The following is a 973303-nucleotide window of genomic DNA, read 5'->3' on the forward strand; positions in this document are numbered from 1 at the left end:
TGTATTGTAATTTGCATTTCTGCTTAATTGTTTATATATTGTATAATTGCATTTGTGATTATTTTATTGCACTTTATACAGTATATATATTTTAAAGCCTGTTCACTTAATAAGGAAAAGCATTGCCCTTCTCCCATTGTCAGGGCTCAGGAGATGCAGGAGTGGACCCAAACGCAGAGACCGGAATGCAGATAAGATGAAAAACTCTTTAATAGTGGATGGTCACGGACAGGTAAACAGGGCTGAACAGAACTAGCAGAAGGAACAACACAAAACGATCCAACAAAGACTGAACAGAAAACCAGAACTTAAAGAAACTGAACTAACAAGGAGATGAGGTGCAGGTGGGGAGATGGGTGGAGAACTCGAGAGGGGAATGAACATACAGGGAGCTGATTGGCTGAGGACACACAGGGAGCGAGGCAGGGCTGACGAGGCTAACACAGGACAGGTGTGGGGAAGACAGCAGGGCAGGGCTAACGAGTCCAAATGCAGGGCATGTGTGGAGGAGTACATGAACACACAAATGAAACAGAACAAAAACTGAATGCCATCTACACTAACCCATTCAAACCCAAGCACACAACCCAACAAACCAATGATGCAGTGATGAACCGAGGGACTAAACAAACGTGCAAAACCAGGAGACCACACAGAACACAACATAACACCAAAAAAAACACCTTAAGTCCAGGCAAGATGTGACACCCATTTTATTTAATTAATCTGTATTTTCTACTTTATTTTTGCAAATGAACTATTTTCCACTATATTCATGTATTTTAAGTGATGTTGTTTGTTGATGTTATTTGTCCCTGCAAATTATCTTTAGGCTATAATGAGGAATTCATCTATTCTATGCTCATTTAGGCCATCTATCCCTATAAAATAAACAAATATTTATGTGTAGAGATACAGTATATTCTTTTCTGATTGTTAGCAGGGTTCTGTGATATCTGTCTTTGATTTAAGTGAATGTTTGTTGATGCTAGATCTGCTGGTCTGAGTATTTCAGAAACTGCTCATCTTCTCGGATTTTCACACACAACCATCTCTTGGGTTTACAGAAAATGGTTCGAAAAAAAGAAAATAGCCAGTGAGCGGCAGTTCTCGGAAGGAAAATGTCTCATTGATGGCAGAGGTCAGAGGAGAATGGCCAGACTGGTTCGAGCTCATAGAAAGGCGACGGTAACTCAAATAACCATTCGTTACAACCGAGGTATGCAGAAGAGCATCTCTGAATGCACAACACATTCAACCTCGAAGATGCCTTGCAGATGGGCTACAGCAGCAGAGGACCACACTGTTAGCTAAGAACAAGAAACTGAAGCTACAATTGGCACAGGCTCACCAAAATTGGACAACAGAAAATTGGAAAAATGTTGCCTGGTCTGGAGAGTCTTGATTTCTGCTGCAACATTCAGATGGTAGGGTCAGAATTTGGCGTAAACAACATGAAAGCATGGATCCATCCTACCTTGTATCAACGGTTCAGGCTGGTGGTGGTGTTGTAATGGTGTGGGGGATATTTTCTTTGCACATTTTGGGCCCCTTAGTACCAATTTAGCATCATTTAAATGCCACAGCCTACCTGAGTATTGTTGCTGATCATGTCCATCCCTTTATGACCACAGTGTACCCATCTTCTAATGGCTACTTCCAGTGGAATAATGCGCCATGTCACAGAGCTCCAATCATCTCAAATTGGTTTCTTGAACATGACAATGAGTTCACTGTACTAAAATGGCCTCCACGGTCACCAGATCTCAATCCAATAGAGAACCTTTGGAATGTGGTGGAATGGGAGATTTATATCACAGATGTGCAGCCGACAAATCTGCAGCAAATGCGTGATGGTATTATGTCCATATGGACATAATTCTCTGAGGAATGTTCCCAGCACCTTGTTGAATCTGTGCCATGAAGAATAAGGCAATTCTGAAGGCAAAATGGGGTCAGACCTGGTACTAGCAAGTTGTACCTAATAAAGTGGCTGGTGAGCGTATGTTAGTATACGTATATAATAAACCCAAATTAATTCTGCAAGGAAATTTGATTCACATTAACTTAATTTCTGGCAAAAACTGATTTAGATTTAATAATAAGTATGATATAAATAATTTAATATCTTTGAATTAGTATGAAAGGACTTGACATCTACTCAATATTATTACATGTCACTTAATTGCCTCAACTTTATTAAGTTGAGTCTACTCAATATCACATGTCATTGTTGACTTATCTTTAATCGAGTGTGAAATTTCCTTCATAGGCCTGCAAACATCAGTTTGACAAAAAACTAAACCTTAATTCAACTAGGTTTTTCCTAAGCTTTTAAACATTTCCATCTATGGACAAGTCAACTGTTTGCCAGATTAACATGTTTTTAAAAACCAAAGGAACCATGAGAACCTGCACACAGAAAGACATAGAGATAAGATAGCTTCCTGCTCTGATGTGACAGTAACAACTGAGCCATTGTGCTGCAGGATGGATCGTTTAACCCCGATTAACCCCGAAATCTGGTCTGGGATTGAAATCTTCAACCTCCGGAACTGCTCCCAGGGTGATCAGAGCCACCCCAATGATGTTTCATATTTATAAATCAAAGTCCGGATGATTACATGACTACTTTCCCAGCAGGGCTACAATAAACAATGAGCCAAGTCCACAAGGAGGAGGTGAATGAGATTTGAAAGGCAAATAACAATAAACTGTTGTATGGGTAATTTGGACAGCTGAGATGGAGCAAAGGCTTATTAATATGTGACAAAACACAACTCATAACACATGGCTCTTACATTAGTCACTTTTCATTGTTAAAATAACTGTTATCACAGTATCACCCATGTCATGCTGACCAATAACTTGCATCACAATTCTCCATTACACACCCATCGCACTTCCTTGACCTACAGATTATTTAGTCAAGCACAACTTCACAGATAAAGATCAACACTAGAATTTTGTGTTTTGCAACATGGCAAAGGATGTCACAAGTGCTTAGTAACAACCAGGGAATGAAAGAGGAAGAGTTGAACTGCTTTCAGTGCTTTTGTGTGTGTGTGTCTGTGTGTGTGTGTGTGTGTGTGTGTGTGTGTGTGTGTGTGTGTGTTATAATAATAATAATGATAATTTTAGTTAGTACAGCGCCTTTCACAGAAATAGAATTCACAAAGTGCTTCACAAGAATAAAAGTTAAAACTAAGACCATTAAACATAAAAGCAATAAAAACATAAGCCACAAGTTACAGTTAACATACAACCAAAAAAACAGTCAACAGGGAATCCCAAAAGAAACACACAAAAGAACAATCACTAGACATCTTAAGGTGAGACAAAGGCCAATTTGAAAAGATGGGACTTCAGTTGCTTTTTAAAAGCTTCTACAGAGACCGCAGACCAGTTCCACAGTGTTGGAGCCATGACTTGAAAGGCACGTTCACCTTTTGTTTTCAGTCGAGAGCGAGGGACAACCAGTAGGCCCTGGTCAGAAGACCTAAGTGACCTACTGGTGATATAGGCATGGAGAAGGTCACAGATGTATTCAGGTGCATGCAGGGCTCTATACGTGAAAACAAGGACCTTAAAATGAACCCTAAACCTGATGAGAAGCTAATGTAAAGAACAAAAAATCGGTGTGATGTGAGTGTGATGTGTGGATAACAGCCTTGCAACAGCGTTCTGGACCATTTGTAGACAGTTCAGAGATGACTTCCTGAAACCGGTGAAAAGGGAGTTAAAGTAGTCTAGCCAGGATGATATGAAAGTGTGAATAATCATCTCTGGAATGATGACTAGATCATCATCATCTCTATGGGTCAATGATTGGATATGCTGATTGAAATATATAGCCTGATCGAATATAACAGAGAGATTTCTTAAATTAGACCTAACAGCTAAGGAAAAGGACCCAATACTCTGAGTTATACTGACTCAGGCTACGATAAGAACCTCTGTCTTGTTTGTATCAAGCTGTAAAAAAGTCGTTAGGCGGTACTTAGACCAAATCAGGCGGGTGTGGCCCAAGCGGAGGTGTGTGGGCATGTTTATTTGTGCCCTAGAACTTAACCACTGTGAAACAATAAGAAAATAACATTTTATTGATCTGATTCACCGGCTTTCTCACTACCAGCACTCCCTATCTTCATTCAATATCCAGCTCACTTGACCACAGCTGCTCTCTCTCTCTCTCGTCTTTTTTAAATGAATCGGTAAGCTGACAACAAAGTCTAACTTTATGTTTAACGTTATCAAATGAAATAAAATCAGAAATATCCTCCTCTTCTCAGCAGCCTCAGCTGCATTGATGTTGGGTTGCATTTTTCCAGAAATTGACTCTGACTCAACTTTGCCACCACAGTCCAGTACGGCACCTGCCTCAGACATCCAGTCCTTAATGGCAGATAAACACTTATGCAACACAGACAGTTTGTTGGAGTTATCGGGCTTAAAAGAAACATAGAGTTAAATATTGTCAACTTAACAATGATAGGATATATTGTATGTCTAAATTTGCTGATGACATGACCAGTATGTGTGTGTGTGTGAGTGTGTGAGAGGGGGGCTAATCATGTTGCAATTCAGCAGATGTTAGCCAAAGGACAAGCGATCATGTTACTTCATTGCTGTACTATGACATCAGAGCAGACTACACAGCAGCAACAATTCCCAAAACCCATTTATCAGTACCTGAACATGTAACATTGAATTCTTAAAACAGCAGCAACATCATATGTTTGCGACTTAAAGGATAAGTCAACATTTATTTTCAACAAATCTCATGTGCAGGGTTAGGGTTAGGGTTAGGGGAAATTAGCTATAGAGACTAAACTGTTTTTGTACCAGGCTGTAAACATGTTTATTTCTGCTGTAAAGTTGGGTATTTTAACATGAGGGTCTATGGGGATTGATCAAGCAACAACCTCTGAGGCTGAAAAATGACGCCAATGCGGAAGTGCCAAAAACCTGCATTCTATCTAATAGCCATCAGGGGGCGACTCCATAGTCTGCAAAAAGAAGTCCAATTGTATGGAAGTCTATGAGAAAATGACCCTACTTGCAGAGTGAGGGTCTCTGGCACAACTTCACCTACTTCCAAGGTGCACGGAGAAGGGAAATAAATCTAGAAAGATGAGAACTCCTGCAACACTTGTAGTACGAGGAACAACTTTATTAGTTGACTGACGCGTTTCGGCTTGTGGCCTTCATCAGGGTCATCATAAAACACATTACAAATACCTCTCATTTATGTGGATATGTAGTGTTTTTTATTATATAATTTTTATGATATATCTTTTATGATGCAATTTTTTAATGATGTATAATGATTTTTTATTTTTTATCACCTTTTAATTTTTCTTTCTTTCTTTCTTTCTTTCTTTATTTTTTATCAATTTATATTGTTGTACTATGCAACTTTCTGCTCCCTCTATACACAGTACTTTATAAAGCCTGTATGCCATGTCTAAGAGGCACATTTTTGGATGAACCCAAGTACCACCCCCTAGTTGCACCTTTCTGGTTAAGGGACCAAATATGGTGTCACCCATGTCCCTTCTTGGACACTCCCCTTGCCTCTGTTAATCTTGGACAATGATTGGCCTGAAACCACATGACCATATATCCAACCCACCTTTGTAGATGTCCCATTGGCTGATATGTGTCTATTTGTATATGATTGGTTGTCTTTTATATATATATTTTTTAAACTTTTTTTTACCTTTTTCATTCCCAACTTACTTTATTTAAATGGTGTTTGTAATGTGTTTTATGATGACCCTGATGAAGGCCACAAGCCGAAACACGTCGGTCAACTAATAAAGTTGTTCCTCATACTACAAGTGTTGCGAGAGTTCTCATCTTTATAAAATGACCCTACTTCTCACTTGATTTATTACCTCAGTAAGCTGTTTCCTAATGAGTTTTTGGTCTCAATCGCTAGTTTCAAGTCTTCTTCAATACAGCATGATGTTCATTTTGTAAATTATGGTCCCATTTAGAGTAAAATAGACAATAAAGCAGCGTATGCTTTAGGGTGTGGCTACCTTGTGATTGACAAGGCGCTACCATGGCGACAACATTGTTTACATAATATAACCATTGCATATAGGCGTAGCTACTGCTATTTCACAGTGTGTTTTCTGTTCACTTAAGTTAACTGTAACATTGTGATCGCCTAAAAAAGTCTTTTCAGCATTTGGTTTTAATAAAAGACCCATCACTGAATCAGATGATAAGTTTTTCCGGTGAGTAAATTTTGTTTTAACGGTTTTAGGCCTGTTTTTCGCTAGCGAAAATTAACAAATTAGCATTAGCATTAGACTGTACACTGTAAACCATAGATCTTAAATGCACTGTGCTAACAGAGCTAGCAGCTAGTGCTATGGTCAGCTCAACCCTCTCGTCCAAATATGGTCACTTCTGTCTCCAAAAATCAAACATGGTGACGGCCAAATCCAAGATGGTGATGGTCAAATCACTAAGCTTGAGGCTTCAGTCCCCAAACCAATGGATGAAATCACAGTGACTACATCTATATTTTTTACAGTCTATGGGATTGACTTGCTTTTGGAGCCAGCCTCAAGTGGCCATTAGAGGAACTGCAGGTTTTGGCACTTATGCGTTGGTTTCATTTTTCAGCCCTGGATGTTGCCGCTTGGCAGAGCCAAACCAACTATGAATTGATCCTATTTACAAATACTTTGTGTATATCCAAAGCCTGATATACAGTGCTGCTTGAATGTTTGTGAACCCTGTAGAATTTGCTCTATTTCTGCATAAATGTGACCTAAAATGTGATCAGATTTCCATTCAAGTCCTAAAACTACATAAAGAGACATCAGTTAAACAAATGAGACAAAAACCTTACACTTGTTCGTTTATTTATTGAGGAAAATGATCCAATGTTACATATTTGTGTGTGGCAAAAGTATGTGAACCTCCAGTATTATCAATTTATTTGAAGAGGAAATTAGAGTTGGGTGTTTTAATCAATGGGATGACAATCAAGTGTGAGTCTGGGAGGCCCTACCTTATTTAAAGAAGAGGGATCTGGGTCTTCACTGTCAAACTCTGACCGTCACAACACAAGTTTGAGGAAGTGTGTTATGGCTCAGACAAAGGATATTTCTGAGGACCTTAGAAGAAGAGTTGTTGATGCCTGCCAAGCTGGAAAGGGTTACAAAACCATTTCTAAAGAGTTTAAACAGTCAATGTTCATGAGTCCACCATCAGGAGGACATTGAACATCAATGGTGTGCATGGCAGAGTTGCAAGGAAAAAAGCCACTTCTCTCCAGAAAGAACATTGCTGCCGTCTACAGTTCGTTCAAGACCACGTGGATAAGCCAGAAGGTGATTGGAACAATGTTCTGTGAATGGATGAGACCAAAATCAAACTTTTCGGCTTGAATGACAAGCATTATGTTTTGTGATGTGCAAACATTGCATTCTAACATAAGAAACTTAACCCATCTGTGAAACAAGGTGGTGGCGGTATCATGGTTTGGGCTGCTTTGCTGCCTCTGAACCGAGACAGCTTGCAATCATTGAAGGAGCTATGAGGTCTGAGTTGTACCAGCAGATTCTGCATGAAAATATCACGGTATCGCTCTGTAAACTGAAGCTCAACAGAAAGTAGGTCATGCAGTAAGACAACTAGCCTGAACACACAAGTTGTTCTACCAAAGAATGGTTAGAGCAGAAGATAGTCAAAGTCCTGACCTTAATCCTATAGAAATGCTGTGGAAGGACCTGAGGCAGGCAGTTCATGCAAAGAAGCCCACCAACATCCCTGAGTTGAGACTGTTCTGTAAGGAGGAATGGGTTAAAATTTCTCCAAGCTGATCTGTGGGGCAGATTAACAGCTACTGGGAACATCTGGTTGAAGTTATTGCTGTAAAATGGAGTCACATCAGTTACTGAAAGTAAGGGTTTGCATACTTTTACCTCCCACAAATATGTAAATTTTGATGATTTTCCTCTATAAACAAATGAAAAAGTTTATTTTTTTGTCTCATTTGTTTAATTGGGTTCACTTTAGCTAGTTTTAGGACTTGTGTAAATATCTGATCACGTGTTAGGTCATATTTATGCAGAAATACAGAATATTCTAAAGGGTTCACAAACTTTCAAGCAGCACTGTATCATATTTTATCTATACCGTAGATCTCCGTTGTTGTCCAAAAACTATTAAAAACACATCAATTAGCCACAGCGCTGCACTGGGTCACATGTTCCTTCGGTAAGGTAATTAATAAATTACTTTAAAATGTAGTTGGAAACATAAGACCTAATGATCTTTGGTTTGTGTTTCACCTTATCGGGAATGTTCAGTTTTGGAGGTCTGGCAGTGCTTTCATACTAAAAATATGTCATGAGCCAAAACAGAAAAAAAAGAAACAGAAAATAAAAAAAACTGTATTTCGTTTTCAGTTTTTCAGTTCTAATTATTAAGTAGATTGTTTGTGCCTATGTTTAAAATGCAACTTTATTATTCATGTTGATTACAGGCCACAATAAAGATGAAGTATGGAGGGATGCAGGGATTTTTCACTTCCTTCCCCTTCTTCTTCTTAGAAAGAACAAAAATGCAGTTCTACAGGTCTTAAACAACTCTATATCCAGTTGTCAGTGATGACACAAAATTATGATGACTAGTGAGTGTCTGAAATCTCAAATTACTCCTAACAATTGATTAAACTATTGAGTATCTATGAGGGAATAGTGAGTGAGTGAAAGAGGGAATGATTTTGGACCTGGATATTTTTATTACTCTGTGGTTTGCTCAACAGCCAAATACACACAAACGATACACACACAGCTCTCCACAAACCCACACAAACCAACTTCCATGTATTTTGCCTCTTTTACTTCTCTAGTTTCACGCATCTGTAAATGTCTGTCACTGAATGTATCCAGGATGTTGCAGAAACATCAGTACTGATGTTCTGTTTGTTGCTCACAGCTGCTGTGCATCAGATTGTTTCCTTTGACTTTGTTAAATACCTGCAGCATCACACAGCAGCTGAAACGATAAGTGCATCTTTAAATTGAGAGGGTGATGTGCACATTTATGCATGTGGCACAGCAGCGGTAACTTCATTGAAAGGATTGGTCAGGATCTGATGGAGTTATTATTATAACAAGGTTGAGGAACAAGACCACGCCCCTCTCTCTCACTAATTCAATCATCCGTGCATACCTATATAAGCGGGTCTAACCCCTTTCTCTCCCGTTCGTCTCAGTTCTCACGCAACCTACGACACGCTCACATCGCAAACGCTTACCTACCGCCCGTGCTCCATGATCCAAGTTCCTCGGCAACATACCGCCCACGACTAGATCCAGCAGTACCAACGTGATATCTCCTTCACCACCACATCCACATGCAACCCTTCTCCTCCAGATGCCACGCTTCTGATCAGCTAGGATCCAGACGCTCCACATGCGTCCACGCAATGGCCCACTCGGACGCGGCTCTTTTCCAAGCGATTAACATCTTCAACCGGATGTTTGCTTGCCTCCGGCGAGCTCTCAAGAAGACGGCCGTCCCACTCCTACGAAACGATGATAAAGACAAACTTTCCAACTCTATGCAAACTCTACTTCCATCAACCCTCTCACCAGCAGCTCAAATCCTCTCGCTCTTCTGGGTTCATTGTCTGCCGCCGGGCCAACGCACGCCTCACACCGATGACGTCACACCGCCTACTGCAACAGAGCCCAGACTTCTTCAGCCCTGGCTGAAGGCCAGGCTGAACTCTGGATACAAATCCCGTTTCACCGAACTGACAACAAAGCCAGGTTCTTCCTGCTCCTCTCTGCCTCCACCTCCACCACTGCTCTGGACGGCTGCTCACTTCCGGGTTCCCCGCCCAGCGCCACCTGTACGCCGCACGTTGATGACGTCACGACACAGCCAACTGCTTCAGCCCTCTTGCAGGGCCAGGTCGTATCTCCCCCTGTGCCTGCTCCCTCCCTGTCTGATCTGTCTCATGTTTTTTGTCTTTTCTCTCATCCCCGTGTCCGCAGGCTGCACAATCAACCCCTGCACATGTATCCCCTCATCCTTTCCTCTTCCCTTCCTTCAGCTGCAGCTGCCTCTACGCTTTCGGCTCGACCCACTCCAGCAGCTCCTTCTTTTATGTTTCTTTCCTCAGCCACCTCCAGTCCAGCTGTTACCACAGCAACAGTTGCACCGAGCCAAGATGCTCCCTCTGATGAGCCCACTCAATTTCCTACTGTTCTATCCCTGTTCCCCTCCCTTCCCCAACATCCAAATGTTTTTTCTGTGTCTTCAGCACTTTCACTCTGGCGTCCACCACTCCACCCCTCTATGGCCTACAAAGCCAGGCTTTCCAGTTCTGCACAGCCTCCAGTTCCACCACCACTCCAGCTGACCACTCGCTTGCGGGTTCCCTACACAGCGCCCCCCCGCACTGGCACATCGATGATTCCATCCTGCCACCACTATGGCTCGGCAACAGACTGCTTCAGCCCTAGCTAGGGCCAAGTCATATTTCCTCACGTGCTTGCTCCCTACATCTTAATTGCCTCATGTTTTTGTTTCATCCCTGCGTCTATGAGCTGCACATCTTACCACTTCACACGCATCCCTTCATCCCTCATCCCTCAACTCCTCACCCCTCATCCCTTCATCCCTCACCCCTTGACCCTTCATCTCTTCATCCCTCAACCCTCATCTCTTCATCCCTCGATCCTCATCTCTTCATCCCTCGACCCTCATCTCTTCATCCCTCGACCCTCATCCCTTCATTCCTCACCCCTCGACTCTCATCTCTTCATCCCTCGACCCTTATCTCTTCATCCCTCGACCCTCCATCCCTCACCCTTCAACCCTCAACCCTCATCCCTTCATCCCTCACTCCTCGACCCTCATCCCTTCATCCCTCACCCTTCGACCCTCATCCCTTCATTCCTCACCCCTCGACCCTCATCTCTTCATCACTCACCCCTCAACTCTCATCTCTTCATCCCTCGACCCTCCATCCCTCACCCTTCGACCCTCATCCCTTCATCCCTCCCTCGATCTGTCCTTTATGAATCATCCTGGCTCTCCTCCGTTGATATTATTTGTTCACAGCACCCCTTTTTGCTACTATAGCTCCCTCGACTCGCCTGCTTCTTTTCATTCATTCAACCTTTATTTACATCTCAAGGTATCATTGAGGACATGCCCTCATTTTCAGTGACATTAACTGACTGTATCAACTGCTTTGCCACAGTGAACAATTTTCATTGCAATCACTTCATATCCATTCATTGCTTCAGGGAGCCTGGTTTTTCTCATCATTAGTTGATCCGTAAGGAAGCCACAGAGCTCCCTCCTTTCTAACCCCTTCCGTTTTGTACTGTTTTCGTTTTCGTCTCATTCTTGCGTCTGCAGGCTGCACAATTAACCCCTGCACATACATCCCCTCATCCCGGCATCCTTTCCTCTTCCCCTCCTTCAGCTGCAGCTACCTCAGCGCTTTTGGCTCCACCTGCCGCGCAGCTCTTTTCTTCTCTCTCTTCCCATAGCCACTACTGGTCCTGCTGTTACCTCAGCCACAATTGCACCAAGCCATGGTGCTCCCTCTACTGGACCCACTCCATTTCCTCCCGTTCTTTGGGGGCATGAGCGGTTTTACAGTCATCCTCTTTCATACAGCCTACTACATCGTCGTCAACGTTCCATTCTCAAGATTAAATCTTCCACAATACACATCTACGCCGGCCAAACTAACATCTCCATTAAGCTGTCCTCAGGGGCACCATACCTAGTCTTGTTTCACGCACACTTCGGCATGTTATCTGTAAGTCCGAACCACATCTCATGCCAAACGTTCGCCCCTCACTTCAGACTTCCTGGCCCACTACCAAACTCTCTGCATAGGCAACCTGTCTCCCCGCAAACATCTAGTTATTCTACAGAGATTTATTTTAAAAATACGGATATTTACTTTGGACATTGCCTATATTTTTACAGTCAAACCATTGTAAAATAAAAATAAAATCTCATTTTAAAACATCGCTAGAATGTTAAACCAATGTATAAATCTGCATAAAAAATGAAAAAGACTGCAGAAATACCTCAAAATGACCTAATTTAAATGAAGACTCCTGTTTTCATACAGTATTTTTTGGTAAATTCATAGGATATTCAATCCATCCACAAGAACTCCCCCTCAAAGTACAGATTTCTGGATGTAAAACACAGAAAAAATATGTAAAATTACATTCAAATTACTTTCCTTTAACACCCATTAATGGTATCTTGAGAGCTTTAGGCTTTTATTTTATATGATTATCCAATCTATTTACAGTAAATCCCTGGCAAATGTTGGTTTTATAATGTACAAAAAAATAAGATCATGTGATAATAGTTTACAAAAACACAATTTCAATAATCATTACTTTATATAAACATTATTTGACAGTAATTACAAGCAACTCTCCAGTATATTCACAGGCTTTTCCCATTAATGTATGGGGTATACATTATATAAACACTTTTTGACAGTAATTAAAATCAACTCTCCAATATATTTACAGGCTTTCCTCATTAATGTATTAGGTTTGGTTTATATAAACATTATTTGATAGTATTTAAAAGCAACTATCCAATATATCTACATACATTTCCCCATTAATGTATGAGCTTAACTTTATATAAACATTATTTGACAGTAATTACAAGCAGCTCCAATGTATTTACAGGCTTTTCCCATAAATGTATGAGGTTTACTTCATATGAACATTATTTTACAGTAATTGCAAGCAACTCCCCAATATATCTACAGACATTTCACATTAATGTATGGGGTTCTGAATGTACAAAAACCAGAGGGTCTATGTAAAAGTACCATTATATCAACTTCTTTAACACTAAACACTTATATACATTTTTCTACTGCCATTTTACAAACCATTCAATGCAGATCCCCATTTGAGGTGTATGAGATTTCAAGATGTTTAATAATGTATCATAAAATTACCTTTTACTGCTTGCTTTACAAAGTAATTCACTATTTTTACAGTGTTATCCTTAAAGTTTCAGAATTAATGAACCAATAAGCAGTCATACTGAATTATAATGTGGGTCTGAAGCTGATCAACCCAATAAGAGCTCAAACAGAAAACTTTACTAGAATGTATTTATTTTTTTCTCATTCATATTACTTTAACAGACATCAATGGAAGCAAAAACAGTTGTACATTTTATCAGTACAATGTCTTGCATGTTGCATTATAGAAAAAGGGAAACTACGGCCAATTTAGAAATTCATACATATTATTCCCATGCTCTAAGATGGTTCAAAATGTTAGTGAACATGAACAAATCTCTCCCATATCCAAAAATTATTTTGCTAAAATTCAAATTTGTGATGTCATCTGTTAATGTCTGGAGCTTTTCCAAAAACAATGAATTGAGAAAGATGTTATAGATGATACTGAGAACATTGAGGGGGATGTTCTGAGTATACAATAGGGTTGGGCTGATGGGCAATGCCATCGTCCATCACCAATGGCTGACGGTCATCAACCACTGAGCCTCCACCATTGTAACATCGTGATTTAAAAGCCCCCCCATTGTCTGTCCATCTTTTGCGTGGATTAAATTACTCTTATTGGCTTTTTACTCACGGAGCTTTTATTGCACTTACAGTAATGCTACAACTGTAGATGTCGTCAGCTCGAGTACTTCATGTGGTTCACTGTCTCTCCTCTGCTCCACTCAGAGGACACACACTCATACATGCAATGATCGCTTAGCCCTGCCCGCAGTGAAACAGAGGAGAGGAGAGAAACTTAGTGCAACCATAAATGACAGCAAAATGCAGTCATGTATCCCACCCGATATCATTGTCCGTCACAACGTTTCAATATGCCAATTCTGTAGACATCGCCCAACCCTAGTATACAGGTACATTTTCTTTTTCAGATATGAAAGGTCACTATAGAATAAAGCTTACTTGGGTATTTAAATATTACTACAAAATTAGTTTCACATTCATTGTCTATGAAGCAGCTCCAGACTTTATTCCGGATGGCATCAGAAATTTGAGTCTCACGTCTTTGGTTCGTGGCTTTGGGAGGAAGTAGTTCATGTTCACAAATATCAGAAGTGGGAGTTACACATATGCAAGTCACAATCAAGTCTCAAGTCTTAACCTTAAAGGATTAAGCAAGTCCTAAGTCACTGTGTTTAGACTCAAGTAAGCCAAGTCAAGTCACTGCTAAACGTCAAGCAAGACAAGTCAATTAAGTCACAAGTCAAGTTACCATGAAAGAAGCGCTTAAAACACAAGAGAAATGGGTACAATAGCAATCCATGTCATGAGAAAACAGCACGTTAATTAGTCTCCAACACTAGGGATGGCTATGGTTAGGATTCATAAATACCACTATTGATTAGAGGTATAACGATTCTCCAAATCCATGGTTCAGTTCATACCTTGTTTTTTGTTGTTGTTGTTTTTTTTATAGATGAACTTTAAATTAATTAACTAAGTAAACAAAAATAAATAATCTGATCTAACTTGTTTTCCAGGATCTAGTGTTCACAATTTTGTATTTTATGCAGTATTACTGTGTGTGGATTTGTTGAATGACTTCTGCCACCAGGTTGTGCCTTTGAGTAAGGTGAGAATTTTGAAGCAGAAGTAGTAGAAGAAGAGAAACTTCCTCCAGTTGCAGTAGTAAGCACAAAGCCAGTGGGTTTTAACAACAGCAAAAATATGCTGGTGGACTGTAAACTACATATACTGCTTTGTTGTGGTTGTAAAGTGCACAAATAAAAAAATTCCAAGTTATACTACAGCCCAGCATCGGCCTGAGTCTCTGCCTGCAACACATGACTACTTTGATTTATTTACTCGCCAAAATGGAGAATCTACCTGCATTTGGCACTTGCACAATGAAACAGTATTCTATCTGATGATTACTTTTTTCTGCTGTGGATTGTGTAGACTAATACATCCATTCATTTAGAACACTGAAATTGTTCAAACATCAAGCATCATCAAGGAAAAATACCATCTTGTTTGCCTGAAGGAAGGATTGCATTTGTCACACAGTTGACTGGAGAGAAGGAGAGACCATTCTGCTGTGATTGACTTTGAACTACTGAGGGACCTCGAACAGAATAATGAAGCTTTGTCATGAAAAGCTGTCAATTCATAAGCTGTCTTGTCTAAATCAAATATGGTCTGGTAATATTAAGCTCAACTCAAGCTCAGCGCAGGTATGGGAAAATGCTTTTAACAAGCTTTGAGCTCAATCTTTTCTTGCATCATTTTCTAGGTCCTGGTAGACACTGTCTTCAAAGCCTGGGTTGCACACACTTCACTAGAAGTCACCCTATCATGTCTCAAAACATTAACTGCTTATGCTCAATATCTTAAAACTGTCAAGTCTTTTTGAGTCATCTGCCTCAAGTCAAAGTCAAGTCGAGTCTTATCAGTGTTAGTCAAGCAAGTCCTCAAATTTGCGACTTGTGTCCAGTCATGCCACTTGAGCCATGAGGATGCAGCTCTAAAGGAGTGTTGTTTGCCACTTGAACAGAAGTTGAGCAAGATCAAACCCAGCCTCTTTTATTGCAAGGACATTAAAGGTTTAAAAAGGTCTGAAATTAAGGTTGGGGCCAGAACAAGCTTTTCTTTAAATGTGATCTACAAAATCTTAAAACCATTTGTAAAACTGACTGGTATCCTGTGTTGGGATGCTTAATTTAGAGTGATGTAGTAGTCTCTACATTTGGAACCAGTTAAAACTGGTGCAGTATTTTGCACAAGCTTTAGGCAAGTATCGATAGAAACTGAAATCTTGGTGCAGATGGCCAAAATTAGTTTAACATAATTATGTATGGATTTCTTTATTGTGAATATGTAGTTTATTTACATAGCAGTCAAAAAATGTATATCCATGCTTCACTGACATGCAGGGTTGGGAAAAAACAGACTTGAAGCTTAAAAAGAAGAGAGCAGCAGAAAAGCAGGTCCATCTACCGTGTAGCATACACGCTACAGCTGTCACTTTGAATGAATTCACAGTGCTATGGAATTCATTCAAATTATACAGAACATTAGCATTATGTAATTTATAGGCAAAAAATAGGAAGTTAGGCGAGATTGTGTAGCTGCTGGTGCTCTGATTCTTTAGCCTCGCTTGGGTGAGAAGCTAACCGGTGACTCCATTCGTTTTTGTGGTAACGTTACTGTAAAGTAGTTGCTTCATACAAAGTCGGCAAACAGCCTTATCTTTATCAATAATTTTGCCATTGATTGAATAAAATCCAAAATGCTTACACACAGCGCTTCTGAGGTGCGTTAGTGTTGACATGATCCGAGTTTCCTCCAGTTTTCATTGCGCTCTCTCTACCTAGCCCTACGTCATGCAATAGTTCCAGCGTGACAGTGCGGTTTAGCCACTGATCTATATAATGAGTGAGCTAGTGCACACACCTGGTAAACAGATAGTAGGCCTCGGTCATGCAGTGTAGCACCCAGAAGCAGTTCCTTAATCTCCACTTGGCTTTCCCCTGGCTGAGAACGGCCTCCTGCAGGGTGGGGAGGCTGGGTATGACCATGGGGATGTTGGGGCCCAGAACCTTCCAATAACCATGCAGGCTGTATGTAAGGCTGTGCCTGGGAAAACCATGCCAGCGATGCAAAACAACTCAGGGAGAGGCTGGGGGATGCAAAGTTCAAATAATTATCATGATTAAAATACTTATTTTATCGATAAATTTGTGACACATTGATATACTAACATTACATTAAAACATACATATTTTGAGGTGTTCTATTATTTTCCATGTGTATTACAACTGTATTTCTAACCCCAACTACGGATCGTTTCAGCTTCTGCCGTCTGGTAAACGGTACCGCAGCCTCAAAGCCCTGACCAGCAGGCTCTGAGACAGGTTTTTCCACCAGACAACCAGGCTTATGAAAAATGAACACTAATTGCCTGTCTGCACATTACACACACACTCACACAGCAGTTTACACACACTACACTATACATATCACTACCACACTGTAAATCTTACTGCATTGTGTTTCTTTTTTAAATGCTATATTGCTGTTACTGTGCTGCTATATTGTTATTTGTTTGTTGTTATTGCTAGTTGTTGCTGCTCTTTAATTAATAGTATTAGTAACTTATCAAGCTAACTGGCTAAACTTATTAACACTAGCATACTAGCTTACACTCAAAGTCTGTCTCAGGACACAACTTGCCACAGTCTTTTATTTAATGTTTGCAGGACATAATATGAGCTTAAACATGTAATTGGTCAACTGACAAATCTAACTTATTTAACATTACTATGACTGATGTGAGATTAGGATTCAAGGCTGACCCTACTAGCTTCATTAGGACTGGCATAACGTTACGTTATCTGACGCCACACAGACTTGCTTAGTGCATGCAAAAAGCAAATGCTAACGTTAGCACTGCTGACTCCACATACATTTTAAAATTCTGACAATTATGCAACGTCAATGCTTTAGTTATGTCAAGTTGTAATTAACTTAGCATTGCTATCTTACTTTCCTTTTCTGCTGCCCTTGGTGTTAGCTCAACTCATGACAAGTTCAGTTCATATCTCTCTTTGTATGAAACTTCACATGAAGAATAACAAAATGATTAAGGTACCTTATCTTTAGAGAAAGCTGAATGTGAATCATCATCGGCAAATGACTTGCGTGACTTTATTCAGAGAAATTGTCTCTCTGTAGTCTCTGCGCTTCAGACAGAGTTCAACAAAGTGCGCATAGATTCAAACAATTGAATGTTGCGCAGTCATTGGATGAATCACGCTGGGAGGACCCGCCCCCAGAACTCAAACAATATCATTGGTCGAGATAATCTCCCCCCAGCCTGATTCATCCAATGATTGTACAACATTCATTTGAATCTGTGCGCACTTTCTTGATATGTCTGAAGCACAGACTATAGAGACATTTTCTATGTTTAAATTTATGTTTTTTTTTTCAACTATTTTAAGGTCTTACATCCATGTCTTACATCACTTCACCCCCATATTACCCATAGTATCAAAGTTCGAGCCTTGCTTGAACTGTTGAGTCCTAGCATCAAATCCCAGTCTTTCATACATCTCTCACTTATTGTTAAAAAAAAACCCAAAAACATTTGTAAACCATTGTAAAGCTTTACTCATATTGAGGTCCCTCTTTACTCACCTTATATGGTCTCTGCTTTTTGCTCTTTGTTCCCTTCGACCTGTAGAAATGTTGGAGTGACCTAATGATTTGAGGGAGCAGTAAGACTGCAATGAGGGCTTTGAATTTTGTTGAACATAGACTGAACATAGATTGCAACAACCAGATAGTGATCACCTGATTTACAAACAAACAATAAAAATAGCATGGAGGTGAATATATGTAACCTTATTATGTTCAGAATCTTCATAAAAAAATAGCCTGCAAGAGCATGTACATAAATATGAACAACTAAGAGACAAATATTAATCAGAAGAATATCAGTAAGAGAAATAGTAATAAAAAAAATTAATAGGAGGGAATATAACACATTCTGTGATTACAACAGCCAGATGAGTATTGTGTGTGTGTATATATATATATATAGGGCTAACTAAGGGCTAACTAAGCCCTAGCCTTGTTCCTACTATTTATTTTAGTTATTTCATACTGCAATTAACTTTGTTGTTTTGGCACTCAGGCTGTTTACCAATGACATCTTTCTGTTCTTTTAATTACAGTAAATCTAATTACATTCTAATTACATCTGAAATGTATCATTTTCTCATGAATCCTTGTTCCCACAGAGCAATTTCCTACTTGTGAAATCAGTGGATAACCTCCTGTCTTGTGTATAAACCGTTAAGTGCTTACTTCTACACTGTTTACTGGCACTCTAAAAGATTTGTTTTAAGAGCCCTTAGTTGCCTGTTAGTTGGAGGATGTCTTCATTCGGACTCTCTGGACTCTGCTTCTTTCTCAGATCCTTTTAAACCCAAGTTGAAACAGTTGAAAGCTGATGAAGGCAGGAGGAAGGAAATGGAGATGGCAAGGTGGCATGGCTGATGGAGGTAATGAGGGAGATACAGACAGATGACAAATTAAAAGAAAAAAACGGTACAGGCCTGAATGCTTGACCCCTACAGTGAGGGGATCTGGTGGCTCTGTTATGCTTTGGGGGCATTTTGCTGGCATGGTCTGGGTCCACTTGTCCTCTTAGCGGGAAGGGTCACTGCAAATCAATACAAAGTTGTTGTGAGTGATCACCTTTATCCTAGGATGAAACATTTCTATCCTGATGGGAGTGGTCTCTTCCAGGATGACAAAGCCCCAATTCAAAGGGCACGAGGGGTCACTGAATGGTTTGAGTATGAAAATGATGTGAATCATATGGTATGGCCTTCACAGTCACCAGATCTCAACCCAATTGAACAGCTATGGGAGATTTTGGACGGACGTGTTTGACAGCGCTCTCCACCACCATCATGAAAGCACCAAATAAGGGAATATCTTTTGGAAGAATGGTGTTCATCCCTCCAGAAGAGTTCAGAGACTTGTAGAATCAATGCCAAGGCTGAGGAACACCATTCTTCAAAAAGATATTCCCTCATTTGTTGTTCTGATGATCATAGTGGAGAGTGCTGTCTAACACATCAGTCCAAAATCTCCCATCTCCCCCAAACATCAAGAAAAAGGTGGAGAGGATAAACACCAGCTGTGATCTTGACCACATGGACAAGGAAGACCATCTCTACATCCATCTCAACATGAAAAGAAACACCAGGGTAAACGTGGAGGGACTTAACACCGGCTGCAGTCTTGGCCACCTGGATCTTCTGGGGATCCTGACTGCCCGGATGGCGGCCTTTTCTCCCACCAGTGGTCAAGAGGAGGTTCTGGGTGGACCTGGAATCTCCTAAGCCCTCCCCTAAGCTTCTACCCTGGGGCCACTGGGATCCTGGATGGGACTGCTGCCTAGGACTGTCCTCTGAGGCCATTTATCATACTGCCTGTTAAAAACTCGGACCCGGACTGTGTGTTGAGTGCTTTTGGACTACTGTTGGTACTCACTGCTGTATTGCCTGTATGTGTCTGTCTGGCCAGAGAAATCAATGATGAATGATGGAAAACAGCTGGGCCACTGTGCACTCCTGGCGATTGGGCTCAAGAAAAACACTGGCTCTTACAGTGAGTTTTCATCTTAACTTATCGTGATATTTTGAAAACTATTCCTCTGTCCTGCAGCACAGACAAGCCCAGGTCCTAGAGTGAATCACTGATCCAGTGAACTGGTCATTTGCCACCCCGATTTGGAGAACAGCAGGTCTCCTCTTCATGCTGCTCCTGCTCTCCGGAGATGTTCAGCTAAATGCTGGACCAGTGACTCCTGGAGCGCTGCAGAACTTCGGTGCTGATTTGCGCTTAAGTGTGTCTGGGACTCCTCTAGAGCATCAACTTTCTGAGCTTGGCTTCTCCCTTAACAGACTAAACTTTGGTAACACCAGACATGATGTCTCAATGAATCACTTTTCACTACTGGACTGTGAAGATCCTAATAGGTCAAGTATCTCTCTATCTGCTCAATATCTGCTGCTGACGTCATTGTGTATCAAAACCCTGCAGTGAGGAGGAATGAGTTATTCAAAACTTTTTTAACTGTGAATCATGCAAAAGTCTTATGGAATCCGAAGTGGAAACCAAGGGGGCTATTCGGTGGAAATTTTAACATCAGAAGCATTACTGAAAATAGCTATCAGCTAACTCATTTTCTGGCTAAAATTGGGACTTTCTCTGTCTGACTGAAACACAGTTGAAATAAACAACTCCTGCCAAGTATGTTTACGGTGCCCGGATACCAATGATTTATATGAGACAGACCTGACGGAAGAGGAGGAGGGGTGCTTTTTATGTGAGAGACAACATCAAATGTGAACGTGTTGTTTACAATGCAGGCAACATGTTAGAATATGTTGGGATAAAACTAATCTTGTCCCAACAAATGTCTTTTAACATAGGTGTCTATAGGCCCCCTTCTGCAGATGACACTTTCTATGAGCAACTCACAGAAGTCTTGAGAGAGTTTAATCTCAACAAAGAATTACACAAACAAACCTGGGATTGATGCAAGATTATAATAGCGATGGTAAATTATGGCAGAATTAACACATGATTAGATGAACATGTAAGTAACAAGTGGTGAATAAAGGAGAGTTCTCATCCACTTTGTCACACGCAGTTTAATGAAAATTTGTGGAAATTAATGAAATCTAGAGATGCTGCAACAAGGAAGGCAATTAAAACTAGAAGAGAAACTGACATGCTGCTTTATAAAGATTTAAGGAACAAAGTTATCCAAGAGCTAAGAGAAGCTAAATCTCGTTTTTATCTCAAGATATTGAATGAGGCAAAAGGCAACAGTAAATTTATCTGGAAAAACATCAATAATCTCACAAGGAGTGACCCAAAATTTTAAACTCAAAGGATCATTTTGCTGTTGCTTCTGTCTTTAATATTTTTTTTCTTGAGACTGTACAAGAGCTACGAAAAAAAATGAAAAGAAAAAAAAGGAAACTGGATATTTTTCCCATACTGGCCAGGATTTAGATGTGCATGGAGGAAGGAAGCTTGAGTCAGGCAAAGGAGAACTTTAGAATACATTCAAGTGAAAGATATGCCCACTGATCTAAAATATTTGTTTTGGCACAATTGGAGTTCTCAGCCACTTAGTTGGAAGATGTCTCATAAATCTTCACCGGGACTTTCATGGACCTCAAACTGTGAACACCTGGGATCTTTTTTACTTAATAAGTACAGGCATTGCCCTTTTCCCATTTTATTTTATTGATCTGTATCTTCTATTTTATTTTTGCAGTTGAACTTTTTTCTGCTGTACTGATGTATTTTAAATGACGCTGTTTGTTGATGTTGTTTCTCCCTGCAATTTATCTTGCGGCTAAAATGAGGAATTCATTCATTTTATGCTCATGTAGGCCATCTATCCCTATAAAATAAACAAATATTTATGTTTAGAGATGCAATTCTTTTCTGATCATTAGCTGGGTTCTGTGACATTTGTCTTTGTGTTGAAGTTAATAAGCTATGTGGGTTATATCTTGAAAAAGTGTTGTGTTAATGCTGTTTTAGTCATTCTTTTATACACTGTAAAAAAATGTGATCAGTGGTTATTTGGAACGATTACAGCCATAAACCGAGGAAGTTATTAAGTAACTTTGATTGAAATACTTTGAAATACTTTTTACTTAAGATTTATGTTAATATACAAATATAATGAACCCAAATTAATTTTCTGAGGAAATTTGATTCATATTAACTTAATTCCTGGCAAAAATGATGAACTAATTATCTGGCAAAATGTATTTATATGTCCTTAAGTAATTTAATTACTTTTAATTAGTACCAAATGATTTTAAATTTACTCAATAATATTATGTGTCACTTTATTGCCTCAATTTCATTAAGTTTAGTCAACTCAGTATCAGGCCTCATTGTTGACTTATCTTTAATTGAGTGTGAAATTTCCTTCATAGGCCAGCAAACAGCAGTTTGACAAAAAACTAAACCTTAATTCAACTAGGTTTTTTCTAAGTTTTTCAACATTTCCATCTGTGGGCAAGTCAACATCTCCAGTTTGCCAGATTAGCATGTTTTGAAAAACCAAGGGAACCATGAGAACATGCACACAGAAAGACATAGAGCTGAGATAGCTTCCTGCTCTGATGTGACAGTAACAAATGAGCCATCGTGCTGCAGGATGGATCGATGCCTAAAGTATCCAAACTAACTGATACCAAGTCGTCTTTTGTAAATCGATTCTTGTGTCAATATGTTCGATACCAAAAATGGCTCCATCCCAGACTAGATCATGTTCTGGACACATTAAAGCTGGACTACAGGTGTTTTATTTGAGCCTGGTTCAGCCCTCCCAACAATTGGAGGGGAAATCTGGTCTTGGATTGAAATCTCAAACCTCCAGAACTGCTCGCAGACTCATGTTTGATATTTAGGAGTTAAAATCTGGATGACTACGTCACTACTTTCCGAGCGGGACCACAATAGCCAATGAGAGAGACAAGTCTACAAGGAGATGGAAGTGAATGAGAGGACTTTTGAAATGGCGAACACAAAGAAACAACAACAAGCTTTTGTACGGGTGCATTGGACAGCTGAGATGGAGGAAAGGCACGTTGATATATGGCAAGAACATGTCCTCCAAGACATATCATAAACATATGGACAAAGAGAAGAGCTTTACAAAGCAAGTTGTTGCACCATGTCAGTCTCCATTTTGTTTATATCGACTTCCCCATAAGATTACATGAGGTGGTGCATTTCTCCCTCTGGCAAGATATTCTTAATAATATCACCATTACTTTCAAATCTTGTAATGTGTGCATGTTTGAGATTAAAGAGGAGAACATCTGCAAAGTTTGGTTCAGAGAATTCACACAATAAATATTTATCTACCATTATAAAACATTATAAACTTTTCTGTGTTTTAACATGCATTAGTTGAAGTGACTAACATAGTAATAAAACAAATACTTAATATTTGTCAGTTCATTTGGTGCCAATTTCAGTAAAAGCCTATTAATGATGCATTCATATCACAAATCATAACACATGTCTCTTACATTAGTGACTGTCCTCATTAAAAGAATTGTTATCGCGGTATTGCCCACATCTACAGTGCTGCTCTACTCATTTCTCATGTCATGTGGAGAATCAACTTGCATCACAATTCTCCAGTAAACACCCACTGCATTTCTATGACCTTGGATTATTTATTCAAGCACAACTTTACAGATAGAAGCTAATAAAAGATAACCGACAACATAGCAAGCAGGGAATGAAAGAGGAGAATTTGTTGGACAACTCAGTGTGAACCAAGGGACATGCAACCAAGCTACTCCATTGCTGCTCCTTAGGGGAATTATCAATTGTTAGCAGCCAGTCGCTCAGTTGTGCACCAAATACTTTAATTTAGCTCACACCTCACACATTGATCATGATCACAACTGTAAGAGCAGAGCAGACCACACAGCAGCAAAAAAAAAAAAACCCAAACCCATTTCTCAGTGTCTGAACATGTAACATTGAATTTTTAAAACAGCAGCAACATCAAATGTTTGTGACTTAAAAGGATAAGTTAACATTTATTGTCAAATCTCATGAGCAGAGCCAAACCAACAATGAATTGATCCTACTTACAAGTATTGTGTGTGTATCCAAAGCCTGATTTATTGTATCAGTGTAACAACAGTGATCATGTTTTCACTATTTCCATGTAATGCAGACTCCTGCAACTGTGGGAATGTTGTCTGTTTACAGAGCTTCGCTAGCTTGTTCTGCTACATATCACAACTTCTTGACTTTGTGCTGAAGTTTAATTTAATTTACAATGTAGCACAAAGTCAAGAGCTTGTATATGTTGCACAACAGACTGGAGAAGCTTTGCTAGTAGTAATAATAAGGCCAGATTTGACAACTACTTCTGTTGCATGTTGATGATGTCAGACAGGACACCAGTGTGTGCAGCCTTGTGCTTGCAGATTGTTGAAACCCTTCTAAAAAAAAAAGGAAAAGTTAAAGCTGCTATGTGTAGAGGGTTTATGTATGAGTATAGTATCTATAAAATTATTCCGATGGCACGTTTTAGTTTGTAGAAAAATGAGCCAATTTAAGCGACATTCGGTGCAGTTCATTTGCTTGCAGCTCATTCGCACTGTGATGTTTTACTGTTTTACTGTTTCTACTTTGTTATTGCTACGTTGTCTACCTTTTTGTCTTGGATTGAGCCATGTCAAAGAGAAATTTCTGTTACTATGTGACAGACAATAAAGTTTCTTGAATCTTGAATTCCTGCGTTGTATGCATTTTACTCTGATAAAGTTGTCACAGAGAGTTTCAAAGAAAATGATCCAAAATCAAACAAATGATTTGAATATTGCGTAACTGTACAATAAGATACAAATATTACTAGTCATTTACTTATGTCTTGTGTGTGGATCTATGTGTCTATGTCTTGCTGTGCATTAATTGTTTTGAAATGAAATAGGTTTTTATTTTTCCCAGTCTTGGTATTGAACCTAATTTGTGATTAACTGTTGTGCCTAACAAGCATCCTCCAAATAGATAATTGTAAGGCAATGTGTTATTGAGGGATTATTTCCATGTAGACACTTTTTCTTCTGACTATCATTTATAATGAACACACACAAATATCAAAATTCTTTAATCCAGCATAATAACAGTGATACTGAGACTAATACTGACAGTAATTATGAAAATAAACATTTTTCATAGAAAGCCTACAAGAAATTAAGTTCCAATAAAAACTTAAGCTCGAATAACACTGTATGTCATCATGCAGGATGTTTCAGAAGTGAGACCCCCGGCTGTTTATTAACACAGTTCTCAAAATCATTAAAATTAACCACAGCTTCTTACGTACTTTACAGCTGGTTTCAGCATCTGTTTAAACACACTCTCAGAAATATGGCAGTGACCTGTGACATGAGTCAGAATAAGAGAGAAATATTGCTACACGATCCCAAGGAACTTAGTAAGAGAGATGATCTATGACTAAGTTATATCTCAATGTCTTCCTTCCATCATTGTCAAAAGGTCAAGTGACTGTTTGTCCGAGAGTACAAGATCGAGTCCAAGGTTGCTGTTCATCACCTAATTAGTTGGTGATATAGTGATAAAGAGCATCAACACCAATATTTACTTACCTTAGAATATTACATTGCATATTACTTTGAATGTCTAAAATGTGCACATTATTTCTAATCTATGCTTCATTTTCTCTTATTCATTCTCTTGCTTTGCTGTTTGATTTCACCTCTGCTTGCATTTTCCTGCTGATATTCTTGTTTTTCTTCTGTGACCAACTACAAGCAGCAGTTCCTGGATACTTAGAAATCATTTAGACTATATTTTTTTGTAGATTTATTAGATTATTGCCATATTTAGACATTTTTATAACCTCCTCAGTATGACGTGAGTGAGGCCTACCAACAGCACAAGCCTGTACTGCAGTGACTGGAAACTTAGTGGGCTATCACGTAAGAAATCAACATGGTAGTCCTCCCTGGAACTCTCTTCTTGCAAAACCAGAGTTAGTTAATTTTCCTGGGGAGTGGGAGGACCAGTAGCAGGCCAGATTTGTAATGAAATTTGGCTGACCCCTATTATCATCCAGGCAGAGCACCTCGTCAACTCCTGTCCAACTCTTAGTAGGACAGAACCGTGGACAGCTGCGAAAGGGAGGAGGCGCAACAAACCTACCCAACAACCAAGTTTGCAACTTGAGAACAGATTTGCTCCACTGTTGCAGGACTCTGGATCTCCGTCTGATGACCTAGATAACCTCTCATCTTCACACAGCAGGGTAAGGACTGAGAATAAATCTGAAAGTAAAAGGCTACAGGAAAAGCTAACGACTGAGGCTCATACTCTGATTGTGGGTGACTATACTGTCAACCCAATCACCAGAAGAAAATGTTGGCATTGGACGTTTCTGCAAACCACAGAAATGTTGAATATATACGTTTCAACACGTGTAATATGTATCATATCAACATTTCTACAAATGTAGCATATTAACAATTCTACCCGTTGAATAATAATTTATGGTGTGACAACACTGTGGTTAAGGTCTGGTTAGGTTTAGGCACAAAGACCACTTGGTTAGGGTTAGGGAAAGATCATGGTTTGGGTTAAAATAAAAATAAAAAATAAAATAAAAACAGCAGATGTCCTGACGTCTCACTAAAAACACCCGCTTTTGTCGGTTGAAACGGGAAATGGGAAGCGGGCATTGGTTTCGAGGTGGTCTCGAACCGTACTCACTGCTGACTTCCAACTTGCTGCCAAGAAACTTACTAACCATCCACTGACCCCTCCTCTTCCTAATAGGAAAGTCAGCTCATGTAGATCGCATGTGAACTACGTCTCTTTAGAAATGTTGAGATGATACGTTTTGTTGACATTTTGATATGATACATATTGTTGAAATGTTAATATGCTATTTATTACACGTGTTGAAACGTGTAATAAGTAGCATAGTAGTGTAACGTATTCAATGTTTCTGTGGTTTGCAGAAGAAGAGGAGGAGGAGGTGATATATTCAGCAGATTTATGGCACTGAACACATGGCTACTTTGGACTTTGGCTTAACAAGTCAGGAGTAAAATTGTTGATCTCTAGCCAATTTTACTTCTTGTGTCACCCATCTGTTCTGTTCTGGGAAGAAACTTACACCCCAGCTTACTCTCATTTTCTCTCCCCTAAACCCCCCTCGCCGTCCACCCAAAAGCACAGCACGTCCAGTTATTTGTGTACGAAATAAAGCAAGCTCTGACTGATATGTGCTGGGTCCAGGCTAATGGCACTCATAACTCTTCCCAGGATAAACCAGGGCCCAGTGTGCAATAGCTTGCTCCATTCCTGTCTTGATGAGTAATAGAAAAAGAATGATGAAACAGGATGAAGAAACAGGAAGCATCCAACTGGTTCTTGAAATTTTTTAATTTAGCATCTATTCCTCGTCAGCCAGTCGTATAAGGAATGGTCAGACTGTTCCAAAAAATTAGGCAGATTATGCTTTTAGCACACAAAATTTAGCTTCACTGAAAAAGCAGTTTTTCAACAGCTGAACAACTTCTTGGCACTAAACTGTTTTAATGTCTTCCAGTCAGGATTTTGTTTTCACAGGTCTTCACAGGTCTGCATAAAAAAATCAGACAGCTGCAGCTAATACAGAACACTGCTGCTCGAGTCCTTACTAAGACTAAGAAAGTGGTTCACATAAGTCCAGTTCTCCAGGTCTTAAAGTCCAGTCCAGGTCTTAAATCATCTGTTACAGGTCTGCTTTCTGTTCTTAGAGTCAAAACTCCACATATCTGGAACAAACTCCTAGAAAACTGCAGGTCTGCTGCAACTCTCAGTTCTTTTAAATCAAGGCTGAAGACTTTTCTGTTTGCTGCTGCCTTTTATTAAACCGAATTTCAGGGTTAATATCTTACACTGCACTGTAACTTTTATTCTCCTTTTTTATCTGTCTTATTCTATTTTAGCTTATTTTTATTTCCAATTTAACATGTTTTCATTGTATTTAAATGTATTTTTATATTGCCTTGTGTTGCTTTTATATTCTGTCTTGATGCCTATTATGTTTTATGTAAAGCACTTTGAATTGCTTTGTTGTTGAAATGTTCTATACAATAAACTTGCCTTGCCTTCTCAGCAACTGTACGTGGTTGTGGAACCTACTTTTCTGTATGTCCCAGGTACTCAGCCAATCACACCGACTCCAAGCCAGCCACTGATGGTTCCCGGTTAATGTTTGTGGCCTGAATCTTGACTGGCATCTACACACAGGGCTGAAACAACATGAAGGTTCCTCTTCTCAGCTACAAGAAGCCCTGAACGCTACAACAGTGTGGTGGATAAAATAACCCTAACATGTATATTGTGTTCCATGAAAACCAAGCTTACCTGGACTATGAAGCTGTAATGAAGTTGTAGGAATACATTTAAAGATAAGCTTTTTAAAAAATATATAATTATGTTTTCAGGTTTACAGTTGTACAGGAATATAAACATATAATTGTACAGTATGGAAAATCAAAAGAAATTTGAAATGAGAATAGAAAGAAAGATATATTAATGGAAAATAAAAATAAAACTATTAATATACAATTAAATGTTCAATATTTAGTATTTAATTGAAGTATCTCAGAGTTATTTCTAGTTTCAGTGAAAACTGCGTCCAGAAGGATTCCTGCACAAACAAAGGATATGGCTGGTGATTTTCTGATTTTCTGGTGTTCTATGTAGTGAAGCTAGTGAAGCTTTGTAGCAAGAACCACATTCCCGCACATGTGCAGTGACTTCTGCCTTACATGGAACAACTCTACAGAGACTGAAAATGTGATCGCTGTTATTAGTCTGTGGAGCCGTTTCTAAACAAACCAATGAGACTGTAATCTTCATAATGAAGGAACATGTCACCCAGTGCAGCGTTGTGGCTCAGTGACATGTCTATAATAATGTTTTGTCATGGTTCCGTCATTGACTCTAGTTACTCTTGTGTGCCATTATCCACCAGATGCCCTCAGACTTTTTCTATTTTGTGAAGATTGTACTATGTGGAGAGGGCTTATTCTGAGTTGGACTCTTCCCAGGATAAACCAGGGCCCAGTGTGCAATAGCTTGCGCCATTCCTATCTTGATGAGTAATAGAAAAAGAATGATGAAACAGGATGAAGAAACAGGAAGCATCCAACTGGTTCTTGAAATTTTTCAAATTTGGCATCTATTCCTCGTCAGCCAGTCGTATAAGGAATGGTCAGACTGTTCCAAAAAATTAGGCAGATTATGCTTTTAGCACACAAAATTTAGCTTCACTGAAAAAGCAGTTTTTCAACAGCTGAACAACTTCTTGGCACTAAACTGTTTTAATGTCTTCCAGTCAGGATTTTGTTTTCACAGGTCTTCACAGGTCTCCATAAAAAAATCAGACAGCTGCAGCTAAGTCAGAACACTGCTGCTTGAGTCCTTACTAAGACTAAGAAAGTGGTTCACATAAGTCCAGTTCTCCAGGTCTTAAAGTCCAGTCCAGGTCTTAAATCATCTGTGACAGGTCTGCTTTCTGTTCTTAGAGTCAAAACTCCACATATCTGGAACAAACTCCTAGAAAACTGCAGGTCTGCTGCAACTCTCAGTTCTTTTAAATCAAGGCTGAAGACTTTTCTGTTTGCTGCTGCCTTTTATTAAACCGAATTTCAGGGTTAATATCTTACACTGCACTGTAACTTTTATTCTCCTTTTTTATCTGTCTTATTCTATTTTAGCTTATTTTTATTTCCAATTTAACATGTTTTCATTGTATTTAAATGTATTTTTATATTGCCTTGTGTTGCTTTTATATTCTGTCTTGATGCCTATTATGTTTTATGTAAAGCACTTTGAATTGCTTTGTTGTTGAAATGTTCTATACAATAAACTTGCCTTGCCTTCTCAGCAACTGTACGTGGTTGTGGAACCTACTTTTCTGTATGTCCCAGGTACTCAGCCAATCACACCGACTCCAAGCCAGCTACTGATGGTTCCCGGTTAATGTTTGTGGCCTGAAACTTGACTGGCATCTACACACAGGGCTGAAACAACATGAAGGTTCCTCTTCTCAGCTACAAGAAGCCCTGAACGCTACAACAGTGTGGTGGATAAAATAACCCTAACATGTATATTGTGTTCCATGAAAACCAAGCTTACCTGGACTATGAAGCTGTAATGAAGTTGTAGGAATACATTTAAAGATAAGCTTTTTAAAAATATATATAATTATGTTTTCAGGTTTACAGTTGTACAGGAACATAAACATATAATTGTACAGTATGGAAAATCAAAAGAAATTTGAAATGAGAATAGAAAGAAAGATATATTAATGGAAAATAAAAATAAAACCCATTAATAAAAACCATTCCCGCACATGTGCAGTGACTTCTGCCTTACATGGAACAACTCTACAGAGACTGAAAATGTGATCGCTGTTATTAGTCTGTGGAGCCGTTTCTAAACAAACCAATGAGACTGTAATCTTCATAATGAAGGAACATGTCACCCAGTGCAGCGTTGTGGCTCAGTGACATGTCTATAATAATGTTTTGTCATGGTTCCGTCATTGACTCTAGTTACTCTTGTGTGCCATTATCCACCAGATGCCCTCAGACTTTTTCTATTTTGTGAAGATTGTACTATGTGGAGAGGGCTTATTCTGAGTTGGACTTTTTGAAGGACTATCTGATATATATTACTTTGGTTGCCTTTTCGTCAAATGGTTCTTCCTTATTGATATGCTGGGTTGTATTAAAAGTATTGCGTTTTCTGGGTTTTGGTTTTCTGTTGCTCTTGTGTGGTCGTTCACTCCTCCGGTCCTCATGTGCTCCTCCCCACACCTGCTCTGTATCAGGGCCTTTTCCAAAGTAGCCCCTACCCACTCCCACTTCACCATGGAGTGCACTCTGTTTGTAGTCACACTCACAGCTGAGTGAAGTTCCCTTCATTAAGCTGTAGGGTACAAATACAGTGGCAAGCTTTGGGATGAATTGCACTCTCTCTAGCAGAAACAGGAACCTTTCATCACCATGGTTTCCAATCAACATCTGTTGGGATCTTTGATTGTATATAAATATTTATATACTTATAATAAATCTTTATACACAGACAATGGTCTTGAGTAGCAAAAGTCACCAGCTGTTGCAAGATGAGAGAAGGAGTTTTTCCAGAGGACAGATGGGTTTTTTTAAAATTGTTTTTTAAAATCTTTTTATTATCAAAAATACAAAAATACATTTCTTGGGTATAGACCACATCACTACACTCCTTGCATAGTGATCCTTTTATACAAGTGGCGATGAGCCATTTTTCGGACATGTCATTGAAAAGATCAGTTTTTAAAGTCCACTTGTTATGATGTGATTCAAAAATGTTTTCCTTCTAGCTTCATTATTCACATCAAATATCCTGGGTTATATTGTCATTTGCTAAATTTCACATGTAAATGGCAATACAATAGCACAGTAACACTGCAAGTATTACTGAAAACCTGTTGTGCATTCATAGAATTTATCTGTGGTAATTATATTTGTGCACAAATAATAAGGAATGTTTCTCCCCTGAAACAATAAATGTGTTTACTTTTTCCTTTATACATTTGTAGTCAGAAGTATATTTAGTTTATGCCACTAACTGAGATATAACAACCAGAGGTTGTGAACATCGTTGTCTCTGGAGATATGAAGGATACACAAAGGGACTGTCAAACTTTTTAAAATGTATTAATGTTCCATTGGAAATAAATTAAACAACTTACAAAAGTTCCTGTCCAAACCAGTTTTGTTTAAATAAAAAATGACCCTAATTTCAAACATATAGGTAGACTTCATCATATATAATACCAAATATACATATATTATGACATGAAAATTACTCCCAAGCCTCTTTGGTTACATTTCTTTTCTTTGTAAACATCTTCATCTTTTTCTATTCTTATGTTTATAAGCTGCTTGTTTTAGCAACAGTCCCTGTAAATATACAGCACATTTTTTTCTAGACTAGAGAATGGTATATTTAATCCTAAATACAATGTAACCTTTAGGTTTTTAACATCTGCGTGGCCATATTAAACGTCTATCTTAGTTTGAGCTTACTAGTAAATGTTTGTACAGGTTGTCGCACGGAACTTAACATTTGTATACAGTGCCTCCATGACGAACACAATAGGCGTTGCACGTGCTCAGTAAGTCAGCATTGATGCAGGCTTGCTGTTTTATAGGCTTTATAGGTTTTATAACCCACTTCCACTCCCCGCTAGTTGGTTTGGGATGGCACTTAATATAGCGGACCCTCCACATGAACGCACAAACGGAGTGGAAGTAGGTAGGGAGAGGGTGTATGGGCTACTTTGGAAAAGGCCCTTTCGTCACTCCTGTCTTGCTTCCTGTGTGTCCCTCAGCCTGTCAGTTCCCAGCCCGCCCTTGTGTCCAGTCACCTGTTCCCCATTTGCTCATTAGGTCAGTTTGTATTTTAGCTCTGGCTTTCTGTTTAGTCTTTCCTGGATCCTCTGTTTTGTTATGGTTTGTTTTGTTCTGTTCCACTCAGCCAGCTTTTTGTTTTTGCTGCACATTCCTAATAAAGAAGTTTCTTCAGACCTGCTTCACCAATAGTCTCTGCATTTTGGTCCATTCCTGCTACTCTTGTGACAGTTAAATAATTTTCTGGACAACAGAGGTCTATGGCACAGAGGAATAAGATATCAGGTTTTGGATACACACCGGATACTAGAAATAATAAGATAATTTCATTGTTGGTTTGGCTCTGCACATGAGATTTGTTGAAAAATACTGAAAATCACCAGCTTTATCCTTTAACTTAAGCTGCTTGGGTAGCTGCAGGATAATTTCTCTAGAAATAAGGTTATTTTTTAAATTTGTAATGAAAAAACCACACTTTGTATTCTCTACACCATTTTAGACTTTGCACTTTGGAAAAATTGATATTGTATAACCTTGATCTTTCCTTGAATCTTCATCTTTGATTTTGTTCACGGTCTGGATCCAAATAGGAAGTAGTTTCGTCTCGGACATGCTACAGTTATTTTCCTGAGTGTTTGACAGCTTTGAGAGCCGGCACTGGACCCCACACACACATCCTGATATCCTGATACCTGTTTCCCACACTCCTTGTCTATAAAAAGTATGTACACTTTGTAACTGACATCAGACTGCATTTACACTCTGTTGTGACTGTATGCTGATCCCTTGCAAGGTTTTTCATTAAAGACAGAAAGACAACTCGGTCTTTGTCAGCTTTTTCTTTTCAGATTTCCATCACAATCCCATGACGTATTGTTTCTGATGTTTGAGATAGTTAATGATTAATTGTCTTGAACAGGGAATTATGTCTGATTTTGAGTTTGTTTTTGAAGTCCTGGCTATATAATAGATATATAATAAAAATGGTCAAATCAAAGTTGTAGACATTGTTGTTCCTGAAGTAAATATTGCAACATGACAACCAATTATTCCCACCGACTCACTTACACACTTAAATACATATTCACATATAACATATTGTCACAAAATTATGCAGCTCTCAATCCTTTATTTGGTTGATATTTGCATTTGGTGTTGTACAGAGACATATATGAAGAGTCTGATTTTATGGATTCATATAAAGAGGTGGAAAGAGCACTTAATGCCTTGATAATCAAATTTTAATGTAAGTTACATTCAATCAATCAATATTTTTTTATATTAAATGGAGCATTGAATCTAATGACTACATGAAATGTGAAAGTGTCACTCATATTTATGTATACACAGAGATTCATTACCTAACTCTGCAGCTCTATGAAGCTTTTTGGCCTCTTTTTGATCATTTCCACCTTGTTTTCATCTTACTAACAGCCAGACAGCAGCCTGTTACATAGAGCTATACAGTTTGAACAATCCACATTAGCTTTCCTGCTAAAGTCTCCTCATCTAACTTACAAACATCAATATGCATCTTGTCCTGCACCCTAGTTTGTTGAACAAGCCACTGACAAACATCCAGGCTCGATAGCTGATTAGAGCTCATGGATGTATTGTAAGAGCTGGATATGGCATCACTGCTCAGTCTTACAGCCAATTTTACCCAGTGGCCACTCACGGTATTGCAGCAAAAAAAATCCCTCCAGGTGAGCAGTTCTTATTGGACTGAATAGGCACCATTTTCAGTCCAGTGTGCAGCTTCTGGAAGAGATCCAGACCAGAGCTGCAGCACATTCATAAAACAGCATTAAAAACATACACACAAATGTCAGTTTGGTCCTGTTAGGTGCTGGTATGGTCCTTATCAGGGATTCAGACCAAAACCAGCCCTGCATTAAAACAGTGCAGGGGGCATGTTAAGGAACTGCATGGCGACACAGTGAAATGTAATCCTGGAAATCCAGTTCGACCAACATCTTTTATGCATTTTTAAGGCTTATTTAGACGCCAAAACATTACACAACCGTTTGTAATACTCACTGACAGGATTTTACAACTCTGGAAAGATATCAGAGTGGAAACTATTTTAGCTTTCTTTGTGACGATTGCTAGAGACACAATAGAAATATGCTGTTCATGTTACAAAGTAATTCACCTGGGATATGCATTTGCATTTATGTGATTTGCCAATGCAGTGCTTTGCTGAATTAAGTTGTGTCACTGCAAAAGTTGAGCCACATTCAACTTTTTTGCTGGATGACCCTGCATTGTTTTGCAGATGTGTCAAAAGCATCTGCTGCATCAATGTACTACACCCATTCAAATGAATGAGGTAGCTGCTGTTTAGTCATGAGGGGTTTGACTTTGGTCTGTTTACACAAGCCTGCTACTTTGTCTCCCCTGCTGGGGGAAGGCCTGCAGCAAGCCTGCTGCTGTCAATTGAACACCAACACAGCCCTCCAGTGGCTGAGAGGAAAATGAGTATTTACCAAAAGTCCTTTTTTGTCTTTCTTTTCATGATAAAAAAAAAACAAAAAAAACACTGACAACAAATCACATAGTTGTCCTTTAACTTCTTATTTGTATTTGATACAAAAATCAAATCAAAATAAATAATAAAAAAAAATGTTTTGAATAGCCTCTTTTTAAACTTGCATGAACAAAATACAATTTTAAAAATTACAATATTTTTACTGTATTCTTACGGCTAAAACTATCATCATTATAAATGCTGAAGCTATACTTGTTAAACACACAGTTGCAAAGCTAAAGTTACACAAATGTTTGCTAGTGTAATGGGTTGGAAATGCCACATGTTAAGTTTTGTATGTAAACAGACACCCCCTAATTTTTTGTTAATTATTTGAACTAATCTAACTCTGTTTATACAGTTTTGACATCAGGTCAATACTCAAAGATGTCAGTAGGCAGCGCTCTAATGCCACTGTGGATACCTGAAGGAGGTCACTCGTATCTGCTCTGCTCATGCGCAGCTCAATATTAAATGAGCATCGGCTAGAGCAAGACGCTAACTTTGGCTCTCTCCCTTATTAATCCACAGGTATGTTAAAACTTGCTTTTCTATGATTAGCTTTGTTTACTAACTAATGTAAATGCATTGGAAATCGTTCTGTGAAGTTGTGACATGGTTTAGAGATGTATTTGAAACGTATTTTTGCTGCTGTATGTTTCGTGGGCGCCGACATTGATAATAGTTACCTCCGTGAATTTCGGTTTTCCACTATTTTGTCAGTGAAAGTTACAGACCTTTGCATGTGGTAATATATGAAAATGTGTTTAAAAGATTGTTTTAGAGCATAAGCCAGTCAGTCGCGAGTTAATGGTAAATAGAGATGCTATATTCAAACCAGTTTCACTTCCGGTCGCTCGTTAACAAGGCAGAGTCGCGCCATTTTGTTAAGAGGTTAAGTGCAAGTGCAAAGGAGTGTTACGCTAATGTTGCAGAAAGGTTCTGTGTACGTTATATCAGTGTAGGATGAGTGTAACTGTGGTGTATGTGTTAAAATAGGAGTGATTGTAGTAATGTCAGTAAAGTAAATGTGTGTTTTTGGTAATATAATTTTTGTGCTGTATATTATATTTTATACATATATTACATTATATTGTAGTTAAGCCTATTCTTATTTATTTAGAAATGTAAGTCATATTTTGAATTTGTGTGAAGTTATTTTTCTTTGACAAAATGTTTTATATTGTGAATTTGGTTTCAACATTTATTTTATTTCTGTAACATGTTTTGTGTGAATGTGAAATATGAACCTTGAAGCTGTAGGTTTCAGGAAACTGACGTAACTGAGAAATATGTACAGTTTTATACTGTTGTGTCAATATTAAATGAGCATCGGCTAGAGCAAGACGCTAACTTTGGCTCTCTCCCTTATTAATCCACAGTCCACAGACCATGTTTTTATCGGCTACACAGTGCACCCTTGCCTGTGTAACCTTTGCTGCCGGTCCAGATTTCCCCTAGGTCTGGCGCCGGTAACAATTGGGGGCTCGTCCGGGATTGGTGCTGCCTGGTGAAGTGAGTGCTGTGACAACGTGAACCTGTGTCCCAAAGCTTCAGGGAAGGCTGCAATCCTGTGCGTCATCCAGAGAGTAGAGGTCACCTGTACAACGTCATCATGGCCACTGTCAACCCACGGCGGGCGCTAGTCTACAAGATCCAGAAGAGACTTTTTGATTTGAGTGCGAGTCAGCTGCTGCAAGTTGCAGATTCGATTGATGATGGCAGCATGACTGATCGTGTTGATGAGCCGAGTGAACCAGAACTGTTTGATCTGATTGTTGACTACATCAAGAGTGAGAAGTTGGGAGCCCTGGAGGATGGAGGTATGGCCCAGCTCCTCCACCTTGACGATATGTTGAGTGACCTGGTGGCCATGCAAAGTGAAGCGGTTCGGGTTGCCCAGACGGCGCCTCCTGAGAATGAAGGTTCAACAACCATTCAACAGGGGTGCTCCACTCCACCCCATCGTGAACCCAGCCAGCCAACCACACCTCCAGCTACCCCTACTACAGACATACCCAGACATTCATTGCACATGGACAGAGACATTCATTCACTGCCACCCTCACCACGGAACAGAGATGCACACACTAACCCCTCTACAGAGAACAGAGATCTCCACACATTTCCATCACCTGCCGGAAGAGGCAATGTTATGTTAGCAAGAGACCTTACCACTCCAGCATTAGCCAAGTCACCCACGACAGGTTTTGGTGGTGCTCCTCCTGGTAGGGTGAGTCTATCTTCCAGCATGGGAGATCAGGTACTGAGGTTTAATGATGTTGCAGCTCTGCTTCCGCGCAGAGAATTTAAGCTACATGGTGGCCAAATTTCTGATGTGGGTTCTGATATGTCATACAGTAGCCTTTGTAAACAAATTGATGAAGGTTTGCATGAAGGTTTTACTGAGTCAGAGATAATTCGTACAGTGATTAAGATAACAAAACCTGGTACATTTAGAGAAATGTTGGCTAATAAAGGTGATTTGACTGTTGATGAGCTAAAGCGGTTTCTCCGCGCACACATCAGGGACAAAAACAGTACTGAACTTTTCCAAGAGCTAAGTAATGCCAAGCAACAAGACAAAGAGAATCCACAGCAGTTTCTGTACAGGATAATGGGGTTAAAACAGCGTGTTCTGTTTGAGTCACAACAGCCTGGTGCTGAGTTTAGCTATGACAAAAGGCTCGTGCAGGGCACTTTTCTCCACACTCTTTACCAGGGCTTAAATGAAAAAAACAACCATGTCAGACATGACCTCAAGCCACTTCTCACCGACTTGCAGGTTAGTGATGACTTTCTGTTAGACCAGATCACTAAGTCTATGAGCGAGGAAGCTGAAAGACTTAAACGACTTGGCACAGTAAGCAAAACCCGACCAGTGACAGTGAGCACAGCTCAGCTTGACTGTAGTGACTCAGCTAAGCAAGATAAAGTTGACACTCAGCTACAGGCTAACCGTGCTGCTATTCAAGAACTGACTGCACAAGTGTCCTCACTGACCAAACATCTGGCACAGATGGTAAAGCCTGCTGACAGTGTGACACCTGGGGGTCCCTGCTCCACCACAGCTTGTCCTCAGGCGCCAACAACTGATAACAGGGGCAGATGCAATGACTGTGTACAGCAAAGCAAAGTGAGCTGCCCTCACTGCTTTGTTTGTGGCCAAGCTGGACACCGCGCCATTGGCTGTCTCCAAAGGAAACTATCGGGAAACGGAATGAGGTCACTGGTGAGGGGCAACCAGTGACCGTGACAGCTGAGGAGCCCCCAGCACAAGCCAGCAAACCTAAAGCATCCCATCAATCTAAGGCAGCCAGCCCTGTAAAAGCAAACACACCATGTCAACCACCACCAAGAAAGCGAATAGCACAGCTCATAGGAAAGCGTTGTATGGTGTCCTGTGCTATCAACAAAGTTCCTCTTCAAATGTTGCTCGATTCAGGGGCTCAAGTGACTATGGTAGAGAGAGCGTGGATGGAAAAAGCACTCCCCAACATTCAGATCCAGCCACTCGAAACCCTCCTTCTTGACCAGCCTTTGGACATTGCTGCAGCTAATGGCACAGATGTTCCCTTCGACGGATGGGCAGATGTGGAACTCCAGGTCTGTAGTGAGAACCATGGATGTGTCACCATCCAAGTGCCACTATTAGTCAGCCAAGACAGTCTCAATTGTCCCCTTTTAGGCAGCAATGTTATAGGTGAGATCATTAAAGCAAACCAAGAACAGAGAGGTGAAGCTGATATTTCTGCTTTATTAAAAGAGGCTTTAAGTATCAGTAACAGTGCAGTGGAAGCGCTAGTTTCTGCTCTCCAGATTTTGACCCCTGATGAAACCACCTTTGAGAGTAGTGTGAGAACAGGCAAGAGAGGTGTAACTATTCCTGCAGGGCAGATTTGTGAGGTGAAGTGCAGAGTCAGGGAATGGCCAAGGGGTGGGACAATGCTTTTTCAACCTGATCTAGCGAGTACCTGTCCTGAGGGATTAGAGCTGTTTCCAGCTTTAGTAGATGTTCCAAGTGGGTCTTCTAAAGTTGTTAAAATCCCCATTCAGAACCCAACAAAACATGATATCTATCTCACAAAGAGAACAGTGTTAGGCACATTGGAGGAAGTTACTGAGGTGAGACCAGTTAATTTGTCCCCAGGTAACTCTGAGCCAGTTTTCCCTCCCACTGTAAACACATGTTCAGTTCAGCCAAACACAGATAGGCAAAAACAGCCAAATGGTAGACACAAGACAGCAGACATGACAAAACAGAGATGGCACCCACCTGTTGATGTGTCCCACCTGGAAGAGAGTGAGCAAAAGATAGTCAGAGATATGTTGTACGCAGAGTCAGATGTTTTTGCCAAGGACGATTCTGACATTGGTTGCATCCCAAGCCTGAAACTGAAAATCCACCTAAAGGATGAAACACCAGTCCAGACATCATACAACTCAGTTCCCAAGCCCTTGTACAAAGAGGTTAAGGAATATGTCCAGAACCTGCTCGACCACGGCTGGATCAGGAAGTCTGCCTCTCCCTACTCGTCACCAGTGGTCTGCGTCAGAAAAAAGGACAAGAGCTTACGTTTGTGTGTTGACTTTCGGGGCTTGAACCTCAAAACCATCCCCGATCGCCACCCTCTTCCACGCATCCAAGATTTGCTGGACAACCTTGGGGGCTACTCGTGGTTCTCGATACTCGACCAGGGCAGTGCTTACCACCAGGGCTTCGTCGACGAGAGCTCTAGACACCTGACAGCCTTTAGTACGCCCTGGGGTCTGTACGAGTGGATCCGCCTCCCATTTGGCCTTACCAACGCCCCAGCCGCTTTTCAAAGGTGCATGGAGGGAGTCCTTGATGGTTTAAGGGACGAGTGCTGCTCTCCATACTTGGATGACGTGCTCTGCTTTTCCAAGACCTTTCATGACCACGTTGACGACCTGAGGAAGGTGCTCCACCGGCTGCGGGAGCATGGTGTTAAACTACGTCCAAAAAAATGTGAACTATTCAAAAGGCAGGTCAGGTATGTAGGGCGTCTAGTGACCAGTGAAGGTGTCCAGATAGACCCTAAAGATCTTGAGGCAGTCTACCATCTGAAGGATAGGGAGCCAAAGAATGTTGGTGAGGTCAGAGCTCTCCTTGGGTTTTTAGGCTATTATAGAACCTTCATACAGGACTTTTCAAGGATAGCCAGGCCCCTGTTTAAGCTCATAGAAAGTCCAAGCGAGTCTAGTCAGGGAGTCACCTCAGCTAGAACAAGAAAGACTAAGCCCAGCAATGGCCAGCTCCCATCCAAGGCACCTGTCCAGTGGACACCAGAACACAGTGCAGTGGTGTCGCGCCTTGTTGACATGCTAACCAGTCCACCCATCTTGGCTTACCCAGATTTTGAGTCGCCCTTCGTCCTTCACACTGACGCATCAAATGAGGGTCTGGGTGCAGTGCTCTATCAGCAGCAGGGAAACAAACTCCGTGTCATTGCTTTTGGCTCCAGATCACTCACGCCTGCCGAGAAGAATTATCATCTCCATTCTGGCAAGCTGGAGTTCCTTGCACTGAAGTGGGCGATCTGCGACAAATTTAGAGATTACCTCTATTATGCACCCACCTTCACTGTGTACACGGATAATAATCCCCTCACTTATGTTCTGAGCACAGCCAAGTTGAATGCAGTCGGGCATCGCTGGGTGGGCGAGCTAGCCGATTTCCATTTCACCATCAGATATCGGCCAGGAAAGTCAAACACAGACGCTGACACCCTCTCACGATATCCAGTCCAACTCCATGAACACCTGAAAGAGTACACTGAAATAATGCCCCCAGATGTTATTTCTGCCATCTGGCAGGGGGACAGAGCAATGAGAGACAGTGATGTGCCATGGGTGGCTGCGTTGCAGATCTGCCCTGGTGCCGATGAAACCCCTCATGAAGGCATTCCAGTTATCACCCCAGAAAGTGTAAGGGCAGCTCAAAGGGGAGATGTTCCTATCTGTGAGGTGATAAACCTAAAAAAAAGAGGGTGGAATCCTAATGACAAAGACAAGAGGCAAATGGGACGAGAGACACGCAGACTAATACACGAATGGAACAGACTCACGCTTGACAAGGGAATATTGTACAGGCAGGCAGGACAAAGGAAACAGTTGGTACTCCCCAGTAAGCTTAAGTCGACTGTGCTGAAACACCTGCATGATGATATGGGGCATGTCGGCGCAGACAAAGTCATTCATTTAGCGAGAGAAAGATTTTATTGGCCCTTCATGCAACGCGAAATTGAAGACTACGTCATTCGCCAGTGTCAGTGTCTTAAGCAGAAGCAGCCTTGTATCCCAGAGAGAGCACCAATGGGCTCAATAACAACAAGCGCCCCTTTCGAGCTCATCTCTGTTGACTACCTCCATCTTGAACCGAGCAAAGGTGGCTATGAGTACATTTTAGTCCTAGTAGACCACTTTACTCGTTTTGCACAAGCATACCCAACCAAAAACAAGTCAGGCAGAACAGCAGCCGAAAAGATCTTCTCAGACTTTATTCCACGCTTTGGGTACCCTGAAAAGCTACATCATGACCAGGGCCGTGAGTTTGAGAACAGCCTTTTCCAGAGACTCCAACAACTGTCCGGAATTGCCCACTCTCGAACCACCCCCTATCACCCACAGGGGAATCCCGTCGAGCGTCTGAACAGAACCCTCCTACAGATGCTGCGTACTTTGCACGAGGAAAAGAAAACTGAGTGGAAGGACCATCTACCCCACATAGTCCATGCGTACAACTGTACGAGGCATGAGAGTACAGGCTACTCGCCATTCTTTCTCCTGTATGGCAGAGCACCACGTTTGCCTGTTGATTTGCTTTTCGACTTGAAATCTGAACAAACACCTCAGACCAGACAAGAGTATGCACAGAAATGGGCTTCTCGCATGCAGGAGGCATACAAAATTGCCTCTGATAACAGTGAAAAAAGCTCAGCTAAGGGGAAGAAACAGTACGACCAGCGTGTTAAAGGCATTGTGCTGCAGCCTGGAGATCGGGTGCTTGTCAGAAATCTGTCAGAGAGGGGTGGTCCAGGCAAACTTCGCTCATACTGGGAAAAGAGGATTCATCGTGTTGTTGAAAAGCTTGGAGATGGACCTGTGTACAGAGTTCAGCCAGAAACTGGAGACCGAACTCTCCGTGTCCTGCATCGAAACCTTCTGCTACTTGTTAATGATTTGCCCTTGGACCCAGACCAACAGACTCAGTGCACACCCAGAAAAAGACAAAAACGAGGAGAGACACACACAAATAACAGAGAAACAGTAGAACAAGAGTCAGAACATTCTGAGGAAGAGGAGGAATACACATACTGCCTAAGGACTATACCTGTGTATGAGAGGAGGAGAGTCAGACACCCAATGCCTCAGTCTGAACCACACAGTCAACTCAGTGCTGTAGCTCCTGAGTTCCGGCCAGTTGAAAAAGTAACGGAGACAGTTCAGAACCAGCAGCGACATGAACCTGACCCTGTTGCAGTCCCAGATTCAGTGTCCCCACCAACACCGGCTGCTGCCCGACCGACACTGGCTGAGGAACTACAGGAGGAACAAGCAACGGATGAGACTGGGGAGGAGACAGGTTCAGAGGTGCATCAGGACTACAGTGAACATGTCCCCGAGCCCTCAGGAGAGGAAGTGCCACCTGTGAGGAGGTCAACTCGAGCAATGAAGCCTCGAGAAATGCTCACATATGACCACCTTGGGCAGCCTTCATATCAGCCCTGGAGAGCAGGAGCAAACCTGATGTTTGCTTGTGTCCCCTATCCCATGTCATTTTATCCAGCTGTTCCTGAACCTTGCTACTACCCTACCTCAGTATGGACATGTTAGACTTGTGAAAATGTACTCCCTGACTTAAACATACATTCACCTGTACAAATACAGCAGACTGTATACTGACTATTAGACTTTCTAAACTCTTGACAACTACACCTAACTTGTGTTAGTTTGGTTCTAGATGTCCGGAGACATCTCTTAAAGCAGGGGAGAGTGTAATGGGTTGGAAATGCCACATGTTAAGTTTTGTATGTAAACAGACACCCCCTAATTTTTTGTTAATTATTTGAACTAATCTAACTCTGTTTATACAGTTTTGACATCAGGTCAATACTCAAAGATGTCAGTAGGCAGCGCTCTAATGCCACTGTGGATACCTGAAGGAGGTCACTCGTATCTGCTCTGCTCATGCGCAGCTCAATATTAAATGAGCATCGGCTAGAGCAAGACGCTAACTTTGGCTCTCTCCCTTATTAATCCACAGGTATGTTAAAACTTGCTTTTCTATGATTAGCTTTGTTTACTAACTAATGTAAATGCATTGGAAATCGTTCTGTGAAGTTGTGACATGGTTTAGAGATGTATTTGAAACGTATTTTTGCTGCTGTATGTTTCGTGGGCGCCGACATTGATAATAGTTACCTCCGTGAATTTCGGTTTTCTACTATTTTGTCAGTGAAAGTTACAGACCTTTGCATGTGGTAATATATGAAAATGTGTTTAAAAGATTGTTTTAGAGCATAAGCCAGTCAGTCGCGAGTTAATGGTAAATAGAGATGCTATATTCAAACCAGTTTCACTTCCGGTCGCTCGTTAACAAGGCAGAGTCGCGCCATTTTGTTAAGAGGTTAAGTGCAAGTGCAAAGGAGTGTTACGCTAATGTTGCAGAAAGGTTCTGTGTACGTTATATCAGTGTAGGATGAGTGTAACTGTGGTGTATGTGTTAAAATAGGAGTGATTGTAGTAATGTCAGTAAAGTAAATGTGTGTTTTTGGTAATATAATTTTTGTGCTGTATATTATATTTTATACATATATTACATTATATTGTAGTTAAGCCTATTCTTATTTATTTAGAAATGTAAGTCATATTTTGAATTTGTGTGAAGTTATTTTTCTTTGACAAAATGTTTTATATTGTGAATTTGGTTTCAACATTTATTTTATTTCTGTAACATGTTTTGTGTGAATGTGAAATATGAACCTTGAAGCTGTAGGTTTCAGGAAACTGACGTAACTGAGAAATATGTACAGTTTTATACTGTTGTGTCAATATTAAATGAGCATCGGCTAGAGCAAGACGCTAACTTTGGCTCTCTCCCTTATTAATCCACAGTCCACAGACCATGTTTTTATCGGCTACACAGTGCACCCTTGCCTGTGTAACCTTTGCTGCCGGTCCAGATTTCCCCTAGGTCTGGCGCCGGTAACACTAGGCCTACAACAAGTGTGACTGAGTTGAACGATACTGGGATCTGTAGCGACCTTTGGTCAGCCCAAAATACCCCAAGTGCCTCTGCAGAAGTGGCCTGTGGTTTCTCCTCTTCACTCTTCATCTATAGCGTTAAATCATTTTAGCCAGTAGATAAAGCACTGGCAGCTGGTCAACTTTTACAACTCTCCTGAGTTTAACCTTGCAACTAAATGCAGACTGTTCACAATTCATGCTGAGCTGATTATGTCTATGTTTTTATGTGACTGCTCTGCAAAGCATTTCGTCCAGGCTGACAGCAGCTGCTTTATTTTTGACATTGCATCACTTCAGTTTTTAGTTTAAGTAGGACATCTAGTGGTTGAATGTGGTAATGCTGCAGAATGTCAATTTTACACCAGAACTTACTGTGTGAGGGTATTTCTTTGTTGGTTTAGATTTGTTTGTATTTTTCTATGGTGGGAAATCACAACACATGAAATGGAGAAAATGTCCAAAACCTCACTGGTTTCATCATAATTATTGGTGGATTGATTATCCTATAATCAACATCATATCAAGACATCATCATCAATGTTATCATCATCATTACATCACAGTAACACCTACAGCGATTCTTGCACAACAAGACCAACCATGGAAATGCTTCACCTCAAGCCAAACGTGATCTAGGAATGTTTAGAGGGTGTGTCTACGTGTAAGCAGTCATGAGGAGGTAACTGGGTAACCTTTAGAAGAAGTGAAAGTGAAAGAGACCAAGAGAACTTCAGCGCACACTCAGGAGGCAGAGTGGCATACAGAGAAGTGTCATTTTTATTAAAAGTTTTTTTGCCACAAATTCAGGTGAAATGGATGAGTACAAACATTCATTGTTCTTTGAAGCGAATGAGCTGACAGACAGAGAGAAGGAAAAGATCAGGAGATACTTTCAGAAAAGACGAGATTCTGGAGGTGGTGAGTGTGGAATGATTGAAAAGGCTGGAGACCACACCTATAAAATCTGCTTTAAGGAAAAAGAAGGTAAGGCATTACATCAGGTTAGACTGAGTTATGTGTATAATTTAATTTGCAGTTGGAGCTTAAGTGTAGGCTTTTGTTGGGACTTCCGACTTTGTTTTGTTTTACAGATCAGGAAAGGGTTTTGCAGAGGAAGTTTCACACTATCTCTCTTCCTTCCGGGGAGGTACAACTGACTGTGAGCCGAACCAATTCGCCTCAGACCCCGAAACACACTGATAAGCCATCTACTAGTCACTCAGAGGTAAACTAACAGGGTACTATTGACCTTAGATAACCTAGGCAGATGCTTCTATAATTATGGAAATGTCATAGCCAAATGATCTAGTCAAACCAGTTTGGAGGGATTTCCCAGCAGAGTCTTTTTCAAAGTTTTTTTATGACCTTTTGTATGATTTATAGAAAATCAAATGTAGTAATCTGATGAGACTTACATTACTATAAAATAATTAATTTGTTTATTGTTGCTTTTGTCCTTTAGACGTTCAAAAAAGAGAACACAAAAGGCCTTGAGAAGATTTTCAAGACAGATATTTTCCTCCTGTATTACCTGAGAGACAACCCCAAAGCATTCAAAGTCTTAGAGAAGCAGCTCTCTGTTATCGACTGCAAGGTGGAGTTAAACTTTGATGAAGAGGAGGCAGTGGTTAGAGGGGATATTGAGAAGGGGCCTGGAGGAGCTTTTGGCAGTGCTGCAGAGAGATGGGAACTACAGGTGGATAAGGTCTTCATAGGTCTTACTGAGAGGTACCTCTGCTATCATGTAGTTGAACCAAAACAAGTGAAAATCCTACTGCAGGACCTCAGCTTTGTGACTGATGATATCAAAGTGTACAAAGAGGATGGATATGCTGTGGTTGTGGGAGAGGATCAGGCTGTGAAGGAGAGAATAGCAAATCTGGAGAAGAGACTGCCGACCCGTAAGGAACTCCCAGTTGTGGAGAAGCAGGTCAAACTGGTAGAAGAGGAGTTTAGTCGAGAAATGTGTGCACATTGCCCAGAAGTTAAAATCCTCCGAGGTAATGTGAATTTGATCATCTTGGAGGGCCCTGACAAGGAAGTGCAGTTAGCAGTGACAAAACTTGAAGAACTGATTAAAAAGATAAAGGAAAAGAGAGTTAAGCTGTCTACAGCTTTAATGACCTTCATGACATCCAGCGGTGTCATCTCCAAGTACCAGACTCGCTTCCAGAAGAGCCTCAGAAGTCCTGTTGCCTTAGAGGTTAGGTCAGACCTGGTACTGTCAAGTTTGTCCTCTGATGCCCTGGATGAGGCTGAGGCAGCAGTGCTGAGAGACCTGAGTGAGGTCACTGAGCAGCTGCAGGGCACCGCAGCTGTACCTCCAGATCTAGACAAAGTGAAGGAAATCCTGATCAAAGCCAAAAACCAGGCAAACCTTCGAGAGCTCAGAGTAGATGTCAGCTTCATCCCAGGTCCCAGTGGAGCTGCAATGACCAAAGTACAGCTGGTAGGCTACAGTGAAAATGTGAACAAGCTGAAAGAGGTTCTGCAAGACTACCAGATGAACCAGGTTGAGACACAAGAGGTGCTGAACTTATCTGACCCTGATATGATTGAAGATTTTGATAAAATCTTGGACCTGATTTGGATGAAGCCCACCAAAGTGACATTAAAAGCCTCACATTTGCCATATCCTTGTGTGCTTGTGTCTGGTCCCCGTTGTCTAGTCCAGGAGACCCACCAGGCCCTAATGTCAGCTCTAGCAAGTCTGACATCAGACACACTAGTTCTAGATGGACCAGGGGCTCAGTGGTACTTCCAGAGAGAAGGTAAAGTCAGCAAGGAGCTGGTAGAAAGCTCCTGTCAGGTCCTTATCAAGGCACAACAAGGTGTTCAGTCCGCAAATGTGGACACTAGATCACGAAGCATTAGTAACCCAAGCCCCAGCAGCATCACACCCCAACCCTCCATGAGCAGATGGCGCTGCAGCAGTGTTGGGAGCATTGCGCTCAACAAAACAAACCTGGAGATCAAGCTTGGCAGTTTGGTGGATGAACAGGTTAAACAATTCTACTTTACTTATTATTCTATTGTAATCAATAAAGCAGCAATGTACCACTCACACTGTTTTTTTCACATTATCTCCACAGGTGAACGTGTTGGTGGTCCCCATGCTCAACAGGAAGCTAAATTCTACTAAAATTGGCAAATGTCTGTTGAGTAAAGCAGGGAATACAATCATGTCAAAGTTTGACTCAATGGCAGCGAATTGCACCCTCCGTCCTGGAGATGTTCTGCAGATTGATGGGCCTCCGTCTCTGGGCTGCTCCAAGATCTTCTTCATTGAGTGTCTGCCGTGGGATGGAGTCAGAGGGCAGAGTGTGCAGGTAAAGTGAAATATTTGGTGGATTCATGAGTGCAGGAGAAAACACATTCAAGGTTCATTTTGTGTTGCTAAGAGGTAGTGAACTTCAAAGCAGTGCAGTTGAAATGCTGTTTTTGTATTTAAAAGAGGAATTATCATGTGCATTTACAGGTCTATATTTTTTTATCTGGGGCTCTACTGGAATATCTTTGCATGATTTACAGTTAAAAAAACTCCTTATTTAACTCATACTGACACTTTACGTAGCCCTCAGTTCAGTGTCTGTCTGAACTGAGGAGCCCACTCTGTTTTGATGGGCCAGCTCTTGAAAGTTTCCCCTCTGGAGACTTACACCAGCTCCAGAGGCAACATAAACAAACTATGAAACAAACTATAGTCGTAGGACTTCACTATTTTTTCTTGTCCTTCAGCAAGGTAGAAAAACCTATCGCAAACGAAGTGTTCAGAGCAGGTTGAAACCCCGGCTTTTGACTTGCAGGGAGAATTTCTACATACGTTACCCTCAAGTTTTGGAACTTTGACCATTTTTAGCATAAATATCTGACATCATAACAGTATATCAATAACAGAAAATCCAGAAAAGCATATGTCCCCTTCAAGAAAAACTGTAAACACAACCATACACAGCTTCAACACAATTACCACAAAAAGTAAAACATTTCAGGCTAATATTTTAGGATAATGAATCATATGTATATTGCTTATCTTCAACTTGATACCTGTATATCCTTTTTTAATGTCCTGCACTCTTGCAGCCTGAAAGATGCTAAGCACCTAATACTGAAAAACGGTTTGATATATTTAAGTCTAGACCTGGGTATACAAAGGCAACATAACACTCAAACGTCCCAGAACTACTTAGAAGGCCAAAGGACAAGCTAACTAGCTTATCAAGCTGTATGGGCTAATATTTTGAACATGGAACTTTATATGACTAGATGAAATTTTCCAGAGCAATAAGATTTGTAAAATCAATCATTTCCTCATGAGGTCTGTGCCCTTTTCAGTGGGCTTTAGTCAAAATGAGCTTCATCTGGAGCACTTAGCTGAAAAACTAGCTTACTGCACACATCTTACAAAGCAATGTGCAATGCAGCAGTGACTGATGTTTACAAGGAAATGTCTGTTTTGTGTTTTGTAGGCTCTCGGTAATGGCCTGAAGAGGTGTTTGGACCTCTGTGTACAGCAGGGCTTGTGCTCAGTGGCCTTTCCAGTTATCGGACCTGGAATTATTTTGAAATACCCACTGAGAGAAGCCATCCAAGCACTGACTGAGACCATTCGCCAGTTTGGATTATCTGCATCCTGTGGATCTCTCTCCACCATCTGCATTGTCATTAGACCTGATTATCCTGACTCTGAGGAGGTGACTATCAACACTTGGACAAATGTTGTGACTGGTTTGTGAGATATAAGCATGCATGATTTATCCAAGAGAATGTAAAATACTTGCTTTTTTTTATTTACAGTGCTACCATGATGTCTACAGGCACCTCAGCTTAAGTATGAACCAGGGAGGCCAAGGTAAACTAGAAAACAAATACAGTTTAATATGGCACCATTTCCACTAACATTCTCAATTATCAGATAAATAAATATCATAAATATCAGGCAAATATGAAACTTCCGCTGTTTTTTCTCTCTTAGCAATCTTCAGGCCCCTCACCAGTGACCTTGATGACATCACAATAACAGTGGGAGGCGGGGTTAAACTACAGCTGGTGTTTGGTGACATTACCAATGAGACTACAGATGCTGTGGTGAACACGACTGACTTTACTAATTTCAGTGATGGTGGGTGATAAATATTTTACATGTAAAATATATGATCTGTTCAAAAATTAATTGTTATAGATTAGACTCTCCAACAGGATGGTGTTAAAATTAGCTCCATCTTGTCAACATTAAAATGCTGCTTACATATACATATAAATGAATCAATATTGATACTGAAATATATACACTTTCCCATTCAAGTAAATGGGAAAGTGGTCTCGGACTTTTGGACCCTACTGTATGATAAATATAACACTCTAAATTGGGCCATTTTGCATAATGAGTACTTTTACTTTTGATACTTAAGTACATTTTGCAGACAATACCTTTGTATTTTTACTTAAGATTTTGAATGCAGGACTTTTACTTGTAATTGAGTATTTTTTCATTGTGGTGTTACTACTTTTACGTAAGTAAAAGATCCTAGTGCTTCTTCCATCACTGGCCATGCTAACAGCATGACTCTTGGGATGGCAATCTTGGTCTCCAAGCTAAGACTAAAATATCTCAACAACTGATTGATGGGTTGCAATGAAATTTGGTTGAGATATCCATGGTGCCTAGAGGACGAATCCTACTTAATTTGGTGATTCCTTGACCTTTCCTCTAGCGCTGCCAGTAGGTCCAAATTTTGACTTTCTTAGTAAAATATTGATTAATTGATTGTGATGAATTTGGTACAAGTTGACATGGTTCCTACTGGATAAATTGTATCAATTTTGGTGATCTCTTAAAGGGCAGGGCTGGCGATTTTCTATAGTTTTCTTACTGTCAAGAAATCTTATGCGCACAGCCAAACCAACAATGAATTGATCCAATTAGAAGTATTGTATGTGTATCCAAAGCCTGATATATCGTATTCCTCTGTGCCGTAGAGCTCCGTTGTTGTCCAAAAACTATTAAAAACACACCAATGAGTCACACTGCTGCGCTGGGTGACATATTCCTTTGCCACAAAGAATATGGGCACAGTAGTTTTGAGGAAACATGGTTCAGTTTACAGAGCTTCTCTAGCTTTTTGTGCTACATATCATAACCTCTTGACTTTGTGCTACACTGTAAATTTCTCAAAGAACTTCAGTACCAAATCAATAAGTTGTGATATGTAGCAGATGTTTGTATGCTAACATGCTAAACTAAGATGGTAAACATTATATGTGCTTAACATCAACATATCAGCATTGTCTCATGTTAGCATTTAGCTCAAAGCAGCACTGTGTCTGAATACAGCGTCTCAGAGCTGATAGCATGGCTGTAGATTCTTCTTCTATTATAAATATCATCTTTATTCTACAGATGGTGTGTGCAAAGACATCTTAACCGTAGCTGGACCAGAAGTGGAGGCTGAACTGAAAGCAGGTGAGAAAAGGGGACCAGTTAGACATTCTTTAGCAACACACACTAAAAAGTTCTGACTCATGTTGTCTTTGTTGTGCTGTGTGTAGCAAAAGTGAACCGAGGAGCTGTTTTTGTATCCCAGTCTGGATCATTCCCCTGTGATGCCATTTTACATGTGTGTGGAGAAAGGGATGCAGGCCTCATCAAACAACTGGTGTGTAGCATCGCTGAGCATTGTGAAACCTATGGATTTGCGTCTGTGGCCATTCCCGCGATCTGTGCTGGTATATATTTTATTTTGGACATCCAATAATATAATGGTCAGTTTTGTGGTTCAAGTCACTGACAGTTTTAATTGTGACTAAAAATTCAAACTGTTCAGGCGCTGGTAGGTTGGATCCTGGTGTCGTGGCAAGTGCCATCCTCCAAGGGGTCCAGGTTGCCACGTCGTCCACTCTTTACAGTCTCACCAAGATTCGCCTTGTCCTGATCAAGATCAATGTTTTCCTGGCATTTAAAGAGGAAGCAATGCAGATGTTTTCCACTGCTGTAATCAACCGAGGTGACAGGAACAGTCTTCTTCTTTTGTGGTTGTTAGAATCAGAATTCTTTCATTTTATTGGGAATTTGATTGTCTTTGTTTGATTGATCTTGCAGCGCCAGTACCTCAGTTCTCTCATGCACCAGAACAGCCTCCACTGTCTTTGAAGGCAGACCTAAGCATCCGCCGTGCCAGTTCTACAAGTCAGCAGTCTATCTTCTGGGTCCTGGGTGTTTCCAGAAAGGATGTTGATGATGCCAAGACAAAGCTGAAAAATCTGTATGAGGCTCAGTGCTCCACACAAACCTTCAAAAAGGCGGAGCTGGAAGGCGTCACCCAAGACGGCATGAAGGATCTGGAGCAGCTGGTGGAGACCCTGGGTCTGTGCATGCAGATGGACCAGGGCGACTTGATGGTGCGCGGGTTGAAAGACGGGGTCAACCAAGTGATGCAGATGATTAATGCCTTTCAGCATGACAGCCTCAGGAGAGAGGTGAGAGTTAGGGAGGAGGAGGATATATACAGCCGTGTGGCTTGGTGCATCCTGGGGCATAGCGGCAACTGGGAAAGACTCCCCAAAGCAGCCAATCATGACCTGGAAATGAATGATCTAGTGAGAGGGATAGTGGATGCACAGGGCAACCAATGGACCGTGGATCAATGGCGGATGGAGGCCACAAAACCATTAATTGGACAGGCAGCGAAATTAAAACGACTTCAGAATCTGCCAGGTGAGAAGATGGTTGTTGAAAAATACTGCCAGTAAAACATTTAAACATTTATTTCTGCAGTGTACAGCTTTGCATTTTTTTTGTACATCTACCAATTTACAAAGTGTTATATTTTTACTGCTTTATGTGTAAAAACCCTTTATCAGTTGGTAATATCCATCTTCCAATGTATTGGTTGAGCATAATTTACTTTTTGATTTGATTGTGACATTTTACAGACCATCCCATTAGATTATCACCAAACTTCAAGCTGCTCCTTTAAAGATTTTCTGTAAATCACAGCATGAAACAGCATCAAAGAAAAAGTTCTTTTCTTGCCTCTCTTGACCAAACAAAATCTCGTAATCTCAAAATACACAGTCCAGATTTCACACGAACCATGTTACCCTTATACACTCAGTTTTGGAAGGAAACCACATTTCCACATTCCCAATCAAAATCTGACATCTTTGTACTTGTCAACTATTTTTTTCCAGACTTCACTCTGCCCTTGTACTGGGACAACATGGCTAATGATAACCTGAAGGTGGTTGCACTGCAGCCTTCCTCTGCTGAGTATCAGACAGTAAAGGAGGCCTTTAAACGAACTGTCTTCAAGACTGTAATGAAGGTGAGCAGCTTTAACCAGGACAAGACACTTGACTGCCTGTAGACATGGATTACGCAAACTTTCAGGGATAATTTTTAAACCATTTCTGTGAAAATACTCTGAATAAAGGAAGTGTGAGTCATCAAATTAAAAAATTGAGAACATTTAATATGCTCAATATGTGCACAAATACAGGCACTAAATGGCACGAAGAACAGAGAAAAGGCTTGGATCAGCAGCTTCACTGGATTGCAACACATTTCAAGCTTGGTTCTCTACCTCAGGCGGCATCACTGAGGAAGAATGCCAAGCTTGAAATGTTTTTTTTTGTGTGCACTTAACAGCTTCCCTCCCTGACTATTTTCACTGACCCTTTTTCCACTGTTTTCTGTTTAACCATTTCTGTCACATATTTACATAAATACTATTTTCATATATATGTTTACTTCAGGAGAATTCAGCCACCTAGATCTATGATAGCTTTCATCTAGATTAATGGGTATCCATTATGTATCTATATATGGTATAAATGCATAAAATCTGTTGTCAACATGTTATAAATGTAATTTATTTTAAGATATTTCATTTACATTACCTCAAGGCAACTTTGGCAGCTAACTACTGTATTTTCTTGTTTCTTGGTAGATTGAGCGCTTGCAGAATGTTCATCTGCGACGTGCCTATGAAGTGCGGAAGAGGCACATTTCTGATAAGAACGAACAGGCCCGAGGAGCAGGTGAAAAGCTTCTGTACCATGGGACGACCCAGGAAAACTGTGACTCCATCATGAAAAATGGGTTCGACCGGCGCTTTGCTGGGCAAAATGGTAATGATCATTTGGACAAATTCATTACCCCAAAATACTACAACAGTGACATCTACAGACTGTGGCAGCTTTCATTCCTTGTTGTTAATTTACCTGTTTCCTCTTATTCTCAGCAACTGCTTACGGTCACGGAACCTACTTTGCTGCAAACGCCAGCTACTCAGCCCTACCCACCTACTCCAAGCCAGCAACTGATGGTTCCCAGTTAATGTTTGTGGCCCGAGTCCTGACTGGCAACTACACACTAGGCCAAAAGGACATGAAGGTTCCTCCACTTCTCAGCAACCAGCAGTCCCATGAGCGCTATGACAGTGTGGTGGATAGACCAGACAATCCCAGCATGTATGTTGTGTTCCACGATAACCAAGCTTACCCAGACTACCTCATCACTTTCAAGTGACTATGAGGGGAAACATTACGTGTTTTTCTCCATGCAAGTTTTTAAATACACAATGAAAAAATGGTGAGGGATAAGCTTTTTAGTTGTAAATAGTTAAGTTTTCACATATTTTTACAGTTAATCATATGTAGCAATGAGTATATCATATGGGGAAAAAAAATTAAGTTGGAAATAAGAATAGGAGGAAATGTATCAGTACAAAATTCAAAATATGTACATAAATATACAAGTAAACCTTCAGTGAAAAGTGGCAGTGAAGGATCTCAAAATCATGTCCAGGTTTTTTTTCCTTTTTCCTTTTTTACTTTTAGTACTTAAGCTATGTTTTAGATTGCAAGATGTTGTGTTTCTGGCTTTTGAGACATATAATGATTCATTTTCTTCAGTGATGAATTATGTCAGATTTTGTCATGACTTTACTACCAATCTAAATAATAATGAAACTAGCTGAATTAGTGATGGTAACATCAATAGACATTATTGTTCATGAAGTAAATATTTCAGCCACTGAATCAGACACTTAAAGTCAAAATATTCTCACAAATGTATGCAGCTGTCAATCCTTTATTTGGTTGAAATTTGCATTAGGTGTTGTACAAACATGGGTAGAAACAGATTATATAGATGAATATAAAAAGGTGGAAAGAGCACTTTACTCAGGACTTAATTGTAACATACAAAATCAAATAAATGTATTCCATTAAAGCTGCGTTGATAATTTTGTTATACTGAATGCAACATTGAATCCATTGACTATATTTAATGTGAAAGGGGTCATTCATACACACACCAAACTCTGCAGCTCTGAAGCTTTTTAGCCTTTTTTAGCTCATTATTTTGGTTTTATGGCACATTTACTGTTTGGTTCAGTCTCACTGATCCTATCATCCCTGTTTCCAGCTGCTGCAGGAAACTATTTTCATGAAACCCAGCACTGATAAATCCAATATACGCTACCTCCGCAGCACCAAACAGAGGACAGATAAAAACATCAACTAGCTGAAGAAGATAACTGGACATTTAGCGACTAAAGACCCAGATGTTTTTGTTAGGAGTTGGTGGAGATGTAAACTGAGTCAAAAGAATTTGAATATTGGGCTTAAATTCATCAGGTAACCCAAAATCAATTCCAGTGGGTTGATAATGTTGCTCTGTGTCTGTCTGTTGATCAACTCTGTAAGATGATAACTTGTCAGGGCTGTGTCTGCCCCCTAGAGGCCAAAAATTGATTAATTCAGCTTTTAAGTAAAGACACTGCTACTCCTATGCTTGTGTATTTTTGGGCTAAAATTCATAAGATTTTTGAATGGTCAAATAGACAAAAAACAATAGAAAAGACCGAAAAATTCAATATGAGAAGACATTGTTTGTTGGACATACTCTTTCATGATCGTAAAAACTCACATACTGTAGCTTCTTGGTGTTTGACATGGTACAAAAATTTGCATAGTTTTCTAAATGGCTGTATCTTTAAGATGTAAGAGATCTACCGCACTTGGTTTTTATGACTAAAACTATTGCCATCGTTATCATAAATGTTGAAGCTATATCTGTTAAACAGTTGTGAGTGTACAGTTACATAACTATGTTAGCAAGGCCTATATTTTGGCTGAAGTGTAACTGGGTTGAATGATGCCAGACGTCAGCGATCCTGTAGCGATTTCAGGGGTTGATGGTGAAAGACACCTGGCCGTGGACCTGTCTGAGAGCAGGACAGTCCAGAGTGGCGATCAGCCTGGTGCTGCCGGCCCTCTGCGGGGTGAAATACTCGGTCCAGATCAGGGAGGAGCCTCCTGTGATCAGACTGAAACCAGCAGTGTTTGAGTTAGATAACAGAAGGACTGGACTGATTATGGGGGTCATTTTTGGTGTTAAAATATAATCAAAGGCATCAAAAATATTGTATAAAGAAACAGTAACACTTTATAATGAGGGTGCACAAGACATATTCATGATTTAATGCATAATTCATACATGATGTAAATGAATTTCTGTTGTTCAACATTAACACTTTATGTGATTTCCAAGAAGCTATCTTTCATTTTTCAAATAGACATGGTTGGTTTTCAAGTCATTTAAATAGAAAAGTAATGGCATGCCACATGAGGGAGTTTAAATTTACAGCTGTGGCTTCCTTTTTCAAATACAAATCTCTGCAGCCAAACACAAAATTTGGTGCCACACAACCTATACAGATATGAAAGGATGAATGAATGCTGTAATATAATGAAAAATGATGCTTTTATGTGAAAAACATGAGTTCTTTTTCAGTTGAGGGTTTGCGTCAGTTATAAAAAGGGTACCACCTTTAGTTTATAAAATAATTCCTGACCTGTATATATGGAAAGCCTGGTGGTTGACCTGCAACCTTAACTAGTTTTTTATCTGCTGAAACTGCCCAACATCTAACTGAAACACTACTATATCATATTACACATGCAAAGGACACACACACACCTATTTTTTCTGTGCAAAGCTCACCTGTAATATTTGAACTTGGGCAACATGATTCCAGGTCCCTCCATGCGAATGTAGACGCCCTCCAGGTTGAAGGTGAAGGGGTTTGTAAACTCCACAGTTGCCATCATCTCTTCACTGACTTTGCGTGGGCCAGACACCTGAAGTAAACACAGGACATACAGTAAATTACAAGTTGAACTTGGAAATATTCTTATTGGCCCTCAAAAAATGGCATGTGTGACATTATAATTGAAAAAGGAAGTAGTAGAGGTCAGTTTTCACCTGTAGGATGTGTACCAAAAAGCTGATGACAACCATTTATTATGTAGAAAGTTTTAGATATAGTCAGAATAGATTTGAGCATCATTTCAGACCTCAACGGTGAGTTTGGGATTGTGCAGAGTGACAACTTTCATGGCGGTGACGATCTGGCCAGTCTCCTTGACTTTCCCTGTAACGATGAAGTTGAGATTGGACTGCTCCACCAGCTTGTTCATGTAGCTCTTTGAGTCAACCGCCAACACCTCCTTCACACCTGGAGAACACAAACAAACATCACTGCTCTGTCGGTATTGACCTTTTTTGGTTTTATTTTCATCAACTTTACTGTAGAACCAACCCAAATCAAATGATAAAAGAGTTAATATTCACATTTTTAAGATGTGTACTCTTAACTTTGTGTTTTCTTGTATCAATTTGAATACTTTGGGTTATGACAAAAAGAAATTAATAAAGAATCCGCCCCTTACTCACTTTTGTTGGGCCCAATCGTCACAGTGGGAGTCCTGAACAGGAACTCGGAGCTGGTGACTCCGGTGTAATACACCACAGTCCCACTGACGTAGGTGTCCACGGTGCGGCGCTCATCGCTTTGGTTTATAAACTCCAGGCTCAGCTCAAAGTCATCTCCCACAGTGATCTCCAGGGTTGGCAGGACCAGGTCTACGTCAGCCACAGGAAGGCTGGACTTCTCTCGTTTACAACCGTACTCATCAGCTTTTTCCAGGACAGTTCGCTCCTCAGTGCTTCCTGGGATGGATGATTGAAAAATATCAACATGTTTCTACCTTTTCTAGAATTAAACACTAATATAAATGTTTTCTTCTTTGTTTTGTTTGACAGGTTTTAGTTTGACTTTATTCCAAGTTATTTGCTCAAAGTCAATGTATTTGGAGACATCTTTTTCATTGCTTTTTTTGCTTTAAAAGAAGCTATTCAGTGCCCCTGTAGCAAAAAAAACAAAACAAAACTTGGGCTCAAAGCTGCCTAAATTCTGGTTGCTGCACCCATGCCAGATTTGTGTGCCAGAATCTGCCCAAGTATGCTGGTCCTATTCTGGGTGCCAACTCTGGCCTAAAACAAGCCAAACCAAAAGGCTGAAGTCTGCACCACAAAAACCTTGTCAATTCTGGCAACACTGAGTCTTTAGTGCCAACACTCGTCCCCACTGACCTGGAACTGCTGAAGGAACATCATCTATGACAGTAAACATGAGACCTCAATGTGTTTCTGCCAGTGTTTCTGTTTGTCAGGTTATCTGTTACTGTAATTTCATTGTGCTCAGGTTGAATTTACTCATGTCAGTATATGTATGAAGTCACACTATAGCTGTAGCTATATACATTATAAAGTGAGAGCTTCTGTTTAAAATGAACACTCTTTCAACATGTTAGTCATGACGGCTGATGCCATTTGAAACTATTCTTCACAAAGGAACAGTTTGACTTATTTGTTTTCTTTCCCAGAGGTAGATGAGAAGATCAATACCACACTTCTGTTTGGGGGTGGTATCAATCTTCTCAACTACCTCTTGGCAAGAAAATGAATGTCTGTTTCCCAAATGCTGAACAATCCTTTATTTTATGTTAAAAACATATTTGTCTTATCTGTCTAAATCATAAGCTGTGGCTACAATAGAGAAAACTTGCACCTTAATTTAAGACACTGCATGTTTGTCATATATTTTCCCAAAGTGCTGGATATAGTTATTGACCTTCAGGGAACTTGTACTGATCGGTGATGTCACGGCGGGTCATTGCTCCTGGAGTTTTTGTCAAAACCATGCGGCCTACATGAGTCTGGTTCAATTTGACCGGCTGCATGGTCCCATCTCTTTGCCGAGAATAAAACACCACATCGCTGTTAACCTGCAGGCAGAAAGACAGAGAGAAACTCTTCAAAACACGTGCATGTAGAGGAACCCCAGCTGAGAAATACATAAACCCCCTTTCTCAGACATCACAGACAAAATTAGAAACTTTATACAGAGGATGAAATTGGAATGTTGCCTTTTAAAGACACTCACCTCAGCAAACACAAAGGGAGCATCGAATGGGAAGCATATCTGTCCATGTTTGATGGCCTGGACTGATGCGGGTCCACATCTGTACAAGCCTTTATGGATAAAGGAGGAAGAGATTAAATATTGATGTACAACCCTCAGAGAAAATTATTTTATTCACCGTTGTTTCTTTTGTGTCTGGGCTTTCTCAGTATATTATTAGATAAGCAATTAACAAGGCTGTTAACAACCCATAACCTGTTATTTTAAATCCATTTATTGGTTACCATCGCTGGTCTCCTGTGGTGTTGCATCCACAACCTGCCAGCCTCCAAAGCCAGTTGGGAGGTCTGGTCTGGTCATATAGCACTCATTCCAGCAGTGATAGTTCCTGATGATGACAAACATCATTTGAAATATAATCAGAGAAATCTGTGTAATAAAAATCCTGTGTTGTTGTTATCTAAAGTATTAGTTGTTAGAGCTTTAAAAATATGGGTGCTAAACACAGTTTTAGGGTAAAACTTTCTTGAGGTTGGCACCATAGGAAAGGGCATGGGGTCACTGAAATCAGAGAAAGACTTATCTCCTTAGGAGCTTGAATGTGCTCAGCAAATGTCATGTTAATCTAACTTTTGGATTATGAGCTATCTTTCGTGTAAAGTTGAGGTTGTGGGCTGAGGATGGTCCCAGGAAACTGTTGATTAGATTTTGTTTTTCCTAGGAAACAAGTAGAAACTCACTGAGCTAAAGAAAAGGTCAAGGAGTACCAGTAATACTAGGGTTAATCTGCTGGGGACCATGAATATTCACAAAATATGCCATTAATTAAACAAATCAAAGTGTTGGACAGTCCACAGGATCAATAGTAACATCTCTAAGCTATGCCAAGAGCAGATCAAAAGCAGATCAGTGATTAAAAGTCAAGATCTTTGTTTAATTGTAAGCTAAATGGGAGATGTGGTACCAGATAGAGTCCTTGGTGCGGTTGCGGTCAATCCTGCCATTCTCATCCAGGATGATGTCAGTCTTCAGGTTTCCATCATTGTCATGGGCAGAGTAGTAGTTGGTGACGACCCGGGACGGGATGCCGAGACAGCGCAGGACTGGGACACAAAAACAAAGGATCAAACAGTGGACGTGAATAGAATAGAAAATGAACAGCTCATGGTCTCTCTCTGATCTTTCCTTTAATCTTTCTCTCTTTGAGGTTAAAGAGTAGATCAGAAAGGAAAAATACTACAAATTTTCAGCTACTTGAATCCAGTCAAGATCTCACAGGTATTGAAAACGGCGGCGTAGACCCAGCATTGAGCATAGCAGACGGGCATCCTGCTGCGGGCATAGGTGAGGAGGATGTCTGTGCTGCCAGTCCAGGAAGTGGGTGCCACACCGTAGGTGTAGTCACCGCTCCAGTTCCCCACCAGCACACCTTCGTCATCACGGGAGTTCAGCTGGGTATGAAACAGAGCAGATTTTAGATGTTTGTAGTTCTGATAAAATATAGCACATGTGAATGGAGCTAGTATTCCTGCAATTTAGAAGGACATTGATTCAGTGAGCAAAAGGCTCCCTTGGCTATAATTGCAGGACAACCACAACATTTCTTTGTTTTTTTTATGTAAAAAGGCCTAATTTTGCACCACTTTATTCAGTTTGACAGCACTTGCTATAAATTACCCCCTTAAATGGGCAAAATGGGTAAAATCTGGATATATCACTATATTGAGATATAAAAGTCATAATAAATGGTACACGCAGTAGTAATAGTTCTACTGTGCAATCACAATATACCTATAGTGTTGTAGAAAAAGTAAATTGTGTGGAAATCAATCAATGAATCAATCCGACTTCATAAGTTGAATTCAATTCAAAATGCTTTACAAATGATTGACAAATGCACAGGATGGTAATTATTAATTGGGAGACTAATGCACACCAAGACACAAGTAAAATACCAAAATTAAAACAAAGTGACTTTGTTTAAATAAAATGAAAAAAAAAGAAATAAAATGAATAATAAAAGATAATTAGATAATTAATGATAAGAAGGAAAACGATTAAATGAAACCTACTTTAAAAGAGCTACATGAATAATATATAATAAAAATAAATCATAGACTAATGTATGTTGTTTTTACAGCCTAAGCCAAGCCTCAGACCTTATTGTTCTCTTTTTTATATTTTACACTACTCCTTGCACTTAACATTTTGTACTGTACTGTACTGATGCACTGTTTCAACTTATAGCCCATATATCTGTAAACAAGTTGCATGTATTTTAAAGGATGTACATAAAGTGTATTTTCTCACCATAGCAGAGGCCTTCCTGGTCACCTTGATGGGGTCTCCTCTGTTGGTGATGGGCATCTCAGACCTGTCCATGATGTACAGACAGGCATCCAGGACTCCATAGTTAAACTAGGAAAAAACAAAAATGTAGAAAAGTTTTATAGGACTAGTGTGTAGGATTTAGTGGCATCTAGTGGTGAGGTTGCAGATTGCAACAAACTGAATACTCCCTCCCCTTCCTATGGTGGCTGCAAAAAACATGATAGGCCTTCTCTAGAGCCAGTGTTTAGTTTGTCCATTTTGGGCTACTCTAAAAACATGGCAGGCTCCATGGAAGAGGACCCGCTCCCTATGTAGATATAAAGGGATCATTCTATGGTAACGAGGGCACAAGGATTCTACAATAATTAAAACATACTTACAGATATTATATTCCATTACTGCCAAGTCCGTTCCACTAGATCCCACTAAATTATATACACTGCACCTTTTGAAAAAACTCAATTAAAATCAGTCCCCTCTCAGTTCTACTACCTGTCCAAAGTTCCAGTCTCTCTCAGCGATGTCATCATAGGCGCCGTGGTAGATGATCCCCATCTCAGTCATCACACACTCCTGCCTCTCCTTCTCATCATCCAGAAACACGGCATCCTCTGGGGGAACGCAATGTGGAACATTTACGAACATTAAACTGACAATGTAACATCATGCCCCAGCTCGGTGCTTCAATAAAATGGCATAAAGAAATCTAAACCAACCGGCTGCCCAGGGGTTGAAGAGGATGTAGAGGTCTCGACTCGAGTCCCGTCTGGTCCTGCGGATGCCGAAGGGTGTTATCACGGCAACGTACATGTGATACTTCCCCACAATGCAGTTGGCGGCAGGGGTGACACCCATGGTGACCACGTTGTCGGAGGTGCTGGTTATGCGGCCCTCCCAGTTGGCCCGTTGCTCCTTGGTGGGGAAGACAGGGATGTAGGTGCCCTTGCTGTACTGAGGGCTAGAGCCTGGGTGATAAAATGAGAGAAGCTGTCACTTCTGTAACGAGATTATATTAAAAATAGACAGCTCTGGAAAATCTGTGCAAACTAGAACATGGGCTTTAAGGATAAATTATCAATAAAATTAGATTCACAACTCAAAAGTATAGAATGACATCAAGTATAAAACCTCTTCTTAGAGAGGTTAGGAGAGAAAGCTGACCTTACTGACTAAATGTGAAAATACTTGGTAGTACTTTAATGTTATCTAAATATAAGGCAGTAAATTACAAAAGATGATTTTTCTGCAGGATGTAAAATATCACCATTAACACTTCAGGATGCTCAGCTCACCGATGACAAACTCCACAGCAAACTTGTCCTCAGCAGGTTTGTAAGGACGGTTGAAGGTGATCTTGACCTGGAACTCCTGCCCTCTGCGGACGATGAGATTTTCAGAGTTGTACAACATGGTGTGGTGTTGCATCTTGTTGTCCTCATTTGGCTTCCTCATCATGTCCACATCCCAGATGTCCAAGTAGTCTGGATGGACAGAGAGCAGGAAAAACTTGTGAACTTGATATCAAATCCTTTTGGGTGTTTGCCATCAAAAATCAAGTGGAGTGAAACTCTAAATTATATTTAGTTTGGGAGTAAAGAGTCATCATTGTAGACTTACATGATTACTTAGTGGTGTGTAATAGGAAACCCCTTTAACCACTTATAGTCACATTTGTTTACTGTCAATTTGATGTCCTACTCTTATCTATCTCAACTGTTCACAGTCACTGCTTTCATAAATTCCTGTCACATCTCGATATCTCTCCGTGTGCAGTCCTTTGACGGTAATACAGGCTGCAGTATAGCGACAAGCTGCAGGAAGTGAGCAGAGTTTATCCCGTTTGGGCATCGTTCATGTGTCAGTCATGTGCGAAACCTAGTGGAAACTGTGTCACTGTCGGGAAGAGGACTTCATCTGTTTCTAACCAAGATACACTGTGACATTTGTCTTCTGCTCCCTTTCTTTCCCTTTTATTTCTGTCATGTCCGTCCTTGTCCTTTTTTGTCTTTGTCTCTCACATGCAAATACACATGGATGGTCTTTGCAACTCTCAGCCCAGACTCTTGGTGCCTTTTACTCTTCCCCATCTTTGTAAAAAAATAGGAAATTATTGTTAAAAGAGATGCACTTTACCCACAATGTAGCTGCTTTAACATCCTTCCAATTTTATCCTTTCCACATGCCACTTTCACCCAGTTATACATTTCAAAGCACATGTATTTACATATGACCTTTTTTCTGGATGTTGATGCAATATTACACACATGCACAGACACCATACAATACTCCCTCACCAGTCAGAGGTGGAAGACCTCTCGGACCCACTATACCAAAGGTCTCAAACTCAGGTACGTCCACTGAGTCAGAGTTGGAGCTGGCGATGGGAGCTGAAGCGCGACCACGGTTCGTCACCTTGGGACGGGGTCCGGTGGGAATAGGGGGGGCAGTAGAGGGGGTCGGGGTGGCACCTTGATCAGACATGGTGGCGATAGTTCAGGGTGGATGATCCCTCGCAAGACTGGATGAAGAGTGAGGATGAAGAACAATTTTTTATTTCAGTATTTAATATAAAACACACATTTTGGACAATAAAAATGAGTTCAGCAGGTGCATTTTTAGCAAAGGAACAGTAGCAACAACCTCTTTGAATATGAGGTCATGTCTAAAGTCATTAGTTTAATTTTTTGTAGTTCATCTATGCAGTTTCTAAAGGCTGAATTCTTATCATGCTCCATTCATCCTGCACGGTGGACGAGCCTGTTTTCAAACCCATCTGCTCTCCATCTGTGGAAAAAGTGGAAACATGCCCAAGTGTGTGTGTGTATGTATGTGTGAGAGAGAGAGTGTGTGTCCTTGCCCCTTTTATTCAAGAGAGAAAGATTTTCAAAGTGAAACAGCTGTTGAAGCAAAGCACATCAAGATACTAAAGCTTGTGAAATGTTGACATTTCCAACATTCTTTGAATGCAACAGCAGTTTCAAATACTTCTGTTTCACACGTGGTTTCCATTTGTGTTTGTGGGTTGGGCGGAGGAGCAGTATATAGTCACTCCTCTTCCTGTGAGATACTGGTAACAAAAGACACTTTTAGAGTTTGGTGACTTATTTTCATTTCACAAATAGTGTGTGTTTTTATGGTCGCAGAGAGAGAAACAAGCTCTAGTACTGAGTATTGATTATATTTAATAAAAGACAAAGTTAAGTACAACTGGTGAATAAATGAGTCATTCCCAATCATGAAACCACAGAGGTCTTACTGTGGTTTCTCTTCTTTGTGAAATCAGATTATTATGAATGTTATGGAGAAAATAACAGTCAGCCTACACATTAAATTGACTTAAGGGGACTAAATGAGACATTGATAAAAAAAAATACTTACCATAGTTGTATTGTTTAGTGGTAGAAGTGAGATTAACAAATCACACTTATCTGATTTTATCTTAACTCCACTACGTTCACCCAAAACTATGTGGGAATGACAAGAATTTAAGAGATGCTGTATTTATGGAAGCGGAGAACAGCCGTGCTTGTAATTCTTTTTTTAATGCAGTTATCTTGAGATCATGAGTTAATTTATCTTGTGATCTTGAGAAAACAAAAGGCCGATTTCTTGAGATAACAAGATAATTTATCATGAGATTTATCATGAGTGCAGCTCATTCTCATTTGTTCTTTCCTGTCTTCTCCCCTCCATGTCTGTTAGCTCAGCTATTTAGATCAAGGCACAGGAAGCCTTCAGGGTTCAAATCTGTCATATGTTGGCTCTTATTCTCTCTCTTCATCCCACTTTCCTTCCTCTCATTAAGTCTAATAACATATAAATGCTTAAAAGGTTTTTTTTGATACTACATGAAACATCCCATCATATTAGGAGTTAATCAACCTGCTACTCGGCTGCGACACAGATGTCATTAATAAAGGTGCTATTAATAATAATGGGTACTCCTTGATCTGACATTTTTAGTTTAAATCAGTTGCTACAGTTGTCAAGACGCCATCTATACATGCTGATATGGCGCTCCTGATCTCTGATAAACAGGAAACAACCTTTTGTTTTCTCGTGATAATAGGTTGATTATCTCGTTATCTCGAGATAACAAAGCTTGTTTTCTCAAGATAACAAAATTATTAACTCGTGATGTCCATAAAAATTTATATCAACTGCTATAAAAGTAAAATACGGTACAGTGAAAATATGCCCACCAGTTAGTATACAGTTGTCTTAAGTGTAACTGGTGAGTCCAACTTTGGATATTATTCAATTTATTTGTACTTTCTGTAGAATATTATACAGACTGGCATGAGAATATGCTGAGTTACAGCAACAGTAATACCAGTATAGTGCAATGTGGGAGCAGTAGTGGTTGTACAATGAGTAATAGTAGTGAAAGTTATGAAATGAAAGTAAATAATTAGAGCAGCAACAAGTAGTCATTCAATCGATTAGTTGATCGACAGAAGATTAGCAATTCTGAACAAATGCAAAAATGTCAATTAAAAATAAATGGAAAAAAAAATCTGCAACAAATTTGATGATCAAATTTTTAAAAATGTTGAAAAAATGCCCAAAACTCTGTGGCTTCCAACTTCTCAAATGTGACAAATGTGAATATCTGATATTTTTCTTTGTCTTCTATGATAGTTAATTAAATATCTTTAGACCATTAGAAGAGGTTATCTTGGAAAAGTGTGATAGGTATTTGTCACTATTTTCTGACAAGGATTAATTGATTAATTAAGAAAATGACCAATAATGAAAAGAACTGTTAGTTGCAGTTGCAGCAGTAGTGATAATGTAATAATAATTAATCCACTACAAAGTTAGTGAAAGGTGTGGTTATGATAATGGTTTTGCATTAAGAGAAGTATTAGTAATACTAGTGGTGATAGTGGGAGGTGAACCAGTAGGAATAATAAGTTATTTCCATTCAAGGTTGACCAAAGTAATTAAAAATACTCTTAAAGGAAACAACAGACCACTAAACTAACTCACAGGTTCAAACTTAGACTTTGGTGTGAATGCATCAAATCGATGTAAACAAAGACCCTCAGTGTACTCAGTGTGACTCATTAAATCCAAGAAAACATGAAACAGACTTAAATTTCCATCAACCCTTCAGCCCGCTGGGGGTCTACCTAAAGTCCACTCCTGCTGCCACTGCATGGCAGGAAGTTGCTGCCATGACGATTATGTAAGTATGCGGTAAGACTGATTTAACCATTAAGTACACAATAGCTGTTTTCATGAGATGCAAACAGTGTGTCAACTTTGCAGTGCAAACACCTGCTTGGGAGTAAGGCTCAGTGTTGCGTAATGTGGGCGTGTGCTGGTTGAGGGGAGAAGTTTGGGACGCTGTTTGGTCCCCCGCTGACTGCATGAGTCATCGTTTAACACAGTGAAAGCTCTGTTTTCACTGTAACCACCAGTGGCACAGATAGATGGTGGTTACCCTCTACTGACTGCCAGATAGGAGGGCAGACAGACAACAGCACATAAGGAATTCTAAAAATTCTAGGTCCTAAATATTAATAATTAAAAGTTGTTTTTTAGTACATTAACCTACAAATCCTCTATAGCCTCATGTTAAGTTAAACTGCACTTATATTGACAGCAGTGGAAGTATTCAGATGAATTTAAAGTAGCGATAAAACAATGTATAATACTTGATTACAAGTGTCTTACAAAGTAAATAAAAATCCAAATGTATTTCAGTATATAAAAGGTAAAAGTATTCATTGTCTGCAATGTTATGTTATAGTATATACTGTATTATACCATAAGGTTATTAGTACTGATGTAATAGTATGGAAGCAGCATTTCAACATTGTAGATAGTAAAGGTTGAGTTATATTTTAACTATACTGTAAAACATCTTATAGGAATTTAGTGGAATCCTTTGTCATTAACTTAAATATATTTATATGTTTTATTAATATCAAGTTAATTCAACTTAAAATGTCTAGCTTTCATTTTCAGACCATTTCCAAACATGATTTCATGATTTGAAATGATGAGTTATGAATAAACTGCTCACTCAACTTGTTAGATTAAGTTTCCCAGCTTCCCAGCATGCATCGTTTGAGAGATAAAAATCTTCATAGACCCTTTTTTTTGTAATTTGAGGAAAAATACATGATATAAACTTGTTATGTGTCTTTAATACACACTAATACATTATTTTTAAATGATGCAAACCATGATGGAGGTTGGTATTCACCTAAAGCGCAGCGTCATATGTTCACTTTGTCCTGATTGGTACAAAGTGGCTCCATCTGCAGCCGCAGCAGAAAGTTTGGTGTCTCAAATGAAAAACTGACTATCAAACTGAGACTGGAGAGCAAATCTGACTGAACATTTGTTGATTCAAATTAATATCTTAACTTTATTGAACTTGTTATCGCTGGTTGAGTCAACTTATCTGATTTTTAGGGCAGCAGGAGAATTTATATTTCTAAGTTGAACCATCTTAAAATGTATTACAGTGTACATTTTGTAAGGTCCTCATGTTTTATAAAATCCTAATTCAGCGAACTAACTTATAATTGTGGCTGTAAAATTAATGTAGTTGAGTAGAAATATAAAGTAACATAACATTAAAAACTCAAAAAACATCTTGCAGGCAATATGAAAATGCAACAAATCTTGTCAGATTATTTTAGCACTTTTCCATCCCCTGGACAGACACTCACACACACACACACACACACACACACACACACACACACACATACACACACACACACACACACACACACACACACACACACACACACACACATTTCTAACACAACGTTGGCAAATGCTGACACAGGAGAAACCACCAGGCAGGTTTACAATAATAGCGGAACTGATCCTTTTTTATGCTCACCATAAAAACCTTTGCCAACACCCAACTTTTCCCAACTCAAACCCTCATTAAACAGACCAGGTCTTGCAATTAAGATGTATAGATGCACAAATATATACATTTGTGCAGTCACTTACTGTAGAAGGTGAGGCAGCTACTTTTTCCATGAGAGAAAAGTGCATTAAAAGCATCAAATACACATTTATATGTATGTGATAAGCTACTTAAACCTTGTTTGTTTCACTAAAAGATTGTACAATAACTACAGAACTTAAATGACTCTCAGATGTATAAGAAAATTAATTTGCATCTTCACATCTGGAAGGTATAAACAAAGCACAGTTACCGCATTACTAAGGAATTTTGGTGCAATAAAAGTGTTTGTAAAGTATCTTGTAAATGCGAAGTGGACGCACCTCAGTTGAAGCTGGAGTGAGACGCTGCTCTTGGTTGGAGACGGTCTGCTGCTGCTCCTGCTGGGAGTCTTCTGCTTCTGCTTATATACCCTACAGGGGCAAGGAAGAGCTGCCCATGTGTGTGTGTGTGTATGTGTGTGTGTGTGTTGGTGTGTGTGTTAAAACCTTTGCGGGGGCATGATGCTGTTGTGGGTGTTAACTGGTCAGTCCTACATAAGAGCAGGATGTGGAATCTACCATCTCTATACAAACCATAGCAGGATGAGGCCAGACAAATAAAATAACTTGGTTGTCATTCCAGATGGGACACCAGAAAGGACATGTTCACAATTTTTTCACATCTGTCCTAAAACAACAGTCAGGTGCCCAATTGAACACATGTTTTTCTTGCTGTAATCATTCCTCCTGTTCATGCCGACCTTTAAGAGATCCCTTCATAATGTATTTTCAATGTAAGTGATGGGGGGACAAAATCCACAGTTCTTCACTCTATCTGAAGATAATATGAGGTATCAGCTGTCTGAGTTAGTCAAATGAAGTGGATATCTTCCATAGTTACAGTCTTTTTAGTAGAAAAAAATCCCTCTTTGTGTCTGGATACACAGTGTTTTCCATCCTTACACACAAATAGAGGAAAATTAGCACTAAAAATCCAGAAACTTTAAAAGATATTGACGTGATTTGACTCATTTGGGTGGCTGAAAAGTCATATCAGCTTCAAATAAATACATAAGTAAAAATAAATACATAATAAATACACTTTTGCAAGGAAGGAGGGCCGTAGATTTAGTCCAGCTAACGTTACCCCTGAGTTTAAAGCCTTTTCACTAATATTTACTTGTTCAATATTTCTATTAAATGCAATATATAGTGTTAATAAGTGTCATTCAATTATATATCTAGATATTTACTGATAGAGGGGCGGTTTGATCATAAACGTAGAAGCCAACAACTTGTTTTGGTGTGAGCATGCCCCCGACAACTACTGCTACTACTCTTAATACTATAGTAACAGGGGACAGAGAGACTTATACTTTTATTACTTCATTGTCGGGGTAATGTAGGGGTGCAAATACATTTCATACCTGTACTTTTTTAAAATGCTGATTACTGTAAGTGTGTCTGTTATTGGAGGTTGAGAGACTGGAAGTTATGTAATTTAACGTCATATTGCAAATATTTCATGTTTACTTTGCACCCAGTTTGCAACAGTGCCCTGTTTGTTTACAGGCAGCGGGCTGACTGATGATTATTTTAGTCTTATTTATCTTTGCATTTATTTTAGATTTGATTTTAGATAGCACAGGGTTTGTTAATTTTGCCCCTCTTGTTTCTAGTTCTGCGGCTCGCAGGTGGTGTTGTTGTTTTGCTGGCAGTACTTTTGATGGTGGCACATTTACCAGCGAGGTGCTTTTTATTTCAAGTGTTGGTTTCTGTTTTTGTAATCCTTTCCACAGGTGGGATACTTCCAGGACTCCACCAGTGGGTGTTTGGCTTCATGGATGTCTATTCTGGCCTCTTCTTGTCTTTTAGGGTTTTAGTCTTTGTTCTTAATAAATAGCAAGTTTTGACAGTTAACCTACATCAACAGTTTTGTAGCCAACCTATTGAGGCCCTCGTATGTTAATTCCAGGTATTTATCATTGCTAGGAGTTACACTAATAATACAGCAGCTACTTCTTTCCAGGTAGGTTGCTGGACTCATGCCTGATTTGAGATGAATGACCAGAATTGGTCCGAGTACACTGGTGTGATTCTGACTTGGCTCAAAGCTGACGGGAGGCAAACCAGAGCTGATTTTCGACCCAAAATGACCCATAAAAGTCCTGCACCACCCGAACTTATAGCCAAATCTGGCAGCCATACTGTTTATGGGCCAAGAGCAACTCACAACACTATAAAAGACACAAAGAAGCCCTCTACCGAAGAGCCAGGGGAGTCATCACATTTCTTGTGCTCAGGATTTCCTTTTAATTCATTTAATCAATCATCTTTGTGCCACAGAGAGAAAATTTCCATCACCATCACCCAAAACAGAAAAATGAAATACGGTTTAATCTCCCCCTAAAGAAAAGAGATGTGAGAAAACAGATTTCATGTCATTGCCAGATGTGGAACCACAGTTAAAAACACTCCTGTATGTTTCTGTGTTTCTCATTTCCACCAATAGCACTTATTTTCTTGATTGGGCTGTTAATTTCAGGGGCAAACTAATCAGCCCCTAATTTGCCAATGCAAATTTTGATATATTTCATTAAAGTTAACAACTATGAGCTTCAGCGTTGATTGTAGAATTTTTGGGAGCGTCTGTTTTTTATTCATGATACGGAGTCTTTTAGATGCCGCCTCACATTTGGAGGGAAGTGTTGCTGCTGCTGCTGCTGCTGCTGCTGCTGTGGGGAATCCACTAAAAAGTAATTCGTTTGACATTTACAAAAAGCAGCACACATGTGAAAAGGCATCCATCATGTTAATATTCACAGAACACTTAAAATACCTCAAAACAACTCTGCTCGGGTTAATGGCGCCAAATCAATATGGCTGATTCAGTCCTTTCCAGAAACAGGGTTTGTTTGTGTTAACCCTGCTTGGTGCTGAAGGAAAGGGTGAATCATAAAGGACGTAATCTAATGTGTGTGTGTGTGTGTGTGTGTGTTGTCATGGTACTGAACGGACTTGACATGGGAACATGTTGTACCATGTATGCAGCCAGGGAGACCACACAGCCAAAAGGTGCAGTGACAGCAGGCAACTCTGACCACATACATGATGATATTTGTTTGCTAACAGCAACTGTTAGCAAACAAATATATCTCTATTTTAGATCATGATGACTTACAGCTAAAAAAAAAAAATCAATCAATAGCTGTTCTGTTCCTATTTGCAACCATGTTGATTTAACTTTTCCCCACAAGGCATATAAAAATACCTCCCTACATGTTTTATGTAAATCTTTTCCCGTGCTATTTGTGTCATTGAGGAATAATCTCACCACAAGCTCCATTCAGTAGCTGTTCTAGAGCTTTCGATCATGCCATATGATCCTCATCTCTGCAGCAGTTGTCATGGAACTGTTTGTCCTGAGCACTTTAATCCATAAGCTTTATCGTCCATGTTTGCTGCAACAAAGTTCATTTTTGAGCCAGAAAATCTCATGACGATGATCATGTGATATGACCAAATGGACAATGAGGTGAATATATTTTATAAGCTGCAGTTTCAAAGGTCAAGAATTAACTTAAAAACTCCATGCTTGTGTAATCCAAATATGGGGAAGTGATCATTGCAGAAAAGTTATTATTGTTGACTTTATTTTAAAATGGAACAGTGATTAAATTGAGGAACATGCTGTATGTTCTCATGTTCTGATAAACGTGATGAAAGATGACCTTCCGCATTTTTTGTTGTCACTTTTGGTGTGTGTGCTGCATGAGATCAAGACCCCTGTACACTCTAAAACTCTGACAACTGTCTTCTATCTGTTCTTTTAATCTCGATTGTCACGCTGCCCCTTAAAGAACTTAGACAACATCATCTGCAACAGGAACTCCGTTACCACAAGGCCAAGTTATCGCTGTGCCTCTTTGCGTGTGGGTGAAGGAAACAGACACATTTACCACAGGACAGCGTCTGCCAGTAAGAAGCTCTGCAGCTCTCGTCACAAAGACGCTTATAATGAGCCTGCATGAGAGTGTCAGCATGCACACACATGTTATACATGTGCAACATGTGAATAAATGAATGAATCCTTGCAACTGCGTGCAGCATGCATGTCTTTTTTGCAAGCATGTGCATGTTCAACTGTGTCGTAAAAGCTGAGGGTGCCATCTCTTAACTTCCTGTCACTTTGTATGTGAGCACGTTAGAAAACCACAGGTGTGTCATGTGACATAAGCAAGCCTTCCACTTTCTGTATTCGCACAAAGCGAATACAGAAAATAATACAGAAAAGAATACAGAAAAGAAATTAACTACCATAGTGTTTCTGTTCTCTTTCGCAATGATGTTGAAGAAATCCGTCCTGTAAGAGGAACTAAAAACAGGAAGAGGAAGCTTAAGAGGAAGAAAGTGGACAGGGTGCTGATGGAGACGACAGATGAGGACTCCAGTCCAGTCACAATCGCAAACGGTGGTGAGTTTAATGTAGCGCTCTTACTGTACATGCTTTGTTTTACAGAAGCTCTATAAATTTTAAATTAGCTTGTATAGAGACACCTCAATGTGAATGTAAAGTGAAGTGGATAAAATAAATACTTTCTGATAGCAAATACAGTTTAATCTTTAGGTGTTTTATGATAAATTGACAAGTTGCAAGTAAATTCTAACAATTCAATTGCAGTTCCTTATGTAAAACAATGAAAAAGAAGGTTTCAATTACAGTTTTAAGTATAAAGTAGCAACTAGATGACTGATTATTGTCACACTTCTGTGTTTTGTGTCATTCAGCCTACCCGGTACGGTGCACTGAGGAAGTGCTTCTCCCTTTCTTCACAGATGAGAGTCTGCAGGCCGCCATGCGCTCACAGCACCCTCCTTCCTCCCGCAGCGTCCCTCCTGCTCTCCCAGACATTAGACTGGTCCTGCTGGGCAGGAAAGAAGCAGGAAAGAGTGCAGCTGGCAACACCATCTTAGGAGGAGTTGGAGGGTTCGAGAGTGGGAAGCCCACGGAGGAGTGTGTGAAAAGGCGAGCTGATGTGGCGGGGAGAAAAGTCACAGTGGTGGACACCCCCGGGTGGGAGTGGTACTATCCGCTCAACAGCACCCCTAACTGGGTGAGGAGAGAAACTTTACGGAGCGTGTCACTTTGTCCTCCTGGACCCCACGCTGTGCTGCTGGCAGTTCGGTCCTGTGCTGCAGTGACAGAGGCCTACATCGCTGAGATAGAGAGGCACCTGGAGCCGCTGGGAAAAGGAGTTTGGGAGCATACCATGCTGCTGTTCACCAGGGGAGACGAACTGGGTATGGGGACCATGGAGCAGCGAATCCTGACAAGCGGCCCAGCACTCCAGAGACTCCTCCAGAAGTGCGGGAACAGATACCATGTTGTGAACAACCTCAGCAAAGGAGATGTGACACAGGTTCAAGAGCTGATTAGGAAGCTGGAGGAGATGGTGGCGGGGAAGAAGGAGGGGAAGAGTCACTTAGAGATGGATAGTACGGTTCTGTTGGGACTGGAGGCAGACGGGAAGAGGAGAGCGAGGGAGAGGAGGAAGAAACAGAGGCAGATGGAGGCGCAGATGCAGAGAGGAACCATCAGGGCTGCTCTCATGAGTGAGTTCCTCAGGCTGTTCAATTCATAAGACTTAGCGAGTCCTCTCAAATACATCATAAGATAACCGAGCACAGCAAACCTGCTGAATCTAGCGGAAAATGTAAAAGAATGGTTAAAGCTGCACTAATCACTGTTTTTATATTAACAATGGATCAAATGTGTACCGTGAGAAAGTTTGCACAAAGTGACAAACACCCACACCCAACAGTTCTTCACAGCTATAGGAAGCTTTTTGCCGTCTTTCACTTTTGGTTTTACGTTCTTCAACTTTACTGTTTTCCACCAAAAAAAACCCCCTGATAAACCCACTTTACTGCAGACAGACAAAGTTAGCAACTAGCTGGTGAAAATAGTGGAGCATTTAGCTGCTAAAGAGACAGATATTTCTCTCAGGAGTTGGTGGAGACTAAAAACAGAACTAAAAGGAACTGAACTAAAAACTGCTTCATGTGACAACAGACAACTATGTTTGCCCCAAAAAAGGTCATCTTTGTTAATATATATTCTCAGCTTGCTCTGCTTCCCTAAAGAGACTTATTTTTTTATATTTCCTAGGTATATGTTAGGGTTATTTTTTCTAGATTAATTAACTAATCATTTGGTCTGTAAAACATATTTAAAAAGTGTAAAGTGTTACACAAACAACATTTCCTAGAGCCCAACGTGACATCATTAAATGTCTTATTTTGTCTGACAAACACTCCAAATCACAAATATATTTGATTTACTATAATTCAACCCAAGGAAAAGCAGCAAATTCTCAAAGTTGAGAACCTGAAACCATCACATTGCCAATTAATTTTCTGTTAATCAACTAATCGAATAATCAGCCAAAACTTGCAGCTCTGATATTTACACTGAATATCAGATCACTCTGTTTAAAAAAGGGTTACTTACAGCGCTTCAATCACAGCTCCACAGAGCTTTTTACTTTATTCTAGTTCAATATTTTGGTTTTATGGCTCGAAATTTAACTCTGTGATTGAGTTTCACTAATTTTATCAATTGTAGGCAACTAACGAGCTAAAGAGCTCTAACACACCCACTGTATGCTCCCTGCCCAGCACCAAATGGCAGAAAGACTTATCCAGTGGTGAAGACGAACATCTAACAAACTGTGGATTGGTGGAAACTACAGCAGAACTTAAATAAGAGTTAATATTGACTATTATTATTATTATTTTATATATTATAACTATTAAATTCATCAGGTGGACAAAAACATGACAATAGTTTGCTAAGACTTTTACCAAAACAACTTCATAAGATGGAGATGACTGTGATGGTGGCTCCGTAACTGTCAGTATCTGGTTTGATGTTTTTCAAGCCCCTAGTGGCCAAAAATCAATGAATGTAGCTTTAACATGAACTTTCTTTGTTTTATCAGAATTAGACTTTCTATTATCACAGAGTCATTAAAAAAATTCTGTGTTGTTTGTTACTTCCAGGCGATGGTCTCCAAGCATCCGAACTAGATGCCCACCATTCGTTCTCCAAGGCTCCCCGACGTCTATCTGAGGTCAGGCTGGTTCTCCTGGGTGAGCGCGAGACAGGAAAAAGTTCTGCCGGGAACACCATCCTGGGAAACGTTTCCTTCTTCCAGGCAGGGGTGGTAACAGAAGAGTGCATCCGTAAGCAAGCGGAGGTGGCCATGCGGCTGGTGACGGTGGTGGACTCTCCGGGCTGGGAGGGAGGCGTAGCAGGAGCTACAACGGAGAGGGTAAAGAGGGAGATTGTCGGTAGCATGGCCTTGTGTCCTCCTGGACCCCACGCTCTTCTGCTGACTCTGAGGCTGGATACACTGGTGAGAGCGGGACATGTTAGGGAACATCTGGAGCTTCTGGGTGAGGGTGTATGGAGACACACGATTCTGCTGTTCACACACGGGGATCACCTTCGAGAGGGGGTGGATATCGAGCAGCACATCCAGGGTGGGGGCAGAGACCTGCAGTTGCTGCTGGAGAAGTGCAGGCGCAGGTATCACGTCATTAGCAGCGTCGATGGAGGAGGAAGAGGAGGCTCTGCTAAGGTGACAGAGCTCCTGGAAAAGGTGGAAAGGATGGCGGCCATGAACAGATGTGAGGCTTTCTCTGACCTGGTCCTGGAGGTGAGAGATCTGAGCCGGCAAAGGAATGAAAAGTTCAACCAGCGCTTGAAGGATATAACAGATAAAATGCTTCGTCAGGAGGCGGAGCTGAAGAACATGCGAGACAGGGAGATGAAGAGCATCCGGTGGTTCTTCGATAGGAAAAAGAAAGTGAAATCACCCGGGAAGGCTGATATTCAAAGGGAAGAAGAGGAGGATGAGGACAGGAGGATTGGCGAAAGAAAGAATGATATCGGTGAGCTAGAGGAGAGGATGCGATGGCTGACGGAGGATAAAGAAAAAGAAGTTCAAGATCTGAGCATTGAAAATGAGAGAATCCGCGTAGAACTAAACCAGAGTACACAAGAGAAGAACGAGGCGCGACTCAACCTGGAGCTAAAAGAGAGAGAGATTGAAGAGCTGAACGAAAGAATCGACGAGCAACAACTGAAGCTGCTCGACCTTGAACGTGCCGGTGTAGAAAATGAACATGAGAGAAAACAGAGGGAGGAAGCCATCAGAGCAAAGCAACAAGAGTGGGTGAGGGACATGGAGATATTGAAGGAAAACATAGCGCTGCACAAGAAAGAGAAAACAGAGTGGATGGAAAAAGTTGATTCATTAAAAGCAGAAATGGAAGAATCTAAAAGACATCATGACAATATTCTTGAGAGAAAAGAACAAGAAAAAAAACAGGAGATGGCAGAGATGGAACAAAAACTGCTGGAAAAGGACAAAGAGAAGGAAGAACTGAGAACGAAAGCCTCTGAGGAAAAGCAGATAACTCTTGAGGGCATGAAACATTATGAAAAAGACATGGAGATGAAGGTTGAAGAGATGAAATCAAAACATCAGAAGGAGATGGAGAGAAAAATGCAAGAGAAAGAGAAACAGATACAAGATATGCAACTGCAGCATCGGGACGAGATGGACAGAAAAATAAGCGACAGGAAAAAAGCGATGGACACAAAGAAAGTTCAACACCAGGAAGAAATTGATCAAATGTTGAAAGAAAAGGAGCACGATATGGACAATATCAAACGACAGCATGCAAATGAAATAAGGGACATACAGCAAACACAACAAAGAGAGACTGCTGAGCTGAAAGAGCAGTTTGCAAAAGAAAAGGAGGAACAAATTCAAGCCAAAAAGAGAGAGATAGCAGAGTTAGAACAAAAGTATGCTGCCCAAATAGAGGGGAAAATGGTAGAAAATGAAAAAGAGAAGGAAACAATTCATCTAAATCACAAAAAAGACATGGCACAAAAGATGCAAGAGAAAGAAAAGGAGGTAGAAGCCTTAAAATTGCAGCATCAAGAAGAAATGACAAGAAAAATAAATGAAATAGAAACACTGATGGAGGCAAAGAGAAATGAACACAGGGAGGAAATTCTTAGAAAAGTGAAAGAAAAGGAGGAAGACCAACAACAGTATGTTGATAAAATAAGAAGCATAGAGCAAGAAAGACAACAAGAGATTAACAAGTTGAAAGAACAGTTTGAGAAAGAAATGGAGAAACAATCGCAGCAAAGACAAACAGAGATAGAAGCGTTAGAACAAAAGTATGCCGCCCAAATAGAAGGAAAGGTGTTAGAAAATGAAAAAGAAAAGGAAATGATTAATCAAAATCATGAAAAACACATTTTGAAAGAAATGCAAGAGAGAGACAGACAGATAGAAGAGTTAAAATGTCAACATGTTAATGAAATTGAGAAAAAAATGCAAGAAAGTGAAAAGGAAAAGGAAAGACTTGTTATGGTGTGCAAACAAGAGATGGAGCAAAAGGTGGCAGAAAAAGAAAAAGAGGTTGAGGAGATGAAACTGAAGGTCAAAGAAGTGACGGAAAAGCTGCGACAGAAGGAGGAGAGAGAAACAGATCTTTTAACTGACAGAAAAGAAATGGAGCAAAGACTGGAAGAGAAGGAAAAAGAGATTGAGGAAAGGAAACTAAACGTCAAACAAATGACGGAAAAGCTGCAAGAAAAGGACGAGAAAGAGAAAGAGCATTTAAATTTTAAGAAAGAAATGGAGCAAAGACTGGAAGAAAAGGAAAAAGAACTTGAGGAAAGAAAACTGAATGTCAAACAAATGACGGAAAAGCTGCAACAGAAGGAGGAGAAAGAAATAGATCTTTTAAATGACAAAAAAGAAATGGAGCAAAGACTGGAAGAGAAGGAAAAAGAGATTGATGAAAGTAAACTGGAGGTCAAACAAATGATGGAAAAGCTGCAAGAAAAGGACGAGAAAGAGAAAGATCTTTTAAATTACAAGAAAGAAATGGAGCAAAGATGGGAAGAAAAAGAGCAGGAAGTAGAGGCGATAAAAGAGAACTTAAAAGAACTTGAGAAAAAACTGCGACATACAGAAGAGGAGAGAGAAAAAGAAAACTTAAATCACAAGAAGCAGATGGAGCAGAAACTGCAAGAAAAAGAACGAGCGATAGAAAAGTTAAAGCAGCACATAAAGGACGTCGATGAAATCTTGGAAAGAAAAGAAGAAGAGAGAGGAGAAATTATTCTAAATCAAAAGAAAGAGGCAGAGCAAAGACTGCAAGACAGAGAAAGAGAGATGGAGGAGATGAAATTCCAGCTCTCAGACGAAATGGAGAGAAAACTAAAAGAAAAGGAGACTGAGATTGAAAGTAATAAACAGCAGGCCGACGCCAGGGAGACGAGATGGAGGGAGGAGCAGAGGAAGAGGGATGAGAACGGAGAGAAAGAGATGAACAAATTGATCGAAATCATCGACAAGAAAACCAAAGAAATAACGCAAACGAAACGTCTTCTTGCGCAGAGAGAAACTGAGATCGAGGAGGCAAAGACGACAAGTGCAAACTACCTGAAAGAAATTGAACAGCTGAAAGAAAGCTATGAAAACCAAAGCTCCAGCATCGTCGAGATACAGCAACGTCACACAGAGCAGGAGAGGCAAAAAGATGCTGAGATTACGGACAAACTGCAGGAGAAAGAAGAGGAGCTCGATCGACTGAGGCAGAAAGACAAAGAAAACGAGAAAGAGCTCGTCCAACTGAGGCTCACGATCGAGCATGCAAAGTCGGAGCTGAAGGAGCTTACCAACAGGATGGAAAAGGAGATGACCAGCATGATTCAGGAGTATGAAAAGGAGCTAGAAAGAAGAAATGAGAGCATGGAATCAGTTGTGAAGGAAAAGGACAGCGCTATGAGTCGTCTGGAGGAAGAAAGTCGGCAAAGCATTTTGGATGTCACTGAGAAATACGAGGAAAGCCAAAAGAGAGTTGAGGAGCTGCAGGAGCAAAATGAGAAGATGAGAAAAGAGGCGGACAATCTGAGGATAAAGTGTGAGGAGCTAAAGAAGGAGAGCGAAGAAGAGGTTAGAAAACATCTCAGGGGTTGCGAAGAACAGGTGAAAAGCGTAGAATCTGAAATCCAAGGCGTTCTTGAAGAGAGAGATCAGGAGGTCAGGGCTTTGAAAGAGGCTAATGACGTATTAAAAGTAGAGATAGAAGGGATGAAAGAGAGAGAAGGCGGGGCCGAGAGGCAGATGAATGAGCTGAGAGAGCATTTCCAGAAACAGCTGATGGAGAAACAAAGCGAGGTCAAAAAGAGAGATGAGGAAACTGAGGAGGAATTCTTGAAAAGGGAAAGAGAGGCAGAGGAAAGGGAAAAGGAGCTGAGTAGGCACGAGGAAGAGTTGAGCAAAAGAGGGCATGAACTCGAGGCGAAAGAGGAAACGCTTGTTGAAAAAGAGGGAAAGCTTGACAGTAAGGAACAAGAACTTCAAAAATGGGAAGCAGGTCTAAAGATAAAACAGAAAGAGCTAGAAGAAAAGGATAAATACGAGAAAGATGTGAACATCAGAGCAGAGAATGTCCAGAAAATGGAAAGGGAGCTAGAAAGCTTGCTCGGAGCTCTGGAGGGCAAACAGAAAGAGCTAAGTTCTCACGGTCAAGACCTTCAAAAGAAGGTGAAAGGGCTGAAGGATCAGGGGAAAGAGCTAAAAGATAGAGAGTATTACTTAAGAAATGAAGAACAGGAGCTGCTCAACTGGAAGTCAGAGTTGCAGATGCGAAACGAGCACGTGAACTCTACGACGCAGGAGTTAGATGACATCAGGCGAGGCATGGCTTTGCTGAAGGAAGAACTGCAGAGCAGGGAGAGAAATTTAAAGACGTCGATTGAAAAAATGAGAAAATGGCAGCAGAATCTTGAAGATAGAGAGGCAGAGTTGCGCAGAAGGGAGCAACATGAGGTCGACGACGGCGAGAGAGCACGCAAGACGGATTCTTTTGATCTGAAAGCCGCAGTGGACGATTTGTGTTCAATGTACGAAGACGTCAGCGTGGTAGACGAGCAAGAGAGGAAGGAAAAGGGGAAAGGAAGAGAGTTAGATAAAGATGGAAAGGAAAGGGAGGATCAGAGGATGAAAGCAGCTTCATCAGTTACAGAAAGCGGTAACTGTCACCTAGAAACACTCAAAGGGATGGAGATGGCTGGAAAGGAACCGGAAAGTGTAAAGGTCACGAGAGATTTCAAGGTGTTATCTTCAAGTCCGGGTCACAGAAGCTCAAACAACACTCTTGGGACTGATTTGAGGGTGGTGGTGTTAGGGGAGAGCTGGTCATCTCACTCTCCAGCTGGAGTTACCATCCTGGGCGGAGAGGTGTCCAAACTCAACGGGTCTACATTCAGGCCTTGGAGAGGTCAGATAGCTGGACGGCGCCTTGCTGTTGCAGAACCACTCGGTTTAAAGTGGCGAGATGGACCAGATCCAACCGACACGGCGCAAAGGAAAAGCATTCTCGATTGTATCTCCTGGTGTCGCCCAGGACCTCACGTCGTCCTCCTGCTCATGCCGGCCTTCTTGACCTGCACAAAGAAATACAGGACAGCAGTGGAGGAACACATGAGTCTGTTGGGGGAAGAGATCTGGCAGCGCACACTGGTGCTGTTCACATGGGGGGAAACTTTTGGGACAAACGCAGATCAGCACATTGAGAGGAACGGGGAGCTAATTGAACTGGTAAAGAGATGCGGGGGCAGGTATCACGTGCTAACCAGTAAGAAAAGCAACTCTGTGACTGAGGGATTATTTGAGAAGATGGAGGATATAGTGACTCTGAACAGCGAAGAGTAGTTTTAAGTGTAAAAAGATTGTATGAATTTTCATGTAAGATAATGTTTTTCGTCTTGTTATGTGAACATTTTTTAATAAATTTAACCAGTGGTGGAAGAAGTACTTATGTCCTTTATTTAAGCAAAAGTACCAATACCACAATGTAGATATACAAGTGAAAGTACTGTATTTTAAATCCTACTTAAATGAAAGGACAGAAGTATTTTAGGTCAGTTGCTCCCAATCTTAGGAGTCACGAGATGATTAATGGAGTAGGAAAGATATAAAACAAAGTCCTTCTACACAAATTTATGTTTATTTTTTGTGAAATACCGAAGAGTTTTACCTCTTTGGGCTCTAGACATGTTTTAAGACAAATAAAAATACTCTGCTTTGAATAATAATTTGTGTCTAATACGGTTTTTCCACAAAAGAAGTTCAATTATCTAATTAAAATCCTTAAAACTGCACCTACTCCGTCTCCCTCATTGAAAAAAAATGCAAAACACATTTCAACTAATTGCTGGACACAAGATGTCTCCTACTTCACTGTAAAGTCCATTCTTAGTGTTTGTGCACTGGAGGCTTCAAGTTTCCACATCACACCCGTGTAAGTAGCATACTGGACCAGGATTGCCTCCAGCCTAGTTGTAATGTCACAAATCTTACTTTTAGGTACATGCCTCCAACTCAGATTTTAGGCGAGCGCAGAGAAACTTTCTTCCTTAAGCAGATGAATCTGCACAGTGAAGCTAAGACACCCAACTGAAGTAATGATAAACGAAACACATTTCTTAGTGGATGGGGACTTTAATGAAAAACATCTGAGAAGTTTAGAAGGTGCTAAAAACTGCAAACAACACATAAACATCTGAAATATGACTAAAGGCCGCAATGACAACTTTACTCTTGCACAATGCATTGTATTTTATAAGCTAATCATGTGTTTTTAATGTGAAATCTTAAAATATCCAAACTCAAATAAAGTTAGCGGAGTAAAAAGTACAATATTTAACTCTGTAGAAATATATAATAGCAGAAAATGGAAATACTCAACTTCAAAATTGTACTTAAGTACAGTACTTGACTTAATTTGACATACTGAGTGATTCATTTTACTTTTTCATTGCCAATAAATCATATAAAATTATGAATGAGCTGCAAATACAAACGATTTTTCAGATGAACCTTAGCTGACCTGCACTGTCACCACTCATGAGAGACTGACTTACACACTCTCTCCACAAGATGGGGACCTTGTGTCAGTGTAGAGATTACTCTCCCAGCACTGCAGTAATCAGTGTTGAAAGTCACTGATGACAGGGAGTTGATGGTGAAAGTATAGTGAAGCTAGTCAAATGTGTTTTTTTTTTTAAACTATGTTTTACAATTTTCTGTGTAAATGGCTACTTTTAAAAGGAAGAGTAGGCTACACAAAGCCTGACTAGCAGGCCTGTGCTCCATCTTGACTGGAGGCATTTCAGGAGAACCAAACCTTCTCGCAATTATAACCCCAGGGAGCCTCCAGCACGCTGAGAGGACTCCTGCTTTGACAAGTAAATTATGAGTCTTGATGAGAGGAGTACGGCTTTCTCAGAATGCAATTTTTGACAGCCGGGAAAACGCAAGTGGATACATACAACAACTTCCATCATCCACGGAGCCAGATGCAACATCCAAAAACGCTCGTGTGCAATCATCAGGCTAATAATTATGGAGTGTGAGTGCTGGTCTGTATCAAACGTGGCAGCAATGTTTTTTAATCTGTCCATTCATTGTGAGCCGCCTTTAGAGGCGAGATGAGAGGGTGTTGTGTCAAGATGGATCCCTGCTTCTTTGATCATCTCTGCAGGGTGGGACTGGTTTCAAAGGAGAAAAATTAAGAAAAAAAAAAGTTGTTAAATTGCAGTTGATGCAGACATAATTTTCATATATTTTAGCATAATGTTTTAAAGATAGCAGGTATCCGACAAACTCGGCCATAATATGTCATAAGCAACACCCCTTTTCATTTTTAAACCCTTAGATTTATCATCACATCACTCATTTATAGTAAAACAACACATGATTTATTGATTATAAGTTGGGACTGATTACATAGTGCACGATGATTTTCTGCAAGTCATTAGTGGTTTAATTTTAAAATGTTTCAGGCTGTTCCAAGTCAACCTCATCAACCGTACAAGACAAAAAGTTTTGGTCCGTCATCACAGTCAAATATTATTAAACAGATAAACAGATAGATACTACTTTCATGTCTGTACTGTAAATATGAAGCCAGCAGCTGGTTAGCTTAGCTTAGCAAAGAGACTGCAGCACATAACACCCTGTAAAGCCACAATATGTCGTTTTTACACTTTGTTTTTTGCATGAATTAAACAAACAAGACATAAAGTGTTAATCAGTGAGCTTGAGAGGTGCTGGAAGGCAGATTTTCTAACATTTGGACAGTGCCAGGCTAGCTGTTTCCTCCTGTTTCTAGTCTTTGTGCTAAGCTAAGCTAACCATGGCTCCAGCTTTGCATTTAGCTTCTTATTTACTGTATAGACATAAAAGTAGTATCAATCTGCTCATTTAACTCCCAGGATGAAAGCGAATCTCTTAAAATGTCAAACTATTCCTTTGAAAAGATGCATTCGTCATTCAGAATACTTTTTCATTTTGATGTGGCCTAAAATGGTGTCTTAGGTTTGAATATTTCACTTAATGTTGGCATTTCATAGCTTCAGTGAAGCGCTGGAACAAGAAGATACACAGTACATTGATGTTTTTTTAAAATCTCTTTTACAAAAACACATTCCTTGACCTCAGCCGGTCAAAGTGATGATGTAAAAGTTGACTAACGGCCAAGTCAGAAGGGTTTAAGCGTGAGCATTTGAAAAGGATGAACATGTGAAATGTGTTTTTTAAGTGAACTATGACACCAACAGCCATCAAGCTCTTTCTTCTCTCCATTCAAGGCCATAAACCATCTCTTCAGGAAACAAAAAATCGCCGCTATATCTGTTAGTTCAGAGGTGAATCCTTGTTACATATCAGCTTTGTCACTCTGAATGGTGCAAACCGTGACTGATGAAACCACTCTTGGGCACTCATTTCGGTTTTAGCTGGCATTAGTTCAGATTAAGGCAACATGGTAACCCTGATTTATCTTTATTTGGAGCCTTTTAAGGTCCTGAATGAGGCTTTTTGGGAAATATAGATGGGGCCACATTTACATGCACTACAATAGACAGCAACGGCACAGTCAATCATGTCTACAAATGTTGGAAACAAAATTACTAGGCTGTGGTAAAACAGAAGTTAATGGTTCGGCTGATTTCTATTAAGGTCTGTGCACTCTCATTTGAATAATGGTCTTTCCAACAATGTTTTGTCTTTTCAGTACTTGACCCAGGAAGGAAATAAATGTGATTCCGCTTTAACACCTCCATTAATATTCAAGTGGCTTTAATACTCCAGGTTTATTTTTGACTCGCCGTAATTAGCACCGCAGTCTGGTGGTAGTTTATGATAAATCATGTTCTGATTGTGCTTTTGGGTGGAGGTAGGGAAAAAAAATATGGGTTTCATTATAAAGAAAAGATCCATTGTGAGAAAAAATACCTAGAAGTCAGTATTTTGATAAACAAAAAGGATTTTATTCTCAAAAACATAATTACTTTGTTCGCTGTGTTGGAGGTTGATTCATTCATGTGAGATGTCTTTTTGAATAAGTTTCAATCAAAGTGTGTCTTGCTTCAATTGTTCATTTTTGTCACTGTGATAGTTTGATTTTAACTTATTTTTCTTTTTCTTTTATGTCTAATGACAAAAGACAACCTACTCTGTTGATTCACCTTGAATTATGTAAAGTCCTCTATTTGCACAACTTTCTAATAAGCCACCCGTTATTTGTAATTCCGTTTCTTGTGTATTTTATTCCAACTTCCCAAAATACTTTGGGGCTTAAAGTTTGTTCACTCTTTTTTCTGGAGATGCCAGTGATCAGGGAGTAGCTGGAAAAGGCTGAGTTGACCTCCGTTGTGGCGGACAGGTAGATATTTACATGATGAAGGCAGCAAAGGTCAATGCCGGTCCTTCAAGGGTGAGTATTTATATCAAACCCGATGGACCGTTAGGAGTTACAGATCTGCTTCAGCCGCCACTCGGGGGGCACATTTAGATAACAGTAGCCTTTCAGAATCACATAGCCCACTCCGACCAGTTACGTAAACCCACAGTCCTGCACGGGTGCTCTGGAGTTTGTACCTAAAACAGTTGGAGCAAATATAATGCCACAAAAGCACAAAATGTTCCTGCTGGGGTAAAGAGGTGTTTGCAAGAACGGACATTTAAACTTAAGCTGAAAAAAAGCTGAAAAAAAGAGAACAGGCATTGACTGTTGATGAGCCAATTGTTCATTCTGATTTACTGGTTTCACTTCAAAAATACACATCTATTGTGAGGAAAAAATACCTGTTTAGTCTGTACTTTTCAAGAACAAAAACAATTTTATCCTCAAAAACAATTATTTAGTCTGCACCAAGAATAGTTGTACGGACACAAAAGCGAAAAATGTTCCTGTCTGAGAGAACAAACACTTAAACTTAAGCTGATCTTGCAACAAGCATCGACTATCGGTGTGTGAATTGAGGAAATCGCAGCGCTAAAAAACAGTTTCTCAACAAAAACTAGAGGGAAATTTTTCAAAATTCTTTCAGTTTTATACTTCTGTGTGTGTTCTTCTTCCTCACCTCCCCGTGCCCTCTCCTCTCCTGAAGAGGAGGGGGGGGGGGGGGACACAGAGGGAGGAAGAAGAGACGATGCTGCAGATGATGAATCCCCCTCTGGACTGCATCCTTTCCGGCTGAGTGCGTCTAGTGGGCCAGAGCCAGGTCCTGGAATCTAGCTAATGAGACACACCCCCCGCGGGCGCCGTGTTGTCCTATTGGCCGAGAGGCTGGCGGCGACGGAGAGGATTGGTTGATCGAGTCCTGTGCTAGCAGCTGTCAGAGCGTGTTGCAAATCAAACTCACAGTATTCATATCAAGCACGGCACACAGTAAAGAACCTAAATGAGCGGAGTGAAATGTATACTCCACTAAAACATGCAAAAGAGTTTGCAAAACTATAAAAAGTATAGACTGAAGTTGAAGTAACCTTTAATCTCTTTAATTTTAGATGACCACATGCAGATGATGAAGGATATTTTAACATATTTTGAGGTCACATCTTTTATCCAAATGCTGAAAAAGATGCTGTAATAATGAAAAAAAACCCACCCATTTTAAACATTTACAGTGGCAAAATTTTAACTCAACCTGTACCTAAAGCAATTTCATACACCACATTAAACTGTGTATGTACAGCTGGCATACTGTATTTGATCTTTTATGTGTTTAGCCTCCCTCTTATGGCTGAATGAGTTATGATTCCTCCACAGAGAATCATTTTTCAGCACTGTAATTCACTCTTTTATCAAGACACAAGACATCGCATAAGGCATCAAGCAGATATGATGGGTTTACTTCCACTTGCTGTAAAAGAAATACATATATATGGATTTTATTTATTCAGTGAGATATCTGAGGAGGGCTTTGACAATGAAAGCGACATGCTGTGTATCTTGCAGCATGAATAAAATATTGTATTTTTTACTATGTGCAAAAGGCAGAACCTCTCCTCTGTGATGTCCTACAAATATTTTTGGTTGCACTTGTTCTCAGATAAGCTGCCTAAACACATTCTGGACATTTGGTGCAAAGAGGAACACTGTAGTGAGCCTTGACCATCTTGAAAACATTTAATTTTCTATATTAAATGGAAATTATCTTAAAAACTGTCTGCACTATGGTGCAAAGCAAGTCCAAAAGTACTGCAATCCAGCCAGGATCCAAACTAAAAGGCAGAGGATGCGAGAAAGTCGAAACCTGCAGCTTTTGCAACCCGTCTTTGACATTTTGCTTCTCTGCCTCAGTGGCCTCCTTCGCACTGTGAGGCGAGTTCAGCGGAAGGTCAGGATGCAAGAAGAGGGGATGATGATGAACAGTTCTGGTCCTAAGTGAACGTCCTCTGATCAGCTCATGGTGGGAGACGCCTGAGGGCTGAGGAACTGCGGGAGGAAAGAGAGCAGGAGGGGAAGAGAAGAGGGAAAAAGGAGAATCAAGTCAGTGACTTTAGCCTGGCAGCGCAGAACGTGGGCAAGAGAGAGTTAAAAGAGGAAAAGATTGATGTGGCAGAAGTCAGGATAGATGCACAGACCCGGGGTCAGATGTGAAAGACGGCGATCTGCTGTGTGTTTTAATCCACACAGTCAGAGCAGCATGTCTTTGGGTGTCAAACTATCTATGACCACACCTGTCAGCTCCTCTCTCCTCTCCTTCTCCACCTACATTCCCCTTCTCTCTCTCTCTCTCTCTCTCTCTCTCTCTCTCTCTCTCTCTCTCTCTCTCTCTCTCTCTCTCTTCTGTCTTTCTCCTCTGTTTCATAGTTTGTCGATTTGCATCACTTCTCCGTTTGCTTTGCCTCTTTAATTGTCCGTCTTGATCTGCCCTCATTCGGGAGGATGATAGAGTCAGTGCGTACCATCGCGTTCGCCTAATTAATCAAAGCGAGATCACGTAATAACAGATGTGATATTGTCTGAATGCCCAGCAGCGGGGGTCAAAAGTTCACAGAGGACGTGCGCTCTCTAGCGGTGAACGCAGTGTCCTATCTGTACAGTATGAACTCCATGCCATGTTTTGCTCATTATTTAATGCATGTGGATGCACTGCAGAGATGCACACATGAATGAATGTACACCCTTGGGCAGCGTTTATTTTTGTGTATTCACATCATGCCGTGATGTTTTGTACATGTATTTTTTCTTTTAACACACACACACACACACACACACACACTCAGGGAGCCTAATCCTGCAGATCCTTGGATGACCCGCTCACCTTATCTGAGCTACATTATATAAGACTGAGGGAAAAAAAAGAAAAAAAAGAAAAAACGTATAACAGACTATCAGGGAATTACATAGCTGTGCAAACTTATGGCACACACATGCACACACACACACACACACACACACACACACACACACACACACACACACACACACACACACACACACTGCTGCATCTAAACTCCTGACTTTCTTAATCTCGCCTGAAAAAAAGAACAATTGTTATTACAAAATGTTCAAGTTCAGGCACAATAGATCTAACCCTAAACATCAGGAAACACACACACACACACACACACACACACATACCATCCGTTCCCTCAGGCCACACGTAGAATATTCTATTGGAAAACACTTACACTCGATACCATTCACTGGATGGTCGGGCTCCACATTTGAGCGCAAAAGCTAATTCAGAGAGCCGTCTGGCACCTCGTAACACCTTGAAAACGTTTTCTTTCACCTTTCCTCCGGGATTATACTGAAGGAGCAGTTATTCCATTTTGGTTTTATCTCGATTACCCTTATGAAAGTTTGATGGGCCGGCAGAGAGCGGGTGTCACAGCTCTGGATGGAGGTGAGGAGCAGATTAAAGATTAATTGTGTATGTATAATGAAGTCAATCTTGGAAGTACTATTTTATTTCTGCTTAGGTCAAGTGTGTGCAGCGTGTGTGCATGCACATGTCTAAAAAAGACAATGTTTGCAGCCTGAATGCTGTCTGGAGAAATAATACTGTATAAGAAGCAGCCAAACCCCCCGCCCCAAAACACAGAAACTCCACATGAAATGACTTAAGAGTTAAATCATAACTATTTTAGCTTGAAAAGAGGCCTGACAAGTTACACTTTTATAGTGTTTATGAGCAAAGAAAGAAAAAAATACACACAAGCAAAAAATAAATGATGACCACACTGCAAAACTCCCCATTTTACCAAGTATTTGTTGCTTATTATAGGACTTATTATTCAGTCCTAAAAGTTAAATCAGTTTTATTTATACAACTCGCCTCAAAAAGCTTTAAAGTGTACAACATATGTGCCCATCTAGTGAGATATATTGTTGTTTAATTGCTTTTTAATAAGGAAAATTATAACAATATGTATAAACCTGCATAGTTACAGTATACACATCTGCACTGTGTCAGCATACACACTGTACACACACATCTAGATACAAACTCTATATGGTGTGTACATATACTGCACATTCACACAAACTGGACAAGCAAAATTAATCCTACAGAAAACCCCAATGTGAGATACTTCCAACCTATTTTCAATTCAAATAACCTTTTTTTGAATCAATTATACAATAATTTTTCTTGACATAAACTTGCTTTATTCTGTCTTGTTTCAAGATACATTTCTTTAGATGTTTTTTGCTAGATTTCCACTCATTCATCTTGTTTCCTCTTTTGGATGGCGTTTCTTTTAATGTATAACATTAACCTGCCCAGGGACTGCACATTTATATCATATTGATGGTAATTAATATGCATTGACCCTAATAAATAAGTGAAAAGTAAGAAAAATTCTTGAAATAAGTTGATCTGTCTTGGTTGTAAAGGTTGATTCTTTGATTTGTGAAAAATAAAAAAGACGTTCTGGACAAAAATGACTTGATAAGATTGAGATTCGCTGCAGTGCATGCCCAGTAATGAACTAACTACATGGTTAAAAAGTCACAATTTGAAGTTGACAGACATATAGTGTGAAAGATTTAGCACAGCGCTGCCCTAACACCTTTGTGGCTCAGTATCAAAATCGCATGTTATTGCAGTATTTGGAGACATCTTGAATCCAAGGCCACAAGGACACACAACCTGAAAAACAACCTTTACTGAGCAGTGAACATATAAAGAAACACGATCTGATTAGTTATTTGTCGACATTTTATCCACTTCAAGACCAGGTTACATGTGCGGAGAGTCAAAGGTCACCTTCAGGTCAGATCATTTCTCTGTGTGGTCGTAACACGATTTGAAGCTGTTTTACAGGGCATGATGCCTATTTTCTTCATTCATTTTCATGCCTGCTTCATGAACATCAGAACGAAGTTAAACACCTTCCAAAGCCCCTTCAGTCACCAGACCTCACCCTTCATTGAAAGGCTGAAGAAAATGTAATAGATTTTCTTTATTGCTCAAACACCAGAAGCCTTTTCTTCTTGATGAAAGGTCCAACGTCCACACAGTTCATGACTTGCATTACGACATTCCAAGTAGGATTGAAACTGGAGGCAAAACATTGGCCTTTAGTCCTTATTAGCTGCTTATCATTCATATATTGTTGGTGTTTCTATTACTCCTCTTTATGTTATTTCACAATGTGTGGTTGGCTTAGTATTCTACAAATCACTGTGAACCTTGACTTGACTTGATTTAAACAAATTGTTTGTTTAAGACTCAAAATGATTCATACTGTATAAATACATATATACTTTTATCATTTTTCCAGCTTTTCTGTGCTCTACAATGACCTTATCATGCCAAATTACTTAATGAAAACATTACATGTTCTTTAGTGTACTTTTAATAAAGTCAAATACAGATAAAACAGACTGTGTTAGACTCTACAAACTGGTAATTATTATAAGTTATTTTCTATTTTTTAACAGTACAATTTTGTTTACTTATAAGGCACATTTTTGAGTCAATGCCACCTTTTTCAAATGAATACCATTCCTTTCTTCCCTCTGAGAAGGCCTCCCATTTAGATCTGTACCAGGACAAGGCGCTGTTATCATGGCAAAAAAAACTTCGTATTCGACGGGTAGGATGACCTCAAGATTAAAGAAGCAATCCCGTAATGGTAAGATCATCACTTCAAGCTGCAGCACCCAGTGTGTCTTTTATTATGTCCTTGAGCAGGATGTTGCTCCCACAAAGAATATAAAAACAAATCCCTCAACCACCAAGTTTAAATTGAAAGATAAATGACCTTTGTTGCCAACACCTGTCATGTATTTTCTGCTTCTTTAGTCTGTATGGATGCAGGCACAGTTAAGTAGTCAAATACAGTGTTGGAACAAAACATGAATTCCTTCAAGAAATTGGCAGATGGGCCAAAAAGGCTTCAGTGTGATGAAACAGAACGAAAGAAATACCATGATGAGTACAAATGGACATGCAAGGTTATGAAGACGAGGTCAGAAGGTGGGAGGGGGGGGGGGGGGGAACAAGTGGGGCATAAGACGCCTTGGGGTTGGGGGACTGGGAGGGAGGACATAATTGGCTCAGTGGACGGGCCCATGATAGAGGTGATCGGTGTTTGTCTCTTTGTGCATTTTTGCAAACCTGACACACACGCTGACAGCACGAGTGGGGAGGCTAACAGAACAGGCCGGCTGCGGTGGGACTCACTACTGAGTACACGACTCAACACGCAAAGTGTACACACCGATCCAACCTCCAGCCGAGACTGTCCTCAAGTTGCCTTTCCACAGTAAATAACAGAGGAACTATTTCCTTTTAGCAAATGGCTCAGAGAAATCTAGCAGTCATCTAAAAGTTTGGCTTTTTTTTTTCTGTTTTAGTTATGAGATTCTACTTTATAGCCTCATGTATGCACACATGCGGACTCCCACACACATACAAAGTGTCTGAAATTAATAAACAAGCAGTAAATTCACGGTGACAGTGCAAAGTCATGTCTGGGGTTTTGCTTGTGCTGGAGAGAGGGGGCATCTCAAGATTGTTGTTGGCTGCACAGGTCTTCACTTTGTCCACGTGCTGCTTTACTGCCTGTATGCAGTGCTGGAAGGACTCGGACGCTGTGCAAGCAGTGGAGGTTTTGCTTCGCAGACTTCGGGCCGCTGCCTCAGAAGGCCTGAAAAGGGCCTCGCTGCACACCGAGCCAAAATATGTCCTCAGCAAATAATTAACTCCACAAATAATTAAAATTCCTTTCCTGTGCTAATACCTTTAACCCACACCACGGTTCTCTAACCTTAACAAAATTATCATTTTAACCCAAACCATGATCTTTCCCTGTGGTGGTTTTTGTGCCTAAACCTAGCCAGACCTTAACCTCAGTGTTGTCACACCATAAAACATAATTAATTGTAACAATGATTCGTAACAGTCTTGCAAAGCACAAAAAAAATGTTTTCCTGCTGATTACTGCTGATAGGGGTGGCAGCAGAGAAAACGGCCCTATGTGTCATCTTGGAGTGCATCTGGTCATGTATTTGGCTGTTTAATTGGCGCAAAGTAGAGACACAAATCTTTTCATTAGTTGCATCTAGTGATACTACTAGCAGAAAAATTTCTTGGCCAGGATTCACTCAAAGACAAGATGTCAACAACAAGACACCATCCTGGGTAAGTAATACAGCATTAAAAGGCATCTTATAAGTAGTTGTTTATATCTACAGTGCAGCCTGAGGCCAGTTATAACACTTTTTAACAATACTAGGTAGCATATGTAAACGATTGTGAACCGACAATGAAGCGTTACTTGACAGATTACAATGTCGGTCTGCTGCAAAAAAACAGTGGTGTAAATGTTAAACAATATAAGACAATCATGTAAGAACAGCCAGTGAAGTGTGTGTCTGTGTATGTAAAGCGTCAAAGCAAAGCCTGCAGTCTGCATGTTGTAGCCTGTGGAAAGCATGCAGAAGTAGGCCGTTGTGGTTACTGTAGCATTGCTGTGACTCAAGTCGTGCCCGCAGCCATTAATGCATATATGCATCCTAGTCTGTCAAATTAGGTCTACAGTCAGTTCAGCTGTGTGTATGAGTCACATGTAGCAGGTTAGGCCATTTTATTCATATCTAAGCCAGAATAACAGTGTATTTTTTCCCTCAATATACTCATATTAGTAATCCCTGTCTAGAGCGGCATTCGTCTTAGTTGAACCCGCTGCTTATAAAAGATTCCTGCATGTCATCACGTTCAGGAGGTGTGTGTACTGCTGCAAAGCCCCAGAGCCCGTGAGCGAACGAAACCGTCCAACCTCTGTGAGTAAGTAGGCCCACATCATAAAAAATGCATACAGTGGCATATGGTGTGCCAAGCTGCGTTAGCGGCAAGATAGCTACAGCACATACACTCATAAATCCATATCCATTACTGCCATTTCTCTTTTTTTAAAGGCTGAGGTCAATAGTTCACATCCCATCACACAGGAGAAACCCCTCAACATCTGCTTCTGTTGCCATGGCAACTGCCTGCTGCTGCTGCTGCTGCTGCTGCCTGACAGATGGAAGAAGAAGAAGGAAAAAGAGAAGCAGAGAGTGAGAGCAAGGGCTTTTTTTTTCATTGCTGCAGGTATATTTTAATGTGTTTTGACGCAAACTGGAGCGCAGTGGAGTGCTCGTTTTTCAGTAGCACTGCAGGTCTCGGTCCTCAATCCTCTCATACACCTGGACTATTACAAGTGTTTTTCCAACACATCGGAACACATCTTATTCACTTGTTCCTGAGGGAGGGAGGTGTCCAGAGGTGGCCTCTGTGACTCTGCACTGCCAACACAGACCAGTAGATTCAGGGTAGTTATAAAGCTAAATACATGTTTTAAATCAGTGTGTCAAACTGTGTTCTAGGATACTCTAAAATACCAGATTACTGTTCTAGAATACTCTGTAGAATTGTGCGATTCTATTTTGGAATACTCTCAAGATTGAACAATTCTATTCTAGAATTCTCTCTCGAGTATTCTTAATATAGAATTAAATACTCTAAAACTTTGAACAATTCTATTCTAGAATTATTTCTAGAATATTCTAACATAGAATTAAATATGCTAGAACTTTTAAACATTCTCCTCTAGAATACTCTCTAGTATTATGTAAAATAGAATGAAATAGAATTACTCTAGGACTTTGAATGATTATATTCTAGAATTCTCTCTCTCTAGAATATTCTAAAATAGAATTAAACATTTTAGAACTTTGAACAATTGTATTCTATAATTATTTCTAGAATACTCTGACATAGAATTAAATATGCTAGAACTTTGAACCATTCTATTCTAGAATTCTCTCCAGAATTATGTAAAATAGAATTAAATACTTTAGAGGTGTGAACAATTCTATTCTAGAATTCTCGTTAGAATGCTTAAAATTAGAATTAAAAACTCCAGAACTTTGAGCAAGTTTCCTCTAGAATTCTCTCTACAATACTCTAAAACAGATTTATAGACATGAAAATTACTGTTGTGCGACTAGGCTAAAAATTATGACACAAAATGATGATTAGTAAGTGACCAAAAACTCAGTCGGCTGCTCACTAGCTATTGAGTAAACTATTGAGTGTGTGTAGGGAGTGAGTGAACGAGGCAGTGATTTTCAGCCCCAGTCCTAGAAACTGAGCTAAATACTCTCATTTGCTGTGGTTGAAAGCTGCAAAAAAGTATAGGTGGCCCTTTTATATGACATTATTTTGTCATACACTGAACAAATACTCTATAATAAAATTGTCCGATAGATAAGTTCTGAGGTCTGCTTAACATCTAATAACTCGTAAACTGTATTTATATGATGCTGAAACTGTGACTATGACTATTTATTTATTCATATTTTAAACAAGCAGCAGCGTGACTGAAAAATAGAAACAAGACTTGGTATAGTTGTTGCATCTGAAGTGATTTGTGCAGCTGGTTTATTGCCTCCACGTATAGTGTACCTTTGCATGCAGAAGGAAAAAGTAGTAAACCAGTGGGCCTTTAGCATGAAGTAGTAAGTGTAGATGTTACATCAATTTTAAATGTTACTTCTGTGTGTTGTGTATTTTTTATTACAACAACCTTGACCGCGATTCAAACCTTGCAAACCAATCACATCTGGGAAATCTAAAAGAAGGGACAAAAAACACATTTAGGAAAGATATTTACTCAGTCATGAACTTAATGTGACCTAATTATGTTTGTATTCTGCCTCAGCACGTGTTAACCTCCGTTTAACCGCTCCACTGTAAGGCACACACTCAGCTCCTGGCTGTTTTAAAGGAACACACACACACACTGATGCTGTTGTGAATGTCAATTTAATTAAAAATAACTAATGGACATGAAATTTTAAAAAGTACAATTAAGGCAATTAAAGAACAACACTGCTATAGGTCTGATGTGACTATTGTAGAAAAATTACTTCTGGATTATTTTTTAAACAAAAGAGTAAACATAACATCATGATGTTGATCAGAATTTATTCTCAATATTTAGTTCCATTAATGTTATATTTTAACCTCTGTTGAATCACTTCTCTCCACTAGTTTGAAAGGAAATATTAGCATATCTCCACTGGCAAATAAATTGAGCTTTACACAAAGGATTACACAAATTAATACTTAAATTAGCTGTTTGGGGTCTCCCCCCCACCCCCCAACCCTCCTCTTCACAAACTATGTTTAAATTTGAAATTAATTTCCCTAAATCTGTTTTCAAATTAGCAAGAGGGTTAATGCAGGGCTATTAGAAAAATATTTTTGTCACCATCACATTAATTTAATTTCATGTTTAATCACATGCAGCAGAGATGGGAATAATAATAATAATGATGATGATGATGATAAAAAAAAAAAAAAACGAGGCACCAATTAGCGTGCTCGATTGTGGTTCTGACTGTGTGATGAATTATTCATGAAATCAGAGATAACAAGAAGGAGAATGAATGAAGGGATCAGCTTGCGTGCTGAGGAGGGATTGGTATAAAGACAGGACACACTGCTGCCTTTTCTTAGAGGACGCACGCTCAGTCTGCTGCTGCTGCTTGTTGGATACAACTGCACACATCAGGTACTTTTTTACTTTTAGAAATATAATAATTTACACTGACAATAAAACAATTAAGTGTATTTTTCTTTCTTAAAAATACAATTTAAAAAAATAGACAATATTTATATACTTTTGGTGCCAATGTGACATTTTTATGTATTTTTAACTCAACAACTTAAGTAAAAAGTAGTTCAAATTTAAATACTTTTACACATTTTAAAGAAGATGTGATCAAATTTGTCAAATTCATATATTTCATTGCATGCCACAGTTTGTTAATAATTTATTAATTGTTAAAAAATTAATTTTTAGGAGCTATTTACTCAATTTCAAAGATGATTGCTTTAAATCATTCCCTTCATTCCTGCAGTAAGTACACAAAGAAAGACTAAGAAAATTAAAGGATTAAAAAAAAAAAACATTACCTGTACTAATTCTACTCTTCAATCAGCATCCTCATCATCCAGGAAAACTTAGAAATTATTTAACAACTCCAACGTGGGCAGACCTTCACTGAAACCGACGGACTCCAGGACCCAGAAGCCCCAGCGTGGCCGAGTCCCAGCGCGCAGTGCATTCACAGTTCACAGGCATCTCGACCTAAATGCGATGTGACGGGAGAACCTTTACTGAAACAAACGGGAATATAGTATCAGGGAAGGCTGACCGAGCTGTGAACCGGGGCCCTAACACGGAGCAAATTAACATCAGCAAAAATAGCTCTGCGTTTTCAGTTCGCTTATGTGCCAGGCTGCAAATGCATCAAGCCCTGTCAGGTCATTTTAGCCCGCAGATCTGTAACCAAACAGGCCAATGTGAGAGGGCTCCTTTGGCCGGAGCATTGTCCTCGAACTCTGACCACAGAGCTGGACCTGCTCCTGAAGTGCTGCTGTTTTGTGTCCTGCAGGCAAGCATCCCTGAGTTTGAGCTTTCAGTCCCACTATCATCCATCATGAGATCTCTTTCATGATGTCTTCGGCTGAGCTGAGTGGTCTAATGATGCTATCTTTGCCAGTGTGCCTTGCCAGCTGAAAACACAGAGTGGAGAGGCTGCCTTTCCGTGGGAGCAGTTTGATTTTAAGGCCACTAAAGGGGCTTTTCTCGGAATCGCTGCTCCCGTGCACCAGTTTATTGATTCTAGTTGTGCAGTCAACTCCCCCAACACATGACAGTGATGTACAGCTGTCACACCAAAGTTTCTGTTTCTGACTGACTGACGGTCAATCATCGAGTCCAGACTGGACTGGTTTAGGTCAGATGACAGTGGTGGGCTTTGAGGACTGTGATGGCACACATGGCAAAGCTGCAAAAGACCATCTTGGCTGGTGCAAATCAAGTCTTAGTCAAGATCAAAATGGTCAATGGTCCTTTCAATATGCAAAATTAATGAATGGGGAGCTTGTAAGCATCTGCAAACCTGTTCTCCACTCTATCTTATCACACATATATCTTATCTTACATATAATCAGTGCACAAAAAATGGTAAATCATTGCCAAAACCCATCATTTTTCCAGTTACATTTTAGCATGACAGAGCAGAAAATACACAAAAATTGACCCGTGTAACCATGCCTTACAGCTTATCATGATGATGATCAAAGAGGAAGAGAAGTGTACTGCCAGGATCCCGTCGAGACCAAGATCAAGACTGATCCAAGTCAAAGTTGGCACAGGTTTAAGACAAGTCATGAGATGCAAAAAAAAAAAAAAAAAGCTCTTGATGGCGTAAAATGGAGGTTGAGGCCGTTGTTTTCACTGCTGTTTCCTTGATGTGGGCCTGTATGATGGTAACGTCAAGCAAACCCATTTGGTCCTTACAGATGAAGCACATAGTAATGATCGTTCAATATAATTACTCCTCCTCTAGACCAGGCCAAAGTGACCAGAAATGTATGAATGAAGGAGGGTCTTCTTCACTGTCTTTGCTCTTTTCCCCCTTTTTTCATTTCGATCCTTTCATTTCTTTCTTTCATCTTTATCGCTCTCCTCAGCTCTCTGTCCATCTCCCCGAGGCTGACCCCAGTCTGATTTTGAGCACTTCAAATGTGCAAACAGCTGGATATCTGAGCTGCAAACACTTACCTCTGCTCCAGTGAGTGCATATGTGTGTGTATTTTGGTCTCTAACAGTGAATCTTTTTGTTGTTTTTAGAGGATGAAATAGAGGAATCAAACCAAAAATAGGGAAAGACAAACACGGATGAGGTGAGAGATAGTCAATCCCCCCCTCCCTCCCTTCGCTGCTTCACAGCCCATTAGGTCAGAGCAGAGCAGGGAGCGGGGCTCTTTGGCTGACGGTGTAATATTGGACAGGACACATCTGAGGGAAGGACCAGGGAGGTTTTTAAAAGCCTGTGTTGTTCGCTGTGTATGGGTGAGGTGAGATGTCATTTCCTCTCACTGCCTGAGAGCACCATCACAGTGATATAAAAGCATGCAGATCCTCAGCAGCTGCTGAACGGGAGAGGGAACCTGGAAGGGAGCAGTTAGATGATGAGGATGAGGATGGAAGGTACCAACATCTGCATCTTCATCTATAGTTGTAGCTACATTCAAAATACTAATTATTTCCACTTTCCTTTAAGTACTTTGTTCTCAATCAATAATAATAGCTTTAGCACTTCAGATATGCTTTCCTGACTTTGTGGTATGTTGCCCCTAAAGCAAAGTAATGTCTACTTACAGGGGCGTCATTTTATATTACAATGTTAATGTTCACACCAAACCAAGTTGTGACCAGTAATTATCTACTGTGGCTACCATCAAACTGCCCCTATCAGTAACTATCTAGAACTATAATTGAATGACTACATTGCATTTAATAGCAATATTTAACAAGAAAATGTTAGCAAAAGGCTTTAAACTCAGGGGTAATGTTAGCTGGTTAGCGAGCCAGCACCATTGATTATTTAGCTAACATCAAGTAAAGAAAACTCACAAACATGTAGCAAATGTTTTTACTGATACTATTTAGCTCTTGACTCTTCTCCTTATGTCCATCCCGTGTTTTGTAGGACACATTTCAGTGATACAAATTTGTTTTGACAAAAGCAACAATTTAGCTAGCTTTAATAAAAGCAAAGGCCAACAAGCTAACATTAATATCAATTACTTGTGGGTTATAGTTAAAACCTCTGATGCTAAAGTCACTTTGAATAAGGAAATTCTGAAGCTCTAAGTAAGTTACAAATTCATTCAAGTCATACTGTAACCTCACACTGCAGTTAATTAAAACCGTAATTTGCAACAGATTGCTCCACTGCTAGAGGGCTGGACTGTGTGTAGCAGGCAGAGTTAAAAATGAATAAAAAAAAACAGAAAAGTGACTTTTGTTTATATACAATATTGTCATGACTAATAAAACGAATGAAAATAGAATTTAACAATTTCTAAAGCCATCCAATCTCAATCTTTGTCTACTTGTGACCCATTGTCCTCAGTTGAATATGTCTATTATGTCAGGCAAAGAGTGATCTTTTCCCCTCTAGTTTTATCTAAGTAATTTTAAGGGGCCTGAAAGTAATAATAAATAATAGGCTACATACCATTACAGAATGGGATTTTCTTTTGTGGAAAAGGAACTATTTATAGCTAATCTGAGAAGTTGCCCTCTCTTGCCTCAAAGGCAAAAGCAAATGTGTGCGTTCGACTTTAAAAATAATGGTTTGTTTGTTTAAGTACAAATAAGGTTGTGTTTAATACAACAGTTCACCAAAAAAAACCCAACATGACCCATATTTCCCCTCACCCAGAGTGTGTGATCTAACAGTCTGAATAGGATTTGCTGAGCTCTGAAGATATGAGCTCTATTTTACTGCGATACATTGGACCTTCAGCACAAACCTACACAGAAAAAACACCCTTCACAAGAGTAAATCTCTTTCCAATCACAGACTGCAAGTACTTTGACAAGTTCCATCAATATAAACATGTTCATTTACCTTCATCATTTCGGTTAGTGTGGTAATTTCATGGTAATATTGCCTGCTTGTAAAGAAAATCCAGACACAATGAATGACAGAATATACAAATGAAAACTTGTGGCTTGTGGGTGGTAATGGTGTTCTTATAGTTGGAAAGAGATACTGCTGGTAAATTAAATATCATCAGTGCAGCTTTCAAAACAGCTTTAACAACATCACAAGTCCTTTTTTCATTCACCCTTAGGATCTCTGCAGTCTGTTTTTCAGCATTTTGTACATACCGCTTGTTTGTATGTGTGTGCGCATTACAGTCGGTGTCAACTTCCATGTTGTCATACAATATGTCAAACTCGATTTTTTGTGAAAAATCTTTTTTGAAAAGCAGCCAGCAGGTCAAGCATCTGGAGATACCCTCACTCGACTCGGAGAGGCACCACTGAGCATGCTCACAGCCTGGCTTTATGAGTCATATCTCTGTCCCTTAGGGTGCACGAACACATAACCAAAACACATGAAGGCCCACACACATTTATATCAACACTTGATGGTGAATTAAGGGTGATTGGGACAGTTTTTGAATGTCACCTTGTGTAAGCTTTCTTGCCATAAATTTAAAAAAAATTGCCCAACACATGATACATTTCTGTAATACTGAAGATGTTACCTATCCATTTGAGGGGGAAAGAAGGTTATATCATATTCCCAGGAGGTGTGGCATACCCTTTTGTGTAAACTGACCCAAAACCTTTTTTTTTGTAACATTTGGGTGATTGGGACAGGACATCTTATTATTGATTTCAGCTAGTGCAAGCGAATTTATTGCACAATTTATTTCATACTTGTCTACATACATGATTCCATATGCAAATTTTCCTTTTCCTGTTCATCATTATGAATTAAGACTCCCTGTTAATTTCTGTTAAACTTTATTACTGAAGGTTTAAAAATCTGTCTACAATTCATACAGTATAAAGCTGCCTTTTCTCACTGTCACAAGAACCCCCTCCCTCCCACTCCCTCCCACTCCCTCCCTTAATTGAAACCAGTAGTGACCACCAGTGACCTACCTTTTTGGGGACAAGGCCTTTTATTCCATTGGCATCTGCAAATTGGGCAGAAAGAACTTGTATCTCTGGTTTTCTCATAGGAAACCCTCTCTTGCTCAGATCCTTGACCTAGCTCTGCTAGCTGGGCCTCATCTTTTTGGGGAATGCCGGACTTACTCCCAGCAATGTGCTTACAACTCCCTTAACTCGCCTCTGCAGAGTTAATTTTGGCTCGTTCCAGGCTCTGGCCAAGAACCTTAACTTGGGTGTGTTCCCTGCATCCACTATCTGCTGGTAGTCTTCAATCCTTTCATCCTGTCCATCTTCATCCTCCACTTGTTGTGTTTTTTCCTTGCTGTTTTCCTGCATCTCTCTTCCTGTCTCACTGGTGCCATTCTACTCTGCAATAGATTAATCAGGATTAGTTAAAGATGGGTTAAGAGGTCAAGGCTAAACTTAGTGTAAGGTTTTTTGTGGTTGATTAGGGGTCTGCACACATGAAGAGATTGGGAACCACTAATCTAGAGCTTACAGAGCATACACAATGGTTCTCTATTGCAACGTTGATTATTTTCTGCATTAGCAAAACCTTTTAGCACTGTCTTAATCGCCCTGCTGTCTCAATCTCCCGAACCATGTTTGGGTTGATGGGACAAAATAAAAACAACCTCATTCCAAAAATAGACATGATATTAACCCATTTTTTTTACTGATTTTGTTGCAGTAGTACATCATATTCATGGTTTGTATTAGCTATGACAATTTTATGACGTTATGTTGAAAACTAGCTAAAGCAAATGTAATTTTCCTCACCTCATGCGTTGCAGGATCAACCTCCTGTTTAATGCTTGCCCTGTCCACCTACATGATGTCACACCAATGAGGGCATGCAATTTTGATTATGTGGTTTCACAGCGAAGGGTTCAGCAAAAAAAGTTTTCCCTCATCAGGTGAGAAAATAAACCCTGTTAAGTTATAGTGTCTCATTTGACCTTATGTCCCAGTCACCCTCAATTCACCCACGTCAAACTTTTTCGTGTATCATTTCTGCATGTGTGGAGATGTTTCCTACAGGTATACAGCTTATACTGTGCCTCTGCATGTCTCCAGGGGAATTTTACATTGCTTTCAAGACTCTGAACCGCTGGTGTTTGAGATGATAGAGGAGAAAGAAAACAATGTTAGCCTTTCACACCCTGTCTTTGTCCTTTGCTTTTATGAAAAGCAGCCTAGTTAACCTCTCAGGATCCTTTCAAATCTCCTCTCCTCTCCACACATTAGCATTATTCGAGGTGAGAAGACACGGCACCTGAGAACCAGAGGAGCCAGACTCCGGTTCGAGGTGTGATTTAACCCTGGTTTCTCATGCCCAGATTTCTTTTCACACTTCAATCACAATTGCGAAGGCGACCCCAGGTCAACCATCTGGAGATACCCTCACCCGACTCGGAGAGGCAACACCGAGCTTGCTCACAGCCAGGCTTTATGGGTCATACCTCCCCCCCGAGGGCTTACGAACACATAACCGAAACACATGAAGGCTCATACACATGAATATCAACACTTGACAGATGTAAACGCATGAAGGCGCACATATATCACATCTACGCATTTCCAAATGAGATTAAATAAGATCATATAAGGGCGCCCATACGGTATAACATGATACACACATATTCACACATGCAGCCGGTGATAAACATTTCATCTGACAGCATCCAAGCCATATGGCGTAACACCACATGTTGCAACCGATGTCAATGTATATACAAGTGCGACAACGGGGAAACACATAAAAACGTGTGGATGTGTTAAAAACACGTCTGGCATTGTCACGGATACCAACACTCTCACACACACAGAAACTATAAGAGCGTAATACACACAGCACAGTAGGTGTCTGCGTGCAAACTTGGCTGAAAATGCAGAGATAGCCCAAACATGCCAGACGGGATCAGAATCCGCCGCTCTATGCCCTACTGGAGTCCCATCACCACCCAGGACGTTGCGAGACAGTAGGGACCCCCAGTAAGAGGAGCTGGACAGGAAGGGTGGTAGACCTCAGTGTCAGCACTGCAGGTGATGCCAGAGGAGGTGAGGATCACACACACACACACACACAGCTGACAGACACATACGATCACAGACTTACAGTATGTACGAGAGCGGAAATAACAAATGACACTGTTCTTGTTACTGCATCTGATAAGTGTCAGTCTGCTTTTTCACAACTGAGTCGGTCATTTTACTTTTACTTAAAGCTGCTCTGATCAATATTTTTGTATTAACAATGGGTCCAATACATATAATGTGAAAGGCGTCGATCATAGTGATGAACCCAGATAATTGTTACCCAGCTCCTCAGTTCCCCTCAGCTCTATGAAGCGTTTTAACGTCTTTCAGCTCATTGCTTTGGTTTTCAGAACTAGAAAGAGGTCTGATGAACCCACTGTACGTTACCTGCCCAGAACCAAACTGGTGAACATAGTGGAGCATTTATCGGCTATCAGATATTTCTGTCAGGAGTTGGTGGAGACAAAAACGGAGCTAAAAGGAGAGTGAATGTTGGACTTACATCCACCAGATACTCAGTAACATGACTAAAATCATAATACCAGTACAAAGATTCTGCTGAGAGCTAATCCCCCCTTAATAAACATACATGAACAATAATCTTAGTTAAATCAACAATATGAAATACAATATACAGCACGGAGTAGGTCAGGGTGGTGGAGGGTGCTGCGACAGCAAACTGTGTAAGCATTAGCATAGTCAGCAGAGAGTAAAAGTGAGTGATGACAAAAGAGGTTATAATGTCCACTCTGTACACCCACATGAGTATGACTGGCCGTGAATAACTAAATGATTATGAACCATATTAGAAACAGCTGACGCCAATCAGCCATTACAAGGGCTGAACTAATGACTGAATCACAAATAAGCCTGAACTGCGGCAGATTGAGTCTACATATGTTGAGCAAGATGAGCACTGACTGTCTATTTACACACAAGATTCACAACAAACATTTTTTTATCATGCATTACATTCATTGGGTGACTTTTTAAAGTGGAGTTTTCTTTGTAAATGGAAGAACTTTGTGTGAACTGTGTGTCCTTGTTGTTCTGCAGCCTGAAATCATAATAGCATTTTCAACACCGGTGGGGTTTTTTGGGTTTTTTTTTTAACATGTGCTGAAAGAGATATTGTTCTCCAACCTCTTGAACTCATGAACCCTTTTCAGAATCAACCTGAAAATGTCAAAACTGCTCGCTGTCGAGCTGAAAAATAAAACTAGTTTTCTTTTTGTCCTGAGAAGTATTTCATTTTGACAGTATAAAGCTTTTACCTGACATCAGCAATATCTAGAATGGTTTGTACTTTACTTGAGGGTATTAGCAGGTACCTTTAAGTATTTTACATATATCATTTACCAAATTAGTATTTTACACCATAGACAAATGAAGAAATTTACATTAGTTTTGATAAAGCGGAGTGTTTCTGTACTCATACACTCATACACACTGATTATTGATGACAAACTGATGTTTAAAGAGAAATTTAATGCGAGCTATTTATCTATGGGTGAATCACAAAATGTAAACTCTTTGGAGTTAAGTTTAGATCTATTCCATGTTAAGTTCAGCTAGATAATACACTCAGGATATCCAGCATCAATAATACAACTATCAGCATGTCATACACAGGGTATGAGGCTATATCCTTTTAGTCTTGTCGACCCAAATGGATTTCACTGTTTCTGCATGTAGCTGCCACACTGCTGAATTATTTAAGGCAGTAATTAGGTGATTGTAGCTACTGTATGTCTCTGGAGAGCAAAGTAACTGTCAGAACGCCTGTTAGGTTTTTGGGATGAGATTATCGGATCAGCTGTCTATCCATCCGTCAGTTTGAAAGACAAACCTCCCTGCAGCCTCCCCTCCCTTTATTGTGTTTATTTTGGCCTAATTTTACCTCCCCGGCTTCATAAAATGAGCAAAATACAAGCACTTTAATTGAATAGATAAAAAAAACCTCAGGCAAAAAACACCATTTACACTGTGTGTAGGCCTGTGTGTGTGTGTCTTTCATTTGCTGTCGTATCATGTTTGTCTAAGCAGTGTGTGTACACATGATAAAGTGGCTGACTGTCCCGAAGCTGTTGTGGTATCGCTGTCCCAATTGCATTTGCATTTTCGCGTCATGTTATCTCTACCAACACCACATTTTGCGTATAATCAGGATGCGTGTCACAAGAACAATGGGTTTTGTGGAGCGTTGCCCCGCTGTTGAACCGGGACGAGCCAATGCTCTGTGACCTGGATAGAAGAGGAGAGGCCGCCATATTAGAAGGGGTCACAGTGAAGGGAAAGCAATCACACACACATGCAATGCTTATACCTCATATAAGGATATGTGACAGCACGCACATGCAGTGTTGGCACACACAGGACACATCAGGTACACGGCTATAGCGTGTGTCATGGTGGTTGCATTTCAGCTCATCTCTCAAAGCTTTATGTTCATGTGCAGGTTAATAGTGCAAAGCAGTGATCGCTGCTGCTGTTAAAGTGCAATCTCCTGACAGAAAAGGATTGCATAAAGCACATGTAAATTTGACCTTGTTAATGGTGCTGCTGAGCGGTTGATCTTTGCAGCTTTACACACAACCAGAGTGTGACTTCACACAGCAGCTGAACCATTAAACTCTGAGGTCACGACAAAGTTTGTAAGGTTCATGTGGGAAAGGAAGGAAAATACTTTTTTGTGAGTTTATTCGTAAGACTTGGACGTAAGGGGACGCTGCAGTTCTGATCAGCTTACTGTGGTCTCATTTACTGATTAAACCTTTAAAGGTTCTCTGTGTAAGAATCAGAAATTCCTTCTCATTAGTGACACCAGTGGCCATTAAGTGAGCTGCAGTCAGCATGTTGTTGCTCATGCTCGCGCGCACTGATGGAGTGCGAGCAAGCATGAGGCTATTGCAGGTGATGTGTTTTTCCTCGCTTACACTTCTCATAATAACATAAAAGATCTCTTACATTGTGTTTTGCACCGTGCTTCAGCAAAGCATCTCATCCGAACCGTTATGAGAGCCAATCCGTGGCACCCAACCCGCAAAAATGTGCATTAGTCAACCACCGGAACTTGACCCGCAAACCGCCAACTTTGTTTACCAACCGTGTTTACTAAACACCAGTAGGCTCAGCGAGCTGTGGCCGGGGAGCAACACCCTGCGGTTTTGTTGTAAAATGTGTGGAGGTCGACGGAGCTGTCTCGACCCCCCCATAAAACAAAGGTACTGTAGCCAGAAACGGTGATAGCTGGCATGGTTAGGCAGCTAGCCACCAGCCAACATGGTAGGTTACAGAGCTGGAGAGCATGGTTTTTGTTGTGGTGGGTGCCCAGTTTGTTGACGTTAGGGGTACTCGGGAGTGCACATAAATGTAATGTAATGCATGTCTGTTATAAGCCATTAAGAGAAAAAAAGTGGATTTCCAGGTTGTTATAAAAAATCTCACCTCCAGCAGGACACTTGCATGAAAATAGAGCATGAAAAGCCTGTTATCCATATTATAAATGACTAATAACATTTATAACTACATATGATGGCTTATAATGACTGTACTATTAATGACTCGCCAGCTGGACAGCATTTCACAACCTGGCAACCCAAAAGTTGACTTAATTAATGGCTTATAAAACATTAGTAAAGTATTTGATGATCATTAAGTTTGTTATAACTTTAACAACAAACTTATACAACTTCTCAACTGTTTATAAAGGAAGTCTAATTAAAACCGCTACCATAAAAGGTGAATTTCATTTTTATTTACATGTGCTGATATTGCAAAGAAGTATTTTCAGCGGGTTCTTGCTGAAATGTGCATTTTTGAAGTGTCCATGTAACAGGACATGCTGGCCTTATACAGTATATAAATGCTGCTACTGCTGCTATTTTGCAGTGAAGATTCTTCAATTTTTAATTTCTCTATAAATCAGATTGCTTATGGAAGCATCTCCGAAGCTGGTGGGCGGCTGATCTCAAGTTCTCCGGTTTGCAAACACAGTAGGTCATGCTAATTTACAGGATGAGTCCTTCGGATGTGGGGGATGTCAAGTTGAAGTAGAGACCTACTGTTGCTGATTCTTTACAGGATGCTCGTAGCTGCAATCTCAAAACTCGCACTAAACTGACTTTCTCTTGTAATCAGAATAACTCCACTATGTTTTATTCCAACAACACTCTTAAATATTAGCGGTTGAATTATAACAGAGTGGAGCTTGATGTGATCAGGAGCACAGCCTATGGCAGGCAGGCTTAGAAGATGTGACAACCAACAGATGGATAGACTCCCCCTCAGGTTTGACAGAGGAGAGACGAACTGCCCTCTTGAGAATAATCACAACACACAAGTAAATAAAATGGGACAGGTCTGCCATGAGCTAGTTTGATCCAACGTATTCACACACTCTTTTATTCATCTTCTGCACTGCCTCTACTTCCTTTCCTTTCCACCTCCACCTCTGCAGCATTGACCTTTAAGGCCTCCCTTCTCCCTTTTTCTCACAATTTCAGTCTCTTTTTATCTCTCTCTCCCTCCCTCTGGTTGTTTCTGCTGAGCTGTGAGGACTGAGAAGAACGTGTCTGATGGATGTGAAGGGGAAAAGCTCAGGATCATGTGAAGGTGTGATGACAGGGGCCCTTAGGGGTGAAAGAGCACGACCAGCCAAAGGATGAAGGGAAAAGCAGCAACAGGAACGAGTCAGGATAAACACATTTGACTCATATTTGTGGAGGAACACCTTCAATAATGGCTGAAAGAATCTAATTGTCCAGTGGCTCAGCTGTTTGGTCATTGAAAGGTGCAAAATATTTGCACTCTGCCGTAAAAGAATTCACACACTTGACTTGGAGAATAATGTAGTCACAGAGGCATTACTCATGTTGTATGCTCCATGTGCTACAACTGCACACGTAAGCATGTACCTCCTCTGGTTTGACACTTTAGTAACGCACATGTGGCACAAAAATGTCTTTTAGACGGGGATCTACTCACAATTCATTTATCTCACTGTCATTTGATCTGATCATACCTGTCCGTGGCAGAACTCTGCTTCCTCTCCTCTCCTCTCCTCTCCTCCTTCATCCTCTGCCACCCCCCACCCACACAACCCATCGCCTCCATCCTTGCCCTAAACAGGCCCTGGTACAGCACAGCGCCTGTGTGTGCAGCGATGCTGAGGGAGGTCGCCGTGCGGTCACTGCGCAAAGCCTGGTTGCATTGTGACTTGGAGCTGCAGAATGTGCCATGGTGCATTAGCGCGCTGCCGCCTGGCTGAGCATGAGGCACAGAGAGAAAGAGAGAGAGAGGAGGAGGAGGAGGAGGAGGAGGAGGGGGAAAAAAAGGAGAGAGATAGGAGGAGGAGCTAAGGGATGGAGTAAAAGTCAAAAAAAGATGGGGAGGCAAAAGAAGGAGGAGGTTTGGAAGAAGAAGGAGGGGTAAGGACGATAAGAGGAGCGAGGGAGGAGGGAAAGGGAGAAAAGTGAGGGCATCAGCGCACTTACAGAAGCAGAGTTCAGGAGCCCCAGGGGCACAGGGTCCTTGTAAGGTGCCTCATCAAATATAAAGGCATGTTGAGGCTGTGTGTTCGCTCTGGTATCTACTCCTCATCTTCTCTTTCTCTCTGTTTTCTCTCTCTCTTTTGCTCACTTCCACTTTATTCCTTCTTTTCTCATTCTCTTCCTCTGTTTCTCCTCTTACATCACTTGCTTATTGCCTCTCTTTTACATCACTTTTCTCTCCTCTTGAAGATCTCACCAGCCTCAATTATAAAAACTTTTACACTCCATATTCCCCTTTTTAAAATACGTTTTACCCTCCAGCTTTTTTTCTAAAAATGACAGCCGTATCATCAATATTTTTAACTAGGAAATTATTATTATTATTATTAGGAAATAAGCAAAAAAGACAATCTTGATTTCACAGTTAACTCAATATATTTTAATCAGGCTTCATTGGTTCACAGCATTTCCAAACCCACAGAGCAGTCCCATGTGCACTGATAGCCAATTGGTCAGGTGCCACTAGCCAAGCAGAAGCTCTTATTGCACCACCAATAAAAACAGATGGGATGTGATTGAATGATGTAAAGGACCAATGGGAGAGCCCGCCGAAGGCTGCTAGGACATGATCTCATTTTCATCCTCGCCCTAAGCAGGTTTAGACAGCTCTGATCGGTCCGTCTGCTCTGCACCAACTGGATGTGCTGTAGCTAATGCATGCGTGCGCTCCCTCTGCATGTACACACACACACGTTTCCTTGTACTTTTGAATGCGCTGTGCATTTCAGAGTAGCAGAGAGAAATTTAGAGGGTACATCATTGAACTAAGAGTCACATCTGTCACAAAAACTGCTGCTTTCATCTACATTTTGTGCAGAATGAGCCGCACACAGTCGTAGGACAGAAAGCTTTTAAAGATTTCGAAGCTTTTAAGGGAGTACGCGCTCACATGCAGGCTGAACTTGACAGTGCAATCAAACACGCACACTCAACTGTCAGAAGGAAAGAGGTCATGTCGGGGGTTGCCGTCCAGGGACTTGCGCTGAAAGTCAAACATGAAAGAGCTCTACACCGACGGCTCCGTACAACCTTCATGACATGTGACCGAGGTCAAAGGAAGCCACTAAGGCTGCAGCGGGGCTGCGCTGCTCTCTTACTATTAACCCGTATACACTCACAAGAACACACATTAATGTACACACACACACACACACAAGGTTTACACACTCTTTCTCTGCACACACACACATGCATGTGTCACCGCAGCAGCAGAGCGGCTGTGCTGTGATAAAGGCGAAAGCTCCGGGGGCTTCGGAGGTCGGGGCAGGAAGCAGGGGTCCGTGGCCCGTCCTTGACCCTCCACTGGACCCTGATCGCTCTGACAGACAGAGACAGAGAGGATAAAAGGGCATGTCACAAATTAAAGGACAGAATGTGCAGCTATACTGCTGCAAGCTGGGAGTTTTACAGTTGAGGGGAAATATGGGGATTTATAGTTTTAATAGCAAAGACTTAAAGTTTTAAATTATACAAGATGACTGAGTTATGACACTTAATGCACTGTAACCAACATTATGAGTAATGTTGCCTTATTCAACATTATCTTCACTTACTTGTCTCATTGTCGGGTTACAGCTGCCTGGTTTCAAATGCAACCACTGATTATGTCTACTAAGTTTGAAGAAAATTAACAAACAAAAGTCCTAGAAAACAAAACCCAACAAAAAACCCCATTAAAATAAATCCAGTGTCAAAGTTCACTCTTCTATGTCGAAATAAAAATTTGACAAAAAGGAGTTGCTCACAGAGACTGAGGACAATTTCCCGGGTTTTATTGTTAAAACTGAGTGGAAACAATTAGAGAGTTTGAAAAAAAACCTGCATTGCAGAACCACTCCAAAGTCTTGGAGGCGGCCCTTCATATTGGGGCGGTGACATGCGGTTCACTATGGCGGAGACGCATCATTTCCAGTAAGGCATGTCCTTGACAAAATGTAAGGGACGTAGGTTTGTTAGTGGCTGTTCTCGCCACTGTGCATTTAGAAATCCCCAGACTTCAGTAGGTGGAGATCTACAATGTCTTGTATTGCGAGACAAGCAGATTATTATCTCCATGACAACAAACTCCATCCACCTACGTGCATAAAGACCCTGAGGTGTGGTTGAATGCCCTTGAAAAAGCTAGTGAGCGGCCGTTAGATGAGATTTTTATGTTAAATTTTTAAAAAAAACAGGAAAAAATTTCAGTAATTGTGACTGTGATGAGAATTTTGATGTTTTACTGTGTTTTTTGTGAGCACCGTTATATATGTGTGTTTTTTTTACTGTAATTTATCCCATTTTTATGTTTTTTGCTCTATTTTGAGGTATTTTCAGGGGAAGGTTTCAGAAAAAGGGAAGAAAAAACATGTAACATGTAAATGTGGCCTGATTCCCACATCAGTAAAACTTTTTAAAAATGTTTAAATAAGCAAATGTTTATCCAAGTATCAAATGTATACACAGTAAAGAGAATGTGACTGCTAAGTTTAATGTCATTGTGATTTGGATCAAGGATGTTTGACACTGAATGGATTAAGGGAATTTTGACATGTAAAATTGCTAAATTTAAAATTGTAGCATCCCCATGTGGCCAGACTTTCCATTCTCTTTATATCACTATCTCACAGAAAAGTGATCAAGTGTACAAGAAAAGCAAAAATAAGGAACCGAAAGTTAGATCTTAAAGCAGATTTAAGTGATTCTGAAATGTTTTATCCCCTCACTTTGACTCTGACTGCTCAAATTTGCAAAAAAAAAAAAAAAAAAGTACAAACACAACAATACTACAGCCTGTCTGCCATGACACACATTGTTCTCCACAGCGTACGTGCCCTGCGTGGGGCCATCCATCACACTCAGTTCAGTCAGGGGTCAAGTGGTCAATAGCTGTGATCAGAGAGGCCTGCTGCCCGATCAACCCATCGACCCCACAGCTCCACAGAGACATGGAGAATATAACCATTCCAATTCATATCAGCTTCACGCGTGGCTGCATGTCTGGGGTGCAGAGGGAACAAACGAGGCTCCCGCAGCATTGGCGGGATTGATCTGCTTTACTCAGGCCAAGTGCGAGCAGCCAATCCTAACGCAGCATCGATACGAGCGCATCAGGGATGTATGAGGAGAGAGCTGCGGACTCATGGGAGGGAGGAAGTATCCATTTCTGCCGTGCCCGCAGCCACTCATCTGCCTGTATCTGTCACAAACTATTACAATGACTCAGATATAAACATGTGTTAGAGAGTATGCTGTATAAGGAATTGGTTGATTTTATTTTTCAGTTTTATTCAAGAGATGAAAGAGCAGCTGGCAGTTACATGCTGATGAAGGCTGTTTATAAGAAACATGTTTAGCATAGCTGTTGCATAAAAATACTCTAATATCAGCTGACGGTTCCTTCAGTTTCTCAGCTTTTTCTAACTTTTCTTTAGCTTCAACAAAAGTATGATTTAAAAAAAGAAAGATGTTCACTTCTTTTAAACAGTCTAAACTTAAATCTAGTTTTCAGTTTCAGTAACTCTCACCCTACCAACATATTTAACATACAAGGAGCACTGACTGGGGACCCCAAGAATAAACTGCTGTTAGAAACAACAATCACAGCAAAATATTAACTTATTTCTTCTCAAAACACTATTAGTTATGTAATTAATGTCATCTGAAAAAACCCCAGAGTATTATTATTATAGGAAAGTTACAGTTAGTTTGCATATTGTGTAAAATGAAAATATATGCTTTTCTTTAATGCAAATTGCAGCTTTTATCCCAAGTACAATCTCTCCACAAAGCCTTCAAAATGACTGACAGAGTGCCCCCACCCCCCATGATAGTGTGTGCTACTTAAAATTAGGACCCATAGCAAAGATGAAGTCAATAAATCATTCCATCTATTTTAACTGTATAGGCAGATTTGGGTGCTTTAGACTGGGGTGCCCCCAAGACCCCAATACATTGGTATTTATAAAAAGCATTAATTAGAGCAGAAACAGAACGCAATGATATGAAGTCATTAGGAACAAATTGATTGACAAAGTCATGAAAAATTGGAATGACAGAATAAAGCACCTGTGAGATATAGAAAAGTAAACCTCTGGGGTCTGCAGGTACCTCAGTAGGTAGGATTAAGGTGAAAATAATATAGGAAAGTGGACACAACATAAAAAGTTTGAAGGTGCTGTATCATGACACGACAGTACAGAAACAAGAAAAAGAAAAATAACATATTTTTCCATATATGGTATTTTTCAGCTGCTCAAACAAATTTGCCCTTATCAAAATTATGTTAGAAATTGTATAGAATGCTATACAAACAGGCTACTAAATATGTGGATGTAGAATAAAATCTTACAGGAACGTTATAGCATTATAAAAATAAATTAAGATTGACTTAATTTACTGTGTGCCTCAGTTATAAGTGATATTATATATATAAATAATATGTTATCACTTTTTCAGTCTCTTGTGACTGAGTTTCCAACCGTTGCTGGTTACCGGGTTACATCGTTTCTATGGTAACCATGGAACCTGTCAACAAACCCGGAAAACGGAGAAATAAACGGTAAATATTCACATTTTAAGCGTAGCCATGAATTCATATAAACTTGTATGCATTAGTTAAGATAGCTGCGGCTTCTGTGTGCTACAATGTGATATTTTAATGACCTTATTGAGCGTGTTTCACTCGCCAAAAATCATCTAACTACAGATGTTGTAGCTAATGTAGCTAACAACATTTGTTTGTGTGTTTTTATCGCAACAAATATCAGGGCTTCGTCAGTTTAAAATTGACTGTAGGGCAGTTTAGCTTTAACTGAACCCATTTACAACCACATTTCTAGGCTATTATGGTTCTATCTTGCAGGAAAGTTACTCACATAGCTCCCCCAAACGGGCACACGTTTCCAGCTGTTGCTTCTGCGACTGTGGTCAATCTGGAGCCGGACAGACAGGTAAGTTATTTAACATTACAGTATAGTCAAAGTCTGACATACTTCCTAGTAGTGTTGGTTCACTATAGTGTTCACTCCTGTAGCATAAAAAGCATGTAACGCATGGAGGATGTAGTGCTGAAACAAGGTACCTCAACCATTAACTTAAAGTCCCCTTCCACTCAAAAATGTGTTTTTCTTTTTGTTCCCATAGTTGAATGTGTGAGCTTCACTGTGCAGAATGATGTATATGTGCAGACACTAGAAGACTGTCAAGGGTTGCATATTTCCCTTCAAAATGTATAACAGTAAAATCACACAATTTAACTAACAGTAGCCCACTTACTTGTAATGTAGTACAAAGTAATGTTGAGATGATCCTCGTTTTCATGTTTTCTCCTTCAGGGTCTGTCACCGCTCCACGTGGCCTGCATGTGCGGTAAAATGGCTACTGTTCAGCTACTGCTGGAGTCCAGGCTGTGCTGTATCAACAGTAGTGGTCCCCAGGGTCGCCGTCCCATTCACATGGTCCTGTCCTCTCGGAGTTCACCCAACACCTCAACCTGTCTCAGATACCTGCTGGAGAACGGGGCCGACATCAACGTGTAGGGGCCTTTCTCTGTCAATTATTCTTCCATGCAGGTTTTTATTTTCTATTTTAGAAGTTCATAAAATTTTTCTCAGCTGGATGCTTGCTTTTTTGAACTCATATTACCAAAGTAAAGCATTTTTAAAGGGAAGCTTGAAGTAGAAAGTGTAAATACCAGAGTGCAAAAGTAAAATTATGATTAAAATGAGTTTGTAGCTGCTGCAAGAGAGATAATGATGATGATTATGATGATGAGAACAGCAACAGTGATGATGAAACTGAAGATAATGACGTTTTTTTGTTGTTTTTTTCTACCAGCACCACAGATGCAGGGCAGACCCCTCTGCACCTGGCTGCCTCTGAGGGCCTTTTGGACTGCACAGAGATGCTTGTGCGGGCCGGAGCAGATGTTTTGGCCCAGGACTGCATGGGACACACACCTCTGGACTTGGCTCGCTTCTGGTGTCGCAGGAAGGTAGCAAGGTAATGAGCCAAAGGACTAATTCATACCAAAATGAGAGTTCAATTCAAACGTTTCAGTAAAAATGGACTCCTTCTATGTGTTTGTGCAGGTATCTGAAAAACTGCATGTGGCAGGCAGATAAAAAGAAAGAAATGGAGGAGAGGAAGCTAGTTCAAGCTTTATACAGTGATCTTGTGGATATGTGCAAACTAAACCGTCTCAATAAAAAGGTTAGTAAACAACAAACTATAAAGTGTAAGATGTCAGTTAACATAAATAATGTATCAGTACAACGTCAGACAGTATTTTTGGTTCTCACATTTGCACATCTGCAATGAATAAAAAAAACATAAATCTATAAATTCTCCACATGCAAATACACTTAACTGGTCTTACTCTCTCCATGTCTGATTTCAGACACTTATAGATGAGAAAATGGCAGACTGGGCACACAAGAAAAGCTTGCCCCTCCTAAAGGATTTCTCCCCAAGGGTCTTAGTGAGCCAGTACCATACCCAGTGCCTCTCATCAGATCAGGACAGGTCTACTCTAAAACATGCCAAGAGCCTGTGTAAGCTCCAGGCAGGACGCCCTCAGGAGGACACGAGCGCCTCCACCAAACCACCTCCGGCCTCAGCCTCCAGGCCGTGGACCATCTACACGGGCCTCCAGCCAGAGAAACCCCCCAGAGAGCCAGACCTCCGGAGCCGCGTCACATTGTGGAAGGACGGCAGCAGCAGGCAGCCTCAGTACACCACCAAGTGGGACAGTACACCTCGCGCCGCCCCTGACCTGCCTGTGGATGTCCTTGAGAGGGTGTTGTTTCCCAGAGCCTTCCCTTCCAGGATCGCCTCCCCTCGACACTTTGAGCCTCAGGACATTCTGGAGATCCAGCACCGAGGATGCCCCCATGGGAGCAGCACGTCCCCCTGGACAGAGGTGGCCATGCACCTGGCTGAGGTGCTGGAGCCTGGACACTACTGAGCATCCCGCTCTGTACTGGAGGAGCTTCAACTAGACCTGAAGAAATGCATTAAAATGCATCTTTTTCATTCATTTTTACAAATTAAAACGGAGGTGGAAACAACGTGAAATGGTTTTTACATTTAAAATATCTTCATTTTTATAACAAATGAGGAGAAATTTACATAGAAATATAATTAGAGAATTTTATTTTTGGAAAAACATGTATAAATTACTGATATATGTCTGGTAGTGTCATCAGAAGTACTAACAGGCATAAAAGCAAAGTGACAAAATTAAGAAAATGCCACACACTCCAGATGCTGCACCTCCAAAAAAACAGGGGTGAGCGAAAGGTGAGAAAACCTCAGTGAACTGGGTCACCTGTCACAGATGCATCTCTGCACTTTCACTGATCCCCCCCAGGGATCTGACTCGGGATCCAGGTGAGGGCTTGTCAACAGCATGGGTGTGCGCGCGTCATAACTGCGGGTTGCAGCCTGTCAGCTAAAGGTGTGTGTTTGTGTGTGTGTGTGTGTGTGTGCGTTGCAGGGTCACGGTTTTGTCTTTTTCCTTTACTTCATGAAGCACTTCACACCTCAGTGGGGGTCAAAGTGCACACTAGCCTCAACCAGGTGCACCCGCTGTGACCGAGCCACATGAGACTTGGATAACATGACAGTCTGGCGTGCATGCGTGCACACACACACACACAGAGATACATATATCCTAGAAGGAGTGTTCAGATGGCAGATCTATTTTTACTGCAAATAAAAATTTAACACTGAATGGATGAATTAATCAGATTTAATTGAAAATGTGGCTCTATCCAAGTCGTTTTACCTTAATTCTTTTGAACACCAACCTGTGAAAAAAGCATTTAATTTGAACAAAATCTCTTTTATTGTATCATAGAGTCCTGTGCATACCAGCCTACAATAAAAATCACACTCAGTAATTGATAAAAGGAATTTCAGATCCCACTTAACGACCTCTTTAATAGTACTTTTATCAAACCACTTCAGCAGCTTTTGTCTCCCAACACCCTTTAAGCTTACAAAGACTCATTGCACAGCTTTGATCATAAGTGTTTTCATTTGTCTTTGATGTCAGGTTTACTCACCGATCAATGTACAAAAAAGTGTTACTGTGGATTCTTAAAAACGGTCTAAAAAAGACGGGCAGGTTGCAGACTACAGCGCTGTTGATTAATGAAGGTGTAGACGCAGATGAGAAAACAAAAAAAAAACCTCACATAGCTCTTCTTTTTTTTTTTTGTGTGGCCACATGCCAATGACTCGGAGTGGGAAGAGATCCTCCAGAGCTCACCTTAATTTGTGGGTGTTTCAATTGTAAAAAGTAAGAAAGTGCCTTTATTACCCCCTTTTATTAGACAGAGTATTTATACCATGTCACACCTTGTAATCGGAGCAGGATGTCAGCTGATAACAACTTAGAGACACGTAGACACTGCTTTTGCTCATTTAAAATAATCCTAATAAGCACTTGTGTGGCGACCTGTGGCATTTTTTTCCTGCAGCTGGTTTGCCACTGAAACACTTTCTAGGGTCGCTTAACACCAAAAAAAAATCCAAGTTTGGACTTCAGGATTCAGCCGAAAAGGACCTTTTAATCTGTCTCACTTATCTCCAAGCCACTGTTTGTCATCTGAGGACTTTAAAAGTTTTTACTTGTCGATTTTGGTCTCCTGATGCAGATGTCATCTCAAAATCGATAATGATGTACCTACCAAAGTCCAAATTTATGGGTATTTGGTGGTTGTTAATTTAAGACACATACATACTTTAATACCAACGTTTAAAAAAAAAAAAAAAATGGAGGAGTCCAACGTGACGATAAGAAAGCGTTGCGCTACAGACGAGATCCCCCCCCCCCCTCAGTAAGGTCTCTAGTAGATGTTGTTGGCAGTCAGTACAGACAAACAGAAAGACAAAGACAGACGAACATGGCCTGTGTAAACTCGTCGGCTCGTCCGGCAGCAGGAAGCTCTGTTCCGTTCATTGGTCCGTCCTCTTCAAGTGCTCTTCCTCCCACTGCTTCATCATCCGCTTTCATTTTAGTCCCATCCAGAAACCATTTCCACAGTCCTTCCTGCTTCCCCTTCCATCTCCTAGCGTACACACACTCACACACCCCCAAGCCCCCTAAGGCTGCACCCCGAGTCCAGCTCCTCAGTACATTTTCTGTCGGCTGGGCAGCACTGCCTCCTTGAGGAAAGAGAACACGAGGAGGATCCCAGACCTCTTCCCCCTCTTGCCCTTGGTGAAGTAATTAGACACCACATCATCTAAAAAAAAAAGGATAGAAAAGGCTGTTATTAACAATACAATAAATATCTATACCTGCTTAACACTGGGCGAGAGACAAGTTCCTGTGATTGATTACTGATTCAAGTCTCTGTTATTGGGTTTTCATACTGCACTGAAAACTGGAGGGTAGAAAATAAATACAAAAATGCACAGTGAGCCTTACAAAGTGGCTGTCAGTAATATAAAAATGATGTGTTGTGTAAAGATTAACCTTAATGAAAAGGTACTGCGCCCAACGTGGGGCTCGAACCCACGACCCTGAGATTAAGAGTCTCATGCTCTACCGACTGAGCTAGCCGGGCTATTATTAGCCGGTAGGCTAAACTTGATATGGTCCTTTAAAAAGACACTTCATTACAGAACACTTTTGACATTATAAAATATCACCTTCCTAAAACTTTCTAAACTCCTTGAGGGACTTGCTTGAGACATGTAATCCTTTAAAAACATTTTTAAAAGTATGTTTTCACACGGCAAAAGTAAAAGGTTTAACATCTGGTTGTGCAACTCCACTGTCGGCTACAGTACATCTTACTAAACAAGTGCCATTCAGAGGTTTTAATACATCAGGACGCTTCGAATGAAGTGCTTGTCAGATTGCAGAATAGTGTCTTACATCATCAATGTAAGTGCAACAGAATAAAACCTTTTGGAGGCTGCCCGAAAGCATCCTCCGTATTTCTACGATTCCTTGCATCATGTCAGTAACTATGATGACATGAACACTTTTGCCTTTAGTTTGTTTAAAGCATACCGAACTCTTAACAGCTATCAACGCTGTGATCGAAAACGCCGTCAAGCTGAGGATTGATCTGTGTGAAGCTCACCTCCTTGCTGCATGGTGGATGGAAGCACATTTTCTCCCGCTGACAGTGACACAAAAAAGGCGAAGGGGATCACCCACAGGCAGATGGTGAAGTACGCCAACACCTGAGGCCAGTCGGGAAGATAATTAGACAAGAACAAGACAAGATATATCTAAAAAAAAAAATCATACATCTGAAATGAAATTACCTCTGAGAATGGATAATACTCTTGTGCAAAGTACTGGAAGGCCATGTAATGGTTCACCACGACCAACACTGCAGCGTGAGGACAAAAGGAAAAGAAACGATGTTGAAAAAAGTAAAGAAGGACAAGAAAGATATTGACACTTTTAAGAAATAAAAAAACAGGCAAAGGAGCCGTCGCTTGTGTCTGTCGTTTGTACCGCAGGAGAGGATGAAGTTAGGGGAGCTCAGCAGTATGTAGGGGAAGGTCTGCAGGAGGCCGAAGTACACCAGGTTGGTGAAGAGGCCGACCGCCACCATCAACACCGGGAAGCCTTCAAAAATGTAAAGACCTGCCAACACGCCTGTCGAAAACTGGACACATTCACGCAAAAACAGTGAAACAACCATTAGCTGCATCGTTTCTATAGAATATTCTTAAAAGCAAAAGGGATAAGAAAACCTGTCTTACCATAATCATGTACTTTATTATTCGACTGGTGGCTACTGTGTATTCTTCTATTAGTTCTGCCAAGTAGTACAGGCCAGCAGCTGGAGGAAGATAAAACGATGAGCGACCACACAAGAAAAACAACAGAACAAGTATGTTTCATCATTGGAGTTGGACACGTAATCAACTATTACATAGAGCTCTAAAAATCAGATTAATGGATGAAGAAGCTACGTTCATCAACAGAGTAATAACAGAATTACAGTCTGCCGTTATGCAAAACCACACAAACCAAATAATATCACTTCTATGGAGCAATTTCATAAAAACAACAAGCAGCACAGAGGAGAACCCATGTGAAAGGAAGACTAAACGCAGCCAAACTTCTGTTATGATTTGGCGCTCTATAAATAAAATTGACTTGACAAATAAAAAAAGGGTCAAATTATTTAAAACATGTATGCCAGAGGTGACTGTTAACAGAGCAGAGGCTCATGGGAGAGTCTGTGCTTCATCACGCAATAGCAATCTGCACTTTCCGAAAGAGAATAGGAAGAAAAAGAGGAAGAAGAATAATGAGGGTAGACTGCTTTGCACTTTTGAACTCCACTTTGAACTGCTTGAACTGCTTGCACGAACAAGCTCTGATGTCAGCCACCGAGCGCGCACACACACACACATACACACACACACACTTGCCCTCAACTTTGTTCCTTCTCTTAGCACTGCACATCTTGTCACAATAAATAATGAATTAAAAAAAAAAAAAGAACTTCTGCCATTTATTGAAATTAAAGCGCTGCCTGGCGGGGTTTCTAACGAACCTTAATGATTAATCAAAAGGTTTCAGCTATCAGACATTATTAGCTTTAGGAAGCAACATATGGGCAGAAATATGTCACTAGAAACTGAATCTGAAACACATAATTTGAAGTTGAATTTATTAGTTTCAATTCCAATGAAGTTGAAACTGAATGAAACTGTGTTCAGTTGTTCTGAAACTGTACTTGATCCTCACTGAAAATTCAACTCTCTCTATATAGACTTCCACTTTCAGTTCTCGTAATTCGAATCCTGTTTACTGAGACACACATCAAGTCGTTGAGGAAGAGCAACCAAGTGAAGATTCACGGACGTCCTTTTCATGTATTTTCTCTCGATGATGTCAACGGCCAATGGGAGCTACATATTTCGAAAGTCTAAAGTGTTTTCTCTATTCTGTGTAACAACTGTAGTTTCGCTGTTTCAGAGAAAAATAACTTTAATCTTAGAGTTTGAGTTTTGCGCCAGATCCGTCGCCATGGTAACATTTTGGCCTGAGTGGGCTTCTGTTAATACTAATCTAAAAGGATCGAGTTCATTTTTGAAATTGCGTGAAAATTCCCTTCAGTTCTCTGGACATGATTCTCCGAGCTGAACGCCACCGGTTTTCTACATGTTGAAGAACGATCAAAAGCTCGATTCACAGGTTTGTATGAACATATGAACCTGCACGTGATCGCTCTTCCTCAACGGCAGGATGTGTGTCTCTGTGAACTGAAACTGAATTGTGAGAACTGAAGTTTCAGAGCAAATGACTTTAACTTTATAATATTATTTTCAGTTCCAAGTTTACTGGAAGTCAGTTTCAAACTAATAAATTCAATTTTAAATTATGCATTTCAGATTCAGTTTTAAACAACACAAATTTTAATATTGTGATTCAAATTCAGTTTCTAGTGACACATATTTCTGCCCGTAGCAGCACAGGTGTCAGCCAGATATATGTGATGATATCTGTGATTTTGAGTCACTTAATAAAACTGTCTACACTGAATTACCTTTTTCACCGGAAGCATTTCCACTTATAAAAGCACAGGTGCCATTAAAAACATGATTAATGACTGGATGTCGTTCAGGTGAGCCACTTCCTGGATCCTGGTATTATTAGAGCTGGCTCACTGTCAAATCTGATTGGGGCACTTGAAGTTTATAATGGAGACATTGTTAATGTTATCAAGTTACACCTGTTATTTTCCTGCTAAGACAAGTCTAAAGATCTGCTGTTGTGAAACGTGATTGTTGAATTTCCTTTCATTTATGTAATAGAATAGTTTATATGTGTGTTCCTCTATAGTCGATGTGAGTGGCTACACTATTATTGACTTTACTATTAGAATAGTTATTCATAGGTTGGTTGTTAATACCCAGCCCTAATTAAACTGGCTCATACTGGTGGGAAGATATTAGAGCGGCAACAATTAGTCGATTAATCGATTGACAGAAAATTAATTGGCAACTATTTTGATCACCAACAAATCGTTTTGAGGCCTTTTTTTAAGAAGAAACACCCAAATTCTCTGGTTCCATCTTAAATGTGAAACATTTTTCCTTTAGTCCTCAATGACAGTGAACTGAACAAAGATATTCAGTTTACTGTCACAGAAGACTAAAGAAGCCAGAATTCATATTTAAGAGGCTGGATTCAGAGGATTTGGACTTTTTTCTTAGAAAATAACTCAAAACAATTAACCGATTATCAAAAACACTGGCAATTAATTTCATAGTTGGCAACTAATCAGTTAATCAACTAATCATTGCAGCTCCAATTAAATTAATATTCTAAGAAATAACTTAATCTATGGTGTTAAATCCTTTCAGTCAGACTCAGATTTTGGTTTTTGTGGCCATAAATGTAAGATTTAGGGATAATATTTCTTAATTATGATCAATAAAAGTTTCTCCTACTGCCTTTGTGATAGAGACAATAAGCGCCACACCTGGCAGCTGCAGCAGGTGTTACGTGGCCAGGTAACTATCTGACAACGTGGACACACACACACACACACGCACACACGCACAGGCTCTTCTAGCCTCATGTTAGGTAGCTTGCTTGTCTACTAACCTTCTTATGTTATAATCTAACGCTTTAATGTAAACAAACGACGATGCAACTAGTTAGTAAGATGTAAGGTGAGCTAGTTCACATTAACTTGCTGAATGAGGATTGCAGCTACGTAAAAATAAACCTTATCTATGATATGGTGTGACCACACTATCTGCTGATGCATTGACTCATTGATAATATGAAGCCTATCGATAAACCATAGCTAGATATTAGCTGGCGTCATATCCAGTCCAAGTGTTCCTCATGCTTTAAGAAAACGTTTTACAAATGAACAGCTGCCAGTATTTAACTTCAATACGTTATTATACACGCAGACTGAAAATATGTGTGGTTATAATTTTAGATAAATAGCAAAATAACATTTATAACTTCCTATAAGGGAAAGCTAGCTAGCTAACCAGCTAACCTGTATTTCAGTGAACTGACACACGTAACTTGTTTACTCTTAAGCAAGCATCAAAGTTTGCATGTGTCATTTAATACTGTAGCGACAATAAATCTCAGCTTTGTAAAACTGGGAAGATAAATGGTGCAACTTGGTCCGCTAGCATTAGCAAGCAGACATTAGCTCGCATTAGCAACTTCTGAGCATGAACTCACCTATTGCAAGAGTGACGAAGGATATCTGGATCACCAACGACAACCAGCTCAGTAAATAAATAAACCACATCCTTCTGCATATGAAACAACACACAAAAAAAATATGAAAATAATACAGAAAAACAGCTGCTAACTCGGGCTGGAGCACCGGGTCAAAGTTCCTCCCCCCTCTGTTATGCTAAATGCTAGGTTGGATCAGCCGGAGAGACGAACTCTCGCGAGGTTAGGGTTAAATTTAGAGTTAGGTTACTATTATGGTTATGGTTAAAATCTCGCGAGAGTGTCTCAAATCGTCCCTCCTAGCAGCAACCGTGGATGTGATACATCATCAATGGCACCAACCCTCTGTTGTCACTGCCGGCTGAGCAGAGCAGCGAAGAAGGGCTTCATCTCAAGAAAAGACAGGTTTCTTTCGGTTGTAGTGCCATCTCTGGTCGGAGGATAAGTGCAAAACTTTGACAGATGACTCAAATCCTCTCAGAAATAAAACTTAATATTTTACAGAATGTATAAAATTTACTTCATGAGTGCACAAAAAGAAAAATCAGGAATGAAAAGTTAAAATAAACCTCTTGATTATTGATATTCTATATTATTCTGTAGGGTGAATTAGTGTAATGTGGGACACCTAAGATCAAATGCATCTATCTCTTTTTCTATCAAATACTAATGAATAGGACTGCTGTCAAATTAAACATGTCGAAACAAGTGTCATGTAATTATAATCACATGACTCCACACATGTGATGTCATAGACTGAGGCGTTGCTATGGAGTCCAGTCAAAGGTCAGTGACAACGGATTTTAAGTAATTTAATGTTAAGTATATAAACTTGTCATAAATGAAGCAATTTTGCCAATACCTCAAAATATGTTATAATATGGTGAAACAACATGTTTCATATTTTTTATTTCAGTCAAATTTATTGTCCCACTTTAGCAAATGTGATTTGAAATGTGGGACAGTCATATATGTTGTTAAATTAGTGAAATATGCATTTAAGTACATTAAATGTGCAATACCAACAGTTATTCAGGGGTCTTAGTCCTTTAATGCCTAATTTTAACTCATTTTTAGGCAGGTTGCCTTTTATATTATTACTAATGTTAATTCATAATACATAATATAATACATACTTATACATTATTATACTACCAGTAACAGAAAAAAAACATGTAATTACTGAGAGGACCAAATGTGGGCATGCACTTTTCATCTAGATTTTTCATTTCCTGTCATAAATGGGCGTCAAAATTTGAGACAAGCAAACATTTTACTTGAATAAATGTCTTATCTGTTTCATTCTCAGGGGAAAAGTATCTATTGTGAATGGAGCTGTTTCAGAATATATCCAGAATATATATGCTGTAGGTTGTATGCTCAGCCATTCGGATATCGTAGCTGAACCATGATGTTGACTTCAGCCTGGAAGAGAAATAATTTGCACTTGCATCGTTCAAAGAGATTTGAGTTTCCAAAAGATTTAAGTACAAAACCTTCAGCAAAAATGTCTCAAAGTGCCTTTTCATCATAATCCAAATCTTATTTCACCAGTGGAATCCTCAATATGTCAAACTCATTCCCTTTTCACTATAAAGAAAATACCTCCATGAAATGATTTCATCCATTCCTCCAGCAGAAGCTGTCATGGAATAACCTGTCGAAGGTTGCTGAACATGCTGGATACTCTTGCGGTTTGTGACTGGTAGTCCATGGTGGCAGAGCTGCAGATGCATTGTGACAAAGTAGAGTCTATTTGTGTCCAGGTTTGGGTGCACAAGCATGTTGTCACGTTTGAAATCACTTCTCCTGGAACTGAAGGTAGTCTGCCCACTTTTAATTTTTCTGAGCTTCAGTGCTTATAATTTTTGGTAATCCTTGTGATAGCAAGTAAAAGATTTTAATTAATACAATCAAACCATTGTTTTAAAGTATAATTTAAGAAGTATAATCATTGTGTGCCCATTAATTTGCTCTCCCTAAAATGAAATCCACATCTGCCTTCATTTGCATACATATGCTTCTCTGGGACTTCTGCTCGGTTTTATACGTTGCAGTCGTTGTACTTGTAGTGCAGTCCTAGACAGACACTTATAGTTAGGAAAATTCCTCAATGCATTAAACAACCCGGAGGTGGACTGAAGGTTGGTTGAATTCTTTAGGAGACACGAGGCCATCGTGTTTAACAGAAAAGGAGCTATCGTACTATCTTGCTTCAGCTATATTTAAAGATACACAGTTTGGGGATGATTATGACCAGTATCAGTACTGGAGCCAAAGTCCATTCATTCATTCATTATTGTCTTCCCATAACTAATGAATTCACTGCAATGTGCATGGTCTAATCTTCTAAGGTTAAGGAAAAGAGAGGGAAAAGCACATAAATGTACTACTTTTTATTTGGTTCCAGTCCTTGAGTGCGTTGATAACACATCCTTTCTGTTTGTATCAGTGTCCTTGAATACAGCAGTTTCAGAACTTCCTCTTTCTCTCTCTCATCCACACACACACACATACACACTCACTGGCTTTCATGTGCATGGACTCAATAACACAGAGGGGGCAGCACACATTACTTTATTCCAAAAAGCTAACACCTCTGTGGAGGAAAACAATAAAAAATGTATGCTAGAGAGTGGAAAGGCAGACCCTCTAGGAAAAAGAGCTAAATAAAGTAAATATATAATGTGCAACAGTGTGAAGACACTAAAATGGTGTTAGAGTCAAAGGTGAGTAATTCTGTCCTTCTTTCAAACGCTTTTAACAAAGGCAGATAGGCAGGTGGATAGATGGCGTGGTGTGAGGGTGTGTGTATTCATTCATGCATGCATGCACACATATATACAGTATCTGGGTGGCAGGTGAGAAAACAAAAGGCGACCTGCCGCATTTAAAGATACTTTCAGGGGGAAAACGCGCAGATCACCTGGGGCTCTTATCTAACAACACCTCTGCGCTCTTGGTGTGAGAGCTTTAATGTGCCTAAATAAATGGCAGCCTCCATCCTTCTGCTGGATCGAGCTTTAAGAGACAGACACCTCAGGAGAGAAATGGGCAAGGGTATCCATATAGTGGGGGTTTTTTCCAATGGCCATTTTCCATCAGTTTTTTTTGTAGCTGAATTGCAAAATCCTGTAACTTGCACTTGAACCAGTTAAACCCAGGCACCTTAAGAGAATGATATTGGACATTAAACACGACTGAGGGGGTTTCATTTCCTTTGACACGCAACAAGTACTGGATATGTGAAGCAGATCTGGGTTAAATGGTATCTGAAAATGTTGAAAAAAATGTGGAATTTGATGTTTGTTTGTAATATAACCCATCCGTCTGCTACTCTCAGGAGGATAAAACAAATAATAGGAACTATTTTCTTACAGTATTCAATCTGGCAGTTATTACAACTCTTTGAGTCTTTGAGCTACAATAGAGAATAAGATCAACCAGTAGCTTCCAAGAAACCACAGAAGCAGTTCATTCATGCATTAATTCAATACACATTCAAATACATAATGCATCCCCTTGAAGTAAAAGCAAAACAAACTCATCCCTATCAATGACAATTTGACTACAATGGCGTTTGTTTCTCTCCATGACCGCTCTCAGTGTTCTTGGCCGACGATCAGCGCTGACGCTCGGATGCGGGAGTCTCTCTTCTCCCTGTTCTGTTTCAGTCTCCGAAGAACAGGGGCATTGCCGCGCTCGCCTGCCCAGGGAACATCTGACACCACCGGGGCAGACGGCTGACCTGGCTGGGGGTCTGTAACCAAGAGATCATCACAACATGGATCACAAAACGGAGGAATGCAGGTTGTAATGTAACAGCTGACCACAATAGAATTATTATGAGTATTGCAGAGACACTGATGCTCTTTGTGTTAAGATCAGAGATGGTCGAGCCTGTAAGAGATCTGATACTTCTCACTCTTTTATTATTATCTTGACCTTGTTATAGCATTGATGCTTTTTAAAAGTGCTTCACTGTCAGAAAAAAACATTCGAAAATAGAAAAAGAGTTATGAAAGGGCAGACAGGAAGTTAACGCCTTGTAGGCCTTTCACATTAGTATCAGTTTCATTTCCTTTTAATAGTAGCCTAAAGTTACCAGAGGAACACCCCAGAATCCACATCGTCCATTTACTGTAGAAGACAATTATTCATCATTTGTGTCCATCACAAAGATGAGACCAGGGCCGTGATAGCATCACTGTTTTTTACACATTAATGTGTCCTGTAACTTCCAGTCAGAGGGGAGTTATTTAGGCCCTTAGTTAGAATATGATATGATTTATTTGCCGGTTACAAACACAAAAACAAAATCTTAGGGATAAATCCAAGGGATTCTAACATGGTCCCAAGATGTTAAGACAAAGAACCTTAAAGACGCACAAGACATTCAGCATTAAACTAAAAATAATCCTTAAATCCCAAAAACACATCACCACAGTTTAAATAAAAAATATTATCGCCCATATCAAAATACCTCAGTACAACAAGGACCATTTGATAGCTAAAGTGAAGGTTTCATAATAAATCTGTGACCTTGTTCTATTACCTGACTTCTATAAGCCACGTTCATTATCAACAACTGAATGTGCAGCAGAACGCCGCACCAGTAACAACAAAGGAACTTCTGGCTACATTATTTACTCAAGCGACTTTACATGAACGCACACTGACCCTGTTATTATATAACATACCCACTGACAATATTGTACATATGATGCAGCTTCTGTTGTTCAGCTCTGAGCTGTACTGGCAGCAATCCTTCTGAATATTATTTTTGCATCACCTAAACTAAAGCTATCTGTGAAGTACTGAAGGTTTAAAAGCAGTTCAACTATCCTTTTTTTATTTATTGTTTTAGAGGATTCTACAGATGTTACGTGTTACTGTCTGGCCTGTTTTTCTGACATCAGGGACCATGTTAGAAACAAGTGTTCTTACTTTTGATTCATTGTCTTCTATATCCATCAAATGTTTTTATGAAAAATATAAAAATACTAGGAGACATTTCATGCAGAGGACAGCCTACCCTGTGTTTGTGTTGAGGACCGCGGTTCCTGGGTGTCTCCCATGGCTTTCCTCCTCCTCTGTAGCACCGCCAGGAGCTCCGCCTCCCCAACATTTCGGCCGATTCCCTTCCTGGAGGGCACTCTACGGTGGGTCTGACGTTTCATGTTATTCTGGTGTGTTAGATGGTCAACAGATATTTCAAAATTCAGTCACTTGTGTTGTCATTTATCACTTCAGGTTTTGACTTTGTGAGTTTAAGTAGATTACCAGCATTCCTTTCAACTCCATAACAGCTGATTTTCTGTTTTCATTCTTCTGGTCCTACAAGGAAATGTAGGAATCAAAAGACAGGAAATGTTACTTTGTAACTGTGTTTTAAATTATAATAAAAAATAAAAGAAAAAGGAACAAACAGCTATGAGGATTACTGACCTTCCACGAGCCGTCGTCATCCTGTGAATTCACCAGAGGAAGTCAGATGTTGGTTAGCAGAGTTCATCTATTACTTTGGATTTCTACTTATTCAAGTTCTTCTTGACAAGATCATCAACATCTATTAACTGAATCTTTTTAAATACAGTTTGTCTACCTGTATTCTGCTGGTGGGCCTCAAGACGATGCCTTTCTTTATCCTCTCCATCATCTCATCTATCGCTTTCGTCTTCAGGTTCGGCGCGGGTGCTGAGTCTTAAAGATTAGAACAGATAAAAAAAATATCTTTATTGTATGTGGGGCTCTTTTCTGTGTCTGTTCAGCCATGGCGACTATTGTTGGTTATAGTGACTCCACAGTTTTTCTTTTGCTTGTGCTTAAGTCTGAACCAACCACTGCTGCTTAATAAATGACGTCATTCTCTATATAAACAAGAACATTTCCCAGACACTACAGATGCTAGAGTTTAAAACAACAATATAAAAGGATTCATTAACTGGGACCTAAAAGAAGATGGGAACTTTTCTTCTTTCTTCCCTCAATGGAAATACACAGCGTTTTTTCACTGTAGCATACAGTATTTTGTATAATTTGAGAAAATGTACAGTATGTGCTGCATCTAATATCTAATCTTAAATAAGAAGCTGAACAAATAATCTTCTTTTTTCACAGAAACAAAGAAAATATGCAGCGCTACACTATTTTTTCACAAGAACTCTAGAGAAGTCTCTATTCATTGTAAGCATGGACATTATTTTTTGTTGTAATATTACTGAAATCCAGTGAAAGTGAACATAGTGCGACTCACTGTTTTGATCTGTTTTTTCAGCTCTATCTTTCCTCCTGCTCCTCAGCAAATCAAGTGTACTAGTCAGACAGAGAGGGAGAAAGAAAGAGGTCACAGGGGTTAAATCCTCATATTTCATTATTATATTGATATTTCATTTTACGACATTAAATAGTGTCGCTTATCAGCAAAGATTATAACTTGTCCTTCATTCTTCTCTGACTCCTGAACGATGTATGAACTCATAACTTAAACTTTGTTTAACATCAAATGCAACTATGAATAACTGTAGCTGTGTTTCAGTGATAGAGGAAGTTCTGGCTTTAGTGAAACGTACTTGTGGTAAGTGGTCGGGGCTGGAGGAGGAGGCGGGGGTGGGGGAGGTGGAGGTGGAGCATGGATAAGTTTTTCCTCCTGTGGTTCGGCCGTTGTCTCTGCCCTTTTATGTACATCTTGTAACTGCTTCACTACAAAGGAAGAAGTACATGACATATTCAGCTATTTAGCTATAGGACTAATTTGAGTACCGCTTTTGACTTCGGCTTTTAGAAATTAGTGTTTGTAACGTCAATCTGAGTCAAACTGAAACTTGTCAATCAGAATATGATCCTAAACACACAAATCTTTAAGCCTAAATAACTTAAGTGAGCTGCAAGGTTAAAACTCACCTATAAGACATCACATTAGACAATATTCAGACCGTTAGCTTGTATTTTTGGGTTTTTTTCTCACTGGTTTCCATACAGGTTTTATGAGCTAACATCTAGATGTCAGTCAAGGAACTTTCATGTTAATGCACTTACATTGGCTTCAATATTTCAGCACAGTTTTGACACTTTTCTGCAGTTGCCATTTTACCAGACGCTGTCACCTCATCCTTAAATCTCCTCCATCTAGAGAGGTTTAAACAAGCGCTAAGACATATTTCTGAGAAACACTTTCCCCACTAGCAGCTACCTTCATCCTGGACCTTTGTGAAAGCACTGTTGGCTTCAGACAGTTGAGTTTCTAAGGCCTTCCTCTCCTCCTCACTCTTCTTCAGCTGAACTCTCAGGTTCTGCAGCTCACTGAGGAAACTGCTGTCATCCACAGAGCTCTGACTCTGTTTCATCTGAACACAGACGTGAAAGAAACGGAGCCATGATGAGGAATATTAACAGACCAGAATGGATATCCAATTTGCTCTAATAATAATGATCACATCCACACACACCTGGTCCTGGTAGTAGCGTTGTATATCACACAGCGCTGTGTTGATGTTTGATATCTGTTCCAGAGCTTTTTGCAGCTGCAGACCTGTATCTGAGCTCTGCATCTGCATCGTGCTAGGTCCGTCAGTCACCGTCTGCTGCACAAACATCTGACAAAACAAACCACATCTAGCTTCACCTTTTGACATCTTGAACACATCTTTATGATCATCTGTTTCTAGTAAAATAGAAAAGAAATACATCAACAACAATAAACCACTATTAGAGGAAAAACAAAGTGAGATCTAAATGGCTGGTTGTTAATTTTCTCCCCCCAGGAGGTTGTCACAATGCAGAGAAAATGTTTTCAAACCAGTGTTTGACTGAACAATGACTTAGAAGCCTTGTTAGTGTTACTCATTGGACTTCATTGAAGACTAGAAACAATGCAGACAGAAGGTTTTAGCTGTGAGAGTGATCATAATTTTCCTCCACATTATGTTAAGTGGCTTTTTTTTTCTATGGTGTGACAAATCAATACGGCAAAATTGTGCTGTAGAGCTCATAAATTGCCAGAGTGCTTAAAACTACTGTTTCACAAGCCAGGGCTCAGGACGCAAGATGAATCTGAGGGTTCACGGGATGATTAATAGGACAAGAGAAACTCGAAAACATCTTCTACACACATTTTTTTTCCCATCTTTTTTCTCCAATTCCCTTTTTCTAGTGAAATACTAGATTGTTTTAGCTCTTCAAGGGTCAAAAACTATCTAGACGAGACCAATTGTAGAAGGAAAAAACACTTTGGTTCGCACTATTAAACCTGATGAAAGGTCACATGTAGACATTGCTTTGTTTGAAGGGGACACAAGCCAGAAAGGTTGGGAACCAGTGCGTTAAACATTTGCGTGAACAGTTCTTTTTTTTAAAACTCTTTTATATATGTGGTTATATCCAGGATCATGACCAGGATTTTAAAAATAAGTAGAATCTGCATTTCCTGCAGAAAACGTGCATTATTGCTGCTGCAATCTGCTGCTGCGACAGCAATTACATTTTTCTGTAGCGCCACCTATGGGTGAAATGGCATCAGATTGTCCAGACTTATTCAATGTCCCCTTCTGCGCAGCATTACCTAATTTGGTAGCCAATTACAGAAGAACTGCAGGAGATATCTATAAACAAATGGATGCTGTTTGTTTGGGGGCATCTAAATGTGGTATGTACCAACTTTTGTGAGGATTGCATGATATATGTAGAATAGGAAGCAAAAAGGTGTAAAAACACAAACAGGTGTGGTATATACCAGTCCATTCGTTGTCATCCAAGGACAGTACAAATATTTTTATGGTTCATGAGTTATTAGCCAAAATGTAAAACTCTTAATATCTGACCACGTGGTGGATGATAACATGTTTTATTATGTTATACGTTGGGCACATGTTGACCAAGTATGACATCTTTAGCGTGTCTAGTATTTGAGATAGCCTATTGACGATTTGAGATGCTTATTTTTCAAACTCCTATAGACCGCCATTCAAAAAAATTCACAACTCAGTAATTATAAAAGATGTCAACAAGAAAAGTAATAGCAGTCATCACAAAAATATGCTCAACCTGTTAGAATTGGAAGCCCTTTTCTAGCTGTAGGTATGTGAGAGGACAACACTGAATAAATATAATAAAGATTTGGATAACTGTGTGCAGCAATCACACTGATGAGTTTTTTGATTGGCAAAGAAGTAACTCGACGTGATTGTCCAAATATTGTTTCCAAATGTTGCCAAGAATACAAATCTTGGGGCAATTCTTAAAAATGGATTTCATTTCACACATCATCCTTAAAATCCTGTAATGTGTCATCTACGTGTTATTGTAGTTGTTAAAATCCTCAGAAACAATACAGAGGACACGACTCTGTATTCGATCTATCTCTCCGATAGATCGTACGGACATTTGTGAGAACAGGTCAGTCATCAGAGAAAAGGAAGTGTGAGAAAGGTGCTTTCATTTCTGTGTTTCTACTGTACAGACAGACCACCGCTTTGCTGAGCTCTGTATCAGCACATGTAGCACGAGGCTGCATGCTGCAAATTACACCGCTCTAATCTCTGGTCTTTACTCTTCCCGTCAGCGGAGAGCAATTTTCACACAGCAATTAGCACAATGATTTCATACATACAAACACACAGAGCCAACCAAACACCCACACACACACACACACATAACCACACAACCACACAAAAGGAACAAAGACACAAATACACACACAAAAAAAAAAAACCTCTAAATTGTTTCCTGTTTGAGGCCCTGCATCATTATACCACCATGCATCACAGAGAAGAAGTGTGAATGGTTGGTGTTTTCAAAACACATGAAAACAGACAAATAGTAGTGCATACAAGAGGCATTCAGCACAGGGGGGTCTTTTACCATGAATTGAGAGTAAAGGGGCTGAATTGTATGAACAGTTGGGGGTCCTTTTCACAGGTAAGGACCCCTGCGAGGCGGCCCATTGTGCGCCTGTCCGGTAAATGGAGGACGCTGCGCACAAAGGCGACAATTGCTATATGCTCGGCAAAACATAAAGGTGTCAGGCAAAGACAGGTTGTGCTTAAAGACCACTATTCTCCTTCGGCAGCAGTGATGACCACTAATTACGGGGAAGGGAGGGGCTAAATGGGAAGAGAAGGGAACAGAGAGACGTTTTTTGAAAGAAAAGGCCTTCATTATAGGAGCAGCTGGGGCAGCGTAAAACTGTGGTGTGTGTTTGTGCGTGTGTGTGTGTGTGTTTGGGTATGTGGATTTTAAGTGAATCGGTGTTTGTGTACAAGTGTGTGTTGTTATGTCTCTGCTTTTGTCTTGAGTGTGTGTGTGTGTGTGTGTGTGTGTGTGTGTGGGTGTGTGTGAACGCCTCGTTTCACACAGAGACCCCAGGTTTGACCGATGTGTCATCGGTGTGAAAAAAGAGAATGGAGACCCCTTCTCCTGTCCCGCCACATCAGCTGCTCTCTGACAACGGAAGTGTGTGTGTGTGTGTGTGTGTGTGTGTGTGTGTGTGTGTGTCCCTTCCAACCCCCTGGTCGGGCCATCCGTCTGTTCGCTGTAGCTGCCCGAAGGTCAGCGCTAACACTCCTGCTCCCTTCCCGTGGCACGACCTGTCACCTTCAGTGTGTATAGGTGTGAATGTATGACAAAATGCTTCATGCCGTGCTGAAAACACACACACGTACACACACACACACACACACACACACATATACGCATGCCACGCTCGCACCTGGTGGGCGAAGACTTCAGCTTGTTGCCGGAGGCCCTGCTCCAGCTCCAGCTTCTGAGACATTTCTGTGAACTCCTCTGTGACAAGCTGGGAGACTGCGCACACACAAACATACACACGAAAAATACGTGATGTTAACTTTCATAATGTTAGAAAATTACATGTTATTGTCACAATGTAGTGCTGAAATGATTAATTGCAGTTTTGATCATTTAGCACATTAAAAATGTCAAATATTATCTGGTTCGAGCCTCTCGGTTAAAAGGATGAGATGTTTTCTCTTACTGTTATACCCGACTGTAAATTAAAGGGTCAGTTCACCCAAATTACCAAAAAAATATGCACCTACACTGTATTGAAAACAATCAGCAGATAAAACCAAAACTATGTTTGCACGTCTCAAGGCCACATAAGATCAAATATGGTGGTTTCTTTTGGAATTTCTAGGTTTTGGACTGTTAGTCAGACACACAAAGTTAAACAGTGAATCAATAATCATTAGCTGCAGCTCTAAAGTCATGAGAACTTACCTCGTTTGATTTTATTCATGGTCTTGCTCTGTTTGTTCATTCTCCTCAGTATGGCTTCTTTCTCTTCAACCTCCAGAGCGAGCTGAGGGTAAGAAAACGGCGGTAAGGCTCACTGGTATATCTTCAGTCACACACTCTCACAAACACGGTGGTGTTTCATGGCAGTACCTGCTCTCTGAGTTGGGCCTGATCTCTGCTCATAACCTCCACCTGTTGCTCCAGCTGCAGCTTCTCAGCCAGCAGACTGTCCACTGACGCCTGCAGCTCTGACAGAGAGAGAGAAAGAGGTTTATGATGAGCTGTATTAACAAAGGGCCCTGAATTTAAAGAAATAATAATAATAAAAAAAGCAGCTCCTAAATCTGAGAGACAATCTGAACACTATAATCTAACACTACCGAGCTCTGAGGTCAAAGATAGGGTTAGGAGTAACACCAAACTGTGTCAACATGAATCTTTTGGATAATAAATACGTGAATTATGTGCAGTTAATCAACTTCTTCTAATTAGTTAGCCTGGTAATGTTCAATCTATCATGTTAAATATATGATTATTTTGGGACACATCATGTAGAACAGCCTCCTGTTTTTAAGGTTATTATTGCTACATACAGTATATTCCTAATGATTATCAGTTGTGTTTTACAATTGGTTCTTAATTTGCTTTACCAGCAGACAAAAAAGTGTTTTTAGTGTCTCTTCCATTATAATTTGAATTTTGACTGAGGTGAATCGTGTGCAGCGTTGTCTAACCTGCAATCTTGGCTTGGCTCTGCAGCAGCAGCGTCTCCTCATTACTGCTCTCGCCAGAATCAACAACGTCACCGTTAACCGCAGGGTCGGTCTCGGGGTCAAAGGTCACATCAGACAGGTTTTCAGGCATCTCAGGGATGAGCGGCATCAGCATCTGGCTCCTTCTCTTCAGGACTTTGTTCTCTTTGGTCACCTAGGCAACAGGAGGAAGCGATGGTGTGACTGGAGGTCGATGCTGCTGGTGTGATTTTAGTTTCTTTTTTTAATATTTAAATGACAAATAAGGTTGTTTGATGTCATATGTGAAGCTGCTTCTTACAGCAGCTCTTTAACATTTCAAGATTAGGAAGGATAGAAAAGAAAAGAAAGGAAAAAAACAGGAAAGGACAAAAAAGGAGAGGAAATAAAGGGAAATTAAAGGAAAGGAAGGAAATGAAATAAGGGGAAAGGACAAGAAAGGAAAGGAAAGGAAACAAAAGGAAAAATAGGACAGGAAAGACCATGAAAGCAAAGGAAAGGGCATGATAGGGCAAAGAAAAAGAAAATAGTTGAAAAGAAAGACACCATAAAGGGATGGAAAAGGTAAAGAAAGGAAATTACAGAAAAAGAAAAGAACAGAAAAAAGGACAGGAAAGGTGTAACGGTTAATGGGCATACTTGGACAGCCAGCGCCTCAGCACTCTCTCTGCAGGAACGCTCAATCTGGAACTGGATCTCTAATACGTTCATCTCTTTCAGGAGCTGATTAGAGACTGATAATGAAAGAAAGAGAGTTGTCAATCATGATCATCTCTTAAAAACAGAGAATAGATGAGAGGAAAGGTTTGACTAATATGAAAAATGTACAAAATTAACCTGAAATTTAAACTCAGTAAGATTATTTTGTGTGTTTTATCTGTCCTTCCTTTGTAGGAAGACATATTACTAGATGTGATTGTGTCTATTTGTCTTGTGGTGTGCTGGCATCCAGTGTATATTATGGTCCTGAATAGGAACAAGTAAGTAAAGAAAATGAATAAATGAACTGAATTCTCACCTTCCTCCAGTTCAGACAGCCTTTGATTGGCTTCATCTCTCTGCATTTCCAGGATCTCATACTAACAATTACAGTAAACAATAAAAAATAAGCATAAAAGAGGAAAAAACAACATCAATCACCCAACAAGTAAGTTTGATTCACATTTTATTCTTTTGTCACCAACAGCTGAGGCAACAAAACCTCCATTTATCCTGGTAATCAAGTAGCTTTTGTTGCGCTTTTTTTTCTAATTCAGCAATTAATTTTTCACATTTTTCATTTAAAACAGTGGAAAATTAATGAGCACTGTGCAGAGATTAGAAGAGAAATATTTATTATTATTGTTTATGCATTTAAGTTTGACCAAAGGAAGGCAGATTGTATGATTTCCTGTTAATTCACCATAACATGGGAGAAGTCATTTGACTTTCAGCAGGGTAATTTAGTGTTTCCTCCCATACTGATTGTCTCTTAGAAAGTGACATTAATTAACCAGTAATTTGCCACTAACAGTGATACCTGAATGTCTCCCTCATCTTCAGAGGATGAACCACTCTCTTCGCCACACTCTGTGGGGAAAAAGTAAAGTCATTTTATCTTCGTACAACAGACGGATTGTGAAATGGGCGATGCCAACAGAAAACAGAGAACACGTTCAGTGGGACACGAGCTAACTGAAGATACGCACATCCTGTCAGTGTGACTGCAAGAGGAACTTCACGAGGCCGTCTGAAGGAGGTCAGCAGGAGAAATACAAGAAGTGAAATCACGGAACAATCCCCCATAAACATGTTTCACTCTCTCTAAATTCTGACTAACACCAGTTTAAAGCTGCTACTTCACTTTTTTTTTACAAGAAATCAAAAGCTTTATAGCACTTCAAGAAACAGTTTGACATCTTAGAAAATGTGCTAATTCACTTTCTTTGACAAAAGCTGAATGAAAAAATAGTCCAGCACGTAAACCAGAACATGGTTTCACACTTTGATTTTTGTACTGATTAAAGAGGAGATACAAGATATGAGATTTACCAATAACATGTTAATTAGTGAGCTTCAGAGGTGCTGGTATGCAGATTTTGATACCTTACCTGACAGAGTTAGGCTAGCTGTTTACCACTGTTTCCAGTCTTTGTGCTAAGCTATATTTAGCAGACAGCTATGAGAGTAGTATTGATCTTCTTATCCAATCTCAGCAAAAAAGCAAATTAGCATATTTCACAAAATGTCAAACTGCTGCTTTAAGTATGTAACTAAAGACAGCATGCAATTAGACTAGCTTAGCATGAAGCATGAACAAGGGGACAGACAAAATCTGCCTATCCACATGTCTAAAGCTCAAATATTGACACATTATATCTTGTTTTTGTTTAATACATTCACAAACTGCCAAAAAAAAAAAAAAAAAAAGGTATGGGGGTAATGAGACAGACTATTTCTTAGAAGTCACTCTGCCTAGCCAAGAAACTGTCCCACTCATAAACCCCAGTCTTTACGCTAAGCTAAGCTAAGCTAAGCTAACCACAGCTGCAGACAGATATGGTATCTAATGTCTCATCTGACTCGCAGCAAGGAAGCGAATTAGTATATCTCTCAAAATGTCAAAGTATATCTAAAGGCTGTTTTGGATATCTTAAAGTGATTTTAATGTCACCAATCAAAAGTGTGTGTTTCTTTTTTTTTTTTTAATTTAAAAAAAGAATATCCACTGTTAAAACTACAAAAGCTGCTCCTACAAAATGAGCAACTGCACAAAATGGAAGCATTTTATAGTTAATTAAAAGGTACATTTTGATTTTTTTAATGCACTGAATCCCCAACATCTAAGAAACATTCAGTTATAAAATATCTAAACTAAAATACCTTGATTATTTCACTCTGCTCTGAAAGGAAGTCCACAGTGATTTAATGTTATTTATTTGGATACTGAGAAATCATATTGAAACTGCAATACTCATCATGCAACTAAAAAAAAAAAATCTCCAAAGCAGTTCATATCCACAATATCAAGTCTTACCTGCAGCCGCACAGTCCTCATCTTCAACCCACATCTTGCTGTCTGCAAGGTTGTCGGCTGTCTGAAAACTAAATTAAACTGCACACAAACAAAAAGCTGCTTTCTGTCTGAGCAGCATTCGGTTTATTATGTAAAAAAGAAACCAGAACTCTCTGCTTAAACCCTCCCCCACTGTCACGATTTTAAAAAGAGGAACTTTTTCCTCACATTAATCATCACAGTCCAATGTGTATTTATATCCTGATGACAAGTTTATTGTGTTTTAGACCGGTATTGTTCTTGATAAAGGATAAATGAGGATAAATGTAGCTTTTAATGTCACATATGAGTTAGAGGAGGAGATGTTTGAACTTTTCCCCTTTTTTCATACAGTGAGAAGTGGGAAATGCAGCCTCTGTCCATGCATATGGTCTTAAAGGACGACACTGTCTCTCTACTGCAAGATCAATGTCACTCAAGCAGCCGGGGCAAAAGCAAAGCTGCTTTTATTGCTCTATTAACATCTGTGCTTGGAGTTCATGACCTCTGGAACATCAGACCTGCCATGGGAACCAAATTCTGTGTAATAATTCAGGAGATGACGAAGACGGGTGGCAGCGATGATGTTGATGACATACACATTCCTCCGCTGCAAATAATTTAAAGTCTTCAAATTTCCCATACTTCACTCCTGTTTTATTTACTCTCCTGCCCTCCAGGCAGCCCGTCCTCACGAGAAAAATGACAGTATAGGTCTTAAATTCAGCCGGCAAAAACGACCTATAATTACGCCATCTAGCAGCCGTAGTAATTATGACGGAAATATAAGGTGACAATTTGCCTTATTAGAAGGAGGCATGTTGGGTGGACGGCTAAATAGATAGATAGTAGGGGTTTGCCCGAATACAAATATGTTATTCAGCAAAGCACAAATAGTGTTTTTTTATGAATATTTGTGTCATATAAATATTTTAAAAATTATTTGTTTTCAGGAAGAAAATAAAAAATGTCAATTACCAGCACACATGTCAGTTACATCGCTATCTCAGTCTCTCTCCTCTGCTCTGCTGTGACGTCTATCAGCAGGTCTCAACGAGGGGAGTCACATCCACCTGCTACATGACGCACATTTCCTAATTTGGGCGTCACTCCCAGAGTTGGAGGTGTTCCCTGGAGATAAAGCTGAGCTATTGACACACACGATGTGCTCCTGAGGGACTCTCCATACGCTGTTGTTCCCCTTCTCCTTTCCACAAAGTTACATTGTAAAAAATAGGCAATAAATGAAAAGTGCAAAGCAAGAATCGCCTTTGAAGTTCCTCCCCACATGTTACATGTTTTGCTATCTCTGTGTTATGAGTGTATAAATAGGTCGTCTATGATCTGGGAGACTCCAGTTTGAGACCCGGTGTGTGGACCTCCTTCGTAAGGTAGTTTATTCATGAACACTTATTGTAACACTTTAATTTTCTAAAATTAAAAGCGTAATAAAAACAAAAACAGGATTTTTAAGCCTCTTTCCACTTTTATTCGAATACAAATACAAACACAAATAATTTTGCTGCCTCATCAAATACAGATACAAATACAAATACTGAGCTCTCTGTACTTCCCTAATAGATAGTTTGCTTTGTGCCTTCAACCGCAAGTCGGGACTTTTTAAAAAAAAAACTGTAACAATGATTGTCGTGGTGTTTACTGTTGCCATGACAATGAAGGTTGCGTAACTTTAAGGAAGTAGAAACCAAGTTTCAAGTGATCAAATCAAACCATGATCTTTCCCTAAACTTAACCAGACCTTAACCACAGCGTTGTCACATCATAAAACATCGTTATTTTTTTTAACAGTGATTTGTAACGGTTTTTGAAAGCAGCATATTAAGCTCCTATGGGTCATTTTGGAGTACAGTTACAATCTACCTATGTGGTCATTTAATTATGAGGATGTGTTGCTTCTGGGAGTTGATTTCTAGGAGTGCACCGAGAGCTCGATCAGGGTTATGTGCAGTACAGTATTTAGCTTTGAGCGTTTGATTTGGTTTGCTTGGAGCTGCAGGTGTGTTTGGGGTTTTCTACATTATTTTACATTTTTCACATCTTACAAAAATACGAAAACCAGTCTCTCTCTCAATTCTTTCTGACTTCTGTAGCACTCAGGCATAAGTCTGTTGGTTTCTATGGAAGACTAAAAATGTATCACATATCTATAGTTTCATGTTTTTTAAATGGTTTTCCTAAAACAGCTGAGCACTGTAGTTTTTAACATACAGTACACAAACAGGAGTAAATTGTCCATTTGCTGGGGACTACTTTCAGCTGTGGATTAATACACATTTAGTGGTCTAGTGAGTATTTACGATAGCACATACACCATGTCAACACGTCCTACAAATTAACCATTGACCATGTGCACTCCAGAACAAAACATAGGAGTGTTTTCTAATCGGCAGTAATTGACAGGACAACATCACTTGTTTGTGCTTTCTAAAAGCATTTTTGTTACTGTTAAAAAATAATGATGTTTAATGATGTGACGACGCAATGGTTGAGGTCTAGTTAGGTTTAGACCCAAAAACCACTTGGTTAGGTTTAGAGAAAGATCATGGTTTGGGTTAAAATGATCGCTTTGGTAAGGTTAGACATGAGGTGTGGGTTAAAGTTCGTCGTCATGGCTACTATAATAATAAAATTATAAGGATCATAGTCACATTTTTTGAAAAACTTTCCCGACTGTAAATGTGACACTCGCAGCATGACAGCATTTTGTTCCAAGCAGATTCTTATTAGAAAAAGTTACATCCAGTTACAATATACAGGATCAAAATATAAGATGTCTTTTAGCTGAGATGAATATTAACTATTATTATTAATTGAACAGCATCCAACACCGCTGCAATGTTTTTGTCTTGTGTCCACAGACATTAACCAGCATCCCTCCACACAGCGCTTTAAGCTGCCATTATTAAATTCATGCCAGTGTTTTATGGTGGTCTCAGAGAACTACCTTTTAAATCCTGTAAGACCTCTTTATTTTCCACAAAAACACAGGACCAAAACTACTTTAATTCCCTCATTTAAAAAAAACAGGCCCAGCTAAAATTTAAATAACTATTGAAAAGACCAGATTCAGTTTTTTTTCTTTTAAATCATATTCAACGTACACATGGACGGCCTGCTATGATTCATGGTAGTGACGTCCTTGTGATTTAATGAGTCTTTTCTCTCTCAGTGTGTTGCTCTCTTTGCAGGCACCACCTGAGCACCACCAGCCTGTCACCATGACCTTTACTAATGATTCTTCACCATGTTAATAAAGGTGAAATTGTCACTTAACATTAGCCGTTGTCTGGTGTTTCTTGCAGTGGGCGACATTGTCAAAAACGCGGTCCTCATTAAAACCGGGTCTTTAAATTCTGGTTAAATAGAGACAGATTAGAAAGCCATGAGGATTTATTTTAATTTAACAACACAAAGACTAAAAAAAAAGGCTTAAATAGGCTTGAATCAGTTCTCAGTGGCACTCCTTTTGTTTCAGTCAGAGAACAATTTCTTTTAATCTGTCTAGCCATTTAAAAATCACGTACTGTATCACGTACTGTGTGTGTCTGAAGGAATATGATGTGGAACAGAGAATCTAAATCCGATTTCTCTTGTTATGAACTGTATTTTTCACTTTAACCAAACATTAACAGGCTGTTAATAACATTATAACCATAATATCCTCTTTTAATACAGTCTTGTTCTTCTCAAAAATGTAAATTGACCTTTAGAAACAGTCCTAAGTGGTTGTAGCTACCATTGAGGACACTGAAGTCATGTCTTAAAGTACATTTTTCTGGGAACTTTGGGTTTTAACGTCCTGATGGGAATTCCTAACCTATAATCTTATAGATCCTATAATCAAAAATTAGCCTGGTGGATATTTTAAAGGTTGAATCTGGTATTTTTCAGACACAATATATTTAGATTTGACTACTTTTAGGCCAACAATAATGAATTCAGTATTTTCCCACCAGAATTTTATTCCCACTGACAAATATTTTTTGTTGTTGAAAAAAATAAAAATCCTTTGGGGGGCTCTCAGATGACCTCAGTATTTCTAAATTCTGGTCTTGATCCTCACCTAAATGATTGGTCGGTTATTGGTCTTAGACTGCAAAAAACGTATTATAATCCTCCATGTGTGTATTGTCTTGTTATAACTTGCAGTTGAATACATACAGTAGAAATAATTATATTTGCTCTCAGTTATGCTTCACAGCCTACATGTTCTGCAGCCTGCTGAAAGCATAACTGAGCTGAAGAGATATTCTAATTTAAGCTTCAATGTTCAATGTTTAGAGGCATTTCTTCATAATAGGTCTCACACAAACAGGAAATGAGAAGCCTGGTGCAGTTCTCAACAGACAGGAAGGGACTGATAACAGATTCTGTGACCTGCAGTGTTTAAATAAGTATTCAGATGCTTTACTTAAGTAGCCTATCAATACCACAATGTAAAAATACTTCATTACAAGTAACATTTAAAATCCTACTTAAGTAAAAGTATAGAATTTACGGCGTACATCCTCAACACTGCAGGTCACAGAACCTGAGGTCACCAAATACTGTGAAACACCTGAACAGCACGTGAATAACGTGACCACATCGTGTATCAGTCATGTGATGAGGTTATTCAGGAGTGCACTGACATGAATAAACTTCTCTGCTTCCTTTGGTGGAGACCTTGGGGGGAGACTGTGACCTGACAATGTTACTAACTTGAGACTTGGGGGTGAAAAAAAACCCACCATACTATGAAACAGAGAAAAAGAAACGAGGCATTTTCACTTCTAGTAAATGTTGGAGGTGATTCTGAGAATGAACGATGAGAGATGGCAGATGGGCACTCCTCCAGCAAGGTGGGAGAAGAAAAAAATAATTATTACACATAAAGAAAGTATTCTCACAAATAAGATGTATATGAAATTATTTTTTTCACAAGAAAAATATTTGCATTCATAAAAGATGCCAAACGATCTTTGCATGCAGATTGAAACTAAGCATTTCTGTTAAATGCAGGGAACAACTCCAAAGGCAATTATTTCTTTATCATTTATATCAGTTATATCAGCTTTATAACTGGGGAACACCCTCAACTCCGGGAGTGATGTCCAAATAAGGTAACATGCGTCACGCAGCAGGTAGATGCGTCTCCCCTCCGTTGAAAACAGTCTAAAGCATTTAAAACATCAAAAATGTCCTGTATGTGTTCAGGCTGCTACATACATTCATCATCCATAGATATGGATACAAAATAGTCAAAACTTTTCTTTTCTTTTCTCATTTTTTCCCCTTTTCCTCTATTGTCCTCTTTCTTTTCTTCTCCCTCCTTCTTCCCATTACATGGACACTGTTTAAACATTCATCTTTTAAGGACTATTAATGGACATCTAACAGTGTTACTGTTGAGATCTGACAAATTTACACAACATGTTAATACTGGTATTTTACTTTTACTTTATTTTATCATTTATTTTATTATTGTTAGTTTGTCTGGTGTTGTTCAATGATTGCATTGTATTGGGTTTTCTATGATATGGTTTTGTACTACTGAAAATCTTAGATTTAAAAAATTCTGCGTAGCTCGTTAAACCGTTTCCTATAAGTCAAACACCTGCGGTTCTGCCGCCGCCGCTGCAAAGTTCAAGGTGAGAGTTCAAGTTTATGATCATGTGATAACATGAAAAGAGTCGATTAACCTTTTAACATTCAGTCTCCTTTAAATTCCACCTTAAAGCAGCTTCAAGGTTGGAAAACATCGTCCTCTTGCACACTGACTGACAGTATAACAGTCTTCCAGCTCTTCATTGAAGCTCATAATTAGTAAGTAAGTAAGTGAAATATTTTTTTTTAAAATAGCTACATTAGTCCATGAAGGAAACATAATTTAGATGTGTTGTGCAGCAGTTTATACACATTTCTCTAAATTCAGCCTGACACATTTGGTATCGGGTTTCCACTGGAATTTAATTCTATTGGTTTGAATGAGTTTGTGTTGTATCGTCCATCCTGCAGTACAGTGAGACTGAAGAGGTTTAAATATTAAAAAAAACAACGGGACAGTTCTGCTGCTCTACTGTGAGTGTGTGTGGCGTGTTTCAGACTGAAAGGATTCCCAGATGGATTGCAAATTCTATTAAATAAAAAATATACATATAAAAGTTACTACAGTGAACTCTTAGTGAGCGCAGATGAAAGCCTTCTTTTGCAATTTTTTTTTAAATGGACGCTGGACCTCGTTACCTCCTCAGAATATCTGCTGGTGTGTGTTGCATATGTTTTGATGCTTACTGTTAATTTTGGCTGCATATTTAGCAAAAACAAAGCAAATTAACACCTTTAAACAATAAGGCATTTAAAAGTGCTTTACATTAAGACAAGAAAGGTGAATAAAAGAAACACAACATAGAGTTTAGGAAGAATTAAATAAACAGACCCCCAAATTTAACTCAAAGAGTTTGCCACATACAGGTCTAATTATATCAAGACACCAAGCAAAGTGATCATTATTATCTCCGTCAGGCCTCGAGGGGATCGTGTGTGTGTGTGTGTGTATCTGTCTGCAGCTAATCACGCATACTACAGGAACCATCAGCCTAATATTTTTTTGTGCACATTTATGACTGTATGCTGAAGAACTTCTCATAGTTGCGGTGATTCAGAATTTTTGAAAAACCTATTTTATGACACCACTGACTGCAGACGCCTCGTGCCTCTTAACCACAACTGAAAAACAACTAGCTTAAATCTTGAATCTTTTTTCCGCTAGACAGAACCGATCATGCCACATTAGATCAATCAGTGTCAAATTTTGGTACCATGATTAGTGTATAATCCCACGACAAAGAGAATTGCTGTATTTTCATTATCTTAGAATGAGCCCTTTATATCTACACAGGGAGGAGGTCCTCTTCCACCAAGGCCGCCATGTTGCACCACCATGTTTCTACAGTAGTCCTGAACGGACAAACCAAACACTGGCTCTATAGAGGGCCTTTTGCAATCTGCGACCTCACCTCTACATGCCACTAAATCTTACACACTGCATCTTTAAGTGTGTGCATCATCTTACTGTAAATAATTTCTCTTTGTTTAATGTGAATTGTCTTTTACAGTCATTAGTTTATATTTACTTCTTCAGAGCTCTTGAGGCCAGGTTGAAAAAGCTGAAACCTCCTTCTTTATTTTCGGTCTCTCTCGTCTTCTTTACGTCTCCGCCATGATTGGCTCGAACGCTAAACATGCCTTTCATCCTGAAATCCTCGAGCCCGGCAACCCCCTCCCTCATCTGCATCCGCGCAGTGCTACTTTACTCACGCCTCTGTTTTTTCGAAGCAGAGGTTTTATGACACTGAAAGGGCTGATTTAGGATGTGACACCGCGGCAGCATCTGGTTGTTTAATACTCGGAGCAGAATTGGACTGAAGTGACAGATCGCTGGGTTTTAACGCCACTGATCTGATGTGTTTTTGAGCACATGACTAATAGGGGAAGGTTGTGATTATCTGTGTGTGAAATGAGCAAAAAAAAAAAGAAAAAGTGAATAAAAAAGAAAGATTATGAGCAAGAGACACACACAAACACACACTCACCTGCTCCAGCTCTGGCCTACTCAGCACTAATGACTGTGTGATTGGATTATCCGGGCTTTTAGCTGCGCCACAGCTGCAGCCGACAGAGAAGCTAACCTGCAAAGGTCAAGCCGGGGTCAACAAGAGGTCGGCGGGGTCGTAACCTTTGTATAAGACAGAACCTGGGGCAGGACAGGACAGCAGAAGAGGAAGAGAATGAAAAGCGGATTTTTAAGAGACGAGCGGTAAGAGGAGGGTGTTTTTTTTTTTTAGCAGAACGTTGACAGGCAGATTCGACGGGATCCATGTTTGTGGGAAGTCAGAGAGGAGGACGCTGAAGACAGACGAGAGAGGAGGGGTAGAGTGTGTTTGGAGGAGGGAGACGCGATGCATTGTGACACAAGAGCCTCGCAGACACTGCTGGCCTCCTGGTGACTCCAATGTACGCTGGAAACACAAACAAACAGGGCCGCTGCCGCAGCCGCCGGCCCCATCCACTTTAAAGTGAGACTCCTTTTCCTCTCACGCTCCCTCCCTCTCTATCATAAAAGCCAAGTCTGAGCCATTACGTTTTGTTCAAACAAACACCAACACTTTTTATGCGTTTGCCTCAAAACAGAAGGATATCATTTCCCATGACCCCAAACTATCCTTTAACCATCTGGCAGAGGCCAACAGGGATTTTTATAAGCGCTTTATAGGATATTTAATATGTGGGCCATGTTTACCACTTGATATTATATCACCGTGTAGTCACAGATTTAAAGTGCATTTACTGTTATGCGAGTTATTTTATGATTCACATTGTTGTAGGAGGCAAATAAATATTTGAGGCTACAGGTGTAAATGAATTAGTCCAGTTGGATGTGACTGTGTCGTTGCTGAGAATAGCAGCCTGTGAGTCAATCCGCTGCGGGGGGATTTGTCTCTGCATTAGTTCAGACCAGAGGATGATGACCGATTCTATTAGAGTGAGTAAATGACAATATTCTGCCGTGATTAGTTGCAGCGAACGTTTACACACACACACACACAAACGTGTGACGGTTCTCGCACATCGATCCTGCCGACCTGAGGAAATGAATTCTCAAATGTGTTTCGGGTTTATCGATCGTCCCGCAAACTTCACAGACTTGCAGAAGTCAAATCAGTCATAACTGTAATCATTTTAAATTTGTCGGAGTCGTTTCCTCAAAAGCATCAATCAGGATTTGATCTAGTTTAATTGTATATTTGTATATAAGTTTTGTATGAATGTATTGTGCATTATTCTCACATGGTTTTACTTATTGATTAAAGGGCCGATTACCAAAGTTTGACACTTTTTCTCAGAAATGTGTTGAGTACTGAAAACAAATACTAAATGCTTAATGAGTAGTCTGGTTTTCTTATGCTTTGATCAGATCATTGCTGACATAAATCATACTTTTTAATAATTTAACACGCCTACAGCAACATGTGGTTTGTCAGGATACCTTCATGCTGTTGGACGCTGCCGGTCAGCTATGATTGTGTCTTTCATCTTTTTTTCCATTACTTTTAATCTTTCTTTTGTATTTTTAGCTTCATTTTGTGCATGAATAGTTTTTTTTATGTGCTTCTTTTGTGTGTTTTTATATTTGCAAACCTTCCTGCCATGAACAGCCCCTGCAGGAATGAATGAAATATTTTGAATTTAATTTAAAAAAAAAAAAAAATTGGACTGCATTTTATATTTAGTTCTTGTACGGCTGCTTTGTGTTGTGTGAATGAATTTGAGAAGTAATTTGCTTATTTTGTTAAACAGAGTTTGAAGAAAACACATAATACACCTCAAAGTATGAAAAAAGTGTTTTTTAAATCGTTTTGATATTATTACCAAAAGTCAGGTTTTGAATCAGCCCTGATATTAAAACATTTAAAAAGATAACCTGCCTTACTATTTATATTTCTACTGTTTATCAGTCTTAGTGTTAGTGTAGGCTTTATACTGTATAGTTTTAGTATTTATCAGTCAGTCACATGTAAAGCACAAAACTAAATCAATCAAAGTTTTATCAATTAATTTTAAAATCTTGCAATTTCATTTAGCAGATGCTTCTCCAGAGCAACGTACGTCTGAGAGCTGATGCAACACAAGCAGCGATCTAGTCAGGAGAGAACAACACGTATAAGTGCCGTAAAAACTGAGTTTGAGTCCAACAGGACGTAGATGCCAACAGGCGGTGCACAGAGGCCATGCATTGATTGTATAGGGGCAGATTTTTTTTCTCTTCCTTCAGTCCATCAAGTGCAGATGTGTCCACAAATTAATATATTAATGTATGTTTTATTGCCCTATATATATATATATATTATAAAAGCTCATCTTAGGATAAAAAATCAGCTCAGTCTACCAATGACATGATATAGTTTTCATCTACTCCTGCAAAAATAAACTTAATTTCAACTCATTAAGATCATCGTTGCAACAGGAGTTTGAAGTTATGCTTGTGTCTTGGGTATTTTAAACTGCTATACATACTGTAAATATCCACACAGAGGTAGTGAAGCTTGTGGTTTTTACACTCTGAGCTCTGTAGGTGTCGCTCTAACTCTGTGATCTGCCACCTGTTGCTCTGCCACATTTCTTCAGCAGGTTCTTCCTGCAAGCTTTTCTGCTGGAGCTCTAATTCTCTTTAACTGCAGGGCAATAAATTCAAAACCTGGAAATTTGATTTGAAAAGTAAAGGAAAGATCACCAAAAATGTGCAGATTCAACTTATAACCAGTTTTTGCCCTAAAAAAAAGAAGCTTTAAAATGTCAAATAATAAAGCAGAAGGGTGTGAAAGGGTGTGTCTGTGTGTTTGGTTTCTCTGGGTTAAACTGAAATAAAGCCACTGTATGCCCAACAAAGTACCAGACACACTGTCAGTGTCCTCTATCGTTGGCTCCTACCCCGTCTCCTGTAATGGCAGCTACATCACCGTCTCACAGTGATGATGTCAGAAGGGAAGCCGTCTGCTGAACCCGGCACAAAGTGGCACAGACGGCCGATCACCGTCTCCGGGTCATAACAGGAGAGGAAGCGGGGTGTCTGGTCATGGTGGGCACACAGTGGCACTGTCTGCAGCTGAACACTGGACACACGCACGCACACTGATGTTTACACAGATACATGTATTCACACACACACACACACACACACACACACACACAGTCAGCAGACTGTCCTGGCTGGCACAACAGCTGATAGATACTGATGGAGGCGTCTTTCTGTCTGTCTTGGATGGGAATTATTTTTTCTACACAAGAAATTATGTCATTACCGCTCGCTCTTAAATCATAACTCGCTGTTTGTTTGCTCATCTCATCCTGATTGCCTCTTATTTTCTATTCAGAAATTTCAGAGATTGTTCTTCAGCCTGTCAGTGCAGCTTAACATCATTTAACAGTTGCCTGATTGCTATAAACATTTCCTTATTTCTCCTAAATGCTGTTTTAAATACAATCACATATTGTCATTTTTGTTTAAATGGCATGGTTTAAATTTAAATCCTGACTCTTTTTCTACAAATACTAACATTTAATGAGCAACAAGATGTAAAATATTCAATTAATTATTGTGTTTCTCAGAGGATAATTTGAGATTTGTTATTTTTTACCTCTTGGATGTAATATGTGTGGACACAAAACACACAGAGAGACATTTTAAGTTGAACTAGTGTATAGATTTCAATAAAAACATGTCCATGATTATGCTTCGGTGTAAAAGACTTATCTGCAGACCCTTATAGGGCAACAGCACAAACATTTCTGCTATTCGATGGATACTGAGATCACACCTCTCACATTTCCCGTGTAAATTTTTCTTTGGTCTGTTTTTCTCCGGCCTTTCAAGCCCACTTGCTCTCGTTCTCTCGTACTATTATTGTATTGGTCTCGCAACGTTACGCTCCACTACTACTGGACGAAATGTTCCTTTACTTCAGTAAAAGTGGCATACCACAAAGTAAAAATAGTCCCCTACAATACAATTAAAAGTCCTGCAGTAAAAAATTGTATCAGTAGATTTAAAAGTATCAAAAAACTTATTTTAAAAATAGTGAGTATTGAAAACAAAAATACTAATTTTGCAGAATAGCCTATTTCAGGGATATATATATATATAATTTTTTTTTTTTTTTACTATTTTAAACTCTAGTTCAGCTTAAAAAAACGTGTGTTTTTATAAGTGCATACATTTTTCTATGGATTTAAACCTTGACAGTGTTGCTGTCAAATAAATGCAGTGGAGAAAAAAAGTGCAATATTTCCCTGTGACATGAACTCAAGTAGAAGTTTGAAATATTATAAAATGTGTCTATTCAGGGAAAGTACAGCTACATCAAAACACAGTAAGTGAGTAAATGTATATATACAGTATTATATATTTTCAGGCAGGATGTCATCACTCCACTAAATGTCTAAAAATGTCCCACAACAATCAATTCATCAACTTTAAGAGCGTCCACCAATCACAGTCAGGTCATCAGACATAATTATCTACAACAGATGATTAAAGGTGACACATTAGATTTACAGTAAATAAAGCAACGTTGAGATTATGGACATAAAACAAAAGTCTACGCGATAAAACTGAGAAATGGGACGACGCCGAACAGAGGACTCGACCTTGTATTTGCCTACGAGGCCACACCCATCTCTCTCCGTTCTCTTTCTCTCTCTTTTTATCACTCCATTATGATGCATCCTCCTGTCATCCCGCCATCATACCATCACTCCTCCTCCTTCCCAAAGATTTTTTTTTATTTTTTATGTTCATCTGAGCTTGCCTGAAACTCTATTTTTCATCCTTACCTTGCATCTTCCCCTCTTTCTATCCGTTATGTCCGACATTCTTCGGCCTTTTCCCTCTCTCAAAACTTTTTAAAGCCTCCTCCAAAATGGTAATTTATAACTTCTTCTCACCTAAACTCCCTTCTTTAAACATTTCCTTCCCCAATATTTCCGTCCTCCTGCTCCCTCCCACTGCAGCCCCTCCTCACTCAGACTTCCTCTTCTCTTCCTCGCTGTTTCTCCTCCCACTGTATCCCTCCATCTCCAAAATATTCCCATCCTTCCCTTTTTATCCCACCTCAGTCTCTATTCACCCTTTCCTACACTTTTTTCCTCTCTCTACTCCCCTCATCTCCCACCACCACCACCTCCTCCTCCTCCTCTGTGCAGCTGGTGGGGCCCTTCCATTAGTCCTGACATGCAGAGGCACTGATTCTGTAAAGGTTGTGACCTCTCGCAGCGGGCTTCGCCAGAGCTTAGTCCTGCACACTCACACATCTGCGTGCCCCGGGATGCCCACTGCGTGCATAACTCAACCTTTACAACACACACACTCATGCACACAGAGTTTCCGCATAGACACACACGCATCTGTATCTGCAGAGTATATTAACAAAGTGACACACACACACACACACACACACAAAACTCTGGCCTGCTTTCATCATGCTGACAAGACTTAACCCCTCCCTCAATAGCACCAACTGACTGCACAGCTGCTGTGTTGTAAGTGTGTGTGTGTGTGTGTGTATGTGTGTGTGAGTCAGATGTGCAGTGGAAGAAATCCTGCTTAATTGGACTGCTGCAGGCTTGGGAAAGACCCACAGCCACTCTCTAGTTTTCTCTCTCTCTCTCTCTCTCTTTTTGTCAGCCGCTGTCGTCCACCTGTCCTCGCATTATCCTGTGTTTCTATGATCAACAGTGTACAGTCGTGACAGCGGAGCCGCGGCGAATGCAGGTGTGCTTTGGGAACCCACTGAAACGTAACAAAGGAGAAGCTCAGAGGCAAATTACCAAATATCATCATCATCATCATCCCATGACTTTTTTTTCCACTTAAGCAAACAGGCATTTATATTTAGTGTTTAGCAACATCAGGTGTGACTTGGTGTTTTGTGTCGTTTCACAAAGATCAGATGAAAAAAATCAAGCAAGCACCAGAGTTCAGCTTCAATATCAATGTTAACAACCACAAAAATTTCACATAATAGCCCTTTAAAAATCATATTAAAGGTGCAGTGTGTAGGATTTAGTGATATCTAGTAGTGAGGTTGCAGAATGCAAGTGTATAGGAGAACCTATGGTGGCCACAAAACTTGCAAAAAAAACGCTAAAGGCCCTCTTTAAAGTCAGTGTTTGGTTTGTCCATTCTGGGCTACTGTAGAAACATGCTGGTGCAACATGGCGGCCTCCATGGAAGAGGACTTGCTCCCTATTTAGATATAAAGGGCTCATTCTACGGCCACAAAAACACAACGATTCTTATTTTCAGGTGATTATACACTAATTAAAACATACTTATGAATATATTCCATTTCTGCCAAATCTGTTCCACTAAATCTTACACACTGCACCTTAAAATCACCTTTCAACTAGTAGTAGAAACTTATTTCAGTGCAACAAAATGTACAATACAGCAGATGATGCCTAAACACAAGTAATAATGCTGATAAAGTTGATCCTTTATACTTTGTCTGTCTGAGAATTTGATTTTGTAAAATGTTTTGCATTCACATTTCTTCATCTAAACTTATACATTATGTACAGTCTTTATTAAAGTACACATTGTATTTACTGTAATCTAATCGACATTTTAATTTAAGCTAAACGCAACTTCTACTGGACATAAAATTTGTAGAAAAAACTTTACATAACATAAAACTTTAACATACTGTATATTACCATATGTTCTCTTTTGTCTCTAATAATGTAATTTATCATAATAAATCCTGTGTTTATTCATTTAAAAACATGAATGCATTCACACATGATTTTATGTTGAATCGGTGATATATTTGTGAAAAGAAAGCTATAGTATTGTGAACACGTAACCATTTTTAAATACATTTTACATACTGATAATGTTGCTTCTGGTGGAATCGCAGCACAATTACTTCTATAATATTTCAGAAATGTATTTCTTATAGTGCATTAAGAACAGACTGATTCATGGAGAAGTTATGAGGTTACATTTTGCATTAATTTCATTTCATTTTCAAATTATAATTAAATTTTGCTTTTGTTTTCAATCCTGAAAAGACATTACAATGAAAATATGTCTGCATGTTCCAGTGCTGATATTAAATACCAATAACAAGGTGAGTGTTTCTGGACTATTTCTTGCATTTACATTTCTAGTTGTTCTGACAAAATGTCACCTGAATTTAACTCAATACACCTGCAGCCTTTCACAGTTTCATACCACCTGTTAAAGTAGTTTCTTTGTAAATTGATGATGAGCATTTTACCATCCAAATAACCGAAAACAACCATTTTGAAATGTTTATGCTGCCAAACTTTTACTCCCCAAGTTTACACAGTTCTTTAATTAATGATTTGATTGATGATCAACCATAAAATGTTGTCGTGTCTGGGGGTCTAACATGTGGCCACCCAGAATAAAAACTGGTAAAAGACCTTAGACACATGGGTTCTCCTGCTGTTTGTGAATGAAACCTGCAGACTCTGCAGATTTCCTCACTGAAAGCAAATTTCCCTCCACAGTCTTGCCTCTTCCCGCCCCCTTCTCCTACCAGTGTATGTCTTCATCTCATTTTACCACTGTTTTCATCCACTGACCATTTCCCCTTCCTCAGCTTTCCTCTTTCATCTCAGTCATCTCTCCCCTCCTTGTTTCCTCCTCTCCCTCCATCCCCCTTTTTCTCTCCCCTCCCTGACTCCCTCCTCTGTTCCCTCCTCCCGCTCTGAGCTTGTCGCTGCTCACTGTAACTGGCAACTTTGCTTCTCTCCCCTTTTGTGGCGGTGACAAAGGAGGCCGGTGCCCTCTCACAGGCTATGTTACAGGCTGTCACATGAGGCGGACACTCTGGGACGGCCCAGCGTTATCTGCTGTGACAACTCAGATTACTTCCACAGCCTCCCATCTGATCAGCACATCCAATTCAATTAGTGGCAATTAGTCCTGGTCCTCCCCCCCTCTTCTCTGCCTCCCCTCTTCATCCTCCTCCCCCCTCCCTCCCCCTCCGCTGCCACCTCCCTCCTCACCCGCCCGCTGTGTCTCTCCAGAAACCCAAAGCTGCCGAGTTTTGAGCAACTCGCTCAACCTGGCAGGCCGGCTGGTGAACAACTTTGGAGCGACTTGTAGCTTCCACCCCCCCCTTCATCCTCCAATTACCCTCACACACACACACACAATGACTCATTCACACATTCATACTCATATGCACCGCCAGAGCACATATTCAAAGTGACACATCACATAGAAACCACAGTTTTCTGCACATAAACTCCCACAGATCCAATTTGGGAGCAACACAGAGGCACGTACATGAATGCAACACACAATCTGCAGGACACAAACACACAAAATTGAAGCAGCTATAATCAATATTTTTATCACGACAAAGGATGAAATAACTGCATGTAATGTGAAAAGTGTCATTCGTAGTGACAAACCCACAGAAAACTACCATCTTACTCTGCAGTTCCCCTCAGCTCTACAGAGCTTTATAGCATCTTTCAGTTGATTATTTTGCAACTTTAATATTTTGGTTACTTTAATTGTGTGATAGCATTGTTTCCAGTGGCAACAGGCAGCGTTTTTCAGAGTTAAAGCTCTGAAAAGTCACTGTATGCTAGCTGCCCAGCACCAAACAACAGACACACAAGTTACAGTAGCTACTAGCTGGTGAATGTAGTGAACATTTAGGCCTAGTCCAAACGTACACAGATGTTTTTTAAAATGGAGCTTTTTCTATGTGTTTTGGCCTTTCATTCACACACAAACTGCATTTTAGGTCACTGACAACTGACCTTTTGGAAAACTCCTTCCAGGGTGGAGATATTCTGAAGTGTGCGCCGTTATCTCCTTTGCTTACATGAGGTGACATTTCTTGCAATGGCGGACATGGCCAAAATAGTGAAAATAGTGCTGATTCTAACCTTGCTAACAGGACTTTTTATACTGTATGTTTACATATAAATGTACAGTTACTCTACCGCCATTTGGCCGCCTGTTGGTTTGGCATGTTCTTGACAGAGTTTTTGCGTTTTCATTTGGATTTTTTTTAAAACAGTGCTTGTGTGGACAAGATTTTTTTTTTTTTTTTGAGAATGAAGGAGGGAAAAACCCCGTTTTCAAAAATACCCGTGTACATGTGGCCTTAGCAGCTAAAGAGACAGATGTTTTCCTCAGGGGTCGGTGGAGACCAAAAACAGAGCAAAAACAAGAGTGGATATTGAACTTCAAAACACAACTTCAAATGAATGTTACTTTAAAAGGTGATAATATGTGAGTGTTTACTAAAATGAAGACATGTCTGCTTGCAACATTAAAACATCAACATTTAAACACAGCTCGTCACGACCAGATCAACCTAAAACTGTACACTTTAAAGGCTTAAAAAGGTAAAAAATTATCCAGTCATTCACATTAAAAATAAATAAATGAAAATAAATAAAGATTAAGTTTTTTGGCTGCTTTCCTCTCCTGTAAATTATCACATGATCCCCTTAGATTTATCTAGTCAGGGTCCTGACCCCCAGGTTGAGAGCCAGTGGTTTAGTGGATAAATTTACACAAATAAACAAACAAAATATGCAAACAAACTAAAAAAACTTGTGAGAATACACCAAGGAATAGTCTGTACCGATGCCCTCTGGTTTGTGGGACCCCTTTGTGTGCTACCCACCCCTTCTTCCCCTCACTCACCCCTTTCCTCACCCATCCTCACCCCCCCTCCACCCCTTACTGTGGGTCCGCGCACACCTGGCCTTCGCAAATTAGGGCCCTGGAAAACCAGCAAGCGGAGAGAAAAGCGGGATGCGTGGTGGAGCGAGGGGAGGGGAAGTGAGGGGAAGGGGGCATTTGGTCGATGGGGTCTTTCAGCATTCCGATGGAGCAAAAAGTTAATGACGGCCCTATTGTGTTGTGAGAAAGCTGGCCGGAGGAGAAGTGTTACAGGGAATCACCGCCTGTGCCAGTGAGCAGCGACAAAAGGGGGCCGTCCATAAGCTCCATTGAGTTTTTACCATATTTATATCGCTTACATGGTCACTTTATGTCGCGCTGAAAAAGTGCACTCACTCGTCCTCGCTTCTGCTAACGAAAGTTTGTTTGGAGTGGCAAAGCGGCAAATAATGAGAGGACTTTGTTTTGCAGAGACAAGCACAATGAGACACATGGTTATCAAGAAGAGCCCCAATGAGTTCCAGGTATTTCAGACCTCAAAAATAAAAGAAAATGTTTTAATTTTTAAACGATTTTTTGATAATATCCCGTCACTTTCTCGCTCCTTAACTCTCCCTCCCTCGCCTCCCTCTTCATAAAAGCCGCCCTAACACGCCCGCCTTCCCTGCAGGCCTTAATGCATGCTGACAGCTTCCCTCCGTAATTGGTGATCACACCCAGATGGATGGTTCCTTAATTTGCTGTTCCCAATAAAGCCAGGCAGCTCAAGGGAAAAGGGGCAGCAGGGGGAGTAGAGCTGCGGAGGTGGTGGAGGTGGCGGTGGTGATGAAGGGGGGGGATCCTTGATTTGTTGGTTATAGATACAAGAGCAGTAAACACCCTAGGCTGCGGGCCCGACAGTTTGACCAGGCTTTTGTTCACACGTCCGTTGAAAAGCAGAGGACCCCCCCCCCCCCCCCCCCCCCCCCCCCCCTCCCCACCCCAACTCCTGCTCCTCCTCCCTTCCTCTTCCCCCATAATCCCGTTCTGAGCCCCTGCTCCGTCTCTCACTAGCTCCCTCTGTTTTCAGTCCGGCCCGGAAAAGAGCGCTGCGTGAGCACTGGACGGTGTGTGTGTGTGTGTGTGTGTGTGTGTGTGTGTGTGTGTGTGTGGGAGAGAGTGCGTGGGCGTCCTGCGTTTGAGCCGAGGGCAGGACGAGGAAATGATCTCTTGTGTGCATGTGTGTCTTTTCCCTTTTCATTGACTAAACAGATTGCTGCAGTCCGAGTGAATGGAGGCACAGAACAGAGTGAAGTTCCCGGGGTTAGAGGTTACAGTCCGGGTAGGAACCTTGGTTCATGTGTGGTCGCTGTGGCTCTATTAGGGAGGACACAAATAGGGTGCTGGACATGGGTCGAAGTGGAGACCTCCTGTTACTAATGAGGGCAACCTGCAGTGACCCCAAGGATGCAGAGGGTCAAGCCGAGCCTGATGGGATGATCCAAGCCGAAGAGTTGAAATGGAGATTAAGAAATGAGACATTTTGACATGTGACACCTCCTGCTTTGATGAAGTGAAACAAAATTCAACCTAAAGCTTGATTAAATCTTCAACTATTAAGTGTGGATTCAGAAAGTCAACCCTACAATACGCCCATATTTGACAAACATAATTACACCTTTTAATGGTTTTATATTGTCTGCATTCAAATCATACATAATGCACCTTTAAAAACCATTTGTCCATACTAATCAATAAATAGCAAGTAACCTTTCATATTTTTGTCCCAAAATGGACACCTAGTGCTGCAGGTAGAAACTCTTCACTGGTCTCTCGTCATTTAACCAAGTGATAATGTGTCTGGAGAGCAAAGGTTCACTGGAAACCCGTTAATTAAATCTCTGCCAACTGAGGAGGAAGGAAAGGTGATACTGTTAATGACAGTGACTGTCTCTGCCGGCCAGACACATTTCAATCAGGAGAGACAAGTGAATGAAGTAAAGATAATTGTTTATTGTACAGATGATGACGATAATTAGTCTTGTCAAAAGTCTTTGGCGCTTAGACTCTGTAGGGAGATTTTGTAATCGAGGGACATCAGTCCCGAGCAGCAGCGAGATAAATCCCCCCATGGAGTCCAGACACTGGTGGTGATGGTGGCTGATGACTTCTGCTGAGGCTGATAAGGCTGATGAGGTTGATGAACTGATGATGGGGAGGTGGAGGGGCGCGCATAAGGGCAGCATGAAAGCGTTAAAGCAGAAAGGGAGAAAACATGTTTAAAAAGACAGCGACAAGACGATAGGCTGACAATAGAGGTGTGTCACCGCGCTATTGGATGGATGTGACCAGCTGATGTGAACAGCTGATAGCTAAATTGATGCCCCAGATAATGACAGCAAAGGACATTATGAGTAAGCAAGCATGAGAGATGTGAAAGGCATGAAGAAATACAACTACAGGCTTTATGCATGCAGAGATTGTCTTCCTGACTGAACATTCGCTACACCTCCATTTGAAAAATACTCGTTTAGGCGAATGACAGAAGAATAGGTGGCAGGAGGATGAGGTATGTCCGTGAAACATATTTCTATAAAGTTATGTCGCAGGACCTCACGCATGATTAAAAAAATATTTTATTGAAAGGTATCAACAAACATTCAGACGTCGTTCAGTAGCAACATACAAGGTTCATCTTTGTGCACTGAGCTATTATTCCAATATATATAAAAGAAACAAACAATAAAGATGATGTAAAGGTTAATTTGTTTTCCTGTTGATTACATGATGTTTTGTTTGTCCATTGGCTGTAACTAACATTCCCCAAAATCATTAAAACATGAGGCGATTCTTTAGTTTTTGACCCCAGTGGAGAGCAAAACTTTGCAGCTTTGATTTGATGTCTCTGATGTCAGAGGGTACTGATGACATCATAAATGTGCCTTTGTCCAGAGTGAAAATTTGTAAAACCAGACCAAAGTGTAGTGACTGTACTACCTGTTTTTATATTGAACCACAAGTTTACAGCTGAAGACGTTAACTGAGCTTGATTTAAGGACTTTATTTTCTAAGGAGTCGTTTAAAAGTTTTCTGGGCTCTAAAATTTACTAAACAAGCCACAGTCGGTAAAATGTTATGGAGCCCCCCAAAGAGACACGGCCAGAATGGGTTTTTTTTGGCGTTCCTTCACAATAAATTTTGCATCTCTCACAATACTTCTCTTCTTCCATCCCCTCTGAGCCATATGTATATATTCTGTATTGTGTAGCTTTGTATTTTGTATTATATGTCCTGTGTGTTTTTTGCTTTATACTGTTTGTTATTGTGCTGTTATATGTTTTAATTGTGACCTGCCAGAGGGACCACAGATGGCAATTAGCTATAAGCTAACTCTGGTACAGTATATGTAATGGTAACATTTATGTTTAACACTGTAATTGGTCCAAATAAATAAACAAGACAATTTCCACTCAGCTGCTCCCAGCACAACATCCCAGTAAGGATCAGTTCAGCTCAGAATTTTACTTTGAACTGTTCATAAAGTATGTTGATATAGTACCAATCAACATACACTGCTCCACAGGCCTGGTTATGTAATTAGTGATGGTGAACCAGGTCTCTCCAGAAGAAAGCAGTACAGTAATCTGCAAGATGCTGTCGGTTTCATTCGTGACTGGTTACTGTACTCAGGACAACTGCACGGATACAGATGGATTTTAAATGTAGAGAGTACGGCCTACTAGTGAGAAAAGAGGATGTCTGCTTGATTATAAAAGAGCCCAGAGGGGTTACACTGAGGAAACATGGGAACACAAAACATATTGCAAGGAAACGTTTGAAATGTTTACCTTCAAAAGTGTGCAATAAAAGTGATCTTGCAGGTCACAGTCTATGTCAGACTATACAATATCAGTTTTGAAAAAAGTCAGATTGTACCATGAATGCCTGGTGAAGCCTTTTGTAGCCTGACAATGAAAATAAGAAAAGAATATACAAGCAGAGATACATGTCATCTGCACAGTAAATGCAGTAAAATACACTTTTAAATACATTTTTGCTCAAAACGAAGACTGTGGATTTTGGCTTTGATCATTTACATTGAAACCACATTTGAAGGGAATCTTTTAATAGCCATTATGAACAGGAGGAATGATTACAGCTAGAAGAACCTATTTCAGTGTTCATATGGACACCTGACTATTATTTTAAAAGCAGACTTGAAAACACACAGTACAATGAAGGGAACATTAAATTCCTGATCTTTGATGGAGAAAGGCCAATCACTCGAAATGCTTTAGAAATGAAGGAAGGCGCGATCAATATCTGACTAAAGAGGCAGTGAATAAACACAAATATACTCAGAAAACTTCATTTATATGAGACAAGTGAAGTGTCCTTAAGCGTTCAATGAGATACTTAAGACTCCAGTGTAACAACAAATGACTGACATTTACACATACAAGGACATACATACACGCTCTATTAAGATTGTCTTAAGTATTTTCTTCGCTCTCCTCTTTCTTTCCGACTAAACGCTGCATTTTTCAGCACAAACTGCACTTTGCTCATCATCTCACCTGTTATTTCTGAAGCACTCTTGTGCCGCTGAATTCTAAATAACATATTCCTTCTGAATATGTTGCTTGAATATGTAATTAGCTATTGTCGAGGCACTTTTGCCTTGAACGCTTTGCCAGTTCAGTGAGTTCGGTGACAAAAATATAAGCTTTCTGCACAAAAACCTTGCATTAATTAGCGGAGGAGGCACTCTGCTGTGCATTAGCGCTGTGCATTAACCGCGTCGGGCTGCGGAGAAGACGCGAGAGAGAGAGAGAAGTGAAAGACTTTATAAAAGCAGAGTTTATCAAGTTCTCTCTAACTCAGGAAGGAGTCCAAGGTTTCAAGACTGTTTGTAGTGGTTAATGCTGAAAGATCATTGCTTTTGAGGCTGGGTGCTATGCAGTCCAGGAGACAAATAAAGGTGCCATCTTGTGTCCTTGAGTTGCGATCACTTTCTGAGAATCCACTGACCTAATCAAGGAAGATAAGCAAAGGAATGGCGGTTCAACAAAAGCAGCTTTATACCCAAGGCCGAATCTAGCAAGTCAATCTGCAGCCTTCCCCATTGATTCGCAGCACAATACGAAACAACGCTGGAATGTTCCTGATGCACTCGCTTGCTTGTTCACATAATATCACAGCTGGACTATCTGAATACAGGCTACACAGTCACAAAGCAGAAGAAGAGGTGAGGAGGTGATGCAAAATTGTGGCCTACGAAGGCGTTTGGGTGTACAGACAAAACAAGGGAACGGAGGAAGGGGGTGGGGTGGGGGGGCATCCTTGAATCCTGCAACAACAGAAAAGTGTAAATTGAAGGCTTTGTGTCTTAAAAAGGAGATTTAGATAGCCGAGTCGTAGTCATCAGTGAAAAGAGGAGACCGCGGCCTCTTCCTCCTGTTACACCAATGCTCATATTTATTGTGCAGGAGGGCAAAACACAATGTGTAATCTCATCTTTTTGTGTCTTCATGTGCGGCTCTTTGTATGCAGAGAGAAAGATTCATTCAGCTCTCTGAAAGGTTGAGAAATTGAAAATGGGAACAGAGTCACAGTGCAATGATGTGAGACTGTGTGTATGTGTGTGTGTGTGTGTGTGTGTCACAATGCCGCAAAATACAACTATGATGGGTCACCGACAATTCTTTGGTCTAAATGCGTGTTTGTCCACATGCTTTTACCTGCGTTAGGCCTTGATCGTAGTGTTGGCAGATGGGACTGAAAAAAAAGCTTTTGAAATAGTTTCATCCCCTGAAAATAAAACTTTTTCGCTTCAGCACGACAACGTTTCAGCAAACCTTCCAAACAAAAAGCTCAGCTGCAATAATAGGAAAACAGTATTTTTTAAGACACTACTTTATATAGTCATGTGATAAGATGCTGGTTGTTTCACTTTAATCAAACAGGAAAAAACTGTTATTGATGAAGATGAAGACACATGTGGTTTGATACATAAATGTAAAGTATGAAAAACTTACTTGTGTGCTTTATAAATTATATAAACTTGTTTAAATATGTGATTATTTAACTTCCAGTCACTGAGGTGAAAAAAGTTTAAAGTTCATTCTTAACCTTGGTGACAGCAGCTGAGAAACGGTGTCGCGGCGAGGTCAATTTAGTGGCTGTTTTGGAGCTTTCAGTCGCATCATATGATCTTCATCAGCAGATGGAGTTTGCCCAGAGAGGCTGTGAGCGAGTTTGTGGTGTTTTTTTTTGTTTGTTTGTTTTTGTCAGTAACTGTTTCCATGATCAAGAATCAATTATCAGGCTCAACTTTTAAATAAATGTTGTTGTTTTTTTTTCATTTGAGAAAATATTTCAATAAATACACAAATGAACGCACAAACATATAAAAAGGTACAAAAACAAGCTCTCACACCAAAGCACAGGGGAGTAAAGAATACCAACAAATAAAGGAAATAAGATAAGAGATAAGAAAAATTATATATAAAATTATATATACACAAGTCAAAAAATCATTCATCCTACTTGCCATACATCAGTTAAACCAGCAATTAATGCCAACATTGTTCTGAATCCCATCTCCATAACAGTGTGAATTAATCATAAATGTATGTTTTTCAAGAGCAAGACAGTGTCGGCTTAGTTTTATTAATGGATTTCCAAAATTGGGCACTGTTATGTGAGCTAAATTTTAAAGCTAGAATGGACGAGAAGTCAAGTCAGTTTTATTTATATAGCGCCAAATCACAACAGAAGTCATCTCAGGGCCACTTTTCACATAGAGCACGTCTAGATTGTACTCTTTAATTTACTGAGTCCCGACATTCCCCTGTGAACAAGCACTTGGTGACAGCAGCAAGAAAAAACTCCCCTTTAACAGGAAGAAACCGTGAAGAACTGGGCTCTAGGTGGGCGACCATCTGTCTTGACTGGTTGGGTCAAGACAGATGGTCGTCCTTAGATTGCTCAGAAAACATCAACATTTCCTCATGATAACAGGCAAACTCCATCTGCTGATGAAGATCATGTGATGTGATCAAAACCCCCTGAAAGCCTTTTGTTTTATAATAAGATTACAGTGTGTTTATAGCTCTTTGAGCGTCTCAATCAAACCCACGATTCACTTCACCTATAAAAACTGAACATGTATAATCTCTGTCTGAGCTTAAAATATTATGTCTTTTTTTAACTTCTATCATCGTCTCATATCCTGCGTTTACTGCTTCATAAAAAATCATCTTCTCTCCCACTTTGGGTCGGTTTGGGTCTCAGGAATGCAGCTGTGAATCTTTTCAGCTGAGCTTTAAGCCCGACTCTTGTGTGAATCATGTCAAAACAAGCAGACATCACTTAGTCCACGAGAGCTGAGAGAGGCAGGCGGGCTTGGGGCCTCCACTGAGCTGTCCGGCCCTTGAGGTCACCTGGCAATTAACCTCTGACCGGGCAGTATGTCCCCACCCTAATTTCATTGCGTGTCTTTCACTCTGTCCTCTTGAACTTCCTCTATATTTCTCCGCTTGTTGCAGGTTTTTGAGCATATTGTGACGACCATAAAATACATGAAATATTCTGTTTTAAAACTAATCTTGTTTTGTGTTTTCTGCCTTTTAATTTACATTTTAGTTACATTTTTAATGAATAAAATACAAAAGTCTTCATAATTTTAATCTTCATCATCTTCATAATTATCCATTTTTCCCTTTCGGTCGTCTAGTTGCCTGCAGTTGTCCATCTTTCCTGCTGTAACCCTTTTCTCCGTCTTCTCAGTCCAACTAATCCAAACCCTCTCTCTCCTCGCCCCTCCCTCGACTACGCGACCCTTGACCCTGCGCACCTCTTTGAATGTCACATGACCGTGCAGGTGTGGAGGGGTCTCTGCCCCGGCCGACCCCCAATTAGTGACCCTAATTAGTGGAGGGGCCCCCCTGATGGGCCGCTGAGCAGCTTTATAGGCGGAGGAGGAGGAGGAGGAGGAGGAGGAGGAGGAGGGGGAAGGATGGAGGAATGGAGGGAGGAGAGCAGGGGAGGAAAGGTGGGGGTGGCAGGACAGTGATGCATTCCTAAAGGTCTGTGGACCCTCCACACACACACATACACACACACACACACACACACACACACACACACACACAAACACATACAGTGCCTGTTAAAGGAAAAACAGACCCAACATGGAGCTGAGAGTTCATTTGCTGATTCACAACAAACAGCTTTTGAGTGCTGATCTGGAATTGATCCGCTGCTCGCTGTAAACATGAGACTACTGAGAAGCTTCAAGTGCACATGATATACAACCTTAAGAAAGCTTTCCTTTCAGTTTTATCACTCATTAATTCATTCCCTAACTTATTTTTATTTTTATCTTTCACTTGCTGTTTATAGATTGTTATTATATATTTTGTTTTTTTAACTCTATGTGCAATTTTTTCCGCTTCTGGTCAGTTAGACAGAGGTCTACATGCAATTTGCAATAACACACAAGCAGTAGAGATTTATTTTTTCCATCTTTTACCTCAGCAAGACACAAGACTGTAGCTAAACTCAGTTTTCTGTGGATGCAGATTCAGATACAGATTTGTTTTAATTGTCATTCTCATGTAGTCTCATGTTGCTATTTCATGCATTTTACTACATTTTATTGGTTTCCTACAATAACATTGATTTTAATTTGTCAAACATACACTTGTCATTTGTAGTTGACATTGTGGGTGTGTGTGATGTGCTACTGTGTGTAATTTTGTATTATGTCGTCTACTATGTAGATATAAAGAGCTCATTCTAATGTAACAAAAACACAACTATTCTTATTTTCAAGTGATTAGACATTAATTAAAACATACTTATGAATATTATATTCTATATCTGCCAAGTCTGTTCAGCTAGATGCCACTAAATTCAACACACTGCACCTTTATTTGACATCTGCCAAATAAAATACACTTGACAGAATGAAAGGCATTTCTCATCAGGTGTATGTGCCAAGACACCCGACATAAAAGACACAAAACAACATTCAGTTACAAAGAAAAACATTCAGTTAAAACGAAGGTTAAACTGTGCATCAAACAGGGATACAGCGTCCATGACCTCTGTGACCTCTAAAGTGTCTATAGAAGTGGATATTGCACTATATATGTGTGTGTGGTGGTTGTGTGTATGCAGTTCTATGTATAGGTGGCTGCTATAGTCTCACTATTTTGATAAGGTGTCATCATATTAGGAGAATGAGTTCATATTTCTGTTGCAGGTGTTGCTGAATAGTTGCAGCATTGGTGGAAATTATGGTGTTGTCAGCATATAAACTCACTTTTTTTTTAGTTTAGTGCAAAAGCCATGTAGTTTATATAACTGTTATATAAATGTTCATGCTGCATGTAGCAAACTATTTAAGTCCTCCTTCAATCAAAAAATGTGTTTTTCTGTGATGTTTGAGCTTCAGTGTGCAGCGTTCAACACTAGAAAGCTGATACAAATGAATCTGCTGAAGGAGGAAAGTTTCTCTGTGCTCTTATTAAAGCTCAGTTTAAGACATTTAATCACCAGTGAGCATGATTTGTGACCAGTTGTGGTCCAGTTTACAACTTACACAAGTGTGATGTGGGAACTTGAAGTCTCCAGTGCAGAAACACTGAGTATCGACTTTACAGTGAAGGAGGAGACATCTTGTTTCCTGCAGTTAAACTTTTGAAATATTTGCATATTCAGAGATTCTTATTTTTTAATGAGGAATGAGGAGATGGAAAATGATATCAGACACAAATTAGTAATCAAAGCAGAGTAGTTTTTATATGTCATAAAACATGTCATAAGGGGATCTTTAAATACATAATATTAAAATAACATACAACAAAAACTAGGTTCAAGTTATACACATCTATCTTATAGTTGATGCTTTACTGAATAAATAATCTGTAGGTAGACACAGGAAAAGCATTTTTTGATTATTTAAGTTCCTCCCTTTTCTTTTCTTTTCTTTTCTTTTCTTTTCTTTTCTTTTCTTTTCTTTTCTTTTCTTTTCTTTTGCTGCAAATCAGTGAGTCTAGGAAAATATGTTTTTCATTGTCAAACTGGAACAAACAGACACAAAGCAGATATACTCCTGGACAAAATGCTTGTTTATAATGTGTCTTTTTTTATAGCACAGAGATTTCTGTGGTTATTTCCTAATAATTTTCTTGCAAGTTTCTAAGAAAGACCTGCGTAATTTATTTCTACTCGCACGGAAAGTAGACACAAAGTTATGAGTCAGTCATTAGAGTTTAGTTAGTTGTTTTGAGTTATACATTACGATATTTAATTGACTGAGTAAATATTCATTCATTGTTCAACGATTATCAGTAACTTTCCGTGCTTACCTGCAGACAAAATTTCAGATTTTTGCAGGTTCAGCTAAAATCAAACAGTCTATATTGCAGGTTACACCAAATATTAACAGGTATTAATGTATTTACAGTGTGGTATCACCAAATTCAATGCTCCTTAAAGAATATTTGTATTATTTTACTGTTGCATATCAGATTTATGAAAGAATCAGACCTGTAAAATAAAGTGTTACCACTTCTGCTTCACTTGTAAATAAAAATACCATCAGCACTTAGTTATGTTTTTTTTTTGTTTTTTTTTACTACACTCACTCAGCTAAAGAACAGTGTTAATTTTATTGTTTATTATGGCAACTGATGAGAGATTACCAATTAAAAACACCAATAAAAACCCAATTAGTTGAGTCCTGTTGCTCCTCACTGGAGGCTGTTTACCACCACAGTTTCCTCCTCTGCTGTTCCTCCTGTCCGTCCCCTCGCCTCTCTCTTCCCGACAGGCCCTACCTCTGAGACAGGCCACCCATCTGGTCTCCTTTCTGCTGGCCCTCTCGCCTCTTCCTCGCTCAAATAAAGGTGCCAATCACGATAATTGGCACCCTGCAGGTCAATTGTCCCAGCTTGGAGAAGTGCCCCATGCTGAAGTCTGGGCCATAGCTGAGGGGGAAATACATGCTGTATTACCTTTAAAACCTGAACATGACTTGTTCTGTCTTTGTAGATTTATTAGTTAACTTACTATTCAGGACAATTTAACATATAATTTATCTTACACATGTTCAGGCTCAGATCACTGAACTAATCACACAGCCAACATCAGTCAGTCCAGGAAGTTTTGTAACTTTTCTAACAGGTGCTGCACAACACAGAGATACTTGACACATCAAATAACACGTAAATCTGGATCTACACCTACAGTATATCGGTTTACAAAGAAGTATAATCAATGCAGTTTCTATTTTGATCATCAGGGGAGGAAAAGACATGAAGTCTGTTCACTTGTTGTGAAAGGATTAAGTGCAGTAAAATGTGTTTAGAGGGTAATTTATTTTCTTATTTGTTATTATTATCCTGTAGATATTTGTTCAACTACACAACATCTACAGGAATCTATTTATAATCTCAGGAACTTTACTTGCATTTTGACCAAACATACTGTGCTGTAGGTCCAACAGACTGTAGTTACCTTAATGTTGCTGAGATAGTATTTTCTGATGACCAGGAGCTGTCAGGGTGGAAATATAAACACAACATTCATTCAGACTACAAGCAAGCACTTCCTGCTAGAGATGCAGTTTTTAATGCTCTTGATGATTATCATGACTGGATGACTCCCCATTTAAAAATCAGCAAGTTAAAGAGAAAATGTCTGAAATTGTGATTTTTTTTCAATGTCAATCCAATATTTAAGCAGAAAAATGAAAAAAAAAAAACCTGTTTCTCTCCACACTTCTCATTTTTGTCATCGATTCAAACATAACAGCCACTATAATGATGACTGTATTGTTAACTAGGTATGTTGAAAAATAATGCAGTCATGTATTAATCCTATTTAGATGTGGTGTAAAAGCAAAAGCAAATGCATTAAAGGAACTTTTATTCCCAAAATGAGTTCTTGACTTTTTGATGCTGTTGCTGATGTTGTTCCTGAGACTATTCAGTCGAAGATGTATTTGACTATTTTCTTGCACATTTTGAATATCATTCGACATTTTAATTTCTTAAAAAAAAAAATGTTTTGGGGTAAGACCCACTCTGATCACTATACATGTTGTCATTTACTTAACATTTAACATTTAATTTATTATAGTTAGGACATTATTTTTAATTTTAGTGAAGGAAATATATGAATGACTGCAAACTAGTATTATATCGAATGCTTTAAAGAAGTATAAGTGGTCTTGTAGGTTCACCAGCAGTTCTGTGTTCTTCCACTACTTCTGATATAAAACTTATTTCTGCTATAAAACTATCTTATTTCTTACAGTCAGAATGCACAGTGGCCTGAGTCAGTCCACATTTTGTGAAATATGTTCTCATATTTTCATCCAATTAATGTCCCAAGGGCATCACAGTCTCTGTGAGCCACCATCCTAATTTAAACAGAATCAAAAGTGCAAGGTATTTAAAGGCAGTTCCTCCGCAGAAAGACCTGAAAAGGGGACAGGTCCACTGCCTTGATGTTTTTTTGTCACACTGATGGGAAGGACAAAGCAGTCAAGGTTTTTAATAAAGCTGTGAGCAAGCAAAGGCGCTCCCAAAATCCTTAGCGTGAATAGAGAGAGCTCAGACTTGCAAATGTCAGTCATGTTTGTGGATTTTGTTAATTTATCACAAAAAAGAAACTCATATTTCCACTGAATAGTTCTCTAAAAGCAGAAATTACCTGCTTTTCTCAAATAGTTTTCTGATTCATACCACACACATCCTTGTGCTGTTATAAATGTACAAATGCTAAATTGAAACATTTCTTTTTCTAGATTAAGTCTAAAAAAAAAAAAACTGTCTTCACATTTCAGTTTTTGAGGCCTACCTTGAGGAAGGTGAGAGAACGAAGAAAACAGAACACAGGAGGCAAATTACATAGACATATATTTATATGCATATGAATAAAAATACATATACATATTGTACAATATCTTGGCCGAGCGTGAAAACAGCTCTGTCAGCCCAGAAACAGAAGTAAGCCTCTTTAAATAAGTGCAAAATGTTAATGAGACAAAGAATTGTAAAGCATATATAAAGTCTTTTTTTTTCTGAACTTTCCTTCGCATTTTGTTTTTCCTGTTAAAATCACATGGAGCGGACATGGAGATACTTGTGCAAAGACCCATTTATATATAATTATATATAAATTTATATCTATGTACATAGAGTTTGTTCATCATAAGTAGTAGCTGGTACCATTAGCTTGACATTAACTTTTACTGCTCAAAGAAAAAGAGAAGTTATGGCCTATATGCAGGACCTTGGCTGTGCATAAAGAAAAAGTAAACCAAGCAGAATCACTTCATTTAAAAATAAAAGAACATTTCCACACAATCTCAAAGGACTTTACCCATCAGCATAGATCATGATGCGGTGGTTGGAGCCATTTGAAGGCCCCCTTTATGTCTTTGAAATGGAGCTTTGAGACCTGTGGTAACCGAAACAAGTGCAGGATGTCACAGATTGCACACAAACACAAGCGCCGCTTCCACTCAGCGAGGATGACAAGAAACTGAAAGGAGGCTAAAGAAATCAGAAAAAATTTAAAAAACAATAGGCTTCGTTTAACTGACGCAAGGCTTTACAAAGTTTCTTTCTGTTTCCTGTACGTGCCTGGAAGAGAGAAGTGGCATCTCCTCGCGCTGCCTCGTCATGACTGAGCGTAACAACAGACACTGCGGATTTACATTACAAAACACCATCTTATAGAGATACAGAATATGGAGGCAGTGCTGCATGTCGAGGGACGTATGGAGTGAGAGAAACCACAAGCACAAAAAACTGTTTCTTTAACTTTTCTTTTCCTGCCACATCAACTGAGAAAGAACTGACAAGTAGCTTCATTCAGTGAGTTTTTTTTAAAAGCAGAAATGATTTCCCACTTTGTTAAGTTTTTGTTAATTAAGAGCATGTTGATAACTTATTTATGCACATTCTAGTGCAGCTAGAACCTGATCAAGTATGGAGTGATAAAAAAAAATGTAAAATGGGATCAGATACTGTGTTTTAGTGACGACGCAGCAGGGCAGCAACTTAACAAGAAAGCGTAACGACCCTGTTGTGAGTAAAGATGTTGAATTTTGAAAAAAAAAAAAAAAAAAAAGGATTCGTAAGAGGCTACAACGGGCCTTACACGAGAAGCAAGCCTCCTGACCTCTCAGCTCCATCTCTCTGCTCAATATTTGATGCCGCAGCGTGTGAATTATGGATGGTGCTTATAGAAAATAATACAGTGTTCAACAACAGCAGAGGTGCGCTGCTGCAAAGAGCCGCGAGGAGATAACAGGCGTTTTTGCAGCACTGCTTGCGTCTGAACACAACAAACAAATCACTAGCTACCAGCCGGAGTTACACGGGTGCAAAAAGGCCCGGTGAGCCGGCAGACTGGGAGTTTTCATAGGCTGAGGTCATTGTTTAGTTCAGAACCTTTTCATGCACTCCACGAGAGATTTATCTGCAGCTGGAAACATGCTCGGCCTTGACTTGTAGGCGCTTCTTTTTAAATTGATGTCATGGGAGTGTCTGTTTTTAATAGATGTCGAGTCACCTTCACCGAGCGTGAGAGAAAAGGGATCGGAAAAAAACGTATTACACCTCACAATGAGAAGAAACCTGGACATGAACAGATACATGGGAAAATAAGAGGTGAAAATGAGAAACACCAAACAGACGAGAGACAGGAGTTATGAAAAGGGGCAATAACTCATCTGACACTCACAAATTGAGGGCAAACTGCTACGAATTGCAGGTTCTTGCGGGTGAGTTTTAGATTTTCTTTTGGGTATGAAGAAAACCTGGACAAATGGCATCATATGAGGGGGGGGAGAAAAATACTACAGCTGATCCTTCCTCTTTCTTTCTTCATCCTGCCCTGCATAAATTTAACATATGTTTTCTCAGTCCACAAACGCAGTGACGTGTGGTTCAAAGTGGGCTGTTTCCAGGTGTTTGGGTCAATTTAGGTTCAAATAATCAATTAAAAAACGGAGCTGAAAGGAAGCTGCACTTTATTTGGAAATAACTGAGGCGTTTATTCAGAAAAATGTCAAACCCTGACGGTTACTACGGAGAATTTTCTAAACCTGTTTAAGGTTTTTCAGTGTGTTTTCAATGAGAAGTTCATGAAATTGTTAAAATATATATATATATATATTAAAAAAGGGAGAATTGGGAGGGTGTATAAAGACCTACAAACATAAAGTGCTTTCAATGATGGACAAGCAGAGGAAATCTTTTCGTTTAAGACGGGTAATGTCTAACAGGAGGGCGAGCCAAATGTCATCAGAAAACATTGAAAAAGGAAACACGGAGCAAACACAAATACCAGTTTCAAGACACATAAACAACTCTTAAAAAGCTCATCCTAAGCATAGAGTAAAAGTTTCCAGTGTGAAATGCATTGAGAGTTCTTCTGATTATGGATATGACCTGATGAAAGAAACAGTACATCTGATATCTGTCGTTGTGACGTTGTTGCAAATCATAACATTTTTCTAAAAAAGAAGAAAAAATGAAATATCGGATGAAACAGCAACAAATTCTACATGTCATGGCTCGTCGTCATGTACGTCCCAACTACTCTGATAAAAAACAGAAACCTCTGGATTGAGCGTTGACGGAGACTAACAGCCTCGAATTTGGTTCTCTAAAAAACAAACTTGTTTCAAAACTCTTCTTCTTTGAGTCAGATTTAGTAAATGAGAGTGTCTTTTTAGACAATTACGCAAAAGGGGAAAGTGTGACATCTGTGAGGATTGAAGAGTTAATCTGGGTTCAAAAGTAATTTCTCTCAGCCTGACCTTGACTTGCTTCAGTGATTGGAGGACACGAGTGTGGCATCTCCAAAGCTTAATCCATAAATGCTTTGGCAGAGTCTAACCAGCTTTCTCACGCAACTATTGTTCTTCTTCCCATGTTCTTTTATATTAAACTATTGGATCTAGATATGTGATTTTTGCACCATTTGTCCAGATTCTACCACATATTATTTCATACACAAACACAACCAAATAAAGAATTTACAAAAACTACTGCTGGACACCAAACAGACTGATATTAAAATGCTACGATTCTTTTTTTTTTTCAGTGTTTCTTCCATATTGTGATAGCACATAAACTAAAATCAAACATGGCCACTTGTACGGGAATATGTACTGAAATGTGTACAAACTGCTCTCTTTAAAGCACCGCTCATTCAGACACTGATTCAGTCTGAACTATCCATGTCAAGTTTTTTTGTTGTTGTTTTTTTTTTTTCCTGAACAGTAAATGAAGGCCTGTATAGAGAGAAACCACACGCACAAACTCACTGGACAAAAGTGAAGAGTCACTTAAAACCACTGCGAAGAGAGTGGCAATAAAAACATCTGTCTGTCAGGGTTCAGTCAACATACACACACGGCATTGTTGCAAAAATTCACAAGTTGTTTTTTTTTTCTTCTTTTTTTTATGTGGGAGAGTGGTATCATCACTCTCTGTCACATCACGTCCTTCTCACCATTTTGTGTCAGTGTGCCAAACAGTGCTGTGGCACAAAATGGTGCCACAAGGAAAGCCTCTTGGTCTCTTCCTTTTTCACATTTCTCATGATCCAGGGTGCAGTCTTTCCCCCCCCCGTCTGCAGCCTCATCAGCCGCTCGAGAGTCAAATGGGCAGCAGGGTGAGAGACTGAGGAGAAAAAGCTCTTACAAATACAACTCCCAGTCCCCATAGTGTCCTAAAGTGGGGAAATATCACTTAAGAAACCGTCTTCTTCCCACCCAGATCTGCCTCCTTCCTGTCCAGCCGCATGTACGGCTCAAAAGCCGAGGACCCGCAGCCGTAGGTGGATGTCAGTTCATGATGCGCGCCCCCAAGCAGAGGCATGGAGAAGCAGAGGGAGTGTGGCGGAGGAACACCCAGCCGCGGTGAGGGCGGGGTGGCGCCCAGAGAGGGCAGGGACAGCCCAAAAGTTCCCCCTGGTAGGGAGCTGGGAGGAGTGTTGCTGCTGATGCCGGGGGAGGTGGAGGAGCCTCCGCCAGGGCTGCCCAGCAGGGAGCCGTTCGTCGGGTGCGGAGGCCCCAGGAGGGGGTTTGGTGGCGGGGCGGGGCCCGACAGGAGGCGCCCCTGCTCCAGGAGGCGCAGGATGTTGCAGGTGGCCAATGATTCGGACGAGGTGGAGGAGCGTTTGTCTGAGTCCTTGGTGGTGTCCTTCTTCTGTTTGGTCCGCCGATTTTGGAACCACACCTTGACCTGCAGCAACACAAGCAGGAAGAAAGAGAAAATGATGATACGTATTCACATTTTCATTTTTGTCACATGCACAAACTTTGTCAGTAAATTAAGAGATGAAAGAAACTTTGCAAAGGCTCCTCATCACTGAACACTGAAGCAAAATGAGAAAAGAACTCAGTTTCATGTCATTAAAAACAACCAAATCTTCTCCCATTTTTGTATATTTTGTGGTTATAATGAACCACAAAACTTCATCTACCAAAAGCATTTCATGAATCATGTGCTATCTACATTGGTTTCTTCTTTTAACCTCTAACTTTTGTTCACTTATGTTCCAACATGCAGAAACATGAACTGACACATGCTCTCCAGTTCATGTCCTGATGTTATGCCACATTTCCTTTACATGACCAAAAGTTGAAAGGCTGCACACGTGTGTGACTGACTTCTTTGTGACCTCCGCTTGATGCATGTCTATGCTGTAGCATGTTCTGTGCACTCATGTTTGCGAGCGGTGAGAGCACGCAACACCTTAGCGGTAAACCAGCCATACACGCATAAATCCGTGCCGAACAAGCAGAGATGCTGTAATCCCTTGGCACCAGCCATTGGATCAACTGTGTTGTTTTTCTCCGCACATTTGATCATGGTTGGTCCCACTTTACCTCCTCTCACACTCCATGGCTCTAACAGGCTAGAAATGCACAAATGGGAAAGGCAGTGATATCAGAGCCATACACCAGAGAGGAAATAATCACGCCAGAGACCAACAAAGACACCATAGATACTCCTTTATGTATGTAAAAATCTAAATATAGCCTTAGAATAATGAAGAACGGATGAGACAAAGTATGTGAATACACCACAGATCAGATTTTATTGGCTGCAGAGAAAAAAAGAGAGTGAACGTGTGAAGTCGAAAGAACAAAAAACTCATCATAATAATCATCATAATCACCGCCAACACCTGCACCGGCGACCTCTCTCACGGCAGCAAACTTTTGGAGTTTGACCGCACGAGCCATCACGCCACAGCAGCAGATTGAGAAAAGCTCGGTGAACTCTGTCTGTCCTTGTCCGCCATGGTTAATTGATGCACTGCAGCACAGCTTTAATGTATAGCGTGTGGAAACGTTGGGGCTGGGTGGGATGTTGATTGGAGGGCACGGTGAGGTCACAGGAGATCGCTGCACGGAGAGCCACCTCTGAGAGGAATCACACACATGAAAAATGCATACGATCCTGACCGAGTTTCAGTGTGCTCCGCGTTTCACTACAGACTCACTTTCCCTCACGCTGTGGCATGCAGGGCGCTGGGTAATAATTCAATATTTTCATCTTGTTGTCATCGATGAGACTTTAAAGTAAATGTTGTTGTGACACAAACTTCAAAGTTAATTATAAAAATGGTAAATGAATCAAATCAGATAAAAGTTATAATCTATACCAGTCAAAATGTTCATAGTTTCAAGAGACTCCTTCCTCACTGCTGCCTCACGGAAAACCTGCAAACCTGAAACCCATTTTTTCATCACAAGAATGAATCTTGTTGCCACATGATGATTTTTTCCTCTTTTTCTCGACCTATTGTGCAATGAATTACAGGTTAACTTCACAGTACAGATACAGCAAGGTCACCTGTTAGGCAGCGAATCTTTATTTTTTTCTGTTCGCATTAGAAAGTACATTGAAAGTTGATTCATGTAACTGAGTCATTTTTACTGAGAAAAAAGAAAGAAAGAATATTTAGTTTAATCTTTTGTTGATCTCCAGCAAAGGTCAGAAAGTATTGAAAAACATCCATCACAATTTCCTGAAGCTTAAAGTGACGTCTTCAAATGATTTGTTTTGTCCGACCAACAGACCAAAAACCAATGTTCAATTTGTAATCATCTAAAAACAGAGAAAAGAGGCAAATCTTTAAATTGAGAAGCTGTAAAAAGAGAACATTTGCTTCAAAAATAGCTGTTAATTGATATTAATTAATGTAATTAATCGACTAATCGTTTCAGCTCTGATTTACAGGTTTAAACATATATCATATCAGCAATTTAAAACAGTCTCAATAATCTGCTTAATGTAGCAGATTATGGTGGTTAATGGTGGTTTTTCCTCACATTTATCTATTTATTGTCCTCCTAGCTTTTTAATGCTTTGTTTAATCACATGTCAAACAGAAAAGTGTTAGTTAAAGTGCTAGAAACTGCTTCATCCATCTGTTTCAGTCTGTTAAGAGTGATCCAACCACCAGTGAGCCATATATGGAGCCCAGACTTTGCATTATTAAATCCTATTTTTCAGTCAGTCAATGAAGACAATAAAGCAAAAGAACATCGTAAGAGGCAATCAAAACTACAAACCACATAACAAACATCTTTATCTCTTCCTCTTTTATTTCGTACTGTATAGATTAAATTGGGAGTCATTTACACACAGAACAGACTTCCCATCAGCCTCTTCACAATTTTTCGTAGAAATCCCGTAATCTAATCCCTGATAAGTGGGGATTGGCAGCAGACGACTTATAAGGAAACCCTTGTAACAGCAGAAATGTATAAGCCTGTAAATACTTGGTGGCTTAATTTAAAGCAAGACTATGTAACATATGCTGAGGAGCAGCTACAGCAGCCTCTGCTGCCACAAGTGGTTACAAGACGCTGTTGCATTTAATTCTGTTGATAACAGGGCGACAAAAAATCTGTCAAGTGCCGCTGAACTTTTTCATTTGTTGCACCCGTGCACCTGAAATTTCTCTCCTGTGTTCCTGTTTGTACTTTTAGCCTTATTTAACTGATTCCATCCTGATCGCTTTCATCCGTATTGGAGTCATGTTAAGTTACTGCTGATGAAAACACTTCCTGCTGCTGCTGCTTCATATTAAAAGCTTTCCACTGACAAACTAACACAAGGTGTTTATTGTGAAGAACTTATAGGAATGAAATGTGTTTATCGCTGAGTTAGCAGAGCTTCGTTAGCAGAGCTTCGTTAGCAGAGCTTCGTTAGCGGTGCTATACTTTAATAAAAATAAGTCGACACAACAAGATTTGGAGCTATTTGTTCAGCAGATCAGTTAGAAATACTGCAGAGAGACAGTACAAGCAGAAACAGCAACAGTGAGGTGTTTGATGAAGAGCTGTAGACAACAGGCTCTTAATGCATTTTCGGCAAACAGCACACCTCCAACAGGTAAACAACTTATTTTAACTTGCAGTGTGGGTACCACACTACTGACGCAACACTATTTGAATGGGACAGACTTCAACATTTACTGTCGTGTCATCCCTCGCTGTGCTTCTGGCTGATCTTATTTCCGTGATAATCAACACCTGAACCCACAGTAGCTGTGTGCTAAAATGTAGTTGCTAACAGCTAGCATTATACTGACTGACTTATGATCCACTATGATCCACATCATCCTCTCACACCACAGAAAATACAGTCCAGTGGCTGCTAGTATGTATCTTAGTTCTGTTGATAATGATATAGTTACATATGGGCGAGATAACAGCTTATTAGCTGAAGACCCATCTGCACTAACTCATAGAACTGGAGTTACATCCATGTAACTACTATTTCTCACAGGTGATCGTACCCGCTCACCCCAAGTTACATGGTGCAAGAACAGGCATTCAGCCCTATTTCAAGTCAGTGTACCATCAAAATGATTTTTAAATTACAGTCACACACGTACACGCACCCAAACTGTTCTGTCAGTGGACCCTTGGGTGTCGAGATCCTTTGACGAGAGTTTTGAGTGGATATGAAAAAGATTTTAAGGTCCAAATTTCGCAGAAGAATACTGGTAGCACTCACAGGCAACTAAAGATCATCAAACACAGTGTGAGTTAGTTGCTGTCGTTTCATATCAGCCTGCTCTTAAACTAAACACTTTCATTTTTACAAGTACAACAAAACATTGACTTAGGGGGAAAAGACCTTAAAAAAATAAAGACAGAGCCCTTCATGCAGTGGAGGGTGTGTTTTGCAAGTGACTTTCACTTGAATTTGACTTGATTTAAGAAACAACGCCGTCCCATGCAGCGTCCTGGTGGCCTAGGTGTATAAGATGCTGACCATGAAATTGAAATGACTCCAGTTTTAGTTCGACTGGGGATTTGTTGCATGTCATCCCTCCCCTTCACCTCCCACCTCTCTCCCACTCTGTCTCCTCTCATTTACTATCAGCTCCCTACTGAATGCTGCAACAAATACCCCAAAATACTTTAAAAGCAGCGTCCCTGAGCTCCTGGTTGTCACATCTGCGGTTCAGTTCCAGCGAGGGACGTTTATTGAATATCACACATCTACCAATGTTTTCTGTCTTTCTGCACTTTCCACTACCAAATAAAGGCAAAATGCCGCCCTCAAAAAAATATATATAAAACTGTTTTGTTTCAAGGTGGATAATGATTTTGTAGCCAGGTGTGTGTGTGTCGAGCTGTGTAAAAGATGGCAGCGATAACACAAGAAGCGAACTAGCTGTGTGTTTGATGGAGTCTCTGCAGAGCAAAAGTGGATGCTTCTCAATAGACGTGGCATTAAGACTCACTCACACACTAACCCTTACTGCTCCTGACAATATACCAAAACACAACCAACCAAACATAAAAAAAAAAATCTGCCCATTAATATCAAAACCCCACTGAGCTGGGAAGCTGGTTATGATGATCTGATTAGCATTACTGAAGTTTTTACTGGAATGGGGTTTAAAATTCTTGATCGTGGCAATGCCAATAAATGATTAGGGTAAGATTGGGGTAAGTGAAACATTATTATTACAGTTAATTAAAGAGGGAGTATTAACTGCAGCTCTGTGATGGGGAACAAACTCTGGTTTCTTGCATGAAAGTCAGATGTGCTCGACCTCTTTACGCCTCACTATGTAAAAGGTACACTACTTCCTGCAATGGCATCTAGACGTAATTCCTAAGGACACTGGGCTGATCTTGGAGCAACTAAACCGACTACAAGTAAAGGCTCATCTATAGCTGATCACTGTGTGGCGCTGGAATATATCGGGACTAAAATGATGCAGAGAATTATCACCAGTTCACATCTTCTATCCAACTTTTCCAAAGCACCTCAGTGATTCCTGTAGTCTCTTCTAGTCTGTAGCGTGTTAACACAGCCACCTTCTTGCAGCTGACATCAGTTAGCTTACAGTATATCTCCTAAAACACCTGCGTGCCAGCATGAGAAGGAGCTTGCCTAATTGGGTGGCATGAGTTAGATGCCAAACCTCGCTGTTAATTGTGTGGAGGTGATCAGGCCAGCTGGTGTTGGTGCACAGTATCACTGCACTGTTAGGGTTAGGCAGGCTCAACAGGCAGCTAGAGCAAGTGAGATCATAGTTTCAGCTACTGACCACGACACAAATAATGGGATCGGAGAGGATCCCACAGCTCAGAGGGGAATACTGACGCCAACAAGTCTTACTGCAAAGACCCAAAAGAGGCACAGAGGGAGGGATAGTGGAGACGGAGATAAGAAGGGAGATGGAGGGAGGGAGAGACGACAGGAGGGTGGGATGAGCCGCTAAAGTGATCTGTGTGTTGCTGCTTCTCCTTCTTCCTTGTTAGCTCACACTCTGCCTCTCTAAGATCTTTCTCTGTATTGCACTCATGCGCCACAGATTGCCAAACACCCACATCCCATAAAAGGCTTTCACTACAGATGAAACTCCCAACCAATCCTTTCCTGTTATCCCCGTTCTGTGGGTGTGGCTCACTTTTCTGCTCACATCACAGTCCTCCTATCCATTGCGTGGGGGAAAAAGAAAAAAAAAAAAAAAAAAGCGTGCTGGTGTTTTACAGGGATTTTATTAGAGAGGGAAAATGATGAGAAGAGAAGAAAACAAAGCTGCCTTTGGTACATCTACACTATTGGATGTAAATCCTTTTTAATGGGATCCAGGGTTCAGAGCTGGGGCAGAGATTACCAAGGGAGATCTGGATCTAGCGTGACCTGCATTTGCCCCGGCCTCGCCCTCTGCACCCCGCCCTGCCGCACTCTGGCCTGCCAGGCGAGGCCAGGATAGGGTTAGAGCCCGGCTGAGGAGGGCAAAACTGAGACTGTGCGAGATGTAGACGTGGTGAGTGATGAGCAAAATAACAACAGGAAGTTGAATTTAAACATATTCACCTTATTAACTCTATTATTATTTTCATTATATTTTTAAATCAAACATCCATTAGATCATTACATCATTGAGAACAGTGCACCTACAAATGTCCTTAATGATAAGAAGGAGGCTCATTGGCTCCTACTAAAGATCGTGTCATGAATTTTAAAATGTTAAGTATCTTCCTCAAACAGCTGGGCATCGTAGTTTTCAACAAATGTTGCTCAAACAAACTGCAATTGTGCATTTGTTGGGGACTATTTTAAGTTGCGGATTAATACATGTTTGGTGCTCTAGTGAGTATTTTCAGCAGCACAGTGATCAACTCAAAATAAACTACAGTGCCCACGTTGATTGCAATGAAGGAACATGTCACGCAAAGCAACACTGCTGCTCATTTATGGGTTTTTTTTTATAGATTTTGGATAACAATGGAGGTCTATGACACAGAGAAATAAGATTTATTTGACCTTAGTTTGTTGGATAAATTCATTATTGGTTTGGTCTTTTCATTGGTTTTGTTAACACATAAAAAATAATAATAGTAATATAATAATATCCCCAGACTTGTCCTTTAACAAAACTGACTGATTCCTTATGTATAATCGGAAAGTGTGTCCAAACTTTTGACTGGCACGGTAGATATATTTCAAGTTAAAAAAAATTTATATGATTTGCAAGGCAGCAAGAGTGTATTTATAAGATATATACTGTACATTTATGCACGTATGTACATAACTGTATATTTTCCTTATAAATATAGAGGAGTTTTGTCGTATTCATCCTTATTCTTATTGCCTATTACATTTTGTATTCTACTGTTATTTAAAATATTTCCCCTTTTTATCCATCTTCTGTGTATGTGGCATGACGGGGGCAACAACTGCATTTTTTTTTATAATTACAATTAAGCTGAACCTTGATGAGGGGCAACAGAAGGATGCGTGTGAAGGTTTTTGTGTTACCTTTTCCCTCCTTTTTTTTTTACCTTTTTCCTCACCATTTTTCACTTTTATTATTTTTGTTGTACTTTTAATACTATTTCAGTTGTTTAAACATGTTTGTGCTGTTCTGTATGAATTGTGTGAAATGCAACTAAAAAGTTGGTATCAAAAAAGGGAAACTGCACATTTTTTAATAATAAGCAAAGAATGTAACATGCTAAAGTAGATATTAAATGAACAGATGAAAAAATGCACACATACACATCAAGACATTGTAATAAAAGGTAAATAAGTAAAGGTAAGTAAAGGGAAATACACTAAAAGTAACACATAAAGTGTGTATGTATATTTACATGAAGAGTTCAGAAATATACCATGCATGATTTATGCAGAAATTAAACCAATATTATTGTTTAGAATTAAGTTTAAGACTTTTTGATTACTTTTAAATCTCTCCATTGTTGCGCTAAATTAAATATTTCTGGTATTTGAACTTATTATCCTGCATGCTTCAGGTCTGGAAACTAAATACTGTTAAACAGTTCTTAAAACTTAAAAAAAAAAAAAAAAACCTTTTTAAAACCTACCTGTATAGATTTATTACCCAAATGGTTTAACATAGTTTGTATTTAATATTGTTTTAATCCTCTTTGTATTTTTCTGTAGTTTTATTTGCACATGTACAGCACTTTGTGGTTTTGAAAGCTGCAATAGAAATAAAGTTAATTTACTTACTTAATTGCTGTCTGATGATTACAGGTATGTGTCAATATGTCTATTAGTGTCTTGAGAAAATACAAAAATACATTGAAAACATTTAAAAACGAAAAAAAATACTGAAATTCATAAAACTGACAATGCTACACCTCCAGTTAAACAAAGTGGCTTTTTTTATTTTAAATATCCCTCCCTGTGTTATGTCCCGCCCCACTGTCTCGAAGTGAAAATGAGGAAGCAAGATGCTCTAAAAAAAAAAAAAAAAAAAAGCAGCAGAGGGGGAAGAAAGAAGAAGCCGGAAATCAGGAGTGAAGCAGACAAGACGGGACATAGTCAGACGGAGGTGGGACACGAGGGGCTGGCGAGGTAGGGGATGAATATGAAAACGATGGGGGCGAATGTATGCGGGGCGTAGCAAATTCAAGGTCAGGGAGAGATGATCAGACCAGCACGCATGAATACACAGGCCAGTCGGGCAGAGGTCAGCCAATCAGCGACCTGCGTGGTTCTAGACAGCTGTAAACAGAGCGACGGGCAAACTGGGGTAGAGGTAGAAAGGTTAAGCCAGATCAAGACCCAGTATACAGATCAACTGGGAATCCATATGTGTCTGTTCGATAAATCAGCTAGGGTCCGCCATGTCCCAACATGATACTACGCCAAGTCGAAGCGGAGCAGAAAGGAGAAAATTCCAATAAAAAAAATATGTTTTTTATAATTCTTTCATGTTTGTACTACATTGTTTGTCCCTATTGTATTTCTATTACTGTGTTTTAATCACTTTACATCCCAGCTTTACTGTGATGCAATAAAGCTGAAGTGAGCTAAGCTACGACAATGGAAAACATTAACTAAAAACATCCAAGTGATAAAACACACTCTCCTGCCCGCGCCGCATAATGCCGGTAATGCAAAGTGAAATGAAGGATTGTGACGGTAAAGTCTTTAAGAAGGACGCTTGGTGACTGTCTTTCACACTTTCTATGACCCCTCCAGCAGCCCGGTGCTCCCACTGTGACCCTGTTCAGACCCTCTGATCCCAGGCATGTGATGAGCCGCAGCACACAATGAAAACTCTTTTACATGGAGATTGTACCAGGCGGACCAGCAGCTACTGAACTGTATGTAACGGACCACTGGACACTCAACTATACGTAATGTAACGGACCAATGGCAGCTCAGCTGTCTGTTCAGCTGTATTGTATGTGACGGACGAGTGGACGACCAAAAAGTAACAAGGGACCAACTGTGTCTGATGGATCAACACATCAGTCTCGTTTTAAATCTGTCCCAAATTATATACATGATAGCAGCACCAATTAATCACAGTTAAAATGATTAGCTTTTATAATGAAACCTGTACAAATTGGCTACAGTAAATCTCCAGTTGCGTGTTTAATAAGGTCATTTGACGGACCAATAAAAAAAAATGGGCACATTACCCTCTCAGAACATGAGGTGGAAAAGTAAAAAGAACAATCATCTAACATATGTTTAATTTTGTTGAAAGTAAACATCGAAAAGATCTTTTTCAGCGGTTAACAGCAAATATTTAAACTGTTTTTTTGAGGAATGTAACGAGTACAAAATGGGTTTTCACAAAAGCAAAACTTGGAGCTCTTTTAGTGTTTGGCTGCAGGTATTTTGAGCTAAAAAGCATCTACTTAAGCTACATTTGTTCCAAAATTGACTGAAGCACAACACTTCATGGGTTATTTAACTAAGTGGTGACTTAAAAACTCTCAGATCAACTGACAAGTGTCGTAAAATTAAGGGAGAAAAATGCATTTTCTGTCTTAAACTCTGTAACAGTTTATCTCTCATTATTAGATCATACAATTCAACTAACATTTTTAAAAAAATCTCATAAAGATATTCCCTCACTTTTTTACTCTATATTTCTGTTTTGTTATTCTTTTTAGTTGCTTTTGTGTTTGTTTACTATTCTGACAGTTTCACATTTTGTGTTACATGTTTTTTTAAGCAACACTATATCTTTACCTTTAAAAATAACCATATAAATAAATCTTTACTCTCTCATTTCTGGGTTAAATGAGAATAATCAGATTTTAGTCCAGAAAACAATGTTCATGGACGTCAGGTTCTTTGCGGCTAGAAAACATTGCATATATAAATACAACTTCTGAAATAATGACAAATTAATTTCAGTAGTTTTTACACCACATATGTGTGTTAGATCAGTGGTCCTCCAGCTGGTTATAATCAAGTATTGAAATTGCACTAAATTAATGTAAAGAACGTTTTGTTTTTGTTTTTTTAAAGTCTGTGTTGACATCAGCATTACGAAACCTCAGATGAAAAAAAAGTCACTGGCACGCCATTGCATCCCTCCTCACTCTGAACCCCTGCACGCTGCTTGTGCAAACACATCTAGCGTCGATACGAGCCTCCCCTGCAGCAGACGATATCCGCTCCTCCTCCTCCTCCTGCTGCTGAACTCTTCATCCCGTGCACCTCCGCACTGACCAACATCCTCCTCCTCCTCCTCTTTCTCCCTTTCTCCCTCCTGGCTCATCTCACCACCCCAAACCTCACGTTTTTCAACCTGTCTTGCACCCTTTTAAACCTTTGCTCCTTTCATCACCACCAACATCACATTTTATCTGACCTCTAAACCTCGAAACCTCCCGACCTGCCCGAATAAACCTGATCTGGTCATCCATCGCCGCAGCACATGTCCAGCCAGGTTCAGCCAGGGGTTAACCCCGTCTTATAGAATCGCTGGTAGATATGGCTGCCTAATCCTCCTTAGTACAAAAGCACTTGGGACTGTTATGAGGCAAATAGGAGTATGCACGCACATCCAAACCAAAGAGGGCAGGTGCTGAGCTGAAAGTGAGCAAATTCGTGAAATAAACAAATAAACAGCTCGCACGCTGCAGGGCTCCAACTGTTTTGAGGCCCACCTCTTTCTCTCTCTCTCTCTCTCTCTCTCATCATCCCTCTACCCCTCCCTCCTGTCCTCCGTCCATTCACCACCCTCTTCCCACCCGGGCGAACCCCTCCAGGTTTCGATAACAACCTTTACCGCCTCCCTTCACGTACCGCCACGCCGGAGAGAAATCTGCTGCACCCAGTCACCAAAAAAACCAGCAGGGGTTTTAATGTGGTCCATGACTTTGCTTGCATGTCACCCCACCGTGACTAGAATCACCTTCGGCAAAAAAAAAAAAAAAAAAAAAAGTGTTGGGTGTTTGCCACGCAGCCTCATGACGCCCAGTAACCCTGACTTAACCAACAATGACATTTCTTTTTCCTTATCTGAACCGAGCTGTCGTGTGCTGCGCAGATTATAAAGCCCTCTGAGGCAAATTTATGATTTTGAGCTACATAAAGAATATGGACTTGTCTATTTTCTTATAAATGTGTGAATGTTTTCGGCATAAACACATGGTGGGGATTCAGCATTCCCTTTCCACTGGCAGGTGTCTGTAAGCTCCCACTCAGGTAATCCGCCAGTTTAATTGCATTACACATTTGCCTGGTAAATGACACAAAGTGGCTGCATGGATAACCTTTGACCGCGCTGACTCGTCTGGTGACTCGTGGGGTCAGACTTAAGGCTTTCATAGTATGTGTGTCTGTGTGTGTGTGTGTGTGTGTGTGTGTGTGTGATTGTGTAAGTGTGTGTGAGTTTGAGAGAGAAAAGGATGGAGGAGAGAAGTGGAAAAACCTCTTGTATCCAATTTTGTTGATTTTCCTGTTTTCACATCAGTTGAAGGATTACATGGTCCTCCGTATGTTTAGAAAATTACACCATCCTTGGCGTCGCACGCACACTTGACTCTGCCAGAAGCTGATGAAACAAGTCAATTCAATCTGAGAGTGATTGGGGTCAAAGGCAACTAAGAATTAATTGCTATTATGTTCTTCTGATTATCTAATCAACTGATTAGATAATCAGAGGCCTCACAGGTTTCTTCTCGACCATCATCGAGTCACAAAAGTTCCTGTTCTGAAGATGATGCTCGCCGCGGAGGAAAGAGTTACACAAACACGACAACACGAAGCCCAAACATTTCTACTGAAACTGAAAGCACAAAGGCAGCAAGTGTGTGTCTGTCTGTCTCCCTTCCTATCTCTTTCTCTATTCTGAGTGTTTGGACAAACCCCGTACTGTGCGGCCGCCTCTCCGCTACATCTGCACAGCTATACGTCATGGCCGGGTCCTCTACGCCCCAGACAAGTGGCCAGACACCGTCTGTCTGGGTCGTCATGGAGAACAATACACACAACGAGGACATTCACTGTATGTAGACACACGCACACACACATATACACGTATACAACTTGTCATCTTGTCTCGTCTATCGTCAGCCTGCAGAGGGAAACAGAGATTGATGTGTAATTGGGGATCCAGTACAGGGTATATTTAGTTAAAATGTTCTACAGAATGTGGCATCAAATAGAATATTTTTATCTTTTGAGCAGAAAAAAAGCGGAAACATTTCAGTTTTCTCTTCATATCAGCGGCTTTTTGCTTTATAATGATGAACCAATCAAGCTAAAAGTGTGTTTTTACTGTATTTACCTCTAAAACACTCCATAGGCACTTGTACTATCCCAGTATCACATTATTCAAATGCTTTAGATGTGTTCTACAGGTGTAACTTGTTAACAGGGAAATGCAATTTTCCAGGTTTCATAAGAGGTTACATAAAGGCCGCCAGGGTCACCTAGTTTTTATAGAGTCAGTCTTTCCAGATTCTTCATCCCGCCAAAGTGCTTATGAGCAGGACTTTACGGTTGCTTCTCTGTGGCCAACCCTGACCTCTGACCTCCCTGTAAAGTGGGAGAAAACAAAAAGCGAAAAAAATACAAGACAGTGACAAGAAATATTGTCTGAAAGTTTTCGCAGCCTCAACTAAACTGTGCTCGAGGCTGTTTGAGAAATCGTCCGTCCAAGAGAAAAGACAACGGCAGGGTGTGAGAGGAATTGTGACACTGATCTCAGATGACTTGCACACCTGTCGGACGGTGGTGTTCATATCAAGTATGTGTGTACACTGACCAAACGTGTTTTCAGATGCTACGTTAGTAAAGATCACTGCTGCTCTTTTGCCTTCGCTTGTCCTCACAACATGATCCTGTTGGCTACTGTACACTCTCTTTATATAAACTTTATGTGTTTAGCACTTTTCTTTGACTGTAAGCCAATAAAATCCAAACATCTGTGCAGCAGACACATTTATATTTATATTTTAGTTCAGCAGTTATTCACAGTGGAGTCAAAAACTTGATTTCAAACACTCAAACTAACACGAATGCCTGAATTTCAACGTTACACACATGTACCTTTAATTTCAAAGGGTTAGATCACAGCAACACCTTCACACACACATTGTGTGGAGCTCCTGATCTTCTCCTCATCCTCCTGGAAATATTTCTACACTTTGACCTGACACTAAACAAAACCAAAAACAAAAAGCCACACCAGAGTGAGACAAGTGTTTTCCGGGATACAAATGAAAGCATTTTAGAGCCGTCTCCGTGTTTTAAAAGCTCTCCACAGGAGCTCGACTCTGTGTGAACGCTAACTGCTCTGAGCCCCAACATGCAACCGACTCAGAGTCACACGGAAAAACACAAACACACACACACACACATAAACTAAATCTCTACTGCACCAGGATCTGGATTTTAAACTCTTGGGATGTAACGTCAGATGCAACATGAAGGCTGAAAGCACACAAACTCTACAAACAAGTAAAAGCACTTGTGTGTGTTTACATTCATAATCACAACCAGCTAATATTTGCTCATATTTAGCTACTTTAATTATTTTTGCTCATTAAAATGTCAACTAGATCAAAAATTAGCTTTCACCTTCTTATCAAATTCTCCATAACATCATACACACCTTTTTTTAACAATAAACATCCCCAAAATGTGCACATTTTGTGCAAAAATCTAAATCCCTAAACTCTTTTTCCTCCCTACAAAGTGTGTTTGTACTTTTCCTACAACAATTTCACGTGACTGTGACTGAAAGACAGTAATAGTGGTGTTCTGGGGATTATTCACCCCAGAAAATCCTGTTTCCTTTTCCGAACAACACTTGCACAGGTTCAATAATTTGTGACACCTGAAGATTAAGTGAAAAAATATTAAATCACGAAATACCCTCAAAATCCTGTCTCACTGTGTCTTTAAACAAACAAGATGGAAAAAGGGAGAAATAAATGAAAATATTTGCACACTTATGTGCATTAGTCAGCCTTACATTAAAGATTAACCACCATGACCATCACTGAGCTCTCTCCCATTTGCTGCAGGATTAAACCAGTTTAATGCAGACCGGAGACCATTAAATCCATAGCTTCTCCATGGAAGGGCTGCAAACAACAATAGACTGATACAATGGTGAAGTACAAGTCAGCTGCACTCAACTGGCAGGACTGCGGAGGAGCTTAAAGTGACCGCACAGCTCTGCGTCCTAAAACCCTCACACTGCAAACACCAGTTGGAACGAGCAGGACGAGGTGAGGGATTTGATGAGTTTTGGTCTTTTTCTTACAATAAAATAGAAAAAGAAAGGTCACATATTTAGTCTGAGGATGTGAGTTTAAAAGCCTCCAAAATGCTCATATAATAACTTAAAGAGAGTCCTATAAAGCCAAAAAGGTGTCTTGAGATGAAAAAGTAGATCCAAACAACAGTTATATCTTTTTTTTTCAGTTTTGAGACATGAAACAGTCCTAGAAATAATGAATTTAGCAGTAAATGTTCTTCCTCCACACACAGGAATCACCAAAACATACCTTCACAAGAGCTGAAGTCTGCATGAACATCCACCAGAGTCCTCAATAACCTGTGATCATCCATCAGCAAACTGATGATGAAGGTGACTGAAATGAACTAGGAGGCTTCCATGTTTTAGTTCAAGGTTTTCAGTGTGTGTGTGTGTGTGTGTGTGTGTGTGTGTGTGTGTGTGTGTGTGTGTGTGTGTGTGTGTGTGTGTGTGTGTGTGGTTGAAAGACTCATACACACACACACACACACACACCGCCCCCTCCTGCTGTGTTGCCCTGTAGCGGGGAGCCACCTGCCGGGATGAAGGGAGAGCTCTGACGTGGTAACGGATTACTCGGTAACGCGTTACTGAGTGCATGAGGAGCTAACCGTTTCCTCACGTGACGCCGCAGTCACTACAAAGACGCGAAGAGGTGAGGGGACACGCGCTTTAGCCGCCAGTAAAACATCACAGTGAAGTTGAATTATCCACGAATGCGTCCAGTAAACCAATAAAACTGGATTGGAAGCATAACTTTGATGAAATGTGGCGTTTTTTTATCCGCAGGTGGAGCAACTTTTTAATTTTTTCGTATTTTTGGAGCAGATCAGCGACATTAATGTTGGATATGAAGGCTGCGCGGTTTAAATTTACGCATTTACGAGTTTTAAAGAACGAAACAGAAACGTAAAGATATAAAGGCGAACGTATCTTAAATGACTGACTGATATATTAACGATAGTGTTAGTCCTGAGAGACTCATCGACTAATACGCAGACTCCACCCAATTTTTACACACTTTTATCATTAATTCTTGTCTATTGAACACTGTGGGTCTTGTTCTGTTGTGTTTATTCTTTGCTGCCTGAGTCTTTATAGGGCGAAAGGTTTTGGAGAAGAAATTGCGCACAATAATCAGTGCTTCACATCAAATGTCAGTCTTAGTAAGTCCGTGTTTGAGCTTTTTAAGACGAAAAAAGACATAAAATGCGAGTCAGAGTAGAAAGAAATATATTTGAAATATCTTAAAACACAATTCAGGGTTTATGCTTAATTCTGAGCGTCCTGGCGAGACACTTTGGACACATTTGAGACGAATGATGTTTAGTAATCACAGCCTACAGGCTAGAAACCCTGCTGTCAGTATTACTGCAGTTATCCTTAGAAATGTTGAAAAAGTCCAACGCAAAGTTTCAATAATTCGTGAAATATTTTTAATAGTTTGGATGCAGATCGGAGCCCCCTTTTTGCATTTGGTGTGCATGCGTGCGTCCGTGCATGTGTGTGTGTGTGTGTGTGTGTGTGTGTGTGTGTGTGTGTGTGTGCATGTGTGTGTGTGTTTCCAATGTCTGCTGCCTCATTGCGTGATCAGTTTGAATACCTGACCAAACTAATTGGAGTTACACCATGGGTCAATGACCAAATCCCCAAACATTGTTAAAAAACACTTAACGATCCAACCTCCCATATTACTGTAATTAGTAATTCTGTTTCAGTCACAGATAAAGAGGCCTGTCATGTTTATAAAAGTTGATTTTTTTTAAAATTGCATTAGTTGTCATAAAGTTTCTTAAAGCTCTTCTTTGAGGTTAAAATTGAAAACAAAGATTATTTTTTTTACATTTCTGTCAGAATTTTTCAGGCTCCGTGTTTTACAAGTTAAGTTGAGTTTTGCGCCACGATGAACACAACGAAGAGTCTGATTTGAAAGAAAATGTCCGTGTTTAGTTTTGCTTTAAGCTATGAATGCGACAGGTTTATAAAGTGCCGAAGAGTGGCAGACAAAACTACAGATTTTTTTTGACAGAAACTGAAATTTCAGCAGAATAAATTGTGATTTCGGTTGCAAGTACTGAATATAATCGAAAAAATAATAAGTTAGAGGCTGTTGTGCGAAAACAAAAACTCTTTATACACTGATTTATATGTAAAGTCGGTGCTGATCCCAAACGACAAATGATTTATTGTTTTGTTGGTTTGTTTTCCAAACGAAACGAACTAGAGAGAAAAACCCAAGTCGCAGATAGATAGATAGATAGATAGATAGATAGATAGATAGATAGATAGATAGATAGATAGATAGATAGATAGATAGATAGATAGACGCTCTTTGCTATAATAGAGCTGCTTTTAAACCAAGCGGTTTTAATTTGGGCCTGGAAATCAAATCACTGCCAGAAAACCTGAAAAAAACCCTTGAGGCGCGACCCAAAAACACCAACAAACACTGTCAGTCACCTGAAAACCAGAAAAAACAGCTAAAATAACTCAAGCAAAAAAAAAAAAAAATGGAGCTAAAAGTTTGAGAGCCTCCAGCTTCCTTTTATTAACTTGCATGATTAGCCTTGAATGGTACATTTGCTTAAAAACATGCAAAAGCCACAAATAGAAAGAATTTAATAATAATAAAAGAGGCAAAACTCCGCTAATGCCAACTAAAAGCCTTTCGATCATTCTTAAAAGCTGCTTCAATAGCACAAAGCATTAAGACTTTTTTCAATGCAATGGGTTTAATATTTCACACCATTACTGAGGAGACTTCTTATTATTTACATTTTGTTCTCTGTTGAAGGTCAGACTGTTTTCAGGCGGTTTCATTCAGTCAATCCTCTGCTGCCCGGCTTCTCCTCAGCAGCAGCAGGAAGCTGAGGCCCTCCCATTAACACCCCTAGTGTCAGCACTAATGAGGAACACAGTGGCTCTGTGTTCCCAAAAACTACACACACACACACACACACACACACACACACACACACACACACACACACACACACACACACACACACAGACTATGTTTGAATGGTGTTACTACTTGCTTATTTTTCAGGCCACAGTGATGATGCGTAAAGTTCCTGTTTGAGTCCTACAAAGAATTTTATTCCGTTTTCAACAAGTGTTTTTACACAACTGGCGACTAAAACCAGTTTCCAGCTGTCAAAATTGAAATTAAATATGCTACATGTCAGGTTTATTTCCTCCTTGCTGTTATTTGATGTTGCTATATTTGGCGCGTTTATTTTTTCGAGGTTTCGTTGTGACATATTTGGTGTAGCTGCAACTACTACTTGTTTATTTTATTATTATTATTCATTTTTGTACCGTTTTGGACAAATATCTTCTTATAATCCCAGAATTTCTCTTGTTTTTATAAAAAAAAGTGTCCACATGGAGACACTTGCTCTTGGGTTATTTGGTCATCGCGTATACACATACACACATACACATAAAAGCTTTTGAACCCTCCTACATAAGTGCAACAAGCTGATTCGGGTCTTCAGTGGGAATTAAAACTCTACAGTAGTTCAGGGTTTCGTCCTCGAAGGCCCTTCAACTACAATATGTTGGATTCACAACTAAATTTGATGATTTTTACAAGCATGGTCGCCTAAAAATGAACCAGAAATGTTACAAATAGAGCACAAATGCTATAAATCTACAATATGTTAAACACATTTCTATTTATTATGTTGCTGCAGGCCTGTTGGTCGAGTCAAGCTGGAAAACTGCGCACTAAAATTCACCCCAAAAAATATATTTTTAAATATGGAGACTGCGGGAGTAAACTAAAAGTTGGCCTGAAACTACTGTGCATTGCATCATTACTGCATAACACACATTCCTGTTGCTGTGAACAGTTAGTGGATGTGTACGTGATGACGGCCGTGATAAACACGGAGGGGTTGGGCTCGTTGGGCTCGTGGCGCTGCAGGGAAAATTTGAATGAAACGCGCGAGGTCAATGAACGAGTGTCTGCAGTGTTCAGAGAGGTGATACGGAACATTATAAACGCATTATAAAAACATACAGCTGCAAACAGCTAATTAAAGTAAATAGGACGAAGGATTTATGTGGCCTGACAGATGTTTTTATCTTTACATATATGTACAATTAAATGAAGTGTGACACAGATACACAGAAGCAGTCATGTTTTCTTATGTCTTTATCTGAAGTGTTCAGTATAGAAACGAAATGCAACAGTGAGACAAAATGAAACAGGATACACGTGTATTTGCTGCGTCCTGAACATTGTAACCCAGTTCGATCCAAATAGCCCTTAAAATAACAAAAACTCCCTTTTTAAAAATTGATAATGTTGGATTTTAGTTCAGGTTGTCTGTGTGCTGACTCATCTGATTTTCTCAATAAATAAATAAATAAATATTGTGTATTCAATAATGTTTTTTAATAACATTTCTTTTGTAAATGTGGCTAAAAAATGTTTAAAACTGAACAACATAATTAATCACGTGCTGTTGGTAAATATGTTGTATTAATACACTGATTAATCGGGCAAATGTGGACTTTACTATAGTTTTTAGTGTTAGCTCAGGCCGTTTTATGAAGGCTTTGTGCTCGCTTTAGGCCACTATATTCTTTGTCCAACAGTAAACATTAAACTAAAAATCATGCCTGCACTAGCAGACTGTGATTGACAGGTGTAACAGGCCTGTTTCTGCAGCCACAGCCGAGGAAGAGTGTTTTGGGGCGGGGGATGTTATGTCGCTCCTCGCCTCTGATTGGCTGAGGAGCCAATTAATGGCTCCAAACGCACCTGTGGCCAAATCATTTAAAATTTTAAGCTAAGGCTAATCAAAACCATCTGCTTTAGCACAGAAAATAAAGCCACCGCTATATGCTCCAAAATTACTATCAAAATATCCTTAAGGCCTATGTTGCCTAGCAACCAGTGGCTGCTAGCCTACTAGCTAGGCCTACATTGTTTGGCGAAATAATCTATTGTCATTATTCGTTTAAAATATTTATAAAATATCTGTTTCGTTGCTTTGTTGATTGTTTTTTGTTATTTGTTTTTTTTCCCCGTAGCAAATGTCAGTTTTTTTCTTGGTCTTACCTGCGTTTCTGAGAGATTCAGCTGCCTGGCGAGCTCGGTGCGCTCGCGCCCCACAACGTACTGGCACCGCTGGAACTCGAGCTCGAGACGATACAGCTGCTCTGCGGTGAAGGAGGTCCGCGTGCGCTTGGGCCGGTCCAGGTCGAGCCCCTTCGGCAGGACGATCTCCCGGATGGTGCCTTTGGCATCTGTCCAGAACAAAAACAACGAACACAAAGTCTCAGTGAAACATGACAGAAACTGGAGCAACCTGGACTATTATTAAAGAATCTTATTGTTTTTTACTATTATTATTATTCATGTCGTCTAGCTAAACTAAAATCGAACTTTAACCACTTTTCAGCAGTTTAAGGCTGTAAAAACAGTTAGAAACACCTTCCCACAGGCTGTGAATAGTGAATCTGCTCCCACATGGTGCCAAACTGATGTAATATTTATCACCAGGACTATTGGCTAATGGACGCTTGAGTGCCTGAGCGTTTTTGAGATAAACAAGCTACGTCTGCGTTATTTTTAACAGAAAGGGGCGTTTAAAGGCTAACAGAGGTAGAATAGGCTCTATTCTGTTGTAAGCTATTTACACAACTCTCACTGCGATATGTTGAAAATGATTTTCAAAGCAAATCCTCTTTTCTGTAACTGTGTTTACATTAGTATCAGTGTGCTTGTTCATAAAAAGGCCTCAAGTCGTCATGGTCTACAATCAGTCCCTTAATAAGACTATTTCGTTAGTTTATTAGACTAAATATTTGTGAAAATGAACATTTAAACTGAATAAAATGTGTTAAGATTCGCATCGTGGCCAAAACTCCTAAATTGCGCACGCGCTGCCTCTGCGTAACGTTAGTCCACGTGATCACAGCCACAAGCTAGGTTAGGTTTGAGAGCTTAAAGGAAACGCGTCTGGTTTTCTTAATGTATGAAACTCTAATTAAAGTCGATTAAAAAAAAACAAAGCATAGCAGACAGAAAACTTTATCTGACACGTTTAAACACAGAAAGTAGTAAAATCAACCATCAAATGTTCATTCTTGTTCATTCAACGCTTTGTACGCTGAGTAGCGAAATCTCTGTCCTGACTGTAAAAACTGGGGTATTAAATGTGTTTCAGTGAGTCGCGTTGCGCAAACAGGCGGTATAGATTTATTTCTATGGATGACATTTAATTAATTAAACTCCAAACTAGTTGGAGAATGTAGCTAATCAAGCGCTTCACTCTCAACACTGTTTCCATTCCAAGTAATGCGGCTGTGCGTCATTATCCATCCACAACAACAACAGCACGGCGTGTGTGTGTGTGTGTGTGTGTGTGTGTGTGTGTGTGTGTGTGCTCCTGAAACAAGCTATTGTTAAACAGGCTACTTGCCCTTTCGTTCGTTTTAGTGAGGTCTGTTTGGCTTCAGGTTACTGCTGTTATTGTGCTTTTTTATTTATATATTTATTTTATTTGTATTGTATTTCCCTCTCTGTGGCCTGAGACATCCTGTTCATCTGATCTGTGAAGAATTAGCTGCTTGTGGTTGTTTCCAAAGCTTGTCTGAAAAACTAATTTACGCTTTAAAAAAAAAAAAAAAAAAAAAAAAAGTTGAGAATGCAAACACAATCAAAAGTATGTTGAAGTAAATTAGAATATTAGTAAAGGTGCCATCGTACTCCGCCCTGGATCCAGAAGCCTACGGGATATTATCAACACACTGCTCACAAATAAATAAAAATAAATAAACCACAATGCGTTAAATTTGGCTGCAGTCCACACATGTTGGAGGTTCCTAAATAATTTCTTCCCACGCTGAAGTCCTTCGATATTTCACATAATATCAATAGTCTAAAAAAATAGGCTACCTGAATATTTATTCGTATTTACCACATCCAATGGAGGCGCAGGTCAGACAAGACCTCCTCTTTGTCCAAGGTTTTTCAACTCATGAAAAATGCAATCCGTTAAAATATGGAGAACCCTGAATTAAATATGAAACAAAACTGATTCAACCGAACATCCGTACTGTTCCTATAGGAAGGCTACCGGCTACAGTCAAAAAAACTGAGGTCAAATATTTATTTATTTTTTTAGCTAAAGGCAAAATTTTGGACTCTTTTTAAAGTTGCGTCACCACTTATATAAACTACTTGCATAAACGCGCAGTAATGAAAAGGTCAGTAAAACATATAAAGGCTTATAAATTACAAGAAGATTCGTGCGTAAAAGAAAAAAAATACTTAATAAAAACAGTAATTTCATTAGTTATGTTCCTGCACACCTTCGTCTGTATTTAACAGTTATTTCAATCATAATGTAAAAGACAGTTATTCTTAAGTTATTCTTAAGTATTTGTTAGCCTACAGGCCCAAAACACATCATGAAACACGCTTGCGAGGTCTCCATCTTTACGCACGCAGAACAATTTTGCGTAACGTCTCGCAGGGCAAGTGAGATATTGCACCAAAGAGGCTGTAAACCTTCCTAATCGAGCAAACACACCGTAGAATACATTCACAACTTCTTTTTTTTCATGCGCAAAACAAAAAAGCTCAAACCGTGATGGAAACATTTGCGAGCAGTAGGAGCAAACAGCAGCTGCGAGCAGACCTGCTGACCTCCGGGTGACCCCGGCCTCTCTGCGGAAAACCCGAGCATCCAGCACTCAGCTTGGAAAACAAATAGTGACACTGCAGGCTTCGCTTCGGTGCTGCGAGCTGCATCTCCACCAAAAAAAAAAAAAAAAAAAACCTCCTTCTGCAGGCCACTTGCTTCTCTAACCGGCCACCGTGAACCAGTGAAGGGACGCAGCACAATAGCGACCAGTCACAGGCGTCAACAGAGGACAACATATCAACGCCTTTTAGCTCATATGAGAAAATATATCTGGCGTTTCATGTGTTGGGTTGCACCAGAAATTATGATCAGCAGTGGAGAAATGATAGAAAACTCTGGCTGACAGGTGACAACAGTGGCTCACTGATAATCAACATAATAAACATACAAAAATTGACAATTTTCTAATATTTCTTCCTGCAGTTGCTACAACAGACAACTTCTACTGGAACTGATCGAAACCCTGAAGAAGCTGTTTTAGATTATTCACTCTGACTCCAGAGATTTGTTGTCGTATTTTTCCTCTCATGTGTCATTTTCTATCTAAAATCGCTCGTGATAATATAATAATTTTACTTTGCCCTGTAGCTAAACGAGCTGTTGCTGCTCGAGCCAGGAAACCGCACGACTAAACGTTCAATGGGAAATAAAAATAACCAGCCAGCAAACCATAATATCCCCAACATAACCGAGAACTGATAGGCCGACATATTGATCCTGTCCACACATCAAGCATTTAGGCTTTGTGCCACTGCAGAAATGTCCTGCACAAAAATACCTGCAAGTAAATTCTTTGTTTGTTCTTTAAGGAGTTCTGAATGCATGTGAAGAAGCTGCTTGGGTTCTTGGAAAGCATCAGACAAACATTTCTTAACACCTTGCAAGAAATTCAGTGACTCACACTTTAAATACTTCCTCAAAAAATAAATAAATTCAAAATTGTAATTTCGTCTCGTTTGGGTTTATGGCGTGTTTACGTGCTGAAATAATAATTACAAATGTGCCATGTGTAAATTAACTTACAAGTGCAGAGAGATATAAACATGTTTCTTTGTGTTTTTCTGAACTTTTGATGCCTTTTATGTTTCCCTGCAAACATTTCACACACATAAACTGCACAGTTTAATTTATAATCATTTATTCTGAGAGCATAAATTAAACTAACATTTTTAGGCTGATTAATATCATTAAAACAGCTTCTAAATCACGTCGATTCTTTAAAAATATAATAAAAATAAATGACAGCAGATATCCTTTATTTTATGAATGGCTGCTGACTGCAGTGATTTTATCTGAATTTTCTAGATTTATTTATTTAAAGTCATTGAGAAACTGCTGGCCTCCAGCAGGAGGGCGTGGACACTCAGTATGATATTGAATTAAATATTATTCTGATGGTCATTAACATAACACACAAAGACAATCAGCCACTGACAACTAACCTAAGCTTCTAACTTGTGGAGAGGTGATGTTATATCAGCTCCTTTGTTTTTTTAAAGGCGAGACAACAAACAGCCTACAGGGTTGAATTTCATCTGATTATCCTGCACTTTTCTCTCCAGACCATTTTTCTTTGTTTTCATTTCTTTCTCAGGTCTGATTTCAAACAATCAGCCACACAGGTGTGTTTGAGAGAAATATTCATTAGACATGCACGAAAAAAAAGAGATAATATTCAGAAAAGAGCAATTTCTTTGTTTTTACTATGAATTTAAGGAATATTTTTTTTATATTTTCACCTGAACAAAGGTTTAACCAAAATTGCAACAGTCTGTTCCACACAATGATCTGCTCAGAATCACACTTCAATATTATTTTTATTCAAAATGTTTTTTTAAAAAAGGTGTGGTCTGGTGTTGCAATCCTTTAGATATCACGGAAGTGAAAGTAGCCCATTGTTGCAGAAGCTTTTTGTAGTCCATCCTGCACCAGAGGTGTTATATTGTTCACAGTCTGAGTCATATGTTTGGAAGCATCAGTCCAAGTTTTAGACAGTTTACAGTCTTCAGTATGTTGACTTCTAGTTTGTCATATTTTACAGCTACAATTTAAGATTTTTTTAGTGGAAGCAGCATCAACAAACCCACCTGCAGAGATTTTGTTCCACATTTAAAGTATTTTTCTTTTATGGCTGCCTACACTGTATGTGTGGAGATAAAAGTGTCAGTGGTGAACCCAGTGATTAGGATTATTATTGTTTTACATCCTATGATTTGAATAATTGTGGATAAAATGATAGTTAACTTAAAATATCCTTCAATATCCTGAAAACTGTCATTGATTCCAACTTTGAGGATTGTTGTTTTACGCACGAAATAAATCAAATTTGTTATATTTTGGCCCACTTACCCCTTACTAATATCCTTCGACAGTAGTCAGGGTCCACTCCCAAAAGTTTGTCGTGACCGTCTTCGCTGGAGGACGTCGGGGTGGACGCTGATGTCCCCGGGGTGTCGGTGGAGCTCTGAACCGGGGACCGGCTCCCTATCTCGGCTCGGCACTTTGCCTCCATCCGGTCCGGACACAGCGGGTTGGGTCCACAGCGATGGTTCCCATCGCCCATAGTCGTGGCCTGATCAAACATCTACCAAGTAAGTTACAATCTCTAAGATTATCTCTCCCTCCTTCTGTCGCTGCTGCTCACCCTCGTCTTTCTACTTTCTTCTCCTTTTTGTAAGTGTTCTCCAGAGACGATGAGAGCATGCCCTCCTCTCCCCTCCAAAAAAAAAACCAAAAAAACAAAACAAAAAAAAGTAGATCCAGTTACAGAGGAACCATGCAGTCCTGCAACGGTACCGGGGTGCGCTTCAGGTGTCGCGGCATGACGCACGGTCCGGAGTCCAAACCAAAGCAAGGGGGGAGTCGGCTGGGGAGGAAAACTCAGGATCCTACACTAACTAATGTAGCCAGGAGGTGCAGGAGGAATACATGGTGCAGCCTGTTAGGTACAAGGGGGCAGCCAGATCTATGGTGGAGCGGGGAGGTGCCACAAACACACACTTGCTCACCCACGTAGAAATAAAAGTAAGAGGCGGCGCGCATAACAGCCTCATGCAGCAGCGGTCACAGTTCACCGTGCACCAGCCAGGGAGCAAAGTTTCTCCTGGTTTCTCCAAAGCAGCAGCCTGTTACTTCACCCCCGCTCAGCTCGACTGCCTCGGCGGATCCTTGATTGCATGTTGTTGGTGGTGAGATGGCCACATAAGGGGGGTCGGTGGTCTTCTGCTTTTTGGAGAGCGCACAGAGAAAAGATGTCTGTGTTGAAAACCTTCAGGAGGGGACTGTCAGGAAATGAGAAATGGTCACATTTGCTCTCAAATAAAGTCTGGAGCACTCTGTCAGTATTTATAATTTGCTTTGCAGCTGAAACATCACGTCTGAGCGGGGCGACTGATACACCCTGCCTGCACTAACAGAGGAGAGATGGTGGTGTGTGGATAATATTTGTGGTGACACGGTACACTTCACAGAGGCAGGAACCCGAGACGTCACTTCCTGCCCACGCAGGGTCGCAGCCGATTGGTCAACTCGCAGGGCACGTTTTGACAAGAGGATGAGCGGCGCTGCAGACCGGGATCAGGCGCGGAGACATGAGACGATGGTTGTGCGCGCTATTCCTCTCTGGAAACAGCCAAATGCAGCGCTGCCTGGGTTTCCCCGCAGCCCTGTCAGGCTCTGACATTTTTTTTTTTTTTTTTTTTTTTTGGTTTACGGCCGAACTCTCCCCTGGTCCAGAAAACAATGTGAGTGCAAAAGGCGCACATGTAGTTTCCCAGGAAGCAGAAACACATCTGACCCAGTAAGGTAAAAAACAAAATTACATTAAAAATATATCACATTTCTTCCCTTAAAAGCTCATTGAGGAGCTTCAAAATTCTCAAAATGAAAACCATAACCACACACATATAAACCGGCATACGAAGGCCAATACTGGCTTTTTATTAAATATTTATAGTCATGTCAATCTGATATGATGGAAGTAAACAGACAGCCTGCAGAGACATTTAAGTGTCTTTATACGATTTTAGCAGCCAATTCAAATGTCCATGTATATTTTTATAAATTTATTCTTCATTAAAATGACTCATGAGCCCCAGAGTTTACTTTTACATACCCAAATCACGTCTCTAAGCACACAGGATGTCCTATATTGAATCAACTGTAAAGCCGTTTCAGACAAATTTGTGCTTTTTGGCTTTAAAAATGAACTTTGTTATTGATCAATGTGCAGGTCGCTCTGCCATAAAGAGCAGTGTTGAGTTTGGATTTCAATAGTGAGTTTCTGCTCCTAGATGCTCACTCAACCTGACAAGAAATATACCAATTTCAAGCACAAAATATCACCTCAGTGTGAGAATACAATGTTCATAATAACCCATATTGGTGGAAGCCATACTACATGAACAGATACATGGGGTGGACACAAAAACAGCAACACATGCACAGTATAATACGATATATATAATCAAATACAACAACAACACAGACCCCAACCTCAACATTACAAAGGAGTTGAATCACTTCTATGAGATTTAACAGGTGTTTCTGTTATTTTGTCCACCCCCCCTTTCTCCCTCTCTTTCTCTCTCACTCTCTCACTCTCTCTCTCTCCACGCAGCATTGCCTCAAGTTCTCGTTTCATGAAATGGCCCCCGAGCTTCACTCCTATAACAAAAAAAACCCTCACCAGTAAATAAGCATTTAACACAAAATCTGTTACAAGAAGTGCGTGATTTAAAAAAAAAAAACCAGCACAAAGCGAAGGTCACCGTTTGTTTTCAACTGGAGATTAAACAGCTCGTTCACTGTCATTTCTACTGTATATATATATGCAGCCATCTTTATAAAAAAAAATAACGCCCCATTTTCCTTCTGCCGGCTTGATGTTGACGGTGTAGCCTGTAGTTTGTTGTGATTGTGAGATAATTTCGGTGGCAGGATGGACTGAAACACCGGGTGGAATTTCCTCTTTACAGGTGAAACATCTTTGGAAAAACACAGCGAATAAAGCATTTTGAGCGGGGATTATATAATTATAGTTTTGCTGTGTGTGTTTCTTCTTATTTTTCTTATCCAAGGCCGTAATTACTGCACACAGACATGGGTCGTTACTCCTTTCAGCTGGCCTAATCTCACAGAGGATGAATAGAAACTGTCAATCAGACGCTGCACTCAGCAGCGAGACAAGAGGGGACTGATTGCTGCTGCTGTGCTGCTGCTGCTGCTGCTGTTGCTGCTGCTGCAACACACACACACACACACACACACACACACACATGCACGCACCCACACACACACACACACACACACACACACACACACACACACACACACACACACACACACTTTTCCTCCTTCCTCCTCCTTCTCTTCAGTGTTTTCAGCCTCTGATGCACAGCTAAAACCTTTTAAAAAAAACAGACTTTTCCAAAGACTTCTTATAATTTGATTTCAGTCTCTATTAGAAAAGTTAGTTTCTGTCATTTTGTGACATTTATAATATTTTAACAGCCCTCAGGGGATTTTTTTTTTTTTTTTGCTACTGCTTTTTACTGTCAAATATGTTTTCTGCACTGACTGACAGTTCTGGAAATTAGTCTTACTTAAAAGCCTAATGTTCAAAATGCAAACAGGCTTAAATGGGTAGAAATTGTTCATAAAAATGATAGATAGATACTAAATGTACTCCACTTTACATTTATGCAACACCTACAGTACAGTTAGTACTTCACAGATTCGTATTTCACATAAAAACATTGGATTGTCTTATAATAAATGCAGTAGTTAAACTTTGCTTCATCTCGCGTGCAGCTGCACCATTAAAATGCTGCTTACATGTCAATTCATCAATAATAATTAAGTACAGTAGCTACTCTGAAATAGGCCATTCTGCATACTGAGTACTTTTTATGCTTTATTTTGGCTCTTAATACTTGTACTTAAGTAATATTTTAAATGCAGGGAACTCGTGGTACAACTTTTACTTCATTAAAGGAACTTTTCCCACCACAGTCTAACGAACATGTTGGTCACTGACTGATATGATGATCTGTAAAAACCCACGCGATTCATTTTAATTTGCACATTTATCACTATTCATTAATTGTCCAGGTCATTAACCCTTAAAAACTGTTCACATTCTGAGCCTTCACACTGTCGCCTCGTAATTAGTCTGAACACCATAAATCTATTTTTCATTCTCCTAATAAATGGGTGATTAATCCCTAATGAAGCCTTCAGAGAGCAGAGAGAGTTTATTCTTTAGATTTTATACTGTTTGTTTATGGAGGGGGAAAAAAATATTCACAACATTACACACTACATTATGGTTCTGTGTTTCCTAAAACAGGAACTATCATGATTTCAATGAATTTTATTGAATATGGAGATTTTTTTAATTAAATATGGGTCAAAATTAACACACAACACCTTTTATGTATGAAAATATGTATCAGCTGCACAAAAAAATGAAAAAAAAGTTGAAAAATTTCTATTTTTGTATATTCTGGGTCCCATTTTAGGCTAAAAGAAAGTTATTTAGGGTGTTTTTACAGTTCTCAAGTGTTTAAAAATAAAATAAAAGGTCACATTTTGACCTGAACAGTATGTACGAGTTCATTCATATCTCAGTATGATTGCTTAACAAAAAAGTTTCCTACTTTATAAAACATTAGACTATAGTAAGCCTCTCTATACCTCCAGGAGCTGTTTATTCTAAAATAATTTCATTAATGTGGTTTCAGAAAGTTTTATTACCCCCATGATGATCTTGAATGCAGCTTCAGGGGCTTTTCAGCCCTGAAACCAACACAATCAGTGGAAAACATTGAATTTTTTTGCTCTGTTTTTTTTACATGATAATGATCAAATGTGAAGATATTCCTCTACATATTCGACTTTAAAACCCATTTTACTTCATATTTCTGCTATACTCAAAATCCCAATTATGTTAAATCAGTGCGGATAAAGGCGTATATCTGCTGGCACATGATATTGATGCCTGTAGAGACTCTCTGCCTTTGTGCCCACAGGAAAAAAGAAAGAAAAAAAAAAAGAAAAAAAAATGTTTATTTGCACCAAGCACCGACTGCCTCATCTCCGTCCCCCCCGTGTGTGTGCGGCTGTACTGCGGCCTTGTGGAGATGAATCTGATCAATCAGATCAATCAACAGAGATTACTGTAATCCCAGAGGTCAATGGGAGGGCAACGGGCCACGCAGAGTTCACACATCCCACACAAGCTCCAGACAAATCTGTACAGGAATGGCAAACATGTGTGAGCCCACATGCAACTGTGATTTTTTTTTTTTAAAGATTGAAATAATTCAGATTTAACCGGTTAACACAATAAAAGCAAAGTGGAGGGCAGCTGCTGGAAAGGACTTTAGTATTTTTATTAGTTTTACAGTCTCATTGCATTTCTCAAACCTTCATATGAGGCTGTGCAGGAGCACAAATACCTCTGAAAACAGTTTGCTGCGTCTATTTTTTAATAGTGGGTCACGTGATGTCACAAACAAGCATTTTGGGGGGATTTGTGCTTATTAATAATAAGTTGCTAGAAAACGCGCTGTGTCCAGTATGAAAGCTGCTGCTGGTTCTGCTGGTGAAACTGGACGCCGAGGTTTTGGTGGTGGTATTGGAGAGAGAGAGAAAAAAAAAAGAAAGTAATAACGCAGTAGCTCAGTTGAAATAAACCTTGGAGGAAGGAGGAGGAGAGAAAATGTGTCGGAGGATGAATGTAAAATGACATGTAAGTAGGTTTTACGTTTTAATTCAAGACTTTATTTCTCACGTTAACAGATTCAAATCTGGCTGAAGTCAAGCTGAGGGCTTTTTGAAGTATAAAATAGGTGTTTTTTAGGAGGTTATTTATCTTATCCAGCTTGTTTACAGGCTGTTGCTTTCAGTTTCTTGCCGTGTGTGAGAGCAGAAGACTGAAATAATGCAGCACAGTGAAGGCGATCACATCAGAAAACTGCATTATTTCGTTCAACCAAAAAGCTTAAAATGTCCTGAAGTCTACCTGCACACAGAAGTGACTGTTCATCTGTCGAAATTTACATTCATTTAATATTCTGGCCTTTTTTTTAAGGGATCATATTAATTGTATTCGGTAGAAAAGAAGCTGCACATGTTCTCTTAATGTCACTAATAGGTTGTGTTTGTTCAGGCTGCACCTGAATGCAACGATGATTTTAGTCTTTTAGGAATTTAATTTACATTTATTGACTTTCAGGGAAGTTTTCAGTTTAATATCTATTCAAAATATTAAAATCCAACACGTTGCTACAGAGAAAAACTGTTTCATTTTACAATTTAAATGGTTAAAATAACATTTGCATATAAATCATATCACGTGGAGACATGTTGTAAGTTGCATCAATGGCCTATTTTTTATTATTATTGTAACAGGAATTAAAAATCTCTTTTGCAAGTGTGTCCTGCAGCAACATAAAGTTTCAAACAACATAAAAACAAATAAACATTTCACGTGTTTTCAGAGCATTAAAGGGACCAGCTAGTACAGTATGAATCCTACTACTTCTATTATTATTAATAATAACAACAGTAAAAAAAAAAAAATAATAATAATATTTAGGCTACTTTAAATGTTTTTTTTCCACATCAGCATTTTTTAAAAACTATTTTATACAACAGACACTTGAGCTGTTGTTAAAATACAATCACAAACTATCTTTATTCAGATTATTCTTGACATAAAGGATTTATCTTTGACGTTAGCAGAAGTCAAAAACAATAAATAAAAAAAATTAAAAAAGAAAAATAGGGTATATTTATCTTTTTTTCCCTATAAACGGATTCCTCAGCAGCTCTGCGTAATTTTTAGAGTCCTTTAAAAAGTTACCGGCGCACATCTGTCTCCGTTCAAAAGGTGGTTTCTGATGATATCTGTAATGATTATTGTGGGTTCGAACGGCTGCAGCTGTGTCCGGGTTTAGCTCAGGACACAAAGAGTCCCAGAGGAGACAGCAGAGGGTCGATCTGGTCTCAAGAGTTTCTGCAAACCGGCGGTTCAGCCACCAAACACACGCAGAAACAGCTCTGTGTTGATACATTTATATTCTGCTCATTGCTTGACACTCAAATGATCCGTAACAGTTCTGATTTTTATATTGATTGTAAACACTTTAAAACCTAAGAAGGCATATTTACAGATCAGCCAGAGTTGCAGACCTTTAGTTTTGTTTAATTTGCAGTTTCAGCAGCCATGTTTATTAAAAATTGGTTTTATAATGTCTGAGAATGAGACAAAGAGACAGAAAAGTCCTTATTTCTGCAGTAATTATAACTCTTTAAATAAAAAATGTGAATTCAGCTGCTAAGTAAAGTTTGACATGTAGTAATAACACCTGTGCACTTTATCCTTAAATATTCATTATTATCCTTATAATGTGGACAGTTAAACCTCAACTAGTTTCTATCTTGTTTCTGCAGCCACACACATAGTATCCAGATGAACCAGGTGGTTATAAATGTCTAAATGTTCTATTCAGCTATGATTGATATTTTTATTATAGTGGAAATAAAAGTATTAGTGTAAATCTCTTCTCAAGTTGAAGTAAAAATGCCCAACTAGTGTAAAAAACAACATTGTTGAATGTAATTGTCTTCCATGCATGTTTATCTAAAGAAAAGAAAAGCCAACAGTTCCACTTATTTGTAATATTTGGGGGGAAAATGCTCCTAATCAGCCAATTAAGTCTGTATTGTGATGTGATTTCTAATTGAAATAAACATGTTTGACTTATAAATTGTAAAAGAAACAGAAGTTAAAAGTTATCAATTTACAGTATGTAAGTATGTAAATGTAATTAATTTCTTCAACCAAGCTATGAAATTGTTTTACAGGCTTGAATCTACTTGTTGACAAAAATATATACATATATATAGATATAGATATATATATATATATATATAACATGACTTGAATATGAGTTATGTGTCATATAGTGTTTCCAGTATGTTTATATAATCAGTTTTGTGTTCGCCTGTTAAACTGAACAGACTGAGCTGCACAAAGATAAATACACTCCAAATTCTCTAGAAATAAACCCCTAATTCTATGAAGACTTTCACATTCATCTGAAATGAGAAAAAAAATCGTGCGTCCAAACAGTTTTGTGTCATCACTACAATCATGAAAAAACGATTTTGTGTAAGAGGTTACATCATGTTATGCAGGGCATGTGTACTGTAAGCCACAGTTACTTTAGATAAATAAAACAGCGCTGTGGCGGCGTAGACTGCCATCAAGTGTTCCTGCTATGAACTGACAGAGTCCACGATGAGTAAAACTCAAACATACAGACGTTTTTATTTTATTTTTGACATCAAAAAAAGTACAAATCACGCACACGGTGGGTGGGAGCAGATGTCAACAAATAAACTGCTACATTCTTGAAACAGAAACATACAGAGCACTTCAGTTTCACACTATAAGAAAGGAGCAAAACCAGACTTTGACCTAATAACACGCAAGCAAACATTTAAATCAGTGTAATCTGCACTACACCAAGAACTATGTAGAGACACAGAATCATTTTCTTTAAGGCTGAATGCATTTAAAAGGGGAAGAAAAACAAATGAGGCGACGTGGAAAAAAAAAGCAGGAAATGTTATGATTGATATGGATATGGAGATCATGGCACTTGCTCTATAAGCACAAATGTTAATTGAGTTCGTGTGATGAGGATTCGAGCTGTAATTTCCATGTTTTTGTGAATGAATGTACTGACGGGACACATGATACACCTGTCTGATCGGACGAGGTGAGCTGGTGGAAGCTGTGGGATTTTAACACTCGTGGAAAGACAACAAACAAGCAGGTGTCATACTGGATCAAAAGGGCAACTTTTTTTTTTCTGATCCCAGAGATATATTTTTCTATTTCCCCTTCCCTCCCCAGAGGTGTCACTGGGCCTGGACGTGTACGGTCGCCTCCCTGCTGCTTCAGACTGGTCGGTACAGTATGTGACGGGGTAAAACAATGTTAAATCATTTGGACAGTACAATGGAAGGCACTTGTGTCGCATGTGCGTTCTGAAGGCTTCGTCAATTCAAACAAAGAAACTAAATGTTAATCCTTCCTGGACCCTGCTGGGCTGCAGCAGGCTTTCTTAAAGGAAAAATCCACCCAAAAACACTTTCGTACCTTTAAAATACAGCTGTTGGCTACATGTTATGGTTTGGTTGTGAATTAGGGCTGCCAACGATTACTTTCTCGGTAACTACTCCGCAAATATCGGCAACTATTTTGATATTTGGTTAATCGTTTAGGTAGTTTTAGAAGCAAAAATGCCAAAAATGTGATGGTTTCAGGTTCTCAAATTTGAGAATTTGCTGCGTTTCCTTTTCTTAATACAGAAAATTGAATATATTTGGGCTTTCGACTGTTGGTCACCATGGACACCAGAAAATTGTGATGGACATTTTCACTGTTTTGATGTTTTATACACCAAAACAATTCATCGATTAATCGCAAAAATGATCTGAAGATTAATCGATTATGAAAATAATTGTTAGATGCAGCTCTATTCTTTAATCAATTAATCAATTAGTCAATAAAATGCTAACAAATAATCCCTCACTGCCTACAGTGATGTCAGTTTGTTGTTCTGTTTGACTATCAGTCCAAAAGCTGACGATATTCCCAAGAAAAACAGCAAACCGTCACGTTTGAGACGCTGAAACTGAAGAACATTTGTATTTTTGCTTGAAACAAATGACTGAAACGATTGATCAATTATCAAAATAGCTGCCAATTAAGTTTTTCTTGTTCGACTAATTGATTACTGGACTAGTCGTTGCAGCTCTCTTGTGATTATTTTTTTATTTCTGTACAAAAGTGGAGAAACATAACAGGATGTCAGAAAACGTTTCAGAGATTTTGTTGTTAGTTCCTCATAATAAAAGAAAAAATAACACAAACATGTTTAACAATCATACAGGGAGGAAAAACAGATTCAAGAGACTAGTACCATGTTCTGTAGCTGGATTACATGTTTTGAGGTATTTCTCATGATAAGTAAAACCTCTCTCTCCATTATCGCTGCTGTAAACGATTTCCTCACTTACACCTTCACACATATTTCTGAAGGGATTTCCTGAAAATCAGTAGAAGTAGATAAAGCAGGTTGAGGTAAAACACGTAAAACAGTCACGTAAAGAACCCACCGTGAGGATTTTAAAAAACGTAAGAGTGTCCGAGTTGGATTTTTCCTTTAAATACAGAGATGCCACCACCCTGCAGCACAGTTAAAACCCATCATTTATCCAAAAAAAAAGCCTTCAGAATGGAGAGCGTTACATACAGCGGTCTGCAGTGCCCCCTTATGGTTAAACAGACACATTATAGGCTCAGCATTGCTATTTAATTCAACCCCATTTCCCTGATTTGTGCAGATTTGTTCCATTCTTTTAGTTCAATTTCAAGCAACTTAATCAATAAAAAGAGCCCTTATTTACACCTGCACCTTTAAATCCATGTGGGATACAGATTGTATGGTTTGCACATCAGGAAATGAGTGAACTGGAGCACAAGAGGCAGTGACAGAAGATCTGAGGCTGCACTGATTTAAAGAGCACTGCTGCCCTCTGGAGGTTCAGTAAAGAAAAGACAGATCAACGACACGACGTGTGACGGCGAACAGACGACAGAGTTTTTAGGGCTTGTACAGGAGTCGAAGAAAGATGAAATGTGACAAAACGTCCGTTCGGGTTCTGCCGATGTTGGCGGTGAAAGTCACAGCAGAGGAATGTTTTTGTATGTAAGAGACGTTGCAGACAAAACTCAACACCGGGGCTTGATATGCTGCATGTGGCACTATGTCTGCACTAAATGTGTGTGTGTGAGATTTCTATTTCTTCTTCTATTTGGGGGATATGGTGGGTGTGTATGTGTGTGTGTGTGTTATTTGGTGTGTGTGTTTGTGTGTATGTGAAGGGGAACAGGAACTCTCGAGAGTCAGTCAAATCCTTGCCAGTCGCTCTGTTCAGAGTCGTACTCCAGCTCCACCCCGATGCAGCGAACTCCCTCCAGCAGCATGGGTGTACCGTGGTGACGATCTGGACGAGAGGCAGAAAGAGAAAGAAGGGAATCAGAAGAAGTGCACACTTGACAACCCAAATAACTTCAAACCATTAAACAAGAGAAAATATTATTGAATATAAATGTGTTGATGTAACGAAAATATACTGCAGATCAGCCAAGTTGCCTCTGGGTAAAAGTAAAGTAAGTAAATAGGGAAGTAATGAAATAAAGACGTGATGACAAGGTTATTGATATCTGTATCATAGTTAAGTAATTACATTCACATTAGTCTTGTGCTGTCAGTATTGTGCCACCTGCCTCAAGAATCTGAATCTTTTCTTATGAATTTATGTGCATGTGACACGATTCATTTCATCATTGTACACACAAATTCATTTTCACTTCACATTTTCAAACTGTATTCAACCTTTCGGAGCCTCGGTTTCAAACAACTATGAAGACAGCGGATGAAAAACAAATGAGGAAGTCCTTCCTGGATCTGAAAACATCGTGACGTAAAACAGGTGCTCCTGATGCACAGCTAACTAATCAATGTCCACGACTTCCCCAAAAAGTCAAGCCACAAACGTTATAAAGCTTCATCATGTAGCCACTATATATAATAAAGTCATGAAACAGTGTGCCTCGACTTTTTGGGAAATGTATTTCCCCTTTTTGCGGATGTTAACTATGAAAACAGGTTCAGATTGTACAAAAAAACATGACCACAGTAGCTCCACAGAAAGCAGCTTCCCATTCACTTCAATGTCTTTTCTTGGTTTCACTAAACTTGTAAAAAGCCAGATGAAGAAATAACTTGTTATATTTGTCTCTGTGTATTTCGGTGCTTTGAGCAAACACTAGCAGAGCTGCTGTTACATTTGTGTGTATTCTGCTCGCCGCTGGAATCTGACAAACAACCGCATCTCCTGCGGGTTTTTATTTTTTAGTTCTTATTTATATAAATGTTATCGTCGCTGTCGAGAATCTGTGCGAGTAAATAAAAGTGAGAGTCTCCTGGTTGCTGGAAAGAATCCTGCGGTGAAGAGGTGCAGCTTTCCAGTTGTGCCTCATCCATGCGGTGTGGACTCAACATGGAAGAAAGCACAGACTGAGAGGCTCAGTTTAGGGCCGGCAGCTCCCCCCCGCCTTCTACCCTCCACCCCTCCTACTTGAAGTATCCGCTTACATGCAGTTCAAGAGCCGCCCACCTCCTATGTGGAGGTTTCCAGTTGAAAACGCTGCACAGCATGACTGATCACAGATATTCAGAGCTGCAGGACTTAAAACTCAGTGCTACCGTGATCCTGGATAAGAGGTCATATACACGACACGTCACATCCCACCAGTGTTATAATGAGACTGAATCGAGGTTAAATGAGACTCACACACATTTATATTAAATTTATTTATCTATAACCAACTATGAAACCTTTCACAGTCAAACAGTGTGAACAAATGTTTTAAAATTCAGCACTAGTTTGGGTCTAAGCTCATTGTTCACTTGCTACACTGCACAAGAAACCTGCACCAATGCATTGGTGGTTCAGTGGTAGAATTCTCGCCTGCCACGCGGGAGGCCCGGGTTCGATTCCCGGCCAATGCAACACACTTTTCTTCCCCCCCCCACCTCCATCATACAGAGAGACGAGAGACAGGAATGACTCTGCAGACTCACATTAGCATAAAAACGTACTGGAGCTGCAATACAGACATACGTATATTCTTTTGTTCTATGTGTTTTTCTTATTTATAGTTATTTATAATCATTAACCCTTTAACATCCACCCTTTTTATAGAATTTTCACCTATTTGGCACACCCAAGTGGAAAAGCTTATAACAGAAGAACCGTAAGGTCATGATGCATGTGTCAGGCTTTCATTTTCTAGTTTCTGGAAATGTGCTTGTTTAGCATGTAGCTAAAACACAAACAGAACTACATCAGTTCAAATAAGGCTCAAAAAAAGTGTTTTTGGTGCTCGTCTATAATGAGTCATATTTGAATAACAATAATTAGGACATGCTTTATGCCAGAACTGTACAGAACACCATATACCTTCTACATCTAGTCAACCTTTATAAAATCCCAGACCTCAAGGCCTAACCCAATGAGAGCTCGGGAGTTTTTAGTTTGTGGTGTCACTGGTGTCCCTGAACCTCTCCAATCATCTCCAATTGGCCAAATTGTGCCAACTGCTTTGACTCATTACTGTGTGATGCTACCGCCTACAAATGGCTTAAGCAGGTCGCCGGCAACCCGGTGGATGTTAAAAACGTTAAATTCCTGGTGAAGTTTACTGTTTCAGTGCACTGATGTCATTTTATACAATACAGCTTATTGTTAAACTGTAAAACATCATGCCTCCAGAACATATCTTTGTCACAAGTGTTTGATAACCACATCTGAGGGATCATTGCAAAAAATGTGTGTTTATGTATTTAAAAGATTATCGGCTGAAATATCAATGTCGGAATTTTTTGTCCAAAACCCAAAGATGTTCAGTTTACATAGTTGTAAGACAGAGAAAAGCAGGAAATTCTCACAATTTTGAGGCTAGAACCAGAAAATTGTTTGTTTGTGTGATTTACGTAATTAATCAATGATCAAAATAGTTGTCAATTTTCTGCCAACTCATTGATCAATTTATAAACACTAGTTTCAGCACTAATGATTAAAATAAACATTTCCTTACAAATATTAACATGTTTTACACAGTTTCTAGTAATGCATTTGTAATAACTGATCTATGAACCGTCTGTTGTTATATTTCACTCATTGAGTCACTTATCTAACAGCAGCAGTGCAGTTCGGGTAACAGCAGAGGCGGGTGGCAGAGCTTAATCCATTGATCTGGTCGTTGTCCAGGCCTCACTTACACGCACACATCTGGACAGATGTTCAGGTCACGCTTTGTGAGTAAAAATAAAACACTGACCGACCCGGCCGCCGCTCACCCCTCGAACACACGAGGCCTGCTACTGTATATTTACGTAGGCACAGATGGAAAGACACATGCGTTCCCTGTGACTAATTCTCCATCTGCTGACATAAATGATATATAATTCAGTCCCGCTGACACTGTTTTAAGTGTAGGAATCAAATTCATTACTGCTCTGCTGTGTCAGAGAGCTTCATGATGTCAGAGGGCAGAAAAACACTGCTGCTGTGTAGGAGAGAGAGTTTTGTTACTGAGAGATTTGTATTTTATTAGTTGTGTTGTTATTATTTGAATTATTCTATTGTAAAAAAGGTGGTAGAGAATTTTTACTGTAAAAACCTGTCTGTAAACTAATATTACAGCTGATTATTTTTAGGGGCAGTTGGAGATTTGGTTGTTGAAGTCACCAGCAGGTGGCAGCAGCACACCAGTAAAGACTGGTGAAACTGTTCACTTCAGATTTCTCAATTTTACAACTGAAAGAGATTCGAAGAAGTTTGATGCAACATTAAGAGTCTGTTGTGAAAATCAGCCTCAGAATCCTATTTTTAAAAATGAGAACATGTTGGTAAAACAAACCAAAATTCACTGTGACGTCAAGTTTGATCATTTAAACCTCTGGATGAGAAATACTGAAACACACAACAAATTAATTAGAAATGTTTATGAACGTATTCTGAAATACTTTTTTCTATAAAAAATTGTTACTTTTTCTAGTTTCAGCTTCTAGATTTGCTGTTTTTCCTTATCTTTTGTGATAATAAACTGAATATCCTTGTGTTTTTGGACTGTTGGTTGGACAGAACAAGCAAATTGAAGAAGTCACTCTGGGTTTTAGGAAATTATGATTGTAAAAAAAATGGTAATTTTTCACTATTTTTGATATATTTTTTAGACCAAACGCTTAATTGAGATAATAACTGTCTGGTTAATTGATCAAAACTAACCATTGTTGCAGACCTACTTGCAGACTGCCGATTAAAAATGGCAGTAAAATGTTAAGTTTTAACAGCAAAAGCTACAGTTTTAAAAGACTGAAACATAATTTTATAGTATCACAGTCTCTCATAAAGATTTTGAGTTCATTCTACAAATTTTTTTTATTCCTTTAAGGTTTTACAAGTAGAAATGCTTGAAAAAGTGATCTGTGAATGCTAATGTAAATGCAGGGAACACCCAAACATTGTCTTTCTATCTAATAGGAAGTGTCTCTGAAGAAAGGAAAGACAAGGGGAAACAATGATGAATCATTTGAGTCACTCAGTTCACCAACTGTCAAAAAAGACGACAAAAGGTCATCTGCGAGCTACAGTGTGGTGCAATATAAACTGTACATGCAGAGGGCACTGAGAAATGAGAGTATCACCACAGTTTCTGGTAAGGAAACCTCACCCATGACTCTGGCGTGAACTTTGACCTTGACACAGATGTCCTCGTTGGTCTCGCTCAGCAGTTGCACCTCCTCACACAGAACTCCCTCCTGCTGCGCCATGTACTCGCACGTTACCTTCAGACCTCCTGGAAAACAGAAAGAGAAAATACAAAGGGGAGGAGAGATTGGGTTTCCTCTTTTTTGCCAAGTGTTCACACACACACACAGACACACACACACACACACATCTCTCTCTGCGTGAGGTGATATTTTCAATATGGATCAGACTGACGCTAGAAAAACAAATCAGGCAACCACAAGAGAACAAAATATCACATGACGGAAAAACACATAAACACAGCTGATGACTGATGAGTAAATATATTAAAACACAAACACACACAGACAAATATGGACACACACCTGCCGCTGTTAACATCAGCTGATACACACACACACACACACACACACACACACACACACACACACACACACACACACACACACACACACACACACACAGGTCTAGAAACGGGCCAGAGGGTGAAATAAAGAGTGTGACAGTAAGTTGAAAGTAAAGGTCAGTCAGTTACAGTTACAAGCATGTAAGTGGGCACAACTCCCAGGAACATTAGGATCACCTTTGGCCCATTTCAGCTGGTTTATTGGTGAGGGGCGGAAATCCAGTTAAGACTCACACACATTCAAGTTCACAGTTACACTTCAAGTAAAGTCATTTCCAGCCCACACAGGTGCCAGATGTTTGAGGTTTACCGCCTACGACAGCACAAGTGACAGGAATTCAAGACAAATACAGGAAAGTGTTTGAAAGTCAGCTTTGTGTTTATGATCTCTCAGAGATGGATTGCTGAGCTAACACTGTCTGAGCTCTCCATTGCTGGCTGTAATCCTCAGCCATCTGGTACTCCGTGCAGCCTGTAACAATGCTGCTGAGAATTACTCGCAAAATATTTCACTCAGGGCTGCCTGCAGCAAAACCAGACATATACTTAACTTTCCTTTTTTTTTTGGATGTTAAAGGTAGAATCACCATCGCACAGTATGTGGTTTGGGGAATAAATATCTGGCTGTGACGGGATTAAAGTAATGAATGACATTTAAAGTTCAACTGAAATTGAAGAGCATGTTTTTTGGCTGGACCAGCCAATGACCAGCTCTATGACCACGGTTGTCCATGAGTGAATGAGTGATGAAGTAACACCATCGGTCAGCTAGCCAGGTGTTGGAGTTTCCCCATTGGCTGTTGCTCTTTCAAAGAATCGGCGTGAGATGATGGAAGCGGAGGACAGCAGCGTGACGCCAAGTGACTGTGTTTCCTGCTTCGAGGTCTGACGCTCTCAGCTCAGGTGTTAAATAGAGTGAAGTCGGCTGAACTCCCCCTCTTCCGACTCTACGGCCGCCAGCAGCCAACAGGACAGACGCTCTGCGGTGGGTTTGGATTTTATAACTGAACTAATACCAGGATGCAAACTTTTTATTTCTCTGACGTTTTCACATTACAAACAATGAACAACAGCATTAAAACACGAGTCTTGCAGGTAAAACATGCGACTCATGTTGCTGTTATATCAGTTTAGTGTGGGGCGGCTGCTCTGCAGGTGCGCTTGATTTGACTGTAACTGGGCGGAGATAAAGCCTCCTGGAGAAGTGCACTGCTAACATTATTGCAACAGTGGCAAATTACAGCAGAAACTGGACCAAAACCTCTACAAAAGAGGGAAAAGATCAAAATACAATATACAGGAATAAAAACGCTGTCTTGTCATGTGCTGTTTTGGTTTCAGAATGAATCATCTACACAGCAGCAGGTACAGGGGTGCAAAGTACAGGCGCGTCCACATACTTTTGGCCATATAGTGTACATTGGTCATCTTCTCTTACAAAACAAAAAACACAAAGCTACCAGAGTATTATTAACACTTTCTATTGCAGCCACTTTATAACAATCTACCTCTCAACAGCTTCAGGGGTTTAACTTTCTCTTTAAAGCAGAACTAATGGGGTTTTTTTTGGCCACTTGCAGTCAGAACTTCACATTAAACTCAACATTATGGCCTCATAAAGTTGTTATGGGGGAACTTGTTAGCGAATATCTGCCTATTAACATATCCAGCAGATATAAAGCAACAATCAAAATTTAAAATATAAGTCCAATATTCCCTCTCTCTTTTCACATCTGTTTCTATTTCTGGTTTTAAACAACTCCTGAGAAATAAAATGTGTAAAACCAAAACAAGGTGCTGAAAGATGCTAAAACGCTCCGTAGAGCTGAGGGGAAGTGCAACTGCAGAGTCAGGTGATAAATCTCTGTGGGTTTGTCACTACAAGCGAACCCTTTCACATTAGATATAGTCATTTGATCAATTGTTGGAAACAGCCAGAAAAACCAAGACCAGGTTTCCCCTGAACGTTTCCTCTGAATATTTCATGGAAAGCAGGGTTCTTGGTCATTTTGAAATTATATTTATTTATTCACGTACTGTTTTTCCTCATTCTCTCATGATGTTGATCTTACCCTCTGGTGCGGGTGTAATATCAGTGATCCGGAGGTGTGGACTGGGTACTGGCGCTGGACACACATCCTTCCCCAGAGCCGGGACCTCAGGCAACGTGAACGTGATTTCATAACGGTGCTGCGTCTTTAGGAAGCCAACCTAAGTAAGAAGGAGAGATATTTAGAGGGTTGTAAGGCAAAGAGTCAAGCAAAGACTTGGCCATTAGGAAGAAATACAATGGCTGTCTTTCTTTCTCCTGCAAACTAATCCGACTAACCACATGGGGAGAGGGCTGGGTCAAGAGAAGAATAATAGAGAGAGGGATTTACACCGAGGGAACAGGCTTTGTGTTGGACTCACATTGCATAATGGAAGTCCATTACAGCTCAATAAATAAAGGATTAATTCTATAAGTAACATGGATAAGTAATTCTCATTAACACTACACTATTTGGATAAGTTTTCCTTGAGGTAGTTCTCTAATTGAAATCATTAGTTATTGCTCTGGTGATTTTAATCCTCTCAACGTCTGCTATATTGGCAATTTTTGTCTGACTGGAAATAAAACTGAACTACCTACTGTATTTTTGCTCCAAAGTCTTCCAATATGCCAACAGATTTGTCAGCAATTCAAGGGCCTGATCTTATTCATGGCTACACCTTCTACATGAGCGCGGAGGCTGTAGTGGAGTCTTTCCAACAAGCTCGACGACCCAGACATGGAGGCCAACATGCACCCACAAACAAGAAGAAGGATGAAGGAAGAAATTTAAAGTTCGCAAAGCACTAAATCGCATTGAGATAACAAAGTTGGGGATGGCTTTCCTGTGTGGTAGCAGTGGAGAAGCTGAGATTGCTTAGTTTCCTTATGATTTAATAAACATCCAGCCATTCTCCCTTTTTATTCTTTACTAATTTCATGTTTGTTGATGCTGTGTTTCTGCTGTTTGTCCTTATAAACCGACTTGTATTCAGGGTCCCCACACATTTTATATTTTAAAATTCCATACTTCCAGACTTCTCAGTAGACTTTTCAGACCATATTTGACTTCTGAGTACAAATAGCTAGATGATAGCAGATTCATTACTTGCAGGTCTCACGTTGGTTTGGGCCAAAAACGTTGTGATTTGTGGGTGCAGAGGATGCTGTGATAAGACAACGGTGCTTTTACACTTGTACATGGCTTTCAATTGCCGCCTCCCCCGTGTTGGAGATGTTGAATGTTTTTACACAAACTTTGCATTCTTTCTTTTCCCGTTTAGGAATCCTGAGCCGAGCAGGCTTTACATTTGGGATTGTCAAGACAGCCCTCGGAATACTTGCAATTATCCATTGTGATCCGCTCAGTCCACACTCCTACGCAGATAGTTGGACTCAGTTCAACCGTCCTCATCTCTGCCCAAAGAGGAAGTGAACTAACTGGAGTTACCTATACTCATTATTTTCTCTTAACATATTGAATAAATAATATTATATTATTGTTCCCCCCATTATTTTTAGTCTCTTTTACAAATAACCGAAAATGAGTTGAAAAAAAGTTAAATAATTTAATTTTCATGGCATCGATGCAGCCTTGTTTATTCACCGTGTCCATGGAAACAACATTGAACGCAGCCATGAAAGGTATGGTTTAGTCGTGTATCAAGCACGAATGCGAAATATTTGGTGACTTCAGCTTCTCAAATGTGAGTAATTTACTACTTTTCTCTGTTTTATTTCACTGAATATTGAATTTCTTTGTGTTTTGGACCGCTGATCGGTCAAAACAAACAATATGAAGTTGTCACCTTGGGCTCCAGGAACTTGCGACAAAGTTTTTCTTTTTCTCAGACTAAATGATTAATTGATTAATTATAAAAATTATCAACACATCATCTTTTTCAATTAAGTCGTTTGGTCCATAAAATGTCAGAAAATGATTAAAAACCCCAAAGCCCAATATACAACCTCAAATATCTCGTTTTGCCCCGACTGACAGTCCACAACCAACAGATATTCAGTTTACTGTCTCTAAAGAAACCAGCAAACATTCACATTTATGAAGCTGGAACAGAATATTTTGGCGTCTTTTTCTTAAAAGTTATCCAAAACAATTATTCAATTATCAAAATAGTTGGCAATTAATTTTTCTGGCGATTGACTCATCAATTAATCGACTAATTGTTTCAGTTTTAAATAAGTTGCAGCCGTACAAAATCCATCAGTTTCCATGTGAATTTCAGACTGAAATTAAAGAAAGAAGAAGCTGGTTGCAAATTGTTGAATACCGATGCACCCAAACAAAACACTCTCTCTTATCTCCTGCTGCCACTGTTGCTTAAACCACAATTCACACTTTTTTTATTTCATAATTCCCATTTGCAAAAAATGTAACAGGGAAACTATGAGGAAGGCAAGACAGCTAAGGTGTGCCAGAGAGGTAGAGAGAGACGAGTGATGGAGAAGTAGCAACCTCATATTTTCCAAAGAGAAAAATTCATGAGGGAGTCACAGAGAGGAGTGAGGGAAACCTCACAGAGGAGACAGGATAAAAAGAGAGACAGTGAGAGCGAGGAGGAGACAGCGGGGACGTGCGGGGAAGGAGAGATGAGCCTAAAGCCCCTCAAGCTAGAGCTGCAAACAGCAACTTCAGCCCCAGACGACCCCTGGATAAAACAACAGAAAGAGCCGAGGCAGCAAACAGTATTAAGTGAGAAGGGAGAGAGGGAACACTGGAGGAGCACTGCAGAGAAAAACCATCGTTGTGTGACTGTAATCCCACGCACGTCCATAGACTGTGAACCGTCTCTGACAAACTGATTTAGTTTGAATTTTATGCTGCAAAGAGAAAGAGAGATCAGGTAAAATGCCTAAATGATGGAGTGATAACCAATATGAAATAGTTTGTAGGCAACTATTTGGTTTAGTCTAATACATTCATGCACTATGACTGTAATTTCTTAAGATGTACTATGTGTAACACTGAGAGTTGGACACACCCAGACACAGAAACAACTCAGCGTTCATCCAAAATATTTCACTCAGGGCTGCCTTTTGGATGTTAAATCTACAATCATCATTACAGTGTGTTTGGTCTGGGAAATAAATAACTAGCTGTGACTGGCATTCACCTAATATTGGAGAAAAATAATTTAAAGTAATGCATGACATTTGAAGTTCAACTGAAAGTGAATTACATGTTATTTTCTGCTGTGGTTTACATATCCAATCAGAACATCACATCTTATGTTCGCTTGTGTGAAAAAGATCAGAAATCGAAAGGGAGAAATTTATATTTTATAATTTTTGCATCATGATGGTGCTCTCCATTTTTGCAATAATAAATAATAATAGTAATAAATCTGTCTACATAGATGGAGAACTTGTCTCCAAACAGCTTATGAAAACACTTCATTTAAAAACGTATTTGCAGTAACGTCACTGTTCTATCAAAGGCAAACGTTCAGTCTGAGCCTGCTACACAACACCAGAACCACAAACTCTGAACAACCCACATTAGCTTTCCTGAGGAAGTCTTCTTCTTATCTAACGTGAGCACACATTTTGTTCTGCAAATTACCTTGTTGAACTAACCATCAAACAAACATTCGACAGGGAGAGGTGCGCTGCTAACGTCATCGCAACATTGACAAAAGATTATTTAAAAGACGGAAAAGATCAAAATGCAACATAAATGGAATAAAAACGTTGTCCTGCCATTCGCTGTTTTGGCTTGTGAATTATTAAAACAGCCACAGATGAAAAGAACGTTTAAGTACAGGGGTGTCCGCATACTTTTGGCCATATTGTATGTATCGGTCATTTTGCATTATCTTCTTTTACAAAAGAAAAACACAAAGCTAACAGAGTATTATTAACACTTTCTGCTGCAGCCATGTTTTAACAACAGCTTCAGGGGTTTACATTTCTCTTTAAAAGCAGAACTAATGTTTTTTTTGCCACTTGAGAGCAGAACTTCTCATTAAACTCAACATTATGGCCTCATAAAGTTGTTATGGGGAACTTGTTAGCAAATATCTGCCTATTTACATATCCTGTTCTTACACCTAAATGAGAGTTTATATTCTGGTTTCTAAGGACTTGTTTCTTCATTTTCATTGAAACTCCATCAGATCTGCAACTAATGATTCTTTTCATTTATGATTAATCTATTGTTGCTGTTTTTTCTTATTAATTACTCTATTTATTTATTAGTTTATAAATATTAGAAAAAAGTGAAAAATATCCATCAAAATTTGCCCAATTTACATGTTATGTCCCACCAAAACTCAAAGATATTCAGTTTATAGTGAAACAGGCAGCAAATCATCACATCAGAGAAGCAGGAACCAGATAATGTTTGGCATCGTTAGCATTAAATTTCTCTTGATTGACTACATAATGAACAGACTAGTCATTGTTTCAGCTCTAAAATCCATAAACTCAGTTTATCTCATTCGGTAACAAAGTTATTCTTCTTAATCAGTGTAGGCATAACTCAATTCATTCAACAATCAAATACTGTGGTATGTAAACACTCCAGTCTGGTTTCTATTAGTGCCAGAAAAGCCAATCAATGAGCTAAATTCAAAATGATGTGTATTAAAATAAAGTGACAAGGCAGGCAGTGGTAGAAAAAATGTGTCTCATTAAATCAATTTCCCTTATCTGATTTTGTGTAATTAATTACATGATCCCTGTAGGCAACCACACATCCCCGCAGTCATTAACCCTTAATCTATTTACTCACAGTAATATGATTATTGTTAGTGTGCATGTAAAAACCTACTGATGGTCTCTGGAGCAGCACCTGCTCTTATATAACAGACATCATATAAATTCATGGCTTGCGCTCTGCTTTATAAGAGAGAGTAGATGTGAAAATTAACAAAACATTGGCTTTGTAATCCTGAGTCACACAAATAATGTAGATTTAACAAAATGTGTGGTTTCTACAGCAACACTACACTAAAGCTGATTTCTGTTGCACTTGACAGATGCTCATTTCCATCCTCAGCTTCACCATCTTCAATCAAAAACAACAGCATATTGAAAACTTAACATTAAATTATGTGTTGTCCTCCCGTGACCCCGCCTGACCTACGTGCATACAAATTTTGTGAAATCCTAATACGCTTATTTAAAAGAGTGAAAACTAGTATTCATACAGCTGTTGTATACATGCAGCTTCCATCCCACGCACTCCCACCTTATCTTTGGTCTGCCTGCCAGGATCACCAGCTACCCTGGCCGTTTCCATAGCAACACAACCCCCCCCCCCCCTACCCCCACCCCCGCCCCTCAGCTCCACGATGAGCCACGGCACAGGGCTGACAGTACTTTGTGCCTACTCTCAAGCGCACTTAAAGAGCTTTGAGAAACACAAATACACTCACACGAACAGGCGACTCTGTAACTGTGAAGGTCACAGCCAAGTTTGTTGTCCGTCTTCACGAGCGCACACAGCTTTTAAGCAACGAGCACACAAATTGATATTGCCAGAGAGTTTGTTTCAAAGCTCGGGAAGGCTTAATTACTGTGAGCCTGTATAGAACTTTGTTTTGGGATTTTGGTTGGACTGAGAAACTCTGGAGGAAGAAAAGGCTGACCTGAAGCCACATGAAGGTATTTATTAGGGTATCTATACCATCAATACTCATCTTAAACCACTCTACAAAGTCATATTTACCTTTAAACTTAAAGGGAACTTCAGTAAGAAAACTTTAAACTGACCTCAGTAAGAAATAAGGAGTTGTTTTTTTGAATTTACCAACTAAAGTGAGAGGGTGAGGCTTTTTCAGAGACAGTGAGAGGAACAGAAAATGAAAAAAAAAACAACTGTTTAGGTCATTCAATAATATTGATATAAAGGATTCTAGGACACATACTACCTGCAGGCAGGAAATCTTTTCAAAAGCCTTTCAGAAAACATGAGCTACTTGAGATGCACTTCATTTTCTGTCCCAGCCACTTGAACATAAAAATAAAATTCAGGACTTGTTAGATGAAGGATGTACGTGTCTTTTCTCAAATATTTTAATCAGTCATCATCTCAAACTTTATGAGCTATTAATAATCTGTGGACACGGTTCTTATTCTAATATCCTGATTCAACATCCAGCATCATTCGGCTGCACATTAGTGGTGTTGTGTGTTTACATGGTGATGCTCTGCAGCATCCAGACAACAGTATGATTCCTTTTCTTGAGCTAATGTTGTCATGCTTCAGAGCTGAAAGTGTATTTATTAATCACCTCATCCTCTGATTTATATTCCTCTTCATCCAGCCCTTTTGCACTTTTTTGCACTGCAACTCATACATGAAGTTCTGCTTGGAGACGCCCACACAGTCTGTGCAGCCAAGACGAAGTAGGGCTGCAACTAACAATTATTTTCATTATTGATTAATCTGCCAATTATTTTCTCGATTAATTGTTTTGTTTATAAAATTTCTGAAAACAACAAAAAATACCCATTTAAGTTCTCAGGTGATGTGTTCAAATGTTTTGTTTTGTCTGACCAACAGTCCAAAACCCAAACATATTCACTTTACTAACATGTATGACAAAGAAAAGTGTCAAATCCTCACATTCGAGAAGCTGCAACCAGCAAAGTTTCTGCGTATTTGCTTAAACATGACTAAAAGGATTATTAGATTAACTATAGTTAATAATAATAGCTAATAGTTGCCAATTAATTTTCTGTTGATCGACTAATCGATGAATCGACTAAATGTTGAAGTTCTAGCATCCCTATCTGGCACAGCTGTGGTTTTTTAATAACATCTAGCAATGAACAATGTTAACATGTTGATGTTTAGCAGGTGTATTGTTTACCATGTTCACCATCTTATTTTAGCTTGTTAGCATGCTAACACTATGATGAAAAGTCAGAGCATCACCAAATTATTACAATTTATCTTGAAGGAGGCATGAATATCTGCACCACATTTTATGTCAATCCATTCAACTGTTGTCAAGACATTTCACTCCAAATTACAAACGTCAACTTCATGGTAGCACTAGAGGAAAAGTCCGGGGATCATCAAAGTCATTGGGCTTCATCTTCTGGGGACCATGTGTGTTTGTACCAAATTTCATGGCAACCCATCCGATGGTTGTTTAGATATTTCCATCTGGATAAAAGTGGTGGGCTGACCAACACTGCCATCCACAGAGCCAGATTTTACAAATCTAAAATCTCTTCAGGTACAACTGAAGTCTCAAAAGGCAAGAAAGCAAAGTGCTCCTGTGACAGTAAAACACTTAACCTTCACATCCAAGGCTCTAATTCAGTCAAGGATCTTTGCTGCATGGCATCCACTGTATTTCTCACAAGATTTTCACCGCTCATAGGTCCATTAGCAGAGTGAATGGTGTGAGAAAAAAACACGAAGAACTGCTTCTATGACAAGTAGATTTAAAGAGCTGTGGAAAAAAAACACAGCCAGCACTCAGAAATAAATGAGCTGTCTTTTAACTGTGCAGGTAGAAGGAACACGTTTCATCTGCGTATCCCTTCATTAGCGTCATGATCATCAGCAGCTTCGTTGCAAATTAAGTCTGTACAGCTGAAACAAGTTCATGGTCACTGATTTTCAAATTTAAACTCAAGTGTGAGTTTTTTCCACAGGCTCTTATATTGCAGTTTTAGTCTCATATTTGCCGTTGTTTGGCTCCTGAGTTGAGCACCTCCGGGGTTTAAGAGCTGACAGCAGAGAACAGATGAAAAGTCTGATAATTTTGTCCTGTGCCTTTATAGCCGACAGAGGAGATTAAGGGTGATGAGAAAAGACTTTAATCTTCTCCTGGATGTTTCCCAGATAAAGCCTATCAATGCTCCTAGAAACTGAGGGGACTGGCACACTGGATCAAAGAGTTACCTTCAATATTATATCCACCATTAGATAATATGGCACCCAGGGAAGTCAAGCACCTAATTATAACCAATTACAGATACAGTCTGTGGGAAGGTAGAGAAGTGTTGGCTTTTCCAAAGGAAACTGGACTAATTTTATATATGTTTCCAAAACCATTACCTTGTTTGACAGGTGTTTTAATGAACCTGTTTTAACCTTTAGTATTGTATTTGCCCTTATTCCGAAAAAAAAATATTCCTAGAAAGCTGTTTACATGGCTAATGAAAATGAATATTTCACTAATATTCTCGTTTACATGCAGAGGGTTTTCAGGGTTGCTCCGGTGTAAACGGGAATCACAAGATCTCCGCAGGCAGTGAAGTAAACCAGCAAGGTGGAAAAACATTAGTGAGCTGCTGCTTGACATTTATAAGTGATATTGATATGACTGATATTATAAATTTACAGTTACAGGCACATCCAGTACCGAGGTTGTATTTTTGGTGCGTCACCGTCACTCCGTGGCTGCATGTCAGCATAATAACCAATCCCCTCCCGTCCCCATCGTGGAGGAGGCGTGCTCTGTTTTTCCATCCCGCCTTGAACAGCTCTCCACTCTGCTCTCATTCCTCTCCTTCTTCTGTCTGCCTTCCTGCTCCAGCATATGTCATTTTGGCTGCGCAGGGGTGCGTTACACAACCAGCCCATCATGCATCTCTATTTCAGCCTTGCAAACTGTTGGCTAGTTGGTTTGTTCACAACGCACAGAGCTGACCATAAAAAGGCAAAAGGCCGTGTGTCACAAACTGTGGTAAAACCCCCATTTGAGACGCATATTCCGAATGCGCTGTATACATGTCCAAAGAATGCTCTTAAAACCTGAATAATATCGGCAAATCCCACATGTCTTATCGGAAAACGCTACATTCAGAATAATGTCTAATGCCAAATATCCAAGCAGAATATACTGTTTACATGACCTGTATCAGATTCGGAATAATATTAGTGTGCATGTAAACGTAGTCACGTTTAAAAACCTTTTTAGACTTTTAGATTGTCATGAAATTTGGTACAGATATACAGACAATGGTGTCCTAATGACTTTGGTGACACATTAACTTTTTCTGGAGCACACCCAGCAGGTCAAAGTTTTCATGTATCTTGTGAAATATCTTAACATTAGTATCAGATTTTGTACAGACATTTATGGTTCCAACATGACGATGTATCCAACTGACTTTGGCGATCCCCTGACTTTTCGTCTAGCATCAACATGAGGTTCACATTTGTGGTTTTCAGTGAAATGCTAATTGGATATTGGTGATCCATTTACTGTTCTCCAGGGCCATCATCAGCTCAAAATGTCTATTCATCCACTACTTTGGTTTTTGACCAAATACCTGCAGAACTAATGTCATTCCCATCCTTCTCATCTGTAGTTTGTGTTTACTACCAATTAGCAAGTTATAGCATGCTAACCCATTAAACTGAGATTGAAGTGTTAGCTTTTAGCTCTCAGTACCACTGTGCCTCAGTAGAGCTTAACAGCATGGCTGTAGGCAGCATGTGATGATGCCAGCTGATAACTGAGCTTGGAACAAAAAGGGCTGAGATCACTATCTTATAAAGAAATCCCTCCAAACATTTCCAGTGTTTCAGTGCAGCTCCTTGAACCTAAATAGATTAATGTAAGATCATCATCATGTGATTGCAACATCTGATGCATTTATACAAGTACAGCACACACATTTCTGGTTTATATTTGAATGACGTGCAATCACAACAATCAGATAAACCAAGTGCATGTTTACATTGTCATGCAGTCTAAGTATCATGCATGTGTCTTATTTGAGGCTGTCATTTCCCTCTTGTCCTACAACTATTGCAGCAATTCTTTGGTTCTATTGTTACAGCTGTTCAGCTCATCCAGTGTCATGACTGGAGCTGTAGAATAGGGACCCTGATCATGTTATTAGTCTTCAACACTAAAGATGAAGATAAGTTTGTACACTACATATACTACTACTACGTGTCAGGCTAATTCCAAGTTAAACAAACCTTAACCATGAAGTTGCCATCATCCTCTGGAGTCACCATGACGACAGAGTCATGTAGCTTTTCGTCGAAGTGAACATGTGATGAGGCGCTGGCAGCAGGAGGTTTCTCTGAGAAGCGCACACCTCCTGCCTTTGCACAACCTGAGAAAGAGGAAAGAGGCTGCTGAAGGTCGACCATGAACACAAACACTCACACTAGATACCCATTAAAGGGAGAAAAGACACGTTAAACAGCTACAGCCAACTCCTTCTTAGTGACATAATGGACTGTACAGCGAAGCACTTTACAAAGGCAATCACTCAAACCGGCCCCGTTAGTCTGAATGCTCAGGGAGCTGTGAACGCATCAGAAAGAAACACAGTACACAATACACAATACACATACTGTTTTCACGCACGCATACAGTGCAGCATCATAATTATCTAGTGAAATCGGTGCTTTACAAGAATAGTGTTGGTGGGACTGAAGGACAGGAAGAGGAGAGAGATAGAAGAAGAGATCAAAAGGAGAAAGCAGGAAGTGAGCATGAGCTAGTGAAGGTGAGGTAACAGTTAGAGGAGAGAAAATTAGTCAAAAACTGAAGAAGAAGGGAACATGATAAAGAAACAGCAGATGGTTTGTAGTGAACATTGGCACAGTAGAAATGTTGTAGTAACTTCCGCCTAGCAGAACCTACTAATAGTGATATGACAGTTTGTTAATCCCTGCGTGGAAATTCACCATCAGCTTGGCCTCCCCTGAGGTCAGAGGTCAAGATCACCTGGAGAGCGACAGCTTTGTATCCCACTGCTTTTAATCACTGGACCAGATATATTAAATATTAAATGATACACCATATGGCCAAAATGCTGAACATCCCATCCCAAAGCCACAGGCGTTAAAATGATGCTATAACAACCTCAACTCTCCTGGCACAGAGCATTAGTGAGGTCAGACAGGGGTGTCCACATACTTTTGGCTATACATAATGGTGGTGTGTAGGTTAGTATTTAATTTTGAGCTCATTCAAAGAAAACAAAACTGTACCTCTATGCACAAGCTCTGAAATATGATTGGACAGTATCATTTAATTTATTTAATAATATTATTTTGAATTAGCAGCAACTGACCAATCATGTTGATATTATGATGTTTCCTCACTCATCACAATTCTTAACCATTACTGACGGGAAATCCGCCCAGCTGCTCACTTTTACAATCATAACATTTGAAGATGGCCTTTTTAAATTATTCATTTAGCAAATACCGCGTGCCATTAAACCTTACTATTCTTTTTATTCGCTACGCCAGTCTGCATGAGATCTCTGTGTCATAAAAGGAGTTAAAGCGGTTCAGGCTTACAAGATAAATATATTATTTCCTTTTGGGGTTTGATGTTCTCCTATGACACTGAGACATGGATGGAAACTTGTTCTCCAAATAAACCTCCTCCTCCCAAAAATAATAATTCTCTCTGTAACGATAAACAATTTCTCTGGATTACTGCTGAAAGAGCCTTGGGTCTGATTATAGACCGATTCTTTCCCAGAACTTCAAAAGAGTGAAGGACATGTACAGCTGCTAAATGACGAAAGATAAACAAACAGTGCAAAGAATATATTGACCTTTTCTGCTATATTTAAACAATTGTTTGAACGTTTATTGAATATTCTATTAATAGGAGACTGCCCTTTGCTTTAAGAGCCACTGGGACTTGTCACTTGAATTCAAACATCATTTCCCATAGAAACTCTTAGGAAATAGCTTCAGTGCGTGTGTGTTTGTGCACACGCTTTGACATTAGCATATCTAACATTGCCCTGTCTCTGTGCATACACAAACACTGTCTTGGTTGCTAATGAACTCGCTCCAATTATTCTTGATTTATTCAAAAACTTCAAAAAGGTGCTCCAATCAGCAATATGACCACCATGCTTGAGCTTTGTTTTAAAGCCAATATTTCTGACTGCCAACTCTATCAAGTGACACCAAGATGAGACGCATGTATCTGGCACGTAGCGGAGTTCCTGAGTATCTCATCACCTGCTAAAATAAAACTGCGCTATTCGACTTTGGAACTAGTTTTTTTTGGCGCTGCTTCTGTGGCTCGTCTATATTTATATGCAGACTCCCGGGATGTCACAGCCAACACACGAGGCATTTTCACTACCACACTGAGCAGGAATCTGGACTTAAGATTACTAATTTATAGTAATAAGACAGATACTGGCTTAATGAATACTAGCTGCAAGATGGAAGCTTTTACTTTTTACTCGCTTTTAATGAATCTGAATTTTGATCACAGGGATTAAAGCAAGAAAAGATTTGTGAGCCTGAAAAGCTGTCTAGAAGGAAATGTGTGTATTTAATTAAATGTTATATGAATTTAAAACTGCTCCATGCCTGAAGCTCTGTGATCAGACAAAACAAGACATCTGAAGACATCACCATGAGCTCTACAAATATTATAACAGGCAATTTTCACTATTTTCTAAGTTGCAGCCCTCAATATTAATTTCAGTAATATTCATAATAAATAGTCATAACTATTTAATTATACAGAGAAATGCTTTGAATTCAAATTTTCAGAGGCTTTAACTCCAATTTACTTTAACCAGGTGTCCTTTGCCAACCAATTTCAGTGGTTTATGTCTTTTTTCTATAAAATTAAAATATGCTTGTCCTTCTGTTCATATTTAGTGATGCTCCCATTCATATCTGGACCAGAAATACTCCTTTAAATCCAAGACAAGAATTGTCAAAAGAGGAGAAATATGACTTTCTCTGCCAAGTCATGACAAGCACACATTTGGTGAAGCTGGTGCCATCTGTATTAATTATTAAGAAAACAGAGCAGAGTCTGGTAATAATTTACGATAATGTATACAATAAATACATGCGGTTAATATTGAAGAGACAATTCTATAGTGCATCATTGCAACACATTTAATTGAATTCATATGCTGACTTGCATTATTTCATTACATGAAACCCAGGCCATTACTGCCCCACTTGGGTCCGGTTCCATTAAACTTTCATACTGACTTATATTAGAGATTAGAAATCCTTGCTATCAGCAATCTGGGTCACAATAATGAGTTCAGGAGTTACATCATGTTCCATATGTGCAGGATCAGTGTGTTGAAATGGAAAGTAGACATGAAGGATGGGGGTGTTTTACTGAAACGCTGTTTAAGGTCTAAAGCTCTAAGATAGTGAGGAATAGCTTGGCTATATTAACTATATCCCATACTGGGAGCTCTGATTCAAAATATGTAAATTAACTGAAAACAGAATTTATTAACATTATTCCTGTGATTTTCAATGGGACAATCTCTGAGTCAGGGTAGGTCAGTAGCAGAAAATGAGTTTTCTTCTCTGGCTATGTGCATTCATGTAAATTAAACATTAAAATATATTAGACTATTAATCATGAGTCTTTCCCGGATCATAATATCCACCATTTAAAGGAAAAAAAAGATACCTGCCATAAAAAAAAGTACATAAATTCCATTTATTTGACAACAAACACTTTTTTGGGGGTTTGTTATTCCCCCCAAATTCAAACATGATGGAAAAAAACCTAAAAATGTGGTTTTAACAGTGTTGGCATAAGTTTGATTTGCTGCCCTTTTCCAATACTGTAAATTGCATCTTTGGGTTATTAACTGTTGGCTGGACAAATAAAGCAATTTAAAAGATCAGGTCACTCAGCCACTCTGGATATTTGTTATAAACATTTTCACTATTTTCTGACATCTTGTAAATAATTGATTGACCAATCAAAGAAATAGTCAACACTAATGATAAAAATAACCATTTGTTACAGCTTTAAAATGTAGAAATACTACATGACATGATCATTTCAGCAGCAATTATATAGTTACATGGTTACTATTCTGATTTTGCATGCTGAAAAGTCTTTACTGCATGTGTGAAACGCTGCTTTAATTACAAAAGTTACACTACTGGTCTCATTTCTACACTTCAAAAACATCAGATCAAAAAGCACAAAACTGCATAATTCTGAACGACCCTTTTATTAGGAACACTTGGTGCTTTTCAGGCAGACTTATGCTTGGAGGATCCCACGGTTGTGTCTGTTTTTGTAATCTTTATGTGTGTTTGAGTGACTCTCTGACTCTGCTTGTTTGTTGTAGATTACAGGGAAGCCATTCAAAAGTCAGTGACAGCGATATCTTGTGTCATCCCTGAGTCTTGAATGTCTGGTTCACTGATCAGATCCAACAACTCGAGTACTACAACGCCGCCACTATGTGCGGCACACAGAGCCCACTTCTCCGGTTTGGCTTTGAAGACAGTAGCGAGACAGTGGCTGCACCAAAAATTAAAACACTTAATAAAAAAAAAACGTCTCTGAGCATGCCTTTGACATCACATTTAAAAGAAAATATTCAGTAAGAACAGACAGGGGTGTATACTCTCCTCATGACTTAAGACTTAAGCTTCAATTCATCATCCCATCGGACCTGTTATTTTAAATCACTGCTATAAGAAGCTTTTTGCATGATGCCTAGAAGTTCCTACAATAGGTCTCCATGACTGTAATTACATTCACTTGGCACACTAAGCTTAATAATGGCTGGCTTTCATACTTTACAGTGAATGGCAGTCTATCATCTGGAGTTAAAAGGGTGCATTATACCCTCTGGAGTTTGGAATATATAAAGAGAAGGGTTTTTTTTTTAATTTGTAATGAATCTTCCAGCCAGTAACTCAATTTTCTCTCGAAAAATCAGAGATATTCCATTCAAGAAATCTGACAAATATTAAGGCAAACCCGTCTGCGGCATGAATGTAAAACTGTTTCCGTTGAAAGAAAAATGTGTGTCTCAGATGCTGACAGATGGCTGAGAGACGTGTGTTTGTATGGCGAGCCTCGCAGTCAAACATGCTTCGAAACATACTCAAGAACCACACACAGTCGACCTTCTGCACATCAGCCATGATGTTGATGGGTGTAAGCTGGTTTGCGTACTAATGTTAATTCTCCCTCAGGATATTTTCACACAATGAAACATATGTCTCTTTTCTGAAATAAATTCAAATGTAGTATGTCTGTACAGCACTGTGCTGTTCTTTCACTGCACATAAGTACATTTACATAATTTTAACCTAGTCTTAACATGACTTTACTTACTATTACAACTACCAATAATTCATTTTTCTTTTGTTAATTTTCAAATTTATTCTGATTATTTTTCCCCTTTATCTCAATGTTCCTCAAAACAGAAACACAGCAGTCTCATGAATAATGTGACACCAAAGGTTTATATGTCACGGCCATCAGTTTGAATTATTTCAGCTTCTAAGAAATGATGTATTTTCCATCAGTTTGGCTTCACAGATGGCTCCAACTACTATGATATCCGTGAGCTTCAGCCACCATTGCCATGGAGAGAGTATCAGAGCTGTGGTGAATTCATATTTCACACTTTGTTGGTGTAGTTGGGAAAAAAAACATGGCACTGTAGTTGCCAGATTTAACAAAAATTAACCCGGAATCCCACAGTGATTCATTTACAGACTGTGTTATCAGTGTTTTAAAAATTGTAATCTTTATCTTCTCTACTCAAGTTTGTGTACCTTTGACTTTTTATCAAAGAACCTGATACTTTATATTCTAACACAGCTGCTCATCATTTGTATTGATGACCAAACTACGAGTTTTTCGTCCATCCAAGCCTTGGAAGTGTCCCAATTATTACAATGTCTGTAGTAAATGAATGAAAGTTTTACTTGCAAGAACCTTATTATTCAAAAATAATTCCTCCCACAATAAATTCCAGGTATGCAGGTGGCAGCAGTGTTCAAGTTTGTCATTCATCATCAGGTTGTGCAGCAGTGAGTACTACAGCTTTGTTTGTCCTGTCCTGCCCTGCCCTGCTGGGACAGCCTAATTATTAACCTGATTTAAGAAAAGAGCAGTAAATATGATTACAAGATACACTCACCGGCCACTTTATTCTGAAAGCCTGTGCAATCTGATGCAATCTAATACAACAGCTCTGCCATAAATTCTACTTTTATGAAGCTTATATCATTTCAGTTTTTATTGACGCTGTCAGAGAGATGATAATTCTACTTTGCTTATTATTGAGGTCACAGTGGGTGGTGACGGTGAATTAACTTTAAAAAAGTGCTCCTAATATTTTACCCCCCTCATGTATGTTAATGGAGTGGACAAAATATTAGAAACACCATTCAATATAATGCCCTCCAGTACACAACCACCCACAATGACCTAAATAATAAACATAAAGTAGAATTATCACCTTATAAGCTTCATAAATGTAGAATTTATGAGCTGTTGTATTGGGTTGCATTAGATTGCAGAGGTGTACCTAATAAAGTGACCGGTGAGTGTATAAAACACAACATAAATGAGATCATTCGTAACTTTACAGTGTTAATGCACTATTACAAAATGTCTGCCTGATAAACCATTTGGCACGTGAAAATGCTACCAAATCCTGTCAGCAAGTCATGTAACTGCGCAGTGTTTATATATCACGAAGCAATATTCTCACTCATCTCTGCTGTCACCATTACGCTTATTAATTTCCGACGCAGCTGTCTGCTGCTTTGTTTGATGTCACTGGCACGTTTCCGTGTATAATTTGGCATCACTTACATATCTTTTAGTCTTTACTTATTCAGCTCTGACTTTTATGTTTTTACTTTCTATTTAACTTTGATGTATTTGCACATACACAAACACCATCAAAGCAGTAGAAGAGCTTTGAGCCAAGCTTCTGTGTCAGGCTCATTATCACAATACTGAGATCTGTGGCCTTTTAGGAGGGTCAGATAATCCCAGACAAAGCAAGAGCAGGGACACTCACCCACACTTACTCTCTCAGTAGTGGCAGACCCATAGCCACACAGATGCATGTGCACATACAAATTAACATGCGCATGCATGCCCTACTGAACTAGCTTATTTCAGATTAATCTCCATCTACTTCTGTCTCTCCACTAATCTGTCTGTCAGTATATCTGCTTCTACTCGGCTGAACATTACAGTTTTCTGTCAGTCTATCAGCATTCCTCTTTCTGAACTTGTTTTGTTTTATTTTGGTGTCAGTACACTCCAAATAAAACCAAAATCAACATATTTAGGACCAAAATCAAGCACCACATTTGGTTTCAATCAAACATTGGCAGACTGGATCACTTTTCAGAAAGTAATAAATGTTCACACACCAAAAGTAATGATAAGCATTTTCAAAAAGACATGAAAATGTGTGTTCAAATTTCTCCACATTAATGAGGGAGCAGTCTGACAAATTTGTTGTTCTTTTTGCCTATTATAATGTCCTAAGCCCCAAGAACAAAGCCTTAAAAGCTCAACAAAAACATATACATAAAAATTACTTTTATTCTCCCCAAGGTGGTAAAAATATCTGCCTCTGCCTCAGCAAAATAAAACAAACACATTTCCTGTGACATTTCAGTCCATCCCAGACGCATGAAAAATGCATTTTGTAAAATGGCATCAACGGGAAGTCAATAGAGAAGATCCCTTTGCACCGCCCTTCATTCAGTGACCTTATCAAAGAGAACAAAGACCTACAGAGTGGTCCTTGAAGACAACAAGTACCCATATTCCACTGGAGGAAAGAAGAGGTGTATTCATGATAGTAATAAAAACGTGATGAGTCATTTATGGCTCTTTACCGGGTCTCCTGTTCCAATATTTCATCTTATTCAACCCTTAATAAATGTGCTTTCCTCAACAAAAAAAGCTGGCGTAAAGCTGCTGACACTGACTCACAAGTATAAGAACACCTGTTTCCCAGTGCAAGAAACCCAACTGAAGGAAAAAAAAAAAAAATCGATAGTGAATTTAAATTAAATTGATCATCCTTCCTGGAATCCCTCCAGGATGTCTTGCTGGTGAAAAGGTTAATTTGGGGTTCTCAACCACAGTAAATTATATCGAATAATCTGTCATCCTGGCTTTTTTTTTGTCTTTTATTTAGGTTTTATTGCAAGAGCCAATCCCTTTTAGGAAACTTTAAATGCAGGACAATGAATAACTCAACTACAGCAGATTACAGCAGTGTTTTTCAATCCTGGTCCTGGGGCACCCCTGCCCTGCATGTTTTAGATGTTTCCCTCTTCCAACACACCTGATTCAAAGATCAACTGGTCATCAAGCTCTGCAGAAGCCTGATAACGACCCATAAATTTGAATCAGGTGTTGTTGAAGCAGGGAAACATCTAAAACATGCAGGGCAGGGGTGCCCCAGGACCAGGATTGAAAAATGCTGGATTATAGGCTAGAGCTTCAAACATTATGATCACTTCCTGGCTGGGTAAAAGGGCTTATATGTATTGGAAATAATCCATCTGGTGCACTACAATGTAGCTTTGAACTACTTTGTGATTTCCTTCACTGTATGTAAACTTTATTCTTAATTAATTATGATTAAATGAAGAAGACACTAAATAAAGCCAATGGGAGATCTGGATTTAGCAACACTTGATTGATTTCATTACTGGGACCAAACTGGGCTGTTCATGACTTTCTCAGTACCTCACACACTTCTCCGAAAATACATTTATGCAACTAATTTTCCAGGCTGTTTCCACACGTTAAATTTATTCACTAGTACTTCAAAAGCAAACAAACAACACTTGATCCTGAGACACATACAATTTGATCCTGGGTTAGTCTGGATCTCCTGCATCTTGTATATGAACTACTGCTTGTCTTGTCTGTCTCAAAGTGGTGTCTACAGTTTAAAATGGTTTCTGCCGCTTCCCAAAGCTGTCACATCACCACTGGACTACTGAAAGACTAAGAGGAGTACCTTTAAATATGAAAGGTTAGTAAACATTACTGTAATTACAACAGGTAGTGAATACTGATACTGATAAAATAACTCACTCTTCTTAGCAGCAGCCATGTCACAGGAATCGGTCCAGTACCAGACACACTTGGACACACACGCTGTCACAGCCTTGTCATCTCAGCAGTCTGACCTTAGAACAACCCTGGAAAAACAAGTCAGGATACAGGAGACCATGAGAGAAGCATTTTGCAATAGACAGACAGCGAGATAGACAGAAAATAATAAGCAATGATTAAATCAGACAGACAGAGGATCACTAGAAGATAAGGAGGAAAAGCAAAGGTTGTATCTGAGGAAAAAATAAAATAGGGAAATAACAGCTCGCCATGGTAAGCTTCCTGGGGTGTTTTTCTTTCTAAATCCATGACTGCAGGTTAGCCTGTATTACAGCTGAGAGCACAGCTGTGCTGTACCAGTCAAGCCAGGAGTACCAGAGACTCCCGACAGAGACTTAAATTAAAGGAAAACAACAAAACAGTCTAAGAGGATTAGCGACGGACTGAAGCTGATGTTCGTGAGTTTCGCACAGATGGAGAACGTTCATCACATCTCTGGGACGTGCTTAATATAAATATGGAAACATAGAAACCAAACAGCATATTTGTACACAGTACAGTGTATAATGACAGCAGATAAGTGCAATGGATAGCAATAATACTCAAGAACTCAAGCCTTATCTTCAGGAATTACTGTTATTATACACAGAACCATGTGATCAGTCTGACAAGTTTCTCCAAAGCTTTACACAATAATAAAAACCAGCTGAAAACTTAACATGACCACAAAGAACTTGTTAAATTAAAACTGCAAACCCCCTCATAATAGGTACAACTAATGCTATTATTAGTACTAAAGCATGCCAACTGGTGCTTTAAGAAAATCTGCTTCAGTAGGGCAGCTTGGATAACATTATTCTACCTATACCAGCCATTCAAGTTTGCATTCTGGTTACCAAGTAAAAAAAAAAAAAAAAACAGCGTGCAGTCGAGCTGCTAGAACAATACTGCTTTTGTGTTTTCACTGCTGCTATGTGTATCTGTTTTGTTAGAACTACTACAGAGAATGTACACTACATCCTTTTCTCATCATGGTCAAGACACTGCCTTTGTATTCAAGAGAGCACTCAGAGGATTTTTTTTTCTTCTTCTTTCACATCAATACAGTTTTCTCAACAAGTAAACAGCTAGTGGGCAGATTTTTGCACTGGCTTCACTACACAGCCATGCTGGCTGCTGCCTGGTAGTGTGAACATACAATCATCTGCACTGTTGGGACTTTTGAGAGCTGTTTGAAACACAAAACCAAACTAACAAGCTAGAACAAGACTGAGGAAAGACTCTTTCGGTCATGATGTCATGCCAATACCTGATCACAGCACCGACTGTTTTACTGTAGATGTTGACATGTTAGATACAAAGCTTTTAATGAAGAATCTTATTCCAATCTAGACATTAATAGATCAAAAATCAGATGCTGCTGGTCTGAAAACAGCCTTGGAAATTCTTCTTTTGAAAAATGCCATCTGTGCCGAGTCCGGCCTCGTTCTCAGAATTCCTTTTAGTGTGTGGGATTTCCTTTTAATTGTTCACTTTTGCACATTTTCTGACAGGAACCACTCACATCTGTGGCCCCTGAGAATCACTTGTGGTTTTGCACTTCCTTCTTTTAGTCTAACCGAGGCTGGCAATGAAGCGAAGATCGGCGATTCTCAGCCATCACATTTCTATATGCGGCGAGGGAGGTACGGCTGTCACATCATGGAGTAGAAAGCTTACCATGTCACATCCACTGAGAATAGTGTGGAATCAGAGGATGATCCACTTTTAACGGTGTGGCATATTAGCGCTGCTTTGAGTGCCTAAATGGATCGCTATGATTAGAAAACTACTGATGGGATACAAATGTTCACACCTCCAGCAGTGAGAGTTGCTGAGCGACACGTTAAGTATGTCTTATTGGATTGGAAGCAAAACAGGTTTGTAAACAACTTCATAAGCAGTTTTCCACATGAATGATTGCTGTGACATCTAATACATTAATTAAGTAGATTCTTCTTTCCACTGTATGCAGCTTCTTAAAGGATAATTCTGATTTATCCAACAAGCAGTTAGTCGAACATACAGGTTATAAAGAATCCTCCAGGTTAAGTTGTAAGTAAAAACAATTAAGAACTGTAAAATTATGATAAAAACTGTCTGTCCTGTAAAATTAGGGATTATTAACAATATCTCAAGTGCGTTCATGTTCAATTTTGCGTCCAAACTAAAGCAGTTTAGATAATCTGGCTAAATTGTTGTTGGCTTGTTTACAACCACTCTGATCGTCTCATGTTTCTTTCCCAGTCGTTCTTGGCTGTAGCGTCGTCACCATGTTCACAGATCTCATTCATTATTTTGGTGTGTTCAGATTTATCAAAAGAAATAACCCAAGTTGTAATAAACCAGAATAATCTTTTAAATCCATTATTTTCTCCATGTTTTCGCCCTCTGCAGCAGTGAGGGCTCTAGATGGTAGAGTTGTTGAAAATTGCATGGTGGAGGTCGGTTGTTCATATGAATCAGCCAATACTAAAACTTGGAAGTAGCAACATATAGTGTAACATGGTGCTACTGGACTTGCGCTGTTGAATTCGATGTGTGAACACACAAGCATGGTGTGAACTTTGTCGCCTCTAATGCTGTGCTTCCATTTTATACAGGATGCTTTGGCCATGTCAATCAGGACAGGCGTGACCCAAAAATACCAAATGTGATGGTTTATGTGGTTAGAGATTCTCTATCACAACAACAATTTGTTCATTACCAGCAATAAACATAATCAGTAACAGCTTTAATACTTGTGACTTTTACAGTTACCTTCACAATATGTGAGCACTGGACTTAATTTACATGCATGACCACCTTATTTAAATCCTGAACCCCAGCCAGGTTTTGTTACTGACAGGTCTCCCTCGGCTTTGTGCCACAGTCGACAAATTAAAATTGCAGATGCCACAGAGAGGAGCAACAGGTACTTATCTCCCGCTTTGAATATATGCATACTATTTTAGGTCAGTGGTTTGTTGGGAGTGACGTAGGTATCAGAAAGATAGCATAACATTCACCACAACCACACCGTTAACTGTGTAAACCTTTGTTCTATGTTGTCATGTGATAACAGTCTCACTGCACTAACTTGAACATATCTCTTTATTTCTGCTCTACATCATGCAATGCCATGTACATAACCTACTATGTAAGGTATATCATTAATCTATTTACAGTGTTTAACCCTTTGCTTATATTGCCTCACCACTTACTGCAGGGTATAGCAGATGTGGGCCACCTCGGTTGAAACATTAATACGATTTTATGAAATAAAAACTTTTAGGGAAAAAGTAGAGCAGAGGTGCTATTACATGCAGCAAATGCCATATATTTCATGAGTGTGGCTATTGTTTAGGCTGTCAAATGCTATTGGTCAGGACGAGACAAGGTGTGTTGGGATCTGGGTGGCGTGACTAAGCAGCCTCCTAGTGGAAACCATGCACCTTTAATATCTATAGGTATGATGTGGGGAATTATATTGACAATCAGCTTTGTTTACACTGCTGTACTGTAATATTACCTTGTGCGTATCCATCTTATCCTGCTCTATATACACTGAGTACACCACACACACTCAGTTGCCAGTTTACTATGGACACCTAAGACTAAAACGAATGCAGTCTCATACAACAGATTGTCAATAAATCCTAATTTCATGAAGGTTATAATAATAAATTTTGTTGAAACAGTTTTAGACAGGTGCTACTTCAACTTTATGGTCAGTTTGGAGGCTGAATCTGTGGTGCAGTTGAATTTGATTGCATTATCCCTAGAAGTGTATCTCATATATTGCCCATCCTATTTGCATCAATTAGGGTAGACTAAACTGGCAACTGAGCATAATAAGGCTGCAGCTAACGATTATTTGCACTGTCGAGTAATCTGTTGATTATTTTAGTGATTAATCTACTAGTCATTTGATTTATAACATGTCAAAAAATGGTGAAAAATGTTTCCCAAAGCCCAAAGTGCAACCTCAAATGTCTAGTTTTGTCCTGACAAACAGTCCAGAACCACAAAGATATTCAGTTTACTGTCATGAAACACCACAGAAACCAGAAAATATTCACATTTAAGAAGCTGGAACGAGAGATATTTTTGTTTTTCTTTTTTAAAAAATGACTCAAAACAATTATATCAATTATCAGAATAGCTGCCGACTAATTGATTAATCAACTAACGTTTCAACTCTAGAGTGTACTATAACGTTAGTCATTATAAACAGCATTAGTGGAAACATTAGCAGCAAATAATAATGCCTATACTTAGACTATTGATTTTCAGTTACATGGTCAAAACTGGCACCCTCCAGAGAGCATGTAATTGAAAACAATGACTATGAAATTAAATGAAAGTGCTCTATGGGAAATGACACAGCACAAAAACAACACATCGTAGGACAACAAAAATACTGTGAGTGAGACACAAATAAACAGCAGAAGTGACTTTGGGGAGGTTACCTACACACCCACAGTGCATGCAGTAGCTATAAATATACATATCACACAGTTACTGAAATATTAACGGGCGTCATAGCAACGTTTTATCTACATGTGAAGAAGCCTCGCTATCCCGACAGGTGTTAGTAATTTCCCTTAAAAAAAAAAAAAAAGTTGAGGCGTTAGCACAAACTGTCAAACGTCCATTTCTTTTTCTTTTCTTTTCTTTTCTTTTCTTTGTCCGTTAAGCTTACCTTACTTGATTCACGACGGTTGGAAGTCGCACGTGAGTGAAAAAAATAACCGAAACCGTCTGTCCGTCCGTCTGTCTGTCCGTCTGTCTGTCTATGGAAGTGTGGTTTTAATACAGGGAGTCGTTGCAGCTCAAAATACAAACCAGCACAGCGTCCACTCCCCTTTTCTCTCCGCTGCACTTTATCTATCGGACCATTTCCGCGTTTGGTCACGTGTTTCGCTCGCCGCTGCTACTGTCGCTGCTCCTCTAAGACGAGAGGATGTGAGGTGAGCTGGCGTCATCTAGTGGCGTTTTATGAGAATAAAACGAGTGAGATTTAAAGTTTATGCTCTTTCTTTGATACTATTATGTAACACATTTTCCGTTCCTGGGTAGTAAGTGTTACTTCCTAATTGCTTATGCCTAAAAAGTGTACAATATGGCTGTTATTCCCTTCAAACTTTGCTTTTGTGACCTGGATAATGATATCTTGAAATCTACCTATTTCCAATGGGCAAGAAGGCGATTTTGCACATTTTCATTCACATAAAGTCAGAAAACAAACAACACGTGAACCAAAGTCATCTCTATAAAAGTGTGCAAAACAATTGCAAGAGCAGCTTAGTTTCAGAAAGATAGGCGTGAAGGAGAAAGACAAAATAATATCAAGCTAAACCTATATCATTTGGATCACATTTACGGTATTTAAGGCATATTTTAGCCGGACCTGCCTCCCTCCCCCGCCCCTTCCCCCACGCCCCTTCCCAGGTGTTTCTGGGAAAAAACTTAAATTTAGAGCATCTCTTCAACAGCCATGTCGCACTTTTACTGCCCCGTTAAACTTAATTTAAACGTCGACTGGCTTTAAACGTGAGGCCAACTGTATCAATCTTTAGTGCATTTGACACGTAAGACGTATTTTTTAGAAAGGTTTAATTGTTTTGGGGGGGATTGAATGTGCAACAGGAGACCGACCACCGAGAATCGGCTGTCAAGACGAAGTTTGACATTTCAGCTAGCGTCAGTCGAGCCCGTCGTCACGGTAAGTTTATCTACTGAGTTAAAATATATTTGTTACGATAACATTATAAAAGCAAAGAATACCTGTTTGTTGGGCAAAATACAAACGCTAATGTTAATGTTAATTACTGCGTGATTAACGCATGCGCACAAAACGGCGTTCAGAACACGAGCTTTAGCAGCTAATGTGCGTTATTTTAGCCTTAACGAAGATACTGGAAATTTTACATCATACACTGTTTTTTCATGTTCATTTGTTCGTGTGTTTTAAGTATGAACTGCTAAGAAGGGACAGATCATAGCCTCTTAAAACAGACTTAAAAAGTTTCTATTGAGGAAGGCTTTTTAATCTTAACTCTTATTATTTTCTTTATGTTGTGTGGTGTATATTCTTAACGCTGTAGCACTTTGGGATTCACTGCGAATGAAAAGTGCAGTTAAAATTAAATGTTTTGCATGATACTTTTTGAAATCGTAAATACACGTTTTGACACTTTTTCATACTTCATTTTATTCTTTTCTAGGTATGAGTAGGTACATGGCGTAGAGACAGCAAAGTTGACAGTAAGTAGTCATTTCTAATGCTCTATTATCACTGTGTGCTTTTGAATCAATTATTCAGAGAGCTACTTGACAGTGTTATCAGTACTGTGGTTTCTTATTGGAGTTTTTAAAAAAAGTATTTGTGTCAAATCTCATGTTAAACTTGTGAAGCTCAGGCTTTTAGTACCTTTACGGGCACCAAACCACTTCCTCGCAGACATGTTTTGAGGGACATTATTCATTTTTTATATTTAGTGCTTAATCCAAACTTGTGTATCACACTCATCATGCTCAAGTCTTAAAAATCTCAGTAGACCATTGCTCACCTTAAACCAAAACTCGGTAAGTTTAATTAGAGCCTCTCATGTACATTGTTATTCAAAGAGCACTTCTCGCACATTATGATTCTTTACCCAGATTTTGGTTAGGGAAGGGTTCCCAATTGAGATGTTGAAAATTGTGAAAAATTCCAGCATTGCAGAGGGAACCGTGTTTTTAAACCCCACCCCCGACAGGCTCTTCAGTTGCCCGGCTAGCTCAGTCGGTAGAGCATGAGACTCTTAATCTCAGGGTCGTGGGTTCGAGCCCCACGTTGGGCGCTCTCCTTTTCGACAGAGCAGCTGCGATTTGTTTCTCTTTCATTGAGGACTGTTAGACAGTTTCATCAGGGTTTCTTTGCCTCCAGGGCTCCCTCATGTGGGAAGTTTCTAGACACTTTGGAAAGAACAAAATTATATATAATTAGTGGGTTTGTTAACAGTTTAAATACATGTTCATGTAATGATAATGCCATTAGTTAATAGAAATTCATGGAGAATTCATCAACAACAACAATCATTATTATCATTATTCCTATTAACATCACTCAGGTTTTAGGCATTCTGGCATTACTTTTAAAAATCATAATTAGTGTTCACCATTACCAAAATTAATCAAAATTAACACAAGACATTCTCAATTACAAACATATCAAATACAATGCTTTTGTCAAGTAAACAATGGGGATATAGGGTTTTCTCTAGGAGCTGTGGCCCTGTGCTCCTCTATAAAGTTATTTCCTGATAAAAGAAATGTGTGCTGTGAAGTCAACATACGAGATGCTAATGTTGTAATTGAAGTCCAGATGGTAAAAATTTAAATTCCAGACTAACTTCAAGTACTTGAAATGTTAGAAATACTTAAGATGTGCTCTGTCTTTTCATAACAATGAAAAGATTGGTCGTCCCTGGGTGGGCTCGAACCACCAACCTTTCGGTTAACAGCCGAACGCGCTAACCGATTGCGCCACAGAGACCACATGGCCCAGGGTTTGGTATGTAGGTCTCATAACATCGCTATGACATCAAGGACTTTGTTTTAGAATCAGTGTGTTCAAACAGACCTCAGTAATGTTATTATTTTCCAACCTGACTTCATCCGCAGTTATAGAGAAACAATGCATTTTGAAACGGTAGCCTTATGTTGCTGTTATGCCTTACTGAGGCTATTGAATGGTTAAATCGATGAATTTTATTTTATGAAAATAAATTGCCCCTTCACAATTTTTAACAGCCCCCTCAGTCAGATCATCCTGGCACCAGGCCTGAGAGAAACAAGGCTATTTTGATATCCATTGACAAGAATAATATATATTCTAGGTGACCAGTTTTATATTTCTATTTGTTATCTTTGTATGGTGTAGAGAAGACACCAAAGGTTAAAATAATATATATGATATCTTGTTTACCTCACATCATGATCAGTTTAAGTGTTACATTTGCTGGGGGTGGGTTAAGTTTTGGTTGAGCTGAAGGCCCAGCTCTAATAGTCTTGATTCACCACATGAGTTTAGTATAGTTTAAGAAGATCAATCAGTAAACAGTGAAGCTTATATCTGTTAGATGAAAGCACAAATTGGAAAACTGGAGTAAAATTAAACTTCAAACCATAATGATTCCATTACAAGCTAGTTTAGTCTTGATGTACTGATAAGTATACTTGGTATCAGAACGCCTTAGATCAAAGATTAAGGATAAACTTTGTAGTAGTACATGCATTCCAATGTTTGTGTTCAGTCCAAGGTTTAGGGTTGGGGTTCATTTTTAGGGTTCAGTTCAACATTTTTGGAGCCTACTTTCCAATTTTTTTTCATAGCAGCCCGGCTAGCTCAGTCGGTAGAGCATGAGACTCTTAATCTCAGGGTCGTGGGTTCGAGCCCCACGTTGGGCGCTCTCCTTTTTAACAGAGCAGCTGCAATTCAATGCTGTCTTTCTGTGGACTTGCAGACAGTGCTGATATATAATCATTCTGGGCTACTTGGTGTGGCAATTCTGATAATATTTTACAACATGAAATAGAGATTTGTGTATAGAACTAAATTGTCGTAAAGTTAGAACAAAAAATACACTCTGTTCGACCATTTTCAAGATATGCCAACTGAACGTATCATCATATCTGTTGTTCCTCGGCAACAAAGTGGGTGGCTGTAGTGAATCACTTCATTGTTTGCCAGCTGACTGGACTCGGCTGGAGTTGCTCAGGATGAGAGGGCGCCGAGTGAGTGTGGGAACACTCATGAGATTCCAGCTGAGCACCACAGTGAGATGGTCGCCTCTATGTGATACAGTGTCACTGAGAGAAAGGCAAATTGGAGCACTGAGATAATAAAGAAGCTCTTCAGTGGCAATGCGTTGGATGTGGATGAGATTCGCCCTGAGATGATGAAGACTCTGGACATTGTTGGGCTGTCTTGGCTGAAACGCCTCCTCAATGACGTGTTTAGGATGGAGACAGTGCCTGTGGACTGGCAGACAAGGGTGATGGTTTTGTTTTTTAAATAGACGGTATCGATGTAACACAGCGCTCAACCTCTGTAGGACAGCTTATATCAGGGTACTGGAAGGTGGAAGCCATTCAGAGCTAGGTCGTTTTTCAAGCACTTTTTCAGTGGGTGTAGGACTCCACCAGGGTTGTCCCTTGCCACCAATCATCATAGAGAGGAGAGTGTTCAGTTTGGGGACCTCACAATCACCTTGCTGCTCTTTGTTGATGCAGTGGTTCTGTTTGCTTCATCAGACCGTGACCTCCAACACACACTGGGGTGGTTTGGAGCTAAATGTAAAGCAGTTAGGATGAGAGTCAGGACCTCTGAGGCTGTGGTTCTCTGCTGGAAAACAGTGGATTGATCCCTCAGGGTTGGGAGTGATTTGCCACCTCAAGCGAGGGAGTTAAGGTCTCTAGAGGTCTTGTTCATCTGTGAGGAGTGTGAGATCAATAGGCAGGGTGATGCACTTTCAGCAGTAATGCAGGCGTTGTACCAGACCATTATGATGATGACAGTTGAGCAACAATAACACAGTGAGAAGAAGCAAAGCCACAGCTGGGTTTCTGAACAGACTAGGAAGATGTCATGTGATTTTAATGAAAGAAGATCGCCCAACGTGGGGCTCGAACCCACGACCCTGAGATTAAGAGTCTCATGCTCTACCGACTGAGCTAGCCGGGCTGTTGAAGACCCTTCCCCCCACAGCAGCAACTGTCATTGAAACAAGACGCGGCGTGTCTCTCTTGTGGTTTTAGCCCATCCCCCACCGCTGCACAAACAAAGGATCAGAACAGCGGTGCATGTGGCAACCTTGTCTCTGTGGCGCAATCGGTTAGCGCGTTCGGCTGTTAACCGAAAGGTTGGTGGTTCGAGCCCACCCAGGGACGAGAAGTTTTTTTACTGACATCTAAAAGAAGGCGGCCAAACTTATCAGTGCCAGTTTAAGTCGACATGTCGGCCCATTTTATTATAAATTATGTATTGTAAAGAACATTCCAGGCTTAGATTAGGAATAGTTCAAAGTGAAGGGACAGCAGATCTATTGACAAATCAGATTTTTAGCCTATATTAAATAGCTTTTCCTGTTCTCTTCCTGCCGTCTTTCCCCTCCTCCATTTCTCCTTTTGTTTACTCAATGAGTGCTTTAGCAGTTTGTCAGCTGTCAGGTTTTGGGTTGAGGTAAAAAAAAACAAAAAAAAAAAAACAAGTCGTCCCTGGGTGGGCTCGAACCACCAACCTTTCGGTTAACAGCCGAACGCGCTAACCGATTGCGCCACAGAGACCACATGACACAGGTATGCAATTGTAGGGTTTATAACATTAATGTTTGGTGTGAAGATTATATCAGAATTGTTATCAGTAGAGTAAGATTACCGTATCAGGCAATATGATTTGGTGTTATTTATGGTTTTGTGCAGTCTTGCGTCTCTGTCTTTGTCTCCTCTGCTCTCTTTATCTGTTCCTGTGTTTGCCTGAGGGTTGGGCTGAGCTCCTCCACTGTGCGCAACACAGAGTGGAGAGAAGAGCACAGAGATCACAGTAAGAGAAAATGAAACCATGTGGAGTGCAAAATACAGTACCAATCAAAAGTTTGGAAACACCTTCCCATTCATTAGAATAAGAAAGTGTGTCCTAAGTTTTGACTGGTACTGTACATCTTGATTAAGAATTGCATTGTATGTGGTAGTAAAAAGAGACATAATTTTCATCAGAATCAGAGCCAGGTTTATTGCCAATTAGGTTTGCACATACAAGGAATTTGCCCCTGGTGTTGTGGTGTGTAACAGTCGAAATATACATACTATTAAAAAATCCTAAACAATTTTTTTTAAAAAGGAGGGGAAAAAAAAGAAAGAAATTTACAATGAAAGTCTGTAAAATGTGGGAAGAGCTGCTGCTGCTTTAAATTTTAAATTGCAGGGAATGGAATGAAATGTACAAAATATTGACCAAGAATGTGCAAATGTACATAGTGTAAACTAGGGCTGTAGTCTCCTGGTCAACCAGTCATTTGTTGGACGACCAAATGCTCTCGTCCGACCAAATTCTCATTGGTCGAATAATTGCGTTTCTTTCATAAGCAGAAAAGTGCTACATCAATAGCCTTCCAGGATTAATCCATTATTTCCAGAGGGACAGACTAACAAATTACCCGTGAAAATGGGGATGTATTCAAAATACCCCCGTTGTTTTCACAACTTTGAACTCACCCCACCTAACTGTACTCAACATTTACTGATAGGAACAGATAAAGAGAGCAGAGGAGACAAAGACAGAGACGCAAGACTGCACAAAACCATAAATAACACCAAATCATATTGCCTGATACGGTAATCTTACTCTACTGATAACAATTCTGATATAATCTTCAAATAACTATTTCTGTCAATTTTATTATTGTCCAAATGTGATTCCACCTGAGTTTTACCTTGCCTTTTGGCAAGTTAATAACAAATGGAGTCGTCCTGAGTAGATGTATCACATTATGTGATTGCAACAACCAAATAATGACCAACTGATTAACACATTAACAATAGAAATAGCATGTATGTGGGTCTACATATGTGACCTCATCATGTGCAGCATCTCCATAAAAAGCAGCCTACAAATACATGTACATAAATACGAACAACCATTCTCAAGATAAAAATATTAATCAGAAATTTGTAAGAAAAATAGTAATCAGATAGGAGAAAATATATTACATTCTGTGCTTACAATAGCCAGATAAGTGACCAATAGATCTAATCAATATATTCCACATGTGATTGTACCAGCAAAAATGAGCAACCATTAGATTTACCAAATATATATAGTAATAGTAACAGTCAGATAAGTGACTGATAGATTTGCACAATAACAATGAAAATACATGTTTGTATATATGTAGACCAAACATGTGCAAACCTTCCATAGAAAATGCAAATACATATACATAAGGAAATTAGTAACAAGAAAAAAATATAGTTGTGAGTATTAGGAGGACAAATATCACATATTGCGATTGCAACAGCCAGATAAGAGGCCCATTAGTATACACACTAACAATAAAATGTTTGCAAATATGAAGACCAATCATGTGCAAGGCCTCCATAGAACATACAAACACATACCAAATAATAAGATAAAACAAGACAACAGTAATTCTTTGTTTAACCCCCTAGGATACTTTATTTGTAAGCAGTGTATCCTATGTTCCTCACTTTGGAGAAGTTTCCTCTCTCTATCACCTACCCTCAACAGTGGCCTAACAGTCTCGATACCCATGAAGCGTAGACTAGGGAGGTAGGAAACACACACAGGCACATAAAGAGAGCTCGGAGGCCTCCAATATAATTAATTTATCTAAAAGACTGCTAGATGATCAAGAGACTGCTCTGTTTGCCTTTACCCCTGATAGCGGAAACCATCTCAAATGATATGACTTGGTTATGTAAGCAGAAAAGTCTACGTCCCTGGGTGGGCTCGAACCACCAACCTTTCGGTTAACAGCCGAACGCGCTAACCGATTGCGCCACAGAGACTGCGGTGGCCACCAGCTGAGGGGGTGTGGCTTGGATCTGGCATATTGCATTTAACTTTATATGAAGTTAAGTTTGGCATATTTACATCCCTTTTCCTCAAAGGTAAGCCAATACCGTAATGACCATCCATCAACCTAGCAGACTTTGTAATGGACTCCATAAAGTGATCGTCCTCTCTTGACAGCCCTACTGCTCATTCTGACTGCATTCAGGGAAATCGGCCTTTAGCTGCTGCTTCCATAGATAATCAACCAAGGTTCTATTGACTGTGACATCTGGCTGTCCACAGGTAGTTTCTCTACTTCCGTCTCTTCAGAGAGGTCCATTCACAGTCAAAACCAGCATAGTTTTGACTGCGTATGGGCCCCTGTCTACACTCCGAATAACTTGCCATGGCTCCAGTGTCTTGGGAACATTAGTTCCGATTAACGGGTCAATCTCTGAATCAGTCTGTTATTTATGATTGCTGGGGTCTTCTGTTGTATGTCCATATGATCAAGAGACTGCTCTGTTGGCCTTTACCCTAGATAGCGGAAACCATCTCACATGATATGACCTGGTTATGTAAGCAGAAAAGTCTACGTCCCTGGGTGGGCTCGAACCACCAACCTTTCGGTTAACAGCCGAACGCGCTAACCGATTGCGCCACAGAGACTGCTGTGGCCACCATTTGAGGGGGTGTGGCTTGGATCTGGCACATTGCATTTAGCATTTATATGAAGTAAAGTTTGGCATATTTACATCCCTTTTCCTCAAAGGTAAGCCAATACCGTAATGACCATCCATCAACCTAGCAGACTTTGTAATGGACTCCATAAAGTGATCGTCCTCTCTTGACAGCCCCATCTGCTCATTCTGACTGCATTCAGGGAAATCGGCCTTTAGCTGCTGCTTCCATAGATCATCAACCAAGGTTCTATTGACTGTGACATCTGGCTGTCCACATGAAGTTTCTCTACTTCCGTCTCTTCAGAGAGGTCCATTCACAGTCAAAACCAGCATAGTTTTGACTGCGTATGGGCACCTGTCTACAATCCGAATAACTTGCCATGGCTCCAGTGTCTTGGGAACATTAGTTCCGATTAACGGGTCAATCTCTGAATCAGTCTGTTATTTATGATTGCTAGGGTCTTCTGTTGTATGTCCATATGATCAAGAGACTGCTCTGTTGGCCTTTACCCTAGATAGCGGAAACCATCTCACATGATATGACCTGGTTATGTAAGCAGAAAAGTCTACGTCCCTGGGTGGGCTCGAACCACCAACCTTTCGGTTAACAGCCGAACGCGCTAACCGATTGCGCCACAGAGACTGCTGTGGCCACCAGCTGAGGGGGTGTGGCTTGGATCTGGCATATTGCATTTAGCATTTATATGAAGTAAAGTTTGGCATATTCACATCCCTTTTCCTCAAAGGTAAGCCAGTGCTGTAATGACCATCCATCAACCTAGCAGACTTTGTAATGGACTCCATAAAGTGATCGTCCTCTCTTGACAGCCCTACTGCTCATTCTGACTGCATTCAGGGAAATCAGCCTTTAGCTGCTGCTTCCATAGATCATCAACCAAGATCCTATTGACTGTGACATCTGGCTGTCCACATGAAGTTTCTCTACTTCCGTCTCCTCAGAGAGGTCCATTCACAGTCCAAACCAGCATAGTTTTGACTGCGTATGGGCCCCTGTCTACACTCCGAATAACTTGCCATGGCTCCAGTGTCTTGGGAACATTAGTTTCGATTAACAGGTCAATCTCTGAATCAGTCTGTTATTTATCATTGCTGGGGTCTTCTGTTGTATGTCCATATGATCAACAGACTGCTATGTTGGCCTTTACCCTAGATAGCAGAAACCATCTCACATGATATGACCTGGTAATGTAAGTAGAAAAGTCTACGTCCCTGGGTGGGCTCGAACCACCAACCTTTCGGTTAACAGCCGAACGCGCTAACCGATTGCGCCACAGAGACTGCTGTGGCCACCATTTGAGGGGGTGTGGCTTGGATCTGCAATCCCAACCCATCTGCTTTGCTATTTACATCTAGAAGGGCAATATGGCAGAAATTTGAATCACAGCATATAGCATTTAGCATTTATATATAGTAAAGTTTGGCATATTTACATCCCTTTTCCTCAAAGGTAAGCTAATACTGTAATGACCATCCATCAACCTAGCAGACTTTGTGACATACTTCATAAAGTGACCATCCTCTCTTGACAGCCCTACTACTCATTCTGACTGCATTCAGGGAAATCGGCCTTTAGCTGCTGCTTCCATAGATCATCAACCAAGATCCTATTGACTGTGACATCTGGCTGTCCACAGGTAGTTTCCCTACTTCCGTCTCCTCAGAGAGGTCCATTCACAGTCCAAACTAGCATAGTTTTGACTGCGTACGGCCCCCTGTCTAGACTCTGAATAACTTGCCATGGCTCCAGTGCCTTGGGAACATTAGCTCCAATTAACAGGTCAATCTCTGAATCAGTCTGTTATTTATGATCAAGAGACTGCTCTGCTGGCCTTTATCCCTGATAGCAGAAACCATCTCACATGATATGACCTGGTTATGTAAGCAGAAAAGTTTACGTCCCTGGGTGGGCTCGAACCACCAACCTTTCGGTTAACAGCCGAACGCGCTAACCGATTGCGCCACAGAGACTGCTGTGGCCACCAGCTGAGGGGGTGTGGCTTGGATCTGCAATCCCAACCCATCTGTTTTGTTATTTACATCTAGAGGGGCAATATGGCAGAAATTACACAGCATACTGCATTTAGCATTTATATAAAGTAAAGTTTGGCATATTTACATCCCTTTCCCTCAAAGGTAAGCCAATACTGTAATGACCATCCATCAACTTAGCAGACTTTGTGACATACTTCATAAGGTGATCATCCTCTCTTGACAGCCCCATCTGCTCATTCTGACTGCATTCAGGGAAATCGGCCTTTAGCTGCTGCTTCCATAGATCATCAACCAAGATCCTATTGACTGTGACATCTGGCTGTCCACAAGTAGATTCTCTACTTTCATCTCCTCTGAGAGGTCCATTCACAGTCCAAACAAGCATAGCTTTGACTGCGTATGAGCTACGGTTGGGCGATAAAACGAAAAAGATAATTATCACGAAATAACCTTTCCTCGATAGAAATATAAGACATGGTCGATAAAACTCATTCTATCCATGTTTTGACAGACAACACGAATAGCCAATGATAATGAAATAGTGCCGTGCCGAACCAATCACCAATCAAGTGCTGGTGGTCCCCCTAAAAAAAACAGTGTGATACCTGCACAACAACAACAGACCATAGTGTCCTCTCTCTCCAGCGCCATGCCTTACAACAAAAAAACAAAGAGACACAGTGATATCACAAATGCTATAGCCTACTTTATTGCAAAAGACATGATGCCAATAAGCACGGTTGAAAATGTAGGATTTAAGCGGCTGATTAAAGTAATTGACCCTCGTTACCAACTCCCTGGCCATAAACATTTCTCTCAGACGGCACTTCCCAAGTTATACATGGAGTGTAGAGAGACCGTGGAAAAGGAACTGCAAAGTGTGTCGCACATCTGAACCATATATGAGCCTCACTGCCCACTTCACTGATTGAGAATGGAATTTAAAAACCAAATGTCTTCAAACTGCCTACTTTCCTGAAGACCGTACTGGCAAAGTCATCGCTTTGGGACTGACAGAAACACTTGCATCCTGGCAACTGAGTGAAGATAAACATGTCTGCATCACAACAGACAGTGGGACGAATATAGTGAAGGCCACATCACTCAACAACTGGATACGACTGCCTTGTTTTGGGCATGTACTTCACTCAGCTGCCGTAAGTTAGTGAGCAGAAATATATACAATTACAATTATATACAAATGTAATATATATAATATATAGTAGTTTAGTAGTATTTTAGTAGTTTTTGATTTTAGGGTTAGTAATTTTAAGTTTAGTAGTTTTTCAGAATTTGAGCTTTATCTCTGCACAGAAATCTGAAATTAATTAAGTTTAACTTACCTATTTATCTTTTATTCCTCAGAGAGAGCAGGAAAAGACAAGAGGGTGGAGCGAGCAGTGGGGATGTGTAAGAAAGTGATGGCTGCCTTCACTTTCTCCTGAAAGAAGAGAGACATGGCCCAGGAGGAGCATCACCTACCCCAATACAAGCTGGTGAAGGAGTCGCTTTTTCTGTTTTTGTATATGTTCTCCGTTTACATTTGAAAGCTGCTTGAATTTGTACTGAGGATATATTCAGAATGTTTTTTTGTTTTTTGTCTATTTATTTGTGGGTTTGTTTTCCAACAATTTAAAACAGTTTTAATATATACAAAGGATACAGTGAGGTAGTTGTTTTTTATAGATTTTATTTTATATTAATACCTACTTTATTTATTTGGAACTGACCAAAGAATTTAGTTTGTGATCTCCCGAAAACCTGAAAGCTTTTGACTGGTCAGATTTGAGACTTTTCTATTTTGTATTACTTATTTGATTTATTTGTAACTGACCAAATAATTTAGTTGTCCATTTTGTCTGTGTTCTCCTTTAGCACTTGAAGCTTCTGACTGGTAAGAATTAAGATTTTAGTTTATTATATAATCATTTTATTTATTTGAAATACAGTTCTACAGTGTTCTACAGTACATTTGATATGTTAAACTTCTGACAGAAAATAAATAATATTTAAACCAATATTAATGATATCTTCACATCTCACAGGAGTAAAAAGGAACCTTTAAACTTGACAGAAATAGTTATTTGAATTATATTATGATATATATATATATATATATATATATATATATATATATATAATATATATATATCAAATGATATGAAAAATCATGATAAGATTTTGTTCCACATCGCCCAGCCCTAGTATGAGCCCCTGTCTACACTCCGAATAACTTGCCATGGCTCCAGTGCCTTGGGAACATTGGTTCCAATTAACAGGTCAATCCCTGAATCAGTCTGTTATGTATGATCAAGAGACTGCTCTGCTCGCCTTTACCCCTTATAGCAGAAACCATGTCATATATGATATGACCGGATTATTTAAGCAGAAAAGTCTGCGTCCCTGGGTGGGCTCGAACCACCAACCTTTCGGTTAACAGCCGAACGCGCTAACCGATTGCGCCACAGAGACTGCTGTGGCCATCAGCTGAGGGGGTGTGGCTTGGATCTGCAATCCCAACCCATCTGCTTTGCTATTTACATCTAGAAGGGCAATATGGCAGTAATTTTAATCACAGCATATTGCATTTAGCATTTATATAAAGTAAAGTTTGGCATATTTTCATCCCTTTTCTCTAAGGTAAGGCCATAAGAGGAACTTCTCTCCAGAGTGTGACAATGTTATTGTTGTGATTAGTCTTTGTAGCCATTTTTAAACAAACCATGGTAGCCATTCTTTATGGAGTGAATATGGAGTAAACAATTGATAAATGGATTATAACAAGCTGTAACATAGCTGGAAGGACATGCCATGAAATTTTAATCATCAACCTTTCGGTTAACAGTCTAATGCACTAATTAATTTTTATACAACAGCTACTGATGGTCTCTCATTCATTCCACCACACTGTGATATGTAAGCAACAGCTTTCTCTAACCCTAACCCTAGAGCTGGAGGACGTCCAGGTAGTGTAGGAGGAGGACGTACCAGCTGAGGTAAAGAAGCGAATATTGAGATATATCCCTGTGAACAACCAGCCTCGCTCGATCAGTGTCACACAAAGATGCATATATTGCATATTTGAGACAGTGTGAGGAAAACCTTCTCCCAGCAAGACACTTGAAGGCCTTCCTAAAGAAAATGCAGAGAATGCAGAAGGAGAACTGAATCCAAGGAAGATATGCCATTTGTTAAGGGTTAGAGTTGCTGTTATAATTGTTGTCAAGTTAGTTGTTAGGGTTAGAGTGTCTGTGTGTTTGTGTCTGTGTGTGTTCGTAGTATAATAGTATAGTAGTAACACAAACCAGAAGAAAACGAAACACAAAAGAAACCTCCACATGGACTCTGCCTTGACGTGGCGTGGGGGCTTACGTGCCTTAGAATCACTGAGGCCAGACCAAAGAGTCCACAACTTACCTTTACATTACATTGACCTACCTCTTATGCTCTACTAGGTGTCTAGATTTCTCACAAATGTTACTCCCTAAATGGTACCAAGTGACTCCAAATGGTCTGAAACATCCTCCTAAAACCTTTCTACAAGGCAGATTTTGGCCTCGACACTTAGTTAAATATTCACACCCTCCGAACCCATTTATTTACATTGGCTCATTCATTCCCCCACACTGAGGCACCAGACTTCTTTAACCCTTACCACCTAACACCGTGTTAGCTGGTTATTTAAGCAGAAAAGTGGACGTCCCTGGGTGGGCTCGAACCACCAACCTTTCGGTTAACAGCCGAACGCGCTAACCGATTGCGCCACAGAGACTTCTTTGTCCTGTTTCAGAGGGGGCGTGGCTTCGATTTGCAATCCCCACCCACCTGCATGGCTGTTTACTTGTCCAAGGGCAATATCGCAGAAATTTCAATGGTGGTATATTGAAGGAAAAGAGTTCTGTGAGAAATTTACAATGTAGCACAAAGTCAAGAGCTTTCCATTTGTGATACAACCAGCCAAGAACGCATCGTAAACAGAATGGCGTTCCCCATTGGCGTCTGCCACACCAGGGACTTCTCTCCAGAGTGCGACAATCCTATCGATGCCATTAGGTTTTGTAGCCATTTTTAAACAAACCAGGGTAGTCATTGTTTATGGGGTGTTTATCAAGTTAACAATTCGTAAAGGGATTATAACAAGCTGTAACGACATGCCATGATGTTTTCATCATCAACCTTTGGGTTAACAGTCCAATGCACTAACCAATTTTTATACAATAGCTACTGATGATCATCCTCTCATTCATTCCACCAACCTGTGATACTTTGGCTACAGCTCTCTCTAACCCCGAACATGATGTTAGCTGGCTGTGTAAACACAAGACCCTACGTCCCTGGGTGGGCTCGAACCACCAACCTTTCAGTTAACAGCCGAACGCGCTGACCGATTGCGCCACAGAGACTGCTTTGTCCTGTCGCAGAGGGGGCGTGGCTTCGATTTGCAATCCCCACCCACCTGCATGGCTGTTTACTTGTCGAAGGGCAATATCGCAGAAATTTCAATGGTGGTATATTGAAGGAAAAGAGTTCTGTGAGAAATTTACAATGTAGCACAAAGTCAAGAGGTTTCCATTTGTGATACAACCAGCCAAGAACGCATCGTAAACAGAATGGCGTTCCCCATTGGCGTCTGCCACACCAGGGACTTCTCTCCAGAGTGCGACAATCCTATCGATGCCATTAGGTTTTGTAGCCATTTTTAAACAAACCAGGGTAGTCATTGTTTATGGGGTGTATATCAAGTTAACAATTCGTAAAGGGATTATAACAAGCTGTAACGACATGCCATGATGTTTTCATCATCAACCTTTGGGTTAACAGTTCAATGCACTAACCAATTTTTATACAACAGCTACTGATGATCATCCTCTCATTCATTCCACCAACCTGTGATACTTTGGCTACAGCTCTCTCTAACCCTGAACATGATGTTAGCTGGCTGTGTAAACACAAGACCCTACGTCCCTGGGTGGGCTCGAACCACCAACCTTTCGGTTAACAGCCGAACGCGCTAACCGATTGCGCCACAGAGACTGCTTTGTCCTGTCACAGAGGGGGTGTGGCTTCGATTTGCAATCCCCACCCACCTTCATCGCTGTTTACCTCTACCAGGGCAATACGGCAGAATTTAGAATCATGGCCTATTGAAGGAAAAGAGTTCTTTTAGAAATTTACAATGTTGTACAAAGTCAAGACGTGGTGAGATGTAGCACAACGAGCTAACCAAGTCCTGTAAATGGAATGGCGTTCGCCAGTCAAGTCTTTCACACAAGTAACAGTGACAATGTCATCACTTCCATTAGCCTTTATAACCATCTTAAAACAAACTACGGTAGCCTTTGTCTATGCAGCAAAGATGAAGTAAAAAATTGATAAATGGACTATAAGGCGCTACAACATAGTTGTAATGACATACAACAGTATTTTAACCATCAATCTTTGGGTTAGCAGACGAATGCGCGAATGAATTTGCATACAAGAACTACCCTTTCTGATGATTTTGCTCTCATTCATTCCCCCACACTGAGGCACCAGACTTCTTTAACCCTTACCACCTAACACCGTGTTAGCTGGTTATTTAAGCAGAAAAGTGGACGTCCCTGGGTGGGCTCGAACCACCAACCTTTCGGTTAACAGCCGAACGCGCTAACCGATTGCGCCACAGAGACTGCTTTGTCCTGTCTCAGAGGGGGCGTGGCTTCGATTTGCAATCCCCACCCACCTGCATGGCTCTTTACTTGTCGAAGGGCAATATCGCAGAAATTTCAATGGTGGTATATTGAAGGAAAAGAGTTCTGTGAGAAATTTACAATGTAGCACAAAGTCAAGAGGTTTCCATTTGTGATACAACCAGCCAAGAACGCATCGTAAACAGAATGGCGTTCCCCATTGGTGTCTGCCACACCAGGGACTTCTCTCCAGAGTGCGACAATCCTATCGATGCCATTAGGTTTTGTAGCCATTTTTAAACAAACCAGGGTAGTCATTGTTTATGGGGTGTATATCAAGTTAACAATTCGTAAAGGGATTATAACAAGCTGTAACGACATGCCATGATGTTTTCATCATCAACCTTTGGGTTAACAGTTCAATGCACTAACCAATTTTTATACAACAGCTACTGATGATCATCCTCTCATTCATTCCACCAACCTGTGATACTTTGGCTACAGCTCTCTCTAACCCTGAACATGATGTTAGCTGGCTGTGTAAACACAAGACCCTACGTCCCTGGGTGGGCTCGAACCACCAACCTTTCGGTTAACAGCCGAACGCGCTAACCGATTGCGCCACAGAGACTTCTTTGTCCTGTTTCAGAGGGGGCGTGGCTTCGATTTGCAATCCCCACCCACCTGCATGGCTGTTTACTTGTCCAAGGGCAATATCGCAGAAATTTCAATGGTGGTATATTGAAGGAAAAGAGTTCTGTGAGAAATTTACAATGTAGCACAAAGTCAAGAGCTTTCCATTTGTGATACAACCAGCCAAGAACGCATCGTAAACAGAATGGCGTTCCCCATTGGCGTCTGCCACACCAGGGACTTCTCTCCAGAGTGCGACAATCCTATCGATGCCATTAGGTTTTGTAGCCATTTTTAAACAAACCAGGGTAGTCATTGTTTATGGGGTGTTTATCAAGTTAACAATTCGTAAAGGGATTATAACAAGCTGTAACGACATGCCATGATGTTTTCATCATCAACCTTTGGGTTAACAGTCCAATGCACTAACCAATTTTTATACAATAGCTACTGATGATCATCCTCTCATTCATTCCACCAACCTGTGATACTTTGGCTACAGCTCTCTCTAACCCCGAACATGATGTTAGCTGGCTGTGTAAACACAAGACCCTACGTCCCTGGGTGGGCTCGAACCACCAACCTTTCAGTTAACAGCCGAACGCGCTGACCGATTGCGCCACAGAGACTGCTTTGTCCTGTCGCAGAGGGGGCGTGGCTTCGATTTGCAATCCCCACCCACCTGCATGGCTGTTTACTTGTCGAAGGGCAATATCGCAGAAATTTCAATGGTGGTATATTGAAGGAAAAGAGTTCTGTGAGAAATTTACAATGTAGCACAAAGTCAAGAGGTTTCCATTTGTGATACAACCAGCCAAGAACGCATCGTAAACAGAATGGCGTTCCCCATTGGCGTCTGCCACACCAGGGACTTCTCTCCAGAGTGCGACAATCCTATCGATGCCATTAGGTTTTGTAGCCATTTTTAAACAAACCAGGGTAGTCATTGTTTATGGGGTGTATATCAAGTTAACAATTCGTAAAGGGATTATAACAAGCTGTAACGACATGCCATGATGTTTTCATCATCAACCTTTGGGTTAACAGTTCAATGCACTAACCAATTTTTATACAACAGCTACTGATGATCATCCTCTCATTCATTCCACCAACCTGTGATACTTTGGCTACAGCTCTCTCTAACCCTGAACATGATGTTAGCTGGCTGTGTAAACACAAGACCCTACGTCCCTGGGTGGGCTCGAACCACCAACCTTTCGGTTAACAGCCGAACGCGCTAACCGATTGCGCCACAGAGACTGCTTTGTCCTGTCACAGAGGGGGTGTGGCTTCGATTTGCAATCCCCACCCACCTTCATCGCTGTTTACCTCTACCAGGGCAATACGGCAGAATTTAGAATCATGGCCTATTGAAGGAAAAGAGTTCTTTTAGAAATTTACAATGTTGTACAAAGTCAAGACGTGGTGAGATGTAGCACAACGAGCTAACCAAGTCCTGTAAATGGAATGGCGTTCGCCAGTCAAGTCTTTCACACAAGTAACAGTGACAATGTCATCACTTCCATTAGCCTTTATAACCATCTTAAAACAAACTACGGTAGCCTTTGTCTATGCAGCAAAGATGAAGTAAAAAATTGATAAATGGACTATAAGGCGCTACAACATAGTTGTAATGACATACAACAGTATTTTAACCATCAATCTTTGGGTTAGCAGACGAATGCGCGAATGAATTTGCATACAAGAACTACCCTTTCTGATGATTTTGCTCTCATTCATTCCCCCACACTGAGGCACCAGACTTCTTTAACCCTTACCACCTAACACCGTGTTAGCTGGTTATTTAAGCAGAAAAGTGGACGTCCCTGGGTGGGCTCGAACCACCAACCTTTCGGTTAACAGCCGAACGCGCTAACCGATTGCGCCACAGAGACTGCTTTGTCCTGTCTCAGAGGGGGCGTGGCTTCGATTTGCAATCCCCACCCACCTGCATGGCTCTTTACTTGTCGAAGGGCAATATCGCAGAAATTTCAATGGTGGTATATTGAAGGAAAAGAGTTCTGTGAGAAATTTACAATGTAGCACAAAGTCAAGAGGTTTCCATTTGTGATACAACCAGCCAAGAACGCATCGTAAACAGAATGGCGTTCCCCATTGGTGTCTGCCACACCAGGGACTTCTCTCCAGAGTGCGACAATCCTATCGATGCCATTAGGTTTTGTAGCCATTTTTAAACAAACCAGGGTAGTCATTGTTTATGGGGTGTATATCAAGTTAACAATTCGTAAAGGGATTATAACAAGCTGTAACGACATGCCATGATGTTTTCATCATCAACCTTTGGGTTAACAGTTCAATGCACTAACCAATTTTTATACAACAGCTACTGATGATCATCCTCTCATTCATTCCACCAACCTGTGATACTTTGGCTACAGCTCTCTCTAACCCTGAACATGATGTTAGCTGGCTGTGTAAACACAAGACCCTACGTCCCTGGGTGGGCTCGAACCACCAACCTTTCGGTTAACAGCCGAACGCGCTAACCGATTGCGCCACAGAGACTGCTTTGTCCTGTCACAGAGGGGGTGTGGCTTCGATTTGCAATCCCCATCCACCTTCATCGCTGTTTACCTCTACCAGGGCAATACGGCAGAATTTAGAATCATGGCCTATTGAAGGAAAAGAGTTCTTTTAGAAATTTACAATGTTGTACAAAGTCAAGACGTGGTGAGATGTAGCACAACGAGCTAACCAAGTCCTGTAAATGGAATGGTGTTCGCCAGTCAAGTCTTTCACACAAGTAACAGTGACAATGTCATCACTTCCATTAGCCTTTATAACCATCTTAAAACAAACTACGGTAGCCTTTGTCTATGCAGCAAAGATGAAGTAAAAAATTGATAAATGGACTATAAGGCGCTACAACATAGTTGTAATGACATACAACAGTATTTTAACCATCAATCTTTGGGTTAGCAGACGAATGCGCGAATGAATTTGCATACAAGAACTACCCTTTCTGATGATTTTGCTCTCATTCATTCCCCCACACTGAGGCTTCTTTAACCCTTACCACCTAACACCGTGTTAGCTGGTTATTTAAGCAGAAAAGTGGACGTCCCTGGGTGGGCTCGAACCACCAACCTTTCGGTTAACAGCCGAACGCGCTAACCGATTGCGCCACAGAGACTGCTTTGTCCTGTTTCAGAGGGGGCGTGGCTTCGATTTGCAATGCCCACCCACCTGCATGGCTGTTTACTTGTCGAAGGGCAATATCTCAGAAATTTCAATGGTGGTATATTGAAGGAAAAGAGTTCTGTGAGAAATTTACAATGTAGCACAAAGTCAAGAGGTTTCCATTTGTGATACAACCAGCCAAGAACGCATCGTAAACAGAATGGCGTTCCCCATTGGCGTCTGCCACACCAGGGACTTCTCTCCAGAGTGCGACAATCCTATCGATGCCATTAGGTTTTGTAGCCATTTTTAAACAAACCAGGGTAGTCATTGTTTATGGGGTGTTTATCAAGTTAACAATTCGTAAAGGGATTATAACAAGCTGTAACGACATGCCATGATGTTTTCATCATCAACCTTTGGGTTGACAGTCCAATGCACTAACCAATTTTTATACAATAGCTACTGATGATCATCCTCTCATTCATTCCACCAACCTGTGATACTTTGGCTACAGCTCTCTCTAACCCCGAACATGATGTTAGCTGGCTGTGTAAACACAAGACCCTACGTCCCTGGGTGGGCTCGAACCACCAACCTTTCGGTTAACAGCCGAACGCGCTAACCGATTGCGCCACAGAGACTGCTTTGTCCTGTCACAGAGGGGGTGTGGCTTCGATTTGCAATCCCCACCCACCTTCATCGCTGTTTACCTCTACCAGGGCAATACGGCAGAATTTAGAATCATGGCCTATTGAAGGAAAAGAGTTCTTTTAGAAATTTACAATGTTGTACAAAGTCAAGACGTGGTGAGATGTAGCACAACGAGCTAACCAAGTCCTGTAAATGGAATGGCGTTCGCCAGTCAAGTCTTTCACACAAGTAACAGTGACAATGTCATCACTTCCATTAGCCTTTATAACCATCTTAAAACAAACTACGGTAGCCTTTGTCTATGCAGCAAAGATGAAGTAAAAAATTGATAAATGGACTATAAGGCGCTACAACATAGTTGTAATGACATACAACAGTATTTTAACCATCAATCTTTGGGTTAGCAGACGAATGCGCAAATGAATTTGCATACAAGAACTACCCTTTCTGATGATTTTGCTCTCATTCATTCCCCCACACTGAGGCACCAGACTTCTTTAACCCTTACCACCTAACACCGTGTTAGCTGGTTATTTAAGCAGAAAAGTGGACGTCCCTGGGTGGGCTCGAACCACCAACCTTTCGGTTAACAGCCGAACGCGCTAACCGATTGCGCCACAGAGACTGCTTTGTCCTGTCTCAGAGGGGGCGTGGCTTCGATTTGCAATCCCCACCCACCTGCATGGCTGTTTACTTGTCGAAGGGCAATATCGCAGAAATTTCAATGGTGGTATATTGAAGGAAAAGAGTTCTGTGAGAAATTTACAATGTAGCACAAAGTCAAGAGGTTTCCATTTGTGATACAACCAGCCAAGAACGCATCGTAAACAGAATGGCGTTCCCCATTGGCGTCTGCCACACCAGGGACTTCTCTCCAGAGTGCGACAATCCTATCGATGCCATTAGGTTTTGTAGCCATTTTTAAACAAACCAGGGTAGTCATTGTTTATGGGGTGTTTGTCAAGTTAACAATTCGTAAAGGGATTATAACAAGCTGTAACGACATGCCATGATGTTTTCATCATCAACCTTTGGGTTAACAGTCCAATGCACTAACCAATTTTTATACAATAGCTACTGATGATCATCCTCTCATTCATTCCACCAACCTGTGATACTTTGGCTACAGCTCTCTCTAACCCTGAACATGATGTTAGCTGGCTGTGTAAACACAAGACCCTACGTCCCTGGGTGGGCTCGAACCACCAACCTTTCGGTTAACAGCCGAACGCGCTAACCGATTGCGCCACAGAGACTGCTTTGTCCTGTCACAGAGGGGGTGTGGCTTCGATTTGCAATCCCCACCCACCTGCATGGCTGTTTACCTCTACCAGGGCAATACGGCAGAATTTAGAATCATGGCCTATTGAAGGAAAAGAGTTCTTTTAGAAATTTACAATGTAGCACAAAGTCAAGACGTGGTGAGATGTAGCACAACGAGCTAACCAAGTCCTGTAAATGGAATGGCGTTCGCCAGTCAAGTCTTTCACACAAGTAACCGTGACAATGTCATCACTTCCATTAGCCTTTATAACCATCTTAAAACAAACTACGGTAGCCTTTGTCTATGCAGCAAAGATGAAGTAAAAAATTGATAAATGGACTATAAGGCACTACAACATAGTTGTAATGACATACAACAGTATTTTAACCATCAATCTTTGGGTTAGCAGACGAATGCGCGAATGAATTTGCATACAAGAACTACCCTTTCTGATGATTTTGCTCTCATTCATTCCCCCACACTGAGGCACCAGACTTCTTTAACCCTTACCACCTAACACCGTGTTAGCTGGTTATTTAAGCAGAAAAGTGGACGTCCCTGGGTGGGCTCGAACCACCAACCTTTCGGTTAACAGCCGAACGCGCTAACCGATTGCGCCACAGAGACTGCTTTGTCCTGTTTCAGAGGGGGCGTGGCTTCGATTTGCAATGCCCACCCACCTGCATGGCTGTTTACTTGTCGAAGGGCAATATCGCAGAAATTTCAATGGTGGTATATTGAAGGAAAAGAGTTCTGTGAGAAATTTACAATGTAGCACAAAGTCAAGAGCTTTCCATTTGTGATACAACCAGCCAAGAACGCATCGTAAACAGAATGGCGTTCCCCATTGGCGTCTGCCACACCAGGGACTTCTCTCCAGAGTGCGACAATCCTATCGATGCCATTAGGTTTTGTAGCCATTTTTAAACAAACCAGGGTAGTCATTGTTTATGGGGTGTTTATCAAGTTAACAATTCGTAAAGGGATTATAACAAGCTGTAACTACATGCCATGATGTTTTCATCATCAACCTTTGGGTTAACAGTCCAATGCACTAACCAATTTTTATACAATAGCTACTGACGATCATCCTCTCATTCATTCCACCAACCTGTGATACTTTGGCTACAGCTCTCTCTAGCCCTGAACATGATGTTAGCTGGCTGTGTAAACACAAGACCCTACGTCCCTGGGTGGGCTCGAACCACCAACCTTTCGGTTGACAGCCGAACGCGCTAACCGATTGCGCCACAGAGACTGCTTTGTCCTGTCACAGAGGGGGTGTGGCTTCGATTTGCAATCCCCACCCACCTTCATCGCTGTTTACCTCTACCAGGGCAATACGGCAGAATTTAGAATCATGGCCTATTGAAGGAAAAGAGTTCTTTTGGAAATTTACAATGTTGTACAAAGTCAAGACGTGGTGAGATGTAGCACAACGAGCTAACTAAGTCCTGTAAATGGAATGGCGTTCGCCAGTCAAGTCTTTCACACAAGTAACAGTGACAATGTCATCACTTCCATTAGCCTTTATAACCATCTTAAAACAAACTACGGTAGCCTTTGTCTATGCAGCAAAGATGAAGTAAAAAATTGATAAATGGACTATAAGGCACTACAACATAGTTGTAATGACATACAACAGTATTTTAACCATCAATCTTTGGGTTAGCAGACGAATGCGCGAATGAATTTGCATACAAGAACTACCCTTTCTGATGATTTTGCTCTCATTCATTCCCCCACACTGAGGCACCAGACTTCTTTAACCCTTACCACCTAACACCGTGTTAGCTGGTTATTTAAGCAGAAAAGTGGACGTCCCTGGGTGGGCTCGAACCACCAACCTTTCGGTTAACAGCCGAACGCGCTAACCGATTGCGCCACAGAGACTGCTTTGTCCTGTTGCAGAGGGGGCGTGGCTTCGATTTGCAATGCCCACCCACCTGCATGGCTGTTTACTTGTCGAAGGGCAATATCGCAGAAATTTCAATGGTGGTATATTGAAGGAAAAGAGTTCTGTGAGAAATTTACAATGTAGCACAAAGTCAAGAGCTTTCCATTTGTGATACAACCAGCCAAGAACGCATCGTAAACAGAATGGCGTTCCCCATTGGTGTCTGCCACACCAGGGACTTCTCTCCAGAGTGCGACAATCCTATCGATGCCATTAGGTTTTGTAGCCATTTTTAAACAAACCAGGGTAGTCATTGTTTATGGGGTGTATATCAAGTTAACAATTCGTAAAGGGATTATAACAAGCTGTAACGACATGCCATGATGTTTTCATCATCAACCTTTGGGTTAACAGTCCAATGCACTAACCAATTTTTATACAACAGCTACTGATGATCATCCTCTCATTCATTCCACCAACCTGTGATACTTTGGCTACAGCTCTCTCTAACCCTGAACATGATGTTAGCTGGCTGTGTAAACACAAGACCCTACGTCCCTGGGTGGGCTCGAACCACCAACCTTTCGGTTAACAGCCGAACGCGCTAACCGATTGCGCCACAGAGACTGCTTTGTCCTGTCACAGAGGGGGTGTGGCTTCGATTTGCAATCCCCACCCACCTTCATCGCTGTTTACCTCTACCAGGGCAATACGGCAGAATTTAGAATCATGGCCTATTGAAGGAAAAGAGTTCTTTTAGAAATTTACAATGTTGCACAAAGTCAAGACGTGGTGAGATGTAGCACAACGAGCTAACCAAGTCCTGTAAATGGAATGGCGTTCGCCAGTCAAGTCTTTCACACAAGTAACAGTGACAATGTCATCACTTCCATTAGCCTTTATAACCATCTTAAAACAAACTACGGTAGCCTTTGTCTATGCAGCAAAGATGAAGTAAAAAATTGATAAATGGACTATAAGGCGCTACAACATAGTTGTAATGACATACAACAGTATTTTAACCATCAATCTTTGGGTTAGCAGACGAATGCGCGAATGAATTTGCATACAAGAACTACCCTTTCTGATGATTTTGCTCTCATTCATTCCCCCACACTGAGGCACCAGACTTCTTTAACCCTTACCACCTAACACCGTGTTAGCTGGTTATTTAAGCAGAAAAGTGGACGTCCCTGGGTGGGCTCGAACCACCAACCTTTCGGTTAACAGCCGAACACGCTAACCGATTGCGCCACAGAGACTGCTTTGTCCTGTTTCAGAGGGGGCGTGGCTTCGATTTGCAATGCCCACCCACCTGCATGGCTGTTTACTTGTCGAAGGGCAATATCGCAGAAATTTCAATGGTGGTATATTGAAGGAAAAGAGTTCTGTGAGAAATTTACAATGTAGCACAAAGTCAAGAGCTTTCCATTTGTGATACAACCAGCCAAGAACGCATCGTAAACAGAATGGCGTTCCCCATTGGCGTCTGCCACACCAGGGACTTCTCTCCAGAGTGCGACAATCCTATCGATGCCATTAGGTTTTGTAGCCATTTTTAAACAAACCAGGGTAGTCATTGTTTATGGGGTGTTTATCAAGTTAACAATTCGTAAAGGGATTATAACAAGCTGTAACGACATGCCATGATGTTTTCATCATCAACCTTTGGGTTAACAGTCCAATGCACTAACCAATTTTTATACAACAGCTACTGATGATCATCCTCTCATTCATTCCACCAACCTGTGATACTTTGGCTACAGCTCTCTCTAACCCCGAACATGATGTTAGCTGGCTGTGTAAACACAAGACCCTACGTCCCTGGGTGGGCTCGAACCACCAACCTTTCGGTTAACAGCCGAACGCGCTAACCGATTGCGCCACAGAGACTGCTTTGTCCTGTCTCAGAGGGGGCGTGGCTTCGATTTGCAATCCCCACCCACCTGCATGGCTGTTTACTTGTCGAAGGGCAATATCGCAGAAATTTCAATGGTGGTATATTGAAGGAAAAGAGTTCTGTGAGAAATTTACAATGTAGCACAAAGTCAAGAGGTTTCCATTTGTGATACAACCAGCCAAGAACGCATCGTAAACAGAATGGCGTTCCCCATTGGTGTCTGCCACACCAGGGACTTCTCTCCAGAGTGCGACAATCCTATCGATGCCATTAGGTTTTGTAGCCATTTTTAAACAAACCAGGGTAGTCATTGTTTATGGGGTGTTTATCAAGTTAACAATTCGTAAAGGGATTATAACAAGCTGTAACGACATGCCATGATGTTTTCATCATCAACCTTTGGGTTAACAGTCCAATGCACTAACCAATTTTTATACAATAGCTACTGATGATCATCCTCTCATTCATTCCACCAACCTGTGATACTTTGGCTACAGCTCTCTCTAACCCTGAACATGATGTTAGCTGGCTGTGTAAACACAAGACCCTACGTCCCTGGGTGGGCTCGAACCACCAACCTTTCGGTTAACAGCCGAACGCGCTAACCGATTGCGCCACAGAGACTGCTTTGTCCTGTCTCAGAGGGGGCGTGGCTTTGATTTGCAATCCCCACCCACCTGCATGGCTGTTTACTTGTCGAAGGGCAATATCGCAGAAATTTCAATGGTGGTATATTGAAGGAAAAGAGTTCTGTGAGAAATTTACAATGTAGCACAAAGTCAAGAGCTTTCCATTTGTGATACAACCAGCCAAGAACGCATCGTAAACAGAATGGCGTTCCCCATTGGCGTCTGCCACACCAGGGACTTCTCTCCAGAGTGCGACAATCCTATCGATGCCATTAGGTTTTGTAGCCATTTTTAAACAAACCAGGGTAGTCATTGTTTATGGGGTGTTTATCAAGTTAACAATTCGTAAAGGGATTATAACAAGCTGTAACTACATGCCATGATGTTTTCATCATCAACCTTTGGGTTAACAGTCCAATGCACTAACCAATTTTTATACAATAGCTACTGACGATCATCCTCTCATTCATTCCACCAACCTGTGATACTTTGGCTACAGCTCTCTCTAACCCTGAACATGATGTTAGCTGGCTGTGTAAACACAAGACCCTACGTCCCTGGGTGGGCTCGAACCACCAACCTTTCGGTTAACAGCCGAACGCGCTAACCGATTGCGCCACAGAGACTGCTTTGTCCTGTCACAGAGGGGGTGTGGCTTCGATTTGCAATCCCCACCCACCTTCATCGCTGTTTACCTCTACCAGGGCAATACGGCAGAATTTAGAATCATGGCCTATTGAAGGAAAAGAGTTCTTTTAGAAATTTACAATGTTGTACAAAGTCAAGACGTGGTGAGATGTAGCACAACGAGCTAACCAAGTCCTGTAAATGGAATGGCGTTCGCCAGTCAAGTCTTTCACACAAGTAACAGTGACAATGTCATCACTTCCATTAGCCTTTATAACCATCTTAAAACAAACTACGGTAGCCTTTGTCTATGCAGCAAAGATGAAGTAAAAAATTGATAAATGGACTATAAGGCGCTACAACATAGTTGTAATGACATACAACAGTATTTTAACCATCAATCTTTGGGTTAGCAGACGAATGCGCGAATGAATTTGCATACAAGAACTACCCTTTCTGATGATTTTGCTCTCATTCATTCCCCCACACTGAGGCACCAGACTTCTTTAACCCTTACCACCTAACACCGTGTTAGCTGGTTATTTAAGCAGAAAAGTGGACGTCCCTGGGTGGGCTCGAACCACCAACCTTTCGGTTAACAGCCGAACGCGCTAACCGATTGCGCCACAGAGACTGCTTTGTCCTGTTGCAGAGGGGGCGTGGCTTCGATTTGCAATGCCCACCCACCTGCATGGCTGTTTACTTGTCCAAGGGCAATATCGCAGAAATTTCAATGGTGGTATATTGAAGGAAAAGAGTTCTGTGAGAAATTTACAATGTAGCACAAAGTCAAGAGGTTTCCATTTGTGATACAACCAGCCAAGAACGCATCATAAACAGAATGGCGTTCCCCATTGGTGTCTGCCACACCAGGGACTTCTCTCCAGAGTGCGACAATCCTATCGATGCCATTAGGTTTTGTAGCCATTTTTAAACAAACCAGGGTAGTCATTGTTTATGGGGTGTATATCAAGTTAACAATTCGTAAAGGGATTATAACAAGCTGTAACGACATGCCATGATGTTTTCATCATCAACCTTTGGGTTAACAGTCCAATGCACTAACCAATTTTTATACAACAGCTACTGATGATCATCCTCTCATTCATTCCACCAACCTGTGATACTTTGGCTACAGCTCTCTCTAACCCTGAACATGATGTTAGCTGGCTGTGTAAACACAAGACCCTACGTCCCTGGGTGGGCTCGAACCACCAACCTTTCGGTTAACAGCCGAACGCGCTAACCGATTGCGCCACAGAGACTGCTTTGTCCTGTCACAGAGGGGGTGTGGCTTCGATTTGCAATCCCCACCCACCTTCATCGCTGTTTACCTCTACCAGGGCAATACGGCAGAATTTAGAATCATGGCCTATTGAAGGAAAAGAGTTCTTTTAGAAATTTACAATGTTGCACAAAGTCAAGACGTGGTGAGATGTAGCACAACGAGCTAACCAAGTCCTGTAAATGGAATGGCGTTCGCCAGTCAAGTCTTTCACACAAGTAACAGTGACAATGTCATCACTTCCATTAGCCTTTATAACCATCTTAAAACAAACTACGGTAGCCTTTGTCTATGCAGCAAAGATGAAGTAAAAAATTGATAAATGGACTATAAGGCGCTACAACATAGTTGTAATGACATACAACAGTATTTTAACCATCAATCTTTGGGTTAGCAGACGAATGCGCGAATGAATTTGCATACAAGAACTACCCTTTCTGATGATTTTGCTCTCATTCATTCCCCCACACTGAGGCACCAGACTTCTTTAACCCTTACCACCTAACACCGTGTTAGCTGGTTATTTAAGCAGAAAAGTGGACGTCCCTGGGTGGGCTCGAACCACCAACCTTTCGGTTAACAGCCGAACACGCTAACCGATTGCGCCACAGAGACTGCTTTGTCCTGTTTCAGAGGGGGCGTGGCTTCGATTTGCAATGCCCACCCACCTGCATGGCTGTTTACTTGTCGAAGGGCAATATCGCAGAAATTTCAATGGTGGTATATTGAAGGAAAAGAGTTCTGTGAGAAATTTACAATGTAGCACAAAGTCAAGAGCTTTCCATTTGTGATACAACCAGCCAAGAACGCATCGTAAACAGAATGGCGTTCCCCATTGGCGTCTGCCACACCAGGGACTTCTCTCCAGAGTGCGACAATCCTATCGATGCCATTAGGTTTTGTAGCCATTTTTAAACAAACCAGGGTAGTCATTGTTTATGGGGTGTTTATCAAGTTAACAATTCGTAAAGGGATTATAACAAGCTGTAACGACATGCCATGATGTTTTCATCATCAACCTTTGGGTTAACAGTCCAATGCACTAACCAATTTTTATACAATAGCTACTGATGATCATCCTCTCATTCATTCCACCAACCTGTGATACTTTGGCTACAGCTCTCTCTAACCCTGAACATGATGTTAGCTGGCTGTGTAAACACAAGACCCTACGTCCCTGGGTGGGCTCGAACCACCAACCTTTCGGTTAACAGCCGAACGCGCTAACCGATTGCGCCACAGAGACTGCTTTGTCCTGTCTCAGAGGGGGCGTGGCTTTGATTTGCAATCCCCACCCACCTGCATGGCTGTTTACTTGTCGAAGGGCAATATCGCAGAAATTTCAATGGTGGTATATTGAAGGAAAAGAGTTCTGTGAGAAATTTACAATGTAGCACAAAGTCAAGAGGTTTCCATTTGTGATACAACCAGCCAAGAACGCATCGTAAACAGAATGGCGTTCCCCATTGGTGTCTGCCACACCAGGGACTTCTCTCCAGAGTGCGACAATCCTATCGATGCCATTAGGTTTTGTAGCCATTTTTAAACAAACCAGGGTAGTCATTGTTTATGGGGTGTATATCAAGTTAACAATTCGTAAAGGGATTATAACAAGCTGTAACGACATGCCATGATGTTTTCATCATCAACCTTTGGGTTAACAGTCCAATGCACTAACCAATTTTTATACAATAGCTACTGATGATCATCCTCTCATTCATTCCACCAACCTGTGATACTTTGGCTACAGCTCTCTCTAACCCTGAACATGATGTTAGCTGGCTGTGTAAACACAAGACCCTACGTCCCTGGGTGGGCTCGAACCACCAACCTTTCGGTTAACAGCCGAACGCGCTAACCGATTGCGCCACAGAGACTGCTTTGTCCTGTCACAGAGGGGGTGTGGCTTCGATTTGCAATCCCCACCCACCTGCATGGCTGTTTACCTCTACCAGGGCAATACGGCAGAATTTAGAATCATGGCCTATTGAAGGAAAAGAGTTCTTTTAGAAATTTACAATGTAGCACAAAGTCAAGACGTGGTGAGATGTAGCACAACGAGCTAACCAAGTCCTGTAAATGGAATGGCGTTCGCCAGTCAAGTCTTTCACACAAGTAACCGTGACAATGTCATCACTTCCATTAGCCTTTATAACCATCTTAAAACAAACTACGGTAGCCTTTGTCTATGCAGCAAAGATGAAGTAAAAAATTGATAAATGGACTATAAGGCACTACAACATAGTTGTAATGACATACAACAGTATTTTAACCATCAATCTTTGGGTTAGCAGACGAATGCACGAATGAATTTGCATACAAGAACTACCCTTTCTGATGATTTTGCTCTCATTCATTCCCCCACACTGAGGCACCAGACTTCTTTAACCCTTACCACCTAACACCGTGTTAGCTGGTTATTTAAGCAGAAAAGTGGACGTCCCTGGGTGGGCTCGAACCACCAACCTTTCGGTTAACAGCCGAACGCGCTAACCGATTGCGCCACAGAGACTGCTTTGTCCTGTCTCAGAGGGGGCGTGGCTTTGATTTGCAATCCCCACCCACCTGCATGGCTGTTTACTTGTCGAAGGGCAATATCGCAGAAATTTCAATGGTGGTATATTGAAGGAAAAGAGTTCTGTGAGAAATTTACAATGTAGCACAAAGTCAAGAGCTTTCCATTTGTGATACAACCAGCCAAGAACGCATCGTAAACAGAATGGCGTTCCCCATTGGCGTCTGCCACACCAGGGACTTCTCTCCAGAGTGCGACAATCCTATCGATGCCATTAGGTTTTGTAGCCATTTTTAAACAAACCAGGGTAGTCATTGTTTATGGGGTGTTTATCAAGTTAACAATTCGTAAAGGGATTATAACAAGCTGTAACTACATGCCATGATGTTTTCATCATCAACCTTTGGGTTAACAGTCCAATGCACTAACCAATTTTTATACAATAGCTACTGACGATCATCCTCTCATTCATTCCACCAACCTGTGATACTTTGGCTACAGCTCTCTCTAACCCTGAACATGATGTTAGCTGGCTGTGTAAACACAAGACCCTACGTCCCTGGGTGGGCTCGAACCACCAACCTTTCGGTTAACAGCCGAACGCGCTAACCGATTGCGCCACAGAGACTGCTTTGTCCTGTCACAGAGGGGGTGTGGCTTCGATTTGCAATCCCCACCCACCTTCATCGCTGTTTACCTCTACCAGGGCAATACGGCAGAATTTAGAATCATGGCCTATTGAAGGAAAAGAGTTCTTTTAGAAATTTACAATGTTGTACAAAGTCAAGACGTGGTGAGATGTAGCACAACGAGCTAACCAAGTCCTGTAAATGGAATGGCGTTCGCCAGTCAAGTCTTTCACACAAGTAACAGTGACAATGTCATCACTTCCATTAGCCTTTATAACCATCTTAAAACAAACTACGGTAGCCATTGTCTATGCAGCAAAGATGAAGTAAAAAATTGATAAATGGACTATAAGGCGCTACAACATAGTTGTAATGACATACAACAGTATTTTAACCATCAATCTTTGGGTTAGCAGACGAATGCGCGAATGAATTTGCATACAAGAACTACCCTTTCTGATGATTTTGCTCTCATTCATTCCCCCACACTGAGGCACCAGACTTCTTTAACCCTTACCACCTAACACCGTGTTAGCTGGTTATTTAAGCAGAAAAGTGGACGTCCCTGGGTGGGCTCGAACCACCAACCTTTCGGTTAACAGCCGAACGCGCTAACCGATTGCGCCACAGAGACTGCTTTGTCCTGTTGCAGAGGGGGCGTGGCTTCGATTTGCAATGCCCACCCACCTGCATGGCTGTTTACTTGTCCAAGGGCAATATCGCAGAAATTTCAATGGTGGTATATTGAAGGAAAAGAGTTCTGTGAGAAATTTACAATGTAGCACAAAGTCAAGAGGTTTCCATTTGTGATACAACCAGCCAAGAACGCATCGTAAACAGAATGGCGTTCCCCATTGGTGTCTGCCACACCAGGGACTTCTCTCCAGAGTGCGACAATCCTATCGATGCCATTAGGTTTTGTAGCCATTTTTAAACAAACCAGGGTAGTCATTGTTTATGGGGTGTATATCAAGTTAACAATTCGTAAAGGGATTATAACAAGCTGTAACGACATGCCATGATGTTTTCATCATCAACCTTTGGGTTAACAGTCCAATGCACTAACCAATTTTTATACAACAGCTACTGATGATCATCCTCTCATTCATTCCACCAACCTGTGATACTTTGGCTACAGCTCTCTCTAACCCTGAACATGATGTTAGCTGGCTGTGTAAACACAAGACCCTACGTCCCTGGGTGGGCTCGAACCACCAACCTTTCGGTTAACAGCCGAACGCGCTAACCGATTGCGCCACAGAGACTGCTTTGTCCTGTCACAGAGGGGGTGTGGCTTCGATTTGCAATCCCCACCCACCTTCATCGCTGTTTACCTCTACCAGGGCAATACGGCAGAATTTAGAATCATGGCCTATTGAAGGAAAAGAGTTCTTTTAGAAATTTACAATGTTGCACAAAGTCAAGACGTGGTGAGATGTAGCACAACGAGCTAACCAAGTCCTGTAAATGGAATGGCGTTCGCCAGTCAAGTCTTTCACACAAGTAACAGTGACAATGTCATCACTTCCATTAGCCTTTATAACCATCTTAAAACAAACTACGGTAGCCTTTGTCTATGCAGCAAAGATGAAGTAAAAAATTGATAAATGGACTATAAGGCGCTACAACATAGTTGTAATGACATACAACAGTATTTTAACCATCAATCTTTGGGTTAGCAGACGAATGCGCGAATGAATTTGCATACAAGAACTACCCTTTCTGATGATTTTGCTCTCATTCATTCCCCCACACTGAGGCACCAGACTTCTTTAACCCTTACCACCTAACACCGTGTTAGCTGGTTATTTAAGCAGAAAAGTGGACGTCCCTGGGTGGGCTCGAACCACCAACCTTTCGGTTAACAGCCGAACGCGCTAACCGATTGCGCCACAGAGACTGCTTTGTCCTGTTTCAGAGGGGGCGTGGCTTCGATTTGCAATCCCCACCCACCTGCATGGCTGTTTACTTGTCCAAGGGCAATATCGCAGAAATTTCAATGGTGGTATATTGAAGGAAAAGAGTTCTGTGAGAAATTTACAATGTAGCACAAAGTCAAGAGGTTTCCATTTGTGATACAACCAGCCAAGAACGCATCATAAACAGAATGACGTTCCCCATTGGCGTCTGCCACACCAGGGACTTCTCTCCAGAGTGCGACAATCCTATCGATGCCATTAGGTTTTGTAGCCATTTTTAAACAAACCAGGGTAGTCATTGTTTATGGGGTGTTTATCAAGTTAACAATTCGTAAAGGGATTATAACAAGCTGTAACGACATGCCATGATGTTTTCATCATCAACCTTTGGGTTAACAGTCCAATGCACTAACCAATTTTTATACAATAGCTACTGATGATCATCCTCTCATTCATTCCACCAACCTGTGATACTTTGGCTACAGCTCTCTCTAACCCTGAACATGATGTTAGCTGGCTGTGTAAACACAAGACCCTACGTCCCTGGGTGGGCTCGAACCACCAACCTTTCGGTTAACAGCCGAACGCGCTAACCGATTGCGCCACAGAGACTGCTTTGTCCTGTCACAAAGGGGGTGTGGCTTCGATTTGCAATCCCCACCCACCTGCATGGCTGTTTACCTCTACCAGGGCAATACGGCAGAATTTAGAATCATGGCCTATTGAAGGAAAAGAGTTCTTTTAGCACAAAGTCAAGACTTGGTGAGATGTAGCACAACGAGCTAACCAAGTCCTGTAAATGGAATGGCGTTCGCCAGTCAAGTCTTTCACACAAGTAACAGTGACAATGTCATCACTTCCATTAGCCTTTATAACCATCTTAAAACAAACTACGGTAGCCTTTGTCTATGCAGCAAAGATGAAGTAAAAAATTGATAAATGGACTATAAGGCGCTACAACATAGTTGTAATGACATACAACAGTATTTTAACCATCAATCTTTGGGTTAGCAGACGAATGCGCGAATGAATTTGCATACAAGAACTACCCTTTCTGATGATTTTGCTCTCATTCATTCCCCCACACTGAGGCACCAGACTTCTTTAACCCTTACCACCTAACACCGTGTTAGCTGGTTATTTAAGCAGAAAAGTGGACGTCCCTGGGTGGGCTCGAACCACCAACCTTTCGGTTAACAGCCGAACGCGCTAACCGATTGCGCCACAGAGACTGCTTTGTCCTGTCTCAGAGGGGGCGTGGCTTCGATTTGCAATCCCCACCCACCTGCATGGCTGTTTACCTCTACCAGGGCAATACGGCAGAATTTAGAATCATGGCCTATTGAAGGAAAAGAGTTCTTTTAGAAATTTACAATGTAGCACAAAGTCAAGACGTGGTGAGATGTAGCACAACGAGCTAACCAAGTCCTGTAAATGGAATGGCGTTCGCCAGTCAAGTCTTTCACACAAGTAACAGTGACAATGTCATCACTTCCATTAGCCTTTATAACCATCTTAAAACAAACTACGGTAGCCTTTGTCTATGCAGCAAAGATGAAGTAAAAAATTGATAAATAGACTATAAGGCGCTACAACATAGTTGTAATGACATACAACAGTATTTTAACCATCAATCTTTGGGTTAGCAGACGAATGCGCGAATGAATTTGCATACAAGAACTACCCTTTCTGATGATCATCCTCTCATTCATTCCACCAACCTGTGATACTTTGGCTACAGCTCTCTCTAACCCTGAACATGATGTTAGCTGGCTGTGTAAACACAAGACCCTACGTCCCTGGGTGGGCTCGAACCACCAACCTTTCGGTTAACAGCCGAACGCGCTAACCGATTGCGCCACAGAGACTGCTTTGTCCTGTCACAGAGGGGGCGTGGCTTCGATTTGCAATCCCCACCCACCTTCATCGCTGTTTACCTCTACCAGGGCAATACGGCAGAATTTAGAATCATGGCCTATTGAAGGAAAAGAGTTCTTTTAGAAATTTACAATGTTGCACAAAGTCAAGACGTGGTGAGATGTAGCACAACGAGCTAACCAAGTCCTGTAAATGGAATGGCGTTCGCCAGCCAAGTCTTTCACACAAGTAACAGTGACAATGTCATCACTTCCATTAGCCTTTATAACCATCTTAAAACAAACTACGGTAGCCTTTGTCTATGCAGCAAAGATGAAGTAAAAAATTGATAAATGGACTATAAGGCGCTACAACATAGTTGTAATGACATACAACAGTATTTTAACCATCAATCTTTGGGTTAGCAGACGAATGCGTGAATGAATTTGCATACAAGAACTACCGTTTCTGATGATTTTACTCTCATTCATTCCCCCACACTGAGGCACCAGACTTCTTTAACCCTTACCACCTAACACCGTGTTAGCTGGTTATTTAAGCAGAAAAGTGGACGTCCCTGGGTGGGCTCGAACCACCAACCTTTCGGTTAACAGCTGAACGCGCTAACCGATTGCGCCACAGAGACTGCTTTGTCCTGTTTCAGAGGGGGCGTGGCTTCGATTTGCAATCCCCACCCGCCTGCATGGCTGTTTACTTGTCCAAGGGCAATATCGCAGAAATTTCAATGGTGGTATATTGAAGGAAAAGAGTTCTGTGAGAAATTTACAATGTAGCACAAAGTCAAGAGGTTTCCATTTGTGATACAACCAGCCAAGAACGCATCGTAAACAGAATGGCGTTCCCCATTGGCGTCTGCCACACCAGGGACTTCTCTCCAGAGTGCGACAATCCTATCGATGCCATTAGGTTTTGTAGCCATTTTTAAACAAACCAGGGTAGTCATTGTTTATGGGGTGTATATCAAGTTAACAATTCGTAAAGGGATTATAACAAGCTGTAACGACATGCCATGATGTTTTCATCATCAACCTTTGGGTTAACAGTCCAATGCACTAACCAATTTTTATACAACAGCTACTGATGATCATCCTCTCATTCATTCCACCAACCTGTGATACTTTGGCTACATCTCTCTCTAACCCTGAACATGATGTTAGCTGGCTGTGTAAACACAAGACCCTACGTCCCTGGGTGGGCTCGAACCACCAACCTTTCGGTTAACAGCCGAACGCGCTAACCGATTGCGCCACAGAGACTGCTTTGTCCTGTCACAGAGGGGGGCGTGGCTTCGATTTGCAATCCCCACCCACCTTCATCGCTGTTTACCTCTACCAGGGCAATACGGCAGAATTTAGAATCATGGCCTATTGAAGGAAAAGAGTTCTTTTAGAAATTTACAATGTTGCACAAAGTCAAGACGTGGTGAGATGTAGCACAACGAGCTAACCAAGTCCTGTAAATGGAATGGCGTTCGCCAGTCAAGTCTTTCACACAAGTAACAGTGACAATGTCATCACTTCCATTAGCCTTTATAACCATCTTAAAACAAACTACGGTAGCCTTTGTCTATGCAGCAAAGATGAAGTAAAAAATTGATAAATGGACTATAAGGCGCTACAACATAGTTGTAATGACATACAACAGTATTTTAACCATCAATCTTTGGGTTAGCAGACGAATGCGCGAATGAATTTGCATACAAGAACTACCCTTTCTGATGATTTTGCTCTCATTCATTCCCCCACACTGAGGCACCAGACTTCTTTAACCCTTACCACCTAACACCGTGTTAGCTGGTTATTTAAGCAGAAAAGTGGACGTCCCTGGGTGGGCTCGAACCACCAACCTTTCGGTTAACAGCCGAACACGCTAACCGATTGCGCCACAGAGACTGCTTTGTCCTGTTTCAGAGGGGGCGTGGCTTCGATTTGCAATCCCCACCCGCCTGCATGGCTGTTTACTTGTCCAAGGGCAATATCGCAGAAATTTCAATGGTGGTATATTGAAGGAAAAGAGTTCTGTGAGAAATTTACAATGTAGCACAAAGTCAAGAGGTTTCCATTTGTGATACAACCAGCCAAGAACGCATCGTAAACAGAATGGCGTTCCCCATTGGCGTCTGCCACACCAGGGACTTCTCTCCAGAGTGCGACAATCCTATCGATGCCATTAGGTTTTGTAGCCATTTTTAAACAAACCAGGGTAGTCATTGTTTATGGGGTGTTTGTCAAGTTAACAATTCGTAAAGGGATTATAACAAGCTGTAACGACATGCCATGATGTTTTCATCATCAACCTTTGGGTTAACAGTCCAATGCACTAACCAATTTTTATACAACAGCTACTGATGATCATCCTCTCATTCATTCCACCAACCTGTGATACTTTGGCTACATCTCTCTCTAACCCTGAACATGATGTTAGCTGGCTGTGTAAACACAAGACCCTACGTCCCTGGGTGGGCTCGAACCACCCTTTCGGTTAACAGCCGAACGCGCTAACCGATTGCGCCACAGAGACTGCTTTGTCCTGTTTCAGAGGGGGCGTGGCTTCGATTTGCAATCCCCACCCACCTGCATGGCTGTTTACTTGTCGAAGGGCAATATCGCAGAAATTTCAATGGTGGTATATTGAAGGAAAAGAGTTCTGTGAGAAATTTACAATGTAGCACAAAGTCAAGAGCTTTCCATTTGTGATACAACCAGCCAAGAACGCATCGTAAACAGAATGGCGTTCCCCATTGGCGTCTGCCACACCAGGGACTTCTCTCCAGATTGCGACAATCCTATCGATGCCATTAGGTTTTGTAGCCATTTTTAAACAAACCAGGGTAGTCATTGTTTATGGGGTGTTTATCAAGTTAACAATTCGTAAAGGGATTATAACAAGCTGTAACGACATGCCATGATGTTTTCATCATCAACCTTTGGGTTGACAGTCCAATGCACTAACCAATTTTTATACAACAGCTACTGATGATCATCCTCTCATTCATTCCACCAACCTGTGATACTTTGGCTACAGCTCTCTCTAACCCTGAACATGATGTTAGCTGGCTGTGTAAACACAAGACCCTACGTCCCTGGGTGGGCTCGAACCACCAACCTTTCGGTTAACAGCCGAACGCGCTAACCAGAGTGCGACAATCCTATCGATGCCATTAGGTTTTGTAGCCATTTTTAAACAAACCAGGGTAGTCATTGTTTATGGGGTGTATATCAAGTTAACAATTAGCAAAGGGATTATAACAAGCTGTAATGACATGCCATGATGTTTTCATCATCAACCTTTGGGTTAACAGTCCAATGCACTATCCAATTTTTATACAATAGCTACTGATGATCATCCTCTCATTCATTCCACCAACCTGTGATACTTTGGCTACAGCTCTCTCTAACCCTGAACATGATGTTAGCTGGCTGTGTAAACACAAGACCCTACGTCCCTGGGTGGGCTCGAACCACCAACCTTTCGGTTAACAGCCGAACGCGCTAACCGATTGCGCCACAGAGACTGCTTTGTCCTGTTTCAGAGGGGGCGTGGCTTCGATTTGCAATCCCCACCCACCTGCATGGCTGTTTACTTGTCGAAGGGCAATATCGCAGAAATTTCAATGGTGGTATATTGAAGGAAAAGAGTTCTGTGAGAAATTTACAATGTAGCACAAAGTCAAGAGCTTTCCATTTGTGATACAACCAGCCAAGAATGCATCGTAAACAGAATGGCGTTCCCCATTGGCGTCTGCCACATCAGGGACTTCTCTCCAGAGTGCGACAATCCTATCGATGCCATTAGGTTTTGTAGCCATTTTTAAACAAACCAGGGTAGTCATTGTTTATGGGGTGTATATCAAGTTAACAATTAGCAAAGGGATTATAACAAGCTGTAATGACATGCCATGATGTTTTCATCATCAACCTTTGGGTTAACAGTCCAATGCACTATCCAATTTTTATACAATAGCTACTGATGATCATCCTCTCATTCATTCCACCAACCTGTGATACTTTGGCTACAGCTCTCTCTAACCCTGAACATGATGTTAGCTGGCTGTGTAAACACAAGACCCTACGTCCCTGGGTGGGCTCGAACCACCAACCTTTCGGTTAACAGCCGAACACGCTAACCGATTGCGCCACAGAGACTGCTTTGTCCTGTGACCGAGGGGGCGTGGCTTCGATTTGCAATCCCCACCCACCTTCATCGCTGTTTACCTCTACCAGGGCAATACGGCAGAATTTAGAATCATGGCCTATTGAAGGAAAAGAGTTCTTTTAGAAATTTACAATGTTGCACAAAGTCAAGACGTGGTGAGACGTAGCACAACGAGCTAACCAAGTCCTGTAAATGGAATGGCGTTCGCCAGTCAAGTCTTTCACACAAGTAACAGTGACAATGTCATCACTTCCATTAGCCTTTATAACCATCTTAAAACAAACTACGGTAGCCTTTGTCTATGCAGCAAAGATGAAGTAAAAAATTGATAAATGGACTATAAGGCGCTACAACATAGTTGTAATGACATACAACAGTATTTTAACCATCAATCTTTGGGTTAGCAGACGAATGCGCGAATGAATTTGCATACAAGAACTACCCTTTCTGATGATTTTGCTCTCATTCATTCCCCCACACTGAGGCACCAGACTTCTTTAACCCTTACCACCTAACACCGTGTTAGCTGGTTATTTAAGCAGAAAAGTGGACGTCCCTGGGTGGGCTCGAACCACCAACCTTTCGGTTAACAGCCGAACGCGCTAACCGATTGCGCCACAGAGACTGCTTTGTCCTGTTTCAGAGGGGGCGTGGCTTCGATTTGCAATCCCCACCCACCTGCATGGCTGTTTACTTGTCGAAGGGCAATATCGCAGAAATTTCAATGGTGGTATATTGAAGGAAAAGAGTTCTGTGAGAAATTTACAATGTAGCACAAAGTCAAGAGCTTTCCATTTGTGATACAACCAGCCAAGAACGCATCGTAAACAGAATGGCGTTCCCCATTGGCGTCTGCCACACCAGGGACTTCTCTCCAGAGTGCGACAATCCTATCGATGCCATTAGGTTTTGTAACCATTTTTAAACAAACCAGGGTAGTCATTGTTTATGGGGTGTATATCAAGTTAACAATTAGCAAAGGGATTATAACAAGCTGTAATGACATGCCATGATGTTTTCATCATCAACCTTTGGGTTAACAGTCCAATGCACTATCCAATTTTTATACAACAGCTACTGATGATCATCCTCTCATTCATTCCACCAACCTGTGATACTTTGGCTACAGCTCTCTCTAACCCTGAACATGATGTTAGCTGGCTGTGTAAACACAAGACCCTACGTCCCTGGGTGGGCTCGAACCACCAACCTTTCGGTTAACAGCCGAACGCGCTAACCGATTGCGCCACAGAGACTGCTTTGTCCTGTTTCAGAGGGGGCGTGGCTTCGATTTGCAATCCCCACCCACCTGCATGGCTGTTTACTTGTCGAAGGGCAATATCGCAGAAATTTCAATGGTGGTATATTGAAGGAAAAGAGTTCTGTGAGAAATTTACAATGTAGCACAAAGTCAAGAGCTTTCCATTTGTGATACAACCAGCCAAGAACGCATCGTAAACAGAATGGCGTTCCCCATTGGCGTCTGCCACACCAGGGACTTCTCTCCAGAGTGCGACAATCCTATCGATGCCATTAGGTTTTGTAACCATTTTTAAACAAACCAGGGTAGTCATTGTTTATGGGGTGTTTATCAAGTTAACAATTCGTAAAGGGATTATAACAAGCTGGAACGACATGCCATGATGTTTTCATCATCAACCTTTGGGTTGACAGTCCAATGCACTAACCAATTTTTATACAACAGCTACTGATGATCATCCTCTCATTCATTCCACCAACCTGTGATACTTTGGCTACAGCTCTCTCTAACCCTGAACATGATGTTAGCTGGCTGTGTAAACACAAGACCCTACGTCCCTGGGTGGGCTCGAACCACCAACCTTTCGGTTAACAGCCGAACGCGCTAACCGATTGCGCCACAGAGACTGCTTTGTCCTGTTTCAGAGGGGGCGTGGCTTCGATTTGCAATCCCCACCCACCTGCATGGCTGTTTACTTGTCGAAGGGCAATATCGCAGAAATTTCAATGGTGGTATATTGAAGGAAAAGAGTTCTGTGAGAAATTTACAATGTAGCACAAAGTCAAGAGCTTTCCATTTGTGATACAACCAGCCAAGAACGCATCGTAAACAGAATGGCGTTCCCCATTGGCGTCTGCCACACCAGGGACTTCTCTCCAGAGTGCGACAATCCTATCGATGCCATTAGGTTTTGTAACCATTTTTAAACAAACCAGGGTAGTCATTGTTTATGGGGTGTATATCAAGTTAACAATTAGCAAAGGGATTATAACAAGCTGTAATGACATGCCATGATGTTTTCATCATCAACCTTTGGGTTAACAGTCCAATGCACTATCCAATTTTTATACAATAGCTACTGATGATCATCCTCTCATTCATTCCACCAACCTGTGATACTTTGGCTACAGCTCTCTCTAACCCTGAACATGATGTTAGCTGGCTGTGTAAACACAAGACCCTACGTCCCTGGGTGGGCTCGAACCACCAACCTTTCGGTTAACAGCCGAACGCGCTAACCGATTGCGCCACAGAGACTGCTTTGTCCTGTGACCGAGGGGGCGTGGCTTCGATTTGCAATCCCCACCCACCTTCATCGCTGTTTACCTCTACCAGGGCAATACGGCAGAATTTAGAATCATGGCCTATTGAAGGAAAAGAGTTCTTTTAGAAATTTACAATGTTGCACAAAGTCAAGACGTGGTGAGATGTAGCACAACGAGCTAACCAAGTCCTGTAAATGGAATGGCGTTCGCCAGTCAAGTCTTTCACACAAGTAACAGTGACAATGTCATCACTTCCATTAGCCTTTATAACCATCTTAAAACAAACTACGGTAGCCTTTGTCTATGCAGCAAAGATGAAGTAAAAAATTGATAAATGGACTATAAGGCGCTACAACATAGTTGTAATGACATACAACAGTATTTTAACCATCAATCTTTGGGTTAGCAGACGAATGCGCGAATGAATTTGCATACAAGAACTACCCTTTCTGATGATTTTGCTCTCATTCATTCCCCCACACTGAGGCACCAGACTTCTTTAACCCTTACCACCTAACACCGTGTTAGCTGGTTATTTAAGCAGAAAAGTGGACGTCCCTGGGTGGGCTCGAACCACCAACCTTTCGGTTAACAGCCGAACGCGCTAACCGATTGCGCCACAGAGACTGCTTTGTCCTGTTTCAGAGGGGGCGTGGCTTCGATTTGCAATCCCCACCCACCTGCATGGCTGTTTACTTGTCGAAGGGCAATATCGCAGAAATTTCAATGGTGGTATATTGAAGGAAAAGAGTTCTGTGAGAAATTTACAATGTAGCACAAAGTCAAGAGCTTTCCATTTGTGATACAACCAGCCAAGAATGCATCGTAAACAGAATGGCGTTCCCCATTGGCGTCTGCCACATCAGGGACTTCTCTCCAGAGTGCGACAATCCTATCGATGCCATTAGGTTTTGTAACCATTTTTAAACAAACCAGGGTAGTCATTGTTTATGGGGTGTATATCAAGTTAACAATTAGCAAAGGGATTATAACAAGCTGTAATGACATGCCATGATGTTTTCATCATCAACCTTTGGGTTAACAGTCCAATGCACTATCCAATTTTTATACAATAGCTACTGATGATCATCCTCTCATTCATTCCACCAACCTGTGATACTTTGGCTACAGCTCTCTCTAACCCTGAACATGATGTTAGCTGGCTGTGTAAACACAAGACCCTACGTCCCTGGGTGGGCTCGAACCACCAACCTTTCGGTTAACAGCCGAACGCGCTAACCGATTGCGCCACAGAGACTGCTTTGTCCTGTGACCGAGGGGGCGTGGCTTCGATTTGCAATCCCCACCCACCTTCATCGCTGTTTACCTCTACCAGGGCAATACGGCAGAATTTAGAATCATGGCCTATTGAAGGAAAAGAGTTCTTTTAGAAATTTACAATGTTGCACAAAGTCAAGACGTGGTGAGACGTAGCACAACGAGCTAACCAAGTCCTGTAAATGGAATGGCGTTCGCCAGTCAAGTCTTTCACACAAGTAACAGTGACAATGTCATCACTTCCATTAGCCTTTATAACCATCTTAAAACAAACTACGGTAGCCTTTGTCTATGCAGCAAAGATGAAGTAAAAAATTGATAAATGGACTATAAGGCGCTACAACATAGTTGTAATGACATACAACAGTATTTTAACCATCAATCTTTGGGTTAGCAGACGAATGCGCGAATGAATTTGCATACAAGAACTACCCTTTCTGATGATTTTGCTCTCATTCATTCCCCCACACTGAGGCACCAGACTTCTTTAACCCTTACCACCTAACACCGTGTTAGCTGGTTATTTAAGCAGAAAAGTGGACGTCCCTGGGTGGGCTCGAACCACCAACCTTTCGGTTAACAGCCGAACGCGCTAACCGATTGCGCCACAGAGACTGCTTTGTCCTGTTTCAGAGGGGGCGTGGCTTCGATTTGCAATCCCCACCCACCTGCATGGCTGTTTACTTGTCGAAGGGCAATATCGCAGAAATTTCAATGGTGGTATATTGAAGGAAAAGAGTTCTGTGAGAAATTTACAATGTAGCACAAAGTCAAGAGCTTTCCATTTGTGATACAACCAGCCAAGAACGCATCGTAAACAGAATGGCGTTCCCCATTGGCGTCTGCCACACCAGGGACTTCTCTCCAGAGTGCGACAATCCTATCGATGCCATTAGGTTTTGTAACCATTTTTAAACAAACCAGGGTAGTCATTGTTTATGGGGTGTATATCAAGTTAACAATTAGCAAAGGGATTATAACAAGCTGTAATGACATGCCATGATGTTTTCATCATCAACCTTTGGGTTAACAGTCCAATGCACTATCCAATTTTTATACAATAGCTACTGATGATCATCCTCTCATTCATTCCACCAACCTGTGATACTTTGGCTACAGCTCTCTCTAACCCTGAACATGATGTTAGCTGGCTGTGTAAACACAAGACCCTACGTCCCTGGGTGGGCTCGAACCACCAACCTTTCGGTTAACAGCCGAACGCGCTAACCGATTGCGCCACAGAGACTGCTTTGTCCTGTTTCAGAGGGGGCGTGGCTTCGATTTGCAATCCCCACCCACCTGCATGGCTGTTTACTTGTCGAAGGGCAATATCGCAGAAATTTCAATGGTGGTATATTGAAGGAAAAGAGTTCTGTGAGAAATTTACAATGTAGCACAAAGTCAAGAGCTTTCCATTTGTGATACAACCAGCCAAGAACGCATCGTAAACAGAATGGCGTTCCCCATTGGCGTCTGCCACACCAGGGACTTCTCTCCAGAGTGCGACAATCCTATCGATGCCATTAGGTTTTGTAGCCATTTTTAAACAAACCAGGGTAGTCATTGTTTATGGGGTGTTTATCAAGTTAACAATTCGTAAAGGGATTATAACAAGCTGTAACGACATGCCATGATGTTTTCATCATCAACCTTTGGGTTAACAGTCCAATGCACTATCCAATTTTTATACAATAGCTACTGATGATCATCCTCTCATTCATTCCACCAACCTGTGATACTTTGGCTACAGCTCTCTCTAACCCTGAACATGATGTTAGCTGGCTGTGTAAACACAAGACCCTACGTCCCTGGGTGGGCTCGAACCACCAACCTTTCGGTTAACAGCCGAACGCGCTAACCGATTGCGCCACAGAGACTGCTTTGTCCTGTTTCAGAGGGGGCGTGGCTTCGATTTGCAATCCCCACCCACCTTCATCGCTGTTTACCTCTACCAGGGCAATACGGCAGAATTTAGAATCATGGCCTATTGAAGGAAAAGAGTTCTTTTAGAAATTTACAATGTTGCACAAAGTCAAGACGTGGTGAGATGTAGCACAACGAGCTAACCAAGTCCTGTAAATGGAATGGCGTTCGCCAGTCAAGTCTTTCACACAAGTAACAGTGACAATGTCATCACTTCCATTAGCCTTTATAACCATCTTAAAACAAACTACGGTAGCCTTTGTCTATGCAGCAAAGATGAAGTAAAAAATTGATAAATGGACTATAAGGCGCTACAACATAGTTGTAATGACATACAACAGTATTTTAACCATCAATCTTTGGGTTAGCAGACGAATGCGCGAATGAATTTGCATACAAGAACTACCCTTTCTGATGATTTTGCTCTCATTCATTCCCCCACACTGAGGCACCAGACTTCTTTAACCCTTACCACCTAACACCGTGTTAGCTGGTTATTTAAGCAGAAAAGTGGACGTCCCTGGGTGGGCTCGAACCACCAACCTTTCGGTTAACAGCCGAACGCGCTAACCGATTGCGCCACAGAGACTGCTTTGTCCTGTTTCAGAGGGGGCGTGGCTTCGATTTGCAATCCCCACCCACCTGCATGGCTGTTTACTTGTCGAAGGGCAATATCGCAGAAATTTCAATGGTGGTATATTGAAGGAAAAGAGTTCTGTGAGAAATTTACAATGTAGCACAAAGTCAAGAGCTTTCCATTTGTGATACAACCAGCCAAGAACGCATCGTAAACAGAATGGCGTTCCCCATTGGCGTCTGCCACACCAGGGACTTCTCTCCAGAGTGCGACAATCCTATCGATGCCATTAGGTTTTGTAGCCATTTTTAAACAAACCAGGGTAGTCATTGTTTATGGGGTGTATATCAAGTTAACAATTAGCAAAGGGATTATAACAAGCTGTAATGACATGCCATGATGTTTTCATCATCAACCTTTGGGTTAACAGTCCAATGCACTATCCAATTTTTATACAATAGCTACTGATGATCATCCTCTCATTCATTCCACCAACCTGTGATACTTTGGCTACAGCTCTCTCTAACCCTGAACATGATGTTAGCTGGCTGTGTAAACACAAGACCCTACGTCCCTGGGTGGGCTCGAACCACCAACCTTTCGGTTAACAGCCGAACGCGCTAACCGATTGCGCCACAGAGACTGCTTTGTCCTGTGACAGAGGGGGCGTGGCTTCGATTTGCAATCCCCACCCACCTTCATCGCTGTTTACCACTACCAGGGCAATACGGCAGAATTTAGAATCATGGCCTATTGAAGGAAAAGAGTTCTTTTAGAAATTTACAATGTTGCACAAAGTCAAGACGTGGTGAGATGTAGCACAACGAGCTAACCAAGTCCTGTAAATGGAATGGCGTTCGCCAGTCAAGTCTTTCACACAAGTAACAGTGACAATGTCATCACTTCCATTAGCCTTTATAACCATCTTAAAACAAACTACGGTAGCCTTTGTCTATGCAGCAAAGATGAAGTAAAAAATTGATAAATGGACTATAAGGCGCTACAACATAGTTGTAATGACATACAACAGTATTTTAACCATCAATCTTTGGGTTAGCAGACGAATGCGCGAATGAATTTGCATACAAGAACTACCCTTTCTGATGATTTTGCTCTCATTCATTCCCCCACACTGAGGCACCAGACTTCTTTAACCCTTACCACCTAACACCGTGTTAGCTGGTTATTTAAGCAGAAAAGTGGACGTCCCTGGGTGGGCTCGAACCACCAACCTTTCGGTTAACAGCCGAACGCGCTAACCGATTGCGCCACAGAGACTGCTTTGTCCTGTTTCAGAGGGGGCGTGGCTTCGATTTGCAATCCCCACCCACCTGCATGGCTGTTTACTTGTCGAAGGGCAATATCGCAGAAATTTCAATGGTGGTATATTGAAGGAAAAGAGTTCTGTGAGAAATTTACAATGTAGCACAAAGTCAAGAGCTTTCCATTTGTGATACAACCAGCCAAGAACGCATCGTAAACAGAATGGCGTTCCCCATTGGCGTCTGCCACACCAGGGACTTCTCTCCAGAGTGCGACAATCCTATCGATGCCATTAGGTTTTGTAACCATTTTTAAACAAACCAGGGTAGTCATTGTTTATGGGGTGTATATCAAGTTAACAATTAGCAAAGGGATTATAACAAGCTGTAATGACATGCCATGATGTTTTCATCATCAACCTTTGGGTTAACAGTCCAATGCACTATCCAATTTTTATACAACAGCTACTGATGATCATCCTCTCATTCATTCCACCAACCTGTGATACTTTGGCTACAGCTCTCTCTAACCCTGAACATGATGTTAGCTGGCTGTGTAAACACAAGACCCTACGTCCCTGGGTGGGCTCGAACCACCAACCTTTCGGTTAACAGCCGAACGCGCTAACCGATTGCGCCACAGAGACTGCTTTGTCCTGTTTCAGAGGGGGCGTGGCTTCGATTTGCAATCCCCACCCACCTGCATGGCTGTTTACTTGTCGAAGGGCAATATCGCAGAAATTTCAATGGTGGTATATTGAAGGAAAAGAGTTCTGTGAGAAATTTACAATGTAGCACAAAGTCAAGAGCTTTCCATTTGTGATACAACCAGCCAAGAATGCATCGTAAACAGAATGGCGTTCCCCATTGGCGTCTGCCACACCAGGGACTTCTCTCCAGAGTGCGACAATCCTATCGATGCCATTAGGTTTTGTAGCCATTTTTAAACAAACCAGGGTAGTCATTGTTTATGGGGTGTATATCAAGTTAACAATTAGCAAAGGGATTATAACAAGCTGTAATGACATGCCATGATGTTTTCATCATCAACCTTTGGGTTAACAGTCCAATGCACTATCCAATTTTTATACAATAGCTACTGATGATCATCCTCTCATTCATTCCACCAACCTGTGATACTTTGGCTACAGCTCTCTCTAACCCTGAACATGATGTTAGCTGGCTGTGTAAACACAAGACCCTACGTCCCTGGGTGGGCTCGAACCACCAACCTTTCGGTTAACAGCCGAACGCGCTAACCGATTGCGCCACAGAGACTGCTTTGTCCTGTGACAGAGGGGGCGTGGCTTCGATTTGCAATCCCCACCCACCTTCATCGCTGTTTACCTCTACCAGGGCAATACGGCAGAATTTAGAATCATGGCCTATTGAAGGAAAAGAGTTCTTTTAGAAATTTACAATGTTGCACAAAGTCAAGACGTGGTGAGATGTAGCACAACGAGCTAACCAAGTCCTGTAAATGGAATGGCGTTCGCCAGTCAAGTCTTTCACACAAGTAACAGTGACAATGTCATCACTTCCATTAGCCTTTATAACCATCTTAAAACAAACTACGGTAGCCTTTGTCTATGCAGCAAAGATGAAGTAAAAAATTGATAAATGGACTATAAGGCGCTACAACATAGTTGTAATGACATACAACAGTATTTTAACCATCAATCTTTGGGTTAGCAGACGAATGCGCGAATGAATTTGCATACAAGAACTACCCTTTCTGATGATTTTGCTCTCATTCATTCCCCCACACTGAGGCACCAGACTTCTTTAACCCTTACCACCTAACACCGTGTTAGCTGGTTATTTAAGCAGAAAAGTGGACGTCCCTGGGTGGGCTCGAACCACCAACCTTTCGGTTAACAGCCGAACGCGCTAACCGATTGCGCCACAGAGACTGCTTTGTCCTGTTTCAGAGGGGGCGTGGCTTCGATTTGCAATCCCCACCCACCTGCATGGCTGTTTACTTGTCGAAGGGCAATATCGCAGAAATTTCAATGGTGGTATATTGAAGGAAAAGAGTTCTGTGAGAAATTTACAGTGTAGCACAAAGTCAAGAGCTTTCCATTTGTGATACAACCAGCCAAGAATGCATCGTAAACAGAATGGCGTTCCCCATTGGCGTCTGCCACACCAGGGACTTCTCTCCAGAGTGCGACAATCCTATCGATGCCATTAGGTTTTGTAGCCATTTTTAAACAAACCAGGGTAGTCATTGTTTATGGGGTGTATATCAAGTTAACAATTAGCAAAGGGATTATAACAAGCTGTAATGACATGCCATGATGTTTTCATCATCAACCTTTGGGTTAACAGTCCAATGCACTATCCAATTTTTATACAATAGCTACTGATGATCATCCTCTCATTCATTCCACCAACCTGTGATACTTTGGCTACAGCTCTCTCTAACCCTGAACATGATGTTAGCTGGCTGTGTAAACACAAGACCCTACGTCCCTGGGTGGGCTCGAACCACCAACCTTTCGGTTAACAGCCGAACGCGCTAACCGATTGCGCCACAGAGACTGCTTTGTCCTGTGACAGAGGGGGCGTGGCTTCGATTTGCAATCCCCACCCACCTTCATCGCTGTTTACCTCTACCAGGGCAATACGGCAGAATTTAGAATCATGGCCTATTGAAGGAAAAGAGTTCTTTTAGAAATTTACAATGTTGCACAAAGTCAAGACGTGGTGAGATGTAGCACAACGAGCTAACCAAGTCCTGTAAATGGAATGGCGTTCGCCAGTCAAGTCTTTCACACAAGTAACAGTGACAATGTCATCACTTCCATTAGCCTTTATAACCATCTTAAAACAAACTACGGTAGCCTTTGTCTATGCAGCAAAGATGAAGTAAAAAATTGATAAATGGACTATAAGGCGCTACAACATAGTTGTAATGACATACAACAGTATTTTAACCATCAATCTTTGGGTTAGCAGACGAATGCGCGAATGAATTTGCATACAAGAACTACCCTTTCTGATGATTTTGCTCTCATTCATTCCCCCACACTGAGGCACCAGACTTCTTTAACCCTTACCACCTAACACCGTGTTAGCTGGTTATTTAAGCAGAAAAGTGGACGTCCCTGGGTGGGCTCGAACCACCAACCTTTCGGTTAACAGCCGAACGCGCTAACCGATTGCGCCACAGAGACTGCTTTGTCCTGTTTCAGAGGGGGCGTGGCTTCGATTTGCAATCCCCACCCACCTGCATGGCTGTTTACTTGTCGAAGGGCAATATCGCAGAAATTTCAATGGTGGTATATTGAAGGAAAAGAGTTCTGTGAGAAATTTACAATGTAGCACAAAGTCAAGAGCTTTCCATTTGTGATACAACCAGCCAAGAACGCATCGTAAACAGAATGGCGTTCCCCATTGGCGTCTGCCACACCAGGGACTTCTCTCCAGAGTGCGACAATCCTATCGATGCCATTAGGTTTTGTAGCCATTTTTAAACAAACCAGGGTAGTCATTGTTTATGGGGTGTTTATCAAGTTAACAATTCATAAAGGGATTATAACAAGGTGTAACGACATGCCATGATGTTTTCATCATCAACCTTTGGGTTAACAGTCCAATGCACTAACCAATTTTTATACAACAGCTACTGATGATCATCCTCTCATTCATTCCACCAACCTGTGATACTTTGGCTACAGCTCTCTCTAACCCTGAACATGATGTTAGCTGGCTGTGTAAACACAAGACCCTACGTCCCTGGGTGGGCTCGAACCACCAACCTTTCGGTTAACAGCCGAACGCGCTAACCGATTGCGCCACAGAGACTGCTTTGTCCTGTTTCAGAGGGGGCGTGGCTTCGATTTGCAATCCCCACCCACCTGCATGGCTGTTTACTTGTCGAAGGGCAATATCGCAGAAATTTCAATGGTGGTATATTGAAGGAAAAGAGTTCTGTGAGAAATTTACAATGTAGCACAAAGTCAAGAGCTTTCCATTTGTGATACAACCAGCCAAGAATGCATCGTAAACAGAATGGCGTTCCCCATTGGCGTCTGCCACACCAGGGACTTCTCTCCAGAGTGCGACAATCCTATCGATGCCATTAGGTTTTGTAGCCATTTTTAAACAAACCAGGGTAGTCATTGTTTATGGGGTGTATATCAAGTTAACAATTAGCAAAGGGATTATAACAAGCTGTAATGACATGCCATGATGTTTTCATCATCAACCTTTGGGTTAACAGTCCAATGCACTATCCAATTTTTATACAATAGCTACTGATGATCATCCTCTCATTCATTCCACCAACCTGTGATACTTTGGCTACAGCTCTCTCTAACCCTGAACATGATGTTAGCTGGCTGTGTAAACACAAGACCCTACGTCCCTGGGTGGGCTCGAACCACCAACCTTTCGGTTAACAGCCGAACGCGCTAACCGATTGCGCCACAGAGACTGCTTTGTCCTGTGACAGAGGGGGCGTGGCTTCGATTTGCAATCCCCACCCACCTTCATCGCTGTTTACCTCTACCAGGGCAATACGGCAGAATTTAGAATCATGGCCTATTGAAGGAAAAGAGTTCTTTTAGAAATTTACAATGTTGCACAAAGTCAAGACGTGGTGAGATGTAGCACAACGAGCTAACCAAGTCCTGTAAATGGAATGGCGTTCGCCAGTCAAGTCTTTCACACAAGTAACAGTGACAATGTCATCACTTCCATTAGCCTTTATAACCATCTTAAAACAAACTACGGTAGCCTTTGTCTATGCAGCAAAGATGAAGTAAAAAATTGATAAATGGACTATAAGGCGCTACAACATAGTTGTAATGACATACAACAGTATTTTAACCATCAATCTTTGGGTTAGCAGACGAATGCGCGAATGAATTTGCATACAAGAACTACCCTTTCTGATGATTTTGCTCTCATTCATTCCCCCACACTGAGGCACCAGACTTCTTTAACCCTTACCACCTAACACCGTGTTAGCTGGTTATTTAAGCAGAAAAGTGGACGTCCCTGGGTGGGCTCGAACCACCAACCTTTCGGTTAACAGCCGAACGCGCTAACCGATTGCGCCACAGAGACTGCTTTGTCCTGTTTCAGAGGGGGCGTGGCTTCGATTTGCAATCCCCACCCACCTGCATGGCTGTTTACTTGTCGAAGGGCAATATCGCAGAAATTTCAATGGTGGTATATTGAAGGAAAAGAGTTCTGTGAGAAATTTACAATGTAGCACAAAGTCAAGAGCTTTCCATTTGTGATACAACCAGCCAAGAACGCATCGTAAACAGAATGGCGTTCCCCATTGGCGTCTGCCACACCAGGGACTTCTCTCCAGAGTGCGACAATCCTATCGATGCCATTAGGTTTTGTAGCCATTTTTAAACAAACCAGGGTAGTCATTGTTTATGGGGTGTTTATCAAGTTAACAATTCATAAAGGGATTATAACAAGGTGTAACGACATGCCATGATGTTTTCATCATCAACCTTTGGGTTAACAGTCCAATGCACTAACCAATTTTTATACAACAGCTACTGATGATCATCCTCTCATTCATTCCACCAACCTGTGATACTTTGGCTACAGCTCTCTCTAACCCTGAACATGATGTTAGCTGGCTGTGTAAACACAAGACCCTACGTCCCTGGGTGGGCTCGAACCACCAACCTTTCGGTTAACAGCCGAACGCGCTAACCGATTGCGCCACAGAGACTGCTTTGTCCTGTTTCAGAGGGGGCGTGGCTTCGATTTGCAATCCCCACCCACCTGCATGGCTGTTTACTTGTCGAAGGGCAATATCGCAGAAATTTCAATGGTGGTATATTGAAGGAAAAGAGTTCTGTGAGAAATTTACAATGTAGCACAAAGTCAAGAGCTTTCCATTTGTGATACAACCAGCCAAGAATGCATCGTAAACAGAATGGCGTTCCCCATTGGCGTCTGCCACACCAGGGACTTCTCTCCAGAGTGCGACAATCCTATCGATGCCATTAGGTTTTGTAACCATTTTTAAACAAACCAGGGTAGTCATTGTTTATGGGGTGTATATCAAGTTAACAATTAGCAAAGGGATTATAACAAGCTGTAATGACATGCCATGATGTTTTCATCATCAACCTTTGGGTTAACAGTCCAATGCACTATCCAATTTTTATACAATAGCTACTGATGATCATCCTCTCATTCATTCCACCAACCTGTGATACTTTGGCTACAGCTCTCTCTAACCCTGAACATGATGTTAGCTGGCTGTGTAAACACAAGACCCTACGTCCCTGGGTGGGCTCGAACCACCAACCTTTCGGTTAACAGCCGAACGCGCTAACCGATTGCGCCACAGAGACTGCTTTGTCCTGTTTCAGAGGGGGCGTGGCTTCGATTTGCAATCCCCACCCACCTTCATCGCTGTTTACCTCTACCAGGGCAATACGGCAGAATTTAGAATCATGGCCTATTGAAGGAAAAGAGTTCTTTTAGAAATTTACAATGTTGCACAAAGTCAAGACGTGGTGAGATGTAGCACAACGAGCTAACCAAGTCCTGTAAATGGAATGGCGTTCGCCAGTCAAGTCTTTCACACAAGTAACAGTGACAATGTCATCACTTCCATTAGCCTTTATAACCATCTTAAAACAAACTACGGTAGCCTTTGTCTATGCAGCAAAGATGAAGTAAAAAATTGATAAATGGACTATAAGGCGCTACAACATAGTTGTAATGACATACAACAGTATTTTAACCATCAATCTTTGGGTTAGCAGACGAATGCGCGAATGAATTTGCATACAAGAACTACCCTTTCTGATGATTTTGCTCTCATTCATTCCCCCACACTGAGGCACCAGACTTCTTTAACCCTTACCACCTAACACCGTGTTAGCTGGTTATTTAAGCAGAAAAGTGGACGTCCCTGGGTGGGCTCGAACCACCAACCTTTCGGTTAACAGCCGAACGCGCTAACCGATTGCGCCACAGAGACTGCTTTGTCCTGTTTCAGAGGGGGCGTGGCTTCGATTTGCAATCCCCACCCACCTGCATGGCTGTTTACTTGTCGAAGGGCAATATCGCAGAAATTTCAATGGTGGTATATTGAAGGAAAAGAGTTCTGTGAGAAATTTACAATGTAGCACAAAGTCAAGAGCTTTCCATTTGTGATACAACCAGCCAAGAACGCATCGTAAACAGAATGGCGTTCCCCATTGGCGTCTGCCACACCAGGGACTTCTCTCCAGAGTGCGACAATCCTATCGATGCCATTAGGTTTTGTAGCCATTTTTAAACAAACCAGGGTAGTCATTGTTTATGGGGTGTATATCAAGTTAACAATTAGCAAAGGGATTATAACAAGCTGTAATGACATGCCATGATGTTTTCATCATCAACCTTTGGGTTAACAGTCCAATGCACTATCCAATTTTTATACAATAGCTACTGATGATCATCCTCTCATTCATTCCACCAACCTGTGATACTTTGGCTACAGCTCTCTCTAACCCTGAACATGATGTTAGCTGGCTGTGTAAACACAAGACCCTACGTCCCTGGGTGGGCTCGAACCACCAACCTTTCGGTTAACAGCCGAACGCGCTAACCGATTGCGCCACAGAGACTGCTTTGTCCTGTGACAGAGGGGGCGTGGCTTCGATTTGCAATCCCCACCCACCTTCATCGCTGTTTACCACTACCAGGGCAATACGGCAGAATTTAGAATCATGGCCTATTGAAGGAAAAGAGTTCTTTTAGAAATTTACAATGTTGCACAAAGTCAAGACGTGGTGAGATGTAGCACAACGAGCTAACCAAGTCCTGTAAATGGAATGGCGTTCGCCAGTCAAGTCTTTCACACAAGTAACAGTGACAATGTCATCACTTCCATTAGCCTTTATAACCATCTTAAAACAAACTACGGTAGCCTTTGTCTATGCAGCAAAGATGAAGTAAAAAATTGATAAATGGACTATAAGGCGCTACAACATAGTTGTAATGACATACAACAGTATTTTAACCATCAATCTTTGGGTTAGCAGACGAATGCGCGAATGAATTTGCATACAAGAACTACCCTTTCTGATGATTTTGCTCTCATTCATTCCCCCACACTGAGGCACCAGACTTCTTTAACCCTTACCACCTAACACCGTGTTAGCTGGTTATTTAAGCAGAAAAGTGGACGTCCCTGGGTGGGCTCGAACCACCAACCTTTCGGTTAACAGCCGAACGCGCTAACCGATTGCGCCACAGAGACTGCTTTGTCCTGTTTCAGAGGGGGCGTGGCTTCGATTTGCAATCCCCACCCACCTGCATGGCTGTTTACTTGTCGAAGGGCAATATCGCAGAAATTTCAATGGTGGTATATTGAAGGAAAAGAGTTCTGTGAGAAATTTACAATGTAGCACAAAGTCAAGAGCTTTCCATTTGTGATACAACCAGCCAAGAACGCATCGTAAACAGAATGGCGTTCCCCATTGGCGTCTGCCACACCAGGGACTTCTCTCCAGAGTGCGACAATCCTATCGATGCCATTAGGTTTTGTAACCATTTATAAACAAACCAGGGTAGTCATTGTTTATGGGGTGTATATCAAGTTAACAATTAGCAAAGGGATTATAACAAGCTGTAATGACATGCCATGATGTTTTCATCATCAACCTTTGGGTTAACAGTCCAATGCACTATCCAATTTTTATACAACAGCTACTGATGATCATCCTCTCATTCATTCCACCAACCTGTGATACTTTGGCTACAGCTCTCTCTAACCCTGAACATGATGTTAGCTGGCTGTGTAAACACAAGACCCTACGTCCCTGGGTGGGCTCGAACCACCAACCTTTCGGTTAACAGCCGAACGCGCTAACCGATTGCGCCACAGAGACTGCTTTGTCCTGTTTCAGAGGGGGCGTGGCTTCGATTTGCAATCCCCACCCACCTGCATGGCTGTTTACTTGTCGAAGGGCAATATCGCAGAAATTTCAATGGTGGTATATTGAAGGAAAAGAGTTCTGTGAGAAATTTACAATGTAGCACAAAGTCAAGAGCTTTCCATTTGTGATACAACCAGCCAAGAACGCATCGTAAACAGAATGGCGTTCCCCATTGGCGTCTGCCACACCAGGGACTTCTCTCCAGAGTGCGACAATCCTATCGATGCCATTAGGTTTTGTAGCCATTTTTAAACAAACCAGGGTAGTCATTGTTTATGGGGTGTTTATCAAGTTAACAATTCGTAAAGGGATTATAACAAGCTGTAACGACATGCCATGATGTTTTCATCATCAACCTTTGGGTTAACAGTCCAATGCACTAACCAATTTTTATACAACAGCTACTGATGATCATCCTCTCATTCATTCCACCAACCTGTGATACTTTGGCTACAGCTCTCTCTAACCCTGAACATGATGTTAGCTGGCTGTGTAAACACAAGACCCTACGTCCCTGGGTGGGCTCGAACCACCAACCTTTCGGTTAACAGCCGAACGCGCTAACCGATTGCGCCACAGAGACTGCTTTGTCCTGTGACAGAGGGGGCGTGGCTTCGATTTGCAATCCCCACCCACCTTCATCGCTGTTTACCTCTACCAGGGCAATACGGCAGAATTTAGAATCATGGCCTATTGAAGGAAAAGAGTTCTTTTAGAAATTTACAATGTTGCACAAAGTCAAGACGTGGTGAGATGTAGCACAACGAGCTAACCAAGTCCTGTAAATGGAATGGCGTTCGCCAGTCAAGTCTTTCACACAAGTAACAGTGACAATGTCATCACTTCCATTAGCCTTTATAACCATCTTAAAACAAACTACGGTAGCCTTTGTCTATGCAGCAAAGATGAAGTAAAAAATTGATAAATGGACTATAAGGCGCTACAACATAGTTGTAATGACATACAACAGTATTTTAACCATCAATCTTTGGGTTAGCAGACGAATGCGCGAATGAATTTGCATACAAGAACTACCCTTTCTGATGATTTTGCTCTCATTCATTCCCCCACACTGAGGCACCAGACTTCTTTAACCCTTACCACCTAACACCGTGTTAGCTGGTTATTTAAGCAGAAAAGTGGACGTCCCTGGGTGGGCTCGAACCACCAACCTTTCGGTTAACAGCCGAACGCGCTAACCGATTGCGCCACAGAGACTGCTTTGTCCTGTTTCAGAGGGGGCGTGGCTTCGATTTGCAATCCCCACCCACCTGCATGGCTGTTTACTTGTCGAAGGGCAATATCGCAGAAATTTCAATGGTGGTATATTGAAGGAAAAGAGTTCTGTGAGAAATTTACAATGTAGCACAAAGTCAAGAGCTTTCCATTTGTGATACAACCAGCCAAGAACGCATCGTAAACAGAATGGCGTTCCCCATTGGCGTCTGCCACACCAGGGACTTCTCTCCAGAGTGCGACAATCCTATCGATGCCATTAGGTTTTGTAGCCATTTTTAAACAAACCAGGGTAGTCATTGTTTATGGGGTGTTTATCAAGTTAACAATTCGTAAAGGGATTATAACAAGCTGTAACGACATGCCATGATGTTTTCATCATCAACCTTTGGGTTAACAGTCCAATGCACTAACCAATTTTTATACAACAGCTACTGATGATCATCCTCTCATTCATTCCACCAACCTGTGATACTTTGGCTACAGCTCTCTCTAACCCTGAACATGATGTTAGCTGGCTGTGTAAACACAAGACCCTACGTCCCTGGGTGGGCTCGAACCACCAACCTTTCGGTTAACAGCCGAACGCGCTAACCGATTGCGCCACAGAGACTGCTTTGTCCTGTGACAGAGGGGGCGTGGCTTCGATTTGCAATCCCCACCCACCTTCATCGCTGTTTACCTCTACCAGGGCAATACGGCAGAATTTAGAATCATGGCCTATTGAAGGAAAAGAGTTCTTTTAGAAATTTACAATGTTGCACAAAGTCAAGACGTGGTGAGATGTAGCACAACGAGCTAACCAAGTCCTGTAAATGGAATGGCGTTCGCCAGTCAAGTCTTTCACACAAGTAACAGTGACAATGTCATCACTTCCATTAGCCTTTATAACCATCTTAAAACAAACTACGGTAGCCTTTGTCTATGCAGCAAAGATGAAGTAAAAAATTGATAAATGGACTATAAGGCGCTACAACATAGTTGTAATGACATACAACAGTATTTTAACCATCAATCTTTGGGTTAGCAGACGAATGCGCGAATGAATTTGCATACAAGAACTACCCTTTCTGATGATTTTGCTCTCATTCATTCCCCCACACTGAGGCACCAGACTTCTTTAACCCTTACCACCTAACACCGTGTTAGCTGGTTATTTAAGCAGAAAAGTGGACGTCCCTGGGTGGGCTCGAACCACCAACCTTTCGGTTAACAGCCGAACGCGCTAACCGATTGCGCCACAGAGACTGCTTTGTCCTGTTTCAGAGGGGGCGTGGCTTCGATTTGCAATCCCCACCCACCTGCATGGCTGTTTACTTGTCGAAGGGCAATATCGCAGAAATTTCAATGGTGGTATATTGAAGGAAAAGAGTTCTGTGAGAAATTTACAATGTAGCACAAAGTCAAGAGCTTTCCATTTGTGATACAACCAGCCAAGAACGCATCGTAAACAGAATGGCGTTCCCCATTGGCGTCTGCCACACCAGGGACTTCTCTCCAGAGTGCGACAATCCTATCGATGCCATTAGGTTTTGTAACCATTTTTAAACAAACCAGGGTAGTCATTGTTTATGGGGTGTATATCAAGTTAACAATTAGCAAAGGGATTATAACAAGCTGTAATGACATGCCATGATGTTTTCATCATCAACCTTTGGGTTAACAGTCCAATGCACTATCCAATTTTTATACAACAGCTACTGATGATCATCCTCTCATTCATTCCACCAACCTGTGATACTTTGGCTACAGCTCTCTCTAACCCTGAACATGATGTTAGCTGGCTGTGTAAACACAAGACCCTACGTCCCTGGGTGGGCTCGAACCACCAACCTTTCGGTTAACAGCCGAACGCGCTAACCGATTGCGCCACAGAGACTGCTTTGTCCTGTTTCAGAGGGGGCGTGGCTTCGATTTGCAATCCCCACCCACCTGCATGGCTGTTTACTTGTCGAAGGGCAATATCGCAGAAATTTCAATGGTGGTATATTGAAGGAAAAGAGTTCTGTGAGAAATTTACAATGTAGCACAAAGTCAAGAGCTTTCCATTTGTGATACAACCAGCCAAGAACGCATCGTAAACAGAATGGCGTTCCCCATTGGCGTCTGCCACACCAGGGACTTCTCTCCAGAGTGCGACAATCCTATCGATGCCATTAGGTTTTGTAGCCATTTTTAAACAAACCAGGGTAGTCATTGTTTATGGGGTGTATATCAAGTTAACAATTAGCAAAGGGATTATAACAAGCTGTAATGACATGCCATGATGTTTTCATCATCAACCTTTGGGTTAACAGTCCAATGCACTATCCAATTTTTATACAATAGCTACTGATGATCATCCTCTCATTCATTCCACCAACCTGTGATACTTTGGCTACAGCTCTCTCTAACCCTGAACATGATGTTAGCTGGCTGTGTAAACACAAGACCCTACGTCCCTGGGTGGGCTCGAACCACCAACCTTTCGGTTAACAGCCGAACGCGCTAACCGATTGCGCCACAGAGACTGCTTTGTCCTGTGACAGAGGGGGCGTGGCTTCGATTTGCAATCCCCACCCACCTTCATCGCTGTTTACCACTACCAGGGCAATACGGCAGAATTTAGAATCATGGCCTATTGAAGGAAAAGAGTTCTTTTAGAAATTTACAATGTTGCACAAAGTCAAGACGTGGTGAGATGTAGCACAACGAGCTAACCAAGTCCTGTAAATGGAATGGCGTTCGCCAGTCAAGTCTTTCACACAAGTAACAGTGACAATGTCATCACTTCCATTAGCCTTTATAACCATCTTAAAACAAACTACGGTAGCCTTTGTCTATGCAGCAAAGATGAAGTAAAAAATTGATAAATGGACTATAAGGCGCTACAACATAGTTGTAATGACATACAACAGTATTTTAACCATCAATCTTTGGGTTAGCAGACGAATGCGCGAATGAATTTGCATACAAGAACTACCCTTTCTGATGATTTTGCTCTCATTCATTCCCCCACACTGAGGCACCAGACTTCTTTAACCCTTACCACCTAACACCGTGTTAGCTGGTTATTTAAGCAGAAAAGTGGACGTCCCTGGGTGGGCTCGAACCACCAACCTTTCGGTTAACAGCCGAACGCGCTAACCGATTGCGCCACAGAGACTGCTTTGTCCTGTTTCAGAGGGGGCGTGGCTTCGATTTGCAATCCCCACCCACCTGCATGGCTGTTTACTTGTCGAAGGGCAATATCGCAGAAATTTCAATGGTGGTATATTGAAGGAAAAGAGTTCTGTGAGAAATTTACAATGTAGCACAAAGTCAAGAGCTTTCCATTTGTGATACAACCAGCCAAGAACGCATCGTAAACAGAATGGCGTTCCCCATTGGCGTCTGCCACACCAGGGACTTCTCTCCAGAGTGCGACAATCCTATCGATGCCATTAGGTTTTGTAACCATTTTTAAACAAACCAGGGTAGTCATTGTTTATGGGGTGTATATCAAGTTAACAATTAGCAAAGGGATTATAACAAGCTGTAATGACATGCCATGATGTTTTCATCATCAACCTTTGGGTTAACAGTCCAATGCACTATCCAATTTTTATACAACAGCTACTGATGATCATCCTCTCATTCATTCCACCAACCTGTGATACTTTGGCTACAGCTCTCTCTAACCCTGAACATGATGTTAGCTGGCTGTGTAAACACAAGACCCTACGTCCCTGGGTGGGCTCGAACCACCAACCTTTCGGTTAACAGCCGAACGCGCTAACCGATTGCGCCACAGAGACTGCTTTGTCCTGTTTCAGAGGGGGCGTGGCTTCGATTTGCAATCCCCACCCACCTGCATGGCTGTTTACTTGTCGAAGGGCAATATCGCAGAAATTTCAATGGTGGTATATTGAAGGAAAAGAGTTCTGTGAGAAATTTACAATGTAGCACAAAGTCAAGAGCTTTCCATTTGTGATACAACCAGCCAAGAACGCATCGTAAACAGAATGGCGTTCCCCATTGGCGTCTGCCACACCAGGGACTTCTCTCCAGAGTGCGACAATCCTATCGATGCCATTAGGTTTTGTAGCCATTTTTAAACAAACCAGGGTAGTCATTGTTTATGGGGTGTTTATCAAGTTAACAATTCGTAAAGGGATTATAACAAGCTGTAACGACATGCCATGATGTTTTCATCATCAACCTTTGGGTTAACAGTCCAATGCACTAACCAATTTTTATACAACAGCTACTGATGATCATCCTCTCATTCATTCCACCAACCTGTGATACTTTGGCTACAGCTCTCTCTAACCCTGAACATGATGTTAGCTGGCTGTGTAAACACAAGACCCTACGTCCCTGGGTGGGCTCGAACCACCAACCTTTCGGTTAACAGCCGAACGCGCTAACCGATTGCGCCACAGAGACTGCTTTGTCCTGTGACAGAGGGGGCGTGGCTTCGATTTGCAATCCCCACCCACCTTCATCGCTGTTTACCTCTACCAGGGCAATACGGCAGAATTTAGAATCATGGCCTATTGAAGGAAAAGAGTTCTTTTAGAAATTTACAATGTTGCACAAAGTCAAGACGTGGTGAGATGTAGCACAACGAGCTAACCAAGTCCTGTAAATGGAATGGCGTTCGCCAGTCAAGTCTTTCACACAAGTAACAGTGACAATGTCATCACTTCCATTAGCCTTTATAACCATCTTAAAACAAACTACGGTAGCCTTTGTCTATGCAGCAAAGATGAAGTAAAAAATTGATAAATGGACTATAAGGCGCTACAACATAGTTGTAATGACATACAACAGTATTTTAACCATCAATCTTTGGGTTAGCAGACGAATGCGCGAATGAATTTGCATACAAGAACTACCCTTTCTGATGATTTTGCTCTCATTCATTCCCCCACACTGAGGCACCAGACTTCTTTAACCCTTACCACCTAACACCGTGTTAGCTGGTTATTTAAGCAGAAAAGTGGACGTCCCTGGGTGGGCTCGAACCACCAACCTTTCGGTTAACAGCCGAACGCGCTAACCGATTGCGCCACAGAGACTGCTTTGTCCTGTTTCAGAGGGGGCGTGGCTTCGATTTGCAATCCCCACCCACCTGCATGGCTGTTTACTTGTCGAAGGGCAATATCGCAGAAATTTCAATGGTGGTATATTGAAGGAAAAGAGTTCTGTGAGAAATTTACAATGTAGCACAAAGTCAAGAGCTTTCCATTTGTGATACAACCAGCCAAGAACGCATCGTAAACAGAATGGCGTTCCCCATTGGCGTCTGCCACACCAGGGACTTCTCTCCAGAGTGCGACAATCCTATCGATGCCATTAGGTTTTGTAACCATTTTTAAACAAACCAGGGTAGTCATTGTTTATGGGGTGTATATCAAGTTAACAATTAGCAAAGGGATTATAACAAGCTGTAATGACATGCCATGATGTTTTCATCATCAACCTTTGGGTTAACAGTCCAATGCACTATCCAATTTTTATACAACAGCTACTGATGATCATCCTCTCATTCATTCCACCAACCTGTGATACTTTGGCTACAGCTCTCTCTAACCCTGAACATGATGTTAGCTGGCTGTGTAAACACAAGACCCTACGTCCCTGGGTGGGCTCGAACCACCAACCTTTCGGTTAACAGCCGAACGCGCTAACCGATTGCGCCACAGAGACTGCTTTGTCCTGTTTCAGAGGGGGCGTGGCTTCGATTTGCAATCCCCACCCACCTGCATGGCTGTTTACTTGTCGAAGGGCAATATCGCAGAAATTTCAATGGTGGTATATTGAAGGAAAAGAGTTCTGTGAGAAATTTACAATGTAGCACAAAGTCAAGAGCTTTCCATTTGTGATACAACCAGCCAAGAACGCATCGTAAACAGAATGGCGTTCCCCATTGGCGTCTGCCACACCAGGGACTTCTCTCCAGAGTGCGACAATCCTATCGATGCCATTAGGTTTTGTAGCCATTTTTAAACAAACCAGGGTAGTCATTGTTTATGGGGTGTTTATCAAGTTAACAATTCGTAAAGGGATTATAACAAGCTGTAACGACATGCCATGATGTTTTCATCATCAACCTTTGGGTTAACAGTCCAATGCACTAACCAATTTTTATACAACAGCTACTGATGATCATCCTCTCATTCATTCCACCAACCTGTGATACTTTGGCTACAGCTCTCTCTAACCCTGAACATGATGTTAGCTGGCTGTGTAAACACAAGACCCTACGTCCCTGGGTGGGCTCGAACCACCAACCTTTCGGTTAACAGCCGAACGCGCTAACCGATTGCGCCACAGAGACTGCTTTGTCCTGTGACAGAGGGGGCGTGGCTTCGATTTGCAATCCCCACCCACCTTCATCGCTGTTTACCTCTACCAGGGCAATACGGCAGAATTTAGAATCATGGCCTATTGAAGGAAAAGAGTTCTTTTAGAAATTTACAATGTTGCACAAAGTCAAGACGTGGTGAGATGTAGCACAACGAGCTAACCAAGTCCTGTAAATGGAATGGCGTTCGCCAGTCAAGTCTTTCACACAAGTAACAGTGACAATGTCATCACTTCCATTAGCCTTTATAACCATCTTAAAACAAACTACGGTAGCCTTTGTCTATGCAGCAAAGATGAAGTAAAAAATTGATAAATGGACTATAAGGCGCTACAACATAGTTGTAATGACATACAACAGTATTTTAACCATCAATCTTTGGGTTAGCAGACGAATGCGCGAATGAATTTGCATACAAGAACTACCCTTTCTGATGATTTTGCTCTCATTCATTCCCCCACACTGAGGCACCAGACTTCTTTAACCCTTACCACCTAACACCGTGTTAGCTGGTTATTTAAGCAGAAAAGTGGACGTCCCTGGGTGGGCTCGAACCACCAACCTTTCGGTTAACAGCCGAACGCGCTAACCGATTGCGCCACAGAGACTGCTTTGTCCTGTTTCAGAGGGGGCGTGGCTTCGATTTGCAATCCCCACCCACCTGCATGGCTGTTTACTTGTCGAAGGGCAATATCGCAGAAATTTCAATGGTGGTATATTGAAGGAAAAGAGTTCTGTGAGAAATTTACAATGTAGCACAAAGTCAAGAGCTTTCCATTTGTGATACAACCAGCCAAGAACGCATCGTAAACAGAATGGCGTTCCCCATTGGCGTCTGCCACACCAGGGACTTCTCTCCAGAGTGCGACAATCCTATCGATGCCATTAGGTTTTGTAGCCATTTTTAAACAAACCAGGGTAGTCATTGTTTATGGGGTGTATATCAAGTTAACAATTCGTAAAGGGATTATAACAAGCTGTAACGACATGCCATGATGTTTTCATCATCAACCTTTGGGTTAACAGTCCAATGCACTAACCAATTTTTATACAACAGCTACTGATGATCATCCTCTCATTCATTCCACCAACCTGTGATACTTTGGCTACAGCTCTCTCTAACCCTGAACATGATGTTAGCTGGCTGTGTAAACACAAGACCCTACGTCCCTGGGTGGGCTCGAACCACCAACCTTTCGGTTAACAGCCGAACGCGCTAACCGATTGCGCCACAGAGACTGCTTTGTCCTGTTTCAGAGGGGGCGTGGCTTCGATTTGCAATCCCCACCCACCTGCATGGCTGTTTACTTGTCGAAGGGCAATATCGCAGAAATTTCAATGGTGGTATATTGAAGGAAAAGAGTTCTTTTAGAAATGTACAATGTTGCACAAAGTCAAGAGCTTTCCATTTGTGATACAACCAGCCAAGAACGCATCGTAAACAGAATGGCGTTCCCCATTGGCGTCTGCCACACCAGGGACTTCTCTCCAGAGTGCGACAATCCTATCGATGCCATTAGGTTTTGTAGCCATTTTTAAACAAACCAGGGTAGTCATTGTTTATGGGGTGTTTATCAAGTTAACAATTCGTAAAGGGATTATAACAAGCTGTAACGACATGCCATGATGTTTTCATCATCAACCTTTGGGTTAACAGTCCAATGCACTAACCAATTTTTATACAACAGCTACTGATGATCATCCTCTCATTCATTCCACCAACCTGTGATACTTTGGCTACAGCTCTCTCTAACCCTGAACATGATGTTAGCTGGCTGTGTAAACACAAGACCCTACGTCCCTGGGTGGGCTCGAACCACCAACCTTTCGGTTAACAGCCGAACGCGCTAACCGATTGCGCCACAGAGACTGCTTTGTCCTGTGACAGAGGGGGCGTGGCTTCGATTTGCAATCCCCACCCACCTTCATCGCTGTTTACCTCTACCAGGGCAATACGGCAGAATTTAGAATCATGGCCTATTGAAGGAAAAGAGTTCTTTTAGAAATTTACAATGTTGCACAAAGTCAAGACGTGGTGAGATGTAGCACAACGAGCTAACCAAGTCCTGTAAATGGAATGGCGTTCGCCAGTCAAGTCTTTCACACAAGTAACAGTGACAATGTCATCACTTCCATTAGCCTTTATAACCATCTTAAAACAAACTACGGTAGCCTTTGTCTATGCAGCAAAGATGAAGTAAAAAATTGATAAATGGACTATAAGGCGCTACAACATAGTTGTAATGACATACAACAGTATTTTAACCATCAATCTTTGGGTTAGCAGACGAATGCGCGAATGAATTTGCATACAAGAACTACCCTTTCTGATGATTTTGCTCTCATTCATTCCCCCACACTGAGGCACCAGACTTCTTTAACCCTTACCACCTAACACCGTGTTAGCTGGTTATTTAAGCAGAAAAGTGGACGTCCCTGGGTGGGCTCGAACCACCAACCTTTCGGTTAACAGCCGAACGCGCTAACCGATTGCGCCACAGAGACTGCTTTGTCCTGTTTCAGAGGGGGCGTGGCTTCGATTTGCAATCCCCACCCACCTGCATGGCTGTTTACTTGTCGAAGGGCAATATCGCAGAAATTTCAATGGTGGTATATTGAAGGAAAAGAGTTCTGTGAGAAATTTACAATGTAGCACAAAGTCAAGAGCTTTCCATTTGTGATACAACCAGCCAAGAACGCATCGTAAACAGAATGGCGTTCCCCATTGGCGTCTGCCACACCAGGGACTTCTCTCCAGAGTGCGACAATCCTATCGATGCCATTAGGTTTTGTAGCCATTTTTAAACAAACCAGGGTAGTCATTGTTTATGGGGTGTATATCAAGTTAACAATTCGTAAAGGGATTATAACAAGCTGTAACGACATGCCATGATGTTTTCATCATCAACCTTTGGGTTAACAGTCCAATGCACTAACCAATTTTTATACAACAGCTACTGATGATCATCCTCTCATTCATTCCACCAACCTGTGATACTTTGGCTACAGCTCTCTCTAACCCTGAACATGATGTTAGCTGGCTGTGTAAACACAAGACCCTACGTCCCTGGGTGGGCTCGAACCACCAACCTTTCGGTTAACAGCCGAACGCGCTAACCGATTGCGCCACAGAGACTGCTTTGTCCTGTTTCAGAGGGGGCGTGGCTTCGATTTGCAATCCCCACCCACCTGCATGGCTGTTTACTTGTCGAAGGGCAATATCGCAGAAATTTCAATGGTGGTATATTGAAGGAAAGAGTTCTGTGAGAAATTTACAATGTAGCACAAAGTCAAGAGCTTTCCATTTGTGATACAACCAGCCAAGAACGCATCGTAAACAGAATGGCGTTCCCCATTGGCGTCTGCCACACCAGGGACTTCTCTCCAGAGTGCGACAATCCTATCGATGCCATTAGGTTTTGTAGCCATTTTTAAACAAACCAGGGTAGTCATTGTTTATGGGGTGTTTATCAAGTTAACAATTCGTAAAGGGATTATAACAAGCTGTAACGACATGCCATGATGTTTTCATCATCAACCTTTGGGTTAACAGTCCAATGCACTAACCAATTTTTATACAACAGCTACTGATGATCATCCTCTCATTCATTCCACCAACCTGTGATACTTTGGCTACAGCTCTCTCTAACCCTGAACATGATGTTAGCTGGCTGTGTAAACACAAGACCCTACGTCCCTGGGTGGGCTCGAACCACCAACCTTTCGGTTAACAGCCGAACGCGCTAACCGATTGCGCCACAGAGACTGCTTTGTCCTGTGACAGAGGGGGCGTGGCTTCGATTTGCAATCCCCACCCACCTTCATCGCTGTTTACCTCTACCAGGGCAATACGGCAGAATTTAGAATCATGGCCTATTGAAGGAAAAGAGTTCTTTTAGAAATTTACAATGTTGCACAAAGTCAAGACGTGGTGAGATGTAGCACAACGAGCTAACCAAGTCCTGTAAATGGAATGGCGTTCGCCAGTCAAGTCTTTCACACAAGTAACAGTGACAATGTCATCACTTCCATTAGCCTTTATAACCATCTTAAAACAAACTACGGTAGCCTTTGTCTATGCAGCAAAGATGAAGTAAAAAATTGATAAATGGACTATAAGGCGCTACAACATAGTTGTAATGACATACAACAGTATTTTAACCATCAATCTTTGGGTTAGCAGACGAATGCGCGAATGAATTTGCATACAAGAACTACCCTTTCTGATGATTTTGCTCTCATTCATTCCCCCACACTGAGGCACCAGACTTCTTTAACCCTTACCACCTAACACCGTGTTAGCTGGTTATTTAAGCAGAAAAGTGGACGTCCCTGGGTGGGCTCGAACCACCAACCTTTCGGTTAACAGCCGAACGCGCTAACCGATTGCGCCACAGAGACTGCTTTGTCCTGTTTCAGAGGGGGCGTGGCTTCGATTTGCAATCCCCACCCACCTGCATGGCTGTTTACTTGTCGAAGGGCAATATCGCAGAAATTTCAATGGTGGTATATTGAAGGAAAAGAGTTCTGTGAGAAATTTACAATGTAGCACAAAGTCAAGAGCTTTCCATTTGTGATACAACCAGCCAAGAACGCATCGTAAACAGAATGGCGTTCCCCATTGGCGTCTGCCACACCAGGGACTTCTCTCCAGAGTGCGACAATCCTATCGATGCCATTAGGTTTTGTAGCCATTTTTAAACAAACCAGGGTAGTCATTGTTTATGGGGTGTATATCAAGTTAACAATTCGTAAAGGGATTATAACAAGCTGTAACGACATGCCATGATGTTTTCATCATCAACCTTTGGGTTAACAGTCCAATGCACTAACCAATTTTTATACAACAGCTACTGATGATCATCCTCTCATTCATTCCACCAACCTGTGATACTTTGGCTACAGCTCTCTCTAACCCTGAACATGATGTTAGCTGGCTGTGTAAACACAAGACCCTACGTCCCTGGGTGGGCTCGAACCACCAACCTTTCGGTTAACAGCCGAACGCGCTAACCGATTGCGCCACAGAGACTGCTTTGTCCTGTGACAGAGGGGGCGTGGTTTCGATTTGCAATCCCCACCCACCTTCATCGCTGTTTACCTCTACCAGGGCAATACGGCAGAATTTAGAATCATGGCCTATTGAAGGAAAAGAGTTCTTTTAGAAATTTACAATGTTGCACAAAGTCAAGACGTGGTGAGATGTAGCACAACGAGCTAACCAAGTCCTGTAAATGGAATGGCGTTCGCCAGTCAAGTCTTTCACACAAGTAACAGTGACAATGTCATCACTTCCATTAGCCTTTATAACCATCTTAAAACAAACTACGGTAGCCTTTGTCTATGCAGCAAAGATGAAGTAAAAAATTGATAAATGGACTATAAGGCGCTACAACATAGTTGTAATGACATACAACAGTATTTTAACCATCAATCTTTGGGTTAGCAGACGAATGCGCGAATGAATTTGCATACAAGAACTACCCTTTCTGATGATTTTGCTCTCATTCATTCCCCCACACTGAGGCACCAGACTTCTTTAACCCTTACCACCTAACACCGTGTTAGCTGGTTATTTAAGCAGAAAAGTGGACGTCCCTGGGTGGGCTCGAACCACCAACCTTTCGGTTAACAGCCGAACGCGCTAACCGATTGCGCCACAGAGACTGCTTTGTCCTGTTTCAGAGGGGGCGTGGCTTCGATTTGCAATCCCCACCCACCTGCATGGCTGTTTACTTGTCGAAGGGCAATATCGCAGAAATTTCAATGGTGGTATATTGAAGGAAAAGAGTTCTGTGAGAAATTTACAATGTAGCACAAAGTCAAGAGCTTTCCATTTGTGATACAACCAGCCAAGAACGCATCGTAAACAGAATGGCGTTCCCCATTGGCGTCTGCCACACCAGGGACTTCTCTCCAGAGTGCGACAATCCTATCGATGCCATTAGGTTTTGTAGCCATTTTTAAACAAACCAGGGTAGTCATTGTTTATGGGGTGTTTATCAAGTTAACAATTCGTAAAGGGATTATAACAAGCTGTAACGACATGCCATGATGTTTTCATCATCAACCTTTGGGTTAACAGTCCAATGCACTAACCAATTTTTATACAACAGCTACTGATGATCATCCTCTCATTCATTCCACCAACCTGTGATACTTTGGCTACAGCTCTCTCTAACCCTGAACATGATGTTAGCTGGCTGTGTAAACACAAGACCCTACGTCCCTGGGTGGGCTCGAACCACCAACCTTTCGGTTAACAGCCGAACGCGCTAACCGATTGCGCCACAGAGACTGCTTTGTCCTGTGACCGAGGGGGCGTGGCTTCGATTTGCAATCCCCACCCACCTTCATCGCTGTTTACCTCTACCAGGGCAATACGGCAGAATTTAGAATCATGGCCTATTGAAGGAAAAGAGTTCTTTTAGAAATTTACAATGTTGCACAAAGTCAAGACGTGGTGAGATGTAGCACAACGAGCTAACCAAGTCCTGTAAATGGAATGGCGTTCGCCAGTCAAGTCTTTCACACAAGTAACAGTGACAATGTCATCACTTCCATTAGCCTTTATAACCATCTTAAAACAAACTACGGTAGCCTTTGTCTATGCAGCAAAGATGAAGTAAAAAATTGATAAATGGACTATAAGGCGCTACAACATAGTTGTAATGACATACAACAGTATTTTAACCATCAATCTTTGGGTTAGCAGACGAATGCGCGAATGAATTTGCATACAAGAACTACCCTTTCTGATGATTTTGCTCTCATTCATTCACCCACACTGAGGCACCAGACTTCTTTAACCCTTACCACCTAACACCGTGTTAGCTGGTTATTTAAGCAGAAAAGTGGACGTCCCTGGGTGGGCTCGAACCACCAACCTTTCGGTTAACAGCCGAACGCGCTAACCGATTGCGCCACAGAGACTGCTTTGTCCTGTTTCCGAGGGGGCGTGGCTTCGATTTGCAATCCCCACCCACCTGCATGGCTGTTTACTTGTCGAAGGGCAATATCGCAGAAATTTCAATGGTGGTATATTGAAGGAAAAGAGTTCTGTGAGAAATTTACAATGTAGCACAAAGTCAAGAGCTTTCCATTTGTGATAAAACCAGCCAAGAACGCATCGTAAACAGAATGGCGTTCCCCATTGGCGTCTGCCACACCAGGGACTTCTCTCCAGAGTGCGACAATCCTATCGATGCCATTAGGTTTTGTAGCCATTTTTAAACAAACCAGGGTAGTCATTGTTTATGGGGTGTTTATCAAGTTAACAATTCGTAAAGGGATTATAACAAGCTGTAACGACATGCCATGATGTTTTCATCATCAACCTTTGGGTTAACAGTCCAATGCACTAACCAATTTTTATACAACAGCTACTGATGATCATCCTCTCATTCATTCCACCAACCTGTGATACTTTGGCTACAGCTCTCTCTAACCCTGAACATGATGTTAGCTGGCTGTGTAAACACAAGACCCTACGTCCCTGGGTGGGCTCGAACCACCAACCTTTCGGTTAACAGCCGAACGCGCTAACCGATTGCACCACAGAGACTGCTTTGTCCTGTGACCGAGGGGGCGTGGCTTCGATTTGCAATCCCCACCCACCTTCATCGCTGTTTACCTCTACCAGGGCAATACGGCAGAATTTAGAATCATGGCCTATTGAAGGAAAAGAGTTCTTTTAGAAATTTACAATGTTGCACAAAGTCAAGACGTGGTGAGATGTAGCACAACGAGCTAACCAAGTCCTGTAAATGGAATGGCGTTCGCCAGTCAAGTCTTTCACACAAGTAACAGTGACAATGTCATCACTTCCATTAGCCTTTATAACCATCTTAAAACAAACTACGGTAGCCTTTGTCTATGCAGCAAAGATGAAGTAAAAAATTGATAAATGGACTATAAGGCGCTACAACATAGTTGTAATGACATACAACAGTATTTTAACCATCAATCTTTGGGTTAGCAGACGAATGCGCGAATGAATTTGCATACAAGAACTACCCTTTCTGATGATTTTGCTCTCATTCATTCCCCCACACTGAGGCACCAGACTTCTTTAACCCTTACCACCTAACACCGTGTTAGCTGGTTATTTAAGCAGAAAAGTGGACGTCCCTGGGTGGGCTCGAACCACCAACCTTTCGGTTAACAGCCGAACGCGCTAACCGATTGCGCCACAGAGACTGCTTTGTCCTGTTTCAGAGGGGGCGTGGCTTCGATTTGCAATCCCCACCCACCTGCATGGCTGTTTACTTGTCGAAGGGCAATATCGCAGAAATTTCAATGGTGGTATATTGAAGGAAAAGAGTTCTGTGAGAAATTTACAATGTAGCACAAAGTCAAGAGCTTTCCATTTGTGATAAAACCAGCCAAGAACGCATCGTAAACAGAATGGCGTTCCCCATTGGCGTCTGCCACACCAGGGACTTCTCTCCAGAGTGCGACAATCCTATCGATGCCATTAGGTTTTGTAGCCATTTTTAAACAAACCAGGGTAGTCATTGTTTATGGGGTGTTTATCAAGTTAACAATTCGTAAAGGGATTATAACAAGCTGTAACGACATGCCATGATGTTTTCATCATCAACCTTTGGGTTAACAGTCCAATGCACTAACCAATTTTTATACAACAGCTACTGATGATCATCCTCTCATTCATTCCACCAACCTGTGATACTTTGGCTACAGCTCTCTCTAACCCTGAACATGATGTTAGCTGGCTGTGTAAACACAAGACCCTACGTCCCTGGGTGGGCTCGAACCACCAACCTTTCGGTTAACAGCCGAACGCGCTAACCGATTGCGCCACAGAGACTGCTTTGTCCTGTGACAGAGGGGGCGTGGCTTCGATTTGCAATCCCCACCCACCTTCATCGCTGTTTACCTCTACCAGGGCAATACGGCAGAATTTAGAATCATGGCCTATTGAAGGAAAAGAGTTCTTTTAGAAATTTACAATGTTGCACAAAGTCAAGACGTGGTGAGATGTAGCACAACGAGCTAACCAAGTCCTGTAAATGGAATGGCGTTCGCCAGTCAAGTCTTTCACACAAGTAACAGTGACAATGTCATCACTTCCATTAGCCTTTATAACCATCTTAAAACAAACTACGGTAGCCTTTGTCTATGCAGCAAAGATGAAGTAAAAAATTGATAAATGGACTATAAGGCGCTACAACATAGTTGTAATGACATACAACAGTATTTTAACCATCAATCTTTGGGTTAGCAGACGAATGCGCGAATGAATTTGCATACAAGAACTACCCTTTCTGATGATTTTGCTCTCATTCATTCCCCCACACTGAGGCACCAGACTTCTTTAACCCTTACCACCTAACACCGTGTTAGCTGGTTATTTAAGCAGAAAAGTGGACGTCCCTGGGTGGGCTCGAACCACCAACCTTTCGGTTAACAGCCGAACGCGCTAACCGATTGCGCCACAGAGACTGCTTTGTCCTGTTTCAGAGGGGGCGTGGCTTCGATTTGCAATCCCCACCCACCTGCATGGCTGTTTACTTGTCGAAGGGCAATATCGCAGAAATTTCAATGGTGGTATATTGAAGGAAAAGAGTTCTGTGAGAAATTTACAATGTAGCACAAAGTCAAGAGCTTTCCATTTGTGATACAACCAGCCAAGAACGCATCGTAAACAGAATGGCGTTCCCCATTGGCGTCTGCCACACCAGGGACTTCTCTCCAGAGTGCGACAATCCTATCGATGCCATTAGGTTTTGTAGCCATTTTTAAACAAACCAGGGTAGTCATTGTTTATGGGGTGTTTATCAAGTTAACAATTCGTAAAGGGATTATAACAAGCTGTAATGACATGCCATGATGTTTTCATCATCAACCTTTGGGTTAACAGTCCAATGCACTAACCAATTTTTATACAACAGCTACTGATGATCATCCTCTCATTCATTCCACCAACCTGTGATACTTTGGCTACAGCTCTCTCTAACCCTGAACATGATGTTAGCTGGCTGTGTAAACACAAGACCCTACGTCCCTGGGTGGGCTCGAACCACCAACCTTTCGGTTAACAGCCGAACGCGCTAACCGATTGCGCCACAGAGACTGCTTTGTCCTGTGACAGAGGGGGCGTGGCTTCGATTTGCAATCCCCACCCACCTTCATCGCTGTTTACCTCTACCAGGGCAATACGGCAGAATTTAGAATCATGGCCTATTGAAGGAAAAGAGTTCTTTTAGAAATTTACAATGTTGCACAAAGTCAAGACGTGGTGAGATGTAGCACAACGAGCTAACCAAGTCCTGTAAATGGAATGGCGTTCGCCAGTCAAGTCTTTCACACAAGTAACAGTGACAATGTCATCACTTCCATTAGCCTTTATAACCATCTTAAAACAAACTACGGTAGCCTTTGTCTATGCAGCAAAGATGAAGTAAAAAATTGATAAATGGACTATAAGGCGCTACAACATAGTTGTAATGACATACAACAGTATTTTAACCATCAATCTTTGGGTTAGCAGACGAATGCGCGAATGAATTTGCATACAAGAACTACCCTTTCTGATGATTTTGCTCTCATTCATTCACCCACACTGAGGCACCAGACTTCTTTAACCCTTACCACCTAACACCGTGTTAGCTGGTTATTTAAGCAGAAAAGTGGACGTCCCTGGGTGGGCTCGAACCACCAACCTTTCGGTTAACAGCCGAACGCGCTAACCGATTGCGCCACAGAGACTGCTTTTTCCTGTTTCAGAGGGGGCGTGGCTTCGATTTGCAATCCCCACCCACCTGCATGGCTGTTTACTTGTCGAAGGGCACTATCGCAGAAATTTCAATGGTGGTATATTGAAGGAAAAGAGTTCTGTGAGAAATTTACAATGTAGCACAAAGTCAAGAGCTTTCCATTTGTGATACAACCAGCCAAGAACGCATCGTAAACAGAATGGCGTTCCCCATTGGCGTCTGCCACACCAGGGACTTCTCTCCAGAGTGCGACAATCCTATCGATGCCATTAGGTTTTGTAGCCATTTTTAAACAAACCAGGGTAGTCATCGTTTATGGGGTGTTTATCAAGTTAACAATTCGTAAAGGGATTATAACAAGCTGTAACGACATGCCATGATGTTTTCATCATCAACCTTTGGGTTAACAGTCCAATGCACTAACCAATTTTTATACAACAGCTACTGATGATCATCCTCTCATTCATTCCACCAACCTGTGATACTTTGGCTACAGCTCTCTCTAACCCTGAACATGATGTTAGCTGGCTGTGTAAACACAAGACCCTACGTCCCTGGGTGGGCTCGAACCACCAACCTTTCGGTTAACAGCCGAACGCGCTAACCGATTGCGCCACAGAGACTGCTTTGTCCTGTGACAGAGGGGGCGTGGCTTCGATTTGCAATCCCCACCCACCTTCATCGCTGTTTACCTCTACCAGGGCAATACGGCAGAATTTAGAATCATGGCCTATTGAAGGAAAAGAGTTCTTTTAGAAATTTACAATGTTGCACAAAGTCAAGACGTGGTGAGATGTAGCACAACGAGCTAACCAAGTCCTGTAAATGGAATGGCGTTCGCCAGTCAAGTCTTTCACACAAGTAACAGTGACAATGTCATCACTTCCATTAGCCTTTATAACCATCTTAAAACAAACTACGGTAGCCTTTGTCTATGCAGCAAAGATGAAGTAAAACATTGATAAATGGACTATAAGGCGCTACAACATAGTTGTAATGACATACAACAGTATTTTAACCATCAATCTTTGGGTTAGCAGACGAATGCGCGAATGAATTTGCATACAAGAACTACCCTTTCTGATGATTTTGCTCTCATTCATTCCCCCACACTGAGGCACCAGACTTCTTTAACCCTTACCACCTAACACCGTGTTAGCTGGTTATTTAAGCAGAAAAGTGGACGTCCCTGGGTGGGCTCGAACCACCAACCTTTCGGTTAACAGCCGAACGCGCTAACCGATTGCGCCACAGAGACTGCTTTGTCCTGTTTCAGAGGGGGCGTGGCTTCGATTTGCAATCCCCACCCACCTGCATGGCTGTTTACTTGTCGAAGGGCAATATCGCAGAAATTTCAATGGTGGTATATTGAAGGAAAAGAGTTCTGTGAGAAATTTACAATGTAGCACAAAGTCAAGAGCTTTCCATTTGTGATACAACCAGCCAAGAACGCATCGTAAACAGAATGGCGTTCCCCATTGGCGTCTGCCACACCAGGGACTTCTCTCCAGAGTGCGACAATCCTATCGATGCCATTAGGTTTTGTAGCCATTTTTAAACAAACCAGGGTAGTCATTGTTTATGGGGTGTTTATCAAGTTAACAATTCGTAAAGGGATTATAACAAGCTGTAACGACATGCCATGATGTTTTCATCATCAACCTTTGGGTTAACAGTCCAATGCACTAACCAATTTTTATACAACAGCTACTGATGATCATCCTCTCATTCATTCCACCAACCTGTGATACTTTGGCTACAGCTCTCTCTAACCCTGAACATGATGTTAGCTGGCTGTGTAAACACAAGACCCTACGTCCCTGGGTGGGCTCGAACCACCAACCTTTCGGTTAACAGCCGAACGCGCTAACCGATTGCGCCACAGAGACTGCTTTGTCCTGTGACCGAGGGGGCGTGGCTTCGATTTGCAATCCCCACCCACCTTCATCGCTGTTTACCTCTACCAGGGCAATACGGCAGAATTTAGAATCATGGCCTATTGAAGGAAAAGAGTTCTTTTAGAAATTTACAATGTTGCACAAAGTCAAGACGTGGTGAGATGTAGCACAACGAGCTAACCAAGTCCTGTAAATGGAATGGCGTTCGCCAGTCAAGTCTTTCACACAAGTAACAGTGACAATGTCATCACTTCCATTAGCCTTTATAACCATCTTAAAACAAACTACGGTAGCCTTTGTCTATGCAGCAAAGATGAAGTAAAAAATTGATAAATGGACTATAAGGCGCTACAACATAGTTGTAATGACATACAACAGTATTTTAACCATCAATCTTTGGGTTAGCAGACGAATGCGCGAATGAATTTGCATACAAGAACTACCCTTTCTGATGATTTTGCTCTCATTCATTCCCCCACACTGAGGCACCAGACTTCTTTAACCCTTACCACCTAACACCGTGTTAGCTGGTTATTTAAGCAGAAAAGTGGACGTCCCTGGGTGGGCTCGAACCACCAACCTTTCGGTTAACAGCCGAACGCGCTAACCGATTGCGCCACAGAGACTGCTTTTTCCTGTTTCAGAGGGGGCGTGGCTTCGATTTGCAATCCCCACCCACCTGCATGGCTGTTTACTTGTCGAAGGGCACTATCGCAGAAATTTCAATGGTGGTATATTGAAGGAAAAGAGTTCTGTGAGAAATTTACAATGTAGCACAAAGTCAAGAGCTTTCCATTTGTGATACAACCAGCCAAGAACGCATCGTAAACAGAATGGCGTTCCCCATTGGCGTCTGCCACACCAGGGACTTCTCTCCAGAGTGCGACAATCCTATCGATGCCATTAGGTTTTGTAGCCATTTTTAAACAAACCAGGGTAGTCATCGTTTATGGGGTGTTTATCAAGTTAACAATTCGTAAAGGGATTATAACAAGCTGTAACGACATGCCATGATGTTTTCATCATCAACCTTTGGGTTAACAGTCCAATGCACTAACCAATTTTTATACAACAGCTACTGATGATCATCCTCTCATTCATTCCACCAACCTGTGATACTTTGGCTACAGCTCTCTCTAACCCTGAACATGATGTTAGCTGGCTGTGTAAACACAAGACCCTACGTCCCTGGGTGGGCTCGAACCACCAACCTTTCGGTTAACAGCCGAACGCGCTAACCGATTGCGCCACAGAGACTGCTTTGTCCTGTGACAGAGGGGGCGTGGCTTCGATTTGCAATCCCCACCCACCTTCATCGCTGTTTACCTCTACCAGGGCAATACGGCAGAATTTAGAATCATGGCCTATTGAAGGAAAAGAGTTCTTTTAGAAATTTACAATGTTGCACAAAGTCAAGACGTGGTGAGATGTAGCACAACGAGCTAACCAAGTCCTGTAAATGGAATGGCGTTCGCCAGTCAAGTCTTTCACACAAGTAACAGTGACAATGTCATCACTTCCATTAGCCTTTATAACCATCTTAAAACAAACTACGGTAGCCTTTGTCTATGCAGCAAAGATGAAGTAAAAAATTGATAAATGGACTATAAGGCGCTACAACATAGTTGTAATGACATACAACAGTATTTTAACCATCAATCTTTGGGTTAGCAGACGAATGCGCGAATGAATTTGCATACAAGAACTACCCTTTCTGATGATTTTGCTCTCATTCATTCCCCCACACTGAGGCACCAGACTTCTTTAACCCTTACCACCTAACACCGTGTTAGCTGGTTATTTAAGCAGAAAAGTGGACGTCCCTGGGTGGGCTCGAACCACCAACCTTTCGGTTAACAGCCGAACGCGCTAACCGATTGCGCCACAGAGACTGCTTTGTCCTGTTTCAGAGGGGGCGTGGCTTCGATTTGCAATCCCCACCCACCTGCATGGCTGTTTACTTGTCGAAGGGCAATATCGCAGAAATTTCAATGGTGGTATATTGAAGGAAAAGAGTTCTGTGAGAAATTTACAATGTAGCACAAAGTCAAGAGCTTTCCATTTGTGATAAAACCAGCCAAGAACGCATCGTAAACAGAATGGCGTTCCCCATTGGCGTCTGCCACACCAGGGACTTCTCTCCAGAGTGCGACAATCCTATCGATGCCATTAGGTTTTGTAGCCATTTTTAAACAAACCAGGGTAGTCATTGTTTATGGGGTGTTTATCAAGTTAACAATTCGTAAAGGGATTATAACAAGCTGTAACGACATGCCATGATGTTTTCATCATCAACCTTTGGGTTAACAGTCCAATGCACTAACCAATTTTTATACAACAGCTACTGATGATCATCCTCTCATTCATTCCACCAACCTGTGATACTTTGGCTACAGCTCTCTCTAACCCTGAACATGATGTTAGCTGGCTGTGTAAACACAAGACCCTACGTCCCTGGGTGGGCTCGAACCACCAACCTTTCGGTTAACAGCCGAACGCGCTAACCGATTGCGCCACAGAGACTGCTTTGTCCTGTGACAGAGGGGGCGTGGCTTCGATTTGCAATCCCCACCCACCTTCATCGCTGTTTACCTCTACCAGGGCAATACGGCAGAATTTAGAATCATGGCCTATTGAAGGAAAAGAGTTCTTTTAGAAATTTACAATGTTGCACAAAGTCAAGACGTGGTGAGATGTAGCACAACGAGCTAACCAAGTCCTGTAAATGGAATGACGTTCGCCAGTCAAGTCTTTCACACAAGTAACAGTGACAATGTCATCACTTCCATTAGCCTTTATAACCATCTTAAAACAAACTACGGTAGCCTTTGTCTATGCAGCAAAGATGAAGTAAAAAATTGATAAATGGACTATAAGGCGCTACAACATAGTTGTAATGACATACAACAGTATTTTAACCATCAATCTTTGGGTTAGCAGACGAATGCGCGAATGAATTTGCATACAAGAACTACCCTTTCTGATGATTTTGCTCTCATTCATTCCCCCACACTGAGGCACCAGACTTCTTTAACCCTTACCACCTAACACCGTGTTAGCTGGTTATTTAAGCAGAAAAGTGGACGTCCCTGGGTGGGCTCGAACCACCAACCTTTCGGTTAACAGCCGAACGCGCTAACCGATTGCGCCACAGAGACTGCTTTATCCTGTTTCAGAGGGGGCGTGGCTTCGATTTGCAATCCCCACCCACCTGCATGGCTGTTTACTTGTCGAAGGGCAATATCGCAGAAATTTCAATGGTGGTATATTGAAGGAAAAGAGTTCTGTGAGAAATTTACAATGTAGCACAAAGTCAAGAGCTTTCCATTTGTGATACAACCAGCCAAGAACGCATCGTAAACAGAATGGCGTTCCCCATTGGCGTCTGCCACACCAGGGACTTCTCTCCAGAGTGCGACAATCCTATCGATGCCATTAGGTTTTGTAGCCATTTTTAAACAAACCAGGGTAGTCATTGTTTATGGGGTGTTTATCAAGTTAACAATTCGTAAAGGGATTATAACAAGCTGTAACGACATGCCATGATGTTTTCATCATCAACCTTTGGGTTAACAGTCCAATGCACTAACCAATTTTTATACAACAGCTACTGATGATCATCCTCTCATTCATTCCACCAACCTGTGATACTTTGGCTACAGCTCTCTCTAACCCTGAACATGATGTTAGCTGGCTGTGTAAACACAAGACCCTACGTCCCTGGGTGGGCTCGAACCACCAACCTTTCGGTTAACAGCCGAACGCGCTAACCGATTGCGCCACAGAGACTGCTTTGTCCTGTGACAGAGGGGGCGTGGCTTCGATTTGCAATCCCCACCCACCTTCATCGCTGTTTACCTCTACCAGGGCAATACGGCAGAATTTAGAATCATGGCCTATTGAAGGAAAAGAGTTCTTTTAGAAATTTACAATGTTGCACAAAGTCAAGACGTGGTGAGATGTAGCACAACGAGCTAACCAAGTCCTGTAAATGGAATGGCGTTCGCCAGTCAAGTCTTTCACACAAGTAACAGTGACAATGTCATCACTTCCATTAGCCTTTATAACCATCTTAAAACAAACTACGGTAGCCTTTGTCTATGCAGCAAAGATGAAGTAAAAAATTGATAAATGGACTATAAGGCGCTACAACATAGTTGTAATGACATACAACAGTATTTTAACCATCAATCTTTGGGTTAGCAGACGAATGCGCGAATGAATTTGCATACAAGAACTACCCTTTCTGATGATTTTGCTCTCATTCATTCACCCACACTGAGGCACCAGACTTCTTTAACCCTTACCACCTAACACCGTGTTAGCTGGTTATTTAAGCAGAAAAGTGGACGTCCCTGGGTGGGCTCGAACCACCAACCTTTCGGTTAACAGCCGAACGCGCTAACCGATTGCGCCACAGAGACTGCTTTGTCCTGTTTCAGAGGGGGCGTGGCTTCGATTTGCAATCCCCACCCACCTGCATGGCTGTTTACTTGTCGAAGGGCAATATCGCAGAAATTTCAATGGTGGTATATTGAAGGAAAAGAGTTCTGTGAGAAATTTACAATGTAGCACAAAGTCAAGAGCTTTCCATTTGTGATAAAACCAGCCAAGAACGCATCGTAAACAGAATGGCGTTCCCCATTGGCGTCTGCCACACCAGGGACTTCTCTCCAGAGTGCGACAATCCTATCGATGCCATTAGGTTTTGTAGCCATTTTTAAACAAACCAGGGTAGTCATTGTTTATGGGGTGTTTATCAAGTTAACAATTCGTAAAGGGATTATAACAAGCTGTAACGACATGCCATGATGTTTTCATCATCAACCTTTGGGTTAACAGTCCAATGCACTAACCAATTTTTATACAACAGCTACTGATGATCATCCTCTCATTCATTCCACCAACCTGTGATACTTTGGCTACAGCTCTCTCTAACCCTGAACATGATGTTAGCTGGCTGTGTAAACACAAGACCCTACGTCCCTGGGTGGGCTCGAACCACCAACCTTTCGGTTAACAGCCGAACGCGCTAACCGATTGCGCCACAGAGACTGCTTTGTCCTGTGACAGAGGGGGCGTGGCTTCGATTTGCAATCCCCACCCACCTTCATCGCTGTTTACCTCTACCAGGGCAATACGGCAGAATTTAGAATCATGGCCTATTGAAGGAAAAGAGTTCTTTTAGAAATTTACAATGTTGCACAAAGTCAAGACGTGGTGAGATGTAGCACAACGAGCTAACCAAGTCCTGTAAATGGAATGGCGTTCGCCAGTCAAGTCTTTCACACAAGTAACAGTGACAATGTCATCACTTCCATTAGCCTTTATAACCATCTTAAAACAAACTACGGTAGCCTTTGTCTATGCAGCAAAGATGAAGTAAAAAATTGATAAATGGACTATAAGGCGCTACAACATAGTTGTAATGACATACAACAGTATTTTAACCATCAATCTTTGGGTTAGCAGACGAATGCGCGAATGAATTTGCATACAAGAACTACCCTTTCTGATGATTTTGCTCTCATTCATTCCCCCACACTGAGGCACCAGACTTCTTTAACCCTTACCACCTAACACCGTGTTAGCTGGTTATTTAAGCAGAAAAGTGGACGTCCCTGGGTGGGCTCGAACCACCAACCTTTCGGTTAACAGCCGAACGCGCTAACCGATTGCGCCACAGAGACTGCTTTGTCCTGTTTCCGAGGGGGCGTGGCTTCGATTTGCAATCCCCACCCACCTGCATGGCTGTTTACTTGTCGAAGGGCAATATCACAGAAATTTCAATGGTGGTATATTGAAGGAAAAGAGTTCTGTGAGAAATTTACAATGTAGCACAAAGTCAAGAGCTTTCCATTTGTGATACAACCAGCCAAGAACGCATCGTAAACAGAATGGCGTTCCCCATTGGCGTCTGCCACACCAGGGACTTCTCTCCAGAGTGCGACAATCCTATCGATGCCATTAGGTTTTGTAGCCATTTTTAAACAAACCAGGGTAGTCATTTATGGGGTGTTTATCAAGTTAACAATTCGTAAAGGGATTATAACAAGCTGTAACGACATGTCATGATGTTTTCATCATCAACCTTTGGGTTAACAGTCCAATGCACTAACCAATTTTTATACAACAGCTACTGATGATCATCCTCTCATTCATTCCACCAACCTGTGATACTTTGGCTACAGCTCTCTCTAACCCTGAACATGATGTTAGCTGGCTGTGTAAACACAAGACCCTACGTCCCTGGGTGGGCTCGAACCACCAACCTTTCGGTTAACAGCCGAACGCGCTAACCGATTGCGCCACAGAGACTGCTTTGTCCTGTGACAGAGGGGGCGTGGCTTCGATTTGCAATCCCCACCCACCTTCATCGCTGTTTACCTCTACCAGGGCAATACGGCAGAATTTAGAATCATGGCCTATTGAAGGAAAAGAGTTCTTTTAGAAATTTACAATGTTGCACAAAGTCAAGACGTGGTGAGATGTAGCACAACGAGCTAACCAAGTCCTGTAAATGGAATGGCGTTCGCCAGTCAAGTCTTTCACACAAGTAACAGTGACAATGTCATCACTTCCATTAGCCTTTATAACCATCTTAAAACAAACTACGGTAGCCTTTGTCTATGCAGCAAAGATGAAGTAAAAAATTGATAAATGGACTATAAGGCGCTACAACATAGTTGTAATGACATACAACAGTATTTTAACCATCAATCTTTGGGTTAGCAGACGAATGCGCGAATGAATTTGCATACAAGAACTACCCTTTCTGATGATTTTGCTCTCATTCATTCCCCCACACTGAGGCACCAGACTTCTTTAACCCTTACCACCTAACACCGTGTTAGCTGGTTATTTAAGCAGAAAAGTGGACGTCCCTGGGTGGGCTCGAACCACCAACCTTTCGGTTAACAGCCGAACGCGCTAACCGATTGCGCCACAGAGACTGCTTTGTCCTGTTTCAGAGGGGGCGTGGCTTCGATTTGCAATCCCCACCCACCTGCATGGCTGTTTACTTGTCGAAGGGCAATATCGCAGAAATTTCAATGGTGGTATATTGAAGGAAAAGAGTTCTGTGAGAAATTTACAATGTAGCACAAAGTCAAGAGCTTTCCATTTGTGATACAACCAGCCAAGAACGCATCGTAAACAGAATGGCGTTCCCCATTGGCGTCTGCCACACCAGGGACTTCTCTCCAGAGTGCGACAATCCTATCGATGCCATTAGGTTTTGTAGCCATTTTTAAACAAACCAGGGTAGTCATTTATGGGGTGTTTATCAAGTTAACAATTCGTAAAGGGATTATAACAAGCTGTAACGACATGCCATGATGTTTTCATCATCAACCTTTGGGTTAACAGTCCAATGCACTAACCAATTTTTATACAACAGCTACTGATGATCATCCTCTCATTCATTCCACCAACCTGTGATACTTTGGCTACAGCTCTCTCTAACCCTGAACATGATGTTAGCTGGCTGTGTAAACACAAGACCCTACGTCCCTGGGTGGGCTCGAACCACCAACCTTTCGGTTAACAGCCGAACGCGCTAACCGATTGCGCCACAGAGACTGCTTTGTCCTGTGACAGAGGGGGCGTGGCTTCGATTTGCAATCCCCACCCACCTTCATCGCTGTTTACCTCTACCAGGGCAATACGGCAGAATTTAGAATCATGGCCTATTGAAGGAAAAGAGTTCTTTTAGAAATTTACAATGTTGCACAAAGTCAAGACGTGGTGAGATGTAGCACAACGAGCTAACCAAGTCCTGTAAATGGAATGGCGTTCGCCAGTCAAGTCTTTCACACAAGTAACAGTGACAATGTCATCACTTCCATTAGCCTTTATAACCATCTTAAAACAAACTACGGTAGCCTTTGTCTATGCAGCAAAGATGAAGTAAAACATTGATAAATGGACTATAAGGCGCTACAACATAGTTGTAATGACATACAACAGTATTTTAACCATCAATCTTTGGGTTAGCAGACGAATGCGCGAATGAATTTGCATACAAGAACTACCCTTTCTGATGATTTTGCTCTCATTCATTCCCCCACACTGAGGCACCAGACTTCTTTAACCCTTACCACCTAACACCGTGTTAGCTGGTTATTTAAGCAGAAAAGTGGACGTCCCTGGGTGGGCTCGAACCACCAACCTTTCGGTTAACAGCCGAACGCGCTAACCGATTGCGCCACAGAGACTGCTTTGTCCTGTTTCAGAGGGGGCGTGGCTTCGATTTGCAATCCCCACCCACCTGCATGGCTGTTTACTTGTCGAAGGGCAATATCGCAGAAATTTCAATGGTGGTATATTGAAGGAAAAGAGTTCTGTGAGAAATTTACAATGTAGCACAAAGTCAAGAGCTTTCCATTTGTGATACAACCAGCCAAGAACGCATCGTAAACAGAATGGCGTTCCCCATTGGCGTCTGCCACACCAGGGACTTCTCTCCAGAGTGCGACAATCCTATCGATGCCATTAGGTTTTGTAGCCATTTTTAAACAAACCAGGGTAGTCATTGTTTATGGGGTGTTTATCAAGTTAACAATTCGTAAAGGGATTATAACAAGCTGTAACGACATGCCATGATGTTTTCATCATCAACCTTTGGGTTAACAGTCCAATGCACTAACCAATTTTTATACAACAGCTACTGATGATCATCCTCTCATTCATTCCACCAACCTGTGATACTTTGGCTACAGCTCTCTCTAACCCTGAACATGATGTTAGCTGGCTGTGTAAACACAAGACCCTACGTCCCTGGGTGGGCTCGAACCACCAACCTTTCGGTTAACAGCCGAACGCGCTAACCGATTGCGCCACAGAGACTGCTTTGTCCTGTGACAGAGGGGGCGTGGCTTCGATTTGCAATCCCCACCCACCTTCATCGCTGTTTACCTCTACCAGGGCAATACGGCAGAATTTAGAATCATGGCCTATTGAAGGAAAAGAGTTCTTTTAGAAATTTACAATGTTGCACAAAGTCAAGACGTGGTGAGATGTAGCACAACGAGCTAACCAAGTCCTGTAAATGGAATGGCGTTCGCCAGTCAAGTCTTTCACACAAGTAACAGTGACAATGTCATCACTTCCATTAGCCTTTATAACCATCTTAAAACAAACTACGGTAGCCTTTGTCTATGCAGCAAAGATGAAGTAAAAAATTGATAAATGGACTATAAGGCGCTAAAACATAGTTGTAATGACATACAACAGTATTTTAACCATCAATCTTTGGGTTAGCAGACGAATGCGCGAATGAATTTGCATACAAGAACTACCCTTTCTGATGATTTTGCTCTCATTCATTCCCCCACACTGAGGCACCAGACTTCTTTAACCCTTACCACCTAACACCGTGTTAGCTGGTTATTTAAGCAGAAAAGTGGACGTCCCTGGGTGGGCTCGAACCACCAACCTTTCGGTTAACAGCCGAACGCGCTAACCGATTGCGCCACAGAGACTGCTTTGTCCTGTTTCAGAGGGGGCGTGGCTTCGATTTGCAATCCCCACCCACCTGCATGGCTGTTTACTTGTCGAAGGGCAATATCGCAGAAATTTCAATGGTGGTATATTGAAGGAAAAGAGTTCTGTGAGAAATTTACAATGTAGCACAAAGTCAAGAGCTTTCCATTTGTGATACAACCAGCCAAGAACGCATCGTAAACAGAATGGCGTTCCCCATTGGCGTCTGCCACACCAGGGACTTCTCTCCAGAGTGCGACAATCCTATCGATGCCATTAGGTTTTGTAGCCATTTTTAAACAAACCAGGGTAGTCATTGTTTATGGGGTGTTTATCAAGTTAACAATTCGTAAAGGGATTATAACAAGCTGTAACGACATGCCATGATGTTTTCATCATCAACCTTTGGGTTAACAGTCCAATGCACTAACCAATTTTTATACAACAGCTACTGATGATCATCCTCTCATTCATTCCACCAACCTGTGATACTTTGGCTACAGCTCTCTCTAACCCTGAACATGATGTTAGCTGGCTGTGTAAACACAAGACCCTACGTCCCTGGGTGGGCTCGAACCACCAACCTTTCGGTTAACAGCCGAACGCGCTAACCGATTGCGCCACAGAGACTGCTTTGTCCTGTGACAGAGGGGGCGTGGCTTCGATTTGCAATCCCCACCCACCTTCATCGCTGTTTACCTCTACCAGGGCAATACGGCAGAATTTAGAATCATGGCCTATTGAAGGAAAAGAGTTCTTTTAGAAATTTACAATGTTGCACAAAGTCAAGACGTGGTGAGATGTAGCACAACGAGCTAACCAAGTCCTGTAAATGGAATGGCGTTCGCCAGTCAAGTCTTTCACACAAGTAACAGTGACAATGTCATCACTTCCATTAGCCTTTATAACCATCTTAAAACAAACTACGGTAGCCTTTGTCTATGCAGCAAAGATGAAGTAAAAAATTGATAAATGGACTATAAGGCGCTACAACATAGTTGTAATGACATACAACAGTATTTTAACCATCAATCTTTGGGTTAGCAGACGAATGCGCGAATGAATTTGCATACAAGAACTACCCTTTCTGATGATTTTGCTCTCATTCATTCACCCACACTGAGGCACCAGACTTCTTTAACCCTTACCACCTAACACCGTGTTAGCTGGTTATTTAAGCAGAAAAGTGGACGTCCCTGGGTGGGCTCGAACCACCAACCTTTCGGTTAACAGCCGAACGCGCTAACCGATTGCGCCACAGAGACTGCTTTGTCCTGTTTCAGAGGGGGCGTGGCTTCGATTTGCAATCCCCACCCACCTGCATGGCTGTTTACTTGTCGAAGGGCAATATCGCAGAAATTTCAATGGTGGTATATTGAAGGAAAAGAGTTCTGTGAGAAATTTACAATGTAGCACAAAGTCAAGAGCTTTCCATTTGTGATAAAACCAGCCAAGAACGCATCGTAAACAGAATGGCGTTCCCCATTGGCGTCTGCCACACCAGGGACTTCTCTCCAGAGTGCGACAATCCTATCGATGCCATTAGGTTTTGTAGCCATTTTTAAACAAACCAGGGTAGTCATTGTTTATGGGGTGTTTATCAAGTTAACAATTCGTAAAGGGATTATAACAAGCTGTAACGACATGCCATGATGTTTTCATCATCAACCTTTGGGTTAACAGTCCAATGCACTAACCAATTTTTATACAACAGCTACTGATGATCATCCTCTCATTCATTCCACCAACCTGTGATACTTTGGCTACAGCTCTCTCTAACCCTGAACATGATGTTAGCTGGCTGTGTAAACACAAGACCCTACGTCCCTGGGTGGGCTCGAACCACCAACCTTTCGGTTAACAGCCGAACGCGCTAACCGATTGCGCCACAGAGACTGCTTTGTCCTGTGACAGAGGGGGCGTGGCTTCGATTTGCAATCCCCACCCACCTTCATCGCTGTTTACCTCTACCAGGGCAATACGGCAGAATTTAGAATCATGGCCTATTGAAGGAAAAGAGTTCTTTTAGAAATTTACAATGTTGCACAAAGTCAAGACGTGGTGAGATGTAGCACAACGAGCTAACCAAGTCCTGTAAATGGAATGGCGTTCGCCAGTCAAGTCTTTCACACAAGTAACAGTGACAATGTCATCACTTCCATTAGCCTTTATAACCATCTTAAAACAAACTACGGTAGCCTTTGTCTATGCAGCAAAGATGAAGTAAAAAATTGATAAATGGACTATAAGGCGCTACAACATAGTTGTAATGACATACAACAGTATTTTAACCATCAATCTTTGGGTTAGCAGACGAATGCGCGAATGAATTTGCATACAAGAACTACCCTTTCTGATGATTTTGCTCTCATTCATTCCCCCACACTGAGGCACCAGACTTCTTTAACCCTTACCACCTAACACCGTGTTAGCTGGTTATTTAAGCAGAAAAGTGGACGTCCCTGGGTGGGCTCGAACCACCAACCTTTCGGTTAACAGCCGAACGCGCTAACCGATTGCGCCACAGAGACTGCTTTGTCCTGTTTCCGAGGGGGCGTGGCTTCGATTTGCAATCCCCACCCACCTGCATGGCTGTTTACTTGTCGAAGGGCAATATCGCAGAAATTTCAATGGTGGTATATTGAAGGAAAAGAGTTCTGTGAGAAATTTACAATGTAGCACAAAGTCAAGAGCTTTCCATTTGTGATACAACCAGCCAAGAACGCATCGTAAACAGAATGGCGTTCCCCATTGGCGTCTGCCACACCAGGGACTTCTCTCCAGAGTGCGACAATCCTATCGATGCCATTAGGTTTTGTAGCCATTTTTAAACAAACCAGGGTAGTCATTTATGGGGTGTTTATCAAGTTAACAATTCGTAAAGGGATTATAACAAGCTGTAACGACATGCCATGATGTTTTCATCATCAACCTTTGGGTTAACAGTCCAATGCACTAACCAATTTTTATACAACAGCTACTGATGATCATCCTCTCATTCATTCCACCAACCTGTGATACTTTGGCTACAGCTCTCTCTAACCCTGAACATGATGTTAGCTGGCTGTGTAAACACAAGACCCTACGTCCCTGGGTGGGCTCGAACCACCAACCTTTCGGTTAACAGCCGAACGCGCTAACCGATTGCGCCACAGAGACTGCTTTGTCCTGTGACAGAGGGGGCGTGGCTTCGATTTGCAATCCCCACCCACCTTCATCGCTGTTTACCTCTACCAGGGCAATACGGCAGAATTTAGAATCATGGCCTATTGAAGGAAAAGAGTTCTTTTAGAAATTTACAATGTTGCACAAAGTCAAGACGTGGTGAGATGTAGCACAACGAGCTAACCAAGTCCTGTAAATGGAATGGCGTTCGCCAGTCAAGTCTTTCACACAAGTAACAGTGACAATGTCATCACTTCCATTAGCCTTTATAACCATCTTAAAACAAACTACGGTAGCCTTTGTCTATGCAGCAAAGATGAAGTAAAAAATTGATAAATGGACTATAAGGCGCTACAACATAGTTGTAATGACATACAACAGTATTTTAACCATCAATCTTTGGGTTAGCAGACGAATGCGCGAATGAATTTGCATACAAGAACTACCCTTTCTGATGATTTTGCTCTCATTCATTCCCCCACACTGAGGCACCAGACTTCTTTAACCCTTACCACCTAACACCGTGTTAGCTGGTTATTTAAGCAGAAAAGTGGACGTCCCTGGGTGGGCTCGAACCACCAACCTTTCGGTTAACAGCCGAACGCGCTAACCGATTGCGCCACAGAGACTGCTTTGTCCTGTTTCAGAGGGGGCGTGGCTTCGATTTGCAATCCCCACCCACCTGCATGGCTGTTTACTTGTCGAAGGGCAATATCGCAGAAATTTCAATGGTGGTATATTGAAGGAAAAGAGTTCTGTGAGAAATTTACAATGTAGCACAAAGTCAAGAGCTTTCCATTTGTGATACAACCAGCCAAGAACGCATCGTAAACAGAATGGCGTTCCCCATTGGCGTCTGCCACACCAGGGACTTCTCTCCAGAGTGCGACAATCCTATCGATGCCATTAGGTTTTGTAGCCATTTTTAAACAAACCAGGGTAGTCATTTATGGGGTGTTTATCAAGTTAACAATTCGTAAAGGGATTATAACAAGCTGTAACGACATGCCATGATGTTTTCATCATCAACCTTTGGGTTAACAGTCCAATGCACTAACCAATTTTTATACAACAGCTACTGATGATCATCCTCTCATTCATTCCACCAACCTGTGATACTTTGGCTACAGCTCTCTCTAACCCTGAACATGATGTTAGCTGGCTGTGTAAACACAAGACCCTACGTCCCTGGGTGGGCTCGAACCACCAACCTTTCGGTTAACAGCCGAACGCGCTAACCGATTGCGCCACAGAGACTGCTTTGTCCTGTGACAGAGGGGGCGTGGCTTCGATTTGCAATCCCCACCCACCTTCATCGCTGTTTACCTCTACCAGGGCAATACGGCAGAATTTAGAATCATGGCCTATTGAAGGAAAAGAGTTCTTTTAGAAATTTACAATGTTGCACAAAGTCAAGACGTGGTGAGATGTAGCACAACGAGCTAACCAAGTCCTGTAAATGGAATGGCGTTCGCCAGTCAAGTCTTTCACACAAGTAACAGTGACAATGTCATCACTTCCATTAGCCTTTATAACCATCTTAAAACAAACTACGGTAGCCTTTGTCTATGCAGCAAAGATGAAGTAAAACATTGATAAATGGACTATAAGGCGCTACAACATAGTTGTAATGACATACAACAGTATTTTAACCATCAATCTTTGGGTTAGCAGACGAATGCGCGAATGAATTTGCATACAAGAACTACCCTTTCTGATGATTTTGCTCTCATTCATTCCCCCACACTGAGGCACCAGACTTCTTTAACCCTTACCACCTAACACCGTGTTAGCTGGTTATTTAAGCAGAAAAGTGGACGTCCCTGGGTGGGCTCGAACCACCAACCTTTCGGTTAACAGCCGAACGCGCTAACCGATTGCGCCACAGAGACTGCTTTGTCCTGTTTCAGAGGGGGCGTGGCTTCGATTTGCAATCCCCACCCACCTGCATGGCTGTTTACTTGTCGAAGGGCAATATCGCAGAAATTTCAATGGTGGTATATTGAAGGAAAAGAGTTCTGTGAGAAATTTACAATGTAGCACAAAGTCAAGAGCTTTCCATTTGTGATACAACCAGCCAAGAACGCATCGTAAACAGAATGGCGTTCCCCATTGGCGTCTGCCACACCAGGGACTTCTCTCCAGAGTGCGACAATCCTATCGATGCCATTAGGTTTTGTAGCCATTTTTAAACAAACCAGGGTAGTCATTGTTTATGGGGTGTTTATCAAGTTAACAATTCGTAAAGGGATTATAACAAGCTGTAACGACATGCCATGATGTTTTCATCATCAACCTTTGGGTTAACAGTCCAATGCACTAACCAATTTTTATACAACAGCTACTGATGATCATCCTCTCATTCATTCCACCAACCTGTGATACTTTGGCTACAGCTCTCTCTAACCCTGAACATGATGTTAGCTGGCTGTGTAAACACAAGACCCTACGTCCCTGGGTGGGCTCGAACCACCAACCTTTCGGTTAACAGCCGAACGCGCTAACCGATTGCGCCACAGAGACTGCTTTGTCCTGTGACAGAGGGGGCGTGGCTTCGATTTGCAATCCCCACCCACCTTCATCGCTGTTTACCTCTACCAGGGCAATACGGCAGAATTTAGAATCATGGCCTATTGAAGGAAAAGAGTTCTTTTAGAAATTTACAATGTTGCACAAAGTCAAGACGTGGTGAGATGTAGCACAACGAGCTAACCAAGTCCTGTAAATGGAATGGCGTTCGCCAGTCAAGTCTTTCACACAAGTAACAGTGACAATGTCATCACTTCCATTAGCCTTTATAACCATCTTAAAACAAACTACGGTAGCCTTTGTCTATGCAGCAAAGATGAAGTAAAAAATTGATAAATGGACTATAAGGCGCTAAAACATAGTTGTAATGACATACAACAGTATTTTAACCATCAATCTTTGGGTTAGCAGACGAATGCGCGAATGAATTTGCATACAAGAACTACCCTTTCTGATGATTTTGCTCTCATTCATTCCCCCACACTGAGGCACCAGACTTCTTTAACCCTTACCACCTAACACCGTGTTAGCTGGTTATTTAAGCAGAAAAGTGGACGTCCCTGGGTGGGCTCGAACCACCAACCTTTCGGTTAACAGCCGAACGCGCTAACCGATTGCGCCACAGAGACTGCTTTGTCCTGTTTCAGAGGGGGCGTGGCTTCGATTTGCAATCCCCACCCACCTGCATGGCTGTTTACTTGTCGAAGGGCAATATCGCAGAAATTTCAATGGTGGTATATTGAAGGAAAAGAGTTCTGTGAGAAATTTACAATGTAGCACAAAGTCAAGAGCTTTCCATTTGTGATACAACCAGCCAAGAACGCATCGTAAACAGAATGGCGTTCCCCATTGGCGTCTGCCACACCAGGGACTTCTCTCCAGAGTGCGACAATCCTATCGATGCCATTAGGTTTTGTAGCCATTTTTAAACAAACCAGGGTAGTCATTGTTTATGGGGTGTTTATCAAGTTAACAATTCGTAAAGGGATTATAACAAGCTGTAACGACATGCCATGATGTTTTCATCATCAACCTTTGGGTTAACAGTCCAATGCACTAACCAATTTTTATACAACAGCTACTGATGATCATCCTCTCATTCATTCCACCAACCTGTGATACTTTGGCTACAGCTCTCTCTAACCCTGAACATGATGTTAGCTGGCTGTGTAAACACAAGACCCTACGTCCCTGGGTGGGCTCGAACCACCAACCTTTCGGTTAACAGCCGAACGCGCTAACCGATTGCGCCACAGAGACTGCTTTGTCCTGTGACAGAGGGGGCGTGGCTTCGATTTGCAATCCCCACCCACCTTCATCGCTGTTTACCTCTACCAGGGCAATACGGCAGAATTTAGAATCATGGCCTATTGAAGGAAAAGAGTTCTTTTAGAAATTTACAATGTTGCACAAAGTCAAGACGTGGTGAGATGTAGCACAACGAGCTAACCAAGTCCTGTAAATGGAATGGCGTTCGCCAGTCAAGTCTTTCACACAAGTAACAGTGACAATGTCATCACTTCCATTAGCCTTTATAACCATCTTAAAACAAACTACGGTAGCCTTTGTCTATGCAGCAAAGATGAAGTAAAAAATTGATAAATGGACTATAAGGCGCTACAACATAGTTGTAATGACATACAACAGTATTTTAACCATCAATCTTTGGGTTAGCAGACGAATGCGCGAATGAATTTGCATACAAGAACTACCCTTTCTGATGATTTTGCTCTCATTCATTAACCCACACTGAGGCACCAGACTTCTTTAACCCTTACCACCTAACACCGTGTTAGCTGGTTATTTAAGCAGAAAAGTGGACGTCCCTGGGTGGGCTCGAACCACCAACCTTTCGGTTAACAGCCGAACGCGCTAACCGATTGCGCCACAGAGACTGCTTTGTCCTGTTTCAGAGGGGGCGTGGCTTCGATTTGCAATCCCCACCCACCTGCATGGCTGTTTACTTGTCGAAGGGCAATATCGCAGAAATTTCAATGGTGGTATATTGAAGGAAAAGAGTTCTGTGAGAAATTTACAATGTAGCACAAAGTCAAGAGCTTTCCATTTGTGATACAACCAGCCAAGAACGCATCGTAAACAGAATGGCGTTCCCCATTGGCGTCTGCCACACCAGGGACTTCTCTCCAGAGTGCGACAATCCTATCGATGCCATTAGGTTTTGTAGCCATTTTTAAACAAACCAGGGTAGTCATTGTTTATGGGGTGTTTGTCAAGTTAACAATTCGTAAAGGGATTATAACAAGCTGTAACGACATGCCATGATGTTTTCATCATCAACCTTTGGGTTAACAGTCCAATGCACTAACCAATTTTTATACAACAGCTACTGATGATCATCCTCTCATTCATTCCACCAACCTGTGATACTTTGGCTACAGCTCTCTCTAACCCTGAACATGATGTTAGCTGGCTGTGTAAACACAAGACCCTACGTCCCTGGGTGGGCTCGAACCACCAACCTTTCGGTTAACAGCCGAACGCGCTAACCGATTGCGCCACAGAGACTGCTTTGTCCTGTGACAGAGGGGGCGTGGCTTCGATTTGCAATCCCCACCCACCTTCATCGCTGTTTACCTCTACCAGGGCAATACGGCAGAATTTAGAATCATGGCCTATTGAAGGAAAAGAGTTCTTTTAGAAATTTACAATGTTGCACAAAGTCAAGACGTGGTGAGATGTAGCACAACGAGCTAACCAAGTCCTGTAAATGGAATGGCGTTCGCCAGTCAAGTCTTTCACACAAGTAACAGTGACAATGTCATCACTTCCATTAGCCTTTATAACCATCTTAAAACAAACTACGGTAGCCTTTGTCTATGCAGCAAAGATGAAGTAAAAAATTGATAAATGGACTATAAGGCGCTACAACATAGTTGTAATGACATACAACAGTATTTTAACCATCAATCTTTGGGTTAGCAGACGAATGCGCGAATGAATTTGCATACAAGAACTACCCTTTCTGATGATTTTGCTCTCATTCATTCCCCCACACTGAGGCACCAGACTTCTTTAACCCTTACCACCTAACACCGTGTTAGCTGGTTATTTAAGCAGAAAAGTGGACGTCCCTGGGTGGGCTCGAACCACCAACCTTTCGGTTAACAGCCGAACGCGCTAACCGATTGCGCCACAGAGACTGCTTTGTCCTGTTTCAGAGGGGGCGTGGCTTCGATTTGCAATCCCCACCCACCTGCATGGCTGTTTACTTGTCGAAGGGCAATATCGCAGAAATTTCAATGGTGGTATATTGAAGGAAAAGAGTTCTGTGAGAAATTTACAATGTAGCACAAAGTCAAGAGCTTTCCATTTGTGATACAACCAGCCAAGAACGCATCGTAAACAGAATGGCGTTCCCCATTGGCGTCTGCCACACCAGGGACTTCTCTCCAGAGTGCGACAATCCTATCGATGCCATTAGGTTTTGTAGCCATTTTTAAACAAACCAGGGTAGTCATTGTTTATGGGGTGTTTATCAAGTTAACAATTCGTAAAGGGATTATAACAAGCTGTAACGACATGCCATGATGTTTTCATCATCAACCTTTGGGTTAACAGTCCAATGCACTAACCAATTTTTATACAACAGCTACTGATGATCATCCTCTCATTCATTCCACCAACCTGTGATACTATAACAAGCTGTAACAACATGCCATGATGTTTTCATCATCAACAACACTTCAAGTCATAATCTATACTTAATCCATTGGGTGATAGGGTTCTCAGACAGTGGATCCATTAGTGTTCCCCTCTGGAAAGTAAAACATCCAATAATTGTATGTTTCGGGACAGAGGGAACTCAGTAGCCACATTTCTCTGTTCTCTATTTCTCTATTTAGCATCTTCAGATTAGGCTAACCCATTGTTGCTAACTTTGGAGCTAAACACCTTCACTTTACCAGCACATGAGGAAATAACAGACGTGACTTTTCTTGGTCTTGAGAAGCTGCAGCATTTCTTAACTGTTACACTGTAGTCTGTACTGTACATTTACTGCTAGACTGACAACTTACTGCTAACCTTTTCCTCTGCTCTGCTCGCATTCACCGTCACTTTTCTGCCGCTTGCTCTTTCCCACTTGCTACGCACAGATATTACGCAATGCCCTATTTCTTAACGGAAATACGCTACCAAGAGTAAAGACACAAAAGTTTACTCTCATAACGGAACAGCGCTGCACAGAGGCTCCCAAAAGCAATTGATTTCCATATTAATGGATATTTGGCGTTATTTTTGGCATTAAAAATTGTTTTTGTCCTGGTGGGGGTTCTTGTTGTTATAATTATAAGAAATACTGATTCAGTACGTTCAGTAAACGCTCAGTAAATGTTGAGTACAGTTAAACCTAGCAGTCTCCATTAGGTTCAGTGAGTTCAAACTTGTGAAAACAATGGGGGTGTTTTGAACATCCCCTTTTTCACAGGTAATTTGTTAGTCTGTCCCTCACGCTGCAGGAAATAAAGGATTAATCCTGGAAAGCTATTGGTGTAGCACTTTTCTCCTTATGAAAGTAACACGGCAATTATTCGACCAATGAGAATTTGGTCGGACAAGAGCATATTGGCCAACTAATTGACTAGTCAACCAGGAGACTACAGCCCTACACACTTCAACACCAATTCATTAGTTTGCCTTGAGAGGACAGACCGCGGGATATTGTGGATGGCTTCGAGGAAAGATTGGGGTTCCCCCAATGCCGGGAAGCAGTAGATGGCTCTTATATCCACATCACTTCCACCCTCCAGCAACGAAAAGGAAGTCATTCCATCATGTTGCTGCACAAGCTGTTGTGGATCACCTCTGTCGGTGAGTAACACACAAACGCACGCACACACACACACACACACACACATATCTCCCTGATGGTTAATATACAGTACATCTTTTGAAGTATATTGTGTTTGTAATATGTCAAATTATGTATAAATGGTTATGTATTTCTGTTATGTTAGACTGTTCGTAGCCTTTTTGCCTGACTAATTGGAGTCAAACTGGATCATTGAAGCTAGTCTGTTTCCTTTTTCTTTCCACCAACAGATTCACTAACATCAGCATTGGATGGGCTGGCAGTGTGCACAATGCAAGAGTGCTATGAAACTCCATACTCTGCAATCTAGCGGAGAGTGACAACCTTTTCCCACCAGTGAGGTATAATCTTGTAATGTTCTACAGATGGCCTGCTCATTCATTTGTACTTGTCCTATGCATTTACTGTAGGGAAATCTAATTATTAACTCAAAGGGTGATTGTTTTTTTCTTTTTCCATTTAGGACACTCAAGGAATTGGAGGTGTAGAGGTGCCCAGCATGCTCTTGGGAGACCCATACCCTCTCTTGAGCTGGCTCATGAAGGGATACCCTGACAATGGACATCCTACCAGAGAGTACAGGCATTTCAGTTACAGACTGAGTCGTGCATGCATGACTGTGGAATGTGCTTTTGGAAGGCTTAAAGGGAGATGGCGGTGTTTGTTGAGGAAGATAGATGTCAGTATCTAGAGGGTCCCTACCATTGTGACCAGCTGCTGTGTCTTGCACATCACAAGGAGATGACTTTTTGGAGGAATGGAGGGAGGAAGTGGATGAGCCAGCAGAACTGAGGGAACCAGACATTCGTCAAGTCAACAAGTCGTCTCAAACTTACTCCTCTTCTGTCTGGTTTGGCCACTGCTTGAAGAAGACGGTGGCTTAGTTGATGAAGATGATGAGGAGTAGGAAGAGGAGGAGGATTGGGACAATGATGAAGTAGCAGCACCACCTGGTCCAGTAGTGGCTACAAACACAAACACGTAAAAATAAGACATTACAGCCAGCTCTCATTGGGTGAAAAAAGGCAATGCAGCAGTGCCAAGTTTCTGAACTAGCTGTTAACGTAAATGGTTCTTTACCTTGAGAAGAATAACCACAAACACCAACACATACTAACATTAACCACACTACACTCCTTCTCAGCTCCTTCTTAATGATTCTCGTGTCCACCAGGAGATCAGTAAACACCCTCCTGCCTGAGCTGCTCTCTCTTTGCCTGCTAGAACAGAGGTACGGCCCTCCCCCTCCTCAGTGTGTGCAGTGAGTGATTAAACACACCAGTGCTCACTTACTCATCAGGACCTGGTGATGAAAGACCATGTCAAATGTACAGACATTGCCAGTGGGTCAGTTGTCAGCATTTATTTAAATTGCAAATAAATTCTTGATTTGTTCTGTTGTATACTTCATTATTCTGTATTATACTGTATTATTCATTACTCCCCTCATCCCCTGGATTTTCTTGGGGACATATTTGGGGGCTATTTGGGATATAGAAAGAGGAGATTAGTAAATGGATTTAATGAACAGACCAGTGTTTTTTCTTAGTGTTTTTTTGTGTTAATTTTATCTCCAGTGGCTATTGCCTGAGTATTGGTGTCTGGATATCAATTGCCTCAACTAAGCATTTAAATAGCTTCCGTCCAGATAGACAGGTGAGTGTCCAGCTGGGCTGTATCAGCTGATCTGAAAACATTTAATGAAAAGGTGAAACACTGGCTGAAACAAAACCAAACCTGCGATCATTGATCTATATAATACATCATTGCCATAAATTAGGGAACATACGTATGCGCACACATATGCAACACATGTAAATTGATTATGTGATGTAAATACCGTTGTTATTGAGAATGTCACTATTTACTATGAGCTTTATTTATTTAATGTATTTCTGGTAGTGATATGTTATGACTATTTTAAGTAGAAAAGCCTAACCAGGGACAGGGGTCGCAAATTAGCCTTGGTAAGAAATCCTATATGCAATACATCTGTTTCATGTTATTTTAACCCGTTACAATGTTTTTTGCATCGTCCCTGACAAATAAACTAAAAAAAAAAAGAGGTAGTTGTTTGAGTTAGGCAGGATCTGGGGAAGTTGTTTCGTGTGGCATCGTGTAACATTATATATGTTAGATAAAAGCACAAACTGGAACATCTGAGTGAAACTAAACTTCAAACCACAGTGATTCCATTACAAGGTAAAAACGCGGTGTATTCTCTGCTGTAAAGCCACGGTGGAAGCGCATATGATCACAGTATGATGCGGTTAAAGCTGGTAGTGTGGAAAATGCTGCAAGGTAAGCTCCTATTGTTAGCTTCTCTAGTTAACTAATTAACTCTCTTTAGTAGCAACCTACTTACAAGGCCAAGTGGTATTATAACATTCGCTAAGTGCATTACCCGAGATACAAACTTAAAGGTTAGTCCTAGTTCAAATGAATATGAAGTAGCTAGTGAGCTAGCTAATGCTGATAAGTACTGATAAGTATACTTGGTATCAGAAAGCCTTAGGTCAAAGATTGAGGATAAACTTTGCCGTCGTATATGCATCCAAATGTGTGTGGTCAGTCCATGGTAAAGGGTTAGGGTTCATTTTCAGGGTTCAGTTCAACATTTTTAGATCCTATTTTCTAATTTTTAAGCATAGTAGCCCGGCTAGCTCAGTCGGTAGAGCATGAGACTCTTAATCTCAGGGTCGTGGGTTCGAGCCCCACGTTGGGCGCTCTCCTTTTTAACAGAGCAGCAAGGATTCATTATTGTTTTTCTGTGGACTGTCAGACAGTGCTCACGTATAATCATTCTGGGCTACCTGGTGTGGCAATTCTGATGATAGTTAAAAACATGAAATAGAAATTCGTGAATTTATGTATATAATAGAGCTAAATTGTTGTAAAGTTAGAACAAAACTTAAATTTACAAAAAATACACTCTGTTCGACCATTTTCAAGATATGCCGAAGACATTGACCGACACAGTGAGAAGAAGCAAAGCCACAGATGGGTTTCTGAACAGACTGAAGATGCAGTGGGATTTAATTAAAGAAAGACGCCCAATGTGGGGCTCAAAACCACAATCCTGAGATTAAGAGTCTCATGCCCTACAGACCGAGTCAGCTGGGATGTGCGGCACCCCTCCCCCCACATCACCATCTGTCATTGAAACAAGCCTGCAGACCTTTCCCGTGGATTTTAGCCCATCCCCCACTACTGCACAACTACGAAACGTATGAACAGTGGTGGATGCAGCGACCTTGTCTCTGTGGCGCAATCGGTTAGCGCGTTCGGCTGTTAACCGAAAGGTTGGTGGTTCGAGCCCACCCAGGGACGAGAAGTTTTTCATAACTAGTATACATTAATATTAAAAACGCTATGTACTTCACTTAGGTTGTGTATCTTTTTTGGCTGATGAAACATGCTTTCATTTGGCAAAAATGAAACCGTTTTGCTGAAAACTAAAAGAAGGAAACCAAACTTGCTTTGTGTTTCTGCCTAAAAGACAATATCAGTGCCAGTTGCTCAAGCTGACATGTCAGCCCATGTTACTGTAAATTATATATTTTAAAGAACATCCCAAGCTTGGATGAGAAATAGTTCAATCTGTTGACAAATCAGATTTTTTAGCCAATATTAAATAGCATTTCCTGTTCTCTTCCTGCCCGTCTTTCCCCTCCCCCCTTTCCCCTATTGTTTACACAGTGAGTGCTTCAGCGGTTTGTCAGCTATCAGGTTTTAGATCGAAGTGGTAAAAAAACAAAACAAAACAAAAAAACAAGTCGTCCCTGGGTGGGCTCGAACCACCAACCTTTCGGTTAACAGCCGAACGCGCTAACCGATTGCGCCACAGAGACCACATGACAGAGAACAATAACAATACGGTTTATAATATCAATGTTCGGTGTGAAGATTCAATCAGAATTATAATTATAATCAGTGTGTTTACATGCACTTTACTTTGTGTACCCACCAGAGTAAGATAACCAGATTGGAAAGTATGGTTTGGTGTAATTTATGGTTTTGTGCAGTCTTCAGTCCCTGTCTTTCACTCCTCTGCTCTCTTTATCTGTTCCTGTGTTTGCCTGAGGGTTGTGTTGAGCTCCTCCCGCTCAACACAGAGCGGAGGGCAGAGGTCACAGTGAGAGAGAAACCACCAGTCAAAAGTTTGGAAACACCTTCACATTCATTAGAATAAGAAAGTGTGTCCTAAGTTTTGACTGGTACTGTACATCTTGATTAAGAATTGCATTGTATGTAGTAGTAAAAACACACTTAATTTAACACATTTAAATATTAAATTGAAGAGAATGGAATGAAATGTACAAAATATTGACAAAGGAATGTGCAAATGTTCATAGTGAAACTGTTCTTGTGGTGTGAGGTCTTGATAGACCTCTGAGGTCTTTCCAGACAGAAGCAGAGTCATTAGTTGAGAACTGTTGTTGGAGTTTCTCACGGTACAATCATCTTTAAATGCCTTGCAAAACTTGTATTTCGCCTCTTTAAACGTATCCCTGTCCCCACTCTTGAACTCCTCTTCCTTTTCCAACCTTTGCCATCTGAACCTGTGAACCAGGATTTATCATTGTTGTAACTCACCCTGGTGTGTGATGGTATACAGCTGTCCTCACAGATAATAATATAGGATGTCACACAGATTGACCATAACATGGTAAGAGTGACCAAGTGCAGCACAGGGGCAGCATGGTAGACACCACTTATAGTAGTGTAACACTGATCCAAAGTCAACTGAACCTGGACAGCTTCTTCTCAGCAGAGGAGGGAGTCCTCTTATAGTGGGAGAACAATCTCAGCTGCTTCTCAGGAGGAGACTCTGAAACATCCCCTTCCCCTGGTCGTGTTGATGCCGCTTGCTCTTCACCCTCTGCCTTTATATACTCTGAAATGAGAGGGGGCAGGAGAGACTCATTACAAATGTATTATTGGCTTGGCCTATAAGACACTCAATGATATAAACATCACAACAATCAAATAGTTAATCACTTAACCAATGTTAATCAAAATGTTGCGTCCAACATGGATGCCATGAAGTAGGCATTGGTGAAAGGAAATGTGGTGAGGCCTCTTCCTTCAGATAGGTCACATCCTGGTATCTACAATGCATGAAGATCTCCGTAAACCTTGTTTTCAACAAGCTCTTCAGAGCTCTCACCAGGGGCCCGCAGTATCTGGCTTTTCGTCTTATTTCCAGCAGGTGACAGCGCTGAGTGAGGATACAGGGCACAATCACACTGATAGTGACAGTTTTCTTACCCTGTGTTAGGTTGGTAGAATGGATCAAGAGCTTTGATCAGTTCTTCAAGCTGAGCATACTCTTGCAGGGATAAGATAACGCTTCTGTGCCCCTCTGATTCCAACACACTGGATAGCTTTTGCATGTCTACACATGCACAGAAGCCTTCACCTGTTCCAGAATGGAATTCCATTGTGTGGCATTCACTATTGGAATTGTTGCATCACCAAAGCACGCTTCAAAGCAGTCTTTAAGTGAGGTGCTACTGGGGAGGAGGTTGGCTGCACAGGATAACTTTGCTAGGGTGCTTGACAGCCCACTGCTGTCTTTCAGACCATCTTTTATGACCAACTGCAGTGAATATGTGAAGCATGACAGGCTCTGCATCTTAAGTTCTTATCCAAAGTGGCATTGACTGCCTATCAATTAAAAAGTTGAGTCCTCGTCTCCAACTTCGGATTTTGAATGCAGTCAATGCTTGAGTCTGAATCCAAGTCCGAGTCATCAGTGCTCGAGTCCAAGTCGAGTCACAAGTCCTGAAAGTCAGGACTCGAGTTGGACTTGAGACTGAGTCCTGGACTCAAGTACTACAATACTGACATGAATTTCATTTCATTTGTCACTGTTAGCTAGCTGGCTAATTTTCAGTCCTTTGGCAAGAGGCTTTGTAACCTATAAAATGATAAAATTCACAGAATGAAGACAACAAGACGCCCTAAACACAGCAACAGCAACAAAACAAGAATTCTCAAGACAGAACACAAGATATGCAGGGCAACAGGAAACAGCAAACACTGGGCATTAGTATAATGGTATACAATTTGACAGAACCACAAAAGGACCATTAAGTTGAATCAATACATCTCTATAACAGTTTGAAGAAGATACTCACATTATAACCTTCAAGGTAGGCTTTATTGCAGGGCTGTTATATTTGACTGCATCAAGTATAGTTTTGGTGAACTTAATTATCTGTATATATATAGAGATCAATGGAAAAAAATACACATATATTGTTCTCTCTGCCATACTATATAGCTTTACTCATTAGTTGTGTAAACAGGAAAAAGTAGGTGGGTATAGAGTTCAGATCCAAACCACACCCCCTTTCAAAAGGGGAGTAATAGTCTCTGTGGCGCAATCGGTTAGCGCGTTCGGCTGTTAACCGAAAGGTTGGTGGTTCGAGCCCACCCAGGGACGAAGGTTTTTCAGGGACAAGCTAGAAACTAGAATATGGAAACTATTGAGTCAACTCCCAGCACTTCAGCTCACATAACTAGAGATTATGCCTCTTCAAAAAAACACAAAACAATGTGTACAACAAAATTATACTGCGTTATAACACATTTAGTAATAGTTTAGTTCACATAAATACTAAATTTAGCATTTACCATGATTCAAATTTCTGCGATATTGCCCTTCTTCAGGTAGAGCGCTGCAGGTGGGTGGGGATTGCAAATCGAAGCCACACCCCCTCTGTAACGGAACAGAGCAGTCTCTGTGGCGCAATCGGTTAGCGCGTTCGGCTGTTAACCGAAAGGTTGGTGGTTCGAGCCCACCCAGGGACGTAGACTTTTGACAGTAAATAACCATGTAGTATGATATTAGATGATAAGGTTAGAGAAATCTGGTGCTACAGTGTGGGGGAATGAATGAGAGCAAAATCATCAGAAGCATAGTTCTTCTATGCAAATTCATTAGCGCCCTCATCTGTTAACTGAAAGGTATTGATGGTTAAAATATTGTTGTATGTCATTACAACTATATGATAGTGTGTTATAATCCAATTATCAATTTTTGCTTCATCTTCGCTGTGTTGACAGTGGCTACCGTAGTTTGTTTTGACATGGTAACAAAGACTAATTGCAGCAATACAGCGATACTTCATTAGCTTGTTGTGCTACATATCACAACCTCTGACAAAACGCAGTCTCTGTGGTGCAATCAGCTAGCGTGTTTAGCTGTTAACCCAAAAGGTTGGTGGTTCGAGCTCACCCAGGGACGTAGGAGCTTGTGTTTACATAACCAGCTAACATCATGTTAAGGTTTAGAGAAAACTGTAGCTATGGTGGAATAAATGAGAGGATAATCATCAGTAGCTGTTGTATGAAAATACATTACTGCATAGGCTGTTTACGGAAAGGTTGATGATTATAATGTCATGGCATGTCCTTCCACATCATATAGCTTGTTATAATCCATTTATTACTTGTTGACTTCATATTCACTCCATAGACAATGGCTACCATGGATTGTTTAAGAATGGCTACAAGGACTAATCGCATCGATAAGATTGTCACAGTCAGTAGAGAAGTTCATAGTATGACAGACACCAATCTGGAACGCGATTCTCTTAACAATGCTTTGTTAGCTTGTTGTGCCACGAATTAAAACCTCTTGACTTTCTGCTACATTGTAAATTTCTCAAAGAACTATTTTCCTTCAATATACCACGATTTAAATTTCTGTGATATTGCCCTTCAACAAGTAAACAGTGATGAAGGTGGGTGGGGATTGCAAATCGAAGCCACACCCCCTCTGAGACAGGACAAAGCAGTCTCTGTGGCGCAATCGGTTAGCGCGTTCGGCTGTTAACCGAAAGGTTGGTGGTTCGAGCCCACCCAGGGACGTCTTGTGTTTACATAACCAGTTAAGGGTTAGAGAAAGCTGTTACTAAAATATCACAATGTGATGGAATGAATGAGACGATAATCATCAGTAGCTGTTGTATGAAAATACATTAATGCATTAGACTGTTTACGGAATGGTAGATGGTTCAAATTTCATGGCATGTCCTTCCAGCTGTGTTATAATCCATTTATTTATTGTTTACTTTATATTCACTCCGTAGACAGTGGCTACCGTGGTTTGTGTAAAAATGACTACAAGGACTAATTCGATGAGATGGTCACAGTCAGAAGAGAAGTCCCTCGTGTGGCAGACGCCAATGGGGAACGCCATTCTGTTTACGATGTTTTCTTGGCTTGTTGTATCACAAATCAAAACCTCTTGACTTTGTGCTACATTGTAAATTTCTCACAGAACTCTTTTCCTTCAATATACCACTATTGAAATTTCTGTGATATTGCCCTTCGACAAGTAAACAGCCATGCAGATGGGTGGGGATTGCAAATCGAAGCCACGCCCCCTCTGAAACAGGACAAAGCAGTCTCTGTGGCGCAATCGGTTAGCGCGTTCGGCTGTTAACCGAAAGGTTGGTGGTTCGAGCCCACCCAGGGACGTTGACTTTTCTGCTTAAATAACCAGCTAACACGGTGTTAGGTGGTAAGGGTTAAAGAAGTCTGATGCCTCAGTGTGGGGGAATGAATGAGAGCAAAATCATCAGAAAGGGTAGTTCTTGTATGCAAATTCATTTGCGCATTCGTCTGCTAACCCAAAGATTGATGGTTAAAATATTGTTGTATGTCATTACAACTATGTTGTAGCGCCTTATAGTCCATTTATCAATTTTTTACTTCATCTTTGCTGCATAGACAATGGCTACCGTAGTTTGTTTTAAGATGGTTATAAAGGCTAATGGAAGTGATGACATTGTCACTGTTACTTGTGTGAAAGACTTGACTGGCGAACGCCATTCCATTTACAGGACTTGGTTAGCTTGTTGTGCTACATCTCACCACGTCTTGACTTTGTGCAACATTGTAAATTTCTAAAAGAACTCTTTTCCTTCAATAGGCCATGATTCTAAATTCTGCCGTATTGCCCTGGTAGAGGTAAACAGCGATGAAGGTGGGTGGGGATTGCAAATCGAAGCCACGCCCCCTCTGTGACAGGACAACGCGGTCTCTGTGGCGCAATCGGTTAGCGCGTTCGGCTGTTAACCGAAAGGTTGGTGGTTCGAGCCCACCCAGGGACGTCCACTTTTCTGCTTAAATAACCAGGTAACACAGTGTTAGGTAGTAAGGGTTAAAGAAGTCTGGTGCTACAGTGTGGGGGAATGAATGAGAGCAAAGTCATCAGAAACGATAGTTCTTGTATGCAAAGTTGATGGTTAAAGTATTGTTGTATGTCATTACAACTATTTTATAGCGCGTTATGATCCGTTTATCAAGTTTTTTCTTCATCTTCGCTGCGTAGACAATGTCTACCGTAATTTGTTTTAAAATGGTTACAAAGACTAATCGCAACGATAACAAAGTCACTCTCAGGAGAGAAGTTACCTGTATGGAAGACGTGACCCGGGAATACCTTTTCATTTACGGTACTTCGTTAGCTTGTTGTGCTGTATATCACAACTTCGGACAGAGTCTCACTGACTGCACAATTGGTTAGCGCGTTCGGCTATTAACCAAAAAGTTGGTGGTGGGAAAATCATCACTAGCTGCTGTATGAAAATTAATTAGCGCTTTTGAGCCTTTACCGAAAGGCTTACATTTAAAATGTCATGGCATGTCCTTACGGGTATATTATAGAGTGTTATAATCCATTTAGTATTTGTTTACTTTATGTAAATGCTAAGTTTAAAGGACAAAGCTGGCGATTTCCTATCTGTCTCGTTCAGTCGCTTTGTTAAGCGTCTCACGGTAAAATAACAACACTGTGAGAAGTAGCTAGAGCAGCCAAGCCTTTCCAAGCTATGCAGTTTTAAAGTAGAGATAAATTATATAAAATCTCATCCGCCCAAATACTCAGCCTCCACTTTATGCCTATATAATACTTCATGAATCGTTTGTCTTTTAATTGCTTGTGTGGTAATTTTTTTATTTATGTAACTGTCATGCATTTCATAGAAACTTTTGTTTAGAGGAAATTTCAGTTTTTCATAAACCCTGGTCTTAATTTTAGGACATATTATGTATATCTTATTGGCCATGACTTTCACCACAGAAATGTTGAGTCACTACTAGCATTTAGTAGCTCCTAGTAGCCCCCTACATACACAAAGCATGTATGCACATACTGTATAAATACGTTAAACATGCAGATGGGTTAGAAACTTAAGGGAAAATCATTGAATATTATTCATTGAAAAGATATTCAAATATTTGGTCCAAAATCTCACATACTTGAGGTGCTCAACTGGGTTGAGGTCTGGTGACTAAAAAGGCTATAGCCTTCATTTATTATAATGTATTATAACTCACATAATACTGAAACTATTAAGTGAATTTCATATGCCTTGCATATGTTTCTCCATTGATTTGATTCATACAGGTTTTTCTAACCATTTATTCAGGTTTTTTCTTAAATATGCCACCCATATCTTATTGACAACTAGAACCTCTATAATTCTCATGTCCTTGTAGATCACTATATTGGCCCAAATATCTTTTTTTTCTGGAAATAAAAAAGAGACAAATTCAGGGTTATACTATATTTAAAGACTTAATTACAGATTCAGCATCACCAGATATTCATTTTGAATGGAGAGAGTAGCGTGTCCTAGAAGTGTAATGTAAGCTCATTTTAACCAATGGGAGTTTCTGTTGACCAGTTGAAGGTGTCTCCGTCTTTACTGCAGAAACAGACCAGAGAGTGAATCACTTGTCTAGAAGACAAGAATTACTGGTGTCACTGAACCAGTGACATGATAAGGAGCTCAAAAAGACACAAAAATGATAACTGCCAGAGAATTTTTTCTTACTTTCCACCAGGTCTGAGAGCCAAAATGGTGATTAAATTAATTTGAAAGTAAAACTCAAAAGTTTGTTTTTGAATAGGTTTGACATTGATCAGGTCATGGGCCCTAATTATCTCCATTTCAGAACTACTAAAAAAAAAATCTCCCATATACATTTAATTAACAGCATAATGAACAGCCTGTTGTATCTTATTCAGTGATTTATTCAGCATGATTGTCATGAGTATTGGACTTTATAAAACATGGTAAATGTTGCCGCTACATAATAGACTGTAGTTACAGGTCAACATGCAACAAGGCACCAAACGCTATTTTAAAAAAAAAAGAAAAGAAAAACTATATTTTTTCAGACTTGATTTCCAACACTACTCATCACATTTTACATCACTGAGTACAGCATTCAAATATAAATGAAGGGGGGAGAAGATCTTCTAATTTACTTTAAGTTTAAATATTTCTGGTCTAGTAATGATTTGTAACTGATCTGATATATTAAGAGGCCCTCTGGTGTACTCAACTGTTAAAAGAAAATAATGGTTACATGTGGCAGGTATAATAACAGACAACAGTCCTAAAATATTTAGCATATATACATTATTTTTGACATGATGGTGAACTGTGAAATGTAGTGCTTGCATGTGTGTGTACATGCGTGCAGATAGACAATATGCTTCTCAAACACAGGGTCAATTTTTAATTAGCAATACACGCTGGCTATGATTTTGACATTGCCTGGCTATCACCCTATACTGCACGACTTTTAAAAATCAGCACACTATTTGCAGTCTCTTCTCCTCACCTAACAACGATACAGTGATCTATAGTCGATACTGACTTTTCCAAGCACGAACCATCAAAATTCTGACCTCAGGCCTCAAATGACAAAACATCTGAAACTGTAGACCGTTTAATTCAATGTTTGTAACCCATCAAATGGAGCACTGCGTGGTGGGAGTGCAGATGAGTGGCGGCTGCAGGAGAGTTTGGAGGTCGTCGATTTCAAGTCTGATGGCTCAGGGTCCTAGCTCTGATTTTCTCTCAAATCCTGTCCCTGCTCCCTGTCCGTGGCTCCAGTTTGAGACGATGTGGTCTGATCCTTGTGTGAAGTGTTCAGGGCCAGCTGCATGGCCCAGACGCTTAGAGGCCTCATGTAGGCCAGAGAGCGATAGATGCCCTTCTCACAGTAGGCTTCAGGGGTCTGGAAGGCCATGCCCAACCTCTCCCACACAGTCCGGTAGCAACCCTCTGCTGTGCGCATTCCTTCCTCCCGCATACCCTGAGAAGGAAGACAGCCACAGTAAACACTACCAGTCATACAAACATACACTTGTTATCAGCTATCAAGTTACTTTCAAACGTTTTAAATAGAAACATGGGTGTTAACTTAAAAAGAACGGTAGGAGTAGACATGTTGGGAAATAGACTTATTTGCTTTTTTGAGAGGTAGATAAAAAAGATAAATACTACTTTTGTATCTGTCTGTTAAATATTAATTAAGCTAGAGCTAGAAGATGGTTGACTTAGCTTGGCAATAGACTGGGAAAAAGCTAAAATGGTTTTGTTCAAAAGGTAAAAAAAAAAAAACAAGACTCTTAATCATGGAAAAATACAACAAAACCAGTCAAGACAGTAGGCTTCAAATCACTTGTGAGTGTAAGGGGTCTTTTGAACTCTATGCACTTGTGAGTATTGATCCATGTTTTCATAAAATGAACAATTCTATTACACATCATGTTAGTGTCAGGGTTCAATATACTTTGAGTCATTCCTCAGCTACATATGTGACACAAAACAAAAAACAGTGATTCATACTGTATAAAAAATAACCAGATGTGGTGAGAGAAACGGTAGATGTTACCTCAGTTCAACAGCAACAACACGTGACTATGATGCACCTGGTCTTTCCCTTGAATATGAAGTAGATACTAACATACACACATGCACACACACACACACACACACACACATACATACCTCATGGATCATAGTGGCTGCCAGTCCATACACCACTCCAATCCAAACCTCATCTGACTGGACGCTGGAGCGATCAGGCACTCCTTCCGGGCGCATACCATTAACTGCACCCATCTGGCCTCCAGCAAAGCTCATTACATTCAAGTCAAAGACTGATTTTAATGCACTGATGATCTTTTCTTTTGGAAAAGCCTAGAGGAGAGAGAGAGGAAGCAATGTTAAGACCACAAAGCTACTCTGAAAACATTGAGAGAACGTTGGAGCATTTCAGTCAACATACTAAGCAGCATCGTCCCAGTATCAACTTCCTGTTTAGACAAATATTATTTTAACTTGCCTGTAGGGTTGCAACTAACAATTATTTTCATTATCAATCAATCTGCCAATTATTGTTTGGATGAATCATTTTGTCTGTAAAATGTCAGACAATAGTGGAAAATGCACATTGTAAATACATCTTTAAATATTGGTGCAAAACCCAAAAATATTCAATTTACAATTAAATAAAATATAGAAAAGTGGCAAATGTTTGTCATTTTAAGTTTAGTTATTCTTTAAGCAAAAATGCCAAATTATCTCAATAGTTGCAGACAATTTTTCTGTCGATAGACTTATTGATTTATCAACTAATTTGATTTACAACTACTATATATACACATGCAGCTCTACTTGCCTGGTAGTCTTCGTCTCCCAGCCCAGACGCCCTCAGGAACCAGTGGCCAGCACACTGGTCAGACATGACACTGTTAGACAGATCTCTCCCACTGCTGTCATAGTTGTAGTACTTGCCTAAACAGGATGGAAAAATACAAAAAAAAAAAGGAAGGCATTTCAAATCTCAAGGCACTTAAAAATAACTTGGACTGAACTGAAAACAACAGCTGCATGACTACACCACAGCTAGAAGGTAGCTAAGCCCCTAGGTTTTGTTTTTCTTTTATTTTTTTAACTGATTTTTTTTAACTCATGTCTCAATTTGTTTAGCTTTTGAAGAGTTTTGAATAAATACAAGATTTATGTATTAATGTATTCTTAAAACCAGCAGTAAATACAACTGGCTCGATTCGCCCGTACATACAGTATATTGAACAAAATAAATGGATGTTTAAACTTACCGTTCCATAGCAGTTTATCAAAAGCGGCGCTGCCTCTGTCCAGGATGTCTCTGTAATGTTGGTATGTCTCCTCTTTGTCCACCAGTCTGGCCATCTTACACATCACACACAATGACGCCAACCACAACCCACCACAGTACGCACTGTAAAATATAAATACGAGGACAGAAGCAAACAAGATTTACATAAAAACCCGGTGTGCAATTAAGAGTCAAATGTAATCTGTAATGACATAACGCTGAAGTTTGACTTCAAGTACAATTCAACCAGTGGGTGGCAGGTTACAGTGTTTCAACACATAAAGAACTGACTTTTAATTTACTTTGTTGGACGGTGTAATAAGATTCATAGCTGCTTTGAATCCATGTTTAATTAAACAACACACAATTTGCACATTAAATAATGATAATAATAACAATCATTTAGTTAAAGTAAAGTTGATCCTCCAGCTTTTAAACTTTTTGACTGAGCCCTGTCTCCACTGTCTTCAAGTTAAAAAGATTAACAAAAAGAAGTTGTAAACAAGAACTGTTAGCTTTGGAAGCAACATGACTTTCATCTGGGTAACAACCTCTGAACCCAAACAAGCTTGCTGGTCACATTTAGAAAAAAACAGAAGCACTGCAGCTTCAGATGAATCAGTTTTTCTTGCTCACCAGTCATGCTTTTTCCATTTTCATTTCCTTCCCTCTCTCCGTTCCTCCCTGACAACCAATTCAAACTTCAACTTGTAAAGCTAATGATCATAAAACAGTGTCTTTCTTTGAGGAGTCAATTAATAACAAGGACCTGTTAGGGATTAGATTTAATTTAATCAAAATAAGAGGATAAGTGTGCTTCGAGGCTCCCAATTTCCTAATAGGTTTAGACTATTTTAAAGGGCTTTGCCATTGGCTGTGTGTGCTAACAGTGAGTGGGCCTTATCATTGAGCACTATGCTAAATCATAGTTTTATTTTTTACATCAAATTATAATATTTGAAATGACTGAAGTAACTGGAGTAACTGGAGTATATAAGATTTTATCTTATATTGGGATAAAAACACTCAAGATATTTTAATCGTGGTGAATTTCCATTATCGGATAATCATGAATATCTCAGCTGTCTAGCTCACTAACGTACAGTCTTATTGATTTCCTGATTTATTTTGAATTGACTTTTGCCACAAGGGGGAACCTGCATCCAGTCATTCGTCACGGCTGAAGGCTGGGAACGCGAATGCTTGGATATCAGGTTGATTCTTTTTATTAATGTTTCTTTTGGCATCATAAGGAGCCAGCTGAGGTGGTTTGGGCACCTGGTCAGGACGCCTCCTGGACGCCTAGCCTCTGGAGGAGTTCCAGGCATGTCCGGCCCGGCCGGGGCAGACCCAGAACACGCTGGAGGGATTACATATCTCTTCTTGCCTGGGAATACCTCAGTATCCCCCAGGAGGAGTTGGAGAGCATTGCTGGGATGAAGGATGTCTGGGTTTCCTTATTCAGTCTGATGCCACCGTGACCCAGTCCCAGATCAGTGGTGGAAATGGGCGGATGGATTTTTTTCTCTCATTGTGATTATCTGCTGTGTGTTGGCGAGAGTCTGAATCTGTTCGTTTTTCACTAATAAGGATGTTCACACACACAAAAAAAGTGCCCTTTGATGTAATAACAAAATTTGTTTCTTAACAAAATGTAAGGTAAAGTGATTCTAGTATGCTTTAATGCCATTTTAAGAGTTTTCAGGATAATATTGTTAAATTATTTTGGCGAGGATAATGGTGCCATGAAATGTTCATATCGTCTCATGCCTACTGTGTACTGTGATTAGGGGATATTCTTTTCACTCGTCCACATTTTTATCTAATTTCGTAACAACACCTATGTAGAAACCTTAATCTCCACTCACATTGTTCATTCTCCGGGCTGCAAATGCTCCTTAAACTCTCACCTTGGTCCAGTCACTGTCCAGCCATCGTAGGTCTGGTCAGCATATCCGGAGTTCTCTATCAAGCCGTCTCCATCTAGGTCAAACTTTATCTCTGACTCCATCACCGCCTAGCAGACAAACCGGAATAAGACAGCTGAGTGCAAAAAAGTGACCAAATAATCCAATACACTCAAGTTTTGTTTTACTTCTACAAGAGACAAAATACAAATCTACACAGGGAATAATTAAGAGACCACTTATGTCAATTATGTCTGAATTTATCCAACTTTTGTGCATAGGATTGTTAAAGAAGTATTTTAAATCCTGAGTTGTTTACATCCATGTTTAGTCAGAAACTCCACAGTGTACCTTTAAGACTACAGCAGTCAGTTATACCTGGCAGATGGGCCACATGTCCTGCAGATACTGGCTGTCCTGGGTGATATGAAAGTCCCTGTAGACCTGCAGGACAAACTTCAGGTTCAGGTCCTTCCAGTCTGCAGTGTCATGAATGAGGTAGGCATTCACCCTTTGCCATGGCTCGTCATCTAGGAACAGGGTCAACATTACAGCACTCAGTGACAGTTCATGAGAAGAGATTTTAGTCTTATCAAAACTAAATGAGCTTGTGCTTCTATCTGTATGATGGTAAAATAACTTAAATAAATCTGATCTCTGTGATGGATTATTGTATATTTTGGGAAATGACAAGCATCCATTTGTAAAAATGTGCAGAACCACAGACATCGTCCTTCAATAAGGTTTTTAGTGTAAAAAAACATTGAGATATTCTATTTAACTCCCCTCAGAGCTGCTGTAGTTTATGATATTTTCTTTTTCCTACCTGGGTCTCCGATGTCGTGAGGCACCACGTTTTTGGCCTTGACGGGAGAACACACTCCACTCATCAGATGGAGTCTCTCCGTTGGGTCCTTCTGAACCACACTGCCAGCTGAGAAGAGATTTAAGCTGTGAAATGCGGGCCTGGTATGGTCTTTAAGAAATACACATCCTCCAATGTGATAAAGCACTAAGATAAAAACATTCCACTCACCGATATCATATTGCACACTCAAGGCAAGTTTGGGCCACAGCATGATAAGTGCGAAAGAAGCATAGAAGTGCACGTCGTATGTGTTGTACATTCTGTACTCCTGACCTGGGAAACAATAGTGTAGTTATGTGCGTCATTATATGCATAAGAGGAGAAAGAATTTTCTTGTAATTTTTGCTTAATAAACCTTTTTTAATCTCGAGAATTGCAAGTTTCTTAATAAATGTAAGGTTATGGTTGTTTGCATTGTAGCTGAAAGTAGATTTCTGAAGAAAGATTTATTTTTGAATAGATTTGAATGGGAAAGAAATACATGATGATCACATTATTCTCAGTTCTGACCACATGGATGTTGTGGTTTAGTACAAACTACTAACATATTATGACACAAACTGCTGCGTCTTGCAGACTACCTTGTTTCCTTGGTAGTTACCTTCTAGGTAGGCAAAGCGACCGTACTCCTTGATGACAGCAGGCTGAGCTGGCAGCCCCCCGTTCTCGCTTCGCATGCCGCCACTGACATCAGCATCCTCTGGTAGCTCCGTCCACACCGTCCCTCCATCCGCCACAAAGTACAACTCATTGAACAGGGCTGACTTGTACCAGGAGGGGAGAGAACTGCAAGGCACGAGTGAATGTACAAGCTGAGGTGAACAGCCGTAATAAACTATTATAAACTATAATAAGCATTCAAAGTCTGAAAATTGGATGTCTACTTTTTAATGGGATAAAAGCAACAACACTGATTGGCATTGAGGTCATCATAAATTCATTTAACCTGCAGTTGTGAACTCTTACCTGTCCTGCAGTATGGGTCTTTGCCACTCCTCAATGCTCTTCTCCCACTGTTTGTAGCGTGTTAGGGCGTAGTGACTGAGGGAGGGCGACGCATCCCCGTTGGTTCCATAGTAACGAGTATACCTCCTGGAAACAGAAAAGTCACGGGCTGGATGACGGTGACACAAAAACGCTTTATGTTCATTAACAAAGGCGGGAAGCAGAAAACATTTCTAACAAAGGTTAGCAGTTTTAAAAATGTTGCTTAGTAACTGAACTGGTAATGAACGGCAAGTTTTTCCTCAGTGAGGTCAGAGGTCAGACTTCGGTATGAAACTGGAAAAACTTGCTAAGAGACACTTCTGCAGGACTGACCCTTGTGTTTGCATGTCAATCATATTTTGTCCTTGGGCTGTGAAATAGGACACGGTGGACATTGTCAACTACCTCCCACTAGCAGATCCAGCAGGGCCAGCACGCTCACCAGCCAGAATGCACACTTAGTAGTGGCTTTTCATCACCCACTATGAGGTGATCAACACCCTGCTGTTCTGAGCGATGCAACCGACGCTGGAGAGAATCCCCACATATCAATCATGTTGGATATTTGCAATGTGGTTGCAGATTCTGTTATTGAGGGCGATGATATTTCAGCATTCAGCAGTGAAAACTGCTGTGTGGCCACTACTTGAGTGTTGCTAAGAGTTTTATTTGTATATATTTGTATTCAGTAACCACAATGACATACAGACCAAGTAATGTGTTTAGTTTTCTGTTTAGTTTTGCTTTTATGCTCACCACTCTCTCTCTCTGTTGTGCTTTCTTTTCTCTCCCTCACTCTTTTCTCACTTACTTCCTAAAGAGGCAGTGAGGCTTTTAGATGTATAAAATAAAACCTTTGTCTCGGCACGTTTCAGTGAAATGAATATATGACAATCATCTCCAGCTTGTTTACCTTTCAGCAATGCAACATACCTGATATGCTCCCTCTCCCTAGACCCGAAGGTGATTTTGGGCATGTCCCATGCCAGGCAGAACTCCAGTGTGTTGTGGCTCTGAGCCGGCACGGAGCAGCTCACAGCCAGCGCTGCTGCGACCTTCTCTCCCTTGGGTGTCGGGGGGCTGGAGCCTGTAGAAGTAAGACAAAGAGGGAGCAGAAGATGTCTTATATGGCATCTCTATCAAACTCAAGAAGTTAGTAGTTTATTATATGTGACTGCTACATGTGTGTATCTAAAAGAATAAATAATACTATGCAAAATAAGCGTTACAGAGCGGCTTTTAAGGCTGGAACATAATCTACACACCAAAATGTGTTTGACTCTGCAAGTATGTCTTTTTCTTAATGATTGACTTTTAAAAGTTCCATTTCTGTCAGCATTTCTAAGTTATATTTCTCTATATCTTATGCTTGTGAAGCACTTTGTAACCTCTGTGCTGAAAAGTGTAACATAAAAATTATTAATAATGTACATCTTTTAATAAATGCTTATTATCCTGCTCAAGCGTGTTTTTCTGGGTGTTTTATTGCGTTTTTTCCTCTTCTTCAACTTTTAGTTCGATTTCTGTTTCAGTATGAATCCGTCTCATCCTCCCACTAACAGTGTTTTAATTGCTGACCTGTCGGAGAGTCCAGCCGTCCATCATTGATGAGGTCACTCCACAAACCGCTGCAGGTTCCCTTTGGACTGAACGCTGTCTGATGACTGATTTCCCTGTCAGGCTGTTAAGACGTGCACAAAATCAAAAACTCCCTTGTTAAATCTAAAACCTAATGCTCATTAAGACTGATTTCACAAAGAAAAAAACTTTATTATTATAAATCCGCTTATAAATAACAGACTATTGTTACAAATCTTAAGAATTGCTTGTGCAATGAACAAGCCACTACAGCTGCTAAAATCATAACCTCAAATCAAACCTGCTCTCGGGCCGCGATGCACAGAGTATAAGGGTTCACTGTAGTGCAGTGATGTAGCAAGACCCCAGACACTGCCTCCCCCTCCTTCTCCAGGTGGAATGGTTCGTTCCAGTGTCCCCCGCTCTTGTCATCCTTGTGTCCCGACCCGTTGACCATGGTGAACATGATGGAGACATCTAGAGCGTAGTCGTTCTTGTTCTCTATGTCCCACACAAATACTGCCACTGGCAGACTGGAGTCCTGAGAGAAAGGACAGGTACGTAGAAATTAGGGGTGGAGCTGAATCCGAATACAGTATCCGAAAAGCACAAATAGTGGATTTTTATGAATATTTATTTTGTACATATATTTGAAAATTATTTGTTTTTGGGAAGAAAAAAATGGCAATTAAGGTTTATGATTTCTTACTTACTTTAACACCCTAAAATTAGAAGTGTAGTAAAGTTGTAGTAGTTTTTTCTTTTATTCGAATACAACTACAAATACAAATAATTGTGCTGCCTTAACAAATACAGATGTAAACACAAATACTGGCCTCTCTGCACATCCCTAGTAAAAATAATTTTTATAGAGCCTCATGACAATGTAGACGATGTAAAACATTCCTTGTTGCAGCTCTCAGGCTCTTTGATGCAGTGCCCAACAATAGCACATGCACAGAAAGGTTTTGGGATGTTTTGGGATCCAAAAAGCTAAATAACTAATTTAGATTATAGTTGCAAATTAAAAAAAAAAAAAACTTAAAACAAGAGAGGTATTCAAGTTATTGTCAAACTGTCAGTATGAACAAGTATCAATAATGATACTCAAAGGTAATCAATAAAAACTGGACACTAATTCTTATATCTGGACACTCTGTAACCTCCGTAATATTTTGATAAGTTTGTGGGTATTCCTTCTAGTTACTGTTTGGTCAAATTGGCTCAACATGGGGTAAGACATGATGCAACATCATTAAACATCTTAATGACCGAGAAGTCACGGTTGAATCTGCAATCGATTCATTTTAAAAAACACATTAAATTTTCTAGAATATTTAAAGCCAGCTGCGAACGCCAGACAAACGTATCATAAGCCTGTTGGGCCGTGTGAAATCCAGGGACGCCTCAGTTACCTGGTAGTCGTGCGGGATGACCGGGGAAACCTGTCGGCAGGTGAGGGTGACATTCTGTCCTGGAAGATGGTAGACGGTCCAGGCACGAGGGTACAAGGCGTGGTAGAAGGCGTACTCTCCGCAGTAGCCCCAGTTCCAGCCTTGTAACGTGGGCGGACGCTCTACAGATAGCACCTGTTGGTAGACTGTTTGTCCACCACGACGCAAACACACTGTGAACTGAGATGAAGGAAAACATGTCAACATATAGTGATTTTTTTATCTTTGTTTATGAGTATGTTAAAAGGCAGATATGACATTAGACATCAGTCATTAGAAAGAGGGTTTTTGTTTGTAATTTTCCGTATAATGCATTGACCCCTTTTAAACATCCTCATCTTTCTACAATTCCCAGAGTGGGGAAATGTCTACACTTGAGTGTGCATCCAGCTGTTTGTTCTACAAATCTCTTAAGCAGAGAGCATAACAGTGATAATGACAGTGGGGGACAGTTTTTACAGGGCCAAACAGAGTCACGCCCTTTTTTTCCGAACATACCATATCTTTGGGATGCATCGCATGCTTGTTGCTTGTTTACTGGGGCTGCTGCCAATAGATTTGACCCTGTGCATCTATTGAGTGCTGCTGTAAATCACAGCTTTTTTTTAAGGGATAGACAACAAAATCTGTTACAGTAAATGTTTGAAGTGGTTTAAAATTGTTCTGGTAATTAACTCTGATGTGGCTGCATTGATGGTGTGATGTTTTGTATCTTCTGGCGTAGATAAAAAGTAAAATCACACTGCCAAACAGCAAAATGGATCAATTAATGTAGATTTTGACTGTTTGTAAATGCTATAAAGGTTTATCTTCTCTTCAACATTTGACTGGTGCTTGACAGAAACGGTTCATTCATTAAATGAATGACAAACATGAAAAAACGTTCTTCCTGCTAACACTTTTATGACATCTACACCAACCGACATCTAGAGATAAGTGACTACTTATCTACAATGCACACCTTGACTAACCGGCTACTGGACTTTGTTTGCCGAGATTCAAATAACTCAAGAGAACCATTCTGCTAAGACTTTTTAAAAGAACCAACATATATAAAGCCAGTTAAATTTCCATTGATAAACTAATTCTGCATGACTTAGTCTTCTCAGGACTGTATATACCTGATTGGCTGTGACAGTTTTGTAGTGGTACATCCCAGGGTTCAGTTGCCATCTACAGAATTCGCCCCTCCAACCTCTTGTGATGGTACCTCCTCCAATACCGCCGAGTGGAGCACCTACAAATGACGAGTACAGTGTCAACTAAGACCGGGCGATACAGCAAATTATTTAGGATTTGTATGTTTTGCACAATGTAAAAAATGTCTACATGTTGAAAACCGGGTTACAGCCAGACGCTAATGATGGCTTGATGGATAAATTGGGGCTGTTGTGACTCCAGGTGTCTTACTGACTGACTGACTAACTATCAAAAGGTCACAGCTACAACAGGAATAGACTCCGCACACTAATCTGTGCTCAGAGTTTGTGTTTGTTGAGGCCATCATCTGTGTTCATGAGAGGTGAAGCCGTGGGAGTCGACCGAACGGTGTGCAGATTTCTACTGTAGTCAGTGTCAAAGTAGATATCAGACTGATGTCTTATCAAGAAACACAAACAGCAGGAGCAGACGGATTAGTGTGCAGACTTTTCTGACTGAATTGGTGAAATTCAAGGAGTCAGATTAGACAGAATCATTAATCAAAATTACACTAGATTGATAGTCACGAGTCCACAGAAACAAATCCATGTTCCACCACATGTTTTTCCAAATCCAGCCATAAACTTTCATGTAATTCATTTACATAGACACGTTAAACACATTTTATAGCAGCACAGACTTTGACTCACCATATATTTGTCGTAGGGGTTGGGCACGAAACATATCAATGAATGGAGCCTTTTTTTCCACCTGAGTCTTCTTGTACCACCATTTCAGATACCTGGACAAACACAGATGTACACCGATCACCTCATGAATCACAAGCGGAAGGATACAAATGCGACAGTTAACAAAAAGATGGTTAAAAACAAGCGAGGAAAACAGACATTTAGATACAGAGTCAGCCAATTAAACATGACCTGTGGGGGAAACATGTGCTACAACTACAGTCATGTGTTAAAAGGTTATGATTAGGGATGCTTTTTCATTTTCAAAGGACATTCCAATTCCATCACAAGCACATGTGCAATTAGTAAACATGCCTTTTCTCATCGCTTGTTTATTTTTCTCTATTCATAGTCTGTTAAATGCGGCTACAGCAGTTTCCATGCCTTTAGTCCTCTGGGCCAAAGCTGGAACCAACAGTCGACAATTTACACACACACACACACACACACACAGTGGCAGAGAGCAAAGAGGGAATTGTGCAACTGCACAAGGGAAGCACTTGTAAAACAAGGGGAATGAAGTGACAGTGGTAACTGTATTTTGATATTAACAGAGCGAGTTTGTGTGTTTATGCACGTGTGTCTAGTTGCAGCACATGACACCAGGTTTGTCGTGTAAAATATTCATTAGGTTAGATTTCAAAAAGCTCCTAAAGCCTCAGGCCAGAGGCTCAGAAGTTCACAGTGAACGTCAGAGTCATTAATCTCTTAATGCTCTGAAATCTGATCTAACACACGGTAGATTTTCTGTCAATATGCAGAGTAAAGTTGCTGTTTTTGGTTGAGCAGTTGTATTTTATTCATTAGTTCAGCACAGAACTGGCTGCAATGCTGATAATGCCCCTCGTTACATATATCCTAGAATGAGAAAGAGAGCAAATATGCACATAAGTGAGACACTCACTGTCCCATAATATATCTGCAGCAAGCTGACAGGTTGATTAACTGAGCAATTACGCTGCAGAAGCCACAATTTCTGACTTTCTTCCTGTTTGGACAAGTGAGCAACTGACATCCTCACGGAAATGTCTTTCTCTGGCCAATACCAAGGCTAAATTATTACCACCACTGATGATTGTGGGTGCCCTAGTCCATCTGTTTGTCCGTAAAACATTTTAGGAGGACACTGTAAGGAGGAGGAGGAGGAAACAAGAAGTGCAAGCGCCATGACACCCAAATAAATGCTTCAACAGTATTTCTATGTTTCTTGTATAGCAGGGTTTACACCAGAAGATAATAGCTCATTAACTATCTACATCATTAGAGATTTACACAACAGCATAATCAATAACATTTCAGCCACAAAGCACTTTCAACTTGTGATGAAAATCCTGTGCAGCTGCTGTGTCTGACTGTATTATAAAGAATAACTTGACAGGAAGGATCGGTCCAGACAAACAACAAAGGCCTGTCGATACAGCTCCGGTCAAGAGGAGCTGAATGGGATCCGTTAAAGCGTGCTATTTGAGGCCACGGCAGGTTACGCCATTGTCAGGATCTTGTTGTTCTGCAGCTCAGCTGGAATGCAAACAATAGTGCTCACCCTGATCAGGATCTGTGAACACAGGCCAAGTGCGCTAACCTGGATCTAACTTGCGTATGCTCAAGCTGCCATTTTGTTCAATACATCACAAGTGCATAAAAGTAGAGGCAAAAGTTTCAAGCCCCACTGATTAAATCGATTGATATATCATCAATTGAGTAGGACTTTGGTGCTTTGAATGGCAGTGGAGTAGCATAAAGATTATAGTCTTCATTTTTTTCTTCCATTTCCCTTAAAAGCTTTCAATAAGACATAGTGCATGAGCTCATTGTGTCAGTTATCTGCTTAGTTTTAGGTAAAACTGTGTAAAAACAGCAGATAATTTACAGTATTTCTGTTTTTCTAGCAATGTGGGTGCTTTTCTTGCAAAGGGAAGCTACTGACATGAAGGGAACTGTGGTTACCTGTACAGGCAAGCCTTTCACCTGTGGTGACTAAATATTTGTATTATTCTAGTGATCTCACATTGCTGCACCTCATAATCAGATGATGGACAGCTGAAGGCTTGACAATACCTGTCTTTAACAGCGATCTAATTTTTAACCGTCTCTCTCTGATGCATAACGACCATCACTTTCATCGGAGCGATAATTAACAAATGTTGCCATGGCGACAAAACTTCCTGAAACACACCTTGGATGAGAAATGGGACAGAGATTTGTTTTGTTTTTGTATCAGCCTAAACTGAAAGAGCAGTTTGTTTGCTTTGCAGAAACATTGCAACAAGTTTCTGAACAGTGATGCAAGTTTGTGGTTTATTGTAGCTTTTCTAACAGCTCTTTCTGGGTTTATTGAGTTGGGTTGAGTATTGACAGATTGACAGACAACAGGCCCAGCTGACAGCCTGTTAATCACATGTTGTCATTTCCAACTTAAAATGTCTGTGTCGTTACGCTGTGCTGTAAGGGGTCATATTTCGGAGTCAATATAAAAAAAAAGTAGAAGCAATAATTGTGGTGATTTGGATGGAGATTAGAAGGTGTATAAAAGCTTGGGCTATTAAGTTTAAATACCCAAAGGAGCCACAGCAATAACGAGGAATACACTGAGCCAAGGAGGCCTCAATCAAGCCACGCTCTCTTGATTTAAATGATAACTGCCCAACAAACAATCCACTAAAGCTGCAGAATGTACAACTTCATATCTGTCAAAGAAGTACAATCAGTCAGCAGCTTGTTGGGAAAACAAACACAACTGATGTTAAGATCTCTGCTTAATTTTTTAATCCTGCAGCTGCAGACAGACTATACTACCGCAGAGATTCAGGCAAAGTTGTATATCGCTGGAAACTGTACAAGTGCACAGTGTGTTTCCTGCCGATTTGGTGAGACTGTGAATAAAAGACCACCACACCCATTGTGGAGCAATTACTTTCAACTTACTGACAATAAACTACCCTTGAATCTTGAGCCAGAGCTCATAGACCACTGTAAAGAGGGGTCAACGACATGTTTATTCCCTCAGGAAACCTCATCTTTTTATGTTCACAACACAGTCAGTTAATAAAACATTTACGGAGAGCACCCTGTGTTACTGTCCACTTTGCTGATGTGAGAATACCAAGCTTGAATAAAGAATATAAGACACACAAACCCCACTGCACTGAAGAACAAACTGGTTTAATACAGTTGAAATGCATCTTTTAAGCAGCATAACTAACTGCCTCAATGTGAGCAATGACCTGATTTTCTTCTACTATCCTTGGACTGCAGGAATATTTAAGATTGTTTGGGTCTATGGGAACCACATCTAGGCAGGATTGCATTTCACACCTGCTCTCAGGTGTGGCCTTAGAAACATGACACTGTGGGCTAATGGCTCCCCCAGTACGACACCATAGAAACATGCACAGGGGTTCAGTGGTATAAACTACAGCTTGCTATCACTTATGGAGGCGTAAACTGAAAGAGCCACTCAAAAAGAAATCCTGAGCTCCTATAGAGACGACGGTTTGTGTAGCTTTTTACTCTCTCATCAGTGTCTCAACTGTTAGAAAATGTATTGCTTCAATATCTCTTTTATCTGCATCTCCCCATAATGTCATGAAAATGACTTTGTAGGTGAAATATAAAAGGATTCACACAGTGTTACACCTCTCGTCAGTCTACTGCATGCAAAGAGAATGCATTTGCAGTGTTTTTACACAAAGTAGAAGGTCTAAGAGTGAATGTCTCACCTGATTCCAAGGCCGACGTGCTCAAAGACGTTGGACAGCGATACATCTTTTGCTTGAAAGGGTTTTCTCTTCTCCTTGAACTCGTGTGCCAGACAGATGCGCCAACCTTCCTTAGGTACTCCATATCCCATTTCCTTGGACACATACCTACTCATGAGGTCCGCTGTGGATTTCTCACCCCACTCTGTAGTCATTTTTGCAGAATACCCAGGAACGGGAGGGGGGGAGGAGTTATTACAAATAGTGAATAAGAGCAGGAAGAACACTAATACCAGGGAGCTGTCAGCACCTTTTGTCAACAGAGTCAGTTTGTCATGCCTTTGCCATGGACCAAAAACACTGAGGAGGAAGCTACAGGTGGCCTAGAAATCTTTAAATGGATCAGTAAACTGTCATTGTCATTCCTGTGAGAGAAACCGGTTCTCAGTTGTCAAGCTTTGAATACCTGCAGGACATGGACTAACAGGAAAATAAATAATCACCCCTTCAGGTAGGAGGTCCCAATGCCATTATACAGTTATTCCTGTCCACATGAGCATTCAGCCTCTACAGCTCAATATATGTTCATATCTTGTTGGAAAAATTTGCCACCATCACCCTCAGGATTTGGTTTTTGTCAGAGGAAGCAGATGCCTTCTGCCCTCTTTTGCATGCAGGGATGTGGCTGTTATCTGCAGCTGGATGGATGGATGGATGACAGCAAACCACCAGCAGGAAATGATGAGGATGCAGACCCCAGTCATTTAGCTGGGTCCACCTACAATGGGATCAAACAGGAGGAAAAAAAATCAAAGAGTATTGATCACATTAACCTACATTCAGCAGCAAAGGAAGCATCTCTGTAACCGGCGGTTAGCTTGCAAAGTCGCCAACTGATATATCGCCTTAATCATCAATCATGTGACGTTAGCGGAAGCCATCAGTTAGCTCTAACCTCGGGGAAACAGTAATTAGGTAACATAAGTAGCTAACTCACCTGCCGATGAGAGATGATTATATCTTTATTACCGGGAGCAACAGCATCATCTCACTACTGCTGCAAACCGATTCTGCCTGTAGTTACAGCCAGCGTCACCTATATATACAGGTCTAATTTTACTCAGTATTTAGTCTCTCAGGCACAAATTTCCATCTAGCTGCACACGGATATCGCATCTTTATGTTATATTAGTAGACCAAAACGTCAACCATGATGGTATAACTATCCTAATTGACAAAGCAAAGCGTGTAATTTCTTGGCGGGGCTTGATTGAGTTGAAATCAGTAGTAGCCTGGAAGTAAATGATGCCTGACAGACTAGACGCAGGGATAAAAAGTATAGAGGCTGAACCATTTGCAGACAGAAAGGGGAGGGGTGTGTGTTCATACATACGTATTCTGTTTCCCTCTACTTGAGTGACATTGGTACATTTTGATGAATATATCATTTAAACACACGTTATAAAACTATTTGTATAGAATGTGTCGCGTTAATGCACAAAAGCGACGTTTTTTATTTGAAAATATTGAGTTAACGCCTCCCTACCAGTTACCATAGCAACAGCTCACCTCTCGTCAGCTCTGCCACGGCTCGTCTTCTAAATGGCCGACCAAAAAAAACGTCGCAAACATTCTATATTCCCGCTTTATTCTTTGAGAAACGTTGCATGAAGATTCAGATACGACTCAGGCGTTAAACAACACATGTTTTTCATGAGAATGTATATTTTTTGACGCGTGTTTCTATTCTTTGGGAGTTTTGTTTTCCCATGGATAGTTATTGGTCGTGCAGTATAGGATATAGGCTATCTACATAAGTTATGCATTTTTTGTTTACTTCAGTCCGGATGCGAGCTTTGTCGATAAGCTAAGTTATGGTTAAATTTGTCGGAAAGAGGGTACATTTTCATGTTACCGTTTTGAAGAAGTAAGTTCAGGTTCGCTTCAGGACTAGATAACGTAATTGTCTGCGGAGTAGTGTCGGTTGAGGCCAAGGTATGTGTTTAAATTACCCTTAAAAACAACAAGCTTAACGTTACTTCTGTTTGCAGTCTGACTAGCGTGCAGCAGTGTGTTTATTATGTAATACTGCAGTATCTAGCTGGAATAATGAATCTTGTGCAGTTTTTATTCTCCATTTTGGTAATCGGATCCTCAAATTGGTAACTTAGCGTTGTTGATTTCAAACCTCTCAGATGATCGAGGTGGTGGCCTCCATGGCCCGAGGCCCCGTTTTCCTGGCTGGGGAGCTCATGGAGTGTCTCATAACTTTCACCAACCCGATGTCCCATCTCTCCACCTCTGCCAGCAGGTAGGATTGTTCTCCTTTCACCTATTCACTGATCAGAAACCTTTAAATAACTATACCGAATTTGGAGTGTAAGATAAATATAGCCAACCAGTCTTGATTAAACCAAAGCGTTAAAAGAGTATTCAAAAACATAAACAACCATTTATTAAATGTAGTTTGAACAGAAGATCAAGGGTCTTATGCACTCAGTGTGGAACTGGTACTTAAACACTGGTAATTAAGTTAGAAAGATATAAACATATTTCTGAAGAGCAGAGTTAATTTGATCAGTGTGATCTCGGTATTGTTAAAAACAAATTTAATGTTGAAATGGTTGTCCACAGTTAAAATCTTAAGTTGTCTATTTAATGAGGAGGTTTTTGTTTTATGATCAATTATTTATTGAAATATTCGCAAAATAACCAAACACAACAGGCACAACAGTAACAATGTTAAGAGGCGGGATTTATAGAAAAGGCTGGACAGAGTGAACTGTATCCTTCATAACGTCACAATTCAGCTGTGTATAGTGGATCTTTAGAAATGTTGTAATTCAAGGGTCCCTACATTGTGATTTGTAATGTAATCATCTTGGGTGTTCTGTCTAGTGTCTTGTAACCTAATACAGGTGTGGCACCATGTGATGCAGGACACTCTGATCAATATATCATTCAATCAGTGACTCTGTAAATTCCTTTGTTTACCTCTTGTTTTCTGCCTGTGTCCCAGTGAGATGCTGGCATGGGCCAGCGCCCAGATACACTGCCAGTTTCATGCCAGTGAGAGCAGAGTGGCCCTGCCGGCCCAGGGCAACAAGCAGGACGTCCAGGCTGAGAGCGACACAGTGCTTATTCCAAGTAGAGGTCAGTAGGAAGAAAAGATGGAATCTGAGACAAGCAGAAATAAAAATCTATGTATATGTAGCATCATCAAAGTAAATTTACAATCAACTTTATCCATCTAAATCCACTCGAATTGTAACATAGAGCATTTTAAGACTTATAAGGTCACATGGTAATTATTTAAGACATGCATCTTGTGATAAAGCCCTTGTAGTTGTAGGAGAACCATATACCCATATACCCGTATACATATAACTTTGATGCAGTTGTTATGTTTTTAATTAACCTTCTGTTGAACAAAAATGATTTGGGAAAATTATTGCCTTATGTTTAATAAGCCTTGAATCCCTCTAACATCCATTTCTTCCTTTGCCAGGAGAGCGAGGGCAGTGTATGCTAGACACACCACCCAAGATATTATTCTGTGACCTGCGCCTGGATCCTGGAGAAAGCAAAACCTGTATGTATTAGTTTCATATGTGGAAAAAAAAATGGTTCCACAAGTTTATATATGAAACATACTCTTGACATAAAACTGTAACAAATTAACACTATTTTCGAAATAACCTTAGTGCATGTTTGTCAGAGTGGAAACATCTTTACTCACCAGATTACATTTCAATAGGAGTAGTAGTAATAGTTTTTCCTCAGATGTTGATGTACCATTTACAAATGAACATATATGTTTCTGTTGTGATTCAAGCAGTCTTACTTACATGCTCCCACAGATTCATACAGTGAGCTTGTACCCGTCGACGGTCCTCCTAGTTTTCGTGGTCAGGCAGTGAAGTATGTCTACAAATTGACCATCGGCTGCCAGAGGGTCAACTCTCCTATCAAACTTCTCAGAGTTCCCTTCAGAGTGCTGGTTCTGCAGGGTGAGATGATTCTGGACTACTCTTAATTTCAAATGGTTGCAATTTACACTGCAAAGCTTCCAGTTCAAATAAGGTTCTGCTGTAACATAATTGTTCCTCATTCCTCAGAATGAGGAAACTTAGAGCAAATACTGATTAAATTTTATGAGGACAGTAAGACAAAACCTTTGAAGATAATAAATGGCAAAAATGACCAGGTTATTTTGTGATTTAGTCTGAGAGATAAAGACAGTTTTATATTTACAATAATCTTTCATCTTGACCTGTAGGGATGCCAGAACCTCCATTTACACAGGATGAGGAGGTGTCCCCCTCTAACCCGTTCCTGGAGGAAGAGGAAGCGAGCCGCAGGGACGCTCGGCCTTTGGAGAGAGCACTGGACATGCTGATGGTCACCACCTCAAGGCGTTGCCCACGTGAGTCTTGTTGCTATTCTTGTACAGAGTGAAAACAACTTCACTAGAGTCAAATAATCCTGCACATTGAACACAAAGATTTTCAATTTGGGAAGTCTTTGTTAACCAGCACAACACCCAGTTTCAAGCTATGAAAAAACAACTAGGGCAAATGTTAACTAGACACAAACAGTAAGAATAGTTTTGTAAAAGCACTATAACTCTAAATAATAATAGTATTATTTTACTTTAATCTTCAACTCTTAATAACATTTTGCCACCTCTATCTTCCCCAGACATGTTTAATATCACCAATATGCGTGGGAAAGTAGCAAAGTTCTGCATCTTCAAGACTGTTTACAGACTCGGAGAGGACATCATCGGCACATTCAACTTCTCAGAGGGCGACATTCCCTGCTTACAGGTGCGTTTGCACTTCTTGTTGTTGCACACACAGTGTTTGTACAACATTTAGTTGTTTTAATTTAATGAGCCAGCAAATTATAATACACCATATTTGTGCATTTGTGTGTTTCCAGTATTCAGTGAGCCTCCAGAGTGAAGAGGAGATCCAGCAGCAGTACCAGCGGCGTCCTGGCCAGGCTGTCAGCGTGACTGGACACGGACGGCACATGGAGTCGTGCCTCCACACGGCCTCCAGCCACTTCTCCCTCCCCATCCCCCTCAACGTCACACCAGGTTTCAGCACAGACATAGGTCAGTATCATTAATGTGACATCTCCAGTGATATCTCTGACATCACATTTCAGATTTTTTTTTTTTTTTTTTACCAAATTTGCTGGAATGACAATTATTAATTTTCTTCTAACATTTAAAACATGACACTGTTTAGTCTGATTGGGCACAAGTACTTAATTATGTGTTTTTGGTTAATAGTACTGTTATTACTAGAATGTTTAATGAGGTTTTTTACAAGAGATGTAATAAAAATATTCATGCATCATAATAGAATATTATTATAAGAAAGGCAAGTGTAGCACCTTTCAACAACAAGGCAATTGAAAGTGCTGCACACAAGACATAAAACAGCATTAAGACAAAATATGAAAGAAACACAAGGCCATATATAAAAAGACATACAAATTTAGGGCAAAATTTATCCCACATGTCCAACTTTAGTTATATGTATCCTGTGGATTTATGACCACAAGCAGCACTTTGGAGCCATGTTTTTAACAGTGAGTCCCTGTCTTGTTTGTATTTTGTGGCTGACACAACAACATGCAAAGTAACATATGGCAGGAAATAAGAAGACCGTTACAAGCAGCTTTGTGAATGATTTTTGAGGAAGGAAATGCACTCAATATATTTGTTAGACCTTAAGGATACACACAATTTTGGTGAGAAACGGTAAATGTTAATATAACTATAACTCTAATTTAGATTGCAGCAAATTGTTTTGCTATTGCTAGAAATCATCACTCCAAATATTCTTTTTCATGAATGCCAAAGTCATTTTCAAAGTGTCAGACATTTACCTCTAGAAACAACTTTTTAATAACTCCTGCCAGATGTTCACCTGTGTATCAAGCTCCCTTCTGACTCCATAATAAGCAGGATAAAGTCAATCTTTTATTTATCACACACCAACCCCAAACTCTTCACTCTGCTTGTACAGTGGCCCTGAGGTGGCGTCTGCACTTTGAATTCGTCACGGCTCGGGAGCCTATAGAACCGCCCACGGTTCTCCAGAACCAATCGGAGGTGACGGTTTGGTCCGGAGCGGAGCATGTCGACGTGGATACCTTCAGTTGGGATCTGCCGATCAAAGTCCTGCCTACCAACCCGGCCCTGGCATCCTACGTGTCCCAGTTCACGGGGACCAACAGCATTAATATTTGACTGCTGTATGTGTGAGACTGTATGACGACGTGAGATAATAAGAAATTAAAATTGTGTCTCTGAGCTTATCAACAGATGTGTTGGACAGATGGTCCTGAGTGTGTGTGTGTGTGTGAGACAGTGTTTTTTTTCCCCCCCGAAACAGAGCTGTTATTTTGTTTCCGTTGTATGTGCACAGCTGATGAATGATGGATATGTAAAGTAATGCAACCTGTTTTTTTGCCCTCTTCATATGTATATTGCTGTGCATCCTAATTTTGACACAATCTTCCTTTTTGGAGGACCAACACGTGTGACATGCAGCTATGTGCATTTCTGTATATATTTCTTCTTTTTTTTTTTTTACTCCTTTATTCAAAAGCCCACTCGCACACTTGTCCTTTCTCATGTTATAAAACAATGGTTTCTTTTTCAAAATACTTTTACTGTTTAACTGTCTTTCCTTTAGCTTGAGCAAAAGCTATATTGAGATGTAAATACTTAAAGAGAAAAAACTAATTAAAAGTGTGATTTAAATTTGATAAATGATGTGTCTGGATGTCATTCAGTACTTCACAGAAAGCAACATCTTCTCTTTGTAAACTTTATTTTGAGGTTAAATGAGATACAGCAGAGAACAGGTCCAGTTCAACAGGAATTGTTTTATATATATATACAGTATATATTAATGTACTTATCCATTTGCTGATATTTACAATAAGTCATTATTGGATTAATTAAAGATTTGACTGACTATAAAAAACTGAAGAAAGAAGCTTCAACATCTCCAGATTCCTTACAAACAACCTGTATTAAAATAAAGTTGTACAGCTTCGGCTTCTTTTACTACGTAGCTCGGATCAGCCATGAGCAGACAAACAGCTTACTATAATAATTAATATCAGGCACTAATTGATGAAGATGTTTAACCTAATGAAAAATAGATGCAGCTATCTACATCTGAATTTAGTGACGTGGTACATCATTTCATGCTTTTTGTCTTGCTACAGTTTTACTTAAATATACTTTCACATTTCCTTCATTGATTATACAACCTCAAAGTTACAATTTCTGCTAATGTTTTATATTAGTACAGTATGTGTATGAAAAAAATGGTTACTGATATTTAACTGTAGTGAGTATTGGTTTCACAGGCAAACAGACTGAGCAGACAGTCTGAGCGGTTTTCTACCCCTCCAGCTGGTGCTGCAGCTTAAGTGATCCATGGCTCGGGTCCTTGATGTCTTCACCTGGGGTGCAGGGCAGGCGGGTGTCGGCTGTCTGGACCAGGGTCACTTTGCAGGTCACGGGCTCCACACGCAACTCGCACCATGCAGGGAAATCCACCGGCCGATGCACCCTGGACAGTGAGAAAACTCAGTGGATGTTTGCAGTTTGGAAGTCAATTTTCAATCAATTTTGAGTATCGTTGCGGACACGTGACAAATGGCAAAAAAAACAAAACACTTTTCCTTGCAATCTCCACTTTATTCTACTGTATGTAATGCGGACTGTAAACGCTTAACACTGTTTGACACTGTTGCTGGTTCAGCGGTGTGTCACACAGTATTACACCTTCAGGAAAATCAACATCATCACTGGCGGTTGCAGGCCATGCTGTTGATTTTCCAAAACAGTCAAGTCTTGACAAAATTTTGACAAAGAGCCTTATAGAAAAGCAAACAAAATGTTCTTGAACTCTAAATGCCAGTGGTGGAAGGTAACTAAGTACATTTATTAAAGTATTTTACTTAAGTACACTTTACAGTACTTTAAAATTGTGATTTTGCTACTTTTACGATAATTTACATCCACGACTATGAAGTAACGTCTCCTACTTTGTTCGGTGTCTCTTCAGCCAGATGCAGTATAATAACCTTGGACATCTGGACACCAAACCTCACAGGTTGTTTGTGTACTCACGTCTCACAGCAACCGACACCAACAGGGTGCAGACAGGTGCACTGCATACAAGCGTTGTCCATCCAGGTTTCGCCCAGTGAGTAGTGTTTCCCCTCGAACACACACAGTGCTGGAACAACAGATGGTAGTCGAAAAATTAACTTAGAATAAAGATGTTTTTTTAAAAGTACAGATAACTATGATATTTCAAAGCATGTTATCTCACCTCTGGAGTTGAAGTGGCACTCCATGGGTGCTGCAGAACCACCACTGGTCCACAGAAGAAACCCTGCAACAGCGAGAACCCAGTTAACTCCAGCAAGCTCCATCTTCTTCTTCTGGTCTGGTCTAAGCCTCTGGTTCCTTTTCTGCCTTTGCAACCCCATTTTATACATCCTGAGGCTTCACAACCATGGCGTGGAGGTGTGGTTAGCGCCGTCACAGGCCTGGCTGGTGGCCGCAGACGGTGTCAGGGGTGCCATTGGGAATGAGGAGGTGGTGGTTTGCACAGGGAGGGGGTAGAGAGAAAGTGAGGGGGAAAAGGCTGTGTCTTGGCACTGTTTTGGCACTCCGGAGATCACCTCGATGCGCTTCAGCGGGCATGAACCTCTAAAGTGATAGAAACAATGACACATCCATGTGGTGACTAAGAGAGGGAAGGGTAAGAGAGAGGTAAGACTGAGGGCAGAGAGGGAGAGAGGTGACGTCCAAGGAGAGTAGGAGGAGGACAGAGAGGAGAGAGAGAGGGATTGGATGGAATTATTAAACATGATTCATCACCATTCAACCTCTCATATGCTGTTGTAGGCCAGGTTGCTGTCAAGCAACTGAAGATGTGACTAATGCACCTATAAAACACATGCCTAAGTACTGATTTTATTACTGCTATTACAACACTTAAATAAATACAGTCCGTAAAGTAAAAATGTAGATGTAGTTCAGATGCTACTGCCGGGTGCTTTCAGCTTGGACTGCTACTTACATACAGTGTGGGACTATAGTTACAGTCTGTATAAATGTACAGATGGGAGACAAATTAAAGGAAAAAGCTTAAAGGACAGGTTCACAATTTTTCAAGTGTGCCTTAAAACAACAGTCAGGTGCCCAAATGAACAGTGAAACAGGTTTTTCTTGCTGTAATCATCCCTCCTGTTCATACTGACCATTAGAAGATCCCTTCAAGTGATGGGGGACAAAATCCACAGTCCTTGTTTTAAGCAAAAATGTGCAATTTAAATGTTTATCTGGAGATAATAAGAGACTTCAGACGTCTGAGTTAGTCACAGTTACAGTCTTTTTAGTAAAAAACTCTCTCTGTCTTTTTTGGCAGTTTTGCCTTTATTGGACAATCACCAGTAAGGCTGCAGACAGGAAACAAGGGATGACGTGCAACAGTCATGGATCCTTGACTGGGACTGATCCGGGGATGTTGCGGTTTTGTGGCATGTGCAGTGACCATTCAGCTACCAGGGCTACCAGGACTTTCTGTGTCTTGATGAACAGTGGTTTCCTGTCCAGCTGCAGTGGAAGGACAGTCACAAAAAGAGGGAATTTGGCACTAAAAAGACAGTAACATTGAAAGATATTGATTTGATTTGACTAATTTGGTTGGCTGAGACCTCATATTAGCTTCAAATACACTTAAAAATAAATTTTTGCTCAAAAAAGGACTGCGAATTTTTGTCTCCCATCACTTACATTAAAAGGTGCATAAAGTGGATCTCTTTTAATGGCCAGTTTGAACAGCAGGAATGATTATGTCATGAAAAACATGTGTCAATGTTTGTTTGGGCACCTGACTGTTGTTTTAGGACGGACATGAAAATTTGTGAACCTATTCTTTAATAAATGAATTCAGGGCTTTATATATCCACTGAATGATGTCATGAGAATAAAAAGCATGTGAACTACATGATCACAGTCACCAGATGGTCTGATATGTTACGACAATACTCTCCACCATCATCATTAAAACATCAAATAAGAGAATATATTTTTAAAAAATGATGTTCATCCCTCCAGTATTGAGTTTAGAGCGGCCCTGTGTCTCACTAAGACACTTTACTGTGTGTAGGTTTTCCATGTTCACATATACTGTACAAACTCTTGCATGCGTTGCTGTTGCAGAGGCCTGCTGTAACCTCTGACCCCGTCTACCTCTGCAGTATTACCTCATATTAATGATGTCACATCATTAATCCACTCTGTGACCTCATGTGGGTCCCATCCAACCGTCCAAACCCAAAGGAACAATGGTCATGTAGTGTCAGGGAAGAAACCTGTTTATAGTAGAGCCCGATTGATACATCAGAGATTTTTACGAATATATTAGTATTTCCATATATGTTGGATGATAAACAATAAAAACACACAATATTGTAGAAAAAGTGCTTGAAGTAATTTAGAAACAGTAATTATTACACAGTTTGAAGTTGATCAGAAGTCTTATGAAGTCTTCTCTTATCACAAGGGCTGCTTACTTTGTTTTTCAGGAAGCTTTCAGCTTCAGGAAGATGATGGCTGAAAACTCTGCAAAGTGAGTTAACCTTGTGATAAGAATAGTTTTTATCTAACTTATATTTCCAAGGTCAAGAGTGTGACTCAAATTTGAAGAATACATTTATTTTTTTAGCAGTTTAACAACTTTTTCAATACTTTTATCACAAGGGATCGTCACTAAAATCATTGTGCAATTTGGCCTTTATGTCCTTGATTTTAGCATTCACAGTATGTTGCAGGTGTTTCTATATAATCTTTCTGCTCTTGTAAGATTTATTTCTAGAAAAAATGCCAAAATTAAACATAGGATCCTGATGTGACGAGACATCACAGTATCACTCCGTGGGCCTACAAAACATTAACTCATCTTCTTCCACTTGTTTGCTATCTACGGTCTGAAGTGCCAGATCATAGGAAAAATCCTCTCAAGCCTCTCACAGGAGGCCTCAGGGCCTCGTAACACAGTGTTTTACGTGAATTTCTCTGGTAGTCACAGTAGTCAGAGAGTGTTGATAGGTCTCCCTCATCAGTCAGGGATGCTTCTTCATTCATTCGATGTGTATGACTCACAGTTGCCCCTCTGTTGGTTTGGACATTTCAGGAGTCAGTCAAGACAACGGAAGATATTTTGATGGAAAACTGTTCCTCCATAAGTTCAACCAGGGCAGATCGGACCTCTTCAGAGCTTATAGGTCCCATACATGACGATGAGATCACATCCTAATTTGTTGTCGTCAGTTGTCGTCAGTGTTGATGAAAAGGGAGGACCTCATCAAAACAAAAGATGAGTATTTTCCTGTCACACGCCTGTTGCTCTTCACGGACATGCACTTAATTGGTGACAAGTGCATTTTAATTGGGAAGAACTTTCTGTTTGAAAGCTCATGAGGGTGTCATCATCAAGTCGTCAGACTTGGCATCTTTAATCTTTGATTAAAATGATCGTTTTAGCTTTTCTTTGTTATAATTTGTTATAATATAATCAATTGTTACTGTGAACATTACATGTTTCACCATTTAATGTTTCTTTTTAAAATTTTAGCAGAGAAAATACTACAATAGTTAATGTCTATCTATGATTTGCTATTAATAGTAATGCTGTCAGTATTATAATCATATTAATAGCCATTAGTAGTAATATTATAATTTTACTTTTGCCTCACATGAATGGCCAAAATACAAAGAAACATCAGTGCAACATCACATAACATTAAAGGAAACCTTTAACAAACACACATTAAGTTGAGGTTTGAATCAATGTTAAGCATGTAGGCATATAAATATATTTTTTAAAGATTAATTTCAGAAAAAAAATAAAATAACAACAGTCCTTATTGGTATGGGCTCTTTGTTTGTCTTTATGTTTTTGTCTTGCACAAATAATGTCCCCCATGAACTTTAATACACCTAATGTACAGTTGCAATGGTGAAAGACAAAGTATTGCAAAAAGCATTACATTGGTAGAAACATTCTACATAATGACACTGATAAAGATTATTATCATGTGCTATTCATAAACTTCCCGTTCCTACTGTTTTTATCACATATCCTAATTATAGTATGATTTGTGTTTTTCCTTTTCATATCTTATTTTAATTAATAATAATTATCTGCAACCTTGTCTAAACCTTTCTGTACAGTGTTTTCAGCGGCATAATAGTAAATGATAATATAGTAACTTGCATTTGTCAGGAGGTCGTATCTTATATAGAAAATACTTTTCTCTACTTCCAAGCTGAACAAGAAATAAATAAATAAGTTAATGATGATACATCCTTGATACAAAAGTTTATAAGGTTTGTTTAACATTCATGACTAAAGTTGGCACTAATGTATGGAGGACCATGTGCCTCATTTATCATTGGGCATTACTGTACTAAGACTGTGGCAAGAGGTTTCTAAGTTTATTAATGACAACCCTTTTGGCTGATTTTGCTTTATTGTATAAACATGTACTGTTATTAATTTACAACCAAAAGAATGGGAAACAAGCATACATCATCAATCTTATAATTATCTTAGCTAAGTTTCATACTGTATTCATAAGTGCAAGTTTGCCAACAAGATACCTCTCTTCTCAGCATTTCGTAAAGAATGTGAGCAGTATACAGACCATTAAATCTTGCACAAATAAGAAGGCTGTAAACTGTTAATGAGCGTATAGTTTTGAATGTCTTTATTTAACTTGATTCCGCTGTTTTATTTATTTTATGTTTATTTATTTATTTGTTGTTTGTGCACCCCTTCAGCATTTTGTTCTCAAGACTGTACCTCATGTTCATTCATGCACCAAGTAAAGAAAAACATGTATGGAAGACCACAAGTGTTACAGAAATAACAATAAAGCATTTCATTAAGTAATATCTAATTGTACAATAGAATCATTTATTTACAAATTTATGAATGATTGCATAAATAAATAGACTAAATCTCAGTAATTCATTATTTGAAATTATAATGGGCAATAAAAACAGGAATCATAAATATATATATATATATATATATATATATATATACAAAGGAAATATTAATCCATCAATAAATATTTTCTAATTAAAAAGGGATTTAGTAAAATATCATAAAACACTCAATAAGTAAATCATTTTTAAAAAATACATTAATAATTAATGCTTATGGAGCAAAGATAAATATACATTTTAAGCGTGGTGTCCCTTTAATAAGCGTGCTACACACCCGCCTCTTTTCCACTTCCTCCTTTCCCTCATCAGACTCGACAAATCAACCCACGATTCACCGATCGGCGGCTCGGTTTCCTCATTCCCGCTGCATCTGAAATCGACTGCTTTAGCCTGTCTATATATGTCGGTTGCTGCTGTGTTGTTGTGTAGCTATCAAAAACATCAAATCATGCCCGGTAAGACAGCAGGTTAAAATAATGTCTTTACCGTGAACACAAGGCATTTAATGTAATCCTTTTAAAGTCGTATACAGTTTGTTAACGTCTCTATCCGTGTGGCCAACGGTTGAAACGGTTTAAACTGGGTACCGAGGAGTGTTTTTGTGCTGATCCGAGGCCTTGTCGCAAGACCAACCGCTCGAAAAGTCTCATATAACCGTCCCGGATTTCATGTTGAAGTCGACAGATTTTTGGTTAGAATTGAGTGTTTTCCCGTCGGAAGATGGACACTGATAAATTTAACTATGTTTACAGCTGTGACTTGGACATCAACGTTCAACTTAAGATGTAAGTTGTGTACTTAAGGCGTCTTGTTTCAGTCATGCAGTGTAACGTTAACTAATCTATCTTGTGACTTGACAGGATGCTTGTTGTGTTTGCTCTGTGTGTGTGTGTGTGTGTGTGTGTGTGTGTGTGTGTGTGTGAACATGTTTCTTTGACGTGTTTGTCTCACTTTAAGCAGTTAGTAACAATTTAGAGTCACTCACAAGTAATGTCATGGTCTGTCTATCAAATAACACTCATTAAGTAGCGAAATTATAATAAAAAATAGTGCTGAAATGATTAACACTTGTCATGAGACAGAAAAGTAACTATTCCAACTATTTTTTATAGTCGATTAATCATTTAAGTCATTGATAAAGCTTCTCAGATGTTTGTATTTGCTGCTTTTCTCTAATTTATAGCATTGCACATTGAATATTTTGGATCTTGACTGAACAAAAAGCAGTTTTTTCTCTTTATTTTTCTGAACTTGCACAGGCAGAAGTATTAAGTGATAAACTGAAACACTAATTTTAGAGATTAACTGATACTGAAAATAATCTTCAGTTGCAGCCATAGTCTGATCTGTAGCCAGATGTGAAGTAAGCAACTCTTCATATTTGTGAAGGTATTCCCATGAGACGTTTGGCATTTCTATGTTATAATAAAGTTACTGAATTGATTGATAAATGGTAAAAAAAAATAGTGCTCAAACAATTAATACTAGTAGATATAACAGAAAACCAACTATTCAGACTAGTTTTATACTCGATTAATCATTCAAGTCATTAATCAAGCTTCTCAAGTGTTTGTATTTGCTGCTTTTCTCTAATTTATGTGATTGCAGATTGCATTCCGGGGTATTCTTGGGTCGTTAACTATTAATTCAACAAAAGAAGCACTTCCAATTTTTTGTATAGGCAAAATGATTAATTGGTAAATCGATAAAATCAATTACAGATTCATAAACAATGAAAATAATTACAATAGTTATAGTTACTAAATTGATTATTTAGTGGTCAATATTAAAACATATTTCACCCTCTAAATATGATCCAATTCCAGTAAATCAACTCAGTCTATGTTTCATGGTGTTGGATGTTTTCTTTCACCACCATGACTCAGACGGTATGTTCCTAGTGAGGACTCTCATTTGAAAGCACAATCGTCCCTTTATTAAAATCATGTGCACAGCTCATGAGTGTAATTATTGCATTAAAATAGTCTAATTAGTTAGGCAGTGGTGAACTATGGCCAGTTTTTAAGTTTGCACAGCCTTCTTTTTCGGTATCATAACTATTTTAAATTAAAATAGTCTGAAAAATGAAATTAAGATAGTCCAGACTGTAAAAATGAGTTTTAGGAAGACAAGGTTGACTAATTTGTGAGAGGACAAGTTGGACGGCTCTTGATAACATCAGCAAACAACAAAATTTCAAACAATCTCTTATCTTATCTTTCTCCTCTTTCCTTCTCCAGAGGCAGTTTAGAAGGAAAGCGAGAGCAGAAGAGCTACAAAGCCCTGCTGGAAGACCCGATGCTGCGGTTCTCTGGCCTCTACCAGGAGAACTGCTCGGACCTCTACGTCACCTGTCAGGTCTTCGCTGAAGGGAAACCTCTCGCCCTGCCCGTTCGCACCTCGTACAAAGCATTCAGCACTCGCTGGAAGTGAGTCCCAAGATGTCTGTTTGTGTGTGTGTGTGTGTGTGTGTGTGTGTGTGTGCGCCTCATATTTTTCCGTCTTTAGAGCACATGGGCACACAACTTCTTCCAATAACAACTTGTGCTTTTTCCTGTAGCTTCAGAAAAAATGCATTTCAGTTGCTCAGAGCTTTATGTCCTTCGTCTCACACTTTCTCTATGTTTTGCTCTCTCTGCGCTCTCTCCTGCCGTCCTGTGCAGCTGGAACGAGTGGCTGCGGCTTCCAGTCAAGTACCCAGACCTTCCCCAGAGTGCCCAGGTTGCTCTCACAGTGTGGGACATCTATGGGCCCGGCAGAGCCGTCCCCGTCGGGGGAACCACTGTCACCCTCTTTGGCAAATATGGGTGTGTCAAACTTGTTACTGATAGAATAAAACTGTGTTAAAAAGTTTTTTATTTTGCTCCCGTGTTAAAACATCAGCTTTGAATTCACATCAAGCCAAATCCCAAATTGGCAAGCAAGAGCACACAAAAAAAACAACAAAATAAACTTACGGTGTAGTTTTAAAAGCCCTCATCCTGTCTTGTTCCAGTATGTTCCGGCAAGGGATGCATGACCTGAAGGTTTGGCCCGGTGTGGAGGGGGACGGAGGGGAGCCCACCACCACGCCAGGACGCACCAGCAGCAGTCTGGCAGAGGATCAGATGGGCAGACTGGCCAAGGTACAGTATATGTGTGAACAGGAGAGCAGGGCTAAAGATTGGAGAGTGAAGGGAGTGTATTGGTGCAGGAAAGGAGGAGATGATAGGATTGTACGTGTGTGTGTGTGACTGAATGGCTGAGAGAAGAGGTTGGGGGGGTTGAAGAAAAAACATTGTGTGCGTTGGAAAAAGAGAGGAATCCTCCGATACGAAGCCCTGTCTAAACCACCGTCTGTTCCAGGGCCCTGACCTGGAGGTACTCAGTGATGTGAGTACAAGTGGAGGAGTTAGAGGTGGTAATGCAGAATGTGTGTGTGTTTGTGTACTGTATGTGTGTGTGTGTGTGTGTGTGTAAACAAGGCCTTGGCCAAAATTTATTTGAAAATAAATCTTTGTATTTTCTATTCATATTCAATACTATATCAAGACAATTCAGACTGTATCAGGGAAGTTCACACTAAATAAATCCTTCCTTCCTCTATTAAATCACTTTGTTTTATGTGGGAAACCCATAAGTAGGATAATCCCATACAAAGCATTTACAAATACATTTTGACTCAGGTTTTGGTGTGAGCACCTGTTGTCTGTCAAGATGTACGGCTGCGTTCTTGAAAGCATCACACACACAAGTTTTTCTGCTGTTGCCATACTGTATTTTATGTACGCGTGTGTATGCATGGACTTCATTTGTATGTGGACACAAGATATGTTAGCCAACTGCTTTTTGGAGAATCTACAGGGACAACGTCAGGAAGTACATTTCACTTTAACATTATCTGATTGGCTTGTTTTTTCCAATCGATTCTCCGTATCCCAGTCACCCTGAGTGCGGTCGACAAAAATCATATCCGAGGATGTTTCTAGGCTGCTACCAGTTCATATGTTGTTTTTAAGAGTGACTACTAATTCTAACCAGCTGAGTTGTGGGCTTCCTGTTCATGGCCAAAGTGTGTGCTTTCATTCCCAACATCCACACTGACTGATGAGTGGATTGGCTGCTGAGTGTGCGACCGGAGATGCTGGATTGGCTGCTGCCACTGGATTTGTGCATGTTTATGGATCGAGCAGTTTGCACACCAGCCACCCTGCTGTTACTTCAATTTTTTCTTTTTTATATATATATATATATATTTCATTTAACCCTTTTTCTCATCCCCATGCCCTCTTTCTTCTTGCCATCTTTCTCCCTCTCTGTCTCTGTCTCCGTACAGCTGACGAAGGCCCATCGACAGGGCCACATGGTGAAGGTGGACTGGCTGGACCGTCTCACTTTCAGAGAGATTGAGATGATCAACGAGGTGAGTCGGTTTAGGTGGATTCTGTTTCCAAACACACCATTTTTATATGTTTTAAAAACACTCGCATTCTGTAAGCAGTCATGGAAAAAGACGCTCGATATAAGTGGTTATCAGTGTGATGATCTTGGAGGAATGCAGTGAATTATTCAGTAGGATTATCTGTGTATCTTTTCATAATCTTTCTTGGTATGTGTTTTTCTGCAGAGCGAGAAACGTAGCTCTAACTTCATGTACCTCATGGTGGAGTTCCCCCGCGTCAAGACGAATGACAAAGAATACAGTATTGTCTATTATGAAAAGGTATTTTCATTTTTATAAGCATGTAACTAGTATCATATAAGCGTTAGCGTAACACTGGAAACTGTGTGAGCTGATTGGCGTGTTGTACTTGATCCCTACTCAGGATGGAGATGATGCGTCACCCGTTCTCACCAGCTGCGACATCGTCAAAGTCCCCGACCCACAGATGGGGATGGTGAGAGGAGACACACACAAACGCACTCTTACGTTGTAGCAAATGCAATAATAATGTTGCTGGTGAAATGCAAAAAGAAGGTCATAACTCGTAGATTTGTATGTTTAATTCACAATATATAATTATGTTTGCGTTACTTTTCCTCACAGGAGAACCTAGTCGAGAGCAAGCATCACAAACTGGCTCGTAGCCTCCGCAGTGGGCCCTCAGATCACGACCTGAAGCCCAACGCTGCCACACGTGACCAGCTCAACGTAAGTAACTGGCAGTTTAGTTTTTACTTAGGTCATATATATATCATTAAATCAAACAATAAGTTATTAGTAAAGCACCTTATTTAGACCTTACACACCTTACTTTACAAAAAAAACCTGGTCAGTATAGTGCAAAACTGGTCAAAATATGATGTTTAGTGTCTTATTGCTTTTATTAAACAACAATAGAACACTGATAAAAAAGGCTGGGGTGCAACCATGCAAAATCATTCTTGGAAGTCATGAAACAACATAGACGGGAAGCTGCTATCACTGTCGCAGTATGACAGATGCTTTAATGCACTATGTCTGTTTGAACTCTCAGTGCCAGAACAAACTATTTTAACATACAGATATAAATACTCAAGAACCATTTCTGTTAGTTTTATGATCTGTCATAGCTCTTTGATTTTCAGCATCCAAGCATCTTTTCAATAGACGGATAACAAGGCGCTCTAGCTTGGAGATAAAAGAGTCGTTAATTAAAGCACATGCAGAACAGAATTCCCCCTCAGCTGATGTTGTTTTTTTCCCTTTTTCCCTGCAAGTGTCTTCATAGCTGTGTCATTACAGACTCCGCTTCTGTAGCAAGTGTTAATGGCTAAAATCGATGTTGTGCACCGACAGATCATTGTGAGCTACCCTCCAACCAAGCAGCTGAGCTCTGAAGAACAAGACCTGGTGTGGAAGTTCAGATACTACCTCACCACTCAGGAGAAGGTGGGTGTGTTGGTCGATTTCTGCGCGACCGCTCTGTGTGTTTGTGTTTATTTCTGTCTCTGCGGTTACCACTTAATGTTCTCTCCTCGTGCTTGTTACTATATACGATCTTGCACATGTTGACTGCTTCCTCCTCCTCCTTCTCCTCCTCCTCCTCCTCCTCTCGCTGCAGGCTTTGACAAAGTTCCTCAAGTGTGTGAACTGGGATCTGCCCCAGGAGGCCAAGCAGGCTCTGGAGCTGCTGGGGAAGTGGAGACCCATGGATGTGGAGGACTCCCTGGAGCTGCTGTCCTCACAGTTTACCAACCCCACCGTCAGACGCTACGCCGTGGCACGCCTGCAGCAGGCAGATGATGAGGTAGGCGTTAAAGAGCGAGGGAGGGGAGGGGAGGAGGGGTCAAGAGGAGTGAAATCATGTGTGGATAGAAATGTTTAGAGTCTCCTGAGACACAAAGTATAACCAAGTATGTGCTTAAACTGTGAACTAAAATCACAAAAAACACAAATCAAGGTCTGTTTTTTGGTCCATTTCACCAGTTTTATTGAAAATATCTCTTAAAATTTAAGAAACTCCAGTTGTACTGTCACCATAATTACTCCCATCTCTTCTCTCTAGGACCTGCTGATGTATCTTCTCCAGCTGGTCCAGGCGCTCAAGTACGAGAACTTCAGTGACATTCAGGGAGGTCTGGAGCCAGGCAGCAAGAGAGACAGCCAGGGACTTTCAGATGACTCCACACTGGACAGGTCAGCACTTGGACGCTACAACGTTATAGCAGCTACTCTGGCTGTGGATCATAAATAAGTCAACGCTACCAACCACACTGATAGAGACATGGAGGTTGTCTTCCGGCCAGTTGCTAAAAATGTTTAAAAATGACACGTTTGTTCTACTTCCAATGATTTATTTTTCTTGTTTTATTTAGTTTTTTACAGCCTGGATCTCATTTTATCTCAGAAACGCTCACTGCCCTGGAGAGTATTTGCTGATTTGCAAAATATGATTATTTTTCTTTTAGACACCATAATGAACTCATTGGGTACTGTGATTTTACTGGCGTTAGTCTGCACGGATCTACAGCTCTGGCCAGAATCTCGAGCTGTCAGCTGGATGCAGAGAAGTGCAACTCTGCAACTGTGCTGACCAAAAATAAATCAAGAAACAAATCTTATTTTCAGACATTAAAACTGCAATGTCCTTTCCTCTGTCTGTACTGAACACACTATCTCATCAGCCTGAGTTTTGCATTGTCACGTTCTCTGTCTGCTCATTGATTAATTGTTTCTGTCTCTTTTTACTGTTTGTGTAGTTCCCAGATCCTCTCTGGCACGTCTGGACCTTCCACTACATCGCAGAAAGGCAAGGAAGGAGCTGACAGCGAGAATCTGGAGGTAAGAGGCAAAATGTGACAGAAAACAGAAGTAGAGATGATACAGTATGAATCAGCATAAATCCTCACATGCACCAGTTGAGGAAACAAAATAAAAAGCATGAAAACATGATATATGTGTTTGTATCTCTTTTTAGCAGGACCTGTGTACGTTTCTCATCTCACGTGCTTGCAAGAACTCCACGCTTGCCAACTACTTGTACTGGTGAGAACAGCTTTCTGACTGAAAAACGAGCTTAGTTTGTTATTTCTGAGAATGTGTTTTTGTTTGTACATTTGTCAGCAAAAGCTGTGCGTCTTCCTCAGGTATGTCATAGTGGAGTGCGAGGATCAGGACACCCAGCAGAGAGATCCCAAGACCCACGAGATGTACCTGAACGTCATGAGGAGGTTCAGCCAGGCTTTACTCAAGGTCAGCTTTCTGATATGTCTCAATACTTGTGAAAAAAAACCCAGTCAATCTCTGTCTCTTTATGGCCCACTTCTCTAACATAAACACACTTCCTCTTCCCTCCAGGGTGATAAGAGTGTGAGGGTGATGCGGTCACTGCTGGCCGCCCAGCAGACCTTTGTAGACAGACTTGTGCAGCTGATGAAAGCCGTGCAAAGAGAGAGCGGAAATCGCAAGAAAAAGGTATCAGAACATGTAACAGTGCAAAAAATGACTCAGCGGATACTTGGTTTGATACTTATTTGAATAATGCAGTTTGTGTTTTTGTATATCATTTCAGAAAATGTGCAAATATGTCAAAAATGCTTTCATTAGAGGTTGTTTTGTTGTGGATTGTTGACAGAATCTTCCAAACTTTATTCAGTTTCACACTTCAATAACACATAGTTGATTCTGGTGTTTGGTTTTAACTGTATCCGCCCACCAACACACTGATATTGTGTGTCTGTAGACGGAGCGGCTGCAGGCTCTGCTGGCCGACAACGAGAAGGTGAATCTTTCGGAGATCGAGCCGATTCCTCTTCCTCTGGAGCCTCAGATCCGGATCAGAGGCATCGTCCCCGAGACAGCAACACTGTTCAAGGTACGAGAAACTTTGCCTTCACCCCTAATAAATCGCTACAATGTAAAGGCAAACATGCTATTCAAGGCTCTGGTACACAGCGTCACTTGTGCATTTAATGGCCCTCAAACTTCATTTGTTGTATAACTGGACATTGAAAGCATAAAAGACAGACTGTAGACTGAGCTAACATGTTTTTATTTGTCCTCAAGAAGCTTTTCAATCAGTCTCGGAACATTTAGAAATGTTTATCTTCATCTTCAGTATGATCCAGTTTGCTCAACTTTCTCCTGACTCCATCAAATATCTGTGTGACACATCATTCATGAATCTTTTCTTCTTGTGTGTGTGTGTCAGAGTGCTCTGATGCCAGCCAAGCTGATATTCAAAGCCGAGGATGGAGCCATGTACCCGGTCATCTTCAAACACGGAGACGACCTGAGACAGGACCAGCTCATCCTTCAGATCATCTCCCTCATGGACAAAGTAAGAATACTTAAATATTAATATGATGACAGATGAGAAATTAATTACTCTTTAAGAATGATAACACAGTTGTTGATTGCTTGAACTTTATTTCTTTGTATAATTCTGTTTTGAAGTGACACTGTTTTGTTTTTGATTTTCAGCTGTTGAGAAAAGAGAATCTGGACCTAAAGTTAACGCCCTACAAAGTTTTGGCCACCAGCACCAAACACGGTAAGAACTTAAGACAATGCATTACTGTTTGGGAGAAAATAGGTTCTTACTGTAATAATTAGCACAAGCTTTTTTATCCTTCTTTCTTCCATAAAATCAATAATCTCTTTATGAAGGATATCTGGCAATCATCACATTTAATCACTGAATTTCTTGTTCCAGGTTTTATGCAGTTTGTCCAGTCGGTTCCTGTCGCAGAAGTCCTGGCTACTGAAGGCAACATCCAGGTCAGTAATTCACAATCAAAACACTCTTGTCTTCTGCCGACAAACACCATAACTTCTCATTTTGATCGTGTCTCGACAGAGCTTCTTCAGGAAACACGCACCGAGTGAAAAAGGGCCGTACGGCATCAGCTCAGAGGTGATGGACACGTACGTCAAGAGCTGTGGTGAGTCGGTTTAAACGGTTTCACGCTTATTCTCTACCTGCAGATGAGCCCAGAGGTCTAATTCATTTTACTCTCACTACTGTGTGTCCTTCCAGCCGGTTACTGTGTCATCACATACATCCTGGGAGTAGGAGACAGACACCTGGACAACCTGCTGCTGACAAAGACCGGTGAGGCAAACATGCTTTTTATAGATCAGAGTTTATTCAACATTTTTTCCTCAGTATTTTACAAAAAAAATACAAGCTTTGAGTATGTCGGGGTCGTCTCCTCTCTTCATTCAGGGAAACTCTTCCACATTGACTTCGGCTACATCCTGGGCAGAGACCCCAAACCTCTTCCGCCACCCATGAAGCTGAGTAAAGAGATGGTGGAAGGGATGGGAGGCATGCAGAGCGAGCAGTACCAGGAGTTCAGGAAGCAGTGCTACACCGCCTTCCTGCACCTCAGGAGGTAGGAGACCGGACACACACACACACACACACACACACACACACACACACACACACACACACACACACACACACACACTCACACACACTAACAGAAATAACTTCACTTTGATGTAGAGAAGAGTCAAGCTTCTAATTTCAAACTATGAATGTGCACAGACTGATGTTTCTACCAGAGCAGTGGGTTTGAATGATTTAAATTATAACCAACAAGTGTCCAAAGTGTTGATTTCCATCCTTTTAATGCAGCCACTAATATCATATGTCATTGTAGCTTTAAAAAAAACTTTAAAAAAAAAGACTTTAAACTTGCTTGAAGTAAGAAATAAATCACAGGAGACATTTAAGCTTCAGTTTCAGTCAGTTACATTATTATCACACAGTGAGGCAGTTGAAAATAGGGACTGTTTTGAGCACATTTCTTTGTTGGTTCACACAGATTTGACACAAAAGAGAAAAGCCTTTACAGAAACATTACTTACATTACAACAGTGATACTTTAAACATTAAAAAACACAAACACACATACTGTATTTAACCACTATGGTAAAATATCTTCCCCTCCATCTCTTCAGATACTCCAACCTGATCCTGAATCTGTTCTCTCTCATGGTGGACGCTAATATTCCTGACATCGCCCTGGAGCCGGACAAGACTGTTAAGAAGGTACTATTGTTGTTATGCTTAATGAATCTTATTACCCTGTCTCATTAAAAATGTTTTTTCAGTGGAGCTTTGATGTCACGTAGATAAAATGCAGTTTTGAAAAAGATTTTGTCAGAATTCACATTTTCTTTCTGATACATTTATATGTTGTTAAGATCCAGACATCAATTCAAGTCACACTTTTTACACTTTACTTAAAGCTTTAGCATTTATAAGCAATATATATAAACTCTTTAATTGTTTATAACACACTATAATGTAGTTGTTAAATGTAAAACACAGTTGTAATAATATAAAATGTCTTCATAGAAGAAATTATAATTATTGACAAATACTATTTTACTTCAAATGTCCTTTTAAAGCTGCTTATAACTACATTATAGTGTGACTGTTTAACTGCTTATAAATGCTAAATAGTGGGACTTAAAGTCAAAGTGTTACCACTCTACAACAGAAATCAGTACACAGGACCAGTCAAAAGTTTGGACATAACTTCCCCTTCACTTGAATGAGAACATGTTTAAACTCTTGACTGGTTCTGTACCTTCCGCTCTTAAAAGCAGATGAACCCTTGTTGCTTAGATGAAAACATGTTGGAAGTTTTGGTCGACCTTAAATAACGGTGACATCGAGATTTACAGGATTGATGGAAATAAAAATCAGGTAGTTGCCTCTCATTTCCACTTCCAGCTGCCAAAGTATTAAGCTGCCCAGTACAATAAATAATGAGTGACATTTATGTGGTTTAATATTATGCCTCAAGGTGCAAGACAAGTTCAGATTGGACCTATCGGACGAGGAGGCGGTCCATTACATGCAGAGTCTGATCGACGAGAGCGTGGGTGCATTGTTTGCTGCTGTGGTCGAGCAGATACACAAGTTTGCTCAGGTAAGTGTACTAAAAATGACATATACTTGAATCTAGATTTGGAAAAAAAAGACTAATAAAGAAATAAATCTGCAACAGTTTTGATAATCTGTTAATGAGTTTAGCAAAAAAAGCCAAAAATTCTCCAGTTCCAGCTGCTCAGAAGTAAATTTTTGCTGGTTTTTTTTAGTCTTTTATGATATTAAACTGAATGTTTCCCAGTTTGGGACTGTTGGTAAAACAAAACAAGCAATATGAGTGTGTTAACTTGGGCTCTGGGAAATTGTGACAAGCATTTTCTTTTACAGACCAATAAATTGATCAAGAAAATAACTGATAATGTAAAAAAAGATTAAAAGATGCAACACAGGATCTGACAAGCTAAGTCTCAACATGTTAAAATCTGAAACTGTCCACTGTCTCTCTTCAGTACTGGCGCAGATGAGCAGACCAGAGAGACGGTTGAGACGAGGCCGAACTGGATCGACAAGACGCACAGAACCCCCTGCAGCAGGAACACATGATCATACGGCTCTGACCCGTCTGATGCCACATGTGTGTGAGTGTGTGTGTATGTGTGTGAGGATGAAAGAAAAACTCAATGACACTGTTTTAAAAAAAAAAAAAAAGAAAAAAGAAAGGCCAAGAATGCACTGCCAACCTTTACTGCAAGATGGTTAAACAAGGACATGGACGTCTTTGTTTGCTTCTGTATATATCATGTATATTAATTATTAAATGAATTAAATGTATGGCCAAATAAAAGACTGTTGATACAACTTTTTTTTTTTTTTTTTACTCTAAAGCAGTGTGTATTTTTCACCATTTTAGCCCAAAAAAGTGCTGCTATGCAGTGTTTATGGCACGCAAGATAATTCTTAATTGAGCATTGCTGACCATCTGTGCATGGTCATATAATCTACGCTGGGGGTAGAAACAAGTCGAAACCCCAGAGAGCTGATGAGTCACCGAGAGAGTGACTAAGCATTTCCGCTGAGGGAAGAGATCGTTTTGTACTAAGATAATTTTTTTTAACAGATCTAAAATGAACTAAAACGCGACCAATCACTGTTTCAACATAGATATGTGCCTATTGTTTCAAACACTTGAAAAAATGTGACACTATCCCTTTTTTAAATGTATTTTTTTGGGGGGCTGTTATTAGATAGCACCACAAGAGAAAGGCTGCAAACGTCCCCTGCCAGACGTGAACGAGGGATTTTGCAGCTCACACAGCATCTTAACCCCTAAACTACAGGGGCGGCCTGTGAAACTCTCCTTTAAGGCATCAAAATGGTTCAGAGGCTTGTAAAGGCTAAGAAACATAAAAACCTGACTGCTGCAAAATGGGGGGGAAAAGATATTATCAACATCAGGCCACTTGTGGTCCGGGGGGGGGGGGGGTTGTCAGCGAAATAAAAACATTTCAGTGAAACCTGTTTTGTATTTTCTAATGTCATCATATATAAAAATCACTAATTGCTAGTTTTATCCAAAATGTTCAAAAACATTTGACTCACGTTCATTTTTTAATACTCTGTAAAATGTTAACAGTAATGTAATAACTTCAGATGATTGGTAACATTCTGACTTCTATCAACGCAACGAGGAAAAACGCCAACTTGTAAGACACTGTTCACGAGCTCTGCACGTATTAGTCAGACTTACATAATTTTTTCAGTATTTCTGGGTTTTTTCTTTTTGGCATAACAGTTTAAAACATTAGTTGTACTTATACTAGAACAACAACAAGAGAGCCATGGTTTGAAAAGCTCGGTCAACATTTCATGATTTTGACTAATCCATGTAGAGATATGAGAGTTCTGGCTGCAACCAATTATTACTTTGTTTAACAATTAATACACTGATTATTTTTTATAGTTTATAGTTAAAAAAAAAACTGCCTATCACAAGTTCCCAGAGCTGAAGGTGAATTAAGATTTAAGGTTTGTCTAAACAGCAAGATATTTAACTTACAATGACTTAAAACACAGAAAAGCAGCAAATCCTCACATCTGAGAAGCTGAAACCATTGAATGTTCATCATTTTACTTGATAACAGACTCAAACGATCATTAAAATAGTCCGAATTTCATTTTCTCTCAATAATCTTATCATTTCAACACTAGATTTGTTATCACCTTTATGTTCAGTTTTGGCATATTTCATCTCCCACGTCATCAATATGAAAAGTGGCTTTTAAGAGCAGCAATTATGATCAGTACAGAAAATGCAAATAGCAGAATTAGTGTCTAATAAGAAACAAGCTTCACAGGGTGAAATCAGTGAGCTGTGATACACTGCAGTTTACTCCACAGGACATCGCACGCCAACATACACACACAACTAGCGGATAAGCGAACTTAAATCCATCTCGGTGGAGAATTATTACAAACAGCAGAACAGAAAAAGCAGCAGCCTGACTGTTGTGTAGTCAGGTGTTCATTCACACAAGCCAGCTTTTTGCTTAACACATTAATCATCTCTCTCCACAACGTAAGCACTGCGCTTATTAATAAAAGCCATACCACTGGCTTGTCCGTGGAGCTTTGGATAACCCCCCAGGTCACTGTGGACTCTGGAAAAGGTAGAAGGGGAAACAAACAACGTTGGACGGCCAAACCCCCCCCCAAAGGCTCCCCAATGTTGCGTAAAGATTGCAACACCAGCAAAACGGAAGGCAGAAGGCGAGATGTCAAAATGTTCCTTGTTTTCATGCAGGAGGCAGGATGGGGTGTCAGTCACGGGTAAGAGGCAGCGAACCTCCGATGGGGCAACTGTGAGTCAGAAACATTTCAGAGCGAAGGAGAGAAAAAACTACTCTTTGTTATCACTTTGGAAAAAAGCAGCATGAAGTAGCTGTTGGCTGCATGTTGGAGGAGGGGGGGGGGGGGGGGTCAGAAGTTTTCTTAGTTCTTGTTTATGACGCTTATGGTTTGGACTTTTCTGTCGAGCGGCACTGGACTGCGGCAACCGCAACCAGATTTAGATTCTTCAACTGAATCGGTGGACGTGCACAAACACAGGAAAACAGCTCCTTTTGGACTCGTCAGATAAACTTTTTCTCCTTCACTGGTAATTCTCACTCACCAGTCGATTCTCTGACCCCCTCTGACAAGCAGTCGGAAGAATGTGCTCGTACGTTTGAGACTGGAAGCCACGATTTCTATCACTCGATGATTGATGTCAGCGAAACAGAATGACGCGTTAGAGGTCAACTGGTTGCCTAACAGAAAGGAACGAATATGATGTGTTTACAGTAAGGAATTTGATTTTGGGCCATGACCTTTCTCGCACATCATCGTCATTCATCAGCCTAATAATGGACTCCATTAAAGTGGCGAGTTCCATGAGAAATGAGGGTCAGAGGTCAAGGTCGAGTACAGAAAAGCACCTTCTAAGCTGGAGGAGATTCATTATCTTACTCAAAGACACTACAGTACTAAGTATGTCATGTCAAAGGGTCTGAACCATGAAACACGACACTGTTGCCTCATTATAAAATTACTAAAATCCTAATTGTCTCATTTAATTGTTGGGTCTATAAAACGGAGCTGCAACAATTAGTCGATCGACAGAAAATTAACCGACAACTATTTTGATAACCAGTCATTGTTTTGAGTCATTTTTTAAGAATAAATGCCAAAATTCTCTGATTCCACATGAATATGAACGAATATTTTCTGTTTTCTTAAGTCCTCTATGATAATAAACCGAATATCTTTTGGTTGTGAACTGTTGGTCGAAGCAAAACAAGATATTTTAGGAAAACATCTTGGGTTTTGGGAAACTTTTTTTCGCCATTGTAAAGACCAAATAACTAATTGATTAATCAAGAAAATAGTAGACACATAATTGACACAACATAATTGTTAGTTGCTGGAAACTGTGAAAAATGTTACGATCCCCGAAAGCCCGAAGTGACATCTTCATGTTTTGTTTTGTCCGACAAACAATCTAAAACCCAAAGGTATCAAACCAAATTCAAAGAAAAACAGCAAATCCTCACAATTGAAAAGCTGGATTAGAGGAATGTTTGACATTGTTTCATGAAAGATGATTTGAACAATTCATTGATTATCAAAGTATTATAAGACGGACGATCGACGGATTAATCTACTAAATATTTCAGCTGATACAACAGCCAGGAGGCCAAATGGGAAGATTAGCCTAAAAGTAGAGTTCAGACAGACCAGATTCAACATGTTCATCAACAGCAGCTGGTTGAATTTAGTTACTGTAGGTTAACAAGCTTATTAGCCTGTTAGCTACTAACCAAATATCTCACATAGAATCAGGCAGCTCACATTATTTCTTGCTAACTTCAAATAAAAATATGAGCCTGGATTCCAGTTTTTATTCCCTTTTTTAAATGAGAATTTGTAAAATAAAGCCTGACCAATACTAGACTATTGAGGCTGATACAGATTGATATTTTAGAGTAAAAAAAATTCTATCTATCAGTCTATTTTTGGCCGCTTAACTGGGTGAGAGTTGCAGTAGTCGTAGGCTAAGCAAGGTAGCCACATCCTGCAGCTCCTCCTGAGGAATACTGATGCGTTTCCCAAGGTCAGATGGGATATGAAATCCCTCCAGCGTGTTCTGGGTTTGCCCTGTGGTCTTATCCCAACTAGACATGTCTGAAATACCTCCACATCAGAGTAGATGAAGCTCTACTCTGAGTTTATTCCTGATGTCTGAGCCAACTAATTTCAGCTGATCTTTTCTGTCATTCCTCTGAGCTTGTGACTGTAGGTGAAAAAATCCAGGAATATTATATACTGACTGACATTTCAACATAGCATAAACCAACATTTTTGATGAGGATCACTTATTAAATTATTAAATAACTTTACGCAAGATATGATATAATCCTGTTCGTCCTCTCTGATGGACAAACTATTTAAAACTTAATTATCACAAACTTTGTGAGTGTCTTTGCCATTTCTGTGCTGCAAATTTGTGTTACTTATTGGCCAATATGTGTTGATACCAATATATTCGATAAGCTATATCAGCTCTGCATCGATCTATGTGTAGCTTTACTGTGAAACAAATCATCTTTTTCTCCTTTTCTGTTTGTAAATCTTGGTACCGAACAGTTTGACACAGTTTTCCTCCACAGAAAACGGTTGCTTTTGATGTAAGTTCGGACATTTCAAGTGGACCTCAGCAGGTATCGACTGCAGACGTATGTGACTCTCTCTTCTATTTCAACCCTCACAGAGCACAGCGACATGTCGAACTCTGGCACTTACACATTTGTGACACCTATCTGTATAGAGCAGCACTCATAGTAAGATGCATTTCAAAGTCATTTAGTATCAGTCTCCATTTATCCCACATGTCTCCTGAGAAAAGTGAGACACAGGTGGGATGCCGATACCAGAGTCCAGGCCTGGTTCCAGCTCCTTCCCTCCACTGTCCCAGTACGCTGCGCCTGCGTTGGTGTCATGATGAAGAGGATCGCTGGTGAACATGTTGCCCAGGATCGTGGTCTGATCCTGGTTAGAGGGAAGACTAGAGGAGGACCGGATGGAGATGTTATCAGAGAGTTCCACGTGGATGTCACAAGGGTCAACGGGGACCAGGGACACAGGAACCAAAGAGACTGGATCGTGAACAGACGCCTAAAAGAAAGACATATTGTTAGCGTCTTTTTAGGGAAAAACAGGCAAAGAAAGAGAGTGAAAACTGAAGTGTAACGTGTAAATCAGACCGGAGTCTTGGGTTGACTTTCAGCGGTTGGTGCAGCTCGTCTTGGTTTACGCAGAAACACGGTGAGAAGTGGAGCGACGAGCAGAGAACATAACGCGATTCCCAAACACAGCACAGGCAGCAACCCTGCGGAGAGACACAGGTTGAACCAACACCAGAGGTAAACAAGATGAACCAACAGTGAGGCTGCAGAGTGAGGTGAGCCAAAAGTCACCAGCGGGAGACTTAATTGGCCCTTTGAACTCTGTTGTCAGACATGGATTACGGTTCAGTCCTTTTTAACAGGCAAACAAAGGAGTCTTTACAATTTTCTTTATAGCTGAACTAGACAACAGCCTGTTAACCTGGTGGTTCCCAAACTTTTAGCATTACGACTTCATAAAATTAAGCAATATCTTATTGCGACAGCTCATCACATGTTGTAAAAGTCATGGTGAGATGAGCTGTTTCACCCAAACAATGATTTTTCTTTTCAGTTTATAACATTTGAATTATTTTTAAAGACCTGAAAAGTGAAAATGTGAAACTAAGTATTTGAAAAGGTACAAAAAAGGACAAAGATTAGATAAGTCAGGGCAGATTTTTAAGTCTTTGGCCCAGTTGCTCTGAGCAGACATTTTGAATATTTTATATTATGTTAAATGTGTGAGGGTACCTGGATGCCAAACATTATATACTGTGTCCTTGAAACCTTCTGTTTATTGCAAACAAAACATAGCCCATAGCCAAATTTTGGAAATCCATGAATTGAAAAAGCTTACAACTCTTGCTTTGTGGACCACTACACTGTCTTGTTTTTGAGAAACTTGTATCTATGATTGAGGGAAAACTCTCCACCTTTGAGAAAATGTGGAGCTCCTTTATGACATTTATTGATAAGGCTGAAAACACTATAATTTTGTGTGACAGAACTATGTTTTTTCTTCTTACTTGTCCTTCTAATCATCTCACAACCACTTAGATTTATCCTATGACTCCTTCCTTTTTACAGTCTTTTGTGAAAGCAGCATCTAAGTGATTTACAATACATGAACCTTTGTAGAGACCGAGGATCCCTCTGTGATTGAGCCAAAAGGGGAACAAATCCATCATATCCACTTTATAAGGTTAATGATTGGTTGAGCTGCCAAATGTACATAAGGGCAACTCAGGTAGATCACGGCATGATTTAACTATTTCAAACCTCAAAAGTTAAATTTGACCGCTCTTCAGTCTCCTTCTCACCTGATTTGGAGACGATCTCGACACATTGGGGGGCAGATTGCGGGGAAGCCGCCATCGAGAAGGTTGGGAAGGAGAAGTTGGCCACAGCGCAGTAGTTCTGACCCGGAGCCAAGCCTATGAACTCCACATGGGACACCACTTCCTGCGTCCAAACTGTGCGGCTCTGCAAGATACAAATAAAACCAGAGATCCATAAAAGGTAAGAACAAAACTCCAATTTGTGTATAGTTAATTTTAAATAACTGATGGACTACTGCAAACCCTTCAAAACATTGAACTCTGACTCAGTTCATATTAATTGAGTTCTTTTTTTCATCAATATTGATCTTTTACTTGCAGTGAAGGACAGAAACTGCCTGATCAGTGTTTTTAAAATATGTACAAAGATTTTTGGAGTTAAATGGGGATCTGAACTCTTTTTGTCACTAATAATTTATGAGGAAATCGATGAGCATATTGAGCCTTGACACCATCTTAGTAAGTGAATTTCGATTGCTGCCTTCAGGATGTCTCTGCTCTACCTGCAGGTGTTATTCCAAATCCTTTATCGCCTGTCCTTTTATTTTATTATTTGTAGATATTTCTATTTACTCCATAACTTATTTATTACCAATGCCACATATAGCTCATGTTTTAGCTTAGTGATTTCCTCTATTTATTGTATTTATTTGTTGATTTGGTGGAGAGCTGCTGCGTACAATTGCACTTGCAGGGATAAGTGGATAATTGAAAAGTAGATAATTAGATAAGTTGTTTTGAATCAGTAGACATCTGCAAATATGCACCATTTTACACTCAATGTTATCCAAAATTTGGAGGTTTAAATCTTTAGACTGGGTGGAAACTTAAATATGTGAGTGACCTCTAGAGCAGCACCCAGGTGTGAAACTGATTACTGAATGAATGTGGCTGAAATATACCAGAAAACTTTCCTTTCAGCATGTTTTAATATTTATACACCACAACCATAGTCAGTTAAAAGACAAAGCATGTTAGACCTGGTGTTCAGAGCGATTGAGCTTATTGTACACAGTCACTGTTGTCCAGGGGTCAATCAGTTCAGAGATAGGACAGCATCCCTTCAGAGAGCACCGCCTGTTGGCAGCACAGGGGAACTGCACCTTCACCAACAGCTGGTCTTCTTTCACAGAGACTGAGACAGACGGAGGGCTGAAGGCTGGGTGGGCAGTGAGAGGAGAGAGGAGCTATTAATTATCTCCAAGCTCAGGATTAAATACCTGGTGATACTTAAACATATAACACATTTTAGCAGGTGATTGTAGTTTTAAACCATGTGCCACAGACCGCCAAGAGCCTGCAAGTTTTCATTCATACTGCAGGCTCTCCGCACTCTGTGTCTCAGGTTTCAAGGCCGCTGCGTTACAGAAAGTGCAGATTGTCACTGACTGAAGTCACTGTAGTCGAACTTGCGTGGCTTAATCCAGACGGTGGAGCTGGGACTGAGGTGGACACCCAGACGAATCATGTTGTACAGCTCGAAGTCCGAGAAAGCCCGAGACAAGTCACAGCTACGAGATGAGACCCAAACACACCACGGCACGTCCTGCCAGGGGTCCCTATGACACAAGGAAAAGTACGGTCACACAGACAGTAAATATACAGATTTACAGATTTAAGACTTTGTTATTATTTAAATGTTGTAGTTAGATGGCAGCTTGGCCATTTCAACATGACTGTTTGTGATTTGGATCAATAAGGAAGCAGCAGTTTTCCGTGCTTTCCCCTTGTTGATTCTCCCAAAATGTTTCAAGCTCTGGCAATCATCAAATTAATTGTTTCAAGGCCATTTTTTAAACTTTCCAGACACACACAATAACTTTTTGTTTAACCTGCAGTCATTCTGAAACTATCCGTCCTTTAATTTCACTCTACTTGGACAAAGTCTGTCTTCATTTGTTTCCATTTTGTGGTTATAATGTCTATAAGACCCCTTTAAATGTGTGTAGGAGGGAACACATTATGCTCTCAGCTCTCAGAGAGGCAAAGAGGATTGAGGATGTGAAATCAAATTCCGAATGAACGACTGACTTTGAAATATCAAAACACATTTTTATAGATTTTCCGTCTTCACTGATTGTATTTTGGCTGATTTATTTCAGTATCTTTGTTTGCAGGGAAGGGATTCTGTCATGTTTCCACTAGATTAGATGTTTCTATCTCAGCATTTTTTTTAAATATGTTGGCATTGCATCATTATATTTTCATATTTATTTTTTATTGATTTTCTTTTTATCAATCATTCTCTTTTATGTCTGAATCTTAATTTACTTTCGCTGCTGTTGCCATTATAGAAATGTATTTCCCTTCTTATGTGGAAAGCAGATTTTATAAATCTCATTTACAATGTTCAATGAAAGGAAACTGCCTCCTCTCAGACACACTCAGTCTCACACTGCTTTCCAAACACCAATCAAAGTAAACCAAGTTATAACACAATGTAAAGAAACCTATCTGGAACATTGGGAAGATGAAACTAAAAGCAAAAGTAGATCAGAATATTATCTGGCCCTAAAAAGAAATCATGAACTGGCAGAATATGTCTGGACTGTCAGAGATAGAAAGCAGAGACAGATCCTAACCGAGTACAGGCTCACTGACCACGAACGATGGAAAAAGAACAACACAAAAAAATCATTGCAACCGAGAGAAGAACAGAATATGTGGTCACTGTTCGACAGGTGAGGTTGAGACAGACAATTTAAAACATTCAATAAAATAAGGAACATTTACTTTAACGAGTTCAACTCTAAAATTTCAGATTTCAAAGAGTTAATGACGTCTCAAAATTTAAAAAAGTCCTAGGAGAAGGAGACAGAGCTTATCCTGCTGCCCAATATGTATTAACACGGCACCACCTGAGACACACACAAATACATACATAGAATACACTGTATAAATACATAGACGTGCTATATATAATTAATATACATCAATCTTGATGTTAATGTTAATGTTATTTTGTTTCGGCAATATTGTTGTTGTGACATTCATGCCAATAAAGCAAATTTGAATTTGAAATAAAATTGTATGGATGGATAATTTTAAAAATTAGAATATTACATATAAGTATATTACATTGTGAGCATCTATAGTACTATATACACAATGAGGCATGAAAAAACAAAACAAAAAAAAGGGTAAAGGCAGGAGTGTTGTAGTGTTGGCAGCATAAAATAGTTATTGCACTTGTAGCAGCAAAAACAAAGTATGTGAAGTAACTTTAAATTCTCTGTAATGCTCATTAACACACTCACTCTCACACAGGGACAGGAAGACTTACCCCTGTGTCTTTGTCTGTACGGTGTAGGTGGTATTAGGACTGGCATAGGGACAATCCCACCGCAGGAGGCATCCTAAGTCCAGCGATTCCACTGCAGTGTAGCAGACTAACCCAGTCGACCCTGAGAAGATCGCACGAAACCCGGACACCGAAATAGCACACTTACACAGATGCTCATTGACCGGTTAAGTCTGATTGTCACAACTTCGTTAACGCTTGCGAGCATGAGTACTCACATAGGAGGGAATGATTTATTCTAACAACCACAGAAAAGCAAAAGAAACACTTTAAAACGACTCAACCTTAACATCAGCATTAACTAACTACATTAACCTCAGTACTCACCAGTGATGAGCAGGGCGACCATGACACACAACTCCAACAGCGCTCTCAACCCGCCCGCAGTTAGATCCGGTGTCCCCATGACCCCTTTATGACCTCAGGATCAAGTAAGCAAGACTATGAGGTCTCACCTACAGTCCGTACAGTAGCATAGGTGACTGACTCTCTTTAAAAGCATGATACATGCACCTGTAAGGACACGCTGAGGAAGAGTGCTGCATTGGAGAATGATAGACTGTAATCAGCGGGAGGGTGGAAGGGGTGGAGAGATAAGGATTTAATTGAAGCACGGAGATTTTGTAAGAGAGAGGAGAGGCTGTACTTAAAGAGGAGGACGAGGAAATTGAGAGCAAGACGGAGGCAGAGGTTAAGACTATTTCTGGTCACGCATGATAGGAACAAGGTATTAAATTAATATTTTACATGTAATTTTAACTACTGGATTTACACAGATTTTTCTGTTCTGTCAGTCATATTAATATTTTGTCAAAATGGGATAAACGTATAAAAAAAAGTGTTTAAAAACAGAGCTCATGAAGTGGAAAAGATAACGAGAAATACAGATGAGGGGGAAAAAAACCTAAAGCTGCAGCAAAATACTGGAGTGAATGGCATATTTAAATGACAGGTTCATAAATCAGTCACAGTCAGGCACCCAAATGAACATTTAAACAGGTTCTTCTTGCTGTAATCATTCCTCCTGTTCATACTGACCATTAGAAGATCCCTTCATAATGCACTTTCAGTATAAGCGATGGGGGGGACAAAATCTACAGTTGTCTTTTTGTGCAAAAATTGTATTTTAAAAAGTTTATCTGAAGCCAATATGAGGCTTCAACTGTCTGAATTAGTCAAATAAAGTGGATATCTTCCAAAGTTACAGTCTTTTTGGTACAAATTTCTCTGTTTTTGTTTCCATTCCTCCACTGCAGCTCACACTGTACACAAAATTTCCCCTGGACAGTTTTCTTACAGCAAGCAAAACGTATTTCAATGTTAATATTGGTACCTGGCTATTATTTAAAGGACAGACTTGAAAAAACAGATACGTCAGGAGAAAATCGCTGCATTCTATCTTTTTATTCAATGCCATCTTTAAATAATAAGAATCTGTACATCTCTTAAGCAGGTCTTTGACCATTCATTCCCAAAAGTAATAATGATATCAATAGTTCCTTATTAACAACAGTAATACAGTTGAAGTGCTTTAACCAGGCAACCAGAAGGGCCAACAGATCATACAGCAACAAAAATAGTCAAAAAAACGGTGTACAGCACACACTCTCTTAGCCTGCCTCTCTCTCTCTCACACTCACACACACACACAATCTCTCACACTAAATCCTCCAGCTCTTTCTATACACGCTCACATATTTTCATGTCTCACACACACACACACAAAAACAAACAATCAAACACACACACGCCCCAATAGTGCACCATACACCTCATGATAATTAAAGACATTAAAGCAAAAACTGCCTGTTCATTCAAAACAGCACCAAACATCAAAAAAATGCAAAATCATTGCAACAGTAATAATACTAAGCTTAACATTCCTCATTTCAGCATCATCATCATCATCATGAGTCACATGAATTTTTACATCTGCAGATAAACAGGATCTAACCGACCCGGCCCCAAACTGTGTGTGTGTGTGTGTGTGTTTACATGCTGAACAGTTCCGCAGGCGGCCAATCATCAGTCAGATCTAAGCAGGCACAGCTGACATGTGAAGCTGCGTCGCCCTCAGCCCAGCAGAGGGCGACACACACAACCAGTCTCTCCAGCAAAGATACCAGCTTCTTAAAACAGATCCCAAAGCGTCCATCAGTCAAGGAGTGTGTTTTAGGTAAACTGATCTGGACTCTCGGTCAGACCCTCCTCTGCACCAAAAAGCGTGTCTGGAAAAATAAGCAGGGTATTGCTGCATTAAAATCTGTGCAAATTTTAAGAACTTAATTTCCAGGGAAGAGGTTTTGGTGCAGAGTTTTCAACCCAGAGTCTTTTCTGTGTGTATTTGGTGTTGAGAAAGCCAGGTTTATGTCTGCGCCCCCGGCAAGGCGAGTCCTGGTTCCAGGCTGGTGGTGGTGGTAGTAGGTGTCGGGGAGGGCGGCAGCCCCTTGGGTCCCGGACAAAGCAGCCCGTGAGAGGCTGTGTGATCCCCGTTCAGGTTCTTGTAGGGGTTTCTGCGTGGCGGAGCTCTGAGACACATTGAGGGGAAGCGAAAGCCGGCCAGGCAGCAGCCGGGACAGGAGATCACCTCCTCCTGGTCCAGAGAGTGGCCGCTGCCTGAGCCGAACGGGGAGGAACCAGCGGGGTCGCTGACGGGGGAGTGATACCCGTTGTTGTTTGTTGTGGCACCGGTGTTGGTGGTGCTGTCGCTCCATCCCTGCGGTCGATTCACGACCACGTTGTTATTGTCCAATTGAGATAGAGGAGGCAGGCATGGGGGCCCGTTGGAGATGGCTGACCCCCAACCGTTTGAGAAGGGAGGAGTTGAGGGCTGGAGGGGAGTCGAGGAGTGGGATGGAGGAGGGGAAAGTTTGGAGTAAGGAGATGAAGTGCTGTCTTGTGTTTCCGGGGAGCTGGTGCAGTCCATGGGCTCCTCCTCCCCCTCCTTCTCTTGGTCCAACGACAGCGGTTCAAGAGACAGCGGAAGACCTGAATCCCCTGCCAGGTTAGTCCCACTCCCCTCCCTCATCTCCATTTCTTCTCCTAGCAGTCTCTCTTCCTCACTCGTTCCATTTATTTCACCGTTTACAGTGTCTATCTCAGACTGGGACTCCTCCTCGGTGAGGACAGTGCTCGGTGCTGATGTGAGGTGAGGAGGAGGCGTACAAGGAAGTGAGTGGCAGCGTCTGTGCCTCCTGAGCAGGGTGCCACCGTCAGCCTCGGACGCTGAGGACTCATCGCAGGAGTCTGGCGGAGGGGGCAGGGTGAAGGTCAGGGAGATGACTGACTTGCTGGGAGTGTCGAACAGCTTGATCTTGCCGCCTTTGAGGTCCTCCCTCTGAGAGAAAGGGTTGACCCGAGCAGGAGGCGCCAAAGTAACAGAGGGGGGCGTGTCCGGGGGATGGAGCATGTCGGATTTGCTGCGGGAGAGGCGAGGATCTGACGGGAGGCAGAGGGATCTCCGTCGCAGAGGGCCAATTGATGGAGAAACAGCTTTAAAAAAAAGAAAACCAGAGTGAATGGAACTTAATATTAATTTGCAGAAACAAATATTTACTGTCAGGGGCCAACAGAGCATCTGATGACTCACCTTTCACTGCTGGCTCATCCTTCTGTTTCCTCTCAGCCTGCCTCCTCTCCAGCTCCAACACAATTTGGGAGAAGGATGGACGGAGCTTCGCATCCATCTGACAGAAGGAGAAACAAACAGCTTTGAGTCTGACCGATCACAATCATGACAGACGAGACAGAGAAAACAAGTCAAAGACAACTACAGTGATCAATTTAGCTCTTATCCGATCTAGACTTTAATTTGGACATCCATGTCCATGAACAGTAGAGTAAACAAAGACAAACAGAAAATAAATATCGACCAGGGACTGTGTGTGTGTGTGTATGGGATGAGTATCTCTTACATTACAGCAGGCGATAGCCAGTTCCAGGAAGTCAGGAGGACAGTCTCTAACGATCTGCTGAAAGGCCTCCACATCCAGACCAAAGTCCTGCACAAAAAGCACAAGGAAATTACAACGATGATGATCTGGTGGCAACATGACAGTTACAAATAGATTTTTCTTTTAGTTAGGATAATTTTTGCTTTGAAAACTTAAGAAAACATGAAAAAATGCGATCTATACCATCCTCTGTTTAATGCTTAGGTGAGGTGACACTGCCAGATGTGGCTTCAACTGCTGAACTATAAAACGGCCACAAGGGGGAGCCACAAGCTTCAAAAAGCTTTCACTCTATGTTTAACTCTGTTTATGTGTCCCAAAGCCACATTACATACAGTACTAACAACATACTATGATAATAATTAAGTATAAATTACAGGTAGTATAAAATAAATCCGTTTACTGTTTGTGCCAACAGAAAATTGTGCAATATGTGTACCTACAGATGTCAAACTGCAAATTATAAACGTGCACAAAGAGAAAGGAAAATATTTTTCCAAAAATATGATATATTTTTTGATTAATTTAAAACATGTTAATAGATATATTTCACCATCATCTGCAATCAGTTTTAATTTCCTGCAGCTGTGAGCAGCACTTTGATTTCTTTGTCCTAAAATGTGTGTTTTCAGTTTGTATGGTGACCATATTCTGCATTCTCCATTTTCCAGTTTGAACGCATATACACACACTTAAAACCTGCAGAGAGCACTGTATGCAGTATGAAACTGGTAAACATGGTGAACTGTCATAGTCTCCTTTGTGAGCACACAACACACACTCTCTGTACAATACACACCATCCATTAGGCGCTCCATGTTGGTTATTTTGAGCCCTATCACAGTGACATTTTGGGATGTGTAAATGTTCTATCAAGATAGGAGAGTCAGCTTCCTGTTTGTTCAAGATGATGATCAGAAGTTAGATTCTAAAATGAGATATCCGCCATTTCATATTCTCCAAAATCATCGTTGACATTAAAGTGTCGTTGTCATCTCGACATCTCTGCTTGCACAACACTGATGTCGAAAGTGTTTTCGAAATACTTCCTACTTTAGGCAATAAAATTAATACAGGAACTGTCTGACCTGCGTATTATTAATAATGGCTTTATCAAACATTTTCTGTGCACAACCATTTATGTAATAAGGGACTCTGGGAAAACAAGCGTGCATGATATGATGAGAATGTGATGATGATGATGAAGGATCAGGGGATTTTGTTAATACACAGTGATGAAAACATTGTCGTCAGGTACCTCAGTGCGTGGCAGGATGTCAGGGTCGGCCTGTATCCTCGCAATAATCTCACACAGGATGATCCCATATGCAAACACATCCACCTGCAGGGAGGAAGACGAGTCAGTTGACAAGAGATACACGCGGAGATAAAGACGACATCAAATACAACAGGAAGAGACCAACTCTGACCAACTGTGCTTATATTATGGATTTACTACACTTTCATCTTACAAAATGGTGTAAAATTAACAATATTTTTTCATAAAATGGCTTGAAAACAGCCTGAAACATTTTGTGTATAGATGATAAAAAAAATTGGATTGGTTGTTAAATTTTGATGTTTTTTTAGTAAGAAAACTTTCAAAAGTTTGAAAAAAGCAAGATGGACAAATTAGTCTACTTTGATTTCTCATGTATGCTTGTTGCATTATGCCTTATTAGTAATTTATGACTCTTGTTGTAGACATGAAGGTCTGAAAATCTGATTATATAAGTTTTGTAAACTGATATTTTTTATTTTTAGACTAAAAGAGGAAAACGGGCTGCATTGTGGGTCTGGTTTAAATTCATTTGTAGTTTCTTTTAAGCCCAGGCACGCTGAAAATTAATATAAAAAGAACATAATAATCACTTGCATGTAACCTGAACAGGCAATCATGATTTCCACTAAGCTAAACAGAAATTACTAGTAGCAGAGGCCAAGAAGTACACCTCTTACATAACTGAATTCCTGTTTGCCTTCCACATAACAACTGATTTGTTAAATATTTATTGCTTTGTTTTAGTGCCTGGTTGCTCGGTTTATGTGACCGAGCTTACATCACACCCTCTGTGGACCTTGAACTTTTGCAACAACCTGCAGCTGAGGGTTAATGAAGAGAGTTATCCGTCATTACCTTCTCATTATACAGCTCCCCTCTGAGCACCTCCGGAGCCATCCAGTAGGGGGAGCCGACAACAGCCAGAGGCTCCTGGTCTGCTTCCTCGCTGCAGAGAGAGGAAAGAAACACAGACTTTCATGTTAAAACACATACTTATTAGAGGCTCTTGCGAAAGCAAAACCTTCCAAATCCATTTCACAACATCAGAGTTTAAAAAAGGACATCTTAATAATTTAGTTTGTTTGAAAGAATATCACAGCGCAAGATCAGAGTAATGTTTCTTTAAGGGCTTATGAATCTATTAAAAATGTATCAAATCACAAGAATTAATTGTTCAAGAACTTAAAGTTGCTCTAATCAATCTTTTTAAATTAACAGTGACTCTATTGCACCCTGTGGAGCGATTTCACCCATTTTGGATCATTGTTTGAGTTTCTGCCTCACAGACTCTGTTTTCATTAACCTCGTTTCCGGCGGCACCAGGCAGCTGAGTTCAGAGAAAAAGCTCTAAAAGCCCGCTCCTCCACCGAACTGCAGACACAGTTAGCAGCTAGCTGGTGAACAAAACGGAGCATTTAGCAGAATGAATATTGGACTTATGTTTGTCAAGTTGCCGCAAACACGACTCAAAATGAATGCTGATGTTGCTCTGTATCTGCTGAATGTGTTTGTACTTATATAAAAAGGCAAAAAAAGTCAATATTGTGTTTTTTAGCTTGTTCCATTGCCCCCAAGTGGTTAAAGAAATGATGCAGCTTTAATAGTTTACTAAGGTTGGTTAGTTGATCTGAAGCCATCTTATTACAATTGAACTTAGTTTTAAATTCTTATTAAACCAAATTAAAAACAAAAAGATTTACAATTTTTAAAACCTACATGACAAATTTTTCCCTTTAAATATGGTGTAACATAAGATTTATTCTGACAGTGACTTGAAGCAAACTAATTATGGAAGTTCTTTTAAAAGTATATAGAGCTGCAATGATTAGTGTGACAGAAAAAAACTATATTGATAATCAATTAACTGTTTAAGTTAAGCAAAAACACCAAATGTTACCAAGTTCTGGTATCACAAATACTAAGATTTACTTCTTTTCTTATGTGATAGTAAACTGATCATTGAGTTTTTGGCTGGTTCTGAAAATGTCATCATATTATGGGACATATTTTGTTTCACCGAATGATTCTTTGAAAAATATAATCCACCAATTAATCAATAATTAAAATATTTGTTCATTGCAGACGTACCAAAATGGCAAAAATGGGTTAACGTCTGCATACAATAGATGAAGACATATAGACACACCTTCCCATTGAAGGGAACGGGAAGGTGTGTCCAAACTTCTGACTGGTACTGAATGTCCATCAGGATAAGGATGTTTGTTTAAACGACCTAACAGTGCAAAGTCCCATCAGTGATGCATGAAAAACAATAAAAAATATTTTCCTTTATTTTTCCATTCAGGAGTCATGCGATTTGTGAGAGACTTACGATGACAAGAGATAAACAAGCGAGGAGGCATCACGCTCCATTTCATTAACGCAAAACCTAATCAAGAGGTTTTATGGGGTGAAACCTACCGGTGTGTGTGTGTGTGTGTCTGTGTGTGTGTGTGTGTGTGTCTGTGCGCACTTCCTCTGTATCTAAGAAACCACAGTGTTTTTCGGTTATGTGGAGATATTGTTGTGCAATTTTAGCTGAATAAAAAGGAAGGAAAAAAGAATGTGCAAGGGCAACGTGCTTGCACACATGCCTGCATACACACACACATGCACGCACAGAGACACACACACACACACACACACACACACACACACACACACACACACCCTGCTGGCAGATACTTCCTCTCTGTGCTATTTCCATCTGCTACTGTGGGCTATGATACTGCAGAAAATACAGGCAGGAAAGTGATGGCAGAGGGAGAAATGAGGAGCCGAGACGGTCATGGCTCCCAACGTAAACACCATTTGGAGAAGTGGACGGACAAAACAAGACACAGAAAGCAACAGAGGGGAAAACACCTACAAAAAAAATTCAATAAATGAACAAAAGAGTTAAATAACAACAACAGAGGAATGATGTGAGAGTAAAGGACAAGAGTGACTTGTTATACAAGGGCCAGGAGAGATCCAGTAAAGCGCAGAGCGCAAAAGGAGGAGGACTGGAATAGTTTGACCTTATTTGGAGTGCTTTTCCTAAACCCCCTTCATCTCCTCTCCCTCCATCCATCCTTCCCTCCCTTCCTCCATGCCACAAGCACAGTGGTAGACTCCAACACAAACACATACACATATCCGAGAAAGGGTTGTCAACATCGTCCATTCTCAGTTAACACTCTGCTAGAGGATACAACCGTGTTTGACTAAAATAAAGAGCAAACATCCTCTTGAAATTGACTGAAACACAATTCGCCAGCTGCTAATGAGACCAAGGCCAAAGCAAACAAGAGGCTTCATGGTTGATAGCTGCAGGTATGCAAAAATACACAATAACAGACACATGCACACTCAAAGTCAGGTGGAAGAGCTGCATGTGCAAAATATAAAGCTCGATTTCAGCTCGTCTGATTAGTTTTGACAAGTTTTAAAACCCCAAATTTAGAATTTTTCCGAACCAATTTTAGTCAAAAGCATGAAAATCATGACACAAACTTTTCCTTCCAGACAATGACGCACGCTTGTGTAAACACAAAAAAGGTGGCCTGGGCACAAACAGAGCACACACACACACACACACACACACACACACACACACACACACACACACACACACACACACACACACACACACACACACACACACACACACACACACACACACACACACACACACACACACACTCTCTCTCTCTCTCAACACACACAGTAAAGGGCAGGCCAGGTTACAGTGGCAGCTGTCTCGCCTCAGCCAGAGTCGTGTGTTTACTAAAATGATTGCAGACAGAGAGGGGAGGGGACAACCTAATGGGACCTGAGAGACTGTGAGTGTGTGTGTGTGTGTGTGTGTGTGTGAGTGTGTGAGTGTGTATGTATGTGTGGGCAGTGGCCTGTGACATACTGGCTGCTGGCTCTCACTGCGTTTCTTTGAGGTCAAGCTTCGACATCCCACTCCCAACAATTCAGCTGATGCTCTACATCGTTAGCAATCCACCGCCCGACTGTTGAGCCGTTTACGTAGCAACAATATTCGTAAAGTAGACAAACTGTCTCATTTGAGTCATGGACTTTTATGGACATCGAGGAGAAAGTGGGGTCACAATACACTGGGAACACGGGGAAAGAAAAACAAAGTAGATTTATGCTAGTCATTTACTTAATTGCAAATTGACCGAGTGGTACTTTGCTGAACTATTTAAATATTTGGAGGGCTTAAAGCAGCTGTGATCTATATTTTTTATAAAAACAATGTATCAAATGACAGTGTACAGAGAAATTATCACCCGACTCTGCAGCTCCTCTCAGCTTGACAGAACTTTATAGCAAGTTTTAGCTCCTTGTTTAGCCGTCTGGCTGCAAATTTACTGTTCTGGTTCACTCTGACAGCTCTCATAACGTCATTTTTGGTCCCAGCAGGCAGCTGTTTTCTGAGAAAAAACTCTAAAAATCAACTGTACAGTACCTGCTCTGCACCAAAAAGCAAACAGACACAGTTAGCGACTAGTTGGTGAATACAGTGGAGCATTTAGCAGCTAAAGAGTTAGATATTTCCCTCAGGAGTTGGTAGAGAGCAAAAACAGAGCTGAGAGAGAGTGAATATTGGACTGACATTCACCAGGTGGACAGAAACACGACTCCAAATGAATAATAATGTTGCTTCATAGCTGCTGGATGTGTAAATAGGCAACTGTTTGCTAACAAATGCAGCATATGAACTTAAAAAAGGTGATTTTTGTTTAAACACTGCCCCAAATTGTTCATGCAGGTTTAAGGACTAGTTCGGCATTTTGTGAAATATGATAAGATGAGGAGAGATGAGAAGTTTGATACCACTCTATGGCGTTAGAGCTAGGAGACGATTAGCCTAGCTTAGCTTGAAGACTGGAGGCAGGGAGAAACAGCTAGTCTAGCTCTGTTAAAAGTTAAAAGATTCACTTACCAAAACCTCTAAAGCTTACTAATTAACATATTATATCTTGTTTATTTATATTGGTACAAAAACAGAAATGTGAAACAATAATTGTTATGGTTTTAGAGTTATGTAGTGTTAGCATTACAACGGTTTATTCATCCAGCAAGCCCCCGCTTTCAGTCTTTATGCTAAAATAGGCTAATCGCTTCCGAGCTTAAGCTCTGTATTTAATGCACAGATATGATAGTGTCATTATATCATGTAACTCATAAGGATATTTCCCAAAAAGTCTACATAATCCTTAAATATTTTTACCCTACTACATTTATCTGACAGATGTAATTACTGGTTACTTTGCAGATTTAAAATTTTACATTTAAAGTGAGATAAATGCATAAAATATGTTTTTTAAAGTGAAGAGAAATTGACCGAGTGAGACAACACATTTTAGACATTATTGAAAGATGCTGAGAATTTGTTCAACCCGTAGAGGAGCATTATGTAATCCTTCAACTAATCCCCCAAATTCCCAAAGCTGGAAATGCTGTCAGGTTTTCAGCTCGTCCCTCCCTGTTTTGGAAACTTATTTATTTCCTGTCTCACATTTTTTAGATTTTTCATTTTCACTCTGATGCAGACACAACTCTTCAATAAAAAAGTTTTCCATTGAGTATTTCCCCCCTTTGTGGTACTAAAGCTTTTAGTTCAGTGAAGAATTTGAGCATCAGAAATTATGGGAGACATGATGTCAGTGGAGAACCAGTTGAAGAAAAAAAAAACTTCAGAGAATGGCTGGTCATTTATAGTCATAAAAACACACCACATAAATGTCACTGCATAATAAAACACACAGCTGCAAACACAGAAGAAGAAACACAAAGACAGAACGAGATGACAGCAACAGAGGTCGTGCGTCATGGACAGTCGGATTAAATACTGACACCTTCCCTTCCTCTTCTCCCTTGAAACAAGGCTTGAAAAAAAATATAAATATAGTTCCGCAGAGAGCGAGTGGTGGTGGAGAAGGGGAGGGGGGGGGGGGGGGGGGTTTACAACAACATTAGGAGGTGAAGCAACACGTGTCTGCATACTTTGGAAAAACCTGACTGAGCTTTGGTGTGAGTAATGTGTCTCTTTTAGTGTGTGATAGTGTGTCATCCGCGAGGAAAGAGAAGCAGTGGGAGACATGTTCCCAACACTCTTTATGGCGTGAAGGTTAAATATGAGAACGAGGGAGGTGGAGGAATGTAATTTATTGAGCGCGACTTATCTAATCAGAGTGTTGATAGACGTTTTGATGAATGGACTGTTATGGACTGACCTGTAATCTGGGATTTTCTCCGCCAAGCCAAAGTCTCCCACCACGGCCGAGCACACGCAGCCCTCCCAGCGCACCAGGCAGTTCTGCACAGAGGGTCAAAGGTCACACACACACACAGACACAGACACAGACACACATTACTTTGGGCTGCTGTTAAGTGTGTGACCAGTGTGTGTCAGCATTCCTTTATGTGGTCTTCTGTGTACATTTCAACACTGATTTAATTGATTTTATTGAGCTTTTCATTTTCTTAAAAAAAGGGCTTTTCAGGATGACGATACTGGAAACGTTCAGCTTTTGTCAATAGCAGCTGTGAACTGCTGATGTTTCCAATTAAGTAGCCCCACCATCAATTAAAATAAATGATAGATTTCTGCGATGTTTTTCCACGTTGTGTCAACTTCTTAGCAATTATGACCACAGTTTGTCCTCAAATGTTAAGTTTGATTTGTGAGTTGCCGACAGTTTCCAGCATGTCGACATTTCCTTTTTAGACTCGTTGCTTAATTGGGGTGCAAGCATCTACATGTTTTTTCTTCTTTTTGATTTTTACTCTGACTGACAACTTTCCGCATTTCCTCACTCGTATTTCTCTTGAATTTTTATGGAGCAGTCCAGGCCTGAAACATGAGTCATTCACAGTCTTTCTCCAGAGAGGTGGAAAGGATGTTTATCTAAGAATTATAATTTCTTAATCTAAGAATGATTGAGTAACAATGTACGAGCAAACCTCAAAAAGACAGGTACGTTTGATGCCCAGTATTTGCCAAAATATTGATCCACATCAGTAGTCTGAAGTATTTGGTGACATTTTCCGCTCGTCATCACTTTAATTTAACTTTTTCATTCATTTAGATTTACATTCAGTTACAATTATCGTAATTAATCAACTTGCACAATTTGATTTTGCATTTAAGTTTATTAGCATACTTTGCCGCACATAATTTCTAGATGTAAGCACGCACATTTAGTTGATTTTATCAATACTTAAGTTCTGTTATAAGTTGCATTGAGATCATTTTCTTTCTTTCTTACTGTGCTGCTGCTCCGGGACGTCTGGCTGCCACCATGTAAAAGACAAGACAGTTCTGTTTTGTTGACCTTTTAGGGCTCAGTTTAGTCATTTGTCACTTTTGCTTTGTTCTTTCTCATCTCTTAGTTAAATAAAAAAAAAACCCATTTTTTGAAATTGAAAACCAGTGTCCCGTCTCTTCCTACTCGGCTCCTAACACACAGCATTTAAAATAAAAAAAGACTGCTTCAGTTATGAGTATGTGGCCTTCCCCTCTTTCCTTTGATGCCTCCATGTGAGCCAGTACCGCACTATGACAGATCAGCATGTCAACATTAACGTCACCTCCTGCTCGCTGCTGCCAACTGCTGCTTTAGGTCAATTTAGCTGCACGCTGTTTTGGACTTTCCTGTTTTAGTAGCCTACTGTGCATTTACATGTTCAGTTTCATTCAAAACATTACCGAATTAACCTACATGCACAGCACAACATTTCCCACAGTTCCTGTTTGTTGCCTGGTTGGCACGTAGCCAGTTTCTCTACCGGACCTCCATGATTTAAGCTTCATGACGCATCTGCAAAGCTCTTTACTGTTTCCAAAATCTACATTAAAGCAATACATCATCAAGTGTACACAGATATGAGCTTCTCATGTTTAAACAACACTTCAAGTAGCAGAAGGTCTTGTGGAGAATCCATATGCTTGTCGTTTAGTGTGCATCAGTGCATGTAATACTTATATCGCTACCTTAGGAGCAGAGTCCCCGTGGAGATCAATCTGTGCTAATGCAATGTACCGTACGTGGGCACTGATGCGTGTGTGTTTGTGTCGTCACCTTGGAGGTGAGGTCCCTGTGGAAGATGCCTTTGCTGTGCAGGTACTGCAGCCCTCGAGCGATGTCCAGAGCCAGGCTGAGCCGCAGACTCCACGACAAGTACATGTCGCTGCCCAACAGCTGCTCCAAGTTACCGCCGTTGATGTACTGAGAACAACAACAAGTGTTAATTAGAAATTCACGATGAAAGTATCTCATTTTGAAATTGCTTGATTGTTCATATGAAAGCAGTTTCTGATATTGGTTTGGGAAACTGGGAGTAGAGCTGAGAAATAATTTCATATTATTGCCTTTTAGTGGAATGATAGTCATTCATCATGATGATTTCTGTTTTCCATATTATTAATCAAAGCATATGAAGAGTTTAGTCTTGTGGCAAAGCATGATAATTATAAATGGAGCGGGCCAGAGATGTCACTGTCCAAAACAAACCAATCCATCACTTATTGATTGCTTCATTTAAAAATAAAACACACACACATACATTTTCAATGCGCATATGCCTATGTAACATGCTGACCTTGAGTGTCAGACGTCAGATCACCAAATCCCCCTTTATCCCCTTCCCTTTTCACTATTGAGCAGCTCAGTTACCATGGCAACGTCAGGTCAACCCATCACACATAAGAAGCAGGTGAAATGTCACAAGCTGCCTGACCTCAGTCTGTGTAACTGAGTCAACTCAGGGCTCACTGGTCTGACAGTCACAGATGCTCTCGCTGTATAGCAGATGAAACTGCTGTGTTTTTTGTCATAAATGTTGCTGCTTTAATGATCAACCTCTCCACAATATATTTTCATAGAAGAACAAGTATCTAAACTGGGTTTTCAAAATGTTTTCTGTCCACGAGATCCAAATAATCCTCCAGCCTGATATCTAACCACCGATACAACGTTTTTAGGAGATTACAACCTTAAAAGCATCACTAATTTGAAAGCACAGATGCTAACATGACGTACACATACAGCAGCAGCTCATAATATTTTTTAATCATGTCCACAACTTGATCAAATCCTTCAGCTTTTGGTTTTCAGTGAAAAATTGGTTTGATTGGTTGAGATACTTTCAATCAGTTTAAAAGCAGGATCTTTATGAGAGTGTTACATTAGCTCACAGAAGTTATTGAAAGAGTGGATTTATACTATTTAAATGTTTTCTATGTAATTATCCCACATTTTTCTGCCACTCAACGCAATTATATCATGATTTGCTTGCAATAAATACTTGTATTTTTGCAAACTTGTATCTTTAATAGATAAAGTCTTACCTCTGCACCGCCAATTTCTCACTATCACTGAATAAAGTGATTCTGAATCTTAAAAATGCGACTCTTCAAGTCTACTCAGCAGTAAGTTAATTAGCGTCTTACCTCTGTGAGAGCGTGGAGCTGCCCCTCATGGACACACACTCCTATAAACCTGAGGGCAGAGCAGACAAACACATCGCTTTATCAATAAGAGGAGAACAGTTTCTACACGCAAAAGATATTTTACGACATGTCCGGGCTCTTCACAGGGACCAGACAAAGCAGATCCAACAGAAGGATATCGTGTTGGTTAATCCAGTGTTTCAGTTACCTGAGTATGTTAGGGTGCGATAGTCGGTTCATGAGCTGGACCTCCCTGAGCATGTTGGCTCTGTTACTGGCCAGGATGTTCATCTTCAGAGCCATGACCTGGCCCGACACACGATGCTGCACCTGGATCACGCAATAAAAAACACACACACACAAAAAAAAGCTTTATTTTGATCCACTGACAAATAATTCACACTGAAAGGATTTCAAAACTTCAGGTTTAACACAGAAATAAGAAAGGAAATTATGCAATACAGTACAAAAATGTCCTTTTTTTAAAAAACAAACAAACTCTGGCCTAACAGACTCATGACAGTTGGAGTGAAATCTTCTTGAAAAACACCTCACAGTACACGTGAACACATATTACACATATAAGCAAAACAAGCCTGCAGAACAGTATTTACACCAACTGAAGTAATAATGCTAATCTAAGACTTAGTGCTGAGTAATAATAACACTAAAGTGCTTTTGGAAACCGGCCATAACACATTAGCAGGTCAGTCAGTTGCGTTTCTCCATTTGTCTTGGCTGCTTCTCTGCCCCAACCTGCTGCTATGGCATTGGCTCCGTCTGGTATGGTAACCATGGTGACGTGACATGCAGGCTACATGTTAGTGCATATTTGCTCGGGAAAGCAGTTCGACTGCCAAAGAAATACATACAAGCAGCAGACAAGCACAGATTACTCACAGAGAGAAGTCAGAGGTGTTTCTGAGTCTGTCTGAGTTGTTTTGTGTTAATATGATGTGCGACTGAAGTGAGAAACTCTAGTATGTGTGGAGTTTCCAGTGTTGCTGTGAAAGTAAGTGAGAGGAGGAAAACGCTGGCAACAAATACAATAATACGACTGTTTAGTTTCTCATATTTGTGTTCATTGTTTTTTGATTTTCATGTTTTTTGCATTGGTGCATATCTGTAATTCAATATGTATAAAAAGGTCTTATGTGAAGTCATTTTAACTCTTTCTGTAGTTGCATCTATAATTTAACATGTTGACTTAATGATGGAAAAAAATGACCATAATTGAAATAATACGGCTGTTTTATAGATGTTTAACAAAAAAAAACGTATGTTGTCTTATGTTCATCTATCTTTTAAAAGACCTGTCAATCAATGTATGTGTACGGTGGCCTATAAGGTCAAAGTACATACAAAAGGTGAACGCACAAACATTAAAGGAAACGCTCTCCATATCAAGACATGCTACAAATACCAAAACTCATACACAGAAAAAGGTTAAAACACATGCAAAAATGCTACATAGCTAATCGCCACCATACAAGTGTGATAGCAGGTTCCAATCCAAGGTAGAGCTGTCAATAACGATTATTTTCATTATCGATTAATCTGATTGTTATTATCTTGATTAATTAAGTGTTTGGTGAAAAAAAACTGTCTAAACCTGAAGTCTACAGCCATGTTAGCAGTTACGTAAAGTGAAAAAATGTCAAGTATCAGGCGTCAGATGTTTGATCAGAATTAAAATCTTGTAAGCTTGTTATTTGATCTGATAGCTACTAAATTAAACCACAATTTTGCCAATTTGATGCACATTGAACTTTATACAGGCAAAGTTCTTGCACAGCTGTTTGTGTTTAGGAAACACTTAACATTTTAGAATTTTGACTTCTTTTATTAAGCTAAAAAAAAAGTTTTGTAGAGCATATTTGTCTAAGTTAAAGTATTATTCAGGTATCTGTACCAGCACTTCTATTGAATACTTACAAAACAATACCTGTCCCTACTTAAAGGATTTTCAATCAGTTTGTAAGCAATAGCAGGTTGGAGTCCCCTGACTCCTGATCTCGAATGCTAGCAATATTTCCTTCGAGCTAATAATAACGACGACTGGCAACAGAAGGTTTCAGTTGTGTATTCATTAGTGACATGTGTGTGTAATGAACGACAGGGTGAGGGAGCAGGAGAGAGAGAGTGTGTGAGAGGTCATCTAGTAGCTGGACCAAGTCTGGAGTCAGAAGTGCTGAGCTGAAGTCAGTGTGACACTGGCCTGGATCTCAGCTGGACTCTGGATCAGAGTGGTGATGGAAAAAAAAACCCAAAAGAAAACCACAAAGCCTATTAGAGACCAGACTAGAGTGCAGTGAGTAATGCTATTAATACACACAGACACACACACACACACACACACACAACCCAGGTTGCCCTCTTCATCTTAACGGCCAGTCAATGAGTCAATCTCTGCTGCACCAAATCCTCTCTCCACAGAGCTACTTGACGACTTCAATCTGCTGCAGAGTGCTGCACATACATGCATGGATGCACACATGTAAATCAACACGCAGCACACATTTGTACAGTAGCCGCTTCCTCTTGCTAGGAGAAGAAGTTGGAGCAGAAATTTAATCACACCGCAGAAGTATTGAAGGACTAATTTCTGCTTCTCTTTATACATTTACAGCACTTAGGAGGATGAAGCAGTGCAGGCTGGTAGAGGTACAGTAGAGCTCTGCAGCCGATTAGGAGGTGTCTATTCTCCGCCGCATCCTGCTTCCATTAGTGTGGGGCTCTGCGTGGCTGCGGGTTTACATCACGCCTTTTCCCAGCACACATCTGCCTTCTCACTTACTTTAAGAAATTCTGACATGCTCGTCCGTCATCCTGCAACTCCACGAGTCAGCCAAAACGTACACACTCTGACTCATATAGGCAGGTTACAGTGCAAACGTGAGCCAACTGCTGATGCAGCAGCTCCCGGTGGCTGGAACTGCTGAACGCTGCTTGACCCAACTGTTTTGTCTCGACCAGTTTTTTTAGCCTACAAACAAACAAAGTCATTACAGGCTGAGGGTGTGTCTGACTCACCATGAGGCTCAAGTGTAATTTGGGTGACATTTTTTCCAGGTGTGTGTTTGTGTCACAGTCTGCTTTCCACCAAGCTTAACTCTGCAGAGCCACAAGGAGCTCTGTGTGTGTGTGTGTGGTTTTTTTCCACATGCTTTATGCCAAACACTTTACTGGTCATCTCCACGGACTTGCCACTGGAATGCCGATGTCCACGCCTACATAAGGATCACCACACGATACGAAGCGAACACACACACACACAAATGAGAGGCCTCTGCTCACATGCACGTGCCCAGACACTCCCTAACGCTCTCCTTCAAAAAACGTACTCGGCCTTGTAAAGTGCTGCTGTCAGCAGAGGAAAGGTCACAAGCATCTCTCCCTCGCTCTCTGTGCAGCCAACATGTGCAGCGATGTCTGTCATTAGCCGGCGGCCCAGTGAGGCAGATGCTGATGCACAGCCAGACAGAGAGGAGGATGTGTCAGAGACTGCAGATGCAGGATGCACACAGGGGCAAGAGAGATGACTTCGACCTTAAAACAACCTGTGATTTTAATGCCTCTTAGGCAGAAAATATGGATAAGGGGAAATCCAGTCTTGGGAAACTGTAGGAAAATTTGTTTCGGTCTAACTACATTTCAATTTGTTTTTGTAAAGGAGGGTCGTAGCCAGGAATACTGGAATACGAAATACTGAAGGTCAAGAGTCTGCTGAAATATATTTTCAGCAATTTTTCTCCCTACACAATTACCTAAATGCTATTTCAAACCATTCACACAATGCAAGGAATATAATTACAGAAAAAAAAAAAGATCCTGACAACACTGAGGTCATGACCTTGGGTGTCCTCAATGGTATCTATGGCCCTGTTTTTGTGAAGGTTTAGTCTGTGTATATGATGTAGGAAAGTATGCATGACAATACTTTTGCTCAGGGGTTGTTTTTTTTCGTCATTTGGGCCAGGCTGCTTAGCTCCACTGAAGAGAAGTCTTAATACTACAAATGATATTTAAAGGCAATAGTGTGCTTTGTGGTAAAGCTCTTTTCCGTTTGCACCCCTGAGAGCTTGACTAGTCTGCTCAGATCCCTGACCGCAACCCCATCCAACACCTTTGGGGTGAATTGGAAGGCTCACTGTGAGTCAGGCCTTATCGCCCCACATCACTGGCCGACCTCACTAACGCTCTTGTGACTGCATGTGAGCAAATCCCCGCAGCCAGCTTCAGCGATCTTGCGGGAAAGCCTTCCAAGAAGAGCAGAGGCTGTTATAGCAGCATAGTTTTGGGATGAGATTTTTTTAAACCATCACATATGAGTGTAATGTTTGGGTGCTCACATACTTTGGTCATGTAGTGGCAATTCTGTCTTTGAACCAAAAAAGAAAAGTCAGTCTGCAGAACAAAATCACATGCTGCAGTGCTGCAGAGGTGGAGTGTGGTTGAGTGTGACCACACGACCAACTACACACACACACACACACACACACACACACACACACACACACACAGCAGAACGGATTTGCCTCTGGACACTGGGTCAACTCTTCAGACCTCCTTTTCTCTTGTGGATTTCATGGTTACTTCACAACTTCCCATCAGCAGGGACCAATGTTATCATTTCACCAGCTGAATGAACACTTTCATAAATCTAAAGTCAACTTTTAAATAAACCACTCAGTGACCTCCAAATAAACAGTGGGGTTAATCACTGGAAATATATAAACTCTACTTAAAAATCTGTTTCCTATAGCTGTAAAAGCTGAAAAAAAGATCTAATGATTTGGGGAACTGTAAAGAGAACATACCTTACACAGTTTTACTAATCTGTAACCAGGCCCTAAAGAAAGTATCATCATTAAATATGCAACATTTGCAGCAGTTTGCAACTAGAATAAAGCATAAATCACCTTTGAATCTGCATTAAGAGCCATCACTTTAAGACAAAGACAGGAAAGCTTCAACCGATTTGACACGCAAGCTTCACGCTGAAGTGTGAACTGAGTGTGAGTCAAAGCATCGAGAAATTACATCTCCTACAAAACAACTCAGGCCTTAATCCGCCGCCTGAGGCTCAGCTCTCAGTTATTGCGTGAAGGAGCACAAAAAGCGCGTGAGTGTATGTCAGAGTGAGGATGCGTGTGTGTGTGTGTGTGTGTGTGTGTGTGTGTGTGTGTGTGTGCGCAGGCGACTGAAAAAAAAAAAAAAAAAAAAACAAGGCACCCGGCCAAGTCGGGTCCATCAAGTGAGCGAGCAAGAGGGAGGTCCCGCTCTGTGCGGCAGAGCTGGGTTCAGAAACACAACCTGATCCAGGAGGGCGCGCGGTCCAGGTAGCTGCCACCTCGATTTATTATTACACAACAGCAACACTGAGCTGACCACGCCTCCTCACCTTTCCACATACACGAACCTGAACAAGTTCAGTTTGTTATGTTTTTGGGGATTTTTTTTTTTTTGTGGGGGGGGTTTGCTGTTCAGTCAATAACACATTTTGGTGTCTAGTCATGCAGATAGTTTTTGTTTAAAGGGGCATTCCACCGATTTTACTCATGAAGTTCAGTTTGACTCATCATGGGGAGTACTACTGACTCCGGTGGCTCCGGAGGGGCTTTCTAGAGTCTGATGCTGACACAGTGATGTCATCTGGGAATCTTAACGTGGGCTGGAAAGACTACAAATGTATACTGTAGGAGAAAACCTGGGGGTTTGAAAGACGGGGATTTACCAGGCAAGGGAGAGTCTAATAAGAGACTGTTGAGTTGCATTATGGGAAATGTGGGAGCCAGTATTTTTGGAGCTTTAATTATATTTACGGAGTAAAAGTCAGGATATCATCGCCTCTGCTGTTTCGAATTTTTGCCATTGTTTTTTTAAAATCTCTCTCTTGCAAGTCCCTAAACTTTTTGAAAATGCAACATCGCAGCAGGGCCCCTTACTTTTCCTCAAGTTGAGATAACTGTCCCTAATATTTCCGTACACTCAGTTTTCATGGAGACTATGAATGTTTTCAGTGGAAAGTATTCCCAATGAAAACTGTTGACAGTTGTTGTCTGCAGGTTGTCCAGAGTAATGAGGACACTTGCTATTGTATCTTTAAAAAATGTCACTTGTTTGTGACGTTCACAGCAAAGTATTCAGGTGGAGGCGGAGATCAAAAGAGCCAAATATCACAAAATCTGCTCTCAAACAAACTCGGTGTGGCGTGACACAACTGAAGATAAACAGATTATGTGTTTTTATAATTTTGGGGAGTGATATTGCAAACAAGTGAACTCTAATTCACAACAAAAACATTGCACAATTTCTGTAATACTGGCTAGACACACACACACACACACAAACACTGCCACATTGTTTACCTTCTAGCAGGGGAGCGGCCTTCCTCGAAGTTTAGCTACAGACTACTGTGCAGCCAATATGTAGACGGAGGAAACACTCATTGTTCATCGATATAAACACTCTCACACACACTGGATCTTGAGATAAATTCATGAAAACCGGTAGCCATTACGGAAAGGAGTAGGGGGGGGGGGGGGTTGCAACTGATATAAAAACAGATAATTGTGCAACTCTTGTCCAACACTTCTCTATTTTAATCCCTGGTCCAGTTGAAACATTTTAAGTAATAAACACGGCGGTTCAAGTGACTGACACGTATCATGTTCAGCACTCTCGTATTTGTGCGGCAGGCAGTGCAGAACATAAACAAAGCTAAATACTTTTGCTGCGAGTGGCAGCGGAGCAGGCCCTGACTGGAGCGAGGGAGGAGAGAAATAATAAGGGAAAAGTGCTACACTAAGCCATTGATGTTCAAGTCTGCACTGGCTCTCCCATACCAACACCACCATCCAATAGCAACAATCGACACACACTCGCAGAGCCTCGTAATCCTTAACACTGAAACGGATCACAAGCACACAGGAGACAGCTGGTGATGGATGGTGGTTTGTGTGTGTGTGTGTGTGTATGCAACTCCTAAGAAATCTGTTTCTTTGTTGTTGTTGTTTTATCTTTCCAGAACTGAAATTGTTCCAGCAGCCAGGATTTACCAAGAACTGATCACATCTGAACACGTCCTGATGGGAGAGTCCCGGCCGACGGCGGTTAACCAATCTGCATCTCCTTCTCACATGCACACGTTTAAGGGAGCATCACAGCCGGACTGAACACGATAAGATGTCACTAAAGATTCTGTTTTCACCACAAAAGACCATTAGTGTTGCAACAATATAACAATTACTACTTTTGCAATTAATCAAATGTTAAAATGTCATTAAATAGTGGAAAATGCCCAACGCAATTACCCAGCACTCAAGATTGTCTGATCAACTGTCCAAAACTCAAAGATTTTCGATGTGCAATTACACAAAACAAACAATGAATCCTCATATTTCAGCAAATATTCTGCATGTCAGCCTGAAAATATTACTTAAACCAGTGGTTTCCAACCTTACTGGCTTGTGACCATTTAGTCAATATCTACTTATGACACCCTGATCACAAGTTTATGGACATCATGTGATCAGGTCAAACAAGGGGTGATTTTCCTTCTTTAAAAGGGAGGTATAAGTATTCAGTATTTCACAGGAAGAGTCAATAAAGTTAACATTTGTATGACAGAATCACCTCGTGTAATCTGGAGAACTCTGAATCATTGATTGGGACAACAGATATTTGTAAAATTATATCATCATGATACAATGTCACTGAAAGTTGATATACAATAACAGTTTTTTGCCCAGCACTCATTGTCAAATGTAAAATTGGAACTACGTGCATACACACTGTACACACAAACAGTGGCACCACAGCAGTGTTTGGCAACCCATTTCCTTCACATTACCGCTCTGTCAGAGGCAGCTGACACACACACACACACACATTAACTCCTCAATTATGATGACAGTATTTGTCCCTAAGAGACTCTTGTCTGATTTTAATCCCTTTTTTATCCAATTACTCCCCTACAGTTGTTATCATATTTCATGTGTGAGCGTGAAAAAACAACCACACACACATCCAACGCTAGACTCTTATCGGGCTAATCACAGCTTGTATGATAAATCGCTGCGATGACTGGTTTTGTTATGGAGAAATTCTTTCTATGTGACTCATGGAATTGTATTTGAATTTCAGTTCTTCCTCCCGCTTTTTCGCAACAATTGCGAAAAGTCAAAAACATACAGCCATTGTCCCAAAGGTTTGATTATGCTGAGCAGACACCAAACTGACAGATACTTTAAGATTGAAGCAGATTGAAACATTCTCATGCTAAAAACATTAAAAACTGTCAATATTTAATTAAAAATGTTTTGTTTGCAGGATGGGGCATTTAGAAAACAGGACATTTATTTATTCATTCATTCATGTGACATGTTGTACCAGAGTTACTTTAAAGCTAACGTACATCTGCAGTCCCGTGACAGGTCCTATTTAAAATATACACACACAAAACATACATTCAATACATTAAAGTAATAGTTAATGTGGGGAAATACACTTATTCACTTCTGAGTTAGATGAGAAGGGTGATAATCACTCTCTCTTGTGTGGTAAATATGGATCTACAGCCCACAGCTGCTAAACTTAGCCTAGCATAAAGACTAGAACTGAGGGCTAGCAGCTAGCATGGCTCTGTCCAAGGGTAACAAAATAAGCCATGTTGGTGGGCGTGTGTTGTTTAAGGTGCAGGTGAGATAATGAAATATGATCCAGGAAATACAGTTGGAGTAACATATTTATGCATTTAAACACTTATCAGACACCCAAACACCGCACAACGGTTTCTAATACTCTCAGACAGGATTTTGCAGCTCTGGAAAGTTATCATGGTGGCAACTATTTTATAATTCATCACATCGATCCCGAGGTTTAACAGCAGAAATACAACATTCACATTAGTCTCATCAGTTCTCCACCAGGAACGTGTGCCTGCATGTTTGTTATTGGCAAACGCAGCGCTTTGCCAGATAATGTCATGTTAAGTTTTCATGCAGAGATAATGTTGGTTTGAACGCAGCCCAAAACTCCACTTGTTTACTGCTGAAAAACCAAAACTGACCCAATTTAAAAATCAGTCTGATCCCAACAGACACGATTTTCAGAACAAATGAAACCCTTGAGTTGCTTTTCTCCAGAACTGGACGCTCTGAAAGCTTTTGAAAACAGTGTTGAGAGATTTCCATGTCTTCATGTAAATTACGCAGAAGGGCCAAATGAGAACCAAATCTGCTACAAAGCCTATCAGTTCTGTGTTTCCTTGTTCTTAGACAGCAGGTGTTATCCGCGTTAGAAAATATACCATCGAGAAGAGCAGAAACAGCTGGAAAATGACGCAGAGCTCAGTAATCCAGTTAGAAATTGAATCAAGTTGTTTGTTAAAAAAAAAACAAAAAAAAAACCCTGCAGCCCTGAGCAACAGAAAGATTAAATAAATAAATTAATAATCAACCACTTCCTGTAGATAACTGAACTATTGAGTAATGGTGCAATTTATTTGTGATTGAAGGGTATTATTGCTTTTGAGCCTTCAGGTTTTGCTGGTCTAAGGGAAAAAAAAAAAAATTAAAGAACAGGAGTCTTGCATAAGGCCAAAGCTGGTAGCACACACACACACACACACACACACACACACACACAAAACTTTCCTTTGAAGAATATTAAAAGGAAGATGAAAAACAACACCTGAAGGATTTGTCTTGACACGTGTGCTCCCTTCCTTTATCCCTCTTTTTTTTCCTCCCTTGCACTTATTTTTTTCCAGATTGCACAATTGCACACAGGGAGAGGTGAATAGCTGCCTGTCCGCCTGCCGCGAGCCTCCATTGATCTGCACAGAGGACCGAAGCGCACACACACTCACGGCAGGAGGCGAGAGCCTTTGTGGCCGAGTGCAGGGCATCCATTTCAAAGTCTCTATACAGTAAATGCTCTTTATGCATTTTAGTGACTGCTTAATGTATTAACCAAACCATCCTAGTGAGGTGTTTTTTTTCTGCAGGGCCTTTTCCTCTGAACTGAACCAAGATACATGAACAGACAGACAGACAGAAACTTTATTGATCTCGAGGGAAATTTAAGAGTCACGTTTAGTGAACCATGTCAGCAAACTTTTCAAATGTGACTGATAGCAGCGGTAACAATTTTGCATTTATATGGCGCTATCAAAAGGGCAAGTCGATCCAAACCAAAGTGGCGACTTGACAAGCCAGCAGTAAACACAGTGACATTTGCATGCTCATTGGCCATTCAAAGGGCAAAGCTGAAGGAGTGGCTTCACAACACTGAGCAGCCCGAAGACTCTTTTTTTTTTTTTTTTTTTTTTTTAAGACAGAGAACAACACAAAGTGCCAAGAGTGAAGTCAGATCACTAAAAAAAGAAAGTTATTTAGAGAGGCGAGGACACATTTTTAAGACTGGAGTGTACAGAGGGCAAATGTAATTTTTAGTTTTTTTAAATATGGTCGAGTCTTGCATTTTAACATCATTCAGACCTCAGCACCACCATAAGGCTTAATTATCGCGTGAATCACTGTTGTCATGTGATAACCTGCACGATGTTGCTAAATTACGTGTTGCAACACAGACTTAGTTGGTTAATTTTTTATTTCCATGATAACATTTAGCCCAACACACATGGAATTACAAGACACCCTGGGAAAAAGCTGAAAAGATCAGTCAATTTATTGATTAATCCAGTGATAGAACATTATCAGCAACAATTTTGATAACCAATAATGGTCATTTTTCAAGCAAAAACTCAACTCAAACTTTTTCAAGCATCTCAAATGTGAAGATTTCCTTATTTTCTTATATGTTAGTAAATTAAGAACTTTAAACATCAGCTCTGGAAACTTTATCACCATCTTCCAATCAATTAGTCAGTAAAATATCCACCAGATTAAATCAATATTGAAAATAATAGTTTTCAAGCCACAACACCGACATGCAAGGTTCTCACCACCCTTAAATAAACATCATACATCCAGGTACAGACCCAAAGATCAAACAAATAACTGGAAAGAGGAAGCAGAAGAGAGCAGTGTGTACACATCACTTCAGCTCCAGCAGATCTTGGCACAACTTTCACTCATACTGAAATACGGAAGAGGCTCCCGATAATTTATTATTAAGAAAAATATATTATTGTAGGCAGTTGGACCTCTGAAGTGTTTATTTTACAGGTTATTATAACTGAAAGTGAAGATTGAGGCTTCCTCTCCATCTTAACACACAATTCTGTGAATACTTGCATGATAAATGACCACAGTGTCAACTAGAGCAATTACATAAAAAGGGAACAAACATAACTGGACTTTGACCAGAGTTAAACATACGTTTTATAATGTCCGCTTTAGGATTAATGAAGGTTTAACACTATCTGATAAGCAATTTGAATCATTTAAAATTGGATGGATGCAAGATTCCTAAAAAATATAACATGGATTTATCTGTTGAATTAGTATAAACACTGAAACACGAACCAGGCAGAAGAGACTGACACCTGTGTTTGAAGCATGACCGATATGAGGGATATCTAGTTAGGATGTTACATAACATGGTGATACATCGCTCCAAGTAGATTTATACATGTAGCTGTTTGCACAGTATGCCAACTCATTTTCACACAGCTTCACTCCTAGAAATTAGATTTATATGTAAAGAAAATAACAAACTAAGGCTGCAACTATCAAGTATTTTCACGAGAGATTTGCTTTTTTTTTTTTTAAATATTAATCAATTGATCATTTAATCTAAAGTCTAAAAATAGCAAAAAATGTTCACCACACTTTCCCAAAGAAAAGAAAAGAAATCAATTTACAATTATATATTCAATTCAATATTAAAAATTACATTTTTCAAACCATGATACTTTGGTCGGTGCTGATGTGAAGAGAAATATTACAAAAAACAGACTGTACAGACATAAAATGCTAATGCTACTGTCTACAAAGCACCGTTTTTACACAGATTTTAAACATTATTTAGAGGTTTTATTCTTTTTTTTCATCAGTTGAAAACAAATTTAAAAAGACAAAATTACAAAACAAAGAAGAAAAAGGAGGGGAAAGTCCATCCATGAGCACTGAATAGAGTTATTTAGAAGAAGGGGGGCAGGGCTCTAACATATAATCATCTGTCCTTTATCAAAACCAGAGCATCCAAACAGGCAGTTAATCAGTCATCAAACCTTTAAATCACACTATTGAGCAACTAATTCACCGCCCCCAGAGCACAGACTGATCGTTAAAAGATCCCCTCCAGATATGTTTTAAGACACATAAAAAAAAGACATTTGTGTCAACTAAAGACTTAATCTACATCTACTCCTTCTTCATTAAAAATCCTTAAGTCTTTAAATATGCAAATACTTTTCATTTCACAAGTTTAACCTCTGGACACTACTGTGTACTGGAGGCTTCAAGTTCATACATGACACTTGTTTAAGCTGTATACTAGACTATGATTGGCTCCGAACCAGTTGTGATATAACAAATCCTGCTTGTACGTAGATACACACCTTAAACTCGGAGAAACTTTCCTCCTTCGGCAGTTAAATGTGAAAACAGCTTCCTAGTGTGAAACTCTGCACAGTGAAGCACAAACATCCAAGTGAACTAACGATAAGGAAACACATTTTTAAACGGATGTGGGCTTTAATGTTCAGTGTGCAGGAAGACATTCATTAAATATGTAAATATGTCTAATGATCTTTTAGACAATCAGCTAATCTGCTCTATGTTCAGCAATCTGACATATTGTTCTAACCACGGAAAACAGATTGTTTCCAATTTAGAAGAATTATTCCTAAAATACACACAAAACACTGATGGTCAATAAAGCAAAAGGCTTCAAGATGAAGCTCTTTCAGCTTTGTGACGCTCAAAACACATCTGTAACATTTCAGGGCCTTCAAATAAAATTAATTTCCATGGCTTGTTCATCAAAACAAACTTTCATATTAGCATATAATTCATGCCCACATCTCAAAGGGTGATGCAATTTGCTCCCTGGCCAGCTGCTCCTTGTGTTTTGCCATCTCTCACACCATCAGACTGGGCTGTATGTGGCCGCCACTAATGAGGCGTCGCCTGGAATTAGTCTCTATGCAAGTGAACTGCAGCGTGACAAAAGGATGAAGGCTACTGGTCCGAACAGAGATAGGGGGAGATAGGGTTACCTACACATGTGCCAGATCTACCTGCCTTGACCGTATCGGCTTACACACCAAAACACACTCTGTCCATCTTACACAGCATGTGGGTCACTGCAAACACGTGTGGACGATTAAACGGGACAGTGAGGTGTAAATTTCCACCATGACGCCATTCTCCTCCCCTAGAAAAAATCCCCCATCATCAACTTCCTCCTGCTGTTATTCAGCATCATGCAGCTTTTCTTCTTTAATGTTTGGTTTAAGATGATATGGTTGCCATAGCTACCGCTTCTTTCATATATAGTGAGGATCAAGTTGAGTTGCCAGGAAGTCAACAACTCACTCAGGGATGACAAGAAGTTTGACTCAGTTCAATCATCTTAATTAACCACATAGAGACATAACTTTGGTTTTGTGTAACCATGGAGACCTGGTGCATGTCTGCCACACCAGCCTGTGCAAAACATAAACAAAAGTGAGGCATAAACATCATTCATCACCCTGTTGAGACCACACACACACACTTCCTCTCACCTTGAACACCTCCGAGAAGAACCCTGCGCCGATCTTCTCGCAGCTGAAGTCATCTAGGCGGGCCAGACTGGACACGGCGCTGCGCAGGGCCCGGTAGGAGGACGGTCTGATCCGGTTGGTTCCGTGGACGCTGTGCATGGGCGGCTCTGCCTCTCCCTCTCCCTCCTGCTCCGGCTCGACCCTCTCCGTCTCCATCTCCATCTCGGACACCCCGGGAGGAGGAGGAGGCGGGAGGAGGACGTGGGACGTGTGCGTAGTTTAAAATCCAGCCCGACTTCTGTTTACATTTCCCATGTCCGCTACAAGGCCACAGAGCGAGGCTCTCCGGAGCAGAGGAATGGCAAAACGCTGTGGTCAGCCACCGGTTAGACCTAATTCCCACTGTCAAATTCCTGCACAGCTCCGGAACAAGCTTGTGTCTGTTTGTTTGTGTCTAACGAGCTACGCAGATGCAGCGGTGCATCCTGCAGAGTCAGTGCGCAGTTTGGGTGAAGCCCCTCATGCCGTGCAGCAGAGGAGGCTGTGCCGTTTTATTAACTGCGCAGGCTGCTGCTGCTGCTGCTGCTGCTGCTTCTGTCTTGGCAGCGGCTTCTCTCTCTCTCTCTCGCTCTCTCTCTCTCTCACTCGGTTTCCTCCAACTCTGCTCCTCCTGCAGGGGAAAAGGCCGGGGCTCCCCTTCTGGTTCCACCAATTGAATCCTGGGTTTCCAGTGCGCACGGAGCTGCCTCACTGCCGCTGCAGCCTATTAAAACTGGTGGAAGAGGAGTGAAGAGGGGGGCGGAAACATGGGGCGTTAATTCACTAAAATCATAAAGTGTGAGCATCTGGTGTGACTGATCTGCTACTAAAAACTCCTGCTTTCATGCACTGAATGCGCTGACTATAACTGGAACAACTGATAATATCATAATCTGATCAGTGTAGCACAGATATCTCTAAAAAAAAAAAAAACAACTCCGACGCACAAGGCTTGAAGGCATGATTAGGCTTGATTGCGCCTCTCAAATGATGCTTAACGTATTTTCTCTCCGTTAGTTTTAGGGTTAAATGAGATCAGCACACGCACATGATGTAAACAATCAAGAAGAATCGAGAGTTGAACGTAAATGGAGCTGTTTGTCACGTTATCTGCACTCCAGTGATATCAGCCATGGATGCAGCGAGATATCACCTCTCATTTGTTAAAGCCTGCACTTTGGACACACATGCGCTCTTTAAAAACTGATCCAATCACTCTCATAGTATTCAGTGATCTAATTATAGTCGCTCGGTCGTATTAGGGGGTCTCTCCTTAAAAAGCCCCCCGGGGCAGGCAGCGCACATGTCGCCTGCAGGAGCCTCCTGATGCTCTGCAGGAACCTGCGTGCTGCGGATCTCCACGCAGCCGGACTGCGGCTTGTAAATTATGGATGCCAAAAAAACTGAGCCGAGTTTGTGAGCTCGTCTGTCACGAACTGAAGTCTCCCTCCGGATACTCAAAAAGCACGCACATATTTCAGCTTCACGATTCAAAGTGAAAACGCTGACGCACAACTGCGCCCAAGAGATAGACAGAGAGGGAGAGACTGGCGGACTTACCTGCTGGCCTCCTCTGAAAACATAACCTCCACATGCGCCGGTGTCCTCCGCTCAGCCCCGAGTGCTCAGATCAGCTGCGGCGTCCGGTTACCGAAGGCTTTATTTTACTAATTAATCATCTTTGTGCGCCGCCTTGAACCGCCTTCTCTCGCTCTCTCTTACACACACACACACACACAGTACGGTTTCGTTTTCCGTCCCCGCCGTCGCTCCTCTGCGCCTGCCCCGCTGTTGGTTTGGTTGCATGAAGAGGAGCGGTGACTTTTGCTGTGCTTTATTGGAGGCGGCGAGGCGGGGCGGGTCCACACGTGATCACCGCAAAAATGCACCTGTGGGGGCGCCTGAACTGACACCGAGCTCACCTATATGTCTGGATCCAAGCTTGTCTTATTAAGAAAGGGGCTCCAAAAAGGGCTAAAAATTAGTTTTTACAGAATTTAGAGGCTTTTCAAAACCTTTACTACTATCATTATTAATGATTAGATCCTCTCTGGGTTCTTTATGCTGATTTATTTGTTATTATAAGACCTCAGAAGGCTGTTTGGACCTGTTCATGTACAACAATAACCTTGATATATCACTCAGTGCTTAGTTTCAAGTCTGGCTCAAGAGGATGAAATGTTCTTCAGTTGTTGGAGTCATGGTAGGCTTAACCTGTCAGGGGCCCCAGTGCAAAGATTTGTTGTTGGGCCCCTGTTGACCACCCACTGCTCCGCATTGTGTGTTCTCTATTGCCTCAAAGTTCCCATTAGGTACAGTGCACACAGACTTGGCAGCTTCATTTTACACCCAGAGACCAATCAGTTCTCCAGTATTTGAGGTCGTTTAAATTTAAGAATGTGTACGTCTCAGCAGCTAATATGAATCTTAAAACTATTCTTCTCTACAAGGTACACAATAAGGTAAGAATGCAGGACTTGTCAAGGTTGATTTTGTACTTTAGTGGTACAAATTCCTTTACAAATCTGCAATTATTAAAATAACATGACATGCAGTGAACCTGAGGCTTTTAGTTGCTCACTTTCCAAGGTGGAAATCCAGTCAAGATGCCTAACAAGAGAGGAAAGACAAAATTATTTTGTTTGTTTTTTCAGATTTCTCTCATATTATGGAGAGTTTGACCTCTAATACTGTTAAAAAAACAATCGAAATGAAGCAATCTGAGAAGGAAACATTGCTCACAGCTCCAAGACAAGTGTGAGGAGGCTCACAAGTTCGACTGGGATGAAGACGGTCACACACAAAAAAGACTGGGAACCAGTGTTGTCTTGAAAATAAATGTAGTTCAGCTAAACTGATATTTATCAAATGCATTTGAAGCTTGAGCCCAAAAACAGAATCAAAGACCCCCAACTCTCCACCTGGCTATCTATAAACACGCTCAGTGGACACTTTCCAGTTGAAATACTGCAAAGTAGCCTGATGGGAAACATTTAAGTAGTTTTTAAACAAGATTTTAACTAATAAATGCCAAGTTCAGTTGGGATGTGCTGGCTGGAAACTGGCCCATAAAAAAGGATGAATTATTAAAAATTGGACTTCAGCTTCAGATATTTTTACAAAGACGCTCTGAGCACAGTTAAAATGAACCCCATGTGAACAAAACAAGTATGACAAATGGCCGTTTTAATTTCAGTGTATTTATGCAGCTGCAGACGCTCTTTACAGCTGATTGTGAATACGGTGTCTACGGGGGCACCCGAGGGTGCTGGATGCCAGAGAGGCATAAAAACGCCTGTCGTACAGCGTGGAGCCATCTCACACCTCACAGCCACATACTCAGAGCGTTGACACACTGTTAACACATTTAGCTGGAGGTGTGTGATTCTCTCGAAGCGGTGCAGGTTTATGTCTGAAGTCTGTCACTGTGTTATTTATCATTTATCAGTTTATTAGCTCCGTCCTCAAGCCAGAGGTTAAAACACTAAAGTCTCACATTTGACGCCGATATTAATGTGAACCATTTATTATTTAGTGCAGCTGATCACTTATTCATTACACTGAATGTTATATTTGTTTTGAGTTGGGCTTCAGTGAGCGTGTGTGTGTGTGTGTGTGGGGGGGGGGGGGGGATTATGTGCAAGCATTCATGCATGTGTGTGTGTGTGTGTGTGTGTGTGTGTGTAGGTGTACAACAGGGGATTATGTTGACCCCGGCTGACCTCTTTAGGTTGTTTCAAGGTGACTTTATCACCTTGTAGAACTTCATACTCCTGGACAGAGATTAGTTCCTGTTGTCTTTATAGACTCAAATAATTAAACTATCTGTGAGGAGCAAACTAAGTAACTAACTAACTAACTAACTAACAACAGCTCAACAATGGCTGCGAGATTGTATTGTTACTGTACTTCTACTGTTGAATTAAAATATCTTAATTAGTTTTTTGTGCTTTAACTTTTAATTGATTGATATTTGCATCTTTAAGAGCCTTTCATGATGTATTTTCTGGGGTTGGTCTGATACCTTTTAACTTGTCTGCTTCCAGCAAAAATGTTATTGATTGTTAGATTTTGCTTTTTCAAGATTCAAGATTCAAGATTTAGTTTATTGTCATTTTCTTGTGTATTTGCATACACAAAAAAATGAAATGTTCCTCCCAGCCTACAGCAGTGCAAAGGATAAAGATATACTGTATATCTAAAAATTCCCTTCAAAAAATGATAAAAACATATAAATCCCAAGAGAGAAAAACAAAAAGAGCAAGCAGTTAGCAGCAAATGCATTAAAGTGCATTTAGAGAGAAAAGTACATGTCTTGGTTGGATGTTGACAGCTCTTACATGTCAACAAGTGACCAGCAGTGATGGGGGAGTGAAATAATCCATTTTGCTGTCCAGAGAACATTAGAGAACATGATTGTTGGAGCCGCTGGTTTGTGTGGGGCTAACAGTTAGCCTAGCTTGCACTCCTCCGCGTTTGCCCCAAACTAATGCTCAGCTTTTAGTTGGATACTTTTAAATGACAGCATGTCTTCTTTGTCTTTTATTCTCTTTTACTGCATTTGTTTTCTACTTTTAACAGTGTGTCTTTCCTGCTGCTCTGTTGCTGCTGTTGTGTGTAACGTCTTTGAGTGCCTTTAAAGGCGCTGTATGAATAAAAAAAAGTGTTGTTTTTTCATATGATTCCATTTTTCTAGTTTTAGTAATTCCTGTTTTCAAATATTACTGAAAGTCAGTCTTGATAGATGGATTTAGGACTGAAAACAACACAGGGAACAAGTCCAGTCCAGGACTTTATTGTTCTATCCCTCACGAAATCTGATATGTTCTCTCCCAGAAACCAATTTAGATTTGATCCAAATCAAATATGATTTCAGTCCACTAGCAGGAGGACAAACTCATGATTTATTGAAACCAACAGATCCAGTCAATCATTTCACTTCTTTACGGTGAGACTTAACCTACATTCAGCATCGGGGCCTCAAATCAATGTGAGCCCATCTTTCTTATGGCCTCACGATACAGAAAAATGTATTTTAATGAGGTGGGCTTGTGTGGTTCTCATTCAGATCCCCTGCTGAGGAGTTTTAATGACACCCGGTAGAAAAGGAATCAATAGCACGAGCCTGCTGCATCCAACACCTGAGCTGTTCACATTCATTGTATTCAATGCAGGACTAAATCAGTCACAAGTCTTTTCAACCCAAAGAAAATTTTTGGTATCAAGAATTGTGTATTGACTCGTTGAATTTACTGCAGCTATAAAAAAATTCCACTTGAATAACTCTACAGAGCTCTGGACAGGACCCCCGCTCTCAGTTCAGTGTCCAATGTAAATAAATCATCAAACACTTGCCTCCCCTACATCTAAAATTCCAATTTCCACCTATACATCCAGGTCTGGACAGTCAGCCAATCTATATGCTGAACCTGCTGTGTGTCCCATCTGACCATCCCGGCGGTGGTGACCCCCCTCATTACAGCTCGTCTGTGGGTGCTAACGATCACAGGCAGCCAGGTGGGGGGCCAGGGGCCTTTATAATTGGTTTTTGGAGCGCACCAGCTGTTTCATGTGCCCGCACGCCAGTCCCAAAAGGAGGAGCAAAGGGGGGCGATTGAAGAAGTGGTGGATTTGCCACATGGCCCACCACACCCCCGCCCCTCTTGCACTCCCCCCCACTTACCCTCTACCTCCACCCCTCCTCCCATCTCAGATGAAAGACTCCTGCCAAGTACTTATATAAATAACTGGAGATGCAGCCATTGTGATCTGCACTTTTCAAACATCTTTTTTTGAGAATAATATTTACAGAACAACAGAACAAACAACTCTGATCTGGATTTATTTTATAGTGACTAGATTGATTTTATTTTATTATTATTTTATCTAACAGGGCCCTTATAGATAAACATTGTTATATAAAGAAAAGCAAGATGTAATGTTTAAAGGGCATGTAGCTTTTAAAACTGGGTTCAAACAGTCAAACAAATTAATTGATGAAACAGAATCAGGACAAAAACAGGAAGTCAGGTAAAACAGACATGTATGTATACACACTGCATCAGTATTCACATCTTTGTCTTTATCGTTGTATTGAAAACTTTAAGCTCTGATTGGGTTTTTAGTTCTGGCGGTGAAATGTTCCATAATTTAGAGCTGAAAAACAAAGTTTTGTAGTTTGGTATAGAGACTTATTATGAGGGGATACTGTGAAGAGTCAGACAGAAGTTACCTTACATTACAAAGCAGCTAAACTGTCTAAAATAGCTTTTTATTCAAGTAGAAAGACCAACCATGTTTTGACATGATTACCTTTTTACACCCTGAGAAGAATTATTGAGGGAAAATGTTTAATACTCTCAATTTTAAGTAATGAAAATGGTCACTTAGACATACACCCCCCCCCAGGGGACGAACAAATCAGCCTTCACTGGTCTCCAGAGCAGACTGGAGGTGCTGGAAAGTGGATCAGAGTGAAGTGCTGCTCCATCCAAAGGGGAACAAGAAAGTAAATTACCGTCCACTCAGAGATGACTGGAGGCAGACGAGGCTTTCGACCGTGATCTCATTAGCGAAATTAAATGCTTGGATAATACTATATATATGTGATCTATTTGGCTGTGACAGCTTTTAGAAGAGAGTTGAGGGGTTTTATTCCTGCTGTGCCTGTAAAATATGAGAGTCCAAATAGTGAGTTATAGGTGATAGCTCATAGATGACATGTGGCATCTATCCCATGACAACAGAAACAGGAAAGAAGATGGAAATCAATACAAAAAAGCACCCAAAGCCATCCTCTGTTGTTCAGTGGCTGACCCCGTATCATTTTACCCTGAAGGCCCGCACTCACAAAGGGCTTGAATGTTCCCGTAAAACACAACAGAGCGCATGATACACTCACTGCAAAGACACAACATAATCTCAAAATAATGGAGAGTTAACTGCAATCACGTTTGCTTTATGCACTTTTCCAGACAGCAGCGGAGCTCCTGTGGCCTCACACAGGGATACAAACGCTTTCAATTGTGTGTTTTTCCCCGGTTCGCCCTCTTGTTTCTACATGCCCGCTAGTTTTCTGAGCCTGTGTGCTCAGGTTTCACCTCACAGGTAAGGAATGATCTGTTTTTCTCCACTCGGCTGGGATTGTGATATGTTTGTGTTGTGTTTTTTTTTTTTTTTTTTTGGAAATGGGCATATCCCTCAGGGAGTATTTATCCTTTAACTCAGAGACTTTTAAAGTCACTCCAGAGTGTCAACAGCAGTTGCAGTTTATTTGCTCAAGATAAAGTATTGCCTCTATGTCGTGCGTTAATGGGTTAACAGGTTGTAGGTCAATGTCTGAAGCCTTTTAAAGTGTGCAAAACATCCTCTTCCTCAGCTTGACGGACTTTTAAAGAGAGCTGACTTCATCCTGGTAAAATGTCATCTCTTAATCTCAAAGCGGGCCATGAAATTAGGTCCCCGCTGCCATAAAATGATCAATAAATAGCTCAGTAGGGTGTTGCTGCCATTCTGTGGATCTTATTGATTTCACATTTCTTTCATTCATACAGTCGAGCCCTAACATGACGTTTTCCACCAACATGATAAATGCACTCTCACTCTTACTTATCAGGCCTGTGTAGTTAGTTTAAATAGAAGATACAGAAGCTTTGGCTGATCATTAAACACACAGATGCTCTTTAAAATAAATTAGATTACATATTGATTATTTGATTGCATATAGTGGGAATGTGCTCCAGTAAATGTTGGTATAATCATGAAAAATGTAGTTTCATTGAAAAAAATCAAAAACCAGTGATGGGACAAGTATTCAGAGCTTTTAAAACAATATAAAAGTGTACAAAAATACTTGATTATATGTAAAAGTTCTGCACTCAAAACTGAACTTCAGTAAAAGTTCAGAAGAATTATTGATCAAATGTACTTAAAATATCAAAAGTGAAGAGTCTTATGTTGTTATATATTATATTAGTGGATTATTGTTACTGATGTGTTGATATGGAATGAGCATTTTACCTTTGTAATGGGTTGGGCTGAAGGTAATTTTATACAGTTTAATCTATGAGTATGTGTCATAAATCACAAAATTATTACATGTTTTGTATGTAAAATCTAGCCTCATATGTTGATCTAGTAACTATAGCTGTCAAATAAATTTAGTGGAGAGAAAAGTACATAAAAAATACAATAAAAAAGTACAAATGTATCTCTGAAATGTAATCTGAGTAGACTGAAGTGATATAAGTACCTAAAAATTGTACATAAATACAGAATTTTAATGAACATACTTAGTTACTTCGATCACTGATTTTAACCAGTCTGGGTTTTTATTTAGGTATTGCAGAAGGAAAGGGTGGAAATTAAGTAAAATATAACAATTAAATAAAAGGCAAGTACATGCAATATAACAATGCTATTAAAGGCGGCTTTCAGTTAAATTTCACAAGCAGTCCTTTAACTAGTGCATCAGTTTGATATGAAATATAATGTCGACGTAGAGCTTAAACCAGACAAACACTGATCACAGGCAGCAGAGCTGACAGGAACAGACACTATAGATCCTCCACTAACCCACTGACCTGCATTGCAGAGGCCTTTTTTTTTCTTTTTGCTACGTGCTTTGAATGTTCAATCAGGAGTCAAAATCTTGTGTTGTAGCCTTCAGCAATGCTGCTCTCTACTGTTGACAGACAGTTACTACACTGTGATATTTGAACCTATTTGGCCTTCATACAAGACGTGATCTCTCACTTCTGATATTCTTTAGAGTTAAAGTCTCTAAATGCGACTATTTTTTGGAGATAAATAAGTTAAATCAAAAGAAATGAAGGGATTAAGATGTTTTTCCACCAAACAGTGTGTACAATTCTTTGAAGTAGTATTTAAACCACCATGTTCAGAGACAAACTACAGTATAAATATATTCAGCTATAAATAATGTGAGCTTTTCGGTGTCTAGTCAAGCATTTCTTATGGCGGTGTGTTGTACAAACATACAGGTAAACAAAAGGTTCAGCATTGCAAGAAGAATCACAGGTGCAAATTATGATAAATATCAAGATAAACACATAAAATAAGAAAAACTCACAATAAAACATAATAATAATAATAGCAGTAAAGGAGAAAAAAGACAGAGGTACATGTGTGTGAGGCAAAAATCTGATAAAAATGATAAAAAAAAAAAAAAGATAGTCGTTCATGGAGAAAAAGAAGCTATATGACTTTTATGGATTTCTTATTTTTAAAGTAACAATCTCTAAGATCTTCGTTTTGTTCTCTTTGGCGCCACCTATGGCGATAAGCGGTAACTGCAGGTGTGTTTTTGGACCTCAGTCCCCAGAGATCCAAACTGTTTACTCACAACGCCAGCAGAGACCTGAAAAAAACGGTACGCTGCTTCACACACAGGTGAGTTGAAGAGTGAGTCTGTTGCATTAGCTCCGCCTTCCCTCTCTGGAGGACCAACCACTGCTGGGAAAACACGTCACTAACTGAGCGCCGCTTGAGATTTTTCATGGGAACGTCGCCACCGACAACCAGTTCGTAATACTCAGAATACTGCAAATGCAAAGGCTTTCATCAGAGTTTGTGTTATTCATTTGGCTGTAGATAGTGACTCAACAGACATTTATTTAAATGAAAATCTTTGAGATGATTACTTTAACAATTTAAACAGAAGTGAGTAAGGAATCTACAGTATTTTTGCTAAGAAATGAGGAATATTTGGCACATCTCAGTACTCTTCGCTTGTGTAGAAACAATTGTGCCGTTAGAACAAGGAAGTTAAATACAAATGTTTGTGTGTCAAAATAACAGGAAATGTCTCTGAGACTAAAGCAATGTGGGGGCATTGGACTCATGATGTCAATGTGTCTGTTCTTTATTTGTTTTAACAGGACTGTTTTCTATTTTCTATTTACTTTTACCTCTAGGTAAAATAAATATTGCACAATAAACCGGGCTTCATCTTATTGTTGACAATCACCACATGTATCAACAACATCTACACTTTGTATATTTACTTATATTTTAGAACCACTGGTGATTTCTGAATGTGAATCCTTTTAAAACCATGCATAAATAGATGAGTGTCTTAACTTTTAACACAAGACAACAGTTTATTATTTCAGTGTGAAGTTGTTGTCGTATAGTTAATAATTAATACAAAGGTCTAACGTTATCTCTAAATTTGCTCTTCAAACAACAGTTCAACATGCACATTGGAGCTGTTTACTGAGTTTATTTGGTGTCAAACTGACTGACAAGAATGAACTCTATATTTGTTCCGGTCAGGATTTTCAAAATAAAACGTATAGTCTTGCTGTTGCAGACATTTTTAAATTCAGTGTGAAAGTTTACTCTTCACAAGTGCTGTGCAAGTTACTGAAAATTAGTCACCAGTTACAGTTACTTCCCTCAAAAGTTATTGAACAACTTCACTGATTACTGCATATAAGAGTAATTAACTACAAGGCAAAGTAACTGTTGCATTACCTTTAAATGTCTGTCTAACTTCTCTTATTAATGCACATATGTCATTTTTTAACATTTTATACTAAAATACCAAATATTGAAAAGATATTTTCCATACAATAAAGTATGAAAACACTGGCAAACACTGTCCGAGGAAACACAAAGAAAACAATTTGATGCTTAAAAGACTGTAAATGCTGCAGATATAATTATGATGATGATGATTACAGGGAGGAAAACCTCTCAGTGTTCATATTAGATTAGAATAGATTCAACTTTATTGACAGTGACCGATTACAAGTACTTAACAGTGAGATGCGGTTGGCATCCAATTGTACAATTTAGGCTTAAAGTGCTGATGTGCATAATATAAATTACTATGAGCAGCTGACAAGATATACACAACGTAGATGTATAGATACACACCTGTACAGTGATGCAGTATGTTACATAAAGTGATGTTGTGGTGAGTAAATAGTTCACTTTGTTCGGGTTTATTACAGTTCAGAGACAGCAGTAGGAAAAACAGTTTGCTGGTGCAGGAGAGGAGACTTCTGGATCACCTCCCTGATGGAAGTGGAGTAAAGAGTCTGTGGTTTGGGTGTGAAATGATGAAGATGATGATGACCTACACCCTCAGCAGACATTGTTCCTGATGGATGCGGGGCAGCAGGGTGCCGGTGATGTGTTGGGCACCTGAATGTTGTTTTTAGACACTAGAAAAATTGTGAACCTATCCTTTAACCCTTCATATTATGACCTATCACAGTATCCCCTCATAATTAGTCTCTATACCAAATTTATGAATCACAAATCATTCATGAATACCTCATCAACCACAGATAAATGGGTGATTAATCTTTAATGAAGCTTTCAGAGAACAGATAGAGTGTATTCTTTAGTTTTTGAGCTTTTTGTTTATGGAGAAAAAACATTTACAATCACATTATATAGCAGCCCTGTCACATAAAACTGGAGAACATAACAATTTCAGTGAATTATATTAAATGTGAAGAATGAAACAGTATTTTTGGACGGTGACTTTTGAATTTTTGAATAAATATGGGTCAAACACTCTTTAAAAACATGTTTGTGCAGCTGATATAAGTTAAAAAAGAAGTCATATAATTCCAGGTAAAAGAAAATTGTTTAGGGTGTTTTTTTCTGCTCTCAAATGTAAAAATGGGTCAGATTTAAGTCTAAACAGCATGTAAGGGGTTAAGCCAAATACACGGATATCAGATCTTAATCAACTTGGCTCTGGTTTTATTGTGAAGGCAAACTCAGCTCAGTAAACTGTGCTGCTTTGACGCAGCGGCTCATATCTAAATCGTCCAGCCGCTGCATGCTGGGAGACGCGCCGTGTTGGCCCGCAGAGAAGGTGTGACAGAGCCGAGCAACGACCGCTGACCTTCCGTCCTCGCTCCGCGGTGGAAACATGGCACTGAGCCGCCTGGAAAGGGCTCAGGTATGGCTCTTCAAGGCGGTTATGGGAGTCTTATTTGCGCTGTTTCGGTTCCTGTCGCCTCGGAGACCCGCTCCCAGGAAGCTGCCGCCCGTCAACAACCCGCTACTGGTCCTGTCAGCGACGCAGCTCGCCAAGAAGATCCGGCGGAGAGAGGTGTGTGTCGGTCAAAGCAACTCATAACCCCGCCTGGAGGGGCAGATAGACGGGCTGCAGCTGGTCTCATTAGCTTCAATCTATTACAGTCACTTCCTACTTCTACAAGTATTACAGGTTAAAATGAAACTAGACTACATCATCTGTTAGCCGGTAGTCTTCCCATCTATTATGATTTATCTTTTTAAATATCTCTTCTTTGCACACATTTCAATTACAAAACCTAGTGCACTGGTCCAGTCTCTAGAGCAGTGGTTCTCTAAGTGGGGTCCGGGGACCCCCAGGGTCTCTTGAGGGGGTTCCAGGGAGAGGGTTCATTCATTTTCACTATAATTACATCCATGAGACAATGACAGCATGTAAGTCTATTTTGGTCATGGGTTTCATGCACTTTCTTTAATGTAACATCTAATAGCAAAAATCTTATCAGATGGGGGTCCGTGGTCTTTTTTGTGTCAGTTTAGGGGTCCTTGATGTGAAAAAGTTTGAGAGGCACTGCTCTAGAGCTCTTTTATCCAGCCCTGCAGTTTTATCATTGTTTCTGAGTCCATATAAGGGCTCCTGGACTTGGAAACGACAATAAAACTGCATCACCTTTGGAGTAACACCTGACACACCCGCGCTTCCCATTAATACACACATGGATTTAAAGAGGACAATATATAAGAAACTCCAGCCTTTTCTAATGCTGCTGAGCCCGTCAGACAGGTATGGGTTGGTCAATGTGTAGGTGCTGTATTATATACTAATTGGGGAGGGGGGGAAACACCTTTAAAAACACCTTTAAAACACTAGAACGTGATTATTGTAAGCTTCACAGGTGATGCAGTGCTATTTTATTAGATTGCAATATATTGTGCAGGAGTTAATACACTATTTATAACTTCTGAAATGTGAATATCTTTGTTTTCTATGATAGTAAACTGAATATCTTTGAGTTTTGGACTGTTGATGGAAAATTTCAGTCCTCTGAGGATGTTACCTTGAAAGTAACGATGTCGAGATTTTCTCTTGTATTTTCTGACATAGTCTATGTTTTTCTACTTCTAGTCTCTGAAATTATAGGATTTGCTTCTGTAAACTAAATATCTTTTGGGTTTTTGACTGTTATGGAGCATAATAAGCTTTTTTAAGACATCACTTTGGGCTCTGCAATATTACAAAGGGCCTATTTCATTATTTTCTGACATTTTATAGAATAAACTCTTCATTGATTAATCGATCATGGAAATAATAGTTGCACTCCAACTTTTACACCCTGTTACACGCCCTGTACTTTTTTTGCAGTGGAAAATAAAAAGTTAAAAGACATCAATATGCAATTACTAGTATGAAATATTATTTTTTGTCATCTTTTCTTTGCATTATACACTTGTTTAGGACACTTAAGATGTCATATTTCAACACTGATTTGAAGCTTAAATCTGATCTATGGGAACGATTTGCAAACCAGTGTCAAATTTCACTCGGAGGAATGCATGCATGCATTATCACACCAAAAAAATTAAGAATTATTACATTTTTGGCGTGTTTTTGCAGGTGTCCAGTGTGGAGGTGGTGCAGGTTTACATTGACAGGATCCAGGAAGTCAACCCTTTACTGAACGCTATGGTGAAAGACAGGCAAGAATCGCTCCTCCTCATCTGATTCTTTGCTCTAATGTGCAACACAAGTGCAATGTCATTTTACTGGTTTTGTATTGGTTTTTATTGATTGCATTGGTCTTATTGTGTGTGTGTTTTCAATGCATTAATGATTTTAAAGATGTTTTTTAAGTATTTAAGTATGTCTGGAGATGATGAGTCCAAGAAAAATTCCCCTAAAGGGACAATAAAGTCTTAAATAAATAATAAGTAAATAAAACCTTCCTATTCTCTTCTCTCTAAAGTATGTCCAAACTTTTTACTGGTACTGTATGTTTTTATTCTCATTATTTAAATTATTTTCTCTATAATTTGCTATTTCCTTTTTTATTTTACTTCCTACACAAAATGTATCATCAATTAATCACTAATGTCATCAAAAAATCTGAAATTTGTGTTGCGTGTATCGAGTATATCGGTTATATAACACAACATATAACAGATTCTGACGTTCACAAGTTCTCGTCATTGATGTAAAATGTTAAAATCAAGCCTCGTTAAACAGCGTTTGGTCAAGAAATGTAATTTTTCTCTCTTTTCCAGGTTTGCTGCTGCCCTCCAGGAGGCGGCCCAGGTTGATAAGCTGATTGAAGAGGAAACTGGAGGAGAGGAGGTCTTGGAGGACCGACTCCCTTTACTGGGAGTCCCTCTCTCTGTCAAAGAGGCTTTTGCCCTGCAGGGTAACTTCTTGCTATTTAATATCCAGTTTGTCACTTGAAACCAGCAGACAGTTTCTTCTTCTTACACACATCAAATTGTCAATGTTTGAGTCAACGTGACACTGGTGCACGTCCAGCCGCACCCTCTCACTGTATACATACAGCTAATTCCATAATACAAGTGGCTGCAAGTAATGTATGTAAGAATTTGAGGCAGCGTTGTTAATCCTGTTACAAAACCCTGTTATATAAGCCATACTTAGTTTCAGTCAACATTTGAATCTGATCTCAACTTTAGTATTTATGAGTCACTGTTCAGTGGAAAAAATGTAACTTTCTTCTTGCATCATGCTGAGCTCAGTATGACCTTTCTGCTTTACTCAAAGCATAAAAAGACCAAAAAAAACAGCATTTTCAGCAAATGAGAATGAAAGTATTGTGCCAGTCTTGAGCTTTAAGTCTATTTGTCACTCTCTCTTTGCGTCAGGCATGCCCCACACTACAGGTGTGGTCTCAAGGCGAGGAGTTTTGTCCACTGTCGACTCTCCACCGGTGGCCCTGCTGAAGAGAGCTGGAGCCATCCCGCTGGGCGTCACCAACTCCAGCGAGCTGTGCATGTGGTCCGAGTCCCACAACCATCTGTACGGCATCACCAACAACCCGTACGACCTGGAGAGGATACCGGGAGGAAGTTCAGGTCAGCAACTGTTGGTTGAATTATTGGTTGGCGAGTTAAAGGATCGACTTTCTCTTTTATAGAGGGAATCGGACGCTGTTGTTGAGTTAAGGTTCAGAGTCATGAACCATTCATTCAGAGCAGCTTATCGCTGGAGTCTGTGTCTTTGTTTCCAGGAATAGCTCTGGTTTTACCTCATAATCATATTACAGTACACTGCAGACACACAGAGAGGCTCTGTATGGCTTCTAATTGAGCTCAGTGGAATGAAAAAAATATGTTCTGTAAATGAAAAACTAGAAAACAAGTAAATCGTTGGACTATTCTTTACATGTCCAGGATTAAAGAGTCTTCAGTTGAACTGTAGGTGGAACTTTGTGTTTGGTCATATTTCAAAATGGAGGCTTGCCTTTCTCTAATTTTACAAACATTACTGATATATATGAACATTAACAAGTACATAAAACATTACACAAATACAATATTGTCTCTCAGCATCCGACTACTTGTGTTGGACCTGATCGTTGTGTCAAAGGTTACGGCAGATAAACAGGAGTTATCATGAAGATACCACAAAGGTGAATCAGAGGAATGGTAACATGGTAACACTGTTTTTTCACTACTCACAGAAAATGGTGATTGAAGGAATTGGTTTCAGCTTTATGATTTTCCAGTTTAGCCACTGTACCACTAACTGGTTTAGAAATAATACTGGAGCGATACACACTGGGTGTTTTATCTTTTACAGCCTAGTTGCATTTTTTATGATCACATAAAATACTTTTATCAATCAATACTTTCTTAATATAAATGTACATTATATCATAAAACATTTAGGCCTGATAATAGGTGCAGCATGGAGACCACATGATTTTATGCAACAGTGCAGGTTTAAACCCGTTTTAAACCTTAAATCCAGCTAAACGAGTGACAGAGCAACAAGCGCAATAAGAGGCTTCCTGTTTTCTAGCACAGAGATTATAAATCATAACTCTGACTCTAATTTAATGAATCAAATGAACTATTATTAAATGTGCCCTGGCAGTGTCCCTGTTTTGTTTGTGTCATGCACAAACGCACAAACTTACCTCGTGTCTCTCTGTTTATGTGCTCTGCCTATCTCAGGTGGAGAGGGGAGTATCCTGGGAGGAGCAGGTGCGGTCATCGGCGTGGGCTCAGACATCGGCGGCAGCATCCGTATGCCCTGTTTCTTCACCGGAATATTCGGCCATAAAACGACTCCTGGTAAGAGACACTAAATGTATAGAAACATGTAGGTTGCATCATCTGGACTAAAGCGTGTGTAAAGTGAGAGACTGTAACTGATGTGTTTTTGCAGGTGTCGTGTCAAATGAGAACCAGTACCCTCCTTCCTCCGGCAGACAGAATGAATACCTCAGCACTGGTCCCATGTGCCGCTACGCCGAGGACCTGCTGCCCATGCTCAAGATCATGGCAGGACCAAATGCTGAGAAGTGAGAGCTCTGCTAGTGTCCATTGATTCTGACTGAAATCTTTTTTTTTCAACTCAGGGAAGCTTTACAGAGGTTGTTCGTAAACGTATGCTGTAATATGTTAATAGCATCTATTAGGGCTGGGTTTAAAAAATCGATTTTCAGATTTTAAATAGATCTTCATTTGAAACGATCCAATATTGATTCATAAAATCCCAAGATTGATCTTTTAATATATGCCTTTTCCTGCAAGTCTTTAATCATGTAAGTCTTGTGTGGCCAGCCTTTGTTTCTTCATGCAACGAGATCAGGCCACGTGAGAGACTAGTGAACCTCAAAAAACATGGATTTAAAAACTATGGAGACAGATAAGAGCTGGACAAAAGCAAATCTATATGTAAGTTGTGCAAGAGAGAGAGAGGTGAAATATTATCTCTCTCTCTCTCTCTTTCCCAGGGCCCAGACTGCTGTTTAGATTTTGTTGTGTTCTCCCACTACATTTACCCTGTTGAAATGTACACATTGCAGTACTTGATTTATCACCTGCAACTACACAGATATAAATACAGATATAATCTTGACACTAACTAAAAGTAATAACGCACCGCACCCTCTGCACTAAAGAAAGCACTTGTATTATTTTTATCTGGTCACTCAATACTTGCTGACTGTAGAGTCTGTAGAGATGCACTATATTGTGTTGACTGCTGTAGTGTGTTGGTCATCTCTCTTCTAAAGGAACCTCTGTATGCATACATATATGTATGTATGTCCTTTGCGTATCTCTTGAACCGTTCATCCTATCGACTCCACACTTGGTGGGTGTATGGCTGGGGACCAAAGGGAGTGCAGTGTCGAATTTGGTGCAATTTGGACACATGATACGTTTAATATTAAAAAACACTGAATGAACCAGTGATCAACGAGCCACTCCGCTCTGTGCAGGGGCAGGGCGGAGCGTCAGGGCTCTACCAACTGACTCCAGCATGTCAGGGACGAGGTGTGACACGAATCAGAGAAAAGTGCTCCAAAAAGAGAAAAGTAGACAGTGAAAAGAGAGCATTTAATCAAGAATGTATACTCTTACCCTGTGTCTAGACAGAAAGCATAGCGTTAGCAGCACGTTCAGCAGATCAGCAGCAGGGAGTGAACCGTTGTGTCTACACAGGAGGCGTTCAGGTACATTGTTGAGTGTAGGCCACCCATGTTTTGGAAGCGCTCAGAGCCCCAATACACAATGACTGTAGTTACACACGTAAAACAGAGCAAATACTTCCCATGGGCAGTTCAAAACCAGTCTCACATGTTTTGAGACCACGGCAATTGTGAAGCGCCAAATCACAAATCTTTTGAGCAAACATAGTGTGAGCAACATGTTTAGCAGATCAGCAGCGAGTGAACCGTTGTGTCTACACAGGAGGCATTCAGGTACATTGTTGAGTGTAGGTCACCCATGTCTTGGAAGCGCTCAGAGGCCAATACACAATGACTGTAGTTATATGTGTAAAACAAAGGAAATACTTCTCATGGGCAGTTCAAAACCAGTTTGTCTCATATGTCAAAGCACAAATCTTTGGAGCAAACATACCCACTCAAATCTGAACTGAAGGCACAGAAAATAGGAGCGATTTAAAAGCCAAATGTGATCGATCCACTTGAATTTAAGATGCACATTATTTTATTTTTAAACGCAGCCCTTATTTTACTTGAAATGAGAAAAGAACTTTTATTTACTATCAGAATACTTATTATTTATAACATCTGTGTATAATAGAGTGTTAGTTTCTTTCATGTTGTGGGTCTTTATACTCAGTCACACATCATATCAACTGTATTAATTTTTGTATGTGTTGAAGCAGCGGCTGGAGGCCAAGCAATCAGCCTGTTCCGAACAGGCACTGCACTAGTGTTAGATGAAAAGTACATCGATGTAACTGCTTTGGGGTCAATCTTAACATAAACATTAATATTTTTAATAATGCACCAGCTTAGGTGGTTCCTTGTACAATTTACAGCATTGGTTCTCTGAGAATCTCTTTCATATCCAAGCAAAATTGGTATTGTAACTAATATATCCCCAATCGAATCGATATCGAATAGGAAATCGAATTGAATCGGGACCTTGTGAATCAGAATCGAATCGATCCGGGAAGTCAGTGGTGATACCCAGTGCTGACATGTAAAGTTATTGCTTAGAAGCAAATATGACAGTCATCGTAGGAGGCACACACACACACCCTAAATTCTTTGCAGGTGCTCAGTAACAATAATCTGCTCAAACAAACACCTGCACACTGCTGTTTTATTCCTAATTCTTTTCTTCTACGTGGACAGGCTGATGTTTTGATTGCAAATGTTCTTTGTCAGGTAAAGGTGAGTGTGTGTGTGGGTGTGAGGCAAATATAGTGTTTAACAATGTAAATCTCCTTATTCACTCAGATGGCGAAACCTTAAGTGAATGCAAAGAACTAAACCACAAGGCCAAGAGCTGGGTGTGGTTTGTTTGACTTGACAGTGTTTAAGCTCAAATCTCTGAGGAGTGGCAGGATTCAACAAATGTCTTTGTGCACCCATGTTTGTCTCATATACTGTGTGCGGTTTGCACATGTGCACACAGGTTGTCGTTGAACACAAAGGTTGACCTGAAGAAGCTGCGGTTCTTCACCATCCCTCACGATGGCGGAGCTCTTCTGACCCGCCCCGTCAGCAAAGAGCTGATGCAGATCCAGCGGGAGGTGTGTTGAATCCTTTCAGTCAAATTAACTTCTGAAGAGTCTGGAAAACTGGACATCGGGGATTATTTTAAAATTAAAATCCTCATTTTGGTGTTTTCCAGGTGGTGCAGCGTCTGGAGGCCGATTTCGGGGTGAAGGTCCAGGAGGTGAAACTCCCTGGGCTCCGATACAGCTTCCAGATCTGGGACACTTACATGGGTCTTCCTGACAAAGAAGGCAAAGTAAGTCTACCTGACAACCTGATCCCGTGCTGCGTACCCTTGCATGTCTGTCCAGTGTTATATCAGGTTTCCTTATAGTAGAATGAAGATGAACAGGAAAGACTGGAGGGAAACAGGCTTCAGTTACTTTGAAATTAAGACTCTTTCTGATGGGACGACTTTGGGAGTGAAGGAAAGCAGGCCGAGGCCAAGTCGGAGTCACAGCACCTATTGTAGTCTGCAGCCCAGAAATGGTTCACTAATCTGTTTAGCTACCAGGGCACAGTATTATACACACACACACTCTCTCATTACACAGGCTGCCTTGACTTGTACACATTTATTTTGGTATGAACAGAAATGTGTATTCAGTTTAAGATAATGGCAGGTTTGATAAATTTTTAAATCATTATTCGTTTTTTCCCCAATTGTGGTGTGGAGCACAGACAGAACATACAATCATAACAAAATGAGAGCACATAACATGGCTTAAGTACAAGAAATGTTACTTAAAGGACCAGTGTGCAGAATTTAGTGGCATCTAGCAGAATGGACTTGGCAGAAATGGAATATAATATTCATAAGTATGTTTTAATTAATGTATAATCACCTGAAAATAAGAATTGTTGAGCCCTTTATATCTGCATAGGGAGCAGGTCTTCTTCCACAGAGTCTGCCAAGTTGCACCGCCATGTTTCTACAGTAGCCTGGAATGGACAAAACAAACACTGGCTTTAGAGGGCCTTTAGTGTTTTTTGTGGTTGACAGTTGGTTGCAATCTGCAGCCTCGCCGCTAGATGTCACTAAATCCTGAACACTGCACCTTTAAACAATGGAAGTATATTTTTCAAAAAGGCACTTAATTCACAAATAACGTTTGGCTTATCTGGTTGTAATAACATTAATTTAAACATAAACATTCAAGCCCACTTTTAACAAAATAACAGTTACACAGCAATGCAGCTCTCTGTCCTCATGATAGTGACTCTATTTCAACATGATTTATGGAGTTTTTCAGTAAAATTGTCAAATTTTGAGCAGTGTCGCATCTTAACTCCAAAATGTGCCTCGTGTACAAGTGGGGACAGACCTGCTTAATTATTCCAATATAAAAAAACCCCAAAAACTTGCTCTGAAAGTCCACAGATGGGATGTATTAAGTGTTAACTGCTTCATGACCTTTTTACAAAATGTCTGATTGCTGAAAGCTCTTTTATTCCAGCTCCTCTCTTTTACCTTTTTTCTTTTTGTGGGTTTTAAGAACAATAATTCAGTGAAGCTAGCGTGTGCTGCTACTTCTAGCTAATATTTTGTGGTCCGTACAAGCGTGTATTATTATTCGTGACTGATAAATCTCACTTGTGCTATAAAAAGCCTGGTACTGAGATAAAACCCTCACAGTACAATAAGGGCACTAACACAGGCCTGTGTTCACAGCGTAATAGTGGGGAGTTGACAAAGTGAGACGTCCAGCGGCAGCAGAAAACAGCGATCATATGACTGTGTCTCTGACATGTGAAGAGAAACAGAACAGCTCTGTGGTCACTGAAACATAATAAACACACACAGAAACAAAAATTTAAAAATTTTTTCCCCCCTAGCCTCCTCAGCCGTTTGTCGAGCTGATGGGAGAACCTGGACGGCCGGTGTGGCCTGTGTGGGAGCTGCTGAAATGGATGATGGGAAAATCAGAGCACACCATGGCTGCTATCGGTAAGAGGCAGGAACATAACTTTTATTTAGGACTGCAGCTAACAATTTTTATTATCCATTAATCTATAAAACATCAGAAAACAGTGAAAATGTCAGTATGACTAAAAAAAGTTAATTTGATGGCTGTAATGAAATGTTTATTATATACTGTGAAGTATTATAGATTTAGTAATATAGATTATTTAAATGACAAATGCGGGTTTGAAAACAAACGTGAGTTATGATGTTAAAATGAAAAGAACAAGTAGATGGTCATAAAATCCATCACGTCCTTATTTGTAGCTGCATAAATAAAGACTCAGCCGTCCTAAAGCTGCAGCTGAACCGGACTGTGTGTGTCTCCGATGTCTTCAGGTCTGGCCCTGCTGGAAATGGCGCATGGATCCAAACCCGCTTCCCCCTTCATCATCCAGCAGAAGGAGAAGCTGCAGAAGGAGGTGGAAGAGCTGCTGGGGACTGACGGAGTTTTTCTTTACCCCTCGCATCCAAGAGTGGCGCCCAAACACCACCACCCGCTCTTCAGACCCTTTGACTTCTCCTACACCGGTACGTGATCCTCCGCTTCTCCTCTGCTCTCCGCTGTCCTGCCTCGACTAGTAAAGCTACTGCACTGTGCTAGTTTGGACTTGGCGAAGAATGAAACAGCAGAGCAAAGAAAACTTTACTTGCAACACGACTCATTTGTAAGATTTTGCAGTTGAAGTTAAGTCTTTATTTTTTTAGCCCAAACATAAAAAAGCATCGCTGTTTGGTTATTGGGTCATAAAACTTTGTCTGGTTGGATAATTTCCATTATTCTTCTACTTACTTTTGTCATTATTCTTAATTTAGTTGAACGTATTCCATACGTCCACACATTTACACATGTATACAAACACAGTCCTGCTGTTAACTTTATTCCCGACTCATTCGACACTGTTTTAAAATCAAATCCTACAGTATATTCTGTCCTTCCGTTAACACATTTGAATTAATTATTCTTTTATTTTTTTTGGTCTGTGCCTCCTTTGATGGCACTTGTCACAATGTCATTTCACTTAACAGAATAAGCCTAACAGCTTTAAAAGCACAAAATCATAAAAAATTTCATGACAGTCAACAATTTCTCCTCATTTCTGTCATCTTAAAGCATTTTATTCCATTAAATGCTCCACTAGAACTATCAAACGCTCTCTGGTTGAGCTGTCCAGCCTTTAAAACTTTATTTCCACGTACCTTTTCGTTTTTTATCCGCAGGTATTATCAACATCCTCGGGCTGCCGGTCACCCAGTGCCCTCTGGGTCTGAACGAGGAGGGTCTGCCCATGGGCGTACAGGTCGTGGCTGGGAAGCTGCAGGACCGTCTGCCTCTCGCTGTGGCGCTCTACTTGGAGAAGGCGTTCGGAGGCTGGAGGGACCCCGGAGCCAACTAAACGCCCCCCCACACACACACACACAGTCTCACCCGCTAACAGCCATTACCAAACCTCCAGACTGGAGCAGGTTGGATCAAAGTTCGTGGCGCACTGTAATTGCCTTGATGCTTTGCTGTAGTACACGGACACCAAGAGGTACAATCAGCACGTTGAATGTTCAGGTGGAAGAGGTTGATCTTTGCACTGTCATGGTTTTATCATTTACCCTGTTTAGGGACTTTTTTTTTTGTCATGAGCACGAGCTTTAAAAGAATTGATTTTATATTAGTGGTGATATCTTTAATGAGGCATTCACATTATCACGCAAATAAACAAGGTTTTTGTGCTGTACATGACTTAATATGCAATGTTTGATCAGGACATATAAGTCTTCTGTGTGTGTAGTGTAAAATAGCAGATACCTGTTCATTATAGAACATGGAAAGAACTCACGCAAATAGTTTTTCCTCTATTTTATACAGATATACGGTTACATGTGTATGTGCAGTAGGTCTAACTACTGTTGATTAACTCTCAAAAGGTCAGTTAGTGGAAGGTTCGAGGTTTTAAATGCCTTGCACGCACACACAAGTGTTACTTTGATTAATTAGACGTGTGCTCCGGTTCAGGCTGAGTGGAGCGATGCTGACAACACCTGACTCCATATACATTAAAGAAACATAAAGCTGTAACTTGTCCTGCACTCACAGGCGCAACCAGTCAAAGGGAGACGACAATCAAGCAGAATAAGTGTGAACACCTGAGCTGGTGTGTACAATACATGTGTAGGTGCTTTTAATTAATTGCTAAAGCTAAACAACAGACGACAGAATAATCGGCATCCTTGACACCAACGCGGGACGTCAAAATGTTTTCAGTATGGACCGTTAAACATGCAAAACCTCTCCTGCGTGATAATGTGAATGCTTGCAGTTAATCGACTGTGGTGCCTGTTTTATGCTGCAACTCATCTGTTTCAGATAATAAATGGTCTGAATCTTTAACCTCATCTCTTCTTTAACAAAACACACTTTTGTCCAACCTGCGTTTAGTTGAATCAAACTGGTTCGCCCAGTTTTTCCTGTGCGAAAAGAGAAAACCAGAGCAACCGAACTAAAGGTTTGAAAAGGCTCTTGAGACAAATACCAAAACGCCCCCCTGGAGTCTGTTGTCACTTTATTTTCTTCCCTTCTTTTGAAAAAAAAAAAAAAGGATGAAAAATTATTGAACATCTACCAGAAGGCTCCAAAACAGAACTTGACAGCATTAAGAACTATGCACCGCTCATATTTTTTGGTCACCTCTAGGATGACTGTCATAATTGTTCTCCTTTCTTGTCACAAACCGTGAATCTGTTCTGAAAGGTAGAAGAAGCGTCACATTCATACAGTAAAATACAGACAGCTCGTCTTTTTTCTTCTTTCTAGACACGTGACATGCTTGTACTTCGGAGTACAAATGTTGAAAAGTGTCTGCCGTGAGAATCGTTCCTCTGCTCAGACTCTTATAGCTCACTCTCTCAACCGTCCTGACCACAGCATCATCCTGGAATCAGAGGTGACTTAAAAACAGAAACAATAAAAGGATAAGGGAAACAACCCCCCCTACCACCCTCCCACCCCCCCCCAAAAAATTACAGAAATATTCTTCAAAGAGTCCTGCATTTTGGCGGTGCAGGAAAAGGGAGGACCTTTCTCTCCTTGACGATCTCTCACCCTCCCAGTGCTTGATTTGGCCCAAATGTGTATGCAAATACTTGTATGTGTGTAAACATGTTTCTGAAGTGAAGAAATGTCGAATGTGCTGAGCGAGTGACTCCTCCTCCTCCTGTTGCGCCTCAGGAGGTGTTGGTGATGGGTTTGTATTTCTTGAGGCGGGTCCACTGTCCTGTGGAGTAGTTCATTTCGAAGACTGTGTCCACCAGCATGGTGGTGCTGCCGGTGCCGTCGGCTTTGGGCAGAACCTCCGTGTGTTCGCTCAGTTTGATCTGGATGATGTCCCCCTGCTCCGGGCACGGGTTCTCTGCAGGACAGATGGGAGGATGCACGCTGGTTACTACTGGTAACAAGGTGACTGTCTAGAAATCATCAGGAACACTTTCAGCTGTGTAGTGGGTTCATGCCGTTCAAGTCATTTACTTATTAACTCATCTGGAACTCAGTTTCCTCTTACTCGCTCATCTCTCTGTACTTGGACGGAGTTAAAGACTTTTTTTGCATTCATCCTACGCTGAAATATCACTTTACATTGTGAAACTCATTATGCAAAGTTGACTTTCAGTTCTGGTTTCCTGTTCAGTTCACACTGTCTTCACCAACAAACTAAGAGGTGTCAATACACAGTTATACAGCCTGACAAGTGACACATTCATCGACCAGTTTGGCATAAAAAAGACTTCTACCATCAGAAAATCCTGTGGTTGGTCAGTTTGCTTGAACAACAAACTGCACCTGAGACCTCATGGTCTTGGTCCAGGTGTTTGTCCCTCAACAGAGTTAAGATTCACACTAATGTGAATGAACTGAATCAAATGGGCAACTGGACCAGTTTTTTTAAATTGTAACGAACAGGTAGGGTGTTCTGAATGTTATTTAAACCAAGCTAAGACATTTGCTTTTTATCTTTATATGGAAATTTTTATTCTTTGGTCTGCTTGTAAAAACAAGGCAGTTTATTTATTCACATAAGAGTCTCTTATTTGCATTCTACAATTTAGGCATTTTATCTTAAAAGTATTGTTAGTCAGAGTGCTCTGGTAGTCTACTGGTTAAGCAGCGTGCCATATTACTGTCCGCTGTTCCTTTCAGTGTCCTTCCCTCTCTCTCCTCTTGTTTCCTGTTATCTCTCGAGTAAAGGAATAAAATGCCCCAGAAAAAAATTATAAAAAAAGTTTTCTAAGTCTATGAAATACAGTGGCTACAGTAATTAGCTGACTGTATTGTTACAACCCTACAAGGAATTTAAACATTCATTTTTATTCAGGCAGCTGGACAGATGACTTGCGTACCTCTGGATCCAGCCATGAAGCCCAGAATGAGGGCCTTCTCTGGTCTGGTGACCTTGTTGGCCGTCTTGAACATCTCCTGGGCAGCGTACATCTGGTCTCTCTGAGGAGCGGACACAGCATGCAACAGAACATTAAGCTGGCTGAGGAGAACACTGAGAGCTTCAATACATACAGTAGTTCTGAATTTCTAAAAATGGGATAAATGAGACTATTTACTGTCCAAAATATGAACACGTTCCTGAAAGAAATATCCTATTAAAAGACATATTCTACACCATACACAGATCATATAAACAGGTAATCAATAAGTACACAATTCAGTGGACAGATTCAATAATACTGAAGTCTTTAGAGGCGTCAATGTTACCCCGACTCTCCTTCTTACCGTGAGTGAGAGATTCTTTTTGGGCTGGGGCTGTGGTGGCGTGGGGGTTGGTGTCGGTGTAGGAGTCTGAGGTGTGCTGGGAGGCTGGGTGGGGGTCTCGGGTTGGCTGGCAGTCGCAGCTGCTGGGGGCCCGTTGCTGGCGGGGGTGGAGGCTGGCGTGCTGGGGGATGTGGGGGTTGCGGGGTTTGCCGTGGTGCTCGCGTTGTACATCGGCGTCCTCTGTTTGTACTGGCCTGGTAAGGTGGCGGTGGCGCCGGCGCCCGCTGTCGCTGACTCCTCCGGTTGGCGAGCCGACTGCAGCGTGTCCCGTCCCGAACCGCCTGCGTTTGCTTTAGAGGAGGATGGTGAGGGAAAGACATTGTGAGGTTTTGTCTTTTTTCTTCACCTCCTTGCACTATTAAATATATGTGAGTATTGTTTTGAGCGCTGGATGCCTCGTGATGGTCTCTAACCTGGCTGTGCCTCTGAGCTGGGAATGTAGGAGGAGGAAGGAACCATGCTGGGTGTGGCTGGTAGGTAGCTGGTGGACGGCAGAGGGTTCTCGTTTAACGCCCCAAGTTTCTGAAAGACAAAAACAACAGTGAGCTTTTTTACAACAGCGTTTATTTACGATAGAGAGAGAAAAACAGATTTAAACAGAAGGATCAGTGAGGGAGGAAAAGGTGGATTTAAAACAGTCTGTGTGTGAGTGTATGTAGAGTTAAGTACCTGTGCAGAGACGAGGCCAGCAGCGTAGTCGGGTGTGGTGTTTTCCACCACTGCTTCTTCTTTGGCTGCTTTCTCTCCGGCTTCCGTTTCTACAGCAGGAAAAAACATCATTTGAATCTCAACGTAATTACAAATTTTCTTGGCTCATAAGTTCAGCACATTTGAGTCATTTGGTGGACTGATGGAAGGCTGGAAATATAATTACCCAAAGTCTTTCTTCTCCTCTTAGCTTCTCTTCCAGCTCCGACCATGTCCAGCTCTGAAATGTCTAACAGCTGAAAAGAATTTAAAAAACAAGTAAATCATGAGACATAAAAACACAGATCATGCAGGAACTGAATGATGATGAAACACGACCACGCAACGATGAACGCAGAAGTGGTAAATAAAAGTTCATTACATACAGTCATAATGAATACCATTAGGCAGGGCTTAGTAAATGTCATATTACCTTGACCCCTCTCTCCTTGCGCAGGGGCGTCCGTGCAGGGGCAATAGGTGTGCGGTTACTGGGGGGGCTGAACATACTGGGGGCAGTGGGGCTGCGAAACGGGGCCTTGGGAATCCCCTTGAGAGGTGCTGCCATAAAAACATTGAAACATTTATCAGTAACATGAACAGAAAGTTCATGTTGGCTGTCGTTTGAAACCTGAGATACTTTGTTGTACTTTCATGACCTAAATGAAGACACTTTAAAGTGCTTACTCATGAACCTAAGGTACGGATTTTTAAATCAGTGTGTGTGTGTGCATTTATTAGTCTTCAACTCACTAGTAGTGTCAATCTTTTTGACCAAGCCTCTCCCTTTGGCATGAAAAGGCACTCCGGCTGTCTTTTTCAGCTGCTGGGCCGTCTCTGTGGCTGCAACAGAAAATAAAAATAAACTTAAAAAAATGCACAAATGCAGTTTCTTACATTTTAAGTCTAATGTTATGATCCAGAGGGAAACCTGATCCACCTCTCTGGCACAATGAAGGTGTAAACAAATGCCTAAAGATTCAAATATTCCAGCAACAAATCACAAAAAGACAGAAACGTCCCCGATGCTTCCAAATACCGGTGTAACTTACATTTCTGTAGCAGCTCTGCTCTGAGGGTTGCACTCTTGGGCTTTCTCTTCAGCTGGAAATGTTTAACGGGGGGTGTGAGGGGTCCCACCAGAGTGGTCAACGCACTCTTGTTCAGGTACTGGCACTCCAGAGGAAGCATGGCAGACGCCTCGCACTCGCCCACTGTGGATGGAGGACGGGAAACATTGACAATTTATAACAGGACATGCGCTCAGAAGTCTCATTCATTCATTCATTCATTCATTCATATCGTCTGTCTGCGACTGGTGTGCACGTTTAACATTCACTTCACTATCTCACCTGCCAAAATACAATGGCTTCTTTTGTGTTAGAAAATCCAGACTGTCGGCAATAATAAAGAATATCTTTGAATTACAATGCTTCAGCCAATGTGTCCAGCTGGTAAGAAGGTTCAATATCTTGTTCTGGAAAGGATAAAGCCACCCATTGTTGTGGATATTCAGGAGGATAAATCAATTTCCTGTCACAACAAGCAACCGCTGTCTTGTCATGTCCTGAGTGAAACCACTAAACGTGACGCGCGGCAATTATTATGAGGACACGGCTGACATAACTTCAAGCAGATACTGTAGATATAGAGATATTAGATTACTGTGTAGCAAATGCTGAATACAAAGCAAACTGCAATAAACATCTGTATAAATATTGCCTCTGTAAATCTTCTCTACAGATGTTTTCTTGGCTCGGCTTTCAGTTCCCTGTTAAATGAGCCGAGCATGTTTCATATAACGGCATCACCAGTCATAGATGTCATGAAAACAAATTCTCACACGAAACACATCACTGTCAGCCACTTTGGTGCCACTTTTAAAAGCTTTTAGCTAAACTGTGGTGTAAATACTGCTGCATAAGCACATTTACTACATGCAATAAAAACATTTCAATACAGACCAATTCTTGTGGTTTCTATTTACTCTAATCTCCTTTTACAAACACGACGCTAAGAGGAAATCCAAATTCAAATAAGGGCCCATTGAAAATCAAATGAGGTGCATGTTAACAGTCACATTACACTTCCTTCCTATGATTAATCGCTCTGTGCCGCGTTCGCTTCTTTTGAGGGCTGCACGAGAGACTCGCAGTTCACTTTTGATCGTGCAGATGTGCTCAGACCGCCAATAGAAACACTGCTGCACTGTGTTTGGGAAAGTTATTCTACAAAGTTTGTTTCATCACCATGTTTAGTACATTATCACACTATCAGACTGCAAACACAAGCGTCACATTCATGCTCAGTTAAGTGTTCATTTATTACCTGCACCAGATACATGACATCATACCTGTTTTTATCTTTTCATAGCGTATAAGTATAAATACAACTTTTCCAGAGAAGTTGGCTGACTAATATGGCCAGATCAGTCATTATATTAGAAATTATGTTTACTTATATTTACATTTTTCAAAATATGGGGACAATTTCCCAGTGGCAGTCAGAGAGGAGGCCACCACAGCTGAAGAAACAACCATACATCTCCTCACCTTTCTCCCTGAGCTCTCCGAGGATGTCCTGAACATTTGGATTCTGCTCCTCTAAGTCCAGATTGAGAGAGCCGGTCTCTGGGAAGGACTTAAGGATGTCTGCAACCATCAGCACCCAGGGCTCTGAATCCACCGTGGCCAGCTGGATTATCTCCGACAAGGCCTCCTTCATCTGGAAAAAGAGGAGGGAAATGTTAGTCAAACCTCCTTAACAAAAGATTGCCTAACGCTGATTATTGATACATGACTTATCACTGTTTAATTACTATTTTTATTGACTGATTAATCGTTCCAGTGTTTTTGTGATTAAGAGTTTATTGAACCGAGAAAAATAAAAGACAAATGCCCACCAAAAACCCAGGTCTCTGTCTTTAATTTACTTATTTGAATGCAGGACCTTCTCAAGTTTGTCTTAAAACAACAATCAGGTGTCTGTATGAAGACTGAAAGATGTTTTCCTCGCTGTAATCATTCCGCCTGTTCATACTGGCTATTACACATAGCAGACATAGCACACATTTACAGTCTTTTTAGCATCACATTCCCTCTTTGTGTTTCCCTGTTGAGTTGCGGTTGAAGTACAGTAACAAAATGAGGGACTCTGGCACTAAAGAGACTGTGACATTGAAACATATATACTTGACTTGACTCATTTAGACGGCTGAAGCTTCATAATAGCTTCAGATAAAGTTTTAAATACATTTTTTGCACAGAAGGAGGTTTGTGAATTTTTGTCCCCCATCTCTTAGATTGCAAGTGCATTATGAAGGGATCTTCTAATGGTCAGTATGAACAGGACGAATGATTACAGCAAGAAAAACATGCATCAGTGTTCATTTAGGCGCCTTACTATTGTTTTAAGGCAGACTTGAAAAACAGTGAACCTGTCCTTTAATTCTTCCTCCACTGATGGAAAGACAATTTCACTTTGAGGAATAGAGACTCATAAAAAAAAGTCTCAGCTTGAAGATGTGCTTCTCATCAACCTGTCTGAATATGCAGCACTTACTGATGACGAGTATCTAACATTTTAAGCAGCTACACAAGTGATATGTCGGACTGGGAGCTGGTACCGCCCTCTAGCTCTCTCTTAGTTAGCTCTGAGTTGAGCCCATCCCACCATAATGTCTGTGCGGGAACCGCCGGGCTAATGTACCACCGCTGAAAAAAAAACAGACGCAATTATATGCTGACAACAAGCAGTCGTGTAGCCACCTGGCGTTAACGTGAATCCGTGTACACGTTGGTCGCTAGAAAGATCAGACGCAGAAATATCAGCTTGCAGCTTTTTTTAACGGTAGCTTAACTGTTTTAACCGTCGCCAGGATTTAAAATAGCAAGCTAAAGTTACCGTTAGTAGTTAATTAGTGAGGTGAGATGTTTCATATGCATGTCTAAAACACTCGCTAAGACAGCAATGTTTTGATTTAGAGCAACTATTCGGGGGTTGAGCTGTTTTCTTAGTAGTTTTATCTGATTTAATAGCTGCTCAGGCTAACCGAGAGCTAACACCCACCTCGTCAACGGTCCGCCGGGGAAGATGCAGCATCCCGAGCAGCAGTTTCAGCTTCACCGGCGGCGATAAGCTCGAAAAGCACAGCCGTATGTTGTCTATTACGGACACGGTGAGGAGAGAGGCGATGCTCGGAGGCGTCCACAGCTCGTCCGTGGATCCTAGTTTGTTGTGAAGCCACAGGCCGGTGTCGCTGTCCTTCATCGACGCCATCTTGGGAAAAGAAGTGTTTTGAGTTCGGGCATTTTAACAGGCTACCTAAGAAAACAGCAGTCAGGACCCCGCCCACACCGGGGCGGGTCGCATTTATCACCGTTGAACCATGAAAAACTTGAGCTAAAACAGGTGTATTTACTTCTTAATACCAAAGCTATAATACTATTTTATGTTAAAGATCCCCTCCCGACATATTTTAAGATGTATATAAATGACTCTACTTTGAATAATAATTTGTGTCTGATATAGTTTTTCTACAAAAAAGTTAAATTATCTTGTTAAAATCCTTAAAATTACACTTCCTCCTTCTCCCTCCTACTTCACTGTAAAGTCCATTCTCAGTGTGTATGCAGTGGAGGCTCCGAGTTTCCACATCACACTTGTATAAGTTGAATATTAGACCAGGATTGGCTTCCAATCTATTTGTGATGTCACAAATCCTGCTCCTAGGCCCACCCTGTAAAATTGGATTTTCAATTAGCACAGTGAAACTTTCCTCCCTCAGCAGATGAATGTGGAAACAGCTGTCTAGTGTCAAACTCTGCACAGTGAAGCTCAAACATCCAAGTGACAAAACAATAAGAAAAACACACTTCTGAGTGAAGGGGGGCTTTAGTAAAGTAAAAAATTAACTCAAGTATGGGCGTAACTGACTGAAAAGTTAATTTAGTCCATATTTATTCATTGCACTGCACTCATCTTGCACAGTACCAACCAGACTACAACTCCATATGTAAGGCTTGTGGCTAAGTGGTGGAAAGTAACTAAGTGCATTTACATAAGTACTGTACTTAAAGCACAATTTTGAGGTACTTTACTTGAGTATTTCCATTTTATTTCCGTCTATCCATTTTATGAATGAAGCATCTTCCTACTAAAAAAGGACATCCAAATCTGTGCTCTTGTGACTGTCAGCCCGTGATAAGGGCCACAAGCACACTCTCATTTTATCTCCACAGTTTACATAGCAAAGAGTTTAAGTGAAAATCAACCTGTGGATTTTCAAAGGAAAGAGCCAAAGGCATGGTTGTAATTTCTGTTTAATGCATGAGTGTTATGATACACTGTACTGAGCAAAAGTTTTAGGTGCTTTAGATTTTTATACACTATGAAATACCATCAGGGAGGCATCTGGTCAGTCTCAAATTTATTCTGCAGCTTGACAATGACCCAAACATGCAGCCAGAGTCATAAAGAAATGTCTTCACCTACAAGGAGAACAAAGTGTCCTGTAACAGATGGTTTGGCCCCCACAGAACCCTGATTTCAACATCATGAAGTCAGTCTGGGAAGAAGATGACATGAAGAGACAGAAACAACTGAGATGCCTTAATCCATCCGAAGAAGAACTGTGGCAACTTCTCCGAGATGCAGGAACAACCGACCTGCCAAGTACCTTGAAAAACTGCAGGTGTGCCAAGGAGAACTGGTGCTGATTTATAGGCAAAGTGTGCTCACACCAAATATTAATTTCATTTAGGTTTTTTTGTTTACTGAACTTTGTATGAAGTTAAGTGATAAAAACTATTCATGGCATTACTTGTTAAAGCATCCTAACTTTACTTATAGTGCCTAAAACTTTTGCACAGTACTGTGTATTATGTGTTTGTATCAAAATTATTGATGTAGTGTTACATAAGAAGCATTGTAGTGTAGCTGCCTGGTTGAAATTGAGCTTAATTTGACTACTTTATAGGCTACATGTATATCTATAATAATACATATTGTATACACTAAACATGCGTTCTCTATGTAAGATCTTAAAAACAATACTAGTACACCTAATTCAAAATTGTAGTGTACTTAAGAATTGAGTAAATGTACTTAGTTACTCCACCTCTGATGATACTACATCAACACCTCAATTTTTCCAGTCTGTATTGAAATTTACAGCATATAGCTTAATGTCTCAGTGTACTCTGGAATGAAAGCATAGAACAAATTAACAATTGCAAATAAAAAATATATCATAGAATCTTTTTGCTTAACAAAATGTAATCTAAATTTTGGACTCATCAAAATAACTACGTTTTGCAGATATAACAGGTGAACACACCTCTTTCTACAATGGAAATGAAATATTGTTCAGAAAGTTCTTCCCAACACTGTTAGAAGTTCCCACAAATGTGTATGAGGTATGACGTACGTTTCAGATCACTATCTTGCTGTAGGCTGAACCTCTGAGCTACTAGGTGTACAGACCAGAGGCTACTGAGTGGCTCTGCAGGATGCTGTGGTAGCCCTTTTGGTCCAGGGTGCCAGTCACTCTGTGTGAGTCACCAACTCACACAGAGTTGGTGTGAGTTGGTGACTCACACAGAGTGTGAGTCAAACTTAAGAGGTTTGTAGGTAATCAACAGAGGTTGGGACAATTGTTTGCATCAAATTTCAAGATTTAGGCTAATTTACATCCATTACATGCTGCAGAAAAGCTCCAAGTTGTTGACCCATTTGATCCCTGCAAAAGTCCTCTTTATAACTCTGAAATTTACAATATTTTTCTTTTTTTGGTTATCTAAACTTTTTATTATTATTATTACCTCTGGCAGGTTTAAGGTTATTCACTAAATTTGAACTGCTTAAATTTCAATAAAAACTAGAAAAATGGGGGTATTCTAAAACTTTTGACGGTAGAGTATATAAAGATGTATATAAATCTTTTTATAAAGTGTATTTATACTCATTGCATGTCCGTCGAGGCCTTTGGTTTAAATTTTGGGATCAGAAGTCTTGATTTTGGTCCGTTGCCCCAGAGCGCGTTATTTTTTCCACCCACCCGCATTCTACGAAGACCCGCCCCTACACTGCCTCTGATTGGCTGTGACCCTGATACTCTTACCCTATCCCTAACCAGCTCACTCCTCATGCCTAAACCGAACCAATCTAATCAAAGGAGGCAACGAGTACTAGCCAATCAAAGGCAGAGTAGGGCGGGTCTTCGCGGAATGCGGCTGGGGAAAAAAAAAATCGGGATGAGCTACGCATGCGCGCTCCCTCAACCTACATAAAGCAATCCTTGGTGGGCATCTTGCGCTGATCTGGTGATCTGAAAAATATCATCGACTGATTGAGGGTAGGTTAATGTACAATGTGTTAGTTAAACAGTAATTATTCTCTGCAGACTGAATTTTTTAAAAAAAACGTACAAACATTCACCAATGAAAACTGGACTATTTTCTAACAAAGCCTGTAAGGTTTTGTGATTTCATTGACTGACGGCGGCCGTGTAGGACATTCTCCGTTGCTGTATTTCTACAAACCACACACCTGCTAATTTCTAATCTCGAAATTAAAGGTGATCGCATCGCCATGGCATCCGGAGGATATCTGCAGGCAGCGGTGCTGCTGCTGGCGGTCCAGCTCCTCTGTCTGGCTGCGGCTGATGCGGAGCAGGAGACGGGGACTGTCATCCCTGCCGAGAGTAGGTGGATTTAAAAATAAGATTTGGATTTTTCTGCCCGTTCAGTGCGGGTTTTTAAATATTTGTAAGGTGGGATTCGGTCTGCTACAGTGATATGTAACGGCAGCAGGTTCACACAAGGGTTGTTTAAAATTATTTTATGCATCACAACATGAAACTGGGCCTGCACAGCTTCTCCAAGACCCATTATATCATCTCTGCAAGGTTCAGCCGATGTCAGTGTTTAGAGGCAAATACCTAGAAGTTTGTTTTGCAACCGCCAAAGCTCATAAATAGAAACTGGACCTCCTTTTCCATGAAAAAGGTAGGGGATTTAGTAGGGCTGGGTGATATGGATACAATCAAATATCACAATATTTTAGACTAAATACCTCAATATCGATATTGCAACAATACTGTAGGGATGGTTATTGATGCTTTCACGAGATTTTTGATAAATAATCATCAGTAATGTGGATATAAAGGCAAATCATAAAACAGCTAGAACAGTCTGGTAAGTTCAGAAAATTACATCACTTTACTGTAATGCAGCCTTTAAAACCAGGAAAAGACAAATCACGGCCATATCGCAATATTACGATATCCAAAATCTAAGACAATATCTAGTCTCACATCACAATATCAATATAATATTGATATCTTGCCCAGCCCTAGATATCTAGCCTTCCTCACGGTTATATTTACTCTTCTCAAGTTAAAAAAATGATCTGAAATAGCATTTTGACCCACATGTTCAAGTGGACCTCCTCCTCAATGCAACCCAAATTAATAAAATCCTTAAAGAGATGATGTAAATATTAAGAGAAGAAATAACACATTCTTCCTCTTAAATGAAAAGTTGAATTGATGAGCCATAAAGCACATACTTGCATAATTCAATACAATCACAGGTTTTGCCAGTGTCTTGATTATTGTGGCCACAGTGGGAACTTTCCAGCTTTAAGGAACAGGTTTAATGGTGAGGGACACTGTCTTTAACATTGTCTCTTGTTTACAGGTCGTCCATGTGTCGACTGTCACGCGTTTGAGTTCATGCAGAGGGCACTGCAAGATTTAAAGAAGACCGCTTTCAATCTTGATGCCAGGGTAAGTGAAGTCTGCCTGGATTTTTTTTTGTGAGCATCATGTCATTTCTCTTTTATGTGCACTTCAGCAGCAGCAGCAGGATTAGTGTTCTTTTCAAAGGCCCCACGTTATTCCCTTTTTATGATTTTGTTTGAGAAAATCCATCATCTCCCACGCCATGAAACTGTTAAATGCTCACGATGCGCCGGCTTTTCTTTCATATAAAAATTGGTGGGTGATGATGATGATGATTTTGTTTGAACCACTAACGATTGGGTCGGATGTACTTCAGGTTCTATGATGCCGTCATTTTACATAAAACCTCTGTATTTGGGGCTGCAACTAACAATTATTTTCATTATTTATTAATCTGTTGATTATTTTCTCAATTAATCGATTAATAATTTAGTCAATAAAATGCTAAAAAATAAATGGCATTCACAGTTTCTCAGAGCCCACAGCAATTTACTCTCATATATGACAAAGAAAAACAACAAATCATCACATTTGAGAAGCTGAAACCAAAGACTATTTACTTGAAAAATGACTGAAATAAGTAAATAATACATTTAGATAAATAAAATCAAATATGGCTATATGTTCATGGCTCAGAAATACATATTCTAGGAAATGTTTGTAGTCTTAAGAATATCCTCCTGAAATATCTTTCAATATGTATTTATATAAAAATGTAAATTAACATATTGTTTAACCTGATGGTCCATTGTTGTCAACACAAATCATTCATATATAAATATATATATAATACAGAACTTGCCAAATATATTGACTCTTTTTATCCTCTCTCAGCCACTTTTCTGTTTCAGAGGTAAAGTGTTGCATTAAGTTGAGTTTTTCATGCTGTGCCGTGTTGTTTTCTCTGTTACAGACTGAGACGCTGGTGCTGCGGGCAGAGAGGAGGGCTCTGTGTGACTGTATGCCCGCCAGCTCACTGCGCTGAAGTCTGCACTTCACAGCCACGGGAACACCTGAGGACACTTCCACCTGTCATCACACCCAGACACACTTAAAAAAAAAAAAAACGCAACCCCCTTTTTTCCAAACCTCTACTCATGTACAGCGATTTTAATTTAACTTATTCACACAATAGGCACTTTATTTTCTTTTTTTTTTCTCTCATGTTACTGTAGAGTGAAGCTTTGCTTTGAAATCATGTATCATAAGGCATGTATTGTTTTGCCTTATTCAGGACAACTTTTATACCACTGATGTTTTACATTGTCAAACACATGCCTGTGAAATTAGTTTGATTTTTATCATCATAGGATTCGGGTCAGTTCTCATCGTCCTCCTATGAGGCATAAACTATTTTTTGTACTTTGTAGTAATTGACTGTATAATGTAGATACAGTAGAATGCATCGATAAATTTACTCGTTGAATGTGTTGTAAGAGATTATTGTTTACGATGATTATACACATCAAACTGTAGCATCACATGTCAGTTTATTTAACAGCTCAAATACTTTGGTAACAGTTTTAATGAGTTAATTAAGTTACAAATAGGAATCAGCAAAATGACTGTAATTTCACTAACTGAAGTCGATTGATCTGAATTCTGGCTTCTTTTGCAAAAAGGTTGGGTAACTTATTATTATTATTTTTATTTTGCTTTTTAATATCCATGAAGATTTTTTTTTTGTAACAAAGGTGTTACCATAATTAGAAACAAAAATTAAAAAAAAAAAAAAAAAAGTTTTTAGGCTGGAAACTTGTACTTTTAAGTCTTGATTTAGCACAGCACTGTAGCATGAATTTACAGCACTTTTTGTTAACGTACTGTTAATATAGATTGTATGTACAGTATAGATCCTGTATGTACCAGGGTACATGAAATGGAGATGTCTACAGACTTTGTCTTCTCTGTCTGACTGAAGTGTATGCAAGATTAGTGATAAATTATATTCTGTAGTATCAGATGAACTGCAATATCAGCCGGGGGAGGGAGGAGGAATAGAGGGATGTTAGCTGCAGCAGAGGACATAGAGATAGAAATAACTGTCTTATTGTTGCTTGTTCATCAACAGTGTACTTTATTAACATTATGTCACAAGAGCCCCGATTTATTGTCTTAATGTTGTACCCATCAATAAAATCAATGAATACCTTTCACAGATCATCACTGCGATCTGTAATAAACAAGCAGAGTGTGGGTTTGTGCCGGCATTAACACAAATTCATCAATTTGTTTGATTTGTTGTGCAGTTGTAAGTGTATCGTTGCAGTGAAAATGTGGAAAAGGTGTTTCCACTCCTACAATATGCTGCAACTAATAATTCTTTTCACTATTGATGAATCTGTTATTTTCCTGATTCACCAATTAATCATTTGGTCCTTGAAAATGTCAAAGTTGTATAAAAAAATACCCATCATGACATCATCAACACTCGACATTTTAGTTTAAACTATTGAGAAGTCATATCTAGTGATTTTTGTTGACATATTCCCTTAAAAAAATGACATAAAGGATGATTTAATTATCAAATACTGATTCATTTTCCATTGATTTACTAGTCGATAAATCAACCATTCTTTCAGTCCTACTTCTTTTATTCATCGTTATAAATCTTCTCAAATTGAATTAATGTGCAAGACAATATCATGCTTGTCACATGCAAACTCACAGCTTTGTGTGCTATAGGTTGGAACTCTAATTTTCTAACTATATAAGTAACATTCATGTTCATATACACTCCACAAGCACTTTATTAGGAACACCTGTGCAATCTAATGTAAGCCAATACAACAGCTCTGCCATAAATTCTACTTTTACGAGGCTTATACTTCTTCAGTTTTTGTTGACGCTGTCAGAAAGGTGATAATTCTACTTTATGTTTATCACCGAGGTCACAGTGGGTGGTTGCTGATGTGCTATAAAAGTGTTCCTAATATTTTGTCCACCCTATTAACAAACATGAGGGGGGAGCTGTTGTATTGGATTGCATGAGATTGCACAGTTTTTCCTGATAAAGTGCTCAGTGCGTGCACATAGCTGAAGTGTTTGAGTTGTAGATACCATGTTCGTTTATCTGAGGAGTTAGTCTGCAGAGCCTCAACACTTCCACCCGGTCACAGAAGTGATGTTATAAGGTTCTGCTATTTTAGCTGACCTCGGCTCATCCCCTCCCACACACACGCCTCTTCATTTATTTACAACGGGGATTACAACATGGAAAAAAAAGAGCAACTGCCAAACCCTTATCTACACCAGCAGGAGGAGCCCTAAGTAAAGGCAGGCCGCCAGCTGTGTCGCAGCGATGCAGCACTCTCCACACTCTCTATTTCCCCTCATGGCTGTAAATGCAGATGAGGTGGAATACTGTAAATAGATACAAAAAGAGAAACCTAAGGTGATACGTTGGCCACCGAAGCGCCTGCAGTGACCTGGCAGGAATCTCATCCCAGAGGCACCTTCGTCTACTGCCAGCCCTTTTCAGGCAAATCCCCTCATACTGCACCAGAGCACACAGGCAGCCTTATTATACAGGCAACCACAATTCTCTTGCTGAGGCAGCTTTAACCTACCTTTCTTTTATTGAGAGGAATAACAGAGGTTTGAGTATGCCGAAAATGAGCTGAATCACTCTGAAAAATCCTGGTTGTCAAGCAGCCTCTACTTTCTTTCTTGCTCCCTCACTGGCTTACTCTGTCTAGAGAGGCTTTTCAACTTCTCTTTCATCTGCTCCCAAGAAAGTTGACCGAATCGTTACAGCTGTTTGAAATTCTCTGGCAGGGGCAAGAAAGCAACATCCTCAATATTTTTCTTCCCCTCTTCACCTCCCTACTTGGGCATTTTGTTTTAACATTGCCACAAAAGTTTGCTCTCCTCACCCAACCCAGCCGGGATGAATGTGAAGCATGCAAATTTACAATTCAGCTGTGTCCTCTGTGCTTTATAGTGGAAAACTGAGTGGACCGGCTAGATGTCAGTTAAAGCACATAACTGCATATTTAAGAGAAGAATAGAGCAGTACCCTTACAACCCCTCATCAACACCACCCGATAATGTTTGAAATGTGTTCATTTGAATTGATTTTAAACAGGATTTAACACTATTGAGTTTGCATCTGTACCACTACCACTCGGAGTGGCAGAGGTTTTAACTATCAAGTGTTTATCCATAATGTTTAGCTATTTTATCTATTTTTACTTAGCTATTTTTATCTATTTTAACCATTTATCCAATACTTTTAACTATAAACTTTGTAGTTCATAGTTCCATTTCAAATATCTATTGCATCAAGCTAACTTTTCTTTTAACCTTTTGTTTTATCCATAACTTTTAGTTAACTATTTTAATCTTTTATCCATTACTTTTAGATAACTATTTTAATCTTTTATCCATTACTTTTGGCTAACTTTTGAAATATTTCTACATTACTTTAATCTATTTGATCTGTTTATTTAACTAACTATGTTAACCTTTAATCTATTACTTTTGCAACACCATTTGAACTGTTTATCCATTTCTTTTAACTAACTATTCCAACTCTTTATTCATTAATTTTAGCTAACTATTTCAGCCTTTTATCTATTACTTTTGATAACTGATTACTTTTAGCTATCTATTTTAACGATTCATCTGTGGATTTTAGCTAACGGTTGAGATTTCTCTGCTCACTTGTTCTGAAAGTGAAGAGCACATTTTCAGCACTTTAACATTTCTCTGTGAGAGCAGATGTAGACATAGACAGATCTGTGATACCAAAATGTCATACTTAAGTACCTTAATGGTGCCCTTGTGCTAATTTTACAATGCATCCTTCATGGTAAATAGCCACTTGCTGGCTCCAGTGACATTCCTTTTTTTAACCACCCTCATTTTGTCTGACATCGAAGCTTTGTTTCATTTGTTGTGAAACCTGGAGGGGAAAGTTACCTCAGATCTTGGGTTCTGGTATACTGTATGTTCTCAGTCAAGACTTTTTGATTTTACTGCAGGCAGACCTCTTTGTTCTTTTGGAGCTGCTGATTCAGGTCACTTTAGAGGGGTCTGTTTAGGGGAAAAAAACAACATTTAACCCTAATTACATCCAACATGAAAATAACAGCCTCTCAGGATTGGAATAACTTGCTGCAGCACATAAGAAACTGTGCTAACAACCATTCATTCTTCACAACATTAAGAGCCTAGTTCATTAATTAAAATTGTGAACACTAAAACAGTGAGGTGTTTTTGTGTTGTTTGTTGTCTTATTTGTCATTATTATGCTTGGGTTAAGCACTGCTCCGGCTTATCATAGGCTCTGTACATAACCAGCTAACATCATGATAAGGGTTAGAAAAAGCTGTCTCTAAAGTATGACAGTGTGGTGGAATGAATGAGAGGATGATTATCAGTGGCTGTTGTATGAAAACAACAATTAGTGCATTAGACTGTTAACCCAAAGGTTGATGATGAAAATATCATGGCATGTCCTTCCAGCTATGTTATAGCTTGTTATAATCCATTTATTGTCTACTTGCTTTGTTAGCTTGTTGTACCACCAATCAAAACCTCTTGACTTTGTGCTACATTGTAAATTTCTCACAGAACTCTTTTCCTTCAATATACCACCATTGAAATTTCTGCGATATTGCCCTTCGACAAGTAAACAGCCATGCAGGTGGGTGGGGATTGCAAATCGAAGCCCCGCCCCCTCTGAAACAGGACAAAGCAGTCTCTGTGGCGCAATCGGTTAGCGCGTTCGGCTGTTAACCGAAAGGTTGGTGGTTCGAGCCCACCCAGGGACGTCCACTTTTCTGCTTAAATAACCAGCTAACACGGTGTTAGGTGGTAAGGGTTAAAGAAGTCTGGTGCTACAGTGTGGGGGAATGAATGAGAGCAAAATCATCAGAAAGGGTAGTTCTTGTATGCAAGTTTATTCGCGCATTCGTCTGCTAACCCAAAGATTGATGGTTAAAATACTGTTGTATGTCATTACAACTATGTTGTAGCGCCTTATAGTCCATTTATCAATTTTTTTACTTGATCTTTGCTGCATAGACAAAGGCTACCGTAGTTTGTTTTAAGATGGTTATAAAGACTAATCGAAGTGATAACATTGTCACTGTTACTTGTGTGAAAGACTTGGCTGGCGAACGCCATTCCATTTACAGGACTTGGTTAGCTCGTTGTGCTACATCTCACCACGTCTTGACTTTGTGCAACATTGTAAATTTCTAAAAGAACTCTTTTCCTTCAATAGGCCATGATTCTAAATTCTGCCGTATTGCCCTGGTAGAGGTAAACAGCGATGAAGGTGGGTGGGGATTGCAAATTGAAGCCACACCCCCTCTGACAGGACAAAGCAGTCTCTGTGGCGCAATCGGTTAGCGCGTTCGGCTGTTAACCGAAAGGTTGGTGGTTCGAGCCCACCCAGGGACGTAGGGTCTTGTGTTTACACAGCCAGCTAACATCATGTTCAGGGTTAGAGAGAGCTGTAGCCAAAGTATCACAGGTTGGTGGAATGAATGAGAGGATGATCATCAGTAGCTGTTGTATAAAAATTGGTTAGTGCATTGGACTGTTAACCCAAAGGTTGATGATGAAAACATCATGGCATGTCGTTACAGCTTGTTATAATCCCTTTACGAATTGTTAACTTGATAAACACCCCATAAACAATGACTACCCTGGTTTGTTTAAAAATGGCTACAAAACCTAATGGCATCGATAGGATTGTCGCACTCTGGAGAGAAGTCCCTGGTGTGGCAGACGCCAATGGGGAACGCCATTCTGTTTACGATGCGTTCTTGGCTGGTTGTATCACAAATGGAAACCTCTTGACTTTGTGCTACATTGTAAATTTCTCACAGAACTCTTTTCCTTCAATATACCACCATTGAAATTTCTGCGATATTGCCCTTCGACAAGTAAACAGCCATGAAGGTGGGTGGGGATTGCAAATTGAAGCCACACCCCCTCTGAGACAGGACAAAGCAGTCTCTGTGGCGCAATCGGTTAGCGCGTTCGGCTGTTAACCGAAAGGTTGGTGGTTCGAGCCCACCCAGGGACGTCGACTTTTCTGCTTAAATAACCAGCTAACACGGTGTTAGGTGGTAAGGGTTAAAGAAGTCTGATGCCTCAGTGTGGGGGAATGAATGAGAGCAAAATCATCAGAAAGGGTAGTTCTTGTATGCAAGTTTATTCGCGCATTCGTCTGCTAACCCAAAGATTGATGGTTAAAATATTGTTGTATGTCATTACAAGCATATTGTAGCGCCTTATAGTCCATTTATCAATTTTTTTACTTCATCTTTGCTGCATAGACAAAGGCTACCGTAGTTTGCTTTGAAATGGTTTCAAAGACTAATCGGAGTGATAACATTGTCACTTTCAGGAGAGAAGTTACTTGTGTGAAAGACTTGACTCGTGAACGCCATTCCATTTACAGGACTTCGTTAGCTCCTTGTGCTACATCTCACCACGTCTTGACTTTGTGCTACATTGTAAATTTCTAAAAGAACTCTTTTCCTTCAATAGGCCATGATTCTAAATTCTGCCGTATTGCCCTGGTAGAGGTAAACGGCGATGAAGGTGGGTGGGGATTGCAAATTGAAGCCACGCCCCCTCTGTGACAGGACAAAGCAGTCTCTGTGGCGCAATCGGTTAGCGCGTTCGGCTGTTAACCGAAAGGTTGGTGGTTCAAGCCCACCCAGGGACGTAGGGCTTTCTTCTTAAATAACTAGGTACTATGATGTTAGGTGGTAAGGGTTAGAGAAATCTGAGCTACAGTGTGGGGGAATGAGCAAAATCATCAGTGGCAATATTACTTGAAAAATGGGTGAAACATGAAGGGGAGGTATTGTCCGAAAATTTAATGTAGTCATTGTTTTGGAAGTAACACCCCCCTTGCTCATTTTACCCATTTTTTGAGCAATACCCCCCCTTACTCATTTTACCAATTTTTCAGATAATAACCCCCCCTTATTTATTTTACCCATTTTTCCAGTAACTCCCCCATTCATTTTACCCATTTTTCCAGACCATTACAATCAAGTTTTGATATCCAGTCAAAGATCTATTAAACAATGGACTAATCTCCCTATCTTGTTAATTGGCTGGGTTAATATTATCAAGATGAATATGTTGCCTAAATTCCCTTATCTGTTTCTGGCTATTCCTTTTGCCCATCCATCTCATCTGTTCAAGAAAATTTTAAAAATTTAAAACGGTAAACATCCAAGGCTTAAACTTTAATTATTGTACCTCCCCTTTGACAGGGGTGGACTGAAAATTCCTAACTTGGTATAACTGGGCTGCACAGACAAGAGCAGCGATGCACTGGTTTAAAGACAATTGCATCAACAATGGAAAACTATAGCACTTCACAGCTCCCTTTACATCTTTTTTAAAAAAAATAATTCTGATATAGTGAATAACCTAATGAAAGACACCCTAAATCCAACGTTTACCATTACTTTGCATGTCTTTACTGTATGTATAAAAATATAAAAAAAACCCAATAAATATATTCAAGCAAAAAAACAAAACAAAAAAACATCCAACATACAGGACCTTTAGACTGTAAAGCAAAGACTTATAAATTACTTTGCAAATTAAAGTAGGTATCATCTTTTTCAAAACTGTGGATATTTCAATCTGAAGTAGATTGAAGTATGGATCCACTGTGCCCAAGTTCAGAGCAGAGAAACTCCCTTCACTTTTTCTCAGATTTGTGGCCATCCAGTGCACGTCAGTGTAACTCATACACACTGAACACACACATTCAAAACCCTTAAGATTAAAACCGACGGTGCCGGGAAAATAATTCACACTGCTGCAGAGATCAGTGTCAATATGGTGGTCATCACAAAACAATCAATTAGATGCTGAAAACAGCAGCTGGTGTGAAATGAAACAGTGAAAAAAATTAAAACGGTCCAGCAGCTGGTAACGCCTCTCCATGGTAAACTTGTTCCAGAAAAAACAACAGAGTTAAAAAAACCAAAAAAACAAACGCAACAAAATTCAGGATGGCAGAGAGTCAACATGACATCCTCAGCCTACAAAGATACTTTTGTTATGTCAGTTCATGCTATAAATTATATCAAGTGACACAAGACCAAGGTGATGAGAGTTAAGATAAGAGTATATTTTGTATAAAACTGTGTTTTGTCAGGTGTTTAGCTCAGCTGGCTTTCATCAACAGTGAGCACAGGCTAGATAGTGGTTGAATAAGGTATGACTATTTGCTGAACACGTATACCTCTGGTGTGTATATGTGTCATCTTGGATTTTAAGCAAATATCATATGACTGTGGTTTGTCTTACCTCTGGCTCCGTTTAGGAGATGAGTATCAATATTTCTTTAAGATAATTCTAGCCATGGTACCACTGTGGCTCTAGGGGTGGCAATGTCAATCTGTTGGTCCTCTACTTTGGTCCACACTGAAATATCTCAACAACTATTTGACGGATAGACATGAAATTTTGTCTAGACATTCACAGCCCCCAGAAGATGAATCATCCCTGACTTATCTTTTAGTGCAACCAGCAGGTCAATGTTTTCACTTATCCTGTGAAATATCTGTCGACTTTTATAGCACCACCATAAAGTTGACATTTTTGGTCTTGTTTGAAATTCCTCAACAACTATTGGATGGGATTGCCATGAAATTTGGCCAACACATTCGTATCCCCTTGCCATATATTGAAATAACTTTGATCCCTTAGCTTTTCATCTAGTGCCATCATCATGATTAAATTCATCCAATACTTTGGTTAATGACCAAATACTTGGAAAACTAATGACATTCTTATCAGCCTCAGCTGTGAGTGCTACTTAGCAAATTCTAACACAGTAAACTAAGATGGTGAACATGGTAAATGGTTATTAAGAGTTTTTAACAAGTCTTGGAGAGTCTCAGTCTTGTTTTATTACAGTCAGAAAAGCCAAGTTATTTATAACTTTGGCGCCTTTTTAAAGAAAGTTTTGCCTCTGTTTAACTAATTTTCGTAGAACTGCATTCTTGCTGGATTCATTACGTTGTTATTATTGTGTTGTATATGTTGTTTGTACTCAAAACATGTAATCAAGGCCTATGAATATGAATCACAACTTGTCAAAACTGTCACATAGCGTCATTCCCATTTGTGCCAATACACTAATGCCTGCAACAGTTAAACATGTCATGTGACTGGTTTCTTGTCTTGAGTTATACTAGTTTTAGAGTTTGAGGAATATAAAAATATAATAATATAATAATATAAACTCTTTAAATGCTTAGTCAGTGCATGTTGGCGTCTTTACCCTGCAGCTCCATGCTGGTGCTCTGGTTGGTAGGAGGCCACAGCAACAGTAGGAGCCCGGAGAATTTGCCAGTGTTAGCAGGACACCATGAATAAGTGATATGCATGATAATACATTAAATATACATATTTTACAGGGCGTCCATAAATTTCTCATTACATGACAATCTTGGAAAATGCCTGACCGGTGCTGCAGAAAAAATTGCCCAAGAGGGACAGAGAGAGAGAGAGAAAGAGCTTTGAATTTCAAGAGGTGTTTGAAACACATGGTGTATAAGAAAGGCAAAGTAACCATAGAGTTACCAATGTTTCAGCTTCTACCACATGTTTAAGCATCAGTATACTATAGGCTGCAGTACAGATGGAATTTATGACAATAAAGATGATGTTTATGACATTTAATAAATGGAATATTTGTTTAAATTTACTTTATCGTGTATGCAGTAGGGGAGAACGGGGTAACATGAGCCACTTTTTACATTTGATGATTTTACTGCAAAATGAAAGTGTATTTGTTTCGAATAATAGTAGCTATACATACCTCAGGTTGCCGTGTACCCATGGAAATTAAAACAAGTTATCTAATTATTATGGTTTTAGAACAATGACCCATCAAAAAAAATTTGTCCTATGGCACAACTCACCCCAAGGTAGGGGTAAAATGAGCAGAGCATGGGGATGGGGTAATTAGTGCTACCATTAAATATTGATATAAAAATTACACAAAATCAAACAAATTTGAGATAATTTTGAACTTTATTAATGCCATCAATTTAACAAAGGCAAAAACTCATACTTTTCAGTAAAATTATATGTCTGTGTCCTGTTGTTCAACATGTTACCTACCTAGCCACCAGTTCCCCTACAGTGAGGGGATCTGGTGGCTCTGTTATGCTTTGGGGGGCATTTTGCTGGCATGGTTTGGGTCCACTAGTCCCCTTAGAGGGAAGAGTCACTGCAAATCAATACAAAGTTGTTTTGAGTGATCACCTTTATCCTATGATCAAACATTTCTACCATGATGGGAGTTGTTTCTTCCAGGATGACTGTAGTGGAAATTTAAGATGAATTCACAGAGAGCAAGTTGTCTTTCAGAGTTTTATTGCAATATCCAGAATACAAATATTTGCAAGTCCAGATCTCCCAGTTTGCCAGGCTGGAGAGATATTGAATGAAGTTCAGTGTTGGTACTTGCATATACAGCCACATGCATCACAGTCATCCCATATTCATCACCCTAACAATTATTTTTAATTAATTCTCCATTTCTCTAGAGACTTTCTTTCGGTCTCTGCTTAGAATTAAGAGTTAAAGGCCAAATCCTTATCTGCCTTTCCTCCCAGGACACTCCCTCTAAAGTTACAGTGACCGAGTCAGACACCTCACCTTTGATAGTACCTGTTAGGAACAATTTCATACAGGAAGCAGATCATAAAGTCTATGTATATGTTTCCATTTCAATGACAATGCCCGCATTCAAAGGGCACGAGGGGTCACTGAATGTTTTGACGAGTATGAAAATGATGTGAATCATATGCTATGGCCTTCACAGTCACCAGATCTCAACCTATTTAAACACTTATGGGAGATTTTGAACCAAGGTGTTAGACAGCCTTCTGCACCACCATCATCAAAACACCAACTGAGGGAATATCCTTTGGATGAATGGTGTTCATCCCTCTAGAAAAGTTCAGCCAATTGAGAAAAGATGTTTTCAGGGACTTCAAGAAATTAAATGTCACATTTTAATCTGTATTTTAAAGGAAGCCTTTTCTAACAACAGGGAGAAAACAAGTCCATCTTTTGGTCAAAAATTGTCAACCAAACCACTGAGATACCAATCCTGAGTGTTTTTTTCAGCAAGCTAGAGCAGATCATATCTTAAAAAGAAGAAGCGCCCTTGAATTAAAATACAGTAATGACACAGAAAATGGCACTTTTCAGGGTTTGTAATGTGTTAATGAACATTTGGGGGACACAAATAATGAGTCAAAGGCACAAATGCTGATGCTGAGACAAACAATTTATTTTTCATGGTTATTTAAGGCTTTTACAAGATCACATTACTGCAAGACATAGCCTCAGTTGGTTTAATGCTGAAATGCTATTTTCTGTCATTGTAAGTGTGGTGATCATGATCGCTGTGATGTTGAAGATCAGGGTTGATTTGGAGAGCTGCAGAGGAAGAGCAAACACAAATACAGGTTAATTTATAGGCTACAAAATGTGAGAAAAAATGATCTGTTTTAGGTAGAGATGTTCTTCACTCAATGATCTGTACATCGTGTTCTCTTGAGATTAAATGTTACTTTACATCATGGTAGTTTTCTGTGGGATGTTCAGTCAGATATAGTGTCTTTTGGTACGAATTCTGTCTTAAATAGCTTAGATGTATGGTCATATTTGATCTTAAGAGGATCAGATAAAGTGATCACTGGGTGAGGAACATTTCAGTCTAATGCTGCACACTCAAATTTTAATCTCTCCTCAAAAAAGAAAATAAAAACAAATAGTGAAGTGACTGATTACAGGTGTTGACTACAGTTAATAAACATACCACGTTCACCATTTTTGCTGTCATTGTTACTCATTAGCCTTGACATCACTGTTTGCTCCAATGATACAAATAAATTTTCACACAAGTATGAAAAGAAGTTACATATACTTCATATACATACAGACAGGATGTTGTGAGGGATCAGCCTTCACAGCTTATTTATGCTGTTTTTTAAAGTTGCCCAGATTGTACGTCTTCCCTTTATATGTGAAAACGTATTCCTCAGGCACTTCATCTTCCAAAGCGTCCTTCATTTGCTCTTCATCTTCCAAAGCGTCGTCCATGTGCTCTTCATCTGCCAAAGCGTCCTTCTCCTGGATGGCATCATCTTTTGGCTCCTGAATGTTAAACTTTTCCTGGTTGGCTAAATAATAAGCTGTGGGAATTAGAAAGAAGGACAGGTACTGAAAAAATACATTTTTATAGTTTAACTAAATTAAATAATAACATGAGACATTCACAACCAAAGAGTTATGACGTTTCAATACATCTGTGATACAGACCAGTGCACACACCACATTACTTCATCATGTAGTTACCTTTGATTTGTGCAGCAATCTCTTTAACTGTTCCTGCATTGGTCGCAGCCACAAAAGCAAAGATCAGAAACACAATTTGGATCCTCATTTTCTGAAAGAAAACACAAAACCTTATAAAAACACAATCAAATGCTCTTTCAGTAATCATAAACGGATCCTGTTGGGTCTGTGTACAGAGTCAAATAAAGCTCACCTTCAGTTTTCAGTAGTTGTCAGGTATTGCTGCTGTCGACAAGCTGATACTTCAACTCGAATCAGAAGTATTGTGACTTTCTGACTGATTCACTTCAAGTATATATACTTTTGAGTTCCCGTTGAGCATAATTGTTCTGTGTTTGAATCTCATCCAATCAAGAGTTTCCACGTTTTACCATAAAGTGACGAATGATGCTCCAAGGCATATGATGCGGTTACACGGCTCGCCCACATACCCTGAGTTACCAGTTTATTTTAGTAGGTACATGAATCTAATGTGATCCAGTACATCAATAATCCAGCCATATAGTAATATGAATGATAAATAAATATCTTTGTAAAGCTTACAATGCTCAGTTTCTGTTGACACTGTGTCATCTAGGTGTTCGTTGACTCTAGGGTAATTCTTATAGTCATGATATTGTATTGGATTGCATTAATACTGAGAGGTGTAAAATACTATAATATTTAAGGAAGGTTATGCCACATTGTCAATTTAATAGTGCCTATAAGAGACATTGTGGAAGAAAAATCGTCCACATCAACTATTCCACTTTGGTCTGTTCATATTTCCTGTATATAGTTTTATTGGTTGTAAAGAAACTCTGTGTTAAAGCTCCCACGTCAAGAAGCTTCACTTCCCTCAACAGGCTGTACTCATGAAACATCTTAAGGCCGATATCATCCATAGTAAAGTCAGACCTGTTTATTTTTCTTAGCTTGGGAGGACCTCCCATTCCTTCCCACTGCTCAGGGTTTCTCTCAGCAGCTTCATGAGTGGGTCTCAGGAGCTACGAACTATTGTGCCAATTGGAGGAATATTTAGAGCTAAGATAAAAAACTTCATGAATATGGCCACAGGTCTAATGCTGAATTTTTGTTTCTCAGAAACAGCTTCATGTATGGCTTTGTGCCTCTGACCTGTGTTGTATTGGATTGCATTAATGTTGAAAGGTGTTTACTATAACAGCACCTCTCTAACAAAGTGTCATGAAAAGCTGAATACTATAAGCTAAAAAATTGTATTTTTGCAGGGCTATTGTATTGTCCAGGTGAAATAATACACTAATAAGTCAGTGCAGATATAAACATTTAGATTGTGTTTATTTATATTGCCTATTCATGAATAAAACAACAGTCTTCCCACACCACTATCAGGATGTAAGAGGTTAATTGTGGTATCACTGTATAGTGTGATTTTATATCTATTGAGGTACAAATGTGGGATGAGGTGCAACAGTGTCTTTTGTTGATATGATTAATATAACCATTAATGCCAGAGTCACTACAACTACCACTTTTACTGCTTCTACTTTTCTTCAACTGTTTGTTAAAGAGTTCACACAGATCTTAAGTTGTTGCCTCTGCAAATGAGCAGATGGAACACATTAAAGTCTTAAAGACTGCCTTTTCAGGAAGCCCTGAAGGATGAAATTCAAATTTAAAAAAAAAAAAAAAAGTGTTTGTCTTACACCTGCTGCACTGGCTGAGGTGTAAGCTGATGTGTCAGTCCAGCATAGAGTTCGTTATATCCTGCAGGGAAAATTATGAAACAATGAGGTAAAAATAAAGGAGCTGTTCTTAACATCTCTCCTTTTAAGGCAGAAATTGAATCAAACCATTAAAATTGTAGCTGAACATTGCATCCAGGCACCTACATGACTGAAATAAGTTACTTGTTTTCTCCTCAGAAGTAGATGTTTGTATCTTGCTTCACTTAGACTAAGCTCCTTTACAGTGTTACATTTTCATTTAGCAGATGTTTTTACATCTGAAAGTTAATACAACACAAGAAAGGATTTATTCAGGAGAGACTAACCTGAGTAAGTAGGTGCCAACAGGCAGGGCACAGAGGCAATGCATAGAATACATAGAAGCATTTTTTTTCAGTCCATCAGGTGTAGAGGTGTTTGTGAAAAAGCTGCGTCTTTGGCTTTTTCTTAAAGATCAAGAGGGACTCTGCGGATCGAATAGAGTTTGGTAGCTTGTTGCACCACCAGGGAACTAGAGAAGAGTCTGGCTAGTGATTTAAGGCCCTGTTGTGGTGGTGGTACCAGGCACCTTTCATTGGCAGTGTAGTGAGTGGGAGGGAGCGTAGACCTGGACTTCAGGTAGTCGGGAGCTGTTTAGTTGCTGTTTTTTAAGTGAGTGTCAGGGTTTTGAATTTGATGCGGGCAGCAATTGGGAGCCAATGGAGGGATATGAACAGCGGGGTGACATGCGTTTTGGGCTGGTTGATAATAAAGCTGGTATTTATGACATTCAATAAACTGAATACTCGTTTGAGTTTTCTTTACTGCGTGTGCAGTATAGTTTTTCATATTGAAATAAAATCAATTTTCTTCCACTTTAGTTGTTAAAGCCCCTGAAAGCTTTCCCAATAATATTAAATATTGATGACAAATAAGCAACAATCAAAGAAAAAGCTGATAAAAACATAATGAGTTATTATTATTAAGAGTTTAACACTCTAAAACTCAGCTAATCTGATTCATTAGGACTATGTGGTTTGATCAAATTTGATTGACAGTGGCCTGGCTAAATAAACAAACAACCTCCCAGCTGTTATCAGATTCAGATTCAAATGTCACTAAGTATCTCTCATGTGAATAAACTAAGACTTTATTACCTATAATAAGAAGCTGATGGAGGAAAAATGTTTTCAGGGACTTCAAGAAATTAAATGTCACATTTTAATCCGTATTTTAAAGGAAGACTTCTAACAACAGCCACTGCAGGGAGAAAGGAAGTCCATCTTTTGGTCAGAAATTGTCTGCCAAACCACTGAGATACCAATCCTGAGTGTTTTGTAGCAAGCTAGAGCAGATCATATCTTAAAAAAATATTTGTGAAATAAAAGGAACAAAGATAGAAGCACCCTGCAGTTCTGCATCACGATCCATGAGGTTTTTAAAAACAGTTTTATTTAACTCAAACCTTGCTTTCTTATCACCAACAGCAACCTGTTTCTCCCTAAAGAGAACTCTGCTGAGACAAGTTTTTGATAATACACCCTGGAGGGTTGACTCAGTCAGCTGTTCTGTTTATTGTATATTTGCTTACTGTGTAGCTCTAGGGAGATTCAGTTTAATGTCTGGAAGTGACTCAAAGAAATTTAAACATATGTAACTGCATTGCATCATTCATAGCCCTTCAGAAAGGCCAGAATGTGCAGATTTAAGAAATTATTAGGAACATAGCAATGTGACCAATTCTGTAAGTAAATGTAAAATAGACACATATATAACTTCAGGAATTAAAATACAGTAATGATACAGAAAATGTTACATTTAGGGGACACACATAATGAGTCAAAGTCACAAAAACTGTTAGAATTGATGCTGAGACAAACATTTTATTTTATGTTGTCATTTAAGGCTTTTACAAGATCACATTACTGCAAGACATAGCCTCAGTTGGTTTAATGCTGAAATGCTATTTTCTGTCTTTGTAAGTGTGGTGATCATGATCGCTGTGATGTTGAAGATCAGGGTTGATTTGGAGAGCTGCAGAGGAAGAACAGACACAAATACATGTTAATTTATAGACTACAAAATGTGAGAAAAAATGATCTGTTTTAGGTAGAGATGTTCTTCACTCAATGATCTGTACATTGTGTTCTCTTGATATTAAATGTTACTTTACATCATGGTAGTTTTCTGTGGGATGTTCAGTCAGATATAGTGTCTTTTGGTACGAATTCTGTCTTAAATTTGAGCAGACAAGACAAGTACCTATTATTACTACAGAATATTGATAAAATACCTCACAGATAGCTTAGATGTATGGTCACATTTGATCTTAAGAGGCTCAGATAAAGTGATCACTGGGTGAAGAACATTTCAGTCTAATGCTGCACACTCAAATTTTAATCTCTCCTCAAAAAAGACAACAAATAGTGAAGTTACTGATTACAGGTGTTGACTACAGTTAATCCACAGTTTATTTAACCTTTTCTTACAAAGTCTGGTGCATGGTACTTCATCTTTCCAGGCGTGCACCTCTGAAAGTGTCCATCTAGGGCTCCTCGTCTCCGAAAGTGTCCATCTCGGGCTCTTCGTCTCCGAAAGAGTCCCTCATTTGCTCTTCATCTCCCAAAGCATCATTCATCTGCTCTTCATCTCCGAAAGAGTCCATCATCTGCTCTTCATCTCCGAAAGAGTCCCTCATTTGCTCTTCATCTCCGAAAGAGTCCCTCATCTGCTCTTCATCTCCCAAAGCGTCTTTCTTCTGCTCTTCATCTCCCAAAGCGTCTTTCTTCTGCTCTTCATCTCCCAAAGCGTCTTTCTTCTGCTCTTCATCTCCCAAAGCGTCTTTCTTCTGCTCTTCATCTCCCAAAGCGTCTTTCTTCTGCTCTTCATCTCCCAAAGCGTCTTTCTTCTGCTCTTCACCTCCCAAAGCGTCTTTCTTCTGCTCTTCAACTCCCAAAGCGTCTTTCTTCTGCTCTTCAACTGGGATTTAGAAAGAAGGACAGGTACTGAAAAAATACATTTTTATAGTTGAATTAAATTAAATAATAACATGAGACATTCACAACCAAAGAGTTATGACGTTTCAATACATCTGTGATACAGACCATTACTTCATGATGTAGTTACCTGGGACTTGTGCAGCAGAGGTTTGTGTTGGTGCTGCACTGATCGCAGCCACAAAAGCGAAGACCAGAAACACAATTTGGAGCCTCATTTTCTGAAAGAAAACACAAAACCTTACAAAAACACAATCAAATGCTCTTTTAGTAACTATAAATGGATTCTGTTGGATCTGTGCATAGAGTCAAATGAAGCTCACCTTCAGTTTGCAGTTGTCGTCAGGTATCGCTACTGTCGACAAGCTGATACTTCAACTCGAATCAGTAGTATTGTGACTTTCTGACTGATTCACTTCAAATATATATACTTTTGTGTTCTTGTTGAGCATATTTGTTTTGTGTGTGTACTATGTTTACAGCCCAAATCTCATCCAATCACGTGTTTCCATATGTTTTGCCATTAAGTGACAAACAATGCTCCAAGGCATATGATGCAGAGTACGGCCTCTTACAGAGTAAAGACACAACAAGGCTGGTCATTTGCAAGGTTGAACTACACACTTGTATTTCATTTCACATTATTCACTAATGTCAAATACTGATCAGATGTACAATATGTTTGAAAATGTATCAATTGAAGCATATTTCTATACAAGCAACCTAGTAACAAATCGAGTATGCCATGTTCCAAATCATACAATAATTCAACAAGAAAAGGATTTGAAACCTTGTGGTAAATTAACCAAGAGCTGGATATTTATTGACTGTTACAGGAAGGTAAGCACTGTGAGCCCCAGGAAAGCAGCTGTTTTAAAATGGTGTTGTGGAAACTGCAGCGTGCTCCTGGAATAATTACATACTTTTTTAACTTGATGTGCAGATGTAACATTATCTCGGGTCACATAGGCTGTGGTTCCTGGATTGTAAACTTTGCCAAATCCAGTAAAGAGCAGGACAGAGTTGCAAGTGTTACCTTAAACTAATATAAACTAAACTCTAATGTACAGCTTTCCAGCATTGCTCTACAGGAAAATTATTTAATTACTTTATAAAAGATTTTGATGGTGGTTACTTGATTGTAAACTCCCCTAAATCAAATAAAGAGCAGGTCAGATGTAAGCTTAAACTAAAATAAAGTAATGTAAGCTAAACTAAAGTAAAATGTGGAGATAATATATTTAAATGCGTACATTGGCTCGCTCACATATCTGGAGTTACCAGTTAATATAATTATATAATTATATAAGTAGTATTTTTGAAAGGCCGTTGTATTGTACATTGTGATATGATTAATATAACCATTAATGACAGAATCATTACAACTACCAAAGCCACTTTTACTGCTTCTACTTTTCGTTTGTTAAATAGTTCACACAGTTCTTAAGCAATCAGACAAGTTGTTGCCTCTGTAAATAAGCAGATGGAACACATTAATGTCTTAAAGACAGCCTTTTCAGGAAGCCCTGAGGAATGAAATTCAAATTAAAAAAAAAAAAACTTGGACAAACCCTTGTTTGTCTTACACCTGCTGCTCCAGCACTGGCTGAGCTGTAAACTGATGTGTCAGCCCAGCATAGAGTTCATTATCTCCTGCTGGAAAAACCATGGAACAATATGGTAAAAAATGAAGAAACTGTTCTCATCTCACCTTTTAAGACAGAAATAGAATCAAACCATTAAAATTGTAGCTGAAGATTGCATCCTGGCAACTACGTGACTAAAATAAGTTACACAAACTTTCTGGAAAAACCAATGCAAAGCAGATAAACAAAGCACCAAAAACAAAACCCCAGACCTCCCAAAAATCAAGCTAGAAATACTAAACAGGCTCAATAACCATAATGTAAAACTGGAACTTAGTAGACACACAGATGGAACACAGGAAACCAGAAGAACAAAAAACACAGAGTCCAAAAACCATGAGTCCGTAACAGTTAGTTGGTCATCGATCCTGACACCCAAGTTTCTGGTAGACTTTGTGGGCTTGAGCTGGATTGATTTTAGCTGCATATTGATCTGTTGTTGTATAGAGGGACTAGCTGGGATGACAAGGAGGTCAGTATTTGAGAGGTTAAGCTGAAGGTTGCGTTCTTTCATCCACGCCAAGATATAGGCGAGGCATGATGAGATCCATGCCGAGACTGTGAGGTCTTCCGGTGGGAACGATAGGAAGAGCTGGGTGTCATCAGCATAGCAATGGTATGAGAAACCATGGGAGCAGATGATTGCACCAAGTGAGGTGGTGTATATTGAGAAGAGAAGGGGACCGAGCATTGATCCTTAAAGAACCCCTGTGGATAAGCCGTGCAGTTTAAACACTTCCCCCCTCCAAGATACTCTTAAAGATCTCCCTGGTCGGACATGAACCAGTGGAGGGCAGATCCTGAGATATCAAGCTCTGTGAGTGTGTAGAGGAGGATTTGGTGGTTAACTGTGTCGAAAGAAGCTGACAGACCTAGCAGCAATAGAACTGAGGACCGACCAACCAGCAGCTCTGGCCGAATGCAGTGATTCCATTACTGACGGGAGTGCAGTCTCTGTAAAGTGACCACGCTCAAAGCTGGACTGATTATTATTTTCTTTCTACTGCTCTGAGCCCCACCCTGTGCTCTCTGAACACTTCAATGAGCCATGGACTGGGGCAGCGTTACAAGCAGGTTTGGATGTTAGAGGGCAGAGATTGTTAAGAGAGGAGGCTGGTGAGGACCAGAGTGTGTCTGTAGCCTCATTGACAGGGAGTGAGAAGTATTCATTATGAGGAAGCATGGTAGCCAAGACCTTATTGGAAAGTTGAGTTGGTGTAAGGGACCAGATGTTTCGGTGGAAGGAGACAGTTTGTGGAGGAACATGAGGATTTTCTTTAGGCTCGGTCCCATTGTAACAGTTGGTTACAATGGATTAAGAAGTAAAATACTATAATATTTAGGGAATGTTATGTCACATTGTCACTTTAATGGTGCTTGTAAGAGACATGGTGGAAGAAAAATCATCCTCATCAACTATTCCACTTTGGTCTGTTCATATTTCCTGTGTATAGTTTTACTGGTTATAAAAAAATTAACCTCCCTGAAGCTTCACCTCCCTCAATAACAGGCTGTATTCAAGAAACATCTTAAGGGCAACATCATCCATAGCAACAAGGTCAGACATGATAATTTTTCTTAGCTCGGGAGATCCACCCATTTCTTCCCACTACTCAGGGTTTCTCTCAGCAGCTTCATCAGTGGGTCTGAAGAGGAAACTGTTAGCTACAAACTATTGTGCCTACCGGAGGACTAACTAGAGCTACAATAAAATAATTAATGAGTATGGCCACAGGTCTAATGCTGAATTTTTGTGTCTCAGAAACAACGTCCTGTGTGTTACAAAGTTTTATACTCTTCATTTAGGGAGAAATACATCTTAGACACACCACTCAATGTGGTGAAATCTAATACAACTCTAACACTTACATTTCCTCAAAATTTACTATATCACCTCTCTAACAAAGTGTTGTGAAAAGCTGAACACTATAAGCTAAAAAATTGTATTTTTGCAGGGCTATTGTATTGTCCAGGTGAAATAATACCTACTGAGGTACAAATGTGGGATGAGGTGCAACAGTGTCTTTTGTTGATATGATTAATATAACCATTAGTACCAGAGTCACTACAACTACCAATGCTACTTTTACTGCTTCTACTCAACAGTTTGGTAAATAGTTCACATAGTTCTTAAACAATCAAGTTGTTGCCGCTGTAAACAAGCAGATGGAGATTAATGTCTTAAGGACTGCCTATTTCAGGAAGCCCTGAGGAATGAAATTCAAATTTAAAAAAAAAACAACCCTTGGACAAATCCTTGTTTGTCTTACACCTGCTGCACTGGCTGAGCTGTAAACTGATGTGTCAGTGCAGCATAGAGTTCGTTATATCCTGCAGGGAAAATTATGAAACAGTATGTTAAAAATATAGGAGCTGTTCTCAACATCTCACCTTTTCAGGCAGAAACTGAATTATTAAATTGTAGCTGAACATGGCATCCAGGCACTGACATGACTGAAATAAGTTTTCTCTTCAGTAGTAGATGTTTGTATCTTGCTTCACTTAGACTAAGCTACTTTAGGCTCAGTTGCTAAAAAACAGTTGGTTACAATGGATTAAGAAGTTAAATACTATAATATTTAAGGAAGGTTATGCCACATTGGGCCTCATGCAGGAAGTGATATATGAACAAATTTCCTCTTATTTTTGTTCGTATCTATGATTTGTTCTTAATTTGTTAGTACTCATTGATTTCTGATATTCATCAATGTTTTCTTATTTTTGCTCTTCTCTTATGTAAGAGAAAATTTTACCAGTGGTCAAGAGCACTGTTACCGAGACAAGAAAAAACACATTGTGTTTTCAAAGTCCACAAATTGTTTGTCCAACGCAAGATAACAGTTTTAAATTTGAGGAACATGAAAATAGGCATGAATATTATATAATCAAATTTAGATTATTATATGCTTTTATAATGATTGGATTATGAAATTTGTGGGCTAAAGAAATACTATTGGTCCACTAATCCCACTTAAGACTATAGAAGCCCTTGGATGATATTGCGTGTGTTCAGCTTCTGAGTGTCCCTCTGCTGTCACAGCATTTACAACATCACAAATGTTTTGCCATTGCTAAGGTTTTTGATTTTCCTGTAACACCAGTCCTGAAGCCCTTTAAAATCACATGTTTAACTTTGTTTAAGTTTATTTAGCTGTCAATTTCACTGCTGCTGAGGTTCTTCTTTCAGCCTTTTTTTGGTAGCATCTCTCCAATTCTTGGGCATGTGCCAGAGTATTTGCACACAGCACAACACCTGCCCTTATATAGTGTTTAGGGGGTGTTTTCAATGCTAATAACAAACAATCAGCTGCGTGCCTACAATTTATGATCATGTGGGATTCATCATTCAGCACACCTGGGTAAGAACAGATTTAGATGGTTCAGAACGTTTGGTGCATCTGAAGTTGACTTCTTAACAGAAAATATAAGAGAATTTTAAGAAAATGTTGCTGCATGAGGCTCATCTCCACTTTAATGGTGCTTATAAAAGATATAGTTGAAGAAAAATCTTCCTCATCAACTATTCCACATTTGGTCTGTTCATATTTCTTGTATATAGTTTTACAGGTTATTTAAAAAAAGCTGTTAAAGCTCCCAGTTCAAGAAGCTTCACCTCCCTCAACAACAGGCTGTACTCATGAAACATCTTAAGGCTGACATCATCCATAGCAACAAAGTCAGAGCTGCTAATTTTTCTTAGCTTGGATGATCCTCCCATTACTTGCCACTACTCAGGGTTGCTCTCAGCAGCTTCATGAGTGGGTCTCAGGAGGAAACTGTTAGCTAAGAACTATTGTGCCTACCGGAGGAATAATTAGAGCTAAGATAAAATACTTCATGAATGTGGCCACTCATCTATAATACTGAATTTTTGTGTGGCCTTGTACCTCTGACCTGTGACCACAAGAGGGAGACAGGCCTCTGGTAGTAAGCGAAAGAGATTTGAGCCTTAAAAAGAGCTGAACTACTTTGTGATGCATGAAGGCATAAATGGCAGAAGATGGATAGAAGTACAAAATAGTAAATAGCTTATTTCTTTATTGCAATTTTTATTGAAATTAACCTTTATTCTCAGTTGTCCTGCCTGTTTACAATCCAACAAATCCAATTAAAAAATACACAAAGTAGTCTATGTTGATCTTTCTTTGCTCTTTTCTAACTATTCGTTATAATATCTTAATGTCTTATCCAGTATGTAATATAATTAGAGATACCATTATTTTATTTTTTGATCTATACTCTTGTGTCAGTGCCAGTTTGTGTACATTTGTATGATGTGCATATTGTCAAACGAGGAGAAAATGTGTTATACTCTCACTGAAAAGTCTGCACAAGGCCATATATAAATACAAATCATTGTGAGGCTTTTACGTTATATACATGCTGTGCTTCTCATCAATAATCATATCATAATCATAAAGTTATCACTTAGAATATCTCAGTGAAATGTGTAAGTAAAAAAAGCAAAGCTGTTTCGATAGCTACTGAAAATGGGAGAGGAGGAAAACCAACCTGGTGTACCCTCTGCACACTGTGGGAACACGCCGAGGCTTTAAACTTCTGAGCAGACTCCTGTCGGGCTGCCAACTCACTGAAAGGAGTCAGAGGTCATGGCAGGAGCAGAGGCAGGAGAGCCAGCAGCGGCATGGTGGGACCTTTTGAGGGGGCTCGGGGGGTTTCCTCAGCTGCAGGGAAACACAAAGTGTCAGAGGTCATATTCAAGATAATTAGAACAATATGTGGGGCTCTGTGTGGGGATTTTCAACTGGTCTATTAATGTGGAGAATAACTGAGAAGTACTTGAGCACATATTAGTTTTCATTTTGTTTATTTGTAATCACACTAGAGACGTGGCTTTAAGACAGCAATGTTGCTCAGAGTGAATTATCTATGACATTTGGTACAGAAATTCAGTCGTACTTTAAAATTAGTGCTAACAAAGCATGTCAACATTATGCATTTTAATACAGAGTGCATTATTTTTCTTTTTCTCTTTCCTCTAGTGGAACATTCACTGCAAACTTGACATTTTCTGCACCACTAGGGATATAAAAGTAGCAAAGTTGTCCAACAATTTTGTTTTCCAGTTTGTAATTAGAGCATATAGTATATAAATTATTTCCTTTAGGAAAGACAGAACATAAGCATTTGTTCAGGACATTCAATTCAATTTTATTTATATAGCGCCAAATCACAAAAAAGTCACCTCAGAGCACTTTTCACATAGAGCAGGTCCAGATTGTACTCTTTAATTTACAGAGACCCAACAATGCCACCATGAGCAAGCACTTGGGGACAGTGGTAAGGAAAAACTCCCCTTTTATGGGAAGAAACCTCAAGCAGAACCTGGTTCTAGGTGGGCGGCCATCTGCTTTGACCGGTTGGGTTGAGAGAGAAAGAAAGGGGGGGGGGGCACACAGAGAAGCAGAACAACAACAACAACAACAATAAATACACGATTAGCAACGACAAACAGCAGTAACAGCTGGAGAAGGGCGTCCCCATGGCCATGGGCCGGAGCCTGTTCCTTGGAGTAACCTGCGGATTAGAAAGCACAAAGAACTCCGGAAGAAGTCAAGTTAGTAACATGCAGTAATGGTAAATGAATACATACAGATGGAGAAGAGGAGAGAGGAGCTCAGTGCATCATGGGAATTCACCCGGCAGTCTAGGCCTATAGCAGCATAACTAAGGGCTGGTCCAAGGTGAGCTTGGTCGGTCCTAACGAAAAGCTTTATCAAAAAGGAAAGTTTTAAGCCTACTCTTAAACGTAGAGAGGGTGTCTGCCCCTCTGACCGAATCTGGAAGATGGTTCCACAGGAGAGGAGCCTGATAGCTGAAGGCTCTGCCTCCCATTCTACTTTTGGAGACTGTAGGAACCACCAGTAAGCCTGCATTCTGGGAGCACAGTGTTCTAGTGGGATAATACGGTACTATGAGCTCTTCAAGATATGATGGTGCCTGACCATTAAGGGCTTTGTCGGTGAGGAGAAGGATTTTAAATTCAATTCTGGATTTTACAGGAAGCCAATGCAGCAAAGCTAAGATGGGAGAAATGTGATCTCTTTTTCTAGTTTTTGTCAGTACACGTGCAGCTGCCTTCTGGACCAGCTGGAGAGACTTTAGAGACTTTTTAGGGCAGCCTGATAATAATGAATTACAATAATCCAGCCTAGAAGTAAAAAATGTGTGGACTATTTTTTCTGTATCTTTTTGAGACAGGATGTGCCTGATTTTTGCAATATTACGTAAGTGAAAAAAGGCAGTCCTTGAAATTTGTTTTATGTGGGAGTTAAAGGAATAATATTACCTAAAGGAAGCATATACAAGGTGAATAGTATAGGTCCAAGAACAGAACCTTGTGGAACTCCGTGTCTAACTTTTGCCTTCATGGAGGATTCATCGTCAAAATATGCAAACTGAAATCGATCTGATAAATAGGACTGATAAACAGGACTTAAACCAGCTTAATGCAGTTTCTTTGATGCCAATTAAATGCTGGTATAATTAGTTTTACCTTCTAATTTACAGCATATTTTAGTGTTGATAGTAAAGGGGAATTGTTTGCCATTGTCATGGACGTATTTTAACCATGTCATTGAAAATCAATTCCTACCCACTTCTGACACAAACAGCCATGAAGTTTGAGAGTTTCCATCAGGCTGTGAGTTCAAAGTTACATCACTTTGTGGCGACATCATCTGACATGTGACGAGAGCATTTAGCATTCTGTTGCGCTTGACCTCAAACATCTTTATTCTATTAGTTGCTTTTATGTGTTATGGTTTTGATGGGTTTTTTTGTCATTGTATTTGTTTTGTGGTCATAGTCAGCATATTGTTTTGTATTGTGCTGTTCCCTAAAACTACTGCATGTGATTCATCTTGTTTGTATTGCAGTACATTCACTCATGCTGCAAAATAACACTGGCTCAATATCTGACACATTACAAAGCTTTTTTTTCCCTTGGTGGCTGTGGTGTAGCTGTTATGAAACCATTATTTTCCAGCTCATATTGGTCTAACTACTGTTGTTCTCCTGTTGGCTGATGTGTCAGTCAAACAAACATGTGATTACAACACAGGATGTAGTAAAGACTGCGCTGTTAAGCGACTTGATGAGGGGCCAGAAGGAGAAAATTAACTATCCACTGGCTGACTGAGTGAAAGCCAGTAAACTGTAAACTCAGCTGGCTAAACACATTTCTACAAACCATTTTCTTGGGGGGTAAAAAGTCATAAAAAATATTATAAAAAGTCAAATGTGTTAACCACAGACTAAAAAATACTGCATTTTTTTTCATGAAAATACTTTTCTCAGCTATATTTTTCATATTTTATTTGTTTGAACATACAAGGTACAACCTGAGGCTGTTTTAGATTCTCACCGATATATATATTTTATCTTGTTTTATATTTTTATTTTTTTATGAATATATGTTTTATGAATTGTATTTATGAATTTATGAATATACTTTTGAACAGTCTAAATGGTCAGTGAATAGAGCTTTTTGATGTTTATTTATATTTGATGTGGAGTTCTTTCATATGCACCTTGAAGAAATAGAAAGCAGACTAAAGCTGTTGTTGCATTTCCAAAATTTTGACACAGACTTGGTACTGCAGTGGCCAAAAAGAGATGATGAAATGTACATTTGGGCATATCATCAATATTTATTGTCATCATGTGTCCTTTTGGTTTATTTGTTGTGGTTGTTATATGTATTGCATCTCAGTCACTATAAAATTAGATGTTTTTACAACTGTACAAGTGTTTTTGTGCCCTCACGTCATGGTAGCGATATTATCGACAGCACTTGAAGGCAGCACTGCCAGGAGTCAACCGGAGGGAAACACTGCGCATGCTCGGAGCATCCTCCACCCGGTCGGCATGGTGAGACCCGCTGCAGAGCAGGTGCTGATGCATAGAAAAATATCTTCCTTCCGCATTTCCTTGTCGACCAAATGTCCAGGCTGAGCGGGGCATGTGAGGACTTTTTGACTCTGCAGATTATGCGTCTGCCCTCTACCTCCCGGCTCCGCGGGTGGGAGGATGGAAGGGGGGTGGGTGCCTTAACGGAGGCGGGAGTGGGGGGTAGATGCAGCCTTATCAATAGCAGGTTGCCTCAGATGATCCAGTTCAAACTAGTTTTGCTATACATATGCGACTGTGACTCTGCAAGGTTCAACACTTCCTCAAGGAAGTCTCAGATTTAGAGCCGAAAAACATTCTCATATGTTCTGTGGGCTTCAATGAAAATATTAAATCCAGTTTTCTTCATTTCAGTGCCAAGGCGAACTTTATAGGATGATATTCATATTGCATGACAGTGATGCGCAATATTGGCTACAGTGATATGGACATGGGCCCTATTGTTATCCAGCATCTTCATATGAGTTTTTCCTCATTTGTGAAGGGAAATCACACTATTTTCATTACATGTAAATGTAAACTTCATCCCCTGACCATTAAAGAACGTTGTGCCATAATAAAAAAAATAATAAAACACACACACACAAACAAATAATGACAGCACTTGTTTGTGACTCTGTGTAATAACAGTCACGATTAATTACAGGGAGTGTAGAGGGACAACAAAGGACCGGATCGAGCATCATCGTCATCGTCATCACCACCAGTGCCGCCACAGTCGTGCGTAAAGCCGGTACTTGTCGCCGCTGTTACTTCTATACGGTGTTAGTCGCCGACAGATGGGCAAATGGGAAGTTTCAGATGCGCAGTAAAAGCCAGATAATCTCCGTGTCGGGACTGATGTATGACAGGAGCGGGGTGACAAAGCGAAGGGAAGCCGTGGAGGAATCACTGCACTGCAGCAGAGCTGTCAGTCAACAGGCGGAGGAGGCTGCACACAGCCCCACTGTGCGCCTGTGATGTGCAACCACTGCCCAGACATTAGGGCGACTACCAGCTGAATTTAAGGCTTTGTAATGTCCTCTTAATGTCGATTTATATCAGCATATTAATTTATATGTCTTACATCAGTCTTTTCCTCCCCCTTATTGTCACAGTAGCCTATTTATCTGCGCAACAACGGAGATGTGAAGTCATTCAGGAGTTTCAAGGCAACATCGAAGCATTTTCACCTCGAATTTAATTATAGACCTGAATAAAAAGTTATTATGAACTTATTTTTTATTCGTCTAAGGAGCTGCAGTAGCCCTGTCACGAGGATTTCCTTCCTGTTTGACGCATCGCCCTCTCTTTACCTTGCGCCTTTGTGCTGCGTATCGCATCCTTTCTAGCCACGGTATCTCAAACAAACCGGGGATCCTCCTCATTGTAAGACATCGTGAAGACTGCTCAGAAACAACCTCTCTACGCAATCTCACCAGCGCAACCCCCCCACCCTCCCCCCTCATAGACCCACATCCTCAAAATACACACATAAGCCTGCTCAGATGCAGTGAGAGAGAGCGGCTCTGTTTTATCTCTCCCTCCTCCCTCGTCCATCAGCATCTAACGGCGCACCGCTTCCACCAATCTGTGCAGCGAGAGGACCACCCCAACCCCTGAACCTGAATCTACCCGCCCTGCCCGCTTATAAATACTGCTTGACTCACGCCGGCAAGTCTTGGTCGTCAGAAACGCTCAGGGTTGCAGCAGAACATCCCCCTTCGTCTTATCCCCTTCATCGTTTCTCTGTTTTTTAAGAAAACCTCACGCATCATCCATTTTCACTCTCATTCTTTCCCCCTTTTTTCCGAACTGTAGTTGTTTTTTTGCGGCCAGTTGCATGCATTTTTCGTCTCCCAAAATGGTTTGCGAGACTAAAATTGTTGCGGACGAACACGATGCTATACCTGGGACCAAAAAAGAGTCGATCATGTGGAGCTCTCCTCCGTCCAGCGCGGCTCTGAACCCCAGCGAGGCCAAGGATGTGAGGAAAGATGCGGTTTTTATCCGCGAGTTCGAGCGCGGGGATCAAGAGGAGGTGCGCCGCATCTTTTACGAGGGTATTATGGAGAGGATACCCAACACGGCGTTTAGGGGGCTCAGGCAGCAGCCCAAGACCCAGTTTTTATATGCTCTTCTGACAGGTAAGTACCTTTATTACTTTTCATCATGTAGGCAGAGAAAATGCATCACGTCGCCTTTTGCGGGCGTATTTATTCCCACAACAGGCTTCAGAAACACTTTTCTTAAGATGTAAAAACTTAAATATAACCACTAACATTAATCTTCTACAAAGGAATTATTTCACAGCTCATGTCACAGTGTAGGCGCATATTTCTGTTTGATGTTTGCATCCCTCTGTGATTTATTTGAGGAACTTGTTTTAAATCCCACACAAATAACATTTCTCTGCACCATATAGCCCTGTAGGTGATGTATAGCTACAGTTAAGTAGAAATCTGTTGCAACACTTGAAGTGCCAGCGCGGCATTCTTCCCAAACCTCCCCTTACCCTCCTTTACCCCCCTACCCCCCGGCACGCACCGGCATGTTGCTCATCATGCAACAAAAGGCATGGCCAGGCGCATGGTGCATGTGTATAACCGGCGGGTCTGCTGATGATGTGATGACATACCGGTGCCGTGAATGAATGAGTGAATGAATTTTGAGGATTGGCCCACAGGGTGCGCGCACGTACCCAAAAAGCACTCCCCCGCGCAACCCAACACACACATTAAAATCCTCCCCCCCTGCGGCGCGCACACGCAGCGTGCGGGCGCTCCCCCTCCTCCCCCTCCTCCCTCCCCCGCCTCTGCACAGCAGCCAATGCGCCAGTCATGCACTGGTCTCGCACGGCTTTTGTCGGTGTTGCCGGCGCATATTAAAGCCTCATGTCCCGTAGAAATCAAACAAGTTGTTTCCAACTCAAACCATATAAAGTTTTGGCGTTTTTTTTTTATTTCGGCTTTAATTAGACTCATGCAAGACATATATAGCCTAACGTGATTGTCCTGCCTGTAAAATCTCCCAAACAAATTATTTTTCAGTGCGGTCTGATTGTTTCTTTTTGGATAGTTAGACTTTCTTTAATAAAGTGTGACGCGCTGAGGTTTCACGCCACGCTGGGGTGCAGTGGAGTAAACTAACTAGTGGGTTATTGCATGCCACACAACAACATGCTATGCAGCATCCAGCCTGCTTGTTTGTGTTCCCCTTTGCGCCCCCCAGCGTCACATCTGACTAATTACTCCAATATGGACTAAACTGGTTTGAAGAATTCAATACTAACAAAGTCTCAACTGAAACCTCAAGATTTATCTTGTCAGATTTTGTGCTCCTGCAGCTACACTGATATGCCTTCCTTCAAACTGATGAATGTTATTCTGCTGCCTTGTGTGAAACTAATCCTAATGTCTCTTGATCACTGTTGATATTCTACTGTTATGTGATGAAACTGCTGCATTCATTGATGCTTATGTCATATTGCCTCTTCTGTGTCTGTGTGGGGTTCAAATTCTGCCAAAATCAAACATGTGATTCTCTTTTCTGACAGGTTTCGTTTATTTTTCTTCCATTTCTCCATAGTAATGTGCTTTTTCGTGACCAAATCCGTCACGCTGACCTGCTGTGCGCCCCTCATTCTCATGGGTGCGCGCTACTACTACAGCAGGAAAGTTATCCAGAGTTATCTGGACTGTGCTCTGCACACGGACATGGCTGACATAGAGGCTTATTACATGAAACCCACAGGTAAGACAAGGGACAAACCTCAGTGTTCTCACTTTAGTGTGAATAATCAGCGTTATCTGGTTCGTCAGTCGGCAATGCTCCACCACCAGAGTTGTTTTATGAGGAAAATCAAGAGGGATGGCGATAAAGAGAACGTATAAAACACTCTATTTGTACTTTAAAAAGTTCAGCCGGGGCAATAAAAGACAAAATCCTCCAAATAACAACATGAAAGGCAGAGTGAGGGACGCTTTAAAACGTGGCTGCTTCTAGAGAGTCTTCAGGCGATGCAGAGGCAAGTCATTAAATATGCAGGTCGTCTCTCTGATTTCCTTTTCCTCTTTCACCCTTCTTTCCCACCCCTCCTCCCTGTCTCTTTCTCCAACTGCTCCCCCCCCCCACTTGCTTCCACTCTGAGCTTCACTTGGTCACAGGCGGGCGGGGGTTGGTGTGTGTGTATGTGTGTGTATGTGCATCACAGGACTTATTGATCGCACGGAGGAAACTGCTGATACACTTTTCTGCTGTACACTCGGTGTCTCCAAGGCTCATTTCCTCCACTAAAGCTTCTAATTTGGGGAAAAAAAAAAAAAATCGATTTACCTCGAGTCAAACTATTCATCCCTCCTCAGGAGTTTAGTCGTTTTGGATGTGAGTGACAGTCAACCGCAAACATATGACACACTTCACACATTCCCCCCCTGCCCTGTAACATCTTGGACGCATTTATCCCCTGTTAACCCAAACCACGTGGCCAATATAAAAAGCAGGTGTTAGTTAAGCCAGTCAATTGCCCCCTCATTGTCTCTTTCTTTCAGACATTGTGCCCTCTGGCTTGGTAATCCACTGCATACACAATTGCAATTTAGCATTCCCATTATTGCTGCAGGGCTGTGATGGTTTAGAGGGGGTCAGGCACCACTGCTCTTGGACAATGCTAATGATTATATCCATGCAAACTGAATGGGTCCAGGGGGATGAACACCTGGGCACCAACATGCAGTCCTGATGGAGAGGCACCGCTGACGTCACTGTCATTTGTTGCGGTGTGTGTGTTGTTTTTTTGTGTGAAGCGTGTGCAGGATGGCATGGCATGTGGCACGTAGGAGTGGGCGATTATGTGCAGAATACATCATTTGGCATACAGCGGAGAACTTGTTGAACTTAAAGGATCCAGAAAACATATTTTCTCAATCGGTTTCTTACTGCGAGCGATTGAGTCCTACATGAAAACAGAATTTTCTGCCAAAGTTAGCGCAGTTTTGGTTATCGTACGTGAGGGATTTGTGTTGTTATTGGTTTAAAGTTGCGGGGCTCGGGTGGACAAAGGTGATGTCATGTACTTCCCTGCACCAATCAGAATTCAGCAGCGTTTGAATCAACATCTGACGGCAACTGTGGGGTTGTTTGCTTAATCAAACCACACCTAGCTAACAGTTTTTTAACTTTTGCACTCTTGATAAATAATCCCTGAAACCAAGTTTTGAGGGCTTTTAAGCCTGTTTTTCGTCAATGTCAGTGGGAGAATCAACCCAAAACATCTTTCTGCCATGTTTTCAGATAGTGGTTCAAAGAAAATGTTGAATAGAGACATACCAGAGTGTGGCAGGTGAAAATACATCTTGTATTCTTCTTTCTAGAATCACATATCTGGGGCTACTACAACCGAACAGCTACTTTGTGCGATTTTTCATTTGCAAATTGGCTTCCATTAGTGTCTACAAGTAGCAAACGGAAGCACTTTAGCGTAGCTGAATCTTCCAACCTGCACAAAATTAGCCATTGCACGTTTGTTCTTTTTTTGTAATGGTATATTTGAGATAGTGCCAGCGTATTTCTGTCAGGCAAGCAGAAAAATTTTCCCTGACACATCTGAAACATCTCAGTGCGCAGTGTCCTCAACTTGAACACTGTAGGAACAAGTGGAGAAAGTTGGAAATTAACGATAAGGTGGAAAACTTTAAACATCTCTGCCAATATTGCACGTCGACAGGACAAAGTGCTTCTTCTGTAAAAAATGTCTGACATCCAGAAATAACATAACAGTGACAATAAAGACACAAAAATACCTGCTTAAGGTGTTAAGGCGTAACAAAGGTATAAAGATGTGTTGATGTCAGAAGTGGTAAATGGTTGCATGTGCTGTGTGTGTGTCAGTGTGTTGTCTTTAGGGAGAGAAATGTGTGAAGCTTCATCTTTTGGCACTTGAACGTTAATTTAATCGGCGTCCAATAACTGAGATGTCTTGGTTTTGACGATCACTTAGAGCATCGAAAAATGTAAATGTTGTATTTCTGCAACTCTGCGATTAATCAGCTTATAGGAGAAATGCTGCTTTAAGTGCAGAAAGAAAAACAGACTCAAACACAGAGAACAGTGTGACCCGTTCTATAGATTTTTTTGACAATCAAGCAAAAAATTTAAATTGAACAAACTCTTTATAAGTGGACATTGACTGCAGGCTGTTTGGGTAATAGAAGAAGAAGAAGGTTGACAGAAGGCGAACCGTAATAGAGCTGAAAGCGGCTACATATCCCTGTCCACATGCCACGACTACGCCAATCAATACTCTTATCTCCTCTGTGTGTGTTGTGATCACTCACTCTGCTGCCACTTAAGGCCAGCTGTCATCTCTTTCATTTGCCCCATAATAAAGTGTGTGTGTGTGATTGTGTGTGTGTGTGTGTAGGCGGAGAGGTTGTAAAGCAAATTGAAGGAACAATGGTCAGTAGTATAAATGTATATAGCTGTAAAAAAAGCCTAGAAGCTTGTTACTTTAACATAAACAGCAGCTGATACAGCAAGCGCTCTAATTGACCCATATTGAATTTAATTCTAAAAATCTATTATCTAAATTCAATAGTTCAATATGAGCTTGACAAATTAAAATCAATGGAATTGTAATATCTGCTGGCACAAATCTCTTTGTACAAGCTGACTACTCCTTATCTTTCTCTTTCCTTCACTGGAGACGATAAACCAATAATGAGTCAGTCTGGCAATCAAGTGTCCGCCAATCATATGTTAACGACTGCTGTGCATATTCAGTGCGAAACTGTAAATGGAGACAGAAGACTCGTAACTATTGAGGGAGTTCCCTCCATTTAAATCACAAAACGCCATTTGAGCTGTTGACCCTAATTCCTTGTACTGTAATCATCTAATCTCTTTGTACCTCTGCGCTGGAAAATCTTAATACGCATATTTATTAATCCATGTGGTTGTATTATCAGATAGATGAGTGCACACACGAGAGAGCAAAGACTTGCGAGTTCCTCAGAAAAACTGACCAAATTCAATTATACTCGAGCTTGACCACGACCTGCAATCACATTACATTGTTGACGAGTTGCAGGCATCAGCGTTTCGTGTGGTCATAAACAAGGCTGTGCGAAAATTTCAGAAAAGTACGTACACAGCGGCAATCAAAGTGAAACGAATGCTTAATTTAGAACATAAAACAACCGTTTTTACTGTGTGAACATGCTAAACACGATTAGGTCTTCCACCTTACACCTATCCATCTACACAGGAAGTGCTTCAGTTGTGTTTTTCAGTCGTCCGTCTCGCATTCGTCTGACAGAAGATAGTTTAATCTACACAGGTCACGTAACGGGCCATGTTTTCCTCGCACTTAACCTGTGTGTCCAAAGAGTAATTTTAGGCTTCAAGTCTATTTACCTTTGTTTTACAATGACTGTGTATTGGATTCTGGACGCTGCCAAAATGTGGGTGACCTACACCCCTTATTGTTCCTGAATGTATCCTGTGTAGACGCTGACTTAAGACTGAAGCTGCTGCTGTGTAGACATGATATTAGATACAGACCATACATAACTAGTTTGTGGCAGTTTCATTAGATGTGCGAATGCGTGTGAATGGAAATCTATGTTGTATTTAAAGACTTTCTTAATTTCATTTTGTCTAATTAGAATCTATGGACAATTTATTTTTAAAAATACAATCTGAAGATTTCTAGAGTCTATTCAAAGGAGCAAGCTAGAGCTGACTTGGGCCGGACCATTTGTTTAGAACATGTAGCCAAAATTTTTTACTATTGTGCTCATTTGCAGAACATTTGGACCTGTTCATGTCACCACTGATCTCATCAAAGGCGTGTTTACACAGTTGTTCGCTCCCTTCATAGGAAATTAATGTCTGAGTTACACCCATACCGCCCATAATTCCACAGGGTCAAAAAAAAAAGAGGCAAAGGATGAACAAAGATACCCATATTTTAAACATATAACGTGAAGGAGCTGCAGATTAAAATTAGCTTCACGTTAACTCTGGTACAATATATCAAATACAACTGTGCATTAGCAATAAACAAATTTGCAAAAGTGCAAAGACAATAAAGTTCAATCTAATCTAATGGTAACATTTAGGTTTTATATTGTACATGGTCCCTTACAAATCAAATAAAATGAAAATAAATACAGGAAGATGGAGGTTTCCCCTCGTGTTCAAACAGTAGGTGGATGAATCTCCTCCTCCTTTGTACTCTTTACTTGCTCAATCACTGTAGGTCACTGTGGAGCAGCTTAGTGCCTAAAAAGTGAATATAATATAATGAGGGTGACACTATACACTGAGCCAAACCTTCCCCCATGTGGAAGTGATACCTACTCAGTAATACTGGCTGTTTAATGAGGCGTCATGACCACTGCAGAGTCTCATAAAGACATGAGACCATTATAATACTTGCCGGTCAGTCTCACTGTAGCTCTGTGTGTATGTGTGTGTGGGATGAGTTTGAGCTTGCTCTGTTCCAGCGGAGGGAGCAGCTTCCTCCACCAGTACCTGCTGTGCTTATTTTAGCTCTGAACGAGAGAGAGAGAGAGAGAGAGAGAGAGAGAGAGAGAGAGAGAGAGAGAGAAAGGGAAGATATGTGAAGCGAGGAAGTGAGTGCTAGATAGAAAACGGGGGCATCTGGGGGAGGGGTGTGATCCTCAACTATAAAAGATATATTTCGTATGTTGGTGAGAAAGAGAGAGAAATGAAGAGTTCGCTGGTTAGCACACAGGCGTAGTAATCTCCTGGGGGATATTTCAGACTCGTCAGCTGAAGCACCTCAGATTAATAAGGCATCCCTTCCTTCCACCCTCTCCTCTGCCATCCAACCCTCGTTCCCTTCGACTAAATTCTAAACTAAATGTCAAAGATGTAGCGGTTTTCTCTCTGGTGACAAATCATGAGTCCCGATGTTAACAGGTGACCAATTGTGAGGCATTTTATTAGCTAATGAGTCGTTCTGGTTATATATGCCAAACAGTAGATAAGAGCTGCAATATCATTTTCTCTTTCTCTCCCACCTGTATCGCTCCTCCTCCTCCTCCTCTTTTCCTCATCTACGCTGAAGGTGCAGGGGAGGCTGTGCAGCGGCCAACTGGGTTATCCATCATCCTGGCACAGAGGAAGTGATGTTTCCTCCCAGGAAACGAAAGAGCCTTCAAGTCTCTTGAAAAGCTGAGAAAAGACAAACGAAATGTAATTTACTATTCATTCATTCATTTATCAGAAGCTACGGACAGTTACTGCAACAGGATTACAAACTAGTCGTTTAATTTTTCACCGTTGACAGAATGACACGGATTGAGCAGAAAAGCAACATTTAGGAGACTGTAAAAGTTCACAAACTGTAAAATTCACAGTAAGGTAGAATGTTATGCTGAAAAATAAATAGTCGATAATAGCAACTATCAACTGTTTTGATAAATGTTTAACAAGTTAAGTAATTTTTCAAGGAAAAAATGCCAAATATTTGTTATATCATCCTCTCCAACTTAACTCCTTTTCTCTGTTTTATATCCTTGCAACGTAAACGTCTTTTTGGACCGTTGGTCAGAGAAAAAAATGTTATCTTGAACTCTAAGAAACTGTGATGGGCATTTTTCACTATTTTCTGTTTTAGAGCCCAAACAATTAATTGATTAATCATAACAAGAAATGACATAAATAATCAGTAATTAAAATAAATTGCAGCTAACTTTTAGCCGGTTAGCTTAGCTTAGCATAAAGACCGGAAACAGAGAAAATATGAATTTTACCCAAAATGTCATACTATCCCTTTAACCATGTAGCAACACTACAAATAAAACTTATTTGTTGTACATTTTTGGACATATCTAAGCACAAAGGTAGTGGATTTACATCTAAACCACATACTTTTAGATTATTGGCACTCCAAAAGATCCTTTACACCACTGGCTGACTGCTGTTCCCAGACTGTACATGTGAGAAACTCGAGGCCTCAGTAGTCCAGTACCTCAGATGTCCTCTGTATGTCTGTGAACATGTGTATCTCTCATCTATTCAGCGTTTAGAGGAAGCTGAGCCAAACATTAATGACGCCCTCAGCCTTTGTTTCACATTATGCTTAAATCAATACAAGAACAAAGACACTCATTGGAGAGACCAGATGACGTGTCAACAGCAGCATCATTAATTGCAGCGTTGTGCGTTTTTCTCACTGTGTTGAGTCTCTTGTGACCAATCACATGTCTGATCATCACCGAGAAGCGATTTTAAAGCCTTTGTTAGTTAGTTAGTTATTGACATGCGAGTGATTACATGTGCGCGCTAGAGATTAAATGTGCTTTTTAGACGTAACAGGCTGCATTCACATTTTGCATCTTGGTGTAAATCCCGGTGTGGTGGCCTTTGACCTCAGAAATGAGGAGGAGGAGGGGGAGAGAGAGAGAGAGAGAGAAGCCCTGGCTGCAGTAGTAAAGCTGTACATGTGAACAATGGCATGCACACAGTAAAGTGTAGCATGTGTGTGAAATGTGAGCATGTACCTGCACGCTTGCATACAAACAAACAACATGCATAGACGCGTTGACGGGCAGGAAGGCAGTAAAAGCAACAGTAAAGGGCCGGATAATGAGTTCCTCTGAGCTAATGGACTCGCTAAAGAAGCGCGCACGTTGTATGGGCGCGTGAGCCTCGGTTAATCGTGACAGCACACAGGTCAATGCGTCAGTCTCCTTTGCATATCGGGTTTGGCTTAAAGGCCAAGTTGATGTTAAGACCTCTCCTACTGTAAATCCAGGCTTCAATACACATGAATAATTCATTTTCTGCAACTGCACTGTTGTGTGTTTGTATCTCTAAAGTGCGTCTTGACGGTCACCTCCTCTCACCCTCATTTGTCCCTGACGGAGGGGAAAAAAAACTGCTGATGTTTGGCTTACATGTGACAGGCTAATCCATACTCCCAGCATGCACTCTGACCTGAGGAGGAGGGTATGTCTGTATGGAAGGACATGCAGAAGGGAGAGTGTGTTGTATATATATAAAAAAACAGCTTCAAAAGCATCTAAACTATTTCCTATTTAAATGAAAAATCTCTCAGTGTACCGCTTCCTTGTTCGCTCTTTGCTAGCTAGCTGCAGCTTCCTGTCTACATGCTCTAACATTAAAGCAGTGCAAAATAATCGCTCACAGTTGATGATGATATATTATAAAAGATATATATGAATGTGGAAAATATCTGCTTTTTACTCAGCTCCTTCAAAGCACAACATGCATGTCTTTTTAGTGAAGAAAGTGACAAAATTGTGGTTACAATGAATTGTTATGATAGAGAATGATGCTTTAACAATCTGATGTTACACCACGTGTATATCAGGTGCTGATATCATCGCCAGAGGCCTATTCGCCATTTAACACCTCACATAGTCACATTAATTATGCGGGGATGCAACCGTTTCAGAACCACTCCTGAAACATAAATCACCGCTGCTTAATGTACCCTGCAACAATGACACACGTGCTGCGCAGAGATATAAAAAAAAATAACACACACAAATAACCAAATTAATTTGCTGCTTCGTTATTGGAGCACAGAGCAAATAGCAACAACACACAGAGAATAGAGTCAAGCCACTTATGAGCCTTTGTCAGAGCTTACACCCACGGAGTGCTCAGGACGGCGTTTGAGCTCACAGAGAAGTGAACTACAGCGCAGAGAGGCGGCGTCTAGACTGAACGCTTATCAACTGAATTAGCCCTCTAGGTTTCATCTGAAGGAAAAGAGAATAATCTCATTAGACACCATAAAACTATTCCTGTGTATGCCCCCCCTTGTGTGTGTTTGAGAGTGTGTGCGTTTTTTTTTTTGTGTGTTTTTTTTGTGCAGGGTTCATATCATAACATCAGCCAAGATTTCACACTCCCACACACATGCATGAAGACATATTAATATCCTTGTAAAGTAGTTAAAGAAATTCGATCTGTCGCATTAAGGGTGAAGTAATCAGATTTTTGCTTGTGAGAGAATCCTTCTGAATGATTTCCAGGGTTCAAAGCGTTTCCTCTCCTTCTGTTCTTCACTCTCTGCTGTGATTTATTTCTTGTCTTGAGATCATCTGTATTCTTTAGGTCCCATCCCCCTCTGTAATAATAGTAGATTCTCTGTCCCCCCCACCGCCCCCCCTCTTTCGGGTTTGTATGCCCTAGCAGCAATAATGGATCCTTTCAGGCTCATCACTATTACTGTTAACACAGATGCTTCCCTCCCTTTCTCTTAGAGAGGACAGATGAATGACTTCTTCTTCATTGTCCCTCTTTCCCCTCTTTTTCTAACTCCTTTTTTCTGAGTGAGTAAGCTCATTAATATGACTTTCTGGCCTCAGTTACACAACAAAACATCAGTGTTGCATTATCATATATTATTCATGTATTACCACTGTATCAAAGAGCACCACACTGATTAAGCATCGCATACCTATAACATTGTCGGACTCTCGGTTTAAAAAAAAGGATAAAATCGGTGCAGTAGAACCAGAGACGTGGTAGCAATTCTTCCTTGTCAAAACCTGCTGCCTACATTACCCACAATGCAATTTGACTGTTGACAGTTCAGTCAGACAGCTGGGTGTGTTATGCTAGTAGCAGCTAATGTAGCCTCAAGCTGCTAGACTCAAGCAGAGGTGAGGAGTGGGCTTTAGAGGTCTGGTAACCTCACTTGTAGTGTTTATTTCCAATCGATCAATCGGTGGAGTTCCCCTTTAAGCGATGAGCTACTGTGCTGGAGCAACAGGAGGCTTAGTGCATTGCTCATAAGCATCACAGAAAAAAAAGGTCTTTTTGGAAGACAGTCTTACTCATTCCCTCTTTCCACGTGGTGTTTTGAATCAGTGTTGTGGTGCAGGACTGATAATTAAAGACGAGAGATTAAGTTTTTGTTTATTACAGACTTGTTTTCATTGTTTGTTTAACTAATAATGACATAATAATGTCTCCATCCATCTTTTTGTCTCCTGTATGATAGTAAACCGAATATCTCTAGTCACCTCGGGTTCTGGGAAATTATAATTACTCACAAAATGATTCATTGAGAAAATAATGAATCAATAATGACAACATTCATCAGTTTCAGCCTTTATTTCGATCATCTTGCTCCGTCTGTTTAACTTGCTAAAGAGAGATTTCCGCAGCCTGTTTCACCAACAGTTATTAATGCTAAAAAGCCAAAATTCACATTCACGCAGGTGTTAAACATATCGTATCTTAGGCGCCGGTTTGACAGGAATGTTAATAAACCTTTAATTAATCCATTTCATATTCACACAGCATCACTGAGGCAGTTAAAAGTTAAGTGCCTTGCTCAAGAGAGGTTTTATGGTGACTGTAAACACTTTTTCTCAGTCGGTGTTTTGATTCTAACTGGTGACACTCTGGTTACAAACCTCCCTTTATTTTCATTAAACATGACATTTCAGTTGCAGCTGTGAAGACTTGACGAGGGTCTAAACCCTCTCTGTTTCTACTTTCTCTTAAAATAAAACACTCTCCCGCCTCCTATAACTTTCTCAATCTCCCTCTTGTTCTTTCTATTTTATCTCTTTCTATCTTCCTATCTCCTGGAAGTGCAGTTCCCAGCAGAAATACTGATAGGACATTAAATCCATTCAGTTTAATAGTAGTAGTGTCAGATGCAGCAGATGTGAGGTTCCTTGAATTGTGATGTCAGGAAGCTTAGTGGTAAATATACTCTTCTTAGCTTTCAGAGGAAAAGCAGAGTCAGAGGGGGAGGAGGGGCAAAGACAGATGTAATATTTGTTTTTTTTTTCCACTGTGGTTCATTGTAGGGTTGGGCGATCTGGACAAAATCAAATATCACCATATTTTTGACCTCAATATCAATCTTGTAACAATATTGTAGGGATGAATATCGGTGCTTTCACAAAATATTTACACAATAAGATTTTTGATAAATAATCATCAGTAATGTGGGTATAATGACTAACTTAACAGTCTGGTAAGTTTTAGAAAATGACATCACTTTATTGTATTGCAGCCTTTAAAAGCAGGAAAAGACAACACTTATGACATATGACGATATTAAATCTAAGACGATATCTGGTTTCATATCACGATATCGAACGTTCGTTGTTTGATGTGATCCGAGTGATCTTTTTGAGACGTGCTGTTAAGTAATACACACATTCTGATAGGCGGAGTGCGTGCTTTCCTGTGCTGTCCTCATTCCTGGCACAGGGCTCAGTTCAGACAGATGGTCAGGAGGGCTTTATGGAAGCATAACCCCCCCCCCTCCCACACACACTCACATTCACACACACACTCACACACAGACACACATGCACGAGCATAATAATGCCGACAGAGTGCAGTTGACAGTGCAGCTTTGACATCTGCTTATAATGAAACATCATTGCATAGTATTAGTGAAGGCCGTGTGACCGCTTACAACTTTGCACATCTGAAGCATGCAAACAATCACTTAAATGATCCTCCGTTAGTCAAAGCTCCACATAATCAACTTCACACTTTGATGACCCCGAATGGTAACGAGCAATTCATTCTTAATTCTCTTCATGTTTGACGGACTTAATGACCAGAAATGTTATGACCTGACCTACATTTCTTCGGAGACAGTGAACATAACTAAATTTTTGATTGCTCACTTTGTGTGTGCGGAGTTCTCCCACCAGCATCTGTCACCAAAATTACAATAATTATTATTTGGCCATTAGGGTGAATCTATAACATCTCAACTGGGGTCATCTGATGCTCTGTTGTTATCTGGGATGTTCAGGGTGGAGCTTTTCAGCATTTTTAGATAGCTATGAATCTTCCTGCATTTAATTCAAAATCACAACTTCCCTAAGAGATTAGTGAAACACTGGTTACACACACTCTCCTAGTGACGCCTTACCTCCGTCTAGCTATCAGCGTAGGGAGTACTACTTGCCTGTTTGCCGCTGCAACCTACATATGACAGTCGTTTGATTCAGTAACAGAAGCCTCAGGATCAGCTTAACACGGGCTTGCAGGGGCATGAAATCCCTCCTGACACACGGGAATCTGGCAGAAGCATGATGTTAATGTCACCGCCTGTATGTATGTGTGTGTGTGTGTGTGTGTGTGTGTAAGAACAGGAGATTGAGCAGAAATAAAAGAGAGAAGACGTTAAGACAGTAAGAGAAAGTTATAGAGAGAATTAGGATTCAGAGTTCATGGACAGACAGGTTTTTACCGTCGCCTTCTGCCAGTCACGGCAGAGTCAGATTTACTTTATCTATAACAAACAGATGGCATTTTTAGTACAAAATCATGTAATCGCTGCCACCACATGCCGTAAATATGACTGACATTGATAGAAAGGCTATTTGAACATGGTTATGTAATAAAAACAGGAGGATGAGAGGGTCATTTTCCTTGAAAGATTACGATCGGTAAAGCGAGGGCACACACCTACACGCCGCGCTGGTTTAAATCCTCGTTTAAAAAACGCCTGATTAAAATTCAAAGGAGGACGATTTCAAAAGAAGCACGATGACCCCGTAACATTACTTACTTGTGACATTTTTCCCTACGCTATTTAACCTTATGAACCAGCTGAGTTTTTGTAGATGTGCTGAGTCAGAGTAACTTGGGGACTTTGAATAACTGAGGGACTTTTTTTTTTACTCTTTAGGGAGCACTAAACATAAGACAAGGTGATACTGAAGGTGTTCTGCAGCTCTTTATCACATTGTTTTGTCCTAAAAACTGTTGTTAAATGTGAAAACCGTGAAGAATTCACAAACATAATCACTCAGTGTCAAAGTGAACAGACTACAAACTGCAGAACGAATATAGATTGATATTAAAACGGGTTGATATTCAAGCTCTCAGTGGTACTCTGGTGGAGGAGCATTGTCTGCTGACATTTTATCTGTATTGGTTTAACCTTGTTTGTCTGTCTGTGTGTGTGTGTTAGTCTTTTTATTTGTCTGTCTGTCTGTCACCAGTACCTGTCTGAGTGTCTGATGTATTAACTGTGGGGCACAGCAAGTCCTTTACACAGCATGAGTCACTGTAAAAATGTTTTATTCCTGCCTGTTTTCAAATTACAGAGCGGTGTTTATATAAAATGAGAATCAGTTCCTGTAACACAAATGACCATCTAAACCTGGAAATGGATTTTTTCCCCCCTAATTGACAAAAATTTGTCTTTTTCTATCATTTGTGCATCTGCTCCACCACACTGTGAGCCCAAAGCGACCGTTCTGTCATGCCTCTGCTTTTAATCAGCAGCGTCTAACTGAGTGGCTAATGCCATTAACCATCAGTCAGATACTAGTCTCTGCCCTCCTCATTTATCTACTCCCTGCCTTCCTTATTCTGTTCTGCCTCCCTTGTTCTCTCCACTCAGAGCATTTAAGCCATTACGACATCCAACATACTGCTAATGGAAACACAGGACGTTCTTTTTCACTTGAGTTTTTTGGCGCTAAACACCCTCATCCAATCCCCTTTGCCGCTCCGATCATTGCTTTCATCTATCAGTTTTGTTTTTGCAGGCCATTCGTGTTGCATAGTTTGTTAAATAAGAGTTACTATTTGATTAGGGCGTGTTTGCAAGGCTAAACGGATAGTATCAAACCTTTAACTGTAGAAAGTGTTTGGTCTCAACTTTTTTTGAAATGTGGTCACAAGCTTGAGTGTATAAGAGCGGCTGAGAGTGAGGGTCTCGACACTTCACTTCTTCTACATAAAAAACATTTTTCATTGATCCCAAAAAGATTAAAACACTACAGTGATAAAACTACTGAACCACATGATGAGAGGCTTTAGGCCCTGTTTGTTACTGTCATATCTTGAAAGTGTAGTTCGATATTTTTGGAAACAAGCTTATTTACTCTTCTTTATTTACTAGTCTTGCTGAAAGTTAGATGAGAAGACTGATACCACTCTCCAGGTCTGTGTGGTAAATATGAAGCTATATGGCTGGTTAGCTTAGCTTAGCACAAAGACTGGAAACGGGGAAACATCAACCCTGGCTCTGTCCAAAAGTAACAAAATCCAACAACCAGCACCTCTAACGCTCAAAAATGAAATGACAGAAATGACAGTAAATTAAATGTAACATGTCAATTAAACCACAATGTTTTTACAATAGTTTTACTGTTCTGATTCTGTTACTTTTGAGCAGAGCCAAGCTAGCTGTTTCCCTTTATTTCCAGTCTTTGTGCTAAGCTAAGCTAACCAGCTGATGACAGTAGCTTCTTATTTTCTGTTCATACATGGGAATAGTATTGATTTCTTCATCTCTCGGCAAGAAAGTGGAAATGTTGAACCACATTTTGAAGTGTTTATCTTTAACTTGTATAAAACAAACTTAATTTTATCAATTTTATTTTCTGTTGCTCTCTGTCAGGCTCCTGTTTCTGGGTGGCAGTGCTCGACGGACGCGTGGTTGGCATCGTGGCGGCGCAGGGCCGTGAGGATGACAACACAGTTGAGCTGCGACGCATGTCGGTGGACTCGCACTACCGCGGCAAAGGCATCGCGAAGGCACTGGGTCGTCGTGTTCTGGAGTTTGCCGTGCGCAACAACTACGCCGCCGTGGTCCTCGGCACAACGGCCGTCAAGTTGGCCGCCCACAAGCTGTACGAGTCGCTGGGCTTCCGCCGAACGGGCCAGAGCGAGGACTACAGGCTCCCTGGGATGAGCCGCTCGCCGCTGGAGAGGCTCTTCTTCCAGATCCGCTACAGCCGCTACCGCTTGCAGCTCCGCGAGGAGTGAGAGGTGACAGGGAGAGGGAGAGAGAGATGGAGAGGGGGAGATGGAGAAAGAGAGGGACAGAGAGAGAGAGCAACGACCCTCCTTCACCTGAGAGCCCCGACTGCATCCTCTCCTCTGACAGCTTTTATTTATTTTGTGTCATTAGAGATAACTTCGAGTACTACTTAACACTTCTACTATTTCATCTTTAAAGTCACTAACGTTTTTATTACTATTATGCTTTTGTTGCTGTTGTTTTTGTATTATACTTTTACATTTTAAATAAGAGTTTGTTTCTTTTCCTCTATTTTATTAATCTATTTTTTTGTACCTTTACCCCTCCCTTTCCATTGTGGGAGAAAAAAAAAAAAAATTGGCATTCATAGAAGACATCTAAGTGGCAACCCAATAGGCACCCTCCCTTGTCCCTTTGATTTCAAGATCATGTGACTCAGATCAATACTACCCTTCATTACTATTCCACAATGCCCCTCTTTACCCCTCCCCCATTACCTCAAGCCTTCCCTCCCACCTCCCCTTATTTCCCCACGATAGGTTTAGACGAGTGCAATGAGACATTTGCATTCTGTTTCATTGGGGGTGGACAGAGCAATGGATGGGTTGGGAGGGGCAGATATGGCTTCCTTGAGAGGAAAACTCATTTAAAGTGGCGGGGGAGCTTGTCGCTTACACTCAGACACACTCTTCTTTTACAAAAGATTTGCAATGTTTCATTTTGTGTGTGTATTGTGGACAGAGCGTGGTCACACACACACACACTCACACACACACACACACACACACACACACACACATACACGTCAAGTCATATGGCTTTTAGCCAGTCTCTTAAGACACCATATTGAAGCACAGCAAGAGTGTGTTACTGACCCCCATAGTGAGAGAGAAGGATGACAGGATGGTTACCGGAATATGTGCTGTGTATTCCTGCGTCCTAAATGGACATGAAACAACACAGTGCATCTTCCTCACAAACCCTCCTCTTCATTCTTCTCTCTGCTTATTTAATTGGGTGGAATTATCCCTCCTTCCTCTCTATTTTTCCTTCAGATCTATCATCAGTGTATCACTCCTTTTCTCACCGAAGCTGTGAAGAGGGTCTTTGATTGGTTGAGGTGACAGGAGGGTGGAGCTTTCTTGCTGCAGTGTCGCACTGACAGATCCCAAGATAAAATATGGCTGCATGTCAGTGCTTGTGTGTGTATGTAAGTGTGATTGTTAAGAGTATGTGACTGTGTATGTGTGTGTATGTGTGTGTGTGTGTGTGTGTTTGATGAGGCTATGGTCACACATCAGACCACGCCTCAACAGTGTATGATGTGAACAATTATTTTTTAATTTGCGTGAACAGACACGCACCTTTCTTGCTATGAGTCAAGTATTATCTAACTAAACATTACTATTGTCTATGTGTACTTATAAATTGTTTACTGACTGAAGAAAGATAAATTCTAACATTTTGAAAATGTTTAGTATTTGACTGATAATTAGTAATTTTATAACTTTAAACACAAAATACCACATTGTAATACACAATTTTACTGTCAAATCTATGACAATTACAAAGAAGCTGCAGTCTACACGCCGCGTACTTAATCCAGGTTATTTGGGGACAACTTGGGTAAGACATGACTACAAGCAATACTTGCAAACCTTCAGTACATAACTGAGCACAAAAAGTGAATTACTGAAACCAATGTATTGGCATTATTATCCCCCCCCCCCCCCCCCTCCCCCATGTATTTATATTGTGTATAAAGTTAAAAACTCATGTAGCAAAGAAAACGTAAAAGTTTCTCCCATAACACCTTTCTCCATCTCCATCCTCCTACCATACAACCAGCAGTAGATTCAGCCATCCACTACTCTGAGCCTAAGTTGTATCATCAAATCAGTTGTAAAAAGTAAAATAAAATAAAAATACGACAAAAAAAAATCACATAAAAGGGAAAAAAAAAACTGAAAAAAAAAAATTGAATACAAACGTAATCGTCATGAAGTTAGCACTGACCCTCCTTGCCTTGCCACCCTTTTCCCCTCCAAACTCTAACCCTACCTCCCATTCATGAATCTGTCTGCAACCCTGGGCAAGACCCCACACCTTCCATTTGAAACCTGCACACCCTCCACTAACCTTTGACCTTCCCTTTCCCAGGCCCCACCCATCCCCCCCTCCCCCCTCCTCCTCCCGCCCATCTCTGCATGCGCCACAGAGCCTTGCTGCACTGCTTTTATTATTCCATTTGAAGCTTGTTGGACCAACCTTTGACCCCGCCCCCTACTCTGATGTCATCTGGGCAGTGTGACGCTGCCTCTGTGGCCACGGGACAGATTAGTGCCTGGCCGCAAGGATGATACGTGTGATTGTGTGTGTATGGATGTTATGCAGAAGACTGAGAGAGATAGAGAGAGTGAGAGAGAGAGAGAGAAAATGTGTGTTCAGAGTTGGTGCAAACATAGGATGCACTCACCAACTGCAGCACTGCCTGGATGACATCTCGCCTGCCAGCCAACCAACTGTAGAATGCAAAAGCAATGCAAGTGTGGCATGCCTCTGTACCCGGTGTGTGTACGGTGCCTGCCCTGGAAAAGTGTAGAAAAAAATTTAACTGATATACATATACTATATATAAATATATATATAAAAAGAAAATAAGCTTCTTTTTTAGATGAACATATAAAAGAAATGCGTGTTTCTTTGTTTGGAAAAAAAAAAAAAGAAAAATTGTACCATTTGCATGAAAATGTGTCTTTGAATGCAAATATAACTTTTAGGGGAGAAACTCCTAGCACATGGCATACAGTGGAACCATAGACTTGTAATTTTGATAATTTCTTTACTTTATTTTAAATGAATTCAGTGTAAGCAAGACGAGGGTGTGAAATGAAGAGTAGCCGCTAGCCAGTGCTCATAAATCTTTGTTGTTTTAGAAGTTGTATCCCATTCCAGCAGGAATGAAAGTGGCTATTAATATTCAGATTTATTGGGCACTAGCTGGTGGACAAAAAAATAAAAGTTAGTTTCCCTCCTTGATCATGTCGGGAGAGCGGGCTTATGACCGCAAGTGTCAGAGCTCTTCTTCTATTAAGCCAGCCTGTGGTAAGGATCCCAAACACTTGTCAGGAATAAAATCGTCAATGGGCATTTTGACAAAATGATGCAAAGGAAAACATGTATTTCCCTGCAGTACTTATGAATCTTGCAGTTGACGTGATTGAACCTCAAGTTATGTAAGCTAAAAGTATACAACACATACCTGTTTTCTTTTGGATCTAACTTTGGATTATACTTGCCACAATCATTTGTTTTTATTTTATTCAAGGATCTACATAATAATCCCCACAATGGATAAAAAGTTGATCTTAGCTACTTTAAGCTTTTGAGACGCCTACGTATATCCCTCCCTTTGTTCAAGCCATGTGAAATGTGATGTGTTTAGAGGGGGTTAAACAACTGACACGTTCCTTGTCTTTTAATTAGAGCCGACCCAAGATTTCCCTATGAAATCCTACAACGCAAAAATGAGCCGCAAATGCGCCGAAAGCATCAAACTGTATTGTTTTCAAAAAGACATCAGATGTTTTCATCGGGCCAACACGTGGAGGATGCTTCAAACCTCCTTGATGATTCTGCTTTTAACTCAGTTGATGCTGAAAAGCCTAAAAAGGACCAGACTGTATTTTGTAACGTATCTGAAGCAACAGCTACCACTGACCTACTTTGAGGCAGAATACTGAAAACTAAACTAAGCAGGAAATAGCAGGTTACAACAGCCAAACTACAGTATGAACAAGACAATATTCTTGCCAGTTTTTCTCCAAATATAAGAATCACACGACAGAGCAGACTATTAACCATCTTCATTTCACCTAAAGTAAAATCTGATATGACAGTTGTGAAGTGTAGTTGTCAGCCGTGTTGAGGCTTCAGACGTCCTCACGCATTAAAATTTGGAACAGTTATCATTTAAAGTCAGTTATTGCTGCCAGTGTATTCAGGTGGTTTTGTATGTGCTTTATGTACTTGGGTGAGGTCTGAAGGTTGAGAATGAGCGGTGGGCTTTGCTGAGGTGGGTTGCAAAATAAACTGTGGTCTGGATCTTGTGGAAGAATGTGAAAACTGTTAATTCTGAGCCATTTCTGCTGCTGCCAATCTCAGTTTTTGCCTGATGAAATTTAACATGCTCCTTTATGTATTTTTGGGAGAAATTATTACCCCATACTGGTACATACTCTGAACCAAGGTAATATCATTCAAAGCGCCTTTGCCAAGGCCTTATGCACTGGAATCAAAAGCTGGAGTTCAAATAGCTTGTGGACTGCATGGCTTAAGGTAGTTACAGGGTGATTTTGAATTGTAAAGATGAAGTGCACTGACTATAATGCATTTATTTATAGTCTGAGCGATGTTTGTTTTCTACTTCATGTGAATGCTATGCCCTGTGAAGTCTCACCTCCCATTTCAAATTTGCTAATGCATACTTAATGTTAGAATGTAGAAATGAATCTGTATGCAACTTCCACCAGAGTGTAAATTTAGTTACAAACCATTCCTCATTCAGAAATGTTCTGCTGATGTACAATCCAAAAAAAAAAAAATCAATCTCACACGTTTTCTATTTGGTTTTTCTGTGATTTGTTTGACTGTGAGGGTGCTTTCCTATTGGTTGATGTTTGAGAAGGTGTGCTGCATAAAGGCCTCTCCCTGCTGAGGAAGGCTCTTTTATTTTAGAGTGCTTTAGAACCCAAAAATGATCATCTGATGCTCTCTGATGGCAGACACAAAGGCACAAACTGACACTATTGAATCCAAAGCTTCAACTTCAGCAGTTTATAAATCCTAAAAAAGTGGCCACATCTAGTTCTGACCATTAAAATAACCAAACGGTAAAAAAATATATCAGTATTTCTCATGATCAGTATTCCATTCGGTTTATCTACTGGTGAAGGAGCATAGAATTCAAAACTGCACAAATGTACAGATCCTGTGGGTGTGTTGTGTTACTCTGATGGTGTGTGTCAATGCTCAACAGCCTTGGGGGGCGAGCACTCACAGGCATGAATGTAAACTGCCAACATTTAAGGTCTTAGAAAGATTTTTTTATGTTTTAAATCTTTCCTTGATGCTTTTTTTTTTTTTTTTTTTTTTTTTTTTTTTTTTACTTTATGAATGAGATGAACAGTGGAAAAAAAGGTGAAAAGCAGCTATTGGTTCTTTCATTAAGTTACTAAATCACTACATTAGATGTTAGACATTTTGTGTGATTGTAAATAGCTGTATCTCCATCTATTGCTGATTATTTACTGCAACCTGTCATTTTTTTTGCTAGTTTTAACCAATCCTGATGGAGTTCATTTTTTGTCTCCGAAGATGGCTGTCACCTGGAACGTTCCACCTAACGAGGAGTACGAGGGGTGAGGGAGGAATGTGGCACATTGGCAGTTAAAATGAGGGGGGGGATGTGTTGGGGCAGTGGGATGGAGGTCTGCGGCAACATTGCTCCACAGCATGGACTCCCTCTCTCTCTCCACCTCTGGTGAGGATTTTGCTCCGCTGTGGCTAATAAAGAAGGACTCACTCTGGACTGAGGCCACAGGTGCCAAGAACACATAAGCACTTGTAGCACAACTGTGTCTTGTTTTGCTATTACGGTACAGGTAGTTTTGATTTTTTACATTTCCTATGAAGAATATGGATAAAGTTTCTCTTTCTCCTGTTTTACCAACTGTATGTATCATAAGCATATATACAAGACATGATGATACCATAATGTATAATTCGTACTATGACCCACGGCTATTTTTTGAGGTGGAAATTTGCCAAAGGTGACAGTAATTGCTGCATTTTTATTCCTTATGTGGCTATATTTTGTTCAACACAATCCTGTACTTACTTGGTATTATTTGGAAAAAAATCCTGCCCACGTGCCATCCAATCAAGCAATAAATACAAACAAACAGACAAAACTACAAAATGAATTACATACTATCAACTAGGATTTTATGAAAAACATGAAATGCTGCATTGATGTTATACCCTTATACTGTATCAATTAGTGGCAGTGATGCCATCACGGTATTGGCATTGCAACGTTACCACTCATATAGAAGCCTGAGGGGGTGATTGATTGTAAAATGTTTCTGTTTTTTGTATTTTTCTTTACAAAGAGGTGTTAAAGACGTGTTTTTTAAAACTCGAAGTTGAAGTACACAGGTGTACCTCTGCATATTTGTACAGATGTCAATAGGAAATTGGAGAAATGACAAGAGGGGGATAATGGACGCTATAAAATGAGCAAGTTCAAGCAGACAGGAAAAAGATGGCGCAGCCACACTCTGAAAGTGGTTTCTAGTGTAAGTCTCTTAACTGAGCTTTTATTTAACCACAAAGACTTCCGGTTAACTGAGACATGCACTGCATCTCCACTACCACCACTCTGTCAGTACAATTGAGAATAATCAATTAAAAACATGCTGCAGCTGCCAGAATCGCAACTCTTAACCTTGTTGACTTTTCTTACAAGTCAGATTCAAAGTCTTTTTTTGAATCTGTAAGTTAGTAACTGTAAAGTTGTAAAGTATATTTACTGTAAATAGCATCTGGGGGTCATTTTTACTCCTTTTGTAACAGAAACTGTGGATTTAAAATATATAAAATTATATTTTAAAGATATTTACAGCACTAATAAAGAGATTCTATAGTAATGCAGGTGTCCTCATCTGTATTACCTCACAACAATCCCGTACTGACTTACAGCCACTTTCGGGGACTACAGTGCTCGCCATCTTAGCCCCGGTGTCTCTGGCCCTCACTGATGGGTTCAGACACAGCCTTCCTTGTCCCGTCTGTCTGCTTGAACTCTCAAGTCGTCAGAGAGAGCCTGTCACTGCAACAGCGGCGGCACTGTTAGCTTATAGCTCACGCCGGCCATGGCCATGAATATCAGTGGTTCTGGACTGAGCTATCCAGCTAGCAAGCTGCTGTGATGCAAGCGGCTCTCTCTGCCCTGGAGCCCTGTCATGGCTGTTGTCTGTTGCCAGGAAACCGACCCGCACAAAGCACAGCAGGGGATTGATATGCAGCCACACTGTGGGGAGGCAGGCAGGTCAACCAGCCGGCCATGATAGAGGAGAGGAAGGAGGGATTGATGGATAGATGGAGATGAGATGGATGAGCTTAGGGGGGAAGGGAGTTAAATTGTAACTGAGGGAACTTTGTAATTGGGGGTTAGGGGACCTGGAGGGGAAGGAGGGGTGCTTTGGCTACTGTGAGGAATTCGAGAAAAGAGGCCCCATATCGGGGAGGAGTGAGTAAATACTGCTCGGGGCCTGCTGGGTTAGAAAGCTGACAGGAAGGGATGTGAATGAAAAAGAGGAATAGCGGGGTCAAAAATTATAAAAAAGGGACGGTGTGGGCTTTGATTCTCGTGTACACTACGGAGGCCGAGCATTGTGTGGTGATTTAGCAGATCTATTGGTCGAGCACCGTCTCCCAGTGCTTGAAATAAAGAAGGATATCAGAGATGGAGTCTGGAGACTGTAAAATAGTTCAGGCGCTGTTGGTTCAACCAGTCTGCCCCGACCTCAGTGAGACTGCAGTGAAACCTGATTTTTATTGGGGTCTATTAGCTTTCAGTTCCCTTTCTGCCATTCCTTTGGAAGAGTGCTGTATTACGACACCGGGATTACTATTATTATTGTGATTATTAACCCTTTCTTTTATACTGACAACAAAAGGAACACTGTATAGATGTAAAGATGGGATTTCCTGCATTATGATGACTATGATTGAAACATGGATGTACATATATTGTATCAATTAAACATGACGATGCATTAAGCTTTTATATGTTGCACCAGTAAACAGTTTTTTTTTTCCTTAATGGCCATGAGATCAGAGACGGGAAGGGAAATGATGCACATTGAGAATAATATGAGATAAATATTACATATGAGTGTCAGCAACCACACCGTGAGGATATGTGCCGCGGGGTGTACTTACACATCTCATGGTCGCCATGGTAGCTAGGGGAAGCTCATGCTGTTGCCCCTGACAACTGGAGTCTTCCGGGGGACCGTCAGGCCTCGGCTCCTGATAATGGAACAGGTCATTAAAGCGAAGGCATCACTCACGAACACACTCATAACCTCGTTCGCCTCTTCAAAATGATATTAACGCTCAAGAAATATGGAGGAGGTCAATCAGTTCCTTTCCTGCATTTGCAATTCTAATTCAATTTTAGTGAAGTAGAGGATGGCTCGCATGGCGTAATAATTATTCTATCCCTCATATGTTGCCAGACCATTTTCACAGCTGAAATAAACAAAAATGAAAATGTTTCAGCTGACTATTGTGCAAAGGTGCAGTGCTGGTATGCTGCTGCACCCTGCACAATGGCTACAACAGTGCACAAAGGAATTTGTAGAACACTACAAAACAGCTTTATTGGTATTTGTTTTACCTACATACCTACTTTGAACACCCCTACTCCAAAAGCGCAGAGTACCCTCTAGAATTTATACATACCAGTCTCACGCTCCCCTCTCAAAGGGGGGAAGGCCGTGCACCCTTAAACCACATAACAATGAGAGAATAGAGGGGCAGATTTCCATAACACTGTCCATTGCTCTGGCTCTGAACTGCTCATACTGACCTGGTGAGAAAAGCTTCCCTCACATCAGCATAGTCACACACACACACATGGAGAGCACATTCCTGTCAGTGGGTTCAACGGGCAAAGTGAAGGTCCGTTCCTACTGAAAAAGAAACTAGAGGAATGTAAATACATGACAAGACAGAACTGCTGCTGGATATCCTGCATGCCACCTTTGTGCCGACTTAAAAAGTGACAACTCCTATAATTAGCAGCCAACATGAGGTGACATTTCAAATAGGTAATAGGGGTTAGGCTTTGTTTAAAATGTCACAAGGCATACAGTTATGCCTAGACCCATTTGGTAGCCTTAAAGAGTCTTAATTGGAGGACAGTATAAAAGGGGCAAAAAGAGTCTTACTGTGACTGCCAGAGACAAGGAAACTCGGGCAGTGTGCCTGGAAGTCCGCGACTGTGTGTGTGCGTGCGTGCATCCGTGGGTGGGTGGAGTGGGGATAAAAGGTGTGGGCGTGTGTTTCTGAAGTGTGTGAAGGCTTGTGAACGAGCATTTGTGGAATGTGTGTGTGACAGAGGCATGAACAAGACAAAGGGGAGAGTGGGCTAGAGCCAAGTGAGCGGATAAAAGATGAGCTAGGGAGAGAGAGAGAGAGAGCGAGGCGCTGGATGCTCACGGTCGAGCAAAATTAGATCATCTGCTTTGAATCAGCTGAATGTAACCAACACATGGGTGAAGTTTATTAGAGAGAGCATCCTTTAAATATAGCATGGGTTCATGTGATTAAAATAACAGGACACAAGCTTAATACGACAGACTTTTAAAAAAAATTGCTGCCATTTTTCTCTTAAATTGGTCACAGACAATTAATGCTCACAGACATATTGCCAGGGAACTATGGCTTTAATTTCTAATGTTGTGATGTTGAGAGGATATTATGCTGCTTCAAGTGTTTTACGCTTGTGTTAATAAGAGCATAAGCTCTACAATTGCTCTAAAATGTAACATGCAAATCAGCTGTAACAATTAATTTAGGATTAGTTCCTGGTGAACGTAGAAAAAAAACCTGCATGAAGAAATGAAAACGGGTGAGAGAGGTTACTGGGTTTATCAAGTGGGAGCTCACACAATTATTTATTTATTTATATTTTTGCTTTATTCAGCATGAACGAAGCATATAACAATAAATACAAGGAAGTTTTCTATAGAACAATATATTTTATGTGTACAATAGCTTAGCGGCTACCAGCAAAATGTGAGGATGGCTTTTAAAAAATAAATATATATATTAACAACCATTTTTATGAACCAATAAATACCAAGCACTCTCTCAAACATGTAGCTTCACCATGGCAACGAGGCAGAAAAAAACAGCGTTGGTCTTAACAAGATAGTGTGAAAATGGAGGAGGAGAGGAGGAGGATAAGGAATCTTTTTTTTTTTTTTTTTTTGCAGGATGGAGAAACAGAGAGAGAGAGACAGAGAGAGAAAGAACTGGCGCAATCCAGTCTGTGGCTCCTGCCGTTGCCCCCGGATACGGATGGAGTGAAAGCAAGAACTGGGAGCTAGAAGGAGCTGCAGCTGCCTGGTTTCCATAGTAATGTGGATGCAGGACAAGTGAGGAGAGAGCTAGACTGAGTGAAACAGAGAAACTGAACAAGAAACTCAGAAAGGCAGAAAGATGAGAACAAGAGGGAGAGCAGAGAAAATGTCTAGAGCGGTGAAAGTAAAGTATATTCAGTACAGGGGCGTGGTGGTAGAAGTGGAAAGAGAAAAAGAGGCAGAGAGGAGCTGAAGGGAGGGAGGAGGACTCAAAGAGAAGGCGAGGGAGATGTTGGAGGGATGTTAAGCTCAGACATGGATCCCCAGGACTTGCCACAGGAGACTGCCACCTTCAGGGGGACCTGGTAAACACACACACAGAAGAAAGGAAAGGGGTGGCAGTGTGCTGGCATACATGTGTAGATGTGACCGACATTGATTTTCATCACTCACCTAAATGTTGCTGATAGTTTCGCATCACTAATTCGTATTTTTGGAGGCACATTATTAACCAACAGTAGGTATCTTGATCCATCATTTGAAAAACTTTAAAATAATAGAGAGAGAAGTGTGTGTTTTGATCACAACACTGGCATATACAGGCGAAACCGAACACTGCGAATACGCCATGTGCCTATTTCTTGGGCCATGTTCTTATTCTTTTCCCCCCATGACGCTGCATGGTTGTTACTGTGCACATCTCCAGTAGCCTGGATCCCATAGCAGCAAAAAAAAAATCCACAACTTTGTGTCCATGATTGAACAAAGGTGTAAAATTGACACCATTGTACGACTGAATGGTTTTCATTGCAGGTTCCTTTCACTCACTTTGAGATGAACTCCTAGATGGTCTAAGTGCTGAAGGGACTCCATAGTTCTCTTCACAAGAGCTGCACACAAAAATATATATAATAATAATCACCTAAATTCACAAAAACAGACTTTAATATCCAAAGGAAGTAAGAAGCTGTAACATTTTATAAACAGTATTCTTTATTATACAATATTATACAAATGGCGTCATAAGTACAGTGTGTTATAGTTTTTGATAACAGTTTAATATTTGATAACTGATGTCCGGTGCTGATACTGGAAACAGTAAATTCACCTGCAAACTGCTCCATCTGGGAGTCCTCCACTTCATACAGAAGCTCATCATGAAGCTGCGCTATCAGTCTACAGTTATAAACACATTCAGAAAAACATAACACACTAGGGGTGCAAGTAATGATTATTATTGATTAATCTTTGGATTATTTTCTCATTTTTGTAGACATTTTGGTCTACAAAATATCAGGAAATGCTGAAAACATTTATGAATGTTTCCCAAAGCCCAAACTGACGTCCTCAAATGTGTTATTTCGTCCCGAACAATAATCCACAACCCAAAGATATTCAAGTTTATTATCATAAAAGACAAAAAAACCCAGAAAATGTTCACATTTGAGAAGCTGAAATCAGAGAATTTGGACATTTTTTCTATACAAATGACGATTAATCGATTATCAAAATTAATTGAATAGTTGGCAGCTAATCTATTATCATTGCAGCTTTATAACACACCACCCACTACTAGAGCTACTACTAATAATATGAGACTTGGTTGATTCTCATCAACAAACCACCACAACGGCTTCAGCTGAGTCCTCCCTTTAATTTGCACCCAACATCCCCAAATATCCAATTTTGATATATTTTGGCTGTTGCTTCAAGTGTATTTACTCAAGCAGAATGTTTGGCGTGTAACAGCAGCAGTCATTTGGGACACTTCCCAACTCTACAAATTTAGTTGGCTGGTAAACAAATAAATGCTGCTTATGTGTTCTGAGACTCAATCAGTTCCTGTCTGTAAGTAAAGGACATGACTGTGTTTTTCCAGACGTTAGGTCTGAAGAGCCAGTGTGAAGAGAAGAGAAGGAAGAAGCTGAGAGTTATGGTTTAAAATATTTAGTGGTCGTACCTGGCAGAGATCGAGTCAGAGGACGAGACCAGGTTGAAGATTCTGATCATGGCCGTCTTACAGAGATCAGCGGCAGAGCCTGAACACACGTACACATAAACAAAGTCTCGCACACATCTGTTCGACCACAAACATGCTGCAGAGGGATAATCATTGTGATGAATGAAGTTACCCTGCAAGAGTCAAACAATGGTTAGCAAGGAAAACAGGGGAAGCTGATTTATAAATATACAAATTCTCATACACACACATGTTTATGTTTTACTCTAAAGATATTATATTGTGTTACAATAATTGGCTTTACGCACAAAAATGTAATTTATAGCTACTGCCCCTCCCTTTATGATCTAAGATTAAGATATTGATCATTAATTTATGCATACAAATATACTGAAATACTAATTCAAAGGTTTTGAAACCAATTTTGACCATTTTGTTACTGTTTTTATCGTAAGTTTGTATTGTTTTCCTTTTCATATGTAGAGTTATTGCACTTATTTTCTGATCTTTATATTTGGCTTGTTTTAATTTTTCTCGTTTTATTGATCAATGTGATTTGTTTGTTTTATTATTGCTGTTTTTGTGTGGACCCCAGGAAGATTAGTATGAAGTACTAGATTAGTATGAAGATTAGATTAATGGGGATCCAAATACAGATTACTATCCTACCTTGGACCACAAAGTTGACAGCCTGCCTCTCAGCCTGCATGCGGATCCCCCAGTCTGGGGAGCTGATGTTACGAAGGGTCCGCCGACGGCCCATAATGGATAGCACATAACCTAAACAACACAGATACTTCAAATTTTATAATTAAAATCCATCATTCTGATCAATCTGGTCCTCTCCCACAACCAAGCTTAGTCCACTATGTAATAGAGCAACTACGCTACTTCCTCATACATGATCCATTAGATACAGTATGACTGCAACAGAAATCACCAGCGGTGTAGTTTACTCTTCAGTAGAGGTCATACCGTAAATTGAAATATGATAAAATAAAGTAATTTTACTTGGTGATTTTTCTCCAAATCCTTAAGGTGGACCACAACAGGACACTTGGTACTCATGTATTAGATTATTCCACACTGTCTGCAAACCATATGTAGCAACTACAAATTAAAAAATTAAATATAATGTGACTTTTAGTTACCTATACACCTTCTTGTCCCTCCATGTTTTCATATTAATGACAAACACATAAAAATTATATTTGTGAATTTGCTTTCGTACAGTAGGTGTTGCTGAATTCTGCTGAATTCAGGATTTAAGTTGTTTTATATGAAGAAAGCTTAATTTTTTTTCTTTATAAACAGAAGCCAAATGGACAAGTATTGCAAAATGTTAATAGCTAAAGGGGCTGCAAGACAATTAACAGGTTAAGGAAGGCAGAAAAACACATTTATGCTGCATTATTTTTTTCAGATATTCTTCTGATCTTTGCACTTGTTTTGGGGATTGCTGGGATATTTTTATCTCACTAAAATATTCAAAGAAAACAGAGGAAAAACACTCCTTGGTTGACTTGGTGATAACCTCTTCACATACGGTATGCACCTGGCGATGATGTGTCATGATATCGCTTCACTTTAATGGATCGCATGAGGCTGGGATCCGCATATCAAAGTAAACACAAAAGAAGGATGATCATTCAAAAATGGAGATAATCCAATCCTCCACAAGACAACTTTGAGATAAGTAGAAAAAGCGTTTCGGCCTACGGCTCCGTCTCTTTTTCTGAACCATCTCGGTCCTTTCAGTCAGGTGAGTCGTCTATAACTACATGCTGAGCAGAACTGAAGCTACAGTGTGATTTACAGAGAACAGTTTCATGAAAAGTCATTTGTTGATACAGCATTATAGGTGATTATAGTAACAGCAGCACCCACACCCACACCCACACCCACAGACACAAGAGCCTGCAAAACACAAACACTGGCCGGCGACCACATGACACACACAAAGGCACAAAGAGACACACATTCCCAAATACAGTCACACAAACTGGAAGGAGGTAACACAAGAATGTGTGGTGACGTGACACACACATAACACACAAACACACACACGTTATCATATGCAGGTATGCGGCGCACATACACACACGCGCTAACACACAGTGGACCAGTACATTCCACCAGCTGGACAATGGGCCGGGCTTTACAGCTAAATCCCTCTAGTATCCCTTACTATGAGGAAAGCCAACCAGGGCATGAAACCTGAATGACCCTCTTCCCAGAACACACACACACACATACATACACACACACACACACTCGCAAGCATAAACACATAGGAAATGAGCGCACAACAGATAGTGACAAACACAAAAACCTTCTACTCACTGTGAATTGACCCGTGACACATGCATGTGACCTTTTATGCCAGGAATGTGACCTTTGTTCTGGGCCCCCGTGACATGTGGATGTGCGGTCTACTTTGTGATAACACATCACACAAACACAGTTTCTATATACGTACAGGTATGACAGTAAATCATGCTGGAATGTGTGTGTGTTTTTCATACCGGACAGGATGGTTTTTCCAGTTAGTAACACGATGCTGTGAAGGCTTTTCAAGTTCAGGCTGTTTTCAGGGTCAGAGGTGTGGAGAAAGTAGTGCTGTACATATGATGGGCAGCAGCACTAGAAAATAACTTAAGAGTATCATTTATCAACTCTCAGTGGTATCACAATGTAATGATGTGATAATTTTATTGTATTCTGTTGTCAAAATGAATGATTCTACACAAACTGTACTTAAAAACTGACAAAATGAGTTATTTAAGGCTTTTAAAACCAATTTTGTCTGTCAGCTTCTTACTGGAGTGATGTGATCCTACATGATCGCACAATTTGCCGCCCAAGTTAATAAAATTTGGGGCGGCAAATTGGTTGGGCCGAGTTGGAAAAGGGTGATGTCATGTTTTTCCATGCACCGATCAAGAGGTAGCAATATCTGAATCAAAATGAAATCAACCCACACCCACATCCACTCCTGATGAAGCAGATCAGTTTTATTTAGAGTTTTATAAGTGTTAAAAATCTTAAATACAAAACAGTGATGAATATTTAATGCTATATAGGAAATAGTTTTCAGAGGTTTTAAGACCTTTGCTTTACACGTGTGAAGAGTTTAGTCTGATAAGATGCACCAACAGTAGAGGACAATTAATAGCATTAAACATCTGTTTGGTTATCTCCTATATAAATTTGCAATTTTACATTTTTTCTAGCCATAATATCATAATCATATCTATTGGAGGAACTATTTTACTGGTATTGTGATTTTGTTTTTGGCCACCGAGCCCCTCTGGACAGTGTTGAAATGTAAGACTAGTATGAATGATTTAAATTTTTTAGCATATCTTGGTTCCCCTCCTGAAAAATTAGTAGTAAGATGAACTGAAACTGTCAGCATAGCTTAGTATTGCTGCCAGTTGTGCTGACAGGAGCTAATATCCATGACAAAGCATAATATAGCTAAACTGTAAAATCATTTTTTGTTAATGACAAGCCTTTCCCAGCTCCAAATAATCTACATACAGACTATATGTGCATGGATGTGTTGATGTGTGAGTGTTAGCCCAGCAGGGTGTTTACATATCTATGCAGATGTAGTCTTCTCTGCATCTGCTGTGGCCTTCAGAAGTTTTCATCTCTGTGATTCCCTGTTGTTACTCAAAGAAAAATCCTCCTTCTCTTGTCATCTTTTTTTTTTTTAATCTCAGGCAGTCTTTACAAGTGAAGGTACAGCATTCATCCCAGGAGCATTAATGAAATGTTGTATGAAGAACAACAGGAAGGGTTTACCCAGAGAGGTGGCTTTATCTCATTTTAATATCAAAGACAGAGAGTGTCAAACAAAATGCGGACTATTCAAAGCAGTGTGGCCACGGCAGCTATAGCTATTAAGTAATCTTTTGTAGTTTATATATTATAATCTATCAAAATATTCCCTTCACCGGGGAGAGACAAAAGGAAGAGATATGGAAACTGTGAGGCGACTGGTTGAGGGATTGTTTAGTGAAGAGAGACAGATGGAGTAAAATATGAAAAAGATAAAGAGACGGACAGACTGAGGGATAGCAAGACAGAGAGACAGACAGAGAGTGTGGGATGAGCAGGGCAGATAAATACCGGCGCCATCTCTGATGGGAGCATCACCATGGTGATGAGCTGAATTAAAACCTACTGTTTGGCGCAACGTCCCTCTGCCCCTGAGAGAGAGGAGGCTTCCACGCTGATCTGCGCACGGCATTTTTTTTTTTTTTTTGGAAGAATGAGTCCATTACGCCGATGTGATGAAGAAGCTGACACCGCCGAAAGGGAAGCGATGAGCGGGGAAGCGGGGTGTGTCACCGGTGATAGGTTACTACGGGTGATGGAGCACCTGTCTATGCATGACAGCGGTTCGGCGTTTGTGACAAAGGCGCCCGTGATCATGCCTGGCAGGAAAAACATCTTCTGCCTTGACCTGATTCTTGTTGTTTACTACAAAACAAGGTTATTTTCCCACACTTGTTATACAAGAAAAAGTAATAAAGGACCTATTTCTCCACGCAGCAACATTATGGGAGAGTCAGTGAGGTCGACATGGTGGCATTCACCGACACAAACGGCGCTTTCTCTCGATTTCTACTAATTTGATTGGGATGTAATTGGTTTACATTTTAATTAATTGGTTCATTCTGTAAATGTTTTTATGAGGAAGGGAAAAGCAACTACAGCAGTATAGTAAATTAAGATAGGATGAGATACCAGGCCACAGGCTGAGGTCTTGAGCGTAAGCTGACCTCAGCCCTCTTGCTCGTCGACGCTGGGCTCATGTACTATGTAGGATGAAGGTTAAAGTGCAGACTTCACAGTATTTTTGTGTGAGCGTGTTCAAGTCTCAGGTGTGCTGTGTTGGCAGTTCAGTACGAATATAAATAGCGTGTCCCGTCTGAACCATCAGCCCCTTCCAACCCCACCCGACATCACGCTTGCCCCCCCCTCCCCCGCCTCAAGTATTGACCCACTGCAGTTTGTCTCATTCCTGCCAATGCAAGCACATCTTCTTCTTCCTCAGCCAAACACGCACAGAAAAAGAGCATTCCTGTATGTGTGTACGAAATTCAAATTAGGTGGTTTGTGTCAAAAGTGCAGGCCCTAACCCTAGACAGACACACACATGCACACACACATTTTTATTATATTTGTTGGGGTATTTTGCTGATCTCACTTATTTTAATCCTTAACATTAACCCCTAATTTCTCTTATCTTAATTGTCACTCTGACCCTAACCTCTGATCCTATAAATAAACATTTCGCTATTGAGTTATGCAAAACTTATTATACAGTACGTGACACGCGTTCTCCAATATCAATTCCTTTGTGAGCATTTGTATTATGGCAGACACACACACACACACACACCTTGTTTGTGGCACTGCTGGATGGTCCTCTGGATGAAAGTCTGGACTTCTCTGTAGGTCTGCAGGAAACTGTCCTGGAATTGGCTGGCCTGCTCAGCGCTCACCCCCAGGATCCCCGACAGACGCTCACGACCTGCAGCGACCATTTATGGCTCATTAACTAAATCATATTTAAAGTAGGCCTCTCTTCTCAAAAATGTGTTTTGGTTATTGTTACTTCAGTTGGATGTTCGAGCTTCACTGTGCAGAGTTTGACACTAGAAGGCTGTTTTCACATTCATCTGCTGTAAGTGGGAAAGTTTCTCTGGGTTTAAGACGTGCACCTACAAGCCTGATAATCCTGGTGCAGTATGCAGTTTACACAAGTGTAATGTGGAAACTTGAAGCCTCCAGTGCATAAACACTGAGAATGGACTTTTCAGTGACGTAGGAGACATCTTTTGTACAGCAGTCACATTTTTGATATTTGTATATTCATAGATTCTAGTTTTTTCAATGAGGGAGAAGGAGAAGATGTAATTTTAAGGATTTTAATGAGGTAATTGGACCTTTTTTTAAAGAGAAAAAAACCACATCAGACACCTTATTATTCCAAGCAGAGTATTTTTATATATCTTAAAACATGCCTGGAGGGGATCTTTAACTATGCAAGTTGATATTACGGGGCAAAGTTACAAAGGGGACATTGGGACGATGCAGATGTAACATAAGCAGGAACTTTAATATAATAAATATGATTTTTACCCACTAGGATTTTTATTGCAGCTAGAGATGAAAAGTTGGCAATATCTGCAGTATGTTAATATCTATGCTCTGTGATGATCTGCATTACGAGCGACCAAACTACTGAAGACCTTGAGCTCGCAAATGAACAGCAAGGGATTCAAAGGCAGCGAAAATGACCACGACTGACTGAGGAGTCATGAAAAGAGGCAGCAAAGGCCAGAGGAAGAGGAGCGAGTTGAAAGAGGGAGAGGTGAACAGAGGACAGACTGGACCAGAGGGTACGATAAATGGAAAAAAAAAAAAAAAAAAAGTAGAGCCAAGTGAAGGGTGAGAGATAGAAGAGGACAAGATAAAAGGAGAGTGGGCAAAGATCACGGCAAGACTGCAAGGTGTGTGTGTGTGTGTTTGTGTAAGAGGATAAAGCTAAGAAAAAGCCATGCTCTTGCCAGTTTCGGTGAGTTAAAGGTGTACAGTCTAGTAGGAGTAGAGGAGCAGGCTAGAAGGTTAGGAACAGATCGATGGAGGAGTGTAGAGGGTGAGCTAATAGGGTGCCACAGTTATTGTGTGTGTGTGTGTGTGTGTGTGTGTTTGTGGTTTTGAGCTCGGAGGGGTGTGATATGTGGTTGGGGATGAGTAATGTCATGCCAAACAGCCTGGGAGCTGGTAGGAGGGTTAGCGGGGGGACGGGGGGGGGGACGGTAAGTTCTGCAGAGATCACCACCAGCACACAAGAGAAACACACACACACACACACACACACACACACACACACACACACACACACACAAAGACTTCAGTGTTCTTTGAGCGTCGGGATAACGGAGTCATGCAGTATGATTAGTGCACTGTGGGAAATTCAGTCAAGGATGTGTATTGATAGTCATGGTAATTATTTTTGGTGAATCACATGAATTTTACACTTTAAGTCAGTTTTATTCCAAATATTGACTTAATATTAGTCAGGATTGATGATAGGCGGCCCTTTAATTCTTGAAAATCGACTGGAGTGAGATTATTATCATGAAAACTTGTGCTGCTATTTTAAAAGTTAAACATTTTGAAGTCTCTCAATACTTTTTGATACTGCTTTTTAAATTTTTAGAACAACGACAACATAAAAAATCTGAATGTTGCCAAAAAAAAAGGCAGCCTCGTAGAAAATGGAGGACATTTGAATTCATTTAAGAAGGCACATCTGTCCGTGCGGCGGGTACACGGTTGCAGGCCACGAGGTCACGACTGAGACCCTCTGTGCTGATTATGTGTTGAGCTAGAAGCTACTGAAATGTATGTAGTGTATGAGCTTGTTTCTGTGTGTGTGAAGCCCTACATTCCTGCTGAATGAGGTCAGTTTAGGGAGTGACCTTTAACCTTCGTTACAGATGCTCCCTGCACTTCTCTGGTACCCCCATCAGTCTTCTCTGTCCTTTCAGTTTGCTCTCTTTAATCTCTTCTTCTAATGCTGCAACCTTCATGTTAGTTCTGCCCTCTTTGTTTTCTATTTCCTCTCTTTCTTTCCTTTTGCCAGTGTCCTTTCTGTTCCCCCCTTTATTGAAAAGTTACTGTACATTTCAAAATGCAAAAACAGTCTACCGGTATATGGAGGTACTTTTGCGTCCTTATTTTATGCAATCAAACAGAACAGGTTTGCAATCAAAAACTGGATTTGTGAGCAGAACTTTCAACACTGCAATCAAAAAATGTTTTATAGCAAGTAAAATAAATTTGTGATTAAAATGCAAATCAAAAATTTTGTTTCCTATTGAGCTGAATTTGGTGGGCGGGACCTACGCTGAAAGACGTAAGACACGTCGCTATTGGCCAGTCTCGAATGGCGTGACAGCTTGGCGACATCCAGCAAGAATGTTATGTTTGAACTGGTGCTTGTAGATTGCTTTTGTTTAACAATCTGTGACGTTGTAACGGGTTAAAAAAAATACATATTATTTTATCAGCTTGTAGCTGCTAGCTTAGCTCAATTAGCTAGTCACTTGCTCGTAACCTATTACAACATCACAGATCGTTAAACAAAAGCAACCTACATGCACCAGGTCAAACATAAAATTCTTACTATTACTACGATGGGAGTTACGTGTAAACATACCTGCATTGATTCTCCATGGATTTCAAAACTCCCTCCCTCATTTACTAACTGAGGATGTTGCCAAGCTGTCACTCTATTCAAGACTTGCCAATAGCGACGTGTCTTACATCTTTCAGCGTGAAATTCAGCTCAAAAGCAAACAAAACTTTTGGATTCCCAAACAAAAGTTCTTGATTTATATTTTAATCCCAAATTAATTTTGCTTGCAAGTAAACATTTTTTGATTGCAGTGTTGATAGTTTGATTGATTGCAAACATATTCTGTTTGATTGTATAATAAAGACGCAAAAGTACCTCCATACTGGTATAAAGTCCTCAGTTGACAAATTATAAACAGGATGTAATGAATGAAGAACCTCAGTTAACTTGAATCTATTCTTTTTTAGCCCCGTCTTCATTTTCACACTGCACCTCTTTCTCACCTCCTTTATGTTACTTTTTTTTTTTTTTTCCTCCAACATCATCGCCTGGCCTTCTTACTTGTTGACCTATTTGTATGTACGTGTGTGTGTGTGTGTGCGTGTGCATGAGTCCGTACTGACGCTCTGCCCCTCCTCCCTGGCCTGATTATTGTCTTGCGGGGAGAAAGCTTCCTTTTAGTATTCGGTATCCATGGCAACGCATCCTTGCATGAAGAGCTGTCTGTCTATGCTGATCAGGAGCTCCTTCCATTCCTCTTCTGGTTTCCCCTCTCTCACTCAGCCCCACCCGCTCCTCACTCTTCCCCTTTCCCCTACATTACTCTCTTCTCCACCGTCACCCCCACCCCCTTCTTTATTGCCTTCAGCCTACATTTTCCACATCTGCCTTGCGATTTTTGCTCTGTATTCTTCTCCTTCTGCACCCCATATTTTATCTGCATTTTTTAGTGCTGACCTTTTTGCTTTTGTGATCTGTCCCTGCATGCATGTAGTGCCCCCCCCCCCCTCCCCGCATGTCTCAGATGAATAGCTTTTACACATTTGCCTCATTGGCTATTATTGTTGAGGTTTATTGAGTTCTTTGGAACGGACTCATTCATTGTTCGAGTGGCTCTGTTTGCGTGCTCATGTTTGTTTTTCTCCCGCTGAGCTGTGACCCCTGCTAAAGTAGAAATACCACAGAACACTCCATCATTAGCTCGAGAGCATCAGATATTGTTGAGCTCCTGAATGAACTCTAAGCATACTCGATTCAAAGTAATAAACGCTGGCTCTATTCCCCGCTCGTAGACTCTGATGCAAACCATGCGCTTTTGGGTCAGTTATTGGTTAATCAAATCAAAGGTTTTCTGGCTGTGTCATGATGTTGTCTTCGGGGAGAACAGTAAATGTCCTGTTTTGTAATATATCTTGTCTAGGTCACGGTGAGGGGAAAACACATAAAACTGACAAATTCACAGAAGAATGAGTGTTAAATTACAGCAAACACGGAAAAAGTTATTTTTGACTCAAATATTTATTCCAAAAGTCATACTTTGAGGTTTAAATGTTGTCAAGGTACTATAAAATGGTGAGAAATGATAACTGGTACCATCTATTTAGCTATAAACCACAAGTATAGCACGTGTAAAGGCAACTGATGATTCACATTTATAGTAATTTCACGCTCTGAGTGGAATGAGCCAGAAATTTTCTCACTACACTGACCTACAAAGCCAAAAGAGCAGTGCCTTTCTGAGTAGTGTAACAGAGATAAATGACTGATCTCAGCTTCAACCAATCGTGTTGGCACAGTAATGAACTCTGAATCATTATAGCCTATACATCCTATCCTACAATGTGCTTATTAGGACATGTGTCAGTTTCTGTGGCCATATGGTGCCTTTCCTTGCCCTTCACTTTGGCTCAATCATGTCAAATACAGTTAAACACAAGCAGATGCCTCAGTTTCTGTGCATGAAATACACTTTTAGGTAGACAGAGCTGCTCAAAGCTAGACACATGTGAGCCAGCTCGTCGTTTTTTCATCGAAAAACATCTGGATCTGGGAGAAAAGACCAGTTGAAACCTGGAATTTATATCCCCTTGCACACAAAGGTTTATAGTGATGAATTAAATCAAAAAAATAAATACATTTTTAAATAAAAACTGACAACTGAGCTTTACATGTATAGCTGAAGCCATGCAGGTAGCTCTTTTTAATTAATTATGTATGATTAACCAAATTTTGAACAGTTGCTGTTGTCTGGTATAACAGTAGTTTTGACAACAGGCTCTAATATTGTCAAAACTGTTATCATACCACACTACAGGCATTTGGAGATCAGGCATTTAGTATGTCAGTATCTTGTGGCTCACACAAGACCAGAAGCTGTTATGCTACGTTGTGTGAGTCTATGGAAAAAAGCTGCAAATCTACAAGATTTAAAGTGGCCGCTGGCAATAAAACCTGATGAAGAGCGCAGATCGCCTGTAAAACTTCCCTCCATCACACAGATAATAGCACAAAATGCACAAGTAAACATGCACACATAAATCAACATAAATAAACGGGCAATTTTTTTTACAGCCCTGCTGGCCCAGATATCTACCACTCCAAAACAAACAGACACACACACACACACACAAACACAAATATTTGTGTGGTCTCCACACTGAGATGTATCACTTTGGTTATGTGTGTGAGTGTTTGTTCACGAGAACACATGCACGTGTGTGAACCATAAATGGGTCACAAGTGACACAGACGAGCCTCTCTATGGACCACAAGGGTGCATTATACATTCATCTCCCCACTCTTTTTCTCACTATTTTTATCCTCTCCTGCCCCTCCGCCCTCTACCCCCGTCTCCGTCCGTCATGTGGAACCAGGAATATGATCCACAACATGAAAGAAACACGAGGGAACAGGCAGATTTATGTACAGATAACCTGAAATCTTTGGTTAAAATAATCACATCCTTGTGCTACTGTGATCTCTGCCCTTCTCATTTTCCTCCCTCTGGTGTTTTATCTCTAAATCATCGTGGATGCTAACAGTTATCCTCTTAACACAATCAACCACTTGTACACCTCTGAACCTGTTGCTAAATGACACTTAAACCCATTTTTTAAAAAATCATTTTGAAACAATACAGGTCAATTGTCCAGTTCACTGCTGCATATCTATCTTAATTATCACCGATCAATTATCATCCACTCACCTGCTCCGTACACAACAGAGTACACAATGCGCTTGGCGTGTTCTCGGTCCTCAGGAGTCACCTCACCCTCACTCACCCCTTTCCTGTGCGACGGAGATTTAGAGAGAGACAAAGTGTGTTTTTACCACTAAATTCATATGTATACAATTTTATTATATATTTTAACAGAACCAAGTGGTGCAGAAGTGAAAGTTTTGTATGAAGGGAAGCATGTAACCGAAAGGACAGGTTCACAATTTTTCATGTCTATCCTAAAACAATAGTCAGGAGCCCAAACAGTTACTGACACATATTTTTCTTGTCATAATCATTCCTCCTGTTCATACCGGCCATTATATGATCCCTTCATAACACACTTATAATATAAGTGATGGGGGCCAAAATCTGCAAGCCTCCTTCTGTGCAAAAAATGTATTTAGAATTTATCTGAAGCTTATGTAAAGCTTCAGCCGTTTTGAGTTTGCCAAATAATGTGGATATTTTCCACAGTTACGGTCCTTCTTAGTAAAACATTCCCTCTTTTTGTCTCAATGGAATGTGTTTTTTCTGTTCGGCTACAGTGGAAGTATCATAACAAAAAGAGAGACTTTGGCACTAAAAAGACAGAAACTTGGAAAGATATTGCCTTCATTTGACGTATTTGGACGGCTGAAGCGTTATATAAGATTCAGATAAACTTTAGATACATTTCTGCACAGGAGGAGGTTTGTGGTTTTTGGCCTCCATCACTTATATTGTAAGTGCATTATGGAGGGATCTTCTGATGGCCATTATGAACGGGAGGAATGATTATGGCAAGAAAAACATGTGTCGGTGTTTATTTGGGCACCTACATTATCTTCAGATGAACCATAACTGCATTTTTGCTCAAAATGAATGTGTGGACACACTGTGTATTTTGGCTCCCGTCACTTATATTGTAAACACACTTAGTGGAAGAAGATCCCTCCTGATGATCAGTATGAACAGGAGGAATGATGACTGTATTACCATTACTAATACTATATAAATATAATGACCTTTAATTTGTTTTTCACCCAAAATACAAATACAAAATTGCATAAATTAACAGTTTAAAGGTAAGCGTGATGGATGTTTGTATCATTTTGATTGTTATCTGGTGGGAATTTTGAAAATGAGATAAAAAAGGAGGTGAATCAAAACAAGTAAAAAAGAGGGAACAATGCAGAGAGAAAAGACTGAGGTTAATAAAGCGAGACAGTCAGAGAGGGAAAACACAGCACTTAGGTCATCATAAGGTCAGAAATAAGAGGAGAGTTGGGAGATATGAAGGTAAAAGGGACATAAAATATAAAACGAGAAGGTGGACGGGAAAAGAACAGAGACGGAAAGAGAGAGAGCGAGGCGGGGATGGACAGACAGACAGACAGACAGAGACAGTTATGTAATGTGACTTGTAGACAGCCGTAGTACTGGGGATCAGACAGGGTGGGATGACACGTCTGCAAAGTGGCATTTCTGGAGGGGCTGACGGGGAGCTGCCACTGCTGATTAGTGGTGAGGGAGTGTCCCACATACACTAACACACACACACACACAGAGACACACATACACACTGAGAGAAATTTACAAACATGTCTGGTGAGCTTCAACACTCCAGCAGTTCATAATGCAAATGTCTTGTTGACTGTAGCCTCAAGAAAGGGACTCAAGAATATGAGGTATTGACACTTGAAATGCCGTCTCTCTCTCTCTCTCTCTCTCTCACACACACACACACACACTTCTCTGCTAAATGACAGGTAAAAGTTAATGATGGGTAACCTGAAACCTCTTTAGGGCTCGTCTGGCTGAGGGGAATCCATACTGGATTTTCACTGCCCCCTGCTGGATAGGTATTAATCTACTGGATGAATTTTATTTGCCTCCTTCTTCACTTCACCAGCTTCATGTCACATTTCAGAGCTGAAAAAACGCTTCTACATTCGTCTTGAACGCCTCTAAAATTGGCTCGCTGCTGTTACATGTTAGCTTTTTTTCACCGATGGCAGTTTGTCACGTATCAGAAGACAAGAAAACTATAAAATGTGGCTGCAGCTTCAGAAGCCTCCATGTATTTGGTAAAAAGGAATCACTTTTGACCACACAGGCTGTGAATGCAAAGCTTTCTGCATGTTTCACCCTCCGATCTTTCTCTCACTGCAATAGTCTGGTAAGAGCTGGTTCCAACCATACTAACAGAAGGATCAGGATCAGGACATTGCTGGTGAGAGAAGTGATGTGAAAACTTGGGAGGAATTAAGGAAGCATGAGAAGAGTGGGAAGGAGAGACAGAGGGAAAAAAAAGAGGGGAAAGAAAAGGGCTGAAACTGCAAAATTTACATGTGAAACGGGAAATTGAACAATACAGGAGAAAAAAGAGGGCAAGAAACAGACCAAAACCACTTGAAAGTAAAAGCAAAGAGACAATTGAAAGAAAAGAAACAGAAGTCTATGGAAGAGAGGGAAGCAGCAGAGGGTCCAAAAGAGGAGAGTAATCCCAGCAGGGTAATCCCAGCAGAGCTGCAGTGTCACCAGTTAATATGTTTAAAGGTGAAAGAGAGAGAATGAAAAAGACACAATGTAAAGCCTAAGCAGAGCTGTTAATATGCTCTATGTGACCAGGTAATCTGTTTAACTAGCCGCCCTCTGCCACACATTTGACTGTGATGGATGACAGGATCAGTATAACACCGGGACACACACTAATTCACACACACACCATACATACATGCTGCACTGGAAAGACACACAGAGCTACATGTAAACACCAGCGGCAAGAGACAAAGAGAAAAACACACAAACACTTCAAAACTGTACCTGGTGATTACGACAATGTAATCACCAGGGCGACTGGCCCAGGGGTGTCCTGCCCCATGGAAAAAAAAAGAGAGAGCGAATGAGGCAGTTGGCATGGTAGTCATGGCAACAAGGTTATTAGCGTTTGAAGTGAGGGAGCCGGCAGTCTGGAGAAAGAGAGACAGAGAGAGAGAGAGAGAGAGAGACTGGGAGTGAGAGAGGGAAAGAGAAACCCTGTGGAGCATCAACACTCACCTTGGCAAGGAGATCAGGGAAGAATCAGTGTGTGTGTGTGTGTGCATATGTGCGCGTGTGTGTGTGTGTGTGTGTGTGTGACCTACCACTGAGAGGCCAGCATGGTAAAGACGTCGGCCTGAGGGTTAGTAAAAATACGGAGCAGCTCAGGGTCAGAGGAGAGGTGAGCCAGCAGACGCAGCTCCACCTGGCAGAAGTCTGACACATATGTAGACACGCACACACACACACACACACACACACACACTTGTTTAGCTACTTAATGACTGTATTACTCCAACACCATGTTCAGAAAACATACAGTACATTCAAGACCCTCCACATCTATCGTTCACCCACATGTGTTTTCACTTATTTTGACTAATCAGACTTCTTTTTTGAGTATCGGCACGTACGGGCCGCGCTTGATTGATCTGATCTGTCTGACCCTAACCTCACCCTCATTAGCTTTGTTTTATCAATTTATTAATACATCATTCTTATAAGCCATTTTTAACAGCGGTTATTTTGACTTGTCACAGTAGAAAAAGCACAGGTGTTCCTAATAACATTAACGACGTCTTTTTCTATTCAAGTGTCCCCGGTAAGTCGTGACAGCGAGCTGGGACGAACAATATCAAGACCCTGAACCTGAAGCGGTTCAATGAAATACAGCCATCGTTCATTTTATTATTTACACCTGTGCTTTTCCTACTGTTGCATGTCAAAATCTGTTTTATGAAAAAAAAAATTTAAAAAATCCATTGGCTCATGAACTTTGAGTAATTTCAGCATCACTCAGCCAAAGTTTGAGAGCAGAAAATGAAGTGGTCTAATTAGCCAGAATAAGTGAAAACACCTGTGCGAGGAAATTTGTATTCTATTTCATGTAATGTAATGGTGTAGCCATAAAAAATGTCTACTTATGTTTAAATATTTTAATCTGTTTTAGCAAGATATAACTGTGCTGAAGCACTAGAGCCCATATATAAGTGACTGTCACTGTAAATGTCACATATAAAGTATATAGTATGTGTGGGCGGTGGAAAAATGCCAAAGTGAAAGTTTAAAGGGAACATCGTGGTGCAAGAATTTCAAAGAACACCGTATTGTACCTTCAAATGCACGTTCATTGTTAGAGTAAACACTGTAATTAATCTGGGACATTCGGTACATGGAAGGTGTTATTTGTGCTCAAGTGTTGCAGCTACAATTTTGTTGTACTTGCTGTTCCTAAACCTGCCATCTCTCCTTCATGTAGCGACGTCCTACATTTCCTAGAATAACTCTGAATAAGCTACAGAGAGTGGGTTTGAAATTGTTGCTGTAAGCCATACATGAAGGTGAAGAGTGCAACAGAAAATAAGAGACGGTGCAGGAGCAGAAGAGCGAGAGCTTTCCATCAAGAAAAAAAAAAAAAAAAACAAACGTTACTGTCTGTGGAAAAAAAGTGCTGTCTCTGCATCTTGTTTCTCCCTTTGTTACTGTCGACGGTCGTTCAAAATGTGGGCCCGGAACGAACTGTCTTTTTCATCCTGTCACCGAAGCATGATGCTCACTATTGATGTTCTAGATAGCTGATCAATTTTGTGCTATTAAACTCGATTGCACCTAAGCTGGAAGAAAAACATGTCAATTTTCAGCGGTGGTACAAGCGAACAAGTACAGTAACTACTAATATATGCAAAGAAACAATCATAATGTAGACATGAACTCCCAACGCGATCCAGCTACATCATAAATGACATCACAATTATTAATTATAATGATCATTTTAGGCCACTTTAGGCCACATGATCCAGTAACACTATAATTACTGTATCTTACATCAATGTCATTATTGTAAGTATTATGTAAACACATGAATAAACTTAACGGAGTCAGGGTGGTTGTCAAAAAGCTCACAATAGAAGCCGACCTTGTGTTTCTCTGACATGACAACATAGTGACAAGCTAATGCTGCTATCCAGACACTTTCACAGAAACATGATTGGCCGACCCACCGGTTGAAGTACGGTAAAGTTACGTGATTGTACTCAGAAACGGTGCTTCTGTCACTCACCGCTGATTGTGATAACAGATCAGAGGTATGAAATGACTGTTTGATACTAGGCAATAAGGACAGTTTTGCCCTTTGTTATTTCTGACACTAGTTTTGAGTAAAATACTGCTTTTGAAATGTGAAAGCTGCTCTGTTCTTGCCAGTTCCACCCACTGTAACTGGTTTTCAGTAATGGGTCGAGTTGTAAAAAGTGTGTTTTTTAACAGGCAATAAAAGTCTAAAGTCATTGCTTAATACTATGGTTTGTGAATGCTGGTGAATAAAGAGGTACATTTTGAACTCAATATTATCCAAAAATATAGAAAATGTAGAAATACATGGCAATCAGGGGGGTTACGGTGCTCATGTCCCATCCCTGAAAACCTCTACTATCACATAAATCCATCTAAGCTGGGTAATTAAAGAAAGGTCGTGCTGCTTGGAAACATATAAATGTTGTAATTAAACCTTAATGTAACTTTTCTAATTGACCAAAGGATTGTGTAAATGTTGCTGACTGTTTTTGTGTAAAGGTTTTTGTTCATTGGTCAAAACATGAAATTAAATTATGTGGGAATATATTTGATATTACATGTATATTTCTGCGTATCTCGTGTGTGTGTTCATTCTTGCCAGAACCGTTTTCCCTGGGAAAAGAATAGATTTTTTAAAATTAAAAATAAAGTGCAATCCATGAGAGCTCGAGCACATTAGGGGAGATTGTTTTTAAATAAATTATTCATCTTTTATTCAGAGCTCAACAGGATATAAAAAGGTCAATATATTTATTTCCTTGTTAGTATCATCAAACGTTTTCATTTTTGTGTAATGTTTTCAAAGCCATAATGGATGCATCAATTGTTCAAGAGTTAAATTAGCCTGTGTTCAGGCACTCGGTCACAGTAGAAGTGTTGGACCTTTGTAGTGGGTAATAACAGGACAGACACAGTTTCAGGACAGTAAAGTTACAGAACAAAAACAAAAACACCCCCAACTAAAAAGGCCTCTGAGAGCAAATTGTTTTTAGAAAATTGCCCGAGGCAGTTACATAAGCAGAGAGATCACCAGAGGCTGTAAATGGGACACACTGACAGACAAACAAAAAAACAAAAACAAAACACACAGGCGCAAAATAGGCAGAAATAAACTCCGTCTCACATAACTGCACAACATGATATACACACACACACGCACGTTTAGAGACAGACAACTGTGAAGAGATATGTGGACAAACACACAGAAAGAGAAGACACGCATCTCTTTTGAGGCAGGTGACAGTGTTTTAGGGTGTTCTGTACTAACAGGTCTACAGCTCTCTTGTCGGCTTGGTAGATCTCAAAACACACACACATACACACATGGAAACACAAACACACACTTACACCCACACCAACAGTACATTCCATTACTGCCATTCCAGCCAGACACATCTCTTCTTCTGCTCGGCTGCTTCGAAATCAAATTAAACTCGACCAAAATGCGGGGAAAAACGACTCAAAATGGACGGGGAGGGGGGATTGAGAGATTTTCCCCTCAGTCAGGACGAAGCAAGCAGCTGTAATAGGTTTCTGATAATGTGGGAAGATTGACAGTGATGTATTAGAAATGGTTATTTTATCATCGCTGAGGCAAATCTGACAGGTTCTGCTGGAAAGGGTAAAGAGTGAGAAAGAAAAATCCCTAAGCTGCTCAGTTCACAATGTAGGTTAAACCAAACACCATCTACCGTTTAACCCGGGTCAGACGTAGACTGCAGAGGAAAAAAAAAAAGATGAAAAGGGACAGGAAAACAAGACTCCAGTGGGATGGATAAGAGGAGGAAAAAGAGCGATGGAAGGGGTGATGATGGTGAGGAGAGAGATGGAGGAGAAGAGACGACCGGTTTTGGTTGTGATGAGGTGAGGAGGGGAGTTTCTAAAGATATCCTCCCATCAATGTTTTATGAGTCAGATCACATTTCCTCCAAGCGTGGCCGGCAGCCTCAGAAACATATTGCTGACCAGGATCTGTGTGTGTGTGTGAGAGAGAGAGAAGCGTGTGTGTGTGACAGCAACAGAAAAAGCATGAGAGATTATTGGGTTGATGTAAAAAAAAAGAAAATATGTGTATGAAGCAGAGAAATAATAGACAACACATGTGAATTCATAGGAGTTATGTGTGTGTACACGCTCTCGTGACAGCAGGCCTTGATAAAAACACCACGATCAAGAATCCTTGTATTGATCCACACAGGAATAACTCCATCCTAACATAGGGTATAGATTACACCGGATCGGTCCAGTGCCTTTTATGACCTTAAACTGAAACCATACAGCTGAGAATATATGGGTTTAGATGCTGGACTTGGATGGATTAATTAGTATCCATCCATCCATTTTCTTTACTGCTTATCCTCTAGAGGGTTGCGGGGGGAGCTGGAACTGAATATTCACCTCACTGGTTTTGAAGGTTTGAGTCTCTCTATTTAGCATTTATAAGCAGTATATAAACAGTTAATGAATGGTTTATAAGTGACGCATTATTAAAGCTGAAAAGATTAGTTGATTAGTCGACAGAAAATTAATTGCCAACTATTTTGATTATCAGTTAATTGTTTTTTTTTTAAGAAAAAATGCCCAAATTCTTTACTTCCAGCTTCTTCGATGTGAATATTTTCTGGTTTAGTCAGACCAAAAACATGCAGGTAAGGTTAACTGGTGACTCTAAATCGCCAGTAGGTGTGAATGTGAGTGTGAACGGTAGTATGTCTCTATACTACATCTTAGACCTGTGATTGATTGTCGACCTGTCCAGGTTGTACTCCGCCTCTCCACCCAATGTCAGCTGAGATTGGCCCCAGCTCCTCTGTGACCCTCTAGAGGATAAGCAGTAAAGAAAAACGGATGGATGGATAGTAAACTGAATATCTTTGGGTTGTGGACCTTTAGGAAATGGTGATTGACATTTTTTCACCGTTTTCTGACGTTTTATAGACCAAATGACTGATCGAGAGAATAATTAATGAATTAATCGATAATGAAAATATTCATTAGTTGCAGCTCTACAGACTAGAATGTAGCTGTAAGCAGATATAAGTGTGGATTAATGTATTTGTCAATAACTGTAACTGCTCCATCGCGCATAACTGGATGTTGGTGTTTAAACAGATAATGAAATAGAAATGAAATATGTCCACATAGGAGAAGCAGACAGACACTGTACATTAACACTTAAAAATGCAATTTTAATGCTTTTAATGTCATTTTAACTACATTATAGTGTGTTATAAACCATTTCTTAAATGTTTATATACTGCTTATAAATGCTAAATAGGGGGACTTTAAGTAAAGTGTAACCTGAAACAATGTATGGTTAGTGCTAAAGCAATTTTGTGATAGACAGAAAATTAATATGTGACAATTTGATTAATTTACCAATGTTGTAGTTTGGAACACCTTGTTTGCAATGTTAGGTTTATCACTTTGGGCACTTATGATGGGTATTTGTCATTATTTTTATGAACAAAATGAATAGTAAACTAATTAAAATAATACTAATTGATCGGTAATTTAAAATAAGCTTATCTTTAGCTCCTAAGGTGTTATATAAATGCGCTTTTTTCCGTCTGCACAGGAAAGACATTTAGGGATTCAATCTGAAAGAACAGACTTCTCTCTGAATTTTATGTTTCTCTCACTTTTGTAGACAGCGTGAATGTGCAATACAGGGACATGTAATACTTGAGACAGTAGATATAAAAAACAATCCTGCAGCTCCTTAGACAGCATGTGAGGACACTTAGGTGACTAAGCTATTCCTCATACCTATTTAATACCACCTCCAACAGCACCCTGAACAAGCCCTCAGTGATGCTTCACAGTACAATATGGAGTGAGAAGGTTATGGATAAAAGCTTAAGAGCTCAACTCAAATCCGCACAGTGAGAATATGAAATGTCTCTTGTGGGTTGTGGTGGTTTTGAGAGGCTTCTAGGAGGAATTAATCGACCAGCATACAGGTTAAAGCGTAAAGGTTGGACAACATTGTGAAAGTTAGAATCTACTGGGAGAAATGGGGGGGGGGGGGGACTCAAAAGGACTAGAGGAAGGTCTGGACAGAAACTCCAACTGAAGCAGGAAATTAATCCCTTCTAAAATTTTCCAACATCTACGGATGAATATGTGAGAACTAAACAGTAAGAAAAATAATCTTAGATGAGTCGGGTTTCCCTTTTGATATGTGACCTTTTACAGTTTCGTTCACGTTAGGGCTGCAACTAACAATTATTTTCATTATTGATTATTCTCACGATTATTTTTTCGATTAATTGATTAGTCGTTTGGTCTAAACAATGTCAATGCTTCCCAAAGCCCGAGATGCAACTTCAAATGTTGTGTTTTATCCTGACAGAAAAGTCTACAACCCAAAGATTTTGAGTTAACTATCAAAGAGGACTAAAGAAACCAGAAAATATTCACAGTTAAGAAGCTGGAACCAGAGAACTTCAGTATTTTTTTACTTAAAAAGTGACTCCAGGTGAACATATACGCACTTGTATGTTTATTTATATGAGTTCCTTGTTCTGATGAAAGCCTGAAACATGTCAGCTCATGTGTGCCTCATTAAAATGAAAGGAAGAAAAAAAAAAGATGCTTAATTCTCAAAAATGACAGCTGTCATGATAACAAATCATGTTATGCAACTCGTGTTCCAGCTACCATCACCTCCTGTCAGATGGCCAAATCATATGCATTTTTAAAATGCTAAGTGACATTTGTCAAGTAGCTCTTATGTCCAGTGAAAACATTTATTGTTTTGCAGTAAAAAACTTTTTTATTTACATCAGACACGTGTTGCTCTTCCCCTCTGCTGCACGCAGCTACTGAATTTTCCCAACTTCTCTTTTTCTACTATGAAACAGGGTTTTAAAAGAAAATAAATTGAAAACTGAAACTAAAACTAATTTAAATTCATGTTTTTAAGAGGACTAACAGGGTTTGATGAGGGAATTAGGCCTGCCATTGTTCTCATTTTGGCTAGCTTCTCTTTTCTCTCTCTGCTCCAGCAGGCATCTCCCAACAGAAGTCACACACAGGTTGCTCAGGGACGGAGACGATGTTGTTTCCAAAATTTTTAAAAAACAAAATGTACCATAAAAAAAATTTCTTTTATCTTTGGTAAAACAGATTTGATAGCCATGTTTTGTTTTGTTTTGTTTTGTTTTTTTTTACTGAGCCATGGATTCTCGGATTCTGCTGAGGGTGGGATCAATAAATAAACACAACACACACACGTGACATAAACACACACGCTGCTTTTGCAGTCAGAAAAGAAATATTCAGATACATAATACCTTTAGACGGGTCTCTTAGTAGAACTTTTTCTAGTGACACTGGAAAGTGATAGTTGTTCAAACACACACCACACACAGACAGAGCAGTTGTTCCAGTTTGTGAAGGACATCGGAGGACATAAAGGGGGTGACTGAGCGAGGGCTCCCTACGAGGGATTGTTTCCATGGCAGCCTGGCCTCTGAGTGCATATGTGTGTATGCGTGGTTGTGTGGGCATGTGTTGGCCTGCTGGCGTGTGTGTGTGTTTGTGAATCCCCGCCGTGTTGTGTGTATATGTGGGATCCTCGCTCTTATCCTGCTGCTGTCCTCTTGCTAACCCTGGTTTATCTGTCTGGTTATGTAAGTGTGCGACACACTGTCAGGGCCAGCAGACACCCTGCGTTCCCCACAAAGCTCTGCCAGGCTGACAGTGTCCCAGCTCTCCCCTCTGCCTACACAGCATGGACCAGCGTTACACCCCCAAGTGACCTTATGATGCCAGCTGAGGTCTCGTCAGCTTAAGAGGTTTTTTAAGTTAACAGTTACAAACTTGACCAGACAAATCCAGTGGAGACAAAATATTTATGCTGATATCAGACTGCACATGCAGAAAACAAAAAAAAAAAACCCGGTCTGATTATGTCCCATTTGATTATGTAGTGGTCAAACTAGATGCTCTCACACTGTCCAAAGGCTGAACCATAAAAGTAGAATTAAAGTCACTGTAACTGCAGAGCTTTTTTTTCTGCCTTAGGTTTAGTTAGTGGCTGGGTCAAAAGTGACTGCAATGACATGCCTGAGCAGCTAACTGCTGCAGGATCAAGAAAAAAAAAATTGTGTCAAAGCATGACAGTGATTTGTTTATCTTTACAAGTTCATTAATGTGTGTTATGTGAGTAGAATCGACATCTGCCCTTGTTTCAAAGACAATCATTTGTTAATCTTTTTAAAAGTTAAACACATTTTTAAGTAATTAAAACTTTACAAAATACAAAATAAACCTTCTCTACATGACATGTTGGCAACCAATATTTTTGGTTTTATTTATTAATAATTAATAATTAATAATTAATATTTTTTTTGCGGCATCTGTGCTTATTTCTTTGCATTCAATAAGGTGACAGAGAAGAGGGACAGTGTTGAATGACAAACCAAAAACATTATGCTTTGACATCACATTTCCCTACCTGCAGCGAGAAAGGTCCAGCCTTCCTGAGGAATGAACATGGCCCGAGGATGAACAGTCACCACTTCTTCGTCCTTTCCTGTGAGGACCAAAAACAGAACCCTGAGGAACACCTCAACACAGCATAGCTCACCGCAAAGGGAACGTTACTTCAGATGTACGAACTATGCTGCATTGACATCTAACATGTCTTGAAGTTTCAATTTCAGAATATTTTTTTCCCGGTAAAAGAAAACTAAAGCCTGTTTTTAGTGTTTTCACTGTGTATTCTAAAAAAATGAATAAATCAAGAATTCAATCAAGAAAAAGCCACAATCCAATGCTGAAAACTGTTTCAGGTCTAATCGACATTTACAATTATTATAGTGATATTATATCAATGGTATTTTGTTTTCTCATTCAGTTTTAGGCAACCTAGTAAACTATTAAAAATATATATTTCTTACAATTTTTTTAATTAATTTTTTTTTGTGAATTTAGTAATTGAATTGTTTTTAATTGTTTGTATCGTACTGTATTGTTTTTTTATATTTTCCTGCCCAGGGACCACAGATGTAAGTTAGCTATATAGCTAACTCAATGGTTGTGTTGTGCATGGCCTAAACTAAACTAAACTAAACTAAACTAAACTAAACTAAACTAAACTTAACTAAACTAAACTAAATCCAAATGTATGATATTGAATAGATTCCAATTGTGAGCCATGTGTTACATACATGGATAAACACTGAAATTACAATTGTAATTGTTGACATGTATGAAATGCGTTGTGCCCTGTTACGTCTCAATTATGTTGTGAGAAATGCTGCCAGAATTCAAATTAAACAAACATTTCACCAAGTAGGTTACTTTTGACAGTGTTACAGCACATTTCAAAACAACCTGATTTAGCTGTAATATTCTGTGTGTGTGTGTGTGTGTGTTTGACAGACAGAATGACACAGAGCGACTCAGACAAACACAGACAGTGAGCAGCTGGGGACCTGGAGGAGCAATAAAGAGAGCTAACACTGACATCAGACTTAATGAGGATTTAAATTATGAAGCCACGACACCCCATTCAGAGGCAAATCCGAATCCAATCAGTATCAGTCAGTCAGGATCACTGCACTCTGCTATGAGGCTATGAGGACTTGGCTGAAGTGCTGACCTTAGTACAGGAGATATGAGGTGGTCCATAACAATGAGCCATCACATCCTACATCAGCATGATGAATATATCACAGTGCATACACACACAAACACATACATGCTGACACTGACAATGTGGCCTCGCTCTCTCTCTCTCACACACACACACACACACACACACACACACTGTGAGTAAACTGGAGCACTGTCACCTCTCACCTCAAGACACAAGAAGATAACTGACTGGATGACAAAGTGACAGAAGGAGGGATGCTGATGGAGGGAAAGAAGGGATGATATGAGGTGATGTAGCAGGGAGAGAGAGAGAGAGAGAGAGAGAGAGAGAGAGAGAAAGAGAGAGAGAGAAGAGGATTTGATGACAAGGTGCTTTGGGCATCTGAGTGAATGAGGAGCAGAGGTGCTGATGTTAGCAGCGCTGAATCACTCAAACACAGAGAGAGAGAGAGAAAGAAAGAGGGAGAGAGCAAGAGACAGAAATAGAGCTGAGTGTGGCACCACTAGCTTTGACTGACAGCTAGTCAATATGGCCTGGCCATGCCAACAAATGGATGGTCACTGTTTTGATGTTTTATTCATCCACAAATGGAGGAATTTAGTATTTGTCCTGCGTGTCGGACACATGGTTCACACTGATCCGGCACCCCCGGAGAAGGTAAATATAATATATATAAATCAAAGCCCTCCGGAGGTGAGATGACCTCACAAAACCATGAACAATGACTGTACTTAGGCGCTGATCATTGATCAAGTAGTGTATGTGCGATGACAGTCAGACGCCCATGACATCAGTTTGATGGATGAAACTTTGGGTGGATGGGTGACTGGGACATCTACTGAGGGAAAGATAGCAGTTCAGTCAGAGATTTAACTTGGTCCAACTAAAATAATTTGGCTCTTCTCATTAACATACAGTACGTGCCCTGAACATCCATGTTTGCTTCTAGTACAGGGAATTTATATTGAGAAAATCTAAAGTAAACTGCAGGGATCTATCTAGAAATTTGACAATAAATCTTCCTTCAAGAAAGAATGTAATGTAAGTGAAATAGGCAATGTGTCAGAGTAAATCAATGTAAGCTTTAGGAAATAATGTCATTTAGAATTTAATTTCAAATCACTATAATTGTACAGAGCAAGTTATTTTAGCAAAATTCATGCAGTCATGCATTGTAATTGTGTTATAATATAATTGCTGTGGAGGCCTCGAGCTACTGTCTCAAAAAATGAAGGGTCAGGATGTTTTTCCCAAAGTGTTTGTGTGGCAGTTTTTCCTCAAATAATGATTATGTGCAACAAGGGTAAGACAAGGTAATTGAAACTTCTTGCAACGCAGGAAGGAGCGGCGGTCTTTTGTTTATTGATGGAGTGTGAGAAACAGAGGAGGAGCGACTAGATAATAATCAGATCTCAGATTGCCAAGTTGATGCTTGTATTCTCATGAAAGTAAACAAAGATGCTACGTTGCAAGTCTAATATGGGGTTTGTACTGGATGTTGCACATGTTTCATTTTCTTCGATGTTTCAAATGACTCTGTACGAGATATGCACAATACACGAGTCGTTGGTCTCCCTTGGTACTTCCCATTTGCTGTTGTTTATTCACTGTTGTTAATGCATGCATGGAGACCGAGAAAAACTTTATTTACCTTTTTTTGGTCCTTATCAAACTGATAAACCAGGAGAAGGTTTTAAAACACAATTAAATCTATTTTAATCCAGCCTTCAGTGCCTTCTTCACATCTTAAATTTTTTTAGATGGCAAGACAAAATTGGTAAAAGAGGAAAATATTCAATTTTTTATGTCACATATTTAAGTTTGACTGAATAAGCCGAATGGAAAAAGTTCTAAACAATTTCATTATGTTAATTTAAATTGACGTTACACGGCTAATTGTGCAATTCAGTGACCAGCCCTTTGCTCTGCAGCAGACTTTTATCATCCTCATAAACCCTCTTTACTGGCTCCCAGCTCATCCGCTTTTGTATGTCCTGAGAGACGTCTCCCTCACCCCCCCCCCCCACACACACACATTTATCACTGTCTCATTCTCTACAAGGTGCGGGAGGGGTGTTTCTGTGCGTGTTAATGAGTGTGTGCACCTTACCTCGGACGTACTGCTTCTTGGTGATTTGAAGTGGTTGTCTTGGCAGGGCCTGGAAGTTCTAAATTAGGGAGAATGCATATTGTAAGCCAGCTGGAGTAACTATCGGCCCGTACAGCGTGTAGTTATACATAGATGTACTTTAACAGTGTCTCATTACTCTGTAGAAGTGGGTCTTCCCCTTTTCAGCAGATAAATTATTCCCTACTGTATAAAAACCCCAAATAAACGGATCTAGCTCTACAAAAGTGAGAGAGGTCAGCTGGATATATCCGCAGCCACTCCCAGCATGCTCCTTTGAGGCTGTAATGAAGGGATAGAGGAGGAGATGAGTGGAGGTGACCTTAACATGTGTATATTTGTGTTCTTCATGTCTGTAGCTACATATTTACAGCACATAAGTCATATTTAGTCATTCATGCTTAGCAATCAAGACCACAGCATCTGACATCTGTGAGAAATTGTTTAGCTGCAAATGTTTTCATAAAATCACAAATTTTATTGTTATTTCTTATTATTTTTAAGCTTATGCTGTGCTTGTTTTCACGCTTGTATGTTGCGAATTTTAAGAGTATCCTCTGATTTTTGCGGCTGCGACAAACCAATGTCCCTATGGAAATTGATAAATTTGCAAATAGATGAAGTTGGACGAAGAAACTTAAAATGTATGGGCTCCTGCAGCTGCAAGTTTTCAATGTTGGCCCAATCGAATTTTCAATTTTTTTATACTTTACCACAATATTTCCTCGCAAAATGACAAAACAGTGTTTACATTACTTTAAAAAAGCTGCCTACTGTTGCTTTTCAACTCAGAATGGCTTCCTGAGATTACTACCATCTATTGCAATAAATATGGATATTCTCAATGCCTGTGTAAGTATATATGGCGCTGGCTGGCTCTGCTTGGCCGGGATTAGACAAACAGAGAGCCATCCTGTGACTCCAGCCAACACCACAGATCTTTCAAGTTTTCAGACACACACGTCTTTAAATAGGAACAAGCCTGATGCTCACTGGGCACTTGGCCCACACTGCATCGACCTACAGAGTAATCTAAGACATTGCTGATATAGACACATGCAAAATTACACGCACAGTATGCAGTTTCCTTTCTGCCTAAGGAAGGGAAAAAACCCCACAAAAAACAGGGAAAGTGATAAGGCACACCAACACATACACGGTGTTTGATGGAATGAAGGCCTGGTTCAGACTCACCAGATCCATTTTAATCCCTGTTAATCCCACTGTATCCACCCTTTCAAACACACACAAACAACTCAAGGTGCAGGTGTGTGTATGAGGAGGTTGTTAGGATATTAAAGGTTATTATGAAGGACATGCAGGACACGTTAATCAGCGTGTACACAGAAACACGCACACGTATACACGTATGAGACAGGCAAAGAAAAGGACAAAAACACACACATAAACAAAATATAACAGTGTTTCCCATCATGGTCAGAATCTAAACTTGTATGTGGTTGATTTGACCCTACAGTGAGTCTACATGATTGTATGTCATCCAGAGAGGGAAAATAAGCTCTCTGCTCCCACCATTCATTCATTATTCACTAGAGAGAGAGAGACAGTGAGGGAGAGAGGGAGGGAAGTAGTGAGAGAGAGAGAGAGAGAGGGAGATAGGGGAGATAGAGAGGACTGCAGTGGCAGGGTGTGGACAGTGGAGAGAAAACATTTGGGACCAGGCACCAATCACAAGCACACGTACACACACACACACACACAGGTTCAGTTATGGTTGCTGCTACAGCTGTACATACGTGACCTGCAGTGTGTATTTGGGGCAGAGTGAATGAGCAAAGCTGCAAGTAATAACAAGTGTTGCCCTGTGATGTGACAGGTGATTCGGCGTGTCAGATGTGAACACTCAGCTTTTCCATCATGCACAGTGTTGCAGTGACGACAGCATAAATCAGTACTGGGGTTGAAACACACGTACAGTATACAGAGCTCGCTGACAGATTGTCAGCATGCGAGACCTCTTTTTTTTTTTCAGTTTATACACACTGTGGGGAGGAAGCCTGACCAGAGTGGCTAAGAAGGTGGTAGGAGGCTGTGAGGGAAAAACCCTCAATAATAGACTTCTCTTTGGTCTCAGACAGAGTTTTGTTGTAGTCTTTTGCAAAAGGATCATTAAGTGCACACTCAAACGTACATGCATGGAAGTGATGACAACAAAGGGGTGAGTGACACCTTTATAACGTGGGGGTAAACATCCTGTGTGTGCGGTTCAAACCAGTTGTATTTTAAGATAAGTGGGTGCAGATGTCCTAGAGTCATGCTGAATCATATACTTTAACAGATATAACTCCCTTGCAGCTGTTGCTTCCTTAGTTACCTGACTTGCACATATACTATTTTCTTGCCAAATACAGAAAGGGGAACCCTGCTACATGTGTAACAAAAATATGTGCAAAACCCCACCCCCCAACTAAATAGTTAACTTAAAGCTATAATATGTGACTATTCCGCATTAAAATGTCTAAAAACAACTAGACCAATGTTATATATTTTGATGAGTTGTGTCCCAAATGTTTCCAACAATTTTCAAACCCAGAGAAATTTGGAATTTTAATCAAAGGTCTGTTTCATTTGGTCGCCTGTCAATGGCGTCATATCCTCTCTACCAGTGAGTATACGTGCACAAGATGCACGCATCGGTTGTCCGCCACAATGGCGTCTACCGAAGGGTATATGCATACAAGATAATACATCAGCATTGTGTTTACCCGCCAGAAACTCAAAAAATCATAAATTGACTTTTATTCAGTTTTAAGCCACATTTTTATGATAAAATGACCAAGATCTAAAAAGTCTAACTGTATCTTTTGACCGGATGAAGGATTTTAGTCATTGGACGTCTGGATCTTAAGTCATCAGAGAAACAAGCTGAGCAAACGTTAGCAGTACCTCGGCTAGCAGCCCCAATTGGACGTCCTCTTTCCACCGAACAACGTCGGAGAAATAAAGGTTTTTTTTTTTTACGTGAAACTGCTTTATTCAGCGTTTTTAATCCCCATGTACATTTGTTTTAGGAGATTAGAACTAAACATTAGAAACCTGCTGAACGTCTGTACCTTTAGTTATCAGAGAAACAAGCTGAGCACACATTAGCTGCAGCTCGGCTCGCAGCTCCTACCAGACGTCCTGTGCCTGCCAAACAGTGTCAGAGAAACACTGATTTTTTACGAGAAACAGCTTTATTCAGTGTTTTTTAGCTGTTTTAATCACTGGATTTGTTTGTTCTGGAGAGGAGGAGACGTCTGCAGATAATTTGGCTCCCAGTAGAAACATCCTGAACGATGAACACTGTAGCAATCCTAACATGGAGAAGCTGGTTGTTTAACAATAAAGACAACAACTCCCATGATCCCATGCTACTTCACAACATCATCAAACTCCATCTTTTGTTATTGTTTTGATTGAGAGACCCCTAGTGGTAGAAATGACTCATGCTTTTTCTGGTTTTCTGTTATTTATATACTGTTATAATGTTGGATATCTATGTTAAACATGGTCATAGTTCCAAAACTTGAGGTTAACTAATGTAGAAATGCTCCCTGGCAGGAAAAGAGGGACAGAGATCAAGAGATAGAAGAAGATAAACAGAGACAGAATCAAAGAACTGAAGAGCAGAGATGCAGAGGCTCTACAGTACATGCGTCATCACAGCTTGAGACAGGATGAATGAGAAATTGTAAAATATGTCTGGGTCAGCTTGCTTTGCTCACTGCTGACTGTACAGTTTAAAACCCACACGCAAGACTATATATAGACACAATCACTCAGCCCAGCACTGGTCAATATACATAAAATAAAAGCGTCCATGTACACACACACACGTACACACACACGTACACACACGTACACACACGTACACACGTACACACACACACACACACACACACACCAGTGTACACAGAGATGTCACACACAAGTGAAACACAACAATGGACCTTTAATTACACACACACACACAAAGTGGAAAACAAGCAGACATTACATTTACATAAAAACCTCTGAGCCCTCTGTATGTGTGAATTATTGGCCAAAAAAAAAAAAAAAAACCTGTGTTCCCATAGAAAGGAGCTGCCTGTCAAATAAGGCAAGTACACTGCACATGTGCTGTATGTGGGCCTTTGTGATAAAAAGACACTGATATACACCGGCAATAGACACTTCATCAGTAGCAATAAGAAAACTGTTCGATAAAATGTTTGATAGTTTCACTTAAATGCTTAATGGAAACCACCATGAAAGTGTATAATCAATATGCAAAGTTCGGTTGCATGAACAAATCCCAAGCACGCTCCCGCCTGGCTCATAAACAGCCTATCATATCGCTTGATAATGGATTGTGTTACGAGTGACACACAAACAGTGTTCATCAATCATTTAACAGGCGTGTTGTTCGGTTGCACTGTCGACATGTGACACAACAACAGAAACAGCGCGGAGTGAGAAAATGAGTGCAGACGATGAGGAAATTATTGATAACATAAGTAAATAAATAATAAAAAGTTTATTAAACATATGTAATTAAAAATGATCAACAATAATTATTGATGAAACATTTTATTGTGATAAATTTTTCAGCTATATTGCCCAGTCCTAGCTGTACATGAACGGTCTTTCACAGTAAATACACGTAAAGTGCAGACGTGCAGGATGACACATGCAGGCTGTCTGTCTAACACACAACTCATAATGCAACACACACCACACCTGCTCTGTGTGTGGTCAAAGTCATTATCACCCTTACTGTGTCACGAGGAACGGAAAACCAGTTCATTAATGGACACTGTGGGAGTCAGACTGAGAGTCAAATGCACACGTACACACACACACACACAAACACATGATTTTCATGTATCCTGTCCTCTAAATGTCTAAAACTAAAACTGGCTTTTACAGACATAGAGGAACAAAAACACCACAAGTATGTACAGATATCAGACACAGAGAGCAATAAGCATTCATATGGTGTGTATGGCACATTAAAATGCACAGACACGCATAAACAGACGGCACACACACACACACACACACACACACACACACACACACACACACACACACACACACACACACACAAGAACACTGGCAATGCAGGACGGGCTCCATTAAATGATGATGCTGATGTTGTTGTTCCTTCCCTAATTACATCAACGAGTGCAAATTATACAGAGCTGACACAAATACTCGTGTGTTACCCTCTGTTGCACACACACAAAAACATACAACATAAATATTCCTAGGCACAAGAGACAAAACACACACACACATATAAACACTACATGAAAATATGTCTGTCCACTGCCAAACAAACCACCGCACATGCTTGTGTTTTCTCTCTTGGGCTCATTGACTCTGAATGGGCCACTTAATCATGCAGATGTGCTTGCTTTCAGTGTCATCTTTCCTCTACTGACATCATGAGAAGAATCGTTCCTTATTCCCCATAACAACCCGCTGTTTGTATTCTTTATATCTCCTCATGTACTAATATGGGCGCACAATGGCCTGATAATGAACCTGCAAGTGGCTCCCATTGGTCCTCCAGCGGGTCTGCATGGACCCCACAAGAGCCTGACGATGACACTTGCTGCCAAAGCACCTGTTAGCCCTGTCGACCCAAGGATTCATGTTTTTAGATTAGCGTTGATTGAAATATTCATGATGGCTCGGATAAAGCCCCACTTCATTTGCAGGTAAGATGCAGATAACTAAACAATCACTTAAAGTATCGTAAAAGGGATTATACCAGTGTGAAGTCTTAATGAGTAGCTCGTGTTGATCCAACGGTGTTTAATTACTGTATATTCTAGTCTTTTTTTTTGTCATGCTGATACATTTGTGTTGGTGGGCCAGATGTTTAAGGAGGATTCTCTGATCTGGATCCATGTTTCACACCAGACTGAATGTTTTAACACATCACTCTCAAAATGTTTTTCTCCCAGACGAGTTTCAATCATCCAATTATCCAATCAATCCAAACCAATTTATGCTTCCTGCTGGGTGTAATGTCAGCTACCTAAAAGCTCTCCACTACTGTTTACCTTTCTACAGCAGGGTGGCACGGTGAATATTTAGACCATCATTCAATCAGAGAGCCTCTGGTTCAAGCCCTTTGTTTTGCAAACACCTGCTCTGCTAATGAGTCCGTGAGCAAGACACCGAAGCTGACTGAACGCGATGATCTTCCTTTGAAGAAGCCAAATGTTGTTTTATAAAAAAAAAATCTTTTCACCTACAGTATTGTGTTTGAGGAAGTTCAGTACAAGTCTGTGTGTGGCTGGTATTGCCCTGACTTGCAACTATAGGTCTGCAGGCACCTTGCACAGATGGTAGACCACACAGCCTTTTGTCTACTTTTAGTATATTTTTATTTTAAGATTGGACCGACCAGTCCTATTTAAAGTGATTCACCCAGCTACATTAGTACATCTGCCACTAACTTCTATCAGATTGTGAGCGCAAATTGAATGAAAGGTGCACAGCAGATTTGCTATGTGCTTTCATGAACGTAAATCTGGCCTGGAGAGAGAGTCTCTGAGGACGACTGCCTTGTTAAACAGATGGGGACGGCTGAATTGCTGCGCTGGTGTGGGGTAATTTAATCACACTGCATCAGTTTAATGACTCATCACAGAACATATGCACACATATAAACACATGTGCATGCCTGTGTACACACTCACAAGCATGTCTGCTTGTGCGCACACATAAAAACTGACACTTATTTTCATTCGCGCCGCAACTACAAACAAACACACTCGCCAAAACCCATCTGCTCCGCATGGGGAGAGATAGATCGGCACGAGGCCGCAAAACCCACAGCCAACGTATCCATTAGATGGAATGAGGTGACTGATGGGAGGGCACTAAGACCCAGCGTGGAAGCAGGTTCCTGCCATCAGTTGCTGCCTCTTTGAACTCTGGGATTGCTCCTGATAGCTGTGCTGAATAAAGCCAGTGCATCTAACAGCGGCCCTGGATGATTGGTTGATGTGACAGGGCAGATAGGGAACTCTAGCAGCACATTTCATGGCAATTTAATTTGCCGCTGTGATTATACCCAAATGTCAGCATCATTATACACCCAGGTTACTGCCGAAATGTATCGGAACAACATTGAAACTAAATGGACAAACATAAAATATGAATGACTATGGAAAAAAAAAGACTTCAGTTTATGAGTGATTGTGCTGCAGTCAAATAGTTTTCATAAATATTAAATTCTTGCACTTTACTATCACTTTCAATAAGAACATTTGTGCACATGATAGAGTGAAGACCTGACGGGGATCATCAGAAGCATCCCAGTGGGATTCCCTTACATGGCTGGCCGGAAGAAACATCCAGCAAGAGTCACAAGGAGTCACAACAAACCATTCAACACCTTAAAATCTCTGCATGTCAGAACGGGTTGAAAGCTCCAGAATAAACTACAGTAGTGACTGGAGATTTGGTTTTTTTGGATTCTGAACAATAGAAATACACACAAACACACACTAACCTCTCCCTGCCCCTTTCTCCCATAAGTGGGTAAATAAAACAACTTGTACTGCGTGCTATTGTGTGTAGGAGTATGTCTGAGTGTGTGTGTGTGTTCAACCCTGCCAGGCAGTCAGCTTCAGTGACGTACTAAGATCAGCCTTGAGAGGACTTTCTGTAAGATCAAAGCATTTAATGACTAAATGCAGAGCAGTTTTAAACTTAACATTAAACTGCTTGACAAGCCTTGAAGAAACAGACACAGCTTCACCGTCATAAAACAAAACAAAGTTAACATCAATAATGCAGCAATGCAATGAGTTGCTATTTCAAATATTCTGTCTACATTAAACTGGAAGATTTGGATCAGTCTAGATCAGTCCTAGTTCAATTTGTACCATATGATTGTAAAGGGGTAAATGTGAGCAATCTACTGTATGTGTTAAATTCCCTCAGTTAAATTATAGATTTTGAGTCTTGCTGTGGGAGGAACTGCATAAAAACATAAAAAAACAATGTGTTATAGAGGAAAAAATGGTGACAAAAAAATAAAGGACACAATAGTTTCACATGATCCCAAATGTCACAGTGGAACAGCATGTTAACATCTGTTTTTATGTTTATTTGCATGAGTAAGTGAGTGAATTTATGTACTTCTGGGTGGTATGAGTGTATAAATCTTTGGACGCCATAAATGACTCAGGCACAAGCTGTTACAGTGCAGAGAGAGAGAGAGAGAGAGAGAGAGAGAGAGAGAGAGAGAGAGAGAGAGAGAGAGGGAGAGAGAGAGAGAGCAGACGATACAGGGCGGAGTGCTGCACCAAGGACCCGGAAATCTGAATGCTGCTCCCCCCTCTATTGCTCCAAGCAGTCAGGAAGAAGGTAGAGGAGAGGGAAGAGGAAGTTCAGTCTTATTTGTCTTCACTGCCACACTATAAAAGGAAAAGAGAAAGAGAAAAGGAGAGAACAAGAAAGATGTGAAGGGATAAGTACATGAGGAGAAATAATAGAGCGAGAGGACAGATAGAGAATTAAAAAGCCAGAGCAGACATTGAAGAATGAGAAAAAAAAAAGGGTGAAGGAAAGAACAGACAGAGACACAAAGATGTAAATACCGTAGACAGAGTAGTAGCTGAGGCTCACAGGCTGCACATATTTTTTGCTTTTAGCAGATAAGAACAGATGAGGCAGAGCAGAAAGGCCCCTCTTCCCTCTGCGGAGAGAGACTCACTCCTCGCAGAGCTTTTTTCAGCACCAGTTTACGGCTGGCCTGCTTTTAATTCAGGCATCCCTTTGTTGCTGCAGTCTGGCTTCACCTCGATTGAACTCGCGTCAGATGAAAGCTAAACCCCTCCGCAACACTCCTTAATTTGAATATGTGTGTGTGTGTGTGTATATGAACTGTATGTATGTGTGTGTGTGAGCCTGCGTGTACAAAAGCAGCTCCCCTCTTCTCTCTTAAAACCAAAACCATAAACTGCTGCTGCTTCTTCTCTTCAAAGCGGCATAAAGGCAGGATGCGACATGTCAGTGATCACTGAGCGAGCCTTCAATTAACTACCAGCACATTTCACTCCGCGTTATGACGAGAATAATTATGAGTGAACTTCATTTACATGCCGGAATAATAGTTTTAATTTGAGATGATTCCTCTCCCTCCCGGCTCTCTAATGGTGAAAAGATCTCATTTTAAATCAAGCAGCGAACCTTCTCTCCACCTTCTGTTACAGACGTGAATCTCTTCTCTCCACATCTTCTTCCCTGAGTCACTATATTAGTCATTTTTATGATGTTTGTTAAGTACTCAATTTACGGCATTTAGCACTGCCGTACCCTCAATAAACAGTTTTTTTTAAAAAAAAGGATCAACACTGACTCAAGTCATTGGAGACAATTTATCAGATTTTGCATCAACTCCCTCTGGAGCCACAAAAGGCTTCATACAACTGTTTCAGAACCGGTGGAGTCTGCCTTTAAACTATTTCTATCCAGTAGTATGAATGAAAAGTGAAGACATTTTGAAATGCAAGTGATTCTCCAATTTAGTTGCTTGTTGTTATATTTAAGATTAATAAGATTAAAATCCTATTTCATGCTACCTACAAAAAACTTTCAAACTAGAAATTGATGTTTTCTATTTACTCCTTTACTTTATTTTGTCCTTCTTGTCAAACACACATGCATGACTGCGTTTGTCATGGGCCAAAATTCATTTTGCACACGAGTCGAGTGGGTGAAATATTCTGCAGTGGCAAGTGGTAGAAAAGCAGAAAAGCAGAAAATGCAAACAGCTGGTGTCATTTCATGGCTATCAAACAGTGACGTCATTCCAGATGCTACTGCAGAAACCAACTACATAAAATATTACACAACATCACTTAGTTTAAGTACCGTATTTAGTTTATACACCAATTCAAAAGTAATAAACCAGAGTGTGGTGTTGAATCAGCTCATTTTATTAATGCCGTTTTTGTTTTCTTTATTGCTTGTGTCGTAAAACATATTACAATTACAGCGAAATATACACATCGGCGGCCAGACTGGCGAACGCACACCAACGCAAGTACACACAAACAACCAGAGATACAAGCATCCGCACGCTCCCAGAACTGTGTTGGAGCAGAAGGAGCTGAGTTGTGTTAAATCCCAGCTGCCCAGCAGTCACATATATCATTCAGTTGGCAGCATGATCAATTTCATGTGTAGCTCACACTGGTCGCAAATCGCTAAGTGAGATTAGAAAAGTTCAATGTCTCCACTGTTATATATACATACATAGTGTGTGTGTGTGTGTGTCTGTGTGTCAAAGTAATACTCAGTGACAGGACCACTGGACCCTGACGGCTGGGTAATGCCGAAATGAGCTATCGACCGCCCCATACTGAGGAGGAGAGAGAGAGAGAGAGAAGGTGATAACCGAGCCGACAAGTACAAAAGAGACAAAGCAGTTATTTGTAGTGTTTTTTTTTTAATATAATTATTCTTCAGCACTTTGTGTCAGGATGTGTAAGAAATAGGTAAGGTACCACAGCGACACAAGGTACACGCTATTACCTCCAATAACATCGCCGTACATCCAATAACTTTTTACTTTCCGTGATCATTTCATAAATTCATTTAATTATTTAGTTATTCTTTCTGAAAGCAAATTCTCAATTTAAACATATAAAATGCAGTACCAGTCAAAAGTTTGGACACACCTTCCTATTCCCTTGAATGAAGGAGAGTGTCCAAACTTTTGACTGGTACTGTATATCTTATAATGCCCCTTTCTTCAAATGTCTTCACTGTCTCACATCATTTGATGGTCTAAATCCTATTTTAGAGGCATTCTGAAACACTGAATTCCTTAAATACTTGCAAATATAGTTACTGAATATTGACATGAAGCGCTACACACAACTGAAGTCTAAAATAGTGGTATCATATCAAGGTTATTTTAGTTAAACCTCAATCATAGTACACTAAAGGTAAGGGTTACTGTCACATAGTAACAGGCTTGACATTGTTCCATACGCCTGTAAAATGGGATGAGTTTTTCTACAGTCGTTATAAACTTAATAAAATCTATGACCTCAGTGCCATATCTCAGAGTAGACTGGCTATCACTATGTTTTACTTCAGGCTACAAATCTGCAGATTAATTTTATGACCACTTACACTGTGAAAGATTAAGGTCTGAATCAGGTGGTAGGAGAACAGGCTTAGTTTGCGTTCCTCCCAAACTCCTGCGTTTGAAGGACAATATTGGTGGTTTTAGCTCCTTAACCACTAATTGCCTACATGCATAATACATCAGTGTTACTGCTGGTCACTTTCCAAAGCATCTTACAGGTTTTGTAATAGATTTCAACAATTGTTCTCAATTCATCGCTCAAAACTGTAGCACTACATGTAAAAAAAGGTGAGTAAATGCTCACTGTGATCAGGTAAGTACTTTATAAGTAAAACCAGTGGCTGCCTTGAATGTTTGGAAAGAAATGGACGGATGAACCCGGCCTGCAGGGTTGTAAACAGCACCTAGTTTCAGCCTGCAGTTCAGCACCATGGATAGCTCCACCAACTGAACACTGAGTTTTGTCCAGTTGACAAAACATGCAGAGCAGCACGAGTCCGTAGCAGCTACTACAAAACCCATAAGGTTAAGATCAGAAGACAAAGAAATGTAGAAAGAAGGAGATGTGGAGGTTAAACTTACTGGGTGTTTGGCTGAGATTCTCCCAGTCACTGCACTTGTCTGGTACCATGTAGAGGAAATGTAGCTCTGATGTTGTTGTTGAGAGAGACAGAAATACAAAATGTTACAAGAAGAACATTCAAAATGCAAAAAATGAACAATTTTGCAAACCGCACCAAACCACTTAGATACATGTTTCAATGAGTCGGCCATGTGATCACTAATGTTTTCATATCGCTGATTTCTATTCAGCGTGAAAAACAGCAGCTGCGATCTTCTTCGCCATCATCACTCCGCTTTTGGACCGACAGGCATCAACAGTGCCGTGTGACTGCCTGCTGCCCAATTTGAGCAAGCTGTTTGCAGTGAGTGTAGTGCCAGTTATGTTGGTGCAATAAGCAAGACACACAGCAACACTACTGTGCTCAGGGTTGCTCGCAGAAAAACTTACCAACCTTTCAAATGAGGAAACAAGATGACTAAGTGTCTCGATGACAACAGAATCTGGGGTAAATTTATGAATGACATTGCAGTTTCTCACGTGATGCTACAAGTTGAGATCAAACGTTGCATTTTCTACTTCACAAAGGCTGCATTAGAGTTAAGTGATACAGTTTTCTAAACGTATCTAATTGCCCTTGTTAATTGAAAAGAACAGTGTTTATATCTACCTGCTTGGACATCATATAAACAGATGATAAGTTTGGCTTTAATATTGTATGAAAACACCAATATTTATACTCAAATATCACCACCTGTTCGATTTCTAGGCTACAAGAAAACATTACCATCACCTGGGTCTAGTTGGGATTGTTGCCTGCACTGTCCAAAAGACCACCAAATTAATCATATGGCATCAGAAGCCAAGCAGCCCCTGAGACATCCAGACAGACTCATTTACAGAGTTGAGTAAGCACAGATGACAAAGACAAGTGGCTTCCCTCATATAAAGTCTACAGAAGCCCATGTGGAGAGACTGCCAGACACAGAGCTACATCTTGCCATCTACATCTGCCAATTCAGTACAGCAGTGGCAGGAAAACAGGACCAACAGCTTGAGGAGAGATGTTTCACTATTACGAAGCCATCCAGGCCTGTGGGTGCTCTCTGCTGTAGGGGGGTAGTGCAATCACATCTTTAGAGTCACTCTGCTGCAGTACATGACTGTGCTAAACAACTATGAATACCCTACAGTCCTAACCTGTGGTTTTCAATTAGAGTACTGAGCACAGCTGCATATTGAAAGCGATATTCACACCAGCGACACTTTGAAGGTGAAAAGTAACCAGTTGGGTTTTTCTAGTAGCACACAAGCATAGGTTTAGCGCATCCATACCGAACCAAACTGTGAGTAAGGAAAGAAAAAAGCAGTGAAATCTGTTTGAGGCCCTCTAGCCGGCAGCAACCTCTCAACTCTCTGTTTTACTCTTGTTTTTTGATGTTGCAGCCTCAAGGAGAAAAAGTCTTGAAGAAATCCATATCCCAGAGTTAGCAAAAAAGGGTTTCAGAGTTGTGAAAGATCCTGTTTGTTAGACTGTTGAAGACATCCTCTTTGATGAATGTGTGTGCTGTGAATATGTTTACATTTTTGGTATTCAGTTGACAGTTTCGCTACATAACTGCCTTAAACCAGCTGTCGGCTCACCTTGCTCATCATGCATGAGAGAATCCCATCAACAAAAGTGGACTTGATTTTGTGAACCTGGGGGTAACAAGACAGACATTTGTTACTGCAAAATCAAGGGTAATACGTCGAGATGCTCTACTACCGTGTAGTTTATCCTTATATGTAATTAAAGCTCTCAAAAGGCAGAGCTAAACATTTCAGATAACATACACTTGTTAAACTATATCTTTGACAATTATGGCTCATGAATAAAAAGCATTTGCAAGCATGACAGACCTGTCTGTACTCCAGAATGATCTTTGGTAGAGGGTGCAAGTCCTGAAGCTGCAACAGCTGCGACAAAGACAAGACAGAGAAGGGAAAGGATAAGAAAAAAGTTGAATGAATTGAGCGTCCATGTTTGTTTGTGTATTAGTGTGTGTGTGTGTGTGCCTCTGGATGCTCTACTTCATCAATGTGTCAGTGCACATACTGGAATTTCAAATAAGATTGAGCTGGTTTACTTAGATTAAAGGAGATGTGAGGATCAAATTGACATATCTGTGTGCGTGTTTGTGTTTATGTGCCTGTGTTTGCCGTACTGCAGCTTCTGATGTTGACTGCTGTTGTTTGTTCGTGGTCTTGGGAAGCTTCTTGTTCTCGCAGCGCTCGTGGAGGCGCAGCTTCTCAAACAGAACCTTCAAAGATTGTTAATCCACAATATCAAAAAATCCATAGCGGACACACACAGAATAGAGAAAGATTTGTAAACAGCAGAAGTTTTCTGTTCCAAGACCATTGACAACATCGACGTACAGGAGCAGCAGGATACACATGCATGCACACCACACACAGATGTATACATAAAGGTACACACTGTTCGTAGCTGAGTGTTGCTGGTGACCAGGAACATTTGTCCAGCTGCTCGATGAGCCTCCTGCTCCAACTGCTTCATCTTAGTCTGACAAACATAGAGATTGAGAGAGAGACAGACAGAGAGAGAGAGAGAGAGGGAGGGAGGAGAGAAGGTCAATCAGACTTGATTCATGTCAAATTTTACCACGTTTGTTTAAACCTGCTTAGCCTACCAGTACTTAATGACTGTTTGAAGGTCAAAGTAAGACAATAAACATACGTCACCTACCCAATTAATGTGTTACACAGTGCGGCTTACAAATACAATACTAGCTCCATTGAGTTTTTTGATTGTTTTGTATTGATTGTTTTCCAAAAAACATCTGTGTTGTTATGTAACATCATATCCTCATATCCAGTAAGAATTTTTTTTTTACCTGAGTCATCCATGTCAAACTTGTATGACAATAAGAATTTAACACAGTGAGCTTTGTTGCCGTGAGTATTTAAGTAGCAGCCAATACTAACTGTAAAATCAATGCATATGTGTAGGTTGTTTAATTCAAAAGTGCTACTGATCCTTTTTGGTGTCAATTTAGTACTTGTTGCTTCTATTAAAAAAAATAAAGATGATTGATTGCAACCTTGAAAGGTGCTGCTTTTTATTTCCCAACTTAATCACTCAGTGGCTATAAAGGCAATTAAAAATATTGGGAGACAGCATTGTATTTATGCCAATACTAGTGCAACATTATTAAGATGATTTCTGGGCCCTAGCGACTGTTAGCTTGCCAAAAACTTTCCAAGACTTTCCACTGTCAAACTAAGTTTTCAGACCTGAGTATGAACCCAGCAAAGCTTTGGAGGTTATTTGAGGAGAGGACTGTTAATATGTGTAAGACAGAAACTTGTCTCATTTCTCCTTCCTTTCAGTGGACAAAAGGCTGTGTTAATCTGTCTAACGCACACATCAGTCACACAGCAAGCACTTTAGGATCACACACACAGACAAACCAACGACAAACAGCCTTAGTCAACACTTTCAGACACTCCAAAAAACATAAAGTATGAATAAACATACATGTATTTACACAAAGGACTGATATTGTACAAACAACTACAGAAACACACACACACACGTTTCCACTCACACACCCTGAATACTTAACACACAGAGAGCCAGACAGGGTTTAATGACTGCTGTGATAATCCAGTCAAATACAGGATGAACTTTTTACTTAGCACAGCCGACACAGACAGCATGACAATCACAGCATGAGAGAGAGAGAGGGAGCGATGGGAAAGAAGTGATAAAGGGAGGGAGCGGGATATATGCATGGAAAAAAGGTGAGGAAGCAAAGCAAGTAAAAGAGAGCGGAAAAAAGAAAATGAAAGGAAGAGGCACTTGAAAAAAACATGATGAAAGAGGCTAAGTCCCGGAGAGACAGAGATAATGATGAAAAGTAAATGAGGAAGATGAAGGGGAGTAAATGAGGGGGAAAAGGGAGTGAGGGAGGGCAGACGGTTATAAAGAATTTGACTGAAGTAGAAAACACTCCTTAACAACTTGACAGGCGAACAAGAGAACGAGGGAAGAGAGACGGGGACGACAACAGCAAAACAAAAGAGAGGGGAGAGGGTGAGGTGGGGTGATGAAATGAGAGACAACAGACAGAAGAGAAAGAAGAACAGAGTGACAGAGAAAAAAAAAAAAAAGCCGAAATGTGATGCAAATGCTTATGTAAGTGTGTCGACGAGGAAAAAAGGACGAGGGTAAAAAAAAAAAAAGAGCGACAGAAGGGGGGGAGGCTGTGGCTGGGACTTGATAGCAAATGGCATTTGAAACAAACAGACATCAGTCAAACGAGTGAGACTGTTAGACAGACAGAACTTGACAGAATGACGGGCAGAGGCGGGAGAGGCGACAAAGGCAGAAAGAGCAATAGAGGAGAGGAGCGTGGCGAGAGGGGAAAGAGCGACAAATATAAAGAGACAGCGAAAGAGAGAAAGAAAGGAGAAAAAAAAAAAAAAAGTAGGGGGAGCTGGCAGACGTGTGCCTAAACTCCAAAATATGTACTTCTCTCTCTCTCTCTCTTTCTCGCTCACCGCCCAGAGCAGGCACCAGACTGCTTCATCAATATTGGATGCTAGCCCCTTTAGTACTTCGTTTGACACACAAACACACGCATACACACACACACACACACACACACACACACAAGGCGGGTATGGCAGGGATCTCATATTGTAGCAATATTTTGGGTCATTTCAGCAAGATTAATCTCCCATCTTTCTCTTTCTTTTTGGTTATTTATGACCACTGAGAAAACAGGATGTGATATATGTGAATAGAGAGATGTCTCTCCGGAGTGAGCTGAATAGTGATGGCTGCAAAACACAAACAGAATGTGAATTGTTATTAAGTGACGTGTGACCCCGTGAAGTTTATATTTATGCTGCCGGAGAAGATAAAGCAGCATGTGAGCATGTTTGTGCGATGCAACCTGACAGACAGGAGGGATCCTCTTGTTTTTAGCGTTCAGACTGGTGACCTTGACAGCTCAGATAAAAGGAAATCTAACACGACAGAGTGGGGACATGCATGACTGCACACACACGGGAACATATCACCAAAAGCGCACAGCCGTGCATGCACACATAACTCTGCAGCTGTCAGCAAAAACTTTGGTGCCTCGTTGAGTGTGTGTGTGTGTGTGTGTGTGTGTGTGTGTGTATGAAGGTGTGTGGATGTTGGCAGAGGCAGACAGTGACGTTCCTTCCTGCAGCACACTCTCTTGAAGGAAGAAGACAGACTCTCCGTCCTATTTATAGCAACACGGCAAGATACCAAGACTCTCTCTCTCCACAACAACGCCCCTGCTGGCACTTGCAATAGTTCTAAGTGGGTTTAAGAGTGCAAAACTGATAAATATGGGTGTATTACTGAGCATGTTTGTGTCCACAACATCTGTACGTCTGTCTTTGTGTGTGTCGATGATGACTCTTAAATGTCGTCTCCAGAAATTTTGGTTTTTATCTGCATGTAAACAGGACAGGTCCCCGGAGGACGTCCACCCACATCGCTAATCCTACCCAGAAGAAGAAAAAGAGAAATTCTATTTTTCTGTGCTTCTCCGGCTCTTGAGGGTTTTTTTTTTTTTTTTTAAATGTATTTATTTATTTCCAGAGGTCTCTCCTGTTTCTCACATCCTCCCACTGTTTTGCTCCCATTTGTATTAGTACAGCAGCTGTCTACTGCACTCTGTTTCAGCAGCCAAACTAAAACCAAATCAGCTAAGAATGATGCGGCACAAAGCTGAGCTAACACTAAACATTATACGCAGGCTGGCAGAAATTGAGCTTCCCGGGGGGGAACTTTTGAATTAAGTTTGTTTGATATAAACACATTTTTTGTTACATAAGACTCCAACACATTTAGCTTCAAGTATTTCACTGGAGATTTAAAAATATGTCCATAGTTTTCCAGTTATTCCTTATTATCTTCGCCATGTGTATCCTTGCTATTAAAAAAAAATCTTTGTGCCAAGATCAGATAATGTAGATATTAATGCTGCTCTACAGTAATGTCTTTATTCAAACTGTGGAGCCCACAGATTTTCAGCTCTCATTATAGTTTTTTCAAATAAAAGAAACCAGAGTATCCATAGAACAGGCTTTGAACTCTGGCTGAAGCATTAATCCAACTTTATCTAAAATCCCTCTGATCATAAAAAAAAAGGAATAAAACAAGTGTGTTTGTGACCAGCTCAGTCCGGTGTGGTGTTATAGTATTCCACTTAAAACAAGGAAGTCAAATAAAGGTTAAATTAAATCGCTTAAAATAAGCTTGACTATCTTTATACACACACTGAGCAGAGTTTATATTTGCGTACGCTGCTCCTGTTCTATTGTTGTGTCCTGGTGGGAAATTAACATTAACCAAGAGGCAAATGTTAATAACTCCTGGCTGTGAGAGATAAGTTTGTCTACTCTACCTGCAGCCTACATCACCAGCCACCAATAAGACTGACAGAAAAAACTTCAAAGTACAGCAGCCATAACGCTGAATGTTACTACAGATGTTTGTTTTGCACCCTGATGTGCTATCTCACCCCGAGCAGGTCTGAAGTTCTCTTTAGAGCCTCTTTGTCCACGTGGATGTGATGGCTCTCCATGGCTGAAACGACACAAGCAGACATTTACTGATCCACCGGACCTGCAGCAGGAAACTCAAATGGGGTAAACTACAAAATAGTTAGCAGTAGTTATGGATGTAGAAACCTGGTTTGAATGTTAAGATTAAAGAATGGAGTTAGGTGAAAATTAATATAGGCAGTTCCAACCAAGTGTCTTCAATGATTTAGAGAATTGTCAATGCTGTTTAGGACATAATGTTATCTCTTACTCACAGCTTCCACAAAACAAAAACAGCAACTTCATTTCAGATGTCGCAGTATGAATAAATTATCAGCCAGTGCTGCATGCTTCTCTATGTTTTTTTCTTCACTAAAAATGCATGCAATCAGGACAGTCATCACTTCATGCGTTGCCGACTAAAATCTAAGAAACAGGACAAGTACAAAAAAAAAAAAAAAGACGTACTTAATGAAGCCTTTACCTGCCAGAACAGGTATCATGTTCAGCTCCATGTCTGAGTACAGCTCCCACAGGCCTTGGCTCTGGACACGCAAACACTCAGTCACGACGTGTGTTGTCTAGTTTATGTACAAGTGTACATGTGTGTGTGTGTGTGTGCATCTCCTAACCCGTAGTTTACAGCAAAGCTCCATGTTAAGCCAGTAGAGCGAACAGAGACCTGAGATGACCTGAGAAACCTGAGAGAGTGAGACAGACAGACAGGAAGAGAGTCAGTGGGGAGAGACAAACTCATCTTGTTTTTCTGGAAGATGATGTTGTGGAAATACTTTTTCCTTGTGTACAGTGAAGAATCGGTGGTCCGGGGGCCAGGAAATGGGTGTTTTCATGGGGGTATGAACTGTGCCAGAGGCCTTTATACTCTAGTCAGTGTCTATATAAATCAATCGATGAGACTTTATTTGTGTAGCACTTTTCATACAAACAAAATGTAACACAAAGTGCTTCACACAATAAACCAATATCCCTCCATCCACACACAAAGCAATAAATTACTTTGTAATTAATAAAACATTCAATAATAACAGCACTCTGAACTGAGGAAACTACATTAATTGACTACAGTAGGATAGTGGGGAGGAAGTATTTTCCAGTTAAAGTGACTACCAGCTACCAGCTCCATGGATTGGTTCTGTAGATGACCCTGACGTCTTGACACGTGGTGAAAGTAGAAAAGAAACAGGGGAAAATACCTACTAGGATATTTTAACTAACCTTCTTGGTACCCAGGGCAGGTGTTTTTGGGGGTGTTCTGAAGTGTTTATTAAGAAGTTCCTGGTAGCTAGAGGAGGGATCTGCGGGATCCAGTAGCCACCCTGACACCTGTGGGTCCTGGATATGACACCCTGCAACTAGACAAAGAGGAAAAACATATAAAAAATACATAGAACGTGTATTAATTTGTAATTTAACTGATGCAGGAGTCGTTTGAGAAGTGTCTGTGGGCGTATTTGATTTTTGTTTTCTATGAATTTTGACTAACAAAAGTGTTTTTGAAGTAGAACTACACAACATGTATGCAGATAGATGTGCATCTATGTGTGTTTCTTTGTGTGTGTGTATGTGTAGTAATGCCTTGTTTCCAGTTTAGGTCTTGTCTGTAAAACTGCAGAGCTGTACGAAGCAAATCCTTGGCCTTATAGCACACCACCAGTTGAGATCTTGATAGCACTCGTAGCAGCATATCTCTATGGGACACACACACATAAAGTACTCCTCTTATAGAACTGATCGCATACATGAGCCTTATTTAATGGATGCAAAAACTAATGGATGTACTGTAAATTCACCCACTTGTACACAGTCACACTCATCATCATATTGACTCTCATTTCTCTCATACAAACACACACACACACACACACACACACACACATACATACAGACCTAGTAAAAAGCTCCTGGCTCTGGTGTGTGTGTTTCTGGGCCCATGCAGGTGTGTGCTCCATTTTTAAGTAGACCAGACTGTCATTTGGCCCGAGCGAGTCCTCTGGTATGCTGCTGTCCGGATCGTTCTTCATCAGTACGAGGAGGCCGCACACCGGTGGAGTGAGCTTCTATATCGGCGATCAGAGAGGGAAATTAACAAGAGCGCAGGGGCCACCAGCTAATGAGGCAGTAGGCCACAAGAGTACAGTTTACACTAATCTTATAACATGGGAGAGATTAGAGGCACGCGGCAAAGCTTGTGAATCTTTTTTTTCCTTTTACAGATGAAAATATTAAAACACTGATGCATGTAAAACCTCAATTTTCAGTTGATGATTATAACCTTTTCTGAACTTCTGCTCATGTTTTTGGCAAGAATGTCCAAACTGAACCAACCTTCTGTCCCACCGCCCTGCTCACCTGTTCTGGGTCTAACTGAGTGGTACCGTCTCTGTACACCATGGTTAGCACCAGCGCCTTGGCCTGCTCAGCCTTCTCAAGCATCTGCATCTTCTCATCTGGGCTCAGCTTCCCAGAATCCTTTACTCTAGGGTCAGATGTCAGGGTTGCGGTCAGACAGCTAGCTTTGGGTTGGTTCTGGGGCTCGCTGGTATTAGCTCCCTCGTGGGATGTTTTTGGCTCATTTGTGGCCTGGTGAGGCCCGTATTTGGCTCGCTTGTGCTTGGGTGGTTTGAAGGTCACAGAGGATGGGATTTGTCTGGAAGCATTCCTAGTGAATTCATGGCCTCTTTCTTCCACCTCACTCTGCCTTTGCTGAGTTTGCTTCTGGGCATACGGGTCAGTATGCACCCCTAACAATAGTTCTGTTTTATGTGAGGGACTGGCTTTAGTCTGTGGTTCTAGGGCTAAAGCTAGGTGTTCAGGATTAGAGGCTTTGGGCCTGATTCTCTTCCGCTCGCTGACTCCTCTTTCAACTATCCTTTCCTGGGAGGAGCGAGGCGGCTCCCATTTTGGAGGACGCCTGGTTAGGGAGATTTTGGGCAGAGGGTTAACATTTTGGGGCTGGAGAAGCTCATGCTTCCTCTTTAATGAGAAGGAGGGAATCAGAGTAGGCTGATGGGTTCGGTTGCTGTTTTCTAGTCTTTCTCTTGGTCTTATGGCAGTTGTGTCCAAGTCCTGCACTGAAGAGTTTTGTCCAGAGGCAAAAAAGCTTCCTATGGCCAGCACTATGCTTGAGTTGCTCCCTCTGGTGCTTCCATTAGTGGCCTACACAACAAGAAAAGGTGGAGCAGTGTGCAGTCAGACAGGGACATGGAAACAGAGAGACGAGAATAGATTTAGAAGGATTCAGAGACAGCAACAGGCACTTGAAAATACACGTGCACTGTCTGCACTGGTTCTGTTACATAGAAAATCAATACGTAACATCAAATCGGTTTAGAGAGTGAGCTGAATGAAGTAAAATATTCTAGCTGCACATTACTTTTAACAGAGAAGAATGTAAGCTTTATTTCATTACTCTCATTCATGCTTAGATCTAGTGGCACAATGTGTAATTTGTAAAAGAATGAAAACTGAGAGAAATAAACAGCAGGTGGGTGAGCAAGAAAAAAAAAAAAGGAAACAAAAAGTAAGGGAAAGCCAAACAAGCAGGACAAAGGATGGAGGACGTGAGGAGAGGACTTGTACACCCATTGAGCCCTCGGCGCTGTGTCCCAGACAAAAACACAGACAGTCAAGACACTGTTTGTCTGACAGTCTGCCTGAAGCTGGAAGAGGGTCACAGACACACGCACACACACTCGAACGCACACTCACTGACTCACTCACAGTCATTCACATTTGTTTACTTTTCATGAACAACAACAATAAAAAAAGCTCTTTTGGCTGACTGACAATGAATATTTGACACTATCCAAAGGGATGGATTACATGTATAGGACATAGTATATGTATATAATATGCATGTGGTTTATATAGTATAGTAGATGGTGACTATATTGTACTGTATGTGAAGCCCTTTGAGACATGAAAGTGATACAGATGAAAAATGTATAATAAATTACTCGATTTTATATAAAACTGTCAAAATCATCCAAATTAAAGACACCAGGTTGTCACCCAGCAGAGATGATATGATCCCATAGAGTCCAGTGGAGGACAGATGGCAGGATGACAAAAAGGTGAGGTGGTAAAACAAGGTGAAAAACAACAAGATGGACAGAAATTTGAGTCCCATCTCCCAGAAGTACACACTCACCTCCCTGTAACCTTGGCAGCATCTTAAAAACATCTCCATTATTCATACCCGCAACTCCCATCTCTATTTATGCAAAAGCACCGAGTGTGCGCACATGCAGTTGCATTCTTTGAAATATAGTTAAGAGTTTTTGAGTTCAGTATTCGGAGAATTTTTCAAAGACCACTTGTGAGTTTATGCATGTGCGCGGTGTTGTATGGTTGTCAGCAATGGGCTCAGTGGGTAGGAATTCCTGTGATTCAGCTCCCTGAGGAGAATGCTCCTCATTTTCCTGTAAACACAACCCGTTTTCCTGCTGACAAAGTCATGAACCACCCCCAGGGCGTTGTGCTTCGGGATATAGATAGAAAAACCGAGGCTGGCCGTGGTCCGTAGCCTAGTAATGGGCGCAGAAGAGTGTGAGGATGAATGAGTCGGTGTGTACGCTGCTGACTGTAGCAATACAGTGAAGGTTTGCACCTCTTTTTATTTCTCTTCTTCTCCCTCCATCTTTCAGCCTCACCCACTTCCCTCCCCTTCAGGCCTCTTACTGCATCTCTTTCTCTATAACTCTTCCAACACCATCTATCCACCGCCCGTCCTCCCTTTATTGTTATATTTCTTTGCTGTTCTCTCCTTTTCTGCCAATATGTATCAAGGACTACTTTGTCAGGACTTTTTTTTTTACTTTATGACTCAGTGGGGAGCTATCACTAGTCAGCGTGCTGCAATACTGCCGACGGCCCCCCCTCGTTTCACACAAGCCAGATTGATTTCTATGTGCATCGGGGAAATAGAAGCCTAATCCTTCTCAAAGCGGCTATTTAAATTTCAGGACTTTTTGGTGTGTTGCTGCTGTACACATGGTTGCCTCTACATATGGGGATTACGTAGGCAGAGTGGGAAACAGACAAAAACAGGGGGAAATAAGGACATGTCAGTATTTCAGATATACAGCAAAAAAAATGACAAACAAGCAAGTGGCGTACACTCTTTCTCAATCAAGTGTTTTAAGGAGCTTCATCAAAAAAGACACAAACATTTTAAAATTGTCTTCAAATATAACTGAAGCCATCAACATTGCTTTATATAACACTGTAAAGTTGTAACTGGCTAACAGTGCGGGTAACCTTGCTCCATAGAGACTCACTTGTACGTTTTCATGGTGCTGATGGTTCCCACGGAGACAGGGAGCTCTAAACCCTGACCCTCCCGCCCCGCACTCCCGGGGCAACGCAGGACAGCTTTCTCTCCTTGAGTCCTCTAGAAGGAAATAGGCAAGTGCATTTCTATCCGATCATCACTTTTCAGACACATCCTCAATTAATGAACTCTGTTGTGCAAGCATGTGTTTGAGTAAGCATGTATTGGCGCTTGCACAGCGTGTGTGTGTGTGACAGGACAAGGTCAGCCAACAGTATAAATCCTGGCTAAGATCAAACTGACATTTTGTTACAACATGACTTGCCACTTGTTTATCGTGTGTGTTGTTGAGTGTGTGTCTGTGGATGTGTGTGTGTGTGTGTGTGAGTTGACTCAGCATTGTCTCAGCAGCTGAGACTCAAGCTCCCTTCCTCCGGCTGAAATGTGAGCAGGCACACAACATCCCTCGTCAGTGCTGAGTCTTTTCAGCACTGCTCTGTCATCGCCACCGTATCGATTAAAAAAAAAAAAAAAGATGGCTGAAAGCCACTGGCAACACTCTCACAAACTTTTAATGCTTTAGCACCCCCTAGTACTGTTTTTCCTAAACTACCAACTGGCACCCAGACAGTCCCCACAGTCGGAGAGCAAATTAAATAAATTTATGTCCTGGGCTGAAAAAGATTAAGAGCACTTTTTCACGCAGTTTAGTTGTTCTTCAACTACAAATTAAATCCTACATTTTTGTTCTGAAAACTGTACATATACATGACAGCAGCATTACATTCAAGTAAATAAGTGTATCTTCAAGTACTTTTGTGCTATATGACTATATTTTGTCTCCACATTCACAATCTGAAACTCTCCACCTCATTGTTTACATACAGCTCCAGTACTCAGACTGTGACCATAGTCAACAATAAGTGTAACATTCAGTAATACTGAGACTTTCTCCCATTTAAATAAGTGGCATCAACTAGAACTTTCCAATATCTGGTTGACCACCAATTTCAACAAGCCTACAAAATTGCTTCTGTTGTGTATTTTGAGGGTATTTGTTTACACACCATCACTCCTGCAGTTGGTTACCACACGTACAAAGTATTCTACCGCTCTCTAGTGGTGAATACTCTAAACTGCGTATGTGTTGACAGTTGAATCACGGTGACATAAAACGACCATAATCTGCAGTGAACACCACATTAAAGATTCATGATAAACTGATCTTGCTGTATTTTGCTGTGCGACTAAATAAGTTTTAAAAAGCTAGTCTAAAATCTATCATAAACTAAAGGTATGTGTGTTGTCCCACCCACCCCCACGCTCACGCACTTACCTGTACATGTACTCTCATCCTCACTGTCCACAATTGTCATCACTGACTCACTCTCTCCTGCCTCAACGCATTTTCCAAATAACTCACTGACTCCTCTATAATCTGTCTCACGCTGCCTGTCTCTTAGATGGACATCAGAACAGTGCTGCTGCTCTGTCTCCACTTCCGATCCAATCTCCATCCCATCTATACTCTCCTCTGTGGCTCTTTTCAGGTTATCAGCAGTGGAGTCACCTGTCACCTCTTTGGTGGCCTCACAGTGTAACAGTATTGCTGCTTTTGTCGGGTGCTTCTCTCCTGTTTCAGTCACAGTGTGACCTAAGATTTGAGTGTTGTCAGGCTGGCAGGGGTTCATCTTGTGGTCTCTCATCTCTACAGATATTGAGATCTTTGCTGGACTGTCAGTGTGATATCCCACTGTTATCTCTTTATTTTCACTGCCTCGTTCAACATCTTTGATTTCAGGGGTATTAACTCCGTACTCAAAGTCATTCTCTTCTTTCTGCTCTTGCTCTGCACCTTCAGTATCAAAGCTTTTCTCCATTTTATTTGTTGTAGAGACCAAGTACAAATTTCTCTTTAAACTACTGTTGTCATTGGTTCCCATTTCATTGGCTGACTCTTTCTCATTTGGCAGGACTGCATCCCTGTGTCCTATCTCGTTCCATGCAACTTCGTTTACTCCACCCTGCATTTCATGTTGGATGTCCAACATATGTCCTGCACCTGCCCCAGTAACAGTTTCTGAATCCACCATTTGTCCCACCCCTTCCTCTCCATCTAGCTGTCTCGTTGGTTTGAGAGCATGTGTGTCATAACCTGTCCCCTGTCTTGTTACATGGACACTGGGAGGTAGATGTACCCTTCCAGTTTTGATTGTTCCAGACTCTGATTGCTGATATAATATACCTTCATCTTCTCCTCCACTAGTGGCCTCTTCAGAGGGGTTGGATATAGGCTGCTTCCACCTTGATTGGCTGCCCGAAGCTATGGTTTCTTCTCGCTCATTTCTGGAGACACTCCAGCTCTCTGTACTTTTCATTTCTCTCCGCGCACCTGATGTGTCGCTATCGGTCTCGACACTTATTTTATGGCAGGATGAAACTGGTCGGTAAGCCAAGGCGGGCTCCTTTTTATGAGTATTAGAGTGTTCCATTGTGGGGAACAATACCTCATCAGGACCCTCATCCCCTGGAGAAAGATTGAGGATGAAACATGGCCTGATTTCTTCAGTGGAGCTATGAGTGAGAGAAAGAGAGAGAGAGAAGACAGTGAGTATGCAAAATTTATAATCCAAGCTTTTCACTCACAAAACTAGCAACAGAAGAACATCAATTATGCTAAACTTCAGACAGCTTTCCTTGGTATTAAAGAGGATTATATATTTCTTTAGGTTTCTTAACGGGCAAATGTCAAAGCAGTGTTAACATAGATGCCGTTCTCTTAACACCTAGGGAACATTTCTGAGTACATGAAATACTCTCAAGGCTTAACTATGATTACTACTTTAAAACAGTGTATTTCCATTGCTACTCACTTTTTCCAGGGGGTAGCCTGATGCTCAGAAAGTCTCTCTGGTATTTGGAAGGAGAGAGTGTTCGTGTCTTTATGGAAAGAGGATGCTGCTGTCTCAGAAACCTCACGCTGACTGAATGACGGAGTTTGGCTGGACTGGTAAGCAGGGGGTTCGGAGTTCTTTCTGTGGCAATAAATCTGTGAGGGCTGATAATAGGTGTCAGACTGAGATGTCTGCCTTTGCAATGATGAATCCCACCAGGAGGAGGAACAGGGGGAGGCCTGGGATGACAGGGAGCAGTCTGATGTCTGCGAGCCCTGATAGCAGGCTGAGGTCTGAGAACCCTGTCTCTGGTTGGAGGAGTCATGATAAGAGGTGGAATAGGATGACATCTGGGGCCTTGACCATAGTCTAAACCAAAAAAAAAAAATTGGGAGCAGGATTTCTTTTACTTCTTCCGTTTTACACTTGCATAAAGGATTAGGATTTGTTATTGCATCAGTTTATAAATGTGCCACATTTGAATATTGCAGGGATTAAAGCAAGAAAAGATTTGTGAGCCTGAAAAGTTGTCCAGGAGGAAATATGTACCATGTATTGGATTAAGTATTATATGAATTTAAAACTGCTCTACACCTGAAATCAGGCATGGTGCCTAAAAACTTTAAGCCCAGATATTATAACAGTTAATTACAATAAGTGGCAGTTATTTTAGAACAATCCAACTAAACCCAACTACAAATATTATGGTTAAAAATCCTGTGTGATGTCCTCTTGCCCTTGTACTACACTGATTTATTCAACTGCTGGTGTTTGCTGTGTCACTGTGCAGGCCAAGATGCCTCTGCACCAATCTGCTCAGGTGATAAATGTGAGTGTAACATTTAGCGATGTGAATGTATGAACAAAACAGATACTCTGACTGAACACAAGTTTATGTCAGAAAATCTACATGTATCATCTACCTAATCTGACTTACTGGTTTGAGTCTCTTTCTGTCGATTCCTCCTGACTTATTCTCCAGCTGGTCTGAGTCCATGACTCCCTCTGGCTGCCGTAATACCTCTCCACTACACATAAAGGACAAAACCATAAAGTGTCTGGGAACAACATAGAAGGTAAATAAATAATGTATTAAATAATTTATATACAATGCCCCATGGTGCAGCAAATATAATAGTAAACCATTTTGACAGTTCAATTCTACATCACCTCTCCTTTGTTGATGCTTTATACATACGTGCCCATGAGGTGAATTGGCAAATTTTCAAATATACAAGATATAATGTTATTCTTGGAAAGCTTCTGTCTAGAAATCAGGTTTGGACATTAAGGGAAACGTGATTATCGAGCAGTATGTCACTGTGATTAATCAAGTAGACCTGTTCCATTACAGGTTATTTGTTCAATTACTGGAAACCACATCAACAAAATGCTAAAAATAACACACAGCATACTAATGCTGTTTAGCAGGATTAATGTTAACCATGTTCACCACCTAGCTCATCTTGTTAGCATGCTAGCATATGCTAATTAGCACTAAGTACAAGGTACAGCTGAAATTGATTAGGACTATCATTAGTTTTGAAGGTATTTGGTAACAAGTCAAAGTATTGGATAAATTAAAACATTGAGCTAATGGTGACTGTAGGAGCCATGTATTTCATTTGTGCTACATGTAATATTCCTCCCCAACACTAGGCGGTGTATGATAAAGGCCAGGCTGGCCACAGGTTATCTAAACTCATGCCAGTAATCTCAGGTGTTGTTGATGGAAAGGGGCAAAGAGTTTTTGACTGTGCTCAGATTTATTGTTTGGCTGTATTTGTTTTAACTAAGCTTATTGGAAGTGATGGACAATACAGGAAATGGACACTGGAAAGAAAATAAATGTTGTATATATGAAGTATTGGAAAAGATTAAATATTGTCTCGTCTAAACAATTAGGCCCATTAGCAGCCAGTAGCAGCTAAAGTGCAGGGCTTAGTCACTGCAGTGGTGCTAGACAAAAAGATTAGTAAATTCATCCTGAGGGGGACATGAATGTGTGTATCAAATTTCATGGCAATCTACCCATTAATTGTTTTGCTATTTTACTCAAAACTACAAATGTGAACATGGTGGCAGAGGAGGAAGTCAGGGGATCACCAGTCATTAAGATTCATCATCTGGAAACCATGAATGTGTGTAAGAACCTTTGTGGGATCTACCATCTGATAGATGTTTAGATATTTCACAGGATAAACTAGAGAAAAAGTCACAAAACTCTCTAGAAATTCATCCTCTGGCCACCTCAGAAATCTGTCAAGATATTTCACTACACGCAATAAACGTCAACCTGCTGATGCCACTAGAGGAATATTGAGGGAATCAGCCTCTGGGGATCATGAATGCCTTTACTAAATTTCTTAGCAACCCATCTCATTGTTGAAATATATTATCTAGACCAAACTGACAGTAGCATCCTTTAAGCCAGGCTGCTATCATTGTATGAACGGTATTTGAGTAAATAACAAGAAACTACATCTGTGCCCTGACTCACTTTGCCTATGATTATTGGAGAGGCTGCGGTTGTGTCTGGCTGCATGTAGAGTCTGGGCCCGCAGAACAGCCAGGATCTTCTGAGCTGCCTTGGACAGAGGTCCTGAGTACAACCTGCTGCTAGACTCCTCCATCTCCTCCCTGTCAGAATGCGTTAAACCTGTTACTCTCTCGCTCTATCAAAGGATCTTTGTGTCCTCTTCTGTCAATGGCCTAAACAAGAAAAGGGAAGACTAAAGTCAGTTGTACACAGACCTGGTTTAAACTGGCATCTCCAAAAACACATCAAGTGTCTTTTTCACAGCAGACTATACCAAGTATGCTGCTAGCCTTCCAGAAATATACTTCTCTAATCTTTAATAATAATAACATTCACAGCTAAACCTGCATAAAAGATAACACGTGTGCTTTATTTTTTAGATGACTTTAGACAAAACGGAAACAAATTTGAGATCACAAGACAATATATCACAAAATTATTCTAATATTAGAACAAAATGTTTGAAATAAACACACTCAAATAAATCCCAGTCATCATATGAATCAGCGGCACTCTTTTACAACCAGATGTTTCCCCAGGATGTGTGCTGAATTAAGTCTCTTCCTCTCCCACACAAAGTATACTCCAGAGGTCGAGAGTTTGAGTAGGGTTGTGTTTTCAGCAGAAAAGGTTTACTAATTAAGCCGTGCCCAGGTAACAGAGTTTACTTATTATCAGCCTTGCATCTCTTCATGCTTTAATAACACAGGATGACTCCCTTAACACACAGACTGAACGTTGCAGGTGGGCTGGCTATGAGCGCTCCTCAGTCATTCTGACAGGTTTGACTACTGCTGCCCTCCCTTTGTGGCCATTTTGCTCTCCAAATCTTCAACTACTTTCTGCAGTAGCCGAGCATCCAAGTGGAAGTAGATGTACAATTCCCTCTCCCGCCTGAGGAGAGCGTTGCGCTCCAGCTGAGAGCGCTTGGCTTTAACCTCTCCCATGATTTCATGTAGCACATGCTGCAAACTCTGCAGCTGAGACTCTGCTTCCGCAAGCTTTGTCGTCAGCTCCTGTGGAGACAGAGGAACAGGGATGAGAAATGGACGAAGAACTTTATTTACTACTTCATGGTGATGAAATAATAAACATAACCCATTATACAATACGGGAATTTATCAGTTAATACACTTATAAATATTTCTGTCAACAACATCTCATAATGGAAGGCATCAATATGTACAATCATTAATCATTATGTTAATGTTTCATTGTTTATGATCCTTGTGTCAAAATCTCATTTGAAAAGCTAATCCACAGAGGGAACCTGGTTACTGCACTTTAATGTAAATATTGGGTTTGCCTGTAATGAAATGTGATATATTAACATGCAAATTTGGTGGTATTAGCTCAGGGCTTCCCATTTATTTGACGCAGCCTGCCACAATAAACACTGACCTCCACATATTAATCTTCTATTTCTTTTACTACTTAAAAATGGGTAAAATCTTATTCTGTTGTAGAGCTGTGTGCAGCATATTGATTCTCTCAGCCCCTCCTTGCCCTCCTTTCACCCTCTCTCTCTCTCTCTCTCTCTCTCTCTCTCACAAACACATTGACAACGGACCCGTCTGTGAATAGCCCCTCCTCTCCGTGCGCACTCTGAATCAAAATATGATCATGCGTGGGAGGAAGGATTGTTGTTGGCTTTTCCCTGCAGAGAAGAAGACGGCTGGCCAAATTTCTGAATAGAATCAAACCGAAGTTCACAAAACACTGTAGCTGGCTTATAAAAGTATGTGTATAAAAACAGTTAGGCAGCCGACACTGCCAACTCTACACTGATCTTTTCCTTCTCTTTCCTTCCCTCACATTTAAAGAAACACTACACTTTCTATTGGGCTGTTAAGATGAAACTGTTAAGATGTTGATAAGAAGAAGAAGAACAGGAAATATACTCTCAGGCAAGTAGGCAGGATCAGCAGACAAATACACACATCACTGAAACTGAAATTAAAGCTTATGTCATACAGTAAAGCAGTTTCTTCTTATTTATCATGCAGTGCTTTTACACCCAACACCCGTGTCTCTTTATGATGTACTTTGTGACACTGTGATATATTAACTGCTGTAGGGAAAAACATGTTGTGCTACCAGCTTCCCTCACCAACAGTGACTAATAATTTAAAAATCAATAGACTCACATTGAGGATTGCTTCTCAAATACACTCTGTATGGTTGACCAAGATGACTGTGCGTAACATAAAAAGGAAACAAACCCACCTGTGCATTTGGGCAGAGCAGCTCCTGGTCAGTGATGGCTGTTGGACGTACCTGTGGACCTAAGACCAGCTGCTGGAACTCTGTGTACATGGCCCTGTGAAGTGCCTCACAGTCGCCATAAAGACGAGCTTTTAGGTAGTACTGCTCACGGCCGGCCCCGGCTAACGCATCCCGGGTCACCTGGAGGTTGCCTGCGAGGTCACGAGCAGCCTGGTCCAACGCTTCGTATGTGCGAAAAGGCTCCGCTCTACCTTGGTCTGAATCATGATCGAGGATCTGGAGCAGTCTGAGGAAAGGATTGATACATTACGGACTTATGTTCCAGAATAAGGTGGTCTGCATTTAAACATAGATATACAATGTCAAGACAATGTCAAATTCAAAAAGCAGCAAACATTGCATCACAATATTGTAGAGGGGAAGTGAGAGAATAATCCTGGTTCAGGTCTGCGAACATTCCTCTGCCACAAATGAGGCAGGTAGGCTTCAGTGAATGAGTAACTGAAGATAGTTACATTCTGCCCTTTCTTTCACTTGGATGGATGAATAATTAATCATCCAAAATGTATAACAATATAGAATATTATATAATACACATGCTTCTAAAATGCTGACATTGTGGGAACAATCTTTTCAGGAAAAGCTCTTGGCTCAATAACACTTTTGGCTCAATAAAAACAAGCGTGGAGTGCTGTTATGCTAATGTTTGCAAATTAGCGTCTAATCACAAACTATAGCTGCTGCTGATGGGAATGTCATAAATGTCATAAATAAAAGTATTGGATTTCATTTTTTTCCAACTCATCGGATCAATTTATTTTTGACTAGATGAAAAGTCAGGGGATCCCCAACAATTCATCCTGAGGATGACATGAATGTTTGTACCAAAGTTCACAGAAATCCATCCAATAGCTGACAAGACATTTCACCAGAAATGTCAACCTCATGGTAGTGCAAGAGAAAAAGTCGGGAGATCACTAAAGTCATTAGGATTCATCCAATCCAGGATAAATGAATTCTTTGATCTGCTGGCAACACTACAGGAAAAATCAGCCTGAAAGAAAATCGCTAGGATTCATCCTTTTGGCACCACAGATAACTGTTTTAAATTAGATCTCAATCCGTCCAGTAGTTGTTGACATATTTCTGTCAGGACCAAAGTGGTGGACTGACAGACAACCAGACAGACCAACATTGCCATCCCTAGACCCATGCTGCTAGTATGGCTGAATATTATGACAAAACTACAGTATGTATGCATATATTATATATATATAAAATCACACTGCTAATAAGTATCCAGCATTTTCCTCAGAAGGCTTATGAAGAAAAGGCTCATTTTCCTCATATTATATTTTCTACAAAAGGTGAACTTTTCTCTTGCCAGGTCTGTAGTGCGTACAACTCAAGTCTCTTTACCTGCTGAAGGCTGCATCCTTGCAGCTGATGATAGGGTTGGGCCTTGGATTGACTGCCAGGTCAGGATGTGCCAGGGCCTCGATCCTGAGTGATGTTCCTTCACCTTCCTTTAACATTCTGCTGTTTACTTCTCCTAGCTGCTTCAGACACGTCCTCCATCTCCTTAACTCAATCTCCTGGGCCAGCAGGAGCAGGTCAAACGATGCCTTCTGGCGGAGTAGGTAATCACGTACCTTGGTGGAAAGATTTAAGTTTATTTTACTTAACTGTTTTAGTCTACCCTTATGACCTTTACCTCTGTTTAACTGTTGTTTACATAGACGTATTCAGTATTGTTACTCTTGAAAAAGAGGACAAGGGCAAATCTTATGTTGGTGAGTAGCGTTGATCTTGTTAAAATGTTTTTGACCCAGACTATCTAAATCCTCACAAGCTATTACATTGTGTCCCTGCGAGGGAAATAGATGATGTCACCGACTAACCTGATTCTGTCTAGATGTGTAGTAGTCCTGCCTGGCCAGTTGCAGAGCCAAGTCTCCCCTCACCACTGGCACATTAAGTAGCCTGGCTGACTCCCTAAGGGCAGCAGGTACTGGTCCATGGAGTAGAGCATCCAGCTCAGCCTCCACTGCTTGCAACTCCTTCCTGGACACGACCTCGCGCACATTAAGAGAGGAGGACGTGGAAATGCTCTGGTGGAGTGACAAGATAGATAAGAAAGAGCTTGCGAGACAAAGCCAGAGCAGTTACCATTGAATACATTACTCTTTAATCACCATTTTAATTAATCATTCCTTTCTAGCCCACTTCATGTGTGTCTGGTTTACCTTAGTATGAGAGGATTTCTCAGAGAGCCAGTCCAGTCCAGCCTTGACACTCTTTTCCTCTGACATGGCCTGCATCAGCTGGTGTTGGGCCACAATATGAGCCCACTGAAGTCTGGCCATCTCTGTCCTCTTGCACTCCACAACCCGCTTCTCCCTTTCTTCCCCCTTCCTGTCTCGCTCATTCTCTTCTTCCTCTTCAACTTCACAAGAGCTGAGGTCCAGGACCTGGAAGCGCTCAGAGCAAGAAGTCTCAACGATGTCAGAGATGCCCTGGAAGAAATGTTTCTGTGTGAAGGCAGCTAGTGTTTTGGTGTTAAGCTCCTCCTGATGTAGGTATGGATCCAAGGACAACTGAGAGAGGAGGACAGTGGGCTTTTTGCAGACAGAGGGGTTTGATGGGATCACAGGTTCTCCTTTTCCTTTGTTATTAGCCTCTGGTTGAGCTGGGAGATATGAAGCAAGCTTGCTCACCTCATCTGTTAGGTTTTGTAACAGAGTGTTGGTGTCAGCATTCTCAGCTCCAATTGAAGCATTGGCCTCTGTTAGCTTACACGCAGCGCTCTCCAGCTCTGCAGTGAGTCGTAGGTCAACATCTGCACGGGATGTGGCCACAACCTGCAACCTGTTATAACGGCGCTGCTTCAGCTCTTTCTCTTTACGTAGCGCCTGAAGCTCTGCCTCCAAATCCTCTATGGCCACATCCCCCTCTGCTGCAAAGATGGAAGATGATGATGAAGAAGAAGAGGAGGGCCCCAAGATGTTTGCACTGCTCCCATCTGAAGGTCCAATTGTTTTAAGGACCTCGCCCAAGGCTGCTTCATCCAGAATTGGTTTGCCAGATTTACGTAGCTCCCGAAAAGCACGTGCCTCCTCCATGGTCAAAACATTGCTCCGGTTGAGTGTCCGACAGACAAAGCGCAAGAAGTGAAGGTTCTCCGGAGCACAGTCGAACAGCCAGTCAAACTTTGAGGCCTCCAGTGATGATGCATCAGGATAACCGAGACGGCCCAAGGCCTCCACAAACTGGCCCCCGTCTAACATGGTGATTCAGCACCTGGTGTCCCCCTTGTTAATGTGCAAGTCAGTCACACAGCAGCACAATGTGGATTAAGGAGGATTTGGTGAAAGCAAATACAGAGTGAGAGAAGATATGGCAAAGCATAATCATGATATCCTAAGACTAGGAATGTCCCAAGTTAATCTGCACCATTTTTCTAATCAGCTGTCTGAAGCTGTATCTACACCTGCTCCTTTCAGAGTTTGCTCCAGATACAAGAGCTGTTAAAAATTGCACAATGTTGAAACACTGGAACCATTTCCCAACACACAGCATTGTGAACCACAAAGTGCACAATGGCACGGCTGCATAGTGCCACAATACAGGAAAAAATGCATCTTAAACCATGACAGAAAAGCTGCTATGAATATGTACTGTTGGCTATATTATATTAATGTGGAGCTTTCAGCCACTTTGCATTATGTGGCCAATTAACTCAGAAAATAGACAGCAGGTTCACAATTTTCCAAGAATGTCCTAAAACAACAGTCAGGTGCCCATATTATCAGTGAAAAAGGTTTTCCTCGCTGTAATCATTCCTTCTGCTCATACTGGTTGTTAAATGATCCCCTGCAAATGCACTTTCAATGTAAGTGATGGGGGCCAAAATCCAGTGTGTCCACACAGTCATTTAGTGCAAAAATGCATTTAAAAATTAATCTGAAGCTTATATGAGGCTTCAGCAGTCTGTATTAGTCATCAAGTTGATATCTGCCACATTTACAGTTTTTGTAGCAGCAAATTCCCTCTTTGTGTTTCCTCGGACATTGTTTCCCTGTTGAGCTGCGGTGGAAGTATAGTAAGAAAAAGAGGGACTTTGGCACTAAAAATGATTGTAACGTTGAAAGATATCTACTTGATTTGACTCATTCAGGCTTCATATTAGCTTCAGATAAACTTTTAAATACATTTTGCACATAAGGAAACTTCTTGGATTTTGTCCCCCATCACTTACATTGCAAGTGCATTATGAAGGGATTTTCTAATTGCCAGTATGAACAGGACGGATGATTACAGCAAGAAAAAACTGTTTCAATGTTCATTTGGGCACTTGACTGTAGTTTTAAGACAGATTTGAGAAATTGGGAAACCATCCTTAAACGCTATGTCACCATGTTATATGATATACTATATATATGATAACCAAAATCACAATCGAAATACAGTTGAATCTTCATTGGGTTAACTAGGAGTAAGAAAGCCAGACACCTCTGAATCTTCATCAGGAGTTATGCCTCAGTTCTCACTGTCGATGGATTAATTACAAATGAGATGTACTGAAGCGGAGAAGGGAACTGAAACTGGGCAAACAGGATCTTCTGTCATGTGGTGAATGTACAAGCATCCTACCATAATACTCTGGACGTGTCCCCTCCTCTATATAACGTTAGCATGCAAACAGATCCCTGACAACGGCTAACTAAAGTTAACATTAGCTACAGTACTCTTGTCAGATCTTGCAAATTACCGTGGCTCTTGTCAACTGTGTCGAAAGTAAAGCATTTGGTATTATTATCTTACCAGAAAAGCCCAAACTGGTAAACTGCCACTCCTTTTCTTACAAGTTTTGGTCAGGAACTCGATATTGTTAGCACGTCGTCCTGGCCGGTTAGCTGCCCGCCAAACTTTCCAAACGGGCATTGCGTCGGCAGTTAAGAACAACGTGACGTCCTCCGTCACACGCTAAGGGCTGCGCCAAATCGTAAACCAATCAGATTTAACTATCGAATCTTGTCTCCCGCCCCTCTCTCCTCCCACGCTTCTATCCCACAGCCACTACCTTCTCCTATCCTCACAGTAAATTTAGAACTGCTGTCAATTCTCTGTGAACAACAACTAGTAAGTCATATGTATGAGGCTGATCGGGCTGAATGTGAGATAACATGCTAAAATGATCATGATTATGTGCTATTTTAAGGGAAGAGGCATCAGCAAAACATAGGGGATTCACTTCACTCATTTTTTAGCTTCTATCTTTAATCTAGCTTTTATCTAAACAATAACCTGTTATCTTACTGTTAGTTGTTTTTTTATAGTATTGCGCACTACTACCGTCTTCTTGTAACTGGAATAGGAACAGTATCATTTGTTTTGCAGAAAGAAATCATTGCAACCAAACGTCAACCCATCGATGTGGTTAAGTTGTAAGATCTGGAAAAAACTCGACTTACTTCATATTTTTATATTCGCGTGTACATGTGTGTGTGTGTGTGTGTGTGTGTGTGTGTGTGTGTGTGCGCGCAGACATGTTGTGTAATGCTTCCGCTTAAACTGCTGTTTCACATTTACTGTAACAGGATTGTCATCATGACTACTCAGCTTTAACTTCTTGAAATCACATCATTAGTTACTTGTTAATACATTTAACATGTCTCATATTTTGTTTTTGTTTGTTTGTAGTACTGGGCATGGCATTGCCCTACCATGTATTTCTATCTGTTTGATATTAAACAACTGTTCTGTCTCTCACAGCTGCCCCAAACAAACAAATAATCATGGTCCAAGCAAAGTCATGGGTCCTGGCCAAACACTTTGATGGCTTCCCGAAGGATAGCAACTTTGAGCTCAAGGTGGAGAAGCTCCCTGAGCCCAAAGATGGAGGTAAGATGAGAGGTGGACATGCTATTTGTTTGTCTTCATTTAGTCTTAAACTCTTAAGTCTTAGGCATTTGACACTGTTGATCATTCCTTGCTTTTACATATTTTAAGTAATGTTGGTTGTGGTTCAAGAGCACATACATAGTTCCTGAATTCCTTATCTGATCGGTGACAGTCAGTGAACTTTGAAACTATTTGTTCAGGGTGTTCCACAAGGCTCAATTCTGGGTTCAGTTCTTTTTACAATTTATATTAATCATATTTTTCATCATTAACTAACTGTAATGCACATTTATGGATGATACAATATCGTATTGTATTGCAGACTCTGCTCAGCTGTCAGTGGAGAACCTGCAACATTCTTCCTTTGACATTCTTGAAGCTGCACTTAACAATCTTAAACTTGTATTAAATGCTCATAAAAGTTCATGTTATTCTCTAGAGCTAGAGGTAACAATAGCAAAAAACTTTCATATCTCCACAGTACAAGGGTCCATTACTGAGAGAGTTACAGAATTTATATACCTGGGTATATGGATAGATGACAAATTCACATTCAAATTTCATATAGACAATCCTGTCAACAAATTACAACAAAAAAAAGTTTTTTTATATAGAAAGAGAACTAACTTTCCCATGTTCTGTAGGAATAGATTAAAGCTGTTTTCCCCCCTGTCTTGGATTATGGTGATCTGATTTAGAGGCATACCTCTGCCTCTCCTCTTAAGCCTTTGAATTCTGTTCATCATTCTGCCTTCAGGTTTATTACTGGTGATGTTTATAGCCTTCATCATTGTCTTCTGTACGATAAAGTTGGTCATCTCTGTCTGAGAGATGCGATAAGCATATGTATTTATTTATCTACAAGGCCCTTGTTGGGAAGCTACCATCTTATATCACATGTGATATATTGGTCCCCTGGAACAATAAGACTAATTTCACTCCAAGTCCCTCGAGTTTGTACTGAACTTAGAAGATCTGCATTTTGTTTTTATGCTCCGACTGCCTGAACTCTTTGCAGAGCACCCTAAAAACTGATACTTAAGTAACTCTTGGACATTTTAAATCTATAATCACCAACCACCTCTGTTTGTACTTGTTTTAATGGATTTGTTTTACATCTTGTATCCTATATTAACTGTACTTATCCTTATCTTAATTGTTTTCTCTTATCCTGTATCTTTATTATGTAATTATACTGAACATTATTGTAAATGAGGGCCAGCCCTCAATGATTTGAGTTTAAATAAAAGGTAATAATAATAATAAAAAAAAAACATTGAACACCAAGCACTTTAGAATGAGTCAGCATTTACTTGAGGGAGTCACATACAGATGAGGAAAGTGTACACACTGAAGTGTCTTTGTGTTTCAGAGGTGCTTTTGGAGGCAGTGTTTCTTAGCGTTGACCCGTACATGAGGTGGGTAAAAAGGAGGATCATGCATCTGAAAAATATTCTTAATTATTACAGGGAATAGTCTTTAACATAACACAATTATTTGTTAAGCCAAAAATACATATTAAATGTATTGTAATGTACTGTTTGTTTCACAAGGTCGTTCAGTTCTGTTGCGATGAAGGAAGGTGATGTGATGATTGGAGCACAAGTGGCCAAGTAAGGAACACAAACACACACAGGAACACCTTTTATATGTCATGATGTACTGTGCATGCCAGATGTTTACTGAAACACAACTTGGCCTTGGGTACACCTGTAGAGTGCAAACTGACTCACAGGGTAAGACAGTATAATATCAAATATAATATCAAAATCTCAATATTTCAAAATAGAGTAACAATTATGCATTCAATAGATATTTCCTTTTAAAACCAATAGTCTAATAGAATCACAAAAACATAAATAGGCTGTTATATAACAGTAGGCTATTAAAAATGATCAATTCTATATAAGAGTATTGAAAGTGCTCATTCTATATCAGTCTATTACCTACAATTATTATCATTTCCACTATAAAACAATGATCTTATTCCTTTACCTTCAGTCACACAACAATTACATTAACGATATAATCTCTCTCATTCATCCACTTTGTTTACATGTGACGTATTACAACCCGTGCGCTTCCTGGTTGCCTTGGCAACGGTAAACAGCGCTGCTAATCAGCTGTTTGGGCTCTAATCGTCTACATTCTAGTAACCGTTATAAACTGAAACTGAAAATAAACGTTATTAACCGTTAGGAGAAAACGAATAAATTAAAGAAAATATAAACTACAAAACACTCCAACATCAAATCCTACACATACATGTATATCAGTGAATTCAGACAAACGTTACATCTGACTCCCTTAGACGTTTTGACAGGTGTAATTTGACAATAACCGTTCATCGTAAACGGCAAGCTAATGCCAGTTGAGGATACCAAGCTAGCGCAAATACTACTAACAAACTACATGCTACAATACATAACGGTACACTAAATATAAAGCCTACATCACTGACAAACTGTATAAATGCTTAAGAGACATTTACCCACCTGAATGAATCAATGAAAAACACAATAGTGAGTCAGCTGATCCTCAGTGGCGTTACAGGTGTTAACTGCCAACTGAAGAGTGCAGTGCAAACTGGAAAATTTTCTTACATATAATCTTAACTGCTTACTTAACTGACACTAGCAGTAAAACAATTCAAACAAAGAGATCAGAGGTTGAACAATAATTACTAAGAGCCGTGTGAAGTTTTCTGGTCAGCCCATAGATTTGTTGCAGTCTCCAAAAGCCTACAACAAATCCAGTGTTCTCGAGAATCACTGACTTCTTACATTCTGCACAGTTCTTCTGTAATTATATAAAAAACCATCCTGTGTATGTGATTCACTCCTCTCTAATCAGTCCGTCTGCCAGATAGTCTCAGGTCATAGTGACTTTTAATTCTGCAAGTTGCCTCCCTAAATTTAACTCCAAATATACTCCCTTACTTATTCTTGTGTACCTCAAAACTTGACAGCCTGCATCCTGTCACATACATGTAGGTTGATCACACAACATATTTACAGATTTGTGAGCATCCTGTTTTTCCATGTGAATTTGCACAACAGATTTTGACATCCTGCCTCTCATAACCTTCCAGACGTTCTGGCATCTAGTACTTTTCTCATCTGCTCAGTACTTTTTCCATTAGTTACCTTAATTAGACCTTTTCCCATGAATCATTCATTTGAACAGTGTATTTTCAGTCTATTTTCCATTATATTTTGAATATATTCTAATATTTGGAATATTAAAGTGTATATCCACAGGTGATGTTTGAAATTGAATGGGGGGGTGTCTGTAAACATGCAAGATAAAATGCATTATATATAAAATAACACATTTAAGTAAGTGGGCAAATACATGTAAATATCCTATGTGCCACACCTGCACCTGCTGTTGACTCGGGTGAAAACAATCAAAATGTTTTTGACAGTCCAGACGCAATTTTTTGGCTGATAATCATGCAGAATAAATTACTCAGTAACCAAACTTTCCAAAAAACCTCAAACGTCTTGTTTCTTTTAAACCGGTTCGTATTTTCTTTACAAAACTCATCAAACTCATCTGCCACATGGTTTGAGATCATACAGTTGTGCAGACCATAAAAAAATCGAAAGAGCATAAATAAAAACTTAGAAGTAAGATTCTTGTGTTGTGTGTTTGTTGTACTACATATGGTTTTAGAATTGGTTTTTGAATTTGCAACAGGTGAGAGATGCTGATACACCCAAAGCATGAGACTATCACTTGTTTCATTTCATTCATTCATTCAACCTTTATTTAAGCTCAAAGATCATTGAGGGCATGCCCTCATTTACAATGTTGAGTGTACAAAACAGAATAATTACACACACACACAAAAAAACAGCTAACGAGAAAACAAAAACAATAACAGAACACAGCCAAATGCTGATTAAAAACAGTTACATTCAAGAGCGTAGTAGTTTGTAATCATGTTTTTTAAACGCACAACATGTAATTTCTGCCGCTATGGGTCTCTCAATCGAAACAACAAAAAGTGTGGGATCCTGGGAGTTTTTTTTGTCTTCATTGTTAAACAACCAGCTTCTCCGGTTTAGGATTACTACAGTGTTCATCGTTTAGGATGTTTTTACCGGCCAAATTATCCGCAGAGGTCTCCTCCTATCCAAAATAAATGTACACAGGGATAAAAACACTGAATATAACTAATATAGTCTTGTTGGAAAGCAGAACTTCTCAAATTAAAAAAGTGTATCTTGCCATTTGTCAAAGGTTTTTTGTAGGACTTCAGTGGCTGAGGGTGTAGTATCAGCAGAGCAATACAGAACTGTATCATCTGCACAAAGATGGGTATTACAATTTGTTATAAAGGATGTAAGATTGTTAAAATAATTGTGAACAAGATAGGACCTAGTATTGAACCTTGTGGAACCCCGTTTGACAGTGGAAAAAATACAGAACAATCATTTCCCAAGATCACACATTGCTGTCTATGAGATATTTAGTCCTGAAACCATTTACAGGATATATAATCAAAACTAATATCCCATAGCCTCTGTAGGAGCATGGCATGATCAACAGTGTCAAATGCTTTTGTGTGACAAATACCTTCTGTCTGTCATGTTGTTTTGTTTTCTGCAGAGTGATCCAAAGTAAGAACCCAGCATTTCCTGTGGGAAGCCATGTTGTTGGATCTTGTGGCTGGAGAACACACACAGTCTGTGATGGAAAAGACCTCATTCCCATCATGCCTGACTGGCCTCAAGACGTCTCGTTGTCCCTGGCTCTGGGCACCATCGGCATGCCGGGGTAAGGCAGATGTTGCGTTGCCTGTATGGGTAGTCGTAGAAGGCAGAGGAGTTATATCCAACAGCTAGAGTCCAGAAGTAAAAACATATTTCCTCATAAACAAAGTAACGTGACCGGTTGTTCCAGCATTTACAAGAACTGAATGGACATGAAGTCGCCTGAGCTAAATCATCACGACAAAACAAACGGCAAATTCACTGCAATCTGATTGAAAAAATTCCGGTTCACCAAGTAAAAGTCAAAGATGCAAAACTGCAAACATAACAGATTTAGGAGATACAGGGAGTCAGCTACAAGTGCTAAATAGCAGTGGGGTAAGAAACGCTGCTTGGTAGTCAAAAGTAGAACAATGATACGCTTGGGCTTCTCCCATGTGTGAGGTATTTATGTAAGAACAAAGAATAGAGTCAACTCTACTGAGTAAATGTGAGATAAGATCGCTAATCTGGAAAAGGTGTTGCCACTTCCTGCTAATGTTTCAGACCTGGAATAGGGAGAGAATAGTTGTATCAGCTACAGAAGGGTGACAAATTAAAGGGAAAGCTGGTACAGGTCTGAATGCTTGACCCCTAGAGTGAGGGAATCTGGTGGCTCCGTTATGCTGTGGGGGGCATTTTGCTGGCATGGTTTGGGTCCACTTTGGGTCAAGCATTCAGACCTGTACCAGTTTTCCCTTTAATTTGTCACCTGTCTGTATTTCTCTGAAGACCTGCAGCTTAGCAGAACAGCTCAGTGTTGTCTTCCTTTGACAAAATAAACATATATGGCTCTAGACATTTTGTCGTGCTGGTGAGTTGAAGTCACCTAATGAGCACTGATTAGCGCTCTGGAAGCAATTACAAAGAGTTTATATAATGAAGGTCAAAGAGGCTCCTTTGTGGGACCGCACTTAAAACACACATCCTTGTAGTTTTCAACTTTTCAAAGTTGGACAAGATTTGACTCTCTTTTTCTCCCCAGACTGACAGCTCTGTATGGAATAGAGGAAGTCCTGGGACTCCAGGCGGGTGAGACCCTGCTGGTAAATGCGGCAGCAGGAGCAGTGGGCTCTGTGGTGGGCCAGATCGCCAAGATCAAGGGCTGTAAGGTGGTGGGTTCAGCAGGGTCCGATGCAAAGGTGGCATACCTCAAAGAGCTGGGCTTCGATGAGGCCTTCAACTACAAAACTATTGGTTCCCTGGAGGAGACGCTGAAGGCGGCTTCTCCAGAGGGATACGACTGCTACTTTGAAAATGTAAGTGGTGGTGGTGTAGTTCCAAGCTTGGAAAGTGTCTTTGTTTGGTTGTTAGCTCTTAATTTTTAGTTTTTCATATTTTTGACTTGCTCTTCCCTTATATGGTTATTGTGTTCTTTACTGCCCTTTGGCAAATATGGTTAATTAACCATTTAAATCAGTGTGAGGTAAATATTTAAAACTCTTTTTAAAAAACTTTTCAAAATTGGTTTAACTGACACTTTGATTGCAGGTGGGAGGCCCTTTCTTCAGTGTTGCCTTACAACAGATGAAGAACTTTGGAAGAATAGCCGTTTGTGGAAGTATTTCTATGTACAATGACACCACACCCCAAACTGGTACGTAGCTTCCTTCTTTCATTCAGTTTTGTCTCTTAAAAGGAAGCAAATCATTCTGCTTTAACTTGATACCTGCTTGTGAAAAGAATACTGTTAAACCTGCAGTGTAGAACTTAATACATATACATAACATAGCATATAAATGAACGTCCGTTACATTCAAGCCCTTGCCAAACAAGTTCACACAATGCTGATTAAACCTGTCACTGCCAGATAAATCTCTGTATTTCACAGTATATGGAGTTTTTAAATCTCATGTCCAGTGTGACATTCCTGCGCTGGCCATTAATTGTACAGCTCTTCTAGGCTTTCTAAATGTTATCGGACTGAATGGATCAAATTCTGATATTGAAACGAGTCATTTTGCAGGATTTGTGTGACGCTCAAAACAATTTATCCACCATTTTACAGCTGCAACTGTAGGTTAAGGCAAGTGGTGTACTGGCATAGTGGGACAGATCCCAGTGGGTCATCAGAGAAATATGTTTTTGGGCCAGTGGACGGTCAAAATATATCCATTTTTACTGGCCCTCTCTGTGTGCCTGTCATTCGGGGTGCACATTAGAACATCCTGCATGCCTTGTCAGGCAATCACAGCCAAGTGCCCCTCCTTTACTCTCACTGCCAGAAGGGGGAGACAAAAGTCCCGCACTCCAGCTTTAAGACTGAGTATAGAGAAGTTATTCACCCTTTCACAACGTCCCATGTTTGTAATTTTATGTGTTTTTCACTAGAGGGCAACATTGTGTTACTAACTTGCTAGAAGAGATACACAAACTGGCTCTTGCCTTAACAGAAATGGCTTGCTTGAAATATCCTTGAAAGTTACTTGATCTTTTTCTTCGACCATCTTGCTCTCTCAGGCCCGTACCCCCACCCGACCATGATCTTTAAGCAGCTGAAGATGGAGGGTTTCTTGCAGAGCAGGTGGGAGCATAAACACCCTGAATCCCTCAAGAGGCTGATTGGATGGTTGAAAGAGGTTAGTGACGGAAAACACAATTTGTCATTATGTTGGATGTCTAAATTATTGTCCATGTTTTAGCTTAAGATTAAAACCCTAGTAGGGCTTTAGTCATGGATGTTTCCTGTGTTCTTTATGTTCAAAGTCATTTCTTTGTTTTTTTGGTTGCATCTGCAGGGCAAACTGCAGTGTCGGGAGCACATCACAAAAGGCTTTGAAAACATGCCGGCTGGTTTTATGGGGATGCTGAAGGGAGAAAACATCGGCAAGGCTATCATCGCAGTCTGATGTGGAACACAGGATGAATTAAAAGCGATCAGTATTATTAATAACCGCTACATTATCACAGATTTTATACATGAAGGACAATAGATACCTACAACTAACCAAGATGATGTCCATGTAGCTTATTAGTGTGACCTTGTAATCACAAATTGTAGCTACAAGCAGCAATAAGGTGACCAGGCTCCAGCAATTTAGTCATGAAGTGCAAAAATGTAATAACACTGTTTACCATTAGTTTAGGAAACCATTCATTCTATCAAAATTTAGAAAATTGAGATGATCTGTATGGTTTGTGTGAAACTGAACTATTCTGCTGGGTCTGATGGATTTTCATTCAAGGTCAGGCACATTTTTGTCTCAAATACATTTTAAAAATGAAGACAAAATACAATTGACAATTTCCTAAAAAAAGAAAAGACTGAGTGTCTTCACAGCATTAATCTGGTATATACATGTCCTGCACTTGAGGCCTGAGGAAAAGAGAGAAATCCTATTAAAGATGCGTGCTCCTTTCAATCCTTTATTGAGTGGAGCCCAGAGGATCTTTTTTGAAATTATTGCTGCTTTGTGTTTCCTCAGACAGTGTTTCCCTGTTGAGCTGCAGCCGAAGTATAGTCACAAAAAGAGGGACTTTGGCACAAAAAAACTGTAAAATTAAAAGTTATCTACTTTATTGGACTCATTTGAAGCTAAATATTAGCATCAGATAAACTTTTAAATACATTTTTGCACAGAAGGAGGACTGCAGATTTTGAAGGGATCTTCTAATGAACAGGAGGAATGATTACAGCAAGAAAAAACTGTTGCAATGTTCATTTGGGCACCTGACTATTGTTTTAAGACAGACTTAAAAAATACTGTCTTCTGTCATCTGGTGAATGTATGAGCACCCTAACATAATATTGTATATGTGTCCCCTCCTCTATTTAGCATGCAAACAGATCCCCTACTATGGCTAATTAAGGTTAATATTAGCTACAGTCAGGGGTTAAAATGGGATTTGGCAGGAGGGGGAACCCTAAGATCTGGTGTAGCGGTGCAGCTGCGAAAAATGACTCACCTCAAAATAACTCCCAAATTGATTTGTACTGTGAGCTCCAGTGGACTTGTTTTCTTTGTGATCAGCTGACCTTCTTTTCAGCACACATTTCTAGATGTATTTTTTCTGGATCCCACTGGTCCAAAGGGGGCCCAACCAAAGAACTGAAAATCAGCACTGAGAACTTGTTGATTTGTAGTTGTGTCCGTATTTGCATTATTATATTGTTAATTTCAGAGAATCCTCTTTTACGGTCCGCACTGCTGACAGACAAGAGAAAACACAGACAAGCAAAATAAACATTATTTAACTAAAAACAACTCATACAAAACAACACTGCACTATGAAATGCACACAAGTGCATATTTACTTGAAAAGCAGTGTAAGGTCCATTGATCCAGATCTCCTAATGATGTCACAGAGTTATAGGTGTATCCATTTGCTGCGATGACAGAGAACCTTTCGGTTCAGATCAGGCTGTGTCTCTGGTGACTGTAAAGAAAATATGCACAACCAAATGAGATTACTTGCACTCATCGATACAGATCAGCTGTGGAAAAAACACGGTCCTGAACTGAAACTATGTACTCACCCAGTGTGCTATCCTCATCCTGGAGCCATCAGACCTGGAGGATTAGAGGCCTGAGTGAAGGCCACTGCTGAGGGTCAGAGGTGATGATGAGAAGGCTGAGCAGGTATCTGGTGTTTCTGTAGCTCCAACTGCAGCTACTTCATCCTGCTGTCTGTGACTTCTTTTACCAAGAAAACATCGTGCACAGCCGTGTTTCCTGTTTATCTGACAAAGCTGGCGTTGTTTATCTGAATCAGTTTATCTATCTGACCACATCAGAGACAATAATGCTACTGTGGTTTACTGTCAGTCACAAATACAGAAGACATAGCATTACGGTCATTTGTTGTTCGTTGTTGTCATTTCCAATTAATATTACCAATGCTATCACGTGGAGAGATTGTCAACAACGTGACGTTATGACAATGACAACACTGTCTCTTAAAGTTCACCCGGTACCACAGCGGAGAAACAGCTGAATACATGTCAGGAACAAACTTACTGAAGGCCAGCAGATGAATATCAGCTCGAACAAAGAAAAGTCTTGCGAGTTTCAGTCACCACAAACAGAAAAAGACACGAATATCTCATATTTTGGCTGAAGTTTTCAGCGAAGTTAGTCCTAAACTCTGAATCACTGCTTCTGCTGCCTTAACTTCCGCCGTTCCGGATCGTTCTGGCCCACCTTAACTCCTGACTACAATAAACCTTGTCAGCTGTGTCCAAGGTAAGGCATTCAGTGTTATTATCTTACCAATAACACCCAAACTAGTAAACTGCCACTTGAATTAGAGTGATTTTTTTGCCGGTTAGCGGCCCGCCAAACTTTCCAAACGGACATTACGTCGGCAGTTAAGAACAACGTGACGTCCTGCGTCATACGCTGAGGGTTGCGCCAAATGATTCGACCAATCAGATTTAGTGATCGAAGCTTGTCTCCCGCCTCCCTCTCCTCCCACGCTTCATCACGCTACCACAAGCTTCTTCTCTCCTCACAGTGAGATCACAACTTCTGCCATTTCTCTGTGAACGACAACTGGTAAGTCATATGTATAAAGCTGATCGGGCTGAATGTGTGATAACATGCTAAAATGAGCAAGATTATGTGCTATTTTAAGGGAAGAGGCATCAGCAAAACATAAGTCAGACTGGTAGTCCACAGCAGGTGGTTCACTTATCACTTTTGATCTTCTATCTTTAATCTAGCTTTTATCTAAATTAAACATTAACCTGTGTTATCTTACTGGTAGTTGATTCAATATTATTGCATTCTACTAATGTACTCCGTCTTATTGTAACCGGAATAGGAACAGTATCCTTGCATTGTTTTGCAGAAACCAGACGTCTGCTCATTGATGTGGTTAAGCTATACAGTCTGAAAAGACACTCGACTTGCTTCTTCATGTTTTTAAATGCATGTGTACGCGTGTGCGTGTGCGGGCATATTGTGTAATACATTCCACTTAAATTACTGTTTTACATTCACTGTAACAGGGTTATCATTGTGACTACTCAGTGTTTAACTTTCCCTTGAAATGACATCATTACTAACATGTCTCATATTTTGCACAGTACTGGGCAAGGCATTGTTGTATGTTTCTATGAATTTGATATCAAAAGACTGCTCCGTCTCTCACAGCTGCCCCAGACAACAAAGAAATCATGGTTCAAGCAAAGTCATGGATCCTGACCAAATACTTTGATGGCTTCCCAAAGGATAGCAACTTTGAGCTGAAGGTGGAGGAGCTCCCTGAGCCCAAAGACGGAGGTAAGACGAGAGGTGGACATGCTATTTGTTTGTCTTCATTTAGTGTTAAACATTAAACACCACAAGCACTTATGAATGAGTCAGTATTTACTTGACTTAGTCACATACAGACGAGGAAAACCTGTCGTTTAATTGTACTTGCTGATGTCTCTTTGTGTTTCAGAGGTACTTTTGGAAGCAGTGTTTCTCAGCGTTGACCCGTACATGAGGTGGGTAAAAAGGAAGATCATGCATCTGAAAAATATTCTGAATTATTACAGGAAACACCAAAAATACATATTAAACGTATTGTAATGCACTGTTTGTTTCACTAGGCCGTTCAGTTCTGTTCGCATGAAAGAAGGAGATGTGATGATTGGAACTCAAGTGGCCAAGTAAGGAACACAAACACATACACACACAGAAATGTCTTTTATATGTCATGATGTACTGCGCATGCCGGATGTTTACTGAAACAGAACTAGGCCCGCACCTGCAGTTAATTACCTCAGCCTTTGATTCACAATGTCTCAAGAGTGAAAACAATCTAAATGTTTTTGGCCGACAGTTCAGACGCAAATGTTTCAGCCAGAAAGTTTTTTGCTGATAAACATGCAGAACAAATTACTCGGTGACCAAACTTTCCTAAGAACATCAAACTTCTTTTTCAAGCCCACATGTTTGTATTTTCTTTACTTTGTGGTGAACCAAACTCATCTACCGCATGGTTTGAGATCATTCAGTTGTCCAGGAGACCATAACAAATCTAAAGAACATAAATACAAACTTAGGAGTAAGAATCTTGTGTTGTGAGTGTTTGCTGTTCTACATATGGTTTTAGCCAGCAGTAGTAGCAAACTCTGAAGTAGCTCAGTGACTCCATGGACTGAATTTGCAATAGGTGAGAGATGCTGATGAACCCCAAAGCCTGAGACTATCACTTTTTTTTTATTTCATTCATTGGTTCATTCATTCATTCATTCAACCTTTATTTAAGCTCAAAGATCATTGAGGACATGCCCTCATTTACAATAATGTCCAGTGTACAAAACAGAATAATTACACAAAAAAACAACAAATGAGAAAACAAACAAACAATAACAGAACACGACCAACGCTGATTAAAAAGTTACATTCAAGAGCGTAGTAGTCTGTAATCATGGTTTTAAATGGACCTATAGGTACAATTGTGTCACGTTTCAATGTGTGTTGCAAAGTGTTCCAGGTGTGTGCAGCACAGAAACTGAAAGCAGTTTTCCCAAATTCAGTGTTTGCATGCAGGACCTTGAGCATTAACCAATCACCTGAACAAGTTAAATAAACTAAAGGACCAGTTCAATAAGGAAGTGATATATGATGGCAAGTTGCCATTAAGGCTTTATAAAGAAATAGGACCCAATCCCTGTCATGTGTTACTGTTACAGATGTCCACCCAACCTTTTCATACAAGAGACAGTGATGTGCACAGGGATTAAAGCAAGAAAAGATTTGTGAGCCTGAAAAGTTGTCCAGGAGGAAATGTGTACAATGTATTGAACTCAGTATTATATGAATTTAAAACTGCTCTATTCCCGAATTCAGGCATGGTGCCTGAGAACTTTAACCCCTGAGTGTGGAATAACTCACCAGTAATAAATCTTAGGGGTGGAGTGATGAACTGAATCTAGGGGTGTAAGAGTGGAGGCAGAGGCATGTCTATAGATAACATCACTATAATCCAAAACAGACTAGAAGACAGCCTCAATTATCCACTTTCTACTGAACATAGGAAAATTAGCTTTGTTTCTGTACAAATATCCAATTTTTAGTCTCAGCTTGTTGACAAGTGTGTCATTGTGAAATTTAAAAGTTTGATATAAGATATTTATACTCTAAGACCCTCTCAATACTACTACTAATATACTGTCCATTTGGGTAGTAATATGCAAACTATTCTCCACAATATCTCTTGCTCTAGCGAATAGAATATATTTAGTCTTGTTTGAATTCAGAACTATTTTCACGTTAAATATTGTATCTTGCCATAAGTCAGAGGCTTGTTGTAGGATTTCAGTGGCTGAGGGTGCAGCATCAGCAAAGCAATACAGAACTGTATCATCGGCATAAAGATGACATTACAGTTTGTTATAAAGGATGTAATATTGTTAATATAAATTGTGAACAAGATAGGACCCAGTATTGAACCTTGTGGAACCCCCTTCGAAAGTGGTAAAAATACATGATCATTTCCCTAGATCACACATTGCTGTCTATGAGATATTTATTCCTGAAACCCTTTACAGGATATATAATCAAAACTAATATCCCATAGCCTCTGTAGGAGCATAGCATGATCATCAGTGTCAAATGCTTTTGTGTGACAAAATACCTTTTTTCGGTCATGTTGTTTTGTTTTCTGCAGAGTGATCCAAAGTAAGAACCCAGCATTTCCCGTGGGAAGCCATGTTGTTGGTCGTTGTGGCTGGAGAACACACACAGTCTGTGATGGAAAAGACCTCATTCCCATCATGCCTGACTGGCCTCAAGATGTCTCGTTGTCCCTGGCTCTGGGCACTATCGGCATGCCGGGGTAAGGCAGATGTTGCGTTGCCTGTATGGGTAGTCATAAAAGGCAGAGGAGTTATATTCAGCAGCTAGATTCCAGGATTAAAAACGTATTTTCTCATAAACAAAGTAATGTGACTGGTCGTTTCAGCATTTACAAGAATTGGATGGATGTGAATCTGCCTGAACTGAATAATCAGCACAAAACAGATGGCAAATTTGCTGCAATCTGATTTAAAAAAATGTGGTTCACCAAGTAATAATCAGAGATGCAAAACTGCAAACATAGCAACTTTAGAAGATACAGGAAGTCAGCTACGAGTGCTAAATAGCAGTGGTGTAAACCCTACTTGGTAGTCAAAAGTAGAACACGCCTTGGTACGCCTTGGCTACTCCCATGTGTGAACTATTATCTATGTAAAGACAAACAATAGAGTCAACCTCTGTTCAGGGTTGTGTTGCTGCTTCCTGTAAATGTTTCAGACCAGGAATAGGTAAAGAATAGTTGTATTGGCAGCTTAGCAGAACAGCTCAGTGTTGTCTTCCTTTGACAAAATAAACAGATAAGGCTCCAGATGTTTTGTCTTGCTCGTGGGTTGAAATCACCTAATAAGCACTGATTAGCGCTCTGGAAGCAGTTACAAAGAGTTTATATTAAGAAGGTCAAAGAGGCTGCCCTGTGGGACTGGAGTTAAAACACACATCCTTGTAGTTTTCAACTTTTCAAAGTTGGATTTGATTCTCTTTTACTCCCCAGACTGACAGCTCTGTATGGAATAGAGGAAGTCCTGGGACTCCAGGCAGGTGAAACCCTGCTGGTAAATGCGGCAGCAGGAGCAGTGGGCTCTGTGGTGGGCCAGATTGCCAAGATCAAAGGCTGTAAGGTGGTGGGTTCAGCAGGGTCCGATGCAAAGGTGGCTTACCTCAAAGAGCTGGGCTTCGATGAGGCCTTCAACTACAAAACTGTCGGTTCCCTGGAGGAGGCGCTAAAGAAGGCTTCTCCAGAGGGATACGACTGCTACTTTGAAAATGTAAGTGGTAGTGGTGTAGTTCCAAGCTTGGAAAGTGTCTTTGTTTGGTTGTTAGCTCTTACTTGTGCTCTGTTTTTAGTTTTTCATATTTCCCTTTGGCAAAAATGGGTAATTGACCATTTAAACCAGTGTGAGGTAAATATTTAAAACTCTTTTTAAAATACTTTTCAAAATTGGTTTAACTGACACTTTGATTGCAGGTGGGAGGCCCTTTCTCGAGTGTTGCCTTACAACAGATGAAGAACTTTGGAAGAATAGCCGTTTGTGGAAGTATTTCTACGTACAATGACACCACACCCCAAACTGGTATGTAGCTTCCTTCTTTCATTCAGTTTTGTCTCTTAAAAGGAAGCAAATCATTCTGCTTTAACTTGATACCTGCTTGTTAAAAGAATAAACTTAAGACTGAGTGTAGAGAAGTTATTCACCCTCTCACTTCCCATGGTTGTAATTTTATGTGTTTTTCACTAGAGGGCGACATTGTGTTACCAACTTGCTAGAAGACATACACAAACAGACTCTTACCTTAACAGAAATGGCTTGCTTGAAATATCCTTGAAAGTTACTTGATCTTTTTCTTCGACCATCTTGCTCTCTCAGGCCCGTACCCCCACCTGACCATGATCTTTAAGCAGCTGAAGATGGAGGGTTTCATGCAGAGCAGGTGGGAGCATAAACACCCTCAGTCCCTCAAGAGGCTGATTGGATGGTTGAAAGAGGTTAGTGACGGAAAACACAATTTGTCATCATGTTGGATGTCTAAATTATTGTCCATGTTTTTGCTTAAGATTAAAACCCTATTAGGGCTTTAGTCATGGATGTTTCCTGTGTTCTTTATGTTCAAAGTCATTTCTTTGTTTTTTTGGTTGCATCTGCAGGGCAAACTGCAGTGTCGGGAGCACATCACAAAAGGCTTTGAAAACATGCCGGCTGGTTTTATGGGGATGCTGAAGGGAGAAAACATCGGCAAGGCTATCATCGCAGTCTGATGTGGAACACAGCATGAATTAAAAGCGATCAGTATTATTAATAACCGCTACATTATCACAGATTTTATACATGAAGGACAATAGATACCTACAACTAACCAAGATGATGCCCATGTAGCTTATTAGTGTGACCTTGTAGTCACAAATTGTAGCTACAAGCAGCAATAAGGTGACCAGGCTCCAGCAATTTAGTCATGAAGTGCAAAAATGTAATAACACCGTTTACCATTAGTTTAGGAAACCATTCATTCTATCAAAATTTAGAAAATTTAGATGATCTGTATGGTTTGTGTGAAACTAACCTATTCTGCTAGGTTTGATGGATTTTCATTCAAGGTCAGGCACATTTTTATCTCAAATACATTTTAAAAATGAAGACAAAATACAATTGACAATTTTCTTAAAAAAGAAAAAAAACTTGTGTACATTTTTGGGAGACATAGCAAGGCAGTTTTAGTAAGAAAGAAGGAAAGAAAAAATAACTACTAGGATGACAAAAGACTGTTATGCCAGTGAGTATCTGGATGGGAGGTGCAGCTCTGCTGCTGATACTTTCATACATTATTAACTGTAACTGTAACAGTAACACAATTATTCATGGTACTTGTATTTAGTGGGAGCTTTTGTATGGGTAATAAAGTTTTTTTTTCTTGTCTTACAATCTTGTTTAATGTCTTTCACTTGGTTTGGACTTCATACTGCAGACTGAGTGTCTTTACAGCATTAATCTGGTATATACATGTCCTGCACTTGAGGCCTGAGGAAAAGAGAAAAAAACCTATTGAAGATGCGTGCTCCTTTCAGTCCTTTATTGAGTGGAGACCAGATAATAGAGCAGGCGCTTAGCCTCCCGCAGCCAAGTGGAGCTTTTTGTTTGATCAGGAAATAGACCGTATTTTTAGACTGATCTGAATTTCATATGGTTTTGGTGATGCTGAGAGCATCAATTCAGTGGTTACAGAGGAAGCTGGTAGTAGTACAGTAGAACAGCACAAGGTTCAACCACTGTGGAAGTGTAAGAGTCTGTGTAACTTACAGAAATTTGATGTTTGTTGTTTTTTTTAAATGCCATATGGTGCTGTTGAGCAGAGGCCATAATAGCTTGATGCTCAAGTAACAAACAAACAAACAAATTCCCCCAAATTAAGAAAATGAACAACAAGTACAGCCTTTTCAGTACTACTTCATATTTGTGAGTCTGGGAATTAAACCATTTTACCAGTCTCAGAGGGACATAATTTGGATGTAAAATAATTACAGGTCTATGTGAATATTTAAGCTTTTACTTTCGAGTGTATATCAAGTGCAGGGAAGGCTTAGACACGTGTCATCTGCTGGTTTGGGGTTTTAGGAGGGCAGGGCACCCCATCTGGGCCACAGTGGCACTATTTCAGGATTTTTGTCTAGTATGCAAATGTTAATGCTTCTACACCAAAGTGGCCAAGATTTACTGTTGAGAACTAAGTAATCCTTAAATTTAGTATCAGGAAATTTGATTCTTGAAATGTATAAGAATAAAAAGACTAAGTCAGATTACATGATAAATTTTATAAATTCAACTGGATGTAAATGCAACATAAAATGATCTAATTTTGTTGAAAAATGTCAAAACATGCCCATGAAACATATACGTTAAATCTATAAGTTAAGGGCCATCAGAGCAGAATAGATGTTTGAAAATAGATAAAACAACAAAGTGATCAAACTGTGAGGAAAACTGAAAAAACTACGCTGGTGACGTAATGACGACAAGTCACGTAATTGACGTTGAGCTGCGCTTTCTCCGTCATTTACGGTAAACCCAGAATTTGTCAAGTCATTGTGACTTGAATTAGTTTTATCTCTTTCCCTGCGGTTAATGATTAAAAAACACTATATATGACATAGATAAACTAATTAATAACAAATTGGTCATAAAATATAGTAATAATCCGTTAGATCTCATATGGGTACTGTATGGTCAGTATTTTTGGTGCAAATATAAGCTAAGCCTCATCTCTAAATTGACAGCTGATCGATCCAAACGATTTCAAAAATATGTAAAACTGTAGAGAACTTGACAGGAAAACATACATTTACAATGTTATATTGGTGCAACATTTAGTTTGGTTGCTGTATGAAAAAATGGCTGACATAACTTCCGGGACACCCTTCAAAATAAGCGTCCGTATTGTGGAACGCTGAAATACTTAAAGGACGCGTTCACAATTTTTCACGTCTGTATTAAAACAGGTGTCCATATGAACACTGAAAGATGTTTTCCTCACTGTAATAATTCCTCCTGTTCATTCTGGCTATTAAAAGATCCCCTTCAAATGTGCTTTCATTGTACGTGATGGGGGGACAAAATCCACAGTGTGTCCATGCAATAATTTTGTGCAAAAATGCATTTAAAAGTATATCAGAAGCTCATATGAGGCTTCAATAGTCTGAGTTAGTCATTTCAAGTGCCACATTTCTGCCACATTTACAGTCTTTTTAGCATCAAATTCCCTCTTTGTGTTTCCCTATTGAGCTGTGGTGGAAGTATAGTAACAAAAGAGGGACTTTAGCACTAAAAAGACTGTAACATTTAAAGATATCTACTTGATTTGACTCATTTGGACGGCTGAAGCTTCATAGTAGCTTCAGATAAAGTTTCAAATACATTTTTTTGCACAGAAGGAGGACTGTGAATTTTTGTCCCTCATCACTTGTCCCAAAAGTGAAATGAGTTTTTGTATTTTAGAAGCACAACACAATAACTTCCGCTATAATTTTGTTGAGCTTGACAGGCCGTAATAAAATGCAGCGTGGCTTCTGAAAAAAAGGGCATTCCCAATACCCGCCGCGCGTCGTCCACAGTGAAGCACATCTTCTTCAGCAGTCACCATGGTTCGCGAAGTGGAAAGTCTCGTAAGTTGTAACTTGTTTATTTAGCTGCTTTCATCGTCTACCGTTTTTTAGAAGCCGCCATTGTTGTCAGTTAGTAGATGTTTTTAGCGTGTTAACGGTTGGCGCCGTCCTGCTGCCAACGGCCGGTTGTAGCTAGGTTAAGCGCTCGTTCTCTCCTCTCGTGACTCATTCTCCACACTAGGGCTTTGTTTTCCAGTGTTTTCTATCTTGTTCACTTAGACGGACACTTGCACAAAATTAGCTCACGATAATCTTGAGATAATACTCAAGAGTGAAGCTTCAGGTCCGCTTAACGCGCCCGGTTGTCCGTCAGCCTACCTCACCATGTGTGCGGAATCTGGACATTGCTATCTTTTGTAGCTCGGCGGGTAGCTTGCTGAAGAAATGCTTGTTGGACTGGATGCCTCGATACTTCATAATATTAACGCATTATTAGTTGTGAATGTGGCTGTATTGTGTGTTAAGGGTGAAAACAACTTGTAGCTAACGCCAGCACCGCTGCATCATGTTGGACTTACAGCGGGCCAGAGCAGGCCTTTCCCGGGCCGCTGGATGTTTCAGGATCGGTGGGTGGGGGGACCGGATAGGAATGTAACGTCAATATTTTTATACTATAAAACACTTCGTAATACTCAGTTTTACTCTGGTAAAACACAGGTATGATTAACTGGAAAACAAGTCGAGTAACACGTCGGGTAGTTTATGAATGAAATGTTACGGAATTATGCAGTTTTACGGATATGCATACATTATTTATCAATATTATTATCGTTATGTATTGATCTAATTACCTCTTAACATGTGTGACGTTTTAGATCAACCGACATCCTCTATGCTTATGCTGCGTTCACGGTACATGGACTTGATGGGTGGTAGAAAAGGGGGAAAGACTTCCATGTTATTAGTAATAACAACAACTTCATTTATATAGCACCTTAAGAGCTTTCAAAGTGCTTTGGCAGACAAAATTAAAGCAGTAATCCTCAAAAAGACGTAAAAACACAGCAGAGAAAGAAAAAAAAAAAGGTTTAAAAGACAGTAAAATGACATCACATGAAAGCAAGTCTATAAAAATGGGTTTGCAAGCGTCATCTGAAGAAGGTTGTATGATAACTGAGTTGCTTGTGTGAGGGTTTTAAAAAGACTGCATTTACAAAATTACAATTAATATACAGTACATTTGGGTTTAATTACAGTGAACGGCTGATGCATATCTGCTTGCCTTTTAGGCACCTCCTTATTAAGTGACAAAGTATGTATATATGGGAGCTTTCAGAAAAATCAGTTTAACTACAATACCTCTGATGCGACTTGAACGCGGCATTAGGTCCATGATGGAAAAATCCAACCCAAAAAAAAGTAAAGAGAAAGAGTAGGGACTCCTCTTTCAGGAGGCACAGGCGCGCTCTGTGTCTCATATACAGAGCAAACAAAAGCAGCAGTGTTTGAATTACAATATAGAGAAAATTACCTAAAATTTAGAATTATATAAATTGGCTGCTTTTGTTTGAAGCCTGTGTGAATGATATGGTGTAGTTGTATAATACTGAACTGTACTGAAGCTTTTTTTCCCCCTTAAACACACTGAAAGTATTTTACTGCTTTCAGATACAATGAAGAACATGTTTTAATTTGCAGTGACTGCAGCCATAACTGCAGATAATTATCATCATGAGACAAAACTGCCAGAAGCAATTATAAGCTGCTATTACCGAGTTCAGGTTGGATAATCCTGTCACTACAAGATCAAAATCAAGCTACTGACATTATCTGTTTCTTGTTTTTTTTTTTTTTTTTTTTTTTTTTTTAATTTTCTGTAGGATGACTTCAACAACATCTTGAAGGAAGCTGGAGACAAGCTGGTTGTGGTGGACTTCACAGCCACGTGGTGTGGCCCCTGTAAACAGATTGGACCAGAATTTGTGGTAAGTGGATAATTGACTTTTCAAACTCATAGTTGAAGGATTTTTTTTTTTTTTTTTTTTAAATTGGTTAGAAAAAGGAACACTGTTACATGAGCAAAGAAAGACCATCTTTTATCCATGGCATGTGTTTCTATGAAGGGAGGGAAAACATTAAGAACAGAGAAAAACCTGAGACTGGATTGTGGGCACAAAGTAATCCTTTCTAAACTGGACTCAGTTTAAGCCAAGAAAAACTTTTTAGAGACAGTCCTGCTCACTTTCATAAGTCTGCAGATATGAGAGAGTAAGTTTATTTTCTCTAGTTGCAGTCTTTGTTAAACGTCTCTAGTACATCAAGTGCAGATAATGTAAATTTTCTCCTTTTTTGTAACATTTTAAATCAGGAATGCATCTAAATATATGTACACTCACTATCATGTACATCCTTTGTCTTTGTATCTCTTTAATGCTCACTGATCCACTGTCTTGCAGAAACTGTCAGAAAAACCTGAGAACAAGAACGTGATCTTCCTGAAGGTGGACGTGGACGAAGCTGAGGTAAAAACAATTTATCTGTAAATCTATTGGTCAGTTTTCTTCGGCCTAAATATCAGAGGTCAAAAAGTCAGTTCTGTATGTTTCACATCTCGTATAGGAAACCACTCTTATATTTTTAGCTTATGTCGAAGGGGGCGGCCATAATCATTAATACTCAAAGCAATGTGGACTATTTATGAAATCCATTTCACCAGGCCATGTGGAACACACAGCGGGCTCATGTGACCCAAGTGCAACATTTTTCTGCCTCAGTGCTACGACGTAGTGAAACGAGAACAAACCGTGCTACCGTTACACATTAACAGCATTTGTTAAAGAGCTTTTGGTAGAATGATTCGTATTCATATTGGTTTATTGTAACCACATGTGGTAAACCCTCAAACACACAAAGAGACATAACAGCTTTGTTTACATATGTAGGGTAAGTTGGCTTTTGGCCAAACTCCAGGTAATATCTGATCTGTGCAGCTGTCAACATGAACCTTTGATACTCATTGATTCTTCCACTGTTGAGTCCTGCTCACACAGAACAATCTGTGAGGAAAACAGTGGAAAAAAGCAACTTGAATTGAAAGTGCTGTAATTCATAAGTGTGTAAATGAAGAAGGCACATTGCTCACAATCTTCTTGTAAAGGATTTTGACCCATGTAAGTTTAGATAAGTTGGATCAGGCAGCTCAAGAAACATGTTTTTAGAGTTATCTGGAGAATTTTTCTGCACAAAACCTTGAATGGGTGTTTTGACATCAGTCAGCGTTCCAAACCTGGTCAGGTTTTATACAGCAACGTTTTCTAGATAATTTGGTAAACCATTTAAAGCTGCTGTAACTGTCACTATACAGTCAGTAATATTTGTGTATTTATGTTTAAACAAATAAAACTTGTAGGTTGGTTTACATTTCTGTACAAAACAGAAACTTATCAATTATTTAGTTCGGTCTTGTGGGAAACACAAGGCGGTGAGGATGGAGGGAGAGGCTCAGGTGTCCTGCTCATCCAACAACTCCCAGTAGTTTCCTGTTTTCCGTCCAGTATCTGGATGACTTCACCAGTGTGAAACAAGTCTGGCAGGATTCAAATATGCTCACATGTAAAACGCTGAAGTTACTCTACTGCGTACTTGAGATCATTTTCTGGCTTGAGTGTATATTTTTTTGTTGTTGTTGTTTGTTTTTTTTAATATTCACCTTTTTTCACATTATCTCCAACTCTCGTCAGCATGACCAGTCCTCAGTTAAGGGTCTTACTACGGTTACAACTCGAGTCCATCTGATTGTTGTTCCCTTTGCTCTTTTTCAGGATGTGAGTTCACACTGCGGGATTAACTGCATGCCCACATTCCACTTTTACAAGAATGGACAGAAGGTAAGCTTTAGGCGTCGTGAAATTTTTTAAATGTTTTTATTTGTATATGATTATCCAGCCATATTGTAAGAATCAATCACATAGTAATCACTTTTCTCTCATGACTATAAAGGTATAATCATGTTTCTGTGATGATGTTTTTTTTTTTTTTTTTTTTTTTCAGGTGGATGAATTCTCTGGCGCTAACCTACAAACGCTGATTACGAAAGTGGAATCATTGAGATCTTAAGTTCCTACCGACCATCAACACACGCCACCCCCGTCATTGTATAAACCACGACACCGCTGTCCCCCCCAGCCCCCACCCCCTCCCCTCTGTACATGCTTAAGAAATTCCATCTCATTTAATGTACAATAACAGATCAGGTCTTCTTTTCCTCATCGGGAGATAATTTATTCCGCTCATGTTGGTGACATTAAGTCTGTCAATTCAGTGTCTGTACTGACTGTCTGAACAACTGGCTGAAATATGATTAAAACCCAAATGACCACTTTTAACTCTGTTTTATATGAGAAACTGATTTTTGCTCCTGACAAACCCCTGAACTTTTCTTTGTATGTTACGTTTTCACCAAGGTGGATTTAATAAATGAAGATGAGTTACAGAAACTTTGTGCTGTTGTGTTTTGAGTTTAATAATTTTGCCTCAAAGCAGCTGGATGATTGTTTTTTTTGTTTTAAATTGCATATTCTCATAAATTTATGTGAGTGTTACTGGAACAGTGAAGTGGGTTAAACCAAATATGACAATAAGAAAGATTTAAATTCGTATTTGAATGCAGCAAACACAACAGAAAGATGACTTTAATGTTCAAAACCTTGCTGTGAAGAGAAAAGAATGAGGTGAAAAGGCATTTAATGGTATTTTATGCTTTAATAAAAATGTGAGAATAGTTTACACATATACATTGGACAATCACATCAATAGTTTTTACACATCGTACAAGTATATAGCAGCATATGTTTTAATACTGTTGATTCTCTATATGAAAAAATACAGCTTTATTTTACAAAATGGTTCTTGCTTTGCCTTTTGCTGAGAGATGAGAATGAATTGGTTTACAGGTGTGTCAGTTAACTATACAAGAATTCCCTTCATACGATGATTCACATGGAGCTGAGTGGAAACTTTTAGATGTGATAGTATCCTGATCTCCTTTTCCTGCCAAGAGAAGGAGGAAGAAACTGATCAGTTTTCATGTGTCAATATTCAGGCTTCGTCACATTTGAATTTAAGATTAACAGGCGTTATTTTAATTTTAATTTCATTTTAAGAGCAATGTTGCTACCTGTCACCTCCTATATCACTCATCAAAATGTCAACAGAATCTTCTTTTCTAAGAAAAATGGTTGATTGTGCGTTAAAATGACTCATAACTGAAGTAAGAAAAGGTCAAAACCTTCATGACTACTTTTACTTGACGTCAGGACTTCCTACATTTTCCTTTAAACAACCGCTGGTAACCTTTGAACATGCTAAAAAGAGAAACCTGGTTACTTATTTCCCTGTTATACCTGATTTCAACATTATCCAGGTTTCTGACACACCTGCGTACAGGTTTACATCCTTAATCCAACTACTCTGTCACTGACTGAGTTACCTGAGCAGATGAAGATGGTTTCTGGCTGCCTGAACTGTCTGAAGCTGCTGAGTTTTTCGACTGCAGGAGCTGACTTGTTCCAGTCGATAACCAGTAACGGATGACGAGTCACGGTCGTTTAACAGCTGTCTTACTGGTGTCAGACTTTCACTTTCATCTCAGCCTGTACTGTTGATATCCATAACAGCGTTTATCAACATATTTTTTGGTTATACTGACTATCTACATGTAACTAGAGTCGTTAGGAAACGTGGAGGGTCTTAACATGCCACAGATATCTCTAAAATACTCCAGCTAAGATATTTGGGTTCCTCAGAAAAAGAATAATGGCTTATCAAGGTTTATGAAGCCAGGATATGATGTTTATAAGCTCAAACATGTAGACATGATACACAAAAACTGAATCATAATGGGCCGGGATCACAGGATGTTTGTGTGCAGGAACCTTTGAAAGCTTAATTTTAAGAAGGACTGTTTTGACAACAGCATAAACAGTGTAACACTTGACTTTGACAGTGGGTGGAAATAGAAACTTGAGACAAAACACGGCTCACAGCTGCACCGTATTCCTCCAGTCGACTGAGTAATTTGTTTTGTGTACATATTCACATATTCTCCTTTTAAGATTGAATGAACAATTGATGTTGGGGGAAAAAACTGCTGGAAAATGTTTCTGTCAAACCTCACAGCTTCTCTCGAAATGTTTGTTTTCGTTTAGGCGCTTGTCAAAATATATTAATGATAGATGTTCAGAATCATTTAATTTACTTTAATGCCAGAAATATGTCTGAAAAAGCAGGTGAGAGCTTTTCCACATTAAAACAGGAGAGAAGTCTCATAATGTCAGAGCTTTGTTGCATCTCTACTATCACTAATAAAGACATAAAATACCCAAAAAGCTAAATATCCAATAAATCTTTAAATGGAGCCAATGAGATTTTAATTTTCCTCTAAGTAACATATTTTCCAACACCGTGAATTAAAAACTAATCAGTATTAATCACTAATTAATACTCTATGTGATGTCATGTTATCCTTCTTTGCTTCCAACTGGCCTTTTCTATTGTACATGGATATTTGAAATTATAATTAAGTCGGATCAGTTTACTGATTAGAATTGATGAAATATCAACTAAATTACTTTTACACTGAATAAAACTAAAGATGAGGAAAAACTTCAGTTGTACGGTTGAAACTCGTCTCCAGTGTTTCTTCAGATATGAGTCTGTGTGACAGTCACATGGTTTCAGATGGCTCAGTTTTATTGAATGGTGGAAACAATAACAGTTAACTTGTTCCCTTAAATCTTTGAATTTTCCAGAAAATGTTAAAAAATACAAATATTCTTTTGTTTTTTGCTTTTGTCTTGACGGTTCAATGTAATGTAATTCCCCAAGAAGCTCAATGGCATCGTGTATGTACAAGTTATATACAGTATGTCTATAATTAAGGTGTCAATTTTCATACTGACAGTAGCAAGTTTCAGATGTATATATGTTTCTATTTACATATAGAAATGGATTTGTCACTGTTCTATGATTTGTAACTATTATGTTTAAGTTTTGGAATTGAATTTTTTTGTTTGTTTGTTTGAAGAGCTTTATTTTTTTGTTGTGTGTGAGTGTTTTTGCTTTTTCTGTTCACCTGGAGCAGTCGTGTCCGGTCCACCCTGGACTGCAGTGACACCTGTTCGGTCTGATGCATCTGCCTCCATTCAGACAAGGCGTTGAACACACAGCTGTGAACGAGTCACACACACACACACACACACACACAGAAAACACAGCACAATCATCATTACATGGAAATCACTAAAACCGCAAGTATTTGCTGACGAAGAAGTACAAATAAAAGTTCAAAAGTTTTTTTGGGGGGGGAACAGAGAAATGTGTTGTACATCTGTCTTTAATGATCAGATAGTCAATATTTACTTTCTCTGGATAAATTAATGAGAAGCTTATCCAGAGAAAATGTGGCTGCAAAAAAAACAAAAAAACAAAACAGAACAAAAAATATGAAACTCCCCTTTACAGGAGCGCTGACTCATCTCCTGTTCAGTGTTTTTGCTTTGAGCCCTCAGAGAACAAAACCTGTAACATGCTGCCATGACAGACAGATGGTCGAGTGCTTCCTCGCTCTGCACTTGATGCTGATCTAAACCCTCATTAACACTATTATTGATAAACTCATTGAAGTGACGGTAAAATTAAAAAGGCCGGTTTGAGGTTACTAAAAAGTAGAACACATGAAAAGATAAATCAATAAAATAAAATAGGGAATTGTAACAATATGAATAATAGATATTATTCATAATCAGAGATTTAAAAGGTCAGAACAGTTTCTTCTTATCTGTGTTTCTCAGCGAGAGCAAAATTCAAGCTTCAGGGCTGCAGCAGCAATCATGTCGTGTATGATCCACTTTTTATAATCACATCTGTCTGTCAGATTCTTAAAAGCTTTTAAGTTTATGAGTAAAAGTATTAATGTTTGTACTTTTATCTTCTAACTGAGAAAGGATCTTCTTCTCTGAGAAACATGATTGAAGTTTCAGGTTTCAAGTCATCTCGAGCACTTTTATTTTCACTTAAACGTCTATTATTCAGCGACCTCCACACCTACCCTGCTCTGTCAAAAATGTTCTTTTTTTTTGCAAAGGAAATGTTTATTGTTTTGCCATTGCTAAAATGTGTCTTTGATTCCACAACATTTCATTATAAATAGCTGCCGTTTCCCCTCTTTGTATCTGTCCTACATTCCAGACAGCAGGAGATGACAAAAAGAAAGAAAATGATTAGTTTTGGGTGAATTTTTTCTTTAAAACTGTCATAATTATTATATCCAAAACCACTTTTTCCTTTTATTTTTACTTTATTGATATTATCCAAAACAAAAAAAACATTATCAAATAGACTAAATCAATCTTTAAGTTGAGAATCTAGAAATTGAATTACTTGATCCTTCCTCAGTAATAAAGAAATAATCAAATACATGAACACAAAACAACGTTGGCGTCACACAACCCTCCCGAGTCAGAGCCATCAGGGAGACAATGACGCTGACGTGAAGGGAATCCTGTGAAGTAATGACTCTATACGGACTCCCATCATATGTCACTGACGTAATGGGTTTACAGGTTTACTCACATGCAAGTCTGCACATGTGAACGCATCACCGACTCACACATGAACTCACCGCTGTGACAGCGCGTCCCCGTCCACCCGGCGGGACACTCGCACTGGTAGGGTGCCACGCAACGCCCTCCGTTCAAGCACGGCAGGATGCAGATTGCTGTCATTAGAGAAGAGAGACGAGAGAGAGAGTTAAGGAGTCACTTTAGGTCATCGATCCTCTCTTTCTCTTTCTTTCTCTCTCTTCAAATCCATCTTTGATTCAGTTTTCGAGTTCAAGCTCTTTATGACCGCAGGCTTGAGAGACGCATTATCTGATACTCATGAGGAAGTAATCCATCTCAGGTTTCAAGAAGATAATTCAGATTCAGTGCCTCCATAAAGAGCTTAGTCACGCTACTAGTTACATCTTAAAGCACCAACAGAGCTTAAATAATCATTTTCATTATCAATTAATCTCTTAACATGTTTTGAGGAATCAATTAAACAATTATTCTATGAAATGTCAGAAAATGTCAGAAAATGTCAATAAATGTCAGAAAATGTAACGTCCCAGACTCAAAACCAAACCTAAACCAAACATATTCACATCCACACGGGTGTTTTCTCTAATTCTGGCTAATTAATAACACACTCAAGGTGAGGTTGAAGGTGGGCGGACTATGCTTACGTGAAGTCACCAGACATCATGTAAGCATAGCACAAACATCGGTAAAGTGATAAAAGTGTGATTTGTCAGGGAGACGTTAATCAAGCACATTCTGTGCACCTCCACAGACCTTTTCTTGTATTTTCCATATTTGCTGCAGGGTTATTTATGCCACATTTATGCCATGTTGTCAGATCTGTTTGCTTGTTGCAACGTGTTGAGCTCTTTAGGCCAACGTAGATTATTATTGAAGTGTGTTATTTTAAAAAAAAACACATATACCATAGAAATAAACACAAGGAATCAGTGTTGACTTTTTCACCAGTAGCTTATGATTTCTGCACAACTCTTTAAATACACAAACATAACTTGTCCCGTCGTTTGTAGCCACTCCGGTGTGTTTTTTTTTACATTTACATTTGGATCAAGCCTTTAAATTATGTGTCGACTGAGCAGGAGACAAATCATCTGAAAGCTTTTTAACAGCAGTTTGTTAAAGCGAAAAAAAAAAAAAAAAAACAACAAAAAAAACAAAAAGACTCATTTTTTTCTTTCAACGCCACCTGACTCCATTATCTCTGACGCTCTTTTGTACCATTGTCTGCTAAAACCTGCTTAGCTGGTTGGATTCCTGAGCGTTAGTGGGTGTTTGTTTGCATTTGAGTTGTAACACACTTGGGATCACGTTCTGCGTGTTCATGTAGCGACGCTGTGTGAGCAGAAGTTTTACGGAACAATATTTGATACTCACGCTCCTCACAGAGTCGGCCCATCCAGCCTTCGGGGCAGGAGCAAGTGTTGGGCCGCTGACACACACCTCCGTTCTGGCAATGCAGCCAACACACCGCTGAGAGACGACACACACACACACACACACACAAAGGCATATCAAATAAGAACGCTTCCCAAAACGGACACACAACTTAAATTGTCTGAAAGCGTACAGACAGACACAGAAGAGAGAGCAAGATAAGGAAAAACATTCAATCCTCTTCCAGCGCAATTAGAAAAAAAGAGAACAACATTTACAGCTTCCATGTGTTATTTCTCTGCCACAGCCTCAACAACATCTGATGTAAGTCTCGGCCATGCAGCGTAATAAACCAGAACAAAGGCAACAAGATCAAATTCATCTGCGCAAACACATCCGAGACATCAACAGAAAAAAAAACTCCTTTTTCAGTGCATAAACTCAGCAGCTGTTGAGGAAAAGCTCGCCTGGATCCAGCCCTTGTTTTTTTTCATATGTAAAACATTTGTGGCCATTTGAATTTCATGCTGTTGTAGCAGCGGTGGTGGTTTTCTCGTTCAATTTGCAGCGAGTGGGAATGCTCATGAATATGGAGCTCAACTTCTGGTTTGATTCTCTGATTTGTTCCCGTGTTGATAACAGTACAACAGGTTATACACACACATACGATAATATGTTATTGATCCAATTGGAAACAAGCAGCTTTAAAGTCAACAGAGCCAATGTGACAGATTTCCACTGGTCACCTGATTAATGGATGTGAGCTCTGACAAAAATTAACAATTAAAATGATAAAAAAATATATAGATACCTGAAGATAAATTGTTTGATAGGTTTAGTATATTATGTTCAATATTTTCTATGTTTATAGGATGGAGTTTAGCTTTTTTAGTAAACCTACAGTATTTTTCCCCACAACCTGCCACATGTATTTCAGTTTTTCTTTTAGAAACTAGCTTACACATACTGTGAAATGTTCATGTAAAATGTTACAACAACAACATATTTTATACCTGCACTCCACTCTGGACAACTGAGACTGCTGTCAGTTGAGAAACTGACGGTTTTCTTACTGCAACACTGATGAACGTTGATATAAAAAGTCTAAAACGAAGCAGCTTCTACTTCGGCCCTGAAGGCCTTAAACTAAACCTAACTTGTGGATGTTTTGGATAGATGCAAAGAAATAAAAATTAACTCTACTGTAGCTTCACTATAAATATCTTGACGTGATGCTGGGTTGATTTTTAGCTGTAATGGGGCTGTATCCAGGCTACAGACAGTACTCACACACACACACACACACATAATATATATATATATATATGTATACAATGTAGAGTCACATCTCAGAACATGCGTGGTAAGACTGCACAGGAAGTGTTATTGGTCACGTTACAGCAGGAGAGAAGCACAGTTTCTGTGGCAAAAACTTGCTTTTCAGGTTGACTACCTGACTTTCGTCGTTTCCCATACTTCACTGGCAAAGAGGAAACACAAAAAAATATACAAACAAATTCTTGGTAATTTCACCCACTTCCACATATTGTACACATGCACAACTGGTGTTAAAGGAGTAGAATTAGGCAGAAAAAAACAGCCACGGAGTGTTAATGTATCTGTTGGAGATAAAGAGTAGTACTCGAGGAAAGCTAAAAAGCAGCATAGCGTCTTGTGCAAAGGTGACAGTCAGACGAGGTGTCCTAAGAAAAGGGACAGTCCCTTCTCTGAAACACATGGGTGTGTTCTCTCTACCTCTGCATGTGGGAGGCGGCGTCCAGGTGCCGTTCTCCAAACACCTGCTCCTTCCAACGCCCTCCATGGCGTAGCCGCCAAAACAAGAGTACACTGCCACGTCCCCGTACTGGAACACTGCCCCCCGCACCACCCCATTGGCCACGTGGAGGGGGGGGCCACAGGACACCCCTGTACAACAGCCCAGATGGAACGACCCACGAGTTACTCACTACAACTCTTTTTTTTTTTTTTTTTTGGTCTCCTCTGTCTTAATTAATGTCATGCTGCCATGATTGTCTTTGATCTTGAATAATTCATGTGTTATTCACTGAATGGCCTAAACAGGTGATGTTCATCTATAAGTCTAACAGGGAGTGGACAAAATAAAAGAAACACCCAGCAACACAGTACAATAGAAGCTAAGTATGTTTTTTTTTTAGACTTGTCAAAGGTTTTAATTAAACTCTTTGCTTATTTTTTGACGCCTCTTTCCTAAAGATGCTTTCCTGTGTTCGGTATGTCGTCATGATTACTGAAACATCCCCTCTTGCCATACTACGCAACTGAAAAGTGTTTGAGACACAGAAAGAGCGACTTTCTGGCCAAAGCCAAACATTATGAGTTTAATAAAATTGGTATGTTTTGTAAAGCTTCTATATTGTATAATAAGCGTTTTTTGTTGTTTTGTCCACTCCTGTATATCTATGCAAAATATTACTATGAAATTGTGCACTGCAGAGAGAGAAATTTGTGTCGATTGACAGAAATTAGACTGTGTTTTTGGGTTTTTTTTGTGTTTTGTCATGCAAAACATCCAAACGTGTCTGATAGTGTGGCTTGACTATACTTTTGTCGGTGAAAATTCCCCTTTACAATCAAAACAGAAAAGAAACTGAAAGGATTACAGTAAACATGCATATATGAGAATGAACACCATGCAAGTACAAACATTGAGCCATAGCAACATAAGCACCATTGTGTTGTAAAATCAGAACGACTGCGCTTAAGAAAGATCAGAGGATTATCTGATAAAGGTTGCCATAGAAGCTGCGGAGGTGCCCCATAATTAGTCCAGCATACAGGACACCAACAGTGTTTGATGCAGCCTCATTTGTTTTGATAAAAGCTCGGTGAGAGACAGACGACAACAAAGAGAAAAAGGAAAATTACTCCAGCTGACAGGCAGATTTTAAGTGAGGAGCCATGCATGTGTAGAGAGGCATTCGGCACAAGACCAGGGGAGCATGCAGAGCTGTGCAATATCAAATACACATTTATTTTTAACTTGATTATCTCAGGAATTAAGACATGATTAGCTGGATGGAGAACAGAGTATATTAAAATCCTAATAATTAGATTTGATTGGTTTACTCAAACATAAAACTTAATCAAATGATCTGGATTTGACACACAAACACTTAAAACAAACATTTCAGACAATAATCTGTCAAATTTGAGCATGACACAGTTGGGTCAAAGATATGTATGAATGCATCATAGTTACATTACGATAACTTGAATTCACTATTTTTACTACAACCTTTACAGATGTATGACAAGATAATATCTTAAAAAAATGTTCTTTGTAGCATTTCTTCCAAACTGAATAGACAGTGCAGTAACCTATAAAGATGATACTTACTCTCACACGCAGACATGGCGGAGCTCCAGGTCTGGTCCGGTCTGCAGGTGATGGTGCCGCCACCTTTGGCCTGTTGACCTTTGGGGCAGGTGACACGGACTGACTGACCGACACGAAACTCCTGGGATATGTTCCCCCTCCAGGCCGGAGGTGCCGGGCAAGGCTTAGCTGTGAGAAACACAAATGAAGGATTCGTTTTTGACTCATCAAGGTCTTTATTCAGTTGACACACTTTATCTGTTAGCCATGTGGAAGTATAATTTCTTAAACTTAACCACAGAAACAACAACAATATGTAATAGTAAACATGGCTGACATCAGGCCAAAGTACTAACTATACATAACTATTTATACGTTTTTGGCTGAACCGGCCACAGACCAGCCTTATAACCGTGGTTGTCTGTGAGTGAGTGAGTTTCTCCATTGGCTGTTGCTCTTTAAAAATGAATTGGCGTGAGATGATAAAGCGGAGGACAGCGAGCGGTGCAACGCAGAGTGATTGTGTTTCTGCTCTTAAATACAGTGAAGTCGGTTAAACTCATGTTTAAACAGACGTGTACCAGCGTCTCTGCCATCTCCTCCTCTACGGTCCAGTGTGATCGACTCTCTGGCTGACGGCGCTGTCAGCAGCCAGCAGGAGAAACACTCCGTGGTGGGTTTGGATTTTACAACTGAACTAATAGCGGGACGCAAACTTTTTATTTGTCTGATGTTTTCACATCACAAACAAACGATGAACGACAGCATTAAAACACAAGTCTTGCCGGTAAAACATGCGACTCATGTAGCTGTTATATCAGGTTAGTGAGGGGCGGCTGCTCTGCAGGTGCGCTTGATTTTACTGTAACTGTGATAATCAGGTGGAGATAAGCCTCCTGAATTTGCAACCAAAGTGCTGTCAAAACTTTCATTTCCATCGCAGCCTCCAGAATTCTCGACTGTGAAAGAGGCAAAAAAAAGGTGCATAGAGGCATGACCATCACTCTGACAAAACACTCAATGCTCAGTGAAAAACGAGAGACGTCCGCAGAGTGATATGAAAGAGCAGGGGGAGTTAACAGATAACTAGAATAGTTATAATTATTATTAAAATAAGTTCTCTGTCAAATCAAACATCCCAGGATATGAGTATTGTTTTTGTAGTAGTTTAACTGTGTCATGTGATGCTACTTCAGTACTTTACCAGCAAATATTACTGGGAACACTAAAGAAAATTGCATTTAATATTTAATATCCAGGAATTCACATTAAAGACAAAACCACTGACTATCCCAGTAACAAACTGGCCGCACACAGTCCAGCCATATACTAGGTTTTGACCTGGTCTTGTTCTTTTTAAAGTTTGTGTTGCTATATTATAGAGTTGTTAGGCTACACTTGGTGATATTCTTTTTCTCCACATATTTAAATTGAGGATAGATAAATATTTAAAACATCTTTCTCTGACTGTCACAACCAAATTTGAACTTTACATGTTTCACAAAGACATCATTAACTACAGGGCTCGTATCAGATTGCATTATCTGATACAGGAGCTTCTAATGTTAAGGTCACTTAATATATATATCATATATCATATATATCATCCACAGTGTCCAAAATATATTTGAATGGAGGCATTTTTATGTTCAAATGTTTAGTTTTTTAGTTATACATTACATTATTTTACATATCCAAACATATGGAATATGTGATTTATTTGCTGCATATAAATATTTCTCAGATGAGAACACGTTTTCTACTTGTGCATATCCTGATATAAGACTCAAAACACATCCAGTGAACTTCTCTGACTCAAACTATATCTAGTAGTAGGAAGAGCTCTTCTGACTCATTGACCCATTGTTGTGAAACAGATGACGAAAAAGCTCAATGATGTTGCAAAGAATTTTAAGAGGGTGTTTGCTCGCACTATGTGGTCTATACTTTTACCAGGAGTTTGTGAGAAAGCAACTGTTGCAACAGTGACTATGTGGAAAAGGTGTAAGATAAGTGCAATATAATACGACGCCTGTCTGAGTAAATGAGACACAGTGGGTGGAAGTAATAAATTAATTCTTCGATATCACATCCGCAAACTTGTTTCCTTGTGTGTGTGAGAGAGAGACAGAGAGAGAGAGAGAGGCAGGCAGGGTTTCTCACGTTGGCAGGTGGGGAATATGGAGCTCCAGGTGTTGCCCCCCTTACACACCACCAGAGGATCTCCCACCAGGGTGTAGCCTTTATCACACTGGAACTCCAAAGCGCGCCCTGTGTTCAGGTTGTGTTCCTGCACTTTACCGTGCAGCATCTCTCTCGGGGTGATGCAGCCCTGTGCCACTAACATGCGAGATACGATGGAGAAAAATGTTAAAATTAAGATGTAGAGAGACATTGAAAAAGAAAAGATTGTGGTATTATTCCTGTTAATTACATAGTTCTTCCTTTATTTGTTCAAACTGCTTACAGCTTCCTATAAAGTAAAATGCTTTGATTCCTCTACATCACAGGACTTTTTCTTTTTCTGGGAATGATGTGTAGTATTTTTTGCATTTGGTGCTCTAAACACAAGCTTTCGTGTACTAAACACAGGTAGAACTGTCCGCAGATAAACCTTTTACTTGTTGTTTGCTCCGTACCTTCACATGATGGTGCTGGCAGGCTCCACGTGCCATTGACCAGACAGCTGAGAGTCTGTGGGCCAACAAGCCGCAGCCCGGCATTACAAACATAACTGGCATTGTTCAGGTAAGTCTCTCCTGTTGTCTGGACCTGTGCGTTTTTTACTGTGGGAGGAGGCCCACATGACTGTGCTGGGGAGACAATAGTCAAGCACAAACAAAGCGTCAGAGGTATGCTGAGGTTGATGTACTGTGTGTTTGTACATAATGTATGAGGCTGCTTTACATTATGAGGAATTCTAGGTTACACCCTCAACACAATGACTTATTTTCATTTCACTTTGCTTTAAGATTATTTTAAACATTTCATTTTTACAGTTGGTCAGAGGACATCACATAGCAGGAAAAAAATAATAATAAATTGTCCAAAAACAGCGAGAAAAATGGTAAAATGGTGATGTGTGTTATTTTCCAGTTCATTAAGTTTTAGAGCCATAACTGAAGCTGAAGTTCACTTCACTCTTATAAAGTTTCCTCACCTCTAACTCCATCTGTAGTCTCAGTATATGTCGCCTACATCTCTCTATCTTTGTTTTGCAACACAAATTAGCAAAGCAAACAATTTTTGAAGGATGTCCGTTTTTGTTATGTAACAGGAATGCAGTAATTGAGGCGTTGCCTTGTGACGTGATTCTAATCACAGTCTATCTGTCAAACTTTGTGTTGCCTTCTGTATTTACTCAGCCATGAAACATTACTAAAAAAATAAATCTGTGTGTGTTTTTGGAAGTAGCCATTATGTTTGAGGTTTCGGTCTTTTGAGGTCCCAAGCTTTAATGATTTTGAGTCTTAACAACAGAATTTTTAGACAGCCCTGCAGATCTCTCTCTCTCTCTCTCATATGTAAACAAACCTACCAACACACACTGGCTGAGCACCACTCCATGTTCTGTCTCCCTGGCAGGTCTGGACAGAGTCTCCCTGTGACAAAGAGAGCACAGTGTAAAGCTACAAATGATAGTAGATGATCTAAGCACAGCGATGTGTAGGGAACATTGATTTGTAGCGTTAGTAGGACACATGATACAATCATTTGCACGACAGAGACTTTGTAACTTCAGACTGTTCATATAAAGGAGGCTAGAACATCAGTGGGTATGAGTGCATCAAGAAAAGAGCGACTCTGCTCCTCCTGTTTGCTCTGTAACTTCACTCTTGTATTGATTGCTGAGGAGAAATCACGTGACTTTCTGTAATCTAATGACTGGGCAAGAATGGTAGATAGATGGCAGTGACTTACACTGATTACATCTTTGGAGGGTCAATAAAACTTGGAAAAAGGTATATGGTTACATTTGAACTATATATATTTAAGACCTGTGTTTTCTCACCTCAGTTTCTAACTACTTAAGAAAACATGTGATGAGCAGTACCTTCATGTCAAAGCCAGGCAGGCAGGAGTACATGACAAAGTCTCCGTAGTTGAAACTCTCCCCCTCAGTAACACCGTGAAGTAGAGGAGGGGGTTTCTCACACACCACCAGCTCACATGAAACTGACGAGATGCTTGGAGCCCAGCTTCCACCCAGCTTATCACACAACAAACACAAAGACAGGACAGGAAAATACATTATTTATAGTTTCATAGTTACATCATCTGCACTTCTCTAAATCTCTTGCCAGTGTTACATGATAGGAAATTGCTAAATTACTTAAAACAGAAGGTCACAACATCTTCTTTCAACATTGTCACATTAAGATAAAGAATCTATGAGACTTGGGCAAATCACTGACTAACATGTTTCATACCTGACATTCAGTTAGTGCTGACCCCTGCAGGTAGAAGCCAGTAGGGCAGGAGAGGGTGATGGTGCTCCCTACAGGGATGAGCTCCTTCCCACTGATCGCCAGATGAGGGATGGAGACATTGGTGGGAAGCAGGCACGGGGTGGGGCGGCATCGAACGCTGTGTTTGGACCAAGTGCCGTCACTCCGGCAAGACAGAGTAGATATCTGTGTTGCTAGTTCGTACCCATCGTCACAGCTAGAGAGCAAGAGGAAAAATATGTGAAAAGGAAGAAAGCAAAGGTAAGGGATGTGCATGAGAAAAACTAAATCAGAAAAAATTTATTGTTCGCCACAAAGTGATAGAAATTAGTCTTTGATAGTATAGCCAAACAAACGCGTGCTAATGGTAAAAATGATTTCACATAAAAGTTAGGGCTATTTGGTAGCACAAGTCTCTAAAAAAACCCCACATTAGTTGGGGTTTTCCATACACTTGTGCTGGCCTGGCTTGACTTGGTTTGACTTGCCGTGTCAGCCCAGCGTGGCAGGGATCTCCATTCAAGCAGGGGTACCTGCTTGAAGGTGTGTCTGTGTTAACTTTGGAGACTTTGGAGATATTCTTTGTCTCTTATGTCTATCTTAGGCGTGACTCAGCACGTTTAAACTGGTAATGGGCATGCAAATCATGGTTTGACTCATGATTTGACTCAGTGCCAATGGAAAAAGGCTATAGAAGTCATATGATACACAGGAAGGTTTCACCTGATCCCACAAACTTACTGGGAATGTTTTGTTACAAAAAACAAATAAACGAAAAAAGCAAAAGGCGATGTGATGACCAATGTCCATTAGAAATGACAGAAAATTTAGGTTTGAACACAAATTAAAGTAATAATTACAGTACTTACGTGTATGAGATCTGGTTTGGGAAGGTGAAGGTCTCTCCCACTACCTGAGCATTGGCTACAGATGGAGGTTTTCCACAATTCACAGGCTGACAGCTGATTCTGGGTTCCCCCCACCTGCCGTCTCTTCCGCAGGAGAGGTGTGGGAACCCCTTCGGCTGGTAGCCTGGCCGACACCTGTATATAACTGTGTCTGGGAAGGTAGCACTGCCGCCCTGCTGAACAGCATTAGGAACTGTAGGCGGAGCGACACTGCACCTTCCCCGACCACACACAGGCACCCCGGGGCTCCATACCCCTCCTTTCTCACATACTGCCTGAGAGGGACCCAGCAGCTTGTAACCGTTGTCACACTGGAAGTGCACTTGGTCTCCGCAGGCACGGTTGCGACCAAGAACCAACCCGAATTTCACCACCGGGAGGCCACAGACGCAGGGCCGACACTGAGGCACGGAGCCCACCCAGAGTCCCTGGACGGAACATCGCAGGATGGGATCCCCAACTACCTCGTAACCATCGAAGCAGACGTACTCCACTATGTCATCGTAGTTGAAGCTGGAGCCGTTCAGGAAGCCGTGGCTGATGTCTTCAGGTGGATCACAACTGATAATATCACAGCGAGGTGGTGGTTTGTCCCAAAGTCCGTCTGACTGACAAACAAGAGTGGAGTCTCCGTTAATGGTGTACCCGTCATCACATTCATACTTGACCTTGCTGTTGAGGCCAAACTCTGACCCCAACACGCGCCCATTGGGAATTGGTGAGGGTTTCCCACAGCGGGCAAGTACACAAGTAGGAGAGTCGTGGCTCCAGGTGCCATCAGTCTGGCAAACACTGATAGATTTCCCCTTTAAGATGAAACCTGGCTGACAGCTCAGTTCAATCTCATTATTATAGGTGTACTCCTTGCCTTTAAAAGTAATATCACTGGGGACTTTAGGAGGACCACATGAGACTGGCTCACAGTAGGGCTTCTGTCCATTCCACTTTCCATCTGCCTGGCAGACGATAGTGTCACTACCCTTTAGGACAAACCCAGGATTACACTCATATTGCAGGACCTCAGGATACACAAAAGCACCTCCATGAGTTGTGCCATTAGCGATAGCTCCTGGGTCACCACAGGAAACAGGGCGACAAACTGGGGCGTCATTAGTCCACAGTCGACCTGATAAACACTGCCTCACAGCCTCCCCCTCCAGCTCATATCCTCCCTCACAAGTATATCTGACCATACTGCCGAGGGAGGAATCAGTCACATTCACCCAGCCGTGCTCTGGGTTAGGTGGTGTCTCGCACTCTGCTGGGACACAAGATGGGGCCGTCCCGTTCCAGCCCCCATCCTCCCGACACACTAACCTCGTGGGGTTTGTGAGGTCGTAACCTTTGTGGCAACTGTATTCAATCAGTGTCCCTTGAAGGAAGCTCAAGTCCAAAGGTGAGGCTCTTCCCTGCTCCGTCACCCTAACATATTCCCCAAAGTCAATGTGAGGAGGCAGGCCGCAGTCCGAGGGAACGCAGATAGGAACAGAACTTGACCAGCCGAACTCTTCACATGTCAGATGGTCCTGTCCTACTAGCTGGAAGCCAGGAAAACAGCTGTAGAAAATAGTGACACCAAAACTGTGATCCTGACCTTCTACGAAACCATTTTCAATGGGTTGAGGTGGAGTGCAGGATATCTGCACACAAGCCGGTGGCTCGACATCCCAGCCCCCAGTGGCCAGGCACTTCAGAGTCTCTGGGCCTTGAAGACGGTAACCACGACGGCAGGAGTAGGTGACACTCTGACCAAACTGGAGTTTTGTATAAACTACTTTTCCATTGGCTATCTGTTTAGGGATTGAGCATTCAATTGGGCGGCAAGAAGGCACCCCTCCAATCCAGAGTCCCTTTTCTCCACAGAGTACAGTGGAGTTGCCCACTAAATTATATCCAGTCTTACAGCTGTACAGTGCCTTACTGAGGTACATCAGACCCTGAACATCAACGATACCATTAGAAATCTCCGCAGGCTGAGGGCATTCAACAGGAATACATTCTGGGTAAGGGCTGCTCCACTGCCCGCTTGCTAGACATGACACAGAGCCTTCTTTTCTTAAAGTGAAGCCGTCCATGCATGTGTAGGTCACCACAGCGCTGAAAGGAAATGGGGGTGAAGATGAAGAAGGGCCCCCAAATGATACTTCAGGAAGAGAGCCACAAAACACCTGCTTGCACAATGGAAAGGTGTCGTTCCACTCCTGGGATGGGGTGCAGCGGAGGATCCGGGCCCCCTCGAGGACGTAGCCATCCTCGCAGGATAATTCTACTGTTCCAGATTCAGAGTCCAGGCCTTTCAGAACCAGATGGTTCTCCTCCAGTGGCGGCTCCGGACACTGCACCGGTGAGCAGCGGGGTTGCCTTGTCTTATCCCACTTTCCGAACTTCAGACAGGTCCAGATGGCGTCCCCGACCAGCTCGTAACCCTCATCACAGATATACTCTACTTTCCGGCCCACTTGGAAGTCAGAGCCCCTGTAGCGTCCGCGGGCGATGTTGGGAGGAGGGTCACAGGTCAGAAGGACACAGGTGGGAGGGTCGTTGTTGGACCACTGGCGGTTGGCTTGGCAAACTCGCTCTGCACGACCAATCAGTTTGTAGCCTGCATAACAGGCATATATCACCTTGTTGTTGAAGATGGATTGAGCTCTGTCCTACAGGAGGATAAACAGAGGGAGATATCATTTAAACATATATTGTAGTCATTTGAAATCTGAAAATATAGAAAAGGTATTTTTTACAGAATGAAGACAGTAAAACTTATTGGTAAAATTCTATTTTATGGGTCTGTAACTTTCCAATAATTTCTAGAAAGTTTCCTGGAAATAAATATTAAATTTGGTAGCAATTACAGGGAAAATGGAGGCAAAGTTAATTTAAATTTGTTAATTCTTGAATTTAAAAGCAAGTGCTGCTTTTTCAAGGAATTACCTTGAAAGAACTGCTCCATTTAAACCAAGTAAATAATAATTAATCATTCATTTACTATACATTTATTTAATCAATGGCCACAAAGGACATGCTGGTCTTGTTTTTTATCATGAACTTTTGTACTTTGACGAAACATTGTGCCTTGATTTCTTTAGAAATTCATTCAGTATGTGGACATACAGTATGTTGATTTATATGTTTGACTGAAGACAAATTGCACATTTCTGCAGGTTCAGCTGCACTCACTGAAAGACTCTCTAGGATACGTTAGCTTAGCATTTAATTTGAATGAATTAATTGGAAGTGTACGAACTGAACACTGTCTCTACTTTATTACTAAAGTACAAAGTTCTTTCTATTGCTGACTTATTTGACCTTTGAGGATACAAATAATGAAATAACTAAAATCATGTTAAATGCAATGAATTGTTGTCCAGGACATCAGACTAAATTCACATGTACAAATCAAAAACTCAGAATTTTGTAAAAAAGATGATCCTGATGTTATGATCATATTTAATTAAAATCCAGCCCTGATAAGAAGTTGAAAAAATGTGGTAAGGTGGTATCTCTGTAAGGGCAACAATGATGTATTTCCTTTCTGTTTTGATTTGTATCTTTGTAAGAATTATTTACGTGTATGGTGTATATTCTGGTGTCTGTGGCGAACCTGGATGTATCCATTCTTGAGTGGAGGAGGGGCAGAGCAGGACACAGGTACACAGGTAGGAAGAACTCCTCCCCATTCCCCATTGGCCTTGCAGGTCCTCCTCTTCTCCCCTCGTATCAGGAAGCCTTTATCACAGCTGTACGCCACCACAGCTCCAAAACTGTAGTTTGTCCCGCTCACATAACCCCGATCAATGCTCTCTGGCTTGGAGCACCTCACTGGTACACAGCCAATATCATATGGCGAAGGCTCCCACTCTCCTCCCATCAGGCATCTCAGTGTTGCTGTGGTGTTGAGCATGAAGCCCTCTTCACATTTATAGCTCACTTCAGTGTTGCTTGCGTATTTAGGTTTGTTGACCGAATCTAAAATTGCGTGGGCCAGGTTAGGCGGACGTAGGCAGAAGTTTGCGATGCAGCGAGGTGCCTCCATTCCATCAGGGGGCGCCCACACACCCTGAGCGTTACACACCATCTTGGAGTTGTTGCCAGCGGTGTATCCATCAGTGCAGTAGTAGTTTGCAGTGTCTCCGAACAGCTGGTGGCTCTCATAGGGCTCCGCATGGTCGATTTCAGGTGGGGGGCCACAGGAGCGGGGGACGCACTGGGCGGAGCTGTCACTCCATTGGCCACTTGGCAAACATTCTCTGGTCTCTGGGCCAATCAGAGTGTAGCTGTCAAGGAGATAGAAAGAGATTAGCAAGAGAGGTCACACCTCAACATAATCAGATATCAGAATGTTAACATATCCCTGCACCAAATATCAAATCAGTAGGTTTTGGTTAATTAAAACATGCTGACAGTTCCCAGCATAGCCAGCTGTATCTTAATTGGTTGCCATAAAGAGAAAAGGTCACTAGAGTCACTGCTTTACACCTATAACCTGACAAAGTTTGAATCATGAGGGGAGCTTTGTTAGGTCACACATTTCTGGAAACCGATGAGCTAATTATCAAACGTACTTGCTTTTTTTATGTACAGTAGGTGTTACATTTGGAGAGATTGTTTTGATACAGCACACATGCACTGATGACATTTGTCACAGTTTTCAATCACTGTCATGGTGAAAACAGTTAAGAGGAGTCAAATGTAAAAAGACATTTCCTCATAATCTTTTTTGATAAGTTCACACTTTTAATTGACAAAACAGCATAACAACTTGAGACTTCAACCAAATTTACCCTTCTTTGCAGACATAGTGCACCTTGTTTCCCAGTTCATAGTTATCTCCTACAGTCACAGCGTCTCTCAGGGGCGGGGGCTCGCTGCACAGGACACTCACACATCGGGGGACAGGCCTGCTCCACTCCCCTGTCGCTTCACACACCACCTCCATGGAGCCCTGTGGTCTTCACACCAACACACTGCTTAGTTTACACACACACACACACACACTACTGCAATTATTAATTTAAATTGTGAAAATAAATCAAAACTGATGACAACATACAAAGTCATACAGAGTTCATAATGTCACTGGAGATTGCAGCCACACTGTGCTAACATAGCTGAGTCTATAAACATCAACTATTTTTGACTGAATAAATATAAATATATAACTCATTTCAGATCAAATGACGTGTTTGATGCACATTAAATAAACTCATATAAACTCAACATTGAGGCAATTCTATTCCTACTTCAGCTTTATGTCAAATTCATTCTATTCAGCAGCCGCAAAACCTTGTAATAAAACAAATCAAAGCAATTAAAACTATAGATAAATTCAACATTATCAATCACATGACCAAAAGTAGACAGTGGACAGTTGCAGCAGATGGTAATTTATCCATACCTGTATCCATCAGCACAGGTATATGTGACAGTGGACATGTATGTGTTTGTTTTGAGGATGTAGTTGGCGTTCCCGATATTTGGAGGTCCCCCGCAGGTCACTGGATGGCAGACCGGTGGCGTCCCGCTCCACCTCAGACTAGCGAGACACTGGTACTCATAGGGGACTTGAGGCAGGAAGCCCTCCATGCAGCTGAAAACAAGGTGAGAGACACATGTTAACAAGAACCCCAGGCTTGTCATGTTCTTTGTTGATATTTTTGTAATATTTCTACTGTCGTCGTTCCAACATTGTGTTACAGGGGATGCAAATGATACCTGAAAGTCACCTTGCTTCCATAGGTGAAGTTGCTTCCCTTCATGCTGGAGTTCTCTGGAACAGATGGCGTCGGGCAGGAGAGGGCTACAATGCAACACCGAGGGGACAGTTAGTAACTTCTACTTTCTATCATTTTAATTATCTACTGAAACCTAAATATGATGTGCGGCACATTTCAATCAGGAGAGACAAGTTTACTGATGTCATTCAATGTTATTGGTGAACTGTAGATTACATATTGACTTAGACTCCCCTCAAGGTTACATTTTAAACTGACAAGATCATAAAGGCTAACAGGAAAGTATAAATTAATGGATAAAAGCCAAGAGGTGTGACTAAGAGGAAGTAAGTAGGTATTTTTCTTCATCAAACCCTCCACTCCTCATCTACTGTGAGCTTCCTCAACCATCATGACTAACATCAAAGGTCAGATCCTGAGCGCCTTCCTTCTTCACATCAATGACAAACAAGACACATGTCCATTTCCTCATGACGTCATGGCTGCTGCAAGTAAAACTGTAATCGGGCTCCTTAATTACAACAAAGAAAGAAGGAAATTTTCCACCTCACAAAGTGATTGAACAGACTTTGTGTCTACTTCTCACTTAAACAGAAATCTTGGATTTGTAGCCATGTGTTAATCATGAAGTCTATTTGTAAAAAATCCCCTTTTTGTGATAAGAGTTGGCATAATAAGCTCTGGCTTCAGCCTACACCTTTTCCGGTCATTGCTATAATCTGTTTTTGACAGTTACTCAATGGCTTCATAGCTGTTTAAGCTGTTTAGTTATTATTATCATTATTATGTTGTAACTTAAAAACGGAAATATCAGCTCTCTAATGTTATTTAGTTATTGTTGCAAATAACACAAATATCAGATGACATACAGAGTTGAATCACTTCACTTTCAGTATGAGGAATCAACAGCCAATATAAGCTGATTAGCGCAGGCTGTAGGCGCTGAGTGATTCAGTTCCCTGCGAGATAATATGTGGCTTAGAGCCAAGGTGGAGGTGCTGCGGTGGTCAGGCCTTTTAGCCCGCTGCACAGTGGAAGACAGAAAGACAGCTGCATATATAATCACCCCTTCACAGCACCGGGCATCAGGCATGTGAAGTCACACTGTATGATGTGTGTTTGCGGAAAATGTAGACATGTGTTTGTGTCTGAATATGTTAGTGGTAGAAGATATTTGTGTGTTTCCTGTGGTGTTTGAGGACTTCTGCTATCTGTATAACAATGCATCTGTGTAATGTCTGTCTGTGTGTTACTCAGAGCCTATTGGCTAAAGTGGCTGGATGCTTTGATGAGGAGTTATTTTATCATATAGAATAAAGAGCAGTTTAATGGTGCAATAGTAATGAATCCATTTCCATTGAGGTTTAAATGCCTTGTTGCGTATTTCACAGAAACTAAAGATTAAAGTACTGTGAATAACAGGAAATATGAAAACTTCCTTACGTACTTTTGTGGTCACACTGCGTAGGTTGTGACTAGACATTTCACATGTTAGGCATATATGTTCGTGGGAAACAGATTGCAAAAGGCGATGTTGGCACGAACACTCAGGCCTCTATGCCACAATAACATCTACTACATGTTTAAAACTATGTGCAGAATGGAAACTAACTACTAACTACTAAATGAAATACTTATAAACCAAACACATGATGCTAGAAGACATTTACACTAAGTACTGTATCTCCTTTCATAGCGGTGCTACGTTTGCCTCTTGATCTACATTTCACACATGTAAAGGATAAGACTGGCATGACTCTGTATGTTTCTTATTGTCATCAAATCTCACTAAGATCTAAAACCAACGATGTGTTATTGCATCTCTTAAAACCTTCTGACTTTCATACCCTGTATGTTGCACTCAGCCCCGAGCACATTTATTACTACTGAAGATGTACGTCATTAAAAATGTATCACAAATATTGTTTATAGCTTCATTTTTAAAAAGGCTCAGTGACTTTCTAAAACACCTGGGCACTGTTGATGGCAACACTAAACTGTTCTGGACACAAATGGACGTCGATGGCACAGAGGAATTAAATATATCAAGCTTTGGCAACACAAGCAATACCTGTTGGTAGGATCAATTCAATGTTGGTTTTTGGTATTTTCGTGGGATGTTTTGACATTGGGAAGAATCTAGAATATCACCAACCTTATCTTTATTTCAAAGCTGCACTCTGGATAGATTTATTTTCCTTTCATTTTCTCAAAGAGGTAAAACGTTCCCCTCTTGTGGTAGAAGGTTATGGAAGTGAAATCGGCAAACAGGAAGCTGTTCAATCATTTTGTAGGTGTTTTTTTAAATTTCCTATTTCGTGTCTTAGTTATATTTTAATATTTACTCGCTGAGTCTTACAAAAGTGATTAATCTGATGGAAATTTGCACATATATAGAATAAAACACTCGACTACTTATTGGAATTTGTGCACATCACTGCTACATATTACTTGAGATGCATGTAGCCTAAATCTGGTGAAAATCTACTTTTAACTTATACAAGATCACATGCTGACAATTAGTTGACCCCTGAATGGCTTCAATTAATCTTTTCCAACAGAAAAGAGTCACACAAATAGTATGTCTGATAGTGCTTCACTGTGATGGCATGACAAACAACCCCTCACCGCTGCAGTAAGGGACAACATTGTCCCAGCTTCCTGTCTCCAGGCAGCGGAGCCGAGCCGAGCCGATCAGCTCATAGCCGTTCTCGCAGCCAAAGACAACTTCGCTGCCCATCAGGAAGTTGCTGCCTTCTCTGTGGCCGAACTCAGGAGCCCCGGGGTTCTCACACTTCACTGGCTCTGTTAGGAACACAGAGAATAACAGAATAATGTATGGACAGATGAAATGGTGCACAAAGTGTCTTTAATAGGGCCTAAAATAAGAAGAGGATTGTAACTTTTTTCTTTTTTCAGCTTTGTTTTAATCAGTATTTGTTATTTTTGCTACTAATAGTAATTAAAAGGACAGCAAAATATCTATAAGTGCACTAAAATGCTCATGTGAAGTATTTACCTGTGCAGTTCTTGCCGTCTCCACTGTACGGGTGGATGCAGGTGCAGGTGTAGGAGCCGTCCGTGTTCTGACAGCTGGCGTGATCATCACAGTCTGATCCCAGAGCACACTCATCCACATCTGAACACATCCACAGAAAAGTATGAAATATATTTTGTTACTTGTCAATCTTCCCGACAGGATTTTTATTTTCCATATTTTACTGATATGAAATGTATTTTTATCTGTGTTTATGCCTTTAGATATATTACGTAATGAAGTACCGAGACAGGCTGGTGGATTTCCTCCCCACTTGCCGCTGTTGGTGCAGTGCACTTTGGCGTCTCCCAGCAGGTAAAAACCAGCGTTACACTGATAGTCCACAGAGCTGCCAGCATGGAAGTCCTCTCCCTGAAACAAGCCGTTCTCCAGAGGACGAGGAGACCCGCAGGACACTCCTGTAACACATACAGAGGACAGAGTAATATTATCGAAGACCTGTGTTATTCACTGAGTCTCGCAAATATGTAGTACAGTAGAACCATATATCCAGCTGCTGCAGGACACAGATTGGACAGATTGGACACAGACTGACAGACACATTTAGATCAGATCAGATTTATTTAATTAAAGATAAATGCCACACTGTGACCATCCAATCCTAAAATACAAGTTTAATTGTCGAGAATAAAACAAAAACACAAGACGGGGACACACAGATATGACTCATTTGCAATGCAAATCAGAGAGCAGTTCATGTCGGTGTCTCACGTTCACAGCTGGGCAGAGGGTGGCTCCACTCTCCTTTATTTTGACACTGCAGCACCGGCTCCCCCAGCAGGTAGAAACCGGGATCACAGGACAGCTGGACCTGGGCTCCGGGGCTCACCTCCACAGTGGAGGCGTGCAGGTGGGCCACAGAGTTCTCCAGCTTGGGGCAGTCTGGTAAGAACAGACACTGAGTCACTGAGGTTTTACTTGCATGCAACAGGACAGGTTTAAACTTGAATTTGAAAGGTTAAGAGCTGCATACAGTAAAGTATTCTCCTCACGAATACAAAGTTAAAACTAATTGTGTACATGCAGCTCGTCATTCAAGTTAATATATTGTTGACGTTTGCGGAGCACCCTTACCAGCACAGAAAATGCTACTGAGGTTTACTTTCACTCGGCCCACAACTCCGCTGAGGAAGTCTGGCCAGGCGAGGACGTTCCCTTTGTGGGTGACATGGGTGTCTGGACAGCTGCTCGCCAGGACCTTGATCTACAACGGCAAACATATGACCAGAGGAGGTGAAGTTCAGCTGCTAAAACATGTTAAAAATTACATTCACATAGTTCTTCTTTTATTTCTTGGCAACATATTAAATTACCTGGTTTCACACAGACAAGCTGAGCTCAATCTGATATTTACCTGCTGCGGGGTGAGAACACGATCCCAGATGTTGAGCTGGCTGATGGAGCCGACAAAGGATTCGACAGGGTTGAAGCCCTCGCCCCTCTGGTCCTGGTCCTGACCTAATACCAGCGCCCCTCCAGCTACAGGACACAGGTAAAAGCTCAGAGGTTAACCACTACTCACTGAGAAAGTCCTTGTCTACTTGAATACTGTGTTTATATGAGAATCTTTATTTATTTAGAAACTAAGACATCCAACATTTTATTAAACATTTAACTTCATTGTTATTGCCTATTCAAAACTTTTGTCTTGGCGGAAGAGTGACCAAGCCGAGGATAGCACTACACCTGGGATAGTGGTGCCGACTGACAGGCCTTTTCCTCCGTCTGAGGGCTTCCCATTGATGTAGATTCTCCAGTCACCATCCCAGCTCCTCCAGGACACCCCGATGTGGTACCAGTGACCCGTGTTCACAGCAGGACAGTCAGTGATCCGCTCCCTACCGTTCACATACAGCACCCACCTGTAGGGAGGAGGGTGGACACCGGGAAGAAGAAGAAAATGGTCAAAGAGAGTTTAATGCAAAAGATAGAAGGTATTAGAGAGGTAAATAATAAAAGGATGCAAGAAAATGACTGCGTATGTGCATTTATTCTCTCTTAATTCTTGGTAAACTGACCCGTTATAGTCTATGAGAAGGAAAGCGTTGTCGCTGCCCTCCACAGCGTAGGAGATGGGTGTGCCGTAATTGGTAGTGTCCGATGACTTCATCCAGAAGGCGCAGGTGATCTCTGTAAGCGCTGGCATCACTCCGTCCATCATCACGTAACCATGGATACCCGACACCTCAAAGTCCAGGTTGAAGGAAGAAGACATCTCTGATAGGACAAATCAGAGAAATATTTATACGAGGAGTGAATAAAAATATTTATTCTTTATAATTGCTGCTGTTTTTGATTTGCTCTTTACAACTTTATCTTCTTCTCGTTGATTGTTCGTGTCCTTTTTTCAATAAATTGTAATTCACATATAATCATGCAAGTGAGACCCACAATGGGTCACAGATACAAAGATGAGATATCATAAAATGATAAACAACATTGACTGCAAAAAATATTTTTTCATTTCTACCATCTATCATCTTATGTTTTGGTGTGAAATACTGAACACTCTGCCTCTTAAAGCATCTAAAAATAATCAAAATAATTCAAACTGTTGTGGAAAAATCACTCTTCAGTTAAACTACTAACAACTTGATATGAGTTGCGATATGTAACCTGTGACAGGATCCTTCAAGGACCTTCTTTTAATGGGCCACATGTCAAAGAGACCATTTTTTACTGGGAACATTGGTGCAAATCATGTGTTCCACACAACAGCTTTTAAAGTATGTCATAAAATACGCTGGAAAAAAAAACTCGACAAAAAAAAAGCAATAAAAATGGCAAATCATCTTCCTACCAGATAAAGTCTCATAGCAATCAAATAACTCGCCAGCTTTGCTCAAATGGAAATATTCCCTGAGGTGAAACTAACAGCTGTATAAAATTAACATCAGTAATCTGTCTTTTTCACTCTCTTCTTCCTCTACAGTTGCCATGGTGATGCGTCGTCTGTCCTATAGTACCTGTCTCACACCTGGTTCCGTTGAACCCAGGGAGGCAGCGGCAGGTGTAGGTCCCCAGACCGTCCAGGCAGCTGGCCCCGTTCACACAGGGGTTGGGGTCGCACTCGTCCACATCCACCTCACAGACCCGTCCCCGGTAGCCCTCGACGCACTGACACCTGAGACAGAGAAGCATTATGTATTTACACAATCATTGTTTAGAGGTAACATTACATCACGAGTCTTGTATAAACACGACTGATGGGATGTCTCAAATACAAATGAATCTTTATTACCTGAAATTGTTAACAGCATCCAGACACGAGCCTCCGTTCAGACAGGGGGTGCTGTAACATTCGTCGACGTTGATCTCGCAGCTATCTCCTGAGAAGCCGGCGGCGCAATTACAAGTGTAACCGCCGGTCAAGTCCTCACACACGCCTCCGTTCAGACAGGGGTCGGACAGACATTCGTTTATCTCCAGCTCACATCGGGATCCTGCAGAAATGTGACAAAGACAGATATGTACAATACATGAGTGTAAAGTTCTCATGTTGCACATTTGTATATATACATTACATTACATTTGTATATATACTCTATGTGTGTATGTATATGCAGTAATAGAAAGAGGACGACATAAGCAGTTTTAATACCCTCCATTTCCTATAATCTGCATGAATAATTATCTGAAGTAATGTAATACAGTGTAACTGTCTGACGAGGAAATCAAACGCCAAAAACTGATATCTGATGGGATGAAAATGTAACACCGTCCTGTTATCTAACCTGTGAAGCCGCCAGCACAACTGCAGGTGAACTTGTTGACCTCGTCCACACACACACCTTCATTCAGACAGGGGGAGGAGATACACTCGTTCACCTCCGCCTCACACAGAGAGCCTGAGACAAAGAGGGGCACGACGTTAAGAGCTGAACGGAGATGGAGGATGAGCAGAAATATTTGTTTATTAAGTGCATTTTAAATGACATTCTGTACTTGTATGAGTCATTAAATGTTGTTAAACGTCATTACTAAGGTGTCCCATGAAGCAGACATATGTCTTAATTTAAAGACAAGAAAATTACAACTGGATAAAACCTTAAAATACTTTCACCTCGAACCATTGTTTTTCCAGTCTTGTATTTTTACTTGGTTTCATATTTTGAGGATTTTGGCTTTTGTTAAATATCACTGTTATGATGGGAAAAGTTTGTTTTTATTCCAATCAAATGGTCACATCATCTTTTATGGCTTAAGACACCCTGGAAAGACTAAAACCCTTTTAAACCCAAATGGCAAACCGCGACTGTTCTTCTTTGCACATCAAAGTTGGGTTTTTACCTGACGCAGCAACGACGAGTTGATGGTGGCAAGGAAACATGTTGGGTTTAAGATTATTCAATGAATATGAAATAATGCTGGCCTACATAAAAATGTGGCCTGTAAGTCACTTTTTTTCCAAACCTTCCAAGACCTGGAAATAATTATGCTGATTTTCCATTATTTCATACTGTTCACCCTTTTTATACCCCAGACCTTTGTGTGAAGCAAAAACTAAGCCTTTAGTTCCTAAATGCTCCCTTACCTAAAAATCCAGGCTTACACTGACACTGGAAGTCTCCCATACCGTCCTTACACAGGCCTCCATTCTGGCACGGAGTAGAGTCACATTCATCTATGTCAATTTCACACTTGGCACCTGAGGGGGAAATATCAGATGCTGCATCAAGTATTCATTATAACAGAGTCACATACAAAACAACTAACTGTAGCTGAGATTAATATCTACTGAGATAAAAGCAAACATGAAGGAAAAGCTGATGTCAGGACTAAAATGTGAATGTACTGTATACATTTGGAAAGTACATGTGGCTGTTTATTTTTACATGCTGATTACTGGATTGAGGTCAACTCAGTATGAATCAAAAAAGTCTTGAAGTGGATTTGATTTAAATTTGAAACACTTAACATTTTGATTTGTCTGACTGCATGATGTATGTGTGAGAGGCAGCCTGTAAAAATCATTAAATTGTTCATTCAGGCATCAGTTTGTTTCCATTTGTATTGATTTATTTCTTCTTCTTAGTCATAAAAACAAAATTAAGTGATATAGCATCTTTCTGGAGAAAGTGCAACACGAGTAAGTAAAAACAGAACAAAAGACAAACAAAAAACAATAACGTGATCATGACTTGACATGTTCGCAGTTGATATGCAAATTAAAAGTGGCTTTGAATCTCACTTTTAATAGGCTGAAAGCAGCTGTTTGCTTAGCTGCACAAGTGCTAATCAGTGAAAAAGGGACATCTGTTTTCTCACAATTAAGCTTAAGGAAATTATCTATAACAGCTGATAAGCAGTCTATCAGGACAGCTGGGTAACAGTGATCCCTATTAACCACTACAAACTACTAATCATCTTTATTTAACCGGCCGTTGTTAATGAAAGTTGTTGGCTGACCAGGTGAAGCTCTGACTTGTGTTTTACCTGTGAAACCAGGCATGCAGGTGCAGACGTATCCCGCCCCGACCTCCTCACACGTTCCTTTATTCTGACAGGGATTCAGGAAGCACTCATGGAAAACCTGCGGAAACAGCCGGATCATAGCGTCACCCGCATGATGCAACACTCTACAAAACCACTACCTCACACTTTGTCTAGTGAGTCATTCAGTAAAACCCCTTCTGCACATTTCACTTCAAATATTAATGTTGCAGTTATTAGTCATGATTTTACTGTCTGTCCATGAAGTCGCTGTAACCATTTTGCTTCTGTGTATCTTTTTTTTTTTTACATACATATATAACAGAGATGCTCCATGTTGGATGTTGAGCCTTAACAGCTATAATGATATTTTAAAAAGTTTGCTTTAAAAGATTTTGAAAAGATTAAGACTGACCTGACTGCTGGCTTGGTAGTCCTCGCTGACCTCCACCTCTGGAGCTGCAGTCACACTCTCCTCTTTTGGAAGAAAACTGGAGCCAAAACCTGAGAATGACACCCAGAAAAAAATACAGACAATGTGAGCAAAGGCGAGTCGGAAAAACACAGCAATGATCTTTCCCCTTGCTACCAGACTGGCAGACGGTTGAGATCCAGCTGAACAAAAGTCTGTATTCTTATTAAAAACTGGCAGCATCTCTTAACCACTGTTCATTCCCACACTTCAGGCATGCAGTGTTATTCATTTCCATTCTCCAGCAGCGCAATAAAAGTCATATTATTTCCATTTCCCCCCCTGATCCCGTGCAGTAATCCCTTTTCCAATTGGACTAAGCTGTCACAACACTGATCAGACACCACACAACTGGAGTGATGGCAGTAAGTTTTGAAACTGTAGAGAAGCTGTCACACGGACATAAAACAGTTACATATATTTTGCTTTCTGCTGACTTCAGCTGGCACGACTTGCAGAAATTAGACATAAATCATTTTACAGCTAAACATAACACAAAAGTGTTAAAATAGAACTCTGTGAGTGTGAAAATCACATCTGTTCTCATCAGAGTTTATAGAGTTTATAACCTGAAACTACAGTAGGGGGCAAAGTGTTGGAGTATAGTTTTTGTTTTTAATGTAACAGTATTATCACAGTAAACAACAACAACCATAAAAAACTCTGACAAGCAAAGAAAATACAGAACAAACTATATTTACTATGGCAAAATTTGGAGAAAGCATTTACTGCTCATTACATTACTGTTGTGTTTTATTTCTATATAAGTGTCACTTTTTTGTTCCAAATAACTTGAACACTTAATGTTAAAAAATGAATTTCACAGTTTTTCAAAGATTTAATTGAAAATATCTTATAACCTCTAAATTTATGGTAAATCTGTTTGTCAATAAAGTATGATTTATGGAGATTTCAAAGAATATCAATTTTGGCAAACACAAACGACATTAACATACGGCCACATGCTTAAACCATAAGAACCCACGGTGACACAGGTGTCACCAAACCTTTCATTGTTCTGGAAAATTCCTCATACAGCTTTATCCTTGATTTTAACTCATGAAGTCCCTCAGTGACATCTACTGAACATCCTGGTGCAGTCATGTGACAATGTGTGAATCTGTGTACCCATGACATCACTTCCAAAATGGCGGTGTGCCTGGTCCGCAAATGTGACAGAACTAGCTAATTTTAAAAAGCTTGTTTTTTGTTACTAACGGTACGTTTCAACCCGTTTAACAATTCTGATGCTTTAATAAGATGTCCTGTATTACATTTAACCTGTTCTGACCACATTTCTTGAACAAATTGATATAAAACAAGAAATATCATTATGACATACATGTTACATTACAGATCTTTGACACTGAAGGTAGAATTTCAAAAAAATTCAGGAATGGGTTCCTTGTGGTATGTTTTATATTCCCCATAATTTTCCTTTAAGGAGAAATGGGTCCAGGTTCTTATGGGTTAAAAAAAGACATTCCAGCTTTGTAAATGGACAACAAACTCGCCAATAAGTAAAAAATAACTGTCCAGCAAAATCTTTTATAAACACTGTTAAATGTGTTGCATGTCATTCCTATCGTGGTGGCTTTACCCTCCTGATAACAGGAGGGTCTCCAAAATGGGATTCTGACACCTTCATGAGGACCTTAATGGTGGTCTAAGAAAACCCCAAAGACGGTTAAAATCATCTGCATTTCATAGTTTAGGTCACAGGATGAAACATTATGTAGTGGAGCGTCTGTGTGTGTATTTGTATTGGTTTGACTTGGAAAAAGATTTGGGGTCTCCTCAACTGGGACACTTACTGGAGCAATGCTGGATGGTGGTTGCCCCGGTAACCGTGGTGGTTCCATAGAAGGGGCAGGACAGGCAGTAGGAGCGGCCATGTTCGGGCTGGTAGTAATCTCTAGGACAAGGGTAACAAGGAACCAGACCAGTACGAGAGAAATGGCCCGCCGAACAAGGGACTGTAGAGTAGAGTACAGTACAGTAGAATAGAGGAGAGTAGAGGAGAGGAGAGAGGTGAGGAGAGGAGAGAAGAGAGAGGAGAGGACAGAAAAGGGAAAAAAAGATACAGAGGAATACGAATGAGCAGGCGAAGTGCCTGAATGTCCCAAAAATGTTTAAAAATTGGCATTTGTCAGTTGGAAAATCCAACATCTGTGAGCTCCAAGTCCAAGTTTAAAGGTTACAGTGTATTTTTATATTTTAACTCGGAAACTCAGGTAGCAAGCAGTTCTCAGTTTCCAGATTTATCATCCAACTTTTAAGGGCAATCATATTAAATTTCCAAAGAGGAATTTGCTTTTCTGATATAATTGCTCATGAAGGCACAATAATGACAGATATAACACTAAAGGCCGTTTTTATTTTTGTTACCTAGCAGCATTTGAATAATTTGACGATGATTAATGCCTTTCAAAGGTGAAATTAGCAGTTTGATAGGACATTAAGGGTGTGAGCTCTACACTGTCAAACTGTATCACCTCCACACTCCATCTCGTCAACTGCTCCTCTGGTAACGGTGGAAGTCTCGTCAGGACAGACCAGACACTCCCTGGCGCCGTAGCCAGGTTGGAAGTGACCCAGTGGGCATGACTCGCATATCTCCAGCCCGTTCAGAGAGTGACTACCAGGCTTACACTGCCCTGCAAGCACATGCAAGTAACCACATCATGAGGGATATTAAGACACAGAAAGTGAAAAAAGTACAGTTCTATGATTAACACACAGTACGTTTAGTGCTCATTTCAAGCATAATTTGCAAATAATTTGTGTTTAATTTATCCAGCGTGTGGTACCAAATAGCAAGATAGTCACCTATGACAACCAGTAACTGAGAGGTAGTTTATTCTACTTTATTATCAAAATACATGCATGCATCGTACCTTTGCACTCAGCCACGCTGCGGGAGTGCAGGTAGGCCGTGGAGGTTCCCTCAGGGCAGGACTTACACTCCAGCTGACCCTCCTGGTCCTGGTAGGAGCCCAGCCAGCAGCTCTCACACTCATTATATTCCAGAGAGAAGTACGTTCCCACCGGACATTGAACTGCGACACAGTTAGTGATGAAATGGTAAAACTTTTAGAGTCTTGATTTTCTTAATATCCTTATTCCATGTATGTTATGTTGTTATAAAGGTGATTAAACTCTAATCCACAAATAAAGAAGTTGATAATCTGAGTTAAGGTGAGTGAACCCTTCATTTAACGTGGCATAAAATGTTATTTCTTTATAAATAGTGACCGACACAAGGCTTTCCCACTCACCACACATCCTGCCTTTGAGCACAGAGCCCGGCCTGCAGAACAGAGAGGCCTTCTTGCCTTCCAGCGATTTAGGATCAGCTACAATCATCTCTGAGGACACGTGGAAACTGGACAGCGGCTGCTTGGCCAACGTTCGCTTCAGACGATTGGTCAGCTGCTCAAGGGTCCGCAGGAGCCTCCTCTGATTGGCCACTTCGATTGAGTCGTTCCTCGACAGGGGCAGAGGGATGCTTGCTGGGAGAACGGGCAAAGTTTAAAGGATTGATAACTAACAACAGATGGTATAAAATATAAAAACACAGATATACGCAATGAGGATGAGATAATATAGTCATTATGCAAACAATATGCTTATTAGTTATCATGCCTAACTGTGACAAACCTTAAACTAAGCTAACCCTAAAGCCTGACATGAAGTGTAAGACTATATTTTACTTTATTTAATAAAATAGTGGTTCTTCGATACATTTTCATGTGTATTTTATGTTTTTTTTCCTTGTTGTAGCTTGTGTCAGCCTCAATGTGCAATGTCAGTATCCAGAAAGTTTGTCATGGAAGCGTAACAGGGTAATAACTCACAACTCATCAGGGTAAATTAACATTTAGATCACAGTTGATTTTACTGTAAAGTTCATTAAAAACACAAAAATCACATGAAATTCATTCTACCTGTGATGTTGAAAAAGATCTGTATCTTTTGGTCTCTGGTGGGGCCTCTGATCTTTCGGTGCCTCTTGGTACGTTGGGGACGCTGCACGCTGCCGCCTTGCACGCTGCCGCCTTGCACGCTGCCACGCTGCATGATGCCGCCTTGCATGCTGCCACGCTGCACGCTGCCGTGTTGCACGCTGCCACGTTGCACGCTGCCTCGTTGCACGCTTCCGTGTTGCACGTTGCTGCGTTGCTGCCGGTTGCTGCTGGTGAGCTGTCGAGCGCCCGGCACAAAGCCTGATTCGAAGTAGGCGTAGTCCTGGGAGCCCTGAGGACTCCAGTTGTTAGCCCAACCCCCTGGTACTGATGGATATTAAGACGGAGGAAGAGGGAGGAATAATTATAAAAAAAGATGCTTCACTCAAAGTAAAAGTGTTGGTGTTTAGTGAGGGCGTATTTGTGCATGCATACCAATAGAAAATCCATTCTCATAGTCGTAGTTGTACTCGAGACAGTGACCTTGTGACAGCACCTCCAACTTGCAGGTGACATCATCACTGCTACAAATGTTAGGGAGCTGTGAAGAAAAAAAACAAAGCATGTTTCAGAGATTATTCATAACAAATGGAAGAATGTTGAAGAACATTCATTGGATCCCTACTACTACTCTAATAGGATACATATTGTGTGTGTGTGTGTGTGTGTGTGTGTGTGTGTGTGTGTGTGTGTGTGTCTGTGTGTCTGTGTGTGTACAGCTCCTCACCATTCCTCCCAGTTTAGTGTTGAACTCTCCAGTGAATGACTTGACCAGGTCCACATCGTCACAACGTGATGCTTTAAACAGCATCTCAAAGGGCTTGAACCCGTTGTTTGCAATACGATTCACTGGGAAAGACAAAAATGATTTTATACAGTAAGATGCTTTATTTTAAGTTGCTGCACACAGTATTATGTCCTTAAAATAGTCTAAAACTACACAATAACAATCCTAAAAATAGTATGTGCATTATGAAATTGTGTGCAGCAATGAGACCCACCTGAGATACACACAGTAAGTAGTAGCCCAGTGTAGATAGCAGCTAACTGAATGTTTCAATATACTGTATATAAACAGAGTAACTTGTGTTGTGCTCACCTGAGCAGTCGGGTCTGTCTGCAGAGTACGGCGGCTTCCACACACCGTTGTAAGGGCAGAAGTAGCTGTGCACTGCGTCCTTAGTGAAGCTGTAGCCTTCCTTACAGCGAAGAGTACAGTTAACCCCCTCCTCCTCTTCTAGGCAGATGAACTCTCCGTTCATGGGGACATACGGCTGATCACAGGTCGTCCCTGGACAAACACAAGTATGACATCATTCATGCTGGAGCACAATGTGTAAGTAAGTAACTTTATTTAGAGCAGATATGTCACAAAGTGCTTCTATAAAAACAGAATTAAATAAAAAAAAGAAAAATTACATAAAGGCAAGTCTAAACAAATGGGCCTTGAGCTGCTTTTTAAAGGTGTCCACAGATGTTAAGTTCAAAGGGAGACAGTTCCAAAGTTTAGGAGCCACAACCTCAAAAGCTTTAGTCTTAAGCCTAGATCGAGGAACAACCAGCAAACCCTGATCAGAGGACCTTAGAGACCTGCTGGTGATATAAGGCTGCAGTACTGTAATAATACCATCATATACAATCAACACCATAAGTTAAATCAATACTGAAATCCTATTGTTTAACATTATTTGATGAGTATGCAAATACTTTTCAATAATAAACTTTTTAATATATTTTAAGCTAAAATACTGTATGTAATAATGTCTAAGCAGGTGCATGGTCTAAGCAATACTGTGATCACAAACCGTATATTTAGGTATACTCACAAACATAGACATTAATGACATGTGCACTGTTTTAGTTTAATTTGGTCTAGTATCAGAGTTAGATTACTTTATTTGTCTTATTCATATTTGCATAATTCAATGGTCATAACGCTATTTATACAAGATCCAGTAAAAAGACATTTAAAGATCCATGATGACGTCTGTCACTTATGTACCTTGTACAGTGACGGTGAGGTTGCAGGTGCGGCTGTTTCCTGCTGTATCAGTGGCGGTGTACTGGACCAGAGTCTCTCCGATTGAGAACAGAGAGCCTGGCGTATGGCTACCGTTCACTATGAGGCGACCACCTGAGACACACATTACAAAAGTGTTGGTAATAGACAAACAGTACATTTAACACACAATTGATTATATTTTGATGTAAAAACACATCATTGTAATAAAATTCCATCAATATTATGACATTTTTAATTAGTGCTGATATTGTAACACTTGAGTTTGATATTGTCCTTTTATGGGGAAGTCCAGTAAAACACCTGTCATAAGAATAATCAACAACACATTACTGTAATGAAATGAGCGCAATTTATAACCTGGAAGATTGCAAATTTTTGTTTTCACTCATACAAGTTCAGAACCATTTCTTAAGTGTTATTCTAGTTATCCTGCAGAGGGCAGCCTTAGTCTTACTCCTTTTTCCAGGACTAAATGAGTCACTCTGAGTAAACCATAGAAGTTATGCTAAACAGTGATACGTCGACATGAGAAGAGTGTGTCTGGGCATCACATGGTAGCTCTGGGGATTGGAGAGGGAAAATTGCTACAGTCTGGTTGGCTTTAAAAAAAAAAAAAAAAAAAAAAACTAAATGTGAAGAGAGTGATGGATGGGGCTTTGGGAGAGGCAGCGGTGATGAGATGTGGTGTGTGTGTGTGTGTGTGTGTGTGTGTGTGTGTGAGAGAGAGATCCTGTGGGCTGATACACAGGTTCTGGACAAAAACTAATAAAAAACATCTGAACTAAGTGTCAGAGACAGGAGTAAAAAAAACAAAAAAGAGAAGGTGGGAAAACTCCTTTCCGTCCACTTCATCTAACCCGTTACAACACTTACAGTAGAGACGTCGTTCCAACAGGGCTGACACACGTCTGGCCTGCTGGAGTCTGGTGTCTCCCCTTATATATAGCCAGTGTGTGTGTTTGTACATGTGTTTATGTGTGGGTCTACCAAGTCGTGACTATATATAGAGCTGGCATCAGGGTGTGGGCCTGGAAAAACAAAACACTGACGTCGAAGCAGCGCTCTGCTGATGTCATGTGGCCCCAAAGCAGCCACAGCAGCCTGTTATTACAGTATATGTGTGCAAGACCAGCGTGTGTTTGAAGGGGGTGCACCTCTGCAGACACGTGGGGGGAATGATCACTTTGGGGCCTCAGGAGCGAGACATGGAGTTTGAGGCCTGTGATTGTGTGTCCGTTAATGCCTGCCTACATTTCTGAGCACACACACACATGCACACAAACACATATCTGAGCACTGAGTTAGTGTCACTCATGTGTGTGTGTGTGTGTGTGTGTGTGTGTGTATGGAGCCAGAGCCAGTGAATTTCATGGGCCTGGCTGTGGGCTGGATCCCTGGAGAAGTCTGGTTTGTTGTCTGTCACCACCATAGCTGTTTGGGTACAGCGAGAGAAAGCCTGCCAGCTCTAAGATATTTAATCTATTTGTCAGAGTAGCCTTGATACTCTTCTTTACAGCGGGACTTGAACTGCCCTTGAACAAGAAATTGAGGCTGTGCCGCTCGAAAAATGTCTTTGTGTAAAATAGTAAAGTTTTTACACAAAGGAGTTATTGCACTTTTACAATATTAAATGAATCTGACAGCTGTTACTTTAGAGATAAAGCTTTCACATACAAAACATACAGTAAGATCATAAAGTGTTCAACATAAGATGCTGCTTACACATGAACTTACTTACACTTTGAATGACGCTGAAAGGTTTGATTTTTCATAATGAGTACTAATGTTTGAATACTGCCAGCACCTCTGTATTCATGTAAATTTCAAGTGGAAAAATGTTACTTAGTTATCATTTAAGCAGAAACTCAATACTCATTCCAGTGCTGCTAATGTGACCTATGTGGGGAACTAAATTGATATTTTGCTGGAGCGTCTACTTTGCTCAGACAGTCATCTATTGTATATTGTGGTCACTCTGATTAGGAAAGAAAAAAAAAAAAAGATTTGAGCATTTAAAGCAATTAACTCTCATATGAGTTAAGTACCGGCTGTGCTCACATACTGTAATTATACAAATGACTGTGTGAAAAATGGATGGAATGAGCACAAATTCCCACAAAAGAACATTTTTCATAGAGAAAACACCTGCTTCTCTTGACTGCGTCCATCTGGTAAAACATTAATGACATTAACAGTCGCTGTAGCAACAGCTTAATTTGTCCGCTATTCTCTATCTCTCTTAAACACAGACACGCTAATGAGGTATTTATGCACTCAATGACAATCCATCCTCTCTGTCCAGTGTCTCTCATTATAATGGACACACACACACACACACACACATATACACACACAGAACAGCACAGAACCCTACTCCTGATCCTTTTTTTCCAGTCACCCAATGGAAAAGATCCTGTTTAACCATCATCAGTGGAGGAAGAGGGTGGAGCAGAGTGGAACAGAGGAGCAAAAGAATAAACCATCTACGGAGCTGCCATCTGAGAAAGGCGACCAGACATACCTGAGTTGTCGGAAAACTGTGGCACCTCCCAAACAACTGCCGTCTCCTTCTCCGTGTCTGTGGCCTGGACCGACGGCGGCGACCTGCACCTGTCAATCACCGGAGGCTCCGTATCTAGAAAGGGGATATAAGGTTGTTAACGGTAGTTTTTTTTATGTCTGATGGCCAGATGGGGAACACACAATAAAAGCGGCAACATTTGTGAACATTATACATATTGATGGCGGTCATTAAACATTCACCAGCTGTGAAAAACAAACAGACTGCAAAACTCAAAATTGCTCCCAAGACTGGAATAGATTACGGCGTTATTAGAGATGTGGTACACTGTGATCTGACTTTTTCAGTGCAGCGGCAAAGAGTGTCAGAGGGCACTAGTTAAACACAGGTCTCTAATAAAAAACCACAACGTTCCACCCCCATAATAACATATGGAAATGTTCACGGCTACCACTCTTGAGGTTTCTCCCACTGACTGCTGTGATTATTGAGCGGTTGACATGGGACACCCCTGTTTTTTACTCTCTGCTGATACCCTGTTTTTCACCTGCTGGCGCGTACGGGCTGCCTGACTGTTGAGTGTGTTGATTATAATACAGTTTTACTCTGAGTGACAGAGGTAAGCTGCGGCACGGAGGGAAACTGAAGGAATAACAAACAGATCAGGTGGTAGGACTTTTCCTGTCACATTGCAGCTGATAGAAGTGTTCCATTATGAAATTTCTTCCACATCATGTGACACGGATCTGTTATTTTCTGCTCGACAAAAAGGTGAGTGCAAGAGTTGCATTTTTTCAGTTCTGATATGGAACAAAAGTGGTCGATATTAGGTTTCAGGGCGGCACAAAATCCATTCAAATGTAACTTACATGCGATTTAGATTTGAATGTTTCATTGAACTCAGTGAGCCCTGCCTTGAAACAATAAATATTATGCTACTCATGTGTAAGTTATCTCAGTCTATAAGTATGCATACTGTAGCAGTTCATCTGTGTGTACTTGAGCCAGCATTAGCAAACAAGCCAAAACAATGGAAAGAAAGTCAAATAGCAGACTTTATTGTCATTTGGGGAGATGCCTTGACTCTGTCAAAACTTATTGGCGTGCATATACTGTAACCGATACGTGTTCAAAACATATGGAAGAAGTCCAGATGCAAAAAAAACAAACAAATGAGATATCTTGAAGTCTTTTTTTCTGATGTCTTTAAAGCCGGTATGTGTAGAAATGCATGGGTGAGGGGTGGTCGACTGCGCGTGATTAAATTCTACACATACTGTTTTTTGTGAAAGTGAAATGGGGCACAAATGGCCAACAGTGTGAACAAAACTTTTTCCTCTCTCTCACTAAATAAAGCAATGGGAGACATTCCTCAGGCCATATGGAAGGATGAGCTCACCAACGACAGTGACTGTGAAGGAGCAGTTGGCCTGGTTCCCGGAGCGGTCCCTCGCAATATAGGTGATGGTCTCCTTTCCGATGGGGAACAGCTGGGGAGGAGTGTACACTGGTTTCACCTGCACCACCACCTGGAGAAGTGAGAGACGGTAAAAATATGAAGAACTGACTCAAAAGTGCACCTCATGAGGAGAGTGCTAATGAGAAATGTTGTTCTCTGCCAGCGTCTGCAAAGTTTTTTGAAACCTTTATTTATTCAGGGGAATTTCACTGAGAGTAATGCTCTCTTTTTGGCTGGACCGCAACATCTGGGCCAGCCCTATAACCACGGTTGTCCGTGAGTGAGTGACTGAGTGCCTGAGTGAGTGATGAAGTTTCACCGATGGTCGGCTGGCTATGTTGGAGTTTCCCCATTGACTGTTGCTCTTTCAAAATGAATCAGCACGAGATGATGGAAGCGGACGACAGCAGTGATGCAGAGCGACTGTGTTTCTGCTCTGAGAGCTCTGACGCTCTCAGCTCAGGTGTTAAATGCAGTGAAATTGGCTGAAATCTTGTTTAAACAGATGCCGTCTCCTCTACCGATTGACCTTCCGGCTGACAGCGCTGTCAGCAGCCGGCAGGAGAGACGCTCCGTGGTGCGTTTGGATTTTATAACTGAACTACTACCAGGACGCAAGCGTTTTATTTCTTATTTATTTCTCTGACGTTTTCACATCACAAACAAATGATGAACAACAGCATTAAAACACGAGTCTTGCAGATAAAACACTTGATTTGACTGTAACTGCGGTAACTGGGCAGAGATGAGCCTCCTGAATTTGCACCCAAAATGCTGTCAAATCTTTCATTTATAATTTCCACCGCATCCTCCACGATCATCAACCAGGAAAGAGCCAGAAAAAAGGTGCAGAAAGGCATGAAGGAGAGCGCACAGTTAAAGCTCCCCAAGTAACAATCACACATCACAACACTCAACGCGGAGTGAAAAATGAAACATCCACAGAGTGAAACTGATGACAGAGCAGCGGGAGTTAACAGGTAATTAGAAAAGTTACAATCTGAATTAAAATAAGTTCTCTTTCAAATTAAACATCCCGAGATGAGTGGAAAATATTGTTATTACAAATGCAATATTAAAACCAACCTACTCAAATGTAGCTTAACTATGTCATGTGATGCTACTTCAGTACTTTACCAGTAAATATTACTGGGACCACTACAGAAAATTGCAGATGAACATTTAATATCCATGAATTCAAATTATAGATGCTAACACTGACTATCCCAGTAACAAAATGGCCACAGTTTCACACATTGACCACACGCGGTACAGCCATATACTAGGTTTTGACCTGGTCTTGTTATGGACCTGAAGAGGTAACAGTATGCAATATTTCACAAGGAAAATAGCAAAAAGGATAGAAAAGTCAGAAAAAAAGACAATTTTGTGCAACAGAATGTTTTTTTTGTACATTCTTATCGCATTAATCATTTTGTGACCCGTCAGATTTATCTTGGGACTCCTTCAGGGGCCCTGACCCTCAGGTTGGGTTCCTTGATTCACAATCTGTCAATGAATCAGTTAGTCAATAGAAAATGAATCGTCGACTTATTATGATAATTAAATAATCATTTAAGTCATTTATCAGCAAAAATGCCAAACATTCTCTGGTTCCATCATATCAAAAGTGAGAATTTACTGATTTTATACGATTGTAAATTCATAAAGAGTAAATTTGGGTTTTTGACTGTTGGTCAGTCAAGACAAGCAGCTCTTAAAAATTGAGACCTGTCTTTGACTAATTGATGATGAAAATAGCTGTTGGCTGCATCCCTACTACACTCTGCAAAGTCTCTAACCTCCTCTTTAGAGTTGTCAGTGGCAACAGGGACGTTCCAGCTGATGTTGGCGGTGCCGCGACGCTCATCTGTCTCTGCAACAATGTCCCCCGGGCACTGGATCCATGGCGGTTCAGCATCTGAGGAGACACAGTTAAAAAAAATAGAATAATATATATTTTAGAGGAACTAGAGAACCAGAAGAAGACATTGTTTCGTCTGAATCCAACAAAGTAAATCACATCTATACTATCCTTCATACACACTGACCTCAGCCTACTCGTTGTTATCACTGAGGGAGGAGGTGTGATGTCACCTGACCCTTAACCTCTTTAATCTCCAGACGTCACACACTTTATTGGTCATTACAGAATCAAAGAGAAAGTGCAGCACTGTTGCTGTTCCAACCAGACCGAAGCCCAGTGAGGTTATATTTACATGTGGTTATAACTGTCGCTTATCTCTGTCCATCCATTAGCTCAACATGAGACCACGATAGTAAAGAGCATAGGTTAAAAGAGATGGAAGTGAATTTATGTGTGAAATATGCTTTATGTCATTGTCAAAACAGTCGGACTCCTGGAAACTCTTGCTTCATTTTGGATAAATGACACCTTTAGGTCAAGTATTGATACGATTGTGGTAGCACAGACCACAGGAATGACATAAATTAAGCCTGAAAGCTGTAAAAGAGAAAAACGGATGGTTAAAAAAAGAAAGGGGTAAAGTCACTGTTGTTTTTTCAGTTTTACAAGGAGGAAACTGCTGCCTCCTTTCTCTGTGATCTCCATTTGGAGCTTAACCCAGTCAATCCCAACAGAACACCATTAAGTTGCTATCTGATTATCTGTCAACATATTAATAACGCTGGTGCGTGTGAGCAGAAATAGCTATTATGCTTGGCCGTAACCAGTCCTGTTGTTATGAAAATCTGAATCAAAATTTGGTTGTGTCCCATTCTCCTGAATGGGGGAATAGGCTGTCAAAAGCTCACTAAATAGTTGCTTATGTTACTTATTGGTTGTTATGTTTTTGTAAACTATTCACATTACAGCTGCGGACACTTGACCCATATGAAGTCAGAAAGGTTAGTAAAATGGTTTGACTTGAGGAAAACCTTATTTTGAGTACATGTTTGTAGTTCCAATCTCAAAAATGTAGTGATTAGTCACGAGGCTGTTGCAAGACAGCAAGAGTTGCTGTCAGTTGTATCTCATTACTAAGGTTACTGTTGTGTAATGAGCTTTTGTGGTCATCTGTTTCATATATTGATATTTTTTTCTTTCTTCTTCTGTGTAAAGCCTCTTTGAGTATATTGAAAAGCACTGTATTATTATAATCCATCATAAATACTGAATGCAATTATTCACAAGAAATATTTCTTGATTTTCAGCCTCAGTTAGCCTGAAAGAAAAAACATATCTGGAGCTGATTACAGACTTTACTGTACTTTACTTACTATACTTAATGTATTTATAGGTACAGTAAACAGCAATGGGACTTGCAGTAGCACAGAGATTTGAGACACACAGCTGTGTCTGCAAGGTCCCAGACAAGCAAGAAAAGTCTGACTGCAGAGAAGCTAATAGCGAACACTCTCACTTTCACTGTAATTAACTTGCCCTTGAGCAACACACAGAGGGTGACGCTATATTAGATGATGGGTTGCTCTCTCAATATGAGGCATGGCGTCGTTAGAGAAAAAAAAAAGTTTGGCTGGTGGCAACTCAGCAGCCGCTATGACCCTCTGATGAGACAGTTTTTTCCTTTGTTTCAGTCTCCATACTGTACAGCATGTTGTAATAATGTGAAGTCAGCACTGTTCGGTTCAACTCAGTTCAAGCCTGATGTAAGCCTCCAACAGTTGAATCTCTCATCGATCGACAGTGGTCATGCCTGTTGCGTTGTGTAAGAGAGCTGTTCCCATCTGGACCTGATGACCCATCCGCTTAGGCATCCATCTCTGCTAAACACTAACACACATAGCTCCAATCGGCTCCATTCATCTTCATAACAAGGGAGGACTATTTAACTTTGAGTGTCATCAACATGAAGTGAGAAGCGAAAGAAGCCAGGAGCTTACGAAGATTTCTCTAAAGTTTATTATAACATTCTCCTTCTTGATCTCCTGATAATGTGCCCTCCCTCTTTCCTCTGTTACATCTCATCTAAATTTTCTCTTTTTAGTCTCTTTCTCTCCACCCTGCTGCTTATTTTAGTCAATTTATTGCAAAAGGAATCTGATAAACTGCTCTTCTCCCCGTCACATCATTATGAAACACCCACGGATGACTCATCCTCCCTTTTCTCACCTCCCCGTCCGCCCCTACCGCACCATTCGTTTTCATCTTTATGGCACCTCTTCCTCTCCTTAACGACAGCAGTTCCTTCATTAGCAGACTTTCTCCACGAGGAAACGAGGGAATTGAGGACATTCAAGGGGAGGCAGGCGAGAGTCACGCTGCACCACCTGTTTCACCTGCGAGGCATCTGGAGGGCTGCAGCCCATTATAATGATCTCCAGAGCCCAGTCGGTGTGGATGGGAGGGAGCTCGGACATGGTATGGTTTGAGTTAGTGACCTGAGGCCTGCTTCAAAACGAGGTTAGCGCCATTCTCACCATTCACAAAGCAGAGAAAAATGCAGAGAGAGGGGGAATGGAGAATGGAAAAACCTTTCCATCCAAGTTTCCTGCTGTTTTCTCTTGATATCTCTTTCTCCAAGACTTCTGCATCTTTCTTTCCCCTTCTTTCACAAATAAACCCACACATTACAAGTGTCACTCATTCGAGCCCTGTAAAAGTACCTGTAATCCCAGGCTGTCCTACTGAACTGGACTTACAAACTACCTACAGTGGGAAAGCATGATGACAGAGCAAATGCAGCCAAGTAAGAATACAAAATAAGGCCATAAATACCAGTGAGGACATTTTTTTTAAAATCTGTTAAGCTGTTTCCATTTTTTCCATTTCCCATTTTTATATACTTCCTCGAATTAAAGCCGTGTCTGCTGTAGAGGCATACATACAGACTTTAATAAAGTAGCTCTACATCTTTGGAAATACGCCTGTTCGCTTTCTTGCTAAGAAACAGGTGAGATCAATACCACTCTCATGTCTGTGCGAAGTCAGGAAGAACTCACAAGAGCCAGACTAGCTGTTTCCCCCTCGCTTCCAGTCTTTATGCTAAGCTAATTGCCTCCTGGCTCTGGCTCCATACTGAGCAACCAGACATGAGAGTATTAATCTCCTCGTCTAATTCTCGTCAAAAAAGCGAATAAGTGTATTTTCCAAAATGCTGAACTTTTCCTTTAAGTCTACCCCCAATTAAATTACCAAGCTAATTGGTGAAAAAGCTAAACCTCGTTATCCCATCTCCCCCCAACCCAGCAGGGTGTCTTGACCCCAACGTATTTCACATCCTTGTTATGAACCTTCAACCAATTTACCAGCTGACCCTGACCTCTGACCCCAGGAAACACACACACACACACACACACACACACACACACACACACACACAGTGCATTTACCTGTACAGACTGCTTTATGGACATTAGCGGTCCAGTTGCCAGAGCCTAGACACACTGCCTTTCTATGTCCCTGGAGACTGTAACCTTGACGACAGGTGAGCAGGCAAATGGAGCCCGGCGACACTGCCCTTTTCCCGCAGGCAGGGGGCGACAGTAGGATGTTCTTCAAGGGGGTGATGGGGGGACAGCGCACCTCTGGGGAGAGAGTGGGAGACAGAGAGATGCATCTGATAATCAAATCAGTCATTGTGCTGTGTTGTGCAAAAAAACATCTGCAGACCAAAACTGGGCCTGACAGTCAGAGCGAGCCGCTGCAGACTGGATCTCATGACTCTCTTTGTTTATTATTCGTTATCAAAAGTAGTTGATCGAGTTTCCATTTCATGCTGCACCATCAATACTGCAGTTAGATTATTGTGCATTAATAGGATCAGACTTCATACAGAGAAAAACTTCTATGAAGTATTAGAAGATAAGGAAGGTCTAAAAAAAGAACCAGAGCGAGCGAAACAAATGTTTGGAAGATCATGAGCATGTTTCCTGTTCTTTCCCGTTTTTACCCGAATGTGATAAAATCTTAATCTGTGCAGCCTTGACGTAAAATGCTGGCAATAAGGCTATTTTCAGGGGGTGTATATCAAACACTGGCACAAACACAACAAACATATGGTCGGAAATGAACCTAAGAAAGCAATGACCGCAGCACTCATGCAGAGCGCCGGAGGTTTTATATGCATTTTTGGGAGTCGAGCTGTTTTGGCTTTTACTTGATGATGGACGGATCATTCTAATTCTCTCCCCGCTAAAAACCTGTTTCATTGGCTTTAGCTTGTAAGAGCTATAAAAAGGAAAAACTCACTGAGAGGAAGATTCAACATAGCGGATTTCAAACGCATGAAAACATATCTCTCCATCCTCTCAGGGCAGTCGAGGCGATCCCGTTTCACCACAGTGCAAACAAACACTAAAACAAACCGCTCAGCTGCATCGGCAGCCCACAGAGCCCACTTAGCTGTGTTAAAGAGGTAACGACAGTCTGCAGATGGTCAAACAAACAAGCTGTAAGTCAGTCAGAACGTTGGGGCCTAAGAGTCTAAGAGATGGTAGTTATCGATTACAGAGTTTTCAAGAAGCGGATGAGTCGGGTTTTTTTTTTTTTTTTAAATAGAGCTGGTTTGTTGGAAGTGAGTCAGCGCAGGCCTGAGCAGTGAAGCCGGAGATTTGCGGTCAAACACTCTCACACTGTCCCTTTTTTGTGTGTTGGTGTGCCTGACATGAGTGCTCTCTGTGGCGGGCATGAGTGTGTGCAACTATTTTAGCTTTAACTATCAATTTTGAAGTGTGTGGGTAATTTTGTGTGTATGCAATCGTGCTCGTGTGTATATGTGGTGACTGTAGCTTTGCAATGAGAAAGCAGATGTAACTTTCTCTGGATGATGTATAATCCACACCATATGTTTAATCACTGTATGAGTCTATGTTCTCATGTGGATTTACATACGTGTGTATAAACCCACATGTTTTTACATATAAATAACCAGATCATGCACTTTTTTCAGGGTCGTTCTTTTGATAAATGATCTTTCTGTTTTTTCAGCCAGACTAAGCTGACGTTAAAAAGATAATATAAGCTTACAGTTAAACGCAGTCACGCTGCATGAAAGATGTACTGCCAGAGAGAGATGTATGTGTGTGTGTTTGAGGCAGGATTTATTATGGAAAAAATGCAAATTGAATAACCAAATAAAGAAATCTAATTTAACTCATTTAACACAGAACCACAAGACTTTGGATGGAGACACGACAGATGAAAATAACCAAAAAAAAAAAATGGTGGCTGAGATAGATGTAGATGTAGATGTACTTCTCTTAGAGAGGACGTAAGAAGAGTGATTAAAACGGGAATGAACTATGACCCAGTGTCCTCGAGCAGATTTTTATCAAGTTTTTCCAAAATAGATATATATATGTATAATATAAAGTTCATTTATTTCTCAAAGCTATGATATAAATTAGCTGTTAAATGAGTTTGAAAAATGTGACTGAAACTTGAATACAGTGACAACCATGTTTGCAAAATGATTGATAGTATAAAACTAGTTACGTCTCACTTTTTGAAATAACATAAAACACATAAAATACAGACACATAAAACAGCTACGCCTGCGTTTTTTTTCCCCCTCTGGTGGCTTCAAACTTCTTGGTGCTTGTCCAAACAGATTGTGGCACTTTTTTTAAATGAGCTCTTTCATTCTTGCAATTAATCATGGGGCTTTCTGAACCTCTAGGATCTTTATGTGTCCTTCTGTGTTTTGGAAACATACTTTGCCTTTAGATATTAGGTCATAAATGTCACTGAAGGCACAAAAAATACATTTTGAGACAGAACTGTGTGCTGCAAAGACATGTATACATGCAAATGAATGTGTAGGTCGAAACAGGAAGACAGTGTTCTTCAAGTTCAGATGGAGCTAAAGAGCTTTAATAGTTTCTCATATTTGCAGATGGTGGACTAAGTGAAAGGCTGATGGAAAAAATTACTTCAGCTGCTCCAAACACAACACCTCATGACATTGTGAACCAGAATTTTTCTCCGTGGTTGTCTGGTATTTTTTTTCGGGGTGAAATAGAGGGTGATGAAGGCTTACCCACACACCGAGGTTGGGGTCCACTCCACTGGGAGTTGGCCTGGCAGGTGAGTCTGGAGTCTCCCTCCAACCTGTAGCCTCGCTCACAGCCCACCTGACACTCGGCCCTGTAGGAGGCACCGCCGTCACTGCACTTCAGGAAACCGTGCTGGGGCCGAGAGAGGGGCGGGCAGGAGCGTACTGCGGACCGGAAAAAATAAACATGAGACGAGTTATGTTTTCGAAGATCCATTTCTTGTGTTTTTAAGGTTTATTTTTCTTTTACCCTCTTCAATTTATTAGTGTTTAATTTGCTCTGAGTACTTTTGAATGGTTTTGAAAACTGAAACAATATAGCAACAGAGAAGGGAAGTCTGGAAGTGATAGAAAGGGAGAGTAACTGATGCAAAAGCAACAAACAGGGGTAATAAAAAGCACTGTCAAATACCTCTTATGGTTTATTTTACACTCAAATTCAAGTAAACATACATTTTTAATTGTCAATCAACCTAAATCTGAACCACTGTTACTCAGCAAACCCCACCCGTGTGCCTCTTCGAGATGACTAAAACAAATGCTTATTATCTAGTTATTAATATATGATTTGCAAATGATTTTCATGCCAAGTCTGGGAAGTTACTGGAAAACACAGTTACTGTATATCAATCATAAGAGGTGGAGAAAGTAGTAAATCAGCTGCAGGAATGTACAGCACTATATCATCTTTAGCTATGACTTGGGGCCTATCATTTAACCCAAAGCGTGAAAGTCCCCATGAAATGAAAGAAAAAATCCTCATGTGTGTCTGTTGTGAGTTATAGTGAGGTCTAGAAAAGGGTGTGTAGTGTGTTATTTCTCATCATCACCCATAGACAGACAGGCGGTTCAGAAGAGACCCCCCCCCCCCCCCCCCCCTCCCCCTCCCTCAGGGCTTAACTAGCTGGGAGGTCCTACAGTACAGTATGTGGCAGAGACTAGACTAAGTGTAACACATACAAGCAAACGTATGCACACACACTCAGAAAAATATATACTCCAAGCCACATAGTATAAATCTTCAACACGCCCTTGAATATTCAGTGTCTTGGTATTTCTATGAGTCACACTGTTGCCGTCTTTCTGTTAAAACTGGCACTAATCTCTTGACCTCTTTAACTTCCTTTTTCCTTTCTCTCTTTCTTGAACTCTCGTCACATTCTTGCTTCTATACAATCTTCCGTCCTTCCTTTCGTCATATCCTCTCTTCCTGTCGCTATGTCCTCCGTGAACTCTCTCTCTCTCTCTCTCGCTCTTTAATTGAATCCTCCCTACCTTTCTTCCTCTCAACATCTGGCCTGGCAGAGAGCAGCGGTCTTCCCAGTAAAATGTCGATTCCTCATTCAGTCTAAACACATATGATCTCATTACCGTGCGAGGCAGCTGGGTTAACGTGAGAATCGAGAGATCACGCGAGAATCCATCTTGTCAGGTTTAATGCCATCGTGTCGGGACCGATCAGCGTAGCTGGAACTACTGGCGGCTACGGGCGTGGTTTAGGTGTGACGAGAGCGGGAAGCGATAACCCGTGATAGGCGGTGATAGACAGATGGTTTATCCAATCACTCGCCAAGCATTTCTTGAAAGCGCTTCAGATGGTTCTGTGTAACAAACCATCTGGCTCGTCAGGTTAATGATCTCAATACACGGCACGAAATCTTTACACGTCGACGGGTTCCCTGGTCTCGCTTCGGGTCGTCGGAGGCTCACAGGAAAGTGAGAACAACAGATAAACTCATATTCATCTCCGATTTAATGCTACGTACATAAATGTTTTTGAAAGTTCGCAGACATCAGATGAGAGGCGGCAGGACTTTGGACTCAGCACTTTGATGAATGTCCCATAGTTTAATGAGAAACGATATGAGACATGTGGAGTAGAAGAACCTGCCAGGATCAATCAGACAAGCTTGTGTGTTTGCGTGTAATCACTATACACTATAACCAAGAGCGCTGTATTGCTGATGCAACATGCCAAAAGTTACTTACACATATTGGAGACTTTCAGTTCTTATTGGAGCCATGCGACCTTTGTAATGCTAGCGACATAATTGATAACACACCATTGATTTCCTTTGGAGCTCAGTGATCAAGAAATTTTGCTGATTTGAAGTTGATCAACAAACTTGTCACCTGAGACTTCTGAGCTTACTCGCTTTCCTAACAATGAGATTTAGCTTCATTATCAACAGTTCCACTTTGTTAAGTACAAAAGAGATGAAAAGTCGACTGAAGCTGCTCCAAGCCTCCTACTCAGATACAACTTGTAGCTGAAAGACTGGAAGAAAAATAGGAAATAAATACTAAGGATGCATCGATCCAACTTTGTCTAGAAACAGATTCTGATGCCTCAACTCAGAATATCTGCTGATACCAAGTACCGATCCGATACCAATGCTTTCTTTCTCCCAAATGTCAAATGTGTATAACTCACTGCGACCCATCAGTAACAGGGGAGTTACAGGAATATAATGAATGAAATGAAATGTGAAGAAACTTTAATTTTACTATCATTCTGTTATTCATTATAGCTGCTGCATCCTCACCTTTACAGTTGGCAGGTGTCCCTGACCAGGTACCGTCAGCCTGACACAGTCTGATGCTTGTCCCCTGGAGGTCATACCCCTGCTGGCATCGCACGCCACAGGCCGAATCGTAGTGGTTGTTACATACGTTTTGGATGAAGAAACCATTTTCTGGAGGAAACAGCGCCGGACAGTGTACCACTAGATAAGGAAGAGGAGAGAAATACTAAATCAAAACAATCCTGAATTTCATATTGTGGCTAACACACAAAAAAGACATTCTTAAACAAATAAACACAAACAGAGGAAGCCTGCTGATGGTTGCTGCTGGGTAATTAATGTTCCTGACAAAAAAGGATATGAAAGCGTGAAAGCAGAAAATTACGGGTTGTCAAACATCGCCCCCTCAATCTACGCAGAGGAAGGAAGAGAGAGCAAAACCCAGTGTATGAAACCGATGATTAATGGACATCATTGTGTTGAGATGAGTGGCTCTGTGGAAATCATTGGCTCGTTCTTCAAGGAGTTGGGAAGGCCAGCGAAATTACTGGCAACAGATACATAACACAGGACGCTCTAATCTCGAACTTTGGTGGAATAGTGTTTTTGTTCCAGCTAACTCAGCGTCACAGAACAGTTAGTCATGTCTCATAAGGCCTGAAATTCACAGTATTTCCAGTTTCCAAGTTGATGACTATTCAGTTGCGACCCTAATGGTCTAGATTAAGTGACTTCAGAGGACAAGCTTGTCTGCACATGAAAGGAGAGATTCACCTAATGTGCGTCTCATTTGGGACGGGTGGGAAACCTCATGTGATCACAATGAGAACATAAAAGCTTCACACAGACATGTCCGAGCCAACCGTCATAGGGACTGAGCCCAACACTTTCTTCCTGTGAGGGAACAGGACATTAAATCCTGAGCAATCTTGCCATAGTCAGCCAGCACAGCTCGTCTGTAAACTGTTCTACTAGTTTGTGAGTAATGTATTCAAACTGCATTATGGTTTCTAAATGGGCATCGTTAAAGGGTATAAAATCTGCTCCACCTACACAGGACAATTCATTTTAAGTATAACAATGGAAATGCAAGCTCTTATTTTCAGCTTTGGTGCAATTAATGGAATTTAAAAGGCTGCACATTCTGGATATGCTGGTCAATCAAACATCACAGTGAAATGTCTTTATCCTTTTAATCATTTGATTATAGAAGGTATCACAAAAGCTGCAAAAGCTTTTAGGGGGTCGGACCCATCAGTTAACAGATCAGTTCCTCTTACCCTGGCAGGTCATGCCTATTTGCTGGTACCCTGGTTTGCAGATGCAGTCACTGAGGGAGGTGCTGCCGGGCTGAGAGGTGTGCTGCATGTCGGGGCATAGCAGGCAGGTGCTCAGACCTCCTGGTGTTCCCTCTGGTTTATAGGTACCGGGTGGACACACTGTTAGAAGGAGAGGAGAAGAGGAGGTTAGAAACCCAAAATTGCTGAATATAAATGTATGTAATGTCACGCACAAAGTAAAGACACAAAGGGATGGCTGTATGGAAAGATTAAATGATGAATATGTATAAAAGAAAGTAAAGCTGAAATGAAAAACTGTCTTATGACTGCAAGACAGTTTAAAAAGCTTGAAAGTGAAAAACAGCTTTACAGACATGAAAAGACTTTGATCATATTCATGTCTGGATATGTAGTGGTGGAAAATGTGGCAAAAATGACACAATTATCTCACTGGCTAGGTAAAAAAAAAAAAAAAAACAGACAAGTTCAGCTCAAGATCTTAATTATTTCAAGCAAGGGAAAAAATTGCTTTGTGGCACCGAACACGATAGAACATTTTCATTACGAAGAAATGCAACAATCAAAGAAAGGTTTATGAGCATCTAAAACTATTTATGGTTCGCATGCAGGCACACATGGGCTACATTAGGAGAAACTCTTGATCACCTGCAAGCGCTCACACATGTACACACAGACATAATACAGCATGTTTCCTATTAGCATCACCTGAGTCAGATCAGAGGACATGCTGTAAAGATGGAGAAGCAGGTCACATGAAGGTCGTCCCGACGTTTTTTTTTTTTTCATTGATAATCCATCAGCTTTTACAGAAACTTTTTCTCAGCGCATCACTTTCCCTTCCACAGGAGTCGAAATGAATGTCTGGATCACTCACGCGGTCTTATCCGGGTTTGAAAGGTTACTTTCACATGGGATCCTTCATAAATTACAGATTACGTGATTAAAAGTGTCATCGGTGATTCGCTGTGATATTTTCAGTGACGTAATTCCAGCTCACTGCTAAACTTTGAACTCATAAGTCTTTCATGTTGAAGATTAACTACTTTAAATTAGCTCCGAAATCCAGATTATGATTATTTGAATTATGTTATTACCAGGGACAACAACCCTTATCAGACATTATATGGGTAGTTTCACACAAGCAATTTGCTCTACTGATAATTCCCATAACTCTCAGTGATTACTGGCGCACTTAGTGGGGAAAACCCTTTATCAGTCTCTTCTCTACAGTACGTCCAAGCAATTTTCCTCTGTGCTGTTTTTGTTCCCGTGTATCCAAACCACTTAAAATGAAGCTTATTAAATAGCAGAAATGCATCTATCATGTTGTATAACAGTAACAATATCTTTCATTACATTCATATTGTGATTACTGAAACTTTAAAGATGTTTTTTTTTATAGATTACTTAAAAGCAAAAACAAAAAAAATTACTTACTTACTATTTCAAATCCATAATTACAGTAAAAACAACAATCTCATGAATTACTGCTAAATTATTTGCTTAACTAATGACGGTAAATTTGTCTCCATTTGTGTCCATGATCTTACAACAAGAATGCATTTTGCCTTCAAACACATTTAAGAATGATCCAATGTGAAGTAATCACTGACTTGTGTTTGGATTTCTCTTTCATTAATAGAAACCACAAATGACGCAGGTCTTCTGAACGCCTGCTCAAAGTCTGTTTGAACTTGAATTCAGATGAGACTAGATGTCACAGATGATCTTTCTGAGACTGAAGTCTGCATCCTTGGCTTCAAACATTACAGCTAAACTAAATAATTACATCAATTTATATTACATAAGTACTCAATTAAGTTCATTTGTAGACAGATGAGACTTAACATTTCCTCTCTCGGTGCTGCGCTATGAGTAAACTATGAGGAACGTCGAGCAAATCTAAATGTTTGCGTTAATTGGAAAAACAAACCCATTATATCGACTACAACTGTTTCCAAATCAAAAGGGGCTACAGAGAAAAGGGGGAGTGTCAAACAGCTTCTTTGTTAATGTTGGTGCTGTGCACTTTAAATGAGAAAATCATAAAACTCGCTGTATCCACACCCACACACATACTTATACACTTTTAAGAAATGGAAAATATAAAGATCCACATGGGATTCAAACCCCTTTAGTGTTAGCAGCAAGACTAATCATAATATCACTTTTTATTACTGACTTAAAGTAGTTCAAAGGTCTCCAGTTTAGGACTTTAAGCTTATGTAAACCGTGTCAAATAAACATTCAACAAGCAGCTTCAATTATAAGCTGTAGGTGCGACAGAGAATCCACAGTACTAATATTCCTTATAACTCATTTACTCGCCGCTAAGCCAGAGGCCAGGTGTGAATTTCCACTGGCGAGCCAATGCCAGCCTGGCCTCTCACCAGCCCCCCCCCCCCCCATCAGCTGAAACCCAGCAGCAGGTCAGCTGGGAGATGTTAACCGACCGTAAAGAAGGCACTGGCTGCTGGCACCGAAACACACCCAGTAACCCACATCAAACACACACATACTGTACAGTACATACACAGGAAAAGCCATGTGGTATACATGTACTGGTGTGGACTCAGTATGTGTGTGAGCCTGTCTACAGTTTTCATTTGATAACAAAAGCAGCCGCCGCAACTTATCCGTGCCGTGATTTTTTTAAACTCAGCGGAGGCATCTTACACAAGACAGACTGACAGCTTAAAGTGTCCCCTCTGTTCAAGTCCTCAGGAATCTGTTTAACAGCTTCATTTAAGGTTTACAGGAAGACTTGTTATTTTTAATGCGAATAATAATTCACCCGGAGTGCGACGGTGGAAATACTGTATCGAAAAAATATAAAGTTTCAATTCCTGGCAGGTTGCATGTGCTGGCAGGTAGGGATGTACGCAGACAGATGCATGTTCGTACATATACACACACCCACACACAGAGTTTAGAAAGAGCAGACCTAGCGTCTGGCTTAAGGTGAAGGAAGGAGGGAAGGAGGGATGAACACAAAAGGATAACAAGCGGCTATGAATCTAAAAAAAAAAAAAAAAAAAGGCAAAGCTGGAAGGTGAACACGGAGAAAGCTGTACGAATTTCCTTTAAAATGTATCACTGCTCCATGACTTCAGCCAAAAAGACAGAACCCATACTGAAACTAATTGTGTTTGGATCCTGCGACCGACGGTCTGAATTACATAGCAGCCAATAGTCTCGTTTTGGGTCCATCTACTTACTGCCTGTGGCTGTGGAGTGACTCTGCTGCACTGTACCCTTCATTTAGAGAGGAAGTGGAGCATCAGCAGGCCAGATGACTATAAAACAGAGAGCCTGCTGTCTGTGGACTGGCTGTGACTATATGGAGGGACAGCAGCGGGTCAAAGAGAACTACTGTATGCAGTAATGATCTTAAAGGACTCAGCCAGCCTCTACTATCAGAAGATAGTAGAGGCAATATCTGAGTAATAAATATGTCATAACATCACTGGTGTTCATATTTTCTAAATCCCATGATTTAAAACGAATCTTCTTTTTTTTTTAAACGTTTCTTTAAAAAGATCTGCTACATCAGACAGAAATATTACTTTAATAAGGAAACCGGTGAGCAGGCCAAATAATCATCTTTGAGAGGAGGCAGGGAGATAAGAAAAACAAGCGTTATCAGAGGAGATGATTTTTGCCAACGATTCGCATCTCCATCAATCCTAAAACGCGGCGGCTGACTTCAACTCCCTCGACTTCTGACCCGACATCTGCTCTGCCTCCTTTTAAAGGATACGTCTGGTGATATTCTGTGTTTTGTTACTGTCAGAAAATCCCATGAAAACACCAAAACCAACAATGAACTGGTCTGACTAACAAGTACTGCCTGTGTAGCTAAAGCCAGACATACTGTAGCTTATTCCTTCGGGCCATAGAGCTCAGCTTAAAAACACGTCAATTAGCCACACCTTTGCACTGGCTGACACGCCGCTTTATTACGATGAACGGCGAAATGTAGTTTACTTTGAGTCAGTCCGACATACAAGGTCCAAGGGGCTGTTAATCCTCACTAGAGCACCAAGTGTGTTTTATTCCGCAGCTGATAATAGTCTCCAACAAATGCACTGTTTTACTCATGTTTGAATAAAGTTTCAGTTAGGTTTTAAGAAATAATCTGGCCTAAAAGAATGACATTATATATTTGTGACCGTTTTTAAAGATTTATGTCTCAGTAGGAACGAACGGCTTTTGGCTGAGTGTCGCAGACAAGCTCAGGAAGTCAGAAAGTATTTACAGACAGACTAATGCAACATCGGTTTGGGTGTTTTCATGGACAACAAGAGAAATATAGAGCAGCAGCCTTATCCTCTTAGGTACTGAGTCTTACTCAGAGGTATAACAGTAAGTCCAAACTTAACCTTGGAATACGCAGACACATAGCTCATGTAAGACTCAACTGTCTTTGCTGTCACTAAAGCTGTCATTTATAACAGGAAAAACGCTCTCTTAGGATGAAATAGGTAGTAAAAAATAAAAGACAAGGACGAAACCAAGTGGAGGCCAGTTCATCTGTTAAACTCCTTTTTCCTAATATTAAGTAAGTCAATTAAACTGGCAGACATGTCTAGCCTGGGAGCCAAAGTTACTATCACACGAGAATCTCTGGTGTCTCAGGGGACAGGCTGTGTTCGATTAGCCAGGCCTAAAAACAGACTGGGAAGGAAACGATGAAAGGAGATCCAGAGGGAGAGCGAGAACATCTGCCTCTCCAGCCACAATGACAAACGGGGAGAGAGAGAGAGAGAGAGAGAGAGAGAGAGAGAGAGAGAGAGAAGGGTTTTCATCTCAGAGGGACATTCTGCTTAGTTCAACAAAAATCCACAAACACATGCTCGCAAACACACGCCAATCCATACAGTACTGATACACACATGGCTACTTCCCGTGTTCTCTTGAACAGAAACCATTTAATCTAAAGTCCTGGTATTTTCATTCCAGTCCTTTAGGACCAGTCACGGGTCAGATTTGTCATATTGTTTATTTATTCTTTGATTGATCTAAGGTAGTTCCTGATTTAAATCAAAATGCTGCCAGTTTTAGGGAATTTTATTCAGGAAAAGTTCTTTTATGGCTGCTGATGTGAAGTATCAGTGTCTCTACAGAAACTCAGGTCTTGTAATGAGCCATACTCACAGGGCAAATTTGGGGCAAAATAAGTCACCCAGTCAAATGAAGAGAAAAAGGCCTGTTCTCCTTTGCCTTTTTGATTCACTATTCACTTATCTTGACATATGGAATCTCTATATTTTCATCTGTCTACATACTGTTGTTATAACTGAGAGCAAAATCAAAAGTTCTCCAGCTAAAAAATGCCGACAAAACAAATTTGCCCAATGCAAGGATACAAATCCTTATTTTAATACCTTATGAAAAAATAATTTGACACCTTGGGCAGAGAAATAAACTACTTAGATGTAGGATTGCTATGTTTTGATATCTGTGCCCACATAATACTTGAGTTGTAACCCCTTTTTCTTTTATTTACCAAAATGTGCCAAACTGCTGAATGCATCACTGTTAAATAAACAATTTAGTCTGAGTAAGATACAGTTTAAAGTTAGAAAAGTCTGATTTAGATCAAAGAATCTGACCATGTTTCAGTACTTGACATCACTAGATATTTGGTTCAACTGATATATTTTTGTCAGTACTGGAAAGTATTGCGATTTGATACTGTGTGAAGATTATCGCTCTTTATTGTTACCAATTTCTGTTTGTCGTGACATCTCAGCTACTCAATAATGATCCCAGGTGTTTTCACTACTATATCTTACTTGTATTTACTCACTTTTTAAAGGTTGTTCAGTGATTAATTAGTGGATAGATAGAAAATAATCAGCAACATGATTGTAATTTACTTTTGGATACACTCCCCTTGAATTTCTCCCCTAAATAACAAACAACATTTCGATTTAGGGAACATAATTGTAGCTGACACAGTGAATCACAACATTATGTGCATCATGTGCAAAGCAGACAAATAAAAGTGACAAATATTTCTACAATAGCTGTGATGTCCTGATCCCATTATGTCTGTCTGTCATCTTCAAAGCCAAACAGAGAGAGAGACAGAGGAAGTCCGGCAAGAATGTGAATGAGCTGCTAAATCTGGACAGAGGCCTGGCCACTTGTGGTCGAAAAGCCCTCACACAAAAAATGTTGTTAAGTTGGGCTTTAAATTCCAGGGGTTTTTTTTTTTCACTGAGAAAACAACATCAACACATGTGAGGGAACTTTCCACTCTTCACTGAGACGTCCCATGCGCACTTGAGGTGCATAAATAGACAATGGAAATGGACAATTAAAATGTATAGTCTAGCCCGCAAAAAACAGACGTACGTTCACGCGAGAGCCTGACAGAGACACGAAGAGACTGGAGTTCAGTTTCAATGTTTCGTTTCAGGTAAACACAGTCTGTATATACATTTACTCTTGAGCCAGCAGACTACATGCATCTCATGCTGAATTCATCTGGACCACCGGTGGAGCTTAAAAACGGTGGGATTTAGGGATATGAAGAATGTAAAGGATATATGTGCAACCGTGATTTGACACTTTAATCCTATAGTGAAAACCACACCTCTACATCCAGCACCAGATCCCCTATCATTGCGCTTACAGTATGGTTTCCTCAGTGACGAACCACCATAACAAGAGAGCGCTAGCATCTGTCTACCATTCACGTTGCTCCAGATGGCACAAGTTTCCCAGGAATCAGTATTCATGACCTCCTGAGGAAAACAGAAGAGGACTCTGTGAGGTCCATGAAGCTACCACATGTGACTTACAGTAAGCATCACCAAGCATCAGTGCCACCAAAACCATTGTTCTTTCTGTGATAATACTAACAAGAGAAGATTAATCCCAAACATAAGTTCACTAGAAAAATTCCTCCCTGCTGATGTGTCTCTATGGAGGACGCCGGAGCCCTTCCGGCTCTAATAAAACTACTATTTCAGCTATTTATTTAAAAAAGTGAATCTTCCAGAGGCATGTTTCAGACTTCAGAATCCGCTGAGAAAAATCCCACAGCTAGCCTATAGACAGCTGTCACCTGGTTTGGTTTCTGCTGCACTTTCAGATACACTTTGCCCTCATAGACTCAAAGATGAAACCCCAAGGTTCGCAATGCGTCCGTGTTTGCAGTGATGGATTTTTCCACCTCAATACATGGGTCACCTGAAGCAGGAAAAAGTTTGGGGATCCCATCCTCGTGGAATGTCAGGAGGCTCTAAATCACATTGCCAGAGTCTCATTGAAGTCTGGTCTGCTCTCCAGCTGGATTGCAGAGTGAAAAAGGGGGATGGGGGGTGAGATGTGGCTGTTGCGCAGCTGTCCACCTACATAGCCTCCATCTGGGTGGGAAAAGAGACCTCCACGGACCCCCCCCCCAATCCCAAGAACGTGAAACTTCAGCGATGTGATGCAAAGCGGTCTTTGGAGAGGAAACTGAGGAAGTTCAGTGGCTGTTCTATCGCTCTTCGCCTGCTTATTATTCAATCCTATTCCCAAAGGAGAATGACTTCACCGCAATTGCTAGATACATCTTTCGGATTCCCAAGGACAGGGAGACTGTCCTGCTCGCTTATTACAGAGTCCGGGAACACTGGGATTCAACGAGAGAGCAAGGCAAACCGCTAAACAACTGTACAAACACAGGTTGGTCCCCAGTCTGGTGAGCCTTGATTACAGATGTCAGTGTGCTGAGAAATGTTGTGATAAAAGGCCGCAGTATGTTCTCAGTACACTTGGGACAACGTAGCATAACACTCGGACCATGTTAACACTAACACTCTTACAGAAATAGGTCTGTTTTCAATTGTTACGTCGCCAAAATCCCTCAATGTTTTCACTCTCAGCGACACGATTTGAAGGATGTGTTATCAGATGTGCATGTGTGTTAAAACAAACACCACCGCATTCGAACACATGCTCACATACATACACTAAACCACAACTCTTCCCACAGTAGCCTCAGAGATAATGTTGTGAATTCAGGGAATGTTTCTGCCCTTTAAAATCCCGAGAGATGAACATTTCATATAGTTGTACACAGAAATGTGCCACATGTTGTCTGTTAATGGACACAGATGCATCATTTCTAGAAAATGAAGACAATCTGAGCTGATTGGTGGGTCACGGAGACAGATGCTTCTCTTCAAAAAAGCTGGAAGCTGCATCCTTAGCCTGTGACCTTTGACGTAGCGTGCGTCCCTCTTCATCATCTCCTTTCCAACTGGAGGGGTTTCAGTCAACAGCTCACACATATGAACACACACACACTCGCATAGGGAGGAGATGAGAAGGTGAAAGGAAGTAGGAGTGAGCTGAAAGAGCACTGAAGAGGGTCGGTGAAAAAATCCAGAGACAGATGAGGGTCACGGGCAGGGACAAACATGTTGGATTTGAAGAAGGGCAAAGGCCTTGAAAAAGACACTCGAGAGACTCGAGACAGCTATTTAAGATGCTAAATGAGAAATTCATTCCACCTTAAAATCCCTTGGGTGCATTATTCTAAGTTTAAATCATGTGTGCGACACAAATGGAAGCACGAAGAAGTTAAAATATTTGAAGAGCAAAAAGTCAGAGGACAGTGTGCAACCCTGGTCAACCAAAGGTGATGTTTGTGGGCAAACAGGATAATGATTTAAAAAAGCTTTGACAGTAAAATAAAAACATGTTTGTAATTCTTGGCTGCAGATTGAGTAAGAAAGGTTTATTATTGATTTGTTTGTTTATGAATACTGTATGTAGTGTTGCATAAGTTGCTGGCACACAGTACCTTAAGAGGTTAGTAGACGCTACTAGTAATATTCCTCTAATAAAATGATGCATATTTGCTCCCACTGCTCAAGTGCTGTCTTGTCTTTTTAGTAGCAGTAGAAGCCACATGAACATAATAATGTAAGCAATACCTCAGAAAAAACTGCCATAAAACGTAACAGAACTGTCCTGTAGTCTATTCGTGATTTTACTATTGCGTCTTTCTTTTAGGTTATAACTTCATTTTACAAAAAAGGAGGATTTTCAACATTTAGTTTGGTTTGATAGTCAATTAATGAATGATTAATCGAGCAAGGATACCAAACCTTCCCTGATATTCTCAAATGTAAAAATTTGCTGATCTTCTCTGTATCATGTCAAATTGAATGTCTTAACATTTTAGACCATAAATCAGACAAAACAAGCAATTTGAAGACATCAATGGATGTTCTGACATTATGAACTAAACAATTAATTCATTACTTTTAAAAAAGAATCGTAAATTGCAGCCCAGCTGACAGAAACAGAGCTATGGAGCACCAGGAGTAGATGACCTTTGTATTGTATATTTGTGGTGAAAGTGCGTGTTTCTCTCCGCGGCGCCCCTGGTCACTCCTGAGGCTAGGAATCAAATCGGAGCAGATTTAACAAGGGGTGTTTCTGGTCTGGTGAATACCTCTCTGTAAATGACTAATTTACGTCTGGCGCACCTGGTGACACGGTCGAGTAGTTGGAGAGAGGTTTGGAAAGACGGTGAGAAGAGAGCGAGGCTGTAAAGGAGGCGAGGAGGAAGGAGACCTAGGCAGGAGGAAAAAAATAAAAGAGAAAATTGACGGAGCGACGGAAAGGAAAAATGAAGGGACGGATGGACGCAGGAAGGGTGTTAATGACACAGTGAGGTTCTGCTTCGCACCACTGGCTGTTTCACGGCTCCTTGTTTTTCATGCTCTCCTGCAGAGGAGGGTCCTATTAGGCTCTGTTTATAGCCTCTCTCCCTCTTCGCTCCTTCATCTCCGTCTCTCTTTTACACACATGCACGCACGCACACACACACACACATAAAGTGGCCTCGGTTTATAACACAAGTCATGTCTGCTTTATAGCATCCCTGACCTACAAACACGGCAGCAGTAGTCATCAATTAAGGCTTTTTACAGACCTATATGTGTCGCTTAATGAGGGGAGAGAGGATGGAACGGGGCTGAAACATGTGGCGTTGAGGGAGGGGCTAATATGGATTTCAACGCTGCACGGTACTCTAAGACTGATGAATACAATCAACACTAAAAGCAAAAAACTTCAAACACCAAATGACATGAAAGACTGTCTGAAAAACACCTGAGGGCAGCTCAGTGGACACTGGGTCTTTTAACAGAAAAACTCTTTTCTAGGCATTTTTTGGTGAGTTGCCAAGTTTTCTTTCAATTGCTGTTCCTCCTGTTGCTTTACCCCCCCCCCCTCCCCTTTTTCATCTTGTATTTCGCTTGTTAAAGGATTATCCCGGTTTATTACAATGTGGGTTTTATTTTCAGAGTTTGGGCCATCATTTTTATCAGCCAGGATAACACTGTGCCCAACAAAGTAATTGCTGAGATTTGGGAATGCAGACACATTGCTACATGAAATCTGACGGGGGCCAGAAAACAAGAACAGGCCGAGGATCAGACATGATTGTAAACAAGCCAACAGCTGAGTCAGATTTTCTACCGTTTTATTTGGAAGTAAAATTGAAAGCAAAGCGAGCGATTCCAAAACGTAAACAATGATCCCTCATTTTGCAGGAAAACGACAGCAAATATTGTAGTTGAACCTGGAAGCAGCTCTGCAAACTGTGATGGATGTTTACAATTTACATTTTAGGTAATAATTTTACTTTTTGCTTTCTCTTCTGAGCAAATTTAGCAAAGCTGGGGGCTTGTTTAAAACCTGTTTCCTATGAGACTATGAAAATAAGACCCATGTTGCGCAAAAACATAATAATCCATGAATGCCTAAAAACTTTGCATTAACAGTGCCACAAGGCTGAAGAGCATCAGCTGGTTCACTTGTGTGAGGACTCATCACATCAAAATCACTCAAAAAGATTTACACAGGATATACAGTACACTATAAAAATAGTTTGAACCCATTTTATGAACCCATTTTATTCCTCTGTAATCAAATTTTGAAATATTTTATTTGTCTGGCTTTCATAACATAACATCATATCAGAATATCACAAACTGTCTTATGGTCTATAAATCACTTATCAGCTATGTTCCATATAAATAATCTTTATTATAGAGCTTGTTAGTGGTAGTATTTTCCTCTCTCTCTCTCTGTCTGGCACAGCGCCAGTCTGATCTTTGCTCAGTCACTGAAAGCTCTCCATCCATCCACCGCTAAAGACGCATGGCTCTGGGGAAAGGAATCACCCTCCCTCTCTCTCTTTCCACTCTCTGCTCGCCATAGAAAAACACAAACCTAAACTTTCGTCCAATAAGTTAAGCAATAAGTGGGGGGTGCTGGGAGAGTCGGGGGTGGGGGGGTTTGAAGGAACTTGACCCCCACAAACCCTCCTCCGTTTGTCCTCAGGATATCCTAGGCAGTTTGCCCTCTGCTCATAACTACACCAGAACTGGACTAGAATTCATGTTGAGCAACTGAGGTATTTATTTTTTGCCACAAAAACATTGAGAAATAAGAACTTGGAGAGATGCAGACACACTGTACAGAAGCAGCCAGTCTGCTGTGGTTATTGATGCTGTGGGGATTCAGATTTGCACAGTTAGAGGAAACAGAGAGTCTTCATAAGAATGTTTACGTAACGTGGTGGAGGAGCTGGCCAAATTCACTCCTTTGGTAGAAATACAGTATATTTACTTTTGAAAACATTTAAGTGCAAATCACGACGGCTGAGCAAATAAGAGGGCCAATGTCAAGTATTGAGTCACTTTCATCCATATGCTGGGAATGGTGCTAATGGATGTCAGTTGGAAAGTCGGTCAGCCTGTCCATTCAACATGTTGGTCCAAAACAAGCTCTGATTTTGGTAACTCTTTGACTTCATCAGGTGCCACTGGGAGGTTAACATTTTCTCCTTTTGGTCCATGACAAGTTATCTTGTAAACCAGTGGCTGGCTTTATGTTTTTGACCCCCTGCCGCTCCTCTAATGCCATCATCAAGATATGTTTTCCACAAAATACCAAATTCAATGGTTAGACTACCATGAAATTTGCTGAGCAGGACAGTCATGAGAAACTTTATCTTTTGAGCATCACTACTGGTAAGAGTAGCAGAACAATCATTATGTTGTTTGTATTGGGAGTGTCATGAAAACTGTAGTCTAAATGCTTTTATTTATGAATTTATTATAAATTATTATGTAGTTGTATTCATTTTTCTTTTTAATACTACTTTAGCCACACTGAACTTTTTAACTGACTGTTCTCTTTAAATACATATTTTAATATACTCTCATTATCTTCATGGGGGTGGTCACAGCACAGACTAGGGGAGTGAGACGTCTGTATTCCCTCCTGCTCTCTGCTGTAAACACACATATCTGTTGGCGAGCAGCTGCTCTCATGTCTCCATGGGTCTCTGTGTTTGTTTTTGGCAGAAACTCTCCCACTCTCTGTCTGCTCAGCCTGCTCTCGGATGGTAGGCGGGTTGCTCCGGTAGCTGCAGCCTCAGAGTCACACGCACGCTCTCTCTCGCTACGCACTGAGCTATTCCTTAAAGGAGTTACGCTACTTGTATAACACATTTTAGTTTAGGTCCGGTGGGGGGGTCAACTCAGGCCGAGCAGTAATAATTGGATTGGATTGAAAGACAACACCACACAATGTATGACTGCCAACACCAGCTGACGCACATTGCAACAGATTTGGCCCAACTTTGTGGAATCACTGGTCACACCCATTGACTGTAAATAAATATGTATTTCGTGACAGCTCCTCAAAAGTGGGGCCAAAATATCTCAATCGTCCCCTGAAGGCTGGCTGCAGAATAGGTGGATGGGACATGAGCCAAACTAAAAAATCAAAGTACACGTGAAATACATTTTTCACAAAGACACTTTTATGTCATATTAGGTAGTGGTTATCACGCTGATGTTTGTTCAAGTGCTGATAAGTTTGTTTTAACTACTTATTTGACGATATAAGAAGGATGTGTGACATCATAATCGACTGCTGTCACAGCCGCTCTCAAACCTTCCGTCAGACGGCGGGACGGCTGTTGGAGGGGGGGTGTGTCCTGTAGGCCGTCATCCCGCTGTCTGACTCTTCTGCGTAGACTCTGTCTCCAAATCACGTGACACGAGCAAGATGGCAGCTCCCAGAAAGGAGATACTTTGGCTTCAATTTTGCATGGCGGTAGGACGTGGAGACACATCGTCCATATTTATATACAGTCAGTGGTCACACCCAGAATCAGCTAAACCATAATTGGGGTGCCTGCCTTTAATCCGTATACCCAAAAAAGAGAAACAAATAAACAAAGAGAGAGAAATGGACTAACAAAATCAGATACAGTTGGAGAGAAGACTCTTTCATTGTGCTGTCAATCCACTACTATGGTTTCAAAGGGTTTTCTTAGATAGAAGTTTTAGTATAAAAGCTGTTAGATTCAATTCATTTGATTCCAAGTTTGACGTCTTTCTAAAAGTTTCTAAATATAAATCTAAATCGACTGTGCAATAAAAACTGTGTTAATTTAGTGTAAAGTTTTATAAGTTCACTATAATGTCATGTTCTCTGACTATGTGGTGTTGCTTCAGGTGATATAAACAGGCTCTCCGCTGTTACCTCCTTAGACAGGCGTCTGGTATGTGTCATATCCTTGAATGTGGTACATTTCAATGAGTCAGAGGTGTGTGTATGCAAAGCATGCCAAAAACATGTGTATGTGTTGAGCCCTGCGTAGTATATACTTGTGTGTAAGCGTGACAGCGCAAAGTGAGATGAGCTGCAGAGCGTCGAAAGCTGAGACGGCGATAACCGATGTGGTGTCAAGTTCAGTCGTTCCTCTGAGTTCACGAAAACATTCATCCTTTGTAGCTTATTTTCATGTTGACTATTCTTTGTTAACACCGGAGACCTCTGCAAGGGGGGTCAGGCCACACAGTGAAAGGAGAGAATGAAATAAATAACGATTGCAACATTCCTCCCGTTTCAACACTTTTCATCGTCCTCCTTAACATTTAAGCAATTCCACCTCTCTTGTTGTCGTTTTAATTCCTCCCTTAAATTTATGTCCACCTCCCGGCCTCCCCTCCCAGAATCTCTTGGTTGTTCACATCAAGACTACAAATGTTTACAATGCAGAAGCTGTGAATACCTCGTCTCCTCCTTGCAACAGACTCAAGGACACAGGCAACACAGTCCAGTCCATCCACACGGAGAGATGGATGTGTTATGTTCATGTTGAGTCGAAGCTCACTGCTGCCACGTGTCACCTCTTGGGATCAAGAGGCTTTTACGGACTGAATATTGCAAATATTGAGCAACTCTTCCAGTATCAGCTCTGAATGGATGTTTTGTTACACTCACAGCATTCCAGTTAACAGTTTATATCCTGATAACTCATAAAAGGTCATGTAAACGTATTTCCTCAATTTCCAGTCACTGACTCACTACTCACTAATACTTTACTGGCACAAAGAGAAAAGGAACAGTGATGAACAAAATAATTAGCGTGAAATCTAATTGCTGACCTTGGAAATACAGTAGCAGTTACACAGAAACGAGTCATAACTCAAGCTCCACTTACTCTGCTTATTCCACAGCTTTCAACTATCTTGTAATCTTCATCTATGGGTGGACTTTTTTATGGTAAGTCGTCATGGAGATACCTCAGTTGTCACCATATCATACTTACTGTGGGTCACGAGTGACAGGTGAGCAAACATCTGCTGAGGAACACCATGAATGCAGTTGAAAGCTCCAGAAAAAAGCTAGTCAGTGAACCCTGAGTTAAGGGTATTTGTGTCAAACAAAATATTTCCTAACATCCTGACTTTTACTGAGAAGCCACAGTATGATTCACAGGCAAAATTAGCATTTTCATATTTGCAACTATTAGTCCAAATAAACAGCACTTCTGCTGCACTTAAAGCATTTCCTCTCAACTTCTTTATATGACTTTTCTTCATGTTTTTCATTCCTCAGTTACCCTATCCACTAATGAAGGGAGACGTGAGTGTAACCAAGCTTTAGTGAATCCAATATAACAGTATCCCATTCAACATGTGAAAACATTTAAGTAGATATCCTTGAATAACACCATTTAGTATATTAAACTGGCAAATATTGCAGGAAATAAGCTGTAACATCATTTGGCATTGTGGCACCAGTCATATGACTGTTTGAGAATATCATACCAATGTGTTTGTGTATTAACTTGGACGTCTGAGGTGATTCTTGCTGATTTCAGCAGCAAAGCGAAAACCAGATGAGAGACAAAAAAGTAGAGCATGAAGCACGCACACACACACACACACACACACACACACACACACACACACACACACACACAAAAGGCCAGTCATGTATGATTTAGACTCAGTGAGATCACATATTCACTATGACCGAAACACAATACCTTGCATTTCTAGATCAGGCTGTGATATTTTCTCCAAATCTTTTTTCCTGTCTTTTCACCTGCCTTGCTTTATCTTTCTTCTTTTTCTTTCTTTTCTTTCTTTTCTTTTCTCTCCTTTTTTCTTTCATACTGTCTTCTGCTCTCTCTCTCTCTCTCTCTCTCTCTGCCCCATTCATTCCAAGCAGAGCCGTCCCGAGCAGAACAAAGCCCTGTGCTGACACCACATTAACACAGTCCAGAGCTCCTGTCACTCTCTTGCGCTACAGAAGAGGCTGATAAGGCAGAATGTGTGATAGGAGACAAACATGTAACCCCCCCACTTCTCTCGGCCTCTCACTCCATTTATCCACTTCCCCATTCCTCTGTCGATCCTTCCTGATACAGATATTGTGAGCTTGGGATTGGTATTTGAGGAGAAACAACAGTGTCCTGTTTGGTCTGTCAGAGTATACCAAACTGTGCAGGAACAGGTTTCATCATCCACCTCTATCTGCTGGGATTCCAGTCGTGTTTTCTGGAAGAGGCTGTTTCACTTGGCTGTCGACAGATTCATAAACAACACTGCTGTACACTGTGGGGATTTGGATAGTGTTTCCAGCAGAGCCCCCCCTAGCCAACAATAATAATAATCCACTGACAAGGACTGAGGTTCGCTAATATTATTTTCAGATGTGTCAAAGATGTTAAATGCAGGAAAACAAAGTCCTAAAAGCATAAAACTTCTCCTAACTCTCAGTCTAGACAACGAACCCACCTGAAGACACACACATACACCGACCATCACACAAACCAGAGCAGCTCTAACTCTGGCAGCGGTGTTGCAGTGTATGGCTCTATTTGTCTGCCACTCAAGAGCCCTGGCATCAATGAAGCACACGGCGTACCCATAATTCACACAACACCTACGGTTCAGCCAAGCCCAATGAGGTTACAGCAACAAAATATTAAAGAGAGGTGCTTTTTCTTAAAACAGCAGGAGCTTGTCAAGTTTACATGTATGTTTCTTGGTTACGTACTGCTCTCACCACAAATCTAATTGGTTTTGGAGCCTCTGCTACTTCAAAAGAGCCTCATAAGTTACTAGAGAATAAAACTTTCAATAAATGTAGAGTTCAAAAACATATATGAGGGCATTTCGCACCACTTTACAAAACCAAAACTGAGATGAACAGGGTTAATAGTGCGTCTGTCTGCCAACATATCCGCAACTGCACTGACACGTATTCCAGCCTGAGCCAGGCGCACTGTGGAAACATATCAGCACTATAGCATGAGAATGACGACACACAGACAATGAAGTGTCCGCAGCAAAATAGCAAACTCCTCTCCCGTGAGACGTTGTTATATGAGGGAGTAAGAGACAGACAGAGGAAGCAATCCTCGGTTGCGGTTGCAGCGCCTCGCTGTGTCCTTCCTTCTTCGAGCCCGCTGAGCCAACTCTGCAGTCTGTTCTCTGCCATTAATTAAACCATTAAAACAGATTAATAAGCAGAGTGGGGCTCCAGTCTCGACAACATCTGATGAGAATTAGGGAGGCGTGCTTTTTTGGCGTGATGACCCCAATGCCCTTTCCTTTGGCTCTTTCTTAGCAAATCCTCCTCCTTCTTCTGTTTCTTTTCTCTTTAAAACGCTGATCTGAATAATTCAATCTTATCTGCTGCTCAAATGTCTTTTTCCTCCTCCTTGACTTGCTTTTATCTAATTCTGGATCAAAAACATGTGGGTACAGAGAGGAAGACCCAGAGGGCAAATACAAGCAGGATTATGCTTGTATTGCCATTATTAAGAGTAGATTGTTATCCAGGTTTCTAATGTGATTGTTTCGTCTAGCAGCACACTCAAGAGTTGATTCTTCTTAGTCCCCCCCCGTTCCCTGCGACCTGCCTGCCCTGCATCAAAAGTAAGCTGTCTAAATGACTGAAGTTTCACATAGTAGTTACTCAAACACAAACACACACACACCAGCCAGTGCATCTGTTAGCCGTTTTGCTCTCCAACAATCACACAGACTGCTATGTTCCTCTGTGAGTTTGGTGATTACATATTCAGTGAAAATAATGTATCAACCTTTAACCTAACACTTAAATGACTGAGACCACCTGCATCAAATTGCAATACGCTACGCTGTGTAACTTGGAGGCTTAACAGACCGAAGAAGGGACATTTAGGAGACAAATGAAACTGTCATCACGCGGGCTGCTGGCAAGTGTTATAACTTGATTGTCTGATGTGTTGGATTGATTATAAGCAACACACTCAGGCAAAACTAATTAATGCACTGCTGGAACTCTCATTTATCAATTCTGGTGGCAGGACGTTTCAAAAGAATTAAAGGGCAGAGTTTGAGGCTTTCCACACATACAGTAAAGAGAAGCCACTGAAGTTAGGAGAGACATACACAACATGTGGGGATCGTTTAAGATTAATGTCTTCTCATCTCATTAGCTCGTTTACAGAGATTACCTCTTTTATTTCTGACTGCGGGAGTCATCCTGCTAACTGATGGTGTGAAAACCGCAAACCGTATTGTTTGACCTGTCCCTGAATTTTGTTTTAAAAACTCTGAACACCGAGGAGCAAATTAGAGGAAAGATGACAGGAAAGGTAATTGCAGGTGTTAAAGAGAAAGAAAAAGGCTGTTTACTGTTAATCATTTTAAACTTACATTAATTTTCCTTTAATCTACGATTTCAGCTTTAATTTAGAGCTTACAGATCTGTGCATACTGAGTGTCCTTTATCTTATGTTATGAGGAGAATGCCCTCAATTAGCACAGTAAGGCAAATCCATTAATTCATCCAAAAACTTGCAGCCAAGAAATAATGTGTCTACTCCATCACACATCTTTTCCAACAGCAGCACTCACAGGGTGCAGACTGGACAAACAAATAAAAAAGAGACTCTGAACTCAAAACAACCTTTCAAGGCCATTTTGTTGTTTTTTGTACATTGTGAAATCAACATGATGACAAGATTATAAATACAAATAATACATTATTTATAATACTTTTCCATATATATCAATATATCAGGAAAAGGGTAATGTAGACATCTGATAGTGGACTTGCTACAATGCTGCAAGCCTCCTCCGCCTGCTGCTTTAGGGGATGAGTATCATGCCCAGCATCCCTGCAGCGAAGACCACGACCTGGAGGATGTCTTTCCACAACGTGCTGGAGGTTGCTTTCTTTGCGAGCCTTGCAGAGAAATCTCTGATGTGAGCTTGCAATGACTGGACGATGGCTGAGTCCACAACTGGATCCTGTAATAATATTAAAGACTCCAGCAGGCACCTCCCACAAAACCTCTTGGTCAGGTCTTTCATCACGGCCTTGGAGACTTTCTTGATGTTCTTCATGTCTGGGCAGAAGCCTTCGGTTTCAGTGAGCCCCTCCAAAGTCTGGTTCACCAGTGTCTTTGTGTGGGTAACCCACTCCTCCTGACTCTGGTTGTGGAGAGCATGACATTTGGTCAACACTCTCACTGTGAGCAGGGTGACGAACAAGCGGAGCTGGTTCTCACTTTCTGCCTCGGCTGTAGACTCGCAATCTGAGGAGGCAGATGGATCAGCAGACTCCGTTGTTGATGTTCATTGTTGGTCCATGGGGACCTCAGAGTTGTTTTCCTTCTCTAGGACTGACTCTGGTGTATCTTCAGATACGGTATTCGTTTGTAGTTCTTCCATAGTGAGGATATTTGTCTCTGGTTTTGTTTTCAGATAATCTGTTATCTGTTTAATCTGTTTCAGATGTCTGTCTCTTAAATCTGGTGACAGCTGTGTCCTGTTAATGTGTGTAAAGATTCTGGAATACATACAGATTCTGGAGTCGATGTGACATCACACACACACACACACACAGATACACACACATACATACATGCAGACACACATACACAAGCTTTTTTTTTACTGATACATACAAGCGTAACCATAAAATAATAATTCCTACAGCCCAAACATTATAAATAACTAGTAGTAAAGAACACAAGGGTAAAAGCCAGAGCACTCTGGCACCAGATGAAAAAGATTTTTCTGTTCCTCAAATGGATATGTATGAAACAGAAGTGGGAGGCAAAAAAATAAGAGCCACAGAAAAAAAAGACACTTCATTTCAAAAAGACAGCTGCAATTTCAGTGCATGTGCATGAGAAACAAGAAATAAATGGATGTAAGAGATCATATGTGATATAAAAGGGGGAAATTAAAAAGTGGAGGCGAGCAGGATGTGATGTGTCAACTGAAAATGAATCACAACAGAGCGTGATAGCCAGAGGTGAAGAGGTCTTGAACACACACAAACACATCACTGTCTCAGTCTTCAACCCCAGCAGCACATTACTGGTTTTGTTGATACGGATCTGCCCCGTGGACAGCTTACTCTGTGTTAAATGGACAGGTTGCTTATTTAACTTTCACTCACAGTGAGCGCAGCAGTGACCTGAGACCAAGTGGGCCTGGTGTGAAGGAGACATTGACAGGTAAAGGAGACAAAGACATGAGGAAGGAACTCCCAGCGTCTACGTCTAAAGCACAAACATGGTGTTTTAGTGCCGCAAAGTCTGAGCAAAAACAATGTTGGTCAGTTTGTGGAAAGTTGTAAGAAACAAAAAACTGCAAAGTTAAACATGCCACATACACAACCGTTTACTGAGTCTGTTGTCTGCTTACTCAAGAGTTGTTATAGCTTTTTAAATGCTGTCCACTGCAGCTTAAGCTAGGGACTGCTCCAAGAAACAGTTGATAATTTGTACAGTCGAATGACATGTTGTTGGGACTTTTAACTCACTACTGTGCTTCCACACAAAAGGTTGTGAATTGTACTTAAGTTTTAGTAAGATCTTATGTGTATTTTACAAAAGGTAGAACTAATCTTTACTTATATGTGTCCCTTGATGTGCACACAAAAGATATTTACACACATTAACACCTGGCTGCTTTAACTGGTAAGGAAAGGACAGAACTTTTGAGATGGTGACTGAAAAGGGAAAACAACACAGCTGAGACAGAGGTGAGGCTGGTGAAACGTGACAAGAACTTAGCGTATGTCCGTCTCTCCTACCTGTGCACTCGTGCTGCAGACCCTTTCCGTAGTATCCCTTCTCACAGATGCAGTCGTACTGTCCAGTGTGTGTGCCGCACTTACAGCTGGCCATCAAGTCGCAGCAATCCTTGCCTGCTTCACACAAGGAGGAGCAGCGCATCAGATCCTCCTGGATGTAGCTGCCTGTAGGGAGGTCTGAAGGTGGAAGACAAAACACACAGGAGCACTTGTTACACCACCTGGCAATTACACAAGTTACCTTACGTGTTTAGAAGTCAGACAGTTCTGACAACACAACTGTAAAATTGTAAAATTCTACTTTTCTTAACATCACGATGGTCTAATAAATTTGCAAAGGGACAATATAAACTGGGACTCAGTATTTCACATTTGATCAAACTGTGTATATCTGTATACTGGCAGGTTTGAGACATGCTGAATTATACAAACTCTTTCCACTAAACCTCTGACATTCTTGAGTCAAACATTACACAAGGAATTAGAGAATAAAATGAATAAACACCTTAACTCCCACCCCACACACTCTTATACACAAGTACGTCCAACACACATACACAAATGCGGGCAGAAATGCAGAAATCAAAACAGTGTGACAGTGGCCACGAGCCACATAGTTAAAATTGCCTTTTGAAAACAAACACCCAAATCCTCTTCTCCCAATGTACAAATTACTCCAAAACACAGTAGTCACTCCAGGAAGCTTATACAAAGCTGCGTCATTATATGGAGGCAACAGATTAGGACGATGATTGATGATGATTTAGATAACAGAGGGCCGCAGCAGGAGAAGAGACCCTGCTCTGGTGTAATTTCTGTGATTTGGCCCACGGCCAGCAAAAGTGGCTCAACATGTGGCTCCATGTTTGAAAGCTGAGTGTACGCTTTGAGGCTGTTGTTGGCAGAGACGTCGGGCAGACTTCGAGACAAAGCGTGAGAGACGGATTGGTGGCTGAGCTGATAGTACTGTGAGCGCTGGCTTTCATTCTCACGGCCTTATCCTCGCGCCGTCTCACTGATCTCTTCTCCTGCACCAACCGTCTGGGATTTCAGACGCTGTGTTTGCACATATGCAGTCTGCGAGTACATATGGATGATTTACAGCTCACCATACACTCAGCGGTATACTCAACTGTGATATTTTATGGTGATATTTTATGTTTTAAAGACAAATCCTTCTTTTCACCAAATTGTGGGAATCTCCCTTAAGTGTGGGAAAAGGGCCTTACTCTGTCCAATCAGTATGGAAGCGAGGTTTAATGGCTGTTGGCACTACATAACAGAAGAGACCATGAGAAATTAGAGTTGTCAAATTCCATCTAAAATATTATCTGTTCCTCTTTAAGTAAACATTAAACTTTCAACTTCTAACAACCTTCACTTAAGAAATGTTTCTGAAGGGCAAATGATGATGGGAGCGCTAAAGCTTCAAAGAGGCAACAAAGTAGCTGTGGTAGCTTCAATTTGCCAAAACACAGAGTTTGGAGATCTGATAGGTCTTTAAGGCCTCCAATCACAGAATCAACCCCAGATTCTGATGAAAAGCTTTTTTGACTGAGAATGAAAAAAATCACAAGTCAACGTAAGTAGTTCTCATCTGTTCTTACCTTCATGCAGCGCGCGACGAGCAAGGGCCTCAAACTCAGCGAAGTTGTGCACCAGGTAGCAGTGTTGGTCCTTGGGTTGAGAGGCCATGTCGTGGAGCTCCCTGATGTTACCCTGCCAGATGCCCAAGGTGAAAATCTCAACGCCTCGTTCTCTCAAGGCTGCCGCCACCGGCCGAGGGTCCCCGCCGTTAGAGTAGCCATCGGTTATCAGGAAAATGACCTTGGTGGCGTTAGAACGGGAATGACGCAAGATTTGCTGTGAGGAGAGAAAATAAAAACTCGTTAAGTGACTGAATTTGAAAATGTATAATTCAAATCTTTCAATAATCATTTTCATGCTGTGTGTTCACCTAAAGAAAAAAAATGTCTTTACACTTTAATACATTTTGGTTAGGGCCGGACGATTTTAAAAAAATATCTAATTGCAATTATTTTGACTGATATTGCAATTGTGATATGATTTCCGATATTAAAATGGTATTTTGACAAACATTTCGCCTTTAACAAATATTGTGCCTCCTGTGATTTGAAAATTGCAGTGGGCCGTATTGTGATTTCGATATAATTTCGATGAATTGTCCAGCCCTGATTTTGGTTCCTACACTTTGGTTTTTATATGGATAATGTGTTAATCAGTGAGCCTTAGAGGTGCGATTTGGCAGATTTTGTTATCTTTGAGTAGAGCCAGGCTAGCCGTTTCCCCCGTATTCCACTCTTTATGCTAAGCTAAGTTAACTGGTTACTGGACAGATAAGAGAGTGGTATCAATCTTCTCATCTTCCTCTTCACAAGAAAGAGAATAAGCATATTCCCAAAAAGTCAAACCATTCCTTTGAACTTAGAGGACATAGAGGACATTCAAACTGAAAAAGTGTGTAGGTTAGATTAAAAAAGGGCAGTGTACTTTGAGTGACAAGCAAGACAAAATAACGTCTCAGTTAATGTAGTCATGATGTTATTGTATTGCCATTCGTATACACACTTCCCACGCATTTCTCTGCCTGCCAGCGCACTACCAACATAGCTCCAGCTTTAGTGACATGACTAAATTGAATAACGAAGGACGTCACACACGACCACTAAAAACAGCCCTCAATTCTAGGGTTCCTCAAAACCCTACATCAGCAAGACAGGGAGGGAGGGCAGGACAGGGAGGAGGGACCAAGAAAAAAAAAAAAAAAAAGAGAAAGCTCTACAATTGTAATTATTTCTTCTACAGACTACGCAGCTGCTTGCCAGTGGTCTAAAACCACCAGAGAACACTGGGCAACACAGACCGGGCTGCTGTGTCCGCCCCAGACACTGGCTACAGTTCCCAAACTAACTTTAGCCACCGTTTACAATCCACCACATACAATTAGACAGAACATTAAAGTCAGAGAAACATATCTTTATTTTTCTGGATTAAAAAAAAAAAAAAAAAAAACCAACAGGACCATCTGCTAGCTTTGCTGTGAAGGCCAAGCTGCAAGTGTCTTGGTTTGTTGTCAGGGTGTTTTAAATGAGTACAAGAGGATAAACCCAGTGAACAATAGATGAAAAGAAAAAGAGGTTGAGGCAATAAGGTAGAGAGAAAAGAAAAGACATTGAAGAAGGAGCCAAGATGAAGTCAGTAGGACCGATATCCAATTACTTACTAACCGAAAGCCAGAAAGGTCATGGGTATATCATAAAAAATTAAAAGATGGAAGGAAAACAAAGCATGTGTGTTAGGAGGAAGTGGATGGTTTTTCTGTATTGTGGGTCCAAACAGGACGTAATAGCCACACATGGCAGACTGTAAAAAATGAGAGGTGAGGAGAGAGGAGACACGCAAGGGTGTGACCACCGAGGGAGGGAGGGAAACAGAGCAGGAGAGAAAGCTCTGGTCCTTATTGTCTAATTGGCTAAACTTCAAGCGGCTCTGGCAGGAGCGGTGTAATTACAGAGCCCATGGAGCGAGGGAGTGAGGGAGGGAAGGGACTGACAGAGAATAGAGGAGAGAGAGAGAGAGAGAGCTTGCTTTCTCTGATCCTCAAAGCTCCGGGATGCCTGCTGCTCTGGTTCCCAGCCTGGGTAGGTTCGCTACGCCCGCTCCCAGCTGTCAGTGCACCCTGTCAGGCTGCTGCATTAAGGGGAGAGGAGCCCTCCCTGGTCTTTCGTGGCTCCTGCAAGCTGTCAGCGCAGTAATATTTGCGTGTCTATGTGTGAACATTTAAGGTCTTCTCGTGTCAGGATACACGCATGTTGTTATGCTTAGCTGTCTGATCTTCAGTGTTGAATGTGTGAGTGCTTCGTGTTTTTAGGTCTTTTATGAGGCGTCTGCTTAAAGTGCTGCTGGGCCACAGTGGTTTCTGTGTTAGCCATGAGTCAGTGGCTGGTGTTATAGTCTGCAGAGATACCAACAAACGGAGCATACGCATGCATACCCACTAATAATACCCTCCCAAATAGCCTGCACATACTTTAGGTCAGAGTATTAACATAAAGGCAACCACATGAGCCAGTGTGTGGGAAGGGGCTGCCCTTCACAGTAACTCTCAACATGCACCTTATCATTCAAGACATATAGGGCTGTCGCGGTGAAGGATGCAGTGATTCAAGGTGGCTCAATAGTGCGATATGCAGTCTATGTGGTATTAGCGCCCTTTTTGGTTTGTTTTTTGTGAAAATCAAGGTATATTAGTCTGATAAAGTGTCAGCTGAATGGAGCAGCAGTACTTGACAAACATGGAAAACACTTTAAATGGTGTTGTGGCAGGAAATAATGTTGGCGTACAGCCAAGTCCCCTTAAACCTGTGATTTATGAACAGAGTCTGGCTGGACACGACTTCAGACACTATGATTGGTGGAAAACTACGTTACCTCGCAGGTTAAATGTCAGCCTTCCCGGCCGTGTGGTGACCCAGAAGAGTCTAAACATATAACCTGGCTCTGTTATGAGGGCTAGGCGCCAGGTTAGCTTGTTAGCCTGGATGCTAGCTGTGGGAGGTTTGAGCGAGGCTTGGAAGAGCCCTGCAAGCAAGAACTCAGCGTGCAAGACGCTGGACACAGCAGGCGGAGGGAGCCACCGAACATTCAATACACACGCACTGAAGTATAAACAAGAAGGGCCTAGCCTCATAAAAAAAGAAAAAACATGAACATAGCGCAGTTGTGGCAGTTGCTATAGCGTAGTACTGCAATATTGCGGTTGCTGGGACAGCCCTAAAGACACACATTACAGAAAGCAGTAAATAATGATGCAAAGGTCATATAACAAATAAAACAATCCTAAAAGGCCACTAAACAGTACCAGCTGGTAAGCACAACAGTTTGAGTGTACATGGATATATGTTTATACAAACAGAGAGGAAGAAAACAAAAGGAAAGAACAGAAGCTCATGTTTATAATCATAATAAATGTTTTCAAATTCCAGCTGTTATTACTCACTAAAATATTTTCTCTGAGTACTCTGGCTAAATAATAAAATAGCTATTTTGTAATCCAAATTAAAGAAGAGACATAAAGAGAAAGAGAGGAATTTAAGCCTCTAAGGTTAACAGTCCGAGGCTCGGCTGTAAAAGTAATGACTACAGTAAGTCATCTATTGTCAAGCACCAACTCTAAGTGTTAATCTTCCTTAAACCAAGCAAAAAGCTACATAAAACAATGGGGTGAAAGCATAAAACAATGGGGTGAAAGCATAAAACAATGGGGTAAAAGCATAAAACAATAGGGTGAAAGCAATGTGATTATAGTCTTAACTGTGTCTTCTCTGGAAATACAGCAGTGTTTGCACCAGCAGGGTTGAAACAATGTCTTTTTTTCCAAGAGCAATGTTGAACTCAACTTGAAAGAACTTCATTTGAATTGTAAGAAAGGAAAAACTGACTGGGTCCACTATTCTGATGTAATGTTAAGACTCCACTAGACGTCCTAAATAATTAGAATGGGTCACATGCAGAGGAAAGGGATTAATTGTTATTTCCTATAACCTCATCTCGTACTGTACATGCATCTGAACTTGAATACCTTGAACTGCTGTATGTCAGCTCAAGGCCTCCCATGTATTTCTTCAATTATGCGCTTGGTGGACACTTTAACGCTGGTGTAGGTCCAAAGAAGAGATAATAAGCCGTCAGCAATAGGACAGTTTAAGTGTGTCTGCTCTGGAGCTGATGATATCTGTCAAAACAGTGGCGATAGCGCAGGGACCAACAGGCCTGGAGGGATTAGTGGTAAGAGCAGCGGATCAATCTCCGCTCCAAAACGCCTCGAACTTTGGGAGAGAGATGAGCGCTCCATATGTGGTGCTGGTGACTGCTGTTTTTTTTATAGACACATACAGTGATCTGTACACACAGTGTCAAAGACATAAATACAAATGCTCTGTTACTGTACCATTAGGGCCATTATGGTTGGGGTTATCAACCTCTATCTGAATGCAGATTTGAATCTGCTTGATCCTTTCAAATCAACTATTAAATCTACAGTATTTAGGTTTAGTTGTCATTAACAAAATAACAACAATGATGAACAAACATGAATAAGGAGAAGTAAAAACTCAAATATTGACATTGAAATAACTATAACCCCACATTTGATGGATACATGACTACCTGACTGCTCTTTGAAAATAAAAAAATGAGAAAAAAAAATGAAAAAATGTGCAAGAAATGTTTTAGATTCAGTGCTAATAAAAACATCTGGTTATTTTACCAAGTTGGAACTGAATACAAAATTGAACTGGCTATCAGAACCTAACCCATGAGGACCATATCCTTCTCATACTCATTTCCAAACCACCAATGATCCACCAATAAAAATAAACTGAATAAACCTTCAGTCCGCTGATGAAAAACTGGATCCTTACTTAGATGGACTTGCCATCTCCAAACAGATGCTTGTATGATTAGAACTTCAAAAGCAGGCACATTGTTGCATTTGGCAGAAGGCACTAGGAAACCTTTCCACACCTTGAGGGGCTAACGATGGTGCCAAGGTACCCCAGCTGTTAATCAAAGGCTCATATATGCATGGCAGTTATCCTGAATGCTAAATGAGGACCCCCCGTCACCACCGCGCTGCTGGCCTCCCAGAAGCCCCTCCTGTGACTTTGATCAGAGCCTGAACCCACCTGGCTCTGTGCAAAGCTGATTTGTTTCTTTCTTCATTTGCACCCCATTGAATTAAGCAATGAAAAAAGGGATGTAAAGACATACAAGGTCTACATTACTGTAGGATATGAGTCAAATATGTTCTGTTCCTCTACTTATTAACTGACTACAGTTAGTTTGGCCACTATTTATGGGAAGACTGTGCAGTCACAGTAAGTTATCTTGCATTTCTTGGAGCAGGACGTATCTATCAGAGTAGGAGACCCATGATCAATGAAATTAACCCCTTTGAATATAATGCAACAACCTATAAACTGATACACTGTTACTGTTTTCTACAGCAAATAAATTCAGTCCCGGGTTGACAAAATGGAGCTATATAAGTTCCATATATTGTCCAATCATACATACAGTAACCACAACCTATGTGTAATACTAGATAGTTCATATAAACATTGGCGATCAGTTTTATCTGCCTTCACCAACACTGAGCACTGAATCCTTGCTGCTACATCACTGCCTGCTGCTGTAACAAAACTCCCTCCACCTCCCAAACCTCCTCCTGCATTGGCAATTGGTTTTATGTGAATATTGAATGTTTCTTTCAAGACGTATTCATGTTCATGCAGGGATGTTTGTGAGCTCAGGGGCAGTCTGTGTCAAGCTTGCCCAGATTTGTTCCACACCATCAAAAGAGCAGTATTGCAGTGTTGCAATACATGATTAAATCCTGTCCTGACTGAAATTAACACATTCTGGATCCACGGCTCCAGGATGTGACCATTTTGCTCGCAAATGCAACAAAAAATCTGTCAAGTGCAACTCAACATTGTCATTGGTCGCACCGATGCACCTGAAATTTCTCTTCTGTGTTCCTGTTTGTACTTTCAGATATCAGTCTTATTTTACTATTTCCATCCTGATCGCTTTCAGCCGTATCAGAGCTGTGTTGAGTTACTGCTGATGAAAACATTTATTGCGACTGCTGCTTCATATTAAAAGCTTTTCACTGACTGACGGAAGGCTTTTATTGAGAATAACTTATAGGAAATTAAATATGTTCATTGCTGAGTTAGCAGAGCTTCGTTAGTGGTGCTATTCTTCAATAAAATCAAGTCAACATAACAAGATCTGGAGATGTTGGAAGCTATTTGTTCAGCGGAACAGTTAGAAATACTGCAGAGAGGAACAGTACAAGCAGAAACAGCCACAGTGAGGTGTTTGATGAAGAGCTGCAGACAACGGGCTCTGAATGCATTTTCGGCAAAAAGCACACCTCCAACAGGTAAACAACTTATTTTACCTTGCAGTGCTGTGGAAAAACACATGCAGCGTGCCAACACAGCTCAACTACTCGCACCACAGCTTGACGTGACTACCCCTAAAACCACAGAAAAATCCTACAAGTTTAAACTTTGAGACGTGATACACAGGGAAAAGTTTTGTCACCGAATAGAAACAGATTTTCTCTGACTGCGAAGAAAGAGAAGGAGAGTAGGAAGGCAGTCAAATGTTGGTAATGTTGTCATGGCACAGATCAGTTTAGTGTTGTAGTGAGGGCCATGTGCAACATTCCTTATGTACACATTGACTGAGAACAACACACACAAACCATTACTACTACTAAAACGTCTTGTGTGTAAAGACACATTTCCTCTGCCATTGTTGACTTAAAGATTCTTCCATAGTGAAGTACTGCACTTCACAGTAGAAATAAACTACATCAGTCAGTCAGTAAATAGATGTCATATTAGTGAATGTGTGTCTTCAGAAAGTTTAGACTGCACAGCCACCTGTCATCCAGAATCCCTGGAGGAGTTTACATTCTGGTGACAGAATACACAGGGTACAACCATTTTGTTTGAGGGGCACGGGACAGAGGGGGATGTTCTGGAAGGACCCAGAAGCAGCGCACAGTTTTGTTTGAGTTATTTGAGTTTGACTTATTTATTTGAGTTTATCCTTACTCCTCAAACATTGGCACTTTTAAAGTTTGCTTTTTAAACAATTGAGGTTAATGTGATTTCTGGTCGAGTGTGTTGTGATATACATAAAGAAAAACATTAATCTGCACTTTTATTCCTGTTTACAATCATTTACATACTGTGTTAAGATATACTAATATGTATGGGAACTGACAAAAATAAGGCACACCAGTGCCACCAATGTAAAAAGTTAGTCTGGAGCCCTGGGATTGCTATGTTTTTGATGTATTGCTTGATAAGCTAATACTTAATGCTTAACAGGTTACATGGTGCTTTTGGAATTGCACAGGGAATGTGAGTGTCATCCCATTTTTAATGACACTCATGGAAAGTACAAAATGGTAAAACCTTTAACAGCTGTAGATGACGCATGCAACTCTGCTAGTTATCAGTCATCACATTCACTTCAGACTGTTTCGTCTTGTGTCACTGACAGAGAATGAAGAACACACCACAGCATGGTTTTTCACTTCCCTGAGATCCACCTTCCAAAAACAAAACCAAATCCTTATTTGTAGGCATTCCACAGTGGATAAAAATGCAACCCAACTGCATCCGCTCTGAAAAGTCTCCCCCCATCAGTCGGAAGTGAGAGCGCTTGTTTTGACAGGCTATCTGCTCTTGGCTTGGGTGGTAAGAATAACAACAACAACTCTGCAGGGGCCCAATGAAACAACATGCACACACATTCACACAATTCAGACACCAGATTCCACTTTGGTACTATTGAGAAACATCTCAGGGACATATCATTTGGATATTTCAGATAATCTAGGTTTCTTGCAAACATAGTTTGTTCCCTGGTTGAATCAGTAATATGTCTTTTGTCCCACAACCATCTTGTTTTTCTGAAAATTTCCCATCTGTTACATGCCTCACATGAATAGCATTATTAAGAAAACTCTGATTCAAAAGTATGTTCACTTCAAACTCAGACTGTGGTTGGATGCCATTTTAATGGCAAATGAATCCTGAAATGTTTTTACTTGCGACCACATGTATTTTCTTGAACTGGTTGTATTGCCGAACAGTTGCCTTCAAGCTTTGATTTAATTTCTTCCATGCTTCTCACATATTGTAGTATGTTTCATGCCACATCATCTCTGTTTCACTTACTTTTTAAAAAAAAAAAAAACTTTCCATGTTCATGTTTTTCTCAGTGGGTAGCCATGACACTAACACAGCAAGTGTTAGGACCTTGGTTTCCACAAGGGCCACCCAGGCTGCTAAGGGCCATACAGGTGGCTTTGCGTTTTTTTAGTCAGGTTCATGTAAATCACATATAACTAAATCAGAACATGTCTTAAATTATACATAGATTCTTAGATTGATTTCCAACCTTTCATCTTGTCAGTTTCCATTCATGCTAGCGAGGTATGTAAATCAACTTGCAGAGACTTGAAACTTGACTCAGATACAGCAGGCAGTCCAACTCATAAATGTCATTTCATTCTTTATTTTTTTTGGCAAAGTTCCCTTATCATCACCTGGTAAAGCAGCTTCCAGACAGCTTTGAGAATTTGTCTTTGATGGGACCTTGTTTCGTCTATGAATTGAGAATAAGCTGCCAGAAAACACTGCTCCACAGGCGATGCTGATGAATCAAATCCGTAGTTTTGTACATTAAAAAGGTGCTCAAAAGCTGATTCTCCAATCTCTGATGTTTGTCTTTCCTTAAGCACATATACAAGTAAGTGTTTTCAAGAGTCCATGCTTAGAACTCCACTACTACCAAAAAAATGCAATATAACTTGTCAAAATAATGAAGATAAAAATAATTCACTGTGATGGATTATCTAAAACTTATGCTACACTACGCTTTGGTAATTGCTCTGCAATGAAGTATGCACAGTTTGCAGTGAATTGCCAAAAATATGGAAACCCACTGGTCATTTGTATCAAGGTTTTCATGATGAATTACTTCTCTAATACAGCAGCAAAGACAGCTGAATGCTCCGCATTGCTGTGCAGCTGTTTCTCGAACCTAATATGTGGCAGATAAAGTGACAAACACGCAACCAAGGCTCCTCGTCAGGATGACACTCTGCAGAAACAACAGTAGAAGCAATAAACCATGTTGAACAGTGTCTGTGTGTGGCTCCTGTCCATTAACAAGACTGCAAAGTTACTGATTATTAACACTGTGTATCTGAGCTGTAAGACACTACAACAAATACTTTAAAACACCGGTTCCAACTACTAAAATTATTTATGACTATCTGGATCTTGGCGCTACAAGTGGGGAATGTGTAAGTATTTACACCAAAAGCACACACTATAGGTCACTGTTTCTCAACCCTAACCTACAATTTGACAACTTCTGTTTTGATGTCAGTTTGAGTATTTCACAATTTTGTATTCTATTATCAGGAGCACTGAGGGAGCTCCAGAGGGTTATTATTATATGGAAAGATTGATACTTTTCTGACCTGTGGAATTTGGTAATGTGTTCCAAATATATCAAACATAAATATACAAGTCTTAGACATTTCCAAGTGACTTTGCACATCAAGGCCTCCCATCCTTGAAAAAACTTGATATGACAGTATTTGTACTTAAGGAGAAGTAGACACAGAATGCTGTAAAGTATTTCAAGAGTAAATCACTCATCAATCTTTGTGCTTGAAGTGTAGGTTCCCAAAACATAAACATACATAAAGCATACATGGATAATTGTTGACCTGTCTGGGGTATAACTGGCAAAATTAGAGATGGAAAACACTTCCTAGAAAAGGGTAGCCATTACAGGAAAATGATCTTATTTAGCAACCATTTATTTACGATCACTGACTAATCACTGATTATCACTGACTAACTATTCACCAATGTCTGCCTGTGTAATGTAGTTTTGTAAGCTGGCCCAAACTGAATCCACTTTGACTGAAGAGTGCAATGGCATGGAGGAGAGAGTGTGGACAGTCAGTTAATTGCCAGACGTGGTAGGTTGGATGGCTGTGTGCGTTAGCTTGACGGTTTCTGTCACAACACCATTCATCAAACTCAACAACTCAACCAGGAACGACGAAGAGAGGGAGAGACGCAGAGAGAAAGAGAGAAGTTAATTCCACAATGTGATGCCAAGGAGAAAGGCTATCTTGGCGGGCAAATGAGAAACTCATTCAATTATCCCCCCCACTGTGTGCCTCTGTGTTGTGCTGGCGGAACGAAGCGCTGAGAGAAACATTTTAGGCACTGACCACGCTCCAATCGGACACGGCCTTCTGGGTAATTGGACGAGGAAAGCTGGTTTGATTGAGTGGGAGGAAGAAAAACAAGAGCAGTTACCGCCTGAGTGCCAGTTGGACCATAGTGGGGTCAGACTGGCTTGGCAATCGGCCTCATGTCATGTATCTTGGGTTATTTATATTTATTATGCTGTTTTCTATGTTTATGACATGTATTTGACATTTTCAATGTTTAAACACGTCAGTATGCATGTATATTGAAAAGGAAATACAGAGGGTATATGCCAGATCAGTATCAGCACAGAATTCAATATATCCAGTTGTCTTTTTATGGAGTTTGCACCATAGCATATCTGACCTCATCTGTTTTATTTTGTGGGCACTGACATTTTGAATTTTGTAGTCACATAGTTTGCACAATATGTCATATATTACGTTATGTTATGGTTGCTGGCCAATTTCATTAATTTTGATATTTTTGTACTGTCTGAATGTTTTTAATCTGATGAACATGTTGATATGTTATACATGGATTAGACTAAACTATTGTGGTTCATTTTTTAGTGTTCTCATTTATTCTTCAGTTAGTGATTTTTAGACATTTTACAGAACGCCCACAAGAACACATTTAACTAGAAACAGGTGTTGAGAGTGATAGTATATTACTTCACTGGATTCTGGTGTATTGAGGATGTCGGCAGAGAAACTATATCTCTGCCGCTCCAATGATGAATTGCTTTTTATATGACTGGGTGACATCAAAACACCAAGATCTGATATTTACAGTAAATATTTTCAGATATCTGCAAAACTTTTTGCCACTAAACTGCAATGTTTGTATTGTTGTTTGGAATGATTTATATATGACATATAAAGGCCTTTTGAACAGTACTAAATTTATGTGTCTTTTTCCTTTAAGAAATCCTAAATGTTATGCAATATTTGTGACATTCATGAGATCATTACTTCACTACCCAAGCTCCGAGCAGCCACAGCATCATCTCTAAGGCCGAGCTTTGATTTTGAAATAAACAAAGGCACCAGTGTGGTGAAGCGTAACACTTTTCTTGACTCCAGACTGGTATTTTAAAAGGGCTTCGACAGGGAGTGATTTGGGGACTGTCGCTGGCTTAAAGCATCCATGAAAATTTCTCCAATGTTGTCCAGACTTAGCTCAGACCACACTGAGGAGACAGACGCAGCATTTTCCTTTGTTATGTTGACGGTTGTTACTGTAGTTGCATTGCTCCCTCTCTTTCTACTTTCTCTGTCCTCCCCTTTTTTCTTCTCCTGAGGGGTTTATTTGTCTTGGCACTAGCTGTAGGTGGAGATTTCCTCTAATAGAGCAGGGAATTGGAGAAACGTCAGTGTTTGTAGTACAGATTAATGGAGAGGTTTCAACTTATTGATTCTCCTGTTTGTTCTGGACTCAGCCTTCCTTGGTAGGATAAATTATATTTGACCTCATGGCATCAAGAGGAAGCAGAAATTTTACACAAGCTGGGAGGTCATTTGAGGAGGAGGACACATTTTGGGCGTTATTGCTCTGAGATTGTATGGACCTGAGTTGCCATGGATTTTCATAAAAGCCCAAAACCTCATCATAAATCAAGAGAAATTTGGAACTTACTATGATGTTGCACATACTCGTTCTCCAAGACAACTGACTAAAATACCAATACAAATATGCTGTTGCTGGGAAACACCTGCATTTAGTGTTTGGATACCCTGAACTGAAACTGATTATATTTGTATGCTTTGGTGTTCTCCTCTGAAAATTGGTTGGTTGGTTTTGGTTGATCGGTATCGGGTCCTGAGGGATGAGTTTCTTGCCAACACACGGCATTTCAAACATTAACTGATTAGAGTTGAGGCGAGTGCGTATTTTGTCTCTATATTTGGACAACTACTTGGAACTGGGTTTCTTACTGAGGCTGAAAGAACAACTAATAGCCCCCAGAAATTGAAATCAGACCTGGAGAATGGGAAAAAAAATACATAAAAAGCACACAAACAAAGACAACAGGATGCAGGCTAATTTGTGGGTTTGCATACATGTACCAATTATCTACTTATAGTCATTCACACAAACAGAGACATACAGACGGACAGACGAACACATACACACTCACTCACCAAAGAAAACAACCCAATGGAATCTGGCACTCTCAAAGTCTAACCTCAACATAGCAAGTGGTTTACTAATAGACCTACACGCCTTGGCCCATAAAAACATGTTATTTAATTTGCCACTGGCTCTTTGAAATAGTTTTGGTTTCTTCAGGTGCCAATGTATGACGCTTTTAGTAAATCCTAATCTCAAGATGCCAAAACAAATCCATATGCTTAAAGAATTTGCATGATTTGTGCTTTTAATCACAATGCTAAGTCTTAGCAGTGTTCTGTCAGCACGAACCGCATGTTAAAAGTAGGTTATTGGTGTAGCAACAGGATGAAAAGTTCACGTGCAGTAATCAAATGCAGTCTATTCCTTCATTTGCAAACTTATCAGCATAGTAGGTAGATATCTGCTGATTTTAGCTTATAAGAAACTGCAGCACAGAAATGCAGAAGACAGTTTTTCTATAACATAGTTTATCCACCATAGATCAGTTTATTTTTTAACATTTTTTAAAATGTCCCAAACAGTATCCGTTGGTCGCAATAATCCTAATCAAAAATGGTAATATTACGCCATAATGTTAAAGAACAAATATCAGTGGATAATTCAGATTTTATTTAATTGTCAAATATCAATATCAGTATCTTCCCAAAAAAAATCCAGTATTGGTGCGGCTCTATTCAATAATTCTAAAACTTGTTATCCAAAAATATGTCAAATAAGGATTTAAGATACTCACTGTCCTATTAAAAGAACCATGGTTTTGACTGCATGGTGGCCTGGTGGAAACACATTTTTTCCAGTGAGATCAGAAAGGAACCACTGTTACTATTTTTAATGATATTCATAGTAGAATATGGCAGTCAAACACAGGCAACTAAAAGCTTCCGACAGTCACTTCCTGTCCTTGCTGACGCCTCTGTGGCCTTTGACCCTGCCAACAGAATATTTGTCTTCAAACCCGCCTCGCCACTCGTTTCTGAATCACACATTACACTCCATGCCTCTCCACATCCACACTTTCACTAACCCCAACACCTCACCTTTCATTTATCGGTTTCTCACACACAGACGCATGCACACAGAGCTTCATAAGGCTAGTGCCAGCAGCACCTATCAATCGCTGAGCAGTATTTTAAGTAAGAGGGAATCTGTGTGTAGGTGTGTGCGTGTTTGTGTGAACACACACTCAGTGGAAAGAACAGTGTGAGTGAGCATGATGTGTGCAGGAAAGTGTGTGTTCACAACCATATGTTTGCGAGAGTGAAGCTGTAGCTACTTTAATTATTGCGTCCAACAGTAAAGCAAATTTGAAGGGATTTTTTTCTAATGTTGCAAAATATATAATGTCAATTAGGTGCATTATTTTCAATAAAACAAGCTAGACAAAATGTCAGATAGGTGGCAGTAATGCACAACTACGCTAAATGTTGATCACCTACATGTAAGAGGAAGAAGTAATAATTCCATCAATAAATGCCGGAAAAGCACAGGTACAATTAATAACCTTAATTAAGCTTGTATTCCAATTAGCAGCTCCAATGCCTGGTGCTGCCCATGCTAGCTCAATAGCATACCTTACCCCAATGGAACAGAGCCATAATTAATGCAATTAGTTACCTGTGCTTTTCCTGCTATGACAAGTCAATGTGTCTGAAAAAAGGTCTATTGGAGAGAAACAGGAGAAGGTCTTGGGGAAAATTGATTTTAAGAAGTATTTTTCATAAAATTCTACTTTTTCCACAGAAGTACATAAACAAATGTGGTATGAGTGAGCGAGTGTGTGATTCATGTTTGTACAGCAGTGGCTGAAGTGGTGAAATCCGCACTCATAAGCTAACAGCAGCTCCTGTAGACTCCCCACTTTGTAGATCAGATTTTTATGATGGGACTTACACTTCTTTCTGCAGTCATTAAACTAAAAACCTTGTCTCAGAGGGGCAATTAACTGTGTGGTTAAAATGCAAAAAAAGACAGTGACGGATGTATAGAGCCGACGCGGAAAGTACATTTGAGTCCGTCGAGGGGCTTTACTGACGTGTGTTTTACAGAGCTGGGAAGTGTAAAGATTGCCCTCGTAAGTCTCTTGTGCTGAGCTCATTCCAGTGCCCCATTTTTCTAAAAGGAGTGAAAAATGTCTAGGGGATAATTGTGACTTCAGTTTTGCAAGTAGCAAGTGAATAATTTCTTCTGGGCCTGGGTTGAGAGACAAAGTGGTGTGTGGTAATTTCCCCTCTGGCAGAGTATCTGACTCCTGATGCATGTAAAAGGAAAAAGGGGAGAACAAAAATTAGAAATACCTCTGAGACAAAGTAACTAAGAGACTTGTGTGAAACATGTTAATGAAATTAAATCAGTCTATTGCTGTTTTTTATTATCTCCTGATGTCACTGACTTGCTATTTCCTGTCTTTGTCTCTGTGCACATTTTCACACATTCAATGACAGACTAAATCTCACTTTCTCATGTACAGTGAAGACACTAGAAGATGTCAGAGAGCGTCACTGATTCGCATCCACAACCGCAGAGCCACAGTTACACTGAGGATGTGGCTGAGTGACTGGCCTGGTGGTGGGTTGTGGTGTGGTGAGAGTGGATGTTTTGGGTGTGTTTTCCTCTTTCTAGCATACAAATAAATGTTGTTTCCACTGGTTACAGATATGCATGCAGAAAAGCGCACACGGAAAATGCATACTGAGGGGATTAAAAACTAAGAGTTATGTTTTTTATCTTTTCAAGCATGTGTGCAAACACTTGTAATCTAGTGACACATCAATCCAATGCACTGGACTGCTATTGCAGCATATACTGACCTAATTAAATGGATCTGGTACTGGCCAGATGTGAGACATCCATAGTAAATACAGTTTCTTATTTATTGTTATAATACAGCTGAAATAATCAGTCTATTAACAAAAAAATAATCAGCAACTAATCAATTTCATATTGGGACTAGTTGTGGAGAAAACATTTGATTCAGTTAGACAGCCTTCAAGATAGATTTATTAAGAGTAATTACGACCTTATATGACAAGCCTACAGCTCGAATAAAGATTAATGAGACCTTTCTGAATCTTTTGTTTTGGAGAGAGGAACAAGACAGGGCTGCCCACTTTCCCCTCTCCTCTTTGCTTTATTTATTGAACCCTTAAGCCAATTAATAAGACAGAGAGAAGCCGTCAAAGGCATTAAGGTGGCAGGGATCGAACAAAAGGTAGCACTATTTGCTGATGATGTTCTGGTTTATTTGAAGGAGCCTGAAAAATAATTTATAGGGTTGATGGCACTGCTGGCTGATTTTGGGAAACTATCAGAAACATATCAAAAACACAGGTTATGACTCTAAACTTTACTGAACCAAAGAACCTACAAGACAAATACAACCTCCAATGGGAAGCTGAAGCATTAAAATATTTAGGAATGACACAAATGACCTTATAAAATTATTGAGAGGAAATTATGGGCCATTATCTTTGAAGATAAAATCAAATATGCATAGGCAGAATCTTATTCCCCTTGTAAGTCTGAATTCAAGGATAAGTGAAGTCAAAATTAACATTCTTCCTCGACTCAACTACTCAACTCAACTACTCAACTACTACGACTACTACATTTTTTGGACTCTACCAGTAGAGGTAAATGACAATCAATTTAGGAAATGGGACGAATGGATTTCTCTGTTTATCTGGCAAGGACAGAAAGCAAGAATCAAATTTAATATCTTACAATTAGGAAAAGAGGAGGAATGGGACTTCCTTGTCTAGGAAACTATTGCTAAGATTAACAGCTAATTCCTTTGCTATATTAGTGTAATTGGGAGTACAAGGCCAAATGGAAGGAATTAGAATTAGGAATGACGACTAAGTTTCCGCTACAGGCCACAATTGCTGATAGAGGACTTGCAGCCCAAATGGAAGAGATAAAAAGACCCCTGGATAAATTTCACATTAAAAATATGTTAGAAAGTGTGTGGAATCCACACCATGTTAAAACATTTCAGATGGTGTGCTTATGATACAGAATTTCTTCCTAACAGAGGAGATAAAAGATTTGAATCCCGGATAAAGAAAGGACTTAAAATATATCTCTCATTTACACACAAAAGTGCACTACAAAGTCTTCATAATCTGCAGGACAAACATGGCCTAGAGCAGAATGACTTTTTCAGATACCTCCAAGTATGACATTATTTCAGTCAGAAGTAGAGATCTACAGACTTATCAAGACCAGGATCTGAGTTTTATAAAATCCTGAAATCAGCCTTCAATTCAATACCAAATAAGTCCATCTCTAGATTATACAATTCTCTCCTTTATGCTAAAAATGAAAACACCTTGTACAAAAGTGGAAAAAAGAAGCAGGAATGGGGCTTTCTGAAGAGGCTTGGGGGGAAATTTGTGGTTTTTAACAGTCCTCAACTAACTCCATAGACTGGAGAGAACACTGCTGGAAAAATATTATAAGATATTTAGACCCCACACCAGGAAAAACACAAGAATACGAGTTTGACGTGTTGGAAACAATGTGGCTCAATGGAGGCAAATCATATCCATATAGTCTTGGACTGTCCTAAACTGAGTTTATATTGGAATGGTATTCACAAAACATTAAGCATGATATTCAAGACTCAAATACCCCTGAACTTGGAAACTCTTTATCTGGGCCACATTTTGTTTTTGAAACAGAGGGACACAAAGCTGCTGCAGGCTCTTTTGACGGCAAGTATAAAATCAATCACTAGAAAGTGGCTAAATCCAGTACCACCTACATTGGAAGATTGGTATAGAATAATTTTGGAAATATTTAAAATGGAAAAGTTGACTTATTCTTTGAGGATCCAAAAAGTCAACTCCTACCAAATTTGGAATAAATGGATCACATTTATAACCCATTTATAATATAATATGTGAGCAGAGTCTGTATGACTCCACTAATGTTGCATGCTCCTTTCCTCTTCTTGATGGGAATAGTAGAAATGTAATCAATGTTTCTATTGTATATAGTTACATTTTTAATAGAGTGTGGGATGAGCATACGTAATAAAGTTAAACACGAAAATTGCAGACAGATTGAAGTAGAAGTACACATAGGCATGTAGGTTGCATACATGTGGGTGCGTAGGTGAATATAGATGTGTATGTGTGTAGGTGTGTTAAACCTGTATATGGAGGGTATAAATGGATATAGGCTATATACTCCTGGAAGTGAAGATGGAGGACTGGGTTAGGGCCCACCAGTACTGCAGTTTGTAAATACCTCTTTCTGTGCATATGCATATGTACATGTATGTAAAAAGAAACTGGAAAAGGGTTTAATGTAAAGCTATTGAAAAGGTTTTGTTAACTGCAATATTGTGTTTTCCTATTTTTTTTTTTAAAGGAGAAAAAAAATCAAACAAAATCAAATTTCAACCAAAAAGAACCCAAAATTCCCTGGTTCCAGCTCCTTAAATATTTGTTGACGTCTTTAGCTTACAATTTGTTGACGATAGTTGATGATTGTTGCTCAGACAAAACAAGGAATTTGAAGACGTCACTTGGGGTTCTGGGAAATCGTTTTTTTTTATGACATTCTGACATTTTGCAGACCAAATGGTTAACGGATGAGTCATAAAAAATAATTGTCAGATTCATTGATAATGAAAGTAATTGTTAGCTGCAGATGTATTATGCAATTTTAGAAACCTTCTAGAAAAGAATTGGATCAATACTCAAATACCAATATCAGCCAAAGTCCTGAGTTTATGAGTCAGAATTGGTATCAAAAGGGAAAAAATGGGATAAAAGTGCATAAATATTCTTGCACACATAAAAGCATTACATACAGACACACTCCCTGTTGTTTCCACTGGCTTCAATCACCTCATTTTCATTCTTTAATTCTTTCTCTTAACTGGAGTCGCTGGTTTTGGCCGGGGCAAAGCCCAGTTATTCTGACCGCAACAGCTTTAACCCGAGGCCAAGTGGGACACTCTCAATAGTATCCAAACCAGCGCATACTGTATATACTACACACCCTGGAGCACACCCCCGAGGCAGGAAAATTGGGCGTGATGCAGAGGGAGAAGCAGAGAAGGGCATGCAAACAGATATGAAATTCAGAAATGAAAGAGAAGAGAGATAGGTAGATACCTGATACTCAGAAATATACAGTAGAGAAGACAGCAATTACAAACTGTCACTGTCTTCTCTACTGTGTGTTTTTTGTAGTCAGTTTTGACTACAAAACTCAGCTTTTACAGAAGCCAAATACTTTATCAACAATAACAGCAGTAATTTACAACCACTTAGCAAAGTCTAGAATAACTGAACAATGACTGATTTGGGGCCGTTTTCACGTAACAATTCCAATTCCTGCTTTGTCTAACCAAGGGTTTTCAACACCTTGCTACGCAGACCATTGCATGTATGTACTGTATGCATGTTCAAGTGCACTTTTGCATATGTGCGTTTTATCCACCACCCAAGGACAAACTACACTAGTGAAAAAAGAAGTGGCATTGTATGTTTTCCAAATCAAGCTTCCTAACCATTCAACACTGAGACTTTTCTTGGCAATGAGACAGGTGTGAGACCTGAGCTTGGGTTTCCCTTGAGTCTGAATGGGGCTTAGTTTTTCATGTTTTATATCTCCTAGGAGCTCCTGATGGGGGAGGACCACTGCTCCTTTAAAATGACCTAAAGAAGATCTGTTAAAGTCTTCATCAAGCCTATGGCTGCTGAAATGAATACAGTTGTTGGAGGAAACCAATGACCTTGGACTGGATTTAAAGGAAGTCTGCTTTGTCTAACTGAAGGGTTTTGTTCTAAATGAGATATCCACGGTTTGGAAAATCTCTTGGTTTGTGCTATTTTAGAGGCTTGTACATCAGCACTTCCTGTAATTAAGCTCTTGAATGACAAAATGAGACATTCAGAGTCAGGTTGCTCTGTATTCTCAACACAGAGCAACTCTTCTATGAACTTGTCATTTACTTCAGTGATATATCTGACTGGAAAGATTAGAGAAGGCTGCATGCTGAGATTCATTTCCCCCAACTGCTGGGACTATTTCAAAGAGATCCTTGTGAGCATCCAGTGCCCAGATTTCTGACAGGCTGCACATATCTGGGCCTCATTCAGCCTCCCAGAGGTCTTTCGACACTATAGCGAGCTGCAGATGCACCCACTGCCATGACTGCTGAACTCAGCTGACCTCACAGCCTGCGTATCTCTACCCTACCTGGCTGTCTGTCAACACTTCTCCACAGATATGCGATAGTTGGGGAATTCAAAGGCTCCCAGGTTATCCGGGGTGACAGCTAGAGAATGGATGGGTGAATTGAAACACATCTGTTAACCACGTCTGCAAAAATAAATGTATCCTGGATGCAATTACAGATTATCTGACTTCAACTCAAATTACTACTACTACTACTTTACATATTGAATGAAATTATATCGCTGTTTTGTTTTATCACAGAAAACTGGAGAACAATGTTGATTTGGGGATTAAAATTATTAGCTTTGGCTTGAATTTGGTCTTATGAACAGTTTTACAGAGGAATTATTTTTAAATGACACCTCGGGGCTCTGAGGTCTAGTTTGCATGTTACGTTGTGTGTGTGTGTGTGTGTGTGTGTGTGTGTGTATGTGTGTGTGTGAGAAAGAGATAGCGGTGAATGAGGAGGCCTCAGGGTCCTCTAGACGTTCAGAGGTCAGAAAGTAGGCCCCTGTTTCTGGAAAATATTCAGTATCCATTTCAGAGAGAAGGGCAGGGGTTAGAGGAGCGAGACAGGAGAAGGAACAGGAGTGCACAGGGCCGCTGTTAAGTAACAAAGGCAAATATTGTCCATACAATTAGACATGGCAAGACAGAGTAGAGTTTAACTATTGTAGAGGGCAGACTGTATGCATCCTGAATTCATGGACGGTTAGTTTATGCAAGCATTTATCTTTAATGTAAAAACGCTGTAAAAACAAACCTACTGTAAAACAAAATATCTCTCAACCAGCAAATCCACTGTGTCAGCACACAGCTTAATCTGATTTTGATTATTTTTCTCAGGAATGGAGACCACATGCAGCAGTAGTTCAGCCAGCGTGAAGTACAAGTTGAAACTTTTATGTTGACTACACGAGCAGAGCTGAAACAATTAGTCATTTGATTGATGTATCAAGTGAATGAAATGAATCAGCAACTATGGTGACAATCACTTATTCAATTTGCAAGTTATCTGGTTCCAGCTTCTCAACTGTGACGTTTGCTTGTTTTCACTGATTTATATCATCGTAAACCAAATATCGTTGGGTTTTGAAGTATTGGTCGGACAATTTGAAGATGTCAACTTAGGATCCATGAAAATTGTAATTTGCATTTTTCTGTACTTTCTGACTATAACTGGACTTCACGATTCATCGAGAAAATAATCAGAATAATAAGATTCATCCCTAAACTTAAGCAATATCTTAAAACTACACAAATGAAACAATGGATGAAGTAATAAAAAGAAGGTGAGAGGATTAAAGATGATGAAGAATCAACCCAAATGTAACTACAAGCTACCATAAGGTATCGCTGATGTTAAACGATGTTGATAGTTTTAAGATTCCTGGTTCCCGGCTCATTCCATAAAAAGCCAAAGCAATGTTGAAAAATCACTTTAAAGCCAACAGTTTCCTCTCCTCCCAACTGAAATATTGTTGATGACAATACTGACAAAAGATGGTCAAAGCATTTTGTGAGAAAACTGCTCCAACAGGCCTCAGTGAAGCATATTTGAGGTCGATGGACAAAGTTATGAAAGAAGAGAATGGAGAATATTTCTGTCAGAATGATTCAGTATGAAGAGGCCCAGAGGACCAGAACCCGAGACTAATGCATTTCTTCCTCCTAAACCCTAAAAATACACACAGACACACATACACACACTAATACACACACAGTCATGTTGAGTCTATTGTGTCGATTACCATGACAGGGTCTGAAGAACTTTCCAACTACGCCCTGAGCATAAGTGCCAGGTAAGCACCAGTGTGTGTGTGTGTGTGTGTGTGTAAGGAGTGGACTTGTGAATGCGCTATTTTGAAATTAGATCCTATTAAATGAAAGTAAAGCACGAAAATCATGTTATGGGTCACTGTCGACGTCAAGAGTTAAATTAAGATATCTGCTTCCAACACAAATTACATCATCATCTATAAAACTGACTGGAAATCTCAGGTAACAGCGGCTTTCCAAAACCAATATACTTTGTAATGACATCATTTAAATATTTATTTAATATAAAACCTAGATTAAGAAAACACATACAAACTCAAGAAAAGTTTCAAGCTGAAATTTGCAATTTATGTCCATCTATATGCTGCGTTTACCTTGATTGGAAACTCAATATTCTGCTGTACAGAAAATCAGTTTTATCAATGCTGTTGAGCAATATATAATATCATGTTCCTGTTATATCAATGTTCTGTGACACTTTTACTGCGTACCAACTGCAACATGGTGATAAAAAATGTGTAGCGTGAACCTGCGGAAAATGTTTCAGCTTTGAAACCTAAACTGAGATCATTTTCCTTTTACTCATGTGGTTATCAGCAAAACAAAAGTACTTCTCTTCCCACCGCAGATCTTGATTTGGGGCAAAAAAAAGCATGCATTGACCTGATTAGTCATTTAAGAGATTTATGAGGTGCTATATACAGTAGTGGTAATGACCCACATCCCACTGCATATTTAAATCTGTTGTCTGGTGTCTGTGGACGTTCCTGTCTGGCTTCGGTCTTATCAGGGCTTTTTCTGGCTGGTAGGTGAGGCAGCCTGTCTGCTCCATCCCTCTGTTTCATCAATCCCTGATCCTCTGATACTGAGGATGAAGAGGAGGAGGAGGAGGAGGAGGAAGGGGGTAGAGGGAAGAAACAGACGGACTGAGTGGGAGGAAATGATTAAGGGCGAGATGACGGGAAGTGGCAGTTGCACAGACAGGAAACAGAGTCTTTTCTTATCGTCTTATCATGGCTGGGTCCTGCCTTGGGTACCGCATCAAAGAGGTGCACCTTGCTTTCATTTGTTGCACTCGTTTGAATTGGCTCCGTTCCAGAAACTGTAGTCGTCTTCCCTTTTTCCTTTGAGTAACAGTTCTACACCTATTATAAAGAGGTCAGCATGGGAATTAAGTTTATACTTTTCTGGTAGCAGCTCCCCACTATGTTAACTCTCCTCAGTGTCACTTCTAACCTTCTTACACTGTGTGTTAAGCTCAGATTCATCCAAAGCTGCTAGTAAGACTTCATTGGCTTGTTTAAAGTTTGCTGTATGACTCAACCAACAAAATAAAAAGTGCTCCGGTGAGCAAATATGTTTTTTAGAATGAAAAGGCTCCTGAAAATCACCCGCTGTAGACAAAATTTTCCAGCATTCAGGTGATGGATGGTGTTCATTTCCAACCTTAATTTGCAGCGCTCCACATCTCATTACTGTCTATTCAAAAATTGACGAAAAAAGGCTCACATTTGTGTATAGTTGTGTGTGTGTGTGTGCCTGTGAGTGTGTGTGCTTCAGACAGGCCAAAAATGTACAGGATCCCCCACAGTGCAGTACATCTCCACAGGCCAAATATAAGCGACTTACACAAGCCTCATTTAATCTAATAGACAATGTTTTGAAAAACAATACCCTGTATTTTGGCTGTAATGCGTCAAAGCTGGATGACAGTGACGTTCTCCTGCCTAATAGACTGCCGGGGAGGTCTATGACTCGGGAGGAGAGAATGATGGAGAGACATAGAAACGGGAGGAATGGGAGAAATAGCGCTGACTCACTGGAATGAAACGGGGGCCTCGTGAACCCAACCCACAATATTTGATTTGCCTATTGTGGTCTGGCAAGGCTCAATAGAGACAGGCATCATCTTAAGTAGGCCTGTGTGACATGTGACTGACAAGTGTTCTCCTTGTCTGAAACATCAACTTGGACTATTTGTACACTTTGCTCAACAAATGTGGGCTTTGGCTCCAATATTCTAACTGGAAAAACATGGCGGCTATACTCTGCAAAGAAAAAAAAAATCTGTTTCTGAATAACATGAGGTGAGAAACATGCCTTGCAGTTGCAGAATTATGCTTCATTTTACATCCACAATGGCTATTTAAATTTAAGTACGTGTTTACGATATTTGAGAGTTGGGCAGCTCCAGAGGATTTTCTGATTCGGCCAACTTCAAACTGTGCTCAATTGATTCTCTGTGGATGACTACAGGACTAAAATCCCCTGGCAAGATTTTTTTGCAAGATTTAGGTTGACTTTACATATTTATAGACATACTGCACTTATATAGTATATCTATAAATTAAGCACATACAGTACATTCTCATGCACACACTCAGTTTACAGTCTATAATATGACCGCTCTGACTTACAGTACATATGACAACCATGTAAAGACCCGCAGCTGGTCCATAAACTCTGTTTGTATGAGTTTGTGGGTGAATAATGAGCGTGAAAGTGTGTGTTTTGCTGGTGTGTCGGGCACATTAGGAGTCATTGGAACTTTTCGCTGAAGAAACAGAGGAAAATAACCCACCTGCTAGTCCAACTTATACAGATTTCAGTCCCAGAAACACACAGGCTGGCTGAGCAGAAAGCTCCTTTTATTAAATGGCCAGTAAACCATTCCAATATCTGTTTTGACCCAGATTCAAGAAGAGCCTAACCAACAGTCAGGTAAAAACATTATTGGGAATAACCACCAGAAAGAGCCACATTCTTTCTTTCAATCCCTTGACTTAGGGTTTTTTCCCCTCTTTCTTCTGCTTTTTTCCTCTCAATCTTCCATCTTTCTCCCACTTCTTTTCTCTCGTCATCTCTCTTCACATGCTGCCAATCTGTCTGTGTCTTATGCAACTATGAAGGCAGATTGACACAGTGAGGCCGCCAAGTCCAGTTTAGTGCTCAGTGTTCCTTTGCCAAAGCTGGGCCTGCCTGCACAGAGCGAGAGGGGGTTTTATCTGGCAACACATGGCAACCCAAAGAACCAAGAAGAACGCAAATTCTTCAGGATAAACGATCAGACAAAAAACAAGTGATGGCGGGGATTTTTAACTGGCTATTACAGCTACAGTCGTTTCTCTCCCTGTATTTTTATGGTTGACACTCGTATCCAAAGCAACTTATAATAAAAGCAACAATGGAAAAAGCCATAATTCCTGGATCAACAAGATTACAAGCAACCGATAGTATAAAATGAAAGGCCTTGAGCTATACTGCCCTGAGGGTATTTGGTCATGTACAAGGCAAATACATTGAAAATAAATAAAATGTTAACAAGAGCAGACTTTTTCAGAGCAATTAAAATAAATAGAGGGGAAGTTAACATGATTCAGTTTGGAGAAGGTGATGTCAACAATCTCTATCTGTTATTCCTCAAGGGCCTGAAAACATTTACTGAAAGTTATCAATCAGCTCTTTTATAAAAAGGTCAGGAAAGTGCTGGAAAACTACAAGGCGAGTGATGTCATCAGGTACCAGGTCATGTCTGATGTGAGGTTGAGGAGAGACAGATCCTGAAATGGGGCGCTATGAATCATCGTGACAAAGTGCTGCACTCTTAATAAACTCATAGTATATGACATTTAACCTTTATCTACGATATTTTACACGCAGATACAGCCAAGATATGGTCATTTATATCAGTAGAGAAGGACTTTGAGTGCTCTTTGAAGAGCTTTGAATGCTCAGTCTGTTGCTTGGTTTTGTTAATGTATCCTTTAATCTGGTATTTCCTGATCTAAATCAAGGAACTTGTTGTTAAATTTAGACTATTTTATTTCAGCAAAGTTCTCAGACAGTTTCATTATGTCATGGCACTAATGCTTTGAGATATTTGCAGTGGTTTGTAGAAAAGTGTGTTATATTGCTTGTTTTCCGTCATTGAAAAGAGGTATCATGCTAGCTTACAAGGGTTTTTTATTCAAGTGATATTCAAGCCAAAAGTCCTCTGTAGCTTCCAAAGAATTGCTTTTCAGATCATGTAACTATCTGAAATCCCCTTTTTACTGCAGAATCGAGGGGAGCAGTGTCGGATAATTTTCCGAAACTGATAATCCGACAATCATGCTGACTGCAGTGGCCAGATATGCGGAGGTGTGAAAGTATTCAGAATTTGAACTTCTTTCTCAAGCTCTCTTTTTTTATTCTTCATACAACTACTTCCATAATTTCACAACCAAGATCAGCGCCACAAGTACACAAGGAGAGACTGACCGCAAGCTTATCCTCATTTGTATGATTCATCGTATTTGTATGACAGTAGGCTTTCCGCTCTGTCTTTAAGTGTGGCCATTCAGAGCAGCTAACACTTTTACCTTTAGACCTACATTTGAAGCATACTGAGACCATGAGACAGAATGGCACTTATGTGTGACTTATCTGTCTACACATCAGCCCAGAGCACTCCACTTTACTAACTATAAGGATATCTATACTGTCTACTTATTTGGTATGTTTAAAGTCTGTGTAAAGGAAAATCAGAGATTTCTTTTTAAACACATTATTATTAAAGACTGTGAACTATGTAGTACTAAATTTTCTGTGTTCAGGATTTTTCGGGCGGGCCTGAAATGGTGGCTCGATGATGTAGGGGGGTTACTAGCATGACCCCTCCCCCACTATATAAACACTAGAGCTCACATACTCATGGTTACTATTTTTACACTACGTAGCATTACAAACTTTAATCGGAGACAACTGGGATTCACTTCGGATAATCCGCTGTTACTGGTGAATGGGGCCATTTTCGGTCAACGTTAGCAGTCAAGCAATTATTTTAAACCCAGATACAGCATCTGTGGATGGGTGGAGCCGCCAGCGGCTTCGGCTTCAGCTTCAGCACCGGCTGCCTGGTTAGGAGGATGCGAAGAGTCACTGGACACGGAGCCACGGACACTTCAGCACTGGCTGTGCGACTGGGAGGTCTCCAGCCTGAGGGAGAGCATTTGCCGGGCAGCACTTCACCAAAAAGCACGTGAGAGGCAGTTGCTCCAAGGATGACGGCCACAATGAAGCCACCAAGTGGCTCGTAACGTTACTTTATTTTTAAAATATTATCCATGTTGCTTGCCTTACACTTACGAACAAGGCCTATTTTAAATTGTGTATTTTTATTCAGGAGTTCAGTATGAGCGTTGTTAACTCAGAGGCTGTTCAGTTCGGCTGTGCTTTCAGCACCTTCAGCAGACACACCGCCAGCGTTTCAGAGCAGAAAATACTGCTTATTTTCCACAATTTTGAAACCTAATTTTATATACTTTATGACTTTTTAATCATTCAAATTTGGCTGGGTGGTTAATTACACATTTTTCTATGGTGTTACAAACTCAGAACACATATTTATTATTGCTCTACATAGACTTTAAGTCTTTGTTTACATATTTTCTGTAAATATAGTTCAACATTAAATACAATCTTTCCATAAACTAAGCAAAAAAAAAAATCATTACTGACGCTATACATAATGATGCTTGAAACCTATGATGTATTAGGTGAGAAGGGAGACAGCAGACAGACAGTCAGAGAGACAGACAGAGACAAAGAGTGCTGGAGGAGAGCCCTGTCTCTACATGCACGGCTGGTGGAAAAATGTTTCTCTTAATGGATCCCAGCTTTCTACAGCACTTAGAACAGCCAAGACCAGCCAAGGGACTAAAATATGGCATTATTATTATTATCCTGCAATTATCAATTATCCTCTCTCTCTTACTTTCACTGTCTCTTTCTCTCTGACATGCACAAACACACACACACACACACTTCTACACGCATGCACACACACCCCTAATTTTCCCTTAGATGAGTACACAGGAGCACAAACACAAGGAGGCACGTGTATGGGCAATAGCACAAAATAACTAATTACATGCGCTCATACACCGCAAAATTCCCCACTCTACACACTCACACACTAAGACAGTTGCCCTACAGTTCAGTTGGTACACGATGACAGTCGGATATGCGCATTGTAGATTAGTGTTAGCAGAACCATCATTTATGTAGCTAATGGAAACAGACGACAAGCGCTCCTTTTTTTCTCTTTCCAGTCAGATTCAGACAGACGATAAAAAACCCAGAGATCAGGCTATAAATCACAGACGGCCCACTTTTTTTTTTTTTTCTTTTTTTTTTTTCTTTGCATCACTTCCTCGATCATGTGAAGACACACATTAAACGTCAGACTGAATCTGTCAGGTGTGGGGTGGTTTCTAGAGCACTAGTTGATCTGCAGCGTCTGGGACTGTATCTGCTAGGCTCATCTATCTTTCCAACAAGTCTCAGCTCCGTGTAGGCTGCACATAGCTCTCCACTTACTCATACATCGATCAAGTCGGCCTACGGACTCTCACCTTGCAGATGGCACACTGGAAAGAAATACAGGAAATCTAGATCTGCAATGCATATTATCTTGCAAAATATAACAAGACTGATTGTTGGCTGCAATAAGTGAATAACACTGAAATTTAATATTTTATTTTAATCAGACTTTGGATCATTAACAGTGTTTGGAAGCCAAAGTTAAGAGCCTGAGCAGTACGTCCTGCATTCTTTAAAGTCGTCTTTGGATGATTCAGACTACTGCATCACTTGATAAATCACCCAAAACATTCAGAGTGTTTGTGAATAATGATAAGGCACTTATGTTCCACCAGAAATCCTTTTCTTGGTATTGTTGTGGTCTTTAGCAGCTGGGACGCAGCCAGAAGTCTCCTTATCAGCACTTTAACTAAGTAGGGCGAGCTGAAAACCTGTCCTGAGGGCCGAGCTTTCAGCGCTAAGCTGGAGGATACAATCCAAGGCTATTAGCTTGAAACAGCGATGGAGTGGAGGGTAAACCTGCCAAAACCTAGCTTACCTATCTTTTGTCTGCTAAACCAGGCTGACATGTTTTTTTAGTATGATACATACAGTAGTTTCAACTGTAGCAACAAAATGATAAAGGTATTAAAGTGAAAAAACATAAATTAGAACTCAAACTGAGTTATTTGCCTTGTGATGATCACTGACAGGATATACTCTTCCTTTTTATTTAACAGCACATCACTGACTTTAAGCAAGTGATGCTGCAGCCATCAGTAACAAGTCATTTGGACAGCTTGTACTGCTGTTTCATCATGTGATTGTGTTTGTGTGAGGTTTTCTGATTCTTCTGATTTCAGTGCACCCAGTCATAACATCTATTTTGTATTTTTGTCACCATGCCATGATGTAAGCCATCTGGCCTTCTGTATGTGTGGTTTTGCATCAGCAGACTGCAAAACAGCACTAAGTAGCTTAACAACAGTGCAACAAGCACAAAGACAGGCTTCAGGATTTTTTAGCAAGTATGTAGACCCTAAAAGCACCTGAATTGTGGCCAAAGAATACCGCAGATAACACTCACAAAGTTCCTAACTGAAGGCAGATCTGAGGCATGAGCAGAGGTGTGTGTGTTTATACAGGACCAGCCCCTATACCACCAACACGGCTTTTACAGCTGGTCTGTTTGGACTTGACGGATGAACTGTGCCATATGTCCTCTGTGCATGTGTGTTTGAGTGTGTGCGGTTAGGTGTCGGGCAGCTCAAATCAACAAACCATAAACAAGCTAACATTCTGACTCCTTGTAACCCCACGTAACCCCAAAATCCCTGCCTCCGAAAATAAATTCATTTTGAAACCTGTTATGATTCTGTTAAGACCCCAAACTGTCATGAATAATGAAGTAAAGCATAAGGAGTACAGCACAAAACCTTATCAGTAAGTCTGAAGCAATTCATATACACACAGAAAGCTTAATGTATAATACGCTGCCCACGCATCCCTAACACCAACTGATTCTTGGCCACAATTCTTGTCTTGACTTATGTGTCTTGCTCTCTGTTCCCCTTTTAAAAACCTACAGTATCTCTAAGTGTTGCTCCACTCAGGTAACAGTAGGGGCACGTGTGTATGTATATTACAGTGTATGCATGGGTTTCTGCGTGTGTGTGTGTGTCTGCATGCGTGCATGTGCTCACTCCTTATAGTATTTTTATCACTGGAAACTCCTGAACAATTAGCGGCTTCCCCTCACTATCTACTGGTGTGTAATTTAGAGGAAGCAGCAGTAACAGCAAGGCCACGCAGGGCCTCATTAACATCAGCCTTCCTAAGCCACAATCATTCCCTGCACACACACAGCAGGCTGAAGACTACCTGGCAGGCAGGCACACACACACACACACACACACACAAACACGCACGCAGATCCTGTGCATGGTCACACATACAGCAAAGGGTTAAGTAAAAGCAAGCTCAGGCTCAGTATGATGGTGCAAAGAAAATACGAAAGTAAGCGAAATTTAAGAAAAGAAACTTATACACACATATAGATGCATGTTTAGGTACGCAGACTGACACACATGCTTCACTAGCATCATCATCGCAGCCACTTTCACTTTATCTCTTGGTCTGACTCACCGCTGCCCTCTGGAAGGCTCCTTTAGTGTAGGTGCCCCCTCCTCTGTAGTTGATGGCTGGAATCTCCTGGTTGAACAGGGAACACTTGTGCTGGTGGGACTTGGGCGCAGAGATGTGGTCCACTCGCGTCACTACATGGGTCTTGGATGAGAAGGTAACCAACGCCACCCGCGTGTCTTCCGGCGCAACAGGAAAGTCGGATAGCATCTTGCGTACAAACCTCAGCTCGCTGAGGAAGTTATTGGCCCCCACGCTGGACGACTCGTCCACCAGGAAGACCAGGTCCAAACAGAAGCTTTTCTCACGTAGCTCGCGGACATTTCGCTTGAACACCTGACCGAGGCGCTCCACTTTGCTCTCAGCGCTCTCTGACAGGTTGCCCGCCGATGAGGAGGAGGTGAGGGGTGACATTTGCCTGGACCGGCGAGACTTCAGCTGGGGTTTTGATTGTTGTTGAGCTGGCGAGGCTGTGGTCCATATATCCAGGATGCACAAGATCAGAAAGCAAGAAGTCCATAATGATGTGTACCTTTGTGGAAACATAGTGACAATCAGCACAACACGTGCACTGAAGAATGACTTCGTAGAAAAGGAAAAAAGAAGACAACGTGGATCCTCTTCCCAAGAGGAATTAGTGAAGATAAATGTTTCCTATGCCTGCCAGGAACATAGCAGACAGTAACAGCTCAATGCAGAGTTCCTCAAGAGCATTTCTGCAAGAAGATGAGGATTCTTGTCTTGTCATTCAAAATGTGCCTCTGTCCATCTGCTTCTTTCTCTCTCCAGTGGAAGAAACTCTGGTCCTCTGGAAAAATGTTTAGGCTTGCGCACTGTCTTTTCTACAAAAATAAATATGTGTATCTGACTTCTTCCTTGCTGATTTTTATACAGTCTCTCTGAAAATATACTGTCTTAAGCTTTTTGAGTCTGTATCAATCTGTATGTCCTTTTTTTCTACTACTGCCTACCTCTTCTGTCTGTCAGTCAATCTTTTTAGTCTGTGCATCTGATCCAAAAGCACCCTAAGCTTCTCCAGTCCTCTTCAGTCCCAGTGTGCTGCCCCTCAGGCTCCTGTTTGCCTATGTGACGCTCCTGCCTGCACCGTTAGCCAAGCTCCGAATGCTTGTTTCCCTCTTCTCCCAAAATCATTTAAAAAAACACACAGAGGAGGAGGAGGGAGGAATAAAGTTGGGAGACAGAGAGAGGCTGAGGGGGAAAAGGGGGCAGTCCGGTCGTGGTCGTGAAGTCATTTTTTTCCCCTTCATCTCTCCTCCTCCTTTTCTCTCACCTCCCCCTCTCTCCCTATCTCTTTCTGTCTCTCACCCTCCCCCCCCCCGCTCCCCACCTCTTCTCTCTCTTTCTTTCTCTCTCTCTCTGTATCTCTCTCGTCCTGACAGTGGAGTGAGGTTTGATGTCAGTGCAGCGCCTTGCCTGTCAACTTGTCAACATTCCCAAAGAAAACATCAGCAACAGGCGCTGTGATCAACTCCGTATGTCTGCACGTGCACACTCAGCGTGCAGAGAAGATAGCATCAGAATGAGATCAAACAAAGTGAGAATGAAAGGTGGGATAAAGGGAGGAGAGGACAAAAAAAGATAAGTCAGATTAAACACTCAGACAAGATTAAAGAAATAATGTCAGACAGATGCAAAGTTTGGCAGAGCTGGTAGGAAGGACTGAAATCTCAATCTGTACCTCAGAGTAAGGAAGCACATATCCAGTCTGCTCTGGATATGTGCTTCATCAAATCATCACTCTTTTAGTAGCTATCATTTCCTCCTCTCTTTCTCTCTTTGTATCTTGTTAGAGGAATAAAAAAGAGGAGGGAAGAACTGCTTGTCTTACCCTCTGATTTGTCTATTTCTTCCTGCACCACAGGGATTCACACACACTTTCACTGCGCTGTTTTTCTTCATCTCTTCAGTCTCTTATAGCCTCTCCCTCTTTCTCTCTCTGCTGACGTGTTTTCCTTCAGTGATTTTATCTGTAACCAAAACAAAGGCAGTTGGTGTTACAGAGGCACACTGCGCCTATTAAACCAAAGGTCTGAGATTTACAGCAAAGTGCAGCACAGGCTCATGAAGAAGAAAGAATTAAGAGCCACTGAGATATAAGAGGGAGAGAAAAAGAATTAGAAAACAATGAGAAGAACAGAGCGAGACAGACGACATGGCCGATATGTGGATACCTGAACCCATATGTGATTGTTGTTCAAAAACTACAGGCTTTAATATGCTACCAGAAAAGTCTCTTCTGGGAGGTCTTTCCATAAGATTTTGGATCCTGGCTGCAGGTTTTTGCTCCCACTCAGCCACAAGAGCATTTGCAAGGTCGAGTAGTGATGCTGGACGATAAGCCCTGGCTCACAGTCAGTGTTTCAATTCAACCCAGAGGTGTTGGATGGGCTGGAGGTCAGAGCTCTGTGCAGGCCAGACACGTTCTTCCACAAACTGGGAAAAACATTTCATGCACTTTGTGCACAGAGGCAACTGTAATGTTGCAGCAAAGTTGGGAGCTCACTGCTGTCTCAAATATCAGTGTATGTTGTAGCATTAAGATGTCTTTTAACTGGAATTGATGATCCAATCCCATAACATGAAAAACAGCCCCATTACACAAAAAATATGTGGCTGGCTTGTCCACAAAATTTTGGCCATATAGTAAGAAATAAAAGAAAAAGGTAAAGGGAGAGCAAAAAGAAAGAGAAAGTGAAGAGATAAAGAGTGAAAGTGGAGAAACAATAAAAAGGAGAAAGTTGAGAGATGTATGTGTGTGTGTGCATGTGTGTGTGTGTGTGGAAGCAAAGCTTTCCACCAGAGCAATCCAGTGCAGTCAGTCTTATGCTATTAGCCACAATGACACACAGACACAGCTCAGGCACAGTGTTTATTAGGCTATATAAGCCAGGCTTTCTCTCTCTCACTCGCATTTAACGGCGCTGGAAACTTTTGCACCAAAGAAATGGGAATAGAAAGTAGCGTCATACTGGCCAGATAAACTGGATGGGAGAGCGACAGACACACAAACACAGACATATAGACGACTGAAGCACACACACACACACACACACTGACCCAGATCTACACACAGATGCAAATACAGACACAGAAAACACACACACTCTTGCTCTCACACATGCTGAAAAGGGGGATGAGCACAGCTGTGACTTCCTGCTTTTTGGCACTGGAGACCTCACCAGACTTTCGTGGGAGTCCCAAGGGGGACGAGAGGGGGGTGGTGGATGAAGAGGAGGCTTGTGTGTGTGTATGTGTGTGTGTGTTGATGGCGGTTGTGATTTAAGCATAATCAGAGAAGGAGGATGATCTATATGTACCGCACAGTACAAGGAGGAAGATATATGTACACTCTGACTTCTAGGAACTTTTAAATACTCCCTACAAATAAAAATACAATTTCCATGACAAAAAAAAAAAAAAAAAAAAATCTAAAAACAAAGACACGTTGTTCCTCTTCGGGGTTAAAATTTGAAGCACTGCCACAAAAGGCATGCAGCCACCTACTTAGCAGAGTCTAAACTATTTAAAACCCAAATAAAACAGCGAAAATTGTCATTGTTGTGAAATACAAAATTAAACAAAATATAAGGACTGAACAAATACGCAGACATGTGCTCATTCAGTCTGCCGCAGATTAAATTTAATGCCTCTTTTCCTCGAATTCCAGACAATTTAAGGCCCTTTTTTTAGACCTTGACTTTCAAAAACAAAAATTAAGATTTTTTTTTAAGGATCTGCGGGCAGCATGTGAGCACAGGAGGAATGATGCGTGTGTGAAGTTCTACATGCAAGGCTTACAACTGTGTATGCACACACACACATTCACATATACACAAAGAAATATTGCACAGAGCACTAAAATAAATAGCAGATTGAGTGTAAACAAGTATCTGCAGAGTGCTTGCAACACACAGACTGCAAGTCACAGAATCTGAGAATAGTTTTTCCTGTGGTTAGCGCTCAGAGGGTGCTGATGCTGTCCTTCAGCCTCTGGGGCAAACACACACACACATTTGGACAAAAATATTTGACCACTGGCAGAGTGGCTAAAACGCTTGATCCTCCAAACATATTAAACTAACTTTTCTTCATCATCAACCTGATGGCTGAAGGAAAGATAAAACCTTCAGTATCTTTGTTTTGATCAGTTTTTGTAATGGAAATTGTAGTTTTATCTGTGTAGGGGTATTAAAGAGTCTATAAAAGTAATTAAATGTGTATTTGAAAAGTGAGCAAATACCTTCATCACAGCATGAATAAAGCATGGTGTGCTGGAGAAGAGCTGTGTGACGTGGACTTGCATCAAACCTGGTCTGCATCTCACTGTAATTAGAAATGCATACTTCATAGTCTGCACAGACAAGATTTATAGACGTCACCTATTGTCCTACAAAGGAGTCACGCGTTGAACTACAGCAGCAACTAGTGATAAGTTTTATTATCAATCCATCTGTCGATTATTTTCTCAATTAATTCACTAGTTGTTTGGTCTGTAAAATGTCAGAAAATTGAGAAAAATATCGATCACTGTTTACCAAAACCCAAGGTGACGTCCTCTAATGTCTTGTATTGTCCCAGCCAACAGTCAACAACCCAAAAATATTCCCTTTACATTCATAGAAGACTAAAGAAACCAGAAAATATGAATTTGTATTATATTATATTCATTTGAGAAGGATGGAACCAGAGAATTTGGGTTATTTTTTCTTAAAAAGTCACTTTAAAAATGTAATCAATTATTAAAATAGTTGCCAATTATTTTTCTGTCGATCAACTAATCAGCAGGTCTACTTTTAACATATGACACACTCAAAAACACATGTTCTTGCAACAGCAGGTCAAACGCAGAACCTCAGCCAGTAACACACTCACTCTGTTGCTCTCGCACTCCTCTTCCTCTCTTTCTTCTTCTTCTTCTTCTGTAAAAGCAAAAACAAATCAAAGGTTGTACAATGGCAACACCAGTCAAATCAAAAGTACCTCTCATTCATCTCCTATGTAATTTCACACACAAACCCACACCTGTTCCCTCACCTGTCTGTAATCTGACCACACACTCCTCATATTTCCTGACATTTCTGGCCTGAAGCGTAAAACGCATATCTCAGCAGCAAGAAGACATTTCCAAAACAATCCATCACTGTTCCCTCTGATCAAAAACTAGGTTAAATATTTTTCACTTTGTGAGCATAGAGAAAAAACTTTGAACTGAACACATGTTAGGCTCTCTTCATCTATGTGGACACTGATACTGTATTAGCATTGCACTACAGATAAGTTTTGATAATCGAGTAATCGTTTAAGACATTTATCAGGCAAAAACACCAAACATTCTCTGTTTTCAGCTAAGCAGATGTGAGAATTTGCTGCTATTCCCTGTTTAATATCATTGTAAATTGAATATTTTGGGGGGTTTGGACTGGTTAGACAAAACAAGATATTTAAAGATGTCGCCTGGAGTGTCTGGGAAACTGTTATGGGTATTTTTCATTATTTTCTGACATTTAATAGGCTAAACCACTCATTAAATAATAACAGATTAAGAAATAATGAAAATACTCCCAGACTGCAGCCCTAATATGTATTATCTTGGTTTATTTTTCGTGATATGCTGTAGGCCGATCTGTGGCGCTTTCTATGTAGGCTATTTGGGCCTTGGAAACTACAACTGAGAGCGGCATTTGCCGGGTGTACTTGCATGAAACGTAACAGGTGACCTCTATTTGTATTCAAAAGCCTTAAATTACACTTTTGTCAAGCATTTGCAAGTGAGAATAACGTTAACTTACTTTTAACTTCTGACGGTTTTTTGTCACTTTTTTGTCATTCTTCGACCATAACAAACTTACTTTAATGAGCTTCAAAATATTTTAAAACATTCATATCGGCCTAGATTTATGTTTAGGGTTTGCTATTGTTGACATTTAGTTATAAATGCCCCCCTGCTCTACTCTGAAATTGCCAAACGGCAGTTTTGTCATTTTCCCAAATGAAAGGAGCAGTTTTTAGCTTTTACTGCATGCTAGCGTTAGCTAAAGCTAGTTAACTGATAACTAATAAAACTGGAATTACCTTTGAAGAGTTTCCAATTGTATTCAAGACTAATGTCATCATTTGGAAAAGTTACAAGGTGCTTAAAACAACCAAAAGGAGCCACCACAGACCGAGAAACAACAAAGCTTTCCCTCTTTAACGACCTCCTTCACCGCATTTAGCTAGTTTAACGGTCTTAATTAAGCTAACTGTAGATAATTAGCAGCGCCAGGCTAATGATGTTAAACTTTACAAAGCCCATTAAATTGGCGGCAGCTAAACTGAACCATAAATGAGACAAAAACACCCCTTCTGGTAATTTTATCCATGTCAGTTATAAAAAATTATATATATATACCAATTAAAATGAGAGGAAAAGCCCCCTTACCAGCCAACCGCCTTTTTCTTCCAACTTTATTGACAACAGTCAAACTAACAAAACAGTAACATATAAACAAGTATGGAGAACGAAAGAAAAAAGAAGCTTGGTCAATAATTTATGTTTTAAAAATGGTTAGGTCTTCTTTATTTTGCAGCTTGACTAGAAAATTGTAATAGAGCTCAATATCAATAAGAAATAAAGTTAAGTTTGGTTTTCTATTGGTCCATTTCATTTTATGTATATGGAATTAGCCAAAAAACTATGAATAGTTGGATTAAAAAGCTAACATTCTTGTCCATTGAGTTATTTTCAAAATGATTTAAAATATCACAACCATAAAGCATGACCATTTGATACCCTTTTTGATAATTTTATCCATGTCAATTAACTGAATTATTTTAAAAATACCAATTAAAAGCCCACTTACCAGCTAATGGGTAATGATGTTGCTACAGAGTTGTATTACACTGCCCTCTGCAGGCGGCTCTATGTCAGTACGCTATAATGTATAAAGGCTGCTTTAACATGATGTGGCCGCTACGTGGAGCAGTAGTGTAAACATGTGTGAAGACTGAGATGATCTGAATGAAGAAAGGTAGTGAAAAAAGACATCAAACCCTTTACTTAGGTGATTATAACTTCAGCATCACAATAAAGAGATTATATTTTCATGCTCAGCTTTAACACAACTATCTTTTTGGGTCACAACATGTGGCAGCTGTTGTCAGTGAGATAATTATGCTCTAGCAATATAATCTTTAATGAGTGCATTACTTCCCACCACTGGCTTTATTGCATTATTTTTGTGTTAATAATGATCTGTTTGACCAGTCTGATGTTATAGTTCTTATTCTACACACTACTTATTTTAATTAATCAATATTTTAAATGGAAAATGCAAAAATACCTTAAAATAAACAAGATATGTAGAAGATTTATATATGTAACATTACTCTTAGATGTGACTTACATGTTTCAATGAAATCTGTCTCTTTGAACCAAAAACATGAATTGACAGGGCAAAGAGTGTTTAATTAAACAACGGAAACAGCTCTGCTTTGTATAAATTACCTGCTAGATTAAGATTAAGTGAAATTGTTATCTTAAGCTTTTAATTAAATCAGTTTGATTTTATTTCGACATTTCATTTGAATTAATTTATCAGGGATTTTTATTTATTATGTTTAATGTTCCACAACCCAATGCGAGATGAAAATGAGATACGGTGATAAATGTTGGTGTGAATTTGAATGTACGTCTGGGTGCTTACATGCAGTAAACACATGCAATAAAGTTCACCAAAAGGAGAAGTAAGACTTCATGCACATGACAGCATCACGTCTGCTGAACACCAAACATCACGTTTTACTTCTGTTTGTACAAATCAACTCAGCAGCTGTCAAAGCACTATTTTGTGGTGTGTGGCCCTTGTTTCCTGCAGTAACATTGTCCACCTGCAGAGTATTTAGAGGGGGTACGGAAGTTCATTAATGACAAAAATATGAAGTGTATGCAAAAAAATTAAACCGAGTTGTATTCAATTTGTAAGTTAAGATTTGAAAGTGTGCAGAGGCAAAGCAGGTTTTTAGAGCATGCAAAGTGGTGGTCTTGATGGGTCCATTCTGTTCTTAGTATCCAATGTGTTATATTCAGTCTAAACAGGTTGGGCAGCGTTCTGTCATATTGCACCAGGTGTCCTGTGTCTGTGTGTTAATATGTATCATACCTGAGGGCATCCAAGCAGACTATCAGCTGCTGCCAGTGTTGGTGCTCTCGCTGTTCGGGTCTGTTCAAGACAACGAAACATTGGACAAGGTCTCATTAATCCTGGGGTCTATTCGGATCAGTGGTTCATTTCAAATCTGGCCTATATTAGGGGGCAAAAATAAATGTATGGACGTCAGATTGGGGTAGATTTACCATTTCAGCTTTGTTTGGTATCTTCACAGGTCAAAAATCGAAATCTTAATCAATGTTTTCACATGCACAAGAAGACTTGTGTTGCTACATTTGAGCAATGCTCTCTTTGCTTAATATTTTCAAACTCTACTTCTTCAAGGTGTCTTAGACAGAACACAGAACGAATTTTTGTCTCATGTCATTTGCACATATTTGACCACTGGATCGTTTGTGTTTATGTGCCCCAAACAGCCAAAATATCAACTGTACATTAGCTGCAAACTAGCTAACAGACAAGGATAGCTAACAGACACACCGACCGTGTCTGTGAGAGTGTGTTCAGTTCAGCTTTTAACTGAACTCAGAACTGATCAGAGACTCAGTTTGCAAGTCTTTGTACGTTTATGAAGCAGATTAATAAAGCCCCATTATATGTTATACATTTTCAACTTGTTCACATGCATATTCGCATCACGCATGCGGTGTCTTCACATTGACTTTGTATGTAATCCCATGGCGTCTAAAATTTGCTCGGTTTCTGTCTGAACACAGTCTTTTTAGTTTGAAACGTTGCCATACAAACTTGAACTGATGGCAGAGTAAATTGAACTGGTCTATTTGCCTTTTTATTTGCTTTTTTCATTTGTCAGGAATTGGACAGTTTAAAAATATATATATGATTCAACATTTTTATTCATAATCTAAACTGTTTTGAAATTACTTTTAAGTTTTAATCTTTTTCACTCACATTTTATAGCTTTTAATAATGCAAACAGCTTGCACTATTAAACGCTGCAAATCAATCAGTCTGCTGCAGTCTTTTCCCCTCTGAAGTTTGCTGCCCTTGATCTGAGCACATGACTCAGCTGCACATTGCTGGAAGATGCACAGACAACCTCCATTCACCTTCTATATGTGACTTGTTTTATATATTTCTGATTCACTGCTGTGCATCAGTTGCTCTCTGAGGACAAATAGAGTTACACTGCATAATGAATTGATAAGAAATACAACTGGCATGTCCTTCTGAAGCGTAGTAATCCAAATTTGTTGGTAAGAATCTATCTAAGAAATTAGTCGGAGCAGCTTTTTAACTGAATGCAAATCTGGATCTGTCCCTGCAGGCTCTCAGGTTGATTACAGCTTGTACTTTATGCTTATGGTTACTTAAGTCATCAATAAGCCTCTACAGAGAGATGTGGATGATGGCTCTTGGCACAGAAACAGACTGCAGGTTGCAGGAAATGTGCAGTCCTGCACAGTCACCCTGAATATCAATACATGGTCAGACTGCAGCATGCATCCAGTGTGTGGATGAAGCTGTGTCTGAATTTACGTCTGTGTGTGTTTGTCGGTAAGACATAAAGTTATGTGAGGTGGCAGCAGTAAAATAATGGAAAAATAATGGTGTTACATTTAGCTGAGACTATTTATAACCCAGGCTGCACTCACACGCAGCATAAATATTTTATAAGTCTGAGGCCTGCAAGAAACTGACGTCCTTGAGGTCGAAAATCCAACACACACACACTCACAGATTTATCGCCCTTTACTAAATAACCTCACACATCACAATCTATAGCTCTTTGTCACATGATCAGGTGATCCTCCTGAATAACTCAGAACATTGTAACAACCATAAAAGGATTTGGGGTTGATTTCCAACATCTCACATCACCAAGGTTACAATCAATATCTATAAATAATATCAATTACATTCTTGTTGCCAAGTTACAATACTGTAAATTAATTTCTGCATATCTTGTGACTAAAAATTGTGCTACATCCTGCAAGATCCAATCAGTGACCCTCGTTCTTTAAGACTGCCCTCTGGCAAGCAATCAATCATTCAGCCATCAAACAAAATCAAGCCTGAAAACAAATTAAAATATGCAAATGTACAGATGTTTGCATTCATAACAGGCACTCACGCATGTTCTTTAACCTTTAATGTTCAGTGGATCTCTGCCTCGAATTCACAAAATCACACATATGGAAGCTGATTAGGACAATAAAGGAGAAATACACTTCAGCAGCTGATGTATGTCTTCAAAGGAGAGGTTGGCAATTTTTCAAGTCTGTCTTAAAACAACAGTCAGGTGCTAAAATTAATATTGAAGCAGATTTTTCTTGCTATAATCATTCCTTTTTTTTATACTGATCATTAAAAGATCTCCTCCCAATGTACTTACAATGCAAGTGATGGGGACAAAATCCACAGTCCTGGTTTTGACCTAAAATGCATTGAAAAGTTTATCTAAAGATAATATGAGGCTTCAGCCATTTGAGTTAGTCAAATGAAGTGGATATCTTCCACAGTAACAGTCTTTAGTAAAAAAAAAATTCCCTCTTTGTGTCTCAAAGGACTGTGTTTTCCTGCTCAGCTGCAGTGCAAGGATTGTAACAAAAAGAGGGAATTTGGCACTAAAATGACAGTAACTTTGAAAGACATTGACTTGATTTGACTAATTTGGGCGACTGAAGCTTCATATTAGCTTCAAATAAACTTTGAAATACATTTTTGCGCAAAAAGAGGCTTGTAGATTTTGTCCACATCACTTACATTAGAAGTGCATTATGAAAGGATTTCTTAATGACTAGTATGAACAGGAGGAATGATTACAGCAAGAAAAACATGATGATGAAAATGCTCATATGGGCGCCTGACTGTTGTTTTAAGACACATGAAAACTTGTGAACCTGTGCTTTAACTACTGGATGATTGTGACTTCATACAACGACAGATAAACGCACAGAGGTACACAAACATACATACACTAAAGAGGCAGAGTATGTTAGAGACAGAAGGGAAGCGTCATCGTGGGAAAGGTCCACAAAGAAGGACGGTGTCACATTCTACACCTTCACTGCAGTGATAGATCATATAGGGCGCACACACACACACACACACACACACACACACCAAGGCAAACACAACAACATACAAACACAGACAGTCAGTATGGATTCAAACCCACGTTCTGTCTCTTTCAACCGCTGCCCACACTAAGCAACTGTGAAATGCACCTATAGTCCTTTTTTCTTCCGACCACATCTTACAGTCTTCCTCAGTGGAGTTTACTCACTCAACTCTGTCTGCTGAGCAAGGTCATGAGATGTGGTTGAAAGCACTGGAATAACCTAAGAGGGACGTTGAGTAATGACTTTTTTTTGTCAAACTACTGTTTCCAAGGTCAAGAATGAACTTTTACGCTGACCTCAGATGCTTATTTAGTGTAGCATTTATTCAATTTTTCAATTTTAATTCCTTTTTGTTTTTGATTCATTAGTTTTTATTTTTACTTGTATCTCTTTTACTGTAGTTGTTGATCTTCTCACTGGTGTAGCTGATCCAACAAAATGACATTGATAACTATTCTCCTTTTTTAAATTTCCATTGGAGTACCACCTTTCTGTTCCCTGAAACTGTTTTGGGGAAAACAAAGACATTACAGTTCTTTTTTGGAGGCAAACCACCCAAATAAAAGTTGACCTGCATCCTCTCATGAGCACCTATACTCTCATTAGACAGTTAGCCATATTTACATCTTTGCATATACTGTACACAAAGTCTAAGCAGCTTCAAAACAGCTGTAGTTCCCTCTCATTTTTTCTTTTTCTTTCTTTCTTTCTCCACCTCACTCTCACACACACACACTCTCTCTCCCTTTCTCACGTTTTTCCAGTTTGCTGAATAGACAAATCCTCAGAAAAAAGGCAAAAGTTTGTGGAAAAAGGGAGGAAAAAAACAGTGAGGATTCAGAGATAAGACAGAAAACAGACCTAAGACAAGGGGAGGAGTGAAGGAATAAACAGCTGTACAGAAAGGAGAAAAGAGAAAGAGGAGGAATAAACAATAAGAGCACAAAGAGGAATGAGATAAACCAGGAGGGAGGAAGGGAGGAATGGGAGAGAGTAAGACGAGGAGGTCGAGTCTTGAGGCAGTGTGAACTGGATTCAGCCAGACTTCCATAAAAACAGCCTCGACCAGGCAGTGCTGACAGTCAGGGAGGGGCTAGACCAAAGGGGGAAGAGGGAAATGAATACGAGAAATGTGCACACACACACACACACACACACTGACACTTGTGAAAAAGAGGATATTTTACTTGCAACCTCATGTGAAAAACACACCGCAATCTGGGTTTTCATCGGTTCAAGTCATTGTCACCCCTCCACATTCTGAAAGAGGAAGCTGACGTTACAGAGTTGCTTTAGAGTATCAACATGAAGACAAACACACCCTGTACTGTGACAAACTCAGCTGCTGGCTCAGCTGATCAGGGATTATGTGGCTATATATCAAATCCCTTGTTATTCTCAAGGCCTGCTGCAAAAGTTTAGGAAAACTGATGATAAAGAATTCGAGAGGCATTATTGTTACACAGTTTGGAAGTTTCCTTTGTTTTCTTATAAACTAAACAGAATATTTACATATTTATTTGTTTTTTTAGAGGAATTGTATAGATTACACTTAGGTTTTCACAGATAAAGCAGCCATTTGATGTCCTTTTTCCCAGCATGACCCTGCCATGTTTGTAATATTGATTTTAAAAGTCAACAGCGATATTAGGGATCTGAGTAAACAGAGAACCGGATGAGAAATGTACAGTGAGTGTGTCAGCTGTAGGGCAGGTTGGAGGCGTCACTCTCTGCAAAGACGAGCGATAATACACCTGAGAGACAAGTTTAGACTGGCTCAAGTTTTGACATGAAAACATACACAAGGAGACCAGAAAACATGAACATAGACGGTTGTGTTCTAACATTTATTTATATACAGAGGAGGTGGTTGACCTAATGTTTTATTTAGAACAACTGGCCGACCAAAACTTTGTCAACATACATATGACTGTAGCAGGTAAAGCAATCAGCACCAGCAAGAAATAGTAAGAATAAAAACTGTAGTCCCTGACCTGATAATCATCATCTTTATTAATAATTAAGAATGATTAATCATTACTGACATCAGAGCCAACATTAAATTGTGTGACCTTTAATCCATTATGCTTTTACTTAGGTCGTGGTTATTTTTATGTTGGCATTTCCTGTATGGAAATCCGAACATCCGACAAAACAGATTATGGCAACCTCCATCCGAAATGTTGAGCTTCATGGTGAAACAGCAATGTTAGTGTCTTTGAAATAGTTTAGCTCCTTAAACACAATTCATGTATACTTAACAGTTTTTTCTATATTTTCAAACACACTCTGTGCAGTTTTAGATTTGTTGTCGTGTTTCTTCTTCTGTCACAGACACCCATTGGTTTCCATTCATTTCTATATGACATCAGAATCATTTAGCACATTTTAAACTTGCTTATGTTGTGTAAAACATCACAGTGAACATCAAGTTGGCATTAAATCTAGTCATGTGTTAATACAATTTAGGCATAAAGTGATTCGAAAAGCACTGCGTCATCTCATAACTATAATATAACTTAATTGATAATGTTAATGCAGACTTGATGTCCACTGTGATGGATTACACAATTTAAAGCTGCATCAATAATGTTTCTGGACACTTCGGGGCAGTGTAACAAGCTTTAAACACATCACTGACATTTTATCCCCATAAAAAGTTGATACATTGAACATGTTAGTTGCCGTTTTATACATCTAGCAGATACATAGCAACATTAGCATTCATTTAGAGTCATGTTTCAATATTCACTCTCATTTTTGCTCTGTTTTGGTCTCCACCGACTCCAGAGGGACGAATCTGGCCCCTAGCTGCTAAATAACCCACTGTTTACACCAGTTAGTTGTTAACTTTGATTGTTTTCTGTTTGATGCTGAGCAGATAGTTTACAGTGGATTTTTAGAGCTCTTTCGCTGAAATCAAAACTGTAAATTTGCAGGCAGTAGAACCAAAACAATGAACTGAAAGATGTTAAAATACTCCTTAGAGCTGAGGGGAACAGTAGAGTCGAGTTAAAGTTTTTGTGGCTCTGTCAATATGAGCAACCCTTTTCAGATATAACCTAATTTCATCCCTTATTAATATAAAAATATTGAATAATGCTACTTTAAGCAAGTTTCAAGAGTCTGATAATTGATTCAACATCATATGGAAATGAATGGAAACCAATGGATGACTGAAATTGGAATCAAAATACATACAAAATTGTAAAATTCAACAGCACAGTTTTCAAAATGGTTAGCTTTGATGTAATGTAAATGCATTTTGTAGTAAAAGGGTGAAAACATGTAAAGAAAAAACATTTGTATGGTTATTTTTGAATGGCAGTTTCAGTTGTTGACTATCTTTGGATGTCATGTTTGAAGTTAACAAAGAAAATTATATACAAATTAGATGTATGCATAATTTGTCCATTGATCATTATATTAGTTATAACACAACTTTTCCAAATCATCGTCTACTGTCCCTCTACATCTCATGGATGCTGAATAATAAAATTAATTTTCTGTGTTTACAGGTTATAGATTCTTTGTTCAATTTCAAGTGAGATACCGAAGTGAAGGAGTTTGTTTGGATCGTGGTCTCGACATGTGCTTTCGAACACATTGTCCCAGGAACTCATATGTTTCTAGGGACATGGTAAACACATGGCTCAGATTACCATGTCCACACGCCCCCTTCACCACTCCCCTCGTTCTCCTCTTCAAGCACTTCACTTCCACCCTTCATTTTCTCTCCTCTTTCTCCTCTTTTCACCCCTCTGTTTTCCTCCAAATCTCGCTGTAAATTCACACATTCCTCTCTTTCTCGCAGAGGTCACGAACTTCTTCACTTTCCAAACATTTTCCTCTCCTTCTCTCTGCACGCGCCTCTCACATCCCCATCTCTCTTTCTATTTCTACCCTCCTCTCTCAGTTGTGCAACCCGCCCCCTGAGTAACACCATATGTTTCTGGACTGTAAATAAGTGCTTATAGAAATTTGGGTATGAAAAAATAGTATGTCACATTACCAACCCTCGTGCCTCTGAATGAACATGTGCTCTGTCTCCCTCCAGACTTGAAATCGTGTAAAACAATCGGCAGTGATATATATCCACACCGGTGTCATCACTCTGCTCCTTATTTGGTGCTGATATGCAAAACAAAGGATCCTGTACTAATGTAACTTCTTAAAAACATGCTGAATAAAACATTTGTCTACAGCATATTATATCTAGCTTCACTTTAACCAATCAGAACTTGCATTAAGTATTGAATAGTAGGTTAAGGAAAGCCGAATATCACTTTAAATTCAATGTATTTGTGTTATTCCCTGTTCTGACCTCATGCATTTCTTACATAAGGAAAGCTGGAAGTGTTTAGATGTTTTTGGATCAGTGCCAGTTGGTACAGAGAGCTGTTTGCATGTTTTGTATTAAATACGTTACACTATGTGCTCTAACATAGAACATAAACTTTTTTTTGTTGTTGTGACAGAACGGCTACGCCTCCATCTCCACCTCTTTTTTCTCCACCTCCTGATATTATCCTTCAGTCTCCAGTGAAGCTGGTTTTGACTCCTGGTTGACCAGCTGATGCAGACGTCCATTGGTTTAGTGTTGAAACCCATTTGTTTGCCTGCCATCACTCAGGTATAATTAAATTACGGAGGAGATTGTTTTTCACTGACTATTATTTGTGTGCAAATCTACAAGCTGTTTTGTGAGAGCCTGAATAGGCCTTTACAGGTAAAGAATTGAATTTACTGTAACCAGAAGAAAGTGATCAACAATGTGCAGAGGCTGAGTTAGATGAAAATAAAGGAAGCGAAACAAGCTGTAAGGAAAGATCAAGCCTAATTTAGATACTAAAAGACCTTAAATGGCCCTCTATTAACAACTTCATTCACCAATCTCATCCCATTAAAACAATAATGTTGACCCCTTTCATCAACGGATAATCACTCCCTGATAAAATACGCAGCGGTTTGCACTTACACATCCTGTGAACTCCCTAAATCAAACACTCACATGAATTGCCTCTTAAATCCCTTTGTCTTAATTCAGCTGGTTTCTATTCAACAGAGCAGAATTGATGAAAAAGTGCTGTCAGTGATTAATTAGCAAAAGAGATAAAAGTTATGGGACCTTAAAAACACCAGTAGTTTAAAAGAAAAACATTTCACATCAGGGTTGTTGAAAGGAAGGTAGTCAATTTTTTGCCAGATTTTATGTAATTATTCCCTTGTGAGATTTATTATAAAGAAAAAATGCAAACACAAACATAAAATATAAAGCAGTTAAATCAACAAAATGGCTTTAATGTGCGCCACGTGTTATAAAAAAAGTGCATTTGGTCATATTCTGTCTTCTTTAATCTCGTTAAGAGTTAAAAACCAAACTGTTACCAAAACATTTAGAGCTTCATTTAATAAGCAGCCCAATCATTTTCATACAGTCCTTTACTGAAGACAGGATGAAGAGCAGAGTTAATGACATAGAAGAAGGAAATCAAACAATGGTTATTTATAAAATGGTGGTTTAACATATCACAATCATAAATGAAAAACACTAATTTTGACAGTTACTTTAAAAAGGAATCACAATTTGGGCTTTGATTTTACCATATTTGTCTGACAAAACTCTGAACATACTTAAGATACTGTGTTATATGACACATTCAAGGTTGTCTGACTATTTGCACTCCTGCGCTCTGCCTGTATTTTCTTATTTGCTTATTATTTTGCTGTGTCGGGGACACGTCTGAGCGTCAGTCTTTGGGCAGTGGGTGTGTAGCCCCCAGCCAATAACAGCATGCAGGGTGTGAGGTTCCATCTCTCTTCAATGTCTCTCCTCTCCGTCTCTCTCCTCTGCTCCGCTCTGCTCTCTGTCTCTTAGTCATGGATATGTAAAGAGCTGCAGGTGTGTGTGTCTGCTCGACTGAGGGTGGGGCTGAGCTACACGCACGCAGAGCAGAGAGGCCACAGCAGACAGGATGAAGCTCTGCATTCACACAAAATCCAGCATTGCGACATCTTCCCGCAGGGTTGTAGGGAGGTGTGGATGTGTTTATTTGTGCTTTAACCGCCGTGAAACAATCGGAAAATAACATTTTATATATCTGATTCACAGCTTTGTTCTCACCATCACTCTCTAGCTCGCTACACCACTGCTGCTCTCTCTCTCTCGTGCTCTGGTGTCGAGTCGGGGAGGAGGGGCCAACTTTGATTGCTGTGTTTACAAACACCAACAGACAAATCCTGCATAGTATACCTTTAAGGTCTAACTAGGTTTAGGGAAAGATGATGGTTTGAGTTAAAATGATCACTTTTTTTGAAGTTAGAGAAATGTAGTGTGGGTTAAAAGTCATTACTTCCTCTGTTGTCATGGCTACAATAATAACCACAGGGTTAAGATTTGGGGATGTGTGACTTTTGGACTCCAAAACAAACAACACCAACACCTTCTATGACACAGTAATGGTTATTAATATGCTGTATGTTGAAATAAAAAAGGAACCCGAATATACTGACATGTTGGAAACGAACCGACCCTGTTTGAGAGCGTAAGCAGATAGCAGAAGAGCTCAGTGCATTAGTGAGATGAAGCGTCATGGCTCTGGCCCACTTCCAGCTTCTGCACTCACTGTTTAACAGGAGAGATTTCAAAATAATTTTCCTCTGAAAGAATCTGGCGGTGTGTCATTTTTGGTTTTAACCAGCAGTAATCTATTCTCTTTCATCTTTATTCTAATTAGCCCCTGGCTGCATTGGACCAAAGTGAGACACAGACAGCTCAGGGCCATGAAAAAAATGTTTTTTGACTTAATCTCACATTTTATCACATGATTGTAATGCAGACATGACTTCAAAAATAAACCATGTGTGGGAATAACAGTGTTAGCTTTTCTGAACGTCATTAACTTCTGGCAGATTAGAAAAAAAAATACTTATGCAGGTGTATCTGAGAGAAAATTAGATTCCTGCACAGTCGTCTTGCATCGAAGATATTTATTTATTGAATAAATACATCAAACTATTGACATCTGTCGGTTAAATTTGATGTACTGATTCAAAAAATGACTTGAATGCAGGAGCAGAGTACAGGATCTCCTTTTCTATCCTTTTCAAGAATTAACTAAACCTGCAATACTGGCTCATTCTAAAAAACTTCAAAATGAGGCTCCAAGGTCCTTAAAAGAATAGTTTGATAAATACACTTATTTAGACGAGAAGATCAATGAGCCTGTTACTTGTCTGGTCAATGTATGGCTACAGCCATTAGCTGGTTAGCTTAGCGAAGTGTAAAGACTGGAAACAGGGAGTAACAGCTGACAAAATCTGCCTGCTGGAGCTACTAAAGCTCAAAAATGAACAAAATATATCTCACTAAAGTGTGAAATTGACAGGTCGCTGTGTTTCGTAGCTCTTAGCTGGGAACTAACTGAAGTCTCCGGTGGTTGCCTAGCAACCTCATGGTAGCAACAAGACTTCAAGACTTCACATTGATTTTAAGTCAATTTAACAAAATTTATTGTTTTAATTAGTGAGATTTACTGGTACGTGTTTTTTATCTTTGGACAGAGCCGAGCTGCATTATTGTTTTCCCCATCTGGATTCTGCGAAGACCCGCCCCTACTCTGCCTCTGATTGGCTCTGATATTTTTACCCTAACCCAAACCATCTCATACCTCATGCCTAAACCTAACTAACGAGGGCAACAAGTACTAGCCAATCAGAGGCAGAGTAGGGCGGGTCTTCACAGAATGCGGGTGGGAAAAAAATAAAGCAGCTGTGTCCCCCTGTTTTTAGTCTTTATGCTAAGCTAAGCTAACCAGCTGCTGGCTATAGCTTCATATTTACTGTAGAAAGATCTCATTTCAAGGATCCTTATGGGAAACCAACACACTTTATTTTAGCACAGATTACTGTATGCTGCAATGCATTTTTTCTTTTTATGTATCTCTTTCTCTGCAAGCGAGAAAATGCTACATAGATTCATCGACTGGTAGAAACTGCAGGTGGTAGCTTACTGGTTAAGCCGCATGCTCCATAACTGCAACGCTCACAGTTTGACCCATGTACACCTGTATATCTCTCTCCCCCATCATTTCCTGTCATCTCTCAACTGTCAGTATATTATATGTCACACACACACACACACATATATATATATATATGAAGTGTAAGATACATTTAGATGTAGGTAGCTATAGCTTTAGTAATACTTTATCACTGTTGATTCTCTTACTCAAATAAAACATTGATAGCTTTTAAAAGCATTTGAACTCAGTATTGGTGAACCTGCCTTATTGTTGATATTATGGTCAGGTCCTCGTTGGAGACCTGTATCTCTCTGTGGTCGGCCTGCCTGGCACCACAGCCATTACCTCTGTGTTTGCATGTTATTGTTCCAATTTTCCAGCCACTGAGCAGCAAACAACCTGAAGCAGCAGGGTTACTCATTAACAGCCTTATCTGGTGAATCTCCATGCCTTTCACTATCCGATCTGTCACCTGCCAGAGAGGTGCAGTGGCAGATAATATGTGTGTGTGTGTATGTGCGCGTGCATGGACTTATGCTACAGTATGTATGTGTACAGATGATTACATCAGTCCCCACGTGATGGAAAGGTGGAATGTTTATGTGAGGTGAAGAAGAAGGGCAGCACAGGTGTATTAGATTGTTTCTTCTGCTTTAATGGAAATTTTAAAACTCAAGTCGATGTGATTTAAATCATTTTTTCATGTTTTCACAGCTGCAAGGTTTCATAAATCATGTAAAGGCGCCGCTATCAGAAAAAAGGCCAAAGGATCAGCTTTACCACACTGATAAACTCCCAATAACAGCTGACTCAGGAGATACTGCTGAAGTTCAAACCACAACGCCACTCCTCCGTCGTCTCCCGCACTCCTCTGAAAACCACTGCTTTATCTTTTTCCTTCACTTGTGTTTCTTAGAAATTTCCCACAGGCCATTTATCTTGACTCACGTAAGCCTCCTGTTCAGTTTTACCAAATGTCATAAACTGTGAATCTGCATCCAAAGTGCTCTCTCTCCTTTACTGGTGGATCGCAGGAACCTGCACAGGGATTCCAGTAACTTTGTAGTTGAGTAGAAACAATGACTTTAAGATTTGAGCTTTAAGTTGAATGTACTAACAAGCATAACAGAAGAATGATCCTTTAAGGAAAAACAAGCGGATTGTTCTTGACTGGTCGAATCAGTCACCTGACACCTCAATCCAGCTGATCATGTGTTTTACTTGCTTAAGACCAGACTGAGGGCAAAAAAAACCTTAAACGAGCAAAATGTGAAAAGACAAACTAAGACATTTTATGTTGACATTTTAGGCTTTCGTATTGAAAAGTTGGGATTGACAGTGATTGACATCTGTTTTTACTATTTTCTGACATTTTATAGAGCAAACAACTATTAATCAAGAAAATAATCAACAAATCAGATCATCAGTAATGGAAATAATTGTTAGCTGCAGCCGTGAATACAAGTCCCTCACTGTTTGTCTGATGTGGATGTAAACAGCTAAAGTAAATCTGAAAGTCAGCACTTTAACCTCGGTCATTGCTTCATTTCAAATCCAATATACTTCATACAGAGACAACACAACAGAAAACTGTCACTCACTGTCCTCATGCTTTCTAACTGCACTGCTCTGCATATTTTGGTGTAGCCCTCCATGTCTCATCTCCTCCTCCTCTGCACCCTTCTCCTTGTCTGTGTCTCCAGGGTTTTAGCACGCACCCCCGAGCCTTATCTCTTTGCTCAAATGGTCCAATAAGCTGATCAAACACACACACACATATACTGAACATCCCTTCAGGTAGTCGCCCATCCAACAAACACAAGCCATTTATTGATGAGAATACCTGTGAACTCTGCAAATACTGACCCCTCCTTAAAGCTGTTAAGTGCTCGCCAGCCACGTGATGAGTTAAAGTCAGTGGAATATCATTAACTTCTGATTTAACAGAAGTTAATATGAAGGGAACATTTGTTAATTCAAACTTTAATGTACCCAAACATAACCTGGAGGACCGGAGATATAAATGAGCTTTCTGATTAAAGTTAGAAGCATGTTGGCATTAAATAGTGACTGATTTACTACCAGTTCACGGCCTCTTGGAGTCAAAAATGGAAAATTTGGCATAGTTGATGTCAAAACAGGCTCATTAAAGTAATGTTGAAATTTCCTCAGTTTCGGGTAGCTAAACTAAAGGTCATATCCTCCATGTTTTTTTCTTGGAATTTGGTGTTTTTAGCAACCTGGAGGGAGTTTCTCTCTACAATTTAGAAAAAGAACTCATGGTGGGTATTTTAAAGGTTGAGTCTGGTATTTTTACTACTTTTTGGTCAACAAATAAATAAATAAATCATTCAGTTTATCCCAGAAGTTTATTCAGTGAATCCAAGAAGTTAATTCCTGATAGTGTGGCTTTGAAACAGCAACACTTCATGTTAGGAAATAAATTTACAAGAAATATAAATAAGCAATTGAATAAAAATATATAATATGCCATAATATATATGAAGATTGGAGAGACATTGATTCATAACCTTTGAAATCCAAACATTTTCCCTAAAATCTTGGCTTTGATTCGGATTTGTTTTCCTTGTTTGATTTTCTAATCTCACCTTTCCATGTTCAAACAAAAGTGACGTGGTCCATTTCCCAAATCTATTATCTTGTAATTAATTTACCAGAACTCTTGATCCTGCAGTAATTAGAAATGATGCAATTACAAAGAATCTAATTAAATCAAGCAAACAATGCCAAATGGAGGGCATTCGGATTCAATCAGCGAGTGGGGAAGATGAAATTAGATATCTTCCACATCTACAACCAAAACTATCAACACTATCAGAACCGAATCAATAAGAGTCATTGTGTTTGATCACAAAGGCTAACTACGGGAGATATTGATCAGCAGAGAATGCTGATAATTTCCTCCTTTAATCATATTTAAATTTAAAAATAAAGAAGCATTTAAGATATAACTGTTGAAATCTTGTTGGAATACGATGCAGAAGTAAAGAGTTGTGGATATTTTATGATAATGATGATAATTTTAGGATCCTTCTCCACTGAAACTTAGACTAATGAAATATTTGAGGCAGGATGACTCATTCACCGTTACTTTTATATTGTGTATCTATTTGTCTTTAACAAGGAAATTCAATTCCATTGTAGGTTTTATGGAGTTTTATGTAGCTGTGATTAAAGAGGATCTTCCATCATATTAGCTACTGATCTGACCCCTCAATCAACAGCCAAATGTGTAACAACATGATTCAACAGATACCATTTAATCTTAAATCCCATTCAATCAATGAAATTATTTTGTGGACACAGCTTTTACATCATCTATGAATGAGGTTTAGTGGTAACAGTTGGTTATTCTGACCATACCACAAAAGAAGGAAGACTTTTAAGGAAGTTTGCCCATCATATCAACAAGATGCCAAAATCCGGCTGTGCTTGTTCACCCAGAAAACGTGCTACAGATGTGAACAAACTGTCCCACTGACCTGTTTCTTAATGGTCATGCATGTGAAGCGTGCGTGAGCATTATCACCGGAGAGAGTGCGTTCCCCTTCCTGCACCATTGAGTAGGTGTATTTTAGTCATTTTCAAACCTGCTTCCTTTGCACTGTGCAAGGACAACAACACAGAGCCAAAGGCAGGAATTTGTGCCAGAGGTGGCAGGGGAACAGTTTAACTCTGCAGGACTAAAGTGACACTGGAATGTGAGTGATATTTTAGTGTAGTCAAAGTATGTTGAGGTGATTCAAGTGACCTTGTTGTTCTGTCAACTCAGCACATCGCAACGCTGCCTTTGCTTGGTTTCGCAGGTATCAGTAGTTGAGGTTATGTAACTCCTGCCTTTTGTTCTGCACTAACTTTCATGATGAGTCAACTGTTGTTAAGGAATAGATCAGGTCAGGTCTGTTTGATGAATCAGAGGTTTCCCGTAAAATCATGGGAGATGAAAGCTGAAAATTAACTATGTTGTTGCTATCTGAAGGACTCAGGTTCAAGGATCTCGTCTGCAAGCACCTGTGCTGCTGGAGAAAGGACGGACTGTCAGCTGCACAATAAATGATGTCAAATACTTTTAACCCAAGTTTGAATGCAGTAGATCAATTTGTACTGTCCATCGTCATTTCTGAGTTCAACAAGCATTCAGGAAGCTTCTCTAACTGCTGTTAAGTTTCCCGGCATGGACAGTAGACTTGTGTGTGTACACAAAAACACCTGGTCGCACATCAGGGAGAAGATAAAGGCTACAGTATAAAGAGGATCTTTAGTATACGGAGCAAAATTTGCATGTTGGTGAGGTTCATTCTCACGGTAAAAAAGCAGAAATGATCCCACTCCTGTTTTCACTGCATGGCCAGAAACCACAGACAGACATTTTTTGTCTTTATGTTGGGTCAAAGTGGGTTAAAATCTCCTCCTGAAAAGGTAAAGTAGAAGTTAGGTGCATTTTTACTCAGGAAATAACAACCAATACTAGCAGCACGACTTGTAACAACACTATATATGGAGTCTACTATTTCATCCTATATGTGAACATACACATGTTGGGTGTCAGCACACCAGCGGTCTTGCAGCATGCAGAGTGAGGAGTGATGTCACGATGAGAGGGCTAAATTTAGACTGTGGCTCCTGCTGCATCTTGAATAATAAAGAGTGAGTGAGAGTGTGTTGTGTGTGCTACTGTGTGAACAAAAGACGAGAGAGGATGGAAAGAAAAGGAAGGCTTGTTTTCCACCATAAGCGGCTGCCCTTTTGAGGGGAAGGGTTTCTGTATGTATGTGGAAGGTGTACAGTGCAGCAGCAGGAGAGAATTTGGAGGAACAGCTGATGGTTGGAGGGGAGAGGAGGGGGGTGGGGGGAGAGAAAAAAATGAGGAGGGAGGGTCCTGGAGAGGCTGAAGGAGGAAAAACAAGCTCAGCGTCGAAGGAGGTGGAGAGGGAGGCAGAAAGGGGGCGGCGCTACATTAACTCATATGAGGGAGAACATGTATATTTACTCAAATACAACCTCTCTCGTCCAAGCTAAACGCAGGTCGGATGTACACGAGACAAACCTGAAGGACTTTTAAAAGTCTTGTTTTTTCGTCCACTGCTGGAGCGCTCGTGGTTGCGCGCAGAGAGGATGCTTTTGTCTCTTCACCTCACACCTGGAACAAGGAAACACTGAGAGCTTGTTTTTGTTGTTGTTGTTGTTTGTTTGTTTTTTTTTTTTGAGAGAGAGAGCTTTTTTGCTCATGACCTCAGAAGTAGAGAAGTGAGAGACTTAAGTTATTTCCTTTCCTCACTTTGGCGGAGTGCCAGTGGAATATGCGCGTTTGGCTCCATAACCGGACTTGACGTGCGTTTAAAGTGCAACCTGTGGCACCACCTGTGACACCAGCAGGCACCACTACAAGAGTCAATTGGTTGTCAACTGTGTTTCGACAAAACGTTGCAGTTGCAAATCGGATTTTGCACCGTGAAGTGAAAACAGGCATTCAACAGCTGCACTTACATACATACATATATATATATTTTTTACATTTCCCACCCTTGTTTTGTCCATTTTTTGCCTTATTTTTGAAAAGAAAAACCCTTCATTGTCACAAGTTGCTGACAACGCAATAACAACTCCTCATCAGATAAGTGCAGCACGTGTCGGTCAACGTAGTTTTTACGCACAAGGAGACGCTCGAGCTCAACGCGAGACAAGCGCACAGGGAGAGCTGCGGGAGGAAGAGAAGACAGCCAAAAAAAGCCGGGTAACCCAAGTCCAGCCATCAACATGACGGACGGTCCAAGACAGCGAGGCAGCACGTCCGGCTCTGCCAAAGATGCTGCCGGTGAGAAGGAGTCCGGAGGAGGAGTTGCGCTCAAGAAGGAGATCGGGCTTGTGAGCGCCTGCGGTATTATTGTTGGTAAGTCTGCGCTATTGTCACGTCTACTAGAGCATCTGCCATATGGTTTTAACCACACAATAATTCAACTCCACACACCCACGCTGCCTTTTAATACATCACAGTCTGAGAAAGTTATGTGTTTGAGCGTAAAAGTGAGAAAACAGAGAGAGAAAAGGATAAATAAGATGGAGAAGGACTGTGTAGAGCCACCTGTGTTTCAGTCAGTCCTTACTAAGGTATGCATGATGCTCTGGGATCATTTTCCAACACTTAGTAAATGAGGAACATAAAGTTTATGATGAATATGTGGGTAACCCAAGATAAAGATGTTGTGCGTTCACGCAGTAAATTACAGAATTGATAATGTGCTTATTCTCTGTATACATTCAGACATGTGTGTGCAACTAGTTTGGAATAAAACACACATTATTCCTTTTAAAAATGACACCATAAATGCCTGCATGCACTGCTCAAGTAGAAATCAGGATGGCACAAAGGTGTGTCCTGCCCCAAACTGGACACACACACACACTCACACACACGCACACACACACACACACACACACACACACACACACACACACACATATGTCACACTGGTTTGGTCTTAACAGTAACTCCTTTTAAAAATGAAGCCAGCAACTTCTCACTCTGCTGCAGCCGTTAATCAGTGGAAGCTTTCATCATTTCTGTGTCACCCGGCCAGCGATGATGATGTCGTCACCCTCACTCATCTCTGATGCTGAGAGGATTAGCACATTCAAAGCAATTTGTAGGCTCACATGACTTACTTGGACTACAGTGGCAGCATGTCACAAATTGGCCTTCAGCTCCTGTATTTGCCATTAAGTACATGCTGGGTGGGTTTTAGTGGCTTTGACAGAGAGATACAGCTTTAATTGCATTGTTGAAATAGGAATGTGGGCCAATAAAATTTAATTTACCTGCAATATTTCAGTGGTAGAACGAACTTTTCATACCTATATTCATGTTTTGAAGTGATAGATCATGATAATGCATAATTTAAACATGGCTGACTTTCATTGTAAAGATAGAGATACTGACGTTCACCCGGCAGCACGTGCACAGTCACCACTTTCCCTCAGTATCTCCTGAGTGGCATTGTGACATTTCAGCATGAACGTTGATTTATTTTCAGTATTAACTGACATGCATGACATGTGTGTGTCAGAAATTTACATTCACATGGGATTGAGTGTAATTTTTACAGATTACACCGTATTAGATTGCACCGTAAAATGCTTTTTAGATGTGTTTGGACTTATACAGACAGTGTAACAAGATAACAGATGTGAGGCGTGTTTATGCTGCATTATTACTGTCAGTCTAAAAATCAAAAGCTGTTTAGCAGCACTATCAGTAACACAGATTACTTTATTTTATGGTTAAAGTACAATCAGTTAACTTTCAGCTTTGAAACCTTGACATTATCTACATAATGAGGGTAAATAGCACTAATAAATAGCTGCACACAGGCCAGTCAAGGGCAGAGAGAGTGGTCATTTTCATTCAACACGGACGACAAGCACGTCGAGATAACACCATCAGACGACAGATCGATACACACACACACACACACACACACACACACAGAGGGATGAAATATGGTGCAGGTTTGTCCAGGTGGGTCAGGACAGTGTGTGGTCTTTCTCTTTGACCTTGACGGGATGAAGGGAAGGGAGGGGATGACTCATTCATTCATGTGTTTCCACGGTAACAGGAGGAAAGAAGGGGGGGGGGGGGGGGGGGGGGGATGGGGAGGAGAGAGTGAGAGCGTGTGCACGCGGGAATTCCCAAGAGATTTGATACAAGATGGGAAAAAAGAGAACAAGCGAGAGAGAGAGAGGCAAAGATGAAGAGCAGCTTTGCTATTGAAATGTTTCTCAGAAGACTTTGTTCCTCTTCGGTTTCTAACTTACTATCTAAATCCTTGAGGCTGCACTGGAACGGCCTTATCACTGCACTGCTGTATGAAGCTTTGAAGCAAAGCTACCTTTAATCTTCATTTATACACATTTTTATTGATGTTGATATTGAAATTTCACATCTTTCCAGGGCAGTGTTACCTTGCGAGGCAGCTGGATTTCGCGAGATCACGACATCACAAGATCACACGAGAATCCATCTTGTCAGGCTTCAAGTTATACACTTGTATCAGCGTCCTGTGAGGACTCTGACACGATCTCGTGAAACCAGCTGCCTCGTAAAGTAAGATGGTGATGGACGGCGATAGGCGGATCCAATAACCTGCCGTGTATTTTGTTCAAAGTGCCAGTTGCCAAAGACAACTTCTCATATAGTTCTGTGTTATAAACCATCTGGCGCATCAAGTTAAGGGCAATGATCATGTCCTGAGATGATTGCAAATATTGACTCATCATTTATGATCTATAAAACGCCTCATTTAAGTCAGAAATTAACACGCTGCCATCATCTTTCTCTTATCTCTGTAACTTTTAGATAATTTAATGACTTTAATCTCCTTTTATTCATACTTAGGCCTATTATTTAGAAACAGGGTCTAGAGTTAAGCTGGCAATGTCGTCTTAAAGGATCTTTATGGCCGTCCAGAGTCCATAAACCTTGGTATAGTCACCAGACTGTTCTTTGCCGGGGCTTTCTTCCTTGACCAAGTCAAGCCGCTCATTCATGCTTGCTCAGCTCACACTGTCATGTGCAAGAAAGAGAGAGAGAGGGAGAGACGTGAGGTCAGGTGACTGGTCTCAGCCGCGCGTCTGATCCTTGGCTTCATGAACATGCCCCGCTGGGTTTCCATGAAAAGATCCGAACACACGAGGACATCAAACAGTTTTATGGCCTATTGTACAGTGCAGACATTTATCACTTACACACACACACATACACACACACAGATAAAATTTAAAAAAAAAACGTGCAAAGCCAGGAATTGGGATTAGAAGTGAACTTTTGGCCACTTGGAAGAAGGCCCCACCCTGGTAATGCTGTTTTATTAGCCTGCCTGGCTTAGCCATGTCTGAGCTCGGCTCCACTCCATTTCTTTTGGAATGTAATTGCTGCACAGACTCAAATTTACATCACTTTAATTAAATATCCAGTTCAGCTTCTTGTCGTTTAAAAATTGAATTGTACTGCAGAGGCAAAAATCCTTAAATTGGTAGGAATATTGATGAACCTCGGTTACATTCAAAATACAAAAAAAAAAAAAGAAAAAAAGATGGAGTCGACCCAGTTTGTCTTCATATCTAATAGCCTTGATTTTATTATTAGCATTCTTACACACACACACACACACATGCCTGCAGGGTGTGTGAGGGTCTGGATGAGGGCCAAGCAGCAGGTTGTCTCAGCTTGTTGGCTGTTTGAACAGGGATTTATAACTGGGAGGAAATGCAAGGACTGATCTTACTGGGCTTTATAAAGGCTGATAAAAGTTATAGTATAATGCTGTGAAAAAAAACACACACACACACATATATATATAAATACTACATATATATACTATACACATATATACTTGTTAATATTCATAGTTTTCTGCTGCTGTGAGATGTTGAGCAATGGCTTCCAATCGTGTGTCATGGAGGCTCAAATAAATAACTAACAAACTAATTTCTCACAGGTTTAGAGTTGTTTAGACTCCCCTCATTAAGAAAGCAAAATATAAACTATGCAGGTTTAGTGTTTTCTATAGCATCACAAAATGTATCGCGTATCTGCATGTAGAATCATCAGAATCAATCCGCATCAAAACAAAACACTAATGTGATTATAAAATCATAAATAAAATGTTCTAACATGACTCATATAAAAGATGGCATCCTAGAAATAACCTAAATGGCACCTAAAACAACCCAATGGCTGTCTAAGACCATAAAAATACATTCTGTGAAGTCCGAAATGGAGCCTTGGCCTGTTGCTGTCAGATGACATCAAACAGTCCAAGAGGAACAGAAATCAGCTCCGAGAGCATGTCTGAGACCAAACCTCTTCCTTTATGAAACAACAGTCCAATAACAATGTAGGAAATCAAAATATCCTGTTGTAAGGGAACTGAGGCCTGCAGAGATTTGTAGAAAAGGGGAAGCTTTTCTCCAGAGACATGACAAAGAGACGTCATGATGGAGGCTCCCTCAAGAGATTTTAGTAGTTTTTATCCATTTCTTCCTAAAGTTGATAAAAAAAAATGCTCATTTGGTCAAAGATGAAGGTCAAGTTTAGAGAGAGTGTTTGGCAACAGTTTGTCCCCCCCTTTGCCTGATTGGAGGCAAAAGGGAGAACAGGAAACCTGAAGATTCCACATTAGTCAGCATGTCTCAACACACTCTGTGCGACGATGCACATGACATGAACACACAACATGCAAGTGAACACGTTTGCTTTCACTCATAAATGCACCCAAAGTCAAGTTCACTGAAACCCTCCAGAAGCAGCTTGTTACCTTTTACTTTCCTCTCATAAGTCGTCCAAGTTTTTCATATTGCTGAGGCTTAATGTGAGTAGGCAAAAAGTGCTGAGTCAATGCATAGGGGCTACTTTCCCCCCCAGAGGTCAAAGGTCATGAACTGAAGACCTCTGCTCCCGTAAAAATGTCAGTGTAATCAGGGGAGAGACGGCATGTTTGTCATCTTTTTATCTTTTACCTGCAGCTAGAGTTACATAAGTTGTCCTCAGCACTCGCACATGATGCATGTGGAATCTGTTAAAGTTGAACAAATTTGCACGTCCTCGTTCTTTCAGTCTTTCAGATTTTTCTGTAGATTTTTTACAGATTCAGTATTTTTTAGCACAGTGGCAGTTTTTGCACTTGATTGTTATCTTATCAACATTTCCTCAAATGAGTGCTTAAAGAGGACTGGTGTGCATTTATTCAGTAATTCAATGTTTGAAACTGCAACAAACAGTTACTTTCATCATTGTTTGTATTTCTTTTGGATAACTGATTAATTGTTTGGTCTATAAAAATAAAGATTGCTGCACAAAATATCAAAATACTCAATTTAATATGATACAAAACTGAGAAAAGTTGCAAAAATTCCTATATTAAAGAAGCTGGAACTGGCAGATAGGTGGAATTTTGCTTAAAAAATGATGTAAACGATTAGTGAAATGCTTAAAATTTTATTAATGAGTGTACCGTTTCAACACTACAATGGATATAGTTTGACACACTATGCACTTATCTGGAAATAAAACTGCAAGTGATACTACCGACAAAAGATAAAAGCAGTTCCAACTTTTTTCGCTGATTGTCTTCTTAAGTTATAGCAGCACTTCATCATTCATACCTTTGACTTTTGTACTGTAAAATTGCACTCAGCCTATCATCCATTCATGTCAGTTATGATCCAAAACCTTCAACCTTTGACCCTGACCGCTTTTTATTGGCCGCCGGTTTCAAACACAGTCAGTCTGAGCACAGTCAGCTGAATCTTGATTGGTGGCTCCTGACCTCCGGCCTCTACTTTGTCAGAGCGCCATCAGACAGGAGCGAATCCGTCCGGAGGCTCGGGTGGCTTCATGTGGGACCAGAACTCAATTGTCCGTCCCTCCGATCTTTCAGCTTCTGTGTAAACTGCCTGGCACTCTGATGCTCATTGAATCTGTCAGGGCATTATTCTCCCCCTTCTGCATCTCATCCCTCCTCCCTCTTTGTACTCTTTCACCCCACTCTGTGTCCTGCTACATCTCATACTCAGCAGATTACAGGTTCCGCTTCGCCCGATGGCCCGCCTGCTTCATCACTATTCAAGCTCATTTTTACTCTCTCTCTCTCTCTCTCTCTGTGTCTGTCTCTGTCTTACTCTTTTCTCGTGACTGCATTCTTTTTCCTGTTCAAGTTCGTTGTTTTCCTGTTCGTGTCCTCTGTCTGCCCACAAACCTCTCAGCAGTACGTCATCAGTGAAAAAGTAGTGTTCCTTTTATAGTGCATCACATTGTGCAGTAACCCTGAAACCTTCCTCCCACAAGCACGCGTACTCTTTCACAGAGGTAGAAGGTGTAAAGACAAACCCTACTCAAGCAGAAGTAATGTTACCTGACTTCAATATAACACAGAAAATCACTCACACAGTCAAGTCCTGTGACTATATGAGGTATAATTTGTAGCAAACGTAAAGGACTTTACCAAATACAAATCATGTATACTTTTACTTTCAGTTTTTAAAAGCAGGGTTTTAAAGTTTGTGATGTATTGTTTTATAATTTTTTTACATTTCCATACGTTCAAAATCAATTAACAGACTCATAAAATGTGTGTGAACGTGTTGTGAAATCCAACGTTTGTTGTGTGATTGTGACGTTTAAGTGCAGATTGATTCAAATGCAATGTAAAACTGCATAAAGGTAAATATATATAATATATATAGGAGCAACAAACACATAAAGAGAGTCCTAAAGAAAAGGTCGTAGCCCATACAGAACATATTAGACACACATTTTTTAACATATTTACATCATATTCACAATATGGATTAAAAAAAAGAGACTAAATCATTTTGACCTTGTTGGTTAAAACATTGCGTTGTCCTGTACCTACACTGTGCCCAACTGGGGTTGGGTGTAGGGCTGCAACTAATGATTATTTTCATTATTGAGTAATCTGCCAATTATTATAGTGAAAAATGCCAATTAAGGTTTCTTAGACTTTATTGTCATGTCCTCAAATGTCTTGTTTTGTCTGATCAACAGTCCAAAACCCAAAGATATTCAATTTACTATCATGTATGACACAGAAAAGCTTTAAGTCCTCTCACTGAAGGAGCTGCAACCAGCCAAGTTTTAGGATTTTTGCTTAAGAAATGATCATCTAAATAGTTGCAGATTAGTTTTTCATCAGTCAATTAATTGACTAATTGTTGTAGCTCTAGTTATCCAGATGTGTCCAGGTATGCACACTATCCACCTTTTTCACTATAATGGTTTACCCATATGCAGAAATGAATGGAAACCAGTGGATGCCAACAACAGCAGAAGAAGAATAAAACAGTAGCATGGTTGGAGATTTGTAGAAAATGGGCTAAAAACATTTGAAAGACATTTTTGAATATTTACTGAAGTGAAAGCAGAATTGATTATTTTTTTTAAAGTAAAAAGCTACTTTGCACCTCTAGTTGTTCTCACACACACTATAACCTCTCTCTGCTCCCTCCAACAGGTAACATTATCGGCTCAGGTATCTTCGTCAGTCCGAAGGGAGTGATGGAAAACGCCAGCTCCGTGGGCTTGGCCCTGATCGTCTGGATCATCACAGGCATCATCACCGCCATTGGGGCGCTGTGCTACGCCGAGTTGGGCGTCACTATTCCCAAGTCGGGGGGAGACTACTCCTACGTCAAGGACATCTTCGGAGGACTGGCTGGGTGAGCAAACACTAGACGGTTTCAGTCATCTGCTTGTGGTCTCGCTCTGAGTGGAAACAATCAAGCATGCAACATTTGTGTGATCTGAGTCCCTAAGTGCAATACATCAAAGCAGACTGACATAATTTATTCCAGTGGAAATCAGTTATTTAAGAATGAGGAGACTTTACTCGATGTGCCACATCCGGGAAATCACTGGTTTGTGGTTTCTCGGGGGTTGTTTCAGTAAGAGAAGTCAGTGCCTGTGCTAAGAGCTACTTTTCATAAGAACCGATGTTATTTTGAGGCATCACATATTCACAGATCCTCCTCACGTTTAAGGACAGATGGGTGTTTTTTGACTCTCAGGTCACTAGGGTTTGATAAACCACCAGTCGACCCCTGGTCAAACGTACTGTCTGTGAAGTATATGACCCAGTTTTCAAGAAGAAGGGGGCCTCCCAAACAATCAAAGTTAATTTGACAAGGATTTAGGTGAGCATACCAGCATGTCTAGATTCCTCTCTTTATCCTGGTGGATGAGCCTGCTGATGTAGGTCAGACATCTTGATCTAAAGCAGGGGGTCTTTAGCTGGTAGTGAAGAAAAGAAGAAGGTAGATGTAGCAGAACAATATTAAACCAGCTGCATGAACACACACGCAGACACAAAGTCGTTTCAGTGGAAGAAACTCAGAATTACAAACTGCTGCTGCTTCTGAATTTACTTTCCTGGAAGTCCGCCGCCTTCTTCCATTCATCCATGAATGGTAACGGTTAGCTTTAAGGTAGTAGCGCTTACAGTAAACGCTTGGGAACCATGCTAAGTTAATTTCCTAGTAAAACAATATCGTTTGTTACCATAGATTTCACACACACACTTTGCCCAGACTGTAAACACAGATTAGACCATTGTTTTTTTCAACTATCACAAGGATACATATTATTAGGGTATTTCGGGAGAGGAATTCACCCAGACAAAACAGCCAATGATTGTTTTTGTCCCTTTGTATAGTAGCTATCAATACACATCAGTGAACTTTTACCTCCAGAGACTTTGTTGTTCGTTGCTTCAGATGCTCGGTTTGAAGTGTTGTGGGGGGGTGGGGGGCCACGCCGCTTCCCTGTGCCCTCTGTCTCGGAGAAATAAACTTAATTCAAGAGGTGTTTGTTTTTGTTGTCCTGCTCCTTTTATCCCTATGTGTGTATAGGTGGGCGTGGGAGGGGTTTGGTCGTGTGAGTAAGTCAATAACTGGAGCGACGGAAATACTTGCATCACTTCGTCACAGCTGGGCCGAGGCAAGTTCGTAGGAAAGAGGGGAAAAAGCTCGTAAACGTGTGCGCTCGAAATACAACTTGAATGGACAATGTTTCAAGTACAAAGGCTCTTTGTTATGTCAGTCTAATGAAGGTTGTGTTACACAAGTAATGTGCGGTATAGAGACAGATTGTAGGCAGCGATAGTGTTAAACTATCATGTAAATTATTTTAAAGGGAGCCTGCTGATATCTCCTGTTCATTTTTGCATGCGTTATACTATGTGTCTTATCATTCATGTGTGTCTACCAGTGCAGGGAGGAAGTACAGTAAAAATAGTAGAAGTAATAAATCATTTAAAGCGTTTTTGGAGCAAAAATGCCAAATATTCTTCTGGTTCCAGCCTCCTAAATGTGAATAATTGCTGGATCTTTTAGTCTTCTACGATAGTAAACTGAATATCTTTGGGTTTTGGACTGAGTGAAAATATGCATTATGCAAAAGGGCTCTTTTAAGAGTGTTATCAATTATTGATACGTTAACCTGCAAGCTGCATCTTAATGTTGAAGCTATGTGAAACTACTATACTACTACTAAGTGCTATACTAGGACTTTTATTGAGTTTTTGTTCGTTTAATCTATAGAAGTGTATCATATAATCTGAGTTTATCATATGTTAAAAAAGTAAAAGTACAATAGTTGCACAAAATGTAAAGTAAAACAAATAAAATTGATAGATCAAGTACCTCCTATGTTGGGAAATTACTTCACAACATTGGTGTCTATTCAGATGCTTCAAGCAGCTCGGACCTGCGTTTGAATCTACGTTTTTTACATTAAACACACACACACATTCCAGCGAGACACAATTCCATTAACGCAGTCGGGTGTAATGATCCCTCTATAAGCTTTCGAGGAATTTGGTGGAAAATCCGCACGCTTGGTCTCTCCTACATCACACCAGCTAAACCCGAGCCCCCTCCTCCTCTCGTTCTCCCTTCTTTCCCGCCTGTATTTGTCTGTTGCTCCGCTGACCATCCACGTTGCTATTGACAAGTATAGTATGATTCATCCTGTCAGCTTCTAACACAGTGAACATGAACAGAAAGACTGATTAAGCTGATGGACTGTTGGAGTTTTTCCTTGTACTGGGCGTAGGAGTAAAACGAGTTAATCTTTTAAGTCATACCCACTTTCAGTTGATTTTTTTTAACATTTTGATTGATCTGTTTTGATTGAAAGTGGTATTAAATTGTATTTTCTAAAAGACAGGATGTCTTTGTTATAGAAAGGGATCACATAGAGAAAGGACTTAAACACCAAATTCATATTCATAATTTTGAACGGTTATACAATGATGTTTAGAACTGCAAGATAATTATTCACACTGTTGATTAATCTGACAATTTTTAAAAATACTTTAGCATGTATAATCTTACATGCTAAACTATGTCGACCTCTTCTTATTTCTTTTTATGACTATTTAACAGTCCAAAACCCAAAGAAATTCCATTTTAAAATGATGTAAATAATGAAAGCAAAAGAAGAAAAGCAGAAAGGATATTTGCTTGATAAATAATACAAGTGTACTGTCAAAACATGAGTCGATTTATTGACTTTTTGCATGTTTTCACAGAAACAAAAGTACATTTTAAAGTAAAATAACAAAGCTCTTTTATTGCCTGACGACAGAGGATATGAACATTAATAGAAGTTTACATTTGTGTCGTCTCGGACCAAAAATAAACTGCTTTGAATGGCAACCTGTAAATGGGAGGATGTATATATGTGCTGTAGTAATGTGTTTCCTCCTGTGTGTGCTTCTGTACGCCGTATTTGATCCTAACGTCCTGCTGTTCCTCCCACGCCTGCATTTTGTAACCGTGCCACCCTCCCTCGCTTGTGTCCCAGGTTCCTGCGTCTATGGATCGCCGTGCTGGTGATCTACCCGACCAACCAGGCTGTGATCGCACTGACGTTCTCCAACTACGTCCTGCAGCCCCTCTTTCCCACCTGCTTTCCACCAGAGAACGGCCTGCGCCTGCTGGCTGCCATCTGCCTCTGTGAGTGACACGGTCACACCAACACACACACACAAACATGTTTCTTAACGAAGAGCATACCTCAAACAGTTCAAGAGTTTTCTTTTTAAATCCACAGCATCTCTTACAATACGTGCAATACCTGTTAAACCAGTATTGGGGATGTGCCAGCTGTGTGTAATGGTCATAACAAGGAATAATTATCAAGGGGATTTAGCACAATCTTAACAGTCACAGTAACTTAACCCTTGCGTCACCTAAGGTTTCCCTTTCTGTTCTGTCTGTTTTGTCAAGTCAGCAGTGTGAGCTTCAACTGTATTCCCCTCGAGGGAAACTGCTCTCCGTCTCTTGACTTTAATGTTTAAACATGCTTCGACGGACCTCTTGACTTCTGTATGAGAGGGCTGAAGCTTAAGAGAGTTAATACATTTACGAAAAATGAGCAAAACTAGTTAATTTTTTTATGTTCTATCATGATTTTTGTTATTTTTATCCTGATATGATGTTGCATGTTTATGTTAAACATGGTCAAAAGTCCAAAACTTGAGGTGTACGTATGTAAAAATGCTCCCTGCTAGTCAAAAGCCAGCCACCTTGTTTGCAGTGTTACCTCTACTTCCTCCTTGTGATGACGTCAGATTTTTCGTGCATGCTCACAAACGGCCGTCCGTTCAGTAGCCTTTGTTGCCAAAGTTGTCCCGCGTGTTGTTCACGTTGTTCACTGCTGACCTGAGAAGTTTACAAAAAGCGAAATCCCACTACTACTGTTTGTTTACGTAGCCTCCGGAGCCACTGGAAGTTTTGGGCTCATCGAGAAGAGGGCCTTAAAGACACAGGAGCTAAAGCAGCCTGTTTCAGACAGAGGCTGAACTGAGGGGCTGCATAAAGGGCCAGTATAAGATAAATAAGGAGTTTTTTTTAACTGTAAATCATGCAAAGATATTCCAGTAGAGGCCAAGAATATAAATATAGACCTAGAAATGTGCATGATACATCCACTTAATCTCACAATCTGGAGATCCCTAGAGGGTTATGTAAAGATGACATAAGGAAGATATCACTTGGAAAGAAAAATAACCCCATATAAGAAAACATTTTACACATCAAAAGACATTCTTTCTTCAAAAATACCCTCTCCTGGTGAACCAGCTAGAAGCTCCTCTCTGGATCAGTTTTGATTATGGAGCGATAAAGGAGTGGAGATAACCTAAAGAATTGTTGTTGAGTATACTTGTTGGGACAGGCTCAAAAGCTGAAAACCTGCCGGTTAATCCAACTGTAAAAAAAGATGAAAAACATATGGGAATCAGCGTCATTCGCCTAAAGAAATGGGTACACAAGTGGTTTGGTGGGTAGTAAATGGGTGCTGAACATCGAAGCAGATGTTCCACTGTAGTCGTATATTTGCTTTGTTGGTTGTAGTTACATCATCAAAGCTGTCTATAATTCACCAGATATTTAAAGCAGTCACAGATTGGCTGAATTATGGCTCGATTTATCCGGTTTCGTGTCAGTCGCTGTCCTCTTCTGAAGCTCCTCTGTTATTTAACCCACAGTTAGAGGTCACGTCAGAAAAACAGAGAATAAAAGAGATAGCAGAGCGGCTGGAGGAGCAGCGAATGTGCGAGGAGACAAATGGATAAATGTGTTGGCGCTGACATGACAGTTGTTGATTTGAATCCCTCGACAAACTTCACACACACTGGTCAAATACTACGGGCAGACTTCAGACAGCGAGAGAGACGCCGGGAATGAGTGTGTTCATTGTCTGCGTGTGTCAATGTTGAGCAAACCTTGTGTACGATTTCAAACTTAAGAGTGTTATCTGATAATACTCTAATCTGTCTTGTCAAATAAACACCAGCACTAAGATGTTTTCCATGGTCACTGGCTTTAGTGAGCTAAATATGACAGCTGTAGCCTTCTTTAGAGGGGATACTGTTTTTAAATCACAACTAAATGCTTTCGATTAGCAGAGAATGGAGAAAAAAGGAGAGAAAAAGTGTCCTGAAGGTTACAAAGGAAACCAGTTTTGTCATGTCCCTCCTAACTAAAGTAGGTGAGTGTCCATGTCAGCTAGAGAAAAACAGGAGCTGGTGGAGGTGGAGGAGCTGTAGCTGTCATGCTGAAGCGCAGTTCAGCGGATAATGAATGGTAATGCCAGCTGTCATTAGGGTTTTGTTTGGGCATCTCAAGGTTGCCACTATGTGCCCCTGTGTAGCCTACAATCAGATTTTTTTAGATTCATCTTCTCGAAAGGGGTTTTTTTTTTCCTGGAGTTGGAATGCACCCGTGATGTCCTGCGACATGCTGTTCACTGGCAGATGGGCCCAGTTGGCTGCCATGTTTGGCTTGACAATGTAAAAACCTCACTTTCCAAAGGCATGCACAAACACACTTGTACTCTGTGAACCATGAGAGCTTCTATTTAATTGCCTCTGCTATAAACATTTTGACAGATTTGATTTGTCATCTGAATGCGGTAGCTGCGTAATGCATTTAAGTAGAGCTGCAATGATTTTGATAATAAGTGAAAACGTAAAGTGCCCAATAAATGCCCACCTAGTTGAGCTTTTGGGTCCTATCCACATGAAAAACTAATGACTTCTCCTCATGGCTTAACTGTCTAGTAAACTTGACTGAAATCTGATCCTCCTCACTTAAACACAACCTCTTTGGCAGTGGTAATAACACATTAACAACATAGTCCAACCTTGTTGGAGCTCTGCGCTCTCTGAATACTTCATAGTGTTTTTGTTTGCATTATAGACACATTGACCTACATTTACCTGTCTTCTTGTCCCACTTTCATGAACGCCTTAGAGCAAAAAGTGCTTAGTTCTGACAAGAACTGCTAGCAGTCATTTTATTGCCTAACTCTGGTCTGTTTTGATTCTGAAAAGGTTTCTGATTGGCTGAGCCAGCAGGGTGATCTAGCGTCTCTCTGGAGTCAGTAGGACAGATGTTGTCAGGCAGCTTTCAGCAAAAAGACCTGACTTGCTGGGTCTTTTTTTTTTTTTTTTAAAAGATGGTTTATCCTTGTTTTTCTGTTGTTGTTCAGGGGAAAAGTGGGTGAGAGGTTAGCTGTTTCCCCCTCAACTCTGATGTCATTCTTGTTGTTTATGGGGGCTGCATGCATGTGTTTATCTGCTTCTGTGATGAGACATTCCTGTGATTTCCAAAATGTGACCCTTGCATGATATTATACAATAGTATGTAGGATATAATCTTACTTATTTACTTACAAATCCAGCCAGACTGGTCTGCAGGACAAAAGGTTTTCCAAGGTGTACCGTTTCAAAAAACATTGCGGGGGGATTCTCCCTGGGGTCCGTCTCTTCCTACAGATGGCGGCGTGCAAGGTCATAGCTCTGTCATAATTTCCAGCAAGCTTGTAGTTAACTCAGCAAGTTCCTCACACCCACCACATACATAACATTACATTTTGTATACTCAGCTTACAGACAGCTGAGCAGCCCTGGAGCTCCGCAGTTATAAGAATGTCCCTTCAGGTGTTTACTCGGAGCCTGCCAATCAACAAAGAAGGGTCGTCGGACGGCACACGCTGTCACTGTAATGCTGAAGTGAAAGATTCCTAAAACAAGTCTGTTTACTGGTGGTTGAGTTAAGAGGTTTAAGACGTGTTTACTCAGAGCTTCGTGAGGATCAGTCAGTTGTGTTTTAGTTCATCCTGACTGTGTGTGTGTGTTTGTATAGTACACAAATCAACTCGTAAGCTGACTTGCATGCACATATTGTCTCATTTCCTGTTTTTTTCTGCGGCTCTCGCCCTAACCACAACTCTTGTTCTGTCTGTTGCAGTAATTTTGTTTGTGAGTCACCCAGGCAGTTTAATTCCTTTCCCCCCTTTCCCTCCATAAAACACCTTCCAATCAACCTAAAAAACATCATAAACCTCTCCACAACAACTGCAAACAAGCCCAGCCTGCAAACCTTATTTTGTGCACCTGTGTGTCTCTTCGTTTGTGTGTGTGTGCGTGTGTGTGTGCGTGCATGTGGAAACCATCTATACACAGATGTCTACATGTGTACATGTATGTGCATAGCGGTGCATGTCTGTTCATGTGCATCTGCCCTCATCTCCTGCAGTGACAGCTCAGCTCAGAGTTATTTAATGTGATGAACTTAATCCCACAGAGTCAAACAGGCCCATTATTTAATGGCACCCTATTGGCCTGAACCCACTGGCCTGTTGTACCCAGCAGTACAGATCAAATCCATTATCTTTGTCTGTCAGGTCAGCCTCAAGTTGAAGTGTGTCGAACAGCATTTACAAAAACTGGTTAGGGCTTGGTTTTTTTTTTAAATTCTAAATGCCATATAGGTGGAGTTTGGTGTATAAAACATTATAAAGAGAATCTAAAGTATCAGACTACGACTTTATCCATCACTGTCAAACTCAATTAGCTTGTAATTTACTGGTAATTTCTCAAGCATGGCAGGCTTGTTTGCATATATCTTGTCTTATCAAATCAACAAACCCTGACATGAAATCTCCTTTTCTTTGTTAATTAGAAATGATGTTGTCCATACTGAAAACATTAAAAACTTGTATCCAAAATGTAACAAATGTGCACAGTATTCTACGAATTAAGAAAGGAAATAATGTATTAAAATCTAGCTTTTTTCAGAGCTTTTCTCAGTATATAATATGAATAAAACATGTTATACCCCTAATTGATTAATGTTAAGTAATTCTACTAACAAGTGCTAGTTGATGTAATAATGTGATTTTATTCCAGTGTCAGGTAATCTTTAACATTAATAGGTTTTCCTACAGTTTCTAGATTTGAGAGATGGGTTTATTATTATGTTTGAATGGGAAAATACCTGCAGTGCTTCAAAAGAAAACCTACTACACTGCCTGCTGCAAATGCGACATTAGGTGTGAGAGATAACAGCGACACAGCAGCACAGTCAAAGGTCGCTGCCTCGTTTCATCATCATTAAGACACATCACAAATCACACGCGTGCTCAGATGTGCGTCTTTTAAACTTTCTCCTTTCACTGACGTGACATCGGTTCACCTCAAGGCTGTTAACTTGAACTCTAACGTCCTTACAGGTTTATCAGCGGCAAAAAAAAAACAATTTCATAACTTCTTCTTCTCTTGGGCAATTTATAGAGTACTACTACTACAAACGATGCAATGACCGTTGTTTTACAAGACCAATAAAAGCAATAAACACATAAACCAGTGACTGCATGTTGCCTAGAAAGTATTGCAGCATGTTAGTTTTAATGTCATCGACCTCTTAGGAACCGTCAGTACAAAACCAAAGTTGTGCAGCTAAACATTATTCAAACCTGCAGAATTTTGTTTTAAATTATAGTAGAAATCCCAAAACTTATAAAGATACCAAAATGTCAGGCTAAATTTGGGGGGAAATTTGCATAAAATGATGCACATGACATGTAAAACATCTGGATAAATGGTGCATTTATAAAAAAAAAAGTTGTAGCAAGCTTAAAATACAAAAAAATATGTGATAATGTCACACAATATATGGAACAAGATGATTTTAGCAACTGAAAGTCACTTAAAAACTGGATTTTAAAGGAAGTGAGTGTTTTTTTGGACTTTAGGGTTCTATGAATTAAGCACTAACTCGTTTTTTATGGTGTTTTTGTGTGTCTAGTGCTGCTAACATGGGTGAACTGCTCCAGCGTGAGGTGGGCCACCAGGGTGCAGGACATCTTCACAGCCGGCAAGCTGCTGGCCCTCGCCCTCATCATCATCATGGGCATCGTGCAGATCTGCAAGGGTAAGCCTACAGACGCCATACATCCTACATTCCACCTGCGTCTGGCGGTTTCTCTGCCTCTGTCTGAAAAGCACTCGCTCTCTCGCACATACTCGCGGTCACCGGGGACATCCTCAGTCATTCGGGACAGTATAGACTCCCCGTGGTCGCTGCAGGGGTCAGTGAGTTGCTGGGGCCCTCCGGTTAAAACTCACATCGCTAATATCGGCCCGCCTCTGTGGGTTTGCAGTCACAACATGGCTGAGGGCCAGTTATTACAGGGGCCACAGAGACTAGGCCCCTGAAACAACAAAACGGGGATTTATGTGCCAGAAGATAATGAAGAGCTCAGTCATTGGCTGATTTGTTGGGAGACTTTAGGTCATATATGAGGGACGGGACGGTGTGTGAGAAAGCAGGGCAGACATACATTAATGCTCTCTGGAAAACATGCCTCGTCATGGGATTTCTGAAAAATGTAATGACAAAAGAGAAAGAAAGAAGCTTCCCAAAGATCACAGATGATTTAGACATTTACCCCAAACAGAGTATTTGATTAATTCTGAGATTGCAGTGTATTTTACAAAACAAATTATCTTACTTGGATTTGGCGAACGTCTTTTACAGCTTGTTTCGCACACATTGAATGCATCAGGTGATGGATTTCAGCTGGCTTTCTTTACAGCAAGCCCAACTTTAGTGGAAAATAGTTTGTTTACCCCCTCAGCAAAAAAACAACATTAGCAAACGAGGGCGAAATGATCAAGAACAGACCTACTTAGTTAAGGGAAAGGCATTCAAATTTACATCAGGAACAAAGAGAATCCTGAATTTAAGAGATGGCTATATTGGGAAAGGAAGATTAAAAGACTATTTGATGATATTTCTACAAATAATGAACAGCATGGATGTTCTTGATTGCATAAAATACAAAACATTCCTTAACTTCTGTGCCAAAATGTTGCCTCGAACTAAATATAGAGCCTAATTATCGTCCTCCCCACCTGCAGGAGAGTACTACTGGCTGGAGCCAGCCAACGCCTTCGAGCCCTTCCAGGAGTATGATGTGGGTTTGATAGCCTTAGCCTTCCTACAAGGCTCCTTCGCCTATGGAGGATGGAACTTCCTCAACTACGTCACGGAGGAGCTGGTAGACCCCTATGTGTACGTTCCCTCTTTTTGCCTCTCATGTGTCCAGAAATGTTTTGCTGTTGTGCTCAGAAAAAAAACCCCACCTTCCCACAGTCCCGAATGGCTCCTTGCTATTAGAATATGGCTGATTTAAAAGCTGCTTTTAGCTATTTCACTGATTAGCAGTCGCATACCGACTAAGCTTCTCGGTTTAATCCCTGATCCTTTTTGTTAAAGCTCTCTGATATTTATTTAACTTAGCATGAGAGAAATTCTCACTGTCATTCCCAATGTCTGGCCCCTCATCTAGAACAATGTCTCGCTGTATAAAGTGATTTATTTCTTCATTTCCTCTGCTTTCTTTTTTTTAAATCCCTACTTTTAATTTAATAGATATTTAGTTCAGTAACCTCCCCTTAGGTACCAGTTTAATTTCCTTCTCTAAATCCCCTCCTCTCTCTCCTTCTTTTTAGCTCTCCTCCCCGTTCTTCTTTCGACTAAACATTTGTTCTTTTTTATTGTCTCCAGGAACCTTCCTCGCGCTATCTTCATCTCCATCCCCCTCGTGACCTTCGTTTACGTCTTTGCCAACATCGCCTACGTCACGGCAATGAGTCCGCAGGAGCTTCTCGCCTCAAATGCTGTTGCCGTGGTGAGTAGATCCGGCTGTGATGCAGGTTGATCCCGTGACGTCAATCAAACACACACACACCTTGATAGTAGAATATAACTCTGTCGCCCTCTAGTGGTACATTTGGTCCATATTACTGGACAGTTTGTTGATACCTTTTATACCTCATTCAAAGTGAAAAAACTAAAAAAATATGTTGAAATAGCCATCTAAACATCTGCCTGTGTGTCTCTTACTCATCCACCTTCTAACCTTCATCCTCTCGCTCCTCCATCCCAGACGTTTGGTGAGAAGCTGCTGGGCGTCATGCAGTGGATCATGCCCATCTCTGTGGCTCTGTCCACCTTTGGGGGAGTCAACGGTTCCCTCTTCACATCTTCACGGTTAGTCGGCTTGTTTGTGACTTTCAAACGTGGCTCAAACTGTTTTTTTTTTCAGGGTTTGGAGCAGTGCCACGTAACTAGAAGTAGATTGACTTTCAAGAGCTCATTTTATGACTCTGTGTGTCACCTTGTACAAACTGAAATATCATAAATATGTCAGATTTATGATGTGTACAGAGGTAATATTCAGTGTCTTGGCTTGAGAATACACAGTGAATCCATATTTTTTGTCTGATTTGCATCTGTATTCTATCAAATAAAGCCAAACTCCTGCCTCTACTGCCAAGGGTTTTGATGATATTAACAACCAAAAACAGCCAATATGTGGGATCTACCATGTGTGGGTTGGGCACCGGCTGCTAACAGCTGCTACTGCAGTGAATATACTATCTATCTAAGTCTTTACAGTCCACCAGATATGTATTTGGAGGCTAAGACATCAGCAATGAGACAGAAACTGTAATTATTAACTAACATTTTAAGCCTTTTAAACTCACAATAATTCATAGCTTGGAGGAAACAATTTCCTATTTCCTTGGTATCCTCATCTAAAACCTCTCCATAAGCCCCCCCTCTAGTCTTAAATTTTCATCATATAATATGTGGATGTACTGTAGACACAAATACAGTGTATGATTTTTTTTTTCTGTCTGTCACAGATTGTTCTTTGCTGGAGCCAGAGAGGGACACCTCCCCAGTCTGCTGGCCATGATTCATGTGAAACGCTGCACTCCCATCCCGGCTCTGCTCTTCACGGTGAGTACTACGCCTGATCTCTCACCACCACACATCTTCATATTACAGTATCTCCCTCAGATAATGACTCAGTTAAACCCAACAAGACTAAAAAAGCTGCATCATGACAAATAATAAAGCTGCAGACAAACCACAAACTGTCTCTGACCTTCCTTTTCTCCTCCTCCCCCTCAGTGTTTGTCCACCCTGCTCATGCTGTGCACCAGTGACATGTACACGCTCATCAACTATGTGGGCTTCATCAACTACCTCTTCTACGGAGTCACTGTCGCCGGGCAGATTGTCCTGCGTTTCAAAGAGCCTAACATGCACCGGCCGATCAAGGTATGTTTTTGGTGTTAATGCCTCACGTTAGTCAAATGATATCAGTTAGTGGTACCTGTTCACTGTCTTTTATTTAATCACTTTTGGTCCTTTTTTTGAAGGATTTACCTATATTCAGGCTCAGGAGATGAGGGCTGTATTTGAGCTTTGTTAGTTGTCTCATTATAACAATAATAATTGTAAAAAACTTTATTTATATAGTTAATTTCATGCAAAAAGGTGCAATACACTGTGTTTCACAAACAGTGCATTACAGTGATCTAGAGGTATTAAAATAGATGTTTTTCTGGTATAATTTATCACTTTGAGGAGAGCCGTCTCAGTGCTTTTTTTGGCATGTAAGTCAGGTAGAAATTTTTGGGCAAACAGAATCGGAGCCCATAAAGTCTGAAGGTAGTAAAAAGTAGTTATTTAAATATATGGAAACTGGCTCAAAGTCATTGATGTTGCTGGCATCTAGAGTGTTTTTTTTTGTGTTTTTCAGAAAAGACTTGTATAAAACATAAATGCAGTTTCAAAGCCATAAAGTCTGCTGCAACATTTGTTTGTTAAATTCACCCAGGATTACAAATCCACTGCAGAGAACTATTACTGATACAGAATGAATCAAGAATAGAGGACTGGAGAATATAACAGCAAGAATAGATCATTTGCATATTTAAAGAGAGAGAAAATACTGAACTGAATACTCTCCACATGAGTGTGAAAAAACGTTCCTCTGTTCTCTCTTCCAGATCAGCCTGATATGGCCGGTCATTTACCTCATCTTCTGGGCCTTCCTGCTCATCTTCTCCCTTTACTCTGAGCCCGTGGTGTGCGGCATCGGCCTGGCCATCATGCTCACAGGCGTCCCCGTCTATTTCCTGGGAGTCTACTGGGACAATAAGCCACAGTGCTTTGACACCTTCGTTAGTAAGTTGGCTTATCGGAGGCTGTTTTGGGCATGTTTTCTGTGTCATGGGTGAAATGTTTTACATGTACTAAACATAAAGTCATGCTTTCAGTCTTTATGCTAAGCTGAACTAAGCCTCCTGGCTCTAGCTGCATACTTAACGCACAAACATAAGAGTGGTATCGAACTTCTTATCTAAGTCTTCGCAAGAAAATTAATCATAGATCTAATTTAAATTCCAATATGCATATATAATTTGAAAGAGCAGAAAAAAAAATCTACAGACAGCCAGTCTAAACCCATGTGTCGCTCTCTTCTTCCAGATAAGATGACGTACGTGGGCCAGAAGTTCTGTGTGGTGGTTTATCCGGAACAAAGTAGCGGCAGCAGCGGAGAGGAAGGAGAGGAAATGACGGAGGCCAGGTCTCCTCTGTCCAAGCAAGACGGAGAAAACCACAAGTCAGCGGACTGCTAAAGCACATGTCTTTATCTCCCGCCCACTCCCAATCAAACAGACGTACGCAGCAGACGCACACGTGGGCGTGCACACAACATACACCACCGTTTGTAGTGGATTTTACTGATCAACACTTGTGCTCCAAAACTTTGTCTTTAACAGTTTTTACTTGGTTTTATTATCACATGAATCAATCATTTCTGTACCAAATATGGTGTGACATGATCAGGGGCCGTATTTTTGTGGAGGTGCAACGACCAGCGCAAGCAGAGCTCTGACTGTTTGGTGTTTTCCTGACTTTGAAACTCACTTGGCGCATCTGTGTGGTATTTTGGTGACGGCCAGCACAGAGCGCACGCTGCACAGGCGGGAGGTTCGTTCAAATGAAGCAGCGCAAAGACAGTTATTGTGTTTTGGTTGTCAATTTATTTCAATTAAACACTCTCCAACCAAAATCGGCACAGACAATAATGTTTAATGAGGTTAAAGCAGGAAAGTCAGTCAATCAGTCTGCATTGAAACCAAAACAACAGGTGTGCACGGAGATGCCCACACAGTCCGTGCACCTAAACGCACTGCGCTTGCCGTTGCACTAACACGGTTAAAATAGGGCTCCTTACAGTTATAGTACCCCAAACTTTTCTGTCTGGGGTCCTTCAAGAGTGCAATAAAGCAAGATTAGCAACTTCCACCTCCTCCATACATGCTTATACAGACATCTACAACTCTTCATCATCCTACTTCTCTGCCTCCACACATTCCCTACATACGCCTACTGTAAGAGCATCCTCTTTTTTTTTTTTGTATTTTTATTGTTTTTAAAAGACTCTTACTGTACTGTGATGGCTACGCAAACACCTTTTTCTCTTTTTTTTTGCCACATTGTAAATTTTGCTTTGTCATACATTCAACACACCAAAGCTGTATTTTGATTGTCGAAGCAGGAAAATAAGATTCAGATCAAGTCATTTCATGTTTCGTGAAGTACACTAAGTACTGTGTTTTGTTTTTAAAGGTGACTGTGATTCCGAAATGTTTTTTTTTTTTTTTTTGTATTTGTGGTAATTGTTTATATCATTTGTTGTTATTTTAGTTGTTAATTTTAGTTTTGCTGATATTCTTTTTCTATTCAACATCATATTCATCTGGTTTTATTTTTTACTCTTGCAACTCCAAAGGTGTATATCTTAAAGCTGATGTGTGATCTGTACTTAAAATGGTGCACAGTTCTTGTTAATTGCCTTAATTAGATGATATTCTGTACTTAGGTGCCATTATAGCCATGTTTTGACTGATGGGGTTTAGGGTGGATTTTAATGGAAACAACAAAAAAAAAGTAGTTTTTTAACATTTTTCTGTGAACTCTTGTATGGACACTACACAAGTAATTAACCGTTATAACTGCGAGCCCAACATGGAGACGACTAGAAATAAAAAAATAAAAAAAATAGGCAAGACATGACACAAGACATTTTCACCACCACATTTGCATTGTTCATGTACAGATCCCTACACCGACACATGTGAATGCCTGTGTGAAAAACAGTTGTTGTTTTTTTTTTTAAAAAAAAAGGCGTTGATTGTCTTGTCTGTTTTACAGCCAAAGTATTTTTGTAGTTAACCATATAGCTGTGTTTGAATAATTTTTTTTGTGCTTTATTTTAGGGTGTAGAAATGAGAGCTGTAGGGAAAAAAATACTTTTTTTTTTTTTTGATTCATACAATTCACTATAGAAGAGATTTTAGTGCAATATTAGTACAGGCACCAGCAAAAACTGAACACGCACCCCCTGAATGAACCCATTTGCATTGTCTGGTAATAGTTATGTATCTATACTCATGCTGTATATTATAGTAACAACACTCATGCACATAAACCCACATTACGTACTCTTGTGTCTTCAGTCTTTCTGTAATCGATTAGTGTCTCAGGGCATCCCCACTGCCTTCTCCTTACATACACTGCCTAAAACCTGCAGACTACGGAAACTCAACATCTGAGTCTGACCGATTGCCTCCTTGAAATCCAGTCTGTTAGTGCTAAATGTCTGTACTGGTGCTAGTTAGATACTCGTTCCTCAGAGTCCTCAGGAGTCTCAAGCAATCCCCCCCCCCCCCTCAAAAAAAAATCTCTCAAAGAATGATTGAGGTTTCAGCAGGAATGTCAGACTAGTAAGGTTGCTCTTGTTAAACTGTAAGGGGAACAGGGTGTCTTGGATGTCTTTACAAGTACAATGATGTGTTTTGTGCCTGTACGGTTATTGTGTACTTACATAATACAAAAAAAAGATGTCATGACAGTCTGTTTGGTGTCTCTTAGTGAATAAAAACCACTGACAAATGTATTTTGAATTTGTAATTCAGGGCCTAATTTATAAAAAACAAACAAAAAAACTGCTCCCTGTCTTTATCCGTCTTTCATTGTGCGATCATTTGAAAAGATGTGATTTAAATTCTTAATACATTCAGGTTCACTTCCAGTAATTAGATTTTTTTTTCACTGAATTTTGACATACATAACATAAACGTGAAATTATTTTCACATTTCTTAGCGAGACCCTTACTGTATGTAAACGAGGCCTGATCTTTTTTCCACCTCAGAAATCAAATGCTGCAACTGTTGTGTGATATGGCAATGTGAAACTGTGGACCCTAACCCCAAACCCTAACCCTAACCCTAACCCTAACCCTAATCCTAACCCTAACCCTAATCCTAACCCACTTTGATGTATAGCTAAAGGAAGTTTAACAGTGGCGATACTTGTTGGACTCTGTCCCGCTTTCTCGCCGCTCAAGGTTCCCTGATACGCTGCGACCTCCACTTCTTGCTTGAAAACAGACCAACACAGGCCTTCAGCGCGGTGGAAATATGAGGTTTTCCATGTTGTAACAGTCGTCATGTACTGATAAATCTAAGCAGTTCTTTTTTCTTGGCGATACATCATCACACTACGATACACTGCCTGACGAGAATGTTGTCTCTAAATCATTTCGTGTACACATTGGTCTCTACTTTAAGTCGCCTTTTTGCTGTTTGCAGGTCTACCTTCCATTCTGAGAGCCATTTTCGCTGATATGTCTCTCAGAGTCGAGTCTATTTTTGTGTTAAAAAAAAAAAATGTAAATGTACATATTGGTGGTGAGTGTGTGACAAGAATAAAAAAATATGCGTAAATGATCCTTTTATGTCTCCTTTGTTTGGCTGTGTTGAACATTTTGTATTAAGAATGCAGAAAAGCAAAAATGAGGCATTTTCAGCATCAATATAAGTTTATTCTACTGACAAACGAATCCACAGAAAAGGTCAATTTCACACAATTCTGTACACGCCAAAGGGTGGGGGTAGGGGGGGGCACATGGGTGCTGCTGGACACCGCAATCTCAAAAGTTAAAATTGCTTCTCTGAACATACAAACAAACCAAACAATATCCACGTAAACTGAAGCTGTTTTCAGACAGGACCACAGCTGGCACAGCTGACCTTGTCCTCTAGTGACAGTAAAATAATATGCAATCAGCAAAAAAAAAAAAAAAAAAAAGCAAATACTTGACACAAATTCATATGAAATTATATAAAACATTATCCTACTAAACGGACATGCTCAGTCTAGTTATGAAGCAGGCGTAAAGATGGAGTACATGATTTAAAATAAGTGACAGGAGGGTTTTTTTTTTCTAATACACAGAGCACCAAACATGTCCTCTACTTCTTATGTTCCCTTAAATGTGCTGCTATCCTTTCTTTACAACTGTAGTTGAGCTACATGGGTGCTTTGATACACCCAGTAGCCTTGGAATAATTATACTAAAGTGGTGAGGAAGGTTGGGGTAATTTGTAGAGAACAGAATAAAACGTGTATGACATTAATAAAAAGAAACTAAACCTTTGTTTGTGTCTGAGTCTGGAGGATCCAAGGATGGATTTCCCTAAAGCACCTGGATGCTACAGATAGGGGAACAAAGATAACCTTTGGGAAACTCAGCCTTGCCTCCCTCAGAGATGTATAAAGAGACACAAGAAGGCAGCCAAATTAGCTCTGGATTGTAAATCTGTAGGCAAAGCTTTGTTTAATTTTTAAAGTAACTTTATTTTTTTAGCCAGCCCAGCTTTAACATGTGCAGTGTCTCGCCATGGCAACGTTACAGTAGGGGGGGAGGAGGAGAAGTGTTTTCAGCCAACACATTTTGGCTGTAAGGAAGTGGCGGCCACAAGTAGAACCTGATTTAACTCTTTCTACAAATGGCTCTGGGCTGCCTACAAACGCCGCCGGGTGACTCCGTAACCGGTGGCCGTGTGTCTTCAGTTGATCCGCGTAATGTAGGCATCACAAAAGCTAAGGCATGTTTCGTAGGGGATGGCTACAACGCAGGTGTGGAGAAGGGGCTTCTGGGATAGCAAAGCACCTGACCTCCTCGCAGAGCAAGAACCAGATGGAGAACAGAGCCTCCCTGGATTTTGTAGTCTGCTGCTGTTTTCTCATCGTTCCTGAAAATAGAAAAAGGTGGAGATTTAGAGAAAAGGTGATCAAAAAATCCTTAATTAGAAATTGAAATTTTATATAGATTGTTTATTTTAAATGACAGCAGGGACAATTGGACTTTATGTTATGCTGTAACTTGATGTACATTGTTTTATGTGAGCTTGTGTGGAGGGTTTAAGCATTTGTTTTGCATATTTTTTATACTAAGCAAATTTCCCCTTTGGGACAATCAAGTTAAAGTTCAATACTTTCTTTAATTATGTTGCCCTGTCTGTGGCACTCACCCCAAACCCATTAGTTCCTACTGAAGAAGTAAACCTTTGAAAACAGGGTCACAAATATATAGATTCCTTTTTAATAAAGGCTTAGTGATTCCTAAAACAGCTGAGTGCTGTAGTTTTTAACAACAAACAAAATTGTGCATTTGTTAGAGACATAAAAAAATTCTTAGTTAGAAAAAGATAACGTTAGCCTGTATTGTTTTTTTTTAATCTGTTTTCATATGACAGGGGACGATGTCACCATGTCACCAAAAACATAAATTAACTCCTTTAAAGAGCATAAAACATTCTTTAGGAGTTTAAGGTATGAAACTTATTCCTAAACTGATTTAAGTAAAAAACTGCTGTTATTCTATATTTTTCTTAAAGTCAACAAATCCCATTAAAAAACAAAATCCACCATGTTGTTCTGTCTTTATCAAAAGCATTTCTCACCCGTCACTTATGCGCAATCCTGCACCTGCGCACCAATGTGCAATATAATGTATATTTGTATATTTCCCTCTCATTTTATTATATACTCTAACTGGAACTAGAGCTCAAAGAAGCCAAATTTCACTGCCTTCAATGTTGCTGTGCATGTGACAATAAAACCTCTTGTGAACCTTTTGACTATTTTGAGCAAGCAGATCAATACACAGTTGATGCACTAGTGAGCATTTACAGCAGCAGGATGGCACAGACAGAATAATGAACTATATCAGGCTTTGGAAACAAATTCAATGTTTGCTTTTGGTCTTTTAATATCCTTCAATCCAGAAAGTGTATCTTACATCTGTTTTCCACTGTAGATCAACCTCTGCTGCTGCGGAGGGATCCCTTCCTTCTCCTCCACCCTTTCTTTAATCCGCTCCACCTGAATGGAAATTAATACAACTTTAATCCAAGCTCACAATTACACACACTGAATAAAAAGCTTACTACAACTTATAGTAACAAATGAGGAAATAACAGTATTATACCTTATCTGTGGGCTCTATGTCAATCTCAATCTCCTTGCCAGTGAGTGTCTGTGACGAAGATTATTTCAGATTATTATTAAGCATAAACACTGTACACGATTTAGAGGATCAGTAATAAACAGCCATGAAATGTTTCATTTGTTAGCTCATGTGAAACGGGCTAATTATGCTTTCAGTGTCTTACCTTCACTTTAATCAGCATCTTTGTTGATCTGTTCGGTAAAATTCACTGAGGCGGGAACAGAAGTGTAATTATATAGTAGCTGAATCTATGTTTTGACCAGCTCCGGGTTGAAAAATAATGTTTAAATTCGTTATTTTGGTGAAGAAACTCGATATTCCTTCCTTTCCCAAGATTCAGTGTGTGTTTCCGGTGTGTCACAGTGAATCCCTCCGCCTCGTTCTTTCTGTGTCAACGGTTCCGCTTCTCGTGATTTAACGTTTGCTTCACCTGCTGTTTAAAAAAAAACACAACATGCCTCCTATGAATTGTCTTTTGTTGGTGTGAGCGAGTAAAATGTGTTTTCTCAACGGCTAAAAGGAAATTTTACGACATAACTGCAACATGGCGTAAAGCAGGTCTTGGATTTGTAGTTTTTTGTAAAATGTGACATTCATGTGGTGTCGGAATAATTGGAAAAATTTGTTACTAACTGGGAAAATTCACATGAACATTGTCTCAAGTCAGAACAACAACTTGGAAAGTCGAATTTGTTGCTGAAAGTTGACATAATATACGCAGAAACATGGTGGAAAAAAGTAAATGTTTGGTTGATGGCAAGAAACTTCTTATTAATTCACTTAGTGCATATCTTTTTTTTTTGCTCTCATGTAATTTGTATTATAGTATTAGGTTGTAACCATTAATTGCAGTCCACATAGAGTGACCATGATTAGTTAGAAAAGTTTATTTATTATTAATTTATTAGCATTAACCCTGATAACAAGTCAGGTAAAGCGATATTTTTGTGGTTTTAGGGAATGTACTGGTGCAGCAACAAAAAGTCAAAGAGTCTGCGCAGTCGAGTCAGGCAACAGGATGACCCAAGTAGGTCTATCTGAGGACTTGTAGCATCTACACAAACACCCACTATACTTCATGATACCCACTTGGTTAGGTTTAGGCATGAAGAGGGGGGTGGTTGGGGTTAGGGATCAGGGGTGTATGTTGTGTAACATGTTATTATGGTGACAACATCACAGGGGTGTGTTGTCAATCACCACTATCATCTTTTGGAATATCTTTTGGAAGAATGGTGTCCAGTAGAGTTCAGAGACTTGTAGAATCAATGTCAAGGTACGTTGAAGCTCTTCTGGTGGCACATGGTAGCTCAACACCTTACTAAGAAATTTTATGTTGGTTTTTCTTTTAATTCGTCATCCGTCTGTACCTAAAATGACAGAAACCATCTTTGGGAAAAATTTGTTTGACATGTACTTGTATTTTTTAGTTTGGCTCATGTCCCATCCACTAACATGGAGGGGGCGGTACTTATCACCTATACTGCAGCCAGCCACCAGGGGACGATTGAGATGTGTTGGCTTCACTTTTGGGGAGCTGTCATGACGTCCATATTTATATACAGTCAATGAAAAAAATACAACACACCGTCTTTGTAGCGTCCATGTTGTTTCCACATTACGATTTAAAAGCTCATGAACACACCGAAGTCGAAAGAATGACTTCCCAACTCGCGAATTGGGAACATCCGAGGAGCACTTGAATGCAACATGACTATCGTCTAAAAGCAACAGCGCCTCAAAAACTACAAACCGGCTGTCAGTAGGTGTCCTCCCCAGTCAATCTTCCCGCGCACACACAGTGGGACAGGAAGTAGCAGCACAGAAAAAAAGCTGTCACACTTTCCTAAAGGTAATTCCTTTATCTTACCAAATGAATTATATAACTCAGTCTTGGACTAATTAGTGCTTTTTGCAAAGATAAACGCTTTGCATTACGTATCAAGAGCGGCTTCAATTGCGATGCTTTGAATTGATGTAACCTTGAATTTTGACACCGAGGCTAAAGAAGCAACGTTGTTCTGACATCTGTGGTTTAGTTATGTGTGAATAGCATTAGCAACAGCTTTTTCAGTAGCCTGTAAGCATATTTGAAACCGCTACTTAGCTAAAAAATGGTCTTATTACGTTTGCATGAAATAGTAATTACAGTTCTGGCTAATTCTGACTAATCTTTTGAATGATGCTTGACTATAATGAGCCCTTCCCAGACTCTACACCTTGCCTGCTAGTAGTTAATGGCATTTAATGACAATATACGTGTGTGTTAGTGTGTGAAGAGAGCATCAAGGGGTGTAAAAATGAGAAAATACACAGCATAAAGCCACCATCCTGTCCTCTGACCTCCCTGTTTTCCACAGATTCACTGTACTGTAGTTACATAACCTGTTTCCAACATGCCTCGCATTGAGAATGACATCAAACTGGACTTTAAGGATGTGCTCCTCCGCCCAAAGCGTAGCACACTCAAGTCAAGGAGCGAGGTACGTATACAGCTGTGGATTCTTTCCACATGAAAACTAACTGACCTAAATACAAATACTTCCATTTTCTGGACCTTTAATCATCCTGCGGAGGTACTCTGAGTGAGCACACATCCTCGTAGATAGTTATTGAAGGAGAGAAGAAGTGTTAGGCCCCATTCTCAGCTTCCCAGCTGGTCAGAGCACTTACCCTTTAATCACAAGCTTGCATGTATCAAAGAGTCATGTGACTGTGGTAACACATTCTGACTCACGAGGAGCATTTTAAACTGATTAAGTAAGTTGATTTTAATATTTTTAGATATCTTTCAACATTACTGTCTTTTTAGTGCCAAAGTCCCTCTTTTTGTTATTATACTTCCACCGCAGCTCAACAGGGAAACACAAAGAGAGAATTAGATGCTAAAAAGATTGTAAATGTGACAGATATCCACTTCATATGACTAACTTAGACAGCTGAAGCCTCATATAAGCTTCAGATAAAATTTTAACTACATTTTTGCACAAAATGACTGTGTGGACGCAATGTGGAAGAGGAGAAATGATTACAGTGAGGAAAACCTCTTTCACTGTTCATATGGACACCTGACTATCGATTTAAGACAGATTTGAAAAAGTGTGAACCTGTCCTTTAAGCTCCTGCTGTATTTGCCTCTTTCAGGTGGACCTGATGAGGAGCTTCACCTTCAGGAACTCCAAGGGCAGCTACAGAGGCATCCCCATCATCGCTGCTAATATGGACACTGTGGGGACCTTTGAGATGGCCCTGGCTCTGCACCAGGTAAACTACATGTATAATTTGTTGTACCAGTCATTTGTTTTGAAGGAAAGGTGATTTAAGTAGTCCAAACCTAAATTTAATCTAAGCTGTGAACACGATAATGCCTAATAATCCCTATATTACATGGCAGGCTGATAAATGAGGACAGGCCCTACTTTCAGTGCCTCCTCCAGAGACCAGATTAAACAAGATCCTTTTCAAAAATGTTTCCTAGACGATAGAGTGTAGGTGGCTTATGTTCTCATAATGATACTGAATGATTGTTTTATAACACTTACTGCTGTGTATTACCACTCTTAATTCAGCATCCTCTTGACCTTTTAAGCCACAGTAAATAATAGGCACCTCATAGATTTAGATCATATATTAATCAATTTAAAACCGCTGAATTATCTTGCCTTATTACATTATGTCTCTGTATAAATATCTCAATTAATTTGTTGTTCTCTTCCACTAGTTCACTCTCTTCACTACTGTCCACAAACATTACTCTGTGGATGACTGGGTGGAGTTTGCAAAAAAACATCCAGAATGCCTGGAGGTACTGTAATCACTGTGTAATCCATCATTTTTTCCTTTTTTCCATCCCTAGTTTTATTAGGTGTGGTATTTATTGTAACACATTTATCTCTGTTTCTCCCAGAGTGTAGCGGTGAGCACGGGGACGGGTGACAATGACTTTGAGAAGATTTCAGCCATCTTGGCGGCGGTGCCACAGCTGCAGTACATCTGTGTGGATGTGGCTAACGGCTACTCTGAACACTTTGTCCACTTTGTCAAAGACGTCAGGGAGAAGTTCCCTTCACACACTATAATGGTCAGTAAATGTCTCCTTTATGTTTCTAAATTGAAGGAGAGAATGCACTTTCTCTATTTTGGAGATAAGTACAGGACAACCTTTTTTTTTTTTTTTTTTTTGGTTTAGGCAGGAAACGTGGTGACAGGAGAGATGGTGGAGGAGCTGATCCTGGCCGGAGCTGACATCATCAAAGTAGGCATCGGACCAGGTGATCAGAGCGTAACACTTACTAACACATTTCTGCTCTTTACATGCAGCCTGCCCTGCAGAGAACGTTACCACATCATCAATCAGACTCTGAATTTTTAAAAGTTGTCTTAATACTCTGTCTGTATTGCTTAACACATGAAGCCTTAATTTAGGTTATTAATATCGGAAGGAAACGCATCATCATTTATAAGAACACAATTAATTTATAGTGTTTGAAACTGACTAACTTGCTGACAGTGCTACACCTGTGTCACTGCTTGTAAGCATTCACACATGCTGCAGAAAAGAAATAATAAGCAGACCACAAACAATGCTTGCAAATCCTGGACCGCAGACTTGGAAGACTAGTCCTCTGTCTCATGTGTGTCTTCCTCTGCAGGTTCTGTATGCACCACTCGCAAGAAGACAGGGGTGGGGTACCCCCAGCTCAGCGCTGTGATTGAGTGTGCAGATGCAGCCCACGGTTTGGGTGGCCACATCATCTCCGTAAGTGACTCTCTTCTATAAAAATCTGTTAATTTAATCAGAATTCCTGGAATAAATGCTAAAGGAATAATTTGATACTTTGGGAATTGGCCCTTTTTTGCCGAGAGATCGATACCACTCCCTTGTCTGTGTGGTAAATATGAAGCTACAGCCAGCAGCCAGTTAGCTTAGCTTAGCACAAAGACTGAGAATGGGGAAACAACAAGCCTGGCTCTGTTTGGAGATGACAAAATCCAGAACCAACCAGCACCTCTACACCTCACTAATGACACACAATTTGTGGTTTTATATTGGGTTATGTGTTCCACTATTTGGCCAGGCGCAGTGCATCCTCTCTTCAAGGACCATGTGATTTGTTAGACATGTGCTTCCCTCTGAGTACTTATCTTTTCCTCCAGGCTGCACATGATAAAACATAAAGTCACAATCACAACATCTCTTCTCTTTCACGCAGGATGGGGGATGTACTTGCCCAGGAGATGTCTCAAAGGCTTTTGGTGAGTTTCCAACTTACTCTCTAATTAATTCCACTCATATAAAAAATTCTTTCATAGTCTGTCGATCCAGGTTTCTCACTATTTGGCTCTTTTTATGTGACTCTTAGGTGCGGGAGCTGACTTTGTGATGCTGGGTGGCATGCTGGCTGGCCACTCAGAGAGCGGGGGCGAGGTCATTGAGAAAAATGGCAAGAAATACAAGCTGTTCTATGGAATGAGCTCCGAAATGGCGATGAAGAGGCACGCAGGGGGCGTGGCTGAGTACAGGTCAGTTATTTTCGTAGATAAGGTATAAAAATATAATTTCAGAGTACCTGACTCAGTTGATACTTTTAGGGCTTCTTTTCTATGAATTATCTTAGTATACATGTTATTGTTTTTTTTCCTCCAGAGCGTCCGAGGGGAAGACAGTGGAAGTTCCTTTCAAAGGTCCCGTGGATGTGACAATACGAGATATCCTGGGCGGGGTCCGCTCCACCTGCACCTATGTTGGGGCAGGCAAGTTGAAGGAGCTGAGCCGCAGGACCACCTTCATCAGGGTCACCCAGCAGCTCAACACCGTCTTCGGCAATGACAGCTGAACGTCCAGCTCGATCTTGCTTCTAAACAAAAGAGAAGTCTGCAACACTGCCCGTCTGTCTCCAAAATGCTGTTTGTGCATTTAACAGACACATACAGTAATACATAAATACTGACCTTCCCTGTCGTTTTTAGTTTTTTTGCATAAGTTAAGGTCCTTTGACTTGGAATTTAATGCAATTTTAATATATTAGGATTGACTTAAAACAGAAATATTTTTTCAGCACACAGACTCTGAGTAGATTTTGAATAATGTTTTTCATTAAGACACAAAGTGTTTCAGGGTTCAGAGTCTCTAGACAGCATCATATAAGCTAGAGCAGTAATTCTCCTGCTCTTCGCGTGTCTGCCTGCATCTCATCATTCCAATATAAGATCTTTAATTGTTCTTTTCACATGTATGCAAACCTGTGGCTATCTCACGGTTTTGTAGCTGTGAATCATTCCACATGCCATAATCGGTACATACAACATGTACAATAAATATGTATGCAACTGCTATGGCTAATTAGGAAATGGATCTGTTTTTAGAAATTCAATCATTCCATCACTCATCAAGTTTTGCACTTTAATGATTTGTAATTTGAGAGTCTAATATTTAGTTTCAGTTATTGTCTCATTGAAATGTTTTGAGACTACAGTGTCATACTTTGTTTCCAGCATCTACTGTTGCATATGTATCTTTTAAAATAGGTAAATTAGATTTGGGAGAATTTATATATGGACCATACTGTATATGGATATTTCTAGTTATGAAGTGCTGAATTCATACCAGAGGTGTTCTTCAATATAAAGATATTTACATTTTTCTTTGCATTTACATTTTCCTCTCTGGTTCCAGCTGCTCCTGATCGATACCAAAGTTTGAGGAGGTTTATTTCAGTGATGCACAAATTCAAATGATTCATTATTGCCTTTTAAGTAAGTGGTCCTTCCTTGGAATAAGCCTTGGATGTTTTGTACCATCAGTATTAGGTATGGTTTCACTTCACACAGTGTCTCTAGTTATGCCATTTCAAGCTGTTGTTACATGATTGGGGTTGTTTCATATTGTCATATTGGTGTGAAAATGTTTTTATGATGTCAAAATGTAAACTTAAAATGCAGTTTTTAATACATTTCTTTCACTTCACATTTTATCCAGTCAATAAAAACATTCCACATCTGTAATTTTACTGGCTTTATTTTTGATCTGATTATTCACAACATGCAAAAGACACATTTCTTTGTTGCCATTCTGACCTAATTAGACCATCTACTATTCTATGATACTGTACATTGTGAGAGCAATGACACATTCACCACCACTAGATGGAGACAAACACCTTTAACTAGCAGAAGTAGAAACAGTACAGGAAAAACAGAATGACTTAGTTGAGTACATTAAAAGCAACCCGCAAATCAAAATAATCAACATTACTACAATATAAAGACATTCAGCTGAAGATATTCTATTACCTATTGTGTATGATGTGTATTTTGTATATGCATGGGCTAATTACTGAGATATTTGCACTGATAGCACTATATATTCAATGGACAGCAACTTAACTAATCAATTATATTTATCATCCAGTGAAAGCAAGATACAGGCTATTATTGTAGATATTTGTAGCTATGCGCTTGTTGACATTTATAATGATTAGCAATGATTAATTGCATCCCACCCACTACTGCAGCTCACAAATCACCTCTGTGATGTACGGTTCACCAATAAATGCTCCACAGGAACAATTAGCATGGTGTGAGTACTGATACCTTCCCATACTGTACCCATTGATGGTCTTGTAGTAAACATTCCCACACAAGCACTTCCAATGCTGCTGGAGGCTAGTTTGGTCACTTTCCTTTCCCAGTTGGACAAAAGCGACCAGGTCACTGTTGTTGAGGCTCATCTTAATTGTGAGTATTTCTTCGCTCTGGTGCTGTCCACTTCTGCTGAAGAAGGACAGCGAGGATGCCGCTAAGTTCCAAAACACTTCCACTGTTTCAGGTCGTGGTGTGGACTCATTTACATTTTTGCCATGATATGTGATTGTTTGAGAGGAAATCCTGTACGGTGTTTGGGGCATTGATGCATCAGAACAATCATCATACTCTGTTGTGAGAAAGCTGAGCTGGTCTCCTTTGCAGCACAGTCCATAGACATTTCCATCCCTCAAGTTCTTTACAGACTGTTTGTCACATAATCCAATGGTCCAGTCACAGTCTTCAGAAAGATTGACCACCCACCTCTGAAAGTTGGGAACTGATTCGATACTACAGATTAGAAGAGTAGCAGAGCATTGTCCCATCCAGCTATTGTAGAAAACCTTCCTTTGGTCTCTGGACAGTGACATGCCAGGGCCCAAAGTCTGTGGGTCAAAGATCAGGTCTGAACCAGTAGCAATGAACTCCTGGTGGTGTTCAGGGTCAACCAGAGTCAACAAAGAACACCAGAACTGGTCTGCTTGCTTCATCATCTTTTCACCACCCTGTCTGATCTCCTCTACCAGTTTCTCACGATCGCTGCCAGGCTCCAACCCTTTTCTCAGATCTGCGGCCTTGGCTTTCTCCACATCCTGATGCACCTGAGAATACATCTGCAAGAATCTGAAGGAGTCCTTCTCTTTCTGTGCTGCCTGTATGCTGCTTTTGCTGGTTTTGATGGACACCATTCGAGCAGAAACTGAACTCTGGACGCTGGTCAAGGAAACGTCTCGCAAGTTAGTCACAGCCTCAATGAGACGCACACTACAGCGGCCCAGCTTCTCTCTTTCACTCTTCTCCCACTTTTCCAGACTCACGTTCTCATCATCAGTTTTCACCAGTAAGGCCTGCTGCTCAGCATCAAGCTTTTCCATGAGCTCTTTGTGGGCTGTGGAGAAGGTCTTCATGTTGTGCAGGCGGTGCTGGTCTTCAATGGCGCAGGAAACACACACACAGGTCATATCATCCAAGCAGTAGTACTCAAGGAGTTTTCCATGTTGGGGGCATTTAGTGGTCCCACATAAAGCCATAGGTTCAGTCAGAGGATGAGTTTGCAGTAACACAGGAGTCGTCAGGTGGATCTGGAGATGCTGGACGCACATGGAGATCTCGCATTTCATGCAGGTCTTTCGTGCCGGTTTCCTGTCCTCCTCTGTGCACATGTCACAAAAGACAACTTGTGGGTCCATATTGTCAGACATGTTTTCAAAAACCTGAGACTGCTTGATTTGTTTTTTCTTGAATACTATTTGGTGTTCAGTCCTTAGGATGCTCCTTGTTGGTCCCTGTTGACTCTGTTTTGGCAGAAAACTGAAACTGAAATCAGATTTGGCTAAATTTTGTTTGCTCAGTCATCTCTGGTCTCTCAGTCTGTGGTCTGATTGCTCTACTACAGCAGCACTGAAGAACTGTTTCGATTTCCTGAGAGCTTAGTCACTCTTGCACTCACATGCTGAACCAAACAGTCAGGGGGTGGAGTCAGAGAGATGTGAGTGCAGCCTCTTTGTTAGGTTTACTGTTAAGTTTCAAATTTCATCTCATGGGAATTTATTCATGACTTACCAACACATGTTGACGTTGCTCTTTGGGTGTGAAATACGTTACATTTTAAGTAAAAGGCAGGCAAACCATGAAATCCAGGCAGTTATCAGCTCATGATAATCTAGCACAAAATCTTTTAATTTATTTATCATATTCATTTACACTTTCATTATTTATATTTAATCACATTTGCATCTTCAGATTTGGCCAACTGATCTTGAAAAATCTTGTTTTGCACCTGTTATCATTATGACTGAGATCACTGCACTGACAGAACTGTATATTAATTTTACTGCAACTTGGCACTGATCACTGACATTTATATTTACCCAAATGAAAGCAAGAAAAATATAATTCTGGGTTATATATAGATCACCAATAACTCCTAAACAAGAACAGGTGGCCTGGGAAGACTTCTGATAAAAGCACCCTCTGTGATTGTACCCATTGCTGGTCTCAGTGCAAACCCTCCCACATGAGCATTTCCATTGTTTCTGGCATTGTTGTTGAGCTCCAAATAAGCCTCCGCTTGACTTATTCGAGCTCTGTTGTGACTTTTTCCCTTCAAAGCAAACAAAAGGAGCTAAGTCCCAGCTGGTGGAACTGATACTAATTGTGCTAATTGTCCATGGCGTTGGCCTTCTCCACATCCCGATGCACCTGAGAATACATCTGCAGGAATCTGAAGGAGTCCTTCTTCTTCTGTGCAGCGTGCATGCTGTTCTTGCTGGTTTTGATGGACTGGTTTTGTATTTAAGCCATTACTAGCTGTTGTTACATGATCTGTCTTGTTTCATTTTATACTTTCACATTGCTGTGAAAATGATTATTTTTATCCAGTCAATAAAAATCATTACACATCTTCAACTTTACTGGCTTTATTTTTGATCTGATCATTCATAACATGCGAGAGACACACATTTCTTTGTTGCCATTCTGATTTAATTAGACCATGTACTACACTTCGATACCGAACATTGTGAGAGCAATGACACATTCATCACCACTAGATGGAGACAAACACCTTGAACTAGCAGAAGTAGAAACATTACAGGAAAAACAGAATGACTTAGTTGAGTACATTAAAAGCAACCCGCAAAACAAAATAATCAACATTACTACAATGTAAAGACATTCAGCTGAAGATATTCTATTACCTATTGTGTATGATGTGTATTTTGTATACTCATGGGCTAATTACTGAGATATTTGCACTGATAGCACTATATTCAAATGACAGCAACTTAACTAATCAATTACATTTATCATCCAGTGAAAGCAAGATACAGGCTATTATTGTAGACATTTGTAGCTACTTGACATTTATAATGATTAGCAATGATAATTTGGTTCCCACCCACTACTGCAGCTCACAAATCACCTCTGTGATGCATAGGTCACCAATAAATGCTCTACAGGAACAATAAGCATGGTGTGAGTACTGGTATCTTCCCATAATGTACCCACTGATAGCCTTGTTGTAAACGTTCCCACACGAGCAATTCCAACGCTGCTGGAAGCTATTTTGGGCATTTTCCTTTCCCAGTTGGACAAATGGGACCAGGTCACTGTTGTTGAGGCTCATCTTAATTGTGAGTATTTCTTCCCTCTGGTGCTGTCCACTTCTGCTGAAGAAGGACGGTGAGAACGCTGCTAAATTCCAAAACACTTCCACTGTTTCAGGTCATGCTATGGCCTCATCTCCATTTTTGCTATGATATGTGATTGTTTTAGAGGAAATCCTGCACTATTTCTTTGTTTGGGGCATTAATGCATCAAAACAATCATCATACTCTGTTGCAAGAAAGCTAAGCTGGTCACCTTTGCAGCACAGTCCACAGATATTTCCATCCTCCAAATTCTTTGCAGACTGCTCTCTCGTCTGATTGCTCAACCACAGCAGCAGTGAAGAACAGTTTCGATTTGCTTATCCTCAAACTGCACTCACATGTCAAACCAAACATCCAGGGGGTAGAGTCAGACAGGTGTGACTGCAGCCATTTTGTTAGGTTTACTGTTAAATGTCAATTTCACCTCATGGGAACTTATTCATGATTCACTAACACATGTTGACATTGCTCTTTGGGTGTGAAATACATTACGTTTTAAGTAAAAGGCAGGCAAACTATGAAATCTAGGTAGTAATCAGCTCATGATAATCTAGCACAAAATCCTCTAATTAATTTATCATATTCATTTACACTTTGATTATTTATATTTAATCACATTTACATCTTCAGATTTGCTCCACTCATCTTGAAAATTCTTCCTTTAAACTTGTTTTGCACCTGTTATCATTATTACTGAGGTCTTTGCACTGACAGCACTATATATTAATTTTACTGCAACTTAATTTAATTTAAATTTAATTTAAATTTCATTTAAATTTCATTTTAATTTTACAAGCAAGAAAAATCTAATTCTGGTAGTGATTCTTAGGCATGAAAATTAATATGATTAATAATATGTGAATGTAAATGTGGAGATGTGGGCTGTAGACAACAACATGCCAACCCATTACAGAAGTTCACAAAGCACCTCTGTGGTGCGCACGGCACCAATAAGTCCTCCACAAGAACAGGTGGCCCGGGAAGACTTCTGATAAATGCGCCCTCCATAATTGTATCCATCGCTGGTCTCAGTGTAAACCTTCCCACATGAGCATTTCCATTGCTTCTGGCATTGTTGTTGAGCTCCAAATAAGCTTCCACTCGACTTATTTGAGCTCTCTTGTGACTTTTTCCCTTCAAACCGAACAAAAGGAGCTAGGTCCCAGCTGGCGGAGTTGATTCTAATCGTGACTATTTTTATTCTCTGGTGCTGGCCGATCCTGCTGAAGAACGATAATGAGTTAGGAAAGCTCCATACCACTTCCACTTTTTGCGGTCGGGCCATTGTCTTTGCCATATCTTCACCTGGAGGGTTGATTGGCTGAAGAGAAACCCTGCGCTTTTTCTCTAGTTTGGGCTTTTGCTTGTTTTGCACTGGGCCAAATGCATCGATAACTTCATCATACTCTGTTGTGAGAAAGCTGAGATGGTTACCTTCTTTGCAGCATAGTCCATAGACATCTCCATCTTTCAACTCCTTTGTATTATTTTTGTCACATAAACCAATGGTCCAGTCACAGTCTTCGGAAAGGCTGATCACCCACCTCTGAAAGTTGGGAACAGGCTGGGTACTCTTAAGGTGAAAGACGTGGGCAGAGTTTTGTCCCGTCCAATCACTGTAGAAAACCTTCCTCTGGTCTGTGGACAGTGATATGTCAGGGCCCCAAGTCTGCGGGTCAAAGATCAAGTTTGAATCAGTAGCAATGAGCTCCTGGTGGTGTTCAGGGTCAACCAGAGTCAACAAAGAACACCAGAACTGGTCTGCTTGCTCCATCATCTTTTCACCACCCTGTCTTATCTCCTCAACCAGTTTCTCACGATCGCTGCCAGGCTCCAACCCTTTTCTCAGATCTGCGGCCTTGGCTTTCTCTACATCCTGATGCACCTGAGAATACATCTGCAGGAATCTGAAGGTGTCCTTCTCCTTCTGTGCTGCCTGTATGCTGCTCTTGCTGGTTTTGATGGACACCATACGAGCAGAGACTGAACTCTGGACACTGGTCAAGGCAGCGTCACGCAGGTTAGTCACAGCCTCAATGAGACGCACACTACAGCGGCCCAGTTTCTCTCTTTCACTCTTCTCCCACTTTTCCAGACTCACGTTCTTATCATCAGTTTTCACCAGTAAGGCCTGCTGCTCAGCACCAAGCTTTTCCATGAGCTCTTTTTGGGCTGTGGAGAAGGTCTTCATGTTGTGCACGCGGTGCTGGTCTTCAATGGCGCAGGAAACACACACACAGGTCATATCATCCAAGCAGTAGTACTCCAGGAGTTTTCCATGTTGGGGGCATTTAGTGGTCCCACATAAAGCCATAGGTTCAGTCAGAGGATGAGTTTGTAGTAACACAGGAGTGGTCAGATGGGCCTGGAGGTGCTGGACACACATGGAGATCTCGCATTTCATGCAGGTCTTTCGCGCTGGTTTCCTGTCCTCCTCTGTGCACATGTCGCAAAAGATAACTTGTGGGTCCGTACTGTCAGACATGTTTTCAAAAAACTGAGATTGCTTGATTTGATTTTTCTTGAATAATATTCAGTGTTGAGTCCTTAGGATGCTACTTGTTGGTCTCTGGTTGACAGAAATTAAAAATGGTGTCACACCGACACTCTGGTGTCTCAGTCTCTGGTCTGATTGCTCTACAACGGCAGCACTAAAGAACAGTTTCAATTTCCTGAGAGCTTATTCTCACACTGCAGTCACATGCCAGACCAAACATTCAGGGGGTGGAGTCAGACAGATGTGAGTGCCGCCTCTTTGTTAGGTTTACTGTTAAGTTTCAATCTCATCTCATGGGAATTTATTCATGACTTACCAAAACATGTTGATGTTCAGATCATATCATCCAAGCAGTAGTACTCCAGGAGTTTGCCATGTTGGGGGCATTTAGTGGTCCCACATAAAACCATAGGCTCATGCAGATGATGAGTTTGTAGTAACACAGGAGAGGTCACGTGGATCTGGAGGTGCTGGATGCACATGGAGACTTCCTGTCCTCCTTTGTGCACATGTCACAGAGGACAACTTGCCGCAACCCCTTTTGTAAATTATCAAATATGTTTTCAGAGGCAATGACATCTTGGAAATTAATTTCTCTTGAGTTTGTGGAGGAAAAAATGATATTAGAACTGTTCTGTTGGAGAAATTACTATATTATTGTATTAATTGTATTGCATTAATCCAGTGTAGAAATGTGTTCAACTGATCAGTTTTGTCTTTTGACCCTTTTTATTGGCCTTTATATGTTATATGTCACATTATTCTATTTTAAGCTAAATGTCTCGCCAAGATGTCCCGCACCTTGTTTGTGTAGGCAATATGAATGTCTCGGCTGTTGGAGAAGAAGAAATAGAAAAGGTTATCTGAAGTACATGATACATGGTGACCCTGATTCTAAGAAGTGATCATTGGAAAAGGGGGACTAAATGCAAGAACTGTACAAGACACCATGTATGGAATTCTTATTGATTATCTTGCAGGAAGCAGGTGTCTGCAGACAGAGAAGTGCGACTACACACAAGGTGCTTGTTTTACGGTTGTGTTGGGCGGAGACTGAAAGAAATAAGTGTTTGCATGAGCTGTTCAAGGGGCTCCTCTTGCTGCAGAGCCTGGGGAGCCCGTATGCATACGCTTTGATCTATTAAAGGCAGTTGGACTGCAAAAGAATACCGTGTCTCCGGTATTTAGTTACCTTTCTCACTTAAATAGACAAGCTGATATTTCAGCTGCAACAACAAGTTTCTGTTGAATAAACACATCCAGGAGTTAACAAAAGATTGGTTGTGAAGTATAGGAAATGGCCTCAAATTAGCTGTTGACTGTCTGGTCCCTCAAGAGTCGATCTGGTATGATAGTATGATAGCTTGAGCTGTAACACAGTGGTTCTCCTCAGCAGTATCATTTCTTGGGAAACACACTACAGTGTACTCTTCAACGGATCTTTGTACAATATTTACATATGTTTGCCAAATGCCCATAAAAAGCCTCACCCTATTTCTTATCAGTCAAAATGAATGATAATCCACTGCAGGCAGGGGTGGACTTTACCATTAGGCAAAGTAGGCAGCTGCCTGGGGCCTGCACGTAAAAGGCTTGAGACATGTTTTCAAAAGCCTGAGATTGCTTGATTTGTTTTTTCTTGAATATTATTCGGTGTTGAGTCCTTAGGATGTTCCTTGTTGGTCCCTGGTTGACTCTGTTTTGGCAGAAAACTGAAAATGAAATCAGATTTTGCTGAATTTTGTTTGGTCAGTCATCTCTGGTGTCTCAGTCTGTGGTCTGATTGCTCTACCACAGCAGTAATGAAGTACAGTTTCTATTTCTTGAGAGCTTGTTCCCACGCTGCAATCACATGCGAAACCAAACATTCAGGGGGTGAAGTCAGATATATGTGACTGCAGCCATTTTGTTCTGTCTACTGTTAAGTTTCAATTTCATCTCATGGGAATTTATTCATGACTTACCAAAATGTGTTGACATTGCTCTTTGGGTGTGAAATACATTACATTTTAAGTAAAAGGCAGGCAAACTATGAAATCTAGGTAGTAATCAGTTCATGTTAATCTAGCAAAAAATCTTCTCATTAATTTATCATATTCATTTACACTTTATATTTAATTACATTTACATCTTCAGATTTGCTCCACTCATCGTGAAAATTCTTCCTTTAAACTTGTTTTGCACCTGTTATCATTATTACTGAGGTCTTTGCATTGACAGCACTATATATTAATTTTAATGCAACTTGGCACTGATCACTGACATTTATATTCACCCAATGAAAGCAAGAAAAATATAATTCTAGTAGTGACTCATAGGCATGAAAATAAATATAATTAATAATATGTGAATGTAAATGTGGAGATGTGGGCTGTAGACAAAAACATGCCTGTCAATTACAGAAGTTCACAAAGCACCTCTAATGTGCTGGGTACCAATAAGTCCTCCACAAGAACAGGTGGCCTGGGAAGACTTCTGGTAAAAGCAACCTCTGTGATTGTATCCATTGCTGGTCTCAGTGCAAACCCTCCCACATGAGCATTTCCATTGCTTCTGGGATTGTTGTTGAGCTCCAAATAAGCCTCCACTTGACTTATTTTTTCCCTTCAAAGCAAACAAAAGGAGCTAAGTACCAGCTGGTGGAACTGATTCTAATTGTGCTAATTGTCCATGGCGTTGGCCTTCTCCACATCCTGATGCACCTGAGAATACATCTGCAGGAATCTGAAGGTGTCCTTCTTCTTCTGTGCAGCTTGCATGCTGCTCTTGCTGGTTTTGATGGACTGGTTTTGCATTTAAGCCATTTCAAGCTGTTGTTACATGATCTGTGTTATTTTATTTTATACTGTCACACTTGGTGTGAAAATGATTGTTTTTATGATGGCAAAAGGTAAAATTAAAAGGCAGTTTTTAATACACTTCTTTCACTTCACATTTTATCCAGTCAATAAAAACATTACACATCTTCAATTTTACTGGCTTTTTTTTTGATCAGATCATTCACAACATACAAGAGTCATAAATTTCCTTGTTTCCATTCTGACTTAATTAGACCATGTACTATACAACGATACTGCACTATGTGAGAGCAATGACAAATTCACCACCAGTAGATGGAGACAAACACTTTGAACTGCCAATGACTTAGTCCAGTTCATTAAGAGCAGAGCAGAGCTTCCAAAACAAAATAATTAACATCACTAGAATGAAACGCTGAAGATATTCTATTGCCGATTGAATACAATATGTATTTTGCATACTCAAAACAATCACAACATGGACCTCTTACCGATATTTGCACTGTTAGCATTATATATTAATTTGACAGCAACTTAACACTAATATATGCAGCTTTATACTCATCCAATGAAAGCAGGAGAAATGTTAATATTGTAGATAATTGTAGCCATGCGCGTCTAGATTTGTGTAATGATTATTCATGAGTAAAGGTAAAAGGGTAAACTTGTGGGTAATAGACAACAGCCACTTTCTACTTCCAAAGACTTGCAACATTGTAAAATGCACCCTTAAAAAGTATTTTTTAAAATTTAATTTACAAAGAGTACAACCTTCCAAACCTGAATTGGCTCTTCATCAGGTACAGAGGGAGCATTTGCTGCAAGTCTTTCGGAAGCAGGTATCTACAATTTTTTGGATTCAGCATCTAGACATGAAAGATGTGGTTATAGACAACAGCCACTCATTATACAAATTCACAAATCAACTTTGTGATACATGCGTCACCAATAATTGCCCCACAGGAACAGTTACCCTGGTGTGAGTATTGGCACATTCCATTGCCGTATCTATTAATTTTCCTGTTGTAAACCTGCCCACAGGAACACCGCCATTGCTGATAGGACCAGTCTGAAGTATTTTGAGCATTTTCCTTTCCCAGTTGGACAAAAGGGACCAGGTCACTGGTGTTGAGGCTCATCTTAATTGTGAGTATTTCTTCCCTCTGGTGCTGTCCAGGTCTGCTGAAGAAGGACAGCGAGGACGCCGCTAAGTTCCAAAACACTTCCACTATTTCAGGTCGTGGTGTGGCCTCATCTCCATTTTTGCCATGATATGTGATTGTTTTAGTGGAAATCCTGCACTGTTTCTTTGTTTGAGGCATTGATGCATCAGAACAATCATCATACTCTGTTGTGAGAAAGCTGAGCTGGTCTCCTTTGCAGCACAGTCCATAGACATTTCCATCCTTCAAGTTCTTTGCAGACTGTTTGTCACATAATCCAATGGTCCAGTCATAGTCTTCAGAAAGATTGACCACCCACTTCTGAAAGTTGGAATCTGATTTGATACTACAGATTAGAAGAGTAGCAGAGCATTGTCCCATCCAGCTATTGTAGAAAACCATCCTCTTGTTTTCGGACAGTGACATAGCAGGGCCGAAAATCTGGGGGTCAAAGATCAGGTCTGAATCAGTAGCAATGAACTCCTGGTGGTTTCCAGGGTCAACCAGAGTCAACAAAGAACACCAGAACTGGTCTGCTTGCTCCATTATCTTTTCACCACTCTGTCTGATCTCCTCAACCAGTTTGTCACGATCGCTGCCAGGCTCCAACCCTTTTCTCAGATCTGCGGCCTTTGCTTTCTCCACATCCTGATGCACCTGAGAATACATCTGCAGGAATCTGAAGGTGTCCTTCTCCTTCTGTGCTGCTTGTATGCTGCTCTTGCTGGTTTTGATGGACACCATACGAGCAGAGACTGAACTCTGGACGCTGGTCAAGGCGACATCACGCAGGTTAGTCACAGCCTCAATGAGACGCACACTACAGCGGCCCAGCTTCTCTCTTTCACTCTTCTCCCACTTTTCCAGACTCACGTTCTCATCATTGGTTTTCACCAGTAAGGCCTGCTGCTCAGCATCAAGCTTTTCCATGAGCTCTTTTTGGGCTGTGGAGAAGGTCTTCATGTTGTGCACGCGGTGCTGGTCTTCAATGGCGCAGGAAACACACACACAGGTCATATCATCCTAGCAGTAGTACTCCAGGAGTTTTCCATGTTGGGGGCATTTAGTGGTCCCACATAAAGCCATAGGTTCAGTCAGAGGATGAGTTTGTAGTAACACAGGAGTGGTCAGGTGGATCTGGAGATGCTGGACACACATGGAGATCTCACATTTCATGCAGGTCTTTCGCGCTGGTTTCCTGTCCTCCTCTGTGCACATGTCGCAAAAGATAACTTGTGGATCTGTACTGTCAGACATGTTTTCAAAAACCTGAGACTGCTTGATTTGTTTTTTCTTAAATACTATTCAATGATGAGTCCTTAGGATGCTACTTGTCGGTCTCTGATTGACAGAAATGAAAAATGAAATCAGATTTTGCCGAATTTTGTTTGTTCACTAGTCTCTGGTGTCTCAGTCTGTGGTCTGATTTCTCAACCACAGCAGCACTGAAGAACAGTTTCGATTTCCTGAGAGCTTATTCTTACACCGCAGTCACATGCCAGACCAAACATTCAGGGGGTGGAGTCAGACAGATGTTGTGGTGTAGTTTCATTAAAAGTCATTGGTGTGCTTAAAGACAATATTAAGCTATGCAGATTGATTTTACAAGTTTATAAGCAATAAGGGCTAGTGGGATACAATTTGTATTGGTGTAGCTATAACCTCATGAACCATATTTAACCACACTGTACGTATAGAGGCACGATAGAAGAATCATAATCATACACTGGAGAAATTTGAGTGTGTTTGTATTACATGTCATGTTGCTTGGGTCTGCATTAAAGTCTTCACCTTTTAGAAAAAATACCCTCTGGAAGAGATCAAGAATTAAGGGTGTAAAATGACTAAGAATAACTAGAATAAAATAAGAGGCCAGAAGACAACTGGACAATAATGGTATAAAGTGATTCCCAATACTTATATATAAAAAATTGGACACAATCAGGAAGAATTATGTGGGCCGGGATATGCCCACAAACAGCTCAAAACATGGTCTGAAGAGTTTTTGCCAGCAACGAGTGACGAGGAAAAAAGTAACATAATAATTGGTCAAAAATTAGGGAGGCTGGATGATAAGGTGTGGCCTAAGCTGACCCAAGGACATAAAAACAATGCCCCAGAGAAAAACCTTTGGAGCGATTTGATACTTTGTAAAAAGTGCTACTCGTTCCCCTTTTTTGCCGGCATTAAAGAACACTTTGCTACTTGGACCTCTGACTCCCTTTTTATTAAGAGAGAGTTTTTTTTTTGCTCTGAAACATTTTTCTGCAACAATTCGACACAACAATGTGACTGCAGCCTTTTTGTTATGTTTACTGTTAAGTTTCAAATTTCATCTCATGGGAATTTATTCATGACTTACCAAAATATGTTGCTGTTGCTGTTTGGGTGTGAAATACATTACATTGGAAGTAAAAGGCAGGCAAACTATGAAATCCAGGTAGTAATCCGCTCATGTTAATCTAGCACAAACTTTTAATTAATTTATCATATTCATTTACACGTTATTTGTTTTTAATCACATTTGAATCTTCAGATTTTGTCCACTCATCTTGAAAAATCTGCTTTTAAACTTGTTTTGCACCTGTTATCATTATGACTGAGATCTTTGCACTGACAGCACTATATATTAATTTTACTGCAACTTGGCACTGATCACTGACATTTATATTCACCCAATAAAAGCAAGAAAAATATAATTCAGGTAGTGATTCTTAGGCATGAAAATAGGCAAGAAACACACACATAGGTCATGTCATCCAAACAGTAGTACTTCAGGAGTTTGCCATGTTGGGGGCATTTAGTGGTTTGTAGTAACACAGGAGAGGTCAGGTGGATCTGGAGGTGCTGGATGCACATGGAGACTTCCTGTCCTCCTTTGTGCACATGTCACAGAGGACAACTTGCCACAAGTCCTTTTGTAAATTGTCAGAGATGTTTTCAGAAGCAAGGAGATCTTGGAAATTAATTTCTATTGATTTTGTGGAGGAAAAAATGACATTAGAACTGTTCTGTTGGAGAAATTACTATATTATTGTATTAATTGTATTGCATTAATCCAGTGTAGAAATGTGTTCAACTGATCAGGTTTGTCTTTCAAGAACATGATGCACTTTAGACCCTTTTAATTGACCTTTATATGTTGTAATCACATTATTCTGTTTTATGCAAAATGTCTCGCCAAGATGTCCCGCACCTTGTTTGTGTAGGCAACATGAATATCTCGTCTGTTGGGAAAGAAGAAATAGAAAAGGTTATCTGAAGTGCATGATACATGGTGACCCTGATTATAAGAAGTGATCATTGGAAAAGGGGGACTAAATGCAAGAACTGTACAAGACACCATGTATGGAATTCTTATTGATTATCTTGCAGGAAGCAGGTGTCTGCAGACAGAGAAGTGTGACTGCACATGAGGTGCTTGTGTTGATGGTTGTGTTGGGCGGAGACTGAAAGAATAAAGTGTTTGCGTGAGCTGTTCAAGGGGCTCCTCCGGGTGCAGAGCCTGGGGAGCCCGTATGCATACGCTTTAGTGATCTATTAAAGGTAGTTGGACTGCAAAAGAATACCGTGTCTCTGGTAATTAGTTACCTTTCTCACTTAACTAGACGAGCAGGTATTTTAGCTACAACAAGTTTCTGTTGAACAAACAGAAAAAAACAGTTAGAATTAAAGGCTACATCGGCTCTCAGCCTCAGAGGAAAGAAGAGCTGAGTGGTTAAATTTGTGCAGTTCCCACAAGTGCTCCATTAGTCAGTAAACAGACAAATAGTTGTTACGTTAAGTAGAGAAATTACACAGTTATACATCTGACATAAAAAGATACAAACAAAACAAAAACTAACCACTGTGAAAAGTCCTGCTCCAGTCTTGGTTGTGGAGGTGGTCCAAATTTATCGGGTTATTCTGCCAGGTGTTCCAAGATCAGACTCTGGGTCGAACATGTAGGACTGATACGTATATAAATATGGATGTCATGACAGCTCCCCAAAAGTGAAGCCAAAATATCTTGATTCCCTCCCTGGTGGCTGACTGCAGTATAGGTTACAAATCCCGCCTCCTCCATGTTAGCAAAAGGGACATGAGCCAAACTAAAAAAACATAGTACACGTCAAATGAATTTTTCCCGGAGATGGTTTCTGTCATTTCAGCTGCCGCCTGACTCTACTGCGTAGACTCCATGGATGTATTATGAGAGCTGGATAGGGTGCCGCCACTCTGCCATGCAGCCAATATTTCCCAGTGGTCACTCGTGGTATTGCTGAACTCTGGTTATGATACTGGGCGTGACATTTCCGACATGCTTTAAGCAGCTACCCAATCAAAACAGAGTGGGCTTTTCCGAAGGGGGCCAAGGAGCCAAAGAGTGGTTGTATCCATGAATTGTACAGCCATAACTAGGAGCTTTCTGACCATAAAAACATGCTAATGTGTCTAAATAGACCACGATAATGAAAATATCAAACTGAGAAAAGGGCATAATATGACCCCTTTAATAGTTTTTCTGAAGAAAAAAAGTTTTGAGACATTTCCCAGTTAGAGAGAGGGTGAAAATAAAGAGTTTGCTTGGGGCCCCCAAATCACTAAATCCGGTCCTGACTACAGGTATCTTAATTACAGATAAAATGCTTGTCTTTTTTTAGCAGCTGTTTTAAATTGATTGAACTTTTGTAGTTTGTGGAGCTGTTTACTGCTTTACAGCTACAGTAGGTGTATTTAATAAACTAGCAGCTGGGGGTTAATTTAATCATTTCGTCATATTTTATTCTGAGTTTGTGCGGCCTAAATAATCTGATAAAGTTTACGTGGACATTTCGTGGATAAACCATGAAGGAAAAGAGTAAGTTGCTGAGCAAACAAACTGTTTTCAGGGAGTGTTAATTGATCTTGGTCCACATCACGGGGCGGTTTTTATGGACGGATAAAGCAGAAAAAAATCCCGTCACATTACAAGTTATTGTTTGCGAGGTAAGAGACCATGCACCTGAACTGAACCGGGGAAAAGATTAATATTTATAAGTGGAAAAAATTAAATTAGCCTGGCAAGTTCACTCAGTATTGTACTGTGACAGTTGTTTAGCCGGGCTAACCTGCCCGGTACATTGTGAGCAGTGAAGAGGTTAGCTTAATGCTAGGCTACTAGCAAAGCTAACATTTAGCGGTTAAACTAACGTTAACGCGAACAAACCGACTCTGATGCCGGGACGAGTGGCTTTCAGCTCAATCAATAAATAATGATGATCGATGATTTATAACGTTATTGTTGGCACTGTTACCGTAGACTAACATTAGCCTATCCCGGTTAGCCACGTTAGGTCTGCAATGTAAAGAAATTACATAAATTAGCATTCAAGTTGGAGTAGGCGCTAATTAAGCTACATTTTTAGTATCGTTACTTATGAAAAACACCCGAAACCCAGTTTAGCCTCCCAGTCGAATGAAAACAACCCAATTTCCTGCTTGCAACAACTTGGATATCGGATTATTTTGGGCAAGGCAAGTTTATTTATAAAGCACATTTCATCAACAAGGCAATTCAAAGTGCTTTACATGAAACATCAAAAGCATTGAGACAAGATGCAAATAAAACGCATTTAAAATAGCCATTTAAGTAGAATAGAAAATAAAAATAAGCTAAAATAAAATAAGACAGATAAAATACAAGAATAAAAGTTACAGTGCCGTGAAAGATGTTAATCAAAAGCCTCAATTTTGATTTATCAAAAGGCAGCACCAAGCAGAAAAGTCTTCATCCTTGATTTAAGAGAACTGAGAGTTGTAGCAGACCTGCAGGTCTCTGGGAATTTGTTCCAGACATGGTTTAGTTTTGACTCTGAGGACAGAAAGCAGACCTGCCCCAGATGACCTTAGAGGTCTGGATGAAAACAGAGTGAGTCAGGGTGAAAACTATGATGCTGAAGTTCGCTTCACTTTTCTCCTTAAGGGAAAAGTTTAGGGAAAGTTAAGGGAAACATAAATTGTGATGTTTAGCGTGCTCTCGGAAGGTAACTTCAGCTTCGTGAAAACTGGTGTGTTAATGTCAGTCTGCTGTCTGGGTTGAGATGTTGTATTTATCACTCATCATAGGTGCAAAGGACAAAACGTTAGAGCCTTGTTTTTCTTCTGCTTATATTATTCTGTCACATACAGTTTGATGAGACTGATTTAGACTAACTGGCAGGTTGGTTTCATGTTCATGTACTTAAACACTTTAGAAAGAGATTAAGCCTTTTCTGTTTATCTTCTCTTTGCAGGAGTCATTACTGCAGATGACAAAGATGAGGCAAACGGCTAACGGAGAGCTCAGACAAAAGACTCCTGACGCTCATGGAGAGACTCCCACAATATCAGAAATGAACTTTGCGCCTGCGGCTTTCAACCTGAACCAGAGCAGTGCTGTTTGTCTCCCCCTGGTCTCTGAGAGTCGAAGGCTTATATGGGTGAACTCAAACCAGATCAACCTACAGCTGGACGGTGCAGCAGAGCTGGACAAAGCCTTCGACAGGTTTCCATACCTGACACAGAAACAGACAGCAGAGCTGGCGCAGTGCTGCTCCCTGCACCCAGACCAGGTGAAGGTGTGGTTCATGCTTCAAAGGCTCCGCTACGGCATCAGCTGGGACTATAAAGACATCCGCGAGGTCCGGGCGAAGTTCAAAAGAAGGAAGGAAGAGCAACAAAACATGATGGGGAAAGAGGTAGATGAGGATAGAAGAGAGAAGGAGAAACAGGAGACAGAGATGAAAGAGTCTGGTGGGATTAAGGCAGGAGATGTTAGGGAGGAAGACGTGTGCGCTAATGAGCGAGAAATGAAGCAACAACTGAAGAGAGAGAAGGACAGAAAAGTAGAAAAAGTAGAGGAAGACAAAAGGAATACGCAGAAAAAGCGAAAAAAGATGACGGTGACAGGCAACATGGGAAAAAAGAGAACAAAGCAACAAGAGGAGGGAGCAGGAGGAGTAGAAATAATAAATGTTAGTGTGACCCCTGCCAACAGCGGCTTTGAGGGGAAACCAGAAATGGAAGCTCGGCCGGGCGGAGAACTCCACGCAGAGTCAACAAATTACGACTTTGCCGTCACTGATGTTGTCAAACTGAAGCACATAATAAACAATAACCAATCACCCAGAGGATCCACCCACAGCCCGGACATCCCCAAAAAGCAGAAGGTCTCTAAAGAACCATATACACTCCCCACTCCTCGGATCCGCTGGCGAACAAAAACACAGACTCAGCTGGTGATGATGAAGGAGGCTTTCTCGCACTGCCAGTATCCAGACAGCGAGCACTACGACTTGCTGGCGACGAGGATTGGCGTCCCCCGCTACGTGTTGGTTCAGTGGTTTGGCGACATGCGTTATTACATCAAGAGAGGAAAGCCAGGCTGGCTGAACGAGGAGCAGCACAGTAAGGCGTTGGCCAACATCAAGTACCGGCAATTCCTGAAAGCGCTGGCAAAGGAGCAGTCGAGTGAGGGTGAGCAAAAAGCAACCATGAAGATGAAGCTGGAGGGCGGCAAAAGCTACGGTGATGGCGAAATGATGCAGGTGCCTTCAGAGTAGAAATGATGTCACAGCTTCTGTACTAAAAATCCCACAAAAGGGAACAAAGATGAATCATCTCCTAACATTCGGAAACATGTATCAGACACAGTTTTATGATTTCTAATTTGTGCATTATTGGTGAATTAGGTCAAGCTGTTTGTTATGCAGTTCTTCTTGTGAATTTGCATGTTCTGTCAAAAAGAAAGTGTTGTTGTTGTAGTGTTATTGTAATTATTTAATATGTTTACATGACCGTACAGTATTTTCTGAACATACTCATTTGCAATCCAGAATAATTTTTAATCATCTTTGCACACAGTTACATAAAAGAGGGAAAACTGTGCTGTGCAGACTTTTTGTTATTCAAGTAAAACACTTTCATTGCTTTGTTGTTTAACCTTGGCTCTTCTTGTGATTCTTTTAGACATATTTACACACATAAAAGCATTCATAAACAACAAATTATATATTTTCAATACTGTAAGCCTTCATTTTTCAAAAAAGACAGTTTTGTTTGATGTCTAACAATAACTACATGATTTATGTGATCAGTTAGCACTTGTAATTTCAGAGCTGATAGAAGCAGACGTTCACTTGCCAACCTGTAATTCACACCAAATGAACAAAAATAAAGTAAGATTCTCTGATATTATATAGAATATATTGCACAGAAAATAAAAAGTACATTAATAGCTATGAAACACGTTGTCATGTTACAAGGCTACATTACGAAGCTACCGCTGTTGTTGCTAAATACAGTTTCTAACACATAATCATTTAAGATTCATGTTTGTTTTTTGCCCTCCACATTCCTGAAATCATCAAAACATAAAAGGCAGAGTATGATGCACTGTCATACAATCACCACATAGAGGACCATCACTGTTAATACTACATTAACAGCTCAAAAAAGTGGTTTCTTTTCCCCCTCTTAACGAGGTAAACTGCAATTAGGCAACACACTGGCAACCAAATGAGATACTCAATACTAGGAGTGAATTCAGATCCCTATTAAGTCAACAATGATATCAGATGTCGCTCTTGGCTCCGTCAGTTCCAGCTGGCTGTGTACTCGTCCCTCTGCGGCTGCCAAAGCTCAGCGCCTTCAATAATGCGGCGGATCATGGAGGCGGTAGTGATAAGCAGGTGTCCAGCGGCCTGAAGGAGAGTGGAGGCAACACGAAGGGCTTCTCTGAAAAAAGAAAGGTTTCATCAGTTACATTTTCTACTGATAACACGCTGCAAAAACCCCACCCGAGTCACCCGGGTTTAACTGCCATCTCATCCAGGCACGTTTTTTTCTATGATGAAGACTTAGACCCTTAAAATTGACGTGTAGAGGATGTAGCTTACCTGAGGACTTTCTTGGGCCCCAGACACTGAAAGTCAGCGCTCACGGAGTACAGGCCTTGAAATGTGGCCTTCACACTCAAGGAGCCGAACAAGTCCTTCGGGCTCATTCTGTAGAGGTCAAAGGTGACACGGGCTATGTCTTTCCCTGTCCGAGGCTTGTTGTGGTCTTGAGATCTGAGAACAACCGCACCCTGGAGGGGATCAGAGGCAACAGTCAAATATACTGAATGTCTCAAACTCACAGGAACCATAAATCTGGATTAAAGGAGCCTGTGAGGCTATATAACTAATAAAATGTTGCTTCTGTGATTAATCATACCGGTTGTGGTCTCCATGTCTGTCCGGGCTCCAGGGCCATGAGGATGGTGTTGTCAGGCAAGGTCATGAGGAACTCGTCGGAGTCCACTTCTGTACCGTCCTCCTCACACACCAGAGCCAGAGACACCGCAGACAGGGACAGCAGCAGTGCCTGGCACACCTACAACACAGACATTCAAGATGCTTTAAACAGTATAGACACATCCTCTAGTCTTGACTTAAACTCTAATACACAGATTTGACTTTTCAGATTTATTTCACTCGTCATCTCATTAAATTTTAAGACTATAACTCTTATTTCAGCATCACTGTCATGTTTCCAATGTTCTTAGAGTGCAGCAGTGAGGACTTTCACTAAAACAAAGGCTGCACTATATATATACATAATTTGCAATTTAAGCAACTTTATATTAGTCTGCAGTTGCAAACATGACTCATTTTAAAAGCTTCACATCAGATATCTTATCTCCATAGCGGTTTGGGTGCAGCCTCATGACTTTATGTGATCATGTATTTGACATAATCAGAGCCTTGAGATAATGAAACATCCTGCCAGAAGATTACACAATTTATTGACTTTATTTTTTAATTGTCACCTAGTTTTAAATCATTTAACTTTTATGCTTCATTCTTTTGCATTTTTAATGAGTTTGTATATATTAAATGTCTTATTTGAACCTTTATCTTTACCTTTTCTTTTACATTTTCTACTCTATCATCCTTTTTAGTGTTGTTTTTTCCTCTTTTTTTTTTACTATACACTCAATGGAAGCAGTCGTATATAACCTGATCAGAATCTGCTCTTGTAATTCTTTCCATTATTTTTATTTTACAGTCACTCTCACCCTCTCTTTCAGCTCCTCCAGGGTCCCGGCTGTGATGCCCTTCCTGGTCTCTCTGTTGTTACTGCACACCCTGAAAGGTCGCTGTGGCGGCGACCACACTCGCTTGGTTACGGATCTGAGGGCAGAGAAGACACAAAAGTAATTATATTGTTTAATATGATGGGCTCAATTTAATTTAATTACCGCTCTGTGTGGATCCTCTGAGATTTTCACAGCAGACTTTTATCGCACAAGTTTTACTGATAACATTGACGATGGATATGTTCTGTTCAAGTGTCCCAGTAAGTTAATGACCATGGACTCTATATAAATAGTCAGTGGTCATGACAGTGTGAGTGATTTCTCTACATTAGATTAGAAACAGTCATCTAATTCCATCAACATACTAACTCACTTTTCTCTTTGCTTGCTTGTTTATTTTGAGGTGAAATAAGCAAATATTTCAAATCTGTTTTTTCGTACCTTGTTGACACTGTTTCCACCGCTACCCTACTTATTATAGCAGGCTTGAAAACACTTAAAATGTCAGAATGTTAGCTTTAAATTAGATTAAATCATTGAGTTAGTCAGTTACCTACATACCAAACTCTATACTAAGCTCCACCAGCCAAACTGTGTTGTTTGGGTTGTTGATCAAGCAAAGTATCACGAAGCAAATCAATACAATTGAGACTAATTCTCCACTTACTTGATAAATGACGATGTGGTATCCATTCTGGTCGGTGTTTCGCTCTTTTCTTCTCACAGTTTTGTGTTTTGTTAGCGTGTTTTCGTGGGACTGATGTAATGTAATAATGTCAGCACTGCTTGTGTTTGACCCAGCAGGTGGACTTTGCTCCGAACATGATGATCATTCAGATACAGAACAACACAGGTCAATGTTCATCAGGCCTGTGGGTGTGTGTGTGTATGTGTGTGTGTGTGTGTGTTAGTGTGTGTGTGTAGAAACATCCTTTCTTCATGTGCCAAGCAAAATTATTACCTTTATTCCCTGACCGATACTGGATTTTTTTAGGCCAATTGTTATATATACATTTTAAAGACAGACAATGACAGAACTATAATAGCAAAGATATAGATATCGATTCCTTATATTTGTTGTTTTATATTTTTTAAATAATTTGTTACCATAGTGTACTGAGAGGGACATTTTACTTTTGAAATATATAGTTATCATTGTTCTCTGGTGGACAAACAATGTTATAGGTGACACTTTTTAAATGAATTTAGACAAAGCTTTGGCAATTCTGCTCTGCTAATATTTATTAGCTGACATGTACACCAATACTATCTGCAATAATGTAATATCCAATAAATCAACCCAGGTGATTTATGAGTTTTATCACCTTGTCCTACTAATCTTATTTCAAAGGGATATTATTTTAGAGATATAGATATTAATTATCTTACAATATAAATATTTTAGAATAATTTAAGTTTTTAGGACCATTGTGGGGATATTAAAGGATAAGTTTTTCAAGGTTTTTCAAATCTTTAATACAACAATCAGGTGTCCTTATTGTTATAATCATTACTCCTGTTCATACCGGCTATTAAAAGATCTCCTTCAAACGTGTTTTCAATGTAAGTGATGGGGACCAAAATTTAAAAGTTTGTCTAAAGCTTATATGAGGCTTCAGCAGTCTGAGTTAGTCATATCAAGTGGATATCTACCACCTTTACAGTCTTTTTAGCATAAAATTCCCTCTTTGAGACTGTAACATTGAAAGATATCTACTTGATTTGACTAATACGGATGGCTGAAGCTTCATATTAGCTTCAAATAAACTTTTAAATACGTTTTTTGCACAGGAGGACTTTGGATTTTGTCCCCCATCACTTACATTGAAAGTGCATTATGAAGGGATCTTTTAACAATCAGTATGAACAGGAGGAATTATTATGACAAGAAAAATGATAACAGTCAGGTGGACTGTTGTTTTAATACAGACAAAAGACAGAGCAATGGTGAACCCGTCCTTTAACCTAACTTAATAGGTTATTAAAGTTATTATTCAACGTTTTTCATCTTCTCTGGGTAAATAACAGTTTTTATAGGTACATTACTCTTATTCATATGCTCCTTGTAATGCTCTGACCTTCCGTACACCATTCCGTCTTATTTCCTGTAACATTTTCTTTTCCTTTTAGCCATTTTTAACAATAACAACACATGTATGCAAAGCGGTTAAACTGTTGTTGACAGCTGAAGCAAACAGACAACTGAGATCTGCTACGTCACATCCTTGAAACTCGAGTGGGTGCGCTTGTTTTAAGACGTTGAAGTGCGCGCGTGGACGGGGTTCTTTAAACGAGCGTCTTTTATGCTTCTAAATCGCGAAGCACCGCCAATTCGGCACAGCCAGTGTCAACATTTGAGCGGTTGATATTAATCCAGTGAAGGCGGGAGGATGAGAAGCAGAAGTTTTGATAGAAGTGTTTGCTAGCTGTGGTTTTCTAGCGGGGGAAAACAACATCGGTGCTGATGCGTAACGACAGGTAGCGTCAACTCCAGGCGTCGTTAAAGTTAATAAACATTATCTCAGCGGTTTCTGCCAAAACAACTCCGCCTGGGTAAACTGTTAAACTCCGTGTCAGCTGTGTCGCTCACTCAGGCAGCAATCTGTAAAGGTTGCTAAGCTAACGTTAGTAGTTTAACGAATTAACCATCCTAAGTGACAACGGTTGACTCAGAATGGCCTCCAGGAAGCCGAAGGAAAGTGGTGAGTGTTAACAGCAAATACGTGTGTGTGTACAAGCTGTCACCATGTCTTTGTCGTATGTTAATCAACACACTTTAAGTGGTGATTTAACGTCAGGTTGTGACAGGTGTGACTGTCATGACACATAATTACCCCAGCAGACAGAAAGAGGTGTCCAGCTGGATAGATCAGACAGCTGATGAAAAGCCTCTGCACTGACATCACTGATTGGGTTGTGGCCAGAGAGGTGCAACATGTCTGAAAACTACAACAAATTGAGAGCAGAGCAGCAAAATATTTAATCCTGCGTGATTTAGTTGAATTTGTAGCCACTGTTTCCTAATTAGTTTGTGTCTATTGTGTTGTCTCCTTCACAGATGCCAGCCTTCCCTTTGCTGCACTTCAGCTCTTGGCCCCGCCTGTGCGTCTGGTGTCTGCAGCCATCTGGAAAGTGATGAAGCAGAGGGATGTGATGCAGTATGGGGTCGTGGAGGAGTTTGTGACCTCAGCCTGTGAGACTGTCCCTGGGCTGCTCACCTTCAGACATCAGGGCAAGCTGGCACTGGGACTGAGAGCACGGGTGAGTTCCACAGGAGGAGAGAAATCAGATTTTAGTCACTCTCACAATGCCAGTCTCTCTTTTACTCTCTTCTGTTCCATTTTGACAGATATATTATTACCTTATGTGTTTCAGTATTGTCTGCCTGACATCTTTTCAGTTAATCTTGGAGCTGTGCTGTACACAACCCGATGCTAAGGTGATTGAGCAGCACCTGGAAAGGATCCGTGCACCTAATGCCCCTTCACACTCCTCAGCTCCTCCTGTGGTAAATAAGATTCAATGTTTAGAATCGCACAACAAATTAAATTGCCTTTTTTGCACTGTAAACACACCTACAACAATTTTTTAGACTCTTATCCCAAACAAAGACTCCACCAGATGATATTACTGATTATTTTGCACTATTTGGCTGAACGCTTTACACTCCATGGCACATTACATTGCAGCATTACAACCACTGAGTAAATGTTGGAGATGATTACAGTATCAGGACCTTGATACGGATATTTTTGGCATGACTATTGGTGTATTTATACTTCATTTAAACTAGTAGTGGGGGTTACCTGGCTTGTGATGTGAATTTAGTAGTAATGTGGATATTTTGGTTAACCAGTTAGACATTTATCACTCATTTGACTTCAAACATTAAGCTCAGAAAAGTTCAGAACCTCAGCTGTAATACAAAAGATAATTGTGTTATGACTTTACAATAAACAAAATCCCAGACAAAACCATGTTATGGTCATGTCACAATGTGGATGTATGTTTCTCAGACTTTTATATCTTCGTGTGCATTCCAAAGGATTGCATGATTGATTATAATGTTAAAGCAAGTGTTCTTGAAGTCTTTATGCTACAAATTGTATTTTTTCGCTATTCTGTCTCGTAGAGGAAGGACGTAAAAGTTATTAAAACAGTCGAACGTTTCCACGCATTGGTTCACACGCTGCTAACAGACCCTTCAGAGAAAGAACAGTTCTTCAAGGTGAGTCCTTCTCCTCCAATCACAATCACACAGCAGCAACAGCTAATCATATTGATCTCTATAATCTGATCATTTCAGAGTTAATGTATATAAGTCTGTAATGGACGACCGTTCCTATTTTCCCTTCTGACAGGAGGAGTTTCCAGTGGATTATGGTCCCACGTTTGACCAGGAATTGGAGAAGCTGCTGTGGGAGTTTCTAATTCGACTGGACCAGTTGCTCCCTGTTCCCAACTTAGCTCAGGTAATGAGCGTGTTTGAGAATGACTTTCCTTGTTTTGCCACAAATTACACCTCATCTTTACTGCTTATTCTTGCTGTATCTGTACTTCTATAAAAAGTCAACTCTGCCCAGTGTATGATTGTTGTTAGTTTAATATATAATCATTTGTTTCTAGACTGTGTCGTGGCTCAGCGATGCCCCCCCTGTCCTGGAGGAGTGTGCACGGGCAGCCACCCAACCCCAGCTCTTAGAGATCTTGCTTCAGCATCAAACCTGTCTAGGTCATCTAGAATCAGCAGGTACAACGAGATAACTTGTCAGCTTCTTGCAAGGGTCACCTTGACAGCAAAATCTTTGGTTTAGATTCCTAATAATTTCTTTGATCCACATGCTGTTGTTTGCTTTTCACAGCATCACTCCCTCCAAACATGGGAGACTCCATCCTGGCTTCACTTTCTCTGCCACCTTCTGGAAGAGTAGCTTCAAATCAAGCAACAGGACCCAGAAAGTCTGCTGCAGATCAGTCCGATAGCTCACAGACAAAAGGCAAAACACCATTTATCACACCTGTTCTTGGACTAATATCTAATGAAGATGTACCATGTATGATCTCCGCCAGTAAACGGGCACTGAGAGGTGGTGAGCCGGCCAGCTCAAACGAAGCAACAAATGGGCACTTTTACTCAAAGGAGAACTTAAAATTCACTTCGGTTAAACAGAAACAAAAGTCTAAAGATGATGGAGGGAAAGAAGGTGAAGATCAGGTGGAGGAGGAGAGGAACACCTTAAAAAGAAGCAACGGAGTGAAACGCAAGCAACCTGACCAAAGAGAAAGCGAGTCTGAAGAAGAGGAAGAAGTGTTACACATGACTAAATCTAGGAAAAGGAGGCCGAGCAGGAACGGAGCGAGCAGGCTGAGGCAGGGTAGAAGAGCCCAGAGACCAAACGAGAGTGAAGAAGACGGAGCGGAAACCGGAAAAGACGAGGAGCGTAACCAAGCAGTCCTGGCAACCCGTATGAGGCAGCTGGGTGTCAGAACGCTGCAGCTACCTAAAGATCCGTCCCTCCGCTCCATCGTCGTTTCTTGTCTGAACAGCCAGCCCAAAGTTATTATCGAAAAACTGCCAGTGACTTCCGCCGGCGTTAAGGGGAGCGGTAGAGGAGGAAAATCCTCATATGTGCATCAGCAGCATCGGAGAAGGAAGTCGCCCGTCAAAGCCCCCGCACGTAAAAGCAACCAACCTCAAAAGCTTGACTCAGATTTTCCTGGCTTGGATGATAAAGAGTAAGAGGCATGATATGTATTAGCATTTTGTCAATTAGCTTTTCCTCATCTCTTCATCGGATTCTTGTATCTTAAATTTTAATTTAAATATGTGTTTTGGTTTTGAAACATATCAGAGATCACTGCAGTTCCACGGATTTTATCGCCATATATTTTAAGTTAAACCTGCTACGACACATTGATTGATCCAATACATACTGTTTTATACAATAAATGCAACTGATGTAGTTCAATTCTCCTTGTTTCATTTGTTTTTTCTGTCTCTATGTGACATAGTATAAGTGATGTATTCTATCATCATCATTTAGCTGCATTTCAGTGTTTCCTTGTTGTCTTTAGACTCATCATAAGGTTCCCTAGCAAAGCAGATCTGCTTAGTTAAAAGATTCACCTTTTTTTTTACATTCACCATTTACCACCTATTGAGACTATAACTTAATGGTTTAATTATATTATCGTCTCTACTTGACAGAAATCATCCTGTATTACCGAGTCTAAGCAGCTCTTCCTCCCACCAGCGGAGTCACACAGGTGAATTGACAAATGGGAGTTAAATAGCAGGCTGGGGAATTTTTAATAACTCAACATTGAATAATCAGCTGCAGTTATTTCACTTTTAACGACTGTGTTTCCCTTTACGTATAGAGACGTCGGCCCCTCCGGGTGATAGCGAAGACTATGTCGCTGATTCTGAAGATGAGGCGACAAAGAACTTCAAAGGCAGGGTATGTATCCTTCAAACATGAGGTTACTATGGGCAGTGAAAATCCTTAAAAACGTGTCCATTTTAAGGGTACATGCCTTAAAAGTTTTTGAAAATTGATACATTTTTTTTACTCTTGAAATATAGCAAAAGTTCTGTAGAATAAATATTTCTCTCATTACAGTCTTGCTAATGTTTAAATCAAGTCTGGGCATCAGACAATATATTTATTTATCAGTACAACGTGTATATATCGATAACTTTGTGCTCTCCTCAGCGTTTATTAACAGACTTTGTCTCCCTCAGCTGTTTATGAAGCGCTACTACAAAACCAAGCACGGCACATATATACCAACACTGAGGGAGTTCTGGAAACCCGGGATGACACGGCGGGAGTTATCTCCTCGCAGTAAACACAGATGATGACACGGTTTTTCACTGCCAGTTTCGGTTGTTGAGAAACCAACGCCAGAGGACTTTGACTGTCGCCAAGCTGGTTTTCTCTGCCAGCTACATCAACTGAAAGCCAAAAAATGTGTTTTTTATGAAGTATTTTCATTAGTTATCTTTGTCTTTGTTTATGTTTTTCATTGTAACAAAGGAATTTGAGCATGAATTTTAATTTAAATAATTTCTTTGTTATCATGGAAAACCCTGAAATGGCATCGTCCCTTATTATAAGCATTATCATGCAAACAAAACTGTTACTTTAAATTGTGACTTTTAACTGTTTTCTTGTACATATAGTCTAGACAATATCTGGTTTATGATCAAACTTATAAATATTTTAAACCTGAAATGTATTATATGCTTTAGTTAATAAAGTTGTTTTTACTATGTAAACCTCTGTTTTGACACCCAGATAGTGGCAAAAGTACAAAACGCTTATCACACAGATTAACTCAGATATCAGAGAGTAATCCTTCCAGCTCCGATGTCATTTTTATATAAATGTTCATAGCGTGATTAGAAATCTTTACACAGGCATACACTCAATATTATAATCATTACCCAGGAGAACTTGAACAGTAACCCAGAATCTTCAAAAAGGGCTTTACATCTCAGTATCCTGGCTTAAATCGGATGTATTATGGTTTCTTAAATGTCTTAACATCTTTCAACATCATGACTCCACTTCAGTGAAACTGTGGAAGTAGTCAAACTACGATCAAAGAGTTCATCTACACAAGAACACAATTAAGTGTAATTTAGTTTTGTTGCCACTTGAGGTTCAGAGTCGACCGCCCATCCCTCCGGTCACTGTGATGGTCTCTCCAGTGATGTATGAGGCCTCCTCAGTGCACAGGAAAGCAATCACTCCCCCAATCTCCTGTGGTTCTCCAATCCTGAAGGGGAAGACAAGTTTGAAACATTATTGTATTCATAAATTATAAATATTAACATTTAAACTTGGTATTTTGGTATATTAATGACAAATTGTTGAGATATGAATGTGAACTTTGCCTTTTAATGCTGAGCTGCTTTTTGAGTTCGTCCATAACATCTTCATTTTGCCATAACTGAGACAGAACAAAGTGTATTATAAAGACAACAACGTTAATCAAGAGTATATTTAAAGAGAAAACGTGACTCAAGTGGAAATAAATGACAGAACACAACAAAAACCCTTCTTGCAAAATTCATAGCGCTTGTGTGTCACCTCACCGCAGAGCTGAAGCGGGTCTTGATAACTCCAGGGGCCACACAGTTGACTCTGATGTTACTGTGAGCCAGCTCAGGGGCCAGGGCCCGGGTCAAACCCAGCAGGGCCGTCTTACTCACACTGTAAGGACCCAAGGCCTGTAGAAAAAAAGCAGAGAAGTTTAAGAAATATCTGCTTAATTACAAGAGGAAAACATCCTTATAATGCAGATTTCTTCAATAACTCACCGTCTAATGCAAGAAAATGAACTCAGAGATGTTTACTGACAAAAATAGGGTGCAATGGTGTTAAACATAACTAGAAGGCACTAGCAATGCTTGACAATGTTGCTGTTATACCCACATACATCATTCCTATGAGTAAAATATTAAATTTAACTGATCTACCACATATTTTGTTAATACAAACACTTTTTAAATCAATCTGTTTATACTCTCACTGACCTGCATTGGTTGGTACCCAGCCACAGATGACACAAACACTATATTTCCTCCTCTAGAAGAAAAATCAAGAAACATCATATAATAAACTTTATTGTCATTTGGATCTTGCCAATCCCATAGTATTGTATCGTGTGTCGTATCAGTTATTTTGCCACTCACCCCCTCTTCTCTATATGAGGCACCACCAGCTTGGTCATGAGGAAGGCTGATTTTACATTTACGGACAGAATCTAGAAAGAAATGTACCAGTAAAAACATTAATTCAATGTTTTCAGTAGTTAAAAAAAACCTTCTGATTTATCAGACTTTGCAGAATTTGTTTTAACATGTGCACCTTGTCCCAGACATCCTCTGTGGAGTCCATGATGTTTCCAAAGAAAGGGTTGACTGCTGCGTTAGACACCAGAATATCGATGCCCCCACACTGATCCAGAGTCTATACCGAACAGAATGAGACTATTTAAGTAAAAAGAATCACTAACAACCTTATAGTTATTGTTTTTTAAGCCATAGGGCATGAAACTGGTTGATTCAGTTGCCTGAGGACCATCTAACTTGTTTCATAAAATAAAAAACAACTAATAAAACAATTATTTTTGGTATCAACTATCTTTTGGTATCAACTACCTTAAATGCCTCTGATGCTGATGGGACTCACCATTTGAACCAGTTTTTCCCTGTCCTCTCCCTTGCCAACATTACAGGTGGTCCCAGTCACTTGGATGTTCTGGCTCTGCAGCAGTGCCACCGCCTTGTCCACATTGGCCTGCCGCCGGCTGCTCACCACCACGTGGGCTCCTCTCTTACCCAGAGCCTGAGCTGCAGCCAGACCGATTCTGAACAGGAGAAAGTATGGGATTAAAGGACAAGTTCACAATTTTTAAAGTCCTGCCAGGTGCCCATATGAACATAGAAACAGGTTTTCCTCAGTCTAATCATTCTACTTGGGCCAGTATGAACAGTAGGAATGATTACAGTAAGAAAAAAAAACTATTTCAGTGTTCATTTAGGCACCTGACTGTTGTTTTAAGACATATTTGAAAAACTGTGAACCTGTCCTTTAAACTGATATCAATTATTATCATCATCAAGGCTGTACTGGGGCTGTTTTAAATGACAAGTGTTTGAGATTCTGGTATGAAAAAAAGTATTAAGTCCTAAGTGGTGTAGACTACGTATCAGTCAATGTTCATCCAAACATTGCATGCCTTTTATAGTTCATTGTGTATAAATGGCTCATTTGTCAGAGCAAAGTTGCAGCAGTCAGTAATATGGTTCTTACCCATCTGTAGAGGCTGTGACTATGGCTACCTTTCCGGCAAGACTGCTTTGAGACATACTTCTACATCCAGCTACAGGATTGGTCCCAAGGCACCTGACAACACTCCTCAACATCACCTGTGGACAGAGAGAGATCACAGGTTTAATGAAAACAATAGGGAACTAGGGTAAAGGTCATCTGACAGCTGCTGTGCACGGGTTACATGCAAAGTGACTAAAGTGAAGTTAGGAACAATCGATACTTTGAATACAGTTATTGATCCATTGTGAAATAGCAGCTATGATTAAGTATTTCTATTTAAAAAGGTAGACTCAGTTCTACTTAATGCTTTAGCGCAGTGAGCTACATTGTATAATTAACAATAAATATATTAGAAACATATAATATGAGAGCATTATCTCACCCTGCAGGTCATGCAAAACTGAACATATAGTTGTACAATTGGAGAAACTGAAAAAAGACACTCTCAAAGTTATTTCCAAGACCTTTGACTACCGACGACTCATGTGTCAACTACAGTCTGTTTTTTTCCGGGTAAAAGTCCCGCTGTCAAAATAAAACCCCACAGCAGACAACAGTTGCTGTTTACGTAAATTGCACAACCAAGTCCGTCAAAAATAACCACGCCTGTTGTTTTAGGAATTAGAAATATTGCAATACGGCTCGATAGGGATGGTAATGCGGAGAACGTTTTGATTTTTCTTTCTATTTACAGCTTTGTTTTTTTGATTAACAGATATTTTCGGACGTCCCTAAACGCAACCCGTAACAACGAACCAATCAGACAAGTAGGCAGAAAAAAATCAGGGTCAGTAGGTAAGAAATGTTATGATGTGAGTCAAACAGCTAAGGAGGACAAATCAGTGAGGAAGCATGCTGGAGTTTTGCTTTTGTAAGGATCAGGTGAAGTTTTGGGGCTTTTTGGCAATGGCAATTAATTGCACTGCTGGTGAAAATCTGAGACAATTGACATAATTGTAGATGCAGGAAGGAGATTTTTCTGTGTTGCTGGAGTCTTGGGGTGAAAACTTGCTAACCCAGAGCCAGGAACCTGAAAAATAATAGAGAATTTATAGCAGTTTAGTCAGTGGAAATTGTAGTTTATATCCAGCAGGTGGTGGTATGCACGTTAAAGCTGTTTGCGATCACCCAGTAAACAGAAAGAAGAAGAAGAAGAAGAGCCAATCAGAACAGGCGGTGTATTCTGCGCTGCGGCTAGCCACGTGATCTCACACGTACTGGATCGGTCTAAAGCCTTCAGTTGACGCTCATGTTACGCTGTTAGATCAGCGAGCTACGTCAACGTCTAAGGAGGCGGAGATAACGTTGTTGTCATCGCCGAAGATGATTGAACGCCGATGGCCACCGATTTTCACGCCTGAAAAGAAGTGATTTACGTATCACAGACTGTACGCCGATGCGAAGTTTATCGGCAAAAAGAAAGAGGCAAGGTAGTGATTTTATAATTACGACTTCGGGTGCTAACTTTGGCTGGTAAACAAGTCGGCTTTAGCGGTTTTACGTAGCGCTGTCTTTGTTGTTTTGAAGTGCACGTAATGGGATGAAGATAACCAACGTTAACATTGCTACCGTTAGTAGCTAGGCCGCGACAACGTAGCTTACGTTATCCTAGCTGGCTACAGGTCACATTAATTGTAATTTAACCCGGATAGTGGTTGCATGCTCAACTAGAGGTTGTATCTATGATTGCGACTACACGCTGCATATTTATTTACGACGCTAAGCTAACGTTAGCTTTCACTGAATCGGGCTGTATTTAACATTACTGGGCGTGGAAAGGAAAGATAGACAGACAGGTGTTGCCGCTGACTGCCTACCTTTGATTTCACATGTGTCTCGTAGCGTGTGAGTTTAGGTTACCCAGCGTTGCTAAAATCGCCTCGGTGTGTTATAAACGAGAAATAAAAAGCTTTTCTACATGTATCGCAGGATCCGTATGAAGGCGGAGGCGTCCAGATTTTAAAGATGTGTCCTGCTCAGACCCAGCTGTGCCTCGGCACCGAGTCTCTCCCCGGACCAACACATCCGTGAGAGCCGCAGCTGATCTAGATGGATGACCCCGACTGACCAGGACACTTGAGTTATAGTTTCTCTGAGACATAACTGTGATCTTAGCAACAATGTCTGTCTCCGTGAGTACAGTATTTGTCTCTTTTGTTTGTACGTATGTGCTCATATTCTTGTGTTGTTATCATGATGATGGACTAATTTGATCAGAACTAACCTGAAACTAAAAAAATATAACTTACAGAGCATGTTTTATATATGATCTCACCATATCGATATATTTTATTTGGGTCTTCACTGACTCCATTACTGTTCTAAGGGGGTCCCACATGGCTCAATGAAGCCTAGCTGTCCCCAGGGGGTTGGTTTAGAAAATGAAAGGGGGCCTGACTCTCTGGCTCTGGATGGGCAATTAAACCCTAAACACCAAGGGACAGATGTGCCTCTCATCCCCTCCCCCCTCCCTCTCATCCTGCTCATTACCATTAAGCCCTTGTGTCCATTTGATCATTGATCCTCGCTGACTGTGCCCCTTTTTCTCTCTGCCTTATGATTGCTGACACAGCTGTGAATTCTGAGTTAATATTTATATTAGATTTTACATTTTTCTTTTTTTTTTTTTTTACTTACCCATCCATCCTCTTCCTGACCCTCTTGTCTCTCACACGTTCATTTTACGAGATCTTCCCTATTCACTCCTATTCACTCTATTCAACAGTCCAAACAATCAAGCTTTTTATACGCTTGGTTTTGCATCGCCGTGTCAATGTACTTGTTTGTTTGTGCAGATGTGAGACGCTCGCTTGTGGGGATTTAGGCTGTCGATTAAAACCTACTTTCACATGGCCATTTGGCATGTGTGTGAATTATTGAATGGTTGTGTCCGTGTTAGTGATTTCGACTCTTGTCTCCTCCTCAGACGGTATTGGCAAAGGCGCTGTTTGACAACACGGCCGAGAGCCCGGAGGAGCTGGCTTTCCGAAAGGGTGACATCCTGATGGTTCTTGAGCAGGAGCAGAATGGGGGGCCCGGCTGGTGGCTCTGCTCCCTACACGGCAGACAGGGCATTGCCCCCGCCAACCGACTTCGTCTCCTTCAGACTGCCCCACCCCCAGGCACAGACCCCAGTCGTGGGCCCAGTGAGGACTCTGTCTACCTGTCGCCAGGTTCCCCACTGGCCCGGACTGCTGTCAGCAGTAGTGCGGAGGACATAGATGGAGTGTATCGTTCCCCACCAGGTGTCGGTGAGGGACGAGGAGTTGGAGCTGCCTCAAGGCCCGGGGAGCTCCGCAGAGTTGAGGGTGGGCGTCCACGCTCTCACTCCAGCTCTGGCACCCGGCCCAGACCTGATTGGGATATTGGGGTTGTGGGACGTCCACGCTCACCCTCTCTAAGAGGACGGGGCACAGAAATGACAGGAACACTTTATCAGACTCCAGTAAGTCCTGTACCTTCAGCAATTCAGCATGCCAGGCAGCCAGGAGCACTCATGGCTTCAGAGTCTGTGTACCTCTCCCCCAGCGGAGTACCCAGGGCGGCTGATGAGTCAGAGGAAAATACATATCTTGTCCCTAGAGAAACACTCACAACAGGACCCTCAGACGACTGTTACTTGGTGCCAAAAGGTACACCACTTGCAGGTGACGAAGTTTACCAAACCCCAACAGGAGGAGTTGTGGCTGCTGCTGTCTGCTCTAACGGTCCCTCGGTAGTTGGTGGAACCCCTGGTGCCTCCCACCCCAAAGTGGGCCAAGACTCGCCTGGGATGTATCAAATACCCACCCCTGTGGGGGCAAGCCTTCAAAGGACTTCAGCCACAGTTTTAGCCCATCAGCATCCATCTCAATTATCCCCTGCCCAAGCATCTCCCAGACCTCTGCTCAAAGGAGTGTCACCCAACCCTGCTGTTTCCAGAGGTAAACCCGGTCTAGCCTGTCACCGGGGGTCCCCTTTGCTGGTTAGAGCAGGGCAGGTCAGGGTTCCCGGATCACCAAATTTTGCCCGCAAACCTCCTCCACCAGCACCTCCAGTAAGGGGAGTCACAAGGAAAGATGCACAACAATCAGCACCCTCGTCAGCTGATTCTAATTCTGTCCCCAAAGCCACTGTTCAACCCACTTCTGCAAGCCTGAAGCAAGAGGAGGACAAACAGAGGGGACCTGCACAGAGCAAAGAGGAAAGGATGAATAATGGCCTGGAGAAAAGCAACAATATGCAGAACAAGAAGGGAGAAAATCAAGATTACTCAGATCCTGTGGATGACCAGGTATGTGATGGTTGCACTCAACACTGTTGATTCTGTCCAATAACAGTTGTTCTGCTGAGTTTTGTGTCCATGTTAATGTTGATTTTTGCTGATTTATACGTAAGCCTAAATGCTCCGAAAATTTTGTCTACCCAATGGAGTCTTATCCAAGAATAAGAGAATACTTGTGTATTAGCAGGTTTGGAAAATATACACGTTTGTATTTAGGTGATCAAGGCTTATATAAAATTGTAAATAACTAAAATATTTCCCATAATGTCGACACACATCTTGGACATCTCTTTATTTTCAAATGGTGGTGAGCTGTAGGGATCCTTTGTGGTTCCTGGTTTGCACATTGACAATAGTCAGCACCCGGTTAGCTTTGAAAGTTTGCATGAGCTATTGTGGGGATTACAATGTTATATGTTAAATATCCTAATCTGCAATCATAACTTGGTTTTGTGTTTTTTGTTGTCTTGGCAGGTGTATGATACTCCTCCCAGTGCCAGGTGGCAACGTCCAGTACCAACTGCCCTTGGTGGTGATGATAGCATCTATGACACCCCACGAAGTGTCCCACCACAGGCTGACTCAGAGACAGAGGTACGGATAACTCTTCTCTTTGCATTCCCTGCTGAATTACAGATAGACTTATTGATGTCTTCTAGAAGTGAATACCCTCTCAGGTTTATCTAGTCCTCTTTAATCTCCCCTTTAATCTCTAATCTCATCTTTAAACTTTAAATTACTTTAAAACTTTTTAAACTTTAAAATTACAGTGTCTATATGTTTTCGTACAGTAGGCAGCACTTCATCATGTTTTTGTGTCGTTGTGAATCATTTCAGTTGGGATTGAAATGTCTGTCTGAAAAAAATATTTGGCTTGGAGTCAACGTGCAGCCATTACGCTATTGAATGCTGTGTTGAGTGTATAATTACACTCTTTTTTTATTTTCAGTCTATAAAACGCTAATGTAAAGTTGTAATATACTGTGACAAACTGGTGTGTTGTAATCATGTCTGTGCAAGTGAGGGATTCACCAGGAAAAGATGACTATCAAATACCCTGTCACCATTTTTTCCCACATTCCACTATTAGTCTGTCTCCCTGCCCCCCTCCAAGGCGAGGCCACACCTGTCTCTGTCTGCTGAGGGAGCCTGTCTATCCAGTCCAAATGCTACTGCTATTTTCTCCCAGTCACACCCATCTGTCAGGGCCATGCCAAGGCCATAACACCACCACCACCACCACCATTACCCTGCCCCCAGTGGTCTCCCTTTAATGCTACTTGACTATGTCTGCCAGCTGTTGGATTATTTTTTCCTTTAGCCTGCAATTACTCATATGCGCAGTGTGGATTCATTGCTTTTACACATGGATGTGAATAGGGTCAAATGCATCTAGCACATGTAGTCAAAACTCTTCTAAACTCACTATCTGCAGTATTGTGGATGAAGTTGCAACATGGTTCCACCCCTGACACAGAAACCCCATACTGTGAATTAAATAATCCCATTGAAATAATCCTCACTCCACACAAAAGTATTTCAGATCATTAAGCAACACTCTTTATTTTTCCTGCAGGTCTATGATGTCCCTACCATCGCTCTGAATGTGTCCACATCAGATGTCCAGCACAGCGGCTCGGTGCCTGACGAAGTCGATGACGATGTCTACAGTGTCCCTACACTTCCAGGTGTGCCTCTGGGCCCGGGCGAGTCCACCACCAGCCTCTCCGGTGAGGACGCCTTTTGTGTCCCTGGTACTGAGAAACGGGTCAGCGGTGGAGATCATCATCGGGACACTTCTGAGACAGACTGCGGCATATATGACATGCCTGCTCTGACCGCCGAAGTCCTCCCTCACTCATCCTCGTCCTCCTCCACCTCTACTCGCCGTCTCTCCATTTCGAGTAACGGTTCTGGCGACGTGCAGTGGAGAGCCTCGCTCTCCAACCTTGTCCACGCAGTGCTGAGCACAGCCTCCTGCTCGGCATCCACTCTGTCGTCACGGGACCTGGCCACCTCGCTGGCGGAAATCCTGTCCACCTGGAAAGCCAGTCACTCTGGGGATCCTCCACCGCCTCTTCAGCAGGCCTGGGCTCGCCTGTCAGACCTTCTACCGGCTTTATCTGCTATCGGCAATGCTCCTCCATCTGAAGGACTCTTAACACTGGTCCAGCGATCCCTTGAGGAGAGTGCCCTCCTCTTGCAGGCTCAGGGTCGACCCCGTCTGCCTTCCCAAGAATCCCTGTCCCGCAGGCCGTTGCCTGCACTCCCTGATGGGAAGTCATCTGGAGGTGGAATGGGCTCCCGTAAAGGCAGCTGGATTCAAGAGAGGCCCTTACCCCCAACGCCTCAGCCAGCCTTCCCCCTGCCTCCCACTCCATCCACTGTGACCCTCACGGTGGGACCCAGTGATGGAGAAGAAGACCCCAGCAATGAGTACGCAGGGATCGGCCTGACTCCCATCCCAGCTCCAGTACCTACTGGAGACAGTGTTGGATACGTCAAGCTGCAGGTCAGTTTTCATAATAAAATTCATTTATTGTTGTCTTTTCTTTGTGCTTAAACACATCTGTAGCTTTTCTGGTAACTGTCCATACATGTCATTTACACACATGTAGCTTTATGTTGATGGTTTGACTGCGAACGTGTCTGTTAACATGCCTGTTTTCGCCTTACCACATCAGGGGAAACCTGAGCCGCCTCCTGATGCCCTGACTCAGAACGGACAAACACACACTATCACTGCAGAGCCAAGGGTCAGTCTTCGTCATCTGTATTTAAACATTTAACATTCATGAGCCTTTTTTGCCTCTACAGTCCACAGTCTGTCATTCTTTGCAAGTTTTTGTAGTACAGAAACGCACACAGCAAGTCTACACAGATAAGCCATTGATTCACTCTGTGTTCACAGTGCGCCCTGTTTACTAATGAGCAGTGTGACTCATTATTGGAGCTTGCAGCAGCTCCTTTGGCTCCTGATATAGTTTAAATCCTTCTTTCGTCCATACTCGCAATGTTTACCCAACACCTCCAGACTTCATGTCACTCATCTCTGTGTGGAGATTGAGAGAATTACGTTTATTATGTTAAAGCTTTCATTTGTTATCTGAGGATCCAACATCAAGACCTACATTTGGAGACATTTGAAAATACACATAATCAAGATAATCATATATTGTCTTATGTTATTTGGTAAGTCTGTCGTGTCTCCGGTTACTTGAAGACTGAGATCATGTTTTTTTTTTTTTTTATCACTTGATCTGTATTTTTTTTCTGCTCCTTGCTCAATTCCTTTGTTCTGCCATAGTTGACCAACAAGAGGTCACTTGTAAATCTTGACAATCTTGCTTCACATAGACGGGAGACTGCAGGACAAACAGTGACAGAAAAGCATAGTCATTCTTTCAACAGTTGTTTGTTTCTGACTTTTAGTTTTTTCATCTTTTTTGTTTCTTTTCGTCTTGTTTTGTAGCAAAAACCTACTTGTTTAAAACATGATTTTTGTCAAAGTTACTTTGTCGTTCCGTGCATCAATCAGAGAAGTTCATAAATCTTCTGGTGTGTTAACATTTAGATAAGAAGCCCTAATATTCATGATAAATGGTCGTAAAAGAGCAATTTATGCCTTTTTATTGACTGACTCAAGCCTCTGTGGTTGCAGCGTAGATATCTGAGAGTGTTTCTCATTCATGGTCAATTATTAGATTTTTCCAGCTCTGTCGGAGAGTCCATGCTGAAACCTCTTAACACAAGCCCGCTTATCTTTCCCATCTCTCAAAGATAATAATACATTTTATGCTAGTGGCATATTTGACTCTGTAGCGTGACTTTTCCCTGACTAATTTCATCTTTCCATGTACAGTTGACCCCATCCCCTCCTCTGCCGGTGTCCCTCTCCCTGGAGGACTCGGAGCTGCTGTCCTTCTACTCCTCTCAGAGCCTCGCTCACCTCTCCTGCCTGGCAGACGCCATCGACGTGCTCTTCAGCAGCGTGCAGGGGAACCAACCGCCACGTATCTTCGTCGCCAGAGGAAAGAGTCTCATCGTGACGGCCCACAAACTGGTGTTCATCGGGGACACGCTCTCCCGCCTTCTCAGCTCTGCTGACCTCCGAGCCAAGGTCTGTAGAGAAAACCTTTCTTTTTCCTTGGCAGATGTAACTTGTATGTAGAGAGAAAATATTGTATTGAATGAAAGGATGACCACAGATTGTGTCTGATTTCAGTGTAGCTATCCAGAAGCAGACATTAGACTTTGCTAAAATAACAATTACAGACAGGTCATACATTTGAGGAAAGTTTAAAATAATGTAATAATTGTATTCTTGTTTCTTCCTTCAGATCACAACCTCAGGGGGACGACTCTGCCAAGCCTTGAAATCAGTTGTCGTGGCAACAAAGGGTGCTGCTCAAAACTACCCGTCGGTATCTGCCACCCAGGAGATGGTAGACCGCGTCGCTGAGCTCTCCCAGCAAGCAGCTGGTTTCTCCAGTCTGCTGCAGCGTCTGGCAGGAATATCTTCATGATATTTCATATCATTTGCGTAAAAAAACCTTGTTGACACTACATATTTTCTCTCTTTGAAATGCCTTATTTGTTGTTACACTCTTTCATTACCTTTTCCTTTGTATGGGATTGAAGCAAGCGAAGGTGAATCCTGGAACAAGTGTTTTAGCCTCGCTGCAGCTGTGACAAAGCTGGGTTTTGACTGTGTCGGTTCTGTCCTTCAAGTGTGTGTTGGTTTGCCTTTTTGTTTATATACTGACCTCTGTGCTTTGATGCCAGGCACACTTACCTTTTTTTGAGTGTTAACTTATTGAATATTTGGAGCCTCTTTGTGGCTTTGATTGTCCGTGCGGACTGCTTATCTTGGGAGCTTTGCTTTATTGTGTTTGCCATATTTTCTTTTCCCTCACATGATAGCCATTTTTCCTTCCCTGCTCTATTTATTTAGCCATCCCCCCTATTCCAAAAATAGCACAGAAGGAAGCCTTACATCCTGGTTCTGGCCTACTTTTTACTGTGATACCTGAAAGGCCTTTTGTGATTTTCATTCTGAGGCTGTTGAAGCAGCTGCTTGAGTGTTTTTTGGGCTTAATATGGGAGAAATGGAATAGGGAGTGGAGTAGGAAGTTTGCCCAACTTCCATCCTTAATCTGTGCAAGTATGTGTTGTGTTTGTGTAGTACACATTTCTGCTAGAGAGTAAAGATTACCTGCAGTACAGTTTGGAATCCACTCAAATGAGGATTACAGGAAACATCTCCAGTACATTCTTCAGTTTACAGAGTCTTAAACCTATCATGAAGAAAAAAAGCTTTGTCCGGTGTGACAGGCAGAGATAATATCTGAGGATAAATGCAGGGACAGACGGTGAATAACGATAGTTGCCTAATCCTATTCTTTCCCACAGTCGCACGTTAGCCTGGCTAAGGATAAGAAACCTGTCGACCAAGTTCACCTGTCTCCACATGTTATGTTATGATCTGCATGCTCACGCTTCTTTGACTATATTTGCTTTTCATGTTCATTTCCCATAAGTTGCGCATCCCTGTCGACAGCAGTTACTCACATCTGGTTTGACAGTTTCAAAGCTGCGAGGTGGGCTGGTAGAAACTAAGGCTGGGTGTTAAATATGTAAGACGGTATTATTGATACGGGCCTTCAGTGGAGTTGGCTCATGGTGGCGTGATCATGATGTCATTGTTTATTCAATTCTGTCAACTGAAAATGTGATTACAAGAAAACAAATAGTTATTGAAATGTTTGTTTTACACGTTTGAAGATGATTTTTTGTCCTGTGTGAAACATAGTTCACTGTCCTCAACATCAATTTGGTTATTTTACATGATTTGCATACATTTGCCTTATCAAGTTATAAACTGATATTGATCTTAACCATATCACCCAGCCTTAGTGTAAACTGGAATGAAGCACAGCTCACCTTTTTTGAAGAAAATCTAGCATTTTAAGTGCAACAGAACACTACAACGTGGTACAACATGCTACAACACGTCATGTCATGCTTCATTTCGGGCTAACATATGTTGGCATATTTCTGTTTGCAGCTGTGAAGTGAAACGACATGTCTTTTTTTTTTTGTTTTTGTTTTATCTAACACCTGTTTTCCATCTCAAACCGTTATATTTATATCTGCCTACTGTCATTTTGGAGATGAAATATGTTATTCTTTGCTAAAACACAGTGGAAACCTGCTCAGCGTGAAGCTTGAGAGGAACGTATAGTACACTAAAAACATGCTGTTTTTTTTACATTTTACACTACAAATCTAGTGGTGCTTGACAAAGTTGGATACTGATATTTTTGTTAGAATCTATCTTCTGTGTCATCAATCATATTACTTAACCTAATACTCAACTTTTATCAATTTTTTAAAGATGCAAATCAGTATCATCTGGGTATAGCATAATCATTTTCACATTTTTTTAAATCATGCTTTGAGGAATACCTCCCTGCTGTCCCATTTTCTCTGCTGCAGTGTCACCTTGTGGGGGTTTGAAGTATTAATGAATACACGCCTGCCGAAACAGGCTCTATATTGTTGTACATGTGAAGAGACACGATCGCAAATAACCTTTAGCTATATATTTATTATTGTCAATATTTTTTAATGTTTTCTCTGCTTTCCAGTTTTCATAGCTTTAATTTGCTTAAATGTTACATAAACACATCCTTCACCAGGGGAGATTTTTACTAGGTGATTTATAAGGAACAAAAATGTGTTTGTTTTTTTTGGGAAGAAATGTATTAAGTTACAGGTTATATATATATGGCTGTGTTTTCTTTTGTACTACAGTTTTCTACACTATGAACTCATTTGAGTCATTTATCCATATTTGCTGGGAAGTGAATCTTTTTGACTTTTCTCCTACAGACCTACATCTCTCTCTTTACTTTTAAACACTACATTTGATGTCTGTCTTGTATTCCTGTTGAGAATGCACAAATACATCTTTTACAATTATGCAAATGTGTCTGGATTATTGATTGCAGTATGTGTTTATCTTGCCGGGATATATATATAATCCACAGACTAGTAAAAGTAAGAATTAATACACGATAGGTGGGAAAAATCCTTTTAAATTTTTGAATAAAGTTTGACAAACGAGTGCGAGTAGCGTCTAAATTGTCACATTACTGTTAAGAACTGTCAGAACTGTCATTGTACTTCGGACTAGCCCGAGCGTTTCCGGAAACTCCCGAGTTGTGACGCCGAGCAGCAGCCGTAGCGACGCTCGTTGGAGTTTACACAAGCGAAGGGAGCAAAATGGCGGACGAAGATATTACGCTTGATGGAAAACCTCTACAATCGCTCCGAGTCGCGGACTTGAAGACCGCTCTGGAGCAAAGAAACCTCCCGAAAAGCGGGCAGAAAAACACATTGATAAAGCGACTAAAAGGGGTAAGTTTTCGCGCATTGTTACGGACGCCTGTGTCGAGTCTGGCTAAGTTTAACAGGAGGCGGGGGGTGGAGGGGGGGCGGTTAACATTAGAGGCCGTTGTAACGGTGTGTGTGTGTGTGTGTGTGTGGGCTCGGGAAGCGGGAATACATAAACCGCCTGGCACACGTTATTACGCATAAACAACAGTTTCTGTTTTCGGTTATTTGTAGTTGACAGTGCAACGAAACCGCCTAACGACCGAGTTCACACTTGATTCGTAACTAGTTGGTGCACCGTGTTGCACACAGTTGAACTGTGCACCTGTCAAGTCGAGGCCTAAGCTGAGTGTAAGCGAGCGAACAGCCGCACATAGTGTACAGTACATGACCGTGAACGCGCTCACCATGTGTGTGTGTGTGTTGGGGTGACGGGGGCGCGCCTCGTAACGTAAACACAATTTTAATGGCTTCCCCAACGTGTAATTTATGACTTATGCAATTTAGTGTAAAAGTTGTTGGTTTTTTGGTGTTATTATCGTTGTTTTGGAAGAGACCTTCAGCTCATAAACAGTCGTGGGTGTCAGAGCCGTAGCTAGAATTTTAGATAAACTGAGATCATGGGTCTAACATTTGAGTAGACACTCAAAATAAAGCCTACAGATTCTATTTTACTCAGTTAACTGTTCACTTGTATTGTCTGTATATTTTATTTCAAAAAGTTAAGGTGTAAACACTGTTTCAAAGCCGTCTGCACACTTCCCGGAATACAATTCTTTCGTTATTTCTTTTTTGGACTTTTTATAGTATGAAAAATACTACAGATAGCCATTTTTATCACGTGTTAATTGCATTTTATGATAATAGATAGTAAATATACAAGTAACATGCAACAAAGGTCCATAGCTGGTAATGAACTAGTGATATTGTGATGCATCTTAACTGCTAGTACGACGTACGACGTTTTTTTTTCTTCAAATGTAGATTGACAGAAAATTAATTGGCATACATTTTGATAATTGAATAAGTCTAAGATCTTTTGTAAGCATGTATCTGAAACATTACCTGAGGTCAGCTTCTCAGTTGTAACAATTTCCTACTTTTTTTTGTCTTCTGTGATAGCAAACTGAATTTCTTTGGGTTTTGGGCTGTTTATTGGACAAAACCAGATATTTGGTCATGTTGGGTTTTGGCAAATTTTGATGGGCATTTTTCACATTTCTTACCGAACAATTAATTGAGAAAATATTTGATAGATTAATTGATAATGAAAATAATAAAGCCCTAAATTCTCAGATAAAAAAATACAGAGGATGTTTCCAAAATATGAGAACCCATATTTATTGTTTAACAGATATGTATGTTTTACAATCAAGTCAGTCATTGAAGTAGCCAATAAAGTAAACAAAACAAATTTAAAGTAAAATTCCAGTATCTGAATTGCAGTTGTTCTGCGTCTTTAGTTAGATATGATGTGATGTCATTTATTGATTAAAATAAATCCCATTCCTTGTTCCCTGCAGGCCCTGATGCTGGAAAACCTGCAGAAGTCGTCCTCCTCTCACAGTGGGCTGCAGCCCAACTCTCAGGTAAGAGGAGGCGGCTTCATTTGCCTTCATTTTTCACATGTCTTCTGACAACATATGTCTGGTCATTTTGAGCTCCGTAGCGAAGCACGACTCCTGTCCTGTTTCACCGTTTAGAGTTGCTTCTTTTTGGTTTTGTGGATTTTACAGTACATGGATTTTATATCGTGTTTTTTTTTGTGTACTGTTCTGTGTTGTAGATAGGGGAGGAGATGAGCCAGAATAGCTTCATAAAACAGTACCTGGCAAAGCAGCAGGAGCTCCTTCGACAGAGACTTGAGAGAGAGGCCCAGCAAGAGGAGGATGCTGATGGTATAACACGCACATAAACACCACAAGCACAAATCAGATAATAACCAAAGTGTCTGCCACATGAAAAAACTGAAAAGTCTTTCTCTCCTACTTTCCCTCTTCTGTATCTCTATCTGTATTCACTTAATTTCAAGTAATTTTGTATGAACATGCTCATTAACGTTTTAACATATTACACCAAGTGTCTATAATATCAAATAACTGTTGCTTATTTCTGGACCTTGAAAAGTTTGGGAATCAGGCATTACAGGAAGAATATAGAAAAAATGACATCATGCACATGTGACATGCAACAGATGTTGACACATTAACCAGCGTCTGTCAGCATACTTCACATTGAACAAAGACTAAAGTTTTCAAAAATGTCAGCTCGCAGGAAAGTTATATTTCAGAGACCAACCTTTACCTTTTTTTTTTTTTTAAAGAAATGGATATATCTCTTCTTAATTGATTCTAAAGTTGCCCTCGTTTGGGAACCAGTGTGTTTATGTGTCATGATCTTTAATCCTCACATTGGTGCTGACTTTTAACCCCCGCCTTATGTCCTCCTCTAACAGAAAGCCCAGCAGTGCCGGAAGAGGATGAAGACCAGTCGGAGGACAATGAGAGCTCTTCCTATCTCTCTGACAAGGTCAGTATCCTCTAATGAGGAAAACTAAGGACTTCTCCCACAGAATAAAACACACTTCAGCTGCTATGCACTGATCAGATATTTCGATCTCCTTCAATATTCTACTTAAAGCACAAAATCCAAGGTGGTTCTTATTACATGACACATGTTTTTTGTTATGTTCATGTGTTTGAACTGTGTTTCTATGGTCCTCATAGTCCTTGAACTGTCATGAAAATTTGAAATACATTTTTCATGCTTGGACATTGAAATGGTAAAAAACAAAAAAACAAGCTAATGAATGAACAGAATGTTTGTCGTCATCTTGAGGGAAGAATGTTTTCTCAAAGACTGACTCAATTTTTTTGTGCCCAGCAGCATCGTCCCAAAATCTCCCAGCCCCCTGTGACCAGGACGGAGGAGAGGGGAGGAGGAGGATCGATGATGGGTCATGGGATGATGGCACATGGGCTTGATGTTGGCCCCGGTCCGACCCCCCACCGCCAAGAGTCTGCTGAGGCTCCAGGAGCTAGGATGCAGCGAGCCACCTTTCATCAAGGTCACAAGGAGCCACCGGCCCCCTCTCCTCCTCGTGCTGTAGCCTCCCTGTCAGTGCGTGTCCTGGGCCAGCCTGACCGCCAGGGGCTGCCCCCTGCCGTGTCCAGAGCCCAGGAGAAGGAGGGCACCGCACCCAGCGAGCCTGGCTCAGCCCACCCTGTCCTCCACCTCAGCCGATCTGCCGGCGTCTTATCAGGAGGTCGCGTCCACGAGGACAGTGATGAAGATGGCGACGGCGATGATGAGAGCGAGGATGATGAGGAGTGGGGGCCTGGGCCTGGTCCTGGTGGGGCACGAAAAGGCAACAGAGTCCCTCCCCAGCCGCAGCAGATGCCCCCTGGTGGCCCATCGGCAGTTGCAAGATCCAAACGCAAGCTTCAGCCTCCGCAGCACATCCCACCACCACAGGTACTCGCGACCCCTATGCAGCTGCGCCACCCCACTCCTCCTCCCTCTCCACCGCCGGACCTGTTCCCCCTCCCCGACACTCCTAAGCAGAGCCCTCCAGACGCAGACAACCAGGAGGGAGAAGACCCTGAAGCCTCACGTGGTCCAAGGGTGGCTGTCCCGCCTTCCATCATGCAGAGGCAAGATTCTGAATCCAGCTCTCGCTCCAGCAGTCCTGAGCCCCCTGTGAAGCGTAGGCCAGGGCCCCTTTCTCTGCTGGTACACAAGATGGAATCAGAGGGTGCTTTCCGTGCAGGCGAGACCGCCTCAGCTGTGACTATGTCAGGAGAGACAGCACAGTCCAGCGCCGGGTCTGTCATCTCTGTCGGAGCCGCCGGTCCCAGTGAGTCTCCACTGCAGATATTGGAGAGGAAGAGGCAACAAGAGAACAAAGAGATGGAGGAAGAGAGGCGACTGGTGGAGAAGAGAGAGAGGGAACGGCAGAAAGAGCAGGAGGAAGAACGAAGGAAAGAGGAGAGAGAGAAGAAACGTTTGGAAGAAGAGAAGGAAAAGGAGAGGAAACGTCTCGAAGAGGAGGAGAGAAGAAAGAAAAGACAGCTGGAGGAGGAGCGGGAGAAGAGACAGCAGGCGGCTAACAAAGAAAGAATGGTTGTAACCGAGGCCCAAGATTCAGGCTCCTCATCAGATTCTGACTCCAAATCAGACTCCTCTTCACGCTCTTCACAATCGTCTTCCTCTGCCGGGGATAAACCCCGCCCTGCCAGGCAGCTGAAGGTCAGTGATCAAGCTGATGTGCGTGTCAGTCATTCACCAAGATCTTTGAACTATAGTGCTTGTAAATGTGATGTTGTGCATTATCATACTCAACTCACACGTCTGGGAGAGCTTGAGTGTGCTTTGTTTCTGGTGCTGTTTTTTTTCCATGCTAATGTTGATGCACTAGTGTGTGTGAGTATGAGTAATAATATTAACATCTATGTCAGTTTGGTCGGATTCTTTTTCTAAGATTTCTGGTGTGCATTTTAAAGAAAACTTGCCTTCCATGCTTTATACTGACATGGATTTTAAACTAAATCTATTTGGGCATATTGCTGTTTGCCTTTCAATGTGTTTACTTTCAATCATCTCGCAGAACGCTGACCAAGGACGAGAGGCAGATGACGAGAAAAAGACTAAGCTGAGTAAAGGGGTGGAGAAAGAATACCTCACAAAAAGGTCAGTAACAATCGCTTTAAGTACAAATAACCTCCGTGTCCAGTCGAATTAAATCTTCAAATTATTTGTGGCTGTAGTTGAAAAGTTACATCAGCAAAAAAACCTTTACTAATTTGCACCTGAATGCACCACCTCCTTGCTTTCTGTCTCAGTTCATTACTTTGTGATGTGACACATTTACATAATTTTGTTGACATCATGGATGATTATTATATTTTCTTAAAGCTATGGTCTTAACCCTCCACACTTGGTTTATTATATTAGTAATCTCTTGTACTTCAAAATGTACATGTGGAGCTTTGCACATCTAACTATAAAGCGTCTGTCTGTATGTACAGTATGTATGTATGTATTTATGTCCTTCGCATATCTCCAGAACTGTTCATGCGATCTACTTCACACTTGGCGGGTTTATTGTTGAGGACTCAAGGAGTGCGGTGTCGAGTGTGAAGTTGTTTGGATGAGAAATGTTAAAGATGTCATTAAAAGAACGTATTTAACAGATCTTAACCTCTCCAATATGGCGGCTGAAAATACCAGTGTAAATACCGGTGCTGCGTTTGTATGCTAACGGATCTTGACCTCTCTAATATGGTGGCCATGCAGATGCATAGCCGCCAACATACAGCAGCCAAAGGAGTCGTCGTCGGTCTGTCTTTCAATTTTCTTGACAACCTTTCCTCCGATTGACTTCACACTTGCCGGGTATATTGCTGAGGACCCAAGGAGCCGCAATATCGGAGGAGAGCAGAGCCGGAGAGAGGGAGGCTGGAAACTACTGAGATAACACAAGCCTGCCCGAAATGACACACAGTGGCTGATACAGAAAACACATGACAGAAATAAGAATCACACATTCTTATTTAAGGAAAATTTGCCCTCAATGAAACTAATCTCAGTAAAATCTAACTAAAATGAAAGGAGTCTATGTATGTATGTATTTCTGTCCCATCTGACTGACTTCACACTTGGCGGGTGTATTGCTGAGGACCCAAGGAAGTGCAGTGTCGCGTGTGAAGCTGTTGGGATGAGCGGCTCTCCAGAAAGCTGCAAGCAGCAATACCGGAGGCCAAACATTCAGCTTGTTCTGAACAGACACGTCTTGAACAGGCACTGCACTACTGTGTAAAATGTGCATATTTTAAATGCAGTTGTGGTTGACAAAACCCACCGAAACCCAGGCTGAAACTTCAAAGAAACATCCATCTTTTCATAGAGCTTGTTTGGCATATGATGACCACTAGACTACTATCAAATGTATACAGTATATAATATTACAACATGTCTGAACAGCTGATGTTTATTTATATCTATCAGCTGTATTAACTTGGATTATTCTAATATGAATTCCTGCTACACTGTAGTTTGTTGCTTCAGTTGTGACCTTTTCATTGAACCTGTTAAAATGCATATACTCACATGGTTGCACGTTATAGCTTGGACAAAACTGATTGATCACAGTAATCAGATGTATATCTGGAGGATCATTTGACATCATGCAAAGACATAAGACATGTCTGCTGCATTGAGTAATACTGGTCACGGAACTGACATCATACCTCCATTTGCTCATGAGCTTTGAATCGGTTGTAAACACATCCAAGTACTTTCTCAGTCAGCGCTCCTAATAATAGCAGGTTGTATTTCTTGTCAGGCGTTTGATGCGGCAGCCCCACAACCAGCGTGGCTGCTGCTGGGCTTTTCTCTTGAGGAAAAAGGGTCCTTATCCGCCTTGCCCCCCTTGCCTTATTTTATGTAATTTCCCCTCATCGCTGGTAGCTGTCCGCGCTTTAGCTTTGTCACCATTATTGTCGTTTAATAGAGCTTTAATGTTGGAAATCCCTAACCGGAAGGTAGTTTCCCTCACTCTGGCTGACTTGACACTGGTCTCGCTAGCCAACATGGCCGCCATGCATGCATTGCATCCCTGATAGCGACGCAGTGATCAGCTAACCAGCAGCAAGATCAACCGCGGCCGGATTTTTTTTTTTTTTAAAAGTCGCGTCCCGGATTTCCACCCTCGCCTGACCGGAATAACCTCCAGCGATAGACGGTTACTCTCCATCCGCGGGGGTCTCCTCCGTCTCAAGGCCGGTCACAATGCTGTCCGAAGGCAACAAAAACGGGTAAGAGTGAGCCAGAGGGCGACACTAGGCTTCAGGGTTGGTGCATGTACTTTCACACCCCTGATCCAGAAAGCAACGGGGATACATCAGCCGGTGTGAGGCTATCTTTACGCACCGTGAGGCCGGCTGTACATCACGCTCCCTCAACCCGTTAAATAGCATGTCACCGGTTCATATATTGGCCTGGATATGTTACATGTGAGGAGGACCTGGGGTGGGGACCGCGGTGAGAGTCTTTTGTTGGGTGAAGATTTTTTTGGGGAGGGGGGGTTGAGGGGGAAGGGGGTCTCCCTGCTTTGATAAGTGCTCAAAATAGCTTTACATTGGAGGAATACACTGATGAATAAATAATAAGCTCAGGTTTAATGGTATACTGGCGTAAATCATGCAGGCAGTGATTTCTCCCCCCTCCTCTGTCTTTCCTTTTGACCTTAACATATTATGTCATGGGATTATTAATCCCAATTTTAATTTGTAATATAATTTTACCACCTCCTTAATTCAAAATCAGGACATCAATCAATTTGTTGTCTTGAAATCTGACCATACTGTGCGTGCATCCCGTTGGCCGGCCCACTGAACACTTTATTTGTATTTTTGGGTTTGTGTGGCTGTAGCTGTTAATGATCTCACTGTTGTCAAGGGAGATCATTAAAGCAGACATCTGTTAGCTGTACAGTCAGTGTGAGTGGGCCCTTATGGTGTGATATAATTCTCCCAGCTGGCACCAGCACTCACACTCTCGTCCCTTGAGAGCTGGCTACATGTCTGATTTGATCAGCGACGGCGCTTTCGGTCTGTTTTTATGTGGCCAGTTTGTTGATTAAGACATGATTTGTGTATTTCTGTTGATGTGAATGCAAATTGGTGCCTGGGGTCATATTAAACTTCTGGTCACTTTTGTCAGATTTTCTGCATTCTGCATTTTACAGATTTTGATAATCTTCCTCAGGCTCAAGCTGTACTTCAGCCTCATTCCAACCTAATCGTATCAATACAAAGTTTTGAAATGTAGAGTAAGTTAGCTTCAATATACAGGCACAGACACACAGTTATTCACTCTCTCTTTCTCTCTCAGTGATTATTACATCACCTTGGCCTGGCCTTTCCTCCTCTCCTGATCCTAAGGGGTTATATTTCTAGTTGACATCTGTCTCGCTTTATAGCCTGCGCTGGTGCTCCTACGGCCTTGCCTACGAGCCAGCCCCGCACACACACACACACACACACAATAGATATTGACATCCACACCTAGGCCAAATGAGGAGAATCAGAGTGGTGTGGAGGAGGGGTAAATACTGTCCTCCTGCCTACACTCCTGCCAGTGACTAATCTCCAGAGAAAGAGGTTGAACTGGCTCTCCTAACCCTCTGGGTAGATTTCAGTAGTACAGAGACTAACGTTACAGACCCTCTTTCTTTAAGACGCTGCAGAGCTTTTCCACTGGCCGAGTTACATGTCATGGAGAAAGATAAAAGCTGAGGTTTGGCTGTCTGAGCTGGCGAGTAGGACCACGTGAGTAATTATCAGCAAGATGAGGAGATATTTTTTTACAGTTACTTTGCTTGAAAGAAAGGGGAGCGTTTGGCTTTGATTAACTAGGTTCATAACAAATGTGTGCGTCATGTTTGAAGTGACTTTGATATTTTGTAGTGAAATCAGTGTTTTAGCCAGAAAGATACTTCTGAGGGTCAAATTGGCCGCCTACCACATTAATCTTGGAGTCGGTGCTCTGTCTGGTTGGTCAGTAATTAACAATAACCTAGAGAGTGTCATATAGACTACTACATATGTAGCTTGGTGAATATTGCTGCTACAAACATGAAATTTTATGCAACAACTGATGAAACAGTTACCACTGAACCAGAGATATAAAACATGCCGTAGAGATGAGTATAGTTTCTTTTGATGCTTTGTGGACATGAAAGTATTTTTAAATGTATTATTCATGTCCGTTTCCTTTCAAATGCTAATTACGGAGCGCAATCTAATAAAGCATGTAATGGATCAAACGGTAGAGGCGAAGGTGCAACGTGATGGAGAGAGAGAGAGAGAGAGGGATGCTAGAGGATGTGATTCAACCACCTACAGGGTGCTGCCTCGGTGTCTGTGTCATCACACTGGAGGCAGCGGAGGAGGGTTTTGATAGTGCAGGTAGAGGAAGTTGGGATGTAGCTAAAAATATAATGATGGCTTTTGCTTGGTTTTATTTTGTCTAAGATAACAAAGATAAAAATCAACTAAAAGCTCATCTGAAGAAACGTTTGGCTGTGTGAGGTCTGACTCATAGTAACTACAAAGCAATGACCATCATTGGCTGAATTAGATTTGGGTTGTTTTTTTCTTCTCTTCTTCAATAATGACCCAGCAGGCATCAGACGAAGACCACACACACACACACACACACACTGAGTCAGCTGTGAGTGTGTTTCTTGGTCTGTGAGTTCGTTTGAGGAGTGTTTGTGACCCTGGGTGTCAGTTAGCTGGTGAGTTATTTATAGCAGGAGTGACCCAGATCAGTGGCCTCCAGCACCCTTCCTCTGACTCCTGCAGTGTTTTCCTCTGTCTTGTCCTACACATCGTTTTGTCTGTCCTCTCAGACCAACCTTCACACTGGCCCGTCTAGAGCCGAGCATGGAGGCGGCGTCTGGATTGTCTTCAATTAAGGCTGCAGCTAAGGATTATCTTCATCACAGATTAATTGATTTATGTTTTTGATTAATCGCTTGGTCCACAACATGTCAAATAATGGTCGATAATGCGCATTACATATGCTAAAGCTACACGTCGAATTGTTTGACCAACGCTCCAAAGCCTAAAGATATTCAGTTTATTATCATAAGACAGAGAAAAGCAGCAAATCCTCACAATTTAGAAACTGGAACTAGGTTGTTTTTGGCTCTTTTGCTGGAAAAATTACTTAAATAAATTATAAAAAGATAATTTTTCTGATGAGTAGTTTGGAGTTCGACTTATTCTCACTATATTGTCATCGATCCAGCAGCCACGAATGAAAGTAAAAACTTTATTTTCTTGACTTAAATGTTCTAAAATACCAAATAACTTTGACGATTTGACGATTAACAATTAACTGATATTGTCAGATATAAATTTTAACCTGAGCAAAATGTTAAAAACAAAAGAAAATCAGAAAGGAAAGTCATGATACTGGGAGGTTTTTCTGTTCATCTGCTTGTCATCACAGCAGTCCACTCAGATGTAGTCGGGTATCTGCTTTTGGCAGCATACACGTAAGGTGCTGCCAGGCCTTTAACATCATAGTAATTGAGTATGATGATGGTCATTATCAGGACCTTTTAAAACAAGGAGCTTTCATGTGTTTAAATTAAATTTAAATACAATCCTAAAAAAAAAAAAATCATATAATCGTGTTTTAGCACAAGAACAGCCTGCTACCGAGTCTGCTATCGGATGAATTTTTCTTCTCCCACTCATCCTTCTGCCCTCACCCCACCCGTCTCCTGCAGGGAGGTGTCAGAGCCCAGCGCAGCCGCCGTGACTGAGGTGGAACCAGACCAGGAGAGCTCCATGGCCCAGCAGCCGGCCTCCGGGGCTGAGCCAGACAACAACGATGGTCGCCTGGAGGAGGTAAGGTCACTGAGAGGGTGGGGGCTGCCTGGGTCTTTGCTCTGTCTCCCACTAACCTGCATCCTCATTCACATATAAGCATGTTTAGTCGGCAGCATAAGTTGAGAGGGTCACTCAAAACCAACACAACCCCAACGTTTTAATGAGTCACTGGAGCCTCTGGAACCTGCGGAGACAGGCTCTTGATTATTATATCCTCTTAAATGCTCAACACATCACTCAATTGGACGTTTTTTACAAATGTTCATAGATGGACAAAACAGGGGTTGAGTTGGAGTTGGGTCCTGGGGTAAATGGGAATGAACTAATCCCTTCCATCTGTGTTTTAATGCAACTAATAACTCATAATGAACTTGTTAACTTAGATGATCTCTCACACACCCTTTATCTGTCTGGGCCCTGCAGAGGGATGTTAAGTGCTGATGCTGCTAGAGTGTAAGAGGGGGATGGTTGATAGCGTGTTAAGTCAGACATTCGTGCTTCTTATATTTCTGTTCTCGTCTGTGTGTTGGGGAGGGAGGGAGGAAGTAAAAATGTCAGCGCCCTGACACACCAAGACGACCGCTAACCATCAGGTGCCATCGGGCCGTTGTTAAAAGCATATTTGTCTGACTCGGCCTTTGATTTTGATCTCACCACTGACTATTTATGTCTTTAGGTCTTCCGTTTTGATCCGCTAGCTGCTAGCCTACATCGCTGTTTCATCAGTGACTTCTATTACATGACCGGATGGGAGTTGAGGGGTGAAAGGTTATCGTGGGCATTCAAATGAAACAGTTCATGGCGACTAATTAGGCTTGATAAGATTCAGCTGGTTTAGATGTTTTAAAAAGACTAATTTCACCTGCTGCCCGCCTGTATTTTATTCATTTATGCCCGTACCTGTGAATTAATACAAATAATATCTTTAATCTGTTACGCATACTTTTTGCAGCTTACCTGCAGGTACCAGACCAGGTGCTTGCTGTAATTTACTGTGGCATGAAAATAATCGTCCAGATTTTGTTGTTTCTCTACCATCTTTTGTTGGATTACGACTACTTACCTTGTTATCCATCACACAGGCACATATGACACATGCATGTCAACATTAAGATGTCGTCTTTGCATTGAATCCAGCTGAAAGTTATTAGTCGAAGACATCGGTTGGTTCTTTTGAATTCAGCTTGGTGTGTCAGGGTGACGAGACTCATCATATCCTGAACTGCGTTTAATGATATAACGAGCAGTTTCTTTTTATTTAATCAAAATTTTATTACATGCTTATTCATATTTAATACATAATTCATCAGAGAATTCCTGCTAGAGTTCTTTATGAAGCTGCCGTTTGTTCAAACGCAGCATCGCAATTTACTGCTGTTGAAACAAGCTGAAGAGCAGCATCAGAAGATTCTCACATGCACACATTAAACTACATTATAGGGCTTTGAGCTCTGGACTTTCTTATCTAGAGAAGCGTAATTAGATTTACCGGTGAGCTTCTGTGCTACTGAAGTTATTGCCAGCATGTGTCTTTCTTTACAGTGTATGTATGCGTGTGTGTGTTATGTGGGTTTTGTTTCCTCTCTGGGTTTGCATGAGTAATGGACCCTGACAGTGTGTGTAGAGATGCATCAGGGCTTGTTTCTGCTGTTTCTTTCACCCTGTTTTCATTCTCTCTGCTCTCTGGCTTGCTCCTTTTTACACTGCGTCTCTCTCTGTCTCTCTCTCTCTCTTTCATTCACTCTCTCTCTCTCTCTCGCTGTCTCTCTTCCCCTCTTTGTCCCCTCAATTTCCATCTTTTGCCTTTGTATCCCATCATGAAACGCTTCTCTCTCACTATATATATTTATGGTGTGACTGCTGTTTAAAACCCCATTGATTGCTTTGTTATGAAGGTGCCCATGCCTCTTCCATTGCCCCTAATGGTACCTGCTGCGTACTACTACTACCACCACCACCAACACCAACACCTCCTCCACTCCTCCTCCTACTCCTCCTACAACTCCTGTCCCGCTATGCCCAAGTGCGTCGCTGGTACCTGAATTAGGCCCAGAGTCTGCAACCCCATGGCACTGAGTAAAGCCCGAGCCTGCAAGGCCTCCCCCTTGTAGCCTTCCAGTGACACGCTGAGCCAGCAGGAACTGGAGCTCGCATCCTACCACCACCACCACCACCACCACCGACAGCAGCGGCAGCCATGGTAACTGCAGCAGCACACAGTTGTCATGGTAACCCAGCCTCAGGGGTTGGAAGCCTGCTCGCTGATCTGAACCGGACTGGACTGTAGTGTACTGTACTGTGTGTGGTGGTGGTGATGATGAATGATGGGGGTAAGAGAAGGGGAGGGCGTGCGACTCTCTCTATCGCCTCCCCTCTCGGCGCCTTTCCCATCTGCCATTTTGAGGATGAGCACAGTCTTCAAGTGTCGTCCTCCAACCTCCAACAGCCAGACGCAACTTCTTCACTCAGAGAAAAGACAAAAACTCCTCAGCAGCTCTTGAGATTCACGTTTACCTCCAATCCCACACTGCCCTCTGCTTGTAGGGCGGAGTAATGACCTTGAACTGAGGACCACTGCAGCAACCCATATAGTGATCAGGGCTCGAGCAAGATCACTGTTGGGTTTTTCAGCTTTGAAACACACTCCAACGGAGCAACTGGGGCTTTTTTAAAATACAAAGCTTTGTGGACGTGTGTGTGAGATTATGATGTGGACTTTCACTCAGACTTTCAAACATCTGGAACGCTATTATAGGTCATTGCCTCATGGACAAGCTGCTCAGCTTTTTGAAAAGGACTTCCATTAATCAGCTGTGCAAGTAAAATCTTACAACTATTCTGTCAAAGCTGTTATTCACAAGAGAAACTGTTCCCCTGAACTCTGCACCAGTTCCACTGTAACAGAGACTTTTAAAGGACATACCGCCATGGACATTTAATCCGACACACATTTACGCATCGTGAGTTTCTGTGGGTGCACGGTGACTTTCAGCATTCATGCTTGGGCCAAGAGAGCTGGATTTACTCAGCAAATCATCACCTCCCTTTCCCTTGCGGTCACACTGTCACTGAACTCGAGTGTGACTCGGTGGATGTTTCACCAGGAGGTCATGATATTCTGCGTCTGCTCTGGACCTGGCAGATCGACAACTGCAGTTGTTGCCGCTGTTTGTTTATTTCTACAACCAGCTCTTTGCTACACCCACAACTTGGCCCTTTCATCTCGTATGTGAGTGCGGAGGCATTCCTGCCAGAGAATATACTCAAGATGATGCCCATCAGTCATCTCATTTGAACGATTTCCCTGGATTGTAATTTTAACAAAACAACAAATGCCTTTGGATTACTTTTTTCCACCTTCATTGCCATTGAAAGACGACAGACTGCTGTTTTTCCCTTTGCCCTGAATCTGCAAAAGAGTCTCAAGAATTGTTTGGCAAATGTTCGGCTATGGAAGCCTCATGAACTGCTAAATACGGGACCACAAATATCTCGGACAATGAACAAAGACCTCCCAGGACAAGCTGTTGTCATCACTGTGACATTTCAAGCGTCACAAAGGCTTTCAGGACAGTATATTGGAGAACATGGACAATTTTATCAAAGACAGTCGATCCTAACATCACAAAAATGGATTTTTTTACTCATCAGTTATACTTCACAGATCAAGGACTTTAACAAAGTTTACTTCACCCCCGACCCCTGTCACAATCCATCACAAGGCAATTTTGAAAGTCTTTGCTCCCCAAAAAGACTGAAATGAGACTCTGTGTCGATCAAGAAAAGTCCAACCCCAACCCCCCCTTCAAGAAAAAAGTCCAATCCAGTGATCAGTTCCTGTCTGCTGGCTAATCTGCACACTCAAAACGAGCCCTGCCCTCACTCCTCTGCCTTCTCTGATTGGATCCTTGTTGCCTAGATACAGTACACACTGTCGTGCGGTTGGGCCATAGTCGAGCCAGTAAGGAATCAGGTGTCAAATGGTACCAGGAAATGACTTGTCATTATTCCTCTCTTTAAAATGTATAAATTTTTAAAGGAATAGTTGTAAAAAAAATTTTTTAAAAATCCCCAAATCTTGTTTGGGTCATAAATACGAGGAATTAACTATTTCCTCTTTGTAATTTACTGCAAAGTTTTGAACTGTACTGCAGATTCAATTTGACATGAAGTCAAGATGGCGGTGCTCATCATACATTTTAACACTGTGCTTTAATATCGCAAATCTCAAAGACAAATTTCAACTGCAGTACCGATACTGGTTCTGACTGATCTTTGGGTTTTCAGCACTCGGTTTTCCACCTCTGCTCCACAGAACTCATCAGGCACATACAAAATCCAACACTTGACTCAACTACACGCCGTTTTATTTACGTTAAATCATCACGGAAATGTGCAAAACGCCAGAACTACCAAGGATAAATGCGCTAGTATAACAACATTTGTATGTCACGGTGTTGTAAAGTTGACACCATCCACTCGTACACTCTGCAAGTCTCCTTTTCCTGCTCAGACTCTCTGATGGATACCAGCTTCTAATAACATACCACATTAAGATATGACCCAGTTAGAGTTTCACACAGACCTACTCTTGTCCTAATGCACATCCTGTACTGCTTTGTCCTCAGAGTCTCACATGCACACACACATACACACAAAAGAGTAGCTTAATGATTTATCTCAGTGTCTTTTGAGCAGAGGTGGAAGGCGGAAATGTGTCTGGAGTCTCTCTGTATCGACCAAGAACTCTCTCCTTAATGTGGTACAATTGGAGCCTCCAGGCCTCTGTTACTTTACCCCCCCCTCGCCCCCCCACCCCTCCCTCCACTGTTCCTGTTTCACCTCCTCTCTGTTGTTGCCTGTTTGGGTCTGGACTCTTGGTTCTCATGTCGCCCCGCACCCCTGGGGTTCTGTATGTTCTCTGTCTGTCTCTCTCTTCTTCCAGAGCACCACTCCTAAGGCTTTCGCTGCTCGCAAGATATCGTTGACCAGTAAGTATACCAGTTCCATGTTTTCTCGACTCCTGGATCTTTCATCCTACTGGAAGACTTAAAAAAGGAAAATGCTCGACTTTAGCATTTAAAACCCATGTGCGGATTATATTTATGTAGCTGTAAATGAATGTTTTTGACTCAAAACAGGCTGAAAATTGTAAAAGAATCGATAAAAATTCACAGTAGTGACTTTATGCAAGCGCAGGAACGTGAGAGCCATATGACTGTCATGTTGAATATGCAGGAGTTCAGGTTACAGGGCAGTTAATTTTATATGACCTCCACAAGCAGAGCCTAATACAAAACATATAACTCTTAAATTTAGGATGAAATGGTTTGTTTTAGAATATTTGGTTTTCTCACATTTAATATCTGGAAGACAAATCGTTTAGGATCTTGCCAACTGTAGTGATCACGTCTAAACTTTGTTTTTTGGAGAATTTTACTCTCTTTTGTCAGTGGTATATATTTATGTGAGTGGCGAGAGTAAGTAAGAGTAAATTCTGCGCAATAAAATCTAGTAAGGAAAAGCTACAATACATGTTTTATTGTAATAAGTGACCTGCTTCATGGTGCTGGTTTATCTCTACCTGCTGGTGACTTCTCAGAGGAAAACTGCAGTAGATTTGACAGGAGTCACAGCCGAGTGTGGCAGATAAATTAAATCACTTTACATGGTCGGCAATGTTGATTTGAAAAAACGAAACAGAAGCGTTATCCTCTCATATTGAAGTACTTGAGTAGCGTTGCGGAAACTCTGTCGTTCACAAGTGATTCTCTTAATAAAACATTCGTTCGGCTCAAGCACATTTTTAAAAAAATCACCAAGCTACAATATTTCCTGACATGTTTGTGTGCAAACTGCTGCGAGGACCCTGTCCATACTTCACACTTCAGAAAAATATTGTTTTAAATAAACTAATATTGTAATGTAGTCGCTGAAAGTTATTTGATCTCTTAATTCCATTTAATAACTCTGTAAACTTAAATTAGTCATTGTTACCTTTTGGCGAAACTATTTGGCTTAAATATTAAAGCAATTATTTTTGCATGTGGTTATGATCATGCAGCGACTTGCCGCTAAAGTTCTGTTCATCTGAGAACAAGTCATTCATTTGGGAATGTATTTTTTTTTTATTTTTTACCCTTCTGAATTAATTTTTTTGGCTCCTCTGCAGGCAGCAAGACGTCTCCAGCCGCTACAGAAGGAGGAGCAGGAGAGCCCGATACAGGAACCGCAGCAGGGAGGAAGAGGCGGTGGGGCTCCAGCACGGCAGTCACTGCTAAGAAACCATCCATCAGCATCACTACCGACTCACTGAAGGTACTGACACAGCACAGAGACCAGGACCAGGTGTCTAATGACTGCCAGGAGGTTTTCATTAAGGCTGATATTTTAGTCTAACCTCTGACATAAATTGCAAAATGACTGATGAAAAGTCGTTTGTCTGCCTTTCCTTTTCATCCCTCCCATCATTGTTTTTTAACCTCTCTTTGTCCTTCTCTTTTCTTTGCCTCCATCCTTTTCCTGTTTGTGTGTCTGTGTTCTCCTCTTGTCCTCCAGTCTTTGATCCCAGACATCAAAGTAAGCCAGGAGGCAGTGGTGGAGCTGCACCCAGAGGAGCTGCAACTGTCTGGGGATGAGGAGAACCTGGACCCCAGCCGGGGCGACCAGGACAAGGGCCTCAAGATCCGACGCACAGTCACACAGGTGAGGAGAAGCGTATCAGTGCGGCTAGCTTGTCGTTATAAAAAGGGAAGTAAAGGAATGTTTTTAATGCGGGCACTAAGAGAGGTTTCTTTTATGATTGATGCCTGATTTGAAGAACTAAGTTCACACTGTTGTTTTTCTACCTGTTGTTCCTCCTCAGGTGGTGCCAGGCGACAGCCAGGAGAACGGACAGACAAATGAAGAGGAGGAAGTGGAGAAAATGGAGAGAGAAAAACAACGCAGGACTTCCAAAGACAAAAGGAAGAACAGTCTTTCAGAGGAAGCCTCAGAAACACAGACATCTGTCAAGCTCGACGGAGAGGCGAAGAAAGGTAAACTGCCTCATTGAAAAGTTTGCGGGTTTTAATTTAATTTAATAATTTTAATTTGTCAGTTACAGATCTATTCACTGCTTTTTCTTCCAGTCGTGCCTCTGGCGGCGCTTCATCTTTTCCTCTGTTCTTAATTACATACACTCCTATTTTTTCACCTTTTCCCCCACAATTTTTTTTTTTTTTTATCTCCCCCAGTTACCCCCAGCGACAGTCTGGTACGTCGCTCAATCAGTCAGCAGAAGTCCGGCGTGTCTGTCACCATCGACGACCCCGTCCGCACAACCAGGCAGCCCTCGCCACCTCGTGGCAAAGTCTCAAATATCATCCATGTGACCAATCTGGTGGGTTTGTAACTCATCGTAAACGCATTACAAAGCATAAAATACAGTGAAAAAATTGTTTTTCTTCTATTTCTGTGGACGTTCTGTCTTGTCAAAATTAACTCACTTGCTACAGTTTGCAGAGAAGATAAAAAAAATACTACTTATATTCCTTGTTTTTTGGTCAAATTGTATCCATAAACTTTCCCCACAGACTAGTATGTGAGACAAAAATGGCACAAGAGAAAAATCCTGTGTTTCTAAATGTACCATATGAGTGTTTTCATGAATGAGGCACATTGTGTCGATGCCAGTGGTAACCACATCACCATCATACCCATAATTAGAGTCAGGAACTCTTAACCAGGTATTACAGCCGTAGACAAGCAGCACCTTAAGTCAGGGGAACACTGCATGACTAAACAGACTGTGACAAGACGAGACATTACACATTTAATGACTAGCATTTGCTGATTTTTTTTTTTTTTTTTTTTTTTTTTTTTTTAACTTGCGTCATAGAGGAAAGACTCAAAATTAGACACAGATCAAAGAGAACCAAATATCCATTGCCACTCAGCCACACTTCAGCAGCACCGATTCCAAACATACAAGACTAAAAGTATAAAGCTGTGAGGTCGTAGCGCTCATTAACACTTTGTTTACCAGAAAACATAACTGATGAATTGGACAGATTTAAAATGTAGAAACAACTTTGCTGTTCTTTGATGCTTTCTTCCAGTTGGGGGGGGGGAAATGTGAGTTTTGGCCTGAGGGTGGCACCAGAGTGAAGACCGTGTAGTTACCTAAATTAAAAAGGTTTATCTTCCATATTGTGACCTTTTAGGGCATGTTGGATTCTGTTTGACATACAGTAGCATCAATCTGAAAATACAACTGAAAACATTGTGAAGTTAGTCATTAGTTTTTTAGAAGTCTTGTGTCATGAAGTGTTGGATAAATGGAAATTATGAGAGTCATTCAGATTGAAGTTGTAAAAACTTGTTCATCAGGGAGATTTTAGATATGAGTCATAAAACTTAAATACATTTGAAATAACCATCTTTGTCCTGCACGTACTCAGGAAGGAAGGGATGAATTTTCCATGAACATCCGCTCCACTCTGACCCCCCTCTGTTGACCCCTGACGGTTCTGTCTCGTCCCACAGGTACGACCCTTCACGCTGGGACAGCTCAAAGAGCTGCTGAACCAGACGGGCAGTGTGGTGGAAGATGGCTTCTGGATTGATAAGATCAAGTCTCACTGCTTCGTCACTGTGAGTACCAACGCACGAACGCCTTTATATTGTGTATAAGGTGTAACGCCTAATTTCCACCAAGAATTGAGCAACTTTTTGATCCACAGTTGCATGTTTCGAACTGTTTTTATGATCACTGTTTGGTGTTGTAAGTATGTTAGAATAGGCTCAGGCCTGAGCCCCAAGGGTCTGAATGTAGGCGTATTGTGAGAGGTGGACTTTTCCATTAGAGCTTGTTTCCTGCTCTTCTGCTGGAACATGCTCCTGAAAGTTTATATCAAAACCTTAAAATAATATTGTTGTAGGAAGACATGTTTGAGCTCAGACATGAATAGAAGCATTCTTGTCATTGTCACTGCTTCGATCTGTGCCTGCAACAGTCCATTTTTAAAGGAAAGTTTCCGTCCTTATTTAATCACATACTTTAATGTTGGTAAAGATTTGAATACTATTTATAATCACAAACATTTGAGTAAAAGGACCATTTTCAGTCCGATAACCCTGTTCATCTTCTCTTGTCTTTGTAGTACGCTACAACAGAGGAGGCGGTGGCCACCAGAGCGGCCCTCCATGGAGTGAAATGGCCTCAGAGCAATCCCAAGGTCCTCAGCGTGGACTTCTGTGAACAGGATGAGGTAAAATGCCAAAATACACTCACTGAAACCTGAATTATATTACAGTAGATGGTGGAGAGGATATTCCAGCTAATGCTACTCTGATGCTACTCTTCAGTTAAGTAGTAGTACTATCACTATGCTCTACCACGTCAAGAACAAGAACCCGGCTGCCATGTCCGAGGACGGCTCACATTCGCAGCCAAAGATCACGTCGCTGCTAGCCAGGGGGGAGAAAGTGTGATGCATGCCGGTCCGAGGCTATCAGTCAGACGGATATGCTGCCAGTCATTGTGGTAGAGGGCGAAGGATAGCCATCGAGAGCTACTGTGACTAAACACGTTGAAAACACTTTGAGGTGAAGAAAGATGAGCTAAAAGTTAAAGCTAAAAGCTAGCTCTGACAACCGACTGCTGGACAGCTCTCACAAGTGAACGCTACATCACAACTTTGCTTAAAAATTAACTTGTTAGTTATCGGTTAACGGGCATCAGTCTGTCACAAGCAAAATGAACTGAAACTGACATCCCTAGTATGATGCAAAAGTGTGAATGTTGTCCTCTTTTCTATCGCTCTACTGTTTGTTTTAGATACACCAGGTTATTTGTGGGTTGTCACCTTTTAAAGTGAATAAATACCCTCATACATACAGGCTTGCACTCAAATCGTAGGCAGCTGGTGTTACTCAAAGTAAAAGGCTTGGGGGAATTAAATATTAACAGGTTTATTTTTGAAACAATTTCAGATGAGCAACCACATACTAAGTTCTAAGTGATCCGAGGATTTTTTTGTCACAACATCCACCATGTTGTGTGGTGACAGGCCTTTCACAACTGTTATTTTTGCATTAGATTTGTCTGTGTATAGTGTCTCTGTTAACAGATGATAATCATTTGATATCTATTGAAGTTGTTTTCTAAATGAGTTCACGTTAAAGTTCATCACACTCTACCACCTTTAACATTTCTGGTATTTGTCAACTCATTTCTATTCTTCTTTTTCCTGCAGCTTGACTTTCACAAAGGTATCCTGAAGCCAGACAAGGAGGAGGACCACGTCCCCCAGCCAGGTGCTCCCCAGAACCGGCTACCCCCACTCATGCCCGAACGGGACAGAGACAGAGACAGAGAGCGTGAGCGGGACAGAGTCGGAGACAGGGAGCGAGACCGGGAGCGAGACAGAGGCGTGGTTGGAGTGCGCGATCTGTGGGCGGAGCGAGAGAGAGAGATGGAGCGCCGCGAACGCACCCGCGGGGAGCGGGAATGGGACCGGGATAAGGTCAGGGAATTCGCAAGACCCGGAGAGGAAGACCGACGCTCTCGATCCAGAGACAGAGAGCGGAGGAGGAGGGAGAGGGCCAAGAGCAAGGAGAGGAAGACTGATAAGAAGGGTAAGATGTCTCGCTGTGAGGGGATAAACGCAGAAAGAGAAAAATGGAAGAGATGAGGATTTTATAATACACACATACAAAACTGCACACTGCAAGCTTTTGTTGCCTGGAAAACTGTCAGAACTACACAAAATTAGAGGTTTAAACATGTCTGTAGTCTTCATCAGTGAGTTATAAGTATTTTTTTACGTCTTAATGAAATATAAAATGTGTTTTCTCACTAACAGAGAAGGGAGACGAACCTCCAGCGAAACTGCTAGACGACTTGTTCCTGAAGACCAAAGCAGCTCCGTGTATATACTGGCTTCCCCTCACCGAGGAGCAGGTTGGTGCTTCACCGTCTCATTGAGTTTGGTCTCGTCGGTTTAAACTTCGCGTATCTCTCGTGACTAAATCTTTGCTTTTTTCCTCCACCAGGCTGCTCAGAGGGTTTTGGACCGCACAGAGCGGCAAAAGGAACGCGAGCGAAGGCGCAAGGAGCAGCAAGAAGAGGAGAAAAAGCGCGAAGAGGAGAAGAAGGAGAGGTTGAAGACCAGGGAGAAAGAAGGAGGAGTGACAGCGAGCGGCGGCGGAGGAGGAGGAGGAGGAGGAGCCGGACGAGGAGCCGACGGAGACCGAGAGAGGGACCGCGGCCGAGACCGAGAGGGAGACAAGAGGAGGGACAGCGGCCACCGGCCCAGACGACCCTCGGCAGGCACTGGCAGCGGACGGCGGTCTCGTAGCCGTAGCAACCCCAGAGACAGACGCCGTTGAGGGGCCGAGCGGCCGTAGGGAAAGCTGCAGAGCGAAAGAGAGAGAGAGAGAGAGAGAGAGAGAGAGAGAGAGGGACGCTGTGTAGCGGAGGACACAGCAGACAGGAAGTCTCCACTCGGCGATGCATTTCTCACGCCTCACAGTCAGGACTTGTGTCTGCTCCTCGCTGCCCGCCCCACTGTGCTTTAATTCGTCCACTTTGATGCCAGCGTTGTCTTCCACACACTTCTGCCATTTCTCCCCCCCTCCCGCCGCCTCTCAACACCACTGCATCCATGTCGATTTACACAGAAAATGTTAATTATTTTGTTAATGACGGTTCATCTAGCTTCAACCCTCCTCCTCCTCCTCTTCTTCCTCCTCCTCCTCCCCCCGACTCTCCTGTTCTCTCTCTGTCTTCCAGAAGTACCATTCAGCCCCCTCTAGAGAGCAGCGTTCCTCCTCGTCTCTGTGCAATCGCTGTTAATTCTCCTCCGTTGAAGAAAAGAAGCAGAGAGGGCGGTGGTTTTTTTGGCTCGCCTCAGCATTTTGTCCCACTGAGGTTTGGGAGCCCGCCTCTTTATTTTAGTTCTGCGGGTGCACAGTTCCTTCCTCCTCAGAGCCCTGTAATAAAACCAGTCCAAAATAGATCCCTGACCTTCAAATATTTTCTAGGATCAGTTTTAGTGTTCCACTCTTCAGCACTAGGAATTTTTTTATATACTACTAAATTTACAGATCATCTCTGTCAAAGTGAGGAAAGTGATTTTTTTTTTTTGTGTGTGTGTTTTTTTTGTTGAAATTTTATGAATCATGTTCATTTTTTTTTTTTTTTTTCCAGCCTTGGAGGGTGTTTGTTTGTGTGAGTTAATAAACCTTCATCCTCTCCTCTCGCACACAAAGGATGCAACTGGTACCGAAGTCTCAACACTGTTAACCTAGAAAAAAAGCGTGCGATAGGAAAGAGACGTGATGTTACATGTTGCTGCGATGCGGGACACGTGCACATGCCTGAGTTTGTCTTTAGCCAGATGAGAAGTGAAGGATATGCAATTCTCATCAAAGCGGAGGTTTATTACGTAATAGATTCGGGAAGCTGATCTTCCCCGCACCGGTCTCCTATTTGGAAACGCCTCCTCTGACCTGTCAATCATATATAAAATATATATTTAAGAGGAGGTAAAATGAAAGTTTATCCTGTAATAGAGTAATAGTTACACTTTTAATATTTTTAATTTTATGTTCTTAGTTGGAAACTGTTTGGTTTTGTTGCTTTTTTTTTTTTTTTTTCCTCCTGCAAGTGCTGAATGTACCGAGAATTTAAAAAATGAATAAATTTAAATTGGTTATCAGATTGTCTGCTTGGATGTTTTTTTTTTTTTTGGCTTGCAGCTCTTGAGAAGCAGGGTGACCTGGCTGCGAGCCACGGAGCTGAAAACCTTAATGATGAATCTATCGGTAAAGTATTTGGATTACGGCGACTTAAAGAAGACAAGAAGAGCAAAAGCTGAGTAATCTGGGCTTTAAAACTTGTAGCCTGATAGCCAGAAGTTACACCTACCAAGTCGTCAGAACACAAATGAAAATATTTATTACAGCATACAGAAATTACAGTAATGTTTTTCCCCAAAAATTGTACAGATTCACGTTACAAATCTCTTACAGTAAAGTCAAATTTAAGTGCAAAATGTTTGCTAGCAATAATATGTACAAAACAGTTGAGCGAGATCCCTTGTTCTTCTACAGCAAACAGTAGCCACATTGGGGTAGGAGGGTAAAAAAAAAAAAAAAAAGCAGTAGTTTCTTTCCCGTTCCCTTATAACTATAGTACAGTAATAGTACAAGAAGTACAGCAGGCAGTACATGTGACAAAGGAACTGAAGACAATGAAAGTGAATCAGTGGAAATGTCTTAATATCAGCAGTCTTGAAGAAAGAGTGACAAAAGCAAAAAAAAAAAAAAAAAAAAGCATAAGATAATGGGAGCGTGTTTAACATCCACAGCTGCACGGGGGGGGGCGGCGGAGGAGGAGAGAGGGGGGGGAGCTGATCAGTGTGTGTTGTGAGGGGGAATGTTGTGTGTGGCGCACGCTCTGCTCATGTGACAGGAGTGGCAGAGGAGATGGGAGTCCAGGGGGAAGCACTGCGAGCCGGGCTTATCGGAGAGCTGCTTGCCACACTCCTGAGGAAAAGGAGAAGCAGATAAGGGGACAGGAATGCACACAAAAGGGGGAAGTGAGGTCAGCTTTCAAAGCACTTTGAGAACAATTTGTAGCTCTCGGACTTTAGGGTCCGCACTCAGAACTGTGATATTTTTGGAAACAGAAGGATATAAAAACAAAACAAACATCACTCACCTCGCAGTGGTAGCACTCAAAGTGATAGTCCTTGTTCATAGACACGACCCTGAGGATCTCTTCACTGCCCTGAGACACAAAAAAAACGAGAAAAATAAAAAGACATCAGAGAGGTCAGCGTAGAAAGCAGAGTCCAGTCATGTAGCGTGAGCCAATAATAGCCTGTTTTCATCCTTTTAGAGCCCTTTCAGTTTTAGATAAAAGTGTGAATCACCAGATATGCACGCTGAGTAAACCCCTTTTGAAAAAAAAAAAAAAAACTCAGTGGATGTTTTGACTTTCTAGAAATGTGTGTTGCTTCTTGTGGCTGTAAAGTTGTCTGGAAAACAGAAAAATGTTTGTGTATGATGTATAAGAAAGGTAGAAATGGCTTTATTTTATTTATGAAGAAAAAAAGGCCTCCGTCCAACAAGTGCATAGACAAAAGATACACACACAGACACTTGTGCTCACCTCAGTAGGTAAGATGGGTTGTAAACAGGCAGCGCACTTAGGGGCAAAAGTCCTGCAGAATAACACGGGAGAAAAGTTTATTTAGAAACAAGGGAGTACTACTACGGCTGAGTAATATCTCTGAAAGAAGTGGGATGAGTAAGAGGAATACTTCAAATGTTACACATGCAAAAACAGAATTCCCCTAACGTTTCTGTTACACACTATTAAAAGAATACTTTCATATTAGACAGATATAACACACATAACAAGAGCAGAATCTTTTGGGTGGTCCACTTCTTAAAACATCAAATTCTATGTGTTGTTGCTTGACTGGACAGTTTAGCGTTCGTGTTTCAGGTATATTATAGACGCCCGCATGTCATCCTCTCTAAAACAAAGCGTTCAAAACATAGCGGCACGTCTCACTTGTTGTAGTCGGCGACGCAGTAGATGCTGCTGTGTTGGTCCACAGTGAAAGGCACCCCATCCAGAGCCTTGCCGCACACCACGCAGCGGAAACAGCCGGGATGGTACGAGTTCCCCAGAGCCTGCAGGATCTGAGACGGCACAGCGATCGCTCATCAAGAAAACACTTTAAAATGATTCCCACGGTAACCAACCAAGACTTGTAAACAACTGACATCAATGACAAACTGATGACATTCCCATCTGACATGGTGGACATTAAACCAGCATGTTAGCATTGTAAATATGTGCTGTTTTGATTGTAACTTGGTATTTTATCAGCCTTTTCCCCTCATTTTGTTCTTGTCACATGATCTAAATTTCTATCGTTTGATTGGTTTCTTACTGCTTTGTTTGCCTTTTGTAAAAGCATTTAGTTATCAATACATTGCTTTTTTGGCCATTCAAAAAAACTGTATCAAATAAGGCCTGTGGATCTCAGGCACACCGTTAACCTTCTATTTATATTATTGGTATTATGTGGTTCAAATATGGTAAAAGGTTTTAAGCGAATCACCACAGAGCCTTATTTCTTTGTTTATCAAAAACCCAAGGCAAACATTCCACTGAAAATCTGCCGTGGGAACCCGATGAGGGGGCCAACGAGAAGACGTCACTCAACTTTTCTCTGTTCTCTAGGGGGGCTTCTTGAAAAAAAAAAAAAAAAAAAAAGGCATTCTGGAAAATGTAATGCAATTTAAGAAGCGTGTATATATTTTCTTTAAATCTGACATAAGTCCGAGTGTTTAGAGGTGTTTGCTCGCGTCAGACACGCCCCTCACCTGTTCGAGAATAAGGTGGCCACACACGCTGCACTTCTCAGCAGCAGCCTGGAATCCTGAAAACTGTAATTACAACAAAAGAGAATATCATTAGCCGAAAATCAATCCTCTGACTCCCAACAGACGGATGACAAAACACGCTTTGACCTCGTCTCTTACCATGTAATCCTCTTTACAGTACACAGAGCCGTTGACATTGTAAAAGTCCTTGTTTCTCAGGGTTCGTCCTGCGGAGGGAGAGACAGCAGAATCAGCATCGTGAAGGACATTTTGACGGTTGAGTTACATTTAGCGTGGGTGTGGCTTTGATAGGAAGACATTAAGCTTAAATACTTTTAAAAAGAAGTCATTGTTGGGTCAGTGAGGAGGGGGGGGGGGGGTGGGGTACTCACCACAGGAGACGCAGGTGAAGCAGCGAGTGTGATAGAGGCTGTTCAGAGCCTGACAGGCGTTATCCGCCCCGTACACGCCTTTCCCACACTTCACACAGGTTCCTGCCGGCACAATGGGGGGGGGGAGAAAGGGAAAAAAAAAAAACACAAACGCGCATTTAGTTGAGTGTAATCGTTCGCCGGCTCTTACCACTTCGTTTACGACGCATTCCAAGAGGATGTGTCTGAAATCCAACTCCACACAAAGTGTCAACACTTGTAAATCCTCTCGTTCGCACCACCTAGGGGATTTTCACACAGTTAAAACCCAGTTACCCATGCCAGCCTGTTTGCTCATCCACTCAAGTGTCTGAAGCTCTGTTAAAGCTCTGTTATTAAAAGGGAAACTCCACCGGATCTGACTTTTTTGGCAGTGGTTCTTAAAAAAAGAATAGATGACTCTTTCTTCTGGAGTGAAGACGTTCCTTTAAAAATTTGGCTTTAAAGCCCACAGTCGGAGCTATTTGGAGATTATATAAGACAGCGCTGTGAGAGACAAACACAAAAAAAAAAATTAGTAAATTTCCTGTAAATCATTATCTGCTGGCAGATCATTGTTTTTTCCATTTTAAGTCAGCAGAGCAAATGCTTAGTTGTCACTTTCTGGCCAAACAAAAGCAAGTTTTTTCAGTTTTTTCAGGAACAGGAAGGTAAATAAGCAACATTTTTAGGTCAAGATTACCACACGTTTTCCTGCTTAGTGGCCTAAAAAAACCCAAAACCCTCCTGAGGTGCTTTTTGGGAAACAACACACCAAATTAAACTCAGTCAATCTTTATAACTAACTAGCTTTTCTTTGTGTTTTTCACCACAGAACACACTCAAGTGCATGTTCAGCACTAGTCCGTGTACTAAAATGTAAAGTGGAAAAGTGGCATGGTGGTCTGAGCTGCAGCGTTCCTGTGATCTATTTAAAGGGTCTGCCTGTGTGTTTTTTCCCCTTTTTTAATGTGGCTGTGGGAGTGCCACACAAATCGAGAATTCCTACACTCGGCTGCCGTGGTCTTGGACAGTCCCTCCGATATTTAGGAACTGGCAAGACTCTCTGCCAAAGCCAGAAACCAGAGGGCCGAGGCTTCGAACTCGATGGCTTTAAATATAAAGTCTGACGCTGCTACATATTGAATAAGCCGGGAAATGATTGGTTTAAGTGACTGGGGACAGCATCCGTCCACTGACTTTTTTTTTTTTTTTTTTTTTAAGGGTTTACAACTAACAAGTCTTCTGTAGGATAAAGCTTATTAAGAAAATTGTCAACAAACAAGATTATAAAAGCCACAAAAATTAGCTCTGGCCCACTTCCAACTATAACATGTGGATTTGCTCTCGGTTTTGTGCCTAAATCTAATTTTTTTTAACTTGTAGCACATAAATCAGCAATAAAATCAATATTTCATTAGTCGTTTATGGATCAGCTCTCTGGTTTCTTGGTTTTATAGGACAATACTTTTCATTTTTACTCTTTTCCTCTCGATTCTGAGCGTTTTCTGTAAACTTTGCTCAGTATATTTGAATAAAAGGTGTGTTAGCTTGTGTGTGTGTGTGTGTGTCAGCTGAGCTCGGAGCGTCTTGTCTTCACGGCTCAGAGCTCCTGAGTTCTTCCTAATGGCTGAGAGGAGTACAGTATTGTATGTCCCCTCCGGGCACACATACCTGAGCAGAAAAACAGGCTACAGCACACCGCCCCTGCACACGCCAAGGCAGCATTAAAAACACACATACACTCACTGGGACACTCACACACACACACACACACACATACACATGACTCACACCCACCGACACACACTGCGTTACTGTGGCCTGAAGTCACTCGGGGGAAACACACCCTGCCACAGAGAAACAATATACACACACACACACATTGATTCAGCCACCATAACACACACACACACACACACACACACACACACACACACACACACACACAGAGCCCTAATCTTGTGTGACTCACAGTAATGGTCGGAGCTGTTTATAAGCAACCATGTAATTTGTGTCTAAGTGTTACAGCAGAATTTTGCAGTTTAACGGCCATGTAGATACGCTACATTAGCCCTTTACGTGCGAATTTGGCAACGTCGGCCTCAAACATCAGCTGACCTCGCTCCGTGTTTTGGATACAGGTGTGAGCCCGAGCGAGTGTACACACACACACACACACACGCATATGATAATGATTTCACTTTAATATTAAAGTGAAAGTATACTTTCATTTGAGGACAGCATGTATCTTTTCCTAAACGCTTTCTTTTCTTTCTCCTCTTCAGCAAAACACATCTACTTGTCTGGATCGGTTTCTGAGGCCCGACTGTGTTTCTTTCCTTTTTTTCCCTCCTCCTCCTCCTCCTTTACACTTTGCGTGCTCCAACCCTGCATGTCTCTGCAGGTTCCAAGGCACCATCCATCCATCCATACTCTCTTTCAACTATTAATCTGTCCATCCATCCTTGCATCCATCCATACAACCCTTTCATTTAGAGAGAGAGAAACCTGTGATCTGACACCAGCCAGTGAGGAGGACAATAATAACACACTGAGGGCGGATGTGGGGTGACCCGCTGCTCTATTATGAATGCATGGGATGTCTGTTCTGTCTAAACTATTGTTAAAAAAAAAAAAAAAAAAAAAGATTCTTGTGATCTCACCAAAGAACTCTTGGCGGTTCTCTGAGGCCTCTCTTCCAGCGCCGGCTCCTGGATTCTCCTGAGATTTGACCGGCCCTCCGGCTGTGGAAGGCCCCAGTGGTGTCGAGCCCGGTTTGGATAGAGCCGTCAGGGCCAGAGAGTGTTCTTTCAGCATCAGGCCCTCCAGGAGACCGTCCCCTTCCAGCGCTGCATCTCTCAGGAGGAGTCGGGTCAGCTCTTCCTGGTAGCGGGTGCCAGGCAAGTCTGAGTAGCTGGCCCTCTCCCCCATCACACCCCCCTCTTTGCCTCTTATACCTGCCCGCTGCTCCTCCCACCACTCTGGGCCAGCCTGGTAGCACGCCGCCGCCGGACTTCCTACCGCAGGCGGGTAGGAATGTCGGCTGTCGTGGACAGCTGGACGCATCCCTCCGTCCAGGTACTGAGTCCAGGCTTCCACAGGCGTCACCCCGGCCCTTCCTGGAGCTCCATATCCAGCTGCAGAGCCCCCTGTCTGTACGGAGGGGGACTGCTGCTGTGGAGGGAGGCCTCCAGAGGCGGAGTAGCGAGAGTCGTAGCCCAGGCTGATGCCGCTGGTCCGGTTGCTGCTGCAGCGACTGCCCATAGGGCTCCCTCCTCCGCCGCCGCTGGCCGTGCTGGAGGCGAAGCTGGACCTGGGGCTGACCAGCACCGACTCCTGGAGGCTGAAAGATGAGCATGGGCTCAGAGTTGGTCCTGGGGGGTAAAAGAAGCCTCCTCCCACTCCTCCACCCGTCACATCGGACGGACGGTGCGGTGGATGAGAGAGGGACGCCGGCCTGGTGCTCTCCCACAGTTCACTGCCCGTGCTCAGGCGTTTGTAGAACAGAGCCTCCTGAAGAGAGAGCCGCTTGTGCCTCTCTGGCTCTGATAGGTAGCCAGTCTCCGCCATGCCGCCTCCACCAGCCCGGGGAGCCGACCCGTAGCCGGCGGCGGCGGGGTATGGCGGGGGGACAGAGTGAGGCGGCGGCTGGGAGAGGAGCTGCTGTCTTCTGACCAGCTGCTGGAGCTCCAGGGAGTAGCGCCGCTGATTCAGGGACGACTTGGAGCCATACGCTCCGTGAGCGTCACACTCGGGGCCCAGGCCGGACTCGCGCCTCAGGTGGGAGTCCACGCCTTCGCCCAGGTAACAGGACGCACGCTGCTGGGGGGAGCGGCGCCTCAATGGTGCCAAGGTGGAAGGGTGATGTTGTTGCTCTCCATCTGATGGTGCAGCACCCACCGTGGAGGAAGTCTGTGGTGAGGTAAGAAGCTGAGAAGGGGGCATTCCCATTCCTCCTCCTCCTCCTCCCCCTCCTCCTCCTCCTCCTCCACCTCCTCCCCCTCTTCCACTCGCTGGAACACATGCATCGCTTGTGGTTGCAGAGGCAAGCGAGAACTGGCCGGGTCTTGAGGGCGAGGCAGCTGCAGAGCTGGGGGCTGGTGCCAGACTGCTGCCCCCACCGCTGCCTCCGGAGATGCCAGTGTTGGCGTTGCTGTTATTGGAGTTGTTGGCCGTGTCATGTTTTTTCTTGGAACTGTTGAATTTCACACTGCCCGAGTCTGTTAGCTTTAACTTTTCTAATAACTTGCTTATCGGCCTGTCCATGATGAAGCCCTCTCGTGTATCTTTTACCTGTCTAAGCGAAGACTTACAGATCCCCCCCTTTAACGTTACAGATTAGTGTGCTCAAATACAGTGTGTGTAGATATACAGCAAAACAAAGATGCTCAAGTAAATCTACAGTTTTCTCTACGGCAGCTTTCAAATTCTACTAAGAAATTAAAAACTGGCCTTGAAACTAGCTCAAAGCTTTAAAAAAAGATCCACTTATATACACAAAATAAATACAAGACAGATAAATAAGACTTTTAAGACATTTCAGGGTGGTTACATGACTTAAGTCCTCTGAGTCATCTGGGTTGCCCTCATGTGGAAAATCCACAGGCACAGGTAGGCTGTGGTGAGGAAGAATCCATTGGATTATTAGACAATTACTAACAGTTCAAGTCAACCCAGCCAGGAAATTGGAGAAACATACATCCAGGACACTTCTGCGTGACCTATGGTCGTGGAGGGCCTCCTTTGTGGACCCTCATGTGGCTCCACATCTGCATCTTCTCTGTTAAGTTTAACTGTCCGAAATGTGCTTCACAAAAGTTGCTTTGATATCTCGGTTATCCAGTGCGTATCCTTTTGAATTTATTGCTTTTTTAAAAAAAATAAAAACACAAAGAGTTTCAGCAGGATGCAGGCTATATCACTACTTCATGTAGGTCCAGTGTAGACAAGAAAATAAATCCGTTTGAGCTCTGATAGTCGACTCACCCGACTTCTGCCATTCATCTCAGGACGAAACGTGCTCGGGGGAAAAACTTAAAATAACATGTTTAACTTAATTTAAGCTACAGAAAACACACACACATACACACACACTGCAGTCTCTAGACTCCTCCGTCCGCCTGTGCTCGGCTGCTTTTATCATTCCCGTTTTTTTTTTCAAAGGCGAAATCCTGTCCGGGACTCGGTGAAATTAGTAGCGGAGAAGTTTTGGAGACAGAGAGGAAGAAATACTGGAAACCGGCGCGCCGTTACAGACCCGGTGCTGGACTAAACGAGTCGCTCCGGATAAATAAAATCCCTCCCCGTGTGCACTGCACGGTCGACAACTTTGTTTCTTTCTTTCTTCCCCCTAAATAATTACTTACCTCCCCCCTCTTTTTTTTTTACAACAGTGTCAAGGTGGCGACAACGGAAAAAGATAGTTCCGGTTAGAGCTTTTCAAAGCGAGAAGCTGGCAACAGTTAGTCATTTTTTTCCTAGGACGATGAGATGAAGACCCGCCCTAGCCCACCTTTGATTGGCTAATACTCGTTGCCTTCGGTGGTCAGATTGGTTAGGTTTAGGTATGAGGAGTGGGATTGGCTAAGAATATCTGGGTAAGCCAATCAGAGGCAGGATAGGGCGGGTCTTGACTTCGTCATCCTAGGAAAATGAATCCGTTATTTTTTCTGTTTTATATGTTATATATGTCAAACACACTTAACACAATAATGAAAAAGACAACAACAATGACAACAAAAATAAATAAATAAGGGAAAATTATAAAACTCCTAATTCGTGTACAGTGTAGTCACACTTTAAGTTTAAACTACTGAAAAATCCTCCATGAGGCTCATTTTTCAGGAAATCCATAAATGGTGCCCACATCTTCTCAAAGTCCTTGGATTTTTCCTTTATTGCAAATGTTAGTTTTTCCACAGATAACGAGTTTCAAAAGTCCTTGTAGCCACTGGTTCAAGGATTGCCACCACACAGCAATTGTATATTTGGCATGAAGATAACAAAAATATACCATCTTTTTCTTCTCACTACTTACAGTCCTCCTCCACTCAAAAATATGTTTTTCTTCTTGCTCCTTCAGTTGGATGTTTGAGCTTCACTGTGCAGAATGACATATGTGCAGAGTCTGACACTAGAAGACTGTTTTCACATTCATCTACTTAAAAGTGGAAAGTTTCTCTGTGCTCATTGACAATCAGATTTTACAAGCATGATTTGTGACATCACAAATAATTTTGAAAGAAGCCAGTTGTGGTCCAATATTCAACTTACGCAAGTGTGATGATTTTTAACATAATAATTTAACTTTTCTGTGGAAAAACCACATCAGACAGAAATTATTATTCAAAGCAGAGTATTTTATATACATGTATATACATCTTTAAACATGTCTGAAGGGGATCTTTAAGTAACATAAATCAGGAAATATGCCAAGCAAACAAATATTAAATGTTCTGCTGTTACAGATTTGGGTTCGTTTCACATATAACACTTAATTCCTGCTTAAGGATCAGTTTTGTAGTTAATTGATCCCCAGTGTTAATCAATCGTTACCGTTTTCCCTTTTATTTTGAAGGTGGGATCGCATAGCAACCGTTGCTACGGGTCTGTGTGCGTCTGACTTGACGCTTCCTCTGTTCCTTTATCAGCCAGCAGGCCGGAACACCTTTCCTCCAGCCATGGCTGTGTCGTCATTCATACGCAAAACTCCCTCCTCGGTGGATGTGCCCACTCAGCCAAGAAGAGCAGCCTTGTAGAAAGTTAAACGCAGTAACAACTAACATAAAAATGTCTCCACAGCGTCTTTGTAGTTTTAAATGAAGATTTCACCCTGCATATGCAGAGTCTAGGTGGTATTTTTGGGTCAAAATGTGAGGATATTTGTCCACTTTAGTGCAATTTAGCCTATATAATTGACAGTTTGACATTATGACCTTTTAAAGATCCTCAAATGTCTTTACATTATATAAGATTACCACTAATAAAGTTGGCATAAACATATCAGGACTGATAGATAACGTCACGTCAGATCCATATCTCATTCAGATTCATATTGTGTATACTGTGTCTTTGTCCTGCACTGTGTAGTTGTAGGCTATATAGATTTTATTTCTTAATTGTTAACTGTACATATATATCCTGCTAAGAAACACACATAATTTATTTATACTCAAATTTATATTTATATTTCCATTGGTATTTATAGGCCTACTTCTATATATATATATATCTATATATATATTTTTTTGCACACGCATAGTTTTTTATCATGTTAATATGCATGCACATAGTCCACTCCTGCTAGAGAGCATCTTTGTAATGACTATCCTTCTCTTTCTCACACTGTTTGTGTTTATGCTTATTGCTTAATGTTCATGTTTATTTGCTTTTTTCTGTTGACATGTGGACCACATTGGATTCCTTGTACTTGCTACTTTCTGTTTATGTCCTTGCTGTATCTATTTATCAATCCGGTTTTTAGTCCTTTGTCTTAACGTGTATTTATTTTATAGTGTATGTATTTCTGGACATGCACCAGAGATGACATGTTTCCTTTGGACATTTGAGTTAAATGGTCTGAATAAAGAAACAATACATATAATTTGGTGGTGGAGACTAGGGTTAGTGAGCAACCAAGGTAATGTCCTCCATATTGTTTCTGGGAGGAGGTTTGAGGAGCATGAGGAGTTTACATTCCACAGTTACACACATGAAAGATGAGTCTGATATGTATTTTTTGACTCATTATATTTAAATGTTACTTTTTTCTGACAAACTAAGATAAAACAAGCCACTTATTTCTGTACATAATAGATGTATGTTTTTATTTGCTCATATTTGTTTTGGTTTTTACACTTTTTCCTGTGTACTTGGCCATAGCATCCTGATGGTCCTGTGGATTGAGACCATCGATGGGGGCTGAAAACTCACCTGGTGGCAGTTTGCATAGTGTAAACTGGAGGTCTTCAAATTGGGGCCTTAAAGACCCTGCACACCCATAGTAAACCCACACAGGTGGTCTCTGCTCGGATTGAAGGTGGGTGTGAGAGATTTCAATCACACAGAGTCTGTACACACCCACAGAGCCCTGAAAACAGGTCTTATCAGCCAAAAATAATTAAAATCACTTGTGTACGTTTACCATGGGTGTGCAGGGCCTTTAAGTCAACACCTGCATTATTATCTAATCTTGAGGCTTCATCTTTTAGAGGAACCCTGTCTCAAAATCTTCTTTTGAGGACTTTAATATTTCAGTTTATTGTCCTTTTGCGCTGCTTTTTTTTTTTTTTTTTTTTAAAGTACTTAATCAAATGACCCCAAACTACATACACAGTGCACATAGAGCAGGAGAAATGTGGGGGGTCAAACGGGGTCCACAGCTCATTTTTGCCCCAGGGGCCCCTCAGCAGTTTAATCCAGCCCTGATTCTGAATTTGCAAACGGTAGGCTAACCATTATGTTAATGTTTATTATGACTGAGCACTGAATACAGATGTAGTCATGTGGCTGTGGCTTGGCTTAAATACTGAAATGACCAACGAGCCAAACCACCAATATAAACAATTCTGTTTTCACAAAAGCCCTTATTTAGTCTTTGTTTTCCACATACAACTGTAACCCCCAAATCATTACCGAAACCAAACCTGCTCCTGTTGCCATAATGTTTTCAGTTGTACAGTCGACCTTAATGTAGACAGTACAAGTACAGTTTTGAGAACTGTAGAATTTACTTGAGTATTCCCATTTTTTGCCACTTTTCCGCTACAATTCACAAGAAAATATCGACTTCACTGCATTTATTTGACAGCTGTAGCTACATTGTGGATTAAGACTGCACACACATTAATGCATCGATAATAATACAATAATCAGAATCACCTTTATTGGCCAGGTGTGTTGACACATGTAAGGAATTTAACCCTGGTTCTCAGAAGAAGCTCTCAGCAGACTTACACACAAAGAATCAGATCAAACTTAATGGGAGACTGTATGTGTAGGCCTATTTTTTTTGTTTGTGTAGGCTCAAACAATTAATCAGAAAATAATCAACAGATTAATAAAAGATAATAATTGTGAGCTGCAGCCCTAATATATAGCACAGTGATGATTGAGTCACTTATTGCAGTGTTATTTAACTGAATAATATATGCCTATAGGCTATATAATACAGGACAGATGCCATTCTGCATAATGTGAACTTTAATGCTGATAATAGCATATTTTTTATAGTTTTATTTGTGTAAAATTTCAAATGCTTCACTTTTTCTTGTAATAAAGCCTATTTCTATATTCTAGTATGACTACTTTTATTTACAGATATTCTGCACTACAGTCAAACTGTGTAAAACTGCGTTGTTGTTGTTTAGGCAACGGCACTAGTTTATTGTACCACCAGCCTGTGGAATGCGCGGAGGGAGACGGAGGCGTGAGGCGGCTGGTGAATTTTTTCGGCGTGTCTGAGTTCTCCAAGGACGATACAGAGTAAACATCCCGCTACTATTTCAGGACTGACCGGCATTAGTCAGTGCTGATTCCGGCCGTTTTGTGTCAGTTAACGGACACACCAAACACACAACCGAGCCTTGATAAAGTGCAGCCCTGTTTGGCCTGGCGTGTTTGGATAGGCTTGTCGGCTTTCTACCTGCCCCGGAGCCCCCTCCTCCACATGGAGCCTTTCATGGCCCCTGCGGTTCACCGGAGTCCCTGCAGCAGCCTCTGCAGACTCTGCAGGCGTTTACCTCACTGGCTGCGAGTGGGAACTTGTCTGAAAAGCTAACAGAGAAATTCTTCTGGGCTTAGTGTCGGAGCTGTTCATACAAAAACAATACTTTGAAGAGCTGCGAGAGCTCTGTCTGTGCATTTCTTCTCCAGCTAAATACAGTCATACTGATAATCATTACAGATATAGGGGCCTAGACACATTAAGTCCTCTCCTTCCCCATTTATAGGCCAATTTCCCACCATATGTGTGTAATTATTTGTTGAAAGGGCAGACATACAAATACAACATTTGGCACAAACACAACTCTGGTTTATCTGTCTTTTCTCTGGAGAAATGTGTTATATTTAAAGTCATTTGAGTAGATAATAACCCAAATTTAAAAAAGACACACATTTATTGCACTTCCAGTCCCAAAATAAATCAGAAGGGTCACAATATGATTGAAGAAGGTAAGAAAAAACATCTTTCTGTTATCTAAAATCGTTTTTTCCAAGTTTTTCTTATTTATTTATTTATTTATTGCTATTTTCTTGCAATGTATTGACTACAACCACTTCTCCTGACCTCCAAAAATCCTTGACAACCTGAGAATGAAAACAAATCATTTGGATGAATTGCTTAAATGTTCACATTAACACCATAACTTGTGAAAAAGGGTCACAAATATAGACATTATATTGTTTTAAGGCATTGAAAATGTTGGTCACATCTGCATTATTATACCTCCCTGCCTGATGATACACACATGTTGTTCAGCCTTTATGGTAAAAATCTCAAGGTTTCCAAGCCCAAGCTGAGCGACAACCCCGATGACATCACCATGACATCAGCAGAGGTTATTTTCTCAGACGTGACAAAGCTCCTCCAGAGTCTTAGGAGACATTACACAGCTGTTGTCATGGGCTGAAAAGTACACTTCGTAACTAGTTAAGTGATTGTGACCTATAAATTTAGCAGAGTGTACCTTAAATGATTTAATTAAGCCCCTAATAGCTTGTTTCCTTTCCATAATGGCCTAACTGCAGGTAATCAGCCTCGCCAATGACACATCCTCCCTCAAATAACAGGTTTCCTTCAAACAGGACTAACAGTAAGGCAAGACAATTTTCATTTTTTTTCTTCGATTCAGACTTTATTAAGGACACAGTTCATGGGGGGTCCGTAGCACAGTAAAAATACAATGTTAACAAACATTTGGCTTACGCTGCAGTTTCTTGGAGCTTTAAGCAGCAGCTTCATACTGTCATTATAAGCTACTGTAAGTCTCCACATGTGGCCTTTTCTGTAGCAATGCCACACATGGGGAGCATATACTGTAGTGGGGTACAAAAAGCTTTAAAAAGTCACTGAACACATACTAAATTTACGAGCCCACATGACATTGTCTGTGAATGTCCTTGACATCTGATAGATCATTGGTTATGTATAAGTATTTAGCCTCATTGCACACTTTAAGGGCAATGCCAGACAGGAAGAAATCAGGAAATACTAATTTTCTGTCTTCCCTCATTCTGACAATCATAATACTACCTTTATTTGCATTATACTTGAGGTCGAACTCCATACAATATTGTGAACATACCCTCAATACATTATAATTTTAACTATAACACATTTCATAACTGGTAAACTCAGTGTGCTGTACATTAAAATGCATACAGTAATAAGTATCACATAGCCTACAATAAATAAAATACAAAAAAGTACAACAACAACTGAGAGGAAAAAGTAAACCCATGCATAAACTTCAGAAGGTCAAATAATTTAAGAGTACAATAACAGCAGACGCTTTCATTGTTTGAGCAGGAAAAGTGTAACTAATAACATTAATGATGACTGCTATGTTTAATTGTAACGGTGAACCAGCATGCACAATAACTGGAGCACCTGTATGGAGTGCAGCAATCATTAATGTTATGATTTACACCTGTGCCTTTCCTACTAACAGGTCAAAATGTCTCCTTGTAATGCATTCAGAAATATGCACCATGAGCTCAATGTAAACTAAAATAATGAAAGTTTTAAGAGACTACAGCTGTGATTTTGCATGTTTTAGCCCATATAATATAATTCAAATCATGTCTAGTTTACATTACAGGTAATAAACAGAGCTAAAACTAGCAAACAAAGTTGTGTGGTCCTTTAAAACTGGCTTTACCACCAGATAAGAACCACAAGATAAGGTTGTAATGCAGGACTCATATCAGTTGATATTTACTGGTGCAAATTCTAATGTGCAATGAAACAGTAAGTAATTGACAGTGAACCTGGAGCTTGAATCCAAATTTCTAAATTACAAAATAACTGACCAGTGGGACAATAACGATGCAACAATCAAATTTGATATTTCTATTTGAGAAAGTAGCACTCAAGCCTCTGTGATGCAACAGAGAATTTTAAGGAGTACTAACAATATTACACCTAAGGGAAAGTCCCTAGGTATTACAGCAATAATTTACTAATTATAAGCTATCCAACCTATGTGGCAATCAGGAGTATGTCATCATACAAACATGTCATGATTAGTCATAAATTTCTATGAAATCTATTGAAAACCAGAAGAACATACATTTTAAAAGAGGTTTTAATGATTATGTATGTTAACTCTATGTGATTTAGCTGTATTACTATTATTATTTCATAGACCCTTAATGGTGTATTGAATTTATATTATATTCTAGTCTATATTCCCTGTACTGTTGTATAGATTTTTTGTGTTATTTATGTATAATTGTTCATTCATTATTTGGCAAATGGAAACAAAAAAGGTTTGAATGACCAAATAAAGAGGGAAAACTGATTTAATAGGTATGTTTAGTTATTAATGGTCCCTTAATGGTATATTGAATTTAAATTATATTTTAGCCTATATTGCCTGAACTGTTTGTGTGTGTGTGTGTGTGTGTTATTTATATATTACTGTTTATTCATTGTTTAGTAAACGGAAACAGGATTAAATGACTATATAAAGAGGGAAAACTACTTTGATAAGAAAAATATTGAGCTAAAACAGTGTGAGACGAATCAAAACGAGAAAAAAACAACGTATTGTTATTTTCATAGCTTTGTTTTCCTAATTTTTGAGTCTTAAAATCCCTTTTTCACACAAAAATATTACATCTGTTTAAACGGTTAACGGTTAACAGTAACCCTGACAACAGCGCGTCTTTACCGCCACCTGCTGGTCAACACCGAACTGTGCAGACAACATGGCGGCTGTCACTAGGACATTGTGCTGTTCAGGTGAGACAGAGGTTATTCACTAATTAAATGTATTGTGTTTTTGCCCGTTGACGCTTTAAAGTTGAGTTTCGTCGCTGTAAATATGTGTTTGTACCAGCCGCTGCTTTTCATACAGTTGTCTCAATGAATAACTGACATAAATGCGGTAACATCGCCTATTAATGCTAACGCTGATGCTAACAGTTCTGTCTAATGTAAACGATTGACCATGTCTGTCATTACTCAACTGATACATTGATCAGACTAAACAAACAACCTACCTACTCTTAAGATCATAATGCAGCGAATCCTGTGCATTTTGAGTGATCATACGTGTGTTAGAAGTGACCTTAAGAGGTTGATTTGTTTCCCCGATTGTTGTTTTTTTCAGTGTTGAGACACTCCAGCAGGCAGCTCAGTACAACATGTGGAGTTCAAGCTGGAGAGAAATGGAGGAAAGAGTAAGTTTACAGTTTATGTGTTTTATTCTGCTGCCACAACAAAGTATGGTTTTTCCTAAAAGTCGATATACAATATATTTCATAGCCCAATGAAAATACGTTACTTGAGAGCTCGAGTCCCTTCTTGAAACAGAAAATGTCAAAAAAAAAAAATCTAGTGTTGAGACTTTCATTTCAAGCTGCAATGATTAGTCGATTAATCTGCAACTATCCAATAATCAAAACGTCCTTTCTGTCATTTACAACTAAATGTCCTCTGGTTTCAGCCTCTTAAGTGTGAGAATTGCTGCTTTTTTTTTTTGGATATGTGTAGGGCTGTAACTAACAATTATCTTCATTATTGATAAATTGATTGGTCGTTTGGTCCATAAATGGTGAAAAATGTTGATCACCGTTTCCACAAAGCCCAACATGACGTCCTCCAATGTCTTGTTTTGTCCACAACCCAAAGATATTCAGTTTACTGTCATATAAAGCTAAAGAAACCAGAAAATATTCACATTTGAGAAGATGGTACAAGATATTTTAGCATTTTTTTTCTTAAAAAATGACTCAGAACAATTAATTGATTAACAAAATAGTTGCCTGTTCATTTAATATTTGCCAACTAATTGATTAATTGACTATTCGTTGCAGCCCTAGAATAATTGTTTTGCATTTTTCTACTAAAAAGGCCTGGTTCCAGCTTTTCAAATATGAGTATTGCTGCTTTTCTTTGTCATATGTGACAGTAAATTAAGAATCTTTAGGTTTTGGACTGTTCAGACAAAACAAGCAAATTGAAGACATCACCATGGGCAGCCTTACTTTCATCATCACGTTTGTGCTTACTGTATATGTTGCTGATTTCTTAAGTTATTGTAGTATTACAACCAAGAAAAAACACACTTATAATAGCACAAAGAATGTAAGTGACCTGGTGGTTTAATAGGGGCCCATCAGCCCATCATGTTATACTGTGCACTCTTGTCCAACAAACAGCCATAGAAAAACCTTAAACCGTAAAAAATAACTTATTAAATATTTTAAAAATGTTCTGAAGTGTAAACAGTATACTGTGTATAGTGATTTATTTCTTTTTTACAGATAAATTTACAACCTCACTGAAATATTTCACATTTATTTTCTAATTTCTGTGTTTGCTTGCAGACATGGACTTGCCCGAAGTGGCACAGAATACGGACCTCTGACAGATCTACCTGATTGGTCTTTTGCAGGTATTATGATTAATATTTTTTGCTAGAATCGTACAAATTTGGGGGTATTTCAAGCAACAGAGACCTCGTTCAGAGCTAACATTATGAGGCAGTAACTAAGGGGATGTAATTGAGTTTTTGGTTAATTTAGCATACTTAGAGAGTGGTGTTTTAATTCCTTGTCTGCTCTCACTGGCAGGGGGAACAAACCCCAGAATACAATGTGTAACTACTAGCACTATGTTGTCAGGTTTAAGATCTGGACTTGCTGAATAATTTGTATTAGAGTATGAATTATTTGCATGGTTACTTGTCATGTAAAGTCTGAGCAAGTGATCCTGCTTCTTTTTAAGGTTTCTAATACTTAATATGCTCCTGAATTTAACGTATGAAGTCCACCATCACATTTTATTTGATTGCGTTAACTTTCTCTCGTTTGCGCTCAGATGGAAGACCAGCACCTCCGATGAAGGGAATGCTGAGAAGAAGGCAAGAGAGGGAAGCTTTAGCAGTGAGTATCACACTTTTACCTTATTTTAAAACATCTTATTATCGCTCTTCTTGTGTTTATTACACGTCTTTGTCTGTAACCTCACGCTGTCTCTCACAGAGGCGTATCGTGATGCTGAGCTCTGAGGTGGACAGAGGGATGGAGAGATGGACAGAAAAACAGGAAGAAGCCAAACGGATGGAGGAGCACAAAAAGTCTCTTTTACTGAAACCTAAAGGGAAGCTATTGATGAAGAAAAATCCTCAAAGTTAGAAACAGTTTATCATCGTAATGATATCGTTATTCTGAATGTTGATAGTCAAATATTTATAAGGTCTCTTCTTATGTTTTCTCCTGCATGACAGTTTTTCACTTCTCATGAACTTATGTTGCAGTCATTTTCATGCAATAAATGATTTATACTTTCAACACGAAGCTCTTGTGATGATGGATTTGTCGGCTGTAGAGATATATGTAGGTGAAAAAGAGACGTTTTATACAGTAAATGACTTTTAGAGATAATTGTATAAATATAACACTGAGTTAATGTCTCTCAGCTTCCACTAGAATGCAGCATTTCTCCAGCTAAGTGCAACGTGAAGGATCAAACGCCATTTTGTCTGGTGCTGGGCTCAGAGAGGAGTTTTGTTGGGCAGGCAAGAGGAAGGGAGGAGCTGGCAAACATAAAGTAGCACTGATTCAAGACTTTAACGTGTATGTGTGTGTGTGTGTGTGTGTGTGTGTGAGAGAGAGTGAGTGAGGGGTTCACACCTTGGCATGCCGTAACTTGGTGTTATTACTCGAAATACATGACGAATGTTTCAGTCAAGACCACCTCAGTGAAGTTGTGAGGTTAAAGTGGAGACACAGCAGCTGAAAAACGGCCAATTCTTTCAAATTCACACAATTTTAGCAACAAGTTTAAAACCAAATCTATTCCAAGATCAAAAAATAAAGCACAGATACAACACTAGATGATGCTTTTTGCAACTTTTTGCCTCATAACATTCTTCGTGTTGCTCATTTAAAACGACTTAGCTCTCGCTTTTTGTCGGGCATCTGTACCAACAAATAGCGAAAGCTGGAGTGTTGAATGAGCAGCCTACTGTCTGGAAAGATGATTAGGCGGCTGCAGCCTAGTTGGCAGACGGTTTCATCCCACAGAAAGTGATATTTTTCTGGTATCAGCTCAAACTGTACGCCGGATAAATCTTAATCAAGCTGCAGAAACACTTGTCCTCTGCTTCATTTAGTTTGACAAGCCTAACGCACGAATAAACTGACACTTAAAATGAATTTTAAGTGTCTTAAAGTGGGGAAACATGAGATTATGGTATTTTGTTTTTATTGAAGGGACTCTTGTAGGGATTTAGGATGATTTCTAGCATGCATACCAGCTGTCTCTTTGTCTAGTCAGCACTAATTAAGTGTGACTTTGACTTATAAACAGACTATTTACAAAATGAGGTAAGACTCTCCTCTCGCCCTCACTCCTGCTCTCTGCTCCCTTCATCCTCAGGTTTTTTCTCTCCCTTCCATCTGCCTCTCTCTCTCTCTCTCTCTCACTGCTCGGGTCTTGTTGCAGACTTCAGCAAAGCCCCACTGTAATTAGGGCTGCTAGCCGCTGAGTTGCAGATTCTTTTCTGTGGAGATTGGACTCCCCTCCTCCTCCTCCTCCTCACCTCCTCTCCCCTCCTCTTCCATTCCTTGTGTTAACTTTTTCATACAGTTTGACCAAAGGCGCTGACTGTTTGTTGAGTTACGAAAGTGTGAGAGGACATTGAGCAGACCACAGAGGGTGTTAAATACAAAAAAAAAAAAAAAAAAAAAAGTGGCTAACAAGGCGACACACTTCCTCACACCTGGACCATCAAAGAAACTGCACCAACAAGTGAGAAATGCAACTCTTCATTCTTTTCTTGACTCTCACATGCTGCTTTCTGTGAATGTCTTTCCCCCATCCTCCTCCTCCTCCTCCTCCTCCTCCTCCTCCCCCCCCACCCTCCATCTCTCCCTTCCTCTCCTCCTCCTGTTGTTTTGGTTTTGGGGGGAAATGAGAACCAGATGTTGCTTATTGTGCAGAAGTCAGCGATGGAGGGAGGGAGGGAGGGAGGTGAGGGTTGGAGGGTGTTTTTAGGGAGCGTTAGGTGAGGTCAGTCTGCTCGCATGGAAGGACGGAGGATGAAGGGGGGGGGGGGTGGGGGGGGGGGGGGGGTAGTGAAGGATGAGACATGGTGAATTTCAGATGTGGTTGCTTTTGAGGATTAGCTGACAGGCCTCTGTAGTTTCACCCGCAGACCAGAAGCAGGGAGGGTTTCCTGGCAGATATGACTGGGACAAGGGGGGGATGCAGGAGGATGGGCAAGGCCATGAGTCGGGGGGGGGGGGGGCCTGATTCAGCAACTCGCTCCTGAAGACCGCTTCCTGACCTGGGTGTTCCTGTTCCTGAAGGGGCACCCTGGGTAGTGCATTTGACAAAATTACACAGCCAGAACTGCGCATGACTGTAGGAGAACTGGCACCATAGGCTGCAATTATCTTTGTTTGTTGCTAGTTGGACAGTAAACCATGCGGCTTCCTTGGTATTTGGAATCTTTGTTTACATCTTATACGAGTTAATTCTCATTTTTTTGGGCATCAACCTGATAATTTGATAAAATGTTTATACTCGAGTGGGTGTTTCTGCTGTATAATATGAGTAAGCTTGAAATCAGGCAAAAGAAAAGGAGAAAATGAAGGGGGGAAAAAGCCGCCTTAAAGTTACAGTAGAAAGAAAATTGTGCCATAATGTAGGTCACCCAAACAAAGTCTCAGGTTGAATTGCAAGCAGCTGTCCGGGCCACTTCCTGCCTGGCATGGGGAAGGAGTGCTGAGCCTGATGGTTGTTCCTGCACCGCCCAGCAGCCAGACTGTATGAGTTCAGCATTAAAATGGCTGACAGAGAGAGAGAGAGAGAGAGAGAGAGAGAGAAAGGGGGGAGAAAGAGGACTAGAAGCCAACATGGCTGCCAAAGGTCTCATCTGTATTCATCTCCGTGACCTACAAGACAAGGAGACCAGATGCTTGGCAGATAAACTCGGTCGCACCTCCAGACAGACATCCAAAAATCCTGCATGAAATGGCCAAAATGAGGAGCAGTCTGTGGAGTTTGATATCTTTACCCCCCCACCCCTCACCCCCCCCCCCCTCCCTTCTCCTTCTTCCTGATCAGCAACATCTTTTACAACCATTAAACATGATTGTATCTCATCTGACTGCTCTTCCGTGTGTCCGCCCACCAAGATGGCATCACCATGACAATTTAAAAACAAAGAAGCATGAGGAAGGTTATTGGAAACAGTACAGGCCCCTTAGTTTCCTAATAATTTCCCAGAAAAGCAACTAATACATAAATTCTTAGGAAGGCTGCTGGAAAAGACTCATAGTAACTGTAGAGACAATGAGACACTCCCAATTCCAATTGCTAGCGAGCATTAGTCGGGGGGTCGGGACTCCAACAAGGGGTCACCATATTAACCTTAGGTATTGTGAGAACATGAACAGCTGAACAAACATATGTCTGCTACATAATGTCATACTTTGGTTTTCAGACTTTCCTCTAATTTGTGCTTTACTGACTCATTGTACTTCTTTAGGTGTATTCAAATCGCAGAGGTAAAAAACATTATTTGGTTTAACTGGACGCATGAAACTGTGACGACGGGTTGCAAGCAGCTTTGCTTTTGTTTTAAAGGCTCACAAGCTAAAAAGGCTTGAGAACCACTGACCTAAATATTATTTCGATCACGTCATCTGAACATGCAAAATGTAAAAATGTGTCTACAGGCAAGCATAAAATTCGACAGCTAAGTTTCCAATAATAAATGCAATGTTCACTTGTGTTTTAATAATTTCCAGTTATTAACATTTTAGCAGTTTTGTCAAGATAATTCCTCATTCCTAAATCATCAACTGCTTATAAACTCAGCTAAACTCGAATAACCGTCTCTATTTTACATATAATTAGTACAAAATTACGTGATTCTCTCTATGAAACTTTCAATGAAATTATTAGGAAATTAGGGGACTCTTAAAATAAAATGTGCCCCATGCAGGCTTTTTGATTAAAGAGGTTTCCCTGCACCACTCTGCTGTTGCTGCAATTTCCTCCTTTCTTTTTATGAATAAGCTCCACAATAAATGCCTCGATGAGTATCACCGAAAAGTCCCTGCTCAGTTCAGCAGCATCTCTACATACTCATCACTGATCCGCTGTCAGACTTCAGCAGGGGATGTTTGTCTAGAAAGATGGATTAGTCAAAACAGTTATTGTGTGTTGGAAGGATTCACCGAGGCAAATGGAAATACCAGAGAGAGAGAGAGAGAGAGAGAGAGAGAGAGAGTTTGGCCATTACAGGAGCAGAGTGGATAAACAGATGTGAAAATAAAAAAATAAAAAGGTGAGGTCAGCCAGGTTAGTGTACAGTATATTCACATAAGTGAGGCAGACAGTGTTGACAATCTAATCCGTCAAAGCCAAACATTTGTCTTTCAGTGTCTCACTGACCAACACACAGAAAGACATTTGTAATCAAACCTGTTTACATTCAGTTGACCCCATTAAGCTGATTACAAAATCTGTAATACAACATCACTACAATGGAGAGGAAGCTTTTCTCCCCTTAGTTAAGATCTGCAACGCTATCATCTGCTCCTGTTCAAATCCAATTATTATTATATTAAAGAGGACATATTATGCACATTTCCAGGTCTATATTTTTATTCTGGGGCTCTACTGGAAAATCTTTGCATGATTCACAGCTAAAAAACTCCTTATTTATCTTATGCTGGTCCTTTCTGCAGTCCCTCAGTTCAGCCTCTGTCCGAAACAGGCAGTTTTAGCTCCTGTCTCTTTAAGACCCCCCTCCCGATGAGCCCACTCTGTTCTCATTGGTTATCTCTGCGGGAAGCTTCTTCTCTGCAGATTTCCAGCAGCTCCAGGGGCTATACGGTTCTTTTTCCTGTTCTTTACACAAAACATAAACTTCTCAAATACATCTGTACATGTTCAGGTCTGAATCCAATCTGAAATATGCCAGTGGACAACATGACTAGCCCACCAACAACCTTAGCAACAAAGGCTACAGGATGGACGGCCATTTGTGGGCATGTGCAAACAATCTGACATCAGTTCAATCGGGGAAGTAGAGGAAGTAACCAACATATCTAACATAATAACAGTCTATGAATGACAGAAAATCACAAAACACATGTTATGTCTCTTTTAAACTGAAATTTAACACCAGCTGAAAATCTTGTTTTTGCTGACCTCTAGTGGTTTAACGTCTGACCTTGCTGCAGTGATGTAGAGGTGTACTTCAGGGTGTGACAGTACACCGTGACATTACTGTTGGTGTGGTTACAGGTGCAGCAGACTTGAAACTTACAACCAGAGGAGGCAGTGAGACACTCATATTCAGCCTGGTAGCAGCTCTAATCTATATATTTTTTTTATAATAACAATGGATCAAATGCTCGTAGTGGCAAATCTACAGAGAATAGCAGTTCCCCTGAACGCTACGAAACTTTACAGCTTCTTCCAGTTCATTGTTTTGGTTGTCTCTCTGTTTCTGTTCACTCTCACAGCTTTCATCAGCGTCGTTTCCAGATGCAGCAGGCAGCTGTCCATGTTGGCTTAAAAGCTGAGTCCAGCAGTTCAGCTCTTGACCTTGGAAACAGCAGTTGACAAAACAATCTCAACTTAAGAACCAATTGCTTTCTTGTTTTTAAGCTTTTGACCATATCTGAAATCAGTTAACATACCACTTAAAACTAATTTGCAATAATTAAAAGAGTATAAGCAAAGTATGTTTTTGGCATCCCTAAAAAGTCAGAGGAAAGCTGTGCAAACAGCTTCCCTGGAGATGGCAGAGCTTTGGTATCTTGCTCAAGGACGTCTCAAGGTTAAGATCCAATCAAAACCAAGATTAAAACTGTATTTATGAAGCACTTTTTACATAGTAAGTGACACAAATTGAAAGCAGGACAGTTAAGAGATAAAAATACTTTAAACTAAAAGCAAAAAAGAACTTTTAAAATAATCTTTACGTGTAAAAAGAAACCTTATTTATACGATGCATTCTGGAAAATGTAATTGACATGAAAATTGTTTTGTTTTTTTGAGAGACTAAACCACAGAGGATTAAGATTTACAGCCATTTTTGTCTAATGTTTGCGGTTGTTTATCCTGAGCTTGTGGTTGTTTACCGTGACACAGCGTGCAGCGTGTGAAGAGTTAAAGCGGAGAACAGAAAGCATGAAGAGAGACGGGAAGGAGGGGAGGAAAGAGCAGAGAAAGAAAGAGCAAAAACAGACCAGAGATACTTGTGGTGAGTGGAGGAGTGGTTTGAGACCGAAGCCTCATAAAAAGAACAATTTTGCAGTGGGTGAGGAAATAAGAGGGAGAAGGAGGGAGGAGAGGGATTGGGGGAGGCTGCTTGCAAAAAGATTTTTGGATAGAAACGTGCAGAGGGAAAAATATCCCCAAACCTATAAAATAAGTTATTTTACTGCCCTTCTCACTCCTCTCACCTCTCTTCTTTCAGTTTCTTTCTTTTTCTTTGACATACTGTTTGTCTTCACATGTTGTAACAATAAACTTTAAGAGGAGGGAGCCGCAGGGCGTCAACATTTCTTTGCATAAACCTGAACACACACACAAACACACACACACACACCTACACACACACACACACACACACACATAAACACATGCAGTATACAGTATACACACATGCAAACTGCAGCCGGGATTGGCCGAGAAGTTCAGATATGTCAAGAATACCAGATGCTTGGTTGGAACGCGCTTCTCTAAAAAAATGTGACCATTCCATCATTTTTTCCGACTCGTTCCTCGACACATGACTGCTGGCTCTGCGTCCAAAACAACCAGCGGTGTAACTGTATCCAGACTGCTCCATCTGTGGCCCTCCAGCAGCTCTGAGCTGCAGCAGACTAAAACCTGGCTGTCTGGGTGGAGGTGAGGATTTGTTTTTGTGCAATAAATTAACAATAAAATGAATAAATAATGATTCATATCCAACTGTAGGTGTTTGTAAGTTTTGTGGACCGTGGACAGATGATTGTTGGTATGAAATGCTTGATATCATTTGATCTTTTATATTTATAGACTGTGTTTCTATGAATGGAACTTCTTGTGTTAAATGGTAATGATAAAGGAATCTACGGTGGCCCTGAGAGGTCAACACACTGCAACTTAGGAAACACATGCAAATGGATAAAACAAAAGCAATTTGATGACACATGAAGTATTTAGATTAAAAAGCTGCGAAGTTAGAAAACACAACCAAATACAGAAATTTGGTTTTCCTAGCGTTTTCCTCCAAATGCTGCTACTGTGATGTTTCTTTTTCTTGTGTTTGGTCTTTTTGCATGTGTGTTGAGCTTTCAGGGCCACCATAATAATCACCAAAGACACAATAACCAGTTGTGTTTGTCCCCGAAAGTAGCACATAACAGAAATGGAGAAGGAACTGGAAAAAAAGTGTAAAAATTGCAGTTGTTAATCTAGTTGAAAACTCAGACTGAACCACTGTGAACCTGAATGATGCAATCATCCCTAAACAAAACACATTGCCTGAGAAACATTTTAGGAAGAAGAGGTAGTGAAGCTAAGCTTCAGCTCTTAATGACATCAGTCAGTGCCCATCTTGCATCATCTCCTCTTTGGCACGAAACAGCGCAGTGCAGAAGTTTCTTTATGTCAACTTTTAAAATAGATACATTACTAATTTTACTGGGCACATCATTTTTTTCTTGTCATGGGCAGGGCTACTCAGCCTATGAAAAGAGTTGTAAATGTTGTAAATTGTCTTGTCTGTCGCTCTAAAAGGAACAAACAACCCTGATGATGTCACTGTGAATTCCACCAGAATTTCCCTGGATGTGACTCCGAAAAAGGATGTGATGTTGAAAGAGAATAACAAAGTTGTTGTTTGGTAGTGTGATAATGGTGACACAACACACAAGAATAATAAACTCTTCATTTCCAAAAACACAGTGCAGCAGTGTTTCTATTGGCTGACCGAGCACATTCGCACGGTCAACGATGAACAAAGGTGAACTTTGACCTGTAAAACAACTGGAACTGGCTGAACATCACCCCGAAACAGGAAACGCAGTCCGTCGGGATTCAATAGAAGTGAATGACAAACGGAGCCAATATTCATTAAATGGAAACATAATGTGACTCCCAGTTTTAGGGAAGAGTACCCTTTTAATACATACGATTATTACAGTATATACTTTATAGTTATAGCGTGAAGCATGTCAATCAAGACCATTAAACAGATGTTTGCATAAATCAAGGTTTAAATCTTTTAAATCTTGATTCTTTATCTCCAACCGTTTCAAGAACTCAAGCAAAACAAACTTGTTTTCAGCTCGACTACCAAACACTTTTGTGTTTATCGAAGGGTTTTGAAAGGATTCGGTCAGATCATTGATGGGATTTTGTTAACACATACTGTGAAAGAGCATTTAACTCTTTTCAAATCCTGACCATCTGTTTTTCAAAAGTACAGAAAGTAATTAGACAATACGGAAAAATTGATCAATAAAGTGGTAGAATTACATCTCACCTCAATATGTAGTAAATATTTGGTATCTAACATGAGTTCTTTTTTTAATTTGAGTCAAAATCAAACATTTCATCAGCTGAAAAGTGCATTTAATATTGTGCTTTTCCGTGTGTAAGTGCGTTCCTGTTCAGACACTGACGAGGTTTTGAAAGCATTGAAAAAAAAAAATATGACAGATTGTAGAAAATAGTTTAATTTTACTTTATCTAATGAAATACAAAAGTGAAAACAGGCAAGAAAAAAAAAATCTCATTCCATTTTATTGATATGATCATCATTATAAATATCATTACCATTATCATTGTTATTAACTAAATCAATTCACCTTCAATTTTGATTTGTGTATAAAACAAAACAAAACAAAAAAAACCAAACATTGAGCACCATCTGTGTCAAAGTTCATAAATAGCATTGCTTGTTATCCTGTGCCGACGTCTGGGTAAATTTCGGGTGTTTCAGAATATTAAAACTCCCTGAAATCACATTTACCCCCCTCATCTGATCTAATTCACCGCACGCTGAATGTAAACTGGGATTCAATTCCATCATTGTCACGTTATGCCTCTGTCCAGCAGGACTCCAAATGACAATGTACAAAAAGCAAAAAAAAAAAAAAAAAAAAAAAAAAAAAAGTTATTATAACTTTACCAGGAGAACAATAATAACAATAACCATACTTATAATAATAATAACAATTTCCCATAAAAACGATAATAATTAAAGATTGCACCATATTGTTGGAAACTGTACCGCTTACTCACACATTTAGACGAGCCGCTCTGCTCGTTAATAGACAACAAATGTACTGGAATGTTTGTTATTTGTGAGATAAAACATCACATATTTTTTTTATTATCTTTCCCATCTGACTGCTTGCACTGAAAGAAGAGTTTTGGCTGCAAGTCTAAACGACTCAAGTTGTAGTTACATACTGTAGTTCTTGTACCAGAAGAGACTTTTCGACAGGGGGTGGGGGGGTGGGGGGGGGGGGGGGGGGGGGGTGCAACCAGATGATTAAGAGGGGGGGGGGAATCGCCTCACAGCCCCAAGTTAAGTCTGACTTTTGTGGACATAATCTTGGTTTAAATGATACCTATCTCTGCATGTTGAAAAGTCTGCATCAATCAATACTAACACTGTGCATTACGGCTGCGCTGTTACACTCAGCTCCATAAAATCCATCCAACAATCAGGGAGGTAATAATTCCTAAAACTGAACACGGTCTCCATCTTTAGCAACTGACTGAGTACCTGTGAGAAAGGCAGGCGTTAGCAGAAGGGAGAGAAACCTCTTAATAGTATTAGGGCTGGGTATCATTTCTTCAAAACAATGCATATACTGCACCTTACTTTGAGAAATACAAGCATGCTTTTCTACAACAAGAAATATGTTTATTTAACAAAAGAAGCCAAAGATCTCAAATCTTAAATGTTGTCTTAACACATGCAGCTGTACATAAGATTTACCAAAATGAAACAGTCAAAATCTGACCTGAAACTCAATGCCACTTTAGGTATTTGACGGTTTTCGTGCTCGTGATATGGAGACATTTTAAACAATACCAGAGCTGTATGAACTTTGATACCCAGCCCTACTTAGTGGTAGAAAAAAAAAAATGCAGGAGATATTGCAAAATGTTGCCAAAACAACAGATTTAAGAGCAAATGTAATGTCAAAATGATGAATTAAAGTTAAAAAAGTAAAACTCCCCGACAAAAATATCCCCAAAAGTTTGACAGCAATTGTATTTTAGAGTAAAAACTCTTTACAAATTTCTGAGTAAAACCCAAACTGAAAGCACAGACTTGTGAAACGTGATGAAACTAATGAATCAGACAGCAGTTCAGCTGGAGTCGTCCAGTTAAAGGAGAAGAAGGAGGGATTTTTTTCTTTTTTTTTGAGGGTTGTGAGAGAGGAGAGGCGGGAGGGAAGTCATTGATGAAGTCTTTTTTTTTTTTTTGTATATTTCCCTTTCTCTATGTGAGATTGTGGGTATGTTCTTAATCTCTGAACACAGAACAGTACATGTAAATAGTTAACATACAAATACACATTTTCCTGATTTCAGTTTCTAGGGCCTTTTTTTTTTGAGAAAACTCTGTTGTGGCACATACAAACCACCCAAACCTTAACACATCGTCCCTTTTTTAAAAAAAATCCCTAATCATCCATCTTGTCTCCAGTTGCTCTCTCCTCCTCTTTCATTTCTTTCCCCCTCTCAGTTTCCATCTTCATCCGGCCCTCTTTCTCCCTCTCTTTCTGTCCCTCTGTGGCAGTCTGTCAATCACCCGTCGCTCTGTCTACACCTTGTCCAGCAGGGATCTCTGGCAGTACAGGAGACGTCGAGGCGTGCCGTACTTCCTGAAGAACAAAAGCGCTCCCAGAGTGACCACCACCAGCACCAGTAGGAGGAGAGGGATCACCACGGCTATCGGCCCGGCCCCGCTCTGCGATTCGTCTACCTCAATGATGATCACCTCCTCGTCCCGACCCTTCTTGGGCTCCTCGCTTTCGCAGCCCATCCAGTCCCTGAGCACAGACTTGGGGTAGCCGGACTCCACCTTCATGTACTGGTTGTTGAACTTCCAGTACTTGTTGGCTTTGTAGAAATACGTGTAAGCTGTGGAAAATGGAGAGATGGAAAAAGCAGGAGTTAGTTTCACGAGTTTTTTTCCAGTTTTGAGTGGAGAAAACACAGCAACACAACTGTTTTTTGGGCTGGAACTGCTCTAATATCTAAGCTTCACACTGTCATTTGTATTTCTCTCAATCTAAAGGATGAATTTCTGATTAAATCTAAAGTATCATTTCTGTCACTTCTGCCCCTAAACTTTGTCTAGTGACTTCTGCACATAGTTTCAGGATCATTTTTTTACATATATACTGCGTTTCTAAGCACCATTTTCTTATAATCTAAGTGACTCTTCTTGGTTGTTTGACCAATCTCTGTCTGACTCTGCTCATTAAGAAGTCTTTGGTGCTTTGAAAGTGAAAATGTGTGTTAAGAGTGTTAATTTACATCCGTCCTCGCTCATGATGGCAGCTTTCATGTTGTCTGGTGCTCCGCTCCACGTGCTGATAGGCTTTGGATAGCCTTTGTCCACAGTGCGAGTCTGCTCGTTGAAACGGTAGTACCTGCAAATGCCACAAAGAGGGAAATATTAAAGAAATACATCTTGAGGAAACAGCTTTGGGTGAGTAATTGCTGCTGCCGGGGCGTCCATTAGACCGTTAGATGCTAAAATGTTCCTGTTTCGTGTTTGACCGGGGATATTTTGTTACATGTCATGCCTCCTTTCTTGTCTCGTGTTTCCTGTCAGCGTTTTTTAAAAAGCTAAAAAAAAAATGCTAAGACATACTTAAAAAAATGAAAATCTATGCAGTTTTTGGGATATAATTACTTCTCTGGACACTTTGAAATTGAATTTAAGGGTAACGCTTTACTTAAAGTCCCTACATTTATAAGTAGTATATAAACAGTTAAAAGGTTTATAACACACAATAATGCAGATATGAGGATATTTATAAGTGTTGATTATTTAATAACAATTATAACTTCTCCTATAAAGACATATTTTATATTGTTACATCTGTGTTTTACTATATTTTCATTCATTATCTGTCTCCACTTATGGCTGCCCACAGGAGACGTTATACATCAATAAAACACTTCTATCTACATTTCACCACATTAAAGTGTGTTATAACCATTTATTATACGCTAAATAGGGGTTAAAGTGTTACCCATTTTAGATAGGAGAGGATAGATGGGACCTGTGATTGTGAGTCAGAGAAATGAAATGTTGGAGGCCACGTTGACAGATAAGATGGTAGATGTATAACACGTTGCAACAGGTTACTGCATGTATACAAAGAGTATGAACCCTGTTTGTATAGGAAATGGAAAGACATTCATGCTACAGGAATGTTCCTGATAGCTCATAAGATGGCTGTAAAAATACCGCAAGTGTACGAGGACAATGAGGAAGAATTTGTTTTTCAATATGAGGACCATATGGGGAAAAATAAGAATAAAATACAAATCCTGACTAGCGGAAGGACTCACTTGGTGCCTCTGAAGAAGTACGTCTGTCCAGTTGGTGTGTAGAAGAGAGCAGCGTCTAACTTGTCTTTGGGTAGACCAGTACCCAGTTCTTTCAGGCTCTTGGGGGAATCCTTATCCATGCTAGACTCACTGAAAACCCAGTATCTGTCACCTGGAGATGGAAGAAAGAAAAAAAAAAAACAGGAAGATGAAAAGAAAGGCAGATAGAAAACAGAAAGAAAGACCAGAGGAAAAAAAAGTCGTAACAGTTGACACATGAAATTCATCACTTGAGCAGCTGCGATGACGCCGCCATCCTAAATCTGGTTTCAATTTATTCTCACAGGGAACCTGCCTTTGAAGAAGATGAATTTCCCATCATCTCTCTCATAGGCGGCATTGATGTTTGCTGGCAAGCCTTTCCAGAAGTGACCAATGGCCATGGGATATCCTGGCAGCACTTTGTTGTTACGCACACGCCAAAACCATTTGTCCTACAAACACACACAAACACACAGATAGATGAAAACTACAGTAGAATATATTGCATGATGGGATTTTTGTTTTCTTTATTTGCCTGAAATAATGCATACTGGTGCTGAAACAATTCAATTCACAAAAAGTCTTTTATTAAGCGAAAATGCCAAACGTTCTCTGGTTTCAGCTTGTTAGTTGTAAGGTTGTAAAAGAGAAGAAATATAAAGACATTGCTTTCTGGCAGGATTTAGCCCAAGACTTGCAAAATTTATGGAGAAAGTGGTCAAGTTCATACAGTTGTAGTTATTACCAAGACAGATCAATTTATAGCAGTTGAAGTCGCACTATCAAGTTAGAGTAGGTAGGTAGAGTTGAAAGGAATAGTTTGACATTTTGGGATATACACTTATTTGCTTTCTTGCCGAGAGTTAGATGGGAAGATTGATACCACCCTCATGTCTGTATGGTAAATATGAAACCAGAGCCAGGAGACGATTAGCTTAGTTTAACAAAAAGGACTGAAAACAGGAGGAAAGAGCTAACATGCCACGTCCAAACGTAACAAAATCTATCTTCCAGCACCTCTTAAGCTCACTAATTAACACACGATATCTCATTCTTTTAATCTGTACAAAAACCGAAGTGTAAAAATGAAAAAGTTTCACGGGACCTTTGGACAGAGCCAAGCTAGTTTTTCCCCCTGTTTCCAGTCTTTGTGCTAAGCTAAGCTAACTGGCCGCTGGCTGTAGCCTTATATTTAACGTACAAACATGAGAGTGGAATCAATCCTCTCATCTAACTCTCAGCAAGAAAGCAAATAAGCGTATTTTCCCCAAAAGGTCAATTAATTTAAAGAGCAACATAAGATGTACAAAAATGTCTTTGTGAGTCTCAATATTTTGGGTTTTGAGAACATTTGAGGGTCTAAGTACCTTAAATACAAACTTCTCCCCTCTGAGGATAGCGATGGTGTCAAAGTGTCCCTCACAGATGTCTGGGCCGTGCTCTGGCCTGATGGACGGCTTTGTGGGTCGAGGGGGAGGAGGGGGAGCTCCGGACTTTGTTCCTGTGGGAAAGATTTTTGTGAGAGACAGAAATGGTTTATTTGGAGGAAGACCACCCAACATGTTTCAAATGATGCTTGTTTTATATTTTTACTCTGCTATATGCACATATAGATCTTTTATAGATGCATACTTTAGATGTTTTATGTTTTTGGATTGATGCTTAATGTCAGATTTTATGTCCTGGTCCTGAAGAAACAACAAAACTTTAACTTGAAACTATGTAGTGCTCTAGGTACTAGGTACTATAGGTATTATGTGTCTTTCTATCAGTACAACTAAACCGATATTGATAAAAGAAACAATGAATTGACCCTTAAACACCATCTGTCTTCTGATAAATTAAAACAAACTGACTATTTATGGTCGTCATACCCTTGCAATGGATTTGGACATTAAGTTTTCAAGGTTTTATCACATTGTTGGACTAACAGACTGCTTTAAAAGTAGGGAGACAACATATTTTTAAGGCTTCAACTGCATACATTACATACATACATATATATCTTTTTTATATATTAGATGTTCATATTCATGAAATGTTTCATAGCACTAACAGTCTATAAGCTGCTACAACATTAAAATAAAGGCCTCCATAAGGAACATCACTACTTTTGGTTCCCAAACTTGGGGTCGGGACCCTGCAAGGTGCTGCGAGATAAATCTAAGGGGTCATGAGATGATTAAAAGAATAATAAAGCATCAAAAATGCATGAAATTATGTTTATTATTTCAGAATATCCTCTGATCTTTGCATTTTTCCTTGTGACCTGCTGGATAGTTTTACCTCAAAAAATGATTGAAATAAAACAAACTGTCTGGTAGGTCAAAGGTCAAAATAGCTGCTCTAGGAGATCAACCCACCGTAGACGGCCTGGATGCCTTTGCGGTCGTCGTCGGGGAGCTGGAAGTTTTCAGTATCAAACCACTGGTAGAAGGGGGCCATGATGGCAGAGGGGTTGTTGGAGTGCTCCAGACCCAGAGCGTGACCCAGCTCATGGACGGCCACCAGGAAAACATCATTACCTTCAACGAGAGGAAGAGGAAATTTAGTTTTATCAGTTAAGATGATGGTAAACAAAACAAACTGGATCTGTTTTGCCCTCCACTCCTCTTTTTCTTACCTCCCTGGTCGACGGTCCCAGTGGTCCAGGGCTCGGCAAGGTCAAAGTGCGTGTCTCCTCCGATGCCGTGGCCGGGGAAGTAAGCGTGCGCCAGGAAGCCGCCCTCGCCGTCAAACGGTGTGCTGTCTCCGTGGAAACCCTCCGCGAAGGAAAGCATGATGTCTGCGAACTTGTCAACCTTGTCCCTGATGTGGCTGTAGGGGATCTCTCTGAAGGTGAGCGGGATCGCGCTCTCCCACACCTTGAAGGCCTTTCGGATGGCTTCGTATGTGGCGTGTTCGCCAACTTTTGGGGTGTAGTTCTGTATGCTGTGGTAGAGAACGCAGACACTGGGATTTAGGACACTAAAGGGACCAGTCCTGCAGTCTTACGTCTTGGATTCAGTGTTTTAAAAACAAGCATTAATATCTTGAAACAAGAATAAAGCAGATTACTCCCGTTTTATTAGGAAAATGTCACTTTAGTGTCACTTTTTGCAATTTCTTAGTAATATTCTTTGTATTTTTACTCTTTATTCAGTACCTACCATTCATTTTTGGACCATTAATGTAATATTTAGTTGAGTTTGAATTTTACCTGCCAGTTTAAATAATAATTAGTTGATTAGTTGATTGATCAATGCAGAGCGTTTGGTAATCGATTAATACTTTTTTAGAGCAAAAAAACCCCAACAAAAACAACAAAAATTCAGTGTTACTTGCTTTAGAAATGTAAATATTTTCAGTTTTCTTAGTGCTCTTTGATAGTGAATCTGGTATCTGTTAGTTTTGGACTGTTGGTCAGATCACACAAGCACTTAAATAAACTTCTGGGAAGTTATAAGGGACATTAATTCTCAATTTTCTGACATTTTACAGATAAAACAAGAAAGAAAATAATCAGCTGATTAATTTATAATGAAAATGCTGAGTTTAAGCCCTAAAGTCCATACAAGTATATCATCATATGCACACTAAAGTAGATTCACATGTGAAACTTTAGAAGTAAATCCAAACTATTGATCAGTGTTGGCGTGTGAGTGTATATTCTGACCTGAAGGTCACCTCAGACTTGTCCCACTTCAGACCCTGCACCGCGTATCTCTTCCTCCTCAGGTTGGTTTTCAGCTGTGGGCCGAACTTGTCTGGGACGCCACATCGTGCCCGGCCCATCGCCCTGGCAACAGCAACATAAAATTGTCAACAATGTAAAATATTCAACTGCTTTGAAGGGCACATTTTTTGTAAATAGGAACCACCTTGATTTCTTAGATTCTCTTATTCCTCTTGCAACCCAAATCATAAAAAAATTCAGATTTTTGTGACTTTTTTTCCAGTAACAATTTGAAACCAAACAGTTATGCATCATAAAAACCATTAAAGTCAAACAGGACTCACTCTAACGTGTTGGAGTCTATGGAGCCGGTGACAGTCAAACCATAAAACCTCTGCATGGCTGCAATCGCCGTTGCAATGGACTTGGGTGAGCGAATAGCCTGGGCTCTGACATCACCTGGAGGCAGGTAGCCATACTGCTGCAGCCAAGCCTGCAAGAGAGGGAGAGATTAGGACAATGTTTGTCTGTTAGACTAAGCTAAACACAGATAACGTCATGAAGATGATCACATTTATACAACTTGATACTGTTTCCTCTACCAGCGAACAGGTGGACTCTCTTGTGCAAAGGTCTGAAAGAGGTTTATTGGTGTAAGGTTTAATGTTTTACAGTCTGACTGCTCTCACAGAGGGAAACACTGCAGTGAGACCTTGTTTATCCTCCAGACCAACTGGTTGACCATAATGCATAATTAGCGAAAAAATCCGTCAAAGCAAATATATTCGATTGATTCTTAACAACTGTAGAAATCCTTATAAACATACTAACTGTACATCTTAATATGTTTAACTACAGATTTAAAGAACAACTGTTAACACATTCATGTTTCATTATATTCTCCAAAACAATCAATGAGTACTAGATGTAATAACACTGAATTTACTTCTGGCTTCATATACAAACACTGCACATGTATAAATACCATTATTCTCTTTTACAACTAAATGACAATATTCAATAGTGGGGAGGATTTGCAGCAACAGTTAAACAACCTAATGATATTTATTAACAGTAGTTTATTACCTGCACAACAAAGCTGAAGCTTAAAGTATCCAATATGTAGGATTTTATGTATTAATAGTTTACTTCTGAAACTGAATATCAAACACCTCTGCTTCCATAATTGGGTCACAAACTAGAAATAATTTGTCATCATTGGGTAGGTTATTAGTGGTTAACACACTGCTAAAATAGTTTTATTGGAACGTTTTTCCAATTTTTGCTACAGGACTTGACAGCACAAATTACTACATGCTGGCGACAGAAAATACTGGAAATCTACATTAACCTGCTTTAAGTGCAAGGTCTCGTCAATTAAAGAGGCTTTTAAATTAGACCAAGCATTTATTAGGGGTTTAATGACATATTACTGAAAACCATCCCTCTCTCTCTTTGAGTTTCTTGGTGAGTTATTCACTCACTCACTCCTTAGTCAGACATACCGGAGACAGAAGAAAGACCACAAGAAAACATCTTAGTCAACAAAATAAGTGTTCGGCCTCTTGTGTGAGCCTGTTGGTGTTTATCTACTTCCAGTCAACTTGCAGTGCTTGTTTGGACCTGCGTCTCTGAGCTCAGATGTATCACACAGATTGCACAGTGAGCAAGGGAGACAAAGAGTGTGTGTGTGACGGGGGTTTTTGTATAGTAAGCTGACTTGAGCAAGCAATAACAACAGTGTTAACCTACATATCCTCCTCCTTCAGCAGCCAACACACACTGAATTAACACAGCAAGTTAAATTTATTGTCTTTTCTTCATGTGACTGTGACATTATCCTGTTTACAAACTCTTAAAAACTAACACCAAATCCTCAAATGCCCCCATGATTTATGTTGAACTCATTATGGGAAACTTTGTTGTGGGGTCATAAGAAGGGATGAGAGACGAACTGAAAGCCAAATTAAACACACAATCTGAAAACACTGATGTCATTTTATTCACGATGACCCAGAACTCTGTCTAGACTATCGCAGCCAAAGACAACTCGCGGTCACAACGCTGGAAAAAGCAACATTTTCGGCAACATTTAAGTTCCTCAAAGCTTGAGTTTCAGATCCTCCTGTCACTGTCTACGTCTGTCCTCCTCCCCCTCTCTGTCTGTCCTCATGTCAACCAAAACCGCCACTATTTATCTTAACACATGAAAGGCCAGCCTATTCTTTCCACTGCCTACTGCTGGTGGTCTAAGACTGGACAGAAACGCTCTTAAAAGGACTAGTTAACCTTTTGGGAGAGAGAAGATCAATACCACTCTCATATCTGTCTGTTTGTGATTAAACAAACAAGATGTATCATATCAATTGGTGAGATTTAGAGGTGCTGGTAGACAGATTGTGATACCTTTGAATAGAGCCAAGCTAGCTGTTTCCCCCTGTTTACAGCCTTTACGCTAAGCTAAGCTAACCAGCCGCTGGCTCGAGCTTCATATCCCTCCCTTCCTGTCTAACGCTTGTCAAAAATGATATATTCCTCAAACAGTCAAACAATCACTTCTCATGCACATTTCTAGGTCTATAATTTTACTCTGGGGCTTTACTGGAATATTTTGCATGATTTACAGTTCAAAACACTCCTTATTTATCTTAAACTGGCTCTTTATGCAGCTCCTCAGTTCAAGCTCTGTCTCGAACAGGCTGTTTTAGCTCCTGTCTCGTTAAGGCCCGTCTTATCTCATGTCTTTACTTGAAATGGAAACTTAAACTCAAATACATCCGTAGCTGAAATCTGCGACTGGACAACGTGACAACAACCCATGGAGCAACGTTAGCAACAAAGGCTACGAAACAGACGGCCGTTTGTGGGCGTGTGCGAACAATCTGATGTCATCACGAAGAGGAAGTAGAGGTAACATTGCAAATAGAGCGTTCAGAGGGGGCTGAAGCCTCCATTTTGATTTTCAGGGAGCATTGTTACATAACTTCACCTCACGTGTTTGAATGTTTAACATGAACATCTGACATCATACCAGTATAAAAATAGCAGAAAATCACAAAAAGCATAATATGTCCCCTTTAAGAATCAAATATGTCCCCATTTTGGAGTTCAAGGCTTAAACGTGTCTTGAATTGTGTGTTTCCACTGAGAGTTAAAGCAAATCCTCATCTCCACCACAAATTAAGTCGGGGGAATTACACCGAATTCCTTCTTTGGCGTCACTTAAACCTCAGATATCTCTCTTGTTCCACCATTAGCGCTGTTTTTCTCTTCAAAACCTTTCTCCAACAAGTGAAGGGGAAAGCAGGGGAGGGATGGAAACGCAGCAACTGGGCAGGACTACCTGGCCATCCATATACTGCCCGGGCACACACAGCTACTGTTAGTCATGTGGTGGGGCAGCGAGGCCGGAGAACAAGGTTCACTTATGATGACCTGCAGAGAGAGGCAGCTTATCCCCCTTCTCTCTGCCTCTGCATATCCCCCTCATACTCACTCGCCATTTCCTAAAGATTTCTCTGGATTATTTAAGGGTCTAGTTAATTTAATTTATCCTCTGTCTTACTCTGTGTCAATCTGTCTCTAACACCAACCAAATTTACTCTCTCTGCCTGACTGCCTGACTGCTGCTAGTGTGTCCTGTGGCTCCAGTGTGGTGACGCGTCTGCTTCTATAAAAACACTCCCCCCCACACCGTCAAGACCTCCACTTCTCTCCCCTAATCCTAAACTACTCCTTCACTACACACACCACCACCTCCACCTCCGGTTCGGACGCCAGATATCCCAGCATGCACCCCTCCTCCCTGGAACTAGCAGCAGCCACCATCAAAGCTTCTATTTATTGAGACTTGTACATGGCTGGTATTGTTGGCGTTGGGGTGGCTAGGTAGCGCTCTCCCTCCACACGACCATGTGTGGTCACAGGGCTGGCTGCTGGTTTGGTAAATACACCCCTGGGTCTGTTCAGTGTGTGTGTGAGTGTGGACTGACGTGTGGTCCAAATGTATAATGCTCAGTGAAACACAACCACCGTGATGTAAATGTTGGAAGAGGTCATTTTGGTGACGCGGCGTGATGTATACATAGATTCTGTGACCCCACTGTGACCTTACTATTCTATATAGAGCTGAAACGATTCATTGAGCGATCAATTAGTCGACTGACGTAAAATAAATCACTTTTTAAGCACAAAAGGCAAACATTCAATGCTTCCAGCTTCTTAAATGTGAAATAATGTTGCTTTTCCATGTCTTAAAGTATAGTGAGCTGAATATTTTTGGGTTTTGGACACAATTACTTGGATAAAAGGTATTTGAATATGTCAATTTGGGCTAATTGTGAGAGGCATTTTTCACTATTTTGTGATGTTTAATAGACTAAATGATTGATTGATTAATTAGGAAACTCACCAGCAAGATTTCGAAAATAACAACCCTAAAGATTTGGATATTTATTGATAATCAAATGGATGAAATACATGTTTAATATCCAGAAACTGAGATACGTATGCTGCCTTCAAAGCACCACTGCATGTGGCTGCTTGCAATCATCTTCTTCCTCAGATCAGAGCAGCAAAATAAAAATCTGAGGGACGACTAAACCCAGAAAACCTACTTTAACGCGGTTGTATTAACCTGCGTGTGGCCTGAGCAATGTGTTAAGTTTTTCCATGTTAGAAGAATACTTGTGTGCTGTGTGGTAATTTGATTAGAGAAAAGAAAACTCTATATGTCTCCACATAGAGTGCCAGGTCTAATGAATTAGCTTTTACTAGTTCTGCTCCAATCAAGACCCTGTGAGGTCTGTGTTTTTACCTAATATGCATCTGAAGAGCCTCTTCTACTTTTTTGTCAGTGTTCGGGCAATATTTTTGTGAAATGGGACTTTAATGTGTCTTTAAATATAAAATTTCTTCTTCTTTTGCCTTATTTCTGTGCAGACTCAGTACTTGTGAAACTGACTGAGCACTTGACCTCTTCATTCTTCTCGGTACTTTGGATAATTTGGAAATCCGCGACAAATAAGCACAAAATGGAACTAATAAAGGTTTTAAAACAAGATTTCGACATAGGGACTCTTTGCAAGAGAAGGTGTCAAGATCAGATCATGCACCTCCTTCGGTTCCCTTATCATGTCAGTTGATCTTATTAGTGGATATTCCTGAATACATTCAGGGCCCCTGGGCAGACTCGTACTTTAAAAACACAAAGTTGTTTCAATTCAGCGAGTATCAGCAAGTGAAAAATGTGACCATGTTGCTGGTGAGCATGTATTGTTGTGTCGAATTGTTGCAGAAAAATGTATCAGAGCAAAAACTCTCTCTTAATAATAAAAAGGGAGTCAGAGGTCCAAACAGCAAAGTGTTCTTTTATTGCAAGAAAAGGGGAACGAGTAGCACCTTTTACAAAGAACCAAATCGCTCCAAAGGTTTTTCTTTGGGGCATTGTTTTTATGTCCTTGGGTCGGCTTAGGCCACACCTTATCATCCACCCTCCCTAATTTTTGACCAATTATTATGTTACTTTTATCTCTGTCACTTGTTGTTGGTCAAAACTCTTCAAACCATGTTTTGAGCTGTTTGTGGATATGTCCTGGCATACATAATTCTTCCTGATTATATCCAATTTTTATATATAAGTATTGGGAATCATTTTACACCATTATTGCCCAGTTGTCTTCTGGCCTTTTATTTTTATAAGTTATTCTCGTCATTTTACACCCTTATTTCTTGATCTCCTCCAGAGGGTATTTTTTTAAAAGGTGAAGACTTTAATGCAGACCCCAGCAAAGTGACATGTAATACAAACACACTCAAATTTCTCCAGTGTATGATTATGATTCTTCTACTGTGCCTCTATACGTACAGTGTGATTAAATATGGTTCATGAGATTATAACTACACCAATACAAATTGTATCCCACTAGCCCTTATTGCTTATAAACTTATAAAATCAATCTGCGTAGCTTAATATTGTCTTTAAGCACAACTATGACATTTAATGAAAATACACCACAGTATGTGATGTATCACAGGACATGTGGCTGCCACCTATTGTCCCACACAGTTAGTCACATTCTCATGACACTGAAGGGTGATGTGTTTTCCGGATGCACTATAAAAAAAAAAAAGCAAACCACAAGTTCCTACAAGAGTTATAAACAAACTGAAGAAAAATTCCCTTGAGCATTTATAGCTGTTGTGGTAAAAAACAAAAGGATGATGACATTTTTATAGGAAGTTGAACTGATGTTGCGTTACTCAATACAGCATGTGAGTGTCTGAGCATAAATCTCACCAGGAATGAAGAGAAAAGAAAAAAAAAGGACAGACAAAGAGGATTAAAGACAGCAGAAGATGATCTAAAGTGCAGAGTTACATTAGAGAGGGAGAGGTAAAGACATTAGAAAGACGAGTGGTAAAAGGAAAGTGGGGCGAGAGGGGTTAGAAGTATGGCTGAATTTAAATCCGAGGGACTGAGTCAGTTGTTCCTCTCGCTTGGTGCCAACGGAAAAAACAGAGAATTCTGCTCAAGAGTGGCTGAATCTCACATTGCCTTCATTTCTTAGCGTCTCTGACCCAGTTAGCACTCACACCGGAGCATTTACATATCTGCATGGTCAAATTATACTGACGTACTGCAACGGTATTTGGTAAATTGATATGAGAGTGATAAATACCTTTAGGATGGGTTATTGCACTATAGGAAACTGCTTTAATGACAAAAATTCCATACAAACAACCAGTAATGGAAGTATTTTTATCTAAGTACTGCACTTAAGTACAATTTTGAGTATTTCCTCTTCAGGATACTGCTGGTCTACTGACTTTCAGAGGGGAAATATGCATTTTACTGCAATACATTTCACAGCTATAGTTACTTTGCAGCTGAATATCTTATATACAAAATATATAAGGAGCTTATAAAATATGATGCGTCGTTATAGAATAAATTTCCTAAAAGTATGAGAGAAATTAGCTCCATCTTGACCAGCTACAACATCAAAATGATGAGTATCACTTTCTCACAATGTATAATTTATAAAGTTTACAAGTTGTAATCAATAACTTTTACAATCATTCATTAATACTTTTATCAATACTATTAAAAGTTGTTAAAATCCTTTTGGCTGGTATATCCTGCTTTGTAAGGATCCGTTCTGCATTATGAGTATATTAATGTTTGATACTTAAGTACATTTTGCGGAAAATACTTCTGAATGCAGGGCTTTTACCTGTAAAGGAGTATTTTTACATTCTTGCATTGCTACATTTACTTCAGTAAAGGATTTGATTACTTCTTTTTTTTCCTGTTGAAGTGTTTTTTGGGGGAGTTTTTTGTTTATTATCTAATCGTGTAAGGGTAGAGGGTGTCTCTGGTATGAAATGGAAACACTTCAGAAAAGTGCAACTACTTCAGGTTGTACTTATGTACATTTACTTTCCAGTGCCGCGTTTTAAGTGGCTGGCTGACTTTTTAAAGTTAGATTTGGGATCAGCACTTTCGGCTTTCAACTTTTGCCAAATCCAACCAGCTGAGCTCCAACATAAAGAGCAGTAAGAATGCAAATCTTGATCAGCATAGTGGTGAAAATACATCAGTCTTAGGGCCAAGACTCGCGACTCCGCAGTCACTAACATCACGGTGGAAACTTTTTCTGTTTGATGTCCTCTATTTATACCAAGGTGGAGCATTTTCTGCCGGTGTGTCGAGCATAGATAAGCTCCCTTTCTCCCTTGAAGTCCATCAGTTTCTCATTATGGCCGATCCAGTGGATTATTTTGACATTTCTTAAGTGACAGCCGCTGCCTGTAGGAGCAGCGTGCACCAGAGCTTGAGCAAGGCTTTTCTTTGATGCTACATCAACAAGTCAAGATAAAGAGAATTGAACCCAGATGTGTTTTGACCAGATCTGCCGGGATCACGAGACATGTGTCTCCAGATGGCAACAGGAAATCTCCGGCATTTTTTTCAGCCAGATATGGAGAGATCCTGTTTTAGACCCACTTGTTTTCATTGCTGTCCGCTTCCTCTGCTCACAAGGTCCAACTAAGCATTTTATTCAAGCAGAGAAAGGTTAGACAAGGCAAAACACGGTGAATGAAAACAGATGCTGGACGGCGCAAAGGGTACAGTACTTCACGAGAAGTGTTTTCATTTCAGAGAAAAAAGGGGAAGTCGTACTCCTCTATTGGTGGAGTTTCTCCGCTCACTCAGCATGGATTAAATGTGTTTAGCCTGTCAGAGTGAAGTCAGAGATGTTGGGCAACACTGATAAACCACAAAATTCCTCAAACTTCAGTCTCTGCTTTTTCTCGACCCTCCCAACCACCCTAAAAAGTGAGCTTCACCCATGATAATTTTACATTTACAGTCTATCACTTGTTATTTTGTCTTGTCTGTTACTCCTATTTCTCCAGTTTAGTCTACTTTCTCCACACACACGTCTATCTTTTGATAACAGGTTTCATATACAGCTCCCAGGTGATGTAATCCAGACCCCATAATTAAGGCTTATCCTCTTTCTGTATCTGACAACATCACACACTGAGGATAAAACTTCATATACATGACCTGCATCAGCGGATGAGACATCCACTCTTCATCTTGTGTGTCTTGCATTAAATGCTGCACGCTAAAAACCGTCACACCGCTGTACTGATGTTGTCCAGCTGCTGTAAACAGTCATGTTTTCTCACTCTTATTTACAGACGTTCATCACTGTGTCGGTGTGTTACGCCACAGGGGGGGACGCTGCCTGCGGCCTCTTATAAACTGTCTGACTTCTCAGAGTTATCCATCATGTCTGGCTTGACTCACACGCCAAGCACTTGTGGTCAGTGACTAAGGTCCTCCTTCACTCCTTTATGTATCTTGGGCCCACTCGCAGCTACAGCTCAGACTCTTGTATATCTTTGGTAACACTTTGAACCACCTAAAGCGACTTTTTGCTCTGTGAATCAATTTCCTGTAACAGCTGGCTATTAGTGGAGCATCCTACATTTTACAGAGAAACACTTTATATCTTCACTTCCTGGCTATGACTGTATGTGACCTTATTTTTCCGTGCACTTATGACCACCGGCTGTTATTGATGTTATCAACAAGGTGGACTGGAACGTTGCCGGATGAAGCAAATCTAAAATGTGCAGACAGCAGAGGCGCCCAGGATGTACCCGATCATTTTCAGAGCTGTAAGAGCCCTGATGACAAAATATGTTGTTCAGGTGACGGCTAATCTGCAGTTTAGTGTCTCCACACCGTGCAGACGGACCGCCTCACGTCCAGCTTGTTGTGAGTGCTGGACAAGCCTTCTCTCGGCCTGCTGTCTGTGCAGCCTACACAGGCAGATGAAAACTATTAACCCCCCTCCCCCGCGCCCCCACCAGTACCACCACTGCCCACTTTTCCTCAGAACAAAGCAGCTCAGCTGAGGTTTCTAAACTGTGCACTGCCCCTGCATGGTTGAATCCCCCCACCCCTCTTCCTTCTCAAGCCACAAGAGTTTATGATTTTTTTCTTTTTTTTTTTTCCTTCTGTGGATGAAGTTTTATCTGTTGTTACAGTGGACACGTTTTAACAGGGGAAAAAAGGGATTAGGAGTGTTTGAAAGAAGGGGAATAAACATGTAGGAAACAGAAGTAGCAGTTGCAAGATGACAAAAAAACACTTTTTGAGGACACTGCAAGTATGAGTAAGTGGTGTTGTGACGCAATTACAACAAAATGAGATCACTATAGTTCATGTTTCCTACTGGAAATCACTTTAAATGTATATTCTGGGATGTATTTTAGAATAAGATGACAAAAACAACATTTGAAATGGAGAAAATGGAAAATAAACATCGTTGGCACACTATAACATGCGTGGCACACTGAATTTACGCACAAAAATCCTGTACTTTATCAATAAGCGGGTGTTTTAAAAGTAAAATAACCGTTTTTTCCATCAGACTTACCTCTGCTTTCAGCACATTTGCAGTGACGGAGGTAAAACCAAAGCAGCAGAGCCCGCAGGCCACGGTGAGGAGCTGGAGGAGCATTTCTTGTATCTGCAAACTGCCTCCTCAGAGAAGTTCAGAAAACTATCTCTCTACACAAGTCCCGCCGTGTCGACAGCAGACGATGAAGGAAAAGAAAAAAAATCAAAGTACAATCGATCGATGCTACTCCGTTTTGTTTTTTTTGGTTAAAACGTGGCAGAAACGTTTTGTCGTATCCGCATGGGCACTTTTTTTGAGCGCACCGGGGCGGCTTTTCTGCGCAAAAGCGACTCTTCAAGAATCAGAGTCGAGCTGAAAACAACCAACAAAAAGCTAAAAGCATCGGGAGGCTGTGACAAATGCTCAGCTGTTGTTAACTAAAGCTTCATAGTTTGGCTTTCCTTTGGTAGGATTGTCTGCAGCGTGTGAGGACGTGGGCAGAGAGAGATGGATTTTCCTTTGGGTCCTCCTCCAGATGTGCAGGCGTATTTTTTTTTTTTTTTTTTTTTTACATGGCTGCTTGACGACAGCTGACCAGGTTTATCAGATAAATGATACAGAGACACAGATATGACAGTTTGAAAGGATTCAGTAACATTCCTGGCAAACTGAAAAGATCTCTGTGGACTTTGTTTATGTGATTTACAGAAATTGACATTGCTGCACTTATTTTGACTCTATTTTAGGTTGAAAGACACATTTTCCACATTCAGAGAGGAAAAAGCTGTCAGATCATTCAAATAAAGTAAAAACATCCCGTTCTGCATCCTAACTTCACCACTCTAGTTAAGTAAAAGCCATAGCATTTGTTACTCCACTATATGTAGCCTACCGGTTATAGTTATTTTTTGGATTTCATCAAAAAAACACATAATCAGTTTATGAAACATTATCAGTGGTGGAAAGTAACTAAGTATATTTACTCAAGCACTGCACTTTTGAGGTGCTTGTACTGTGCTTGAGTACTATTTCCATATGATGCTACTTTATATTTCTACTCCACTACATTTATTTGACAGGTTTAGTTACTTTTCAGATGAAGATTTGACACAAGAAAGCAAAGTTTAGAGAAAAGTCTGAAAAGTTAATCAAAATTTGTGTGACAGAAATTTCTTTTTTCTTCTTTTCTTTACCCGGCTGATGTCAGTCACACTCTCAGTGAACGATTTTCTGCAAAAGGAGTACTTTTACTTTAGTACTTTTAAAGGATAGGTTCACAATTTTTCAAGTGTGTCTTAAAATAACAGTCAGGTGTCCATATGAACACTGAAAGAGGTTTTCCCCGCTGTAATCATTCCTCCTGTTCATACTGGTTATTAAAAGATCTTCTTCAAATGTGGTTTCAATGTAAGTGCTGGCGGCCAAAATCCACAGCGAGTCCACACAGTCATTTTGTGCAAAAAAGCATTTTAAAGTTTATGTGAAGCTTATATGAGGCTTCAGCAGTCAGAGTTAGTCACATCATGTAGATATCTGCCACATTTACAGTCTTTTTAATGTCAAATTCCCTCTTTGTGTTTCCCTGTTGAGCTGTGGTGGATATATAGTAACAAAAAGAGGAACCTTGGCACTAAAAAGACTGTAACATTGAAAGATATCTACTTGATTTGACTCATTTGGACAGCTGATGCTTCAAACTGGCTTCAGATAAACTTTTAAATATATTTTTGCACAGAAGGAGGACTGTGGATTTTAACCCCCACTTACATCGTAAGTGCAAAAGATAGGGATCTAGTATGAACAGGAGGAATGATTGTTGGAAGAAAAACCTATTTCAATGTTCAATTGGGCACCTTACTATTGTTTTAAGACATACTTGAAAATCTGTGAACCCATCCTTTAAATAAATCTGTACCTTTACTTAAGTAGGATCTTAAATGCCGGAATTTTAGCTGTTTGTAATGGAGTAATTTTACACTGTAGTCCTGTAAAGGATCTGAGTACTTCTTCCACCACTGTATACTGTAAACCCTGTTACTTTAAACTTCTCAAGGAGCCCTGCCGGCAGGTCCTTTGCACCGTTTTTTAGTGAATTAAAAAGTCTTGTTGAATGAATGAACTAACCAACACTGACACCTTGTGTTGAGAAAGAAACACTGCACTTTTCACTCTTTTTGCAAAGCAGCTGCCGCCTGTAGGAATGTATGAGTTTACAGCGTAAATTGGGGTATAAGTAAGCATAGAAACACTTAATATGAACAGAAAATATGAAGTAAAGTTTTATGACTAGATTAAAAGGCATTTAACGGCTGACGTCACAAGCCCCGCCCCTGACGTCATGAGCTGAAATGTACGGAAGTACCTCAGAACTTGTCAACAAGAAAGGCCGACTGACATGGTAACGACTCTTGTCCCTTTTTAAAAAATCATTTTATTATGTTTTTTACTGCGTCTGACCAACATGTTATGACTTCTTCTTTTTCTATAACCCTCTGTGTCGTGCTGGAAACTTTTTTCTTGGGGTGTCGCCGCTTATAAAAACGCGACTAAACGAAAAACGAAGCGAGGGTGTTTAGCATTAGCATGTTAGCTCGCCAGGAAGCTAAAGGAACGACTCTCTCCTTCTGCTTCAAACCGAAACCAACTCGTTACGTTATATCTGGACATTATCTAAATACACAGGAAGCTAAACGAGGTATTAATCGACTTGAAGTAATAGTTTTATATTGCTGAAAATAATATAAAGAGTTTAAAAATGTTTGTTTAGCGAGGGAAACGCTGGCGTCATTGTTGAGGAGATTATGGGAAGGAAATAGTGCGACAGCGATGTGTTCAAGAGCAAAACAACCTCATAGAAGAGGCCTCGACAACTACATCTGTGTATTGTTTTCCTGCTAATACACACAAGGGCGTGGGTTTGGTTTTATAAATAGAAATGCAATGTAAATCAACTTATAATGATGATAAGTTTCCTTTATAGAGACCTGATCAGTTAAGTTAAAGTACCAATACAGTAATGTAAAAATACTTAATTACTAGTAAAAGTCCTGCACGAAGAATCCTACTTAAGTAAAAGTACACAAGTGTTAGCGGCTTGATGTAGTTACAGTATTAAAGTAGTGGTTTGGTCCCTCTGAATGATATATTATTGTATATAATAAGTACCTCAAAATTGTACTTAAGTACAGTGTTTGAGTAAATATACTTATTTACTTTCCACCACTGGACCTGATACATTTATAATGTTTCTTTGCATCTCGATTACAAATAACTTTGTGCTTTACTGATTTTGATTGATGCTCAATACTAGTCTCTTTTTTAGGAGAATTTAGGGCTGCAACTAACAATTCAGTTCAGTATTGATTCATCTTTTGATTATTTTCTCGAGTCATTCATTAATTATTTTACTGGACTTCACATTTCTCGTTTAATCCCTGCACTTGTCACTTTGATATTCTTCATCAAACTGGACTTAACATCGTACATTGCATTCAACCTCCACTATTACATAATTTAATTGTTTATTGCACATTGTCACATTTAATTTTTACTCTTGTCACCTTCATATATTTAATTTCTTTGTCCAAAGCACAGTCCATCTTTGCTTTGGACAGTCAATATTTTAGTTTTATTTTCTAATTTCAAAACTATCATTATTCCGTTCTGTAAATAGATTTTAAAATTTTCATTTAATTTTTGTACTACTTTATTTCATTATTATTATTATTATTATTATTACCTTATTTTTATTCTTCTATGTTGCGTTTATTGGAGCAAACACTAAGACACATTCTTTGCATGCTTCATCCTTAAATATACAATTAACAGATTCTGCTTTTTGTTATCAGAAAATGTCAATATCTGTTTCCTAAAGCCCAAGTTAACATCTTCAGATGTCTTCTTTTGTCCCGACCAACAGCCAACAACCCAAAGATATCTAGTTTATTATCATAGAAACCTAAAGAAACCAGAAAATATTCACATTTAAGAAGCTGGAATCAGAGAATTCGGAAAATTTCCTTGTAAAAAAGTGACTCAAAGCAATTTAATCAGTTGTCAAAATAGTTGGTGATTAATTTAATCGTTGGCAACTAATTGATTAATCGTTGAAGCTCTAAGGAAAATATTAACTGTAAATTACCATATCACATAATTATGTGTTACTGTGTCATAATTACAAGATAATGGGTATTAACACGTTATTCTGTGACTCATCAGATTCTGTGACCTGATTACGGCGTTTAGCTATATTCATCATACTTAATAGCATCCTTTATTCTGATTTTATTTTCTCTATTTTATTGAATGTTTTCTCTTTTTTATGTATAAGGTACTTCATGTGTTTCTTATTCGTATCTTCTCTTCTTTCACTTTGCAGGTGATGTCTTCCTGAACAAAACCTCCTACAATGACCCTTTTCTGACATTTATTTAGCCTTTAAGTCTTCATTTTTTTATGATTTCTGGTGTTTTAGAGGAGAGACATTACCACGATGACAGTCACTTTCAATTTCTTCGCCCTCCTACTTTTCACCATAACAGGCAAGTGAATCCACATTCATCCTTGTGTGTTTGACTGTTTGTGTATCTGTCCAAAGCACCTACTTAAAATTTTTGTTTATTAAGCAAAGGGTGTGTTTGTATTTCTCATGTCACACAACATATACAATCTCATGCATGTTGATAAAACGCCTGATCTGTGCTGTTTTTTGCTTATTTCCTTTTACAGCGTGCAGCTGTTTTGAGTTTGCCCTCAGCTCTGGTAAGGACGCAGACCAGTCAGCACTATCTCATGTTTTGTCTGTGAATATCATAAAATAATAATTCAGTGACACATTCTCGTTACATAATATTCCTCTAACCCACAGGGTGTCATAGTGATAATCATAGCAAATGTGAACTGAGGCAGATCATATTTAACACTTTTACTGTTTTGTATATATTGAGCTTAAGAATTAATCAAAAACTAGTCAGGCTGCTGACATTTTCCTCCAAATCTTGCAGGTTTAACACCTTAACTTAACACTTTATGCTTCACAAACTGAAACTATTATGAAGTCTGAACCTCTGCACCTTTGTCCTTCTGTTTCTCAGACCACTGTGGGTACTCTCTTCAAGTGTTAGACAGCAAAGAGGGAGAGATTAGGAGTTCTGCTTACCACAGCTGGTCCTACCGCTTCGGCTCTACCTATGACTGCTGGATCATCAACGGTTCGGAAGGAGAACCTGTCGTTCTCAGGTACAGACGCTGGGGGAGTTTGAAATACAAGACAAACGCCACCCGACATAAAAATTAAATTAAATGATTCACCCCCCAGTTATTTGCTTGCACACACACTGCTAAACAAATCTCACAAATGTCAACATGTGTCTCTGTATGGTTTTGTAAGTCGGATTCACTGCTGTACTTCCCCTTTGACTTTTTTCCTCCTCTCTTTCTCTAAATCCTTCCGCAGCTTCTCCCAGTTTTCAGCTCGGTGTAAGAAGGAATGGGTGTCTATAAGATCCTCATCTGGCGGTGAGCCGATTCTTCTTTGTGGCTCCAAGTTGCCGCAGCCAATGGAATTCCCGGGGGGAAACATTACAGTGACACACCACTTCCTCCCGCATCTGTTCCCTGTGTCGTCGTTTCGGTTGAGTTACGCCAGAGGTGTGTTTCTATGGTGTTTTTTGTTGAACAAATTGTGAAATGATGTCTTTTCCCATCTACTGTATACAAAACTTCCTCTCTTAACCTTTTTTTTAATTGTTCTTCTTCTACTCTTCCAGACACTGGTGAATGCCCATTAACATCTTTTGAATGCCTCGGAGGGCGTTGCCTACCCCTCTCCTGGCGCTGTAACGGTCAGGTGGAGTGTCTCGGGGAAGGCGACGGCCTCGGCTCAGATGAACAAGGCTGCGCTGCAGATGTGGACACCCCGGAAACCCCCAAGCACGGCAACACGGCAGAAGAGGACAAAGCAGAGACAAACACGGAGAGGAACAGCGACAGGGGCTTGGAGAGACACAAAGCAGCAGATAAAACTGAGAGCTCTGATAGGTCAGGGGACCGGAACTTGTCTGATCTGTGGGCACTGCTGAAGAAGAGGGAGGAGGAGGAGGCCCAGGTAGATCAAGAGAAGCCGGAGCCTCATAGGGTGCCCGTTGTGACGCCCACTCCTATTGAGTGGCCTTGCGGAGGGCTTCTCCAGACCTTCTATGGGACCTTCTTGCCCCCAGCCATTCGTGGCCCCCCACTGCTCTGTGTCTGGACTCTGGACCCCCAAGATTCCCGGCCACTGAGGTTGGACCTGCAGCACCTGGCGTTGGGGCCTGGGGACACACTCACTGTCCGCAACGGAGAGCAAGGCAAAGGAGACGTCATCAAAATTGTGAGTGTATTTAACTGAGAAATTAATCTAATAATTATTAACAATTATATTAAAGGATCTTTTGGTGACATGATGTTTCCTTTGTGTATTTCGACAGATCACCAGCGCCTCCAATACCAAACCAGTCCAAGTAGAATCCCATACTGGCCTGCTGTCATTGACATATCAGACTCTTCCCAGCTCAGAGGGGAACGGCTTTAACGCTACATTCCACGTCGGGACCTACTGCCCTCCCTGGGAAGGCCGGTGTGGTGGCGCAGCAGGAGGTTGCTTTACTCAGGAGCAACGCTGCAACGGGGAATGGGACTGTCCAGAGACGGGGAAGGACGAGGAGGGGTGCAGGGGCTGCAGTCTGAACCAGTTTGCCTGTGGAATGGCGGGGCAGAGGGCGGTGTCATCCAGCCACTTCGCTGGCAGGCCGGTGTGCTACCCAGTCAGTGAGAGATGCAACTACCAGCTGTACTGCGCTGATGGCAGCGACGAGAGGGACTGTACCGTGTGCCAGCCAGGGACCTTCCACTGCGACAGCGACAGGTTGGTGTACCCTGACTCAGAGAGGACAGTTGTATGATTTAGTTTTTCCAGCTTTTCAGTTCAGCTTCATTAAGAATTAACTAAAGTTTAGTTTTATTGTTGATTCTTGACTTTGGAAACAGTAGTTGACAAAGCAGTCGCACCTCAAGGTCTATTTCTGTAGCTGCTCCGAAGTGCACATGTTTCTCATCAGCAAATTGAGTTTGTGTTGTTGCTGTGTGACTGTAGATGTTCAAACTTTCCATTATTCTCATCCATGTTGACTTCAAAGTTGATGTTCAAAGTTCATTCTTGACCTTGGAAACAGCAGTTTACTTTTTTTTTTACCATTTAGTAGCTGTTCAGCCACTAATTTTGTTTTGTTTGTAGATTGTTTTGTCACATTAGCTAAAATGATATGTGTCTTTAGTATCAGGCCTCGGTGTGTTTTGTTTACAACCTAAGTGTGTGAGTCACAGGGTGTGTGCAGGCATGTGATCGTCTGACAGTCAGAATAGAGTCTTCTGGAGAATTGGACCTGATATCTGTGTAATTTATGGGTTTACAGTTGTGTTACACTTCAGTAAAATGAGACATTTTCAACCGAGGAATGTGCCTTATGTTTCTGTTTCAATTTATCGTTGCATTCAGCGTAATGACGATATGTATTTCAACCTAGGAAGTTAAGAATGGAAAAAAGAAGCTCTATCTGATCCATTTAGAGCTGCAGATATGACACAAAGCTGCCTATGATGGGAGTTTTTATAAGGATGCATCTTGTATCATCTCCTACATTAACTAATATAATGCTTAATCCATAACACCTTATTACATAATCTGTTATGCTATTTCAGTATCTCATTATGTGCTTTGGTTGCTGGTTTTACAATCCTGTGGTTTTATTGGTCATATCGCAAGTGAAACTAAACCTCTCTCTTATTATATTCCTTCATGCTCAAACACACAAATGACTCATTGTCCCGTCCGCAGGTGTGTGTTTGAGAGCTGGCGTTGTGACGGCCAGGTGGACTGCAAGGACGGTACAGACGAGCTGAACTGCACCGTCATCCTGCCCCGCAAGGTCATCACCGCGGCAACGGTGGGCAGCCTGGTTTGCGGGCTTCTGCTGGTTATCGCCATGGGCTGCACTTGTAAACTGTACTCACTCAGGACCAGGGAGTACAGGTAACATCATATACTTCTTCTTATAGTTTTTTATCTACTCTACCTGGTCTGGTTATTCCTCTGCTGCTCTACCTCCTTCTCTATTTCTCTGTTTAGCGTCTGCAGGTTGCGTTAACCTGTCGTTGCTACCTTTACTGTACTGTACATTTACTGCCAGATTGACAACTTACTGTTAACCTTTTCCTCTGCTCCGCTCGCGTTCACCGTCACTTTCCTGCTGCTGGCTCACTCATGTAACCTCTCACATGCCACCCGCACAAAATACACACCGGCCTATTCCTTAAAAGGAGCTACGCTACCCAAGCGTTTCCAAAGCAATGCCACAGATGTTTACTCACGTTTCGGAACAACGCTGCACAGAGGCTCCCAAACGCTGGTATTTTGCTAACCTCAGTTGCTTTTGGTTGCACCGTGTGCCAAGGTTTTGGTCTCAAGAACATAGCATTGAGCTTCAGTAATTTGGGGAAAAGAGATACCTACGCCCAGATGTTCAAGGTTAAGATGTAAGATGAATCAGTTAAGATGGTTGTGCATTTGAATGTGCCTTGTCCTTTTTAGATAGAAATGATAAAATCAGTTTAAAAACTAGTATGTGTGATGTTAATGACCAGGGATCACTTCTCTTCATCACATAAAACATTTTTATACCTTAGATAAGGCAATGTATCCTGGGAGATACAACTAATAAAATCCAAAATATTTAAAAGATATGTGTGGAAATGAGATAAGTAATAACATCCAATTATTTTTTTACGACTCATTTTCCACTCTTGCCTGTTTAAGGGATAAAAAAAGGAAAAGCGATGTATGGTGCGTGTCCTGATAGACCGGCGATGGCTTTAAGTTTTCCCACAGAGAGGCATTTGTCTTCCACATAGACACTATGAGACACAGCTGCCTTATTTACCCTCCTGGCTGCAGGTAATAACGTGGACAAGACCACTTAGGTGGGACCACAGCCATATGAAATAATAACACAAATCCCAATTAACCATTCAACTTAATGGTCTCTGTTACAGCGTGACGATGGTGACAGTCGGTGGTTTAACTTCACTGCAAAAGGATGTTCTGTGTCTGTGTCTGTCAAGCGCTTTAAGTGTGTGAATACATCTTAATGTGTTTGTTTTCTGGCAGCATGTTCGCACCAATCAGCCGTCAGGAAGCGGAGCTGATCCAGCAGCAGGCTCCTCCGTCATACGGTCAGCTGATCGCCCAGGGCATCATCCCCCCAGTGGAGGACTTCCCGACAGAAAACCCTAATGAGGTGAGAGAGTTGAGCACCGCAAGACCTAGTACCTGCCTGCAGGGATACACAGTGCTGAAATGTTAACCAGTATCCTGAATCCATTGTTGTTTTGACTGATTCCTGGTATTTTTAAAGCTGCTGACATGGTCGAGCATTTACATATACCAACATTACAGATAACAACCCAGTGCTGCTCACATGTTTATAAGCAACTATTACCTGATTCTGATTAGCTGATCATCAATCTGGTGTTGCATCTTTGACCTCCGTGTCCAGTTTTTAATCCTGACACAGGACACAGACTTATTCTGTAGCATCTTAACAGCACCATGAAATTATACTAATTTAAAGCCACAGTAATGCAAAACATCTTCTGCAGTCATAAAGGACCATTATAAATTATTTAAATGCTGTAGTTTGAAAGAATAGGGAAGTGGGAAAACCCCTGGTACTAAAAACTGAAAATAAGGAGAAGTGAAGTGACAGTATATTCATTCATCAGAAAAGAGGCCACGTGCAGTGTGTTGTCATCTAAGCTGTCTCTTGTGTCATCTGTCTTAAAGTCATGTGCTTATTAATCCCCAGCAGGCTGAAGGCCGAAGTAGGGAGAGCTTTAAGATAGAGCCGTTGGTTCACTTTAAGGTGCTCTATTAGTTGGTGCAGACAGCTGAGGTGGTGAGGGGGTTGGAAGGATTAAAACAAAGCACGCTCTGTCTCTTGGTATTCGCCCAAACCACCTACTCTGCTCTCTAAACTTAGATCAGTGTCTTGTGAATACAAAGCCATAGTAGATGAAATGATTTTAATGCTGATTAGGAGGAAAGTGACAAATATATGAGTTGTTGCTCTTCCTCTACTACAGCTTCTCTACTCTTGACTTCTTATTTTGTTTGCATTTATTACTCCTGGTTCTTGTTTCTGTTCTGTTTCCTTGTTTGCTGCACTGCTGTAACATGTGAATTTTCCCTCTGGGCATCAATTATGTCTCATCTTAATCTCGTTCCTCCATCAGACTTCATCTCTTTCTCTGAGGGGGATTCTCCAGCTCCTCCGCCAGGACGCCGTCAACTCCCCGCACCGCAGACGCAGGCCCCGATTCATCCGCCGAGCCGTTCGCCGCATGAGGAGGTGGGGTCTAATCCCCAGACCTCCCTCCAGACCCTCTCAGGCGTCAAGCTCCAGCCAGCAGCAGGCAGACGCCGCTCCACCCGGTCAGACGCCGGCTCACTCCGCTCCCACCAGCTTCTCGTCGGCTGTGGAGGCGGTCAACCAGCCGGTGCCTCAGAAACTTGGCTTGTTGGGTCAGTCGGAGCAGCAGCAACAGCGCGAAGCACCCTCTCCTCTACCGCCGCTACCGACGCCACCTGTCGCTTCCCCGCCTCCACCTCCGTACGCTCCCCCAGCTCCACCCGTGGCCACTCCCCAAACTCCCCCCGTCGCCGTCCCCCCACCGAGCAGCCCCTCTCTGGCCTCCATCTTCCACACGCTGGGCCTGAGCATCTCCCTCTTCAGAGCATCGCCGTCATCCTCCTCCACCAACTACATGCCCCTCTCCATCTCCCCGTCGTTCTCCTCCTCCTCGTCCTCCTCGGACGACGAGGTGCTGCTCATCCCGCTGTCTGAAGACACCACTTCAGAGGACGACGTGCCCATGCTCACCTGAACGACGCCAGGACTTCCTCACCCACCCTGCAGCCTCCTCCCACTCCCCCCTCACCTCTACTCTATCTCCTTTACTCACTGATAATAACTGAAACCCAGTCTTTCCACATATGTTTGAACTTCAGCACAGGAGTGGCCCACGGCGAGACTCACCCTCACTGTGCAAGTCTGGTGCCTTTTTGAAATTGCTTTGAGTTGGATTTGATGACTTACTGAGTCAAGTATTCTACTTTTTTTTTTTTTTTTTTTTTTTTTTTTAAAAGACCTCCTTAAGAAAGTATAAGTTTTAGACGAAAAGCAAGGCTGACGTATGTTTGTGAGTAAGCGTCGGTGAGTATTGGATGTGCACTTAATTCATGCTAGGCTGCACATTTGAAGGTAAACTTTTGCACAGATGAATCTTCCCTATCCAGATACTGAGGCAGGCGACTGTCCAACCGAATGAGTTTTTAGACAACACGACGGAAGGCAATCGTGTTTGTATGACTGCAACTGTGTGAATGCATTTGCATTTTTAGTCTTACGTAGACAGTGGAGTATGTTTGTAGATGTGGATTGTCTCCACATACTTCTGCCACTAACATTGAGTCTCATGTTATATCAGATATTATAGAGGAAAAAAAAAAAAAAAAGAAAAATCCCCTATTTAAGTGCCTTTTGAGGAGTTTCCTGTAGATGGTTTGAGGAGATTTAGATACACGCTGCACACCCAAACACACAGGCACACGTTTTTCCTCACATCAAAGCACGCATACACACACATCAATGGCTTTATTATAACGTGAAAAAACTGCATGTCTACTCTGCAAGCTGGCAATAACTTTTTTGGGACCCTCCTCCGGTTTTTAGTGCACATAGCAACATAATCGCGTGTTCTGGTTATACAGGTGTGCACCCTTCCCAAGTGAATGTATGTAGTCTCAAAAGCAAACGTGTCAAAAGACAATCTCTTAGGTGCCTGATTTTAGGATGTGTGTGTGTGTGTGTGTGTGTGTGTGTGTGTGTGTGTGTGTGTGTGAGTGTGCGGTGTGTACACAGCGCCCTAGTGATGAAAGGGGCCCCGAGTTCACAAAACAAACTCAACTTGAATCTTCAACCCCTGAGGGGAAGCGATCGCATTCTTGTCACATTTTGACACAACAGACTTGTGGTGTGCCATTTGTATTATTGTACATTTTATGGTGTTTTTATTTCAGCAAGTTCTTTTTTTTTTTTTTTCTCTCTCTCTCTCTCTTTCTCTCTTAAGTTTGTTCAGTTTTGCTTTGTTGAATGTATTAGGGTCGATGTGGAGTAGCTGGAAGTTTTAAATTTACAATATAATGAGGTAAATAAGAGAGAAAGTGATTTTATGATTTTATTAGGGTCAACTTCACTGTATATAAGTAAAAATGTGGCTGACATTAAACGATTTGCACTTTTAGCTGTTGGGTATTGAGTGTTTTGTGTGTGTTTGTGTGTGTGTGTGTGTATCGGGGGTTAAGTGGGTGAACAAAATACAGGAAGAAAGGACCTGACACCTTAGTAACAGATGTTGCATTGTGCTTTGTATTCAAAAGTCCTGTAAAAATTCACACAGACTCCCGAGAGAGTTCACATCTTCACTCTGGTGAGCCGGTTAAAGATCAATGTGCAGTAACGTCTGAACACAATTAGAAGCTCTCTGCTCTGAGGTTCGCGACTACATGGATGGATTGAGGATCCATTAACCTACAAGGTAATTATATCAGCCACTTTGTGCTTAATTGGTAAATCTGCTGCGGGAGGGTTGCTGATGTTGAATTTTTCATTTTATTGTTAACCGCTGTCTCGGCAGGCCTCATTCTTTTCTAGCAGATCTACCCAAAGTGAGACTCGCTGGCAGAACTGACTGATCTTTGAGACGACAAGGGGAAAAAAACAATTTATTGAGGTTTTGATTAAGCACATGGGAATGTTTGCATGTTACACCCACCTTTTAAAGCCCTCAATAAGCTGTTAAAATTGTAATTTTGATAAATGAAAAGGACAATTTGACAATGTTTAATACTGTATGCCTTCTGTGACTGATGCTTAAAATCGCTAATGCAACATACAGCAGGTCTTGGCCACTAAACAAGCTGGCTAAGCAGACTAATGTTGGATGTACTTCATGTTGATTGAACAACACATATGCAGAATTTGCAGAACCACATCTGCAATCAGTTCAATAAGTTCTGTTCAGTTCAGTTCATGTTTGCATTCAGTTATTGAACAGCTTACATTACCTACAAGACATCAGCATTGCTGTAGACAAGATGTTAGAAATACTGAGGTCACAAACAGAACTCATGTTTAATTTATTCAGTAAACTGTTAACAATTTCATATTCTGTAATATTAAATTACCAACATGAAGATCTAAATGCTGTTGTAAAATTTTCTCCACACAGCATTATCATTAACAACTACAGAACAGAATTATTTATTATTTGGCCTGAAACTTGTCACATTTAAATGTACTTAACTGAGCCCAGCATCTGTTAACTTCTTCTAAATGTCCCAAAATCCCATTAAAATACAGAGATCATGACCTTAGCGACCTTAACTGTCCATCCAAATAGGTTTTACATAATTAAATTAAGTTGTTAAGGAGCACGCAGGGAATAATAGATAAAAAGAGAAATGGAAACCTTGCATCATTTTGTATCTTAACATCATGCTGCTCAGGAAATCTCTTCAGGCAAAATGTCCAACAACTAATCCTCGTCCTCACTGTGACCCTAAAATAGGTTCCAGCTGTAATTATGACTTTGCCTCCATCCCAGAGACTCTGGGTGGGGATGCTGGTGGTGCTCGTGGTGGTGGTGGTGGTTGAGCTCCCTGGAGCCCTGCAGAAGTGCATCTTTGATGAGGTTCAGGCTCAGGTCAGAGTGGTCGGAGTTGCACCCATCGACCCAGACAGCCCACCCAGTCTCAGAGCCCTGACCGGGCAAGAGCACCCATCTGAGCAACAAACCACTCATCCAGGACTGAAGGCATCAGCTCTGCAAGCAGTGAATCAGAGGAACACCCTGGAAGAGTTAGCCCCGCCCACTGCTGCCTCCCCACAGCCAATCAGGATCCGGACCTGGATTCCAAGAGAGAGTGCCAGCCTATCAGAGGCTGAGAAAGACAGGCTGGAGGCAGCTGTGAAAGAGGCTGTGAGGATGGTGTCTTCTTTACTCTCAGGTGATGAAAGACACACACACTTGTCACCTTTGAGGTATTTACATAGAGGTTTGTGCCCCTGAAAAGTGGCTCAAGTCATACCCACACACAGAGACTAACGTGTATGAAATGCTGACTTTTGACAGTTGACAGAGTACCGGGCCCTTTGCTGCTCAGCAGAGACATCAACAAGTACTGCAAGTTTCTATGGAGGAACTCAAGCACTATTAACTACAACAGGTTGGTGTCTGTGTGTTTGTTATCAACTGAAAGTAAAGAAGACACCATCTTCGTGCCGAGTTGCAATCCTTCAAAGACACAAGACAGATTAAAATTACAATTTTTAGTCTACATATCGATTCACAGATTTATATGTTTTAAACTGATGGAACTGAAATGTCCACACATCCTATGAGAGCACCATTTTCTCAAATAGAGGGTTATATAAACTTTCTGTTACAGCAATAAAAATCACCAGAAGTGACAGAGTAACCTTGATCATTTTTGATCTGTCAGCCCTCAATAATACTAGATAAATTAGGTGAATTAGTACAAATATGTCTCATATGTGATGACTTGTCTCTCCCGTTTCATTGTGCACCGTTGAATGAAGGAGAAATTTTAATTAAAGTGTACAAATATATAGTTAAAATGATCTTCTTGCAGGTGTGGTAGAGCCAACAACAACTACAGATCTGAGACCTGTCTGGATGTGACAGTAAGTATTAGTCTGACTTAGTTTTTGTTATTTTTGCAAGCTGAAAAGTACATTGTGCACCTGTATGTGTTCCTCTTCTCTTAATGACACAAAAGAAGCATCTTTTTTTCCATCCCTGTCACTGTCAGATCCCAGATGATCATCTTGCTGGATGTGATGTATATCCAGAGGCAGATTCACCTCGCAGGACTGTTCTCAGACCTGAAGGTGCTGGACTCCCTGACACCGACTTCCTGCTTTACCTCCACATACAGGCCACCGACAAGTGTAGAGCAGAGGTGAAGACTCACTGAAAACATTGAGATGACGATATTGAAAAAAATAATTGCTAGTTGCAGCCTCAATCAAATCATTGTTGTTAGTACTTCAGTAAGTACTTAAAGGTTGGAAACAGACTTTACTGTGTGAATGGATGTGAAAGTAATAATCTACTGTTTGGTCACATTGTAAAGTACTCATTGCTGTGACTTTTTTGCACTGTGATATTTTCATTATTGATTCATCTTTTGATTATTTTCTCGATTAACCATTTAGTCGTTTGGTCTGTAAAATATCCGAAAATGATCGTGAAAAATGTTGATAACTGTTTCTCAAAGCCCAATGCGGTGTTCTCAAATATTGTGTTTTGTCTTGATGAACTGTCCAAAACCCAAAGATATTTACTTTACTATCATAGAAGACTAAAGAAACCAGAAAATATTGATATTTGAGAAGCTGGATTCTGAGAATTTAATTATTTTTTTTCTTAAAAATGACCCAAAATGATTAATCGATGATCAAAATAGTGACAAATAGTTTTTTTTCTTATATCTTCATGACACTTGGGTTTCTCTAGGTGGTGCTGTTTGATTATAAAACAACATTTACTTGACAAAAACTAAAAAACTAAAATGGGTGACTTTCTGTACATTAGAATACATTTCCTGGAATTGGAGACAGTTATTCAACACCATAAACTTTTATAGAACGATGATAGGTTGATAGAGAGATGAAACATCCTTTTTTGTATAAAAAATTGAGCAGATTACATCTTTAAACTTTATGAACCAAGATAAATGTAAAGTTTCTCAGAGTTTTCAGTCATAGTTTTAACTTTTCTCATGCTACCTTCCTCCTTACTTTCTGTCCACCCAGACTAACGTGTTGGCGTATGCTGTCCACTGCCAGATGGACACCCATGGTCGACCTGTGGCTGGGGTAGTGGTCATCTGCAGGGAGAGACTAACAGGAGCCACATACAGTCACCAGACTACTGTACAGGTACGATTAACAATTTATGCTTTTGAAGAGAATACAATAGTGATAGGTAAAAATGACCAAATACCAAATAGACTGAGGTTGGTTGAAGTCAAGCGTCTCTTTAATCCAAACCAAACATATATTGTAGACACGGAGAGTACGCAGAGTCTCCGTGGAGAATTCTGACAAGACAAAGGAAAGTCACTAGTATATATTGACGGCCTTGATGCCCTGGGGAGGCACCTCTAGTTGTTTACAGATTCCTTCTAACAGACCTAGACAAAACTTTACAGAGCTCTCGGTTCAGATGATGACCATGATGTCCATATGTCTATTATAGTGTTCCCCTCAAGGCCCTGCCGCCAAACATATACATACATATGACCATACCTACTTAACTAATACATGGATTTTTCTATCATTTCCCCCCTGTTTATACTTTGTGAAACAAATGAATAAAATCAAAAACATAGAAAAAATGTATAGTGAGAACTAAATGTGTAATTGATTAGGATATTCGTAATACAGGATAAAATCAAATCAACATCAAAATCGTCATGAATGAACATAGATATAAGAGTGGATTTTAAAACGATTACATGGTTACATGATAAAAGATTACAATCATAGTGAAATCAATCAACATCAACTATGCCTAAGTCAGTAATTAATTGCTAATGATTAATAATGATTAATAATTTTGACAATTTCGGTTATACCATCATAATTGATGAAAATGATCAAAATACATCACATCAGTAAGTTACAACGTTTCCATCAGAATCATCAGTCAATATCACTTCTCACGATTTTCAATATTAACGTCATAAAGAATCCTTCTTTTGTAACATTACATCACAGATCCAAAAGTAGAAGTTGCTCTTGATATCTCGCTTCCTGGTGCATGACCATAGCTACAGACTTCTTTACCAGTGCCTTGATAATGGGAATGATGCAACAAACACTTACAAAGATCAGAATCAAAAATGGGGTGACTGGAGCCAATAATTTCAAACAAACAGTGTACCATGGACCGGTTACGAACCAGGACCTGTCAAATTTTGAGTCATGATCAACAGCATCACGCAATGAGGTCAAATTAGCAATTGCCTGCTGAATGACTCCTCCCTCATCATCATTAGCAGGGATGTATGTGCAGCATGAGGCACCTACGAGAGCACACACACCTCCAGTGGCTGCAGTGAGTTGATCTAACACAATGCGGTTCTGACGGGCAACGGCCCTGAGGCCTCTCAACTCCTCCCGTTCAGCCTGCCACATAGCCAACGTAGTGTTTACGAACCCAGAGAAACTGTAGTTCATAGTTTCCATCCTCAGCATCACTTTACCCACTCCAAGAGACGGGAAGAGTGACAGCATGACTTTTTCACCCGTGGACCACAACTTATGGTCTTCTGGAACATTAGAGCCCCAGACAGGATCATGCGGCTGACTTACATCTCTCCTCATACGCTGCTTACCTGGAAGTTCACCAGGGTGGGGCATAGCTGAAACAATGAAGGAATGATCAGTTGGCTCCACAGCCGCACAGCGACCCACCCAGCCAGGAGGAAGGTGAGCATACATGTAGTACCCACAGAGAAACATTACATCAGTCTGTGGATATGTCCCAAGGACGTCTGGCACAGTGAAGTAAGGTGCACACGCACTGCCCATCACTACCTGTGAATAATTTAGAGATGCTCTGCCAATATTCAAGGTAAAAGGACTCGAAATAGTGGAGCAGAAAAGTTTTGGGATCTTTCCTACTTTCACGGAGGAGGACTCAGACAGAACTCATTTTTGAGCAAAACAATCCAATTTAATTTTGGGTCTCAAATGGACCGGCCCAAGCAAGGGTTCACTCCCAGCACTGAGAATCTTAAACCTAGAAAACTTTCAACCTGAAGAAGGTCATAGTGCTGGCAACACATTTCCAGTTGCCCTAAAAACTGTTTGATTTAAAACTGATGAGTCAACACTAGAAACCAAGATATCAGGAAACAAACTCTTTAAGTCTTTAACAGGTCTAGGGACAACATGGGGGTTGTTTGTAGCAATCGGCATATGGCTGCACACATAGCAATTAGAGCGGTTCTTGGATTCAGCAACATACTTGGCATAGGAATACCAAAAGTTAAGTGTGTACATGGTGGAGTGTGATTTCCTTGCAGAGATCATTCTCAGCCAGACATCCTGAGCGTGGCTGATGACATCATCTTCCATAGACCGGGCACCTCTGAGCAATGATAGATAAGGACGAATAGTAGGGAAGAACCATATGCAGATTGGTATTATCAAAACAGTCACACAGAACAAAACAATCATCACTCTTTTGCACAGTAACCAATAATACCACCACTGTAGGAAGGATATGGTTGCTGGAGTCTCCTGTGCTGGTGATGGAGGTTGTCTGTTCCTCTGGGACGCCATGACTTCAATATTTCCCGAGTCCACCAGGTGGCAGCAGCAGCAGCCTGAAAGCCTTTCAACTCCTAAATCCTCAGGGCCCACTTTGAAAAAACACCAAAATCTTCACCGGTTTGAGACGACACTGCACCTCTATCTGCACAGCACCCCCTGTGTAGCCGGACTTACAGGTCACCTGAGGAGTGGCTGAGAAGGCAGTACGGACCCACTACTCACTCACCGGTGGCACTCGTTAACAATGTGTCTTATATACCCACGTGGTTCGGCCCTCAACTCGAACTGCTGTTGGAGTGGTCAGTAGCACGGTATAAGGCCCCTCCCACCGTGGCTCAGTCCACTTTTTCCTCCGGAACACCTTGATCAGGACCAGGTCCCCTGGCTTGAGATCTGATTCTGGTTCTGGAATAACATCAAACAAATATGGTGGTAAAACATTTGCACGCAATTGTCTATGACATAAGGTTTTTCTCATATAGTCAGCTAGACTGTCCTCAGCTTCTTGAGCTGGTGTATGTCGTAGTTCAGGAATTTGGTAACTTCTCCAAAATAAAACCTCGAAGGGTGACAAACCATCTTTGGTAGGTGTAATGTGCATTGCTGTTAAAACCAAAGGTAGACAGTAAACCCAATTTTTCCCAGTCTCTGCCATTGCTTTTCTCAATTTACTTTTAATAGTTTGATTAGTCCTCTCCACTAAGCCTGCTGACTGTGGATGATAAGCACAGTGGTATTTAACCTGTATCCCAAGACTTTGTGACATTTTAGTAATCACTGTATTTACAAAATGTGTTCCATTATCACAATAAATTTTTTCTGGTATTCCAAAAGATGGTACAATATGCTTACACAAAGCCTTTGCAACTGCTATAGCGTCTGGATTTCCAACAGGAAATATTTCAACCCATTTTGAAAACTTATCCACAATCACTAATGCATATTTTTTCCCTTCACATCTATTTAACTCGATGAAATCCATCTCAATGTACTGAAAAGGATACACAGGTTCTGGAAAAGAGCCTGATTTAACCTTATAATTTCCCTGTGGATTGTTCTTTGCACAAATCAAACATTGTGAGCAATATTTTTTGAAATAATTCCCCAATGCATATACTGTATACGTTTGTTCAACTAAGCTCACCATCCCCCCTGATGAGACATGAGTGACTCCATGGCTCGTCATAGCTGCATAGCGATAGAGAGACTTTGGTAAAATTGGTTTACCTGCAGGTCAGATGTAAAGACCATCTGTGTCTTGACTAACTCCCTTAGTCTTCCAAAACTGTTTTTCTTGTTTAGGAGAACTATGTTGCATGTCCATTAAAAGGTCAGTGGCTACTTGAGCTTTGTCAATCTGTACAGAGAAAGAATGACTAACACTCTCGCAAGCTGCTTTCTTTGCTGCTTCATCTGCCTTCCTGTTCCCACGAGACACACTGTCTGTATTGTTTGTATGTGCCACACACTTGCAGACAGCGACCTTGGCAGGCAGCTGTATTTCATCAAGTAATTTCAACAATAAATCCTTATGTGTTACTGGCCGACCTGTGGATGTTATCATTCCTCGATTCCTCCACTACTGTGCAAAGGTAAACAAAGTGGAAAAGGCATACTGACTGTCTGTCCAGATCGTGACCTTCTTATCTTTCCCTAACCTGCACGCAGCTGACAATGCAACTAATTCTGCTGCCTGGGCAGAGAAATTAGAAGGCAAAGCTCCAGACTCTAAAACTTCATGCAGTGTAACTACAGCATAACCAACTGTGTTAATCCATCTACCATCTACAAACATCACAATGTCTGCATCAGGTAAAGGTGTGTCAATCAAATCAGTGCGAGGTAGGGTTAATTCATCAGTAATTGCCACACAATCATGAGGAATCCCTTCTACAGGTGTTGGAAGGTGCGTAGCTGGATTCAAAGCCGTACATCTCTCAATGGTCAAGTTTGGCTGGCCTAACAATGTGGCTATGCAAGACAAGTGTCTTGCTGGTGACGTGTGAATGTTTGTGCTCCAGCAATAGCAAAGAGACAGCATGTTGCACTCTAAGAGTCAGTGGCCTAAACAAAACTAAGGCAGCTGAGGTCTGCACTGCCATAGCCACTGCCACCACCACCTGCAGACATCCGGGCAGGGATCTGCTTACTGGGTCAAGTCTGGAGGAATAGAAAGCAACAGGTCTTAATTTATCCCCATACTCCTGTAACAGGACAGATGTCATAAAACCATTTTTGCAATCCACTGTTTGTATGAAATCCTTTTTCATGTTAGGCAAGGCAAGTACAGATGAAGAAGCTATCAACTGCTTTAACTTTGTGAAAGCCTGCTCGCCCTCCCCAGTCCACACCACCTTATCTGAAGCAGCCATTGCTTTACCATAAATCATATTCTGTAATGGTTGTGCAATTTCGGCATAATTAGCAATCCATAACCTGCAGAAGTTGCAAGTACCAAGAAAAGACATCATCTCACGCTTTGTTGTAGGCTGTGGTAACTGCAGAATAGTTGTTTTTCCTCTGTTCATCCAACACACAGCCTTCAGGAGTTAGTGTGTAACCCAAATATTTCACCTCCTGACTCCACAGCTGGAGTTTAGACTCAGAGACTTTAACACCAGCTGCAGCTAGATATCTCAACAAGGCCAAAGTCATGTTTTTGCACTTTTGCTGCGAGCTAGAAGTCACAAGAATATCATCAACATAAGTCAAAATCTGAGACTCCTCTTCAGGAGGTTCAAAAAGGTCGATACATTTTTTAATTTCTTGTGAAAAGATAGTAGGGCTATCTTGAAACCCTTGAGGAAGCCTTGAATATGTCTATCATCTGTGTTTGAACGTAAACGCAAACCAAAACTGTGACTCAGGGCTCAAAGGAATGGTAAAAAATGCTTTTGCCAAATCAATCACTGAATACCAAACATTAGTGGGTTTTATGTTGTTCAAAAGAGTGTAGGGGTCTGGCACGTTTGGAGCTCGTGGAACTACAGCTCGGTTCACAGCTTGTAAATCATTTACTAACCGCCACCCAGAAGTAGGTTTTTTCACAGGCAGAATTGGTGTGTTGCAGGGTGAGTCAGGACAATCAACTAAAACCCCTTATTTTATCAAACTGTCTATCACTTCTGACATACTTTCCTCAGCTTCCGGTTTCATATTGTTTGACAAACGGTCTATTAGAGCTTTTAGGTTTAATGGTAACAGGTGTGGCAGTACGTAACAACCCGATATCGCCATCTTTCCCTGTACTCCACAGTTCAGAAGGTAACTCTTCTAACTCTTTTTCCTGCTCCTCTGTCAACAAACACACTTTGTCCTGCAACGATCACAAAGAGGGCTGCAAATGAGTGGTGGCTGCTCCCACTGTTACCCAATTCAGCACCTTCTTGTACAGACCGTGTCTCTGGTGGAAAAACACACCGTTCCCCCCTGACTCATGCTGCACCCAACCTTTTAAAGCCCTCTCCCCCAACTCCACTAACGCACCGACGTCCGTCCAGTGCGTCCTAGGGGCCTTAGCAAGACCAATATAGGGCAGGGAATGACCTCTGTACACTCTGTCCAGTTGCTCATCCCCTTTTACTGAAAAACCAGTTACTGGATCAGTTAGTTTTGTTTTTTCTGTCAATCTCTCAGACACATGATGTCCTGAAGCTGACACTACTGATAGTTCTTGTTTTGTCAATCGAATACTGTCAGGCAACTCTTTTTTCTTCGACACAGTTTTGCAAGCTCCTGAATCACACAAAAAGGTACACTTTTCTCCCCTCACCAGCAGAGTCACAAAAGGTTTGTCATCCCACTCAGCTAACATTACTTCAACAGATTCCAAATTTAGCACTTCTCCTTGCGATAGAAACTCTGATCCCTCCACTTCCTCAGAATCATAGTCAGCATCTTCAGGTTTTGTTTTCTGTTCTGTATGTGTGTGTGTGATTGCATGACCTGATTCTGCAGGGGAAGCTAGTCAGAAGTCCTGCTCCTCATCCTTCTCCCTGTCATCATGTTCTCTTTTCTCTCTCCGACCGCCTCCACGGCCCCCGCGTCCTCTCCTGCCCCGTCCACCGCCTTGACCTCCGCCCCGCCCGGTGTCCGCAGCTGGCATGGGACTTCTGCATTCTCTGGCGATGTGGCCCCTTTTCCCACAGCGATAGCAAATAATTTCCTTCCTGCAGGACTCAGAAGAGGAAAGGCAACCATCATCATTCTCACCGTCATTATGAAACACCTTTACGTTTTTGTGTTTCTTGTCTCTATTTTCCAGAACTTTTTCAGCGTGTTTAGCATGTGCGAGAATAACCCTTCTCTGCTCTCCTTCCCATCCGACCAGATGTTTTTTTATCCAATTTGCAATCTGTGGTTTTAAACCCCTCAGAAGGCGGGATGTTAACTGCGACTCGTAGTGTGGATTAACCCTATCTCCGATTCGCGGCTCCAGCCCACTGTGTCCATTAAATGCTTCCATGAGCCTGGCAGCATATTGTGCTACTGTCTCTTTTTCCTCCTGTACCACAGTATCAATCTCAGCCCAATCATTTCTCCGGCCAAATGTTTCCCGAAGAGTATCTGCCATTTGGTTCAGCTGTGGACCGAGCCCGCGTGTTCTATCTCGGTCCCACAGGAGCGGCTCCCCGTTTGCCCCCATAGGTCTCCAATCAACATTTACAGTCGCCCAATCAGTAGTCAAACTTTGCCTGAGACATTTAGTCATTTCTTCCCCGTTTAGCCTATAGCTATTATACAGCCCATATATTTTATTGATGTATGCTTGCACATCTTTACGTGGATGAGGAATCCCATCTACTGCCTTTCTCAAGTCCTCCTTTGTCCAATTACAGAAAACAGAATCAGGTTGCCCTTCCCCTTGTCTGGGATTCGGCAGTTCAATCGGTGGCTCTACTAAATCGGACAGTTTTTTCTGTGACAGGTCACAATGTTGTCTGGTTCTGCTTGATATCGGAGGATCTGTTGCAGACCTCTCCTCCCCACTTAATTTGGTCAGATCAAGATAGAGAGATGGTACAGGTTGAACTTTTTGAGATACAGGGCTATTCAGGCTCAATCTGTTTAAACCCTCTATGATTCCACTTATCTGTTCCCAAGCTGCGGCTCCTTCCTGGTACGGTGGCGGGGCACGCTGTGTGGTCGGAGGCGAGGATGACGCGAGGCCGGGGATCGGAGCGGTGTCCTGTACCTGTTTAACAACAACAGAGTGCAAGACAACAGAGCTTGCCACAGCATTAGTTCCATCATCATCTTGTTGTTTTACTTGGGCCATAGACAAAAGTTTCTTTCGTCTTCTGCACTCACTTCTTTTCTTTGCCTGTTCTAGCCACAAGTATGCCTGTAACAGCCCTTCCTTTTTCTCTCGTTTTTCATCCCCTTTGCACGCCTTGGCTATTTCTTCACACAGTTTTTTACAGTCCTCTGCATACAGTCCCCCTTTAAACTTATATTTCTTCTTCCATTTGTCAAGATACTGCACGCTCTCTTCATTCATCGTGTACATACATTTTGCATCCCCCGTCCACCCATTTTTCGGGGTTTTGCTTTGATTTGTACCCATCCTTCACCCTTTTTTTTTTCTTTTTTTTTTATTTGTAGTGACTTTATCTCACTATTTTCCCTTAACAGCCAACCAGTTTGTATGGAATTCACCCGAGCAACTGGTCCAATCAGTGAAATGTAGACTTTTGTTGTCACCGTTAGGTTTCCAGTCTCTAGACAATTTGTTGACACCGTAAGGTTACCCTTGTCTGGTTATTTCACTGAGACACTGTTAATAACTACCTTCTATAACAAGATCCCAACCTACGTTTGATATAAAAGAAAAATTTTGTAGTTTTTTTTTGTTTGTTTTGTTTTAATGTAAGCTACTACTTATCCCCCCCCCCCCCCCCTTTTTTTTTTGTATTTTATATTTTATATATGTCTTTTTAGGTTGACACTTTTCACACTTCTAACCTAGGTAGACACACCTATTCTCCCTTCACTCTTCCAAGGGTTGCCAGTCTTATACAGCCGTTTAAAATCACCACTAAACTCTCTCCCACATAGCTTGAGGCTGGGCTTACAGATTCAGACCTTTCACACAACTCAATTGTTGATTAAAGAGACAAACTTCTCACCTCACAAAGGAATCCGTGGGGCTCCCGACCCTCTCCAGCCCGCAAGCGCCTTTATCTCTGAACGTAGCAGGAAAAGGATTTTGTAACCTATGTCGTGCACTCTACTCCGCTCCGGCTTGGAAAGAGGGCCGAGAAGCACATCCAGGAATCCGGCTCGAAGGACCAAAAATGATAGGTAAAAATTACCAAATAGACTGAGGTTGGTTGAAGTCAAGCGTCTCTTTAATCCAAACCAAACATATATTGTAGACACGGAGAGTACGCAGAGTCTCCGTGGAGAATTCTGACAAGACAAAGGAAAGTCACTAGTATATATTGACGGCCTTGATGCCCTGGGGAGGCACCTCTAGTTGTTTACAGGTTCCTTCTAACAGACCTAGACAAAACTTTACAGAGCTCTCGGTTCACATGATGACCATGATGTCCATATGTCTATTATAGTGTTCCCCTCAAGGCCCTGCTGCCAAAAATATACATACATATGACCATACCTACTTAACTAATACATGGATTTTTCTATCAAATAGTAATAATATATATACTATGCAGAGGGTTGTCAGTTTAAAACTAATAAATTACGACTTAACGTGACTGATTACACTTAATAAAACAAATCATGTGTTTTTGCTGACAAGAAGCATTTACAGAGTCGTCTCTAAGAAGGACAGACCAGATAAATGTGTGTGTTTGTGTGTTTTTCAGACTGTGATCCACGAGCTGTTTCATACACTTGGTTTCTCTAAAGATCTTTTCCACACCTGGAGAGACTGTTCCTCCTCTTCTCAAGGTTTTAAACATATTTCATATTATTATTAGTCATTATATCACACTTTATACATGTATTACACTATTTTATAAAAGTATGTAATGTGTGTGTTGTTCCACATGATGGTTGTTTAGTATAATTTGTCCAAATGTAAATGAGTTCAAAAAGATTCTGGGACAACTGAGTCCACTTCAGTTTAAATTAGTGAGAACACCAACGATATTTTACGTAATAAACCCATATACACACTGATATTTACCCAACACTCCTCCCTGTGTAATAGCACAGCATAAATGTCTTCTGTAAAAATGTACTTTACTTCTAATTTACATTTACTAGTGCAGTGCCTGTTCAAATTGTGCCTGTCTGGAACAGGCCGATTTCTCAATACCTAGAGAGAACAGTGCCCGTCCCCTAAGCTACATACAAAAGAACAATGTAAAGTGGTCAAATAATAATTATAATGATTGCCTAACGAAATTTATTTACAGAGCACCTTTCAAAGTTACACAGTGTTTGATGGGAAGATCAAGATTAAAACATTTCAGCACTAAAATTAAATAGAATCAGGCAAATACAAGTACAGATAATGAAATAGAATAAAAAGTAGATTAAAAATAATTAAATAAACAAGTAAAATAGATTAAATGGTTTGAGGTTACTACACATTTAACTGACATTAAAAATCATGTGCAAATGTAAGAAAATAGTTGTTTCATTGTTTTTCTTCGAGGGGGTGTTGGCTGTTCTCCTCGCGGGAAAGTGACTCACACTGATGGATCAGGCCAGATGAGGATCTACACCCCGTCTGTTATCTCAGCCCTGCAGAAGCACCTGGCATCCACAGACCCCGAACTTGGAGGGCCACTGGAAAACCTGGTCCTGAGCAGCTCAAGTTAACTCTTTTCCAGATTCATCATGTGTTCTCCTTACATGCTTTACACTTCTACCTTCTTCTTCTTCTTCTTCCAGGATGTACCTCCAGGCGGTGTGTCCTCTCACTGGGAGTCCCGGCTCCTGCAGGGGTCCATCATGGCTGCGGTGCTGGGGGACTCGACCACAGTCCGGATAGACCCGGTCACCTTGGCTGCGTTACAGGACACAGGCTGGTACGCTGTCAACCTGAGCCAGGCACAGAGTCTGGTCTGGGGAGACGGTAAGAGAACAGCAGAGCAGTGTAGATGTTGCGTATCCTTAGACGGGTGACAAATGAAAGGAAAGACCAACATTAAGTGTCTTAGTAAGGTGTCGGGCCACCACGTGCTGCTGGAACAGCTTCAATGCGCCTTGGCATTGATTCTACAAGTCTCTGAACTCTACTGGAGGGATGAACACCATTATTCCAAAAGATATTCCCTTATTTGGTGTTTTGATGATGGTGGTGGAGAGCGCTGTCTAACACGTCGGTCCAAAATCTCCCGTAGGTGTTCAATTTGGTAGAGATCTGGTGACTGCGAAGGCCATAACATATGATTCACATCATTTTCATACACATCAAATCATCCAGTGACCCCTAGTGCCCTGTGAAATGGGGCATTGTCATCCTGGAAGAGACCATTCCCATCAGGATAGAAATGTTTCATCATAGGTTAAAGGTGATCACTCAGAACAACTTTGTATTGATTTGCAGGGGACAAGTAGTCCCAAACCATGCCAGCAAAATGCCCCCCAAAGCATAACAGAGCCACCAGATCCCCTCATCGAAGGGGTCGGTCAAGCATTCAGACCTGCACCAGTTTTTCATTCAATTTGTCACCCGTCTGTATCTACTAAAGCAAGGAATCTCTGTCTGTGTGTCCTTCATGTATCTCTTGAACTGTTCATTGGATTGACCCCACACTTGGCAGGTGCATTGCTGGGGAAAAAAGGGAGTGCCATGTCGAATTTGGTGCAATCTGGACACAGGGCAGGATAAATATTAATAAAGTTAAACTCTGAATAAACAAGCAATCAGCCGCTCCGCTCTGCAGCGGCGGGGCGGGGCTTCTGGGCTCTGCTACTGCAAGTCATGATTAAAGGGTTACAACCCTGCCATGAAAAAGAGGAGGGGATGACACCTCTCTTCGTTTAGTAACGTTAAAAGTTAGGGTTTGTTGTGGGTTTCCCTACTCGTTTTTAAGAAGACGAGAAAAAGAGAGAGAGAGTGAGCAAACTGAGAGCACAAGTTAGTGACAGAGAGAAAGCCTGTGAATGTAAATAAAGCATTATTTTCTGATTGTTTGACGGTAGTTATGTTTTTGGCTAAATCACAAATAAACAACCATCAAACACTTCACAGGTGATTTACTGAGAAAACATACGCTCTCTGGATGCAATTTGGATACCTGACACGTTTAATATCAATAAGCTTTGAATAAACAAGCGAACAGCAAGCTGCTCAGCTCCTTGTGTGAGCGCAGCGGGGGCTGTTTGACACAAACACCGTCACATTACAGTGGGGCGGGGCTTCTGGGCTCTGACTCGATCCACACTTGGTTTGTTTACTGCTGAGTACTCAAGGAAGTGCAGTGTTGAGTGTAAAGTCATTTGGACAAGCGACACGTTAAATAAACTATAGTAAAAACATAAATACATGGAAAATCCGCATCAACAAGACTGAAAATAGAGTTTATAATAGGCATTACAAAAAGAATATGTTTTAATATAATTTAAACAGTCTGACTTCTTTGTTTTGAGAGTGTTTGCAGGAGAAAAATGAATAAAATTTAATGATAAATGTGTTGTTTTTATAGGTGAAGGAGCTATGTTTGGCTCTGTGTCAACCTGTCAGAACAACTCCTCAACCTTTTTCTGCACTGGCGGGTAGATTTAAAGTTGTATTATTATTTTCTACACAGCAATTTATATCTTTAAGTGGGATGTGGGTCACTTTTCCTTTTAATCATTAATTTTCAGCATGGATATTTGCATTATTCCTCCTTCTTAGTGGACTTGGGTGTCATTATCTTCACCTCCACAAGGGAGAGTGCCAGACTGATCAATACCTGGAGAAGTGTCGCGTGTACAAACCCCTCAAGAATGGAGTAAGTTTTATTTCCTAATGATTTGTCATTCCTTAATTCCAAAATGTCCAAGATGATTTGCATTTCTTACATTTTCCAAATTCTGTGGAGCAGGAATATGTAGTCAGCTCTATATTTTTGTGCATTTAATTGTGATTGTTGCCATTTTGTTGCTGTTGCAGCTTCACATTTTCACTCTTTTTTATTTCCTCTTTTTTCTTCAGAGTGAGTGTTGGAAAAAGGAAAATGCCAGACAGTCAGCTGTAGAGGACTGGAGCGGGGAGATCTTTGGCTTTGATAGTCGCTGTTTCTTCTCAAGCCTGAACAGACAGGTGTGTGTGTGTGTGTGTGTGTGTATTTCTTGTTTTCCTGTTCAAAGTCATCTCAACTGTTATGTAACTCCTATGTATAACATTAATGTCCTCTTTCTCCACCTGTCTCTCTTTTAGAGTCACTTTCTCTTGTCCAGCAGCTCTGCAGAGGGTCGCTGTTACAGACACAGGTGCACTGGACCTAACAGGTACCAGATCCAGGTGTCTGGCTCTGAATGGGTGGACTGTCCAGCAGGAGGCTCCATTCAGGTAACATGACACAACACTTAACTGAATGTAACTACAGTATAAATCAGTTGGGTTGTTGAGAGATACTGTTCATACTAAATACTGCGTCAGAGATATTTAAAAATATACTTTCCTGTTACTTAAATAATAACTGTACAGTATACAGTAATATGTTAAATTTGTTTGACGCATAAGTTCTTATCTTTAGTTAACTGTAAGCCGGATGCTGCAGGAAGAACTTTTCCTTCTGCACTATTCAGATTTAGTTTATAGTAATTTTACAGATAAATCATCACAACTGATGTGACAATGACAGACTGATGTTTAAAAATGCAACAACACCAAACAGATCCACAGTTTTCACTTGACATTTAATCATATCATCTGACTTTTCTTTGCTGTTTTTACTTCTCAGATAAAAGGATACCAGGGTTTAGTTTTCTGCCCTGACAGGAAGTTATGTCTGTACGCTGACATTACTCCTCCCTCAGATGATGTCAACGCATCTCCTGCTTCTAACACAAGGTGACTTCTTATAGGCGCCCTCTTCCTCGATACTCTAATAAACTTTGTCTCAGATGTGAGAGTGTAGAGAGCCTGCACACAGAATATTTCTACTGTGCACACAGTTAAAGAAGGAGGAAACCCAAGGGTATCAGGAAAGAATCTTTATTGTCACACATATAGCCAACAGCCTTGCCTTCCAGTCAGAGTCCTATACATGCCTTCAGTGCCACTCACATGGGCCAAAAACAAGGTATGGGCACTTACCAAGACAGACCACCCCACACAGAAATTACACCCCCCTTTAGGGCACTGCAACTCACACCAAAATCACATCTCCTCAGTGCACAACACACAATATTGCACCACAAAGTAAATCACTGTCCACCACAAACTTAAACATGCTCGGGACGCACATACAGCAGCACCTGAGGATCTGTCTAGTTCCCCACCCCGGCACTAAGGCTTAGCTTTCCTTTTAAAATCACTGATACTAATCTTAGTGTGTTATTTTTTTGTTTATTGTTCAGTGATCCCTATGAGACTTTACCGTCTACCCAGGATGGGACCTGGTCTTCCCTCAGACCTCCTACAGAGTTCACTGTGGCCACAGTGCTCTGCTTCACTGCTGCTGTGTGTCTCCTGGCTGCAGTCATGGTGTCTTACAGGAAATGTTGCTCCTACAGGGTCAGGATCCACACTGTCCCAGAGGATCACAGTGACCTGTAGGAAACCTGCCTTTAAAAACTTTGAATAGAAACTTTCACTGTTAAAAGCCTTTTGATGGCTTGTTTTTTTCTCAGTCACATGATTTAAAGGATTTGGCTGGCTCTATATTTTTCTTATTATCAACAAATATCGTGCAGAGCCAAACCAACAATAAACTGGCTAGAAGTATTGTATGTAAAGCCTGGATTTATGTCTCTGTGCCACAGACCTCTGTTATTGTCCAAAAACTATTAAAAACATGTCAATGAACCACTTTGCTGCACTGGGCGACATCTTCCTTCATCCCTGAAGAGAGTGTTTACCGTTGCTTGTTTAGAAACGGCTGCAAACAGTAGCCAAAATAGCAACAAGATTGTAAATAAGAAAAATATAGAAAATCACCAGGAAAATGATCATTTTAAGTGAAACAGAAACAACATATTTGAACAACTAGTTATTTTTTTTTATTTTATTTGAATTGAACAGGAAAAACAGCCAACTAATGAACATTACTTGCTGAGGGCCTGACTCAATAAAAAATATTTTTCAGGTGGTTTCATTAATAAATGATACTGAAATAGCAGAATAATAAAACATGACAAAACAAACAAACAAACAAGAAACAGTAAATATAATATTAACACAATGAAGAAAGACATACAGTAAATGTACAGATAAATTATTTAATATTCTCTACAGTAAGTTTTAGTAAAAGCTGAAAGCTGGTTGAATTCTCTTCTTATATTATGACTTAGTAAAATATTATAAAGCAAATGAAGAGGAAGCTGTGAGGATTTAAAGATATTAGTACAAATTGATTGAATTGAATTAATTACAATGATACTGTATAATTATGGAAAATCAAAGTGTTATATTGTAATTAAACTAAACAGTTCAGAGAGAAAATCTCATATAAATCTTACAGTCTGTTGCTTTGATTATCTCTGTGGTGATGAAAAATCAAACTAAGACACAAAAGATTATTTTTAAAATGTGACAGAGAGATGTTATCTTTTTTTCTTTCTTTTTGCTAATTTACAATCTGAAAATGCTTCATTCATGTTACATTTGTTATGTTATCATTCAGGATCAACAACAGTAATAATGATTGTTATTACAAAGACAGAAAAAAGTGAAAATACAAAAATAATTTTGTATAAAAACATCAACTGAATCTAAAGCAAACACACTCTGGTCTTGAAAAGATTATCTTAACTTCCACACAGGTATAGAGGTTTGTCTGGGGGCGACACCACTGAGGCAAGGCCCATAAATTAAACTTGTCCTCCGACACCCTTCAAAGAGATTCAGACACACAAAACAGAACTTCACTTTACATCGGCGACAGATGATGCTTTTACACAGTTTTGTGTTGTGCTCCACCAGTTGGCCACAGGTGGGACAGGCACGGATGGAGGGACAGCCAGTGACATCCTTCACATCCTTAAAGATGATCTCTGGACACTTTCTCAGTGTTTCAACTTGCAGATTGATGCAGCCATCATTTTTACAACGATCTGAACGTGGAAATGGACCTTTCCATTCCCTTGAGCACTGACAGCAGAATCTGTAGACCTTCTTTTTGTCAGCTGTGCAAACTGAGCAGAGGACACTCAGATCATTCAGGTCAGCTCTCATCACACGAGACTTGCAGCCAGGACACTGTTAAGTTGTGTTGTACAAAAAAAAAGGAAGAATACATATATATTTTTAATGTATCGCTTTTTTAAATTACAGCAAATATGGTATGAAAACAGGTTTTAAAATTGCATCATTAAAATACTTACTGATTTGACATCCTGAGAATTGTTGAACATTTTCTTTCCAAACTCCCTCATTTCTTCAGGGGTCAGAAGAGCCATTTTACAAACCTCCTTGAGGGACCATACAACATCACAGTCAGTTTGACCACATTTAAATCTGGTCTCACCCTTGAACATTAAAAAGAAAAAAAAAATCAGTCAAAGCATCAGTCAAAACCTTCACATGTGAAAAAATCTTAATCTTAATCAATAAGTTTCATAAATACAGCACTGATTTACCTGAATGTTAGTAATTCAGTTCTAAACATTTTCTTAAACAAGTGAGAAAATCATCCAGTGTGGTCAGAAGATTTCAGCTGGTTTATTATACAAATCAACTTTTATTTGGCTTTATTCTAGTGCAATGATTACATTGTCTTTTTCTTTCTTGTTTTAAGACGCAGACTCTCATTTCTAGGAAATTCTTAAAACATTAAAAAAAAAAAATGTTGCCGAGTTGAAATATTTTTACTCCACTGGCACTTTTTCATATGTTGAAAATGACTTTTGAATATTGAGAACTCAATTATGGAGAAAAATGATTTGATAAGATTTTCGCTGTTCATTTCAAGTCTATTTTTGCATGTTGGGTCAAATTAATACTAGACCACTGCATTAAAATACATGTTTTGAAATTCGTAAAATGCATAAAAATAAAAGAAATCGACGGCACAATTGTGCTACTGCCACTCATTTTTATCAATGAAATTAATCATGAGTCACAGAAAGCTTGTTTGAATTTCATGATGAAGGTGATCATGTACAACAATTAACAATAACTAACAACATTTACCAACCTGATCCAACAAGTGGCGACACCAGTCGGTGAGAGACATCGGAGTGACAGCATGACCACATGACATCAGCGCTCTGCGAGACTTGTAACCAATGCACAAAACTATGAGACACAAGAAAAGTGTTTCAATTTGGGTTACAATTGTCTCAGAACTTTGTCAGTAGCTCAAACCAGTAAATCATAGACTATTCTTTAAGATCACTGCTTGAGAAATTTCGAAATAATCATCTGATGAGTACTTACAATCCATTTCATCCTCCCGATCGACAAATTTAAGTGTTGAGTCTTCAGGGTCATAACACTTCTCCTTCTCCTCCTTCTTCTTCTTCTCCTCAGATGTTGAATCACTCTTTAGATGTTTAGCATCACGTTTTCTTTTTGTCCGTTTTGAGGCCATCTTGAGTTTCTCCTACAAAATAATGACAGATGACAATAAATGTTTTCAGTTTCGTCTACTCGTCTTTCAGATAAGTCATGTGACTTTGACTGAATCATAAACAACGTTGAAGTACAGCCCCACGTTTTAGTTTCTGTTATGTCAAGATCTCTTGTACAGATCACACATCTGAAGAACATCGTCGCATATAAAATCTAAACAGTGACTCCTCACTGTACAGGCTCAGTGGCAAAATGTCTATCAAGGTGAATGTAGTTGGACCCTTAAAACGGAAGATGATCGATCTGTGTGAGGGGCAGATGGAGACGTTTACTGTACATCACCTGAAAAAGAGAATTGTTGAAGAACTGTCTACAGGTACGTTTAAAGGCTCTTTAATAAGACTCAAATCCAGGGGCTGATACATTAAAAAAATGCAACACAGAGATTTATCCCTCCAAACAGCGCTGTCACACACACACACACACACACACACACACACACACACACACACACACACACACACACACACACACACACACACACACACACACACACACAGTAGTTAAGAGAAATAAAAATTATGAACTAAAAACGGTAGGCTATGTAGTATTCTGGGAAGTTATGACAGATGGTGATAAAGGGCAGGAACGTTTCTGACAATTGGGCTTCCTCATGCCAGACATCCACCGGCACAGTGGATTGATCTTTTTATTATCTATTTATTATTGTTGGATTTTACTCAACTTCTGGTCTATGGCATGTTATCAACATCACCTGTCAATCAGTTTGCTTCCTTTACATGCACACTAGTCCCTGCTATGACTTGCTAGTTTTAATGATATCAGGATATGATACAGATATGGAACATAACCTGATTATTAATATCCTGTATGATCCAGGTTATACTGATCACCTGTGTCTTTAACGGGTCACATCCCAGACAGTCTGTCATTTCTGTATTAGGTGCAGGTATTCTCAGTACGAGACTTCTGATCATCTTTAAGGAATCCAAATTTATTTTTTCTTTTTGCTTAGATGATGACATCCGGATGATCCTTAGAACGGAGCCACTGGAGGAATCATCCAAGCTGTCATCCTGTGGGATCCAACACATGTCCACCATTCACTTAGTGCTGAAAGTGTCTGGAGGCTGATGTGGATGAGATGAAGATGAAAAAAAAGATCTGCTTCTATGCACCTACTCAGCTTTAAGACACTTACTAACGTTATTCTCTCCTGTCTTGATTCTTGCTTGTGTTGTATTAACTCTCAGATGTAAGTTGTTTGGATAAAAGCGTCTGCTACATGAAATTGTAAGAAAAAATGTCTTGCTCACTCTCACTGCTACAATGAATCTGATCTCATAAAAAAAGAAATGTGATATAAAAACAAATAAAATGTTTAACTTTACTAATGTCCTCTGTGTATTTGTCAAAAAACAATATGAATTTGAACAGATCTCACCAGGCCCACTTAACTCACACAGCACAACATAACAATAATACATTATATTCAAATGCAACATTGCATTTTGGTGAAGTTTACTTTTGAATGATCACTAATTAACTCATCTGTAATTGTTAAAGATGCAAGTAACTTGATTGTAGAGGAGCTGAATAGGAAACAGTTTATCAGACTGCAGCACACTTTGTTTATCTGCTTATCCAGAACAAAAAACCCTCTTTTGACTTAAAGATACAGAGACAAAGTCCTTAATATAGTTAGGATTACTGTAAACCATCCACTTCCTCCATAGGTAAACTATGGAGGAAGTGGATGGTTTACAGTAATCCTGATTCAGCTGTTGGCTGCCTGACAGCTCTGAAAAAGCACCTACTTAACTGTTTTGCTTTTGCTTTGCTGTCACAGAAAACAATCACACCTGATATGAAGATTATTCATTGAATTAAAACCTTCCTTTCTATTTAACAGGAAAAAATGTTACCTAAAGTAGTTAAAATAGTCATCTTTACCATTTAGACTCTTAATTCTACAACCAGCATGGATTTTATAAAACCATCTCATGAGTAGTTATGTGGTTTGGATAAAAAGAAGACAGGTTGTAAACTCTCCTGCAACAGAGTGACTGACACAAACACCATTGTTGTGTGAACACAATCGACTTTAAAAACACAGGGTATTAACATCAAACACACCCACAAGATTAAACACAAATTGAAATAAATTATATGCACCATGTACACAATATAATAACCAAGATCACAAAGTAATCACCATGCAGTGAAACTGGTGCCAAGAGGACGTTATTTCACTACATGTATGATGATGTAGACTAAAGGTTTTATTGAGGACTTTCCAAGGTGCTGTTAGGAAAACACCCATCTACACTTTGTTGTTGTACAAAATTTGCTTTCATTATCACTGTCAGACATTTATAATATAAAATAAAAACGTCACATTCACACATTTATGTTATTTACATGTACACAATAATGCCACTTGTGTTGGAAATCTTAGTTCTTATATATTTATATTTTAACTTAGATGAAGATATGCACTTAAACTTTTGACTTTTAGAAAAATGCAAAAGTGAAACTACTTTACTGACAGCTGCATGTGTAGACAGTTTCCCACAGAGAATAGCGTGTTATAAAACAAGAGTGTGATCATATGATGTGTTATCAAACTGCTGTGGACTGTTTCGGAAGTCTGTACGTGACTGCAGCCGAAGTATAATGTTGAATATGGGTACTTAACCTACAGTTTCTAAACAAACTGCCATGACTTGTGGTTTGAAATGTGACACGATTTGAAAGAGGAAACAAACAGCAGCCTGCTGTTGCAAAGTTCACTGTCAGGTTATCGCCTCGCATGACCCAAAATGAAGAAAATACTACTACTGCTCCGAGAAGTAAACCCCTCAGAACTGGAATAAGTTTTATTTCCTGTCATGTGAATTTGTTGAAAAGGAAATTGTCTTTTAATCATTTTTCATTTCTTAATTTCAAAATGTCCAAAATGATTTGCATTTCTTACATTTTCCAAATTCTCTGAAGCAGGAATATGTAGTCAGCTCTATATTTTTGTGTATTTGATTGTGGTCTGTGTCATTTTATTGATGTTGCAGCTTCACATTTTCACTCTTTTTTCCTCCTCTTTGTCCTTCAGAGTGAGTGTTGGAAAAAGGAAAATGACAGACAGTCAGCTGTAGAGGACTGGAGCGGAGAGATCTTTGGCTTTGATAGTCGCTGTTTCTTCTCCAGCCTGAACAGACAGGTGTGTGTGTGTGAATATTTCTATGTTTTCCTGTTCAAAGTCATCTCAACTGTTATGTAACTCCTATGTGTAACACTACTGTCCTCTTTCTCCACCTGTCTCTCTTTTAGAGTCACTTTCTCTTGTCCAGCAGCTCTGCAGAGGGCCGCTGTTACAGACACAGGTGCACTGGACCTAACAGATACCAGATCCAGGTGGAATCCTACAGTGATTTTACAGATTTATTTATCATCACAACTGATGTGACAGACTGATGTTTAAAAATGCAACAAAAAACACCAAACAGAACCACAGTTCTCATTTGACATTTAATCATATTATCTGACTTTTCTTTGCTGTGTTTGTTTCTCAGATAAATGGATACCAGGGTTTAGTTTTCTGTCCTGACAGGAAGTTATGTCTGTACGCTGACATTACTCCTCCCTCAGATGATGTCAGGACCTGGTCTTCCCTCAGACCTCCTACAGCGCTCTGCTTCACTGCTGCTGTGTGTCTCCTGGCTGCAGTCATGGTGTCTTACAGGAAATGTTGCTCCTACAAGATCAGGATACACACTGACCCAGAGGATCACAGTGGTGATCTGTAGCTGTGAAAAACTTTGAATGTAAACTTTCAGTGTTGAGACTTGAATAAATTGATACTTTGATGGGTTATTTGTTTTTTAAATGATAATTTTAATGTTAAACAGAAATAATTTAAACTTTTATTTAACAGGAAATCGAGCAGTTTAAAGGACAAAGAAGCAGTAAAATAGCATAATAAACAACAACAAATATCGACATAAACAGTAGAAATAACAGATTGAATGAAGACATAAAGATAAAAAGAGCTAAATAACAATGATAATGAATGTTATGACATAATTTAAAAAAAGTTGAAATTTAAGTTTAACTACATGAAGATACTTCATGTGGTTACACAGAAATGTGGTTTAATCTGGTTTTCAAGCATACTGTATATTTTCTGATAAACAGTTATAAGTTTTTGAATATGAACTTGATATGACACTAAGACTTTGAAACAATAGATCGTGATAAAAACAAAGGTTTCCTGGGAAAATTAAAATACTTTTTTCACAAATAAAACACTTATTCCAGGTAATTTACAATTTCTGATTTGCTAAATTCTTCAGATTCACAGTATATGTTACATTTGTCATCTTCATCATTCAAGCCTTACTTTCAAACAAACAGCAGTTATGATGATGATGATGATGATGATGATGATGATGATGATGATGGCCTATGCTGCCATTTTCTCTCATACAAAACACACAACTGTGAACATTTTTCAAAGACCACAGCGTTGCATCATCAGTCAGTCTAATATTGTTAGATTATCCTCTTCCACACAGGTATAGAGGTTTGTCTGGGGGCGACACCACTGGAGCATGGCTCGTAATGTTCACTGGACTCCAAACATTCATCAGTGACCTTCAGACACACAAAGCAGAACTCCACCTTACATCGGGGACAGACGATGTTTTTACACTGAGTTTTGTCATGCTCCAGCAGTTGGCCACAGGTGGGACAGGCACGGAAGGAGGGACAACCAGTGACATCCTTCACATCCTCAAAGATGATCTCTGGACACTTTCTCAGTGTTTCAACTTGCAGATTGATGCAGCCGTCATTTTCACAGCAGTCTGAACGTGGAAATGGACCTTTCCATTCTCTCGAGCACTGACAGCAGAATCTGTAGACCTTCTTTTTGTCAGCTGTGCAAACTGAGCAGAGGACACTCAGATCATTCAGGTCAGCTCTCATCACAGAGGACTTGCAGCCAGGACACTGTTAAGTTGTGTTGTAAAAAAAGAAAGAAAGAGTATTTTTCTAATGTGTAGCTTTTTTAAATTACAGCAAATATGGTATGAAAACAGGTTTTAAAATCGCATCATTAAAATACTTACTGTTTTGACATAAAAGTATTCCTTAGAATTGTTGATCATTTTCTTTTCAAAGTCGTCCATTTCTTCAGGGGTCAGAAGAGCCATTTCACAAACCTCCTCGAAAGACCATTCAACATCACAGTCAGTTTGACCACAGACAAATCTGCACTCACCCTTGAACATTAAAAAGAAAAAAAAAACATTTAAAAAAAAAATGTTGCCAAGTTGAAATATTTTTACTCCACTGGCACTTTTTCATATTTGACAAGAAAATGATTTTTAAATATTGAGATCTCTCAATTATAGAGAGAAATGACTTGATAAGACAGATTTTTGCTGTTCATTTCAAGTCTATTTGTACATGTTGGGTCAAATTAATACCTGACTACTGCATTAAAATACACGTGTGTTTTGAAATTTGTGAAATGTATGAAAAAATAAGTCGACGGCAAAATTATGCTACTGCCATCCATTGTAATCAATGAAGTTAATTATGTGTCACAGAAAACTCATTTGAATTTCATGATGAAGGTGATCATGTACAACAATTAACAATAACTAACAACATTTACCAACCTGATCCAACAAGTGGCGACACCAGTCGGTGAGAGACATCGGAGTGACAGCATGACCACAGGACATCAGCGCTCTGAGAGACTCGTAACCAATGCACAAAACTATGAGACACAAGAAAAGTGTTTCAATTTGTGGACCAATTGTCTCAGAACTTTGTCAGTAGCTCAAACCAGTAAATCATAGACTATTCTTTAAGATCAATGCTTGAGAAATTTAGAAATAATCATCTGATGAGTACTTACAATCCATTTCATCCTCCTGATCGACAAATTCAAGTGTTAAGTCTTCAGGGTCATAACACTTCTCCTTCTTCTTCTTCTTCTCCTCAGATGTTAAATCGCTGTTTAGATCTGTAGCATCACGTTTTCTTTTTGTCTGTTTTGAGTCCATCTTGAGTTAGTGTAACCCACCGATGTTCTCCTACAAAATAGGGACAGATGGCGATAAATGTTTTCAGTTTCGTCAACTCGTCTTTCAGAGAAGTCATGTGATTTTTATTGGCCCAAGGTACGTAAACAACGTTGAAGTACAGCCCCTTGTTTTAGTTTCTGTTATGTCAAGATCTCTTGTACAGATCACACACCTGAAGAACATCGTCGCATATAAAATCTAAACAGTGACTCCTCACTGTACAGGCTCAGTGGCAAAATGTCTATCAAGGTGAATGTAGTTGGACCCTTAAAACGGAAGATGATCGATCTGTGTGACAATGAAGAGCAGATGAAGACGTTTACTGTACATCACCTGAAAAAGAAAATTGTTGAAGAACTGTCTACAGGTACGTTTAAAGGCTCTTTAATAAGACTCGAAATCAGGGGCTGATACATTAAAAAAATGCAACACAGAGATTTATCCCTCCAAACAACGCTGACACACACACACACACACACACACACACACACACACACACACACACACACACACACACAGTAGTTAAAACAATTAAAAACTATGAACTAAAACGATATGTAGAATTCTGGGAATGCATTAATTAATAAAAAAAAAAACAACATTTCACGTTAAAGTTATGACAGATGGTGATAAAGGGCAGGAACGTTTCTGACAATTGGGCTTCCTCATGCCAGACATCCATGGATTGTTCTTTTCATCATTATAGTTTATTATTGTTATTATTATTAATATTGTTTGACTTCACTCAACTTCTGGTCTATGGCATGTTATTAACATCACCTGTCAATCAGTAAATTTACATGCACACTAGTCCTTGTTATGACTTGCTGGTTTTAATCATATCAGCATATGATACAGATATGGAACATAACCTGATTATTAATATTCTGTATGATCCAGGTTATACTGATCACCTGTGTCTTTGACGGGTCACATCCCAGACAGTCTGTCATTTCTGTATTAGGTGCAGGTATTCTCAGTACGAGACTTGTGATCATCTTTAAAGAATCCAAATTTATTTTTCCTTTTTGCTTAGATGATGACATCCGGATGATCCTTAGAACGGAGCCACTGGAGGAATCATCCAAGCTGTCATCCTGTGGGATCCAACACATGTCCACCATCCACTTAGTGCTGAAAGTGTCCGGAGGCTGATGTGGACGAGATGAAGATGAAAAAAAAAATCTGCTTCTATGCACCTACTCAGCTTTACGACACTTACTGATGTTATTCTCTCCTGTCTAGATTCTTGCTTGCATTGCATCGACTTTCAGATGTACGTTGCTTTGGCTAAAAGTGTCTGCTAAATGAAATTGGAACAAAATGAAACTGTAAGAAAAGAACGTCCTTAAACAACACTGCTACAATTAATCTAATCTCATAAAAAGGAAATGCTTTGTAAAATCAAATAAAATGTTTACCTTTACTAATGTCCTCTGTGTATTTGTTAAAAAACAATATGAATGTGAGCAGATCTCACCAGTAGACCTACTTAACTCACACAGCACAACATAACAATAATACATTATATTAATATGCAACACACACAAGTAATGAATTCTGGTGAAGTTTACTCTTGAAAGATCACAAATTAACTCTTGGAGCTGAATAGGAAGCAGTTTATCAGACTGCAGCACACTTTGTTTATCTGCTTATCCAGAACAAAAAACCCTCTATTGACTTAAACAAAAGATACAGAGACAAAGATCCTTAATATAGTTAAACTATGGAAGAAGTGGATGGTTTACAGTAATCCTGATTCAGCTGTTGGCTGCCTGACAGCTCTGAAAAAGCACCTACTTAACTGTTTTGCTTTTGCTTTGCTGTCGCAGAAAACAATCACACCTGATATGAACATTATTCATTGAATTAAAACCTTCCTTTCTATGTAGGAAAATATAAAAATGTTATCTAAAGTAGTTAAAATAGTCATCTTTACCATTTAATTCTACAACCAGCATGGATTTTATAAAACCCTCTCATGAGTAGTTATGTGGTTTGGATAAAAAGAAGACAGGTTGTAAACTCTCCTGCAACAGAGTGACTGACATAAACACCACTGTTGTTTGTACACAATCAACTTTAAAAACACAGGGTATTAACATCAAACACACCCACAACATCAAACACAAATTGAAATAAAATTATATGCACCATGTACACAATATAATAACCAAGATCACAAAGTAATCACCATGCAGTGAAGCTGGTGCCACAAGTTATTTCACTACATGTATGATGATGTAATCAAAAGGTTTTATTGAGGACTTTCCACTGTTAGGAAAACACCCATCTACACTTTGTTGTTGTTGTTCAAAATTTGCTTTCATTATCACTGCCAGACATTTATAATATAAAATAAAAACGTCACATTCACACATTTGTTATTTACATGTACACAATAATGCCACTTGTGATGGAATTCTTAGGTCTTACATATTTATGTTTTAACTTAGATGAAGATATCTACTTAAACTTTTGACCTTTAGAAAAATGTGAAAGTGAAACTATTTTAGTGCAGCTGCATGTGTAGAAAGTTTCCCCCAGAGAATAGCGTGTTATAAAAAAAGAGGTTAATCACATGATGTGTAATCAAACTGCTCGTCTAATCTAATCTAATCTAACAGTGATGATATTAAATGTAGGTGATTAATTTACAGTTTCTAAAAACTGTCCTGACTTGTGGTTTGAAATTTGACACGATTTGAAAGAGGAAACAAACAGCAGCCTGCTGTTCACTGTCAGGTTGTCGCCTTGCATGACCCCAAATGAAGAAAATGGTAAACATTTATATACGTCAACTGAACTGGTCCTCTGCTCTGGGTAATCAACCCCTCAAAACTGGAGTAAGTTTTATTTCCTGTCATGTGATTTTGTTGAAAAGGAAATTGTCTTTTAATTATTTTTCATTTCTTAATGTCAAAATGTCCAAAATGATTTGCATTTCTGTTGTGATTGTTGCCATTTTATTGCTGTTGCAGCTCCACATTTTCACTCTTTTTTCCTCCTCTTTGTTCTTCAGAGTGAGTGTTGGAAAAAGGGAAATGACAGACAGTCAGCTGTAGAGGACTGGAGTGGAGAGATCTTTGGCTTTGACAGTCGCTGTTTCTTCTCCAGCCTGAACAGACAGGTGTGTGCGTGTGTGAGAGTATTTCTATGTTTTCCTAGTCAAAGTCATCTCAACTGTTTCCTGTGTGTAACATTAGTGTCCTCTTTCTCCACCTGTCTCTCTTTTAGAGTCACTTTCTCTTGTCCAGCAGCTCTGCAGAGGGCCGCTGTTACAGACACAGGTGTACTGGACCTAACAGGTACCAGATCCAGGTGTTTGGTTCTGAATGGGTGGACTGTCCAGCAGGAGGCTCCATTCAGGTAACATAACAACACTTTACTGACTTAACTCTATTATAAATCAGCTGGATTGTTGAGAGATACTGTTGATGCTAAATACTGTGTCAGAGATATTTTAAAATATACTTATCTATTACTTAAATAATTGTACAGTATACAGTAATATGTTAAAATATGTTTGACGCATAAGTTCTTATCTTTAGTTAACTGTAAGCTGGATGTTACACGGAAGAACTTTTCCTTCTGCACTATTCAGATTTTGTTTATAGTGATTTTACAGATAAATCATCACAACTGATGTGACAATGACAGACTGATGTTTAAAAATACAACAACACCAAACAGATCCACAGCTCTCATTTGAGATTCAAACATTTTATCTCTCTTTTCTTTAGTTACATCACATTTGTCATCTTCATCATTTGCAGACTTATTTTGAAACAAACAGCAGTTATGATGATGATGATGATGATGATCATGATGATGATGGCCTATGCTGCCATTTTCTCTCATACAAAACACACAGCTGTGTACATTTGTCAAAGACCACAGTGTTGCATCAACAAAAATCACAGTCTGGTGTTATTAAGATTATTTCCTCTTCCACACAGGTATAGAGGTTTGTCTGGGGGCGACACCACTGGAGCAAGGCTCGTAATGTTCACTAGACTCCAAACATTCAGCGGTGACCTTCAGACACACAAAGCAGAACTCCACCTTACATCGGGGACAGATGATGTTTTTACACTGAGTTTTGTCATGCTCCAGCAGTTGGCCACAGGTGGGACAGGCACGGAAGGAGGGACAACCAGTGACGCCCACCACATCCTCAAAGATGATCTCTGGACACTTTCTCAGTGTTTCAAGTATCTGATTCATGCAGCCATCATTTTCACAGCAGTCTGAACGTGGAAATGGACCTTTCCATTCCCTCAAGCACTGACAGCAGAATCTGTAGACCTTCTTTTTGTCAGCTGTGCAAACTGAGCAGAGGACACTCAGATCATTCAGGTCAGCTCTCATCACACGAGACTTGCAGCCAGGACACTATTAAGTTGTGTTGTATAAAAAGAAAGAAACAGTATATTTTTTAATGTATCGCTTTTTGAAATTACAACAAATATGGTATGAAAACAGGTTTTAAAATTGAATAATTAAAATACTTACTGATTTGACATCCTCAGAGTTGTTAAACATTTTCTTTTCAAACTCCTTCATTTCTTCAGGGGTCAGAAGAGCCATTTTACGAACCTCCTCGAAGGACCATTCAGCATCACAGTCAGTTTGACCACAGACAAATCTGCTCTCACCCTTGAACATTAAAAAGAAAAAAAAAATCAGTCAAAGCAAAACCTTCATGTTAGAAAAAATAATAATCTTAATCAATAAGTTTCATAAATATAGCACTGATTTACCTGAACGTTAGTAATTCAGTTCTAAACTGTTAGAAAACAACTTTTATTTGTCTTTATTCTGAGAGGGTTGGGTAAGGGCGACTGTGCATTTTCAATGGCTGCCCCAAAACTTTGGAACAATTTACCTTTCCCAATTAAATGTTCCCCTTCTGTAGACACTTTTAAGGCTAAACTTAAGACCCACATGTTCTCTCGGGCCTTTGAGTGTCCTTAAAGCTTTATATTTTACTATTAATCATTTATTTGTGTATGCACATGGGATAGTATTGATATGTCATCTCTACTCCTTGCTGTTACCTTGTTATGTTGTTTTGATTTACTTTTGTTATTTTATTGCACAGCACTTTGGGCAACTCTGGTTGTTTTTAAATGTGCTTTATAAATGAACTTGATTTGATTTGATTTATTCTAGTGCAATTATTTCATTGTCTTTTTCTTTCTTGTTTTAAGACACAGACTCTCATTTCTAGGAAATTCCTAAAATTATTACATTTACATTTAATTACATTTATTTAAAAATTGGAGCCAGGTTGAAATATTTTCCAAAATTGGCACAAAGTCATACTTTCATGTGTGTATTGTGGACTTCTTGTTGGATTTAGGTCAGGGGTGTCAGCGTATGATTTGTTGATTTTTCTTGTTGAGACGAATAATTGAGTTTTGGTTCGATCTTTCTACGACATTCCTACGGGCCATGGCTGCCATTTTAGATACATAGGTGGCGCTATAGAGCACATTTTAGCAATTTTGGGGAATGATTTTTATATTTTATCAAATTTTTCACCAGACCTGATGTGCGTGCCAAATTTGGTGAATTTTTGAACATGTGTAGGGGGTCAAATTTAGGGTTAAATGGCGTATTAATAAAGAAAGAATAAGAAAGAAACAATTACACGAAATACAATAGGGTCTTATTGGGTCTAATTATCAACATGAACCAACCTGATCCAACAATCTGCGACACCAGTCGGTGAGAGACATCGGAGTGACAGCATGACCACATGACATCAGCGCTCTGCGAGACTTGAAGCCAATGTACAAAACTATGAGACACAAGAAAAGTGTTTCAATTTGTGGACCAATTGTCTCTCAGAACTTTGTCAGTAGCTAAAACGAGTAAATCATAGACTATTCTTTAAGATCACTGCTTGAGAAATTTAGAAATAATCATCTGATGAGTACTTACAATCCATTTCATCCTCCCGATCAACAAATCTAAGTGTTGAGTCTTCAGGATCATAACACTTCTCCGTCTCCTTCTCCGTCTCCTTCTCCATCTCCTTCTTCGTCTTCTTCTCCTCGGATGTTAAATCAATCTTTAGATTGGTAGCATCAGGTTTGTTTTTTGTCTGTCCTGAGCCCATCTTGAGTTAGTGTAGCCCACCGATGTTCTTCTCATATTAATATGCAATACATACAAGTAATACATTTTGGTGAATTTTACTTTTGAAAGATCACTAATTAACTCATCTGTAATTGTTTAAGATACAAGTAACTTGATTGTGGAGGAGTTGAATAGGAAGCAGAAAAATTTGTTTATCTGCTTATCCACAACAAAAAACCCTCTATTGACTTAAAGAAAGGATAAAGAGACAAAGATCCTTAATATACATAAAGTACGGAGGAAGTGGATGGTTTCCAGTAATCATGATTCACCTGTTGGCTACCTCTGAAAAAGCACCTACTTAACTGTTTTGTTTTTGCCTCAGTCACCAAAAATCTCTGTCCTCTGCTTTAAGGCTGGCATCCAGGCTTCCAGGCTCACAGCTCACTGAGTGAGAAAGAGACAAGAATGAAAAGAGTGAGAGAAAGAGAGAGGAAACAACTGAATGGCAGAGAGAAACGTTTTAAACAAGAAGGACATCTAATTTATCTTGAAGTGATGTCAAGTTCTTCAGAAGAGTGATGACGTGGGTTCACTGTGAACTTGTTTATCTTCTTAGGAATTACTTTCTTAGGCTGGCTTCTGTTTCCCTCTCAGGGTTAATCACAATGAAAACAACATAACAAATCACATATTATGTCCCAGGTTTTTGTACATCTTGGCAACAAACTACAGTATATTTGCAGCAACTGAGCCACAGCTTAGAAACACACTTGGGTTGAGCTAAGATAACCAATATAACCACTCAGCAGCAAACATATCTTAATCAACTTGGCTACATATTTGAATAAACTTCAATTGTTAGATAGTAGGCTATTATCAATTATGAAATGCAAGTGGGATAAACAAGGTGTAGGTATAGATCAGGCCAAATAATGTTTAAACTAGACTTGCAAGCAGCAGTGAAAATAGTGTTGATTGCCGCCTCTCTTGTGCCTGCCAGGTGTTTGCTAGGATTATACCAATTTAATGTTAGCAAAAATTAAACGTAGTCACTAATTGAGTAACTAGATGCACAAATGTAGTTCTATATGACTATATGATGTTTTGGCTCCAAAAAGCATCAGCATAGAGGATACTGGAGTATAATGCAGTCATGAGCCTTTGTCTCCTTAAAATACATTTTAATCTAAATTTCACAGAACCAGTAACCTGTAAGGCATTTGTTTCTTTGATTTTGTTAATGTCCACTCATGTTTTATACTCTTATTATCACCTTTAGTGTTTTTTCTATATAAAACTATACCTGACAAAGTAAATGATTGAACATTTAGCCCAAAACTACAAATCCCTTAGTGGGCTATAGTTTTGGATACTGCTTGTCATCTTACTTTAACTTCTAGACGGTCAAAGGTCTCCTCAAGATATTTTACAGTGGCTATGAAAGTGATCAGCCAATCATAAATTTTGACTTGGACTCTGTTGCCAGTTTATGATAAAAAAGTATTTGTGTCAGTTAAAGGTCTATTGAAAGTCAAATGACTTCATGGAAAATGTTTTTTTGATTTTGGCACTGCTGAGTCTTCAGGATTCATGCCCTTCCCTGCACAAACACACACAGGGCCAACTCACACAATGATTAAACAACATGTGGGTTAAAATGTGGCAGGGGTTTTTTTTTGCATGTGTTACAGACTCAGAATGAAACTCTGGGTCCAAACCGGTGCACTCAAGGGCAAGAAGAAAAAAATCGAGCATGGAAAACCTTCATTCAATGTGGAACTTAATTAAAGGCATTTATAATATACAGTATTCTCATCCTTATTTATATATCTAGTCAACATTTTCACACAACCATCTGACAAAGATTTGACTCTGTGTATAAATAGTCACAAAAGTTGAACGCTGCAAAAATAGGGAAATAGTCATCCTTGTTGGCCACACAAGAGAGGTCAATTAGAATTATGATCATTAATCTTAATTGTGATTTTGCAATGTATCGGTCTTTTAAGGTTAAATGATTGAGATGCAAGCACAAGAAAACACCAACAAGTCCACTTCAATTACATACACATTTATTACTAATACTACAGCTACAAGTACTAAAAACTACAAACAAGACACAAGAGGGAAAGGATACTTGTACACAATGCTATGACTAATGAATGATTCAAATGCATCCTGACCAATCCCAAGGGTTGCAGAGTTCTGGGGGAGCAGAGTCAGTCCCCTCCTGTTCATGGACAGGTGGATTCAACTCCTGAATATGGTTACTCCATTAATCAAAGTATTTTCAATTTAGCAATTGCATGATTCTTAATTTTGCGTTTTTGATAGTAGCTTTAGCATTCTGAGAGTGAAACAAGCAGAATGGTACTAAATATGCAGCCTGGTCACCAGAATAAAACTTTGGCATAGTATTTTTCTGCAAACCACAGAAATGCTGAATATCTACATTTCAACAGGTGTAATACATAACATATTATCATTTCATCAATATGTATCATATCAACATTTCTAAAGTGACGAAGGTCACATGAGATCTATATAGGCTCACTTTCTTATCAGGAGGAGGAGAGGTTGGTGGATGGTTAGGAAGTTTCTTGACAGAAAATTGAAAGTTTGAAATCAGCAGAGAGCATGGTTTGAGACCACCTTGAAAAAAATGCCCACTTCCTGTTTCAACTGACAAAACTAGGTATTTTTAGCGAGATGTCAGGAAATTTGCAGCCGTTTTTATTTTATTTTTTATTTAATTTTAACCCAAACCATGATCTTTCCCTAACCCTAACCAAGTGTTTTTTGTACCTAAACCTAACCAGACCTTAATCACAGTGTTGTCACATATAAAACATAATTTTTTCAACGTATAATGGCCAATATTGAAACGTAGACATTCAACATATCTGTGGTTTGCACAAACTTTCAATGCCAATGTTGGGTTGTGATTGGGTTGAAACATGATAGTGTTATCATGGATGATGGGATTATCTCAGTGGTAAATTTCTTGGCTTTGAGGCGGTAGAATAAAAGTCTAACTAAAGTACATAACAACACATATTGTGATATACATACACATACTAGCGTACAATTTTAATTGTCCTTAGAAAAAAATCTAAAACTACATTTGTAATTCCATGGGTTTTACAGTCCTCTGTTCTCCTTGATCTGACTGTGAACAGCTGGGCTCCATGTCATTTGAAGGTGTGTGTGTGTGTGTGTGTGTGTGTGTGTGTGTGTGTGTCTGTGTGTGTGTGTGTGTGTGTGTGTGTGTGTGTGTGTGTGTGTGTGTGTGTGTGTCACTGGGACATGGCATATTATGCAGCATGTCTTGCCTTATGCTTGTTTGCTGAGTGATAAGTTCTTGGGTTGGTCAGTCAAGTCCTGAAAATCAAAGTCCACAGTGGGATTAAAGTTGGTGCCAACTCTTCTCTGTGTGTGACTGGCTCTTAGAGGATAACCAGTGGTGGGGGCATTTTATCCAAATGGTACTATCAGTTCACAGTGGGCTGTGAACTGGTCTTCCCATCTTGCTGGCTCTTGTAGCTTGAAGGATCAAAGATGGTTTGGGGTCTGGTTTGGTGACCATGCAGGAGATGGGGGATTCCTTATCTGATCCTTTCTGTTTGCAGGAGGTTTTTTAGATGGTCTGGTCAGTGAGGAGTTTGGGTCTCTCACTTATATGTTATTGGTCAGCATTCCTGGGGTGTTGAAGAAAGACCTGGTTGGTTGTTTAATTAAGGCTTGTCCTGTCTGCCTTCAAAACATGCAAGGACTTTACCCTACATTGCTGTGGTTCTTAATGTCAAGGGCAGCTACACCCTGCATGGATATTGGCCAACCAATATGGATGTGTTTTATGGGAGTCACATCTCCTACATCTTGTCTCTGGCTTTCCTACAAATGACCAAAGTTCACTGTAGTGTATTGTATAGTCTGGCGATCATAATTTCTGGGGGAGGATGACCAGAATGAAACTCCTCTTCCTTCACCATTTCAGGCATCTAACAGCACACCGCAGTCAATCCATTTACCTGACACAGTATGGTGGTGGTTTAGTGTTTGGGGGATACTAAAAACATACCTCCCCAACATTTCAAAACTGTATGGACCAGTAAATCAAGGCTCCAACTGATCACATGACCCTTGAACTAACATTAACACTAGGCATCCTGAATTGAATGTATGCTGCACTGCCCTCTTATCCTCATTTTCATGCAAATTTAATTTACTTACATTTGCAGGCTTATTGAACTGAAAGTGACAAACTCGTCTTTAACATTTAAAGATGGGTCTCCTTAGTTTTATTTTTTGCCCCTCTGTTAAGCTTAATGTATTTATAGAACAAAGCTAAATCAACAAAATTATTGGCCGAGATACATGTGATTATCGCTTAGATGTTCAGGACCATGGACAGCGCTGTTCGTTGTGTTTGGGGGTGCATGTGTAGGTGCCGCTGTCCATGGTGCTGAAACGGAACGGAGGCGATCGATAGACAGACAGATCACGTCACGTCGGTTTCTCAGCCTGTTTGCTTTTCGTCGTAGTAAACAGAATCAGGCCCTCATTACATTTCACCCCTAATGTAGCAAAGAGAGAAATGAAAGACTGTTGCGTTCTCGCAGGAAAGTTTGTCTTTACCTGCCACAACATGAAGGAATCACACTGACCTGCTGATCTACAGCAGCCCTCAGATTTTTCTTTTTTAAATTATATGTAAACATGATGTGTTGTTAAAAGGGTATTATAGGGCATTATAAGCTTTAGCTTCAGCCTAAACCATTTCGGACTGCAGAAATCTGTAAGTGGTGTTATTGTGTTGCCTTTAACTGTAGTACATAACTATAGAAAAACGAATACATTTGCAGACTGAAACAAATTCTACTTTCAATTCTTTAAAAAAAATCGAAAATCTTAATATGTATAGATTTCTATTATAATTGTCAGCTTCCATTATGCTTTGGCAAAACTGTATTTGGTTATTGAGATAGAGAGAGATAGAGAGAGAGAGAGAGAGAGAGAGATAGAGAGAGAGAGAGAGAGAGAGAGAGACAGAGAGAGAGAGAGAGAGAGCTGCCAACAGCTGTTTCTGCGTGTCTCCCCCTGCTTTGAATGTTTGTGATTGTTCTGATTAATAAATATATTCTTTGATTTTGAAACAGTAGCCTTACGTTGTCGTTATTTAGCCTTTCTGATGCTATTGCATGGTTAATTTAATTAATTTTATTTTATGAAAAAAATCGCTATAACGTCTTAAAAAAGCACATCTATTTATTAAAAAAACGCCCCAGAAAAAGGGACACTTCCTCTCTAGGAGGTCAAAAAGAGGAGGGGCTCAAGCCCCCTTTGGAGTCTAATTATGCACGTGCCTAAATAGTAATATATTATGATTATATACTGATACGTGTAATATGATAGAATGTAGATATATGTAAATATGAAAATACATATGTAATATATAAAAGTGCTTGTTACAATGTGCCACATTAAGCAAGCAGCTCAATGAAAATATGTTGAAATATGTGAAAATGAGATAAGACATGATAAGATAAGACTTTATTGATCCCAGAGGAGAAATCCCCCTGTTACTGCAGAGCAAAAACAGGTTGAGAGATAAGAAAACAGATAAGGAACTCTCTGAATGAAATAAATAAAAAGTAAAATAAGAGATGAAAGAAATTAGGTCACATTCAAAAAGCTACAATATAAACATTACAATAACTTAGACTATATGACAATGAAGAAAGACATGCAGTAAATGTACAGATAAATTATTTAATATTCTCTACAGTAAGTTTTAGTAAAAGCTGAAAGCTGGTTAAATTCTCTTCTTATATTATGACTTAGTAAAATATTATAAAGCAAATGAAGAGGAAGCTGTGAGGATTTAAAGATATTAGTACATATTAGTGTATAAATGATATTGTATAGTTATGGAAAGTCAAGGTGTTAGATTGTAATTAAACTCAACAGTTCAGAGAGAAAATCTCATATAAATCTTACAGTCTGTTGCTTTGATTATCTCTGTGGTGATGAAAAATCAATTTTTTAAAAAAATTAACAAAGAGATATTATTATGTTCAGGGTCTTAGTGTCAGACAACAGTAATAATGATTTTCATTACAAAATCAATCTTCAAAAAACAGAAAAAAAGTGAAAATACAAGATTAATATTGTATAAAAACATCAACTGAGTCTAAAGCAGTCTGGTGTTGTTAAGATTATCTTAACTTCTGCACAGGTATAGAGGTTTGTCTGGGGGCGACACCACTGGAGCATGGCCCATAAACTGAACTTGACCTCTGACACTTTTCAAAGAGTTTCAGACACACAAAACAGAACTTCACTTTACATCGGCCACAGATGATGCTTTTACACAGTTTTGTGTTGTGCTCCACCAGTTGGCCACAGGTGGGACAGGCACGAATGGAGGGACAGCCAGTGACCCCCACCACTTCCTTAAAGATGATCTCTGGACACTTTCTCAGTGTTTCAAGTAGTTGATTGATGCAGCCATCATTTCCACAACGATCTGAACGTGGAAATGGACCTTTCCATTCCCTCAGACACTGACAGCAGAATCTGTAGACCTTCTTTTTGTCAGCTGTGCAAACTGAGCAGAGGACACTCAGATCATTCAGGTCAGTTCTCATCACACGAGACTTGCAGCCAGGACACTGTTAAGTTGTGTTGTATAAAAAGAAAAAGTGTATTTTTTAATGAATAGCTTTTTAAATTACAGCAAATATGGTATGAAAACAGGTTTTAAAATTGCTTAATCAAAATACTTACTGATTTGGCATCCTTAGAATTGTTAAACATTTTCCTTTTAAACTCCTTCACTTCCTCAGGGGTCAGAAGAGCCATTTTACGAACCTCCTTGAAGGACCATTCAGCATTGCAGTCAGTTTGACCACATTTAAATCCAGTCTCACCCTTGATAATTAAAAAGAAAATCAGTCAAAGCATCAGTCAAAACCTTCATGTGTGAAAAAATAATCCTAATCAATAAGTGTCATAAATACAGCACTGATTTACCTGAATGTTAGTAATCCAGTTCTAAACATTTTCTTAAACAAGTGAGAAAATCATCCAGTGTGATCAGAAGACTTTTGAATATTGAAAACTCAATTATAGAGAGAAATGACTTGATAAGACAGATTTTCACTGTCAAGTCTATTTGTGGATGTTGGGTCAAATTAATACTGGACTACTGCATTAAAATACACGTGTGTATTGAAATTTGTGAAATGTATGAAAATAAAATAAGTCGGCGGCACAATTATGCTACTGTCATCCATTTTTATCAGGTAATTATGTGTCACAGAAAACTCCATTTGAATTTCGCGATGAAGGTGATCATGTACAATAATTAACAACATTTACCACAGCCTGGTCGCAAATATAAAACGTTAACAGTGTACGTTTCTGCAAAACACAAATAGCAGATTGCCACGTAGCATATCAACATTTCTAAAGCGATGTAGTTCACATGAGATTTATATGAGCTGACTTTCTTGTTTGGAAGAGGAGGAGTCGGTGCGGTTAGGAGGTAGTTTAATTATTTATTTGCACTGTAAAGCTGTGAGTGTAGTTTATTTGACAAATGAAATACTTAAACTCATTGTGTGAATTTAGAAAAAAAGCTCAAATCACAGTTTACCACACTATATTTCCTTTATTTTAAAAAGGTTGGAAATCAGCAGAGAGCGCGGGTTGAGACCACCTCGAAATCAATACCTGCTTCCCCTTTCAACTGACAAAACCAGGTGTTTTTAGCGAGACGTCGGGACATTTGCAGCCGTTTGTATTTTATTTTATTTTTATTTTTTAAACCCAAACCATGATCTTTCCCTAACCCTAACCAAGTGGTTTTGTACTTAAACCTAACCAGACCTTAACCACAGCGTTGTCACATCATAAAACATCATTATTCAACGGATAATGGCCAATATTGAAATGTAGACATTCAACGTATCCGTGGTTTGCAGAAACTTTCAATGCCAACGTTTTGTTCTGGTTATTGGGTTGTTTACCAACCTGATCCAACAATCTGCGACACCAGTCGGTGAGAGACATCGGAGTGACAGCATGACCACATGACATCAGCGCTCTGCGAGACGTGTAGTCATTGCACAAAACTATGAGACACACAAGAAAAGATGTTAAGTATTACAATTTGGGTTACAATTGTCTCTCAGAACTTTGTCAGTAGCTCAAACCATGACCACAGGACATCAGCGCTCTGAGAGACTCGTAACCAATGCACAAAACTATGAGACACAAGAAAAGTGTTTCAATTTGTGGACCAATTGTCTCAGAACTTTGTCAGTAGCTCAAAGTAAGTAAGTAAGTAAGCAGTAAATCATAGACTATTCTTCAAGATCACTGCTTGGGAAATTTAGAAGTAATCGTCTGATGAGTACTCACAATCCAATTCATCCTCCCGATCAACAAATTTAAGTGTTGAGTTTTCAGGATCATAACACTTCTCCGTCTCCTTCTCCGTCTCCTTCTTCGTCTCCTTCTCCGTCTCCGTCTCCTTCTTCGTCTCCGTCTCCTTCTCCGTCTCCTTCTTCGTCTTCTTCTCCTCGGATGTTAAATCACTCTTTAGATCGGTAGCATCAGGTTTGTTTTTTGTCTGTTCTGAGCCCATCTTGAGTTAGTGTAGCCCACTGATATTCTACAAAATAGGAAGGGATGGCAATAAATGTTTTCAGTTTCGTCTACTCGTCTTTCAGAGAGGTCATGTGACTTTGAGTGAACCATAAACACTGCTTAAAAACAGCCCCCCGTTTTAGTTTCTGTTATATCGGGATCTCTTGTACCAGAGCACACATCTGAAGAACATCGTCGCATATAAAAACAGTGACTCCAGTTCAAACTGTACAGGCTCGGTGGAAAAATGTGTATCATGGTGAATGCAATTGGACCCTTAGGACAAGAAAAGTTCATCGATCTGTGCGAGAATGAAGAGCAGCTGAAGAAGATGACTGGACAGCAGCTGAGACAGAAAACTATTCAAAAGTTCAGTCTATCTACAGGTACGTTTAAAAGCTCTTTATTTAGACCCGAATACAGGGGCTGAGACATTAAAAAATGTAGGAAATGCAACACAATCGATTTATCCCTCCAAACAGCGCTGACACACACACACACACACACACACACACACACACACACACACACACACACACTAGTTAAAACAAATAAAAACTATGATCTAAAAACGGTATGTGGAATTCTGGGAATGCATTAATTAATTAAAAAAAAACATTTCACGTGAAAGTTATGACGGATGGTGATAAAGGGCAGGACCGTCTCTGACAATTGAGGTTCCTTGGGCTAGACATCCATGCATTGATCTTTTCATTATTATTATTATTATTATTATTATTATTATTATTATTATTATTATTATTATTATTATTATTATTATTATTTGACTTCATTCAACTTCTGGTCTATGGCATGTTATCAACATCACCTGTCAATCAGTTTGCTTCCTTTACATGCACACTAGTCCCTGCTATGACTTGCTGGTTTTAATCATATCAGCATATGATACAGATATGGAATATAACCTGATTATTAATATCCTGTATGATCCAGGTTATACTGATCACCTGTGTCTTTGACGGGTCACATCCCAGACAGTCTGTCATTTCTGTATTAGGTGCAGGTATTCTCAGTACAAGACTTCTGATCATCTTTAAGGATCCAAGATTTATGTTAATAACACTTTTTCTTTTTGCTTAGATGATGACTTCCGGATGATCCATAAAGCGGAGCCACTGGAGGAATCATCCAAGCTGTCATCCTGTGGGATCCAACACATGTCCACCATCCACTTAGTGCTGAAAGTGTCCGGAGGCTGATGTGGACGAGATGAAGAAGAAAGAAAATGCACCCTATGCACTGCCTATTCGCACCTTGACTACGTCCTATCAGAATTGGACTCACCTTTATGGCACTTACTAACGTTATTCTCTCCTGTCTTGATTCTTGTGTTGTATTAACTCTCAGATGTAAGTTGTTTGGATAAAAGCGTCTGCTAAATGAAATTGTAAGAAAAAATGTCTTGCTCACTCTCACTGCTACAATGAATCTAATCTCATATAAAAAAAGAAAGTGTTGTAAAAACAAATAAAATGTTTAACTTTACTAATGTCCTCTGTGTATATGTTAAAAAACAATATGAATTTGAGCAGATCTCACCAGGCCTACTTAACTCACACAGCACAACATAACAATAATACATTATATTAAAATGTAACACATACAAGTAATACATTTTGGTGAAGTTTACTTTTGAAGGATCACTAATTAACTCATCTGTAATTGTTAAACATGCAAGTAACTTGATTGTAGAGGAGTTGAATAGGAGACAGTTTATCAGACTGCAGCACACTTTGTTTATCTGCTTATCTAGAACAAAAAACCCTCTTTTGACTTAAAGATACAGAGACAAAGTCCTTAATATAGTTAAACTATGGAGGAAGTGGATGGTTTACAGTAATCCTGATTCAGCTGTTGGCTGCCTGACAGCTCTGAAAAAGCACCTACTTAACTGTTTTGCTTTTGCTTTGCTGTCACAGAAAACAATCACACCTGATATGAAGATAATTCATTGAATTAAAACTTTCCTCTCTATTTAACAAGAAAAAATGTTACCTAAAGTAGTTAAAATAGTCATCTTTACCATTTAGACTCTTAATTCTACAACCAGCATGGATTTTATAAAACGCTCTCATGAGTAGTTATGTGGTTTGGATAAAAAGAAGACAGGTTGTAAACTCTCCTGCAACAGAGTGACTGACACAAACACCATTGTTGTGTGAACACAATCGACTTTAAAAACACAGGGTATTAACATCAAACACACCCACAAGATTAAACACAAATTGAAATAAAATGATATGCCCCAAGTACACACTATAACAACCAAGATACTGTATCTGAAATATCAAAGGTATTAAATCTAGATTTTGACACATGGCTCCTCTACAAGACAGTTCCTCATGATCAGGTGAAGATGAAGGTGACATCTTTAGGCCCTCTCAAGTTTAGTTTGTGCCACAGTGGTGAATATTCCTGAAGAATTTAGCAATTCTTTTTTTTTGTTTTTATCACAAAGTGATCACCATGCAGTGAAACTGGTGCCACGGGGAAGTTGTTTCATTACATCTACACTTTGTTGTTGTTGTTCAAAATTTACTTTCATTATCACTGTCAGACATTTATAATATAAAATAAAAACATCACATTCACACATTTATGCTATTTACATGTACACAATAATGCCACTTGTGATGGAAATCTTAGCTCTTACATATTTATGTTTTAACTTAGATGAAGATATTTACTTAAACTTTTGCCCTTTAGAAAAATGCAAAAGTGAAACTATTTTACTGGCAGCTGCATGTGTAGACAGTTTCCCCCAGAGAATAGCGTGTTATAAAAAAAGAGGTTAATCACATGATGTGTAATCAAACTGCTCGTCTAATCTAATCTAATCTAATCTAACAGTGATGATATTAAATGTAGGTGATTAATTTACAGTTTCTAAAAACTGTCCTGACTTGTGGTTTGAAATTTGACACGATTTGAAAGAGGAAATAAACAGCAGCCTGCTGTTCACTGTCAGGTTGTCGCCTCACATGACCCCAAATGAAGAAAATGGTAAACGTTTATATACATCAACTGAACTGGCCCACAGCTCCAGGTAATCAACCCCTCAAAACTGGAGTATGTTTTATTTCCTGTCATGTGATTTTGTTGAAAAGGAAATTGTCTGTTAATTATTTTTCATTTCTTAATGTCAAGATGTCCAAAATGATTTGCATTTCTTACATTTTCCAAATTCTATGAAGCAGGAATATGTTGTCAGCTCTATATTTTTGTCCATTTAATTGTGATTGTTGCCATTTTATTGCTGTTGCAGCTCCACATTTTCACTCTTTTTTCCTCCTCTTGTTCTTCAGAGTGAGTGTTGGAAAAAGGAAAATGACAGACAGTCAGCTGTAGAGGACTGGAGCGGGGAGATCTTTGGCTTTGATAGTCGCTGTTTCCTCTCAAGTCTGAACAGACAGGTGTGTGTGTGTGTGTGTGTGTGTGTGTGTGTGTGTGTGTGTGTGTGCGTGTGTGTGTGTGTGTGTGTGTGAGAGAGAGAGTATTTCTGTGTTTTCCTATTCAAAGTCATCTCAACTCTTTCCTATGTGTAACACTACTGTCCTCTTTCTCCACCTGTCTCTCTTTTAGAGTCACTTTCTCTTGTCCAGCAGCTCTGCAGAGGGCCGCTGTTACAGACACAGGTGTACTGGACTCAACAGGTACCAGATCGAGGTGTCTGGCTCCGAATGGGTGGACTGTCCAGCAGGAGGCTCCATTCAGGTAACATGACACAACACTTTACTGAATGTAACTACAGTATAAATCAGTTGGGTTGTTGAGAGATACTGTTCATGCTAAATACTGCATCAGAGGTATTTAACAAGTATGTTCCTATTACTTAATAATAACTATACAGTATACAGTAATATGTTAAAATATATTTGATGCATAAGTTCTTATCTTTAGTTAACTGTAAGCAGGATAACTCCAATCCTCACTGTACAGGATCAGTGGAAAAATGTGTATCCTGGTGAATGCAATTGGACCCAGAGGATAGGAAAAGCTCATCAGTCTGTATGACAATGAAGAGCAGAAGAAGATTACGTTTAAGGGCACAATGGCTCCTCTACAAGACAGTGCCTCATGATCAGGTGAAGATGCAGGTGCCATCTTTAGGCCCTCTCAACTTAAGTTTGTGCCATAGTGGTGAACAATACAGTGGCCCTGAAACTGTAACAGCTAAATGAAATTCTGCCATCATTAATGTTATTATTTACACCTGTTCTTTTCCTACTGTGTCATAATATGTCTTCCAGGAAAAAGGACTATGTATTGACAGTGAGACTGACACTTTTGCATCTCCATCTGCATGCATCAATGTTGTTTTGTATGAATCATTGTCATCACTGCAGCTGGCACATAGCAGGTATTTACCATACTTGAATAACAAGAATACACTGTAACAATTTTCCTTGTAAAATTACAGTAAACTACTGGCAGCTGTAGTTTTACTTTAACAGTTAATTGGTGTAAAAAAATATTACCGTATTTTGCTGTAGAATGTGAGGTTTACAGTTTGATATTGTAGTTAGACCTGCAGTAATACACTGTATTTTTACAGTGTTGCTCTTGTAATTTACATGAACAGTTTCATACTGTAAGTGTTACAGTAAACAACTGAAAAGTTTTCTTCTTATTCATATGAATAAAAACCACTATAAATTGCAGACATATATTGTAAATAACAATGTGTCTTCAATCGTAATGGTCCAGTAATGAGATCAGTTCAGTTTTACATTTTAAAACACGTAACCCTTAATATCTATTACAAAAGAGGACGAGACAAGTGACAGCTTTATGGTACTGAGCATTTATTCAAAGGCTTTCAAATATCCCAAATATATTCAAGTATGTGTTTGAAAAAATAATTGTCAAGGTTCATGCCCTTTCAAAAGGGGTCAATATGAATCTGTTAATTATAATATCCTGAACAGCAACTACTTTGCAAACTGCTGTTTTAAAAAATATAAAACCGCAAATAAACAGATTGCAGGACACACAATTTGTAATGCCCTCAAAAGTCCTCTGTTTGAATTGGCAGAAGGTCGACATCCAGGCTTCCAGGCTCACAGCTCACTGAATGAGAAAGAAACAAGAATGAAAAGAGTGAGAGAAAGAGAGAGGAAACAACTGAATGGCAGAGAGAAACATTTTAAACAAGAAGGACACCTAATTTATCTTGAAGTGATGTCAAGTTCTTCAGAAGAGTGGTGACGTGGGTTCACTGTGAGCTTGTTTATCTTCTTAGGAATTACTTTCTCAGGCTGGCCTCTGTTTCCCTCTCAGGATTAATCACAATGAAAACAACATAACAAATCAACTATTATGTCCCAGGTTTTTGTACATCTTGGCAACAAACTACAGTATATTTGCAACAACTGAGCTACAGCTTAGAAACACACTTGGGTTGAGCTAAGATAACCAATATAACCACTCAGCAGCAAACATATCTTAATCAACTTGGTTACATATTTGAATAAACTTCAATTGTTATGTGCTTTAGATAGTAAGCTATTATTAATTATGAAATGCAAGTGGGATAAACAAGGTGTAGGTATAGACCAGGCCAGACTAATGTTAGCATTCATTGATGTGTGGTTCAAGAGAAATCCAAAAATAATATTTAAGCTAGACTTGCAAGCAGCAGTGAAAATAATGTTTTAATACCATTAATTCAAACTTCCAACTGAAGAACACTATGTGAAAATGCTCTCTTGTGCTTGCCAGGCGCTTGCTGGGATTATACCAATTTAATGTTAGCAAAAATTAAACGTAGTCACTAATTTGGTTAACCAGATGCACGATTATAGTTCTATTTTCTCAGTATGATGTTACTGACCATTTGGTTGGATTCCACAAAGGAGGATGAACAGTTATTATATGTCCATGGTTGCATGTGACTTCTGTCCCTCCATTACTGTGGCGGTGAAAATGAAAACAGTATTTTACTGTCAAATTTTACAGTAGTTTAGTGTTGTCCATCAAAATTTACAGTATTTTTCCATATTTAGAAAGAATAGTACCTTACTGTTAGAATTTGGCTGTATTTTTACAGCAATTTATTGTAGTGTAGTAAGAAACCCTGAATGTGTGACACTCCACAGGGCACATATAACTCATATGATCTCAAGACGGCAGGATGAAGTGAAACTATGTTAACCAAGGCTGCTAAAAGCTTCTATGCTTAGAAATATGTGTGGAAAAAGTTTCATGTGTAAGAAGTATGCAAGTACTGTATCTTTACTATAAAGTAAAAATATGGATTAAGATGCAGCTACTAAATTTATGATGTAAATGAGGAACAGAAAGGGTCTAAGAATGGACCCCTGTGGTAAAATTGGGAAGTTTCAGATATCCACTACATTAATACATTACAAATTGTTGCAGTCAACCCCCCAATGTAAGACGGATCCACAGGGAATGTTAAGTGTGACGTTTCTGATGTCTTGCTGATCAAAACATGTTTTGATCAGCAGGAGAAACTGAAAGTACCCAAATGTAGTTAGACCACATTCTTTGAATAAGAATGAGGATGTGGTTATAAATATCCTGGCAGTGTTTGGCAATAAATCAAGCATGTGTTTGTACTGCATTATGATGGTAGGTGTGAAAAACAAGCCAAGCACGAGCCAATGAGCCAAACACACTGTGAATGTTTTAATTCAGAGCAGCTTTAATCTGTATATCTGTCTTTAGAACTGTTTCTCATGACAGAAACTTGTTCATGGAGCTGCAGTCTCTTCTGCAAAAGACAAAAGCAAATCAACATTGGTCAGACAAAAGCTCCTGCTTTTGTTGCTCAGTAATCCTGTGACCTTCAAGGAAGTAATTGGTTTACAGGCCTGAGAGGATTCATGTCAGTCCAAAGTGATTTATATTGAGGCCTAAATTCCTCATGCCAGCTTCTGGCATAACCAGAAGCTGGCATATATATATATATATAAATAACCCATATATATATATATATATATATATATATATATATATATGGGTTATTTTAACCCATATATATATATATGGGTTATTTTAAAAAGTAAATCGAATACTTTTGCGACTGATGTTGAGAAGTTCAGGCAGCAAATGTTGTAAAAACACAACCGTTTTGGATTTCGTTAAGTTCTCTGTGAGTTTACAGACACAGACAGCGGTGGGTCTGAAAAGGTAAAAACTACACAAAGAAAAGAACAGCTAGCCTAATTTATAATGTGATCCAATTGCTAGTAACCACCTGCATACAACTTAAACTCAACAGGGAGAGTTCTGGTGATAAAATGAGGTTTCAGAACAGCTTAATGGATTTTACCAGATGATCTTTTAACAAGTCAGACATGTCAGAGGAGCCCAGTAGTAAGATTAGAGTGAAATCTCAAATTCAAATGTGGATCCAAATCATGTGACAAATTATCTGCAGGCACTTTTCTTTGCTTTGGTGTGACTCCTTCACTTCTCATAGGAAAAGATAATTCTGTTTTTTACAGTGAATATCAGTGCTCCATGTGGCTTAGTAGAGTTTGAAAGTTGGTCTAAACTAGTAGATAGATGGCGCCACCTCTTGGACTAAACTGCATGCTATCAGACCTTTGGAGAGGCTTTGAATAGTATTGACATTTTATAATCTCAGTGTAATCATTACTTAGAGTCCAGCATTGCATTATTCAGGAAAAACAACAGCCTACTGTAGCCTACAGCAGGCTGATGTGTTGCTGTCCTCAGTTCTAGTCATACACTAAATATGTAAGGAAAAGGGAAGATGTATCGCAGAGATATTAGAGTATTAGGGCCACACTGAGAGGAAAAAAATCTGAGATTTAGAGAATAAATTCATAATATCTTGAGAAAAAAAAACTTGTAATATCACAATAAAGTCATAATATTAGGCATATGGTCATAGGTCATAAGAGAATAAAGTAGTAGGCCTAATTTTACAACAAGAGGGGAGAGTGAAGTTATACTTTAGTGTCACAAATAATGGAATATTTCATCTTTTGGCACATCAGCACCAGATTGTTAGGAGATGGCTGGGAGTGGTCGACTATAAGGCTACCGGTGGTTACATCAGATATTACAATTTTTTTATATTATATTTTTTATATCAGTGTGGCCCTAATACTCCATCATAGTAGGCTACAGGGTCTTTGACATTGAGGAAGAAGTGCGTGTTTGATCTTGTAACATAAACACTGTACTGGGTGTGTGTCAGTCAGAAACACAAATCATGACATAAAAACCCCACAAAAACTAACTGGAGATGTGGATACTGTCAGATAACAATTCGGAAGACTTAATAGAAGTGAATGTATCTCTTAAGTAAGATAAAATAACATTTTATCCTCAGGAGGAGATTCAAGAGGAAAGATGAGCGGCCCCAGAAAATGACCTTCGTGAAAGAACAACAGGCCACATGTTACCTCAACAGTGTCTTTGAAGTTCTCTTCATGACGACAGAGATCCATGACAGGTTTGAAATACTACAGATGCTTTCATCTAGGGCTGCAACTAATGATCACTTTTATTATTGATTAATATATTGACTATTTTCTTGATTAATTGATTAGTCTTTGATCTTTAAAATGTTGAAAAAATGTAAATCACAGTTTCCCAAAGCTTAAGATGCAACCTACAATGTCTTGCTTTGTCCCAGAACCAGAGAATCTTAGCATTTTTTCTTAAAAAATGACTCAAAACGATTAATCGATTACCAAAATAGTTGCTGATTAATTACCTGCTGATTGACTAATCGATTCATCATCTAATTGTTGCAGCTCTACTTTCATCTCACATTTGAAGCAAATATGAGAAGCAAGAACACAACTGGAAAAAATGCAAATAAAAAAACATACAGTAAAAGTACCAACAGGAAAAATAGTTTTATAAAGTGATACATCTGCATGTATCCAGTAGATGGTGCTGTTTGGTGTGGAGATTATTCCCCCAAAAGCAAATTAAAAGTATTATAATTTTGGTTTCATGAATAAGCCTGTTATGGCAATTTTCATTTTTCAATGTCCTTTCTTTTCCTGTTTTTCCAGTTTGCCATTAATACACAGGTAGGTTAGGTTAGGAGTGATCTTACGCAGATTCAAAAACAGATTTTCCAGTCCGTTGGCTGCCGTTTAGTTTGTTGTTTTATTGAAGTCTTTGTACATGTCATGAACATACCGGGTTTCTGTCCTGCCAGCTGTAGTGTGCGTCTGTTAACGATCTGGTAAGAACTGTATGTGCTCCACCTGCCTGTGCCTCCCGTTTCCTGTCACCTATGCCCCTAGATATACAACCCTGTGCATATAATGACCGCCACCCAGTGTCCAAAATAATACTGCAAGTTATAACTAAACAAATGACATGCCAACAATCAACATAAATGGCTCCTACAAAGTCGATGTCAAGAACTTGAGCAGAACTTGAACTTGAGTGCCATGGCATGAGAAAAATGTTGTGAGGAATCCAAATGAGACAGTTCCTAAGTTTAATGAAAGTTGTAAACTTTTGTTGTTCTGTGCCAACAATCAATTCTAAATTATTGTTCACCAGCTCCAGTACTGCATATGTACTCATGTACAGAGGTAGGATCACAAAAATACCCAAAGAATTCATTAACAGAGAGCTATGACTGTAATATTAAGAGATCGTTGCTAAATATATTATTTTTCTTCCACTTCAAAGCCACAGAGTGTCAGATGCCAATCCAGGAGAACTGAAAGGAGACGAGGTGGAGAAATGTAGTAGAAATATCATCATACACATCACAACCAGCAGCCCCACCACCATCTGATGATGAAGAAAAAAAAAAACAGGCGGGACAAAGTGAAGATGTTGAGGAGAAGATGAATACTGAATATAACTACTGTATAAATCAGCTGGGTTGTTGAGAGATATTTTAAAATGTACTCTCCTATTACTTAAACAGTAATTGTACAGACTACAGTAAAATGTTTGTTGCATAAATTCTTATCTTTAGTGAACTGTAAGGAAGAACTTTTCCTTCTGTGCTATTTTGTTTACAGGGATTTTACAGATAAATCATCATAACTGATGTGACAATGACAGACTTATGTTTGAAAATGGATACCAGGGTTTAGTTTTCTGCCGTGACAGGAGATTATGTCTGTATGTTGACATCACTCCTCCCTCAGATGATGTCAACACATTTCCTGCTTCTATCATAAGGTGAGTTTTTAACGGCGACCTCTTTTTTTGATACTGACCTCTTACTGATATTAATCTTACTTGCTTTATTGTTTTTTGTTCAATGATCCCTATGAGACTTTACCTTGACACCAGGACGGGACCTGGTCTTCCCTCAGACCTCCTACAGAGGTCACTGTAGCCACAGCGTTCTGCTTCACTGCTGCTGTGTGTCTCCTGGCTGCAGTCATAGTGTCTCACAGGAAATGTTGTTCCTACAAGATCAGGATCCACACTGACCCAGAGGATCACAGTGGTGATCCTCTGGGTCACCACTGTGTCCTTAATATAGTTAAACTATGGAGGAAGTGGATGGTTTACAGAAATCCTGATTCAGCTGTTGGCTGCCTGACAGCTCTGAAAAAGCACCTACTTAACAGTTTTGCTTTTGCTTTGCTGTCACAGAAAACAATCACACCTGATATGAAGATTATTTCATTGAATTAAAACCTTGCTTTCTATTTAACAGGAAAAAGTGTTATCTAAAGTAGTTAAAATAGTCATCTTTACCATTTAGACTCTTAATTCTACAACCAGCATGGATTTTATAAAACCCTCTCATGAGTAGTTATGTGGTTTGGATAAAAAGAAGACAGGTTGTAAACTCTCCTGCAACAGAGTGACTGACACAAACACCATTGTTGTGTGAACACAATCGACTTTAAAAACACAGGGTATTAACATCAAACACACCCACAAGATTAAACACAAATTGAAACAAAATTATATGCACCATGTACACAATATAATAACCAAGATCACAAAGTAATCACCATGCAGAGAAACTGGTGCCAAGAGGACGTTGTTTCACTACATGTATGATGATGTAATCACAAGGTTTTATTGAGGACTTTCCACTGTGCTGTTAGGAAAACACCCATCTAGATTATGTCTGTATGCTGACATCACTCCTCCCTCAGATGATGTCAACACATTTCCTGCTTCTATCATAAGGTGAGTTTTTAACGGCGACCTCTTTTTTTGATACTGACCTCTTACTGATATTAATCTTACTTGCTTTATTGTTTTTTGTTCAATGATCCCTATGAGACTTTACCTTAAGGCCAGGACAGGACCTGGTCTTCCCTCAGACCTCCTACAGAGTTCACTGTAGCCACAGCGTTCTGCTTCACTGCTGCTGTGTGTCTCCTGGCTTCAGTCATGGTGTCTTACAGGAAATGTTGCTCCTACAGGGTCACGATGCACACTGACCCAGAGGATCACAGTAGTGATCTGTAGCCGTTAGTTGAGACTTTAATGAATTCTTACTTTGTGTGTGACTCATTTGTTGTTTAAATTATCCTTTTGATGTGAAACAGAAATGATTTATTCAATCAAATAGTTTATTTTGACTTTTATTTAACTGGAAGTTGAGCAAAGTTTAAAGGACCTTTAAACCTCTATACCTGTGTGGAAGATTAATTCATCTTCCACACAGGTATAGAGGTTTGTCTGGAAGCGACACCACTGGAGCAAGGCTCGTGATAATCACTTGACTCCAAACACTCTTCAGTGACCTTCAGACACACAAAGCAGAACTCCACCTTACATCGGGGACAGACGATGTTTTTACACTGAGTTTTGTCATGCTCCACCAGTTCGCCACAGGTGGGACAGGCACGGATGGAGGGACAACCAATGACATCATTCACAGACTCAAAGATGATCTCTGGACACTTTCTCAGTGTTTCAAGTAGCAGATTGATGCAGCCATCATTTTCACAGCGGTCTGAACGTGGAAATGGACCTTTCCATTCCCTCGAGCACTGACAGCAGAATGAATAAGTCATTTTTTTGTCAGCTGTGCACAGAGATATTTTAAAATATACTTTCCTGTTCCTTAAATAATAACTGTATGGTATACAGTAATATGTTAAAATATGTTTGACACATAAGTTCTTATCTTTAGTTAACTGCAAGCAGGAAGAACTTTTCCTTCTGTACTATTCAGATTTTGTTTACAGTGATTTTACAGATAAATCATCACAACTGATGTGACAATGACAGACTGATGTTTAAAAATGCTACAACACCAAACAGATCCACAGTTCTCATTTGATATTTAATCATATCATCTGTCTTTTCTTTGCTGTTTTTACTTCTCAGGTAAATGGATACCAGGGTTTAGTTTTCTGCCCTGACAAGAAGTTATGTCTGTATGTTGACATCACTCCTCCCTCAGATGATGTCAACACATTTCCTGCTTCTATCACAAGGTGCGTTTTTACAGGTGCCCTCTTCCTTGATACTGACCTCTAATTGATACTTGCTTTTTTGTCTTTTGTTCAGTGATCCCTATTAGATTTTTCCTTCAGACCAGGACAGGACCTGGTCTTCCCTCAGACCTCCTACAGAGTTCACTGTAGCCACAGTGCTCTGCTTCACTGCTGCTGTGTGTCTCCTGGCTGCAGTCATGGTGTCTTACAGGAAATGTTGCTCCTACAAGATCAGGATCCACACTGACCCAGAGGATCACAGTGGTGATCTGTAGCCGTTAGTTGAGACTTGAATAAATTGATACTTTGTGTGTGACCCATTTGTTGTTTAAATTATTATTTTAATGTGAAACAGAAATAATTTATTCAATCAAATAGTTTATTTTGACTTTTATTTAACTGGAAGTCGAGCAAAGTTTAAAGGACAAAGAAGCAGTAAAAATAGCATAATAAACAACAACAAACATTGATATAAACAGTAGAAATAACAGATTGAATAAAGATATTATAAAGATAAAAAAGGACTAAATAACAATAATGAATATTTTATGACAAAATAAAAAAAATGTCGAAATTAATGTATCACTACATGAAGATACTTTATATATTTATTTATATTTTTATATTTAAAGCACACTGTATATTTTCTGATAAAATGTTCAATAAGTCTTTAAATATGAACTTGATATGTTTAGTTGTCAAAATTAACACCAAGGCTTTGAAACAATAAATCATGATAAAGACAAAGATTTCCTGGGAAAATTAAAATACTTTTGAATTGATTTAAATGCTTCAGAGTTACAGTATATGTTACATTTGTCATCTTCATCATTTAAGGCTTTACTTTTAAACAGACAGTAGTTATGATGATGATGATGATGATGATGATGATGATGATGATGATGATGATGATGGCCTCTGCTGTCATTTTCTCTCAAATAAAACACACAGCTGTGTACATTTTTCAAAGACCACAGTGTTGCATCAACAAAACAACAGTCTGGTGTTGTTAAGATTATTTCCTCTTCCACACAGGTATAGAGGTTTGTCTGGGGGCGACACCACTGGAGCAAGGCTTGAAATATGAACTTGATTGATGACATTCTTTAGTGACCTTCAGACACACAAAGCAGAACTCCACCCTACATCGGGGACAGACAATGTTTTTACATTTAGTTTTATCATGCTCCACCAGTTGGCCACAGGTGGGACAGGCACGGATGGAGGGACAGCCAGTGACATCCTTCACATTCGTAAAGATGATCTCTGGACACTTTCTCAGTGTTTCAAGTAGTTGATTGATGCAGCCATCGTTTTCACAATGATCTGAACGTGGAAATGGACCTTTCCATTCCCTCGAGCACTGACAGCAGAATCTGTAGACCTTCTTTTTGTCAGCTGTGCAAACTGAGCAGAGGACACTCAGATCATTCAGGTCAGTTCTCATCACACGAGACTTGCAGCCAGGACACTGTTAAGTTGTGTTGTATAAAAAGAAAAAGTGTATTTTTTAATGAATAGCTTTTTGAAATTACAGCAAATGTGGTATGAAAACAGGTTTTAAAATTGCATCATTAAAATACTTACTGATTTGGCATCCTTAGAATTGTTGATCATTTTCTTTTCAAACTCCTTCATTTCTTCAGGGGTCAGAAGAGCCATTTTACAAACCTCCTCGAAGGGCCATTCAACATTGCAGCGAGTTTGACCACATTTAAATCTGCTCTCACCCTTGAACATTAAAAGGAAAATCAGTCAAAGCAAAACCTTTATGTGAGAAAAAATAATAATCTTAATCAATAAGTTTCATAAATACAGCACTGATTTACCTGAACGTTAGCAATCCAGTTCTAAACATTTTATTAAACAAGTGAGAAAATCATCCAGTGTGATCAGAAGATTTCAGCTGGTTTATTATACAAATCAACTTATATTTGGCTTTATTCCAGTGCAATGATTACATTGTCTTTTTATTTCTTGTTTTAAGTCACAGATTCTTATTTCTAGGAAATTCTTAAAACATTGGAACCAGGTTGAAATATTTTTACTCCACTGGCACTTTTTCATATGTTGAAAATGATTTTTGAATATTGCGAGAGAAATGACTTGATCAGACAGAATGTCGCTGTTCATTTCAAGTCTATTTGTTCAAATTAATACTGGACTACTGCACAATTATGCTATTGTCATCGATTTTTATCAATGAAGTTAATTATGTGTCACAGAAAGCTTATTTGAATTTCGTGTTGAAAGTAATAAGGTACAGTAGCCTAATTAACAATAATTAACAACATTTACCAACCTGATCCAACAACCTGCGACACCAGTCGGTGAGAGACATCGGAGTGACAGCATGACCACATGACATCAGCGCTCTGCGAGACGTGTAACCAATGCACAAAACTATGAGACACAAGAAAAGATTATGTGTTATGTGTTACAATTTGTGGACCAGTTGTTTCTCAGAACTTTGTCAGTAGCTAAAACGAGTAAATCATAGACTATTCTTTAAGATCACTGCTTGAGAAATTTAGAAATAATCATCTGATGAGTACTTACAATCCATTTCATCCTCCCGATCAACAAATTTAAGTGTTGAGTCTTCAGGATCATAACACTTCTCCTTCTCGGATGTTAAATCACTCTTTAGATCATCAGGTTTGCTTTTTGTCTGTTTTGAGTCCATCTTGAGTTAGTGTAGCCCACCGATATTCTACAAAATAGGGAGGGATGGCAATAAAGGTTTTCAGTTTTGTCTACTTGTCTTTCAGAGAGGTCATGTGATTTCCATTGGCCTGTAAACATCGTTGAAATACAGCCCCTTGTTTTAGTTTCTGTTATATCAGGACCGCTTGTCCCAGAGCACACATCTGAGGAACATCCTAACAGTGACTACAATCCTCACTGTACAGGCTCAGTGGCAAAATGTGTACCTAGGTGATTGCATTTGGACCCACAGGACTGGAAAAGATCATCGATCTGTGCGACAATGAAGATCAGCTGAAGAAGATGACTGGACAGGATCTGAAAGGGAAACTTGTTCAAGAATTCAGACTGTCTACAGGTACGTTTAAAGGCTCTTTAAGTAGACCAGAATCCAGGGGCTGATACATTAACAATGTAGGAAATGCAACACAATGGATTTATCCCTCCAAATAGACTGGCACACACACACACACACACACACACACACACACACACACACACACACACACACACACACACACACACACAGTAGTCAAAACAAATAAAAACTATGAACTGAAACGGCATGTGGAATTCTGGGAATACATTAATTAATTTTAAAAAATGTGAAAGTTATGACGGACGGCGATAAAGGGCTGTTTCTGACAATTGGGGCTCCTTAGGCCAGACATCCACGGATTATTATTATTACTACTATTATTATTATTATTATTATTATTGTTTGACTTCAATCAACTTCTGGTCTATGGTTGTTATCAACATCACCTGTCAATCAGTTTGCTTCCTTTACATGCACACTAGTCCCTGTTATGACTTGCTGGTTTTAATCATATCAGGATATGATACAGATATGGAACATAACCTGATTATTAATATCCTGTATGATCCAGGTTATACTGATCACCTGTGTCTCTGATGGGTCACATCCCAGACAGCCTGTCATTTCTGTATTAAGTGCAGGTATTCTCAGTATGAGACTTCTGATCATCTTTAAGGATCCAAGATTTATGTTAATAACACTTTTTCTTTTTGCTTAGATGATGACTTCCGGATGATCCATAGAACGGAGCCACTGGAGGAATCATCCAAGCTGTCATCCTATGGGATCCAACACATGTCCATCATTCACTTAGTGCTGAAAGTGCCCGGAGGCTGATGTGGACGAGATGCAGAAGAAAAAAAATGCACTCTATGCACTGCCTATTCACACCTTGACTACGTCCTATCAGAATTGAGCTCAGCTTTATGACACTTACTAACGTTATTCTCTCCTGTCTTGATTCTTGTGTTGTATTAACTCTCAGATGTAAGTTGTTTGGATAAAAGCGTCTGCTACATGAAATTGTAAGAAAAAATGTCTTGCTCACTCTCACTGCTACAATGAATCTAATCTAATAAAAAGGAAATGTGCTGTAAAAACAAATAAAATGTTTAACTTTACTAATGTCCTCTGTGTATTTGTTAAAAAACAATATGAATTTGAGCAGATCTCACCAGGCCTACTTAATTCACACAGCACAACATAACAATAATACATTATATTAAAATGTAACACATACATGTAATACATTTTGATGAATTTTACTTTTGAAGGATCACTAATTAACTCATCTGTAATTGTTAAAGATGCAAGTAACTTGATTGTGGAGGAGCTGAATAGGAAGCAGTTTAGCAGACCGCAGCACACTTTGTTTATCTGCTTATCCAGAACAAAAAACCCTCTATTGACTTAAACAAAAGATACAGAGACAAAGTCCTTAATATAGTTAAACTATGGAAGAAGTGGATGGTTTACAGTAATCCTGATTCAGCTGTTGGCTGCCTGACAGCTCTGAAAAAGCACCTACTTAACTGTTTTGCTTTTGCTTTGCTGTCACAGAAAACAATCACACCTGATATGAAGATTATTCATTGAATTAAAACCTTGCTTTCTATTTAACATGAAAAGTGTTATCTAAAGTAGTTAAATAGTCATCTTTACCATTTAGACTCTTAATTCTACAACCAGCATGGATTTTATAAAACCCTCTCATGAGTAGTTATGTGGTTTGGATAAAAAGAAGACAGGTTGTAAACTCTCCTGCAACAGAGTGACTGACATAAACACCATTGTTGTGTGAACACAATCAACTTTAAAAACACAGGGTATTAACATCAAACACACCCACAAGATTAAACACAAATTGAAACAAAATTATATGCACCATATACACAATATAATAACCAAGATCACAAAGTAATCACCATGCAGTGAAGCTGGTGCCACAAGTTATTTCACTACATGTATGATGATGTAATCACAAGGTTTTATTGAGGACTTTCCACTGTTAGGAAAGCACCCATCTACACTTTGTTGTTGTTCAAAATTTGCTTTCATTATTACTGCCAGACATTTATAAGATAAAATAAAAATGTCTCATTCACACATTTATGTTATTTACATGTACACAATAATGCCACTTGTGATGGAAATCTTAGTTCTTATATATTTATGTTTTAACTTAGATGAAGATATCTACTTAAACTTTTAACCTTTAGAAAAATGCGAAAGCGAAACTATTTTAGTGCAGCTGCATGTGTAGAAAGTTTCTCCCAGAGAATAGTGTGTTATAAAACAAGATTATAATCATATGATGTGAAATCTAACTGCTCGTCTAATCTAATCTAACCGTGATGATGTTAAATGTAGGTGATTAATTTACAGTTTCTAAAAAAACTGTTACAGCCTCACATGATCCCAGATGAAGAAAATGTTAATATGCTACGTATTACATGTGTTGAAACGTAGATATTCAATATATCTGTGGTTTGCAGAAACGTACAATGCCAACATTTTATTCTGGCGACCAGGTTGTTATTGCTGTTGCAGCTCCACATTTTCACTCTTTTTTACTCCTCTTGTTCTTCAGAGTGAGTGTTGGAAAAAGGGAAATGACAGACAGTCAGCTGAAGAGGACTGGAGCGGAGAGATCTTTGGCTTTGACAGTTGTTGTTTCTTCTCCAGCCTGAACAGACAGATACCAGATCCAGGTGTCTGGTTCTGAATGGGTGGACTGTCCAGCAGGAGGCTCCATTCAGGTAACATGACACAACACTTAACTGAATGTAACTACAGTATAAATCAGTTGAGTTGTTGAGAGATACTGTTGATGCTAAATACTACATCAGAGGTATTTTAAAATATACTTTCCTATTACATTAACAATAACTGTACAGTATTATACAGTAATATGTTAAAATATGTTTGACACATAAGTTCTTATCTTTAGTTAACTGTAAGCTGGATGTTACAAAGAAATACTTTTCCTTCTGAACTGTTCAGATTTTGATTATAGGGATTTTACAGATAAATCATAAAAACTGATGTGACAGACTGATGTTTATGCTACAACACAGACTGATGCTACAACACCAAACAGATCCACAGTTCTCATTTGACATTTAATCATATCATCTGTCCTTTATTTGCTGTTTGTTTCTCAGATAAAAGGATACCAGGGTTTAGTTTTCTGCCCTGACAGGAAGTTATGTCTGTATGCTGACATCACTCCTCCCTCAGATGATGTCAGGACCTGGTCTTCCCTCAGACCTCCTACAGCGCTCTGTTTCACTGCTGCTGTGTGTCTCCTGGCTGCAGTCATGGTGTCTTACAGGAAATGTTGCTCTGAAATTAATGTATCACTACTTGAAGATACTTTATATATTATGTAGTAATGTGGTTTAATCTGGTTTTAAAGCACTCTGTATATTTTATGACAAACTGTTCAATAAGTCCTTGAATATGAACTTAATATGTTTAGTTGTCAAAATAAACACCAAGGCTTTAAATCAATAGATTGCGATAAAGACGAAGATTTCCTGGGAAAATTAAAATACTTTTTTCAAACTGAATTGATTTAAATGCTTCAGAGTTACAGTATATGTTACATTTGTCATCTTCATCATTAAAGGCCTTACTTTTAAACAGACAGTAGTTATGATAATGATGGTGATGATGATGATGATGATGATGATGATGATGGCGGCCTCTGCTGCCATTTTCTCTTAAATAAAACACACAGCTGTGTACATTTGTCAAAGACCACAGTGTTGCATCAACAAAACAACAGTCTGGTGTTGTTAAGATTATTTCCTCTTCCACACAGGTATAAAGGTTTGTCTGGAGGCGACACCACTGGAACATGGCTCACAATATAAACTCAACTTCAAACACTCTTCAGTGAGCTTCAGACACACAAAGCAGAACTCCACCTTACATCGGGGACAGACGATGTTTTTACACTGACTTTTGTTATGTCCCACCAGTTGGCCACAGGTGGGACAGGCACGGATGGAGGGACAGCCAGTGACACCCTTCACATCCTCAGACTAGCCAAATGCAAACTTTCCACCAGCATGGCAGAAAGCAAAAAGACAAAGACAAAAGCAAGAAGAAACCAGCAGCCAGCCTCGAAAACCAGCCAGCATCCACTAAAAAGTAGCATAGAATCTCAGACAAGACGCTGCTTTAAAGTTTTGGTCTGCTCGCCCAGAAGGTGCATCCTGGCCAATCCCAGGGGTTGCAGAGTTCTGGGGGAGCAGAGCCGGTCCCCTCCTGTTCATGGACAGGTGGGTTTAACTCCTGAATATGGTTACTGCATTAATTAAAGCTGTTCGCTTGAGGCCCTTTAGGCTCATTTGTTCTGAGCTCGGTTGTGTCGCCTTAAACATTGTATCCTTAATTTAGGCTAGTGACAGTGGTAATGTAAGTTGTGTAACTGCTCTCTCTCTCTCACTCACACACACACAAATGGACCCATGGACCAATGATGCGGGCCCAGTGCCACAAGGGGTCTCCTCAGTTTTATTTTTTGCCTCCTCTGTTAAGCTTTATGTGTCTATAGAACAAAGCTAAATCAACAAAATTATTGGACAAGATACATGTGACTATCGCTTAGCTGTTCAGAACCATGTGTGTAGGTGCCGTTGTCCATGGTACTGAAACAGAGAAGAGGAGATCGATAGACAGACAGAACCCGTCACTTAGTTCGGTTCCTCAGCCTGTTTGCTTTTTGTAGTTGTAAACAGAATTAGGCTCTCATTATATTTCCCCCCTAATGTAGCAAAGAGAGAAATGAAAGACTGTTGCGTTCCCGCAGGAAAGTTTGGGTTTGCCTGCCACAACATGAAGGAATCACACTGACCTGCTGATCTACAGCAGCCCTCAGACTTTTCTTTTTTAAATTTTATATGTGAAAATGATGTGTTGTTAAAAGGGTAGGTATTATAAGCTTTAGCTTCAGCCTAAACCATTTCAGACTGCAGAAATCTGTACATGGTGGTATTGTGTTGCCTTTAACTGTGGTATGTAACTACAGAAAAATGTATAAATTTGCAGACTGAAATAAATTCTATTCTCAATTCTTAAAAAAAAATCAAAATTCTTAGTATGTATATTCAATTCAATTCAATTAAGATTTTATCAAGGACACGACTCATGAGGGGTCCATAGCACAATAAAATACAAAATGTAAAACAATGCAAAGAAGTATAAATTAATAAACAATCTCGGAAAAAAACACAAAACAACAACCCAACAAAAATCAAAAGGCATTCCACAATGATCAGGCATTTGCATTTAGGCTATAACGCCAATGGTTCCACATTTTAGATGAGAACCTGACGGACCTTAGTTCAGGGTTGGTCAAAGCTGAAACAATACTATTAACAGAATCATATAACCGGCACATACATCTTTACAAATTTACAAGCCAACATGTTTGCTTGTGCATACAACTTTCAACACTGTCTGTAAATGTCCCTATCATCTAATAAATCATTGGTTATGTAATGGCCCAAATATTTAGCCTCATTACACTCATTAAGGGCAATGCCAGACAGGAAGAAATCAGGACATACTAATTTTCTGTCTTCTCTACTTCTGACTATCATAATATTACTCTTATTCGCATTATATTTGATGTCAAAATCTATACCATATTGTGAACATACCCTGAACAACTGTTGAAGACCAGCATGGTCTACATGGACAGAAAATCACCAAATCATCTGCGTACATGAGGTGGTTAATGATAAAATTGCCAACTATACACCCTGTTCCACATCTTTTCAGCTGCAGTGACAGATCATCCATATAGATGTTAAAAAGGAAAGGAGACGAAATACTGCCTTGTCGAACTCCATTATTCACATGGAATGGAGCAGATACAGTATATCCCCGTCTATCCCCTGCTATAGGCCTGTAATTCTCCAAGCTGTTTAGTTCACCAGCAGGCGACAGGCACTAGTATAACAGGTCAAATAGAGTCAGGTAGAATACCATGGACTAATAGCCCAGTAAAACTAATAGTAAGCAAAGGGTGGAGTTTTTTACCAGTGCATTTTAAATGTTCAGCAGTTATATTATCCATACCAGATGCCTTATTATGTCCTAGCTTCATAACAGCATCTTGGACTTCTTGTAGGGTGACAATCACATCTTCATTACTGTCTATGTTGCCCACACTAAACAAGTTGCTTTTAACACAGTTGAACAGATCACAGTAATGTTTCTGCAACAACTGAGAAATTTTTTCTGAGCCACTTACTCCATCGATATTCGACGGTAGCGATGTTTTACAATTATTCATTATTCTGACTTCTTTCCAGAAATCATTAGGACTATTATTTTGCAACTTCCTCGCAAGTGAGTCAGATCTCATTGTATTCTCATTCCTTTTAATGAATGAAAGGGCATATTTAAAATTTGCATTTATACGTTTTTTATGTTCAAATAAGGGACCATATTTATTTCTGCCTGATTCTACCCATGCTTTAAAAGCCCTTCTAGCCTCAGCATGAAGCTCTTTTACATAGTCATTCCAACCCAGCTTGGCATGGTACACATTAGACTTATGTTTATAAAAAGGCCTGCTGGAGATAAGGAGAGACTCCCCAATGGAATCATACATAAAACATAACTCATAACTATGTTGCGGGTTTTTACAATTCATATCACAACAAACAGTAAGATCTTTTGGTAGTTCAATACATCCCAACAAGGTGTCAGTCTGAGAAATGTATTCTTTGAGATTCTCCTGTGATAAGTTAGACCAGTTTAATTTCCCCGCACTTATGTTGCTATCAATAGGTGATAGCATAGTTATATTGCCAAAATTTAACAACATAGAAAAGGGTATGTGGTCTGTAGTGGCCAGATCATAATTAATCTCCATGGCATCTAGAGTGTCATGTGCATCAGCTGTGCATATGCAGTGATCAATCCATGAAGTTGTGTGCCAAGCTTCACTGATGTATGTATAGCATAAGCACCTTGCTGGAGAGGATCAAACCACCATCAGAACAAAACTGCATTAAGTGATTAGCAAATAAAGAATTAACATCAGCAACATCAGCATTCATATCTCCATTAACATAGATGTAGGTGGAAGGTGGAATCTTGAATGAAAGACATCACACATGTCAATCTATGGAGATATTCCCCTTCATTTTGGTAACACTCAAAGGGTGTATAAATGTTCAAAATGATTAACTTTTTGTCATTACAATTAAACTCTACTCCAATAGCCCAATCAACACCTAATCTAACCACATTGACCAGCTGATCATATGTCTTATTCCATAAAATGGCGACTCCACCTGGAATCCTGCCTCCAACTATTTTGCTGCTAAGGTCAGTAGTAGTCTCACCAGCCCCATAAAAGTCTTTATGTGAAGAATTTAGTCTTTCCAAGTCTTGTTTAGCTAAGAATGTCTCTTGAATACACAGTATATCACAGATTGCCAAGAGATTGTCCACAACAACACAGCGTGATTTGTCAGCTTCACTGTGGCCAACACGCAGCCCTCATACATTTTATGATATAACACTGATTTGCATTTAGGTTAGTTCTTTTCATGTTACGTAGATTTCTCTATTGTAAATTTCAGCATCCATTGTTCATACAGTGCTTTAGCAAAACTGTATTTGGTTATTGATAGAGAGACAGAGAGAGAGTGGGAGCTGCCAACAGCTGTTTCTGCACGCCTCCTCCTGCTGATTTTGAGTGTTTTTTGTGATTGTTCTGATTAATAAATATATTCTTTGATTTTGAAACAGTAGCCTTATGTTGTCATTATTTAGCCTTTCTGATGCTATTGCATGTTAAATTAATTAATTTCATTTTATGAAAAAAAATTGCCCCCCTGCCGTGACTAGTTAAAAAACACATCTATTTATTAAAAAAACACCTGAGAAAAAGGGGCACTTCCTCTCCTGGAGGCCAAAAAGAGGAGGTGATCAAGCCCCATTTGAGGTTTATATTATTATATACTGATACAAGTAATATGATATAATGTAGATATATGTAAATATGAAAATACATGTATAATATATAAAAGTGCTTGTTACAATGTCCCACATTAATCAAGCAACTCAATGAAAATATGTTTGACACATAAGTTCTTATCTTTAGTTAACTGTAAGCCGGATGCTGCAGGAAGTACTTTTCCTTCTGCACTATTCAGATTTTGTTTACAGTGATTTTACAGATAAATCATCATAACTGATGTGACAATGACAGACTGATGTTTAAAAATGCTAAAGCACCAAACAGATCCACAGTTCTCACTTGATGTTTAATCGTAATATTTGTCTTTTCTTTGCTGTGTTCGTTTCTCAGGTAAATGGATACCAGGGTTTAGTTTTCTGCCCTGACAGGAAGTTATGTCTGTACGCTGACATTACTCCTCCCTCAGATGATGTCAGGACCTGGTCTTCCCTCAGACCTCCTACAGAGTTCACTGTAGCCACAGCGTTCTGCTTCACTGCTGCTGTGTGTCTCCTGGCTGCAGTCATGGTGTCTTACAGGAAATGTTGCTCCTACAGGGTCACGATCCACACTGTCCCAGAGGATCACAGTGGTGATATGTAGCCATGAAAACCTTTGAATGTGAACTTTCAGTGTTGAGACTTGAATAAATTGTTACTTTGTGTGTGACTCATTTGTTGTTTAAATTATAATTTTGACATGAGAGAGAAATAAATTATTCAATCAAATAGTTTATTTTGACTTTTATTTAACAGGAAATTGAGCAAAGTTTAAAGGACAAAGAAGCAGTAAAATAACATAATAATAATCAACAACAAACATTGACATAAACAGTAGAAATAACAGACTGAATAAAGATATTATAAAGATAAAAAGGACTAAATAACAATGATAATTAATATTTTATGACAAAAAAATGTGGAAATGTAAGTTTAACTAAATGAAGATACTTTATATATTATGTAGTAACGTGGTTTAATCTGGCTTTAAAGCACACTGTATATTTTCTGATAAAATGTTCAATAAGTCTTTAAATATGAACTTGATATGTTTAGTTGTCAAAATTAACACCAAGGCTTTGAAACAATAAGTCATGATAAAGACAAAGATTTCCTGGGAAAATTAAAATACTTTTGAATTGATTTAAATTCTTCAGAGTTACAGTATATGTTACATTTGTCATCTTCATCATTTAAGGCCTTACTTTTAAACAGACAGTAGTTATGATGATGACGATGATGATGATGATGATGATGATGATGGCCTCTGCTGTCATTTTCTCTCAAATAAAACACACAGCTGTGTACATTTTTCAAAGACCACAGTGTTGCATCAACAAACAACAGTCTGGTGTTGTTAAGATTATTTCCTCTTCCACACAGGTATAGAGGTTTGTCTGGGGGCGACACCACTGGAGCATGGTAGGCAATATGAACTTGATTTCAAACACTCTTCAGTGAGCTTCAGACACACAAAGCAGAACTGCACCTTACATCGGGGACAGACGATGTTTTTACACTGAGTTCTGTCATGCTCCACCAGTTGGCCACAGGTGGGACAGGCACGGATGGAGGGACAACCAGTGACATCCTCTACTTCCTCAAAGATGATCTCTGGACACTTTCTCAGTGTTTCAAGTAGTTGATTGATGCAGCCATCATTTTCACAGCGGTCTGAACGTGGAAATGGACCTTTCCATTCCCTCGAGCACTGACAGCAGAATCTGTAGACCTTCTTTTTGTCAGCTGTGCAAACTGAGCAGAGGACACTCAGATCATTCAGGTCAGTTCTCATCACACGAGACTTGCAGCCAGGACACTGTTAAGTTGTGTTGTAAAAAAAGAAAAAGTGTATTTTTTAATGTATAGCTTTTTTAAATTACAGCAAATATGGTATGAAAACAGGTTTTAAAATTGCATCATCAAAATACTTACTGATTTGGCATCCTTAGAATTGTTGATCATTTTCTTTTCAAACTCCTTCATTTCTTCAGGGGTCAGAAGAGCCATTTTACGAACCTCCTCGAAGGACCATTCAACATTGCAGTCAGTTTGACCACATTTAAATCTGCTCTCACCCTTGAACATTAAAAGGAAAATCAGTCAAAGCAAAACCTTTATGTGAGAAAAAATAATAATCTTAATTAATAAGTTTCATAAATACAGCACTGATTTACCTGAACATTAGTAATTCAGTTCTAAACATTTTCTTAAACAAGTTAGAAAATCATCCAGTGTGATCAGAAGATTTCAGCTGGTTTATTATACAAAACAACTTTTATTTTTCTTTATTCCAGTGAAAATATTACATTGTCTTTTTCTTTCTTGTTTTAAGTCAAAGATTCTTATTTCTAGGAAATTCTTTAAACATTTAAAAAATTGGAACCAGGTTGAAATATTTTTACTCCACTGGCACTTTTTCATATGTTGAAAATGATTTTTGAATATTGCGAGACAGAATGTCGCTGTTCATTTCAAGTCTATTTGTTCAAATTAATACTGGACTACTGCACAATTATGCTATTGTCATCGATTTTTATCAATGAATTTAATTGTGTGTCACAGAAAGCTTATTTGAATTTCGTGTTGAAAGTAATAAGGTACAGTAGCCTAATTAACAATAATTAACAACATTTACCCACCTGATCCAACAACCTGCGACACCAGTCGGTGAGAGACATCGGAGTGACAGCATGACCACATGACATCAGCGCTCTGCGAGACGTGTAACCAATGTACAAAACTGTGAGACACAAGAAAAGATGTTAAGTGTTTCAATTTGTGGACCAGTTGTCTCTCAGAACTTTGTCAGTAGCTAAAACGAGTAAATCATAGACTATTCTTTAAGATCACTGCTTGAGAAATTTAGAAATAATCATCTGATGAGTACTTACAATCCATTTCATCCTCCCGATCAACAAATCTAAGTGTTGAGTCTTCAGGATCATAACACTTCTCTGTCTTCTTCTCCGTCTCCTTCTTCGTCTTCTTCTCCTCGGATGTTAAATCACTCTTTAGATCGGTAGCATCAGGTTTGTTTTTTGTCTGTTCTGAGCCCATCTTGAGTTAGTGTAGCCCACCGATATTCTACAAAATAGGGACGGATGGCAACTAATGTTTTCAGTTTCGTCTACTCGTCTTTCAGAGAAGTCATGTGATTTTGATTGGTCCGTAAACATCGATGAAATACAGCCCCTCGTTTTAGTTTCTGTTATATCAGGACCGCTTGTCCCAGAGCACACATCTGAGGAACATCGTCGCATATAAAATCCTAACAGTGACTACAATCCTCACTGTACAGACTCAGTGGCGAAATGTGTACCCAGGTGATTGCATTTGGACCCACAGGACTGGAAAAGATCATCGGTCTGTGCGACAATGAAGATCAGTTGAAGAAGATGACTGGACAGGACCTGAGAGGGAAATTTGTTCAAGAATTCAGACTGTCTGAAGGTACGTTTAAAGGCTCTTTAATGAGACCAGAATCCAGGGGCTGATACATTAACAATGTAGGAAATGCAACACAATGGATTTATCCCTCCAAATAGGCTGGCACACTCACACACACACACACACACACACACACACACACACACACACAGAGAGAGAGAGAGAGAGAGAGAGAGAGAGAGAGAGAGAGAGAGAGAGAGTAGTCAAAACAAATAAAAACTATGAACTGAAACGGTATGTGGAATTCTGGGAATACATTAATTAATTTTAAAAAATGTGAAAGTTATGACGGACGGCGATAAAGGGCTGTTTCTGACAATTGGGGCTCCTTAGGCCAGACATCCACGGATTGATATTTTCATTATTATAGTTTATTATTATTATTATTATTATTATTATTATTATTATTTGACTTCACTCAACATCACCTGTCAATCAGTTTGCTTCCTTTACATGTACACTAGTCCCTGTTATGACTTGCTGGTTTTAATCATATCAGCATATGATACAGATATGGAACATAAACTGATTATTAATATCCTGTATGATCCAGGTTATACTGATCATCTGTGTCTCTGACGGGTCACATCCCAGACAGTCTGTCATTTCTGTATTAAGTGCAGGTATTCTCAGTACGAGACTTCTGATCATCTTTAAGGATCCAAGATTTATGTTAATAACACTTTTTCTTTTTGCTTAGATGATGACTTCCGGATGATCCATAAAGCGGAGCCACTGGAGGAATCATCCAAGCTGTCATCCTATGGGATCCAACACATGTCCATCATTCACTTAGTGCTGAAAGTGTCCGGAGGCTGATGTGGACAAGACGCAGAAGAGAGAAAATGCACTCTATGCACTGCCTATTCACACCTTGACTACGTCCTATCAGAATTGAACTCACCTTTATGGCACTTACTAACATTATTCTCTCCTGTCTTGACTCTTGCTTGTGTTGTATTAACTCTCAGATGTGCGTTGCTTTAACTAAAAGCTTTTGATATATGAAATTACGTTTTTAAACAACACTGCTACAATTAATTTAATCTCACAAAAAAGAAATGTTTTGTAAAAACAAATAAAATGTTTACCTTTACTAATGTCCTCTGTGTATATGTTAAAAAACAATATGAATTTGAGCAGATCTCACCAGGCCTACTTAACTCACACAGCACAACATAACAATAATACATTATATTAAAATGTAACACATACATGTAATACATTTTGGTGAATTTTACTTTTGAAGGATCACTAATTAACTCATCTGTAATTGTTAAAGATGCAAGTAACTTGATTGTGGAGGAGCTGAATAGGAAGCAGCTTAGCAGACCGCAGCACACTTTGTTTATCTGCTTATCCAGAACAAAAAACCCTCTATTGACTTAAACAAAAGATACAGAGACAAAGTCCTTAATATAGTTAAACTATGGAAGAAGTGGATGGTTTACAGTAATCCTGATTCAGCTGTTGGCTGCCTGACAGCTCTGAAAAAGCACCTACTTAACGGTTTTGCTTTTGCTTTGCTGTCGCAGAAAACAATCACCCCTGATATGAAGATTATTTCATTGAATTAAAACCTTCCTTTCTATTTAACAGGAAAAAGTGTTACCTAAAGTAGTTAAAATAGTCATCTTTACAATTTAGACTCTTAATTCTACAACCAGCATGGATTTTATAAAACCCTCTCATGAGTAGTTATGTGGTTTGGATAAAAAGAAGACAGGTTGTAAACTCTTCTGCAACAGAGTGACTGACACAAACACCATTGTTGTGTGAACACAATCGACTTTAAAAACACAGGGTATTAACATCAAACACACCCACAAGATTAAACACAAATTTACATAAAATTATATGCACCATGTACACAATATAGTAACCAAGATCACAAAGTAATCACCATGCAGAGAAACTGATGCCACAAGTTATTTCACTACATGTATTACTCAATAAAACCTGTACTACAGGTTTTATTAATAAAACCTGTAGTACAGGTTTTATTAATTATCTACACTTTGTTGTTAAGTTTATTTCCTCTTCCACACGGGTATAAAGGTTTGTCTGGAGGCGACACCACAGGCGCAAGGCTTGAAATATGAACTCGACTTCAAACGCTCTTCAGTGAGCTTCAGACACACAAAGCAGAACTCCACCTTACATCGGGGACAGACGATGTTTTTACACTGAGTTTTGTCATGCTCCAGCAGTTGGCCACAGGTGGGACAGGCACGGATGGAGGGACAGCCAGTGACACCCTTCACATCTTCAGACTAGCCAAATGCAAACTTTCCACCAGCATGGCAGAAAGCAAAAAGACAAAGACAAAAGCAAGAAGAAACCAGCAGCCAGCCTGGAAAACCAGCCAGCATCCACTAAAAAGTAGCATAGAATCTCAGACAAGACGCTGCTTTAAAGTTTTGGTCTGCTCGCCCAGAAGAGGCATCCTGGCCAATCCCAGGGGTTGCAGAGTTCTGGGGGAGCAGAGCCGGTCCCCTCCTGTTCATGGACAGGTGGGTTTAACTCCTGAATATGGTTACTGCATTAATTAAAGCTGTTCGCTTGAGGCCCTTTAGGCTCATTTGTTCTGAGCTCGGTTGTGTCGCCTTAAACATTGTATCCTTAATTTAGGCTAGTGACAGTGGTAATGTAAGTTGTGTAACTGCTCTCTCTCTCTCACTCACACACACACAAATGGACCCATGGACCAATGATGCGGGCCCAGTGCCACAAGGGGTCTCCTCAGTTTTATTTTTTGCCTCCTCTGTTAAGCTTTATGTGTCTATAGAACAAAGCTAAATCAACAAAATTATTGGACAAGATACATGTGACTATCGCTTAGCTGTTCAGAACCATGTGTGTAGGTGTCGCTGTCCATGGTACTGAAACAGAGAAGAGGAGATCGATAGATAGACAGAACCCGTCACTTAGTTCGGTTCCTCAGCCTGTTTGCTTTTTGTAGTTGTAAACAGAATTAGGCCCTCATTACATTTCCCCCCTAATGTAGCAAAGAGAGAAATGAAAGACTGTTGCGTTCCCGCAGGAAAGTTTGTGTTTGCCTGCCACAACATGAAGGAATCACACTGACCTGCTGATCTACAGCAGCCCTCAGACTTTTCTTTTTTAAATTTTATATGTGAAAATGATGTGTTGTTAAAAGGGTAGGTATTATAAGCTTTAGCTTCAGCCTAAACCATTTCAGACTGCAGTAATCTGTACATGGTGGTATTGTGATGCCTTTAACTGTGGTATGTAACTACAGAAAAATGTATAAATTTGCAGACTGAAATAAATTCTATTCTCAATTCTTAAAAAAAATTCTTAGTATGTATATTCAATTCAATTCAATTAAGATTTTATCAAGGACACGACTCATGAGGGGTCCATAGCACAATAAAATACAAAATGTAAAACAATGCAAAGAAGTATAAATTAATAAACAATCTCGGAAAAAAACACAAAACAACAACCCAACAAAAATCAAAAGGCATTCCACAATGATCAGGCATTTGCATTTAGGCTATAACGCCAATGGTTCCACATTTTAGATGAGAACCTGACGGACCTCGCCCTCTTCTTTGATACTGACCTCTAACTGATATTAATCTCACTTTATTGCTTTTTTGTTCTTGTTCAGTGATCTCTATGAGACTTTACTCTCAGTCCAGGATGGGACCCAGATTCCTAAAGTATACGTTTCTGTTACTTAAATGATAATTTTAAGCAAAAAATATACTCAAATATTGGAAGAAAACCACTGCCCAAACCACTAAAATGGGGCTGGATGAATTAATTAACACCCTACATTTTTAAGTAATTAAGCAGTTAACTAAAGATAAAAACTTATGTGTCAAACATATTTGAACATATTACTGTATAATACTGTACAGTTATTGTTTATGTAATAGGAAAGTATATTTTAAAATACCTCTGATGTAGTATTTAGCATCAACAGTATCTCTCAACAACTCAACTGATTTATACTGTAGTTACATTCAGTTAAGTGTTGTGTCATGTTACCTGAATGGAGCCTCCTGCTGGACAGTCCACCCATTCAGAACCAGACACCTGGATCTGGTATCTGTCTGTTCAGGCTGGAGAAGAAACAACAACTGTCAAAGCCAAAGATCTCTCCGCTCCAGTCCTCTTCAGCTGACTGTCTGTCATTTCCCTTTTTCCAACACTCACTCTGAAGAACAAGAGGAGTAAAAAAGAGTGAAAATGTGGAGCTGCAACAGCAATAACAGCCTGGTTGTCAGAATAAAATGTTGGCATTGCACGTTTCTGCAAACCACAGATACATTGAATATCTACGTTTCAACACATGTAATACGTAGCATATTAACATTTCTAAAGTGACGTAGTTCACATGAGATCTATATGAGATGACTTTCTTATTAAGAGGAGGAGGGGTCGGTGGATGGCTAGGAAGTTTCTTGGCAGAAACTTGGAAATCAGCACGGAGCACGGTTCGAAACCACCTCGAAACCAATCCCTGCTTCCGATTTCAACCGACAAAACCGGGTGTTTTTAGTGAGACATTGGGACATTTTCAGCCATTTTTATTTTATTTTTTATTTTATTTTAACCCAAACCATGATCTTTCACTAACCAAGTGGTTTTTGTGCCTAAACCTAACAAGACCTTAACCACAGCGTTGTCACACCATAAAACATCATTATTCAACGGATAATGGCCAACATTGAAACGTAGACATTCAACGTATCCAATGGTTTGCAGAAAGGTACAATGCCAACGTTTTGTTCTGGCGATTGGGTTGGCAATAAAATGGCAACGATTACAATTAAATGGACAAAAATATAGAGCTGACCACTTATTCCTGCTTCACAGAATTTGGAAAACGTAAGAAATGCAAATCATTTTGGACATTTTGACAGGTTTGGCAGGTCAGATGACGTATATAATAAGTTTACCATTTTCTTCATTTGGGGTCATGTGAGGCTGTAACCTGACAGTGAACTTTACAACAGTAGACTGCTGTTCATTTTCTCTTTCAAATCATGTCACATTTCAAACCAGAAGTCAGGACATATTTTTTAGAAACTGTAAATTAATCACCTACATTTAACATCATCATGGTTAGATTAGATTAGACGAGCAGTTAGATTTCACATCATATGATTATACTCTTGTTTTATAACACACTATTCTCTGGGGGAAACTTTCTACACATGCAGCTGCACTAAAATAGTTTCACTTTCGCATTTTTTTAAAAGTCAAAAGTTTAAGTAGATATCTTCATCTAAGTTAAAATATAAATATATAAGAACTAAGATTTCCATCACAAGTGGGCATTATTGTGTACATGTAAATAGCATAAATGTGTGAATGAGACATTTTTATTTTACATTATAAATGTCTGACAGTGATAATGAAAGCAAATTTTGTATAACAACAAAGTGTAGATGGGTGTTTTCCTAACAGTGGAAAGTCCTCAATAAAACCTTGCGATTACATCATCATACATGTAGTGAAACAACGACCTCTTGGCACCAGTTTCTCTGCATGGTGATTACTTTGTGATCTTGGTTACTATATTGTGTACATGGTGCATATAATTTTATGTAAATTTGTGTTTAATCTTTTGGGTGTGTTTGATGTTAATACCCTGTGTTTTTAAAGTCGATTGTGTACAAACAACAGTGGTGTTTGTGTCAGTCACTCTGTTGCAGGAGAGTTTACAACCTGTCTTCTTTTTATCCAAACCACATAACTACTCATGAGAGGGTTTTATAAAATCCATGCTGGTTGTAGAATTAAGAGTCTAAATGGTAAAGATGACTATTTTAACTACTTTAGGTAACACTTTTTCTTGTTAAATAGAAAGGAAAGTTTTAATTCAATGAATAATCTTCATATCAGGTGTGATTGTTTCCTGTGACAGCAAAGCAAAAGCAAAACCGTTAAGTAGGTGCTTTTTCAGAGCTGTCAGGCAGCCAACAGCTGAATCAGGATTTCTGTAAACCATCCACTTCCTCCATAGTTTAACTATATTAAGGACTTTGTCTCTGTATCTTTTGTTTAAGTCAAAAGAGGGTTTTTTGTTCTGGATAAGCAGATAAACAAAGTGTGCCGCAGTCTGATAAACTGCTTCCTATTCAACTCTTCCACAATCAAGTTACTTGCATTTTTAACAATTGCAGATGAGTTAATTAGTGATCCTTCAAAAGTAAAATTCATCAAAATGTATTACTTGTATGTGTTACATTTTAATATAATGTATTATTGTTATGTTGTGCTGTGTGAATTAAGTAGGCCTGGTGAGATCTGCTCAAATTCATATTGTTTTTCAACATATACACAGAGGACATTAGTAAAGGTAAACATTTTATTTGTTTGAATGTACAAAACATTTCATTTTAATGAGATTAGATTAATTGTAGCAGTGTTGTTTAAAAACGTAATATCATATATCAAAGGCTTTTAGTTAAAGCAACGCACATCTGAGAGTTAATACAACACAAGCAAGAGTCAAGACAGGAGAGAAAAATTTTAGTAAGTGTCATAAAGGTGAGTTCAATTCTGATAGGACGTAGTCAAGGTGCGAATAGGCAGTGCATAGAGTGCATTTTCTCTCTTCTGCGTCTTGTCCACATCAGCCTCCGGACACTTTCAGCACTAAGTGAATGATGGACATGTGTTGGATCCCATAGGATGACAGCAGGGATGATTCCTCCAGTGGCTCCGCTTTATGGATCATCCGGATGTCATCATCTAAGCAAAAAGAAAAAGTGTTTTTAACATAAATCTTGGATCCTTAAAGATGATCAGAAGTCTCGTACTGAGAATACCTGCACTTAATACAGAAATGACAGACTGTCTGGGATATGACCCGTCAGAGACACAGATGATCAGTATGTCCTGGATCATACAGGATATTAATAATCAGGTTATGTTCCATATCTGTATCATATCCTGATATGATTAAAACCAGCAAGTCATAGCAGGGACTAGTGTACATGTAAAGGAAGCAAACTGATTGACAGGTGATGTTGAGTGAAGTCAAATAATAATAATAATAATAATAATAAAGTTATTATTATTATTATTATTATTATTATTATTATTAGTAGTAGTAGTAGTATCATTATTAGTATTATTATTATTACAATAAAAAATCTCTCTCTCTCTCTCTGTGTGTGTGTGTGTGTGTGTGTGTGTGTGTGAGTGTGTGTGAGTGTGCCAGCCTATTTGGAGGGATAAATCCATTGTGTTGCATTTCCTACATTGTTAATGTATCAGCCCCTGGATTCTGGTCTAGTTAAAGAGCCTTTAAACGTACCTGTAGACAGTCTGAATTCTTGAACAAATTTCCCTTTCAGGTCCTGTCCAGTCATCTTCTTCAGCTGATCTTCATTGTCGCACAGACCGATGATCTTTTCCAGTCCTGTGGGTCCAAATGCAAGCACCTGGGTACACATTTTGCCAATGAGCCTGTACAGTGAGGATTGTAGTCACTGTTAGGATTTTATATGCGACGATGTTCCTCAGATGTGTGCTCTGGGACAAGCGGTCCTGATATAACAGAAACTAAAACGAGGGGCTGTATTTCAACGGTTTTCACGGGCCAATCAAAATCACATGACTTCTCTGAATGACGAGTAGACGAAATTGAAAACATTTGTTGCCATTTGTCCTTATTTTGTAGGAGAACATCGGTGGGTTACACTAACTCAAGATGGACTCAAAACGGACAAACATAAACCTGATGCTGCAGATCTAAAGAGCGATTTAACATCTGAGGAGAAGAGGAAGGAGAAGTGTTATGACCCTGAAGACTTTACACTTATATGTGTTGATCGGGAGGATGAAATAGATTGTAAGTACTCATCAGAGGATTATTTCTAAATTTCTCAAGCAGCGATCTTAAAGAATAGTCTATGATTTACAGGTTTGAGCTACTGACAAAGTTCTGAGAGACAACTGGTCCGCAAATTGTAACACTTAACATCTCTTCTTGTGTGTCTCATAGTTTTGTGCATTGGTTACAAGTCTCGTCAATTTTATGTTGGAATAGGTCTTGTAGTGTTGTAGACCACGTCTCTATTTTATGTTTGTTATTCCCATGTAAGAAAGAAAGAAAGACATGGTACTGAGACAGTGAACCTGGCCTATCGCTGTCTATAGGCCATGGTGCTGAACCGTTTGTTTGCACCACTTGCATATGTTTATATTATTATCTGCAATTGGTGTGAACTGTCTTAATCGATCTGTGTTCACCCCTAACTAACTGACAGAATTAAGGGAGTGTGCAAAATACCAAAACACATGAAATACAATATAGTCTATTAACTTTGTGAAGTTTAATAACTTATATTTGGTTCTTAGTGTCAATGAGTTATTTAAAGCATTAAAAAAAATCTGCTTGCAATCCTTCATTTTGTGTTGGATGGACTCTTTGCTATCGCAGTTTTTCTGTGTATGGCTCACAGATTTTTCCTGTTGTAAAATCACTATTTTCAATAGCCTACTTTTGTGTCTGATATGAAGACGTTCAGGCAGCAAATGCTAAAAAAAATGCAGTCATTTTGAGATTTTAGTTTAGTTGACTGTGAACTTATAGATAGCAGTTGGTCTGAAAAGGTAAAGGCCACACAAAGTAAAGAACAACTAATTTATACCCTAGTGAAAAAATAATACAGCACACTAAAGTGTACTTGCGTCCAGACCATGGTTGGAAATGAGCACCAGCCATCAGGTAAATGCTGGTAAAATATGCAAATGGCTGGTAGATTTGTTTCACTCCCCAGCCAAAAAACAATGGTAATCTATTGAGTGGCTGGTAAAATTTTAATATTCACCTACTATTTGCGGGTGGACAAAAAAAGTTAATTTTGCACCCTGTGTGTGTGTGAAAGAGAGAGAGAGAAAATGTCAGTATTTTCCTTAAAAGTTCTAATCAAAGGCGAATCAGGGTTGGCTTTATGGGCTCCAGTCCCAAATGTTTTCTCAAAAGCCCCGAATCTTTCAGGTTTCTTTGTGTTATCTCTCCCCAGTCTATCTGACTGTACCGGATTTGTATTACTGGGAAAATATCGCCATCTGTAGGTCTGCCCTAACCTTGTAAAGCCCAAATATAGAAAAAGATTAGCAAAAGATGTTTTCACCTTTCAGATGTTGCTGTAGGAGGCCTCTGATGCAAAGGGTTTTCAGTTTTGTTTTTTTTTTTTTTTTTAACTTTTTGTAAGTTTTTAGGGATATGTTGTAATGTTGCAACATTGGGCCTAGTTGGGAACAGAATTTCTGTATTTGTACTCACATTCTCTAAACAAATATACAGAACAAGTAAGGGTTAATTTGCAGGGTTGACTTCTTATTTAGCCCCATAACAGTATATACCATGAATAATAATCACACAACAGTCATATTTTTTATGAATGGTCATTTATTAATTAAAAAACAGGATAAAATTGTATTTACAAAACTGATTTTTGTCTCCGTCCCAGTGTTCAGCCATGTTCATTTGCAATGATAGCCCCGAAGACACTTCTTTTCCTCTTAAAAGTAAAAACAAACAAACATCACACTTGCTGCATAGCATGTTGGTTTATCCTTTATTGCAGCGTCTGCAGCGTCCTCTCTTTGTCTTCACTGGGAAATGTGCGATTTTTTTTTAGCAAGCAATACCTTGTCACAGGGCATGGTGTGTTTGTTTGGTTGGGGTTTGGTGTAATCACCAGCTGGGAAGTCAGTGAGATGTTGGGTTTTTTCATCCACTTCACTGGCATCTTCATCTGCCACTTCGTCACTTGCATCAGTAAAGTCTGATTCCATTTCAAAATCACTCTCTCCATTTTGGATGGCAACAATCACATCCTGCACACTGTATAGAAGACCTGTCTTTCCTGGTTGCATTCAGAAATGGAAAAATTAAAAACAAATAATAATAAATATATGTATTAATGATACATATAAGTATTATATTGTATTAGATAACTTAAAGGAATAGATAGGGTGTTCAGGATTGAAAGCTAAGTAGTTTCCAGGTGAAATAATATCAATGCAAATTAATCCTAATTCATTTACACATTCCATTAAATTCACAAAATACTATCTTACTAGCCTATTATGCTCTCTACTTATCATACCTAAAGGAATACTTCCATCCCCCCAGAACATTTACATCCCCACACCAGGGCCATTCACATCTGTCCCTGAACAATGCAACAACCATCCCCCAAAACATTCAGAACAGTCAGAACCTGTTTCTAGCTAATGTAAAAGGCAACTATTTGTGCAAACAAACAAAGCCCAGAAAAAAACCCAGGATCAGGATTTAACTGATAAGATACAGATACAATTTCTGCTACAGATAAAGTTTCAAATACTGCAACCAGAAACTGTTTATTCATTTGTTCAATTCTTATCTAAACTCAAAATTGTAACAGAGAAAACAAATTTAGAACTTAGTTATAGTAAATCATCGAAGACATCATATTTCTATCAGTATTTTTTTCCATATGTAAACATGTGTGCAGTGTCCTTGTAATGGGTAAGGTGCATATGCTATTTTGACCACCAACCTAACCCAGCATTGTAGAATTACAACATAGACGTAACAAGCTCAAAATCAAATTTGATGAATGTATTCAAGAATAATTAAGTATCTACATGTTCTATACATTGTAATAATCACAAAAAATATTTAAGGTATTTTGCTTACTTCTCTCTTGACAAATCCAGTCCAATAAAACAAGGACATGAGCTTGACGAAAAGTTTGCAGGTAGTGTGAGTTCACGGCCAGATGGCCGGTCTAATAAAAGATATTAAGAAATCTAATATAATTTGAATAAATGTTCTTCTGTTGGCCTAAAATTCAATTCAGGGCATTGAAGACCACATTTACTTGGCATTGTTGGGGATACTTGATTTGCATTTAAGAGCTGACCGGATTATTATGGGATGGATTCAAATGTAGCAGATTTGTGAACTCTACTCCATCATAGTATAACAAAAACAGGCTTGAAGATTAGTAAAGCTGTTTATACCAAATTCCTACCCTACCTATGTTATGTAACTTAAAAATAGTAATGTCAGACAATTTTTGCCCCTTTTTAGGTAGCAGGAGTGAAAATCAGTCATTCTCAACATTTGTTGTGTTATAGTTTCAGATTGATGAAGACAGTTGGAACACAATTAGATTCAAAATAGGATGTAGACTCTACAGGGTGATTTTTACAATGTTGTAAACATTCGTTTACAACATCTGGCTCCGCCCTGCTTTAAATATTTATCTTATGACATAAAATAGCCAATAGCTTGAATATTGTAGATTTTGTTTTATTATTTTTCACATGCAGTTACACACTGCTGGTTAAAACAAGATGGTGGCTGGTAAAAATAAATTGAGTGGCTGATAGAATTTGGAAGATGGAAAACAAAGTTAATTTCCAACCCTGGTCCAGACTATTAAATAGTGTACAGCAGAAATACATTATAGTGTAAATTGTACTTTGAGTGTACATAAAAACATTAATATATTACAAATACATCTACATTAGTCTACTAGTGTATTTCTAAATACTGCTTGAGCATTTCCAATACACTTTATATTACCAATGTGCTTAAATGTATCTCAGATTATGTATTAAGAATGATAAGACCTTTTTTTTTTTTTTTCAGTTTTCCTTTATTAAACAGGGGATAGTGAGGAAGCTGTTAGGAATACGTAGTAACTATTCGACTATCAGAGCGCTCCGGTTACTCTTAATTTAATGTTAATACATACCATTGACAGAGACATAGAAATTAAGTTTAATTCTTTTTAGATTACAAATACTTTTAAGTAATACTGTTAGAATACACTGTTAATATATGTTGAAATTGTTTCAGTACTTATTAATAATAGATTTCAATGAATACTGTTATCAGTTTTATTGTGTAAAATGCAATTACGGATAAACATTCAAAGTTTACAACTTTAAGAAGTATTGCTTAACATGAGTATTTTTTTTCTTTCTTTGAAAATTAGGGTAAATAAAATAAAACAATACTCTCACCATCCAAACAGCATCTAACTTCACACTGTTGTCCCACAATGCAGTGCTTTGAAAAAATGTTCCTCCAGGGATACAGTAAAAGGAGAAGTTCATAAAAAACAAAAATAAACAAAAATATGTGATGATATGTTTTTTTGTATTGGTACAGTGGCAAATTTAAGGGTGGACGGTGGCGGACAACGTCCAGACATAGGTCACATGATGCTGTCATCCTTTTGATTATTTCATGACAGCATAAAATTAATATGCTTTCAATGTGTATCAGTGTATTGTAACTACACTATTATGCTAATATTGTTTTAATAAACTTACTGAAAATATACTAGGAAATTATTTGACAGGATTTATTTTAACAGTGCACTTTAAGTATTGAACTTAAATTTACCAGAAATATAGTTCACAGTAGTGTATTTATTAAAACTATATTATATTTCAATTTAAAATTAAGTGTGGTAAAAAAAAATATACTATATAAAAATATAGTATATTTAACACCCACTGCAAGTGACTACTATAAGAAATGATAAAGGGGGTAAGGTACAAATATTTTTACTACAGAAAGTCAAATTGAGAATTTATATTCACCCACCTTAACCTCCTCACAGTTAACTTCCCAGCTATCACTATCAGGCCAGGGGCAGAGTTTCAATCTTAAAAACACTTAATTGCACAAATATTAAAAAACGTACTGATTAAATGTTAAAATCTACATGACTGAACTTTGAAGTATCTGGTACGTCAAACTACTTTCATACCGGCTACCAGCCGTTTTCAGCCCAGCAGGGAAGCAGGTCTGAAATACTAGAAAAAAATAAACATCACACACGCACATTCCAACCTAGCAGTATAACACACTATACACAAAAAATAGCGTTAAGCCTACCAGTCATTCCTGCACTCTCTCCTTCCCTGCATGCCAGCATGGATTGAGGTGTGCACCTGCCTCAATCCACCGGCCTGAACCAACAGTCACAAAAACCTCATTAATTGGTGCACCTCCCCTTTTTCACTCAATGCCACCTGCCACACATATATATTATATTAGTATTTCATGGTAGCATAAATTTAATATACTTTCAATCTGTTTAAAATAAGTACACATTTATATAAATGTACTTGAAACATACTTACATACTTTTTCACTTGGTTACTGTAAAGCAATCGCTAGTAACCAAATGCATACAAATTTTAAAGATAAAAAGAATTGAGCCCTCGTAGTGGGGGAGAGGAGAGGAATGCACAAAGTGAGATTAGACATGAGACTGAGTTTATTGAGGGGTCTTTGTGTTTTGGTAAAGAAGTGATAATGTAGACATGATAGAAGAAACAAATTATGAAAAGAAAAAAGATGACAAAGGCTACCAGTCAGAGAAACAAGTCATGACATAAAGGTAAAAAAAAAAAAAGTTGTGGAACACTGAGTGGAAAGAGAGGAAAATCTGTCCATAAATGGAGACAGTACACATGCTTTAAAAAAACATCTTTCTCTAGGTGTACATATATGATTTATTAGTATATGTTGACATGTAGACTTATTCCAAGGTGTAAATAATGAAAATTATTTTAATTATCATTAAATAATGACTTGCTGATAGTGATATTGATGTAGATCATTAATTATTATGTTTCTTTTCTTCTGCTTCAGATCCACAGAGTGTCAAGTGCCTGTTGAGACCAATTCAGAGGATCTGACGGACAAGGTCAAAGAACAACAGAGTTAGGACATTAATCTGGAAGTAAAGAAATTTGTTTGGAATTGTGGAACACTGAGTGAAGTAAACAGTGGACAGCAGCGATAAAGAGGAACAGGAAATCTGTCTATAAATAAAGAAAGTACACATACGAGCATCACTCGAAAAAAACACAAAAATGTCTGAAGATTTCGATGAAGAAGGAGAGAATGATCCCTTAAATCCACAAGAAAAGACAAACCAAAAACAACAGAATGAGGAGACAGAGGAGACACAAAGAGGTAATAAGAAACAGATCAGTTGGATAAAGGTCCTGCAGATGTGAAAGAAAATTGAATAGTAGGTTATCATTTTATAAATCTTTTGTATATATGTTACAAATGTTTTCAAACTAAGGAGTCAATGTTTGTTATCAACTGAATGTGATGTAATGTCATCGTCATTTGGGGGACACATGTTGGTGAAGAAATCCTACTCCTAGGCTAGTTGAACTCTTGAACCTGTTTCTATCTGGGGTTGCTTGCTGACCTCTGGGGTTAGCTAGAGATATCTTTGTCTTAAGCCTACTGTTTTAGAGACCATACTTGTTTGTAAGAAGGTGTAACGGTTTGTGGAAGTGTCCATTTAGGGACCAGACTGTTTTTAGCTTTGCTTCTGGAGAGCTATAAAGCTGTCTAGTTTGAGTTCACAATCTTTAGAGAAAGGGCCAGCTGAACAACATGCTTTCTCTCCAAAAATACAAGAAGATTGTATTTTTGTTTGTGTTTGGACATTTGTATAATTGTTACTGATGATGTGATGGATTGTACAGTGTTTACAACTGCTTCAACAAGTAACAATGTTTAATGCTTTCTTTATGTCTCCATGTGCCTTCTTTCTCGAGAGAAAATTTCCACAACACAGACCACTTTGTTTTTGTTCAAAATTAACTAGTCATTGAACCTCCATAATGTCATTCAACCATATGATGTACAGTAATTAATTTTCATTCATAATCAGGTGCTGCACCCACTGTGCGACGATCTGCGATGTCTCGCCTTAGATCTTCGTTTTCTAGTAAGTAACACTCACCTCTCTGTAATGTAACAGGTGCTTTCACTTAAGCTATCACTTTAATATTAACAGATTATGTCTTATAATATAATAATATAATATAATAATACACCCAACAGATTATTTACTGTGGAGATGGACATCTATTTCTTATGGGTCTAAATTGCATGATCTACCTGGTTCTGCAGATACGGTGGAAACGCAGACAGGACTGCACAACAGAGACTTTAAAGTTGCAATACACGAAAATGTCGCACTATAGCACCAACATCTCAGACTAAAACAAACGTGTGTGTCGTTTACTCAATAAAGTTTGAAAAAAAAAGAAAGCCAACAACTCATGAAATTCAGATCAAACTGTAGATCAAGATTCTGTCACTGCATTGCCTATTTCATTCCTCAAATGTTTTCACAAACATATTTTAGTGTACTGTTTAGCTGTAATTTGAGGAAGTTTGTGAAGCAGCAGTCATCTTGGAAACAGATGAGGAGGACACGGAGGGACTCACATGCACTTATATGCATGTGTGGCCAGTGCGGCTAGCAAAACAAAGAACAGAGAAGCTCAGATAACAACACAAACAGAGCAAGTGAGACATCACTCTCTGTTTAGGACGCTGTTACTTTACTATATCTTTACATAGCAAATAGTTGTTTGCTGACATCCAGTGAAGCCCAGTGGCATTTATTGGACCTTTAAAATTCCAAATGTAGTCCCTGAGATCAGTTCCTCTGGGTCCAAAGTACCTGAAACTTTTGGTGGTAACACAGGTCAATACACAAATTTGACTCAAGTTACATGTGTAAAACGGAGGAAAATAGACTTGACAACGCTGTGAAAAAACAGGAAAATCCTGAAATCTAATGATAGAATTTTGAAAATGTGCATTTGAATGTAGCTGGCATCAAAAACAGACACACACAAACGCCCCCATGAACACCTCGATGCCCCCCTTTCAAAAATATTGCTTCCAGCATCCCAGGACATTCTCTGAACTCCCCATGGGGCGCAGTACCATTGATAAACGCTACATTATGTTAAAGATGTCACATCCTGCATGGCCTTTCTGTTTGTTTTTTGGACTCTTTTTGTGTTTTCATGTTCTTTGGCGTTTCCTGTGTTACACTTCTGTTGTCAAGTCCTTCTGGTCATATGGTTTTGCTTGTTATGATTTGGGTGGTGGGTTTAGAGGACTGCATTATTACTTAGCTTGTAGTGTTGCGTGCTTAAGTTTATGTAATTCTGGGATGGTTTGATTTAGAGTATTGTGTTTTCTGGGTTTTGGTTTTCTGTTGCTCTGTGTTTCCCTTGTGTGTGCATGTACTCCTCCTTACACCTGCCCTGCATTCATCCTCATTGGCCCTGCCCTTATGTCAGTGTTCTTCCCCAGTCTGCTGTCACCTTCACACCTGTCCTATATCAGTTTCATCAGCCCTGCCCTGCTCTCAGTGTCTTCCCAGCCTATCAGCTCCCAGCCTGCCCCTCTATCTTGTCACCTGTTCCTCGTTGTCTGATTAGTTTAGTTTATATTTAAAGTGTGGTCTGGTCTTTTGATCTGCTGAGTCGAGCTTGCCCCTCTCCATTCAGCCAGTTAAGTCATGTTTTTGTAGTCAGTTCGGCTCTGCTCAGTCAATTTCTATTTTGCCTGCCTAGTCCCAAGAATAAAGAAGGTTTTCTTCAACCCTACATTTCGGTCTCTGCATTTGGGTCCATTCCTGCTACTCCACATGATAGAAGAAGTGATAATGTAGACATTGTAACACCTCCCACGCATGGGACAATGTTGACAGTTAAAGTATCCTAAAAAAGAATATGTGGGACAAAGGAAAGGTGCTGCAATTCAGTGTGGCTGCTCTCATCAGAATGTTTATTAAACTTAATTTCAGTGTAAAGTCTATCAGTCTCTTCTTCTGTTTTAGTCAGAATGCTCTTCCAAATTTTCAGACGATAAACAAACCAATCATGTCATACACACTTGCCAGACTGCTAACAAAATCAGTAGCCTATGACGGACTGTCAAATGTCCATATCCTCACTTTTCACTTATCTCTCACCAGTGCTCATTTTCATCACTTGTTACATGCAGTGGATTACATCACGTTAACTCTCAGTGTACATTAGATTATCACTGTATAAATGTAAACAGTTTACTGCTATTCAGAGAACCGGACAGCTGCCACTGATGTAGAACAATCTTAACATCACATTTAAGAGCATGCACATTAACATTAAAGTTATCACAACCAGCATAGGCAAGCTAACTAGTCTGTAATCTAACCAGACTGTTAATAGAAATAAACAAGTAAAAACATGTCCTCATGAAGACTTATAATTGGGGCAGGGCCAGACTGGGACAAATATTAAGGCCTGGAATCTCACCTACCCAGGCCACCTCATAGACCAGGGGTACTCAATGGGCAGACTCCGGTCCGGATTCAGACCCAAACACAAATGAATCTGGACCAAGACATAAATCTGCATGATTATTATTTATTTTAATAATATGTAGGCTACTTTTTAAATAATTGCAAACAATTAAGTTTCTACACAACTTCACAGAGGTGCTCTCATCTCCCAAACACAACAGCGTAACACCACAATTACAGAATTAAACTGACTGAAATCGTGAAATTAAGTTACAAGTAATAGTAAGTAGTGAGTAACTAATAGTTGAGTCTGCAACACAGCACGAGCAGGCAGAAAAAAAAAAAATTGATATGACTAAAAACAATGCATTTTTACATCATTTGGGACTATTATTACTATATATATATATATATATATATATATATATATATATTATGGTGCACTGTGTACCTGACACTTATACTCAGCGTGGAACCACTAACCAGCTTTAGGGACGGGTATGGTTAGAATTTTATCTTTATCTTATCAATACTCTTATCCGTCCGGTTCTTTATCAATACTCTTTTTCATTACTAAAGACTTGAGTTTTTCAAAAGTGATCATTTAAAAAAAGAATACATTCACAACCGGGTTAGAATTGATTTATTTTTTTTAATATAAAAAAAACATTGTTTCTAGAGCAGCAACAGTAATGTTTACAACAGCAAAGTCACTATGTAAACTCAATAATTATTTTGTTTATATGCAGGTGCTGCAGCTGCTGTACGAACGTGGGTATTGAGGTTATGCTCTCTACTTTGTTCTTGCTTTTCTAGTAAGTAATGCTCAGCTCTCTGAAATGTAACAAGTGATATCACTTTAATGTTAACAATTCATTTCTTAATGGATTACTGAATAAATTACTTTTCCTTCAAATCCACAGCGGAGCGACATAATGACACCAGTCATGAAGATGGCGAACTGATTGAAATTAAGATGGATGACAAAAGAAAAGTAGGAGAAACCGACAATGATGATGAAGAGAAGACAGAGACGGGTCACAGTGATGGTGAGGGACAGATGAGAATAGATTGATATGAATATATGGAACAATCATGTAACTTATATCTCTGAGATGAAAACTTATGTATGTATGAGGCAAAGCACATCTACAAATGTGTGAAAATTTTAGACCTTCACGCATATGAACAAAATCAATGTGTGTGTGTGTGTGTAAGAAAACACATCGAGCCATATATATGTGTGTATATATGTGTATGTGTATATATATATATATATATATATATATATATATGTGTGTGTGTGTGTGTGTGTGTGTGTGTGTGTGTATGTGTGTGTGTGTGTGTGTGTGTGCGTATATATATAAATATATATGTGTGTGTGTGTGTTTGTGTATATGTGTGTGTGTTTGTGTGTGTGTGTATATATGCATAACCACAAATGTGGGTATGGAGGTTAAGGCTTCCATTTTGTTCTTATTTTTCTAGTAAGTAATGTTCAGCTCTCTGAAAGGTCACAGGTGCTATCAACTAAGATATCACTTCAATATTAACAGATTATTTCTTAATGGATTACTGAATAAATTACTTTTCCTCCACTTCAAACCCACAGAGCATCATGGGACCAGTTTGACAGACAGTGCAGCTGAGCGACAGAATGACACCAGTCATGAAGATGGCGAACTGATGCAAGTTAAGGTGGACGACAAAAGAAAAGTAGGAGAAACTGACAATGATGATGAAGAGAAGACAGAGACGGGTCACAGTGATGGTGAGGGACAAATGAGAATAGATTGATATGAATATATGGAACAATCATGTAACTTACATCTCTGAGATGAAAACTTATGTATGTATGAGGCAAAGCACATCTACAAATGTGTGAAAATTTTAGACCTTCACGCATATGAACAAAATCAATGTGTGTGTGTGTAAGAAAACACATCGAGCCATATATATATGTGTATATATATGTGTATGTATATATATATGTGTGTGTGTGTATGTGTGTATATATATATGTGTGTGTGTTTGTGTGTGTGTATATATGCATAACCACAAATGTGGGTATGGAGGTTAAGGCCTCCAATTTGTTCTTGTTTTTCTAGTAAGTAATGTTCAGCTCTCTGAAAGGTCACAGGTGCTATCACCTAAGATATCACGTTAATATTAACAGATTATTTCTTAATGGATTACTGAATAAATTACTTTTCCTCCACTTCAAACCCACAGAGCATCATGGGACCAGTTTGACAGACAGTGCAGCTGAGCAACAGAATGACACCCGTCATGAAGATGGCGAACTGATGCAAGTTAAGGTGGACGACAAAAGAAAAGTAGGAGAAACCGACAATGATGATGAAGAGAAGACAGAGATGGGTCACAGTGATGGTGAGGGACAAATGAGAATAGATTGATATGAATATATGGAACAATCATGTAACTTATATCTCTGAGATGAAAACTTATGTATGTATGAGGCAAAGCACATCTACAAATGTGTGAAAATTTTAGACCTTCACGCATATGAACAAAATCAATGTGTGTGTGTGTAAGAAAACACATCGAGCCATATATAT

General features: G+C 40.4%; 46 protein-coding genes, 4 long non-coding RNA genes, 96 other non-coding genes and 1 pseudogene across 185 annotated transcripts in view; 29 read left to right on the top strand and 118 right to left on the bottom strand.

Moving 5' to 3' along the window:
* Positions 1–36298: 36298 nt before the first annotated feature.
* On the top strand, positions 36299–38769 carry LOC122974049. Its single transcript, XM_044341889.1, has one exon. It carries the CDS (start codon positions 36720–36722, stop codon positions 38352–38354), a length of 1635 nt encoding a protein of 544 aa, XP_044197824.1. The 5' UTR covers positions 36299–36719; the 3' UTR covers positions 38355–38769.
* A 6264-nt stretch (positions 38770–45033) lies between these two features.
* On the top strand, positions 45034–55242 carry LOC122973776 (protein mono-ADP-ribosyltransferase PARP14-like). The gene is made up of 14 exons (XM_044341511.1): positions 45034–45358; positions 45466–45599; positions 45837–47375; positions 47467–47703; positions 48844–49068; positions 49172–49226; positions 49350–49496; positions 50775–50837; positions 50924–51100; positions 51199–51378; positions 51474–52088; positions 52565–52698; positions 53323–53503; positions 53617–55242. Exons 1-14 carry the CDS (start codon positions 45187–45189, stop codon positions 53901–53903), a joined length of 4146 nt encoding a protein of 1381 aa, XP_044197446.1. The 5' UTR covers positions 45034–45186; the 3' UTR covers positions 53904–55242.
* f13a1b (coagulation factor XIII, A1 polypeptide b) lies at positions 54452–68361 on the bottom strand. The gene is made up of 15 exons (XM_044341512.1): positions 68242–68361; positions 63273–63496; positions 62271–62459; positions 61695–61943; positions 61471–61589; positions 60958–61065; positions 59924–60098; positions 59612–59750; positions 58932–59035; positions 58669–58757; positions 58357–58510; positions 57117–57392; positions 56738–56898; positions 56385–56521; positions 54452–55707 (listed from the first exon to the last, which is right to left on the bottom strand). The coding sequence occupies exons 2-15, from the start codon at positions 63457–63459 to the stop codon at positions 55566–55568; spliced, it is 2229 nt and encodes a 742-aa protein (XP_044197447.1). The 5' UTR covers positions 63460–63496; positions 68242–68361; the 3' UTR covers positions 54452–55565.
* Positions 68362–72131: 3770 nt separating this feature from the next.
* On the top strand, positions 72132–81094 carry si:dkey-185m8.2 (trichohyalin). Of its 2 annotated transcripts, none has more exons than XM_044341862.1 (3): positions 72132–72373; positions 72688–73512; positions 74962–81094. In XM_044341862.1, exons 1-3 carry the CDS (start codon positions 72325–72327, stop codon positions 80712–80714), a joined length of 6627 nt encoding a protein of 2208 aa, XP_044197797.1. In that variant the 5' UTR covers positions 72132–72324; the 3' UTR covers positions 80715–81094. The 2 variants fall into 2 exon arrangements, with proteins under 2 accessions (XP_044197797.1, XP_044197798.1); XM_044341863.1 differs by having other exon boundaries at positions 72736–73512.
* Positions 81095–112379: 31285 nt separating this feature from the next.
* Positions 112380–116814, top strand: ankrd53 (ankyrin repeat domain 53). 2 transcript variants are annotated; one of them, XM_044341361.1, is made up of 6 exons: positions 112380–112484; positions 112788–112875; positions 113260–113459; positions 113762–113926; positions 114016–114136; positions 114324–116814. In XM_044341361.1, exons 1-6 carry the CDS (start codon positions 112435–112437, stop codon positions 114888–114890), a joined length of 1191 nt encoding a protein of 396 aa, XP_044197296.1. In that variant the 5' UTR covers positions 112380–112434; the 3' UTR covers positions 114891–116814. The 2 variants fall into 2 exon arrangements, with proteins under 2 accessions (XP_044197296.1, XP_044197295.1); XM_044341360.1 differs by lacking the exons at positions 112380–112484; positions 112788–112875 and adding an exon at positions 112928–113154.
* tex261 (testis expressed 261) lies at positions 116238–122449 on the bottom strand. The gene is made up of 6 exons (XM_044341362.1): positions 122127–122449; positions 118661–118740; positions 118410–118563; positions 118214–118281; positions 118027–118129; positions 116238–117177 (listed from the first exon to the last, which is right to left on the bottom strand). Exons 1-6 carry the CDS (start codon positions 122194–122196, stop codon positions 117062–117064), a joined length of 591 nt encoding a protein of 196 aa, XP_044197297.1. The 5' UTR covers positions 122197–122449; the 3' UTR covers positions 116238–117061.
* trnak-cuu lies at positions 117429–117501 on the bottom strand. The gene has a single exon. It is a non-coding gene; the product is annotated as a tRNA-Lys (tRNA).
* Positions 122450–124515: 2066 nt separating the features above from the next.
* shtn2 (shootin 2) lies at positions 124516–137697 on the bottom strand. Of its 2 annotated transcripts, none has more exons than XM_044342519.1 (17): positions 137148–137697; positions 135651–135700; positions 135150–135210; positions 134771–134865; positions 134114–134306; positions 133530–133627; positions 133362–133443; positions 132832–132926; positions 129575–129721; positions 129319–129472; positions 128699–128828; positions 128383–128441; positions 127732–127829; positions 127575–127595; positions 127410–127463; positions 127162–127312; positions 124516–125886 (listed from the first exon to the last, which is right to left on the bottom strand). In XM_044342519.1, exons 1-17 carry the CDS (start codon positions 137179–137181, stop codon positions 125729–125731), a joined length of 1680 nt encoding a protein of 559 aa, XP_044198454.1. In that variant the 5' UTR covers positions 137182–137697; the 3' UTR covers positions 124516–125728. The 2 variants fall into 2 exon arrangements, with proteins under 2 accessions (XP_044198454.1, XP_044198455.1); XM_044342520.1 differs by lacking the exon at positions 137148–137697 and adding an exon at positions 135820–136678.
* Positions 137698–167304: 29607 nt separating this feature from the next.
* vax2 (ventral anterior homeobox 2) lies at positions 167305–197295 on the bottom strand. The gene is made up of 3 exons (XM_044341893.1): positions 195981–197295; positions 191039–191226; positions 167305–171668 (listed from the first exon to the last, which is right to left on the bottom strand). Exons 1-3 carry the CDS (start codon positions 196213–196215, stop codon positions 171174–171176), a joined length of 918 nt encoding a protein of 305 aa, XP_044197828.1. The 5' UTR covers positions 196216–197295; the 3' UTR covers positions 167305–171173.
* A 7756-nt stretch (positions 197296–205051) lies between these two features.
* Positions 205052–237247, bottom strand: c22h20orf27 (chromosome 22 C20orf27 homolog). 2 transcript variants are annotated; one of them, XM_044341053.1, is made up of 6 exons: positions 237055–237247; positions 232306–232412; positions 223410–223549; positions 213534–213672; positions 211018–211143; positions 205052–206720 (listed from the first exon to the last, which is right to left on the bottom strand). In XM_044341053.1, the coding sequence occupies exons 2-6, from the start codon at positions 232322–232324 to the stop codon at positions 206620–206622; spliced, it is 525 nt and encodes a 174-aa protein (XP_044196988.1). In that variant the 5' UTR covers positions 232325–232412; positions 237055–237247; the 3' UTR covers positions 205052–206619. The 2 variants fall into 2 exon arrangements, with proteins under 2 accessions (XP_044196988.1, XP_044196987.1); XM_044341052.1 differs by having other exon boundaries at positions 237050–237247.
* trnag-gcc lies at positions 208221–208291 on the top strand. The gene has a single exon. It is a non-coding gene; the product is annotated as a tRNA-Gly (tRNA).
* Positions 237248–237777: 530 nt separating the features above from the next.
* On the top strand, positions 237778–249650 carry LOC122973486. The gene is made up of 3 exons (XR_006400036.1): positions 237778–238072; positions 238575–238614; positions 248968–249650. It is a non-coding gene; the product is annotated as an uncharacterized LOC122973486 (long non-coding RNA).
* trnak-cuu lies at positions 239120–239192 on the top strand. The gene has a single exon. It is a non-coding gene; the product is annotated as a tRNA-Lys (tRNA).
* Positions 239814–239887, bottom strand: trnan-guu. Its single transcript has one exon. It is a non-coding gene; the product is annotated as a tRNA-Asn (tRNA).
* trnak-cuu lies at positions 240729–240801 on the top strand. Its single transcript has one exon. It is a non-coding gene; the product is annotated as a tRNA-Lys (tRNA).
* On the bottom strand, positions 242005–242077 carry trnak-cuu. The gene has a single exon. It is a non-coding gene; the product is annotated as a tRNA-Lys (tRNA).
* Positions 242606–242679, bottom strand: trnan-guu. Its single transcript has one exon. It is a non-coding gene; the product is annotated as a tRNA-Asn (tRNA).
* On the bottom strand, positions 244847–244920 carry trnan-guu. Its single transcript has one exon. It is a non-coding gene; the product is annotated as a tRNA-Asn (tRNA).
* Positions 245502–245575, bottom strand: trnan-guu. Its single transcript has one exon. It is a non-coding gene; the product is annotated as a tRNA-Asn (tRNA).
* trnan-guu lies at positions 246159–246232 on the bottom strand. Its single transcript has one exon. It is a non-coding gene; the product is annotated as a tRNA-Asn (tRNA).
* Positions 246815–246888, bottom strand: trnan-guu. The gene has a single exon. It is a non-coding gene; the product is annotated as a tRNA-Asn (tRNA).
* Positions 247505–247578, bottom strand: trnan-guu. The gene has a single exon. It is a non-coding gene; the product is annotated as a tRNA-Asn (tRNA).
* A 350-nt stretch (positions 249651–250000) lies between the features above and the next one.
* On the bottom strand, positions 250001–250074 carry trnan-guu. Its single transcript has one exon. It is a non-coding gene; the product is annotated as a tRNA-Asn (tRNA).
* Positions 250075–251300: 1226 nt separating this feature from the next.
* On the bottom strand, positions 251301–251374 carry trnan-guu. The gene has a single exon. It is a non-coding gene; the product is annotated as a tRNA-Asn (tRNA).
* A 1188-nt stretch (positions 251375–252562) lies between these two features.
* Positions 252563–252636, bottom strand: trnan-guu. The gene has a single exon. It is a non-coding gene; the product is annotated as a tRNA-Asn (tRNA).
* A 561-nt stretch (positions 252637–253197) lies between these two features.
* On the bottom strand, positions 253198–253271 carry trnan-guu. Its single transcript has one exon. It is a non-coding gene; the product is annotated as a tRNA-Asn (tRNA).
* Positions 253272–253828: 557 nt separating this feature from the next.
* trnan-guu lies at positions 253829–253902 on the bottom strand. The gene has a single exon. It is a non-coding gene; the product is annotated as a tRNA-Asn (tRNA).
* Positions 253903–255090: 1188 nt separating this feature from the next.
* Positions 255091–255164, bottom strand: trnan-guu. Its single transcript has one exon. It is a non-coding gene; the product is annotated as a tRNA-Asn (tRNA).
* Positions 255165–255725: 561 nt separating this feature from the next.
* trnan-guu lies at positions 255726–255799 on the bottom strand. The gene has a single exon. It is a non-coding gene; the product is annotated as a tRNA-Asn (tRNA).
* A 557-nt stretch (positions 255800–256356) lies between these two features.
* Positions 256357–256430, bottom strand: trnan-guu. The gene has a single exon. It is a non-coding gene; the product is annotated as a tRNA-Asn (tRNA).
* Positions 256431–256984: 554 nt separating this feature from the next.
* trnan-guu lies at positions 256985–257058 on the bottom strand. Its single transcript has one exon. It is a non-coding gene; the product is annotated as a tRNA-Asn (tRNA).
* A 557-nt stretch (positions 257059–257615) lies between these two features.
* Positions 257616–257689, bottom strand: trnan-guu. Its single transcript has one exon. It is a non-coding gene; the product is annotated as a tRNA-Asn (tRNA).
* A 561-nt stretch (positions 257690–258250) lies between these two features.
* trnan-guu lies at positions 258251–258324 on the bottom strand. Its single transcript has one exon. It is a non-coding gene; the product is annotated as a tRNA-Asn (tRNA).
* Positions 258325–258881: 557 nt separating this feature from the next.
* trnan-guu lies at positions 258882–258955 on the bottom strand. Its single transcript has one exon. It is a non-coding gene; the product is annotated as a tRNA-Asn (tRNA).
* A 561-nt stretch (positions 258956–259516) lies between these two features.
* Positions 259517–259590, bottom strand: trnan-guu. The gene has a single exon. It is a non-coding gene; the product is annotated as a tRNA-Asn (tRNA).
* A 557-nt stretch (positions 259591–260147) lies between these two features.
* On the bottom strand, positions 260148–260221 carry trnad-guc. The gene has a single exon. It is a non-coding gene; the product is annotated as a tRNA-Asp (tRNA).
* A 561-nt stretch (positions 260222–260782) lies between these two features.
* On the bottom strand, positions 260783–260856 carry trnan-guu. Its single transcript has one exon. It is a non-coding gene; the product is annotated as a tRNA-Asn (tRNA).
* A 557-nt stretch (positions 260857–261413) lies between these two features.
* On the bottom strand, positions 261414–261487 carry trnan-guu. Its single transcript has one exon. It is a non-coding gene; the product is annotated as a tRNA-Asn (tRNA).
* Positions 261488–262679: 1192 nt separating this feature from the next.
* trnan-guu lies at positions 262680–262753 on the bottom strand. The gene has a single exon. It is a non-coding gene; the product is annotated as a tRNA-Asn (tRNA).
* A 557-nt stretch (positions 262754–263310) lies between these two features.
* On the bottom strand, positions 263311–263384 carry trnan-guu. The gene has a single exon. It is a non-coding gene; the product is annotated as a tRNA-Asn (tRNA).
* Positions 263385–263941: 557 nt separating this feature from the next.
* Positions 263942–264015, bottom strand: trnan-guu. The gene has a single exon. It is a non-coding gene; the product is annotated as a tRNA-Asn (tRNA).
* Positions 264016–264576: 561 nt separating this feature from the next.
* On the bottom strand, positions 264577–264650 carry trnan-guu. Its single transcript has one exon. It is a non-coding gene; the product is annotated as a tRNA-Asn (tRNA).
* Positions 264651–265207: 557 nt separating this feature from the next.
* trnan-guu lies at positions 265208–265281 on the bottom strand. The gene has a single exon. It is a non-coding gene; the product is annotated as a tRNA-Asn (tRNA).
* A 1192-nt stretch (positions 265282–266473) lies between these two features.
* Positions 266474–266547, bottom strand: trnan-guu. Its single transcript has one exon. It is a non-coding gene; the product is annotated as a tRNA-Asn (tRNA).
* Positions 266548–267104: 557 nt separating this feature from the next.
* Positions 267105–267178, bottom strand: trnan-guu. Its single transcript has one exon. It is a non-coding gene; the product is annotated as a tRNA-Asn (tRNA).
* A 561-nt stretch (positions 267179–267739) lies between these two features.
* Positions 267740–267813, bottom strand: trnan-guu. The gene has a single exon. It is a non-coding gene; the product is annotated as a tRNA-Asn (tRNA).
* Positions 267814–268370: 557 nt separating this feature from the next.
* On the bottom strand, positions 268371–268444 carry trnan-guu. The gene has a single exon. It is a non-coding gene; the product is annotated as a tRNA-Asn (tRNA).
* A 561-nt stretch (positions 268445–269005) lies between these two features.
* On the bottom strand, positions 269006–269079 carry trnan-guu. The gene has a single exon. It is a non-coding gene; the product is annotated as a tRNA-Asn (tRNA).
* A 557-nt stretch (positions 269080–269636) lies between these two features.
* Positions 269637–269710, bottom strand: trnan-guu. The gene has a single exon. It is a non-coding gene; the product is annotated as a tRNA-Asn (tRNA).
* A 561-nt stretch (positions 269711–270271) lies between these two features.
* trnan-guu lies at positions 270272–270345 on the bottom strand. Its single transcript has one exon. It is a non-coding gene; the product is annotated as a tRNA-Asn (tRNA).
* A 557-nt stretch (positions 270346–270902) lies between these two features.
* On the bottom strand, positions 270903–270976 carry trnan-guu. The gene has a single exon. It is a non-coding gene; the product is annotated as a tRNA-Asn (tRNA).
* A 546-nt stretch (positions 270977–271522) lies between these two features.
* Positions 271523–271596, bottom strand: trnan-guu. Its single transcript has one exon. It is a non-coding gene; the product is annotated as a tRNA-Asn (tRNA).
* A 562-nt stretch (positions 271597–272158) lies between these two features.
* On the bottom strand, positions 272159–272232 carry trnan-guu. The gene has a single exon. It is a non-coding gene; the product is annotated as a tRNA-Asn (tRNA).
* Positions 272233–273424: 1192 nt separating this feature from the next.
* On the bottom strand, positions 273425–273498 carry trnan-guu. The gene has a single exon. It is a non-coding gene; the product is annotated as a tRNA-Asn (tRNA).
* Positions 273499–275682: 2184 nt separating this feature from the next.
* trnan-guu lies at positions 275683–275756 on the bottom strand. The gene has a single exon. It is a non-coding gene; the product is annotated as a tRNA-Asn (tRNA).
* A 1192-nt stretch (positions 275757–276948) lies between these two features.
* trnan-guu lies at positions 276949–277022 on the bottom strand. The gene has a single exon. It is a non-coding gene; the product is annotated as a tRNA-Asn (tRNA).
* Positions 277023–277579: 557 nt separating this feature from the next.
* Positions 277580–277653, bottom strand: trnan-guu. The gene has a single exon. It is a non-coding gene; the product is annotated as a tRNA-Asn (tRNA).
* Positions 277654–278210: 557 nt separating this feature from the next.
* Positions 278211–278284, bottom strand: trnan-guu. Its single transcript has one exon. It is a non-coding gene; the product is annotated as a tRNA-Asn (tRNA).
* A 557-nt stretch (positions 278285–278841) lies between these two features.
* On the bottom strand, positions 278842–278915 carry trnan-guu. Its single transcript has one exon. It is a non-coding gene; the product is annotated as a tRNA-Asn (tRNA).
* A 561-nt stretch (positions 278916–279476) lies between these two features.
* On the bottom strand, positions 279477–279550 carry trnan-guu. The gene has a single exon. It is a non-coding gene; the product is annotated as a tRNA-Asn (tRNA).
* Positions 279551–280107: 557 nt separating this feature from the next.
* On the bottom strand, positions 280108–280181 carry trnan-guu. The gene has a single exon. It is a non-coding gene; the product is annotated as a tRNA-Asn (tRNA).
* Positions 280182–280742: 561 nt separating this feature from the next.
* trnan-guu lies at positions 280743–280816 on the bottom strand. Its single transcript has one exon. It is a non-coding gene; the product is annotated as a tRNA-Asn (tRNA).
* Positions 280817–281373: 557 nt separating this feature from the next.
* On the bottom strand, positions 281374–281447 carry trnan-guu. The gene has a single exon. It is a non-coding gene; the product is annotated as a tRNA-Asn (tRNA).
* Positions 281448–282004: 557 nt separating this feature from the next.
* Positions 282005–282078, bottom strand: trnan-guu. Its single transcript has one exon. It is a non-coding gene; the product is annotated as a tRNA-Asn (tRNA).
* A 561-nt stretch (positions 282079–282639) lies between these two features.
* Positions 282640–282713, bottom strand: trnan-guu. The gene has a single exon. It is a non-coding gene; the product is annotated as a tRNA-Asn (tRNA).
* Positions 282714–283270: 557 nt separating this feature from the next.
* On the bottom strand, positions 283271–283344 carry trnan-guu. Its single transcript has one exon. It is a non-coding gene; the product is annotated as a tRNA-Asn (tRNA).
* A 561-nt stretch (positions 283345–283905) lies between these two features.
* On the bottom strand, positions 283906–283979 carry trnan-guu. The gene has a single exon. It is a non-coding gene; the product is annotated as a tRNA-Asn (tRNA).
* Positions 283980–284536: 557 nt separating this feature from the next.
* On the bottom strand, positions 284537–284610 carry trnan-guu. Its single transcript has one exon. It is a non-coding gene; the product is annotated as a tRNA-Asn (tRNA).
* A 557-nt stretch (positions 284611–285167) lies between these two features.
* On the bottom strand, positions 285168–285241 carry trnan-guu. Its single transcript has one exon. It is a non-coding gene; the product is annotated as a tRNA-Asn (tRNA).
* A 561-nt stretch (positions 285242–285802) lies between these two features.
* trnan-guu lies at positions 285803–285876 on the bottom strand. Its single transcript has one exon. It is a non-coding gene; the product is annotated as a tRNA-Asn (tRNA).
* Positions 285877–286433: 557 nt separating this feature from the next.
* Positions 286434–286507, bottom strand: trnan-guu. The gene has a single exon. It is a non-coding gene; the product is annotated as a tRNA-Asn (tRNA).
* Positions 286508–287068: 561 nt separating this feature from the next.
* trnan-guu lies at positions 287069–287142 on the bottom strand. The gene has a single exon. It is a non-coding gene; the product is annotated as a tRNA-Asn (tRNA).
* Positions 287143–287699: 557 nt separating this feature from the next.
* Positions 287700–287773, bottom strand: trnan-guu. Its single transcript has one exon. It is a non-coding gene; the product is annotated as a tRNA-Asn (tRNA).
* A 557-nt stretch (positions 287774–288330) lies between these two features.
* trnan-guu lies at positions 288331–288404 on the bottom strand. Its single transcript has one exon. It is a non-coding gene; the product is annotated as a tRNA-Asn (tRNA).
* Positions 288405–288965: 561 nt separating this feature from the next.
* On the bottom strand, positions 288966–289039 carry trnan-guu. The gene has a single exon. It is a non-coding gene; the product is annotated as a tRNA-Asn (tRNA).
* A 557-nt stretch (positions 289040–289596) lies between these two features.
* trnan-guu lies at positions 289597–289670 on the bottom strand. Its single transcript has one exon. It is a non-coding gene; the product is annotated as a tRNA-Asn (tRNA).
* A 557-nt stretch (positions 289671–290227) lies between these two features.
* Positions 290228–290301, bottom strand: trnan-guu. The gene has a single exon. It is a non-coding gene; the product is annotated as a tRNA-Asn (tRNA).
* Positions 290302–290862: 561 nt separating this feature from the next.
* On the bottom strand, positions 290863–290936 carry trnan-guu. The gene has a single exon. It is a non-coding gene; the product is annotated as a tRNA-Asn (tRNA).
* Positions 290937–291493: 557 nt separating this feature from the next.
* trnan-guu lies at positions 291494–291567 on the bottom strand. Its single transcript has one exon. It is a non-coding gene; the product is annotated as a tRNA-Asn (tRNA).
* A 561-nt stretch (positions 291568–292128) lies between these two features.
* trnan-guu lies at positions 292129–292202 on the bottom strand. The gene has a single exon. It is a non-coding gene; the product is annotated as a tRNA-Asn (tRNA).
* A 557-nt stretch (positions 292203–292759) lies between these two features.
* trnan-guu lies at positions 292760–292833 on the bottom strand. Its single transcript has one exon. It is a non-coding gene; the product is annotated as a tRNA-Asn (tRNA).
* A 557-nt stretch (positions 292834–293390) lies between these two features.
* On the bottom strand, positions 293391–293464 carry trnan-guu. Its single transcript has one exon. It is a non-coding gene; the product is annotated as a tRNA-Asn (tRNA).
* A 561-nt stretch (positions 293465–294025) lies between these two features.
* On the bottom strand, positions 294026–294099 carry trnan-guu. Its single transcript has one exon. It is a non-coding gene; the product is annotated as a tRNA-Asn (tRNA).
* A 557-nt stretch (positions 294100–294656) lies between these two features.
* trnan-guu lies at positions 294657–294730 on the bottom strand. The gene has a single exon. It is a non-coding gene; the product is annotated as a tRNA-Asn (tRNA).
* Positions 294731–295291: 561 nt separating this feature from the next.
* On the bottom strand, positions 295292–295365 carry trnan-guu. Its single transcript has one exon. It is a non-coding gene; the product is annotated as a tRNA-Asn (tRNA).
* A 557-nt stretch (positions 295366–295922) lies between these two features.
* On the bottom strand, positions 295923–295996 carry trnan-guu. Its single transcript has one exon. It is a non-coding gene; the product is annotated as a tRNA-Asn (tRNA).
* Positions 295997–296553: 557 nt separating this feature from the next.
* On the bottom strand, positions 296554–296627 carry trnan-guu. The gene has a single exon. It is a non-coding gene; the product is annotated as a tRNA-Asn (tRNA).
* A 561-nt stretch (positions 296628–297188) lies between these two features.
* On the bottom strand, positions 297189–297262 carry trnan-guu. Its single transcript has one exon. It is a non-coding gene; the product is annotated as a tRNA-Asn (tRNA).
* Positions 297263–297819: 557 nt separating this feature from the next.
* On the bottom strand, positions 297820–297893 carry trnan-guu. The gene has a single exon. It is a non-coding gene; the product is annotated as a tRNA-Asn (tRNA).
* A 557-nt stretch (positions 297894–298450) lies between these two features.
* Positions 298451–298524, bottom strand: trnan-guu. The gene has a single exon. It is a non-coding gene; the product is annotated as a tRNA-Asn (tRNA).
* Positions 298525–299085: 561 nt separating this feature from the next.
* On the bottom strand, positions 299086–299159 carry trnan-guu. Its single transcript has one exon. It is a non-coding gene; the product is annotated as a tRNA-Asn (tRNA).
* A 557-nt stretch (positions 299160–299716) lies between these two features.
* Positions 299717–299790, bottom strand: trnan-guu. The gene has a single exon. It is a non-coding gene; the product is annotated as a tRNA-Asn (tRNA).
* Positions 299791–300347: 557 nt separating this feature from the next.
* Positions 300348–300421, bottom strand: trnan-guu. Its single transcript has one exon. It is a non-coding gene; the product is annotated as a tRNA-Asn (tRNA).
* A 561-nt stretch (positions 300422–300982) lies between these two features.
* On the bottom strand, positions 300983–301056 carry trnan-guu. The gene has a single exon. It is a non-coding gene; the product is annotated as a tRNA-Asn (tRNA).
* A 557-nt stretch (positions 301057–301613) lies between these two features.
* trnan-guu lies at positions 301614–301687 on the bottom strand. The gene has a single exon. It is a non-coding gene; the product is annotated as a tRNA-Asn (tRNA).
* Positions 301688–302244: 557 nt separating this feature from the next.
* Positions 302245–302318, bottom strand: trnan-guu. The gene has a single exon. It is a non-coding gene; the product is annotated as a tRNA-Asn (tRNA).
* Positions 302319–302879: 561 nt separating this feature from the next.
* Positions 302880–302953, bottom strand: trnan-guu. Its single transcript has one exon. It is a non-coding gene; the product is annotated as a tRNA-Asn (tRNA).
* Positions 302954–303510: 557 nt separating this feature from the next.
* Positions 303511–303584, bottom strand: trnan-guu. Its single transcript has one exon. It is a non-coding gene; the product is annotated as a tRNA-Asn (tRNA).
* A 556-nt stretch (positions 303585–304140) lies between these two features.
* Positions 304141–304214, bottom strand: trnan-guu. Its single transcript has one exon. It is a non-coding gene; the product is annotated as a tRNA-Asn (tRNA).
* Positions 304215–304775: 561 nt separating this feature from the next.
* trnan-guu lies at positions 304776–304849 on the bottom strand. Its single transcript has one exon. It is a non-coding gene; the product is annotated as a tRNA-Asn (tRNA).
* Positions 304850–305406: 557 nt separating this feature from the next.
* trnan-guu lies at positions 305407–305480 on the bottom strand. The gene has a single exon. It is a non-coding gene; the product is annotated as a tRNA-Asn (tRNA).
* A 561-nt stretch (positions 305481–306041) lies between these two features.
* trnan-guu lies at positions 306042–306115 on the bottom strand. The gene has a single exon. It is a non-coding gene; the product is annotated as a tRNA-Asn (tRNA).
* Positions 306116–306672: 557 nt separating this feature from the next.
* Positions 306673–306746, bottom strand: trnan-guu. Its single transcript has one exon. It is a non-coding gene; the product is annotated as a tRNA-Asn (tRNA).
* Positions 306747–307307: 561 nt separating this feature from the next.
* On the bottom strand, positions 307308–307381 carry trnan-guu. Its single transcript has one exon. It is a non-coding gene; the product is annotated as a tRNA-Asn (tRNA).
* A 1192-nt stretch (positions 307382–308573) lies between these two features.
* Positions 308574–308647, bottom strand: trnan-guu. The gene has a single exon. It is a non-coding gene; the product is annotated as a tRNA-Asn (tRNA).
* Positions 308648–332775: 24128 nt separating this feature from the next.
* Positions 332776–335015, top strand: LOC122973754. Its single transcript, XR_006400123.1, has 3 exons — positions 332776–333092; positions 333324–333434; positions 333557–335015. It is a non-coding gene; the product is annotated as an uncharacterized LOC122973754 (long non-coding RNA).
* A 731-nt stretch (positions 335016–335746) lies between these two features.
* On the top strand, positions 335747–335819 carry trnak-cuu. The gene has a single exon. It is a non-coding gene; the product is annotated as a tRNA-Lys (tRNA).
* An 8309-nt stretch (positions 335820–344128) lies between these two features.
* Positions 344129–360806, bottom strand: gba2 (glucosidase, beta (bile acid) 2). Its single transcript, XM_044341319.1, has 18 exons — positions 360434–360806; positions 359458–360214; positions 355700–355791; positions 354971–355086; positions 353811–354029; positions 352697–352936; positions 352396–352498; positions 351751–351904; positions 350797–350922; positions 350432–350616; positions 349999–350103; positions 349789–349896; positions 349341–349492; positions 348966–349072; positions 347036–347178; positions 346594–346709; positions 345921–346112; positions 344129–345222 (listed from the first exon to the last, which is right to left on the bottom strand). The coding sequence occupies exons 2-18, from the start codon at positions 359649–359651 to the stop codon at positions 344968–344970; spliced, it is 2607 nt and encodes an 868-aa protein (XP_044197254.1). The 5' UTR covers positions 359652–360214; positions 360434–360806; the 3' UTR covers positions 344129–344967.
* Positions 360807–360985: 179 nt separating this feature from the next.
* rgp1 (GP1 homolog, RAB6A GEF complex partner 1) lies at positions 360986–366229 on the top strand. The gene is made up of 9 exons (XM_044341321.1): positions 360986–361431; positions 361632–361747; positions 362456–362589; positions 362945–363028; positions 363297–363446; positions 363716–363862; positions 364138–364265; positions 364381–364558; positions 365481–366229. Exons 2-9 carry the CDS (start codon positions 361632–361634, stop codon positions 365702–365704), a joined length of 1161 nt encoding a protein of 386 aa, XP_044197256.1. The 5' UTR covers positions 360986–361431; the 3' UTR covers positions 365705–366229.
* Positions 366230–366846: 617 nt separating this feature from the next.
* Positions 366847–367971, bottom strand: msmp1 (microseminoprotein, prostate associated 1). Its single transcript, XM_044342518.1, has 3 exons — positions 367812–367971; positions 367607–367715; positions 366847–367043 (listed from the first exon to the last, which is right to left on the bottom strand). The coding sequence occupies exons 1-3, from the start codon at positions 367969–367971 to the stop codon at positions 366872–366874; spliced, it is 441 nt and encodes a 146-aa protein (XP_044198453.1). The 3' UTR covers positions 366847–366871.
* Positions 367972–372870: 4899 nt separating this feature from the next.
* pik3c3 (phosphatidylinositol 3-kinase, catalytic subunit type 3) lies at positions 372871–385188 on the top strand. Of its 3 annotated transcripts, none has more exons than XM_044341317.1 (26): positions 372871–373290; positions 374746–374934; positions 375169–375312; positions 375501–375630; positions 375851–375877; positions 376821–376907; positions 377112–377207; positions 377311–377382; positions 377532–377636; positions 378264–378356; positions 378529–378714; positions 378973–379103; positions 379667–379748; positions 379888–379952; positions 380054–380159; positions 380265–380381; positions 380650–380781; positions 381118–381246; positions 381390–381459; positions 381622–381686; positions 381766–381850; positions 381946–382020; positions 382135–382303; positions 382878–382968; positions 383732–383857; positions 384267–385188. In XM_044341317.1, exons 1-26 carry the CDS (start codon positions 373226–373228, stop codon positions 384279–384281), a joined length of 2652 nt encoding a protein of 883 aa, XP_044197252.1. In that variant the 5' UTR covers positions 372871–373225; the 3' UTR covers positions 384282–385188. The 3 variants fall into 3 exon arrangements, with proteins under 3 accessions (XP_044197252.1, XP_044197250.1, XP_044197253.1); XM_044341315.1 differs by having other exon boundaries at positions 372872–373290; positions 379885–379952; XM_044341318.1 differs by lacking the exon at positions 375851–375877 and having other exon boundaries at positions 372873–373290; positions 379885–379952.
* Positions 385189–388178: 2990 nt separating this feature from the next.
* On the bottom strand, positions 388179–395082 carry si:dkeyp-75h12.7. Its single transcript, XM_044341322.1, has 7 exons — positions 394425–395082; positions 394080–394200; positions 392186–392355; positions 391777–391955; positions 390779–390941; positions 389556–389680; positions 388179–389466 (listed from the first exon to the last, which is right to left on the bottom strand). Exons 1-7 carry the CDS (start codon positions 394501–394503, stop codon positions 389161–389163), a joined length of 1143 nt encoding a protein of 380 aa, XP_044197257.1. The 5' UTR covers positions 394504–395082; the 3' UTR covers positions 388179–389160.
* Positions 395083–395486: 404 nt separating this feature from the next.
* Positions 395487–424317, bottom strand: tesk1b (testis associated actin remodelling kinase 1b). The gene is made up of 11 exons (XM_044341320.1): positions 424064–424317; positions 422486–423236; positions 408992–409113; positions 408784–408832; positions 407414–407560; positions 405566–405648; positions 400188–400278; positions 399309–399392; positions 398012–398098; positions 397687–397783; positions 395487–397589 (listed from the first exon to the last, which is right to left on the bottom strand). Exons 2-11 carry the CDS (start codon positions 422684–422686, stop codon positions 396463–396465), a joined length of 2088 nt encoding a protein of 695 aa, XP_044197255.1. The 5' UTR covers positions 422687–423236; positions 424064–424317; the 3' UTR covers positions 395487–396462.
* Positions 424318–434291: 9974 nt separating this feature from the next.
* faah2b (fatty acid amide hydrolase 2b) lies at positions 434292–446078 on the top strand. The gene is made up of 11 exons (XM_044340510.1): positions 434292–434600; positions 436140–436222; positions 436787–436923; positions 437390–437599; positions 438704–438823; positions 438918–439053; positions 441650–441767; positions 441869–441988; positions 443569–443680; positions 444035–444226; positions 444917–446078. The coding sequence occupies exons 1-11, from the start codon at positions 434418–434420 to the stop codon at positions 445090–445092; spliced, it is 1587 nt and encodes a 528-aa protein (XP_044196445.1). The 5' UTR covers positions 434292–434417; the 3' UTR covers positions 445093–446078.
* A 720-nt stretch (positions 446079–446798) lies between these two features.
* On the bottom strand, positions 446799–505861 carry nelfa (negative elongation factor complex member A). Of its 2 annotated transcripts, XM_044340508.1 has the most exons (15): positions 505773–505861; positions 494577–494730; positions 482131–482303; positions 462859–462972; positions 453261–453470; positions 451745–451916; positions 450245–450406; positions 449946–450035; positions 449626–449753; positions 449380–449449; positions 449175–449263; positions 448919–449027; positions 448467–448795; positions 448082–448181; positions 446799–447096 (listed from the first exon to the last, which is right to left on the bottom strand). In XM_044340508.1, the coding sequence occupies exons 5-15, from the start codon at positions 453468–453470 to the stop codon at positions 446912–446914; spliced, it is 1644 nt and encodes a 547-aa protein (XP_044196443.1). In that variant the 5' UTR covers positions 462859–462972; positions 482131–482303; positions 494577–494730; positions 505773–505861; the 3' UTR covers positions 446799–446911. The 2 variants fall into 2 exon arrangements, with proteins under 2 accessions (XP_044196443.1, XP_044196444.1); XM_044340509.1 differs by lacking the exons at positions 462859–462972; positions 482131–482303; positions 494577–494730; positions 505773–505861 and adding an exon at positions 456154–456172.
* On the top strand, positions 456287–460121 carry c22h4orf48 (chromosome 22 C4orf48 homolog). The gene is made up of 4 exons (XM_044340516.1): positions 456287–456546; positions 456769–456894; positions 457892–457980; positions 458849–460121. The coding sequence occupies exons 2-4, from the start codon at positions 456783–456785 to the stop codon at positions 458918–458920; spliced, it is 273 nt and encodes a 90-aa protein (XP_044196451.1). The 5' UTR covers positions 456287–456546; positions 456769–456782; the 3' UTR covers positions 458921–460121.
* Positions 487010–505779, top strand: nat8l (N-acetyltransferase 8-like). The gene is made up of 3 exons (XM_044340517.1): positions 487010–487676; positions 489118–489282; positions 502934–505779. The coding sequence occupies exons 1-3, from the start codon at positions 487373–487375 to the stop codon at positions 503299–503301; spliced, it is 837 nt and encodes a 278-aa protein (XP_044196452.1). The 5' UTR covers positions 487010–487372; the 3' UTR covers positions 503302–505779.
* Positions 505862–512079: 6218 nt separating the features above from the next.
* LOC122973179 (DNA polymerase nu-like) lies at positions 512080–577803 on the bottom strand. Of its 10 annotated transcripts, none has more exons than XM_044340498.1 (28): positions 577671–577801; positions 570582–570721; positions 569019–569109; positions 568061–568450; positions 566524–567761; positions 565195–565307; positions 562265–563071; positions 561803–561972; positions 561491–561603; positions 561131–561267; positions 560527–560595; positions 560379–560439; positions 559873–559937; positions 555783–555866; positions 555508–555603; positions 555203–555259; positions 554945–555001; positions 553321–553386; positions 541611–541668; positions 538355–538432; positions 529923–530034; positions 526783–526865; positions 520830–520961; positions 516083–516193; positions 515414–515492; positions 514562–514629; positions 514282–514343; positions 512080–513815 (listed from the first exon to the last, which is right to left on the bottom strand). In XM_044340498.1, exons 2-28 carry the CDS (start codon positions 570712–570714, stop codon positions 513723–513725), a joined length of 4623 nt encoding a protein of 1540 aa, XP_044196433.1. In that variant the 5' UTR covers positions 570715–570721; positions 577671–577801; the 3' UTR covers positions 512080–513722. The 10 variants fall into 10 exon arrangements, 9 of the variants coding, with proteins under 9 accessions (XP_044196433.1, XP_044196436.1, XP_044196435.1 ...); XM_044340499.1 differs by lacking the exon at positions 512080–513815 and adding an exon at positions 513822–513999; XM_044340501.1 differs by lacking the exon at positions 520830–520961.
* Positions 577804–577873: 70 nt separating this feature from the next.
* LOC122973183 (prostaglandin reductase 1-like) lies at positions 577874–586896 on the top strand. 3 transcript variants are annotated; one of them, XM_044340512.1, is made up of 9 exons: positions 577874–577946; positions 578622–578750; positions 580123–580168; positions 580304–580363; positions 583368–583535; positions 584496–584769; positions 585002–585107; positions 585971–586089; positions 586249–586896. In XM_044340512.1, exons 2-9 carry the CDS (start codon positions 578645–578647, stop codon positions 586357–586359), a joined length of 990 nt encoding a protein of 329 aa, XP_044196447.1. In that variant the 5' UTR covers positions 577874–577946; positions 578622–578644; the 3' UTR covers positions 586360–586896. The 3 variants fall into 3 exon arrangements, 2 of the variants coding, with proteins under 2 accessions (XP_044196447.1, XP_044196446.1); XM_044340511.1 differs by having other exon boundaries at positions 577909–577988; XR_006399906.1 differs by lacking the exon at positions 577874–577946 and having other exon boundaries at positions 586249–586598; positions 586630–586896.
* Positions 586897–587531: 635 nt separating this feature from the next.
* On the bottom strand, positions 587532–710552 carry svep1 (sushi, von Willebrand factor type A, EGF and pentraxin domain containing 1). Of its 8 annotated transcripts, XR_006399903.1 has the most exons (57): positions 710276–710552; positions 709076–709119; positions 708444–708526; positions 706032–706170; positions 704186–704714; positions 674348–674603; positions 672741–672917; positions 652287–652445; positions 651028–651207; positions 648467–648646; positions 645819–646013; positions 642308–642426; positions 640446–640575; positions 639047–639160; positions 636505–636636; positions 635602–635793; positions 635230–635351; positions 634938–635043; positions 634671–634829; positions 634485–634625; positions 633816–634049; positions 633435–633596; positions 633033–633194; positions 632352–632513; positions 630481–630569; positions 630069–630165; positions 629167–629280; positions 628367–628480; positions 627874–628075; positions 627599–627756; positions 626651–626849; positions 626319–626494; positions 625987–626111; positions 625707–625836; positions 625344–625514; positions 624857–625030; positions 624594–624713; positions 624203–624379; positions 621555–621639; positions 621238–621429; positions 620624–620791; positions 619444–620116; positions 615804–618496; positions 614917–615151; positions 614541–614696; positions 614025–614088; positions 613126–613299; positions 612650–612826; positions 610508–610675; positions 608884–609054; positions 607129–607224; positions 605793–605888; positions 604245–604338; positions 592082–592303; positions 587988–588147; positions 587766–587887; positions 587532–587658 (listed from the first exon to the last, which is right to left on the bottom strand). XR_006399903.1 is itself a non-coding variant. In XM_044340497.1 (53 exons), the coding sequence occupies exons 4-53, from the start codon at positions 706100–706102 to the stop codon at positions 602131–602133; spliced, it is 11046 nt and encodes a 3681-aa protein (XP_044196432.1). In that variant the 5' UTR covers positions 706103–706170; positions 708444–708526; positions 709076–709119; positions 710276–710552; the 3' UTR covers positions 601372–602130. The 8 variants fall into 8 exon arrangements, 1 of the variants encoding a protein (XP_044196432.1); XR_006399899.1 differs by having other exon boundaries at positions 587532–587655; positions 634485–634829; XR_006399898.1 differs by having other exon boundaries at positions 634485–634829.
* Positions 588899–594935, top strand: LOC122973184 (prostaglandin reductase 1-like). Its single transcript, XM_044340513.1, has 9 exons — positions 588899–589005; positions 589606–589734; positions 589898–589943; positions 590049–590108; positions 592115–592282; positions 593015–593288; positions 593489–593594; positions 593889–594007; positions 594167–594935. The coding sequence occupies exons 2-9, from the start codon at positions 589629–589631 to the stop codon at positions 594275–594277; spliced, it is 990 nt and encodes a 329-aa protein (XP_044196448.1). The 5' UTR covers positions 588899–589005; positions 589606–589628; the 3' UTR covers positions 594278–594935.
* Positions 597043–601608, top strand: txn (thioredoxin). Its single transcript, XM_044340515.1, has 5 exons — positions 597043–597172; positions 598993–599097; positions 599569–599634; positions 600934–600999; positions 601163–601608. The coding sequence occupies exons 1-5, from the start codon at positions 597149–597151 to the stop codon at positions 601226–601228; spliced, it is 327 nt and encodes a 108-aa protein (XP_044196450.1). The 5' UTR covers positions 597043–597148; the 3' UTR covers positions 601229–601608.
* Positions 710553–728470: 17918 nt separating the features above from the next.
* On the top strand, positions 728471–752730 carry slc7a8a (solute carrier family 7 member 8a). Of its 2 annotated transcripts, XM_044341199.1 has the most exons (11): positions 728471–729374; positions 736513–736717; positions 739863–740014; positions 745655–745780; positions 746770–746923; positions 747419–747542; positions 747801–747904; positions 748564–748660; positions 748835–748984; positions 749719–749896; positions 750200–752730. In XM_044341199.1, exons 1-11 carry the CDS (start codon positions 729242–729244, stop codon positions 750349–750351), a joined length of 1575 nt encoding a protein of 524 aa, XP_044197134.1. In that variant the 5' UTR covers positions 728471–729241; the 3' UTR covers positions 750352–752730. The 2 variants fall into 2 exon arrangements, with proteins under 2 accessions (XP_044197134.1, XP_044197135.1); XM_044341200.1 differs by lacking the exons at positions 728471–729374; positions 736513–736717; positions 739863–740014; positions 746770–746923 and having other exon boundaries at positions 745665–745780.
* An 854-nt stretch (positions 752731–753584) lies between these two features.
* nedd8 (NEDD8 ubiquitin like modifier) lies at positions 753585–756461 on the bottom strand. Its single transcript, XM_044341201.1, has 4 exons — positions 756242–756461; positions 756058–756105; positions 755869–755951; positions 753585–754819 (listed from the first exon to the last, which is right to left on the bottom strand). The coding sequence occupies exons 1-4, from the start codon at positions 756257–756259 to the stop codon at positions 754693–754695; spliced, it is 276 nt and encodes a 91-aa protein (XP_044197136.1). The 5' UTR covers positions 756260–756461; the 3' UTR covers positions 753585–754692.
* A 1261-nt stretch (positions 756462–757722) lies between these two features.
* gmpr2 (guanosine monophosphate reductase 2) lies at positions 757723–763068 on the top strand. The gene is made up of 10 exons (XM_044342341.1): positions 757723–757930; positions 758439–758561; positions 759223–759342; positions 759800–759883; positions 759986–760159; positions 760268–760349; positions 760731–760837; positions 761292–761334; positions 761442–761601; positions 761726–763068. The coding sequence occupies exons 2-10, from the start codon at positions 758475–758477 to the stop codon at positions 761913–761915; spliced, it is 1047 nt and encodes a 348-aa protein (XP_044198276.1). The 5' UTR covers positions 757723–757930; positions 758439–758474; the 3' UTR covers positions 761916–763068.
* Positions 763069–763314: 246 nt separating this feature from the next.
* LOC122973778 (tripartite motif-containing protein 16-like) lies at positions 763315–765548 on the bottom strand. The gene has a single exon (XM_044341513.1). It carries the CDS (start codon positions 765081–765083, stop codon positions 763584–763586), a length of 1500 nt encoding a protein of 499 aa, XP_044197448.1. The 5' UTR covers positions 765084–765548; the 3' UTR covers positions 763315–763583.
* Positions 765549–766285: 737 nt separating this feature from the next.
* Positions 766286–769800, bottom strand: LOC122973679 (tripartite motif-containing protein 16-like). Its single transcript, XM_044341390.1, has one exon. It carries the CDS (start codon positions 769516–769518, stop codon positions 767941–767943), a length of 1578 nt encoding a protein of 525 aa, XP_044197325.1. The 5' UTR covers positions 769519–769800; the 3' UTR covers positions 766286–767940.
* Positions 769801–772206: 2406 nt separating this feature from the next.
* On the bottom strand, positions 772207–775005 carry LOC122973971 (annotated as a pseudogene).
* A 943-nt stretch (positions 775006–775948) lies between these two features.
* Positions 775949–777863, bottom strand: LOC122973974. The gene is made up of 2 exons (XR_006400189.1): positions 777337–777863; positions 775949–777129 (listed from the first exon to the last, which is right to left on the bottom strand). It is a non-coding gene; the product is annotated as an uncharacterized LOC122973974 (long non-coding RNA).
* Positions 777864–778004: 141 nt separating this feature from the next.
* On the top strand, positions 778005–781432 carry homezb (homeobox and leucine zipper encoding b). Of its 4 annotated transcripts, none has more exons than XM_044341786.1 (2): positions 778005–778096; positions 779746–781432. In XM_044341786.1, the coding sequence occupies exon 2, from the start codon at positions 779761–779763 to the stop codon at positions 781051–781053; it is 1293 nt and encodes a 430-aa protein (XP_044197721.1). In that variant the 5' UTR covers positions 778005–778096; positions 779746–779760; the 3' UTR covers positions 781054–781432. The 4 variants fall into 4 exon arrangements, with proteins under 4 accessions (XP_044197721.1, XP_044197719.1, XP_044197718.1 ...); XM_044341784.1 differs by lacking the exon at positions 778005–778096 and adding an exon at positions 778134–778331; XM_044341783.1 differs by lacking the exon at positions 778005–778096 and adding an exon at positions 778338–778459.
* On the bottom strand, positions 781389–785065 carry cideb (cell death inducing DFFA like effector b). The gene is made up of 5 exons (XM_044341787.1): positions 784240–785065; positions 783552–783666; positions 782708–782866; positions 782389–782579; positions 781389–782227 (listed from the first exon to the last, which is right to left on the bottom strand). Exons 1-5 carry the CDS (start codon positions 784263–784265, stop codon positions 782086–782088), a joined length of 633 nt encoding a protein of 210 aa, XP_044197722.1. The 5' UTR covers positions 784266–785065; the 3' UTR covers positions 781389–782085.
* Positions 785066–785858: 793 nt separating this feature from the next.
* tinf2 (TERF1 (TRF1)-interacting nuclear factor 2) lies at positions 785859–791034 on the top strand. Of its 2 annotated transcripts, none has more exons than XM_044340882.1 (10): positions 785859–786274; positions 786631–786833; positions 786973–787080; positions 787705–787800; positions 787934–788044; positions 788199–788322; positions 788435–789308; positions 789781–789839; positions 789954–790033; positions 790318–791034. In XM_044340882.1, exons 1-10 carry the CDS (start codon positions 786247–786249, stop codon positions 790432–790434), a joined length of 1800 nt encoding a protein of 599 aa, XP_044196817.1. In that variant the 5' UTR covers positions 785859–786246; the 3' UTR covers positions 790435–791034. The 2 variants fall into 2 exon arrangements, with proteins under 2 accessions (XP_044196817.1, XP_044196818.1); XM_044340883.1 differs by lacking the exon at positions 785859–786274 and adding an exon at positions 786404–786500.
* Positions 790935–793919, bottom strand: dhrs4 (dehydrogenase/reductase (SDR family) member 4). Its single transcript, XM_044340884.1, has 9 exons — positions 793803–793919; positions 793400–793515; positions 792776–792953; positions 792452–792553; positions 792277–792347; positions 792118–792169; positions 791677–791811; positions 791476–791531; positions 790935–791357 (listed from the first exon to the last, which is right to left on the bottom strand). The coding sequence occupies exons 1-9, from the start codon at positions 793812–793814 to the stop codon at positions 791243–791245; spliced, it is 837 nt and encodes a 278-aa protein (XP_044196819.1). The 5' UTR covers positions 793815–793919; the 3' UTR covers positions 790935–791242.
* A 115-nt stretch (positions 793920–794034) lies between these two features.
* On the top strand, positions 794035–804668 carry efs (embryonal Fyn-associated substrate). 3 transcript variants are annotated; one of them, XM_044340878.1, is made up of 8 exons: positions 794035–794302; positions 795350–795552; positions 796347–797693; positions 798159–798278; positions 799261–800196; positions 800369–800440; positions 801547–801804; positions 802025–804668. In XM_044340878.1, the coding sequence occupies exons 2-8, from the start codon at positions 795541–795543 to the stop codon at positions 802208–802210; spliced, it is 2931 nt and encodes a 976-aa protein (XP_044196813.1). In that variant the 5' UTR covers positions 794035–794302; positions 795350–795540; the 3' UTR covers positions 802211–804668. The 3 variants fall into 3 exon arrangements, with proteins under 3 accessions (XP_044196813.1, XP_044196814.1, XP_044196812.1); XM_044340879.1 differs by having other exon boundaries at positions 794035–794291; XM_044340877.1 differs by lacking the exon at positions 794035–794302 and adding an exon at positions 794629–794850.
* Positions 804669–804930: 262 nt separating this feature from the next.
* acin1b (apoptotic chromatin condensation inducer 1b) lies at positions 804931–828673 on the top strand. The gene is made up of 17 exons (XM_044340876.1): positions 804931–805106; positions 806606–806671; positions 806869–806980; positions 807538–807611; positions 807969–809330; positions 809689–809771; positions 815386–815506; positions 820434–820479; positions 821661–821806; positions 822047–822193; positions 822354–822525; positions 822724–822869; positions 824015–824122; positions 824632–824739; positions 825727–826108; positions 826336–826433; positions 826526–828673. Exons 1-17 carry the CDS (start codon positions 804972–804974, stop codon positions 826859–826861), a joined length of 3642 nt encoding a protein of 1213 aa, XP_044196811.1. The 5' UTR covers positions 804931–804971; the 3' UTR covers positions 826862–828673.
* ajuba (ajuba LIM protein) lies at positions 827382–836651 on the bottom strand. Of its 2 annotated transcripts, XM_044340881.1 has the most exons (9): positions 836278–836651; positions 833955–836157; positions 831271–831372; positions 831038–831105; positions 830879–830941; positions 830058–830188; positions 829650–829701; positions 829197–829265; positions 827382–829021 (listed from the first exon to the last, which is right to left on the bottom strand). In XM_044340881.1, exons 2-9 carry the CDS (start codon positions 835555–835557, stop codon positions 828890–828892), a joined length of 2220 nt encoding a protein of 739 aa, XP_044196816.1. In that variant the 5' UTR covers positions 835558–836157; positions 836278–836651; the 3' UTR covers positions 827382–828889. The 2 variants fall into 2 exon arrangements, with proteins under 2 accessions (XP_044196816.1, XP_044196815.1); XM_044340880.1 differs by having other exon boundaries at positions 833955–836651.
* Positions 836652–844156: 7505 nt separating this feature from the next.
* Positions 844157–846819, top strand: mrpl52 (mitochondrial ribosomal protein L52). The gene is made up of 5 exons (XM_044341359.1): positions 844157–844258; positions 844629–844698; positions 845848–845915; positions 846341–846405; positions 846505–846819. Exons 1-5 carry the CDS (start codon positions 844225–844227, stop codon positions 846655–846657), a joined length of 390 nt encoding a protein of 129 aa, XP_044197294.1. The 5' UTR covers positions 844157–844224; the 3' UTR covers positions 846658–846819.
* An 8447-nt stretch (positions 846820–855266) lies between these two features.
* On the bottom strand, positions 855267–873217 carry mmp14a (matrix metallopeptidase 14a (membrane-inserted)). The gene is made up of 10 exons (XM_044341636.1): positions 872726–873217; positions 863111–863259; positions 862767–862889; positions 861735–862042; positions 861475–861636; positions 860479–860612; positions 859425–859563; positions 859091–859241; positions 858044–858159; positions 855267–857644 (listed from the first exon to the last, which is right to left on the bottom strand). Exons 1-10 carry the CDS (start codon positions 872807–872809, stop codon positions 857325–857327), a joined length of 1686 nt encoding a protein of 561 aa, XP_044197571.1. The 5' UTR covers positions 872810–873217; the 3' UTR covers positions 855267–857324.
* Positions 873218–874990: 1773 nt separating this feature from the next.
* Positions 874991–885085, top strand: lrp10 (low density lipoprotein receptor-related protein 10). Of its 2 annotated transcripts, none has more exons than XM_044341073.1 (10): positions 874991–875087; positions 877068–877230; positions 877418–877450; positions 877783–877927; positions 878145–878338; positions 878458–879059; positions 879157–879593; positions 880563–880757; positions 881892–882021; positions 883016–885085. In XM_044341073.1, the coding sequence occupies exons 2-10, from the start codon at positions 877182–877184 to the stop codon at positions 883664–883666; spliced, it is 2436 nt and encodes an 811-aa protein (XP_044197008.1). In that variant the 5' UTR covers positions 874991–875087; positions 877068–877181; the 3' UTR covers positions 883667–885085. The 2 variants fall into 2 exon arrangements, with proteins under 2 accessions (XP_044197008.1, XP_044197009.1); XM_044341074.1 differs by lacking the exon at positions 874991–875087 and adding an exon at positions 875148–875384.
* A 1341-nt stretch (positions 885086–886426) lies between these two features.
* LOC122974486 (leishmanolysin-like peptidase 2) lies at positions 886427–903148 on the top strand. Its single transcript, XM_044342521.1, has 14 exons — positions 886427–886850; positions 886976–887069; positions 887496–887547; positions 887676–887825; positions 888682–888807; positions 898041–898125; positions 898838–898983; positions 899077–899260; positions 900837–900906; positions 901031–901127; positions 901331–901438; positions 901556–901687; positions 902082–902191; positions 902701–903148. The coding sequence occupies exons 1-14, from the start codon at positions 886427–886429 to the stop codon at positions 902897–902899; spliced, it is 1977 nt and encodes a 658-aa protein (XP_044198456.1). The 3' UTR covers positions 902900–903148.
* LOC122973504 lies at positions 894884–897124 on the bottom strand. The gene is made up of 2 exons (XM_044341077.1): positions 896527–897124; positions 894884–896493 (listed from the first exon to the last, which is right to left on the bottom strand). The coding sequence occupies exons 1-2, from the start codon at positions 896774–896776 to the stop codon at positions 895178–895180; spliced, it is 1566 nt and encodes a 521-aa protein (XP_044197012.1). The 5' UTR covers positions 896777–897124; the 3' UTR covers positions 894884–895177.
* Positions 903149–903325: 177 nt separating the features above from the next.
* LOC122973509 (probable E3 ubiquitin-protein ligase RNF144A) lies at positions 903326–926717 on the bottom strand. 3 transcript variants are annotated; one of them, XM_044341085.1, is made up of 4 exons: positions 926485–926717; positions 905478–905578; positions 904666–904752; positions 903326–904540 (listed from the first exon to the last, which is right to left on the bottom strand). In XM_044341085.1, exons 1-4 carry the CDS (start codon positions 926708–926710, stop codon positions 904085–904087), a joined length of 870 nt encoding a protein of 289 aa, XP_044197020.1. In that variant the 5' UTR covers positions 926711–926717; the 3' UTR covers positions 903326–904084. The 3 variants fall into 3 exon arrangements, with proteins under 3 accessions (XP_044197020.1, XP_044197022.1, XP_044197021.1); XM_044341087.1 differs by lacking the exon at positions 926485–926717 and adding an exon at positions 905720–905946; XM_044341086.1 differs by lacking the exon at positions 926485–926717 and adding an exon at positions 905720–905946 and having other exon boundaries at positions 904666–904809.
* On the bottom strand, positions 909590–918611 carry LOC122973507 (probable E3 ubiquitin-protein ligase RNF144A-A). Of its 4 annotated transcripts, XM_044341082.1 has the most exons (5): positions 918421–918611; positions 917917–918121; positions 911557–911657; positions 911002–911154; positions 909590–910882 (listed from the first exon to the last, which is right to left on the bottom strand). In XM_044341082.1, exons 2-5 carry the CDS (start codon positions 918092–918094, stop codon positions 910424–910426), a joined length of 891 nt encoding a protein of 296 aa, XP_044197017.1. In that variant the 5' UTR covers positions 918095–918121; positions 918421–918611; the 3' UTR covers positions 909590–910423. The 4 variants fall into 4 exon arrangements, with proteins under 4 accessions (XP_044197017.1, XP_044197016.1, XP_044197019.1 ...); XM_044341081.1 differs by lacking the exon at positions 918421–918611 and having other exon boundaries at positions 917917–918250; XM_044341084.1 differs by lacking the exons at positions 917917–918121; positions 918421–918611 and adding an exon at positions 911799–912031 and having other exon boundaries at positions 909849–910882.
* Positions 926718–939772: 13055 nt separating the features above from the next.
* On the bottom strand, positions 939773–941851 carry LOC122973512 (potential E3 ubiquitin-protein ligase ariadne-2-like). Its single transcript, XM_044341090.1, has 4 exons — positions 941688–941851; positions 941431–941531; positions 940716–940859; positions 939773–940599 (listed from the first exon to the last, which is right to left on the bottom strand). Exons 1-4 carry the CDS (start codon positions 941812–941814, stop codon positions 940144–940146), a joined length of 828 nt encoding a protein of 275 aa, XP_044197025.1. The 5' UTR covers positions 941815–941851; the 3' UTR covers positions 939773–940143.
* A 116-nt stretch (positions 941852–941967) lies between these two features.
* Positions 941968–943235, top strand: LOC122973518. Its single transcript, XR_006400055.1, has 2 exons — positions 941968–942192; positions 942872–943235. It is a non-coding gene; the product is annotated as an uncharacterized LOC122973518 (long non-coding RNA).
* Positions 943236–950998: 7763 nt separating this feature from the next.
* On the bottom strand, positions 950999–953208 carry LOC122973510 (probable E3 ubiquitin-protein ligase RNF144A-A). The gene is made up of 4 exons (XM_044341088.1): positions 953037–953208; positions 952785–952885; positions 952078–952221; positions 950999–951961 (listed from the first exon to the last, which is right to left on the bottom strand). The coding sequence occupies exons 1-4, from the start codon at positions 953200–953202 to the stop codon at positions 951506–951508; spliced, it is 867 nt and encodes a 288-aa protein (XP_044197023.1). The 5' UTR covers positions 953203–953208; the 3' UTR covers positions 950999–951505.
* An 18492-nt stretch (positions 953209–971700) lies between these two features.
* LOC122974487 (protein starmaker-like) overlaps positions 971701–973303 on the top strand; it is an 8812-nt gene continuing 7209 nt past the window's right edge. The window contains exons 1-3 of the mRNA XM_044342522.1: positions 971701–971773; positions 972337–972495; positions 972957–973115. Of these exons, the coding sequence (XP_044198457.1) occupies positions 971701–971773; positions 972337–972495; positions 972957–973115 (391 nt within the window). The remainder of the gene's footprint in view (positions 971774–972336; positions 972496–972956; positions 973116–973303) is intronic.

The sequence above is a fragment of the Thunnus albacares genome, chromosome 22 (genome assembly GCF_914725855.1).
Source record: "Thunnus albacares chromosome 22, fThuAlb1.1, whole genome shotgun sequence".
NCBI classification, from domain to species: Eukaryota; Metazoa; Chordata; class Actinopteri; order Scombriformes; family Scombridae; genus Thunnus; species Thunnus albacares.

Bases quoted from the DNA above. Each gene is read 5' to 3' on its own strand.
- LOC122974049 (XM_044341889.1), top strand. From the start codon at position 36,720: ATGGCCACTGTCAACCCACGGCGGGCGCTAGTCTACAAGATCCAGAAG.
- LOC122973776 (XM_044341511.1), top strand. From the start codon at position 45,187: ATGGATGAGTACAAACATTCATTGTTCTTTGAAGCGAATGAGCTGACA. The intron at 52,089-52,564 runs GTGAGAAGATGG...ATTTTTTTCCAG, and splicing joins ACGACTTCAGAATCTGCCAG to ACTTCACTCTGCCCTTGTAC. The intron at 53,504-53,616 runs GTAATGATCATT...TCTTATTCTCAG, and splicing joins GCGCTTTGCTGGGCAAAATG to CAACTGCTTACGGTCACGGA.
- f13a1b (XM_044341512.1), bottom strand. From the start codon at position 63,459: ATGTCTGATCAAGGTGCCACCCCGACCCCCTCTACTGCCCCCCCTATT. The intron at 61,066-61,470 runs GTAGTAGAACTG...GTTTTTTCCTAG, and splicing joins GAGACTGGAACTTTGGACAG to TTTAACTATGGAGTCCTGGA. The intron at 56,522-56,737 runs GTCTGAAATGAT...TGTTTACTTCAG, and splicing joins ATCCCAAACTCACCGTTGAG to GTGTCTGGCCCACGCAAAGT.
- si:dkey-185m8.2 (XM_044341862.1), top strand. From the start codon at position 72,325: ATGGAGACGACAGATGAGGACTCCAGTCCAGTCACAATCGCAAACGGT. The intron at 72,374-72,687 runs GTGAGTTTAATG...TGTGTCATTCAG, and splicing joins AGTCACAATCGCAAACGGTG to CCTACCCGGTACGGTGCACT. The intron at 73,513-74,961 runs GTGAGTTCCTCA...TGTTACTTCCAG, and splicing joins CATCAGGGCTGCTCTCATGA to GCGATGGTCTCCAAGCATCC.
- ankrd53 (XM_044341360.1), top strand. From the start codon at position 112,978: ATGGAGGATGTAGTGCTGAAACAAGGTACCTCAACCATTAACTTAAAG. The intron at 113,460-113,761 runs GTAGGGGCCTTT...TTTTTCTACCAG, and splicing joins AACGGGGCCGACATCAACGT to CACCACAGATGCAGGGCAGA. The intron at 114,137-114,323 runs GTTAGTAAACAA...GTCTGATTTCAG, and splicing joins TAAACCGTCTCAATAAAAAG to ACACTTATAGATGAGAAAAT.
- tex261 (XM_044341362.1), bottom strand. From the start codon at position 122,196: ATGTGGTTTATTTATTTACTGAGCTGGTTGTCGTTGGTGATCCAGATA. The intron at 118,130-118,213 runs GTAATTTCATTT...GACTGGCCTCAG, and splicing joins AGTATTATCCATTCTCAGAG to GTGTTGGCGTACTTCACCAT. The intron at 117,178-118,026 runs GTGAGCTTCACA...TTTTTTTTTTAG, and splicing joins ATCCACCATGCAGCAAGGAG to ATGATGTGGTGTCTAATTAC.
- shtn2 (XM_044342519.1), bottom strand. From the start codon at position 137,181: ATGTGGGTTGAAGATGAGGACTGTGCGGCTGCAG. The intron at 135,701-137,147 runs GTAAGACTTGAT...TTTTCCCCACAG, and splicing joins TGAGGACTGTGCGGCTGCAG to AGTGTGGCGAAGAGAGTGGT. The intron at 129,722-132,831 runs GTGCGAGCGTGG...TTGTTTTGTCAG, and splicing joins CTGAAGTCTTCGCCCACCAG to ATGTTTGTGCAGCAGACGGT.
- vax2 (XM_044341893.1), bottom strand. From the start codon at position 196,215: ATGTTTGATCAGGCCACGACTATGGGCGATGGGAACCATCGCTGTGGA. The intron at 191,227-195,980 runs GTAAGTGGGCCA...TGTTCTGGACAG, and splicing joins TCGAAGGATATTAGTAAGGG to ATGCCAAAGGCACCATCCGG. The intron at 171,669-191,038 runs GTAAGACCAAGA...GTGTTGCTGCAG, and splicing joins TGAATCTCTCAGAAACGCAG to GTCAAGGTGTGGTTCCAAAA.
- c22h20orf27 (XM_044341053.1), bottom strand. The intron at 213,673-223,409 runs GTTTGTTTAACT...CTTCTTACTTAG, and splicing joins ATGGCAACTTCATGGTTAAG to GTTGGCTTCCTAAAGACGCA. The intron at 211,144-213,533 runs GTAAGATCAACA...TCTGTTTTCCAG, and splicing joins TATTACACCCGCACCAGAGG to GAGGTCTGAAGGTAACGTGC.
- gba2 (XM_044341319.1), bottom strand. From the start codon at position 359,651: ATGACTACAGAGTGGGGTGAGAAATCCACAGCGGACCTCATGAGTAGG. The intron at 349,073-349,340 runs GTATAACTGACT...TTTGTCTGCTAG, and splicing joins ACATGTGGCCCATCTGCCAG to GCGGTGATGGAGTCAGAGAT. The intron at 346,710-347,035 runs GTAAGTTTAAAC...CATCCTGTTTAG, and splicing joins TGATAAACTGCTATGGAACG to GCAAGTACTACAACTATGAC.
- rgp1 (XM_044341321.1), top strand. From the start codon at position 361,632: ATGATCGAGGTGGTGGCCTCCATGGCCCGAGGCCCCGTTTTCCTGGCT. The intron at 362,590-362,944 runs GTCAGTAGGAAG...TTCCTTTGCCAG, and splicing joins AGTGCTTATTCCAAGTAGAG to GAGAGCGAGGGCAGTGTATG. The intron at 364,266-364,380 runs GTGCGTTTGCAC...GTGTGTTTCCAG, and splicing joins GCGACATTCCCTGCTTACAG to TATTCAGTGAGCCTCCAGAG.
- msmp1 (XM_044342518.1), bottom strand. From the start codon at position 367,971: ATGGGGTTGCAAAGGCAGAAAAGGAACCAGAGGCTTAGACCAGACCAG. The intron at 367,716-367,811 runs GTGAGATAACAT...CTGTTGTTCCAG, and splicing joins GTGCCACTTCAACTCCAGAG to CACTGTGTGTGTTCGAGGGG. The intron at 367,044-367,606 runs GTGAGTACACAA...CTCACTGTCCAG, and splicing joins GGTGTCGGTTGCTGTGAGAC to GGTGCATCGGCCGGTGGATT.
- pik3c3 (XM_044341315.1), top strand. From the start codon at position 373,226: ATGGACACTGATAAATTTAACTATGTTTACAGCTGTGACTTGGACATC. The intron at 379,749-379,884 runs GTAAGAGGCAAA...ATCTCTTTTTAG, and splicing joins CTGACAGCGAGAATCTGGAG to CAGGACCTGTGTACGTTTCT. The intron at 380,160-380,264 runs GTCAGCTTTCTG...TCTTCCCTCCAG, and splicing joins TCAGCCAGGCTTTACTCAAG to GGTGATAAGAGTGTGAGGGT.
- si:dkeyp-75h12.7 (XM_044341322.1), bottom strand. From the start codon at position 394,503: ATGGGGACACCGGATCTAACTGCGGGCGGGTTGAGAGCGCTGTTGGAG. The intron at 390,942-391,776 runs GTCTAACATGCT...TGTATCTTGCAG, and splicing joins TCAATCGCTCTGAACACCAG to AGCCGCACAGTTTGGACGCA. The intron at 389,681-390,778 runs GTGAGAAGGAGA...GTCTCTCCGCAG, and splicing joins CGAGATCGTCTCCAAATCAG to GGTTGCTGCCTGTGCTGTGT.
- tesk1b (XM_044341320.1), bottom strand. From the start codon at position 422,686: ATGGAGATGGAGACGGAGAGGGTCGAGCCGGAGCAGGAGGGAGAGGGA. The intron at 408,833-408,991 runs GTAACTGAAACA...CTCTGCCCTCAG, and splicing joins TCGCACCCTAACATACTCAG to GTTTATAGGAGTGTGTGTCC. The intron at 400,279-405,565 runs GTCAGTCCATAA...CTCTCTCTGCAG, and splicing joins GAGAAAATCCCAGATTACAG to CGAGGAAGCAGACCAGGAGC.
- faah2b (XM_044340510.1), top strand. From the start codon at position 434,418: ATGGCACTGAGCCGCCTGGAAAGGGCTCAGGTATGGCTCTTCAAGGCG. The intron at 437,600-438,703 runs GTCAGCAACTGT...TGCCTATCTCAG, and splicing joins GATACCGGGAGGAAGTTCAG to GTGGAGAGGGGAGTATCCTG. The intron at 441,768-441,868 runs GTGTGTTGAATC...GGTGTTTTCCAG, and splicing joins TGATGCAGATCCAGCGGGAG to GTGGTGCAGCGTCTGGAGGC.
- nelfa (XM_044340508.1), bottom strand. From the start codon at position 453,470: ATGGCGTCGATGAAGGACAGCGACACCGGCCTGTGGCTTCACAACAAA. The intron at 450,407-451,744 runs GTGAGGAGATGT...CTCCATCCACAG, and splicing joins CGGAGAGCTCAGGGAGAAAG to TGGGCGAGTGCGAGGCGTCT. The intron at 449,450-449,625 runs GTAATATGACAT...AATTCTTTTCAG, and splicing joins GCAAGGAGAGAGGGGTCAAG to CTGTTAGACATTTCAGAGCT.
- c22h4orf48 (XM_044340516.1), top strand. From the start codon at position 456,783: ATGGCATCCGGAGGATATCTGCAGGCAGCGGTGCTGCTGCTGGCGGTC. The intron at 456,895-457,891 runs GTAGGTGGATTT...TCTTGTTTACAG, and splicing joins GACTGTCATCCCTGCCGAGA to GTCGTCCATGTGTCGACTGT. The intron at 457,981-458,848 runs GTAAGTGAAGTC...TCTCTGTTACAG, and splicing joins CTTTCAATCTTGATGCCAGG to ACTGAGACGCTGGTGCTGCG.
- nat8l (XM_044340517.1), top strand. From the start codon at position 487,373: ATGCATTTTTCGTCTCCCAAAATGGTTTGCGAGACTAAAATTGTTGCG. The intron at 487,677-489,117 runs GTAAGTACCTTT...ATTTCTCCATAG, and splicing joins TTTATATGCTCTTCTGACAG to TAATGTGCTTTTTCGTGACC. The intron at 489,283-502,933 runs GTAAGACAAGGG...GCTCTCTGTCAG, and splicing joins TTATTACATGAAACCCACAG to GCTCCTGTTTCTGGGTGGCA.
- LOC122973179 (XM_044340498.1), bottom strand. From the start codon at position 570,714: ATGGAGGAGTCTAGCAGCAGGTTGTACTCAGGACCTCTGTCCAAGGCA. The intron at 563,072-565,194 runs GTGAGTCTCTAT...CTTGTTGTGTAG, and splicing joins AGCACCATGAAAACGTACAA to GCCACTAATGGAAGCACCAG. The intron at 530,035-538,354 runs GTAGGGAAATGT...CATATGTGTCAG, and splicing joins CTGGACCTTTCTCGCTGCAG to ACTTCTGCCAGGTGGAGCTG.
- LOC122973183 (XM_044340512.1), top strand. From the start codon at position 578,645: ATGGTCCAAGCAAAGTCATGGGTCCTGGCCAAACACTTTGATGGCTTC. The intron at 584,770-585,001 runs GTAAGTGGTGGT...CTTTGATTGCAG, and splicing joins ACGACTGCTACTTTGAAAAT to GTGGGAGGCCCTTTCTTCAG. The intron at 585,108-585,970 runs GTACGTAGCTTC...TTGCTCTCTCAG, and splicing joins TGACACCACACCCCAAACTG to GCCCGTACCCCCACCCGACC.
- LOC122973184 (XM_044340513.1), top strand. From the start codon at position 589,629: ATGGTTCAAGCAAAGTCATGGATCCTGACCAAATACTTTGATGGCTTC. The intron at 589,735-589,897 runs GTAAGACGAGAG...TTTGTGTTTCAG, and splicing joins CCCTGAGCCCAAAGACGGAG to AGGTACTTTTGGAAGCAGTG. The intron at 594,008-594,166 runs GTTAGTGACGGA...TTGCATCTGCAG, and splicing joins TGATTGGATGGTTGAAAGAG to GGCAAACTGCAGTGTCGGGA.
- txn (XM_044340515.1), top strand. From the start codon at position 597,149: ATGGTTCGCGAAGTGGAAAGTCTC. The intron at 597,173-598,992 runs GTAAGTTGTAAC...AATTTTCTGTAG, and splicing joins TTCGCGAAGTGGAAAGTCTC to GATGACTTCAACAACATCTT. The intron at 599,635-600,933 runs GTAAAAACAATT...GCTCTTTTTCAG, and splicing joins TGGACGTGGACGAAGCTGAG to GATGTGAGTTCACACTGCGG.
- svep1 (XM_044340497.1), bottom strand. From the start codon at position 706,102: ATGAAGAAAAACAGCGCAGTGAAAGTGTGTGTGAATCCCTGTGGTGCA. The intron at 704,715-706,031 runs GTAAGACAAGCA...GTTTCCACAAAG, and splicing joins AGAAATAGACAAATCAGAGG to GTACACATCATTATGGACTT. The intron at 604,339-605,792 runs GTGAGTTCATGT...ACTCGTTCACAG, and splicing joins GGGGACGCGCTGTCACAGCG to CTGTGTGTTCAACGCCTTGT.
- slc7a8a (XM_044341199.1), top strand. From the start codon at position 729,242: ATGACGGACGGTCCAAGACAGCGAGGCAGCACGTCCGGCTCTGCCAAA. The intron at 740,015-745,654 runs GTGAGTGACACG...TTGTGTGTCTAG, and splicing joins GCTGGCTGCCATCTGCCTCT to TGCTGCTAACATGGGTGAAC. The intron at 748,985-749,718 runs GTATGTTTTTGG...TCTCTCTTCCAG, and splicing joins ACATGCACCGGCCGATCAAG to ATCAGCCTGATATGGCCGGT.
- nedd8 (XM_044341201.1), bottom strand. The intron at 755,952-756,057 runs GTATAATACTGT...ATTTCCATTCAG, and splicing joins ACATAGAGCCCACAGATAAG to GTGGAGCGGATTAAAGAAAG. The intron at 754,820-755,868 runs GTAAGATACACT...TTCTATTTTCAG, and splicing joins ATCTACAGTGGAAAACAGAT to GAACGATGAGAAAACAGCAG.
- gmpr2 (XM_044342341.1), top strand. From the start codon at position 758,475: ATGCCTCGCATTGAGAATGACATCAAACTGGACTTTAAGGATGTGCTC. The intron at 758,562-759,222 runs GTACGTATACAG...TGCCTCTTTCAG, and splicing joins CACTCAAGTCAAGGAGCGAG to GTGGACCTGATGAGGAGCTT. The intron at 760,160-760,267 runs GTCAGTAAATGT...TTTTTGGTTTAG, and splicing joins TCCCTTCACACACTATAATG to GCAGGAAACGTGGTGACAGG.
- LOC122973778 (XM_044341513.1), bottom strand. From the start codon at position 765,083: ATGTCTGACAATATGGACCCACAAGTTGTCTTTTGTGACATGTGCACA.
- LOC122973679 (XM_044341390.1), bottom strand. From the start codon at position 769,518: ATGTCTGACAGTACGGACCCACAAGTTATCTTTTGCGACATGTGCACA.
- homezb (XM_044341786.1), top strand. From the start codon at position 779,761: ATGACAAAGATGAGGCAAACGGCTAACGGAGAGCTCAGACAAAAGACT.
- cideb (XM_044341787.1), bottom strand. From the start codon at position 784,265: ATGGATACCACATCGTCATTTATCAA. The intron at 782,867-783,551 runs GTGAGAGTGACT...TCTGTGTTGTAG, and splicing joins TGGAGGAGCTGAAAGAGAGG to GTGTGCCAGGCACTGCTGCT. The intron at 782,228-782,388 runs GTAAGCTACATC...TTCTTTTTTCAG, and splicing joins GGGCCCAAGAAAGTCCTCAG to AGAAGCCCTTCGTGTTGCCT.
- tinf2 (XM_044340882.1), top strand. From the start codon at position 786,247: ATGGCCTCCAGGAAGCCGAAGGAAAGTG. The intron at 786,275-786,630 runs GTGAGTGTTAAC...TCTCCTTCACAG, and splicing joins CAGGAAGCCGAAGGAAAGTG to ATGCCAGCCTTCCCTTTGCT. The intron at 789,309-789,780 runs GTAAGAGGCATG...TCTACTTGACAG, and splicing joins CCTGGCTTGGATGATAAAGA to AAATCATCCTGTATTACCGA.
- dhrs4 (XM_044340884.1), bottom strand. The intron at 791,532-791,676 runs GTGAGGTGACAC...GTTCTGTCTCAG, and splicing joins AGACCCGCTTCAGCTCTGCG to TTATGGCAAAATGAAGATGT. The intron at 791,358-791,475 runs GCAAAGTTCACA...CTTCCCCTTCAG, and splicing joins AAGCAGCTCAGCATTAAAAG to GATTGGAGAACCACAGGAGA.
- efs (XM_044340878.1), top strand. The intron at 797,694-798,158 runs GTATGTGATGGT...TTGTCTTGGCAG, and splicing joins CAGATCCTGTGGATGACCAG to GTGTATGATACTCCTCCCAG. The intron at 798,279-799,260 runs GTACGGATAACT...TTTTTCCTGCAG, and splicing joins AGGCTGACTCAGAGACAGAG to GTCTATGATGTCCCTACCAT.
- acin1b (XM_044340876.1), top strand. From the start codon at position 804,972: ATGGCGGACGAAGATATTACGCTTGATGGAAAACCTCTACAATCGCTC. The intron at 805,107-806,605 runs GTAAGTTTTCGC...TGTTCCCTGCAG, and splicing joins TGATAAAGCGACTAAAAGGG to GCCCTGATGCTGGAAAACCT. The intron at 806,672-806,868 runs GTAAGAGGAGGC...TCTGTGTTGTAG, and splicing joins GGCTGCAGCCCAACTCTCAG to ATAGGGGAGGAGATGAGCCA.
- ajuba (XM_044340881.1), bottom strand. From the start codon at position 835,557: ATGGACAGGCCGATAAGCAAGTTATTAGAAAAGTTAAAGCTAACAGAC. The intron at 831,106-831,270 runs GTGAGTACCCCA...CTCCCTCCGCAG, and splicing joins CTTCACCTGCGTCTCCTGTG to GACGAACCCTGAGAAACAAG. The intron at 830,942-831,037 runs GTAAGAGACGAG...TTGTAATTACAG, and splicing joins ACTGTAAAGAGGATTACATG to TTTTCAGGATTCCAGGCTGC.
- mrpl52 (XM_044341359.1), top strand. From the start codon at position 844,225: ATGGCGGCTGTCACTAGGACATTGTGCTGTTCAG. The intron at 845,916-846,340 runs GTATTATGATTA...GTTTGCGCTCAG, and splicing joins ACCTGATTGGTCTTTTGCAG to ATGGAAGACCAGCACCTCCG. The intron at 846,406-846,504 runs GTGAGTATCACA...TGTCTCTCACAG, and splicing joins AAGAGAGGGAAGCTTTAGCA to AGGCGTATCGTGATGCTGAG.
- mmp14a (XM_044341636.1), bottom strand. From the start codon at position 872,809: ATGCTCCTCCAGCTCCTCACCGTGGCCTGCGGGCTCTGCTGCTTTGGT. The intron at 860,613-861,474 runs GTGGGTTGATCT...TCTTTCCCACAG, and splicing joins AGGCATCCAGGCCGTCTACG to GAACAAAGTCCGGAGCTCCC. The intron at 859,564-860,478 runs GTACTTAGACCC...GTGTGTTTGTAG, and splicing joins GGGAGAAGTTTGTATTTAAG to GACAAATGGTTTTGGCGTGT.
- lrp10 (XM_044341073.1), top strand. From the start codon at position 877,182: ATGACAGTCACTTTCAATTTCTTCGCCCTCCTACTTTTCACCATAACA. The intron at 879,594-880,562 runs GTTGGTGTACCC...TCCCGTCCGCAG, and splicing joins TTCCACTGCGACAGCGACAG to GTGTGTGTTTGAGAGCTGGC. The intron at 882,022-883,015 runs GTGAGAGAGTTG...TTCCTCCATCAG, and splicing joins CGACAGAAAACCCTAATGAG to ACTTCATCTCTTTCTCTGAG.
- LOC122974486 (XM_044342521.1), top strand. From the start codon at position 886,427: ATGACTTTGCCTCCATCCCAGAGACTCTGGGTGGGGATGCTGGTGGTG. The intron at 886,851-886,975 runs GTGATGAAAGAC...GACTTTTGACAG, and splicing joins GGTGTCTTCTTTACTCTCAG to TTGACAGAGTACCGGGCCCT. The intron at 898,126-898,837 runs GTTTTAAACATA...TTTTTCTTCGAG, and splicing joins CTGTTCCTCCTCTTCTCAAG to GGGGTGTTGGCTGTTCTCCT.
- LOC122973504 (XM_044341077.1), bottom strand. From the start codon at position 896,776: ATGGGTACAAATCAAAGCAAAACCCCGAAAAATGGGTGGACGGGGGAT. The intron at 896,494-896,526 runs AAAGAAGTGAGT...GAAAGAAACTTT, and splicing joins GTGGCTAGAACAGGCAAAGA to TGTCTATGGCCCAAGTAAAA.
- LOC122973507 (XM_044341082.1), bottom strand. From the start codon at position 918,094: ATGGGCTCAGGACAGACAAAAAACAAACCTGATGCTACCAATCTAAAG. The intron at 911,658-917,916 runs GTAAGTACTCAT...TGTGTCTCATAG, and splicing joins TCGGGAGGATGAAATGGATT to TTTTGTGCATTGGTTACGAG. The intron at 911,155-911,556 runs GTTGGTAAATGT...TTAATGTTCAAG, and splicing joins GTCGCCACTTGTTGGATCAG to GGTGAGTGCAGATTTGTCTG.
- LOC122973509 (XM_044341085.1), bottom strand. From the start codon at position 926,710: ATGGGCTCAGAACAGACAAAAAACAAACCTGATGCTACCGATCTAAAG. The intron at 905,579-926,484 runs GTGAGTACTCAT...TGTGTCTCATAG, and splicing joins TCGGGAGGATGAATTGGATT to TTTTGTGCATTGGTTACAAG. The intron at 904,753-905,477 runs GTTGGTAAATGT...TGGTCCCTCAAG, and splicing joins GTCGCCACTTGTTGGATCAG to GAGGTTTGTAAAATGGCTCT.
- LOC122973512 (XM_044341090.1), bottom strand. From the start codon at position 941,814: ATGGACTCAAAACAGACAAAAAGCAAACCTGATGATCTAAAGAGTGAT. The intron at 940,860-941,430 runs GTTGGTAAATGT...TTAATGTTCAAG, and splicing joins GTCGCAGGTTGTTGGATCAG to GGTGAGAGCAGATTTAAATG. The intron at 940,600-940,715 runs GTAAGTATTTTA...ACAACTTAACAG, and splicing joins ATTCTAAGGATGCCAAATCA to TGTCCTGGCTGCAAGTCTCG.
- LOC122973510 (XM_044341088.1), bottom strand. From the start codon at position 953,202: ATGGGCTCAGAACAGACAAAAAACAAACCTGATGCTACCGATCTAAAG. The intron at 952,886-953,036 runs GTAAGTACTCAT...TGTGTCTCACAG, and splicing joins TCGGGAGGATGAAATGGATT to TTTTGTACATTGGTTACACG. The intron at 951,962-952,077 runs GTAAGTATTTTG...ACAACTTAACAG, and splicing joins ATTCTAAGGATGCCAAATCA to TGTCCTGGCTGCAAGTCTCG.